Genomic DNA, 1,149,842 nt, shown 5'->3' on the forward strand with positions numbered 1-1,149,842 from the left:
ATTCATGTATGCAAGTAAAGAAAAAAAAAGGTCTCTGTTTGCAAAGTGTGACAGACTCTGCAGAGGAGAGGGGTGTACAGTCTAGTGCTGTCTTCTTTGTCAGCACAGGGTAGCGGGGATCCAGTGACTGCATGCCACACATGCAATTAGCAAAGGTCTCCTCATCAACCAGAAATGTGCACAGGATGCTTGGGAGGTTGGACAGTTTGGTCATTAAGTAAATTAAGTTTCTGCAAATCCAGAAACACAAGCAGTGAAAAACAGCAGCCAGCCCCAAATTCTCCACTGTCTCTTGAGAAGACTGAATGTTACACAAAAGAAATACAAGGGGATTAAGTGGCCCACCTCTGGCAGTTCCTGTATCTTGCATAACCTCTGCTATTGGGGTTTCAGCCCTATGACACCCCAAGACTGGACTTCTGCAAACATTATACAACCAAGGGAAGGCTTATAGAAAGAGGTAATGCCTTTTATTAAACCACGGCTGGCAAATGAGACAGGATTTCAAGTACATAAAATATCTTTCTTCAGTGGAAATAGAATTCTATTCATCAAACAAAGCAAAAAATTCAAGGTCAAATACAGCTTGCAGTCAATTGCTCAGAGCTGAATCAGATGCATGTCACATAATTTTGGAAGTAGAGGTCATTGTTTCCTGCAGACTAGAATGGATGTTAATAGGAAGCTAGAGGGAGATGGTAAACTCCTTGGAATATCCTTGGGCCAAAAGAAAAGCAGGCAGTTTATAGCCTGTGGAACACAAAAGGACTAATGAAGGAGGAGAGGGAAGGGAAGATCTATGCAGGAACAGCAGTTCTGAGTCTGTGGGCTTTGATACACAGTGCACCCTCAGACCTTGCTGTGCCTGCAGAGCAGCCCAGCAGAGCCAGAGCTTTTCCTGCTTCAGGCATGTGCCTCCCTGCAGTAGGAAACCAGCAGTCACTCAACAAAGCCAGGTACAGTCACGAGACAGTGGGGCACACCTGCAAAGATGGCTCTTTGAAGGGCTGAGGATTTGCTCAAGAAGCATGTTGCTACAAGCAGGGTGTTTGCACAACCTTTGCTTTAAGGAGAGTCTGTGTGGTCCTGCATGGCCTGTGGTGATGTGGGCTGCATGTCAGCAGAAGTCTGAATGAAGGCAGCACAAGCAGATTTGTGCTTATCTCTTTTTCAGTTTTTAGAAACATTGGTGTAAGTCAGTATTCTACATTGAGTCTTCCCTGATTTTTTTCTCTCTTCCTCCCACAGTCTTCCAGAACTCTATGTTTCCCCGCCATATGGGAATTCCCAACTGTGAAACAAGCCCAGAGCCACCCTGGTGCCCCATCCACGTTCCCATGGAGGCCTGTGGTGACACTAGAGACGTGGCAGAGCACGAGGCCATGAGTGCCAGCCCCAGGCTGCAGCTGGTGGCACTGGGGCAGAGCAGCCTCCACACAGCACCAGCCAGGGCAGGAGAAGGGCACAGCACCAGACATCAGGAGGGCTCCGCTGTTGCCACCTGAGGGGCAGGAGGAGAGGCTTGGCCAAGGTGGACACGGTGACGCTGCAATAGAGCATACAAGGAGTGTGCTTTGTGGTAGTATTTATTTAGGAACCGTGAGTAACTACAGCCGTAGCGGTCTCATCTTTGCAATTCTGATGGTTTAACAAACAGGGAGAACATTAGCATATTTTTATTAAGGTATAAAATACACCCCGTTGCCTAAAACATTAAAAAAAAAAAAGTGAGGAAAGCTCTGTATGCTCTAAATCAGATTCAAAACCTTTCTGTATAAGGAGTTGTGGCAATACTGTGTTTAGTATAACAAGAGGTTTTTATCAATTGTAAAGAAAGACATGCTGGCAATCTGAACTTAGCAACAAAGAGTAAAGCAGTTACAAACCGTTGTGTCACCCACATTAGTTGAGCTTTGAATGCAGAAGAGCAAATCATATGAAACACATACACAACTAGGTAATATCAAACAACCTAAGGTTGGTAATGTACACACCTGTATTAAAGTACACTGACTACTTAATGGTGAGGATTTAAGGTAATGTCTTTTTTTAAAAGAGGTAACCTTTGAAATGGAAATGGTTGCACTTTGCACACAAAAAGTGGAAAAGAAAAAGAATCACTTTTGGAATGATACATAGATATAAGACACACTGGTTTTGGATTATGCATAATCACCTTGCAGCCTCTGATATTACCTCTGAACAACAACAAAAAAAAAATTAAAAAGTGCCAATACTGTGAAAGGAAAGCAAAGTTACTAAGTCTGAGTGCGTTAACCATTTCTGAGAAAAAAATGGGGTTTGGATTTTTTTTGTTTTGTTTTTCTGCGTTTTTAAAAAACGCAACAGCCTTACTGGTGCAGGTTCAAGACAAAAACAAGACAGTCAAGCTCATAAGGTAGAAATAGGTCCTATATAGGTTAAGATTCTTTGGAAATTGCTAAGAATAGAGGAGTTTGTAATCCAGGCTACTATCTTTTTGGCTACTCAAAACTGTGGGAGTTTCCAGCTTATTATCAGTTGAAATCTGTTTTGCAATTGCCAAATAAATGCAAGTAAAACTTTAACCTGGGATTCCATTCACAGACATGCAGGGAGAAATCACTGATTGTGCAATAACCTGTTTTTTCACAGCAGCATATATATGAATTGTTAGTCTTTATCAGACTGACCAGAAACACAGAAAATATTCTCAGTCTTTGTGTTTTCAGGCTGTTTCTGAAGTAGGCAGCTGCAACTGCACTGAAGTGACAGGCTCCATAAGGGAAAGATGACAAAGTGGGATCAGCTGGCTAAAAGCAAGATCAGGAGTATCTCAGGAAACCACCTGGATGTTTAATGCTTGCCAGAAATACAAGGGCACTAACAGCTCACTGTCAGAGGCAGTGAAAATGTTTGAAGTTTGGTCTGTGAGACTCTGCTTAAAGGAAACAAGAAATGAACCATGCCAACATACAAATTGCAATGCTGGCTTTGTCAAACCTTCCCTTAGAGAAGATGCAGCTCAGCCTATTCCTCAGGACTGGAGAGATTCACTGCATGTCTGGCCAACAATTCCTTTAAAGTAGATCTTGGGGAGCCAACTTAGCTGCGGTTTTGGCTGAGAAAAGTGATGGCAAAGAGCAATGAGCTCAGTAAATAGACTATTTTTCTTTAAGATGTTCAGAATATAACTTAGTTTCCATATATTTGATTTTAAAAGTAGTGTGGGCAACTTAGTTGATGGCTTGCTTAAAGTCAATCCAATCACGCTAGCAACTTAAAAAGCCTGCTGGTTGGAAGTAATGCCCATACATAAAGCTAACAGGTATCAACTGATCATGCTGAAATAACAACCCCCCAAAGACCTACATTTCACACAAGGTGCTTTTGATAACTTGGTTTTCTGAGCCTTATAAGGAGAGTCTTTAAATATATTTTATTTTAGCCATGTTTCATTCTTCCTCCTCTTCATCTTCTTCTCCTTCTCCCTCTCCTTCTTTTGCCATTGTTTCCACAAGGAGCTCTGCGGTGCACGTGGCTTCCCCAAGGCTGTTAACAGCTTTGCAGGTGTATTTGGCATCATCGTCCCCACACACTTCAGAAATAGTCAAAGAACAGTTCCCTTCCTCGTCGTAATCTATCTGGAAGTGACGGGACTCCTTGACAGGCTGATCATCCTTGAACCACATCACTTCAGGGTCGGGATAGCCTGCGAGAGCAGAGAGAGAACAGCGACTGCAATAAACGAGCATTAACTCAGCACTAATTACCTCGTGCTCTAATTCCTGTGGGGGGACGTGCCAATGTCTTGATAGACAAATATTTCATTGACTTCTATGGAAAATAAATGTAGATGATGTGAGGCTTTTTTACTTCACATTTACCTGAAACTATTTTTTACGAATAGCAAAAACTGCACGTGAGCACTGCGGTACTCGCTGGATTCCTCCTTCCAGTCCCTGAGCAGTGCCTGCAGACAGTTTTTTGTGTGCTGTAGCCAGCAGGGAACTCCTGACAGTGCATCTGAGGCTCACGTTACACTGCAGCTTCTCCGGAGACAACAGCTCCCAAAACCGAGATTTAGAATTTCAAGGGTAAACTGGTTTGGGTTTACAATTTAATACCTTTCTCAGGTTGCTTTGCTGTGCTTATTCTGAATCTTCCTCCTCTTAATCTGTTCCTTAAAAGCCAGCCTGTCCTGAACATTGCACTCTCTTTTTCTGTATTTGTTAGGGTAAGTGAGGAAGTCTAAGAAAAGCATTTTGATTGTGCGTCTCAACAGGAGTTTCAGAGACTTTTGGGAAGCAAATGTCTCTGCTAAGCCTCAGAGCAGGCTGTACAACGCCTGCTGCAGAACAATCCCTTATACAGTACTCTTGGCTGCTGTAACAAATTGAAGGTTTGTGATCTCAGCCAAGTTCTGGACTGGGAGGGGAGGATAAGTCCCAGGGGAGGATAACTCCCCACTGAACAGAAATAAAGTGCAGGAATCCCTAAAGCAGAGTGAACATTGCAGCAATACACTGCAAAGTTTGGAGCATCAGCTGTGGTACATCCATCTGTTTTATTCCATTCAGTACTTGTGCACGTACCCCCCACGTTGAGCATCCATCAGCAATATTAATCCATCCTCACATCTCCCCTGTGAGATAGGAAACCCAGGCAGGGAAAGATTGAGAGCAGAGGAACAAGCAGAAAGTCAATGAGGCCGTTTCTGATTTCCTCATTTTAAGATTATAAATTAACGTGTACACATGCAGGATGGTACTGACCTACCCGTTTTGTTTTCACAGCTCTTCTTTCTGAATTTCTAGTTTTCATTCACAGCTGAGATACACAAGGTTCAATCTCACTGCAGAAGTGCCAGTGCTCTTGGCTTCAGACTCTTGGGCAGATCATGCTCACACTCCTTACGTGTCCTCTGATTATACTTTGCATATTCCAGTCTGAGGTTTCTTTCCTGAACTCGTAAGTTAGAAACCCCCAAGCAACAGAACAGTATTTTCTAGATGTGATTTATTTGACCAGCACAAGAATATTATCTTTACTTCTTATGCATATGCAGTTAGGGACTTTTTTGCCTTTAATGAAACGTATGTATGGCTTAAAGTTATCTTGAGGTGCCCTGATCTGGTCTGTCCTTTCAGACAACTGACCTACTAATTTTTGGTGTCTGGCTGGCACTCTCTAAGAGTATACTATTGGAATTTATGCTTCTACTTTGCATCTTGCTCTTACTGTTCCCTCAAAAATCAAATTACAGTTCTCACTTGCTATTCTCAATTAGTGATTCACATGTGGACTCCTGGAGACTTCTGTTCTATGGCAAGTACAGAACAAGCTCCAAATAATTTCTGTTATTGCAACACATTTGTGCTATTTCTGCAGATACTGGTAAAGCAAAATGGCACCAACTCAACAATAATACAGAAGTAAAAATTGAAAAAGTAAAACAATTACCCAGTGCAGAAAGTTGACAAGGAAGGAGAGAAAGAAATAGACATGGTTATTCAAAGTACCTTCAATTTTGCAGTCAAATCTAGCAGCACTTCCTTCCACAACTTCCAAGTCAAGGATTTTTTTAGTAAAATATGGCTTTACGTGGGGCCTTTCTTCAGCCACTTCTTCGAGGAAAGCATCTGAAGGAGAGCAAAGAGGTAGTGAACAATATTACAGGGCATGTTCTCAAAAGGTGTATTTTAGTTTTTAATTACCAGATGGTAATGAAAGCACCTTTTACTTCACTTAATTCTGTCAGACTAATGGGACAGCAAGGACGTTGGCTGCGTCACTTTGTGCCGATTTTTTGCAGCTGGAAAAGGATTCAGGCCATAAATAGAAAGAAATGGATGTTCAAGGCCACCCTGCTACAAATCCTCAGTATTTTTCCCTTGAATTTGTTTCTAACCAAACCTGGACTTTTGCTAGTCAGAGGGATAAATGAGCCCCACTTGTATCAGGCCCACGATCTATGTGGATTTGTCAGAATTGTTTGATTTTCATCAGTGTCAAACATTTGCACTGCTGTACTGTAACATCTGACTGTTACACACCACTAATTCACATTTCATCTGGGGACCTATGGGAGTAACACAGACATTTCCTTAAATGCTCTGTCTGAGGAGCATGGTTAATGCAGGGTGTGTGCCATGGTTACAGCAAGTGTTAATACTTCATTGCTTGCTTGCTTGCATGAGAAGGCCATACATCACTGTCATCTTTGTATAAACATGCATTCCCAAACCCAGAGAAAGTGCAGCTGACAAATCTGCCTTAATTCTTTGGCTTTAAAAAGAAAAGAGTTTACTGCCTGGGCTTATACTGTGACGTTTTGAGTAGCAGGACAATATAAGGACAGTGAATTTTTGACAGATTTCTTTAAAAAATACGAAGATAAAAAGAGAGAGAGAGAGAGCACAGAAATATCCAACTCAATTGGTCTCTAGCAATTTGCTAAATGTTTTAGTAGGATTGATTCAGAGACAGGTGAAAATATGGGACAGAAAAAAAATCCTTACCTTCATTCTCTGCTTTGTCAGCATTTATAGGGCTTGTAGGTGAGCTCCCAGAGGCCTTCCTCCCACTCATGCCAGAAATCATTGCCATGGATGACAGTCTTCCTATTGCTCTGACAGCATGGCCTGTTTTCTAAGACATAACAGAAAAGGCTTCTGATCAATCCAATCCAACAGGCATGTGATTTTCTGCAACAATCGTGCTTCGGACAAATTATCTGGGATCTCTGCAAACCTCACTGGAATTGGTGGACAAACTGCTTATATATAGCTCAGTTGTTCTAGGAGAGACAGAGCAGGCTGGACTGAATTACCAAATTTAGTTGCAGATATAAACTTCCCCTGATGAACTCATACCTAAATGAATGTCTCTGTTAGCTGTGGATAAAAAGCACTGTGCGAGAGGAGGGCCAGCAGAGAAGCCCTGTCCTGTGTAACTGGAACTGAACTCTGATGGGGAACGCCTCTCTCCACAGCCTGCTGGGCTGGGCTGAATTTCATCCAACATGGATAACAGGCTGATAGGAAATGAATGAGAGAGCACCATCTGCATGATAGGAGCAGACCTCTGACAGGACCCAGGATCAACCACCAGGCTACTAAAATATGCTCAAACTATGAGGGCAGTAGTACAGACACTTGTATTGCATGAGCTTCGAGAAAGGAGTAGAATGTAAGAGGGAGTAGAAGGTAGACCTACACAAGTTAGTATTTCATAGGCTACTCAAAAGGACTCAGGATTTCACACAGCAACTCCTGTAGCTATCAGCGTGGCACAGATGGAGCTGCTACTCCAGTTCCAGCATTAGGAAAAAAGAAGATAGGGAGACTGAATTTGTTACAGAAAACCAATCTGATTGAATGCATAGGAAGCTGGGGAGGTTCCAACAAGACTGAACTCTTGGCTTAGTAGAATTAAACTGCCATAAATTAAGGTACCTTTAGGGAGGCCAGGCAGGCAAGTTTTACCTGTACTGTTCAGGTTTGTTAAGAATTACACAATCCTCCAGCTCTCAGTGGCATGGGAAGAGAGAGAGAACCCCAGAAGAGTAGAAAAAACAATACTTGAACTCATGCCTTTCAGTAGCCTGAAATGGGATAATCCTGTGTAATCCATGTGCAGCTGTGCACCCTCCTACTGCCCAGCTGCAGGAACCAGACCTGCTGTCCTGCATTCCCACCCTGGCCACGCTGCAGCTTCCACCAGCAGCAGAAACCCCCTGATGTGATGTGTTCCCCAGAATCATAACCATTAAAAATAATGAGGCTTGTTAGGATATCCAGCCCAATTCCACGTCCTCTTCATTACCTGCCATTTTCTTCTGGCCATATATTTCTTCATCCTATCTTTGGAAAGTTTTTTGGCTTCCATGTTTTTGGTGTCTTTTTGCAGCCAGGGATGCTGAAGACATTGAGTACAATTTAAGCGACTCCTGTTTTGTATAAAAAGACCAGTCAGTGTTGCCAATAAAAAAAGAGGAACCTACCTGCTGAAACATTTTTTTTGTGCTCTTTTTGCTGGGAGCTGATTTTTCTGTTTCCTAAATTTAGCAACAAAGATCACATGGTTTTGTTTTCCCAGCCATTCTAACTTCTTAAACTCACTTTCACAATTTCTGTAGATCTTTTTGAGAGAAAACTGTGCATTTTTAAGTGTTAATAAAACATTATAAAACAAAGTAGGAAAAAACGTTTTTTTTAAGTATGGAACACATACAGCAGAGCCACAATGGCAGTGATTCAGCTGCTTCATGCTGCCAGAACCCTGTCCCAGATCTTCTTTCCTTCACTTACAGAGATTCCCCCATCCCACCACTTAATAGCCTCCTGAACATCTCACAGAACAGAAATGTCCAAATCTCTCGCCACCTATTCTTCACTTTGCTCAGGGTGCCCATGTAAATAACCCTCTGTTCTCCACTTGCAAACTCATTGGAAGAAGTATGTTTCCTTTCATTGGCTCGTTCAGGCACTTTTGCAAACAGGGCTTCCAACTCTGATTTTTTTTTTCTTGCCCAATTACTACATTTATAGGGAAGCCGCCTACTCAGAGGTACCACACTTAAAAGCAACACAAGGCAGAACTGCAACCTATTCAGACAAGACAGGACGTGTCACGCAGGAATGTTTGTCACGAAAGAGAGGGGATCAGAGTGGCCACAAAAAAGCCCCGGGTGCACCTCGCCCGAGGGAAGGGAAGAGCACAAAGAGCTCCAAAGCTCCATTCAGCCCCTGCACCCTGCGAGTGAAATCCAGAGCTGCACACGGGCATGCACAGCTCCTTATAAAGTATGGCCAGAGGTGCTGCGGCCCTGGGGAGATGCACAGCGGGGAAACACGAACGGCAACTCCGGCTCAATGCAAACACACAAAGTGCAGCAAGTAAATCCAGCCTTTACTTCATGTCTTTCTTCAGTAGATTGCTGATAAAGTCCTTGGCATCGTCGGAGATTTCATCGAAAGCCTCATCATCGAAGTCCCACGTTGCTGAGGTGACATTGGCAAGGGTTTCGTTGTCGTTGTCTCCCATGAAAGGAGAGAGTCCGCTGACCCTGGGAGAAGACACAGACACGGAACAAACCACATCAATTTGCAAATTACAGGAGGAGCGAGTTTAAATCATGTGTGACATCTCCTGTGCTCTGCACTTCTTTACAAATAAAAGCTTGCTTTAAAAACTAAGTTAAATTTAAAAGGACTCAAAACTAACCACAGATAGTCTTATGGGAAGGAAACTAGGATTTTGCCAGCAAAGCTGAAAGGCATGTTTTTCTAGTTTCCTTCTCTTTTCCCAAGACATGTTTGAGGAGAATTAGAATGAAATTAGGTGAAATTGGAGCAAAGTAGTTTGTTAAACGATTTGTCTAGTTCTGCATAATTAATACTGGATTTTTCACACCAAATTCGGTGGAATATCTTTTCTTCTCCCCTGACATTTCCTCAGAATAACAGAATTGTTAGGGTTGGAAGGGACTTCTGGAGATTATCTAGTTTCAGGGTGATTTTCCTGCCTTTACTGTCAAACCAAGGGGGTTTTTGTACATCTTATTTCATTTACTCCTGCAGAGAGACCTCAAGAGGAAAGATACATTATGAAATAGTGAAATCCACAAGGCTGTTTTGTAAACAAACCCACCCTGATTTATACAGACAGATAAAGCAATGCTGCATCACTGCAGGCTGTGGAGTTATGCAGATGCATGCACAAGTAATTTGGTCTTTATGTTCTCCATCAGTCACGATGATGTGTGAAATGGAAATAATGCTCTCTTATAACCTAAGTTGAGCTTCCAAGGCTTTTTATACAATATAACTGATAAATTGCCAGTGAAAGGCAATTACAGAACATCATGGTGTCATTTCTGCAGTCTCTTTCTGCAGTCAAGCATTATCCTTTATTACACTGTGCATCTGGATATTTTTGATGGCTGTATATATCACACTTTCAGTAAAAACTTAGAGGTGAAAGGTTGCTTATTCCCTAGAACTACAAGTTATTCACTTTTCCAGGTCCTCCTGGCACGCAATTTACAGAATAACCTATTCTTCATGAATTTTTACAGACTTATTTGATTTCTCTGCACAATTGTGTTAACTAGTACTACTCCATTCTTTTAAATATAGAAAAATAGCTGTAACTTATTAGGGTTTTGAAAACACTACATGGAAATAATACTACATTAATATCGTGGTGCCAGTGAATATCACAGAACAGACTGGTTAAAAAAAGATTGGGATCAAATAAAGTGAGCTATTAGATTAATAATAGAATGATCTCCTTCAAAGTTATTTTGCTTCTTTTTAGGCTCTTATTACATTCAAAATCTGATTTGTTCCTAAGCATTTTATTTTATAAGCAAAGCAGAAACGCACACTCTTTGAAGTGTCACACAGAGCAGACACTAAATCTTTTACCATTTCTGGAAGTTGTGTGCAGTACAGCAGACTCTAGAATCTTATGTGTGTACTTCAGAAGCTTCTTAGTAATAATACATGAGCTGAAGATAAAAGGTTTGTTTATTCTCAGGCAGAACAAGGTAAATCAGAACAGAATGTATTTGCTGTCTTACTTTCCATTATATGTGGTGCACTCGAATGCAGCAGTGAATCCTGACTTTGTAAATGGTAAGGTGGCATAAACCCATTTATGAAGATATAACTGGACAAGTTACCAAAAGCTGAAAGATGAACATACCAGAAATGCCCCCACAAAGCCTTTTTACACGACTCTTCCCTGTGTTTGATGCTTGCTTTACAGGAGGAGAGAAGGTTTGTGCCTGGCAGGAGAGCACTGCAGAGCTGCCACAGCCGCGGGCAGCGCGGGCTCTGCTCTGCCCGCACCCCTGCAGCCCTCACGGCCAGGAGGCACAGGAATCTCTGTCCTGGAGCCACAGAGCATTCCTGCAGGGCCTTAAACCCACCTCCTCTCCAGCATCTGAACATCTGCTCAGTTATGACAATGTCAGTGTTCTCCATCATGTTTTAGCAAGTGAAAAAATCTTGTGCAGGCTGCAGTTCTGATTTGGGGTTCCACACACTGACTGCTGGTTTGTCTCGGTTTTACCTTGTGGTAAGAACAACAGTCTCAGCCAAGCCAGCAGCTCATACAGTGACAGGTCTGTGAAGTATTCCTTTAGCTCATTGTCAAAAGAGGGGATGTACATTTTCTCTTCATCCAGTTAAGCTCCGTGCCCATGCTTGGGCAGCCGGAGCAATAAAAATTGCATTTCCCTTCAATACTTGATCGAAGTATTCCAGAGGTGACCTCTGCATGGTATTACCACAAATAGTGCTTTGCAGCTCTTGCACCACATTGGACAAGGTTTTGGCCTATTTCCAGAGGTTAAAGCTGCAGTAGTGAGAGATCATATGCATACTAAAAAACCTGCTTTAAGTGCAGGGGCATTGCTTCATGTGGAAACACCACTGCTCTGTGGGGCTGTAAGAGGCAGTGCTTGTGCTGCATGTCCCACGCAGCTTTAGAAGGGTGAGGATAAATTAAAGGATGAGAAGATTTGAGAAGGAAAAAAATTATTTGGTTGTTGTTTTTGTTTTTGTGTATTTTTAAAAAATATTTTAGAATTGTACAACAGAATTATCTGATAAAATTTTAAATGCTATGGTAGGATTACTCTATCCCTTGCATTTGTTAAATTACCAGGTGGATCTCAGTTAAGCCTCCACTCACTTTGTCATTTCTGAACACCAGTGTAACGGTGCCCATTCAAACATTTCAATGAACCTATTTTCATATTTCAATGAACCTATTTTTGTATTTCTGAATGTGCTGTTGCAGATGTACAAAGCTAAAATAATTTTTTCTCTCTACTACAGTTTTACACTGTGAATCAGTTGCTTGTTGTGGAAATACTTCTAATGAGAACTAGATCCTTGTCTAGTCAGAAAACAAAATCCAGCAACTAGTGTAGATTATAGCCAGCAATTTTTATCTCTAGCACAGATTTCACTGACCGAAGTCTTGGCTGTTCATTTCTTAATAGCCATTTAAAGTAATAATGGTCCAGCAACTCTTTTGACAGATAATGGAAACAATTTCTTTTTGGAATGCTGAAGTGATAAAGATGAGCTACTGCTCCAGAAAATTAACTCTGAGCTTACATTGCAAAGTTACTCTTAGACAAGCAGCAGGCTGTTTACTGAAAACATTTTTCCAGTTACTTTACCAGGCATCTTCCTGGCATGTTAAGAACCATTTGTTTAGAAAGTCTTTCACAGTTTCCACTTCTAAATAAAGAAGAAATATATTTTATCCTCTAGGAGTTCCTTAACATTTATTGGTCTGTTATAACAAAGCTCTGAATGCAGACTTAGAAATGTTACGATGAAAAGGGTCCAATATGCAGATTTCATTGCCTATGTAACAAACACCACAGCATTTCAACTGGAAATCTTTGCATTAAGACTCCCACTAATCCAGGGAAGATGGCTTTGCTGCTTGTCTAAAGGGTCAGACTGTGAGCATTCCTCTGCAAGCAGTGCTCACAGCACCAACTGCCTGGGACTGCTCCACTTCTGATAAACCTGTGCAGGGCATGTCAAATAAGCATGTGAGGATGACTCCTGCACCCTGGAGATCATGTAGAAAATTAATTCTTTTCCAAGTGAACTACAGCAAATAAACAGTCTGAGGATACTTTGTCAGGGACTGATCCATGGGACACTTAGCCCACACTGGTCCTCCCTGGAAGAAGCAGACCACTGAGCCCATGTAAAGGAGGACAGCTCATTGCTGAAGCCAGGGTGTTATTGCTGTTCTCCTCCTTGTTTCACATGCCCAGTGGATTAATGAGGAACCACAGTTTGCCAGTGCCACTGAACAAAAGAAAATATTTTCTTCTGAGTGGTACAGTCTGACATTAAAGCCTTCCTAACTTGGTTTAAGGAAAGAACAAGGAGTGCTCTCCCATCTTTAATATAAAGAGGTGTAAATTTTTAACATGACATAGAGCTGAGTGCAAGCCTTGCTTTATCCAGGTTCCAAGCCAGCACACCCAAAAGATGAACGATGCTGAAAGATCTTTCAACCAACCCAAACTGCCAAACACGGGAGGGGGAAGAGCAGTGATGGACAACACAATGGATAAAAGGGAAAGAGAATGTTTGAAGAATCAGGGTGTGTGCTGTTAGGAAGGTGCTGAAGGGAAAGAGTATGCAGCAAGATCAAATGTGATATTAAAACACAGCCTAAGATAAAGTATATTAAAAAATATTAATTAACAGAAATCCACTATGCTGAAAAGATAAACACAGCCTGGCACTGATAAAGCAAGGAGACTCATTGGAACACAAGCAGGGGTTTGAATCAGCCACAGACAATTCCTCCCTGAAACTACTTGGATCCTTTGGTGCCAGAAGGAAAAGGGCAACCCCCACATTCAATGTACACCCATGCAGTGCTGAAACCTTAGACTGAAAATTGGTTTGAAACAAAAACTAGAAATTGTTTCAGATTACTAAATATTCAGAACAATCACTATCCAAATTGATCATCAGAAAAAAACTAGAAATAGAAAAAAACATGTATATTCAGCAATGCCCAGAAGAAAAAATGTAACAGAAAGAGCTGGAAAGAATTCAGGAGGTTTAACCTTCATTAGACACAGATTATTGTAAATGCAGAAAGAAACATTGAAATAGACATAAATGGAGATGATATACACAAGCTATAATATTTGTGGCCTGTTATTTCAAAGGCAATAGATCAACTTAAGTATGTGGAACAGCACTGTGATGCAGAACAGGACAGAGTACAAGATAAAAGTGGAAGATAAAAAACATGAGGTAGAGAATACAAACGGAAATTTAAGGAAGAACAAAGACAGATGAAGAGACAGGACTGAATAAGTTATCCAGGAAGATAAAAAGGATTTAATATGTAGTTTAGAAATGTGGAAAGGGAACCTATGAACTGTAGGATGGAATTAAATCAGTCTTGCCATAAGGAAGACAGATGCAGTACCCCAGCAGGGAGTGCAATATCTGTACTTACATCTGCATAGCAGAGGGCTGGGGAGGGGTTTTGGAGGAGTGCTGTCACCCTGCTTCCTACTTAAGATTACAACCCAACCATTTATTCCTCTGCAGGGAAGACCCTTCACTCACAGAGATCACTTTAGCAGCTCTCTGCTAAAGCCAGTTTGTATTCATTGTTGTGCAGCACATCATGGAAACACAGTCACTTTCCAGGCAGGTGTTTTGTCAAGTGATACTGCCTGTGCTCCCTGCTGTTTCCCTTGGGACAGAGGGTGGGCACAGCAGCTCTGGCCCATCAGCTGCCTCTAGCAGAGCTGCCCTTACAGCCAGTGCTCTCCTCTGCCTGCATGGCCCCACTCCCATGGCAGGGGAGAGGGGATGCACATGCCCAGGTGATGGGCACAGTGATGGTGTGTGAGACAGACACCAAGTGAGTGTGTCTTGCACTTCAGGCACGAGATTTGGTAGCTCTGAGCTTAAAATCAAAACGGGAAAGCAGAGCTGCAACTAAAGAGAGATGTGGTTCTCATTGACTTTCATTTATATTCTGTAATGATGATGTGATAGGTCATTTTGGATAATGGCTCATAGTTGTCAGTCTGTGAAAACAGCTGGGCTGTAAGAAAGTTAAGAGATTGGGAATAGTCTGGGGTGGAGAGGTAAAGTCCAAGTGATGACTCATGGGTCTTCCCTAACTTCTATTATTTTATTCTTATGGCAAGAAAGACAAAAGCTGATTATCACTGCTAATCATTACGGTGGCAATAGCAATGCATCAAAAGAAATATTTTTCGTTGTGTTTGGGTAATGTAGATTTTCCCTCATAACAGGTTAAATGATCTTAAAAATACCTTAGCAAACAAGTAATTTCATAAGTATTTCTCAGGGCATATCCAATCAGGTGAATAGGTATAACACCACCCAACCTCATCAGCTGAACGGTGCAGCATCCAAATACCCTGCTTGGCACAGAGAAACTGGGAAGAAGCAGACAGGTCTTTGGCAGGACAGGTCACCTTTTCCCCACTGTTCCCTTGGCTTTGTCTCAGCCGATGCCGCTGCTCCCCAGCATTGCCGCCCTGCAGCGGCAGCCCTGGCTGCATTCCCGAACGCTCGGTGCCAGCCCCGACGTGTGCCTCGCTGCTCACACCGGGAGCACACGGAAACCCGCCGGGGGCGTTAATAAACAACACCGAGCGGCCCCGAAGGACCAGCAGCTCCTCGAAATGCGGGCGGGGCCGGGCGGGCTGCAGGCGGCGCTGCAGCACCGAGCGAGTCCCGGTGCCGGCACCGAGCGAGTCCCGGTGCCGCCGCCGTCCCGGGGCACGGGCGTTTGTCACCGCGCTGCTGCCTGGGTGGGCTGCCTGACTGCGGCTACGGAACCGCCCAAAGCAGCTTTCCCGATCTAGAAAGAAGTGCTTGGGACTGAATGGAAAATAGAAGTCCTGTAAATAAACTGCCAGAGCGAAGCGACCTTGAAGCGCGGAGTACACTTCGCATCTGAAATTGAAGATAACAAAAATATTCCGAGGCTTTGCTGGGAGCAAGAGGGAGTTGATGTGGTTGCTTTTGCATAGGCCAAGTAAGGAAATTGTGTTGCTTGGTTTGGGAATGAGAAGAGCATGAACAAGTGCAGGCTCATGAGAAAAGCAGGAGTAGGGGACAACTGAGTAAAAGCGAGGCAAACCTGTGCATTGCCAGGTCAAGGAGCAGGATAGCCGCTCTTTAATATAGGAAGAAGGGTATTGAGGGGAGTCTTTTAAAAGAACCAGTGCAAAGCAGATCTGCCACTGACTTACTAATGAAGCTGGAACAAGGGAGAAGGAACCATGCTCCACACAAAGCTTCTCTTTTCACTTGTTTATATGGCATTGAATGTGTAAAATCACTGCTGGAAGAAAACCACTTGCTGGTCTAGGCATGGAGATACTATTTCCATATACATTTCTCTAGATTCACTGATGTTTATAAACATGCTGTATCAAATAATATATAAAAATCAAATCTAATACTCAAATATGTAACCAAGAGCTGCGGCCAACCACATACTAAAGTGTTTCCATGAGCTTAATCCATGTTGCTTATAAAATGTATTTATACAGTGGCTTGTGCTTGGTAATAAATTGAAATGCACTGTGAACAGATATGGCAATGCTGGGGCTCTTCAGTGTATCCCATGAGACCCCAAAATTTTGCAAAAGTTCTCTCATGAAATAAAATAACAGAAATTAATGCGTGCATGCTCAAATATTTCTCTTAACATCTGGAAAGGAAAAATAGTTCAAAATTAATAATAAAAGTCACGTTATCTTTTTAAATGAGATGAAGCGTTGCTGGTTTAGGATGTAAGAGATACAACACCAAACAGTTGAATTTCCAGAACTGCCCGTTCTGCAGTTTACCAATTGCACCCTTCAGAGAACAGCAAAGTTCTATTAAATGTGCTGGAGCTGCTAATTCGAACAAAAAAGGTCTGAAAACTTCAGAAGTTCATGAAAATTTTGTATGTTCAGCAATTGTCAGGATTTGTGAATTTAAGAATAGGAAAAATAGGAAAGTACTCACAAAATGTAGCAGATAACTCCTATACTCCACATATCTGTTTCATATCCAATAGGTTCATAGTTTATAACTTCTGGAGCCACAAACTCAGGTGTCCCAAAGAGAACTTTCAGAGAGCCTGCATTTTCTGTGAAGAACGAAATAGAAAACCATTAACTGCTGCATGGAGATTTTTAAAAAACACCTATTGCCCAGTAACAGGAAAACCAGATTTGCCCTAATATTTGTGATTTCATTAAAGATCCGTATCATAAGAAATAAATGATGCCTGAATTGCTGTTTTCTTAGCTGATACATGTCTAGCAATAAAGAATTATTTATTAAGCATCCTCAAGCACACACAGCATTGTATAAGGCACATAAGAAGGTTCCTATTGCAAGAAGCTTCCACAAGACCAAATCTACGAAAAAGGAGAGACATCAATACTTAATTCAGGTCTGTCTATCCTGAAGTAAAAAAGTGCTTGAGCCTCCATCCCTTTAGCAGTTGCACAAGAGAACTGCAGGACTCCATTGTCAGAAAGAAACTACAGTTTTCACAGATTATTGAACATTTATCAAAGCTTGGGGCTCTGCATGTTGTAGTAAAAAGAACCAGTCATGATAAAATTGTAACAGTAGGAAATAACTATTTCAATCCAACACATTTTCTTCTAGTGTAAACAGGAAAGAAAATCAATAGTGGGTTGCATGCCTTTTAAATTTGAAATGAAGCCAGCAGTGAAACAAAAGAAGGGGCAGATGATGAGCACCAGTCAGATCATTACCTCCCAGGTAAAACTGGACTTGGGCATGCTGTCAAAACCAGGCTGCCTACAAGCACACCTGTGGTCCAGGGGAAGCACAAATCACCAGCTGTCAGTCACCAGCTGCTGCAAACTCCTGTTCAGCTGGCCTGTAGCACAGGTATTCTAGATCTGCTCTGCTCAAACACTCTGTGGATGCTGTTAACATGATCTACAGTGAAGCTACTGCTTCCAATATGAATTGAAAGAATGAGGTCATGAGATGTGAACTGGCTTGACATTCTTCTTGTGTTGACCCACCAGCATTGCCCTGCTGGAAAATACAGTGATGGAGGTAAGAGAAAAAACCTGTTCATAACCAAGTGCTGCCAGATTATGCTGCCAGTGTGCAAGTGAGTGATGTGTCTACTCTCTAGCATAGTGTGAAACACAGAGTCATTAAGCTAAAAATTCTTAGGCAAATCTCAGTGGGCTCATTTTTTATCAGTGCTTGTTCTAAATCTGATGGGAAGAAGAAAAGAATAAGCAAGGTCAGGAAAAAAGAAAACTAAGGAATAGTTTTGGGACTGGGGGGAAAAAAAACCCCCACATTCCAGTAATAGAATTGTATTGTAAAAATATAATAATATCAGAATATAAGTTGTGTCTGACTTGAAACAGGCTTGGATTTAGATTGAGAAACTCATGTCTGCACGCCTGCCTGAACCATCAGTGTATGCCTTCACTGAGATTCATTGCATTAGGTTTATCTTTTGTGCAAGAGCAGCAGCCAGATCAGGCACAGTAGAATGTCCTAGTGAGGAACCATTGCTCTCCCAAAGAGATTAGCATCTAAACAAAACAGATATGGATGGGAAGGCAAACAGATGTAACACATTCCAGTCCTGCTCCTGTTAAGGTTACCAGGAGTACAGGGATTTGCAGCTCTGCAATCAAAAAAGCTAGAAAATCCTCAAACAACAGCAAGTCAAAGTTTTGAGGAGTCTACAAAAGAAGCAACCTGTCCACAACACTGAATCTGAACAGAATATTTTTATTTACCAGAACTTAATTTACCAAGTTTTGCAACATAAATACTGATCCTTTTTCAGACTCCACTCTCAAACTTAGCTCCATTGAAAGCTCTTAAGGCATTTCATGAAATGCAATCTAACACCTGAGCTAGTGCTCTTTTGAGGTACCCAAATCCCCAGCTTACCAAAGGGAATCTGAAACATCTATGGGGTTAATAACTTACCTCATGATTGAACACCATGCTTGAGGCAATTTTTGAGCACAACCACAACAATTCACTCGCAGTTGTGCCAGGTTCCCATTTTAAATGCTGTGACACCCTTTTTTGCTTTGGTCAGGTATGGTTATAGTAAATTATTTGCAGAAACTTCATTTTCACACATTTTCCCTGCTCCCACCATTTTTAGAGACAGAAACAGAGAGAAGGATGCCTGGGGGCAGCTGCAAGAAATTACCCAGATCCTTCCATGTAAATTCACCAACATCAAGACCCTCCTGCTCTCTGACTATCCTTTAAAAAGCACATTCAAAAAATATTCCACAATATCCCTACAGTCACATAACCAGAGTTTTCTTACTCCAAAGTGTACTTTTTCTAACATGGCATCTAAAATAACTTAGCCTGAAAGAAGGGCAATGTGTTCTCCACAGTGGCAATAAGGACTGGGAGATCACCTTCCCTTTTGAAGATCCAACAGGAAGCCTAAGATCCCATTTTCTCATCTGCCTTCATTTTAAAGTCAACATTTAAATTTTTTTCAAACTGTCCTTAAAAGAAATTATTGAAATTTATCACAATGAATCTATTTTTCTAAAAGCTTCATCATGATAATCTAAATCTCAGGCTCAGATTTTCACATCCAAGTTTGGAGGCTTTTCTGTGCACTGTGTAAACTACCATGAGCAACTGTGTATGCACAAGACTGGTGTATAAAATGTGCTGCCCACAGGTCAGAGAAATGTGGGGTTTTTTTGAAAACATGGCATTTGAGTGCAAGCATACAGTGTGAAACAACTGACACAACATTTTCTGTGTATAAAAGAAAAAAGAAAGGAAAGGAGTAAGACCCTTCTATGCAGTAATATGTCAAGTCTTTACCCAGTTGTTTACAAGCTTAGTACACAAGTAAGATCTGTGTTTGGATATCCCTTAGTTCAGATAAAAAGCTGACAAGCTAGCTGGAAACTGTTGCTGACACTGTATATAATCAACTGATTAAAAAATATATCTTTACAGTACTCAAAACCCATTCTCTTTCTCCTTAAGAAGTTTATCTTAAACAATTTTCTACATGTGTTCCTCAGCACACCAAAAAAGGTCAGGAAAATATCCCACTGCAGCTTTGGTATTTCTTGACAGTGCAAGGGAACTAATTAGCTGCAGGAGATGACTGCAGAAGGAGCTGATCCTAATATCTTTAAAGCTGATCACAACACTGAATATTTAGAGCCACTAGTTTGCGTTAGTTACAAAATGTTAAATCTCAGAAGTTGAAGTGCAGAATCAGCCACTGCTCCCTTCAGCAATCCCTTGGCTGAGCAGTTTCTGCTCAGTCAGGGTCAGGTCTGTAGGATGAGGGCTCCAATCCCACATCTATCAATGTCACAGTGAATTTGACAGCCAATTTCAAAGTCACAAAGCTTGAAGGAACACAAGGGGGAGGAATGTGCCCTCAGTGCACCACATAAGACAACTGGCAAGAAGCAGGCATTAGTGAAGTGTTTTTAGCTATTTTTTGTAAGTAAATGAAACAGAAAAAGTTGCTTTCTGCTCTTGGAACTGAAATGTTACAATTGTTTTTTGCAATTAAAACAGGGCTTATGCTTGCTGGGCATTGAATGGAAAGGACCTTTCTCTTCCTAGGGAATGCCACCCACGATGGAGTTACCCAGAATGGCAGGGTGATGAACAGCAAATACCTACAATGGACCCTGGCAAGAATTAGCAGCATATTAAGCCTAATGAATGTACAGTACTGTAAAAGCAGAATCAGCATTAGTGCTCACAACTGTCATCCTTCTACATTGAGAGAAATTATCTGGAGTTTAGAGATTTCCTACCTATGGCATGACTGAAGCAGCTCACAAGCTGCTGTCAGCCATGGCTACACTGTGATGCCACAAGATTACCAGAAAAGTGGGAAAGCTGGTAGATGTGAACAGGCTGCTGAAAACAGGATCTTCTGTTTGCTAAATGTGGGTTCCACTGTGGTCTGAAGTTAAAAAGGTAGCTGAAGAAGTTTCTATAAAAAGGCCATTCCATGTTTACTTTATATCTCTTGTTGATGAAATCCACTCAGTGCAGCAGTAAATGTACAGTTTTCAGTCTGACAGCTGGAACATCATGGGATGAAATCTTTCCCACATCTCTCACACAAAAATACCAGCACTGGAACTTAGTTAACAGTTCATCTGTTTCCTGAACAAGAACTAAATCAGTTCATGTTCCCAGAGCACTACTGGCTCTATATTGGTGAGGGAACAGAAATGGCAGTGATCTTGACCAAGATTCATTTAATACACTTTTGGAGCAGAACATAATCTAAAATTCTTCAAAGCAGACTTCTTTTCCCTTATTCATTCAACAAACCATTTCTAGTTTGTTTTAGTAAAATTCTATTCTTGGGAATGCAGTAGTCTGTTACTTAAGTGTTAAAAGAAGTAGGATGAGCTGCATTTAGGCAGGTAATAAAAGGTAGGTGGTAGTATTTCACTTGTACTCTCTCAAAAATCATTATTTACTTTTAAATAAGTACTAAACATTTTAAAATTAATACGTTTTCAAAGAGGGAAGGCAAAAGATTTCAAGCAAGAATCCAGCTGTGGACCCCATTACATAGAGAGTAGGAATTCATATAAGTTGTCCCAATCAATTAATGTCAGGACAGCCACAAATCTCAGCTCTCCCAGTGTAACAGGTTCATAAACTATTTTTCTTTCTTCTAATTCCTGCAATGATTTTTATTTCTTTTGAGAAAATACAAGATGAAAAAAATCAGTGTGGGATGTTGGTATTGTTTAACAGTGAAAATACAACTGAAGGGATGCTTTTTAGAACAATATCAAGACAAGAACCTCTGAAGGTCTTTGGCTTTCAAGTTGCAGATCATGTTGGAAGCTTAGAGCAAAACGAATGATGGAAAGCAGCTAAAAAGCAGCGTAGGAAGAGGAAGGGCTTGTCAAATGGAATTTCCCCTTGTTGCATTATTTTTAAGTACTGCTATTACACAGCTCTTTATAAAACTCCTCTTATGTTTAACATGTATGACAATATCCTGCTGTTTAAGATAAGAAATTATAAACTGACAGGAAAATGTAAAATTACTGTAATTATCTGAAAAGCTTCTAGAGCATCGCCTTAATTTCTGCTGTTAAAGAAGTTTCAAGGATTTGTAGTATGCGTGAATATTTAGTTAGAGAGTTAGTTCTTTATGGTACCAAATGTAAATATTTTTTAATATTAGTATTACTGTGTACTTTAGGTGGAATCTACAGGGATATCCTGCTGTGGAAACAGATACATTCTGTACATCCCACTGCAAACTCCTGTTAAAGCTGAGGTGCCCTACTCTCATTCTTGAATGTCTTCTTTTCCATTCTCTATTTTTTCTTAAACCCAGAAATATTTATAGGAAACATGTATTTACTCTCTATATAATAGGTAGCATGAAATACTGCTTGTCCTGCCCTTTCTTTCCCTTGTGATACTGAAACAGGCAGAGATTTATTACCTAATCTCCTTGCGAGACCAAAGTCAATGAGTTTGATGCTGGTACCAGTCTTGTTGACACACATAATATTTTCTGGCTTCAGATCCAAGTGGACAATACCCTGCTTATGAATGTATTGAACTCCTTCTGAAATCTGCTTCATGTATTTAATGCACTCTCTCTCTGTCAGTTCAAAGTCTTCATCAATGATCCGTTCAAAGAGTTCTCCTCCAGAAACCCTATGAAAGACAGAATTAAAAGAGATTTCTGTAACATACTCATTTGGGGAATAATCAGGCTTTCTTTTTACATCAATACAGAGAGTTCAAGCTTGCAGCAGTCACTTCAGGATGCAATCTGTGTTTTATAATGGCATTTTCTATAGATAAAAGGCTCACGTGGGAAGAATCCCCTCTTTGTGTGGTATAAATCAATAGATGTTTTCTGTTCTGAATCTGTGTTGCAGGTGAGGACTGTGAAACACCAATGCTGTTATTCCAGGCAGGAGGGGTTTACATCCTGCCTCTAGGGCTGTGTCACCTGCAGGTGACAGTGGAGTGTGTGCTCTGTGACTGCCACCCTGCAGACACGTGCTCCTAGCACTGCTCCTGACTCCGAGCACACACTTCCCACTTCTCCCTTCCCTCCTGTGATCCAGCAGTGCACAAGTGCAGATAACATAATTTAGAAATAAAACTAAAATACATGGAATGGGTCCCAGGGAAAGAGGGCCCAAATTGCAAGCAGATGAGCAAAAATTCAGGAAGAAGAGCGATTGAGAGTGACTGAGGCTGAAGAATTCCGATGGTATGGTTAACTGGAATGCAAAGCTCAAAGGGTAAATTACTGACCCAAGTGAGCTGAGAGGGAATTTCCTCCTCAGCCATGACAGGAGAAGGATATAACCCACAACACTTTGTATGTTGGTATTTTTAGCTGAGCCCTGATCACACTCCTTGTAGGTCAATCCCATTTTAATGCTAATTTAGGATGTGAAATAATTGTCCTTTCCAGGGTAGCATCTCCTGGATTGAACTGTTCCTGCAACTGAAGTGGGACATTTTTAACCTAGATTTAATAAAGCATAATTTAAGTTGTGGCTTACTGGGTTTGGTAGGTTTTTTCATTCTGTTTTTGTTTGAGTTTGTGTTTTGGTTTGTTTCTTTGGAATTTTTTTGTTGATTTCATTTTGTTTTTTAAATTTTGGTTAATCACTCAAGTGGTTTATCTGCTTGCATCCAAAGATGGGAAATACTTTTTTCTTTCTGCGGGTGAATGACCCATAAAGAAAGGAGCACATAGTGAAGAGCAGCTTTGCTTTTAGAAATTAAACACACCATGGTCTTTATATGGCTTAATATTTTGCAGGGTTCATGGTTATTGCCAAATGCAATTGCACATTGCAGTTACAGAAGGAAAACACACAGCTGAAAGGCGGCCTTGCCATGTTTGCAGCTTGCCAGATACATGATTATATCCCTCATGAACCAAACTGAATTTGAAACATCTGAAGTTCTGGATGCATTTCTTGCTTTGGCTATAAAATTTCAGAAAATATGTAATTAGAATGCTATTGTGGTTTCCTATGAATATGAAAATAGTAAGAAGAGCATGTGCTTGACAAACTGAGAGGTTATGTTGGATTAGAGCACATTTGTAACATAAAGCAATAGTATTGCCAAACCTGTTGAATAAACATGCAGGGTATCTAGTGTGTTGTTGCTTTGCTAAGACATTAACCAGTATGGGTGTTTATGAAAACATCTGCAGGCAAAATGTTTGTATGTGGAGTACTCTGCAACTCCAAATGACAATCATCCTCATGCTAAAATGCACCAGTTGTTTCTGACTGTTCAACACAGATAGTGACGACTTATTTGCACTATAAAAGTGCCACCCTTCCCAGATCCCTAAAGGGAACACTTTTCAGAAATTCTACCATTGTCTCAAGCCGCACTTTTTAGTATATTTTTGTAAATAAACCACTGTTAATACACCTGCCTGCTGTTTTTACCATGGGAGCTCTCAACACCCTGGTAGCAATGGTAGATTAAACTGCAGTGCATTTATGGGGTGAATACTCTTGCATTTATATCAGGAGCCAAATCCAGTTTGATTTTTGCCAGGTTAAGAAGCTGAATAAAATCAGTGTGAATGAGGTTCTACACATACACAGGAGGAGAAGCTGGCTTTGTTCAGTCACAACTAGTTCAGAATCCAAATCTCTATTTTTTCTGGATTCTCCTCTTTTCAGTCTTCTCTACGAGTCATATAGGAAAATATTCTTATCTATGGAATCACAGAATACTCATCTAAGGCTCTGGTGCAGTAGGAACAGTGAGAAGAATCTACCTTGGAGTTGCCCAGGCAAATACTCAACTGCATTTTTAAAAATCTACCTTAGAAAAAAATAAAAAACCCAATTAACTTGTACTAGCTTAAATCACATCAAAGGATAGAACCTAGTGCTGACATTTTGCTCCAATAATCTTAATTTGCAATACAATAATCTCCTTCTGTTCTATGTCAAAATAAACTGACTATCTGAAGTATATAAAACTTTGAGGCACTTAGCCCCCAGTACTGCATTAAAGTGACAACATGTTACTATTTTCAGATTTACTTTTTCCACTGAGATTTTTACAGTGAAACCAATATGTTCTTATATTTGAAAAGGAAATGCCTGAGATTTCCCTCTGACTTCCAGTAAATGTTAGATGGAATGGTTTCCAGGCAAGAGAATATCATTATAGTGTTTAATTTAAAAGTAGTAATAAAAAAATCTGATTTTATTTTGAATATGAAATCAACCATATAAAATAGTGTAATGAGAAATATTAAAAGCAGAGAGTATGAAGTTTAAAAGGTTCCAGGAAAGGTATGGGAATAAAATTAAAATGAACAATTTAGAATAAATAACAGGAAGAAAAATCAAAGGGTGCTTCTAATCAATTTGAGTAGAAGGGGAGTTCCTAAATGCCAGTCACTACTAAAATCTGATTTAAAGCAGACTGATAGCAAGTGAGCTTGATTTATTTGAAATCCATGCATTTAAACTCTGATGGAAATGTTGGATTGTAAGAACTTTTAAAGCTATTTCCCATAACTTCTTTGATATGCAAAGAAATATATTGATAGCTACAGCAGAATTGATCCCTTGGAGGCTCTTTATCCATACAGGTGCAGCTGCTGGGCTGGGACTGTGTCAGCTGGGTAAAATGACAGTAGAGAGGCTACCAGGTCACCTGACACGAGTGCCACACAGCTCCTCACTGCCCAGACCTGCTCTGCTGCTGCTCCACACAGTGGAAATGTTGGGGGGCTCAAAACCCAGAGGAGGTGTTCACCCCAGACTAAAACCACATCCTCCTGAGGCTGGGTGACAAAATTACTTCAAATTTGATTGCAGTTTTCTACATTTTTAAAGAGTAAAGCCCCTTTGCTGTCAGGGGGGAACTAATGGAATGTAAAGCCATATGCTATTCCAGACTCTTTCTACATCTCCCTGTTTTCCATTAGGTCTGCCAGCTCTCAGTTCCAAGCTAAGTAGGGCTCCCTTCCCTTACCATTGGCAGTTTGCTCAACTGCTCAATTTAAAAATAAAAACACCTTCCTGCACATAAGTTCCAGGGTTGTAAAATCCCATCTCTGAAATATGCCAGTGCAGTAGTAGTTTGCACATAATCTAAGCAAATGCCAAGGAAGCAAAATAGACATATAGTCTCTTTTGCCTCAAACAATTTGTATCTTAGAACTTCCAGCCAGCAAAAAAACCTGCTTCTCCTTGCATCAGAGAGCACATGAAGTCATTGTGGCAGCAGAATTGTAACTAAAGTAACTTTTTGGGAAAAACATCAGCACAGATCAGGATTTAATTTTCTTTCCAGTTGGTACCACAAGTATGGGATTCACACTAAGCAGGTGCACTATGGATGATATAAATATTGCTCATGCTGGCCATTATTGTTTGTGAAGACTGTTCAACACATGTCTAGAATTGCCTAAAGTAAAAGAAGTTCTCCTTAAACACATTTTAGGTTTTAAATGAAAGTCCAAAATGCAGCTAACTTTGTTCTCACCTCTCCCAAGTGGGCAATAAGAGTAAAGCTGCAAAACCCCACCCCATGTAGTTTAAGAAACAAGAGAACTAGACAATAACAACTGTTACAGCAGATTTTGACTGATTTTTAAAAGATTAATACAGAATCACTTACACAGTTTAAACAAGTTGGATAAATAATTGGAAAAACTTGCAAGATCTGAAAACCAGCCAGGCTCTGCAAATCCTGAAGGGTTTAACAGTCCTGTGTCTTTAAGTTGCTACTTTTGTACACACAACTATTTTCAACATTATTAACTTTGTCAGTGTGCTCTGCTTTATACTTACATTTCCAAAACCATAACGATGTTGGCTTTTTCTTCAAAGGCATCTACACATTGGACAAGTTTTGGATGATGTAGGCAGTTCATGATGCTGATTTCTTCCCTTATGTTTTCTTTTTCCTTAGCAGAATATGCTTTGAAAAATTTTCCTGCCCAAACTTTTCCATTCTTCTTTTCAACAAGCCTGAAGACTTGTCCAAATTTTCCCCTGAAAATATATAACTATTTCCATAAAATGTTTTTGCAATATATGGACCACCACAAATAGCAACAATTTACTAAATATTCCAGCACAACAATCTATTAAATATTCTGGTACAACCACTCCATTCTGAAATTAAAATGTCTTAGTATCAAGTATTATTCTATACTGATCTGCAAGAACTTTTGAATGAATACCATGTTTAGAGATACTGTGCCATTCCAGTTAATAAGTCTTACATAGAAGAGTTCAAAAACTGTGACTCCTACCAGGCTTTAATTAAGGTCTTCCTGTTTTCTATAGGTTATACACCTCTGAAGGTGGGACATCTCAGGCACAGGATTTAGGTGAAATCAGAATCTGAATGCCCAAGGCTTCAGTACTATTGTTTCCCTTTGCTGTAATGTACAATTCTACCTCTGTGTTACACTTCTCAGGATTTGTTCATGGCAGCACAGAGGATCCCCTGGCCTTCAGCAGCGATCACTGAAGGATTATCATGGCCTGCAGTTCACACCAGCACGAGCTGGGGCCCTGAGAAACACAGCCAGGCTAATCACTGACCTTCTCTCAGCAATAGTATTAATGCTCTTGGGATTATGGCCGCTGTCAACAGAGATTCCAGCCCGTGGGCAGGATAATCTTATTACCACTAATGGATATAATGGAAATGCAAGTACACAATGTGTACCTTTTTTTTTTTCAGATAGCTTTCAGGAAACTGAAAAACTAATGAATCCTCTAGCTTTGTTCATATGCGGGCTCCATTTGCCAGAAATACATGTAGTGCCTATTTAAAATTATCAGCTAATATGAGCAAAGGATCTTTATGGAGTGGAAGCCAAAATACATTGAAAACTATTTTTACTGCAACAAAGGAGCCCCAACTGGGATGCTGAAAGTGCAAGACAGTCAAAGAATAAATGCACATGATTTTCATAACTGGCTGGTAGCCTTGAAAACTGTGTCTTCAACAGCACAGGCCAGTACTTACGATCCCAGCCTTTCTTCGATGTTGTAGACATCTGACACCTTCTGTTCAGTGTTGATCGTAACCGTCCGATACTCCACCTCTGTTTCTTTCTCCTCTACAAATAACATTAAGGACCATGATTACAAACCTCCAGAAAACGTGAATGAAGAACACAGATTTGTATTTGTCCTGTTTAAAACATGCACTTCTTACCATCGTCAGATAGTTCCGCTTCATCCTCTTTAGGTTCTGTGATGAAAATAAAAAGACATGAATAACTTTTTATGTGAGATATATACTTATATAAAAGTATATTCACTTATATAAGATATTCAAAGTGACATGGAATATTTAAGTGACATGGACAACTGATAGACCCTATGGCAAAACAGCAAAAAGCAGTCAGGGAGTTTGTGCATTAACTTAATAATTAAAATCTCTTCACCACTTCTTCATCACTATTGACTATCCAGTCACTATCTAGTCACCATTTTTGAATAAATCACATTCCTGTGGTTTGCATTACTTGTCAGTTATACCTGCCTACTAGAAACATCAGCATACTGCATCATTTCAAAGTAATCTAAGAAATACCTTTAGAATGCCTCGGGGAAATAGAAAAGAAATTAAAAATATTAAAATCAATAACACTTCTTGTTCCATGACAGTTTTTTCTTGGCTTTGATGTGCCTTTTTTGAATTGTGAAGCCAAAAATTAGGCAAGTAAGTACAAGAAAAGATTCCCTGCAAAGCATCCAGACACATTTTCAGACCCAAGATATTGAGAAACTCTGAACAGCAAGCATTCCCCTGAGCATGGCTAAATTCTGTAATCACTGAGGTTCAAAAGGAGCCTCAGTTCTGTGGGCAGATTCAAAGACAGATGAACCCAGTGACCTAAGTCAGAGTAAAAGCTGGCCTGAGTGTCCTGATTTTCACTTCTAATTTTCATGTACATGAACTGCCTGCAGCACTGCTTTTTGCCCGTGGGTAAGAGGGGAAAGGGGCTATAGCTGTGATGTTGTTATACATTACTTACACCACTTGGGCTTGCTCCTAAGATCTGTGGCTGTGACCAGTGATTTGAGAAACTGCAAAGGCTGTTTGTTACATAGTTAATTCTCCTGTTGCTGCTGAAGCTGCACTTTTCCATCATGGGGTGCAAGCCTAACCAAGGGATTTATCCCCCCTGTGCCAGCAGATCTGTGTTATTAAATTTATGCTGTACTCTGGGTGCTGTTAGGTGCTTCAGAGCACAGAGTTAGATGCAGAGAATAAGTAGAAAACAACAGAAATAAAGGGTGCAAGGGGGAGCAGATATCTGGTCTGAGGCATCACCCTTTCACATCCTACACAAAATGCTGCATCTGTGTGCTGGCAGCAAAGCCAATCAAGTGGATAAAATCTGTTGCTAAAGCCTTTCTCTCCTTTTTTGTCTGGAGCTGCAAGCCTTGCATATTCCTGCACAGAAGAGTTGGTTTGCAGACATCTACCAGAAGGGCAGGGAGGGAAGAGAGCCTTCCCTACCCAGGGTAGCTCTTCTCAGACCTTCCTCAGCTACAAACCACTCCTGCACAGAGCACATAACATTTTCCTCCCCTTTTAAGGGCTGTGTAAGGGAGTTGCTCCCAGCCAGGCTGCCAGTAGGTAATGTCTGCCAAATACTGCTTAGACAAGGAGTCAGTGCCCGGTTCTGCAGCCACACTGCATTGAAGCCACAGAATAGGAACAGTTTGGTCCACCAGTGGAAGCCTAAATTATCTAAGTGGTACATATCTGATCTGGGTAAGTGCTGAGCAGCTGTGCTGAAAACCTTTCTCGGAAGTCAGTTAACAGTACCAAATTTTCCTCAAACATGGCAATGCATGCTTTAATCTGTTGAGACTTACAATCTTATTTTAGTTTTCTTCAAATGCACTGTGAAAATTTAGCCATGCCTTTCTTCACTACAATCATACTGACATTGCTAACATGTGCTGGCCACCTCAGTATGAAAATCAGTAATCAGACTTCCTGGCAGCCTAGAAAATCCCGAGTTACTCAGATAAGTGTTCACAAAGATGGCAGCTTAAAGTCCTGACTTTGACAGGTGCTGAACGCATGCATTTTCCACTGCCTTTAATTAAAGCACCAGTTCTATTCTCACACTTGAAAAATCACACTTTAAATGATTTGCTCTTTTTCCACACTATCTGCAATATCAAGAATTGAAATCAATAAACCCTAGAATTGAGAACACAAAGACAACCTCCCTCCTCCTGCAAACAGAACATATTTTCTTTTTGCTCAAAACAACTTTTTTGTTGCTTTTTTTATAAATGTGTATTGCAATGACTCATACACTTTCTAGCCTTTTGTACTAAATCTATGTAAGAAAATGCTCAGACTAAAACGGAGAAATAACTTGTTTGCTTTGGTCCAGTGTAGGTAGTGGTTGCACTAGGAAAAACATAGAGAAGAGTCAGGCCTCCAGCCCCAGAAGGTGTTTGTCCTGCAACTAAAGAAAGAGGGCATTCAAATACAGGGAATTTTAGTATGAAGAGCCAGTACCATCTAGCTTCCTTTCAATTTTATTGCTACTCCTAATGTTATTTTCCCCTCTTTGAAGAGAAGGTGCATCTTGATTTAGATTGGTTTTAAATCTTGCAAATAGAGGGAAGTGATTCCTCAGCATGCATCCAATTTAGCACTTGAAGAGAAATATGATTTACTTTTGTTTGAGAGGCTTACACAGTTGTGTGATGCTGCATCACTTTGCATTCATTTTGTCTTCCTTTAGCAATAAAAGATAACTTCACAAGGGTTATATGGAACACTTCACGCTCCAATGCCCTGCACACATAAATGAAGAGGGAAAGATACAACACACAGTGCGCTCCTCAAAGACAGGAAAAATGGTAAAATTTGTTATTCCTGGTCTGGGCTTTTTGGTAAGGTGACTATCAAAGTCATCCTTGCACAGTGGGTAGATGGAGATGTGCACAAAAATATGTAGTCACTTTCTGGTTTTGAAAAATAATGCGGACATCTGTGTGTTTCAAGTTTTGTACCAGTTCCTGAATAATTTCTACAATGATCAAACTCTATTAGCCCTTTGAGAAGATCTTAAACAAAAATTAAGAAGTAAAAAATATGGAAAAAGAATTTTAAAAGTACATGCAAATCTAACAAAAAAACCCTAAAAAAATATTTTGGCACTCATAATGCTGCAAAACCAACATACTAAGTAGGATAGCCTTGAATTCACAGGCTGACTGTATGTACTAGGGGACACAGGCCTGAGGTACACCATCATGCTGGGATTGAAAGCATGGGAAATACAGCTAGCTGCAAGGTGCCAATTTATTTTCTGCTGTATATTCTGTGCTTGGCTAGCAGCAAGCACATTCATTATTTCCAAATGCAAATTTGGGATAGTGTTTATGGTTTGTTTTTCCATGGTGTGTCCAGTATAAACGATAATGAATCCATTGGCATATTTCAGGTAAGCTACCAACCATCATTTTCCAGCTGGGTATGGACTGAATGTGTAACATCTGTGAAAGGTTTAATTTCCCATTACCTGTGCAATGAACTGCAGAATTCTTTCAGCCAGCACTCACCCAGCAAGCCAGAATGAGAATTAGTGCTTGCTTTCACAAGGCAGGGATTTAGGATCCCTGAAGCCAAGTTTCCACACTGCAAGTATGCAAAACTGATGTGCTCAGACCCCCAAATGACGTCTTTGAAGGACCTGAGCACAGTTACAGCCACAGAGACAAGTGGGAAGGAGGGTGTGCAGCTCTCTGGCCTCGCTAAGGAACTCTTAAGGAAGAGTTCAGTTGAATTGAGATGTTTTTTTCCTTCTGAGAACTTACCTTCTTGTTTCTCTCCAACCTTTACCAGCTCAGACTCTTGGCTGGGCTCGCTGATGCCGTAGACGTTGGCAGCTCGCACGCGGAATTTGTACTCGCGGTCGGGCTGCAGATCCTGCACGTTGAAGGAGGTGCTGCGGCAGGTGGTGAGGTCTGTCCATTTGTTGTCCACCGAGTTCCAGATCTCCACGGTGTAGGACTGCACGGCGCTGCCGCCGTCGTAGGAGGAGCCGTACCAGGAGAGCGTGAGGGAGGAGCTCCGGATGTCCGACGCGCAAGGAGTGCCGGCAGGTGGGTCCGGTTTATCTGCAAAAACGCACACAACGCACACTGTGAGGGTCACACAGAACTTCAGCAGGGTGTTCCTGGCCCTTCTCTTTCCATTCCATTGCTCTGCTTCACACCAGCATTATAGAAACTGCGGAGACTAAAACCAGTCCCAGCTATGCCTGCAATCTCCCACAATGGTGCAAACCTCTCCTCGGTGATCTTTCTTAGAGGAACACCCCTGTAACAGTCCCATCACTGCGATGTGCTTCCTTCATCTGTCAGAAAATGATGATCAGCTCCCTTCATCTGCTTCCACGCTTCAGGGCCACTGCTCACCTTTCACAGCCTCAGAAAGTGCCACTCATCCAAATACACCTGGGTAGCAGAAATACTGGAACCATTTTGCTGGCATGGAAACAAGGCCTTGAAGGGTGACAAGTTTATCTGCCAAAAATTTAGTAAACAAATTCATCTATGTGCAGTTTTTGGAAGTCTAGCGCACTTTTTGGGAAGAAGGAGTTCAATTTAGAATACATAATTTAAGTAGTGAGATTTTTTAAATCTCATATGCATTTTGGAAATTGTTGAGGAGTGGGAGATAGAAATTTCTGTATTTCCATAGTTAGAGGATTGCTACTGAAGTCCTTATTTAGATGAGTGGAACCAGTATCACCAGAACCTGGTGTGCAGATGTGCTGCCAACTATGCAAATACCCGAGAAAATACAACAGCCTTGCAGTTAAATGACTTTTTCAAGATTTAGTCGAATGATTAATTATTGCAATTAATGTTCTTCTAAGACAGAAATATGATGGCTTTTAAAATAAATTGCTAGAAAATAACTGTAGAATTTAAGCACATCAAAAGACTTTTAAGGAAACAGATAGCTTCTCTGGAAATAATCCTCTCAGAAATAATCTAGCAAAACCTACAAAATAATGATGATGTTGATGTGGATGAACTAGTGGCCAAAGGTTGAAAGAGAAATCAAAGAATGGGATAAATGAGAGAAGAGGAAAACAAAAAAGATGGAAAGTGCGAGATACTACAAACAGTGGTTACACTGAACACGGACTGATAAAATCCTGTCCCAATTTGCTTGTTCAAGGTGCTAACGGATATTATCATTTGCTCTGTAGGAAAGGCAGAGCTGACAAAGCAGCCAAAAAATACTGCCACTTTCTCAGCAATAAAAACATCCAAATGCTGGAGGAAGCTGTTGTAGACTTTGATCAAAGCCTCACTGTGACAGACCATGTCCCTTCATACTCAAATTATCATTCCTAGGAAAATTACTGAGTTGACAGAAATAGCCACAATTTGTCAGAAACATGCCTTTGGTTCTTGGACAGAGGAACCTCTCCTCTGACTCCTGTGGTTTAACTCATAGAGAGTGAAATTAGGACAGTCTAATCTGATCAAAATAGTTAAGTATCAGTTCACTATTTGGAAGAGTGCAAATTTCATTGCCTAGTGATTTCCCTGAAAGAAAAATTTAGTTCAGTTGTGATGAAAAATCCATCTCCCTCCACAACTTAAACATATTAGAAGATATATAAATAGAAATTTTCAAGTATGAGGGAAAAGACTGAGAGGGAGGAAGGGAGGTGGACACTGAGTCTGACACTGCATTCAGTATGAGAACCCCCAGGTGGAAGAAAAAGTGACTGCCAGAATCAAGATTATCTTTGTTCATTTTGGCAACACTTTAAACACCATTCCACTAGGAGTCATCATTATACAGCACATGTTTTGTTAAACACTTGTCAGAAACCAGATGTCCTTAACCTCTGGAACAGCTTATTGTCCTGCTTCGTGGTCACATTTTACTCCCCTCATTTTCTGACAGAATGGAAGGGGCTATTAGCAAGCATGAGTTTATAGAGTAGATATATAATGAACTGAATCACAGAGGACTTACATGATTTGTCTAAGCTTAGAAAGAGAGATTGTAGCAAAGATGAGAACTGAGTCTTGATCTCCTGGTGCCCAAATAGCAGCACCCTTCTTCCCTGTACTGGTCCTGTCCCAGCCTCCCTGGAGCTGCAAGAAGTGAGGATTCAGTGCCCACACCATTTGCAGTATCAGCATGTTTGTACCATACCCATAGCAGCCATCAGAGAGCTGCTGGCATGGCACACATGGATTGGATGATTTTAGTCAGACAGTGGCAGCAGCATCTTCTTTTCACTACAACTTGTTAGCCATGCAGACCTTGCTGGGAATGATTCTCTGTCCTTCTCAAAATCTTTACAGGAGTGGAATATTCAGCCCTGTGTCTTGTTTTCCTCCTATGTAACCATCACTGCATCATTTCAAAATGCAGATAGAGCTGGAGTAAGTAACAGCCTATTTATCCTAAATCCAAACAGAACAGAGCAGTTGCAGATAGCAGGAGGAAAATACTTTGAAGAAAAAGCCAAGCCAGTAGTCCATCACCTTACAGTGGCATCTGCTGAAGTTTTTCAAAACAGTGCAGATTCTCTGACATCTGCTATGCACACAGCCAAACCTGGACGTATGTGTTGCTTTAAAAATAAAGTTAGGTTGCTTTACTGCTGTGCACTGAATTGATATGGAGAAAGTGTTCAATGTTTCAGCATTTGCAGAGCAGTTTCAGCAGTATGTTTCAACAGTAGCCTGCTTCCTGTGCAGGACATGAAAATACACTCTCTCATTGCTGACTTTCAACACACTTCTGTTTCCAAATGAAACTCTGGGCATGATTTATCAGTTTCCTAGGCCCCAGTTCCCTCAGCAAGCTCTCTTTCCATGACTCACCTAGACAACTGGAGTCCCTCTGGCCTGTATGGTTTACAGAAGCAAGGCTTAGGTATGTGAGCACTGCAGAGAAAGCATCCATGGCCAAGGGGATAGCAGTGGCAAAGGAAATGCCACATGGCTTTAGACTAGTATCTGCCAGCCTTGGGAACATTTCTATATTCCTAAGGCATTTTTCTCAATAGGCAGAGATGAAAACCTGCAACCTTGGCTGGATTCTACTGAGCCATAAAGATGCACGTTTCTGTTTGAAGTCTATCTTGTGCTGCTGCTTGCAGATCTGTTCAGTGTATAAATACAGTAGTAGCTGCTATGGGAGATCCTAAACAGGAATGAAAGCCTAATCTTTGCTCTTTTTTAATATGACAGATGTATATGTACCATTTTAACATGCTTAAAAATGACTTGATATCAGACTGGATGGTATTCTACAGCTCTGCACATTCAGAGAACCTGCAGATGGTCTCTCCATGTGTCTGTTTTCTTTCTCAATACTTTATTCTATGGGGATTTTAAAGGTTACCCTGTATTCATCTGTCTGTATTGAAAGCTAGAATATTTTGCCAAACTACATTCCCTTCTGGAATATGATATCTCTATCAGCACAATTAACTGCTTCCAATAAAAACATCCCATGAGCTGAGAAGGAGTGGGGAAGACAAGCACAGTTCTCTATTTTGTCTTTCTGTTTTAGTGTTTACTATACCACTCATGTCTCTGAGCTGCATGTGTCCAATATTCTGCTGCATGTCATGTGCAGTTTTTGACATGCACAATCATGTTTCATACTTAGGCTTATGTTATGAAGGCTTTACATTGGCTTTAATGGACCACAAGTTTGTTCTTCTTCTTCTGCAACAATGCATAGCTACAATCCAATATGTGAACTAGAACTAAGGCAGGGCATCCAAAAGTGCACTTGTGCACATTTCTACAGGAGAAGGAACTAATTTAAAATATTGAGCTTAACTTCAATTTCACTGTTACAAGCAACAAAGGAAAGCCACCATAAGGTACCTTAACAATGTGAGAATAGGAGTACTCCAGCCTTGGCTAACTTACAGCACTTACATAACCACTAAATCAAGACTTATGATATTCTAGATGATCATGGTCAGATTGGCTGTATCCATGAACCTGGTCAGAATGCTACAAACTCCAATGCCTTTTCACATAAATCTCTCTAGGAATACAAGTAGGGCTGCCCCAAGCTGGCTTCCAAGGCCTTGTGGCAGGCAAAGGAGCAGCTAATTTGGCCTCAAACCTGGCTCAGGGACTGTTTGCACAGCAGCACAGAGGCTGCATTGAGTTGCTGACACCAGCATCACAGAGGAAGCAGCAGGAGTGACTCCTGTGTGCTGTGAGACATAAGCCAAGCAGAGAGGAGTAAGAGGAGACTGGAGGTGATGTAAAGGAGCTTTTTAGCCATTTGTGCTCCAGCAAACCAGGCACATATTAAAACCCCCTGCTTCTCAACAAAGGGAGGTGTAAATTACCACTACCCCAAAAGCAATAAGGTCAGATTCCAGTTTATGCTTTGTGGCATATATTCCTCAGGGCAAATGATAATGGGATGAGTTGGCCCCACATGAAATGTTTAAGCCACTTTCAAGACCATACCAGCACTGAAACACACACTTGTTATTTACTCTCAAACTGAATTCAGCTGCACTCCTTCCTCAGATAAGTTCTCAGAAATATTTTGGTAAACAGGTTTTGATATACAGCCTGAAGTAAACTCTAATTAATTTGTATTTGTGCACTCTGAGAAGCAGAAAACATAAGCAGGCTTGGCCTTTAAATCATTGCTGTTTATCAGACAAATTTGACTTGATGTGATTGCCTTTTTTTCCAGTGGTGCATTGGTTAGAGCATGTTGCTAATTACACCACGGTTGTGGGTTCAATCCCTGTACAGGCCATTCACTTAAGGGTTGGACTCGATGATCCTTGTGGGTCCCTTCCAACTCAGAATATTCTGTGTTTCTGTGAAAATTCCTTTGCATAAGCAGAGGGACTTTTTCTCTCTCTGCAGTGGAGGCAAACCAACAGCTTATGCAGGACACCCACGTGACATGAGACTGTGCTATTGAGACCTCACTGCCTTCTCCACATGGCTCAGTTTACAGAGCCCTCGGAACACAAGAACCATTCCAAGAGACCAAAAAAGGCAGCAATCTCCTTATCTAACAGAGTGCAGGGAAATGGAAATTGTTCTGCTACTTGCTGTGAGGGTCAGGCTGAGCCAAGGCGAGGCAATGGAGTTTGCTGTGCATTAAGAGCTCGCACGGCCCTGGCTCTTAAGCAGAAATATTGCTCCAGCAGAAAGCCTCTGAAAACTGAGAGCAGTATAACCACAGCCTCTGAAAAGTTCTTTTTTCCTTTCTTTTATGAACAGAGACATCACTGAAACAAAGTCTCTGAAGTAGTTTTCTTTATCTGTTCTCAAAATTGGTTTGTTTTCTTTCTAAATCCAGTTATCATATTACTGTATAATACTATTATTAGCTATTGTGATATTTGTCTGCCAGATAAAGAACAGACAGAAAGAAACAATTTAATTCCATTCCACAAGCTGTTTAGCCAGGCAAGGTATTTAATATGCTGCAACAGCCAGTTGAACACTGTCCATGCCGACAGCACTGGCAAAGCTTTCATTTGAAATCCATCAGCAGGAGAAAAGCGAAACCATAAAAGGTCATAACTGAACTCGGCACTATTGCTGACAGGGCTCAGGGTCATGGCAGACCTCGCTGCTGTGCTTGGAAAACTATGCCCTGCAGCTCTTTTTCCAAGGGAGAGGAGTGCTACAAGTAGAGATATTACCCCTTAACTCCTGTAAATAATGTACACCCTGTACGTTAGTGTACCACAGGTTTACGATAAAGTTAAATTTAAAAATGCCTGCATTTTCCTGCAAAACAGCTCAAGAGACACTGAAATGAACCTGAGTTTTCTCCTAAAAAGCAGCAGAGGCAAGAACCCCATGGTAAAGATTTGTTAGTCCAGACTTTGAAATTTACACCTCCCCTGTAAAATACACTGCAGAATACTCTTACCAGATTGCTCCTCCTGACAACTCTGACAGAAAATGAAGTTATTTTAAAACTGCCATTTTGAGACCTGTGGATAAAGTAGCAAACAAATAGTGGTGGCCCAGAGCATCGCTTTGTGCTCTTGGGGTAACTGAGGCATGGAAGTGTAAAATGACCTTGCCCAAGGACACACAGGAGAATGGAGCTGGGAACGAAACCAGAGCTCACCACTCCCACGCAAATGCCCTCAGCACAAGAACATCTCCTTCTGCCACAGGCCTAATGGAACAAACAAATATATAATGCATTCTCAGGAGCCTTTTTCTAAACCATCTGCTCCTGAGCCTGAATCAACAAGCTGTTCAGATTACTCATGTGCTGCACGTTAGGTATCTGCTTTGATAACTGATTGAATTAGAGCTCAAACCTGCCCACTGAAAGGCACAATAAATTTTAGGAATCCCCCTAGTAGGACTTTCAGTGGATTAGTCTCCACTGGAGTGAGTTTGGGTCTTAGGAACCCCATGTTTGCGTGGAGGAGTTGTGATTAATCATTTTTGAGTAACTAGGTAAAATATAGGAATTTTGTTGCAATTGTCAAGATATTTATTTTCTTCCTCAAAAACAAGCTGAAGGTAAGCATCAGGAAAAAGCAGCTATGCATGGAGTTCTACTGAAATGTCTCCCAGCAGAAATTACATTGAAGCTACATGGCCATTCAAGGGATAAACGTGGATTAGTGTGCCAGCACTGATGCATAGAGCAGAGTAAGCTGGTTTTCCTCCACACATTTTTGTCTTTCTCTGAAAATTTAGTTTTGGTACAGCTGGAGAGCCACTATGCGTTAGTGGGAAACAGACAGTGGAGGTTACTATGCTCTTGAACTACAACAGCAGCAACATAAGACATCTCCTCCTTAACCAACAGTGTAGTTGCCCTTTAACCATAAAACCAATGACAAAAATACTCCAGCAATCCAGAGGAATTTGAAAGGTTGAAGGTTACAGAGCGAGTCCACCCACATATTCTTAAGAAATTCATTGCATTCTTGACCTGACTGTAAACAGGGAATCACATGGATACTGCAAGATATAATCTGATTCTTTTCAAAAAAAGAACTTTAGAATCATTCATATTTGCACTTCTGAGCTGCAGTATTCAGTGTCAAAATGTCTATGGATGTCTCGCTTCACTGTCTGCTTCCCAGATGTCTGCACTTAACTTTTCCAGAGAGGGAGCACAGAACATTGACCACTGGGTCCTCTCTGTCTGAGTGGTGAGCACTGAGCCAGATTTCTCAGGATCTCCCACAATGCAGTCACCGCGTTGAAAGGGTCGCTGTGCACTGCTGGTTTTGCTACCATGTTTCCTTGTAACAGAGTTCTGAGGGAGAAAACAAATTCTAAGCTTGCATATATGTGACTTGTGGAAGCAGAACCAAGCCCTTCATAGCAGCAATTAATAATCCTACCATTACATTCAATGACTTTTGTAATCAGACCTTGTTCTCAAGTAACCTTGTATTTTCTCATTTGTGCTTGGAAAGACCTGGCTCACACAGATTCTGCTAAAGGCATAGAAGTAACACCTTCCACACAGAAAATAACTTCCCCATCCCAAGTCAAGTATGGAATGGAGTAGAGGAGCAGGTATTAGTGAATTCATGATATACTACTTGCATGCCTCTGTATATGTGTGTCCTTGAGTACTTGGTTTATCACTTTCCAACAGCAGAGAGGGCTGCAAATCACAGTACATGCACCAATGCTGAGAGTAATAGAACCCCCATAACTTTTAACTTCAGGCCTCTCAGGGTCTAATGTCATTGCTCTTATTCTTTAGCATATATCTACCATAGAGCTTACTAATCACCATGATACTCATATATGTGTGTGTGTGTAGGTACAATACATATATAGATGTATGTATATACACACAAAATACGACATCAGGAACAGTAAATATCCCATAGGATTTATAAAAGACAAAATAGATTGGTCAAAATCAGTCCCCAGTTAGGTAGTATCTGTGTTTCTAGTTCTGTCTTAAAAAAACCTAAAAGACAGCACTGATAAACAAAGTAATCACTACACACTGATCATCAAAAAGCTCCTGAATAGTAGCCATGGAAATGTGAAACAATAAGCCCAAAAGCATGTGGCAAGTTTGTGGCATAGCTGCAGAACAGATTATTTCTCTAGTGCCAGATACTCTTGTTGAATTCTGTGTTATTCTTTGGACACTGTCATAGTACCCAGCTTTAGCCAGTAGGAAAACCAAGTTTCTTTCTCAAAGGTGGTTACAGACCTGGGGCTATCACACAGCTAAAATGTTCAGAATCATAATTTTGATAAATATATCAAATATATCCAATAAATAGCACGAAAGGAATGCATATTCCTTGCTGTCACTGTAAACTGAGGGCTCTACCTTGCCTAAATCAGTCATGTTTTACACTAAGCTCATCATTGGCTCATTTAACAGCTTTGGCAACACACGTCCACTTCCATCTGACACACTGTCTGCTATAAATCATTAGCTCAATCTCACATCAGGCTGTTTTGATTTTGGAGCAGAAACATGTTACAAAATCTCCCTAGAGAGATCAGTCAGCTAAGGAAATTGCTTATTTAAGAGAGCTGATCATAACAATAGAGAAGAGCTCGACATGGACATTTTGGGACCAGTCAACCCTTTCAAAGAAGATACTGCTTAACTTGTATGTCTCACAGACTTGCAGGTCTCCAGTATTATTAGTGCTTGTACAAAGTTGCACAATGAATCACAAGGCTCAGTCCTTGTGGCTGAAGGCTCTGTGCTCAGCACCACACCATTATTTCAAAAGTCTCCTCTAACTTGTTTATGTGTCAGTGCATTTGCTGTGTGGACTGCACACAGCTCACACTGAAGGCTGAATGTAAAGGACATTTTTTTCATTTTTATTTCATTAAAGGAAATAAAACCCCATAGGATGAAGCTGGGCTTCTTTCAAGAGCATCCTTTCCCATGACCCAAACAGCATCAAATCATAAATTATTTAAATGCTTTAGGTGTCAGAACCCTTGCACAGTTTAATTAAGACTGTAGTTGAGGCCTGAGTCTGACAGCTAAATTTAAGACTTTGGGAGCTAAATTCAAAGGAATGCAAAGCATCTTTATTTCCCTAAATGTCATTATTAAAAATAATTTCTACAAATTGTACTTAGATAGAGTTTGCAATCTAAGACTCAAGAGTTTAAATCATAGCAGGATCATTTCTGATTTGAATCCTGGCAGATAAGCTCAATCATTTGTCTTCTGATTGGAGTTTAAGTCAATAATGTTATTTTTTTGTGAAGAAAAGTCTTTGACAACTGCAAGTATAAAACCAAGATGCAGGATGGTCTTAAATATCCTCAGGAAGGTCTTTAGACCTTCTGTTCAAAGCAGGATCAGCTATAAGGTCAGACCAGATTGTTCAGATGCTTATCCAGTCTGAACTTGAATACCTCCAGGGATGGAGACTGTACAACTTTGCTGGGCAACCTGCTCCTTAACATGTGTTACAGTCCAAATTTAATTTGAGAAATATTTATTGGAGTCTTTTGCATAAGAAACTTGCCCATCAGCATGAAGCCTTTGAAACCTACATGGTTGTAAGAGGTAATAATAAATTAAAAGAGGTAATAATTTTAATATTAAAGAATTAATAATAATAAAATAAATACAGCTTTATTTCCATATTAATTTCATTTTATATTTTAACAAATGTCTTTGATTTGCTAAAATTCAGAAGAGCCAAGCCTGTTAGCCCCAGAGAAATGCAGCTCTGGGTCTGCTCAGACACGCTCCTCCAGAAAGCAAATGTTCTGCATTTGTAGTTTCAACACATTCAAGGCTCCGTTGTGCAGTGTGGTCAGGCAGCAGTGCTTTGAGCACACAACACACACACATGGATGTGTCTTTTCTCAGAAAACTTACAGGGAGGCAGCTCACACAGAATTTAGAGACTTTTTATAAAGGGCTGAGGCAAACAGAGCTGATCTCTAGCACCAGGACTTTCTCCACCAATGATTGTTATGAAAGTGGGGTCAGGGCAGGGAGAGCAAGTTTCTTCCCAGTAGTTGGGATGGTGCAGAGACAATGGACAGGCAGGAATTTAGGATTAAGGATGAGCTTTGGTAGGCTCAGAAGTGCCAGGTTTTGCATATTCAGAGAAACACAGCTTCCCTATTTTGACTGACAGGCTTGAGAGAAAAGTACCTTCCAACTTCAGTGAACATTTGACACCTTTAAAGGTGCAAACAGTGTGAAGAATTTTATCTTATAGTGAGAATCTAACCCTCTTCATATAAGGAAGACATTTTTGCTCCCTTTTCCCACATTTTTGAGTGCCCAGATGGAAGAATCAGGCCTTAAAATGCATGTGCAGCAAGCTAGGAGGCCTTGTCACTCCTTCAGCAGTGCTGACATCAGCGAGATGTCTCACTGAAGAGCTTGGCAATTGTACAAGACGGAATTTATTCTTTTTAGTTGGAAACAGAGAGCTTGTCATCAGCCAAAACACATGGCAAACTCCTGCACATTGTAAGGATTCTTCACCCAACTCTCCCAAAAGCATCTCTGGGAATCCCACGGTTCTCTGGCACATTTCTTAGGGAAGAGCAGAGCAGGAGGCTGAGATGTAGCTTTATAAGGTTATAGAATTCAAAGACTTTCAAACCAATTAATTCCAAAGGATATAAACCAGTGACTTATATAATAATGAGTCAAGGCTCACACATAACAAGATAATAGGAATTGTCAGCCTTGTGCACCTAAAAAAATCCATCTTGCCCAATAACCTGCTACAATTATCTGCCAGCAGCAGTTGCCTAGGAAAGAGCGAAAAGGAGGGAAATATAAAGAGCAATTAATCTCCTGCCATTCTTCCAGCTGTTAATCAGCTGTGTTGGGATTTTGCAGCCAAAACCTATATCCAGAGCAATGTATATGTTTTTTCAAGGAGCAGTGTTCATTTTTAACCTAGCTGTACTTCTGACCTGTACAACCCTGTACAACTGTTGGGAGGGGTACTGCAATTTATCTATGCATCAAGAGAAAAATACTGATTCTATTTTCTTCTCGAATTCTCTGCCATGTTGCTGGAATCCACTTGATATTTATACTCATTCATCCAGTTATCTTTTAACTGCAATTAAAGCCTCAGACTGGATTAAAGGAATTAATTTAAATAATCAGGAAGCCTCTAATGACAATATGTAGAGCAACATGCAACTGAGTCACATTCAGTCTGCTTCAGTGGATATTGTACCTGAAAATGTGATTGTACTCATTAAACCTCCTATGGTATTAACTGGATTGCTGGAATGAATCTCCAGTCCCACTTGGGTTAAAGGTATTTTGCCATTGGTTTCACTGGAGTCAGACATTCATCTTTGCCCTTAGACCCACATTTCTTGCCTTGCTCACACCCTTGTGGCTGTCAGTGCACCACCTTGTGTGATAACCCCTCTGCAGGTAACAGAGCCCAGAAGCAGACCCAACCCACAGACTGATGTTTTAGCCAAATCATATCTTGGCTTGCAGAAATTCCCTGGATTTCCCTGAAGCATCCACACCAAGGTGGGTTCTATAGCCCTTTCAGAGCCAGATGTCACAGATCTAGATTTTGGCTGATCCTCACTAGGCTGCAGTTTTATCTGCAAATAAACTGCAACTGTCTGCCAGTCTGCATTTCTGTGCAGCAGTCCAGAGTCTGCTGCAACAAACCAGACAGCCTGGGAGTGTCACCTGACAAGGCTGTTTGAAGCTTTAAGATACCTGTGTAAAAGCTCACAGATGAAGGGTTCCAAAAGATTTAAACCAGACTGTCTTTATTCACTACTTTCTGTTCCTGTGAAACAATAGACCATGGTAGGAATTTAAAATGGAGACATGAGCTGTTTTTATCTTGTGGGGGGATTTCTTTTTAAACATGAGCTATTTTATCTATTTTATACATTCATCACCATGGAATTAGGAATTTTTCCAAATAAACACAGTATAGCCCTACAGATACTAACTTATAGTCCTTATTACAATGTCGCTATACATTTTTTGAAAAACTAGTTCTTATTTCAGTCTTCTTAATTTAACTGATTATTTTATTTAACCTGTTGCATATCATTATATAAAATGCAAATGTAGACTGATGTCTGAAGAATAAGTATATAAATAAAATATTAATTTGGACTTACCAACAACTGTAAGGTTGACTTGTGCTTGTCTGCTGCCAAGTTTGTTCTCTACAACTAGAGTGTAACATCCACAGTGTTCCTGCTTTGTTGATGATATTGTTAGCTTGCTGCTGTTTTCATCATTCTCAATTTTAATATATTCATTTTCTTGAATCTGCCAAATTAAAAGAGAAATTATGTGATTTATTTGTATGTGAAAGAGCTCAAAGCACAATACGATGTTATCATATGAGTGCTGTTTGCAGATAACTCTATTACAGAAGTGAATATGCACGACTGATAAACTGCATAATCCACACAAATCATCTAGAAATGCAGTGGAACATTATAAGGGCTCCAGTCCTGCAATGGCCACAGGGAGCACTGGTGTTGCGGGAACCCCACTAAGGAACAGGTGTGTCACTTTTTAGCTTCTCTTTGACAGGCTGAAAGTGCAAACTGTGCAGCTGTCAGAAGTGCAAAGTTTGGTCTCACATATCTTAAAGAAACCACAGTGGAAGGAGGGTTTAGCCTTAGTTCATTTGCCACCCCCCTCAGAGGCCCCACAAGCAGACCATCCACAGCTGGGACTGCTGCCCTCTTGTTTTAACCAGCTTCATTCTGTACTTCCACACAAACCAGGGTAGCAGTTTTTTGGGTTTGAACAGTTGAGGACAATGTTAAATGAAATGGAGATACAACACTCCAGCTGTACAGAGAGACATTCAAAGAGCATACTGAGCTTTCCCATAGCATTTTAATTTTCTGAAGAAGCAAAAATCCAAATCTCTGCTGAATACCATAGGCATATTATAAACTAGTTTTTAATTGAAACAGAGCTACCATAGCATAAATGGCCAAGGTGACTTAGATTTTAATCAGCATTAGCTTGAGACATGACAGTTCTTTAAAAACCTCATAATGCTACCCTGCATTACAGAGCTGTACACTGTGTTCTTATGAAACAGACAACATAATGTCAATGCCCTTCTTCCTCCCACCACTTCCTTCTTAGATAAGTGACTCTTCCAAGCCATTCTCAGAATTTAATTAAAAATGAGGCTATTTAGTTTGCCTTATCTTGTCCCATATATTGAGACAAGAAGAAATCAAAAGTTTAAGAACAGGACTTTCCCTGCTCTTTCCTCAACTGAGGCAAAACACATGCACTGCTATCTGCCCAAAAGTAACTTCAGAAAGTTTTTCCTACAAATAGAAAGTTAGCAAATGAGATTATGTAGGGTTAAACTCTAGTGAAAATTGTTCCACCTTGCCAACATACTTCTGAGATTCTAAACTGTTCCTTTATGCTTCATTAAAATTAGTCAGGGGGTGATAGTAGAACTAGATCTGCATTATTCAGAGAAAGCCCAGAAAGGATACAGGGAAAGCCCTGAAAGGATGCAGAGAAATCCTTGAAAGGGTGTAGAGACAGCCCTGAAAGAACGCAGAAACAGACAGCCCTGAAAGGATGCTCAGTGGTTTGCAGTGTTAGTGGGGAACATGGGTTGGATCTTTGGGGAAGAAATTCACTGGTTGTAGTTGAGAAGCTTCAACAGCTGTTCAGTGTTCAGTGATGGACTCAGCTGATGAAGAGGCTTTCCAAGACTTTCTCCTCTTTAGCTCAGCACAGTTCCAGAATCCCTCCACTGTACTGCCATGGCATACAACAGTATTGGTCACAGATTCATGACATTCCCTTTCTACAAGCAACAGATACTCTTTTGGAATACCCAAAAAAGATAGACAGACCACTGAGAGAGGCCACTGTGGCTCTCCTGCACCTGAGGGGATGTGAGGAAGAAACACGGAGAGGAAGCTGCAGCAAAAAGCAGCAGGGCTGGAATCACAGCTCACCAATTACTGGGTCAGCTCAAATAACAACTACGTATAACTCCCAGTAAACTGTCAAAACACTTGGTTGGTTTTCACTTTTAGGACTGGGAATGGAACAGAGTTGAAATCAACCAGAGTTATAGAAAAGGAAGAAATCCAAGTGTTAAACAATATGTGGTGAAGTGTAAGTGAAAGAATAAAGCAAAATTGTGGTGCAGCACGGACACAGTAGGTGCCTCCCCTTTTAAATTAATAAATGAGAGACTGCTGCCCTCACTTGTTGTCCTACAGTGTTTGGTATCCTTCCTGAAGTTTTTTTTTTCTTTTGTACCTCATTCACCCAAATGAATAATTTAAAAAAATTGTCATTTTAATTTATGATTTTGCAATACTTCACTTTGTCTCATAGTGGATAACTAAAGAAGAAAGTATAAAGATGGTAAAAATAGCATTTTACAAAGGAGAAAGTATCTTGAATCATAGGTTACAGATCTGATATGGGCATAAGGAGCTGCTAGTCCCTGTTATCACATAGACCTTGCATATTAAAAAGGCCTTAAAATCTAGGTAAATAGGATTGTTGTATTCAATAATGAACTCAGAATTCTGCACAAACCAAAAACTCATTTTTGAGGGGCACATTTTACCTGAATGTTAAGACAGAGCTTAGCAAAATCAAACACTGAATGTCACTGAAGCTTCTGAGACCTATTTTTTGTGGAAAGCAGTGGTTAACTTTAGTCTTGAAGCTAAAGAAATTTAAGGAAATATAAGAGCTCAGGAAAAAACCCACCCTTTCCCCTAAAGTAAGAGGTCATTTGGAGTTAGCAAGGATGGACTCTGGAATACCCTTTGCACTAACAAACTGTTTTGAATTCTTTCAATTAAATGCTGACATGTCTGGATTTAGAGTCTAAACTTCCTTCTAGGAGGAGATGTTTTTATTTGTGTTCTATAGAGTGCATGACAAGTTCAGAACGAAATAAACAGAACAGCAGCTACAGTAGATATTTATATTTGCTCTGTCCTAGCGTGACACTTCATCTTCCAGTCTGAACTTGCATATTGGGTTATTTGATTTAAAGTGATTTTAAATAGCTTTGTTAAAGCAACTCTCTTGGGACACTACCCTTATGGGCATTTGATACAGTTTAAAGATATTAATTCAAGTAGAAAGAACTTTAAACCTAGGAGTGAGGGCATTGATGGCATGGATTTTTGTTGTGCCCTGTATGGTGACATTTGTGTTGCAATACAATTCACTCAAATTTTTTATATTGTATTTTGCCCCTTTGACATAACTTTAGACTCAGCATCAACAAAGAAATTTTCAAAGGGGAGAAATGTCCTCTGTGACACATACTTTTCAGATACCTGTATCTTTCCCATCTCTTATCCTTTAATTCATGTTCTAAGACTTTTCACAAAGAAACTATCATTTGTTACAGGAGGGGACAGGCAGCAAAGGGTCTAAAGTGTAGCAAGAAAGATTTAGGTTTGGCATTAGGAAAAAAATTCTAACCCTATGGCAATATAAACACTGCAATAATTTGCTAATGGAGGTTGTGAAATCTTCATCAGTGAAATGTTTTCAGTAGAGGTGAAGAGAACATCTGCAGGAACAAGATGGACTTTGCTAGTTCCTCAGGAAGGGAGATGGAAAAATGGGAGATAGTCATTGGTGTTACTTTCCAGCTCTGCTTTTTCAATGGTTGTTAAAAGAGACCAAAACACGATTTACCTGCTTACGGAATTTCATCCAGGTGCAAGTTATGGGTGCTGTTCCCACCACCTTGGCAAACAATTCCACCGATTCACCTGCACGGACTTTTCTGTCTTCTGGGAACTGAGTAATCTGAGGAGGAGCAGCTGAAGGGAAAAAACAACATAAATTAAATAACCCTTTAAATGACCCAAAGTTTTCTTAAAAGTCAAAACACATACATTTCTCAGCTCAGTTGTTTCACAGCAGCATTTGAAATTCAGATTAGCAGCTACCTGTTGCTTGCAATGAAAAAATTCTGTGGATTTGGTAATTCTAGAGGAGTGAAGCAAGAACAATTTACCCATCCAAAGTTTGCTCATGCAAGACCAAGGTACAGACATCCAAAAGACAAAAACATTGGCACCCACCACCAATTCCAAATATACAGTTTATGAAATTTTGTTGTGGGTTTTTCAGAAAATCTTCTTTTTCTTTTGAACTTTGTATTTTTGAAGAATGGCTCCAGCTACCTTCTTATCAATTTGCATGTGCTGAGGAGGTCTGCAAACCTGCTCCCTGATGTCATCAACAGAATTCAGAAAAATTTAAGAGTCAAGATCTGCCTATAGTTATCTCAGCAGCCAGATGAACATTATGTGGCACAGAAACATAATGAGAGACAAGGAAGGAAATTGATATCTTTCTCCATCACAATAAATCTTGCCATGAGCAATGATGGATTTTTCTGTATTACAGTGCTTCTTTTAAACCTTGCAGTCCCATTCATTCCCCTCTGTTCATGAATCAGGAATTCCTCCTTCTGTTCCCTCTCACTGCCTGAGTATCAATAGATGGCAGAACATCTCCTGCTAACAGTGCTCCTTCCTGGCTCTCAGCTGTGCTGCTGAGTGTCAGACCCCTGGTAGCTGCTAAGCACAGAGGCCAGAAATATCATAGGCTGGACAACTCCAGGGTGAAACCAATACTGTTGCTTATAAAAGCAGCATGATAGAAAAATTATTCTTGTGTGTGTGTATTGAAGGGGGCGGACTTGAGGACATATTGACAGAAATGGTAAGAGGCATTCCCTAATATTACAATGACCTCACTGCCAAATGTAACATTCTTTACAAAACACAGGGCTACTGGGCATGACAAAAGTGCTTTCTTTTCCTTTTCAAAGTAATTAAAACAAAGTGGGTTCCCCCCGCTCTAGACTTGACCTTTTAAAAGTGTTTTTGTTTTGAAAACATCTGAAGGAAGCTAGGCTGAGGGATATAACTGGCTTAGAAAGCAGCTTGGACAGTTTAAAAATCTGGTGATGTTTTAAGACACTGAAAAGAGGTGCCTATAGGGGAAATTTCCTTGTAACTTTAAATATAGATGGCTTTGCCTCAGGGACTACAAACACACAAACAGGTTACCATAATGCCAGTGATGAGGAAAAGAAGAATCTATCACCTTCTCTGTGGTAGCTACTCATGCAGAGGATTCTGTGATACACAGAAAAAATTCTTTCACGGAAAGCCAAGGTTTGTTGTGGATATGCAAAAGGGTGTAAGTTATACACTACTGACACTTTGTAGGATTTTGCTACAGTCCATCTGAGAGTAACTTCTTTGGATGCTCATGATTTAATTCTTAGTACAGTGTTAACAAGTTGGACTTACCGACCATTTAATCACACATGCAAACAAACTTTGTGGGCAAACAGCTGCACTGGTAAATGTGGGTGACAGCAATGCAACAAATTACCTGCTTTTGGAGGAGTCTTTGGAGCTGGTTTCTTCTTCACTGTTGCTTCACCTAGTTAAAAACAAACAAGCAACAAACCATGTGAATTCAAAGGTGAGCTTTGCAAGGAACCAGACTAATCACAAACATCCATAGCAATGCTTTGTTGGCACTTGAAAATATAATATGTTCTTCCAGAATATTAAACTAAATAATTAAAAATACCTTTAAGAACCACTTTTATTATGCTGGACGATCCTTAGAATATTCATGGTTGAAGATGGAACTTTTAAGATAATCAAAGAAATCTTCTACACTTCTCCCACGATCTGTCATCATCCATTCCTTATAGCAGTTTAACAGGTGAAAATACTGGGCCAAGACCCATCTCATACTGAATTTTTGCTCAGATTTCCAGCATAATTAATGCTGAATGATCCCAGTTAAAAGTAGAGTAGTTAACACCATGTGCTGCTTCTCATACCACTTGTGAGCTCACAAAGAAACAGCTATATACCAAAAGTAAATATTAGTACCACCCCTTTGCCTCATCCTTTTCCTTAAGCAAGGATAACTTTTCGCTATAGTCTCAAAAGAAAATGTCATAGCTAAAAAAACATGGCTTAGAACTGGAAATCTGGATCCATCCATTTTTGGAAGACAATGTTCTACAAATTGTGTAGGGTAAGTAGAAGAACAGTAGAGAACATGGCTATTAAGTATTTTTCACAAAACGAGAACTAGAGGCCACCCAATTATATTACCAGACAGCAGGCATAAGAGAAACACCGAGTTAAATATAACATCCATAACCTACCTTCACAAACAAGTAATATCTTACAATACAGAAACACAAACAGGTTCAAAAGGACAAATTCAGAGGAGTTATGTATAGTGGTGGCCATTAAATACAACAGTCTGGATGCCTTCAAATCACTGAATTCCAGAAATGAAGGAGTTCATTCCTTTTACAGCACTCTCTTTTTGCCTGCTATTCTAAGCATCCTGGTCAGAGAATGGCCTCTGCTGTGAAAGAACATTTCTTATTTTCTTATGCTCAACTAGGCAGCCTGATCGAAGTAGTCTGGCTTTTAAGATGTTATTGCCTCCAACGGAAGCAATGTGTGCTAAGTGCTTTTGAGTATCTGGCAGACTATACAGAGGTGCCTAGTGACAGTCATAACAGATGCAAAAGCTTTGAATTTTTTGGTCCATTCTTTTCTTTATTTAGTTATTTCAAATTAGAAAGACAGTGAGCAGCAAAATATCCCCCAATTTTACCAGACCAACAAAAACAGTTTTTTTGATTTTAAGCCTTTTGGTTGCAGCAAGCTACAAGCTGTGCATGATACCCTGGAACACATTATGTGGTGCTCCATGAAACTCAGGAGCCATGAGTTGCAAAAACACTGTGAGACTCTAATGCTATAGCTCAAACAACAGACAGATTGATTTTCAGAGTAACTGGAGATAGTAGATGATGTGGTATAGGATGTGAAAAGACCAAAAGACTTTAAAAATATCTAATGGCTTAGCTGCTTAGCTGTCAACAGCAGTGTTTATTCAGCTCATTCTGAAGAACTTCATGCAGTTAATACAGAAAAGTTTTTTCCACCTTCTTTCCATTTTTTTAGTAATTTTCCCTAAAAGTATGCTTGGCTTTTATACACTCTGAATTTATTGATGTTGTAGCAACCAGAAACACAAAAATGGAGAGGTAGGATATTCTCACAGTACTTATGGCTGAGACAAAAAAAAAATATTTCCCAAAGAAGCCTTTCTTTCACAACTGCCAGCACAACAGATCTAGTTAAAGGTTTAGATGAGTACTTATGAGGTGTTTATCCCAGTATTACTGGCTGTAAGCAAGGTACCTGTCCTGCCACATCTTCCATGGGGACTTGGCCCTCTTTAAACTGAGGCCTTCAAACACCTACTCATTAAAGGGACACATTACTTTATGGGCCACCAACAGAGTGACATGTACCCTGGCTGCTGTGGTGACAGCAAATGTATTTCTGCAGCCTCTTTCCAGCCTGAGTTGTACAAGCAAAGGCAGCAAGTGGTGTTTTCAGAGCAGCTTTCCTCTTTGTCGTGGTGTGGTCTCACCCTGAGCTGAAACTCTTATTTCAGGTTGGAGCTGTATTATGTGGATGAAACTATGTATATGATCAGGTGCCAGCTGTAAGGCCTGTAGAGTCTGGCCTCTCATGTGCCCTTAAACATCCCTATTAATGGAATAGCCCATTAGTTACTCATTAGATGCATAACTCCATGCAAACTCACTCAGTTACATGGTTTAGAAATGTGTAAACATTTTTGTTTGTGAGTGTGCTGTATTCAACATCAGACACTCTGCTTTTCTCTAAACTGAAATGGAATAGCTCTTGGGTCTTCAGAGCTGCAAGGGCTTTTAATAAAAGCTACAATGACAGGAATTTGATTGCTTCCACACTCCATTAAGCCTGATATGAACAAAGAGCAACAAGGATGAAGAAAAAGCATCATTTGTCAAGTGCCATCTCGGGCTGCAGATACTGTTGCTATTTTTCAGGAAAAAAAAGTAAATTCCTGAATCCAGCATGATTTTCACTCAAAGATCCCCTCTTGGCCAACACTGTGTATTAGCTGTAGTACCTTAGTTAATAGGCAAGGTGCATGCATACTGGAACAACTATGCTTAAGCCAGTTTAAAAGACTCTCATCTCAGTGAAGATTTCCATAGCAGCAAAGCAGAGAACATGAACTCATCACTTCATCCAGCTAGGGCACTGCTTTTTATATGTAGGTACAATTTTTTTTTGGTTTAAATTTTAGATTTTACCCACCAGGACATTATATTCACTGAACTGAGGATATACAGACTGTCACTGGACTTCATCAAACCATGCAGATTGCCAAGGGTTGCTGGAAGGTCTGGCTGAATATCCTGTTTTGCAGACACAAATATCCCTGAGCAGAAATGAAAGGCTGGGGCAGGGTGGAAGGGGATGAGTACAAGGACAGGTCTCTGGCTCTATGTAACTGGCTTCTTTGCCTAATAGTGTACACCCCACTGTTCTTAGATCTTCCTTAAAAATATCAGCTCATCTTATGCATCTCTTTGAAATGCAACTTTTTTTTTTTTTTTCAAAGGCTGCTGGAGACAGTTAGTGAAAAAAAAATCTAGTAAGATTACTCAAAGTTGACAAGGTCAAATGATTGTTTTCATTAAAATATTTGAGCCTCTTGGAAATGTTAGTTCAAGTCTGCTTCTGATGCTTTTTTTTTTTTCCTTAAAGATGGTTTGTCTTAGTTTTGGTATTTACATTGAAATGGGCCAATGCTGAAAATCAGCCTGGAAGTAAAAGGACTAATATTTCCCCCTTAAATGAATCTGCCTTCTAGAAACAACATAAACATTACAAGGCAGGTTTGCCTCTTACAGAGCTTGTTTTTGAGTGAGGCGACATAAAGCAAAAAGGGGAAAAACCCCACCCAGGCTGGTAGCTGCTAGACATTTGGTTGTGCTCTTCCTTTCCCTGACGGTGCAGTCATGAGAGCAGATATGCTCAGAAGCCTCCGTCTTTCTTTTTTGCTTCCCTTTTTTGGAATTTTACTAAAAATAGGAATAGCCCTCCCCTGAAATGGCTCTCTGCACAACTTGCTTTCATAAAGCATGAAGGAAAACTCTTAGGATCTGAAAAAAACATCAGTACTCAAGATAGTATTTCCAACCAATCCATAATTCCTACTGTCTTCCCTGAGGGACATGCCTAAAATTATGTGCATGTCTTCTGTAGCGATGGATTTCAGCACCTGGTAAACAAGTACAGTTAATACCCAACTCCATTAGCATAAGGAACAGACCTATCCCTGCTTCTGTCTGCTTGTGGAACAGCCTCATTTTAGCTCAGGAGAGAAGAAGGGTTAATGACATACCCTCATACATAAAAAAAACCATTTTACCCTCATGCGAAACATGCCGAGATTTCATCTTGAACTAAATTGGGTTTTTTTCAGCATTTTCAGAGTTCAAGAGAAACTGAAAAAAGAAGTCAATTCTGTAATGTGTCAGACACCATGGTAAGAAGAATATTTATGGAAAATTTATGGAAAGCCCAGATTCAAGTATCTGCTCCTTCTTCCCCATCTCACTTGGATCCTTCAGGCTTGTGGGATGTGAGATCATGAGGTCTCTCTCTCCCCCATGTACATGAATCCCAGTGTAGCCTCCTTCAGAGCCTTCTGGGGGTAGATGTCCAGGTTTGAATCAAAAGTGACTGCTCTCTGTCAACCTCCACTACTGCCTGCTTTTCCAGAAGAGTGGAATGACTGAGAGCTAGAAGTAGAGAAAAAAAGGAAACACTTGGCCTTGTGTTCAAAGTAGTCAATTATTCTGTTTTGTCCTTGCTTCTGGCACAGACTTAGTTGATGGTACAAAAACTCATTACAGATTTTAGCACAGACAAGATGAAACAGGAGAAAAATGATGGCTACAAGCGTAGCAGAAAGTTTATTCATACATTCATGAACCTGTGCTAATTGCTAGAGAGGAAAATTATAAACAATGCACTGAACACACAGTTTTCAGTAGCTTGAAAACTTCAAGGTTTGGAAGTTTAAACAGTTTCATTTCATTGCATGTCAGAGAGCAAATTTCTCATAGTGTTTCCAAATAACTGTTTAGTATCTAAATACAATAAACCATAAAGCAACTTTGGCTTAAATTTGGTGACAAGCAGAAATTAGAAAACTTGATTCCATGCAAGTCAGTTACTTGAGTTTGTGTGCTTCATAACGGTTTTTTAAAGCTTTTATTTTTTCATTAAAAACAACTGTCATTTTGTTGCAACATCCCGTATTTAGTTTCTAAATCATGCAGAGGTTGTCCTCTAAATGAGAAATATACAGCCTCTGCCTTCTGAAAACAACAATAAAACGCAGGAAGTACTCACTTTTGCAGTCACGAGAGAGCTAGGATATACCAGTGCACTCAGAGATTCAATAATATGATCTGGTACACTGAAAATAATTCAGTATTTGTAAACAGCTCAGCTGAAGGAATAAACAATTCCACAGCAATTTAGTAACACCGTTCTTGAGCAACTTCTACAATTAAAGCAAATCTGAGCAGTGAAGAAGAGATCCAGTATCAAACAGAGCTCACAAACAACCCAGGCCATGTAAAATGCTCTAAGAGCTCTGCTGGGAACAAATCAGCAAGGTTAGTTTCTAAAGTATAAGTTCAATTTTCACCTTTTTTATGTCCTGGAGAACATCTACAATTAGACACTAAAAGGCTGTGCCCAAGTGTGTAGGGACAGGAGTCAAAGGTAGGTTACTACCCTGCTACCCAGTCTGTTCCGTAGGAAAACGGTGCCAGGTCATCTGGACATTCAGGAGCTCCAAATGGTTTCAGTGGGAAAAGCTAGGTGCTGTATGCTTTTGATATTAATTAAGCCAATGGATTTAGTTCCCTGTTTTATAGAGAAGAAACTTAATGCTTCTGTTATATGCCTCAGATGTGCGATTTCTAGCCAACAACTTAACTGTAAATTAATGAAGCATGACACCTCTTCAGTTCAAGGCCACATTGCAAAAACTATTCATTTTTCTCTCTGTAAGACAGTCAATAAACATTTCTGTCTTCTTCTGTCAACATACAGATACGTAGGATGGACTCCATGAAATACACGTGGAAAATACTGTTCTGTGCCAATATTAACTCAGAAAATGTCAGTACAATGAGAACTGTAGAGTAACTTGGCAGAAGTTCAAAATGCATGCCCAGCATTAAAGAAACAGTGCTGAACTGGGCACTCAGGAGAAGGGATTTGGACAACAAATTAGTGTTTCTCCACTGCTCATTTTATACTAAAAGAACAGATTTATTTTCCATCTGTGGAAGCAACCAACCTTCAGAGTCACCAGGTTAAATCCTGCATTGCCTGTTTACCTCAGCCCACCTTGGCTGTCAGGCCTTCTGGCACAGCTATGCACCTCTGCACCCTCGAGCCTCAGGAATGAAGGCAGCACCTTTCATAATTTAGAGTTTCAGAGAAATCCTATTTAGGTCTTAGAAACAGCTAATGGCAGTTTGATTTACATGTACTAAGTAAGAATGGAATTTTCAGCTTAGGAAAAAAGATTAATTTTTCCTTGAAAAGTTTGGTTAGAGGCTTCTCTGACAATGTAATTCATAGTGTTCTAACACACTAAGTACTTACACTCACTGTGCAGAAAATGTCTTGGATCTCACAACAGCCAGGAGAAGAGCAGCTTGAGCCTTCAGGGAAATGAATGGGACTGAGGGAACTGGCTTGGACAGCCTTAGTGACCCTCAAGAGCATCCCAGACTATCCCAGCCACCAAAGAGATCAGCAGCAGCCACAGAGCACAGCTGCTACCCAGTGCCCACACTTCTGCAATTAAAAGAACATCTCTGACCAGAAGAATAACTTCCTTAGTAATTGAGTTCTTCCCTTAGAAAGTGGCACATTTTACACTTAGGGCAAAACAATCTGTCATGAAATGAAGATTTTGAAACATTTCATATTCATCTAAGCCATGTTTCATATTATTTTCATAGAACAGAAATCAATAGAAAACCTGAAGTGTTTACTGATTTAATGATACACTAACTAAATTGGACACATCAAGCTTAATGCTTTAATAACATTTTCTTAAAATGGTGCTTGCAGACTTGGATTCTCTGACAAGATTGTTTATTGAAAGAACTGCATGCCAATCACTTGGCCACTGACTCATAATTTTTCCATGGTGATTAACACTTAGAATTCTCCCTACTGTGGACCAGAATATATTAACATAATAAGGGGTCCTGTGTAGTATATTTACTTTAATAATGCATTGTTCTAGAGATGTCACTGCTCAGCCTTGCATTCAAGTACCAATAATGTTAAAAATTCAGATCTGGGAAGGTGACAGTGAAACCTTCTGGAGGATTTGATCTGGAATGTTTCAGTTGTTCATTTATTAATAACCATCAGCAAGAGAATACAGCTACCTGTATTATTATACAGCTACCTAAAAAGGTGTTTGACATAAAATCAAATGTTCTACATAGTAGCGTAGATAAAAAATTTCTATCAGAAGCTACCAAATATTGCTAAATAACTTGCAGGTGCGTAGAAAAAGTTGTTTTTTTGATGCAACTTTATTTTTAACTGAGTAGAAGAACTTACATTTGTGCAACCAACTCTATTCTGGGTCAGCCCTTCAATGTATGTGGTCTGGATATGAGAACAGTGGGTTTAAGAAGTATTACTCAGATGAGGGAATCCGGGATATCCTGTCAGGTTTTCTTAAAATAACTGTGACAGGTGATAATTGCTATTTCTTAATATTTACTGGAAGTAGTGCTGTGCATTAGCCCTACAAAAACATTGGGCATTTCTTTCTGAACAGTTTAATCCAATGCTTAGATTTATGAGCATTATTTTCTAAAGCATTAAAGTATTTTTTTCTCTCAGTAGCCATAAATGGGATACAGTTTCTTCCTACTATAGTAAAGTTATGTTGCACAGCTCAGCCATAGTGTAGTTTAAAAAATAGAATCTAATTGCTGTAATACTCCTTTTTCATCAGCAAATCTTGAAAAAAATAATTTGAAAAAAAGTCCTTTTGGAAAGCTCATGTTTTATGTAAACTATTCTGATGCCACTTTAAAAAATCTATAGTATCTTCAATGCTGCATGCAAATTAATCCTGAGACTGAGGATCAAGAAATCTGGGTTCTAGACTTGGAAACACATCTGCCTTATCTTGGGCTAATTCCTTCTATTTTGGTCCTCTGCTTAAGGACAACAAAATATTTACAAGTGTGGAGTAGTAATATATATTTTTTTAGAAGGAATATTTATTTGTAAACATTCAAATCTTTATTTACTCTTAAAAATCTCAAGCAGAACTTCGATTTTTCCACAGTCTGTTGCAACAAAAGCATTTATTTAATAGGCACTTAAGATTTTGCAAGTGGCTTTGGTAATTGAAATAAGCAATTCCCTTTAAGCTTAATTTGAAATAAGTTCTAATTTCAAAGGGAACAGGGTGCCTAAATCCCTTCACGGCAGTTTCAAAGCTTTCTAGAGAAATGTTCAAGTGGTGGAATTTTTGGCTTAGTGCTTCTGCTCCAGGGCTGTGTCAAGCCAGGAGGACCCTTACATTACCACTGATTGTTCTGGCATGGCACACAGTGTGCAGCATGATAAATAATGAAAGGGTCAATTTTCCACTGCCTCTTTTAGAAGAAACATAACACTCTATTATTCTAACTCAGTAACATTTGACATCCACTGAGCAAAGACCCAAGTGACAAAGCCAAGTCAGGGCATTCAGTAAAGAACCAGTTCCAGAAGTGCCCTTCCTCTCTTCTCCCTTTTATTTCACCCAGATTCAAAGGTGAATCTGTTTCTTATTCTCAGAAACAATCATTTATTCTATTTATCCTTAGGGGGTTGCATAATTATTACTAAATTCTGGTGACACAATATTAATTCTAAGCAAAAGGAAATACATTGTAAGTTTTGTAATTTGCCAGCATGGGAGCAATCTTTCTGCAGTAAACACTGCAAGCATCCATTCAGAGATGTTGTTAATCACAGAGTTCCACACAGCTTCCTTCAAGATGTTCTTCTTTTTCTACACCAGTATCCAGTATGTATTGCATATCAAAGGAAGCAATGGCCCAAATTCTGCTTACTATTGGTTTTCTGTAGCTTACAAACCCCAAGCTTCCAGTAATTAAATAACATGGTCAGAATAAGCAGCCAAATGACCTGAGTCAGCAGCTCACAGTGAGACAAATTCTACAGGTTAACATACTGACAACATTCACTCTTTTCCACAAAAAGAAATGTATTGATCTTTGCTTTCAGGAACCTAAAGTTAATTACTTTCCTGAAAGTTTACTAGGGCAAAAAATCCAAGGATCACTTGTAATTTATCTGAAGGGAGAAAAGAATGACATAGTTGCTAACCATGAAATTTGACTTGCACTTCTTTACAGAATGTGGAAAATAGGGATCTTTTCCCTGAAAAGTATTTCTGAAAAGTACAGAGAATATATAGTATCTATATCCTATGAAGTATATGCTGCTGTGACTGAATTCACAACTCAAAATTCAGAATCTATTAATTAATAATTCAAATAACATTATTAGGAATTTTTGCTCTCTCTTTCTTCAGTATCAATCTGTACACTCTAGTTGCCCTTAAGACCCTTAAGGTAACTCAATGTGGCAAAAAAGACCAGAAAATATAAGAGTAAAAATATATCTCCTTATTAGACTGAGACACCTTAATTCATAGTTATTCTCTATTACACTTCTTTTCAAGAGATATACAGTAAAGACAAACATCTGACTCATAAAGCCTATTCTCTCTCAGGTAAGGAACTTTACAGTCTCTGTATCTGATAAGAATTTCAGTGTAGATTGGAACTGTGTAGTCCACTGGATCTGCTTTGTATATTTTATCCCTGACAAACACACAAACAAAAACTTATTTCAGACCAAATACATTCCTCAGAGACTCAGATGTTAAAAAACACCTGTAAAATCTCTGCAGCCAAATCCTTTTAAAATTGAATATGTATTTTTCAAAGCTTTTCCAAAAACTCTTTCAAAGCCCAGCTTCCTAATATTCTCTCTAGTCACCTTGATGTTTACTGTGCAGCAGGAAAGAAGTGTTAAAGGTATTTTGGAAAAAAAGAGCTTATGAGAAATTCAAGAACTTGAAATACTGAAATAATATGGCATGTAGAAAAACCATTCCCATTATTTCAACCTTCTTTTTCCAATTATTTCTGCAGCCAGAGTTGGTAGCTTTTGTTTTGCTATCTATTTTAATTTCCACTAAAACCATAAGCAAAAGAAGCAGGATGTGGATCAGTTCATACATCTCCATATTTAGACTTAGTTCCCAACTCACACTTTCTCCTGGGAAAGCTGCAATTGATAACACTGCTGGGAGGATCAGAGGAAATGTGTGTGTTGTATGCATAGAAATCACAATTCAAAACACTCTTTCATGGAGATTTAAATGGCTTTAAAAATTTCTTTTCTATCTATGTTCAATAAAAAAATGATTGTTTTCAATTGTTATTATTTATGGCACATGAAGCTCAGGTGCAGAGGTGGAGCACGTCAGTGGGACTCTTCCCACATCCCCAAAGAGAAGCTGGAGAGAGAGTTATAATGCTCAGCCAGCAACTCAGAAATAGCTGTAGCCCAGAGCATAGTTTTATGTAAGTCACATTTCCAGAAGCACAGTTATTACCTGTGATCATCAATCACTATAAAACTCCTCTGAGTTCTGCTGAAAGCAGCTAAAAATGTTCTTGCTGGAAGACCAGATTAGAGTTTATTTGTTTTTTATTTTTTGAGAGAGCTGGATAAAATATTCCATATTTCCATTAAACCATGTGTTTACATATTTTTAGGAATTCACATGGTGGACATCTTAGAGAAACAATTTTCAAAGTCCAGTTTTGATTTAAGAGATATTTGTATCCCTTAATTTCTTAAGCAGTACTGGTGTTAGGAATTCCTGAACTGAAATTATTGTGCTGCCTTTACCATTTAAAGTTTCCTCTTAACCAAATGCATGTATGCTGAGTAGCAAACATGGGACTTTATAGCTAATTTATTATTTCTGAAAGTATTAGAAGCAAGTTAAGCATTAAAGCTTAAAACAAAGAATGCAAAATTTGCAAAATCACTCTCCATGGTCATGCCAAAAAAGGACAGATAATTCTACAGGACATTTCAGTCAAGATGCTTTGCTTACCAATAGTAAAACTTTATATTGTTTACACAGGACACAGCACAAATTGAAGCAGACTACTCGAGTATTTCTGTGCTCTTTGAGAGGCAGCCAAAAATAAATCTGTGTCACAAGTTTATTGCACCATTATGAAAAACAGAGTAGAGGGGCGAGGTCTGAACTCGCAGTTTGGGCTCTTGCTTCTAATCCCCACATGGCAAAAACTCATTTCACATGACTTAAGTGCAAGGGCTAAAGAAACAGCACAGGCTTCTGATCCTATGTCTGCAAACAGAAGGGGATGACCACAGAATCCCAAAACACTCTTTTGTTTCCACTGGAAATAAAGCAAATCAAATCACAGCCACTTACTCTCTGTTGGCAGCACTGGGGGAAGTGTGGTCTTAGGCTTCTTGGTCTTCTTCTCAGTAGGCTTTGAGGTCTTTGAGGCATCTGCAATCAAAACAAATAATAAAATATAAATCCGACTTGAAAATCAATAATGAAAAAGCTGTCTAATAAAAGGTTTATTTTGGATCCTTCTGCAAAGTTAGAGGAAATTGCTGTCCTTTAGGGTTTTATGAAGAATTTTCTGCACAGATTTGCTGTCACATTCTGATAGGAAGAGGGAGCAGAGAGGGAAAAACCCTCTACAAAAGCAGCTGCACTAAGAACCCAAGCCAAGCAAGCAGCTAGACAAAAGGTCCCATGTAAGCTGACAGGTATTTTAGCTGAATAGACCAAATACAATGTGCACAAAGCTGTGTTAGGCAGTGCAGAGAAAAGGGAAACAAGCCATATCAAAACATAATTTCATTCAAAAGAAATGATGTAAAGTAATTCTTCTGTTCCATTGTCTGTGTGATCAATTCAGATTAACCCATTTTGAAGAGTAACATTTCCTCCATTTGTTTAAATCTTTCCAAGAATATATTCTTGGCCATTTGTTTACTCCTAAATAGAAACAGCAAAAGGGACACCACAGGACTGAAATTGGATGGATTCTACTATTTTCACAATTGCACAGCTCTTATCCAGAAACTGCCCATCACTGCAGGCTACACCAACAGCTAGGAGTCAACAAAGCTCCTTTCCATGTGTATCCCACATGAGATACAAATAAAAGGTGCAACTTTTTTTTAAGGTTATTCCAAGCTGAGTATGATCACAGGGCTGAAGCACCTCTCCTATGAAGACAGGCTGACAGAGCTGGGGCAGTTCAGCCTGAAGAGAAAAGGGCTTTGGGGAGACCTTAGAGCCCCTTCCAGCACCTAAACCAGCTCCAAGAGAGCTGGGAGGGACTTTTCACAAGGATCTGTAGTGCCACATCAAGCAGGAATGGCTTTAGGCTGAAGGAGGCAAAATTTACATTAGATATTAGGAAGAAATTCTTCTCTGTGAGGGTCATGAGGCACTGGCACAGACTGCCCAAAGAGGTTGTGGACTTCCCATCCCTGGGGATGCTCACGACCAGGCTGGATGGGGCTTTGAGCAACCTGATCTGTGGGAAGTAGTCCCTGGCCATGGTAGGGGTTGGAACAAAATGATCTTTAAGGTCCCTTTCAACACAAACTATTCTGGGATTCTGTGACCTAAAATGCAAATCCTAACAAGCTCTGCTTGCTACATTGTTCAATACTGACTTTTATCTTTGGAAGAAAGAGTATGATTATAGATTATGATCTCAGCAATGTCTGTATCACTTTACAGCTTTCAAATATTCAGCTTTCAGAGTATTTGTGAGGGAGAGAGCTGTTAGCTACCATAGAAAAAGATGACATAAATGTTATGGAAACAGTTATTTTAGTCACCTTCTTCTAGGTGCCAGTGTGTGAAAATTCATCTAAGTGTCCTTCCTAACAGAGGAAGCAAGAATCTCCTAGTAAATAATTCAGAGCAGGAAGGTGTGTGAGAGTTCATACACTCAGATTCTACAGATCTGCCAACTGAAGTCAAGCATTCCTCCAATTCTGAGTCCCTGATGTCAAAAGAAGTATAATGATTGTGGTTACTTAGTCTAAAAATCAGCATCTGGGATCCTGACAGTGGAATGAAGAAGGGAGAAATCTGAACTCTTGTTTTAGATCACAATTCTAATTTAAAAATAACAGTCATCCCCTCTGCCAGTCTCAGACATGGGATATCAGATGGCGTCTTTCCTAAATAGCTGGAGTTTGCTATGGTGCCATTTGTCAAAAACCTCTTCTCAGTAGCATGCCAGTGGAGGATGAAAAAGGCAGAGGAGGCAGCCAGTATGGAGGTAAGGAATGTGGTAACCTTGGTGCCCAGCATGATGTGAGCAGTGAGCTCCTACAGCCATGGCTGCCACCACCACAGAAAGCCAGGCAGCTGAGGTAATGTCACTCACATCATTGGACCAGCAGCTCACAGCCTCCCAGGAACAAACTTTGCAAGCCAAACTCTACCTGCAGCCTCCTAGAGTACGCATTGTCCAGCAGGAAACTTGAAGTGGGGAATAGGCTAAGAGAAGATTCAGGAAGAAAAGCAACTACTTGAAGGAGATCAGAAGATAGAGGAAAAATACATAAGTAACTGAGACATTTAAAAGTTGCTAGGGCAGCTCTAGAGAAATACTGTATGCTAAGCTTTTGATGATCTGATCCTTCAGCACTCTGGATCTGTGGTGGTTAAGGTGTTTCAGGGACTAGATTTTGCTTAAAGCCTATTCTTTGAACTTCAGCACTGATAAAATGTATTACTTTAAATTACAGAATCATAAAAAATAGCTTATCAAATATCTAAGGCAGATTACACTGTGACCATAGTATCACAGAAAGTACAGGTATTTAATTGTAACCAATATTTAATCCATTTCTTTTCCAGTTACATGAAGACTGACCTTTAGTGAGGAGTTACAGAATCACAGTCTTACCTTGTGTCATGTAGCATTAGGAAAAAAATAATAGTATTCTTTTCTAGATCTCCTGCCACAAATACCACATCTGCAACACAGCAGTGAAGGTTCAGTACCCAAGTTCTGTTATTAAGCTTGTTGTCTAGTTTTGTGCTCATTTTAGACCACAATGGAAAGTATCAGAGTATTCAGAAATAAATTCACCAGAAGGTGAGTTGATAAGGACATTTGGTTATTTAAAGCCCCTTAAATAATTTAAACTCTATGGCAGCTTTATAAGTCTGTATCACACAGCCTCACCTAGGCCTTGCCCAAGGCCAAGACTAATGAACAAGAGTACAGTGTCATCAGCACGACCATGGCTGAAAACAAGTACCTCAGCCTGTAAATTGCTCATGTTCCAAAACTATGGAACACAAGGGTGGTTGAGCTGCTAATTTATTTTTTCTCACATACACTAGAAAATCAAACAACCAACCATCTGTGAATGCAAAGAAGTGGGGAGTTGTAGAGTGAGAAATGTGCCACATGCAGTCCTGAGGCAGACTGACACCCAGACTCACACAGGCAATTCTCACTGGCTCTCAAAGGATGCACACAGCTCAGAAACACATCTTACAAGTTCAGCTAACTGCTCTAAAAACCTTCTAGAAATACAGTGGGCAGCAGGAGAATACAAATTATGCCACAAAGCATCCAGATCCCTTGGTTCTGTACTGTCTCTCTGCTCATGCTCCTTTATGGTAGACATTGAATTAGCTATTGACCAAAAAGTGCAGAAGGGAAGGGGGTACGGTTCTTTTTGTGTGTGTGTGTGTGTGTGTGTGTGTGTGTGTGTGTGTGTGTGTGTGTGTGTAAGTAGCCCCTAAAGGTCATTCTTGGGAAATAAGCTGGAAAGGAGCAAGTTCTAAGGAAGGGTTTTCTTGTACCCAGCACAGTACTCACCTTCTACCACCACCTTGCAAGCACATTCAGCTTTCCCTGCTGGGTTCTCAGCTATGCACTTGTACTCGCCCCCATCTTCAGGCATGGCCTTCTCAATGGTCAGTGAGCAGAGTGTCCCTGTACAGAGGAGGGAGAGATCAAATGCATGTTAGGCTGCAGATCACAAAAACCTTAGTGCTAGTAAGGAGCAGAAGGTGTCAAATGAGCCAGTCCTTCACTACAGGTGATCTTCTCTGCTAGAAAAAGCTGTCCTTAGAAATTCAACCTTATTGGAGCCTTATTGGTGGTAAATAAATAAAAAATTGAATCTTATTGCTTTTCTCTAGGGTACTCCAAGTAGTCCCTGCAGCCCTGAACTGGTTGCTAAAGACAGAGAAGACCCAGAGCAGCACCTCTGCTGCTCTTCTTGTCTTACAGCAGAGATCAGAAGTCCTCACTCGGGTGACTTTTTTCCAAAAGTGCTCATAGTTTGGCACTGTAAATAAGAGGGTTACTGTCCAATGCCCATTATCAAAGTTTTGATTCAGCCTTGTCTCTAGCACTCCCTTGAGCATTCACGTGTGTAAGAGCAGAACTTCAGCTCAGTGCCTAAGTTTAAAAACTCAACTGAAAGACATTTTCTTTTTGCTTGAATTGCCTAATGAATAACTGCCTGTAAAACATCCATTAGGAAGTCCAATACATTAGTGGCAATCAAATTTATCGCTGCAACAAATTCATTTCTTTCTAAACAAAAACCATAAAATTTGACTTAATTGGGTTTGCAGACACAGGATGCGACATAAGCTTGTTATTTACCAAGGGAAGCTTGGTATGACCCAAGGGAAATACATTTCCTCTTAAAAATGAAAACTCTGTGAACCAAAATAGAAGTTGTTCCCAGTAGATGAGGGATGAGGAAGAAGAACCTTGTCCCTTACTTTCACTTGCATTGCCTGGAACAATGAAGTGCTTTCCTCCCCAGGGTGAACCCCAATTAAAATGCTCCACACTTTCCCCTTCCAAATATCTCTTATTAAGTGAAGTATGGGCTTGCTTTCTCCTTCTTCACTGGAAAGCTGGGTCTGTCCTCTAAACACAGCCTGAGGCCTTGTGCACTTCTGCCCATTGCTGCTGGCCTGTCCAGAACACCTCCACCCTCCACTTACCTCAGCTGCAGTAAAACCTTCCCCCTTCCTCTGTTTGACTTTCTCACAGTCATTCCTAATTAAAGAATTGAAGAGATGGATTTTTTTTTCAGACATTTACCCTGTTTCCTGAGATGTAAAGAAATTTCCCATCACCTTTCTCTCTGTGGTAACTCGAAGACTCCCAGAGTGCTCAACCCCAGGCTCCCCATCAAATGTATCCCCTGTGATGTGGGAGATGGCACAGGTGATACTGGTCCATGAAAAGGACCTGCAGAAGAACTCCCCTCCATCTGAAGAACTTCGGGAGTTTACTGGTTCTCTTTGGAGATGAACTCCATTTGGACATGGCAATTATGCTCTTGGCATTCAGATTTTTCTCTCATTTTAAACATGGGTGTCATTATTCAAGAAAAATCTTATAAAAAACGTTCAAGTAGTTTCCAACAATTTTTTTTGCCAAAAACACACATCCGTTAGAAGAAAATGATTTTTCCCCCTCTTTATAATCCTCCACAAAATCAAGCAGCTTTAAATAATGACTATTTTCCCCTGAGAAATGATGTGAAAACTGTCTCAGAAGAGGAACACTGACCCCTCACTCACATGGGTTGTGCTCAGCCAACCACAGGGCAAAAAGAAAATCCATGTGCCTTCCCTGAGGCAACACTTTTCCATGAGTCAGGCTGAAGCCAAAAATGTCACGAGCTGCAGTGCCATTCCAAATGGAGGAGAGACATTAGAAAAGTATTCTTGCAGGCATCTAGCAAATATAAATTCACATGTCTCTGCTGTTTAAAGAGACATTTGGAGAGCAAGCCAGAGATAACTTCCAGTCTAAGAATTGATATAAATCTATGTAACAAGATTAGAAAAGAAACCTAAAGATGCCATTACAAAAACCCATAAACTATGGAACAAAGACACATACATGTGAAGGAGACCACGGGCCACTTTACTGAAGGAAAGGAACCTGTAAGAATAACTGAATCATTAAGGGACTGGAACAATGCAGAATTTACTTTAGCTTCTGCAGTTTTCTACCTGCCCAAAAGCCCTTCCTCAGCTCACTGAAGACTAATGTGACATAGGGTCACTCCTCAACACTCATTTCATGAAGTTATTTTGTGAGAAAGAGGGTGAAGGAAATGTGCTTTTTTTTCAAGGGCCATGCCCTTTTTCCTCCTAACTCCCACCTCCTAGAAGAAATAATCTGCATCCTATTTTCCTCCACTTCTTCTTTCTCCCCAGGAACTCCACAGGAACAGCAGATGCAAAACACATGGGGATTGCTGGGCTTCTTGCTGCCACAGATAAAATGGTAGCAGCTCTCAGTGGAGGAGTGAAGGGAAATGAAATAATTTGGTTCACTTTCCTTTATATAGCCACTAGTATTTATGAAACTGTGGACTACTAGGACTAGGTATGAAACTGGCCAATGGATCAGAAAGATTTGGCCAGGTTGGATCAGGAGTATAAGTGAAGGCTGAGGGAGCATGGCTGTTGAAACCTCATTTTCATGGAAAACCAGGAAAAAAATCCCAAACCACTGAAACCCAGGCAAAACTTGATGAGATTTCATAAGGACAGGAAACTTCCCAACCAGGCCTATGTTCTGTGATCTAGAGCTACAGTTGATTCCTGGAGCTAGAAGGCCAAATGTCTTTCAATGAAGTATTTGGTATTTCCTTTGCAAACCCCATCATGACCTGAAATAAGCTTATTTTCTGAGAACTGCTAGAAAGTCCAGGCTGGTTACTCCAGTTGGGTATTCTGAAATCCTGGCACTTCAGAAATCCCAGTCAGCTAAAAATGCTTGCTATATATTTTGTCACCCCAACCCTCTATTGTTTTTAGGAAACAGGCCATGGATGATCCTTAAACATTGTCACAAAGTGCAGGATTGGAATAAACATGAATACTGGAATCTACCACTTAGACTTGGGACTGGTGCAGCTCTAGAAAAGAACTTAACAGCCACAGAAGCTGATACTTTACTGGAGACTCCGGTTTAGATACACAGAGCCTTTCCCTTGAATTTTGAGCTATTAAAGGGTTTTCTGACTTACTCAAAAATAGGGCAAGACAGTTTAAAATATCTCTAGGCTTCTACATTCTTTCCATGAAACTCCCCAGAAAGTCAACCTCAGATATAAAACAAATACACAAACCAACAAAAACAGCTCCTTAGTCTCATTCCCCACACTGGCATCTAGCTGGCCAACCTCCTGATTCCTGTCCATGATGCAGACTCAAGTTTATGGCTTTCTCATTTGTATCCCATGGTACAAGAAAGTACTGTGGAATATTTAGGCAATATTAATAAACACTGGTCTGTGAGAAATTGTCCCTAGGAGACATAATAAATTTTTAAGGAACAATTTTTAATTGGCTTATAGAGTTAATTTTCTAATAAATCTCAAATTGTCTGGGCAAGTTCAAATGCGTGCTAGTGTCATAGTCATATTTAAAAATGAGAAGTGGATTGACGAGGAAAATATTGACTACAGTTGCAATGACAACAGAAAAAACAGTGAAAAAAACCACATGAATTTCAGAGAAGAAAAAATGTCAAATGTAATTATTGATAATTGATAGAGTTTTAAGGAAAACAATGTAAGAAATGTACTTTCATGATCCACAACATTAGACATTTACCCAGCAAATGTATCTGTGCAAAGGTAATTTTCTTAACCCTTACTGAAATATTTGTGATAAATCACATTATCCCGATTTTAGTTAATGCTATATAATTAATCATTAATTACTATATAAATGACATTGATTTAGGAGGAGTTAGAGCTGCCAAAATAAAGATCTCCTTAAGAAGCTGACAATAGGAAATCATCACTCAGTCTGTTTCTAGTGGATTTCCTCTGTGATCAGACTAGGACCCAAGTTATTAAATATTTTAGTCTATGACATGGAAGTACTCATAAATGAACTTTTGTAAATTTACAGATGCTAGAAAGAATTTTGGAAAGGGAAAAGCTAGCAGAGTAGTCCTCCTAAACAATCTCATTTACTTGTTAAGCTGAGTCCCATTCACTCAAAGAAAATGTAGCTTGAGACAGTGACAAGAAAAGCACCAATGGCACCAACAGATGCTGTATATGCAGGAGGTTTAAAGGCTTAATAGAGAAATGACAAACATGAGTTCCAACATTGTGAGGTAAAAGAGGACCAATAACCTCCAGTAAGGGCAGCCACAGGAAGGTGATCTCCTTCTCACTGATGCTGATACCCACACATGATTCTGCTTCCTCTTTTCTAAATAGGATAATAAACTGACAGCAACTGGAGAGGGGGTATTGGAAAGAGAACCAAACCAAAACAACCCCAAGCCTCCAAGGGCTGGAAGAAGTGCATTATGGAGAGAAAGTTAGTAAGAGCTTGACTTGTCAAGTTTCAAAAAAAGGAGAAAGCTATTTTGGTTACAGAGCCAAAGCCTTTCTGTCAAGTTAGAAATAAGGCATTGCTTTGGTTCTTGATTTAATAACAAAACTCTTACTAGAATAGCTAGACTTTGCAATAAATTGCCAGTGGTTATAGGAAATATCTCTCTTTTGCTGTATTCAAATCCACACTTCATGCATTTTCTGGAAGAGAATAGATTCAGACATAAATGACAGTGCAGAGAGAAATGTGGCCTGTGACAAACACGGTATTGTGTCAGAACTGATGCTCAGATGATCTCCTCAACCTTAAAGTTTCTGAAGAAGCTTTTGTAGGGTGCAAAATGCATCTGCTTTCAGCAGTGCATAGAGTTGTGTTATACAGCAAATTCTTGCTCAAATTTAATTAAAAAGAAAACAAAAAAGTCACGGCAGATCCTAGCTAGACTGGCAGACGTAGACTTGCATGACTGGTAGGAAGATTTAGGAGTTAAGTCACAAGAAAGTTGTTAAGGCATTATTGCTAATAAGATTACCAAATCTGTACGCTGCCAAGAAACTTGGGAAGAAAAAAATGCTGGTTTAGACAAAGCAATACAAACTCAGGGCATTTTCTAAGCTACAGCATCGCTGCTACCTGAGTCTACATTAAAAAGTTCTTCTTCTATCTATATAGTCACAGAGTACTAAATCTACCCAAAAAAAGCTGAGCAAACTGACTTAAAAAATGGCAAATGTGTGAGTTCAGACTTGTATTCACTCATACATCTCAGCTGGCCAGTTTACTAAGGATGCTGTGCACAACCCTTTCACTGCTATCTTATAGAACAACTTTTTGAGCCATGCAAGAACTTTCTCAGTGGATTTTCGGTCCAAGAGCGAGTCACACAGCAGGAGAGTAGCACAGGGCACTGCTGGGCCAGTGCTATACAAATGTAAAACAAAATGGATCCTGCTGTAAAGGGTTCACTCTGTGAGGAAAATTGTTCTACTCTGTCCTTATATGTCTAAGTTCACTGCAATGTCTGCTAGAGCCTTCTTAAAAACTTTTTTCCAAACAAAAAGCCCCCCATGACTTCAAGCAAAGAAGCCTCTCATTAAAGTGGCTCTTAACCATGCATCATCTACCCAATGCTGTATGAATGTATAATGCTCCAATTTATGAGTACCCTCTTTTTATTGTTAGCAACCACTTATTTTGATCTTTAATGGGCAAAAAGCACATTAATATCTTTCTCAGGAATGTAGATAATTGCACTTTGACAGGTTTAAAAGAAGAAAAATATAAAATCAAACCATTAATAAAATTGTTCCACATCAGAAAAATAGTGCAAGAGCTCACTTCATCATAAAAATGATACATTAAGCCAAAAATCCTGCCAATCAATCAACAGAGTACTGTTTGGGGAAGTGTAAAAAGGAATGGAAGAATAAGTGTACTGATGTTCATGATTTCAAAGGGAAAATAGCTGAAATGTAAAATGGAGGGAACATGACATGCTATCAGCTATTGTTGGGATTGTGACATTCTGGATAATGCTGCCCAGATTCTGACTTCTAACTAAACTTAACCCTGGAATGAGGAAATACACTACAAGCCCTAGATTACCAGAAATCACCCCATTGCTGCATAAATATGCCTGGTCATTTTTTGAGCAGGGTTTAGCTCCTCTTTTGGCAAAGGCCTTACCAGTCAGAGACTATTCTGATGCTGGTGTTTGTACCCAGGCTTCTCCAATGGTACAGAAGCAGGGATGGCACTCTCCCTTCTGCACTCCAATGGCTAAACTGCACTGGGTGGGCAGATTAGTGTCAGTCAGGCTCTGCAAGCACAGAGCAGACCTGTGAACAGCACTGTTTCTAACTGGTAAAGGATCAGTATCAAATATGCCAAGGAAAGCTATTTTCAGCGACTACACGTAGTTTGTACATAGTTTGCCTGTCCTGTGAACATGTTACACACAAGTATATTTCTAAGTTTGACCTTCTTGGCCAAATATGCCACTGTTTAATCACATGTTCCTGAAACTGAATTTTATGTATTTATCTTCACAACATATTTGGCACCAGGAGATGAGCAAAATTCTGTCTCTTTTTGCCTTTTTTTTTCTCCTCTCTTCTGGGAATCACAGAGAGAAATAATTCAATTTCCAAAACACGATTACATAGCATTCTGGGGGTTCATGCATTACTTACACTGACTAGTGTGTGGGACAGTATTCCATACTAAGATGGGCTAGTAGTGTGGCTAAGAAGCAGACAGACATGCTTTACTCTAGATAAGGAATTTCCCAGTATCCAGCTCATTAAGAACATGTAAGTTATTGTGAAATACCTCTATTGAATCTGGAAAAAACCCCCATGGTCACCACCAAACATCACAACAGCACTAAAGCAGTTGGTAAAATGGCTAAGAATAGATCTAGACTATCCTCTTCCTCTATAGAGAATTTTGTTGCTGAACACAAGGAGGGGCAAGGCCATAGCAAAGAAATAAAAAAATGGCTTTGCAAGATCTAAATTGAGCTATGTCTGTTTGCTCTGAATTCCTCTTCTTCCCCACAGACTCAACCTTCTTCCAGGTGAGGCTGACTCTGGGGCATTACCTCCAGGGCCCACTAAATGCTGCTCCAAGCTTTGACAAAGGCACTGCTGCTGAGGTACACCTGTGGGTGTGTTGCTGTTGCATTTTCAGTGTTTGGGGCAAAGGATGGAAACTGGGACTTTGCCTGTGGCCTGCTGTGTGCTGCATCCAGTGTTCTTGTTGCTCTCTATGTTTAAAGCTGCTCCAACACTATCTGTGAGACTAATCCATACAGTTTCCCTATTGAACAGAATTTCCTGATGCTGAATGAATTTGCTATTTCTCAGTTCTAGTCTGTTATTCCAGTTATTCCTTCTCCTCTCTTGGTTCCCTCAAGTAAGTATGTGTTCCTAATTAGGGAAACAGAGAAAACTGAATCTCTATGAAATCTGGAACTTAAAGTATCATGCATACCTAGTTAATTACTTAACAGTTGGCATGAAAGAGTCTTACAATGAGAGAGCAGCAACACATTCTGCTCCAAGAGCCAAAGCTAGCTGGTACTGTCAGGAAAAAAACCAAAACTGACCATCATGCAATGCACCCAGTGTACCAGAGGGTATGTAATAAGGTTAAAAAAAATAGTTCTAATCCTCATTCCTTGTCTTTCCATTAAAGGACAAAACTTAGAGCCCTGTGTAATATTTCTTTCCAAGAGCCTCTGCAAATACGTGCAGAAGAAAGCCTAACTTTGAGATACTGATAACACTGACTCCTAAGCATGGCTCAAGTGCAACAGTGCAGGTACAAGTGGAACACAAGCAGAGTGTCTTCACCCTCTGCAGGAAGCTGTCCTGAACAGTGGATTCCTTCTGCAGAACTGAGCTTTGATCCTGACCTCAGTGGAAAGCTCTGTTAATGCTGACACCCCCTGGAGTGTTGTGACCCAGGAGTGTCACCCAGCCCAGACAAGCTGGATGGGAGAAGCCTCCTGCCCTGCTCACACAGGTGGCTGAGCATTTGTGGACATCAGGATCACTTCACTGTAAACAGCTACCCTCGATTTGCAGCTCCACAGTACCATTTTATAGAGTGAATAGGAGGTGGGGGATTATAATAGTCAATTACTCTGATGATTTCAGTGAAAAAAACCCCAGCTTTCTGCAGAACCATAACACTAAAGCTTTGGGACTTTAGAAGCTCCACCACAGCTCAGAAGCTTTGGTTCAGAGGTGTTATCTGATGTACTTTGACAGGAGCCATGGAACTTTGGGATGCATAATTTCTTTTTCATTCTGAGTGACTCCATGAAAAGCCTTGAAATCTTGCTTCCAGCATAAAGCTGGCTAAGCTGACTGATTCTGTCAGCCCTCTTTGTAAGAACGGCATTTCCACCATGTTTTCTCAGATACATGATACTGATCCTTATTCTACACAGTCCCCTTAGCTGAAAACCAACATGTACTCACAAAAAAACCCCAAAAACCACATTATGCTACTTCAGACACAGGCCAGACACAATGCACCTGCTACCATTTGCCTTTCTCCATCTACTTACTTTGGCATCTCCTTAATGCACTACTCAAGTACCCCAAGCCTCTCTGAAGACAATGCAATTTCTGACTGCATCCACTTCAGGAGAATGCCTGTGTTACTCTGCTTGGAACACTGCACAAGGATTCACTGGTTGTGCTGAACTGTTCTGCATATTAATTTGGTTCTCATTGGGTAACACTAAAAATAACCTGGATTAAATGAAGGAAGATTGAAAAGTAAGAGTGCAGACCCTGTTTCAAGGTATAATTCTCACTGTGAACATGAACTTTTTTTGCTACAATGTGCCAGAGCATATAATTCTCCAGATAATTTCCTCAGTGTTTCATGAACACTGAGGAAGTAAAGAAGAATGTTTTGTTTACATATGAAGTAAAGAAGGTTTGTTTTGTGCTATTAATTGTCCTTCCTTCCTATTTTTGTCCCAAGGAAAATATATTTTGTCTAGATAAAACATTAACTTTCATACAAAAAACAGTCTAGTGGGTTTGATGATCCAAAATGTGAAATATAAGGGAATCAGTCAGTTTGAAAACAGTAAGTATTCCCTCTAAGGACTTTTACCAAATTTTATACAGTTTTGAAGTTAGTTAAAAGTCACCAAGCCAGTGGAGTTCAAATATTTCAGTGCTTGTAATGGCAACAGAAGCATCTGTGGTGGGGCTTTAAATACACTGGAAATCTGTTCTCAACTCTGATCTTAACTTGTAGTTTTAGTAATTTCTTTCTATGACACAACCCCTCTTTGCTTCTGTATTTCTTATTGCAATAAAAAGCCTGAAATATTAAACATACAGAAGAATTCAATTAGAATTTGTAAACCTGCAATAATATTATTATGCTTTCAATGTTCTAAATCCTTAAAGCTTAGTTTAAATAAGCATCGTGTACCAGCTCCTTAAACAGTGTTAGCAATGTAAACAGCATTTAAAAATGCAAGAAGTTCAACTTTATAAAATTTACATCTGCAGGCTCTTAAAGGGGAATCTGCAAGAAATGTCAAACGATACTATTCCTTGTGTACTCCACTGAAATAACAAGAAAGCTGCATCTGGAAACAGTTACTGGCACAGGACTTAAATAAATATTGCATTACCTTTAATGAACTAAATGTTATTAATCAAGAGCCAGATATAACAGTGTGCCATCCAGCTGGCTTGTAATGCAATTAATTTACCTTCTTGGGAGATGACAATAGACTTCGATGATTTGATGGCTTTGCTGTCTAGAGTCCAGGTGACAGCTGCAGGGGGATCAGAGGAAATCCGACATTGTAAGACCAATTTTTCACCATCAGCTACTTGAGCATCCTGAAGCTTCTCTGTAAAGGAGGGTGCTGTTCCTTTGCTCGCTGGTGGTTTGCTTGCTGGTGCTTTGTTTTCAGCTTTTTTCCCAATTATTCCGCCATCCACCACTGCACACCCACGTTCACAGTTTCTGTCATTCTTCTCCTCTTTCTTCACTGCTAGTTTGGCAACAGGGGCTTGAGAATTGGGGGTCGCATTCTGGGCTTCAGAGTTGGCACGAGCGTTCGGTGCAGGGGTGCCAGTGCTGCCATTCTCTGCAGGTGGCTTCTTCTTGGAGCCCAGCACAGACCTGAAATCTGTAACTGCAGGTTTAGGAGGTGGTGCCTTCTCTGGCAATGGGGTTTTTGGGGTGCCCTTCTTGGCCAGCACAGAGCGGAAGTCCACCTGCTGGGGAGCATGGACTTTCCTCTCCTCCTCTGACAAGGTCTTGGGTTTGACCTGCCGCTGCAGGTTTGCTCGGAAGTCCATTTGCTCGGCTGGGATTTCTTTCAGTTCCTCCTCAGAAAAACTTTTGGTGCTGACTTTCTTGCCTAAAATATCACGGAAATCGAGTTGTTCAGCTTCCTGCTGCCTCAGGCTCTCCTCTGTGTGCTCCCGAGTTTCCACTCGCCTCTTCAGCACGCCTCGGACGTCCTCCTGCTCTTCCTCAGCTACTCTGATTACGCTGCTGTTCTTTTTGAAGCCACTTGTTCTACCAAATGTTAGTTTACCATGATCTCCACCATCTCTTTGCTCTCCAGAGCTGGCTGATTCCCTCCCACTATGATCCGAAAAAGAAAAGAAAGAGAGAGCCAGGAAAGGGGCTGGTTTAAAAATGTCAGGGAACAATCTCAGAGCAGGAACAAAATGTGTTTATAGAAGGGGAGGTTGATTAGAGGAGCATACTCCATTAGTTTATTGCATCAATGATGACTTCAGGAGCCATATAAGGGCACAAACAAAAAAGATCTTCTCTACTCTGGCTTGGTACAATGTGCTTAGCTTGTATGATGAAAACAATTTGTTAGGTCACATTTGGGGATTAGGTTGAACAGCAGCCAGCCTGGGTCTGTAAGGGCAGGGAATTAACAGAGCAAAAAATAGAACCCACCCATGCAAGTCCCTGGGAAAAATACTCACTCTCTGAGCATTTCTGCTGTGGAAGCTGAACTCTCCCGCAGCATCAGAGACACCTGGCAGCTGCATTCTCCAACTTGGTTCCTGAAATATTTAAGTGAAATCAGAAAAACAGGGGTTTCTTCCTCTGTAACTTGCCTGAGCTAAGTGATTGTGTGTTGCACTAAAGCAGCTCAAACCCAGTGTGGCATTCCCCTTTTCTGTGCCCAGCATTGTGGGGATTGACTGAGTGAATTTGGTCCCCTTATATTTGGAGCCAAGCTATCTATCTCAAATAGTTTTTACTGATCTGTTGCTATCTGCACTGGGAACAACATACTCCCTGAACAAAAATCAAAGCAATTTACAGAATGAAGCAGCTGCAAACAAACAAGCTAAAGGAAAATAAATATAAAAGCTGGAAAATCGTGACAGAGGTAAGGGCTATTTTACAAAGCTGAAAATCTTTCCAATTCTGCCTGCTGTTTATTTATTCAAACCCAAGCTCTTAAGTTTTCTAATGTTAAGATATTAAAAACAGGGTCTCATTTCCTTCCCTCCCCTCTGGCCCAACCAATCAGCAAAACCCATCTACACGGATTGCTCCAGCCTGTACATGTTTATATTAAAAAACATAAAAGTGTCACCATATATGGTGCTGAGTACTTATTCTTCCTTTTGCAGAGGAATACCACGGATGCCTTCTGGAAAGGGCTCCCATTAAAGAATTCATTTAAAGTGCTCCCCGCTCCCCTGCAGCTCCCTCCCTCCCGCAGATATATATCATTCTTCCAGCCCCAAACAGCTCTTCTCTGCTTAACACAGGAGATGCCAAAAGCAAAATTTAACTCCCCCAGGGCAGCAGTTGTGTAACTATTGCCACCACTCCCCTGACTGCTATTAAAAAACCAGACTTGAACTGATTAAGGACTAGAAATACCTTTTATTAGTGAAAACACTTCTGTCCTTCCCAGTTGAGGTATAAGCTTGTAAATGGACTAGAAACTCCTGGATTATTTATCTTTTTGAGCAAAAATAATTTTTGCTACTGAAAACATTTCCTGGACATAAGCAAAACACATGTGTTGGAGGGGAGGAAGGCAAGAGAGGCAGGTTTTCCCAGCTGTGTTCTGCTTTGAACTTGCTAGATAAGAGCACCTTCAAGTCCACTTAGCCCTGAGGTTTAAAACATGGACTCAGGACTGCTAGCTTGCCATAAATATATTGTCTGGCCTGGTTTTTAAATAGAGCATGTAAATACTTTCCTAGATATGGTACTGTTTGGGTGAAAAACCCTCTATAGTTTCACGCATTTTTAACTTGCAGTGAAGGCAAGATAATTAACACAGATAACAGAATCACAGATTCAGCATAAAACTTTGTCTTTATAAAAGCAATTAGTGCCATCACCTTCTCAGATAGATTTCTCCTGATTTCTATTGCTTCAGAAAAAGAAACAGTGGATCAGCCTAACATGAAAACTACAAAGAAATTGGTAGGTTGTATCAAAGTATCTGGAATGTAAAGGCCCTGTTGATACAAACATATCTTAAGACCACTAACAGCAAGAAACCAGAGGAATGTTTTTAACACTTTGACATTCAGTAAGTCAGAATATGTACACCACAAACTGCTATTGAAGGCAATCCATGAGGACAGCACTGAAAGCCACAATCCTCGTTTCCTTCAATACAAAAAAACTAGATAACATCTGAGTACCAAACAGAAACTGTCCAAAGTGCAGGAGAGGATCCAAGTCAATGCACAGAGGGTTGAACTCAGCCCTGCACTGGAGACCTGCCATTCTTACTCACTCATATGTGTTGCCTCCATTTGGAAGCAAGAGAAATAGAAAGAAGTTAGGACAAATGGAAAGATAAATAAAAAGAATAGCACGTCACCTCCTCCCAACATACTGATTGGCATAAAATTATGGCAGGGAAACAACACTGCTGAAAACCTGTTGTTTTCATATAATGCATTTCAAACTGGCCCCTTTTGCTGCTATTGGAACTTCTGAGTTTTTTTCTCTGCTTCTCCAAAGTTTTTAAGGAAAGCAGACACACTCTGGAGCTGCCCATTCACCAGTTCTGCAGGGCTTTACAGGCTGCTGGTTTACCTGAAGACCCCTCCTGTTCAGCACTTAAAACCAAAGCAAAGCTGACTAAGGACAAGCCATTCATGCTGAAGTATAGACAGTATTGAGGCAGCCCTGCTCAGCTTCTGTCATGACTGTTTGGTAAAAATATTTGTCCACAAGAATTGTGTCACCAGTGGGAGAGGTTGAAGTAACAGAGACAGCAGTGTCCCAGGAGAGAAATTCGGGGATACTGCATGTGGTCCTGACCACTGTGAAGAATGGTAGCATTTCTGCAGGACCCATTTCTGCAAGGCATCTTTCCCTCTGCAAATTCTTTGCATATGTGAAGAAGCAAATAAGGCAGGCAAAGTAAATCCTTCTAAAGTAAGCTATTTTTCACAGGGTTTGGAAAATAAAGGAGGGGGTAAGAAAGTAGGAGAGCATTTTGTTCTTTCTATTTTTAAAACCTTGGGAAGCACTTACAAATTATGGCAACAGTGGGACATACAAGTACCTAGATGGAAAAATTATTCACAAGGTAGTTTTTTGATCTTAATTATGATTTCTGATTCAAGTGAATGGCTGAAAAGCAGACTACTGGATACAAACCTTGAGTCTGTGTCTGTTCAAAAGTGTAGCCTTCCCAGGGTAAGGCCTGCTCCCAGTGAAATCAAACTGATGATTTTAGGAGCAGGGAGAACAAACTCTTGTCTTGTGAATTTTGAGACAGAGTCTAAAAAGGTGAAGTTAAAAACACCGACCCAGCTTGGAGATCACAGGATGGAAAAAGAGAAACAAGCCAAGAAAAATGAAGAAGGATTGGGTGATTTAGATACCAATTTCAATCAAGAATAATTCCAGAACCTTGGTAATTGTTTTTTACATTTATACAATTTCAGAACCCAGGCAAGGCATAGATGCATAGGGACAGTTAGAAAAAAGAGAGCCTTGCATTACATGGGCATATCTTCAAGTCTTTCACTTCTCTGCTGTTTTGAATCTTGGCAATAGCAACATTACTTGTGCAGCTTGAGGTTCTCTGTGTTGGCATTTTGTCAACAAAACCCAGACAGGTCTTAGTGGCTCTGTTATTGTGGAATAATGACAGACATGGATAAAACCTGTGCTTAGTAGCTTTGCTGTGAAGAAGTGCCTGGAAGTGTTGACTTTTGCAGGACTATTCTGTAGAATGCTCATGCACAGGTCTTATCTTTAAAATGTCAAGGAATATTAATAAAAAAGCCCACCAAAAACAAATAAAACCCCAGCTGCAAAGCCTGAAGCAATTTTAAAAATAGCTCTGTGTCCTATTGTGGGATCAGTTTTCCCTGGAATGGCTTTTATGTTCAAAATATCTTGAAATACTAGTTTCTTGGCAGAACCTACTCAAATATTTTCACTGAACCTTAGATGAGACTTATTGTCTGCATGTCCCTAGGAAGCACTCCCTGGAGGAACAGGAAAAAAACCAGTTGTAATTATACTGAGGGGACATACTGAAATTTCCTACCAGCCTACCAAGTGTGAAATAAATATTGCAGAGTAAATTTTTTCAAGAATGAACTGAAAGGGGCGAAGAAGTTGATCCCTACTTAGAGCTGGTGCTACAGTGCAGCTAACTGCAAATGCTCAGAAAGAGGTTTTGAAGCTTTTCTGTGAGTAAAATGGAGAGATAGCCCAGACTCCAGGAAGCTTTAGCCCCAAAGAAAGCAACTAATCTACTGGATCACGACTCTGGCTGGTATAAAGCAGAACAGCTCTACTGGCTTCAAAGAGGATGCACTGATTTACCTCACTTGAATGTTTTGCCAGAAGCTTTTTATACCTGAAAGAACAATATTTGTATTTGCATTTTACAGCATTAAGTGGGAGAATGGAACAAGAAGGAGTAATGGCTTTCTTCTCTAAAAATAGACAATGTATTAATAGGAGAAAACAAGGTTTGCAAACTGAATTTTATAGAAAAACAGAGCTATATTTACTGTTTAGCCTAATGAAATGTAATCTTGGGAGTGTTTTTACATTATTTATCAAAATATCTAAATAAATACTAATCAACACTAACCAAGCTTGTATGGAAGATGGAGTGTGGGAGAAGAAAAACACCTAATGTCTGAGAAGACAAAGGATGACCAAGCAGATGATTTGTTTAAGGAACTGCAGCATGATTTCTGAGGTGTCTCATGTTGATTGTATTGCTATAAAGATAAAGGTTTTGCTCAAAAATCACAGTCTCTGTCCAGTTCTCACATTTATGATGCACACACTGAAAGAATACAGAAAAGTCATTTGGGATAACAGGATACCATCACTGGAAGGATGCAAAGGGTAGGAGGGGAAATAGGTATCTTTGTTTTTATGAGTAAGGAAAACATTTTATTTTCCATTTTAGAGCATTTTGAAGGCTGTAAAATGTCCAAATTTCAATGGATGAACTGCAGAAGTGGGTGAACCTGTTCTTTTAATATTTATGCAGCACTACTCCTCAGAGCCTGAGACATAACAGGCTCCATGGAACATTATTAAGACAATTAAAACAAAAAATGCAAATATAGAGGAATCAGGCCTGTGTAGGTTTAAAAAAAGGACCAGGAAGGTCTACATTGACTACTCTTCTAAAATCCAGACTTAACAGTCTGCTAAATAGTAAAAGGCAAACCAAAGATGTATTCTAAATAATGCTGAGGAATGGTAAGACAGAAAGCCAATGAGCAATCATGGATGGATCACACCAGGATCACACTGGGCTCCACATCCTCATCAGCTTACTCTAACTAAAGGAGAAAGAATCAGCAAGAGTCAAACAGATCTTAATCAAACAGATTAAGACCAAAGTTTTAATTTGTGAGCAGCCAACACAACAGAAGAAATGTGGAGGTATCAGGACAGAATTTAGAGTTTAAGAATAATGGAGAACAAAATAGTAAAATAATTAACACTAATAGGAAACTGTGCCTGGACTAAATTAAGAGAATTGGAGAAGGAGTGACTCCCTAAGAGCAGCTATGCAACCTGCTTCTAAAATTAATATGTGAAAAGGAGCTGCAAATTTTATTTGAAATGAAAATGATTATGTTTAAAAATAGCCTACTGTCAACTCGGTAAACTCTTTAGTGAATTGATTTATGTTTTCTCAGTTATTCCATATTTGTTAATGGACTTTGTAGGAGTTTTTGAGAGAAAGACACAAAACACAGCTCTCTTCCTCTCAGGTGCTGTTAAAACAGTTTCTGAATATATAAACACTTCTTAATCAAGTATTCAAGACAAATGCAGCCAGTTCAACAGCTATTTAGTCAAGATTATTTAGTGCTAGATTACTGCAACTCTATTGCAAACTTGAAGTTACACAGCTGACTTTTGGCTCCTTGGATATGCCCGAGGCTGTTACGTCTCTGTTACTCATAGTACACAACCAGTGCCTAAAACCATATGACTCTCTGTTCTCTGAACATTCACTGGAATTTTACAAGTGAGAGCAGGGTAGAATGAGGTATCAGCATTCCCCTTGCTCTAATTTCAGCACAGCATTACTCATTATGGATTAGAAAAAGCCAGAATGTATGTACTAATCTTTGTGGGGTCCCCAGTTATTTCTGCAGCGAAAGGATTAGGGAATAGCTACAACTAGCATATGATCTGCTTTCTTGTTTTAGACCTACAACTTTACTTTTTCTCCTTCCCCCTAAAAATTCCTCTCATCTACTAATTGTCTGAAAAAATTTCTTTTCTAAGTGTACATTCCAGAGTTAGGATAATATGAGACTTCCACTTTGAAAAAAGGGCTCCAGTGATGTATTTGGTCTGAGTGATCACCAACTACACCTGATCAATACGGCCAGCTTCCTACATCAGTCCCAACAAAACTCTCCACAAAGCTCTCCTGGCTCTCCTTTGTCCTTTTTCATTCTTCCACCCCTGAAGTTTTGCTGAAATATCTCATTCTCTTTTCAGTTCAAGTGAAACCACCAGCATATCGTAAGAGAAGATGCCCAGGGCACACACACTGAGGTGTGGAAATGTACCAGCAGAAGGTAGGAGTTCTCACAGTTTCTGCTCTCTCCTGTCGAGGTTGGTGACCTGAATGAAATTGAACTGGCATTTCTAATCCTGCCAGAGATACTGAATGGTAGAAACACCCCTGATCTCCAAAGGAAAATAAATGCAAGGATTTCTGTAGACATGAGCTGCTCAAATGAGCATTATGAATGTCCCAGATGACCTGGGCCAATTGCAAAAAAGCCAGCTCTGAAATGAGCCGGTTCACAGCTTATTGCAGACTACAAAGGGCCTAAATCTACTGAAGAGCTGATTTGCAAGAAAGTCATAGCACATGTGGCTCTACCTACATAAATGTTATTAATAAGACTTGAAATTAAGTATAGAAAAACATTATAGGAAATCTTGATATTCAACATCTGTAATTTTCTAAAACACCCTTTTCTGATGAAAAATAAGTGCCTCATTTGACTTTAAATACTAAAATATACTGAAGCTAGTTTGTGTCTGCCTGTCACAGTCCATGAAATCATACCTTCAAGGTAGGACACATTTACATAGTGACATATCCATCATTTGGGACACATTGGTTGGAAAAAAACCAAATCTATAAAAAATTAAACTCATTATTTACAAGCTAAATAGGTTGAATTTATTAAGAAATCCCCTCCTTTCTTGCATTAAGAAGATAGGGGTAATTTATTTGCAAGTAGGCAAAGGACAATTCAGACTTGTACACCTGGCCTAAAAAGTGAGTGTGTGGGGAAAACCAAATAATTTTCTTCCAGTGTAATGGACTCAAATGCCCATGATGATGAAGTAATTTTAATAAAGAAAGGCCGAAACATGAGCCAAGTAAAGCAACTACATCTATGCACAGTAAATAGCACAGAATTATTTCCATTGCAGGTGTAAAGTGCTGTGGCATTTTCTACAAGGTAAGGGTCCAGCAAATCTAACTCTTCATTTAAAGCACAATTATTCTACCAGAATAGAATAAAATTAAATTCAAAACAACTCTTCCAGATTTTGTAGGAATGACAAGATGTTCAAAGTACCAAGTTGCCTTATTTCAAAGATACGTTAGCAACAGGAGACTACAACTTGCTTACAAGATTCAGACGTTTCAAACATGGCGAGGAAACACTTTTAAAAGTATGGATCTTGTGTAACTGCCCTCTCTACACAGCTTGCTCCCATGGAAAGAGGCATCCTTACAAATACCTAGAGAGATGCCAAAGATGATAAACAGTACCTCCAAAACTCAGGACACTGATTGTGGTTTTCCTTGCTAGAAATTGCTTCCCACACTGCTGCCACAAAGCTTTGCTGTACAGGATCACAAAAAAAGCCATACTGCTTTGTCCTTTTTTTCTGACTCTTCTTGTGTTTCCTCTCTTCTCTTGGAGTTTTATTTGTTCTTTTTTATCCCTCAGAAATATTCTGTTCTTTTAGTACCCTAATATTCCACTTGAATAGGACGGGACTCCTGTCTTCTTTGAGCGGGAATTTTAACTTGAAGGTAGATATAACTAATTGGTCAAAGGGAACAACCTTATTTTTCACAGCCAACATACCTGAGCTGAATTTCATACTGCCCTGCATGACGAGACTGCACATTCCTCAAGACCAGTGTGAAGATATCTTCATTTTGCAGGATTTCACATGCTGTTCCCGGCATTATTTCCTTCCCATCTTTGAACCAGTGAACAGTGGGGAAAGGATCTCCAGCAATGGCACAGGATATCAGGACATTTTGCCCAGGAGCTGCTGTCACTGATCTCGGTTTGCTAATGAACCAGGGCTGAATACCATCCTGAGGTTCTGCAGTTTACAAAAACAGTTTACAAGTCAGAGGAAAATGCCAAGCTTGAATGTCACCACTAAGCTAACTAATTTCAGGGAAGGTAATCACAGGCAAGGAAAGTTATTTTGAACATGCATGGTATAAGTTTTTAATCTGAAAATAAGTCAGACTTTAATTTTGGAAGTAACTTGTGTTCATACTAAAATTAATCATTTACTTGGCACTTTACTGGCTTGATCCAAGCTTATATTAAGAACAAAACAAAGGGACTTTAAAGCTGCCCTAAAAGGAATCTTGGAGATTTGTCCTTTGAGAATATGGGTAGAAATAGCTTTAAGGGCAAGTAACAGTACTATGACTGCTGTGCAGTTGAGAGCTCATGCAATAAATCATCGTTAACAATTGCATAAAATTGCATTTAATATAGAAGACTGACCCCAAGACCAGATCTCAGGGGGGATTGGAGGACAGAGGAAGGTCTGAATTCAGAGCAGACAGTGACAACAGACTAAACAGCTCCCTCAAACACTGCAGATAAGACATTCTACATTTAAAATAATAAAAGTCTCACATGGATTTCCACTAATTCTCAGTAGTGACTATGAGGAAATGTCAATATTCAGTAATACTAGAAGTCCGTGTCACAAAGGTTGTGTGTGCCCAGTCACAGGAAGTCTGTAGGTACTTGAGTGTTTGCTGTGGGGTTAACATCATGTGAGGAGATTTAAGCCAAATTTTTTGCAGCTAGTTCTCAGATTGCAGAAATCATATCTTCCTCACCTGCTACCACTACAATGCTAACATTAAAGCCAGGATACCTAGCTCCTAGAAAGCTTTTTCAAAGACTAAGGACTTCAATTAGAAACAAAAAACATATTAAAAGGTTTACTTTAATCCATAGTTAAGTAAGCCTGATAGTTGTAATCTAAAGCTGCATTTAGCAGAAGTTTTGCACTGTCCCTAGAAATAGGACTCAGGAATGCATTTTTGAAATAGTAACATAATGTTCCAGAGTGAAAAGATTTTTTTAAAGCTGCTTCTGCTCAATATCTTTTTTAATTCAGATGCAGAGACTGAGAACTTGAGCGTCCTTCACAACAAACCTTATAAACACTCATGTATTTTAAACAGACATTCCTCCAGCACATTAGAATAATACATTTCTTTCACCATTTTATAAGGTGAAGAGGAACTTTCTACCTTGAACTGTCAATGTAGCCTGTGTTTGACTTTCTCCTACTTCATTCCAGGCTTCACAGGTGTATTTGCCTGTGTCTTCAGGAAACACCTCCTGGATGTACAGACTGTACTCATTGCCTTTCTTCTCAAAGTGGAAATCTTCTGTCTCCTGGATTTCTTTCCCATTATGCAGCCAGATAATTTCGGGAGATGGGTTAGCTAAAAATAAGCAAGCAACAAAAATCTGAGGCACACGCAAAAAACCCCACCATATGTCAATTAAAAAAAGGAACAAGTTTGGGGGTTTTTTTGCCACCTGATTCTGTAATTTCATCTTCAGAACATTCAGGAATTTCTATTATTAACTCTGTCAATGCTGTGTAATGTGAAATGGTCTGTGTTATTCTGATTAAAATACAAATTAATAAGGGAAGCATGCATAAAGCACGAGAGGGAGAATGAGTTCTAGACACCACAAAGATGGTTATTAAGAGTTTCTGATACCAAAGTTCATATCAAGACTGCTCTTTCTGCAGCACTAATCTTAGCCCAGCTGACAGGAACTCAATCTTTTTTGGTTCACAACAAAAAACAAGTCCATTTCAACAAGAGGACCCATATTAAACTTATATCATTATATCATTCTAGTCAAGAAACTCTTCTACAGGTCTGAACATGTTAAAAATGGACAATATTCAGCCACACTGAAGATCACATTTGAACAACCTAGCTTTTAAAAACTGGTTCCTAGAAATATTATTTCCAAATGCAAAGACAACTGCTAAAAATATAAAAAAACCACACACTTTGCAGCAGGATTTAATTCTTTTATGTAACACTGTTATATAGCAACACACCTGATACCTCCACAGTCATTATCACTTGACTTCCATCCATTACTTTTAGGTCAGTCAGGCCCTGAAGGAAGATGGGTGCAAAAGTCTTGTTTAACTTTGCAGCCTGTGCATTCTCTGACTTCTTGCTGCTCTTCTTTTCTGTGAAGTCAAAAAAAGAACAAAAGGGGTCGCTTACTGGAATTTTCAAGACAAACTTTAACTGACCTTAGGCACAACATGATTTCAAGACAGTGGTTTTGCTTCAGCTCTCAGAAGGCAAAAATAACTGAAACCACCTAATAAAGCTTTTTGCCTTGCCAGTATTCCAAGCAGAAAGACAAGAAATAGGAATGGAACTGTCCTCCTTCCGAGAATCCTCTTAAATCATTGTTAACAGATATCAGAGAGCATCACTGAGAAATCACACTCATTTTTCCCCAAGTACACATGCTCAGGTGAAAAAAAAAAAAAAGCAAAGCAACCCAAAAACTTGTAACCAAAAATTCAGTGCCTGTAATGACTGCTAAATTAATTTGAAAACCCTAGGGGATGTTACAAGTTGCCATTGCTGTGATTGATGAGCTAGAAATGCAAGCTCACTGCAGCACAGGATTTGTAACTCTGTAAGTAATTACAAACCATTACAAACCATTTAGATTGTTAGATGGTCAATATCCAATAGGTTTGAGGTCACCACGCTCCTCTCCTTTACTTCAGCAATTGATTGATGATAGGAAAGACTGAAACCTGAGTTATCAATATATATCAGAAAACTGTTGGATTAGGGCTTTAAAATTTTTTCTTTTGAGGCTGTACAATCAAATACTGAGGGAATTTAGAATTAAATAATCCACTCTTCAGTCTATCTGTGATATGCTGTTTCCACTAGCCACAGCTATTCAGAGGCTATGAAACAAGACTATTTAACTGTGATCTATATGGTACACTAGACCAGGAAATCTACTCCTGCTCTAAAAACCTGAGCAAAGACACTTTTGAAGCCCAAACAGTGATCATGACCAAATATAAAAAGTCATAAATATTTATCAGTCCCTTGGATACACTTTTTGTTTGGTTTAGCTTCTTTTCAGACCTCTTATGCCTTGCCTTTAAAATTCCAGCCCTACGTACATGTGAAAATATTTTTATTTTGTTTATCCCTACCTTCAAAATTTTCAAAGGAATATCAATCTCATCCAAAATAGTATTACAGAAAGTGCCAGGCTGGAGAAAAACCACAATTCATAAAATTAGTGATTAGAAAAAAAAGGCAGCAACTGAACCTCCTGGAGGTAAAAAGTTAAGTTTGTTCTCGGGTAATTTGAGCTCAACATAAATTTGGAAGCAGCGTGGAGGGGAAGTTTTTCCTCTTCTCTAGCAAAGCTTTTTCTAGCCAAAATCTTGTCTCACTGGCTCATGCTGCAGGTCTTTTCTTGGCACTGAGCAGGGAGACATTGATGCATGTGAGAATGGAAATATGGGACCTGAGCGAGACCCATTTGGATTGGTGCTATGGAAGCACAACTCTGAAATTCCTGATTCCCCATCAGACCACACTGATGAGCCTTAGGGCTTCCCACAGCACCTGCTTGGAAGTGACTAATGCTGTACAGAAAATAGCCTGGAAGCTGGGGGAAACTCATCTAGAGAAATAAACTCCTGTGGTTCACCACAGCCCTCAGTTTTGTAATGGTTACTCAGAGAAACTGCTGTACAAAGCAACATCAGCACATGCACCTTCACTGCTCTAATGCCTTGCAGGAAATCCCTCTGTCCCTCAAAAGGAAACTGTGTCACAAAATGTGGGGGAAAGAAGAAATCCACATAATGAAAAAAGGAGGAAAAGAAAGGAAGAAAAGGAAAAAAAAAACAAATAAAATGGTAAGACAGGAAAAAAGCATAGGGGAAAAAAAAACAATGAAAAGTATGGATAAAAAAGGGTTCTTGTTATCCTTTTTACTGAGATAACTGGTAACACTGCAAATCTAGAAGGCAGATATACAAGAAGAGGAAAGCAGGGAAAGAAAAATAAAAGCAGAGGTGTGGCTCTAGACCAACAAAGAAATCATGGCTAAAACAACCAGTATTCTTACCCAAACATGTGTCATCAAGGATACAGCAAATATATGACTAATAAGTCTGATTTCATGGCAACTTGAACAGGGTTTCTTCAAAACACAAGTGTCCCCCCTACTCTAAAAATATATAGTTTTAAAGGAGATCTCTAATCTTATGCTACTGTTGTTTAGAAGTGCATGTTAATCAGTAGCATTTTGTACCAACAATTTTATCAGAATATCACAAAAATCATCAAATATTTCTTGAAGTAGTAGTAACAATTAAAAAGACTTTAGTTGTAACCCATAAATGCTATTTCATTAAGAAAACATGGGGGCTGATTTAATTTTTTTTTCCTTTACTTGAAATTTGATGTTATGGACTTCTAGACTTAGAAAAAATTCAAGTTATCTACTGACAACTTTAGTTTCTCACAGATGTTTTACACAAGAAAATGCAGTCCATTTTAATTCTGTTATTTAGTCTAAAATCATTGCATTTTCTCAGAGGGACTGGTACAATCATGCAGAGGCCAATTTACAAAGCCTGAATGTTAACTATTTTCAAATTCTTCTGAAGCTTGTAAATGCTTTTAGTTGTTTATTTATGATAGCACTATGCAGTGACTCAGTGTTTGTCTGATGAATGCTTTAACATTTCACAATTTTACGAAGTAATAGCAGTACTCTACATATAATGTACCTAAGGGCTCCTTCAATTTTAGCCTTACAGGTCTTCTTTGGAAAAACAACAATAAAATTGATTTTGGAGGGAAAAGATGGGATGCTGATCATTTGAGATTAAGCAAATAAGTCTTATTCCTATTTATGTTGAAAAGATACTGTGTGATTTTACTTCCTTTTGAAAATACCTGGCTTTATTTTGACATTAAAATATTGAAAGGAAAACCATACACAAAAAGCTAGAAACTGTTTGCAAAAGGGTGGCTTCAAGTGCAACAAACATAGAAGTTCACGTTCCCTGGCCATTGCTAGGTGCTTGCTGGTTTCATACATCAGGAACAAAATCCATGACCTGTACCAGGAAAATAGTAGGGAAGCAGAAATGAAAACAGGACACAAATAACAAACTGCACAGAAAGTCCTGGCCAGGATTAGTGCTTGCTTTCCCTCATTCCTCCAAAGTCCCTTTGACCATATAAACTCTGCTGGGGTTCAAAATCCATATGTTCTCAGGGAGTGCTGGCTTCAGAGCCCAAAGCAGGAGGACAGGAGGAAAGCAAGAAGGCAGAGGCAAAGCTCCAGCTGAGATACTGCAAGTCACTGTGTTTCTGGCTGCAACATCCTCTTTCATAACACTGCAGGGTATTTCTGCTGCCAAAACTATGGACAATAAAAGTACAGCACATCTGGCACCAGAAAGGAAATCTGGAACCCAAGGAAAATTTTGTTTGACATTAGCATAAAGGCATGACTTCATTATGTATCTATGCATCCTCAAGCTTATTCAGCTGGATGTGAAAAAAGAGGAGATCTGATCTCTGTCTATTATGCTAATGCTCTCTAATCACCTATAATAGCCATTTAATAGCTCCCTCATCACTCTTAATTTTTATTGCTCTCACATAGGAGTAGGTTCATCTCTAAGAATGAAAACAAAGAATATAAGAGTCAACACACAGTTACTAAAAATTCCTCTGTCAGTTAATTTTCTCTGTCCCTTTCCCTTCCTCAATCAGCTTCTGATAGTGCACTCAATTCCCTCAGTTCATGGGGGACATCAGAGAGCCCTACCTACTGCTCCTACAGATGGCCTTGATAAAACACAGGTACATTTCAATGACTTCTTTTCAGAACTTGTGTCTAGTGTACTTTACTGTAGCTTACAAAAGCTGCCACCATTTTATAGCCACAGCTGTTGGTTTTACACAGGTCAAATAGTGTAAGATAATATGGAAGAGAACTATGATTTTCTGAGAGACATCTCACAGAGAACAATTTTTTGCACAGAGCCTGGCACAATATGTAAACCCAGCTGGAGCCTTTCTAGTGGACAGTGATCTCTCTGTCATTTCAAGAGGTTTTTGATAAGGTGTTACACAGATAGATTTAAAAGTCCATCACAATCCCACTTAAAAGTTTCCTGTTTTTTGCCTTTCCTCAGGCTTTAATATGCATGAATGTTGGGAAACAGCAAGTAATAAGATGCACAACTCAGTGGGAAACACAGCCTGGGAGACCAGAAATAGTAAGCAAAGCATGTAAATGGTACTTTTTATACCCACATATATTTTCAACAAAGCAAAAGGAATATAGGCTTTTCCCACCACATTCCCTTACCCCTGAGGGTTCATTTTTTATTAGAAAGGCACTCTAATAAGCACTCAAATCTGTTTAAAAAAGCCACTTACAGCATTAAATCCATAGAGATTAAGGATAATTTAAATTCTTTCAATTTCTTAGGAAAAATACAAATTCTCGGCATATTCAAATGGCAATGGGAAAAGATATATTATCTTTGATATAAAACTATTTCTACTAATCTCTTATTCTGTGCTCCATGATTTATGTAATCCAGTAATATAATCTATCTACAGTGACTACAAATATGGATTATTTATTAACCTGTATTATTAGAAATTTAAAGTGATAAAAAATGCTCTCCTTTTATTTGAATTTTCTCAATACGGGTTTTAAAGAGTCCTTACATAAATGTAACCTCTGCATATCTGCAGACTGGAAGTTATTGCAAGAGGAGTCTTAATGTTAACTGTGGGTCTAAACCAAAATAAACTTGCATTTTGTAAAGCTTTGATCTGGATCAGGACTTGGGATTTCAGCATATTTGTAAACATATTTATATTGATAAGCAATGGTGAATTATTGAGCTGAAGGTGCATATCTAATAGAAAAGGGGAAAATTCATGCTGCACTGAAGAGTTAACCTAGTACAAGTCAATTGCACAATACACCTGTACCAGTTTAAGGGCAATTATGCAACCAACTATTTAAATTCTGAGCTAAAAGACACAGATAAATCTATATCCTTGAGAGAAGGAAAAAAAGAATCAGTAATTGCATAGTGCCATTCCCTTTACCCGATTTGCTGCCAAAACTGAAGAAGAATATCCATATGAGGATGCAAACCTTAAGAAGGTTTCCAAAGACCAGACCTGGGCTTTACCTGGGCTGTAGTCAAACCAGTTAACATTTTATGGACATCATCTAGTCTAGGAAATTTTCTTGTTCATCTGCCTACCCTGATGTACTGAAGGTACATGTGAGCTGCAGAATGCTGACATCTCCTGTTGAAATATCAGGACTTCAGCATGCTGAGCACTGCACAGAATCACACAATAACTGAGTTTGGAAGGAGCTTCTGGAGATTGGCCTTTCCAGCCCCCAGCTCAAGCTGGGTCAGCTACAGCACAGCATTTACACACAGCTCCAGTGCACCAACTCAGCGGCCAAGGCCAGGGTTACAACTGGTCACAAGTCAAGGACACACAAAGAATAGAGAGTTTGCTGCCTTATGTTCAGAGCACTGCAAAACCTCGCAGTGTTTAGTCTTACAAGAGGTTTAATTATACTGGAGGAATCTGTTTGCCAGCATTGTGAGGTTGGCTGCCAAGCAATGCCTGCTCCGAGCCGTGCGGAAGGGCTGCCTCGGCAACATTTACCATTTATGGTGCTTAAATATCAGTCTGGCTCACAGGCCAATAACTCAACTGAGCTGAGGAGAATGCTTAACTCACAAAGCTCTGTGTGAGCAGGCTCAGAGAGAGAAGCACCAGATTCCACTAAAACCTCTCAAAACAAGACTTGGGTTCACACACAGATCTCAAGTTTGAAACGAGTTTCACATCCTCAAATGTTTTTGGTGTAAACAAATCCAGCCATTACTAAATCTTAAGCTAACAATGCTATTTGTAAAGTTAAGAGATTTTATAGGGCAAAAAATTTATATGAAGACACACATTTGCCTTTCTGTAAAGTGTCTTTGCCTCAGGCCTGAGGCATAACATTTTCTGAGAGTTTTTCGAAAATTCAAAACTTGATTTATAATAGCATAAAAATGTATCAGACCTTTGTGCTCCTGAGACATCTAGGAACATTTCTGCTTTATTAAAGATCTCAGGTTAGTATGCCATTTTGCAAACTTAGGTCATGAGAACTAGGTGTTCAATGACCTAGCAAAGTTATTTACACATTTACCTCCCATCATTTTTTTTTTTTTGCAATTATAGTCTGTTTTTTGTAAATGGATGGTAAGATTTAAGAGCTGGAGCAAGTTATAGTCTGCATGCTGTCTCCATGCTGTCCAAAACTGAGCTGTGCATGACACAGAAAAACTGTTAACCTAAAACTGACAATGCCCTAAGCCTGTACCAGTCAAGGTGGCTGGGGATATGCAAAGGAGACCAAGTTCCACTTTATCTTGTCTGGAAATCTTTGTTTTACTCTGGGCTAGGCTTCAAGCCCTATCCTGCAGCTCCATGTATGCTCCTTCTTTCCAGGGTCTTTCCTTTGTATGGGATACCACCAGGTCAGCATTTTAACCACTTTTGCCAACTCTGTTCTGCAAACAGTTGTTCCAGTGGAGCAGTGGAACAGGCTCCCCAGGGAGGTGGTCACAGCACCAAGCCTGCCTGAGTTAAAGAGCCATTTGGACAAGGCTCTCAGGCACAAGGTGGGATTCTTGGGGTGTCCTGTGCAGGGCCAGGAGCTGGGCTCAATGATCCTGATGGGTCCCTTCCAACTCAGCACATTCTACAATTCTGTGCAACTGAGATGGCACCACAGAAATCCCACTATCAAAAGGCTGCACCAGTAAGAATCATGGTGTGAGTGAATAGTCAGAATAGAACAGACTGTCTCAGGTGAATGGGGTCTACAAGGATTATCTAGTCCAGCTGCCTGACCAGTTCAGAGCAGACCAAAAGTTAAAGCCTGATGTTAGGGACAGTGTCCAAATACCCCTTAAACCCTGAAGGGCTTGGGCCACTGATCACCTCTCTAGGAAGCCTGTTCCAGTGTTTATCCACCCTCTCAACAGATGATTCCTGTTGATCATGTGTCACAGTTGATTTAGGGGTAAGTTTCTTCATTTCTTTCTTGTCTTTTTAATTTTTTTTTCTGTCAGCATCTCACCTTTTAATTTCATTTATAAGAAATGTTAATGCAATTTCTGACATTTAAATTTTTCTTATTCTGCATGCATTCATCCCTCATTTTTATTCAAATTTGGTTCCCCTTTTTCTGGAAATGATTTATAATAAGAAACTGTCTTTAGAGTGCGTTTTTTATATTGATGTCACATCTTCTATTATTAAAAGCTTTCACACGTGTTTTGCTTTTGCCTTTCAGTTTTGGTTTCTAGCTGGCATTCTGTTCCACATTTGGTCTTGAGGTCCTGCAAGAAGGCAATTTAAAAAAAATGACCCCAAACTTAGAAGGGCTGATCAATAGCTATTGATGAACCATACAGAATGCTGGACTGAGCTCTTTGGTGCACTCCTGAAAGCTTTGCAACAGAGTTCTTTGATGCTCATGACATTTTATCTCTGACTTTTCAATACAGTAACAAAAGCCCTCTCCCTTTCACTTAGTGCTCTGAAACCAATACTTACAAAGACAAGTGGTCCCACCCAGCTACTGCTCTGGAATGCCTTTTGGACATTTAATAGGACTAGACTGGCATATTTTGTAAAGTCATCTCTAGTCATTTATGTTATGCTTGAAATAAAGCAAAATGCTTTCAAATAAGCAGTGACTTTGATAAGCTGTCACAAACATTTCATCAGTGTTGGAAAGTAAGAGTGTTCTTTGCTTACCTTTGGCAGAAATATGGATCTCAGAGAGACAGAGCTGTGGCCTCCCAAAGAGAGGCTGCTTACTGCAGTGATAACCTTCTTTAAACGATTAATGTCTAAGAAGGCTCTTTCTGAGACAGAAAGAAAAACAACTCATGACCTGAAGAGAGCATTTCTCATGACTGAAGGAAAAGATTCCTACCTGAAAGGTTTTCTTCCACCTGGTTATATTTTATGGTCCCACTCACACCAGATGGGAGAGTGCCAGGAACAAAACAAACTGGTTTTTCAGACAGCATCTCCCTTTGCTGCTCTGATAAACTGGCTGCAGCAGGGACTGTGGCAGGCTTTCAGGTGGCTCTAATCTGCTCGTGCAGTGACCAATGAATGACTACAGTAATCGGCTTGGAAGGGCTACAGGCTGCCCAACATAGACACTTATGCTGGGGAGGCTGCATTGGGGAAAAAAAACATGAACAGAAAGTGGTGGGGGAGAAAGGGGAACAGATGTGAGCCCAGGCAAATGCACTGCTGGCAGGGAAAGAGAAATGAGGTCAAGAGCTAATAAGCAGGAGCAGCTCTATCTGCTGAATAGTGTCCGCTTACAAAGAGTATTAGGCCTGTATTAAAAAAGAAAGAAACAAACAAAAAACCAGCAGTGTGCAGAAAACAAGCATCAGCAGAATGTGTGGCTGCAGAGCATTAGAGCCCACAGGAGCACTGTGGCTGCCAGCCTGCCCTGCTGCTCTCACTGCCCACACCTCATGTTCTCCATCTTAGAAACAGCCAGAGGTGCTGCTGCCTGGGGCAGGGAGGCTGCGGAAATCTCAAGGAGCGTGCAGTGGGTCAGGTATTTTGCTTGTCATTTACTGCAGAGCTGCAAGGCAGAGGACATTCTCCTAGGAGTCCCAGCAAGTGCTCTAGCTTGATACCATACCTAGAGAAAGCTGGACCAGGCAATCACCTGCCCCTCTGACATGCAGTCTGTTTGCAAAATAAGAGAAGCTTCCCCATGCAGTATTGATATGGTTTGGCACAGCAGAGCCCACACTCTTCCCACTGTCCCTGCAGTCCATAATCACGTGTAGCACACCCAGGTACTGGTGTGAGTGTCAGGTAATTAAACATCCCTTTGACACATTTTTTCTACAGGTGGACCTGACCTGTAACTCCTTGTCAGTGAATAGTTAACTGTCAAACAACCACATATCAGAGGGCTTATCTCAGAAATGAGGCAGACCTGAAGAACTATCACCATTTCTGGGAGCTGGCCTTACCTTCCAACTATACCAGTTATTACTTCCATCTGTATTGTTTTTATACTCTGATTGTCATAGCCTCAGCAAAACAGTAACACCAACTCAGTACACATGTGCATCCAGAGTCAATTAACTTTCCCTCACCTCAGTTTCCTATTCATAAAAAACTGATTAAACTATTCAACCACCCTGATTAAAAATGATTAATAAATTCATAATAAATAATTTCATAATTTATTCATAGCCTGATTAATAAATTCATAAATAAATCTGAGTATCTGCAATCCCCATCAGTGTACAATCACCATATATTTCAGGTGACCTGAATGTACTCTGGAAATTCCTGTTAAGAGCTGGTTGGTTTGCTTGTTTTTTAAAGTTGGATGCCTGGCGTATTTAAAAATGGCTTGTATACCTATTTTCATATCATAGAACAATAAGAAAATTGTAATATGAAATGTGAAAATGTGAACACCAAATACAATAGCTTGCATACACAATAAAAGGAACAAATCAGTCATGCACATGTTGTTTAAAAACTTTAAAAATAAAATGTACATCAGCCCCAAAGACTCCCAAACTTTGATTTTCCTGTGTGTGGAAAACAGCAAAAAATGCGTAAGAAAAAAAATAATCCTACATTTAGTAGCAAATGGTGCCAGTTCAGGAATTTCTACAATTGAGTGTTTGAATAACACTGTTTCTCACCTCTCAGGCTTACAGGCATTAGGCCAGTGCACCCCACTCACTGGGAGGTTCAGCTAGAAATGATGCTCATGGTGAAGACATTTGTTAAGCTGGTTTTTCCAGGGAGTCCTGCTCAGTCTCTGTAGCTCCTCTCTACCTGTGTGTCAGCTTTGAGAAACTGCTGACAGAGGGAGGACAGCTGTCAGGGCTCACCTCATCTACTTAGTCCTTTACAAGGCCAAAATCAGCTTCACCTTGATTAACTTAGTTTCTCCACATACTACCTGATGGATCTACCCCAACTTACTCAGCCTTCAGATCACTTTCTTAAGCACAGAGATCTGAAGTGATCTGAATATGGTAATTTCTCACTTTAAATAAGCAGAAAAGTGATGAATTTGAATTTTTTAAGGACTATTACACTTCTATATGAATCCTATCCATATGAAATGTGGGACTTTTTTGATACAGTGCCAAAAGCCTCCTACAAACAGCTAAGTACCTTCACCCTTTTCCATACAAAACTAAGGAGTAATACTGAGGTTGCCCAGTGCTAGACAGAATTTATCCTGCTTAATAATAAGGAAGAAAATGACAACCATAAATGAATCTGAGACTGATGACTTAAAAGGAAAGTTATGCCACAATTAGCTTAGCTAATTATCCAGGGCCCAATGCAAATCATGCTGAAACTACTAGAAAAAAATCCCACTCTTGAATTTAACTGGACTTGGAACAGTAACCCTTTATTGGGCAAAGGACCTTTAAATGTTTCCTACAATAACTTCCTTTCAAAAAAACAAAGTAATAGACTATCAAAAAGGCAAAGAATTCACAGATTTTCTAATCTAAGTTGATTAGAAAACATGGTGTGTGGCTAGATAACATCTGTAACCTACTAGCAGGTAAAGGATCATCCTGCACTACAATTCAGATGTGAATTTAACTGTTTGACACTCACTATCCTTGCTGCTAACTTTTCTGAGTTATCTATGAGCTGAATTTCATTTAGAAAAATAAAATCAGTTTTATTGTTAAGAGAGGCTATTCACTCCAGGTAAGATTTTCCCAGTGATCAGAGCAGCTATGTCCCTTCATGAGATCCTTGCTGTAGTAGAGCAGCAAAGCCAAAAATGGCAGTATGGATTGAAATGTAGACCTTGACACAGCTGTGTCCAAAGACCACAGAAGCAAGTTAAGGAAAAGCTGGATTCTAAGACTGGTCTAATACTGATGATATGCCAAGAACATCCATTCCTTCTTAGATTAAATATGGCTTACTTCTCACATACAAAAGGAAAATATTTCTCTAACAATGAATGAAAAAACTGAGCACTGTAGCAAACTTGACATCCTTAAATCATCTTGGAGACAAAAAGGACCTGGATAAGGATGGGTTACAATTCAGAAACGATTTTGCAGACTTTATTCCACAAAGCAGTGTTTGGTCAGGTGAGGATTTTTGAAGTTTTCTCCCTTTCTGCAGATACAACCATTTTCTGTTGTAATCTGTTTGCACAGGCTGAGAATTTAGAGAAGGCTTAGTAGCAGCATTCAGAGACTCAAAGAACTCTAATGCCAAGAAGCTTTTGATAGAGATTCTGATGGAAAAATATACACAAACAGATAAGAGATTTGGAAATTAGATTTTAAATTTGGTACTATTTTTGGCAGAAAAATCCACTTGATCTGAGGAAAGTTATTGTAATCCTCATGGCCACAGGGACATAATGAGTTCTAGGGAAGAAGACAGGATAGCTAAAACTGTAAAAATATTGAACATGTAGTTTTACAGCCTTTCATGTATGTTCTTAATTCTGCTCTTATTCTTCCCCCTCCCTACTCCATGACTCCTAGAAAACAGAATGGGATGCAGATGAGAGAAACCAACTCCCCATGATGGCGGCAAAGCAGCCTTCCAGCCCAAACTGTGTGAAGGGCAAGAGGAATCCTACACAGAGCAAGAGTGACTCCGTGGCCTGAAATAGCTCAGCAGAGCACACAAGCGCAGGGAAAGGCTCCCGTGTTACCATTGCCTGTCAGCCCTAAAATAACTGAGAAATGCTCTGTAAAAGGGGACTGTCCCTTTGGTTTCTGAGTCCCAGTCAAGGATCAGAAAGCCCCAGGTCAAAAACAGCTCCCTTGAGGTGGACCACTCTTCACTGGCCTTTAGCTAATGCAGGTGAAATGCTTCAGAGAAATCATAACTGATAACTTTGAGAACAGATTAGTTTCAGGTTTATTTTACATTAATGTTTTCTTACTTCATGCCATTTTTCTGGAGTGAAGGGTGGAGAGGGGATGGTTATATTTCCTGCTTGGTGATCAAGAAATTAACTCATAGGTTTACCAGAATTACTTTGTTTTTATTTTAACCTTGTCATACAGAATAGGCCAGGCATAACTCTAAAGAGCTGTAGACAAACACCTCAGAACACTGGTAAACAAAGACAAAACTTGAGATCACAGGGATCAGGGTACTTTTCCCACCAAACTGAATGTACAAATTTAGGGCAGGTATTATTTAGTCATAAACAAAAGGAATAGTTCCCTTGGCAGCTGTCCCTCAGCAGTCTGTTGGACAGGCAGTGACAAACTGCTATAACTTTGGGGAAAAATCATTTGAAGGTGAAAAATACCAAATACAGGCTTGATTGTAGAGGGAGGGAGAGTCTGAGGGAGGGGGATTAGAGAGGCAGGAGGGGATAATCTCCAGGCCATTAAACAAAACACCTGAATAGACTGATGCCAGGTAAGATCGAAAGAATAAAGACCATGAGATTGATGGATACTACCTCACTGTTGAATTTATCCATGGAATTCTGTCAGCTCTTGTCTTCATTTTGAATTCTTTCATGTGTTTGTTGAGATTCTAGCACAGAATTATGGCTTTCATGAACAAATCAATTCTGTCAAATCAGCACTCTGTCAGATTTCTGAGACAACAAGTCACCTCAATTGCTTACTACAGTGTTCTTCTGGTACTTTCACTACCAAAATTCCACTTATTTAGAGTTATCTATCGGTTAGCTGATAGATGTCTGTTCAGAATTATATCTGATAAATCCTAGCAATAGAACAAGAATATTGGCATTTGCTATCACAACTGCAGTCCCTGGCATTGGTCTCTGCTCTGCCTTTCAGGAGAAAGGAGAAGCATCTGCCTCCTCCCTGTAACATTCTCTGATGGGTGATATTGGTGATACTGCAGTTATTTTTTTTCTTTCAGCTGTCCAGGTCCTTTCTTACACTGGTAAACCTTTTCCTGAACAGCCTCACTGCTCTGTACACTAAGCCCTTGGGAAGATCAAAGCACTAATACCTTTTCCTGAAATGTGGTTATTACTTTACACAGTACTTAAGCACTTAAGTTGCACACACCTGCAATGGGGAGAAGAGTACCCAGCTGACAAAAGCTTGGCAAAACTCACAACCACCTCTGTTAAGGATCCAAAGTTATTTCTGCTAAAAAAGATTGTGTGATTACAGTAATAACAATAGTCTGAGATATTCACCTTTGACTGTGACCTGAGCACTGCAAGATGCCTGTCCTATGTTGTTTTCAGCCAGACAGGTATAAATTCCATCATCTTCTGGTAGGGCATCTTGGACAGTCAGTTTTGCAACTCCATCTTCAAAAGTGGAATGGGCATATTGAATTGGCTGGTCTGCAGACAGAAAGGAAAAGAACTGACTTAGTACATCAGCCACAAATTTCAAAAGCACTTCAGCTTTCAGTGAAATCTGGATGCCTAAGACCAGCCAGCCTATGAAAGTGCAGAGCCAAATCCCACTCTGTGCACAGCCACTGCTCTCTAGTGACTACAACCAGCAGCATCCCAAGCACAAAGCACAGCATGGTTGTCAGACAAAGCTCACCACCAGATTCACTGTCTGCTACCTTGAGTAGCAGCAAAAGGGTAAAAGTTCATTTTGGATTCTCTTTCAGGTGGATAAGACTAGAACTGTGTGTTTGCTTCAGACATCTTGTAATTTGCCTGAAACTAGAGAAAATGCAGAGAAAGCTAGATGTGCAAAATTGGTTGGGCATGGAGAAGCACTTGAAGTCCTTCAAGGGGTATTTTGTAGTGGAAAACATTCCAAGAGAGACAGTAAAAGCTTCAATGGAACCAAGAAGCTGATTTAGAGAAGCAGTCAATCTACACTGCAGTATGGCCAGTAACAGAAAGGTGCAGTCTCATCTATGGTGATGTGATTATTATTATTTTAAGAAACCGCTTCCTTGAATTGGTTTGACATGCTTAAATATTAGTAGAGATGGCTTAAAGTTGTCTTGCTATTGTTTCAGGAACTGTCATGAGTCTCAGCCTTAACTTTCTGAAATGCTTCTGCAATCTGTTTTCCCAATATTAAATAGTTTCCACTACTGACTCATCTTTGGTTGCTTTCCCAGTGTATGCAATACTTAAGCCAGCCTTATACCTGTGCATAAACATCATGCTGGAAATAGAAATCATGGTCATCTAAGAGAAGAGGATGAAACAGCAGAGAAATTGTGCAGGACTGATCTGAAGGTGTCTGTTGCTCGGGAGTTTGTGGTTAAAAAAGATAAAAATTTATTTCATTGCCAAAATAATTTTAAAGCACACAGCTCTTAGGGTTTTATGAACCAGTTCTGCACTATGAACAGGATAAATTAAATGATGGGACAGATTTTTCTCTCATCTCTGATGTTCAAAGGAAGCCAACTCAGAAGGCAGTTATTATCTGTGCACTATCATCTATATGCATACACAGTTTCATTCTGAAATACAAACATATGCCAAAATCAGCATCATCCAATACCTGCATATATTAAAAATGTGGTAGATGATCTTCATCCTTTGCTTATAACCATCTGTTAAGTTAGTACATTTTCTATTGCATGAAAAATTGCGGTGAATATTTAATCAACTACCCAGAAGAATTTTAGAATAAAATCTTTCCAACCTTTGTCACAGATTATCTATTCTTATTACTAGCTCCTCTGAGCTCATTTTCACACAGACTGTTGGAACTATTACACTAAACCACAGTGTTTCTGCATGTGGGAATAGGACTACATTCAAATATGTACAGGCTGAGCTAAAGCCCAAGCAGACAAAGCTTTCTGTTAGAGGACAAGGGACATTGGACTGCCTTCCTAGTCCACCTATAGAATGTCTCTCCTGACAGGGTCCTTGCCTGGCATTCTGACATTGAAGGTATTAGTGGTGACAAATGATGCTATGATGCCGTACCAGAAACACACGCGGGACAAAAGCTGCACCATGAAAAGCAGAACAATGCCTTTATATTTCTGTTGTAGGTAACCAGATGAATAGGGAAAGTGTTCTGCATGGAAAAGCAAAATGTGGTCTCTTTACCATGTCCTCAAATTTTGCCAAGGGTCTGTTTCACTTCAGCTCCCAACGAAACTGGCTATTTTTTAGCATTATTCAAAAAATAGTGAATTCACTTACAGAACAGCCTTTTCATTAGACTCCAGAAAAAGAACACAAACATAGGAATAACCTGCAGCAAGACCCTAAGTTACATCCACAGTACTTATATTTTTATGTAATAAAAACAACTCTCCCAGTAGTGAAATGTTCCCTTCTCCAGAGGCAGAACAGTCAAATCTCCAGGACAGCTTGGCAGCAGGAACAATAACAAAAAATACCTTTCTGCTGGCATGTTATGCCTGAAGAAAGGAAATTTTCCCCTGGCCCATTTATTAAAAGCTTTCTGGACAAATCACAAAGCTATCCTAAAACCAAACACTACTGAGAATTGTTATGCTAAAGTCATGGTCATATTGTTCTTAAATTCAGCAGAAAGAAGTTCAATTAAACTTAAGAAGAAAGAAAACCCACAAAGAAAGCAATATGAATAAAAAGTTACTTAACAGTCATACACTCCTTATTCCTGCAATTGAAAAAGAAGTTAACTAGAAAGTATTTTAAAAAGATAAAGTAAATTGGAGTTACACACTGAAGTACTGTCACAGAACTAAAACACAGGAATTTTACTTTCAGGGAAGTTGCCAATAAATCTGAAAATTCAGAAAGAAATTTAAATAAAACATAGAATTGGAGAACAAAAAACCACCAGAAGGAGAAAAGAACCACCTTGAAAAAGTTGGGACAAAAGCTTTAATGGTAGGATTTGCAGAGAAGAGCAAGAGCTCGGATGAAACTCGTAGCTCAGTGAGGCAGCTCTTATTTGTGGACTCTCTATGAATATGGAAAACTACTCATCCTTACAGATGGTAAGAAGTAATTACAGACAATGCAGAGTATACATCATCTATTTTTTGTCTCACTTGACCTGAAGGAGAGGTCAACCTGTCTAATGCTTGGAAAATATTTTGAATTGGTATGCAGTCACAGCTGGTGAATAGTCTTGGTATCTAAAGTAGTACTTGGATGTAACATTGTACAAGTTGTTGCAAGTTCCTTTCAGTTCTCAGGTGGCGTGGAATCCTTGGACATTGGGGAAGGCAGACTGGACACCATGCAGCCTGTTCAGTGTCCAGGGATGGCCAGCCTGGAAGGGAGCAGGTCCTGCTGCCTCCCTTTTTTTTAATTTTTTTTTTATTTTTTCCTCGTAGCAGCCTTCTGTTCCTGCTTCTTATGATTGATGAATTGGTCTTTGCATTCATTATTTCACCAAGATAGACATTCTTTCTCCACTATTCTGCTCAAATTAATTCTGGTTCGTTATCATTGTCATGCTTGGAAGACAACTTGAATTTGATATTTTCTAGTGAACTTTACACATCCTTGTTGCACGTGATTTTTATTTTTATGGAGTTCTGCAAAAGTGCTGTATTTTGAACAGTAGTGGGGTTGCTCACAGCATGTTGCTTTATCCTCTGTCCTAACAGAGTTCAGTTGTGAATATAAAAAGCTTTACATTGCAGACAGGGAGAGCAGATGCTAACAAACCTTTTTTTTAAACAGAATTGGTCTGCCTGCCTCCAGTTATATACTGTGAATATACTGTTTTCTTCATGTGGCCAGTTGATGAAAGACTCCACCATGTCATTTTGCCAAAAGCACTGTTATGTCTGTTTGGAGTAATATTTCACAACTTTCTCCTTTATTTGATCAGGGATATAAATATGAGGAGTTTGTAGTATCTAGCTAGGTGGTAGACAGGAAGGAACTGTTTGCATTCAAGTGGATATCACAACAGCAAATTTGATCCTTGAGTAAAATAATACCCCTAGGAGTGTACATGGAATTATCAACGTTAAACAACTGTTTATAATCCTTTCACGTTTGTATCAAAATGGTATATAAACAGTTATGTCTCACAATCCTATGCAAGACAGAAAAGCATTAAACTATAGTGATATATTTCAGCAGCCTGGAATGAAAGTCGTGTGCTTGTGTCTTCAGAGTAATATATGATGTGTCTAATTTTTATTATTATGAGAGTTTCTTGTGCTTCTGTTACGCAGACTCATCACTGACTTTTGATTTAAGAGCAGAGTTAATGCACTGACTCTCACTTACAGAACTTTAATGGTTTGAAATCCAGCTAACAAAAAAAACCCCACCTACATTGTGATATTGAGCCAACTGCAGTTAGAAGCTTGGATGCAATGTAAACATGATTATACCTGAACAGGGGCAGACATATGGATTCAGCAAGAAGAAAGGTCAGTAAAAAACAAACGACCTAAAAAAGGCAGGGAAGCACAGTGCATCACAGGAACATGTGGGTTATTTATGTCTAGGCTTTCTTTCTCAGGAGACACCAGTGTTATGATTAGAACATGGCTACATAAATGGAGACCATATATCTGTGCCTGATGAGCTGTAAGTCTTTTGAAAATCAACCCAAAGTCAGTGATCTGAGACAGGAAGATGCTCTGTATGTGAAGATAATTGAATGTAACTACATCAGTCAATGTCTAAGGGAACACTAGGAGCAAGGTTACCTTGGATATGAACATGAAATGACTGACTCAGAGTTGCTCCTGAGCTGCAAGACAATTCTTGAACTGCCAGAGATTCTGCTCACATCTGCAAAGCAGGAACTTCAGCATAGCCTTCAGAGAAACAAATGGTGTCCAATGGGACAGTGTCAGAACCTTTACTCACATGTTTTGTGTTGTAAATAAAGCACTGGCCTTTCTATTCTGGACATGGAGTTATTGGGAAGGGGAACAGCCCAGGGCTGTGGGAACATACCAATCTCAAGGTCATGGTTCATTTGCCCTGCCACCTTTTTCAGTTAGCCCATTTACTCTGAATAGCTAAAGGAAAACAGAGATCATGTGCAAATAATTAATTTTAAAATAACCACACACACACTCTCTCAAAGACAGATAGCCTGGGAGAGTCTGAAAAAAAAATCAATTGCACTTCAGGAGTAAAAGAGGTGAGCAAGAGTTAAGCTGAATAAATTTTTCTAGTGTTTTACAGATATGGCTTTTAATGGAGAGAGTCCTTAGCCAAAGCACATAGTGCCTGGATCACTGAAATAATTTGGAATCAAAGCAAAACACTGATTTTTGGGTCTGGCTATTATATTAGGAGGCAGTCAAGAAAACTTGACTATTCAGCTGTGTAATCAGTGCAGGGTAGGAGATTATACAGTCTGATAAAAGTAAAATATATTTTACTGGTTTCTTTAGTCAGCTTTAGGCAAACATTAGAATGCCAAGGAACATATTCTAGTTGAGAAGAAACCAGAAGAGCTTTGATTTCAAGATCTTGGGAACAGAGCTGCTAACACCTATTAGGACCTACCCAGCTGATGGAAGGGTGGAACCAGGCATTGGTCTTCTCCCTACCTCTGAGTGAAATACTCAGACTGAAAAGCATAAACACATATATTGAAAAATTAATGATGTTTAAATGATCACTTGCTTTCCTATATCCACCTTAAGGTTGTTTGCACTGTACAGCTGGAATTGTGAATTTTGTTTTCAGTTGGTCTGATTGTGGTGATAGTAATACCAAGGTTGCAAGTTTGATCCCTGTATGGGCCATTCATGTAAGAGTTGGACTTGATGATCCATGTGGGTCCCTTCCACCTCAGAATATTCAGTGATACTGTGCTCAGAACTGCAGGATTCTGTGGGATCATGATGCCAACCTGTTATGCTTGGAGCAGAAACTCCTGTCAAAGGAAGGGGAGCAACACAGTATTCAGCACAGGGCAGCAGCACAGCCGTGTGACACAGCCCAGGTAACTCAGCTGGCACAGGGGTGTCCATGTGACACAGCCCAGGTAACTCAGCTGGCACAGCTGTGTGACACAGCCCAGGTAACACACCTGGCACAGCCATGTGACACAGCCCAGGTAACTCAGCTGGCACAGGGGTGTCTGTGTGACACAGCCCAGGTAACTCAGCTGGCACAGGGGTGTCCGTGTGACACAGCCCAGGTACTGCACCTGGCACAGGGGTGTCCGTGTGACACAGCCCAGGTAATGCACCTGGCACAGGGGTGTCCGTGTGACACAGCCCAGGTAACTCAGCTGGCACAGCCGTGTGACACAGCCCAGGTAACGCACCTGGCACAGCCGTGTGACACAGCCCAGGTAACTCAGCTGGCACAGGGGTGTCCGTGTGACACAGCCCAGGTAACACACCTGGCACAGGGGTGTCCGTGTGACACAGCCCAGGTAACTCAGCTGGCACAGCCGTGTGACACAGCCCAGGTAACTCAGCTGGCACAGCCGAGTGACACAGCCCAGGTAACTCAGCTGGCACAGGGGTGTCCGTGTGACACAGCCCAGGTAACGCACCTGGCACAGCCGTGCCACCAGCGCACCCTGCTGGTCACTTCGCAAAACTGCGGCAGCACGGCCCCTGCTCACGGCGCCTTTTCCGCGCACTCGGTGCTCCTGTAAAGGGCTTTCCTCAGGTGTCCCAGCGGCTGCATGAGGGTGATGGAGCGCGCTTTGGGGTGTCAGTGCGTTCATGCAGGTGTTGCAGAGCAGGGGATTCCTTACCATTGAGAAGCCATGTGATGTGGGGCTCAGGGACCCCTCCCACGCAGCACTGCAGCACAAAGTCTTGCCCTTCGCTCACAGTGCATCCTTTCAAGACACTGGAAAAGCATGGTGCAACCTCTTCCACTTTAGGCCCTTAAAAAGCAAAATGAAAACAGTTCCTTCAACTGAAATTAATGAGATTAGCTTTATCACTTAGAGCCTTTTTCTAAGTATGCTTAGATGAAATGGCTGGGCTAACCATGGTGAAATGTTTTATCGGGGGATAGAAATAATTTTGACTGGTATAAAGAAGGCATTTTTCTCTCATCTCCTAGGCAGGCATTGCCAGGCCTCAAGCTCTGCTTTAGGTGGTGATTTCCTATGCCAGAATCCATCATTTGCAGTCCATCACTAGAAGTGTATGCAGCACATTAGCAGAGAGCTCAGCACAAAGAAGAGGATGGCTAATTCTCTGCTCTTGTTCATCTTCTCCCAGTGAGAAACAGTGTGACTTAAAGATGCAGTTTAAAGGTCTCTCATGAGACAGAAAGAAATTCTCTTGGGTATCCTGGCTGAACTTCAGGCACAGTAAATGGAGAAAAATTGCATTAACATGAACATAGATTCAGAACAAAACTTAAAACCAGGTGAAAACATTACAACTGAGGACAGGATTTGCTAGAACCAACAAAAATTTCAAGCAGACCAGTAGAACACTGCCTGAAAGCTTAAAATAATTTGTCACTGGGACATGTTCTTGAATTTAGCAAATCATAATTCTCATTCCTTCCCTTATCTTCGTATTCACTCTTCTGCACAGAATTGGCTTGTACACAAAAAACATTTCAAATTTGAAGTGTAGAAATGCTAAGCAACTTCAAAAAAAACTAAATGCAGAACAACAATAATAAACCCACTGACAGCCTGTATTAAATACAAGTATTAACAGGAAACCTGAGTAGAAAATAGGCCTCTCTGTGTACAAACCATGTATTGAGACGGTTTTAGCTATACAAACAACAAAACCCACAATATGTCAGAAGGGAAACTGATGCACGAAGTGGCTTGCCAGCTATTGCACACCACTTTACTCACAGAGGTAGGAAGCAGAATTAACCTACACTGAGAAGTCAAACAAAAATTATGTAATAACCATGCTCTGACAGCTTAAAAAAGTCCAGCCACAGTTTCCAAAGTGCAGATGGGCTCACAAGAACTTACTTACTTCTGACAGTTAACAACCAGCTGGTGGAACTCTGGCCTTTGGGGTTGGCAGCTGTACAGCTGTAAGATCCACTGTCCCTCAAGTTGGCTTTCTTTATCCACAGGCAATGAATTCCATCTTCCTCATATATTTGGACATCTTCTCCAGCTTTAATAGGTCGGCCTTCTTTGAACCACTCCACATCTGGTTTTGGCTTCCCTGAAACTGGACAATCAGACATTTGGTCTTTTATGAATAGGTATTCGTAATTAGTATTACTTAGTATATATTTAATTAGTATTATTTACTTTAGTATAAATTAGGTACACTTTACACATATATAATTATATAAACCTTAATTGGCAATACACAAAACTGTTGTCAGAAATTTTGACATTTCTGATCTTCTAAAACTTCTCGGCTAGTCCATCTCTTAAAATAACAAATACTTGGTAACACATAAAACCGTATCTGAAAAAAGCTTCTGGCTGAAAACTGTTCTTCTAAAAGTCACAGACAAAATGGATATGAAACTGAAACAGAGAAGGTTTTTGCCAAACACAAACTCCTTTTTACTCAGCACTGGCATAGGTTGCCCAGAGAGGCTGTGGACTTTCCCTGCCCTGGAGATACTCAAAGGTCCCTTTGATATAGTCCTGGACCTGCCTGAGGTGAGGCTGCATGAGCAGGGAGAAGGGCCAGTGAAAGCAACCCTGGTCACCACCTGCAGAGAGGATTCTCAGGAGAGTTTCTCAGATTACCTATTAAAGGGATTAGGGATGTCCCACTGTGATTTCCCTGCAGACACCTTGCCTTGCATGTAAGAGTTTGTGTTTTGGGTCCAGAGCCAAACAAAAAGGCATTCACTGGCTGCAATAAAAACTGGATGAGCTCCCTGTTTATCTGTGATAGGGGCTCTATTTACCTATCAAACAGGGTCATGAATTAGTTAAAGTTTGCGAAGTGTGTGAGATCCTCTGACAGAAAACAATTCATGTTTTTAGTAATATACCTGAAAAATAAACTGTTTAAAATGTACCAAAATCTTTGGAATCTTTTCTCCACTCCAAATGCTCAAGGCTTGCTTGTGGTGGAAATTATAATCTGTACTCATGGGGCAAGACTCATCAAGAAATGAAATAAATTACCATGGTGTTGTGTGATTTTTTTTTTTTTGCCTCTAGAGAAACAAAAAACCAATTTCTTTCTCATTTATGTGAACACTTTGAAGTGTAAATGTTATTAAAAAAGAAAAAAAGGAAAATGCTTCCAGATTATTTTCTAAAATTGCAATTAAATAAAAAAGAGAAGTGTTCCAAATCTACTACCCAGATTCAGCAAAATGCAACTCTCATTACTCTTCTAAGAGGTTAAAACTCATTCATATTCTGTGGAGCAAACTATAAACCTCCCTTTTAATTCTTACTTTATCATTTCAGCTGTTAGGAAGCATTGAGATCATGCTGACCAAATATGAGACATAAAAATAGATGCCCCTAGGGACATGAAGTGACTGATTGTATTTTCTCCTCTGGTTTTTTTTTTTTTTGGCTCAAGGGCAGTGTCACTAATTACAGTTCTGGAAAGTGTACCACCCATTTTTGCTCTTGTACCCTCATATAAGAGGGTCTAAAACTATCTCCTAGAAGGAGCAGCATTGGTTACATCTTGGGAAACCCCAGATGAGAGAGGAGATGGACACCATGGCATAGTTTGGTTTGAAAATTTCACCAAGTGTTGTGGAAACAGCACTGGATTCTGCATCTGTTACCAAAAGGCTTTAGGAGGGGAGCAACTTTCAAAGAACCAGAACTGCTTTCCACTTCTACACATAGAAAGGGAACCCCTTTCTGACTAGACCCAGGGGCTCCAATCATTTTCATCTCTTTACCTTTGCTCTTGAACTTAATCTCCTGGCCTTCTGATGCTTCCAGGCTCTGTGGATGGATCTCAAACTGAGGAGGAATTCCCAGGGGCTCCCTCTTCTCCTCCATTACAGCCCCCTGAGCTCCAGACCTGTTTTCTGCTTCTCTAGTCCTGGGACTGATGTGCCCTGTAGGAGGTGGCATTTGTTGAGCTGACATCAGGAGCTGCACACCCCTTTTCCTGTTTTCACCCTGTCTGATGGAAGGGGCCTGGGATTCTGCCTTTGGTTCTGGTTGCAGTTTGACAGATTGTAGTGTGATGGTGCTTGAAGTTTTCTGCAAGACCTGGGGTCCCTTTTTTCCCTCTTTATGTTCTGTGTTGGTTTCTTGGTGCTGTCCTTGCTTACTTTCTTTGGCTTCTCTGGTGATGTAAACAGACTCTTTTTTTGCTGGCACCCTGTCTTTGGTTTCAACCATGAGTTCTGTGCTGCTGGATTTCAGCTCTTTAGGAATCCCATTGCTGGTTGCCTGTTTGAATTCTGGATTTTCAACAGCTTTAACAGCAAGTGTGGTTGGTTTTGGTGGCATGCTGAAGGAAAATGAGAAGTTTGGAGATACATGACACTGTATAAAGACTCATTATTATTATTATCACTAATGACATAAATATATAAACCCTCAGCAAGAAGGTGAACTGATTAACCTTTAGATTCTTTCAGACAGATCACGAAGATGGGTCAAAGAGGTGAAGTGAAAAGCTTCATAAGATGAAATCAGGGCTCAGACACTATGTCAACTCAGAAATTTCTGAATATAAGTCCACTGCTCAAGTTCTAACATGTTTTGTGAGTCAGACATTAACCTTGCATGCACTGCTTTAGATGGGAAGCAATTACATGAGATCTGAATGACCATGATGTAATACTACTTGATGCTTTAATAAATTGAGGTCATGTATAATGTAGCTCAAAATGTCACATAAACTACTTCCCTAAAGGGAAATGAAAATGTAAATTGTGAAGTAATTTTACTATTTCTAATTATGGTGTCTTGTAACTCAGGTAATTTCCAAACAGGACTGATAGGAAACCAGACCAAAGTCTGGGGAGGAAGAAGGGGTGTTGGCACCTTAAAACTTGACTGGATGTAACAATATCAGCTATGCATTTGTTAGGAAGAGTTTCTCAGAATTATGATTGATCTGCTGCTCAGTACTTTGGGAGCACAAGAGCAGCTGACCAACTGGGGACTTAAATCTAAGTCTCCTTCATTGAAGTTGACTGCCTTGATCCCTAAGCTGTTACTTGTAGAGCACTGTCTGTGTCTCACACATCCACAGAATTACTCCAAGGCAGAATTGGAACAGATCTGAAATAAGGGCAGCAATTTCCAGCCCAGCTCTGTTTTGCTACACTTGGTGCCATTAATTTATTCTCTCAGGGAGACTTGGGATATTTACTGGGGTACTTTCTTCAGCTGGAGTTGCATGTACTGTTTGAGATTTGCAGTTGCTTTTCAGGAAGTAGGACTTTTTCATTTTAAAAAACATCTTTTTTTTTTGTGTGTGTGAATAAATGATGGAGGATGCAGAACTACTCTGGAGAACCACATGCATGGGGAGTTCTGCTTCTAGTGCTGCACAGTTTCATTTACACTAAACTTACTTTCAAGTATGTTCCTAAAAATCACACAGATCTGAAAAACAGAATAGCACAGCATTTTCAATTCCACTTTGCAGTTAGGACAGTGTGAGCATGCCATTTAGAAATCTCATCCAGGGCATCTGAGAACAGATTAAACATCCCAATGACTACAAAGCAACTGGCCTTCATCAAAGTGTCTTACACAGACAGCCTTGAACTTTTCATTCCTGCATTTCCCATTAATGAAGAAAAGTACTTCTGTAAAATAATTTTAAAAGTTATAGTAATTTAATTAAAAATCCCAATAAAGGCCTAAATACTATTTTTTTCTTTCTTGTTACTTCACCCCTACTTTCATATGTATTTTCAGACAACAGCTAAGACCATGGCCATATCATGTTTAGTGTATGACAGGAAAGAACAACTAGCTCAGGACTGACAAGGTGCACTCAATGTTAACTCCAAAAATGACATTTGACCCTCTGGTACAATGTAGAATTTCTGCTCACATAGCTTGGTTTTTTTAAAATTTTGCTTTCCTGAACCAGACCAGAACTCTGTACTTCATAATGTTGCCACCAGTTCCACCAGCTATTTCCTATGAGTCTACCAGCTGAATCAAGCAGCAAGAGAGAATCTTATTCCCAGCAAACATTTTCTGACTTCCAAATATAGACTGACACCCCAAAAATTTATCTTTGTGAAGAAAGCACATGCAGTAATTGTCAAAATCAGTGCACTGCAATTCAACACTCAGAGACAGTACTCCAGTAAAAACATACCAAGGTGGCTGAGTGTATGTGTCGGTCTTATCTGGACCTGAAATACAAAAGAAGAAACAGGGAAATTATACACACAATACTGTGCACAATTCCAAAAATTTGGAGAAGATTTTAAGCAAAAAATATACTTAAGAACCTTCACTCTTCAAATTTTCAATGCATTGAAATCAAGATTGACTGTCACCACACTTGGAATTGGTATGGACAACAGGAAGCTGCTCAGCTGAAACACAAAGAGGTCTGGGTCCATTTTGAGACATTGCTGCATCATGTTCTCACAACCCTGCAGCGCTAAAGGTTCAGGGACCCTCAAAAGCTCTCTGTTGGGGGAGAGATGTATGAAGAGATTCCAGCTGGAAAGCAGCTTATCAAATCTTATGGTAATTCCACAGAGTTTTTAGAGGTAGAGGAATACAAGCCATCAATCAGTCCTACACCTGAGCACCCTCACAGTGAAACAGCAGCAGTCCTCTGGCTAAAACACAGAACCAAGTAAACTGGAGTAAAACCTCCCAAAACCTGGACCCACCTGTAAACATTTACTAACCCATTTGCTGTGTAGCAAGAATTATCATGACTAACACGAATAACTCAAAAGCTAATCCATCACATTTCTTCACTTTGCAACCACCAGGAAATCTGGGAACATGGCTGAGCTATGTTGATTTGCCAAGGTGCCTCATCAGCTGCATTGATAAAACTGAGCACATATTAACCCACAATCAGTCTCCTGATTTGTAATCCTCCATGAATTCTCAAAAACCTTGACAGTGTTTCTCTTGGGGGCAGCATGAGATAAATAGTTGATAGGAGAGAAATGCCATTCTAGGCCAAATACCAACCACATCTCTACATTACCCCCTAATTAAGATTTCAGGATGGAATTTGTTTTCTCCTGGTCAGATCAAAGCTGCACCTATGCTATTGTCAGCTGTGAGACTAGAAACTACAGTAGAAAGACACGTAATAATTAATTTGCAAGATAACAAATTTTTCAAGTCATCAAAAAGCACTTCATGAAAATGCTCTCAGCATCTCTGCCTCAGGGAAAAGACAAAATCATGTGATGGATGATATCCTCATTTCCACAGTGTTTTGCAAGCAAAAATTCACATCTAAATGCTTGGACTTGCCATGACATTCAGAGTGACCAAAAGAATCCATTTGTTGCAGACATCTTTTGTGAAAATCCTTTTCTTTGGGATTTTTCCCTTCTGAGAAGCTGAGGCCTCAGAAACAAAATGTAAACAATGGTTATCTGCTGCTCTGGAATGCATCAGGTTTTTCTGTGATTGGGCCATCTTGAATGTTTACAATTAATGGCCAACCACAGACCAGATAGCTTGGACTCTCTGTCCAAGCCACAGACCTTTGTTATTCATTCTTTGCTATTCTTAGCTAGCTTCTGAGGAAACCTTTCCTTCTATTTCTTTTTAGTATAGTTATAATGTAATATATATATATATATATATATATATCATAAAATAATAAATCAAGCCTTTTGAACATGGAGTCAACATTCTCATCTCTTGCCTCATCCAAGAACCCCTGTGAACACTGTCACATCTATTTACACACAAACAAAAGTTGAGATGAGAGAGAGATGAAAACCCATTGACCTCATTTCAATAAACCTGTCAAATAGTAACAGAAATATAGAAATGAAAACTGAAAAGACTGGATAAATGCAGAAAAGGAAGCTTTGTAACTACTGGCTGCAGACAAGACACTACCATGCAATAGTAGACATACCTTGTTCTATTAAAAGAATATTTCCTCTTCCCTCTTCACCTTCCACTAAGGGAAAAAGTATAGCTATTGGAGGACACTATCTATATATGAGATTGTATGTCTTTGAAAGAACATGTAGTACTTCTGAGCCACTTGATTGTCTGCTAACATCTGCAGCAACTCTGGCAACCTGATCTAATTGATAACGAAAGAATTAGGTATTATGTATTGAGGTTAGGTAAGTGGAACCATCCAATTAATCAAGAGCACTGCAAAAGAGTGCCCTTTTTATTGACCTGCACTCATCCAAGAAAGAATGGATTATTCAGAGATGTGGTCAGCATCTGAAGCAAACATATACCACAAGTGACTTTGTGACCCCAGTTGTGCATCATCTCTCAAGGCAGATGCAGCCATTACAGAACAGAAAGCTCACCACTCCAGGGAGAGCAATGAGGAATCGAGTTTTATGTTTGGATAAAAGGCTTATTGAAAGAAACAGGCCTTTCTGTACAACCTGTGTTGAAGAGGCAAACTGTAGAAGCTTCTTCTACAATGGCTTCATCAGATTGGAACTTACAGATAAAAAGTACAGCTTTAATTTGTAGAAAGGTTAGCTGTGGTTCTGAGCATACCAAATGTACATCCACTTGTTATTTATATTCTTCATACCTTACAGAGTGACAGCACTGATGTGAAACTGAAAGTCTCGCAACAAAAAAGTCACTGCTGGGTGCACATGTAACCCACTGAGCTCACGACTGCAGCTGAAGCCAGCAGCTGTGGATTTAATTATTTAATTGGGTCCAGTGACTGCTTACCCACTGACTGATGAACTTCCTCTTTAGTAAGCTTGATGAAGGTTGTATGATTTTGAGGCTGATGCAACAGGCAGCATCAAACTGCAAAATGAGCTGTATATGATAATGCATGTATGAAAGAGAACATTCTACTTATGCAAATATATTTGTTTCCTTAACAAGCAGTGAAAGGCTGGGTTGGGAGTTGAGAAGACTGAATTTTAATCTTATTAAGATGGGTTTTTTCCCTCTCTCATAATTTAGAATTAGGCTGTTTTACTTTACTTTCCTAGTTCTATGAATCTAGACAGAATTTTGCCTCCCGTAAGGGAGTTGGTATAAATGTGCAGCTGGTGCTAGTACGCAACAAATACAAAATTAATTACTGATTATAATGACAAGTGCCAGGTTCCATTTGCTGAAAATCAAATCAATGTTCAAAACATAGAAGTCAAAGTCACAGTAAAAGTGAAAAAGTGTTTTTAAAGAAATCTTTTACAAAGCACTTGGATTGCCTTTTTTTCCCATTGAACCAACACAATTTTTACAGCTGTAGCATGTTCCAAGCTATCACAGCATCACTTAATGAACAGAGGGAGAAAGAGAGAAGAAGAAAATGGGAAGAAGTGAATGTTTCTTGTAAATACCAAGAACACAACAGAGACATGTCTGTGGCCCCTTTTCTCTGCCCTGCAAACTCTTTGCTGTACCTTGAACAGTGAGCTCCGCAGACACAGACGCCTTCCCAGCACTGTTCACCACTGTGCACGTGTAAATTCCTGAATCAGCAAGCTGAACATTGTGGACCTCCAAGAACTGGATGCCTGTTCTTTCATACATATTGAAGCGCTCATTTTGCTGTAACTGAATATCACCCTGCAAATACCACAAGGCACCATGAGACAGTAACTACTCAAGAGAAGAGGAGCAAGAATTTTTCAGTAAAACATTAGGTCAACCTGCCTTTTTCCTATCCTTTAGCCAAATTCCTTCTGTGAATTATATTCATATGGTATAAACAAAACAATAAACTGTGCCCAAAATTCTATAATTCACATCTTCAGGAGGCTTCCTTTTTCCTCTATTTTGCCACCTACTCATCTCGGTTTGGTTTTGGCCATTCCCTGTTAATTATACCCAGATTCCTAGAAATTGACACAGTAATTTCTGATCTATGAATCAGCACCTTCATTTTGCAACATTTCTGACATGTCCTGGTAAATATTTTTGATCTGGTGAAGACTTTTATCAGTAATCTCATTTGCTACAATGTTTTCAAAGCAAATATGTAGAGGGCAGAAAACCAAAGTACTGCAACAAACAAAAACAAATTTAAAAAACCCCAAACCAAAACAAAATCCCAAAAAAACCCTGAAAAACAAAGAAAAACACTGCAAGAGGCTGCCTGTGTTTGGGGATGTACCCTGACCTTCTTATATTACAGACAAGGATAAGTCTGGAATAAAGCAGACAATGACTTGGAAGCATTTTCCTGTTCTTTGAGGATTTGTTTTTGGTTTTTTCCCCCACAAACCTGGAGCTATCAAGAGAAAATAGAAGCATTGATAAGAGTTGAGTTTTTTCCTGTTCACTATATATAAGGCATTACTCTGCTGAAGGGTGGAGGAGAGCAGGATGCCACCAGAGCAGTCATATATTTGCCCTTCCAAATCAAAGAAAGTAACTGTAATTCTCTAAAAAACTGAGAGTTTCAATAAAAATGGCCCAATCAGTGTAATACCTAATTTCATCTGAAAGCTCCTTCCTTACAAAGAAAAAAATGTGTTTAGAAAATCTTGTGTATGCCTAAAGGGGACACCGGCACTTAAGACTTCAATGTGCATTTCATCCTTGCAAGGCACAAAATTTCAAAAGAGAAGGAAAACACAAACTTCTGGGGATATCATACCTTAGACCAAGTTACTTGAGGCTGAGGTCGTCCTGTTATTTTACATGAGAATTTGCCTGTTTGGCCTTCACGCACAACAACTCGGTTGGGTTTTGTAGCAAACTTGGGTGGACTTTCTCCCCAGATGCTTGGCCTCTGCTCCACACATGGAACAGCAAGTCTTGCCCTGCAAAGGCAATTGACATTCTGGTTTTACAGAAGAGCTGGAAGCTGTTGTGGTTAGAGCACATGTCAGGAAGCATTTTTAGACCTGTGGTCTGCCAGCAAGGGTATATTATTGGTGGTAACCTAGACTGTAGTTGCACGATATTTTTCTTGGCCGTGGAAGAAATGGAAATGCTGGTAATGACTGCTCTTGACTCCTCATGCACCCTCATCTGGCATACACAGAACAGATCTTGGGGACCATTTCAGTTGTCATAAGCAGAGCTGGGAAAACCAAGAGATAGGAAACACTGCATGCATTTAGTTTTCCCCATTTTCTGTTTTTTAGTTGCCTCCTAAGAGTTTATTTGTGCATACTTGTTTACTGTTCACAGGTTTTTATCATGTAATTTGTTTCATTCTTGAGTGCAATTGACACAGTAAGTTCTGATTTATGAATCAGCACCTTGGTTTTGCAACATTTCTGACATGTCCTGGTAAATATTTTTAGTCAGGGGAAGACTTTTATTTGTGAACTCATTTGCTATAATATTTTCAAAGCAAAGGTGAAGAGGGCACAAAACCAAAGTACACCTGTCCCAGGTGAATTACTGTTAAGTGTGGATGCCCAGCTCTACTTACATAGCTGCTACAGCTGGAAAATGATATATGGGATGAAACTAAAGTGGCATCAGTGACTGCAGTCCAAAACTGCAAACAGCTACACAACCATAAAACATCAAACATCAAACAGCATTATAGCATGAAAAGAACCAAAAAGGTGAAACTTCAGGTCTGTTAATGTCAAAGGGAACACACTCACTCTTTGCTCTGAAGCCGTGGTACAACAAAGACACATTAGCAGATGGCAGATGGTGATTTTTTTTTTTTTAACATTTAATTTCAAGCAAACTGAACCATTTTTAAGGCCTTCTTTTCCAGATGGCCTTTTACTACATGCAAGTAAGATGTGTCAATACCTCACTATTTCTACCAGGTGTCAGATACTAACAGAGACTGCATCGCCTCAGCCCAAGGTGCTGCCAAGACATGGTGGTTGCCATATGGGCAGCTCCAGGTTTCTAAGCAAGAGATGATACCATAATGAAAGGATTTACATGGGCAGGAGGGCCAGAAAAAGTGTTGAGAGAAGGGTGATTGTAATGGGCTACAATGAAAATCACTTTATCATATAATTAAATATATGATAACTTTTAATGTCATCTCTCTCATACTACTACTAAAGAAGAACACAAATGTGTACTAAAGTCTTTTAGCAACCATCTTTAGGTGGTGAGTCTATATTTATATATCTATACACATAATAAATTAAAAGAAAATCAACTACTTGCTGGCCTGCAGCTTTATGGCTGGTTCCTAGACATGAACAAATGAAAATGTGTATTTTTTTTATTCTTCTCCCTTTTCTTACCATAGAATTATTAATACTGAAGAGGAGGAAAACACAGGAGCAGGAAAAGTGAGGACAATCACTCTAGCTCTATGCAATACAATGGATTAGGATAGTGCTTTGTGAAGTCTGAGTATACAACAAAACCAAACAGCAACCTGAACTGTCCTTTCTTGTTTTGATTATTTATCCTGTGTGTATGTCTCTAGGTAATTTGCAATACAGAATTTATCATGTGAAATCATGTATCCTGATCACTCAGTTTTACTTACCATTTTCAGTGTTGTAATCTGTTAATTTTAAAATCAAAAAATAAACAAATTTCATATTAATGATGAAATTAAATACTCCAGTTTTAACTATCTGTATTTTAATCACTAACATAATCAGAACATGTGCTTTTGCCTACATCCAGAATGACTCAGTGAGAGAGAAGTCAGAGAAAATTCTGCTTAAATTCAAACTATTTATAAAGAAATTAATTCAGCTGTTGGAAAAATTAGGCCTGAGGCTTTCAAAACAGTGACATTCACATAATTGTAAATGCTTACTGAAGTGCAGAAAGTACAAGTATGCTTTTATGTGCCAGCTTACATCACCCCATCAACTGGTCTTGGTAAAGTTACTCAAACCAGAACAATTATTTCTTCTGGACTGCAGTTTACCCACTGTGTTGCTTGGAAATATTTATATTTTTTGTGCAAGAATGCTGATTTCAGTTGCTTTTATTTCTTACGGATGACTCCTTAAGCAGTATTTGCTCTGGCTTTAAAAAGAGACTGTCGGCTCATGGAAGCTGTGGAGAAGGATTCTTGAATATCAGAGAGCAGAGAAGAGAGTGCAAAATCACAGCAGAGGAGGGTGCAATATTTAGGCATCAGCAGGATGTTCTGTTTTCAGCCACATTAATTCCTTAGTCAGTATGCTGGAGCAGTAGCTGTCCATCTTCCTGACTGCCTCAACCACACTGTTTAGCCAGCAGCTCTCACAGTAGCTACTCTGCTTGGGGTAAGTGGAGACTTTTAGAAAGAGTAATTTTACTTGTTTTCCTACCAAAATATACTTAAGTGTCTGTTAAACAATATCCAAGCCAGTAGACTGCTTACCCAGAGGTTTTGGCACTGGATGGCAGGCTGTATTTCATCAAGGAGTTTCCTGTAAGCATAGGACAGAAAGACAGGAAGTTGAAAGTTTTGTCAATTAGTTTATCACTGATTATCAATTAGTTTATCATAATATAATAATTATCGATTTTTATCACTAATTATAAAAGTTTTGTCAATTATCTCTAATTTGAGAATTAGTGATAATAAAGACTACGTAAATTTGCATTTCTCTAGGTTAGAAACATAAAGGAGGAATGCAACACCTGCAGTATAAGGTTATTTCATCTGTAATTCAAAGTCAGGCTCTCCAACGTCAAAACCGAGCTTTAGCAGAGTTGCTGTCTAACTCCCAGCTTCAGCTGTAACAATGCTGAAGATTATTCATGGAAAAATACTTTTTTGAATGAAACACTGTCTAATTTCTACAGTGAACCAGTACTTCATATTAAGACAGCAGGATGTTTTCAGACTGTGAGAGGGGTCTTTACTTGGCTCAGTTTTCAGTCCTGTGCCAGCCCGAAGCACCTTTGCTGCGGATGCCACAGGAGCTGGTCCCCCAATGCCGCGGCAGGAGGAAGATGCCGCGGGAGCCCAGCGCCACCTGCTGCACACAGAGCCCGGCCCGGGGACACCGCAGCAGCAAGCACACAGCTCCGGGCTGGGAGAAAACACCTGTTCCAGAGCCTAACGAGAGCCCACTTCACTGTCAGACAGAACAGCCGTGCAGATGGAAACAATAGATCATGTTTCAGTCACTCGTTTTTCAACCAGCAGGCAGCCCCACGTGGTTATCTTTGCTGAGGAAAAAAAAAAACCCAAAAAAAAGCCCAAAAAACCTCTGCGCTTTGTTTGCTATCTTGATGGATAAAGGGATTTTAGAACAAAGATCATATAATTCTTAAACTCTGTGAAATTCAGTTTTTGGGTACTGCCCTGAAGTTGTTTTGAACTGCAGCAAAACCCAGGTCAGAAAAATTGATATGAAAACAACTTTTAAAAAAATCTTTCACTTCCATGCAAATTGTCATTCATAAAATTGTCCCAACTGAAAACAATGGGAAAAATAAGTACTTCACATAATTTTTACAACAGAAGGCAAAGCAATCGTGTCAGATGTATGCATGCTTCAGTATGTACTCTAACAGAGTTTTTGACTCTGAATAAACCCAAATACTGATAGTCTCAGGACTGCTGCAGATTTTTTCTTTTCTTCAAGACAAAGTTGTGACCGGAGAGTTTTTGATATTCAACAGGTCTCTGATAAGACCAAATTGCAAGAGAAGAAGCAGTACAATTGATTTCAATCCTTCCCTGGCTTTGTGTCACTCTTTAAATTTTAAACTTGGCAGTTTGCAACTATCTAATATGCAGATGTGCTCTTAAAAATTCCTGGGTTTGATCCTGGCTGTTTCCTGTCTGACATTAAGCATGCAATTACAACCAGGCATGCAGCTTCGCAGTTTTTGTCCCGAGTGGTAATTTTCCATGAAAATTACAAAGTTTAGAACAAAGTCTTTAAAGCTAGGACTTTTGTTACCTGCACATCATCACCCACACCTGAAACAGAACTCACACTTTATCTAATTGTAGACATGTAGCTCCCTGCACAATGTCTTAACCTGTGAAATGCAGTAAATGAACCTTACTCTTGCATCAATGAGAAGGCATGTGTTGTGATTTTAACCAGACTGTCTAGCACAGCTTGTGCTTCTACTTAAACTATAATCACCAAAACAACAGTATAAGAGTCTTCTGACCTTCCACTGTCAGTTCCACGGTCACTTGACGAACCCCACCATCATTTGCAGCCTCACAGGTGTATTTGCCTCCATCGCCTTCCTGTACTCCTTTGATGACCAAGCTGAATATGCCCCGGATGCTGCGGTCCACAACATAATGGTCTCCCTCTGGGACAGGATGCCCATTTCTGTACCATGTGATCTGTGGCTCAGGGTAGCCTCTGACCTGGCAAGATGTGAGAGAGAGTGGAGAAGGAAGGTAAATTTAACAGATGATGATATCAGGAAGAAATGCTGGACATTTAGCAATGCAGTGGAAATTTCTTGACACATACTCTTTAATACGTCTGTTAAAGACATACTCTTTGCAAGCCAAATGGCAGAAGATAATGAAATGAAAAAAACTCTTGGATAAGCCAAACCTAAAATCATAAGACTAGTCAGGCAGATAGATACTCATGCAGAAAAATTTCCCACTAGAACGGTTTCCCTGAAAAAACACAGTGAGAGTGCCAATGAAAAATCCTGACACCTGGGTCCCCACTGCTCAGAAACTCAAAAAAAAGGGCAGTAATACTACTACACCTCTGAGTATGCAAGAGTGCAAGGCTGTTGGACCAAATACTTCTAGCATGGTTGCCACGGATTGGGCTTATAATGTAAATCTGTACTTAGCCATCTAGTTTTCAAGTGTGCTGAGACATAGTAGCTGCTGACAATACACAGGCAAAAAAGGCAGACACATACCAAATTCTGTCTTGATCTTTAGAAGTAGAAGGTAAGGAGCTGCAATTTGAGAAAGCATCATTAAGAGTCATTCTCATGTTATAGCAGGAGAGGACTGTAAACACCTACATATAGTCACACACATACAGCTCAATCTAAAGAGACTCCTGGTTTAGCCAAAGGAAGAATGATCAGCAAAATGAACCAGTCCTGTTCTCATTAAGTAACAACCATACTGTTATATCCCTGCCTCCTATGGCATTAATGATACCTTCAGATTTACAGGCAGATCCTTGGCTGGTGTAACTGAGAACTGAGTTATCGATTTGAAATTGAGCTCTTGAAACTTGATGAGGACCTGTGACTTTCTTTTATAAAAAAAATGGGAAAAGCAGACATACACCAGTTTCCACCAAATAAAAAAACTACTCAGGCAAAGGTTCTTCCTCTGCTTTGTGAGAAATGCCATCCTCTTTGAGGGTCACTTTAGAACGTGCTAATTGTTAGCACGCTTGCCAAGGCATCATAACAACTGCTGATTGCCGTACTCCTTTCCTATGCCCCCTCTGATATGTCAGCTCTCCATCTCCTGACTCTTTGATCCTTTGCCTACAAGCCATGAAGTAACTGAGTGAATCAAGATGAGCTGGAATGAGTAATAGTCATGGCTGTGTTTGCTCACTGGGAAAGAAGCAATTTTGCCTTCTGAACTACATATCAAAATTTGGCAACCGAGCAGGAAGTCCCTTCAACCTCCAGGTGGGCAAAATATTGATGATCTGTCTTGAAGTGAAGAAGGCTTGGTTGTGGTTTGGGCAAATTCCTCCCAGAATTCTCCTCTCAGTTTCCAATTCTCATTTCAGCTCTGTTTTCTCTGACTGCACAGCACTTACTTTGCAAATTACAATATTTAGCCAACCAACCTTACCCATTCTTAGGCTCTCTTCTTTAAAAACCTTTCATTTTTAATCCAGCCCCACCTCACTCCAGCTGGGTTTCTCATCTGCTGCAGCTTAACCTACAGTTGTCAGAATTTTTCTCTTTCCTTTAAATCTTGGGATATCAGTTCAGACAAATTAATTTTGCCAGTGATGGGGTGACGTCTTCTCCCTGGCATTACTTACTCAATATTTAAGGACATTAACATTTGTCATGAGCTGACTATGCTGAATAAACCAGAGAAACTTTCTACTCCTGGTATAATTTCTCAAATTCTTTTTGAGTCTATCTTTAACTAAACGAAAACCATCTTCCATGACGTACAAATTGTGGGATCCTGCACAATGGAGGGCTGATTTCTGTTTAAAAATGTCAAAGCATTTTTCTAAAGCTCTTTGTGGTCATGTCTTTTTCCAGTGATTTCTGATAAACAGCAGCTCCTTCTTGTCCCAGACTCCTCACCCTACTCCAGCATATTGATTTAGTGCTTACTCAGAGCACAGGCTCCAAGGAATATCTTTCTCAGCACATTTCAATTTCAGAAAAAAGGAGTTGTGTAGCAGCAATATGAGATTGTTACAATACTCTGACTCCAGGTAGTTGATAATGTGCTCACTGTCACAGAAAGTGACTTGCACCAAATAACTGTTTCTTACTATTAACTTGTCAATGCCCTCATACCTGTATTTTCATTCTGGATTAAGAAACCAGCAGAGAGATTAAGTGATTTACCCAAAGCCAGAGAGTATATTAGAATGGAGTTACTAGTTCTCATTTTGCCTCACCTGGATATTAAGATTCACTTAAAATATTTGTGGCAAAATTGTTTTCACACAGATGTATCAAGTATCTACAGTACAGTAAAATGGAAGAGTAGCACTTCATGTGAAGACCTTTTCAGTGGTTCTGTCTTCACATCACAGCCTCTTTACTGGAATTAGCCTAGCCACATCTGTTTACAGCTGCTGAGATTCTGGCCTGCAAAACAAAGTCATCAATTACACATCACCTAATATATTTACTGGTTTTTTTCAGTTCATAATCATTTCTTCTGGTGATTTCATGGAATTCTTCAGTCCAGCTCCAAAGGCCTCAAGCATTAACCTTCCATCACTTGTAACAGAGAACAATTGGGGTCAAAACAATGGGAAATACTTGTCTTCCTTTTCAATTTTGTTTTACAATATTCTTAAGTCCCTCTTGGACCACACAAGGCCATTTTTAGCTGACCCTTCAAGTTCTGGTAGACCATTATTTATGTAATTCCAGTATCACATAGCTGAAGCTACATTAAGTGTTTTTCCATTTCTTCTCTGTCTTTGTTTTACACTTGCTCTGTCTGCAATAATGCATTCATCTACATCTCTACATTGAGGAAATGCCTCACCAAAAGCTACAAACACAGACTATCAGCAGTCCATTTCCTTTCAAAAGGTTGAGTCATTCCCTTCCCAAACTATGACTCTTTTTTCTTGAATTTTTTGTCAAAAATGAAATAATGGGAAAGCAGAAGTTTAGAGAATTGCTCTGTTGCAAGGATTTATTTCAGGTTTGGGTTTGGAATGTGTTTCAAACTGAGCCAGCCCTCTCTGAAATACATGGTCATGCCATAAAAGTGTCAGGGACCCTTAAACAAATCACTGGTTACCAGATTTTGATCCTCATGGATCAATTCCAGAACTGCAGCAGGTTTTATATTCCTCCAAACCTTTCCAGAGCTCACTAAAAACATCTGCCTTGAATAAATCCACAGCAAAAAGAAATTTATCTGCTTATTTAATGCCCAGCAGCAGCATGCTATAACCCTTATTTACAACTTGGCCTGTGTGAGTATTGCCAGTCTCAGCGAGGCTGCAGCTTCTCTTTACCTGCTCTACAATAACAAGTGGAAAATTGACAGCAAGCAGCAAATAACCATTGTATTAGCACAAACATGAGTTTTGAGTTTTTGTCTGGACCCTTCAAGTACTTAGAGCCTTCCTGGAAAAGTTTGATAAGGCAAAACAGTGCATCAACAGCAAGGGGAAAGAGCTGAGAGAGAACCTGTGGCATGTGAAACTCCCAGAGTTCAGGTTGTTCCACATCTGGGTCTGAGAGAATGCTACTGAAAAGGGATGGTGCTAGCTTCCCAAAGAAAATAAAAAAAAATACAATAAATCCATGGAAGCTGTACATTACAGGACAGTATTATTAGAAAATGTGCTCCTACAAACTATTCCCCGCTGTCACAAACTGAAAGGCAGTCAGTGACCACCAACACCAAATACATTTAGCGATCCTTTTCCTTGTTCAAAAGCACAGGAAACATTTTCTCAAACTTGGTCTCTATCTATGCTCCATAAAAGAGCTGTTATGTACCAATTTCAAAAAAACATAGGTTTGCCTACTTAAACATAGTTGCAGTAGCAGTTTAAGGCAATGGGATGCACCCTTTTGGCTTATGGTTTTAACTTCAAATTTCAAACTGCTGCTGGCTCCAGTGAAGTCGACAATGAACATAAACCCACAGCACCCAAAAAGAAGCAGCCATGACTTACAAAAAAAACAAAGTGTAAGTGTGAAACATTGATGGGGTGTGTACTGTTACTGAATATTTTTCAGTTTGACGGTTACATCGAAAGTCTATTAGAAATGATGGCAAGCATTACATGACGTATTCCAGCACTACATCCATTGTAATGGCTGAGGTGTTCAGTGCTTGATGTTAAGGACCAGATAAATGTCCCATTTTGCAGTTTAAGGTCCCACAAGCACTGAGATCAGGAAGAGGACAGCTATCAACAGGATTTACTGGCTTGCAAAATCTCCCTGGATTACATCATATATAGACAGGCACATCACAAGTCATACTTAGACTGGCAAAATATTACAAATCTTAAGAGAGTAATAATATTCAAAATAATTCCCGTCATAGAGATGATTTCATATACTGAAGTATTAATTCACTAATGACTAAAATTCCTCTCAAGAGACAATCCTGCTCCCATGAAATCAGAATTTTAAAACATCCAGATTCTGTCAGCACACAGTGTTCAGTTGTGCTGCTATTTCTGTAGACTACCTTTGCCTTAATTCCCCAAAGTCCAGAATTAAGACCTATGTGTGTATAGTTCTCAACCATTGAATGAAAGAATCAGTTTTATTTGGGTGATTCAATACATCTAAAGAAAATAGATTTTGAATATACATTTGAAAGACAGAAATGTTTTCTATTCACATGCAGGTAGCATAATGAGGACATTCACAGTTAGACTGTAATGCCTGGAAGCCGTAAAACAACACAAAACAAAGTGTGGATGACCTGGGTAACAAGTCATAAATGAAGAACGGCAGTAATGAGAAATGCTAAATATTTTCTAATACATATAGGTATCTGTAATGCAGAAGAGAATAAATTATTTCCCACATCCACAGTGGACTGGGCAAGCAATAAGCTTTCAAAAGAAATTAGCCAGTGGGTTGGTAGATGATTGTCAGCAGTCACCTCCTTTAAAGGAACAGCAGGTTCCTTTGCTTATTTGGCTGCCTGCCTATCTTAAAATTAAGGAATTCCAGAAATTGAGGGAAGCTTGAGAAAGTTTTGTAGCCTATTCTCTGTTCCATGCTCATCTTCAGGAGGAAACCAGTAATTTCTCGGATCTACATCTCAGAAAAGGCCATAGAGACCAGAAGCTGCAAAGGAATAAAATGAGGATAGCCTCAGCCAAAGATGTCAGATGTTAGCACTGAGCTCCCAGACATCTGCTTTTGGCAGATGCTTAGAAGTCACCATAAGGAGAAGTCAAGGGAGATGTGGAAAACTACTCAGAATGCCTGACAAAATCTGACCTTTATTCTGCTGCCTGCAAACCTGGCAAATACTCATTTCTAGCAGGGACTAAACTGCTTGCACTTTTTGCAAAACTTAGAGTAATAAGCCATCAGATTTTATCAAGAAAGCAGCAGAAGAAACGCCATTAAACAGCATGACACATTTTGCAAGTGTAATTATAATCCAAAAAGTAAAGATACAGGAAAAAATAACACACTTGAAATGTGGTAGAGACTGGATAGTGTTCCTCTTCTTCTATTGTCTAGGTATCAGCAAAAATAAAATTTTATTGCCTCTACTGCAAGTTAGATTCTAGATGGGCTCATATGAAGGTCATATGGTTGAAGGCTGTCATGCAGCCCCAAGAGATTAAATCCAAATGGTACCAGCTGTTCTGTGGATGTGGCTCATCCTAGGTCCTCTAAATAAAGAGGACTATGACTATGTTTCCCATAGTCATTAGAGGGGCAGAGCCCTCTAATTTACTTGAATCAGGAACCCATAGGTTTTGACCCTGGACTTTGACCAAAAGACTTGTGAAGGGACCTCAGCAGAGGATGCTACACCATAACATACTCTGTCCATGTAGACAGAGCAGTTTCTCTCAAACTAGAGAAAAAAGCTGCTTCTTGTTTTAATATTTCATACTGCTGTGAACTCTTAATTTCAGTCTTAGGAAAGAAGTTCTATAAAACTGTTGAAACTGCAACATGAATGTTGAAACTATAGCCCACCTAATAGGTGCTATATTTTGATTTAGATTTAATTTTTAATGTTAGTGCAGGTGCATGGTTCTGGCCAGTGCAGCTCTTTTTAAGTCTTGTAACAAAGCTTCTGTTAGGCTCAAGCTGCAGTTTGCTTTAACAAATGAACAGCAGATGTTCTTGATAAAGGAAAGTGGACATGATACATTGTTAAGCTCCTTCTGAGACTCTAAACACAGACAAACCATATCTCAAGAATAGTTTATCCCTTTTAAAAGCTTGCTTCTAAAACACAGAACTCGCCTGGCAAGGTTAAACATAAAAATGTTAAATATTTGGAGACTTAGCTATAACTTTGCAAACAAAGCGAAAATCCTCCCTCTTCTGCAGAACAGTCTAGAATCCACAGTTGTGTCATTAAAGCAAAAATGGAATACAGAGTAGGAGCAAACATGCTCACTTCAAAGCATTACCTCCTCTACATACAAGAAAAACCAATGGTCTTTCTGTAAACCTAGGATATGTTTTATTTTTCTACTTTGCCTTCACCAGTGCCAAATGGCATTTGATACTTTATAGTCCAAGCACCAAACACAAGATCCTTCGGCAGACAGCACCCCAAAAATTTTAGTTTTGACACTTGAAAAGTAGTTCTGCATAGTCTGTTCATTCAGTATCACACTATTCAGCCCCTTTTTGCAGATTGCAAAGGTGCTGAACACTCCACATACTACCACAGGTCTTTAGGGGAATCAGTTTTTATGCTGCTCAGCAGGGAAGAATTTATGACCTATCCATGGAAGACATGGTCTGCTAACTGAAAAGCAGACAGCAGCTGCACGTAATTTCTTCTTCAATCTTCTACATTTGATCTTTTTTTTCCTTTTTGTAAAATTCAGAGTCAAGAGTTCCCAGAGGTGCACAGAGTATTGGCTTTATGCTCAATCACCAGAGTATAACTGTTTGAAAAAAAGCACTGCTATCCCAGGTACCACAAGCTAAACAAGTCCACTTGTGTTATATTTTTTCTGAAGGAATCAAGTCGAATTTCAGAGTAGCACCAGGTGTCAAGCTGCCTTGAGTTTATCCAAGTTCAAACACCAGTCCCAATTTATGCAGCTCTTAAGAGCATGTTCAAGCCCTATTTATGGCTTTTGGAATTAATCACATGTACAGGTGTTTTTCCTAAATCAGATTTTATTTAATTTAAGGAATAAGTTTAACTGTACTGCTTTAAAGTAGTATTGTTACAGGAGTCTTCATACAACCACAAAATAACCTGAAACATCAGTCAGCTGAAATACAGAACTCTGCCATGATGGATTCTACGCTTTCCTGTACAGAGGACATAAAGGAGCACACTGTATAGTGGAACATGTCTGTGGAGCTGGGATGTCAATCAGCAACTGAATCAGGGGCTGTAAACCTCTGCTACACTAATGGGGGCATTTTCACACAGCTGTTGCTGTCTCAGACTGGCAGAGCTTTTCTGATGCAGCTTTCATAAATCATTCTGCCAGCTGCAACATCTGCCTTTTTACTCTTCCCACATTGTAGCCAGCTGACCTGTAGCAATTAGGTGTGTGATGAGAGTTTTATGCAAACCACCCATAGAGTTCACCTGGACATCTTTTTCTGTAAGTACAAGTTTTCTGAATTTAATGTGGGATTATAGGTAGACTGAATATCTGTCCATCTTTAGATAGATCTGTTTAGTATTTGTATTTAGTCATTGTCTGATTTCTCCCATTTTTAAAAAGCCTTCCTCTGGCTGCCAACTCAAAAGCAGATGCCATAAACCTTGGATAAAGTCTAGGAGAAAGCTTAGGCTCTTTCCTCCAATGCTATCCAGATGCTGTCCTGGCACACAAAGATGACAGGGTCTCCATAAAGTGGTAAAATTCTGGCATTTTTTCAAAGTAAGAGTGCAGAGGAAACTGAGTTCTGTAGAAACTGAAGATAATTCCAGTCCAAAATAGGTAGTGGTAGCTGTCACTTGGGAAAGTGTAACTTTGACTTCATAGCTGAGGATCTGAGACATGGAGACACTCAGACTTTGCCAAACTCACACTTAAAGGAACTTAGATTTCAATAGTTAATACCATTAGATGAAATAATCTGACCATACTTCTTCCTTGCCAACAAATTTGCTATTGGAGGAATCAATGCAAAGTCTGAAGATGCAGCACAGAGGGGCCACTGCTCTCCTTAGATGAACAATGACTGAATGTGTTTGTACTCAGAAACCAAAGTGCACAGCACTGAGTGAACAGTGAAGAGATCCAGACAGAATAAGTCCAGAGCCTTGGCAATGAAATAAAAACCACACAAAACAGAGTTACAAATATGAGAAGTAAAGCCACCACCACAGGAAAATGTGAGCAACATGATAAGAAATGACTCTGTCAGCTCTCAAAACCTTCAGCACTGCCACACAGAATGGGCCAAAAAGATTCCAAAGGCAAGGGCAAGTACAAGAGCTCTCAACACAATACAAAGATAAACTTTGCAGCCCTCTCTTGAGTGAAACTCTCATCAATTTTAATAAAAGTTTTCCCTGGTTCTAAGTCTCTCCTTAGAGAAGAAAAGGCAAACTGCAAAGACAAAGCTTTCTGCCCATGGTCCCACTTTTAAAAAGTGTTAGATTTTATGAGGTACTGAATAGCTTAAAATCCTAAAAAATTGCTAAGAAATAGCAGGGTAAAGTATCATTTAGGATTGTGCAGTACAAATATGAGGGAGTTAAAAGGGAAAGAACTGTGGCTGTGGAATGGAAATAATGCTCTTGCTAATTTTTCCACATAGCCCAGCAAGTCCCTAAAATTATCTCTCTTTCCCCATCCTTCTCCTAGTTTACCTCTTTGGTGATTCTGAGTCAAGATTTCTATCAAACATTACTAGATGAAGCAGCTGCTTTATGTCAGTAACAGTGATTTCGGGAGCATGTCAGAAGTTTCCTGATAGGACTGGTGTTCATTTCAGAGCAGCAGCAATCTTTGCTACAGGAAACAAGATTTTGAGGAATCAGACCAGAGTTTTGAAAAGCTGTCAGAACAGAAGTGGTTCATTAACTTCCAGTTCAGCAGGACAGCCTGATTTATGGTGTTAGCCACTAATTTTGTTCATAAATGATATGTGGCAGCACTAGAACAAAAACTGAAACATAAAACAGTTTAACACAATAAAAATAAATTGTTGGGAAATTTTCTCCCCTCTTCTCATCAAAAAAAGCTGAACTTTTAAGACTTCAAAATTTTTACTTTCAGTTGTCAATCCTTCATTCATCCTTTATCCAGTAATAATTCAGAAAGGTGGATAATGATTGTTTTGACAAAGTAGAAGCAGGAGGAAGCTCCCTGAGCAAGTAAGGATGATATGAACACCAACACTTTGCTCTGTCATTAGCAAAATGTATGTGTGTCCCCACTTAGAAGGAGAACATTTTGCTGTTTTATCTCACAGAACTAATCACAGAATCCAGATGCTTTAAGCCACAGCCTAAGACTGGGATATCATCAGGTCTAAAGACTGCTGATACCACAGGAAAGCAGCACAACTAAACACCATCAATTATTTTCATAACAGTCCCTTCATAAATGCAATACCTAGGCTTGGAACTGGCAGTCACTTTTTAAAGAAGACAATTCACCCTGTTTCTTTTCTTTAACAAGAGAATGTTCATCATTTATTGCAATAAAACTTGCAAAAAATGATTTCTCCATTGCATATTATTTCTGGAAGACTGAAAGTTTTTTTATTTGTTTGTTTGTTTGCATTTTTACTTCCTGGTGTAAAGTTTCTGTCTTAATAGGGCAAGAATTTATCTCATATGTCACTGAACACTAATGGCCCTATGTTCCTGTAGGAGCTATGCCACTGACCAAACGAGCTTCATACTATCCTAGTTTGGGGATGCTGTTTTTAGCATGCTACCAATGATAAGGAATCTCTATAAATTTACATGAGTGCACACTATATGCATGACCTATTATGAAAAAGTATGGAGAAAAAACTGCTTTCTTTCTGTGCCCAAAACACACAGCCACTGGAAAATATGTTTGGAGTTACAAAATTTGCAATTAAGGGCAGCAATCCACTTCTGAAGTGTAAGGTGGTAACAAATACTATGTGTTTTAAATGAATATGCCCATACTTTATCAGTTTCCAAGCAGACAAGATTTTATTTCCTGCAATTTAGGAGTCTGGCAATGGCCACAGAAAATGCTGAAACTGGATTTTGTTGCTGGGTTCCTGCACAGTTAACGACTGTCTGCTGATAGTGACAAAGACTGCTGGAAAAGGCTGTGCTCTGGAGAAGCTATAAAAATTCTCCTCAGTTATGTGTTCTGCTTTGTTAGTGCTTCTTGGTAGGGCTGAGAAAGCACTGGGCATGAAGTGTCATTTATTACAAACTTCACTTAAGAGTCATGTGCTTATGAAGAGATACAAAATGCAATGTTGGATCATGAAGATGTGAACACATCAGACAGCCTAAAGGACTGGCACTTTCCATTGCACCATTTATTCCACCAAGTGCAACTTACTGCTGTGCCAGAAATAATTAGGACTTCTGTATAAAATCCTGTGGAAAAACATCAACTGCTCATTAGCAACTGTTGGTGATTCTTTTACCCTGTAATAATCTGTGAAATTGATAAGCTTTCCTAACTTCACATATACCCTTTCAGTAACATCTTAGCAGAGGTAATTCAGGTAGTACAATGCACAAATGGCTGTGTTTAGAATAAAAATAAAAACCATGGACTGAGAAACAGCAGTTTAAAAGAAAAAAACCTCAAACTACTAACTGAAATACTAAGTATAAATTGCTGTGACCATAAATTTCTAGTTCAACAATTCAGGATAAATATTTATAGACATGCTGAGTTTAAGAGAAAGTTTTTGGGCTCACTTCTCCTTTCTAATGCTTTCTCTTAAAACTAAAATTGCTCTGATTTTGGTAAGAGAAACACACATGCATTCAAAAGTAGCTGTTTAGGTTGTGGAAAAAGAGCTTACTCTGCATATGCTTTCAATAGAGCTCCACTTAACTGCAGTTGCTCCATTCCTACTGAGAGGTCTGAACAAATCCAACATCGTGTTTTCCATTAAACCTGTGGGTATGCAATAGTCTCCCAGACAGACAAACCTGTTCATTTGCATATCCCAGCAAACCAGCTTTGAGTCAAGGCTCTGAAGACCCAGTTCTGGCATTGTGAATATGATGCTCTGCATCCAAGAGGAGGCACTTAGGTATCTGTGATGTTTGCACCCATTGCACATCTTCATTTTCTCTTCCAAAATCAGAAGTTATTTATCTCCCAAACATTTAGGATAGTGGATGGGAATTGAACTCTGGAAGACAGACATTCTGCTCTGAATCCAGGTATGTATCTCTGTGTTTCTGTGTCATCTTGCACAAGACAATAAATCTCACCATGCCTTGGTGCCCCACATAAATGTCAAGGAGGTAACAATGATTATTTCCCTTGTTGTTTTGGCTAGAAAGACCATCAGAGAAGGACCCAACTCTACTCTGCCTTTGTATGTGTTAAATACTACAAACAAACACTAGGATTCCAGTTGAATGAGGTTGTTTAAGTGGTACCATGGAATGAGCAGAAATCAATACCATTTGCAATAGTTCTTTAATCTGTACTTCCAAGATTCTATCATAATTTTTCTTCCAGTGCTTTGGCTTTTAGAATAACTTTGTTTTGAAATATTTATATTTGCCTCCCTGCAGAGACAAACTGCTGAGTTATTCTTTTATAAAGGAACACCAGAATTTATATAGACAAAAAAAAAAAATCAAAATCAACCTTAAGTATATTGAACTCTTGTTCCAGAGAGTTCACAGAACAGAAAAAAATCTTTATTCACTGTTTGCCAGTATGGGAGTGTGATATAAATGAGTTACATTTGAAACACAAGTTACACTTCATACTGCCATGTGTGTGCAGGTGCTTTTACAAATCTTTTATAAAACAGTGTGCATTGCATTAATATTCTAAGCTTTGCAAAAGCAATTTAAATAATACATGCACCATAAATAAAGGCTTGCTCGTGTATTATAGGACATACTGAAGGAATGGCAAACTCTCAAGCCACACAGTTATGATTTGACTCTACCATGCAGCTGGAGGAAAATTACCATTCTCATTCAATGTGAGTTGAGAGAGCACAGAGCTGGATGAAGTAAGTTCAATATGCCATTGCCAACAGGCAAATAATCATGAGCAGAATTATTTAATTTGTCAGTCTTTGCCTCTCCCTTTTCTCTGGGCTCCATGTGCAGCTTGTTGTCATCTTTAAATGAAAAGTTGCAGTTGGAATGCAGTAAGACTTTTAATTAGTGTTTTAGTAAGCTCAGCTGTTGCATTTATAATAAACAGTATATTCCACAGAGTAACATTTACCATAGTATTTTTAAAAATATGCAGACAAGCAGGGGAAACTCAGAAAAATATAAAATAACTTATTTTTCCATTTTGCCTCATTCTTCAAATGAATTACAAAGGTTTCCATCTAAGCAATAAAAAAAATTGCAAAGCTGACTTTGAATTTGTACCAGTTTAGGCCACGGCATTTTCAGAAGACAAAGATTGCTTTGTTCTGTTTGACTACAGGTTTACAACAATGCACTTACTTACAGAGAATAAAACTATCTCCACCATCAAAAAGCCTAGAATTTTAATTTTTTAAAACAAAAATATCCAGGTTTTCACTCTGTCTATTCCTAAAACTCCTCTGAAAAAGAAAGGTCTAAGATCTCTAGAATCTCACTGCAACATATTCTTAATGTGGGATGGCTAGCCTAGAGACCAGGTTACTAACTTGTGAGTCAAAAATGATTTAGCTCCTAACCTACAGCCTTCCTGCTTGGTTCCCTAGAAGAATAAAGTCAACATATTTAGGCAGGTTATTCAAAGCCCTTATACTGGACTAGTCACTCCAGGGACAATCAGTCAGTGGAATGCCTTGATTTTCTGGCTCCAACCAGTGCAGAGCTTTGACATGTAACCTCTGACCCCAAATAGGAGCAGCAGTGGCTCCCTCAGCACTAGCCCAACACTTCAACATCACTCCCATTCCAAAGCTTATTTCCTCAACGTAAGAGAAGAACACAAGAGATGTGCATTCACATGGGATGCTGAATTATGAACTGGGATGACTTTTGGCTTAAGAATCATGATCAAGGCAGGTTTGTCCCCAGACACTAAACAATGAACTCTGAAAGCTTAGCTAGAAACATGGATGCTGTTTCAGGCCTCTGCTGGAGATCCAGTAACCTCTAGTGACAAGATAATATCTTACAGACTGAAGGTCAAAAACTGAACTGGAAACCTACAGAGGAACAATCTTGCCTTGCCTACTTTTTCTCCTGACTGTATCCTCCTTTGGGATCCTGACCCTGGTTCATAGTTTGCCATGTCTGGGCACATCAGAGCCCTGTTAGAGCACATGGCAGTGCCTGCTGGAGCAGAGCCTGAAGGACTGAGGCCAGTGCAGGGCTGTGGCCAGCTGGTGATGGTGCAGGGCTGTGGCCAGCTGGTGATGGTGCAGGGCTGTGGCCAGCTGGTGATGGCACAGCCCGTGCACAGCTCCCCTCGGCTCCTGGCTCACGCTCCTCTGGGGAGCAGCCAGCCCTTGCTGCTCCCTGTCAGACAGACAGGTTTCTCCCCCTCATGAATGGGCTGAATTCACAGCAATGTAATTTTCTGTTCAGCATGCATTTAGATACTGGGGAGTCCAAAATTTACATGGAAAAATATTATTTTGTCTGGTTTTGCCCAGTAGGTTTCCAAACTTCATACTATATCCATGAGTGAACAGAGCCAAGTAACATGTCAAAAGCAGAAATTTTTAGCTTTGGAGTCGAGGTGCTAGAGTGAGCATGGACTGAGCAAAACCACAATGAGTAATGATGTGTTTTGATTATAAACCTTCTCCACATGTTGCCTTCTGCAGATTCTGAATGCATAATGCTTGCTGTCTATTAATGACTACTCTCTTTTCCCACAGGGCCAAAGCAGAATTATATTAAAAAGTGTGACCTGGAGTCGTTTGGTGCAAATTCCAAGGACCCATTTAAAGACAGTCAAAAGCACACTTTGCTATTTTATGTAGGGTTCTCATTTCTACATATGGCACTGAACCATTCCCTGACCTTTCTGGTTTCATCAGCCAGATGCAGGCAAGGAGTTTGATGTTCTTTATGATGGCAAAAAGCAAATATATTACTAGTTAGCCAAATGCACATCTGATCATAAACACTCTGTCCTACCTTCAGGGTGAGCTAGAAGAATAAAATTTAAATCTTTCCAGTTAGAGACATATTTCTGGAAGAAAAAAAAATCAACCAAAATTTTTTTACCTCCCTTTTCATACCTCTCACATCAATATAGGCTATTGCAGCACAAGGAAGTCAGCTACTCTCAGTTCTGTTACAGTTACTAGATCTTTTTTAACTTTCAACTCTAATATGAGTGTGATAAGAGTCAAAGGCACAATTCCCTAAAAAATCAAGTTTAAAACATCATAATGCTAAGCTGCAGTCATGTTTCATGTACTACTAAGAACGTTTATTTAAATAAGAAAGCACAATGCTACATGAAGAGTTTTACTGCCAGTGGAATCAACCACAACAAAGCCTTCTGCACTGACCCAGAGGAGCAAGGGAGACTAGTCTGGAAAAGATGATGATGTTTTTCAAATTAAAAGCAGAACTGAAGAACTTAATGAGACATTGTTGAAATCTGAGAGATTCATGATTAACCATCATGGGACAGAAAACCCAAGAAGAATTATAATGACTGCTTCTACTCTGACCTACATGGATTCAGTCTCTGGGCATCTCTTTGTTCAGCTATTTAGGATATGCTGATCAGCTGTTTTTCTCTTTGGAAATACATAGATTTGAGCTACTTCTTTTTCAGATACATGTATATTATCGACCCTAAACAGTGGACTTTATGATTAGTCATGGCATTTAGTCCATCCTTATTTTTCTTAAAGACTGAACCTCTTTTACACCACCATATGAATATTTTGTCTCCTTTTCCTCAGCAAACTTGTCAATACATAATTTAGAATTTGGGTTGGTTGTTTTTTTTTTTTAATTTCTGTTAAATGACTATAGAAAAATAGCAAGTCCAGAAATCTCTGCTAATGAAGTAAATTTTCTCAAAATCAACCCTAGGGACATCCCTATGGATAAATTATATGGAAACTCTTTTCCTCTTTAGCTGACACAAAGTCATGCTTTCAAACAACACACTACAGTAGTGGGTGGTCACAAAAAAAAATCAAAGTTACTTAAAATAAACTTGTCAGAGTCAACCATTAAAGCAAACTGGGGGCAGGTAGATGCAATGAAATCACACAGGCTTTTACTGTCAGCTTTGTCATGTGATTTTAATTGCTTCCACCTAAAAATACAAAATATTTAGAAACACATTAAAGAAAAAGTAAAGAAATAAAGAAAGTGGTGATCAAAAGCAGCACAAATATGTAGTCTGACTTCAGCTAAAACAACACTGGTTTGGGTAGATATTAAAGAAAATAATACAAGATTCTCTTTAATTCCATATGTACATTAGTTGGAGTGTTTTAAAAAACTTCTATTATTATTACCATCACAGTTATTATAATTTTTTTTATATTCCTTGAATTACAGCAGTTCCTACCACAACAATCAAAAATAGGGAGCCAATCTTTCTGGAACTGCATGGAGCTGAACTCCTGTCACCAGCTGGTAGTAGATAAGCAATTAAAGTGGGAAAGGAGACAGAAAGCAAATAGAAAAATACATGTGATAGGATCAAACAGCACATTTCTTCCACAGCTGGGAGGTGGTGGGTTACTGAACACTCGCTCAATTATACAAAATAATAAAACCAACCCTGAGAAAAGACAACTCAGAACAGGGATGTATGTATGTTCACTGTTCCCCACTCATGGCCTCTTTCCTGTGTAGAAATTTTGTCTGGGTGGAATTGAGGATATTCAGCATTGTCTAGGATTTCTGAACATATGGCAGATTGAAAAAAAAAAACCTCTGCAAAAGGTCTGACCAAACTTCGCTGCCAAATATCCAGAAATATTGGCTGTGGCCTGAGCACATGCACAGATCAGCTGCAGGGGACAGTGTTTTAAGTCTAGTACTAAAGAGCATCATCAGATGCTCTGCACACAGACTACACAAGAAATGCTTAAATACTTCGACCAGGGAAATCCTGAGTATAGTTATGATGGCCACAGTTGACAGGGAGACAGATGTGGAGAGACAGAAGTGGAGCTCATGGGCCTCCACTCCTGACTAAGACCTAGAAATTTCTTGAGCAGCAACTTGAACACTTACAATTTTTCTAAAGGATGTATCATTTGCAAGGCAAGGAAAATGGGCATCAACACATGGGTGCTTGTGTCAGTTGATGAAAGGAAGTGTGTTTAAATAATTCTGGGTGTAGGTGACACTGTGTGGGGAACTCCTTTTGACTGAATCCCACCTTAACCACTTCCCAGCAGAGCAGCCATTTTCACTTTGGCCTCATGTAAAGCTGACACTGTTTCCATATGCCAATATAGAGTTAGAGAGTAAAAAAACCAAATAAAACAATGCATGCATTGCTCATGAGAACATGTATGTGGTGAGTGAATATGATGGGAGGTCGATTACACCAAGGAAGAAGACACAGCAGTAGAAGATGCAAACAGAAACCAGCATGCCATAAGCTGCTCACAGCCACCCTTTGTGTTTATTTTTGTGTTTGTGGGGTTTTTTTTCTTTTATTTCAGCTGTCTATACCTTGTGCCTAACACAAAATGTCTAAGTAACTTCTCAATGCACCACATTTTTCCCAAGAATGCTCCAGTGATACGTGGAAAGGAAGACCAAATAAAATCCACAGGCAAGTTGAAAACTTTTTCAATTCTTTCCCCTTCAGAACATGCCTCAGTGTTTCGTATCAGGTTTCTGGGAGTATCACAGTATCAGCACAAGTCCTCTCACAGCACTTACTTCCATCAGACAACTGTCTCCCATGAAAACATGGGTCTCTCCTGAATTTCTTCCCTTATAAGGTTCAGAACAGGCATCCCTCCAGAAAGCACAGATCCAAAGCCACTGGCAGCTTCATGCATTGAACTGCCCAGTACATTTTGTAACAGCAAATATCTCAGGCCAACAGCAAGATGTGCCATGTCATCATCCTCTGCCATTACATGGGCTCCTCTCTGATCCTGTCATCTGAAATCCAGGCATGTGGTGTAATTAAGGCATTTTTCTGGAGAGCCTGCTGACTGAGGATTGGAAATGGCACACACACTGCTGCCTTGAGACCAAATCTAAGGGAAGATACCAAAGGTTTTGCCATGCCTAGCTCGTGCTATGCGTGTAACACATACCGCAGTAAAAAAAAAATAGGTTAAAATTAGTTTTAACATTAGTGGGTAGTTGAAAGAATTTATAAATGCTGTGGGAGTGTTTAACACAGTCTTCATTCTTGTAGAGGTTCCCTACTCTTTACCTCTTAAAACACTGCAGAAATGGGTCTCCTCTCTATCCCAGAATAGATGGCAGAATCACTGCTGATCTTCCCACTGCCTCTTGTTTTTACTGCCTGATCCCAATTCATTTCTTCAGGTCTGTTTTTCTAAACAGTACCTGTGCAACCACCAGCAGCAAAAGCAACTGTACATCACTGGACTTAACTGATTCAAACAGATTCAACAGCAGGGTTGTAAAAGAACAACCAGAAAGCACATTAAAAGTGTAGGATTTGACATTGACCTGGCTTGCCTTAAAATTTACCATCCAGCTCCTTACCTGGAGGGTGATGGGAGGGGAAGGGCAGAACAGTCACTACTCAATGGGCACCAAGCTGAACTTAGTACCCCAACACCTACTCAAACCATGAGCTCCATGAGATCTAGCTCCCTGGGATCAGAATACCAGACAGATTTAGTAGTTTGATATCTTGGTTCTGGCAATGGACCATGTATGATGGCCCACATGAAGCAGAAAAACCACCCATACTGCACTGTTGCCAACTGTACAATGCTTTGTCCAAGGAGGAAAGCTCTTGCCTGACCACTAGGCAATGGGTTTGTGGTCTGTAGAACATTTGGCTGTTCCTCCCAAGCAAAGTCATAGCACAAGTATTTTTTTAGGCTCATAAAATTAATGACCATCAACATTATACATGTGCAAATAAGGCACGTTAAGGGCTTGCTGCAATCAAATGCACAAGTTAACATCCAGTGTTCAATACAATCCAGAAAGAAGTAGCTTAAAACAAAGCCTGGTAACATTTTGGTCTTCTTTTCCAGGAGTGTCTTAAAGGTTCTGACAATGAGCTAAAATGCCTTAACACAGGGCACAAGATTACTGCCTTGAGCTGCTCACCTCACACATGGTGTGCCATTGAAGAACAGCTTATCAACCCAGTCCTAAAAAGTTGTGAACATACAACACAGTTTCACAATTTTCTGGGGTGGTTTGCCTAAAAATCACCTCAGCAATTTATTGATGAACAACTGAGATGTCCATCCAGATCTTTGGGGAGTATCTAGTGAAAGTAACCGTAGCTTTGCCTTACTGTTTCCACTCTGTGCTCCAAGACAAAGTCATACTCATACTCTTGAAAGATAATGATTTAAATTTCTATGCTAAGATGCCACTAGAAAACTGAGATCTGCAGTCAGATATAAATAAACTTCCTGAAATTTTAGTAAGAAAATCAGGGTGGTAGTTGAAGGAACAGGAAAATAATAAAAATAAAATCCCGTTAAAGGAAGCCCCAGTTTCTTTCTACCTCAAATTTCCTACATTTATGGGCTATTTCTCAATTTCTGCACTCTCTTTGATCTTGAATTGCCATTTCACACAACTTATCTAATAATGCTGCTGGAAAGAAAACCAACAAATTTAATTCTGGGGCCCTCTCTTCCTTGTTCACTTAATGAGAATACAGGATCATCACAATATCAGATTTATATCCTGTCTTGGATTCTAAAAATATTTGTTCTTTCTGATAAGATCAATTCCACTGCAAAGAAACTCTTTGAAGAAAAGCTCCTGTCTAGCCATTTAAAAAACTTTTTATTTTTCTTTCGCCTGAGTCTGGTTTAATATTTATACTGCAACAACATATCATAACATCTGTAGCCTAGATAGGTTTTCCAGGATAGAAAAAACTAAGTACGTTGAGTAGCTTCTATTACTAAATCCTAATAAATTGTTTTTGTTAAGATTGTCCTTCTGAACCTGTTTTTCTGAACAGGTCAACTGTCCTTCTGAACCTCTGGAATATTAAATGGCAGAAGAAGCAACATTGTATTACCCAGCTGAAGATGGAGCCAGATGTTAACAGCTGTGCAGGCTCCTGCAGCTGTTCAGCCACAGCACCTTTCAAAAGGGGCTGCTGTGCTCCCCCTCACTTTGCCCCTGTTACTACAGTAAGAGCACAAACAAAATACTAATGCTGTCACCCCCACTTTAAGTATGGAAAATTAAAGGTTTTGGCTACGGTCATATACTGAACTGCCAGAAGAGATATTTAGATTTTTCATCAAGTAAGTCCAAGCCAGGACTTCAATCAAAGTTTTGTTCCTTCAAGGAAATTAAACTTGACAGTTTAATTAGTATTGAATTTGTGTATTTTTTTCCAAGCTACTAAAAAAACCCCTCAGACTTCACCCTTCCAGTCTTCAAAGTGGCTTTAAAAACAGGATATGCATCCCTGGAAAATTAACACTTTAAAACCAGATATAAAATAAATGTAAAGCAGTGATGGCACTCTAGCTTGTAGGTCATTATATTTTACAATTGTTTCCATTTGACTTAAATAATAAAAATTCTGCAGAGTGCAATAAAAACTGGAAATATCCCACTTGAGCTTTTAATTAGGAAACATGAGAACTATAAAACCAAATCTTAGCACATGCTTCAACTTTGATTTCACTGAATTATTATTGCAGCATAGCCTGGAAGAACCAGTTGGAGTTAGAACAGCCTTGTACACAGGTGTCACATGGAGAAAGTAGAAACACACTGCCATTTTCCTACTGTATTTGCAACAAGGTGAAACAATGACGGGAATAAAAAATAAGACATTTACTTACTCTTACAAAGAGTAAGAACAGAAGTGCTTATGGGGACTGGCCAACATCATACACACAAAGCATTTTTGACTGGTGCCTTAAAATCATCTAAAAGTAAGCAAATTTAAAAAAAAATCTTGAAGGTTTGGTAAAACCTGTTCTTTGTTTTAAGCACTTTATTGAAATTTGCTTTGTATGAAAAATGCCAACTTTTCTTCAAAAAGTCAAATTTAACAATGTGTTCTGAGTCTTGCTTCAGCACTTCAAAATTAATATACTCTAAAACCTGTTTTCCTACACAGTTCCTGTTGAAAAAACCCAGTTCCTGGCCTGGGCTTACATAAACAAATAAGATAAATATCAGATGCCCTCTACCGGCCCTGTGTTTAAGTTAGAGTTTCAGAAGTTAAGAATTTCCCAAATTCCTTCTAGCCCTTGCTTTTTTTACAGTAGGGTTGCAGTTTCCTGCCTGTGTCAGACGAGTCCCACCACTTCAAAGACTGAAAGTGCAGTCAGTTTGATGGTGCAGCTGTCAGCATGCAATCAGAGCGTGACACGAACCAAAGGAAGCTGAAAGGACGGGGAGGGAAAGCTCACAGCTCCAGGAAAAAGAACTGGGTTAAGGGAGGAGAAAGGAAGATAGCTAGAACAAGGATGAATACATACCAGGATTGACACATGAAAGAAATATGAATACATACCAGGATTGACACATGAAAGAAATATGGAATTATGCCAGGATGCACAGTTCAAGATCTCAGACAAGAGGGGAATGGGGGATACACACCCCACTACACAGCCTTTTAAACCCTTTGAGTTAACAAGCTTTCCTGAACAAATCAGTCTTTACTCTGAAAATGCTCTTTTTTTTTCAAGTTAAGAACACCTATGGCAGGCAGTGCAGACACTGAACTATCACAGCACTCGTTGCAGATTCCTCCCTTGCTGCAGCAGGGTTAGATATGTGCCACGCATGAAGCCTCGTGAATGGGCAGATATTTGGGATGCAGGGATGTGAATGTGCAGTAGGAGAATATGTAGAATTGCAGTAAGGGGACATGCTGACTAGAGACAGCCCTTGAAGCAGTTTCTCACTGATAATAACCTCAGTTCTCTGCATACTCAACAAGGCTACACTTGGCAATGCTCAGGCTCTGCAACACTCTCCTCTACACAGAAACAGACCTGTAATGCTGCTCCCTCCCCAGGAGGGTAAACACTGGTGTATTCTTCTTCAGTAAAGGTCCCATATTGCAGAGGCAACTTCACTACTTTTGCAGCCCCCTAGATAGCTTCAGGAGAGGGCAAAACCCAATGCAGAAGCTCTCCATTGTCTGTTTCTTACCTTTCCCTCAAACCTGGCGGTGGCTCCCAGCTGCACGCGGATATTGCGAGGAGGAAGAGTAAATGCTGGTGCTTCAGCAGGGACAGGCGGGCTGAGTGTCAGGGAGGTTTTGGAGACTCGAGTAGATGTCACTAGTTTCACATCCCCCATGATGTGGACTGCAAAAGAGAAACAAGTGGTTATATGGGAATTATGATGTTTAATTACCTTTCTGACAGAACCAACTAGGAATCAGACCAGGGACGGGTTCTGTATGTGTGCTGTACTTGTGTACATGGCAGGATCTTCAGCCTAAGGTGGGCAAGGTGTTATTTTCTGGGAGGGGAACTGAGACCCAGGAATGGTGCCTGTGCCCACTGTTGTGGTCAGGGTCACAGTCTTGAAGTGAACTCAGCTTGAACTTTCCAGTCCCAGGCCAGAGCCTTAACCAAGAAGTCATCCTTTACAACTGCACTAAAAGGTAATAACTTATTTCAGGAGGATATTTTCATACCATGACTTTGATTTTCCTGGCCTGGAATACAACAAAATCAGTAAGCCTCAAAAGTGAGCCAGTGTTAAACAAGTACTTATGAAATAAAGAGACCTCTGTTTGCACTGGATTTTAGTTGCAAGCGGGAATGTGGAAAATCTGATTTTTCATACCAAGCTTTCAAGATCTTAAGAAATATCTGGATATCTCCCTGCAAAGTACTGCTAGTACAGAACAAATGCTTTTGCAGAAATTCAAAGTCTTTACTGCAAATCCTTCTTACAGCACATAAACTAGTAAAATAGCATGGAAACCAAATTTCATAATGCTACAAGAATGGCATTTTAGAGAACTATTTACAGTTATCTGCTTCAGAAGAAATTCTTCTGCTGAACAGTTCATATTTCCCAAGAAAAAGCAAAAATTACTGTATTTTTTAAAAGTAAAATTTCATGGCTTTCAGGAAAAAAAATAGTAGCTGACCCTAGTACTAATTCCTTGAATTTTCTATGTAAATTAGAAGACAACTGTAAAATGTGAATTTAATAGACAAGTTTAACAAAGAAAAAACCTGAGAAATTACTCAACCCACTAATAACTCATGTTAAACCAATGAAAATACTGGACTTCTGATCTTAATCCTCTGTCATACATACCAATCTGTGATGGACTATGTATCTATTAATCTGATTCTGACAAAAGTTGCAATTAACAATACTTGACTAAACAGCGAAACTTCAATTTGAACAAGAGAAAAATCAATTAAATTAGGGCCACATTATTTTTGACTGTATGAAGCATACTCTTCCTAGAACAGGCTGCAGTTATCTACAGAGCAGGGGAACAGAAAACTCATTCATTTCCAAACAGGACTTACACTTCAATGCCGCATGTATGCACCTGGAAACCCAGTCTGAGAATTGTTTTCCACAGAACATACCTGACATGTTTCATCAACAAACAGAAACACCTTCTCTAAGTTTATACAAAACAGTTTAAGAGGGCAGCTCTTCTCACAGAAGATATTAGTCTAAAAGTATTTCATTTGAGTTTTTTCTCCCTCACAGCCAACTGAGAGAAAGAGGCACCTCCAGAAAGTGTTTTGGTCTAAGGTGTGGAGCCACAGAGCTTTGTGCTTCACTGCATACACCTGTCAGGAACCACAGTTTAGAAAGCAAATCATTTGAGATATTGGATAAATTATGTACACAGGTTTTCAAATAATGCTTGGAATCTCCTTCCTCATTCATAAGAACACAGATTCTGTGGACTTCAGATTTCTTCTGGCATAGTGCTCTGTTAGCATTTCTGTATATTGACAACAAAACCCCCACAAAATCCTCTAGTGTTTCCAGCATTTGAATTGCTGAGGTCAACACAGAAATGGGATAAAGATTATTTCCTAACCATGATATAGAGCTTCAAACTGAGAAATTCTGCCTTCATTTCCAGAAGTTAAACTTGCAGTGAATGTCTGTATTGACACATAGTCACTTGAGAGCCCAGCATAAGCCTCCCTTTGCAGTATAAGCATCTTTTTAAAACACACACAGGAAAACAAAATAAAAATCTTTGTACTTTAAAGAATTATGTGAAATCACAATATCATCTAAATAAGAAAGAAAGTGATTGCATTTCCAAAGACACAAGATGAAATCAAAGCCTTGCTTCTAACAAATGTACTTAGTACCTGAAGGGACAAACAGTGAAAGTCTCTCACAGCTACAGTCACTGCAATAAACAACAATTTCCCTGAAAAAGAGGAAGAATGACTTGTTCAACTAATTGTTCTTTCATTAATGACAAGGCTCCAAATTCAGTTCTCCATTCAGCTAAAACCACAATTTACGCCAGTGGACTTTCAATCAACTACATTGCTGTAAACTGCTGCATACTGAGTCCGTATCTGCCAGCACATTTCTAAAATTTATTTTGCCTTTCAGATGAATACCAAACTTTTTAAGTAATCAATCTTCACACATGTCTTTCTCCCCTTCTAATATGCACCTTTCCACAGCATACTAATGCCAGTATTTGCAATGTCTCCACTACTAAAAACCTGCAATAAAATTTTCAGATCACTAGTAGTGACAATAATGTGCTAGGTATAATGTAGATGGTATGAAAATATTTTATTGTCAGGAGGCACTAGAATGCAACACAATCTAAGCTGCAGTGAAGCTGCAATACAAACCATAAGAGGCCAGTAACAAAACATCTCTTACCCCACACATCTGTACTGACTTTGCAGAGTGTTTACATAACAAAACAGCATCAGAGAAAGCATATGTCACCTAAATGTTGCTTCAAAAATTATGTTGTAAGGGAAGTAAAACTGAAAACAAAGCTAAACCCAACAGCCAACACCCAGAATCCAATTCAAACGATGTTCACACATGCAAAGAGTACTCCACTTTGGTCAGTGCCATTGCAATGGCTGAAAAGAGCTAGAGGGGAAATTACAGGTACTACAGCTGCTCACAGGACCCCTGCAGGGACAAAATGCTCAAGTTTCTGTACTTAGGTACAATGCACTGCTGTCACTGTCACAGGGTGACTGCGGCATGGAAATGGATATGGTACCAAGTACCTGAAACAGCCACTGGCACGTGGCTGGAAAATACACAACACTCAACTTCCACTCATCCTCCAAGCATCACTGGGCTCAGGTATGCACTGGACAAACAATACTGTGGATAAAGTCCAACTCCAACCTCTACACAAAATGAAATGAAAGGAACAAAGAAAGAAGAAAGAAAGAAACAGTGTAGAAGGAAGTAAAAAGAAAGAAAAAAAAAGAAACCCTGAACAATTAAGCCACTGTTGCTGGTCAAGTTACACTTGTATTGCATGTTGGTAAGGACAAAAACTATGGACAAATTGTTGTGTAGTATAGTGAGACTGTAAGAATAAAGACATAGCTAGTCTTTTTCATAAGAACATCTTGCAAAGATTTAAGCTTTTTCTAAATAAAGTGTCTAAAAAGGATTGAATTTACAAATTAAATACTAGCTCAAATCAGCACAAGCAGTTTTCTAGCAACATAAGCCTCTAATTATCCACATTTAGCAGTCTGACTTTAATTAACTATGGATGCTTCTAGTAAATAATTAGGAAGTATCCTTTTACAGCTTAGAGGATGTTTAACAATTCTGTTCCTAAACAAATAACTAATTCCATGTTGTACAGTCTGGTGTTACTAGGGAACTACCATGTCCAAATATTTTAAAGAAATAATGTTCCAGAGAACAAATCTTGTTCAAGTTCACAATTTGACAGACAGGAAGAAAGCACGCACTTAAAAGCCATGAACATGTGGCTGATATTTTTTTTCTTTTATTTAAGCAACTCTATAGAATATGAATATGCCTAGAATACTTAGGTGTTTCTTGCTTGCTCCAGCTTGCTCCTGAATCAGATTTTAAGGATGCTACATCAACTCCTAACAATTGATCTCACATGCTGTGCACACCTAGACTATAGTCTTTAAACAAAACCAACTGTAACTGAAGTTGCAATGCAAACATTGTGGTATTAAAACATAGAAGAAAACCACCATGCAAATGCTGGTCTGTAGAGTAGTGATGTGGTTAGACAGCATTTCTAATCTGGATTTTTTTTTTATTCTTAATCCTCTCTAAAAAGCACATAAATCCTTACAAATTCTCACAGTGTGCCCTCTAATCTTTCTAATGCCAAAGCAGACTAATGGGTTTCAAGCATTTTCTGCTGGGAACAAATCTCTGTCACTCAATACTCTACTCCCAAAAATAAACCCAAAAAAGCAAACACTAAGAAATCCATCTAATAGATTTTTTCCTCCTCCACTTATTTTATAAAAGTAAATACTTACCATCAGCTTCCTACATAACCATTTAATTATACCAATTTCCTTTCACCAAGTCCTTCTTCCGAGGCAGGAGTAAAATGAGCTGCAGAGAGTGCCTGTGTGTGTGTGTATGAGAGAGCGAGCTCAGGCAAGTGAGAGGAAACCAGAGCTGCCAGCGGAAAAACCTTTATTTGACTTACTGATATTGCAACTCTACACTGAGCAGCACATTTTCACTTGGTCCAGCTATTCTGTTCTGTTAGTCAGACTGGATTCAATAACCCCTCAACCATCTCGGAAATCTGGATACAACCTTTTGAGTGCTTTAAAAACTCGAGCTAAAGGACAGACAGCCCTGGGGTTGGAGCATTTGTCTGCTGTTTGGGAGTCCTGGTTGAATTCCCTGCTCCATAATGGGCTGCCTGCATGACCTCAGGCGAGTCACTAAGCCTCTCTTTTGCCATGGCTCACCATTTGTAAAGTGGGGATTATTGCACTTCCTTACCACAAAGAAGTGCTGTGAGGATAACTATATTAAAGGGTGGGAGCCAGGCTACAGTAAAGGACCACGTAAATAGAACAACTAGCAAAAGGCACAAAATTACCATAAACTTACAGGAAGCTGGATCTCATTATACCTTTCCCTTTTTTAAATCAGTCGGGGGTGGTTTTTTTTAAAGCACATATTTTAAAACACTGGGTACAGTTTATTCCCTTACACAGATCACTGAACTCAGACTTTTGCCAGGGATTAGTTGCTATCTATTGTGCTTTAAAATCTTCAGTATTTAAATTAAGGGGTTTTTTTCTATTCTAAACCTGCTTGCTTTTCCCCTTCTCACACAGTTTATTTCCTTTCTGACAGATTCTTTTTTACCAAAGGACTAACATGCACAAGGACTGACATGTGGTTGCCATATTTCTGCACAAATCTATAACTTAACATGTTCTCCCCTGAACTGCAGACACGAATTTTTGCATTCATATGACTTGTGCCTATCTTTTCAGTCTTGCCCTACAAGACCACACAAGGAAGTATCCTGCCTTCTGTCAGCTACTGATACTCAAGAAGGAGCATGTAGGAAGAACAATAAACCATAAAGGATCAGCAAAGGTTATAAATTCGTGTGTCATTTTAGCAGAGGGGTAGAGGCTGGAAGCTGGGATAAGAAGCAGGGGAGTTGGAATGCCACCAGTCATGGCCATGATGTTCTGGGCAGCTTCTCCTTCAGACACAGGAAACTGTAACAGGAACTGGGCTCTATAGGAACAGGATTATGATGCTACAAGTAGGACTAATTTGAACTGAAAACAATGCAAGTGAAAGAAGTGTTTTTCTTTCTTGAGGAGATAATAGGATACTGCCCACAAATCATTCTTTTTGGGATGTTCAGATCTTGTGCCTGTGCTCTGCTATTTGTAGGTCTTTCTAAGTGTTGTGGTCAAGCAGAATCTGAATGTGTCCTCACACTATAGGAGTAAGAGAGATTTCCCATCAGTTCTGACTTGACTAAGGGGTCTTCCTCTGTTGCCTCATCAATATGTTGCTTGTTCTCTACAAACCTGGTTTTTAGAAAAGTCAGTTTGTCAAAAAAAAAGAAAAAAAAAAAAAGGAATTTTCAACCCAGACTCCTAAATGTCCTAACTTTTCCCCAGTAAAATTTGATACTACTGTTAGACATCACAGTAGGAACAGGATGAGATGCCAAATCTTCATGCACAACTCCATGATCCAAAAGTTTTGCAAACTAAAGTTTTGGCAAATGTGTGTAAAATCCTTGAGTATGTTCCCACAATATGCTTTTGCATAACTGACCCACACAAAATGGGAATTACAGATCAAGTGGGAATTTGTGCTAAAGCTTAGACTCAGTAAAGTGACAGCAAAAATATTCCAAACTAAGTCACAATTTGATTTGTGACAATCACTTCATAGATTTTCCCAGAAGCAAGTTCTTCAAACCCCATAATTTCAGTGCCTTGAATTTCACATTCAGCACATCAGCCATGAGGCTTTGCATCAGCATAAATCTTGTCCATACACAGAAAAAGGAAAGAACAGGTTCAAACAGTTCCAGGTCTCATTTTAACAAAATACTATTGCAGCCCCTATGTTCCATTCTGAAATAATAAAATTTTCCAGGATGTTTCAAATACTGAAATACTGTTAAGCTCTCATGTAGCTGCATGTGAGATTCTGATAGGGTTTGAGGTATGAAATACAGAAGGAGCTTTCTGAAATGAAGTGAGGCCATTTTTTTTAATGCTGCTATGTATGATATCTTCTAGGAGTTTGGCCTACTAACTAGTGTTAGAGATGAGAGGTGTTCTGTGGCAGATTTCCTTTATTCTATGTCTTGGGTATCCTTCCAAGAAGTACAACTAGTCCTATATACTTTTCCAAGTGATGTTCAATTGATTAGTTTTTGTTGAATTTGCAAATCACAAATCTGCCTAATCAATAAACTTTTTGCTTTTATTATATTTGCACAACTAATGTAGCATGGACATCAAACTGAAATCGTTTCCATGGTAAAATGGCATAGAAGGGTGAAGAGTTTCATCCTGATCTTATGTAAAATAATATCTCAAGATGATGCTAAGTGACACACATTTATTTAAAGCCAGGTTTATTAAAGGACAAGGATGGGAGTAAAAATCTTGGTTTATAAAACCCTGTAAGAAAACAAACAAATGAAATATCACTCCCATTCTTTTAAAGGAAAATCATGCCCTCCATACAAGTCTATGCTGACTAGAAAATATTCACTAACGATGATGACTTTCTTCTAATTACAAACGGTTGTAAATTTTCTTCAATTTCCTCTAATTTTCCTCAATTTATCAGTGCTACTTAGGGTACCAAATAAAGATACCAGGCCCACCGGATCTGTACAAATTTCTAACTTCACTTACTCTCAGTAGTTCATGCGGCTGCAATGGAATGTCTAACATGAGACCTGATGTTTGCCCTTGAACAATTATACCTTAAAGATTTCTTGATAAATTAAAGCAGCTGCAAAGGGTATTTCAGGTGCAAGGAAGGGTGCAGAAATATAAAGAAAAGTGAGAAATAAATGTGTACCTTTGATAACATAGAATCATCCTGATTAAAAACAGATATGCTACATTATTCAATTATTCCATAACCACTGAGCATTAAACTGTAGGAAAGAGCACACCCACTACAAAGCAGCTGAACATGTCTTAAAAGAATGCAATGACATTTGAAGACTCAGGTTTAATTTGAAACATCAGATTAAGAAGCAGTAAATCAAGGGAAACCACAAGAAACAGCTTCTTTGCAGTCATTATCTTGGAAGAAATATGAGTAGCTAAATGTGACATGCATTGGGCAGGTTCAGTACAGCATCCATACCTAAGAACTGTTTTATAGCAGCAAATTGAAGCCAGAGGGAAGCCCAGACGGCAAACGGGATGCAAGTTGGGCTTGTTCTTGCTGATTCCAAAGGGGCTTCCTATAGAACCACTCTGGGAAGAGTAATTCAATCTCACTTCAAAACCTCCTACAATTCTAGTTTATAAGCAACATTTTAAAAGGGAAGGCAAAGAAAAAGGCAAGATCACCAGAAATGTTTTCGGTGTACTAAGCAGCAAGTCACTGCCACTAAAATTCTACTGGTTTTCCTTTAAAGAATCATTTCTAGTACTCAATATATACCAAAACCCAAATACTTTGTCTAGAGAAGGTTTGGACTAAAAAATCTCAATCTGAATTTCATCACTGACAGCTGATCTCATAAAGGATCAAACTTCTAGTCCTTAAAGAAGGATTTTCAGAATATGCAGAACATGCACTTAGAGTTTCTGAAGGGAGATTGCACCAGGCCTCATCTTACCAATAAACCTTTGTGTTTAATTTGTGTCATGTATCTTGTGCTTGACAAGTACAGAAGAACTGGTACAAGCTGGTGTTTATGATAGACACACAAATGTGACAAAGACCATCCAAAATTCAGGGACACTTCAGGGTGGGGGTATGACCTTGATCATTGAACAGCAGCATGTAGACTAGTGACCTGTTTTTTGCAGGAAGGAAAACAATTTTCCCAGTACTGTGCTGCCTTTCAGGACATACAGTGATGCAAGCAGCAGGGAAACCACTAGGAAGATATTTGTTTCAGGTCATCCTCTCACAGCAGGTGGAATTTGCACTGTTTCACTACAACTTCTATGTGTCACCAGTGACTGAGCAACACAGAATACCTGAGCAACACCTGGGAAACCAAGATGAGAATGTATTTAAGAGAACTTGCACAAAATATTTGGAAAAGGGGCTCTTTAAACCATCTTGAAATGCAACTTGCAATTATAGAATAATTTTCAGTGCCAGTGGATGTGAAGCTTGTTAATTTAAGCTGACAGCAGCATGAAGTCTCAAGTACACAAGATAGATTTGAACTACAGGTCTGGCTTCAGACCTTAATACTCAAGATACACAAGTCCAACAATATTGCTTTGCTAGCATTTAAACAACTCCTTCCATTAAAGCCCCTTAGATGCCATTTTTTATATATTGACTCAGTACTCAGGAAGAAAAATGATTCAGTGCTTCAATAATTTAGTCTAGGATTATAGAGATGGGAGATTGTAAAAGAAAATGTAAAAACAAGATCTCAAAGAACCAAGGGCGGGATAAAAGAATTTGACTTCTAAAATAAAAGTCTTATTTCCTGTTTATTTGGTATGGTACTTCCTTCTAGCTGAGTGCAGGTTTCAAGACTTCTAGCAGAGCTGACAAGTTTTATTCTGGTGCACATTAGCATGGGACAAGTTTTGAGAGGTCTGCCTACCCTTTGATTTAAAGAAAAAGTTTTTCTGTAAAAGTCCTATTGTTGCGATGTCTTAGAGGTGGTGGAAAGTTAGGCTAAATCAGCATATTACAGTGAAATTTCTGTTGGTTTGGGTTTTTTCAGGTTCCACATTTCAAAGAGTTACCACATTAACTTTCCTTGATGCTGATGCTGCAGGTGGTCAACTGCTGTTGCCTGTTTCCAAGCCAGTAGGGCCATAAGACTGCATGAAAGGTGAGTCATGGAAGATTAGTGGTTCATAAACCACAGAATATTTAGCCTCTAAATTTTGCTTTATCCTTTAGTTTCAAATAAGTCCAGAACTCAAAAAAACAAAGACAGACCCAAGTCTGCCAAGTTCTAAACCATTTGGGAAAATGAACACATGTACTTTACTGGCTGAGGTGTGTGAACCCTGGGGTAAAACTGGAAAGAAACCTGTTGACTTCAGCCAGAGATAGACAGGGCCATGGATAAACACCACTAAGTTTCAAATTATATTGCAAATACTTAATACTAAAGGAATTAGTTCTTCATTTGAAAGAGCCACTGGTCCTCCACGCTGAGATACTCTGCACAAGGCCAAATTCTGAGCTGCCTTCTACTCTATGAAGACCCATTAACTGTCAGCAGAAAACCCAGAGCCTAAGCTCTCCTGCAGGTTTATTTTTTCTGGAAAGAGAAGCTTTTTTCATGCATGCAAACCAGCATACTCCAATAATCACTGGGTATACATCAATCCTTAACAATGTATTTGGCACTGTAAATTAAAGAGAAATCACCTTGCACAAAAAGTTAGAACCTTGGTGTGAGATGGGGCTGTACAATGATAGTTCCTAAACTTTTCTGCAGGGAAAACTTCAGGATAATACAATGTCTATCAGAGAGAACAGTTGGTCCACAACACCCACATTTCTCATCTGATACAGGACATCTTCCTGTGATCTTCTTCCCATTTGTATTCACAGGCAGATGGAAGTGAAACCTTTAAGAGTGTCATTCCAAGAGAGCTATAACAGAGATCAAGAAGATTAAGCACTCTTCTGATGATGAAATGTGAACCCCTACATGCATCCTTCAAGCTGGGGATTTCTTTCCCCTTTACCTCTACTGTCCAGATTTTAGCAATGATGTAACCAAACAAGAGGAACTCCTAACACTGAAGCCATCTGTCTCTCTTCTCACAGGTAGTAAGGTTTCACATCCAGTGCTACCTGCTGCATTTCAAGCCTAAACCACCTCAGACTTCAGGAAAAAACTGAACAAAAATGGCAGCATTTTTACAAATTCTTAGACAGAATAATTCCCCATAAGGGCCCCATTAGGTGAAGTTAAGGTGGTAATTATTTTCAAACAATTAAAAGCTTGCTACAAAGCAAATGAATACAAATTTAATCTCAATGTACATAGGAAATACGTGTGAAGTCATAAACTTTTAATTGTACCATTCAGACATGGGAAAAAGTTTAGTAATTAAGAATTTAAGAACTCCTGGAAGAGATTGCTCCAGGAGTCTGTGGAGTCTTCAGTGCTGGCAGTTATACAAATGTCAGGACTGACACATACAGTTGATTAAGCCTTGGATATGGGAGAAGCTGGATGGCCTTCTCAAGTCCCTTCCAAGCCCATGACTTTGTGATTCATCTAACAGTTGATGTTAAATTTGAACTACGATATAGAACTTTCACATGCTGGATATGGGCCAGTAAGACAACCCTTACTCTGTAGAGAACACTATAAATCTGAAAAGAAACAATTGCTATAAGGTGAAAAAAATCAGCCCATGAAAATGTCAACAATATCAATATATAAATCATTAACATTGCAGAGCTTAGTGAACAGCAGTGAGACAGAAGGAATCTTACTTCTTACTTAAGCATCAGTTTTCAAATCTCAACCAAATGTCCATTTCTCATAACAAGTGGAAACAGCTTTCATTTGAGACTGCAGAGAGCGGGACATGCAGGCAGAAATATTAATGCCTTTAATGACGTTTCCACTTTCAAACATAAACTGCCCTGTTACATTCAAACACCACACTGCATATAAAAGCCCTTTTACATACTTTTTACTGGATTTTTAAAGTGGAGAATCACAGTAAGTTACTTAGATCACATCACATTTCTTCAGCTGTGTTCTACAAAAGCACACTATGGGTGTTCTCGAAGGTAACAGTTTAAAAGTGCATAATAAAAGAAGATTAAAATGTGAATGAGTGGTTTGGAGTCTCTTCACATTTCCATGGGGCTTTTATGGACAGAAGAATGGTTGGACTGTCTGAAATCCAGGTCTGTCCTGACTGCCCTGCTTCCAGCTGGGAGACAAGGGCCTGTTTTCCTTTTTCTGCTTGGAGCTTCATTAGGATGGCTCTTCTCATGAAATTGGGACCCCATCCAGTCCTTAGCCCCTCTTTACACACTGTATCTATTCAATGAGCATATCAACATTTACTCCATCAGCAGGGAAAACCTGGTAGGAATAATGAAATCTTTCTATCAAGTCCTCCATGTTTTCCTAACCCTTTCTGAAAGACCCCAATTCACCCAGACATGGCACTGTGATGCTTTTGTGAATATCTACAGAGACTTGATCTCCTAAGTCACATCAACTTACCTAACAAGTAACTGGCTCAGTGCTCCTCAAAGGCAGGGAAAGGTAGGAGGTGATTACACTGCCAGGCAGAGATGATCCCTAACAATGATGGAACAGAGAAGAAAAGGGATAATTGAGATTAAAAACAAAGAAAATAAGAGACTAAGAAGTAAAAAAAAATCAACAGGAGATGAAAGAGAACTCGGAGGACACAAAAAGTTTATAGGGAAGGGGAGGATTATGGTCACACAGGCAGAGAGAAAATAAGAAAAAATTATGACAGAGGCTGCCACAGACCAACCAATATTCAGATACACTGGCAGTATGGCTCAGAGTCATGATGGCTCAGTTTTTTTAATACCACAGTTTTAACTAAAGAAACTTCAGGACATTTTTTCCCCTCCTCTTCCCCACATAAGAACAAACAGGTGATCCAAGAATGAGTGAGGTTCATACAAGCCCCTTTAGACAGAATTTCATCCACAAAGTTGGTTGTTGAGGAGTCATTCTCCACAACTCCCTCCTCCCCATTTCTCAGGCTTGTTGTTTGCAAAGTGTTTTATATTTCTCCCTACCCAAGTGCCTTACTCAATCTGTCTACTTGCCAATTTAGGGCAATTCTCCTTTATATGAGATCCCAAAAACTGATCTGCATGCCAATACTGAAAGAGAGCAGGTCAGAAAGACACCAATTATCCAAGTGTTTACACAGATGTGAATAAAAATGTGCACCGTTGATATTAGAAACAGAAAAATGCATTCTTCATTTTTTTTTTCTTTTTAAGATACAGCATTAAAGAAGATTCAAAAAAAGAACATATGGAAAAAGCTAGTTTTTCAAATGATGCAGACTCTTCACATACCATTACCTCTGTTGTATACTTCTTGCTTATACAAAAAATGATTGTGTTCTCTCCTTTTTTTCCAGTTCATTTTGCATGTAGTTCCCTTCAGAGACTTTTTTCTTTAATGATAAATTAAGAAAATCATCCTTCTACTCCCCTTAAATGAGGTCCCACTTCAATACTGAGATATTTACACTTTGCAAATGAGCTTATTAAATCCTTGAGAGTAAAATCTGACCTCTCTCTGTTAAATTTATTCTAGCAGCCAATTTCAGCCGTGAGGACAAAGGGCAGAACCTGGCTAGATTCTGTGTTTTGTCCTTGGCCATACATTTTATTCCACAAGCAGTACAGCAGAGGTGAGCAACAGGCAGAGTAATGTTGTCTCACTTCAATTTTGCTGAAGTCAGTAGAAAGACTGCCAATGTCTCCAGTGAGACCTGAAAAGGGAACCAGGTCCAAGGCAAGCTCTTCATTTACAAGCATTTGCCAGGAGAATTCTGTGAGCTCTGCAGAGAGCTCCACAGGCTCTGAAAACCAGTTTAGAACTGGGTACACTTTTAAACTCTGCAAAGAAGCTCCAAACCACATGTGCCTGAGGGATTCATTCATCAATTTAAAATGTAGCAGAAGGCCTCAGTTCCAGGTGTCCATGAACAAGAGGTCCTTAATTAATTTGGAAAGAAAGGAACTGGGGAAAATTATCCTTGATTAGTATTGATGGGATCAAAAATATCAAAGAATTTAATAAATATTGGAGAGGAGGACTGAGAAAATATCAATAAAACCTAAATCATTTTATACCAGGAACAACCAGAAGGTTACCCTATGAAATTGTCACAGAAAGTGTCAAAATAAAATGAAAGCTCTCTCAAGATCCTCCTTTACAAAAAAAATATCTCAATATACTAAGAAGGTAAGAGAGAAAGATGGAAGATTGCTTTTCCCAGTGTTCCCTCAGACACAGCATGGTCACAATTCTAGCAAAAGGTGGTTTGGCCTGTTACAGAAGGAAATTTTTGTCTCTTATGGAGATAATGAAAACAGCGTTCTTCCAATAAAAGACAATTATATAGACAATTTATATCCAGAGCCTGTAAATAGGGAGCAGGAATTATTTCACTGAAAACTGCAAAGGTACACAAACAGAAAGTTCATTGGTCTTGCTGAGGAAATTCCTGGAATATTTGCACCTCGTGATATATATCCAAGTCTGCTGATCATGGAATGTATTGGCTTCAGATTTAAAAGATGCCCCCAAAACTGCATGCAAAATAACTTATTGTTGAAAAGCTTTTGAGTAAAAGCACTAATTAGGAGAAATAAAATACTTAAACACCCAGTTGTTTCAAAGCAAAAGGAAAAAAAAAGTACTAAACTACATTTAAAGGCATCAGAATGAGGTGGGTTTTTTTAAAAACATCATGTACAGTTTCTGAGGAATCTAGCTGTAAGGTCAGAGGAATAAATATAAGAAAATTAATAATAACGAAAAAAAAAAACTGTGTGAATATATAGAGTAGTTACATGCATCACTAAACAACTCCAAATCACCACAGCACTATTTTGACAAGTATCAGCAAATTCCAAACCCTCAGGAAGTACCTCAAAGATCCACAGCACAGGAAGCTAAGGTGGCAGGAAAAGCACAGAGATGTTTGCATAGCAGGTTAGAGGTCTGCAGGGGAATTCCTGCTATGTAACATGACAGATCACAGGAAGATTTCCCCTATTTCTCAAATACTGTTCCTACTTTTCCTGTAAGCACAACCACTTGGCTACTTTTTCCAGTGGCCATGGATCCCTTCTCCAACAACACAGAATCCTTAAGGTTTGAAAAGACCTCCAAGCATGCAGTCCAACCTTTGAGCAAATATAATTCTTTTAAGATTACTCTTATGTTTTCATAAGGGAAAGGAATGTTTTAAGGTACGGACCTAGGATTTAAGTTAGTTTAAAACAGCCTATTTTCACAGGGCAACAGAAGTGAGCCAGCTTACACCAGCCAGGGATCTGGTAGCACATCTTTCTGTAAAAGCTTTGGCAGCTCAGTGTAAACCCATTAATCTTGAACTAAAGAACTACAGTTCTGTGAGATCTGCAATCACCATGACCCTGTAGTATTTATTCTGTTTCTTATCTAACAGGAAAACCAGCCTCCAGGAATCTGCCTGGTGAGGTATACAGGACAATGGACAATTTCTGTCTCTGAGGCAGCAGCCTCATATTTGGAATGACTCAGTTATCTGAGACCAGAGGCAGGTAGTGAGCATTTTCTACTTTGGATCACATAGATGGTCCTGCTTTCAAATAGTGGAGATACTTCAAAGCATCTCTGTATTGCTTTAATTGATAACTTTTAAACAGAGTAACCCCAGCAAATCCTACAGAAAATCTAATATTTCAAGTGAGGATTGGGAACCCAAACTTCCAGATTTCTGAACTTGATTCCCAGCATTGTTGCTTATGTGTGGTTCTACAGCAAACATCTGAAAGATTCACCCCACAGGTGACAAAAGAGAACAGCTTTTCTAGGATTCTAAAGATGATGTTACAAAGTATGTCCAGCAAGCATCAGTATTTTTAACACACAAAAATTCATGAACACATTAGCTAAAGAATTCTCTTTTGAGAAGTCAGAGGGGGGAAAAAATGAAGAATTCCACTCAGGACAGCTACCAAAAAGACTTGCTCCTGCCCTATATTCTATTTTTAAGTTTCTAATGGGGAATGTCAGCAAGAACAAATAACAGGATGCAGCAGAATTCCAATTAAGAATTGGTTTGTTGGTTTAACAGACAAGAACAATTTTTCCCAGCACAATTATCTAAGTCTGTGAGATACCCAAAGCAATTATTAACCACTTATTACAAAAGGAGATAGTTGCTCCTGTGCTAGAAAGGACAGACACTGTCTGGATTTATTTGTGCTACACCTGAAGAGACATCCAGAAGAAAATAAGTTAACCAACCTTTACAGGTTTTTGATATCACAGTTTGAAATCCTTAGAACAAAATTCAAATAAAGACCACAACTGCCTAATTTGAAGTAGTTTCTTGTAAGTCTAAAACCTAGGCCAGTTTCCTGAAGCTGGCAAATGTTTCAGTTACCATTGCCATCCCTAATCACAACAAGTTTTTCCTTCCAGTATTGGCTTTTCTCTGAATTTGAAACCCAAGCTTAATGCAAAACCACATCAAGCAGAAACAGGATAAAACAGATCCATGCTGAGCCTGAATGGGTAAAGCTGCAGAGATTCTTGCTGCTCTAGTCACAATAATAGTTTCAGCTTAAAGCCTACTGGTCCATTTCAGCAAGTGGCTGCTTTTCTGCTGTGCCACACAAAGCCACATACAAATGAAGCTAGGCTTCTCCTAGATTTTTTTTTTTTTTGTATGTTATCTGGGACACAGCAGCAGAGAATCTTAGAAGCTTGTAAAATGAATTAAGCAGACAAATGCACTGTGTTTGTTTTCAGTTCAATAGGAGGCTTTAATATTGAATACACATGAAGGACGAGGCATGCTAAATTGAACGAGCCTGGAGGCTTAAAGTGATATTAATTCCACTTGCAATCAACCATGTGGATCCAATGATCAAAGAGACTTGGAAGCAAGAAGGGAATAATGGAAGTATCAACACTCAGCAATATTCTGTTGCCTTGGGGCAGCACAGGACCCAAACAGATGCCAGGAGAGAAGCAGGGCTATCTTTCTCACACTGAGGGAGACAGGAACTAAAGTCACACTGGATTTTCATGCACTAACAATCTTCAAGATGCTGCCATGAAAAGGTGCCAATTGTACTTCTACTCTTTTGCTTTATAAGCTTAGGTACTGCCCTGGTTTTGACTGGGGTAGAGATAATTTTCTTTTAAACCATGTCACACCAAACCATCACAGAAACTTTCTATATAAAGCACTGCAAGTGTGACAAAGCACAATCTTGAAGAGATGGGAAACAAGCACCAAAACACAATTGTAGTTACTGAAAATTATCAGATAGGTCTTCAAGGAGACCAGACACAGGCCTATGGAATAAGTAAGTGTTAATTTTAGCAACAGCACTTGCCACAGGAGAGAAAAATCTTGGTTTAAGTGACTTTAAAAAGTCTTCCCAGCTCTAGCACATGTATTTTGCATTATCCAGAAGAAATAATGAACTAAACTAGACATATTAGCTGTTAAAAAAGGAAAAAACCACCAAGATTAACATGGTTGCACTTTTGAATCAAACTACTCATGAAAGCAAGTCCTCATATTATGAGGACCTGAATTGTTCTCTACATTCTTGTAGCAAGATGGCTGAAGGCCAATATATGAATTTTTCTTATTATATGCCAGGCCTTAGCTCTGTGGAAGAACACATCCAATATTGGCAAGGGCTTCAAGTTTAAAACAAGTGGTCAAAACTTGACACGTAAGGAACAAGTTCATACTTAGCTTTACTATTCAACCTGCCTCAAATTAAAGTAAGGTTGCTATTTCCTATTCAAGTTCTGTTGCAATGAATGGGAAGGTTCCCCTGATTTAGCAGAATATTGATCATGCTTTTTGGCAAACTCCATCAGTTACAGTATTTCATTCTTCTGTGCAACACATCCATCCAGGAAAGTGGAAAGTATTCTCATAAGAACTGGATATTGTTGGAAGAGTATTCGATGAAATGCTCCTCCCCAAGTGTGCTTGTTTTGTTTTTAAAATAGCAATTGTTTTTAAGGACCAGAGGATTTGGATTTTGTTGTTCTTAAATGTTTGATTTCTCTATCTTCCTGCTATAAGTTTAAAAAACTGTTAGCAATATCTTTCCTGATATCTTGCTACATTTTTAAAATAGTTTAAATTTACTTTGGGAAGATCCTATGGTACCTTATAAATCTCCCAGAGAGTAGAAAAGGATTTTTGTGGGCTTTCTTTTTGCCAGATTTCCCCATGCTATGTGTATTTTAACTACTACTTTCTTTAGACTGAAGTGCTGCCTATGTTTTAACCCCTCTTATGCAGAGCCGCTGTGACTTCTGCATGGGAGATCCCAATCACCAGAGCCTTAAATTATCTGTTACAGACAAAAAAACTTACACATCACTTAACTAAATATGTCTGTTACTGTTCTAAAAATGTAGGAATTCCAGCATTCGGAATAAACTAAAAAACAAGCTCCTCACAAAGACATGTAGGTTCAGGTAAAAAAAGGTGAATGATGAAAAAGAGATAAATGTCTGCTTGCAATTTTCTTGCCTTTTCAAGCTATCTGTGCTGTTACAAAGTTATTTCTTTCCCCATTCTTTGGAGATGGCTGAGTTGACTTTTAGCTATAAACTGCTGAAGGGTTTTTTAAAATAATTTTACCTCTTGGAAGAAAAAAATAATTGTATTGTTAATGCTTAATACACCAAATAGATACATGCAAAACATATAGAAGGTAGCAGTTTGAAAATACCAGCCATTTGTCCCTAATTCCTAGTCCTAGTTTGTGTCAGCTCCTTTCCTTAAGGACTTTGCTGCAAGATCTGTAGCCTTGCATATATATAAAGCTCTTTATTAATTTAGTGTGTGTGCTTACATAAGTAATAGAAAGTTTGCAGACCTAGGTCAAAATGAAAATAAAGCAATAATCATGGAACAAGGATGAAAAGAATCTTAGTACAACTTTCAGGCAGAAGAAGGATGGTCCTGTGAAGCCTTTGGATGTAATATCATTGGCATCTGACTAGAAGTGCTGTACTTTTCATTTGAGTTTAGCAAATATTGAGGAAAGTAAATGTTTTAATGGCAGTGATTGCTACTAAACCTACAGGGCATGAGAAACATCACTGCAACACAGAGTGGGGCACTGCTGACAGGTTTAGGGCTCAGGATCAGGCATCCACTGAAATCTAGGCACATAAACATGGCTAAGTGAGACATCTGCTTCAAGTTACTCAGTTCATCCACAGGGTGACACTGGTTTGCATTGTTTACAAATAAATATAATAAATAATCAGGCAAATCTGTTGTTAGTTAAATCATTAGGAAAAATACACCCTTCAAAATGCCTCTTGCAGAAAGACATCTGTTAACTTGAACTCTCCAACCCAAATTGTTTACAGAATCCTTTATTTGGGTTTACCTTTTGTCTCTTTCCATTTCATTTTCTACTCTCACTGGTCACTTTATGAGTTATGTTTAAGAAGGAAACATGTTTTCTAGCAACAAAAGACATAATAATTTTGGCCATATGCTCACCATTACACCAGAGACTCAACAATCAAAAATCATTTAAGCAGAAGAAGATTCAAGTGTTTCCAAAATACTTTGGAGACAAACTTACTCATCTATAAAGAAAACAGACAACTTGCTTGTACTACTACATATGTAGTATCAGAGAGTAATTTGCTAAAAAAACCCAAACCTTTCTTTAAGGGAATCTGAGTAAGAAATTTAAAATAAGGGGTAGATTTGTGCTTCTCACGACAAGCAGTTTTCCCACTAGTGCATCTTCTACTACCATCTGCTTTCTGTAGTGTGCTTTTTCATTCTAATCCCATTGAGAATTATCCATGGCACAGTGGAGCTTCTCTTGAGCTGAGCCAAGTGCAGAGCATTCAAGTCATGAGTATTAGAGCCAAGAATATATATATATATATATATATATATATTTATGTATCATAATTTATTTCACAGACTTTACTAGCACAAATCAATAAGGAAAGGCAGCACATAAGAATGCCTTCCACTGTTTTAAAGGAAAACAATCAAAATCAGCTTCATAATATTAATTTTCCATCCAAACAAACTGTTTAACTTCCAGGCTCAAGCCAGCTTTCTAAACTGGAGTGATTCCTCTAGAGACCCTAGTTAGGGCTGCATATCAGCTGCTACAGATTAAGTACATGAAAAATCTCATTCACTGGGAAAAGATACCAAAATAAAAAATAATATCTAACAACACCCTAAAAACAGCCAGGTGAGCTTTATTCTAATAAGGGTACTGAATTAACAGTCTGGAAACTGGTGTATTTTCTTTATTGAAGACTCAAAGCCTTCTGGCAACAGGCAGTGCTGGCACCTTGCTGTGGTTAAGCTGGAGGTGTCAGCACCAGACTACACCTTTAACCTTCCTCTCCTAATGAGGGACTGTGCACATGAGACAACAGGGAAGTGCAAAAAACTTCTGTATCCCTCTAAACCCCCACATGTCAGGAATAAAGATGAAAATAAGAGGGGAAAAAAACATAAATCCAAAAAAAAGACACAATTAAGCCACTGTTGACAGCCCAGCACCAAAGCACCTCCTTTGTAGGTCAGATTTTGCCAGTTCTTGGCACATCCTATGTTTTTACTCAGTAGGGACAGAAAAGGAGACACGTAACTTGAACTACTGAGTTCCTTCTGAATTCCAGGAGCTATCTTGACTTGCATTTAGTCAGTACAATTGCTATTTTGTTTCTTGTTGAAAATGCATATTTATCACTGCAATGCAAACCAGACGTGAAACTACAAAGAAATCAGGATTTTTTAGCTGATGGAGGATCTGCATTTATCATATACGGATCAAGAGACTGGCTCTGCAATGAAATTATTACAGCATGAGCAAAAAGAGAAAAAGGATTAAGCAATACCTGCCTACGACCAGTTTTTGTTTTGTCTTGTGCTCCTGACCTCTCACTAGTGTCAAAACTTGGGAAAAAAAACCCTAAATAAAAACCTAACGTCTTTACATGCTGGAAAAATTTACTTACTTCTCTGAAATGAACCTCTAATCAAAGAAAAACCAATTAACATCTTCTGCTGTTGTGAATTTTGGCTGCTCCATCTCAATTCATATTCTTTCTTTATGCCTGCAATGACATCAGCCAATGATAGCAAAAAATGGAAACTCATCACAAGCTTAATTAACAGCCCTTTAAAGGATTCAAGATCCAAATTGTACAGAATTAACAAATTTACAGGAATGGAGCCACTGCCTTCAAGAGTTTTATATAGATGTTATTTAGAGGTCCATGCACCCATGAACAGGGGAAAATACAATAACTGAAAATGTAATCACTGACATATCTTTAATCAGAAGAAGTCTACTCCAGATTCCATTTTTAATCATAAAAGGAAGGAAAAGAACATCAGACATTCCAGTAGTTTTAAAGCTGATGACTCTAATTTCCAAAAATCTTTTCATCTAGAATTTTCATGTTTTTCATGTTTAATGCTTGTAATGGTTCATTGCTTCTCCTTTCACTGAGTATGTGCTCATATACATAATATAATCCTGTTTATCTGAAATTCTTTGGGGATTTCTAAATCCACTTGAGAAGCAGCCATTCATGAGAGGGAAATGGAAGGATTACAATGACTTGCATCAGTTTTCTGAAGAGTTATAGTTCCCTCAATGTAGCCTCTTAAAGGGAGTCTGTGTTCTTTTTTTATTGCACTGAAGGGGTATTTGGAGTGGGACCGGGCTGGGAAGGAAAGTCCAATCAGTGAATTTCCCTTTACCCAGGATTTCAATTAATCAAAGATGTTAATTAATCTGGCAAAAATTTGTGCCACTGCTAGTACAGAAAGAAACTTGAACCCCTCCTGGTCCCTATGCGATTTTGAATAACTACAAATACTTTTTAACTCTGAGAGGTATCTAGCAAAAACCAAATCTAGTTTGAAAACAGGCAATACTACTCCTTGCTTCTGGATATTTCCAAGAGACATACGAAAAGTCCACAAGAAGATTGAGGAAAAGAAACTATGGACAGCATCCATAGAAGAGAATTTGCCACCTCTCTTAAGATGATCTCTTCCCTAGACTACTCAAGAAGTCCAGTGCATCCTTCTTCCACATATATTCCCCACTGCAACCTATAAGCCTAAATGCTTCTCCACTGTGCCAATCACCACACAATTCAATTTCTATGGGTCTCAGTGAAACCAAGGCTTTTTCCAACCAAAACAAGTAAGACAATGTTTACAGCTTTCACCCAGGGTGATTTGTTGACTTTGGCATAAACAGTCTCATTAATCTTTTGAGATTACTTGAAAACAAGAATGTGTTCACATGAAAAGCACTAGCACAGGACAATTTTTCACTCAGTGGTGGAAATACTGGGCTGTTACTCTTGGTAATTTTGTGTTCTAAAACATGATTGCTTTTCAGCTTTTTATCACAAACTCAGATCTTCACATTAATAATTAGATGTTATTTAGGCTTACCTGGAACTGATACAGTGTCAACTATCTTTAAAAGATCTCAAATTAATACTAAATAAGTCATTCTCCTTGTGCAGCACCATTCACGTTTTCATTATCAGTAGCTGACAACACAGCCAGACTGAGGATAAAGACAGTTTATTCCTCTTTTGTGTTTCAGTTTGAGTATGAGCTGAGAAGTGAGGCATTTTAAAAGATTGCCAGTTTTCCCCTAGCCCTGACAGAAGGAGACAGCCATCCTTCCTGTGGCTTGACACACCTACAGTAATACTACCCAGCTGCTCTTTGTGGCTCTCTTCAAATTACTATGATTGTTTCTAAAGGTCACCATTACAGTGGACAAAATAACCCAAATCACCCTTTGAAACTTGAGTTTTCCTTAAGTTTCTTTGTTTTGCACAGCAAACTAACACTTCCCCAAGCTTTCATTGCTGCTTCTACACCAATCTCACACTTGGGCATGTCCTGGGCAGACACACACACTTGTCCTCACTTAAAATATTTTTAACCAAAGTACATTCTCAAAAATTGCAGAAGTGGGATTAAAGCTTGAAAGATTTGTCCTTGTCCTGTGTTCTGGCTGGCTACTCCAATTTTTCCATGACATACCTAGTCATACATTGCAGTCATCCTAAGATGTCTCTAAAGACCTATTACTTGTTAAGGTTATTGAACAATTTGGCATCTCAGCTCTACTGAAAATTAAAATCTTCTTTGGATTCCAGCCTCTGGGTCTAATTCTACCATCAGTAACTGTCTGTCCAGGTAGGTACAATTATAATCACAGTCATGTTCTTAACTTTTTTAAACATTAAAAGGACTGAGCTTTAGTCTCTGTCTTCACAGCAGTATTCCAGACAATGCATCATTCTTTTCTCTCTTTCCTGAATAATTTCCAAGTCCAGCCTCTGTGAACTGTAGCTAAGAAGTGGATATGCTAAGTGCACCATTATCTCCATTGTGTTACAAAACTCTAACATCCCCACCTCTGTTCTCCTCACCTTTCCTTCACTTCTCTACATGTCCATTAGTGCTTAATCAGATCTCTTACCTACAGCATCACAAAACCAAACCATATTTTCTTTTTTATCAAACCATTTTGCCAAAATATTTCCCCAAAACATTGCCAAAGCTGCTTTCTCAGATGTAACATCCCGTTTTATGTTACCCACATTCCACTCCTCAATACATCATCTAACAAGTGACTGTTACCAAACATGGGTCTGTCTTGCAATAAGATCCAGAACTGCACATATGCACTCCTTACATTACTGGTTAAAAATCAAATATAAAAACAAAGACAGAAGGAAAAAAAATCCCCAATTCTCTGCCCCACTGAGGCTCATATACTGTCAACAAGTCCTTGGAATTCAGCACTCACCTAGAATCAGAACATGGTGTGCTGCAGTCAGGGCTCTGAGAGGAGGGAATTTCCCATAAGATTTCAGGAGACACAAAGGTCAGGAGACAGTAATGGGTTTGTATGTGTTGCATCGAAACGCTGATTCAAAACACAGCGTGGATAAAAGTATTGAATTTGATCCATTTCCAGTGACTCTTGGAAACAAACACTGGGTTTTTTACTGATGTATTAATAGATGAACATCACCTCTGATGCAAGTGATGCCAGTGATGGATTTATTTGGAGCCTTTAGCCTGCTAATCCCATTAGTGAAGGCACAGTTGATAGAAAAACCATCCCCAGAGATGTCACTATTTTCTCTTCCAGAAATACTAAGAAAAGGCAAGTAAATGAGTTAGGGATTTTCCACCCATCATTCATACAAATCTTCCATTGCTTCATCTGCTGACAGTCAGACAGGTAGCAAATATCACAAAAAGGGGAAGACTATTTCATTGGGGAAAAGGAGAAGGGATTTTGCTAAAGCTGTTTTCTACTGCAAAACTCCTAAATGGAAACTTATTTGGCATCTCTGTTGGAGCTGAATTGGCAGAGTAAGATGGAAAGCAGTCCTGTATCTCATTACTGCCTCTACTATCACTAGCTGGAAACCTTGGAAAAACAGGACCCTTTCTGCTTAGATACAACTGTGCTGCTGCTGCTGTACAGACTGTCTGGCTTTCTCCTTCCTCCTCAGTATGGATGACACCTGCAAAAAAAGGCTCTTTGTCTTCTCAAAGCTTTACCTACTGCTGCTTATTTTGTACCTGACATCTATTGGTGATATCACATGTATTTCCTAAGGAACAATTACAATGCCAGCAAGGTGGATAAAAAGCCACCACACATATAAAATTAAGTGTTCTCAACCTAATTGCAGTTTAACTTGCTGAAGTAAGTATTTTCATTAATTACTTAAATGCAGACAGATAACAGCTTTCTAAGACAACTAAAAATTGGTGCATAGGAAGAGCAATACTAAAAGCTACTCAATCTTCAGTGAAGCCCAAACAAGACCTGGATTTAAGGTGACCAGTAAGTGGCAGGAAGAATCAAGATATGTAGGAAAAACTCTGCTTTCATGTCAGGCTTCCCCAGAAATAAAGGATGGTGGAAAAGGAGACCAAAAGCTGTGACCCACAGTTGACTGGATGAATTATTTCCAAATAGCTGCACTGATAAAAGAGACATACCAGCTACTTTACCAGCACAGGAAAGGTGTTCTGACACCTCACATAAGCCTCATCAGGGCAGTACAGTATTCGACAGACATATCCAGGCCAGTTCAAAGCTAAAATAGCAACAAGAACACGTTAATCCACTGGACTAATCATCACTCTTGAGACCTAAGCTAATTTTTGCAGGTGTTTCTTTGCATGAGATGTATCAGCACAGAAAGCAAAACTGTGGGCTCCCAATATTGTACCTTGCTTTTCTAGTTTAGGGAACATATGCAAGAGCAGCAGAAATCTAAATTCCATCATTACACTGTTTAAAGTCTGACACTGAAAAAACAACTTGGTTTAGCAGGCAGAACAATCGGCTAATAGGAAATGGAATAGCTGACACTATTTCTAGATAAATCTATATAATTTTCCACTTTTTCTTATTTTTATTTGTAGTTTATTCACTGCAAAGGATCTGTGTGCTTTTACAGAGCTAAGCACAATGGCATCATAAGCAGTCTTCTTTCAGTGCAACAAAAATGCTACATTTTTTTGTTTCTAGGCTCTCACAGTAGGTTAGGGCTGTGTCTCATACTTAAAGATGTCTGGAAAATGGAATATTATATCCAGATTAACACAGACGAAAACAAAAGCTTAAGTCATTCATATAACACAAAGAATCATAGTCCCTTTGCACACCCAGTCTTTAAGTACTTATTTTACAGCTAACACTGGAAATTAGACCCCCACCATCCTCTTCTCTCACTAATAAACTGAGTGTTTTCTCTTAAAGTCACAGACACTCAAAGGGCACATTTGTTACAATTGTGCTGTATGTGCTCAGACAAAACTATCTCCAGTCAGATTGGCCTCTTTAGACACAGTGAGATCAAACAGCTCACAAAATCCTTTGATGGAAATTTAATTCTTTAAAAATATGCACAAGGTAATTGAAAACACATTTTATGATATTTCAGATTATAAACAGTAGATCTCTGGCTGGGTTGAACAAATAGCATTAAGCCTTTTTCTTCCTTCTGAAAAACCACAGTCCTTGGCAGCATAAGGCACTGATGTGTTTTCTGTACCAGCACAGGGAAGCCAGTGATTATAATGAAGAGCTTGTGTTAGAATGCAAATTGTACTCCAACAGAAGAAACTATCTGTAAACATCAGTTATTGTTCATTCAAAGCCATTTTGTGATATTAGCATGTTTTTCTAAGATCTAAGCACAAGGTCTGGGTTTATTACATACCCCATCCCCCCTTGCTCCCTTGCACAAGTCTTCAGGAAAAAGCAAAAATAAATATCCTTTGCTCACAATCTCCAGTCTTACCATCAATTCTACACATCCTAGAACAGTGTAAAAATTCCAAGTCCACCTTTACTCACTTGGTATTTAAACCCCCTTGACTTTGCTAGTACTGTGAAGTTATGATGAAACATATTTTTATGCAGCTTTATAAAAACAACAGTTACAAGGGGAGACACTGCTTTGTCCATAAGTACCACTTCCACACACATGGAGGCCTGTTTGGCTCCATCACTAGTATTTTGTGCATTTGCTATATGAACAAGGAAGCCCTGAGCAGCAAATGCCACGGGGCTGTTCAAAACTTCAGCACTTCATGCTGTCAGACCACTTTAATTTTGATTCTATTTTGTTCTATCTTCATGGCAGCAAGACAGAGCTGTTACAGGTCTGTGTTAGGTGCCACAGAAACCACGTGTAAGAACATGACAACCAAGGTCTCTTTTTCTTCCTCTGAAGACAGGATGTTAATGGGGTGGAGTGAGTAAGAACTTCTCTAGTAAAACTGTTTTAGAAAGCAGTACCTCTGTCAGAGCTAAAGTATTTCATTCAGGATAGTGTGAAGGAGGCAATTTCTAATCAAAGAAAAAAGTGCAAAACCAATCTTAACTTACCCCAAAGGAATGCGGATCCAGGAGTGCACAGGTGTTCAGACTCTACTGGAATCATACACAGGCCACCTGTGTACCTCAGGCTTCATATGACTTCATGAATGGAAAGTATCTCAATGCACTTAAAAGGTCTTTTAGTAGTAAGAGTCTGTGTCTCCCCTTTCTCCTGTCCTCAAGGGAAAAGAGGTGGGGAGAATCCAGAACTGTCTGGGCTTCCTTCTGTGGAACAGAAGAAAAATCCTTGTGCTCAACACATCTCAGGCTCAATTTCAAAAGTGCACGTTTTACCTGTTACATTTTTGACAGACTGCATAACCCAGTCCCTATACTTTCTCCTCAAACTACAAATTACACTCGGTCCTAAAAAGGAAACAGCTATGATTTCTATTTCCACAGACTTTATGTTTCATCTCAACTTCTTCCAAGTCAGTGGACTGTTAGAAATACAGAAGTTTTTCTCCTGAGCTGGAACAACACAGATCAAGGAAGGTTCAAAAAGCAGACCAAGACTGATGTAGCCTTTCCTTAGGGTAAAATGTACCTTGCTTCAGCTTTCTCACTGTTTTAGTGACAAATTAGAAAGCAAAGACAAACATTTGGTGAAACAATGGTACTCACCCTCTCCCTCTCTGCTCCCCCTTCTGTCTCTTTATATTGACAGAAGCCTCTTCATTGTGTGAGGGTTAAAGAGGAGCCCTTAAGGAAAACACCTCCCCCACCTCAGAAGTAGTTATGTTTAAATATAGCTTCCTGGTTTGTTAGATTCACAAGAACACACACAATGTCTGAAAACTCTATGAATTTGGAATGTTAGGGTATCATCCACGCTTTAAACCCTTGCTCTTGTTTTCCCTGGGTCACTGAAAGAATGTGCTGCCCTTTATATAAAAGAAATAAGAAGTTAATGTGTGAAGTCTATAGGGCTCCCCTCTTCCATAAAACCCTTTTAAGGGATTCTTCATCATAACTGAAATTTTGAAAGGTGCAACAATCCAAAAAGACAGTGCAATCTAATAATAAATCATAATAAATCAATCTTTAAAGTGAGAACACACTCAAACTGTGCAGGAGGAATTGCAGTGCCATGTGAAGGGAGCCTAGGTAAAGCCCAGCACACAGTGGTGAGGCAAAGCTGAATGGGCTCCTTATTGTGCTGCACCACACTCCCTGGGTGAAGTGAAAGTAGAGGAAAATGAAGTCTTTCCCTCTCACAACTAAAGCTAGAACAATGAAAATCACAGGGCAGCATTGACTTGTTAAACAGTTTCTGCTGGCTCTATTTTAAAACTCTAAAGGCTTTGAAGTGGAGTTGTAAACTCAATTGATTTCAAACAAAAGGCTAATGTAATCCACTTTCAGCACCAGTACCATGCTGGCAGTGAATACACCCCTCTCAGTAACAGAAATTACTTATTAGTGTTTAAAGCAATTCATTTCAATGTTTTTAAGCCACTTAAGAAGCTGGATAGGAATGCTGTTGGCTGAATTCAGCCACAGAGAAACAAAGCTAATATCTGGACCTGTTTTACTGCGGGACAGTGAGGCCTCCAGGAACACTAGCATTAATATCTGACACATTCATGTGTCCTTTCTGTCCCAAACTGCTTTCCAGGTATTGTAGTTTTACATATGACTTGTTACGCCCAGCCCTGGAGTGCAGCCATCTCTGAGGTGGGATGCACAGATTTAGCTCTGCAAGATCAGCAGGATCTGATAGAGCAGTAGCAGACACTGCATCAGCTTATGGGGTTGGGCAGCTCTCAGATTCAGACACTGGAATATGGAAAGTTTGGAAATACTGGCCACCCTTTAAAAAATTTATAACACAAGCCATGAAAATGTGGCAACAAGATCAGAAGTCTGCAAGAACAGCCAAATGGAAAAAGATCTAGGCAGGAACTGATTAGAAGAACATGGGACAGACTGAAGGGAATTATCAATTGTAGAAAGTCTAAGAAAAACAAGAACAAGTGGAACATAGAACAGGTCAAAATTTTTAAACGTTTCCAATAAGTTTCACAGCATTTGGCCCCTTTATTTGGAAAGTACATGTGATACACCAGGGGAAAAGAATGACTCAAGGCAGAGTGTGAAATGAGGCAGATTTTAAAGTGATCTTGAGATAGTTTTACATGTGCACAAGAAAGCTGCACTGCCTGGTTTCACTGTGGGTTTGAGTTTCTAACCAAAAGGTAGAATTTGTGTTAACAGACCCTTGGGTTGGAGAAACCTCTAGAACAGTCCAGAAAGCCAGTGCTTGGCAGTGGGCACCCAGGATAAGGAACCCAGGAGTGATACCAAACTTCCTGGGGTAACTGGAGTCCTGTTGAAGGCCCACTGACTAGAATTCATGTTGTCCAGCAGATGTATTCTGGGCTAGATCTGCTCTTTGATCTTCCAGGACTCTTGGAAAAAATCTACCATATCATTAATGTCCAGACAGATTTGGACAAGGAGAATCTGCTTTCAAGAAGCTTTTGTAAAAGGAGGGAGGGAGGACACAGCCTAAGAGGATTTTGCTATAACCAGTTATAAATATTTGAATTAACATTCCCACATTGTTGACAGTTTCCAATGTCTGTCTCTCCTTGCTTCTGCAGAACTGACCTGCATGTTAATCCAAGAGCTCTTCTTCATGGATAAAGTAACTATGCTGAATGCCTTGCAAAACTTTACTACTTTCCTCTTCTACTTTCATATCACTTGACCTCATTACAGACTTAAGAACTTTGAGACTATCAGTCTCTTCCTCAAATTAGGATACTGAAATCCTTTAACATAACAGCAATTGAAAAATATCAATATCAATCTGTAATTAGAGGAACTAAGCCATGTTTGATACAGAGAAAGGAGATTTTTAGATGCATCTCAGCCTCTCAGAATAGTTTATTTTAATAAACTTTATTAGCTAATTAATAATTTAAAAATAATTTTATTATTTCATTAACTTCATTAATGGTTTATTTTAATAAACTTAATGTAAATGTCCTCCATGTTTTCTATCTCAGATGAGCACAAAGCCATTTTCAATGTGAATGCCAATCACTCCTGAGTTAGCTTACACAGCAACAGCACTGTCCCTCTCAAATTAAAGCTTTACTCCAAAAGAGGTAGAGAAATTATTCTTTACTTTTGTTAGTAACAAAATACCACAGGCACACCCCTATCTCAAACTTCTCTTTACCAGGTAGGAAGAGTATGCCATCTCTCCAGCAGACCAGACAGGTAACCACCCCAAATCCACAAAACCTTTGTGCTTGCCAAGGACAAAAAATAATTTGGTGAGCATGAGACCTCCCACAGGCAAAAATGAAATGTTATGGCAAAGGTCTCTTTTTCCCATTTTTTTGCTCACTTCATACTTCCCACTGTTTGCTGCTGCTCATCACTAGCTAATGTTTGATTGAGCAGCCTGGGGCTGCACAGATACTCAGGAGTCGATGTTTAGCTCACCCTGAGCTGTACTAGAGTGCACAACACAGCACTACTCACCCTCATTACACACTCTTCTGTTTTTCTAGCTGCTGCGATGCACAACGAAACAGTTAATGCTCACCGTTAAAGCTGTATCAGTGCCACTGGAATCAGCCATCCATTGAATGAATGAGAGGAATTCAGCACCTCAAGGCTTCTTGTTTCAGGCTGCTTGCCAACTCAGGTGGCTGCAGCAGTGGCTGCTCTCTTTCAAACATCTCTCCACAGCTCCCAAAACTAGAAATTTACTCATAGAAAATAGAGTATAACTGTGGTATCTGTCCCGTCCCCAGATTTTACCCAGTTCTTTTGTAGGGGAGGTCTGTCTCACTAGTTTAGAAGTCCTGTGTTTACCTACAGTTTTCATCAAGACAGCATTTTACAGCAAGACAGCCTTCTTAGGAGGGCACAAACATTTTCTCTGCTCCCTCATGGCTTGCTTAGGGTTGCATACATTCACACCATATGTGAGCTGTATTTTAATGTGCATGGCCAGCGAGGAAAGCTGTCACCTCTCCACCCCCAGAGGAGTGTGAAAGCTGGACTATGACACAAACCACAAAAACAGGCAGTGGGCCAGATCCCAGAAAGCAAGCAATTCTCATTCCTAAGTACTTGCTGGTTTCCTATTGACTGCAGTGGGAAACTTCCAAGTTCCCACTCCCAGTCTCTGGGACAGTAGCAAAAAAAAAAATGCAGACTTTCTGAGCACAGCACTGCAGAGGTTAACAAACCTGCACGGCCCTGCAGCTTCACTACACTGCCTCACACACCACTAATGGGACACTGGCATTGATCTGGAATTCCCTCCTGGCAGTTACAGATTTAAACAAGCAAACTCCAGAACAACCACATCTCAAAGGCATTTTGCCCATGTGAAATACAATTGTCTGTCACTAGTCAAGGGAGCTTTACAGAACTAACAGCTTACAGTATCACTTCCTTCAAATTCACAAACATGAACCAGAGCACCACACTTCCATCCCTTCCATGACAAAAGCAGGAAATTCCCCCCACCCATTATTCCAGGGGAGGAGGATTTAGAACCCAAAATGGACAATCTGAAAGGTTAGCTAGAGAGAAGCATGGGTCCCAATTAGGGAAGCAACAGCTAAAGTACCTGGGTAACAACAGTAAATAACTTCAATAAACAGAAATGGAAAAGGCTTCCAAGATGATTAAAGCAACAGCAAGTGAAACAAAAGTGAATGTATAGATGCTACAGAAGAGATAAAACAGAATTGGGATCAGCATCTCGCAAAGAAATCGTTCTGATTAAATTGATAAGCCACACGAATGAGGAACTGAGAAACTCCTGGATGAAGTTCTGGCAGACAGTGCTACTGAGAGCCTTAATGTATAAAGAAAGGAGTAGAGAATAAACGATAGGATGTAGTTTGATCATTAAGTGAAACGTTACCAAACTATCATTGTCGTAAATGAAGTCAGACAGCCAGAGATGTTGGACAGCAAGCCACAAAAATGCCCCAATGTCTCATTCTTATGCATATCATATCTCTAGTGACCATCAGTAGCACTTGCCTTGGGAAAGAACACAAAGCCAGAGTAAGCTTACAGCAATTCTTTCCCAAATACACCCTCCTGGCTTTTGGCAGTCAGCAGTTTATGGACTTAAGAAGTCAGACCATCACGTTTCATAGTCCCTGAGTTTAACCTCTATTAATTTAACCTCTTCCTGAACCCAGTTTTTGACCTTCTTGACATTTTATTGTAGTGAGTTCCACAATCTATTTCACATGCCTTGTATTTAAAGAAAAAAAAAGTAAAAAATATTTATATAAGACAATTTGTTTGAAGCTTGTTGTCTGAGTTTTACTAACTTCTCCCTTTATTCAAATGAAGCTATGTCTGATTATTCCTTGTTTACCCTCTCCACATAATTTCTAGTTTTATGACACCCTTGGCCTCCAACCAAGATTTTTTTCTCAAACTGGAGAGTCCTGGTTTACCCTCTGGTCCTATGGCTGTCATTCCATACCTAGAGGGTTTCTGCACATCTTTGAATCCTCAGTTCTATCAAGCCTTTCTGAGTTATAGTCAGAGCTGCGGATACAAGTTATGAAAATACCAGAATAATTGTTTCTGATTTATTCTGAACTTTGTTATTTGGCCACCCCTGGAACTGACAGTTTGATAGAGCTATCTGCAGCAATGCCAAACCCCCTTGCTCTACATAAGAATTTAAATTACATGTTTCATTAACATATTGCAGGTTCTCAAATCCCTAGTTGTATTTATTACTACAATACTTTCAGATAATCTGTCTAGAATTAACCCAGACACAAATCTCAGCACCACATCTCAGCAATGCTGTACATGTAGGTGAACATTCATTCCAATTCCACAAAGTTTTTCAAGTAGAAAGTTGGTTTGGGAATAAAACATACCATGAACTAGTCTCATATCATCCCTAACACTCAGAGGTATTTGACATATAGAGGAACAAAAAGCTGCCAAAAACATTCCCTCCATTTCTCATAAGTTGATCTATAATGAAGAGAAGCATCAAGAAAAGCTGTGTGTTTGATTCTCACTCTTAGCACTCTTGTTTCCCTCCCCTTCTCCAAGAGCATGATATATGGATATAAACCAGTAGCCTCAATGCTTCACACACACACCTCCCAAGTTAACAGAAAAGATGAAAACCAGCTGTATTCTAATTTGCCTCTGTTCTAAGCGATTCCCACATTTATCAATATTTCATCTAGCTTTTTTTTGGCACCAACGTTTTCCATATTACTTAAAGGGGAGACTAAAGACAGGAGGGGAGAACATAAATATAAATCCTGTGCAAAGGAAAAGAAACCCTACTGCTGCCAGGTTTTACAGTGGGACACTTGCTTTGCAAGACCATTCACTGCCTTTTATGATTTTTCTCTCTTGCAATAGGACTCCCAATAATTTTCTCATTTTGAATAACCAGAACAAGAAAAATTAATATAGATTCCTTTGAAAGTAGAAGAAAGCTTCTAATTCCATAGCTCTTCAATGTTAACTCAGAGAAATTGAACAGTTTTAATCCACTCCTAAAAACCAAATATACTTCAAAGGGTGCTTGGAAAAGATTGTTTTTTGCTCACCCACTGAGAGCTTCCGGGTTCTGCACATGCAGCGGCAGGTTCCAAAACAGCAACTGGCTCAGGAAACTTCTAAGGTATCAAATCCACAGGTGGAATGCTGCTTGCCTGGACAGCAAGTGAGAGAAAAATACTTCTAGAGGCTCTTGGAGGGCAGTACCATGGTTTTATCCCATGCAGCAAATCCACACAGGCACTCGCTCCATCGCACAGGCACAGGCTCTGCCGGCTCCCTGGTAACCAGCTCTCTGTTTTGTTGACCAGACTGTTGGAAATCATTAGGGAGAGAAAAGCATGACTTGGCAGTAATGCCCTGGACTCAGAATACATGAGTTGTGCCACTATCAGTTTCTGTGAAAAGGGGTAACTACAGTGACCTTTGTTAAGGTACTTCATCCTTCCAGGAGAGAGTTCCTGATTTTTTATTTATAAAAGGATGGGACCTTTGTGTTTCTAAGTGCAAACTTCTTATCCCTGGAGCTGTGTCTGTTGTTAGTGCTTATAAAGGAAAAGAAACATGTTTCTGATCTTCAGCCCTGAAGGACCTTGGATCCACTCTTTAAGTATCAGCAGGTACCAATAACAACATTCACCTTCTCCTTCCTGTCCCCCTACCTCCTGTTCTCATATTCTTACCCTTCCTTTTTTAATTACTTTACCACTCAACCAAGCACAGAGGGATCTGGATCAGGACTGAAAATAAAATCACATTACATTCAAAAGGACCAGAATCTGGAGTTTGAATATCTTCCTTTCTTCCAAGATGCAACTTTTCAAAGGTCCCTCTCTACATGGTGTCTTAATAATATATTCTAAGTTGAATTCCTGAAATTCTTTATTGAGGAGAATAAGAGAAGTAAGACAATATCATTTTCATGAACAGAAAGATTGTTTGTCACATCAGAAAAATCCCCACATATGAAGATATGGTAAAAATGTACCATTACTTGCTGAGATCCAGAACAGTGCAGAATCGGAATGGTAGAGACTGCTTCAGAAATTTTCCAATAAATGAGCTGTCTACATTTATAAACTGATAACTGGAACTTTGAGCAACCTGGTCCTGTAGAAGGTGTCCCTGGCCCTGGAAGGGGGTTTGGAATGAGATGATTTTTAAGGGCCCTTCTAAGCCAAACCAATCTATGACTCAATGAACTGGTGAACAGAGTTCACCAGTTCATTGAGTCATAGATTGGTTCACCAGAGTTCACAGAGTTCACCAGTTTTGTGAGATGCTGTAAAATGTCTTTCCCTTACTCAGGGATGAGGATGAGGATGAAAGAAGGAAAACCAATAAGCAGGGAACATAATGGCTGAGTCTCAGGAAATGTTAGCTGGAAAGGATCTCTACACATCCATAACCCAAAATCTTGCTTGAAGAAGAATTTCCATTTCTGCCATTTCTGGGCAACAAATTTCACAGCTGCAGTACACTCATAAGCTTCAATGGGAACCACTCAAGCTGTAACCTGTGGACACTGCCCCTCCCTTTTGCATCTGCCACTGCTGAGAAAAGCTGGGGTGTTCCATAGTTGTAGTTCCCCTTCAAGTAATTGCAGGCTGTGATTTGACTGACAGCTCAGCAGCAAGACTAAATATGAAATCTTTGTAAATCCATCACTAGAGTAGGATACACTTACCAATGAAATCTCTTTGAAAAGGAAATAGTGAAATTGAAGAGTTGAATTTTCAGTTTCTTGCTAATTTACATAATTTTAAATTAAATACAATAGCATAGAATAAAATAATATCTTTCATTAAAAGTAGAGGTCAGCTAAAAGTGAGATTTTCTTCCATGCCATTTGAAGAGAAATAACTTTTGCCCTGGTGGCTGTGATTTGCAGCTCTCAATTCCTCACAGGAAATAAGAAAAGAAATTTCAATGTAAACTTTTTTCTCCCCTTTAATGTAGGAGTGGAAAAGGAGTATTAACTGCTCTGTTGGCACTCAGAGGGGCTATGATTGAGAGAAAAAACACCCCATGGAATATGTAAAAATGTATTTCATTACAAAACATAATTAGTTCCTGCAAAAATATCCATTTTTAATGAATTCTTTTCCAAGTTTAATGTCATCATCACAGTCTAAGTTATATATTCAAATCTATGCCATTACAGGACGTTTGTACTAGCCTGTTTCCTTAACCAAAACAAACACACAGTCTAACTAGAATAGTATGTGTAAAGTTAGTGTGTTCATGCCAAGACACTGCACTTTCACTGTTATTTGGTTTTCTTCCCTCTGCTTCTGAGTACCTTTGGGATGTGTCTTCATAAAGGAGCTATTGAATCAGCATACAGAAAGTTAGTATTTTGCAATATGCATTCAAGTTACTTTAAAAGGTAAAATTTTGGGTCAACTAAAGGTAAAATTTTGGGTCAAAATTTAATACATTTACCTCAATAAAGCCAAAACTCCTCCCTAGGTAATTCTCCCTAACTCTTAAGGTCAAGAGTGCACAACATTCCCAATTCAATCTATTTGTGTTCTTGGATGAAAACAGGTTAATGACCAGATCCAGACTAGATGCAACTCCAATGACTCCATATGGTCTCAAACACTTTAAGAATTGTCATGGTAATGATAAGCATGAGCTGATCCATCCAAAGTATGAAACTGCTCATGTGTGATTGACATTTGTCCTAACCTGGCCATTCTCATAAAAATCAGCACTTCCATACTGCCTCAGTCTTTTATGCAATGAAGCCAAACTGCTGAAGACCCACAAAAACTTTTTTCTACCATTTTTCTACATAAATTTCTTTTACTACATTGTTTATTCAGACCATACTAAAAAAGCTTAAGTCCAAGAACTGCTGCAGTTTTAGTCAAAGATGTTGGGGTTTTCAAAATGTATCATGATTTAGACAGACATGACTGGTATGCTTTTAATCTTAAAATCTTTTTCATACAGCTATAGCTTAAGGTGTTTGTGCTTATTTGCAGAGAATGCTTAACTAAGAAAAATCCACAGAATTTTGAGAAGAAAAACGGAAGGAAGAACTCAAACACCACAATATTTGTTACATGAAACAGCTCTTTTCTAACCATAGCTTGATCTTCCTTTTCAAAGGGAAAAACATCAATTAGGAAAACAAGGTCCTGCTGATGCTTGGTGAATTTCCCAGTACAGGATCATCAGGACAGTAGGCAACACAAAACATGAAATGCACCATGTTACTCTCACAAGGAGCTCACTTAGATTAGTGCACCTATTTATCAAAGGAGAATAAAGAAAGATGTAAAGGAACATGCATACTTTAATCCCACACTGGTGTAGAGTGGTGTTTGCCTCAGTAGGCAAGTAGAGGTGTCTATTCCTTTTCTCTAATTTTAACAATTATGACAGTAAATTTACAAAAATAAAAATATGTGGAGAGGACATGCAAAATGCAGCAATCAGGAGATGGAAGGAAGCAGTAGTCTGTCAAGTCAATAGTTTGTCTAAGCCTTGTTTCCCCTCACCACCTTTACCCCAAATCAAACTAATAGGGAAAAGCCTCAGACAATCAACAGGAGTATCCCCACTGGCAGATGGATGTCTTCTACGGAGTTCATCTGCAATGGTATTCATGTCCCTCTAGGCCTCTGTTTGAACACTGTCACTATGGAAACAGATCTCTGATGCCCTGCACCTTATCAGGCCTTCTCTATTTAAATTCTTTTCTTGTGTTTTTAACAAAGCCATTCACTGAACCTCAACTAATCCAAGATTCTGTTAGGAGTGAGGTTTTTGCTTGGTGGGGCTTTTTTTGCCTTCACTATCGTGTCTCTTCCAAAAGGTTCTCTCTCCCACTAATGCCATCTGACAGGCTTTATTTGACTCACACCTCTTCAGTTACTGGCTAAAAAATATTATGGCTGCATTTATTGCCAAACGGATTCTACCATTTTTATTCCCCCCTCCAGGGTACATAGTTTTCAATGAAAATTCTATGCCCCCCAGGGTACATAGTTTTCAATGAAAATTTCACTCATTCAGCAGCAACTTTCTTAGTTTGGTTTTAGCTGTTTAGAATCTGCCTGCGTCTACATCAGATGCGCCGGTGAGTTCTCTCTAGAGCATTCCTAGGTTAGAGGTATAAAGGGTTACATCTCTGTAATACCAACAGTTTATCAATTCCAGATGCATATGGAATCCAAAATCCTATGTTTACAAATTCCAAATATAAGAATACTTTTGGGGAACAGAGAACAGGAGGGGAGCTGGGAAGCGTCAATGTTACATTATGTAAATGAAAGAAGGCAAATCTGGGTTTGACCTCACTGCATCCAAATCTGGTGCACAGGCAAGAAGCAGAGCAATTCTTCTGCAAACCAGCAAATGTTAATGCTGCAAATGCCCCTGCAGTAGTAACAGAAATTCATGCTATAGTTCTCCACCTAAATAGACAGGACACAAGCATTATTTATCTTTTGAGATTTTAATATGGCCCATAACTGTAATTTAAAATGAGGATCCAAGAGACATTTTAAGGGGATTTTCTGGTACTTCCTAGTGTGAGGAGAGATAGAGTTTTATCAGTTTGCACAAAACTTCAGTGCAGAGATGAATGGGAGTCATAAAACAATTTTATTTTATTCTTTTATTACCTTAGGTATTCTGGGCTGGCTGAGGAAGCAGAAGATACAGCAACACAGTAGCCTAAGATGCTGTGGGTCTCACAGTTCCCAAGGGGACTGGTACAAACATATAGGCAATTACTACTGGCTATGGAAATGAGCTTCAAAGCCTCCTTATGGCTTCCACTGGGACAAAGCACCTGTGTGTGTGATGAGGCTTTACTAGAAGGTGAAACTGGAAGAAAGGACATGCCTCAAATACTCCCCTTTATAAATTTAACTGCATTATTTCTAGGCTTTAATTGAGCAAGCTCTCTGGTGGAAGAAGGACAGTACAATTCACAGGCCATACTTACTGGAGCCAAGTTAATATTTCAAATGGAAATAACTTTTAGGAAAACTTATAGAAAACTGTAGTTGCTTTCATGTGTTAATACTGCAGACGAGTAATTATTTTCTTTACTCTGTTCATAATATACCACCTAACAGCTTTTGAGAGGTATAAAACATGACAAATCACAGTTACTTTAAGTAATATTTTGTACAGCTAATTTTGGTTTACTGAGGAACAAGTTTGAGGTACAGCCAAGGAGAGGACTAAACACACTGCTGATTTTCAAGAACTTAAAAGTTGAGATATAAAGTGACGAACTGGGAAGAATTGTGCTAATTTAATTTTTTGGCACAGCTCACTTTTCACTGGGTAAAATCAGGGCATTTCCAGGGACCATGGGCACAATATCATCAGTGCTCCCATCTCCTCTTGCACAGACAGCAGAGAAGCACAGTGAGAGTCAGTGGTGCTTCTGGAGAGCAACAGTTCCACACCAAAAGCTGCATCTTTCCAACCTAATAGGGTTAACTTCCATGTGACCCTAATCTCCAGGTTAATTTTGTTATCTTACGATAAACATCCCTCTTTTGAGTTTGAGCCTCACTCTTGCTAGCCACTGTTAACTGAGATCAAACCACCAAAACCAAACAGAAAAATGCTAAAATAATTCTGAGTACTGAGAGGATATGATAACCAGAGGCATAACAGTCATAGGTGCAAAATGAACAGTGAACATTCTCAGGTGAGAAACCAGAAGAACACTTCAAATATGGCAGAGAGCAGAATCCCTCTAAATAAAGAGCCCTAACTTCACCAATTGTCAGACTGTGAAAGAGGTTGTAAGGCCATTGTAAATAAGGCTGGACAGGCCCACCTGGGTCTCATTCACTGCAAGGATAGTGCAAGAGATGGATACTTTTGTGTAAACATTATCCTCTCATTATTTTTGTGCAGTTCTCTCTGAAACTACTGAAAGTTGTGCTTACATTTCTGAGGGCAGATCTGGGCAATTTGCCTTTAGCCTCATACCACTGAATACACTTCCTTTTCTCCCTCCCTGCCCACAACTCTAAGAATTACACTGGGAACATAAATCTCGATTTCAGATTTCCTTGGTTTAGATGGACCAAGCCAAAACATTTCCTGCCCCTTCAAACATCTATAGCAAGTAACCCAATTTATTTTCCTATAGAAGAAACTAGCCAATGACACTGGTATGTATTTTCTGTCCACATTAATTCCACTTTTTAATTCAAACTAGAGCAAGACTTGGGTTTCTTCTGTATTTTTCAGGCTACTGTGGGTCTTCAAAAGACAATTTAAGTGGTGAAATGAACACTGGTTTTCCTCAAAAGCTTTCCCAAAGAAAATTTTACTGATCCTTCCACTAGAAACTGATCACCAGGCAGTTGCCATTAAATTATGGCGTGGAAACATTTGGCCAGATATACACAAGACACAAATCATACATTAGGGATTTAGCTGGTTTAGAGCTACGGCAGAAGGAGTTGGCTTTCTCATGTTGTGTCTTGTATCCATCATTTCAAACTCCTATGGTGTTTTTGCAGATCTGGCTGTAAAAAGAACCAGTGTAGAACTCAGAAGTGAAGCTGATGAAGAACAGGTCAAAAAGTGAATTTAAATGAAGTAGAAAAATGGAACTTAGCCAAAACCATGAGCCTCTCCTTGCTACTCTGCACCCTACCAGCCTAGAGGTATAGGGTGCAGAAGCTCATGTCTACAAAGAAACCACTGCTTCACAGTCTAGGAGACAAAATATTTGCTGATTAAGAGAAAGAACAGAGTTTACAGCATTGTTGATGTCAGCAGTAGTAGAATCAGCTGCAGGTCCTCTTAGAATGAGGAGGCATAGGAACCACATTGTCTCTAAAAAAATCTCAGAGAACATTATGAGCAAGTTGTCTCCAACATCTCAGATTTATAGCATGGCCTGGCTCAGAATCACTGCAATTTCAGAGCTTCCTCACAGCAAAAGCTGTTATTAAGACCTGAAACTCTGGCCAAGGCTTTATTCCTATAGCAGTTTATTATCTTCCTCTCTTCTAGCCCAGGAAGTTCAACAGCACAACATTCTCCCTAAGCTGAATGTCAAAGTGTGTGCAATAACAGTTTAGAGCTACAGCATCCACCTCCATAAGCACTTTCTGTGCAAACCACTGGGGGCATGTGTGGTCTCAAAGTCATCAAAACACATCTCATTCCACCTTAATCTCTTCTGACATTAAAAGAGATCAACAGGTAAGAAAGAAGAAAATTGTGCCCTGGCACGTCCATAGTGGGTATCAGGCATTTATGTGTGTGAAACAGGAATGCAATGAAGGTGGAAGGAGAAAGTTCAGGGAAATTTCTATGTAAGCTGTGATGCACAAAACAAATGTACAATACTGCTGGCACAGGCAACAGCTTTTCCAGACAGTTGAACTGCTTTTAAAATGAGTTAGAAGTGGTGAAACAGCACAGCTTGCAAATCCCACCAAAAAAATAAGAAAACTTTCAGTTTATTGAATCCGTCTCTTTTCCCTTCAGGGAACTGAAATATTTTTCTAGGACTGAAAGGACTCAAATCCAAAGGCAGATTCACTGTGACACTCCAAGTCTCCCAGCTGATTCTTCTGCCCAACAAGTCTGCACTTTATATACTGATGTATGGAAGAAATCCTCATGTAAGAAAAAGGAGATTAGAGGTTAATCTTTGCTTTAACAATAAAAATAAGAAGCTACTTCACATTTCAGTCTCATGGGTTAAATGGAACCAGCTGTACATGTGGCCATCATGAACACAAAACACTGTCAACTAAAAAAAAAAGCAATTTCTTTGTGGGTCAGAAAAGTGGGTAGGACACTACACTGCTGTTGCAAAGGGGAAGCTCATTCAGTCTGACCCACTGGATATTGTCAGTAATTCAATTTAACCCTTTCTCATCTATATTGAGCCTGATCAGTGCTGCCTGACGGAAGCACAAAATGCAGAAAGAAAATTATAAGCAGTGGTGTTTCAGGAATTTTTAACAGCTGCTGCCTGCTTTATTGCTTGAACTCAATTCTCTGAATTCAATCCTGTGAAATCCAGTATTTGCCCCAAGAAACACGGCTGGGATTATCCCAGAGATTTCACATGCACAGGATAAATGCAGCTTCAAAAGACATCTCCCTGCTGACTGAAGGAGGAGCAGGTATTACAGGGCTCTTAAGGCTCTGCAAGCAATATAGATATCATATCCTTTTCCTGTATTACTCTATAGACTCCAATAAATCTATAGAATTCAGCTTACCACAAAGCTACTGTTTTTCAGACCAACTGACCCAATGACTGGTATTTATTTGCTGAGACAAGCTCCATTAAAATAAAAAGTAAAATATCCACACTCTTCCTCCTCATCACCACAAAGATGATATCTTGTTGCCAATCTGCCTGCCAGGAAGCCATCTGGAAATAATATCTATACCACAACCTATAGGCATCCCTCCAATGCATTAATCAGATCATTAGAGTTCAATACTGACAGCATCTTTAGGAACTGGAAAGGATAAAGCTGTGGTAATAAGGCACAGTGAAGATGGATCCCCAGGGCCTAGTTAGATCTTCTCCTCCTTTTTCTTTAAAAAGTACACAGCATTAGCATTTTGTTCCCCAGTGTTTGGTTTAAATTTACCATTCTGGAGAACTTCGAAGCTCAAGCAAGGCCTCTCAGTTTGACGCACAAGCACATAATTGAAAATGTCTTCCACCTCACTCCTGTCCTTAAAAGGACATTGAAAAAGTCTGGAGAGAATTAAATGGGGCATGACAATGATTTGGAGACTGGGGAAAATAGAGTAAAATATAAATACATACATATATGCATATTATAGCCAAAACCCATACCAAGTTCAGTTTGAGAGGGTTACAAGCTTTCTTATCACACAGAGCAGTACCTTCAGAGGAAACCCAGCAGTACCAGATGCTAAAGTTATCTCAGACACATACCAAAACCCAGGGGCTGGAAACTGAAGCTGCAGAAATCTAAAGCTGAAAATGCTTTTATTCTACAGTATGAGGAAAGGAAACAACTCAGGAGGAAAAAATAGTAATACAAAAAAAAAAAAGGTGTTGCATGAGATTCTGTTCTCCTATCTTTCTCAACTGAGAAAAAACTCCACATCACTTTGAGATATCTCTTTTAACAACACCATTGAATATGGTACAAGATGAATGAAATGACACACACTTTTGAAAAGCAGCAGAGTAAAAGCAGAAGCACAGTAAATCTCAAGATTAAAGAAACAAACATATCACAAATAATCAGTTTTATCAGTTCAGTACAGCTCCCCATTAGAAAAATTATATACATATCTATCAATCTGTAGATATATCACTACACTAGAAATAAGCAGCTGTTCATCATCTTGGACAAAACTCTTTAGAGGCAGTGACAAGGCTTTCCTCAGTGTCTGCACAGCAAGCTGGCATAACATAACTCCCAGTTAAATTCTGTACTATGTAACTTCAGCATACAAAAGGAAGCAGTCAATCCTTGTTCTGAGTTTAAGTTAACCAGAGCTGTTCAAAATAACAATATCAAATTCTGACACTGGACCTCAACTCAGTCATCTGGAAGGGGCAAGGTACAGGACTTATTACAGGTCCATGTAATAAGTTTGAAGGGTTATTTTTTTCAGGCTACCAACTCCCAAAAGTAGCTTGTAGTAGCTTCATGTCTACTTTATAAGCACCTAAAAGGCTTCTTGATCAACTGAGTAGAACAGGTATGGATGATAAGTCATCATAGTAAATGTAAAAACAGTTTCAGAAGTTGAATCTCTCATTTTGGAAGAAATTATTATTTTGGCTTGCCACTTAACTAAGCACATATTTTTGAGCTAATTAATCCAGTTGAACTAATAGAACTAATATTAAATTTCAAGTAGGGGGAAGAAGAATTGCACATTGGAGACTCAGAGTGAATTAGGCTAAAAAATTCACCCCAAAAAATTCTCCAGTGAGCACCAGAAATTCTGCATGTCAAGCATGCAGTTTAAAGCTAAGAGTTTAAATATTTGATAATACCTAAACGCTCTCATGGGTACATTTGCATTTCTAAGTGACTATTTTGGTTTTCATTTTTTTTCCTGGTACATTAAGCTAAATCAAAGCTAAGCCTTCATTAAAGGTAATGCAAATACGTTCACTCACAAGTTTTATTCAATAACCTCCTAAACTGATTTTAGTTAGAATTAAGACAACTTTGCATTCAGACATAAATACACAATATTCATCTTTCTTACCTTTTTTCAGGCTTTAGAGGAGTCCTTTCAAATTCCTTTCTCTCTGATACTCCTCTGTAAAGTGTTTTGGAACCTAGTGATGAAAGTATTACGGACTATGACCATACCACTCGTGAAACATTCTAGTCGAGATCCTACAAATAATCCAAATTAAGGAATGTATTGTACAGTTAAAAAATAATTGAAAGCAATGAATTATTCTCCTGTTGAAATTATTGATACCTAGATACCAGACAAGTGAAGTCTGGCTGTAATAGCTATATAAAGCTACCAATCCAACTGCAAAGTAGAAGATGGTCTCTAGATAACAATAACAATCCTTCTGAAGCCTGGCAGTGAGAACAATACCACAGCTAAAGCCCTCCACAGAAGTCAAGGACCACAAAAGATCCTGACAACCACAGAAATTTCACTTGATAAGGAATCACTCAAGAGAATGGGTTAGTCAGATACAGGACTGTAAGAAATCTTCTGTATCATGAAGATCAGTTCCTCTCATGACAAGCAGCTGTTCCTTTTAACATCATTTCTCTTGCACATGTCACAATGAAGTGATGAGGCACAAGTTTTCACCACAGATGCTATTTCGGTCAGCTTTGATGAAGAAATTGCTCTGGACAATTTCACATTCTTTTTTTTTTTTGCAGTAACTATAGAAATATAGAACTCTGCTTCATTATTTAGCTCATCAAGGGTGAGAAACTCCTGCAATTCATCAGTAAAGTCATCACCCAGAGACAGCATATACATTTCCAACAGCTTTCTGGTCCTGGAAGAAATGTAGCAGGCTTAAATCCAAGAGTTTCAACAACAAAGCACAGACACATAGCTAGATTTGAAGCAAGACTGGTCCAGAACTCACAGGTTAAGTAAAGGCTCAAACAGATGAACTCTGCAAATTTAGGTGTTTCCATTTACAGAATGTGAGGCATTCTGCAATTAGCAGGGGACAGGGTGTGCCACAGTGGTAAAAAAAAAAAAAATTAAAAAACCACAAAGACTTTAACCCTGTGGTCAGGGCAAAAAGAAGACAGCACCTACATTTATTCACCTACCTAGGTATTGTTGATTAATATTAGTTTCAACTAGCCAAGCACTATTATTCAGGAATAATTTGTTTGCATATTCTGTTTCAATGCTGGACTGCATCTGTACAAGCAGTCCTTCAAAGTGCATCTGTAGAGAGTAAACACCTGTACTCCTCCTTCAAATGCATACACATGTTTTATGGAATAAGGACAACCCTCCAGTAATTGCACAGGAATGAATATAAACACAATTCAGCTCTTGTAAACATGTCCACAGAGACTTCTCATATAACCACAGAGTGTTCGCCTTCAGGTTTTCTTTCATGTTTGCAAAACTGGAAAAGCAGGGCTCTCTTCCTGTTGGATGTTTCAAGCACATAGGTTCTGAATTTTATATATAATTTAGTTCAGGGTCTCAGAAGTGCAAAGTTTTCATCACCACTGCACATACTGCATGCATGCAAAAGGCAATAACATATCCAGCTCCATTAGCACCAGACAGTTGCATACAAAGCTTGTGCCCTTCAGTTTTGGTAGATGGCTTCCACAGATTATTACAATATTAATAGGTGCTGTACGCCAAGTACACATAAGGATGTTTAGAAATACTCAGTAGTAGCCCCTGTGCAAAAGAAAGGGATGATATAACATCATTTGTATAGATCCATATACAGCTCTCCAGTGGAAAAGAAACTTCTAAGTACAGGGAGCATCCAAACCAGAGAAAGCTATAAAGGCTACTTGTTAAGTAACACAAAGAACAGCTCTGATGTAAGGGTCATCAAACAAAACCTATGTACAGTTATTTAATTTTAAGAAAGGGAATCGTGTAAGGATGTGAAAAAAGAAAAAAAAAAAAAGAGGACACTCAAAAGGAGCAGTTCAAAAAGCAGGAAGACTCAGGGAGAGTTAGGAGAGTATTGCAGGGCATAGGTCAGCTCACAGAAAATGGATTGCTTAAGTAAAGACAGGGGAGCCCATAAAACATGGCAAGTAAAATGTAAGCAGGAAATTAAAAGGGCTAAAAGACAATCCAAAAACTGCCTGCAAACAAAGACGACCGTGCTAGTAAACAGCTCTTGAAATACATCAAGGACAGGAAACTAGCTAGGAAAAGCAGTCCAGCTGCTGGATGACAAAGGTGTATAAAGCACAGACAGGGATGATACAGCTGTAGCAGAGAAGCTCAGGGAAATCTTTACACCAGCCTTTACTGATGAAATCTTTGGGGAGATTTACACATCCAGTGCACTCTCTGTTGCAAATCTGGTAGGGGAACCAGACCAATCTGAAGTAAAATCAGGAAATACCAGACTGAACAAGGAAGCTAGATGTTAATAAAGCACTGAGACAAAACAATTTTCACACAGGTTCTGAAGAAACTCAAATATGAATTTACAGACCACTAGCCAAGGTATGTAAGCCAGAGCTACAGAGTCTCTGTGCCTGAGAAACACAAATCTTGCTTGCATAACTTCCAGCTGCAGAAAGGGCTGTGTAGGGAACCTGGAAACCACAATCTGGCAAGTCTGAATTCATTGAAGTAGGAGAGTGAACATTAGAAAGAGTAATGCTTCACAGGCTTTTTAAGATGGAGAGGAATCAGCAATGTAATTCCTGGGATCAGTGCTGGGACTGGTGTTACTCAACATGTTTATCAATAACAAAATTAAATTATTGAGGAAAATGTTGGCAGATGAGCTTTAGTGTAGTAATTCCTCAAGGCGGTATCAATTCTAAACATTCCTACTTGGAAGCTAGAGCCATCCTTGATGGTTCAGTGTTCGACAGCAGTCAAAAAAAGCCAGAAACATCATTGGAATCTTCAGAAAAAGAGGAAGGCAGGACATTTCTCCTCACAGCCTGAGTGCTCCCACAACTTTAGTACTGTGACCTGCTCTCCACAGACTAAGGAGGACATTACCAAGCTGTCCAGATAGAAATGGAGATACTAAAAAGGCTGGGAGTCCCCAGTTCAGAAAGAAGGCATATGTAGTGGATATTACCAGGTATAACAAAAAACCCATGAGCTACTAAATGCACAACAGTTGTTTGCCCAACCCTACAAAACAAGAACAAGACAGTACTCGTTTAAAGGCAACCAACTCATTTAAATAGAAAGGACATTTCATCCAGTAGGTTACAAGCTTCTGGAACTTGCTGTCACGCAAGACTCTGAAGGCAAAGGATGTTCATGGGTTCAAAAAGGGATTAAACAAACTCCAGTCAACAGGTCCATAAATAGACACCTAAACGACTAAACAGGTACATATCCTCTAATATTCTTAACAGAAGAGCTGTGGAAACTGAAGATGTGTGGAGAGAAATGGATCTCGAGAAACAGCTGTTGGAGGTTCTCCTGTTAACTTGCCAGACACAACACTGGCCTAACTGGAGCACTGAGGCAGCTCTAAAGTTATTCATTTTTTAGGGCGACTTAGCATTTCCACACATCACACTGCTTCCTGAGGATAAGCAACGATCCCAACAAAAGAGCAAGGTGATAGAAAGCAAACACATTAATTCTCCCTCATGACAGGGGTGAGAATGGGACAGAGACAGATACAACCAGCAAAGAAAAGGAAATGAAACAATTTAGACCAGTTACAGGTGCCAGAACTTCTCTTTTAACACCCTTTCCCTAAAAAGGCCTTTAACATCTGTACACACAGTACACTAAGTAATTATTTTACCCACCCAATCTCATTTTTAATTCATCAAAGTTTCACTTTAGAAGAATTTTTTAAATTAGCGCCATCTTTGAAGACAGTAAGTTATTTATAGCTCTAAAAATGCAATCAGCAAGACTGTATTTCCTGTCTTGTAAGTGAAATATTAGCTTGGACAAAAAAAAACCAAAACAAAGCTCACAAGAAATGCAATTACAGCAAGTTTGTTTTCAAGACATCCTTTGTTTTGATGTTCAATTTATTTCATTAACTTGTTACTCATACAGTTTTAAAAAAATATTTTTGTTTGGCCCTTCAGGAAAAAAATATGCTACACAGATAAACTAACAAAGTTTGACAAAGTTCTCTTGTTCCTGTCTGTGACACAATCTGTCTCAAAACCTTACACCTATAAGCCTGTAAGAAAACCAGCTAGAAATGAACTAGCACTGGAAAGCTCACCACAGAAATCATGACAGGCATGAACAGACATGAAACATCACACTTTTTTCTCCTCTGCAATTTAGTGAGTAGGCTTGTTACTACAGTCCCCTACTCCAATATCAATAGCCACACATTACTAATACAATGTACTTGTATTATAGGTGTATGTGCATATAAAAAACCCTCAGGATCCTGCAGTGCTTATAAACTGATCATCAAGTTCAAAGGTTACCCCAGTTGTCCAGCAAAGTACAATATAATATAAAATCAATGGAATAACAAGTACTAAAACTTATTTACACATATATGTTTGCTTTCACCCTCTGAGACAAAGCAAAAAGTGGTACAGCATTTGTAGTTAGAGGTCAACAGCACACATGGAGAATGGAACAAGTCCCACACTATTTTACCTGAAGAATTATCTGACCATGTCCAACTGTCCTTGCTGGTGAAGTGTCTGCAAGTCCTTATTTTTGTAACTTCATTTTCTGGCCGTCCCTGTGGTCCAGTCAGGAAGTGAGCCCCCACTTCTCCTCAGGCTAACCAGGGCCACATCAACATCCACTGCTATAGCTTGGAAATGCTTTGGAAAAGGAATATTACTGAGCTCTGTATCAGGGAAGAACTAAAAAAATTGAATGGGAACTCAACGCTTTATTTTCATCTGAGGTGAACTTGATAAAAGCACTATTTCAGGTAAAGTGAAGGAGCAATGCTTCTGCTGACTGAGTTTAGAAGCATTTTAAGAAAACACACATGAAACTGCTTTTACTCTGCACAAGATGGGATTATTTGATCAATAAGTACCCCAGTGCCCATGTTCAGGCTGACTTTAGCATAAAACTTGAGCAAAATTCCCCAAGCAAAGCCTTGGTCCCACAGGCCGGGGCTGAGGTAAAACGGCGGGAATTGCTCTGAAGGCGGCATGGCGGGAGGTCAGGCCTGCACAGCCCGGCTCCTGCCCCCTCACCGTGAGGGGATTCCCTCCTGGATAGCCACTGCCATCCCACAGACACACCTTTAGGCACACCCCTGAGCAGGGCTGAGGGAGGGAATGCAAATCCTGCCTCTCCCTTGGGAATGCTGCAGCTCAACACTTCCCAAACCCACGGCCTCTTCCATTCAAATGTGCTCACTCTACTCACAAGCACAGACACTTTCACAGCAACATGAAAAAACTGCTGTGCTGCAAAGGAACAGGAAAATGAGTAGGAAGAAGAAAGAAAAATGTAGGAGAAAATAAAACAAACCTTCTTTCACCACTCCCCTGTCTGTGAGAAAGGGGCAGCCAGAATGCATGGACTCACAAGCCAAGATCTCTTCTTAAAAAACCTGCAGGATACATGCTCAGATATTTGCCTGCCTCTTTATATAGAGTTCAGTTAGCACTAAATGCCTCCAGCTGGTTTCAAGTTACAGCCAGGGAAGTAGTACCACAAAATTCCTCATAGCCACCCAAACCATTACTCTTGTATTTTTTTCCATGTGGGGTCATCACACCCCCTCTGGAAAGCTTAGAGGTATGATACCACTGCAGGCCCCTTCAGAGAGAGCCTGACAATGGTGTATTATGAGGCTTGTTGTAACATCCTTTCAAAATTCTTAAGGTCCAGTGGTTTAGAGAAGAGGGTCTTTTGTGTCTGCTGTCAGTTCCAGGAAGCTCCTGTCACTGGCATGGAGACTGCATATGGAAAAGAGCTGCTAAATAGACCAGTTAAAAGAATATAGGCCCAGTCTTGCTCCCACGTCACTGAAAACCATGAATGCTGCAACTCTGTTGAGGTCAGAGGAACTGCACTGCTGTGATGTTGGGGGTGAGACACCAGCTGTTGTTTCCAAGCCAGGGCTCCCTCTGCGAGGTTCTCTCAGGCTCTGCCCATGATACACCCCCGAGGCCACCAGGACCACAATGTCAGCTCTGAAACAGCAGCAGACATTGCCACACAGCCTAACCCACAACAGCTCTGCTGTAAACTCACACTGCACAGAACAGAAGAGGTTTCTCACCTCCAAAACCAGGCTGGACTTAAACTAGTGATAAGTCAGTAACGCTTTCAGACATGAAGTACTGACTAAATATCTTCTTCACCAAAGGAAAGGAAAGGAAAGCTTATGACCCTAAAAGGTCTGAGGTAAATAACCTAAATAAAGCAGGCCACTCTTGACAAATTTCTTTCCTGTGTATTTTAAACGCAGCTTGTTGCTTTTGGTTTGTAACTTTCCTTTTGATACAATCAACGGTGTAAGAACATACAGTGTATGTCTGACCTGGACTTAGTGAGTGATTCTTACAGAACATGCCCACATACTTTATTCTTTTCACCCAGTCAGACTTAATCTTTGTCCAGGAGAGATGGTCAGTATTTTGGTCCTGAGGGGTTTTTTAATTTTTTTTTTTTTAATGCCATTGATTCCAATTACATGACATAAAACATGTGAATGACAAAAACCCTTTACTTCAGTATTTAACAAACTGGTTATACCATTATAGAGAATTAATGGAATTATATATGTCTTCCATTAGGAGACAAGCAACTTCTTAATAGTCAACATTGCCAAAAATATTAGGCAACTACATGCATTTTATAATGGGGTATTAGAGCAGACATCCTGGTTATTATTTGCACTGCATATTCACATAGTAAATTAAATTGTGACTGTCATTTAGAAGATATGGAAAATCTCACACCCCTTGTTTGCCTATTGTTTTGCACCGGAAATGTTCATCAGTTTATAGAATTTAGAGAAAGCAGCATCACCTTGAAATCAAGTGCAACAATGCCCTGCTCGGAATACAGAGCTGGGAGCTCTAGTTCCTCTGGCCCATGCTGCCTGCAAAGCACAGCTCTCAGAGGCCTCTGCAGCAAACAGGAAACTTGCAGTACTTCCAGGCAGATAAGAAAAGCTAAAACTGGGATCCTTTCATTATTTGAAATATCTCAGTGCCTGTGCCATACTGTGTCTCCCAAATCCTCTTTGTAAGAGTATTTGCAACTTGGTCCTTGCTCTCCCCATTACTCACTCATCCTTTAACATTTTGCTGAGGTTAACAATCAGGATAGTGATTTTTGCTGCTTAGCAGTGATTCCCACTGAAAGCTGGATTACACTGGTTTAAACAGTATATAAAAGGCCTCTGGGTGAAACTACAGGCTTGGCAATCAGATTATCCTTCACTACACAGTTCCAGTATCCTTTTTGGGTACATTTCTTTTGTTCAGATATCATCCTGCCGCTCTGTAAATACCTCCAGTCACAGGACTGCTGAAGAATAACAGAAAAAAAGCAGTAAAACAACAACTCAGAATAATGATTTTAACCTGCTGTGCAATAATTAGAAATAAACTGCAGTGAGTGTGTAAAACAGCACAAGCCATCACTCACTTTCCTCAGCCAGGATGTCTGTGGGCTCTCAGCAGTTTATCACATTTCACAAGAAGCAGCAGCAAGTGATGCACAGGACTGGCAAAGAGAGCAAGTCATTTCTTCTCCCACAGGTTAGATCTTCTGCTTTCACACAGAGTGTGTGGTCTGTTTGAACTCTTTCCTGATGAAGAAAATAACTGAAAACATCCCTCTGTGACAATTTTGTATCCTGTGACACACTGGCTGCGTCACAAGCCCTAAAAATGGCTTTGGTACCATGGAACCTATGCATACAAAACAGCACTTCAGTCTGAAGAATTAATATGCTGTCAGCTGGTTGTGTCTTTGGCAAGTGAGTGAATTTAATCCAATTACAGCAAAGGTGATGAGGTCAAGCTGACTCCCAGTAAAGAATCACCAGAAAGACTATCCTCAAAACAGAAGACACTGCAGCTTGCTAGACATGCTGTAGTGAAGTTTAGCAATGCTCAGACTTGTTACAACAAAGGTAAGTGCCAAGAAACTGTTTAGTGCCAGCAAACAGAAGAGGAAAGGGATTCAGCAAGAACACACTTTGTAAAGCACACTGTAATCCTAAGCACTTAATTGCCTTTGGCAAGAGCTGCATCCCATTGCTCTCTCAGAAGTCGTTTTATCTGCAACTTGATGCTCACAGCTACAGGGATGAATGGAGTGGGGGAGGAGAAGGAACTGAGGGAGCTAGTGAGAGAACTACAGTTACCAGTCTGTCTTTGATGAACTACCAAAGCAAAACATAAAAATTACTGGTATGTGCAAAGCCTGATCTGCATATCCGATGATGCTCAGAGAAGCAAATGAAACTAACCCTCCTCCAGGCCCTTGAAATCACCTACAGAAGCTGACAAATTTGTTGTAGAGCTACACACCTGTGTTTATACTTTACATTTACATATGTCTAGCCTCACTTTCAGTCAGTCTCACTGAACCCATTTAGGTCAGTGTGAATTTGAAGGTGTAGCCAAAGTTTGTTTCTTTTCCTTGCTTATAATGCAGCATTCACAAATATTTTACAATATGTTAACCCAAACTCATTGTTCCCACATAAATGGAAGACTTAAAAGTAAATAATGCACCAAGCCTCTTTAATTAAATAAGGAGTTTGGGGGAGGAGTTTCTGCAGACCCTTTTAAATCTTAAAGCCTGCCAACTGGATGAACAAAAGGTAGATTAGGCTCACATGATAAATCCCAGCAAACCTGAAAAGCCTTTGTTAATAAGTCACTAAGGGAATTTTTCTTTTTCCCCTAGAATTTCTGCTCACCAGAAGTGAGAGTTAAGATTATTCAAGCAGGTTTGGTTTCCAGCAGCATTAAATGGGTATATGCCTCATGAAGCTCTAATCTCCTCATTTCTATAGAGCTCAATTCCCCTTTCATTCCTACTAAAGCAGAACCAGTTATTCCTAGCTTTTATAGAAGGAGCAGCTGCTGAAAGTTCAGAGGCAAAAAAAAGTTTATGAAATTAGTTAAGATTCCCACAAAAACTAAACTGGAATTCTAGATCAGCTTTAATAGCAAAAACAACAACGACAGGAATATAAATGTCTTTTCATTTCACTTTGGCATTTCTTTCATGTAGCAGGTTGCTAATGAGCCTTTTAAGTTTCCATTCATAAGTTAGTGTTCAGTAGCTTGTTCACAGAGCCAAATGACATGTTAGTCTGGCAATTAGTTTACTCTTCTGTCTGTAGAGAGGCTTAATGAAAACATTATTAGAGACAGACCTTGCTCTAGCACACTCCATAGACCCTGTACAATTGCTCAGAAAAGACAAAGATTTCAGCAAAACCCATACTGTAAAAGACACAGATTTTAGTAACACCCAGACAACGTGGATGACATCTAAAGCTGTGCTAAATTTAAAAAAAAATCCAGAGTCCATCCTACCTGGAACCATCTGGCTTCACTGATGAATCCTTTTCAGCACTATAGATTAATCATATCTTCCCTGCATCCAGTGCTGAAATCCAAACAACATATGTAGCCCTAATGTACATCATGGAAGCATTCCCATCAGTGGGATGAAGGCAGCTTGCTAAGATCCTGTTTGGTGTAGTGGATGCCACAGAAAAAGTTTAGAAAGTCTACTGCAACAGGTGCAGCAAGGTGTTTCCAGAGCCATGAGAGAAAGGATCACCTAACCTTCCATGGGAGGTCATAAAAAACCAGAGTAATTTAGCATCAAAGAGAGAAGTGTGTGTAATCAGCAAAGGGAGAAGAAAATTACCTTCCTTACTCCTAACTCATACCTGTGGAATAAAGTTTGGAAAAGCTATTGAGTACAGCTCTAAACACAGCAGAGGCAAACAACCACAGCATGTTTTATTATGTACTTGACAAGTTTATGAATGAAAGGAGATGAGTCTGTCTGTAAAACCAGGATCACTTCCAGCCCATGCTCAGACCTGAATTCAAACTACCCAGAAGAGTCCAACAACCACAGACTGTGGCTACCAATTCTCCAGAGTCTAACCAGAAACTTCAGCCATCTCCTTACATGGCTCTCAAATAGAGCTTCTGAGCACATTTCTGGATTTAGACTCCACAGCTTTAAAGCACAGCATTTGGAGCAGTTCTGAACTCTATTTACATCTGCATTTTGTTTTAGGAGGGCTCTGAAAGTAATTTGTAGCTGTTGGTTTATAGTTTTTCTAAGTACAGTATATTTGGCCTGTGTAAGGATATTGGTATGGCTTTTGATTGACTGTAAAAATCGGATCATCGCCCAGAGGAAGTCCTAATGAACTTAAAGGAGGAGCCAGGGAGAACAGAGAACACGAAACAGACCAAAAACTGAAAAACTGGTGAAAAATTATGCATCTCTTACATTTAACCTAAGCCAATGGCAATACGTAATCTCAGTTTATTTCAGACTTTATAAATTCCCTTTCAGCATTATACAAGCAAACCAACAGAACTTCACTGAATGATTTCCTTCATTCTCCTTTGCACCATGCAGCAGGGCAACTAAAGCTATGGACACATGCTTGCAACAGAAGAGTATCTGATTTATAACTTTCTTTGCAGCAGACCTTTTAAGACTTCCCTACAAGACCAATAAAAATGGGGTCAGTGCCATTAACTGGTGTGAGCCTCCCACGTTTATATAAAATTCTAGTTGTGATGTTTATTAAACCAGGCATTTCCTTTCTGCTTATGTCCATCTGAAAAGGTTAAATGCCAGTAACAGGTCACACACCAGCACAGGGACACCCCGCCTATCATTCTAGTGGCTGGTCCTCGGGTAGCAAACATTCTCCTGCTACAACCAACAAAATCACTCCAGTTACTTCTGGAGTTTAAATATTTGTCCTGTAGCATTCATTTGTAAAAGGCTAAGATGGGTGTAACATTAGTGTACTATGAAAATGTGATATCATGAGCATTTTGTCACAAACTGCAGAGCACGCAGCGACCAGCTACAGAAGAACAGTATCACTTAAGGAAACAGAAAATACTGGATATGTGCCAGATGAAAATTAAATATTCAGTTATTAGTAAATATAATTTGGGTTTAAAACCAGAAGGCTCCTAAAATGCTCTCCTAGAACCTAGTTCCAGAAACATCTCAGCAAATATATCGTTGCACAGGGAGACACATATCATATTCTGAAAATAACAATGCAAGTCATTAGCAAAATAGAATAAAATAAAGATGTGTGCAGGAAGTAACAGGAGAAAGATTGTTATTCTCTTAGGCATTTAAAATGAAAGAGAAATTACTATTTCTCTTACAGTTCCACTGACAGAAATGGCATTTCCAGCACTCCACAGAGAAGTAGCATCATTTTGTAAAGACTTAGTGGGGAACACACCTTCTGCATGTCATGTAACTCCACACTCACACCGCCCTCCCCTCCAAATGCTTGGAAACCCCTTGGAAGAAGGGTGTGGAATCAGGTATTTGCACTTATCCTCTCAGCCATTCCCTCTGTAGGGAGAATAATGCAGCCTTCAAAACACTTTTGATTCCACTTTCCGACTCTAGGAGTATTCCTGTGGATTTACTTTGCACAAGACAAGACTAGGGCAAAAAGTATCTTTAAAGAGTAAGAGGAGGGAAGGATCCCCTGTCTTTTCATCCCTGGTCTCCAGCCCCTGCTAGTCTGCCATGCCACTCCCTTCCAGCCTGGGTGCAGGGAGCAGTGCCAGGCCAGAGTCCAGATGTGCACATACAGGAAAGAGGATTAAAAGGCAAAGAATCCCCAAAAACATATTGCTCCATAGCGTGAAGTCAGCCTGCAGAGAAGTGATTTCACTGCCTCTGCCAAGTTAATGATTTTAAACATTCATCTCCATCCCCCATCCTCATGCAGGATGTTTAAGTGGTGTCACCAGGATTTATCCTTCTCTGAGACTAAGCATGTTGTGCAACATGATACAAATTACTTTAGGAACAGCAGAAGTAAAAAAAAAAAAATTAAAATCCCAGTACATGCATTTTGTCTGAAGCATTAAAGATGTAGATGTGTAGTGAAGGAATGTTGCTACACGTGTCTCCACATATGCATCTCTATATTGGAAAGGCTCAGGAGGCCAAGAGAGAGCCAGAGAGATTATCCTTACAGCCGAGCCTATAAATGCTTCATCTTAGAAATCCTTTGCTACCTGCCAGTAGAGAACAATAAAACTGTAAAAAAATCATACATAAAAGATGACAAGTACTTACTACCAGGTTTGCTTGCTCTGGGATGAATGCACTCCGGGAGGGGAGCGGTAGGTGAGCCCTCCTCCCTGCCGGAGCCCAGCTGACGCTCTCGCCGGGGAAGGGACGGGAGCTGGGCTGAGCCACCCGCAGGAATCCCGCGGCTCCGGTGCTCCAAGCCCGGCATGTGCGCGCAGCCCGCGCCGCTGGGCCGGCTCGCTGCAGCGCCGCTACCTCGCCTCTCCGGAGAAGCAGGTTTCCCTCTTCTCCTCCTCCTCCTCCTCCTTCTCCGCCTACTTCACCTCCCCCTGCGGAGGATGCCGCGGTACCCCCCGCCCGTGCCCGCCCCCGGGCTTCCCTCCGCGTCCCGGGGCGCAGCGGGCAGGGAGAGCCCCACGGCTTCGGGGAGCGCTGCCGGAGCCGCCTCGCCCCGAGCTGCCCAGCCCTGGATCTGCGCCTCCGGCCGCAGCCCACCTGCTGCTCGGCCGGGCCGGGCCGGGCCGGGATGGGCCGGGCTGGGCTGGGCAGCGGGGGAAGCGCGGAGCTCGCAGGGGAAGCGGTGCCGAGCGGTGATACCGCCTGCGGTGGGCGCGGCTGCCCTTCGCTCCTTCCCCGTGGCGGCTCCCGCGGCAGCGGCCGGGGGTCCAGGGGGAGCCCCGGGTGCGCCAGGACCAGCGAAGGGAGGGGCACGGCCAGCCCAGCCCAGCCCAGCTCCTGTGGAGCGCGGCTCGCCCAGGTGGGGCGGCTGCGGACGGGGGATGTCCAGACCTGGGTGCGAGCTGTGTGAGGAGTGTGTAGGGATGTACATGGGTGCCATAAGAGCTGTGCACTGCAGATCCTTTGGGGATGTGAGAGTTATAGACCTTGTGTCTATGGGGTGCATGTATGGGAAGTGTAGAGGAATGTGCTTATGGGCTCGCATGGGATGGGAATGAAATACATATGGGAGATCTGTGTGTGTGTTCTGGAGGAACTGCATAGCTTGCATATAGGGGAGAGCACAGAGGATGTATGTGAAGGTTTGCATGGGACTGGGATGGGATGCCCTAGGGTTATGTATGGGGAGTGTAGGGGTGCATGTGGAACTGCAGCCCTGCCATGCAGTGCCCCGATGCCAGCCACAGGGCATTCTCTCGGCACACAGGGGCCTCAGGGCTCTCCCTGCCTCCCCCACCCCCATGGGCCTGCCTAGAGCCCATGCTCTGGCACATCTGCCTAGGGACATCCAAATCTGGGGCAAGGGATTTATTTTAATAAACCGTTTACAGTTAATTGTGTTAAGTGCTAAAGTAGTGTAGAAAGAAGAGCAAATGCGAGATGGGGACAAATTGAATCCTCTTCAACAATAAGATCTTAGAACTGCTGTTTTATAATGTGGAGACCCTGAAGAGGAAAGGTAGTATAATCACAGACATTGAGAACTTAAAGCCTTTCTACTCTGATATTTTAACTTTTTCATTTGCACATTTTAAAAACCCAATCAGCTGCCTATTTGAAATGGACTTACAGCCAGATCATAAAAACACATGGGCACAGACATACAAAAAGCCCAGGTTCTATGGATTAAACTTTCCTTTTCTGTCCTCTAATGTTCTTCTGTGCTGCAGATTGCTGCTAGATGTGTTAATACATGGTTCTGAACTGCTACAGAAAAAGTACAAGCTGTAGAAAAGCTGCCTCCTCACCAGGCACTAAGATACTTTTAAGGGTGATGGAGCAAACCACAGCCCAGGATTCAATTCTTTCTCTTCCCTCACTGTTTCATCCTAACAGCCATCAACTCAGAAAAATGAAGCCAAGATAAGCAAGTCACGGCAAAGCTGTTCTTGGCTGCAGTGATGTCAAGAGTTTTATATTTGCAGAGACCTCAGTGTTTTCCATTTTGATTCTGAGGTGAATTTTTCTGCCATTGATAGACCATGTGTCCTGCAACCTGAGTAGGCTGTATACATGGAGGCAGTGCAGGATGCTGCCTTTTCCTGGTGCATCATTCCTGATGCTTCTGTGAACAATGAGAGCAGTTACCAGCATGAGTCCATAAAAAGTTATAGCCATTGCTTTTGACTTTTTCAGGTGCAGTACAAAGGGAGTGCACTGAGGGAAATTGCTGCTAACTCTTCAGGAGGAGGCAGTGTTTTTTCTTAATTCCTTTAGAACAAGATGCTTTTGCTGTTTTAAAGGCTCTGGGACTTTGAAAATAGGATAGTAGAGACTTACTTATTTGTTTGTTTATTTTTATTTTGACCAGAATCACTGAGAAGAGAATCCTAAAGAAAAGTTATTTTATTGTCAGAGGTTCTGAGTACCTCAGTCCTCACTTGCTCCATTAAATTTCTCTCCCTGCTGGTTATATCCAGCCAGACTGATACTCCTGAGCTTTTCCCTTCTCACTGCATGGTTGTGGCAAATTCTGGATTGCCAAATGTTTTTCTCTTTAGCCCAAATCCGTCCCTGATCTTTGCTGACGTGCATGACTGTCTGTCTATAGTGGGTTTCAGATGGCAGTGCATGCACACACAGTTCCACAGCTACACACACATCAGCACATGAGCTGTTAAAAGCAAGATGATTGTTGTATGAACACTTTTTTCTGCAGGTAAATGATTATTTGGCATTAGAATACAGAAAATACATGAAAACCAAAGAGTAACACAGAGCCAGGGACAAGCTTGCTTTGACCTTCTCCATGGTCTGACTGAAGACTGTACTGCCAACACCTTCTTGGAAGGAGTTTTCTTCTCAACATATTTTAACTGTTAAGAAGATGCTGCTCTGCATCATGCTTATGCTTTTCTGTGCTGATTTCTAGCCTAGACTTCATGAAACCTTTGTCTTGTAAATATTCTCATGTCTTACCAGTTGGGAATTGCTGCTCTAGACAATCTTGTAATAGCATCGCTGTCTCTGCTTTCAATTTAAAATGATTGCTCAGGCCTTAAACACTCACAAAGAACAAGGCCCAGTGTTGCCAGCGAACCCACATCTGCCTTCAGCTGAGAGGGAGGAGTAGGAGACACTTGAATCGTGATGAAAGCCACTGAGCTCCATAAGGAGAGCAGACGGTGCCCCTGCTGGGTTTCAAGGGATTGACTAATTTTCAGCAGAGCTCATCTTTTTTCCTGTTTTGTTTTGCTGGATTTTTTGTTGGGTTTGCTTTGTTGGGTTTTTTAATTGCACAAGTCAGATCAAGAAGGAAAAAAAAAAAAAAAACCAAAAAACAAGTGAGGGATCTCCCATCCTAGTAGAAACCAGAATGACATAACACTTAAAGTCCAATCACAGTTTATCCCCAGAGTCCTTTTGGGACCATTTGTCTTCTAGCTGGGCCTTTGTCCTCAGAGCCCTCTAGGATGCTGGAAGTCAATAGTTCCACTTCTTTAGATGCTGATCTTAAATCTGATCAAGCTCAAGATAATGAAAGTTTAGATATGACATTTAATGAATGCTGCTGGCTACAGTAATCCTGTGCATTCTGAACTGGCTGCTTGAGGGTTGTTTTTTAATTGTAAACATCCTCCATGCAGCTGCTCCAGGGATGTGTTTAGGAAACAGCGGCTGGCTGTGTTTAAAAGATTTCAACTCATCTTGACCTACATTTAGATTTTTGTAGCTTACAAGCCACGGACTGTAACCAACAAAACCCTCAGAGAGCTTATATAGCTTCTGTAGGGCAGGGCACAGGAAATGAGTGAAGGATGAAGTTACCCAGCTGAAGTGTTAGGAAAAGTGAGTTACTGAAGCTGAACTACAGGGTTCAGATGATTATCAGGTGATTAGGAGAACAAGGAGCAGCACTGCATAGAGGGAGTAAAGATAACCTCTCCTTTTGCCTTGTGCTTTCTTCCCCATTCATTCTTTCAGTGGAAATCTTTCTGTAAAATCCTTTAGGCTCCTTTCAGGATAAAGCTCAGGAGGTACCTAAACACCATTGTATTTTAATATATGCTGCCTTCTCACTTACCCTTCTCTGCAGAAATTGCTTAAATTTAGGGCTTGTTCTTGATATGACCCCTAATTAAGCAGGGAAACTGCTAGAATAAGGTACTTGGGAATTAACTTTATTGGAAAGGAACACATTTCTCCATTTCCCAGAGCCCATTCTTTCTTTTCTTTCTGACACAAGAGATTATTTTAGTTTTTTTCAGAATGTAAGCACACATTTTAAAAGCAATGCAGTTTCTAGCCTCTTGAGATTAGAAGATAATCTTCTAAAAAGTGAGCCTCTATAATATCTTCCCAAATCTGCAGGCAGACTAAATTATCATCCTCATCCTGCTTATGTCTTTGTTGATTGTGAACATAGAAAGCATTAAAATCCTGTGACTTTCTTTCTGCAAATAGAGATTGAGTATGTAAGGAGGGAGGAAACCAAGAGGGCAGACATGATAATAGTAGTAAGTATTAATTGATATACAACATTTAGGCCAGCATCAGTTTATTTGGTTCAGGAGAAAGAAAGCTGGATTAGATGTTCCAGCAAAAGACCACACAGGTAGTTCATGCCTATCTGGTGACTTGTGCAGGTATCTGAGCCTTTATACTTCTAGGTTTGATGGAAAGAGGCAACAGGGCTGTAAGCATTTGGCTGCTGGGGAAATTTCAGATTTGGAAGCTCAGCAGCTGTTTTATCATCTTGTATTTAGAGGCTGGAACAAGATAAGCTAGTGGATAAACAAGGAAGATCTAGCAATTTTGCTTGATTTTAACTGCACAACTTGTGTTTCAAACTAACAGACTGTTCAGACTAGCAGACCAAATATTTGGTTGAACTACAAATATCCTGCATCTTCATTTTTCTAAAGCCACAGGTGGTGGCAGAGAACTTCAGCTTTCATAAATTAGAGCATCAAAAACAGTAACTACTTCTGACTGCTGCTGAATGAAATCCATCAGCAGGTGCTCTTGGTTTTCATGCGGTAGATAAAGGGAGTGGTTCCTCAGTGTTGTGCAAATGGACACAGAGAAACAGATTGACCCTGCAAATCAATCAGAATCACAGAACATCCTGAGCTGAAAGAGATCTACAGGTCTTCAAAGTCCAGCTCCTGGCCCTGCCCAGGACACCTCAAGAGTCACACCATGAGCCTGAGAGCACTTTCCAAACGCTTCTTTAGCTGGTACTGTGACCACTGCCCCGGGGAGCCTGTTCCAGTGCCCAGCCACCCTTTGGGTGAAGAACCTTTTCCTAATATCCAACACAAATCTTCTTTGGGTTTATTGTAAAGACAATCAACAGAAGGAAAATCTTCCCCCTGTGCACTGTGCATTTAGCTGTGTCCTTTTTCATGAAATGGGAACAGTGCCTGTGAATGGGGAAGATACAGCTTCTTGTCCTAGAGCTCTCACTTCAGCAGAGCTAAGTTCAAATTGACAGGGGGAATTTGAGATGCATCAGAGGCTGGAAAAATTTAGCCAATATGCCTATTACTGTTTCTACCAAAGCACAGTTATATTCTTCTCAATAATCTACAGTGGAGAGCTTCCATTACATCTGGAGTTAGTACCCATTGCTATGCATACAGAGACCAGCCAAGCCAGCTACAGAGTATAATTTACTTTTATTACAACCTTCAGTCTCTAATCTCAATTTCTAGCCTAAAGAAAGAAGCACTGGTCATGGCTACATGGCTACAGCATAATTACAGAGATGCACGGTATTCTTATTTTATTGTTCTTTTTTTTTCTCTTTTTAATGCAAAGCTAAAGAATGCAAATGCCCCAACCCTTGGGAATGAAAGTGAAGAACAGTGTGATAGAAACAATGTCTGGCAAGTGTTATATAACACATATTTGTTGCCTTCAAGAAGTAAACATGATAAATTGGGAGATATATTTGAAGTTTGCCTAATTCATGGCAATAAAATTGTTGTTAGTTGACAAAGCTCAGATTGGGTAACTTCAACAGTTATGGGAGAGTAATGTAGCATTTGTAATTAAAAGCTTTTGCCAGGAAATCCTGTTCAGTTATCAACCAATACGCAAACAGTAAAAATGCAAGAAGATATAGTTACCTGTGAATGCAGCACATACCTGACCATGCTCCAGTGCACATTTGGAATTTCCAACCTCCCACAGCAGGAGTTTCACACAAGTAGTTCACTATCTATATTTTGGAAGGCAACCCCAGTTACGCCGCAGATATACCCAGGCTTTGGGATTCATAGCCAGGTGTCTATTGCAGAGCAGGTGAAAAAATGCAGCTTATTGAGGGGAATGCTCCCCTCCAGGAGGAGAATGCAGGATTTACCAGGCACTACCAAAACATCTGTATTTGCACATCATTCATCTATGGCACATGTACCTGAAGATACCACGTAAATGTAGCTAGTACAGTTCACAGATCTAGGGAGAGAGAAAATGAATATTTGTCCCCTTCCTTTTTTTTTTTTTTTCCTGAAAGAGGAAAACATTCATTTTTACCAAATTTAATGAGAGAAACCAATCTGTCTTTATTTGTGCCCTAGCTGAAAGTATTGTCAGCAAATTCCATCTAGACTAAAAGCTTTAAGTCCCTGTGGTGGTGTCAGATTTCTCAGACTTTAAGTTAAAAATGACTTTCAGCAGATTAACTAGCTGGGACTTGAAGATAAAGCTGGCTTCTCTTTAAGAAATGTGTTTTACACACTGCTAAGTGTGCTCTGTTCCTCTTTTATTCAAAGGAAGTAAAGGAGTTTTGTGAAAAGAGCCTTCAATAGGGTCTTTTCCTTTTAAAACTGTGGAAGAGTTCCAGCCAGTCTGTAGCACTGGCTTGAACTTTGTTTTTCTCCAAAGCAAGAACCCTTTAGTTTTCAGTGGCTTCCACATTTTTTCCTCTTCTTTTGTAAAATGTGCCAGTGAAGTCAAGTGGGTTGTATTAACATTTTTTCAAACATTCACACTCAGGACCAAAAAAGGAAATACTTAATAAATATAACCAGGAATATATTGGAATGTTGGTCTTCTGATGACCATAAGAATTTTCAGTCATGAGGTCTAATTAAGTATCCCAAGTTGGAAATGCTTCCAGTGACTGTTACATCTCCTTGTTATCTGGTCAAATATTGTTAAGTTAGCCCAAGTGGCTTCTGTGCCAAAGTGATATTTTTAATGTGAATAAAACATATGCACAAGAAACTGCATTAAAATTCACCTAGGGCAGTAATATTTTGGCCTCTCAAATATGCTCTGAAAGCTTCAATTTAACTTTATGCACAGGGGCATAACTGGCAGTGAAGCAGCTCTGCAGTGGTAGTTGTGTGTGTTTGTTTAGAACAAAAATTTTTGGTCTAAGAAAAATTTGTCTGTGTGGCTTAGTATGGCAGTTTGGACCACCATTGCTGACATTCTTAAATTGTGATGGAGTGGGGAAAAAAGGGAAATAAAGACATCACGTGAGACAGTTTTCCAAAACCAAATGTAACACTGTTATTCAAGAAAAAAACATTTTTGCCAATATTAGATAAAGAAAACAAAAATTAAACACAGAGATAGAAAATGACTAATTAACCACTTCTGATTAGGAGCAGGAAAATTCCAGTAGTACTCAGATAGTCAGAGCTGCTTTGTATTAACTGGTAAAACATAAAAACATTTAAAGAGACAATCAGTGCCCCAAGGAGCATCTCCTCTACGTAGACAAGTCAGACAAAGGAAGCTCATTGTTTCAGAATTAGGGAACTGAGGCACAGAATAATTGTCTTGTCTGCAGCCAGTCTGTGGTAGGAGGGTAATTGAATGCAGATCTCCTCACCACATGCACATTCTCGATCTATATTCCAACTGGTCAGCTGAAACAGCCTTTCATTAACTGCTCTGTCAACATACCAAGAATTACAGAAGACCAAGAACATTTCATACGCTTCAAATCCACTTCTGCCACCATGGCATTTAAAAGCATGTAGGGCAAACACTTACCACAGACACACTGAGTTCTCCAACCCAGACAGCAGGTTGGAAACTTACAGACTCCTCCCCCTGAGATATTCTCATTTATATTCTATTTTTAACTCCAGCTTCCTGTTGCAGGGTCAAGTTTTTCTTTAAAAAGTCTTGAAAAAAATTTCCAGCTTTCCTTTAGCTGGAAGGTGAAGGTTTGTTTACTTTAAGCTAGGATCTGCCTTCTTACCCTACCTTTCCTCACACAGTGAGTGGCATTTACCTGTCCAAACATGGTAAAACATGGTGCATCATCCACAGGAAGAGTGAGGCTATCACAGCACTCCTGAAGGCAGTAAATGCAGTTCTCAGCTCTACCAACAACCAGCAGAAGCCAGGAATTAATCTTGTTTGTGTCAATGTAGTTCTTGGAGAAATAAAGTAAGAAAATGACTACAGGAAAGCTTTGGGACACCAAAGAAAGTTAGATCAGGCCACTTAGCTGAGCTCATTGACTCCAGATAAAAGGGGCAATTCACAGTCCAACTCCACCTCTAGGCTGTGACACAAGGGGGGCAGAAGGTGTTCCCCAAAGCAAAGTATTTTCTTTTATAGACCTGTGAAAATACCTCACCCAGTGGGGCTCCACAGGCCTCCTGCAGTACAAATAACCAAGTGCCAAGTCAGGCCATTTGTTTTGCTAAACACAACCTTCTCCAAAGCATTTTTATGTTACACATTTGTGTATTTTATTCATACACATCTTAACCTACTGGGAATCAGGGAGGAGAAAGCACTTGGAGAACAAAGTGTGAAGGCCTCCATTTGCTCACAGGACAACTGAGCAGCTATTTAAGAACTTTGGCACATGGGCCATGGTAGAAACAGCATTTCAAGTGCTTCAAATGTGGAATACTAATAATAAGATGTAAAAGCAATAGAGGACATTTTGGCCCTTCTCTTTGGTGGCTTCTCTTTCATTGAAATAAAGAAATTGTTTGATCTTTGCAAGACAAGGAATTTTGTCAGCACAAGGGAAATTTTACCAAGTAGGAAACAAATCTGTGATTCCTTAGGAGCCTGGGAATGCCAAATCAGTATTTGTTACCCTCACAGCCATCACCTCAGCAGTGCCAAGTTACTCTGTCAGTCAGGCTGCCCTGCTCTTTCTTCATAGTGCAACATGGCTGAACCCTGTTTCCTAAAATATTCCCCTGTTAAAGCTTGTACCTGGAGCACTACCTTAATGCTTGTTCCTTTTGAAAACTCAGCATTTGCTGGTGTCCAGGAACACATTCAGATTCTTTCAGGTCATGCTAGGACTCTGACTCCAAGGTGTCCTGTGGCAGGGAGTTCCATAATCTAGCCCTCTGCTGAGAAAATATATTTTAAATCAGTATTGGCTACCGCCTGTCTGGTACCAGTTACAAGAAAAAAAAAAAGACAAAACAAAACAACCCAAAAACCAGAGGAATAATTTGTGAAAGGTTAAATTTTGTTTCTTAGGAAAATACCCTATACCCTCCTTCATCTCCTCACCAAAGAAAGATAAAGGATGCCTAGAATCTGGATGCAGGGTGAGAACTAAATGAGGCAAGTTCTTGTTCCTTTTTTGTGATTGCAAAGTAATGAGTAAATTACAGTGGTTGTGTCCTTTATTAGTTTACTTACACAATGAATACATCCCCGTGCTGCTGGCATCTTACAGCACCAGAGGAATCCTGTCTCTAAAGTACAACTTAAAAAAGTTTAATTGTTTGCCATAGCTCCCAGGCATGGGGATATGATAAATTCTCTCATATTCCTTCAGGCAACCTCTCGTGTAGAAGAGAGGAGACCCCATTTAACAGTGCCCTCTTGTGCCTGATGGAATAAACCAGGTCTGTATCCAGGTGCTTGGCTCCATGTGGGGTTGCATCCACAGGGAGCTTTGGAGAAAGGATGTAGGGCAGCATTCAAGTGAGCAGTTCCCATTATGGAGAGAAAATGAATTAAATATACTCTAAATAAAATCGTTCCCTCTCTAGGCCACTTCCAAAGCAGCAACTACTGCTGGTGAGGCTCAACACCATCAGCATATACACAGCCAAATTTCCATTGCTAGAGTTAGACCTTCTCCTCCATCTCCAAAGCAAGGGCTGCCTTCTCTGCTAGGGAGGAACAGGAGTCCCCAAGGAGAAGGAAAATAGATGGAAAGCAGCTGACTCTGCCTCATGTTCACCCTTGAGCTAAGCACAGGATAACTACAGAGTGTCCCTGAACTTTAAAGCTTAAAATGACAGAGCACAAAAATGAGTACCAGTCCAGAGACACACATAGTACTGAAAAGAAATGCAACTCCTTTTTTCCCCCCTCTGATCTTTCACTGTTCTTGTTCTTGGTCTCATCTCACAGGTTTAGTGTAAAATACATTGTATCTGCTTGTACCCACTCACAACACAGCTCTTCCAGCCCAGCGTCACTACGAATTACAGTTCCTTAATACCAGTTTCTTAATACCAGTTCTGCTCTTCCTTTCACCTGTGCTGGGAAAAGAGTAACTTAAAAATAGATTGTCTTCCTTGCAGCAGAGAATCTGCAAACATCACAGTTGGCATCTCTTTCCTCTGCAGCCCTGCAGTGAAACATTGGGTATTCAAGTTATTTCTGATCAAAAGAACTACTTTTGTCATGGGCTGCTTTATGCCCTTGCAGTCCCTAAATATTTTGGCAGCCAAATCCAAACAAGTACACTTATAGAAAACTCTGTTTTAGCACAGCTTTGATGCAGCTTACTGTCTGCTCCAAGCAGTGCCAGCTCCACAGCCCCTGTGGCTGATCCCCAGCCCAGCACCAGGAAAATCTGATCTTTTTCTCACTCTAGTGACAGTTCCTCCTGTGCATCACAAGGTGTGGTGCTGCTTTTTGACAGAGAAGCAGACTAATTCCTTGGGCACCAGCCTGACTCAGGCTTCAGTTGCTCTTTATTTCTATTTCTTGATCAACTACAACTTCAGATTCTAGGTGTTTGGGTTTTGGTTTTTTCCTGCAGAGGGGAAATTTGTAAGAGATCTTTACTGCATGAATAATCTCAGCCTACATGAGCATTCTTGCAGCAGCCTTTCAGGGCATTTACAACTTGCTCTCTTCTATATAACTTCTAATTTTCTTGAAACTTGTAGCAGGTCAATTATCTTATCCCCCCCCCCTTCTGTCACATTCGCTCAAAATCAGGCAATGAGTTCAAAAGCTATTAAAGGGACACAGACAGATACCAGGATCATATAAGTCTCATTTCCTTAATAAAGTAAATTAACATTTCAGATGGTGTCTGGTTCTCATTGCTCACAGTCTAGACAAAACAGGCATACGCAGGACAGACAGGGCATTAGAGCTGAAATTTATTTTTATCTTAATTACGTTTTCACAGAAAAGAAATTGCAAGTTGACAATAAGAATAATTTTACGTGGTTTCGGGGACAGCTCAAGAGAATGACTACAGAAGTAGCAGCTGTTCATTTCTATGTTTCTAGATTTATTCCAAAAGAGGAAAATACTGATCAAAAGTCAGGAGTGTCTAAATGGAGCTCTCATTAGATGAGTACCCACTGCCGACAGCACTGGTTGTCAAAGCCATTTTGATTTTTAGAAGCAATCTCTAAATTTATTTTGTTTTTTATGGATATCCAGTCTTCCCACTGGTTCCAGGTGATGAGGAAGAAATTATTACAAAGAGATTAAAAAGTAAATTACCTATAAAAGTTGGAAATAGACATTAGGTGTTTGTGTGGTGGCAGGACATGAGCAGTAACCTACAAATTAATGCTGAGTTTGAAATAGAAAAAAAAAAAAAAGGAGAAAAGCAGACAAAGGGGCAGCTTTGAAGTACACTCCAATGTCACAGCTGAAGGACTCCATCATCAGAAATCAAAAGAGAATGTGGATGGATATTGCTTTATAAGTGCCCATAAAAACTGGATGTGCAGTAAGACAGCTGTAATGAGCTGAATGCTGTGAGTTAATCCATACTTTTCTCACAAGAGCACTGAAGCTAATCCATACTGGCATTAGGCTCAGTAATTACTCAGTGCAGGTGCATGCATTTGCTACGCCTGCAGCCAGCTTTGATGCTGCTCCAGCACAAGCTGTTAGCTGGGAAGGAGGGCAGCTGTGGCTCTGAATTTTGTACCTGGCATTCATTAAGACATCCAGTGGAGAGATCCCTGCCAGGACTCCACTCTGCTGAAAGTGTGCACTTGGTGGATTTTGTTTCTGGAAGTGCTTTGGATGCAGAAAACTGTGACTAATGCTCTGTTATTCCACCATAAGGATTAACAAAATATTAGAGTCTTTTAAAAATTATGTTGTGGCTGTAGGACTTTTTTGCCTCCATGTATAACTATATACAGGTATATGTGTGCCACTGTCTTTAGCATGAAGGCAATATTTAGTCATTAAGCAGAGCACCAAGATCTTTCCAAGCCTTAATCTGGGAGAAGGTACCTAGTTTGCCTCTCTGATCTCCAAAACAGACTAAGATGTCATTGCAATGCAGATGTCAACTCTGATTATTATTTTCAAAAACAGTTCCTTTGAATGAGCTTGAAATATTTTAAGATTGACGACTGTGACAGATCAGAAGGCTAAATGTGTTTCTGGTGAACTGCAGAATAAAGGAGTGGAGCAAAGCAGAACAGAAGTAGAGCCAGCAGATTCTTCCAGCAAACTTTTCAAGCTTTTCTGCCATTTTCAAACATGTACAAACCACAGCTTGCTTACATCCTCAGATCTTTGGTGTCATTTCATCAGAATGGATGTTTCTGTTGGGGTATTGCAAAATGTCTACATTAAAGAAGAAGAAAACCAAGCCCTGTAAAGTGAGATCCAGATGAATTATGGTAATATCTGGCTGTTTAACAGTATGCTTGCTGCAAGAGATGAGAGTCAATGCTCCTTCCACACTCATTAACTCTTACACAAAAAGTGTCTCTCAAAAGATCCCTTGATAATTTTATGAGTGGAGTGTATGTTTTTTAAGGTCTAGAATTACTGCTGGTACATTTTAGCTATTCTTAAATCAAATTATTTCTCAGACTTATCTCCCCAGTGGTGCTGATTTAGCACCTTTGTGGGCCACCCCAGAAGTGATGAGGGTTTCAGCAGAAAGAACAACCTTGCTGATCAGCTACACTTTCCAGATAGGGGTGGGAAGTATAGAAGAGGAGCAGATGTTTCCACATGTCAATAGAAAGTGTTGGTCTCCAGACATTCCAATTCCCAGTGCTTTCACATACATTAAACATAGCCAGTTGCAATTTTACCCCTTAAAGGAGAGGCTTCCTACCAGCTGTCTTTATCTGCATACATGTAAGGTGGGAACCATGCTCACTTCAGTTGGAACACTGCATCCATTACTTCCTAAACATCCAAGAGGCTGGGGTTACAAACAACCAAAAAATGACTCCAAGATCCACCCTCAAAATAAACTGCAGAAAACCCCTCAGCCTGTATGTTTTCCAGCCAGAGTTTAATTTTTGACTGGAGCTGTCTGACGTGTTTGCATGTTGCACACATTGCTTTTATCCCAGCCTGTGGGTTCATTAGGAGCAGAAACGTGCCTCTCATGTGAGCTGGAGATGGGAAATTAGAGGCAGCCTTGTCACATCAAAAGGAAATGTTTTCACCCCAACTATGGTGCTCAAGAAACATTTTAATTTCTTTGCCACAGTCTTACAATGTAATCTGACTTGGGCAGCTTTCTGTACCTCAACCTCCCTGCTTTTAAATAGAGGTTCTAATAATAATTAATTACACATATTCTTTGCCTGTTTGTACTAGACTTTCAGGACTTTTTCTCTATACATATCCCTCATCTTCTAAAACAGAATCTACTTTGCAGTCTTTTAGCCTCATAACAATAGAAATAATTAAGTTGATTGCACAGAAAAATGGCCATAATTAATTAACAGAATGAGCTAGAGTCTGAGACTCAGATCAGACTATTCATCAGTAGAGGCATTCAAGTGCTAAATGATTTGCAATAAAACTTGTAATTAAAGCTCTAACAGCTTCTCTAGTGCAAAATACTTTTTTCTCTGAGAACATTTCAAATAATTTGCTATTTCTAAAGAACAGAGCACACAAATGAGCTGGTTATTCATGGAACTATGGCTATAAGATAATCTCATTAAGGCAAATGTAATGATAATGAATTAATCAAAGAGATCTAAAACCAAATCCTTGGCAAAAAAATGATATGCTTTCATTATAGTTTGAAAGCAGCCTAAATAGGAACAGATTGAGTGTTGCTCACACACCTCTACCTGAGGCTTTTGGCTGGACAATGGCTGTAGGAAAGCCCCTTTCTTCTGTACACATAATCTTTGTCCAAGGTATCATCTTTGTCCAAGGTATCAGCTTTGTCCAGAATTAATTTGGCTTCAATACAGCTGAATGTTAGCAAATATTAGCATTTTAATGCATGTAACATCATCTGCTTTTAATGTGACTATGCTTGTGAGCAATGTAGAGAGAGGGTGATGAGGAAGGGACAGTAGGACTGTGAAATTGTGCATTTTAACAAAGGATGTCAAGGGCTTGACTGCCAGTACTGAACTATGGAATATCAACTGAAACTTTGAGGAAATTTATTTACAGCTGAGCAAACTGGAGGTGATGCCACTAGTCCCCAGAATGACCTTTACACTTTGATGAGAAATTATCCCATCTCCCATTATCCCAAATATGCCTTGGATTGAAGACACCCAAGGGCATCGTATCTGCACTGCTGTTTTAATCAGAGTTGATGTTTCCAAAGAAACAACATACCTTGTGCCTGTTAGAGCTAACTGGAATCCTTGGTAGGTCCAGGCATGCTTAAACTGACAACAAAGGCATTCTAGCAACAGATTTTTGGAAATAAAAGTGTGGAGGAAAAGCCTGAAAGTGATAGAATATAAATTGTGAAGACATCTAACTGTGAAGGTGGCCTTCAGGTGTTCCAGTGACTCAACCATCCTGGAAGTGGAAAGATGGACAATGTCACCAGCCTGGTGTCTGCTGCTGTCCATTGTGCAGAAGATTTTTTCCTCTTTTATCTGCAAAAGAGATTTTCTCCCTATTTCCTTTGATTCTCTCAATCTCTCTCCCTCCTTTTCTCTCTTTCTTTCTCTCTCACATCTGTTTTAGTCCCAGTTTGACTTTCACTGCCATTCATTGTCACTGTAATAAGTTGGGGCCAAGCCCTTTCCTTGAGAAATGAGGGAAGTGACAGACACATTCCCCGATGTGTGTGTCTAATAAGATGGGCAGCACTATTTTACCTTGCACCTTTAGAGCATTCATTTGTGCTTAAATGACTCCAGATGACCAGAGTTAACCAGGAGAGCTACAAAGCCCCAAGGGTCATATAACAAAGCAAGTTTTTGCTGTATGTATGTCTCACAAAACATCCAGACTTCACAGTGCTCTGAGCTCTTCAGGAGCACTGCACATCCAGTGCAATGATGCCAGCAGCAGGTCCAGCATTAGGGCTCAGGGGTGATAGAGAAAGGCCTCAGTGGTGAAGGAAAAAGGCCAGGATAGTTTCAGCTGAATTTCCATGGAAATATTTCCTGAGAGATCAGGGCTATCACAGTCACTGTTTCCACCTTCTACAGATATCTAGGGATTCTTTTAAACTTTCACTGAAACACAGAAATTATTTGCAAGGAAAATAAATAGGACAAAAGCATGATTTCCTCCAAATGTATTTGGTACATTCAAGGCTCAGGTAGGAGGTTGCTGACAGAGTTCCACTGCCATGCCAACAATATAATCACATATGGGAAAAGTGCTTATGAAAAATCCTGCTGAAAACTGCAGTTTAGCAAGAAGTTCAACAGCAATTCCTTGCCCAGCCAAATTAGAAAATGGGAAAATGGGAGTACAATGGGGGCAAAGAATATTGCAATTTATATTCTCATATAGCAATTTATTATCAATTATGGATGGAGTAAGAGAACCAGAATTAGCAAGCTTAGCTAACACATCCTGTCAGCTATTAGCTCCTCTGTTAAATAGTGATAGGACAGAATAATCTAACAAATACAGGTCCTGATCCTAAAACTGAGATGCAGAGTTCCTTCACAGGCTCAGAGCTGAGGTACTTTGATTACAAGTACACAGACTTTTACAAGCATGCTTTGGGGAACTTGGCTTGGAGGGTCCCTGGAAGTTAAAGCTATGATTTATAAAGAACCAGCCACAGACATTCAGACTCCATTATGGTAAGAGTTTGTTTTCTCCAGTGGATAACTGAGGAAGAGTCTTATCCTGGTAAGGGTTGCACTGGAAGGAAGATGGGAGCAGACTCATATACAACATGGTATTTGCAAGAAGAGAAGTATGGCAGGAAGGAAAGGGAAAGGCTTTAATATATAAGCATAAAACCACAAAGATTAGACCAAGAAATGCAAAACTGCTCCAGAGGAAAAGAGCACAGTCTGTCAGTGTTATTCAGTGTAATAACACACAGAAGGAACACATTAATTGTAACCTTGACTCAATTGTCAATACTCACAAGAGGTGGATGAGAACAACAAGACTAGTTAATGTCCCCTAAAACTGCCAGAATAACTTCTTTAAAACCCTGCAAACCCACAAACATTAAATCCCTGGTGGCTTGGCATACTACACCGCCAGGCTGTCTGAGCACAGGCTGAGAATGATCAATTACAAGCCTTGTGACTCAAGTAATGAATCTTGTCGCAAGCCTGTAAAGTGAACTTCAAAAGGACAAGGGTTCTTTTGCTAATTTTTGGAGCCCTGAACGACTTTTCAACAAAACCCAGGCACTTTAGAATGATTTTCATTTGCAGTCCTCCCAGGTCTTGGTAAAAGGGAAACCAGACTTTGGGTGCATTTTGTGCATTCCTGTTTAAAAGGTGAAAAAGCTGCTGCTCAGTTACTTCAGCAGAGGGGATCCAGCTGAAGGAGCCAACTGAGGGGAAATTTCTAGGCTTTTAGAGGTTGTTTCTGGAATTTAGGAGCAAAATGTTTCTAATTGTGGCTTCTGTGGGATGAAATGACTGATGAAACAGTGTATTTGGAAGATGTGGCCAAATCCAAAACAACCACTTTCTGCAGCACGGCTGGATGACAACAGCTTTTGTTGTAGCCGAGTAAAGCAGTGGTTTAAAAATGCCCAGAGCTGTTTACAAAGGAGGAAAATCAGCTTCAGATAACTTTTAGAAATGGCCCCTTTTATAGTGTCACAGGCATGAAATGTAGATATCACCCAAGATCATGCCTGAAGACCCTTAAGCAAGAAGGGACCAAGTACTGCAGGCACTTTTGGAACCTTTGGTGGAAGTTTCCAAGAAGGCCATCAGAATAGATTTAGCAAACATCTCAGTAATTTAAAATATTAATGGTGAACATGTGTTGTAACTGCAGTTAATTAAGTGTTGATAAAAGAATCTGAGCATAAACAATTACACACTCCCTGGAATATTTCCTAAGCAGCACCAACAATAGCAGCTCTGCCGTGCACACACTGAGGCAGCCTCAGGAACGAGCAGTGCCTGAGTCTTCTCCATGGCTTTGGGGTGGTGGTTCCTGCTCTTGTTTCCAGAGCCAGCTGCTGGGAGAGAGCTCTGCTGCAGGGACTGTGCTCTGAGCCCAGCTCATGGAGCAGGGGATGCTCTTAACCCTTTTGTAAGGATTAGGGCTGGATTATGATAGCAAAAGTGGAGTAAAGACACTGGTGGCACATGAGGGAGTGTTTGATGTGTGCTCACCCAACACAGGGTGTGAATGGGCAGGGTTGTGATTCCACAGTCTGTACACACTCTGCTCACTGTTATCTCACATGAAACTGTGATTGCAGGTGTGGTTACCACTTGCCAAGGGAAGGTTGTTAGTGACTCTCAGAGGCTTCCCAACAGCACAGCAGTAATTGCAGGACCTTGTTCAGGAATGCTCCTGGGAAGAAGTAGGAAGCTTGAACAGGCAGATGCCTGTATTTGCTCAGTATATGTTGCTCTGAGCAAATTGGATTGATGATGGATAGTGTTTTTAAAATAAAAATAGTGAGTGCTTTTGAAAAAAACTCACTTCAAAGTCTGATCTGAGCCTATTGCTCCTCAGTCAATGACTGCTATTAAAGGAGTCACTTAAACTCTTGCTTCAGTGCTCACAGGGTGGCTCTGCTGCTCTCTCACACAGAGGGTCATGGTTTAAAAGATGGGCAAGATGCCAACATTCCCAAGTGTTTGGGTGTCACAATAGAAAGGTGAAAATCAGTAGTCCTTGAATGTCACGTTCTTGCCTAGGGGCTTGTGTGGGACATAAAATCCATGCTGAAAATTCTTTGAGTGGAAATGAAACTTTGCTTGGAGACAAGACTTGTGCTGAAGAGAGCTCAGTGTCATGGTGAACTGCTTCATCCCTGCAGACTGGGGGGGATGAAGGTTCAGGGAATATACAGGAACATCTTCCCAGTGTTGTCTGTCTGAAGCCTTGGGGAGTGGAGGAAAGTACTTGGCCCTGGTTTGCTTGTGTTTCTTGGAAAGGGGGTGCTGGAGCAAGGGTGATGTTGGGATGATCTTACTACTGAGAATAACTATGGAAGAGAAGTGGCATTCCCCAGGGAATAAAGAGAACCAGAAACTGATGATAAAGCTATTTATATTCTAGATTATGCCAAGAAAAATATTTTACACTTAGCTTAATATCATAATTGCAAGTCCAAAAGCACTGCTAGCTTCTAAATACAGAATAGAATCTGGGAGGAGGCAGTAAGAAAATATATGTTTTGGCTTTATAATTGCAGCAGAGAAATAGCCAGAATTCATCATGGGCTTGGACAAAACCAGGAGTCTTTAAAGAAATAATACTTCTAAGTGGTCTTTAGACATTCAAATGCCTAAAGAGCCTATAAACCATAATGTTAGCTGTAACACAGATGGCCACTACATGTTGAGCTGTTCAAGCTGCTCTTTTTGCAGTCAGTGAAGCACTGATTTTACTCTGTCTTTGGAACACAGTGTAAAAACTTCAGTAATGGATATTTCCCTGAATGCAAAAAGCAGATTTTCAGCATGTCCCCCTGTCTCTGAACTTGCAATACAACTGGTGTCACCTCATGACTGGGGATTGTTCCACACCTGTGCACTGTGACTCCAGTCTTGTGTGGGGCCAGGAGTACAATGAGAACCTTTGGATAACATTCTCTCCATTCTGTGCCCCGATAAACAGAAGATGTCTGTGAAAGCATTGGGCTTTCAGTTCACCTTAGTGTTTGATCTTCAAATAGTTAAACTATGCACTGATGATGCATTGTGTAAATCTGAATTTCATGGCTGAGGCATCTTGCTCACACACAATTTCACCCCTCAAAAAAATCCCCATGTAACTGTGGCATTTCCACCAAGCCTTGAGAGGGAAAGCAGTGTGGACTTCTCCCTTACCTCACTGCAGTAAAAGGCAAAAAGCTACAGTGAATACACTTCCTAAGACTGTTAAAGAACACAGAAACAATCAATTTTCACAGATTAAGAGAAATCTGGAGACTAGAGAAACTCTTTTATTCTCTACCAAAAAGATTTCTCAGTAAAAACAAACTCAGCCTACACTTATGCTGAAGAGAGACTTGAGCAACTGCAATACAAATCAAAGGCTGGGGGACAGTTGTTCTCTTCAGGCTCCTGTCTGGTTACAGCTCAAATTGCAAGAACAGTCAGGAGAGTGACAGTGACTCTTGATTTCACCTTAAAGCAGAGGTTAAAGTGAGCTCAGCAATTAAGACCTCATCTCCTACTTGACTCCTCTGTACCCAAGGCTCTGCAGGCAGAAGCCCTGACTCATGTAACTGAACACTCCAGAATATCCCTACAGCTGGCTGAAGGAGAACATCTTGAAGAACCACTTGAGGTGGCCTGCCTGAGCTTAACTGGAAACAGGTACTTAGTGTGGGTAGTCTGATCTACCTAGGATGCTTTAGAGCTAAATCTGCATTTGGACTGAATTATCTGTCATACCCACTTTAATATCCAAAATCATACTCGACATTTTCATTTCTTCTGGTAAATTCTGGTGCTGTGGCAGGTGTGCAGACCTGTCCTGGCCGAAAAAACTTGAATAATCATCTAAACTATTTGGGACCACTGACATGACTAAGCTTATTACTTTCTCTTTTTTTTTTTTTTTTTTAAAATTTTTTTTTTTTGCCTTAGCCTGTTTATCTGATCTAACAAAGGAAACATTTCTTTCCCTTATAAGGAAAAAATCATCCTTGTTAGAAATGCCTGCATGAAGTCAGAGACTTAAGAAAGGTACTTGAGGTAACAGCAGCAATCCCTAGTTTGTTTGGGTTTTTCGGTAACACATTTTGTGAAATATTGAGGTCTAAAACCTCCCTTCCATAGGTAAGTAAATGATGTTACCACTTGATCTCAACTGGTGTCCCAGGTAACTTATTAGCACACAGAGATGCAGGCTTTACTTCAGCAAATAAGGCAGCTTTTGTTCCTTGTGATGTTTTTGATGGAATTGGGCACAGTAGTAAGACAGCAATCCTCTGTGTTTGCAGGGAGCCATTACCATTCCCCAGATCTTGGAATTGGACACTGGGTTACAGGCACTCATTGCTCAAGAAAGCAGAGCAGGGTTATGTGTATGTTAAACTCAGGTACTGTGGAGTACTGCCCCATCTTTTCTATGTTCCACAGGAGAAAGGGTTCATAAAGGTCATAGAAGTCATAAAAGTTCATAAAAGTCATAAAAGAGCTTGATGCCATGTTTGAAGAGTCACTGGAAGGCACAGATGTCAACTTCACATAATATGATTTGTTTAAATTAAACTCTTGTAACTTCTGTGTTTACAAGAAACAAGAACCTAGATGATGCTACATCTCATGGAATGGTTTGGGCTGTAGGGGAGGAAAACACCCTCTAGTTCCAACCCCCTGCCCGAGGCAGGGATGTGGTCCCTGACAGCAGGTTGTTCAAAGCCTAGAACAGCCTGTTCAGCCTGGCCTCAAACACTTCCAGGAATGGGGCAGCCACAACTTTTGGGGCAAACCTCCTCCAGTGCCTCACCAGCCTCAGAATGAAGATTTTTTTTTATAATATTAAATCATGGTCACTGATGTTGCAGTTTGAGCTGTTCAAGTTAATCCATAGAACATAAGGGGTGTTTTCACAGCAGCTATTACTGAACACAGAACAGTGCACATTCATAATGCCCATAAATGGGAAATTCTATATTTCATTAGGTTGCCACAGTTCTGATTGACATTCTGGAGTACAAAACAAAGGACTTTTTAAAAAAAATCTCCTCCTTTCTGTCTCTTCTTCTAAGTTTCTCCTCCTTGAAAGTGGGGGACACATTTCCAACCTGCTCCTATGTCATTATGCCCAGAAGTGTTTTCCAGTAGTCACCTCCTGCTTTCATAGAACTGAGTTCATAAAGATAAAGAGGAAACAAGTAAGATGGTGAAACATCTTCCCCCACAGGTAAAAGTGAATGTAAATGCTCTCAACACAAGAGCAACATGCTTGGGCATCCTGACATCACAGGTGCCTTTAACATGCTGCAATTAGTTTTGGCCAGGAGGAGCACCCTCCTTCAAGTCTTGGGTGAAAGGAGAAAATTGAATGAGTTGTCTACTAGTGAATGTTCTTCCCTTCTTTTTTCAGGTTTCTTGTGAGTTCTAAAGATTAGAATTTATTGTAGCTCATCTTTAACCCGCTCCATAATAATTGTTAAAATCTTGCTTAGCTTCTACACTGAAACTACTTGTAAATACTTAATTAAAACCTTTTCACTTTCATACCATCAACCTTATTTTGAATCTGAGCATGAGGAGTGTGGAGAATACTGAGAAATCCAGGCCAAGCCTTAAAAGCATTCTAAATGACTGAAGTCACTATTTAGTCTAACTTTCCTTTTTCAAAGCAGGAGTGCCAGTTGGCATCTTCTGTAGTGTGTGTTCTCTTCATACCTTTGTATGACTCAGTTACCAGTAACTAAAATAATCAGAGCTGCTCCCCAGCACAATGCATGGACAGCATCCTAACTTTAAATATGTCCACACAAGCAGATGACCATGAGGAACTTTTCTCCTACATGGAAACATACAAGAAAAGTGTGCCAGGAAGGAAAGCAATGTTTTCTAGGAAAAAAATAATAGGCAATTCTGCAGAAAAAGCTGTCTTAAATTCTGGTCTGTATACTGCTGTTCCTTTTCCAAAGATATTTTCCCTGAAAACAGCTCTGAAGCATTGCTGAGGGTATAAGAGGCACAGAATAGTAGCAATGGTACCTTCCTCCACCTGTAATTTAAACACTTAGATTATGCATATTCTTGAGACTGAGATGTGGTAAAGCCTGTCAGGGAGAACCACAGACTGGAATTCCCTGCTCCACTCCCATTCCTGTGAGAGCCAATTCAGGTGATTCAGTCAGACTCCCTGTATTTATGTCCAAGAGATGTTTGACCCCTCAACTGTAGAGTTTTCATGCCTTCCTCAGGCTGTATATTCTGGTGCTTTCCTAACTGTACTGGTTTGCCAACTTTCAGCTAAAGCCTCATTTGTCTCCTTTGTGTCAGCTCTGCTGCTTCTGTTCCTCAGCATCTTTCTGTTCTGTGTTTATCCACTGGTACCACATCCCCTTTTACTTTAGATAAAAGCACACATTTGTAAAAGCATGCCCTATAACAGGACTGTAGAAAGCAATGGAAGTTTGATGAGCCTTTCCTTGCCCTTGTCTGGACTCTCCACTTCATCAACTTCCTTCAAGTACAGTGCAAAGAGAAAATAGTTTTAGCAGTGGTGAGTGAAAAGGGATTGCTTAATGTATTTCATAGGATATATCATACACTAAAAATCCCGTATTGATGGCTGTCTTTATTTTTGGAATAGCATAATCCTGACTTAGCAACTCTTAACTCTCAGCACTGCTCTGTAACTTGCTCCTCCCTGGTCTCTACCTGTGGAACCTCTTGCTCATGTGTAGCATCTTACAACAGTTCTTAGGAGAAAGACAAAAACCACAAGTAAACGAGTACTTTTAATTCTGCAAGTAAAGAGTATAAAATAAGTAATAATTTAAAAAAAACATTTCTGTTTTATATAAAAAGCCAGTTATTTCAAGTTGTACATATCAAGGGGAACAGCACCACAGCCTAATGAGGAACAAATTCTATCCATAATTGAGACAGCTAGGAACAACCTGTTACATACAAATATACATATCAGTACCATACTTAATATACTTCAGAAAAACTTAATTTATCCAAATAGCTGCAGCCCATTTTGCTTTCTCATACTCATTGTTTCCTCATGTTACTTTGCAGAGTTCTTTGTAACCTGGCTATGTTGGCATCCAGGGCTGCTAAGCTATTTTTAAAGTCCTCTTCATCTCGAGAAGTAAATGTTGAGAAAGAAGATGCACTCCAGTCAGACCTCCCCGAGAAATCATCAAATGAGATGCAGCTAAAATCAGCTGCTTCACTGCCTGTTTTCTGAGAAACCCCTGCTGGAAATGCCATCGATGCACAAGGGTATGGACCAGGCTGAAGCTGGTCTGGTTTATCCATGAAATCTTTTGCAGCCCCACCTGGAATGCCTCTTGGTCTCACTTGGACTTTGTCTCCTTCTGGCTTTGCTTTACCCCCTGTAACTCCAAGCGTGTTTTCCACAGTCTTTTTCACACTGTACCCAGCATTTAATTTATCCACCAGAGTTGAATCCTCACATCCATACTGCTGCACAGAGCTTGGGAGCTCACAGTGGTAATCCAGCCTCTGACAAGCCCCTCTGCTCTGGGGTAGCACACCACTTCTTCCAGAGACTGGCTGCTGTTTTTTAGAGGCACTGCTAGTCAGTGGAATATAAATTGTCTCATCCAACTTGGTTTGGTCATCTAGTAAAGTTCCAGAATCACTCCCTGTTTCTGCATCTTGCTTCAATGGAGCTGGTGGTCCTCTGGGAGCTGATGTTTGCTCTTCTGTGAATGTACTGTTAATTTTACTTCCTTCAGCAGCAAACTTGTCATAGGACAGACTTTGCATTTCTACTTCTCCAATTTTATTTGGGAATTGAAGATGCGGATCTATCAAAATATGATCCATTTCTAATGTTTTAAGGTAAGTCATTACTGAAGTACTCCCAGGAAACAGCTCGGGTTGCATCTGCTTTTCATGGTCTTCCAAACGAGACTTTGAGAGTGATTTCTCAGGTTTGGGTCTAACAGTGTCCCCTGTGAGGTCAGACAGAAGCTTGGCCATGCTGCCCTGCAAGGTTCTGTTAGGGTAAAATCAACCAAACAGATTCAAAATCAGTCACCAAAAATAAATAGTTAAAACTTTTCTATAGAAAAAAATCCATTAGATTTATCAGGCTGTGGCAAAGTTGCAATGCACTTTCTAGATATTGTTATATGTGAACCAATTCCAAGTTTTTTGAATTCTTCTTCAGCTCACTGTGGCTAAAAAGTAACAAAAATAGAACAACCCAATGAAGTTCTCCAGATTATTCCTGGTGTACCTGCTTTAAGCAGCATACAATGAAATAAATTGATGCCAAGAAACTGCTGGAAAGCAGATAGAAGCAGTTACCAAAATTACTAAGAAAGGGTTTCTGAATTATTCTTCCCATTGCATCTGAATAAAAAAATATAATAAAAGAAATAATTCTTCTAACTTACTGCTCTGTCCATCAAAAGAGATGAACATTTAGATATTTGTCCCTAGCATACACACACACACACACACACACACACACACACACACACACACGTAATTTGACATCATTCTACCACCACCTGGTGGTCAGCACAGCAGTGATAGAAGTGTCTAAACTTTTACTGAAGCATTTGAAATGTCTATTCAAAATATTCTGCTGTTCCAATCAGTCCCAACTAAAAATATAGCAGACAACAGTTTTGTTTCCTCAGCACAACATATCCAAAGCAATTGTAGATACGCACCACTATGCAGCTGCAAAAAGCTATTTATATCTCCCAGCTTGCCACTATTTTCAAGAAAAAATAAATTCACAGCAATAGTTCTTTTTGGCAGAATTCACAGAATATGACAACTCTGTTGTCACAGAATATGACAAATCTGTTTCAAAACAAAATTATAGCAGCATTGTAACAAAACAAACTGCAAAGAGAAGGCTTAGCTTATGTGACCTCCCACCACCAAGATACCAAGACCACAATAATCCACAGGATTGAAAAAAAACCCCAAAAACCCCAAGGAGTAAGAAAGATTTTTTAAAAAGAAAAATAATGTCAGGAGGCAAAAAAAAAACAACCTTAGCCAATAGTACCTGGTTAATTCTCTCAGTCTCTTAACTTCTGCATCACGCTGACGTAACGTTATGCCCAAAATCTTATTTTCTTTCTCTGAAGCTTCCAGCTTAAACTGAAGGCTCTTCACAGTTCCTAATGCCTCTTCCACTTCTGAAATGCCAACAAGAACTTACACAATTACTTCTTTTGACTTTTAAAATGCTAAACAAAAAATGACCAAATTGAAAACACGCACCAATCTTGAGCTTGGTGGAATGAATGTCATAATGCTGTTTTTTTTCTAGCAATTCTTCTTCTTTATCTTGAATACCTTTTGCAAGATGTTTATTTTCTTCTTTCTGACTTTCTATTATTTTCAGTAGTTCTTCATTTTTAGCCTGCAGTGAATCAAGGCCTTTCTGTGATTCTTTCAATTGACTCTGGAGCATCATATTCAAGGACTGCAAAGAAACCACTACCAAAAGTAAAACATAAAATGTTTAAGTGTTTTGTGTGGTAACTTGAATTTCTAAAAAAACGGAGGTTTTAAATTATCTTGGTAATATGAATTTTGCTAACAGATAGAAGGGTTGGGGTTTTTTTGCAACAAGATAAAGCTCAAGCTTTCTTCTTAATTATTTAATCAGTCATCTTCATTTTCAGAGGCACATAAGCAAAAATAACCTGCTTGGCAGCTGAAGAGCCAAATCCTAGTATATGGAGTCTAAACCAGCCCAACTGTCCATGCAAATGCAGTTCCATCATTAGACCCATTTAGTTCAGATACCACTAAAGGCCACAATACATACAGACATATGAAACTACAGAATTAAAAATTAAAAATTATATATCTATGGTAATAAAACTTTAACAGATATACCCCTATCAAGGAACATAATTGGTACTTTACATTCATAGCTGCAGCTCTGTCCAGATGTCTTCTCACTGCTTTCTTGTTCCCTAAGTTGCTGGTTTAATATTCTTAGTCTCCTAAATGTGAATTGTGAAAAAGCACAAATTCAGAAGTATTAGAATACACTCAAAAGGACTGCACTTTAAATTAGTCTGGTGAGAAGTTGCTTTTGAGAATTAAATGTCAGGGAATATTTCAGAAACATAAAGAAGTCTTAATAACATATTTTTCTTACATTCTGGTACTTCTTCAACACAAAAGACCCTTTCCAAATATCTGATAAATACCTAGTATATAACCCTATTCTGAAGTAAATGTTACCCAGTTATGTGAGAACCCTCTGAAATGAGAGACATTTTTGCATTTCAGAATAAACTACAAAAAGAACACGAGCAGGCTAACTATCTTGACAGTGCAGTTTTCAGAGTGATGCATTCACCCCACCCAGCCAAAAGCCCCATCATGAGGTAACTGATACTACCAAAATACCAAAGCCATGATGTGTTAATCATGGCTTTTTAGACTGTATGCCTTTACCAGCACACTTTCTAATTGACAAATTTTGCACAGACAAGAAGGGAAGAGCCTTAAGAAAGGCAATTGAAGCCAGAGCAGTTAGAGATGCTGTAGGTGCAGTGCAGTGAGGCCAGGCTCCCTGAGGAGCTCCCACCTGCGTAGCTGGGCGTTCTCACTGCGCAGGGGCTGCAAAGCCAGAGCTATTTCAGCCTGGAGATTTGTACTTCCCACCACAGCTGGGAGCAAGGAGACCGAGTCCTCCACTTCACTCATCAGCCTCAGCATTTCTGAGTCACCTGCAAGAAGTGAGAGAAGAAAGAGACTCCATAAACCTATAAATCTGTAATATAACTACTGCTTTACATGTGATTAAGCAACCTGCAAAGTGACTTAATAGTATCTGGGGGTTTTGCCCCCTAGAAAACTTAATTTTTAACTATCTTTATTTAAAATTGTTGAGCTTGAATATGAAAACTATGCTTTACATCCTCAATAAAACACAACCCACCATTGTTCCAACCAGCCTAGGTGGGACTGCTATTGCAATCTGTCCACACCAGGACCCTTCCCAGGGGAAAGCTCTGTGTATGGAATAGCAACAATCTTTATCTTGCTGTCATGACAAGATTAAAATATTATTAAAATAATTTAATACTTATTCAGAGTGAATCCTGAAGGTCTTACAGTTGTGAAAACCCACAGTAAGAAGTCACATATCATCTGACACATACAACTTGCAGAAACTGAAGTGCTCACTCCTTTAATTGAGCTCTTGTGTTATTTGCATGTAATAACTCTAGTGCACAATGAAAATGTCCTCACCTTGATCTGTTACCAGTGCTCTGAGCTCACCCATAAGATACTTTACAGTCCTAACTTTATGGGCTGTTTCTTCCAGACTTTCTTTTCTAGATTTTAGAACCTTCTTCACACAACTTGTCTTACAGCTTGTATCTTTCACTGGAGATACATCAAGTACATCCAATTCATCTTCTTCACTGACCAGGTCCTCACTGTGCTCCTCAGGACTATCCTCCTCTGTGTCACATGAGCCATCATGTTTTGCTGGACAGTGATGATGGCCCCTCTGTTCAGTCCTGCCATTCAGCATCTCATGGGATTGTAACAGGGCCTGTATGCACTGCATCAAATCCGCTTCTTTTACCTGCTGCTCCTGGCCTGGGGCCACCTCTCTGGCACAAGATGTTGGGACCAGAGCAGGCACTGAAGGGGTTAATGCTCCCAGTGCTGTACAGGGAATCACGCCAGGAACAGCAGTTCCAGACTGTGTTTGTGCAGCAGCAGCAGGAGCAGCAGAAACCACTGGGCAAACAACAGGTCCTCCCATCTCTGGCACACATTCATTGGCACTGTCTACAGGAACTCCCTGCATGAAAGATATTCTAATTAAACAAAAAATTAACATGATTTTTAAATCTTTAGAAGAATCCCAAACAGCACTACGCTTGTCTGACTCAATGTAAACTTGTTAATTCTTTGCTAATTATAAGAACAACTACAAATTAATAATGGAATAATTTCCCTGTATAATAAGGAGGACTTAAAATGTAAATCTGATTTAGATTACCTTTAATGTTATTGGCAACATTAAATCACAGTTCTTTTACAGCAGTTCTGTAATGAAAACCCTCAGCAGTTTCTTGAATCCAAGCAGAACAGGGAAGAAAAGAAATATAAAGGACAACACTGTTACCTTTCAGTATTTTAAGTAGGTGAATTTTTTAAAAGTCAAGGTCATCACTAGCTATACATGGACTGCCTGCAGATGGAAGGTAATCAATCAACAGTCTTACAGATTCAAGGTAAATTCAAGCCCTTTACCACATTTCCTGAGGTGGCAGCTGGTATTCTCCATCATCTCTATTCTATACCCTCAAATACACAGGCATTTTAACATGTGACTCTAAGATAATACAGCATGTCTGAAGAAATAATTGCCTTGATCATTGGCAGGGAAAGCTCCATAGCATATATGAGTTCTTCTGTCAGGAGTTGCTTAATGATCCTAGTGTGCATTACTGAGAACGCAGTTAACAGTAATCAATAATTTCCTGCACTGTCCATGTTTGCTGTCCTTTACAGAATTCCCCAGGCAGAAGCAAGCAGCCAGCTGAAATAGCTCTAATTTCATTTTTTGGTGTCTACATAAAATGTGTTTTGAATAGCAGTGTTTTGTCTGTGCATCACTACAGTTTCAAATACACAATTTTTTTAAAGGGAAATTAGTAGGAAAACTGACACAAGGAAATGTATAAATAAGTAGACAGTGCTAATTCAATGTTTATAGATAGTGAGAATCAAACTTTTACTTACTGACTGAGTGGATAAGGAATTAGCTGAATGCTGCAGGGACAGTGTTGATGTGGAGGTAGGTAAATGATAATTCAAAGCTGTAACATTGTGACATCCTAAAAAAAACCAACACTTACAGATCAGGGCAATGTGGGCACAACTCATGCAGTTAAATAGTGAACTCTACATTAACAGTTCCACTAACCCTGGTTTGAGGTAGGAGAAGGAGTTACAGTAGGAATTTCATTGCTCTTCTGTGGGGGTTGGCCAGTTATCAGAGACATCTGAGTTTGCACATGCTCACACAGTTTCTGATACGCCACAGGAGAGTGGTCACTGCAAGGCACATGATTTGATTGAACCATCTGATTCTGGGCTGCACTGGAAAGCTCCTTCTCAGCAGGTGTGGTAGATGAGGCAACTTTTCTATTTGATATTGGCACTGTAGAAAAAGAAAGAACAAAAAACTCCAGCTGAAGTTGCCTGTCTTCTTGATCTACACAAACCCATTGTATTGTCTGGCAGATTCTAGAAGGCTCCCTTGAAAACAAAGATCCTATGGCCCAGGGTACCAGTCAGATTTTGATTCACCAGCAAATGAATCCATCAATTTTTTCTACCAGATAGAGCAACCTAAACCAGTTGGAAAGGCAGCTGTCCTTGAAGGAAGCACAGAGACTTAATCCTACAGAAGGCCAGCTCTAAAATAATTCTTGAAATCTCTGCTGAGGTATAATTAAAACTGTAATTTTACAGTGCTGGGAAGATATCAGCTACATGCTCACTTCCTACAGTTCCCAGTGGCATTCTACTACACACCTGCCCACAGGCCCCACTCATCTACTGGATTAGAAATTGCACAGAAGAAACAGGGTGCAGAGAGGCAGAAATGATAATAAATGAAATATTTCACCTGGAAGCAAATCAGCTGACAGCACTCCATCTAACTTTCTATTCAGTGCTTTGGCCACTAAACCATTTGAGGTCTTGTCATTTCTAGCCACACTTCCCTGTTTCCACCAATTATTCTTTGAGAAAAGCCTGGCTGGACACTGAACTTCAGACCAGTTTCTAGCTGTGGATCCTAAACTGAGTTCCAAGGACTTCAATGTTTCCCTGTCCAAGAGAAGCAGGGAAAGGGTATTACCATTCTCCTCCACACTTCCTACCAGATAAACCCGATAATGTTGATACTTGTAAACACATTCAACTTTCACATGTCTGAAGTTCAAACACCTGTGAATTTCAGTAATTGTTTGGTAAACATTTAAGGTTTCTAAAAGGAAATAATACATCCTTTTGTGGAACCAGCCCTGGATCAACCTGTAACAAATGGCAACAATTATGCAAAGCCTTGCTGAATCTCAATAAGTTGAGGAATCTTTCAAGGTTGCTTGAACAAAAAATAAATCAAGCCCAAGAAAGCCCACTTACCAATTTCTTTTTGGACAGGGGAAGGAGTAATGATTCTTTTTAACCCTTTCTTCTTGGAAGTATTTCCTTTGGTTAGCAAAGGCTTGGAGGTACATTTAAAGGTAGTTGTTCTACCAGGTTGTCTATGGACAGTCTCCCTTCCTGGTATTAATTGAAAGAAAAAGTGGTCAACAAAACAAATCACAGAGTATTACAAAATGTAAAAATGTAACTTGTGTTTTCTATAGGTACAACCTGGAGCTTCCTTTTGTAAGATACTCTTCAGTAAAGCTGCACAATGGTCAAGTCCGTGATGAATAGTATCAACCTGCACAAAGAGCACTGCAGTCAGTCAATGAGTAGCACTGCTTCCTTTCAGTAAACCAAGATGCTGTTTTAGAGGTGAGTGTACCCCATTCTGCCACCTGACAAAGAACAACTCATAACCAAAAAGATATATCATTTCCCATTTACTACTTTGCAATTACATGGAAGTTTGCAAACACATAGATTCTGAAAATTCACTAAATTGTGCTGTTGCACCCCTGTCCATTTGCTCAATTTGAGGTTAATTACAGGTATGTATTTTATTCTTATTTCCATGTACATTTAAACAATACCTCCTACTTGTATTTTGGAGACAACTGGCTCAGGACTACAGAAAACCAATACTGCAGCACTGACTGTCCTACTCTTTCTTTCCAGCACAAAAACCTAACAAGGGCACCTGCTCTTCTGTGAGGGCCAGCCCTTGTCCATAGGCAGCTTATTTGTGTTTGCAAAATGTATCCTGTGCCTTGAGGAGATCTGTCAGAGCCAAACTCACTGCACACAATGTCCATTTGTTCCTATCTGCAAGATACAGTACAGACACTTGCTTGCCTTGCAGGAGCAATTTCAGGTTCAGATATAAATTAATTAGGATCTAAATTAATCTGGCTTTCTTCTGTTACTCAAGGTATTCCAATTTTCCTTCTCTTTAGATAACTGTGTTAAAGACCCATTTATTTACCTGATTGGCAGATTCAGTGGAATAGAATTTTACATCAGAATGGCATCCTTTCTTTAAGCCAAACCTGAAAAAGTGAAATTCACTGTTTATACCACCTCCTTAATGGGAAACAAAGTAAAAAAGCACTTACTTTCATTCAATAATAGCAAGCAAAAGAAAATTAATTTCTTCATGAAACAAAATAACTTCCTATTTCTGAAAACTTTGCATGGCTGCAAAAACATGTTAAGCAAATAATAACAATTTATGTCAAAGAAGAATTCAGTCTCTACTCAACAGTCTTCTCTACAGCTAGTAATTCAGTCTTTTTATAAATAAAACATGAAGAGTGAAATCTGTATCTTTATATACAAAATTTCTATTCAGTTTGTGCCTGTCTGTTCAAGGGCTGCTTAGAACCTTTCAGTTCAAAATGTTTTATATATACACACAAGTATTTTTTGTTCAGTTGAGGTATGACAAGTATAAGGCTCCCAAATGCTCACATATACACTCAGTTTAAAACAGTATTAGTGAATAAGGTCTTACTGATTTCTTCCATTTGTTAGTTTAGTTGCTCCTGACAGCCTTCCAGAAGACAGAGCCTGTTGATTACAGAAATACACCTTGATTTTCTTAAAGTATTTTCACAACATTTGAAGACTACTATTGCCCACCATTTCCAAGAACTTTTGCCAAGGTGGATCAGTCCAAGGGACGTTACAGCTCTCAAGGCAAGGCTGCAACTGCTGCCAGTAGAGCCTGAGACTTGTGGGTTTCATTTCACAAAATATGCCTTGACAGAAAGATGCTTTGTTAATTTCCACACACTTAAGGACTCACCAAGAGCTGATGTACAAATGTGTTTCAAATGGAAACTATGTTTGATAAATACAGACCTGAACTGTGGGGACTTTAGGAATGATCTATGGCCAGAGCACACAGCACAGGAACACAATCACAGTCACCGAACACGGCATGGGTGAGGCTGGGACACAGTGGCTGAAGCAGAGCATTCCAAAGCACATGGCACAGCTCTGAATCCTGACCTATTCCTGAGCATCTCCAGTCAGGAAGACTCCACATCCTCTCTGGACAACCTGTTCTTCCTGGTGTTCGGGTGGAACTCCCTGTGCATCGGTTTGTGCCCACTGCCTCGTGTCCTGCTGCTCGGCCCCACCGAGCAGAGCCGGGCTCCATCCTCCCACACCCCCTTCAGCCATTCATACACAATGGTAAGGTCCGCTCCCAGCCATCTCCTCTCGAGGCTGAACAGACACAGTCCCTCCAGCCTTTCCTCTTCAGGGAGATGCTGCAGACCTCACTGATCCTCGCTGCCTTCCGCTGGAGCCACTCTCGGGCAGAGAGAGAGGCCCAGCACCGCCCGCAGCGCCTCAGGACCGCCGTCAGGTGGCTGCGGTGCAAGCCGGGCTCGGCCTCGGAAGGCCCCACCTCGCGCAGGAGTCGTTACGCGAACGGCGGGGGGGATCCCCCGACGCCCCCCCCATCCCCCGGGCTCTGGCGAGGAGGCCCCGAACGAGAACCGCGCCCTGCCCGCCCCCATCCCCCCGGCCCTCACGCACCTTGCGGGGCCGCACAGCCCCCGGCGCGGCCATGGCCCGGCCCGGCCCCGCCCACTCCTGCACCGCCCCCGCCCGTGCCGGCCAATCACCACCCGGTCCGTCCGTGAGGGGGCGTGGCTAACGTGGGAGGCGGGACTAAAGACCCCGCCTCGCGGCGCGCCGGCGGGCGCGGGCGCGGGAAGGGGAAGGAGGTGGGCTGGGCAGCGCGGCCGGGGATTGGTGGAGAGCGCACGCGGAGGAGCCAATGGGAGGCGAGAGGAGAAAGGGCGGGGCTAGGCGGGCCGTGACGGGGGGCGCGTGCCCGGCCCCGCCCCACCGCTCCCTGAGGGACCGCCCTGCGGAGCCGGCAGCTCTCCTCAGGGCAATGCTCCCCGGGCACTGAGGCTCCGTGCACTCGTGAAATAAGGGGAAAACCGAGCCCTGCAGGTGAATGGTCACAGAGTCACGGAATCGGGTTGGAAAAGACCTCCCTGCTGATCGAGTCCAACCTGTGAGCGAGCACCACCATGTCAGCCAGGCCCTGGCACTCTGTGCCGCCTCCAGCCTTTCCTCAAACACCTCCAGGGTCCGCTGCTACATCACGTCTCTGGGTAGCCCGTTCCGATGTCTACTCACCCTTTCAGTGAAGAAACACCTTCTCAAGTCCAACCTGAATCACCACTGGCGCAGCTCTGCTCTATGTACTGTAAAAAACACATTCACTCTCCTGTGAAAATAAAAAAAGTTTAATAAAGGACAATAGGAGAAAAAGATAAAGCAAAGGTATGTCTTTGCACTCAGCCAGGAAGACACTTATCTTCGGAGATACCCCCTTAAATACTTTTCCCTTGCATCAACCTGTTGCATATTCAGAGAGCCTTATCCAAAGTAAACTTTTCCCCAAACTAGTTAACATGTTCCAATAATTGTTTAGCATATCTCCTCCTTGGATCCACCTTTTTAGAGCACGTGTATTCCTTGGTTGTGGTTTTAGTCCTTTTTTATCATCACATTCAGTTTTGGCCTCAGGCAACACCATCTTCAGACAGTGAGTGCTGATAGTTGGCATATCTGTAGCAGGTGTCCTCTTCATATGTTCATTGGATGTTATCCATCCAAGCAGGCACTTTAACACAAACATACTTATATCAGCTATTTCACTATGTCTAAGTTTAATTAACAACAGAAATAAAAAGTATATCTTTATAACAAATTTACTTTAACACCACACATGTAGAATCCATTTTCATATTTGCTAAAAGCCAATATTATGTATCTCTAACAGTCCTCTTGTCCAGCCTGTCCCCTCTGGGCCTGCCTGTGCTGCAGGGGCACAAAGGTAAAGCAGGCTGACTGGGAAAGGAGCTGCTGGATCGTGGTGTGCAGGCTGTATCCATCAGTTCTTGGTCCTGCACGCTGGCTCCCAGCTTGTTAAACCTTCTGTGGCATTCCCAGAGAACACCTGTGTGCATGGATCATCAGGGGTGGTGCCTCAAGCTCCACACTCACAAACACACACCATGTTTATCACTGGCATATCAGTATTCTGCATGTCCTTGCTTATATTAGCTGAAGAAATAGACCTTGTAAACACACAGAATTGGGAGCAATTACATTTACTCAGGCTGAAAATGTGGTTGGATTACTATGCTATTAAGGCTACCATAGCAGAAGTGTGTATAAATATTCAACATCTCTGCTCTCCCAATGTGCAAATTGTGTTGTTATTACCATGTTAACATTTACGCTGAAACTATGACAAAATTGAATTAAAAATAGATTGCGAATATATTTATCATCCTTTCAAGAAAAGCCCCAAACAAAACAGTAAAAGAGAAGGGTTTTCTGGCAGGAATTTGGAGACTTCAATTCTTCTCATTGAAAATTAAAAATTATAAGATCACTAATAGAACAGCTGAAGGAAGGAATATAAACTAGAAAGATAAAAGAGAAAGATGAAAAAAGTTCAAAAACATGTGTGGTAACTACCAAATTAGAGCCAGAGCCATTGGCATACTTTCTTTTTAAGGTAGTCTCTGGAAGTTTATGGATTAATAACTGATAGATGTGGGTGCAGTATTTAAATTAGGAAGAATTATTGCAAGATGTTTAGCAACAGGTAACATAAAAAACCCAATCCCCCCTCAATGCCCTCCTTTGGTTTGAAGACACACAGATCAGCCAGCACTTCATTTTTATCAAGTGAAGGAAAATGAATACAGAAAGCTATCACGGCCCATTCTTGCCAACTGAACCTTTGTGAAACTACAGGCAAGATTGCCTTATAAATAATTTTTAAAAATGCAACCACAAGGATTAAAAATTGCATAAATAATTAAAATTCTCATGGTCACAGAGCTCCAGGTTGTCACTCTTTAAAGAGAAGAACAAGCTGTTATGAGAGCCATGGCAGAACTGCGAGGGTTTGCAGCAGTGTATGCAGAGCAGACACACCCAGCTGAAGATGGATGCTCCTTCTGACTGACACTGCCTTTCTGTATTGAAACAGTGTGGGGAACCACTGAATATCTCTGACCTGTCTGCTTGTTATGGTAAAACTGAATTAATAAAAAGAGATTATTCTTTGTCTAAAATGCTGAAATGCTTCAAAGCCATGATCTGCATGCTTATAAATATTATATTGTTACTTGTATTTATAATCAAGATATCTTTCAGAGAGAAAAGTTAATTCCATTTAGTGAAACCATTTTTATATTTTCCTCCTGTTTGACAGATAACTAACATTCCTCAAACAATTCCAGGACATGGTTTTGGATATGGCTGAGGCCTTTGTGAAAAAACTGACAATCTTCCAGATTTCACCCCTATTTGCTGTAGAAATAATGCTAATGTCAATCAGAAAAGAAGAAAAAAAAAGCTGGCGAATGTGAGATAAATAAAAGCATAATATATGTGGAAGAAAAGACTCAAATCATTAGCCAAGGAAGAGCTGCCTGAATGATGAATAATTAAAACATACATGTGGTTGTATTTGCAATCTTAATGCTTGAGGTGCTGTCCATATTGCATGAAGCATCACTGAAAATAACAAAAAGCTTGTTCTTACCCTAAATTATTTACAGAGTGAGTCGAAACACCAGGGTCTTACAGAAAACTCTGCACAAGACTGATATGCTTAATAATGATGAACAAATACACACAGAATACAAGCTTTTGAGGAGCAGAGATCTTTGAGGGAGCAATTCTCAAATAAAGTAAAACAATTCTCCTTTGTTGCAGGAAGGAGAGAAAGTGAAGAAAATGAAGCTAATAAATATGAGAGAAGACATCAATCAATCAATCAATCAGTCAATCAAGTTTCATCAGAAAATGGGTCTTTTCCTGCCTAGGAAAACCAAGGCAAGTTCACACTCAGTGTAAGTCTGAAAGTCTCTTGCTGCCACTACTAACAAGTTCTAGTGATGTAACTAAATACTAACCTAAGCATGATTGAGCCCCTGCACAAACTAATGTTAAACTTTTCTCTGAGCTTTCAAAAAAGTTGTGTGTTCTTAACAGTAGGGCATTTCACAAAATAAGGAACTTTTTATAAGACAAGTAGGCCGAGAATACCAGTCATTATTGTTTGAGATTATTTTGGTAGTTCTCCAAGTCCCTGTAAGTGTAGAATTAGGGAATTAAGCTACAACTTGACTAACAGAAAGCAAATTACAGATTTTTGTTTATCCACCTGTCCTTCAAGCTACATAGAGCCAACAGAAAAGAGCAGGTGGATAGCAGTGAATATGTAGCTAAGAAAGTAACCTACAGAAAACAGATTCTTTCTTTGTCAAAGTCAGGCCTAAGGGATGTCCACAGTGAAATATGATTGGAGGAAGCAGAAGTTTAATAGAGAACGTTTCAGTTGCATAGTTAGAGATATAATGAGAAAGTAAAGATTAATATATTATGGACCCTCGAACTGAGGTGCAATTGTAAAAGAAGGTTCAAAATTATGCACACTAGATTTTCAATGTCTCACTCCAATTTTGATCATTCATAGTGACAGCTACAGCAGGACTTGCTGCATGGGAGACCTGTGGTCTCAGTGGTTCACAAAGCCTGCCACCACATTTTTATTTTCTGATGTATTTGGAATGAATGTGTCTATAAACGATGAATTTCTTCTTCATATTATGTAAATATAGAGGGGAAAAATAATTTGGCTTTGGCCTGTCTGCCCACATTCAAGTGAAGGATTTTATGTAAAGCTCATGAAATGCTCTTCATCCTGAGAAGTTCTCACCAGGACGAGATCAGAAGGGTGTTGAGTTATGACTTCTGGGAGACATCAGTAAGAGTCGATCTGTCATGGCCTTTTTGAGCCACACCCAGAGTGCTCAGACAGCGGGTGACACGGCGCTGGCAGCAGGTGACACCGCGCCGAGTCAGAACTGGTGCAGGAGGCTTGACTGCCACGAGATGGCAGCACGGGCACATGAAAATCCGCTCTGCGCTCAACCTAAAAGGGACTTGGCATTTCCACGCGATAAATCCAGGCACATCTTGGGTTAGGGAATACTCGGAGAATTCCACTGGTATTTCATAGAATCTTTGTCACAACTTGTCTTTTCAGGCAATCTTACTGACGAGAGTAATGTTTTATTAGTGGAAATGTGTGAAAATAGTAATTTTTACCTAAAACACTATTATTTATTGTTCTACTAAATATAAAATCTGTGACATCAAACTGATCTTTAAGACCACATAGACAACTTTCACAGTATGCAAGTTTAAAAGGAGATCTAGAATCTGATGGGTTTAGGGGAAAAACTAACAATAGATTAATTTCTCAGATATTCATTTCCTTCTAAGTTATGAAAAGAAATGAAGCAATAGAGGAACAGTAAATAAAATATCTGAACAGAATTGTCTCTAAGTAAAGCATTTGTTCAAATTTCCCAGGAGGCAGGTTTTGGAACTAGCAGTGAGAGTATTGAGGTCAAAGGTCAATGAAGTCGGTCCCACCAACTCCTATTGTTTTATGAGAAAATAGATAAGAAAGTTATAATATCTAAGAGACTTAAAAATAATATACTTCTGTTGCAAACAGCCAGCAGAGCTTTAACCACAAATTTCTGCTTGAAGCTTTAACTTCTGTTTGAGCTGTACCAGACCATTCAGGTGATCTCAGGGGCTCCTTCAAGCTGAATGGTTGTGTGATTCTGATACAAAACCTTTTTCTTCTACTTTTTCTTTTTCTTCACATCCACTTTTGATTATGTCAGTGTAATCTATTGCCTTGCTCACATCCATGGCCTAACCTCATCTGAATTACAGTTTTTGGCTGGGAAATAAAGCTGGCTATACTGATACAAAAGCAGTGCTATAGCCAGTGCACTGTTAGTCCTCCTCATGATCCCACATAGAAATTATGGGACTATATATGTAAATGTGTACTCAGCTGGGCTAAATTGGATGAGTGAGAAGTCCTTTCTTAAGATCAGCAGTGCATCAATCACACCAATACCTCTAACTAGTCACATCAGCACTGTAACCTGGTTGTTTTCCACTGATAAACAGAAATTCACAAATCCATTTTCCTCTCTCTGTTGAATAGTTAAAAGAATTGAAGAAGTCACACATTTAAGTGCTGTGAGACAGTTGTAGGTACTTTTCTGAACCCATAGTGAAACCCATGACTGTATTTCCTGTGTTGTCAGCATTAAGTGATAAGCTTTTAAATTCTGGTTTCTTGAGGAAATGTGAGAAGACTGCAGTTTGCTTTCCATATGTATTGACTATCAATTGCCATTAGATCCCAACCCATTATCTGCCCTTTGGTTTTCTTAGTAAGTGAAAACACATGTTGTGGTACTGACTTCCCCTCATGCTCTTAGGTTTCTTTGACAGAGACTGCCTGAATATGAGGTAGTGTGGAAAGATGCTGATGTTTCCTTTGACACAAGAAGTTTGTTCCACTCTTCTTCATTAGCCATACAAAATCAGAGTGAGTGAGGAATAGGAAGACAGAACCAGGATATTGGTTCAGCAATCAGTCCTGGCTGCTGAGTGATGCTGGAAACAAGGGAAATGTTTTGTGATCACACTCACAGCAAAGGCAGAGCCCTGCAGAAACAGCTGTAGCAAACTGTTACATGAAGCCTACAGCTTTGTCCCTGTCTCTCCAGCTGTCTTCCCTAATGCTTAATTTGTTGTCAATTGTCTGGAAAGGAAAAAGCTATTACAAATATTCTTGCCTCATTGATCCTTGAAAGAAGATAGTCAAAGTAATTCCCTCATTCCTAAAAAAATTTTTCCTCCTGACTTTTAGTGGTTACCTGGTTAAAACCTTGATCTCCTTTTTCAATATAAACATCAACACAAAACCACAATATGCAGCATATTCATTCAGGACACCACAGAAGTATGAATAAACTTTCAACTCTGAGCAGGTTATATGCCAGGCTTAAAAACTTCAGCCACTCAGTTCTTTCAGTAAAGTGTCCAATATTCCTTGCACTCTCAGATTACTCTTCTGGGAGATTGAGTGCCTCCTACTTGTGAGCCAGTCCAGCTACAGGCAATATATCTCTCCCTTCCATCTGTGGATAAACACAAATTAAAAATGCATCACAGGAAAAATGCATCCTATTTGCCTCCATTTAGAGGAGGAAAAAAATTTCTGTAATCCCATATCAACCTCCAAAATAATTGTATTTGGCTTGACCTAGGCTTTTCTTTTAGAGGTGTGCTGTGATATGTGGGGAGCATCAGTGACCTAAGAGACTAATTTGGTGCCCAAAGTACATATTTGTTGGGTACATTTAAAAAAGATTATAGCAAAAATACTCCATAAATAAAGTGGGACGATAAAGTGGAATCATATAAATGATTATAAGTAATAACAATCCAGGTAAAGTTAACAGTGTGAGTGTAGAAAATATCTAGTTCTGTAACATCTGGAAGAATGTTAATTTTGCAGGAGTGATGCCTGGCTATAATTTTATATTTGTTACTGGACATTTAGACATACATATTCTTTCTTTGGCAATGGGGATATGACTTGGAGGAGCAAGTGATCTCAGTATGAAAACCAGAAATCTTCAGGGCCAGAGGAAGCACAGCTGAAGAAATAATCTACCTTCCACTGTATAGAAACAGCTAATAGATCAGTATTCACCATCTCTTGTACTTATATTATCCATGTAGAATATTTATGGACATACAGGTGGAAGCAAATCATCCAAACTAAAAATGTAGTCAGTGTTAACACTATTACTGTAGAATAAGAAGCTTATGTATGTAAATTATCAATGTTAAACATTTTAGTGCCAGAAGTGGGGAAGATATCTCTTGCTTTTTCATTTGAGACCTTTAGAGCTCTGGTGTTATGTTTTTTCATTCTGTCCAAGGCATCCTTCCTGATGTCTGGGGAACATCACTGTGAGCCTCAGAAGTTGTACAATAGAGAGATTCAGATCTCTGGCATCAAACTTGACATGTCAAAACAAAGAAGGCAAGCCCAGAGGTCACCAGGTCTCTTCTTCTGCCACAAGGCTGGATCAGAGATGTCTCTGCCCATCCTGCCAGGAACCTGCTCTTGAAGACCTCCAGCCTTTCCATATGGCATTCCATGTCCTGCAGCCCTGAGGGCATCAGTGGCCCTAACGGTTCTGCCCAACCATCCTTGAAGAGCCCTCATGCCTGCCCTTGGGCCAGGGACTTTTATTCCAGCCCAGCAGCCCAGCCCAGCCCGGGGCCATCAGTCCCTGCCCCAGCAATGCCATAGGGTGCCAGGCTCAGGCGACAGCCAGGCCTTGCTTGGCCATGTGCCTTCCTGATCCCAGTCTGCTGGCTGCCTCTTGGCTTGGCCTTGCATCTGCTGCATCACCAGAATAATGCTGTCTGGAGCTGTCTGGAGCTGCCTGCCCTGATTCCTTGCTCAGGGCAGTGGGATGGGCCCTGGGTGGGGGTCTCTGCCCTGCCAGTTGTGGAACTGGACGTGACTCCTGGCATCCAACACTGAGGGAGCAGCTGGCCCATGTGCACTTGGAGTTACCATCCTCCTGAGAAATCTGTTGCAATGCTTCACTGTGAAAAAGTTTGTCCTGCTCCTGTCTTAAATCTTCCCTGATGGATTCAAACTTACTGTTTTATTTTTTATTCTTCCTGAACTTGGAGAGGGTAATTTCCCTTTCTTCTTTGCAGGAGTGTTTTGAAGATTTGAAGGTAATTGCTATGTTGTACTCCATTTTCTGTGCTAAACATCCTGAAATTGCTCAATCCTGCCTATGTGTTGTGTTTCATAAACTTTAGTTACTCTAATCGGAAAACTTCAGCTGATACGCATCTTTCTTGAAATATAATGCCCAAAATGGGACAAAACACTTCAGCTGAGACCTTACCAATGCTGAGAATAACAGGAGGATTACATCATCTGTCTATAAATGTTACCCCTGTTTATATTTCTCAGTACAATGTTTTTCTCTTTTGCAACAGCAGAGTGTTGTCAACTAATGCTGAACTTGAATTTCATGATAGTCCTCAAAACTTTGTGCAACAGCATAAGAAATCCAGTTATGTTGTCTATATTGCTGCTGAATTCTGAATCACTGTGGAGTGTTGCACATTCCTGTATTAAACAGCTACCTTTTTTTCCACAAGGCTTTTCTAATTTGTTAATATACGTTCAGGGAAGCTTTAATCTAGGTTTCGTCCTCTAGGTCCTCAGGATTTGAAACTGCTTCCTTTAATCTACCTACATGTAGCAGCCAAAACACAATTCATATATGAAATATTTCCCTTCCTATCAGGAGAGTATTAATAATACAAACATTTAAATTACCATTTTTGGTTCAATATTAACATCACAGTACAATGAATCAGTTCTGTCAGAAGATGTCATGAGAAAAATTCAGTGTATTACACTTTCTACACTGCTTGGTTATTCCAGGTTAGGCTTGCTGCTGCAGTGGATTGGCTTCAGAAGATGGCAGTGGGGTGATGAGGAAACAGATTCACTGCAAACCTGGTCATTAAATGTACATGCCTTGGTTATGTAATTTACATACATATATACTATTCAATATTATTTTTGTAGGTTTGATAATTTCCCTGATGTATTGGAAATAAAGAAAGGTACCAGACTTCTCTGCCTGTGAAAATTATGAGCTTTGATTATCCTTCTAGGAAATTAGATAAGACCTAGGCCAGATACCACCATCCATTTAAAATGGAGTCTCAGGTGGGCCCTATGCAATTGATGTAAATCCATACAAGTCCCTATTAATCAATACATTTACTACATTTACCTAAGCTATGAAGCTGACCTGTATTCTTGGTTTAGCCACTGTGAGCTTTCTGAATCTGAGCCTATCAGAGCTCCAAATATTTTTACTCCTTTTGGACCTTAACCTCAAACATTTGAAATTATTAGGGAATTTACTATTTATTTAATAGTAGGCATGTGATTATTTCCTTTATAAACCACATAATAGTGCTGAAAATGTATCATTATCTGCTCCTTGAAACAATAAGGAAATGACTGAAATAAGCATATGTTAGATGTGTCTAGTTAGCACTGGGACTCCATCAAAGGATACAAGCAATGGCTTGAAGGCAAAGTGTTGTCTTTACCTTAAATTATTCAGTAGAATTAAAGAGCATTAAATCATTGATATCATCATCATCTTCACCTTAATTATCTTCTCTGAGAAAAGCAATTATTGAAGTAAAATAGACTTTAGTCACAGGAAAACATTTATTCTCTAAGCCCAGGTTCTCCTAAGCTGTTTTATGGGATGGGAATTATCCTTCAATTTTTCTCATCCAGCTCCATCACAGTCTTTACCTGGAAATTCTGGTTTTGATCTTCAATGTCTCAGTATATCTCAGCCAAATCTCTCAAGCAATCATTTTTACTCCCACTTATGGAACAGCCATGCAGATCCTTCAGTGATATCCTGCCCATCATAGTTCCTGAAATATTTGGGCAAATAATTAAAAAAATATTTCTCAGGATCTGTGTAATATCTCTTTTATGTAAAAAAATAAAATTAAAAAGTAAAAATCGCTCCCTACTATTTGTCCAGCCTGGTAATGAAAGTGACTGGAGATCTTTTCATATCTTATGACTCTTTGCTGTCTTATGAGAAATTAATTCAGTGGTCTCACTCTGCTTGCTAGTGAATATGTTAGCATAATTTGTGACTCCCACAGCAGAGAAGGCTGAAAATATAAAGACTTGAGAACAGGTTTTCCTTTTCTAATAGAAATTATTGTGGATTACCCCTGAGGGATTACCCCTGGCTGAAGCCAGGGAAGCTTGAACTGTTGTGTCTGTGCTTCTCCATATGGTGAGACATAAAGGAGCCATATATGAGAACTTCTCTAAGGCTACATTCTCTTGCCCAACAGCCTAAATTGCCAATATTGACTTTAAACTCAAATATTTTTGCAATAGTAGTTATGGTTATGTCATGGGACTCATTTCATGCCTTGTGAGCTCTGTATGCCTTGCCTCAGGTGAACCAGGGCTCTCAGGGCTGAATTAGGCTAAGGTGACCCAATTTGTTGGTCATACAAAGGATGATCTGATGTCCAAAGACTGACCTGAATTTTGAGAAAAAATTGGATTTTTTCCCGCCTTTATTTGACTTCTATCAGGATGTTGGATTTTCTCCCTTTCCTTCTCTTTGATTTGTTTTCCAGGGCTTATAACTTATTCACGGCTTCATTTTCAGTTTCACTCTCAGAGATGAAACTGATGGCCTTGGTCTTGGTATCTGTGTCAGAACACATAAAGAAGCTTTCTGATTTGCAGTAAGTGCTCAGTGTCTCCCGCTGGATTCCTCACTTTCACTCATAACTCTAATCCCTGGTCTGAGTCCAGTAGTTATCATCTCCCCTAGTTTATTTCCTTTTTTTTTTTGCCTTTTTCTTGCACCAAAAATATCAGCTCTTGAGTTATGGTGGACCTGCCTTTACAAGGTTCAGTGCTGGTGTCTTGCTTCCTGTCCCACGTGGTCTCTTGCAGAGAGGAGTGTGACCTCTGCTCTCATGTTGTGAGTTTAGTGGGCACTTCAGGAGGTGTGGGGTAGACATAGATTTGATTTATTGTTTGGATTGTGTTTCTGCACATGAACAGCAGCATTAAACCGAAAAAACTATTTACAGTTGAGAAATTTATTAATCAACTTTCACTGTTCAATGTGATTAAGAGTGAAATGAATGGGGGAAAAAAGATGTTATCATAATCTCCCACCTGATTACTAATAGGCAAAATAGGACTTGGAAAGTGTTAGCTCAAAAACAGAAAACCAAAAAAACATTTCTGGAGGTGAATCTTAAATAACATCCAGCCGAAGTTGGCAGTACTTGTTTATGTGACTTTAATCTACAAATGAAATAGAAATGGTTATTTTATTTCTACATAAAAAGTCATTCTCTGTTCCTGATGCATTTGTCTAAAATTGCATTTTGAGATATCTTTGAAGGTCAGAAAATGCTGGGGAGTTAGCCTGCTGTTTATGGAAGTGAAACTCTCTTCCTTCAAGCAGTTCTTTTTTTTTTTCCCACAGATGCAAAAAGCTAAATAGTGTTGCTAAATTGTTGCTCATCAAAGCATGAACTGGATATTGGGGTTAGCCAGCTGAAGTCAGTGCTGAGCTGGTTCAGGCTTGCTGAGGATTCTTGATGAAGTTCTCATGCTCAGTTATGTGTTCCCCTATGTAACTGTTTCAAGTTGTGAATAGGCTTCATATGTCCAGAGAGATTTGTTACTAACCAATTAGCATTAATAATATTACTTTCTCTTTCTTGTTGATGTCAGAGCTAGCTTTTGTACTTAAAAATTGTGGGAAGAGGATGGGCATCTTAATTACTGAGGGCTGGATCATGCTGCCTTGTAGGAAACTCTGTGGGAGGAATACAAAAGAAAGCAAGATTCCTCCATCAAAAAAAAAAAAAGTAGTAGAAGGCCAACCTCTTCTTCCCCCTGCACAGAAGACACAGGGAACACTGTCTCTAACACTTGTAAACAATTTGCAGGAGACAGGCATCGGCAGCACTTGGACTTCATGCTCTTCAGGTTGGCAAAACACTGCTTAAAGAAAAGGGCACAGGAGCTTGGTATAAATTAAAACCAGAACACTGCTTTTACCTCTTTTATTGACTCCCCATAGCACCTGGGAAATGAACAGCTATCTCTGGGCTTCCTCACCTTCAGGATTCACAGAAACCATCTGAGGATCTTCTGATAACACTCACCCTGACTGCACACAAATAATTGTTTTAATTTAGATATACATATTTGTTTTTAAACTTACTGCTATCTAAATTGGCATCAACAGGCAGGTAATTTTAAATCATATTTTTTGTGTTGTACTAGGTCAGAATATAATGATAAAACCATCATGTTTAATTCTGTTTCTCCTCTGAAGATATTTTGTGCAAATGCAGTAGAACATGGGCACATTAACTTTCTGTTGTGGATTGCTAAGAGCAGAAGTAAAGCTTGTAGGGAATGAATGAAATCAATTGGAGAAACTGCACATATAGATACTTAGTCCTTGAGAGAATTAAACTAAGCAGTTTTTATTGGAGTTTGATTAAATAATAGGTGATTTTTGTTGTGATACATATTTACATGCTATTACTCTTTGCCATAAATTCTTACTATGTACAATAGTTCATAAACCTTGTTTAATAGGAATGTCTTTAATTAACATCAAAAGAGAGAAGAATTCTTGGTTTAGCATAGCCTGGGCAATTTCATGATAAAAACAAAAGATAATTATCTTGTTAAATTTAATGAGTGGATCCAGAGAGAGCTGGATGATGTGGTGACCACATCACCACTGATGGAAGCAAATCACAGGAGGTTACTATGCATGTGCACACTGTGGCTGCTCAGAAAACTGCCTGCACTCCTTCCTCCCCCAGTTTGCTCCTAGTTGTTCATCCTTTAATCCATGTTTTGATAAGAAGGTGAGCAGAAAAGAGAGGCTGATCAGTCCTTCATGGGTTGGAGCACCAGGATTATTTGACAAACACAAAACTAAAAGCCAACAGCCCTGTCAGCTGGCAGGCTGTGTTTGCATCCGGGCTTTCGGAAAGAACCGAGTCTGTGAGAGATGTGGAAAAATTACAATGAAGAGGAGCTTGCTGGTTTTTTATCATCATATCCTTGTAGAGAGGGGAAACATGAATGTTTATAATTTCCCTAATTGTAGCCATAGCCAAGGGAAACAATAGCCTTGCACACCAGCCTTACATATATTGTCTGCTCTTGGACTGTAGCAGAGTGCAGTACGTATGCAGGTGGAGGGGTTTGAATGCTGAATACATTTTGAAATTCACATATTTGTGTTCTCATGTCAAGGATACATCTTTCATCAAGCCTGGGAAGTCAAAATCAATTATTTACTGTAAGTACCTTGTTTGATCTTGGTTTCTCGACATCCAATCTGACAATCCAAGGACAGCAAAATTAAGTAGGGTATGTCTTTCAGGCAGCAAATTTTTAGTTCCCTAATTCTCTGGTGCAGGTGGGATGACATAGGAATGCCATGTGGCCATGGCTGAAGCAAAGTGTGCTGTCACTCATCCTAAATGACCCCTGAGCCTTTCCAGCCACCTGCTACTCTGACACTTGGCAGGAAAAGAAAAAGGACAGTTATGACCTGGTTGCTGGATTTTCTTACTTCATGGCCCCTAGGCTTACATGAGTGGCAGGAGGAAGCCTGTTCATCACAGTGTATTTGGATCCCATCAGTCATTCTTCCACTCTGGTTCTCTTGTAAACTCCATGCTTCAAAGAGAAACAGAAAATAAAGCAGTCAGGGCAGTTTTCTCTCTCCTCTCTCCATGACCCAGCCAGTATCCAGCAGAGATGCTGCTACAACAGGGAAGGAACTCTGGCTTGCCCACCCTTGGATGTACCATGCAGCTACTTCCATCCTTGCTGGAGAAGAGGAAGAAGAGGTATTGTGGGATGGGTTGCCAGCTACAGCAATAGCAACTGATCCCATCAAAAGCCTCCATGTTTTCAACTCTTCATCAACTACACATTTTCTTAAGTCAAATTGGCACCATAGGAACTACAGGCCATCAGCAGGTAAAGGCCCAGCACCTCTGACATGCTGGTGTGTAAACATGTTTGCTTTCTGGCCTTGGCTTTGAAAGTTTGGAATCAAAGAATGAAGGGTCACTGGGACATGGAAGAAGGAGGTTCATTGAACAAGCTGTGAGTAAAAGATGACATTCACACCAGTTCTGTGAATCCAGCTCACACTTGCAACCTCTCCCTTGCCCTTCAGTCTCTCCTTTCTTCTGCCATCTGTGGATTTCTCACTCCCCACATCTGTATCTCTCTACATCAGGAAGGAGACTGCAGCATACTATTGCATTGTCCAGATGTTTCCAGGAACAGAAGAGACCCATGTTCAGGCTGTGTGACAAAGGCCACTGGCAAATATTACATTCCTGACTCCTTTTCTCTTAATGTGCATCTTGGTCAATCCCCTGCCCACCATCAAAACCTGCCAGTTTGGATAAACGTCTCCTGTTTTGGTCTATTTTAACCAGTATATTTTGGCATTGCAAATGTAAAGAGACCAGAGAATTGCAAAGAGCAGAACATAATGAAAGAAGGAGGTGCTGTGTACATCTGTACATAATTTTACCTAAAACCAAAATTAGCAAAATATTTAAAGCATCTGAATTTTGCTTTGACTTTTAATTCCTTTGGCCCTTTACCACATAACTGGAACTCTCCTAATACTGCATCAGTATACTGTAAAGTGGAAAGTCCAAATCCATTTTATAGAATCCATACTGAAAATAAGAAAATAAGATTAAAGATGAAGTTTTTGACTTCTGGGCTTTATCAGTCTCTAGGAAAAAAATTTACATCAGCTGCAGAGGAACTGGGCAGCAAGAGCACATAGGTGAATTAAGATGAAAGCAATTGAGAAAGAAGAGGAGGGGGTGAATGAGGCAAAAAAGCATGGAGGAGGTATGAAAGGGTCAGATGGCTTACTTGGAAAGTAAAAAAAAAGGATCAAAGGGTAGAAAGCCAAGTAGCAGAAGAAAGAATTATAATTTTCAGCAAACTAGAATAGAGGAGTCTTCATGGTGCACGGTTGGAAAAGGAAACTGAAAGGTACTAAACAAAAAAATTATAGTGAGATAGAACTTGTGGGGGAAACAGCAGAGAAGAGCAAATAAAAGTGTCTGCTAAATGGAGAAGCATTCTGTCATTTGTATCAAGGGATGGTGGCATAAGAACAGTAATAGCTTCAGCTGTTCAGGGAGAGGTGTTGGAAATCCTTTTGCAGTGGTGCAAAGAGAAATGTATTTTCCATATTACTTTCAGCTGAGGCACTTCAGCAAGCTGGTGGAAGCAATTAGCACAGCTGATTGGTGCAGCATTCTTTGGATACCGGTCTGCTTGGCCCCGTTTTGGCTAACACATGGTACTCACAAACATTTCTTTTAAAGCATTAAGTTACAAATCAAGAAACTAATGAGGGACTTATAAATATGATCCTGCTTTTAAGGACCAGTCTGGTGGCAGAGGCTGAATAATGATCTTCATGTGGGAATGGACTGACCTTCAGGAAGGTTATCAGGTGGGAATTGGAGAAAATAAGAGAGACTTTTCTCATTTTCTGGCTCTAGTTTTTTTTTCTGTGTCAGCTTTTGTTGCAGTCTGTGTAGGTGGTGGAGAGATTTGAGCTCTTTATCATGGAGCCTGCAGAGGAATCTATAATTTCCTTAGATTCTCTGTGGATTTATGCTGAAAATGATGCAGCAAAATCACTTGCTATGCATATGGGGTTTTTTGCTTATGCTTTTTCCTTCCTACTGTATTTTTTAGAGTTATTTCTCTGTTTCCTACTATGTGGCTATCTTTTTTGAGGGTTTTATTCTTGCATTGAGTTAAGAAATGATCAAGATTTTTAGCACCTCTTCTAGATTTGACTTGAGCCAAAACCACAGTAAAGCAACATAGGTTGTCCTCCCTCAAATTTCTATGATTGAAAAAAGATAGACAGAAAAGTCCGACATAGACACAGTGTTTTCCCTGGAGATGGAGAAAAGAAGGATTGTGTCAAGAGAGAAAATGTATTGTTTTAAAAACCTTTTTTCACTAAATCCTAATTACTGGTGGGATTACAGCCTATTTTCAATAAACTGAATAACAATATTAACATTTGCAGTTTTAGTGACATTAATGTAAATGGCAGAACACCTCAGCTCGCCCTTTCTCCTTACAGTTTTGTCCACTAACAAGGGAAATATGTATGGGTTGATACATCAGCAGAGAATATACTGAATTTAAATAGCAATAAAATGGAAGGAACTGATGTGCATATGCATTAGGTGTTATCCCCTTCCAGTGATAATTGTAATGATTTTTACTTGATGGTCATCTCAACAGACTGTCTTCTAATCTATAGAAGACTTGTACCTGCATGTGTGTGTGTAGCACAAAGGAAGTCAAAGAGAACAATATCACAAACCCCAAAAACTGAATTGGTTATTCAGTCTCACAAAAATAAGACGACAAAATATTTAATGGATATACGTTAGCAGACTTTAAAAAAATGTCCATTGCCTTGCAAAGAACCTGTTAACTTTCTCCTTTTGACCCCTTTTTGTGCTCACCTCCAGTTGTCCTGTCTCAAATCATGAGGTCACCTCTGCAGATGCATTAATGAACAAGAGTTCTGAAATGGGTCCTGCTTCAACAGAATTAGGGATAAAAAAAGGTACATGGAAACTTGTCTCATTTTGTAGTGAGCTATTGCTGCTGTAGCAACTTTCTCTAGCATGTTGATGTAGGTGTGTGGCAAGTGAGGCTGAGCATGAAAAAGCCAAGGCTTCACATCACCTTCTGCATGGGAGGGAGCAGTAGCTGGTGAGTTTTAGCCCAAATGGAAGTGCTCTGCAGGAGTAATCTGAGGTTTAATCCTGCTGCATCAATGACACCTTTGGTGCTGCCATCTTGCAATCAGGGCTTAAGCCTGTGACCTTACCCCACAGGTTTTGTGTACTGGGCATGACAGTTTGCAAATAGGATATGGTGTTTTCAACTCCCTGCTTTACAGTGTATTTTTCTGAAGCTCAGGTGTCTCTACTGCCCCACATTTTGCCCAGTATGATTCTTTCTTGCTCAGTTTCAAAACTCTACAGTTCAGACAGAATTTTCTTGCCCTTCCATGCTGAGGGAGGAAAGAATTTCTGGGATAGTGGAGAGGACAAGTGGGGTTAAAGTGCCACTTTGTCTATTTCCCAAATTAGCCACAGGGCCCAATTTAGTAGATGTCATTGTAAATGAACAAATTAGACTGACATCGTTCAGACTGATTCTGACAAATCAGACTGACATCATGCTATTTTAATGTAAGTATGCTTCAGAAGGACTACTCTGGAGTTTTTCTTTGATAAATATAAGAAGAAATGCAATATGACTGCAAACTTTTCAGTGAAAATAAAATCTTGCCTTTTGTGATCCTGAAGAGTATTGTAGTGAAAGTGCTGATTTGGGCACCTATCATAAATCGTTTAAGTTCAGAAAGCCTATCTCCTTCCTTTGCCTAAACGGGATGAAATCAAATAAGGTTATTTTTAAAGTTTTGTATTATACCTAAATTACAATTCCCTGGAAAAAAGATCAGGGCTTGGAATAAGGCACAAGGGAAGAGGTAGACCAAGGTGGTCCTGGGGTGCCACAAGTTGCTGTGGAGGCAGTGCTGGGAGAGGAGCCCTGGGGTGCCCTGGAACAGAGCTGGTGTAGCAGCAGAGAGGAAAACCACCTCAGTGGCCTTCAGTGCTAGCAAGGGAAGAGGCTGGGGTCTAATACTGACCTAATTATCAGACAGCTCTTGCTGTATAGCAGTTGGCTAATCAGGAAGGCTGCTAAATCACAGCTTTACTGTAGAGAAAGAGCTGATGTATTTGAGTACAAAGTGAAACTAGAGAATTGTGTAATTATGTTGTTACAAAGCTGTACTTCTTTTGTTTGCCCTGTGTTATTTGTTGCTTTTCTGTTTTGGATCATTGGAAAATGAGAGCCTGATTTTTCTTTTGGCCTTGGAAACATTCCTGCCCAAAGACCCTTTGTGTGAGTCCATCCCCAGGGGTCTAAGATGGGCTCCTCCCATCACCTACTGACCCTGGCAAGAGAAGCAGTGTCTTCTACTTCTCCTGTGAAGCAGCTTTTGCTGTACAAATAACAACATAATGACCATGGGAGGAAATGAGTTGGCAGTGAAAGTTGGGAGGAAACTACTGTTGATTAGTTTAGCAGCCAGAGCCTGTTTTTTTCACCTTTTGCTTTGATAAAAGTGTTTGGATTCCTTACACCAAATAGAAGCATTATAAAGACAAGTTGTCAGTAGCATAACTCTGCCCACACCATGCAAGCACCATTTATTATGTATATGGGGGAAAGCTGTGAAAACATAGGTAATCTGCATATCCACAAGTTATGCACTGTGCTTGATGAGTCTGCATCAAGCCTTTAAAGGAGCTCTTCCTAAGGGAAAAGCAAGGGAAGCAAGTATGCCAATGAGGGATAAGTTCTTTATTGATTGAATTGGATTAGTTATTTAGTTTCACCCAGAGTCCATGAAAAGCTAGTAAAAATGTTGGATCAGCTTAACTGAAGGGTAACAAAACCATGAAAAGACACAGCCTTGATACACCATAGTACTATTAATTAAACCAGTCATAATGACCAAATCAGAGTCCTGAAGTTTTCTCATACACCTGACCTGGAGATTTCTTTTCTTGTCACCAGAAGCTTCTTTGTACCTGGAATTGCATTAAAATTACTGTTGGAGAACTATTTCTGGGTGATGAAAGGCTGTTGGTACCTCCCCAGCCGGCTGCAAAACAAACAAATGTAGGATTCAGTCTTGCCAGAGCATTGCAGTTTTGCAGCTGGGATGATCAAACCTTAAGGTATAAGTAAAGCAAATAATAGAGCAAAACATTCTACATTTTAGATGAGATGGAATTACTGGTAAAAACCAGATATATTTTGGGGAATGTATACCTCTTTTTAGGGTAAAGTATTTCAAAGGTCTAAAAGAAGAATTCTGCACCCAAAATCATATTTGCTGCTTCCCACTTACACCTGGTAAACTAATAAAAGCTATTCCTTGCCTTTGCACACCATATCTCTTTTTGTGATAGCAGTGTGATTTAAGATGCAGGATCTTTGCAATTTATCCTTTTTAGTTCCGCTCATCTTCGGTGATGTGGAGCAGCTGGAGTAGCCTGTTGCTGCTCACCTCTAATCTACCATGGAAGAAATATCAGGTGAGTTAATAAATTACAGTTGGAGAGAAGTTTTAGTAAAAGCTCATTGTTTTCTACGTGTTCTGTCCTTTGTACCCCAACACAAAACAAGGAACAGCTGCAAGGTTTTGGTAAAAGCTTGAAGTGGGAGGTGCATTAAGGTAGTGAAAAGCCACTTTGGCAATATATCTCACTTTTATTTTTTCTTGTCTTTAGATACGGAATAATCAAAGTGGAAAGGAGGTACATGTAAAGAAGGAATTTCCTTCTTGTATTTTAATGTGTGTTTTCTCTTTACTTGAAATAAATGGCTTTTGTTAATTCAGTCGATGGTTAAACATCTAGAACTTTCAAGTTTAATTTAAGACAATAATCCTTGTGTCGGAAAAAAACCACACCTGAATATCAAATCTTTCTAGCCAGGTCATGAAAATAGTTTAGAAGTAAAAGTTTTGTAAGTAGTTCCAGACTTGGCCAAGTCTTTCTTTTATACCAAAACCCCCTTTATTGTCTGTGGATGCTTTTCACTTCAGCATATTCTGAAATGCACAACTTTTATTTTGTGACTTATTTCTTTCCTCCTCTAAAATGAAAAACTTTGGTGGAAGGGAAAAAAATATCACAATTGTATGTGCTCATCAATCCCTGTGATTCCAATTATACACAGGCCAGGATAATTGTAGTTTGATCTCAAGGCTGGCTATACATTGAATTTTAAAATATGTTTCTGACAAATGGTTTTAATTAGATTCAAGTGATGGTGCTGCTATTTTGGGTATTTTTCCATGAAGATTCAAAAGAAAATAAAGGTCCTTTTGAACTTGAAAAGAAGTTTTTCTCACTAGAAAAAGCTGTCCTAAGAGTGGTCAGTGACGCAATAATGTCAAATTCAGAAATTCTTAGAAGTGATGTTGACTTTGTGTTCTCTTTTATTAACTCTGAAATCATAGGCTAATGACTCATATTCATATATTTGAAACTAATGCAGATTTATAGGGCTTTGAGCACAAAGAGCCAGATGCTTCCCCAAGCAGGGAGCCCAGAGTGAACAAGACACTTGGAAGACACTTCCCAAAGTGCCTGACATTGCCTTCTGGCACAAAAAAAATCTCTTATGTTTAAATACAGTCACGATTTCAGATCCTTGCAGGCTGCAGAGCACAGGGAGCTCCATCTCTCAGTGAAATCAGTGAGGATTTTACTATTGATTTTAATCAGTGATCCATCTCTCAGTGAAATCAGTGAGGATTTTACTATTGATTTTAATCAGTGATAAGTCAAGAAGAGGTGCTTTGTCCAAGCTGAGGAGTGGAAATTGTGTTAAAACTAATCAGTTGAGGAACCTTATCCTACAGAATTCAGATCACCAGAAAATGGAAGTTATCTCATTCCTTCCTGTAAAGTATTTTAGAGAAAGGATAGAAGGGAAATATTTAGATGGGAAGTTTGGAGGTGCATGAATCTTTTCTGTTCTGTGCTCTTAGAAGTCCTTATCAAAAATTCTGCTGCCTATGTAAACGCCAACCAAGTCCAGGGATTATGTTCTGGTATTTGCCTGCCATCAACCCCTCCTTGGCTGGACTCCCTTTGCTGCTGATTGCTTTGAGCCAGAGCAGAGACTGAGGAAGAGAGGAGGCAATTTCATATTGCCTCCCAGCAGGAATCTTGCACTAAAAATCTAGTGGTTATACTCTCATTCTCCATTACTGTAATATTACAGAAAAGATAGAAGAAGTTTTTTTTTTTTTAAATTATGAATCTCTGGTTGCGAAGGAATAAAGCCTCTGAAAGAGCAATTTGGTGCTAAGACAACTCTGTCTGTCCTCTGCTCAATAGCAATCTAATTTTAGATGGTTTGGATAAAATTGTTTGGCCTTTTTGACCTTTGATAGAGAATCAGAGTTTGTTTGAAGACTTTTTGGGCGAGCCCAGCACCTCGGCACTGATCCCATTCCGATGCTGAGCTGAGAAATGAGGCAGTTCTGGTAACGGAAGGCTTGTGTGATTCAATAATCTGCTTTCCCATACATGTATAATTCAGCCCGGTAAATCTCCTCATGAATCACCTTCTTGTTTATTTTCCACTCTCCCTGATTAATTTGCTGATTTCCTCAGTGCTGATGTTTATAATGGGAGGCTGTTCAGAAGGTCAAAATGCCTCTCACTGGGCACTTCTTTTTTTCATTTGCTACTAGGAAGCAAAAGTGTGATCAGCGGCAGAAAGGTTTCCTCATGTATTTATTTTTTAAGTTAAAACCTACAGATACCTTGCTGGTTTCTTATATAGTGAAAAAACAAACAAAAAGAATTGTATTTCTTTGGATATAATTTCTACTGCATTGCTCGGAAAACATAATAATTTGGTTAAGTCATTCTGAAAACATGTTTTCTGGGTTTTTTTTGGTTTTTTTTTTGATTAGTTGAAGTATTTTTAATGACTTGGACTGTATTGTATGACCTGTAATAAGAAATCATGAATATTTACAGTAGAGGGAGCAATAGCCCCATTGCTGCACTATTTCTCTTTGGCTGTAGGTTGTGTTATAGCTTTATATAGCAGATGTATAGAAAAACAACAATTACAGAGATGTAATGATGTGTTCTTTTCTGTAGTAAAGTTTCCCTCATGATTCATATTAACTATTGAACTAGTACTTTCCTTTTAAAAAGCAGAAAATTATGCTTCTGGAGTTGTCTCACCATAAGCTGGATGAGTGCAGCAGCAATACTATTTCAACCTGAAAGAGATTTCTTTTTTCAATTTCTACCTTAAAATTATGCTCTTATCAGAAAATTTAAATTCTAATCAGCATATTTAGCACTTGGGGTTTTTTTTAGGTTTTTGGTTTTTGTTTTGTTTTTGTTTTTTTTGAGACTTGCTGAATGGTTTAAAACCTCTGAGTGTTTTCTGCTACCTGTGGTTAACAAGACCCTTCTGGTGTTGCTGTGGAAATTGTGAGGTTACAGTATGCACATGCTGGATCTTCTCCACGCTCAAATGGGAGTGGAAGAGGTGATGGTAGTTCAGTCTCTTTGTTCAACTGCACTTCCCTGAAGCAGGAGAAAGTCAGAAAAATTAGAAAATTATTTGGGTAAAGTCATCTTAATGCCGAATGTGTCTTTAAAACCTCTCTCTATTCAATGCAATGAGCCATACAGGCTATTTCCAGTATCAGCCTTCCCAGATTGGACTTTTAACTGCAGGTCAAATAAAAATCAATGCCATTACTGGGCAGCCCATTTTCACTAATCCTTTGGGTGGTCACTTGAGAAAGATTTCTCCATTGTACAATGTATTTCCTTCAACTGAAGAGGCTCTTCAAAAAGAGGAGGATGATGAGCTTGGAACTGATGTGTCAGCTGAAGCTTTTTTGTGAGGCTGCAGTGGCTGCACATCAGTGTAGGGTTTGTGTTAGTGCCTCTCCAGATGCACAGGTCTGAATGATGTAGCCAAGAACTGAAATGTGCCTAAATGCTGGTCTGGATTCCAGCTTCTGCCCCATCTTTACTTCTGCACAATTACAGGAGGGATATTTCTCCTATACGGTTGGGATTTTTTAAAGAGATTGGCTCCTGCAACATGTGGTGTCTTATGAAAGGCAGAGATGTGACTTATCATGGGAAGTGGTTCAGGCTAGAGGATTAATCTTAGGTGACAGTGGAAGGGTAAGGAATTTGAGCTGAAAGAAAAAGGAAAGAAGAAAGTTTGATTTTTCTATCATAAAATGGAAGAAAAAAGGAAGTCAGCAAATCAGGAATATTCCTATTGGGAAATTCTGAAATTTGGAAGACTTTTTCTTAAAATGTAGTACTTTGGTTGAAACTCCCTAGTGAGTTTAGGCTACAAACTCTTCTAAACAAGGCACTGTCTGCAAATACAGTCTAGATAGTATGAGGAAAGATCTGGTCTTAGCATGTTCTCCAGACATTATAGTAAAAATGAGACTTTTTAGAGGAAAAAAAAAGCAGGAATGGAGCTTTCTTCTTGTGGTCACTGACAATGAGTAAACATAGATACCAGGAGTGTTGTCTTTATGAAACCATTCCTCTTACCAGAAATGTACTTACCATCTCTTTGGAAGGTGATCAGAGAAAGGGGAGAAGAGAAGGCATGTGGCTCAGATGATGCTCTTGCCATTCAAGATGAGCTGTCAAAACATTGTCATTTATTGTCACTGACTCATTTAAAAAGCTGAATCACTAATGCATAAATGGCTCTTGTTCATAACATGATTTAAATGGAATGCCTCTGATTTAGTTCAGTTTAATTTGGACATCATGCCATCTTTGCAGAATCGTGTTAATGTCACTTCCATTTTCTTCTTGAAGGTTGCTCATCAACAATTCACAGCATCACCCTTTCATTTCCTTTTGGCAGCCCAGTGTTTCCTCCATGTGTGCACACTGAGAGTTTCATTCTGATCTAGACTCACAGAATGGTTTGGGTATCGTGACAGAACCATGGAAACATTGTTTTGTCTCCATAACGGTGTTATAATTACATCACAGTGTCTTGAAGCAATTAGCATTATAATAATATTTTACAAAATGTATGTGATGACTGCATAGCAGTCTGTGCTGTAGCTTTTGTTTGGTTTGTACTGAAGTTTGTTTTAGAGGCCTCCAAAGAGTGGTAGTTAGTTAAAAATGTTTACACAATAATTAGCATTTGGGTACATTTCAGCAAAAAACCCCCGATCTTCCTACCTTGTCATAAGTAATTGCCTTTTTCTGTGTTAACTCAGAAAGAATTGACGTATTAAAGCTATTTTTAACCACAAGGTTGACAATTTATGAACCAATTAACTCTCCACTTTTCAATAGCACTCCTTGAGCATGTCAGAACACTGTAAACTAGAACATGGGTTCCTTGCCACTCTTGTGAAGAAAATAGTATCACTATACCCATTTTACAGAAGTATAAAAGAGCAGAGCAGAAATGTGAATTGCTTGAGGTTGCTTTGCAGACTCATAGCAGAATTGTGCATTCGCACACACACACTCGTGTGTACAAACCACCCAGAGCCATCAAGTCCTTCTACTTACTGCTGACAACTGTCACACAATTCTTGAGTTTTACTGATCAAGTTCCAACTCTGTTTTTTTAATTCAGATACTTTGTCTTTCATTAAGATTATACAGCAAAAGTTGTGAAAATAAGATTTCTAAAACCATGAGTAGAAATTTGCCAATTGCAAGGAAATAGAAAGCACTGCCCTAAAGACTCAGAAAATCAAATAAGAGTCAAATTCTGCTGTTGTTCCCTGTTTGAAATATTGAAATAAGGCTAATGACATTTTTTCCTCATCTGAGAATATTCTCAAAATGAATAAGGAAGTGACAGCCCTGGAACTTGAACTGTCTTTCCTCTGACTTCTATGACAGTTATACTGGACTCTAAAGAAATGAGTGTCTTTGCTTGTGGGGTGAACTAAAAGCAACATCTGTTGGGTAGGCTCAGAGGGAGGTTTCTGTGACCTTTTCATGGATTGGTTTCTTCAAGACTGACAAAGTTTTGCAGAGGGAGATTCCTGTTAGGTTGAAAGTTCAGAGCAGATTCTGAGTCAGTAGCTTTTCTGCCTGATGTTAGTGTCTAAAAATGTCCACCTACACTGTTATGGACAAAACCATAGCACAGCAGGGAGGCAGCTCCATGCTTTGGCAAAGTGTGGCAGATGTAGTCATTTCTTTAGGGATTTTTGAAATAATTTTCATGGTCTTTGGCACTAAACATCTACAGAACTGTAGTGGGAATGAAGTGCCTAAATCTACCAGGCTCTTGGCATAATCCCAGCATGGTGATGCCTTCTCCCCTCTTTTCCATTTCACTAATCTCCCTCTCCCCACCTGGGTTTGCAGGAGATGGAAGAGCTCCTAGAAGGAATGTGAATGTGTCAGCAAGCAGTTTGTGGTGCTCTTCCTGGGAACAAGGAGGATTAAAGCAAACACAGCCATTGCTGGTGTAGTGGGGATGTTCAGCTCCCTTGCACTGGAGGGGTTGAAAGCTTTAGACTCTGTTTTAAGTGCCTGCTATTTTGTTAGCACACCATAAACCACAGAAAGTGTTATTGGGCCTGGAACAGCAAAGTATTGTGTCCCTGGTGGACATGGAAGCCCATCAAGCTTTTGTTTTCTTTGAGGATGTATGTTGGAGTATTTTTCTTTGTCTGATGCTTTCATGGTTGTGTTTCTTGCACCACTGAATGTATCACAGCAAAATCCAATTCAATCTTAAGAATAATCACTTTGTAGTTTGGAGAGTATACCTTTCAATACACACCATAAAGATCTAGAAGATTAATTGAATAACGAGGTGGTGAAACCAGGCAAGAAAATATGGAGGACTGGGAGAATGTCTCGAAGGATTTAATAAATTGGATGATTGGGCAATATGATGGCAAATTAAATTCACAGAAGATAAACACACAACAATGCATTGGAGGAAATAATTGAAGCTGCTCCTGTGCACTGATGTATTCAGAATTATCTGCAACTTCTCAAGTGTAAGAACTTGGTGTTATTGAGGGTAGTGCAAAGTCCAAGAGCTGATGCAGAAGGAATACTAAGGGACATCCTGGGCCACATTAATACAAGGTGGAAGAATAATTTTCTGAACAACCCACTTTACTGAAAGCATGTAGAATGCAAACATGTTGATTTTTAATTCAAGTAAGAAATTGCTCCCAATTAAACTTCCTAGGATTCGTTCTGGTTATGTAATCTAAATGTATGATGAGTTGTGCTGATAGTAGTATTTGAACCTGAGCTTTTCAGCAATAAAAATATCTTATATTGATTAAACTGAAAGGCATTTGGATGAAACATGGTCTTTTTGATGCTTGGCTTTTAATTTCACCAGACCAGGGACATTACTTCAGTCACACAATTAGTCAATAGTAGGCATAGGACACTCATGTACACTACTGATGAAAACTAAATGCTGCTGTTGGGCCAATGGTGCAGATACAAGGCATAGGAAAAGTATTCAGTCTAATAAGTCAGACAAGATGATAGTCATTGGTAAATAAAGTAATTAGTATAGAATATTAATCTTCATTGTCAAAACTAGTTTTGTTTTCCCATATTTTAGAAAAATAGATATATTAAAAAAAGAAGTGTCTGTGAAACATTCCATTGATGGTGCAAGAATCAGCACAAGTATACATGTGTACCCACACATATATGAAAGGAGCAGGAGGGATGGCCTTGGAAGAGATTAAAATAAAAGGATTGAAATGCCATTACAGATAAACAAATACGAATTCATGAATTCCAAATTATATTTGATTGTGTGAATGGTAATAATGACTATAGTGTTTATTTCTGTTGCCTAGGAAAACTGCATATGTTTGCAATATTGACATTTGAATCTTTAATTCATGTTGTGCTGCTCGATTTTATAACTGATGAAGAGATGCATCTTTGAAATAAAAGCTTCTCCTGGCAGAGCTTACAATCAGTTATTCTTCTGCACGTGCAGAACATCACACTTTGAGCAGGGGTGGCTGAGTTTTGGGTGTCACTCCTATGAGCAAAGGGACCAATGTGGCTGTTGCTCAGAGTGTGCTGACATGGAGAAGAGAGAAGCTGCAAGAGAAATGTGTGTTCTTGGGCACTGAAGTGTCCTGCTAAAGCTCTCTACCATCTGCCATAAATGGGAATATGGAAATCACCTCTATGCATAAGATCCACTAGGGCTTCTTCCAGGACTAAAATTCACCCCGAAGTTGTGTGTTGTTCAGCTGCAGATCCAAGAGTATTTCACTGAACTGTAATGAATTTAGCTTTTACCTGAAGGCAGGAATATACTACAGCCCTGTTGCAGATAGGTTAATTATTATTTAGAGGGGTAATTATTCTCCAGAACGTCACAGTTCACAGCATAAGGAAACCTTGTATTTGAATCTAAGAATTCTTACTGCTAATCATTTTTTCTAATATATATTTTTTGTTGGATCTTGGTAGCCAGATGAACTGTGGCCTATAGCTCAGACTTCTGGCAGCTCTGGAGCATGAGCTGTCTCATGCTGGCTATGCAATAAGGCTATAGCATAGCATAGCATGGAATTGGTCTCTTCCAGATGTTCACCAGAGCTCAGGGAAGAGCTGACATGACACAATCAAGGAAAGGAAGATGGTTGGTTCTTGTGTACAATTTCTAGATTCATTATATCAGTCAGTGATACAGAGCCCTTCTTTTTTAGCAGATATCAGTGTTTCTAAACAGATCCAGATGACCACAGAGGGTTTACCCTTTGAAGGAAGGCAGTACTTCAGCTCCAGCAGCTGTGAGGCATTATGTTTTCAAAGATACTCAGAATCATGTGTGGTCCTAAAGAATTTATAGCACAGCTTTCCTGGAGGTCAATTTTGATACCAGCCTCTATCAGATTGACAGATGGGGCTGTAGAAACACCTACCTTGAAGGCAGCTCTTCTGCTGAAAGTATGTCAGTCTTACCTGCTGTTATATAAATGACCTCCCTCTCAGAGCAAGTGTCACAGTGGTTTGGAACATATTGTTTTGAAAATAGTATCTGCAGATACTGTCTAGCCCCTTCTGCAGAACAGTATCATCTGTGACTTCCCATCTGGTTCCTAATTTTGTCTCCTTCTAAGCTGTCAGCACACCAGATCCTCACACTTCTGTATGAATCTTGGCCCCATCAGCACTGGAACTAAAAATACAGATATCAAAGTGGCAATATGTATTGAAAACTCAAATTATACAGAGGTTCTTTCTTGAATGTTCTGCCACTGAAGCATCTCTTCTAGGGGGAAAAACATTAATTCTTGCAGTTGTTGGAATGGGCACAAACCTCATCAGGAATCTTCAGTATACCACATGTACATTATCATCCCTGACTCTCTAGGTCTCCTTGGGAGCCATAGGAATCCATCCCTGACCTTTTAATGCATGAGAAATATAAGATGCTCTGAGCTAGATATGGTGGCAGTAGAGACCTACTTTTAAAGTTCAGAGCTAAGCTGGGGTTTGAACTGAGATCTGAAGAACCCCTGCAGGTAGGTAAGTACCAGGTCTGGAGTTGCTGTGGAGAGGGAAGGAAGGCTGGTCCTCAGCCCCTCACCCCCTCAGGAGCTCTGGGAAGCACAAGGATGGGGCTGTGTGGGCACAGCTTCCTCCTTGTCTACTTACAAGTTTCTGGTTGCTGTAAAATGTGGTTTTCCTGTATTCCCAGTATCCCAATACCTCCCCTCCATCACCCTTGCCTGATGCAAGCAATACTGGGAGGAAGCTGGAGCTACTCTCCATCCTTGTGAATCTCTAGGCAGCAGGGAAAGGAGACTTGCTATTAGCGGAAAAGAAAAAGCCAAAAAGATAATAAATGAAGGAGAACATCTAGAACCTCTCCAGCTGTAGCTGCAAATGAGGCTGAAAATACATCTGGGGAAAGTGACAGAAGTGGAAGTGTGCTCAGCAAGGCTCTTAAAGCCCTCTGCAGAGAAGTGGTGACTTGAAAGCAGGGGGACACTGAGTAACTGAGCCATACTCCTGGTGTCAGGAGGAATGATGGCTGCCTCTGAGATGTGGCTGCAAGAACTGCTGTGTGTCTGGAGGAGTGTGAGGGAAAACTCCAAGTCACTGAATGACTATAGTGCATCAGATTTGGTCTCAGAAATTATTGCTTATTACTTATTGCTGCCTTCAAAAACATTTTTTTAACCCCTCCCAAAAAAAAACCCCAAAAACCCACCAAAGCAACAAACCAAATCTAAACTGCCTCAAAAAATACCACTGAGGGGTATCTTCTGACAGTATCTCGGGTAAGAATTTGTAGATAAGACTTGTTACATGAGCAATACTGGGATGTTTGCTTAATAGCAAAATAAAGTTTATTTGATTAAATTTATTAATTTGGATAATTAATGGAAAAACATTCCCCTTAGTGGGTGGAGTCTGTTATGAATATCACAATATACATTTTCAGTGTTACAGCTATTGCAAAGCACTAGGCTGGATAAACAGCTGCCAGTTACAGGGACTGCTGGCAGGATTTTCAAGGACTGTACTTTGCAGTATGGAGTTCTAGGGGATTTTGAAAGGTTGTCACCTGATTCAATAGGAATGCGTGACTCATTTGATGTGTTAGCTGATTAATTTTAAGTTTACTAGGGCTTTTGAGGAGAATCCAAGGATTAAATATTATGGCACATTTACAGAGCCAAACTTTAGTTTTCTAACTTTGTGGAAAAAAACAAACCAAAACCAAACCATTGTTTTTGTTTTTGCATACACCACTACTAGTTTTATCACAGCAAGAAACTTCTTTCTCACACTAATTTATACTGGTGAAATGGAAAACAGGTTAGTATTTATGTCCAACCATGTGTGAAATTAGTATCCTACGAGTGCATTGAAATGAATGCTTGTGGTAATAAAGTAGTAGTCACTGTTTAATTTTAATGCATGCTTCACTTTAAAATTGGTTTTCTGAATAGCTACTATGTACATTTACATTCTTCCCAAAAACACTTCAATATTTAATATCTCCTTTTTCTGGTCTGGTTCTGTAATTCTTTCTGCACTGGTCAAAACTTGCCTGGGAGATTGCTTGGAATTTAGGAACTACTGGTAAAGAAGTACTACTCAGTATCACTAGGAATCTGGCAGAACTTCAGAATCAGGATTAAAAGTTTGCAGGAAAATCAGAATAAAATGTTCCAGCTTAACAGTGCCTTAAGACTGATGTTCTTTATGAACATAACAGTACAGTGTACACTTGGCCAGCACAAGGTTCGCTTTTCAGGCCTGATGTAGCAAATGGAACCTGGTTGAGGAATACCAGTTTTGTGCTTAGATTTATTTAATTCATTAGTTAACAGAATTTCTGATCCACTAGCACTTATATCAACTTATTTAACAAATTAATCCAAATAAGTTACCAAGGAGAAAAGAATTTTCAGTCACTGTTGGCTCTTCCAGATTCATATCTGTAAGTTTAGCTAAGACTTGTGTCTTCTTGGATGCATCAGCTGTTCTGCTTGTTGCTAATTCAGTCCAAGCTTCTCTGGCCAGAGTGACAAATGCAGTTCTGGAACTTATGGAAGAGACACATTTGTCTGATGATACTGGTAAACCTTTGGACTGCCACCATGATAAAAATATTCTATATCTTGTAAATTGTTTTGCTAATTGCTATTGCTTTCTACTGAGTGATGTTTCTGTAGAGAAGTGATTATTGCTCAGCTTTCTGTCCAAGTTTGGGGAAATTGGAATTTGTTTCAGCTCTGAAAGCAGGAGACTAGATGGTAACTGAGCAGCCATTCCCATTTCAGCTGTGATCCAGAGGGGGAATATAAAAAGAGTAGGGATGATACTGGGACAGGGACTTTGGCATGGTATTAGAGCTTGCTCTATGCCTGCCCATACAGCTGTTCCACATCTGAGCAAACAGTAGAGCTAAGCCACATGTGTGAGTATGAATGTGGGTGCTGCAAAGCCAACCTTGATATGTGCGTGCTGTCTGTTGAGCCAGAAATAATCTTTGGCATATATATGGGCATTTGAATTTAAGCATATGAAGCCTATCTTCTGCCTCCTCCATCCTGCCCTGGAGGCTTCTCTGAACACCCTGTCTCCAGGGACTTGCAGATTTTCCTTTGCAGGATCCCTGATAGTCTAGAATACAGATGGAAATTCCCACCCAACTGTGCCTGGTCCCATATAAGAGCATAGTAATTTCAAGTCTAATACCTAGACATAGGCCTAAACAGGTGTGAGAAATTCTTCTCACATACCCAGAATGTAGCTGTAAATAACTTATTAACAAGGCAGCCTTAGGTGCTTTTAAGACTTAGATTTTCCTGCTCTACTATTCAGGTTTTCTCTTGATTCCACCTCCTAAAACACTCTCTATTTAGACTTTGCTGTATCACTGAATGGGAGGGACTTCTGCACAAGCAATGGTCTCTGCAGCACTTTACAGACTGCAGCTCATCTGCTGAGTCTGGCAGATTGGTTTTTCTCCCTGTCCCTTTTGAATGACAGCTCTTGACCCATGTACTGTCTTTTGTAGCACTGGACTCTGTGCAGGACACACCTTTCCAAGTACCTTCTCAGAGTCCTGCTCTGATTCCAGCAGTGCAGCTGTCCTGGAGCCATTAAATATATTTCTCCTGTCTTGGATCTGCTGTCTTGGAAAGATGAATTTTACTTATTTCTTGTTCACATTCTTCTCCTTCCTCCCTCCTGTAGCATGCAAACTCATGAGATTTAGCTAAAAAATGTTTCATCTCAGATACCACCTATTGCCATCCCATTGGAAAACTTGACTGTAGCAAAGGCCTTAAATCAAAAGCCTATGTGACACTTTCTGATCTTTCAGCAGCTTTAGGGGCTGTCAAAAAAAACCAAAACCAGTCATACCTAGTTAAATGAAGTTGTTTGGTAAAGATTGAGGTATTTGTCAAGTAGAGCCATGCAAAAGATTAAAGCAATGTCTGTCAGTGAAACTACTGTATTTTGGCTTACGTAATTCTACAGGGCTTTTTTCCCATGTTTTGCTTTTCAAGGAAACTGTAGGTGTCTTCAGCATTATATCTAAAAAGGGAATTATACATTGCAGATAGTATTTCATTCTATATTTAACAGCTCTTCTTTGAACAACAAAAACTGTAAACTTATTGCTGGGACTTGAACTGAAGTCATGGTGGTTCCTAGTTGTTAATGATATTTTACAGTGACAGCCCTGTTCTGCTTGCAATGTTAAGAAAAACAGTAGCTCACTCAGTGTCTGGGTTTCCACTGAAGTTTACTGATATTGGACTGTAGTACTGCCCATCCTGCAGTGCCATGGTGTGTGCATATGAAAAGTGTGTGCAAAATGTTACAGTAGGACTGCTGCTTTAATGCTTTAACTCTAAAATCAACCAGGTTGTACCAAATCCTGAGTGGATTCAAAGCTTCATGAGGAAACCGCAATCTTCCCAGTTGCCAAGCTCATACTCCTGAAAGTACCTGTATGTAAGATTCCTGGAGAGCAAATTTGCTCTGTGTTCGTGAATATTCAGAAATGAGACCTTGAGATGGGATCCAAAATGGTGCAGCTTGTTTAAGCCTGGAAGAGGGAAGGCTTTTCTACACTGTGCTGTGATGTGGAAGGGGTAAATGGTCACTGAAGAAAGTCTGGTGCTTGAAAGGCTGATGTTCCTCATGTCCTTGTACTGTGGTAGTGCCCTACTGCTGGCACACCCTGATATGGAGGTGCTTCTGGCATCCTGGAGGTCCTAAGGAGAGGAGTCAGAGGCTGCACAGGGGTCTGTAATGAGCTTTGGCAGCCTGGACGTAGCCTTTGTTTTGCTACTTCCTGCAGATAGTTGGGAAATGACCTTTTTTAATCCATAAACATAAAAAGATAAATGGCTTCAGTTAAAACCAGCAGGAGGCAGGCATGGGAAATGGCACTACATATGAACTATCAGGAGGGAGGGAATGAAGAAATTAAATGCTAGGTAGATCTCTGTAGGACGTTTGGTCTTAATTCTGAGTCTCTGGGCATGACATATCTGTTTCAATTGGAGTAGTAAACAGTAAGATCAGAGGAGATGTGACTGGGATCTCTGTGCTCATCCTGCCTGGTCAATGCCATTTTGACAGTTAAATTTCTGCAGGGAAATTTTCAGTATTTTTATCAAGTGCAATATACATCCAAATCCAGCCTTCCCTTATGTTCTATTGAGAAGAGATCAGGTGGAGGAAATCCATGCTCCTCTGCAATCTAAAATAATCTGGGCTGAAACAGAAAATGTTCTGCTAACCTCAATTGCTAAACTACCTGCGGATTGAGAACTGATCCAAACAGTGTCACTTGCAACCAGTTGGCTCTGACACTTCCGCTAGACAAAGTATTTTTTTCCTTAAGATGCACTAGGCTGACTGATACCTCTTTTGAAGTGCTGCAGTGCATCCCTCCATGCTGGATGTTTGGAGAGGTTTTGTCCTCAAGTCCCTTGAACATCAGAGATTTTCAGTGGCAAATGAGTGATGATTAGGCATTACCCCTAAAGGATAAAGGCAGTGAGGCCACGGGGATGTTCTGGCTAAAAGACTGCTGTTCTTGAGAGTGATGGATGGGATTTTGCAGCAAGAATGGGTTATCCAAGGGTAATACAGCCAGAGGGGTCATCATACCAACAGTTGCTTTTTCATCTAATGGTAGAGGAAGCAAAGATGGACAACTGTGAGATGTGAGAGTAACATTCCTGTTTTACAGTGGTGGTTAGGTGAAAAAGCAACATTTTTCCTTAAGCTCATTTTAGAGCTGTTATATGATCATAGAAGAATGAGGAGCTGGGGAAACTTCAAATAGGTGAACAGGAAAAGAAAGTGCCCAAATGGCAAACATCTGTCTTCATCTATATCTGCCTGTCTGTGCTTGAAATCTTGACAGCTGGGCTCAGGGAAGAACATTTAAGTCAGTGGCTAACAAAGTACAAACAAGTATTCCTCAGAGCACTCCTTTTGAGACAATTATTGTCCCAAACCACAAATATTGGAGCTACAGTAGAGAATTCAAAATCATTTAGCGAGCAGAATCAATGTCTGAGCTGGGACCAGGATCTTGGCTTACCAAACTCCTTTTTGGCTCTCTAGTCACCGAGAACTGTAAAGAATAAAATATGAAGGCGTACCTGCAACAACGTGCAGTTTCGCTGATCGTTTCCAAAGCAATCGTGCCCAACAGCTCCTGAACATAAAAAAAACCCCTAACCCCTCCACCCAACCCCAAAACAAAAAACAATTTTTTGTGTCCGTATAACCCCATCAGCGTTCACTTTCGCCCCCCGAGTACCTGCCCGTCTAACAGCCGTGCCCCCGCGGCTGTTCATCAGAGGGGAGGCATGGCAGCGTTGCAGCCCGGGGATGCACAGCGATACGCCAGCGGAGCTTACGAGGGTAGGGAATAAAACAAAAATTCCCTCCGGAGCCCCGCGGGGCGTCCGTGCCCGCACCTGTGCCCGGCGCGCCCCGCCCGGAGCGGCCGCGCCCCGCAGCGGGGCTGCCCTGGCGGCGGGGGGCGCCGCAGCCTCCCCGGCCGGCGCCCGGCCTGGCTCAGGAAGTGCCGGCAGGGAAGCGGCGGGGGCGGCCGCCGGGGGCCGGGCCGGGCTGTCAGCGCGGCGAGGGGCAGCGGCGGCGGCGGGGGGAGCGGAGCGGAGCGGAGCAGGTCGGAACAATAGCGGGTGGAGGGGAGGGGGCCGGCGGCGGCGGGGCTCGGCACCGGCACCCCGCCCCGGCCGCACCGCCCAGCGCAGCCCGGGGGCAGCGCAGCCCAGCCCCGGGGCAGCCGCCCCGCAGGCACCGCGGAAGGGATGATCCGAACGGCGCTCGGTTGGGCTCGCAGCTGAACGCGCCTCCATCCCTCCCTCCCTCCTCTTCTCCCTCCCTCTTTTTTTCTCTCTCTCTCTCGGCTCTCCTCCTCCCTAACTCACTGGATATTACCAGCCGCCGGGCTCGCCGCCGCCTCTCCCTCAGCCATGAATCCCGCCGAAGGGGCGGCGGAGGAAGGCGCTGTCCCTGACTCCGAGGTGGATGCTTTCTTCCGAACAGGTAGGGGAGCCGCGGGGAAGGGGCCAGGGCAGCGCCGGGCCCTGCCTCCGCCGCGGGATGCGGGGCTGGCGGCTGCGGCGCGGGCACCGCCAGTAGCGGAGCCGCGGGGAAGGGAGAAGAGGGGATGGAGGGGGTCCCCGCCTGCCTCCTCGCTTTGTCCGCCGCAGCCCCTCGGTGCGCCCGTGGCCCCGTGGCCCCTCCCGTCCCTGGGAGGATGCTACCGCAGGGCTGCGCTCCCACCGCCTCGGGAGAGGACCGGCCAGGCCCCCACCCCAAGCAGGCACAAAAGCCCCGCGGGGATGCTCGGGGAGAGCTGTCGCGTTGTCACCCCCGCGGGAAGCGGCGCCGGCTGGGCCCCGCCGGGCCCCCGCCCCGGGCGGCGGCGGCCACCCGGGTACCGGCTGGTATTTGGAAGCGGAGCTGGCTGCCTGCCCCGCTCCAGCCGGGCGAAGCGCCGGGCGCTACCCCTGCCGCCCTCGGGTGGGCAGTGAGTGAGCGCAGAGGCGCCCTGGGCAGCGCTCGCCCGCAGCCGGCTGGGGATGCTGACCGCCCGGAGACGGCTCGCTAAGTAGCTCAGGGCTGGGTGAGAGCCCTCTGTTTCGCTCTCCCGATTCAGAGGATGCTGAAATGCAGCCAAAGTGTAGCTGGACTACAACAGAGCGTAGGAAGCCTTTGCTAATGAAGCAGTGGTTAATTAAATGTTGTGGGCAATAGGTACGTGCTGGGGTCCCCGCTGCAGCACTCGTTTGTGAGGTGGTGTTTGTGTGGGAGCCCCCAGCTCTGAAACATGGCTTTGCACAGGATGAGCATCTCAGCTGAAGCAACTTGTGGTCTGCATGACACACCCCCCTCTTCTCTCTTGCTCCCTCCCCCATCAAAGTCTTAAGAAAGTTTTATAATCTTGGTAAATTTTTAATTAAAAATTGTAAAGGATTAAGTACTTGTTTATAAGGGGATTGACCCTTTTGGGCTAGGACTGACACTGCCACAGCTGTTTGTCAAGACTGCTTTTCAGCTGTTTTCCTTCTTCTACCTGCTCATTAGCTACACACAATGCTTTGAGCTCCAGTTACAAAAAAGCGATTATGTAATCACCAAAACTTTAAAGAAGTAAAATCCTGAAGGCCTGCAGCAGCTCCCTGCTATGGTAGACTGCACCCCATTTATGTGAAAACCCTTTGATCTAGAGGATAAGTATAATAAGGTCTGGCTGTGTGTATCTTATGATCCACAAGTCATTAAGCCATAGGATATTTGCCTGTTGATAGCCTACGTGGTTACAAGATAATTTCCAAAGTCTCAACAATGACAGATTTGTTAGAAAAAATAAAAGAAAAACAACCCACCAATTTTCCTTTTAAAAGGAATGTGTTAATTAAGGTTCCTCCCTGCCTTTTCACTCTCTCCCCTCCTTCACCCAAAGCTGAATCATTTCTCTGTGACACTGCATTCTCAACGTAAGCACGTTACCAGAATTGAATTTGGAGAGAGTCAGATCTGTCTAGCTTATATAAAAAAGTATTCCTAAATGAGGGGAAAGCACAGGGAGCCATGTGGCTAGACATTTCTCCCAAGCTGCCTCCTTTGCCTTAAATTTCACCTGTAGATCTGTGAACACACTTGTAAACCTGCATTATACATTGAGCCCAGAGATTTCAGAGAGTCTCCTAACACTTCTGCTTCTTAAGGAAACAAAACGACAGGAACCTGGGCTTGGGAGAGGTGCCTAGGTCCTATCCTTGCACTGAAGCATGTGTGCATAGGCCATCCTTGATGGTTGTCTGCTTCACCTTAAGCTTCAACAAGGAAGGTGTTGTTTCTGCATCATTGTGTAGCATCTTGTGTCCAAAATGATGATGTAAAAAAACCCAAAAAACCCAGACTATTAGTAATTAATTTTGGCTCTCTGTTGGCAAGATCCCTGAAAAATGGGGAAGGCATGAGCACAAGTAGGAGTTCTGTGAAATGACAGTGTTGGTTCTCTGAGTTGTTTGGGGCCCCTTTACTTGTGGGTTTGTGCACTGCTGTTGTGCTGTGTGAAGTTGGGTTCAGTGGATGATGGGGAGAACAGCTGATGTGGGGCTTGGGAGAACAATCATAGCCAGGATACAACTGACTCCCACACCTCTCAGGCTGACACTAGTGATCCTGTCTGAGCAAGGACTGTCAGATGTGGTCTGATGTGTAATAGCTACAGAGACCTGCATTGACTTAGCATTTGTTATCCCTTGATGCTAGGTTTTTTTGTTTCTGTGCCTTGTCCTAATTTGTGTTCTGGATTTGTAAAGCATAACCATTGTCTTACATGCTCACATCAAATAAAAAATGAGTGTATATGGTTTAGAGATTAGCTGCCCTGATAAGCCAAGCTTATACTAAACAGCCTAAACTCATCCCAGATTCACAGTTACCACATGGAAAAGCATGAACTCATCATTTGTTAAAAAAACAGAGTCAAAACGACTAAAGCTCTCTCGGAGGCTTTTAGCAACGAGCTGGGCTTTGCACTGAGCCGGGAGGATCGATAGGCTGCCCCCTGGTACCGGCAGAGGAGGCTGATGCTGGGGGTGGCGCTGCTCACAGAGCATCCAAACACGCGAGGTACCGGTCCCTTATGCAGGGACACCTGAGATAGAAGGTTTCTGAGCTGTCCCTGGAAAGGCAATCTGAAGAAATTAACAGGAAGTAATAAAGGAAGGTCTGTTCTGGTGCTTACACTGATGAGAACTAGGAGTAACTTTAAGAAAAGGGTGGATTTAACAACTGTGTAGTTGATGCTGGCAGTCAGTTAAAACCTCCCTGGAGTCAGGCAGGAAAGGGACTATTCTAATTTTCACCATCTGATATATGCAGTAAGAAATTCAGGAATACTCTTTTAGAGAATCAATCCCGTGTAATTGGGATAAAAATTAGCAGGCAGAGGGAGATGAAGGGCAGAAATTAGTATTGCCATCTCCAGCTCTGATTTCTAGGATAACACCATCTGCTGAATTGTAGCAGCAATTTCTGCATGATCTCTATCACTTCTGTTTGAGTAAAAACCCAAATCTATGCCTAGGTATGCTTTACCAAGTTTCTTAAGTCTGTTTCTTTGGACAGGTAAAATATGACCAGTTTCTCTGGAATTGTTAATAGTTGTATTAAATGTGTACTGAAACTTTTTTTCTTGTGTGGAACAGAATCCAAATACTTACAGTTTCAAACATAAATGAAGTCACGTTTAAAGTCTACAAATAAGAGATATCCCCTGAATACAGACACACAGAGAAACTTTAACTTCCTGCTTAAGGTGTAGTAATTTCTGCAGTGTGTTTTGGATACAGGGGTGACCAAATTTTAAATATTTATATTTATATTTAGAGGTCAGTGACAGAACAATTTAGCAAACTGCCAATTACTAAAGAAGTAGTCATCAATATTTCTCATGCGCTAGCAGGTACTGTTTTATTTTCTAATTTAGTTTTCTGGCACTTATGTATAACATTGATTATATCTGATATGAAGATGCCAACTTTGTCATTGATACTTGCTGTGAGTGAGGTGAAAATTGACGTTATTCCATTTCCTTTGGATGCGATGAATTATTCTCTCTGCTTTTCAGCCAGCTATACTTCTAGTGTTGTTCATTTGTGCACAAGTGACTGGCAGTTCTGCTGTTAAATAACTTTAAAATGATTGGCATTGGCCAGGCTGTTTGATCAAAAGATGTGCTTGAAGTGATGTCAGCAGAGAAGTGCTCCTTGAGGTTGATGGACTCAAGTGTCTCCTTGTAGTGCAGGTAAATTGATTCAATTGAGTTGTCAGTGGGGTGAGGTGTTTGTGTGATGCCTGGCTTCCTCACCTTGAGACTTTCTAATTCATAAGGCCTGGTCTGGTAATGTGTGCTGTTAAAGAAGGCTCTGTTGCAGAAAAGACTGTCAGCTCTGTCCTGCCATTTGGAAAGCTCTTGTGTTCTTTGAGGCATTGCTTTTAATCAAAATCTGTACCATATTCTGGAGGCTTTGACCTCTGACCCTGTCAGGAATATGAGTTTTGTTGTTTTCTTTCTTTATTATCTAATGTAGGTGGTTTTTATTTTTTCATGTGATTGATGTAGGGGAGGAGTTGCTGTTTTACTACAGGTGGAACCCAGGTCCCCCGAAACCTCCCCAGTGCATGGGGAAGGCTGTGTGGCTCTGCCCTGTGTTTGTCCCATCTCCTCCCCCTCAAACTCAGACAGATTTGCTAGTTCAGGAATTTTCATGTAGACATGGGAAAGGACACATAGGTGACTCAAGAGGTCTTGGTGGGAATGACTGTCCTCTTCCCTCTCTTGCCATGCAGATGCTGCCAAGAAATGGGGCAGAAACTGCTGGACTGTGGGGTCTTGTGTCAAAAAAGAAAGACTTCTTTTTGTCTGATGCTGGAAGGTAGCAATTTAAATGAATGATTTATGTTCACAGGAGCATTTCTTTCCCACGCTGCTTCCTTCCTTCTCACAGAGGTATGTACAGGGCAAGAGGGATGATATCTGATAGTTATTTACAATGCGTTTATTCTGGATGAGATTGCATTGTGGTGTAGGCAAGTAGGAAGATACTGCTTGATATTAATTATTCTGCTTGATATTAATTCAATTAATGTTGAACACGATTACTTCCAGAGTTGCCTACACTGTGTTTTTGGGTTAAAACTCTGAAAGAAGAAAAGTATAATCCTGTAGTCACACAAAAGAGGAACCCTCCTGGTGCTTGTGTAGACTCTTTTACATGTGGACTTAGATGGCCGTGTGAGTGTTGGAATGATGAGTGGCTTGGATACAGTGAGCATCCAAGCTGGCCAGGCCCATGTAACTATCACTCTTTCCTACCACCTGCCTCCTATACTGTATTTTATCAAGTCTCATAATAATAAGCTGCTGGGGAAACATGAGGTTTGAAAAATGGGAGCAGCTTTGATGGGTTTGGTGGGTTTTCTTTGCTGTAATTTCCAGGCACACCCCCACATTAAGAGCCTTTTAGGGAGTCCTCTGGCTGCACAGGTGCTCTGGGCCTCTTGAAGGTTGGGAATGAAGTATTCTGTTGTTTCAGCTGCTGTGACCTTATGGTCTCTGGAAAGGCTGATTATGGATGTAGAGCAGCTTTATTGCTCCACGGTGACATGTACCATACAGTACCCAGTGGTATTTTAAGTACTTCATAGTTACATCAAAGAAAATACTTAGGGAGTATTAGGCCTTATAAACCCATAGTGTTGTGCCTTTTACAGCTGGAACTTAAAGTCATGAAACGACTTAGAGGTATTTGTGCTTTTGTTTGATTTGGACTGGTGTCCTGCTTTTAATATTTCTTTGGATAAACAACTCCCGTTTTATAGCCTTGCATGGCTCACACACCCTGTGTTTAACTGAAGGGACTTTGCCACTTGGGGAATTTTGCCTAGAGAATCTGGCAAGAATAACAGGGAATATTCCAATACATGTTTTACAAAAGAGAGCTGGATATGAAAAAAGAAGTCAAATATGATTGTCTGAATGGAGAGCCTTAAAGTGTAAAGGACTGTAAAAAAAAGAAGCCATAATATTTTGAATTATTTCTTTCCCACTTGCTTCTAGGATGGATTGTGTTACTCCTGTACAGATCCAGAGAACTTCAGAGGAATTGCTTGGGAGTTTTCACAGATGTAACTGAAAACAGAACTTGGCCCAGGCACTGCAATGGCAATCATAAATCTAGGTTTAAGTCAGTCACCTGTGTGATATGTGGCCTGCAGTGTGTTGAAATGGGATTTAGAGCATTTCGTGCTAGGAATGGAGTGACGTTTCAGCAAAATATCTAATTTTCATGTTGTATTTCATATTTGATTCAGAATGATCCTCATGTTTGAATCCAGGGCAAAGACTTTCCTCTGTTTATAAGTCATTGTGAAAGTCATTAACCTATGTGATTACTGTGGATTCATATTAGTTTCAGCTGGTTTTAATTTATTTTATTTTGAACTATTCAGAGATCATTCAAAGTGATATTTTGAAACTATGTATGTTCACTGCTGAAGTGCTAAATATAATTTAAAACATTTGATGAAGTTTAAGAAATTTCTGTTACTTAATCAAGGGTTTAGAAGATAATTCTGTTTCTACTTTTAAATATAAATATTCATTTTGTTTGCTCATCTTCATTAACAAATGCCTGGAATAAATTGTGGTTTATTTGGGTTCTTTGTCTCTTATCAACGTGTGGCTTTCTTACTAAAATCTAGGAGTGTTTATTGTTTCTTTCAAATTGCACAGAATGAAAACATTCAGGTATGTAGGTCTAATTTGTTACATTTCAACTTCAAGGCAACAAATTACCTTTAAAACTAAAAATGAAATTCCTTTTTTAATAACCCTAATTATATGAACCAGCATTTCAGTTTCACTGATGGAACAAAACTACCATAATTAGGCAGACTGTAGTTTTTAGTGTAAGGTCACATCATGCTTTGCTGAGAATAATAAGAGGAAATGATCTTCAATTTAACATCTTGGTGACTGACAGACCAGCTGCTCTGGTCATTTCTTTTAGTGAAGTGTCCTTGAGAAAAAGGGTGACTGTATGTTGCTTGTGAGAGAAATTAAATTAACCTTGTTACATAATTAGTACACATGTAGACACGGTGGAGTTTTCGGGTTTTTAAAATACTTTTTTTGGGTGGGGGGAGGGTAGTTTTGGTGTGTGCAATTAGCTGTAATGAAGTGGTAGAAGATATGCCTTATCTTTAAAATGACAATAATAATAATAAAAACATAACACGGAAAGATTTGACTCTAAGATGTTGCTTTCTTCTGGGGATTGTGACCCTTTCTTTGCCAGGTGACTTCTTGGTGAAGCAGTAAAGGCAGCAGGTCAGGCATGCTCCAGTGCAACAAAAGGGCAGTAGTTGGCCCGGGTTGGTTTATTACCTGAAATCAGAAAATATCTATCTCTTTCTATATGTATATATCTCAAAAAGTGCTTTGTACAGGTTCCCCGGTAATACCGGTGCTGCTGGCATGGTTCCTGACTCCTGGAGCGGACCCTGGTGCTCCCGCTGCTTTTAGTGGCAACTGGCAGCCTACTTTGGGAGCAGCATCGTCAGCTGGAAACAATAGTGTCTGATTCTTGTTTGTCAGCAGGGACAATAGCCCCGCTGATGGGCTGCGGCGCAGGAGAGGGGGCTTCCTTTGTGTGGCAGTGCCGGCATGGCAGATGGCTAATTGGACATGATAAACCACGGGGGCAATGGGGGAGAAAAAGGAGATCTGCACAGATTAGCGGCTTGTATCTCCTACACTACGGGAAAAATGTATTTTAAAGATGTCATCAACTTTAGTGCTTTGCCATGAATATATCATTCAGTAATGAAGAAGGAGGACATCCTAACTAAAGTATTTCCTCGGCTGATGTGAAGCCTGCTTTATTAGCTGGGAGCAAATCCTGTTACTGTATGGGAAGGTAGGTAAATGCATGGCCCCCAAAGGCGCTGGCATGGCACTTAGGAAATTAGCAGTGCATATTTTTCATTGGTCTTGTAAGTCAATGTCAGACTGTTGTGCCAAACAGCATCCAAGCTGAACACAAAGAGCTTTACCAGTTGTGTGTGTTGGGAGTGGAAAGTTGTGATCTACCATAGTTTGACTTAATAAGAAGAGATGTTCCTCAGTGTTGGAGCACTGAAAAGCTAAGCTGATTATCAAAGATGGAATTTATTTATTTAAATATATTTTCCTGGTCTTATTAGAGTACGCACTATAAAGGCAAAGCCTGAGACCCTTGCGCAAATGAACTTTTGCTTATTTAAATGAGTTTAGTGAAAATCAGAACTAAAGCCTTGGTTCTGATTTGATTCCGAAGAATTGGACACCTGTCCTATGAGGAAAGGCTGAGAGAGCTGGAGAAGGCTCAGAAAAGGATCAGTTGCAATAGGACAGGAATTTTTAAATTAAAAGTTAAATTAAAAATTAAATTAAATTTTTAAAGTAAAAGAGAATAAGTTCAAAGTAGAGATAAGGAAGAATTTTTTTTATGACGAGGATGATAAAACTCTCAAATTATTTGCCCAGAGAAGTAGTAGATGCTCCTTCCCTGTAAGCCTAGATGGAACTCTGAGTAATTTGAGGCAGTGGAAGATGTCCCTGCTTGTGGCAGAGGTGTTGGACTAGATGATCTCTAAAGGACCCTTTCAATCCAAACTGTTCTCTGATTCTATAGTATCCCAGGTAGTTTTTGGTATGAGATGTGTAGGTGTAGCTGATGGTTTCAGTGGCTTCAGACTGTGAGCTGTGAGCCCAAAGCTGTGTCCAAAGCCTGGCAGCAGAAATCAGAAGTTCATCCTAATAATTAGATTAATTTTAGTTCTTTTGTTCCTCTTGCTGCCCCCTCCTTCTCCCCAGCCAGTTAAACAACTTTGGGAGTAACTCCACAGAGGAGCTATAGGCAGTAAGGCTGAAAGAAAGAAGGGGTCACAAGTGTTTGGTGGCTGCTGCAGTGAGCAGCAGTCAAGTCATTGCTGTCTGTAATTCCCTGTTCTGTAAAACGGTATCAAGTGCCTAGAATCTTTGCTATTTTAGTGTCTCCCATAATAATAATGTTATGGCATATAACAGATACTTTTAAATTGTAGTAAAAATAAATCTGCGAGAGGTTAAAAATAATAGCTAGCAAGAAATATGCAGTTCTCTGTGGAAGCAGATTTACTTGCTGTGGAAATATCTGGACTGTGTTTCTTTTCAACTGTTTACTACTGTCCTTTCCCATGGGACAAGTTTAGTGGAAACTCCAGATGAAAACTTTCAGTGAGTTGCCTTTGGTTTTTAGCTGTACCTGTCAGTCTGCACAGCTTTTGAAGCTGTAGGTGCTTGAGAATATTCAAAAGATTGCGAATGAATGCAATAAAACTTCCAGTTGGGTTGTCCTCCTGTAGGACCTACGATATGGCCATAATGTGATGGTTCTCTACCAGGGTTTATTATTTGTATTGCTGTCTCAGCCACGGATCAGTTCCTTCTAAAGCAGATCCTGCATGAACACTGAACAAAAGGATCCTTGCCATTGAGTGCTTATGACAAAAGCTGTCAAATAGGCTGCAATTTCATTTAACCAAATATTCATGTTTTGCTTTTGTTTTTAAACATGTCTGAAGGACAAGTCTGAGGAGTTACAGAGTCATGCACTGGGTGCAGAACAGAAGAAATGGATGAGAATAAGGTACAAGCAGAAAGATAAGGAAGAAATGAGAAAACTGTAGGGAAAGCATGGAAGAATGCCATAAAGTTACCTAACAGAGCACTTCAGAACTGGAGGGCACTTGGCTGAGAAAGGGATCACAGCCTGCATCCTCCGTGGAAGGGAAGCAGATGTTGTCAGTGTGGGGAAGGTCAGAAACCAGAGGAAATCACAGGAATGAGACAATAAGAGGTTTGATTGGAGTTGTAGCTTTTGGGATATAGAAAGCCAAAGGTAGATTTTCTGACACACTAGAGAATAAAACAGCAAGATTGCCTGCATACATAGTGAAAGGAAGGAACAGGCAAAGCCTGTGCATGTTCCATGTTCAGACTGGGTAAGACAGCCATAAGAACGATGACAAAGCACAGGAAAAGCAGCAAGGTTTTCTCTTCTAGGTGTCCCTCACCATTGAAGACTGTTATTATCACACTGCAGTCTTTTAATAGTGGTGCACCAGATGCCTGCCTTGCTTTGATGCTGTGAAGAGAAGGTGTTTCCATATGAAGTGAAGACACAGACCCAAAATCCTTGCATGTTCTGCTTCATGTTTAATGCCTCTTGTTCACAGAAACATGTCATGGAGAGCCGACCTCCTAGGATCTGGCTGCCACTCTGTTTGCAGCAATTTAACTTTCCTGCTCTGCTTTTCTGTGCCGAGGCAGAGAGTTCAGGAGTGATGCTAATTGAGTCAGTCTGAAGCATTCAGATAAATTTAGTCCGAAGGAGAAACTCAGGCCTACCGGGTAAATAGTAATGATCTTGTGAGCTTGAAGGACTTAGATCTAAGGTGTGCGAATCTCCTGTTAACAGCTTGCTCCATTCAACTCAGTCCTGCTCCAAAGTGTGCTGGACTGTTAAACAGGTCAGCTATCTCTTACATATTCCTGCTAGTCTGTAATCTGTCTGCTGCTTTAGGTTATTTGTCAAATCCCTAATGAGACTGTCTTGAACTATTTGAGCCAGAAGAAAGTTTTTAAGAATGTCTTGGTTTCGAACACCTCTGATGCTAAAACTGGAGGGGAAACCCTGTTGATTGGATGAGCTTAAATCAATTGAAACTGATCCATGTGGTAATGGGAGTTTGTAAAAATAACACTTCCCTGAGAAGTGTACCAGGAACTGCATTTAAACCTCCCTAGACATTACTTTTCCTTTTGGTGTGAGGACACCTTGCAAACAGTGGCTCAGGCAGGAGCCTGAAGCAGTTAGATTCCAGAGGAAACCAACTATCCAGCAATCTATTTTTAAAGGTTATTTTGATGAATTGGATTTTATGACCTGATCTGAACTGGTGTTGAGCGCCCACGTGCTATGTTGTTGCAGCCTGGACCCATAGGAGTGTCCATGTGTGCTATTCTGCCACTGCAATCCTATTTGCTTGCTGTGTTGGGCAGTACCAAATTATACTCTCCATTCTCAGTCCTACTTTCTCTATGTGCCAGTAGTGGAAAGTTGCAGATCTTTTGCTGAGGAAAATAAAACTTGTTACATTGCAGTTTCTTGGCTGTCCTGTTTCCCTTGAAGCACTGGCAGCTGGGGGTTGGGTCTGTCATGTTTTATGAAACAACATTATGCCTATTTTGACTATCTTTAAAGCATTATTTCAAAATCCTCTATGACCAAAGATTTCATGCAAGAGTTTACATAAGGTCCTTGATTTTGTTACAGAGTTACAGATACAGGTACTATATTAAGACCTTAAAACACCAAACATCCAGACCTCTCCACTACAGTCAGTGAAATTTGAACAACCTTGATCTAGAAAGCCAGGGGCTCTTGCAGCATCAGTCCCTGATGCCTTGTCTGGACAGGTACTTGCAAAGCTCCTCTTAACATCAGTGGCACAGGAGCTTTACTGTAGGATTTTGGCAGGCACCAGCCTGGGCTTGTACTTCCTTGTAGGAGGCATTCAGCTTGTAGGAGTGAATATAAACCTTGTATTCAGTCTCTTGAAACTGTCTCAGTATTTCTGTTGTATAATTCTACACAATATTTCAATTGTGCTGAAGGAACTTGAGTTGATTCTCAATCCAGGAACAAATGGAAAGCTGTGATGGATGGGCTTGGATTAGGTATTGATGCTCAAGAAAGCTAAGTGACACACTTTTACACATGGATAAGTAAATGAATATGTTAATTTGTAAGTTTAGAACTTGTCATGGAGGTTTTTATCATACCGAAGTCCTGCTGAGACTCTGCTGACAAATGGGATTTTTAGATAGAAAGCTGCCATGGATGAGTAGGTGCTAATGGCTCTGTTGTTGGCACCCATCCATTTGAGCCCCTAAGTGGCACTTAGATATTAGAAGTGCACTCTTTCTGAAGTTAAGGCTGGAGGTTCACAGTTTTGAAGCTGTTGGTGCAAATAAGGCAATTCTGAGCAATTTCTGGAAAGGAAGGCTGCATTTCTGTGTCTTGCCCAAATTCCTCTTGGGATAACTGTATTCTTCTCTTTCTTTTCCACATTTCTACTCTGGTTATACTTTGCAGTGTTCGTGTGCATGAGTAGTTGCTGAATTTGACTGCATGAATTGCTGCATTTTCATTTTGAGAGGTGATTAGTATTTGTGTCTCTTCCATAGGGCTTCAGTGTCAAGATCATGTTTTTAGCACCTCTGCTTGTCTTTGCCCAATGTCCCTTGCTTGAGTAGAGGTAAAATAAACACAGTCTCTGGCAGCTGTGTCAGGAACAGCACATGCAGACACCGTGTCCAAGCACCCCATCCTTCCCGGCTGCTACCAGAGCTGTCCGGGAACACACGGGCTTCCCCTGCGTCACGGCTCAGCCTCCGTGCCTAAAGGAAACCTCCTTGGATCTCCAGCTCTTCCTGTCCAGCTGCACGTGGCTCCAGCACGTCACAGCTCATTGTTTCAGATTTCAAAGCGTGCTGCACTCTGCAGCACGAGTGGAGCTGGAAAATGTTATTTTACTATCATGTTATTGTTATTGAAGAACTCAATAAATGGTTAAGCACCATGTGTTGGTCAGACAGAGCTTCCCTACTTATGTTGATTGATAAGAGGCTTGTGAGAGAAAACCTGCTATGAAAAGAAGGGGATAGGCAGGTGCTGATTGTTTCCAGCATCCCAAATCAATGGGTGCTTTTTCTGGTGCTGACTGGAATTGAGTTTCCAATATCTCAGCTCTCTCCTGCTGTTTTGTGTGTCATGTTCTTATAGGGTTAAATTAGGATGCAGCACCCAAGCTGCAAGCTCTTCTGACAAGAGCTCTTGAGCTTCTGCATCTGTAACTTTCCTGAGGCTCCCCAAGGAAAAGTCTGGCATGCTTTATCTGACAGACAGCTCAATTGATACTTCTAAAGGTTTATTTACCTGGTGTCAGTGCATCAAGGTGCAGCCAGAAACGTTCACCCTAAAATTGTGGGTATCCCCAAGTTCCATTTACAAGAATTCTATTACATTTGCAATAGAAATGCCTCAGCAGTAAGGCAATAAGTGGGCATAAAGTGGTAAGGAGTGCAGCATCCCTGTAAGGTGAAACAGTCGTACCTTTTTGGATGGGAGCCATAATCTGGAGAGGGGAATCCAGACTTCTAATTTTATTCATCTCACTTCTTCTGATCTATGCCAGACCAGAAGGTTCCTCAGTTATTCATGTTCATCTTAAATATCAGTTATCCCCTTGCTGTGAGAACAGATCCATTGCAGAACAATGATTTTTTTTTTGCCTTAGAGTAATCCTAAGAGAAAAGATTGCTGCTGTGAAAAGTAAAGCTCTTGGTGTTCTTGTTCTGTGTTCCTCTTGTCATCATTAAAGCTTCTTGTGTTAGACCGTGAGCAGCCCACATCATCACCGGCTCTCCCTGCTGCTGGAGCCTGCAGTGAGACACTAATCCTGCATTTACCATCACAGTGTCTTCATATACAGTGTGATTTTACAAACCTAATATTATGTTTCTCTGCAGGAACAAGAGCAACAACAAGCCAGCTAAACAGCAGTGTTAGCAGAAGTAAGCAAGTGTTGTGCCATCTGACAGTGCTGGACAAACAGCAACCTTATTTTTGCTGTCTAATACCAAGTCTGTAGATAAGTTTAGAGGATAATGTAAAATTCCATAGATGAAGACCCTAATTCAGCTCTAGCCAGCTGGATGACACTAGGCAATTAATGTTGCTTTGTGCCTCAGTTTCCCTATGAGAAGTTGGGTAATTGGCTGTGAACAAAAAGCTCTGTAAAATAATAACACTTAAAGCAGTGCATATAACAGTTACAAACACAGAACACTGTCATCATCTCCACTCCATAAGTGTGAGGAACTGAGGCAGAAAATGGTTTGCCAAAAGCTATTGATGTAGCTGGGGCAAGAGTCCTCGTTAGACCTCTGGAGCTGGGGGCTGCCTGCCCAGCCTGCAGGATTCGTGCTGCTCATGGCCCTCCTGCCCCTGCCACCGAGCACTGCAGCCTTGGGGGAATGCACAGGACTTCAGTGTGGGCAACAGATTTAGGCCCATTCTTTCACTGTTTCTGCTGCCTGAATTGGAAAAGTAATGAAATGGTTCTTATCTAGGAAAAAGGTTTGAGAGCCCTCTGTTTTTAACAGTCATCTGCTAAATAGTACAAAGTATATGGGACAGCACTGTCCTAATTAGTTTTCTGTCAAAAATTAACAGCCCTGGAGTTCAGTAGGAAAAGATTTAGGCCAATATAGTGTCTTTGAAAAATTCACAGGACTTTTTGAATATGAGTTTGAAGCTTCAACATTATGGAACCTCCTCTGAGCAGAGCTTTACTCTTCATATAAAACATTCTCCCGCTTTAAAAGCCTGTGTCTTAGTGTAATTTGAATCCTTCTTTCTTTAGGGTATATATTTAGTATCCAGCTGATTTTTTCCCTCTAAAGTTCTTGGATAGCAAGTCCACTAGGAAATCTCAGCATTGCCAAACCATTTTAAGACATTTGGAACTTCAATTACCTGCTGAACTCTTAAAAAGTAATTTGGTAATGAAAGCAGTGAATGCATTCTGCAGTGTTTAAGGATTGCTTACAGAGATAAAATGGTTTTGGCTGTAGGTCAGATAAATACTTTTATGATGAAGCATATGTGCAACCAGTTTTTCTCCTTTTTTTTGAATGATTCTGAAGAGTCTAATCCTTCAGAATATCCCCAAAAATATTTTGGATTACTAGACCTTGTGTTCTTAACTGAAGAGAAACATTTAGTATTTTGCACCTAAGGAACATCTTTCATCTTCATGTACTTTACAAAGCCAAATATTTTCATTTTAACCAAACTTGTGTGAAACGAGAAAATGTAATTTCCCATTTTAGAGCTATGTTAGCCAGCAGCAGGACATGATCTGACTCTCAAGTCAGGCTGGTAGCAGAGATTGCTGGAAGATGATATGGGATTGCATGCCTAGGTGAGAAACTTGGGTAACAGATTCTTGGAGTCTTGCTATGTTTGACATTGGCTCAAATGTGATCGTGGTCACAAATCGGGTGCCTCTTGTGGGTGAACAAAAGAAGGGTGCAAAACTGTTTGTTTCCCACTCTGGGTTGCAGATTATTTTTGTATATGAATCCTTTATGTGTTCTGCCCATGCCTAGGAAGCCAGACAAGGGCTCTGGTGTGTGTAACCACAGCCAGCATAGAGGAAGAGAAAGATCTGAACTGCCTTGCTACCATACAGGTAACACACAGAGTTTTTCTTGTGGGAGAGAAGCTTCTCAGCTCTTCTAGGGTGGTTCTGTTTTAAAATTCACATTTCTGGAGCTGGGTGGCTGAAAGAAATACCTAGTCTGAGAGGTGATTGAATTACTGTGGGATGCCTGTCTTGGTGTGTGGCTCTGTAGTATTAACAAGTTTATCCAAAAGTGAAGAATTTAGTTGAAAGATGAAGACCATTAGTACCAGAATTTAGGGGGTGGGCAAAGGAGGGGGAGGTTAAATTGTGATAATGGAATCTGAAGCTGTTTCTGAGTTTCCTGTGGGTCATATCCTCACTTTTTACACTCCATAGTTTATCTGGGACACTGAATGTAGCCTCATTTGCCATTTTTTCCCCTGAACTACAGTATCTACAGCTGTGGCCAGATGTGCTACTTGGCTTGCAGCTGAGCTAGGTTCAAAGACTTTGAACCCAAGCCAGGCTTAAAGTGCCTGGGCACAGTCCCCACTTCTGGGGGTTGGTGTCTGCAAGTGTAGCTGCAAACATAGTCCTTCTCTAACCTAAATCAGTCAAAATGATCTGGGTTAAAGAGAACCCTCCATGCTTTTAAATAGAAAGCCAACCTGGATCATTTTGACACAACCGGGTTAGGGAGCGACTGTGTGCCGATATAGTGACAGATTGGAGGGGCAGAACCCAGCTCTGCTGCAGCTGAACCCTGACTGGGACCACAGGCCAAGTAACACTGCTCTGTGAGAGCTCAGGAAGCTGCCCTGACTTTTGTCCTGTGCAATAGTCTTGTTTGTAGGAAATCATGAAATAGGTTAAGGGAGAGAAATGCAGCTGGTGTTTCCCAGCTTTAGCCTCTGATGGCCAGTTTGCTGCCTGATGCCATCTATTGTAGATGTATGTTCCTACCAAAGGGCCTGGTAATGGCTAGGTTTTCCCTAGAGGCAGTTTAGAGCAAATTTAAGATTCTGCTAAACTTGCTTTCCCAGGTGCTTGCTTTCCTGGACTGTAAGGAAGCTGCTACCCAGGCAGTATTTTCTGTAAACCATCATTAATTTTCAGATATTTATGCACATGAGTGACACACATGTAAACTTGACACGAGATGCTCTGTGGGTTTTCACAGCATTCTAAGCATGCTGTGAAAGGCAGATACAGCAAGACTTTCTATAGAAACTGAATGAAAACATTTGAGATTTTAGTTCACAGAGGATAGTATGAAAATCTCTTGGGCAAGTTTGTAAGTGTGTGTGTGTTTTACATTGGACTTGACAGTGATACCATTGATTTCTGCTGGGCTCAGACTCAATTACTTTGGTTTAACATCAGTGCATTTGAGAGTAGAGTTAGGCCTGCTGAAAGTATGGATGCTCTTTCTTTCCTCTTGGGGAATCTTTTGGCAGTGGTTATGCAGGTCATGTCTACATGCTATGACCTGTCTGCATAACAAGCTCTATTACTTGGCTTTAGATATTTCAGATACCTTCAGCTATGAAAAATCATTTTCTCACCCTGTCTTTCCTCCCCAGGAGATACAATCCCCTTGTTCCCATAGCACACACACTGGATGCTGTGGTCCAGCTCCTCACCAGGGCATTGTGTTTTTGCCATCACGTGACTTGTTCTCTTTCAGTTTCTGATGGAGGCAACAATAGGAGACTCCTGCTTTCGTGTGTAGACTCCTTCAGGAGAGCTGAGCATCCATATAAACAAACAGAGGGAGCCCTGGTGCACTGAGGTGTGTGGTGCACGGTGGTGAAGAGAGATGGCTGGGCCATTGGGTGGGGTGCTCCCCAAACACCAAGGCCCATGTGAGTGACTTCAGTAGTCCCATCTGGTGCATGTTGCAGGTGTGTTGATGATGACTTGTGACAGCTTCATGTCCTGTAGCCTTCAGGCTCAGGACAACCAGAAAGAAAAGACTTTCCTTTGTTGGTGATTATTTCCGAATGCATTCACAGCACAACGCAGTGCTTCCTCCAGCTGTCTGAGGCGAAGACTTGACCTCTCCTTGTTTCACCTCCTGTGACATTTACTCACAACAAACAGGCCTAGATGTTGCAGAATGTTTTTCTGGGTCATTGAAAGCATTGTATGCTTGTCCTTCAAAGAACAAACACAACATCCTTAATCTCAGCCCATTAGCTTGTTCTAGTCTTTTAAACTCAGTCATTTTGGGGCCTCAAGAGGAAGCTGTATGAGGTGTTTGGACAATACTCTCAGGCACGTGGTGTGACCCTTGGGGATGGTGCTGTGCAGGGCTGGGGGATGGCCTTGATGATCCTTATGGATTTGCCCCATCTCAGCTTATTCTGTGGTTCTGTCAATAGGCATTATTCATATGGGAGAAATGAATTGATTCATACTGGAAGCACACTTCCTCATGCACACACTCCCACAGGGCTCTAGCATGAGGCAAAGGCCATGAGTCTAACCCAGAGGGTCAGCTCCTGTGCTGTGCAATCTCGTAAGGGGATGGGGTACAAAATCCTACAGCAGTACATGCATACCAGTGGGGCTGAGCTGTCCCAAAACAGTCTGACCTCAGGTGGTTGCACCTGGCAAATCTGCAATTTCTCCTGTGTTATCAGCAGGTGCTCCCAGCTCTCCGGTCTCCTGATTGCAGTGGTATGTGCAGAAACAAGTTTACACACAGCCTACAGGCTGTCTCCAGCATTTTGGAAACCTCTTTGCATGAGTGGTTTATCTGTACATCTGGAAATGAGCTTGATTGACACAAAAACACAGGAAAAGCTGCATCCCAGATGCTTTTGCTATGATTTGGTAGTGTTTTCTGTGCATACTTGGCATTTATAGCACTTTCTGGTCTCCTTCAAATCATATACCTGCCTGGAGGCTAGGACCCTGTGAGCTCATGGCTTGAGCTGGAATTGGCTACCTTCAGCCTTAAACACTACTCTTCTGCAACAACTGTCTTTTATTTGTAGAATTTCAGTCCAATTTCATGGTATGCAGGCTGTTTCACTTACCATTTCCCATGCTTTTTCCATGCCATCTCTGCCTCTCAGTGCAATGGTCTCCACATAATCTTGTCCTGAAAATTTTGGTGGTAACAAAAAAAAAATGTTTGTTGATGATTTGAGGAGAAATCTCTTCAGCTTTTTTTGAAAAAAAAAAAAAAAAGTAAATCAGATAATTTGATGTGTTTGGACAAAACCACTTGTAACTGAAAAAATTTGTTTGAAAACTACCTAGAATATTAGAATAGAAATTTTTAGCTAATAAGTACTGTACATTTTCCAACAAAAATATTACATTATATTTGAGAGCATGGGGCCCTTTGGTTATTTTTCTGAGTCAAATACATATTTCATAGTGAAAAGAAGATTTTGCTGAAAACTTGTTTAGCCCTGCTCTTTCAGCTATTTTCTTAAGCACCTCCTAAAAAACCATTGTTTGCATCCCCAGTAAACTATCATGTTTAAATTCTTTTGTTCAAAATGAGGTCCAATAACTTCTTAACAAACAAACAAGCAGGCAAGCCCGTGACCTGCATGTGCCAGAGTTAATGGAGCTGTCAGCTGTGTTCATGCCACGGTGATTGATGGGTGCTCTGATGGAGTGGCCTCTTCCCTCTCTTTCTGTCTTGTCTGCATGTTAATGTCTCCACTCTCTGAATAATGATTCACTTTAATACAGATTTGTCTTATTTTTGTTTCTGAGTGCTGTCAGGGCCAGGGTTATGTCTATGTTTCTCTGAAGCCCCTGTCATGCTTCTGGCCAGCAGGAATTTTACCTGGAGATGTGAATGTCCTTGTTTTATGGGAGCACCAACCAGTAAAACAGTGCCATGTGATATTTCAGTGAACCTGCAGATTTGGTACCAGGGGTAGATGAGGTCCTTATTTTGGATTGCATGGCTATGCCTGGCATTTTGGGGTGGTTTCACTGTGACGGAGGTGTTTGTTTGAGGGCAGGAGGGGCACACAACAGGATGCTGGTGAGCTTCTTGCAGGACTTCCTCCAGGCAGCTTGTGAGGACACTCCTGAAAGTGGAGTGCAGGCAGAGAGATCTGTGCCCATCTTGTTCTTTTGTCTCCTGAGCCAACTCGTGATGACCAGTGTGGACACAACCAGTGCAGCTGTATGTGGTTCCCCTGGGGATGTGCTGGCTGAGTTATACCTTGCATGATGGATTCACTTGACTTTACATTATGTACAGGCATCTGAAGCTCACATTAACAATTAGAAGCAATGTTTCACTGTGTGGACATGATTCCTTGTGGAAAGTTATCCATAAGGGTGATTTATTTTTATCCATGAACCATATATCTCAAATATATAGATTGCCAGTATTTTGTAGAAAGCTTTAAATCCAATAGGTCTCAATGAATTTTAAATCTTTGAGTGTTTCTGTTGATAGTTTGGAAAACAGTTAATAAAGCTGAAGCAATCAGTCCCCCTCAGCCCTCCCCTGCTTTCCCCCAGAAGAACCCTAATTCTTTACAACTTCCTAGAAGAAGGTTCTAGCAACATGGGGATCAGTCTCTTCTCCTAAGTAACAAGTGATAGTACAAGAAGGAATGGTCTCAAGTTGTTCCAGGGGACATTTAGATTGGATATTAGGGAAAATTTTGTCAATGAAAGGGTTGTCAAGCATTGGGACAGGCCACCCAGGAAAGTTGTGGAGTTATCCTTAGAAGTGTTTAAGATGTGTGGATTTGGCACTTGGGACATGGTTTTGTGGTGGCCTTGGCAGTGCTGGGTTAATGGTTGAGCTCGATCTTTGGGCTCTTTCTCAACTTAAATAACTCTATGATTTTAGGATTTCAAGAATTCAGATCTGTTTCTTGTCACAAAGATGGTCCAGATCACTCTTTATTCGCTTCTCTGTGGGATGAGGCAGACAGGCTCCCTGCTGCAATGCACCTCCTGTTTGTCCTGCTTGATATTCCTGTCTCTAATATGGGCATTTACAGTAGGGCCAGCTCAGCACCTTATTAAATTTACAAGCCCTTGGTTACATTGTTAGTAAGAATAAATATTTTAAAAGACAAGGGCAGTTTAGAGATCCTGGGTTAGATGTAGCAATTTAAGCAGGAAAAGTCAATTGATACTCTGAATAGCATGGGCCAAGACTAGAGATCTAATAGTACGGAAGGAAGGGGGCTTCAGGGACATCTGCCACCAGTGTATATGGAATTGATTCAAACACTGCAAAAGACCTTAAGATATTTGCATCAACTACTGCTGTGTGATTCCAGTGTGTGAGGAGGGTATATGAGAAGTAGGAAAGGCAAGATTCTCACTACCACAACATAGTTTCCCCCCAAATTTTTACAATTGTAAAAAACAATTATTTTGGGAGTCTGGTAGGTCAAAGTGGTCCCAGGGCTGCTGTTCTGTGTAGGATGCTTGGAAATCAATAGATGTTTAGGGTTCAAGATTGCAAATACCCTCTCCCTCCTATTTGCTTCAAAGATAAGTCTTGGAATAAAAGAAAAATCCCTGTTTCTGTTGACAAATATTGCAGGATACGGTGCGAATATATAGTGTATGTGTGGGAAAGCAGCAATTTGCATTGTAGCTGCAGTAAATTTTCATGCTATTTGGAAGTCAAACAGTATCACAGTTCCAGAAGGACAGCAGAGGCTGCAGTTTGCAAGCTCTGCTCCCGCCTGCTCTCGTGCAGTATTTATCACCAAACTGTGCAGGGGGCTGTTAGCCACCAAGGCTCTTGGGGATCTATCTCCCAGGCTGGCTTTGTTTCACTAAGGGGTATGGAGCTTTCATCCCTTCATCAAGCTACTCTGGAGAGGTTTAGTGTTGTGAATATGCCAGTGCATGGTACAGCTGTCATAGTCCTGCTGCTCGAGCAGAAATTTATGGCAAGGAAAGACAGATACATGTGGTGTTGGGTTATGAGACTGACAGATTTGCTGTCATGTCTCATAGCAGTTTAGGTGAGATAAAGCTGTTTTTTATTTATTTTATTTTGTCACAGAGTGCAAAACTTGAGCAGAAATAAGGGATATTTAACAGTAAAGGGAGCCTAATTTTCCTATTGGTGTAACTGATTGGAGATGATTTGAAAAAATCATCTCAGCTAAGTGATTCAGAGGAAGAGGACAAGCACAAGCTCCAGCATTCTGAGGAAAGTCCCAACCCTCACTTGTGGCAATGTGAGCGGTGCTCACCTGCAATGGGTTATCACAATTTTATTGAAATTGTTTTCATGTGTGAATTGTTGTCTTCCCTCCAGCAGCTGTCAAAACCCTCCCTTGGGTAACTTCTCAGAGCAGTCTGATCCTGATGCAGGAGGCCACTCGAGCCTGGGCCCCCTGAGAGGTTGTTGCACACGGCTGCTCACATGGGAAGATGTGCTGCACCACATGAAAATGAAGCAATTAGGGAAAAACTTGGAAACTAGGTTTTAAGCCAAGATTTTGAATAGTTATTACCAACTTCTTAAATTTTCTGGCCCCTTCTGGTAGTTCTTGAAAAGGAGTTTAGGAACTGGGGCTAGTCCATGTGTATTTTGTAGTGTTTGGTTTTGGTTTTTTGTGGTTTTTTTTTGTTAGTATTTATGTTTTGAGACCATATATGTGACTGTTTGTGTCAGAAGCTGTTACCTTAAGCAAGCCAAGTAGTGAAATAAAGGTCAGGAGGTTTCCTTCTCTGTGCCTTCACAGTAGGTCTGCATGCCCATAACCTGTCCACTGAATGTGATTTAGGATGTCTAAGAGGAAAAGTATATTTTCCTGTATATATGAGTGTATTTCTGTCTCTGAAGTAAAATGTGAATTAAAAGGAAAAAATTCATTCATTATGTAATTCCCCCCCTGCCCCCCCCTTACTGTATTTCCTTTGAAAAATGGAATCCCTGTGACACTTGGATGTTCCAGTGGATTTGTTTTAAAAATTTTGCGGGTGATTCCAAATACTTACAACTTCCTTAGTGGAAAATAAGTTTCTAGAGACTTCTTGGCAAATGTCTTTTTTTTTTTTTTTCTTTTCTTCCTACATCCTGGTCACACTTCTGTCTAATTTATTGTCCAGTTCTTTAGGAAAATAAATGAATCTAGGAAAACTGGGTTTATTTACTCTGTGCCTGGTTTTGACTTGTCACATGGCCATGACCATAGAGAGAACATTAACCTGGCTGTGACTTAAAGCACCAGCAAATGTGTATCCTTCAGACTGGGGTGATTCCTTTGGGATTGCTTAGAAGAGCAGGCAATAGATACAGTCAGGTCTGCCCTGGGCATGACTTACATGGGCACATTGGAGCACCTTGGCTTTAGTGCTGGTCCTGCATTCACCAGGTTGCCAGGTTGGCACCATGTATTGCTCTGAGCTGTCTTTTGAAACACTTAACTTCATTCTAGAGAATTGCTGCCAGATGTTTGGGGTTTTTTCCCCCCTTATATATTTCTCAGTATCCCAACAACTAAGCTGCTCTGTGTACAGATGTAAAATAATACTGCTTTTCTGATAGTCATCTAAAAAAGAAACTCATTGTCTTGGTCCAAGATAGATGTCCTAAAAAGGAAAAAATATAACCTCCATGACTGCTTAGAAAACCTTGACATTTGCTCAATTTTTTAGTGAATGGATTTCTTAATTGCTTTGGCCACAGAGAAACCAGAAATTGAATGACTGCAATACTTGCTTCTTTTCATTATTTGTATAGTTTTGGTATTCACAAAGCAATATTGGGATTGGGAAAATAGGCTTGAGATGGTTTTTCTTCCTTTTCACCTCTGTATTTATCAAGCTCTTTTGTTTAAAACCTAATATGAAAATGTGTTCAATATCTTCTGGTTCCTTTGGTTCAATCCAGCATCAGCTTGTAATGTGCCTTGGGTAAAGTATTTTGTTCTTAGTTTTCTGAAAGTTAACATGTGTTTTACCTGGAGTATGTAATTTATTGTTATCTATCTTTTACCCTTTTGACCAGCTGGAGTTGTTAACATCTGAACACCTTTAAGTAAACTATGAAACCTTGTTGCCTCATTCACTATGCTGCTGAAATGTACAGATGCTAAAAAAAAAAATCACCGTATTGCTGAGCCTTTAGTAACTAATACTCCAAGTATCACCAGTTCATTACACAAAACTACAAACAAGAAAGCAAAAATCCTCACCAGCCCTACTGGGTACCCAAAGGAGCTCAGTTGTTACATGTATCAAATGTGCAATTTGTAAGCAATACAAAAAGGTGTTGTCTTCTCCATCATTGTGAAAATGAGCTTTGATAGGAGATCTTTAGGGGATGCTTATGCTAAAAGTTCCAACTGCAGCTCCTAATATTAGACATATACGTACATTTTGGGCTTGGATATGAATTGAGACTGCATTTAGGAAAAGAGCAATAACACAGCTCTTTTGAGCATCTGCAGATTAAGTCACTTGCTCAAGACTGTATCCAAGGTGTTGGCTGTAGCTTTCAGAGTCTCTGAGTTGTGGCACATACTGGTGTTTACCTGGAGCATCCTTATACCCATGGTGGGGGCTGGACCTGTGAAGAGCAGTCTGTGGTGGTGCTCATGCAGCACAAAAAATGAGGTAGTTTTGTTCTGAACAAGCCAAGAGATAGAAATACTTCTGTTCTGATTCATTAAAAGTGGTTTGTTGGAGCTACCATACTAAATAAGGCTGTGGCAGCAACAAAAGGTCAATTTTTCTGTGACTTGCTGTCCATGGTTGCTTTTATTGTTTATTTTGGTGATCAGGTGCTGTGATAGAGCAGTTCACTTAATGTCTCAGACATGCAGCCTAGAGCAGAGAAAATCTGAAGAGGAAAAATATGTTTTCTCTAAACAGTGTAATTAGGAACTTAGAATGCTAAATGCAGCTCTGGCAGTGATGTGTCTCAGACCCCTTTTTTCCCCCCACTTTGCTCTTCTTGGGGTGGGGGTGAATTCACAAACAGTAAATTGTCAGTGGTGTAAGAAGTTTTCGCACTTTAAAGAAGCAAGAAGCAGCCTTTGTAGGTTTTTAAAATGTTAGTTAGAATTCAGGTTCCTGACACCTCTAGTTAGCTATTTTCAGTAATCCTCCTTTCAGTGAAGTCAAGGAGAGCTTTACCATTGCCTTTGGGAAGCTTAGGTGATTCTGCAGCAGAGAGGAACAGAGATTCAATGATTTACTGAAAAAGCAGATCTGCTCTAACCACCAAAATTTCCCCTTTTCTCTAGTCCCTGATCCTTTCTTTCATTGCTTTTCTAGCAGACATTAAAAGTACTAGTGTAGCAGCAATATTGAGGCTTGCTTAAATTCACATCTGTCTGCTGATGTAGCAAAGCTCTGTGCCCTGCTATCTGCAAGTTTTCCCCAAATTATAAAGTGTGCACACACAGAGAGGCTTCCCTCTGCCTCTCCCCAGTGCCATCTGGGCTTTGTGTATCTGTGTGTGAAGTGGGGGGTTTTATGTGGCCTCCCTGTTGCTGCCTGCTCCTGGTGCATGTGGCCTGAGCTCAGTCTCACATGGCTGGGTTGGGTGCTGTGAGCCACAGCCCCTCAGCTCTGCAGCTTTTGCCAGGAAAGGGAAAGCTCAGTGTGGCTCTGCTCCATCCAGGATCAACACCAGCCTCAGCTGGTGCTGCACTGCCCTCCAGACCTGGGAAGGCAGCTGAAATGTTTGAGCTCTTCGTGTTTTGTGCTCCTACATCTACTCTGGCCTTCACCCTGTTCCTTCCACTGTGCTTTATTCACAGTTGTGCCCCTACAAAACAGCCTATGACAGTTTACTTGGGCTGACTAATTGCTCCTGTCTCTAATTTTGTCTTCATACCAAGTCACACAGAGCTTTTGAAATGAATTGAGGACCAAAAAATGAAGCAGAATGTTACAAGAGGCCATTTTCTGTGTATGAAACAAGGGGCTGCTGGTCTGTCCCACTCATCAGGTCTGCAGTGTTGCTCATCCTCCAGAGTGCCAGGGCTGAAAAAGTCTGTTCTTGCTCTGCAATGCTTTCTCTCTCTGCTGCTCCGTGCTGGATCAGGAGGCTACAGAAGGGAAGCTAGAATTTAAATTTTAAATCACATTCCTACAAAGTGATGATATGGAAATATGGAAATTATATTTATTTGGTGGTTGTTCTTTGTTGACTATGGCCTTTTAATGTTTTTTTGTGGATTGTTTCTGTTGGGTTTGGTTGGGGGTTTTTTGGTGGTTGTTTTTGTTTTTTCTTCTTACCAATAAAACCCAGTTCTGTTTTTTTTCAAATTCTTTAATCTCCAGTCATGCTTTCTTTGAAGCAGAGTGTGACCCAGACTGGACTGCAAAGGCTATTCTTGCACAAGCTGCAAGGAGACCACATGTGGTCCCAAACCTCATCTTACTTGAGATCATGAGATCTCACTTTACCCCACACCATCCTGAACTTCAAGATTTACATTAAAGCTGATAAGAAAAATTTATTTCACTGGATTTCCTTCTTTGAAAGGAACTGCATATTTTGCTTACATGGTTTGCCATTGCTGAAATGAGAGAGAAGCTGGACCTTTCCCAGGGTCCCAGTTGTGCAGCCTGCCAGCTCTGCCAGGCACCGTGAGGTTGGCAGTGCCCTCTTGGGAGGGATGTGGTGCCAGGGCATGCAAACCGCTGTGGGGCCGAGGATCCTGGCATCACAGGATCTGTGGCTCAGGAGCAGCCTGCCAAGCCACTAGGGCCCCATTTTTCTTTTGGAAGAAAACCAGGTTTTTAAATACTAAAATGCTGCATTAGGCAATAGTGTTTTGCTTCCCAGCTTTAGTTGTTCCTGACCCAGAAGGAAGAGAACCATCACAAATCCCCCTCTCTCAACAATTAACTATTCCTTGGATGTTTCCTATTTAAGTATTTTTAAATGTCGTCCTCAGATCCTGACAGAAGGTGATACAGCCCAGACAGCATGAGAGAAGTTCATTTAGTCTGAAATAAACTCAGTGAAAACTTCCTTGGTTATTCCCTGAAATATTTCTGCAAAAATTACCAAGACTGCTTTTTAAATTTTTAGGATCTGCTATGGTTATTAAACTGTTGCTGTCCCCCGTTTAGGAAACTGAGTGGAATATGTAATATACACATGTACTTTATGTGTGCAGGCTTGTCAGGTACAGCTGAAAGAGGAGGGCTTTGGGCTGGCATTGCCTTCTACTGCAGAAGTGTTTAATACCAGCCCAAAAGGAGCCAGGACTGCAATCAGCAGTAGGTAGTGATACAGGAACACTCATTAAAACTGGGTGAAAATTATATATTGATTAAAAGTTTTGTCATACCCAGGAATGTGACAGATGGTTGATTTGTAGTCAGGGCAAGGTTATTGGCTCTCAATTGTTTATTTATTTCAGCAGTTCAAAGATACTCAGTTGCCAGACCTGGAGAATACTGCAGTAATTAATAAGTTGACAAAGAAAAGAGGTGATGCTGTGCGTGTCCTGTGAGTGCCCATCAGCAGGATGGAAACACCACGGAGCCCTGGCGAGTTAATTCACAGAACAGCTGTGAGATGTGGGGGATTATTAGCATCTCTGTTTTACAGATGGCACCAAAGTATGGAGATTTGGATGCAATGGTAGGATTTGACAGTGGTTGAGAGAACAGAAATGGATCCAATTTTTTCCTGCATTTGGAGGGTATGACTGAGGTTTTGTAATTCCATTTAAAGCCATTGTTTTTATCCTTCCTTCAGTTATCTGGGATAATTGATTATTGTGATCCCTCAGTCTCTACAGGACTCCCCTAACTTTTCTTTATTTTTATTTGTTGTCATGTAGTGAGTTTCTCTGAATCCTGGGCATCCTTTCTAACACTGACAGTTTCAGAGGGTGAATTTTTTTAACAGCTGAAGATTACCTATATGTCTAAACAGCTCGTGAATTAAGAGCTCTTCAAATTTTTTTCAAAGGGCTGAAATTCTCCAATTTGCAGTTCCAGATTTGTCTTTTAGGCAGTTCTGGATTTATCATTCACCATTGCACTGGTGCATAATTCAAACAGCAAGGCAAGAAGGGTACACAGTTTGTTGCTTTTCTATGTGTGTGATAAACTTAATACCCCTGTTTGTCAGCTCCCAGCTTCAATTTTATAATTTGGAATTAGTCAAAGTATGGTTTGTTCAGCATCCTCATTAGGTTTTTATGTTTATAACTGCTGATTTAAACAGATTCAGCTTACAAAAGGCCTCAGAAATCTTCAAAGAGAATTTACCGAAGGTCCAAGACAACACAGTTCTTCTAATTGTATCATAAATTCAGTAGGGACATTGCACTGCTGGTTTCATGCTAAAAATATTATTTGTATGCAACAAAAGAGACACTTCTGTTTGCATATCTGTCAGTTCTTGTAGAGCACAGTTGTTTTCTCAGGATATTTCCTACCTGCAAACTAATAATTAAACAAACAAACAAACAACTTGTAAAATGGGCTGAGAAATTGAATTTCTCTAAAAATGCAGGGAATGCCAGGCCAGCTTGTGTGTGTACTAGATGATGATGCCAGGTGATGTAGAGGTTTAAATGGTAATGTATAAGATCATAAAAATGACATAAGACAAAGCCACTCTTCTGATCATAATTTTGGAGAGATTGTGTTCCCCAGAGAATAAGTTTCACAGCACTTTCTTGGTGCTTGGAAGCTGGTAGCTAAAAGCAAGAGATGACGACTGGAAGTGAAATTCCAGTATTTTGGTCTAATTTTAGGTGTGGAGACACATTTTGATGAATTTAGAAAGTGGAGATTTCTTGCTGAGTAAACCCAGGCTCTTCAGCACCGCATTTTATTCTGTTTCAGCATTGCTCATCTACAGTGAACACAATTTTATCAGTAAAGTAGCAAGTGATATATTAGAGCCACATTTATGGCTCTGGGGATTAAAATCCCACAACAGCACAAAGCTGAAAGGAGTGTGCTTTCAAAGGATATGTGTATCTAAGTAGGGAAAAGAAGCTTTCTGTCATCCTAGAATTGATACAAACCAGCTTAGTCACATTGAGGCATCACTACAAGAAGTACAAACCCCATTTTGAATGCACATCTTTGCTATGTTGGGAGGTACAAAGGTCAAGTTAACTGACAGAGGTCATGAGGTGACCCAGAAAAGATACAGTAGGAGAAAAGAATTGAAAACAGGTAACTTTTTCCCATACACTTCATAAGTGGTGAGAGAGGGATGGAGTAATGTCATTAATATGCAGTTGAAGTTGCTGTGACTGAGGTCTGTTCATACAGTGTTGTGTTGAAGCACATGGGTTAAAAACCAAACTAAAACAACACAACCCCCCCCTCACCAACTTTTTAACCAGTTCAATCAGATAAATTTGTATTGTGTTTGGGAATTACAGGCTTTAGCAACAGAAAGTCCTTTTTGTGCTGACTTTTCCTTATTTTGGTGTTATAATTGAAAACAGAGATGTAGGCCAAGAAGGATGTGACAGAGTTCTCTGGCTGATTTGTGAATGTGGAGCTGTTTATCAGGTCTTGCATCTTCTGAGTAGGAAAGTCTTTGTTATCTGCCAGTGAAGATCACAAAGATGCGGTGTTCACCAGGCATGATTTAAACCAGACAGTGGATCGTACGAGGAATTCTCTAAACTTGAGAATTTCCCTGTTTTACTGGGAAAGCTCAGCAAGCTCTTATTGAGTCTTAGTGACATTTGAAGGCAACCCTCAGGGTGCTACCTGCACTGGAAGAAAGCAAGGGATGTTACAGGTGCTGGCATCTCAGGGAAGGCAGAGCAGCATCTGAAGTGCATTGCTTGATGATGACTTTGGCACACTGCATAATCGACAGGTCCCAATAGGCATCTTTTGAAAATTGGTCCTTTCAGTAGTTATTGTGTATAAAGGTATAAACAGGGTTTGCTTGTCAGGATTTTACATGTGTTTCTCATAAACTCCATGTGCAGGTATCTAAGGAACAGTTTACAACTTAGCAATATGTGAGAATGGAAAATATTATTTTTGTTGTAAGCATTATTGGCTGGATGACTGAAGTTTCTCATAAAAGATCCAGTGCTTCTGATGTGCCTCTGTCCCTGAGGAGCCTCCATGCTTGGAAGTGGTTATATCTTGTGGTTCAGGACTGACTGCATCCCACACTCTGTACGAATTTCACATTTCCATAGAAACTTAAATACAGTATGTCATTCAAGCTACACAACTTTTGGCCTTCTGAAAGTTTTCAGCATACACAACCTGGGTCTGATCCTGCTCTTACTAAGGCTAATGGGAGCTTTGCCATCAACTTCATAGGAGTAGGAAAGACTCTGTCACAAGCTGTGCCTATCTGAGCTGATTATTTTGCACAAATCAAGGTCTTAGTTTTTTGTTTTGTTGTGGTTTTGGTTTTTTTTCCTCATTGCTATGGTTTCCATTATTATTTATATAATATATTTTCATTGTTATTTGACTGAGCTTAAGTATGCTGTGCACTGTACAAGCAGGAGAGGAAGCTTGCCCCAAAGAGCTTGTAATGTAAATAGGAAGATAAGGGAAAGCTGGCAGGCAAAGAAAGAGATCTGTGCAGAGGGGACACAGCTTGCTTGGAGTGGCAGACAAAGATGAGGAGTGCAGCCAAGCCTCTTTGGTCCAGGTTCAGTGCTCCCAAGCACACTATTCTGTTCTGTGCTGGACTAATTTTGGACCTATTCTGATGGGATTGAAGGAATTTTCAAATTGATTTCAGCTGGACCACTATCTGCCCCTTGATGTTGAAGGGCAGAAGGAGAAGGGACAGACTTTTATGTATTGGGGAATTACAGTGCCTATTATCATGGGGAATAGCAGCCACACACAGCATTTCTCTTTGGCTTATCTGCTCCCACAAATAACCATTTACCTTCTCAGGAAAGTTGTCCTGATGCTGAGTGATTAAGTGTGCTAATAAGGGAAACACAATTATTGATGTTTTTCCTATTGGTGTTTCAGAAATGCCCGAGATCCTTGTTAAAACTGGAGTGAAGTAGGTCTTGTGGAACAAAAATGCACCCTTATAGTCAGTCTTAGGTGTTTTTATCTGCATTTATTTATTCATCAGCTTCTGTTGGAGAGAAGGAAATGTGTGTTTTTATTTGGTTCATTATTAGTGTGACATTATTAATTTCATTCCTGTAGTTGTATTTATTCTCTCTACAGCTCTATGGTTTCCATGTCATAGAATCATAGGATGGTTTGAGTTGGAAGGGACCTTAAAGCCCATCTCATTCCAACCCCCTGCCATGGGCAGGGACACCTTCCACTGTCCCAAAGCCCCATCCAGCCCTGCCTTGAGCACTGTCTGGGATGGGGCATCCACAACTTCTCTGGGCAACCTGTTTCCCTGCCTCACTTCCCTTACAGTGAAGAATTTCTTCCTAATATCTAATCTAAACCTACTTTCCCTTCAAAGCCATTCATCTTCAGAAAAGGAGATTTCTGTTGTTTCACAGGGGCTGGTTTATTCCCTGGAACAGTCCTTCACAACTTCTGGATTTATGTCAACCATCTAGTCTCTTCTGGGCAATATGCCATTCTTTTTTTTGACTACAGGGCAAACATGGTATCTGTTTAGCACAGGAGAACATTAATTTACCTGTGAAAAAAGACTACTTTGCCCACACAGGTATATTTATTTAAAATATGTTTGTATCAAACTTTATGCCAGGATAAAAATCATCTTCTGTGTTCCAAGGTACATTTTTTGTGCTAAATTTTGACTGAAATGAATTCACTGTTGCAATAAGAAATACTACAACTAAATCTGCTCCCTCCCTGTAGGAAAAGCCAGCAACATGTACAACATGACAAATTGTCATTTGCTGTTATGAGCTTTCTTCTGTATGTGATACTATTTGAGAAATGGAATGCTATGGTGCATTGAAGGGCTGTGTTGTAAAAATGCATATGCACGGGGGGTAAAATTAAGGTTGCCTGGGTAACCTTAATTCTGGAATTTCCTGATTTTTGAATGCTATTTTGTGCAACCTTCTCATTGCCTTGGAGTGGTGTTTGCACTGTGTTCTATTTATATGCACATGGTATAAACAAAAAATAAATGTTTTGTAATGTTAGTCGTGGATTTCATCTGGTTATTTGTTCTTGATTTCATGCAGGAGTTATTTTGTCTTTTGAGTTTGTTTTTGAACATTTTTAACAGTTAATAGTCAAAGTAAAAGGTTTTAGAATTTGTCATTCCTGTACTGAAGTCAGCTCTTTCCAACTGTGTCTGGCCATGTAGGGGTGAATCAGAAAAGAATTTTGCTCAAGTGCTTTCTATTTCCTTTTCTCCCTATTTTGCAGTAGTTCTGGATGCAGCTTTTCAGTGAGCAATATGTTTCTCCTACAGTTTCATTTTACTAGAGAGATCAGGATGGAAAACATAACATCCAATCAAAGTAATGTAATCTCCAAGGGAAAAGTTTCTTCAGCTTGCTATAAGAAGAAATTAAGAAATTATGTTTCTTTTTAGCAGGTCTCCTGGATCAAGCTGTTTAGGGCTTCTAGAAGGGAGTGACTGCATCCAAATGGATTCTCTCCAAAGTAAAATGTTCTTTTTTTAATTTTTTTTTTTGGCTCTGCTTTTAATAGCAAAAGTTGTTTTAGCTCTCATCAGTTTCTAAAAAGATAGAACAGTGAAGTTCACTGAACCATCTGAAAATATAGCTGATAAGTAATCATAAAAATCAAACCAAGGAAACAAGGACTGGAATGTAACCTATGATGTATGGGGACCTCGAGGAAACAAAGATGAATGAAGTGTTTTATTGAAGCTAGGAGCAGGAAGGAAGCAGGTGGGTAGAGCTAGCTCTAAATCAGATAGCAGTAAATATGGTCCTGGTTATTTTTAATATTATGGCTCTGATTCTTCTAATGTTAGGGAAAGTATTTTGCTTTCCTGAGGTTTGGTAATTGAACAGTGAGACAAATGTTCATGTTTGCAGTCAAGACTGATGCTGAGATCGGAGTTGCAAGATAACAAAGGGAAGAACCTGGTCAGTAATTAATTCTTTTTGACCATGAAATTCAGCAAATCTCATTCCCCTTTGGAACATGAGGAATGAGAGCAGATAAACACCTTACAAAGGGGTGCTGGGGTGCAGTGCTGGGGTAACCCCTCCATCACTGAGTTAATGGCTTTCAGCAGCCCTGTGTCCAACCCACTAAAACTGATCTCTTTCTAAAAATGTTTGCTTGTACTGTAATTTAAAATTTAACATTCCTTCCTGGCACATCATATGATTTTCTAGCAGGGGCAGAGTGAGTAAAAGTGCTCAGGACACTCCCAATATCAGCTGTTTTAATCTAAGTACAAGTAAGGAGTGGTTCGATGTCCTTCAGACCTGCTCTCCAGGCTGGAACATGCTGTTCCTTTTTCCCATCCTGAGCTTTACTATATGCTCTGGGCCAAATTGCTGAAGTAAACACCCAGAGTCCCATTTGAGTTTATAGAATCCCAGACAGGTCTTCCTCCCAGGGGGGCCTGGGGGAGGGCAGGGAGTATTTTATCATAACTTCCCCAAATCTGAGCACTATAATCACAGTGAGGTTGAAGTTTAAGAGAGATTTCAAATAAATCACTGTGATATAATATGAAATGCACAATTAATCAGTTTTCATACTAATGTCCTGCAATAATGTTAAATGTGGCTAAGGAATTTTAGTGGTTGTGATCCTAGAATACATGCAAATGATGATGAGGCACATTTGAATTATTTCTTCTTCTTCTTCTTCTGGTATCTTGTAAGGTAAGGACAATTCCTGCAAGACAGAGTAATTGAATCTTTGATTCAATTTTCAAAATGAAATTCAACCTAAATATTGATTTGTTCAGAGTACTGTCACAGTGAGATCATGCAATGACTTGCAGCATTTTTTGCCAGCTTCTGTTTCCATCAAGATCACTGGGAACTTTGTCACTGACTTCCTTGGGAGCAGCTCTGAGCTGTTCACGTGTACTTGTCATGCCAGCACTCCCACTTAGCAGGGCCTGAGGATAAACTGGTCTTGGAGGTGATGGTTCATCACTCAGAAAGCCAGCGGGGAGAGATGTGAATTTTTTGATGTGAGGTTTTCAGTCACTTCCTGGACTATTTAGAGCCTCAATGCCATGTGGTTGTCACTGCTGATCTCCTGTATCCATCAAAGCTCTTCTGACCAAAAACCCTTGCACAGATGTACCTCTACCAGAGCAGCTGTGCTCACCCTGCCCTGGGAAAGACTAGCATAAATTTGTCAAGCAGTTTTACCTTTTTTACTTAAAAATGCTGTATCCACAGCCTCATCAGCACAGTTGTCCTGGTTTAATTGCATTGATGTGAAACCCTTGCAACTGGCACAGCTCTGTGAGCTGGATGAAAGACCTTAGCACATCCCTGGCAGACACAGTGGCAAAATTATGTGAGTATTTTTACACTTCATTTGTGCTGCTCTAAGCCTTCCTTGTTTCCTTTCCTTCAGGCCATGACTTTCCCAGTGATTAAGATATAGTTCTTCATAAAGAAATGACATAGACTGTTCTTGCCCTGGAGATTGTTCACTGCACATAGTGAAAGTCAGGTTTTGGGAGTTTGTTACTTTGCTCTACAAGTGCATCCAAAAATCCTGAAAGTTTCCCTTGTTTCTGCTTTATTGGAACTACTGGTACCTGCATTTATCTTGCAAAGCCACCTGTATATACTTATTGTCTTCAAATTATGCTCCCAGTGACACATATACAACCCCAGAAAGGAAATGGTGTTGGCCAGATGACACGGGAGACATGAGTAATGGATTTACACAGCACTGGACCTGAAAGGATTTGTACTATTACTGATGATACATGAGCCAGAAAACAAAAAGAATTTGACTTTCAACTTGAGGTGAAGTTTGCAGTGGTGATGTTTTGCTTTTAACCTCAGTGTCATTTGGTTCTTAGCAGCTGTACAAGCTGTGTAATCCTGTTGTACAGAGTCACAGTGCAAGGCTGACTGATACTGCACAGGGAAGATTCCAATCCTGAACAACAGCAAAGCTCTCTCTAAAAACACCACAGTCCTCTGATGAAGAGAACAAAACTTTTTTCTTTTTCACCCCACCATGAAAATATGTGATGGAATCTGAAAGTCAGGAATTCTTTCCATCTCCTAATTCACAACTTTTAGATCAACATCATAGTATGTCATGTTGGAAAATTAATAGCTTCAAGCTGAGTTTTGTCACAGCTTCCACGAGCTGGCCTTTACAGCCCAGCAAAAGCACAGACAGTGCTGGTTAAGTTGTTCTCCTAGGCAAGTCTTCTGGTTTATTTACTTCAGCAGTGTTTAGTTACTAAATATAATTTTAGGGCTTAAATTTTCACTGTTAACACTTGGATTTACTCTGTTGTAGTTCATTTGAAGCCAGCAATGCCACATTGTCATAAGAATGGAGTAAAAGGGAAATCTCTCACTTCAATCTAAAGAGTTATCGGGTGCTAACAGTTACAAGGAGAAAGGGCCAATATTTTCAGCGCAGCATTCTAAAAAACTTGGACATTTAAATCCATATATGGACATGTCTTTAACACATGCCTACTTTCAGACATGCTGAATCTCTGCAGTCCTTGTTGGCATAAAAGGAAATCAAGATGTTTGATCCTAATGCTCGTGGCAGGCTTTGGGTCTGCTTTGCACATGTGCATGCCCAGCACTGGAGCATCCAGGACTTAGAGCCAGATGTTGAGCTCCCAGCTCTCTGGGATGGATGGGCTTGCCATTCTCTCTCTTTTTGATGGACTTCCTGTACCAGCTCTCAAAATTTGTGAGCAAATAAACCAGCTTGAAAGCACAGAAGACTATGACAAGACTTTCTTCAAGTCTCAGCAGTGCTTTTTCTTATCATCTAGGTTCTATCTTCCAGACCCTAAGATCAGGGCCAATGTGAGCTATTGCTGAACAGGATGAAATGCACCTTTTTTCTGAAATAAGTAGCTTCTCTTGCCTCTTGAGTATCCTCAGCCTCAGGAACAGCAGACAAGAACCATTATTCAAACATGGCTTGGCACAGAGATGCAGTCACTAAGCTTCCAGGCTGGCTACGAGTTGGTTCAGTTGAGCAATTTTATAGAAGGCTGATGCAATTCTTTCTTTTTTTTTCCTTGTAAGGGAAGAAAAACTTCATATTCTTTGGATTTGGTTTGAAGTTAAATGATCCTCACTACAGTATTTCCCAAACTACCATGTAATCCAAATAAGTCTGGATTTGACTGAACTCCTGTAAGAGGCTTAGTGATATCTGAGCTATTGTTTTAACTTAATGCTGTCTGGTGGGTTGATTACACCTAGTATTGTAATGCTCAGAGGTTTGTTTTGCATGTTAAATTGTGGATAAAGAAGATGAGATTCCTTTCATCTCTTTTAGAAATTAACAAGTCCAGCAATTGCTCATTTAATGATTAACAGTTTGTGGCGTGTCTCACTGCACAGCCTTTCCAGGTTGTATTCCCAATTTGCACTTCTGATCAAGGATCTGTATGATTTTGGTGGAGCTGTGTGCACAAGGCATGATGGTATTTTGGATGTTTCACTTCTTTTTTTCAAGAGCCTCTCTCAATGGGGGTCAAATTCCTCACTTTCACTGCTGCAAATTTACTGCAAAAACTATGCAGTATAACACATCCATGCTTTCCCTTGTAATGGATGAGATTTACTGGCATAATATTCCTTGTTTGTTCTTGGCTAGCAGTATGATTTGATGAATGATTACCTGTAGCTGCCAGGTCTGTATTACATGAGTGCTTGCACCTTGTAAAGATAAAAACATGACAAAGGATCAGTCAAAATGTTGACTCTGAAGCTATTGTCAGTAAACCATAACTGTCAAAGGGTATAATAGTAACGGCAGAAGAATAACTCTATCACGTAGTAATGAAACTTTTTCCCAAGACTTTACCATCAACTATCAACATCAGGAGAGTGTTACAAATTGGAATCATTATAACTGCAGTGCCCGAGTCGTGCTCCCACTCAGAAATAAACTACCAAATTCACAGCATAATGATGGAGTTATTAAACACTGAGCCAGATTGTGTCCTAGTTGTTACCTTTGTGAATGTGTGCTAATGAAGAGGTGATTTTGGGGGGAGCCAAGCACCCCTCTGGTCACATGGCAGCAAAAGCACATGCCTAGTGCCTGTGCAGGGCTCCCAGCATCAGCTGTGCGTCCTGCTCGATGCCAGTTCTGTCACTGAGATGCTGCATGGAAAGGAGAGACAGTTTGGCATCGTAAGGGCTTGAGAATCACAGGGTGTTTAATTATAACATCATCTGGCCAGGAGAGGGTTGATACCAGTTTGACAATTTAAACTGAAAACCAAAGACACTCTGGGGAAAGAGGTGAAATTGATTCCCTCTTGTCATACAGGTATCTTGTCTGATATTTCAGTGACATTTACAGTGATTAAATAGAGAGGATTTGTAAATCTGTGATTTAAGGTTTTTAAAAAATTTATTTAAAAAAAAGTCGTTAGGGATTGGGAAGAAAGCTTTTATCATCTCTTTAATCAGTTGGGGAAGACTGGGTACTATACCAGCTCACAAGAGTCTGGCCTCATGGCATCTCTTTTCCTGAAGTAATAACTGTTACCTATATCATGTATAATTTGAGCTAACAGAAAAAGCATTGCACACTGGGGAATTGCTCTCTCCAGCCTCACTTCTTTCTGTCATTTGAATGAATAATGCTGTGTCACGTGTTAGCATAATATACTTCCCAGGTCCTTGCCTTGTTTTGAAGCATCAACTTGAGATTTCTTTTTCCCTTTCTTTATAATTTCAGTGCTATTGCATTCCTAGTGGTTCAGACCAATCCTAGATAAGCTAATGACAACAGGCAAAGTAAAAATTCTGGTAATTTTATTTATTCATCATTTGGTGACACCAAAAGCCTTAAAGAGGATCTGAGATTTTTCCCAGGTCCTATAGAGGTTCTTGCTGCCTGGCATCCAGATTTGAGAATGTATTTAAGTGCCAAACTTTTTTTTTTTTTTTTTTTTTTTTTTAATGCTCTTAACTCCCTACAGAAATGAGCAAGAATTAAGGGTCTAGGTGCATCAGAAAATTTGAATTTTATTTTCCACTAATTTCAGTAGCCAGAATCTGATAAATAAAGGCTTACTAAGCCAGGCAGTGAACATGAAGTAGATTGTCTGGATGCAGGTTATGGAGTGAGTGCTGTAGCTTTGTGAGTATTTTTATAACTGTCCATGAGTAAACCCTTAAATTAATGAGTCACATGTCAAAATGCCATCTGAAATCTGTGCTTTACTGCATTAACTGCTGCTGCTGAGGTGTACGGTGGCCTGGCATCAGGGGGACAGCACACCAAGTTGTGCTTATGTTTATCAGGTACTTCCAGAAGTTTTAGGGCTTTTCTTGCCAAAATCATAACCCCTACACCTGGACACTAATGCTGTTATAGCTCCAATAAACACATATGGAGCTACTTTTCCAATTGGCAACAGAAGCCTATTTTTATTTGATGGTATTTGAGTCCTAAGTGGGGAGCATGCTATTAATAATAATTTACTAAAAATATTTTGTAGTGAATTTATCATTAATGCAAAATGTATTTTTCTATTTTTGGAGTAACTTCTCTGATTGCTCATTGCATACTGGTGGATATGGGGGCAATGGCCTATGTAGAAACTTGGAACCTGTGATAGCAATTTTTTCTGTGATGATTTTGAAGCTGTTACATTAGAAACTTAATGCTGGTTTACCTTCCCCTGGCTTTCATGGAAATTTCAGCCTGCATCATCCTGCGCTGGGAGTGGAGATGTGGTCTGCACACAAAACTGATGTTTAATATTGACAAGCAGGCCTGAGCTGCAAATGAAATTAAGAAACCTTGCCAAATCTCTATTGATGTTTTTCAGTCCTAATAAACACTTGAATACAATTTTTCAGAGTGCTGATGGGAGGCACTGAGATGGAGCTAGCATACAGCCTGACACCTTTGAAGGGAAATAATAACTAAGTGTGCTCAGTGAAGTAGGCTGATACCCAAATGCAGTCAGTTCAGTGCTTAAGGAGGCCAGTTCAGTTCTATACTGAATCTCTTCTGTGTCTGAAGTGTCAATTAACCCACAGTTGCTCTCAGATAGGTTCCTGTGCCATCAGGTGCCTCTCAAAGCCTGGTGGTACTTTTGGGCCATCACAGCAGGGCAGTGGTAGCCACACCAGTCAGGGACACCTGGGGCAGCCTCTTCAAGCACAGCCTCAAATGTGCAGCCCAGTTTTGCTGGCAGGAGAAACAGACTTGTCCTGCATCACTCCTGTGTGCACTAAATATAGAGAGTTCCTGTGTCATTATGAATAGATTTGTTATTTGTAGGCAAAGGAGATAATTCTGGAGACCTCTCCTTTCCACAGATATTTTTTTTTCATTACTATCTAAAAGATTGTGTTTCTCAACCTGAACATGGGGCTAAACTGATAATTGCTCTTATGCTTGCAAAATACTTCAACCAGAAAGAGGAAATGTCTGAATTTGTATAGTCCAGTTTTGAAAAAACATTGGCTTTCCCTTTATAAGAAGAAAGATTTTGTGTTGAAGGAGAAATGAAAAACATTCCCAGACATGGGTAAGTCTCTTACATAAGCCGTCCTTTCTTTTCAGATGCCCAGCAGTAAATGATGCAAATGAAAAAGATACAGTGTGGGGAGTACTATTTCAGTGTAATCTTCCACCTCATGACTGATACCTGAATGATTTTATTATAAGAACAACATGGTTTGGGGCACAGTGTCAGAAAGTCTGCTCTTGCCTGGAGCACACATAAGAACGTCAGTAACCCCTCCATTGCCAATTGTCCAGAGAAATCCCTCTCCCCTATATTGTAAAACATTTTCTCTGCTGAATACTACCACTGAATTTCAAACACAAGCCCACTGAAAAGGCAAAGGCTCTCATGTGGACTGGCTTTTCAGAGGCATTACTGAACAAGCTGTAACATGTGGATTTCTTCCTGTTAGTGTAAATCAGTGTTAGCATGCAGTGTTTGTAGTGTGACTAGGTCTTACCAGCTTGTCACCAAAAAGCTTTGCCACTGTCACTTGCTTCAGGAAAAGCCTCCAGATGCTCTTTGGGGGGATGCTGTGATAAGAGCATGCAGGGTGGGCTACGGCAGTGCTTTATAGCATTGCAGGTGTGAGGAGGTGGAAGGGTACTGCCCAAGTGACTTGGGTTTCAGCTTTCCCCCAGGAAGAGATTTTACTTCATAGAAGAGTGTGCTGTGTTGGCACCGTAGGAACATTTTGCCTGCATCAGGAAGAAAATACAATCCCAGAGAGAAAGTGGAGACATAAATGAGCATCGGTGAGATTTGCCTTATGTAGACACACCCCAGGCAAACTATCATTGCTTTGTAGTATGTGCTCTCCTGCAGGGTCTGCACCAAGCCTATTTTGGGGAAAGGACTTCCCATCTTTACCCATGAGTGGCAGTCATATTCAGAGATAAAATTAATGTTTATTGTGTGGTCAGTCCATAACATATCTTACTTCCAGGCCAGTGCAGAAGTGCTGTGCTGAATTACAGCCTCCTCCAGAGAGTGCCGAATGGGTGTACCTTGTGGAAATAACCTTCCTAGGACAACACAGGGCCTGCTCACCTGCAGCAGCTTGGGCAGCCTGTACTGCTGCCTGCCTGGGACATGGATATGTTTTCCTGAACTCCAGTTAGTAGGATAAAAAAAGGTGAGACATGCATGTATATCCTCACTGGTCTCTAGAGATCAGCACAGCAAATTCTTTCTCAAAAAACAAGTAACGTCCTGAGACCCATGAACACAAATGCTTGGGATATGGATGCTGTTTTCCTACTCATGGCTCTTGGTGTGTCTGGTCCAAACTGAGCTTTAAAGATGGTAGAGAAGCAATTTTTTTCTGCCTTGACTCACTGTGTGAGTATTTCTTGGCAAATGATTCTAAGCAGCAACACATTTGAGAAAATCTGTTTGAGATATCTGTGAAGAAAATTAGACACTTAATTTGGCAGGTGAATTTGTTACTCTGAAACTTTTGCTGGTCTCTGATTTTGGACTAGGTTTATTTTTGTAGTTGACATTGCTTATGTACCTATTTAAGTGCCATTGTGCCTTATTGAACTCTAAATGTGTCACCTATAGTAATGTGTACAGTCAGTGTGTTTTATTTTTTTAATCAAACACGGGAAAATACTGACGCATAAACATTGCAATCTTGATTTCTTTTACAACTTCTTTAAGCGCTTAACAACTGCAAAACCCCAACTTCAAACACTTCCTGCAACTACTTAGGGATTCATTTGAATGAAGATAATTCAAATGTTGGCATGTAACTATGAGTTGGGCTTTTAAAAAAAAATCTTTGCAAAATGAAAGGATTTAATTTTTTTTCCTAATAAAAACAAACAGCTGGGTCTCCCATATGGTATTCTCTTGTAAAATATTTACATTTGAAAGGCGCCTAGACTCTTTGCAGTAGAATATAATTTAAACAATGAGCCCAAGTGAAAAAAACTTCTATTGTTGTTGGTTCTGATTGCAAAGGTTTTTAGTGTGCACCTTCCTCCTTCTGAACCTTCTGTGCTCAGCATTAGGCTGAGTCTTTGTGTTGGAAGATTTGCCATGTTGAGTAACAGTGTTTCCTTTTCTGAAGAAATAATAATAATGTTCATAAAAACTCAACCTGATACATGTCAAAGGGTGTGGGAGAAGCTGGATATTGTGAAGGAATTGGGGGGAAAAATGATAGAAGGAATGAACTATTAGTACATGAAGTTCTTAACAGTTCACTACTCTGAACTGCAGAAAAGTTGGCGGTAGGAAAGTGTCCCTGGAAGCACCATCTCTCCCTGGTTAGTGGAAGCAGTTCCCTTGGCTGTATAGCTGCCAGAGTCTGTCTTTTTTACCCTGCTGCAAGTATAAATGTTAACTTTCCAGCTGGAATTGCTCTGTTTGCTTTCACAGTGAAAACAGAACTAACTATTCTGGTAATGTTATTAAAAAATATTTGTCATGTCAAAAAGTCTTGCTGCCTGTAATTATGTTTAAACATCCCAAACTGAATAGCAACATTCAAACTCAGCTGAAGTATTTGATTAGACTCAGTTAATAGTTACTAATGGCTGTGCATCTTGTATGTAGGACTCCAGGGAGAGAATGGGGGAATTAATGGCAAGCTTATTTGGAAAGCAGTGAATGACTGAAGAGCTGTGAAGTCTTGAACCTTGTCCTGTCGATAGAACAGGGCAGGGAGGCTTGTGCCGGGCCTGTTTAATGAAACAAGAGACCTGATTTTACCCGATTAAGGCTAGATCTTGATAGAAAACAAAACAGTTTTTATGTCTGATGAACACAAGGTTGATGGGAGTTGCTTTTTTCTTGCCTTTTTTTTAAATTTTAGAAAAGTTTCTGTTTTGTGTCAAGCCCACAACAATCTTTGCTGGCTGTGTTTGTTGCTGGTGTTGTGCTCTGCAGAGCAGCAGTAACCTCAGTCTGGGCGTTTCAGCAGCAATCCCTGATTACAGCTGGTTCCTGGTGCAGGACACATCACCTGAGTTCGTCAGACACCCACCCACGGTGGTTTTCTAAGGCCTTCTCTCTTGGGGAGCTGTATGACTTGTAACACCACCAGTGCTACTAAAGAAATCCACCACTCCCTTATGTAACTGCAGATTGGATAGTTATAGGTGCTTTTCCCTGAAAAGGTTGATGCTCGGGGGAAATTCTATCTTCATGGATAGGGGTGAGCACTGTAATCATCCTGTGATGCCATAGCAGAGCTTACTCTGGGAGGCTGCATTTATAGCTGTATTGGTATAAAATCCCACCCCTGACCAGCAGCTGCTTGAGGAGGAAAACTGGGTACAGGCCTGGCTTTGGTAATTAGAGAAATCCACGCAGTTTTACTTTTTGTTTTATGTCACTCTGGTTTACCAAAGCCCCTTACTGTAAGCTTCCCTGCAGTCCATGAGGATGTAGAATTGTATTATGAAGGAAGGTGTTTTACCCTATCAATGCCATCATGACATTCTGGAGAATTAGTTTCCAGCACAGCTTTGTCCTTTCTCCTGTTTTTTTTTTTTTTTTTTTCCCTGTACTTCCCATTCTGAGTGCATGCTCTCCTAGTTGTAAGAAAAGAGTATTTCCCTGTTGAATTATTTATCAGCTCTGTCCAGTGCATGTTGTTTCTCAGGAATAAATATGAACTCCTAACAGGAAGATAGTTTTATGCTTTTTGGCAGTAGCCACAAGATGGTCCAAAACAAGCTGCATCTTTTTATTATATGCAATGCTTGGACTTCAGGAATATGTTCTATTCAGAAATAATGTGTTACCAGCATCTTGAGAAAGGCCATGAGACTAAAGAATGCTTGTTCTGGTTACTTAAAAAAAAGGTTTTAAAGATAATGTCTATGATACATTTGATGTTTGAGATAAACTTGTTATTGGGCTGTGAAGCAGCATGCTGGTCTGTTGTTTGCTGTTTTGAATGGAGAAATTCAGTTTTGGATTTATAAATTTCTTTCTTAATTTGAAGAAGAGAATCTCAGTAAGTCAAAATACAAGAGCAGATAATCTCAGTGCAAAACTGATGGTTTCCTTGAATAAGCCTGGATGATTCATTTCTGACACAAGTGCTAGAAATTAGTGACCATTTTAAAAGCAACACAGGAAAGGAAAATCTATTTTATACTGGAAAGGAAAGCACCTGGCATGGTTACATTGAATTCAGAGACCTACATCATCCGCCCATGTTTTTGGACAGGTCTGGAGGAGCTGGCAGGAGGATAATAGCAAGTTCAAGGGGTGCTGCTTACAGCAAAAAACCCCAAAGCGAGGTTTTAACCCCTTGCTGGCTGCTGCTTTCTCCTTGGCCATGTGTTGCCCTGGAACAGCTGTCGGCAGCTCTGAGCGCAGCGGGCTCAGCGCACACAAAGGCTCAGCAACACTGAGGTTATGACCTAATGTTAATGGTGCTGCCACTTATTGTGTGCCTGCCATGGGACTTCCCCTGCTTTGTCTAGGGTCCTGCCTCATATTCTCTTTAAAAGGCTTCCTTGCAAAAGGAAGAATTATGAAATCAAACTTTCTCTTTTATTGTAGCAGCTTGTGTTTACTCTTGACGTGCTTGCTCAGAAAAGCTATTTTTGTCACCGCTGGGGAGATGAGAGTAGGTTCTTGCGTGTCCTGTTTAATCAGAGTTTCAAATGGCTGTTTTCTAGGGGACAAAAAAAAATCAGGTCAACAGTCAAGGGATCTTTTTATGTTGATGGTGACAGTTTTTATTCTGCGGGAGTTATAATCTAGATGAGAGAGGCAAAAATACTCGAGGAGAGATATCTGGCTCTGTAGAGTAAAAATGTTAAGTGTTGCTGCAAGGCTGAATGTAAGCCTTTTTCATTCGAGTGCTTTACTGTAGCAGTGCAATTTTGCACCATAGATTTTCCCTTGAAAAGTCTGTGCACATCTACTTTAAAACTTGGTGTAGTTTGTTGCTCCCTACCAATTGGATGGTGGGAGACATTAATTTATTACATGCTTGGGGGATGTCTGTGGTATTCCCCCAGCAATAATGGGAATGAATACAGCAGATCGACTATGATTAGTGATGGTAATAGTAATAATTTAAAAAATCAGTCCTTAGATATCTATCATTCTATCTTTCTACCTTTCTATTTGTCTAAATAGAAGATCTCTTATCTGCAAGAAGAGATAAGTCAATTTCTAAAAGGGCAGCAAGGATGGAGCATTGATCTCCAGTTCCAAGAGCACAAAAAGCCCTCTGCTTGCAGCATCTGTTCACATTTGTCTGGGGTTATTAGCTTATATCTGACCCGTAGTACATGTTTGGGCAGCCCTTTTTGGGACAGTGAAGGGCAGCAGTGCTCACACATGCTGGCCAATTCATTATAATTAATTTTGCAGACTGGGAAATCTAGAAGAGCAAAGGTTGATAAAGCACAGAATAATCAGAGCTGCAAAATTCAGTAAAATACTATTTAGTTCTAACTGTGCCCAGGGGATACCTAGGGGAAAAGCAGATTATAAATACATCATGGCAGAGACAGTGCTATACAGTCCTGTCCAGAATTATTCCCAATGTTTTCATTCAAGTATGCAGTTAAACTTGCCCTTTGGTTAGTCAGATTTAATTTGAGATTCAAGTGCCAGAATGAGTAATGTATATTTCATGTTCTTGTAGCTTTTGTTTCTAGCTGGTGCCTAAATCTGAGATACCTGAAATAACTACGTGCTTGTTAAAATCTTCAATAGGTTTTCATTGAGAAAAATGATAAATGGATGGGCAGGAACAGGAAGCATTTAAATTCTTTGAACATAAATGCCTCATGTGGCAGTAGAAACAGAATAGAGGCTCTTTGCCAAATGCCTGGGACAGATGCAGGGCCCTGAGCACCCCCACGTACTTGTGATGCCAGCGCTCAGCCACATGGTGAAATTCTAGCTCGCCAACTTTGTTTCATTACTTGGAGAATCTGTTTCAAATTTACGTACATAAAAATCCCACAACCTATTAAACATAGCTCATTATCAAGTTTAAAGGATATCTGTAATAGATATTTCTCAAACTTGCAGGTAATGGAGGGTACACTTTGGAGAATTACCTAAAATGACCCTTTGCATGTTTAAACCATTTGCTCTCACCACTGCAAAATGAATTATAAGGATATTTAAAGGAAATTTAAAGGAAACACGTATTGATGAAGAGACTCCTGGGATCCTTTAGTTGTGGTTCAGAATTGTCACAAGGATGATGCTCTCAAGTGTCTGATGTTTCACAGCTGGATGCTGCATAGAGAGACCCCCATGTTTTATCTCGCCAGAGGCACATGAGGGCCCAGTGCTTCAGACAGGTGACACTGGTGTGCCTCATTCTTCATCATCAACAGATCACCTTTTGAAATGCTGCTTGCCAAAGTTGGGAGCATGTTGTGTGCAAAACAAATCATGGAAAATATGGACCTCAAGAGGTGTCCTTGCCCAGTTCATCCCCTACTTCATGGTGGAGACAGTGACTCTTGTATTTTACCTGGCAGCTTGGCACCCTTGCAGTGGCATCTGTTCCAGCACTTCATTAATGCACTGTTTGTAAATGTTTTTTTCCTAAAACTTTATCTCATTTGCAGAAATTTAAACAGGAATCTGAAGTTTGAAGCTACCTTTTTATGATTTTTTCTTAAAAACCTTTGTGTGTCTTTCCATAGTCCTCACTGATGAAATAACCTCAGCTCTTTCAGTCTTTCCCAGGCGTTTGTGTGCTCTGGACCTCTGCACATTTGTATCTCTGGGGAGGGTTGGCTGCTTTTTTTTTTGGTTTTTTTTTTTTTTGTGTGTGTGGGGTTTTTTTTCCCTTTTTTTGTTTTTTTTTTTGGCTAGTGTCAAAGTTACAGTGTGTTTTCAAACAGTTAATTGAGTAAAATAGAAGGCAAAACTAAAGAATTAAAATTTCATTGTTCAACTAATTCAGCTTGTTCCAGGTGGCCCAATGCCAATTTAATGAATTTCTTGTAACTCTGATGCAAGTGATTGGGATGGTTTAATTTCCCAAATGCTGTAATTCACATAATATTTTCTCTTTATTCTCTTCTGCTTCATTCTATAGTATCTTCTTGCTGCTAGTTTTCAGGTGGAATTTTTGGGTAACTGAGAACTAAACAAAGAGATCCAGCACAAGACAGTGGAAATTTACTGACTGCTCTGTTCCATCCCAGCCACACACTGATTTATCTCTTTCTTCATCTGCAAGCCAGCTACCCTCTCTACTTTCTAACTCTGATTCAGGCCTCTTTGCTGTTGTTGCAGTAGTCTGGGTCATAAGAAAACTTCTCTTGAGTTTCCTTGCTATCCTAAGACTGTTGAAATTGTATCTTAGCTTTTTCTTTGTGTTAAAAACCAAAAAAATCTGCCATAGAAATAACCTGAACTTATTTTTTTTGTGTTTTGTGAATATAAATCTTGACTGGCTGTTTGCTGACCCCATCCATCCTCATGGCTGTAAATGAGAACAGAATATGGTCCTGCTTCTTTATAGGAAAAAAAAAAAGAAAACCCACATAGTTTGGACTTTCAGTGATATTATCTTTGCTGATCTGTCCACTGGTTTTCAAATTATGATTTCTAAAAAGTTACTCATAAGGCATCTGCTGAAGGATTTTTGGCCTAAGCAGTTTGGCAAAGTGCTGGTTTTATGGGATCTGTATCAGGGTTCTTGACTGTTAGTGCCTCTACTGACTTATCATTCCTATGCTGATTTGCAGCTCTGGGTTGTGGTTACCTGCAGTAATAACTTTGGCCGTTTCCACTGAACAAATGGCCCAGATTCAGCACTGGAGTTGCAGAGAGGTTGCAAATCAGGGCCACATGTATAGACTTAATATTTGCAGGAATATGGATTGAAGGATCTTTTCTGTCAGGGGAAGCAGCCAAACAGGATGGAGTCCCGTGGAAGCCAAAAGTTGGGGTTGTGCAGTGAAAATACTGGAGTTGCAGTCATGCTGAGATGGCTTGGAGGAACAGCTCCTACCTAAGTTGGCAACAAGATGATGAATGAAACCATCTCAAAAGGACAGCCCTTCAGGAGGGAGGCAGCAACCACAGCAGTTGTTCGTGTCTCTGAGTGAAACAACCTCCTGTGATGGATGCATGTCTTTTTCAAGTATTATTAGTTTTGTAGCAAAATGTGAGAGAAATTTTCATTAATACTGTAAAATAAATTTCTTTCATATTTGTGTGCAGAAAAATGAAAGAATAAAGAGCCCAAACTCAGAGCAGTGTGTCTTGGGATGATGAAATGGGTGATGGAGACCTGTGCATGACTGTCCCCTCTTTTGCAAGTTTAGTAGCCACATGGTTCAATGTGGTGAAAACAGGCATTTCCTGACTGGGCCTATCATTCTTAGAGCAGAATATTTTTGCATGCCTCAAATACATTAAGATCTGAATGTCCTCTTTTTATAGCTGAAGGAAACCATCTCTCTGACCAATCTTTTTGTTCACTTACTAGCTGTGCTCAGCACTTTCCAATCCACGGTCATGTAAGTGACAGAGAATAGTTAGCTTGGACCTTCAATCTTGAAAAATACATCTTGTGGAGGGATTAAATGCTCTTCCTGCATTTGGAGCTCAGGACACTCAGAAATGCTGCGGAATCCCCAGCTGGTACATGCTGCTACATATTCAGTAGTAAATAATATGTAAGAGGGAATAAATCTGCACCTGAGACATGGCTGGTGTGAAGGATTTGATGTTTGCACATTGTGGATTTCAACTGTTGCACTTTGGACCGGCCAATCCCCGTGCATGCCCAGAGCATCCATTTGTGGGGTGTGTGTGTCAGTCATTTGAGCATCATCCAAAGAGATGCTCTTTGGCTGTCCATAAGCCCCCTTGGCAGCACAAATCAAAGCAGCTGGGAGATTGCTTCAGAAGTGTGTTCTGGACCTGTGCTGTGGTGCTGAGGTAGCTGTACCTGCTCTCACCCTTGTGAGGTGAGGGGCCAGCTTTTCCTCTAATCAGTGATAATTACTACTGTGGCTCTGAAGGATGAATGCCCATCCAAAAATCTCCTTTACATTCTCCTTCTTCCGTGTGACACATTTGTCCCTGGCAGCATCTGTAAAGCTCCTGTAAAGCAGGGGCAGTAAAGCCCCTCCTGCTGTCCCTGAGGGCTGTGCTGTACCTCTCAGCCAGGCAAAGAGCAGGCACCCAGCTTCCCTGCCTGGCCTCCTCCACCTCCCTCTCTCCCAGGGAGTTGTGTGCACACATCAGCACTGCTCCCACTCAAGTGGTTGCTATTTTGGAAAAGAGCAGAGAGGATATCAGCCCCTGTATGGAGCACTTACTGGAAGTGCCTCACTGACTCACAGCAATTACTGGGGTATCTGAGGTTAAGGGAGTGATGAGTAATTGAGGTCTTTTTCACTTCAGGGATGCCAGATCCTGTCTTGTGCGCCCAATGGAAAGAAGTAATTTGCAAGCCTTCAGTAAAAATATATAATAGATGGAGTATTTTTTTTTTACCTCAACAATACTAGCAGTGTCTCTAAAACGTCCCTTTGCATTGATTGGAGGTGTCAGCAAGGGCAGAGAGTGTTGCACACTGTATCCTCTATGAGAAGAGTGCAGGGCTTTGCTCTCTACCAGACCTGCAGAAATTGTTCAGAGACCTGACCTTTTCCTGCATAGCCCCTCTGAAATTTGTTGTATCACGTAGAACACAGGGTTGTGCCTAAATAAGATTCTTGCTGATAATTTTCCAAGAGTGCTCTGTGCCTCTTCTTTATCAACTGGTGAGCCACATCCCTGGCAGACTAATGATTGATGCCTGATAGCAGACATTCCTGGGAATACAAATCCCCACACTGCTGTGTTATGCATTCATAAGGCAATTATAAAAATGGAGGTGATCTTGCTGAGCATATAATTTGGATGCTGAATAATCTGTACTCAAAGTAGTATCAGTACAGAGTGAGGGAAGTGTTTTCTGTACCTGAACATGTAGATCTTTGAGCGGAGAATACAGCCCTGCAACTCTGGTAGCTAAAGCTTGTCAGGACTGTGCACCCACCATCCAAGTCCATTTAGTGCAGTTGCAGAAATGCTTAGTAATTATTGCCACTATATATTCCTATGGACTATTGCAGTTCCATCAGATCTACCAGGTGGTTGCTCCTCCTTTTCTTTTTAGACTCAGTGTAGTTTTCCATGGGCTTTTCCACGTATCTGTAAAATTCAGAGGAGTTTGGCTGTCATTAGTCTCTTGCTGCCTTCCATCACCAACTTTGCTCTCCTTTGTTGTGATGCCTGATGTGCCATCTCCTCCTGGAGGATGCCTGCCACAAGGGACTGAAGCTGCAGCCCATACACATTTGATTCTTGAACTAAAAATACAGAGATGTCATTCCAGTCATTTCTACCCTGAGGCCAGACAGGCTTGTGGGGTTTTTTATCATGTAATGAAATGCTTCCAGTGACACCATATAAATGAAGAATAATAACTTATGCATCTTGTGGAAATGAATTCAAAACTGAAATATAATTAAATTGCTTTTAAAGAGGAAAAAATCATACTGCATTAAAAATAAGGAAAATTCCTTTTTAAACATCACTTTGCTGAACCATGTTGGGTTTTAGTCTGATTCATTGATATAATGAGAGCTTCCAAAGATCAATGCTTGTGCAAAAAATATTGGCTTCCAGTTATGTGGACCATATACATGTGGAGGGACAGAATGTAAGAAAATAAAGATAGTGCAGAAGGTGGTCTCACACCTGAGGAGTTGCAGCTGTACTAATCACCAAAGATTAGGAACAGGCCTGCCCTTAATAGGCACAGCTGTGTCCAATAAGAAGATGAGTGCCACAAAAGAGTGGGTTAGCTGGGTGAGGAGAGTTGGAGTTTGTTGGCTCTACAATGAAGAAGAAGTCGTTACTGCTGTGAGGGGCTGCCCATGAGAAATCAAGGTGGCGGTATGGAACTTTCACAATAAGGTGGCAACATATGCAACCGGACTGGATGAGATCTTTCAGGGGAGAACAAGTTTTGGTATCACTATTTAAAAGCTAAACAGGAAAAGAAAGCTTTGTATGAAAAAACCCTTCATCCTAAGCTCTGGACAGATGACATGTGGGACTGAAGAATGGCTTGTAGGGTCACAGCCTCATTCTCTCTTCTCCTTGGGATCAAGGCAAAGTGACCTGTGGCAGCTCCTGGTTTTTGTTACTGTACAGGGCTGTGTAAAGTGGGGTTCACAAGGCCAAGTTCCTTGGCATCACACTTCCCAAAGATTCTAGAACTTGGAGAGTGTCTTCTATCACAACCGTAAGGCTTCGGATCTTAACCCAGAAATGAACCAAATCAAAGCATCTTTTCCTTGGTGGTTCCTGGCTACGCAGGGTGGATTTCTGACCCTATGTTTTTGGGATTAAACCAGGAACTCATCATGGCCCTTGGGTTTTCCTCAACCCAAGCAGGGCAGTAGGGCACTGACCCTGGGCAGACCCAGTTTTCTGCACCAGTGCCCGTTCAGTCAAAGCCTGGTAATTGTGCAGCCAATTAGTCTTTGTTGCGAGCATCTGTGACAAAATACACTTTGTTTTAATAACAATCATTATTTGAAAAGCCACTAAAAATTAAAACAGATGCAGCCATTATGTAGCTGCTTACATTTGTGTGGCTCTACTGGTTTTCTTCAGTCATGAGTGAAATTGTAGCTTGTTCAGGGAATATGACAGAGCCCTAAATATGGAGATCAGGCAAAATATTTTCACCCGGCTGCCTTCACACAGAGGAGCTCACACATGCCTGTGCTCCCAGTGGCTCAGGGTGAGACAACGAGCTGACAGATTTCTGAATTCAAAATAAATTCAAGTCAGCCTCAAAGGCAGGGATGGGAGGGAAGCCTGTCTCACTCTGTCCCTCTTCACTCATGTAAGTGTTAGGTCTTGGTAAAGCTCCAAATTAAAACATAATTTTCAGGTTGTAGTTTTGTGAGCCTTTTTGTGCTTTTGAAAAATATTATCCCAGGAACTCAATTAAGAAAATATCTTGCATCCACCTTAAGTGGTGGGAATGCATTTTCTGGTATTTATAGTACCAGCAATTACTGTTCTTACACTGTTCAGAGACCCTGAAATATTTGTCAAGGTAAAATCCCTACAAAAAAGAATGCATCAGCTGAACGGTAAAGGAAATACTGTTTGAAAATGTCTAAGTCATGGCTAAAAAGACAGCATTGTCTTGTCACAAAGCCTGGGATGATATTCTTCCATTTTATTAACATGTTTATTACCAGGTAACAGTGCAGTGGTCAGATATCATTATATCTGCTGTGAGAATGAATGGGGACTTGCTGAAAGTTTTCAGTGTGTCATTGCCTGAAGAATATGAGAGACCAGGAAAGGAGTTAAGCGAGAGAGATAGTTTAGCACATACCACACTGGCTTTTCCCCCATTGGCCCCTATTTTCCCAAAGTCCCTCCCTTTTGCTGCACAATCCATGCCATGAGTTCATATGAACAGCAAAGTCTCTGTTCTTCATTTGCTAAAGGGAAAAACAACGTGATTCTCTTGTTTTTCTAAACTTCATCCCTCACATCAGAGCCTCCTTCAGAAACTGCTCTTCCTCCTCTGTTCCCACTGCCTCTCCTTTTCTGACAGTTCCATGAAGTTACAGCTCTCAGTAACAGCCTCATGAGGAGCACCAGGATAGGTGAAACCAGAGAAACCCCCATTGTGATCAATAGCTTCCCTTATTTTCCTTTCTTGGTAGTTCCTGCTGTGCCATGAATCCAGTAATGGCCCGTTAAGTCATTACCTGAGAATTTCCATTAAAATCAGAGGGATGAGCAGTGTCAGCAAGAACTACTCACTCGAGGAAGAACTAAAGCATGACACTGGAATTGCAAGTCAGATCTCCTTAGGTGCCCATTGGCTTTATTTCCACTTTCTTATTTTTGTAAGGCTTGGTGAAAGTTGGTGATAGCAGGGAGATTAAGTGAGGAGGTGACACTCCCAGGCAAATGTGAGTACTGTATTTGTGGTGTCTAGCAGCAGAACAAGGAGCTGATGTGATGGGGTTGCTACCAGGTGTGTGCCAAGGTCTGCCTGAAAGGGCTCCTGGCCAGGCTGCCCAGTTAAGGGACTCATCAACCTTTTGTGCTGGATTTTTGCAGTGGGAAAGCAGCTTCTCAGTTGCTGTTCCTCTGGATGTCAGTGCTTAAATCATGATATTTACTAATTAAAAACCACAAAATCCAATAGATGAAGAGATGCAGAGGGTGCGTAACTTTGGAAAGTTGATCAGAGACAGTAGAAAATGTGTTATATTAGAAGATCTTAAAAGTGAATCACACAGACCTTTAAATAAATAATTGCTCTTAACCATAATTTTTGTAGAGGAAGTTGCTGAGTAGAAACTTTTTTTCCCCATTTTTCAAGTGAGAGTCCAGGATGCAGTCATGTTAGTGCACTCGTCCAAAACGCAGATGGTTTCAGGAGGAGATTAAGAGAGCAGGAATTCCTGGCTCTTGGCCCTGTGTTCAGACCATTTGCCCTAACAGAGAAGAGAAAACCACAACACACCAGGCACTTGGTTGGAGTACACTCCATTAAAGAGAATACGAGACTTTTAAATTCGGCTCTGTTTCAACAAGGTGCTTTCAGCTTGCACTTAATGTTGTGTGATTTATGCAATGACTTCACATGTTTTCCATGGGGTTACTCACACTTAATGTTATTTGTTTGCTGAATCAGGGCCTAAATCAGATCTTCTTTTAAAACTTCCTAGTTAATTAGTGATCTCATATTATCTTGTGCCCAGAGCAGTTTCCAAACTGGCATTTTAGAACCTGTGGGTACAGTTAGCTTAAAGTAATCAAGATAAATGTTAGATTTGGAATGCTAGTCCTATCCAAATTGCATGTTAACTAAAAATACTGTTTGCATAAGCAGTATTGAATGCAGATAATATTAAAGAACTGAACCAACCCGTGTGTGCAACTTAGGAGATGTTGGAAATCCAGAAGAAGAGGGAGTAAACAAGAAAGCTATTGGCATATCTAAGAGCAAGTCACTGATGTCTGTCAAATTTGTGACACAAGGCTTTGTAGTAACTGGGGACCAGTATATCTCTCCAGCTGTTGTAACTTGGCTTAAACTTACAGTCAATTTTTCAGCTGAAGTAGAGGCATAAGATGATGGAGGAAGAGTGGTAATGTGTTTATAGTACGTGACAGAAAGTCTGTGTTCAGTTCTTGTCCTTGCTATAAATGTCCTGTTGGACCGTGGGCAAATCTCTATAAAGTTTTGTGGGCCTCAGATCTCTGTTTTCTGCTTCATGTTTCATTTACCCATTGGTTGCATATCCAGAGTTTGGGCTTTCCAGAACAGAGTCCAATGTCAAAAAGCTGAAAAAGTTTTAATACTGCTGCTGGTATTTCTATATCCCAAGATCTAAACACATATTTTCCATCTAAACGAGCTTATTTTAGATATAAAGAACCATGGCAATGGATAACCATGAGACCTACAAACAAATCTTCCCTAAGGGCAGAACTTTTAGAAATGTGAAGATGTTGTCCAATGCATACACAAAAGAAAAATCATCTGTTTTACAACTCCACACATGATACTAATTACTTTTACCATGTAATATTCACTTCAAATAATAATGACATTTCATGCTTAAAAGCATTTTGAACAAGACCAAAGGGCATATTGATCACCCTTAAATCCTGTGAAGGGGTGTACAGAGTTTGAGTGGTGATCTTGATGAGGCCCTTGGTGAGGTAAAGCCATGGAGCACTGTGTCCAACCCTGCAGCCCTGAGCAGTGCAGGTCATCAGAGTGGTACCAAAAGGATCTGGGAGAACTTCAGCAGCTCTTAGGGAAACAGCATCACTTCTTGTAGGACAACGTTAGCACAAAAGGAACGAAGCCAGCAGAGTAATTTTTTTTTTCCAAATGAATAAATATGACAGAACGTTGTAGTTCATATCATTTTACGATATCAATAATAATTTTATGATTATTGTAAATTGCAGGATGATTTTTTTGTTTTAAAAACACCTACATATATTTACCAGATGTAGGACCCAGTGTGCTAAAACTGTATAGTTCTGTAGGACATCTGACTTGCATATCTTCTTCCCTGGTCCCTGTGTAGCCGGATTGAACCAATGTACTGTTGTTAGGTCTTACCTTGAAATGTAAAGAAAAATGGGCCCTTGTCATTTGTGAGATTGCCCATCTCCATTTTATTTAATTTTGTTTGAAGAAGACCTAGCCTATGAAAGTAATAATCCCAAACAAACCTTAGAAGCACCACAGAGTAAGTTCAAAGGAAATGGTTAAAGAATGAAAGCCATCTTGTAATAATTTTAATATTATACTATATTATAATATAGTATAATACTAATATAATAGTATATATAATATAATAATACTATAATATTACACTATATCATATACTATAATATAATATTAATATAATATATATATTATATATAATACTATATACTAATATAATACTATAAAATTATATTTGTTTCCTTGATGTTGGTGCTGTCATAATACTGTTGTGCATTAGCACAGAAAGCATGAGGTTGTGTTTAAAGTTCATCTTTTATCACTCAGCATTTCAGCTTCAGTGTGATGTAGCTTCCAAATCAATCAGGAAGTATGGAAATATTTACTCACTGGGTAGAATTAATCAATTATTTGAACTGTAGTGGAAGTCTGTGTTTTAATCTCTATACTATCAGTAGTTCTTTGTGGTGGAGTAAAATCATATATTATGATCTGCCAAAGTTTTTTGCATTTTTGACACAGATACATGGCATTACTAAGGTTAAGTGAAAAGAACCAGAAGGAATTTAATATAAGATTATTTAAGGTGGAGAAAAAATGTTCCTAATATATGTAAAATTACAGCCACCCATCAGTCATAGTCAGAAGCTGCAAGAGATGGACTCTTTTTGCTTGAGTCCTTGCCAATTATCCTGGAACTGTTCCAGAAGTCTCTTTATCAAAAGAGACAAAATGTGTTGTAAATCTTGCACCACTTTTCAGCCTTAAATATTGCTAAGGTACAGAAAAGGAATTTCCAAATATCCTTATTGTCAGCCTACCTCAGCGTTTTTCGTTGTTGAAGCTTTCAAGTGATATCTGAAGGAAAGCCTTACCAACAAAGAGCTCTGAATGGTTCCTTTTCTTCTTATCCAGCCAACCTGTAGATGATCCCAGTGCTACCAGGTCATGAATATACATTCAGCCCTGGGAATGAACACCAAAAAACCATTGCATAATGCATAAGGCACCACTAAAAGTCTTGAATGCCAGTGAATCACAAGATTTTTTTTTTCTTTACTAATGCATGAATAGTCATTTCCAAGGGTTGCAATACTGGGGCTGTAGTTTTGTGGCCAGCAGTTCTCACCGATGCAGAACCTAAAGTGTGATTTGCAGCTAGAATTGGAAAAATTAGTCTCTGGCATTTATACCTGTATATTAATCTGCACATGCAGTTACCTCATATGTAAATTCATTCAAATACAAAACCAGCTAAATGATATCTCCAGAAGAAGCTGAGGATGTAAAAAGGTGCATTATAATATTCCCCAAAAATATAGGAATAAACTACATGCCTGGTAAATACAGCTTGAAATTTTAGATCTTCAGGCTTTGTCTGAAAGTCTCTTGAAGTTGATGGAATGATTCTCCTTGCATTACCTAGGGCTTGCTTTTGACTGCAAGTATATGCCAATATTTCAGAAGCATAAAATATGAATAATTGTCAAAGCAGCACATGAAAATACAGCCAATAGTCTGAAAAGGTGATGAACAGGTTAATTAAGGGGATCCTCCACAGATTCTCTATGTTGTGTTACAGTCCTGTGAGTTTGGAGATAATAGTAGGTGAGGTGTAATTAAAGGACTTTTCAATTTAATGCACCAGAGTTTGAGGTCTGTGTGGTACATTATCAATCACTTAGCCTGGATTTTATTACATGCCCTGTGCAGCTCAACAGCTTCTGAAGAATACTAATTTAAATGCTCTGCAAATGAAGAATACAGCATTGATTTAATGTATATCCTCTTCAATTTGAAAACAGAGAGTAACATTAGCCTTTGGTCTTTCTCCTGGATTCCTGCAGCCAATACTTGGCCCCAGCCATGAAGCAGTCATTGAAATCATCAGTGTCATGGGCAGAACAAGTATGGGGTCTTTGGTGCTGCATCCAAAGGGTCTTCCTGACTTTCAGGAGGTCAGTACTCCATTCTGCTGGCATTAACATGGGGGAAAAAAATCCCATTCCCAGTTAAACACATGTAAACCAATTGACATCAGTCAGGCTAAAAGGGATTTAACTACATGGGGGGATTTAACTGCAGGCAGAGCCTGGCAAAAAAGTGAAAATTATATAAGAAATAACAAGTTTTGATCTTGGGAATAACTGATCAAGCCTTGTCAGCATTTGATGGATAATTTGCTGATAAATATCTGTCCTCTTTTTCTCCTTTATAAAGATTGGTTATGGTGACTTGAGATTCATTTTTTTTTTTTTTTTGTCACAAAAGAATTCTTTCCTCAACTGGATTGGACAATACTTTGCTGAAGTGTTTGTACCAGGGATGCTCCCTCACACAGGTAATGTTCCGATGCCAGTGCATTTGAACAATGAAAAATGTATCTGTGTTATAGGAGTGGCTCCAACCAGATGATCATTGTAACTCACATACAGATCCTTCTCTTGTATTTAAATGCTCTCAGGTATCACTAAGGAAATGCAGTTGCCTGTAGTTACAAAAGGTCTTCTTCTGTTCCATCATGAGCTGTTCTGACCAAAAGAGTGGGATTTTAAGCATTTCCATTAATGAATAAGGGGGTTGGAAACCTGTAGGTCTTTGCAGGCAATGTTTGCTGCTGCCTTGCAGTGTGCATAGGAGCACTTGAAGTAGACTATAGCAAGTCAGAAAAGGCTTAGTGTGGAATTTTGAGTGATTTACATGCAATAAGATACAGGAGGTCTTGAGCAAAGAGTCAGTGTTGAATAACTTAATAGTCCGTGGGAAATGCAGCCAAACAGCTTTAAGGTGCTTTAGGGGAACTAGGGAGGTTGTCAGCAATTGAAAGGGTTGGGAGGTTTTAATCACTGAGAGATGTGGGTGGGACTGTCTTCACTAGTCACTGCTGACCATAAAAGTTCCTTCCTGCAGCCCTTAGGCAAGGCTTTGCTTGCTGAAGTAACTATAATCACACCTAAAACATCACATCAGTGTTAATGTCTGGCAGGTCATTTCACAAAACAGCTGTTGGTTATAACTCTGTAAGCATATTTGCCCTCCCAAAAACTTAGTGTTGTTATTGGCTGGTAGTTAGGACCTTATATCTTGTGTTGCCCAGAAGAGACAAAATGTATTTACATTTCAGCACAGAGAAAAATTATATGGGGATGGTTTGGTAAGCATTTATAGACAGGCTAACAGCTCCCATCAAGAACCACATAAAAAGCCTGTTTCTTGGCATGGCCCACACAGTTATGTTTGATGAACCTGAAAATGTTTTGTACAGAGAGACCTTGCAATGTTTTGTCTAATTGTCACAAAATACTAATGATATATCCAAGTTGCTGTTGTTTTCCAGAATACAGTGGTAATAATGAACAAGAAATAACATCTTCCCAGCAGAATGATGTAATATGTTTAAATATGTAAACTTTGTAAGTGGCTCTCCAAATGACTTGAAGGCTATAAAAAGCAACTAAACATTACCTTTGCTTTCCATGTAGCAAAGTGTGCTCGGGGTGGTCACCAGGGCCTGTGGGACAGCCCTGGCTGGTGCATAGGTGCAGAGCTTGTGCATAATCTCCATTTCTCTGAGGTAGGGACCATGGCAGCTGATGGTTCTGGAGTGTCTGTCCAGTCACAGCCTGGCTGAGTGGGTGATGGATGTTCCTGAACAGCAGTTTAGTGCTGGAGAGAGCCCCGAGGCTGAAGTCATTTATTTATGCACGCAGTGTCCTGCACACAGCAGCGCAGCCTGGCCCTGCATGGGGAAGCGCCCGTGGCTGCCTGCATGGGACCACCTGTCCTGGGCATCCCAGCAACTTTTGACATGGATGTGTGGCTAGGGAAATTGCCCAAAGGCCACTAAGGCTCCTTCCACCCACCCGTGGTGCCTGGGTCAAGCTGGGAAGACTCTTGGTGGTGGTCCCTCTGGTGGGTGACTGAGCCACAGCCATGCTTCCAGCTGCCCAAGCACCTGAAAGGGTGGCTTCCAAAATGCAGGAGATTTCCATATCAGTAATGGCTGCACTGGGCATGTCAGTGAATGGCATGGGAGGTGTCTTCCAAATGAGAGCAAAAAGTAAGGCTTGGGAAAGCCTGGGAAGCATGGATGCTATAGTACAACCTTATGGCAGCACAGGGATTTTGCTTCCAGGAGACCTTGGATAGACTTGAACTGGTGACATGGAAGTGACTGAGCACGGGTTCCTATGCCCGGATTTGTCCACTCCACCTCAGGAATTGCTGTAATAGATATTTGTCATAGCTGTTCCAGTTTCCTCAGCAAAGAATTTCCTAAGGCAGGGACAGACTGACAGAACAGTTAATTTATGGATTGCTTTTTTTCTTTGTCCAGTCCATATTCTGGTTCTCTGGAAAGAAAGGAAAGAAAGTTGTTTACAGTTGGGCTGGATTACCAAACTGCCACTGATGCTATCAGGAGTGATGATTTAGGATTTATTTATACTCACCCAATTGGAAGTGATGGACAATGCTGTTTCTGGCAATCCTCACCCACCAGCTCTTAAAGGAGCCAGTCACAATTTCACGTGATCAGGATTTCTTGTTGTTGTCTCAGAAAGCAATTAAAACTTTAATTAAAATCAGCACTGTCTTTATTGGCTACAACTGCATATATCCTAAAATGATCAGACATGAGTCTGCAGCCCTTGGAATTGTGAATAGTGAACAGTTGCCAAAGGTTGAAATGAAGGAAAGTGTTGGCATGCATTTAAAACCCATATAAATGCTAAATTAAATCTTTTAGATTGGATAATAATCTCCATATTTATTTAAAACTATTTTAAGTATATCTGTCTCAAAATAAAGCAGGGAGGCAAAGGGAATGACATATACTTTAGACAGAACAACATTACTCATCAGACTTTTAACTTCAATGATTGCAAGACTTTTAAAAGACTCTCTGTGCAGTACTGTAATGTAGAACATATTTTCAGATGAATATTTAGGACAAATAGAATCAGTTGCTACAAGTCAGGATTAAGCCTCCAAGAATGAGCTTTTTGGAGGCACTGGGATGACACCATTGTGGGGAAAAGATGATGACTTCTTGTATAATTCTCTTCTCCTCCCCATTGTGGGAGTCCTGAATTAAAGTTCAATAGATGACAAAGTTTGTTCAGTTTTTAAGACTGTAGTAGATTTTGGTTGAATTAATGTTTCTTCTATTTTTATTTATGTCCGTAATTTAAGAATGTTTTGGCATATATTATGGGCAAAGAGTCTTGTTCAGGAGAAACATTAGTGTGAGGAGGGAGGGAACTGTACAAGCATGGCGTGGATCTAGGTGAGTGCATTGTACAGATTTAAATGAATGTGAATCTGTCAGAAAGCTTCCCCTATTTTGCTCATTAAAGGTTAAAGCACAGGCTCATTAGCTAAGTTCTTGAAGGTGTAGAGTCAAGGGATGTTTGCATTCATGAAGTGTCAGGCTGTTAGCAAAATGGGGGAAAGAATCATAGATAATATAAAAAAGGGAATTTTATTTTAATGCCCCTTTTTTTTTTGCATCCTTGTGTCTGATAGTCTCACCATACCTGCAGGAGAGGAGTGTCCTTCACTTTCCAACAGAATCTCAGTGTTACACAATGGATCTCACCCAGGATAAAAGGGTAAGGGTAAAAGCCCTTACAGTCCATGTCCTGGTATTTCAAACTGCAGGATCCTAAGTGTTTGCCTTGTTTGTTATGGGTTGGTTTTTTTCATGCAGAAAGGAAGCCTCAGAAATTTGCATAATTAATAATACTAAACAGCCAGTGTGCAGTAGAAATAGCCTTAGATCTTGGTGTAGTTGTAGCCACAGAGCTGCTCTTGCTGGTAACAGCTTCATGTGTGGTTGCTCCACCACGTTATGCCTGCCAAGAGTCCAACTGACTGTTCTGCAGTCTATATGTACATAGAGACTGTTGCTGTGGACAGAAGTGTTATTAAAAAGGCACAGAAATTATGTTTTCTGGTTTTTCCGTCCCACCTGGAAAATGCCCTCCCGGTGCCCATTGCAGAACTTGGGTGAGAAGTCAGAGGTGCAGTGAGGAAAGAGTTTCCATTTTCTTTTCTATACACGAGTGCCCTGCTTGGAGCTAGTGGTTGATTACAGCACAAGAGTTCTGTTTTCTCCATGTTAGAAGGTAATTTTTTGCATTAAATATGTGCCTTGATAACATGGGACTAAGACCAGATATCCTGTCACTGAGAAATGCATTCTTCAAGTGTAGCCATCCTTCTGGCCTGCTTTTTGTTAATTGTTGTTATAAATAGTCCTAAGCAGGCCAAAAACCTAATCTCTCAGAAATGGGAGAACAGCAAGGGTTCCTTTGGTTCCTTGGTGATATATAGGAAGAAGCAACACATAGGAAGTTTATTTCCAGAGAACTGTTGCAAATGGGCTTCAGGCAAAGAGTTTGGTTAAGCATAAACTTGATAAGCATCAATAGTGCCCCAGTAAAAGCAGTAGTTGTAACAGAATAAGATGCCCAATAATGGAAAACTTCGAAATAATCTGAAGTGCTCTGTACTTATAGTTGTGAATGTACTTTCTCATCTTCCTGTCAGCAAAAGATATCACCAGGCACAAGGTTGTTTAGGAGTGCAAGGTTTCTCCTTCCTTTTTGGCATATGATAGGGATCCTTGGATCAATGTAGTCAGCTGGGAGCCTTAGGCAATGTTGTGAACCTCAGGCTTTCAAAAATTGTGGATTGAGTTCACCAATGCCTTAAAAATGAGATTTGCAAGAAGTATATATTTGCTAACTTTTTGTATATGTATCCTGGGCTTTAGGCTTCAAGGATCTATTCTTTTTAAAGTTCACATTGATAACCAAGTTTCAAGAGAAGTTTCAGGAGGTTTGTGGTAAAATCAGGAGCAATCCAATCTCTGTTTTACAGTATGTTAAGTCTGTTAGGAATAGTTGTGGAGAACTGAAGTTTTAGATCATATTCTCGTATGTGTGATATATGTACTTCCAGATGTGACACAAATGGGACTTGTTGATATTCATCCAACACAACACACTGATCATATGCAGTAACATTTCACAGATTTTATAGAGATAAAATTTTGGAGTTTGGAAACAAATTAGTCAGGCTTATTTGAACACATTTAAATAGACACTCTGGGAACCTGCAGGCCTGTGGGTGTTTTCCATTTCTCTTAGGATCTCCAAAGCTAAATTAGAGCAAAAGGCATCATTAAAAGGCCACACAACTGCCACAATTGTATCTCATCAACTTGTAATTACAAGTGGTTCCCACCGATTTGCCTCACTGACCTCCAATGGAGGCAAATGAGCATTTATTTGGCACTGTGTTGCAAATTGTCCTGTGTGTTTCTTGATGTACATTGACTTTTTTATTCTTTCCGCTTTGTGTCTTTGTTTTTGGGAATCACCAGTTGGTAGTATTTTCCTAAAAGTTATAAAAATAGGAGAGACAAAACTTTGAAAGTTAAGAGGGAATGTGTTGGCAGAAAAAAATCCATTTGAAGCCACTGGAGAATTCCTACTGTCACTTGAAATGGCTGTTGTGGGGGGAGATAATATAAAGGCCTGGATTTTTAAATGTGATTAAGATAAACAAGCAGTGTTTCTTATCCTTGAGCTGGTTACAATCTAATCCAAGCAGCTCAGTGTAAAAGTGCATTTTTGGCTTTAATTGATATTTTTAATAATGTCAGTGCACAGTCTGGAGCGATCACATTTTGCTTTGACAGCATAAAGCATTGTGTAAGTTTTCATCCGTACCACTGAACTATAAACATTGCCTGAGCCAGCCCAGCAGAGCTTGAACGTTTGAACTGGAGCCGGCCTGCCCCGAGCACGGGAAGGAGCCGCTTCTCTTGCCGAGAGCAGAGTTGTCAATGGTGGTTTGGGGTGACACCAGCAGGGGCCACTTGCAAGAATTTTAGATTTCATGGGTCTGATGCCATAAACTGATTCCCTGAACTCTCATGGAGCAGAAGTTGTGTGTGTATATGTGCGTGTGAGAGAGAGAGAGCCAGGTAGGACTTGACCCCATGATAGTTAACTGCCTGTTTGTGGCATTAATGGTAAAGAGAGAAATTCCTTAAGCACCCTTGGATGCTAAAGCCCCTGCACAATGGCCATCACAATATATCTTTCCTGGTTATTTGCTTTAAGGGTGTTAAATCCATCTTAGTCCTTTGTAAGCCTGAGACTGAAGTTGTTGTTGGAATTCCTATCTGTGAGCAATGTCTCCACTAGTGTTGGGTTATCCCTTCTGGCCCTGGAGAGTGCTTACCTCCAGCCAAACAGGACTTTTGCCAGAGGATGCTTCTCTCTTACTCAGCACCACATTGCCTTGTGCTTGGAGGGGCAGCAACAAAAGAAAGGATCTTCAAGAAAACATGAATCCTTATTGATTATATCCATGGTGCAGATCAAGGCTTTGTCTGCCTGTTGCTGGCCCCAGGATGTGGGGAGCAGGTGTGGCTGTTTTGAGCAGGATGTTTTGAGCCATCCTGACTTCTCTTTGTTTAGATGGTCTTGAAAAGCTTTGGGTGGCAGAGCATTGCCTCCAGAGTGAGCCTCTCTGCTCTGGACCTGGCTAAAACGATGCTGCCATGGGTTATAATATAGTAGCTTGCAGAGAGATTTTTAGGCCTTCTGCAAACATTTCCATTACTTGAATTCAACTCTTCCATTAGTAATCTCAGCTTCTTCTCTGTCCCCAAACCCAGGAGCAGAGAGGGTGAAAACTACAGCTTTTCCAAGCAGCAGTTATGGTTTGATTTAGGGATGAGTGGAAAATAACTCACTGTAAAGCAATAACAAAAGCAAAAAACAAAACAGGAAGGGAAGATAAAGATAATTTTCTGTTTGCTTTTGAATTTAGGAAAAAACCCAATTCATAATGCTATAAACCCATATCAGTTTTATCTTACTCAACTGATTTTGTTTATTTGGAGTAGGAAAAGTTTGTATTCACTCAAACTAACTTAATTTTATTTCGATGAACACAGTGTTAAAGGGGTATGGGATAATGTTGGTGTGAGCCAAACACCACGTGGAAACACTGCAGGGTCCCTACACCAGCATTCAGTGAGGGCCAGGCTCTGAGCCATGTAGGACATTCATAGCTTCCACTAAAGTCATTTAAAGTTCTGCTGTCCAGTACATTCCACCTCTCTTGCTTTTCCTTTTGAATCTGTTTGCAGCCTATCTGTCTTCATCCTTTTAAAATAAATGTCTCTAAACTCCTCTTTGTTTTCAGAAGCATGAGATCATTGTTTTTGATGGTTAAGGGTTTCAAAAGAGAAAGAACACACTTGTTTGCTTCATATAGTTTGTTTACAGAAATAAGCAATGACATTCTTTTTGTTATTTCTACTTCATCCGAAAGCTGTATCTCTTCTTTACTGTCTTTAGTGGCCTAAAATTATAAATAGAATTTTAAAGTTTGTTTGCCTGTGGGAAGATAAAACTTGGGAGAAGTTGGCTGTGCAATCTTCAAACCAAACCTGCAGCACTGAATGACAGAGCTGAGAGCAAGTGTTGGTGAGCAGAGGGAATGCAAATAAGGCACTGTAGAGGATGGAAAACCAAAATGAGGATGGAAAATCTGCTGCTCATGAGAGTAAATGGAAAATAAGATGTGGAAATGCTGAATCCCTGTTTTCATCTTGGCCCAAAGAGGTGACTTTGATACAACAGAACACATCCATTTGTGCCCAAGGCTGGTCTGTGCAGGAGAGAGCATTTGGCTGTTACCAGCTTGTCTCCTTGCAACCTTTTCTGACTCTGTGAGAGGAGAAGAGCTGAGGCATGGTTGGCCTCATCATGAGAAGACTTGAAGCTCTGAGTGCTGAGTGAGCTGGGATTTTAAGAAAATGAAGAGTTTATATGTGTTTGCATCCAGGGACTGCTACTATTGGTGACCTCTTTTTACCTCTTTCTAATGCTGTAAAGCAAAGGAATGCTCTGAGTTCTGTCTTGGTTCATCACTCCCAGTGTTCAAGTGCTTCACTGAATTTAAAATGTAAAGTCAGGAATCTCTCTGGACCAATTCCTCCTTGCTCAGCTGTGTACAGAGTAAGACAAAGAAAAGTTGGTACTATCATGTGAAACATAGTGTCTGTGCTGACTGTGCATCACCAGCCAGGTGGCTCCTCAGAAAGGATTTTAGTCCCCTCTGAAACCTGTGAAACACTTCACAAGTTCACACAACCTCAGTAGCCAGATCTTGCCAAGGTTGGCTGGGATCCACACCACCCTGCATGTGGGTAGTTCAACATGCCAGACTACTGAACAGTGTATTTGGAGCTGGTTGATGATTTTGTATTTATCAAATAAGTCTTTTCTGATGGTGTTAATTCACATCCTCTTTATGTATCACTGTCAAATAACAGATTTACCTCTCCTTAGTGCCCATGACACACATCTGCTCTGGGATGAGAAGCACAGACACCTGTACCCAAACATACAGTGTGTTGTCCAGCTAAAACCTGTCTCTTCATGTGATATTCCTACGTCCATCTTGTTATCTTCCACGCTAATGAAAAACTCATTAGAGTAAAGTTGGTGCTGATGCAGAGATGAGTGGCAGCATGACTAGGATGTTGACTGCACAAGACATTCCATTGCACCAGATGCTGCTTATTTCTTGCATTTTCCCTCCATCCATTTCTTGCAATTTCTCTCCATCCTTTTATCCACTCTCCATCTCACCAAATGCAGGTGGAGTGGCTGTTTTGGAAGAAGAAGCTCACATAAATTTCAAGGCATTCTCACCAGCAGCAGAAAGGGCTCAGTTATGAGCACTTACCTGGCAAGGTAGAAAAGGATTTCAGTTTGGCTCACTGACATCTTCAGTCTATCCAAAGCACAGAGCCAAGGTGTTTTGAGCCTGCCAGTGGAGAAGTCAGGCCTCCCAACAAGATCACCAGAAGTTCTGTTTTAGAAATGGTCTGGTTTTGCTTCCTGCAAAGATAAGAGTTTAAACTGTTCAATAAAGAAATGTGTGTCTTCCAGGGCCCATAACTCAATTTTGATGGGACTTCTGAGACAAATTTCACAACTGTCGTCATTCTTTCCATTCCTCTCAGAGGTGAATGGAAGAGCTACAAAGCTTAAACAGCAGGGCTCCTTTCCAGTCTTTTGTATGCATATATCACACAGAGACCTCACAGATCTCTATCAAAAGTGATCTCAGAATTCCATCCAAATTGGCCAATATATCCATCAATATTCTTTTGAGAACTTAATGGAAAAGCTGAATTTACAGGACATTTGAGCACAGTGGATTTTATACAGACGTGCATTTTATATCCACTCCTTGGCTTTTTCCACCTGCTGCAACAATAATAATTTAAAAAAGCATATCTATGTCATCATAAGGTAATCTTAGTCCAGCTCAAGTTGCATTTTTTGCCATCCTTTTCACCAGACATCTTGTGGCACACGAGAGGTCTGCATGGGCTGTTCAGAGGAGCAGTGGTCTGTCTGGAGTGGGTTTTTCATTCCTCAGTGTCCTCTTTTAGTGGCAGCTGAAAAGAAATGATGACAAGAACTGTTAAAAGTTAAAATATGTCTTTGTGATGTATCAAATTAGCACTTGGTTATGAATTTTGGGGGTTGGGGTGTTCTGGTTTTTTTTTTTCCCTCAAGAGATCCATCAGAGTAGTATACTTGTTTAATATCTTTCAACTATAATATGTGATAAAAACAAAGATTGTGTTCTTGGCTCAGAACCAGCTATGGTAAACTTCAACAATGTGTATGTGCATGAGAAAAAAAGAGAAATTTTAAGAGACTGTCTTAGAGGAGATAACTAGAAGCTGTTTTGGTCACAGCACAGTAACCCTTTTGCTTCAGACAGAACTGTTGGAGGCTGGTAAAGGATAGTTGATTGTAGACAGACACTGAAGATACTGAAAACATCCAGCCAGTGGATAACTTCTTTGTTCATGGTGATGCACTTCCCTACATCAGTTTGCTTAGAGCGAGTTGTCTGATAAGAGCTCTGTTCACTGTTTGAATGAGAAGTGGGTGTATTTAATAAGTGTCATCAGAGGTTAGGTAATGCTAAGTCAAGGCAACTGTGCCGACAGATGGGAATGCTTAGTCACAACCAGCTCCTGGAGCCTGTAAAATCTAAGATTTATAAGGACCAGTACGTTTGTTTTCTCATAAGTGATAAGGGAACAAGAGACCCTCTACAGAAACATTGATTAAATCTTATTTTCTCTCCTAATGCCCTAAAGTTATCTGATCCTTCATGAGAACTTGTGCCTACTTATCCTATTTAATTTATTGAAATACTTTAAGCCTTTCAAGTTATCCACAGGTAGTACAGAAAAACTGATAGAAGTGTATGCTTCAGCAGCAAAACTTTCTTATTTTACTGAGGTTTGGAGGAGAAATAGATGCTGACACCAATAGAAAACCCCGCTGGTATGGCAGACACGTTCATGGCAATTAGTCAAGGAGCTATCAGTAGGAATCCTTACATTTCTGTTGTCTGTGACATCTTGAGATTATCCTTTCCCAAAGTACAATAAACTTCAGGAGGCAAAGAATGCTACAAACAAATTCCAGCTATGAAACAGTGTTTCTTCAGTATTATAGTGAGGAGAACATAGGGACTTGTAATATTATAGTGAGGAGAACATAGGGACTTGTAAGAGCATGGAGACTAATAAAAATCAGACCAGAAATCTCTAGATGAGCAAATTTCTGTACTAAAAAAAAAAAAAAAAGTTTTTTAATCTTCTTCTTTTTTCTTAAGTGTCTTTTTATCTATTTCCTCTCTGCTGATTGAGGTGGAAGTGCATATGAAACATGTTACAAAAGCAGTGGTGCTATTTTATTTCAGGATGTTACATTTGTCCCCTTGTTTTCAGTCTGTTGGGTGGAACAGTTTCATAGTACATTTTGTTTGCAGCAGATATTGAGAAATGGACATTTCTATTAGCTTTTATATCTACTTCTTTTCCTTAATGATTGCAATGCTCTCCATTGAAATTCATTGTAAAATGAACTTGATCTTAATGGAAATAGAATTTCACCTAAGAATTTCTGTGTTACAGAAAGGTCTGATCATGTAGCCTGATAAGACACACAAGGAATACATTGATGCAAGGATAGGGTTTGTAAGGACAGCCTCATAGAGCCATTGTCAATTTGGGTCAGAATTTGAACAATTTGAACTTTTTTGAACTTACATCTTCCCTCCCAAAAGCCACAGGAAAGTTTCAAGGCCAAATGATTTGTCATGAAAAACTGTGTCTGGTTCAGGGACTGGAGTCTGGGCTTCACTGAGTCAGGGTTGCTTAGGGGTTACAAGAGCGAAGTGAAAATATCATCCATTGGTGGATATTTTCAGGGGAGCAGGAATGGAAGGGAATTTGTCTATGGGGAAGGGGAATTTGCTGGAGAAGAGAGGAGGAAAGCAAGTGATAGAACTGCAGGAGGAAAAAGGGTTTATCTATGGGCTTTGTGGTCTCCTTTGATGATGCATTTAGGGGTAGCGCTGTAAAAGCTGTAAAGGGTTGGTGGGTACCTGCGTGTCACTTGGCATATGCACAGGCTGGAGTGGAGCACTGTACCCAGATGATCCAAGAGCAAAGAATTTGTCCTTTGTCGCTGTTCTCTGAACACTGCTGCCAACCAGAACGGGATTTGTGTTCATTCCTCAGCTTACTCTTTTGCAACCTCAATTAAGAAAAAGTTCAAGCAAGAGCTGTGTACTCAAATCCATGCAAAAGCCACTGTGGCCTTGGATCTTTCCTCCCTCTTCAGATGTTGCTGGGGATGCATTCTTTCAAATGCTGATATTGTGTTGCTTCCAGACTGAGCCATTTTAGGATTGTGGTTAAATATCATATTGTTGAAATTACTGCTGTTGATATTAAATTGGCTGAATGGTGACTCTTGCTTGGGGTTACCACAAGAATAAATTCTTTCTTTAATGACTGCTTTCAGGTTCAGCGCCACTAACATTGTGCAGCAAATCTATTCTGAATGTGCTTAACTAAACTTCTTGGCAATAACAGATGTGTGGCTTCCACTGGTGTACACAAAACAGATCTTGCAGAATTTCTTTGTTTTGGGAAATCTGGATTCTTGAAATCAAAGGGGTGAACTGAATGCTTAGAATAGATTTATAGATGTTTTAATTCTTGCTCTGTGAAAATATTGTACTTTCTCTTAGATGAGATACCTTTAGATTTATATCCAGTACTGTTGACAAGATGTCTCTTAGAATGAGACATCTGAGTACAGTGTCATATACTATTTCAATGTGGAGTATTTCCCCTTCATTTTATATTCATTTAAAACCTGCTAGTACCAGCAAAGAACCCCTAAAAAGTAGTAATTCTCTGCCAAAGTAAGCTTGGAGACACACACTAGATAGCGCATGAGAAATGCAATGCTCTGCTGTACTATATCTCATTTCCTTGCTAGAAGCAACATCTTCATCTTGGTTCTTCTGTTTGTGTTCCCTCATGGATGTGCTATATATCTGTTAAGCACTCATAATTTTCTCAAGACTGTATGAGATGCAAATATTATAGTAGCCCCTTCCTCAGATAATTTCACAGCTTAGAAAATAGAAAAATAAAATATGCGCCTGAGTCGGGCCACTGAGAAGTCACTCAGCCTAACCTATAAAAGATGCTTAAGTGAAATGTGTGTTCTGATTTTGAAAAAAAAAAGGGTTTTGGAGATGTAAATGGGGAACAGTGTCTGGGTGATGAGGGAAGTGTTGGATTTTTCTTTGATAGCAGCTGCAGAGTGTGAGGCAGGTAGGCAGACTGGGACAGGAGAGATGGCACCTGTAAATGCTGGTTCTCATGCACATGAACTGAAAGCCAAGGTGGTAGGTGGGCAGCTCACAGTGGCTGGTGGGAAACCCTCTGGAGATGCCCAAGCTTGGGTGTCCTTGAGATGGTGGGTGTGGGGAGGCCGTGGCTGAGCCCCAGGACTGGGTGGCCATGGCCAGCACTGGGTGTCTGCCTTGGGCAGTTCTTTGTTTGTACCTCAGGATCCTCTGAGGGGATTTGCAGCTTTGCACCTTCAAGTGAGGAGCCCTCTCTTATAAACAGAGAAGGGCTGGGTTGGAGAGATTACGAAACTGAAAGTGGTTTATTTTTATGATAACTTTGTGGCTGTTGTTTACATGGCTGATACATAAACTCTCTCCTTGCTTTTGTGCCATCTCCTGCAGTCTGCAGTGTCTAAGTAGCACTAGTTATGTTTATTTAAAGAAACTTTTATGTTCTGTCCCTCATACAGCTTACTTCAAATTTCTCCTTTCTTACTTGAACCCTGGTGCCTACAGGGACCATGTGGGAGTCAGTGTCTTAATAAATCCTTCTGTAGACTAACAAAGAGCAGTTGCCTAACCAGGAGGGACTCAGCGTATTCTGGGCATGTAGAGCAATTTCAGGGTGTTCTCTTAGTAGGGGAGATTTCTTCATGACAAAGGCATTTCCAGAAGGGTTCACTGTGCATTTAAAAGTGTCAGATTTTTATTGATCATGTGAAACAGAGTAATTTTCTGCCTTCGTTAACCTGTAAAAGTGCAATTGCCAGAGGTCTAACAAAATCAACAAAGCTGAGGCCTCTCTGATAATGACAATCAGTTTCTAGCCTTAACTTATGAAAAAGAAACATGATAGTATTATGAGCAAAGCCAATATTAACCATGTAAGTCTTTGTAATTAATTTTTTGCCTTCTCTAAACAGTCTTTTTGCCTTGGTCATTTGCACTATAAATCTCTCCTGGGTTTAAATTTTTAAAATTGAATGTAATTAATATATAAATAAGTTCATTTGTGTTGTGTTGTGTTGTGTTGAAAACAATGCTTGGAATTTCAACTAGATAACTAAACAGATATTTTAATTCTTTTGTTGTTACTAGACTACCAAACACTGTCAAGAACCATGATCCCTAATGATGGATCTGGTATCAATTGCTAGACAGAGATCTTCTGAAAGTTTAAGTTTTCAATTGTTTATATAGTCTTAGTTAGCTAATCATAAAGCATAATCAGCTCAGCTAAACCTCTGGCATGTTTAGAAATACCTGGGATGAGATGTGCAAACTGTGATATCTAAACAGAACAGAAGATGTAGAAAAGGCTTTGCAAAACATTTTGATAAGCAGCTGAACAAATTCAGTTTGTTCCTTAGCCCAGTTTGTGAAAGACCACCACATTGTGGTGATTGAGTTATACTTGCAGTTCTCTGGGTAATTTTTGAGCCCAGTGGGAAAAGACTGAGTATGAATTATGTCATTATTAGACTGTAGAGAAGTCCTATTGTAAAGGGTGTGTGCTGTAGAGAGGGCTTTGGATCAAAATGCATCTTAAACCCCAGGGAACTCCTCCACAAGACAGAAACCCATAAGAAATGGGCATTGTTAATGCTAGTGTTGATTGTGTTTCATTAGAGCATGAGGCTGGGAAGCAGTAAATCTGTCGCTTGGTTGGGGTTTTTTTTTCCTGACTCTGACCTTGACTTGCTTTAACTGTTTGGGTATTTTTTTTTTTTACCATCTTGGATAATCTTTAAAAGGATTAAAATGTTTTTCTCTCTGTTCTACTCTGAGTGGTAACGCTGTGGTTTACCTTGAGAAATGGCATTCAGCCCTTGTGTCATCCAGACCCACTTTTCACTACACTGAGATATTCTCATTAATGGGGATATTTCTGGAAGCTCTTATTAAACCACAGGAGCAGGGCACTGTTACTGAACTTGGATACCTACACATTATTTCACCCTTCAAGAAGCTTGATCTAGAATCAGCATAAGGCTGTTTCAGAGATTGGGAGGGCAAAAAAATGCTCATTTGTGACACAATATTATTTCTAGGGAAGTACAAACAGTGTTAAGGTTAGGATGAAATCATTCCGAGTCAAATCAGTGAAAGCTTTGCCAATTGCTTTGGAAAAATCAAGCCTTTAACAAAATGATTAATTAATGAGAAAAAATCCTCACCAGGAAACTCCAGAAGCACACTTTCTACCTTGAAAGTTCAAACTCAGTTTACGCTTTGATGAAAACAAGAGAATGTTGAAGAGTTCGGAGTCAAATGGAAATCAACAAAGCATAAGCCTCTCCCTGGCTGTGCTTCTCATCCCCACTTCAGGCTGTTAACCTGATAGGAGCTCATTGATAAGAGCATTAAAAACTTATTGATAAATTGTTGAGCGAAGCTGTGCGAGCAGATGGGTCTGGGAAGACTTCTTTCCCAGCTGCATATCAGTTTGCAGATACTTTCCAGCTTTCTGAGCAACCAATCTGAAAAGCTATTTACTTTCAGACATATCAGGTTGGAGTTCTAGCAGCTGGAGCTGAGTGAATAATTACTTCAATTAAAATACATTCAGCAAGAGGTCAGTGAATATTTTGTGTAACAACATACCTAGTACTTAGCAGCTTAAATGTGTGCAGATTTTTCAGCTGTGCATATATACACAGTGTCACTTTGGGCCAGTTGTAAGAATATCAGGAGAGCAGCCCAGAGGTCTGGTTTTTACTGCCCTGCTGTCTGGTGGTTGTGCTGGGCTTGGGGCTGGAGGTGTAAGGGGGGGCAGCAGCCACAGGGGACATGCTGCCCTGCCTGGGTCAGGACTCAGAGAAAACCCCTCCAGGACTTGGGCTTGGAGTGCAGCCTGGCTGACACCCAAGACATTGTATATGAGCACTGAACATGCAGATGGGCTGGTCTCTGTTGCTATTATTATGCAATAACTGCACAAAAATGCTATTAAGCTAAACATGAAATTAATTGAACATAATATGGAACAGACCCATGAACTGACTCCATGGTCTGTCTGAGATGCTCTGGTCTGGTATCCACAAATACTGATTTATTTCTAGGTCTTGTAACCCATTTTAGCTGTGACAGGTAGTTAAGGCACCTGACAGGGTGTTCAGAGAATAGCATGTCCTAACTCCTTGATGACCTGCTTGTCCTATTTGTGGAGATGTTAATTCTACCCATCAAAAGACCATGGAAAATATTCTTAATTTAGAAGCATTTTCCTTTCCTATTTTTTTAACCTTTCCATATGTATATCTGTGTCTGAAAAATCTTCACTCCTTTCGCTCTTTTTGTCTTTCATTTAAATGGTTCAAATACATTGAGCCTTAGCCAACTGAAGGGCAGGTGGTTGCTACCCAGGTAAGGGATCCAGGCCTGAACTGCAGAAGTGCACCAAGTTCCCAACAGGACATCAGGCATCTGCCCTGTGACCAAGAGTAGACCACACCACTGAGCTTTGCTGCTGTGTGCTGGGTTAAGAAGGGAGCTGTGGGTCAGGGTTGACTGTCATGCTGAGTGCACAACTTTTTAAAGGAGAATATTTCACTCAGCCATCTGAGGCTTAGCAATTGAGTTAATTTGGCTTTTTTTTTCTTTTTTTCCTGTTTCTTTTTTTTTTTCTGGAACAAAATCCTCTTTGATACAAAGATAGTAACAAATGGAGAACTGACATAGGTCTTCCTAGAATCAAACATATGGTTGGTCATGCTCTTTATATAGGCTTTCTCATCTGAATATTTTTTCTAAAACTGGCAGTAGTTAGACCCTGTGATGCAGTCAGATGCCTGGTAAACTATGTAAATTAAGTTTTTTAAAATCTCATTTTAGATTTTGTTTTCTATACTTGGATTTTTTTATGGCAGTTTCTGCATCACTTTCACAATTTCAATTTCACTGTAGCAATAGTGATTATAATTTACAGTAGTTTTCCAGTTCTTCTTTAGCAGTCTTCTGTTTGCAGATCCCTTTTGTAACATCACTGAACGAAGAACTTGGGGTCAGCTGCTGTAGCTCATTAACCTAAATTCCTTCAGACTTGCTGCCTTCCAGAGAAAAGTCCCACTTTCCTGTGCCCTTTGTTTCTTGTATCATTTTTCACCTTGCTTTACAAAAATACACAGTTTTGGAATGGATTCCCAAGCAACCCAGATTGCTGATGTCCTGCCTTCATCACTGTTTGCTGCTTTACCAGGCCTTGTATCAATCAGGCATTACAGTGGTAGTGAAGTTACTTTTACCCCCTGAATACTGGTGAAAATGTTCAGTGGCTTCAAGCATAATAATAATAATAATAATTCCTGAAAAAACCTCTGCAAACATCCATCCTTCATGTGTTGTTTGAGATCTCAGCCAGGTCTGAGTTAATTTAATGCATACTTCATTGGTAAACTGTCATGCTAATTTTTAATATGGGTGTTGCACCATACTAATTTTAAAATTTTATAAATAGATAAGTGCACTGTGCCAATAAAACCAGACTTAAGCAGCCACATTTTGCTGGCTCATTGAAGTATCAAGTCATGTCTGTTTGACAAGATTTTTCAGTGATTGAAGTATGCACTGAGGTATTGACCATATTCATCTTTATCAATTGCATTTTGTATTAACTTTTATATTAATCTCCCTGTAGTTAATGTTAGACTCTAGAGTTTATAGTTGTCCTAACTCTGTGCTTGTACTTTTTCAATGTTGGCACAGCATTATTTGTCTGCTAAAGATTTTTCCCTGGCTTAATTTTCAGGCCAAACTTCTTAGCTGGATTTAAGACCTTTGGGGTTTGCTGCTTTTAGTTCTGCTTTTCTTTTCCATAGATTCTGCCTGAAAATGTGTTCAGGTTTTGATTACCTGGAGAGAAGTTAATCATCTTTGCATGATGAGAATTCATTGCCCCATTTCTCTCAGGGCAAAGTGCTTTTTTCCCTGGTAACAATTCAACTTCTGGCATCTAGCAAAAAGGGTTCACATAATTGCTAGGATTATAATTGCTGTGATTTCTTTTTCTATAGAAGTTTATATAAAAGTCTAAAGTGTACAGAAATATAGCTGAGGAAGAATAATTTACTGTAGGAAATAGATGAGCACTCTGCTCTTACAGAATGCTCAGATCTAAAATGAAAGTTCAACTTGGCTTCTGGAGCAGCATGCTGTGTAGTTTTCCCTTTAAAGACTTTTCCTCCTTTTGCTGTGAAACCTTTTCATATAGGGCTTTTCTTCCTTGAGAAGCTCTCCTGCTGGTTAATGTCAGCAGATACACCCACGGCTGCTCAGGAGGGAGATGTCAGAAAGGCGTCCTGCCGGCTCTGGATTCCCGAGGCAAGCTGGGCGCCCTGCTCAGGGAAGGGAAAGGAGCTGAATGCTGCCTCATGCAGCAGTCAGTAATTTTCCCTGGTTAAAATCAAGCTTTAAATACAAAGCCCTGCAATCCCTCCCCCACAAGCCTAATCAAAATACTTATTTCTTTTGTTTAAAAAGCATAAATCACTATCATTTCATGTACTTGTGCATGGCATAAACTGAAGCCACTTACTTTTTCATTATAAAGACCTCTGTTATTGTGACCTGTATTATATTTTCTTTTTGCTATTTGAACTTTTAGTCTTTGATGTTATTGTGATCTGTAGCAGCATTGCCAGTAACTTGTGTTTCCTCCTGTCCTATCTGACATATATGTACTGTGCTCACCATATCCAGAGCTGACTGTCCTCCAGTGGTGCATTAGGCAAACTGAAAAACTGAAACACATGACAGCATTACCACATCTGAAATAATTACTGTGCTTTAATGGCTGACTGACAACTACCAACACGCAGTACTTCTAAGCTCAGTGTAAGATGATATTAATAAAATATGTACAGAAGCCTGGATGTCTCTATTAAACAAGGTGCCCATAAGGGCTACTGGAATGATCAAAATAATAGAAAAGCTATATATAAGTACGTGTTGAAAAAAAATACTCAATATATGGTTGTTTATGTCTCTGGAATAATGAAGACTGAGGGCGATAAGGGTTTTTTTTTCTGTGGATAAAGGGTGACATAATCTATTATACCACCACTAAAAGAGATTGAACTCCATCTTCTTGTTCAACACAGAATGTCTCAGAATTTCAAGTCAAGTTAGATTGGGTTAGTAGCTGGAAATTTTCTATGCATTTTCTAGGAAATAGAAGTTTAAACTTTGTCATCATTTGTGAGATTATTGTGACCTTCCTCTAAGGTCCAGATAGATCCTTTCAAATCATGGCTGTTGTCTGGTAGACTGGATCAGATGTCTTGGGATAACTTGGGGTTTCCTGTGACTTCCAAGAATCACGTGAATACTTTCATGGATAGCCAAAAGGAGAAGATGCAGAGTCCCGTGAGGTCACATATGCACCAGGTATGGCACTGTGTGGCTGGAATGGTGTTCACAGTATTGCAATCAGCCTGTACAGAAAAGTGGGAGACTGGAAACCATGGCTAGCTATTACCTCAGGGAAAGGCAAATTCTGGATTTTGGCCAGTCCTCCTGTTCCTATGCTGCTGGACCCTGCATCCAGAAACTCAGTCTTCGCTGAGTGTGACTGATGTGGCTCTGCAAAGGCTGTGGTTGTGGCAAGTCCTCTTGTACTCCTTCAATCCCTACAGCTCCTACACCAAATAAATACATACCTACTTTACAACTTTATGATTTGTAGAGTCTTTCTGCATATCACTGTCGCCACTGGGAAGACAGAAAAAACAGGCACGAAATTTCCAGTGAAAGCAGCTTTACAGTGCATTTAATTGTCATAGAATTGATCATCTCCTTTACCCCAGTGTTCTCTGACTGATCAGTAATTTGATGGATTCAGGATGATCCTGAAAATATGTGTGGAAGACTTTTTGTCTTTTATTTTGTTTTGTTCAAAGAGAAATAATTAATTCCCTTCCCACTGAACTCAATTCTGTTGCAACTTAGTTTTTATGCCTCATCTTACCACTTGACAGGCAAAATATGTTTGTGTAAGAACTGGCTTATTAAAGCAGGATAGCCCAATAAACCCATTGAATCCCAGTAATATCCTTGCCTAACAAAAAACCAAATGCCATGCAAGTGTCCTTGTTTATTGTTCCACAATACATAAAAGTTGTGCCAGCCAGTGATGGGAAACAAATTCTTATTTTTCTTTTTATATTTAACTTTTTATTTTGTGGGTAAAAGAAAAGAGGAAAAATTCAGCTCTTGGGAAAGAAATGCCATCTAGCCTCAGCCCATGAGGAGGTACAGGCCAGATGTCGGAATTATGTCTGTGTACCTATCCTGGAGGTCTGTGGGAGGGTAATTTCAGGCCAGAGACAATCCAAATTGTTGGGTGCCTGATAGCTGGATATTGACCACAAATACTCAGTCACATTTGGATGGCTGATGTTTGTGTTATTCTGAGTGTAGGTGTTTCTTTATAGGTTTTTTTCTACTGCCAGGACTTTGCTTTTTTATGAACATCTCAGGTGAGGGGGAGGAAGGGTTGTTGAGTGCAGCAGGCCGGCAGCAATTCCATTGCTTGGAGTAGTCTCAAGCTGTTCAGAGACAATAACCTTCCTTTGTCCTTATTAAATGCTAATAGCACATTGGCTTTTGAAAACCTTTCTTTGCTCAGGTACTTGGCTGATATCTGTGAATCGTGGTATTTTATGGAGGTGGGCTGAATATTTCAGTAGCTGCAGAGTACTGTGTTCCCATAGCAATGGAGAAACCTTAGTGCCTTGCACAGGCACTTGCATGATTCACAGCTAGGAAAGACAGTCAAGGGAGAATGGTAAAGCCTACACAGGCCTAGTTCTTTGGGACAGTTTGTTGTGTCTGCTCCTTGCTGAGGAGGAAATGCTGATGTGGCAGTACTGGATGAGTTGATCAAATGATGCTGAAAAGGAAGACATCTGATATGATTTCACATATTGGGGTGACATGTTCACCTGGATGTGCATTCAGTGTTGTGGTTGTTCTGTCCACAGCTGTCAACAGGCAGGGTTGTCGTGGGGTTGTCTTATTTGTCTGCCTACCACACCTTCCTCGAGGAGAAGGAAGTTGAGACCTGCATTCTCCTGGTAGTGCCATTCTTCACTCAACCTTCTTTTTATTCAATGCAGAGTAAAGAATCTGTGCATTGTGAATACTTAGGCACTGAGCTTTGAGTAAACATCTGCATGATGGTTTTGCCCGCTTTCAGGAGCAGCCAGATTTGGGAGAGGGCCTAACAGACTTAATTGTGAGAGAGAAGTATCTAAATATATTTTCTGTAAAATAATCTTCTATTATTTTTATAGTTTCTTTGCTTGATCAAACACAGAACTAGAGAAATAAGGAGAAATAGAATCTGGATTGTATAGCCAGATTGTCTTCTTCTGAAACATGGATCTTAACAGACACTCCTGCACAGGCTGGAGAGCCACTCAAACTTCTCCCTTAACAGGCTCTGTCTCTTTGGGATCAGAGGTTCCAGCTTATCAGCTGGGTTTGGTGGTGAAAGGGTTAGCTTGGACAAGGACTTTGGGGACTGGATGCCATCCAGTGCTTGGATGCAGGTTAGGGTGATTGTGCCCTGTCAGTAATGCAATGGGGCTGTGCCAGGATACTTTCCTTGGGCCAGCCAGGCAAAAGCAACCATGGGTTTGCCTTGACAAATGTGCAAGGAGGAGCTTCAACTGCTTGTAGACAGCACATCCTTGAGAGTGCTGTTTTAGTGACCTTCCAGACCTGATGTGAAAACAAGGCTCAGAAATGCCCCTTGGATATTCAAACAAAGGAAGGCACAGCATATTAAACAGTTGTTTAATTAGTAGGAAGAGGAATTCTGAGATCCTCTCTCTGGAAGCTGTAGTCAGCTAAATTGAAAGAGGAAAGATGGGTGAAACTTCAGCCATCAGGGTTATGGCATCTGCGGCAGCTTACCAGTGGATGTTGGAAGTTCTGAATTACCTGCAGTATTTCAATAAGATTTAATAGCTTTCTGAAGTAGATGATCTAATGTGACCACAACATGTAGCTCTGTTTCCAAGAACTGTCAAGGAATTATCTGCAGCTTGTCTGAAGTGGTGGATCTAAATTCCTGTGATTGTGATAGTCTCTTCTTGCTTCAGAACAGAGGTACTCATGCTTTGATTATTTCTGCATATACCTAAGCAGGGAAATTAAAGGGGCTGACAAGGCAGTGGATTAACACCAATTTTTTCTTTGTATTTTTAGGCTTAAAGAATCCTCAGGATGAGTTTCAAAACACTTTTTGTCTCAGACTTATTTATGATATATGTCTTAACTAATAAAAAAAAACCCCACATGCTGAAGAAAGTTCCTTGATTAAGGGCCTACAGGAGGCCAGTGACATTACTGAGACTGGAAACATACCATGATTTTTTAATATAACTTTTTCTAGGACTGAGGCGAGCCCATAGCATCTGTACTGGTATATTCTCTTCAGTTAAATTAGCTCAGTTACACTGATACTTGGTCTGGTGATCTGGAGAATTAGAGTTCTCTGTCCATTGCTAAAAAATAATGGGGGGGAAAAGCAAGGCAAGCCTCATTCATTTTGCATCCCATTCCTAGACTGAAAGAAGGGTTTAGCTCATGAATTTAAATAACTGTTAGCAGATACTCTTACGTGGCTGGCTGAAAGAACCTTGACAGAAGTTATAGTAAAAGCAGATGAGAGACATTGCATATTTTTCACTACATATAACTTTTGACCATCTATGCAGGTCTGCTGATAGATTCTGGCAAAGACAGGCCGACAGAATAATAACGGGCTTGCCATTTTCGTACTTAATGATGTGATATTCCCTCTATCAAATTAGCAGAGGTGAAGTTTGAAGCTCTTTCACAGCCTGCCCATTATGTTTCTAAAGAAAGAAAAATGCACAATTTTGCCTTTTTACTACCTTAATTAATAAACTGCAACACAATGGTAATATAGTGCCTTTTATGTCTAAGCTTTAGAACACATAACAGGAAAATAATCTTTTCAATTATTCCAGAGGAAGAGTATTAAAGGCAAGTACCATGTAACTCAGTGAATCCAGCAGTGCTAGAGCTGACAACAAAGTTCCTCAAGTTCAGCTCCATGTACAAGCAGCTGTCAGCTACCAATAATCAACACTTTCAATCATGACTTGTGGCTTCTGTTTGATGATATGAGTAATGACAGTGACATACATAACTGGAGCTCATTTTTAGAGTCTGAGCCATAAACAATTTTAAGAGCAAGTCTTATTAAATGTCTCTCAATATCACCTGCTAGTTTTAAACATTCAGATCTGTTTTCATATAAATGTTGCTGATCTCTTTGTCTTCTCAAGAAAATAACGTGTACTTTTAGGCTGATTGCTGAGAAAAGCCAAGCTGTCATAATCATTCCCTCTAGCAGAAAGAATATGTTGTTATCTGAAATATCAGAGGGAAGAAGTTTAGCTTTTTGAAGAATTTGATCTAAATTTTCAAATGTATCAAAGATTGTGGTGATTTAGCAGAGCTTACCTGAACTTTGTGAGAGTTCTCCTTTAATGTTCCCTCTACCAGACTTCTGCTTCTGAACGTATTTGAGATGTCTGAGAACTTGAATTCTCTTTTAACAGAAACCTCTCTTGATTTAGCCCATGAGCAACAGCTGTGAAGATCAACAGCCCACTGGTGAAAGGAATAAATTATATTGGTAGGATTTTTTTATCAAGAAAGGAAAAAAAATGGTTTTAGAATAAAACTAGGAGGTTAATAATGCATTTCTGCTGTATTTGTAAAATTTCCTATGAGCTTATGCATAGCTTTGTATAGACAGATTGGTGTAATTCTTAACCCAAGTGAATATTAGAATAAATATTTAATCAAACCACTTAAAATGTGAATCGTAGAGTGAAACATAAATCTCATGTACAAACTTTCTATTTCTTACTCTGAATTTTGATGCAATATTTATTGACTAGGTCAGGTTGAATAATTTAGACTAGCAGGGTTGGATTTCCCAGAGTTGTATGTACTTTGCCTGCTGTTTACCCTGCAATCCTCTCATGGACATACCTTGTTTGCCATCTTTCCTCCAGGAACAACTGAAATTATAAATCTCCCAGTATATTTGATTTCTGCATCATGAACTTACAAGGAGTAAAACTAAAAGCAGAGGCATTGTCAATAGGCTGCTCAGTAACAAAAGGAGAGGAGAGCAAACCCAGCTGTAATTCATTGACAGATTTTTTGTCTCCAGTATCTCTTCAGCAGGTTGGTTCTGTTTTTATAGGCTGGCTGTGCAATGAGCAGCATCAGTGGTATAAACCAATGCACACTTGGATTGTTAATAGACCAGACAGACTTTCAAAATAAGCATTTCAGGAGACTGAGCTGTCCCCAAGCTGTAAGAGAAAGTAAAACAGTTCGAGCATCTGATGTGTGCTGGAGCAGAGGTTCCTCTGCAGCCCACGATGTGGACTGTGGTGAGGCAGCTGTGCCCCTGGGACACACATCAGCAGGGGATGCCCAAAGGAGGCTGAGACCCCATGGGAAGCCAGGGCTGGAGCAGAATCCTGGCAGGACTTGTAGAGCTGCAGGTGACCCACCCTGGAGCAGTCAGTTCCTGAAGGACTGCACCCCGTGGAAGGGACTCATACTGGGGCAGTTCACAGGACACTGCCATGGGAGAGAGCCCATGCTGGTGCAGGGGAGGAGTGTGAGGAGTCTTCCCACTGAGGAGGAAGGAGCAGCAGAGACACATGATGATGTGACCACAGCCCCCATTCCCCATCCCCCTGCACTGCTGAGGGGAGGAAGGAAAGAAATTAGGAGTGAAGTTGAACCCAGGAAGAAGGGAAGGATGAGGGAAAAGTGTTTTAAGATTTAGGGTTATTTCTCATTATCCTGTTCTAATCAGATTGATGCACTGATTTCCCCAAGTCAAATATTTTTTGCCTGTGGTGGTAATTTGAGTGACCTCTCCCTGTCCTTATCTTGACCCATGAGTTGTTAATGATATTTTCTGTTCCCTGTGTATTCGAGGAGGGGAGCAATAGAGTGGCTTTGTTGGGCACATCGTGTCCAGTCAGGGTCAGTCCACCACAGGATCTCAGACATCAGATTTTGATTGGCAAAGTAAATCTGTGCTTTATGTAGCACAAACATACAGAGCAGCAGTGACCACAGAACAATGAAAGCTGTCTCTTGTCATTGAATTATAAATAATACCTAACATATGCATGTAATTATGACCAGGATTACATACACACAGAGAGCTAAGTGAGAGCTGTAACATGCCTAAAGAACCAGCAAGATCTTTCCAATCTTGTAGGAATTATGTGATAGCATGTTCATTTTACAAATATGCTCCTAATGCGCCAGTTTCTGCCCCTGGCAAGTTACTGTTGTTTTACCTCTCATCTTGGCAGCTGTTTAACCTGGGGATATTTAGTTACATTGTCTTGGGAAGACTGAGGATGGAGGGCTAAGCTTCAAGGCCAGGCTGTCATCAGATGCCATGCTCTACATATCCCACTGAACAAAATACTGACTGTGGCAAGGGTTGGGCAAGTGAAAAAACGGGAGAGGAAAAAAACTTGTTGAGAATGTAACAAAAATGGTAGCAGATCTGTGGTTTTACAAGTGGTTTCTTCACTTATGACCAATTACTGTGTAGTTTACGGCTCCTAAATTTGCAACACCTGTACCAATCTCACATCTCTGCTGCTGCTATGTCAGATGCACTGGAGAAAATCCAATGGACCAACAGAGAGACAAGGAATGTGTCTCATTTGATATTAGCTGAGCTGATTATTACAGCTATTGTTGCTGGTACTTATCCCTTACACCATGAATATCTCACTTGTTTAAGCAAAAGGGAAAGTACATTAGTTTTCTCTTCTGCCTTTTGGAATAGAATTCAGTTAGTATTTAGTTGTTTTGAGAGAGAATAATTTGAAATTCTTCTGTTTAGAAAGGTCCCTCCCTACTTCATGAGTCCAGACACATCCTGCTGTGAAGTATCTTGTTCTCTCTGACATCCTGCATGTCTTGCCTATGCCCCTGGTGTGAGCTGCTGGTCAAGGAACAACAGCTGCACAAAGAATGAGAAATAATGGAGTCTCCTACACCTATTGATTTGGAAAACTGATCAGGTTCTTGAATGCTTTAACTCTGAGTACTTCTGCACTTCCCCCACTAATGTTTGCAGTCGTAATTCTAGAAAATCAGTTATTTGTTTGCATTTTTGTTCATGATCATGCAAAACAGAAAAAAAGAATGACTACCTTAGATTTCCTATCAGGATAAGGCAGACAATTTCCCCCTGCAGCTTAGTTTAGGCTCTTTAGGGATTAATAAAAATTATAATACTGTATCTTGTTTAAATCATTAAGTAACTTTATCCAGTTTTGTAGAAGAAAATATTGTCAGATTATCTGTGTGCTTTGATGTAGAAACTTTTCCTTGGGTAAAGCTTTTTCCATTGAAGTCTTATTCATGTCATTTTTATTATTTTATTGTTTTCACACGTGGACCCTATTATCAGCTTAGGAATGAAATGGTTCTTCTATATTCCTTTAAATAGAGAGTTCAATGAAAATATTATTAATCTTTCTGGAGTATTTATTCAGCATTACGAGTAGCATATCTGTGGCGTCAGTGTTAATGATTTTGTGCAGGAAGGAATGACATCTCTCTGTTGACCCTAAAGCACTGTGGGTTTGCCAAGTATTATTTTGTAGCACAGACATCTACTACTGGTTACTGTGGTTCCATGGAAGAGTGTATTAGCTGCAGCATTGATTTTTCTTGTGCTCTTACAGAGACAGGAAAAAAATGTGTTTGCTACAATTCATTTGAAGGGGAATCAAGCAAGGTTTGTGCATTCCTCTAGCCCCAGCTCACAGGGAAGTTTGGGTCCTGTGTAGTAGGTGATACTAAGGCGGTAGCACAAAAAAGGGTAGATTTTAAAATAACCATGGGGTAATGAGCTACAAGTGAAACTTATTGAGCCTGTGCTCAGTATGTGCCTTATTTTACTGGAAACTGGGGTGGAAAAGATAAAAAAGTTGACCTGTCCTAGAAAAAGTAAAAGTTGTGCTCCAAAGTGTAGGGTGGTAGCTGATGCAGTACCCTGGCCAGGACCTGACCCCTGCTCATAGTGGAGGATGCCAGAGAAATATTTGTATTTGTGTCCTCTGAGTGGATCAATTCTGTAGCTGTATGAGGCATGACAGGCCCCCAGTGCTGCACTTTAACTTTTGTCACACCATTAGGCCTGGATCTGTCTCCCTAGTTTATTTTTAGAAGTGATTTGGCAGAGAGAGAAGTGCCGAGACTTGCCCTTTCCCTGTGGAGGGAAGCTCTGATTATTCCTTTAGCTGCCACATTCTTGTTTGTCTGTCTCTAATCTATTCTACCTCTGGAGGCATTTCTACTGTTCTCATTACTGTGGTATGTGAGCACTTTGGGCAGTGAGCTGAAGAGCAGAGTCAAATACAAAACCGCCCAGCAGGGTCCTGCACCATATTCTGCTTCTCTCTTTCCAGGGAGGTGCTGGGGATGGGGAAACTGTTGAGTTTGCCATCCCTTTTCTGTACCTTCTGTATCTGGCCCAGGGTGGTTATTGCTTGCTGTGGTTCCTCTCCCACCACCATGTGGGATTGGGACCTCTGGGTCCAACACACTGGAATGACATTGACTGTCGTGGGGCTACTGCAATTCTGCCCACATAGTACCCTTGAGTTAGAAACCAGGATATCTCCCATCAGCAACAGCATGTGTTTTGCTTTGGATCATTTCAGAGTGATTTTTAAAGTCTGGTTTCTTTTAGAGTAATTTGTGCTCTGGACTATTCCCTTTCCAGCTTGAACAGCAACCTGTGAACGGTAGCACTTCTACAAGCAGGTCTTTATCTTTTCCCTCTCATGAGCTGATATGATCCTTTAATTGCAGTGCCATCTGCCCATGCCAGGGTTTAGTCATGAGGCCTGAGTGTGTATTTTGTGTCATACGTGAAATACCTGGAGGAGAGTGGGTTTAGTCCTGTTCCTTGGTGCAGAGGTGAATTGTTGCCAGATACACAGAGGGACAAAGAGCTGTGCACAGAAAAGTAGAAGCACAACCAGCCCACACACTTGGTGGCAACTTGGCATGTCAGGGATACTGTTTTCTGTATCATATCCATAGTGTTAGGGGAAAAAAGACAGGCTGAAAAGTGCCTGGATCTCTAGAAGATGCAATTCCCTATGCTGACAACCCACTGTTTGTGGTGCTGCTGAGGTGCCTGCCTTATTCCCATTCTCTGTGCAGCATTGGAAAGAAACATACCTGTCTGTGATGGTTCAAACACTCTGGGAAGTGCTGAGTGTAACTCCCTCCTTCTGGCAAGGGAGCCCTGCGAGGTGGAAAACTTCTGTTTTCAGCAGTGATGGAGAGAATAAGAGGTACTCATTCTCCATCTGCTCAGCACTTAAATTGTTATTCCTTCATGCTTTCCCCACCTTTCAAACATAAAATTGGCAGAAACAAATGAAGCTGTAAAATAACAGCTCTGAATTAAAGCTTAATTGTGCCAAGTGCTGTTAAAAAGAGCATTGCCCTCAGTACGCTCTTAACACTTCAGCTGTTAGGGCTGCTGGGAGGAGAGGAAAGTTGTTCATTTTTACCTGCCTGGATACTGTGGGGTTAATAGACCCCACGCTAGGACAGTCAGTGCTAAAATCATTGTCTGGAACAAGTGGAAATCCGACTACAAATGCAGCTGAGCAGCACCAGTTAATAGCCTGGCTGTTAATAGCTGGATGTAGGGGATTGCCAGTGAAAATACCCAGAAATGGGCAGGGCACTGCTTAGAAAGAAAACCTAGTAGGAGCAAACACAGTGCTGCTGGGAAGGGGGTGGGATATTTGCAAGAGTCATCATAGACTGATGTGGGTGTCACGTCTCTTGGATGAGACGAAGTGAGCAGTGTAATGCTGATCTATCATAAACATTTGTTTAAAGTCTTGCAGGAGACTCACCCAGCCCAGGCAGGGGCCCGGTGCATTAGCTGACTGTCAAGCAAAGCTACTTGGTATTCATAGGCAGGTAGCAGCCTGTCTGAAAATCTGCCAGATTTTCTGTTTAATTATCTATGAGGGACGTGTCACCATTAGGACTGCTTCCTATTTTGCATTCTTTGAGGAAACACAAGAACAAGCTCCCTTTGCCAGTGACAGGGAAATTCAAGGGTGCTTGGGAAGAGTGGCTTTGCTGGGGCTGCAGCTCTGTTAGGGCTGGTCAGAAAAATTTGGCAAAGACCACACTTTGTGCATTGAAGCTGAAATGTTTTGTGGTAACTGGTCTCAGGGATGATTTCTAAAGGGATTATTTGGGAACCAATGTAGACTGTAATTACTTTTGAAAAGAAGGAGAAATGTCTCCATCAGACCTCTCACCTTTTCTACCTTGAAACAGATATTTTGAGTATACTGGTTTTCCTGTAAAATTTGAAAAGATTTTCAGTTGAATGATGAACTCTAACAAAAGAAAAGAAATTGTCCTTTGTTCAGCCCTAGGTTATGTCAGGGCAAGGAGATTCATAGGCCAGCACATCTGAGAACATAAAAAGCCATCTTACATTTTTAGTCAGTAAGAGGATGCACGCCCTGTGTACTGAAGGCTGAAAAATCTCTTTTAAGATCCATGCAATTTTCTCTAAGATTGAGGTTGTATTTTACTTTCCCTTTCATTATTTATTCTTAGTTTTCTCTGTGGTGAGGAAAACTGGTTGCTCAGAGTAATAATCTCAAGCCTGTGCATGTCAGATGTGTGATTAATTGGCTGGAGTGAGAAGGGTGTCTCATTTAGATGATTAGTTTGGTGATGCTGGTGTGGTGAGCCAGCTGACCAGCTAAGAGCAGCCACCTGATGATCCCAGAGCAAGATTGGGTTATAGTAACAGCAGGTTATAGGTTATAGGTTTATTTGGAACTTGATGGAAATATTAGACAACAGAATAATATGAGCAGATCTAGTAATCAACATTCTGAATTATTTAGAAATTCAAATTAAAGGACTCAGACTGTGGCACTGCCAAGAAGCAGTGACATCCAGGGGATTCAATCAGGAAGAGCAGAGCTCATATTGCAGCTCCACTGCTTACACAGTGGACAATGCTAGGAAAACAGTTTTTCTTACCTTTTTTCAAAGGTGTCTATTTTCTTTGGGTGCAGAAGCTAACGTACTGTGTGTTTGGTTTTCAATTCCAGAGCCAGGGACTGGTTGGTGCAAATGCTTAGGGCTTGCCACTGCTGGGAATTTGTCATGGTCATCCTCATATTTGACCAGAGACATCAAAGAACTCAGAGTCATGGATGTTTTTTGGAGACTGTGGCAATGGACATATGTAGAACTGGAATGGCAGCCAAGGCTTCAGCATCTTTGAATAGCTCATACAAGTACTGAGGAAAATGGCAAATTAAATGGAGAAAATGGCCTCAAGGATTTTTGGTGCACTAAAGCAAGTAGAAGCATGAAATCTCCAGAATTTACAGTGGTCCAGCCTCAAATGCCTCTGGAAATGAATGGGAGATACAATATTTAGTTAGTTATTAAAGGAATTAAGGTTCCTGGTGTACCCTTTCCTTCAGAAAGGAGTGTTAGGAAGCAGATTGGCTCAAGAAATGTATCTTTAGAATGAATTTTTTAAGTCAGAAAGGAAAAAATAGAGAAGCTTTATGGACGTGCAGGGAAACTTAGGCTGAGAGCAGGTCGAGATACAAAGCAACCACTACTCTACCCTTTCTCTGCAACTTCATATTGATATTATTGGAAAAATACATTAGCAGATGTGCACTTTTCTGAGGAGAGTAGAAGTTGCTATAATTAAGAGAGGGATGATGTATTATTTAAGAGTAATTTGCAATTAGTGTTCCTAAGTGCTCTGCTATATCATTGGTTTCTTCTCTCTGTCTTGATCAAATGCAGCTGGATAACCTGTAAATTAAAAATGATGGAAAAGTCACTGTGAGTACAGCTCTGGCTCTCTGGACTGAAAAGAGCTGGAAGAGAAATTGGCAGCTGCTACTCTGGTAGCAGAGGGCGGGTGGCAGAGCGGTGGTGCTGGGACCCTGGGGCACTCTGGGCATGGGAGATTTGAGAGTAAGCTGAGCTCTGGGACTTTTCAGCCAGTCCAAGGCAGGGCTGGGAGGGAGGGGACTTGCATCTTCCCACAGGACCACATTTATGCAAATACTTCTTTCCTTGGGGTGGGATTTCTGCATAGTAGGAAAAGCAGAACTTTGCTGTCAAACCTCCTGGATGTTTGCTGGAGGAGAAACCCAAGTCTCAGTCCTGCCTGTGGAGAACATGCCTGCTCCAGACTTTATGCATGCACTGGAAAAGTAATTATGCTTCACATGCCCAGTGATGATTGAGCAAATGTTGAGAGTTTAATTATTTCTCAGAAAGTGTTGAAAAATTAATGTCTCATCCAGTGTCCATGTTTCTCCATGGACACTGGATGAGAAGTTTAAGTGCTTTGAGGCCAAGGAAAAGTTCTTTACTCTGTTAGAAGTTCTTTCTCTACATAGGCACGAGGCAGCATATTGCCACTGTCACATAATGCCAAATTAACAAGTTTCTCCAGTTCTTTGTCACCTTCTTGTGTTGTCACATTTACCTTTCCCTTGGCAGATTTATCCGTGCAGTGGCTACGGCAGAGAATGATCAAATATAATTTATTATTTCAGACATTTCCTCACTGCTCATGGCTTTAGTAATGTGGTAGGAATAGAAAAGTGTTCAACCTGGAATGTCAGTGCAAAGAATTAAATATTTATCATATGCCAGAGAGTGACTTGGGACTGATTAACGTGTAGATTTGCATACAGGAGCATTAGGAAACACCACAAACTGGATCATTCCTTTCTAACAATACATGCAGAAACACGTTTTGTTTTCAAATTTTCAGATATATGTGTTTAAAAGACGCCTAAAGAACTGTGATTGACATGATCCATGAAATGCTGCTGGCTTCAGTGTCTGATTATGCTACGTATCCCATAGGGCAGCTGTCTCAAAGGCTTTTTGTCTATCTATGACTGTCAATCTCTACGGTTTCTGAATCAGCAGCAGTTTTAATTTGAACTGGTGTCACTGGGAGCACCCAGTCTTTCAGCTAACAGAGTAATGGTTAATTGGGATGGTTGGAAGCAGTCACATAGTGGTGGCTTCACAAATTCTAGTTTATCAGCCAAAACATGCTAATCTGCTGTTTGTATGCTCTTAGATTGGTGGTTAATACCTCCGTGAAACAGCTGCAGATATCCCCACACACATTTTCAGCGAATGTATTTTATTTCAGTACTAAAGTGGGCTTCAGGTGCTCACATACTTACTGCAACTCAGAGGATGGGCAGTCAGCTGCTGAGCTATAATAGCTCAATCATTTTTGGTTATGGGAATATGCCTGTGCTTTCTGGTTTTATTAAGAGTTTGATTTTTTGTTACAGGCCAAACTTGACTTGGCAAGTGGCAAGCTGGAAATGCTTTTGAGTATTTTTCAAAACCAAGTAGATCAATTTCAGTATTTTAAAGTGGTTTACATTTGTTGTCACCAGTGCTACCTGGCCATTTAAGCTGAGCTTTCTAGGAGCTCATTTCTTCTATCTGGGCAAATGAAATTGCTTACCCAACCTAGAAAACCAGGAGGATTTTAAACTTTTTTTCACTAAGAGGACATTTCAATCTCTCCTGTGTTTAGACTGGCAGTTTGTGAGATGCCTACACAGGAGTTGGAGGCCTGTTTTGGTTTTTTCTAAGCTGAGTCTATTAAGGTGTTTGACGCGGGTCTGGCTTGTAGAGCTTGTGCTGAATCCTGCTGTGAACCTGGCAGTTCTCTTGCAGAGATCACATCCCACCATCCTGTTGGAGTTTATAGCCCATGGAAGATGTGTTTGTTCTATAGCTCTCAAATATCCTTCCCTCTCCAAAAAGATAGGAAAAGCTGTCTTTGATTCCACAGAGCTCTACTGATGTTAGAGGGAAATACAGAGTGAACTGAGCTAACTTATGGATATTGCAGTATCTACCTTGCCATCAAATTTAACAGAAAACTTTGGCTTTCAAAAAGCCTTTAATGAAAGAATTTCAATTGGAGTCCCTCCATCATAGCTGTGCTCCTGATAATAACAGTTTCCAATATATTTGCAGCAGTCAGCATGGCTCCAGGGATTTAAAAATCCTAACTAGTCAGATTGCCCAAATCTTGTTTAATATTCTTAATATTCTTTTCCAGTTTCTTGCCTCCTGGGAGAGGAATGGTTACCAGAGTGGGTACCCAGAAGAGTGGGTGGTCCTGGGCCCATTGAAGCACCTTAAATGATCTTATTTTCTGTCTTACTAACAACATTGATTCTAGGTGGTGACCTTTTTCTTTTTAAGAACTCATTTCAACCAGAGTTGTGAGGATTATTTGTGCAAGTGTAAATGTCTGATACATGAATATTTCTGTTTTCTTTGGTCTTTTAAGTGTTCAGACCACCAATGTGATAGGATGCTGGGAATTTAGTTATTAATAATAGATATAATGATGATATTCTGAGGATTGGATTAGATTCAAGGTACAGTCCACAATGCTTATTTGGTTTCTGACTTTCTTAGAGAATTCAGACTAATGAGAGACAAACCTGAAAGAGAATTATCATTTGTATGAGCTATCATGATGCATGATAGGGTAGCACATTGTTGAATCAGCTGGTTTTATATGCCAGGTACCAATCCTGTGGTGTTGATGAAATTCCATAAAATGGAGAAATGAAAGAAATGGAAAAGAATAAAACATGAACCAAGAGTTGAAATATTTTATGAAACACATGCTAAATCTCCCTGCTTTAGGACTGGTGGCCTACAATGGAACAGAGTATTGGGCCAAAAAGAATAAATCTTACTCTAAATCAGTGAGACAATTTTATGCACAGCATGAATTTAGAAAGAGGAGGAAAGGAGGAGGCCATAAGACAAAGCTTAGCAGGAACAGAAAGAGGTAGAATATATGTGCAAGAGAATGCAGTTGTAAAAGGAAAGGAAAATTGACACAATATGAACAAAATATGATGAACTCACTTTTTTGTTCTATGGCACTTTGTCTTCTCTGTCAAAGCCTATTCTGCCATTACCTCACTCATTTGCTGACCTGTGCTTCCCTGGGTCGTTTGTTGTTCCCAAGAACTTTATATCCATTCAGATCACCTGGAGGCTTGATTTTGCATTACGTCGGTGACAGTGGGTTTAGTCCTGATTTATATTGTTCTAATCATATAAAAATCACACACTTCATTGGTAACACTCAGCATTTCTTTAGGGTTTATCATTCATTGAGGACTCTGTGACAGTAAATAATGATCACTTCCAGCACATGGCAGATGATTAAAAAAACCAAGGAAAGCAGAGAGCACTTGCATGTTTTGCCAGTGATCACATGGTATGGTGGGGAACACAACCCAGATCTCCAGACGCCTTGCCTATGAGATCATGCTGCCTCCCTAAATAAAATTAAAATGGAGTTCTGCCGTAAAAAAGGAATGACTTTGCTCTGATACCAGTCTTAGTGAGATCAGCAGTGGGCCTCCACTTAATGACACTGTGTTACTGCTGGGTTCACTGGGAACACTGTTAGACTCCCTTAATAACTGGAGAAGAAAATGCCCAAGCTTTGGTTTCAATCTGTACACAACATGCTGTAGAACACGCAGCAGGAGTGCTCCACTAGGTGAAAAAAACAATCATTCACCTCACAGTTTACAGAGGAAATCAAGTATGTGCTATATCCATCCAATCTGTAACTGAAAAAACCCACTGTTCTTTTCCCTAAGGTGGTAATGTCTCCAGTTAATCTGTGATTTTCTGAGACTCATGTGTCTTCCATGGGTTGCATGTGTATCCCACTCCCCTTCTCCCTCTTTTTCTACTCCATTCTGGTTGGGAAATGTGTTTTTAATATTGTGAATCAGAGATTGTGTTTCCACACTACCAGCACTGCAGGAAATTCAGCTCCTGCTAATAATAAAAAAAGACTTAGTGATTTCAATTGGAAGGGAGTTCAGGACAAGTGCAGTGTGCAGTGTTCCACCACAGGGATGTGAAGATGTGGGAGCTGGGCAGCAGTGGCCATTGGGAAGAGCTGTGGCTGTGTGCAAAACACAAGGGCAGCAGGGAAAATAGAAAGCAGTCCCAGGGTATGAAGCAGCTGGGATGGCTGCTTAGGCCAGTTGGCTCTATGGCAATGCTTCATGGAGACATGAAAATGCCAGCACTACATTGTTCAAGGACACTGAGTTTTTAAGCTCCCCAGTGAAAATTATAAATTTGGGGCTGTGTGTTCCAAGGTGAATGATATATCCTGTGCCCAAAAGTTTTTTCTCCTTTTGAAAAAAGGTAGAGAAAAAAAGATGTTACTGTTTCACTATTTGCAGGTGTACCATTTATCTGGTTTTCCCTGAAAGTATACACTTTTTCCTCTTGGATATTTTCTCTCCCTCTTAAGAAGTATTTTGTATCAAAAGGTCTGGATAAATGGTCATAGCAGATGTTTAGGCCACCTTGGTGCACATTTGTTTATTTGTGTTGGATCAGTTGGGCTCTGTGTGGCCTGCAGATCCTGAACACCTGAGGCAGAAAAGTTCTCCTTACAGAGAGAGAGTCCCCTTCCAGCAGGGAGTCTCTGCTCCATGGTGCACACAGGACCCCAGTTCTGCTCCTGTTCTGCTCACCTTTTCCTTGTGTGGAGCCTTGGCTAATTGTAGAGGCATGAAGAGGATTGAGGGTTTGTCAGGCAACCTGACCCCAAGCTATCTGCTGATGACTTCTGCAGTAAAGCTCTCTGATGTCAATGCAAATGTGTGGGGGCCCTGAATTAAGATGCAGTTTGCTGGGAAATAATAAAGTTAGGGGCAGTGGAGCCTAAGTACATGAAGATAAAGTAGTCTGTGATAAATGACAGGGCAAAGGTGTAATGCTACTTCAGTGAAATAGGGCCTGGGTTTATACCTTTCAAAAATATGGCTGTGATTCATCTTCATGGGTCAAGGTTTGTTTGTGATCCAGTAGAGGAATGTGTAGGAATCTGACCATAATGTATCTTAATATTGCACAATTGACTTGTAATACTGAATTCCTGTGGTGGCATGAAGTGACACATATTGTACTTTCTTGTGCTTCTCCACAGCTGTGCATGGTCAGGGCATCTCTTGAAGTACTTCTTTCACAATAATGTGTTGAATGTGTGGCAAGTCATATCTGTAGTGGTGCTCTGCAAAGATTGACCATTTTCTTCTAAAAGGTTTTAAAGGACATATTCAATTTGTATGCTTTATGGCATTAAAATATTTTGATTGCTTTAAAACAACACAATAGAAACAAAAAGCAACTTGAAGTTGGTATGGAGTTCTGCCCTTCCTTTGGTTAAGTACTTCAAGAAAGAAAACATACACAAAAGAAATACTGGGTTGCCACGGTAACTACTTTTTCACAGGTTCACCCTGTGTAACATGCTGTAAATCTTTCTTATGTGCTGATGGCCAGAGATAAGGAGGTAAAATCTAAGCTCAGAGTTTGATGTATGGAAAGAAAAGTATAAAGTGTGCTCATGTGGAAGTAATTCAAGCAGTGCAAAGCACACAAATGTGCTAGTCTATCAGTGCATCTCTCTCTATTTTAATTAGTATTCCTCTCTTGGGAATACCTGCTTCATCAAGTTCTCTGTATTTACAGGCCATCCAGTAGAACTGAAATTGTAATGTTATAGCTCTGTCATGTGGCTCATGGTTTTCTTAATAAACATTGCAGCCACCTATTTCTTAATGGGATTTGCTCAAAGCAGACTGACAGAATTTGTGATGACCTCTGTGGAAAATCATTATTGCCTTGCAAGGCAGTTAGTGTCCCATAAATCAGTAAGATTATAACTCTTGCACTCTTCACAAAACACAGCTCCTGCCTCCTCTGTTACCCTGCTAGGCTCACACATTTGTGCTGAGGATAATGCCTGCACTGGGCTAATATTCCATTGCACCAGCAGATTTTCTAAGTGTTTCAGTCCTGTTCAGCATGTAGTTTGTAGTCAGTATCCAAATCATACTAAGGAAAACCTTTAAAATGCAGAGAAATGGGTGTCAAAACTGCAAACATGTCTTGGTCATTTTTGGTAGTGAGAGTGCAGCACAATTCTGGCATAAGCAGTTTCTGCCTTGAAAAACTTTCAGACCACACAGAGGCAGCAAACAGAAGTTTTAAGACAGAAATAGAGGGGTGTCAAAACTTCCCAAAGAGCACACAGAGGTGCAGCAATGTAGTGGGGAGCAGAGTGGAGCTGAGCACTGCGTCTGTCTGGATGCGAGGCATCACCAGGTTTGTCCTCAGTACAGGATTTTGTACATGTTCATGATTTTGAATGAGACAAAAAAAATGAACTTTCCAATGTTTCCTGGTGATTGTAACCTTGTTGTGTGTTGCAGGGTAAAGCAGGATGAAAACTCTGGAGTGAGAATCTTTTGAGTGAAAAAATATGAAATTATTTATTAGCATTTGTACCAGATTTCCATTATATCCTGGGTGCGTACACAGAAATATGCAAAAAAACCCAGTCCTTGGTCACACAGTGTTTGGTGGTAGTCTTACAGGTATTTGAGGACTTGATATTCTTGAGTTTCTCAAGCTCACTTCATCTTGTCACCATTTTTCCTTTGTGGAGAATGTGTTCCTGGCGAAACACAGCATGGGAGACAGTACATTAAAACATGAATAACTGGCAACATACTCTACTTCTCTGCAACAGGTAGATCAAAACAACCCAGAATTTCCAACAAAAACCTGGCTTACAGCCTTTTTTTGTTTTGTTTTGTTTTTTTGGGGTTTTTTGAGGTTTTTTTTGTTTGTTTTTTTTTTTTTTTTTTTTTGGTTTTTTTTTTTTTTTTTTTTTTTTTTTTTTTTTTTTTTTTTTTTTTTTTTTTTTTTTTTTTTACTGGTGGAATGAAAGCCTAAGGAGTGTTGTGATAGCAAGCAAGTGCATGTAGATGTTTATCTTAATCTCTTTCTTAACAGATACTAAAAGGCAGTTTTGCTAGAACTCTGAATTCTTGATTTGTGCTTCACTGGGTTGGCATAAAGTGAGATCTGACACCTGAAATACTGGTTTCAAGGGCTGTGCCATGTTCCTCTGATGATCTGCAGCACTACAGCACCACACTGGTTTTCACCACTGAGATTCTTTTCGCTAGGCAATAAACTTAGTTGAGGAAATTACCCCCATGTCATAATTATGTTAGAAGTGTTGTGGCTAATTGTAAATATCCATATTGTGTTTAGTTATCCTGGAACTCAAGAGCAGCTCAGACAAAAGCCCAAGATTCAGATTCTACTTACTGAAGGAAAAACATTGGACAGCATCTGATTTTATTTGCATTGATTGCTTTATCCATTAAGCTTACATCGAGGGAAGCTTTTGGGAATGGTATCAGCCTCTAGGTAGGCAGCATAAAGAGCTGCTGGCAGGATGCTGTGCTTATTACCAGCCACGCTATGGATGGGGGCATCAATTGCCAGGAAAGTATTGAATGGTGAGACAAAAGGCTGACCTTGTAATGGGCAGCGTTAGGGGCTTGTTATGGACCATTTCCTGGATGAACCAGGCACTTTGGCACCCGCCTCACCCCCTGCCCACACGAGAAACTGAAGTGCCTGAGAATCAGAGCCTGCCTTGGCTGCTATTGCTGGCACAGGGCAGAGCCACTTGCTGAGATCTCCTGTGAGCTTCTGTGTGTTAAAGGAAGGAGCTGCAGCCCTCACCAAACACCAGAGGTTTGATCCTTAAATAAGGGTCACAGGTAAACAATAACAACAATAATAACATGTCTTTTAGAGGAAAAGTTTGCAAAATGGCAGAGCAAAGGCAGTTTGGGTATTAAAGACCTTTATAAGCTTCCTGGGTGCTGAGTGTTTTAAACTTTCCATGAATCAGGAGTCCCAAATGATTTAATCGGTTCCAAAGCACAGAAGGCTGTGCTAAGTCCCAGTCATTCAATGTGTTAAAGCATAACGGGGTTTCCTGAATTACCTCGTTTTCTTCCATTGAACACAGGACCTGGAGAGGAGACAGTGGGACTTAGCACTTTCCCTGATGTGAAGTTGGGACTTGGCCAGAGTATACATCCAGAGGAGTGGGAAAAATTTCCCAGACATGATGGTTTAGATGTGCCCATGTAAATACTGTCTGCTTTTCCTGATTTATTTGACGATGTCACCTGGATAAACTTCTACAATGCTAAGCAGTACCTTTGAAACTCCATCTCCTGCAGGGAATACTCACATCCCACTTTTATGCATTTGATCCGAGTACTTCAATCACCAGCTTAGGTGATCTGTATGAACTCACTGGAGTCTCCAGTGGCAATTCAGAGCCTCTAAGTATCAAATTAGAAGCAACTTCTAAAGGGAGGATTTTTTACATGTCTTTTTCTAGAACTGAAACAATCCAATAATGCTCCTTAAGTGCATTGTAGGAGTCTTATAAGAACTCATTCAGTGACTGTTTTGAGAGACCTTGAACAAAAAGATAAAAAACATCTTCAGTCTTACTGTGGCTGACTGTATTGCATCCAGATGGAGGATAATTCTGGTTAACTATCTCTCAGCAAGAAGAGTGGTGGTTAGACGATAAAGGGAACAAAGCATGAGGTGAAATTAGTATCAGAGATGATGAGGTTATTGACTTTAAGCATGTGCAACATAGTAGAGATGATACTAATTTTGAAATGGTTGCAAAAAAGGTGTGCTAGGAAGTGGAAGCAAGGCTTTTTGTCTACTTGAGGTCACTCAGTTTCTGTACTGAAAGCTGAAATCTTACACAACTTCAGACCAGCTTGAAAAGTTTATTGAAGCATTGAATATCTTTTCAGCCTGGTTTTCATACAGGGCATGGTGCAGTGAAACTCTTCTGTGGAAAGGGATCTTGTGTTGTCACTGGACATGTAATACTTGTGCTTCTTTGCTAAAATGTTTCCTCTTGACTGAACTTCTTGAAGATGTTTCAGATGCATCCATGTTTTTATTAGCAAGATAACTAAATCTGATTTACAAACAGAAGGCAGCCTCTCCTACTGTTGTGTTTTTTTAATGCATCAATTAAAAAAATATATTTCTTTTTTCTAGAGAACGTTTTTCATGCACTGAAGTTTTCTCATACTGTCATTTCTTCAAAGTGGAAAAAACAAGTTTGTTTGGTGGTCTTCCATGATGCTATCAAATCATTAACATAAAAAAAGGATAAAACAGAAATGAAATGGAAATAATGTAATTAATAATATTTAAAGATTTATCATATATCTGCCTTATTACTGTTTGTCTGCTTTTTTCTTTTCTGACTGAAATCAATGGCAGATTACAAAAAACTGGGAAACGTTTCTTCTTTCTCCACATTCTAGAAAGCTGTATGTTAGGCATGTCTATAGGCACATGGACAAAATTGTTAATGAATTAGCATGTTAAATGATTTTAAAGACAACATCAGGAGACAAACATGAAATAGTAGATAATGAAATTGTTTCTTTATATGTAGATTACCTACTAGATTCCCTCAAAATAAGGTTTTGTCCCAATAAAAATTATAGGCCCATATCCTTGTATAACTAAAGCATAACATAACCTTTCCTTTAAACTCTTGTGATTAAGTGTAAGCTCATTGTATTTTTTGATGTATCCATAATTGATTGAGATTACAAAAGTGTGACAGTAATTCGTCTTTAGGAAAGTTGCTTTGCATTAATCATACTTGGTTGTGGGGAGAAGTGTGGGTGTGACTTTTCAAATTAAGCAGCCACAAAGAAAAACACTTAGTGATTTTCTTCAAGTTAATGTTTTGAAAATTATTTTCATTTGAAAGCAAACAATCTTGAGATCTTGGTTCGAGAAGGAGGAGCGATCTTTTATTTTTATTCTCATTTAATGTTCCTTGGCATTTTTCTTGCACTGAAAAAATTAATTTACTTAATTGAGTTCATTTGGAAATAGTAACAGAAGGATGACAGATGCATTTGTTGACCCTTTCCCTAATGAGGGAGCATTGTGTCATTCAGTAGCTGCCCATTGCTGGGTGCATGGAAGGAGTACAGCAGTGGTCCCACTCCCTCTGCCCCTTAATGAGCAGAAAACGTCCGTGTCCCCCCCTTCATTACCAGTCTGCAATAAAAGCTGCAAAGATGCTCCTGCTGGTTCCCCTCTGGGAGTAGCAAGGCCACCTCTCTGGTGCCCATTTGGGGCCTTCCTTGGCTGTGTCCAGACTGAAGAACTTTTAGTAGGATAAAGCTCCTTGGAAAAAACAACCAAGATGAAAAATGAAGATGTTTCCATCTGGAGGCAGGAGGAGGATGCCTCGTCCCTCTGTGCCCCTGCCATCTCTGAGCAGCCAGCATTGGCTTTGCTGCTCTGGCCCCTCCACTCCTGTCCTTCTCTGACTGTGGGTATTTACAGCTGCCAGCTCTTCCTCAGGCTTTTCTGTGTCTTTGCATGCCAGTGTCTGTGCTGGCTTCTGATCTGAGCTTCCATGTCCAACTGCTCTGTGAAAAGCAGTTCTGTGCATCTGAGTAACAAACATCATCTGGGAGAGGAGGTTCACTCAGAGGGATCAGCCAGTGTAAACTTTTTACTTTATGCTGGGATCATGAAGGGAAGCTGCACACAGAAGCCTTCAATAATCCCTCAGGAATTTAATCTTTTTATTTACGTGGATCATCCTTTAAAAAAAAACAATTAATTTTTCACTTTTTTTTAAAGCTGAAACTGAGACCGCTGTGGGTTTGTTTTTTTTTATTTTTGGGTTTTTTAAAAAATTTTTGGGGGGGGTGGTCTGGGTTGTTTTGTTTTTTTTTGTTTTTTTTTTTTTTTTTTTTTTGGTTTTTTTTTCGGTTTTTTTTGTTTGGTTTTTTTTCTTTATCTAATCAGACATCGAAGGAGACAGCCCAGAAGTCAAGAATGGGTGCAGGGGAGTTGGGGCTTATCCTTTGTGGCTCCTTCCCCCTTGGGTTCATGTCTCCTCTCCCCCAGCTGCAGACAAGGGTTGGGCCAGCAGTACAGGCTCGGGTGAAGACAGATCCGCTCCCACATCGAGCCTCCCACGAAGCTCCAGAGGTCCAAATTTGTCTCATCATTTACGGTTTCAGCCTGGATGTTGAAAACATCTGCTAACCTGTCCACAGACATGAAAAAAAAGGGGATTTATGTATTGTAGTCAACTTGATTTAGAGGGGTAAGAGTTATTGCAAGACAAGGAGGTGTGGGCTGTTCCTCGCACAGCCAGAACACCACATGGCCGCAGTGACTGCTTCTGGCTGAAGCTCACTGATGTGCGTGCTTCCTGTGAAACACCAGGGATGAGCCATGAAAAAGGCCAAGCAGCTCTCCAGGAGCAAGGCATGCTTGGCTTTCCTCACTGCTGAGCCCCGTTCCCCCAGGGTTCTTCGGCTCCTGAAGCTCTGGTTTACCACATCTCCCCTGTGCAGCAAAACACAGACACACATGCTCGAAGTTAAACCTACTCCTAAGACTTATAAAACTCATTAAATGCAAGCATATGCGTTTAAATGCTCTCCTGGGTGACACCTTCAGAGCACATGCCAGCAAACACGTATTTAATTTCATGCCTTTGGTGAAATGTTGATTTTATTTTATTTATTTTTGTGCCTGGTGAGAAGGAAAAGTTCTTTTTATTTTTCGGCAACTTTCTTTATAGAGAGTGTTGAAAACCTGGACTCCACACCATCAATGAGAAGCTTTGCTACCTACTAAATCTAATTACTTCCCACTGTGGTTTTAAAAAAATCAATGGTCATTTCTAAATAAGTGTCCTATATAATAAATTAAATTATTTTAATGACAATTTGTATCTTTAATATCTGGCTGCAAGATAAGATGTGTTAGTGATTGGGCATGATGTGTAGAAGAAAAGACAACATTCCTAGTGCCCAGAGTATAACTTTGACAACAAACAAGCAGTAACATTTATTCATTAAGAGAAGAACTGTGTATTCCTGCAAATGAGATGCCACCATACAGCTCCAGCTCAGCAGAAAACATCCTGGCTTTCTCAGCTGTTGCATGAGCATGGCTTTGCTGGAGCGAGGCAGGATTTTGGGGAGATGTCTGAGCACCATTGTCCCCCTTGCCTGAGGTGTGCAGTTTCCCTATTTGGATTGGGCTGATCATTACAGACTTAGTTCAGCAAAGCTTTTGAGCATGTTCTTACCTTCAGCAGGAACTACATGAGTGTGCTTTGATGCTTGTGGGTTCATTGCTGCCCCTCTGATTTGGAGCAAGGTCAAATTAACACTGAAGCAAAACTAGTGCCTACCACATTTCAGATGTGTCCAGGTTTCACTGTTACTTGGGTAAAGCTCTTAAATTTTTACAGGTGGCAAGTTTGTACCAGTAAAGCTTTTAGTTTGGGATCTCCATGGGGAAAGATTAAATGCTTCTACTTTTCTAAAAGTTCTGCTACCCTAGTGAGGTTTTTACCTTTATCTTTTTAAATAATGTCTTCCAGGTGTGGAAGGGAAACCCCCTTTCATTGTTTGGCCTGAATGTGCAATGGAGTTGGTGAACCATAAATGGACCTGTTTCAAAGTATTGTCCCCAGATGGATTTCTGAGAAAAGTGAAGGACCAGACAACATATTTCTATTATTTTTAAATGGTTAAGAGTGAACCATAAAGCTGTAACCTAGTTTACTTTAGAACAGGAAACTTCTTGGAAGCTTTCTCCAGTGGTGTGATAAGAAAACCCTTGGAAAAGTGTTTCACTGTGCACAAGCAGGGTGAGGGCTGGCTTGGGGGGTGACAGGATATTAGAGGATGAGCATTTTTTAGAACTGCAGATAGGCCTAATAGAGGGAGACAGCTTTTGGAAAACTTGTGCTGCTGGAAACTGGCCTCATGCCAACAGCTGATCAGTGCAGATGCAAAATCCAAAACTGAAAGGGTTTGATGGTGTGGAACCCTGTGGCACAGCTCAGCCTCACCAGCTGGCGAGGCAGCAGGGTGGGCAGCAGGGCAGATGTGCTGGGAGGCTGGAGGCTGCCAGGCCTCCAGCAGCTGTGCCCCTGCAGCTGGGGGTCCCTCTGCACATGGGACAGCTCCCCCAGGGCTGTCTGCTCGGGACTGACTGCTGCAGCCTGTGGCAGAGGAGGAGGATCTCTCGAGGTCTAATTGCCTTTATTAAAACTGTGTAAGTCATGAAGATTCTGGGGGGTTTGTTTTGCAGGGGAGTTGTTCAGGTGCAAAGGTTCAAACTGAAGCAGTGTTAAAACTTTCCTATTTGTTTTTTGCCATGCCAAAAAGAGAACTATATGGTGGCCACAATGTCTAAAAATCTATACTGAGACAGATGCATGCAGTTGCATATATTCATCTGTTTTGGAAACAGGAGAGAATTCTTCATGCTCATCTTTAAAGGTCATTGTCCCTAATCTGTCTAATAACAAAATATTAATTAGAGTAACTGGTATAATCCTCGTTTATCCCTGACAGTCTGCTAAAGCCTGCATAACCCTGCAGGCTTGCTGCCAAATTTTAGTGAGTGCAAAAGATGCCTTGGATTTGTGGTCATGGTCGTTTCTTGTGCTGTAAGTAAATGAAATGATCAAAATGCACAAGCAGCATCTGACATTAATTGCATGAAATACAGTTCTGCTGAGAGTTAAACAAAAGAGAAATCCACTGCTGGAGACTCCTTGTCTTTAAGATTGATGCTACATGGGACAACAGCCTTAAAATTCATTATTTAAAGTTCATTGGAGGCTGCTGACAGGGGAGGCCTTCTTGATGAAAAGAACTCTTCATGTGGGATTTCCTAGTTTCCTAAATAGGGCTGAGCTTTAGAGAAGACTGTGTTAATGATGGTTAGACCTTTTGGGTTTTCCTTATGTTCTCTGTAATGCCCAGGAAATCTGTGCTGCTGCCCCATATTCTCAGATTCAGAAATAAGCTGGTGCAGGTATAGGCAGCTGCTTAGTGCACTCTGTTTAAAAAAATGACATTTCCATTCCTGTTTGGAAGCAAAAGCACTGTGAGGCTTATTAGAGCTCAATTAACATAATATATTGCAGTTACTACTCTCAGAATGATACCAGACATCCCCCTCGGAGGGGGTAAATTGAATCCTGATAACTGGCATTTAAACAAAACTGGAAACCAGCACTTAATAATAGGCAGAAAAATACAGAACGTAATTGTTCCTCTTCTGAGTTCAGCTGAGTCTGGTTGCAGGTGAAGAATTAACCATAGACTTCCATCCTTTCTTAAGGAAAAAAAAAAAAAAGAAAACCTTAGCCTGGAATAATCATTGTACTTGATGGATGACATGGTTTGCTGTCAGTACAGAACTTAGAGAGAAGGAGGAAGGTTTTACAGTCCTCAGCTTAGCACTTGATGGACATTTTAAGGACTTTATCAGGCATTTCTTCCCAGGCCCTGCTCTCATTTTCTTAAAGGACAAAGATAATAATTTTTTCAGTCTGCTGCAATCTCCCATACCTCTTAATATGGTCCTTTACTCCTAACACAGGGGGGAAAAAAGTGTGTTCCAGCTAAAGCCTTACACATAATTGTCTGTGTCCTCTGTAACATGATGGGAGAAAAATCAGTGTTGAGTTAGTGCCTCAAAAACAAAAATCCAATGGCTATGATGTTGCCCACAAATCAATATGATTTTCAGGCTTCTGAACAAAGCTTCGAGTTATTTTGGTGTTGAAACAAACAGTTTATATAAAAATCTTTTCCTCTAAATATCTGTTTTTATCATGATCCCCAAACCATGATCTTTTAAAGAAAATCATTATTATAGATACAGGAAGTTTGAGGACAATAAAGTGAATTGCATTTAGTCAGTTCCTCCTCATGCCTAAAAGAGAGAGGCTGCCATGGCAAGCTGCCAAAGCTGTGTCCATACATTGGTGTGCTTTGTGGGTTCAGCTCAGTGGAGCAAAAACTTAAATTGGGAAAGATCTATCAGAGAGTGGTTGGGTGGGACATTCTCCCCTTGCTTCACCCAGCTGTGTCTATCCATGACACACAGTGCTCCTGAGAGCATCCAGGGCAGCCAGTTTTGGAGAACAATCCTTGGTTTAAAATGTAGTCCCTGCTAGAAAGTGTCAGCTGGAAAATTTGTCAGTTGGAAAAGACAGCTGAGTTGCAAGACCTGTTAAAGATGTGGGGATCTATGAAAAAAATGGTGATGGGTCTGAGGGTATTTAGTTATTTTCATTACATGTAAAACACAGCTGAAATAATTTACTGGGATTATTCATGTGTAACCTGAAGTAATTATGACAAAGAGCTGGCAGGCAGGAGCTGCCTTCACAAGCCTCTGGTGTTCACACTCTGCACCACACATTTTTCCACACTTTTTCTCCCCACACTCGCGTTCAGCAAGGTGCTTGAGGCCATGCTTACATCCTTTAAAACTCTCTTAAACATATGATTAAGTACTTTATTCAATAGAAATCTTTGCTGTTTTGGGGCAGTTGGTTGTGGACCTGCTGCCTTTGCCCCATGCTCTGGGCTGGGTGCCCTCAGCAGAACCCATCCTCTTTTCTGTGCAGCAGCACAGGGTGTGAAGGCTTGATTGCTGTTTGTTAAGTGATCTGAAATCCATGGAAGGAAGTTGTCACGGGAAGGCAACATATTGCAAAATATGTCCATTCTGATGTACTTGTTAATCAGTTCTGGGATCCCTTGGAGATGGGAAGTGTTGCATAAATGTGAAATTTCCATTATTTCATGTAGCATTACTCATGCAAAGGTACTGCAGGCTTCCTTCTATCTGATTAAGATCTGCGCTGGTTAATTTCTAGTATGTTTAAATATTTTTATTGGACAAATTGAAACTACAAACAAAACCTAATTTGTAGTTTTATATTGATGCTAAGACTCCATTATTATTTTTTATGTAACTTAATGCAGATTATGTGCATGTATTAATTATGAATAAAACTGTACAATGGAATGGGTCATGAGTGGCCAGTATTTCAGTGATTAAAATAACAAAGCACAGTGGAAAGAAACATAAATGAATCGAGACCTGTTTTTAGTTAATATCAGCCTCTTTTGAAACATGTCATGCAGGTCTGAGAGTGGTGCTGCCGCTGTCCATTGCAGTTTAATAGCCTCCTTTGTGTGGTTCCAATTTGCATGAGATTTACTTGGGAATTGATTCTTCTCCAGCCCTGCTAGCTGCTATTTTGGGAAGACAAAAGGGACCAAGTATGGTGCTGTAGCTCAAGCACAGGGCAGGATTTCAAGAGCTGCACCCCAACAGGCTTTGTGTGGCTGTCAGGCTGCTTTGTTTTCCTGAGCTGCTGCAGTTCAACTGCTGAGTTTGTGAGCTTTCTGTTTTACAGGATAGAAGTAATAATAGTTCAATTATTATTTCTAAAAATAGAAATAATAGAAATTCCAATTTTCGTTGGACCCCAGGTATTTAATAATCTCTTAATGATTTATGCAAGTTCTGAAGATGGGGAATTGCAGCTTCTTTGTAGCAGGTGAAGCCCAAGTGTCTGTGTGAGCTGCTCAGTCCTGGCCTGGCAGCCCTGTTCTGCTACAAGGAGCATGGCAGTGCTTCAGCCCAGCTGGGGCAGATCTTTCCCATCCTGGGAACCCAGCTGCTTCCCCAGGGACCTGCAGGAGGGGTTTGAAGTGTGCCAGGCAGGAGGCAAGGGCATATAAGGGACCTGGATTAACGAAGGAGGGTGTGATTGTGTATTTTGCATACTGCAGTGCAACCAGAGCTCCTCATAGAGCAGGCTCAAGGAAAGGCTGTGACACAGAGAAATCATCACTGAGTGATGCCCATGGCCTTTCCAGCACCAAGGTGTTGGGATTTGGAGTGAGCAAAGAGGCCTTTGAGCCACCCAGTGCTCTGCCCCATTGGCTGTTTGCTTTAGCATGAGCATAGCATGGTTTTGCACCAGGTGACCTTATCCAAGTGTCTCCTCAAGGGCAGCTCATTGCATTTATTTCCACAGGGACTGCAGTCTTGTAGATTGCACCTGTGCAACACTGGCTGAAACTCATTCCTTGTGTAGATGTGACCATGGCTGGGTGTGCAACAACCTGACAAACCTGTGAGGTTGTGCAGGTACAGTAATGTCAAGGGAAGCAGCCAACAGAAGATCAAATGTGGGAAATACAGGTTTCACCATAGCTCTTGGCATCTCTGGTGAGTTTGTGGACAAGGGTGCCAAGCAGTGTTGTCACTAAAGTGATTTTTGTGATATAAGGACCTATTTAGTAGCATCAGCACAAAAAAGATTACAAATTTGAAGCAACTGAAAAGGTAAAGTCTAAATAAACAGAAAGAAAAACTGAGGGTGTTGTGACAGGGTTTTTATACAGTCTTCAACGTAGAAGCATATAACTGTAGCACCATCTGAGTCTCTAAGAGAGCCCAATCCTGCATGGTCCAGATTCTTGTAGGAAGCAGAGCGTCGGTGGGAACTGACGTGACAGAGCTCCTGGCAGGATGAGACCAGGAGCTGGCATGCTTCACAAGTGGCTCTTTTTGCTGTTAGCAACCAGCTCTTCTTTGACGAGTAGCAAAATAAAATGAGTGATGTGCTTTTTTGGTTCAAGGAGTTTTAAAATGTGATGGAGAACTGCCAGGATAGGAGCAGCACTCCTCCCTTATCTTTGCTTTTGATGTGCAGCAAAGATGAAGGCATTGCCTTGAAATAGTCTCCTGCACTGGGCAAACAGGAGAAGAAAGGGAAGAAAAATCTTGGCAAAAGGACCATGGCAAAAACTGTGTGCAGAATATCCTCTGTAAAATGTGTCACGATAGGAAATCAATTTTGAATTACGCTCTGTGATGCATACTGTATTTTCCATCCTTCATTGTAATGAGCAAGCACACCCTTACGTAATTATGACTTTTTAAGAGATTGCCTTTGGCTGAATTTATTGCCAGACAGATCTATCCCATGGCATTTAAACTTCACAATGCTATGAAATGTGCAAGCTGGCTGAAACGGCAGGAGGATGCCTGTAAAACTTCATGCCAGTGAGGGCCATCTTTCTTCTGCTCTTGTGCCTCATTGATTTCTTGCAGTGGGTAAAAACTAACACAAATTTGTGCCACAGATCTCTTGCAGGAGCTGAGTTTCACTCCCCTCTTGTTGTGCCACAACAGCAGCAACAGGAAGAAGGGGTTTTCCTTAGCACTGAGATGCTCTGTCCATGTATCACATCCTGCAAGGAAGGCTGAATAGCTGGCATGGCTGAACATGCAGAGCTGGTGACAATCATTGAAATAACTCTGCGCAGACTGGGGAGTGAGGCTTATGCTACATCTGTGGAAATCCCCAGACAGTTTAGATGTGACTGGCTGCAAGCTGTTGGCATGCAATGTCTGCAGTTTCACCTTCTTCCACAAGACATTTGGGCGCATTTTCCAGTGTTGCCTCTGGGATGAGACACAACAGAGGCCCTGAGTGAGCCTGTTGGGATTAAAGGGGAAGGGAGACACTCATCTTCCATGCACATTTGCTTACTCAGCCTTGCATCAGAGGGTGCAGGTGCAGATGCAGGTTATGATGGTGGCTTTTGGCATTCGGGCAGCCTTCCGTTCCAAAAGCCGATGGATGGATGGATGGATGGATGGATGGGTAGAAGTTCATGGAAGCCAGATGTTGCATGCAGATACTTTCCCGAGGCTGGCTTTGAACTAGACCACTGTGGAAGAAGCACTGTGCTGGCTGATTGCTGCTTCCCAGCAGGCAAACAAATGCACTTCCAGTGGCAGTTACACTGAACTGTCCTCTTCATCTTAGAGTGTATTCATAATTGACAAGACAAGATGAGATTTTCTCATTTTCTGTATTTTTCTTGCTAAGTTTCTTTCTACAAATGGTGTGGTGAAATCTCCCTCTCCTTTTCACAAACTGGATCACTATTTAATGAATATGGACTCCCTCTCAGCTTGGAAGACATTTTCAGCAATGCTCAAAGTGAAACTCAGTGATTTATTTACTCCTAGAAATTGCTAGCTATCCAAAATTCACCCAGGAATGTCAGAATGCTTCTCACAGAGTTATGTTATAGCCCTGCTCAGCTGCATGAAATGCCAATTCACTAAAAACCAGAAGAAATGAAAACCCAGTTGCTGCTTTTGTACAATTAATTAAAAAGATAATTTAAATTAGAAAAGAACTGGTTTTGATTTTCCATTTTGAAATATTAACTGGACTTGGTTGGATTGTTCACTGTGTTTGCAAAGTCTGTGAAAAATTTTGATATTTGTTCTACCTTGTCCATTGAAATGAAGAGGTATCTCCTGGATCTGAGATGCATGAGAGGTCCCCAGCACGGAGCCTTGTCCTGACAGGCCTACAGAAGCCTTTCAACATAAATATTCTCTGCAGCCCTGCTTCACTGGCTCTTTAAGTGTTACTTCCTTCATGTTGAGAAGGTCAAAACACCATAAAGAAATTGAACATAACTTCTTGACATTTGAGATTGTGAATTTTCCTTTCAAATTAGAGCAGTAAATTTGCAAGTTAGTAAGAATAAAACCGAATCCTTCAGATGGTTTGAGGAGGGGGGGCAACTCTAATTAAATCCTCCAGGTCAAGCAGTCCTCGCTCATCTGGTTTGATTTTGATGAGCTGTCTGAGCTGGTGTGTACAGAAGTGTGCTGCTGTTTGTTTTGTTTCCCAAAGCACCACAGCTCGAATCCCCCAGTGACAGCAGCAGACCTGGATGCTCTCAGCTGTGGCAGATTGATTGTCTTGCTGCCACCCCTGGAGTCGCTGGCTGTTTGCGCAGCACGGAGGGATGGGTATATGTCACCCTAGAAATGCACTGAGCTGAAGCTCCCCAGCAGTGGGGCCTGGGGCTTAAGTGCAGATCTGGTTTGCACCTGAACTCTTCTGTTCTCATCATGCTCCCTGTCCCTTCCTCTCCTTTGCCTTGTCTCAGCTGTCCCAGGGGGCTGTAGGGTTTGTGTTTGCAAGGTGATGGTGGCAGGACTTTGGTTTATTTGGACACAGAGGCTGTGCAGGGCTGCTCTCTCCATCCTACAGGCTGTGATCTCTGGACAGGGAAGGAGAGCTATGTCCAGAAGCCAGCATCTCTGTGTGTGTGTTCACAAGATATGGCAAGAAGTAATTCCCATACTGCAGCATAAGGACAGTTAATCACCATCTTACTGAGACAGCCACTGAACCTGGACTTGGGAGTGCATCTGGACCAACAAGTTGAATGTGGTTCAGACTATTTTCTAGCAGTGAGGGCATCTGGTATGGGGCAGCCAGGTCTGTGCTGACACCATGGTTTAGCCTCCAGAGCAGGGTGACTACATTCAAATTGCTCATTGATAATAGTACATGGCCTGTGCTACCCTGCTAGGAAATAGTTTAGGAACAGATCAAGCTAAAATCCTACCAGGCACCATTTATACAACAGCAGAGAGCATGGACTTCCCACCTGCATTTAGTTTACTCATCAAATGCAACCCATGATGTCACAGTTCAAAGAAATGGCCATCTACTCCAGCTCTGGAGCAGGGAAGAGCTGCTCCTCAGCTCATGCAGACTCCAGGAGGCCAAACTTCCCCAGAAGATCCTGCAAGATGGGCAGGAAGGGCACAGTTGTCTAAGGAGTATCTGGGAGTTAGACCAGTCTGACTGGGATTGAAAGAGCTGCACCAATGCAGAATAGCACAGTTATTTTATTAGAATTTTCCCAGGGAAGCATGGAGTGGTCAGTGAGAGTGTCTGGAAGCAGAAATAGGCTGTTTGATCTGCTAGTGTAAACAAGCAGTAAATCTAAAGCCAAATTCAGATCTGGTTTGCAACATATAATCTGCCTTGGCTTAACGAGGGTTAATGAGGTCTAACCCTGGGCTGGTAATGGGCCCTGAGAGGTTCTTTCCCATCTGTGTAACAGACCATGGATTCTGCCTCGCTCACTCATAATTATTTCGGCAACAGCTCTGGGTCCAGAGCCAGGAGATCTATTTGTTCTACATAACAGAACAACTGTCCGATTTATGTGTGCTTTACAGTGCTATTTTTGTTAACGCTGGACTTATCCAATCAGTCTCTTCCAGTTCCAGTTTCTGTAGGTATTTTCAGTACAATTGCATTGCATATACAAATATGGCAGCATTTCTCATATCATTACTGTTTCCTTTATGGGATTCCCCCAGATTTTGGGTGGGTTTTGTTCTCCAATCCTACCTGGGTGTATTCCAGCTCAGAGTCACCACTTCATCCATTAGCCCTTACCAGGTCTTTAGTCTGTGAGCAAAGCAGAGTGTCTTCCTGGCTCCTGGTCTAATGTGGGAACCTATGGAACAAATATTGAATGATATATTTCCAAGAACTCCTTCTATCTGTTTTCTTGTATGATGTTACATCTTCCAAGATTTTAATGACTTTTTGTTTTCTTTTTAAAGACAAATATTTCCTTTCCCTTTACATGCTTCATGCAGCTTTTCAGAAACACGCAGGGGAGTTTGAAACACCAGCTGTTTCCTTTCAAGATCTCTTTGAAGATCCCTGGGCCCTGTACTCCTTATTCAGCTCCCGGGTAGCTGCAGGGTCCGTGCTCCATGCAGACAGCAAGGGAACAGTTTCCAGCCTCTCAGTCTGACCCAAGAGTACCTGGGGCTGACTTGTCTCTCACTTGTGGCAACTTGGACATCCCAGTCCTACCATGGTGAAAGCACATGACATCTGTGTGACTGTCGGTGATAAAAATCCCTGTTTCTCCATCCCTGTGAGGTGTGCCTCCATGTTAAAGAGCAACAAGGCAAAATATAAGCAAAGTGAGAAAATGCATTCATATGCAATTTGCAGTCAGAATTTGGGCAAAAATTACACAGGAGAGGTGGAAATTATCACAGCTGGTCTTTTTAAGAATAAAGGGCTACAGCAGATAAAATCTGCTCAGCCTCCAAGGAGTTTACAAACACCTGCGGAGAGCAGCCACTGAAGAAATGTAGGAGTGGTAATGCTGGACTTGATCCTGGAAACATTCCACTGTGGTCAGGGGAAAGCTCTAAGTGGTTGCTAGGATAAAGTCCTGACTGGCCCCTGGTGCATTTCTGGGCATGTAATAACCCCTGCATTTGGGGTTATTACCAGGCTGCTGAAGCTTTCCCCATAAGCACTACTCCCATCTCCATGGCAAAAGCATGTCTGGTGTCCCCACTACATTGACGCTGCCCTTGCCTGGACTCAGCCCACCATCCTGGGGTGATTGATCCCACAGAGGTGGCCATCCTTCCTTAGCAGCTCAGTGCCAAAATCTTCATACAGCCAAGAGTGTGGAGATGTGTTTGAAGCTGAGAACTCAGTTGGTTCATGAAGGGACCTGGTTTTGTCCATCCCTCCGTGGGTCTCAGAGAAGGGATTTAAGGTGCTCTGCCTACCTCTGTATGATGCCAGCTCTGCAGCTCAGCTACCAATGTCATCCTGGCATCAGAACTCTCTGTGAACTTCTGGTCACCACAGAGGCTGGTACTGGCTGTGTCCATGCTCATTATCCATCCCCACACAGTGCAGCAACTTTCCCCTCTGAATGCTACACCATCATGAAGAATATTAGCACCAGGTGTAAAAGTAAATCCGAGTTAAGAAATATTTGTTCTAATGATGCATTCATAGCATTGCTTTTGTTGCTCTCAACAATGGTAATCACATGGGTTTCTGGAAGACCCTGCAGCTAAGAGATAACCATGGCCTTTCTATTGCAAATATGCCTATGGGTAACTTTTTATGCATATGCAGCCTCATTAAGCCATCTGTAGAGAATTAGACTGCTCACTGCATAATTGTTTGCAGGAACAGGAACTGGGTTCATCGCCTTTCTAACAAAAATTGTATATCTGTCTAGAGAATGATGACTTCATCTTAATTTGCATCAAGGCAGTGGTAATGAAGCAGGCTTGATGAAAATGAAAAGCAGACTATGAGAACCTGGCATCAGAAGTGAACTACTGATAGCATAGTCTCATTTTCAGTTCATCTTGAGGCTGTGCTGTGCTAGCGCTGTGAAAGTGTCTGCTCCTTACTTATATTCTGAGAACATCAACCTTCTAAATATCTATATACCAATATTGATACTGTGTTCTCACTGCTTATAATATTATATACATGCACTCTCTTTTTAAAAAAACCCCAAATATTTATTAGAATTTTCATATTTTTCTTTTATTTTGAAAAAGGACAGCCCTTTACTTGAACTTTTGACTATACTGGATTGAGATGGTTTCATTCCCAGCTTTTCCTCTCTCTGATGCTGCAGTTTTTTCATGGCATAAATAGGATTCTGCACCTTCCCTTCTCCTATTCTGTGTGTATTGTCTTTAGAGATTGTCTTGTCCTCAGGAAGTGTTACCTCCTCAGGTTCCAAGCTAATGCAAGCAGAGGTTGCCAAAGGAGGGGCTGGCATGTCCCTCATCCCTGGTTTTGTTCTGCTACAGACAAACCTCTAGGTGTGAGCCTGCTGGAGGGCAAAGCTTCTTGCTGTGCCGGTGCCCAGACAGCCAGGCAATGCACAGTGCACTTTGGTGTCTGCTGAGTGTCAGGCAACCAAAGTTTGGGATCTTGCATTAGTCACCACAGGGGTCTGAAATGTGTTCATGGTGGTTACACCATCAGCTTTTGCCTAAATTGTTGAAAATCTTCCTTCATGTTTTTTCCCCAAGGTGTTCCCCCTCTAAAGCAGAGTGTATGATGCTATTTGGCCTAAATGTGTTGGTTTGCTACTGATGGCAAAACTCTGTGCTGAGGAAACTCAGAGGCAACCAGGGATCTCAGCTCTCTGAAGGTGTTGTGGGTGGGATTGATAGATCCTACTTCAGAAGTTTACAACATTTACACATTCATTTGGGCTAATCATGAACCTCTTTGTTGTTAATTTTGATATGTAGACACTTTTAGAGAGTGATGCATTCCATTTCTTTTTAGATGTGTTTCAAATGAGATTAATTCTCCCCTATATCACACCATTTCTCTGTTCTCTCCTTTGATTCTGTTTTAAGCCATTTTCAGCCCATGGAGCAAACCCACCAAATGTTGGCCTCTCCAGTTGTCTTCCAGCACTGTGCTGCAAAGGGAGAGTTTGTACCTGCCCCAACCCTATGCAAAGTGAAGCATCAGCAGGAACCAGGGAGATAGAAATGCTCCAAAGTGTTCTTTCCTGAAAAAACAGAGATTGAAACCCACAATTGAAGGTGTTCCTGAGCCCACACAGTGCTCTAGGGCTTTATTACTTTCTGTGAAGGGTGTCTTTGCAACCTGTTCTATTTCTGTCTCTTACTTTTCTTCTGCTTTACTTGACTGGGAAACATCATTGACTTGGAAGGGAGCAGTGAGAGATGGCAGCAATCCACACTCCACCACTCTCCGTGCTGTTGGCAGCTGAAAAGGAAAGGTACTTGGGGTGGAAACTTCCTCACTTGCATTTTGACCCTCTCCACAGCCATATCTTACAGGCAGTGAAGCAGATATTGCATAGGGGGCACTGGTTTGTTTCATACCATGCTCTTGTGTGGCAGCCATGGACTGAAGTGGAAGCACACAAATCAGCCAGTGCCATTAGGGGTACTTAATAAATATTAATTTAAGTGTGTTCTTTCTGCTAAGAAGGTGTCTGGTGAGCAGAGTGCACACTGGCAGCTGTGCACAAATTAAGCTTTTCCATTTGCTGAGCTCATGCGTGGCCACAAAATTACATGAAGAGAGGAGATACACCAAAGTGGGCAGATGCACCCTGAAGTCATCACACCATGGAGTCCATCCAGTCTCTGTAATTAACATCAGAAGTGTCTTTGTTTTTTATTTTTACTTTTTTGATCTTTTTACAAGTGAGACTTGGTCTGGTTTAGTAAACTTTAGGGTAGGATGATTTGCCAAAGTACATAGTTTACACCAAATCTGGCAGTTTTGCCAGCAAGAGAATACATTATACTCAAACATAAGCAATTATATAGCTTCCAGTTTCTTTCTCCTGTTTGCAACTTTTAGCTTTAATCACTTTGAAAATAGTGAACAATTTTATTCTTATTTACCAAGTTACTTTTCCTTCATAGTTTATACCAAACTTGCTAAGAATGGAAATTGGATTTCAGTTAAAATGCGGAGAACCTGCACTGTGAAATTGTCTTAGTATTAGTTAAGTAAATCTACTTGTGCTGGATGAAGAGGTTTGGGTTTTTTTAGTAATCTAAATATACTTGTATTTTTAAAGGTTTAAAATACTATTTTTATGTGATAAAGTAGACTGATTATTTTTGGGCAGCCTTCCAAATTATTAGATCCCAGTTTTCCACTCTCATTATTTTTGATGTAACAGTAAGGGAAAACAAATGTTTCTGTTGTGTTGTTTTTTTTTTTTCCCTAATATTCAGTCCTTCTCTTGTTGCTGGGTGAACTGATTGCACTGGTTTTACTGAACTAAAATTAAATATAAACCTAAGCTAAATGGATCATTTCATTGAGACAGTAAATGTTTGCAAGGGTGGCCCAACCTGGCCCCGGTGATAGATAAAGCAGTATAAAAAGGAAATAGAAGTACTAGATTTTATTTTCCAGACCTTGAAATGTTGAAGTTTTCTGTAAAACTGTATTTAACCAAATGCATACCTCAGTCAATCCTAGATTGAGCAATTGATTGTTATTGATTCCCAGTCCTATTCTTGATCTAAAATGGACAATCATTGATTTTAGAATGCTACATAGCACAATTAAATGAGGTGAAAATTTTTTTGTGTCCAGAAATATTCACTGAGATCTAGATAAATGAATAATCATGTGATTTTGGACTTGAATATAAGTAGAAACTGAAAGAGATTTTATTGTTACCAAACATAGCTGATGATTTTTTTAATACAGAATTCTTATTATTTATCTTTATGGTTTGTAAAGCTAAGTATTGTTTATACATTGGAAATCAAACACAAAATAAGTATTTTATAAGCAGAAGAAAAAAGACATGTAAATATATTGGGTTGGATTTAGTTGAGCGAGGTTATTAAATTATTCAGTTCTTCATGTGATATTTAGATAAATAAAGTCTCATTTTCCACTATGCAGCTGATCTCATTAAAGGGAAAAACCCTTTAATGTTTAAACCATCCTCTAATTCTGAGCAAATCCCTAAGAATGTTCTAAGGAGAGAATTCTTAAATCGCTGGATTTTGTATCCTAATTAAATCTCTTGACAGCTCTCCGCATTATGTGCAGCAGTGGCTCAGTGCAATACAGGAGGTGGAGTTCAGCTTTTCATCATTCTCCTTTTTTGCAAAATAAGGCTGATATTTCCTTTTTTGTTCTGTGTACTGAGGAGCCCCGTTTCCGGGTGATCCAAGTTCAGCTGCTCCTTGGAGGTGTCTGTTTTCTGGGTTTTCTCCTTGGCTGGGAAAGGGGGACTGTCCAGAGGAGGGGTAGATGTTTCTTGCAGTGCAACAAATTAGGAGGAGGAGTGGATCTCTTTCTGAACTTGTCTTAAGAATGAAGTATGGGATTTGACTGATAGATTTTAAACCATAAATGGATTAATTAGAGTGTGACTGAGATCATGTATAAAAAAGGAGCCAGCTAATTAAGTCTGAGCAGTACTCCAAATGCCTTTTGTACTGATGACTGGAGATCAAAGGCTAGAGCAAATTTTTTAAGATTGTATTTCTTTAAGTGAATAAATGAGCCTTACTAAGGGTGGACATCCTTTCAGTCAATCCAGGCATATTTTCTACCTGGTTGATATGCTTAGAAGTGCCTGATTTTTAATTGATGCTTGGCTATTCAGATATATTATGCTCCCATGCATTACAGCAGAATAGATTTGTACTTTTGCATTTTGATGCCTTATTTAAGAGGAAAAATTTTTCTCTTATGCTTTGGGCTCAATTGTCAGAGATTCTGGAAATTTTATTATGGATGGGCTGTAACTTACACCAATCCAGAAATAGCACATGCCCTGGTGAGTCCAGCCACGTACTCTCTTATACTCTGTCCTGTGTTGCTGCTGCCTACTCCTCTTGCTTTCTGTGGCTACAGTTACACAGCTAGATTTGGGGTTTGTGAATATTTTGGAGTCAGGTTATAGTCATCTTGTTATGAACTCGAGGCAACAGTAATAAACAACAAAAAGCATCTTCTGTGATGTGCTGAATCCCAACTCTGAGCCTGGAAATCGGGAAAATTAAGGGAAGTCAGCTCAATACAAAGGAACACTGAATGTCAATGAGGATTAGGAGTCTAAGTGGTACCTTAGTTTTTCTTTAACATTCCATTGCTGTAGTTTAAAGAGAAATGACAATTTCCCTGAGCAGAACAAGCCAAACCCAGATACATCCTTGTGGAAGTCAAGAGATAGTAAGAAGGCAGAAGGACAGGTGCACACCTCACTGAAAACTGGCATTTCCACATACATGTGATTTTGATGTAAATTTTCTGTGTTGAAGTTGTGGGAATTTTTTTGTTCTAGACAAGAGAAAGGCAAGGAGGGGAGGCTACTAAATTTCATCTGCTGTCTTCTAAACTGAGAGCTATGTCCATGTGAATTTTTAAATGAAAATAGGAGGTTTTTGCCACTTGTGGGGGTGGCATGGACCAAATCAGGTCTTGAGGTTCCTGGTTCTGTTTTTCACAAGGTTGTCTTAGAAGTGACCCAGCCATTCAGAGTTACACCATTTAATTAATGAGGCTTATCCCTTTTCCTGTCCTGTGGTTCAGCTCCAAAATTTAAAGGTCTTTTAGGACAGTGAGAGTCACTGGTCGATGCCCAGGTGAATGTGCAGAGTCTCCTGCTGAGGATGTTGAGAAGCTGGGCAAGAGATGAGGTTTAGAAGATATTACTCCTGGCAATCTTATCAGTCAGATTCAGCCTGATGTGCCAAGACTTGTGAATGGGATTGAAGGAGGATTTATTGTCCTCCTGCCCTGGATGGCCTGAGGTGGAGGGCTGCTCTCCAGTCTGTGGATTGTTTGCTACATCCGTGATGCTTCCCATGCATCACAGCACAAACTGCTTCAGTCTGTAATGCTCTTAGAGAAACAGCAACTTTTCATGACAGTAAACATCACTTGATGGATTCTCCAAAGTGGGTTTTATTGACCTTTGTGTCTTTTTATTTGTGTCTTTTTATATTTTCTGTTTTGTTTCTTTTTTTTGGCATAATCCATTGTAGAATGATATAATTTCAGAAATGAGAGTACCTGCTAGCTGGAGGCTTGGAAACATCTCCTGTTGCCAGGTTTGACTGAAAACAGGAAATAGCTGGTTCCTCAGCATTTTCCTTCTGTGTGAAAAATGAGTTGATGTTTGTTACCTTTCAGTCCTCTGCACTGGTATAAGCCAAGAAGGATCTCCACCTCTGTCTGTGCAGCTGGGTGCTCTGCAAGCACCTCTTTCTTGTTCCAGTTTAAATTGGAGCACTCAGCAACTGCTTGTAGATCATGACAGTGGTATTTGGACACTGGAGAGCCCATAGCATAGTGGCTTTTAAACCTACTCAACAGCAGAGGGGACCTTTGAGTCTCCAAATCAATAACAGAACTCTTAGACTTGGGAAAAAATCCCTAAATACATCAAGGACAGATCTCTGTACAAAGAAGTGTAAATATTACCTTGTGTGTCTTGCCAAATCCACTTAAACAGCTTTCCTAGATCTGCAAGCAGTTACTATTTGGAAGACAGATGACTATCAGCCAGTGTTCAAGCCATATCTGCTGTTTGCAGGGCCTAACTAAATAAGATGATGCCTCTCAAACACTTTTCATTTGCAAATAAAAACTGTTCAAAAGTGTATTATGGACAAAGGAAGAATTCTGTGGACAGGGAGATGGGATATATTATATCTTTTCATAGAGATTTAAACTGGGTTATTTGCCAGGGCACAGCATGCATACAACTGCCTGTATTATGGAGCCTTATTACTGTATGTAATAGAAACAAATCAAGTGCTATTAGATAAAAATGCTGTCATCTCCATTGCTGTCACAGCAGCAGCCACTCAGCCCAGTTCAGATGCTGTGAAGCAGCACTGGAGTCACTCTCCAAGCACACAAAGGCAGGTAGGTGGCAAAAAGCTGCTTGCTCCTCAGCTGCTTGTCACATACTGAGGAACAAGTGTACAGGAAAGCCTTGTATTCAGGTACAAAGTATGAGCAAATCCATCATAAGGTTGGCATGGTAGTTCCACTGCAGAGACATTAAGTGAAAGTGCACTGGGGACTTTGAAGTTTTCAGGAGTTACAGTGGAAAACACATTTCATCTGCTGAGCACAGCATTACTTATCCCCTGGAATCAGCCATGTCACTCACAACATCTTAACCAGGTGGCAGCCAAAAAGAGCCATGCCATGCATGCACTGTGACCTGGACAAACAACATATGGCATCCAGGAAGCCAGAGCAACACCAGTGAGGCCACATCTTGTATAAAGTTGTGTATCTCATAGATATTGATGGCAAAGCAAAAAGTATTTCCAAGAATTGTCTATCTCAACTGCTAGTGGTGGTGTTGCACTTCTTTTATATAAGCTGCTAATCTGACAGGTTTATACCATCCACATCTGTATATGTGTATCACTCTGTCTGTCCAGGTATGGATGTTATAAACATTTACATACACACACATGCTCAGTTTTCTCTCTCTGGCTTTCACAACTCTGACTTTTGCGAGTGGGCTGAGCAATGCATATATAACACAAGTTAAATTCTTTTGTATTTTTTTTCTTGTTATCTGGATGAGTTTCTAAGCAGTGCTCTCACCGCTGTCTTTGAGCAGTGCTGGTGACTGAGAGGTTACTTTAACAAGATAGGAGCAAAAATCTGAGTCTGATCTGTGTACCAAGTAGTCAAAGTAATTTGAAATTATTGAATGGAAGATGTGGTGCTTAATGCAGAGCACTCAGGTATGGGTTTTGAAGGCCTGAACCTTTATTGAGGTTTTCAGCTTTCTAACTGAATTTAGGGTGCAGAGTATTTCTAGGTCTTTGATATGCAGCCACACAGAGGCAGAAGGAGACACAAAGATTTAGCCTGTCTCTCTTCTCAAGGCTGCCACAGAAATGAGGGTGCCCTAATTATGCAAAAATTACACCTGCAAAAGACATTCCTCATTTGAAATCTAGCCCTGTCTGAAATGCAAGACAGAAAGGAAATCTGCTTCTTTCAGTGAATTGAGAAAATATGGAACTTAGAGGAACTGCTCGTATATGTGCTGCTGCTGTTCATCTCTCACAGGAATAAAATTTAATATGAATATGTTTATTATTACCTCATAAAGACAAGCAGCATTTTAGAGCAGAAAATATCTTTGATTGATTGTTTCCCCCCATTGGAATGAAATCCCAGTGAAAACAAAAACATGTTTAAGGAGTCCTTTGGGAAGCAGAGGATGACGAGGCTGGAAAGCCTTGTAGTTTCACACTGGTCTGTAAATAAACTCACACCTCTCTTCTGTCTCTTCCTGTCTCTATCCACCTGGGGTGTTTATTTTTAGGACACTACCTGTATTTATATAACTGTCTCTGGAACTAGAAGCAGTTCTTGTACTAACAGGATTTACTTTTGAAACTTTTTGAAGCTGTGGACATTAAAAATTGTCCTGTCCCTTTCTAGAGTTAATTGGATTTAGGTAAACCCCCAATGTATTTCACATCTTCAACTGCTTGTAGAACAGGGTAATATGAGTGGTGTATGTGTGCTGGGGAAGTTTTGCAGCTGAGAGGGAAGCACAGGAAAGTGGATCCTGCTTCTGAGGCACAGGGCTTGTGTCCACTTCTCCACATGTATGCCTTGCTCACAGTGAGGTTCTTGTGGGATATTTTTGATGTCAAACCCCACAGTGGCTGTACTTCTCTATCCCTCTGCTTGTACGACTTGAACAGAGATCACTTTGAAGATTAAAGGGTAACTTAATTGATTCTAATGGGCACTGTCTCTACCCCATCCTTCATCTCTTCAAAACACTTTGAGTTCTCCAAATGAAAAGTGCTAAAAAGGTGAACAGTATTTTCACTCCTGAATATAAAATAATGTCCTCATTTTTCTTAGTGATTTGAAGGGCTTCTGTACAGTGTTTTCTGTACCACTTGCCAGAACAGGATCATAATCTCTCCCTGTCTATACAGAAATATAGGCAATTTGATTAAAAACCCCTCAACAAACACAAATAACCTTCACCATTAGTCATCAAAGGTGTTAATAAATAGAGCACATAAATACTACATTGATTATCTGCCTCAAATAATACAGCTTCAGCAAGATAAGCTTCACTATAAGGACTGACCTGTCTCTCTGTTGAAATTTTTATGGAATTACAGCATGCCAATCATTACATGGGGGAAGCAGCTTAAATTACCTGGAGGTGTAGGATTTGGGGGGAAAAAAAGCAACATCATTGCTGAAAGATTCAATGCTCAAAAGAAAGAAATCCCTCTCTCCCCTCCCAAACACAAAACCACTTATAAAAGGAGAAAATTTAATTAAAAGATTGAACTTGGAAGCAGCAGCTGAATCAGATTTATAGTCTGAAGATCTAGGACACTCCTGCATCTCTTCCATCTGGATCACTTATTTTTTAGGAAAGGAATTTTTCTGCTGTAGATGGTTTACTATTATACAACTAACATTTATGAAGCGACTGAAATGGAAATGGTAAAGAAACCCAACTTAAAACCCCAAATGAGGAAATACCCCAGAAACAGTTTAGAGCAGCGAGGTGTCTTGTCCCAGCCAGTGCTGAAGGTCAGCTTTGGTTCCGATGTTTTCCCTTGTGTCTTGCTGCACTCTCATATGAGGTCACTTTTCTCTTCAACTCCTCAGAGATGTCCATCTCCTATCAGCAAATCCCTGTGGTGTAGAAGCTGGAGATGAAAATCTAGGAAGTCCTGTCCTCCACCTGTCCTTTGCAGAATATTGTTCTTTGGTACAGTTACCATTTGCTACTTGATTTATGTTTAAACTTTATGTTTATGTGTAAGTGGCCTTAGTGCTGAAGATGAAAGTAATTTGAAAGTGCTGTCTTTCAAGGTGTTAAGCATCCTTGTGTCTATTATAAAGTCGGTGGGAGTTGATAGCACTAATCACCTCATAGGAAGCATTTACCATCCCTGAGGGCTGGAGCTGTAGATTACAAAGTCCCTGGGGGAAGGAGTCTGTCATGATTTATTTGTCTTTGACTCTCCGGAGTCCCCTGTGGTGCTGTATAAATAACAACACCCTTCTGGAAATGCCATTTGTGCAGCCTTGCTAACTGACCCACTTATCTTAAACATCTCAAACATCTTAAATTTCTTTCCTACTGTTATGCTTGAGGGTGCAATGTTTGTACTCTCAGGAAGCTGAGCAGGGGGTGCTGGTGGAGATATGGGGCCCCCAGCCCAGCAGCCTCCCCTCCAGCACCACGCTGTGAAGTGGCACAAGCCGAGGGGCCTCCCCTGCCCTGGGAGCACTGACAAGTGCCCTAATGACAAGTGCCTCACTTGTCATTAAAAGTTTAGCTGGAAACTAGTTTATCAAAGATGTGACCTGCAAACATTGAGAAGAGCAAAGGATTTTAGGACAGTCTTTCAAATGCGTCAGACTGAGATGGTGGGGGAGATTTGTGGCTTGTTTTCTCCCTGTCCTTATTAAGGGAATCACAGTGGCTGCTTGGGGTGCCTGGTGCAGGATACACTCCCCTGCCTGTGTTGTGGCATTGAGGTCATCACTTGCCCTCCAGTACTGAACATTGCTGTGTGTTGCCTCTGGATTTGCCAGCTTGGTTTGAAAGGCAGAGCAGATCAGCTCAGCCTCACCTGGGCACCTGCCTGCAGCCTGTGCTGAGGTGTCACTGTCACCCCTCGATGATGTAGGCGTCGGCTCTCTCAGAGAAGATTCTCTGTGTGATCCACACAAAGTGCATCACTGCTCATTTCCAGGAGCCTGATCAAGCAGATGTGTCCCCAAGTGGGAGCACGTGGGACCCACTGTCTAGACTAGGCAGAGAGGAGAAAAAAAAGGATAAAATCTGACATCTGTTTGGTGTCAGATGCCCCCCTTATCCAGTGCTCTGCACGCTGTCTGAATTACAGATTTACTGCAGAGATTGAAGGCTCTCCCTTTTAACACAGCCCAATTGATGCAGGTTTAGAGGGCTAATTTGCTAGTTCCTCTGGAGAGAAAGGTCAGATACTCCTTTGCTTGTAACAAGTGATTCCAGTGATTACAAAAGCTCTCAGAGCAACGTTGTTGGGGCATTCAGCACTGGGAGTGTGCAGGCTGGTGAGGCAGGACACCAGCTCTTGTAGCATCAGGCCTGTGTCTGTGAAATCACATGTGATGATGTGTCTTTGGAGTTTGAATTTCTGTACTGACTGTAGTGGGGCAGGGGAGGAATTCAGGCTCAGCTCTCTGCAGCTGGAGGTGGCCATGTGGCCCCAGTTAAGCAGGGAATGTCACCATGCAGCCCAGGCACTTGGAAACCTGCTTGCTGCTCACCACCCTCAGCTCAGGACAGGACTGTCCTGTGGCTTGTGGCACTGAGTGCAGCCACTCAGGAAGCAGCTTTTCACTCCATTGCAGACATTCTGAATTCCCCAGTTAGAGGTTTCCCACGCTTGGCTAATTCAAATTTTTGATTTTACACTCTGCTGTCCTTTCCTGTGGAGGAATGGGGAGGCTGAGCATAAGTCCTGTTTCCTTCTAGCCATACCAGCCCCACCATTTCAGCAATGGTGAGAGCTCTCTAAAAGCTTTTGTACGTGGATTGCAAGGGGATTACTCCACACTAAAGTGCTTTCTGATCAATGATTATCAAGGTCAGCTATTACTCTGTAGAAGTTTCAAACCTACTTGTAAATTAGGAATTTTTTAGGGATGCAGTCCTGAAAGTACTGCAAATCAGGTGTGTACAATCCTCTATCAGAAAAAGCTTCCTGTCTAATTCAGAAAAACTTACATCTGTTTTTCTGTTGTTTTGCATTTCCTTTTTTCACCTCCTTATTACATGTTCATCACCAATGAAGAGAAGGAGAATCTGAAATCCAAAGTTCACTTCTGTGGTCAAATAATTTGTTGTCTCATGTGAAAGAGTTTTGCTGCTGAATGTATTATCTGCTGTGGGAGACAGAGCTGACAGGCCCTGGGCTGGGAGTTGGGCTGTTAAATCCCACCGACAAGGCTGTTGATGACTTTGACAGATAGCACAGCTTTTGTGTTGTGGCTCTGCTTCACATTCAGATTTTCTTAACCTCATAATATTGAGATCTTCTCATGAGGAGATGCTCTGACAAGTTGAAATATTATTTCAGTGGTTGCCCGCCAAATGCACCTCTTATCCAAATAAATTCTTTTGGCCTTCTCTGTAATTATGCAATGAGCCAAGGAGGCCTGTGAGCTGCACAGTGAGGGTTGGAGCTTGCTTGGGGACACGTCTGTTGATGGACCAGCCTCTTTTCTCTAATGACAGCAAGGATGTCAGGACCACACAGAATCTGTGGGACATCCCAAGGTCAGGGTGCATCACAAGGTGATGTGATATCTAAGGTGTAAATGCAGAAAAGGGGCCCAGGGTTAAAGTGTTGTGGGTTGTATACATTGTTTCACTTGCTGAAGAGCCCTGAATAGCAGGGCTGCATCCATGGGTGGGTTCATCCCTGGATGTTGGAGACACTTCCCCAGGAGCCTGGCAGCCAGACCCTGCACAATGCTTCCTCTCCCCACATGGCCATTACATTGAGGTTCATCTCTCCCTGTGACATTAATTCTCAAGCAGCTCACAGCCTTCTCTGGTCATTGTTTTGTGTTGGATATTGGAGGAAAGCAAAAAAGGCTGCATTTTTTTAAAATTTATTTTGTGTATATGTGTGTGTGTGTAATTGAAATCTGTAAAGTGCCGAGTTTTATTTAGGAGTCACTTGTGCCAGTGAATGAATTAAAGTCATGGTGATGCAGCTGATTTATATGCAGAAAAATGCATAGCAATGTCCAGGGCAAAGATTGGTGCTTCCAGGTAGGAAAGGATCCCATGCAGGGATTTACATCCCCAGCCAACTTTGGTGCAGGGCTGCACATCCAGACAGGGGCTCAGTGGAATCTTTCCTTCCTCTCCTTCTGGTAAAGTGTCAGCCCCTCGTGCTGCAAAGCCAGATGGCAGACTGGATGGCTCCTCGGCGAAGCTGCTTCCCTTATGATGTGATCTCTCTCCTTCTGTGGGCCAGATCCTCAGCTGGGACAAATCACAAGAGTTCCCCTGGGTTTCACTGCAGCAATGTGAAATTACAGCTGCTGACTCCAGCTGCTGAGGTTCCAGCCCGTACCAAACAATGAGCCCAATGAAAACCTTAGCTCATGGAGATGGCTGCCAAAAATTCAGATGAGCAGCTGTAGACCCAAAAGCAAATCTGGACTGTGATGTCATTGCTCATCATTGTGCCACTGAACCAGGGCTTTATACCTGATGCTGCCATAAATACAGTGAAAGTGCTGGCTGCACCTGCACAAATCCACTTCCAAACCCAGGGACTCAAAAGGTTGCACAGACATACCTGAGGTCAAAATCTGGCACTCCCCTTTCCACCTTGTGCTTTTTCTGCCTACTGTTGGCTTCCTTTGACAGGTGCCAGCTGGCTCTTTGCCTTTTGTCTGGCTTGGGTTTGGTGAGCATCACTTTACCCCCACACTGCTGGTGGACAGCCATTTACAACGTGTTTATTCTCATTGAACTGGTGAAACACTCAGCTGGGAGAAAAGCCTGCCAGTCAGTTTGGTAGGAATGAGGATGTTTCTCATGTTGTGCCATTTGTGATGTAAAATCCATGAGTTTCCTCACACCTGCAGGAGAGGCCCTGGGGTACAGCTTTGTGCAGGGTTTTGGAAGATGCCCACCAAGCCGTGGATGAAGGGCTCCAGTGGATTTCAGCACAGCTTCAGTCCCAAAGCATGCGGGGTTTCTGGCAGCAGGTTTCTTCCAGCATCACACTTTATATATATACATAAATGTATATATATTGGATCTCACTTATTCATGAGTGTTTTTCTTTTACAGGAAGAAGGAGATGCATAGAAAGGAAATGTAATGGCTGCATATAGGAAAAATGTTACTTTCTTTGGCTTTAAAAGTTGAGTTCATACAAACCACAGGAATATTCCTCCTCCCAGTGGGAGAGTCAGGTTTTGTCTGGGTATCATGTCATCTGTCCACATTTGTTTTGGATCCAGGAGAAATTATTAAAAGTGATTGAAAAATCAGGCTTTGAAACAGTTGGTATGGAAGTGTGAGACCTGTCTATCACCTTCCATCAAAGAAGTCTTGGCACCTTTCTCACCATCTGACAATTCTCCTCACTCTGCTTCTGTAAAACAGAAATGCTGGCTGCTTGTGGTAGGGGAATGCAGCCTAGTGGATACCAGCATATATTCTATGCTCACCATGTGACCTGTTGGTAAGCAGCCTTGATAGAAAATTAATCCTTTTAAAAGGTAATTAAAGAGTCTGGAGGCACTGTGCCTGGCAAAACATGTTGGTTTTCTGGGATATGGACCACAAGAAGGCTTTTTCTGCTTTTCGTAAAGCAGGTGCATTCTGTTCTCCATCATTGACCTGTTTGATTTTTTTTTTCTGCTGTCACTGGTGATTCTTTCTTGATCAATATCCTGCACCATCATCTAGTCAGATTTCCTTTCAACTATTTGTTTTCCAGCATTATCCCCTTTCTCTTCTGTTCTCAGAAGTGAGTGATTGACCTATTTTCTAATTTCTTTGTGTTTCTGCATCAGTCTTTTTATCAGCAGGCTGAGGTGTCACTCACTAATCTAGGAGAACAGTCCTGTCCCAAAATAGCATAGCCATATTCCTAAGTGCCTTCTTGAGTTTAAAACTAAATCCATAGCCTTCTCCTTCTGTCTCCCAGCAAGAGAGAGCAGTTTCCAAGCTGGGACTGCAGTCACAAATGCAGGGCCACTGCGGGATCAGTGCACAGAGCCAGTCTGACAATGGGAATGGGTTAGAGGCTGGGACTTGGAGCTGTCAACTGCTCAGCTCACAGGCAGCTGAGTGACTGCAAATTTGGGGGCAGAAAATTTGGGCTTGGTGCTGACACAGCCTTTCAATAACTGGGTCATGGGTGCATAACACCTCCATATGCAATAATATGTGCACAGCTTTATGTACAATAAAGAAAATTAGCCCACATATTACCTTTCCTCCTGTCTGCTAAGTTATTGCATATCTATACTGTCTTCTGCACTTGCTTATTGACTATAGAGAAGGTACCTGAGTGCTGAAAACTAATTCAGCAGGATTGGTTTATTCATTCTGGATCTGTCCTCATTGTCACCTCTCTACAGGAAAAAAAAAAAATAGGTCTGTTCACCTTGACACCCCTCCTGTGAATGTGTGTCACTTTTTATTCAAGTTCCTGCCAGTAACTTTTCCCAGTGCTCAGGCCAGGCTCAGGGAGCCTGATGTTCCTCACTCTCTGTCCTGAACCTGAGCCTGCCTGGTCTCTCATCTGCTCCTCATGGGGAGTTAAAGGGTTTCCTTCATAAAGGTTCTTCGGGCTCTTGCTCCTGACTTGCTGATCCTCCCGACCTCTCCAGAGCATTGTTTGATTTTAATTGTTCTTATTCCCCTTTTTCGGTCATTTGACATACTTGCATGTTGCCTAGCATTTCATTAATTTTTCATTTTCTGCCCCCGGGAAATTTCTCTCCAATTTTGGCATGTTTCCCTCATTCTCCCTGCAGAACACTGAGTCAAAGAAATCATTTAGTTTCCTAGTAATATCCGCCTCATCTGTCATCAAGAGATAAAATTACTAAAACAATGAACAAAAGGTTAAGAAAAAGCTGGACGTGTCCAACTGCCAGATCATAGGTCCTTGCAGTGAAATACTGGTTGTGTGTGTATTTTCCCTGTATGCCTTCACGTTTGCCTCCTGCCTATTCCTTCCCCTGTGCTGAAACGACTTGGTTTGATCTGATCCATCTTTCTTGCTTAAAAAACAGGGTTGAAACCTCTCCTGAAAGCATCATTTTTGCTGATGGGATAGCTGAAAGCTTTTTGGAGGTGTCTCTTTGTTGACTGTTGTTCAAGGAGTGGTTTGTAGCACCAGAATTTTTATTGGGATGCTTGTGAGTGGAATGGTCACCTTTTGCCTTCTCAAAGCATGCAGGAAATTCTCAAAACATTGGGTAGACTGAGCCAAAAGTGAGCAGAAGTGGGTTCTGCTTAGCAGAGAAGAGGAAATTCTTGGCTTATTATTATTCATATTGTAAATGAAAGTGGCTTTCCTGACCTGCAGATTGTACACAGCACAATTATTATTATTAGTGCTGAGGACAAGGATCTGCAAGTGCATTTTACCCAATTTATACCAAATTTCTGTGGGTACAGAAACTCCTTTGGACAGCAGTGGCTCACACAAGTGTGACAGATGCAGTGAATGACTGATGGCTTCCTCCAGTTTGCCTCCTGGATCCTGAGGCAGCAGATGTTAACAGGATGTGATCCCTTGTGGAGCTGGGCATGAGAGAGAGGAGAGTGCCAGGGCCAGGCTCTGTCCTCTGCTGGGTGCGCAAACCCAGAGCTCTTGGGGCAGTTAAACCAGACTGACACTCATATTGCTCAGATGTGCTCTCTCCTAACTGCAGGTTAGTTGAAGATATTTTAATCTCCATAGATCTTCAGGCCTCTGCAAATTACCTTGCAGGTTTTTCACAAGCAAGTGTTAAATCCCAAGTTAGTAAAATTGAATAAAACGTTGTCTGAGTCATCTAAAATTTGTACTGGGGAGCTCTTGTTCAACAGGATGAGACTATCTGTATGCTTCAAACAGCTGTCAGGCTGAAGCTTCCTTTTATCCCAGATGTGTGAATTTCCAGCAATGTTATTAACTGGATTGTTCATCCTCAATGCTGTATGGAATTCCTTCCTGCTACTGCCATTGAAGGGAACAAAGGAAGAAAGAAAAGGCTGGGTGGCGTCGGGTGTGTGTTGCAAGGTGTCTTCTGCTTTCCTAGATTGATTATAGAATAAAGCTTCTGACAAAGCCACACTGCAAATCAGTGGATGCATTTCATGTGATAAAGGGAAAAAAGGTAAAATTATGTGTCAAATTGCCTCAAATTATGTGTCAGTTTGGAGAATTATGCTTTGGGCTTCTGGCAATTTTGGTGGTTATTTTAAAGGTGGAATCCTAAAAGTATAGAAGTGTGTGATGGCTTCATGACATCTTAGTACCAACCAAAGCCACCGAATCACCACCAGCCAACAGGGAAAATGGATTTTTCAGGCCTTGACAGAAAATATCTGTGTGTTTTGCATTTGGGCTGCAGTTCACTTTGAACTCTTCCAAGACTGTGGAGGGACAGAATGTAAGAAAATAAAGATAGTGCAGAAGGTGGTCTCACACCTGAGGAGTTGCAGCTGTACTAATCACCAAAGATTAGGAACAGGCCTGCCCTTAATAGGCACAGCTGTGTCCAAAAAGAAGACGAGTGCCACAAAAGAGTGGGTTAGCTGGGTGAGGAGAGAGTTGGAGTTTGGTGGCTGTGATGGAGTTACTGCTGTGAGGAGCTGCCTGTGGGAAATCACCAAGAAGGTTTAGAACTTTTGGAATAAGATGACAACAGAAGACATTCTTATCTCTGCTCCTCTGGGTTTGGATTTTTGCTTTAAAGATGTGACAAAGAACTCTTCCTGCTTGAAAAAATGTCATGGCCCTGCCCTTATGGTGCATTGATTTTTGTATTGTTTAAGCATCTGCAGAGCAGAGAAGTATCACCAAATCATGAAGAAGTATCACCAAGTCATGACCTTTAGTTACAGAGTGAATAAATAATTGGTAGCCATTAAGTTTATATCATGAAGTCAGAAGGAAGATTTTTGTCCAGTCACTGATTGTCCAGAAAGTGTGTGTGTGGTCTGTCCTTTACGGCCCATGGCCATACTCCATTAAGACTTTGCCAGAAGAATCAGTCCTTTTAAAAAGCATGTTTTTTTTCCAAACTTCTATGGGAGCAGTCCTAGACCACTTGCTATTCCATAATTCAGGTTAGTAAAACCCTGTAAGTTTGCTTTTCTCATTTTAACTTGATGACCTGTGATGAACAAAAATTGAGTGAGCTATTCCAGTTTATTTCCCATGTGCATTTTAATTCTGCATCCAATGCAGGTTGCTCCATCAATTTATATTTTTCTTAGATCAGGAGTTGCGATTTAATTTTTCCAGATATTTCAGCTGTTTTAAATTTGCTCTGCTAAATGTCCACTAAAGCATCAGGATGGCAGTTAGTGAGCAATTGAAAGTCTGTTTTATGAAAAATTTTGACATTACGAAATTTGTTTTCTTTCAAAACTTGAATAAAACCAACCTTGTTTGAATTTCCCATTGGAACAGAATTTGCAAAGCTAGAGGTGAAATACATCTTTCCATCATCATTAAAAAGTGTGAGAGAGCTCAAAAAGGCTACAGTAATCAAACCCCATCATTGGCAGCACAGAAGGAACTCTGCTACTTTCTGAAAGATGAGACAAGTAGAGGGATTGAACAGAATTTTAAAACCATCTCCATGGCCTGTTATTGCTGTTGATTCATTGCATTTAGCTTCAGAGCCCATCAAGACCCATTCCTTGTCCCTACAAATGTGGCAGGTAAGGAATAAGGACAGGGACCTCTGCCTCTCTCTTTTTCTTGTGTTTAAATGTACAACTCCAGTGATCTTTAGTCTATATCGCCAGCAAAAAACATGTGGCTCCTTTTACATTTTTATTCAGAGGAGTGGGGATTCTAAGGTGACATTTCTGGTAGTCTCTAATGAGCAGCTTTATAACATGTGCTTGCATATGTATCCTCTAGTATAAAATCTCAACATCGTGCTGGGGTGCCACATGACTTCACACTGTAAATGTCATTAGTGTCTTGTATGTTAACAGCCCTAATTGTTTTCAGTGATCTGTCCTGGATTGTTAGCTGAGGACACCAGCTTCTAACAGGAGATGTTGCACTTATTGCCCAGTTTTCACAGATTGGCTAAACCTTTGGCCTTTTGAAGTTCGTGTGTGTGTAATCTTTGTTAAAGGCATGCAAATGATGAATGGAGCATTCAGCTGTGCTGGCATCCTCCAACAGCGATTATGGACCTCAGTGGTTCCTACCAGTGAGTTCCTGGGAAGAGACAGCCAGCTGTTAATGACTCTGGCTGCACTCTCTTTTATGTTCAGAAGCTCCCGGAATAAAAGGACACTACAGAACCTCACAGTTTATAATTTGTGTGAGACCTTGTTTAGCTTTGAATTATTTGGAACCTTACTTCTTGGAATCTGGGATCACATTATACAAACACACTTCAGCCATAAATTCTGCAGACTTGCAAAAGTGGTTACAAAAACCAATGCTCTGAAGTGGTGAAAGCCCTTCTTTGGTGCTTTAAATGGTGTCTCACTTATTTGCAACTAGTGAAATTCAACTATAAAAATTCTTTTCTTAATAAAAGGAACTTCTGTAGTAAATAATCTTGACATCTGTAAAGCAATAGAGAATAACAGCTATCTTCAAAGTAACGTGACTTACAAATTTAATGGCAAAAGGAGATTTTGTCCAGAAGACCAGGAAAAACAATTTAGGGGACAGTAAGCATTTCTCTTGCTGAGCAGCTACCAGAGTAAATCTCTCTGCTGCCTGGTTCAGCAGTTCCCTGTCCTCTGGTAATTTTGTCCTGCCATATGAGCCTGATTTGAGGTCCCCTGAGCCAGGCTTGTAGTGGTGATTTCCTCATGCACAGTGTCACTTCATGCTGCTCTGTGATGACAGATAGCAAAGCTGACAGGAGATGCTGGGACCCTGGGAGAGCCCTCCTCAAATTGCTGTCCTGGGGTCAAGGGTTGCCAGAGGCTGGGGTGGGACCCTGGAGGGAAGGAGCCCAACATGTAAGCACATTGTTCTGTACAGCATCTGCAAACACAAGCCTGATGAGCCAAGGTTCAGGGAACTCTTGTGTTTTTAGAGTAATAGGGAAAAAATGTTTGGTTTTGGCAGAAATTTGGATGAAATTCCATTTCCATCAGCCTGTGTTAAAAGAGAAATTGTAACTCCCTCATACTTGTCACATAGATTTTTATTTTCCAAAGAAACAAAATATTAATAGATTCTGAAAGTGTAAGACCTTGTAGTGCTTGTGTTTTGATTTATGGCTTCTAATAGCAAAGGAAGCAATACTGTGTGAACAAATTATTCAGAAATCAGAAAAGGCTAGAAGGCAGGGGAGAGAGGGGAAACAAGATGCCACTAAAGAAATTTGCCTGAAGAGGCACCTAAAGTGATTCCTGTTTCCCAGGAGAGAGCTGGGGTAAAGTGTGCAGCACTGAAATGTGACTGATCCCATCCCAGATGTATATCCAGCAATGCAGAAAGGGGAGGCAGAAATGGAGAGCAGAAAGGTTGTTAAACGTGGGGGAAGGGAGAATGTTTGGGTTTTTTGTGGGGGGAGGATTTTTCTGTGTGCTGTGCTGCTCTTGCAGCAGTTGGAATTAGGAGGCTGCCTGGTACCACAGCAGCTCTATTGAGGACTCCCTTCTGAAGCAGTGCTTTAGCATTCATGATACATAGACTGAACTGCTGACACTCCATTCAGCAGGGCAAGTGAAAAGGACAAAACTGCCCTGTGTTCTGCTCATCTGCACTGCTTTCTGTTTTAAACTAATAGAAAATCTCTGCTCCAACAGAGAAGGAAACTCTCTTCTCTTACTAGCAGTAGATTAGGCAAGCCTTGGTTGTATCTGACATTCTGGCTGCTGAAGCATGGGGTGGGATGCCAGAACATTCTGCTTTCAGAATTGCAGGTTGAAAGAGTTTGTCATTTGATAATCCAATCTGTACCATTCTTTTTAGTCTCTTTTCCTAGTGGAGTCATTAAGTACACAGGAGTGTTTGGCAGAGGAGTGATAGAGTGTGATATATCTTATTTTGGGAATGGACTTTCTTTTTTAATAACAATGAACATTTTTTCCACCCATTACCTTTGTGACTGACACGGGAGATGTTGTAAAACTCCTATTCAGAAGAAGTGTTAGGTCAACCTGCAGCATTTCCTACATACACAAACAGCTTACAGCATTGTCTGGGTAAACCTCTCAGATTTACAGCCAAGTGCTTGTTTGAACTTCCTAAGCATGTTGAAAGATGGATCTTCATGTAAACAGGACCTGCTTGCAGCACTGACAATAGCACCTTACTTTAGTGGGAGCAGAAGGACTGTGCACAGGGGAGCCAGCAGGCTGTGTCTGATACAACACTGAGATGAAATTCTGCCAGTGGAAGCAGATGTTTTGAGGGTTTATATTTTCAAATTTCCCTTCTGAAACCTCCCAAAAAGAAGCAAGGTTTCGAGCATGCTCATTGCTTCTCTTCTTGAAATCTCTACTCCTTAAGAGGTCTCTTGCAGTTGCTAAGAAACTAGGTTCCCCAAATGGACATCCCTTTGAACATCCTGGTTTATTGTCAGAAGTACTTGTGGTATTTCAAAGAAAGCAAAAAATGCTGAATAGTTCTATCTTTTGTTTTGGTGGTTTTTTGTTTTGTTTTTTTTTTTTTTGGTAGGCCTAGGGTTTTCCTGTTGGTTTGGTTTGGTTTTTTGGGTGGGGCTTGGTATGTGTGTGTAGGGTTTTTTGTTGTTTTTTTAGGGTTTTGTTATTTTTGTCATTTTTGGCTTGCTGCTGTGGGCAAGAACAAAAAGAACCATCTTTTCTCACAGAGACACCTGACATGAGAAATTTGGCAGAGGAAAGGATGTTCATCATCCCTGGGCTTAGGAGTATGCTGCTTTTATAATATGAGAAAATTGGTCCATGTACACAGGGCCAACATAACACAATGCCACCTCACTCAGGTCCCTTTTCCAAGCCTGGATGGCTAATACAGGTGAGGGAGGACCATGGGGACAGAATAAGGAGCACATTTATCCTGAAGCCATGTCCAGCTTCTGCTGTTCAGGCTCTGCTTTTTCACTCCCCTGTGTATCTTCATTTCAGATCCAAACTCTTGCAGAGAATAGGCTCCAGGAAGAATTTCCAGATGGTGAAATTGTTGTTGTGGTTACTGTGGCAAGGTGACCAAGAGGCTGACTCAAATGGGACCAGCTTGAGCATCATGAGTGCTTGAGCAGGCTGGGGCACAGATTTCTCTTGCCTAGAAGATGGGTAATCGCTCTGCCAAGCTTTTTAATGTGGTAGCTTATCAAGTGCATTTATAACTGCTTGATTATCTGTACATTCCACTGCTCTTTGACATGAAGACATCCTCTTGTGAGCTGTCCTCAAAATCCTTCTCTGCCTCTCCAGCAAAGTGAAAAGCCATCATCATCCCTTACAGTAACATGTTTTTGTGTTCTTCCCTGGGAAAACAGCCATCATTTGAGCCTATCACCAATCTCTAGCTTGCTCCATATTTTTGTTTAAAGACATATTATCTTGAAAAATAGAAATCAAGGTCCAACTTTTCAGATTTATACCCTTCACGCTACCACCTGGTCCTGAATCCAGAGTGATTCTGTGTAAAGATTTCCCATCTTTTTCAGTGGGTGTTTCATGGTTAGTATGAACTGACTTGGCCTTGTAATGATATGTTTGCTGGCAGTGTGTTATTTAGCTGCTAGTTATCTTTGTGTACTGTGGAGAAATTCAGGCAAGATTTGCTACTTGGTAAACAGGAAAGCAGGGTGGGAACCAAAGTCTTTTTATGCATGTCAACTCCTTTAGTTTTTTTCTACAACAAATATTTTCTGTTTAAGAAAACAGTGTCTGACAGGAGAAAAATGGGAACAAAATGATCATGGATTTTCAGCTTGGAAAGAAATTGCATACTGCTTTTATTTCGGATTCTGGATTTGAATATTATCTTGTCTGGAAAGGTTTGATGAGGTTTTACTGCCAAATATCAGGATGTTCTTATCAACCTCACACCTTGTCTTCTGATCACCATGGAAAAATGGATCATTCAGGCCTGTTTTATGTTCAAAAAGGCAGTTTATAACTTGAGCAAGTTAGCCTGCAATAAAGAATTATGGCTTGGATGTCTGTCTTCCTCATCTGCATGAATTTACAACATCTATTTGAATTGGCACTGATTAATAGTTTTTAAAATAGCACAGGGCATTTAATTGAAGAGGACTGACAATATGCAAGGAATAATAGGCTGTGAAAGCAATGAGGTTACATAGCTAGATGTTTTCTTTTTATTTTTAATTTGCCTTTGAGCCTAAGTTAAATTTCCTTTTCTGCGTATATAAGATAAGCAGTAGTTATTGATCTTGTTTGAAATGATTTATTTATTTCATTAAGGGTCCAAATCATTCTGGAAGAAGAGAGGCTCAGGACCAGTGCAGAAGTCACACTGTGCCTGGACTGTTGTTCTGTAACGATGTGTCTGCTTCAGATTCATGGACTCCTCCCGTCTGCCTCAAACTCAGGGATTCCTCCCTTGGTTTCCAGATCTCCTGGCTATTCTGGTTTCTTCTCTTTATTTTCCCTTTCTGTTTATAAAAACACTTTCCATTGTTGTGTCATCTGAGGATGTCCCCTGGCTGTTGGGTGTCTCTCATACCAGTATGGACATAGGTTCTGCCCATGCATCCAGAGAAAGTGTGCTGTGAATTTTCTGTTTCTTGTGAGTTGGGTACTAAGGCACAACTGTAAATGACAGCCCAGGAAACCAAGAGGTAAGTTACTAGGCTGTTTCTAGGCAGGTAGAAAGGAGAAAGAAAGGACACTCTTGTTTAACAAATTATTCTGAAGCTTTTCCTCATCATCTTAATTATTAGTTCCTCACTATTTCCTTCCATAAATAATTATGAAGTAGAACAGTCATAAATTATAACTTAATTTGCCCCAATTAATGTTGAATGATCAGTGCAGTTTGCAGAATTGAGTGATTCAACTGCACTAATGGATTGTGGTGAATATGGGTTTCTGTCATGTTATATAATGCTCTGTTATTGTCTTTAGCTCAGCCCGGGAGATGCTAGAAAATCTCTTGTTTGCGCTTGCTTGGAAGCTGGAGTCTGGCTCAGATTGCCAAGCAAATTACGTGGGTTTTCTCCTCAGTGCTGTTACCAGGAACCCTGACAAAGTCCAAACCAGGAAATGGCTGGATTTCTTATTCAAGGGTTATCTTTATGGCAAAAAACCAGTATGAACTCATTACAGATAAGTGTATTTGCTATATTCATCTCTAAGATCATGGTCTTGCATATTAATTTTCAAGACTACCAATTTCCCAATGGTTTGACTGAGATCTGCAAAGGCCATTGATAAGAGTTTATTTCCTGTCATGAGACTAGACTGTTTCCAATTACCATCCTACAGCTTTATGTGCAACAGATCATTGACTATTTAGAGGACAGGATAAAAAAAAATCTGCATAAAATGTACTTTTTTAAACTTGTGCCACGTTCAAATTTTCTTCTTTTGACTTTTAATCATGCAATTTAGCAAAATAATATTTTCATTTTAAAAGCAAGTCTTCCTGTCTTCCTTTCTTCTTTTTTTTTTTTTTTTAAATTCATTGTCCTCATTTTCACTTATTATCTGTCTGTTCTTACCCCATTTCACTTTCATCTGGAAAGGCCTGACAGTTATGAGCTATCACACAATATTTTCTTTTAGAAAAGTCCTATATTGCATTAAGTTCTTAGAAATTCCAGTTGGGTTAAAGGAAGATCGTAGGATAGTTAGATCACCCTGTTTTCAAGAAATAATATGTATCTGTGACTTGAATAAATATGTATTCAGCCTGAAGAAATGATAAGCTTTGTCTCCCAGATGACACCAGTTCTCTAAGAGGAAGCTTCTATAAAGAGATTTGGCTCCAGCCTGGAGAGATTGGAGATGAGCACATTTCTTTATGACTTCTTGACTGCCTTTCAGCACAAGTCCCTTCATAACAAGATCCGGGTCTTGGCCTAAAAAAGGCCTTGAAAAGTTCTTGGAATTAGGCCTTCTATGCCAGAAGAGCATGTGGCTGGGACCCACTGTAATGGAGATGCATATGAGACCTTGGATGTATCTCCTGTCTGGAGGAACAGATTTGACTCACAGGTACAAGTCCTGGTTTCCCTCAAAGGACAGCAGGATGAAGGATGAAGATTGTGGGTGAGAGTCCATAGTGATGCAGAGTCCCCAGGCAGTGCAAAGGACAGCTGCTTTATTGCAAAAACAGGGCTTTTTTAGGCAGTTAGCTCATTATCTGTTACCTAGTTTTAAAACAGAACAAACATAATTCAACCAACCACCATACTCCACAATGTGAACACACAATCATTGCATAACTTGTTTTTCTACCTCTAATGCAGCAGAGTCACTTTCCCATAGTCCTTTTCTACTTCTCTGAAGTAACAGGCCTTAGCCATGATTTTACAAGGCCTTCCTTTTGTAAGGTTTTACCTATATGCAACAAAAGATAACCTAGTCATTCATAATATCATATAACATTTCTGCCCATTGCTATATTTTCCTCATTTTTGATATGCATTTCTTTTTCATTTCTTTAGCCACATTATTGGTTAGTTTACCCAATGTACAATCACAGACTCCATAAACCAAATATTCTAAATATTCCAGAGTAGGAAGCTATGGTGCCTCTGACGAGTCTTCAGCTTTTGGTCCAGATGTGATTCTCTGGCTGGAAGACTGGGAGCAGGGGGAGTCTTTCTGAAGCTCTCTGTTTTTTAGCCACACATGGAACATTTCTGACTGCCAGCTCCCTCTCTGTGTCCTGCTTAGCACCTCACATGTAACCATATGGGACAAGCGTTTTAAGTGAGAGGTAATTTGGCATCAGTTCTGGTTCACCTGACAAACAACTGATTACTCCAGATTTCAGTGTGTAGGTTTTCCTATTGAGGACCAAATTTTCATCCTCATTTCACTGAATATGCCACACTGACTTGGGGCATATACCTTAAAAGTTGAAGGTGATAGGTTTGGTGACCAGGTGTTCCTAATTTGCAAAAACTGTTTTACAAAAGACTTGTGCTTGTTGCCCCATACAGCAGTTCCTCTCTGCAACTGTGTTGGCAGCCTCTAAGCTCATAGATGGAGGAGTTATATGCTCCAGTATCCAGGCAATTGGATATGTGGTTTCATGCTTTATTTTCAAATCTGCCGACTTTGGTACTCAGAAATTTTGTGCAGTCTTTGTCAGATATAAGGAAGACATAAGGAGGAATAGATTTAGGCTAACACCCACTCTGTGCTTAAATGCCTCTTTTACCAACTAGACTCTGTACCTTCTGAGGATCACCACTTGCTGTGGTGGGAATTTCAGATCTAATGAAATGTTTGAAAGCTCAGAAGATTGAGAATGTGTAAACAGACTTCTGAGACAGGCACCTTTTTGAAGTATTTAGTAAAAACACCCATAAGCATCTGCAGCATGGAGGATAAGCAAGTGCCTGGTTGGGTCCTGGTCTGTGTCAGAGGAGGCCAGGCAGTGCATGGCACAGGGCTCTGTGCAAGGGACAAGGGTTTATCCCTGCCAGTGATAACCCCCTGCACAACCCCAGGGAGGGACTTGGCTTTCCCATGCCTCTCTCCCTTCACCCACACAGTAGATTTGCTTTACTGTTCTCCATGGTGGCTGCTCCAGAATAGGAGCAACCCTGCTCAGATGTGTGTGTTAAAAGCTCAGGGATGACTCAGACAAGCTGTTTTTTTTTCTGAGTTTCTGAATGCAGTATTTGCCACTCTGATTTCTCACTTCCTTCACTAAATGTTTGCACTGAGTGCTGGGTTGCAACTGAAGGTCTCCACTGTGTTGGAACAGGGCAGTGGGGCAGCTGGGAGTAGCTCTCTCTGACCACCATGTGCTGGAAACATACTTGGCTTGCACTGATGGTAAATTAGATTACACCCAGTGAAGTTCAAACCATCAGCAGACTAATTGCTCGAGACTTCACTTGGCAGCAGTGCTAATGTGTGGCACTTGAATACTTTCTCACTTTTTTTTAGAGATGGACATTTTCTTTCGAGAACAGCTTTTTATCTTTGCTTTCTGCCTTTTGACTTCCCTCTGAGCAAACCATACAGAAAAAACACCCACTTAGCACTGATGGTAAGAAATTTTCTTGGCCAGTAGAAAGACAAGATGCTGCTTCCAGGCCCTGTGGCTGCTCTCGGGAGGCAAGGAAACACGCTGTCCCCAGCATATGGGTGAACCAAGATGCTGGAAGACTGAACGATTTGCTTGTGATCACAAGTTGTGTCAGTGGCCAGGATTAAAAACCAAATGTTTCTGGCTAACCTTGAGAACCATTATCCTTCCTCATCTTGGGACCACCAAGGAAAATGTCAGAGCTTCCTGGAGACGAGAGCTGGCACAGCAAGACCCCAGGCAGAGCTGCATGGCACTGGGGGAAAATTTCACATATTGGGCCACCTGCAGCTTTTTCAGCCTCACTGTGACATGGGTTATGTTCTTCACAGACTTTCAGAGAGGGTACACCAAGGAAGGGAAGGCCATTTCCTTCCAAGGAGTAAAATGCAAGGGTAGATTCAGTGTTAATTTCTCGAGAGTTTTCTGAAATGAGCCCCAAAAATGGCTTGGGACCTGCACTGATGTCTATGTATCTCCATCATCTGCTACTTTTTTGCAGGATAACGGTTAAATGAATGGTTAGAAACATCCCTTGTTTAAAAGTCAGTAACTGTTTCTTTGGCTAAATTAATTTATAAGCAACTTTGAGTAAGATATACATCCTGAGGCTTTTAGCCAATGGATTGTCCATGATGGCTTTATTGCCAGATTAATGTAGCATACCTCTGTGTTACTCTTAGCGGACAGATATGTGGTCTTTTTTTTCCTCATCCTAAAATAATTTAATAAGGGAAAGATAAAAAATGAAATGGGCTTTCAGTATCAATTTAATCTGGAAAGGGCTTTCAATATCAATTTAATCTGCTGCTATCAGTAGTACTGTGCCCTACCCATAGCTATGTACACCTTCCTTGATATTCCTGGAGGCTCTGCATTGTTGCTAGTGTGCCTAAATACTGCTTTCATACTTCAGCCATAGCAGTTTGCTTTTACATTTAACTCAGTTCTGAATTTTCTGGATTTTTTTTTTTTTTTTGTTGTCTGGAATAATTGCAACTTCCCACAAAATGCTGCTTTTGCTTTCAGATATCTGAATTTACTCAATTTAGATTCCAATTAAATGTTATTTTTTCATGAAAATTCAAGTAACTATGCAACATTCTGTGCTGTAAATGACGAGGCAAATCCATTTCTTCCTATAAAGAATTAAAATAATTTGCAGAGAGACCATGATGAAAGTCGCACAGAAGTGTCGAAGGACGGTTTCAGTGTGGTAAATGCACAATTCTCTGAATATTGTCAAGTGCTGCTCCTGTCTGCATCAACATAACAAAGGACAGGGTTTAATCCAAAGTCTAAAGCCACTGGTATTGTGAGGGCTCAATTTTCCCTCCAGCCCCAAGCATTTCATTGTCTGCCATCCTTCCATGCCATCTGTACAAGGTCCCTCCCCTGACACGGAGCAGCCCGTAGCTCTCCAGGACTGGGCTCAGCTTGGAGCACTGGGGGAGAAGCTGAGCTCTCAGCCTGCAAGCAGAAACGCTGTGCTACCAGTTGGGAACTATTTGCATTCTCAGATGAGGATGACTCAAATAGCACATGCTGTGACTGCTGCTGGGAAAATATCATCTGGAGGACGGAGTGAGCCACAAGTACACCCATTCCTTCTCACTGTGCTTGTTTCAGAGTCCCCTTGGCAGTTTATGAAGGCAAGTCAGCAGTGGCTTGTTGCAGGAGCAGCAGCCTTGCCTTGTGTGACTGTGAGCTTCTAAAATCTGCAGGCAGATTTCATCATCATGGGCAGGACCTTGGTTGGGGCTGATTGGGAAAGGATTGGCAATTGCCTGGCACTAAAAGGTTGTGTGATTGATGGGACTCCTTGGGAGTATGTCCTAAGCAGCACAATTAGCATTTGATGCTGCACTTGCTTAGCTTACACCTGAATACATAAAGAGATCCAGAGAACAGAAATACATTTCTCAGCACCATAACAGCCATAATTGGCCTGATGTTACATTGATCACAGCGCTCCTTAATGATGAAAGCCAGGCGCGCTGCTTTCCAAATCAACAATTTTACACTTAGCTAGAAATGTTAGCATTTGGAGTTAATTAAACACCCTTGCTCCTCCTTGTTGGAGGGAGATAGCAAAGGGAGGAAAGCCACAGGGATGGCCTGGCAGGACTGTCCTTGCAAGCAGGCACCTCTGGCTTATGAAACCAGCATGGAAAGGCCGGGTCTGTAGCACTGGCTAATGTTTTGGAACGTTCCTCAGAACTCGCTAACTCAGTACATTTGCAAAGGCTGGCCATGTTCCCAGCCTTTATTTTCAGCCCACTTCTCCTGTAAGCTCTTATGCATTTTTTCTCTTTGGTTGCCATCAGACATTGTCATTAACTCCCTAAGGCACAAGGATGGAGGAGGCGAAGTGCAGACCTGGATGTGGTCAGCATTAGTGCACCTGTACACGAAGGAAAGCTTTGTGACAGCTGGGTAACAGAGCCAATGTTCCCTCAGTTTACCCTCCATGAATCTGAGTTTCACAAATCTCAAAGCTAATTCTCCTGCAAACCCTTTACAAGGCTCGAGGTGGCACTGGGATCCACAGAGCAGCACTATGGGTATAATATATGTTTGACTGGTGGCATCCAAAACCATTTGGCATAGGAGCCCAGAGGAAAAAGCTGAGTATATTGGGGGATGAAATGAGGAGAAGCCAGGGCATGGCTGAAAATTTTTGCTGTAGGGAACCCGTAGAAGATGTGACAAAGAATTAGAGGATCTGTATGTCACCATGGTAGAAAGCTAATCTGTTCCTCAGCCCTTAGAACATCTTGTTTCTTTCATGTGCAGGATAATGGGGCTCAGAAACCTGATTGCAACCTGTCAGAATTGCTGTAAGGGAAACCTGCTAACCCCTACAGCACTGGGGTTTACAGACAGACAGCTGAGCAATGGTTAAGTTACATGTGAGCACATGGGTCTCTGTAAGCAAATTGGCCATGTCTGTAATGCAGTAAATTGCAGCTGTCAAATAGTTAATGTCAATTCAGCCTGCGGACTCATAAATCTTAGTTTAACATGCAATTCTTCTCCGACAAGTGTCTATATAAAAATAACACCTTCCTACAGAAATGATCTTCTATCTATGTGTAATCACATGTAAATCTGATTAATTTGCTGACTAAATTAAGGGGAACAGTTTTGAAAAATGGGTGTCTAAAGTTAGGTACATACTATTTATGTACCTAAATATGCAGTAAAATTTTAAGTGGTACTTAAGTCTTGTCACTTTGAATTGCCCTTGGAGTAGCTTTTAAAATCAGGTTACCTTTCTAGAGCCCTGGAGTGCAGAATTAGATAAGTGGGTTTGGAAATACTGTCTTCATTTTTATTTGTTATTATCTCTGTTGAAGCTGGAAGTACACAGCTGCTCCAGGAGCAGGCGAGCAGATTTCTTTTTCATTCCTCTTGCAGTTGTACAAGCCAAAAAGATGACAACTTAACTTCTAGATCCCAGCATGAGTTTGTAGACCTGGTAGTTGGAAAAACAAACCAAACATCTTTTTTACTTGTAAACTGACTGTATTTGATCTGGAAATCATTGAGATGCAATAAACATGAACTCCATGATTCTGTTTTTATGGAGTTAGTTTTCCGAGTAGAACCACACGTAACAAAACAATCATTATAGTTGAATGGCAATGCTTATGAAAAGGACTGGATTGAAAACAGTGATGACAGAAGCCTTCTGTTTATCCCTGGAACAGCAGTGACAGTGGTAGTGTAAGCTACATCACACTGTTCCCCAAACAGTTGACACCCAAAGGACTGACTTGTGTTATGGCTTCAAGTGCACTATTTTGCTGGATTTCTATGCATGGTGGGTGCTCCTGAGCTAGCGGTGCTGTTAAGTGGTTGCAGGGCCACTGACAGGTACTGGTGACACTTCACCTTGTTTTTTGTAGCTGTGCTATTGCAAAACACTTTTTGGAAGCAAAGGGGTGAGGAGATAGCTCAGCTGCTCTTGCTTGCTTGGTCTCCACAGACAAGCTCACTGCTGTTCTCTTGATTATTGCTGGTTGTGCAGAGCTTGGACTTTTTTTCCCTTTCTATCTTTTTATGTTGACATCTGTCTGTTGGACATCAAAGGGCAATCTTTCAAAGCCAGAAAGTTGTATGACTTAGGGAACACTTAAATGATGATCTGCAGAAATGCGGGTGAGCTCGCTCTGGGAAGAGGCATTCTGCTGTCATGATGCATTAAAACAGCTCTTTGTATTTGGGCAATAACAAAGATTCATTTGAAAGTACTAGCTATCATCAGGGCTTGACCTCTTCAGAAAGTATTCTTTAGTCAGGGTTTTAAAGTGGATTTGGAAAGATAATTGTTCTTGTCCCCGGGTAGAACCTGGGCAATTTATGTGCTCAGCTGACTTGCCACTATGGCTTCAATGGATATTTATTCCATGAAGTGCATGGTTGTGCTGTGTGGCAGAGGATGTTGGTAATGAGCAGATCAGATACATGCAGACAGAGATACTGCTCAGGGTGATACATCCTTAATTGTCAGTAGTCTTATAGCAGGCAGTGTACTCAGTACTGTAGCACTTCAGTGCAGGGGATGATGACACTGTTTATTTATCTCTTTGTTTTTTTCTCTGTGTGTGAGTTCACAAAACGTTTTCAAAAAAGCTTCATTTGATGGCCATGAAAAGATTGTTTGTATCATTTAAGCCAGTATAGCACTCAGATAATTGAATTTTGTACATCTTGTGCCTGATAACTTTCTATATATTTCTATATAGAAACTTTCTATTTCTTTCTATATATTTCTCTTTCTATAATATTTCAGTATGCATTTTTTGTTCCCAAGATGTCATTATTGCTTTATCCTCCAGCTTTCATTAGTAGCCAGTGTCATGTATCTCAGCTTTCTGGAGTTGCTATAAATGGATATCACAACATTTGATAGGGCTTCCTAGGAAAAGTGAGAGAGGGGGTAGATGTATTTCACAGGCTGAATTTCCATCGGATCACAAGATGTAAGTAGGCATTATCAAGAGGATATTTTTCTGGACCTCTCAGTCCCAAGTAAAATCTGAGAACTCTGATATTGGGCCAAATCATGCAGTGGGATTCACTGGGCGAGATATAAACCAGAGATCTGAGGACTCATGAATATGTTCCTCAGGAGCAAAAGCTCTGGGTGGAATGTCATAGCTACTTTTCCAGTGCAGTTTTATAAATATCAGGTTTATAAAAGAATAATATAAATGTTCTATTTTAAATACCTGGTCATGACACCTGCGCTCTGCCATCAGTCAGCTCCCACGAAATATGGGCAATGCAGTTCTGCATCTGGTTGTGTCCCAGCATAGCTGGCCCTGGTCACTTGAAGCCCTTTGTGATAAAACTGCTTTCTGTGATGTGTTTGTGCATCCCTACCAGTGCTGCTGACTGGAGCCACGACAAAGCTGCAGGATGCAGACGTAAGAGATGGTGAGGGCATCAGCACAACCACTCTTTCCCATGACTGACACACGCATGTTGCACCAGCTGGTGGTGGCAGAGGGGCGGAAACAAATCTTCTTAATGTGCACCTGCTAATATAAATTAATTATTATAGTAATGAAGCCAAAGCATGATGAATTTGTTCTCTCCAGTCCATCTTTCACTCTGCTTTTCTTTGTAAGCAGGCAGAAAAACATCACTGCATTTCTTTCTTTTCCTTTGAGCAGTTAGTTTGCTATTTCTGATTTGTCATCGCTCCTAATGTTTCATTGACTTCTGACTGTGACTTGTTTATTCAAAGCAGTATTAAGTGCCTAAGAATTATTGAACAACTAACATAATGAACAAGTCATTCCAGCAGCAGAGCTGGAGCTTGCAGGAAAAGGTCATGGAAACCCTGGTCTGAGTAGTAGGTTGGAAATACATGGTCTGTTCTTCCAGCAGCAAAGCTAGAAGCCAAATATAGGAAAGGTGTGTGTGGTTGCATGTTTGTGTGGGAGAGCAGGGATGCCTGGCATCAGATGTTTATGCAGGATGAACTCCTGGCTGGGGAAGAATACAGAAATTGGTTATTAAAACTGCTACAGCCAAAGGAGTGAAAACTCACCTGCAGCAGGAAATGTGGGAGAAACTGTGTTTTCTCCTCATATCTTATTTACTGAAAGTATTAAATGTCCTTTGGTTGACTTAACTTGGTTTAGGTTGGTGTCTGCTCCACAATGTTATACTTGAGGGAGACTCGACAGCCACTGTAGCAAGGCTGCAGTAGGTCATCTCAGATCAAAATATAATTTCCCTATCTTTAGAAACCTATCTAATAAACTTGGTGGACTGTTACTGACACGTTGAATGTGACAATTTCCTCCTACCTGGAAATGCTGTTTTTTGCAGGGCATGCTGTTCAGTGAAACCACCAACCAGTAAAATACATTCAGAAGGGAAAATGTGTGTGGGAAAAGGATTTTATAATTCAGTCTGTGAAATTAAAATATCATTGCCAATATATTGCATTTCTGTCGCCTCCATTGAAAGAAAAAATGCAACCTGGCAGTGGGCTGGAAAGGGGCCCCAGACTATTTCCCTGTATTTCAGGGAGGAGTTGGATGGTCATCTGACTCCAGCTGTCCAGGATCTATAGAGCAGCAGCTTGTACCCTCTGGAGATCAGTCAGATCTCATTAACCTGTAGCCAGTTATTTGTGCAGCTCTGAGCTCCCCTTAGTGAAAAAAAGGCAATTTGCTGAATTTAGGTGCTAATCTTTTAGCCCGTTCCATAAAGAAAGGTATGTTTGGGATGGAGAACATATTCCTGGTAACTCTGGTACCCAGCATCCAGTCCAGTGGGTCTAATGGTGGATTTGGGAGTGCTGGGTTAACAGTTAGACTCGATGATTTTAAAGGTCTTTTCCAACTTCAGTGGCTCTATGTTTCTGTGATAGATGAGATGAGATTGAATGCATACCCTCTGTGTTTGAAACCTGCCCAGTGGATTTTTGTAACTCTACCTTCTGGTGAGTTACATATTTCAGCAAACTTAAGGGCTGCTTATCCAGAAAGCGATCCAGACGGCTCATGAGACTTTAATCCCAGTCTCTCTTTATATGCATCTTTAGCTGGAACAAACTAAAGGAAAGCTGCATTTTCAACCTATTACTGATCCTTTTAAATTCATCATGACAATAACATCACAGGTTTTTAGCACAAAAATGTCAACGTTCTTACAGCACTAAGTCTTAGGGCTATAAACATTTATACTAGCATGCTAAAGAGATTTGGGCATAAGGGGCCGTACTGGCATCAGGGAGCAGCTGAAAATATGAGTAGGCTAACATTAGATTAAACAGAGGCAGGCAGTAATTTAATTGGCATTTTTACATTGAGAGAAGGAAAAAATAGTAAGTTAAAAAAAGAAATGCGGCTAGGAAGCTTTTGGAAATCAGGGAGGTAATTTGCTTTCCAAAATGATTCACGGCATCTCGTGTTAGCTAATTAACAAAACAGCAGGTTTGTGAATTTAACTGCAGTGGGGTTAGGGCTCCGTGGGCTCGGTTCTCATCCAGGCATTCCCTGGGGTCTGTTCAGCCCCCTTGGTGATGTTGCTCTGCTCTTTGGCATCTGGGGGAGCCTGGCCTCTTTCAGAGGGCAGAGTTACAAGTGGCTGCATTCTGAGATAGGAGCCAGATGAGGGTGAAAGGGGCAGGTGGAGAGGCAGGCGATTATCCATTGACTGGCATGACTCAGCCATCCATAAAATGATTTTCATTAATGTTTAATGTGTGTCAAAAATGTCAGCATCCGTAAGAGAGGCAGATAAATTATTTAGTTCTGTGAGTGTCTTGCCTTCTCCCTCCCGCTGATGTATGTAAAATGTTTGCCCTGGTTTTGTTTGGATGTGGGATACTGGAGGGGGAGTTAAGGGGTTGCTGTTACACCCAGGGTGTTTCCTGGGCAGAGCCTCGGAGGAGCTGCTGCCACTGCCGCTTTGCAGTTCAGTGCTTGGTCAGAGAAGCGTGGGCAATGTGAAGCCAGCTGCCAGTGGGTTGTGTACAGGCCCTGTTGGTGGGCTGACATTGGTTGTGGATTGGTTTGCAGAGAGCAGACCCTGGGAAATTGTAATAAAGACAGAAGAGTGGGGTGTGACAGGAGGTCCTGCTCCCCAGGTGGAGGCAGCTCTTGGAGCAGCCCAGCATGACAGTGCACCCGTGAGCCTTTCCCTGGCTCCTGGTGGGCCTGCCTGATGTCAGCTGAAGTGCTTTCTGCTGCTCTTCTTGCTGCCTTGCTTTTGCTGGGTTTGTCCAGAGATGCATTACCCAGAGACCTGCAACTTCCCTGTTTGGATGAACTGTGTCCTGCTCTGGCGTAGAAGCAGCCTCTGTGATCCCACCAGGGCTTTGGCTACTCTCCCTGTAGCCCTCTGCAGGGACGGTTCCTACTTTTGCCTGCCCTGTGTCACGAGCTTAGGGCCTGGATCTTGCTTTATCCCTAACCAGGGAATTCATGCATAGGAAGGGAAAACTCCCCTTTGAATTGCAGATTTAAGTTTTCTTTTATTCCTTTTTTTTTCTTTTTTTTTTTTTAAATCAGCTTCCCAGGATGACACAATAGCTGCAAGCTGAAATCATAAGCCCTGGCAGAAAGAAAGAGGGTCCAAAGGAGATGAGCAAAGGCAGAAATGTATCCGGTCAGAAGGGATTTGAGGCGATGTGAGGCAGGGGAAATGTAAGCCTAATTAATTGTGAGGTGCTGGTTTCTGAATGTTGAATGAACCACAGTCAAAAATGACTAATTTAAAACCCACTCTGACATTCATATTTGACACAACCATCCTTCCTGGACAGGGATTTTTCTGAAGGCAGTGGCAACTTTGTCAATCTGATTGGATGGGGCATGTTGAACTCTGTCAGAAAAATTAAAAAGAGAAAATGTGGAGTGCTTTTTTAAACATGGGGGGGAAAATGCAATTGCCTTGTTTTTTTAGGATTTTTTTTTCTTTTTTAGGGCAGCCACAGGCTTTGGGACAAGGATTTCAATTGGCCTCTAATTAAAGTTGCTTTCTTAGTGTCTGGCATGAAATCCCCCTGAGAGGCAGATGTTTGCAAAGCACACTTGGGGCACTGGCATATGGTTCCTTTGTATGGCTGGCGTTTCAGCAAAGTGCCTCCTCAATGTTGTACATAATTAGATATTTTATTTTATTTTTTTGTCCTGGAGAAGTTACTGATGGCTGGGGACCTCCAGGATGTGAGTAGGAGGCTTTCTGGGATAGAGGTGGAAAACCCTAAGCACATCACTGCTATGTGACAGGTGCTGGCAGATGCCCTTTTGCAGCTTTTTGGGAAAAGCCTGCTGACTAAACCAGTGCCAGTTAAAGGATATTATTCTAACCTACAGATTTAATAGAGGATGGGACCTGGGGTACCCAGCCTTTACAGCTTCAAAGAGGGCCTGCATCCTTCATGCAGGAATCCATCAGTAGTTCTAAACTTTTTATGGGATTATAAAATTCTGAGGAATGTTTCCATAAGAAACCCAATTGTAATTGAGAGGGGAGTGAAATGAAAAGAAAATATTCATGCACACTTGGCCTGGATAGAGACCACGGCCGTGTTTAAAATGTGACTTCAGATTACAAATGGCCCGTAGCTGTTTATTAACACCATAAAAGACTGTTGCATCTGGGTGGTCACTGATGTGCAGAGCAATCTGTAGATCAGAGCAATCTGTAGATGGCAAGAAACTTAACCACTAAAATCTCAAGGTGCTGAATATACTTATTTCCCTCTAGGGCAGCACATCTATCCCTTGTACACTTAAGAAATAAAACACCGGATTTTGTGTCAGATGATCTAATTTTTCCAGTTCTCTTAACATCTCCCATTCCTTCCCAGAAAGTCCTTTCTGTGATCACCAGAGCAAATCTTTCCTACTTCTATGCCTCATTTTTGCCTGTCTATAAAAGTGCACTGCAACAGTTCCTTGCCTCAGAGAACTTGGAGAGGTTTTTTTCAGACAAAATTAATTCGTGTTTGAAAGGTGCTTTTGAGGTCTGTGAACCTGACTGTGCTTTACTAATGTGGGCAGTCATTATTTCCGTTCTGTAGAGAGGGAAACCAAGATCTGGCACAGTTAAAACATCTTGTTCAGGATCATAAAGCAATTTAGGAGCAGAACCACAAATAGAGCCAAGTCTTTTGACTAGCAGTCAGATGTGCTGTCCACAGGGCTACCTATAATGTCTAATTATTTTTCTAAGTGTAAGAACTGAAAGATCTCAGCCTGATTCCAAAGTCCTGATGAAAATGAAAAGGAAATGTGCAAGAGACTGATTCACAGCCATTGCATTATCTTGGCATCTCTATTAGTGGATGTTTAAAATGAAATGAGTAAAATCCCCCATGGATGAAGTCGAAGCAGAGACTCCGCTGCAGATTGTGCATAAATTCAGTATCCTTGCGCTTTGAATGGTTTTGTGCCACATGAAAAGGCAAAGCCTGGCTGATGGCTTAGGTGGGATGCACAGGGTGGGATGTTTTGGGCTTCAGATGCTGAACACGGCTTATTGGAGGCCACACGTGCGCACGGGCTAATGAATTTGCATGCTAATGAATTTGCATGCTTGCTGCAAGCCGCTCTATCTTCCTTGAGGCCTTGCCCATTCTTTGGCTTGGTTTCAAGCTGAGGCTACTGTTTAAATGTGTGGACATTCAAAGGCTGTGCTGGGAGGCTCAGAGCTGCCAAGTACCCCGTGGAAGGAATAACAATCTCAGCAATTAGCAAGGTCCCCCAAACCCCAGCCCTGCCTCTCTCCCTGTTAGGGGCAGGGGAGGGAAGGGGCTGTGCTGGCAGGGGCTGTCCCTGTGCAGGGATTTGAGCAGTGAGAAATCAGAGGGACCCTCCTGTTGGTGTAGAGTGGGAGAAAAACAGCCAGACTTCTGAAGTACACAGGCAAAACTTGGAAGGGGAAGTAGCCTTTAGTACTGCCACCCCTTAGATGTGACCAGAAGGATATTTCAGCAAGCAGGAGTGGTGTATAATTAATAAAAAGAAGGACAGTATGAAGAAACACAGAGAAAATAATATTAGTCTTGGACTGAGCGTAACTATTACATATAAAGCCAACATTCATCTTTTAATTTTAGAATAAATGCAGCAATGTAATGCATGTGACTTTTGTCTCAGCTGGGATAAAGAATGTGGCATGTGGTGCAGTGGGATTAATCTTTTGTGCAGGCTATCTCTTTGGTATCCAAGGTTCTTGCAACTTCTGAAGCTATGGCATGGATCTGTGTGTCAGTTTGTACACTGGATCTGGTGGCTGGACAAAGCAACATAGGAGCGAGCATGGAGGGGCACAGCCACTGTCCTTGCCCCAGGGCTGTGGTGCTGATCCAACCTGCCTTTCACCCTGTCCCTGCCACACTCCAATCTGCAGTCCTAAATGCTTCTTGTGAGACCAGGTATTACTTTATTGGTTGTTAAGGAGAAGTATATAGTTCTGGGTTAGTCTTCAGTAATAGTTGGTAATTATATTTACAGCTTAATTTTGTGGGTTTTTTTCTCCCTGGTGCTGTCTTTAGATTCAATTGAATTGAATCCTTCCTTCCTTCCTCTGTGAAATCAAAGCCTGCTCTTCTGCTGCCTGCAGTGGGGAAGGATGGCAGGAGAGCCTTGCAGGCTCCTGGGGAGCCTAGAGCACCAAAATGCTCTTTCTTTGCATCAAGGATCAGGCTGTTGTCCAGAGAGGAGGGATTGGCAGATGTAGAGTGTCCAGCCTCATTTATCTCTGCCAGATGGTGCTAAAATACTAGTCCAGAGCACGTGTTGCTTCTATTCAACCAAATGCTTGTGCCATGCTGTGGCCTCTCTGCCTTTGAACCAATGAGTCTCAGCCAGCAAAATCCCAGAGGCAAAGGCCCCAGCAGCCTCCCTAAGCCCCATGGTGTGGCTTGTGAAAAAGCAGAGAAATCAAACTGGGAAGGCTCACAGCCCTGAAGGGACAGACAATAGCCTGCAGGAAGGGGAGGAAGGGGTTAAAGGGGGTTTAGCACACACACAAAGTAAATATTTGAGGCACAAATGCAGAAGGAAAGAATAATGGAGAGAGAAGGGCAGGAGGAGGAAACCAGAAGTGTAAAGAGAAGAAAAAGGAGGATTATATTCTGCTGGAAAACAAAGGGATGTTTGTATGAGAAAAGCATTGGGGAAATGAGGGTTCAGCTCTGCACAAACTTTCTGTCTGACACTGGACAAGTCAATCTCTCTGTGTCTCAGTTTGCAAAGGCTACAATGGGAATACTAAAGTCTCCTTTGTTCTGCCTCTCTCTGCTCACATCAGACGTCCCTTCTGTTTGTGTGTTGTAGAAAGCCAAGACACTATAGTACTGCAAAGACAAATAAATTCCTCTGAGACTTGGAGGGGGGTGGGGAAACAAAAAGGTAGGAAGGCAATAGGCTATGATAAACCTGGGAGATAAATGCCCCAAAAACTGGGGTGTGGGGGTATAGAAATACAAGAGAGGCCTTTGCTGGGGGAAGAAGAAATATGGACCAGATTAATCCTACTGTTGCATCCTGGACTCCAGTGGAGTTCCTTGAGGGATGGGTTTAGCCCAAGGAGTTCAGTTTTGTTTGGTTAAAGAAACTTTATGCCAAAGTTTTTAAATAGTCAAATCTGTTCTGAGAACTATGAGAATGTGGGCTGCCTTTCCTGAAACATTGCATGGGACTTGGGATGAACAACTCTTGCTGAAGGCATCAGGAGCCAAGTGATTAAGCCCCATGCAGTGCTCTGACAGGAGGCCTTCTTCTTGCCTACGCATACTTTTTTTAAGTATAGAAAGTATTTCCATATTTCCAGCAGCTGATCTTTATTTGAAGCCAAGAGCTGCATTTTTCAGATTAGAACTGAAGCTTTTCTAGGAAAAGCCACTCTGGAGCAGACCATTGATCCATCTAGCCCAAGACGGTGTCTCCAGCAGAGACCCTGCACTCTGCTTTGAGAAAGAAATGCTAAAGCTCACAGGGCTCTCTCTGGGGATAATTTATTTTTCACTCCAAGAGTTAGAGCTTGGCTTTCACTTCAAAGTCTGTAGGCTTACATTCTTTCCAAAACTCTTGCTTATTTTATTAATCTTTACAGTTCTCTGGAGATGTTTGTTGTTTGCTGATCTCCAACCTGTTCAGGAAGCCCCTGGAGCTGCTGACCTCCCTCTCCTTCGGCAGCGAGCTCTCCAGGCCAGTTGGGGCATTTGTGCAAGGGAAAAACAAATTTTCTCAATTTCAAGATTGCTGCATTTACTGTGGAAGCATGCTCTAAGCTTCTCAGCTCACCCATCTGGCTTCTCATTACAGCATCTCATCTAAAACTGTGAGCTGCTTCTGCCACCCAGGGAATCCCTGCTAGGAGATGTTCTGTGCACGTGTGATGCTGCTCTGCCCTGAGATGTGAATCAGCCATACTGAGGATCCACTCTTAATTCTTTAGTGCTTCCAAGAACATGTAATGCTGTCAGCTGCTCAGGCTGGTATGGTGTGCTTTCTTCTTGGGTCACTGGAATAATAAAAGTTTGTGGCCAGTCATAGTGTCCCTGCTCCATGGATAGCACACTAAGCCAGGATGTGATGAAGATGTGAGAGGCTGCAGGGTGACTGGGTCACAGCACCATGCTCTCTGTGCCTCTCTTTTGGTAAAGAGGTGATTGCAGTGCTTGAGTGTCTTGGCAGACCATGCAGGTAGAAGGCAGAGGGGCTCTGTTGTGTAGTGCCACATTTATGAGGATGTTGAACCAGCAAAACAATGCATGGCCAATGGCAGGATGGCTCAGCCTGCCCTTCCTTCATCCCTCTATCAGTCTGTGTCCATCTGCTGCAGAGGGGCTGTCTGAGAGAAGCAGCAGAGAGGTGTAGGGCAGGCTACAAAGCCTTTGTGTGCATGGGGCTCTGCAGCAAAATGAGATGGTGCTCTGCAGACATGGCCTTGGATCCAGCACGCAAACAAACAAAACAAATGTATTAGAAACAGCTGGGGAAGAGGATGAAAATGAGCATCATTAGGGATATGCTTATAATAACTTATGAACTGGGGAATGCATCATTGCTATGCTGGCCCCTCCTGGAGACAGATTGGCTGTTGCTTTTGGAGTCTTTATTAGAGCCATTGATTTTCCCATTTATGCATACCTTGCCCCAGCTCTTGCTGGAAACCTGACTGCATGCTCTGAAAGGTAGCCTCCAATGCAGGAATTTTGTCGGGAACTGGAGCAACCTCTGAAGCACTGGCCATGGCTGCATCTGTGGGTCATGAGGTGCCACTTGGTTAAGTACTGTGCATTGCTTTAGGCATTGATCTGCCTTTCAGAGCTTCCTTCTTCATCCCGAGGGAAGTTTTGCAACTCTTGGGACTTATTGTTTATTCCTGGTTGCAGGACAGGCTCACAGTTTTTCAATTCATTCATCATTCACTTTGGAGTGTGTCTGACCTGTCCTGGGCAATACTGAGAAAGGGGAAGGTACCTGCTGCAGCACTGTGCCCACTCAAACCTTTCCTTGCCTCTCCTGTGTCCAGTCAGGACATCAGGGCTGTTATCAGAGAGCCCCTTGCCTGCAGCCTGCCCTGCTACAGCTCAGGAGATGACCATCTTTTAAAGTCATACCTTTTTCTCCTGGTCTCCATGTATTTCCTCTGTGAAATGCAGTCCTTCCTTGCAGGAGACTGTCTGAAACTGGTCTTCAGCCCTCAGTATAGTGGGTTCTTGCTAAGAAGTCCTTATGGTGTGCTTTACATACGCCCACTGGCTTTTTTTAGCAATGTTCACAAAGATTTCAGTTGTAGGCTATCTGCTGCACAGTTGGGTGCCTAAGAATTGACTTTGCCATTTTCCTGACAAATTTAACGAATACTGGGGAAAACTCAACTTGCACTGACACTGCAGATCTTGCAGCTGGATAAATTTGGCCCCATATTCCAGTTGAGTGTCTTCAAACCCTTGTGCTGTGTCTCACACATTGGCTGTTCCCATTTGCTTCATGGTTGGATGAGATGCTTATATACAAAGCTTCTTAAATTCCAAATGATGCCTGTGGCTGAGCACTTCCTACCTTTGATGTGAGAACTAGCCATAGCCTGGGATCTGCGGGGTTATTCTTGTTAAGAGGATAAGTTAATAGCCAAGTCTCATATATTTAACACAGAGTGCACAAAGTCCTGTTTACTTGAACACAGAAAGAATTCAGTAATCAGGACTCATTTCCCAGGTCCCAAAACACTTTATTGACACAATGCACACTTTAGGCATCCTCTGGGACTCTGCTGCAGTGCCTGTTCAAATTTCAGTTACGTTGGTCTTGGCCTTGCATTGAATTACCTCACTCCTTTGAGTGCTAGTTTTCACTAGCTTAAGGCTTAGCTGGTGAGCTTTCACATCTCCTGAGGCTGAGTGTCACAGAGGTGACACCTGAGAGCAAGTGGGGACACAGAGAGGTAGCTGTAGCCTTTGGTCACCAGGGAGGGACATATTTACATGTACAAGACAGCCTTGTTGCACAATCTGACTGTGACTGGCAAAAACCAGTAACTCAACCATAATAATACTTAACACTTGTAGATTAGCTGAAAATGGATGTTTTGGTCTTCTTCCTGTCTGTTCCAAATGTCTCCATGGATTGAACCACTTTGCCTTTGCAGGCTGCATGTTGGCAGCAAAAGATGACAATGTAAAGGGGGAGCTTTTATCCCCAGTCCCACTTTCACACCCAAGTGGTCAGGTACCATCTGCTGTGTTCAGCAAGGAGGGTGTGATGGCTCCAGCAATGTTACCCTGATTCTAGAAAACTGCTTAGTGAGAAGACTTTCTTACCCTGGCACCATCTCAGAAGAACGGTAGTTACTGCCTGCCTGTGAAAGGCAGAAAGTGAAAATACAGGGTTTCAAATGTGTTATATTCTTTGGTGAGCTGGAACAAATCTAAGGCCATATGGAAGATCACTTGTCATGATGGCTATTATTCACTACCCAGTGATGGATGAGTTATTTTTCAGGGGAACTGCAGAGGTGTCCTTCAAACCCACCTTTTCTGGGAATGGCAGTGTCTGGCTTGCTCTGGGATGATCCCTTACTGCTGGTCTTTTGCAGAGCAGAGTGATGCTGCTGGAGCCTGAAACTGTGGGCAGTTCTGTTCCCAAGAGAGTAAAAGACTATGATTTCTTGGGTGAATATTTAGGATACATGAAGTAATTAGGCACTTCAGGGAAAGCAAATGGCCTGTGCAGATATGCTTCATGTGTAATCAAACAGCATGAATTCTCTGAGAATGTGCTGGGGTTTCAAACCACTCGTAAGGAGCGAGTCCTCCCTCTGAGTGTGGTCCCACCTCGAGCCGCTGCATCCCAGCTGTGCTGTGCACAGCAGAAAGGGGCAAAGGGGAAAAGCTCTCTTTAGGCCAGCCCCTGTGCAAATCTGCCTCAAAGGCTGATGCTAAATGGATGTGTATATGCTATAATGTTCTCTGCAATTTTGCCTGGCTATGTTCAGAACAGTGAAGGAAGAAGGCTCCTGGCTTGCTCTGCCAGATGGGGATCTCCCAAGTGATAGTATTGTGAAAAAGGCAGCAGGGATTAATCTGGTTACTTGGTGGGAAATTGTAGGTGCACAGTTTGTGGTCATTGGGAGTGAGGCTGTGGCCAAGCCTCATCCCCAATGGGCTCAGCTTTGAGAAGCAGGTGAGCAGCATTGACAGCTATGAGCCATGGATGCCCAGGGGCACTGACCAACCACCAAAGGGAACAGAGGGCACACAGGTGCAATGCATCAACATGAGGGGTGTAAAAGGTTGGGCTAAAGAACAAGAAGGGCCTATGCTTGAAGTTGTTTGGTATTACTCTGTAGGGGTTGAAGCCTTCTGAAGTTGTGTGATGATACTCTGTGTATCGTGGCTGTTAACTGCAATGTATGCTGTGACAGAAAATTTATTAACCTTTCAGAATTTCTGAGGGATAGAGCAATGAGCGGATTCTCTGTATTTAATTTTTTAAACAAACGTATCTCTATTGATGTTAATGTTGTTAGTTCAGCAGTCATTTGGATCTCTTTGTGCTTTTATGTAGTTTATAGCCTTTCTGCAGTCTGATTTTGAGAAACATGGTGTGTCCCTGAAGCTGGGAGCAAGAACATGCTCTCTTTTAATGTGATTTTCCTGTTTTTCTGTTTTTCAGGTTCTTTTCGAAATGATGGTTTAAAAGCTGCTGATGTCCTTCCAATACTGAAGGAGAAAGTGGCCTTTGTGTCAGGTGAGCACATCTTTCCTTGATCCCTCCAGCCATTGTGACCACTGTCTGCCACATCCTGGTCCTTATGATGCTGCAGAATCTCGAGGGACTGGTTACATGTTTAAACTTAGTAGTACCTAAATTAGCTCTTCTGCTAAGAAAGGGGCTGTATATGGACCAGGACTATCCAATAATACTCAGAGCATGGGAAACTGGTCCACGTTCATTTTCTTCATATTCTGAGGCAAGGGTAAATGAGCAGCACAGGTAGGATGCAAGGCAGCTGCTTAGCTCCAGCCCAGATGTGGGTTGTCTCAGCATGAAGGACAATTCAGGGATCCTGCCTTTGGTTCAAGGTCAGTGAATAGCATTCAATTCCTGTATGTAGGAAGCACTCAGGCCTATAAATCACTGGTGTTCCATTTACAGTCCCAATCAGCTTGCAGTTAAAAGTACCATTGATGCTGCATTTACATAATAACTCAGATGCTCAAACTTCTCCTATCATTCTGTGCAAAGATTTACAGCCTTCATTCAGAAGACAAATCTCAAGGATCTGGGGGTGGATGAGGACTAGACAATATGGAAGAGGCTTTGAGAATAGCTTGGATGATATTGCTTCTGGTGTGAATTACAACTTGTCAGTGAGAGGGGGAAGAGAAAGTCTGAAGCAATCAGAATCTTGCGTGAAGTCACTCAAATTGGCAGCATAAACCCAGGGTATTTCCAGTGGCAGCGTTTCTGATGATTACAAACCATGCTTGCAATGAGAAAACCTCTATCAAGAATAGCCAGCTCCTCTTGTTTGTAGTCTGCTTTTTTGTCTCCACAGTAATGCTGACTGCAGAAGGGAGGAGGTTGCAGCAAGGCTGTTTGGAGCCTGGACTCTTCCTCCCTGGCTCTCTCAGCAGGAGTTGAGCCCCCAGTCCCATAAGGATGGGGTTCATCAATGTGCTGTGTCATGGATGTGTCATCCAGGCAAGAAAAGCTTTCCCCTCTACTGATACCTGCTGTGAGATGTCTTCCCATATTTTAACAGTTAATAAATAGCCTGCAGATCACAAGTCCAGCTGTGACTTAGGGAAACAATTTGAGGATCTATAAATGCTGACTAAACTTTCACCAATTACATCAAAATCCAGGAGTTTGAAGGAAGCTTCTGAAACACCAAAAGTCTTTTGTGAAAACCCAAGACTATGCCAACAGTACTCACATGCAGGAGCACTTTATCTTGCACTGCATCTCATTCTGAATATCCTGAAATGCTTTACATGGCTAGCTTTCACTGCCCCAAAGAAGGGAGCATAGTCATAAAAGCACAGCATACCTGCACACTTGTTTGAGACACAAAAGCTGAACTGGGTGCTCTGGGGAAGTGGAGGGGAGGAATTTATGCAGGGACTGTACTGCAATTTAGTTCTTGGCTCCTGCTGTTGCTTTGCATGGAAATGCTTGCAAGATCATTTGGTAATTCATGGAATATTTATTAATGACAACCTGTCTGGATTGTTTATGTAGCCCCTTCCACTGGTGGTGCCTGTGCTCAGCTCTGAGCCAGAGGGTCTCACATCAAATCATCAGCTCGTTAGACACTGTCCTGTGCCAAGGCTGCCTTGCGGAGGGGGGTGTTAAATAAGCAGTGCCAGCACAATCCCCCAGGCTTTCACACCATGATCCGCTGCAGGCAGGGTACAGCTTGCTCCATATAGACTCACCAGCCTCCAGACTTAGATCTGCTCAAAATGTGCTGTTCCTGACACAGCTAGAGGTCCTAGGATTTACACCTCCTCTTCATGGTCTCCAAATGCAATGACTATGGGCAGCAATTCCCTTTACTGCAGAACACTTTGAGTTGCTGGTGTTCACTGCAATAGCCCCAGCATCCCCTTCCAGCCCACAGTGTAAGTACTGCCCAATGTTCCCCTGGACTGTTGTAATAAAGCAGATTAAGGAAATTATTTTAACATTTCAGCTGATGGTTAGGTTCTTTTTAATTAAAATGGAATAATTTCCTAGAGTATTCTTTGAGCACAGAAGAAAAATTTTGACAAAAAAGAAAAATCAAATACCTGGATTTTTCCAAGATCAACAACAAAAAAAAGAGTTCTGTAGTTAGCACAGAGTCTGGGAGCACACTGTGTTTTAATCATGCTTCCTTGAAGAACAGGAGCGTTTTATTGAATCTACTTCATAGTTTAATACTACAGTTAATTTTAATGATAACAGTACAGTAAAGTTGTCAAGGGGATTCTCCTTACACCAGCAGAATTTATCAGCACACACAAAAACTCTCAGCTGAACATGTCAGTTACGGAGTTTATTGCTTTTCTCATCAGCTGTGGCTCACCAGCTTGTTTGTCTGTGATTCAACAGGAAACTTGCAGAAAATACACAAGACCCTTCAGGCAAGGGCTGTGCTTTGCTTTGTGTTCCAGTGTGGTGGATGCTCCACACCTGGACCCTGCAGAAGGGCAGAACAGGCAGGCAAGGCAGAGCAGCTGCTGCCTGCTCCAGAGCAGGCACAACAGGACCTGCCTGCACAGCCGTGTCATCTCAGAGGAGCACTCAGGCTCTCACAAGTGCTCTTAATTTCAGAGTTGACATACAGATCTGTCTGGGCATGGATTCATCCAGCCTAAGTGCTGTCTGGGGCTCTGTGCCTGGCACTTCCTCTCAGCTGAGCCAGCAGCAGGCGCAGGGCTCTGCATCTGCATCCCTGCGCCGCAGGAAAGTTGAGGGGTGGTGGATAATATCAAGACTTTTTCCTGGAACTGGTTCTTGGTTTCTTCCAGTGATCTCATCTATGAGCTAGACTGAACCTGAACAAAGTTCACATGTGTGTCTAAAGAATACCTGAAAATCCCATTCCATAGCTCCTATGCAGAGCAATGGACTGAGCAGTTGTGGGTGAGGCGCATCCCAGCCATGGCTGATTGCTTCCATTGCTGACCTCCTGGAAGCAGATTAAGCAGGGGGCTGGCAGGGGGGAGGCTTTGGCCACCTGCTTGTTGTCTAAACTCAAAAACTCTTGGCTTTCCCTGGGTGGTTCAGTGTGTTGCTTCCAGCAATGGAATGGTTTTGGGAGCCATTAGGGAGTGAGTTACAAGCCAGAGACTGATTTTTGTATTCTAAGAGGGAGATGAATACTGAGGAGAAGAAATAAAACAGGTTGTAGATTATTTTAGGTGCTTTTTTCAGTGAGAGGTGGGGAAATATTTTGGAAACTGGGCTTATAGTCTTTCTTGGGAAACAGACTCTGTTTTAGAAGGGTGGTGTAAATTGGGGCGTTGTTCAGCTGCTTGATAATATTTATAGTAGATTTTCTATTGATCAAGGCAGTATGGAACAAAGTGTATGAACTTTCGGGAAAGAGAAGGGAATTTGTTACCATGTTACCTTCCCATGCATGGAAATTTTCATGCACTTAGGCTATAAAAAGCTTGGTAGTTGACTGATGTCATGGGTCTTGCTGAAAGCATTTCCCTACATCCCACCCAGGAGAGTTTCTCAGGATCCTTCCCGGTGTTTCCGCTCCCTGGAGGGCTCGGCAGAGCGGTGGCGCGTGGGCTCTTGCTGTCACCCAGGTACTGTCTGCTCATCTGCCGAGGCAGGAGTACAAAGGAGGAGGCTGGCCAGGTTTCTGAGAGCGTGGTTGAGCACAGAGCAATCAGCAGCAGCAGGGTGTAATAAGCTGGTGAGCTGCTGCAGCTGTGACAAGCAGAGCTCCCAGCTTGTGTCTGCAAAGCAGGAGGGTTTCCTGTGTGCTTTGGGCACCAAAAGGGCACAGAGCAGGGAGAAGTGGGTGCACTAACAGCTCAGCCATCTCCATCCTCTGGTAGCCCACTGTCCCCAGCCCCACATCTCGGGTGGAGGCTCATTATCTGGGTAACAGCAACCTCTGAACATGACTGAGAGCCTTAAGGAAAAGCAGAGATTTCCTGAAAGGTCTTTCAGAGAAGGAATTTCACTGTAAATAGATCTAAAGAAAGGACAGCTTTACAATTAGATTCCACCAAATTGAGGCCAGCAGCATTAATGAAAGAGGAAAGCTCAGACAAGAGGACACTGGCCTTCCCAAGGACACCACAGGTCACCTAGTGCCAGAGATACTACATGTCGAGGTACATGGTTTTTCTTTTTCTTCACTTTTTTCTTTTCTTCAGCCTTCAGAAAAAGGGTTGAAATGTGTTGAAGTGTCTCTGGGAGCTGAAAGAGTTCACATCCTGGTTTCAGGAGGTCACAAATGCTGGTTTGTGGACACTGGAATTTGTATTGGTTTGGGAATAAAAATAACCAAAATATCTAATTTTTGAGTGAGGTAAACATTTTGTATTTACACAAAAAGTTTCGATTTAAAAGAAAAGTTTCCATTCTCCTTTTCCTCTGGAATGGAAATTTCAAATGAAACATCAACAGTTCTTCTATATTTTGTTACAGAAAAATATCTTCCTTTTTATACCATTCCCTGGTGTAGTTTGAAACCAACGGAGTTCAAAAAAGAGAAATCTGCTATTAGAAAAACATGGCATTCCTTGACTATTTCTCCACTCTTGTCTCAAATGAGGAAGAGAAAGAGTGTGTTATCAGGGTGAATCTGTCCTCTCTTTCTTTCTCCTTGTTCTGTACAGTTTCCAGCCCTGTGCCCTGGGGTGTGGGTTTGGAGTGTCTGTACCACTATCAGCAGTGACTGGCATTGCCATGTGCTGTGGCTTATTGGCCAGTATACATTTAAAATTAAAGAAGTACCCCAAAATCCTTGCATAAAGCAGTGAAATTGAATTACAGGACACAACAGGTTGTCTCTTCAAATCCATGCAGTGGCTTTAGGTGGTTGCAGGACAAATCTACTTGATAGGAAAAGGATCACTCAGTGGCTGCTCTGGGCATCCCATCTAGAGTGTTTGACTTGCTCTGCCAGGAGATCTTCTGGTAAGAACAATTAGCCTTGTTTTTGGAGTCATTAACCCTAAATGTAATGTCATGAAAGTTTACCATTAGAATTTGATTTGGGGAATTGACTCTGAGACATGGATGCTGCAAAGAGCAGCACTGTGGATGATTAGGCCTTGGTGATTGCACTACAACTGTGTTAATTGCCTTGTTGTGGGAGCTGAAATTTCCATCACTTGTACTAGAATCACCTGATTGAAACCAACTGAACTGGAGGGTGGGTGCACAGCTAATCCTGTGTATGACCCTTGCAACAAATTAGTCTGTCTTGAAGTTGCAGGAGTTTTAGTACAGAAGTGTGCTCACAGTAAGTCCAGTAGCAGGCAGACTCACAGAGCTCAGCTATGACAGAGAAAGGAATGTTATTTTAAGACTCTGGATACCAATTCCTTGATACTTTCCTTTCCTAGGAAGTCTGTCAATTAGATTTAGAAATCCAGAGTGTATTGTTTATCACTGTATTGAAGTGCCTGACATCAACTGAGCTCCGTCTGTCTCCTGGCTCTCTTCATTATAATTCATTTTTTCACCATATTTTGGACTGAAATACCTGATGAGGATTATTTCAGCTCCTCTGGAAACTCACTTATGGTCTCAGCAGAGTCTACAGCATCGAGATTGATCAGCTTATGATCTGCAGGGTCAGATGAAGTGATGCATTCACTTGAACTGCAGTAGACATCTGAACAGGGGCCAGAGACACCGTGTGCTGCTCCTGTTTCCGTTGCTGCTGTGCTGCAGGATGTTAGACAAGGTTCTTGGGAACCTTTACATGTGTGGACATTTGCTTGTGTCTCTGGCTAATCCTTGTGCATTCATGCTTATGAAGAGACTGTGAAAGGAAGCAGAGGGTTTGAAACCCTTAAATGTGGATCTCTGCAGGCAGGTAAGGAGTGTGGTGGAAAGGCTGATAGACCTGGAGAGATGCAGCTTGAAAACAGAGCTTGATAAAATCATTATCTGCTGTATACAAGTCTGCATTAACGGAAACTAATAATTTCCTGTCCTTGACAGGACTACACATAGCTGGAATTTCAGTTTATTGTGTATTAACAGAGATGGCTGTGGCTCAGGACACAGAGATTTTTGAGGTTGGTAAAGCCTATACACAGAGTTCACATCACTAACACTTTGGGATGGCCAATTTCTTGGCTTACCTGTGGGCAGTAGGGGCCACTATAGGCAGAAATATTTGGGGCCACCACTAAGAGGTGTTCAGGCAGCTGCCAGAACAGGGATCCTGTCACTGGAATCTCTTTCCTCTTGGTTGCAGGCTTGACTGGCAAAGTGGTCATCAGAAGGCCACTGACTGTGCTGCCTGCCTGCATGCAGGTTTTCTGAGCTTTCTTTAAGGTTTGCTTTTAATGTGGTATGCATCACAATGCTGTGTGCCATCACTGCAATGTCCCCTGGATGATTTGTGGAGCAAGAATTATGTGATCTTACTTCTGGGAATAAACCCTGAATTTAGCCATGGGTTCTTATTGGATAGAAGAAGGGGAAATGGGAAGAACTGGCAAAGAAGCCACTGACAGGAAAGGCCATCAACAAAGGATTTTGTAGGAGAAATGCAAGGCATATATGGCTAAATATTTGTTCTCAGTGTACTCTGTGCCCTGAAGAGCATGTGTTTTTCTAACTCTTTTTTTCCAGAGCACTAATAACCAGACCATCTGTTTGCCTCTCTAAATCAGAGCAAAGCTCATGAAAACCCAACTTGAAAAACAGTAAGAAATTATCAGCTGTTTGTTTTAGCATTTAATAACTGTAATTAGCAAGCCTAATGACATGTTTGATTATTTCATCACTGTTCTTCAAGTCCAGGGGGAGGCAGGAGATGGGACTTATTGATTAGAGCAATTGAGACTCCTGGCTTCCTTCTAGTTTTTATTGTATTTTTAAACAATGTGCTGAGTAGCTCTCTGAAGACTGTGCATGTACAATTGGTGTGGAGATCATGGCTGACTTGGGGCAGGATTTGGCTCCCTGAGTGGATTAGTAACAAGCAGAGTCTCAAGCACTGTGAAGCTCCAGCACAGTGCATCAAGTGTGAAAAACCTCATTTCTTCTCCTGGTTCTTCAAGTGACTCACTGTGGTATCTGGGCTGAACTTCTTCCCCTCTTAGTGCTTTAATATTCCCTTCAGTAAAAAGATAATAATAAAGAAAAGGAATGGTATAGACAGACTCTCTGCAGAGGCAATGCCAGAAGGTTTTGTTCTTTTTTATTGTGTGTTGCTACTTCTTAGCAAGCTCCATTAGAGGAGATGAGCATCCTTATGTAGGCATGTTCGATGGTGGCAATATCCCCTTCAGTATTCCTAGAAAAGCAGAGATTTTGAGTTACAAAATGTAACAAAACCTCTGCATATTATCAGTATTTAAGAGAGTAAACCACAGTTACTGAACTCTGCAAGTCTAATGGTGAATTAAACATACAGTGTTTAATTAGTGTTTAATGGTTTGTTTTAGAAGAAATCTGGTGTTTCTTTATACAGGCTCATGGTAATATTGTAAATTATATAGCATTCATAAAAATTAGTGATTTCTCAGTAACTAGGATTGCATGGACTTGAAGGAAGCAATTGAAGGATTCTAATACGTATGATGTATTTGTAATAACTTCACTCTATTGCTCAAAGCCTAGAGCTGCACTTTTATCACAAATGAGAAACATTTGCTTCTAAACTTAGCATGTCTTGATATTTTACCCAAGTCTCCTTGTTTCTGTGTGCTGTAAGACTAGAAGGAATCAGTCTGGGTGCTTATTTATCCTTCCATCATCCAGAAATGTCCAACTGGGTCAGCATGTAACCTTCCTCCTCCAATGAGAATTAACCCATTTTCTCTGGCCTGTCCTGGTAACTTCTGACCCTGTGCCTGAGCCTTATTTATCCTGCTTCCCTGAGGACAGTTTAGATGAACTGTTGAGACATAGTTTTTATCCTGAAACAAAGACAGGACAGGAATGTTCTAGATCCTGTTTTTTTTTTCTGTAGCTGAAATCATTGGGTTGCTGTTACTGAAAGGATCAAGAATTTTCTGACTTAATGTTTTCAGCCTACCAGAATTTGCACAGGTTTCTATTTATTTATTTTGTAGAGCTCACTTTGGTGGAATGGTAGGTGTTAAAGGAGTCCCTGACCAGAAACACAATTTTTGGTTTACGAAGCCAAGGTGAATGAGCAGCATCTGAGTGATTAGTGCTGCTGGGCTGTGGGAAGCTCATGGCCCTTTCCAGGTGTTTCATATCCTCAGAGAGGATTATAAATGTAGGCTTGGATGTCTTCTGATCTCAAATCTTAGTGCTTTTCCACATTGTACAAATATTTAAGTGATTGTGAATGAAGGAGAGGGAGCCTGAATGAGTAGCGGGTAGCGTGTTCTTCTGGGACACAGTTCAAGTTGAGGTCTCTGCTTCAGCAAATATCTGGAAGCTTTTGAAAACCTTGGTTACATCTAGATATGATGGGAAATGTTTCAAAACCTTGAAAAGCCTCTTGTGTTGAAAAAGTATTTCCCTCCAGCTTTAGTTGCTTGTATTGCTTGCCGTTCTATAGGCTGGCTTGCTTTTCTGTTGGACATATATCATGCATGATATAATGGTTTGGCATTGATGTGGTGTGTGAAACAATCTCAACAAAGGGAAAATGTACTTAAAATGAGGAAGCTTTTTTTTATAAAGGTCTGAACATTTAGAAGAGTTTATTTCCTTGTAAATAGAATCCTTTTTTACATTATGTCCCCACTTTCATGCTTTGTGGCAGAGGCATGGATCTGCCAAGGTGACACTGAATTCCAGTGGACATTCCTCATTTTCATGGTGTAAAGCCAAAGGCAAATAGAAAGGACAGAGATTTTGGTGGAGATTAGGCAGGACAGTTTTTGTACTCCATATGTACCCCTGTCTGCATGAGGGCTCAAAATAAAGATGACATCTGTTGTTTGCCTCTCCATTTGTATCTCTGGACAAATCAGACACAACCTGGCTCCAATGGAGACTTGCACAATGTAACCCTTCAGGTGCATTGCATCCACTGAAAACCATGGGTGCCAGTGGCATCTCTATTTGTATAGATGAAGTTTGTGTAAGAGACTGTCTTGTAAAGGCAGCAGTGCTGTAGAAAACTCTTTAGACAGATCTTAGCAATTAAAAATTATCTGTATTTTAAGTAAAAGTATATATAGTAACAAGAATGTGCCAGTAGCACAGACTGCAGGTGTCCCAAGTTCTTAATGAGAGATCACAGTGTGGATCAGTGCCAGAGATGCTCATGTCCTTGTGTAGCTTTTTCTTCTTGTTGGCCAAGTAAATTAGCTCAGAAAGCACATGAGTTTCCTTTCTCAGAAGTGATATTTCTGTTAAAGGGATTATTCTTTCCATTGAGAAATGCAAACTCATGTGCATTTTTGCAGCTTGTTTGTGAGGTCCTTGCAGTTCTGTACTAGCTTTATGAGCTGTAGTTAGCTGTAACTTTTCCCTAGATAACAGTGCAAACATGTATCTAACAACACAATTCCTGGAAGAAATCCTGAGATAATATGTAAAGAAAGAACTAAACATTGAATGAGGTATTAGATTTCAGTTTCACTCTTCTTAAACTTTGTTTACAGGAGAGAATAAAATAAGGTAAAATAAGGTGCTGCAGAATAGATTATATTTGCCCCTGTGTTTGTGGTTGTACAGTTCAGGGTAGAGTTATTCTTTTAAGGCTAATCCTTTAAATAATTGTTGTAAAAGACAAAGGGCCAGACACTGACAGTTTAAAATAAGTGATTTTTTAAGACAGGAAAGCTACAGGAATGCACAAGCCCCCCTCCCCCCCAACAAATATTCTGATTGCCAGCAACAGTTTATAAATGAAAAGCTTAGAAGACATGAACTTCTAATCAAAATTTTAATTCAAATGAAGTACCTGATAGATTAGAACATTGTGCTGCATAAACATTACTGGGATACATCGCTTCAAACTGGCAGGATGTAGTACACTATCTTGGAATGAACAGTGCAACAGACTCAGCAACAGTGAAAAATGCTTTCACTTTCTTGGTGCTGACCAGTTTAAAACTATCCCCACAGTAGGATTTCACTAGCATCTCCTGCTTGGAGAGGCAGATAAATTAGATTTGATGGGATTAGGTGAAAGAAGTGCTAGTAGCAATTTTCCTGGTAAATGCAAGCTTGTCTTCCTCAATTAGGCAAGTCTGAAATCTACAACGGGTGTGCACACTCTTAAATGTGCTGTAATTTATATTTATCAATTCAGTGCACATAGTTTTTTTGATGTGTGCTTCCTGTCTGATTTTCTAACAATCCTTTATTTTCCACAGGTGGCCGTGATAAACGAGGTGGTCCGGTCTTGACCTTCCCCGCCCGCAGCAATCATGACAGAATAAGGCAGGAAGACCTTCGTAAACTTGTGACTTATTTGGCCAGCGTGCCAAGGTAAAGCTAGAAAGAAAACACTTCAAAGCTTAGGGTGGATGGGTGGGTGGGGATCTTGTTCTTGGCAGTTGCTGATTTCCAAGTATTAACATTTAGTACCTTGAGTTCTTGGGGCCGAGGAACAAAAGTGTTCCCTTCCTCCTCCTGTGTGCGCTCCGGTGGTTTTTGTGGCACACGAGGCAATGCAGGAGCCCCCAGCATGGAGGCAGTGGGAGCAAACCTGGGCTTCAGGCTCCTCACAGCCTCAAGGAGCAGCTCTCATTCTCCATGGTTCTGTGCAACTCTTTTAAAGGAGTGCAAAGGCAGGAATGCTTAGAGGTCTGCAGTTAAATATAGCAAGCTGGAGAGAGCCTGCTGTCTGTTGTTGCTTTTTAATACCTTGTGGGAGGTTTGGGAGAGCTGGGGTAGGGGGCTGTAGTTACTGGGGAGGAGAGAATGCCTGTACAAGAAGGCAGATCTTCCTGCTCCAGTACTTTCTGGAGATTTCTCCAGGCTGGGGAGGGAACATGGGTGGACCAAAGAGGGAGCTTTCAAAGAAAGGCATTTCAAATTGTTCTGAATGTAAACCACCACCTTTCCCTGCATTAGTCTCTGTGGCTCTCTTCCAACAAGCAAGTCCCCATCCTTTTCCCAGGGATACTGGAGGAAAGGTGTGTTGCCAGAGCATATTTATTTTTTCAAGCCTTGGGAGATCATTTATAGGGCTCAGTGCCCAGAGAGGTGTTTCTGATCCAGCCTCAGAGAGTGAGCCTACATATGCCCTCATCCAGCTTGCTTTTCCTATTTTTAAGCTTGTCAAATATCCTTGCCCAAAACCCTCAGCTTTTGAGGTGAGTGTTACCCCAGGGCAGGTGAGGGACTGAGAAGGAATGCTCAGGGTTGCAGGAACAAGGTTGCAGGAAATCCTGTGCCACCCAGGAGCTCCTTCTCTTTTAAACCCCTGGAGCATGAGCTATTTACAATGTTGATGTTTTGGCAAAGAGTGTGAAGTTAAGACATGAAGGGCAGAGGGGTTGGCTGCATCTGGAGGTCAGGAGGTAAGGGTCTTGGAAATGCACTCTGTTCCTTAAACATGCAATGTGCAGAGGACAAAGGTTGTGTTTGGTATGGAAGAGGGCTAAGGAGGCTTAATCATTTGGACGCAGAGTGAGTAGCAAATGCAGCCATGTGCACCAGATCTGCCAGTGCTTGTTTCCTGGACATCATAAGTCCTCTGGTGATGCACTTTTTGCTCTGTTGAACTTTTGGTCACCAAGGTTTTACTAATAAGTGAGTCTGTTTGCTTTTCTCCCCACCTCCTCTCATTTCATCTTCTAGCCAGCTCCATTTTCACCCATGTTGTGTGAGAGATTACAGACATGCTGTGGGGCTGGGGGAGCAGTAGGTCACTCCCTGGGAGTGTGTGTCCCAGAGCTTAGCATTTCCCCCTCAGCTGCTGCAGTAATGAAAGTGGTGCCCTACATCTTAACATTTTTTGCATGGTTGCAAGTATGGAGATATGACATTGTTCTTGGTTCCAAGCAATTGCGGAGCAAAAATGACCTTCTAACGTGTCAACCTTTTCTGTTAATTGCTCTTCCCTCATGGAGGTGGCAGTAATAGAAAGATGCATCCTTTGTGTTCCCCACTGTCACACAACTGAATCAATTAGCTCAGTCTTTGATGCTGCTTTTAGTTGTCTCACTCTATCAGTGCAGCAGTGATTTTTCTGTGATGATGCAGAACCTGGGGTCAAAGCTACGTGAAGGAACCAATACAAGACCTGGCTGCCTGTGTCCCTAGAAACACTAAAAACCATTCTCCTCCTGGTGGTCACTACAAAGCCTTGTTCTGTCCTGGTGTGTGAAGCCTTTGGTGGGTGTCTCTCTAGTTACACCAGAGAACATCCTTTCCTCTGTGCAATCTCTTGTCATGAAAATGTGCCCAGCAGTGAGGGACTGGCTATGCCTGGAGCACTTTCACTGGCTTCCCAAGGGTCCTTGCAGATTGGACCTCTGGAGGTATTAACCTGGAGCACTGTCTCCTTCTTGGGATGATTGCACATCGAGAGGTGTGGAACAGAAAGCAAGAGTGATCAGAGGTCTTGAAAATGTGGCCTGTCAAGGAAGGATTAAAAGGGTAGAGGTTGCTCAGTCTAGAGAGTGAAAAGCACATGCAAGCATGTTGTGATGCTGCAAAAGAGAGGGCTTGTAGGGCAAAGACAAACAAACGTGTAACACCAAAGCAGTAAAGATTAGGCTAGATATGAGGAAAAGTTTTCAAATGGGTTCCCATTAGCAGTATAAGACATACAATTTTTTTTCTTAAATCCTTTTGTTGCTGTATAGACAAGCCTCTGGCATTGATATAAATGTTATGGAGAGGGTATGGCAGATCAGGAGGTTATTTCTCCCAGTTCTTCCTAGTCCTGTTTTGTCTGGTGCAACAGCTGTGAACTTGCTGCTCTAGGAGGGAAATGTGACCACAAACTTCATGGGTTTGGCACGTGGGATTGTATAACCTGTGTGGTGTAAGGAAACACTGAAAACTCATTTTCCCTAAACATTTTGTTCACTTCAACAAGGGCAAGCAGCAGAGCTTTCAAACTTATTTATGTTTTGGAAACAAATATATGGAAGGAACAGTTGGAATTCCTATCACTGGCTCTCAGTTCATGTTTATTCCAAGATGAGTGCTGTAGCTATTAACTACATCAGCCATCCACCAAAATAAACAATTTCATTAGCAGAAACTCTGAACAGGATGTTAGAAGAAACTACTTGAATGTTGAGTGCTAAAAGGCAAAGAGTTTTCTGTGCTAGCTGAAAAAGTAGAAATTCTTTAGGAAAAAGAGACTGTAATTTATCATATTGACACCAGGATGGTAATTCTTTCTTTATTCCTGGTGCATTGGTTTCTGAGTGAGACAGATTGCTCTCCACATTGATACTATCTGTCACTTAACCCTTGTTTTATATCTTAATGGAGGGGGCAGAGGTGGCGCAGTGCTGGGAGCTTGGAGCAGGTATGAGATTGGTGATGAAATGTGATGATAGATTAGGGTAAGTGAAACCAGGGTCTTGATAGCAGTTTTCAAAATTTCTGATTCAGCTTTCTGCAGTTCCTTCTTCAAAACCAGAATAATAATGTGGGCTTTCTGAAAGCAGCTATGTGTGCTTGAGTTAGAGCAGAATAGTGAGGGCTTTCATGCAGCTGGGAGCTACAGTCAGGCAGGTGCCTGCAGGCAGTGGGGTTTCCTGTGTGGTTGAGGATTACTGCCTGGGGGTGAAGATCTAGGAACACAGCTTGTTCCTATCCTGAAATGGTAACCTTTCAGTCCACACTGCCTGGGGTAATTTAAGGCTCCTGGAAGGTTCAAAAGCCTGATCCTGCAGTTTTGAGGAGGAGGAGGAGGAGGTGGTTGTGAGTGGGTATCTGACACTGCGAACTAATGCGGCCCTGGTTCGGTGTCCTATGTTGGCTCTTTCAGGCACATCACAAGGTCCTTTTCTCTAAGCAGTTCCACTGTAATTAGTTACTGAGGAATGAAGACACTATTCATTACATGTAAAGATAATTCCATGGATGCCAAGTTGCCACCACTCTGCCATTTTCTGCTTGGTTTACATTTGCACTAATGCTTTCTGGGTAGGCGAAGCTGTATTTCTTGTGACTCAGGATAGCTTCTATTTACATGCAAATTTAAATGGATGCAATGTTTAGAAATTTGGAGGGCGTGACTGAATCTAGGATAAAATGGTGTTTATGATCAGGGGAGCTGAGGGAGAATTTTCTGGCCTTGCTGAAGATTTTATATTTTAACACTAGTGCAGTGCCATCTATTCCAGTAAACTGAGCTTTGATTTATGTGTGTGTAAATGAAACTAGCACCAGGCCAATCTCCTCTGCGAGCCCTTTGGAATTAGGAATTAAGTTATGCGTAGGCTATAGGAGGATAAAAAGGAGACAGAATATTATTAGGCTGAGTTATCTCCTCGCATGGCGAAGCAATACGATGAAGGAAATGTTCTCTGTCAGCTATAGTGAACCTTCCGGCTGAACACATCAATCTGTTCTGGAGCCAAGATAAGCAATCTTCTGAGCTCTCTGCAGAGGGGAAACCTGAGATGCCTCAGGGGCCTGTGTTTTTAAAGACATCTACTTTTTATTTGTGCTCTGTTCAAAAAGCTGCTCAAATGTTTCCCTGTTCTGGGGGACATCCAGGGCATAACAGCAGCAAAGTGTTTCCAAGGGCCAGCCCTGTGTGTTTGAGCAGCTCCTCAGAGCTGCCCAAGCTGGATGAGAGGTGCTAGGAGCAGCAAAACAACTGAAGTGCTCTTAATAATTAGTTTAATGACGGGGGCTTTGTAAAATTAGAAGAATAATACAGGGGATGGCAGAATGTAGCAATACTCACCCACTCTTGGATTTATTTTAAGCCCTTCTCTGGTGACCTGTGGTACTCTGTGTATATTAGCTCCTCTGGCTGGGAGTAGTGTGAAACTCATTTTGTTGATTGATAGGAATTAAACCCTAGAGCTCTGATTTCTGTTATGTGATCTTAGCACAGAAGGAGCTTTTGAGGACTTTTTTTTTTTTTCCTGGAGGCTATTGTAGATCTATAAAAATAGCCATCTATTTAAAAAATAACACCAGGGACATCATACCAATTTTAGTAACTAAATATCTGGTGCCATCGATAAGATAATTATTCCACCATACACTTGTTTCAAAATACAGCAGTAAAAAATGCAGTGAAGCTAATGAGCCTAATGGAGATGTAATATTTTCTTCAGATATAATTTAACAAATAATGGTAAGGTGTTTTGGAGAAAGGAGTTCATTAGAAGTAAATAATTGACATGAGTACTGGTGAATTTGAGAGTGTTTTGCTGCTCTGTAGTCAACTCAAATCCAGCCTCTACCATATGTGGTATTTGTGTGTTATGTTTTTATCACTCTGTTAGGAACTGGGGGACTTCTGTTGAAATATTGGTGCTCTTACTTTGTCCTACTGAAAGGCTTCAGAGCTCACTGCTGTGTGTTGCTTCCTGTGTCCTCTTACTGACCACCTCAGGGCAAAGTTACACGTTCACTGCTTGTTGGAAATCAGCACTTCAGAAGAGGATCTCTGATCTCCTTCCAGCTGTGTTAATAACCTGTTGAGGCATTTTATTCCTGGGTGAGTGGACAGTGGCTATAATTGATGTTGAAACTCTGCAGCAAGTGTCTACAGCTGCAATCTTGGAAACTCCCATTTACCAGAAGCTGCTAGAAAATGTGGGCTTCCTAGAAGTGCAGAGAGAGTGACAGGAGCTGTCAGAGCCTGGAGAGCAGGAGTTATGAGAAAAGACTGAAGGTGTTGGGGATGCTTATGTTAGAGAAGAAAAGTAGAGTGATCTGTTAAAATACACTCTGCAAGCCTGAGCTAAAGTAAACAATTTAGTCTCAGTGTACATGGAAAATGGGACAAAAAGAAGATGATTAAAATCACAGATTGAAGAACTGGAACAGGTTTCTGTATCCTCCCCATCTTGGAGACCCTGTTAGGTGTGTCAGGAGAGACCCAGCTCCTGTCACTCCTGTCTTGCCACAGAGGCGTGAAAACAAAAGTCACTCCAGCTTTTGTGATACTGTTTTGTATAAAGATGTGGGGTTTTTAAACAGATACACAATTTCCTATGTTTGTTTTTAAATCAGCCCAAACCTAAGGAAAATGGGAGGGCTGTGGTATCTGTTTCTGAATTATTTCCTGCTTTCATTGCCTGTTGCTGTTTTTCTGGCCAGCATAAGGTCCCATCTTGCACAGCTCTGGACCTGAAGCAGATGTCCTCTTTTTCTCTGCCCTCTGCGGGAGCTGAGAGTGCTCTCTGAGTGCTTCCAGCCTGGTTACCTGCTGAGCCCTGTTCTGCTGTCCTGCTCCATAAGAGTGCAAGTGTTTTCAGACTGGTTTTGTGATGAGCAGCACAAAGAGCATGATAGAAAGCTTTGCAGTTGATGTACTGTGAATTGCACAGCTCCTGTAGCCCTTTCCCTCTAAAGACTAATAAAAGGCAGAGTAAGCTGGGCTCTGCATCTCACTGTTACCAGTAATCATCGATATGGGTCTAACAGAAGTCTCTGTTTATTGTGAAATAGAAGAAATGATATTAACTTAATGAAATCTTCATAAGCTTATTTCAATATTATCTTGTTTCAGAATTGAAATAAATAAAATAAAGGTTGACGTTCTTACAAGAGTGAATTCCTTATTTAAAGTAAATTCCTTAAAGTACTTCTAAAGAGATTTGCAAAGTATTTTCTAAGTTGTTTATCTTGTATCCAAACATTTTGTACTGTTTTGGAAGACCTGAAAATCTCTTACTGTTTTTTTCCCCACTAAGTTCTACAATAATTCTTTATTCTTAAGTATAGCTTGCTCCATTTAATTATATTTTAATTGTATTCCAATAAATAATTGAAGTTACTGATTGCCACATACAGAGAAACTGGGATTTCAACTTGTCATTGTGTTCTTAAGCATTGTATTCAACACTCAACATCTGCTTAATTTTAGGCTATAAATCTGCAATTGAAAACAGTTAATATGAACGAATCTCCCATTTATTATGTCTGAATTATTTCCAAGGCAATTGTTCTATTTTACAGTGTAGGGGAAGGAGTTTAATTTTCTATTACTGCCAATCTCATGCTGAGATTTCAAAGTCATGTTGGGTTCTTTCTGGTTCATCTAACATCTCCAACACAAATTCAATGAGTTAATAATTTGAAGACTGAGGATTGCAGAGGGTAGCCCTACAGGCCAAGTTTAGCATAGAAGGGAAATGCACAGGTCTGGAAGAGAATTTGCCTTTGCTGGCCCTGGCTGTTTCCTTGGCTGTTTTCCAGCCAAGTGGGAGCTCACTTGTACCTTCTTCAGTGGAGTCAGTGGCTAAGGCTTGTGGAGGGCACATGTCCAATGGAATAAAAGGTTTTACTTTGTGCTCCACCCAGACAGTAAGGTAAGCATCTCTACCCAGTTCAGGTCCAATGCCTTTTGGTTTTACTGGTCTGGCCTTTTTTGGTTCAGCCCTGCCCTCTCAGGCAGTGCATTCAGGCTGCAAGCTCAGAGCAGCCAGAAGGATGGTAGGATGGATTCCTCCTCACAGCCCCCATCTTCCCATGTCCTCTGTCCTGAAAATAGCCAAAAGGTGCTGCTGCCCAGCCACAGCTCTGCAGTGCCACCACACCTGGCTTCTCTCTTTCTTACTGGGAGAAGAGCCACTGGAGTGCTGTTAAAACCCTCTGAGCAAAGTCAGAGCTGCCTCTGGCAGTGCTTCCTGTGAGGCCCAGGAGGGCTGACCTGGAGGCAGCTGCCTCCTATGTGGGTGGTGATTCCATGCAGTGGCATCACCTGAATCCTCTCAAGGCTTGGTGGCCTTTGCCAAGGATCTGAGCTTAGCTAAGGCCCTGAGAAAACCTCAGCTGTATTCTCAGGGGAGCCTCAGGCGCTACTCAGCTCCCCTGCAGGGGCTGTGGGATGCTGATTCTGGCTCTCTCACTCAAGATGGGTGCCCATCCTGTGCAGCCACTCCCTGTGTTGCTGTATTTCTGTTAGCAATGTTGTGCATAGTACATCACTGCATTTCCAACAGAGGATTCTGCCTGGGAAGGATTCTGCTTGGATTTCTCCAAATCTGGATCAAACAGCAAAACAACCCCTGTCACCATGCACGCCACCACTGCTGGTTGTCCACCATGGCCTAGTGCCACCCAGTGGTGCTGGCAGGGTCTGGGGCCTGATCCCATCCCCTGAGTTGTCTCACGTAGAGCTGTGCTGCACACTCTGCTTTTGAGCTCTGTCCAGGTCCTCAGTCTGGGGATTAGATCAGCATTGTTCCTCCTCCTAAATGGCTTTTGCATGTTGGTTGTACCGGCATCTGCTGCCTGGAAGAAGGAGCTGAGGTGATGGAGAAAAGGCAGAAACTTGTAAACTAGGATATATCCTGCACCCATTCACTGGTGAGGGAGCTGGCGGGCACCACAGCCTGCTGTAAATTTTATGCAGAGCATCATTTTCTCCATCCTCTTCCTCAGTGGCTCTCTGAGAAGTGTTTTGTGAGTCTCTGCAGCATACCTCCCCATGCTGCTGTCCCTGGCCTTGGCCACGCCAGTGCTGGTGTAAAACTCTTGCATGTTCCTCATGGGCCTTTTAACCATCAGACCTGTGGCTCCACAATGCTCCAAGAGGTCCAGGCAGCAGTGACTAGCAGAATTCCTTGGAGAAGGCAGGCATGTGCTAATGTGAGCAGTAATTCAGAGAAGCTAAAATTAGCAGACACAGAGGTTTTGTGGGAGCGTCTCGCTGGCAGCAGAGCTGGCACAGGCTGTGCTCAGCTCCCTCCTGAAGCTGTTAGCAGCCGTCAGTGGAATATGCAGCAGCTCAGCCAATCCTGAATTTTCTTTTAGGTGATCTCTTTCTTACAGTTTTTGCAGAGACTGTAAAATAGTTTTTGTCTCATTCTACTATGGGTGCTTGTGTTCCTCATCAGTAACTCCAGTATGTGCTATATCCTTTTCACTATTAGAAATTATTACAATTTGGAAGTAGCTTATGCCATCTCTTCATGGATGTCATTAGAAGCAGGAAAACAACTGCTGTGCTTTGCAGTCTGCTTTGTAATGGGCATATTGTCCAAGGTATCTCAATGTCAGTGGAAAGCTCTTCTAGACTCCCATGGAGGATGGATGAGACCTTTACCGTGTGCCAATATGAAGCAAGTAATGGGAGACACAGGAGTGGAGTTGTCTCAGCCTAGACAGGCTGATCCTTATCCTCACTGGATACATGGAGATGTTGGGGAGGCTGCTTCAAAGTTTGGGTTCCCCAGTGCACAGCTGGGGTACGACTGAGGATATGTTTTCAGGAATATAATTTTAGCCATATCTCCAAATGAATAATAAAAAGCTGTTCTATCATGCTGTCAGTCACTGTTAAACCAAATCTGTCAGAGAAAATGCTCAAGAATATTACATTTCTACAAATTTAATGAGAATAGACAGCTGCATCAAGGAAAGAGACCTAATTAGTGTCCACAGAGAGGAGAAGGTGGTCTGAACTCAGCCCTTTTCAGAGACTGGAGGTGTGCAGGTATCCCTAGATCATGTAAGAGGCACATTTGTTATTAACCATTAGAGAATCAATGTGCAAACCACTACCAAGGGTTTGGCAGTTCCCATGCTCATAAAAGCCCATGCTAGTTTATGGTATGAGAAAATTTGATCATATTGAAATAGAACAATGACCAGTTCATGGTAACATGTGGGATTGAGCAGGCTGATGTTCTTATAGTGTGGAAAGTATGGCTTGGGACTGGCAAGATTTGTCTCAGAGGTTGGGATGCTCAGTTCCTGCTGTTTGCAAAGGGAATTGGTATCCAAGTTGGGTAGACAGTTGTAAATCTCATCAATGGTTTCTTCTCATTTTCCACAAGGTATTCCTAACCAAGTCTGTGGTGTTTTATGCCTTCCTTATGGATCCTGGCACTGCTTCAGAGTTCCCTGTGGATCCTGCAGCACTGTGTGCAGCAAAACATAATTGTAACTCTATGGTGTGTGACTCCTGGGCTACTTAGATTAAGATAAGAAAAAAAAAAGAGAAAAAGAAATTCTTTAATGCAAAGTAAAAGCAGATATAAGAGAAATAATTCTAGACTCTCTCCTTTACCCCTAAGAAAAGGCAGCAAAGTGTAATTCAGACATGCTTTTGGCTTGGCAAACGTTGTCTGGTCAGCAACGTGTGCCACAGTGTATTTTTCTGCTATTAACAGTGGAGGATTGGTTTCCCTGACTGTGTACACAGGGCTTTATTTTATGTCTAACTTTAAAGAGAAACCTTAGTCTCTAGAGAATTTTCCAGTGATGTAATATTTTAGAAAGATTCTTTGTGGTACTTCACCAACAAGGCAAAGCACCAAAACAGCTTTCCCTTGTCCTGCAACTGTTTTCAGGGAAATCTTCCACCTCTTAAACATGCCCACACTACTGTGCAAACATGAGAAAGTAGGAACCTGCTGTAAGCTTGATGCTGTATTTACAAGGGACATCTTTGATGAATGGTCCTTTTGGTTAAAGTTAGTGAATAGAAATTGTAATAGAGCATGGGCTTTGTAGAATAATTGCATCTCTCTCCAAAAATCATAGCAGCAGTTCATCTCCAGCCAGATCAGTCTGCTTTCAAATGCCTTTCCTATCCTTTTCCCCTGTTTCACATGGGATTGCAAGAAGAATTGACAGTCTCTAATATTAATGCTGTATTATTAAAAAACTTTCACTTGAAGGATAAGTTAAACTTTATAGTTTGTTTATTTATTTGAGGGTATGACAAACCAGATGCTTGTGCTATGGATGTTGTCATTGAGGATTGAATAAATACTACTTTTTGAAGTTTTGTTTGAAAGAATTAGTAATTAAAAGTTATTTTTGCTTGGTAAACCATATTAAACAGATATTAAACCGTATTAACTGGTATTTTACATCTTGAAGATAGAAAACCTTAAGTGATTTTATTATAGATATGCTGCATGAGGCAGAAGTACACATCCCTTTAACACTGTGCATTGATTAGACCCCTAATTTCTGGGAAGCAGGGTCTTAAAGCTGCCTTTCCCAATCCTGAATTGGGAGCACTCTGTAGGAAATTTGCCATGTACTGTGTTGCTGCCTGACCTTAGAGAATGCACTTGGAAAACCTGTCTCATTATGAAATGTACCATTTCACCATGCAGTAATTCAAGGGAGTGGAAGGAGAGTTTAAGGGAGAACAGTAATTGCAAAGGTATCTGATTAACTAATGGGTGATCTTGCACATAGGAAGCATGGATTGTTAATAAACTGTTAGTCTAAGAATGATTCAAGTAGGCAATATGTTTCTTTTTCCTTAAGATCTCTTTTTTTCTTTTATTCTAAAGACAGAACTAAACTCTTACAACACTGATTAATGACATCCAATTTTGTGGTTATGTCCCCTTATTTCTCCATTAATCTCTTTCTACAACATTTGTAATTTAGTTCAGAAACTGCATCTGGAGAAGCAAACATTTCTGGGATCACAGATTAGTTAAGATTTTGCTCCCCACTGGAGATTTGTGGGTAGGAGCTGCAATTCCATTCCAAAATCTAATTAAAAATCAGGTACATAGGAAAGTAGTGAAAAATCTTACCCATAAGAAGAATGTCTGGGAGCTCTGCTTTTTAATGAACTGTTAGGCTAGGAATCGAATACACAAGCAGTATGTGCAGGGTTTTTAGGGTTTTGTTCTTCTCTCTTCACAAGGCAAACCTCAACTGTTACATCATTCCTCACTTACCAGGCTTACTGGAAATCTCAGTTTCTCTGCACTTTCCAGAACAGCCACCCTAATGATTTTGTAGTGTTGGATCGTAAAATGTAGGTGACATGGAAATAAGGTCAGCTAAAAGGATTTCCTGGGATTTTCATTTGGGAATGAATTCTGTAGGACACTTCACCACAGTAGTTTTAGGGACTGTTAAATTGTATCTGTGTGTATTAGCATCAGCAGCACTTACCCGATGACTTGTTGGGCACTACTAATTATAGAAAGAAGGCATAAATTTTAGTTAGGTAAAATCCACTCAATACCTTTGAGAAAGAGGCCATCTGAAAATTCACCTTCTCTAACTTGGACACTAGCTTTAGAAATGTTCATCTTAGCAGATAAGATGCTAGTTGTCCTCATTATATATTTTTATATTCCCGGGGGCACTTAGGAAATTAAACCAGAAATGTTTGAATAATGTACAGAACTTTGAGCAACATAAATCAAATGAAGGTATTGGATACAATACCAATGCAAGTCTGTCTTGATCTCCCTTTCTGGGCTTTTGAAATTGGTGACAAGATAGTATTTCCAGAAGCTGAAGTCCATTTTGTCAATACTGTGTTCACATTGCTCTTTTAGAGGCAACTGACTTTGAATTGTTTCTCACATCACATAGGTTCAAATATTGGTCAAGTTCTAAAAGCTAATGATAAACTATTTTAGGTAGATAGGGCAGAGAGAAGATCAAAGAAATCATTATCACCAGATGATGTAACAGGATTTTTGGGGTGGATTTTAAGGTATTTGGAAGGAAATTAATATATGAGGTAATTTTATGAGTTAGTCTCAATTGATTTATCGAACCATTAGTTCTTCCTACCTTTGATGTGTGGCTCCTGTGAAAATTACAGGATTCCCCTGTTGGTTCTTTCAGGCTACTGCTGACTTCAACAGAATCTGAATGAACTTGAAATATATGTCTGCTCTGCAAACACAATCAGGCAACAAATGAATCTCAAGACAACAGACTAGAGAGGATTTCTAGGCAGCCATTACCAAGCTCTCAGACTTTTCCATAAGCCTCGTACATCTTAAGACAGAATAAAGATTTTTATTCCTGTGTAAGTTGCCAGGGGCATAAGAAGGAAATCATCAAGGTGGAAACATGCATTCACCATGTCAGCTCTTAGTCCCAAATGAAAGGAGGATATCAATACTTTTTCAGGCTAACACATTAATTTACTACAATAGATTGGAAACTGATGCAAGAGGTCAACCAAAGCAGTAAAAGGCCTGCCTGGCCTGCAGGCTTCTACTTACTGTGTCCTTTTGCTAATTCTTGTTTAAGTCCTGTGATCTTCCTACAGAAAAGCAGTCAAGTGTGATCATGTGTCCATCCATATCCAGCAAGTGCAAACATGTGCTTCATGCACCATCTTAATTGCTTAATCAAGCTCCTTCTATTGTGAGGCACAACCATACAGAAACCAGATGGAAGATATTTTTATCAGGCGGGCCACAGGACTAAAGAAACATGGTCACTGAACATTGCTGTCCTTAAAAACCCCAGGGCTGGGATACCACTGCATCCATGCATCCTCCCCACAATGTGATAATTCAGGCAGCAGCCACTGTCATAAACCCAGACTCAATCTTACCTCCCCTTTCAGATACCAACAACCTGGGCTTGATTAAGGGACATAAGCACACATTGACAATTATTTTAGAGGAGTTTATATAAAAGAAGGTTGAGACAGTTATTTTACATTTGGAATTTTGGTTAGTTTTGGTTTTTTTTTTTTGGATTCGTTAGTTTTGTGGATGATTTTAGCAGTTTGCATAGCATAACCCCCATAAGAGACTAGTGCAGTATTCTTTTTGTTTTCAAGTGGTAGGAAAAAGTCTGAGTGTATTTGAGCTGTTTTCTCTGCTGTTTGTCAAGCCTGTTATAGCAACGGAGGTTTTAACTTGTTCTCCTTATTTTTATGTTATAAAGCACTTAAAATTATGCATTAAGCTAATGCTCTGGTAGGTTCTACATCAAATCACCAGTAATTGTGCTTTTGCAGTCTTTTCCACTAGAGGAAAAGGCTTCGAGTACTAGTTTGATTATGCTGTGATCACTGCTTTTACTCCACACAATATAAGAGGAGCAAAATCCTTGATTATAATTGCAGGCATGTTTATTTAGCCAGGCACTTGCCCAGTCCTAATTGACAACCTAAATTGTACAGCATGGTCATCAAAATGGGCAAGAGCTTTTGTGAATAACTCATGGCTTTGACAAACATTGTATCTGCAGGTTTGGTGGCAAAATTGGTGGCAGCAGTGAAATATTTAAGAATTCTGGTATTTCAGCTGCCAGAACTGGGTTTTCAGTTAGCATCCCAATAAGATGGAGAATGCAAGTTCATGTTCTAGTCTCATGGTTTCTTCCACTGGCTGCAGACTCAACAAGACAAATGTACATTAGTCTATATTGTCAGGGCTATCTTTGCAAGCAGATGGGCTAGAAATCTAATTAAAAAACCCAGAAGCTTTGATTCTGGCAAAAAAATAGAAAAGTCTCTAGGACAACTCTAAATCCTCTGAATTAAATGGATGTTCTATGTCAATGCCATTCTATTGTCACACTTATAAATAAAATATGAAGGGGTCTACTTTCACATAGACCCATAAATGGGCTCATTTGTGAGTTTAATAAAGCATGTGTATTCAGTACAATTAGATAAGCATATGTAGAGAGCAATAAATGATTCCTATATAAAATCAGCACGTGTAACAGAGAATGTATCCCAGCCTGGATAAATAAGCACATGCTTAGATTATTAACTGATCTCTCTTAAGCTTTTTAAAATTAACTCTGAGGTGGCCACAACTATTTGTAATTTTTCTGCAATTATGGATCTTCCTTGTGTCTGAAGATGTGGTAGATACAATATATTCAATGGAAGAATGCAGTGACTTCAACAAAGAGAAGTGTGGTATCATGCACAAGAAGGGGGTGAATAACCCAACAAGGTTCACCTGACTCAGTCTCATCCCTTGGACTACAGTGCTCCAGCCAAGTGTAAAAAAAAATGCATAACTTGTGAAGCTGTAATTGCAAGGAAAATAGCTACATGTATTTGTGTTATCTCAGTATCAGGGACTCACATGCCACAGGCTTTGCTTAAACTGGGGGATGTGTCCAGTGTGAGGCACTGAGGTTTGCAGAGCAGCTCTGAAATGGATTCTGTTGATCCTTGCAGTTGTTTCTGGCAGAGTGGGGAAGGGGTAGCTATGGTTGTTAAACTTGCTACAGAAACCCACCACATTGGGCCCATTTCTGCACAGGATATAATACTGGCATTAGTTTAACTCACAGGTAGGAAACCCATTAGTCTGGTGGAATAGATGTGGCCTAATGCGTGTTTCATGTGCCTATTCCAGGCCAAATGAGTGGCTCAGTATTAGGCCAATATCCTTAGGTGCAGTATTTCAAGAACCTGCTCTCTCTGATTTTCAATACTGTGGGCTTGCTGACATCTACAATAAATTGTAAGTTCTCTGACTAGCAGATTCCTATCATTACTGACCTGGCATATGTTAATTTGTCAATATAATTTTCAGGTCTGTCAGCAGGAAAAGCACCACGTAGGGTATGTAGTTCCTGAGATGAATAGGTTGATGATCATTCACATGTGGCACTTGTAGATGGATTTGCCAGTGAAGTTTTATTGTGCTTTTGATAGAGAAGCAATATAGCTAATAAGGAAAAGGGAGCAGGCAGTTGAAACTGGGAAATTACTTTTCAGAGCATTTATCTGAACCTGCTTTAGCTGATAAAAGAGTTCCTCTGGTTTTTCCAGTTATTGCTGACTGATAGGCAGAGGTACTGATGGAGAACTGAAATTATTTGCAACGTGCTGAAAGTTCAGGATTGTAAGGGAAGCAACATTAAAACTGCATTGCCGTGACAGCAATGTGTGAGTTCCCATCAGTGTGGGACAGTGCCTGGCATGATGGGTGCTAAACCTGAGGAGACACACTGGCACCTGAGGAGCTCAGTCTCCTGCAAAGATGGGAGAACCTGAGGCTGGAGAAATACCTCAAGGGATCTTGGGAAGACACTCAGAGAATGTTAGCTCAGAGAGTGACTCACCTGGGGTTTATTGACTCACCTCACATTTATTGCCAGGGTTTTGACTGTTGGATTCATTTTTGCTTTCCAGAAGCTTTTTAGATTCAGCTTTCTCACTCTGGGTGTAAACAATGTCTTTTGGGTCTTCTACTACCTTTGAAATACTGAGTTATCAACCTCTTTGTGCTCAGTCAGCTCCAGTGATTTTGATCTCCCCCACATTTATGTCTCCACACGTGAAAAGGGATGATACCTCACATCCATGGCTTCATTGGCATGGCTTTGCCCCTCTTGCTAGACACAGTGAGAGAGCCTGGCCTTTCTAGGAGGCAGATTCAGAATAAATTGGATGTGAGCTAGAGGTTTTGGAGCTGGGTTGGAAATAACTCATCAGTTTCCCCTGTCTCCTGAGGACTCTGTAAAAAGGACTTTTTCCACTCTCGATGCCATCATGGTAGTTTTTTGAAAGAATGAGTAAAGTCTGCTGTTTGAATGAATACACAAAAATTGATTTTACAAGTGTATCTTAAAGCATAGATTGATGTTGTAGCTTCAGAGCAAGTCCTTCTGGATGTAATACAACAGGCAGTGTTCACCCAGCCTGGCATGGCAGGAAGCATCTATCTGATAAGTGAACTATTTTAGGTAAATCATTGTGCCTACAAGAACCTGCTTTGTTTGTGTACGGGTGGAGCTCAAAAAGAAAAAAAAAAAAAAAGAGTACCACTCATTTATTAGTCATGGTCAGTCCTCAGTGTCCAGCCCAGGGAAAAAAAGAAGCATCAGCTTTTTAACTGTGCAACTCTAAAGAGAATTGAAATTCTTGTAGAGTATCTAAGCACACCCATGGACCATGGAGTGTTTCTGGGTTTCAACCATGCCTCCTGACAGATGCACTGGAATCCAGTGTTTCCCCTTATGTCTGTGGATTCTGGAAAAAAATCCTGTATGTCTTAAGGAGTAGTTATGCCATTTTTGCTTAGAAGACATAAAGTGCAAAGCAAATCTCATGCTAATTGCAAATGCTCGTGCTCATGCAAATCTCATGCTGCAAAACTCTGCACTGTAAATGGGCAGAAGCTAAGACAGTTGTGGAAGAATCTGCTATTTTGAAGTGCAAGTTTTTAAGTGAGGAAAAATCTAAAATATTTAGAAATTTCCTACAAACATACCTCTAAAATGTTATGTCAGTCAAAATATTTTGATGAAATTCAAAGTTTTTTGATAAAACTCAAAGTAGACTGATCAAAAAAATGGAAAAAATGACAAAGAAATCATCTTAAAAGGTAAACCAGAATATTTTGCTCTTATAAAAGCCTTTTTTCAGTTTTAAATTCAGTAATACTTTCATGAGAACCTGCACTCATCATGAAATGTCTTACTTTGAATTGACGTGTAGCATCTCATCTTCTCTCCGTAGCTCCTTATTTTAATTACAGTTCCTCAGTAAATGGGTGTGCATTGCTCTCCTTCACTGCCAGGAGCAGGGTATGGGAACTGACAAGTGCTTACTGCAGGAGATGTCAGTTCTATGTAGAAAAAGTGATTTTACCATCTTTGAAGAGGTTTTTTTCCTCTTGTCACCTCTGAGCTCAGTCAAGCTCTGGATCAAACGTGCAAGTCGCAGAGTAGTCAAACCTGCCTGCATCAGGAAGGAATTTGGCACGGTGTCTGCCTGTGGACATTATTGGATTTTACCAGGTGCTGCTGTTGACTGTCTAGACCTACATTAATCATTCTTTGCATGAGCTGAACATGTTTGCAGGCTTCTCTGTGCTGTAAAGGTCTTTCCCCTGTGGGTTTCTCTGCCTCCCACAACGTGTTTCAAGGAAATGTATGTATTTGCAATCTGGAGGCTTTCCACTCTGAGGTGACTGTTTTATGGCACTGACTGGAATTCCTGGAGCTGTTCACCCTGCACCATTCACTCACTTGTTAAGTCACTGATGTTGAAAACTGATAAATTAGGACGCCGTGTCTGAGAGCCCGAGCACTCGTTGCCCAGATGAAGTATCCCTTTCCTCACGTGAAAATCTGACAGTGCTGACCATAGACTAAACTTGCCCATGACAACATGTGAAACAACCTTCATGGTCTCCTTGCTTGAACTGTGAAAAAAAACTCATAGTACAGGCAGAAAGATCCATTTATTTTCTGAATCTTAGGAGTTTTTATATATATTTCTTATGCATCTATTTCTCCTCTGGAATCCAATGGATTTTAATCTTCAAACTTGCTTCCAATAGCCTCTGCTCATCCAAACCTTTTCAAGAATGGTGTGTTTCTATTTCAACACAACCCTAATATTTATTTTTTCTAGCAAATTTCAATAACATATAATTTTCATTTGGTAAAGCATTTTTGTTTTGTTTCTGCTAAATCATCTCAAATGCAAGACTTTAAATGCTCAAGAGAGAGTTGAATGGTACTTACTGTTCAAATATTTCTTTGTTGTAGTAACAAATTTTTAAATGTAGCCCTGCTTTACCAAAAAAACAAAGACCTGATTAATTTCATATTTATCTCAGCAGCTGTTTCAAGGAAGACCTGCCAGATATTGATCCAAATATAGTAGATGTGCAGCAACAAAAGGGGAAGAGGGTAAATGGGTTTAGATGAAGGCATCATTTACCAGCAGAAACTTAACAGGAATGTGAAAAATTATAGCATTTGTCCTCCAGATTTGGCTTTAACAGCTGCGATCATTTTTTGGACACAGCTGTGTTTTATATCTTTGCTATTTGAATGAAGACAGGAAGCTTCTCAAATAGTGTTTATTTGCTCAATTAAATAGGAGGCCAAATGCCTGCAGAGCTTTGGGTCCCAGTTCTGGTCTGGGTTGTAACAATGCAGATCAGGATTTTTACCTGGGTAGAAGAGAGCTCAACACAGCCCTGCTGAACCCTGACAGAGATGCCAGTGGGACCTGCACCTCTCAGAACGACCCCCCAGGCCCTCATGGAACCATGGTTGCATATTGGAAAAAGCTTTTCTTACACCTAGCTGGTGTCTTGTTCTTCCTACCTTACATCATTTTACAACAGAATTGCTTGGAGCTCAGAGCCATTTTTCTTAGATGTAAAAATTGAATATCAAAATGAGTTACTTGCTTGAGAATATCAGGAGGACCCATCTGGCACCAGTTAGCTCCTGCTGCAGTTTATGGGATTTTTCTGCCTTTCTGTTCCCTTCCTGTTGTCTTGGGGCCAGAGGCAGGGGTTGAACGTGGATGTTGTGCAGCCCACACATCTGCATTCTTGTGCCATTCACAGACACACCTCATGTCCCTCAAGAGCAGTGGCTGGAAACCAGAGACAGGAGGTTTGTCTTTGCCTGGACCTCACTGGCTCCAAGTCTTTTTACAACATGTCACTGAAATTTCTCTAGATCACTGCTTTATGTCCAGCTCCAGCCACTGTGAAACTGGCTTTGATTTTTTTCTCTCTCTTTTTAAAAAAGAAAAGTGACAATGAGCAATTCCTTTCCAGTGCTGAAAGAGAATAAACAAATTTAGGTCACAGTAAGGAAGAAAGGATTAATTGGAAGTGGAGTCTGGGTGGCTGTTTCTTCTCTAATTGCAAAAAACCATTGTGAAACCAAGTTCAAAAATGTAAGAAGGAAAATCTAGGATGATGATTGTCCTCCTACAGTCCTTTAGGTAGCTGAAGTTCTCTGGTGGGAGCTTGCTGTGAATTGCATCCAGAGTGATGGTGCTCTTGGGTTGTGCATCACTAAGTTCCTCCCCTGGTGTCTGATATAGCAGCACAGAAGGGAGATGTGAGGATTAGGAGTCACGAGTGTCCCAGGATCTTTGAAAAGATAATCTGTCTCATGCTGCTGAGCAGCCACTGTCACTGGGGATGTGGGTGACAGCTCAGAATGACAGCACAGGAGCACATTTCTTAATTGGGAAAATAAGCAAGGTACCATTTGCTGAGAAGTATTAAATAGAGCAAAGGATTTTAATAAATAATGCTAGTTCAGGAGTGCTTGGCAAACAGGTCTACTAAAAATTGCTTTATCTGGTCCTTTAAATGTACTGAAAAGTAAATTATGAATACAGGTACTGACTGTTTCTATTGACAAGGTGAAGTTCAGGCTCGACGTGGTGATGTGAAACCAAAGAATGAAAGTCTGTAAGTGATGCTGATTATAAGCCTCTCTGTCTGGTTTTATTTCCAAGCTGAGTAAATAAACCACACACAAAGTGAATAAAAATTTGCAATTAATCAAAAATATTAACACATAAATCACTGAAGTGATCCTTGGTGCATTTTGATATGGAAGCTAGGCAGCAGAGTTAGTAAGTTCTCATATGAAATGAGGCCTTTGGGATAACAGTTTGTGCTTGGAAGCTTTTACATACCTGCTTTTCTCCTCTCCCTCCCCCTTTTCCACCCTCAGCTTGGGAACCAATTGGCTGACTACAGCCACATTTATCAAAGGAAGGGTGATCTCAAAAATAATTAATTTCCTGCAGATTTTGCTCCCATGTATTGATGCCTGAAGAGCTACTTGTTATTCTGACAGTGTCTCCTGACAAGGTTATGCTGACCTGCCTTAAAAGAGACCTTGCTCTCCCTGTTAACAAATCATATTTAGAATGAGATGCTGGACATGTCAGATCTGGGCTTTTAGTGGTCCAACAGGAATGCTAAATGTGCTGCTTCATCATTAACTCATGACTGCAAAATGGGAGTGGAGATATTATGTTATTTCAGCTAATCAAGTGCTGAAGCTTCCAAACGCCAGAAGCTTGGGCCAAACCATAAGGATGAAAAATACACATAATCAATAGGTATCTGGAAGATTAATCAGAAAGCATGAAGTCCTTAAATTCATTTGGTACCCAGCAACCCAGCTCTTGCCAAAGAAAATACAATTTAGAGCGTGCCTGAATTAAAGAGGAAATTTGAGAAAATAACCTTATGAATGTACCCTAGAAACCAAAATAGAGGCATTTATTTTTACAAAATTATCACATCTGCTTCTGAGTTTCAATTGTGTCCTTTTTTTTTTTTAATCCAGATCATAAGTGTTATTTTCACAAATATTCTTGGGTATTTTTATTAGACTTAGAAGATGGTCTTTGCTTAAAAGCAGTGGAGCAACTGAAATGACTTATCAACTATCAAACAATTTCTGCTCACCATTGCAAATCTAGTCCAGATGAGCACAGCCAAAAGGCTGATGGATTGTCCAAATACCTTGATTTGAGTGTTTTTTCCAGTTTCTGGTCAAATATCAATACCGGAAAAAATTAAGCAGCACAATCAACATTAATTGCCATACTAAAGTGGTTACTTGTGTGTAATAGATATGTGTATTGATGTATCATCTTGGGAGCCAGGAATAAGGCATGTCTTGCTTGGGAAATGTGGAGGAACCTTGATTGCTACTGATGCTTTTCCCGATCAATTGCTAAATTGGGAAGGGTTGGAGTTGTTGCTTTTAAGCAATAAAGTTAATAAGCATGGCTGGTCCATTCAAAAGGAGCCTCACATCATTTCCTCAATCTATACTGAGGTAACTGAAGAAAAATGACTGACTGTCAGAGATGACAGATTGTCCCAGATTGCCTCACCAGAGTTTATCAGAGCTTCATTATGTCTAGGCCAATTTTTTAGGATGCTGTCAATAGCTAGAAATATTTGGATAATGCAACTTTTTTTTTTTTTTTTAAATAAATTGCCCCACAATTATGTTAGCCTTTTGTGCTTTCACATCCATGTTCACTTTTGGTTTTGCAGACCATTATTACTCATTATTTTTAATTCCCTGGATTTGCATTTATGGTTTCCTGAAAAGTAATTTATTGGAATTTATTCCAGGTAGTTGAAGACTGTAGTATAAATATATTCAGCTGAAGACCTTCAGCAAGGCAGGCTCCTTAAACAAGCACAGCATGGCAGATGGTCCCTGTCCTGAAGAGGTTACACTCTAAATAGTTTTCTTATCTCACTCTTCTTTCTTTGAGATATTAGTACCTGATTAGAATCTGGCTACCTGTTTGTGCAGGGTAAGTGCTCTCTAAGGCACCCTCTCTGCAGCAAGCTCTGCAACTGAAAGTAGAAATGATGAGCAGGCAGCTTTCTGTCTTGCAACAGTTTAAACACCGTTAAATAATAGTTAAATACCTTGAGTACTGCATCCAGTTCTGGCCCCTCAGTTCAGGAGGGACATTGAGATCCTTGGAGAGCAAAGGAGAGCAACGAGGCTGGTGAGGGGCTGGGAACACAAGCCCTATGAAGAACGACTGAGGGAGCTGGGGGTGTTCAGCCTGGAGAAAAGGAGACTCAGAGCTGACCTTATCACTCCCTTCAGCTTCCTGAAGGGTGACTGTGCTGAGCTGGGGTCGGTCTCTTTCTCTGGGCAAGAACAGACAGAACAAGAGGACACAGTCTCAAGCTGTGCCAAGGGAGATACAGGCTGGAATTATGGAGGAAGTTTTTCACAGAAAGAGTGGTCAAATACTGGAATCGTCTGCCCAGGGAGGTGGTGGAGTCACCATCCCTCGATGTGTTTAAAAAAAGACTGGATGTGGCACTTGGTGCCATGATCTAGTTGAGGTGTTAGAACATGGGTTGGACTCGATGATCTTAAAGGTCTCTTCCAACCTAGAAATTCTGTGATTCAGGTGCTAATTTTCTGCAGAAAATCAGAGCAATGTGGAGTTATCACTGTGCCGGGGGAATCAAATTGTGTAGATGAGACTAAAGACCCACAGATCTTGTACAGGTTAGTACCATTTATCACATTAAAGAAAAAAATTGTAAGTAGAGTTATTTCTTCAAGAGTGTCACCAACACTCTTGAAATAGAGTTGGATTTTCTCAAAATGATAAATACTGCCCATTTGTATGTTTCCTGCACTACAATTGAAAACGGACATCCACCTTTGCACTTTTATATTTCATACAGGAGTTTACATGCCTGTGTGATGAATGAAGTAGGGAAATTGTCTTTCTAATAAAGAGTATTGTTTGGAATTTTGTATTATTGGTGTAAGAGTGATTACATGTTGATGTGTTTTGAACATAAGTATTCTGTGATTATTCTTCTTCCTTTCCTCCCTTTCCATCCCTCTTTCCCATCAGTTTCATACTTGAAAATGTACTAAGCTTGTTGGAAATTTGGTCTAGTTACAAGGATTGTGGATAGAGCTGGTAGTGAATAACTGCTTGTTCCAGGGAAAGAATCAGAAAGCATTCCCAGCCTGGGAATAGTCCTCAGGATCATTGACCATGACTGTGTCCACCAGAAAAATCTGGGGAATCATTGCCATTTCTTCTTCTACTGAAAACCTGCTTGAAGTCTCCAGAGGCAGTACAGTGGGAGTTTGGGGTGTTTTGGAGCATTTTTTTACACACACACGCTTAGGCATCATGTGCTGATGGGAGTGGGTGGCAGTGCTGCCTGCTCCCTGCACTGCTTCTCTGCACCTCACAGGCCTGGAGAGGCTGCAAACCTTCAGCAGACAGACTCCAGCCTGTATTGACATTTCTTGGTTCCCTACCTGGAATATCTGTTCTAATGCAGGGTAAACTTCTAGTCATGGTGGTATATAATCAAGGGTGCCAAGGTATCACACTGCCTTAGCTCTACAGCTAAGTTGCATCTGTTTGTGTCTAAGACTTCAGGTTCATAAACAGAAGATTTCAGTCTTTTAGGACATTCCTGTTCTGCTTACTGAAACAGGTTTTATCAATAAGTATTAACTTACTGTTTTACATCAAATTAGGTAAGTTGGCAGGTTGGCCATGGTGAGAGGAGTTGGAATGAAGCTGATATTCTCTGTGCCTTGCTGTGGTTGCAATGGATGGTGGTGGTGTATTTATTTATTTATATCAGAAAAGACAGATTGCACTTAGCTGTTACGTGTCCTCTCTTGGGGCTCTCCACGTGTCTGTATGGCTCCTGCATCTCTTTGTCAAGTGTTTGAAGAAATCCTTGGGAAAGTGTGTTCAGGATAACAGGGATCAGTGATTTGGCAGAAGTTCCTGAAGTATCCTCTAAAGCTTTGCAAGAAAAAAAGGAAAAATAACACAAAACACAAACCCCTTTCTATTCATTGCTTTCTGATTTGCTTCCTTGTCTCAACACTTGTTCCAAAAGGCAAGAGGTGGTAGCACCCCCAACAAAGCTTCTTTTACAGCCTTTTCTTTGGCATTAGTTATGAAAGGATCAGATGTCTGACCTTTCAGCAGTAGGTAAAAGGAGAATAAAAATATCTGTATTCCTGACAGTGTTTGGAAGTGCCTGGTCTCCCTTGTTTTCCTTTGCACTGGCTGTTGTATGCAGTGTGCTCTGGATGTGCCAGTAATATTAAGGCAGAGGACCAAGCTTGTTGTCTCTGAGTGCTCCTGTCTGGAACTATGTTGAGACTGTTCAAGTTAGCAAACTCTCCAAATACATCCATCCAGTGTGCCTCCTTTGAAGTATATTCCTGTCCTTGTTCCAGCCCAGAAATCTAGTTATAAGCTTTATAGAACTGTTTTCCACTGAATATGTAGGAGATGGATCTTATTATCAGAAAGCTTGTTTTAAGATGTTAAAGAGGTAGAATGCAGTGAAAATCCTCCTGTGTGTTTGTGCACTGGGAATATTTCTTTGGAGTCTTAACAGTTTTACAATTTCTATATTATACCCGAACCACTTTTTCTGAGGATTAATACTACTGTGTCCCTTGAAAAGTTATGCTAAAAGCTGCACAGACTTGACTTGACATGTCCTTTTATTCTGTCTCCTCTCTCCTTGTGAGGAAAAAGAAGAGATGTGTTTGCAAGGGAATGCTGTGGTGTTTTTGGGCCCCATGCATTGCCAGTGACCAGGCCAGATAGCTGCCTTGGACTTCTGAGAAGGGAGGAGCACGGGCTGGGGGAAAAGTCTGACTGCAGATTGAAAAAGGTCCTGCAGCATTTGGAAGATCAGTTGTGAGGAAAAAGGGCCCCAATGATAACAGTGCACATGCTGAGTCACAAGGACCTTCCTGACAAGGAGTAATTGCAAGGAATTTTTCTGGACATGACACTTTTCTGGAAATTCAGCTTCTTAAAGGGCCTCTAAAAATGAAGGCACCCAAATTTAAAAGTGGTGGTAATGCTAAGGCACAGGACCCTGCTTGTTGACTTTGGCTGGGTTCAACATGTTGAAAGCAGAATCCACTGTATGTACGCATAAAGAGCTTCTACACAGATGTGTTTGATTCTGTTACCAATTGTGTGAAAGTATGTATGCTTTCTAGTGAATATTTGAATTACACGTGTTTGGAAAATTAGAGATTAAACTGTAATCTAGACACTTGCATTTCATGTAAATTACATTATAGCCCATTTAATATGACCTTTCTTATAGCCTTTACACTGTACTATCTCTTGTCTTTTATGTTAATCATTCCTTGCTTTGCTCTGAAGCACCAAACACCAGCAACAAAAGCCAAGTGTCACTGTGGCTGCCCACAATATTAATTATCTTGATGTGCTTTTATTCTTGCAGTGAAGATGTTTGCAAACGAGGATTCACTGTTATTATCGATATGCGGGGATCCAAATGGGATTTGATCAAGCCTCTCCTAAAAACCCTTCAAGAAGCCTTTCCTGCTGAGATTCATGTTGCCCTGATTATAAAACCTGATAATTTTTGGCAGAAGCAGAAAACAAACTTCGGCAGTTCCAAGTTCATCTTTGAGGTGAGAGCCATGTAGAAATTAATTGTAAAGCATAATTTCTGATAAGAACTTTTCTTCAGGTAAAAACTCCCTGTGATTGAAAGCAAAAAATACATCTGAGTGCAGGAGGGGGCTGATGCCCTGGCATCAGGTTGTTTTCTGAGCACACTGTTGAAATGAGTTGCATATTACATCCCAGAGGTTCACATAGTTAATTTTGCTGAGAGGTTTTTTTTGGTGGTATTTATTTTTTGTGATGTTGCATTAAGTCTTTCCTTTGTTTCTCATAGGAAAAAAACCTCAAAAAAACCACAACACCAAATCCATCAAAATAATAAAGATACAGTTTTCTAGGTGCAAATGTATGAGTTTGTTAGTTTACCTCTATCCATCTTCCACTAGTGGTTTTTTTTTTTTTTGGAAAAGACATTTGCTAAATTTTCACCTCTTTCATTTAATTTAAATTTATAGTTCAGAGATAGCATTAACAACTTGTGTGAATGATAAGGTGCCTCAGGCATGTCCTTTGAGAAGTAACCAGTATATAACTGCATAATTAAGGTGAATTTACTAGCTTTGTTGTTGATGAAGACAAACCAGCTGTCTTCTCTGTAGCACTTCAGTTTTCTGTGAATTTCAGCTTCTTGCCCAAAAAGAAGCTGAAATTCAGGTGCACGAAGTGCTCATACATCAATCATGCCATGCCATTACTTAGTCAATGTATTGTTTTTTAATAATTCACTGAGAAACACTTATATTGTTGGCTGTTTTACCAATCCATTAATTCAGAGAGACACAGAGGTTTTGCATCTCTGGAAGGCAGAAGAGAATTTGGTTATAGCTCTTAACATTTACTGCAATGGAAGACTGTATTTAAGAAGACTGTATTTAAGTATATATTTAAGTTCTGTTGAAGTCAGTGTGATATAAATGTGTCCTTATCTTCAACCTGTTCTTGCAAGGACCCTTGAATTGCTCTGTGGAATTAGATCAGTGTTACTCATTAACACAATTTTTCATTGTTATCACATTTTAAATGCTTGTAAATTTTTACCCCTGTTTCACATAATCCAGTCAACTCATAAATTTTGCTTTGATTAAATAAGTCTTTGCACTCCTTGGTACCTTTGAGGACAGATAAAGTAACAGAGTTCAAGTATGTATTTTTAAAAGATTTGTTTGATTAAAAAATTAATAAATACCTTCTGGAGGCTTGACATATATTTTTATTATGTGGAGTTGTTGTGATGATAGCAAAGAGTAAACTGTGACCAAGTTATGCTTCATGTTTACAGCTCTGAGTCTGTATTGTTTAAAAAGCTCTGGATTCATTTGCTGGAATGCATTAAGGGTATTTTCATTTTGTGTGTGTTATCAGTGCCTTTGAGCCTTAGTCTGTCTGCAGGGCTGTTCACAGGGGTGTCCAATGGTTCACAAATTTTTGGGCTGGAGGAGGAGAGTCAGTGCTTTCACTATGTATTGGACCACCTGCAGACACTCAGAATCACAGAATGGTTTGAGTCCTTCAATTCCATGATTCAAACAAAGATTTCCTGAGCTGTGGTCCACCCTGCAATATACACACCACAGTCAAGGAACTTCTATTGAAAGGATTCTTTTAAGGCCAGATTTCTCTTTTGAGCTAAAGGGAGCATTATGTGTGTGCCAGGGCACTGTGGGACCCTTAGTGGACTCTGATGAGCTGGATTTTGGGGACTGAAATTCTGGCAGTGTTTCTGTGTCACAGTCCAGAGTGAAGCATGTACATAGATCTTCACCCAGAGAGAGAAAGGAAAGTGCTTGTTTGATGTATGTGGATTCCAAAGTTTTCTGTCACTTTGAGAAATGGACCAGGCAGCTTATTTAGCATTAATTCAGAGGTGCCTTCAAGACTATTTTCCTTCTCCTGCAGAAGGAGGCTAAACAGTGGACGGCACTTAGAAAATTGATTTCAAAAAGAAGGATGAGCAATGCCTAGGAAACCGTATGCACCTACCTGCCTCACTAAAACTGTTTTCATTAGAGTTTGAAGAACTACATAAAAAATCAAACCTGAATAAAGAAAATTTCTGCTGAATTTGAGAAATGAAAAGCCTTTCTACTGTCTCATAATGTCAAATTCTCTGCATGATTAGAGTAATGTTTCCATTAGCCTGACAGACTGCAGGGGGATGCCCTAGTGTTAGCCATGAAGAGAAGTATTTCCCTGACAGGCAGTTAAACTCTAAACTGAATTATCTTCGAGGTTTCAGTGTCCAGGTCAGGAGGTATAAAAATTTGAAAATGCTCTGAAGCAGCATACTTACCTTCCCAATGCTTGTTTGGTCCTCCCACTGTCCTCCTTTTTCCTCAAAGCAAGGAATATTGCAAGAACATTTTAAAATAATCTTTCTCCTGAAATTAAGTTCAATACAATCTCAATTTTAATACATTGCAGAATGCCTGATATTTTTGGATGGATACAAATTGGAAGAAAAAGCCTATTGTTAACCTTTAACCAGTGGATAGCCTACTATTTTGGACATAATTTAGGATTATGGTCAGGATTATACATGTTTTTCTTTGTAGATGTCTTCTACAAGAGTTCTGTGATTATTGGGTGCCTCCATTTCTGAAGAGCACAAGCTCTGACATTCTTTAGAGGCCTGATCTTTAGGGGATAGATGTGCAGTCACTGATGAAGAGAAAAGCCTTTAAGGGCTGCCAGCTTGGGCGTTAACATGAGAGCACTGAAAATCTCTAGTTACATATGAAACCCTTTGCTCCTAATTTCAGAAAGTATTTTGTCTAAAACTAATGGGAAAATCTATCAGTTGCTGTGTCCTTAAACTGTAATCTGCTTTCCAGACACCCAGTGCTTTTCTCCATCACCAGTTACAGAGTCTGAATGAATTAAAACCATTTCTCATTGATCGTGTATGATTCGTGAGCAGTACTTTCTATTGGCAATAAATTCTAGTTGTTAATACTTCAATGACATTTCACTTGCACATTGATTTTAGCTTAATTACATTAGAAATTGCTAATATGAAAGAGTGGCAAAAAGTCAACTGGAATAATTTGGAATAAGAAACCCAACTGTTAAGGCAGTTTGCAATACCTGCTTCAGTTCATATACATGAAACTTTTGCTTCTGTGTAGCTGCTGCTAGCTGGGGTGTAACACAAGAAGCAGAGTGCCTGCAATGCCCTGTACCCATTTAGTGAACAACCATGTCCAGATATCCAAAAGCTGCAGTAAGAAGTCTTCAGTGTCCAACTGGGCTGATGAAATCTCTGGCAGAAGCATTTTCACTACATGTTTTTGATAGTCAGGCCAGATCTTTTAATGAGTGACTAAATAAATAAATATATGCCATTAGAAGCAAAATTTTCTGTCCAATTAATGTATTAAAATTAAACACAGGCCTTGACATCCTTTACAATGTTCCTTCAATTATGGATTGATGAGGAAAATACTTGCTCCATGCTGTTTGTGGGTTGTGCTGTTAATTCTGATTGGATGGTCCCTGATTTAAATGCTGTCCTTTTCCCTTCCTTAGACAAGTATGGTGTCTGTGGAAGGCCTGGCAAAGCTTGTGGATCCTTCTCAACTGACAGATGAGTTTGAAGGGTCCTTGGATTACAACCACGATGAATGGATAGAGCTGCGTGTCTCCTTGGAAGAGTTTTTCAACAGTGCCATCCATTTATTATCGAGGCTGGAGGATCTCCAGGAAATGTTGGCTAGGAAAGAGTTTCCAGTTGACGTTGAGGGCTCAAGAAGGCTGATTGATGAGCACACACAGCTTAAGAAAAAAGTGATTAAAGCTCCTGTGGAAGAACTGGATCGTGAGGGCCAGAGGTTATTACAATGCATAAGGTCCAGTGATGGTTTTTCTGGTAGGAACTGCATTCCTGGAAGTGCAGATTTTCAAAGTCTTGTGCCAAAGATCACCAGCCTTTTAGACAAGCTGCATTCTACCCGGCAACACTTGCATCAGATGTGGCATGTCCGCAAGTTGAAACTGGACCAGTGCTTTCAACTCCGACTTTTTGAGCAAGATGCAGAGAAGGTAGGGAGTAATCTGTTCCTTTTTTCATGTTTTAAACAAGACTCTATTGCAAGGGTGACCGTTTTTTTCTGTAAATGCTAACATGAGGTGTTCATCACCAGTGCAAATTTCATGTTGCCAGCAGATACACTTTACGTGACTCGTAAACCAAATTCACCCAGCTAACTGTAGCAGGCATACTAATATCCAAGAGTAATTTTTCTGTGTTGCTTTTGGTGAAAGTTAATCTGCTTTTCTGTCATATAATGAGTATATTTGGTAGACATTAGCACAAGGCCCTGGCTTTTTTTTTCAAGCTTCTTTTACTAAGCTTATGAATATATTTATCTTCTTGTCACAGCACCGAAAAGAGAATGTTTTTGCGGTTTGATTCACTATGATTATTGTTTGCACTTCTTGGAGTCTGTGGAAAATTTAAAGTATGGGTTTCAGGAAATTTACTTTAGAAAACCATGTAGCACTAAAGCCTTGGCTTTATTAATGCAGAAGTGCTTGGCACCTTTTTAGGTGGCACATTTAAAATTCCAGGCCACAGAGGTGGGGTATTCTCAGGGGAAGGTACTGAGCTCTCAGACTTGTGTCTATCTAGTCTGTATATCCATCAAAAGCACCAATCTCTGAATCTTCTCTACTTAATGTATTATCCAGTTGTTTCACTAATGTGTCTGCCTGGACAGACCCAGGAGGAGTTGCAGAAGAAAAGCAGACTCATGAGCAGGGGGATCTCATGAGGACGGTTTTTTTAATCAGCTACTAGTTAGTCTTATTTTAAAACATCACTAAGAAGCACATGGCTGAAACAAACTTAATCTTCATTAGTGCAGAACAAGATACTTGACATTGGTTTTCAATGCATTTGCTAAATATTTCTAAGACTTGCTAGGACTGAAAAAGCTCCACCATTGTATAATCAATCCTGCTGTTGGGAAAACCTTGAATTCAGATGAGTCCCTCTAAAATAAGAGTCACTGCAGAACCACTCAGGGATGCATAAGAGCAGAGTTTTAATTCCAAATGCTACAATAGTAGCATTATCCCTGTTCCTTCTGTGTCATATGCTACAAGGAGGACTCTCCCTTCTGTCCTTCCCAGCAGTGGCTGTACTTTGGTGAGTGCATCACTTTGGATTTTCAACTTCTTTGGGATTATTCAGATGACCACTGCTTATTAATATAATTGTATAATTTATTAATTATTCAACAATATTATTAGTGAATTATTATAATTAATAATGTTAAAAGCTGAAAGGCTCCCAAGTCAAGTCAGTGTTTGAGAAGTCCTTGTTGCCAAGCACTGTTCTGTGGCATTGAAGGAAGTCTCCAAGGAGTTTCCTTTCTACCTCCTGCACAGGCATGAAAGGATGGTTTGATATAAGTCTAGGCAATGCAACAGCAAAGCCCTTTGCATGTGTTATTCTGAGATTTATATGTATAAGGTCTAGGCAAGTCAGAAAATGCATGAAATTTTTGAGATGAAGGAAGAAACAGAATGTGATTTCTGCCTTTGTAAAAGTCTTGAGCAATTCCAGTTTGACAACACCAGGATTCTGCTCTTCTCTTCTTTGTCTGCCTCACATTAACTAAACATATAATCAGCTTCTCCCTGCTCAGGCTCTGCTTGCCTTTTCTTGACTTCTACATTTTCTTAAAGAATATAAAATATTTTCTTGTTTTATATTCCCAAATCTGTGCTTTTAATCTTCTCAGTTTGTGAGTCCCTAAAATTCTTCCCGGAAGGGTTTCAGACCCTTTAACATCACATTTCACACGTGTAGACTGATGTAAAACATTGATGTGCTTTTCCTCTGTAGCTGCCTTTCTCAGGTCTCTTTGAAGTAGTCTCACCACCTCAGACTGGAAAGTACTTGTTTCATAAAATGTCCAGAGCTAAATCCAGCCCGAGTGCTGTCTCCATGTAGAAATAGAAATACACTGTGTATTGAATTTTAGAGTTTCCAGGTACCTTCATTTTCTCAGTTGCATTCTACTCAGGTATGGTAGCAGAGCCCAGTTACTCTTCATCTCCTGGAGAGAGAGACAGCTCTTTTTGTATAACCTGGACATGTAATTTAGTTCTAATCAAATGATAACTCTAATAACCTGTGAAAGCTCAAACTCCAAGATAAAATTCTGAGCATAAACAAGGTTTCAGGTCTTTTAAAATATCTCTCTATATTCATTGGATGATATTTCAGGAAACCTGTTCCAATAAGAAGAAAATGGAAAGGACTTTCATTTTCTGAACATCTCTGATTTCAAAAATTTCAGGTGTTCTCATTGCCTGAAAAGTTCCTTAAAAATGGGGGAAAAAAGGGACACAAGGACTAAAACACACAGTATTTTAAGGAAGATTAATTTTTGAACCCTTTGGTACTACAGTACCCCAGGTTTTAAAAGCAAATCAATTCACTTTTCTTCCTCCTAGAGATCCCCTGTATTAGAACATTTAGAAATGGCAGACACTGCCTGGACACACAAAATATTTAAATTACATGCATTACAACTTACAGAAGTCTGTATAGTTGTGTGCTGAACAACTCATATTATTGCCAAAATAAACAGAGGGGATGGCAGTCAGAGCCTGGGCTTCTCCCACTCAAATCAGTGAGAGAGAGCAGGGCTTTCTGTAGAGAAACTTTGTCCCCATTCAGGCCTTTAGGGTTTTATTTTCCTGTGCTGGGGCCAAGGGAAAGGAAAAGTGGGGCTATCACATAGGCACAAGCAGTGCAGTGAGATTGAATCTCCAGATGGAGACTGGAAGCTCCTTGAAGCTCAAGTCAGCAGGCAGGTCAGCCATGTGGGGAGCTTTGGCAGAGGGGTGTGAGGAAGTTCACATGCTGTGCAGTGCTGACTGTAATGATCTGCTGATAAATAACACATTTCAGCTGCTGGCGAAGCCCTGACCCTCACTGTTCAACAAATTTATTCCTCGCCAGCTAATGGAGAAATACATATGTACAGATATATATATTTTTGAAACTAGAACCGAGGCTTTACTGTGTTTTACTGGGTAACAGGGAAAATATTTTTAGTCACCAGTAACATTAAAAAATATGTCCCAGTCTAAATTGAATATTGTTTGAAACAAAAACCCCACAATCAACGTAGATCCAAGTATTGGAACTATCTGAGAAATGATAATTGGTTGGTGGAAATCTGGACAGGGAGAAGAATTCAGGCAAGAGTCCACATGTTTTACACTTGAATAAATACCAAAAAAAGACAAAAATTATACTTACACTCTGTACTTTCCAGCTTTTCTGGAAATCATTTGTAACTGGCACCCAATTTGACTTTTGTAGGAATTTCCACATCATTTTCTGTTGGTTCCACACCAATTTTACTACCCCAACATGGATGTGAATGAAAACCATCTATCATGATGTAATCAGCGTTGTCCATGTTAAGTATAAACAATACAGTCACCAGCTGGACTGAGCTGAGGGCCTGCACTGTAAGCTGCTCACAGCAGAGCAAGGAGCTGCTCTATCACTGTGGGGGTCAGCCCCAACAGGAGGCAGAGGGGGCTTGGCGTGTTCTCCCTGTCCTCACCTCCCCTTCTGCTTCCTGACTTCCCACACAGTCCACTACACAAAGGAGATCTCCAAAAGAAGGAGTTAGAAAATGCCACAAGTGAATTTCATTGGAAGCTTGCGGTGGGAGAAACATTTTATTTGGATCAGGCCAGCTTTGTAGAAAGTCTAGTGGCAAACCACAGGCCACATCTAGTCTTCAAGGAGCAGTGAAGTAGCAGGCTTACAGTTAAAACCATCAGCCCCGTGTAAACCAAGGCTTCCCTTTGAAAAACACAGCTCTGCCAGTGATTTTCCCTGTGGAGCAGGCGATGGGAAGCTGTGCAGGCTGCTGGGGCTGCCCTGGTGCTGCTGCTCTGCAGGGAGAGGGAGCAGAAAGCATGGATAACTTGCTGCTCCTACTCCACAGCAGCTGTAGCTCCCATTTCCCAGGTGATGTGACCAGCCTGGAACAACAGAAAGAGTTCACTGAGTGCAAGAGTGATGGCAATGTGATTAACGATGCAAAGTTCATGGATAGGAGACTGCTTTGGAGGGGGGTATAAGCAAATGGTTAAGGGGAATAGGGTGCAGTAACAGTTGCAGCAGTTCTCCTGCATCCTGCTCCCTGTGCTGGTGTGGGCAGTGAGACCACAGCACTGAGCAGACACTGCCTTCCCCCCTTCTCACACCCACCTCTGGCCCCTTCCTCAGGCAGGTCTACTTGAATAAGGGAACTGATGTGTTATTCTACTGAGTTGGTGCTATTAAACTCAGGCCCCACAGAGTGAAATAAATAATGTGACATTAGGTTTCTCAAGGAAGAAAGTCACAGATATGTCAGCTGTACTTGACTCCTGTCCAGTGTACAGTTGCAATTCCTAATGAAAGTATTGGGAAGACTCCTATTGTCAGCATAAACACATTACACCCATTAACTAAAGGTATAGCCATTCTGAAGTGCCAGATGAAATTTAGGAGTTCCTAATTTAGAATGTCACTTAACACTAGGGAGAGTTAGTCTAGAAAACTACAGAGAAGCTCTAGTTCAACAGCAAAGTCAGTGGGAGAGAGGAATATCCAAGAATATATAATCCAAGTATTTGAACCATGCTCATACTGGTTTTGGAGGGTTACACCTGCCAAGGGTTCATGTTCCTCAGAAGGGGAAGAAATGTTCTGAAAGCTACTCTTTGTCTAAAAAGATGCAAGATGGCTTTGGTGGATAATAGAATGCAAAATGTGGAAATGCATTATGTGATTTAGGTGGGAAAAGATGGCTTTAAAGAGGAAACATTGATATCTTGATGTTTGAGAGAAAGGAAACTATCAGTACATTTGTGATTATATGACATCCACTTCAACTGTTTTGTACATTACTTTCCCACATTGCATTTGAAAATTCTGATGCTGTATGTTCTGTAATAAAATGCATTACAAACCTGATGATATGATCCTTTTTGCTAATAGGAGGCAGTTTATTTTATTACAGTCCATTAAGTAGAGCAATTGTAGCTGCCCTTTTAGTCAAGGGAAGCATTTCCTAGAAATGGGTCCTAGCTGACTTTCTGGAAAAGCAGTATAAGAAAGATTAAAAACCAACTTTGCTTCCTTTTACATTCCACATCACCTCTAAGTTTTCTTCTTTTAGCAGTGTCAAAAGACCCTTGAAGTGATGCATAAAGCAAATGTATAGAGTTTTCCTTTTTGCAACATGTCATATTAACCCTTAAGGACTTGCATAATTCCACCAGGCACAGCACCTGGGACAGACTTCTCTGACTGAGATAAAATCCACTTAGTGAAGGACCATTTCCTCTCTCTTATTTCACTGCTGGAAGCACTTGGTTTCTTTGATCTGTGCTATGTGCCATATACACAATCACCTCAAAGATTTCATGTGAATTATTGGCTTACAATTACTGTGAGAGGGATGTGTCCCAGGGAGTGAGAATGGGAAGCCAATGAGGAGAGTTCTGAGAAGGTGGCAGAGGAACCTTTCGTATGTGAAATGAATAAAAAATGAAGGAGTTCTGGGGAGGTGGTTAATTAGGACTGGGGAGGAGGCAGGAAGCACATTAAGAAGGGACAGAACCACAGTCAAGATTAATAATGAGAGCACATCTGAAGTACATATGCCCTATGTGCTGTTTGACTATGAAGGGATTTGTTACTGAATTGAATAGTATTTAGCAGTTAACAGTAATAATCATACAGGCATAATAATAATGGATTAGACATGGATTTTTGTATAGGATTTAGATTTCATTTAAGTTACGTGAACACTGAATTGGTGTGCAGAACTCAGCATGCTCTGGATTTTCCATCTAAGTACTTAGACCATGAATATCAGAACAGCACAGTGAGTGAGCATTGCAATAAGGAGCTTTCCTGGAGATTCTGAGCACGGGGGATGTTGTTAGACCTGAGGTAAGCTCCATAAGACTTCTGCCATGAAAGGATTCAATAAGCTTAGTGTCTTCTGCAGAGGTGTTTGACTGAGGGTCTAAGTGAGACTCATTTAAGCATGTTTCTGTCAGCCTTTTTCAAATGTCTTTTCAGAGGTAGGATAGGGCCTTGGGGTGCAGATACTGCCTGGGAATACTGGCTGTCATGTTTTTGAACATCCACATGTTTGCAGAGAGCTTTAGAAGAAGAGTGGCCAAGAATTTACTGCTAAGCATAAATGAAATCTCTGACCTGTAATTCCAGAAAAGGAGTTCTCAGAGGACCAAGTTGTTGGTGATAGCTACCCCTCTCAGCCCAAAGCAGCTGCTTCTCCCTTCAGGTGAAACAACTCAGTTTCAGATTAGTTTTAGCTGTAGCCCTTCTCTAGTTGTATTTTCATGCTCAAGGTCTCCCTGAGTTGTCTGCTAAAAAGACAGAGGCCAGGCCTTGTAAAGCAGAAAGAGTTGCAGCTGCTGTTGAAATCTGTGAGGGACTCAAGGTCTCTATCAGTGCTCCCAGTGACAGCACTGAGTGAGCTGGAGCACTGTGGCATTCCCTGGTCCCAGCTGCTGGCTCTGGCTCCAGCCCTGCTGGTGGCAGGGTCAGCCCTGGTCACCCACTTATGGTAAGGAGACCAAATCTCTGTCTGACCATGCTGGTGTCCCCATCCCAGGATCCCAGTTATGTTAGTTCACATCTGCAACATTTGCCAGGGCTTTCAGTAGTCCTGATATATAAATAATGAGCTTTGAAACCAATTCCTGACACAAATGGTTCTTATTTTTATTAGATAGAATAAATATACAGATCTCTACATTTATGGATCTGGAATAGACATTGCTCAAGAGTCTTTGAATTTAGTCAAAGTACTTTAAATTGCCTTAACATCTTTGTATTTTTTAATGCAATGGACTCTTGAACAGAGCACACAGTGTCTGTTCTCTCCTGAAACCTTGTTTCCAAATCTGGCATCTTCTCTCCCATGCTGCCAATGACAAATGCTTTATTTTATAATCTGAAGTTTCCTTTAGCATATGGTGCCTTTTTTTTGCTATAGAGATTCTCACTAGACAACTGTTCATAAAATCAGGCTTGGGATGGCAGTGTTGGGAAGGAAAGTCAGCTGTCAGCTGAAATAAGCTGCCATGTGGATAGAAGGTCATCATGTCACCCCATGCTTTGTACTTAACCCACTCTGAAACTAAAACAGCAGAGGGCAGGCCCCATGTTCAACATGAGGTGTTTGCTCTGGCACATCATTTCTAATACACTCAGAACACAGAAAATAAGTGCAGATAGGAACCTAAATTGTTTGGCAGACACCATTTTACAGTATCTGATCATAAATTGTTGGAAAGATGATTACAAAGGTGATATGGAAAGGAGGCTTGAATTGAGGCTGAGCTGGTGCATAAACAATAAATACTTGAGTGTGTGTTTATATGATACCTAGCACAGTGAGGTCCTGAATCTGACTGGGATATTGGTTGTTTCCAAAAAGGAAATGCAGATTTTCAGTTGAGAATGGCCCTTGGAGATGTAAGGGTATGAAAATATTCCTATGGAACACATATGAATACCCACAGAGGATTTGGGTTGCTTTGGCATATACTGGGAATATTCTGCTTCACTTAAGCTGTTTTGAGCAATAACTCTTCTGATAGCATCAATCAAGGACAGACAAAAGACCAACGCAGGAAGTTCATATCAAAGGGGGAAGCTGTACATCTATTCTTAAAAATCTGTGTGTTTCCCCAGATGAACCTATGCCAGCTCTAATCACTTGCATTTAATTACTTCACACTTCCTAGAACAAAGGAGGCTCTAATAACCAGGTGAGAATTGAAAGCATGTAGCAATAACCCTATTGTAGCAGGTTTTAATTAACTTTCAGTGTTTATTCAAATGTGTTCTTTATCATGTTTTTTTCTGTAGCATTTTAAAATAATTGAATTTTTGCTACTGAGTACTGCTCCTGCTTTGTCTTGAAGCACCACAATACTTGTTGTCATAGGTAAGCCACTATGAGGTGTTCTAATGCAGCTGGATAAACAGTACAATGTTCTGAATGTATCTTTACTGATATTTTTTGGAACCTCAGTGGTGACATAACAGGTTCATCAATTTCCTGTATTACTTGGGTTTACCTGCTCTCAGATTATTTGTTTTTAAACAAAACAAATAAAAGAACAAAGTTTGCCTGGAAGCAGAAAAAACATTATAACAAGGGGTGGTTGTGCACAGAGCGTGTGTTGACAGCTCGTTGTGATGCTGTGAGCGTAGATGTCATGTGCTAAAGAGATTTCATAGTGGAATCTGCACCTTCCCTTTTGGAAGGCTCTGAGAGTGGCAGCTAAACTGTGTCAAATCTGCCATTTCCATCACCTAGCCAAGGGCACCAAAGAATCCTTGGGGACCTGTGGGGGCAAATCTTCAGCATCTATAACAGTAAATGACTTGCAAACCCCTTCATCTTTAATAGAAGGATGAATCCTGCCTAGCCTGCATGTCTCAGTTCAGAACCTGCATGCTGGCACCTGCTGTCTTTGCAGGCTGCAGTTCTGAATGAAAGATGCTGACATCTGCTCTCTTTAATCGGAAGTCACTTTCTGACAGGTTGCTAATGCCATCTGCAATTTGTTGCTCCCAACGTAAAGTGAAGAGTTGTCGGAGCGGGAAGTAATCCTGGTGGCCTCTGTGGGAAGCATTCATTACTTTGACCACTGCTGGTCACACTTAATAAGATCCTGTTCTTGGTACCTGTAGTGGGGAAAAAAAAAAAAAAAATTTGCAAGATCAGGAGATCATTATAGACGTTTTTAACTTTCCTCAAAGCACAAACAGAGTTTATTTCTGCTAATTGGACTGCAGAGGAGTCCAAGTCCAGAGGAGTCCCTTCGTTATTAGTGATGCTCCAAAGAGCTTTCAGCTTCCCCACTGTGTCAAGCCTGCTACTTTCCTATCTATCAGTCAAGACCAGGGGGTTCTTCCCTTGTATGCCAATAGCATTGTGAAGGTTTGCTTTTCTGCCTTTCCATCCATCAGTAGAAAGCTTGGGGACAAAGCTAATAACCACAGGACAAACTCACAAGTACACACCAAATGCTTTGTGCTGCTCCTACAGCTGAAAGCAGCTACAAGCCCCATTTTGCCATCTGGTTTGAGGAAGTGTGGGATTGCCTTGCCTGCTGAGCAGAGCAGTACAGGGATCAGGGTAAATATATATATATATATATATATATATATATATATATATATATATATCAGAAATGCTCTTCCTTGTGGCTGTGATTCTAGTGGTAAATGTCGCCTTCCATTGCTGTAACCATCACTTCTTTCTCTGTGACAAAGGGGCAGGATGCTTTTGTAGCCTCCTGTTGACATTTCTGTTTCTCCTGCAACAAGTCTGCTGCTGGTTCAACAGCTCTGAGGGTACAGACTTCCTCCCTTAACACTTCCATGACCCAAGTTCAGGCTCCAGAAACAAAGAACACAAGAATCTTCTCAAGGCATTTGTACTAATTTTTCAGATGTGGACAGCTGTCCATCAGGAAGGGCAATCTTCTGCCAGACACTGATTTCTGTTGGGCTGGATTGGCACTGGAGCAGCAAAATTAAGTGCAAAGGATGCATAGTTCAAAGCTAAAAATTGGGAATTAAAAACCACAGGGGTTAACTGCCTTGCCTCCTGTTGCACAGGAAGCCTGTCCTGCAGTGGGAGTCCCGATCTGATGTGTAAAATAAACATCTCAATGCTTTCCTTCTTTCTATATTAATTCATTCGGCCCTGTGCTGCCAGATCTGGTGGGTTTTTTTTTTCTTTTATTGGCAGATAAACCTGTTTCCTCCATAGCACTTGGAATTGAACCTGATCTTTTTGATGGGAATGTAAAATTGCTAACAATGCCTCACTCTGCTGCTGCAGCTCGGGGTGAGGAAGAGTTGCGCGTTTCCTTCATGCTGAGCGTGCCCTGTAGCACAGTTACCGTCGGGATCCCTCGCTGGTCACAGTGACCCTGAGAAAAGTTAGAAAGTCTCTTTTCCCAGCCCAGTGCTCGAAGAAGGAGTCAGAGCTCTTCATTTCTCGGTCTCAAGGTTGTTTATTGTTTCTTATCTATAACATTCTTTCTCCTGTCCTGCCGAGGTCTGTCCAGCAGGACAGTTCCAGGCACTCTGCCTGCCCCCGGGGCGGTGTTATGTCTTTATACTAAAAACTACATATACAATGTTTACCATTACTTTCCAATACCTATCACCTATGTTAGACAGTGAGCTTCTACTCTAAACCAATCTGTAAGTGCCAATATCACAGCAGAAGATGGAGATCAAGAAGAAGAAGGAGAAAGGCTGGACATGCCCAGTTCCCTCCATCTTGCCTCCTGAACTCCCATACCAAAAACCCCTAAATCTACTTTTCCACCCCGTGATAACTTTACTATTATTCTACCCGAACTGTTGTGGCTTGCTGATCTTCATATAAGGTTGGTAATTTGCTCCATGGGTCATAATCAAACCCACAGGTGTTTTGGGCTCCGTGCCAGGGCTTCTGAGCCCCCTGGCAGGGGTCCTGGATGTCCTGGACAGCCAGAGGAATGTCCTGGGTTCCCACAAGTTGCAGCATCTGGAGCCACTCTGTCCCACTGACACTGGGGCATCCAGCACAGCTCGTGACCTCTCAGTGCAAGGGGCACAGCCAGCCCTGCCCAAGCCATGGCTCTGTTCCTGCTCTGTTTCCAGGCTCCGGCAGCAGCCGCCTCGCTGCCCGTGAGGAAGCGGCTCCGCAGCCGCTGTGGCTGGAACTGGAACATGGTGTGCTCTGCTATTTGTAGTTTCCTGCTGCCGACACTGGATACGCAGTTACTATTCCTCCTGCTTCCTCCTCGAACATTAGAATGGGTCCAAAAATAATTGAAGGCAGTATGTTCTGATGGAATATTTTTGCATTTGCAGAAATTTCCTCCTTCTTTCGCTTGCCAATTTTGATAGGGAGCATTTTGAGACTGTTTCAGCATCTCTGACTTGGCACCGCTGGGAGGCACAGGAATGCTCCCCTGATCAGTATGGCACAAAAATCAGTTTGGGCACATGAATACAGACTTAAAACTCATTTTTAAGAATGATTACAGCATGTTTTAACCAAAAAGTTCTTTAGCTTTAACTAATGAAGATGAGAAGACCCAAATGTTCTAGATGGTAACAAAGCCCACACATCTAGGCAAAGATGAGAAAGCTGGGTTATTTTAAACTTATTGCTTTGATCCTCAAAAAGGTTAGGTGGCAAGAGACTAGCTGTCAGGAAATAATGTAATTAAGCTGTACATGAGGTTCACAGACTTATTGTGCAGCATCTTTCAGATGTAGCGATGTGATTATTTCTAAATTAATGTCTTCCTGGCTTGGCTGAAATGCTTTCAATGGCCCACACTTGGCAGTGCTTGAGGTCTTAAAAGTGTGTCTTAAATTACCCTTTATATCTATTTATAGAGAGCAGATAAAGGTGGGTGTACAGCTGAGAGGTTGTCTTCTCTGGAGCTGGTGACGGTTGAAGAGGAAAAACCAGGAGCATGGTCTGTGGATAGCTTCCAGAAGTATCAGTGTAATTTTAAACCAGGTGGCTCTGACTTTCTTCTTACAAATCATGCACATTACAGAGAATGTAATTCAGAAATATTTTCTTGAACCCTCATGTCTTGCAAGACCCCTCTGTATTATTTGGCACCAGAGTCCTGGATGCCTCATGTCCTGCACAGGTGCTGAAGAGGTGTCACGGACAAAACAGTCTTGAATTGAGGAATTTTGCTCAGTTTAAAGCTTATGAACGCAAACTTCTGATCTTGATTTGGGTGTTGAAAGGAAAAAGCAGAACACACTGCCATAAACACCTACTTTTCACCAGCTTAAATTTCCCTCATTTGTGTCTTGGTTTATACCCAGTCCATCAAAAGTTTTTTGGTGGGCTGGTGGGCAGCAGAGCATGTCAGGGATAATATTCACATAAGTTTATTTTTGCTGCTATTACAGCTATTCTCTGATTCTTATTTTTTTTTTTCTGCTGTTGTTCCTTAGAGTTCTTGCTCTGACACGGACCACTCGTCCCTGAGGTGTGGCACCACAGTGTGTCTCCAGCACAGTATCCCTCAGCAACCCTCATTTTCTTTCCCTGACACTTTGTGTCCAGGTGTTCCCTGTCTGATGGATGTTCTGGCAGCATGGTCAGGCACTGACATGTGATGATTCTCCCTGATGGGGCCTCCCCTGGTGCCAAAGCTGGTAGGAAGTGGGTGGAGGCAGCTCAGGGACCCCCTGAAGGCCACCTTGTGAGATCCAGGGGCACTGCTGAGGGAGCAGTCAGGTGTTTAAAGCTGTGGTTACACCCAGCTGCATTCCTGGACCTCAGACACATGTGGGTTTGGTAGAGGAAATGCCACAAATCTGGTACAAACCAGCAAACATCTGTCTGGCTGGTTTGTTCTTAGTGGCAGCTATTTGGAGTCACAGGAATGTTACACATTCAGCCAGGAATAGAACCAGGGTCTATAACAAAGTCACCAAACTCCTACAGCATTTTCATCTGAATGAAAATTTCTTCTGAAAACTGAAAGGAAGATCCCCATCTGGGGAGGAAATTTTCATAATTTACACTGTGTTTTCCATTCATATGGCTGTTTTCTGTTTATATCTTTTAGTATTACATTTCCTATCCAACCAATGAATTAATTTCCACCTAGACAGCAAGCAGTTCTCTGTAGATGATCTGTGCCCAGAAAAGGCCATTTCCATTTTAAGGAACAGTGAATCCTTTCCAGGAATGCTGGAAAGTGTTTGATGTTACTAAGCATGGTGGAAAGGTGCAATATCTAAAAAGCAAGCAAACAACGCAGATGTATAAAAACACACCCAGATGTCATTAGTTGTATTTATATGTTCAGGATCTGTAATTTTCTCCCACCTTCAACAATAAAACTCCTACTTCTCTATTCAACATTGTAGGAATCAGATGCCTTTCTTTGTACATGGCTGTGGCTTGATATGTGTCAGGAAAAAAATACACAGATCTCTTACTCTGGCATTTAGTGGGAACATTCAGTGTGAGTATGTTGGAAGTGGTGCTCTGCTATAAATACAAAGCTATTTGTCACGTCACACATCTCGCTAATTTTCTAGTGGGTTGACAATTGGGCCCATTGTCTGGAATAATTTAATGTGCTGTAGCCTTACTTACTGTACTCTATGAATCATATACACAGATATTCATAATGGAAAAACTGTGTTCATGCAGCATTGAGGTTTACACAAATACAGCTGTGGGTCTGAATCTTCAGCTGGTGTAAATTGGCCTTGTTGGAAAGACACCAATTTATCCTGGCCATGGACTGCACAGAGCACATGTGAAAGGGAAAGATCTGGCAGAAGGATTGGCTTGTCCGTCACCATCTGTAAACACGAGACAAACACAAAAACAAACACAACGTTGCATTTAGGCCCTGGCTTAGCAAAGCATTTAGATGTATGCAGAGTTCTATTTTAAAGCTACAAGTGCTTTGATTTAATTAAGGATGTATTTATAAAGTGGCAACAGGAATTACAGCAGATTGGAGGTTTTTTTATTGAAACAATTTTCATAAAATTTGTTGATTAATGAAAAAAAAAAATTAGATGCACTATCAAAGTTTTCTTTAAGTCCAAAATTTATTCTGGAGCCAGTACCCTCCTACCTGAGCACATCCATTTTCCTGGTCACTGTGGAGGTATTCAGCCCACTGTAAGAGCCCTGTGGACATTAATGACCAATCTCACTGCCAGCTTTGCCACAGCTCTGTTCTGCCTGGCCACAGACCCTGATGAGGCAGACACTGATCCATCAACTCATTTTGTGGCATGACCTGGGACCTCCCTCATTGCTGTTGACCTGGGGCAGTATCTGAGCCTGGTTACCCTCACTGGGCCTGATCCTGGCCTGCTGGTGGACTTCATAGCTTAAGCTTGGACTTGCCTTGTCACCAGAACTTGTGCAATGTCCTCTTGCTTAAGTCTTGTTGCTGTCAGTTGTAAACCTCAGGGGCTGTGGGACAGGCTCTGGTTAATGAGCCCCCTGTTCTACCTGCTGAATCTTTATTTCTGGCTCCTGATCCCTTTGGGACCAGCTTGCCTAGACAGCCAGCATCAGACCCCTGTTCTGCTGAATTTAGCTCAGGGGCTTGACTGGAGGGATTTTTCTGTATTCCAGGTAGAGCTCCTGATTCTTCAGGCTGTTGGCATTTCCCATGTGCTCCTTCCCAGAGGTGTTGCACTTCTGTTGGCCTTTCCCAGACGTTTAGGTGACCTAGACATATGGCTGGTTCCAATTAAACTGTAGTTTTGATTCTAGTCTGGAGACAGTGGGGGAGTTTCTTGATTGCCTCTTATAAAGTTAGCTCACATGCAAATTTTTCCTGGATCATGCCCTTGCATGTCAGTAGACTATGTGTGTACCACAAATCTGTTACCCAGTATTCTTTTTGTTCAAATACTAGCTAAACTCAATTGCAAAAGATGTAAGAAATATGCCTTGATTTTTTGTTTAATTGAGTTGTTGAGAATACTTGAACTCCCTTAATGAGATAGGAACAGACCTTGTAGCTGGAAACTTTGTAAACCTCAAGAGAGGGACTCTGGCAGTTACTGTTGTGTGTGTGTTATTGTTTATATTGTGGAAATATATAAAATAAACTTGCTTAGCTGTAGATGCTCTCAGAGTGGAACTTTCCACTTTCTGTTGTAGATTATTCAGTTTAACACTGGCTGGACAGTTTTGAAAATACAAAATGCGCGTGGACTCTTAAATGGACATCTCTTTAATAAGCAATGTATGCTTACCTCTAGCATTTCCCAACCTGTGAATCATGGATATTAAGTTCCTTAGTGGTTGGTAAAGGTATTTGATAAACAGATTTCTTCTTTGAAGACCTTAAGTGGCTACAGTGCTTGCCTTGAAAAAAATTATGGGGTCTACAGATTGGAAGAGATTGGAAAGCACTAATCTAAAAGGGATTTCATCTGGCATATAATTTCTGATCTACCCTCTCCACAACTACAGGCAGGACATTCTTTTAGGTTAACATTTTTTGTCTCTTTGTTAGCAGCATATGGAGGCATATTGAGAGAAGGCATTTATGACTACCTGGATTTCAAAACCCTGTCTTGTATTTTCCCTAAGTGCTCTTGAACTTGCTTTTATTCAGAACATCATCCGAGTTGTGCTTGTCAGAGCAAATCACATAAACACTACTGGTCTTTGTCAGTATTTGTGCAGGGAACTACCAAGAGAAAAGATAGTGAGGCAAAGCAGAAGGTACTGACGTTGATCCAGCAGCTGTTGCTCTCCCATTTTTGTATCTCCTTTTCTAGAACTGATGGCAGAAGCACTGCACAAGTTATCCTAAATGATGTCAGCTGGAGTATTTCCAAAAAAGAAATAAAATCAACATTTCACAAAGTCCTTAGGGTTAGTCCTTAAAATCTCAGTTGGGATTGAAAGATATCCATGAACTACAAGTGCAGAGAAAGATTGTGTAAGAAGCTTCAAAAGAGTTGGGCTGTAGTAAAACAAACAGCATAAGAGACAGTGACCCCACCTCGTCCACACTGGAAAAGGTTTAACACTTGGGAGAACTTTTTTAACTTGTAGGGAAATGTTGACCTAAGAGAAAATGTGTACAAGCTGGACATGAGCCTTGTGTAGACAAGAGTGTATGTGAAGAGCTCAGTAACAGGAGCAGAAAGTTTTTGGAATTGTTTGTCATAGGAGGAGCTGGGCTGTAGCACTTCACTAGCTTTCAGGTGGAGCTTCATCCCTTTATGAAAGGAAATTTTATGCTGTGGTTGGCTGCCAAAAGCAGTGGTTGGACTTGACCTGAATGTCCCTTTGGAACTGTTTTCTTTATATGTACCCTATATTGTTCCTCAAGATTACATGGCTATAATGGTTATCATTCTGCCCTTAATTAACCATATGAGTTTGATATTTATGGCTCAGAACTTAGAAAGAAGATGATTTGCTACAAGCCAGTTCATAATTAATTCCAGCCCTAGTATGGTGTTCAATAGATTTGGGATTTATTATTTCCAGCATGTATAAACAATTTCATTAATAAATATGTTCGGTTCACTGGCTGCCAAGGCCATGAGGACTGTAATCCTCCCATCAATACCACTGGCATGGGGTGTGCTGCCAGCCATATGCTGGGCACATCAACCTGTGGTGCTCTGCACCACTGTGTTCAGAATCCAGTGCTAATGCTCCTCAGCAAGCACTGACAAAAGCCAGAGAGCAGAGGTTTTTATCTGAAATTATGTTATAAATCTCATTTTAGCTGATGTAGAGCTGGACTGTGCACAGCCTGCATACATGCTGTTCCATATCCGTGTGTTTCTTGTCTGTTCTCAAACAGCTGTTCTCACCCTGTACTCACTGGCCTGCCAGATGTTACAAATCCAGGGAAAATATGGAGTCACATTCTCCCTCTGTAGGACTTATCCATGACCAGCTTGAGTCCTGCTGTTTGGTCTAACACTTAACCTGGATTTTCTAGTAACTCATCCACTATGATGACAAAACATGAGGTTAAGAACTTGTTGTTGCCAGCAGGACTGATGCTGGAGTTGTAATCTGATACCCTAATCTGGAGTGAAGTTGCCTCAAGACCACATCTATAATAATTACTGGTCCTTGTATGATCGCTAGTGACAGTGAGACTAGATTCTTAAAATGCATAGGGAAGAGACCCTTTGGATCATTCTTAGTTTTTCTGACTCTCATAAAAGACTAATTACCTTAATTAAATGTAGCACTTCACGTTCTTCAGCACAGGCATTCAATTTTCTTTATGTATTTTTAGAAACAGGTCTACAAGAGATAATCACACTGAAAGTTTATCTTTTTTTTAAGTGTGCTTAGTCCCTCCCCCTGCTTCCCAGTCACTGGAAAACTCCTAAGTACTTAACTGGTCTCCAGATTATCTACAGCAATGTGGAGAAGTTCTAGTCTGGGAGACACTGAGGACAGTTGGTTCATGTGTTTTTAGTGATGTAATGTCCAATCTTAGTTATTCTGTGCTGCTGTTTAGTGTGAATTCATGACTGCAGGAGTGATTAGAAGGCTTGAGAGCAGAATTATTTCACTGGCAGTCAGCATGACTCCAACTAATAAGTAAGTCACAGGAATAATTAAAGATCCATTCATTTTGTGATAATCACTAGACTAGGTTTGTTAAGAGAGTCTTTTTCATGGATGTGATGAAATCAATTGATACAGTGCTGTAGAGCAATGTTAGAATGACACAGAAAATCTGTTTGCTGAGACATTCTATCTGGCCTAAACTGATCTCACGGGGCACATTCTCCACTCTTTGATATTTATTGTATTAAAAACTCATTCCTTTGACAGGGAAATTGACTTGTCAAAGGATCTTGAACATTCTTCCAGGAGCCCACATTAGCCCCTTGAAACTGGGGCAGTCCTTGCAGGGTTGAGAGAAACAGCAATAGTTGGGTCATTGCCATGTTCACATCCGTAATGGTGCGTTTTAATTAAACAAACGAGGGAGCACACTCGCTTCAGGAACACAGGAAGCATCAGAGTTTCTCATGTGGAAAACAGGTTTCACTTGAAAGCTTTCAGGAAATATTGCTGGTAATATGGGCCAGGCCAGACAATGCTGACAAACTTTCATATCAAAACCTCCTGGCCACGCGTTGCAAACTCTCACGGCACCATCACAACTCACTTTTCATCTGGTATTTCAGAGTCTCAATTTGGAGTCACATTATTAGGAGAAAATTTTGGAGTTTTTGGTCAAAGAACAACGTTTGAAAAACACAATCCATTGTATCTCAAAAGTAAATGACCCCATTTTTAGGCATTTATTTAAATCCCATCATTTTTAAGGAAATCTTGTGACCTGTGGTGCTGTGTAATACTTACATATTTCATTATAGAGGTCTATTGCTCAGTGTTGCTCAAAATTCTTGAAGGGCATCCTTTAAACTGTTGTTGTTATATTTTAGTTGATTTAATAGGACCAAAAAAAGGCAAATAATCTCTTAAACTTCCTTTCTTTTTCATAATAGTTTATTATTTTACATTAAAAGGGAGAAGCATGGTTTAACTTAAGCTAGGTTCTCATCCTGCAATAAGTTTATAGATTAGATAAAGGAAATGCTCCCAATCCACAGAACAATAGATTACTTGTTTAAATTACTTGTCTTAAAAAGATCCTGATTTGGCTTTGCTGAGCATAAAATATTAAATTTATTGTTTATTTTTAGTGGATTGCTGCCAATTTTCCCTGACTGTCTTTAGATTGTTTAAAACATAAAAAAAAAAATGTTCTCATCAAACGTATATCTACTTACAAGAAATCTCTGTTGGTCTTTCCACAGAGACATAAAATCTTGTTGTTAGGACTTGAACTTGTCTGTAATGGAAGTTTCCTTTCTTTTTTACCTTTATGTTTTTCCTGTCCTTTTTTTTTTCCTTTAAGCACACAAGTGTGGCAAATTATGTTGTACTAACGTTGCTTATTAAATCTTCATAAAGGGAGAAAATGGAATCAGGTGAGAAAGCTTTAATGTCTCCTCAGGTGTAGTAGGTAGTTTCATTCTGTTTAATTGACAGTAAAGTTTGAAAACTCTGACCTCATCCTTGCAAAAATTTTGTTACTTATATTTCCTGAAAAAAAGGTGATAGGCCTGATCAGCTCCATTGGTGGAAAGTATCCATGTCATTGATATTACTTTAGACTTGCATCTTTGTAACTTGAACCAAATTTGGCTTTTAGGACTATTTATCAACAGAAAATACAAGGCTGATGTAGACTCTCTAGCTGCACGTGTATTTTCATAAATAAAAGATTAAGAACTCAGTCATATGTGACAGTTTCTTGGGGACCAGGTCAGTGTAGTGTGTCTGGTGACACATGGAATGTTTATTTTTCTTGTGTTGAAAGGGATATTCAGTGTTATTTTTGCAAATCCCCTCTGTACAGCAGGGCACTCCCAAGCTGGATTGAGTGCTCAGCATGAAATGCTGTTTTTTCCTGCAGGAATCTTTGGTGACCCATGCAGGGCCTTTTCTCTCCTCTCAGGAGCCCCATCTCCACAGGGAATGGGCAACTGACCCTGAGCAACTGCAGCAACAGAGCAGTGGGCTCTGAGTGTTCTTCAGCTGTCACAGGTCAAAAGTTGTTATGCAGTGCTAAAGAACAAACCAGCTTTTTATTGGAGGACATGTAAATGATATAACAAAGATTTGGACTGATATTTGACCCTAAGGTGGTTACTTAGAAGCTGCATCACTGCCTTTTTACCTTAAAACACTTAAACTCTTTACACTTAAAACACTTTAAGACTATCTAAGACCAGGGGCTGCACTGACTTGACCTGTGCAGCCTCCATAATTAGTTTTTCTTTTTTGTAATGAATTAATGATTTAAGGGTGTTTTTTAATTATTATTATTATGATGATGATGAAAGAGTCCTTATTAATGAACAGTTCCCCAGGTTACTGGGATGGAAATAAGAAAACGTGGTTTTAAAGGGATTCTGCAAAAACAATATTTGCAGAAAAGGTCTGAGATTGCAATTGCCTGCAGAGCTGCAGTCAGGAGTAAAGAATGAAAAGTTCTCACTTTGAATGCATTTAGTCTCTAGCACAACACAGAACAAGCTAAAACATAAATGCACTATCTCTTAGCTGGCTTGTGACAGCTTATAATGAATGAATGGGCTGCAGATTGAAATGTCATACTGACGTGCTTCTGAATAAGAAATGAGTTTCATCAGCTTTATTCAATATATTTCTATCTGTGTCTGAAGTACTGAACAATCCATTTTGCTCGGGAATACATTTGGAAGTGGAAGAAGTTGAAATGTGTGCTTTCTATAGATATTAATAAAATATTTTTTTTATTTTTTTTCTCTTCATTCCCAGAAATAGTAAGTGGCAGAAAGGCTGGGTTCTGACTTTGAGCTTGGAAAGATCTAGGAAATAAAAGTGTAGGAAGTCAGCTGGCTATTTGAATGTAATATTTGGAAACTTTATATATAAATAAAAAAGAAAGGAGTTTGAGAAAATTGCATCACTAAGATTTATTGAATTTTTGGTCCATTTGTGAATTAAAAGTACTTTATCAACTGCTAGATCTTTGGGCAATGAAGCAATCCCTGATTACAGTTCCCTCTGCTGACATTTTTCTGTATATGAAATTCCCATTACTTATAGGACAAGACTGTGGGATCAAGCTTACTGAATAACATGTTTAATAAATTATTTTTCCTGACCTATCAGTCTGTTAATAGTGAAATTTGGTGATGACTTCAATGCTTCCATTGCTCAGCAACAGTTTATTTTATTGAGGATCATAGGTGAGATGATTTTGGCTGTGTTGCATACATGTCTATCTCAGAACAGGATTTTTATATTTTGCACTGTCTGTTACTGTTTCCCTTCTTGTCTAACTCTGTTTTTTTTACCTCTCTCCGTGTGAACCCTTCTAGATGTTCGACTGGATCAGCCACAACAAGGAGTTGTTCCTGCAGAGCCACACAGAGATCGGTGTGAGCTACCAACACGCCCTGGACCTGCAGACACAGCACAACCACTTTGCCATGAATTCCATGGTGAGTTGAGGGTGCTGTGAGCAGCACAGGAGGGAGGAGAGAGCCAGCACAGGAGGGAGGAGAGGGCCAGCACAGGAGGGAGGAGAGGGCCAGCACAGGAGGGAGGACAGGGCCAGCACAGGAGGGAGGAGAGGACCAGCACAGGAGGGAGGAGAGGGCCAGCACAGGGGGCCGCATCTCCAGTGCTCAGGGAACGAGGGACGTGGGAGAGGCGATGTAAGGAAGGTCAGGCTGGATGGGGCAGCAGCAGTGTTGCTCTGTCCAGCCAGACACTGATGTATGGTAACTTCCTTGACTTAAGAGCAGCTCAGTCCTGGGGAGTTTGTTTACATTTTGGAGAGCAAATACATTACTTTTTAAGTTTTCGACATTTCTTTGACTGGGAATTAATGAGAGCTGTAGGATGCACTTTAATAATTTATACTTTTCTCTCCACAGAGGGTGGAGGTATACACCTTAAATATAAGGTACTTTTCAAAACCTTGAAAAGGAGACACTAATCAAGCTGTCAGTTGTGGCCACAGTGGGATTTTGCCTTTTTCTGTTGTTAATTGGTCAGAACTTTTGAATCCAACTCAATTTACCTTTCTTTTTCAAAAAAGAAAACCATCATTATAATCATTATACCTTTTAAAGTGCTTTGGTCATTTTCTTATTCTTTCCAGACATAAGGTTATTTGTCCTGGAAACTGCCCTGCTTTCAGCACAGAAATGAGGACAGGATGTATTGATGTTTTGATCATTGCAGTGAGATGGCAAAATGCACGTATACCCCCTGCTGCAACTGTGCAGTGCAGAGATGAGCCCTCTCTGAACGCTGTCAGCTGCAGCAAAGCTTGCTCTGAGTAAAGCACTCCACAAGGTGAAACCTCCTCCTGCTGTGCAGGGTCAGGCTGCAGCTGCAAGGGGCTGACACCTCAGAGGTGGTTGAAGTTGGTGGTGTAAGGCACTGGAGAGCAGCTGACTGAAATGGGAAAAAGAGATCCTGACTACCCCAGGAAGTTGAGGACCCCACATTGCTTTCATCAGGTTACAGGCATTAACCCTGGGGTTCTGGCCAAATTCCAGGTCAGGTAATTAACTTCTCTGACCTGAATTCCACAGGCCACTTCCACCTAGCTAGCTATTCCTCACTTCAAGCACTGTGCCTTGCTAGGGCATTGCATAACAGTGGGAGATGAGAAATGTTTGTAATGCCTATTAATGTGTTTATTGTGATTATATCAGAGCAGAGCACTCAAAACCAGGCTCTAGGCACCTGATAGTTAAACTTGCCCTCACAGTGCCATCTAGCAAAATCCAGGATAACACTGTTTCCATATAACAGTGCTGCTCTCAGAGTCCCAATAAGTAAATGTGTCCTGGAGGTGAGTGCATTAAAATTCATTTGACTTGTAAAATATGCAAATTCAGTCATAATTCTTCAGAAATACCATTAGAAGAGTCAGGCTTGAGGATCTCCCTTTATCCTTTTTTGTGCTAATAATACAACAAAATATGGTAATGTAAAATAATGGTGTCTAGTATTCTTTTCTTAAAATAACTGGGAGTTATGCTTGGTAAGAGATTATTGCTGTTAACAGGAAATTAATGATTTTGGTAGAAATTTGATGTATAATTTAGCTGGATCTTTTTACATGCAATACATCAGCAACTGTTGGATTCAGAATAGCTCAGCTGTTTATTACTCAGAAGTGTGAGTAATAAAATAATGAAATCTTGAGGTGCTTTTTTTGGATGTGGGGCTCGGGCTTTTTTATGGTATTGAATTTTGTTTTGTTTTGTTAATACATTAAAATCAGTATCTATTGGAGATCTGGAGGAGGACAAAGTAGCTAAAGATGGCTGCATGTTTAGCAGGGAAAAAGCCTACAAACTTCAGGGAAAGCTGGATCTGATTTTGGATCTCTAAGGTGTTTTGTTTTGGTTGTGTTTGTTTTTTGGGTTTTTTTTTTTTTTACACTGTGCCTACTGTCCTTTAAGCCTGGCATAACTAATAAAAATTAAAATACAGTCTTCAGTTCCTGTAGAAAATGCACATCCCTAATGTTTACTGGGTCATGCCTTTTGTTGCATGATCTTCCTGTACACCTCCATAGGCATGCTGTGACCAAAGCTCCCTTTTGGAAAAACAATTTGCTTCTCTGTTTGTTACAATAATTCTTCCTTCTAAATGATCAATATGGGATGTGGGAAATCATATATTTGAGGTAATAAACTGTAGTGTGGTATTTTTCTTTCAAATAAGGAGCATAGATTATTTTTTTTTTCCCTGTGATTCGAGGCGGTGCTTGTTTTCACTTCAGTTTCAAAATAAATTGTTACTCTTTATCACAGCTGTATAATGTTTATACTGAAGCAATAATACTTTTCACAAAGATGAATATTTAACTCAGACCTTTTTCAAGCAATATCAATAATCTAATAAATTCACTAGAAAACAAATCCTCAGTGTTCCAATATGGCACAAAGCATATTACATGTAGCTCTGCACTTGTATACCTGGTGTACAAGCCATTTGTTCTGACCAAAGTTATTTGTATGTCCCTTGCCTGGACTTTTTTATGCCTGGATCTGATAATTTCCTTAAATTATGAGTTCCTGCTTTCTGCACACAAAAATGAGAGTATTCAGTGCTGATACTGCTGCCTGTCCTGCTGGTGTCAGGGAATTATCTGACACCACACAGAGATCCATGTTATCCCAAATCACAATATATTTCTAACACGTTACAATTATCATGTAAAGACTAATAATATCTGTTGAAAATTCCCAATATCTTACTTCAATGAATGGTATTTTTCTGTATGTAGGCTGAGTTAAATGCCATCCAATATTACATAGGCTACATGTAATTGGTCTTGTTATAGAAACTTAAAGGTCTTAAAGATGTCTCATGAGGGTTTTTTTGTCACTGAAATATTCTGCTTTGGATTTATGTGTTAGGCTCATTTCACATATAGTTTCTAAAGTCACAGTAGCATAGTATAAACTGTTTTTTTTTTTTATTTTATTTTAAAGAAAAGTCCTTCAGCAATCAAATTTGACTTTCAGCAAATCTGTAGAACCCTTCTCTTGTAGCCCACCTTTGCTGCTTGCCATCACAGTATCTCACCTAGTCCTCTAGGAAATGATGAGATGAACACTCCAAATTCCTTGCAGATTGAATGCTTTCCACTGCTCCTTTTTCTTTTTTGAGTGTCAGGCATTCTTTGTTGTCCCAGCCAGGCTTGTAGGGTTTCATTAGAGGGGAGGTCTCCCAGCTTGCCCATGAGGTGATCAGGGATGAATGGCTGTATTTCCCTGAGGGAGGTCATTGCACAGCTGCAGCTCCATCTCTGTCAGTGCTCATTGCTGGCACTGGGGGCTCTGATCTGGGAGGGAGCTGGGCGTGCACAGTGTTTGCTGTGCTGGTGGGACACCTGTGTCACACCCTGGGGACCAGAATCGGGCTCTTGGCTGGGCCACAGAAATGGGCTGAGAGTTGGTGGACAAAGAGGGGAATGAGAGCTTACAAGGCACTGCTCAAGGCTTTTGTCAACTGTAAAAGAAACTCTTACCTATCATGATATCCGTGTACATGCGGGGAAATTTTTGTTTTGTTTTCCAGCCCAGTGATTTTTAGAAGGCAAAAATCCCCCTTTTTGGACTAAAGTTTCAAAGTTGAAATAAATGAGTTGTGTCAAAGTCATGGAACATTGCTGTGTTTGAAGAAAAAGTTCCCAAAGAAGTTTCGATTTCCTGTAGAAAATGTTTTTTTTTTTCATACTGACTTTGATGAAATATTGAAAATAAAAAATCAAGTCTAACATGAGAAGTGCCTTTGAAAAGCATACAAGTACATGTGAAATAAACTTTGTTAAATGCTGAAAGGTATTTATTAGCTAAAATTTCAGTGCATCCTAGTGTCATGACTACAGAATGTTAACTGAAGTGCTTTTACTTCTAGGCATTAATATATTGTTTCCTCAGTTTTTGATCTATTATGCTCCTATATAGCTACAGATGAGTGATCCCTGAGTGGTCTTCTTCAGGGACCCCTCTCAGGTTTGAAAGAAAGATGAGGTTAGGTTTAAATTTAAAGTAAGACTTTCTATGCACCTACTATTGTGAATTTTCTAAGCCTAAAGGAAAAACAAAGTCACAGACATTAGTTGCTGTATTGAATTTATTTCCTGTTAAGATTGAAAGATCTATATAATAGTGACACAGAAGAAATCTCAATTCACTCAGTTTATAGAAGTGAACACACCAGAGGGAAAGGAAAATTTAACTTTGTGAAATGTCAACAGACGAATTTCGTCAGCATAGATTTTCCATTTTACTTCAGAACATTACACATTGGCAGATAAAGATGAAAGAAAAAAACCTGGCTTACAATGTTTGTTCAGAAATGTCTTGCATTTTGTGGATTGTGGTCAGTTAAATGTTGGGGTTTTTTCCTGAAAGTAAATTATGGATTGCCTTGAGGCCAAACTGCATTTTACTTCAATCTGCTGCAGCAATACAGAAGAGCCCATCACAGGTGATACTGCACTTGGGTGCAGTTTTTGCTCAAAAATGAGCAGGAGAAGCTCAGGAGTCTCTGTTTTCTGAGCCTTTTCCACTTGGTGCACAAAGAATGGAGGCATGAGCTGGTGATTCCCAAACTGCTTCTTGCTTCCTGCTGAAAAAGCTATGGAGTTAATGGGTTGGTACCCTTCCATGAAAAATTCCCATATAGGAAAGAGACATTTTCCTCCTTATCCCTGTATAAAAATACAACAGACATAACAATATATAAATCTATCTGACTTAGAAACTAGACTCTCAGAACATCTGCTGCAGTTTAGCTAAACTTTCCCTTACCCTCCTGCTGGTTAACACAGCTGTGCACTGGAGCCATTGGGAACCACAGAATTCACAGTTGCTCCCTCCATGCCCATTGCATCGCAGTGGCTGAGATAAATAAAAAATAAAAATAAATAAACAAAATCAGGATGAAAACAACCATTTTCTACAGGAAATTGAAACTTCTTCATGAATTTTTTCTTCAAACACAGCAATGCTCCATGACTTTGGCACAACTCATCTAAGTTTTAGCACCTGTAGTGATGGTGCACTACTTTCCACCAAAAGGATTGACCTGCAATGTTGCAAGATTATCTTGGCTGAGGTTTTACTCATGAAGGATTTCTGGGAAAAAGGCTTAAACATGTAGTAGGATTTCCAGTTTGTAACCTAGAGGGACACAAAGAAATGTTGGACAGTGGCTGGTGGTCAAAATTTCAAATCATAGTATCTCTTTTTAGTATACTTTAAGCTCCAGAACAGTTTTGATTGGTTTCTCTAGTTGTAGTGAAAAAAGATGGCTATTTCTTAAAAATTAATCTAACAATTTTGAGCCAAATCCAATTTTTAAGAAAAGGCTTTGTGATAAGAGGAATAAAGAAGACTGAAGGCTGGGTATTGCTTCAGATCTATGTTATTTATATGACAGTTGTCACAGTCATGGTTCTGCCAGGGAGAATTGAGTGGCTCAGAGGGCTGGGGCCCAATCTTTTTCCCCTTTAGCACCTAGAGTTATGATGAATGTACTTCATAGTTATCCCACACACTTTGCAGACATACTTTGCCCTGCTTTACAACTTAGTTTGGACCTGTGCCTACCTTGGCAGTGCTCTGTTGCATTTCATGTTTGGATTGGCAGATACCTTTCCACGTTTTGCTCCCACTCACTCTGATGAGATCCTGCTCCAACAAACACTTCCATCTCTGATTTATTATTTGCCCATGAGTAATGCTGCTAAAATCATCAGGGCTCTGTCTGTCCTTGTGCCTGAGGGTCTTACAGATTCTACTCCCAGAAATTTCTAAGGCCCTTTGGAAATATTTTAGAGAGACAAGGAAGCAGCAGTAAGTCATCATTAGCAAAACATCTCAAATTGTGAGATGTTCCTTTCCTCTGGTGAGGAGGAAAGAGAAAGGAAAAGTGCTTACACCAAGTGACTTTCCAGGAATCTGCAGGACAGCTGTCATTTGTCTTGTGATGGTGCATCAGTGTGGGACACTTTCATGATGGCTATTTATTTTCAGCTTACATTCCTATGCAGAATGGGGGTATTGTAATGCAATTATATTGCTGTCTGAGGTTCAGTTTGAGAAAAAAACCATTCTTCCACTTCTTCAAGGCTGAATAAAAACAATAATGGAAAATTCTTATGAAAGAACAGAAAATATTACCCTTTTAGAGGCTTTTGAGTCCTTCTAAATGCAGAATAGCATTGAATAATATCTCTGCTGGAGAACAGCTTAAAATAGCCTGCAGAAAAGATAACGTTTTAACTCTACACCATAATGTAATAGACATTTCTATGGAAACACTTATATTTCTTAGGATAGCCTTATGAGCTCTTTTAAATTCTGTAAGACTTTTCCATTTGTTGACTCTACATGTCTATAAAGGATTATCAGACAGTTCTCAAAGGGCATAAAGCAAACCTTTTACCTATGAATATGTGGACATAGCATCCAGAAATATGAATTAATGCAACAAAAATATCAGGAATATTTTAGAAGCAATGAGTACACCCTAACAGGTGAGTGAGTAGCTGAAGTATGGCAAATTAGTTTTACATAAATAAATTCAAGGAGAGAGGGGGAGATAACAGTGTTAGATAATGGCATAGATGTACAGAAAGAATCCAGAGGGATGTGTTTTTAGAGTGGAAGGTATTCTGCCTGCTATTCACTCATATTGAAGCAGGTGGCTGATTGCTCTCACTGAACTGCTTGGCTTTACTCCAACTGATGGTGCTTGGAATGTGTAATGAATGCAGAGGGTGGTCACAGTTCTTCCCTCTCTTTATTTATGTGTGCTTTTTAATTTTCAGAATGCCTATGTCAACATCAATCGAATCATGTCTGTGGCGTCGAGGCTCTCCGAGGCAGGCCACTATGCTTCCCAGCAAATCAAACAAATATCCAGCCAGCTGGATCAGGAGTGGAAGAGTTTTGCTGCAGCTCTGGATGAGCGCAGCACCATCCTAGCCATGTCTGCTGTCTTCCACCAGAAAGCTGAACAGGTGAGTGGCTCTGGGGAGAGGCAGAATGGTTCCCTGCTACCTCAGTAAAGACGATGCTGCAGTTATGGCTTGGTGGGTTTTGGGTTATGTGCACTGAGGCCGAGAACTTTGCTCTTGGGGGCTCAGTGTCCCAAAAACAAACAGTAATATTTCCATCCTAAAAACAGCCCATGTCCCCTGGTGAGTAAGACATCTTTTCACTTTAGTAATGAGAAAGAATCTGATCATAATCGAAGTACACTGGTGCATTAACAAGCTGTTTTATTTCTAATATTTCATTAGTGCTGTGAATAAGCTCAGGATTATTATGGTCAGGAAAACAGTATCTGCACTCATGTATATGTGCTATGTGCAGAGGAATATAACACACATGACAAAGGTGTAGACCAGCAGGCAATTTCTAGGAGCCAAAGAGTATTACTGTTAATGAATATTACGGAATTCATTCCAACACTTACAGTGCTCTCCATAGCCCCAGACATTGTTAGAGCTCACTGAGCAGAGATTTCAGAGACAGCTGTGAACATCAAAGAAAATTTTCCATACCCCTGAACTCTATTTTGTATCTTTAACAAGTACTAGAACAGTTCCATAGTTCATAGCTAGAATAAAGATTTAAAATGTCACTGAATAAACCTTGTGCTTTTTTTTTTTTGCATCTAAGCCAGGTTCACCTAATGATGATGCTTCAACATCGATGATATGTTGATTACATTCATTTTCCAGTGACAAACACTGCTTTGGGGCTTTCTTCAGTGTTGTTGTGTGCTTGTTTTTCCAAGTAGTTAATACCAAAGTTACTAAGTGGGTGTGCTTGGTATTTATAAAATAACCCATAGCTGAAGCATCTGAAGAAGAAATTGTAAGAGCCAAGAAGGAAACTGTGTCTGTTAAGCCAGAAAAGGTTATCTTAAAGAGTAAAGATTTTACCCATTGTTTGTTTCTGACTGTGAAATTACAATGGATTTTTCTTTATTCCGTGGCTCTTATTGACAACAGGCAATAGCATAGAGCAATTACTCACCCTACTGGGCATTTACTCATGTAAGCACACTCAGTGCCTTTGATGGGACTAATAATGTATGAAGATGCCCAGTACAAAACCTTTCATCTCCTTACAATGGGTACTGTAGTGATTAGGTGTAGTCCTGGTCAATCATCATATATCCATAAAGGAAAATCAAAGGATATATAGGCAGGCTGTAGTCACAATTAAAATGGTAGTCACAATTAAAATGTTAGGGTTTATTAATGAATTAGATAGTTCTTGTTTGCTTGGTTATGTTTGGGGTAGTTTTTATGACTTCAAAGTTTTTTTGGTTTTTTTGTTGGGTTTTTTTTGGTTTTTTTTCATGAGTGACCCTCTATTTTTCTGAAGTGTCAGTGTTGTTTGCTATTTCTGAGGAGCTGCTGAGGTATTGTGCAGCATGAAAGGTAATAAACCAGAAAAGTATACTGACCTGCCTGGCACCTCCTCCCAACATACTGAAATTTGTGCTGACAGGAGCCAATTTCTCATTATTAACAGACAGGAAAATTTGCTAATTGTGCCAGCAGTTGCTCCTCACTTGCAGTAAGAGAAAACTCAATGGAAGAGAAATACTGAAGTGAAACCTGTGAACTCAGCTACAAAAAATAAATGTGAATGTCACTGTGTCCATGAGCCAGGACTAAAATTTCTTCCCTGCCTTAGTAACTCTGCCATAAACCAATGCCTTGAGCTAATAATTTGGTCATTTAACCTCTGTATAGTTAAATAGTGAGGTGTTTGAGATTTGGTCTGTAACTAAGTCTGTTGTCTATCAAATATTCATTCCAAATGTGACTCTTTATTAGTTGGCATCCGCCAGGGTTTTTTTTTTAAACTCAAATCAGGGCTTCATTATTTTACAATAAATAGGGCTTACTGTCAAATAGGGCTGCATTGTGAAGCAAAGATACAGATAAACCCACTATTTCCTCTGTTGCAGATCAAATCTATTTTTGCTCCCTTTGTTCTCTCAGTAAGGGTAATCTTGTTGCAGATGCAGCCATTTCTCCCAGAGTGTATCCCTGCTTCCCTCTCACGGATCTCTGGTGCAGATTGTCATTCCTTCTCTGGTGCAATAAGTTGCTGCAGTCTCTTTGTTCATCCCTTCCTGCTGATTGAAGGTCTCTGTGATGCCAACAGGAAGCCAATCTTCTAGGGCCATCATCTTTCAGCCTCTGGCACAGCCCAGCCTGCAAGGGAGTTGTTGGCTGGGGACGAAGATTTATGAAATATCTATAATATGCAACATGAGCAGGAAGAAACTTGTTTTTTCAAGGTCTCTTCCTAAAGACCCCACACAGAAAACTGCACAGAATGTGATTTGTCTGGTTTGGAAGGATGAAAGGCTAAGTCAGCCCTGCTGGGAATTGAACCTCACATCTGTCTTCATGTGCCTCGGAATCACGGTGCTTTCCTGGCTTTTTTTGCAGATACATGTGGCATGTATGAATGGGACTCAGCTACTCAGCTGAATTCATTCCTGCATGCTTTATTTATTTATTTTCCTTTTTTTTTTTTAGTGTGTGTGCACATACTTGTCCTTCTTAAATTTTTAAGCACAGCTAGCACGTACTAAACCATCATCAAGAAAACAGCAAAGAAAAGGAAAAAATAGAAGAAAAGAAAGAAAACAGGACAAACCTTGCCAACTACATCGCCTCCAGCTAGGCAGTCTTCAACACAAGTGTCTGATCAAAAGCCAGTAGACTTCACTCAAAACAACCATTTTGTCTAGGTCAAGGTACCACTCAACAGATTCACTGGAGGTGTTTCCCAAATGTCCTCTGATTCCACCTGCTAAAAATCTCTCAATTCTGTGGTGTTTTTTTCCTTCTTTCTTTTTTTCTTTAATTTCCCCTCCTTTTCTCATGCTAACGTGGAGATAATCTAGAGCAAAACAGAATCTACTTCTCTGGGTTTATATATGTCTGAAGCTCTTCAAAGTGTCAGGAGGATGTAAGACAACATGTCTTATCTCACTGAATTTTCAAGAGAACTTGCTGATTTACTCCAGATGAGATTCCAGCTTGCCAACCACCAGATGGAGGAAGCACCCACACAGGTGTCCTCCCCATTTTGGATGTAATCTCTGAATGGGCTAAAGTGTTCATAAGATGTTCACTCTAGAGGTCCTGTCAGAATGAACAAATTAATGTTTGGAATTAGCCAGGAGATCTCAACCAATTAATTCTGGCTCAGAGTCTACCCTCAGAAGTGCATGAGCAGAATTACTGTTTAAGGTAGTAGGTGTTAAGTGCACACACTAGATATTTATGCTGATTCTCAGAAAAGTGACTCCTGACCACTTGTTTCATATTACTTTACTCCCCAACCAGGAAGATTACTGTTATCATCTCTCAGCCCTGCCTGGATCTCTCTAAGCACATCTTCTACTCCCTTGTATGAACCAAGGAAATTAAAAAGAAGAAAAGGAAAGAAAAGGAAAGAAAAGGAAAGAAAAGAAAAGAAAAGAAAAGAAAAGAAAAGAAAAGAAAAGAAAAGAAAAGAAAAGAAAAGAAAAGAAAAGAAAAGAAAAGAAAAGAAAAGAAAAGAAAAGAAAAGAGTTAATACTGATAAGATGCAAGGCTAAGACCAAGATATATAGGGAAATTCCAGAAACAACATCAGGAAAAATACAAGTAGCTTCATACAAAAAATTGAAAAATTCAGGGTAGCAAGAGGTATTAAGAGTCACTGAGGAAAGATGTCTTCCCATCTCTCCCCATAGCCATTCTGGCCTGAAAGCCCACTAGAATTTTGTTTTAGATTTTCTGGGTCCTGGTGAACCACCCTGGTTATCCTGCAGCTTCCACACAGAGTCAAACAGTGAGGAAGGACTGGGCAAAAAATCTAGAGAAATGCAGAGTACAAAATGTCTGAGCTGTGTTTTGGAGCAACCACTTGGTACAGCAGAGCAGTCCCTGAGGAAAGTTAGTAAGAAGTCTGAAAATCCTTTATTACCTGTTAGAATTTGCATACAGAATTTGCAACTCAGGTTGAGAATTAGGAGAAAGTGTAGGTCATCATTTTAAAGATGCTTTTGGATTGGATCAGAGACTCAAAGGTACTGTAGGGACTTCTTTCATTTTTGAGAGACGTTCTTCCTGATCTTTCCTAAATCCTTGTAAAGCATGGACAATTATTTTAGTCTGTCATTTCAAATCATATTTAAGGGGTTTTTTAAGTTCCCAATAGGGGATATTCTAGTCAATAAACTAATTACAACTGTAAGCATTTCATTTAAATGGTATTGAGTTCTAGCAGACAGTAATGACTCCTGTTCCAAACTAACAGTTAGTAATTTACAATTTTAAATTCAAGTTTTTGCAACTCACTCAAATGGTGATTTTGTATTGTGATAAGAATTTGCTTCTAGCATGAAGGGTTACATTTAAATAATTTTTTTGTCTGCCACAGTGTGTGACAAATAATAAAAATTAATAAAGTTGCTCTTTCAAAAGTATCCAAATCAGTAGTAGAATGGCCTGAACTAACACTTTGAAACAATCCCTAAAAAAACCCTATTTGCTCTTTCTGTATGACTCTGCACACACAGCACAGACCACTCTGCACTCTTTCAGAATATCAAACCCTGACAAGCTGCATCTCTTTAAACTTTTTAAAACAAATGATGTCAACTGCTCTTGCAAGTGGCAGAAGCAAAATTAACAAAGTAATTGTGACACTGTCTATATACAAAAGATAGATGCAAACCAGCAAGGTGGACATTGTGCAGTGGATCGTCCTGAGACTTCTCCCATGAAATGTGCAAATCACAGTCTGGAGATGTGACAATAGATGAGTAACATGACTGTAAGAGCTTTTACTGAAATGGGTAGAATTCAGCATTTTTGATAAGAAGCATGACAGTGTGATTCCAGCTGCAGGAGGACTCATCTGTGAGGTGTAAAGGTCTTTTGTTCACTGTTTTGACCAAGAGGTTCATGGAACAGCCCCAAAAGGGATTGATCCCAGCTCTGTGCTCTTAAACTGCATCAGAAATCATGTGAATTCCATTTCTTTGGCACAAAATGTGATGACTTCAGCTTTATGCAGGGATGTTTGGGGATTTCATCTGAACAGATTCAACAGATCATAAGTCAAACCAGAGCAGGAGAGCCTGCCATCCTTGCCTCTGGCTTTCTAGAAAGCACAGTCCTCACTGATAGATTTGTACTCTGTAGACATGAACTCTTAGGAATTCATCTTTTGTCACAAATCTTTGTGCACAGAAGTGTTTACAGTGCAAACACTTTAGAGCCTTGATTACACAGCAGCATGGTGAATGGCTTTACACTACCAATAAAAAAGGGTGCTGATGCCAGAGACAGAGTTGAATTGGAATTCTTTGCTTTGAATCTCACAGCCCTTCACGCTGTGAGTGAGTGCTTAACTAACAAGCCACAGGTGAACACTTCAGGTGGTGACAAAGCTGTGATCCTGAGGTGCTTTTGTGGCATTATACATTCATCCTACGGGGCACTACATCTGTTATATAATTAGCTGTTCTTTTTTATAAATAGCCCAAAGTGTGGCAGGCTGGTTTAACAGAAAGATGGGGGAAGAGAAGGCATTAATGAGAAATAATGAGGTGGCATTAGGCAGCTCATATGGACAAAATATGAACATGTGAGCTGTGTCATTGAACCAAGCTCTGCTTAAAAGAAAAACAGGGTGGGAATCTTAGAGACTAAATTCCTCTTTTCTGTTACAGAGCAGGCAGCACCCAGGAGAGCTTCCTCAGTTTGTTCTGCCAAAGTGCATCAGCACTGCTCAGGAGGCCTTTAGAGTAGAAAAATACCTTTTTCCACCCCTTTGCACCCCAAAGTGTTCAGTTTCTGGCTGGCTGTTAAGGCTTCCAACCAAGGTGCTAAACCATATCAATTGCAATGGCAATGCTTTTTTTCCCCCTCCCTCTTCATGGACATCTGCCCACCAGGAACTGGACTGAGACCAGCAGCTCATTTTGTGCTGGCTGCCTCGCAGCCGTCAGATGGTAATGGCATCTGATCACTGCTGACCTGGGCCAGAAGCACATGTGACATGGGGGCTCAAAGCCTTGGCATCCTAATAGCAACCCCGCCAAGCTGGACCTGGGATGGAGCTCCTTGGATGCAGACTGTTTGCCTTTCACTGAAATGAATCTCAGCAGTGATTTTAAATGGGAGTTTACTCATGTGAGTAGTTTTAAGGACACGTAAATGAGGGCAGACAGACAGATGAGACAACGCTAAATGCAGCTGGAGCTGTCACTGTTTCCTGTGCTTCACACTGGTGTTTTTTCTCTAAACATGTTGTAGCCTTCCTTCTGCAGTGTTGTAGCCTCCCTGATGGTGTGCAAGGGCTTTAGAATGGGTGTTTGCTGAACCTGCTTAAATAAGCATTTATTTTTAATGCAGAAGAAACAGAAAACATTCCTTTGGATCTAGGCATCCTTCAGAGTACTGAGGAGGTGACAGGAATGTGCCTTTCCAAGGTGCCCAGAAGGACTCCTTTGTAACTTCTGTGTTCTCCTTGGTCATTGCTGCAGTCATGTGTGGCACTCTGCAAAGTTGATGTTGATGAGGTGTTTTGTGTCACTGTCGCTCATTGTTTCTGGAATTGTTTCAGTTCCTTTCAGGTGTGGATGCCTGGTGCAAAATGTGCAGTGATGGAGGCCTCCCCTCAGAAATGCAAGACCTGGAACTGGCCATCCACCATCACCAGACCCTCTATGAGCAAGTGACCCAGGCCTACACAGAGGTATGTGCTTCCCAGAGCAAATGTGAGTATCTGCTGAGTGATAACAGACACAAGGCTGCATTTAGGAGGATTTCCTTTCCATTCCTGCAACTCTGTCAAAGATAGAGTCAGACCAATCCCAGGCTGTACTACATGACTTCCCAGCATGTACTTCTTCCTTGCAAGGCAAGAACCAAATGTCAAATCTGAAATCATACAGAAATGAAATCTAGAACCAGTGTCGGCACCCCAAAGAAGAGGCATTTCTCTGTCTCTGCTGAACTGGGAACCCCTTTTTGCCACTAGCACTTTTACTCCTTTTGCTTTCCTTCTGTGGATGAGTTCTGGCTCTAGCACAGGTATGCTAATGGCTCAAAAGATGCCAAAGGCTTTTTCCTTCAATGTACAAAGAGATGTAAAGTCCTAATTGCAACAAAATGCTCAAACAACTGCTTTAGATAGAATCTAGAATCATTGAGGCCGGAAAAGACCCTTAAAATCCTGAGTCCAACTGCTGAGCTAAAACTATCATCTACCACTAAATCCTGTCCCTAAGCACCATCTCAGATGTATTTGTATATACTGTCGTAAAATATCTCCAACCTAAATAGGGTATGTGCTTTTTTCCTTTAAAAGAGGATGCCAAGAATGCTGAGACAAAATCTCTGGAATTTTGTCAAAAAAACCCACATGAAGTTCTTGCTTTTTTCTCCATTCAGGCTATGGCATAAAGTAAAAGCTACTGACAAAAAGAGTTTCCTGTGCTGTGCTGGAGTGTCTCTCTGGCTGTGAAGGGATTTGCTCCTTGCAGGGTTTTCCAAGCTGGACTGGAGGACTGTGGTAGTGTTTACTATACTTAGTAAGTCACCAAGTGAAGACTCCAGGACAGTATATATATATATATATATATACACATTTATATATATATATGTATCTCCCACTTGCTCATGCCTTGCTCTGGTCATCATAGAGGAATGATATATTTTCTCTAAACCCCATTTTTTTTCCCTAGTGCAAACTGTACATGTTTCACAGATGGCACCATTAGTCTTGTCACTTCCAAGGCTCTGAAGGTCTTCCTCAGGATATCCTCAGGATATAAAGGATATCTGCAGATTTTCACTTATTCCTTATCTTTGCACAGAGAAGCCATGGGATGATTCCACTAGCACAACAAAATCTATCCTTTGGTTCACCCAAGGTTACATAACTTCTTTCAGAAGCATTTGCATTCTGCCCATCCTTTCCCTGCCACAAAGCCAGGAATATCAACAGGTGATAGGAGTGTGTGTGTGCTTTGTGCCAAGTGGTGAGCTAAACTTTCCCAGAGTCCAGCAGCAGTTTGCTTTGACAAATGCAACACTGGATCTTGCTGGGATTACAAGTCATGGGGGGTGGGTCTATTCAGCTGAAGACTTTTGCAATACTTAAAAATATGTTGCAAAAAAGATGATGTGACTAACCTGTGTTGTTTTGCTTGTCTCCTTGCACAATCCTTGAAAAATTCAAAAAGATTCACATGGAAAGAGCTTTGTTGATTTATTTTTGCAGTTATGAGGAGAACATGGAAATGAATGAAAGAGCACAGTAGGTGGCTTTTCCAATTTTGAGGCTGTTCCTTTCAGAAATCTGCTCATTTGGGAACTCTGAGAGCACAGAACTTCTGAGCTATTGATTGGGAATGCAATAATAGTCACAGTTTTGGAAAACAAACTTTTTAAGCTGAAGAATTTCAGAGCTGCAGATGATATGAAACCCTGGAATATCTGTTATCCTTGAAAATACTGAGTACCACTGGTTACCTGATGGTCACCATGCTCCTTTTCATTTATTTAGTCCAGTGTGATTGGGACAGGGGTATAAACTGGAGAGCAGAACACCACTTCTAATAGACTCTCATTTGTATTGATGATAATTAACAGGACAACACAATGACTTCAAATCTGGTGTTTTATCTCTGTCTGCCCAGAGAATAACCAGGAGGTAATCCCCATTAGGGAAAAATCATAACTTGTAATCTCTGAGGCTTTTTAGACAGAAAACAGAAGCAAATTGCCATGCAACAGATAAAAACCTACATCCCATCGAAGAGAAAGGAGTAAGAGACAATGCAGAAGTGTAGCTATTAATAGGTCTGTATTACAGCACAAACTTTGTAACAAAGTTTTTCTGAGTAAAACATGTGTGTTATATTTTCTGTGCAATCTCATCTCTTACTGCTAAACTTTTGAACCTTTATTTTTAATCCCAGTTCTGCTGTGATTGTAGCAGTGTAAATCAGCAGGGACTCTATTAAAACCATTGGAACACCACCCAGGGAGTGATTCAAACCACCTCTAAGCCCAAATCCCAGTAACAGAAACACAGTGAATTACACAGTGGATTTAGCCAGTGCAAGGAGTTTCTGGTCTAATAATCTGCACCCACATGTGTCCATGGCCTTAGTTTCCTGTTCCCAGCAATTAAGTAGTTGCTGCTTGTCTTCCCACAGATAAAATAGGATGTAGTGTGCCTTATCTTCTTCCTCTGGAAGCTGCTTCTTCCTGACTAGCAGCTAATGCCATCTCCATAATCTTGCCAAGGTAACACCTCTGCCTCAATGTTTCCTCCCAAAATCCTCCATCATATCACCACTATCCACTGCTGTTGTTCCTCTGTGACCCTAAAGGGCTCCAGCATGTGCAAATTATTCCAGCTGATCTTCAGCAGCAACTGAAATCAAGTATGGGAAGCCACTCCCTTTGTACTCTCCAGTTATTTCCTCATCTAGTTTCAAATTACCTTGAATACTTAAAAAAACCCCAAGAATTTTCCTAAGGCCACCAAACAGTCATAAATACAATGAGATTTGACTCCAATTTTTGGTTTCTCTGGAAATGCACCAGACACCCAGTGCTACCACAGACCAGGATGTGGCATGGCTTACCAAAGTTAGGGCATTAAAAGGATATTTGCTACATTTGAATAAGCAATTTATAATACAGGAATAAATGAGACATGGAAATTCTGGAGATTTTTTTTTAGCTTTGACTGATAATATTCCAAATTTGAACTGGATGAAAAACATTCATTACCCTACTTTCTGTCAGGATTGGTGATTGTGATTGCATACAAATAACACTTTTCAGGAAAACTTGTCATTTTCACTGCAGTTTGTTTCAGAGGGAAAAGCAAGAAGAAGGCTGGCAAAAGAGGGATTCCAGCAATGTCCTCATTTACCATTTCTGTTGAACAAAATATTTTAATTTTGTAATCTGGAATGGAAAAGTTATTTCAAAAAGCCGTTTTTTGAGAATCAGTGCATGAACACATTTTTTAGCAGAAATCTGGTTTTTATAGTTAAATTTGTCATTTTGCCCCTACAATATGAAAATGGTCCAGGAATGTTCCAGAAAAAAATCTGACATTAAAAAACCAGGCATCCTGATTTCTTTTAATGCCCAAATGCCTTTGCATCTGTAAATATATTTTAATATGCTTGAAAAAGGTTACATGTATGCAGAGGGCTTTGTATTTCCCAGCAAACTTCATAGTCTATTGAAAACTCATAGGTCCCTCTGAGCTGTTCCTGGGGAAGAAAAGAATCAGTCTAATTTACTTTTCACTGCCACTGAATGAAATACAGAATGGAATGTCACACTTCTCAATGTATAGACATACTTACTAATCCTACAAAGAAGGACTCTCCCTTATTATACAGAATATGAATGACTCTGCCATCTGTGGTTTTCTTAAAATGCCACCTCCTCACAAAGATAGGCCTGCTCTTGCAAATGCCACCTGTCACCAAGCAGTGTGTGTCAGGAATTTTCAGTGCCCAAGTGTCACCATGGAATAAAGCCCTGGGATCTCTGTGTGCAGCCCCAGCAGTGCTGTACCTGAGCTCCTGCTGAGTGACACAGCAGGGCCACTAGGAAGCAAAGGCAAGTGCTGCATGTGTAAGTACAAGTCAAAAAGAGATGTTATGAGCTCTTTCTTCCTTTTTGACTGAAATAAGGAAAACACACGGCAGAAAAAGAATGAGCTAGGCTGTTCTCTGTCAGCTGGCAGATATTTAAGTACCAGTGCAGTGAAGCAGTTCTATTTCTTCATTCAGGTGAGCCAGGATGGAAAAGCCTTGCTGGATGTCCTACAGCGTCCCCTGAGTCCTGGGAATTCTGAATCTCTCACTGCTACTGCAAACTACTCCAAGGCTGTTCACCAGGTGCTGGATGTGGTGCATGAGGTCCTGCATCACCAGCGGCGCCTAGAAAGCATCTGGCAACACAGAAAGGTCCGGCTACATCAAAGGCTGCAGCTCTGTGTTTTCCAGCAGGATGTTCAACAGGTAATAGCCCTACTAAAGAGATAAAAAAATGACCCTTTATTTGCAGCCATAAAGGTTAGTGACTCATGCAGAGGCTGGTGCCATAAGCAAGATTTCACACACAGCTCTAGAAATCTGCTAAAATCCTAATGCATCTTTTGGTATCTCTTGGTTTCATGTTGGAAATCATCAATCAGTCCAGTGAACATTGATCAGTCCATTCCCTGTAAGAATGTGACACTGTGTTCAGTGCTTAATTTGTCACGAGTGAGCAATTAGCTATAGGTACTCTACTGTTCCTGAGAAAGTTATGTTTAATAGAAAAAAGAATTTCAAGTGTAAAAATCAATTGAACTGTGGTGTATTTCACCTTTCAGTGTGGAAACAACATAAACTGACAGTTTAGTGGTGCTGTTTACATGGTCTTTGCTCTATTACCACTTATGGAATCCACATACCCATGCTATGAGTTTGCTGGCTCCAGTGAAGTGCACACCCCAATGCTCAGAGCCCTCCTCACATAAATACAGTTGATACAGCACAGGTTTGTCTCAGAAAACCTCAGCTCCAGGTGGATAACTCTTCTCTCCCAGAGGAGTCCATGTGAGTGCCAGCACAAGAGGGTGAGTGACAATAAGTATGAGATGCCATGTTTGTAGCTGCCAACTATACAGGCACAATCCACAGATGTTCCAGGGCTCTGCTCATTCAGGGTGGTGTGGTTTGCTTAAGGGCCCCATTATAGCCCAAAGCAGATGTTGGGAGCAGTATGGTACTTGCTTTAAATGAACAGGGTGAATGCTCTAATCATGTTTATGGAGCATTCTAACGTCCCTGGAGTTCTTTATGCCACTGCCTTCCTCCAAGTGAAAAATGAGGCAGAGATGGAGCAACAAAGCTGTCACATGCAAAACAGACACGAACCAACAAGGACAGGAGACAGGCAACTGTTATTCAATGTGCAGATCTGTGGTGCTATTAGTGCCATAACTGGAGTTCACCAGCACAGACAGAACTGTAGCTGTAGATGTTCTTTGCAAATATTTCTGACCATTTCTTTGGCAGTCTTCAAAAATTTGCCAGTGTTTCTACCTACTCAGGTTTTCCTCTAAAACCACAAAAATATTCATGAGATATATATAATTAAAACTAGGACTGAATGTAACAGATGCTTAATTTAAGCAACTTTTCTTTCATTATGTTTCAGCAAACATACTGCATGGTAATGAAATTCATAAGCTATATATTAAACAGAGCATGTATTTGGTATTCAGTTAGAATATTTTCAGCAAATGATATGAAGTTAATCCAGTTTTAGGGCCAAAATCTGAAAAATCAAGTGTTTTTTAAATTCTGATGGTTTTGTACTTTTTCTAATTGTGGTATTTAACGTCAATAAGAATCTTAGGTATTCTTCATTCCCTAGGGTGATTTACACTTTTGTTCAATCTTTCCAAACTGAAACTTTCTTTCTTACATCTTCTGAATTCAGTAGAGGTGTTTATGAGGTTCATTCATGAAACACATTCAGACTTTTACTTCCCACACATGCAAGGCAATGAAGCTGTGTCACTGGTTTTCAAAAGGAGCAGGTCTTTGTCTGTACTGTGGCTTTTGGTGAGAGAAAAAGAAACAGGCAGTAAGAGTCTCTGGAGCACAATCACTTGAGAGAGCATTACTCTGTGTGAGTTCTGTTGGCAGCAATCTTTCCAAATTTTTCTCTTAATGGGTAGTTATTATCTGGGAAGCAACAACTTAATGACAGACATGCTTCCATCCTAGCACACACTGGAGGCATCTCTTTGTCCTACTTGGAAAGTAGAGAGGAAGAGATGAATCATTCTGTTCACTAAACATCTGTACTATTCAAGATAAATGCTTTGTAACTCATAAATGAAATTATCAGCTAAATAGAAATATGAATTGTAGATTCTATGAGGAGGAGGAAGATATCTGAGTATGTTGATGAGGGCTTTTTTTTGAAACTAATCACCTCCTGTATATCTGTCATGCAATTCCTATTATGCTTATTTTGTTAAAAGCCCATCAGTTGGTAGATGAAGCTGTCTACCTGTATATTGTCAGTGATCATAAGCAAGACTTATCTCTAATAATTTCTTGCCTTGTCAAAATTTAACAACCTTCAACTGAGCTCCTCCTAGTTCAAGTCTAAAATGAAGAGATGTGGGAGAAGAAATCCTGACAAGAGAGCCCTGAGTTTATTATACTTCTCTGTCTTCTAAACACGTAATGATACAGCATAGTTTCTCTGAGGAAGATACTCCTCTCACACAGCTCAGAATTAAACAGTTTCCCACAGGTGCAGTTTTCCTGTCAGGATATGCTGTGGCTCACCCTCTCCAGCTGTTGCCCAGTGCAGTAAAAGTTCTGGTGGAAGATGACCTCTGTGGCAGAGCTTGCACTCCTTCCCTTGTTCATCTGTGCCTTTCTTGTTGTGTCACCTGTTGTGCATCAATCTTGTCTCACACATGGAGACAAGGGACAGGTTTTGTTGTGTTGGATGTCTTAATAAAGACTGCAGGATTATTTTGCATCCTCTCAGTCTTCTACTAACAACATTAATAGATTTTGGTAAAGACATCTCCAAGAAGAAACTCTTATGGACCCTGAGAGATCAGTAATTGCTTATCTAACTATTCTGGTTAGTCTTGTCAGAGACAAGAGAGACAACCATTCCATTTGGACATGGAATATCAAGAGATAATAGAGAAGTCTTGCAGAACTGATAAGCTGGATGAAGGCTTTGTGTAGGCCAAGTGTGTGCCATTTGAACTGGATTTGAGAGTTAAACTGAGTTCAGCAGGGCTTGTTCATATAATTTCTAGTTATCTAGAAATTCATTTGGAAGGCAAGACTGCCTGCTGTATGTACTAATGGCATGTCAGGGCTGTGTTCTCAGAGGTTCATACTGTCAAGGAAATACTTCTGATTCTAGCTGGGTTTCAGCATGAACTGCACAAAATCCCTACAGTTACAGCATAACTGAAATACATTGTGCTGTATAAAAATACAGGGTAAACGCTGTGGATTTCCAAGTTACAATAGTAATGTAAGAAATGTTAGGCTATAAAATATCAGTAGAAATAATCACTACCTCACACCATCAGACATTTTACAAGACTATTTGCTAATACATCTATGTATTAATACAATTACATCCATTTGCACATGTGAACCAAGATAAATAATGGTGTGCTGAGGATGCTGAGTTATGAATATATAGTGTTTTAAAGAAGGAAAGAAAATAAATGGTGTGAAACTGCATTTGCAGCCTTCCCAGGAAACAGAGCACCATTCACACAAAAGCAGCAGCAGTTAAGAAAATTTGTGAGCTGCCATGATGTTCAACACAGGCAGGAACTGACAAGAAACTTTTTTAACACCAAAAGTATTTAGGATCATTATAAAAATGTTGGGTTGCTGAGTGTGTAAAATACTTCATTGCTTCAGTTGTTTTTTAGAAGTTCTCTGGTTTCAGATAGGGAAGAACTGCACTGTTTGATCCTTTTAGAACACAGCTGTGGGAGGAGGTGCTGAGATTCTGTCCCTCAAGGGAGAAGAAAAATCCCTTTGACTTTCATGCCATTATTTTGTAGTGGCTGCAGATGCATTGGTCCATTTTTAGTACCTTTTCCCTTTTGCTCCTCTCTGCTCTGGGTCTTCCCCTTCTGCAGACAATTTACCATCCAATTAGCACCATTTCCATTTCTGTTGAGGTTTCAAACTGTTCTCATATTTTCGCACATTCCCACTGCTTTGCACTGTTAGGTCCCGATTTATCCTCCCAGCCTCTTTGTGCATCTCTGCACTTTAACATGTTCCCTTTGCCCCATGAACAGTAACACCATGAAACAGCAAGGGCAGCAAAAAGCTTGTAGCATGAAATGTTATCAAACAGCCTTAGAAATAGCTGAAGTAAGTTTATAAGGCTGTTCTTCACCCCATTGCCTCCTCATCCCCTTTGTTTCACACAGGCAAGACTTTCGCCTGAATTCTTCACTCTAAACTCATTCATGTGGAGCACACCTGTTAAAGTAGGAGAAAGGAGACCCATTTGATGCTTTATTGAAATGGTCTGGGCAAACCTTGAACTTGGTACTTTAGCACACTTCATGTCAGAACAGTCACACTGATACTCTCATTCTGCAGCCTTCATTGCTTCTCACAGAAATTCTCAGTCATTCCATCATTTCCATACCTACCTGCCAACACAGCCTGGCACAGGCAGCCTGTTTCTCCACAGACTCATGATTCTCTGAAGAGCTCTGCTGGTGCCACTTTCTTCTCGCTTCACTTTGGTTGGGATGTCTGCCTGTAAATAAAGAGTGGAAGAATGGGTGGATATTGAGGTCCGGTGTGCTGGTGGTTTCTTGGCTCTGAACAGTGTTGAGTTAGCTGTGGTAGCTCTGCATGTCAAAATGGAGAAGATGAAGACCTTGTGGTAGATGAAGACCAGTGGTGAACAGCAAGATGACACTGACAAACATTTACTGGAGAGAGGGTAGGCAGTGCTAAGAAAGCTGGAGCTGTTGCCTTTCCAGCTGCAGTGATGTCTCAAATCCTCTTTGTTACTGAGAAGATCAAGCTAGACTAGTGTCAGGTTCATCTGATTTCTCTAAATTTGGGATTTGCCTTCTGTTGGCTTCATGCCCAGATACATTAAGGGACATAGTTTTGGTTTCCTTACGTGGTTATCTGCCTTCTGGTGATGGATAAAAAGGCCATGTGGCCATTCTGATATCATTACATTTACCAGCTGCCATTGCTGTGGGAGACTGCAGAGTATTGAAGAGAAAAGGCTGTCTCTCTTCATAACCAAGCAGTTTAACTTGTAATGTGTCTGGCTTTTACTGGAAGAGAAAACAGATCAGGGCATGATCCTGACATCATTCGTATGGAAAAATGTCCTGCCAACATCTGTCTGTCTCCATACACTATCTGAGAATGCTGAGCACTCCATGAGATACATGTGATCTGTGTAGTCCATTTGCAGAAGAATGCTTGGATGTTTGAGGCATTTTATGTTTCATTTAGCTCTCACACAAGATTTTAGAGGATTAGGTCTGTGTATTACTCCCCCATTTGCCTGTGTACACTTGGTTGGTTTGGTCCCTTCAAGGCAGCGAAGAGTTCTCCAGCATTCTGTACTTTTCCAACTTGTCATAATTTGTTACAAAGACAAAGGAAATAAAAGAATAAATCTGCCTTTATGCTTTGTTTACAATAATACCTTCACTTGGTCTTGTAAAACTAGAGATTTATTCATAAACAATTGCTAAGGAAGAGAAAAGAACATTATAATTAAGTCAAGATTATATTTACTACCAGATGACTTCAGCCACATCACCCTGCAAGAAAACATCACATGCTCTGTGTGCCATCTGAACAGATTTAGCCTGTAAATAGCTCCCACTGTCAGTCATTAATTAAAACATTACAATGCAAAGCATCCTAGAGAATTTTCACAGCTCCTTTGGTAAATTGATGTGGTCATGAGATGCATTTAATGTTTGTCACTTACATGTTTACATTTTCAGAGTATTATTGCTGTGCTTTCTCTGACCTTAGAAGGTGTGTGTGGCCTTATTGGCCATAAGTGATAGTGAGTAGAGGTTCTAATTATGGTTTTATTGCCCCCCAAAAATAATAAAAAAGGAATTAGTACTGGTAAAACTTCTTGGCAACCTTCTCCCCACGGGATACAACAGGAGAGAAAACAACCTTTTGTTATCCATGGCTAAGAGATAAATACCTTTGTTCTCACTAACCCTGTCCTTCCAGCAGCAGGGGATGCCTTTGGTTTATTATCTGATATGAATATCTCAGCAGACAATTCGGATAGAACCCCATACAACTTTTACCTCCACAGCTGTAAAGGAAACTTTATACTGTGTGCACGTCTCCAAACTCACGTACATCTCTAACACCCCTGATGTAGCACTTCTCTGCTTTATTATTTATGCAGTAAAGGATGTACAATTGTAATAAAAGGGTTTTCTGTTTGCTTCCATCCACATCACAGACCGTGCAATTAAACATTTTGTCAATTGCTTTTTCACAGCAATTTTCATTCCATTCCTGTTGTTCCTGCCAAAGGAATGGGAACATTTTCAGGCAATGTGAGTGTGACCCCAGGCATTGAAGGGATCTGTGGCCCCACTCGTCTTCTGAAGAGGTCTTATAAGTAGCCAGTGCTGGAAGTAAAGTGGTGGTTTATTTGTGCTGATTAGTATCCTGTAAATATAGTGAAAATGGCCACTTAAATAACAAGCATTGCTGAGTGATTTAGTTGCTTGTTTTGACCTGTTAAAAAAGGACTATAATTCCTTAATTTGAACCCACAGTGGCATGGAATTATGCAGGAGTTTCATCCATGACTATGGATGTTTCTCTAAGCTCTAGTGGTGACAGAGTACAGAGTAAGAGCACCCTGCACAGCTACAGAGCCCCTGGTACTCCTTGACCAGATTGTGTTGGATTTGCTGCACAAGGAACCACACTAGGAAAGAGAATATTGCCCATGTATTTCTTCAGTTTCTGGTGATTTCATAGGGATGTTTCTCTATCTCCTTTAGCTTGCAAAGACATGGAGCATTTATTGGCAGTTGTGGTCAGGGTTGTGCAACACAAACAGGACAGGGTTCATGGAAAAAGAGCACAACTTAAAGAAGTAACGTGCATTTTTCCTCTTTCTCAATGACTCTGTCTTAGAAATCCTCCCTTTGAAGGGCCACAGCACAGTTTCCTGAGGGAGGGTGCAATCATGTGGCATGTTGCTGTTTGGGCACGTTCAGACAGTGGCTGTTGGTATAGAGGCAGGCTCTGTGTTTCTGTCCAGGCAGAACCTGGGACATTTGCACCCTCTAACCTCTCATCACTTATGGTATAAGAACCACTTCAGATGTCTGCAGCTATCAGCCTAAAAAGTAAATTGCTTTAAATACTTTACATAAGAGAAAGAGAGCTCTGTTCTTAATGTCTGACTATGCTCTTAAGCTTAGACCAGTATTATCTTGCATTATTTTTGTGCCAAAATTCTTCACAAAGAACTATAGGTTTAAATTTTTATTTAAAGATATTTATTCTGGAAATCCTTTAGAGGTTGCTGATTAACAGTATACTATCCTCTTCATAATTTGACTTAAAGTGTAACTTGAAATTATCTGGAAACAACCATTGTCTCATTCTTCCTTTACACAGTTATTAAGACAAGCAGACCATTGTTCTTTGTGCTCCTAAAGAGTCACTGATGAAAAAATAATAATGATCACTTTTTAATTTATACACAGAGCAGTAGTGCAAGGGATATCCAACTCCAGGGGCCAGATTCAGTTACCAACTGAAGTTTTCTTAACACTGATGTATGAGCAGTGCAAGAACACTTTGATGAGCTTCACAGCTGTCTTGGGAGATAAGATCTGAAGAAATCTGAACGAGCCAGCTTGATCTTTGAACCTATTGAAGCGAGAAGAGGAACAGAAAAAAAATTCCTTTGTCTGTCGAAAAGTGTTTTTCTTGTTTAGAGCACTTTCTGTCCTTCAAGACCTAGCTCCTCTCAGGTGGTCTGTTTTGCTCCTTCTTGAATGGCAAATGTTTGGGTTATTAGGCTAAGAAGCTCTTGTGGAAACCCTCTGAAATCATACTTACTCATTGATGATTTGGGTCTGTCTTTCAGTGGATGAAGAGGAAACAAGTCATAGCATGGAGAAATGGAGAAGGCAATATAAAGATGCAGTTCCTTCTCTGTAGGCTGGTGTAATGATCCATGGTCTGTATTTATCCTGCCTGTCTTTAGAAGCACAACTGAATCATCCAAGTCAGGAGCCTAATGCAGAGTTTCCTTTTATAGCAATGGAGAGACACTGGCATCACCTGAGAATGACTCTCATTGTACCCTGGATACCTCCCTCTCTTATTCCAGACTGTCAGGGCAATAATGATAATGTAGGCTCTTCAGACAAGACCTTCATTTCACTACTTAATGTTGGGTGGGATTTATTAGGATGCAGGAGCCCAAATCCTGTGGGATGCCATTCTGCTGGGCATTCAGTGTCCTCCCGATCCCAGATTTGCCTTGCAGCATTCTGCAGGGAAGTCAGTCCTCAGCAAACTGCTAAAATTTGATGTTACACTTAAACAGAATTTTTAGTCATTATGTATCCTGTCCTCATTATCTATTTCTGTCCCAGGATTGTTTACATGTCAGGGTCCCTGAAAATATCATGTGTAGTTTATTGTTTCTGAAAGGCATTGTTGGCTCTTAGTGTCATGGCAAAGGAGGAGAGAGAATTAGGCTTGTCTGTTACTGATTAGCCCTACAAAAATAGAGGGGTTGCAGTGGTGAAGAAAGAGAAATAAAATAGAGTCTTCTCCAGCTATATGTATATTTTCTGAAAGCAATTGCTAGAATGAGTAATTGTCATAAGGACATGGAGAAAAATAAGGTCTTTGAATAGATGTAGACTGGAATGCCAGAAAACTTTCTGCCCTGTAACTTTAAGAAGTAATAATAATAGTAGTATTTCTTGCTTATTAAGGTTTATTTAATTTCAGGATTATGGGTTTTCTAAAAGGTTGATGTTGAGCAACCTGCCAAAGGTCACTTCAAGCTTCATGACTAGAACTTTTCATGTCAGGATGTCTGATCCCTGCTCTAAACCAACAAAGTCATTGCTACTGCAGTTTTACCCCTTATGGAAAGATCTTATAGGATTTATTGGGACTATCTAAAAATTAAATAAAGGTGTGTTATGCTAAGAAATAAATATGCTATTTTAGGCACTGGTTTAGGAGTCCAAAATAGTCATTCTTTTCTACTCCATTTGTTTCCCTTGATCTTTTCTTTCAATTATCTCCTCATATGGCCTCCCAGCTTTTTCATGGTCCTGTCACTCTGAGTGATGAATCCTCTTTCATATTGCTTTTGACTGATGGCCAACAAAAGGTATTTTCATTGATGTGAGAAAAAACCTTGCCAGACAACAAAGAGCATAATGAAAGCTAGTTGCTAATGTATAACTCTAACACTTTTCCCTGTGTTTTCCTCCATGGAGCAGCTGCTCATCCAGCTGGTTACTTCCCCACTGTAATGAATTACACTCATGGTTTGAGATTATTTGTCTTGCTGGGTAGCAAGAGCCAACTTAGGCTGAGCTGCTCTGGCACCATGACCTGTCTCTGCCCAGTGCTCCTCTCCATTCCAGTCATTCCTGTTATTGCTGCTCCTCCTCACAGCTCTGCCCTGCTCCATGCCACAAACTTCCTTCCCTGGCAGCTGTGCTGGGCAGCAGCTCCTGTGCCTGCTTCTGCTAGCTGCCTTACCAAACCAGCTTGACTGAAGAGTTCTGGTGTTTCTTTCCATGGAAGAGAGGTTGTGCACTATTTTGAAGTAAATGCAGAGTTTTATCTCACAGGAGACTTTTAGGCAACTTCTTTTGTTTCATATTCCTCACAGGGAACTCTTAGACAAAGCTTCTTGCTTGTTTTTAGAAGCTGTAACCTGGATTGTAGTTCTGGAAGCTATTGCCTAGGCTGGGGTAACCCTTCAGGCACATTTAGACAGAGCTGCTTGGCTCCAACTCCTGTATACTTTTACAGCTATAAACTTCTTTTATGTTACACTGTGGTTCCCTTTAACAAAAATGTCTTTCAAATGTGAAAATATGCAAACCAAACACATTTCAGGTCTATCCATTGGTCTTTCACCTTTCCACTCCCTTTGTTTTGAAAGCTCTTGACTTGGTTTTTTCCCCTGCCTTTTGTATTTTTTTAGATGGAACGTGTATTGAGGGATGGAGAAAATTACTTTTATTTTTGGCTTCAGCAACATATAAAACATTCTGACCTTCAGATGGTTCCCTTCCCAAATAAGGAGGAAAAGTTGTGGGGAGGAGGGAAACCACAAAATGAGACTTTTTTATTGTTATTATTTTCCCTGTTCCTCCAACAAAAAGTAACTTTAAACAGTCAAAATTTTGGATATTTTGGATATGGTTCCTGCTTGCTTACCTCCTCAGGTTTTCAATGTCCACAAGGTGTTAGGAAAGAAGAAGAGAAGGAAATTCAGGATGAGGGGATGCTGTAGCAATCAAACTAGAAGAAAAATAAGAAAGGAGGTTTTCCACAGAAAATTTCGGTTTGGGGAAAATTGAGCTTGCCTTTAAAAAGGTGCTCAAGGAAAGTCCCCAAACACTTCTGCTCTTCATTCTTCTCATGAGTATCACTCCTGGAATAATTTAAATGTCTCCTCTTTTCTCTGAATAGCTCAAGGTTGTTTCTTGCTGAAAAGGGTGTTCATAAGTCTGAATAATAATAATTATTTGAGGAATTAATAAAACTTCAAGTGCACGTGGTCATAGCAGAGTCTGAGCATTGTTAAAGATGTTTCTAATAATTAGGATATTGTTTTATCTGTTGGTTCTAAAGGGCTGTAGAAATCCCCTATGTAAGTGCACATGAGGAAGAAACTGGGCCGGACATTGAGCTCAGGTGTTTCTCTTCCTGGGAACTTCAAAGCTTAAGCTAAAGTAGTGGAAACAGAGAAAAATGAAATGGAGATTTGCTTGAGCAAAAAATCAAGAGATTTTCAGGTTGCCTTTGCTTCAATGCTAACTCTGCCTGGACAATGTTCTTCCCATCCTCTTGAGCTGTCAGAGACCTGTGACATTCTTTCAGAAAACTCTGATTATATCCAAGCAAACTGCCCAGATGGGGGGAGCCAGACCTAGACTAGAGCTGGCCACAGCCATGTCTGACCCAGCAGCTGCTTCTGAAAAAATGATGTGAAAGGAAAAATATGGGAGAAGAAAGGGAGACCTGGGAAAAAATGTCTTGGTCTCAGAAGGAGCAAAATCACCATTCTAACTAGTGCTATGGACAGCAACAAATAAAAGTGTCTATATGCCCTAAGTAAGGAAATATTTCTGAATTTCTGAACATTACCCTTGGTCGTCATCTGACAGACTTGATTAATTGTATTGCCAATTCATTACCCTGCAGCCAAGTGCCAGGTATGATTCCTGAGAGCTGCAGAAAAGACTCACAAAGAGGAACCCAGCAGCATAACTGCAAAAGAAATAATTTACCTGTCAGCCTGAAGAAGCTTCATGCAGAGCACAGCAGCATCTTTCTATGCTGATGCAGAGCACATTTTCTGTGTCTTGTACAGAAGGAACATGCACAAATGTGGTTATTTATAGCTTCTCCACCTACACTCAGCTTTGAAATTTTGTCTAAAAGAAGTTCAGCATTTAAAGAATACAACAAGGTTTTTAACTTGGAGATATGTTTTTCCTTTTCTTGAGTTCCTTAAAAAACAATAATCTGGGAACATTAGTAACAATCCAGGCATTAAGGAAGAAACATTAGTTCTTCATTTGTCTGTCTATTGTTCTCTTACTTGGAATGTTTTTAGAGAGGCGGTTGCCAAATTTTATGAAGTAAAATATTTAATCGAGAAAATGAAAGATAAGTGGGTACATTTGATGAATGTGAACTTTACCAAAGGAAAGCAATGTTAAGTTGAAAGAAGTTCCTTCTCAGGGTAAGAGAGGCATGTGGTGTATATTCCCACTCCCTTTTGGGGAGCTCACATCCCAGATGATGGCATTTAGTGAAGGAGCAGGCTGGGGCTGCGTGCCCTCAGGCCATGCCCAGAGGAAAGGGACAAGTCTTGCTCTCAGAATGCCCAGCCTACACCCAGCCAGCTCTGCCAGAACCCAGAACTGAACGTGCTGTTTCCAAGAGAGACACAGCTAAATCCTAAATCCTACATTTTGCTAATTACTGGAGCTGGGGCCAATTGTTTTCTTTACAAGAAGGTGGACGGGACCAGAACACGTTGTATTCTCACTCTTCTCCAAGCTCCTATCAGCTTCAAACCATCATGATACTTTTATAGATGTGAAGAACTGTACAAGTACATAGGAGCCATCTGCAGAAAGCAGACACAAGGTTATTTTTGCCATATAAGCCTATGGAAAGGTAAGGAGTTCAGCTGGAGCAGCTCTGTGTATCCCTCATCATTGCATGAGGGGAGCAGCCATGCTGCGCATGGAGGGTGGCCTATCTGAGACAATCAGATTGTAATTCTCAGATGAGTAGTTGTGACTATTGCCCGGGTCTGTAGGTCTACAGTAATGTGAAAGTTCTTGGAGATGGGTGGGGAATGAGAGAAATGCTGCAGCAAGCCCCATGAACTTCTGAGCCTCTGCTAAAGAAGCTGTGAACGGTCTCGCTGATGTGCAGTCCATTGCTATGGGAGATATTTAGGATGTCTTCACTTAGTCATCCTGTTAAGTCTGCAGCCCTTTCATAACCAGTTTGCATATTTTTGCAACAGAAACTTCTAAGAAGGGGGTTGCTGGGGGAGTTGTTATTCTGTAGTGTTTTCCACTGCAGAAGCTGTTGATGAGCAAGGATCCTGCTGCAGAGACTGTCTTCTCTGGATAAACTCCTACAGTTCTGTTTCCAGATGGGCTTGTAGGATATCTGTGGGTGCTAGAAGCAGTGAGAAGTGTGAATAAGACTATATGCATGTATTTTTGCATATCTAGGACTTGCTGACACTCCTCTGGACTCACATGTCTCAGTAGCTGTATGGTTTTCTCAGATGTGTCCAGCAGTGTCAGCTGTGCTTTGTGAGGCTGCTCCCACTGCAAAGAACAGAACATGGATGTTCTGTTTTGACAAACTAGTGGGGCTTTAAACTACAAATGTTAGATTTTTGCTGTTCAAATGAAAAATTGTGCAGAGGTGAAGCTTTCACATAATGTCCAGGAAGCTCATAAAAACACCTTCAATCTGACTTAATAGGGACTTCTTTTTTAGTTGAATTTAGACAAGGGAATAAAGGAAATTTAAAAAAAAAAATGTTTTAATTGGCTCTGCATTTAATTCCCCTCATTAATTTAGTTGCAATATACAGCAAAATACTGATAGGTCTGTAAGGTTGTTTTTCCCTCCAAGGGTAAATGGGACTGTATGTTTTTTCTTTTCAAAAGACCTCTTTAATTACGTCGTGGTATTTGGAATAGCTACAATTAGAGAGCAAAAGCAGGGAATGATTAAAAACTCCTACTTAATAGCAGCTGTATTAGTTCTCTGGCTTTTCAAAGAGACCCAGGCACAGTTGAGTCCACACATACAACACAGAGAAGTTGTACTGAAAAGGAAAGGCAAAATGGTGGTCAAAAATTTTTAACTGACTTTAGGGAACGTTGTCTGTTGTAGTGTTTTAAGAGAGCTCTTTCTTGAGAAAGGGTTGAAGAAGTATCAAAGTTCATCCTTCTTGTGCAGTCTTCAGACTACGGTAATGAGTGTAGCTCTGTTCACTCAATTCCACCTTAAAACAAACAAAAAACCCAAAAAACCCCTCTGAAACCTCAGATTGCTTGTCTGGTGATAGGGAACAACACCATGTCTTAAGAAAGTTTGAAATTAGTGACTCTTTTTACTTAGAGTCTGTGCTGAATTAAATACAGAAGAACTTGGTAGGCTGGCTATATTATTTTCTGAAGATGAATTAGTCATTGCTGCATGGGCAGATCAAGCTATGGTATTTCAGGATTTATAGGTATACATTCAGCAATTAGGCATTTGTACCTGAGTGGTTTTGGAGCAGCTTGCACCTGATTTTAAAGCCTTGCCTTTCAATGGATTGCCTGTTCCCTTTTGTACAGCTGCCACCACATTGCTTATTATTTATAATATTTCAGTATGTTCGTTTAGTGGAAAAGGTTCCTAGAATCCCCAACCAAATCTGGAACCACATAGAGGCTGCAAAAACTTAAAGTGGAAGGCAGCTTTCCACTTTCTCTGTCAGTCTTGCTTCTTTCAACTGCAAATGTAATTAATGTCATTTTAGAAAAGTGAATGGAGGCAGGGATATTGAGTCATTTGCTCAACTGCCATGCTGGGCATTGAACCAAATCACTCCAATTCCAGTCTACTTTTGATATGAAATCCTTGTTGCTTTCTACTTTTTTCTTGAAACTCTTCCATGATCTGACATATTTGACCAAAGGCAGTGAGCAGAGAAAGGCCCTGTTCCCTCCCAGAGCTGCACCAGCAGGGCTGTACCTGGCCATGGGGTCTGCTTCAACCTGTGCACTGCAGCCTATGAACTACACATGTTCACACATTGCTATATGGAAAATAGAACATGGTTGACATGTGTGTCCAGAGGCTCAGATCCTGCTGGATGCACAATTAGTTCCTGCCTCTTAACTTGACACATGTGGGGTCTTTGATCCATGTTTGCTGAAGGCAGTTGAAATTTCACTGTGGCTTTTGGTGGGAACAAGATCTGAGTTTTAGAGTCAGATATAGATGCCTCTGGAAATAAAAATCATTTTGTGGAAGCCACAGTTGATGTGTCTGGTTTAAACATGAGGTGTGATCCCCATCTTTAAAAGGTTTTGCAACAATATTTTATTGTGCCACCAACATAAATTTATAATGAAGAAGTGAAAAAGGAAGTTTTTATTAGGAAACAGAAACCACAGATGAGAATGGCTGAGTTCTGAGTTTTGTTTTGGGTTCTATTATAAACTATTAATAATAGCAGGAAAAGCCAGAGGATAAGTTCCTTTGTATTTCAGTGTATTTTCTCAGCTAGACCTTTACTTGACATTACCCTGCTGTGACAGGGCTAGGGATAATAGGGAAAAGGAATCTATTTTCAGCAATGATTTGGAACACAAAAAGAAACTGATTTAAATCAGACTGTGTCTGTGTTTCATTCATTACAGAGGATTAGTATTTCTTAAGTCTCCTTGAGTTGTTGTGAGTTTGGGGGGATTTTTCATTTTGTTTTTCTTCTGATTCTCAGTGTTTGTTCTGCCTTCCCTGCTGCTGTTGCTGACACCAAGTTCTCTTGGAGGGCCTGGTAGCAGGCCAGGGGTTGGGCTGGCCATGCCATCATGCACAGAACAGCATTATCCACCAGATGGAATTCCAGTGGATAGAAGCTGGCAATCCCACACTGGCTGCTGCCTCTCCTCACAGTCAGTGGTCTCCCTGGCAAATGTGCCAAGTATCTCTTACAGGCACTTTTTCCTTCCAATAAAGGAGTGGTTTGTGGGTGACCTGAGAGCACATCTTTTTTGAGCTGTGTTGCTCATAAATGCATATATGCTGTGTAGCTTCTAGTTCTGCTAGAAGAAAATGAAGTATCAAGAGATTCTGTCTTGTATTTGCAAAATCTGGTACATTCAGTACTACTAACTAGGCTTGTGCAATTTTGAAGGGCTTTGACAGAAAAGATTGGATTTTGTTGCTGCGCAGTGGAACAAAACATTTGTAATAAGCTTTGGATGTAAAGTATGATCTGAAACATGAACCTTTGAAATGCATTTCTTGGTTACAAAAGGCAGGCTTGGCAAAGGCAGAGCTTCTGGAATAGGAGTTTCAGACAGGCAGGGCCTTCGATCTACTGAGTATTCATAACAGCAGCTACAGGAAAGTAAAGATAAGGTTTCATTCTTGTGAATTTTGAAGTACCTTATGAATTCCTAGTATCTCACCAGAATTAAGTTAGCCCATAGTGCCTCAAGAGCAAGCAAGAAAGCACTCATAGTGGCAGCTTGATACTGCCTGGCTTTCTTTCACCAGACAATCTTAGAGGCTTTGTCCATGTGTTTAAAGTTAGGCAATGCTTATGCACCTATGTGAAATGGGGCCTCATTTAAAGCTGAATAAATTAGGTGGAATTGCTCTGGAATTTATTAACAAAGAGTTAAACTAACCCCTTTGAGTTATACCAGGTTTGTACTGTTTTGAGATCAAGATCTGACTCTCAACTGCTTGAAGTGTAAAATGGTATAATTTATTTTCAGTTTTCAGAATAACCTCGTTTTAAGAGTCACTATGGCAACAACAGTGGGTCTGAGGGTGACAAAGATTAACGATTCCCTTGGCCAAGGCACTTCAGTAGTGGAGCTGTTGGGCATGGCCTGGGCCAATTGCAGAAGTCGGGGTGCTCTGTCACCGCTGGTACCACACGCTGTGTCCGTGCTCACCCTTCTCATCTCTTCCTGTTGCACAGGACAGGAAGTTTGGGCATCCCTCAGTGTTCAGGCTGCCTGGGGAAGTGTGGAGTCACCATCCCTGGAGGTATTCAAAAGACATGCAGAATCTAAGGGACCTGGTTTAGTGGTGGGCTTGGCAGTGCTGGGTTGGAGTCAAGGATCTTCAAATTCTTTTCCACTTTAATGATACTTTGATTATTACCAAAGTCATCCTTATTTCATCTTCATTCATTTCTGCTAAAAGAAATACAGTGAAAATCCAGAAGTTTTTCAACTAACTTCAAGGGCAGATACAGTTCCTTAAAGTAATGGATTTACTATTCCTTTGACATTTTGTGTTCATGTAAAATGGGTGCAGATCAAGAGGATTTGCTGGGAAAGAATTGGTTCCCAAGGAGATTTTGATTTAAATTGGATAAAGTTATGAGATGTTTCTTAATTTTCACATTTTCTGATTAGGAAAGATACCTACAGAAAGAGATTTCATTTTCAAAGTGCTGCCTCAAAATGTCTGATTTCCCTTTTAAAATAGAGCCCTGTTGATTTTATAACTGAAAAATTAAATTAACTTTTTAAAAGTTTTTAAAAGGCTTGACCTTAACTTCACTTATGTAATCATCTTGCCATATTCCCATCATACAAATTAGACTAGAGGAAGAGCAATTATCATCCCAGAACTTTGCTAAATTATTGCCTGACTGCTTCTCCAACCTCTTCCCTCTCAAACCATTCTTCCATCTCTTTCTTCCCATGTTTTCCTGGGGTATCCCATACGAACTATCAGCATTCCCTGCCAGTGGACTCTCAAGTGTGTTTTTCCTGGCCCCACCTGGGCAGGATTTGCTTTGCCAGTTTAATTGTGCTGTAGGTAGAGTTTGATCCTCAGCAAAAAAGAGTGTGGAAAGGGCTCTGGAAGTGGCTCTCTTCAGATACCTCCTTCCCAATGCTGTGCTCAGATGAAACCCGTCTGAATTGCCTCTATCATTATTTTAACAGTTACACAGATCATTCTACAGGGACAGTTAGGGCTATTCTTCCTCCAGGTAGCATTTTGAATCTTGTGGTTATCCAGCCATATAATGACTGTAATAGCTGGCACAGTCAGCCTGCTGTAGCTGTACTGAGTTTTATTTCATTTTCTCCATGACCTGGGTTTGCTGCTTATTTTGTTGGGTGTGTAATTGTGCCCTTGAGGAGATAAGGAGACAGGATATGCACATCAGTATAGAAAATAATGTTTCCATCAATGTTGATCTTAAACTAGTGAAATAAAAATAATTTTAAAAAAGGAGATATTAACATATTATAGCTACCCCAGTGAACAGAAACAGCCTTTAACAGAACAGTTCTTTTCATTCCAAAGGACTCAGCAGTTACAGTCCTTTCCTAGCTAGAATAAAATACAGCTTGTCAATAAAGCACAATTAGGAAATCTGAAGATTTAATTTAGAAAACACTCCTAACTGCAGTTTTAATGGCATCTTCAAGCTTCTTAAGTTTTTAAGGGATAATTAAATAATTTCAACTAAGTCACTGTAACTTTAATGTCTACTTGTATCTCAGGATGTTAATTTTTGGCAGTAGAGTAAATTACACAGTCCATGCTCTCAATTAAAATGTTAAATGTTTATCTTGAATTATTACACAGTTATTCTAGTTCTAAAGACTTTTCCTTTCTTCAGGGTGAGTTTCTCCAAATATGCTGACACATACATGTTTACAGTTCTGGTGATTTCAGCTTTGACTGGGACCTTTCAGAGTTCTTCCTGCATTTGCCACAGACTGACTGCTTAATATTTCTCATTGTTTGCAGGGCAGATTGAGTGCTTTGTGTCCACACAGGTTTATATTTATGCTGTTACTTTATTCACTCTGTTATTCCATATCTCAGCTTTTTAAAGTGCCAGCTTTCTTGTCTTTATGATGGAAACAAAAATGTGATATTTCTCTATGCTTGCTTATTGTGAGCTTATTAGATCCAAGTGCATTATATATAAAAAAAAATACATTATCTTTATTAGCATCTTAGTAAATGCTGAGGATTCTTTTGTTAATTTGGCCTATCAGGTTATCAGAGCCTCATAACAACATCTGGTCTTTTGCCAGTTTCCTGGGACAACTCAGGAATGAGTTTCACACTGAGATGTGAAATCAGCTGTTGCTGTCTTGCAGTTTACACAAGCTCATCAGAGGAGGGTACTTCTTGTAAAAGATTCCAGATTTCTGATTCCCTTTCCCAAAAAGTCATCTATGTGAAAGTAAATATTTAATATCTGCCAGGCTCCAATAACTAAGCTAGACTTCAAAATAAATTGAATAACAAAAATTCAATAAACCTAATTTAGCAGTAGCGTCCACGAGCATTTATCTTCTCTCCAGTTAGAACGGATTTTGACAGAGCTGCTTGTGTTCACCCATAGCAAGCACAAGGCATTCCTCTGCAGCTGTTCCATCCTCACCCTCACAGGGTTTCTCTGTGCTGCTGAGGCAGGAGAGGTAACTGGATGTTCTTCTTTTCTGGCAGGTCCTGGACTGGATTGAAAATCACGGGGAAGCCTTTCTGAGCAAACACACGGGAGTGGGGAAGTCTCTACACAGAGCACGAGCACTGCAGAAAAGACATGATGATTTTGAAGAGGTAGCACAGGTAAGAGTCTGAACCAGACACTTCTGTTGCCTTGACTTTTGTTGCTCCTTTTGCATATTCAGAAAAAGTTATCACTGTTTTGGTGAAACACACTTCTGCTGCTCTCTTCAATGGTTTGGAGCTGCTCAGGGTCCTGTCTCCAAGGTCTGGAAGTCAGCATGCACACTGCAGGACTTACAGTCAGAAAATCATCACACTGCATCAATGAAAGGTCTCAAAGGCCATGAGAAATCACAAACAGCTTACAGGAAAGTAGCACTTTCTCTTGGGACATAGAAGAGAATGGTTATGAATGAGAGTGGTGGAAAAATCAATCCTAACTCCTAGGTGGAGGCTGAGGGCCTTGAGCATAAGGTGAGGAGCTGCTGTCAGGAAGCAGGGGAAACACCAGAGTTTGTATTGAGGACAAGTACCCTTCCCATCCTTCAGTGCATTATGTGGCAGGGATTTTTTGGTTTGGACTGAGGCAATCATTACAGGTAGAAATTGTTATTGTAATTTAACTCATAGAACACTGTAAGCCAGATTTTTTGAGAAATTTGGTATGAAGCTAAAATCTTACAACTATTCCTCACAGTGAAATAATAGTAGATGATTAAACATGCATCCTGTCCTTATTTATATAATTTAAAAGAAAGAGGACCTTTTGTAAGTTCTTCCATGGATCCAGTAGAGATTTTTTCCCCTCTAAGTGTCCATGGTCAGAAATTACCTGGTCTTAGCTCTGACTGTCAGATCATGTTACAGCATTTTGGGGTAGATTTGAAACATCTACTATCTGTAACTGATAATCTGTAAAGGTACTTCTCCTTTGGGTATTTTGGATAAATTCCTGATTGATCCATGTAAAGCAGAATGTTTTGTCCCCCTGATACAGGGCAGGTTATTGCTCAAATGTTTCAATGTGGCATAAAATAAAAATTTACTAGACTTTAGTTTTGGTTTTCTGCAAAACATTTTCCATGTGCTGGCCTAGTTTAGTTTAAGATATTTCCAGTAACAGGGACATACCTCTTTCACTGTTTCCTCAGGGAAAATATTTCACTGCCTGATGGCAGCTACTGACGAGATTTTTTTTTTTCCTCTTCTCCCTCATATTGCATTGATATTTCTCTCAATTTCTTTCTTTATTATTATTATTCCCTTGTTTATATCCCTGTAGTCTTATTAATCTCCCTTACGGGGATAAATCCCAGGAACTGGGATGATTTAACAATCCTGAAATATCTGTAGAATGTTGTCATGTTTTCTCCTATGTGCCTCTTAACCATGTTCAACATATTTAATTCTACTATAATTATTCTTATTCACCAATCCCTTGAAAACCTTTTCATATCTATGTTGTTGTAAATTTAAATTACCAACATCCTTCTTTTCATTAGATGTTCAGCTCTTATGGAGTATCCCATTGCTTGGCTTGCTAATGAATTTCAGTGTTACCATTCAGCTGTGATGGGAAATCCTTACATACCTTTCACAAATCTCACAGCCTGAAAGCAGCAGTTCTGCACTGGTGGGTTTCTAAAATTTCATGAAACCACCTGTGGAATTAGGATTTCTGGTAATAAGCTTGAATTTCTAAAAACTTAAATTTCTTCAAATTTATTAAAATGGATTTTAGGCTGGAGGTTGCAAAGCATGGTTCTGCAAGACCTCATCCAAAAACACAAATTAGTGTTAGTTTTCATCCTAAAATCAGTATTAGGGTTCTTCCCAGAGTGAGTGCTCAAGTCTGCTGTTATTGGATGCTATACTGGGCTAGCAAATGAAAATTAGGATCATATAATATATAGGAGCTGAAACGAGGTTATTTCATGTCTTTTGTGTCATTACCATTTTCTAAATCCCCCTCCTCTGATACATTATCTTCATGATTCCCATTTCATCTCACATTTTCTGGACCATGGTTAGTATGCTTTTCTACCTCCTCTCCGAGTACTTCTTAACTAGAGATGTAGGAAACAAGTTAAGAACAGGTGAGAAGAGACAGAAAAATAACAGAGTCCTGACAATAGAGGTGAGAGCAAGCCATGTAACTGTCTGCACATGGAAACAGCAGCAGCTCATTAGGGCTTGCTCCATGGGCTGATGGAATTGGGAGATCAATCCCCTCATCAGCACTGAGGAACCTTACAGTGTGCAGCTGGCACCTGTAGGTGCTAGGGTAAGTCAGAATACAATTACTTTGCTGAAGAGTTTTTTAACCTCCCTGTTAGGCCTTCTTCTCTACCACTTCAGCACATCTCTCTGAGCATAATTTCAGACACATTTCCTTTCACTTCCCAAGGCCAAATTCAGAGCAAATGAATCTTGTTCACTGGGTGACCTCATACATTCAAGCGAAGGTGGGTGTTTCAAAGGGGGATGCAGAGGAAAGAAAAAAGTGTCATTTCTGAGGTTATAGATCCTCTTGGGTTCCTCTGAATCAGACTCATTTACAGCTGATGGGTAGAATCACTGAGCAGCCCATTGCTCTGCCTGGACTGTTGTGAACATGAAGTTTATGATGCATCCTAATTACAAATAATTGACACAAGTTGAACCTGGTCCCTTCCCAACAGCTTTGACAGGAACACTTTGCTCTGGTGCATTCACATGAGAATATCATTGCTAATTTATGAGGCCTGTCTGCAGTGTGACACAGGAATGTGGTGCTGGCAAATGGACTTGGGGACACACAGTGAGGGGAAGTGAAAGGAATCTCAGGCTTTATCTGAGCTCAAGGACTTGAGAATACAACACTCTGCTTTGGACAGAGTAATAGTGAGGGTAAGAGCAGAGTCCATAAATTTATCACACCTGGAATTCTCTTGCAGAAGCTTTCAGTGGGGTTGATTTTACACCTGGGAATAAATCTCCTCTCTACTTGGATTATGATCAATTTTTATTCTTCCTAACTCCCTTCCTGATGCTTAACACTTTACAGTTGGTTGGAAATTAATTCTAAGTTTAAATATTTGTTATTTTTCTCCAGCTAGCAAACATCTTTTCCATAGCTAGGGTGAATATTTGGCAAGATTTTTTCCCAGTATAACCGTGTAATAAAGCAGATATGCCACCACCCTAAAAAAGCTGTTGAGTTTGCCTATTTCCCTCATCAGGATGTTAATTGCTAGCTTTAATAGTAATAAAAATTATTGTTATGATTGTTATGATTGTTTTTCTTAAAAAAAAAAAATATATATATATATATATATATATATATATATATATATATATATATATATATATATATATGAAGTGTTCTCCTGACACACTTGGTGAGCTTGACAATATAAGCAATAGTATTTCTTATTGGCAGTTCTCTGATAAAAGTGCTTAGCCTGCCATACAGTATAAATTTATTCTCAAAAATCCACTTTCTTTGGCCCTGACATATTTGTTCTTATCTCTTGCTGTTTCAGGAGGGCATTTGCAAAGGTCAGACTAGAAGCAATTTTCAGGAATCCTCTTGACATTTTTAACAGGGGGAAAAACATTCCTAGTTTTGCCTTACTGTGTGTAAACCAGAGTCTTGTGTCTGGCATTGCAGTGCTGAAAAATGCTGTGATCGACTGACCTGCCATGGCACTAGATTGAGAGGTGGAACGTGCTCCCTCTATGTCTGATTAGAAACTGCAGGTTGATAAATCTGGATGTAATGATTCAATCAGGCATGGCCCAAATAGATCACATTCCTGCATACAGCTGTGCTCAGAAAATGTCAGTGATTTTACAGCACTGTGTTGCGGGCAATAGGAAATGTAATTTGGGGTCTCTTTCTCTCATAACTGCTGTTTAGACAAAGCTCTGGCAATTTTTCTGACTGTATTTATACTACATGGAACGCACAGATGGCAAATGTTTGAATTTGGATTACAAAGCCTGAGCCCCTGGGAGGGAGGTTGTTATCTTGTGTGTACCTGCAACTGTTTCTCAGTCAGTGCTGGTACCGTGTGCAGGCTGCCTCTGCGAAAGTGCCAACCTGGGCACAGCACAGTGCCCGCCCTGCACTGACGATGTGTAGCCAGGCATTATCAAGACATCACCAAAGGAATATTGCTCTGGATGTAGCTACAGTGTTCCAGTGATGGCCTCCTTGCTTGGCTGGAATGATTTTTTGCAAATCAGATAACTGTCGTCCAGCCAGTTACGGATGCAAATCAAAAGATAATTTCTTTTTAGTCTCTGTAACTTTTCCTTATTCAGTGTTTTTGTCCTGAGAACAGCATGCCTTCCAGCTGGAAAAGTCTCCCAACATTTCAGCACTATCTAGCTGAACTGCACGTGTTGGAAGCACTTCTCCTGTTCCCAGTATCCTTTCCCTGTGTTCGGGCAGTGCCAGCAGTCCGAGGTTAAGGTGGCCTTCTGAGCACCCTCTTCTGCTCACAGGGAGCCTTGCTACCTTTGTGCTGCCCAGAATTAGGAAATGTCATGGGAAGCTGCTCTGATAATCCCTGGCATTCTGCTGCCACAGGGCTGAGTGGTTTCGTGAATAGTCTGAAAGGAGCATTTCCGTAGTCTCTCTGCCTTTGGGAGCTTTTCCCTCAGACGTGCAGTTAGGATTTCCTGTGGCTCAGGTTTATCCTCGGGAGCCAGTGCGGATTTCCACCTGCAGATGGCACTCGCAATGCGCTGGAGAGCCTGGAGCCCTAATGGCAAACAGAGCCGCTGTTTCTCATCCAAACTAACCAAACACTGTCTCGCAGTGAAATGAAACAGAAGTGGAAGCTGGCTCACTCCCCGTCCCATGGTGTTCTCCCACCCCTGCCAAAACCCACGTTGTTCAAGGTCACCCAGAAAAACAACCCCCCTAATATTTTATTTTTTTTAATGCGAAGCTGGGCGGTCCATGGTTTAAGTCAAGGTGATGCTTGTCATCTGTGTTTATGGGATAAGCTGCTCTCAGAGCTGTTCTCAAGGCTCTTGGACCACATTAAGCTCACAGCTACAACTGGGTTTGCATTTAGTACCTCTGTGTGTGTTGTGTTTGCATGCAATAGTTGCTGTGTTCTTCATGGTAATCCAAAGGCACTGATGTTTACAAGGTGAAATATCACAACAAAGCACATGTTCTGAACAGCCTGGGCTCAAAATGTGTGGTGTTGTCCCTTCTTATCAAACACAGTAAGCAGGTTGACTGGAGACTGAGCGTGGCCATCAGAGTTCATGGGGTTTGTCCAGAACAGCAGCTCTTGGTTCAGGCCTTGTGTCTAGAACAGATTTGATGTAGGTACAGGGCTGGATCCTCTATTCCTCACTTTGAAAATTTATGGGATCCATTTTGCCAAGGCATAAATGCAGTGCAGCGGACTCTTCTTGAATTATTGCAAAGAAGAAGAGCCAGACAAAATGTGAGAAAAATGCTGGACTTTGCACTCTGGCATTTGGGAAGCCATTCAAATGTTCTTGGGTGTCTGTGCTTGCCTTCCTCTAAGACAGCTTTGGAAGATGAGGATTAAACACCTGAACACTGGCTTTATACCATCAAAGTTAACCTTTGTGTACATGCACAGTTCCTTTAAGATTCCATTCTTCCTTTTATTCATCTCAGGGAGGTAAATGTATTTTCTACAAGTGAAGGCTTTTGACAGAGACCTTGAAAGCCAAAGGCCTGAATCAGCTATAAGAAATCAAAGCTCTGATGATGTTCTTCATCTAACAAGCAATTTGTTCTCCAATATTTCTTTTTAGAGTATTCTCTTCCTCCACTGTGCTGTTCCTAAAATACTGACAGTTCAGAGTTTTTGAAAAGCCCTTGCAGATAAGCAGAATTTTAGGTGCAAATATGTTGAGAAAAATACAGTTACATTGTTTGTCATGTGAAATATCCAGAGGATCTGGTAAGAAATTTTGCAGGTAAAAATAGTATTCTGTGACCTCTCAGTCTCACATAGTTTTACTTAACTGCTTTAAAACTATGTGTGGTAATGGAATAGTCAGTCCAAAGCTGAATTGCAAACAGCTACTTGTTTGGCCTTCAGGATAAAAATCTAGTGCTTTCTCATACAAATTCCAGCTCTGTTGGATGTCGTTGTTCTACAGTTTGGCATGAAGTTCAGTACTGATGTAAAACAGCTAGAAATAAATTAAGAGTCCATGTTGATAATGAGCACTTAGGAAGCATTGTCCTAGGGTGGGTTTTTTAATTTTTATTTTGTTTCACTTCTTACAATTTTATGACCTATCTGGTTGTTGAAAGGAGTAGCCTGCTGGGCATACTGGGTTTTTCACTTTGGGTTGAGTGACTAAAATCCTATGAAGGATGAAATATTAAGCCAAAACAGAGAGAAGCAGACAATTAAACCTGGTGAGAAATATGCTCAACATTGGCAATAATAACTGTACTTTCAGTAATACCAAATCTTTTTTTAAATAACAGAAGCATGAGACAGGCAACAAAAAATCAGGCCTACTCTTATTTTCATCATCCTTTACATGGCCATTAGCAAGTTCTGAAGCTAGAATCTGCATTTTCCTGTTCACTTAATTTATGTAAATGTATTCACTTCTAGACAAAGAGGAAAAAATGCCCACTGGCAGCAGATTACACAGACCTTTGTATCATGGTGCAAGAGCTCCAGAACTCCTGGTTTCTTCTCCTGGCTGGCATCAGACTCTATCTGGCAGGCACAGACAGCAGAGATCAGTGGAACTGCCACTACATGGGCTGTCTGTGGAGGTTACCTAGGGCCTGCTGGATCCAAATGTGTCTAAGAGCTTACCCAGGGGCTGGATAGTTTATCATGGGAGCCGTGGTACCACTCTGAGCATGAAGCCTCTGGGTGACCCGGGACTGATCTGCAGTGCAAGAGCAGAGATACTGGACTGGGTCTGCACAGCCTGGGCCAGGAGCCTTCCAGGGCAGATTGCCTGGCTCAGATGTGAGGCTGTGGGGGCTTGACTGCCACACCTAAGTCAGAACAGGGCATATGAGACATGTTTTCCCTGAGGAGGTGTGAAGGGAGGACTCTTCAGAGCACATTGTGGATCTCAGTCCCATGGAGACTCTGGTAGCAGCAGCCTGGAAAATCTTGTGGAAGCAATGGAATTGAACTGGTGGCCAGTGGTACTCCATGATCTATTGGTAGTGGGGAATCTCTTTTTAGACAGGCTTTATAATGGCACAGAGGTTTTCCTGGCAGTTGTGTGATGGGCTGTATCTATTATGCCATGTCTTTGAGTTTGCATTTCAGTGTATTTCTTCTCCAGCTCAAGATGATTTTCTTTCCTATTTCTTCTCTACCAAAATCACTTGACAGCTGGATCTTTTCATTAAATCTCCTGCAGCATGATTCACAATCTAAATGCTCCCTATAAAATCTTAAGTCTTGGCAAGAAAGTGCAATTTTTTACAATTGCCAGGAGCTAGCTTCCTATCACCAGTTTATTTGGGTAGGCTTATTTTTGTGTCTTTAAAATATCATCCCTTAATTCCCTGTAAATGCATTATGCTGTTCCCATGGCAAAAATGGGAGACAATGAAGCTATTTAAGAAATATATATTTTTAATTCTGGAGGTTCTGGAAAACAGAATTTCTATGGTGTGGTGAATTCTGAGATTTTGAACTAATTTCTTTTTGAATCAGAAGATGGCCAATGTTTCCTAAAGAAGATAAATCCTGGAATTTGTTTTTTTAGGGCTCAAAAGTTCTTAAAGGGAACACTGGAAAATTATAGCACTGATATGCTATACTTATATAAAAGAAGTACTATAAATATATTCAATATGGTACTGATGTATCAACTGAATAAACCTAGAGCTGAAACAAAAGGTATTTACCTCTGACAATTTTGGTGAAATATACCCACTTTAAAAAAACACTGCTGTTCTGACTGACCTGTCTGTATTGATGAAAACCATCATCATCTAAAGGCTTTTAAAACTTTCTGGTCATTTTTCTCTGTGCTCTTCTTATTGGCAGGTCAGTGGGTTATCAAACTGTACCTTATCGATTCCAGAAGATTGATTGTAGCAATGTCCAAGTCTCATTTGTAATGGTGGTGGACTGGTACTCTTCAATTTCTTGTAGCTATTGATAATGGGAAGGCTCCAGGGGACAGGAGTGACGCTGTGAATTGTATCAGCATTTTTACTTTGTGATTCTGTTCTAGTGCAGTAGAAGGAGCTGCCCCAGGCTGTGCTGCTGCCTCTGGGCCAGCCAGTGATGGCTTTAGGAGAATGGCACAAGTGGTTATGACATTGCTGCCCATCACAAATATGCTGCTTTGCAGGCACTGGTAAAGAGGAAATTTAATGTAGACTAATCCAATATCACAGATTTGTATGCAGTAGCAGAGCAAAACAATTTTCAAGGACAGATTTTAAGTATTTGTTATCATTGTGCAAATTTTCTGGAAATAGACTGAGTTCCATTGATCACTCTGCTGCACCAGATTTAGAACACAATCACACTTCCAATTTCAGATACATTGCTTATAATTAACTTGTTCTGAAGAGTGGAGAATCCACTCTGATGTCTCTACACTGCAGAGAAGCTGCTTGGCAGTGTGATTGTGCCTCTCTTATTTCCCCATCATGGATCCCTAATTGTCCAGATGAAGGATGTTCCTCATCAGGTGTTTGAATTGTCTAAGAACTACACTTGCATTATGAGACTATTACAGAGGTTATATACTGATTATATATAGATTGAAAGTATTCAACCATCTTTTTATTGTATATAAACCTACTTTTAAAATTTACTTTCCTGTGATAGTGTTCAGGTCTCAATTTCCCCTGTATAAAGATAGAGCAACCTCAGTGGATTTACAGAGTACTTTTGGAATTACATGTGTGAATAGGGACAAAAAAATCCTAATGCGCATATAAATAATTCACTTGTTGATTCAGTGCTTGTAACCCAGCCATTAATGTTGCCCTCCATAGCTGTGGTCTGTGAGGTCTGGTTTTGCATAACCAAATCCCAAGGAAGCACTGCTTTGTGTCACTGTGGAAATGGCTTCTGGTTTGAGGCATTCAGGCACCTTTGTTTAGTGTCTGGTTCAGAGCACCACCACATGCAGAAATACAGAGCTCTCTCCTGCTTTCCTGAGCTGGGGAGAGAAATTCTATGGTTGACATGAGAAAAGCAGGCAGAATCAGCCTTCTCCTGCTTTTACATTTGAAATGAATCTTGTTTGGAGAGAAAGAAATTGCAGAATTTGCAAGAAGTCAGGAACTGAGACAAGAGGTGTCTCTGAACTGTCAATGAGCACGTGCACACGTGTTAGTTGAGCATGACTGCCTGTTTTAGTATGCAGCTGATAGAATGGAAACCACTGTGTGCTCCAGAACAATAGCACTGGCTCCTATTACCATACAACTCTCATTTTTATCAGGGTGTTTTGTGCAATTAATGAGATTTTTGTCAGTGCTATTTTTTTTCTGTGCAGCATAGGTGAGTCTTTGTGACATTGGTGAGATCCCCAGCTCAGCAGCAAGCAGAGAGCTGAGCCTGCTGTTGCCTCCTCTGGAGTCATGTCAAGGCTCAGTTCAGAAGTGCACAGTGTAAAAGGGTGGCTGTGACTCCTTAGGATCAGGGAATGGGATGTGTCAGCTGCAGTGAGTGCACTGTGGGGTGGAATGAAGGGTGTTCCTGCCTGGGGAGGAGAGATGGCTGAGAACATTGGGGTTTGGCTTCTGGCTCCTGGTTATTTTGCCCGTGGCCAAGATTTATGTTGACAACCAGAGCTTGGATTTGTCAATGCCCACATATCAAAGTTGAGTGCAGGAAGGACTGGAAACCTGCAGTGCTCCACAGTGGGGAACGGTCTGGTACCGTCTGAATCTTATTTTCTGTTGTCTTCTTGGGTTTGTTTTAGGCTTAAAATAGACCTAATTGAAACCTCTTAAAATCAAAGGTGTCTTTTGGGGTTTGTTTAGGGTTCAAAATAGACCTTCTTGGGTTTGTTTTAGGCTTAAAATAGACCTAATTGAAACCTCTTTAAAATCAAAGGTAGGTGTTTGTTCCCACCAATTAAAAGTGGCTCAGATAAATACAACCTAGTCAGGAATGCATTCAGACCATTTGTCCTTTGGAAAAAAAAAACCTTTTCTGATTCAAGGGGGAGAGCTGCTCCTCCCAGTTGCAGGCTCCTTCCCAAAGGATTCACAGTTTTATCTGTGCCTCAGCACAGCCCCTCAGTGCACACTGAATGATGGGCACTGCTCAGGCTTCACTGCTCTGTCATGCACAGGAAACCAAAGAGGAGAGAAGCAGCCCCACAGCACGGCCAGGGCTGTGCAGCCACGCTGAAATGCCAGTCATCTCTCCTGAGTGTGCTCCCCTGGGGTGGGGAATTGGGTCACTAGGTCATTCAACCATTCAAATTTAGGTTTTTTATAGGCACGTGTGAATGTGGGATAGGAAAAAAAAGAGATATTTCAGAGTACAGAGCAGAATCGGATTTGTGTGCTGACATCAGGATGTGAAAAAAGGAGATTATTTTGGGATGAGAATGCTGGGAGGAATGGGAGTTGCTGTTTGGACCTGCTGGACATGCCTCCAGGGTGGGGTTTGGCAAAGGTACAGCAGGCAGAGAGAGATCAAAAGACAATTCAAAGAGAATTTCTGTGATCTTTGTTTTTGTCTCATGTCATGGCCAGTCTTATCCTTTGGGGGATGATTTGGGATTTTTGAAGGAGATTGGATAGGGAGAAGGAAGGACTCAGCAACACTAAATAAAGAATACATTAGAAAGCTGGCAGGATTTTTTTAACAGTAAAAAATATGGCAGATGTTGACTATAGGGGCAGTATCTCATATGCCTGCAATATTCATGGAGATCTACTACTTGCCAGAAGCCAGTATGTTTTATAGCATGAAAATTTCTGGTGGGAATGCCTCTGTACCAGATCTCTCACTGTAAGTCATTATTAAGATATATTTATCTCAGATCATGTGTGGCCCCCTAATAAGAGCCAGAAATAAAACCATGATATCTTTCTAAATCTTTGTTTTGCTTGTGGATAAGCTGAATTGAATTTCATTCACACAGTAGAACACATTTTTATAGTGCACCCCATATGAGTGCTTTCTGGCCAACATGAAAAATGTTAGTTCCTGTCTGGAACTTTTCTGAAGTATAGGAATAAGTCTGGTATAAAATAAATAAAAAGGTCTGTTACTTCTAGGGTAGTGAAACCTCCCTCCATTTTTCCTCAATTTAAGTAGGCAATACTTCCTAGGTGTTACAAGAGATTTTAATATTTTGAAGTTTTAGGGAAGACAAAGCCTTTAGTCCATCCTGCTTTGGTGGCACCTCTGAAGAACTAATTTGATGGGTAAGCCATACAGACAGTTCACATGTCAGGGAAGTAACAGTGGTGAAAAATTGGTTTATAAATCTAATAGGATTCAGAGAATAGTTTCTACTCATTTGAAACAAATTCCAATGTGTAAACCATGACAGAGAGACGAATTAATGTTGACAGTGAAGAGATTCTGAATCCAAAGGAACTGTCTTGCTGACCTGCTCCTAAAGATGCTCAGCTAGAACAAGGAGGTGAAGTAAAAAGTTACTTCAATTTTAACTGAAGCTGAGGGAGACTGTTTTATTATTATAGATAGCAGAGGGGCATTCTCCATGCAATTATCTGAGGTCCAGAGAGCAGGGAGATGAGGATGGATGTTATCTGAGTGGTGGGCAGGTGATGTGTTTCTTGTTGGCAGAGTATGTTGAGAAACCCCCTTTTGCCAAATGGAAATACCCAAATTGTGAACAGAAGTGTTGGTGTTTTATTCTAATTGCATGTTTGTTTCTGGCAGGCAATGTATTGAATTGTGAGGTTTATTCTGGAAAGAAATTGATTTTTTTTTTTAAGTGATGAATTTTTAAGTGATTCTTTGCTAGAAGTTAAATTTAACAGGACAAATTGGAGGGACCCAGGAGAACCAAGGGGTTCCCTCTGAATCTCAAGGGAGTATAGACAGTGCTCGGAGATGGCACCACAGGATGTGATGCTCTCACTGAGAGCATCTGGGCTGGTGCACAGGAGCTGATGCAATGCAGCATGTCAGGGAGGAAATCTATATTTCAAAGGAGCAGCAGCAAAAATTTAATTAAATCTCTGCATCCTTCCTCAGGTAGCAGCAGTGCACTGACCGTGCTAAAATGATGTGGCGTATCTTCCTCTGTATTTTTCCTGCCAGCAATCAGTTTGCTTGTCAGAGGTGGCCTTTCACTTATGGAAAAAAAAAATAGAAAAATGGCTGCAAATCTGGAGGTCCTGTGATGCATTAGTAGTACACTTACCTTTTTGCAGCAGCCTGTGTTGTTTTTGTCATATATTACCAGAGAAAAAGAATGATTGTTATGTGATGCATATGCAGCACTGCATTGTGCTCAGTATTCAGCTGTGTATGAATTCTTAAGCTGAAAGATCAGGAGAATGTGGGTTAAAGTTTTGCCAAATTTTCTTCTGTTAAACATTATCTCATTCTGTGAAAGGTTCCATGCCACTCCAAATGGATTTCAGGAAAGGTGTTATAACCTATCTTCATATTAATGGAAATAAGAGCATGGCTGAGCCAGGGTAGTGGTTGTGGAAGAAATGGAGAGGAAATGCTTTGCTGTCTTATTTAAAGTGGGTTTTATAAAAATATAGGCACAGAATTCACATTCTCACAAGTTTATTTCTGCTTTTGGTTTCAAGGCAGCCATGATGCCAGTTGTATTTGGTGCTGGCTTTTCCCAGTGCTGCTGACAGTCCAAAGCCTTTTATTACTATTGTTGCAGTGTCTTTGAAATCTCCAAACCAGGAGCGTGATATTAAACCCAGAATGCCTGGAGTTATTTCAATTCCAGAGACCAACCAGACTTGATAAAGCTGTCATGATTGCACTCATGTCTGTAGGGCTCAGGAAAGATGTGATCTGAGCTTTTGGGACAGCAAACAATACCATGCCCTCCCTCCTGGATTGCTGCTCACCTTGGAGCTGCTCCATGTTTATTTCTCCACCTGCCTTCCCTTTTTCCCCTATCATAAAGAAGTTGTGGAGCTTTGCTGTGAACCACCTGGGTTTTCTGATGATATGAATCATTTAAGAAGTTTTCAAAAGGAGCTGCATTTCACTCCTGTCAGTCTGCCTTCTTGTGCTCCCTTGTCATTTCCACAAAAGAAAATGCTTTCCGCATTTTTGCTGAATTTGAAAGGCTCAGTTACCATTCAGTCACTTGAGCAGCTCTCAGTTGTAACTCTGCAAGTTACTCAATTATGAAATTGGGCAGTGATAATTCTGTTTTAGTGGTACACTCAGTGTGTTGGATAACACCAAGCAGTTTGAGTTTGGTTTCATGTTTGGCACCACAACTACTGTTTTGTTGTCTTCATTGTCCTTCTTTCCTTTCTTCTGCTCACTTTAATCTTCCTGTTCCTGTACTAGGGTGTTCCCAAGTTAAAGGACCAAGCTATTTCATGTATATTACCAAAGATAGAATACTAGAATAAAACCTAGCCAATAATCATCAATTTCAGGTATCTTCCCTAATTCCTATAGATCCTTGTAAAGACCATAAAATATTGGAACAGCAGTATTTCATCACCTCATTTTAATATTCTTTTTGGATATGCTTTCACCAGAAGACCAGTAAGGTGGCAAAAAATAAAAACTGAAATAGCTTTATAAGCACAAAATGAGCCTACATGTAATTCTCTTTCCCAGCTGTCCTCCTCTCTTGGTCTCAGGATGACACTGAAGATGGTTGAGAAGTGGAGATCTTTGCCAAGCAAACTTTTCTTCTTTGTGTACTTGTACTGTATGCACACAGACGTGCATGTATGTGTCTTTATGTACTTATTATTATTGGATGAGATGTGTGATTTTAATTGTAATTTAAACCATTGTTTCACTATATATTTCACTGGCATTTCATTGAATAATGGTTGTGATCACACTGGAGTTAATTAGCAAATTCAAATAATAAATTCATCTTTGTTTGTATGTGAACCCTGAGGGAAAATCATAAATAAAAGTAACAATACACAGAAAAATATCTGGTCCTTCACAATGGTCAGTGAGGATTCTGGGCTATATCCACCTTGTTATTCCTGGGAATATTTAATATCTAATAAATACTGAAAAATGCCATATGTTTGTATTTAAAACATATATATACACAATATATTATACATAATATTTTATACAATTCACTGAAATAATGGCATTTATGGAGGTGTAAAGTAGTCACTAGTATCAGCATGATATCAGTGCAAGGAGAACTGGGGTGAAATTATGACAAGGAAAACTAAGGATGAATTGCCATTTTCAAGGAAGAACAGTCTGAAGAAGAAGGTGCTGATGGAAATTTCATTAGCCTGGATATTTTTTAAAAGGTCCATTCTAGTTTATAGTGGAGACCAATCTTGAACTGACAGAGTGAGTGGCTGCATTACCTCAGAGAGATATTCTGCCTGTAACTTCTGTAACTGTAATTCCTGGTAAGTCTGTTTTGAATTACAACCACAGAGTACAAGTAAGAATATCAGTCTTGATTTGATTATGTGCAATTCAAATGGAATAAAATCCCAACTTATATTAGATCATCATATGCACTTAGCCTTTGCCCTTCTTAAGGGAGGAGAAATTTTGACAAAGATGGATGCTTTGTTAAACCCCAGATTTATCTATCAAAGAAATGTTTCATTGTGGTCACTTATTTTGGCTTTAGAATATCAAGTTACTAAAGATATAATTCTTCAAAAAGGCCTGACTGTGAGATCACTTAACCTCAACAAATACTGGAGCTAATTTTAATGAAGTAGCTTGAGCAAAGAATCTGATAGCAGTAACTGAGCTTTATAATTAAGGGTAACAATAGTTTATAAGGCTTGACAAGAACTGCAGAATCAGCTGTGTAATTATAGTTTTGCCAAAGTGAATCGTGCTGTAGTTTTGTTGGGCAGGAATTCTACTCGCTGTCTATGCACAGAACAGGTACCAGTCCTCCAGAGTTCTATTTTTAGCCCTTTGCCATTTTTTCTCTCCTGTGATCTTGGGGAGATGGTTAGAAGGCTGACCCAGTTCTCCCTGAAGTCAGTAAAATCCTTTTTACTGTTTTCAGTAAGAGATGGATCAGGCTTTGAACTTTGTCTCAAGTTCCCAGCAGGAGTGCTGATACAGACATTTCATCTTTGGTACTGGAGAGTCACAACTCTAAAGAACATAAGGGAGATATCACATCAGAGAAAGCCTAATAAGTCTCCTAAACTTCAGCCTGCAGGCATAATGAGGGATTCACATCACTAGTCTTTAGTCAGGAATATCAGGTCTAAGCTAGTCCTCTTTCTCTCTCTAGTTGGTACTTCCTGGCCTCCAGAGGTGCCTTCTCTTCCATGCCTTTTCATGGCAAAACCCAGCTGACAAAGCTCTCTGAGTCAATACAAGGAACCTTTGCCTGGAACTGCCTTGCACAGCCCCAGAACTTGGTCAATACACACTAGTGCTGCCTAATCCCCCTTATCTCAACATCTACTTGGGAAGTGAGGTCTGGGGTATGTAGTTTGTGTTTAATGTGATCATGTGCCTGATCACCTGCCCTGTTCCCCCCTCCATGTTTTTCCTGATGTTTACAACAAACATCTTTCTCTGGCTGGTGGGAATGGCTCACCACACTTTGGAGAACTCAGAGACAGTTACCATGAAAATCCCTCAAATAAAATAAACAGCTGTAAAAGAGTGTGCAGGGGCAGATTGTTCTGGAAAAAAATTGTCCAGATTAAGGACATGAACTTTTCCCTAGACTATCACTAGACACAGCTATTTTCAATATAATCAGCCTAAAAACATGCAGCAATAAACTACTTACATGTGCAGTTCCTAGCAGTAGATAAAAACTACATGGAATAATTTTCTATAAACACACACGGGCCAAAACCAAAATGCTGTGCTAAACTGATTGATACCTTAAAAATGTGAAGAAGTTCACAAAGAGATAGATAGATGGCTAGATAGATAGATAGATAGATAGATATTTCCTTGTGTTTGCAGGTTTCATGATTGAAATAGGTCATTATGCAAAGATTGGTCTACAAATATTATTAAGAGATATAAGGTGGAAGTTGATTTTGTATATGAAATGTTGCAGAAGTGTGGAATGCCAGTTAGCAGTTCACCGAGAATTTCAAGGGTTTGCACATGCACAGTTCTCTCATGGGTTAAGACAATATTAAAAAAAATGCCACACAACCCTAAAACTTCAGAAAGCATATAATTTTATAACTCATGGATTTTTTTTTCTGCCAGATGTCAGAAGGGCTGGGAATCTGAGATAACCTCTTTTGGATGGGGATGGAGGGACAAGGAGGCATTTTATGCTTTTCTTCATTGTAGAACTTAATTCTCTCTTGGATTCTCACCCTGCCTGATCCAGGTTTATGTCACACCAAAAAAGCAGAATGTGCCTCAAACAAATAAATAAAATAAGGGTCTGTACCCCAAAGAGCTTATTAACAAGAGATCAAGCTCAAGATGAAAATGTAGGGAGCAGGGAGGCAGTGCAGCATTATAGCATCAACCAGAATGAAGCTCTCAGCTTCAACAGCACTTTGGTTCAATGCCTGTGGAGCAATAGATGTACATAAAAATATTTGATATGTGTAACAACATCTGGTGTGATTTATGTGCACTTTAAGCAAACAAACAGAAGAGAAGTAGAGCAAGCCCTCAGCAAATGAGTAACCTCTGGCTTATTTGGCCTGTGCTGTGTGCACATCTCGACAGCTGATGAGGGAGGACAGTCCTTTCATGACTACATCAAGCTCAGGAGTTCAAGGCGAGGGTGGTTAACTCCCAAATGTGGCTGATTATCTGAAATGTATCTAAATCCCTTAAGTCTGCAACAGTGAGCTGGAAATCTCTCAGCACCAGGCCTTCCTTCTAGAATGACAGGAACATAACCATTAGTTGTTTCTCCTGTCATAAACTGCACCTGTTTTAAAATCCCAACACTTACCTGTGACCTCAGTGAACAAAGACAGAAAAAGAGGTGAAGAAAAATGTCTCCATACTCAAAATGCACTTTGTTCAAGCCTTTTGTACAGGACACATTTATGCAAATACATCCAAAATTAGGTATGCATTCTTTAGGGAAGCATCCCTGTGTGCTGACAGTGCCTGTCACAGCCCAGGTTAAACACTGAGTGTGGCTCCTTCCACACCCCATCAGCTTCCCTGCAGAAAATCCTCTTTGCCTTTGGAAAACCTTGTGCAATGCAAAGGGGCTGCTACAACTTTTTTGGTCTGTGCAGTAAGGCCAGAGCCTCTGTTGAGGCCAGTCTGCTTTCTCTCTCCCCCAAAGGCTAGGGTCCAGCCTATACACTTTTCACCACTGTATTCACATTTGGTCATTGTATCTGTGAGCTCAACTCATCCACAGGTAATTCAACATAGCACATGTTGGAGTCAGTAAACTGTGTGGCTTTCAGCAGAGATGGACCTAAATGTCTCAGGGACAAATGCAGTAAATCTGGGTCCATACTTTATTTCAACAAAACTGTTTTGTGTTCCAAATCTGTGCCACAAGGAGAGAGGGAAGGTACTTACAAGTACACAAAATAATACATATAAAAGCAGGAACAGTCTTGTGCTCAGGGAGCTGGACTGGTGTGTGAGTTGTTGTAGTGGTAATGTGTGAAAAACACTGGTGTGGACTAGACTTTGAAAAAATTGTGCTAGCTCTGGCATCTGCTCCAAATACTATTGGAAGGGGATCATTCAGAAAGGATACTGTTAAGTGAAACTGGACCCTAATTCAAATCACATTAAATGGAACATTTTTTACAAACTCTCAGCTAAAGAGGTTTCCAAAAAATGATTATTAAAACATAAAATTTTGCTGCTGTTAACAGCCTAACCATTACAGCAGTAGCCTGAAAGTGAGGGAATAAAAATTTACTATTGGTAACAAAACTGTCTCAAGTATGTTCTTCACAGTCCAAAAGGAGAAATGCAAATACCAGATATTTATAGTCAGCCCTCAAAAAATGAACAGTGAATGAGATGTTTTCTTTTTGCTTTTTTATAACTGGAAATATTTTCCTCCATTAAACACTCGGAGGTCAGTGCTCCATCTCTGTACTGAACATTTTCTCAAACAACAACTGTTGACTGCAGCAGGACATTATCTAAGTAGGAACAACATGGCTTGATCCATTGCTTTATTTTTGACAGTGTTTGTGTAATGCTCAGAAATACCTGTGTGTCTACAGTTTTACAGGTATTTTGTGTGTATGTATCAAGTTAATGCATTTTTAAACTGAGGAGGATTTTGACAAGAAAGGTGCTACAATTCTACTATTGAAGCAGAGGTTAAAATTCCCAGTGAGAGCAGTCTCAAGCCAATGCCAAGCAGTTCCAAAGATGTAGCCCAGTAATGGAAACACCCTGAAGCTGATATCTTTGTCTCTCCTTATTTTTGTTAAGTGTTGAATACCAAAGAGCTATTGGCCTCATCTTGAGTGAAGAAAGCTTTTATATGACAGCAAGGGCTGGCTCTGTTTAGTTTGCCTAAGCTGACTAAGGCATAGCTCCATGGTTCTGGAGAAGATGGCTGCACTTACTTTCCATTTTTCCTGTTATTCATGAGACTCTCTGCTGTATTAGTTGAGTGGTGTTTTCCAGAGATGTGAAAAAAAAAATGAGAAAGGATGGGCAGGTAGCTTGAAACCTGAGGCAAGTTGGATGGATTTCCCCTCTCTCACTTGACAGTCTGGCATGTCTTGGGTACATTAATTTGCTTCTGGGTTCTCCTGTTCCCTCTCTGTGAAGCAGGAGTCCTACACCTCATATCATAAAGGCTGTGGCTGTGGGGTAAATGTATTCAGGATAGTGCAGTGTTCAAATTCTTGTGTAATGCAGGGCAGGTACATGCCCTGGGCAAACTGGAACTGAGCATTACTTACTGGCAGCTGCAAGCAAATCACATGGACTCAGTCCATCTGGAAATGGGATGCAGAGCAGTAGACAAGAGAAAAAACCATAGAAGGAGCTTGAAGACATGGTCTACCTCACAAAAGCCAGTGAAAGGCAAATATTTCTTGGGGTTGAGACATCTCTGGCTGCCATGATTACACACTGTAATGTGAGAGCAGTTGGGAGGCCAGTGCAGTGAGCTGGTGGCTGAGTGTCACGTGAGGCACTGCAGCCTTCTGAGCTGGGGAGTCCCACTTGCTTCATGCCATTATCTTTGAGAAATTGCAGGGAACTTGGAAATAAACAAATGGGAAGTCCTATTGCTGTGCCTGGCAGGATTGGGTTGAGGTGGTGTGTTTCAAATAAGAAAAAATTTCATGTGTACTCAGGCATTAGTCTATGTGGCTTTATATGTTCTCCTGTCACAGATGGCAATGCCACTAAGAAATATTGTGATTGTTTTAAAACTCTGGTAATCACTTGCTTTCATGCCTTAAGGATAAACAGCCTCTTTCAGGGGTTTACTTGCCACATTGTATTACTCATACTGTGTTTCTTGCTTTGTTTGCTGGTAGAATACATACACCAATGCAGACAAGCTCTTGGAGGCTGCAGAGCAGCTGGCTCAGACTGGGGAATGTGACCCTGAAGAGATCTATAAAGCAGCCCGGCATCTGGAAGTTCGGATTCAGGACTTTGTCCGGAGGGTGGAACAGAGGAAACTTCTCTTGGACATGTCAGTCTCCTTCCATACCCACACCAAAGAGGTAAGAGGTGCACGAGGGAATTTTGCTGTGTATTGTAGGATGCTGCAAGAGGCTGTCTCTGAAAACTCAGATAACAGAGAAAAGGCATTTTCATCACACAAGGCTGATATTATCCAGTTCATTTCATGCATATGAGTAACTGTTGTAAAGAGGAAATAAAATGTGAATGAAACATATGAATGTTACAGTACACTAAAATATAGCAACACCATCTCCAGTGGTGCTTAATCACAACTAGAATGTATTGTTAGAAAGCAAGAATTCTCTTGTAAGAACACTTTAAGTACAAACATGCCAGCAGCATGATCCTCTGAGGATTCCATTTAAATGTACTCCTAATTAATGTATCCAATATCATTATGTGTTACTAGAAATCTTACATTGTTTAATGAGGCAGACTTCAAAACAACTGCTAAAGAAAAAACAGCCACATACTGATACAGTGAATCAGTGAGGACCTGAATAAATGCTGTTTAGTGTAATTGAAAAATATCCAGAGATAAGGCTGACTTGCCAGAGGAGATACAGTGGACAGGACATCAAATGGGAGGCCACTGGGGATGTAATTAAAGCATACTTCACATTTTCTGCAGTCCAAAGGCCGTTCAGTGGTGAGTGACTTTTAAAGATAGGGTTTCTGCTGAGAGAGATGGAATTAGTCAGGATGGTTGTTTTCATGCTCTGCAGCATCTGTTAGTGAAAGCACACTTGATCAGGAAGATACTCTGAGAAGCTGAAAGCTTTGCCTCTGCTTGTTGATTTACATGTTACAAACAAGTTGCATATATCAGGCTTCAGGATGTTGGGGAGCCCCTGAAGTATAAGGTACATGCAAACATTTATTCAGATGTGTATGGAAGATGGAGTTTACAGTTAGAGCTGTTGGTACATGAAGGTTTTTCTTTTACATCTTGCTTCTGTAATTTACTAAAATATCGTTAACTCTCAGCTTGTGGATAATGCTGTTCTTCCCAGAGTTGCTCAAACACTTGCAGCTATACTGGTTTGCCACTGGGGAAACTTAATTGGTTATTTCCTCTGTAAAAATTATTTCATAAGAGTTTCCTGCTGTGATTAACCTTGATTCACCTATGCAGGTGATGATTAGTAAAAAAAAGACAGTTAGTGGTATTGTGTAGCCTAATTTGGCTTTGGGAAATAAAGCCTCCCTGTATGAAGGAATTGGGATTGCAGTGCATTATACTCCTGTTCTTCTTCAACAAGAAGGGACTTTGCTTGCTCTACACACCTGGTTTTATTGAGCTCTGTCTTGGTGAATAAAAATGCAGATGTATTAAAAATTAACATTTTTAAAATACTACTTTAAAAACCAATCTTCTATGCTAGCATCAATGCTGTTCTCTAGATGTTAAGAGTAAATGCTAAGTATTTGCTTCATTAAGGTTTTCCTGTGAGACAGATGGGCTCTGTGATGTGTTATTGGTAAGTTCAGTAATTAATTCATGTCATTTTTAAGGAGATCCAGAGTGGACAGACTCTGGGTGCCTCTCTCCTATAAAAGTCCCTTCCAACCCAAACTATTCTATGATTCATGTTGTATTAATCTATTGAGACATAACTGGTGAAAGGGTAAATTAAGTAGAAAGAAATGGTCTTACTGACACTTTTTCTTTGTTTGGAAATATTCTAAAGATCTTCCTGCAATGAACATGTTTCTTCTGACAGTTTTCCTAGCACAGGTTGTGTGAATTGTGAATTTCTGATGTAGTAATTCCCAGGTGTGGATGAGTTCATTGACTGTGAACTTCTCATTCCTTCACCTGTTCTCTGCCCACCTCTTCATCTCCACATGCATCTGCTCAGATTCTCACCACCTGAGAAACTTTTAACTGCTCCTACCTTTTTTCTCTTTTCAAACAAATGTTTCCTTTTGTAGTCAGTCTTACTGTATTTTCTTCAGGACAATAGATAGTGTTGAATTAGGGAGTCATTAAAATGGAGATATCCCTATGGGTAATGTAAGTTCAGTGTGGCTTTTTTATACTACAGTAGACTTGAATCACTGCTTATTTCATGTGAAAGCATTAAAGAGGGTCCCTTCTGCTAAACACTGACTCATACAGTTGAAGGAATATCAAAACTACAGTCAATTAAGCATAAGAATAATTTTGATATGCTTTTTAAGTGACCTTATTTAACAATATATACAATAGGCTGAAATGAGGACTTTTTGGTGTTGTAATAACACTTTAGAAGCATAAATTGGAAGCAGTGCTTTAAGTGATTGTTCACTCTTGAATAATGTAGGTGTCCTATTGCCATGCCTGTAAACAGGATTTTGTGTGTCCCCCTGTCCTATAGCATTCCTTATGCTTTTCTAGTTTGTAGTCAATATTTTTGTACCCTTTTGGACCAAGGCATTTCTGATGGTGTGAGCAGAAACCTGGTACTATGGGAATCAAATCCAATTATCTGTATGGCAGGGTAAAGTTATAAATTATTATCACTGGCATAAATACATTCAACAGACTCATACCTGAATAATTTCTCTCAGGACTAAGTGTAATTGAATTTAGGTTCTTTCTTCAAATCTGAATCAATTATTGTCAGGATTGTCAGATCTTGCACTTTTATCACAAACCTCATGATAGTTGATGTTTTTCTGTGAACTTTTGGCTTTAGGATCAAATGATGATAGAGGATTCTTGGCTGGCATTTGATTTTGTTTAAAAGAGAATATTTCTGGAGCTTCCTGGAGAAGAGGTTGCAGATGTCATGAAATCACACCCTGAGGACTCAAAACCCTCAAGGACAAAAGAAAAACATCTTGCAATTAATTGTCTGAATCTTAATATTTTAGTGTCTCAGTTCTATACTTAAGGTTCTGCAGTGTATTTTACATTTCCAAGTATTAAAATGTAGACAGGAAAGAGCACTGTGACCACTTCTACATCATTAAAAATTTTTAAATCCTCTTGCATAGTTAAGGTTGTGTTACTTGTGTTACTACATAGGTTTTGTTACTTGTATTGGCTGGTGATGTAGTTGCTAACTGAAGAATGAGAAGGAACTTCACTGAATTTAGAGCCATTTATAGTATATGGGCCTTAACTAAACTATAAAACAGTTCTGCACTTGTTTCATAGTTTTTTGGGGCATGAAAAGCATGTCTTACCACCTCTAGGTTTCCCGTTTCTCAGTGGGCCTGAGATTACCAGTTCTGTGTTGAGTCCAGCACAAAAAAACCAGAGAAGCAGAGAATTGTGTTTTCAGATCATGTGCCCTCTGTTTTGTTGTTGTTTAGTGGGTCAGAAGAGCAGGAGGACGAGGTGCTCAGGGCAGGCACTTCCATGTGGAACCTGCCATGCCTACCTGGCCCACAGAATGGGGGATGAATGTGCTCAGAAATATTTAATGTTGAGAAAAAGGAACTGCCAGATTCCTAACAGCTTACTATGAACATGTGCAAACTGGAACTTGGCAGAGGTCTTCTGAGTGACCAAATTTGGGAAAATGTTCATATGAATGACATAATGTGTATTCTTGACATCAAGGCTAAGCCCTGCAAAATTTCAAACCCTTGCTTAAAAGCATGGAGGGTCTGGAGCATCTCATTTGAACAGAAATAAAACTAACACAGGCAAAGTACCTTTTCTGTCCCTTTCTCTCATTCTGGCCCTTTCACCTCAAAATTCATCAAGTTCAGCCTTAGGCAGACACCTGGTATGGAAAGTTTCACTCTGAAAATCTTGTCTGATAAGGCCATGAGAAAGTGTGAGCTAAGTCCTGGACCATTAAGTGTCAGACAGCTTCCTGTATTATAACCTGTATTATTTGTGGTCAGTAGGTCACCTTGGTCACCCCACAGACATCACTGGGGTTACTCAGCTGGGTAATGGAGTGGGGCTGCCCTGTCAGTCAGGAATGGTAACAGTGTTTTATTGCAGGCACTGCTAACTTAATTTTGCTTGATAACCAAGACCTGTGAAATTAAATTTTCTCTGCTTGAGTTGAATGTTATGATCAGAAGATTATTTCAATGTAGATCACTAATTCTGACAGGGCTTGTTCTTCACTTTGAGGCAGAGCTGCTGGGACACAGGGAGCAGGAAGCTCAGGGGACTGAGGTCAGCTGCTATTGACTCCCATCAGAAGAGTTGACAGAATGTATCTAAGTTAATCATGGAGCAAACATGACAGTGGTTCAGGGATATATCCTGTAATCCTGTCACTCACTGTGAATTGACACAGGAATGAAAGTTAATGTTACTGAACTTAAAAATTTGTTGTTTGACTTTTACTGCTAATATTGACTTTCCAGAGCAATTGCTCACTGGATAATAAAGATTTGTGATGCAGAGGATATTCAGTTTAGCAACTCCACTTGCTGGCAACTTCTGGAAGTTTTGAAAAGGTCTTGTTCTCTGAACATGTGTTTGTCTTACACACTGCTCCTGTCCTGGACAGCACTTTTGTTCCTTTTTTCATAGTATGTACTGATTAAAAAAAAAAAAAAAAAGGAAAGCGTAAAACATTAAAATGACCCAAACTGGCTCACTCACATAAAATATTCACTGAGTGAATATTCACATATTCACACTGATTTGCATATTCGTACCAATTCACACCCCAGAATTTTCAGTGTTAGAATGAAGCACTGTGTGTCTTGTTCAAAAGCTAGAAATTTTGTCCTTCACTGGGATAATATTAACAGCTGAAATAGATGCACAACAGCATGCAAAATCAAACTTGGAAAATACCTGCCCTTCTTCTCACAGCAGGGTTGTGAAACATCAAACCTTAGACTTATGTCTCCTATTAGTATGACCATGGTTTTTGCTGGGAGCTGAATCTGTGTACTGGTGGTGCTAAATGGATGCTTGGACTTAGTGATCTTGAAGGTCTTTTTCAACTTTAATGATTCTGTGGTTCTATGATTCTAAGTAAAAGCTGTTTTGTTGTGTTTGCTTGGTATTTTTAAGAAGTACTCAGTTCCTAAATATTCTCCTACTCCCATCAGAAGTGAAATTGCAGGCAGAAATTAGAGAATGTGGTAGAAGTGAACTGGCAGAAGTGCCCATACAGTAACACATGTGCCGTCCCTTGCCTGGGTGGCAGATTCCTTGGAGAAGGCAGATCACCTGTCAGCATTCTGATAATTGCAGCTGTGGACAGGGCTCTTCTGGTATAAAATGTGATATTTCTGTGTGAGCTAGATCAAAGTACACTCTGGGTTATCAGCAATCAATTACCATGAAGCTGCCAAATAAAAGCAAATCCCCCTCCAGCTCCAGAAGGTAGGCTGTGGCCTGGACCAAGATGCCAACATTCACCAGTCATTAACTTTAGTGGTGGCTTTTTCAGAGCTAAATCTTGTCTGTAAAGCTACCAAAGATGTGGGACTGAGGAACCAGGACAGCTGGGGTGGTACAGGGTGCCCTTCTTTCCTGTCCATTTGTTGCCCAGAAGCAAGTTCTTTTCATGAAGGATTAAGTAGCTGGGAAAGAAAAGAGCTGTGGTATTCTGGCAGCACATCCCGCTCTTGAGCAGGGGAGTTTGAAGCACAGCCAGGCCACTACTGAATAAAATTCTGCCATCTGTGATGGCAAGAGATTGGTAAAAGAGACAGAATCAAAGTAATGAGAATCAAATGCTTGTAAATGCAGCCACATAAACCAAATGTCAGGAAGTCAAACCTGTGCATGGAAGAGAGGTTCTTTCCATCCTTCCACTATGTGCTAGCCAAAGGATTCCTGTAGACTTCATTTAAGTTCGTACTTTGTTATCCACATTTTTCAGGCCATTCACCAGCATTGTTAAAGACCAATGGCTCCACTCAAATATTTTCCTTGGCTTTTGAGCCCTTGCATGTGTTTTGTGGAAATGTGAGCCTGCGTGCCTCACTCTCCAGATAACAGTGGTTTGTGCTAAAAGGAAGTTTTATGAGCATCTTTAAATAAGATGTGCCAACTTTCATAAAGCATTCTTTTATTAGACACATTTCTGCCCATTTTGATTTCCTGAAGCTGAGGAAGATGAGCTTCTCCCAGTTCCAGTGTGTGGGCTTCAGTGCTGTGTACAAGGGCAACAGAGTGGGCAGCCAGCAATAATCTGTGTACTGAGTAAATTTTTATTAAAGCCATACAGGTACACTACTGTAATTCACTCATCACTCAAAAGGCACGTTCTGTCTTTCACCTGAAGTACATCTATGCACTGGAGTCTAACTAGTTGAAAATGGTGTCAGTGGAGTGGCTCAAGCCAATGGATCCAACCAGACTGGTTAAAGAAAAGTCATGTAGTTTTTTCAGTCCTTAGCAAGATTCAGAATGATTCAGAGTTGTCACAAATTATTTATTTCTGCGATTCCCAGAGCAGTGCACAAAGTTACACAAAAGGCCCAAAGCAGCAGATCAGGGTAAGACTGCAAGTGACAGATACAGTCAGTCACTGGAAAAAGCACAGAGGGAAGAGGTGCTGCAGCTTCCATGTGAGAGGTGATGTTTAGAACCAATGCACAATAAGGAGAATATGAGGGTACCTGTGTTTATATTAGTAGATTGCTGCATTAGTAGTGTGGGAAGCTTCCCCTGCACCAAATTGTCCTGTATCACACTGCTGTAAAACTGAGTAAATCTTCCAATGTAGGAAGAACTTTTCTAAGCCAGTGTGATCAAGTGCAGAATTTGATTATTACAGTTACTGAAAGTAATTACAACAAGATTCCTAATCACAAATAACATATTAAAATTATACTAGAAGAGGAACATGTTTTTTACAATTCATGGTGGGGGCAGAAGAAGCACAGAACATGTACGTTTTATTCTTCATTTTTAAATCAATTTTCTCTTCTAGATCAAATAGTCCCTGAATTACATTTACATGACCTTGGACTGGGGATCTACACACTCCCTGATGTAAGCCTAGCTACCCAAATCATGTTTGCCTTGAGAGGAGATTATTTTGTGCTACATCAATCTGGTCCATGCAGGACTTGGAAAAAGCATCAGATGTTTAGGCAGTGCAAATCCTTTTGCCATAGGCAAGGTTACTAATTAAACAGCCTGAGCATACAGAAGCACCAGATGCAGCCCAACCAAGGATAAATGTCAAGAAATTGGCGAGGAAAAGGGAAAAAGCAAGAAAGAGGTTAGGGAGAGATCAGTTTTTTCACAGAATGTTCCCTTTCCACTTGTCATTTCTTCCCAACCAGTTTGGTGATGTCTGACAACATTAGATCTTGCAGCAGGGAGTCTCATGAGTTGTGTCTTACCGTGGAAGTCATGGCATTTCCTACGTAGTGTCTGGTCACATCCAATCCTGTCACCTTTTATTAGGTGTGCTGCCATTATGTGACACTTTGCTGGTGGCATGAGGTCATTTGGCAGCTCATCATTACAGACCTTGTTCTCTGTGTTTCTGTTGACATTTTCTTGAGAGCTTGAATGTGACTTTGGACAATGTTGCTGAAATGTTTACAGCAACCCTCAGTTCTTTTCACTGAAACAGGACTGGATGCATTCTAAGTGTGAATAAATACCAGTTGATGAAGGTTAATTGTGCTGGAAAGTTTTATTTTCACCACCATGTTGGTGTGGGGATGATTTCCTAAAGGCTCTGCAGTCAAGCTGGATGCACAACAGCATTTGAACAGATGCCTTAACACAAGTGCAGACTGAAGTTCTGCCATAAATTAAGCTAACTTGGGATCTGTGTGATTTCCTAGTGCATATCATGACAAAGCTAAATATTATTGCCATAGAATTGGCTTGTAAAAGCCTGGCATAGTAGCAGAGGGAAATAGGGTTGATGGACATCTCCCTCTGGAGCAGTTCTGCTTGTGAGGGTTTTGGGGGATTTTTTCAGGCTGCCCTTGGTTTCCTGAACACTGACATTGCAATTCATGGAGTGGCAGCAGGGTCCCTGCATGTCACTGAATTCTTGTGCATTCTGCTCTAGCCTCCATTGCTGTGATGAATGTTCTCTTCCTGATTTGTCATGAGCATCTTTTTGGGGCCTGCCCTGCAATACATGGTGCTTCTCTGACATAGTAAAAGGGCAGAACATACACCCTGGGAAGTTGCTTCTTTCCATTAACATCCTTGTTTTTAAGACTAGCAAAAATGCTGTACAACAGTAAATCTCCTGGATTGAACTGGTTCTTTGCACTGTTCCCATAACTCAGTGCTTTTAAACTGCTTTTGAGGGGATTATAACTCATCTCTGTCATTTAGAAATAGCAGCATATAGGCATTGGATGTTTAATAGTTATTCCAATCATGCAGGCAAGATTTTCTTAGTGATCACTTTAGGTTTTAGATTTTGTTTACAGTGGTTCCTTTTTCTAAGTGAAAAGCATTAATTTTAGGTAACAAGCACAGGTGTCCTTCAGACCTCGAGTTAAGTGGTCTCACTAATGGAGCAAAATGAAGGGTATTACATCAGATGAAGTAGCTGGGAATAAAGAGCTGCATTGTCTCTTGGATGGAGGGAAACTGCCTGGGCTTCATATCCAAGAAAGATGCAAAATTTGTTGACACCATGCATAAGGGGCACCAGATGCTATCCCAAAAGAAAGGAGGGGTGTCATTCTTCTTTCCCACTGTTCTAGTAATCAGAGGAGAATTAGCTGTCTTGTGTAAAGCCTTGATAAAATAAAGCTTCAGTTGTGGAGCCACTATGAACCTTTGGCATTAATGGCTTAGGGATAGGTATTTACCTGAGACTTCTCGTAGCTAACAACTGTGACATTTTTACATGTGGTTGGCATGAGTCAGATTTGAGTCAGATCTCTCACAGACTGAATTCAGGTGTTACCACTAATGCATCAGGTTCTCCATATCCAATTAATCATACCAAAGCATAGATCAAGTTGAAAAAAGAACAAAACTTACTTCTGTGATACTTCTGTGTAGTTTCCTAGGATTCTGTATTTTTTGTTTAGTACTTGTTAAGTAACATAATGCAGAGGTTATCGCCTTTTCTGGACACATGCATGACTGGCAAATTTAGTGAAAGTCACCACAGGTGGATGTGGAAATTCTGCCTCTATATTTTGAATATCTGCATGTATCTACATACACCCCCTGTATGGGATCAAGTGGTACCTTAGTAATAGTTTGAAGTATGTATGGGAATGAGACAAGTACTCACAAATTTTTTTCATGGTAAGAATAAAATAAGTCAATTTCTGCAAATATGAAATGAAAGTTGTGCTGTGCAATATGTCAGATTTTAATGGGAACAGTTTCTTTGGTCTAAGCTATCTAGCTTAGAGTGGGTCACATCATAGACTGGAAATGCACAAGGTATCCAGTGATTTGGGGCTTTAATAATCAGGATATTTTTAATTGGTCAAATACTTGCATTGGAATGAAACATCAGGCCCTAAGAGGGACTGATTCTCCTGAGCAGTGACAATCAGGATGTGATTTCTGTTTCATGATTAACAGCTGTTCTGACTGGTGTTGCAGTGACATGGAATTGGTCTTTTCATTCCTGTGGCATTCACAAGTGGGCATGGTAGCAATTTATTTCATGTGCTATTAATTGTAGCACATAAGCTAGGAGGTTTTGGAATCAGATTCCTATTGTGAATTTTTCCTGAAAGATCTTCCTGATCTTATTAATATTGACTGATTCTTTGTATTAGGGTTTTCCAGGGATTGGTGGAGTCTAAAGGATTAAAGGCCTCTGAGTCAAGGATGACCTAGATTCTGATAGATTTTATATGCAAATCCTTATAGACAGAGGTCATTAATGGAAACATCTGAAGCTAATATGAGTTAATATATTTGAGCGCTCTCTGAAATTAGTGAGTGTTTTGATTCCAGGTAAATACAATACAGTTTATGTTTTAAGTATTTTGAAAGTGATTTAGAAGCCTACTCAAGCAGTGGTGTCAGATCTTAAATGCCCAATGCTCCTTCTGAAAAGTTGGGTTCTGGAGACACTTTAGAGCACGGGATTTTCCTCTGAAGGTTGGAAACTTTCTACTCTGCCCTAACAAAATAATTTCAAGAAAACAGCAGATTCCTATCAATGAACAAAATTCCTGATTTCACTTTCATTTTCATAAAGAAAATTTCCTGAGCTTTCTTAAGTTGAAAAAGGAACTAAGAATTACAAGAAGTTAAAAAACTACTGGTGGCTTTCCCACCTCAAAACAGAAGGATGATTTCTATACATAGCTATTTTTCTGTATTTACAAAGTGCTCTATTACTTGAAGATCTGATAAGGAGAAGTAATATTCCTGACCAACCTGGTCCTTGTCTGTTTTGGTCCAGCTGCACTTACTGTTTGAGTGGGTGTAGGGATTGGATCAAAACCAGGAAGATTCTCAATATAATTAACATATAAGGGCACTAATGCATTTTCCTTTCTGGTAGCTTCCCAAAGTTCAGCACATGGACCTCAAACCACAACTGAAAAAGCCCTCTATTTGGCTCATTAAATATGTTTTCATTTTTTCACTTGTTTCTCATGCCTATTCACTTACATTTGTTTCTTTGATTAATAGTTCCTCTTGTATACTACGCCCTTTTCCTAAGAATGTGAAAATATGTAAATATCCCAAGCAAAGACATTCTGTTTCAGGCCAGTAGTTGGGCAGGCCATTATAATTATAATATTTATGAATCAACAGGGGCATTTACCCAAAATATTCAAAGCTGACTCTGAGAAACCTACAAGTAAGGCGTATGTTGTAATGCTTGTTTTTGTAAGTCTCTCAAGCAAGGACTCAGTAGCAGAGGTGGGGACAATGCAAAAGGCACTGGGCTCTCCCTTTTCTGGTATCATGAGTGTGCTGGGACAGCTTCTAATTTTGATCATTTTGATTTGGGCCAGGGTAATATCCTTGAAGTCCATGGCAAATGTATAGTGTAACACGTAGTGAGCGGCCTTAGGACTGGGCCCTGGCTGTGAGAAGCTTTGGCAGCTGGAGCTTTAGACATCCCCATCCTCCTCTCATTTAATGTGGACGTGCAGAATTCACAGTCTCAGAGGAAATGCTGCAGGAGGGGATCCAGCACGACTCGTTTCGAACACAAACATTTTCACCAGCTCTTTGCCACCCACACACAAGGGCCTCCTCTGCTTCATGTTCCCCCCGAGGTCCCCGTGGGACAAAGCTCTGCGGTCCCTGGGACAGCGGGAGGAGCCGCGGCCGGCACCGCATCCTTTGGCATTTCCCGCTCTGGGACTGCGCTGCCACCTCCGGCACACACCAGCAAAATGTGGGTTAATGGGGCAGGCGTGGCACAGAAAAGTCTCTGGTGGAGTCATTAGGGTGTGCTGGCAGGCTGCCAGCTCGGTTGGTGCAATTTTACACTCACTTTTCAGCACAAGCTTAAAGGGGAATCCTCTGTTCGCTTTAAGCCTTTACAGCCAGTGAGAGGCTGCTGCGGCGTTCCTGCCCCTGTCCAGACCTCTGATGAACAGCTGGCTGGAAATTCTCATCTCAGCACTGGCAAAGATTTGTTGCTGTGATTGTGGCTTTAAAACTGGTAGTCAGAACTATTAAAAATTAATGGATCTTCATGGGGTCGATTAGTGATATTGCTGTCTCCTATGTTTGGATTTTCCCAGAGTTAAATTGCAGAGTCTGAGTGCATTTTGAGGAGGGGGTTTAAGTACTGGAAACAAAAAAGAAACCCCAAAACCTCAACCCCTGGGAAGGCATAGCTGAGCAGGCACAGTGAGACTTCAGTCAGTACCATACACACACACACCAAAGGTTGTAGGTCTGTCCTGCAACAGGCTTCAGCCACATGTGAAATTAATAGCAGCTGATAGTTCTCAGCTCCTGAAAGGGTTACACACATGGAGGAGATTTTAATTTGCTGCTAGTATAAAGACTTAATCTGAATAAAATAATTAGTTATTGCTGTATAATAAACAGAAATTTAATTTTTTTTGAAAACTACCTGATATTATATTTATCTTATTTTCTTGCTTTAAATGGAATCAATAACAAATGTATCTTTTTGGGCTTACAAATTTTAGGTCAGTTTTCCTGTGAAACATGCAGCTGGAGTTAATGCCTATTGATCTGGAATTAGAGAGCAAAAGGGTTAAATCTCAATCCCTCTCTGATTTATATTTCCCTCCCCTTCTTCCCAGCTGTGGACATGGATGGAAGATCTGCAGAAGGAGCTCTTAGAGGATGTCTGTGCTGACTCTGTGGATGCGGTACAGGAGCTTATCAAGCAGTTTCAGCAGCAGCAAACAGCCACCCTGGATGCCACCCTCAATGTTATTAAAGAAGGGGAAGATCTAATCCAGCAGCTCAGGTAAGCATCCACCTGGGGCACAGGTGTTGAGAAATCTGATACATGCTGTGCTTTAGGGGTGCCTGAACAGGGAACTGCAAGCTAGGATCAATTGGGAGAGTTTGTTAATTTTTTGCTTATTTATAATTCTTCAGGTCCTTTCTGCGTTGTATTGAAATTACAGGGAGTGATTTGTGTGGACTGATTAGAGTAGTCTGTGGATCAGCATTGGTTTCCTGTTTGACTGAGAGATTATTTATAGGCACTGAGAAGTGAATGAAACCAAATGTGTTTGAAGTGAATATTTTTAGTTGGTATTTATAGAAGATTGTTAAATGGTTGTGAACTGAGGCCTTGTGATTTATAGGGTTATTCCTGATGTAGGGTAAGTGTATTCCTCTTAATAAAATACACACGTGTCTAACAGTCTTCACTGTTTCATTTTGCATGCAGCACCCTTCTATTTATCTTTGTGTATGTGGGATTTATTCATAGTGTCAAAGAGGCTCTTTCACTGCTGGTTCTTCTACTAGCACTGTGAATTAAACCAGCTCATTTTTGCCTAATTTAAAATACATGAAGAGACTAGTCCCAAGAATTTGGGGGGGCAGGGGGAGGGGTTGGGGTTTTTGTTGGGTGTTTGATGTATTTGTTTCTCTTCTTTCTTAATCTGCAAGTATTGTCAAATGAATATTTACAGAGTAAGCTTATTCAGAATCTGCAATTGTGAAATCTCTCTCATTTGTTGTTAAAGTGGTTTTCTGTGCCTTTAGCTTTGTTGACAGCAGTGAAGTTTTCGTGCCTTTTAGGGATGTTGCTGGGCACTGAACCAAGTCCAATACATCACTTATTATTTAGATCTTTGTATTGTTACAGGTTGCCCTTACCCACATGTACATAGTGTGCATGTTCTGTATACATTGTAATATGCAAATATCCCTGGTTTTATGCATTTCACCAGACAGTCCAAGAGAGTGACATCATCTTCCTCACCCTGAGCTTTCCTAATCTGATGCCTTTACTTCTCCTCTGAGATGTGCAGAAAACCATGAGCTATGATAGGAACCTGAGAGGAAAAGCCCAAGATGCTCTGGAGTACAATGGACAGTGAGGGCTCTGGTGGAGCTCTGCCCTTAAGAGACCTCCTGGAGTGCTTAAGTATTTTCCTACTGCCATATGCTGAGCTTTCCTCTAAGCTCTTCCCTGTCATCCTGGATGCAAAGTTTTCTCTGCTGGGTCAGAAGCAAAAAAAAACCAAAAAAAAAACAAAAAAAAAAAAAAAGGATTTGAAAGGACTGCTCGAGGTTCTGATTGTCATTCAGCCCTGGGCAGCCACACCAGAGAGTGTGGTTCCTACCCTTGCTGTGTGTGACTTGCCAGCACCGCAGGGGAGGGAGAGGGACTGGAGTTGCAGTATTGTTTGCCAGTTTTAGAGTTGAGGAGGAAGGATCAGGAGTAGACATTCCATCCTTCTATTCATCTATGCTGATGAGATCAGTAGCATAAAAACATGCTGGGTTTGGTAGGTGAGCTGCCAGAGGGGAAGGGGTTTTAGCTGAGAATATGTATGGCCAGCTGTAGCAGATCAGTCAAAGGTCTGCATGGTAACTTATTTTATGCAAAGAAGTTGTTTGCAAAGTTTAGGGCACTTCAATGAGATCAAAAAAAAAGGCATTTAAATTGTGGGCTACAAATTTTTTTGTTATTCTTCCCAGCTCTTGGAATGGCATCACTTCAGTGTGAACAGTCATGGAGTAGAGCCTGAAAGGGACCCTGAACAAGCCCATCAGGTGGAGTGTGGAGTGGTTTTTGGGGTTGCAGAAAGTGTCGACATTCAAGGAGTCCTGGTTCTGGTTGTGGGCTTGGCCTAAAGGATTTCTGCCTGAGTACCTGAGTCAGAAGGGAAGTGTGCAGGGTGGCTAGGGTAATACCTGGAGCTGAGAAGTCAGTGGAGCATGGGAAAGAGAGGAACTGCAAGGTGGTGTGTGGGACATCAGCTTTTTCTTAATGTGAACATAACCAATTTTTAGCTTCAGTCTTGGAAAAGTGACTGTGGCCTCAGCTTTGAGACTTTTTTTTAAATTGGTGTCATGCTCCAATGTTTGCAAAGTATCAAGGCAAGATTTGTGGCAGCTGTGTTTAATAAAGAAAAGTTGGGTTTGGGGTCTGGTTTGTTCTCTGAGCAGTGAGCAAGGTGGAACAAGGTGAACATATTTGTGCAAATGGATCCCCCTGGTTCTGATGGAGTTAATACCAAACATTTAAATGCACACAAAAGTTTGCAGTGCTGAGCTGTCAAGATGAGCTGGTTCAAGTGTTGGATTTGAGCACTCTGACTAACTGCAAAGCTTGTAATGTGATCCTGGACTCTTTCAAAGCAGAACAGTGTGGAAAAAAACCCCAATGAAGCTGCCTCTGTGTGTGCCCACTCTTACCAGCTTTCATCACTGCTGGCAGTGGTAAAGAACACACAGATAAAGGAAGAACTAGAATTGCTGCAGTCTCTCCTTAACACAGGATTGCATTTCAGTGTGGATCACCTTGTATGTGCAGTGAAGAATAGATGAAGACTGCAAATGCTACAACAATGGAAAGAATGAAATACACTGCTCTTATCAAACATGTCATAACACAGGTTAAAAGCAATAAAATTACTGGAGCTTTGGAAAGTTTTACATTTCTTGTTCTTATCTTTGAGAGAACAGATTTTGGTTGAGAGAGGATCATTTGTGTAATAGCACTCTGCTTCCTCCAGATAGGCAATGAAAAGCTCAGCTGCCTGAACTAAATACCATGCCTGGGACTGCACTTCACACAAGGTCTTCAGGACCTCAGTGACTCCATCAGGAGGCCATACCTATCAGGAATAAAACAGGCCTGCCTAGAAACTCTGTGCATGTTATGGTTCACATAGGAAACACTTTTCTCTCTTCCTTATCAGTGCATTACTGAGGTGGTTGTTGTTCTCAGCAGTCAACACAAAGCAAACCTTTTGAACTGCAATTCCAGGGGTGCTGCTGGGGGCAACATTTCTAGTCATCTATGAAAGGCAAAACAATGACTTGTTCCAGTGAGATGTGAAAAGCAGGAATGTAAAAAAAAGCCATTGAAGAGTTAGGTATCTTGCCTTTTTTGCAGTAGTTCAGCATATAAGCTTTAGTTAATAGATATTTCTTACTGAGCTTTCTCCCAGTGAAAGCACTGAAAGTGGTTTTAGGAGCACAGTGTTCATTTTAAACAAAGTCAGCAGCAATGTACTGAGTCCAATTTTCTGTTCCCCAGAGTTTATTTTGGGGGTTTTTTTTCAAATAATTTCTTTGAATTAAACTTCAACTTGAAATTTCTTTTAAAACTCTAATCCATAGCCTTTGAAAGATTAGTAAGGGTCTTATATTTATTCTTTCCAAGAGTTTCTCATCACCAGACAGAACAAGAAATATTGTGACAGAAGCATGCAACCTCAGAAATGGTTTTTTCTGTAGGGAGATCTTTCTCAGACCAGACTAGCTAGGGGTTGTCAATGCCTTATCCAAGGAGACTTAAAAAAGCCCGCCAGAGTACTACTCTTAAACTTTTGTATTGCATCAGTCACTGAAATGCAAGTGTGGCTTGATTTGAAGAGTGAAATGTTTAATGAAAAAGAATTTCTAAAACTAAATGTGTCTCTAGATCCCGTGAGAGATTATTCAACACCGGTCTTGAATAATTCATTGAGTAATTTAGATAATATATGAATAGTAATAATCCTGCATCTGAGTGAAGACTTATTTCATGTCCTTTTATAGAAGACAGGTGCTGACTGAGGGAAGCAGAACTTGATTGGATGCAGCCTCAGATTAAGTTGTAGTTTGAAAATCTCTAGTTATTTTAATTCCTCTTTCCTCTGTGCAGCTCTAATGTGGAGGCAGAGACCCTGTGATCACCATGAATGTGAAAACAGAGTGTGGCAGAAACCATAACACCTAGAGAGAGAAATATCAGTGTAATATTCCCATATAAGCAAGGGAAATCAGTAGAACTTACATCTAAATCTTGTTTTAGCCAATGTGTCAAAGCCAAGATTAAATTTTGGCTTCGGAGTTTCCTTTCTGGCCCTTCTGAACATCGAAGGGCCTTGTGTGAAGCATTTGAGGATAAATTTCGGTTCTTTATGTCTGCAAATGGTATTTATCTGTAAAACACTGAAAAAAAATTGCTGAAGGCGTAGCAGACTATTGGTGAGCCCATTAATATCCAGGAAAGCACAAATAGAAAAGGAACCATCAGAGCTTTCCTGTGCCCATGCTAAGCTTTCAAGTACAGCAAATTCCCCCTTGGTCCTGGCCCACAAGTTAAGGGTTTGCTCCCTTCTGCTGCCTGTAAATGGAAAATGTAACTGGAGCAGTATCTAGCCCGTCACATTCACCCCTCCTTTTACTTCCACCAGTGAAAAGACAAGTCAGGATCTCTCTTGCTGTTTCTGAAAGGCATGTTGAGGTTTTTTTGCACTGTATTCTGTATCCATTGCTGTTATCCAGAGGATACTGGGGCATCACTAGCCATTGGTCTCAAATACTCATAATTCTGATTCAATTTGTCTGTAAGTAATAGGGCAAATGCAGGAAGTTAACTTGTAAAGGTCCAGGAGGCTGAATAACGTCTCAGTTGGTGTAAGTATAGGCAGGAGCAGGTGACCCAATTGAAGGTGATTGCCAGCCAGTCTCCTCAAGAGAGCCCTTGAGATTGATGTGCATCTCCTCCCCTGCCCCTCCCAAGTGTGTAAGGTCACGGTGTCACCACACAAGAAAGGGTGATCCCCCTGCTCAAACTCTGTGGCGAGCTCAGGAGCTGCAGGATTTCAGGGAGTAGAGGAGATGAGTGTTGCACCCACCTTCCCTCAGCCCTCTGTGCTTGGCTTTGCTCCTCAGCAGCACACAGAATCACAGATGTGGAGCTCTTGCTCTTCTGCCTGCCTCAACGCTCAGCTCTAACCCTGCCCTCTGCCTTGCCACAGGGACTCTGCTGTTTCCAACAACAAGACCCCCCACAACAGCTCCATCAGCCACATCGAGTCCGTCCTTCAGCAGCTCGACGAGGCCCAGGTACAGATGGAAGAGCTCTTCCATGAGAGGAAGATTAAGCTAGACATTTTCCTCCAGCTCCGGATTTTTGAGCAGTACACCATTGAGGTAAGAGCTGGCTGCAGGGCCTGGCTGGGGGAGCTGTGGGAGAGAGGGAGAACATGTGAACATACCCTGTGGGGGGACATCTTGGGCTGTTGGATTCTGCTCAGCTCTCCAGTGAGGGGGAGAGGGAGTTACAACTGTGCTTAATTCAGGCTGTTGGACCTAAAGCATGATTTAAGATACAGTGCCAGAATGCACTGGAATGGGTGCATGGGTGCTTCCCTGACTATGCTGGGAATCATGCACTGGAATAGGTGCATGGGTGCTTCCCTGACTATGCTGGGAATCATGCACTGGAATAGGTGCATGGGTGCTTCCCTGACTATGCTGGGAATCATGCACTGGAATAGGTGCATGGGTGCTTCCCTGACTATGCTGGGAATCTGCCTGCTTTGCAGAGAAGCTTTATGAGATGCCTGTTAGAACTCTGTTGACATGAGTCACTCAGGGATTTGAAAGTTTCTGTATCACTTATTAGTGAGGTTTGTCTCTTCAGATACAAACAGATACACGCTTGTCTAAGCCACAGAGTGAAAAAACATGTTATGCATTAAAGGAAAGCGTATTTAAAAGGTGTGCTTTTTAGACACTGCAGTGGTTTATTTAAAAAGGAAAAAAATGTAGAGGGGAAAATTAAAGGGACATTTTAATGTCCCCATGCAAAAAACCTGTCTTTTCAGTTCTTTCAGAAATGTCTTTCAGTTCTGTTTTGCAATCAAAAACACTGGATGGAAAATTCATCAAAATATTGGGGTATTCTTGGAGTGAGAAATTTTGAAGCTATTCCAGCCAATCTCAGTAATTACTTTCTGTAGTTCTGATAGGAGCTGAAAAAGGAACAAAATGGGTATTAACTTGTACACAGAGCCTGTGAGACTGATGCCAGTGCTTGTGTCCTTTGTGGGGTGTGTTCCTCCTGCTGTATCCCCCTGGTGCTTGTTCAGTTCAGGGAGCACCTGTAAGTGTTTGAGGGTGATACATTCCTGGAGGTATTGTTTGTAAATCTGTAGGTTTACTTATTATTTATTTATTGTTTGTAAATCTGTAGCTAGTCTCAAGGTGGGTGCTGGTAACTGCTGGGAGGTTTAGAATGCTGTGTTACACTTTGTGTTTAAGACATGACATGATGAATTACAGTGGGATAAAAGGCAGGAAGCAGGTGTCCAGGTTTCTAAAAGGTGTCCTGTTCTATTGCTGAATGCCAGACATAGGAATCAGTGAGGAGTATCTGAGCTTCTCTGCTGTGACTGCACAGTGAGGTATTTCACTGCAGTCTGTCCTACAGTGCTTGTTAATTATGTAAATTGGAATAGTTTCTTTACTTACCAGTTATGTGCAGCCTCCTTGCTGTTGAGAGGCAGCATTCTTTGTATTTGTGTATAAATCTATAAATGTATCTATTTCATGTCAGGTACTGCTCTTTCAGCAGAGTATGTTATCTCCTATATTTAAATAGAAGATACTTTTTATACATGTTGGTGTGGCATGGCAGATGCTGAATAATTGAGAGTTTTACTTTAAAGATGTAAATGGGTGTGAATGCTGTACTGGAACATACCCATAAATGGCACCTGTGTTTTCAAAAAAGAAGAAAGAGACAACCAATTTTTGCCTCTGGAGCACCAAATGTGTTTGTAGACCGTATGTGGTGAACCCATGTGAGTTACTCATTAAGGTCTCAGCCTGTTTCACTGCAGATTCAAGGTCTGAACCTATAATTGTGCTGGTTTAAGTAAAAGTATTTTTAAAAAATCTCTGTTCTCAAATTATTTTTCTTTGTAAATAGTCTTCAATCAAAGAGTGTCACTACCAGGCATTGCTTTACTGATGGGGTGACCAAGGGGGTTACCAAGGCATCAGGAGAGGATGTGACTTACATTATTCCCCTCACATGGGATACCAATATGGAAATGCTTTGTGGATACTTTTGATTTGTTTCTGCATGGATCTTACTTCTGTATATTCACAGAATGGAGTGGCTGTAATACATTAAGATACTTAAAACTGGAAATGTGCTTCGGAATCTTCTAAAATCAGATTAGCAAGAAAGGATTTGAAAGAAAATCACCATTAGTTGTCACTGTAGATTTGCTGGTTTTTTATCATATGAACATCTGAATTCCCTCTGCAAGATTGATATTACAGGGAAATCTGAGAGCATGTTTCATAGAGAGTCTAGGGGCAGGTGATTTTATTTGGAAAGTTCCCTCTCTCGAAAAAATTTTTTTTATTTTAGAATAATTTTGATAATTTTTACTCGTAACACAGTTAAAAACATACCCAGGTCAGTATCTTAAATTCTCTAAGTACAGTTAGTGCTTAAACAAGAAAGGCAGTTTGATGGATAATAAAACAAAGGCAGTTTGAAATAAAATGTTCAATAACACATGTATGCTATGCATTTCAAACAGCTGAATTGGCTCAAATTGACACAGTAATGGTGCTTAGAAAGTAGATTGCAGTCAGTTGCCTCAGCTGTATAATGAAGATTCCAATTCAGTAGGAAACTGTTACAAGAATTAACAGAATTATCTCATGCCATTGTTGAGAAAAAAAAAGATTTTTTTTCATCACCATAATTTAAAAGCATGTAGTATTTCTGATGGTTGACTATTCCAAGCTATTGAGGAAAAAAGATGATGATGTTTAAAACAGGAAATTAAGTATTTTTTCCTACTAAAGACAAGTAGCTTGAGCTATGACTGGAAATGTATTTAGGTTTTAATTTTCCATAATAACCTAGATCCTGCATAGATTAAGAATTGTGAAATAATGTGTACCAGTATGATTGATTGTCAAATTAATTTCTCCTTTTCTAGTCTAGATAAGCCCCCTTCCATCTGTCCAAAGAGCAGTGCCATATAGAACACATCCTTAGTGAAAGACCTGTACCTGCTGCAGCTCTGTTAATCCTTCCTGCACTCACACAAGCTGCCTGCAAAACCTGGGTCCTCCTCCCAAACTTGAACATCATTCTCCTCATTGCCACTTCTGCCTTGTCAAGCACCCAGTTTCCCATTCTCCCCCTCAGGTGTGGGTTCTTGGGTCTGTTGGTTCTTGGGCTCCAGAGAATCCCTTGACATGGGGACCCTTTGCATCTCTCTAGTGGAAGCTGCAGGGATGCAGCTGTGGGAGCCCATCTGCTTCCAATAGCTTTAGAGAAGGCTGCACATTAGAGCCCAGCCTCAAAAAACATCTCATGTTGTCTCTTTCCATCCAGTTTTGGTACTGAACATTTCCAATTCTGTTAATTTTTCCCTGCTTCTCTCTCTCTCTCTCCCCTTTCTAATGAATAGGGCAAACAAAGTAGTAGGATTTTTTAAAATTAACAAATGGCAAATGAGTGATTTGCCTTTTTGTTTTGCTTAGGATGTGTCTGTCTTTTGTTCTTTGGAACCTATCCTGCTTTGACTGTTCTCCACAAATATTATAATATGTGCCATTGATCACAGAACCCATTCCTCTGGCACACCTTCCTAAACTTACACTGTGCTCATCTGTTTTGTAGCACCTCCTGGTTTTTGAGCTTTTGCATCTTGACAGAGGTTTGGAGTTCAGACAAACTTTAGGATTAATGATTACTGTACAATCAACACTTATTTCCATCTATTTAGGCATTATTGATCTTGTACTTCAGTGAAATCTGTCAACTATTGTTGCATTTTGTCTTCAGGAAAAATACTTTCCTTTAAGAGAAGCCACCTGCCTATTTCTTTGGCAGGGCAGACCAGCTGTGTTCATTTAGGACTTTTAAGGACTTCTAAGCCTCACAGGCAGCTTTTGTGTTGCCCTGGACTCATGGCAGGTTTGGCAGATATGAATTTGGGTACAAACACACAGCCCCGTAGCATGTGCTGCCTGTTCTTTCTTGCCTTAATCTCATTATATTGACTGATATTTACACCCTGGCTCCCTGGGGTAAGTTATGAAATCCAAGCTATGGCAACACCTGAAAACAGATATAACAGAAACATGAGAGACCCTGGCTGTCCCTGTGGGAGCTGTTCTGCCCTAAGTTTTAACACACAAAATGACAGCCCATCCTTTATTTAGGAAACGTGTCTAACTCTGATGTCTGATAGGTTTGATTCCTTTACCAAGCCCCTGCATGTTTCAAAACAACATGAGATCCTTGGGATTATATGGTTGATCTTTCTGTATGACACAGACTGAATTGAGTTTGTGCAGCCAGCCAGGTAACTCAGGGGATTTCATGGAATGTGAATGTGGGAGCTGATCTGCTTTGAGGGAATCAGGAGCAGGGCTGGAGGGATGAGGGCTGGCAGACATCAGCAGCAGTGCTGGCATCACACTGAGTGCATTTTACATACAAAGCACAGGTGTGCTCCAGAGTTATATCCTCAGAAAGATCTGTCAAGTGTACTTTGTCCCTTGCTTCAGAAATAGTAATTTAAAAGCTGATTCACCATTATTTGAATGAATGCAAATTTACAGCAAAATGCTGAGTAAATGTATATGAACCAAATGATAAAATGCACTGAGTGGCAACACCTAAAAAATTACTGCCGTGCAGAGTCTTTCTGCATATTTTTCCCTTTAAGCTTTTGTAGAGAGATTCAGTTTCACCTGTAGGCCTCAGTAGAATTCTATAACTGAGAACAGGAATGATCTCAGCCAATACATGTCCAGCAACATTTGTTGGTTACCTCCAAGAAAACCTTCCACACCTGTAGGTGCACCGTTTGTGGTAATTGGGAGTGGGATGGCCAAGCCTCATCCCCAATGGGCTCAGCTGTGAGCAGCAGGTGAGCAGCACTGGCAGCAATGAGCCAGGGAGTGCCCAGGGGCACTGACCAACCACCAAAGGGAACAGAGGGCACACAGGTGCAATGCATGGACAGGAGGGGATAAAAGGTTGGGCTGAAGAGCCAGAAGGGCAGACACTGAAGCCTTCTGAAGTGTTAAGGGTGAATGCTTAAAGCCTTCTGAAATTGTATGGTGATACTCTGTGTGTCATGGCTGTCTCAACTGTGACATCTGCTGTGACACTTCTGCCTCTCCTAGGAAAGTGGAAGTGTCCAGCTCCTTACCTTGCATGTATTGTTTCTTTTCCTACAATGTGAAATGCTAGACAGAACCTGTTTTCTGTAGTCTTAGAGTGATGTAATTGCTACACCAGGACAGTCCTGAGAGGGATTAAGGGGGTTCCCACTGCACAGTATAAATTGGATCTTGTAAGCTGTTTGTTATATTTCAAAAAAACCCATGATCACTAAAACCTTCACCTGCTGGATATCTAATTTTCCCCCATTCAATTTCTTTGGCTCCATTTCACCTGCTAATTAAATTTTTCAGTCCTGATTTCTCTTGCCGCCTCTTCTGGCTGTTCACAACAATCCCTGAGCACGAGTTTAGGAGAAAACAGGAGCCAGCTTTCACAGCAGCTCATTTCACTGTTATTTACAACTCATTTGAGCATCCTATTCCAGGTTTATAATACTAGCTGTACCTTTCAAGAGCATTAGCTGCCTGCATGAAGGTACAAGATGTTTTGTAGCCCCCTCACTGAATAAGAGCTGATACTCAGATGTGAACTTCTTTATTAGAAATAAGTGTTACAGAGCTTTTGAGATAGATTTGAAAGAAATTTCCACCTTTTCTGTTCATAAGATGGGATCCTGTAATGTGTCTTGCTTAGTTTTTTCCATCTATACTGAGTTTTCCAACTGCATGTCCCTTCATTTTAAGGAAAGGAATGCTCTAAGCTCTTCTGGGCACCCTGTGTTTTGGAGCTGAATCCCATTGTTGCTCCAGATATTTTTGGGATTGAGAGGAGTCAAAAGCACTGGAGCAGAATCATCACTGTGACAGTCCTTTCACACTTCAGTGGCTCAGGTCCCCACTAAGCCAGTGTGGCATCTCTGTCTGTTGTCAAAAAAATGGGGTGACAGTGTTGTCATTTTGCACAGCATCAGCCAAAACCAGGGCCTGAGAAAGAGGAACAGCAAACTTTCTGCTTATATGATCTGTAGAAATGACAGTTCCATTTACCCTTTCCCATCTCAGTCTGCTCCTAGACCCACTTACAGTGTCACATCCTGTCCTCTGCTCCTTCAGCCTGCTCTGAATGTTCTTACCCTTGGCATTCCTGTTGCCCAATCTCTGGTGAGTGCCTTAGAGATCTGGTCTTAACAATTCTATTATAATTCCTCTCTTTCTGCACTCACAGAAATTCCCTCTGCAGCCAGGATGTGGAACTTTTTTTTAATTCCTTCCTGGATTGAATTTTACCTCTCATCTCATCTGTCCCCACTGTTAATCCCAGCTGTATGGCTGTCACCTTTTTTCTCTTGAAATGAGGTAGATCTTGTCTTTTCAATGCAGATCTGCTCTGTGCCTGTGTGACTGTTCTTCCTGTCCTGGCTCATCCCCATGCTCTACCCACTCTTCTCACCTTTGCTTCTCTTCCTACTTGCTCCATCATTTTAGTTCCAACCTGCCTCCTACATTTGCTTATTCTTCCCAGGCATCTTTACTCTTTTTCAGATCACTCTCAAGCCCACTCGCTTTGTGTTGATAGCTTGTGCTCCCAGGATAGAACTTTCTTCCCTCCTCCTCATATGCCCTTCCTCAGCCCATACTTCAGAATATCAGCTTCTCTGTGATTCATTCTCTTTATAGCATTTATCTTCTTTCACTTGATTCCTCACTTCCCCTCTCCACCTCCTTCAACTGGCAAACAAAATTTTCTGCTTGCCATTAAACACGACTTTAGATGTTGAACACTGAATTAAGGCCAAACAAGCAGCATTCAAGAATCCTTTTGTAGAAAATCTCATCAGCACAATAAAAAAATATATATACTTAAGGATTTAGACAAGAAATTATTGGAGATGTGCGATTGCCTGCACAGCAGCTGGTCCAGCTCTGGCAGGCTCCTTGGCATAATTCACAAGCTGCAATGTAGACATGAGATGCCTGGGCTGCTCCTGTTGTCATTATTACTGCTGCTGCTTTTCACCTGTGTACTCTTCTCTGCAGCTGTCATTATTCTCCAGGAACTGAAGAACATGTCCCTCTCCATTTGCTCGTGTTTCCTGCTGATGTTGCAACATGACAAATCCAGGAGGCAGCAAATGCAGCAGTATTGCAGGAGAGGGAATTTGGATATATTAAGTTGCTGCTTTAGGAGGATTCCTGCCTAAGAGCTTTGTGGTCTAGACTGTGGTCACTGTGTCTGCACGAACACAGACCTGGCTGCCATGGGCTCTATATCCATGATTGCTCTGGGACAGTCTCATGGAGCTCACACAAACCCAGCATTTAATCACATGCTCCACCCTTTCTCTGATAAGGACATCTCAGATATCTCACTTCATACTAGAGTGGCTTCACTGCCAGTGCTGCTTCTCCTCCCATTCTTTTGGCAGCAGGAGCATCTGTTCCAGGTGAAGAATGACAAAATGTTCTTCCTATGCTCATTGGAATCAACAGCATATGTCATGGCTTTCTCCCATCAGTACTTCTGGGTTGTTTGACCCTCCTTTAATAATAGGGAGCTGTTTCTTGGCCACTGACCTCATATGACCCACAGAAAAGGAGGGTGGCTCCTTCCAAGGAGCTGGCTGAAGTGTGGCTGACAATGAGTCACATGCATCTTTCCTTTGAACAGTGTGGGAGCCAGGGGATAAGGCTGCTCCTATCCTAGTGTAGACCTTGCACTCCTGCTCTTGCTGCTCTCAGGACCCTTCTGCTTTGGTAAAATTGCTTTCTCAGGTGGCAACAGAGCAGAGCTCCAGCCTTCTATTGCAGCAGGGCTTCCCTTCTCTCACTGCATGTGGGGGATGCTGAGGTCTATTTAGAATCACTAACAATGGTAAATAAAGTGAATAAAATAAGAAGTACTGTCAGTTCTTCCCACCAAAACACATGAACAGGGTAAATTAATCAGCAATTCTTCTTTGTCAAAAGGGAATAAAACAAGTTCATGGCCAAGTGACCCTCATTTATGAGAGAATTCTTGACAGAGGCCCCATACAATTGGATCTTGCCACAGCTTAGGGGATAGGACACTTCTGTTAAACGCAGTCCAAGTTTTATCAGAGATATCAAGGCCTGACTCATCTGTGAAGGATCCATTTTTTAGACTTGAAAAGTATATGGCTGTAGTTAACAGGGCTGCCTAATTACGTCTTCCTCAAGAAAAAGAAATCATTTTCCCTGTACCTAAATGAAACCAGTACACTCAGACTCTGGTACTATTTCCCAATGGTCCTGTTTGAAGTACAGAAAATGCTGGGCTTTTGAGACATTGTCTGTACAGAGAGAAAAGGAAATGTCCTAATGAGATATGCAGAGCAGCATGGTCTCTGGAATAGGGCACCAGATTGGGATTCAGGAAACCTGGGTTGTTGTCACAGCCCTGCTATTGCTTCTTGCCTTAGTGTGCTTTAGATTCCCTGCTAGCCATCTGTTTGTTACTCAGAGCAATGTACCCAGCCTTCCTGTACCCACTTAGCCTGAGAAATTTGGTGTTGTTCCACCTCTTGCTGTGCCTGATTCCTTCCTCTCTTCCCCTGACCCAGCACAGGGGATGACTGTCACTCCTTCACTCAAAGGCTACTTCCCTCCACTGGCCTGGCAGAGCTGGCACTCACTCTCACAGCTTTGTTACTGCTGGACATGCCCAGAGCTGCTCAGGCATGGGCTTAGCCTCTGTTCCTGCCCTGACAATGTGACAGGGAGCACCGTGGACTGGCCTTGCATCCTGCATTGTTGATCAGCTTGCATCCTCACTGCCTGTCCCATCCTTTCCTCCTTATCTGGAACACTGACAGGATCTGGGGAGTGTGGATAACAGAGCAAAACCCCTTTTAGCTCCATTGTCTACAAGCAGTAAAAGCAGTAGTGGTCAGTGTCCCTTCTGCAGCCAAGTGGAGAAGTTACCAAGAGAAATTTCTGATTCACTTATGTCATGTGCTTTTCCATAGAAAGAGCAGAAAGGAACTGAACATTTACACTGAACATTTACATTTAACAACTGAACATTTGCATTGAACTTTGTGTTACTCTCATGGCTGTAGGAACCTGCGCTCACTCTGAATTAATTCTGTTGTTTGTAGTTTAAAATGAAGTCAAGATCACCTCAGTTCTGATTACTGTTAGCTGAGCATCTGCCCCTAAATGTAAATGTATCTGGTAAAGCTCTTTTCCACCATCAACTTTGGACATTTTTCCCTAATTGTTAAGTCTGCCAATAAGTCTCCACAGTCCAGGGACTCCTGCTGTGACATGTGAATGAATCAGAGGCTGCTGGAATCGGGAATGGGGGCAAAGACAGTGTAGAGATAGCTATTATTTAAGGGTAATTGAGTGGAATGGGCAAAGGAACAAGCTGAAGAAAAATAGAAACCCCTCAGGATATCCACGCTCTGCCTTCTCTTCGGCAGATGAGTCCCAGGTTCTTCACTGAGTAAGTTTGCTTTTCTGCTTCTCTCAAAAAAGAGCCTAAAAGATGCACTTTTTCCTTCTAGTTCAAAACTCTGTGCATTTGTCCATTCTAATGTGAGAAGGGCTGAGAACTGGTCCATTTGGGTCCTCTTCCTAAGCCTGTCTGCATATTACTTATGTTTTCTGCAAAGGAAAGCTGAATGGAGAAATCTGAATCTTGATTCCTTAGGAAGTTAAACATCTCACTGCACACAGGCCCTGAAGAGCACTTTTAGTGAGGAGCAAAGAATTTTTCACTGTGTCATAATGTGTACAAGTGGGAATGTAGATATCTACTTTTAGCTCTCCTGAATTTAGCTATTTAGCTGAGGAATTGACCTATTAATCAGAATTAAGTAATTTATTTAATCATTTTCAATCCTTCTAAGACTTGTGTTCTGCACTGTACAACTTAATTCCCATTTCCCTTGTCCCCCCCTCCCTCATTCATTGTCACTAGCATAATTCCCTCTTTTTTGCCTGCAGCAGCAGAACCTAGGTTGAGGTGAGACTGGGCTGCTTAGGTGGGCACTAGGTCTTGCTTTAATTGCACAGGCAAACCTGGAGAACTTTGATACCAGCTGGCTTTTGTGGAGAAAGATGTAAAATGCAGAAGATACAAGAAATGGACTGCTAAAATCATCAGCCTGTGTGTCACAATTAGGAAGCAGAGAAAGCAAAGAAGATTTTGCATGTTCCCAGGAGTTACTGTCAGGTCTTTGGTTACAGCCAGGTTTCATTTGTGAATCTGTAAATGATTCACCTAAACCTTGAGTGTGATGTTTCTGTGTTGTGCATTACATCTGTGATATGTAACATATAATGTGTTGCAAAATGAATGCTTTAGAAACATTCAGGCCCTTTGGGGATTGTGTGGTTGCAGGGTGTTCTGTAATTCTGGAAGCATTATTTTTTCATTTAATTTGAATATATTCAGAAACATTTGTTCTACCATCAATGAGAATATAGTGGGTATTCTCTTCCAGTGTCATTTAGAGGGGATATGTAAGGGAAAAGGAAGGTGACAGTTTTTGTTGGACTGATAATCTTTTCATGGATCCTCACCTAAGAAAAATGTGAAGTGTCACCTTTTAGTGGGCAGGATCTGGAGTTTGAAGGTTTCTGGATCAGAGTCAAAATGCGAAGTATTTTCAGATCCAAACGTTGTTTGAGAGTAAGAAATTTCATTGATCCTGAGTGTGTCTTCTGCCCATGAAGGTTACAGCAGAGTTGGATGCTTGGAATGAAGATCTGCTGAGGCAAATGAATGATTTCAACACTGAGGATCTCACTCTGGCTGAGCAGCGATTGCAGCGTCACACTGAGCGGAAACTGGCCATGAACAACATGACCTTTGAAGTCATCCAGCAAGGGCAAGACTTGCACCAGTACATCATGGAGGTCCAGGCTTCAGGTGAGAACAATTTGATCTCTATTTTACATGAAAAAAATGAAAAAAAAAAAACCCCAAACAAACAACAAACAAACAAACAAAAAAACCAAGCAAACAAAAAAAAAAAAACCAAGAAAAAGCCCAAACCCCCAAAATGCATAGTAAGCCAAAATACCATATTACATATCAAATAAGCTTTTAATATAAGGGTAGGCAATATCTGTCTCTCCACTCCCAGAACTGTTCCACAAGTTTTGAGAATTCTGATTCAGGATTTTATGTAAAAATCTGCTGTTTCTTTGAGACTGAAACTCATTGAGGAAGTGAAGCTGAATTTCAAGTTTCATTCAGAAAGTTTCACAGCTGCAGGATGGAGTGTGTGATTGACTCCAAACTGGATGGAGAGGGGAGAGCAAGAGAAGCTCCTTGTCCTTGCTCCAGCTCAGAAACAAGCACTGCAGTCAAGAGCTACAGATCCTTGAGCTGGGCAGTCAAACCTCAGGTCTGGATGCAGTCTAGTCATTCTAGACTCCTAAGCTTGTTAATCTTACTGCAAATTGACTTTAGTGAGAGTCAAACTGACCAGATGGGTTGGCTTCATTCTCTGCAGACTCAATTACCTTTTCCCTGTTTCCCATTTCAGGGTGTAGACATGCCCAAGGGAAAGAGAGGAGAGTAAGGGGAGAAAGAATCTAGTTATCCAAGAGTCCTCTGGGAAAGAATCCAAATATGAGAGCCTTGAAACCACTAATGAAATGGAACTCTTGTTTCCAGCCAGTTCTCCTTGGAATTGTTTTGTGTAAAAGGGGAATATGATAAACCATACTGGAATTCTCCTTTTCAGAGTGCACTTAAAGGTAGCAACTTGGGTGTAAAAAAGCCCTTTGAGATGTGCTCTTAAATGAAAGTTTTGATTCATTTTGGTAGGAAGTCTGTCTGATTTTGTTCTACTTCTCAGCATAAGAGAATTTCTAATACATCCTAAGAGTCAAAATTTTTGTTTCCTTGGATTTTGCATCTGGAAAAGGAATATCATAATTCAGATTAATCACTGCATAAAGCCTAGAAGTGAATGTTACTTATGTAGTGCTTTAACCTTCTAAAATGTTTGGAAAGATTGCAAAGCAAGAGCAGTTCCTGTTCTTTCCCTTGTTTGAAATAAAAAGGATTTTATGGTATTATTCTTTGGCAAACATTTTACCTCTAGGCACCTACCTTCAGAACAATCTGTAGGCAGTATCCAGCCTGATTTGGCAGGCTGCACTCAACAGAGGCTTGAGGACTGCTCCAAGAGGATGTTGTGAACTAGATAATCTAGTGCATTCTGTGAGCCTCTCTGAGATCTGCCCACACAATGCTTGGCCCTGTGCTTCAGCCTCCCTGCTTTCTGAGTTAGGAAACTCCTCCTAAGACATTGGTTAAGATGTTTGTGCTCTCTTGTCTGTTTGTTTTTCCATCCTGAAGGAATCCATGGGAGGTAAAGAATATGATCCAGAACAGAGCACAGTCAGGAGCCTCAGTGACTGAGTTTTAGAAAATAAAAAATAAATTCTGTGTTTGTCAAGAAGTTAGAAACAACTTCTTTTGGATTGCTGACAAAAGGTTAGCAACTCAATGAATTGACTTGTAAAATGTTTTTGTAGGATTCTCTGAGGCCACTTTCTCTAAAGCCTACCTAATAAAAATCCACTGCTCTCAAAAACAGGGAAGCAGAAGTCCCATGGGGATGTAGAGTAACTGTAGTAAATCAAAGGTAATGGCCATGTCTAGTATGCATGGAATGCTAAATGCTGGGAGAATGGAACAATAAGGGAGAAAGGTAGTACTTGGGAGCCTACTGCTTCTTACTTCAGTAGAGAACAGTTATACTTCATAAAAAGTGATTGAATTTTACTCCTTTTTCATGAATCCTTTATCATAGCCATTCAGGGTGTAGGGTAGGGGATGATTGTTCTTACTTTCCAGAGCTGAAAACTTGCAGAGATTCTGGGACATCAGCTGCTATTGCTGCTCCCTATTGTACTGTCACCACTGCTACAATCAAAATTCAGCTGTAGCCACAGAAGATAGAGCCAGAAAAAATGTGATTTTCCAGAGCCATTCTACCTAACCAGCCACCCTTAATTGACCAAGTTTCTTCCCTTCCCTCTAACTCTCTTTGAGCTTTATTCTTTTCAACATGCCACACAGGAGACTGACTTGGTTTTGATCACTCTCTTCTTTGTCTTGGAGGTCTTTAAGCCAGCAAGTCTGTCAGATAAAATTACATCCATGTGCTGCCATTTATGATGTCTTTTTCACTTGGAAGTCTTGAGGTAGAAAAAGAAGGTTTTGGACATTCAGCCATGATTTTTGCATGTTTGATGCAGACTTGGAGCACTGACCCTTACTAGGCTGTGGAGTGTCTGGCAATCCCTGTGAACATTCTTATGTTGGTACAATAAATCCAGTGATTCTGTAATGCACCAGGTCAAACTCTGTGGATATTGAGGGCATCCACACAATGAGGCTTCTCTGCAAGCCCAATATTTCCAAAGTTCCATCCAGCTCAGGGCTATGTTCCTGTGATTCCTTCCAATGCTCCAGCACACGCAAGTGAGCCTGTATTAGATGGTTTTCTCCATCAGAATAATTATTTTTTAAACAAATGTTTGGTTTTGTTAGGGAATAGGTAAGATCTGGAAGTCAGGTTGCATTTCCTGAAATTTTGCTGTACTTGCAGATCGTCGCTAAAATCTGTGTCAATCAGGAAACATATTTGTATGTAGAGAATATTCTAGTAATATTCTCAACAAGACTGGAGTTTCTAATGAGCCAGCCCTTTTTGTTTCAAGGAACCTATCTGCTATTTTTCCTGTTTGATTTTAGCTGATAGCAAAGATAAATATGTGGGTAAATACTCTCAGAAATGGTTATTGATTTTCCTGGATGCCTAACTCAATATGTTGAAGGAGCCTGGTGTTTCCAAAAGTGACAACTTGGACACTTCTGAGAAATCCATTTCCCACAGAATGTTTAGGATAGTTATTCAGGAGTAGTTCAGCACTTGGGCCCAAGCTGTGGTGATGATATGCTCAGGTAATTTATTACCATATGCACCTTAGTCTGATCCTAGGCATTAAAAGCAGTTACACTCTAATCGCTGGTTAATTGATTGTGCAAATTTATTTGATTAATAAAGTCCATTTGCATTGTCAATATCATTGTCATAATGAGCCCCCAGTTGGGGGTCTCTAATGGTTTATAAAGCTTTTTATATCTTAGACAAATTACTTCGAAGTCAAACCTGAAGTACACTGCAGAGCTGAAGTTGGGGATATTTATTCAGTACCTGCCTGATACGTGTAAGATTCAAAGTCCTTTAGCTTCCTGGTCATCAAGCTAACATTGTTCACATCTTTTCCAAGTGTCACATTGCTTAAAAGGGAAGCAGAAATTCATTTCATTTGCTTTGTGATGTCCTTTATAGTTAATTATAACTGTAGTTTATATTGCAAAGAAGAGAATATAAACTCTGCAATCACAAACTCTTAATATTTCAGCATAAAGCAGGTTTAAAGCAGTTTCAGAACAGTTTTGTGCAGGTTAAAAAGCAATACCCCTTCCCTAGACTGAATTCTATCTCACATTGCAAGCAGTTCAGGTGTCACTAATGAATGTTTTGTAGGATGCCAGTTAGTGTGGCTTAGTACTCTTTCCTGTAGGATTTTTTAAAAACATTTTCAATTCAATATCACTCACTTGACATCTGCTGCACTGTTTGAGGCAGTAGAAGAAAATGGCAACCAAGTTCGTTTTATCAGAAAGTCGGCTGTGATTTTCTAGCTGTCAAAACACAATGTAAAGATAATATGTATGAAATTATTCGGGAAACAAGGCTTTCTGTTTTGCCAACCAATACTTGAGAAGAAAAAGCGCTCTCCCCGCATGTGCTGGCACCGCAGAATAAATCTGTGTGACATATGACAAGCAGGAAAGGGCAGATCATTCATCATGGGGAGCACACACTGCCCTTGGATAGCATCCCAGGCAGTTCCCTGGTTGCTGCTGATGAGTTAGCACGATCAGAGCTGCACCAGCTGAGTGTGCGGGAGGCAAAGCTGCGCATTTAATGTCCAATAGGTGTGGTGAAGTCAAGCATACAAAAAGCCATCATGTCCTCAGGGTACAGAACCATATGCAGGCTAATTGCAGCAACAATGCCTGGTGTCTGGCAATTGAAAAGAACTTCACTCCCAAGAATAGAAACATATATTAAATTTCCAGTTTTAAATGGGAAGCCAGGGGCCATTCCACTTTATTTGGTAATGAAGGAACTGTTTTGTTTTGGCTGGGAAAGGGAATAAGCCAATCATTTGCATTCCCATGTGCTTTTTCTGATAAAACCAGAAACCAGGAAAAGGGATGGGGTTAGTAATAAGGTCGTATTTATTTTGTGTGCTGTACTGTGTAATACCGCTGAATGAAAGTCATGAGTCTCTGAGGAGGATAAAGAGGGAGGTAAAGACAACTTTCGAAATGGTTTTCAAAAATAGTGTCCAAGACTTTTTTTCAGCAACTTCTAATTAACACATTTCTTTTTTAATCCTAAATTATTCTCTTAAATCAAATGGCTTTGGAGGAAAGTGCAGTGTTTTCTCAGCATTAGTGCAATCATATTATTTTTATGTTAGGTTCCTTATCCTTCCTGCTTTGAGGCAAAATTCCAGTAGACCTTCATAAAGGAAGGGTCTTTGTTAGTTTGCAATCCCAGGGACTGCAGTAACATGGGATAACATCATATTTCCTCCAGGCCAAACCTTCCAGTTGCACTGGTGGCAAACCCAGAGTCCCAATCGCATCAGTGGTACCCAGAAGGAAGATGTGAAACTCTGCCCTGTATTTCATGTAAACACTTCACACAAGGCTCACAGTGTCAGAAAAACATTCAGGAGGTAGGAAGGGCCTCAGGAAGTCTCTATTTCAATCTCCTGATCAAGTCAGGGCCGTGAAATCAGACTGGGCCTTTGAGGGGTTAGGAAGTTCACGTAGGACGTAAGGGAGGGAGATGTGGTACTGAGACACCCTTTCTGTCTGCTCTGTGAGGATTGGACAAAAGTCACTCTGCGGAATAATTCTGAATGAACTAAAGTCTGATTAAAACTAATTCATTGTTGATGATCCTCTATAAGCATCCAGATAGAAAAAGGTTTTCTCTGTGGAGCTCCCTGCACTACTGCAGATCTATTTGACTTTTCTATTTTCTTCCTTATCTCTTTTTTCTTCTAGTTTTTTTCTTCTTTTTTAACATGCATTTCTAAAGTATAAGTTTATTAATTATCCTAAAAAACTGAGGATTTTTCTGTCTTTTTTAAAATTTGATGTTCATGCAAGTTTTTGAGCAAGACTGTGCTTAAGTCAGTCCGACTAGCCAGATGCTGATGAGTCAGATGAGCAATGACCACCAGAGAAACACCACTTTGTAGAAAAATGTAGTGATGAAGATTAGGGAGCTGTGAAAGCCAAATATTACATGTGAGAAAGTTAAGTGAGAAAGAATTACTCAGACACTTGCAAATCAAAGTGTTAAATGGCAAAAAAATTTAAAGTTTTCAGTAATGCAAAATTGAAATTTCAAGTAAGTGCAATAATCTCTCTTTCCCTGCATGTTACAGGCATTGAGCTGATCTGTGAAAAAGACATCGATCTTGCAACCCAGGTTCAAGAACTGCTGGAATTCCTTCACGAGAAGCAGCACGAGCTGGAGCTGAATGCTGACCAAACTCACAAGAGGTTAGAGCAGTGCCTGCAGCTCCGGCACCTCCAGGCTGAGGTCAAGCAGGTGAGAGTTTTAGCCACACATGAGGGGCTTGAGGGGGTTTTCAGCCATTACATACATTCACACCTCTAAGCCAGTGTCTGCCAAGGGACAAACCTTTAGGTGGGCAGTCTAAATCCCCCTTTCCTTAACAGCAGTTGATTTGCTGACAGGTTACAGAAAGGCCCTTTGCAAATAAGAAGGGGCTCTGCTCTCCCAAGTGTGCCTGGTTTTGGCTTCATGAGTAGTTATGGAAATTCTGTGCAGAACTGACCATGTAGCTTCTCAACTGGAGAAACGTCCTCAGACTCCAAGTGTTCTGGGAATAAAATTATTTGATTTGTGACCCAGATTTAAGCTGAGGTGGAAAATGGACCCAAAGCAAAGGAAACTGAGCTGTGAGGCCTAAGTATGAAATGGTGGTAGTTTCACCTTTTGAAAGGTATAGCAAAGTTTCACCTTTTGATGTATAGCAATATATTTATTTATAGCCATAAATGTATTGCTATACATCTGTTGTCTTGCAGGAATCTTTAACATCTTCCGGTGATTTAAAAAATTCTATCAGTGGTCTCTAGATCCCAGGACTTGTTCAGACCTCTTAGTATTATTACATTGCCTTTCTTTCAGATTTCATCCTAGCATAGGCAGTCATGTTCTGCCTCCCTTGGTTTTCCCTAATATTTAATTTGGATGCCTCATGTTTCTTTGTTTTCCTTTGCTGCATGGGATAGCATTACACTTCCTGCTTCCTAGCCCATAGGTGGCTTCACACTCTAGTTTATGTCTGTCTTTTTATTGAATGTTCTTGATTTCATCAGCAAAACCAAGAATGTTTTTCCAGACATCTGGAATATTCAGTTTTCCATTTAACTATACAAATAGTTGGGTTGGGGGGTGGTGTTGGGACAAGGTGTTCATGAAAGATACTACAAGGTGTTCATGAAAGATATCTGCTCATTTGTTTACTTAAACTCATACACATACTCTTTCAATGCTCAGTACATATGATCATAAATATTCACTTTTGAAGACAGAATAACTGAGTCATGCTTTATCTGAATTGCTTTATCAATGCCAGCAAAATAAATCCTTTACACTCAGCAAACTGGCAGCTCTAACAGCAGTGTATACATCTTCTTTCAAAGTCCGCTTTGATGTGAATATTCTTCCACTCTACCTAAAAGTAGCACAGAACTCTCCTAATTTTTATTTTTAAAAAATGGTCATTTTGCATTTGTGATTATTGAAGATCAGCTCCTCACAAAGTTCTGTAGCTCTGTAGACTGCTTGGCTTTCTTCTGAAAAAAAAAAACAAAACCAAACCAAGCAAAACCCAGAAACACTCTGTGATATTTATAACAACCATCTTAACATGATTATGAAGTATATACTTTTTTTTTCTATAGGTTTCTGAAGTTTCTTAGCTTAGCTAAGCCTGGAGGTGTATGTGATAGATTTCTGGTACAGCAGAGCCATTTTAACTTATGAGAGAAAGCAGAGAGGAGTTTCATGTGTAGCAGAAAGGCTCAAGATGCAGGTTGCCCACTGGTCTGGGGTAAAGTGCAGTCAGCCCTGTGTGTGCCTGCTCCTGCAGCCGTTCAGTGGCAGTGCAGCACTTTCTGCAGGTACCTGATGTTATTTGCCTTATTATCAAATATCTGCTTAACTATTTTACAACTGAAATCTACCCAAAGGAAATGGTTGTAAGACTGAGCTAATACTTACTGTGAGAGAACAGCTGCCTTGAATTAGTATTTCCTTAACAGAGCTTGGGACCATCAGAGCCTTTGTTATTATGTGACCTCCCATCAAACCAGTAGTGAAAAAACATTTTATTTGTTCAGCTGAATACTAAGCGCCCCTTTGCTTGTTAACCTATAAATTACCACAGCTACAATCTCCCTTAGAAAGAGGCAAGTTAAAATATTTCTGTGTCTTATCTATTTGGTTTCCTGTAGATGAATCATGTTCCCAACCATTTAGTGAAATTGGGAAATGTATTGATTTTGGCTTGTAGTTCATCTCCAGCCTGGTCCAGGTTTCCTTCACCTTCAGTTTAGTGCATCTGAGATGATGGATGATCTCATTACCAAATTGCTCTTTCTCTTGTGAATGAGTTGAGATGTGGTTGTTGCAAGACACCTCCTGTAGCTGTGTTAAGTTCTGCTGACAGAGTAAAATTGGTCAGAGCTGCTACATGTACATGTGTTTGCATTTTGATATAATGGCTCATGGAAATAAGAAGTCTTTAAACTGTCTCTATCTATTTAAGTTTCATTTGCCAGAGATTTCTGCTTTATATCATATGCACCAAGGGTTTGAATGCCAAGACAATGAATTGAAGTTTGGGGCCATTAAAGTGGAACAATTCCAAATGAGATGTTCTGTGAACTGCTTTAGAGTGGAAATAGAAAAGATCAGTAATTCACAGGGTCTTTGTTATTAAGAAAAATTCTGCCCAAGCCTGATTTTCCCTCATTTGGATCCTACTCATTTCTGACAGAAACTATAGAGCTTGGACTGCTTACATAAAAGTAATGGCAGAATAGATTTGTGGAGATCAGTTTAAAAAAACAAACTCTAATGCTGTGCCTGCAGCTGTTTGGCTTCCCTATCCCCTTAATTTATCTCTGTATGGTTTGGGCTTTTTGTTAAATAAGTTTTGAACTTGACCTAATTTGCTCCAAGATATCCTCAAGGTGTCCCATTACACTTGCTTTCCAGGTTGTTTTGAAGATATATTTAATCCTTTTGATGTGCTTGTTATCCATCTATTTTTGCTGTTTGGCATTAGATTTGCTTCAAAATATATATGCCCAAAGGATGATGGGAAGTAGTCATTTGAGAGACACTGAATATATTTGTTTTTTCCTAATCTAATGTCAAATAACTCCTGGGAAACTGATGAAGTTTTAAACATGGTTAAAATTGCCAGAAGCTGTCCTTGATGGTTGGGTCTGTGTGAGTAAAAGTTTTTGAAGGAAGCTGCAAAGGATCTGGAGTTGTAAAAGATTCACTTAGATTGTTTTGTCTTCTAAACTTGAAAAACTTTTCTTATCTGACTGGACAGGTATCCATAGCAAGGGCCTAAGTCTTTTTTAGAAACAAGAAACAGTTTAGAAACATTCTGACTAAACTGAGCAGTAGACAAAAGCACTGTATGGTACAGAGCTTTCATTTCTTAAGGATGGCTGCACAAGGGGTGCTTCAATCTTTATTTTTCCTATAAAGTCTGACTCTGTGCTCAGTGAAGATGGCAGAGTTCCAGGGAAGAAATTAGGGGGTTTAGAAGAATTTGGTACTATTATTTAATTACAGAGAATCCCTGTACAGGAGCATAGCCTCTCTAAAGCAAATTGGAGTCAAAGTGGGAGTTGTTTCAGAGTTGTGGTGGTTGCCCTGTTAAACAACCCATGCCTTGAAGTAAAACTGGTCTCCAGTGACAAGTGGCTTTTATATAAGAGCCTATAAAATTGTTTCTGCTTCTCTGTTATAAAAAAATTGTTAGGATGTATAAGAAAGTCTTTGAAGATTTATTTAACTCCAGAATTATTTAGTCATTGCTTCTACAAAGCTGATAAAATCTGTAATTTGTAGAAAATATCTTTTTAAAGCTGTGTTTTAGGGTTGGCCTGTCTGCAAGTTGCAAAATAATGGTGAAACTATTAATACAGGAAATAATCATAGAAGTGCTTTGGTCCTGTACTAAGAGCTTTTCTATAGATTTTAATGAAAAGTATAAAGCACTATATGAGTAGAAGTCACTTTGTGAGCAGGTCTTGTAAACCAGATACAAATGTATAAATGTCCCCTTCCAGCCAGTTCTAAACCAGGGACACAAGGAATGTCTCTGCAGGGTTTTGAACTTAGACTTAAGAAGCTGTGGTTGTGCAACTGAATTTTTTTTCCTTACTGTACGTAAACAACACAAGTAAGAGAGAAACATTACTATGAAAGCAGCTGATGCAAATCTCAGATGAGGCTCCAAGACTGAAGAGCCAGACTTGTCAAAGGAGACAGGGGTCACTGTGTAAATGCTACCAAGCAAAATTTGCTAGTGCTTGGGTGCTCCTTGGGCCTGAAAAGGGGGATGTAGGAACCCCAGAATGGGCATCCAGCCCCACACTCTGGGAAAAGGAGAGGGGCAGCTACACAGGGGTGGCAGCAGCCTTGGTCAGGAGTGGTGCTGGCAGCATGGCTGGCACATGGAATCCACCAGTCCACTTGAACTGCTTTCTCCTGGATAATTTGAGTTTGCAAGACTCTTGAACAGAGGGATGAATATGTGTTGTAAACACAAATGGAAACCTGGCAGACTGGTTGTGTGGTCCCTCTTCCTAATCAAGTTGCTTTGTTGTAAGGCTGAGTTTCCATATATTTTTTTCTGATGTTTCTCTATTTAGAGGCTCAGATATTTGTGTGAAATCTGTGTCAAATTGTCTGTGGCAGTTTCTGAAAAACTCAGCTGAAATGAAAGATGCTCCACAGAAGAAAAAAAAAATGCTGTATTTTTAGCATACACACTCAGTATTTTCTACATTCCAAATAGTTCAATGCTGGGTATATTGCAGTATGTAAAACATGAAAGCATGTCCTGCCTGATGATGTCCTCAATTCAGGCCTTTCCCAGGTACAGTGATCCTTTGGTTAAGTTTGGAGTTTGGTACCATGTAGTTGGTAATAATGCAGGGTTCAAGTCTGATGGATTATAGAAAATGCCAGACAATACAATTTCCACATGATAACTCAACTGCTTTTTCTTTAAATGTGTGATGCATTTACCACAGGAACAATTACACCTGCTGATGAAAGAGAAACAAATGAAATTAAATCTTCCACACTGTTGTACTGAGCAGAATGTAATTTTCTACAAATTAGGGTCAGCTACATGTCTCCCTTTTTTCTCCTAGGGAAAACTCATTTTTTACCCTACAGGGAACTGAATGGCACTAACTAGGGTGATGCATGATGTAGGGATGAAAAACAAAGCAATAAAAAAATCCCTGTTTCCTCCAGGCAATTAATGGATCACTTGTAGAAAATGATAGTACAAAAGGGAAATTGCTACGTAGACTATTGCAGCAAAGTCAATTTTGGAAATCACAAGCCAAATTTAGGGCAATGATTGAGCAATCAGGATTTCCTGTGGATCTGTGAATTGGACTCAGCAACTTTCTGGCTTTACTGGACTAATATGACACCTTCACAGGTAGAAAAAAAACTTTGAGACAACACAGGAAAGAACTCACATGTGTTCTGGGTGCTAATTTCCTAAACACGTGTCTTAAAATAGCAGAAAATGTTGCTGCTTAAATGAGTGAGTGCAAGCTTGATGGATTAATTATGTACATTTAGGATGTGATTCTGCAGTCATTACAGCATGGATTGCATGTCTACAAATAATTTTAACATGTCTGAAGTAAAGCCTCTTGATTAAACACAAAATGCAAGATTTGACACTTTTTCCTAGCTGTGTGCAGGTGGAAACTCTAACTGCATCTTAACTCCATGGCAAATGAATCAAACTGTGTCCTCTCCCTCCTCCTCCCTAAGCTCAGACTTTTGTGTGAAAGGCACACAGGCAAGTGAAGCAGAAAGGTGTTGCAACATCTGTGATTCCTGTCAGAAATTTGAAAAGGTGCTTAAATTCAAATCTCTCTCATCATGCTTTATGGTTTTGCCCTGGGGTATTTGCATGGGGGCCCATTCATTTTTGTGATCAAGCCTTGAAAATGAGTGTTCTTTGCTATCCAAATATCCATGTAAAGGGAGTTGAATTCTTCAAGCAATAACTTTTTCAATAAGATCTGATCTTTGCCTCTTAAAACTGTGTTTTAAGAGGCAAAGATCATTAAGACCAGGATTTCTTTCTGTTCCCAGAAAAGACTTCTTTCTGCTCACACTTGTTCAGGCAGGCTGAAGCATTTTCTGACAGGTGACTGCACAAACCCTGGTAGTGAGTGCACCTTTCACTGAGCACATCCTTTGTTTGCAGGTGCTTGGCTGGATCAGGAACGGGGAGTCGATGCTCAACGCCAGCCTGGTCAATGCCAGCTCCCTGTCGGAGGCTGAGCAGCTCCAGCGGGAGCACGAGCAGTTTCAGCTGGCAATAGAGGTAACACCAACAACTCCACTTTGTTTCTCCTTCCCAGGTGAACATCACACAAAAGGTTATCTCATGGGCATCAATCATTGCTTTCCTGAAGGAAGGGGAGGAATAGAGGCTTTAAAGAATCAGCTTATCATTAAACTCGTAATGTAGCCAGCAGCTAATAGTGAAACAAATTATTTATCACCTGCAGCTAATTCTTCTGCTGGCAGATATCAGCTTTGCCATTCATGAAAATGACACTCAGGCATCTCCTGATAATTTCCTTGATAAAAAATTAAGGTTCATAAAGTGATCTGAAATGGGAAAAGTTTTTCAAGTCAGTTTCTTTCCACATCCACAGTCTGGAGGTCATTCCACGGCATTCATTTATGAATATTTTTTAATGGGTAATGCTCTCACACTAAATAATCTTTGATTCAGTTTTCCTTTCATGAACCCCAGAAAAGAAACTCATTCCAACCCTCATCCTCAAACAACTTTGACAAAGAGGCAAGAGGGGAAATTTGTAAGAATTGACTCCTTGCTCTGGAGTAACAGCACACCTTTGACCTGCCCCTTGGAAACTGATTGTGAGCCAACCCATTTGCCTCACTCACAGGGCCAGGAGGAAGAGCCCCTGCTCTGAGCAGCTTTCCTTTGAATGAGAAGTTAGTGAAGGGCTAAGGTCTGCCCTGAGCAGGGCACTAAAAATTCCTAATTAAGCTCAGTGCTTGTTACATCTCTGTTATTGTGAGCAAACCCTCCCAGGGTGTGCTCACTTCAGTTGCTACAAAGAGGTTGCTTTCTAGTGTTATTTTTTCCTGTTCCAGCTTAAAAGGTGTGTGTGCTTCCCAGATTAGATTGATTGTTAGGTTTTTACAGAGGAAAGAGCAGCTGAAAAATACTCATACACTTGAAAACTAAACCAAACTTTGAACTCTGCAAGTATGGAGATTTGAAGAGATGCCTGAGTGGGGGTGGGAGGTGGGGGGAAGAGGAAGGGATGTCTCTGGTAAACTTGAAGTTAGTCAATATACATTACAGTGATGGTAATAATTCTAGAGTTTAAATATCAACTAATGACTTATTTTGATCCAGCTCTGCTCAGAGTAAAGAAGGAGCAGCTGTTGCAGCTCCTAAAGGAAAAGGAAGAAGTTTTTTATCAATTCTGTATGAGCTGGCTGGCACCAAGCTGTGCTGACCACATCTTGGCAGCCATCACCAGACAGCAGTGGGGAACAAGACACCCACTGGCTGAGTTATCACAGCTTCTGACATTGGGGAAGTTCTTGCATTTGGTGCTGAAGGCAAATTGCAGAGGGAGAAGAGGGTTACACCATACTAAGGGGAAAATAAGTTTTCAAAAAGAAAAAAACACTAGATTAAATATTTAAAGTATTTAAAGCTCAATATGGGGAATAGATCAGCAAAACACACAAGGCAGACTGTTCTCTAAAAGCATTCTAGATGTGGAATTGATTTTCAGTTGAAATCCTTCAAAGTCCATTTCAAACAAGTATTACAATTCTAACATCAGTAAAGCAGCTGGATATTAAATTTAACCAGTTGTTCTTGAACATCTTCCTAAGTTTCTGCCAAGTATTAATCCTTTTTGTTTCCTAATAGCTTTCTCTACATTACATTATTCATCAGTGTATTGCCAGATGATTTCAAGCTTTTTTCCAGGTTCATGGCTTAGATCATAAAACTATCACATGAGAATTTGTCAGCAGTGGTTAGAAATGGGACATAGCACAGAGGAGTCTGAGAGATTTTAGGGCTTCTGTTCAGAAGATTAAAATCAAATACTGGACTTAACCATGTCTGAACAGTTACTCAGGAGGCTGGGAAGGGATGGGGGTTATTTTATTAGCCCACAGAGGAAGACATAGCCACCACTTGCTAACTCTGAGAGGAGCTGGTGTAGGCTGAAGAATGGGGCAGATAACTCAGTCCTGCCTGTAAAGGGGCTACTGAGTAAACTGGGGGATGGTGGAGAGAAGGATTTGACTCTCCCCAGCTCTGACCTTAAAGGTAGGAGCATAAGTCTAATCTCCAGTATGAGTGAATTGACTTCTAGGAATGCATCTTGTGATAAAGCTCCTACTTGTGATAAAGTTCATGCCCTTTAGTAAGACATCTTATTTTCTGGGATTGATGTTTTGAACAACTGCACAAGTAAAGCTGCTGATGCCAGGTAAACTGCCTGGCAAGAGCTGAATTGGGGTGATTAGGCCCATAGTTTGCCAGCTGTTTAGAGTTTGCTTTTGGGCTGCAGTGAGCACTGAGGCTGGGTGAGAGCTCAGTGAGAGCTGCCTGCACTGGGCAGTCAGAATGGACCCCTGGGAACCCCACCCTATGTTACTGCCCAAGGGGCAGCAGCTGACCAGTGGAGCCAACCCACCTTAGCAGTGCTTACATGTTCCAAGCTTTATTAACATGTTGCAAGTGTGTGTGAATAACTGAAACTAAAATGCTTTGCAGAAAGTGACTGTTAACTGAAGATAACTCTGAAAATATTTCACTCTCTCGCATCCTCATGCTCACGCCTCGCTTCACCTTTCTACCATACATCTGGCACATCTGTACAACCTTTCTTTCCTCCCCTCATACACAGTCCCTCTTTCATGCCACTTCCTTACAGAAGACACACCAGAGTGCCCTGCAGGTCCAGCAGAAGGCCGAAGTGTTGCTGCAGGCTGGACATTATGATGCTGATGCCATCAGAGAATGTGCTGAGAAGGTGGCCCTGCACTGGCAGCAGCTGATGCTGAAGATGGAGGACAGGCTCAAACTCGTCAATGCCTCCGTGGCCTTTTATAAAACCTCTGAGCAGGTGAGCTGGACAGGGCCATTTCTGGGCCATAGTAAACCAACTCTGGATCAGTAAAAATTCTTTCTTTGACAAGTCTTGCAACACAAAAAACCATAACCCACTCACCCCTCAAAAAAAGACAAAAAAAGAGCAACAAGCAGTTTGTAAAAACTTTCATCTTAGTTTTCAGTGCACCAGTGTAATTCTTGAAGGTGCTATTTTTGTTGGGTTTTTTTCAATTTTCCCCTTTCAAACAGGAATGATTTTTGAAATCCCACCACTTTTGTTTCAAGTTCTCATTATACTTGAGGAATATAAATCTGCTTTTCCTTCAGAACTGATTGCAATTAATTAATTGTTACTTTGTGAGCCAATGTTTTCACTAGTACTTCAATTCCACCATGCCAAAAAAAATGCCAAGATTTGAAGGGATTTCTCTTAAATCCACCTGCAACACACATAATTACATCAGGAGGCCATTATATGCTATCCCAACTCTACTTCATTCCAGGTGTTCATGAATTGCAAAACACATTCCAGTTGGCTGCTGGCATGGTGGGATTATTCATCCCTTGCACAAGCAGGTGCCCTTTATACTGTAGTCAGTGGGAATTAGTGTCACAGTGTGGCTCCTCGAGCAGCCTTGCCTGATGTCATTTACTGCAGCCAGGCAGTTGCTGTTAGCAGGGACACTGCAGGAACCTGTGGTTTTACACAAAAGGCAGCAGTGATTGCCAGGACATTTTCTATCATTATTGTCACACAGTTAGGTCTCCTCAATTAGAGAACCAGACATGGAAAGATTTTTAACACAACTAGATATGTCATTAAGGAAAAAGTGTACTTTTCCTTAACTTGGAGCCTTGAGATGATCTTTGGGCCATTTTTTGGTGTCATTTGTTTAATGTATTTTTAAGACTGTTTAAGAGGAATACATTCCTTATAATTAATGTATTTCACTGTGAAGGGTTTCAAACAGATTTACAGTCTCTGATGCATTCAAGATCAAAATGAATTACTGCTGATGGAGGAGTGTGAGAATGAAAACTGTTAGGGGATTCATTAGAGCTTCAGACAGTTAAATGTACTGGCCAAAATATGCATTGCCAGTAATTTATCAGTTCAGTCTCTCTTCCTATTTCCAAGTCTCAGACAAGCACACTGCAGTGCCCACCAGTTCATTCACTGGTTGTGTCTATTCAGCAAATGTGCAGGGCAAAGATCATTCAGTTTTTGAATGCTCATGAACTCAATGCTGCAAGCCTGTCATCTTCTCTTGGGCTGCACAGCTGATCCACAGTCCTTAAGGGTCTGCTCCGTGACTGCCTGACAGTGGAGTGAATCATTTATTGGATCCTGAATTCTCTGAGTATCCAGAAAAAAGAGCTGAAAGAACACAGAGAGTGTCACATGCAGCCAAACTTTTTCATGCCTGTCTTCCCCAAGTATATTATGTTCTTGATGTTAGTGGTGAAGCCCTGGATTTCAAATAGCCCAGTTTTTCTCTGCCTTCATTGACAGCCTATTTTATATTCACTTCTCTCATCACCTTAACAGAAAGACATTCTTGGCATGTGCAGGGACAATTCTTCCTGGAAATATGTGAATCCCAGGCAGTCCATTTATTTTCATTCTTTAAATCACCAAAGTTCAACAGAATGTCAAGATTTTCAAGAAGTGAAATGGAAATGCTTTTCTGTGCCCACATGACACGTGAAGCACTTGCTCTCCACTAAATGTTTGAGGTTGAATGCTGGTTTACATCCAAGCAAGAAGATGATTTTAGATTGCCAAGTGCATAAGGCCCTTTGCATAATGCATAGTGCATAAACCTGGCAGCAGGATCAGTTATCAGTTTACCTTAACTCCCCAATTTTAAAGTAGACTTCAGTGTGCTCTTGGTCAGATTTAAATGAAAATGGCCTGTGATAGTGGGGGTGACTGGGGAGTAATTCTGGAGTCTCCTCTAGATGGTGCTCTTAATAATGTGGGTTATCCTGAATTATAACTGTGTTCATATTAAAGCTTGCAAGAGTGAGCAAGAAAAGGATGGACATTGCTACCTGGATCCCAGAAGTAACTGACTGGGTCATCTCAGCAGTGGAGTCTGTAGGAAGAGCCCTTTGGGAGAGAAGAAGAAACTTCCAAATGTCTTGGAAAACTTTTGCTGTGTCTGCACAGGCCACTGAGAATATTCTCAGGATCTGCAGCATAAAAGACTCAGCCTTGTCTGAGGCAGCTGCTTAATTTCCAGGCGGTGTTGGTTTATTCACCTCAATTCCACTGTTCCAGTATTCCACCAAGATAGGACATATCTGTGTGAGCCCTGTGCAGTGGAACACCTGCATCCATCTAGATTGTGACCCTGATTTAAGTCTATTGGTTTCCATCAGCCTTTAAAAAAGCTGTATAGGGAGCAACTAAAATATAGCTGAAGAGAATTAATTCCAGCTTCAGACTTTGTTTCAGGAAAGTATTTAAGCATGTACTTTTCTTTAAGTATGTGTTAAGTCCCTTGACTTCAATAGGATTTAAACACGTTCTAGAATAGGGATTGTTTCCTGAATGATCCACTGGGGCTGGGCTGACCTCTGCCTTGATTCAGCCTTTAGTGCTTCCTCCCATTATTCATTAAGAGAGAAGAATGATTTATCAGCCTTAAATAAATTGTATCCCAAACAGTAAAGATCCCTAGGGGTAAGAAAAACACCTTGATCATTCTGTCTAGGGCCTGTTTTATACCCAGTTACCCCTATGCTGTGGCCCATAGTACAAAAATGACATGTCATTGGTCACAGACTTTTACTGAATGTTCTCCTCCTGGTTATGACTGTGGATAACTGAGTTGTTCTATGGGCATGTTTCAGGTGTGCAGCGTGTTAGAGAGCCTGGAGCAGGAATACAGACGGGATGAAGACTGGTGTGGAGGCAGAGATAAACTTGGGCCAGCAGCTGAGATAGACCATGTCATCCCCCTGATCAGCAAACATCTGGAACAGAAGGAGGCTTTTCTCAAGGTCTAATTTTTGTTCTCTAATAAATTAGGAAAAATTTCCGTTAGGTAGACAATTTAGAGCAATATTGGTAAGTTTGAGAGGATGATCTGATGTGTAATAATTCCAGTTCAGCTACTGGGTGGCTTTATAAACCCTAGGCCAGTTTTACTTTGTTGTACTAGGGGTATTGAGCATAATTATCAATACATATCTCAGAGAGATATCATCAAGACCAATTAGGTGGTGTTTGCACTTGGAGGATGTTAGTTGTTGTGCTGGTTCAAAGGTCAGTTCTTAAAATTGCACTATAAATGACAGGTATTACACATCACTTTGGTGTTGGCTTGTACAAACCATCCAGCATTTCAGATTTTGTCCTCCAAGCCAATAACTGAAAAACTAATAACAACTGAAGCAATTTTGTCTCTGCAAGGCAGCACCAAGATGGAGACAGAAATTTCTTCCTGCCTTCCAGGTGCTGCTTTGGAAGAAACAGAGATCTCCCAGGCTGACAAGTGAACTGTCAGCCAGCCTCCCACCTGCCACTAAAACTGATACACAACATGAAACTACACTTGCAGTCAATGCTTAAGAAATCACACCTCTAGATTTGTACATTTTTTGAAACAATGAGTCGTTTTCTTGAGAGATGGGTTAGATTTGATTAGACAGAACATTTGTGAGGTACCAGCTCTTAACAAGTAGTTGTTTTCTTACTGTCACTAATTTGCTTTAATATATACAATGAGCCACTATATGAAATATCACTCATGTTTTAATGTCTGTGAGGCTGTTAGTTTATTAGCTGAGTTTATTGACTCCTAGCTGAAGCTCTCATCTTCCCAGAAAGAGAACTTCTTGCTTTCTTTGCTCATGTTTTCTGACTCTTTTTGGTGGGGGCTGTTCTTCCTAGGCCTGTACCCTGGCGCGGAGGAACGCCGAGGTGTTCCTCAAGTACATCCACAGGAACAACGTCAGCATGCCCGGCGTGGCCAGCCACACCAGAGGGCCCGAGCAGCAGGTCAAAGGTTGGTGCAGAGACAGCACTGAAGGTCTGGTTTTCCTCCCCCTCTGCAGTGGGGTCCTCCTAAAGTCTGTGAATGTGCTCAGAAGGCAAAGTCTGTTCTGGCATCCTTTCCTTTGCCAGATCACTCTGCAACTACGCTCGCTTTGTGGTGGTTTCTTGTGTATGGTTTTGGGGGTTTTTTTAGCAGCCACTTTGAATCAATGCCTGTTTTTAGGAAGTGTGATTTTGGGCTCTCTGCTTTTGGGAACAAGGTCCAGGCAAAGTGATTAAATAGCTTATTTCTGTATGTACTCAAGGAATCCCTAGTCATGCAGATGTTTTCCTCTGCCCTGCAGCCATTCTGAGCGAGCTGTTGCAGAGGGAGAATCGGGTCCTTCACTTCTGGACCCTGAAGAAGAGGAGATTAGATCAGTGCCAGCAGTATGTTGTCTTTGAGCGCAGTGCCAAGCAGGTAATGTGGAAACCCCACCTTGTCCCTCTGTCCTGGCAGTGTGTAAAATCTCCTGTATCCATGTAATGCTTCTGTGTGGGGCTCCTCTTGCAATCTCAAGTTGTGTTTAAACACTGTAACTTCTGAAAACATGGCAAATATAGATTTTAAAACAACTTAAGACAATTCCAAAACCCGACAACAAGATTCACTAATTTTTTCACCTCAGATTAATTTCTGTATTTCTTCATTTGTTTGAAAATAAATATAAGAGCAAACTTGTTTTATTGAGCTATTTCTGAATGAGAAAACTGCTTTCCCTGCAGATCTATCTGTATATAGGTGGAATTCCCTACACTCCTTTTTGTCCTAGGAAACACAGAGAACCCTTTTGTATCCTTTCCTACCTGCTTTCATTATTTTATTCTTTTTATGTGTTCCTAGAAAGTGTTTTAGTATACAGGGTATTAATCCCAATGTATTTGATATTCTTTGTTTGGCAGGGTTTTTTCTTTGTCAGAGGATTAATTCTTGAAATACAAAAGCTGTTTGTTTTGTTTTTTCCTTTGGTGTTTTTGACATTCACAGGCCTTAGACTGGATCCAAGAAACAGGAGAATATTACCTCTCTACTCACAGCTCCACAGGGGAATCAGCAGAAGAAACTCAGGAACTCCTGAAGGAATATGGGGAATTCAGAGTACCTGCCAAAGTAAACAGTGACTTTAATCTAATTATGCCATCTGCTTTAGTCTGTATTTATGGTCTTGTTTCAATGCCTCAAATCTCTGTAATAATATTCCCTTGATTTTATAGTTGCCCTCTAAAAATCCTAGCCCTGAAGATAAATGATTTTTGAGAACTTTTAGCAAGACATAGGCACGAAAAGAAGGTTTTCTCCACCTTGGTTAGTACTGGTTATAGAAAATTTCTGTTCTAATCAGAAGGAAGAGAAAGTCCGTTTGCATACAGAGTTCACAGCAATCTAAAAGACATTCCATCCTCAAGCAATCATTCCAGAATGGCATAGAGTGACTAATTGATCTGAACACATCCAAGGTCACCATGGACTCCTGGTCTCTTTCTTCTGTCTTTAAAACCACAATTTGTCTCACTAATTCCAGCTGGGTTGATCACAGATGATCATTTATCTCATTAGAAATAATCTGCTGATCCCAACAAAGTACTTTAAATAGATGAGTCTTTAAACTCTGGGGTGAACATTTTTGAATACAAAACTGCATTACCAAGAATATATTAATTTATATGGAGCAGTTCTGGGAAATCTGATGGGGTTTACACAGGAATGGCGATTGGATCTGATTCAGACAAATTAATTCAAACCATAGGTAATTCATAGACAGTGAATCCACAGGGGTATTAAGTCTCTGATAAGGATGTAAATTGCAGAGTTGGGCTGCAGGAAGACCATGGCCTTGGTATTATATAGCTGCATTTCACTGTGTCCTGAAATTGATCTTCTATAATCCTTAAATTCCTCCTTAGGCTGCCTATGCTTGTATAGGCTTGATTCACAGGCTTTATGGTGTTCTTGTCCCCTTCTTTTAGCTTAGCTTGCATGTTTCTGAAAATGTGAGATAGCTAGCAGTGGATGGAAGATAATTTCTTCAGACAAGACACATATGAAATTCTTTTAACTACTTCTGAATTCTAACCATGCATAATTAGTCCACCTGAAATTACATTCTGGTTCATAATTTAATTTTTATCAGAATAATCCAAATTCATAGCAAAGTTTCTGGACCATTTTGACTCTTGACTTAGCCTAGGATTGAATTTCAGACCTTGCTCATTATCAACCATTACTGTCTGTTTCTTACACTGACACATCTAAGTCTTGCTCCCTCAGGCCGTCCTACTGCTCCTACTGCTGATGCAGAATATTTTCACTGCCATGTGCAATCTGGTAAATGCATGTCATTCCCACACTGATGATATTCTCAAATTAAGCTGTAGCTGAAAGCCTTCCTGATCCCAGTAACTTTCTGGCCAAACCAATTCTTTGAAATGCAAAATCAGTAGTGGCTTTTGAGAAGTAATCACCCTTTCAATATGACAGGAAGTTTGATTTTTACATCTTCATACCTAGCCTTGCTTAGGTACTCATTTAATTTGTTAGGATAATGTCTGATTCAACTGTTAATCTATTACAGTGGTGAAATTTCTTGAATTTAGTTTTGTGTTTGAAATCTGCTGGATGTTTTCTGGTCTGACATTATTTGTCCATTTGTGGTCAGATCACTGATAATAATGCCAAGTACCTGACAGTGTGCCTTGCTTCAGGCATGGGGGAACATCCTCTCTATGTTTGACCACAGGCTTGCCAGTGCCTCATTTCCTGGGACAGATTTGGAATCAGAGCTAGAGTTTATAACTAGGTCCTTTGTGCAGTTTTGACTAAGGGGCAGTTAGAGACTAAGTGGAAGAGAAAAGACCTCTGGAAGGTTTAGGGGCTCAGTGTGTGCTTTGGAGTTCAGGCATCTTTTAGCTGGCAATGTTCTAACTGGACCTAAAATACCAATGGAGGATTTTATAGTAGGCCATGAATTTGGATTTAAATTCTGTTTGTTTTTGAAACAGACAAGTAATGACTCAAAGTCACTTCCTGAGCTGGTATGTGATGTATTAATGACCTTCCTGTGCAGGTCTGCAGATCCACCAGATATAGAGTCAGAGTAACTTGTTGTACTGTATGAGGTGTGATTTTAAAATCTTGTCTTCTACTCCAGGGCTCACCAAAAATAAGCTTTTGCTTAAGGGAAGGAGGCATGTGTAACTTCCAACGTGTTTTATGTGTTTGTGTCTGCGGGGTTTCAAAACTTGTCTTTCTATCTTCTTCAGCTTCATAAGTGTCCTTACAAAAATGTCATTCCTTTCATGTTTTACTGAAAGTTTGAAGTGTCTGATTCTGTATAAGATGAAATACAGACACTCTTTAATGATGTATAAAAATTGTGAACTACTTTTGACTGCTTTGTGAGTTAAAAGCAAAGGAAATAATAATAATAATAAAACATAACCAAGGACCATATTTTGGGCAGCAAACAAAGGAGAAAGTGAAGCTCCTCATCCAGCTGGCTGACAGCTTTGTAGAAAAAGGACACATACACGCCACAGAAATCAGGAAATGGGTCACCACCGTAGACAAGCGCTACCGGGACTTCTCTCTCAGGATGGGGAAATACCGTTACTCCCTGGAAAAAGCCCTTGGAATCAACCCAGAGGTACTGTAAGACCCTGTCCTGTTGGGGTTTTATACCAGAGTCACAGAGGAAGGGGAAGCCTGTGGAATGAATGCTGGTGGGTTTTGTGTGCCCATTAGAAACACTGAAAGCTCAGCCAGCCCACCTGGCCATGGCCAGAACTGCTTCTGGAGAAAAAGGGTTAAAGGGTTTTGCTGTGCTTGGTCAGTGATGTGAGGAGAGGCAGGTGAAGATCAAAAAGATTTTCTAAACAAATGTTTGCACCATTTTTCAGGAGACCATATAGCTTTCAGGAGGAAATGGGGGAAAACACATTAATTGAATAAAAGTCCGTGTTAATTTTGGCATAAACCATAAATCCTGCTCCCACACCATTATTTTGCATCAAACTCAAACTTTGACTCTTAAGTTTTTATTCTCTCGTCCTTTAACTAACATAAACAATTGATCCCCAGCCTCATCTCTGAATTCTTTTAGGTGAAGTAGATCATAAGAAGGAAAATTTAGGATTTCCTGCTATTCCCTGGCCATAGTATTAAGGGAGAGTGCCAAAAGCAGAAACACTTAAAAACCTTTCAGTCAATGACTCTTTGGAATAAAGTATTAAGAATAAAGAATAAATTCCTTCACACTCTCATGATACTTTAACTGCATTGTTCCTTGTAGGGCTTCTGGTTTACACAGAGTTCTAACCACAGCCTGGAAAGGTATCCCATGGTAAATGGCCACTGAAAGTTGTCTCTGCATGGTGCTCTACTTTATCAGACTGGTTTTTATGAAGTTCCATACTAGACAACCAATTTAGATATGAAAGAGTAAGGTAATTTAGGCTTTTTTTATCAGTATTGATTCCTAGTTAGGAGAACCAGTGAAGATTACAATGAATATATTTTCTGGGTTTCTAAGATTTCTCTCTCAGGTTTTTATCTATTCTCAAAGTATTTCTACTTCTCCCTAAATTTCCTCCTTTTTGATATTATCTTTTGTCCTTTCTTACCTCTTTGATCTCATGAACATGCTGCACTTTGCACAACAGTAGGACTACAATGAAGTTAAATTCTGTATTTTTTTCCCTAGGATAACAAAGACCTAGAACTAGATATCATTCCAGCAAGTCTTTCAGACCGGGAGGTAAAGCTGCGAGATGCAAATCATGAAGTCAATGAAGAAAAAAGGAAGTCAGCCAGAAAGAAAGAGTATGTTCCCAAACACTCTGTCTGCATGGCACATTGTCTGCTAAAGAATAATTCTGTGATATTTGCATGACCTGAACTGACTGACAGTCCTGTAACTCATTCCAGCTGCAGAGCTATTGAGATAAGTCTGCAGGTGTTGGGCAGAAGTTGTTTATTGTAGGTTGGAGAATTTCAGAACATAAAGGTTGAATTTAAAGGTTTTAATCAGAACTTAGAAAGGAAAAGTAGTGAGTCAAGCCCTTGGATTAACCCTGATGTTGTGGAGTTGCTAATTTCTTTCTGGTTGTATGTTAAAAGTAACATGAGCAGGAAAAAATACAGAGCATCTTTAGGTGTCTAAATATTATCTAAACATCAGTGACCCAAGATTTCACTTGAAGTTTAGGTTCAAATTTCGACAAGTGTAGAACTCAGAGAACTGGAAATAGTTCATACTAGAGGAAATAGTTGAGAAGTGCTTGTTGCACTTAAATCCATGAACAGTCTATTTTCACAATGTTCTGACTTATTTTTTGTGTAAGAATATTGGGAAAGCATTTCTCAGCCCTCTGAAATTGTCACAGGTCATGATTGATAAGAAACCACTTATGCTTTAGAAAATATTACCCTTGGTCTGCCTGTGGCAAATTTCAGGAATTTCTACTTTGAGGGGCCCAGCCTCGGGGTCTAGAGATGCCATTGTTGCATTTCACAGCATCTGCATTTTCTCTGGTCAGAAACCAGGCTGTTGAAGTCTCTTCATAGTGGTGTCTCCCAAATCCATCTGTGCTGCCTCTAAAGGTATAGTTTTAGGATGACTTCCCACTGACTGTCAGCAAAGGTGCAAATGATCATGAATCACAATTCCTTAACCCTGGGGGGGAAAAATTTCTGAGAACCAGCTGATAGTTAAGGATGGGCAAGTATATGGTAAATCCCATGGACTCAGGAATACAACTTAATAGGATTTTGTGCAGAAAAAAATATTTAGAAAATAACTCTACAAGGGACTGGAGTATGAAGTGCTATTTTGATCATGGACCTGAAAGGTGCAAAGTAAGGCAGCTGAATGTCTAGGGTGGAAATACCCTTATTCTTTAAGACAACAGGAGGATGTTTTGTTTTCTGTTCATTGTAGAAATGCTTATAATGTCCAAACCACCTAAAATACTTCTTTTCTTTTTTTTTTCCAGATTCATTATGGCTGAGCTGCTGCAGACAGAAAAAGCTTATGTCAGGGATTTACATGAATGTTTAGAGGTAAGTTATGGCCCAGGAGCTCTCCAGTATTCCTGGAAGCACATGTTGTCTCTGCAGTGGGGATGCTCACTTTAATGCACAGGCTGTGCACCTTGATTCATGGAGCCTTTCCTTAAAGATTCAAATCTGTTCCTTTGAATCATCTCATACAAGAGAAACTTCTGGATTTGCACAGTCAAATACCTTGCCTTGCTGGTAGCAGGGTGTTCCTAAAGTGGATGATGGTATTCAAGGCAAAAACCAGAGTGTAATTCAGTGAAATCTGTCAGCTTTCACATTCCTCGGTCTGACAGAGATTTTTATGTATCTAATGCTACTGAAGTGGCAAATCTGGTGTATCTTTCAGCTGTTTCTGCCTGCAGTTTTTGGACACCATCAGGTGGACACCAAAGACAGGTGTTGTTGGCATGCTTCTGCTTTTTCCTCAGACAACTTCAAAGCATCAGCACTTTGAATTTCTCTGGAGAGTTTTCTGTAACATTGGAACTTTTTTTAGCTTGTTTATATAATCTCAAAGTACATAGTTCCTGTTCAGCCTCTGCCTTTGGCAATAAAACAGGGAGATCTATTCTTTTCCACTGCATTTATTCACAAAATTAAGAGTTTCTGGTGTTTTCCAGACTTACCTTTGGGAAATGACAAGTGGAGTGGAAGAAATACCAGCTGGGATCCTTAATAAAGAACACATCATCTTTGGCAATATTCAGGAGATATATGACTTCCATAACAAGTAGGTTTTCTTACCAGTTCTGTTCATGTTTAGGCACTTGTGCATCTCTGTGGTGTCTGCAGAGAATCCCTACAGTACAGTGCACACCTGAGTGTAAAGTAATTGATTTTTCAAAATGGTTTTTGATTTCTGTTTCTTTTACAAAACTGAATTGGAACTTAGTTCAAAACTTTACCTTCAGCTGATTAACAATGTTAAAGTCATATTATACCAATGCTTTTCAGTCTGATACATGCTTCTATCTCACAGCACAAGGTCTAGTCTGGACACTTGCTTGTCAAAAATATGGTCTTGGAAAACACAAAGGAGAAAAAGTGGAATTATTGGCATGAGCTGGGTTAATAAGTAGCTTTCTGCCACTTCTTGGAGACTTTCTGTATTTAATCTGTAACTAACATTACTCTATCTCATTATGATAAGACTGTGTACCAGATCAGCTTAGAGGACATTGTTTCCATGGTATAATGTGAATGCAACAACAGTTATAAACTTAACATTTAGGGGAGATTAATGCAGTAAGTTCAGTCTGAATTCCAAATCTGTCTTCAGGTTACACTTCAAAACAAATCAGAGAATCCTTCCTTGTTTGAGTTCTGGGACATTTCAAGTGCTTCAGTCAGATAAATGTGCCCAGCCAGATAAATCACATAAATACAGCCAGATAAATCACATAAATAAGGCACAGCAGACCATGCCATATGCAGGCTTCTGTACAAGCAGTTTCAAAGCACATCAGGACAGTAGCCTGATTGCCTTCCCACCTGCCCTTTCTCTGTGGTGCCATATTTTTGTTCTGGTGACCCTGACTGATGCCATCTGATTGCCCTCCTCCTTCAGTTTCCACTCTTCCCAGCTCCATCCCTCCAGCCCTCAGTCATGTCCCACAGCTTCTCACTGCTGTCATTTATCCTTTCTCTGACCCCTCCTCCTGCAGCCTGCTGCTTCTACATAATCTTTTTTTCCTCTAAAACTTCTTCCTAGCAATGCTAAAATAAATTTCCCCTGTCCCCTGCACCAGTGTCCTCCACAACCTCCTGCTTTGGCTGGTGATGTTAAGGCATCCTCCAGCCTGGTTCAGAATCCATGTCCAAGAAAGGGCAGCAAAGCTGGTGAATGGTCCAGAAAACATGTTCTAGGAGAACATAAAATATGTTCTAGCTGAAGAATCTGTTTCATATTCTTCTTTCCACCCAGGCATTGTACAGGGCTCTATCTGCAAACAAGTGTTGCTTGTTGTACAAGCTGTTCAGAGAGAGCTGATTTTAAAAATCTGTATTTTGAAAGTTTACTACTTACCTATGAAATGCTGAGCTTGTTTAAGTTGTTGTCCTTTGTCCAGTGTGCTGAGCTGGGTGTTGGGAACCTGGCAGCTTTGGGCTTCCCTTGTTGCTCTTTGTGTGAACCACTAAGCAAGAGCTCTTTGAAGATCTGTGTTCAGATAGAACAGTCCTGAGCACACTGATTCCCTGCTAAGGATTGCTTCTTTTTCCTTTCTGGTGGAGTTAGGCATGACTGTACTCAGAAAACAAAGCACATTTTGGCAAGGGACACTCTTCCTGCTGGCTGGACACTCGGGTAGTCCCATAATCAAGATACAAGTATTGATCTTTAGCTCTGATTGACTCATTGGTTATCCTGCATCTCCTGGGTATTTGACTGGAACTAATTACATTGGTGTCTTCTTTTTTCAGCATTTTTCTAAAGGAGCTGGAGAAATATGAACAACTGCCTGAGGATGTGGGCCACTGCTTTGTCACCTGGGTAATGAGGCTGCTGCTTCTCATTATTTATTCAAATTAATTCCTCCAGCAGATGGGAACAAGCTGGGAATAGGTGCAAGGGCTATGTCCCCAGTGATAAATAGGATTAGGAGCTAGTCTGGAACTAAAACTGCTATGTCCCCAGTGATAAATAGGATTAGGAGCTAGTCTGGAACTAAAACTGCTTTGTCCTTCACCTGCCCAGGGTGAAAGTTTCCACCCTTCTCCTCAGCAATAGTGTGAAGGCTTTCCAGAGCCTCTCTCCTTGTCCTGTACTGACCACACAGCTTTTATTTACCTCTGCTGGTTTCTGTTTAGCACAACTTCATCAAACCAAACCTGGTTTTATGAGACATTCATTTCCCTGTGAAAGGCCCTGGGAGGACAGACATTTAAAATCCTAATATACCTTCCTTAAAGAATTTTAGTCATGCCATGAGAACTCCACAAAGGCATGAAGAACATATTTTATCGACTTTTTTCCTCCAGAAATTAGTGTCAAATTTCTGAGCCACTGTGCTCACTCATTCCATTATGCAATGCCAGGATAATTTCCAACAGGACTTTGAAATCTTGGTGCAGAGAGTCTTTGTGAGTGTAGGAGGCTCTGGGAATTGGCTGCAGTAATTTATCTGCATGAAAGCTGTTCTCTTTTCAAATATTTACCAGTCAAGTCAGCCATCTTTGTGATTTGTCTGATTGTTTTATTCATATATCAAAGCTAGGAATTAGTATTTTAAGAGTAAAGATGGAATATTTTCACTTACCCAAAAACTTAGCATGTTTAGATGATTTCAGATGGGTTTTTAATTTAAAAACATGTCACTAGTCTTGATGAAATAGATTCAGAAATATTGTTTACAAAGAACAGGTTACCTCTTTAGGAAAGATGAATGCATTTATGTATCATTCTCTGCAAAAACTTCATGGTACTTTAACATACTAACTGCATCATCTCAACAAAGGTACATGTCCAGAGCTCTGTGTGGTTACAGATGTACATACAATGGTGCCTGCACAATTGCAGGATCCTGTTGTTTAGATAGCTGGAATTTTAAAAAAGCAACAGCAATAAAAGGAAAACATCCTCCTCTTTTATTTGCCTCCCTCTTCTTGAGACCAGAGTACATTAATAAGAGGTGGGAGTGCACAGATGCTTTTAATTTCTGCTTAAAAGTAAACAAATTAGGAAATAAAATGTAAAACAACATAAAGTTTGAGCCATTGAAGTTTGAACCAAAGTAGGAAAGGCAAGTCTGGGTCAAGTGTCATAAATTTCAAGTAAAAAATGTTGGCTTGTGCCAGTTTAGATTATGTGAGTCTCTTGCCCGGTTTCTAGACTGGCTCTATCTTCAAGTAGGTGATAGAGTCAACACTTCATGACTGAGTTTTGAGACCCTCAAACTCTTGTGTAACATTCATAGAGCTGTTAGAAATTATTTTACAGCTGGATTAAAATTTTAGGCCTTCCCTCTGTGATATTTGTTAAAGAAAGCCTCCCGCAGCCCTCAGAACTGCTCAAATAAGGTATGAACATTAAAGTCTTCTGCTCTTAATTTACAGTTCTTGGTGGCAGGGTTGGGGTGCTGGTGGTGGTGGGTGTGTGGGAGAGAGTCATCACCTGTATTTATCCTGGTGTGCCTCAGTAAAAATCTGTGGGAGCAGAGAAATAGCTTATCTTGCTTTTCCCTTGATGTTTGTTTTCACAGGCAGATAAATTTCAGATGTATGTCACCTACTGCAAAAACAAGCCTGACTCCAGCCAGCTCATCCTGGAACATGCAGGGACTTTCTTTGATGTAAGCAGCCATTGCTGTTTTCCTTCCACACACCTGGTGCAGCTCTGTGCTTTTTTACCCTCGAGCTATGGGTTCCTTTCTGTGCCTTGGCATTTGGGTTTTTCATTCCACTGCAAATATCACATGCTGTGAGAACTGATGGGCTGTGGTGTGGTGTGTGGTGAGGTGTGGAGACACATTCTTATGAGAACCTTTGGGCATTTTTCAGACCTAATCCTTTCTAAAGATCTGGTTTAGATGTAATCTCTGTTTCTGGGTTAGCGATAAAATGAAAATCTCAGATTTCATTATATATTATGACCTGAAATCCCTACTCTAAAACAAGCTCCTAGCCTCCTATTCTGCAAATTCTATCCAGCCTATTCCAGATTTACTTCATTTTGCTAATAAGGAAATCCATTGACTCCAATTAGACTATTTCCCATACAAGCACTACAGCCAGTGATAAATGTTTTTAGGCTCCAATTCCAATTTTGTAGGCTGAGAAAAAATCAAATTTTTGAGTACCTTTAAACCAAGCTCTTCCTCTTATTTAACCTCATCCATTTCAACATGCTTGTCTGCTACCTTATAATTAGTCATCTTTCTTTTAAAAATAAATAAATAAATAAAAGAAGTGCTAAGACCTCTCTTCCAAAGCATTGAAAGTTTGCAAATGTAACAGATCAGCAGGATCCAAGCTGTGCTGGAGTTGGCAGCTGACAGAAATCAGCTCCTCTGGAGTTTGCACGTGCCAATGGTTACAGCATTTCAGTCTCACTCGACAATGAAAGGAGCCTCAGGAATTGATGAACACCTTTTTCTTTTGCCTTGTTGCTGAATGTCGAGTGGAGCTGGAAGGGGTTTTCCAGGAGGTGGCGCTTGAGCCTGTGGAATGGTTTATGCAATGGTTTATACTGGTCGGCTGTTTGCACAGCTTAAAAGCTTTTCCACTGCAGCTCTCTACGTGGGCTGGAAAGCTGCCTGATACTACTCAGTAGTGAATATTCGTGTGTCAGCAGCTGCTGTTCTGCCAGGGAGAGCTGTTTGCCTTCCATGGGTGCTGGGCCATCCCCCAGTGATGCCGGTGCAAAAAGAGAAAGCTGACTCTCCCCCCCAAAAAATCCTCAAGGAGGCACTCAGTGTGAGTCACTAAGGTCATGCAAAGTACCTGGGGATCCTTCTTACCTTGATCTTGGAGTAGCAGTAGGTCAGGGGCAGGACAGCCTGGCACAAGGAATACAGAGAGAATAGTTGGTTCTTTTTTTCCAGGCAGAACCTGGAATTTCCCAAAACCCTGATGGTGAGACTGCGTTATCTAGAACAACACCCCTTAGTAAGAAGCCTGCTTGAAAATCACAAGCATTCCTCAAATTCATAAGCTTTCATAGAAAGCCACCTCTGAGATAAAAACAAGCAGTCCCAGTAATTCTTTTTTGAACCCTTCAAGCCCATGGAAAACCTGCAGCTACAGGGCTCACTGTAAGGGTTAACTGATTAGGATGAGGAGCAAAGACAGGTGACACACTTCATTTGAGATCATGAAGAGAATTCTGAGCTATGTTGAGAGCTGGGCTGTTCTCAGGATGCAAGTGAAGCCATGTATGTAGAGAAAAGCAATGTATTTTATTGAACCAGTTGAGACAGGTGGAAAACAATGCACAAACTCTCACCTGTGAAACGTGCCTCATTTATCCTACAGCATCTTCCCTCCCTACAGATGGTGCTTTGCTTATAAAATTCAGCAGTTGTTGGTATGGTTATATTAGCTGGAAATTGCACAGGGAATGAGAATAGTGTGTTTATTCTGACTTAATTGCAGTAGACTTCTTAATTTCACACTTTCTGTTTTTATGTCTGTCTTGTTCATCATTAATTAAAACTGTTCTTTATTCAGTAGTTTGAAAGATAAATTATGCTTGCCATGTTTAGCAAATTTTAGTATTTGTAATACCATATACTTCAGGCTAGCAAGGTATATTTTTGATTACCAACATATGTTAGCTGTCAACTTCAATTGATAGAATCAGCATATTATTGAAGTAATCAATTTGATTTTAGTGTCTTTAGTTAAACAAGTTTTGATCTTTGGGACAGAGTTTGGTTGAGACATGTACATGCTTCTGCTGTTTGGAATACTTTTTTTGCTTTGAATCTTGGAAAATATATGGTTTTATATTCAAGAAGCCATGGGGCACTTTTGATTTGCATGACCAGCATGGAACAAGGTAAAGCTCAGTGACTTTGGGAGCATTGCAGAGCATGGTGTTTCTGCATGGATGAGGGTTCTTGGACAGTTTCTCTGCTGAGCCAGAATGTCCCTTAGGAAATGAGCAGAGGCACAAACAGGATCTTACTCCAACACTTCAGGGATCAGAGGGAGGAGCTGCAGGGAGAATGTCCCTTCCCAGCACTTGGCAAATGTCACCCCCCAACCAGCTGTGTCTCTGTACAGCCTGACCAGGGAGCATCCTGGCAGAGCAAGGAGAGCCCAAAGGGGAGGCATCCTGCTGTTCAGAGAGCTGGGGGGAAGGAGCAGGGCTAATTTTGTTACTTGGATCCTACAAAAACAAGTGTGCTTTGCCAGCTCCAGGAAGTTCACAGACATGGTCGAGGTCTTGCTGGCTCCTGCAGTTTTGAATTGAGTCTCAGACATGTGCTCTGCAGGCACAGTTCCTCTGTGAAGTCAGCTATGACTCAGCTTCATGCAAATTCCATTAACCCCCAAACAGAGCCCCTTCCCTTTTGAGTCTTCTTCATGGCACCAGGGCTATTTAAAAAACAAACAAACAAACAAACAAAAAACAAAAAACTTTTCTAGTAAAAGAAACCAAACCAACAAACCAGAACTCTGTTGGAACATTGAATGAGAACTGGAGGTTTTGTATCCCAGCATTAAGACAAACACTGGAGCTAAAAAGAAGCAGTAACCTCCCTAGTACTCAGCAGAAAATCAGATTGTATACAAAAGGAAAATCTCTGTTTTTGGCAGCTCTTCTCCCTTCACCTTCCATAACTACTTCACTTTACAGTCTCAAATTTACAATTCAGTAGCTGGAGAAAAGTCCCATTCCCCTTTTCCATTTGCTTCTTTAGGAATCAAGGATTTCCTGGTGGCCAGGAACAGGGCAAGGCATGTCCAGGGCCTGGCAGAGACAGAAGGGTTTCCAATCTGTTCTATTTCAGCAGAGAACCTGCCCCTGTAGGGCATGAGTTTGGAGTCTTTTAAATGGCTAAATCTGTTCATTAGGGTCCTATAGGATTTTCAGGAGCTCCTAACTCCCCCTGGGACAGTTGTGGGGAGGCAGCTGGGCCCTTTGCAGCCCTCAGCAGGGCTATGATGTCTCCAGACATTCGTGAGCACATCACAGTGATCAGCCAAGACATTTTGGCTGAAGTTCAGGTGAGGAAACAGTGCTGTTAGAGGAATCATGAGGGGATATCTCTCCTGGCCCCCAGGTGCCACCTCAGAGCAGAGCAGGTCTGTCAGCACTGTGTCAGACCTGTTATTCCCATGTGGATATTTCAGCTACCCCAGGGCTCTCAAATGGGACTCAATGCCTATGTTTAGACAGCTAAATTACACCCTACTCATGCAATTTAATTTAATGTCACTTCATTTTAATTGAATGTTAAGACTCTGCTTTCAGCCTTTATAGCTAGGGGAAACCAGATGACATGGCACATAAGTCATACTTAAATCAGGGCCTGTTTACTCAGCAGAGCTTCAGCTTGACTTGCAGAGGGACCCTGCAGTTTAAGTGGCCTTAGGGGGACTCTGCTGTTTATTGCCTCACTGAAACCACATTTATGTAATGTGAACTTAAAGAGGGTTAAAAAACTATCCATAGAATGCAGGGATCCAGCTCTAAATTTAGTTATGGGTGGTTCTGTCTGGCAGGGGGTTAACAGTTTTCCATGGCTGACTGCTGTTTTTATCCCTTCTAGGAAATCCAGCAAAGACATGGGCTGGCCAACTCCATCTCTTCTTATTTAATCAAGCCTGTCCAGAGGATCACAAAATACCAACTCCTGCTGAAGGTACCTCAGTGAGCTGCACACATCAGCTCATGCAGAGCAAGTTCACAGGTCCATGAGTTCCCTTCTGCTTAAGGGAGCAGCTTCATGGCCTGTAAGCAAAGTCCCCAGAAATCTTCCAAGGGCACAGTCTCCCTTGAGAGCACCTTGTTTTATCTTTATAGCTCTTCCTATTTGACCCCCACATTTGGTGAGCATCCCCAGTGGGGTTTGCTGCAGTTCAGCTTTCTCTGCCTCTGAAGCAGCTTGCAGGGACCAGGTGGCACAGCTGGGTGTGAAGGCAGCACGTGGACCAGAGAATGTTTATGGTGTCTGCTTTGCTTCTTAGGAACTGCTGACCTGCTGTGAGGAGGGCAAAGGGGAGCTGAAGGATGGCCTGGAAGTGATGCTCAGTGTCCCAAAGAAAGCCAACGATGCAATGCACGTCAGCATGCTGGAAGGTGGGCAGGGACCTGCTGGGAAATGAAGTTTGTTAGTAACTTGGGGTGGAAATTAATAGAGGTTGACTGTAGCAATACTGTTTTTTCATGATAATTTTTAGGTACCTTCTGATTTCTCCAAAAGTCTTGAAATAATAAAGCTGGCTAGGAAGTTTTGGGGGGGAGGGGAGGTATTGATCTGTATCTTTTGTGTGTACATATATATATATATATACACACATATATATGTACATATGTATATGTATGCATATACATATGCAATGTATGTGTACATATATATATTTAGCTAAAACATTCCTTCTCCATTAAACAAAAAAATCCCCTCGTGAAGCAGTATCAGTTTAGCTGCTGACAGCTGTAAAAATTATTGGATGAAAACATTTCATAATACTGTTTCAACATTTCAAAAGTTCTGGTTTTCTGAGACAAAACAGCTTGTGTTTAAAAATGTTAGCATAGTTATGCCAACGATTTTTTAAAAAAGCACTAAAAAAATATTTTAAAACTACAGGGGAAAAAAGTTTGATTGGCACAAAGTGAAGTCTTTTATTGGCTTATTATTGTGTGGAGTGTTTCTGAAATGTAAGTTTTATTCTCAACTGAGATGCTTTATTGTGTCTCACACATTTTCTTGGCCTAGGAAAATAATTTCCAGCCTGGCTTAAGGAAAACCAAGAAACAAGCAGAATACTAAAACAAGTGAAAAAAGGAACTAGTGCCAGTAGCTGGGCAGTTCAATAAGCTCAGGTGATTAAAATTGCAGGAGGGCAAACTGAATTTGTAATGAAGTGCATAGGATTTCTTGCAATGCAGTTCTGTGTACAGTAACCACCACTGAACCCTTCATAATATTATTTTTGAGTAATTATTACAAGACTTCAGCAGCAGCCTCATTTAGCACATAGGATGTATTTGACCTTCAATGAGGTAATTACATTGCTGCAGTAGGAAAAAAAATAGAAAAATATTATCACTGGGGCAAAGACCCTTTTATTTCAAGTCTTGACTTTGGTGTTTCTGTGAATTTCTTGTCCCAATAATAAATACAAATGATTGTATTTTGTGGCTTTAGGGTTTGATGAGAACCTTGATGTCCAGGGAGAGCTGATTCTTCAGGATTCCTTCCAAGTGTGGGATCCCAAGTCTCTCATTCGGAAAGGCCGTGAGAGGCATTTGTTTCTCTTTGAAATCTCTTTGGTGTTTAGCAAAGAGATCAAAGATTCTTCAGGACACACAAAATATGTTTACAAGAACAAGTTACTGGTAGGTGTGGCTGCAAAGAAAATATTCTGGGTGTTGTGTTTTTTGTAGGTGGAAGTGATGTTTTGGAGGCTCGCGTGTCCCCTGCTGGGTTGGGGATACTTTTGTCCCTGGAAGGGCTGGCCCTGAGTCCTGCAGGGCTCGCCTGGAGTGAGTCTGGAGAGGTTTAAGGTAGTGAGATGTGAAGGGTGGGGGAAATGCAAGCAGGATCACTCCAGCCATTCACTTCCCTGCCCCCCCAGAGCTTTTCAGTTCCTTTCATCTGTGTGTAGCAAACGGAGATAAAATCCCATTCCCCTACCCATCCCAGCCTCCCCACTTCTTCCTACAAGAACAAAGTTTTCTGGACTCATGAAGCTTCATATATATGAAATCTTTCATCATCTCTCCTCCACACTAGACCTCAGAACTGGGAGTGACTGAACATGTTGAAGGAGATCCCTGCAAATTTGCTTTGTGGTCTGGACGAACACCATCCTCAGACAATAAAACAGTGCTGAAAGTAAGTCTTTTCTATTTGTTTTCTTTGCCTTTAGCACTTCTAGTTCAGGCCTTGGGAGCCCTGAATGAAAGGTCAGTTTCTTCCCTCCTCATATTCCCATGGCTTCCCTATCTGCCTGTGGGGTCATGCCTGCAGCAGGAGCAGCTGAGCTCTAAGGCCTCAGTAGCACCTGGGACAGTCCTGCAGCCTTGCTGGAATTGCATCTCCTCTTGCAGCCTGGGTTGAGCAGTGCTCACTGACACAGGGCAGGTCTCAGGCTGTTTGGCTTGGAGGTGTAATTCTCTTAGTCCTTTGCCACTGGGCTTACCAACAACCAACCTCTTCCACAGACCTCCAGAGCTGACAGCCTGTTCTGTCATGTGAGTCTCTGCTGAAGAATCCATGTCATAGTTGTTTTGTCTAAGGAATTCCCAGCTGTGCACTGATAACCTGTTTCCCCTCTACAGAGCATGCTGTATTGCTAGCATTAAATGTATTTATCCAGAGCTTAGCTGCTTTCCTGTTGCTTGCCAAGTAGGTCTGGTCAGAGTGCTCTCGGTTCCCTGGAGTTACCAGGGACTCCAGCAGCTGCTGCAGTGCAGCAGAGAGGACAAACAGTTAATCATGACATTCCCAGCTGGCTATGTCTCCTCTACACAAGAGGTGAGAACATGATAAAGTCTTTATCTTTCTGCCTTGTGAAACTTTAGGCATCCAGCATTGAAACGAAACAGGAATGGATCAAAAATATCCGGGAAGTTATTCAAGAAAGGATCATTCATCTGAAAGGAGCTCTGAAAGAGCCCATTCATCTTCCCAAGACACCAGCAAAGCAGAGAAACAACAGCAGAAGGTAACTTCAGTCATTCCCCACAACATGAAATCACTAGTGTGTTCCCAATCCACAGCAATGTGGTGTCTGTGGACTTTTTATTGGTTTTTACTGTAGTCAAAGCAGTTTTCATTGCTCTGCTTTTTTTATGTTGTCTTGGCAAAAGTAGCTAGAAATGGTTTTTATGATATATGTACAAAGAGATTTCATTTTATGCTCCAAAGTATAGAGAACAACAGTAAAAATTCTTCAGAGTCCAAGGTTATAGTTCTTTCCTAAAGTAGATTTTACTTCTTCATATTTGAGTAAAACCAGATTTTTTTCCTTGTTTGGCACATTTAATTGTTTGGCAATCAAAATCATACTTGATCCTAACAATATATTGAAGAATACATAGTGAATAATCTGCATTTCATCATCTAATACAAACTTGTTTCAGCCTGTCAAGCAATATTAAATATTTTTTGTCAAATTTTTCGATCCTGGATCAAATAGAAATCATAGATAATGAATTGTTTTTCTATTGTGACATTTCCAAAGGCCACCTGTAATTTGAGCACCTTCATTTCCTCATCAAATTTTATCCCTCTTTTACGTTAGGCTGTGTCACAGACACATCAAAGCATAAATAAGCAAGTTACCCAGGAGTTCTGTAGCAAAGCAGAGATCCAGATATTTCCTCTAAGAACATGGTCCAATACAAAAGTTTTCTTGTACAGAGTGGCGACATATTTTTTCTTTGTCCCTAAGTATATAATTTGTATTATTTAAGTATTTCCTTTGAAAGACCAATAAACATTTAAGATAATTTTATCTGTACAGCCAAAGGTAAGAAAATGTGTTAGGCAGCCTCAGTAAGGTAAATAGGTAGAGCTCTATGCTGTCTTTATCTATATTTGAATAGCATCTTTATGGCTTAGTATTAAATTCCTCAAGAAGTTTAAACAAATGTTGTGATTATGTGCAAATACAAACCCCATGGCTGAGGGTGGCATCCTTCTTAATTGCAAGAGCTCTACAGCATCATGGGCTGCCCCAGAGGGGTAATTTTAGCACAGTCCAGCTCTGTCCTGCTGACTCAGCACTCCTCAACTCCACCTCTCACGTTGTGCTCACTGGTGCTGTGTTAAGGAATGTCATTGATTCCCAATCACCTCTCTTGCAGGGATGGAATAGATGATGCAGACAGCCAAGGGGATGGCAGCAGTCAACCTGACACCATTTCCATTGCCTCCAGGACATCACAGAACACAGTGGACAGTGATAAGGTAGGACTGAAATGTGGAAATACCTGGCAGGTAATTGTCCCCAGAAGAATGTAAGTGAAAATAGAATAGAAGGCAAAAGAAGACAATCTGTCTTCTGCTGAGTGAGCTGAAACTGGTATTCCCCTTCACTAGGTTATTAACACTCAGTCTGTTTCTGTGTGCTTGTCAGTACTGCTCTTCTACACAGTAACATCTCTGTTACTGCTGCTTGTTTGTGGTTAATACACAGAGATTCAATTGGCTCTGAAGGAAAAGCCCAGAGCAACCTTTTCTTGCCTAGTAAATCTTGTCCTGTGAGATCCAGCTTCTGAACGAGCAAACAGCTGCTTATGTTACATATTTCCCTCTGAGCTGAAATCAGTTGTTTGTTGGAGGGAATGCAGGTACTTAGACACCAATTAATGCAGCAACACTGCCATCCTGGCTGCTATCTTGAGAGCCTGGGAGACCTCCCATTTCCAGAGACTGTGATTGTGGACCCCTCTCCTCACAGACATATGCTGGAACATATGGATGGCCCTGAGACACGCTGGGTTCTGTTGGAAAGCTGCATGCTGTCAGCACTTACATACTTGTCATTTTACTTGTCAGACAATCTGAGTCCAGATCCCCAGCTCCACTAGGATGCCTCACTTGAATTTGTCACCCTGATACATCCAGCTGTGCTCTTCCACTGGATTAGCAGTTGATTGTAGGAGAAAATGGGCAGTTAATAATTACCTCAGCTACACTGATGGGATTTTTCATATCCCCTGAGAGAATGCCCATATTCTCTTCATGTATTGTTTTGAATCACATGTAACTTGAAAAAAGCTGAACTCTCCCATGCCTTTATGGATTTACATATTTGCCAGGGCTTTAATTATGCTGCCACTCAGACAAGGTAGAAGGGTGTCTTCACAAAATCAAAGTCCAAGCTTTGGTTGTAAAGTTCACAGGTAAGGTTCAGTGCAGACACTGTTTTTCAAGCTGGACTCAGAAATATAAGTTAATTGCAAATAAATTACCTTTGTAAGACCATCTGTTGTATTTATCTTAAATGCATGTCCCCATGATTTAACTTTTTTGTCCAATAATGTGCATTAGAAAAGTACTAAGCCTTACCATCCAAAGGCCACTGTAATGTATGCAAATACTTTGCCCGATGTTTGAGAAGTCTTCAATCCACATGGACTTGTCTTACTTTCTGTGTTTTTCACATTTATCATTCCTGCTAAAAGGCCCTGACTTAGTGCAGTACTTGAGCTCATGCTTAATTTTAAGCACTTGCCTAAGCTTTGCCCGTTCCCCAGCCCCTTGTGTCAGTTGCATGAATTCTGGCCACGTCCAGGTAAGATGCTCCATGTTGCATGCTGCAGCTGCATATAAGGGCCATGGTGCCAACACAGGCTGTGTACCCTGAAAGACAGCCCAGCGTGGCAGGAGTTGGTTTAAGGATGCAAGACTGGAAACATTTATAGGAATTTCTATCCAGAACCTTGTTTGAACTGAGCAGCAAATGTGTATGAGATAAACTGAGTAAAGATCGTACAGGGAAAAAAGTTGTTACCACTGGGGAAAGGGTTGTGTCATGCTTTTAACTTTTTTTGACTTGCTGACCTAAGGCTGTGTGGTTTTGTGTCCTGTTATACATTTAATGAATAGAAACAAATTTGAGTGTACAGCTAAGGCTAAAGGTTACTAGTATGTGCTTTGTTTAACCTGAGGTAGCAGTGTATCATCCTTAACTAGAGAGGCAGCTCCTGCTGAACAGTTTCCTTATTGTCTCTGATGCTAATGCCAGAATACTGTGCAGAATTCAGCTCCTAGAGTGCTGCATTATCATGTCTTTGCTCCAAGGAGAGTGAACTCCCTGCATCTCTTTATAGTTCTCACTTTTTCTGCACAGTGTTACCCAGATTAGTGGCAGATGAAGCTGAGCTGCCTTGCCTCCTGCTGAATTGGCAGAGTCACACCCGTGTTCACTCAGACATTGGGCTCACCTGCTGGCCCCTGCTGTGCAGGGACTGTCTTGTCAGCAGATCCAAAGCTCTGAAAGGACTCCTAATGGTGACATTTCACCACATGGGATTTTTTCCTTCAGTGTGTAGTTGAGTTTTTCTTCTAGGAGGGTCAGAATGAAATGAGATTGGCCTGGGAGGTGTTATATTCTCACATGGATGGGTGCTAGTTATCAGCACTGGAAGGCAGGACCATATCATGGTCTCCAGGTAGGTTTTCTTGGCAGAGCTGACAGTTCATGGCACACATGCTGTAGTTCATGTAGCATACATGCTATAGTTAACTCCTGTGGGGCTGATGGCAGCTCCAATGGGTACAGGGTTCAGCAATCAGGGGTTTCCCTGCTTATTTAACTCCAGCATAGTCAGCAGACTTATTCCCATGAGTTCAGATTCAAGACTAGAAGCTTTTTGCAGCTGCAGCCTCCATGGGTGACTTCTCTATGTGCCCCAGTGAGCTCTCCATCCAGAGGAACCAATGGAAAGAGCTCCTACCTTTAGAAACTCTGGCTGTTCAGAGCAGCTTCATCTGCAAACCCATGCCAAGAGCTTTGCCCTGCCAGCAGCGTGCCAGGATGGCTGCAGATTCATCCTGCCTTGGGACCATCTATGTATTAACTCCATGCCAGAAGCCATTCTCAAGTAACATGTAAGAGTTGATATTACTCTCTGAAGCCAAAAGAATTCAAAGATTTAGCTGACACACTTTGTTCTTTCCCTAAACCTTGCTATTATGCCTGAGGATTGCCTAACACATTAGTTGAATGCTCAGATGCATTTGTCTAAAATGTCAAACAACATTTTAGACAAAGAAAATCACAACTTCTCAAAGATTCTCAATTTCAAGTAGCACTTTTGCTTAACAACACTCCTCATGCCTCAAGTCACATGTATTTCTTTCAACTTATTTGTGAGTCAACTCCTCCTGAGTTGTAAGTAGCAATTTCTGTTTTCTCTCACCATGGCACAGCCCTGGAGCTAAGCTTTACTTTTGCATTTCAAACTCCTAAAAAGACAAAAAGGGTTTTTGTTGTTAAGTGGGAATGAAATAGCCTTACTGTAAATTCAGCCAGGATTTGTTTCCTCTCAAGACATGTGAATGTGGCCACAATATTTATCAGGGGGATCCTTTGGTGGAGATGATGGAGCACTTTGACTGGGGGCTGAGCCCTGGTTCTGCTCTGTCACTCACATGTTGGATGCCATCAAAAAGTACATTTGATGGCACATTGCCCTTTCCTTTTTTCCCCCTTGTTTGGATGAGAAATTTGCAGGGGTAGACAAAAATTCATGTAAACATTACATTTATACATTAATTACAGCATTGTCCTCCACTATCCCAGCACATGATGCAGGGCTGAATTCAGACCTATTTTTGTAACGTTTATGGTGGCAAACTCTGCTTTGAAAACACTCAGTTATGTGCCTGACCCCAGAAGTGTTATTAAGCCTTTAAGACCTTAAGTATTCAGACTTTCCTGACTGCAGGCAGTCATCAGGTGATTATATATAAAGACTCTCCTGATTAAAAAAAAAATATAATGTCCTGGTCTGTTTAAATATCTGATTAAGTAGCTTCCTAAATCTGGATATGAGTATTTAATATCTTTACTTTCCTTGGGCTTTTCTCTGTCAAAAATATGTAAGTCAATTATCTGCAGGCTCAAACATTTAATTTTCATGAACTACTATGTAGTAGAAACACAGACTTCAAGTAAGTTCTGCACCTTTGTAAAATGAAAGAAGGCGAGAAGATATAAAATGTTTCTTTTTCCATTTGCAGTCCATGACTACTTCTCTATGCAATCTATAATCTAAAATACCTCATACACAGGAAAATAATTATTTGAATTGTCATTTGGATTGTGTAAGTTTTGTATAGAAGGGGGAAAATGGGTTGATGACCCAGACTCAGTGCTAAAGAATCAATAGATAATGAATACTATTACAGTAATTGCAATTCCCATTGAGCATCCAGGTCAGGTCCTAGGTAACCCACTACACAAAACTTCTTCATCCTTTTCCAAAAGGCAAAGGAGACAGCTTTTGTTCTATACAGTAAGCCCTCTTCAGCTTGCTATCTAAAATCCTCTCCTTAGAGAGAAATCCTTGCCCTATTCACAGCAGACAGGATTTCAGTCTTTATATTTGGATTCAAAGCAGTGGGGAATTGCATAAAGGAAATGTTACATGCAGGGCATTCTCATTTGTTAAGCCCATTGAGCTGCTGGCTTGTGAAACAGCTGTTTCTGGTGATACTGGTCCAGCTTCCAATGGCCTCCTTTTTGTTGGCTTTTATAGAATACGGAGGAGAGCAGTTCTCATTTCCTTCTGTTGTTTTTGGATGTGGAAAAAGGCTCTGAAATGTGAACTGAAAACGTTTTGCTCTCTAAAAATAAATCTACATTATACACTTTTATCTTTTCCATTAGATACTATACTCAGCTCATCTTTCAGCAGCCATGAGACTGAGATCTTTACCTCTTCCATATTGGTGGCATTATATAAAATCTGGGAATAATCACTCTTCTAATTGAAGGTAATTTGTACAAGAGGGGAGATTTTAGAATTAAGGCTTATTAGAACAAGTCACTTAGGGGCAAATTCTCTTTTCTTGAGAAGCTTCTAATCAAGGTAAAACAGCTTTGATATTGTTGCTGAAGCGGGAAGCGCTCACTCACTGCCCCTGAGCTCTGTGTTGAGTCATGTGCAGGGGACACATTTCTGCTGCAGTGCTGGGGGAATATCAAGGCACAGGGGGTGTTGGCCCCCAGAAGTGCTTGTGTATGGCCAAAACATGTGTCACCATGGCCTGGAGTCTGTGCAGCCCCTGAGCAGTGGGACTGACCTGAACAGCAAACACCTGCCAGTGGAAAAATCTCTCTGCCAGTGGTTAGTGGGTGCTGTGTGCTGCAGCTGATGGGAAGGAAGCTGGAAGGTGCAATGGAAACTCTGTGGCAGAGCCAAGGGACAGCAGGATCAGGGGAATATGGAGTGGGTGGTGAAGCAGGGAGTCACTTAGAATCAGGAGTATTTAGAAGTCCTCCTGTTTTCTGGAGCACTGTGGCAGGTGCCATCAATTTATCTGCCAGGCATTGACCTGAAGAGGTTTCTTCCTCCAACCAAGATATTTTACTCTCAGTAAATTGGATTAGATTAAACAACTGTGAGTTTCTAAAGTGCAAAGGAAGGGATTGATTTGGTCTCATTTTTGTAAGTACTGTTGTGGTTATTCTGCCACTGTCTCAGCAGAATATGCCAGAATTCAGTGTACTGTCTGGAGTGCTGCTTCCTTGCAGGGACTGGTGATTTATGGGACCACAAGTAAAACTAAATTTATGTAACAGAAAATGACTGCTGACTGTTAAGTGAATTTTTCCTGTGAAGGTATGATAAAGAGGAGTGAATTATGGCCCCAGAGGATGTATTTCTATTGCTTGGATGCTGCCTAGCATTGGAGCAGTTCTCACACTGAGTCCCTACTGCCCTCACCTGTGGAAAAGAGAAAACTGATAGTGATCAGAGGAAAATCTGACATAAAACATTTTGGCACTTTAATTAGCCTTCTTGAGGGCTCACTAGCTATAGGTGGTTAACTCTTTTGAAGATACTGTCATGTAGTAGCAAAGTGTTTCTCTTACCAGGAAATAAATTGTTCAGCCAGGAGCTGACATCTCTCTGTCTCTCTAATGATAATTTCTTAACGTTTCCTTAGGCTTTGGGAGGCTGCCTCTCAGTTCTGCCTCAGAATCTTGGTTAGGACCCCTGTAAATTCAGCTTTTCTCTGAGAAAAATATACAAATGTATGTATCTTTTTTTCACTGTGAATGGCTCCCTGAAACTGAAGTCATTGAAGTGACATTTGGAGTTGATAAAATGAGACTGGTTTATCTCTGCTGGCAATGCCTGATTTGGCATGAACTTGCCTTTCTAATCGTTGATGTTCAGTAATATTACTGTGGCACTTTTCTTTTTTTCTCTCTTTCCTATGTATAAGTAAGGACTTTGCCTTTGCTTCCTGTATTTCTTATCAGAAATGCAGCAGTGCCAACATCATAAAATGTTCCAGCTTTTGATTTGCAGAGCTCTACTTGTCTCTCTAAATTTGATGCTTTTTAGTCTTTTGGAAAATTAACTTGAGGCTCTTGGAGTGAAATATAACACACTCAAACAGGCAAGGTACAAACTATGTGTTTAGATTTCCAAATGAAGGAAATCTGGACTGAAGTGCTGCACCTACTTTGAATAGTGCAAACTTTTATGGGCACTCACAGAAAACTCTGAAGCTCAGAGGGACCCAAGTAATTACAACCATTCTTTGCTCAGTGTTGGGGCTGTGCTCTACCTTGGTGTAACTTAATCTCTGCTTTGGGGACTTGGCTGATAGGTCTCACAGTGCCTTTATTTGTCTGTACACTAGGCACTGTGGCTTGGAGCTGTACAGGAATTTACCCACCTGCCATCTGCAGCAGAGCAGCTCTATTTTACTGATTTATAATGCATGTAGGAAAGAATCTCCAGCTCAGGTATTAATACTGGCTCTGCCTACAGCACAGATCTCCTAGGACAATTCTGGGGCCTTGGGCACTTTTTTTTTTCCCCTGTGAACTTTGAAAAAATGGACTTTGGTCTTCCCTGGATTGAAATCAGATTTCAAAACAATCAAAAAAGTAACTCTCACTAACCTTGAGTTTCAGCCAGGTTTCATCCTGGCTTGAATTACATGTTATCTATCTTTTCTGGCATCCAGTTCTAAATGTAACAGGGAGGTGATCAGGAGATTTACCTCTGAAAAGAGATCTGTCAAGGGTGCAGGTGCTACTGAGTGTAAGGACATTTGCTTTCTGTTGCCAGCCAGTTCTTGCTGCAGCTGTGGGTGGAGGCAGCACCAGGCACAGGCTGTCTTGTTTCACAGAACCTTCTTGGAAAAGGCTCTTCTGGAAAACAAAATAAAATGTGATCAGCTGCTCTTAAAATATAACACTTGTTGGAAGCACTTGCAAACTTCATAGTAATCATTCAGGGGACTTCAGAGAAAGTCCTAATCAGGTAGTGGAGCCCTGTTCATTTTTTCTTGTACTGCGTGGCTGGACAATTTCCCCCACACCTACAAAGGGGTTGATGACAATGGATGAGTTTCCCCAAAGGCCCCTTTTTTTCTTTATCTAGTAGTTGAATTTTACCAAGAAATTTCCCAGAGTGCTGAGTGTTTCACACTGTGAAAATAACAGCAAAGCCAAAACATCTGTAGTGCCCATGGAAATAGCAATCACATTGTTCTTTGGGTAATATTTCCAGGAAATAACTTCATAAAAGGCAGGCATGAAATTTGCCATGCATTTTAAGTATTTCAGCTCGGATTTCTCAAAGTGCTATTGCACTTGAGAAGTTCTTGCACTCAAAATTCTTGGACACAATTCTTTCCCCAAAGGAAAGCCATTCCTGTCGTGGTCAGTGCAGGGTCACTGCACAGCACCCACAAATTTATCTCCAGACCTGTGTAAGAAACAGCAGATATTTTCTTAGCACATCTCCAAAGTTTGGTTGGATTTTTGTGGCTATAAATAACTGCAAATATGAATCCAGATTCAGTTGAGTGATCAGATGCTGAGAACAGATCCAACTGCAAGTTCCTGAAAGTGATGTTATACAGAAAGGAGTTCTTCAAAGATGTCCTTTCAGCATTTTCCTCCATGCAGAACTTGCAGTTACATCCAGGGCAGGTAGAATATGCTCCACTTCTCTTTTATAGAGTGTGTAGTTTTGTAAATTTTCATTTCTATTTCTATCCATTTCATAAAGAACATTTGCTATTGACTTAAATAAATTATGCTTTTGCATTTAGGACATAAGAATCAGCATTCAGAATGCTTTCAGTCTTATTCTTAGGTCTTCTAAATCTAATGCATCCCCTTTGGTGGAAAAGAAGTAAATCAGTAACACTTGAAAATATAAGTCCCATTATGATAAAACAAGTGTACAGAACTCCTTCAGACTGGAGGTCTCCTGAGAACACTGTAGATATAAATATTAACACGTTCCTGTTGAGGGTATTTAAATGTAATTTCAGTGGTAACCCACTTGATCTCTCCTTTCTGTTCCTGCCAGCAGTGTGAAAATCAGATTCTGTACTGATGTGCTGATGGACACATTCCCCAAAGAGGTGCAAGGCACACAGTCAGAGTTTCTATACTCATATAATCTTAGTTTATACGATGAGTATCCTAAATCCACTGCAAATGTCATATCTCTCAATCACAAGGCACTCCTGAAGCATGTATGAATCTGCTTAGGCAGGATGGCTGTAATTTTAAAATGTACAGAATATGGTGGAGAGTGCTGCCCTTTAAAAGATGGTTGGAAACTCAGCTATGGACAACACTATGGTCTTACATGACAGGAAATAAGCTCCATATCAATAAATCTATATTACTTAGCAAACAACACAAAAAGATATTTTAATGCCTGCTGTGAAGAAAGAGGATGTTTAAGTTAGGGGGATGTTTAAGTCAATGAGTTTGATACAATCGGACTATGAAGGAAGGAAGTACAGGAAAATCCCTGTTTTTATTTCAAAGGCATGACCAACCTCAGTGATTTTAAAATAGAAGGATTAAGATAAATTATTGATTTGCACAGAAGAATTAAAGGATATTCTGTTTTTCAGCTCTGCAGAGGGACCAGCTGTTGTTTCACTTTTATAAATGTGCTGTGATTTTCAAAGAATCAGATGTAAAAGATTTGTTGCCAATTACCTTGCATTAGAAATTGAGTTGGATTTCAGGTGGGAGAGGAGTTTCTATCTCTGAACTGGTCTTTGACTGGGGAAAAGTTCAAATTGATTCATGTTAGTCAAAATTAGTATTTTTTCCAGCAAAAATGGTTAGGCAAAAGCATATGTATTTGAAGAGATCAAGTGATTGAGTGCCTTTCTCCTCTATATCCACTAATGTAAGTCATTAAAGGCCATTTCCTATCATTGCTTATCAAAACTAACACTGTGTTCCTTCCCCTCCTCCTCGTGAGCAATTCCTTTTCACCTTTGTGCTTGCCCCTCGTGCACAGCAGAGGATGCCAGTCCTGGAGTGACACTGCTGAGGTGATTCCTCACCTTGGGCTGCCATGGACTGACCTGCACCATCACCTCTAAGGGGGGTGCACAGCACCTGCCCAGACCCCCTTCCCAAAAACCTGACACCACTTTGGAAACCAGCCTGCTCAGACAAAAAATGGACACTCCTGCCTCAGCCTTGTGCTGGTGTTCCAATTTAGTCTGTTGATTAAAGGAAAAAATAGTTAATTAAAAGTGGATAGATTATGGGGTCCTGTCCAGATGAGGACATAAATAGAATAGGAATCGTCCTTCAGTGTTCTGGGGTTGTCTCTGTATCCATTCTTGGGCCACTAGACCATCTAAAGTACTTTGCATGGAAAGAAAGGAGCAAACAGTATTCAGAACTTGTTTTTTAAAAAGGGTATTTTTATTCTTTTTTTAAAATTTCATCTCAAGTTCAACTTTCTATGTTGTCATTAAGCAAGAAGTTGTTCTTCATCTAAATCTGATTGTTCTCCTCCTGTTCTTCAAAGAGTTTGAGTTCATGTTTATTTTTCCTGTGCTGTTGTTTTGAGCTGTTTCTGGGGTTTCATTCTGGTGATTATAGTGTGTTTGTTTAATTTGGATGTACAATATAAAATACATCCCTCTGGAGGAACAATATGTTTTCTTTTTGGCATAGATTTTTTTTTCATTTTAGAATTCATAATTTGTGTGTGGTTAATGCTTACTAGAGGTGCCAGGTTTGTTCAAGAAATTTAGAAAACCTTGGAACAAGATGGTTCCAGCTATAAAGGGCACATAGGGATAACACAGAGTAACTGTCTAGAAATGAAGAAAAGTTTGAGATCAGAACTTATTGTTAGGAGCTGACCTTTGAGCAACACTAAACTTCATTGATCCAAGGACATTAGAGGACACTGGACATCATTCAAGTTTGAAGTTAATATTAGCAAGAGGTTTGATATTGGAAAAAAAACTGTGTGTGAAGGTGGGGGACTAAAGGAAACAGTTCCAAATTCCTTTTTTCTTCATATCAAGGTGATCAAGTCAGGAAAATACAGTTCACAAACAATACTTATAAGAACACCTTAAATTCAGTTGTGTAGCAGCTTTTAGGTGGGTGTTCAGAAATTCTGCTGAAGGGTCTCTGCTTTCATTAAGTGTATATCTGCAGCAGCACCCATTGCCACCTTGCATCCCCTCTGAGTGATGTTAGTGTGTGCTGGTGGCCTTATCCAGATTTGGCTGATTCTTGGGCTGGTGAATTTACCCTTTCCTGGGGAGTCATCAAGACTGAGTGTCTCCAGAGCTCATCAGGTCTTGAGACAATCTCACAGCCTACCATCCCAGCTCATGCTTCTCCTCTGTTCACCCTGCTGTCTGCTGGTAAATGTTTCTCCATCCAAACATGTAGATAAAACTTTCTAAAACTCATTGATGCATTCTCCTGTGGCATGGCCCTCGTACAAGGTGGAATGCCTGATGATGGGCAAGAGGGAGCAGCCAGATAGTGAGATAACTGATTTTAACTCTTGACCTTAGTCTTTGTGTGTTGCCTGGTTGAGCACAGCTGTGACCATGAAGTATCAGAAGCACACAGGTACTGGACTGGGAGGCAATAGAAGGAGGCATGGGACATGGAGGGCAAGCCACAGGGAAGCACAGAGCTGGCAAAGTAGCTGAGGGAGGTGAAAACTTTCCTGAGAATTGGGATGTTCCATGTGAGGGGACTGGAGAAAGTGATCACACCACTCAGTAAATCATTATTTTGTCTTCTCTTTCTCCTTAAATCCCAGTATGGGATTCTTTTTTTTCTCACCCCTAGGTCAAGTAGGTAGGAAAAGGCTTTGAGTTATGGGAAGGGCTATTCTGGTTTCTTCTGCTTGTCCACAAACTCATGGCCTTTTCAGTGATCTGAGGCAGTATTTGTTCTCCAGCCAAGTATTTTTGTGCAGGCTGCTCCAGGAGGCACCTCCCTGCCTTGGATTCAGCATTCACCCCACCTTGTAAACCACATGCATGCCTTGCTACTGGCAGCTACCAGAAGGGAGAGAGGCATCCAAAGCTTCCCCCAAGCCTCTGTGTCCAGGATCCAAGTGCTGCGGTTGTCCAGACCAACTTTATTTTTCTGTTTGTGTCTTGCATTAATTTAAAACCCACTAACAATCCAAATCAAACTCTCCTTTCTCAAATGTGTGCAGGCAAGAAGCAGAGGAGTGTGAAACATGGCACAACTCCACAAGCCCTTTTCTGCCTGGGTTAATTTTCCCTGATACTACAGCATCACTTCCTGACCGTGGTTGCAAATAAACAATTACTGAAAGCACAAGGCTGGACCACACATGTGTGTTTTCCACTGGCATGGAGAAAAGCTGTGTGTTGATTGCTGATTATTTATTTTCACAAGAGTCAGTTTTTATGTCTTTAGGGCACCATCTCTTGAGGTGCTGATCCTTCTCAGCTTGCAGGAAGAATTGAGGGTGGGAGCCAGCTGTGCCCCACAGGTCCTGGGCCTCAGCTGGCATTATTAGTAGAAGTTCTCTAGTGTTGATATTTACTGCATGATCCTAAGCAGTCAATAGGAAAGGACAGCAGGGGTCTACCCAGCAGAAGGAGCACTTACCCAAGCCATGTGATTTTCCTTTAAAACTCAAGTCATTAAACCATCAGTTAGAAGTGTGACATTTATATAGAGAAAAGAAAGGAAATTGAAATGCACACAGAGAAACTTCAGCCTTCTGGCTTGTTGCAGATAATGCAGTGAGAGCTGATTTTCGTATGAATTTAACTGATTGTACTTAGAAGTGTCAGGGCCATGTTCTCCATCCATCACTGCCTATAAAATGGGCAGAATGGCATTCAGCTGACTGCTCTTTGCCTTCACATCCTGGACAGTCCCCTACTGTGCAGGCTTCCCGTGTGAGCTGGGGCAGTTTAAAGGCTGATGGCCCCCTGAACCTCTCCAGCAGCAGATCCAGCCTGGCCCAGCTCTGTACTGGCTTAAACAGCTGTGACTGCAGGGACAGGCTGGGGACTGAGGTTCTTGAACAACCTGGCTTTTGTTGCAGACCAGACTATGGCAGCATCCCCATCCCTCTGCCTCTCAGATATAACAGAGGTGTAAACCAGGCCTCCAGGGGTTTTGTGGGTTGCCTTTTGAAATCTCAGAGGTTTCACATTCTTTTTTAGCTTCTGGCCTTAGTGCAGTTATTTTGCAGAAACTCCTTCCAAATCTGAAGTTCTGCTGCCCTCCCTGGGAACTGAACCTTTGGTACCTTTTACCTTTATGAAACCTCTCTCCTTCAGCCTTCTGGGAGAGAAATTTGAGGACTGAGAAAGGACCTTAAAAATCAACCCTTTCTCAGGCTCATCGAGTTCCTGCCTTATGACCTTCTCTTTGTGTGATGCCCATGTGTTATTTATGAGCACTTGGCTGCTCGTTTCCACAAAAAAAAATTGTTGAGGCTGAAGTGCAATTAGTTATGTGGCACTGCAAAGGGAAAGAAGGGATGGTGAGTGCTGTTGTACTGGGTTAGGCAGCTGCTAAGGTCAGAGATGCAAGGCACAACAGGTAAGTCTTTTGAAGAAATGCAAAAGAAACAGGGTGATACGTAAATGAGTTTAATTTCAAGTCAAGGAAAGCACCTCACTGTTCACCAGGTGAATATCTGGCTCTGGGCCTCCCATAGATCCACATCACATCCAGCCTTTCAGGATCAGCTGCTCAGGGTTTTGTTTCACTAGGAGCAGGATTTGCCTCCAGCCTTGGAACAAATCACTTTCCCTGTGAGGGGGAGATAGAAGAATAAGATAGTTAAGTAAGAGCTGGGCTGAAGCAGATGTCTTTTAAACAAATATACAACTTATTTTCCATCTGCTGGTTCCCAAGTCCTTGCTTGCTGTGAGAGACAAAGAGCAGCACTGCTGCATTTCAGGAGAACCAGGATGTGCTCCCCAGGTACAGATCTGAAAGGTGGCCACTTGCATCCACAAACCTGGCATTTTTGCTGATAAGGGCAATACAGTAACTACTGAAATTGATCCTAATGAATGAGCCCATTCCTCTGCTTTTTTAATGTTATAACTCATTAATTCCCCAAAGAACTCTTCTGGGCATCCCATCCCTATGTAAAGACTATGGCTAAGTGGCTTAATAGGATAAGTGCTTTATAAAACAGCTCTGTAATATTTTAGTTGTCTCTTTTCATTTCAGTAACAAGCATAAGGGAAGCTAATGTCCCAGTATACAGGGATTTGCAATCACCATTAATGGGGATAATTCCCCTCATGGGAAACAATAAAAAATACCATTGCAAGAGCTAGAACACTCTTCTAGCTTTGCATTTTTGTCACAACAGATTGTGTCTCTCCTGCTAAATTTCTTTGTGCTCTAGAGGAGAAAATAAATCTGGCAAAGGGAAACAACTTTAATTGTAAAGATAAACTCATGATGGGGCACAGTAAGGGTTTCTGAGTTTCCCAAGACAGCATCTGTATGATTGAGGAAAATGAAATAAAATCATGGTAGCTATTAGCAGTTCAATGAGTTTTAAATGAGCCCTAAATGATGGCAGAATTAAGAATAGTTTTTGCTTTTTTCACATGATCATCACTAACAGAAGGGGTCTCACTTGCTGTTTGTTCTAATTTGATGGTAAATCCTGTCCTAACAAATATGTTGACAAGCTGTAAGAGAGCAACCGACTTTAATTGCATGGGAGGTCTCTCTCATATTCTGTATCCATCTTAGATCTGGCTTTCTATGTCTTTAAAATATGCAGCAATGGAGATTAATACATTGGTTTGCTTTTTAATGAGTGAACCTTGGATTTGAAGGTTTGCTGCAAACTCTTTTATTTAAATGCTTTCATATTTCTGGCGCCATGCTTAGAATGTTATGCATAGCATTATCTGGCTATTAACTCTTGTGACAAGATGGATTTTAGGATTAAATAAATTGTGAGCATTCCTTTTAAATTGCTGGAGCTAAAGGGGTTAGGAGTGTAGGAGTGTTAGATTACCCAGCTGCAGTCATTCCCCCTGCACAGCCTTGTGATGTGTTACAGGGGTTCTGGTGGCTGAGTAGGAGGAAAGAAGTCACTGGAAGCAGCTTGGATTGCACAGCCTTGACTCACCACACAGGGTAGGTGACCAAGCTCTTTCAGGAGCAGCAGGCAGAGGGAGGGAATGGCAGCCTCAATTTAGCACAATATAAGCTCCATGCTGGGCATATAGTTACTGTCCTTTGAAATCAGTCAGATTTGAACCTTTTGTGCTTAGTTGTGATTGCTATGCTGCATTTTTTTCTTTGCCTACCATTATGAGCTGGTGCAATGTGCTAAAGCAAGTGATTATTCCAGGAGCTGTTTGAGGGTCAGCATGTTTCCATTGTGTGACTGGTCCCAGTGATTTTTTTGGCGCAGAAAAAGAGTTTCTCTTTTCTTCAACTGCGATATAACAAATATAGAATTCTCTCCTGTTAGAAGTGTTGTGTTAGAATGCACATATGAGCTGTCTGCATTCAGCTGCCTATCCCACCTGTGCATTCCCACCTCCACTTTTGGAAACCATTTCCAGGCCAAACCCTGTCTCTTTTAAGCACATGTGAACTGATTTTAGTGGGGCCTGAATCTGTATCCTCTCTCAAGCAGATTATTGCTTTGGAACAAGAGAATGTTGTGAGGCTCCTATTGGCATTGAGCCCACACTAGTCATTTAGTAGAGCAAGGAAGTGTCATGTTTTCAGACCCAAAGATTAAACATTTCCATCCTGTTGTCACACCTGTTTCCATTGAGGAATGCATAAAGAGCTGCTACCATTTGCAGTCAGCTGTTCCTTGGAACAAGCCATCCTCTGCACACACCTTTCCAGCTTCCGCTAACGTGTGTTCTTGGCTGATTCACTCTTTGCAAACAAACTCTTGACTAGGTGATCATTTCCTTACCTGTTTCTGTTTATTCATGTGTTATTCCCCTGCCTGTTGCATAGTGCACAGTGGTTTATTCCATCTTCAGTTTTTTAAAGAAAAAATGAAGTTTCTTAACTTTCATTTTTCCATACTTCTAGATCCAGCCTCAGTGTTGCCAGAACTTTGTTCACTGATGCTGGTTAGGTGAGGAACTGTTTTTGTCCCACCATCTAGTTTTAATTTCAGCCAGTGTTTTGGCTGGATAACTGGCCCAGTTATTCAGGTTAGTATGTCTCAGTTGTATCAGGCAAAGGTTTTATAGGTTTTATCTTATTACACTGACTTCAAATACAGCAGAAATTAATGTCAACTTGAATGTCACCATTGGGTGAGGCTTTCATGTTAATGAAACGGGAAAGGAACAGGAAAAGGGAAGACAGTAAAGAATGAGTTGCTCAGTTCCAAAGAAATGAAATCAGGAGGTATAACCTTTAGTAGGGAAGAACTAGCAGGAGAAGGAATCACATGAACATGTCTCTTATGTCAGTGGATAAATTGAGCATGTTTCAGCACAAGGGGTAATGGGAACAAATGATACTGTGATTTTGTCTGTTCTGTAGGCTTGAGCAGTAGTGTCATTGGTCTGATCTTACCTGGGAAATGGAGAGCACAGGGTGCTTGTGAAAGCCCTTTGGTCTGATTGCTGAGGTTGTTATTTTGCAAAAATCAGAAACACTGTCAGGCAGTGTGCCTGGATAGCAGGAGGTGGGAATGAGGCATGGTGCCTCAAGTGCAAATGGTGGGGAGTGGAAGAATGCAAACAGGAATAAAGGGACTGGGATGGGGAATAAATAGGAAGTGAGGCATGTGGAACAGCCCCAGGCAGTGGCTGGGTGTTCCAGACTTTGGACCTGATGGGATCAGGTCCATGCCCCACTGGGACTGGTTGTGTCCAGGTGCCCTATTGGATTTTGCTTTTCTGGGAGGAGACTGGCGAGGGCAGCCCATGGCAGGGGGCCTGGTGGGACCCAGTTGTTGGCTGCAGCTGAGAAGGAATCTGACACTCTCCAAAGATACCAAGGAGCCTTTTGGCTGAGATTCCTTCTCTAGGAATGGGACAGTATTGATTAAAGGTGTTCCTGGTGCTGGTGTGCTAATGTCTTTCACAGATGAGTAGGAGAAAGGGCTGGAAATATTGCCTTTTGGAGTAGGCTCCTTGCAAGCAAATTACAGGCTGTGAGTAATGAATGCATTTGACAGCAGAGTTTTTGATTTTACAACATATTCATAACACCTTGGAGCACTTAGTGCCTTGTTAACCCAATTAGTATACTCTGAAACTGCCAAGGCAATCTGAACAGCTGTTAATCACATGCCAAAATATCCAAGATCACACTTTGTTATTACTGCAGAGGCAGCCAGGAGTGGACTGGGAAAGAAGCAGGTTTAAACATTGAAATGCACAGACAACTGGTTACAGTAAAACCAAATAATACTGAATCAGAAATTATTACAACAAAATAAGCCATCATACCATAGACTGGCCTGCCTCACTGGCACTTCAGGAACTATAGTGGTGTGTGAGTGGAAGTTGCTTATCCTGGAGCTATGAAAAGAGCTCTACATGGTTTGTGCTGAGCAATGCTGATGGTACCACTCCAGCCTGGAGGCTCTGCAGGTGTTTTCTAGCATGGCCCAGAAAAAGGAGCACAACGGCAGCCTGCAAGCAATCAGACATACACCTACACCTGATTTAATGTCCTGGCATTGAGCAACTGCAGATTATACCCACCCTGAGTCATTTCCAGTCTCTGGGGTTCAGGGCTAACATTAAAGTGCAGTTCAGCTCTCAGGAACAGGTGATCCTTGATCTCTGTTGCAAGACTGCTTTTAAAGCTGTAAATGTAATGGGACAGTTTGGTCCTGTCCAGGAGAAAGAGGACAGGGGATCATGTTAATTAACATGTCCATTAGGGAGCTGCTTTCCAGATCTGTTCAAGTTTCCATAGCAGAGACTCTTATGCTATAAGAATGTCTAAGCTACAGCAGCAAAGCTGGTATGGTTTCTACTGACATAGTAATGGCTATCTGTGTTCCTACATGAGATATAAATAACACAAAAGATCCTGAGAAACTTTCAGAAATTGCATTTAACCTAAAATAAAAACAGTAAGAGGATTCGTGTCAGATATTCCACCTCACCTGTCAGCTGATAAAATTGCAGTTTTCAAAATCTGCTGCCTCATTTGTAGTTCATACCACTGAATTACAAACTTGGTATATTTTCTCTAGGAATAATAGTGAAATGACAAATAAAGAGCAGAGTTAATGATGTATTAAACCCTCTTTGTGTAAGTAACGCAAGTTAGCACTTGTTTATAGAAAATAAAATTAAGCTAGCTTGATATTTTTTTATGAGTTTATAATTCAGCTAATAGAGGAAATAGTGATAGACTTTTGTAAGCATTTGATTTGGGCCATGTGATATTTTTATTAACTGAGGAGAATAATAGAAAATAAACATGTGATGTATTAAACGACGGAAACCTGGCTAGTTGACAGATACAGATAAAGCAGAATTATTATAGGGCAGGCAATTTTGTAGAGAAATCCTGGAGAGACTTATCCTTACCTTTATGATACGAGAAATTTTTTAACCTAGTTTTATAAGAAAGCAACATTTTCTTTCATGTTTTCCACATCTGTCTGTGCTCTGCCCTCTGACAACTTTTATACCCGTTGAATAAATTTCAAGCAACTTGGCAGAAGCTTCTGATCTCAAAAATCATTTCTCTGGAAACCCACATAAGGCTAGGGAGAGCAACCAACAATTTGCTCTGATTAGAAGAAATGCAGTAGTATGAACACATGTATTTATGGACACACACATTACTAGACCCTACACATGGCTGAGAGACCTCATAGGTGCTTGACCCTCAGGAGAAGCTTCCACTGTAGCTGGAGACTGTCCACACAGCCCAGCTCTGTGGGAAGCTGGCCTGGGCTGAGTCTGCTCCTTAGGGACTGCTAGTTATGCATGAGAAGCCAAAAAAATTAAAAGTATGTCGCTAATGCCTGCAGCTGGACGAGCAGTCAGGAGCAAAAAGAACAGGCTGCTGATACAAATAGCTTGGCTGGCTTTCCATAGGTAAACAGGACCAGTCCTAAAAACTGCAGATCTCACTGTCATGGAGGGAAGGACACCAGCCCTCTTTAGGCTCAGGGGCCAGTGGTGGTGTGGAGGAGCCCAGGACTGAGGTGGCTTTTCTCTTGCTAGAAATGTGCTAATCCAAAAAGCATGTTTCTTGCAAAAAATAACCATTAGTTAAATGCAAGCTTGTACTCAGTCTCATGAAAATATGACTGGCACTATCCCTGTTTCTGTGACTCAGAAGATATAGGAGAGTGGAGTCATCCAAGTTAAACATTGGACAACAAAGAGAGATTTAGAACAAAGATCATCTATGTCCCAGGCCTTCTGCTAGGTTTTTTTACCTTCCATATTTGTATGTTCCCATTTGTAAGTGGCAAACCAGTCCACGTGAACATAAAAGCAGCACCTTTCTTAGATGCAGGTTTGTAACAGCTTGGGGCACTCAGCAGTCCTGAGACACAATTATGGTCTGCTCCGTTGCTAAGGCTTTTGGATTTTAATTATTTTGAAAACACATTTGTAGCAGCATATACAAGAGCAACAGGGTAATAATAACAATAAAGCTATGTTGTGTTTTTGGTATAAACTCTTTGGTGTGGAGTTTACGATTTATGTGTTCTGGAACTGGATTCTTGCCTTATAAAACAATGCAGCAGCCTTTTCTCATTTAGTCAGCCATCCATTTTTATTAGGGTGCTCTATACAATGCCTGCAATAATATTATAAAGGTGCACAAGGTTCATTATTTCACAACAAGTGACTAGCCAAGACCATTATTATTTTTATAACAGCCAGGCTTTCTATTGAAATACAGTTTGGATTATAACCTTTTTTTTCCTCTTCCCTCTTTCTCTTTTCTCTACCCAAAGGTGAGATGTGCAATTGTTCCTTTTCAGATTGCTTTTCCACTCCCCTACAAAACATGTCGTTTTCTGTGAAATGGATGGATTATAATGGGAACAGATCAGTGATAATGCATTGCTGGAATACAGCTATCCCCAAGAGAGCTTATCATAATATCCAGTCTTCCTAAGCTTCAAAATCTGCAGTTTGGACAGCCTATAGTTCTAACTTAGAATCTAGCTCTGATTTTTCCCTGCACTTAGAATTCTTTGATGCTCAAATATTGTTTGGGTTCTGCTGTTTCTGTCACATTGCCATGGCAACTGCCTTGCATAAAATCCAATGCTCAGACAATACAGACCCTTCTTTATACAGGGGCTTCAGACTCAGAAAAGTTGAAATTGTTCAGAGAGATTACTGAAGATTAATGACTGTGCTTTGAGCACTGCAGAGCATATTTCTGAAAATCATGGTAATTAAATAAAAACTGCATGCAGGTGATGTGTTTGTTCTCCTAGTCAGGAGTGTTGACACCTGCTGGCACCTGCTGGGAGTGGTAGAGTTACAGTAAATCTGCAGTAAAAACACCTGAGGGTCTTATTCCAGCATGTATTTTCTTCATGCTGAATAGCATTGGTGTGTAATTAGCTGTGGTGGTTTTCCTTCTCCTGTTCTCTGGCTGTAAATGGAGCACCCTGACCAGGGCTCCCCACTGGGGCTGGCACAGGTTGATGTGCCCCAGGCTGGTGCTGTGTGCTGGGCTCCCTCAGCCCAATGGGCCCTTGAGGAGGCCAAAGCTCTGGTTCCTGCCACTGGCCTGTCATAATTCCATGATAAGGAAGATGAAAACAGAGCTGCAAATTGCTTGTGCTGAATCATAAACCAGGACGCGTTTCATGAGCCCGTTAAACGCATGCCCTTGATGTTAAGCATATACTGAGTTCTGCTCAACAAGAACAGATTTTGGTTAAGTCTATTTTTTTAAGTCCTGCACTGGTTTGGAGGTCTTTTAGAGTTGTGAACCACAGTGGGACAATGAATTAAATATGTTGATTAGATTTGCAAAAGTGTTAGCTATTTTCATGTTCAGTAATAACATCTTTAATATTACATGCCACATTAGTTGTAAGCAGCTGTCATGCAGCAAGATTTAAAATAATCTTAATGGGAATCAAGGCATTTTGTCTTCCCCAAAAACAATAGAGCAGTCTTGGTTTAGACTTTGCCTCCCTCTGAAGGTGAGCAGTTCTCCTTGGGATAACCTCCAGAAGCACATCTGTTTGAGAGCAGTATATTACAACCTTATGTTACTAAAACATGTGTACTAGGAAAAGCCTAGCTTAGGAAAAATCTTGTGTATTCTAAGGGGATACAAATATTAACTCAAACCAGATGCATAAAGGCTAGGGACATCTTTGTTCTCTACAGCAGGTCTTTCAAAACCTGTTTCAGATCTTATGTCTGCCGTTTCAGATCTTATGTCTGCCATATCAGATCTCTGCTTGCAAACACTGAGAAACCTGCAAGTATGGGAATTATTGAAAAATCTTTAAGTGTCAAGCAAAGAAGAAATGCATGCAGTCTGAAAGGGAACAATAATTCATCTTGAGATCTAAACTTGTTTTTAAATTAGCTGTTTGTATGTTAACTTCCTCAATTCAGAAGCTTAGCCATCTGTGTCAGTGAATTAGTTACCCTTTGGCTGAAGTCTAATCATGGTAGGAACAAGAGGCAGGGGAATCAGTAGCCCTAGAGGATCCACAGGGACTATTTCCACAAGGTTGAATTTAGCATCAATCCCAGTACTTAAACAAAGGGTGCCTTTGCATTGCTGCACTGGGTAGGAACCCTGCTGGGCCAGCATGGCAAAAAGGCTGGTGGGGTTGCACAGCTGTTGAGAAGTGTATTTTATGGCTCCCTGGAGATTGTTTGGGTTCATTTCCATATCCAGGACATCCTCTTTGAGGATTGCTGGGTTCTCCCTTGGTGCTGTGAGAATAGTAATGATGATAATAAATAAATTTGTATCACCGAATTTGCTAACCTGATGTTCACAGCCAATATAGACCATCGTTCTCCTGTTTGTGGTGAGCTGCAGGTTTTGTAGCAAAAACCTAAGAAGCATTCAGGCAGCTGGGCCAGCCTTTTCCACTGGGGTTATTTCATGTCAACTGCTGCAAATTAGACACCTATAAAATTTATATATGTGTGGGTGTCTGTGCACAGAAATTTAGCTTCCTCAGTATTTACAGAACATAAAACAGTCATCCTTGTTTTAGGCTGGGATGAACATTTCTGTCACATTAAGAAAGGCAACCTTGTTTTATTCTGCAGCTGCTATTTAAATTCTACAAGATTTCTTTTAATTCTAGGCAAAGTTCAAAATGAGATGTTTCAAACATCTGCTAACTATTATGGGTCATGCCTGCTAGAAGAGGCAATAAATTATAGCCAAGAAGAGAATCAAATGTCTTAATAATGTTTTTAGTTCGTTACTTGAAAGTTTGTCTTCTTTCAGTGTTATCTGTTCTCTTTTTGAGCATGGTAGTCAACATGCCTACAAAGAAGATTGGGCTGTGGGTCAGGTGGTTGGGATTGCAATGGGATGAGGGTGACACCCTCTAGTTTAAGTTAGGGGAAAAACAACAAACAAGTTGGTTTCTCTATTTCAGAGCAAAGGGAAATCTAAATCAATCACAGAAGCTCACTCTCTGTGCTGCGTGCCAAAAACAAGATGGGTGGGTCTAGCAGAATATGGGAGAGAGGGCATTTCAATTTCCTCCAAAGAGGAGATAACAGATCAGCTTTCTAGTTTGTCATGGAAACCTTTTGTCAACCCAGTAACAATGACGTCAGGGTGGCAGCGGCACAGAGACTGGGTTAGTTAATGTAGCACACACCTGTTGAACTGCTCAGGGAAAGGTATGTTGGCTTTTACATTTTCTGTCCCTGATTCTAAACAGCTTTGGTGCAGGTTTAAAAAGTGTTATTTTCAAGTCCCAAGGCAATTTTCGTGGGCTGCAGCAGATTCTGACCATGAGCAGGTGGTGCTGGAGCTTTCACTCACTGAGAAATCCTGCTAAAAGGCATTTGCTCAAGCAGTGCCATTCATTCCCTCCTGTTTTGGGTATCCTTTTAGAGGGTGAGGAGAGCAGACTTGTACTTCAAAACAACAGCATCAAATTCCTTCAGTGCATTTGCTGTGCTTGGGAGTAAAGGCTCTGCTGGTGTTTACCAAAGGAGTTTTTTAGAAACATTTCTATAAAAAGAGAAACCCAAATTTACTATGCCAGATCTGTAGCTGTAGATGTATAGCGTTACGCTGTAGCCCATTTTTGGAATGACCATTCTCCTGCCTGTTTCTCTGGTGGGTGCTGTACTTCTGTGTTTAGTGTTGTTGACTGGCTACTTTTTATTTTGTAAAGAGAGATTAGATCACTTTTTGGCTTCCTTCAGTGTTGCTTGTGTGACGACCTTCCCAGTTTTAGTAATCAAAAAATGCTCTAACAATTCCTTAGAAATAAGCTTACTTCTTTCCATGACAAAAGTATGTAAGCAGGGAGAGCAGTCCATCTTTTCTGCACTATTCACATTTACCAGCAAAATCATGGAAGTTGTGTTTGCAGGAGACTTTTTGAATCAGTTACTGTTGCACTGTGTCAACAGTGATGCAGGTTTTGTTACTAGAATATGAATTTACATTAGTTGCATTTCTTGTCTATGGCAACACATGATAATTCTCCTAAAGTGTGCCCTTGTTATTGCTAACCAGTATGCATGATACAGAATATTTCCTATTATATAGCTTGAAAGAGGAGAAGCAGACCTATTATAGGGATGATGAGTCAAATTATATCGGGTTGCAAAGTAGAATTAAGGCTGAGAAAAAGAGTGGCATAAAATGACATAAAGTGATCAGAAAAGAAAATGCAGTTAACCAGTATAAATGACATTTATTGTACAATTAGAACCCAACTGTATGTAATGGTGCCAGTGAGTTGTAGAAATTTTTGCAAAGGAACTGTTTGGGATTATAATTGTCCAAATAGGCAATATTGATGACCCATGGTATCTTAATGGAGACAGATGATGTCAAATGGCTGCCAAGTTTCAAGGAGGTAGAAAAACTAAAATTGGGCAATAAACAGTGTTTTCTGTAGAAGATGAAATTGTCCTTCATATGAAAGGAATAAGGTTTAGCTACATTAGTATTGTTGCCATTGTGGTACGTGTAAATTCTCTGGAGATATCTGTGAAGAACCACAATTCTCTTTGGCTTCAGTTTGGAAAACGTTGCACATTCATCTGTATTTTTTCTTTACACTCATTACTGGTGATTTCAGCCTGACAGAAAGGTATTTCATGTGATCTAAAGTCTCTGTAGCATCATTCAATTTTATTTGTGACTTTGTCACTGGAAGGCTAGAAAAAGGTATTACAGACATTTTGAAATAAGACTCGTCCTAAGTTCCCACTCCCACTGATGGGTTGCCTGACCCCCAGGGAAAGGGCCAGTCTCAGACACTGGCACATCTTCTGCTGCCACCTCTCAGCCAACTGCAAGTGTCCCCCTGCCCTGCCCTGTGTGGGGAGCAGCAGGAGCAGGGCAGTGGGAAAGGCTCCTTGGGGAGCCCAGGACCCTCTCAGCTCAGGAGGGAGGAAGGAGATTGTTGCTGCTGTTGCTGCTGCAGCTGGGCAGTGATGTGCCAGTGACAAAAACCTTCTGTCTGCCTGCCAAAAGCGCTCCTGCCTCTGAATCCTCTGTCCCCTGAGTTTTCTCTCTGTTTTCTGCAGGGCCTTTTCAGACTCTTTTCAAACCCTCTTTAGTTTGTTTTTTTTTCCCCATGCCTCAATGGTGCATATTACTGACAAAAATACCTTTGATACAGGAGAGAGGCAAATTCATTTATCTGCACCTTGGATCAATCCAGACATTAGTTATGGTACAGTACAGAGCAGTGTGATAAAGGGTCCCTTTTTGCTGGAGGGACAGAAAGGGGACCCAGAAAGAAGAGAAGGAAGCAGTGCAAGCTGTGATAAGTACATGCCCTTAATAGGGTCACTGCTTACTAAGGCCTTGTGAATTCTGAGAAGAAAAGATGATTTATATTGTGTTTTCATTGTTTTCTTGCAGAAATTTGTCATTGAAAGAGCCACCACCTCATAACCATATTGTTAGGTGTGGTGATGCAACAATAAATTCCTATTTCATGCAGTAAAGGCTAATTCCTTCTCTTCTAATTCAAGCCTGTTTTCCCTCCACTTAGGACTCATTCTGGCAAACAGAGCATTTCAGCAGTCTCTTCTTTGGAATGGGTGGAGATTCATGAGGTTTGAACACACAGTTCTGCTACTGTATTGCCTGTGATAGAGGAAATTGCTTACTTATTATTTATCATTCTTATTTTATGAAAGGAAACAGATGTTTATGCCAAAAGTCTTCCAGCAGAGATGAAGTAATACTGAATTCATAAAACAGAATTTGTTAAGGGAGTGTAATTCTGAGACTGAAAAAGGAAATATTCAGCCAAGGAAGTGCCCTGTTGGATATTCAGGTTAAGTAGGTGGGATAATACCATGTTAATTGCTACAGCACAAGCAAGGCAGGCAGGCTATCAATATAAGAGTAATAAGAAGTGGAGTTAGAGCAAGAGCAAAAAAGGTTATTAGGTTTTTTTCCTTAATTTTAAGATTCCCCAGTATGCAGCTTGAGAATTTGATCTCAAAGTGAATTAAAGTTGTGTAAGGGAATTGCTCAGTTTCATTACAAGCTTGTTTATCAGCCTGGCTGATTACCACTGCTGGTATTCACCACTTTCCTCTGCCTAGCCCAGGTCCCAGTGTTGCTGTCTGCTCTCCATCACTATGGTCCAGTGCTCCCACAGCCCTGTTCCTTGCCAGTGCCTCTGTCTCTCCATGATGGGCTCCTGTTGGCCATCCCTCCTGAACCTAGGATGCCACAAAATCCCTTACTATTCAAGCTGAAATAAACTAACTCAAAGCCCCTGTCAAATGCAATGGATTCACTGTCTTTCTGGAGAGAATTTCTAATAGTTTATCTTTTCTTCCCAGTTACTAGCAAAAAATTAATTTGTGGTTCCCCCAAGCACATATCTTTATATCTGCCAAGTAAGGATAAGATGGAGATTTAGTCGAGGATTTGCAAAAGAAACCCAAAGGAAGCAGTGTCCAATTCACACTGAATTTCACTGACTGGCTCTGTCCCTTCCCAGCAGCAGCTCTGTAACTGAGCTGCCCTGGATGTGTCTCCCCATGGTTTGAGACACACTGGATTTGCTATTGACAAACATTAAGTGTACCTGGATCTCAGGCTGAAAATGTTACACTCAGCTACCAAAATCTTTTGTTTCTCCTGGACACTCTTGCATTACACACTGCCAAATACCCTGAGGATGTTTTAAGCTCAGGTCATATGACCTTCCTCTGCATGCATTGAGCACAAAAAGAAAAATGTAGTTTTAGGGAAGAAAAGAGCACATCTCTGGCTGTTTTGGATAAACACAGGTCTCTCTCTATGAAAATTGAGTTTTCTATATTGGCTGAATTGAGTGTAGGAAGAACAGAAATGAATGTATTCATCTGGGAACAATTTACATGTAACAGTGATTGCACAAGCCAGAGAATTTTATTGGAAGTGTCTTCAGGGAAAGAAATTAAGCAGGGGCTGGGAATGTGCTTATCAATAGACCTTATTATTCTGCTCAACCTTTGATAAATGAACCTAGCAAGTTCTTTCAGGCTCCTCTCAATATTCTACTTGTTTGTGCTGAATTTCATTGATTCATATTTTGCCCTCCCTGATAAGAGGACATGACAGAAAATGTAAATGACAGAGTCAATGATCATTTCTCTTCAGTTGAAACAAAGCAAGTTAGATCAACTATCAAACTCTTTGGATTTACATTCTTTGAAATAGAACTTATTACCTTGTTAGAAACTAAAACAAAACACACCATAAAAAAAAAAAGTATGCAACCATTTATTGTTATTGGAGTTAAAGAAGAAAATTTTATGGAAGGAGTGTCCTTTGAGCATGCTTCAGTCAACTCTGTCAAACAGAGTGGCCAAAAATGATAAAATTCAAAACCTGCAGCTGCTGGTTCCTTTGGGAGTCACATTACAGTAGTACAAGCAACAATCTTTCATTTTAGGAGGGAAGCATATGACTGCAGCCAAAGGCCTTTCAATGCTATTTTAGGTAAGCTGATCTTCATAAAGGCCATTGTAATCTCTGCTGCTGCTCAGGTTTTAGGCAATATTTTCATTTCATAATACTGTTTCTGTGTCCACTGAAACATCTGCTTCGATGTGCCAGGCTCGATCGTGCACACTGTTACATCACTTGGCAAATGAGGTCACCGCAAGTAAATGGCAGTATTATGGAAAAGGGAGTGAAAACCCCAGGGTTTAACTGTTAGGAATCAAGCTGCAACCCATCATGGGCTGAAGGTCCTGCAGCAATGCTGGAAAGGCTCAGAGGGTGCAGTGGGCAAGGCAAGCAGTAGGGAGGACTCAAATACAAGTGATCATCTCTCCCAAGTTCTTTTTTCCTCAGTGCCAAACAGCATCTGAGGGTATTGGTATGCAACAGTTTTGCACTCTCCCACTCACAGCTGGCTTTGCTTCAAGCAGAGTTCACCCCTGCAGCCTATCTGCAGCAGCAGTGGCCTGGTTTTCTGTGATGATTAATGGGGAGATTGAGCTGAAGCAGATCATTAGGATGCCCTCAGCCATCACACATTCTTTCAGCCTGAAGCCTGTCTGGCACCCAGCACCTTCTATCAGTCATTTGCAAGGGGAAAAGGGGCAGGAAAATGTGCCAGCCAGAACCAGGTCTTCCTTTAGTGGCTTGGAGATGAACACCACTCACTGTCACCATTCCTCCCAATGTGTTTTCTGCATTCACATCTGCATTCCCCTTTATGTTCTACTAAACCAACCTAGTACTGAAAATCACGCAAAGCAGCTTGTCCAAATCCACCTTTGAATCAATTTCGGGCCTAAGGCCCTGATTTATAGTAATGGGACCTAGGGACCAATAATAAGAAAAAAAATAGCAGCTATTAAATCTGTAAAGAGGAAATGACTTGGAAACAGAGAGGGATGCCAAGCTGGTCTCTCCAGCAATGGCAGAGGGGAGTCAGGCTTACAGGACCATATGGCTTAGACATAGTTTAAATAATCTCCTCCAATTAAAAACAAAACCCATTTTATGTCAAACATCTGTTCTGTGAATGCATCAATTTAGGCAAAAAAACCATCAGAGGATATTGTAAGTACTTCATCATGGTTTTGGTTTCTCTGTGCAGATCCCCACCCATTTTGAGGGGGTGAATATCCCTGAAGGAGGGGTGCTGTGGTTTCCTATGATGCTACCAGGCAGGAGGGCAGGCTTCAGTGTTTCTGTGTGCTGGGCTCCCCATCCCTGCTGCCTTCAGATATCCAGCATTCATTGCAGGGGAGGAGGATGTTTTAGGAGAGTCCAGAGCACCTGGGGCAGATCAGTGAAGGTCAGCAGAGGGTCTGCTGGGCATGGCTGTCACTGGAGAGGATATCTATCTAATGTAATCAGTCTTATTTGTGTCTGAACCACAGAGATACTTGGCTACTAAATTCTGATTCCTGCATGCTGGCAGAGGTGAGGAAGGGAATATAAGTTTATCCCTTTTCTGCCTTCAAGCCCTCACTTCTTATAGCAGGACTAGAAAAACATAGCTTTGAAGCAACCCACAACTTCTTGTTCTTGGAAATGTCTACTTTTTACTTGACAAGGGAAAGGAGATCTCTTGGGTATTGATTGAAAATATATCACTTTTCATAAGTCCATTAAAAGTATAACTGTGCAGACAGCAATGTACCCATTTAAAAATAATTGTCCAGATTATAAAGGAAATATAATCTGGGGATATGTGCATTAAGCAAATCTGATATAGTGTACAAACTGAGATTTACATTGTTCTAAGGCATTCTTAGGTGGCCTCATTGTGCTTTTTTTATTTACTGTTTTATCATTTGTTTCTTTCCCAAGAGAGCTATATGAGATTTCTCCTCTGGTTATTGTGAACCCTTGTTCACAGTTCTTCAGGTAACTGTTTCCTTTTGGTGTAATTGAAAAGCTGAGGTGGTTAATTAAGGACCTAATTATTTCCTGATGTTGATATCAGGGAATCTGTAAGGTCCTTGTTGAGAAGCAAATAGTGGTGGTCATACTTAGCTGGGAGCACTGTGGAAGGAGGAAGGTTTCAGGAAGATTTTTTTGGCCTTCCCTCTCAAAATTGTGCTCAAGGCAGAATGCCCCACTCAGATAAAGACAGATATTCACATAACCCACCTTTTGCAAGGGCTCATTTTCTTATCCCTTGTGTTTCTAAAGCTTCCATTAGACTCAGATCCTTCTTTTCCCCCTGTACCAGGTATGTGATGCCAGCAGCTAGGTTTCTATTTTAAACTCATCAGCTATGAAAAAAGACTTTTTACTGTGCACACTTGCCTCTGCTGCTTAAACCTGGAGGTGTTTCACAAAGTTCCTGACCAGAATACATGATCAGATTTTGTGTACTTGCTAGGAGTGTCCCAGGAGTTGGTGTCTGATGAATCATCTGTGACTGGAACTCTTGATCCCTGGTTCAAAATGGTGCCAAACATGAAAGAAAACAGCGAGTCAGTTCCCTGATTTCAGTCTATTCTTGCATTTTTATTAACCCTGCGTTGGTTTAGAAAAATCTTGTGGCTGCAAAAGACAGCAGGTAGGGCTTACCTTGGAAGGTTTCAGCCATCTGCCTTGCTCAGCCTCCAAAACCAAAGGGTTTTGGAGCCAGATGTGCTGGCTGTGTGTCACTGAGGAGCACAGATGATATCTGCTCCATTTTGTGCTTCTCAAGGGAAGGGAAAAGAATGGAATTTGGGTACCAGCTCTCTGAGCCAAATGCCATGAGAAAACCCTCAGATCAAACACAGGCATGATCTGGTTCAATTTGTTGCGTGAAACTAAGTAGATCTGGTTGTTTTTATCTTCAAAAGCATTTTTTATAGCTAGAAATGCTGTTTCATTTGGATCAACTTTAGTCTTACTTTCTGGAAAAAAGGCTCCAGAAATAATTCAGACAGCTCCATTCAAGCTGTTCTGCAGATGTCAGCATGTGCCAGAGTCCAAAATCCAGCAGAGTCAGGATATGGTCGTCTAGTAGGAACTCCAGCAAGAGATGCTGGAAAGGTATGTGCTATTTGAGACCATAACACCAGATTTCCTTTCCTTTAGCATATTTATATGTCCCACATGCCATTTGTCTCTTCCTCCTGCTGGGGAACAACTTGCTGTGCTTATATTTATAATGCTGCACACCCAGATGCCTCTGTTATCTCCTTGTTGAGAGGAGCAAAGATGGTACATTTGGCCCATTGGATGTCACCATTATCCCAGCCATGTGTTTGATTAATTGCCTAAATATAAACAGACCTTCCCCTGAAACCCTGATCCTCTCTGTTCAGACAGACAAAGCAGAAAGAGTGGGAAGCACCAACTCCATCTTCATGGAAGATGAGTCGTGGGGCCTGAGGACTGAGAAGGACTTGGATGAGTCAGGCATTTTCCACTGAATTTTCAATTCAGAGCTGTTCAGTCCAGAGCAATGCTACTGATTATAGCAGGTTATTCCTGGTTAGCCCACAGCTCCTGAAACACAGCCTGTCTCCACAGAAACAGCCCTGAACTACCTAGCATCAGGCTAGATGCAACAAAACATCCACCAGCATTGCCAGAGCTCAGCATCCTTTAGAGTTGAGAGGCTTTAGAGTGACAAACATGGGTGATTCAGAGTTCACACTCCAAACAGAGCCTGTTATAGAGTAAAAAAACTAAAGCAATTCTCTAGCACTGAGATTCCTCAAAGGCTTTTTCTGAATTTGATCTCTCACTCTAACCTCCCAGTAAAAAGAAAATCTCTATGAAATTACAGAAATTTTCACAAAGAACTCCACGGGGGATAAGATTTCTCATGTCCATCCCCCAGCTAAATTGACAGCTCCTGGATTTATTTCAGTGCAGACAGAACCAACATCTAAGTGGTTTTATTCACTTTTTTTAATCTCTTGATAAGAATGCAAATCCCATTCTTGCTCCTACTGCCTCTCTCACCCTCTTGAAATAGGCTGTTTATGGTGACTAAATGCTTCTATTCAAAACTGGCTTTCATCCAGAAGCAGACAGGCAGAAAGCCTAAAAGCAACAGAAAACTAGCAATTTATATTAGGCCATAGTGCTGCAGCACACAAAATGCTTTGTTTAAACTAGCCAAGCTCTGTGTCCTCTTGAATAGATGTAAATAACCAGCTTGTGTGAGTTTCCACAGCAGTGTTGGCATATTTCAAAACACTTGCACAGACTTCAGACACCCACCTCCAAATACCTGCTCCCCCTGTTGGAAAGCTAACCATGCCCACTTCACTTTCACCTGGAGTGGATTTAGTACTACTTAAGATCTATTTTAGGGATTTATCTGAGGGAAGGAAGGACAGCCTGTGACCTGGTGGGTGTTTTCCATCTGCACTATGATGATGAATATGCCTCTGGTGTTCAGCCTTGCTTCCTCTGCTGCTGCTTTGTGGCTGAAAATGAAACAGGTGCACAGTGACCATGCACACACACTGTGGTTCAGGAAGGACAATCCCATGGTCATCCTGCACTGGCCAATGCCTGCTGATCACTGGAGCTGGGCTGGCTCCTGCTCTTGGAGCAGCCTGGACACCCCCACAGCAGGATGTGACCACGCCTGGCATCCTTTTGGTTGTTTGTATTTCACTCTCCTGCAGCTGACAGCACTGGGGTGGGTGTTCCCAGGAGCAGGAAGGCTCATGTGGCTGACAGAGCTCATTCCCCAGAGTCAGTGTCTGCCATAAGCTGCTCACATCAATGCTCTGAGGTTTGTGAGCTGCGTCCTGCAGCAGAGAGGGGAGTTCCCAAGGGCTGTGCCTGGGTCCCTGCCTGCACTGCTGAATGGGCAGAGCTCTCCTCTAGCTCAGATTTGATCACTAGATTAAAATAACCCGAGGAAAACATTTACACACTGAATGCACAGTGATGTTTTCTAGCCCAGAAACTCGTGGAAGCAGAGGATGGGTGATGGTTTGCTGATGGCAGGCACTGTGGAGACGGGCTGGGGCTCCTGCCAGCTTCTCTCAGGACATACAGCCACTCCAGACAGCTTGGGGCCCTCTTGCTTCCTCATTATATTTTGCTATTTGCTTCTACCATTTCCTTTTCTTCCTGATTTTGAGGCTGTTGCTTGCTGTGTAATTTGTTAGATCTGTCCCTGTGTCAGATCTTTCAGTTATGCCTTGTGCTCTGCAAAGGCATGTTGCATTGTTATTTTTATTTTAATGTGTCTCATTGTGCCATATACAGATTAGAGTGCTGTCTGGGTTCTAAATGTATCCAGTCAGTGGCTTTAATGGTGGTTTTAATCACAGGAATAATAAAAGTGAACATTATATGTTAAAATGTGAAGCCATTTACCTGTGAATTTAAACCCCAAGGGCATTCTCTATTTTCTTTCCAAAACAAATGCAATATGTGTGAGAAACCAGCAGTCCATCTGTATTCCTATTTCCATGCTCCAGCATAGAGGGAAGCATGATATACTTCTCTGAAGCTGGAAAATTGTTCTCTAAAAACAAATTAAGTAACTAACTAACAGCTTGAGTGATCACTTTGTAGGTGAAATAATTTCTGTCATCGGGAATCAGATGTATTTGCATTATTCCTCAGTGGCTTACAAGTTGTATGTATATTAGTATATCATAAGTTTTCCAGAGAGATTACTTTGCTGTGGGTTAATTTAGTAATAAAATGTTCTTTGTGGTGTGGTGGTATGTAAGACATGGAACAGGCCTGGGAAATACTTGGAAGCCCTTGGGCAACAGGAAGGGTTCTGTTCTTTGGAACTGCCACCTAAAAATGATCTATGGGCACTCCCTGAGCTAACTGCTTGTACCTACCACCTGCACCTACCTGTAAAAGGGAAACTGCTTAATTCCACCTGCCAAAGGGAGCTCTTTCCCTGGAAATGTGTTATTTTAGCACTGGCTCCAGCCAGTCAGCTGCAGCATGTGGAAGCCCTGGTCCACAATTCCATGCAGTGGATCCTGGAACAGCAGATGATATAAATTCATTTGCCTTCAGGGATATTCAGGCCTCCAGGGAGCTGAGGGAAGCAAGCTCCCTCCCTCACCCATCAAAGGCATGGTCTGAAGGGAGGGGGCAAGAATCTTGTCTGCTGAGGCAGAACTTGATCACACCAGGTGCCCAGGGGCTCCTCCAGGGAAGGATCACCTCCTGTTCTCATTGTATTAAATTGTTGTTATAATGAACCAAAGAAAACAGGCACACAGAGCTGGAAGGTACCTGAGGGTCATGGAGCCTCCCTCCCTCCTGTGGGACATTTACAGGTGTTGCCCACATTGAAGCATCTGTTTGTGTCCCAGATGTTCAGTTCTTTTGGAAGGGTGACAAGGCCTGCCATGAACTGATGTGAGGTCAGCTGCCCCTCAGCCCCCAGAGAGGAGGGCAGGGAGCTGCTCAGAGCTGCAATTCCCAGGCTGATGCTCTCTGGGAAGTGCCTTGTTTGTCCCAAACTTTCCCAGGCGTCGTCTTGACCAGGCCTTTTTCCCTGGAATATTCCCAGGCTGTTTCACCTTTCATGCTTAAGCAATAAAAATGACTTGAATTTCAAAATTCAATCTGAACCATCTGAAGACAATTTTTTAAATATTCTGGAACATTCTCTGCCCATATCATTGAGAGCAATGAGTCTGGGGATGCTGTCTGAACCAGCTCCTTCATGCCCAGGCGCTGCACCTCGGAGACAAACAAGAGTTAATTCTTTATAGCAAATTCAGTTGCTGTGTGATGGTGAACACGGACACCTAGTGGTGCTCCGGGACAGGGCATGAATGCTCTAAACAGCTCTGTAGGAGAGAAGCTGACAGAGCAGAGTATTTGTTCATATTTTCCCCTAAAAGAAGGAGAGATTTGATTATTTTCAGAGAAGATTTCTTAGATAGCATAATTTCTGGGACAGAAAGTTTACTTAGCATGGAATAGTGGAAGAATTAGGATAAATCCATCACTTTTGGAAAGATTGTGTATTTAGCAAGAAGTAATCAGTTTTTTCTTCCTGTCTTACATATCCCACACCATGCCAAATTATATACTATACTGGGTCAGGAAGATTTTCTACTCTTCAAATTAGTCCATAGCAAAGAAACCTCAGCAAATATTTTAAGAGTATCTCATTCTTACCATCCCTGTTAATATCTGTTCTCCAGTTATGGGGAGATTGTCAGCATGATGAGTGGTGGGTTTGCTGATAAACTGCCCTACTAGGTGCTACACTCACCTCCTGTGCACTTCCATCAGTGCACTGAGCTCTGTCTGCCAGGATTAATGCCAGCACTTTGTCTGAACGGCCTCAAACAGCTGCCATGGTTTGTTTTGTTTGTTTGTTTCTATTTACTTACAAATAATCTTTCAGAGAAATATTTCCTTCTTCTTCCCCAAATCTAGCATTTCGTCTACGGCAGAGACACAGGACAGGTGAGAACCAGTCCTTGTCCACTGACCCCTTTCTGTAATTGTGAATATCACCCCTGTGAGTGGGATTTCTTTCACATCTGCATTGGACACAAAACCCCTGTGCCACTGAGTGGGGAGACAAGCTGTTCCCATGGGAGTGTGTACTGGGGGCTGCTTGGGCTGAGAGAAGGGATTTTGAGACTGTACCAGCTCAAGAGTGAAGTCTAGAGAGATGTGTGTGCTCTTCTCAAGGGCTCCCCCACTCAAGCTGAGAAGCAGACCCCAGTTTTTACTGATTCCACAGTTACTCCGCATCTGACTAGGTTCTTCCAATTCAGTTAGGTTTACAAGTTCATTAATTTAAAATTATTGTATAATATCCTTGATTTTAGCTTCATATCCTAAGAAAATAAAGTTTATAGTATTATGTTTGTTTACTATCCTCATCTTGATAACTTTTGAATCAGTGAACTAATTTCTATCAAAATTTCTATCAAATTTGACACTGGAAAAAGGACCCCAAAGATTCCTGCATACCTCAGGAAAGCATGCAGCACACAGGACAAAGAATAAGGCTCCCTAACAACACACAGGCAGCAAGAAATCCACATTAAGAATCTTTCTTAATGCTCCTCTACAATCCATTGTAGAGGAGCATTAAGAAAGATTCCTCAGGCCAGAAAAACTGAGATTCATTCTAACACCTTTTTAGACATGCAAGGATCCAACCCTAAGATCCAATTCCATTAAAGAAACCCCAACCTTTGTTAAAAACAAAACTGTGCAATCACTTATTTATGTGCACACAGGTGCTTATATTCCCAGTCCCTGGCTATACAGAGACTGTGATTATACAGACCACTGTTGTTTTTCGAGAGTCACAGGGTGTGAGGCTGAAGGAAGGCAGCAGTTCCAGCACTCAGTACGGAAGTAAAATGTTACATTTATTCCTAGGTACAAATCCTGAAAGTCAGCATATAATCAATCACTCTGTGTTTATATATTTACACCTCTGGGTTCCATCAGAGAGCATGGGAGGAGCTTTTCTGATCTGCCCCATCAGGATTTTGTACTCTCCCAAGAGGTCCCTAGGGCAGCTTTGGGATGATGAGGGTATGTTTCTTGTCTTCCAAGAAAAGAGAAGCTGTTTCCTCACTGCACTGGTGGCCGGTGGGGATGTGCCTCACTTATGCTGTAGAGGGATGAGCTGGAATTTGTCACACCATGAAGCACAGCACTGAGACATCCTGGGCTACTGCCAAGCTAGAAAGTGACCCCAGAAATTAAAGCAACAAAAAAACCCTCAGGGTTTCTGATGTACACTCACAGCTAGAAGATTCACAGCTCAAGAACTCCCCCACAGCTAGCATTCAAAAGGTTACTGGGTGGGTAGCTTTGGTGTCTCACTTCAGCCCAGCAAAATCAATAAGAAGTAAAGGAAACCAGGGGCACAACGTGTTGAACTTTGACAAAACAAATTATTAACTTGGCTTCTAAGGAACATAAATCCTGCCTTTGCCAGTGTAAATATGATGCAGAGATGATTGCTTTCATCCTACCCTTGCTGACATCTATTCCTTTTCTTTTTTTTTTTTTTTTTTTTGTTTTTCCTGTTGAACCTGAGCAGTTGTCTGGAGGGTGTGAACTAACTGTGGTGCTCCAGGACTTTACAGCGGGCCACAGCAGCGAGCTGAGCATTCAGGTGGGGCAGACAGTGGAGCTGCTGGAGAGGCCCAGCGAGAGGCCAGGCTGGTGTTTGGTGCGGACCACGGAGCGGAGCCCGCCGCAGGAGGGTCTGGTGCCCAGCAGCGCTCTCTGCATCTCCCATTCCCGCAGCAGCGTGGAGATGGATTGCTTCTTCCCTTCAGGAAAAGGTAGGCAACAGCTCAGCTGGTTTAACATTGTTTTGGGTTTTCCCTTTTGTATCATGTAAGTGCAAAGCTGCTTGGGCTGCTCCTGCAGTCAGTGGGTAAAAGGCTGTTCAGTCCTTGGTGAGTTTTGTTCCCAGGTCCCTGTGAACGGGCACAGCACCAGCCTGACTCCATGTCCATGAATCAATGTTTGTACATGTGCGTCTTCTGCTATGTGGTAATCATTGTCTCGAGATTCTGGATAAAAATAAGACTTTTAAACAACAGAGGGACTGCTTTCAGTGCCTAAAGGCCTAGAATGAGGGAAAGCCATGCTGTCTATACACCCAGGATGCCCCAAATTGTGGAAATGTTATTTTATGATTGCCATAGTGCACACTAGTTCATGTTCTTTTAGTATATCTTTTGTGTGTAAAAGCAAAGAGGCCACCAGTGAGTACTGGTACACTCTGCTACTTTGTGAACTGGAGACATTGTGTGTAATGGCACAGTACAATGGGGAAAGAACCCTTTACAATCAATGTGGAACAAAACACATCTCTGGTATTATCCTGAGAGCTTGGGCTTCACTCACAACGAATGGTGGATACTGTTTGTCTTTGTGGTGTCTGTGGCCTCTTTAGTTGATGTTCTGTTCTGAGCAATGTGTGTCCCACATACAGAATCCATGCAACCAGGCTTAGGAGATGCTCCAGAATGATAGACCAGGATTGGTTCAGGTCAGTGTGGCCAGAGGAGGTCTCCTTTGGCTATGGCCCCACTTCTGGCCATGCACAACACAAGTAGTGTCCGGGGAGGAAAGGTTCCTATCATCCCACTCCCTACTGGAAGCCAGCAACCTGAACTGTCTTTTTAAATTCTTTTTCCACTCAGCATTAAGAGAAATAGAATTTGATCCATTGTTGCTTCAGCAAGTTAGGCTTGGTGGTTTTGTTTGTTTGGAGAAAAAGCACTGAAACTGAGCTGTAGTTTGTCCTCACTCCCTGCCTGCCCTCCCGCTGCGGAGGCTGGGAGTGGGACACACGCCCAGGACAGAGCACTGCTCTAGGGCCAGAGTTTCAGACTTTCCCTGCAAGAGGATCTGATCCAAACCCGGGGGACAAGAGCTCAGCTTCTCTCAGATTTGACCCCCTCAGCTGTCAGCTCTGTCTGCAGTGTGAGCTCCAAACTCCTCATGCGCTTCTCAGACCCTCTGGCACCTCTTCTCCCTGCAGCATTCCCAGGCCCTGCCCTGCCCTGCTGCTGCCACGGGAGCCTGTCCTGGCCCTCAGCTGAGAAGTGCTGCAGTTGCCTCCATGCAAATTATCTGTGAGTGAACACAGAAAGGTAAAGCTGCAAAGCAGCCTGGCCTGCATAAGAGCAGTCACTGGCTGGCATGACTCACAGGAAGCTGGGGACGTGTCTGCTGTGTGCCTGGTCCAGCAGCTGGGCTGGTGTCTCTGCTCAAGGGCACTGTGAAACACCAGCCAAACCTCATTTGAGTGCCAGGTTGTAGAGCTTTTCCTTAAATGAAATAAAACTTCAACATTGCAAGAGTAGGCTTGAAAAGGGAGGCAGGGGATGAAGAGAGGGCGGTGCAGGGGCTGAAGGCTGGCAGGGGACATGGAGACTCTGCTTTTGGCATGATTGTGTGAGCTTCAGGGCACAACTGCACCACAGGTAGGGCAGGATGGGCACAGTGCTGGGCTGTGGCTGGTGGACCAGTGCCTACTGATAGCTGGGAGCCACCAGGCTGTGTCAGCAAAGCACCAAGGCTTTGCTGGCACACTCTGCCTGCCTGTGGGCAGATTTCTCTGTTTCTCACCTAACACTCTGCCACTGCTCCTGGGCTGGAGCTGCCTCTTGGCCCAGCATCTCTGAGCAAGTGAGTCTGGGGCAGGCTGGCTCCAGCCATGTGTTCATGGCCTTGATGTCCTTTATATCTCTGTCCCCCTTGGCCTCAGTTTTCTTCCTGCACATACCAAAGCTGTATCAGGGAGCCTCAGAATTAATGTGATCTCCAGAAGTGCAGCTAGAAATAATAAAAATAACCACTCAGTCCACAATTTTGGCCAGTGTACAGCAAATAGGCTCTGTGTCTAATCAGTTCTCCCTCTATTAGGAAAACAGGAAATTGTTTAAACTGAAAGAACAGATGCTGGGAATAAAGAAAGAGGAGTAAGCTTAAAGGGGAAAATGCAGTAGCTGCTGAAAGAGCCTGCTGGTCTCATGAGGTGCTGGAAAGATTAACATGACAAATGGTTTCTAACTATTCAGTTGTGCCCTTCTCCACTTCCAGTAGCTTTAGGCACTGGTTGCATTCAGAATCCCTTGGTCCAGGCTTCCACAATTTCTTGCCTTTCTCTACAACCCAGAACAAAACCTAGCACATCTTATATCAACATTAATGATGTTCCTGGTCTGCTTCAAGTATGTAAACATACACAATTGCAGAAAAGCAGGTTAATAGCTGAATTTTGCTTGCAATTACCAAGGCACATAGTTCTTTGCTTTTACAAGCACAAATAATTTTAAGAACAGAAAGTACCTGTACTCAGAACTTAACATTTCTAATAATAGTATTTACCATCTATTTTAGAAATATATAGAGTTTTGCCAAGTCTCAAAACATAGTTACATCTTCATAGGCAGAAACGGCAAATTACTCTGTTTGGTCCTATTACAAGTAATGGTGGAGAATAAATGTAAATCATGGCTCATAGAAGCTACCTATTGCCCTCAAAATGAAAGATTAAAGAAAGTAATATGTCAGCCAACATCTGAATAAATGAAAGCTGGAATGATTTGGTGGGATCACCAGAATATTTTGCAAAACATGAGTGCAATCCTCATCAAGCCTTTCTGAACAGTCTTAACTGAAAGCCACTAGAAATGCAAAACCAAACTTGACAATGGAACATGTGCTCTGTCTGGCTCTCACTCTTTTACACTATTCCTTTGAAAATTGGTGGTGAATTAACATAAAATATTGCAAAAGGAAAGACATGGTGTGAATATAGCAGAACACACCCAGAATAGAACACTTCCTACCTTTTGTCATGAAATATCTGTACAGATCTCTCTTGTTGATCATTAAGAGTGCAGAGACTTTAAGGACTGGTCTCCCAGCCTTCCGTTGGCTCCTGGCTGTGTTCCTTTGGAGGATACAAAGGATACACATATGATTTTTTCATGACTTGTCTATAGCTGAGAGCACAAATATCCTCCTGTCTGTCCTTCCTTTCTGATGATCTGACAGTGTTTGCAATTACCCTCTGTAAAAAGGCAAACAGGTTTCTGGGATTAACCTTTTGCTAGTGATATACAGATGATTGAGTAGAAGGAATTTGTCTGCAGTCTCTGTTACTGGACTCCAGAATTTGCAGGATGGAGGTTTTTTTTCGGACTAGTATTCCTAGGAAGGAAGAAGAAAGCTCTCTGGTACTAGAAATGAAGCTCTGTTTGAATTATTCCACATGAATATATACAGGAAAGCTGTGACTTTTATTTCTGTCTCTTTAATCCTATAACGGAGCTCTAAGGTATTAAGCTATAAATTTCAAATTGAGAGAGAAATCCACTTGGATAGAAAGCAATTTCATGACCTTCATTAAGCCCACTGAGCCAAGCATATTCTTGGTGGCATCCTGTTAACTTTGAGTGATTTCAAATTTGAATTTGGCCCATGAAAGAATTATATGAAATCTTGGTCTTAAAAGTCATTGTCTGATGACCCTTTAGACAGGTTTTTTTTCTTGTAACATCAAGCACATGGGGTAACAAAGAGTAACAGAGGTTAGTTCTTGCAGTAATTTTAAGCAACCTCCATCACAAAAAGAAAAAGAGGACATTAAAAAAGAGATAGGATTTCATGGCATTTGTTTTGGATTCATGATAGATGAGAGGAAGGTCCTGCTCAGGGCCCCAAAGCAGATCCTGCCCACAGGATATGCTTGTGTCTGGTGCATATCTCTGGAGGAGATGAGGAATATATTTTTTTAAGACACTGTGCAAACATCTTGCTGTGCAGGCTGAAGTCCACTTAACAGCAGGGTGGCAGTGCTTGGTCCTTGTACCAGACCAAACTGAGAAATAGTTGGATATTTTTTTCCAGAGGAAGAGGAAACACAGATCTTGCAAGGTGTATGTTAGCAGGGTGACCATCTTGCCTGTCCTTCACTTTGTCCAGGAGTCACTGGCAGAGCACCAGGCTTTGGGCAGGAGGGAGGAGAGTTTTGGTGCTGCACCAGTCACAGCTGCTCACGTGTTTGGGGGTCACCTGCAGCCTGAGAGAGCCTGGGGCTGGTAGGTGCCATGGCAGGCTTGGCTGGGACAGCAGGAAGCAGAATGAGGATTTAACAAGGCTGGAGAGAAGAGTGGTGTCAATGAAAGAGGTCGCATTTTAGTAGTTTCTCCATGTGGGAAGAGCAGGTCATTTAATGCATTAGTCTGCAAAGCTGGTGATGCTAATCCAGCTCTTGCTGTGTTTGAAAGACTCTTTCCTCCAGTTCCTGATCTCAGAAGAATCATCTGTGTAGGGAAAAACATAATTGTTTCTTCCCACATCTCTGTTTTTTAAGAACATCCTGGGTTTTAGTGCAGGAAAAGAGTCTAGGCTGCTTTTGTTATATCCCTGTTCCTGTTGAGCTTTAAATTGTGATCTGCATTGGCTCAAGCACTCTCTCGGTTGTGTTTTAAACAATCTCTGCTGCAAACATATTCTATGGTAATGGTTGCTGATGTCCCAGGGGAGCTGTGTGAGGACAATTCAGAAGTTTTTGCATGCTGCATTAAACCTTCATTTGTCCTTGTGGAGGCTGAGAAATTGTTTTTGGTTTTGAGAGTCTTAATGAAGAGTGGTCAATTAAAATGTTTGTAAGGCTCTGAACTAAAGGAAACATTTCATTAGGTAACACAGTTGATTTAACTGGTCCATAAGCTGGTCATGGGGTTCCTATTAAACAAACAATGTTCAGGCTCCCATTGTCAATATAAATATGCAATATTTAAATTAAAAAAACCAAACCTTCACTTCTATTCCTGATACTGATCCAACAAGGGTGTTCAGAGTCAAAATTTTATAGTATAGGCTGTCTTTCAAGAGAGGTCCCTTCTGCTGGCATTAAGTGCCTCATGGCGTCCTTGTTACAAGTTCAAGACATGGCTTACATAGAAAAATCACGTCAGGAAATGTTCATTTTCACTCCTTTTCAGTTACAATAGAGTGACTGTAAGTTGGTCACGAGTGTGGTGGGACATGGCAGCTCTCTGGGCTGGCACCAAGGTCTGCCACAGCCCAGCTCAGGGCTGCTGCTCTGCCTCAGTATCCAAGTGTGGCTCCCTGCAGCTGTGAAAGGAGCAGGAAAATAAAGATGAAAGAATTCAAAACCACTTTGCTATTTCAGTCACATCACCCTTTCCCTTGTTTTTTCTCTGCTGGCTTTCCCTCCTCTCATCAAAGAAGTCTGTCTGCCTTCACTTTGATGGCCTTCACAGTTCTCCCCATCATCTCACTCCTTCCTACCTCAGTGGGCAGTGTCTCCACAGTGCTGGAGAGCTGCTGATGCCTGACTCCCCTCCCTACTGCTGTACTTTGATCCCACACTTCTGTGCTTTCTCCTGCTTCACAATCACCCTGCAGAAGAACTCGGGCCATTAAGTGTCCATCCTTGGAATTATCCATGCTTATACCTTCTCCTGGGCACAGTTATCTTGGAAATAATAAAAAATGAGCAAATATGTAGCAATATGGGTGATGAGATCTGATTTTCATTGTGTCTAAGGGGTAAGCCAAGCCAAGGCTGAGAGGATGAGCCATATCTGTGTATGGATATTCATATCACAATGCCCATAGCTCTACCAGGGGTTTTACCTGTCAGGTACATCAAAAAAAGAAAACTAACCTGACAAATCCTTGAGAAATATGTGTGCTCCCCTACAAGTCACAGACACAGCTCATATGCAGGCTGTGGGAGCCCTGCTTTCAAGGTGCAGATAGTGTGCAGGCTGTTCCATGGTTTGTGAATAGCCCTATTTCACTGAGGTGGTATTTCTGTTTCATTTGGTTTTATTTTCAGTATGGCATCACTAGATAGTAACACCTGCATTCAGCCATGGGGAAATACCAGGTACTGGTAAAGTCACTTATATTTATTGCTTCAACTTCTTTCAGCTTCAGTTCTCTAGTCAAAACAAAAGGCCTCCAGTACTCTACCTGGAACTTTATTTTTATGGAAAAGGACAATTTTGATGAATGCTTTGATAAAACAGGAAAGGCTATTTTGGGGAAGTTGCTTTGCTTTTGTACAGTGGATTTTTATTATTTTAAACACAGGATTCTTTGTTTAAAAGAGAGAAGGCCTGCAAATTTTCTTGTTTACTTTGCCTTTGCTTCCCCTTCTGGCAGGGGTTGGGTAAAATTTAGCCACATAGCTGCTGTCAGCTTAACCCCAAATTTCACAGTACAGTCTCTATGTTGTTTTTATCACTGAAAAAAAAGAGAAATGGAGGGAATTTAAAATGCTGTGGACCACTGAGACTCACCAAGAGTGCCAAAGGGTTCAGCTCTTGGTCTGGCGAAGAAACTGGAGAGAAACTCAGTAGTGGTTTACTACTTTACTTTTTCTCTTTACTGGAGAGAAACTCAGTAGAAACTCTGTGTCAGGCTCAGGAGTGCAGTTCCTTGCACAGCCCCTGAGGAAGACCAGGGTCATTAATTCTCCATGCCTCCCTGGTTCTCCTGCCTGCCTTCCCAGTCTCTTTTCCTGGGGCCAGCCCGTGCTTTTCAGGGCCAGGTTAAGCCAGCCAAGATAGATCCCTTTTGCTATCCTGCACGGAAATGAGAACTTCCCTCCTCAGCTGCAGCTCATGAAGGGGAGGTCCCAGCTGGCCCCTGGCTGCTCAGATGAAGGGTGAGTGGGTGGCCACAGCCCTCTCCTGGCCCCACGAGCTATCTGAGAGGGGATGGTCTGAAAGGACTTCAGCTGAACGTACATGCTGACAAACAAGACTGCATCAATCCTTTTTTTCTTCCCAGCTTGTCTTCTCACACATGCTGGAAAAGGAAACTTTAATTTTTATTGCTCACATATTGATGTCCCAGCTGTTGGGAAACCACAAAGACCAAAGATTGTTCTACTGAGTAAATATTAGACTTGTAATTAATTGAGATAGTTTTCTAGAATAATGTGGGCTATGCAGCATCCCATTTGGCCTGGGGAAGACCAGAGGCATCTTCCTGACTCTAAACAGTCCCCAGCCCTTCAGTGATCCCAGCACATGTCTCTGTTCATAGCAGGGCAGAGCTCAGCCTTCCCTTGTGTTAGCAGGAGCAGAGCAGAGAGAGGGGCCTGTGAAGCACCACAAATGGTGCTCACAGAGGCTGAGCAGTGGCTGTTGTACTGAGAAAGGACTCAGCTCTCCTGCTGGGGTACTCAGGGTCAAGAGATCAAGTCAGGGATTATCCAAAGGGCTCTGCACAGTTAGCCAGGGGAGGCACCTGCTGAAAATGGTGTGAATATTCTTTTTATTAACTGCAAAGGAACCATATGGGTGTCTTCTGTTTCTTCTCCTGGGAGCTGCAGTGCCTCAGTGCAGTGCAGAGACACCAGAGCAAGCAGGCAGTTCAGTTTGTACCATGAGGTTTTACACCAGCTCTGACCCAAAGGCAGCAGCCAGAGCATCCCCACACCTCTGCCCCACCAGTGAAAAACGAGCACCCAGAGGAAGGGTATAAAAACAGCTCCTTGGGTAAAGTCTATTTCCTCTGTATTTAGTCAAGTGTCTTAAAATACAGTAGTGTGGTAGGAGGGGGGGTGGCTGTGCAGCACTTGGCCCATGGAGCTGACAGGAAGGTCATCCTCAAAGATCAGCAGGAGCATGTGCATGACTTGTGTCTTGTGTTTCCTCTGAGCACAGACTAAATTTAGCATTTTCACAGATGGACATTGAACCATAATCCATCTAGGACTGCAGGGTGAAGAGTGGGATGGGAGCTGTTTGCCTGGGCTTTTTGCTGTGTAACCAGCTTCAGTGCACCACCACTTATTGTGCTCCTCAGGGTTTTCTGCTTTGCTCAATATTGTGGAACTTACTGCCTGATCCTTTTCCCTGAAATTTTTAAATTTTAAGCACGAAGAAAAAGTAAACTGCTGGTTCTGGGTTCAGGCCTGACATCCCTACTTAATGTCATACTGTGCATGTACTTTTCAACAGCACCATCACAAAGATTGAACCTATAACTGCTGGTCCTTGCAAGAATTGCACTAAGACAAATACTAATGACTGATGATTATGGGTTCCCCAAAATGTTGCCTTCCCACTCTTTCAGCTTCAGTTAAAGGGACTAATCCTAAATGTGGTATTTGTACCCTGCAAGGCCTGTATACTGCTGGGCTGATCCTTCAGTTGCTTATCTTAAACAACTATTTTATGAGCATGTTTTGAAGTGAACTAGTTCTGCTAAAAATCCCATTTCCCTGACTGGTCTGAGCTGGAAATAGGCAAACCATGATGCAAAGCACATGTGTATTAAATAATGTATTTCCAATAACAGAAATTATGTTTCTGTGTATCTGCTCCAGCACACTGCACAGATTTGATATAGTGATCCTCACACAAGAAGCCTGATTTTCCTGTCATATATGCAAGCACTTTGCCAGAGCACTTATTCCCAGGTTACACATTTTGCAAAAGAGCCTGAAACAATGTCAAATTTGCTTAGTTCAGATTAATCCCAAATTTTATAAAGTAGAGTTAATGTTATTGCAACTATGATGATCTAAAAGTCTAGAATAGGAAGTCATCTACATAAATGCCAGTGTATCTTTTCCCATTCATATTCGCTGGTCTCATAAAGAATATTATTTCTTTATAAAAATGTTTTCTTTAACTCCAGAACTGTACTTTTCTTTTCTCGAAGGCAGAGTCCATATTTGACTGTATTTTCTTTAAATGTGTTTAAATAAGTCTCTCACACTCTAGAACAGGAAAACATGTTAAACCATTCTTTTACTCAGGTGTCCTAAGCATTTATTAGAAGGTGCTACTTTACATTAGTATTATATATTCTTCATATGCATTGAACATTCAGTGATTCTGCAGAACTGTAATGCAGTTGAATAAGTTTGGTTTTTTTCTTCGCAGAGTTTGCAAAATACAAATTAAATTTTACACAGCATAGAGATAATTGCTTGCATATTGCAGGAAAGATTGGGATGGCCTCCAGCCTCACTGAATTTGTGCCTTCCAAGAAAAACAGTAGTCATACACTGTCCAACACTTCACAGATAAAGCAGCCCTGACTTTTCCTTAGCAAGACAATTTGCAGCTCATGATTATTGGTGATTCCCGTTTTCATTATGTGAACCTCAAGTTCCATTTTTCTCACTGATAACATTTGCCTGATGCCAAATGACAGGTTTTTTTATTGCCCTTTGCTTTTGCAAGCCAAAAAGATTACAAGTTCAACAGTAGCACCCAGTGATCATATTTCAAGGGTATTTTTCTATTTCCTAGACTAGGGAGGAACACCAAAATATTTGAACTCAAGATACACTCCTAAAAGGTATTTTTAGGTCTTTGTACAGTTCAGTTTAACTTCTTCGAGACTGTACCCAGCTCTTTATTTTCTCTAGAAAATACAGTCTCAAAGTCTCAAAGAAGACTATTTTCTTTAGATTTCATGTATCTTCAAGATTTTAAGTTAATAGCTGCATTTTGCCAAGGAACATACATCCAGTTTCTTTGGAAATCTGTGGGAATTGCATTTAGCTACCAGGGAGCAGATTCTGGCTTTAAGAACCAAATAGCATTCTTCAGAAAAGCACCAAAGAACTTATTAACTCTGCAGGACTCCTACTCAGTGAAATAAGAACATTCTTCCTTTCACTGACTAGAAAAGTCAAATTAGGTTTCATGCAGGGTGAAGGAATTGGGGTGCTCTTGGGGCCAATCTGGCCTGTGAAAAACCTTATTGAAAAAAGCTTTGTGCATGGATGGCTGGCGAAGGTGGTTCAGGCTTTACACCCTGTAACCCTCATGGCCATTGCACATCTGTCCAGACAGATCTGCTGTGGTTGTGCTGTGCACACTCAGTGCTGCTCCACAGGATATCTGCTGGGACACAGCCTTCACCTGGCAGCTCGACACGTTCTGCAATGTTCAATCTGCTGCAGCCTTTCATTATTCCAAAGATGTGCCTTTCTGCACATAAAAATGCAAAAATGCTCATTCCTCTCCCATCAGTTTCTGATTGCCATCATAAAACGGGACGTGCAGGCACAACAGAGACAGGGCTGAGCTCAGCAGCGCTAGGGGCAGAGTAGAAGATTGTCAGCCAGCTGGAAGAACCCATTTTGTCTCACAGCAGGAGGCTGAACCTCCCTGAGCATGAGGAATGTGTCCTGTGCCTACCTGAGCAGCCAGGATCTAGCACAGCAGTGGGATCACCCAGACCAGTGGGATCACCCTGCAGTACAGGTGATGCAAGAGCCACACAGCTTGAGGCTTTTGCAGTGAAATCTGAGCAATGCTGACAGGAGAACGAAGGCAGATCAAGGAAACAATCTGGGCTAAAACAAACCCTTTTTCTCCACTAGGTTAATTTTAACCTGGATCCACTTGCGGATCAGATTCACTGTGAAGCTGCACAAACATTTCTGTTGGCACAGGGGAAGCAGCAGGAAGGAGCAGGCACCTGGGAGAGACAGAAAGGGCACCAAAGGGATTTGGCAGGACTATTGGCTCTTGACAACTCAAAGTGCTCATGGAACTATCATGTAATGTGGAACTGTTACGTACCAAGAGATTGCCTGAACATAGGAATTAAAAAGTACTCCATGGCATCATGTACTTGTCCCTCTTGCAGAAAGACCCTAGAGGGTTTTCTGTCTTGTGGTGACTGGAAATTCCAGTGTGTAGAAATCCAGCTTTTGGCAATGTCTGATGGTACCAAGCAGAAGGGGGATTTCCAGAGGTTTTGGTGCTAGACTGGCATTCCCAAGAGCACATTTCAGAACAGAACATCAGTAGAGCTCCTGTCTGTCAGAGAGCTAACATCCTCAAAATATCCAAACTGCTGGTTAATGGACACCAAAGAATGAAAGCAGGCAGAGGTGCTCCACACTGAAAAAAGAAGGGTTGTTTTCTAGCTAGTCATTCCACCAGATGATAAAAATAGCTTTTAAACTACTTTTTTTTTCAAGTCTCTGCACAGCAGGCTGCTTGTTATGTGTGCCCTTGTTATTTATACCCACCATAAGTTTCAATAGCAGCTTTACAGATTCTTTTATGCTTGTCTTAGATCTGGTGTTGTAAATCAGAAAGCTTTGCCATCTTAAACATTGCCTGGTAAGAACTCCTCTGCGTTCTTTTTACCTTAGAATAAAAGGGAAGTGGAAAATACACTTAATGCAGTAATTTGGCCCAAATAAATATAAGCTTTTACAATACTGACACTGAATTTTATTTTAATTTGAGTGCAATTCCTCCAGATGGGCCAGAGAAAATTTTCCCCCTAAGCAGCAAATAGTGTGTGCCAGTTTTTAAATTTTTCTTTTAGCTTGCCTTAAATCCTGTTTGTGTTGGGTAATGGGTGGGGGAAAGGAGATGAACAGAACTTGCAATTTGCTGCAGAACATCCCAGGAAAATAGTCTGAATACTCTTCCACTAAACAAACAAACAAACCAAAACAGGTAACAACTTACTCTAAAGAAAGAGAAATAGCATTTAAAGGAAAATCAGCTGTGGCTTCTACCATCCAAACAGAACAACCTCAGGCAAGTTGGGACAAGCAGGCTGGGAATATTTTTGTTACACTGTTGGTTGGTAGTTGCTAGAACAACTCACCTTTGTCATGCCCCAGTGTGCGAGGCTCCTGTTTGTCTTGGGAAGCAGACTATGATGGGCTGAGATAGGCTCCTGATTTCCCCACTGAGGCCCAACACAGTAAAGCAGGAGCCAAAACATCCAAAAGGCAGCACTTTAATGCCTCTTGTCTTCTGTCATTGGGTATTGCTGTAACTCCCAAAGATATCTCTCTGTTCTAATGGAGATAAGTGCTTCAGGAAACAAACACAAACCTGCTTTAAATTTTTATTTCACTCTTTTCTGCTGAAGGGCTGGGGTTTTATTCTGACCAGTAGCTTGTTCAGGATGTGCTCAGCATCCAGCACAGCTCCCCAGCAGCCAATGGGTACTGTACCAACAGAGTGTGGTGTGTGGTTTCGCTTACGGGGCCTCCCAGGTCAGACTGGTTTGTGAGGTGAGGCTCTTTGCTGCAGCCTCATCTGAGCATAACTCATCTGGGGGTGCTGCTGGCAGGTCAGAGAAGTTCTCTCTGCTCACTCCAGACCTTGCTGAAGCGGTAGAGCCAGTCCAGGGTCAGGTGAGCCTACGGTGAGGTCAGGGAGGACGGTAACGGGGCTGTACTTACACCAGCTTGTAACTGTTTCCTCACTGTCAGCAGATGGTTACTGCTTAGGAAGGAGCTGTATATCGAGGGGAATTGGTCCTGTGGAACAGGAAAATGTAGGAATCTGTTCTGAGATCTCTGAGAGGCAAAGTTAGACTGGAGGTTGAAGGGGTGTATGTGTTCTGCAGGTGTGTTCTGCTCCAAAATAGGTGAAACTATCCTGGGCAGTACCTACCTGAGTATTTGGGGGGGCAAATCTAAATTCTCTTGAAACAGGCTGAATCATGTGAAAGCAAATATGTGTAATTTATTCTGTGGTCTGCTCTACAGTCATCCAGCTTTACTTGATGATCTTTATAAGATATTTTCTGGGATAAGTCTCCAAGCAACTTCTCTCCTTCTGTAGATCTTCCTTCTTCAGAGAATGCAGAGAAAGAGAAAAGATGGGTTGTAAATAAGGAAAGGCTGGTGTCAGTGGGGAGCTTGTGATGTTTGGGAGAGGTAGGTGAGCAGTGTGTAAAGGTGAGGTCCATCACAGCAGAGCAGATGGGTCTGGCTGTGGCCTCTGGCTTTACAGTACAGTTGGTGTGCCAGGATGCTGTTAGGTCATGGCAACTCTTCTAAGCTGCCATAAATGCACCCCGTGCTGACATCCACAGCAGAGAGATAAGGATGATATATCCCAGCATTTGCTGAACATATGCCTACATTGCAGTTCAGCTTGGAGGTTGTGCTGGACTGTCTATATTTCTTCTTAATTTGTTTGGTTTAGCTAGTTGAGAATGTTCCTTTTTCTGCCTACTACTGTGCTGAACTGAGGAGCCAAAAACCTCTCCTTGGAGTTGTGCTCTCTTGCACCAGGAGGGAATATGACTCCATTTATTTATTTATTTTTAATTAATTTTATCTGTTTTAGTACCCAATAAACTTGTTGTTTTTTCCAACTGGCACAACAAGGCTCTGGCTATTTTTAAAGAATATGGTTCATTTGATTTAATCTAATGAATGTTTAGTGCTGTTGAAAATAGCTGGAGTCAGAGCCAAGAATAATGTACTGAAATGTGCTGGTTGAGCAAGGACTGCTTCACTCTGCCAATCTGTTTCCCTCCAGTTGTTCAGATTTACCTGGTTTTGCAAGTAGCATTTGCAGGCAAGATGTATTGATCAAGGTGCTTTTTAATACTGATTCCAAAGGCCAGTAGTGCCAGAGACATATTTTGTCACACTCATTTCAAGACACGGCTAACAATGACAGCTCCTTCTTGTTGTTCAGTGTAGGATGCCTAATCTCTGTTTCAGACCACTTTAAAGGGAATGTGAAATGCTGATATCCTTTTATTTCACATAGGAAAATTGAGGCATGAAATGGTAATTTTTTTCCCCTAAAGTCACCCAGAAAGCAAGTGACAGAATGAGTAATAAAATCAGCATCTACTGGGCTCCTGAAGCTGCAATGTAAGTCCTGATTTCTCCATGAACTGAAGCAATACATAATCGAAAAAGAAGTTCTGCTAAATCCTGGTGGTTTGCACTGGTTTTCAGAACATCCATGTCCTGCCTGCACCCTCTGAACTGCTCTGTAGAGGTATCTAAATGTCCCTATTAGCAAAACCTAAATTTCATGCATCTCTTTGCACTATCTGAATTTGACACTGTAAGGCACACCAAATATTTAAATTATGTTTTTGAAACTGTACAAATCCATCTTCCTTTTGCCATCCATCAGTTATTTCTGTTAGATAGTTGGTTTGCTATTCCTCCCTAAGAAAGGAGTAGCTAATACTTAAGCTTCATTGGATTAAAAAAATAAATCAACCATAGTACATCTTATTCTGTGATAGTGATGTCCATAGGGATGGATTTTCTGCAGAGATCACTTTACACCCTAAAGCACAATGTAGGATTGACTTGCATAAGTAATGAACAGATGCTCCTGACAGCTATTACATTATTCATCTCCCTGTGCATGTGATGGGGAGAAGGAAACAGCACCTGTTACTATGGGAGAAATATTGTCACTGCTGTTCTGCATTACAGACCTCCAGGGCAATCTGGGCCAGACGTGTTTCACTGCATTTGTGTTGACCCAAAATGAAGCCATGCCAGTTTACATCCCCTCGCTATTTTGTCCTTTGTTTCCCTCAGATAGGTCCCTCAGTTTATAAATTAAGAAAATAAAATTGCTGCTGAAGGTGTGAGGGAGCACTGAAAGCAGTGAAAAAAATTTGTTTTCCATCTTTCATCCCAAATTTTTCTCAGGAAAGCTGGGTAAAACTATTAGAACTTATTTCCCCTCTACAACAACAGTACTTTTTACAGATCATCTCAGATTTCATATGGAAGTAACTCATATGCCTGGGGAATTTCTAAAGGAGTGTTTAAGAGCAGACAGAAGTATTTTCCTTGTCATCCTGACATTGGATTGAGATGAGTTCCCGTTCATCATCGGTGTTGGGCAGGGCAGCACGCATGGCCCATGGTGCAGGCACACTGCTAATAGACTTAGCTTCAGATGCAGCCAGCCAGGGCCATAAAATTCTCTTGTTCACTCCACTGCAGGTAATGATTGGAGCATTTAGAGTGTGTTTCCAGGAGATATTTCCTTAAAGAACTCCTGTGACTCAGTCTTCCAGTAAAGGGGGTTTATAGCAAAGAGGGAGGGTGCCTTTTTACACAGGCAGATAGTGATAAGACAAGGGGGAATGGTTTAAAGTAAAAAAAGGAGATATTTAAGTTAGATGTTGGGAAGAAATTCTTTGCTGTGATGGTGGTGAGGCATGGGAACAGACTGCCTGGAGATATTGTGGCTGCCAAGTGTTCAAGGCCAGGTTGGATGGGACTTTGAGCAACCTGATCAAGTGTAAGGTGCCCCTCCCTATGGCAGCAGGGTTGAAATAAGATGACCTTTAAGGTCCCTTCCAACCCAAACCATTCTGTGACTTTATTCTTTGATTCAGCCATAGGTTAGAGCAGGGACAGGGATCTTTTCTTTCTCAGGTGACATGCTGATAATTCAGGGACCACAGCAACACATAAATTCATCCTGCCCAATAATCTTCTAGTCCCAGACAAGCAGCTCCTTGCCCTTCACCTCGGGCAAGTGGGCTGTACAAATTTCCATCCCCCACACAATGTCTGCAATATTTCTACATCCCAAAGGCTGAATTTCCTACTTGAAGCTAAAGAATCAGTGCAGTTGGCAGCATAGTGCCAATTTGCTGCTGCTGACAGATGTTTTTCCCAGCTAGGGCTGGAGCTGAACTAGACTGCCCACAGCATGTCTCCTCCTCTTCTTTATAGGAGCTAATTGATATGGTGTGGTTATTAAGAATATGGCTTTCAGCCTTATTTTGTGAAATATTTATTCCATGTATCATTCATTAGTGGTTATGTGTGGATGTTCATGTTTCTAAAGGGCAACTTTATAGAGATAATCTTCACAACACTGCTGGAGCTGTAGAGTGGGGAGGGGCAGAGCCTGCTTCCTCCCACAATAATTACTTCAATTCTGTTTTAATTAGGGAAGGAGGTTTTTTAAAGACCTGAAATTGCACCTTAATTATGTTTTAAAGTTTGGCTGCAATTACAAGAGTTGCAACCTTGCTTCCCAACCCTCCTCACAGGCTCAAACTCCATGCCCATGTGCTGGTTTAGTGAAGTTCATTCCCTTGCAGTGTTATTGTGGTGCCTCTGCTGGCACACTCTCCATGGTTTTCCACCACCCTGGCTCTCAGCTGATGGCTCTGATCAGCCCAGTTCCCCCTGCCTCCCCAAGCTCCCCCCAGCATGCCAGGCTCACACAGAATCACAGAACATGCTGAGCTGGAAGAGACCCACAAGGCTCCTCAGGGTGGACAACTCTTCCAGGAGTCATGGGAATTTAGAGGTGGAATGCTAGAGGTGAACAGATTAGGCTGTTTCCTAGTTTCTTAAATGAGGAATATTAAAGGTTTTCTTAAGATGATTTTTAAAACCAACCAAGAGCTGGGATCTGGCAAATCAGGCTCTGTGTATGGCCTGCTCCTGCCTCAGGTGCTGTATTGCAGGTCTGGGCAGATGCCACATGAGCAGTGAAATGCCAGTGAAGACCTTACTCCTTTTCTGTTTGCACAAAGGCTGAGATCAGGTGGGGGCAGCCGGCCCATGGGGCAAGAGGTGGGCATGCTGTGCAAGGGGGGGTTAGAAAAGAGAGATGCAGTTCAAAGTAGAAAGCAGAGAAGTGAGGAGCTGCTTCCTCAGAAAAGCCCTGCTGCAAGTTTCCTGAATCACTCAGAGGATTTGAGCTGAGCTGCTGCCTGGAGAGCCATGGCAGGGACAAACACAGAGAGAGGTGCAGAAGGTGAAGGTGTCCCAGCTGGTTCCCAGCCCACCTTTTCCTTCTCTGGCTGCAGCTGTGCTCTCTGCTTCATGTGTGACATATTATCTCCCCACTACAGGCACAAGAGCCCTGAGTGCACCCTCGAGACATTCCCTTGCAGCTCCCAGATAGGCAAAGACCCAAGTCAAAGAAAGACACAACACACAGCAAATGGGAAACGGTTACAGAGCCCTTTGTTCTCGTGTACTGAAAACACCTTGGTGCTCAAGGGCATTGGCAAGAAAATGTGCATGCTTCAGGCGTGTGACAAGGTTGTCAGTCCTTCCAGTGCGGCTGTAGTCAAAGAACAGTTCCTGCAGAGCAGCCAGAAGTGAAGCAGGAAGGTTTCATATTTGCCAGTGTGGTGGAGGGAGTTTCTCAGTTTCTCCTCTGTCCCTCTCCTGGCACCAGGTACTGGGGTCTTTCTGCCAGGAGTCCTTAGGGTCTGCATGATCCCACTCAATGGTTCCATGGAATCACTGAGGGCAGGCCTGCCCCTGGGCAAGAGCACCCTGAGGTGGGTTTGTGAGCACTCTGCCGTGGCTCCAACCCTCTCCTCCTGTCCAGAAATGGCCTTTGCCCCCCTGGGAGTGGACTTACCCCAAAGCCATTGCCAAAAGCCTTAGGCCAGATCAGCAGCACAATAGAGCTGTGCCTGCCCAAGCTGAAGCCCTGGCACAGAGTGGCACAATGCGTGGCACATCTCCCCTCTGCTCTTCCCTCTCATACCTATGTCTGCCTGGGAGAAGGAGCTTGTTGGGTTTGTTCAGCTTTTGATGCAAGAGTGCAAAACTATGATGCTGTTGCTCTGGAATCTTGCCCGACCTCTCCTACCAGCTGCCTCTAGCAAGGTTCGGGATGTTTTTGGCACCTCCAATTTTCTGTGCTTTAGGTGGGAAATCCTAACACAACAGGCTGGCACCTTCCAAAGCACGCTGTGCCTCTGGATCTCGAGTGTCTGGGTCCGGGTGTCAGAAGGGGAGGCATTCCCTCTGCAGTGCTTCGGGCAGCTCTGCTGCTGCAGGAAGCAGGCAGAACCCTTGGGATCACCGCCGGCTGGGCAGTATTTTCAGCCAGTTGTAGAGAGTTTTAGCTGTCAGATGCTGAAGTTAAGGAATGGCACTGGGGGCGGGGAGGGAAGCCAAGAACATCGTGAAGTTTAAAAAAACCCCACGGCAATACAAGTTTTGCCTTTTAAAGGCTTTGGTGGAACCCCCCATCCGCAACGTATCAGAGCTTTAGCAAACTTCCTCCCGGGCACTTTTTATTTCTCGCTCCCCATCTCGGATACCGCAGTTCTGCATTTCTTCCTCCCGAAAACTGTTGTTTTTTTGTTTTTTTGTTTTTTCCAAGCGTTGGCGGAGCCCGGTGCGGCCGCAGCCCCCCCGCCCCTCCCCGGCCGGGCCGGGCCGGGCGCGCTCCGCCCCCGCCGCCCCCGCCGCAGGCGCCGCCCCCGAGGAGCGCGCCCGGCTCGGGGGGACCGGGGCTGCCGGCGCCGCGGGCAGCGGCTCTGCCGCGCTGCTCGCCTGCCCGCCAGCAGCTTCCTGCCTTCTTTCTCTGCAGAGCCTTGTTTTTTAGTCCTAGTATTATAATTTCTTTCGTTGTTTTTCGCGAGCGGGCCGGTGGCTCCTTGCCATGAGCAGCCCGAAGGCAGCATGAAAGCGGGCAGGCGCGGCTATCCCGCCCGCTCCGGTGTAGGATGGCTCCTGGCGAAGTGCTGCTGCTGCTCCTGCACAGGTCGGTGGGGCCCGCGTGTGGGGAGCCTGGCCCGGGGCGCTGCGGGGGTCGGGGGCTCTGCGGCGTCCTCGGCAGGACAGCGTCCCTCCGGGGACAGCGGGGACAGCGGGGGACAGCGGGGACAGCGGGGGAGAGCGGGGGACAGCGGTGCCCTCGGGCCCGGGGAGAGCGGGGACAGCGGTGCCCTCGGACCCGGGGACAGCGGCGGGTGAGCCGGTAACAAGCACCGCGAGCGAGAGGGCAGGAGTTGACACAGTTTTACAGTATGTATATATACAGTTTTGCAGTATAGTTGTACATTTTAGCATTGCTCGTAGAAAACTCTCTGCGACTGTAGGGTCAATAGGGCGGGGAGAAATATTTGCTTAAATGATTATTTTTTTTCCCCTTTCCTTTCTGGTCTTTCTTGGGCTCCAGTACGAGCAAAATGCTTTGAGAACATCTGTTTCTCACAGTTCACAAATCTCTGAATGGTGATGGGGGAAGGTCTGGGGAAGCTGGCTGAGCTGAAATGCTGAGAGAGATGTGGGAAAGCCAGGGCAGCTGGAGTGCCTTGTAAAAATAAAATCAAAATCTGGCTTTTATGTGGAGCAGCACAGCTCAGAAGCATTGACTGAAGGTTTCTCAGCCTGCAGTCTTTATGCTGTGATATGGCTCTTGGACTTGTTCTGGATAATGTGAGGTTTTTCAAAGATCTGCTTGTGGGATCTCAATGTTTCCTGTTCTCTGAATGGCCAAAGAAAATGTCTCGAACAAAACTTGGCTTTTGTTTTGTTCCTTTTTTTTTTTTTTTTTTTTTAATAACTAAAGTTTTCACATGCAGTCTTTTGGTAACTCTGGAACCCAAATAAAGAACAGATAAAGATGACATTGAGGATGGGTGGGCCTGCTGGTTTCTTGAGGCACACATTTGCAGTGCAGGAGCCCTCTTTCCCAAGTTACTGAATTAGTCACACTTATGTGGTGACAGCAGCAAACTAGTTGGTGATGGAGTTTGCCACTACTTTGTAAGATGTGATCTGTTTCAGCCTGGGGAGAACTCACGACTCACAACCTCATGCTGAGGAAGTGATTCTCGAGGTCAGTGCACAGCACCCCACTGCTTTGCAGCCTTTAAGGAGGAACACTCAGTCTGGTTTAGGGGTAGGGCTGCCTGTAGAAAGCTCGTGGTACTAAACCACTGGGAAAGCCAAGTCTCTTGGACAGCCCCTGCTTTAACGTGTTGGCCCATGCAGCAGGGGCTGGAGCAGCATTCAAGCTCTGTGAGAGAGCTCTGGTCTTGAAAATGTTGATTCTAAGGGATTAAAATCTCCCTGCTGCCTGTCCTGCCTACAGAGGTCTCTAGAAGGGGGAAGGGGTAACAGCTGGCTCTTCTCTCTCCAGTTGAAATGTTAACTGTGTTTGCAGTTCTAGTTTACTGGGTTGGTAACAAAAGGTGTTTTGTGATACAGATTGATTTACTTCTTTCTTATCCTTGGTTGTAAACTTCAGGCAAAAAGTTCTAAAAGGCTGTCTGTCATGCTGTGTTTATTATAGAAAACCAGAGATGGTGGAAATACTCCCTGAATTTAAGCAGGTACCAAACCTAATATTTGAGAAGGGATTCACGTGCCGCAGATTACAGCATCAGTGTGCCTTTGTTGGCAACTTCTCCCATTGAGCTTGGAGATGTTTTCATGTGGCAACCAGGGCTCTGAAGCTCTAACTTCATGTATTCTGTGTTGTCAGCAATCACCTGGGGGGCACACTGTTCATCCGAGGGCTCCTCACTGATCTCAGTCTTGCAGTGCAAATAGGTCAATGTAGTTTGTATTAAAGGTGGGTATGAAGCATCTCAGAGCTGCTCTCAGTGCTGCCCTGTAGCTTACCTTACCTTTTTCTTTGGAAATTCGACTCTGCTTTTTTGGTGCCAGTGCCTGATGTATCTTGATCTTTTGCAACTGCTTAGTAGGTTTGGTGTGTGAATAAGAACTGTCCAGTGAGAGAAATAGGGAAGATGAGCCTGCATTCTGTGTCAAACACAGGTTTTGTGCTCAAACAGTTGGTGTGAGCTGCATCATTGCTTTCCATGGAGCTTGGAAGTGATGTGGATGCTTGATCTCCTAAATAGCAGCAATAATGCAGAGCTGAAAAAAACCCAAACCCGAGGTCCCCTGTGTATCATGAAATACGTAAGTTTTGTGTAACTGGGCATTTCTCTGAAGGATTTTGAAAGATGACTCAAACCCTTTTGCATTAGTATTCCACTGTCTATTGCAGCAGTAGAGATGCTGCTTTTTTGCTTGTTTCTCTTGGTGAGTTTCTGATCTTGTCAGCTTTGCCCATGTACAGAGCTGTTGGGATCCATCCAGAGAAAGCCAGTGACAATAGCATTTGCAGTTTTGCTCTTACTCTGATAGTTGCCTGCAGGAACTAAATAAGGAGTACTTCTCTGTTCTGCAATATAGAGAGATATGAATCCTAATATAGGAGTGCTTCAGAGCAAGAGTCTGTCATTTGCTTTCAGCCATAAAAAGGGGTACTTGAGGAGCAGCACACTTGCATAGCCTTTAGGACAGTGGCTTTAGTGGCTAAGAGTGTGCAAGCAAGGCTTTTTGCAGGATCTCCTAAATGCAGAAGTGCAAAGTGAACTAGTGTAACAGAATGCTTCTTAAAGCTGCAGAACTGTCCCTGGTTAAGAGGGTTCAAATTCTGATGGTCTTCTCATAGCTAGAAAGTCATTGAACTCTCCTTAGAAATCAGCCCAGGATTTGCAATTGAATATACTTTTTTTTTTTTTTTACATGAAGTCTATCCTCTCAGTTATCTGTGTGGTTCAGATTAGAAATTATTTTTAAAGGGAAAAGAGGGAAAATAAAGACATGGGAGGGATTCCCTCTTTGTGAAATGTCTTTTCCAAAGCAAATGGGCAGCTGCATGCCTTGGGTGTGAGAAGATCAAAACTTTGCTGCCTTTAAGCGCAGAGCCAAGGCCAGTGTGTGAGTGCCATTCCTCTGCCCTCCCTTCTGCACAGGGCTCTGAAGCTGATCAGTGAGTGGGAACATGGGCATTGGGTGAGACTAAATTCCAGGCTCTGATGCACAGGGAGCTGTAAACAGTACCAGTGTCTCAGATTTAACCTGGGAATTAAATTCTACGTGCTGCCTTAAACTCAGGGCCTTATTTAGAGGACTTTTTTTTCAGTAGTTCAGCTCATTCAATTCTAGCCCAAACTGGAGCACGCTGGGATCTCACTGCCCTAAGGGACACCAAGAGGGTGGAAAGCACAAACAAGGTGTAGGAAATGCTTTTCTTTGAGCACAAGGAGACAGATGTTCCCATCTGCTGGGCTTGAGCTGGCTGCGACTGTACCAGGTACAGACAAAGAAAAGGGTCTGTGGTTAAAAGTAATCAATTGTCAGAGTAACTTTAGAGTTCAGATGGGTAACATTTTGCTGCAGTGTGGCTTCAGGTGAGAAAATAGTATGGTTTCTACTTGAGGGTAGCCAGAAACCAGGAGGAGGATTTAAAGGGATGCGCTGTGTTGGCTTTGATAAAGAGCACATCCTCTGCCTCCTTGAGAAGTTGTTCCTCTGAGTAGGCTGCTGGTTGTTTGCAAACTTCTGCTTTCAGAACAAAAGAAACTTAATCTGAATGTCAAAACTTAAATCTCACTGTGTTAAAGTTGAAAGGTTGAGTGGGTTTCTGTTTGTGCTAAGCTCCTAGTAAAGCTCTTATTTTAAATTTTCTGTCCCTCTAGCTGGTTCTATCTCCTACACTTTCAGTCTTCTTTCTGCAATTTTCTGTTTTATTGTCTTCTTTTTCTTTCTCTCCTTCCTTCCTTTCCCTCTTCTTGCCTAAATCTTTGATTTGTTACTGGATCTTTGCTGTAAGATGAACAAAGAAAGCTTGTCCAGACAGAGTGGTGATGACTTCTGTGCAGTGAAGGGGGCTCAGCCAGCCACCCTGGTACATCTTTTCTAGCTGGGCAGAAACAGAGCCTTAACTGGAAGTTAAGAAAACCAGCATCATCACAAGGGCTGTCAACAGCACATTAATAAAAGTTATTTCTTCATTAGGTAAAAAGTGAGATCTGATGGTGCTTTTTATAGAAGGTGCTGACACTGTTACAGGGAGTGCAGAGCTTTGCTAAGGGAACTGGTACCTTTGTGCTGAGTGGTAGCAAGAGAGTGATCTGCAGTAATATATTCAAGCCCATAACATTTCCTAATTTGAACATATTTTATTTAGTGCTTCAGGCTGAGCCCTGGTTGCACTGTGTAAAGCATAATGGAATGCATGGCCAAAGCAGCTCTGTCAAAATTGAGGCAGAGGAGAAAACAATAGTAAAATAAAGGGTGTCAACCAAAGCTTGCTTAGCTTCCTGGTCCTTCTTGAATGAGAAATATGAGGAAACTCTTAGGTTTCCCAAATAATCTCCTTGGGTGATGTCCATCTGTTGCTCATTAGTTGTATCTCAGCAAAGTTAAGAGGATCAAGTGTACTGGTCCTCTGTAGGCAGTCTCCCTCCCTCTCATGCCAGAGTTGAGCTCTGCTCTTTGTCCTGGCAAATTCATGAGCAAATGGCTGTGGAGAGGTTTGCAAGAGTTGTTGTTGTTTCCTTCCAGTTCTATTAAGAGAAAACTGGTTAGCCCATGACAGGAACGTCTCTTCCAAATCCTGTGTTTTCCCACCTCTGCAGGCTGAGTCAGGAGTCAGAATAGGTCATAGCAGAGAGTTATTGGAAGGGACAAAAGAGTTGATGAAAATGCTGCTCAGTTGAGCAAGCAGGATTAACGTGACAAGGTGAATACTGTTAGCAAAAAAAAATTTAAAAAATCACTCTTTTTGTTGGTGTGAAACTGCTTTCTCACACCTGCTCTACACCTTCCTGACGCACAGTTCTCAGTTAAGCATGTCCCTAAAGCATGACTGACAGTCCCCATGCCAGCGTTTTGTGGTAAATATTCTGAACCTCACTAATCTGAACATCTTAGTATTTGTGTGGCAATGAAACATAGGAGTAGTTCAGGAGAAGTCCTGGGGCTGATGAGTAACATCTGAGTACGGACAGTCAAAGGAGAAGCATGGACACTGCTCTGCTGGCAGGCTGTGAGTTCCTTGTAGGATTACTTAGTATTGTTAAATCTTACCTGTTTGCAGGAGGGCTTCTTGAGGGTAGGAACCTTGTTCACAGATACAGCAGGTCACATTTTCAGTGGGTCTGTATTACTGTCAAAAATAAACTGCCCAAGAGCACAGAATGTTTGAGCTTTTCAGAAGTGCTGGTTGCTGCACATGACACTGTGCTCACTGCTCTCATCTGCCACCAGCCACTTTCTGTAAATCAAATGTTTATCATGTCAGTGCCAGTGTTGGGATGCTTTAGCAACTTTCTCTCAGTTTCCAAGATCCAAGCAATAACACTGTTATTATTTTCTCTCTTTAAAGTTACACGCACTGCTAGGCAGCTCTCACTCTCCTGATACAAGCTGGCTCCTCAGCCTTCATGTCTCCCTGTTGTGACTGATCTTGCAGCCTCTTTACATGTGGTTATATACAAGATGCAACAGAAGTGGTAGAGAAAATAAACTTTCAGATATTAATTCATGTGTGAAAAAGAGGTAGCAAGAGCTTCTGTAAACATCAGCTTTCAGTTACTGGTCTGGGTGTGAATACGTGGTGGGGATCCTTATTATTCAGATTGCTACGTTGTTTTCAACTTTTATAAATTTGTCCAGCTTTAAAGAAACATGGGATTTGCTTTTATGCAGGCAAAGCTCCAAAACTTCCCCTTTACTCCAAGGAGTATATAAGAACCCACAAGGCTTTATTCATCTTGTCAAAAAGAAAGGAGACTTTATTCTTAGGAAAAGAGAACAGATAATTGTGAAAAATATAGCTTGGATAACTCTCCCTGCTCAGTATGAGGACGTGGGGTAATTAAACATGCTGTTTTCCTATAAAATAAGTGCCAGATAGATGTATTGTTCAGGAATTCAATGCACGGATGCTGAAATAAAATCTCTCCATTTTGAAGTGAAACAAAAAGGGCAGTTATTTCACATGACCCCAGAAAGATTTTGTTTGGGTTTTTTCCCAAACTGTTATATTTCAGCACACACCTTGTTAAAACTTATGTGTGTATTAGGAAAACTAATCTATCATTTCAAACTCAAAACCTCCCAAAGTTCCAAAGTTGTCATTCTAAAAATAGCATCAAGATACTTCTCAAGCACACCAGAGCACTGTTACATTTCAGTCTAATTCTTGTCTGTTAACAGGCTTTATGAAAGCATTTTCATATTTGGCAAAAGTTGCAATTTCTTTTCAAAAGAGAGGAATTGGTTGGGCAGTTAGTGATTACAGCAGGGATCTACAGATCCTGTGGTTTTCAGTTCAGTAAGGAAATCCAATTTTCTGCCAGTTTAGCCACTGCATCAGTTGCTATTGCAGAAGAGTTCAATTGCTAATATTGCATCACACAATTTTGTGTCATATGAAGTTACTTTTTAATATAACTATAGAAGCACATCTGGATATTTTCTTTAAAAAGATGCATAGATCACAAGTAGGAGTTCAAGAATCATTAGAAAATAATGAGATTATCTCCAATGCGATAAGCTTGAAATCATCTCCCTTGACCATTCTGTGCCATTGGAAAACCACAGAACAAAAATCAATGTGCTTGCTCTTAGCTCCTGTTGTTTGATGTGGCTGGTTATGCTGAAACACAAACCAGTCCTTGAGTTAAAGGTAGTTAGTGCACCCCATTGGGTCTCCTGTTGAGTTTGACTTGCCTTGCATTCCTTCAGTCCTGGACCAGCCCCACAATGGTCTCCTGAGCAGGCTGAGAACTTGGGAATCACACACATCACCTGGGCTCCCTTCATATAATTAGGGCAAAATATGAAAATGTCTCCAGTGAAGTTCTAATGAGATGAAAACTAGAACCTGCAAGCTGAATTGCAGCAGTTAATAATAGAAAAGCCATAGGGGTTCTTCTCTTTGATGGGGAGAAACCCATTATATGCACTTCAGTTTATGTATTTGTCATTTATTTTTTTTTATAATGTAGCACACATAAGATTATGTTGCAGAAGGTTCTGACTGGATTTTACTCCCTGACCTCCCAGTACTTCCCAGTGGTCGTGGGTGCTCCTTTACTGTACAGAAACCGTGGCTACTTCTGGGAAATGGAAAAAGTGTCTCAGGTTTTGTGTTGCCACATGATGAATCAGTAATTGCTATCCTGTTGCCCTTATTGCCCCCCAGTGCACTTGGTTGTCCCATGTGGTACAGCCATTGCAAGTCCTGGGACAGCTCAACAGCTTTGAAATCTTGGATCCCCTGCAAAATGATATTCCTGTGAAGTTCCATAAGGCTGTGAAGTTCCATAAGGGGGTGAAGCCTGGGAGCCAGACCTGCTGGGAACCCATTAGCAAACATCATCCTGAGGAACCAGTAGGTGGTTTCTTCTGGAGATTGTTATCTTTTGTATTGGAAGCGAGTTAAACATGGAAATTTAAAGTTGCTGTGTACAGGAAAGCACAAGTAGAGTCTATGTGTGAGCTTTGAGCAAAGGTCTCGTGTTCACTTACACAAGAAAACATTGAAGTAAACATTTGGGAAAGTGATGGACTGTGATTCTAAGAGACTGGATTTAGTGACCGTGGAGGAGTCTCTGCCCTTTTCTGAGAATTTTTCCATGTTCATTTTTCACATGGAGCAAGCAGCTCAGAGCACAGAAGAAAGCTGGGAGTGGCACATCCCCAGCTATAGCTAAATCTTTTGAGGACACTTTTTCATGCCGTTGAGGCTTGCTGACAATTACAGCTAGAGACTGTAGCAGCCAAGGACCTCTTAGACTCTGTTGGGTTTTCTCCTCATCCCTTCATAAGGCACATGTGAGCAGAGGTTCTCACATCCTCTGGACATGTGGTACAGCCATAGCCTCTCTGAAAACACTTTACAGCTCACTCAGCACTTAGAAACCAGCGACCAACTGAGCATCAGATCATCAGCAGTTAGAGCTTCCAGATTCATACTGACCAGTTGATTTCAGCCTCTTTGTGGGCCTGCATGTCCTGGGCAGCACATCATGCATGTACCCCAGATCACCCCGTTCCAGGGTGCTGGCTGATCGTGGCCAGAGCAGCAGCTCCTGCAGTGTGTGTCCCTGCTCATGGACTGCAGTCCTGAATCCAGCCTGTCCATGCTGAGCTCCCCTGATGATCAAGGCTCCAGCTCTCTGCTGCCACGGGAGCGTGAGCCAAGGCAGGCCATGGGAAGCGTTGCACAACCGGTATAATTTCACCGCATGCTGAATAAATACACTTTTGAGGACTCTTTTGAAGAGATGTTGCTTAATTAATCCTGCAGGGGGTATAATATGTATATTTTTGAAATCCAGTTTTAGCATCGTGCAATTAGCTTTTATGGCCTAGGGATTCTGATTTAAGACATTCTTTAGTTACTAATGGTAATCTGTTTTAATTAGAAATGCAAATGTATTTTGGATCCAAATGTGTCTGAGTGGTACAATGTAAAATGATGATTCACAGTGAATACCATTGAAGTGCCTCAAGTCTGGTATTCTTTGTGCCTTCTACAGTTTGAACTCTGAGGATCAACACAATGTTCAAACATTGCTGTCAGCTGAAGCATGTGGAGACTGAATAGATTTCTTTAGGAAATGAAATAAATATTAATCAACAGGGATTCTTTCTGGGACGGCAGAAGGAAAATCGTAGCTTTAGGCAAGAAGGAGTCAAATGCTTTGAATGTTGGCAGTAACTTCAGCTCCTCATTAGCAGAGCACAGCTCCTGCCAGGGTGCAGGTGCTGAGCAGAGGGCAGCATCTTAGTTGACTTTGTCTTAATATCAGAGAAATTACCCAGGCTTGAGCGTTCCAGGCTGCTCATGGCAGGGTAGTAGCTGCTCAGAGCTGTGTTGCTGTAAAATTTGATCTGGCAGTGTGGCTAAGACAAGCCTACAGCAAGGCAAGCTCCAGACAAACATTGAAAGGCTGATGTTTGCTGAATATTCCCTGCAGTCACTTGTCCTGGAGATAATAAACTGTCAGGCAGGTGATGTCTGTGATCAGACATCTTAAAATGCACTAACAGGTCACCTGTATTCAACAAAGCCTTTGTAGAATCAAAGAGCCTCTGCTACTGATCCTTGCTGTTGTGTTCAAGTGTTTTTTTTTCCTGCTTCCTCTGAAAGATGGAGCCAAAAGAAAGTAACCACCCAGCAATAGAGAAGATGGCTTTTGTATTGAAAGTTTATTAGACATGTTGCTTGGTAGAGCATTTTTACAGCTGTTTGTGATGAGACTCGGTGATGGAGAAGGGAATGAAGCACTTCATGCAGGGCACCTTTCCACATCTCTGCAAAGCTGGATGTAGGGGGTTTTTCCCATAAGGAGGCTGCTGGTAAGGAGCAATGATGTAGGCACCATAAAAGCTGTGGGTGGCTCTGTGTGGCCCTTCAGAAGTCACAATCAATCAGTTCCTTAGGACCAGCCTCACTGGGAAGGCTGGTGTCTGGGTCAAGGCACTGGCACAGCTTCAGAGGGCTGAGACCTCGGCAGGGTGCTGCAGAGAGCCAGCTCTCCTGTTCCCATGTAGCAGATGCTCTCTGAGACTTCACGTTCCTGTCCATCTTTCTTGCTGACGCAGATAGAGTGTAGTGGTGACTTTGTCACCTGAAATTTGATAAACTTGTTGACTGGCATCACGGGGAAGCTTCCTCACAGAGCTACTCCCTGCCGAGCTGTCAAACGGAAAACCAAGACACAGATAGTGTGAGCCTGTTATATGGGACAGCAAGTGGTGTTCTGGTTTTGCTACTTAAGCTGAATGAATTAAAGCTTCCCACAAGCCTAACTGATAGTCTTGAGTGTGCAGTTAAAAGTCTCCGAGCTGCTTAGCCATCTCCCTGTGCTGTGTTCAAAGAGCAAAGTGTCACAAGCACCAGCAGTTCTTATCTGTGTGTTTTATTTCCAAACCGCTGTTTGCATTGACTGCATTCATTCCTCCTTTTAACTCATCCCAATCAGTACCTTTGCTGTGAGCTTGTATTTCCTGCTGGCATTTCTGGAGGACAAGGGTGTGGAGGAAGCTGCTTTGGGCTCCAGCCCTGGAGGCTGCAGCTGCAGTGTGTCTGTTGTCAAACACCCCAACCCCGTTGTTCTTGGTGGTTTCGTGGTGTCCGCTCCTGCCCTGCGCCACTTGCAACTTATCCTTATTCCGTTCTTTTCTTTTCAGGGGCTGTCAGAGCCTGAATAATTTAAGAGTGAACAAATGAGAGACGTTCATGGAGGACTCTGTTCTTACCTAGGCACAAATTGACAAGCTTGTAGATTGCCTTGGGTTTCCACTGCACCTACCACAACTTTACTAAGAGAAAAGTCCCCTTTCTAGACATCTGTGTCACTCTTGCTTAGTAAAGTTATTCAAGATCAGCGCCTTTGGAATTGGTTGGTAAATGGACAAAGACTTTCTCTTTGCCCGGAGCTCCTCACAGCCTCCAAGTACCAAAGAGAACTCCACAGCACTAGAAAGCAAGAGGCAGCTGCTGAATGTTGGAAGCTACTGCATTTGGCAAAAGAAGCTGATGCAAAGATGCACACAGTTGTGTTTGTTTGTTCTGCTTGTTTTCTGTGCTTTCCGAGCCCTCTGTGTGCCTGGAAAGTTTAATAACCAATCCCTTCTTTCTCAACATGCAGTTTTTCTTCCTATCCCAAAAAGCTTTGGGTTCTGTTCTTGCTTTTTTTTTTTATTTTTCCAATTCCAAGTTTGTCACTGATACTCTTTTGTTGTTTCCGTGGAGAATTGTTTGGGTACATAGCTACAGCTTCCTTTGAGATAGGGAGACCTAAATATGATACTCAAACATCATTGTCTTCTCTCCCCCCATTTAACAGAGTGGTCCACCTTGTCACAGAGGTTGCTGACTTCAACTATAAGGCAGAGTTGACCTTAGCAATGATGTCATTTAACTGAGAAATTACTTCAAAATTCTTACAGTAGCTCAATTTGGAAGTTGCTGAATGAAGCTGACCCTTGACACTTGACAAAAGAATAAGGCTTGTGTTTTACTAACAGCTGCTTGGAAACCATGTGTAATAAAGTTTGTTTTTGTGCCCAACATCCAGGATAAAAGATGGCATTTGCTGACTCTAGTACCCTTACGCTCCCAGAAGAGCAGAACTGCTTTGATCCAAGTTTAAAAGTCTGCTTCTATGTGGGTGTCTAAGCATTTCACAGTTCCTTATGCTAAAAGTAACAGTGTACTTGCAAAGGCCAGCAAATGCTGCTCTCGTTCGGCTTCAAACACATTACATTTTCCTCCTTGTCATCCCATATAGCTTTTCATAAAGTTTCAGGGTTAAAATTTTTTTATGGAACACGCAAAAATCTCCCATCAAAATATATCAAGTGGGATTTTTGCTTTGTGTTTGGGGCTTTGTTATTTTTGCTGCTAGCGACACTTATTCTGGAAACTTCAGGGTTGGAGATTATTTTATTTTTGTCACAGAATGAGGACAGTGTAAATACAAAATGTAAAGTAGAACTGAGAGAAGTGCTTCAACAAGTTGTTTCACTACATTGAAATAAATGTTGATTTGTTCAAAAAAAAAAAAAGCATGCCCTTTCTGGATCTTGTTAGTCTTGACTTTTTATTTCATTTCTTTGCTGAAGAAATGCATGCCTCTTGACTTGAGCAATGAGCTCAGCCAGCTGTGAGGCATTACAGGAAGGCTGCTCCAATGTGCACTCCCAGCAGATGTGTGGGACTTGCTGTCACTGTGCTCAGGGCTGGCCTGGGACCTGTGCTGGGCACAAACTCGAGGCAGGGGAATGGGTGAATGAAGTTAAATGCACACAGATACTGCATCTGGCCTCCAACTCTCCTGTGTGGGGCAACTGCTCTATTTCTGAGCTTTTCCACAGCTTTTTATGCAGTAAAAGTGTGTTCTAAAAAGATGTTGCTTCAAGGTTCCCCTGAAGGTCTGTTGCTGCCCTGCCTTGCCTCGTGTCTCACAGTGGTTTAGGATAGGAGCTGGCTAGGAGTATCTCACCAACAGGTTGGTGGATTCACTCTGAATATTTGTCCTCTTATTATTTTTATTATGAATTCACAGCAGCTTATGTGGGGCTCAGATGGGACTCTGAAGCAGGAAGAATTAGGCTGGTACATGGAGACAAAAAGGCTCAAACCTCCAGCAAGAGAAGTTGTAGATACCCATAACAGTTTTAAGCTGTTCTGTGGAAACCCATTGCAAAGCAGGACACCCATAGGGAAGGACCTCAGGTGTTCCAGCTGCTCTTCAAGCACTTGGTGCCATGGGGCTGAGTTGAACACTTTCCTGAGGGTCTCTTTGGAGGCACAAACACGTGTTCTGCCTTTATGTTTAGCCTTCTGCTTCAGCAGCAGCTCCTGACTGAAACTGGGTTTCCTTTCTAGAGGAAATGAGACCCTGCCCTATATTCACCTGAGGACTCATCTTGCTCTTTTCCCCTTGCCCTCCCTATGGTCACCTCTGATAAAAGCCTAGATCCACATGAAGCAGCAGATACAATAGAGAGCTTGTGCATTTGTTCCTCTCACTGGGCACTCTTGGACAGTACTGAAGTCATGTTTTATTTCAGCAGGCTTTCTCTCTCTGTGCCTTCCCCTTGTGCTGTTTCTGTCCCTGGAGACCCAGCTCACTCATTCAGCACGCTCTCAGGATTTCAGTAACTTTTCTTGCAAGGTCTCTGGGGACCATGCGCCTCTGTGCTGTTTCTCCAGGCTTTTGGTTTTATCTCACTCTTTGAAACTTTCCCAGAACTGCAGTGACTTTTCTCTGACCTCCAGGAACTGCAGCTCTTGAGCCCTGACACTCCGACTGGCACAATGAAGACCTGGAGACTACTTTGGGATGTCAGCTTTCCCAGCACATGTTGGATGGAAGCTGCATCTGAGCAACACCAGCTAAAAATAAAAGCTATTCAACTGAAGCTAATGGCAGGTTGCCACGAGTTATTGCTCATTAAAGTGAATTGACAGATGCTTAACTTCAGCTAATCATTCCCTGCTGCGAGATCGGCCTGGTATGGAACGTACTCAGATGTGGGAAGGGGATTCACAATAACTAAATTTAGCTGAGGGTATAATTTCCTCGGACTCCCTCTGTAGTTAATGGAAAGAGAGAGGCTCCTAGGGGGTGTGTTCCACTCTGCAGCGCCCTTGGGCAGAGCCTGCACAGCTCCTTGACTGCCGAGAGCAGCAGATGAAGCTGCTGCCTGCCTCGGAAATGAGTGGCTCCAAGTGACAGTGTTTACTCACCCCAGCTGGGTGAGTGCTTGTTTTCCTCACATTAGGTTTCAACCTGAAGTAATGATCAGAAAGCTGAATATTGAAGCCAACAGGTTGGTGACTGTTTCCCGAAGACCAAACCCATATGCAAAATCCCTCTGGAGCATCCCCTGCTTTGCAGTGTGGTTAAAGGGAATTTTGCAGGTCATTCTCTATCTCAAAGCAGCTCTTCTTACATATTTCCAAGAAATGAGAGCTATTCAATAGCAAAACAGTGTGTTCTAAATGTTGTGTGATTAATTCAGATTCTAGTCCTTTTTTCCCCTGTTCTTTGGAAGTAAGTCATGTTTGCATGCTTGGCAATGAAACAGAAAGTCAGATTTTGAGGTTTTACATTACAGTGATCAGAAAGTTTGTCCAATATGTCTGCTGCTTCCTCTATTGGACTAGAAACTTTTTTTGTAAAATATTTAACTCCATGCCGTTATTCTTGAGTTTGGACAGAAGTCATTTCATCCATATAAGTGGAGTTGTGAGAGTCCTGCCAGATTGATTTTTACCTTTTGATGCTACTTCCAGCTTGAAGCTTCAAATGATAAACAGAAAATTCAATTGAACCTTCTCATTTTGCTCTTTTCCAGGGGGTTATGAATTTAGGGAGAGCATTTGAATCTCTGAACAAAATCTGCATTTAGATTTCAGTGGCATAGTTTGAACATGTCTGTAGCCTCTGGTGTGAAGTTCTTTCCTACATGGTCCCATCTCATTTTTAGCTTGAGCTGGAGCGCAGGGCAGGTCTGTGGTTGGACACGTGTGGAGCTGCTGAGCAGAGCTGGGAGAGGATGGAAGTCTCCAGGGCACGTTCTGCAATTCCACTGTGAAAGTTTGATGTACTTCTAATCTAAAGGGCTTTTCAAGCCAGTTGTCCTCTGTCTTTGTCTGACATGGCCACTGAAAATTTGCTTGTGTTCACTTATATTCTTCACTAGAGCCTTTTTCAGAGGATGTGTCTGAGGAGACAACGTATCTGTTGACATTAGATGTTGTAAGATACATTATTTACACTGTTAACACCTAGTGTTTTTACTAAAGGAATAGCTGTAAAGTGCCTTTGTATTATCCAAATATTGTTGCCTCCCAGACTTTTGCAAATCCATGCCAGGTTTTACAGGCAGAATGGGCTCTAACACTAAAACCAGGACCAGTACTGTCATCTGCCTAAGCCACAAAGTTTTGTAACCCTGACTTGTGCCAATAAAAATGTTTCACTGAGCATGTTTTGGACATTCAGTACAAAAGCACAGAAGAGACCAAAGGAGCAGTGTTCATACCTCATTCTGCCATCTTTGCATCCATTAGGTAGAGCTTTAGTCCCAAATCCCTTGAGCAGATCCAAGGGGACTCTCAAGGCAGCATTTCCCAAGGGAGAGTATAAAGCTTCAAGGGGCTGAGAACTGTGAACTGGAACCTGCAGCCTGGATGATCATGGAGGTGCTCTTGGAAAGGGCAGGAGAAGGTGCATTTTGATGGTTTAGATGGTTCTTTTTGTTTAGTGTGAAATACTAACACAGAGGCTTTGTTTGTGCACAGGATGAGTCCAGATGATTCCTGCTGTCCGAGATTTTCTGGGATGGAGATTCCCATTCTTTAGGAAATTTACTCGAGTATAGACTGAGTTAGTCTTTTACCCACATCTGATTAAATTTTGTCTTTGTCATAAGTGGTGACAGGAACCGCTGAATGTAGAAAATGGGCTCTATTTATCACAGCAGAGCTGATTTATGTGTTCATCAATCAGATTGTCATTATTGGCTTTCATTCACAAGTGGCATTAACTCTGTAAAATAAAACTTGTTGATTTAAATGCACATGCTAGTAGGACTTAAGAGTTCCCATTCTGGCTCATTTTCTTTGACTTTTGTGGAAAAATCCTTTTCTCTCAGGCTGTTTTTCTGGGATGTAAATGGAGCCATAGATAAATCAGAAAAGGATTCATGTCACTTAAAGCAAGCCTGTGCCCTACTCTAGTCTCCTATTTTTATAGCTATATTCTTAATTTTCTTCTAGTTATGGATATTCCATTCCTATCCTTTATGATCTGTAATTATTATGTATCAAATAGAGTAGACTGATGTTTTCTTCTGAGTTGCTCTGAGAAGCCTTTTCCTTCCCCTGTTAGAGATCTGAGGTGCTGCAAAGGAGTCTGGTACTGCCTGAGCCTGATCAGACAAACCTCCTCTCCCATGTGTGCTCTGGGGAACAGGGAGGTAAAAATAAAATGCCTTGTGTTTATGCTCCAACAGGAATTCCTCCTGACTCAAATGAGAATATTACTGTGCCTCTAAAACCAGGTCTATGAGATTTTAGTTTTTCTTTTCACCCGAGGTTGCACAGAACTGAAACCTTCTATTTTTCAAGTACAAGAGCTGTGCTTTTACAGATGTCTGTTCATTTGACCAACAATAACAAACATTTCATGGCTGCAGCAGGGCAGAAGCTCTGAATGTTAAAGCCCTTTGGTCTGGCTGAGTATCTCTCACAGTCCTCTTGCCAGAAGTTTCTTGGAGGTTTGCTTTAGGGGTGTTTTGGAAACCATCATTTCTTCTGTCTGAATGAATGGTTTGGCCAGGAAATCAATCTAGCCACATGAGTCTGCTGACCTTCCTACACCCTTTTTGCTTCACCAAATACCTTTTTTTAGACGTGTGTCCTGGGACATTGGTGGGAGGAGAGCTCCTCAAGGCAGAGCTGCTGCAGTGCAGGACAGCCGCTGCTGCGCTGGTGCTTGCGGGCAGCAGCAGCTGCCTTGCTTATCATGCACTGAGCTGCTGCATCTTTCCCAAAAGCTCCCTGGCTTTTCTTAAACAAACTGTCTCCAAAGAGCTCTCCTAATGCAGTTTGCAAAGCACATATGTGCTAGTGCTTTGCAAGAAGAGCACAGTAACGCGTCCTGCTCTTCCGCTCGATCCACCTGGTGTCTGGGTCTCGGGCCAGTATCGAGTGTCATGATTAATGTGTTTGTAGCCATGTGTGCCGCAGAGCAGAGCTCACGTGGCTCAGGAGGTTGTCTGCAAGGTCTTTCCTGGCAGATTTTTTTTTTTGTGCTTCTTGTTTCTTTCTCTCATTTTGTGAGCTCTGCTCTTCCTTCAGCTCCAGTCCTGCCTCTGCAACCATGTTGATGTGACCTGCTTTATGTGCAAAGGAGATTATTCTCACCAGGGCCGGCAAACTGCAAATGTGACTCGCTCATAAATGTACCCAAATTTGCAGTTCCTTTGAAAAAGAAAAAAAAAAAGGTTATGAACATTCTATGTGGATTCTTGGTGTGGCATGTTTGGTAGCAGTGGGAATTGGGATGGTGAGATGGAAGTGCTTTGTACCAGTGTAGGGCATGGGCAGAGATAAAAGTCACCCAACGTCAGAGGACTCTCATGGTGGCTGGGGAGAAGGGAAATTCATGCCAGCCTTTCTCTCCCACCTCCCTGCCTGTTCCTCAGCCAGCAGAGACTGCATTACCAGGTAAAATAAGGCCATGTTTCCAGTCTTGGGTTGCATGGGCCAGGCAAAGTGTGGGCTCTGTCCCAGATGCCTTACTGTGCTCAGCCAGAGCAGTTCAGCTGACAAGGAGAAGGAGAGGGACTTCACATCTGACGGGGTTGCATGGCATGACCAGCATGCAGTAACCCTTTGGTGAACAGCCTTTTTCATCACCAAAGGCATGACCTTGAGCAGGAAAATCCAGAGCCTTTTCCGGTGGGATCATTGGACAGTGTTAACAGCCTCCCTCTGGAAAACTGTGGGTTGACTTTTCTTATGGCTGGTGACTCTGAAACTCTGATGTTCAATCTGCAGAGGGTTCCTGGATCTGGGTGTCAAAATTATTAGAAGCAGGCAGGGTGGGCTGTGGGCCAGCTTGGGACTGGGACTGGTTCTGCCCATGTGCTGCCTTCCTGGGAGTGACAGGATTACTGACCATCACTTCCCCAGGACAGCTGAGCAGAGTGCCATGGCAGGAGAGGTGCTGTGTGTCTGTCCGTGCCCCAGCTGTGGCTGTGCTGCTGGGCAAAGGAGAGGGAGGCAGCAAGGCTGGGGCCTGACCTTGCTGGTAAATTCTGGGGTGTTTCCCTCTGGGAAGAGAGGTTCCTGCCTCTCTTCACAGGCATCAGGGTTCCTGGACTTGGCCCTGCATTGAGCCCACTGGACTGAGATAGGATTGGCATCTCAGTAACAAACTCTTGGGGTTGTCTCAGGCTTCATTAGCCTCCCTTCCCTTACCAAAAGTTAAATTGGCAAATTTAACTTTTGGTAAGGGAAGGGAGGCTAATGAAGGGAATTTAACCAATTTTACCAATTTAACTTTTGGTAAGGGAAGTGAGGCTAACTTTAAGTCCAATTGCTGTGGACTGGAGGTGGGGGTTGGACTGTGTTACTTACAAGGTGTAGTAAAAACCTCTCTGTTCATCAGCTGAGATGTGGTGAGATCAGCTCACCCTTGGTTCTCCTCTGCCTCCCACTGAGCCCAGTCCCCAGCAAAGGCAGTGAGTCTGTGATACATCTTCTCACCCCAAACCATCTCTGGAGTAGCAGCCCCGCAGCATTTCTCCTTCTGACTGCAGCCCAGCTCCCTTTGCTGCAGGAATTCCCAAAGTTCATCCTCCTGCAGCAGCAGTAGGAGCAAGGGCACCTTTGGGCACCAAGCAAAGCCCTTTGGCCAAGAACCCTCCAGCTTCCCCCACTGCCTGTGGGGCTTTCAGTGCCGCCAGGGCCACGAGGGTGCTTGGAAAATCAAACCCACCATGGTGAAACCCTGCATTTTGCTGACGCAAGGGCACTGATAAACTCGCAGAGCATCACGTGGAGCCTGCAGGGAGAGCTATCCAGAGCCTGTTGAGTGGAAGATAAGCTGGCCCCTGACAAACAGTATCTGTCACTCGTTGATTTAGCGCTACTTCGTGTACATGAAATAACATCAGCAGGAGCTGGCTAAACCCCAGGCTTTTTGGAGATAAGACTGCTACTTTGCCCTTACAGAGGAATGCCACAAAATCCCCAGCAGCTCCACCTGGGATCAGCTCCACCTGGAACCTGTCCTCCTCTCAGTTCCTCTTGCACTCAGTCCTTTTGTCAAAAAGCAGATGATTGAGATTTTCTTCTTGTCTGGGAAGTGAACTTTGACTTTCTCTAGCTTGTTAAAATTATTTCTGTATATTCTAAAATTTAACCTTTGACCTCAGGTATGTAATAACTTACTGGTTCAACTTCTGACTGATGCTGTGTATGGCTGTAAAACATTCTGACTCTCCTGGTCTGCATTGTGAAAACTGGCAGACAAGGCAGGATGCAATCTCTGCTCCATGCACAGACAGCTGCAAGCAGCAGCTCTGCCCAAAGGGGGTATGATCTCTTCATGCAGGTAGCAGGAACTGGCTTCTAAAACAATAGAGGTAGTGATTCTCTGCAAGAGTAGCTCTCCCTCAGCATGTGTACAACCCAGCATCTCTAGTGGTATTTATTGCTGAACTGAGAATATCTGGGTGCAGCAGTTTATTTTCATGTGTTGTAACTTAGGATTTTGGTTTCTGCTGGGACAGATAAAAGATTCAGAGATAACAATGTAAAAATGTTTAATCACATTAGTTGGCTCTTTTATGATGTACAGCCTGAGATGCTTCTTAAAGGAGTGTCACAGTGTCTGAATTTTGTAAAACATCTTCATCTTAAACTGTGTGGGGATTAAACATCTGAGACCCTAATAGGGAGGGGAGGGAGTTGCCTTAACATGGTTTCAGAAAATTGAAAGCAGAGCACTTATTCCTGAAGGGCAATTGGGAAATCTTTGAGCAACTTGTTTGTTTTGGTTTTAAAGCCTCACTGACATTGGCACATCTTTGGTCTGTTGCATTTGGGGGGAGTAAGGAAGGTTGCAGCCCTTTCTAAGGTGCCAGTCTGAACATGTGTATCAGTAACTGAGGTTGGATGCAGTTCAGCAGAACCTCCTGCTTCCGTATAATGAAACTATTTTTTAATTTTAAACCTTATTGAGAGTTTCCTTTGGTTTGAACAGTTTGTCACCTTTTCTAATTCCAGTTTCTTAGTTCTAGCGAATTTGTGAACTCTTCTGGCAGATTGCTTTCAAAGGCAAAGGAGATAATTTTAAGGTGCTTCAAAGTTAATAAGTAGTCTAACTAAATCATGTCATTGGGGTCGGGAAACAGCTGAGAAACAATTATGGAACCTGACAATGTGTTGGTGGCTGTCAGGTCTCCTGTAGTAGGTCTCTTTTTTTGTGCTTATTTTCTTCCTGGCAATTCACAATGAAATTGTAGGAAGAAGCTGAGAAATTCAGCACTTAGCATGAAAATCAGGCTTCCATAAAAAAACCTGAATAATACCCTGCATATAAAAACCTCCGCTGTCTGCGATCTTTCATAAGGACAGATAGCGTGGTAGGAAATGAGGGAGGCGTGTGAGATTGTGGGAAATGCCCATTGCAGGGCATATTCCTCTCTCTGGCGTGCAATAAAGTTTGCATAAAGTCCATAGGTCACGAAGCCTTTCCCCAAGGCAGGCAGTACTGTGGTGCTGGGTGCCGCGGGAGCAGAGGGCTGCTGGGATGAGGTCTCACCTGCGCCGTCTCCTTGCAGACGCGTACTCAGTCTCTGCCAACGACAACGGGGGCAAGTCTGACTCCGTGGCCAACCTACAGCCTCAGCCATCCCTCAACTCCATCCAGAGCTCTCCGGGCCCCAAGCGCTCGACCAACACCCTGAAGAAATGGTTGACCAGCCCCGTGCGCCGCCTGAACAGCGGCAAGACCGAGAGCCACATCAAGAAACAGAAAAAGGTGCGGGATGGCAGGAAGAGCTTTGACCTCGGCTCACCAAAGACTGGAGATGAAACCACTCCTCAGGGAGACAGCGCAGATGAGGTGTGTGCCGGTGTTTGTTGGTGTTTGTTACGGGAAATACCATCTCCTCCGTGGGGTGTGAGTCATGCTTGAGTAAATGCAGCTCCCTTAGGGTCTGCAGGGAGCAGCGAATCATACATGAAATTGCATCGGTGCAAACAGCTTTATCATCCAAAGAGAACTGGAATGTATAAGGAATAGTGCTTCACAGTTTGCATATATTGTTGTCCTTTGATTAAGTTTTTTAATAGCCTACTAGAAAGCTGCCATGGACAGAAATGAAGTTATTCTTGAGCAGCTGTTAACAGTTTCTGCTGAGGTTCATATCCCCTTTATGCTACCATGGCAGTATAATTCCTTATTGAATGAAAATACTCTGAGAAATAGCCATGTTTCTGTTCAATCTGCTGTGTAGCTGTACCTGCAGTTTTTCTGCAGGCATGTTCTCCACCAGAATGGCACTTTCCTGATAAAGTGAATGAGGAATTAAAAGCCAAAAATGCAGAAGGTACTAACTGAACTCAAATAAGAGGAACACATTTTTAAAAATGTACATTAAACCATTTTTATTTAAATTAAAAAACTACTATTCTGTCAGCACACAGACAGATGTAGTTGCCTTAGCTGTATGAATGACCTATAAACTGTATTTCTGTAAGCCTTAGAATGTACGAGGATTAACCAGCAAAACCTTATGTCTTTACTGCTTCTCTTCCATTACCTGTAATTCCCTCCTTCCAACACGATACTGAACTGAAAAGATAAAAGGATCCTGTCCCTGTTTCTAATTGTATTTAACTTTTCTTCAGAAGAGCAAGAAAGGTTGGGGAGAAGACGAAGCAGATGAAGAGTCTCACACTCCTCTTCCTCCTCCCATGAAGATTTTTGACAATGATCCAACCCAAGATGATATGGTAAGGCCTCCCTTACTAGAGTTTTTCTGTTTGAGTGCATTTCTTGCATAGCTATATCACAGTGGTTTCTAGTGGTCTCCTGGTATCAAGGGCCTAGACTTGTGGTTATAAGAGTCTCCTGTGTACAAATCATAATCTAATACCTTTTTCCAAGTGAATTTACAAACAGTGCTAGATAAGCAATTTAGCCCTGTTTCATGGCAGGTGGATGGTGTGCTGTGCTGTGTGTGGGCAGAAACTCCCTTCAGATCAATAATTTGTGTTTGCTACGTGTGTTTGAAAAGTGCTGCTGGTGTCTGGCTGTAGCAGTGGAAATGGTGCTTGGTGGCACCATGCTGGTGGTGATAGTTCTCTGACATTAAGTCAGGATTTGCTGTGGTAACTGGCCCTGTGGCTTGCAAAGTCCTATGCTGGACTCAGGGTGAGAGCCTGTGAATGTGGCTGAGACAGTGGTTTGCATTCAGAGCCAGTTCTGTCTGTACATGTCCCCCCAGCCTTTCCTGGTGCTGTCATCTCCCTTGTAGAAAACCATCCTCCTGTTTTTCAGTTTCCTGCTTTCCTGCTGGCATCTGTTTTTAGCACTGCCATTCTGTATTGCTGTCCTCTGATTGTAATTGCTGCAGGCAAAGAGGCAAGGATAGGGGAGATTAATAAATTGTCAGGAAAGAAAAACCAAAACAACCCAGAATGTTCTTGGGGAAGGTTCAAGCCGAAGTTTGGAAATACAGAGAGAGGAGGATGTAAATATTTCTGGGACTCAAGGAGCAGAGTGATGGAGTAAAGGATTTGGGGGCTTGCTGCTAATCTGTCAGGAAATGTTATGACATTGTGGTGGCAGCAGGAGCAGAAGGAAGCAGCTGGAGCTGTGGACTCCTGCCCTCGGAGCGCTCTGTGTGCTCATGGCTCTCTGGTGAGGGCAGAGGCGAAAGGTCAGCAGAGCAGAGCCCTGGTGGATCCATGCCCAGCACAATTGCTCCTGCCTTGTTCCCCATGGTATTTAGCTAAATGTTTGGGGCTTAGTTTGCTTTTTGGTTTTGGGGAGATGGTTTTATTTTGTTGGGGTTTTTTTTTTTAAGAAAAACAGAAGTGCTGCAGCTCAGGTCACTCTTTTTGGTGTCCAACATGCCATGTGATTTCAGGATTTCTTAAATATGTTTCTGACAGCATAAATGTCATGGAACTAAGCTGTTTTCTGCTTCAGATGTCTGAGCTTTACAGAGTGTTTTGGCATCCTTTTTCTTCACCCACTCCTAAAACAGAAAATTAAATAGAGCAAGATGCATCTGAACCCCCTTTTTTATCCTCTTGTTTTTCTTGCCCTATTCAACCTTTTCACAGAGGGGTAAAAAACTTAAGCCCATAGGGTCCTGAATTTCCTGGCACAGGAGCACCATATTAGCAATGTTTGAGCCATGCTGGAGCTGAAAGCTCTTTAATGGTGTTGATTTGAGCACAGTGTCCTGCTCATGTCCTCCCTCTGTGCTTACAGGCACGGGCTTAGGCTGGACCAGCAGCAGCAGTGTGGGGCAGTAGCTGTGGTAGGTAGGAGATGTCTGCATGTATGGGAGGTGACACTTTTTCCCTGAGTCCATCTGCCAGGCAGCAGTAATTGTGCCTCACTGCTCCTGGAGGCTCTTTTCATAAAGACACATTGCGAGATCTTTTCGTATTAGAAATTCATAATTTGGTTCCTGAAGAATGGAAATACCGTATTTCTATTTTCCTCACTCAAAGCAGACTCTTGTCGATCACAGAAGTTTTATTTAACCCTGGAATTCTTGTAGGCAGCAAATATTTTCATGCTTCCTTCAGAATCCTGCAGTTATTTACTTTTCAGAGATATTGAGCAATTTCAGTTAAAATAAGTGACAGCAACAGCTGTTTAATGCCTCCAAAAATTGGACTCCTCCTGCTAGAATGGCTGTGTTTGGCACTTATCATCAATGTATTTGTCCAGTATCTCTTCAAAGTCCTTATTTTCAGTCTTTTTTTTTTTTTCCTAGACACATCCGTCTGCATTGCAGGTGAAACAGGCGGGCTGAGTTTTTACATTAGTATGAGATTCCTCATTACCAGCCTAATTCCTCAATTACCAGCCTGATTACCTGTAGTTTTTGTTGTTGTTGCAATTAGAACTGTTGATTAGATGTATCATTTGTGAAAGACAACTTGATGAGTAGCAGTGTGTTCATGTTTCTGTTCTGTCACAAGGCTTCTGGTTAGGATTAATCTCCTTTGCTTTTTTTTTTCCTTGTACTGGGCATGTGTCACTCAACAGGAGCAGCCTCCCCAAAGGGCTGCTGAAAAAGGGTGGCCAGCTGCCTAATTCCTGCCATCCCATTCCCCATCTCCCTCCCCAGCACTGCTGAATCTCAGATGGGTGTTTGCTGGCACCTGCACAGTGACTTCACTGAAATAGCTGCCCTCCACAATACTTTCATTAAGCAGCTGAGGGATGAATAAGCTTCTTCATGATTTATAAAAATTTAGCCATGCTTTAGTCTGTGTCAGCCTGACAACAAAAGGAGGTTGTCCAAGGGCTTGTGGTTTTAGTCAGGGCTTTAGTTTCAGTCAGGAAGAAATGTATATGCAGGTGAGCTAATAAATCCCAATTCCCATAGCTATCAAGTGGGTTTGGGTGTTCATACTGAGATTTCTTAGGACAGCAATCAAGGGGTGATTTTGCCCTTGTAGAGCAAAAACCTTAAACTAAAACATAGTTTTTCTGCCCTCCTGTGCCAGGTACCCAGGAGGGGTGGGGCGTGTAAGGGTGTTTTGCCTCCAGTGGTTGCAGAGAGGGGACAGAAGAGTTTTAGGTGACTGAAATTGCATGAGTGGAAGATGTCATCTTAAGTTGCAATTGATCTCTGAGGAAAGGATGGGGGCTGATTTGTTCCCCCCGCCTCCCTCCCCTACTGCCTGAGATGCCATATGTACCTTGTGCTTAACTGCTTTTATCAAATATGCATGTATGGGGGAGGGGGTAATTTCTTACATTTGCAGTAAGAAAATCAATTTTCTGGAGCCTGTAAGACTGCAGATGGCCTTAGAATGAGGAACCAACTTTAAGAGAATTGTAACCTGTTTGTAAATGAACTTCAGTTCTTTGATGCTGTTCCCTGGTTCCAGTCCTGGAGCTGCTGCAGGGAGATGTGCAGCCAGAAGTGGATGGCAATTCCATGCTTGTCTGACACAGCAGCACTCGCTCACCTGACCTGCATGCGTTCCTCTCGCCCTCCAGCTCCCCTTCCACGTTCCTTCTCCTGTCTCAGAAGCTTCTTCACTGACCACCTGGTTTCCTTCTCCCTTCTCATCCTGCTAACTTGCTTTTCCTTTGCCACCTGGTGTCTTGCAGTCCTCTTCTTTGCTAGCTGCTCGACAGAGCTCCTCCGATGTCCCAACTGCTGCGGATCTTGTCAGTGCAATAGAAAAGTTGGTCAAAACTAAGCTGGTAAGTTTAGTGTTGTGAAAACTGTGTACACAACAGGCCCAGTGTGATCTAAGGAAGGGCTTTAAAGGCTTCCTCTTGTTCTGGTTTCCTTGCTTTCTACCTTCATCTGCTCTGCTTTTATTAACCCTGTGTGCTCTGCTTCCCAGTAGTGTCCAATATTTTGCTCCCCTGTGAGATGAAGCCTGCATCTCACATAGGCTCTGCACTGCATGGTCAAAAGTCACTTCTGGAGTGGGCTTTGCAGAGCATGAGATACTGTACTCTACAGTGTCTGGGGTCTTGTTAGTATTCAAATATTTTACACAGTGGGATGTTTTGTTTGTTTTAAAGTGTGTTCTGAGGCACAGGGGTTTTACTACCCAACGTGAATTTGTTTGGTGTTCTGGTTTTGATGAAAAGACTCTCTAAAGAGTAGAACTGCTTGAAGTATCACAGCTGTGCTTTAATTTTACAAAGATTCATGTGTCACTTTTAATCTGCCTTGTCAACTCTTTCTTGCAGGGAGTGGAATAAGCAATAAAAATGCTCTGGGATTAATTTGTTCAAAAATTTCATATCGTGTGTTCTCACTGTCTGATCCCCATGTCTGGTGGACAAGGAGTAAATCCTGTGTCATATCTTGGCTCCTTTTAAGTTTTCCCAGTGCAGTTCAAAAATGTTAATATCAAAGCTACACCTTTTTCTACATGTCCCAGGACCTCTAAAATTAGCTAAATGCTTTATTTAACAAGTTCAACATAATTAACAAGCAGGGATATGATGAGCCTACAAAGGTTCATTTCCTTACATCTACTGGAATGATGAAGAGAGTAAAAAAAAAATCTAAAAATCCCCACAGTGATCATTAAATTACTGAAACTCTGAGCAAGCATCTTTACCTAGTGAATAATTTCAGAAGACTTTGGTATTTTCTCAGTTTGAGATGCGGTACATGAAAGAGTCAGTGTTTACAGCGTGCTTGATAAGGCATGAGTGGTAAAGGAGCTCTTTGTGGCATGGGAAACCAAGAAGACTATTCCCAGAAAATTCACTTAAAATAGTTTTATTCCATTGAGGGACTAACAAACTGAAAAGTATTTCATTAATCCAGTCAGACATATTTTTTTGATGATATTTTATTTTCTCTCCCCCACATGCAGTCTATTAGACTATTACAACTACTTTCAAGGGATTTGAGGCAAACATTTATTATTGTGGAACCTTACTATGTGTCCATCTATTCCTATTTCATGTTTTATTTTACTACAAGAATCCCTCATCCAGCTTTTGGCAGAGGAGCTTTTAACCACATGTAGCCTAACAATGGTCCTGATTGAGACATCAGGATATTTCCAGGTTGATTTGAAATAACTTGGAAGAAGTTTTTTTTCTCAGATCTACTGGAACGTCTTTTTCTACCTTCTAACAAGAGGATGACAACTCCACTTTTTTTTGTGGAGTCCTACATCAACCTAAAACTAGTTTGGTTATGAAATTCTGCAAGAGAGTATTTCTGAATACTTTGTAGTGTTGGTTGCAGAACTGACTTGAATACTGATGCTGAAGTTCAAGGAGAATGTTTATTTTTATTCTATTGTTCTTTGGGGTTTTTTTAGACCCTTGAAGGAGGATCTTACCGAGGAGGCTTAAAAGATGCCACTGGCTGCTTGAATGAAGGAATGACGCCTTCAACTCCCCCACGCAACCTTGAAGAGGAACAAAAAGCCAAAGCAATGAGAGGCAGGATGTAAGTTGTGTTACTGGTTCTTTCCAAAATATGTACCCCAGGAGGACACACAGCAGCACTCCGGGAGTACTTTGTAGTCAGTGAATGACCATGGAACTGGGAGTAAAACCGTGTTCTGCTTGATTCCTGTTTTTCTTAACGTGTAAAAACACTTCATAAAAGCACTTCCACACACAGTAAGTTCATCATCATTCTAAAATGTACAGCTTTTGCACCAGATAGCAAATATCTATTGCTGTAAAAGCCTCTGAAGAGCTCAACAGGTATTACTGAGATGTTTGCATTGGTAATTACAGCATTGCCAGAGGTGAAATCAGCTCTCAGAGGGGGGATGTGTGGTTGACCTTATTAGCTACCTTTGAGAAAAAGAAAAATCTCCCTAGGATTTTTTGAAAGAGATATTTTTTGCCCTTATTATTAGCAAAGGAAGGGACAAGATTCAGATGCATCTGATGCATGTGGTGGAAACATGCCACTGCAAAGAAAGTTCCATTTGGGAAACTCCCATGTTCATGGTAATGGGAGAAAAAAGAAGTGGTGACAGCTCGTGAAAGTTGTTTTTTAAAATTAGCTGTACACCCCCTTAAATTTATGAAAAATAATGATTTTTCCTTCAAAGCCTATAATGATTAAAGCATTTCTTAAATGTGTGTTCAGCTGAAGAACACAGAGAATTTGAGCAACAGGATCAACAATTACATGAAAGAAAGCTGAGGTGGCTGTTTTCTTTGTATCACCTCTTACACTAACAACAGCAACTGCAATGATCTAATCAAATGGTAGATTGAGGAGAAAAGTGATGTTCCATACAGCTCTCATGGGAGTGTGGTAAGGTCAGAGGTGGAAGAAGAGCACCCCATTTGGGAGAGGTGCCAGGTGAGGAAGAACAAGGAGGTGGTTAAGAGTAGAAGATGAAGTAGGAGCAAAGTGTCACAGGTCTGTGAAAGCCATCATTTGCTTCTGCAGTTTGTTTCAGGAAACCAGAGAAGGGATACAGTGAGGGACTGGAGCAACTCCCAGCAGCAGACAAGGACATGACAGTCCTGGATGTGTTTCTGAATGGCAGAAGTTTCCTACAAGGCAGCTCTCAGCCTTCCTGCAGGGAACCTCTGCCCATGACTGTCTCCTAGAGACTCCTCAGTATTGCAGGATCTGGAGTTCCTCTGGTAGCAATTCATTAATTGGGTAGCTGGCAGCTAAGTGCAGGTTGCAGTTTTAGTTCAGAGACCTCTGCCACTGTATGCTCAGCTACAGGAACGCTTCTGGCAGGGAACTGGCAGCCCATTATGGGCAATTAGTAGCTGCCAGAATTCCTAAACACCAGGATGTTTAGGAGCACCTGCTAGTTACTTTCAGCACAAGACATCTGTCTCCCCTCCAGCTCCTTTGTGTCTGTGTTCTGTGTCCCTGCAGCTTGCTGGGTTTAATTCCATAGTCATGTGAGGCAGCTGATCTCCCAGCTCGAGCTGTGACCCTCCAATCCCCACAAAACAGCAGCTGAACCCTTGCACAGGCATGGGCAGCAATGTCCTCTGTTCCTGGCTGCACACCCAGTAGTTAGCCTGGTGTGAGGAAGCTCCTTATTCCATCAGGCTTGATTGCTGCATTTCTGTGAGGAGTAGGACAATAGTCTTATTGAGTGTCATTGTTCAGTATAGGTCTAATACAGAGTTTCCAAGATATCCAGCTATTCAGACTCAGTCAGATATCCTGTTCCTGTCAGTTTAAATACAGCTGTGTAGTCAATACCTGCTGGTGACCAGGGCACTTTGCAAATAGCTCCCTGCCCTTGCTCCCTGTTATCAGAGCAGGAAACGAGTGAACTTGAATTTTTGCCTACGTGCAACTTAGAAACCTTAAATTTGGGAGTACCTCTAAGGTGCTGCATCAGATAGGCTTCAGAGAATCTTTGTAGAGATGGTCAAGGCTGATTTTCCTGCTTGTTGGGAAGAGAGGAACTGAATTTAAAGTAAGCAGTGGAGGTGCAGACCCTGAATCATAGTAGAGGTGTGAATTGGCAGGTTTTGTCTGTACACCAGAAACCTGATTTTTAATAAACACACACCTGCCTGCATGTCCTGCAGTGTTATATACTAGAAGTACCTGCTGCTTCATTTTTAGAGCAGAACTTGGCAGGGTGATCCTTGCAGTAACCTTGTAGTGGGAGAGGTTCTCCCGTTCCCTCCGCAGCTCTCTGTGCCTGTTGGGAGCAGTGCAAACAGGGGTGGTGCCAGCTGCAAGGTCCCCTCCTGGCCTTCCTCTCTGGGCAGAGGGGACAGTGGAGCCTGTCCCAAGGGCACAGTGAGTCAGGCAGCCCGAGGGGCTGTGCAGCACACGCCTGCTCAGGCCATGTTCTCTGGGAGCAGCTCTTGCCTCACACGTGTTTGCTGCCCAGGCACAACTTGGCACGGTGCTCCAGAGAGCACAAGGGTCTGGTGTGGCTGCTGCCAGCCCTGCCTGCTGCCAAGGGGGCTGGATTTCACTCTCAGACCAACAAGAAGCTGTTTGACTTTTTTCTGCCACATGGCCAAAGTATTGCCTCTGCTTTGTCTGAGCAAGGAACACGTTGCAAGCACAGCAGGAGCAGGATTTATTTTCTCAGTAGCCTCTCATAACTAAGTCTCTCCTTGCAATGCCAGTATGGTTGGATTTTTCCTCCCAGGCTTTATCTTAGCACTGTTAGCCCCCAGCCCTATCACTTCAAGTGGGTCAGTCTGGTGTTTGATGTGGACAGAGCAATATCAGACATGAAAGCACTCCTCTGTCTTGTTAGCCTTGTTACTGCCATACCAAACTTGAGGACAGATGGAGTTTATTTGTCATATGCCAAATCTATGTATTGGCATAATTGAGAGACAAAGTCTGCAGCAAGCTGTAACTTTTTTTAATTATCCTCAAAAGAACATTATGTGATTAGTCAGTTTGAGTTACAAAGGAGGGGCTTTTTTTAGCTTGCTGTTGTTTGCATGCATCAAGGCCTTCATCAGACAACTCCCCTACCTGGGGTTATTAGCTCTGAAATCAGAGGTAAAACACTTGACACCCACACATAGATTACCTGCTCCAAAAGATTAAGCTCTTAGCTATGGCAGGAGAGGGGATTTCTTTTCCAAGTGTTTGAAACTTCCAGATTGATACTTAATTGATGAATCTTGGGTGAAGCTAGAAGGGCTGGGATGAGGAATCCACTCCTGCTTGCTGGAAAATGGGTCAGGACACGTGTCCATCATTCTAGGGGAGCTGTGTAGGGGATGGGGAGAGGAGATCAGGGAGGGGTAGTTTAAGGTACAGGCAGCTGTTTGTGCTGCTGCTCTTGCACCATCCTGGGATGTGGGGGGAAGGGGGATAGCAGGAAAGAATGGTTAAGAGATTTGAAACTACTCTGAGCTGACATGTGATGTTTTTGTCTGTTACATTCCACTGAGCTCTGAGTGAAGGGTGAGTTGTGTTATGTGATCTGGATGATGATGGGGTTTTATGGTGAGGTTGTATGTGGTAAAGGAGCAAATGGTAACATCAAGGAATATGGTCAAATACTTGTGTGTTCTGTTTTATTTAGGTTTGTCCTAAATGAGCTGGTGCAGACTGAAAAAGACTACGTCAAAGACTTGGGAATTGTTGTGGAGGTGAGCTGAAGCAAACCCTGCTATGCAAAATGTTTTCCCACTAAAAAGCACCATGCTGACAAGTGACAACAAAAAATACAGCAGGAGAAACAAACTGCTTTATTTTGCAGTCTGCTTCCATGGTCCCCTTCTCATGTTGACAGAAACAAGAAGAAATGCCTTTGGAAACTATTTTTGTTTCCATCTAGCAAATGTTGTATTTTAGGTTCAATTCCAGTGTGCAGAGGTTTTTCTTGGCTACCCTACTTGTGACAAACTCTTTTTGCTGTAATGCAGCTTTGGAGGCATTGGTGGAAAATTAACTTATGACCCTACCACTTATTTAATGTTTTTCTTCCCATCCTACTGGGTAATGGTAACACATACTTTCCTTGAATTTGCACCTGGACTTATGTCCTGTGTCTGAGTACCTTTCCAGAAGCTGGGCCTGGAACTGTGTTGAGGTGCATGTGTGTCCTGTAGATTATTGTTTTGCAAAAAAGCCTGAGATAAAAGAGAGTTTGAGGGATTTTTGCATTAAAAACAAGTCTTCTTTTTTAAGCTTCAACTTGCAAAGATTTGGCTGATCCCTAGGGATCACCTGTCACATCTAACTCAGTGCAGGGTTTAGGTTTTTTCCCAGCAAGAACTCAGAACTGGAGACATGTGACTCACTAGTGGCATTCACTGGTCCAGAGAGAATTATCAGTCTATCTAACAGTGATTTTCAATAGCTTCCAAACTTGAAAACATTTGTGTTATGTATGCACCACTGGCAAACCTGACAGGGCTGTCATGCTCCAAAGACTTACAAAATAAACTCTCAGGAGGTGTGAGGAATCCTGTTCTTGTGACTCTAAACTTACTGCTTGGCTCCCACAAGATGCTCAGGGTGATGAACAGAAGAACTTCATACAGTCCATAGACTGTATAGACTCTATATAGAGTCTGATTTCCTCCTCTTACCAGAGAAGCCAAGAGCTTGACAAACTACTTTGTTTAACTTTTATCTTAAAATTGCACTTGTCACTTCAATTAAATCTAATAATGTTTTCTGTAAGTGTCGCAGATACTCTAAACAGATCATTTAAAGTTTTCTTTTAAGCAAACTGTGTAATTTAAAGTATCTACTTAGGTTTCTGGTTTGAAATTGTATGAAAGATATTTTCAGCATTTTCAATGTAAAAAAATTCTGGCATTAAACTTTTGCTTCTTTAAAAAAGAAAAAGGGTGTAATTGTGCTCCCCCTTCAAATGAGTCCTTTGCTGAATCAGTGATCCTTAATCCTAAAGGGCTTCATGAAGAGGATGGAAGAAAAAGGAGTTTCTGAAGATATGAAAGGGAAAGACAAGATTGTATTTGGCAATATTCATCAGATCTATGACTGGCACAAAGAGTAAGTTTTTCATTTAGTTCCTCTTTAAGATGTGTCTCAGCAACATCTTCACCTGCAGCTGATGGGATCACAAAGGCTAACAATACCAGTGGTATGTGGCTAGAAGGGTGATTAAATGCAAATTGCTTCTAGGTCCTTCTCACCAGAAAGCCCTAGCATGCTTTGGCCAAGCTGATGCTTTTAGCTCTGAGTTGGGAGCTACATTCCTTAGAAGTAGATTTTGAAAAGCTGCTGGAAACACAAGCCCTGGGCCATTTGCCATGTAGCTTTGTGAACAATGTCTTGCTTATGGACAGTATGGTCATCATTTCAATTCTGCCACTCAGAAATTCTCTGCAGCTCCAACTAACTAAACTTTGAGCATGCATGTACAGACTGGAGCAATGGGCATTGGGATAGATCTTCCTTCAGCTCTGGACATTTCCCTCACCCTGGAAGCACAGTATCCTTCCTGTCATGTGTCCCATAGGTGCTCATCCCATGGTCTGTGCCTGTCCTTGTGTTCTGACAGATGACCTTGTGATCACAAACTAAAAAATGTCAGAGAAAGCTTCACTTTAAGTTGGTACCAGAAAATGGAATGTGTTTACCAATGCCATTCCTTGATTAAGTGTGAGGATAGGAGTTTTCTGTAACACAAATGGAAAGATTCCCTATTTTTAGCTCTGTATATCTGGGTCAAGAAGTCTATTTAAATGCAGATGAATGTAGCATTTATAGAGGATTGGGTTATGGAAGCAGCTGTATCTAATGGTAGCAATGGAGATTTTTAATTGGGACATCTGTCCAATTTGCATCCTTTTTTGAAGTTCTGGGATTTCTTGGGATCAGAAAGCGTGTCCTCTCACAAAATCTGGCTACTGTTGCAAATCTGTGGAGGCATTTGAGACTGAAATCCTGAAATGAAAAAGAGGAAGATCGTGGACAGGATGATTGTCTGGATTTGCCTACCAGATAGAAAAATCTAGCAGTGTTTCTGAAGTTTTTAGCTCACTTAGAGGCATCCCAGAATATTCTTGATAAGGGCATTTGAGCTAGAATGAATGACCTCCCTGAAGCTGCAAGTCAAGATGGAGATGGTGTTTATGAATTACTGTGACTATTATGAATTAGATATTGTGATTTATTATGAAATTAAAACCAGTGGGAAATAGAACATACCATAACTCCACCAGAAAATCATGTTGATTCATTTATTCAGGTGGAAACATAGAGCAATCTCTTTCATGTTGACCAGTGCTCCAAATCTGCTCATGGAACTGAGAATTCCTGGTAAAACTGGAGTTTTCATAAGCTGAGTTTTCACAAGCATTGTGGTATATGGAAGGGTTTTACTTTGGGACTTCTCAGTGAAAAAAGCAGCTCTTGCAATTAGATAGTGATCAGCACTTTCTGAAAATTGAAACCACTGTCATAGTAAAGAAGAGAAGACAGTTTGCAAAACAAGACCTCCACATTTCACAGCTCTCATCTAATGATTTAGATTCCCTAGCATGCTTTGGCCAAGTTGATGCTTTTAGCTCTGAGTTGAGATCTCATCTAATGAAATCCCACCGTTAAGGGCTGAAGCCAAGCTTACCTTTTAATTATTGAATCCTGGAGTTAAAATGTCACTGTTACATCTGAAGGATGACTAGTTTGCTGCTGGGATGACCTGAAGAAGTGTTCTGAAGTGTTCATATCCTTTCTTTTAGCTTTTTCCTGGGTGAACTGGAAAAATGTCTTCAAGAACCTGAGCGTTTAGCACAGCTTTTTATTAAGCATGTAAGTTTTGTTTTGTTTCCTATAACTACTACAATTGCCTTTAGGGTGTGATGGCTCCTTTTCAAAAACATCTGTTTGTGTTGACTCCATACTTTTATGTGTCTAAACTGAATTTAAACATAAAGTTTCCCTATAGTTACACATTTCCAGTGGGCAGCTGGATTGCACAAAGGCATTAATCATTGTCTTCTTGCAGACAACTTACTTTGGGGGGCAAAATTGATGTGGTCAAGGACATCTGCCAAAATACAATTATGGCAGGTACTTGCCAACTGCTACAATTTACATGTTCATGTGATGTTAGCCAAAGCTTAACTCTTGAGGAAATTTCAGACCTGTCAGTCTGGGTATAACATCTCTCACTGGCCACAACCCAGAAAGCTCCCCTTGCCTAAGTGCAGATGTGAACAGAACCAGTTACCGATTTTATTTCCTGCTTTAGCAAACTAAATCTTTGATTAAACTAAAAATAAGGAAGACCAAGTGGAATATCATAGCAACTTTCTGCCACCTTTTAATAGCAGAAGGGTAGCCAGTATCTCACTGGGTGCTGTGCCTCTTGCCTCCACAGGAGCGGCGATTGCACATGTACGTGGTGTATTGCCAAAACAAGCCCCGCTCTGAGTATATAGTAGCTGAGTATGAAGCCTACTTTGAGGTAAGCACAGCTCAGTGTACATTATCACTGCTCACAGCTCTGAGTCCAGGTCAAGGAGACTGTTCTGTAACCTGTGGGCTTTGCCTAAAACAAACTCCTGAAGATTTTGATACTGCACGTGGTGCTGAGGTCTCTGCCGTTTGGAGAAAGTGTAATTATTTAACTGCTTTCAAATTCTCATATTGTGAATTTCTAATAAATATTTAATTCAGTACTAACTGTGTGTGGCCCTCAGAGTACCACGAATGCACTAATTTCTGTTCCAAGTAAAACAAGACTTTTAAATCAGTAGTGTACAAACAACAGGGGAGGTAAAAGCTGTTGGAGCTGGATGGTGCCTCTCATAAATCCCCAGTAACTCTGTCTGTTTCAAGAAGCCTTTGGGACTAGACACATTTCGATAGCAATGCAAAAGCAGCTTGTTTAACAAGGGAAGGATGTTCTGCAGGACTCACTGGTGAGCTAATCCCCACTGCAGTGGGGAGAGTGACCCTCAGCCCTCGCTGGCTGCTGGCTCAGCTCAGAGCAGGAGGGATCCAGAGCTTCCCAACGCCTCCCAGCTCGGGCACAGCTTCTAGCCAGGCCTTGCCTAAATAGGGTATGCCACATCTTTAAATCCTCAGAAATTCCCTCTTGCAAACAAAAGATTAAGAACTGACCAACTTGCAGTGGAAATAAGTCTCTGCTGAGACGTTTTATCGTGTTGTCTGTCTCACTCTGTGATTGTTTGCAATTGTTTTTAATCCTCTTTTTTTTAGGAGGTTCAGCAGGAAATAAACCAACGGCTGACCATCAGTGACTTTTTGATTAAACCCATTCAAAGAATAACTAAATACCAGCTTCTTCTCAAGGTGAGTGAAAAAATACAGTTTGGATTTAACTCTAGTCTGCATGTTGCATTAGATGCTGTTATTTTAAATCAGCCTTAGACTTAACTGAGGAATAAATACATCAAATTAGGAGAAAAGAGGTCTGCTCTCTGGGCGTGCAGTGACAGAGGCCTGTGGAAAGTGTCCAGAGAGCAGGAGGCCACATCTGTGTGAGTGGTTTGTAATTTAGGATAGTAAACAGATTTTTTTTTAACTTTCTTTTGAAATTTTTTTATAGAAGACTACACTTCAAATAGGACTTTTCTTCCTCTGAAGTTTCAGAGCAAACTTTCAATTTTTTTTTAATTGGAACAAAGATACACAAGTGTACTGCTAAAGTCTGTCTTAGGTGCTGAATGGCATGCTTCTAGTAAATGCTATAGCCTCCATTTCTGAATATCTGCCTTCAAATTAGCTGAAGAAACTTATTTTCAAAATAATCTGTCGTCTTAAAATTCTGGGAGCTTGCCACAATTTTTTCCCCAAGGAGCCTGACCACTCTGGTTTATGGTGACTTATCTGTAATGACAATTACTCAGCACTTTTGAAAATTCATCCCGAGGGGTCTGAAGCCAATATCTAAAATCAGGCATGTCTGAACCCACCCTGTAATCGCCAGCAGCACCAGGGCTCTGAGCTGGTTTCTCCTCTTTTTTGAGCTAGACCCCAGCAGGCTGCCATCAGCCCAGGTTTGGGAATTGAACACTAGCAAAGGCACAGCAGTGTGTTCCCCAAAATGCCAAAAGGAAAAGAAAAATCTTCATGTGTGTGTTTGTGTGGTCTTGTGGCTTAAGACAGGGACCAAATAAGCAATCCCAAGGTCTAACCCCAGCTTTGCCTTTTTTTCTGTGATCTTCTCCACAACCATCCACACCCCTTTTCCATATTTCTAAAGTGGTTATGACATTCAGCAATCTCTGAAGATGAATTTATGAATATTAGCTATTAGTTTCTTCTCAGAAAATCACATGCTGAATATGCTTTTTCCTTTTCAAACTGGTGCCTTTTGTTCTCTCTTTCCTGAAGTGCCTTAATGCAAACCTTTCTGCTTTCTCCAGGACTTCCTGAGGTACAGTGAAAAAGCTGGTCTGGAGTGCTCCGAGATAGAGGTACTTTTTCATGGCCTGGACAATAGGGCTAATGGGACTCTGTGTGGAGAAATGAAAACCCCAGTATTCCTTTGACAGTAGCTGAAGATCCTGCTGGTATTCTAAATGTGGTATTTCTCTTAGATAAATCAGAACTAAAAGATGACGGTGCAGTCCTGCATTTCAGTCCTGCACCATCCTCTTTTAGACATCTATTCATCAGGGCCTTGCCATGAGCACAGCAATCGTGCTATTGAACTTCATTATTTGACACTGTGCTTTCAGGAGCCCTCTGGTTCTCTTGTAATAATGCAACATCCCTTTTCCTCAACAGAAAGCAGTGGAATTAATGTGCCTTGTACCAAAACGTTGCAACGACATGATGAACCTGGGTCGCCTCCAAGGCTTTGAGGTATGCATTTGCATTCTTCTTACAATAATTACTAGGCAAGGAAAATTACTTTCTCTTTATATCATTGTCTCTACAATCTACCCAAGCAACTTATCTAGGGCTTGTTCTTCTGCAATGCTGAGCTCTATGCTTTGGTGAGGTGTCAAAGCTCTCACTCTAAACTTGTGACAATTTATATTGTTTCTTCAAAATGTGAGGTCTGTAAAAGCTTCTGCAAGCTTTAATGACACTTATTATACCTATTACCAGAGCAAAATAAGTGATGAACCAATCTGCCCTGCCTATTAGTAAGGTCACCTGGCATTATTAACATGTTAACAGCTCCCGCCGAGCTCCTGACGAATTCAGCAACATCCAAGAGGAGACTTGGGAGTTACAACCCACAGGGTACAGCTTGTGGCTTGTAAATAAGCCAGTATAGGCTTTGGGGAGAAGTCTTATCTCCAAAATGAATTAAGATTTGTCTTAGTGTCTTATGCACTGCAAACAGGTAGGTACTGGCCTTTGCACATTCAGAGGTGCTGTGTCAGTGACTGCTGGCTTAGGGCATGACGGAGAGCTCTTGGCTGGAGCACTACAGCAGCATAATGGGAACAGGATTTGGAATTAAGTGTACAAAACTGTCTGCTTGAGACCTCTTGCTGTTGGTTTTATATACTCAGTGGCAGTGAGAGCAAGGAAAACCTATGTTGTTTGTCTTCAGCTGAGGTCAGGATCGCTGCTTTGGTAACTCAGAGGGGATATGATGTGTCTCACATGAATGCAGGGCTGCCTGGAAAACTTGGGCTGCATAAAATAGAGCATATCACCTTGTGGGATCACAGTGGGTCAGGGTTTGTAATGTTGCTGCCTTGTCTGCTTCCCAGGGCAAACTGACAGCTCAAGGCAAGCTGCTGCAGCAGGACACCTTCTACGTGACGGAGCAGGATTCCGGGGTGCAGTCGCGGCCCAAGGAGCGCAGGGTGTTTCTCTTTGAGCAGATAGTTATCTTCAGTGAACTCCTTCGAAAAGGGTCTCTAACACCAGGCTACATGTTCAAGAAGAGCATAAAGGTAAGAAATGCAGAAGGAGAAGCATGGTCTGTTTGATGGCCATGTAAGGTTCATCCTGTCTTAGGGGACAGCAATGTGCAGAAAACATTTGCATTTACCTTTCAGTGGATCAGAAGCTGCTTAAGACCATCTCTAAGTAGACCACTGGCTGTCTAAATTTATTGGGTAATTTTTACAAGGAACACAGCCAGAGCAGATCCTCTATCATTCATAGCTCTGAATTAGCAAATATTGCTACAAAACCTGCAGTAGTCAAAGGACGTTTACAATAGTTGCTTTTATGCATGATTATAAAAGGTAAATGAAGGTACAGTATCCAAACAGTTATTTTAGGTCAAACTATAAGTCAGTACCAAGCCTTTAATATGATATTTCTGGAAATACTCTCCCTAATTTGGGTGAGGGCTCTTAGTACAAATTTGGATGTTGCAAGAATATTTCAAAGACAAATAAAACCACACATAATTCTAAAAATACAGCTGTGAGGAATTACAAACCAGATAAACTATAAAGAGAGTTTTGAGAAATTCATTTTGGTTTTGAATAATCTGTCTAGATTATGGGGCTGGGGCTAAAAAAGCTGAAAGCTGAAGTAACCAGTGGAAATACTTCTTTGTTTAACAAATGCAAAGTTAACCTGTGAAATGGTCAGTGAAAGTGAATAAGTGCTGCACATCTCCTGGTAGAACAGCCTTTGCTGTGCCTGCAGAAAGAGAAAAATCACTGATTCATTTGAATTTCTGGGTCATTCAAAGCTGATTGATTTCCTTTTCAAAGATACAGGTTAAGAGACATGGGGTAATGCATTGTGTTTGCTCTAAGTCTTAAATGGTGCATTAATATGAAATAGAAGAGAACACTATCAGCTGAAATAATGCATATTAACATATATAACTAAACAAATTGATGGTAAACAGCATATTTACTGAAATGAGGTTGTCTTTTTGGCTGATGGAAACAGCAGCATTTACTGAAAAGCCTATATCCATTGCAAGTCAGTGTATTTTATAGTTTCTAACCAAATAATAAGCCATAAAGGGAAAACCCAAAGTGTACAAATAAACAATCATCTTCATTTAGATGATCAGCTTTGATTTTATCTTTTTTGCTGATTTAAATCATTATTAAAATTGGAGATGGAAATAGTATGAATCATTTTTACTTCAGTTTATTGTATATATAACAATGAGGCTTTTATCTGCAGGAAACAATTCCTGAATTGTATATTGTAGATAAAGAGAGAAAAATAAATCTCTGCTAATGTCAATAAAATTAGCTTGCCTCAAGGGTATGCGTTGCCTTTCTAGTTACACAGCCTATGAAAGAAATGCTGTTCCCACTGCCTGAGTTTAAAATTCTTGTATGATAATTTTCCAGCCCCTTTGCTTCTGCTTGGCAAACAGCTCATTCTCTTGTTGAGTGTCTCCTGCAAGTGTGGGATCCCCTGTGGCTCCATGTGTGTCTCCCCCACCTCAGCATGGAGTTTGTGTGCTGGCAGCTCTCACACCACCCCCCCAGCCCACACTTGAACTTCTCAGTGCTTTGCATTTATCTGTTTCCCATAGGGAGGACCTGTGGCTCTGAGAGGAGCATGACCTTCCCCTGCCTCCCTGGGCCCTGAGCATCCCCACCTTGCAGTGGGGCCTCTACCTGAGCCAGCACCACAGATCCCATTTCTTTCCTCTGTCACAGCCACAGAGCAAAGAGTGCATATGACTTCAAATGCAGCTGTTCTGGTCTGTCAGAGAGATGGCACTCCCAGATATTGTTCTCCAAGGTCTGTCACACTCAAACTGTGACAGAAGCTTCAGCATCTTGTCCTGCACTAGCGAAGAACCCTTTTTTACACAATCAGGTCCTTAGTGTTGAGAAATTTCACATCCCTTCTCAGATACTGCTCAGTTGGACACCTTCTAGGCTCTCAAAATACCAAAGTGGAAGCCTTGATGAATGCACCTCCCTGAGACACAAATAGGGGGTTAGGGGACTCTACACATCTGTTATCTGGAGTCATACCAGGATTGGTTTGGCTATCAACCAGAGGAAAATGAGCTCAGATCAGGAGCAAGAGCACTGTCCATGCTCACCTGTGTGTCCTTGTTCTTTCCATGTCCTCATGTCAGGGGAGTTCCTCTTTGTCACTGAACTTCACAGAGACCCTCAGGAGCAAAGGCAGATGCTAATTCCATCTTGCAACTTGAATGCTGGACAGTATTCTGATGTGGAGTGGATTTCCATACCCTGACAGATAATCAGAGCAATTAGAGATGGATTTCTTCTAGGGGACATTACTGCCTTAGTCTGCTTTTGTCTGTCTGCTTTTGAAGACACTCCCTCTCTTGATTTTTTGGGAGGCTATGCCAACTTATTCTTGTTTACTACTCTAAGTATCTCAGGAAAAGCTAAAGTTATGAGTACACTTAAAACAGAAGCCTCCCAAGGGCAGGACAGCAGCCAAAATTCCCATCCATATGATTTCCAGAAAGAGTATCTGTGACTACAGTCAAGTGAAGTGATTACACACAGATGACTCTAATCTGCTAGAAATAAAATCTGTTGGAGCATCACGGGAGAATTGCTCTTTTTTTCATTATATCCCTGTGCACAGTCCATTCCATTTTTAAAATGCTATAATGACTGAGACTTATCAGACGACAAGAAATATAAACACTTATTTAAATTGGAGGAATGATAGACTTTATTAACATATTAATAGGAACATTTTTGTCTATTTATGGGTTTCAGTAAATTTAAAGGACATCACTCAGGTTCTGTGTTACTTAAAATAGAAGTTGTAATTCAAGACAAGGCGGGTGGATGTCTGGTACATCTGTCAGAGCTTTATTAAGCACCATATTTAAGATTTAGATTTATCTGGGTATATCTAGATGAGACAAATTCTTCTTATTATGATCTAACAGTTTGTTACTGCACTTAATTACTTTCAGGAACATTTCACAATAGTTTTGATTATTGTGTAATGTTAGCTCGTGCTCCCTGTAAAATGCTTACCTTGGCTTGTTTCAGATGAACTACCTTATCATTGAAGAAAATGTGGATAATGATCCCTGCAAGTTTGCTCTAATGAGCCGGGAAACATCAGAGAGAGTCATTTTGCAGGCAGCTAATCCAGAAATTAAACAAGCTTGGGTACAGGACATCAACCAGGTCCTGGACACACAGCGCGATTTCCTAAACGGTACGTACACGGTCTGTGCTCTGTTTCCCAAACTTTAATGCTAAATGGGATTTAGAATCTTCATGTCCTTGTTTCCTCTGTGAGAAAATCATTGAGCCACTTCTGCATGTGTCAGTTGGGCTCATGTTCCTCAGGGCCCTCCGTGGGTGGTGCTTTTGTGCTGGGGTTTGCAGGCCTCTGTCACCTGTTGCTTTCCATTGTACAGTGAGATTTTAAATCTGAAGCCAGGTTGCTACTGTGTCTACACAGCATGTCTCATTTACTCAGAGCAAGGTTTATCCCCAGGAGCCTCCTGTTAGACATCCCTGTGTGCTACCAGCTGAGGATTTGAGGTGGGATGAAGGCTGCCCCACCATGCACTCTGCAGGGCTGCAGCAGCTTTCAATTAAAAAAAAAAAACACCAAAGGAAAGAGCAAGGAAACAAGGGCAAGGGCATGTTTCTCCTAGGAACCATGGGAGCTGTGCATGAAAAGGGGCCTTTCCAAGGTATCAGCTTTGCTGTAAAAATTGATCTGAGGTGGTCTGAAATAATATTTCAAATTAAAGCTATGTTTCAAAAAAAAACCTCTCAAAAATGAGACACACAACCAACAAAAGTGTGTCATTTGAAAATACAGAGGAATCAAATTCAGATTACAATTTCAGCTTGTTCCTGGTCCTGAGTGGTTAAGGGTAAGAGAAGGGAACAGGTCTAGACAAAGAATAAAAAAATAATGTCTCTTTTGTTTGTTTGGAAGCAGCAAAGTAGCTCTGGATGCCTCCAAGATTGCTTTGCACTATTCATTGCATAACAGCTAATTTTATAGAGCTTATATTAGAGTTCTATATTTAATAGCTTAATACATGTTCAATAATAAAACATATTTGCTTGAATCAAGATGTTTGGGCTTGGCACAATATGTTAGGTTTTGTGGTTTTTTTAGGGGAGTGAGTTTGTTATTTGGTTTTGTGGATTTTTTTTGCCGCAAAATAGAAAGAGGTTCTTTCAGTTCACATCAAAGGTCCCCTTTTCTTCAGTGTGGAGGTTTTAAAAATTTTAATTCAGCTTAATTTTACTTTGCAGAACTTAACTGGGAAGGGGTTACATGCAAAAGTTGTTTGTGACAGTTCAGAATCTATGGCTGAGCTGAGAAGGGAAATGTGTTTCACCCATGATGCCACAATTTGATACTGGGTTTTTGTGACTTGGAATAAAAATGGCCTCATACAACCATGGCAAAATGATTCCTTAAATACACTGGTGAGATGAAGAGTCCAAGTGCTTCATTTTGACCAGTTGGTATCAAAACTTGATGGGTTTATGGCAGTGCAGTTTGCTTTGGAATTATTGGAATAAAAATAAGTTCCACTAACAGTTAGCTGCAGACTTTTTTTTTTTTAAAGCCTTGTGAGAGCTCTGCAGGCACTAATGCAGGGTTTTTCTGTCCCTTACATATCTTTCTTGCTTGCTCTTTTTATTTTTTAAGTATTTCATCTTATTTTCAGAGGACTAACTGCCCTGTGAGCCTCTCTTTCTACTGAGACATTTTCACAGCCCCTATTCAGCCTATCTTCTATGAGGCCAGCAAGCAATTTGATGGGTTAGGAACATAATCATCACTATCTCTAAAGCAAAAGTAAAAATAGATTTCTATTAAAACACAAGCTGAAGGATTTACCTTAAAACTATAAATAAGATCCAAGAAAATGATACTGTATCTAGTAGAGCCTGCTCAGTCCCGAATATTTTAAGTGGCTTTTAGAATGTAATCTTATTGAGGCTGACTAATCTTTAAATATGTTCTTTAGCTTTGCATTTCATTAAAGCAGATGTTTTCTGTCCTTAAAATCATATTAAATCCACACTGAGCCAATGCTGTGTAAACTTAATAACAAAATATTCCCCTTGAGTTCTTGCCCAAGCTGTCTCTGATTTTTCTCTCTTCACCAGGGAAGTACTAAAGAGTAGGGGCTCTGTACAAAGGAGAGGATTTGCATCTAAACTTCATTAATGTAAAAATGTTAAATTCAAGTTTTTCATTTTTTTCAATGGAAAAGTAAAAGCTGCTAAATTTGAGAAACAGGCTGTGCATGAAATGATGGGCTGTTGTGATTGTTCTTTAAGAAGCAGGCTGTAATGAAAGTCTGTCACTGCTGGACATGTTTCATAAGGAAAATTCCATCCATCTGTACCTTCTTTTAATCATGTTTTGTGGCGTAATTTGAAAGAGAAAGAGAGAACATGCAAGTAGATGGACACTGACTTTTGCCAGAGGCTTCTAAGAATACTGACAGATGTTTAACAGGAGGCTGGAAGCCAGGCATCACTGTGATAGTTCATGGTGGAATTAGCAGTCAGAAATGGACCCTCAGCTAAGTACCCTTTAAAAGTACTGAGTACAGTAGGTTGTTTCAAGAGAGATTGAGAAGTATCCATTCAGATCTTACTGCTGACTACCTTGCAGCCTTATTTACTGTATACAGGAGAAAAATGTCACTGTTGAAATCATTGTCAAAGTTCTCCCCAGCCTTCCTTGCCCTCTTTGGCTGGTCTGCAGCAGGACCAAACCATTTTCAGCTGCAGCTGAGGTAAGCAAGTGAAACTGGCAGTCCCTGTGGCATAAATACAGCCTGCTTTTGTGACAAGGGTCAGGTTTTAGAGACAAGTAATCTTCCAGATTGCTACAGATCAGTGTCTGTGTCCTTTTGAAGATAATGGTGATCTGGCATCCTCCTTGATTGATTTTTTTCCAGTCATTTGTTCTTTAGTGATTTCTTGAGTTGTCCTGCCTTTCTCTGGAAGGGGAATGCTAGAGACTGTGCTGTATGGTGCTGAGCTTTTCTGTTTTTCTTTCCTTTTCATTTTGTTGGGAAAGACATTCCTTCTGTTGCGGTTCCCTGGTGGGGCTGATGCTGTGACATTATGTCCTCTGTCTGCCCCTTGCTAGACTAGTCTCTCTGCATTCCAGTAGGTTTAGTCTGATGCATGTACACAGTATTAACCAACTATAAATCATCTGTTAAAGCCACATGACATGCAAAAAACCAAGCCCATAGGTCTAGGGCTGGTAGCCTGAGCCCAGCAAATCTGCTCACTGTGAGTCCCAGCCCTGATCCCTTCTCTTCCAAACATAACAGATTATTTATTTCTTTATGGTCTGAAATTTTTGTCCTGCCATTTCCCAGTGCAAGCTCTCTCCATGACTATAAAATCTACTCTCACAAGCAAACTTTATTTTTTATGGCTTATGAAGCTGTTTAGTGTTGCCTGTTGGGTGTTTTCTGGAGAGGTTTGGACTGCTGGGATGAATGTCTTGGTGCCATCTATACTTCCTGACTTGCTGGCCAGTTGCAGCAGTTTCCTTGAACCAAAGCAGTTCATGTAGAAAGCACATTGAGAGCCAAGTTGCCGTGCATCACGTCCAAAGAGTATTTAATAGTCACACTTTCTTGGCAATATGCAAATGAGACTTAGAGGTCTTGACCTGTGTTTTCTGATGTTAGCAAAATTCACTGAAAATGTGCTGTGCACCTCTTAGTCAGGCTTTCATTTATTTTGACTACAGGATGTGATGAATTTGTGCGATTTCAAAGAAAATGAATGCAATTATGTATACTATAAATGGCAAACATTTTAGCCTCCTTCCTGTGTAGGTCAGAGAAGCTGTTCTTCACATCAGCAGGGAGTGCTGTGTTCAGTCCATGCACAGCACAGTGTGAAGTGCTTGTGTCCTGTCTGGCCATGAACGCGCCATGTGCTTCCATGGGCAGCATCTCCTGTTCCTCTTTGGTTTGCAGCGTATGAGTCTGTTGTGTTTGAACCATGCCAGCTGCTGGAGCTCCTCTGCAGCCCCTGGCAGTGCTGCTGGGAGCAGGTGGCTGACTCCTGTCCTCTCTTGCAGCGCTGCAGTCGCCCATCGAGTACCAGCGCAAGGAGAACAGCTCGGCGGTGCTGCGGCCCCAGGCCGGCAGGGTCCCCCAGCCCAACGCCAGGCCCCATTCCTCAATTCCAGTAGGGTCTGAGAAGCCTTTGAAGGCTACGAGCCGTAACCCATCTCTCCCACCCCTGAAGATATCTACCTCCAATGGCAGCACAGGGTATGAGCACTCACAGCCCGGAGACAAGTATGAACAAAGCAAGGTACTGAGCTCATCTAATAAAACATGATCTCACAGCCCATTTCTTGTGCCACAGGTGATCCATGATGTTATCTTTAATTAGCAGCTAATCAGGTCAGCAGGAATCGACATACTGAAGCAATGGGGTAACATGTGATTTGGGATTAAACAGCAAAAGCCCTGGCATCCACATGGATGACACTTCATCTGGGAAGCAGAGACAGAGCCTGACCCTTAAGCACTGATCTCGATGTTTTTCAGGGCACTGTGCTTGCAGATCTGGTGAACTAGATATCCATTTCCAGTACTGGCAGAAGTAATATACAGGCTTCTCTGATAACCATTAACCACCTATTCCTGAAAAAGTCTGTGGTAGGGAAGAGCTTAAACCTTTTCCCACATAACAGCTCACAGGGTGCCAGCTAAAGGTATAATTGGGGTACCTGTGCACTGCACACAAACCACCAAAGAGTCAGTGGCCACCAACCGTGTTTGGACCCTGCTGCTGTCTGAGGTTGACCAAAGCCACTTTCCATCTGACCTATATTTAACTGTGAGTATTCACTCAACTTCATTTGTCTTTCTCCCCATTTGGCTCAGCATAGACCATTCATCTGTGACAACCCTGCAGATGAGAACACCCAGGGACACAGTCGTTAGCAGCTTTGAAGTCTGATGTGAAATAGGAGACTGGTTTGTATTAGGTTACTGCCACCTTTCAGATCTTTAAAATCTTTTTCTGCCAATGTGAACTTCCAAGTGTTTTGTGTCCTTTTCCCTGGTCTGGTTAGGCTGGACATGCAGTAGTGGGACTGCTGCCAGAAAGGGCAGGTTCCTCCACGCCGGCCGCTCACGGGTTTGTGTTGTGTCCGTTTGCAGACTGATTTGGGAGGGTGCAATGGGACCTCTTCCATGGTGGTGATTAAAGATTACTATGCACTGAAGGAGGATGAGATCTGTGTGAATCAAGGAGAGGTGGTTCAGATCCTTGCTATCAACCAGCAGAACATGTTCCTGGTGTACCAGCCTGCAAACGACCACTCTCCAGCTGCTGAAGGATGGATCCCTGGCAGTATCTTGGCTCCCCTCCCTAAATCCACTACAGATAATAGCGATGGAAGCATCAAGTAAGTGCCCTATTGGCTTCACTGGGAGCACTATGTGGATTTTTTGAGGAAAATAAAATAAATGAATAAAAATAAACAAACCCAAATGGTAGGGAAATCCTGCTGATTTTTGTCTACAGTGCCATTGGAACAAGCTGAGTGGTCAATCCGCAGCGTCGGGCAGCCATGGTGGATAGCTCGGGTTTTGCTTATTTTCATTTTGTGGGATTTTGTTTATACTTTGGAGAGAAATAAAACCATAGACGGTTAAAGATACGCTTTACGTGACACCATTTTACACCAACATGGACCTGCTTGGACTGGACTTATATTTATGTTGTAGTAAGTTACTAATCTATATATTGGTTATAACAGCATCTAGATTTAAAAAAACAACAAACACAAAAATCCAGGCTCTGTGTTGGACTGAGGTTTGCTTCTCAAGGAGGAGAGATTTTGTTGTCTATGGCAATTTCCTTGTACAGCTTGTATCTTCTTTTTTTTTTTTTCATTTGTTTTGGGTTTTTTTCTGTTTGCAGTAACTTTTGTAATATATTTTTTGGTTTGCAAGACCCCCATCCAAGTACATTCCTGTAAAAAGTATTTTGCACTATTTAAAAAAAAAAAGAAACAAACTCACATTGATGAAGTCAGGTTGTGCAATATAATGAATAGTCGCAATGTTCATCATTGTACCTGTAATGTAACTAATTTTAAATGTACTATTTTAAATATGTAAAATAAATTTTCACTATGAGCATGTTTTAATGAGGTAAAAGAATTAGTTTGACCCTTTTTTTGTTTGATTTTGTTTTGTTTTGATTTTAATTTTGTTTATAATATTTTGTTGCTTATTTAACAAATGTGTGGATATATATTTTTCTTTTCTGATTTTTAGAAATTTGTCAGTCTGAAATGACTAATGCAAGGAAGTGGTTTTTTGGTATTAAATACAGAAGGTACAACCCTCTTTTCAGTAATACCTGTTGATTTCTTTTAACATCTAAAATGACTAGATGGTAATGCATGATGTATGCTACAAATTGTGTTACCTTACACAAATATCTCGAGGCGCAGAATTGAACATGAGGAAAGATTTTGTGACAGATTCACTAAAAATAATAACTTGATCTCTGCTGCCGTTTCAGTTAAGAGAAATGATGACTTTACCTGTCAGTCAGTAATGAATGCTACCTGGAATTGCATGTTAAGCCAAAGGAATTGCTTGGCACATCTCTTGCACATCTGCCACGGCCATTCCCGGGTTCCTCTCTAGCCACAATTTGCAACCACGTGCCCTTAGAATCATCCACGGTACCAGACTCCTGGTGAAGACTGATTTCATGGCAGCTGTACAGTAAAATTCCGCATCAAATTCTGTGGGCAGATGAATTGTGGCCAGGAACGTGTAACAAAATTGAAAGACACATGAATTGCACTTCTTTCTCACTGCAGTGAGATTTAAAGTCCTAAATGATGTTTTTGAGAATCAAACAGCTAAAACAACCCTGAAAACAAAAAGATGCTTGAATAATAGGAGTCCTATGAGTAAAAAACAACCTGGAGCTGTGCTATCTTCAACCCTATCTGGTCTGCCAGATCACAGTGACTACTTTGATTAAGTAATGCTGTTTCTTCTGTGACGAATACTGTACACAAAATATACGGTCGATCCAGCAGTGTTGGCACCATGAATTATTCACCTATATTCATTATATAGATCAGGGAGCCCCATCTGCCACATTCTTGCTTCTTATATATCCTAAAGGAAAACATACCAGTCCTGAGGTGTTGGATAACTTCCCCTGCTGTGCAGTTCACATTTGGACCTTATCCAGAAACACCCAAACACCAGTCAGCACTCAGTGCCTGTCTGAGCCGTGCAGGGTGCTCTGGTGCTCCCTGTGCTCAGACACGACTGCCTGCACAGGCTGAGTTAGTGCAGACTCTTATCCTGGTTGCAAAAACAGTTGTCATGACCCAGTTCAGTCTTGTGGCTGTGGCAGGGTTTGCTTGTTCTTTACCTGAGCTATTGTACAGCTCCCATCAGGTGCTGAGGGAAGAGCAGGCAGCGTGTAGGAGGCAGCCGCAGTGTTCATGGGGGAGCATCGGCTGTGTGGGGCATCCTTTGGGTCCTACCTTGCTAACATACTGCGTTTTATTGGCATCACAGGTGATCCCTGGATTTCATACAACTTCCTTTGTAAAATGTGTCAAGGTACTGTAGACGTGACATGTGCCAAACATTGGGCTTAAACATGCAAATCAAATTTGCATGACTTAAAGGTGGGCAGATGCTTTGAACCTGGATCCCAGCTCATCACACTGCTGTTTTGGGAGCTTTATGCTTTGGACAACATACCCCTCCCCAAATTCCCCCCCAACCTGTCCACTATTTTAACCAAATGAAACCCATATCAAGAACTGGTTTGATTTTTTTCTTATGTCTGCTTTGATATGCAATTCTCTTGTCAACACAGCATTGCTCTTACAATGGTTGATATTGTTCTTTTTTAGTTTTTTTCCAAGAATAAGGTCATAGGAGCAGTAATAAAGGGTGAAAAATTTACTGGAAATGGTGCCTGCTGTAATTGCTGTAATGCTAGCCAAAACCCATGGCTGACTGATGTCCTCTTTAACTTGATTGGCAAAGTCAAATGGGAAATTCTTGGTCTTGAGAAACACAGCAGAGCTTGTCATTCTAGGAAATTACTTATCTCTTGGAAAATTAATAACACAGTTCCTATTTATTGAGTTGTTTGTGTTCTGAGCAACATGTAGTTAGCAACAAGTTGAATTTCTTAATTTTTTTAAGTTTATTACACTGACTAATCTATTAAAACCATCCCTACATATTTATATTTGTTACACTACTTCCAACCAACGAGACTAAGGACTAGGTTGGTCTTTTAAATGTAGCAAAATTAAAATAAATTTCTGTTTGTGGCAATGCAAGACAAAGTCCCTGAAACCAGATGACCAAATTTGAGTTGCCTGTGCTTCCATCATGGACATTTTTTTCCTGCTCCATGCATTTAAACAGCAAGTGTGGCACAACATCTGCTTTGCAGAACTCTTTGATTTGGTTTTTAACTTCAGCTCTCATTGCTGAGATTGAGACAGGCATATTGCCTGCCAGTGGCTTTCACCTTCTAGGGAATTGCAGTAGTTGCAAATGTGGATGCTGGTTCCCCTTTCCAAAACCTTTCTTCCTGCTATGATTTGCCGTTTGATTGCTGCGTTTTTTGGTACAACAGGAAGTCATGTTCATGGCATACCCTGCGCATGAGAAAGCGGGCGGAAAAGGAGAGCAGTGGCAAAAATGAAGCCAATGGGCCTCGTAAATCCAAGGATATTCTGGGGAACAAAGTCTCTGTTAAAGTGAGTAAGGCCATCTGAAAGCTCTGTGCTGCTCTCCTGCTTCCCATCCTTTCCACCCCCTGTAGCATCCTCTCCTGAGAGAGGGAGGGGGCAGTAACTTTGAGTTTGGGTTTTTTTTGTTGTTTAGTTTTGATTTTTTTTTTTCAACTTGAGTTATCTTTTTTTTATCCTTTTTTGTAGTATTCATTTTAGCAGGATTTTTGCATGCAAGATAAAATGCAGTCTTTGTTTTTTGTTTTCTTTTTCCTGGCATCCCACATGCAAGTAAGTAATCCTCATTAAGAAACCTAACTATATACAGAGTTAAATAACTTAAAAAATTGGGACACTTGTGATTTACTGACCTCTGATCTGCTTCATCAGAGCAGCTGCAGCAGTGAGAAAGCCACTGGGTGAACTAGTGGCCTTGCTGATGAGTTTTCTTTAGGTCAATATTTCACCAGATGTTAAGATAAGGGGTTCCCAGCCTGGGGATTCTTAAGGTTTCTGGTCTAGGGAGATGGTCTCAATGACCTTTTTCTTTCCATGTTATCAGACAGGGCAGAGATGCTGACTCTGTCTTGCCAGGAGAAGGTCTCGTGTGTGTGTGTGCGCGTCTGTGTGTGTCTGTGTGTCTGCGTCTCTCTCTCTTTCTCTGAGATCTCCCAGTATGGAAAAGTTTGAGAACTGTGGGGTTAAGCTCCATCTTCTGCTCTGGGTGCCTGACTACTGTGCTCCAACTCAGAGGATCCACCCCTATAAACCGACCATGAGGCCTGCTCAGGACTAATCTGGGGCTTTCCCTCCCAACAGAGGCAAGCAAACACTTGTTGTGATTTTGACACAACCAAAGCCCAGCCTTGATGCAGGAAAGCACTTGAGCATGTCCTTTGGATCCACCCCTTTCCAGGAGAGTCCATGATGAAGTGTTTTCCTTTGCAGAGGCTTTCTGCCTTACAAGCCTGGTGCAATAGCCCTGGCATGTGCAAAGGGAGGAGCCCTGGCACTGCATCCCTCCGGATGAGGAAGCACTGGGTCCAAGGGAAGCGCTGCTCCAGCATGGTGGCACAGTTCTTCCTCCTCTTGCTTCCTCCTTGTTTTCACTACCTGAATGAATTGCAGAATCACTGCTGCTTCTCTGGCAAAAGCATGTCTTTGCCTTTGCTTCCCTTGTTTTGTTGTCAGTTTGTTTTTTGTTTGTGTTTCAGGAGCATTTTCCCTACCGTTACCCATTTCCATGCTGCTCACAAATGTGCTGCTCTGCCCTGACTAACCAATCTCTTTGCTAATCTCTTGTTCTCTTTCTTCCCCTTCATGCTGCCAAACAAGGAGACAAACAGCTCAGAGGAATCAGAGTGTGATGACCTTGACCCCAATACTAGTATGGAGGTAGAGACAATCATCCTTGTGATTATTTTTCCCAAAAACATGTGTCTGTTTTGAAATGCCTTTGCTGCAAGGGGAGTTGATGGGTCTGTATTGCTTGCAGATATGTGTGCCAATTTAGTGTGAGTCACAAAAAGTGTCAATTCTGGTTTTGCCAAGCCTTGAACTGGAGTTTGGCCTTCCTTTGTAGTGGGAGCAGTGGAGGGAGCTCAGTAACAAGCTCCTGCTGAGCTGGAGGCTCGTGCAGCCACCCTCAGTCTCTGCTTCCCACCTGAGACCTCATTCCAACAGTATTGCAAGTGTGTCAGCTGCTGATAAATGTAGTATCTTTCTATATTAAAAACACCCTTTGCCCTGGCAATAGACACTTGAGCTGCCAGTCAGGCCAAATGTTGATGTACCACAACCAGCATTTTGTCTAGAAAATCAGAAAAGTCAACATTTCCCTTTTCTCTTAGCAGAGTGGGAATTGCATTTCTGTCAAGGTGTACTGAAGGAGAGTGGTAAAACCAGTTGTGTGAATGTACCTGTGTCTCAGGGAAGGCTGATGCAGATTGGTGGGCCCAAATTATGCTACGTTATGCCACTGTTTTTCCATTGTGAAACCACCAGTTCTAGTGGAGTGCCTTGTTGAGAGAGCCTGAGAGAGCCTAAAATCATGAAGAGCTATGTGTCTGATTCTCCTGAATTAAGATCGAGCAGAATCCTTGGGGTTTTTTTTTATCCTGTTTATAGTGACCACACAAAGCATTTCTATACATTTTCCAAGGCTGAAAGAGGTTCCTGCTGAAAAGGCAAGGACATGGTGCAGAGAGATGGTGATTTTGTGGTGATGACAGGACAGGTCCCTGGAGAACAGAGATACCTGTGTCCTAGCAGATCTCCCGGATGCTGTCAGCCAGGCTGCACTATAAACATCCTGCAAAAGAAAGCTGATCTTCCTCCTGAAGGGAAAATAAGAGAGAGAAGTGTATTGAGGTGCACCACCTAGGCAGTTAACCTGCTTTTATGTAAGAAAGCTTGCTTTTATTTTAATTGTGTTGGGATTAATTGTGTACAAAAGGAAAGTTTTTGACCCAGCTGACATCCTGGAGACTGAATGGTCCTCACCTCTAAAGGTGCATTATTCTCAGGAGTGTGTTTACATTTTCAAAGAGTGTGTGTATTTGTTATAAGGCAGTGCCCATTATTACACAGAAGTCTGTGTAATTTTCATTCACTGAAAATTGTCCTGTGGACCAACAGGTGGCTGAAACAAGGGTGATAGTGCAAAGCTGGGTGAAAATCACTGTTCTTTTGCAGAGGATTTCTGTGTTTTGACTTTGTTCAACAGGAGGAAAACCAGATGGTTTAGAATTTCCAGTGGGAGGTGTCTGAATCCTTGCCTTGTCAGCATTTCTAGTCTTTCTGATGGTTTGATTTGGGTTTTTACCATGGTATAGTCTACTGTTCTGAAGTTCAGGAGAAAAAAAAGCCTTTCTATTTAAACCAGAAGACACCAATGTGAAGTCTCAGCTATGGTATCAGTCTGCTCTTGGGGGAGTAACTTTGTGCCTTCTGTGTGACTTTTTACACTCAGAAAGCCCCGTCCTGCATCTCCCAGGTCACTTACTGGAGGTGACAGTGCCACTGCACTGCAGTCCCCAGCAGCCACAGTATTCCTCATGGCTTGGAAAGCTCAAGTTTGCTTCTGGCAAAACTCTCTGGGGCTGAGCAAATATTTAAAACAGCAGAGAAAGAGAAAATAAGAGAACAATTGTGGGGTGACTTAGTAAGGTCACACCACCCTGCAAGGAACAGCACAGCCCTTGCTTTGTGCTGGTTTTAGTACATCTGCAGCCAGGATTGAGTGTGGTCATCTTGTTGGTCTGGCTAAAAAATACTGGGGGAAGGGATCTCTGGAACCCAGTATAAACTAAATAAAGTCACCTGGAGGGAGCAGAGCAAGGGCAGCCTCATAAAATGCTGGTGAAACCCTAGAAGAGGCCATGGGGAAGCCTGGTCTGTAAAGGTCTGAGGTATTCACCCACTGGAAACCACAACTGCTCTCCCTTTTATTCCATTATGAGTGTTTTGATTCTCCTTTCCAAACGTGTTACAATAAATGGGCTGCATTAGAGCCCAGGAGGCCAAAGCCTTTTCTCATTAAATCAGAGGCAAAACAAGCTAATTCCAACACCAGAGCCTCATTCAGGGCTTCACTGACCTTCTAGGCCTTGTGTGCTGGGCTTAGATAACTTGGACAGCTGTGCTACCCCTCCAGCCCAACCTGTGTGTGCAGTGAACATCTGCATCTCTCCTGGTTTTGCTTTCCCTGCTCTGTGTGGAATGTCCACTGGTGAGTGCCCAGAGCAGCTGGGGACAACGTGACAGCCCAAGAAGAGGGAACCCCTTGTCTTCGCAGCTGGCCAGGCTCGTGAGGGGTTTCACAGATGCTGGGAGTGGTGACAGCAGAGCTGTGTCCTGGCCAGCAACACCCAGAGGTGCCTTTCCTGTGTCATTAAGGTGGAGTCATCACTACAGGCAGGTAATGACAGGGCCAGTGACCTGGCTTCTCGTGTGGCACTGTCACCCCAACATGCCTCCTCTTCCCCTTGTGCGTGAGAACGTGCACCCAGTGCTAGGACAGAGAGAGCAGTCTCTGCATGCAAAGCAGCATATAAACATATTAATTACCTGGAAATGTGGGTGCAGTTTATCTCCACCCTACTTCCTGCACAAGAGATCAGTAAGCTGGTCACAGTACCCATGAAGTCCCACAGCTACTGTGGGACTTTAAGATCTGGCTTTGTTTGCTGCTTATCACAGTGGAGTCCATTCAGTAGATTCCAGGTTTCTGGAAGCACTTTGCCTTTGTTTCAAGGGAACACAAAGAAAGAAATGTGGAAAACATACATTGTCAGAGCAGGAAACAAATTCTGGGTGACTGTTTAAAAGAGCTAAAATCCCACTAGTGGGTTTTTGTTCACACAGGCCTTGGAGAATTTCCTATTCATTGTAGCTTTGACTAGAAATAGCATCTCTTGGGGACTGGTTTTTTCCCTCTTTCTTTATTAATATGTAATGAAAGTGCATAAAGATGGAAATGAAGTTTGATTTTCTTCCCCCCTGGTTTTCTGCTTTGTGCTATAGTTTCATAAAGCAGAAGGCACAAACTCACCCATTAAGTGTGTGAGTGTAGGAGCAGGCACTTAAGGGCCACGTGAGTGACAGGAGTAACCTGCACTTAAGGATCATCAGGGACTCTTTCCACATGTCTGTAGTAACTGCACAGGGACAGGCAACTCCACTTCTGGGAAGGTGTATGCCCTTGTGAATCAGTATCCACACCCAAGGCTGGGGTCCTGGACAATGACACAACTAATTGTCCTACAATTCTGTGTTGTAACATCTCATGAGGTTGCAGTATTGCTGAAGGGGTCACAAGGCAGCTGTGCAGATGCCATCAGGATACCTCTCTTGTCTAAGGGAATGCTCTTGCAGCAGTCAGAAGATCTGACTGAGCTAAACCTCACTAAATCCAGCAGCAGCTCCTCCCAGCTTTGGGGTGGACCTCAGGTGCAGGGTTCTGAGATGGCTTCAGACATTTTGCACAACTCCAGCTGCAGAGTTACAAGTGCTGTTGGTGACACACGTCTGCCACTGAGCTCTGGTGTCTGTTCCAGTGTCTCTGCTTGCAGAGCAGAGATGAAGCCCAGGCCAAGTCACTGCAAGTGCCATCCTTAGATTAGTGAGCTGAGCTGTTGCCAAGGTACGTACGTTGGGCTTCTTAATCTGGTTTTTTTCAGTTGTGACATTTTAGCATGTCAAGAACTACTCAGAGACACCTAGACAAAGATAAGCACTAGGAAACAGGCACTGTGGAAGAAATATTGTGTTAGCAACCCCACACTCCACGTGGTTGAGTAAGTAATGTTTTGGTGGATGCAGCACTGGCTCCAAGTCACCACTCAGCTCAGGCCAAGAATTCCCAAGTGCTTTATGCCTTCACCCCCTGCTTGAGGTTGTCCACCTCCAGAGTTGGTCTAACACTCTCTTGGCAAAATCTTCTTACAATAAAGCCTTTCCTGGCCTGTTGCCACAGTGTGAATGAATACAATCCTGGGAATTTCCCTGGGTTTCCCTGGAGTAGCCTCCATAGGCAACACCACTGTCCTGCTGCCCTGAGTGGCCAGGGCTTGCTGAGACAGAGCAGGAAGGTGGCTCATCAGGTGTGCCATAGCCTGAGCCAGCAGCACAGACATGGGGGATTAGCTTTTGGAAAAGCAAGAAGTGACCTACACCTTCATCTGCAGGAAGGTGTAGGGTGCTACAACACAGGGCCAGGGACATCCCACAGGTTCAGCCATGGAAGCCACCAGCCATTAGGGCCAGGCAGCAAGAACATGAGGCAAGAGGGCTTCTGCTCTGCACAGATGCAGTACAGCATCCCTTGTGCCTTCCCCATCAGTCCCAAAGGCAGCTAAGCCCATCCACACTGGTGCCAGAGGGCATCCCCCATCCCTGACAAAAGGCTGATGTCATGGGATGCTTCATCAGATGCCATTTTAAATTTTCCCTTTAGTAGCCTCTGTCCATCTGTGGTGGAATCTGCTCATTTTATCAAGAAATTCTCTACTTAATTTGTTTATTTTTGGTGGAGGGGAGGCTGGTGACACTGTGAGCCTGTCACCCTGAAGGTCTCAAAGTAAAGTTAACCTAGCCATGTGTGGTAGATATTTTCCTAAAAATTAGAGTTCAGCTAGCTTCTCTCTAATTAATTTCATTTTTTTCTGAGTGAGATAGCGAGGAACATGCTGTGACTCTGCTACCAGTATGAACAAAGGTGTCAGTATTGTGTTCTAACTCAGTGACCAAGAAGTGCCATGAAATGGTTTACAAAAAGCTCAGCTGCTTGTCTTGGAGTAAACATGCCCTCTGCTGTTTAGGTGAAGCACCGACCTTGTTACAGAGGGCTTGGTTTGCAGACTATTCTTATGCTTTGGGGAAAAAATAATATTCTCACTCCTGGTTTTGATATGTTCCCTTAAAATGGGATTGAAACACAGCACTGGAAAAATCTGGGCATCTGCTGGGCCCTTCTGTGCGCTGGTGTGTCTGGGCTGGGTGTAATCCCTCCAAGGAAGTGGGGTAGGCATGGCAAGGACCCCCTGCACTGGAGAAACAAACCCTGGCCAAGGTGAGAACCCTCCCAGGCAGCTGAGCTGTGTTTGCAGAGCGTTTTGGGACTGGCCACTGGCGTGGCAGGATGGCTTCTCCCTCCCCACCAGATAAAGCATGTGTGTACAAGTGAAAGATAAGGTTGTGCTAAGAATTAGGGCAGTCAGAGTCACTTTGCAAATGGGCTTTGCAGCTACTGATGCAGATGCCTTTCTATCCCTATAAGCTCAACAGAGCAGGAAAAATACTGCAAAATACTGAGATTCTGGAGAGGCCCCCATGCTACTTTTCTAAAGCTTGACTGTTAAGTTACACTTAATTGACCTAGATGTAAGTCACTTAGATCCCTGCAGGCCCCCAAAGGCATCCAAGTGTGTGCCTTATGTGCCTGTCTTGGTCTGAGCCCTAAAACAGTGCAGGCTGGAGGAGGGACAAGCAAGATCTATTTCTGGCTTTTTATTGAATAGCTCTGACCTGTCCTCCCATTCCTTTATCTCAACCCCCCCCCTCCAGCTGCCTGGCTTTGCCTGGTCAGTTTTAGACCCCACATCACTTGAGCAGAGGCCATTTCATGTTCTGCCTTTTGTTACCTTGCGTAGGATTCCCATTTTCAGCTGTCACCATATGGGAAACAAACTCTGCTGGCCACAGTGGGGAGAAATTTTAACCTGCTCTGGGCCATGCAACAGGTATTTCATTCAATTAGAAAAAAAAAATCTACCTCATCTCAATTAAAATTAATGTTTCAAGGAAAAAGAGCACATCTGTGTTTCTTACATGCAGTGCAAACTGAGTTTGATCCCCTTAGGGTTTGTATTTGCATGGTGTGGACTGACACTGAAGATGGAGTGAGAGCTTCTTGTGTTGGGTGCTTCCATCCCCATGAGTTTGTCCTCTCACAGCCACACTGGTGCAGAGGTTTGTGCTGGGATTTCTTCACGTTGCCCTTGTCAGCACAAAACCCTGGGCCACCTTCCCCTGCTCATGGCCACCGTGGCCACAGGTGCTCATCTGAGGGCTGGGCTGTGAGATCCTCATTCAAACTGCTGCAGAAGGGGTGGGCAGGTGTATCCATGAGGGGATCCAGCCCTGGCAGCAGCAGGAGGCTGTGTGGAGAAGCAGCACATGAGCTCCCATCCTCTGAGGCAGTGAGGACACGCTCTGGAGCTCCCCTTCTCCACCCCTGGGGATTACAGACCTATTTGGCAGATGAAGAAATTGTCTCCAAAGATCTTGCACTTTATCTGGAAGGACCCTGTGGAGGCTGCCACCTCCTGCCATCCAGCCAGAGCCCAGGACCCTGGCCAGCCTGCAGGGAGAGGCAGCAGAACCCCAGGGCCTGGGAGCAGATGTGTGAACCACCGAGCCGGCCCCTGGATGCACATCTGGCTGTGAACCTTTGCTTTCCCATTTCTGCCCTTCTCACCCCATCATCTGACACCCTCCTTCAAAGCAGAAGAAATCCCATTTCCTAATAAGGTGCTGTATTAAATCACTTTAATGTTTTCATGTAGACAGACTTTTATTTTTGTCTAAGCTTACAGCAAGCTAAAGCTGTGCTGTGGCTGTGGGGGTGTTGTTAGGTACCATTTGATTAATTAACAGATGAAGCTTTGGGAAAGAAAATGTAAATTTTACCCACAGACTCTTCCAATAGTACATTGCAGAGATAATTTTCTTTCTGCTATTCCCATGGTGAGGCAATGAAAAAAAAATGGTTAGGCAATTATTATAAATTATTGTACCTTGGAAGTCACTAGAAATGCAGAATTATTTCTTTATATGGATATCTATTACATTCATCATTGTAGTTGCATCTTCTAATGAATCCTTTAGAGTAATAAAATTAATATAAAGTGTTAACTAGTGTTTCTTTCTCCTGATCTCTAATCCTGCAGGGATGGAGATCAGTGAATAATAAGGGAATTTAGTGCATGCTGCAGGGAAGGAAGGGGAGAGCTTTGGAGAAAGGATATTTCAGTTAAGCCAAACAGCACAAAAAATGAAGATGTATGTGCAAATGAGCCAATGCCTGGGGTTATTCAGCTGAAAAGTAGATGGTGTCTGTGAGTGAAAGTGGCAAGCAATGGTTATCCACAAAACAGCTTTTTCTTCCTTTGCTGTGTTGTGTGAGAGATACAGCTTAATCACAAAGGTCCATCTCTCTTTTTTTCACCTGCACAGACAGGACAGAGGATGTTTTCCATCCAGTACTCCACTGTGCCACAGTTTCTTCCTGCCTGCAGGGTCCAGGGGCTGTGTGTGGGTCCTGGAGCTGCTCCCCACACCCTGGGCTGGCAGGCCCATGTGCTGTGGCAGGGCCCAGCTGCAGCCTTCAGAGGGACTCTGTGCTTTCCCTGTTATGCCTGGTTCATTTGGGCTTTGGTGGTGGCAGGGGAAAGCAGACCCTGAGGTCTCAGTGCTGGTACCAGAGCTTTGCCTGGAGCTGCAAAGAAAGGCTGCAAAGAAACCAAAATGAACCTGAATGTGCCCAAATGTCTCCCTGAATGGCACCCTGAGCCATCGACCTTGGAAAACTATATATAAAGCCAAAATGTAAATATAAATCTTGAATATGTATCTACTCTGTTTTGAAGGGTTATTGCTTCTGTTTTGTGGCCTGGTTTCTGAGCCTCTGCAAAAACCTTCTATCAGCTTGCCATGAATTAGGTCACTGCTTCATTGGCATCTTCCAAAATAGCTCTGAAATAAATAGCAACAGAAATATTTAAGGCAAGATAAACCACATTGGTGTTTATGGTTGAACATGAAATGGCTTGAACATGAAATTATTAGATTGAATTTGAATAAAAAGGCCTTATGAGATTATTAAAACAGTTAATGAGGCTAAAACCTCTATACTATTGTACACTACAATGTAGTTAGGATCAATTCTGTAAGAACTCAGTGGAATTGTCTTTGCTTTTTCCAACTTTGCTTCCAGAGTTACATTGGCACATAGAGACCACAGAGCAACAGTAGCTTTTCAAGTCTTTGCTAACTTGGTCAATTAACTAGTTAGATAAAATAACTCCTAGCTGTCCAAACCTAGTTTCAAGCTGGAAAGTTTCCAACAGTCCAATAGTAAATTTTCACTCATGTTAATAGACCAAGAATTGTTGCAGGACTGATTCTTGACAGTGGGCAAAATGAAGTATTTATGGTCTAGTGCTTTACCTTTTTTCTCCTGAAGCTCAGCACAAGTTAGAAGACATTTCCTCAGACCTGGTTAGTGGGCAGAGTGCTGGTGACATGCCCCAGGTGTGTGGTGACTGCAGGTGCTGTGTGACACAGGTCTGGAGCCAGGCACAGGGGGTGCACAAACCACCTCTGGGAAGTTAATGGCTTCATCATTATCACATAGACAAAGAGCATGTCCATCCTCCTCAGCCTTGGTGCTGTGCCTGTTGCCTTTGATGCTTTTCCAGGGTTCCAGAAGCCATAGCTTTCATTTACTTTCCCATGTGTGTTATCACTACACCTGCTGCACCTGCTGGTTGTTAGAAGGTGCCACTTGTTACCACTGCAGCACTTCTGTAGTTCTGGTCAGAGTCACCATGGTACCTTGTGAAAACAGATGCTTCTTTGTCACTGTCTAGGAAATAAATGCTTGTGTCTCTTTGTATTTTTCAGATAATCAACCCCAATTTCATCCAAGAAGGTGAGTTGAGGACAGCTGTTTGGCAGTTGTGATTTACTTGGTGCCACAGCATGCTCTGCACCTGGCAGCATTTGAGCTAAGGCAGCTGTGTGCTGCTCAGACCCCAGGCAAAGCAGAGCTGGGCTCAGCCAGCCTGGGGCCACAGGCCAGCCTGAACCCCCAAACAGTAACATCCCCAAACGTGCCCTCTCAAACCTCATCCACCTGCCAGAGCTCAGGGCTGGGGATGGATGCTCCCCTCTACCTCCTTCTCTGAGCTGTAGAGAGCTGGCTCTTACTGGAGGGCAATTTCAAGGACACAATCCCAGGACTCCCAGCTGTTTGGGACCCAGATCCCATAGTTCATCCTATAATGTATTCTCTAGCCTTGTATGACTCTAGACAGCCTCACCTGAAGATTAAAAGTGGTGTTTGTGTGTCCCCATGTTTGTTTTTTTTACAGTGGCTCCAGAGTTTCTTGTGCCATTAGTGGACATCACCTGCCTGCTTGGGGACACAGTGATGCTGCAGTGCAAGGTCTGTGGGCGACCCAAACCAACTATAACCTGGAAGGGACCAGACCAAAACATTCTTGACAATGACAACAGCACAGCCACTTACACCATGTCATCCTGGTAAGGTCCTGCCTGTGGATCCCAACATAGCTGGTCCTGATGGTTGTGTTACCCTCCAATATGGCACCAGCCTGCCTACAAGACTCATTAGGATGCAGTTAATTAAGTGTGGCATGGCTTGTCAGCAGATCAGTGTGGCAAACATTGGCTGGCTGGAAAGGGTCAGGCTTTAGGGCTGGGGTGGCTGTATTTGTTTCCCAAGCTGGTCTAGGGTATATCCACAAAGTGCTGCTGGCAGATGTGGCCTTGCTCCCGTTGACTTCCTGAGCCAGCGGCAAGCCAGAAGCCGAATGTTTACAAGCCATTAGTTTGGCTGGCATTGCCTCTGCTGGGGCTTCTCTGCTTCTGTTTGATGCCTTGATCTCCTGTGGGAGTCAAGCAGAGCAAGCCCTCACCAGCTTGCAATACTCCTGTCACTGGGTATTTTCTCATCTTATTGGCAGTGGTGGGGTTGCAGTTTCCCTGAGCCTTTCCTCAGCTGTTCCTAAAAAAGCCCAGATGTGCTCTGGGAAGACTGCATCTGGCTTGGACAGAAAGATGCTTGTCATAATGTTCCTGGCTTGGCTAGCAGAGAGGAAAACTATCTTTACAAATGGGAAGATTCAGAAAGATCTGGAGTTGAATTCAGGTCAGGTAACAGCCTGCTGCTGGATGCTCATCTGCAGCTTATATAAGAAATTTGGGCCAAACTGCAGTGGAAATCTCCAGGAGGCAATCTTTCATTTCAACTTTTCAGCACTTCTGGCACAGGCTGAAATGAATCCAGGGAGTACAAAGTCACTGAAAGTGAAAAAAGAACAGTAAGAGAGAAGGGATTTTACATGTTCAATAAAAGAACCCCTTACATCTGATCAAGAGCTTCCTTCAGAGACCATTGGCTTGTGCAGCTGCCCCAGAGCATCCAAAATTGTCTTTAGCTATTGCTCAGTAGATCTAGTGCCTTATCTTCAGCCTCTGTCTGGGCTTGGGATGGGGGGATATTTCCATACAGGGTTCTGGTTTTCATCACAGTCCTCTTCCTGTTGGCTCCCCATGCACTATCAGCACTTGCATTGTCTTGTTACTCAAATAATCCTCCCAGTGAAGACACTGCCTGCCAAGCAGAGGCCCAGAGGATCAGTGGCTCTTGCAAATCTTGCTGGCACAAGTGTGTGGGTTTCAGGGAGAGGGGATATTTCTGTCCTGTTTTAAACCAGCACTGTCAGACCAGCAGAAGCTGCAGAGTCCAGACAGTTATCCCAGCAATCATGTCTTTCTGCAGTACCCAACAGATTAAGCATTCAAGAGCTAGCCTAGTTTTGCCATCAAGGGAACTTATTGTTGGCTCTAAGCTGGGTCTCCAGTTACACAAGCAAAATCCTTTAATTCAGGCCAGCTCCCTCAAATTGCATATTGGAGACTGAAGTGTGCAAACAGCAGTGACTGTGAACAGACCTGCTGTAAATTCATAAGACTGCACAGAGCTGTTTATTTTCTCAGATTGGCCCAAAGACTGAGTGTGTCTCATGAACTCAGTGTTGTGCTCTTTATCCCTGGCTGCTATGAGATATTCAGTCTTCCAACTGGGGCCCTGGCAGCAGTGTCAGATCAATGGCACATGCTCCAGGGCTCTGAAGCTCCCTGGAAATGTCACCCTGTGCTGTGTAACTGCTTCCTGCATCTGTGGGAAGCCCAGTGTGTCTGGTGTGTGTTGGACTTCACTGCAGAGGCACAGCAGCTCACCATCTCCCATGACAGGAAAGATCTTCATGGGTAAATCTTTCCAGATATACCAAGTCTAAGCATCCAGCTCTGGACAGGCAGTGTTTAACTCCTGGACTGCTTGCTGCTTCAGTGATCCTTCACATCTCTTCCTAGACCACAACAGACATGAGGATTTGCCTGGCAGGCAATTTGGACCAAAGGTTTGCTCAAGGGATTCAAAAACAGCCAGACCCTGACATATGAAGGGGTTGTACTTGGGCATCAAATTGCTGGAGGGATGTTCCTTCAAATGAGTTAACAGGACTTGTGTGCATGTCGGTTTGCAGTGAGGCAGGGCAGGAACTGTATAAAAACCATTAGCAAGTGAAGCAGTGTTTTATAACTTGGGCTTCCTGCATCCACAGTGACTCAGGAGAGCTCACCTTGAAGATCTGCAACCTGATGCCTCAGGACAGCGGCATCTACACCTGTGTGGCCACCAATGAACATGGAACTGCATCAACCTCTGCAACCATCAAAGTCCAAGGTAGCACATCTGACCTTAACACATGGGATTTTCCTCTGTGTGGTCCCTTGGGGGCTGGCAGCACTCAGGAACAGCCCATGCAGAGGCAGCCAGATGTGGAGCTGTGCCAGCTGTGAATTGACACGTTAAAGTCGTACCACCATTCCTCAGCCACAACTCCCACTGATGGCTGAAGGCTTTGCATACTCCTTGTGCTTGATTAAGTCATCTGACCATAAACATCACATTTGGGAAATGAAAATGCACTGGCAAGGGTTCAGCTCCTGCATCCTGCTCCTAGTGCTGCTTCCCAGGAGCTCAGCAAGGTCAGCCAGGGGAAGCTCAGCTCCCTTGGGCAGCTGAGTCCCTGGGGGAATGATGCCCCAACCGACTGCAGGAAGCTCTGGGCTTCAGAATCTGCCTGGAGTGGGAGGAACTGGGATCCAGTGACACCAATTTTCTGCCTCCCCTTCTCTTTAGGGTACAAAGGAGGTGAGAGTAAGATTTAGCCTGGGTGAAACTGTTCTTCAGGGATTCAACTTGGTGACATGTCTCCAAGCCTAAATTCTCAGCACTGTAATTAGTGACCCATCTAATTGGAATGAACAGGAAATGATGAGTTGATGCTCACTGCCTCCAGCTCTGAGAAGGGATTTGTTAGCACTAGAGATGAGGTGCCAGCTGTGTTGAAGGGGATGGTCCAGAGATGAATGTCTAACTGGAGAGTTACAGATGCAGCAATGTCACAAGCATTTAAAAGTTGATTTATTTGGTCTCACAAACCACCCTGGAGATCCAATTTCCCCAATTTATCCAAGCAAGTCACTTGGCTTGCTGCACTAACTACTCCTGTGCTGAAGGGAGCCCTAAGCAAAGCACAGAGGATTACTGGTCGTTTGTCAGTCTGGTCCCAAGCACACAAAGCACCCTACACACAGAAGAATTCTGAATGCCTTGCTTGTGTCATCTTTGGGCATTCCATGGTAGCTGACTCCTCACCTGCTGCTTAGTTAAGCCCTTCTACAAGGTGCTGCTCTCCTGTAGTGACCTGATGCACCTGATACACCTGATCTTCAGAATAAAGCAGTAGCACTTACTGATGAGATGCTGGATTTGGTATTGTTTCCTCTTCCCAAGGTGTGCCAGCTGCCCCAAACCGCCCCATTGCTCAGGAGAGAAGCTGCACCTCTGTGATCCTGCGCTGGCTACCCCCTACCAGTACAGGCAATTGCACCATTTCAGGCTACACTGTGGAGTACAGAGAAGAAGGTAAGTGTGGGAGCTGGGCTTGCTGGCTGTGAGACTGAGAACAAGGTAAGTTTCCTTTATGACACAACAGGTCCCAAAAGCATTCTTGCCACCACTGGTGTGCCACTAATTGTAGCTTACAGATCTCAAAGTCTAAGGCAGAAAGAAGCCCTTCTATCATCCAGTCCAGCCTCTCATATATTACAGACCTTTCTTTTTATTTTGGTCCCTTACAACAAGTAAAGTGTGCTAAGGTAAAACATATCCATCACTAAGGCATCTTTTTATCATCTGCATTTTACCACCATCCTTTCTGGTGGGTGCTTCCCAGAAACACAAAACCAAATCAGCCTCATTATTTTTTTGATCTGGATAAAGTTGCAGATCCCTGCATACTTTTCAAGCTCAGCTCTGAAATCCATTTTTTCTTAAATCCAACCATCCATTTCCCCTGAAGAATTAGCTAGATATTAAATGCACTGTTTTCCCAATATGCACAGGCATATGCTCTTGAAAAGGGCATTTGAAATGATTCACATCCCTTTTTGCATTCCTCCTGCAAAGGTGTGAGGGTCCCTGGCAGTAAACCTTGCCTTAGGCATATGGCCTCTGTTTTTCCCCCTTTATCCTTCAAAAAATCCTACCCCATTTTAGTAAGTGTGCAAACCTAATGCCTTCTCCTAGTGAAGATTTTATCTTGACCCTCACTGTGCCATCAGTGATTGGCATTTTTGTAAAAGAATAAAAATTCCTTTATTAAGAACAACCACCAAAACTAAAAAAAAAACCAAAAAAACAAAAACAAAAACCCAGCAGTGTTTTCAGAACTCTTCCTACTTCAAAGGTAAAACTGACTCTTGTAAAACCAGCCATGACTTTGTAAAACCTGGAAATTAGAATCTGTCCACAGGACACACAAAATAATTGGGTCATGTTAAATAACATAGGGGTAAAATGCCCTGAACTTACTAAAATAAGATAAAATGTTACGTATTCTTTAAGAAATCTCCATCTGTGACAGGGCTCTGTGTTCCAGGGGTCATTTTCTGTTCTCTGATCCTGTACTGGTCCTTTGGTTGTCACAGGTTAGGCAGTGGCTGGGTTTCACATGAGCAGAAACACATGACAGAGTCACACATTTCTTTGCTGCAGTTCTGCTCACCTGCAAGCTGCCTGTGTTAAGTGTCAGAAAGCTGGTTCTCCTCCTGCAGCTGCAGCTTTCACTGTAGCTGCCACATCTTCATCTGCAAAAGCATTTGGATTGCACTGATGCCCTGTCTCAGTTTTATCTCCCTTGCCCATGGTTTTGGGGTTTCTTGCAGTATTTCTGCTACTGTTTCTTTCATAACAGAGCTGTCATCTAACCAGCCCTCCCCTTCTGTCTTATCACACTGCCCTGAGACATCACTTGTAGCTCACAGCCACAGCTACAGTGCTGGAGAGATCAGCTTGTCCCTGGGCTGAGCTTTTTCCATCATTATCCTGAGTCAACTGAGGGACGTTTCCTTCTTTTCTCATTTAGCCAGATGGGAAGGTGGCTGCAACACAAAATAGCTTCTTGTGATCCATTTCTGGTTTAACAGTCTGCTGTACCACCCTTAAAAAGCCTGTAGATTTTACCCTCCCAGGGTACTGCCTAAGCTGGGCAGAGGAAGCCTCAGCCCTGAGCTCCCACAGTGAGTGCTTCCCTCAGCTCCCCTTCTCTCCCTGTGTCCAACAGGCTCGCAGGTCTGGCAGCAGTCAGTAGCCTCAACTCTGGACACGTACCTGGTCATTGAGGACCTGTCCCCAGGCTGCCAGTACCAGTTCCGAGTGAGTGCCAGCAACCCCTGGGGGATCAGCCTGCCCAGCGAGCCCTCCGAGTTCGTGCGGCTCCCGGAGTACGGTGAGTGCGGCTGCAGGGGCTGAGGCACACGGGAACCCACCTGTGCTCTGGAGGGCTTGTTTGGATGGGTCCTGAAAAAGCAGGGATCCTGGACCAACTAGGGATGTAAGAAAAAGCCTGGGAGGTGCTCAGAGCTAGCTCTTGGCCCCAGAAAGGATTTTCATGTCCTTACCTCTGTCCAGGCTCAGAGCCTGCCTCTGCCACAGAGGCTATTGCAGATTCTAAACAGGTTCCTCCTTTCTATACCAAACTATTTCTTGTCTTTATCTCTGCCCAGTGGGCTGCATGTCCTGGCTGGTGTCTCTCCTGCCTTTCCAGTAATGTTAGCAACAGCTGCAGCTTCTGGTGGGCAGCCCAGATGGGGGCTGCAATTCCGCTTGCTATATATCTCCCCTTGAGCAATGCAGCTGGAATGGGAATGCTGTGATGGAGGCAATTCCCAAGCACTCAGTGCTGCAGGAATTTGGGGCACAGCTCACTCTCAAGTGCTGTGAGCAGAGCCCACTTTTCCCCATGTTTTAGCAGCCCTGGTGTGAAGCTAGGTCTGTGACTGGCTTGGACAGCTGGTGCTGTAAGGAGCAAGAGCTCACACAACATAGCTCTACCCCCTGTCTCTGTGACCCTTTTCAGCCCAAAACTGCAAGGACAGTTTTGTGTCCCCCTTATCCATACCTTCCCCTGGGGAGCTCTGGCATTTAGTGGTCCAGCACACTGGAAAGTAGGAAACTGGACTCCTAGTGATAATGTTTCCTGTGTTAATAATAAAGTCTCACATAATTTTCAAATATGCTGTTTATAGTCCACAGCAAACTGTTCTTATACCTTCTTCCATATTCTTTGTTCTCTCAAAGACTCTGCTGCTGATGGTGCCACTATTTCATGGAAGGAAAACTTTGACCTTGCCTATGCAGAGCTGCATGAGATTGGGAGGTAATACTAACCCTGCTTATCACTGCAATAAAACACTCAAACAGTGGCTTGAAGCTTTTTCCTTAGTGAGGAGTTTAGGTTACTTTTGTAGTTAGCTTGGAAACTGCTGCTCTTGTCAAAGAGCATTGCATATCAGATACTGATGAAAATACTGAATAAATTATGTTTTTCAAGATAAGTTCTGATTTGAGAATTGCAGATTGGCAAACTGGTGAGCAATTAGGCAGCCAACTCTCTGGCAGTTGGTATCTTCTCTGTCATCTCAGATTTGAGGTCCTGTTTTGAAGTGATGACAATTTACTGGTTCTGGATAAGCTTAACCCCGAAGACTGAGTTTGCCAAAACACTTGGGCATGTGACTGACTTATCTTTGCTGATTGGGAGGGTGAGTTGAACAGAGCCTAAATAGGAGCTGCACATGTTGTCAGGGCTTCGTGCTGTCCACAGATAACAGATAAGGGGCATGCAAATAATTCAGGTTAATGCAATTATTTCTTCAGCTCAGATGTCAGAGACAATTCTGGGGCTGAAAGGACAGGAGTCCCTCTGGTTCTGTAGAAAAATGGGATGTATTACTAAGAGCTCAAGTTCACTACATGGTTTCACTGGGTAGTTTTACTTTCAGGAATGGTACTATGGTCTGTAGGAGTTTCCTAAATGCTTTCCTGATAGCTTTTTTCTTTATTTCTTACTGTGTTTCTGAAAAAATGAGACAAAATGGTAGGTTGGTGATTATTTAACACGGGTTTTCTTTTAGTTGTTTGAGAAGGTTTGGTCTCTTTAATAAAACAGCTGGAGAAGGGAGACCCACAGCTAAAATAAAAGGAGATAGAACCTGTAAAAGTGGCAGCAAATTGAACCCAGGGGAGGTTGTTAGAGGATATCAGTGTGGCTGCACAAAGCAAAGTGACACCGTTTGCTCTCAGTGTTTGCTAATCCCCAAAGAATCTCTACACCCAGGGTAAGAGACAGAGGGCCTTTGTTGGAAAAGGTTATGAACAACTTGTTAAATCTGATGCCTTGTGAAATATTAATGTGATGAATCGAAAAAAAACCACTTCAAAAATCACTGTGTTATTGTGCTAAAAACTAGGCATGATTTATTCATGAAGCCACCTCAGTATTTTGTTTTCTTTATAATTTCAGGGGTCGATTCTCCATAGTAAAGAAATGTGTCCACAAAGCCACCCGGAAAGATGTTGCTGTAAAATTCATTAGTAAAAAAATGAAAAAGAAAGAGCAGGCAGCACATGAAGCAGCTTTGTTACAACACTTACAGCATCCTCAGTACATCACTATCCACGATACCTACGAGTCTCCTACTTCTTACATCTTAGTTTTGGAACTGTAAGTACACAGAGCTTGGATTTAAGATTTGGGTAGGAATCTTATTAAAGCCAAGCATAAAGATCACCCTGAGTTCAGCAGGAACGAGATTTTATGGATTCAGATGTCAAATGAAATAGCCATTTTCTGCAGAGCTTGCACTGCCTTTTCTTTACAGGAAGTAAGATTAAGAGGGACAAATAAAACTGCTTTCTACTTGGGTGAAGCTTGGGTAATTTGTGCCACTGAAAAGCATCAGACCTACTTGGGCAGTTTTGTCCACTTTTTACATTTGAGTAAAATTGTTTACTAGCTAGATCAAAGCCTTCATTCTAATGCTTTTTGGTGAAAAGACCTGTTTAGCAGCCGTGCTTGTCCCGTAAGAAGAAACAGCAACCAAACTCCAAAATGCTTTGTTATGATATATCCAACAAAGTATATCTGGGCTATTTCATTGTTTGTTTGTACAGATAAATAAACTAGGTGAAAAACTTTTATTGGGTTAGTTTTCCCACAGAAAATATTACCAGCTGAAAATATCAGTGATTTTTTTCTGCAATTATGTAACCAGCTCTATAAATAAATAGATGGATCCAAATAATTAAGAAGTTCTGCTTCCAAAGGGACTGTCTCTGTCAATTGAATCTATCCTTAAGCAAATGAGTTTACTTTAAGACTGTTGCTAAATTTGTCAAGGACTGGAGATAACAATTGAGGATTAATCATTCTACCACTTCATGGCCTGCAGTATCTTGAGATATCATTAAATACTCATCAGATCTTGCATTTTATTTTCCTCCCTTTTTTAGGTCACAAAATTTTGTGCTGCAATTTTGTTTTCAGATATTAACTGTTCCTAGAGGTGCCATGTGATGTTTCATGCACAGGGTTTGGTTTGTTTGCAGGATGGATGACGGCCGTCTCTTAGATTATCTGATGAACCACGATGAGCTTATGGAGGAGAAGGTGGCCTTCTATATAAGAGACACAATGGAAGCCTTGCAGTACCTCCACAACTGCAGAGTGGCTCACTTGGACATAAAGGTAGGAACAAATGAGAATGATGCTGTTCTTCTGTGTCCTGGAACAGAGAGTTCCCAGCTGTACAGACAGGGAGGAGGTGCAGCCCATACCCCACGGAGATGATCACTAAATGGACAAGCTGCTGATCAGAGAAAGGAGTTACTGACCTGCAGCACCAGGTCTCTGCCTTCAGACAAGAAATGCACCTTTTCCTTTGATTCACTGGTTTGTCCCCAAGAGCTTTCTGGACTTAATTAATGATGGGGAAGGAGGATGTCAGAGAGACAAGAGTGAGATGTCACTAGCACCTGTCTGAAGGGAAACTATGGATAATTCTATGGAGTATGGTTTGGGCTCACACTGTGCCAACTCAGCCACCAACCTTCCAGGGCAGAGCTGGCTTGTGCCAGGCTGGCAGGGGCAAAGGAAAAGGAAAGCAGCACACTACACTGTGCTGGACAGCCTGAGAGGGGAACTGGGTGGGAAATACACCAGGGAATGGTTCAGAGGAGGAACAAAGGACAGGTTGCACTGTGGAGAAGAAATTGGGGTATTCTCTAACGTCACACTCAGACCAGTACAGCTTGTACCTGCTTTTGTGAGCACACATGGCAGGAGGCACTGTACTATCCTGGATTTATCATTGTACTCCTGTCCTCCCCAGCATCCCAGTTACCTTGGATGACAGAGAATTAGCCATTGAAATTGTGATCAAGTGTTTCAAGTTTTGTGATCTGCAACGTTGATTCTGGTTGCCAGGGATAACAGATAATCTATAACACTTTGTAGACTTAAATGACAATTAAAAATGGGGAATGAGAAATGAATTTAACTTTCTTATCTAATGGACAATCCAGCTTCAGGGAGATTTATTCTCATCTCTCTAAGCCCCAGGCATGTCAGATGAAACGACACATTCATTCTTCTGCTGCCTCCACCCCTACAAAAAAATTCCATTTGTACAGGACCTTATATGAGAATTAGACACAAAAGGCTAAATCATCTTGGTCTCTTTCTATGCAATTGTTTGTATTTTTTGCTCTATTTATATGACCTGTCAAAAAGTAGGTTTTACTGAGGTAAGAAACTGCAATGATCATAAACAAAGAAACAAGGTAGAAAGCTAATTTTCTGTGACCTCTCTGCAGTTCCCCTGAATGAGGGATGCTAAATAAAGCACCTTCTGTTGCTAAGTTGGAAGCAGGAGATGCACTGGTAGTGACAGCAGACCTGTCCATGGATTAGTATTGTCCCAGGATCCTGCTCAAGGATGTGTTGATTTTGTCAATAGAGACTGCACAAGAGAAGAGCAAGTGAAGAGACTGGAACAGCCATGTAGATAACTTTGCTTTTTTTATATCTATATATGTATGCCACGAGGCAGCAGTAAAATATGCATGAGGATAAGGGAGAGAAAAAAACATCTAGAAGGGTGCAAGAAGTAAATTCAGCAATCATCTCAGAGCCAACAAAGGAAGGATAACCCAAGTTAAGTCCCCAGAAGAGTGTGTATAGGCAATGCTCAGTATCTCTCACTGAGAGACCTTAAATACTGAGAGCTGCAAAAACAGAGAAAACTAATTGGGATTAAATAATTTTACTCTGTCTTGGAAAGCATGACTGTGTCCTGGTGTTTTTAGGGGAACACTGGCAGCTCCATGTCAATTGACAGCAACAGTAAATGGCACACACCTCCAGTCCCTCCCAGAGTAGTGGGTGCAAAATTGAACACTTACTTCATGAGGAACATTTCTGCTGCAAATTATGCACACTTACTTAGCCAGCTGTCAGCTGAACAAATGGAATCTAAATAAACTGATCAGATATATATATCTTATTAAAATTTAAAAATCTGTCAGTGCTCTTAATCTGTAGAGATTCGTTTGGAGAAATAAACTGTAAGTATTTGGGACAAAGTGCAAAATCCCAGTGTGTTGCCCTCGTGCAAAGGAGGATCTTGTCATTGTGACTGCAGCATTGATGTGAATTTAGAGCAAACAGCAGCTGAGCTGGTTCCTTATCATTCACTCTCCTGATCTCTCCCTTGCACATCTGATTAAATGCAAGTTTTGATTAGCTGTTAAGCCTACATCCTACATGAATCATACACATTTTATTTGCCAAAATATAGTTATGATTAAGTTTATTTCATTGTCTTTTCAACAGCCAGAAAATCTGCTCATAGATTTGAGAATCCCAGTGCCTCGTGTCAAGATCATTGATTTGGAAGATGCAGTTCAGATCACAGGTCATTACCATGTCCACCACCTCCTTGGAAACCCGGAATTCGCAGCCCCTGAAGTTATCCAAGGCCTTCCTGTCTCCCTGAGCACGGATATCTGGAGCATTGGGGTCCTCACCTACGTCATGTTAAGCGGTGTCTCTCCGTTCCTGGATGAAAGCAAAGAGGAGACTTGCATCAATGTGTGTAGAGTGGATTTCAGCTTCCCACACGAATACTTCTCCGATGTGAGCCACGCCGCCAGGGATTTCATCAACGTTATCCTCCAGGAAGACTTCAGGAGAAGGCCAACAGCAGCCACTTGTTTACAGCATCCGTGGCTGCAGCCGCACAATGGCAGCTATTCCAAGATCCCACTGGACACCTCCCGCTTGGCGTCCTTCATCGAGCGCCGCAGGCACCAGTACGACGTGCTCCCGGTGCCCAGTGTCAAGAGCTTCCTGCTGAGCAGGATGAGCCCGGGCACGTAGTGCCTCCATCCATGGCATCCTCCGCTGCTGCTCCTGAGCCCGTGCCGGGAGCGCCGCCGGGAGCGCGCGGATCCGTCTGTACATATCCTGTGTTCGGCGTTTGCATTTCACCAACTGCAGGGTGGGAATCACTGCAGACGTGGCAATGGGACCCAGACAAAGGGGGTGACAGCAGCAGGGACACGCTCCCTCTCTCGGGGCATGTGAGGGACACATCCACTGCCAAAAAAGGACTGCAGGAAGCAAACACCAACTGGGAATGAGAGCCAAAATTGCAGTTGCCTTAATCTTTGTGAGGCAGCCTTATAAGAAATCCTCTTGATCTTGCTGAACTGAATTCAAAATGTACAAAAGACTAGAAGTAGGATAGTGGGGGAGAGTGAGACCAGGCTGACCTTAGCACGTACTGTAGAACTGGACTGGTCAGTTTTTGCTGAAATCATTGCAAGCCTGCTCCAGGTTATCAGTCAGATTTCTCATGCCCCATCTGCCCAGGTCTGCCATGATCTCAGTGGGGACTTTGCCTGCATAGGACATGCAGGATCAGGCTCCAGTCACTGCTGGATCAGCTCCCATGGTGGCGTGGCTTAGGGAACACTCGTGTTGCGTGGTAGTGCTCAGACCAAAATCCTCCATGAAGCCCCTCCTTGGGCTTTCTGCTGTGTTAAGTCAACGTGCAGCACCTTTCAGAGCTACGATTAAGGCAATGAATTCACTGGAGCATACAGCTGGTTCTGAGTAAGCACAATGGGACTACGGTGGGTTTTTTAAAAGCATTTTATACACATTGTACAGAAATCTTTTGCAAAACCTGTGCATTGAGAAAAGGCAGAGTCCAATTTTTGCAGTATCTGTAAACTAGATGATGATGGTGATGAAGACAATTTTTTCTATCACAGGTTTTCAGTATACATATATTGTATCATAGATATAAATATATATAAATATAAAGGATCCTGCTCCATTTCTAGCTTCAGAATTGCTTGGCCCAAAGTCCATCTAAGCCTTTCAGAGTGCAGTAGGAGTGGTGAGTTCATTCTTGTGCTTACATCTTGAAAATCGTTTTCAGTGTTTAAAGCATGTCATTTGTTTCATTTCCAAACTTGTAAATATCTCTCAGCCACCATTAGCACCTCATAACCAAAGCATTCTTGAGGATATTTTTATGTCCAAAGCCTAATTTGTAATAAAAAAATAATATTCACAATTAAAACATTTCTCTCTTGCAAGCCAAGTTGCAACATCATCATATTGATGTTACAGTGACGGAGCCAGCCTTAAGTATAACCAACATAGGGAGTCTGCAGTGACAAATCAGCAATTTGTAGGTTGGCCAAATCTTCCTTTCTAGAAATGGGACTGGAAGGGGAAACCATCTGGGGCTTCCCCATCCTACTGCCACACCACGAAGCTCTACAGCCTTGTGGGGTTATAATCAAAGAGATTTTTTCCCCTGGCATGTAGGGACTTTGTCTTGGTGCTGAGTAGCATTTGTGTATCTGTAATGGGAAATGGCAGTTGTTACCAAAGGTTTTCCTAAGGAAAAGGGCTTGATCTGACCACGTGTGCTCATACAGACTCTCTGGCAAGGGAGAGAGTCAAATCTCATTTACCATCTGAGTAACTGCACTGTGAGACTGCAGGAGCAAGTGCTGTCTCTGCCAGTGGGGGGTGGAGATACCCTGTAAGTACTGTTAAATTCTCAGGGCTCTGATAGCCCTTTTTTGATCCACCTCCAACCTCCCTTTCACAGCAGGGAGGAGACCTGGCCCTTCTCTTTGTGCTTGCTCTATCACTACACCAGAGTGGTCAGTATTTTGTTAGTGGAGAAGAGGCCCAGCAAAAACCCTCAGTGCTCAACACTGAGTGTGTGCAACAAAGAAAAGCCCTTGAGATGGGGAAGCCACGGGCAGAAGAGTGAGCCCAGGCACCTCAGCAGGGTCAGCAGCAGTTCTGTGAGAGATCTAACACAGGGAGGGAGTGTGGAAAGGTTTGAAAGAGACAAGTGTTCACAGAAGGTTAAGCTTTTTGAAAATCATCTAGAACCTATCTCAGTTCCTCTCTAGAGCAGCAGCTGATTTTCTAAGCAATCCAGCAGCACCTCTTAGATAAAGACCAGACTCTCATCCTGAGCAACAGTGCAAGGTATGCAATTTCTTACCAACTGAATACAGACAGCAGTCAAGGGGGGGTCTCTAATTACCACCAGCCTCAGGTACTTTCTCACTACAGGACTGTCTGTAATTCTTCCTATTTGTCAAAGCTGGCTCTTTGTGCTGTGATTGTGCTGCCCTTAAAAAAATGTTTGTGGAAGTGCGGTCTGTAAAACCCACAGTTTTTATTAGGCCCATGGGTACAGTTTGAACCACAGGCTTTCTGCTTGGCATTAATACAAACAAATTCTTGTGTATCACATGAAATTTGGAGTTATTTAACATTTTGTTTTCCTACATCCTGCATTCATATGTCAAATTACAACAGCAGACCCTTTGAATGCACAGGGGGAAAAAGCTGGACTGTTTAAGGTAATATTTAAGCCTCTCATTGCTATCAAGTAACAGAAAAGAAAACCCAAAGGGCTGAAAGAGAGACGATATATGATTAGGTACTGGTGCTCAAATTCAAAAAAGACTCCTTGTTGAGAGAGCTGGAGGTGCTGAATTCTGAAGATGTTGAATGTTCTGGGGTTACTTTCTTTTGTGGTTTTGCTTTTTCCATATTCATGTTAGAAAACCTTTTCCTGGACACCATTCTTCTTACAGCCCATTCAGGAATACTTGAACCAGTTAAAACTTCCATAAAACATTTGTGATTACCAACCATTCTTGCTTTTGCCTGAATAATACCAAGCTGACATGCAATATTGCCATTTGATAAATGCAGAGAAGTATCCTGACTTTGCTCTTTCAAAGTCTTTTTCAGCCAACCTGTGGTGCCTCTGCAGATACAACAGGTCCTGTAACTCTTGTTGAAAACTATAACTGCATTGTAAAGAGATTACAGAAGCTGAGTAAGTAGGCCTGGAGTGCCCCTGCTGAGTGAGAAGCCCCACAGCCAACCCCCTGTGGAGCATTCTCCGCTGACTGGATTTTTTTGGTGCATGAAATACTGTCTGTAACAAACACAGTTTCTCAGTGAAGCTCCCCAGAGAATATCTGACCCCAAGGGGAAGATTTCCACCTGCAGCTGTGTACCACTCAGGGTGCTCCCAAGATGGCTTGAAAGTGTGGTGGTAGCTGCACCCTTTTGCTTCTCCAGCAGCTTCCAGCTATCCAGGATGACCAGCAGGAATCCTGACAGCAGTGCACCACAAGCTCTGTGTGGAGTGGCACTGTGCACACAGCCACTGCCATCAGACATCTCCACAGTACTCTTACCCTGCTCTGACATCAAAGTGTGGCTCACAGTGTCCTCAGGTGCTGGGTGACAGGAGGGCAACAGCAATGGTGCTGGTGACACAGAGCCCAGAGGACGTGGTGACATGGGGGGCTCCTTATTTAAGATGGCTTCATTTAATGAATGTGCAATGAGCAATTAACTCACCTCTCTCTCTGCTCCACTTGGAGCAGCCAGGCCAGGGCAGGAATTCTGCTGGCTGGTGTAAAGTGCCAGCCCCCATCAGGTGTGGCTGCCCTGGGGGAGGCCCCACACACCCCCAGGATGCCAAGCCCCCCGTGCATGGCACTACTGGGGTGACACACAGCCAGCCCAGGGCCGAAGACTTCAGCATTTTAAAGCAATCCAGGGTTTAAAATTTATAATATGTCTCTCTCTTCTCAGTGATGCCAACAAGTTTCATTTAGTCTTACTGCCCTTTCTTTTTGAAAGACTATGGATTGGGTTTTTTCAGTAGCATGTATCTTTTTACTTCTAAGTTAATGCTGAGACAAAGTCTGTGCCCTCAACTGCCCCTGAGGCTGTGGCTTCATGGAGGCCTTTGGCATTTCTGACAATGCCATTAGGCCTCTGCTACAGATACTGTGCATAAAGGCTGAATGCAGAACCACACAATATAACCTGACTGTATATAACCCTATTTGAATCCCCTTGCCATGAGGGGAGACTGTGTCAAGTAACCTAGGATAATATAAACTTCAGAGACAGATGTAAAGGCTTCTCTGTGCACATAAAGGTCTAGCAGAAAATTTACATGCACAGGGGCTCACCACCTTTTTTTGTTCTTGTTCCTTTCCCAGCAGAGGTGGATTCTCTTCTAACACAGGGCTTGGGTTTATTTTTGAGGTCATTCACTCATGTCCCATCAGAAAATGGTGCTTTCCCAAGGAAACAAAGTCAAATCCCATTGTACTAGGCTGACTGCACACTGCCATCAAGTGATGTACTCTCGTGCTGGGATCTGTATAGTGCTGAGTGTTTCCATAGCGTCAGGATGCTGAATGTTTGCTGTAACTGTAGTCTTTATTATGGAGCTAGTGAAAAACCAACATCTTCTCTACTCAAGCCATATTTCACCTTCATGTCCAACTTCTGATGCTGGTGCTTTTACTTCTCTTTCTACCAAACTGTTCAACACTGCTCTGCCACTAGGGTCAATTTGCTGATAACTTTTGGACAGCAAATGCAATAGCAAGTGCAAAAAAAAGATCAATCTCAGACTTAGTCACCAAGATAAGAGCAAACAGTTGGAACGTATTGATGCTTTTCAATCCTAGCAACAATCCACTGAAGGAGGAAAAAAGAAACAGTATTGCTAACAGCTCAGCATTTTCAAGGTGCAAAGTAATTCCACAGCCTTAATTATTTCAGTGTATTGCTGGTCTGCCTTAAATGTATCTTCAGTTTTATTGCAGAATTCATTTTGTATGCACACAGTGTTGGTTTGTAAAGGCAGGTTTGTAAATATTTCCTTTGTAAGTCTAACCACTCATGTGTACTGTTGTGAGGTGACTACTTGCTGTCCCATGTTGTTGTTACTATTCTGCAGTATATATGATCATCTACAGATGTAGCTTCAACCTGTACATCTCCTGTCCTTGCATTCCCATAAATAGAGTATACTCAAGACTCCATTTCTGGGCTTTTTTGATTAAATAAAATTATTCAGAGAAGACCGGGTCAGTCTTATTTCACTCATGTGGCATCTTTCTGAGTGAGGCCTTGCAGACTCGGGGCAGGCTGAGGGCTTTATTCAGCCCATGTTTTCGGGGGGATCTCTCAGGGACCCAGCCCGCGGGATTGCCACCCTGGCTGCATCCACCGAGCGGCCTTTGGGAACCACCCGGGGAGCCGGCACGGCGAGAAACCCTCGGGTCACACCAAACCCTCTGCACCGGCGGCTTCTGCTTCCCGGAGAATGGGGTGACGAGAGAACGGGGAATCGTGGAGGGGACCGCGGGCCTCAGGGAGCAGGGCCGGGATGGCGCAGGGGCTGCCGCCTCAGGGAGGGGATGCGGGACGGGCACAAGGACCCCGGGATGGCGCAGGGGCTGCCGCCTCAGGGAGGGGATGCGGGACGGGCACAAGGACCCCGGGATGGCGCAGGGGCTGCCGCCTCAGGGAGGGGATGCGGGACGGGCACAGGGACCCCGGGATGGCGCAGGGGCTGCCGCCTCAGGGAGGGGATGCGGGACGGGCACAGGCACCCCGGGATGGCGCTGCTGGGGTTCCCGCCGCAGGGAGGGGATGCGGGACGGGCACAGGCACCCCGGGATGGCGCTGCTGGGGTTCCCGCCGCAGGGAGGGGATGCGGGACGGCCACACCGACCGCCTCCCGTGTGTCACACGTGTGCCCGCCCCGCGCCCCTCCCGCTCCGCATCATCTCCGTGCGCCGGGCCCGACGATGGCGGCGGGGCCCGTGGGGGCCGTGGCGGCGGCGCTGAGCGGGGCGGGCGCGCTGCGCTTCGGGCACTTCGTGCTGAAGAGCGGCCGCTCCTCGCCCGTGTACATCGACCTGCGCGGCCTCGTGTCCCACCCGCGGCTCCTCCGGCAGGTGCGGCCCGGGGAGCCCCGGACCCGCCCGGGCCCCGCGTGTGCTCGGGGTGGCGGCTCCCTCACGGCCCGGGGGCAGCGGGGACGGCGGCGCTGCCGCGGCTCCCGCAGGGTCGGCTCTCGGGTCGTGTCAGCAGAGGGGTGTTCACTGATTTAGTCACGTTCGCTCCGGCCTGGCTCTTAAAAAGCGTTTGGTTTTCCTTTCCAGGTTGCAGGACTTCTTTTCCAGGCAGCCCAGGATGCGGGGCTGCAGTACGACTGTGTGTGCGGCGTTCCGTACACGGCGCTGCCGCTCGCCACCATCATCTGCTCGGAAAATCAAGTGCCCATGCTCATACGGAGGAAGGAGGGAAAAGACTACGGTAAAGCCTTCAAATCAAGAGTTTGCAATTTACCTTATTTGGGAAATGACTTAATATAATTTGTGGTTCTTTTGTAAGGCACAACATCTCCCTTCCAATTTAAGGTTACCATTGCAATCTACGAAGCCCTTTCCGCGCTAAAGCAAACCTCCTACAGCGTTCCTGCCTGATCAGCCTCTCCCAGCTGGTTGCTCTTTAGCCTGCAGCTTTAGTCCTGCTGTAGGAGATTTGGAGACTCTTGAAGGGTGTTTTCTGATTCTTTGGTTTTGTTTGTAGAGTTTGTTTCTTTCTTTAGCAATGTCCTTTTTTTTTTCCATTGTTACCCTTGCTATGGTTCTGGGTTAGTGGCCTCATCCAGAAATGAGGATTTATAACTCGGATTCTCCAGCATGCTGAGACAAGAGCCACATTTCGCTCTCAAACAGAGCATTTTGCATATTGACACCAAAAGGAACCTTTCTAGTCTCTTCTTCATTTATCTCTCAAACCCCTTTTTCTTTCCTTATGCTGTGGTCCTGTAATCAGTGAGCCAGGTGAGCAGCAGATCCTTCTTTCCTCAACCATTTCTTTGATTGTGACAAAGGATGTGGGAGAGCAGACTGAAGCATTAACCTGCCATATAACTGGATTTCTACACATCCTCTTCCAACAGTGTGTAATTAGAAAGTGCACTTGTCAAAACTAAAAGCTGCTCCTGTGTCAGGCAGTGGGACAGCCGTGGAAGCATTTGCTGTTCCTTCTTGTGAAGCACAAGCCAGTTGTGACAGCGATTAACTGCTCCTGGGAAAGCCAGGCATCCCTTTGTCGCTGCCCCCAGGAGGCCTTTCATGGATGTGTGCCTGTTGTTAGTTAGGACAAAGGCACTTGAGGCTTTACCGCTTCTAATTGTTCCAACAGGCATATCAAACAGTGCTGCCTGTGGAAAACGGGACATGCTGAAGAGTGCCAATAACTTGGCTGTCTTAAAGATGTTTTAAATAACAAGAGAATAATTTTGTAAGTCTGAGCATTCAAGTCATGACAGTACTAAACTTCTGAAGTCATCTTATTGAAACATTTGAATTTGTGCTGTTAACAGTGTATCAGTTTTGTTATGGAATATAACTTCTGGAAACATAAAAGTAGTATTTTATCAGCTTGGAGAAGTAACAGTCTTTATGAACTGAATTACAGATCAGTGAGTGAGCTGTGATAAGTTTTGATTCTGTTAAGGTTTTTTTGGGTCGTCTGACCTTTCTTAATTTGGTGGAGTGTTTGCTTTTTATTTTTCAGGTACTAAGCGGATGGTAGAAGGCACCATTAATCCAGGAGAGACATGCCTGATCATTGAGGATGTGGTAACAAGTGGATCCAGTGTACTGGAAACTGCAGAAGCTCTTCAGAAAGAAGGATTAAAAGTCACAGATGCCATAGTGCTGTTGGACAGGGAGCAGGGTGGGAAGGCCAGGCTGGAGGAACACGGAATTCGCCTGCACTCTGTGTGCACCTTGTCTGGGGTGCTGGAGATTCTCCAGCAGCAGGGAGAAGTGGCTGCTGAGGTGGTTGAAAAGGTGAAGAAATTCATAGAGGGAAATGTGTTTGAGGCAGTGGCTCAGAATGGTGCTGCTCCTGTGAAGAGGCTCTGCAAGGAGCTGAGCTTCAGCGCTCGTGCCCAGCTGCCAGGGGTGCATCCTATTGCAGCCAGGCTTCTCAGGCTCATGGAAAAGAAGCAAACAAACTTGTGCCTTTCTGCTGATGTCACCAGCCCCAAGGAGCTGCTGCAGCTAGCTGCCACCCTGGGCCCCAGCATCTGCATCCTGAAGACTCATGTAGACATCCTGAATGATTTCACCCAGGAGGTAGTAAAGGAGTTGAGAACGCTCGCAGATCAACATGAATTCTTGATTTTTGAAGACAGGAAATTTGCAGATATTGGAAACACAGTGAAACACCAATATGAAGGTGATTATCATCAAGCTGGATTTACTATAACTTTGCCTCTGGTGTGAGTAACTGCAGTACTGGCACAGGTTGCCAGGAGAGAGTGTGGAATCTCCGGCCTTTGGAAATACTCAAGGGGATAAGACCCTGAGCTATCTGACCTAGCATTGAAGTTAACCCTGCTGAGAGGGCATGACCTCCTCAGGTCCCTTCCAACCTCAACTTTTTTATGAATCTGTGGCTGTGCTCAGTAAGTACTTCTGAGTTGTGTGCCATGAGAAACCACTGCCTGCTGTTACTGTACTGCTTGTGTGCCCAGCATGGCTTTCTTTTGATACTCCATCTGCAGCTGTAGAACTGCTGCTCTCTTTTCCTGATCCTTATGCCCCTTATGGTCTGCATGCTATCAGGGAAGAAAAGCACCTGTGACAGCAGATTTCTGGGCTACCATAAATGTCTCAGTAAATATTAAAGGTGAGACACTACCAAGTGTTTGTGAAAGGTAAACTGAGATTACGCTTGGTGGTTAGGCAGCTGTCAGAACTGTCTGATGAGACTGAACTTGGAACACTCAAGCTTCAGCAGTAAAACTGTCTTTTAAATATGTCAGTGATAAGGTGTGCAGCTGTTTCTGTCTAACTTGTCTCCCTGTTTACCTCATTTCTGACGACTCTTTGCCTGCCTTCCTGCCCTGTTCTCAGGTGGCGTGTTCAGGATCGCCTCCTGGGCAGACATCGTCAATGCCCACGCGGTTCCAGGCGCTGGAGTTGTGAAAGGCCTGAAGGAAGTGGGTCTCCCTCTCCAGCGAGGCTGTCTCCTGGTGGCAGAGATGAGTTCCCAGGGGTCCCTTGCAACGGGTGAATACACAAAAGCTGCAGTAAGTGGGCAGTCTTGTGTCGGGTTAAAAGCTTTCAAAGTGTCACAGGGAGGTTTTATGTGTTTCTAATATTTGCACTTCCAAAAGTCCCTCCAGCTCTAACTATTACAGGTGTTTGTTTTTTCCTTGGAGACTCAGGAACATGACTGTGTGGTGTTTAAAGGTTGTAGCTGTAGGCCAGTGATGTGAGGTGGTCAGAGTTCACGCTGGGAATTCTTGTACATATTGCATTTTCTATTAGCACTCTCCCCTTAGTTATTTCATTTCTTTCTTTAAGTAGTGCATTTCTAATTAGTTTGAATCCATTTGCAGTATTATTTATAACATAGAAAGAAACATAATATTCACTTTTCTGCCAGAGGGGAGGAGTGGCTTTACATTGGAAAAGCAAGAGGTGTTTCATACCCCTGCTTCACACAGCTTAAAGTGTCAGAGGGTGGATGAGAAACAGATTGTAAGGCCAGCTGAGTTTTAAGTATATAATTTTTAATTGTTCACTGATCTTTTTCAGGTACAGATGGCTGAAGACAACTCAGATTTTGTTTTTGGATTCATATGTGGATCTAGAGTTAGTAATAAACCAGAATTTCTTCACTTAACCCCAGGAGTGCAGCTGCAAACCGGAGGTAACTTTTTCTGAAATATTTTTAGATTATTATTTTTATTTCTGAAATATCACTTCTGTTTGTAAGTAGAGAAATGATCTAGTCTCCAATGAAAACATAGCTTCTGAAGAGGGTTTGGATGCTGGTTCTCAGCTGGGAGGAGAAGAGTCTGTTTCCCACTAAGGGCTATCTCCCATATTTCTGGATATGCTGATCCCTTTCTTGGGAGCTCTGGAAGGCAGTGAGCAGGCTACACAACCTTTTTTCCTGTTTTGAGGTCTGTGCATACCATAAAGCACATTCCTGAAAACATGTAAAATGTCTTCAGATAGGTGTTAGGTCAGATGTAAAACTATTCAGTAGTAGCAGTAAAAAAAATATAACAAATAAAGAAGTCTAGCTGAAACACTTGGTATTGATATAGATGCAGTATCAGTGAATGGAAAGTCTTGTACTGACTGAAGAGGTTATCTTTGAAGCAGATAGGAGAGATATGTTTCTCTGAAATAGTTAATTTTTATGAGACTAAACTGAAATCACAAGTTTTTACATTTATGCTTGGGGGTTTTGCCTGCTTTAAGAAGGCTGAGGATTATTTTAGTAATCCTGATTGGTGCTTCTTTGAGTAACTGTTCCATCTATAATAACTGGTAAACCATGAGAAAGGAGGGTGCTAGCTGTCAAATTTGCCCTATGTTTTTTGGTTGGCCATGCAATTTCTAGTTCTGTTTGTGGATTGTTAGGATGAGAGCTGGGATGGGGGACCTGTTTTGTGTTCCAGCACCTCCCTGAAGGTTTTTAGTACATACAGTTTTGTACAAACAAAAAGAAATGGTGTCTGTATTTCAGGTGATAACCTTGGACAGAAGTACCTGAGCCCCAAGGAGGTTATTGGTGAAAAAGGCTCAGATATCATTGTTGTGGGACGGGGCATCCTGGCAGCCCCAGACCGTGTCCAAGAAGCAGAGAAGTACAGGAGGGCAGCCTGGGAGAGCTACATGAGCAGGCTTGGTGCTCCTGCAGAGGATTGAAAAACACACACTGTCCTAGCCAGTGAGCAAAGCTGATGGAGCTGCAGCCCTCATCAGGGGTCCAGTGGACACTTCAGCCTGTAGAAAACTGCCCTTTTGGAGAAAAATCTATTACAAAGTTGTTTTAATTGCACACACAGAGGTCACATTGTACTTGGCATTGTTGTTTTTTGATATTTGAATGTAAGAACCCAGAACTTCATGCCAAATTTTTAGCCTTAGTGGGATCTCTTGTTTGAAAAACATAGCACAAAACACTCCAAGGGTATTTTTTTGGCTGTTGTTGCCTTCGTCTCTTTTCCCCACCACAACTTCTTTCTGGCTGTGGAAATGGTATTTTGTTATGTTCTTAATAAACTGCATCTGCACATTTGATGTGCTGCCCCACCTTCACTGTTTTATTCAGCTCTCCTGTTTCCAAGGAGCAAGTGCAGGTTTTAATGCCACACTGAAATTGAATTATGTGGTGTTTAATAAATACTTTTTTGCTACCATTTTCATTTTCACTGGCTCTATATGTCTTTGTTCAGTGGCAGAAGTATAATAAAAAGTCATCCTGGTTTGTGTTTGTGTTTCTGACTGCAGGAGTTGCTCATGATTCTGTTTACAGAATTTGTCAGAGCAGTTAGTTGTGTGCTTAATTACACTGCAGCTGTTGATTAAATGAAATAAAAATATACTTTATTAGACTTCTTGTTACAATAGGTGGAATACTTGCAGGCTTTACTTTCCACTGTACATGGTAAATAAGAAGAAATAGAAATACCTTGCATGATTAGTTTTGATTAAAGTGTACCTAGCATGTATGTGGTGCAAATAGCAATGAAAATTTTCTTGAGCAAGAAGTCAGAAACCAGTGGTGATGCAGTTCTGGACTGTTGCTGTTTCAGACCACACAGAAAGCTGGGTCCTTTTGTTAATACACTTGCATCTAGACTGGGAACAACTGTATTTAGTGAGGTTTTTTCCATTAGTGCTGGGCTCTTCACCAGGTCTGTGAAAACGGGAGATTGGAGGAGGCTTTTTTGGATTGGTTTAACTTATGCAGGACGTCTAAGACCAAGGGACACAGGTAGGGATCTGAGAGCTTTGCTTTATGCCTCCTGTTTTAGTGACTAAGTGCTCTTTCATGATTCAGCTGCTTGTGGGGCTTAAGATGTTGTGGAGGGAATGTTAGAACGATGTGTGTGTTATTTTCCTTGGGGCTACCAGTTGCTTCTGCAGGATTAAGTATCATAATTCACACCTGGAGAATTCCAGCCTGTGGAAGATGGAACTTGTTGATTATGAGGTATCTGATTCAGACACCCTGCAGCAGTCAGTGGGATGGGATATTTCACATCAACTTCTAAGAAGTTCCAGTCCTTCAAAACGAACAGAAGATTTTGTTTGCTGTCTCTGTATCTCATAGCCTTGAGGCCTGTAGCAGAGCAAGACTTTCTCACTTAAACCTTTTTGCAGAAAATGACCTTTTCCACCAGAGGGAGCTGAAACTCTATTTTTGGGGAGCGTTGACGCTGCCGTTTTTACAGCTTCCAATAATTTCCAACTCTAGATAATCCTCAGAATGAAAATCTGTCTGGTTTTTAACAAGTTACACCCTTGCTGTTGGGTGTATTTAAAACATTTAAATGCCATTCGAACATTTGAAGCAGTATTCTAAAGCTCATGTAAAACAATGGTTTACCAGAAAGCTGCCTCAGGCTGAAGCTCAGCACAGTGCGTTGTTGTGGGCTCACTGTTACAGCACAAGCAGAATTTCATGAGTTCAGTATTTTCCACTAACCCTGCTGAATCGTGTTTAAGCATGTGGCTGACAGCCGTGGAGCTAAATCCCTGAGCAGGCTCTTTGGAGAGCGAGTTTATCAGGCCTCTTGCTTAAAAAATAGCAACTGGATTTGGAAAGATGAATGTGATCTCATATCCAGTCACTTTTAGAGGGTATGTGCAACTCACTTTCTTTGCAAAGCGAGTTCTGAGGAACAGATCAATTGGGAAACTTCATTTCACAGTCCTCCTTTGTGCCCTCCAGAAAGAGCTGTGTTCTGGCACTTCGTGTGACACCACTGCTGCAAACATTTCAATTAGTAAAACAAAAACGTGTTACCTCCTATATGCATTCTTCTGTCAGAATGATTATAGTAAACAAGTGTGTGCACTTCCTTTGAGGCACCTGAAAGTGATTAAAAATCCATTTCAAATTAAGAACAAATGTTAATTTCCTTGCTTGCTCCTGCTGCTTGCATTCATCACACAGTCCCTGCTGTTGGTCCCAACTGTTCCTAACATGGGAACTAGGTCACAATTTACAAAACTCATTTGCATCATAATATATGAATCTGAAACCCTTGCAGTTCATTCTGTGATCTGATTGAGCCCTTGGTAGAGGCATAAGGCTATATTTAAATTTCTCAATTTAATGTTAACTGGCAGTAGGTATTTATATGAAATTGTGATCCTTACCCATTCCGGAGTATGGTTTATAACAGAATGTAAGGAAATCACTCTTTTCATAGTGAAATAAGATTGTGACCAAGTGTTGCCAGTGCTTGCAGCAGAAAGCTGCATGACTTGCTGCTATTTCTGAGCAGTAGTTCTTAAGAATTGTGAGGCCAGCACAAGCTGGAACCACTAAGGAATTGTTACGTAGCTGCTGATATTTGTGTGCAAAGTCCACTCTGTGTCTTGGAGATTGTGGGTATCTGTGTCAAGAGAACCCAGTCAGGGCACTTAAATCAGTAGAACTGCATAAATACAGTGCTTTACTCAGACTTAAAATTCTTGCAAAATCTTGATAAACCCACTGCTGAATTAAAACCAGCCAAGTTAAACCAGCGTCATCCTTAAAAGTATTATTTGTATGTCACAGTATCAACATTGCTTTTTTAATGGTTAACTGACAGGTCATATTATAGTTTCCATAGCCTAGTCTATGAAAATTTATTTGAAACTTAATCCCAGAAAAATAACTGAATCACTTCCCTTTAAGTTTATGTGGAAAGCCTGTTGCTGTGGATTTTTTTAGTAAGAGACACAAACATTGCGTTTAGAGAATAGCACCAAAGGAATGTGAAACACCCAGAGGAAGTTTGTTTTCAGATCTGACTTTTGGAGGTCACTGTCTCAGGGAATGGTCTGTTTTGGAAGACTGGTGATTGGGCTGTGGGCTAGACATGCTGGATGGTTTGTTTGTTTGTTTGTTTGTTTGTTTGTAACCATGCTGGTGGATCTTGGTCAGTCTGTACCACAGTGACAAGGACTGCTCTGAATGCTGCAAGAAATTAAAGCTGGGTTGGCTTTGTCCTCACTCTTGGTTCTCTGTTCCTACATGACCCATGTGGCCTCTGAGCACTTTCTGTAAGCTGATGAGAGCCACAGCCTGTCTGTGAACGTGCAGAGCTGTAGGTGGAGGCTGGCCAGGACAAAGGACAGGGAGAAGCAAGGCTGTAACTGTGCATGAGGTGGTGGTATGTCATAGGCTGTGTAAATTGAAATACAGACTTGATGCTAGTATTGACTGCAGCTGCTGTGGAAATCCCTGTTTGCTTTCTGGCAGTAATTTGTAGTATCTTGTAGAGTACTTGTTTTGCCAACTGTAACTATACTTGCCTTGATAGTAGTAAACTGTAATGATTAAGAGAAAATAGGTAATAAATCCTCTGTGTCCTTGTGCATGACAGAGTCAGGCATACTACGAACAGTTGCAATCTTTGCATACTCACAAGCCGAGTAATCCTTCTGGGTTGTGGCATTAATTGGTGTCAGAAGTGTGGATCTGTGATAAACAGGTCATGGATGCTTGGGAGAAGGCAGTAGGAAAGCAGTGAAAATGGCAAGATGCTTGTAGAAAACTCCTCTATAGGACAGGGATAAAGTATTTAAGAATTGGCTGAATTTGGAAAGGCTGCAAACTGAGTTTCAGAAGTGACAGGACACTCAAATGCAAAGTAGAGAATAGCAAGGGGCCCTTCATCTGGCTTCTCACAGAGGTGTCAGCTGTAGCTGCTTTGTTTAGCACTGCTAAGCAGGAACTGGCAGCTTTGCAGCAAGCTAAGGATGCAGAAGTGTGAGCAGTTCCCTTTGAATCCCATGGCTTTGTTGCAAACCAGTTAAAAACTACCCTCAGCCATCTGGACCTATGGCACCTACAGCAGAAGCCTATGTGCCTGGTCTCAGAGGAGATCACTGAAAAGATATACACTGAAAATGGAAAATGAGGAGGAGGCCTTGATTCTAGCAATGAGTCTTCCTCCCCCTCTTCATTGCCCAAGCTTTGTCCAGATAATGCAGCTTCCTTGTACCCTGACATTAAAACTTCCCCGAGGCTCCTCCTGGCTCCTGCTGGACAGGAAGGTCCCCCCGCCACCCAGGGTCACAGTGACTTCTAGGAATTTTCATGCAGGACAGCCAAAAGCCTCCTGAGGACTGGGTGGGATGGGTGGTACCAGTGGGGGCTGGAGCAGTGATCCTTCATCAGGCTGAGGCTGGACAGATATTCCTGACAGGAAGAATATTTCTCCTAAACACTGATGCAGAGGCCAGAGTGAAAATCTTTTCCCTGTTATCATCCTTAATAAATGTTTCTAGAAAAATGCTGGGAGTGTGGGGCTGTCTCCTTCCCCCTCCCTCTAGTAGTCTTGATGGATGCTCTGGCTGGACAATGAGGCTGACTGCTCAGGATTTCCTTAAGGAACAGAGGCAACACCCTGGGACATGATGGTTGTGCCAGCAACAGCATCAGGGAAACTAAAATTCTTGCAAACTACAGCATCCAGAGAGACCAGAAAAGCCTGGCCTTAATGTTCTGGCATGAAATGTGGCACTGAAACACCACAGTGGCCTGGAAGGGCTGGAAAATTGACAGTCCTTAGGAGAGGCAACAAGGACAGGGAAGCACTCCCAAAGGGAAGGTCAGGTCAGGGTCATCCAGAGGCTTAAGGGAGCTCAGAGTAATAAGAATAAGGGACAAAATGCTTGAAATGCTGAAATTAATAGATCTGACACAAAGTGGCCCCCTTCAAACAGGAACATGATCTGGAATGGAGACACTTAGGGGATCTCCTGGAAAAGTAGGCTGGCTAAAGGAGATGCCCATGGTCACCTTGCAGACTGTGGGATAGGCACGATGGGGTGGCACCAGCACACTGCAGGCAGGGAACGAGCCACATCCCCTCCTCAGGGAGCTGCTGAGCACAATGAGGTCTTACCTCAGCCTCATTTTCTCTAAACTAGATAAACCTGGAGTCTTCTGGATGCATTCAAGGACCTTAACACCATTCTTAAATTGTGAGGCCCAGCACTTCACACAGTATATGATTCAATTGTATTTAGTTCTCATTACTGAAATCCCTTCTTACCAATGCTTGCAACTCAAACTTCACAGTTAAACCACCTTTATAACCAACACGGAGATTTATACATTCTCATTAACTACTGTCCCCTGTCCTTTAACAGTTATTATCAGGTTGCCACTCCTCCAGATGTCATACTGATTTGGCAAGTTGGCATGAATTGAAGCATCATCATGAGCATTTGTCTTTTTTATAACTTACATTATGCACACCATGCCTTGTCACTATGTTATTACTTGTTCCTTATTTCAAGAAGGAACAAGTGATCACCTTGTACAATTTATGAATATAATTTCTTGAGCAGGCAAGAAATTGGATTGTTGGCATTCCTTACACCACCCTTGATCATTAGATGCCAAATTTTGAGGCTCAGCAGAACCTGTCTCTGAAGCATCTTGATGTCAACCTAATTTGTCATACTTACTCCCCAGTACACCAAATTATCAATAACAATAACCTTTAAAGCACATTCATATGAGGTTCCATAGTCCATTATGATGTCCCAGGACAGAGATTCAATTTGGGTGAGGAAGACAAGTAACTATAATTACACTTTGTGTTACAATCACACCCAAGCGTGGTTTCGGTGTAAATGGGACAGAGCACAAGCTTGTATTGATTCTGGAAACTTCATAGACCTGAAATAATGAATCAGCAAATACAAACAAAAGAGGTTTTAATGGACTCTGGCATCTTACATGGAATGTTAATAACATGAATTGTCAAAGATCTATAATCTCACCGGTCCTAATTCTACATGCTGCTGTCTACAGAGTTGGCTTAGTACTAATGATAATTGGGACAGCTATGACCCAAGCAAAACAATTGGCTGTATAGATCATAAACCTCTATTGGGCACTCTGATTATAATAAAATTGAATTTTTTTTCTAATCCATGTTTTTCTAATTCATTCTGCAAACATGACAGTGACCCTGGGTGAAGCTAGTGACTAACTCTTTAACCCCTGGATGGTTCTGTTTTTGTGGCACTAAGAGATTACCACCACAGAGGAGAGACACTTGTACCACAGCACATCTTGCTCCTTAGGCACTCCCATCTCAAGTTCCAACATTTCACTTTCAACACAACCACTACCCTGTAGGTAATCAAGGCAGAGTGTTTAACACTGTACTAACAGGTCCATGAGGTTTCCAGAATCAATACAAGCTTGTGTTCTGTCCCATTTACATCATCATTTATTGACTGTGCCAGATGAAAACAGATGTCAGCAGCACCTATTGGCTGCCCCAAGTGCTGGTGTCCTATGCCTGGTTATGTCTCTGAGGTATAAAAAGGACTTACTTTGTACCCCAAATAGAGCCTCTTTCTCTGATGCACCCCAATGTGCTCAAATCCTTGTTCCCAGTGGTATTTCCTTGGCAGAGCAGACCCTCACTGGGGATGCCAGGCTGACTCCAGGTTCTGTGATGCAGCCAGGGTTGACTTTGGCTGGGTGCCAGGTGCCCACTGAGCCACTCTATCTCTCCCCTTCCCAGCAGGGCATGGAGAGAATAACATGGAAAACAATTCATAGGTTGAGATAAGGCAGTTTACTAAAGCATAAAAAGACAATTGAAAGTTTGCACATGCATGAGCAAAGGGAAAAAGTCAATCTCCACTTCCCATCAGCAAGAGCTGTTCAGGCACTTCCCGGGAAGCAGGGCTGCAGCACGCGTGGTGGTGGCTCCAGAAGGCAAACACTGCAGAGTAACAAATGCCTCCCTGATCCTCCTCCCTCCCTTAGCTTTCCTATCTGAGCTGACATCATATGGTATGGAATATCCCTTTGGCTAATTTGGGTCAGCTGGCCTGGTTGTGTGCCCTCCCAGGACGTTGCCCACTCCCAGTCCCCTGATGGGGGCCAATGTTAGAGGGACAGGTCTGATCTGTCCAAGTAGCCAAGGCACAGGTGTGTTATCAACACCCTTCCAGCTCCCACTGCAAAGCACAGCACTGTGAGGGCTGCTAAGGGAAAACGAACTCTATCTCAGTCCAGTCTCAGCCCCCTTATTCCATGCACTGTCCACCCCTCATTCCATACCATTTGTGTCACACTCAGATCCCACATAATTTATATATCTTCCAACTGTTCCACTGTATTTATTTCTCATTACTGGGATTCCTTCTTGCCCATACATACAACTTAAACTACATCCTTAAACCATCTCTATATCAAACATACATTTTCATTAACCACTCTCCCCTGTCCTTTCAATGAAGATATTATTTTTCCATTTCATGGGCTTCTTTCATCCCTCCAGATCTATGACTTGGGCTCCATTCCATCAGGATGAGTGATCAGGACTGAAGCAGCACACTTGATTGTTGGGCACTGACACCAGGCTGGTGTCAGGTTCTTGTTGCATTCTTCTTGCTCCTCACAAAATTCATCCTTCATCAGTTTGTGTCATTTCTGCTACTTCCTGCAACAAACAACTCACACCACAGATTATTTCCCCCCCCCAAGGTTAAATGCCCTTGAGGTACACACCAGGTCTCCCCATCCTTCTTCATCACCCACAAAGTACACCCAGGTCCTTGGGCAAAGACAATCTCACGCATGGGCTTGCCTTTTCCCATGGGAGGAGAAATCCACACTGACTTTCCCACTTCCCTGTGTGTGCAGGGACCTTATTTCCTCCCACAGTGTGTAGGGGCTTCATTTGGGCAGGACCAGGGTGGTTACCAGATCCCCTAGGGTTGACTAGCCAAGTGGCTTCTGATAAATTTGCATCCCAGTGCTTCCATGGCCCATTACTTTACACTCTTTACATAGTTTTCACCAGTCCATTTTACCTTTCAATCTTCCCAGAGGCCTGTGGTTTATAAGGGATATATCCAATCAATAGCATGTTTCTTTGCCCAAGAGTTTATCAGTTTATTTTTAAAGTGAACCCCATTGTCTGATTCAATTCTCTCTGTAGTACCATGTTGCCACAAAATCTGTCCCTCAAGGCCTGGGATCTCAATGTCTCTCAAGCAGTGGCAATGTTTTACAGGGGATGTTTCCAGCCAGCCAGTTGTTGCCTCTGCCATGGTGAGGATGTGACTCTGGCCCTGGTGTGTTCATGGCAACAGCCCAAAACAGTCAATTTTCCAGACCTCACCATAGTGGAACCCCAGCCACCGCCCTCTCTTCCAAGGAGACTCCACTTGTGTGGCTCCTTGGTTGCAGCACATTTCACATTTGTGGTATAACCTGTGTGGCACCTCTTGGCTGCCTTTGACTTCAGCTCATATTGAATTTCCAACGTCAGGCACAGCAGCGCTCACAGGTGAATCATTCAGGCCCAACAGTCCACTTTCAGCCTCCATTCCCCATCAGATTCACACTGGCCAAAGGGTGAGCAGGTCCTGCTGACCACTCCTTGGCTCTCCAAGGACTAATGGATGGGGAGTTCATGGATGGGGGTTACAGAGTGAGATTCTGCCGCTGCTGTACAGTCCTGGTAGCAGTTGGTACTTGCTGGTCTTCATTCAACCTGCAGCAATCCTACAATGAAGGGATCTTCTGAGAGGTCAGGCAGGGTGGATAACTCTTTGATCTTCTCTGTATTCACTGTAGCTACACTAAAAGCCCAAGGATATCCTCTTGGATCCTTGAAGTATCCAGCTGATTCCAAGGATACAAGGGGCCTCTGAGCCGGTCACAGCCAGACCAATATCCTTCCCACTTGTTCCCTGTTAAGCTCACCTTGGCCTCTAACACAGAAGATTCCTGGCGTCCCCCTGTCACTCCAAAGATCCAGATGGATTCTGCACTCCTGTGCATTGATGGCATCAATGTACAATGTATCTACTAAAGCTTTGCACTTCTGTGGATCTGATGTGCCAGGCCATCGAACCCACACAGTCCAGTATGCCTGGTCATCCCTCTCCTCCTCCTGGCCAGAGGCAGGGACCCTCTATTCCTGTTCCTGGTCAGAGTATTCGCTATCTGACCTTTGCGATGCCAGGTCAGAAGTCCCCTCATCAGGGTGAAAGGAAGTGATTTTAGCTCTTTTATGTCTGGGAAATCGCTGGTTACCTTCTTGTCTCTCTGTGGCAACCACACTGGCAGTCTTCTTGGGCGACCCTTTAACAGCCTTCTTCCCTCTCAGCTCACGGACACGGGCTTCCAGCTTGAAGGTGGGCTCACCCACCCACTTCCTCATGTCCTCCCCCTGGTCCCGCAGGAAGAACCAGAGCTCCCCACGGGGCCTGCGCTTGGGGCTCCCCTTCCCTCTCACCGGGGAAGGAGAGGACCGATCCCTTGGGCTGCCCCTAAAAGCTGCGCTGCTGGCTTGCAGGGACGAGGAAGTGCCCAGAGTTTCTTCTACATTTCGGAGCCAGGAGGAGGCCATCTCCACGGTTGGTGTATCCATTTGTGGGTGGTACAGTGATACCAAGCTGCTGGAATATGATGCAGGGGCGCTTTGAACCACCTTCCTCCACATGGCCATTGTGCAAGGGGCATCCTCTGGATCTTCAGGGACCCTGTCAATTTTTAGATCGCTATAGACGATTTCCAGCACTGCTAATTCTCTCAAGTACTGGATACCTTCATCTGCAGTGGTCCACTTCCCTGGGGAGTTCACCAGATCTTCCTTAAATGGGTATCTTGCCCTCACACTTGAGAGGAGCCGTCTCCAGAGGCTGCAAATTGCTCCTTCTTTTCCAATTCCTCTTTCAATTTCCCGATCTTTAGCAAGGGATCCCAGCTGCTGGGCTTCATGGCCTTCCAGCTGCTGTCTGCCAGCCCCATTGTCCCAGCATCGAAGCAGCCAGGCAGAAATGGGCTCACCTGGTTGCCGGCTGTAATCTTTGCGCAAGTCTCGGAGTTCTGACGAGGTCAGGGACCGAGTCACTTCAGTTTCCTGCTTGATTTGCCTCATCCCTTTTGATTTCTTTGTTGAAGGACCTGCCTCTTGATCTAACCCCTCCTTTCCTACTGTTACTTCCCCTTCTTCCTCCTCTTCTTCTTCCTCCCTTACTAATCGATAGAAAGGGTGTGTCACTTGCCTTGTCCATTTTTTTGCTTTCACTTCTGGGGCAGTTACTGTGGCTGCTGTGGTTTGAGTCCCTGACTCAGCCATAGTGTCCTCAAATGCAGTTTGGGTTCCTGCCTCAGCTACAGTCCTCTGAGAGTACTGAACAGTGGCTCGGTAGGCACAGGCCAGGCCCCAGTACAGGGCAAGAAGCTGCTGGTGTTCATTGGGGTGGGCAAGGCACCCTTCTATCAGCTGATGGGTCAGTTTGTCAGGCTTGGTTACCTGTTCAGGTGTAAAGTCCCAGGCAATGGGAGGTGAAAACCGCCCTAGGAACCTGCCCAAATCCCTCCATGCACCTTGCCACCCAGGAACTGGATGCCTCAGGGCATCTTTCAATATCTCCTCACCTAAAGTTTGTTTTCTCCTGCCCCAGGATGATGCCAGATTCCATGAACTCCATAGAATGCCAACAGTATTAGCTAATATTATTAAGAGTATTAAATGGCTTACATAAGGATGAGCAAAGACCATGGGAGCCTGCATTATAAAAGCATTCACATCAATTACCGTCCCCAGAACATAGCTCCCCACACACAACAAGGCCATCAGTGTAAGAGCAAAGCACAGAGCCATTGTTTTTGCTAACATGTTCCCAAACTCAGCAAAATAAAGAGATAAGCAGTGCAGCTCACAAACTCTGTGTCCTGCACAAGAGCTTGCTACTCTATAACTACGATTTACTTTTTACTACAGCATGCAATACAGATACAGATATGTGTATATATATATAAAACTGCCTTTATCTCACCCCACTATTGGGCACCAAAAAGGACTGTAGTGTGTTGACTTTAGCCAGGCACCAGGTGCCCACTGACCCTCTCTATTGCTCCTCTTTGCAGCAGGGCATGGAGAGAATAACATGGAAAACAATTCATAGGTTGAGATAAGGCAGTTTACTAAAGCATAAAAAGACAATTGAAAGTTTGCATGTGCATAAGCAAAGGGAAAAAGTCAATCTCTACTTCCCATCAGCAAGAGCTGTTCAGGCACTTCCCGGGAAGCAGGGCTGCAGCACGCGTGGTGGTGGCTCCAGAAGGCAAACACTGCAGAGTAACAAATGCCTCCCTGATCCTCCTCCCTCCCTTAGCTTTTATATCTGAGCTGACATCACACAGTATGGAATATCCCTTTGGCTAATTTGGGTCAGCTGGCCTGGTTGTGTGCCCTCCCAGGACCTTGCCCACTCCCAGTCCCTTGATGGGGGGGGGAATGTTAGAGGGACAGGTCTGCTCAGCATTAGCCAAAGCACTGGTGTGTTATCAACACCTTTTCCACTGCAAAGCCCAGCACTGTGAGGGCTGCTAAGGGAAAATGAACTCCACCTCAGTCAGACCCAATACACTGTCCAAGTGAGACTTTGCCCATTGCCAGCTGGCCCCACTGCTGGGATGGGTTTGACAAGCACTTGGTACCAGCAACAATTTGTATAGTACTTTATAGATGTATGTATGTATTTATAACATTTTACTTATGTATGTGCACATACACACACACACACACATATGTATATATGCACATACATATATATACAGGCATGCATATAATCACAGAAAAAAGGTTTGGTTTTTAGGTTGGAAAAGACCTTCAGAATCATTGAGTATATATTTTTAGTCTGTGCTGCCATCCAGTAACCCCAGGAGCTGAACACACAAAAGGTGTGTTGCTGCCTTTCTGAGCACACTGCCAGTTGTTCAAATACCTCCAAAGTGAACCATGACCTCTTCACTCCAAGTAAGCAAGGGTTAGATTAGACTCATAAAACCATAGAACCATTTAGGTCAGAGAAAACCCTTATGCTCATTGAATCCCAGTGTTACCCCATCACTGACAAGTCCACCACCAAACCATGTCCCAAAGTGCTGCATCTACTCGCCTTTTAAACACCTCCAGGTTTGTTGACTCCACCACTTCCCTGGGCATCCTGTTACAATGCTTGACAACCCTTTCAGTGAAGATATTTTTCCTAATATCCAATCTAAGCCTCCCCTGGTACAACTTGAAGCCATTTCCTCTTGTCCTAAATAATAATTACTGACAAGTAGTTTTGCTGCTTTACTAGTGGTAATTTTACAGTGACTTGTAAAATTGAAAATAGACTTGCTACTAATATTCATTTCTGCTAATATTGATTTCTGCTGCCATTGAAATATATATTTGCTTGAGCTGGTTTTGGTTAGGATAGAGTTAATTTTTTTTCAGAGCAGCTAGCACAATTCAGATTTTTGCTGGAAACAGTGTTGATAATACAGAGATGTTTTAGTTACAGCTGAGCAGAGCTTACACAGATTCAAGGCCTTTTCTGCTCCTCCTCCCCCCGCAAGGATGCTGGGGGTGCACAAGGAGCTGGGAGGGGACACAGCCAGGACAGGTGAGCCCCACTGACCACAGGGATATCCCAGAGCATCATGCTCAGCACACAGAACTGGGGGAAGAAGAAAGAAGGGGGGTACTACCTTCACAGTCATGGTGTTTGTCTTCCCAAGTCACTGCCAGGTGTGAAGGAGCTCAGTTTTCCTGGGACTGGCTGAACACCTGCCAGCCAGACTCTGAAGGAATGAATTCCTTGTTTTGCTTTGCTTGCATGCAGCTCAGGCTTTACTTATGGGACTGTCTTTATCTTGACCCACGATTTCTCACTTTTTTTACTCTTCTGATTCTCTCCCCTATCCCACTGTGGCAGAGGAAGAGAGTGGCTGTGTGGGGCTGAGTTGTCAGCTGGGGTTAAACCAGGACAGCCTTACAGTAGTTACTCATAGCATAGATACACTTGCTTTGCTGATCACCAGTATGCTTGCCTTGATAGTGGTGACTTGTATTAAAATGCAATAAAGTAAATTAGGAAATGAAGCCTCCATGTCCTTGTGCATACAGGGACTGCAAACCCATGGTTGCAACCTTTGCCCCCACACAAACTGGGTGATCCTGGATCAGGCAGCTGAATGGACAAGTTTCTGATCTGGCTGCATCCTGTAGACACCAGCTAATGGGCATGCAGAAAGGGACAGGATGAAATAAACTCCTGTGTCTCTGCTGTATAGTTGTGACCTTTGCAGGCTGGCAGTGGAGAGGAGAACAACAGCCAATTCCAGTTCCTGTGTTCAGGTGTGGAGATGGTGCTGGGATATGCTGCTGGGCTGCAGATGCAGTGAGTTACCTCACTGTGGCATTTCCTGCAGGCAGCTTAGTGATCCTTTTCTCAACACTGGAGCTCCTTGGCTTTCCACTTGGCTGGAGAAAGGCGAGGTTAAATAAGTTCAAGAGTGTGGAGCATTCATCTTCCAGCGCCTGGGCTTTGCCTTCAGCTGCTGAGCACCTTCTTAGTCCACTGTAAAGGGCAATGAGGATGCAGGCAGGCATGCCTCACTCAGGCTCATGTAACAGAGAACAGTTTCACTGCACCTCCACAATTAACAAAACAAATCATGCTGCCACTGGCCTTGACCTTTCCCAAGGACTGGTGCTGTCTCCTCCCCCAGACCAGCAGCACAGGGAAAAGGCACTGGTGAGCCCCAGCTCCAGCAACCCTGCAGCAGCAGCAGCCCTCAGCTGTGCCTGGGGAAACAGGAGGAGATGATGTTGCAAGGGCACCCGGATTCCAACTTGGCTAGACAAGCACTGACGTTTTTCCATCACATCCGACCCGTTGATGCCTTCTGCTGGAGCTTTCATTCAGGAATGCTAGCTGTGGTCAGGCTGCATGTATTTACAGACACAAATAAACTGCTGCTGACTGAAATACACCACTCCCATGACTGTGCTTGGCACTGCTCTTGCAAGGGTAAAGGCAGATCTGCTTACCTAGTAACACAAAGCCTTAGCAGTGTTTCCGTACTTTATTTTTTAAGATGTAATCTTGTGGAAAAGCTGAATTTGGGGGGCTGCTCTGCACTGCCTCATGCAGCACCACAGGCAGCACTGACAGCATCAACCCTATTCACTTTTTGTACACTGGCTTAGTAGCTTGGTTTGTGGCACCCTTCCCTTGCTTACTTGGTCCTACATTGCTCCCTGCCCACTCTGCAGACCAGTCTGCTTTACAGCTGAGCTGTCTCCCTGGGCAGGGGAAGGAGGGCACTTGCAGTCCCGTCCCCAAGCCTTTTCTCTGCTTTTTCCACTCTCCCTGCCCAAACCACCCCTTAGCAATGAGTCAAATCTTGGCTCCCTACAACTGCCTGGGTTGCCCAGTCTCTCAGCCCTAACCCAGTGTTGTGGGAAATGCCACAGCACAAAGGTAATCTGCAAGAGTGCAAGGGAAAGGGTGGCAGGGGGGCACTGCCTGTGCCTCTCCTTTCAGAGTGCAAAGGGGTGGATTTGTTTTTAAACTGCTTGGTCCCTCACAAATTAACTGAAGCAGAAGTGTATTCACAGCGTTTGCTGCTTTGGGTGGCAAAGCTGGTTTAAAGCATTCCTGCCCTTCCTTTTCCTGGGCTTTCCTTCCTGCTCCCCCTTTCTGTGCCTGGGGCAGTATGACTTGTGTGAGGCAGCCATGTGAACCAAGCTAAAACTTGCTCTGTCTCCTTGTGATGATTATTTTCTGACTGCTTTCTATTTTTTGTGGCAGTGATGAAATCTGTCTTGCCATCTTGGCACATGGCAGTGGGATGATCACAAACCCCAAATTTATCCCAGGGGTGCTCTTTCCCAGGTGGAAGGGTTAGTCCCAGCTATTCAAAATTCTATTTCTTGGCCTGTAAACTTTAGCCTGGACTTCATTATCGTGTAGGAGATGTGGAGCTTTGAAGAGCTGCCCCTGTGCAGTTCTCAGGCCTGTCCTGCTGCTGGTGGTGCTGCAGGGAGGAGGCAGCACAGCCTCCAGCCCACCCAGGGTGGGTTACACTAAGGCAGCATATAACCAGAGCCTGCCCCTGCACTTGTTTTCAGGGTGGATCTGTGCACCCTCCTCCCCTGCTAGGGTGAAGTGGGAAGACAACATAAATTTCATTTGCTTGAGGTTTTGAGTTTTTTACCCCACCTGATCAGCACCGATGCCGCCAAGGCGCCACTTGCTGCCCTCTTAAAAATGCCAGTTCCCAGATATTTTTAGTGTGGTCTGCTGCATTTCTTCAGTGCTGCTTGTAGGTGGAGGGGGGGCCATAAAGCTCTTGAAGGAGAGCTGTTTTTACTGAACAAATAAGAGCTTCTGTTTATAGAGGCAAAAACACATGAAAAAAAAATAAATCCGGAAGGATGGGCCCATGGCCCTTTTCCAATGAGAAGAGCAAGTCAAAACAATGAACACCATTTGTTTTTGCTTTTCCCTGGCAAGCTTCCTTCAGCTGACTATTGCATGATCTGTTCAGGGTGAAGAGACAAGAAAAAAAGAAATTTAAAAAAAGAAGGGAAAAAAAATCCAGGCAGTAGCAATTGCTGCAGCTCCTCTCTCTTGCTGCAGCACCGTCTGTGTGGGTTTAAAGCTGCAGCTGTCAGCAGGGTAACCCAAACCCCAGCTCCAGAGGAAAACAGACAGGGCTGGGGGAATAGTTTGGGAGGGAAAAATCAAAAGAAAGCAAAAAACCAAAGCAAAATATATGTCATGAAGCAACAACACTGGTCTTTATCCAGCTCCCTTTCCAAAAGCTCAGGGCTCCCCTGATTTTCCAGCTGGACTCCACGGGACCCCACAGCAACAGCCCTCTGGTAAAAAGTCAGAGGTCTGGATGAGCTGCTGTGTGCTCTCAGCTGCACTCCTGCAGCCCCCCAGGCTGGATACCTACTTGCACACCATAAGGAATGGGTGTTTATATTAGTTTCCTCAGACTGAACTCCCTTTTCCTTGGGCTCCCACCAGTTTCCAATCTCTTTAACACCATTGGCTCAAGATCAGGAGCTCCCTGCCCCAGGTCAACACCAGTGTATTAAATCAACACAACTTCTGTGGCAGTTCCTATAGCTCCAGGTCCATGTTTTATGGCCATGCTTTGACTGATAAGGCTCTATTAATAAATCCATCAGGTAGCACCACTGCTGCTGGCAGGAGGAGCAAGCCCTAGTTTTGGTGGGGGTCTCAGCAAAGAAACAATCCACTCTATTCACAGCATCATATATGCACAACTGTTTTATTTCGGGGTTTATATAAAAAAAATTCCTAAAGACTGCAGAGCTTTTTTATCCTAATTTCTTACACATATGGTTCCAAGACCCTGTTTTCAAGCTAATTCCCCCCTAACAACTTCTGATGGAGTGGGTTCCCCTGATTTTTGACCTAGTCACCTTTTCTAACGGGGATATGTCAAAAGCTGCAATATGGCACTTGGTTCACTTAGTTGGCAGGTTTAATACATCTGGAAAGCTGGGGTATGGAGATGCACACGGCTCAGAGTCCATCAACACAGGCAGGGAGCCTGCCCTCACATCTGTGCCTCCAGAATGAACCAGACCTTTCTCCTTACTGTGCAAATAACAGGCTTTGGTCATCGACCAGTCCCGTCGTAAGGGATTCTCGCCCCTGAAGAGAATCCCATCTTCAAGTGGGGAAGCAACCCGGCCATTCAAGCAATTGTCCATGGCAGTGCCAGGCACTGAGACCCCTTCAGTCAACTGTACCGTTGTAAGACTTGTTGAGCTTGTTGAAGGTGAACTCTACGTTATGCGTGGAAATGGGCTTTCGGTAGAGAGGATTGGATGCCTTTGGAGAGAGGAGCAGACAAAAAGAACAAAGATGAGGAACAAAGTCTATGCCATGGTAAAAACATACCAAAAATTAGTTTGGTGACAGTGCTGTGTTTGGCTTTGAGTGAACTGAACATTCAAATCCAAAGCCAATGTTGTTTACCCAGAGCTGGTCCATCAGACCCACCCTCCATCCTGCCTGCAGGCAGAGGCACTGCCCTCCAATGCTCAACATCCCCCCTCAAAGCCTCCCAGAAGGGCTCCCTCAGAGCTGACCAATGCAGCTGCCACCACAGTCTCTCCTACCTCCTTCAGCCTCCAGCTCTGCTTGAAAAATAGATGATGAGACCAAAGGCTGGTATAGTTTTGCAAAGTACTTATAACTTGCCTAGGAGAAGGCAACAGTCCTTCTCCTAGGCAAAAGAACTGCAAGATGCTGGACCCTGAAGGCACCACAGGGCATGGACACCTGCACCCTTGTTCCTGTCACCCTCTTCCATCACTGCAGATCTGTTTGCTGCCAGTGCATCCCAAGAGCCCCCCCAGCAGCACCCCAAGCCCAGGCTCACCATTTCATATCTGGCACGGGAACGTTCGCTCTGGAATCGGTCGAACTCCCGCCTGTCGTGGATGGTGACAAGCAGCTTCCAGAGTGCCAGCAGGATGATGCCAATCAGCACCACGCTGCCAATCACTGCCAGCACGATGGTCACAGCACTGGGGGCTGAGCTGCAGGCTGGCAGAGAGGCAGAAAAGCTAATTAGCCCTGGTGTGAGTGTATCCCAGGTCAGGTAATAACTTGGACTGCAGCCACAGAGCAAGTGACCTCAGGCAGCGCCAGCAGCAGCAGCAGCTAAATTTGAAAAAGCAACAGTCCCCTCTGAAACTGAACTAAATTTTTTTTTAATTAAATAAATTCCTGGCTAGAGGCAGGTCAAAGGGACACCTCTCATGGATGTCACCAGAGCTGGGATGTCACGTAGCAGGGCAGCAGTGCCACTGTCCAACAGCAATGCAGGGTTTTAATGCCAGCTGACCCATGTGGGACACAGAGTATTAAGGTGCCTCTGGCAAAAGCCAGCTCAGCTCCTCCCACAGAGACAGGTGATCACTAAGGACTTTATGTAAGGACATTAACTGTCAGCTAATCAGCTGGTCTTTTAATTAAGTGCAAGCTGCAGCACAATTGAAATAGAACATGAGGAATCTCAGTCTTTCCCATACTGGCCCGTGCCTTGGAGGACCAGAGCAAATCACAAAAAGCTACTGCTGGGTGCTCGCCAGCTTGTCCTGCAACACCACAAGGGGTTTTCTTTGAGCAACTGCATTGCATGTGATTAATGCTGGGAAGCACAGCTGTCTGCACAGCCTGTGGAGGGGAGTAGGGACATGCAGCCCTTACACTGCCTGGATCAGAACTCCTTGGCAAGGTGGAAATCCTTAGGCGGTGCAGGGCTTTCCCAACATCCTAACTTAACCAGCAGCTGCACCAGGTGTCCTCTTCTGATGTTTTTTCTCACAAGGGCTTTATCTCTAAATCAAGCATATTTTTTGCTACTTAAATAGGCTTCAGTTAACTCAGCCTCCCAAAGCTCTTCAGCCACTTGCTGGCAATGCTGATGGCTCAGGTGCAAGGTTTACTATCACAGTTCTTTTTTACTAAGTTGGGAGCATTTGGAGCTGGGTTTCATCACCATAAAACACTTCAGTGTAAATCACCCTGGTTTATCTGCTCACACATGCAGCCAGCCTCTCTGCAGCCCACCAGGCTCCCCAGCAGCCCATCACCTCTCCTAAGGCTGCCAGTGCTGCCAAAAAAGAAACCCAAGGGAGGGCCCACCTGGCTCCTTGAGGACGGTGAGGTTGGATTTCCCACTGGGAAGCTCCATGTAGGTGAACTTCATGACGCAGTTGTTCACTGGGTAGGCACAGAGGATCGCATTGGGGTCATCTGTTTCTGGAACCAGATTCAAGAATCACAGGATTTTGTAGAAGTTTTCATACATTAAAAAAAAATCCTAAACACTGCAGAACTTTTGTACCACAATTTTTCAAATAAATGCTTCCATCACCCTCTAATTTTTAACATAATTTCCCCCTAAAAACCTGCAATGGTGTGGGTTCCCTGATTCTGAACTAGTCACCCTGTCTAACAGGCTATGTCTAAAACCATAATACAGCACTTGGCTGACTTAGCTGGCAGGTTCAGTATTAGGAATTAGCACAGCTCTCCCCTGCAAGATAAGCAGAGCTTTCCAGGGATGCCTGGGAGCAGAGGAATGGGGAGTAAGCCTGGAAAGCAGCACAGTTTGATCACAACTCATACAAATTGTAACAGAGCAGTGTCCAGATTTACTGCTTGAGAAAATTTGGCACTTGGCAACCACCACACAGCAAACAGACTCAACCTCGCACGCACATACATTCTTCCTTCATGCAAGTCTGCTTCTGCAATAAAGGCCATTTTCTTCTTAATTTGCTAAATTTCTTGAAGAGTGGAAGGAGAAGGGAAAACAAGAGGCACTGACTCAGACAGAGCCAGCAGCAGCAGCAGCCCATGGCCAGCCTGCGCTCCAGCTGCACCGAACAGCTCCAGCTCCGGAAACGGCTGAGAAGTTTGTTTTCAAAGAGTGAGATAGAAAAGGAAAATGGGAAGGGGAGGAGGGAGGGAGGGAGGGGGAAGGGAGGAGTTGGTTGCAAGGATGATGTGTAGATATGGGAGCTGCAAGAAATGAGAGGACTTTATTCCCAGAGCCACGCGAGCGCTGTGTGTTTGCGTCTGATGCACCATAGCACCAGACAGAGCCTGGTCACTGTCAGTGCTGCCTGAGGAAGGCTGCTTCACAGAAGCAATTTAAGATTGAGCAAAGCCATCACCTAAGGTTTGCAGATCTAGCTTAAGGGCAGCAGAGCCACTGCCCTGCACAGCCACAGCTCTTTTGATGCCCCCACTGCAGGGACAGTGACCAGAGAGAGTTGGGGAAGCATCTCTGGCTGTGACAGGAGCACAGCTCCGCAAGCCTGCAAGGGCTGAGAGTTTCATGGGACAGGAATTTGGGGACCCAGTGCTCTTAGCTAGCAAAGACATGCATGACCTTGTCTTAGGCATCTGAAAATAGCTTTCCATAGTTCTTGTATCCATGCCTGTCATGCTGAAAAATGATTGCATTAATGGCCACTGCTACCCCAACTCCATAGCTCTCTCCTGTCTGTTTGTTTTTCCTTTCAATGCCTTTGACCTGCATCCAGTTAAAAGATTAATACCCTCCATTTCAACAGCTGAGCTCAGATGCAGCTGCCCCTCTGACATGTTCCTGGTGTGGACAAACCTCAGCTGTTCCTACCCTGAGACAGGAAAGCCTCCTCTATCTACACAGTGGTAGCAAACATGGGCTGGAAAAGTGCTGATTGTTGGAAAGCAAAGTACTAATTACATAAATATAGATAATACTTCCATGTTTCTTGACTAATGCCCTTTTGAGTTGAGCAGCAAATCTTAGTTCCTGTAGGTCTAGCTGCTTTCACTCTCATCCTTGTACCATTATTTCAGTAAAAGATACAGTGATTAAAGTCTCAATAGTAATGATTTCTGTTGATCTTCACTAGGTTTCAGAGATCACATGTCAACAGAGAGAGGTGTGAGGGCTCCACTGAGTTTTCAGGTTCACTGATGTGTGCTGCTGCCAGGTTCAGCTTGGAGCAGGACCTGTCATGCTCCTCTCACACTGAAAGCTCCTCTCTGGAACTACCAGGAATGCAAAGGAATGCAGAACCAAAGGAGATCCCACAGAATCCAAAGCAAGTCATACGAGCCTCCCATGAGGCAGCCTTCTGGCTCGTGAGTCCAATGACAGAGACCTCTGCTCTACAAAGCTTTGAAGCCCTGACTGCATCATATCCAGAGTCAAAAGGCAGCTGGGATGCTCAAGGCTGTGTTCATTGCAATTTGATATTTAAGAAGGTCCTATCTTCCTCTGCCAGGATAATACAAACCTATGTATTCTGTGACAAATATCAGCATTCTGCCTTTCAGCTGGGACTTGTATTAAGTGCTAAATTATAAAAAGGAACTTGAAAACTAGGATTTGGCCAAGTCTGCCTGTGAAGAAGTCCGTAAGAACTTTCTTTAGGAATATTTTGCTTTACCTCTTTCTTTAGCAGCTCAGATCTCCAAGCTACGAAGTGCCTTGAGCTCCCAAGATCTCAGCACTATGTGCAATCTGACTGCAACAGTTCAACAGAAGCATAAGCATAATTCCCAAAAATGTCTTAAAGCAGAAATCTGGCTGTTTTTTCTCTGAAAGCCATGCAGGGGGCTGGCTGCCCAGCCTCACCTTCCAGGGAGCAGGCAGAACAAAAGCTGACCTTGGCATAATACATTAACTAGGCAGGTGGGATGAGCTTTGATTCCCAATATTGGCTGGCCAGACAGGCATTAGAAAGGAGCTTTGTGTGTTTCGAACTTCCAAACCTCTCACAGGGTGCTGGTGCAGGTGCACTCCCTGCTAAACTGCACAGTGGATGGAGAGAATGAGAGCAAGTGTCCCAAAGGGAAGGGTAAGAAATTCCACTGGTCATAATTTAAAAGTGGGGCACTGGATGTGAGAGGAGTCAATGGGAAAAACATCACCTGCAGACAGCTTAGGAGGAAGTGAGTGAAAAGCTGAGCAACGTGCGGGACTCCCACCTCTATAAACTAAGGAAGAGGAGGAAATGCCAGATGCAGACAGTAACTTATCCCTGCTTGATCTCCATCCCTCCCTCCAAGAGATATTGCTAAGGCCAAGGTCAGGATTGTGATTAAATCTGTTACAAGCCTGGATCTCCTCTACTGCCCTAAACAGCAACCAGGGACTCCCAGAACATATCTTGGAAAGAGAGGGGGGAAGTCATCTGCTGAGGATGCACGTGTGGGGTCACCTCTAGAAGAGGACACAAAGGGCAGGAGATTGCCAGGGGGACTTGAAGCAATCAGTTCCACCAAAGCAGAATGCATTTTCAAAACAGCTTTGCTTTCTCTTACCAGCTCACTTCTTCCAAGATGAAACCTTGGAAGATTAGAAAATGCCTTTTCTTGGGTGATACTTTGTCCTTTTGCACTCTCTCATGACTCCTCTCATCTGTCTCATGTGATTTCACCCCACTCTCTTTGCTCCCTGCACTGGCAGTATTGGTTAGATGTCATTTAAAATCAAGGAGTTTTTTACTTCAGTATGGATTATAGCCTGGAGACAGCATCACACATACCACACATACACATGCTCATACTACCTACACACACACATTTCTAAATGCCAGGTGCTCCCTGAAGCTTTCTTCACAGATATGTCTTGGTCTGGTTAAGAAGAGTTCAATGCCACAGTCACCAGTTGCCACCACCTGCAGTCCTGCTGCTGCCAACTTACCAAGAACATCCACAGTGGTGATGATCTCATCCTTGCAGTGCTTTTGGCAGGTTTGGTTATCAGCCAGTCTTCCTGAGTTAAACAGCTTGCATTCAATACAATCCCTGCAGGAACACACACAGAGGGGAAGATTAAGCACACATCAGAAACTGCATGAACACAGGGATTCAGCCCTTAGGAAGGGACTCCCTGGGTGCTGTCTGGAGGCTGCACATCTGCACCACAATGGGGGGAGCAGCTTCAGGGCCAGGCATCTCCATTGCAAGGATGGATTTATTAGGATTCAATGAAAGTGCAAAGCAGCTTGTAGGATTCAATGAAAGTGCAAAGGATTCAATGAAAGTGCAAAGCAGCTTATAGGTTTGGGGTCTGTCTGCCCTTTGGATGTCAGGAGCTGCACATCAGGTACTGCAAAATCCATCCTGCCTGAGATCAAGGCAGGCAGTGCTGCTGCTCTGTGCTAGTCTGAGGCTGATGCCTGGGCCACCTTCATTGCTGTGAGGCAGGGGCAGTGATTCTGATTCCAGTCCTCCCCTCCTCTGCACCTCACAGCTCTCTGCACCCAGACATCTGCAGCTCAGAGTGCAGCAAAAGTGGGGTTGCCAGCCCTTCCTGCAGAGTGAGACAGCACTGGAAATGAGCAGGGACATGAATCTCCATGAGCACTAAGGCAACAAGACTTGCTGCTCTGCCTGGGATACTGTCAGGGTACTTAGTGTGGGCTCCTAGCAGCAGTAGGCTTGCTTGGGGCTGATCACACATTTAACAAAGCAGAAGTAATTCCTTAGCTGAAAAGTCTCCCAGGAACCAAAGAGCTGCCCTTCCCACCAGGAGCGAGAACTCCCTCCTGAATGGCCTGTGGGTACCTTTTAGTGCTGCAGACACCGGGGCAGGTGGGACACTTCTCACAGGTCTCTCCGAAAGCCCCTGGCTCGGTGCACTGGCACCTCCCACAGACGCAGGCGCCCCGGCCGCTGCACATCTGCCCGTCGCTGGACACGCAGCTGTCCGTCTCCGTGGAGCAGTTGCAGTTGTCCCCGATGTAGCCGGCGTGGCACTTGCACTCCCCGCAGTGACACTCCCCGTGACCTGAGGAGGACAGCAGGGGAGAGGTGTCAGCAGAATTCCAGTGGCCACCACTGGGAGCTGTGGCTGGGAGGGACCAGCAGCCCAGCAGGAAGAGCTGCCAGAGAGACCTTACTTGGCAGGGTAACAAAGAGATGCTGTTGGGAAACACTTACATATCAAATTAATATCAACATTCAGCAGCAAAAAATACCTACTCACTGCTCTTCCAGCTTTCCTCTATGGTTGCTCAAGACAAATGGGCACTTCCCCCTTCCTACTTTTGTATGAAATAATCTCTTCTTTCTCTCTTTACATCGAGAGATATTAAGATGGGAACGGAATACTGCTCCCTTGCTGGTTTTGAGCCCAGAGTTTAGCAGCTAAAAGCCTAGCAGGTTGCCCACCTCATAAAGTATTTCTTTCCCTTTCTTCTTAACAGTTTTACCTGAGAAGTTCTCTTAAAACCTTGAAAAAAATTATATCAACGAGCGCTATTTCCTGTGTCCAAACAAGAACTCTGTGTCCCAACCAGAGCAACAAAGGTTGCCGGGACCAGCTGAGTCCCCCCCAGGGAGTAGCTCAGGGCAGCTCACAGCAGAAATGGATGAAGAAACCAATCCAGCAAGGGCTCTTCTCCACTGAAGTACCCCCTTGGAGCCAAGGGGCTTAGTGAAGGGCTGAGAAAGTCATCAGGCTCCAAGGGTGTCAGTGACAGTAGGTGGAGTGGCTGTCCACTGAGCAGCTGGCTTCAGGGACGCATCCATCTGCTGGAGACTGCTCAAATTCTTCCCTGGCCAGTCCCTAGGAGAAGGGATGCCTTTGCAGGCATAGTTTATAGAGCTGAAGGGTTTGTACACATGGCTCATCAGCAACCTAATTACAGCTCAGCTTTTCTGCTGGAAAGAGCCTCGAGCACCCCAGACATGATAAATTATACACACGCTCCTTTCATCGACACAAACCCGCGGATCTCCCTGCCTCTCCCACCGTGCCAAGATTACCAGAGGCTGTGGATTGCCAAGCTATATCCCCTGCCAAAAGTCACAGGAGCACCTTCTGTTTTACTAGGCATCTCATATATCCCAGCATATCACAAGTTGTCCTTCTACAGCCTCTTCTGCACTCCCACCGTTTGCTTTGGAACCAGCCTAAATATTCAAACATTACTGGACAAAGGAGATTATGTTTACAAGATCTCTAGAGGTGACCTCCTTCTGTGCCTACATCTGATGGAGATTAAAATCCCTTGCTCTGCTTGCCTTCACAATGACAGCCTTGCCCTTTCCTCAGACAGAAAGCTCCGGGTTTGAGCCCATGGGCTCAGCTACATCCACAGCTGCTGCTGTTTGGAGGGCAGCTGCAGAGTGGGGGACTCCCAGGACCATCACTTTACAAGCAAACCAAATGGGGTGTCTGGCTTTTATTCACAATTAATTTAGGTGATTGGGCTCTCACACACAGCAGGTTTGGTGCCTCCATGGCAATGCAAATGTCCAAATTAGCTATAAACTATGGTTTTATTAAATGGCACTATTTCAAGGAATCCAAAGCAGCTGGCGATTAGTAAATGTGCTCATGTTTGAATTTGAACTGTGAGGGCCAAGAGAAGCAAGCTGATGGTATTCATACCATCCCTCAAATCTCCTAGGACACCACAGAATGCAGCACAAGATGTGAGTCCAGAGGAAATCTGTCTCTGGACCACAAAATGCTTCCATTTTTAAAGGCATCAGTGCTAGGTCATAGGAGGCTAGAAAGACTGCACATCCCTTCCAGTCCCTGGCAGGCTGGAGGTGGAGCATGAAATTACTGTTCTGGCGAAGGGAAATGGCCATTTGAAAATAATGCATCCTATTAAACCACTGTGATTGGAAAACTTAAGAAACAGCATCTTAAAGGATGTGGTTTTGTTTATTGACAGGGATGAAGAAAAAGCCATTCTGTCTGACGGTGACTAAGTGTGGGGTGTGAGCTTAAGATGTCAAAACACGTTGACATGTGTTTCCTGCCTTGGCCACACTGGCTTAGTGCTCAAGAAGTCACTGGCTGAAGCTTATCATGGTCAATGTGCCAAGAGCAGGAATTTCCATCTTGACCTTCAATGGCAAAGATGTCACAGCCTTCCCTGCTTCATCAGCTTGAAAGAGTGGCCACTCCTGCAAGCACCAGAGCTACACTTCTGGTGCCATCCATCTGGTGCCATCCATCTCCCACACAGCCTGAAGACTGGAGAAACTCAGTGAACGAGAAACATTTATTTTTCATATGGGCACAATAAGAGTTGTCCCACTTCTCAACATCCACCTGGAGCACCAGAGGTGGGAATGTACTCCATCCTCTCACTTGGGACACAAACTGAGAGGAGTCCAGAGGCAATGTGGCAGTGAGGCTTTTGGTGACAGTGACCCAGAGCTGTGGTTTGCAGAGTGTTACCCAGTACTCACATGTTGCAGCACAGTGTGGTGCTCGTTCCCAGCTCTCTCTCCCACGGTCACACACAGTGCTGATGTGGCTAAGCACTCTCTGTGCCATCGTGCCTGCAGGAAACCTTCCACCACCGTGCCCATGATGAGCCCGGTTTCACTTCCCAGTTTCATTTCCACAGCAATGTGTCCTCAAGGAGGGTGTGTCTCAAGACACCTTTGCACCAGCAGCAGTCTCATGGTGCAGGACATCACCCTGGACTTTAACCCTCTTGAACTCTTTGAGTTTGTACATTCCCTGTTAAAGCTGGTTTGTGAAGCCAAAATACATTAATTATGTTCTCCAAACATAATAAGAGATGTTTTCTTCTGTTTCCATAATCAAAATGAGACAAGCTTAAAAGTTTAAAGATCCAGATCTAACTAGGAAATGAAATGCTCCCCCTGAATTTGATAACATTCTTTCCAGTTAGCTCCTGACCTTCAGGGCCGGGCTAACACAAAACACATGTCAGGAGGCTGCAGAAACCTGCTGGGAGGGTGTGCAGAGGAAAGCAACGCTTCTGTGGGGGGAGAGCAGTCCCCTGACTGAGCTTTACTAGTCTGGGATCCATCTGGGCAGGAGCCATGGGGTGCACTGCTCCCAAGGACAGCACCAGAGCGGGCTGAGACTCACAGCCCAGCTGGTGCTTCCATCTCTCCCCATCCCAAAACACATCCCCATCCCACTGCTGTGCTCTGGCTGGGCTGTACATCTCACTGTCACTCAGGCAGCTTTTCCCAGAACATCCATCCATCCTCGTTTCACCCCAGCTGCCCCCCAGGAGGGCAGCCACAGCCCAAATCCTCCGTGCCCCCAGCATGGCACCCCCACAGCAGCGCTGTTCTCGCTGCTCCCAAGCAGGGTCATTCCCAAATCAGGACAGCAGCTTCTGGCAGAAGCTTCCAGCCTCTGACCCTGATTTCATCCCAGCCTTCCTGACAGCAGGCTGTGACCCTGCTTGGCAGGACAGCCCGTCTGGCCTCTGTGATAACTGCGCCTTTTCGGAACTGCACCAAGAGGTCTGAAACTCCGTGCACTAAAAACTCTGCCACTGGGGCTTTTCATGGAAGGTGGCTCTCCTAAAGCCTCCTACTTCTGGGGATGACAAAATCATGCAAAAAATATCAGCTTTCTTCTGAAAGAAAAAACTTGATCCTAGTTTTTATGGAGAGGTGGAAAAGGTTTGAAAACAAGCCTCCTCCAACACTCCTTTTTTCCCCATCTTCTAGAACATTAAACTGATGTGCCTAACATACAAGAAAAACAAGTCAAGATTTTTAAGCCAGTTTAGTGGTTTCTGAGCACTCAGGAGGAGAAAGATCATACTGTATTTTGTTCCCATTAAATCAAGCCATTTATTTTTATCCTCTGTGCTCACATCCAGACTTTAGGTCACAATCTCTGAAAGGCTGTGCTTTTGTCATTTTTGGTTATTTGAACAACTAGTCTAAAACAGAAAAAAAACCCACAGGAAAAATAACTAAGAGAAATAAGTTATGGCAAGCAATTTCCAAATTCTCCAGTGTCATCCCTTTAACAAGCCCTGGCTGCTTCTTCACCCAGAGAGCTCCAGTGAAGAAGGGGTCTATAACCATGGATCAAAAACATCTGCTTATGAGAGAAGTCAAACCCTACTGACACAGGGCACTGATTAGCACCAGTTTTGTACCAGACCAGCCAATCTCTCAGCAAAAGTGCTCCATATCTGGGGGAGAGGCTCTGTGAACAGCACATTTTGAGTGGGAGGAAGAAGGGCAGCAGAAAAGGCTTGGAATACTTAGAAAACATAGGGCTTTTCATTTGGGAAAGGACTAGGGTAAGACACCGTGCCTGCCCAGCAAATAAATCATCAACTTCCCCAGTAATTTCTTTCCATGGCTCAAAGCAGGCAGTGCTGCACATCAAGAGGCTGGGCCAGGCAGCCTGCCCAGGGCACAGCTCAGGCCAAGGGCACTGCCAGATGGTCAGCACACCCACAGTGACTTGGAGAGAGCTCCAGAAGTTTTAAACAGCGGGGATGGGTTTAGGATCCACCCCCCGGGTCATGCCAGTCCAGCAGGGAAAATAAGGGTGGCAGGTTGGCAGGAGCATCCCCAACCCCTGGAGCCCACTGAGCATAACAACCTCCTTGTGCTAAGGAGGCTACTACAAAAACACAGACAGACAAATGTCAAGGGTCCAAGGTTTCTGTGTAACTTGAAATTCATCCAACTGCCTCCACTCACACCAGGAGACAGCTTGCCCACACTCATTTATCCACAATGCAATACTGAAGCAGCAAAACAAACACTAAAAGGTTAGTAAGAAGTAAATAGTGCTTTTCTGAATGTTATTTACACCAGACACCATGGATCTGTGCATCTTCCCATTGCAATGGATGTTCATATCCTGAAGCATATGGGTTTAACCAAGATTTCAGTCCCAGCACTGGGCCCACCAATCATCAAAAACAGCACTGGAGATGCAGACTAATGAAACCAAAGGTGAAGGAATAAATGCAGGCTTGAGCTGCTAATTCAGCCATGGGTACCAGTAATGTCCATCACAGCTGGACATTACTGCCAGCATCCCACAGTGCAGCACTGCCATGACAAAAGCCCCCCTCAGCACTCCAGTTTCTCCTCACTTGGGATTTTCTGGGTTCAGTGAGAACTGGACAAGGAAGACATGGTTTTGGAAACTGCTGTTTCATGAAGGCAGCTGAAAGCTATCCAGGGCAGGCGGATTTCCTGTGGCAGCCCTGGCCAGCCTTTCCTCATTTTCCTTCTCTCTGCTAAAGAAGTGAAGCTGAAATGGAACCATGAGATACAGCTGATGATCCATCAGAAAGCCAAAATGGGCAAAGAGAAGTCATTTCCTGAAAGAGATCTAAAGCTGCATTTCTTAAAATAAAGCCTTCCTCTTTTTTCTTTTTTTTCTTTTTTTTTTCCCAAGTAAGCTCAGCACTCCACAAATCCTTGACTTCTACTCACATTAGCTCCTCAGCCAAGCCTGCCACATGTGGCCTTTTGGATGGAGACCCAGAGCTGGGAATTGGAGCTTTCAGGTCCTGCTGCCAACTCTGTTACTGATGCAGGGAGAGCTATGGGGCAAGGGCTGGTGCCAGACCCTCCCAGAGGCACAGAGCTTTATCCTGAGTGGGGGCACTTGGGATGGATGTGCTGCTCTCCTCTGAGCCATGGGCCTAAATACCATCCCTCCACTCTGGGCACATGCTCATCCTTGGCTTTGTTACCCCCTAAGTACTTGACATGGAAGGCACTGCAGGAACTGCCAATAATTAATATTATTTGTTAAACCAGATCAGAAGGAGGTGGTGTGTGTGAATCCTCTGGGGTTTTTGCCCCTACCGTGTTTCCCTCCAAACCTCTAACTCAAAAAGGGCCACTTTCCCTTCCTATCAACCTCCATCTGTCACATGCAGGTGTTCATTGTTCTCCCATGGTGTAAGCTCACCAAAGGTCCGTGGTTTTGTAACAGATTTATCCCTTAACAAAGTACCTGGAAAAAATCAGAATATCACTCAAAGACAAGGAAAGAAAAAAAAAGGAGAAAGAATGAACACACAGGCTGTGCTGCACTTCCCTTTCAGGTCAATTACGTAAACTCAAATTTTTAAATGAAACTGAGCAAGATTCACAGGTTGCCAGTGCATGTCAACAAGAAGTGCAGAGACCCAGAATTCCACTCACCTGCTGGTCTGAGGCTTTACCAAACTCACTGAGATGCTGGCTAGTAGAGCATTTAAAGCAAGTTTGTTCTAAGACCATCTAAGCTTTCCTTTCTGAGCTCATCTTGGTTTTTTTGGAGCTTTATATGGGGTTTTTAGCCCTGGGAGAGGGCAGCTGCACAGGACAGGGGGTTTGGGTATGTGCATGAATCTTCAGATGACACCTCTGATTGGAACCCACACGTTGTGCCACTTTAAGAGCAGAGCCCCAAAGACAGAGCTCTGGCTCCCATAAAGAAGTCAAAGACGTCACTCCTGTATTCTTCAATTCTGCCCGGGCATTTCATGGCTCATTAGCATGCATTCACACTTGCTAAAGGTCCGCTCAGGGACAAGGAGAAACTGCAGTGAAAGGAGGCAGGAACAGCAGCGCTCTGTGCGGGTTGGCCCTCAAGGAGCTGCTGCCAGATCTGGGGAGAGCTGCAAGGCTTGGACAGCAATAGGAGCCTGAGTAGGGAGAAAGGAGGGGTAACAAAGGGCAGCTTTTCCCTTTCGTGCCAGGAATAGAGACTCTGGGAGAGCACTACTCCATGCACTGGGGAGAGAATGCCCAACCTAGCTGCTGTTTCAGTGAAATGCCATCACAAAGCCCTGGTGTGAGCAAGATGGGGTAGGCAGGGTATGCCTGCTGCCAGGAACACCAAGGAACAAAAGGAATAAGCACAGCACTGAGCACTAACACAAATGGAATCATCATTTGTGTTCCTGTGAGAAATCCATGCAAAGATCATCAAATATCTCAAGTTGGAAGTGACCCATTAGGACTACAGAGTCCAACTCCACAATAATCAAAAATATTTACCAGGTTACAATGTAATGTTAATGGCTGGTGGTGTAATAACAAATACTGCATTTAACTGCTGTGAAAGAAATCTAGAGGAGCATATCCATGGGGCACAGAGCATTCTAGCTAAGAACCATCCACCTGCACTGACCTGCACCCACCTCTGACCCAAAGCACAGCACGGGGGTCATTGGTGCAATTAGAGAGGGGACCAGGCATTTTTACATTGCAGCCACAAGCACTGGCCATGCTTTCACAGGTCACAGCCAGCAGACAAGGGTCACCCCATGCTGTTCGTCCCAGCCCAGAGGCCATTTGAACTCTGGGATCTTCAGCCTTTTGAACAGGCAAGGAGCAGGATGGGGAGCAGGATGGGGAGGAACACACTCTTGGAGGACACAGGCACATGACTCAATATTGAACGGAAAAGAGAAGAGAAACCAGGTTAAAGGGAAAAAAATAAATTCTGAAAGGAAGAAGAAGAGAGAGATTGGGGAAGGATGGAAATAATGTCCTGGGAGGAAGCGGTTTCAGGAGCCGCCCAAGGATTGGAGATGTGAGTAAACACATGCACTGAGTCAGCCCCATGCTCCTCCAAAAGGCCACTGAGGATCCGTGTGCCAGACTTCACAAAGATGAAATCTGGAATGCAAACATCTCCCATGTGGCTCTCAGCCCCTCTCAGCATTGGGACTATGGGCTCCTGGAGATGAGCACACCCAGACCACCATGGGACACCCTGCTGAATTTGGCTAATGCTCAGGAGCCCTTTGCCTACCAGTTAAAATCAAACACTTCTGCAGAGGAATGCTACTGCAGCCAGCCACTCACACAGCCCTAGTGTGCAATCTCTCTACAGCCTTTCAAATCATCTGGGAGCTCAGGGCTGGGTGTCCATGCCCTCAAATAAGCCTTCCCTGCACAGAAGGTGCCACCCAGGCACAGTGAGCACATGATGCAAGCACAGAGCACTGCAGGCTGCCCACAGTCTTAGGTGAGCGTCTCCCAGCCATGACCCTGTAGTTTCTGCTCCTCCTCACACTGTGTGAAGAGCAGACTTTCTCAATGACACTCCACACTAAAGGCTGAGAGGTTTCAAGTGTTGCTCTCAGAGCTCACTGCTGTCTGGCAGAGCAGGGCCAGGCCCAAGGCAGCACGGGAAGCAGCCTGGGTTGACCCCAGGGCTCAGACACCAGCTCTTGTTGCCAGAACAAGGCCTAAAAGCCAACATCCCCCATGTGTCAGCAGCAGCAGGCGCCTCCACAGTTCCTTCCTCACCTGTGGAAATGTTTTCTAAATCACTGCTTGAGCAATCACATTCTGCTGCTCCAAAATGTTGCAACAGCACGGCAGCCCCACACTCTACAGGAGGGGAAGCAGGAATACCAACAGTTCAATAGCTGGCCTAAGAAAAGAGCTGATTTATGGAAACACACATTTAAAGGAAAAAAAAAAGCATTTTTCTTGATTTGGGACTTAGACATTGTGCAGCCAAATGACACCGGACATAGAGCCAAACAGCATCTGCAGGGAGCTTGTAAGCAGGGCAAAAGTGGCATCAGTCTGAGCAGGATGAGGGTGGATTCAGTCGACTCTTCTTCCCCACCACTGTTCTCAGCCCTGCCTGCTCCAGCTGACCTGGTCCTTATTTTTTTTTTTTTTAAGCTGACCCACTGGATTGGAATAAACAGAGCTGACCTAAACCTTCTATTTCTTTACAGCAATCCATCTGATGAGAGTCAGCAGAACAGCTTTGCAGTTTAACCCCAGAAAAGGAAGAGGATAGCAGAGGTGCCCCATTTGATTTGTTCCTTATTAAATGTTTGTAGTCTATTCTTACTGGAGCCAAACTGTTTCACAGGTGGAGGAGGGTTGTAAGCTGGAGAGGGGATGCCCACCCAAATAGTGACACCAGGCACAGGTGCTCTGGCCTCAGTTCCTCACAGCTATGGGACACAACAAGTCAGAGGTTTATTTTTCCTTCTTGTTCAGGGGGATTATTTTGTTTTATCCATTTATTCTCTGGCTCACAGACATCTCAGGACAGGACCCTTGGCTGAGCAGCTCCTGCAGGTGACAAAAGCAAAGGCCAAACGGGAATGCACCAAGGAGAAAGGTCTTTAGGAAGCTCGAAGATAAACATGCAGCCTGAGTTTTGACCACATTGTAAAAGAGATGCTACAGTAGTGCCATCTCCTTGCTGTCTGTTCTGGGCCTAAGGTCCCCTGGGCTCTGCAAGTGGCACTGTAGGCAAGAGACCTCAGGGTGCCTGAAACCAGATTTGTGGGCTGCCAAGGGCACCCTGTGCCCCACACAGTGTGACAACATACACAGACTGCTGTGTCTTCCAGCCCAGACTCCTCCTCCTACCCTGCTCTTTGGTGGGAACAGGGGCACTCGCAGTGCTACAACACCCTAATGATACAGGGTTTTGTTTGAGAGGACTTTACTTGGTTCTGCTCACCCCAAACCATTCTCCCATGCCCTGCACCCCAACAGCACCCACAGCCACTGACCCCTGTGCCCCCAACCTGCTGCTAATGACTGGGACTGCTCACAAAGCAACTGGTACTGTGAGGTTACAGCACAGTGACCCGAGCTGACACTGCATCCTCTGTCACCAAAATAAGCCTCGAATATGCTGGGAGATATGTGCTCCCCATCCTCCTCCCACATGGGAAGCACAGAGGGATTGACCTGTAGGGCAGCTACCCCAGAGAGGGAGCTGCATGTCCCTGCAGCTGCACTAGCACTTAGCAACAGCCAAAGGATTATTTTTAACTTCCATATCTATATGGCCCTTTTGTCTCTCCCCTTCAGGTTCTCTTTTACTAAGCAGTGCTCAGAAAAACCTACAGATAACAAGACTTGACGTGACTTAAAAGGAAACATTGCTGATGTGGTTTAGGCTCTGTTCCCTCTCTTCTTTCTGCCACAGGCCACCCTCTTCCCTTCTGGCAGGGGTACATCTGTCAAAAGCCACTGCACCTGCAGCACAACCACAGACAGTGGGTACAGAGGGAGCTCTCCTTCCTCCCCAAACCACACTCAAACATCACCTGCACCTGAGAGGTTAACAAATCAAATAATACCAATTTCTTTCTTAACAGCTGCTTCTGCTAAAAGTTTAGGCATTAGGAATGAAAATCATTAAGATCAAAAATAAAATGCTGTTGTGTGTCTGAAAGATGTAAATCACCCTTATTCTCACATCTGAGCTTTCAGATGCACACCAGCATCTCCATACAAGAGGCAGTTATAATTGCCACCCAGGATGGTAGCTTTATTCACCACTGGGTAGGTGAACAGTAACTACAAAAGTACATGTGGAAGGAAGTCTATTTCCAGATGATGTGTCCATGGGCACAGTGATTTGTAGAGTAACAGATCCCATCCAAATCCCCAGGGTGGAGATACTAGCAGAGGAATCAAACCCAAGTGCCACTCTCAAAGCATGGAGCTCTAATGCAGGATCAGAAACCAGGGCACTGGCACTGAGCCATCATCCCACTGGCTGTTAAATGTGTTATGGACAGGGTACAGTGAAAACAAATTGCAAAAGCATGAGTGAGGTTTCTAATTTGAGGCGTGTTAAAACAAAACAAAAAAGCCTTATCTCCCTGGGCCTTAGTACAGGCTGAAACATCCCTGAGCTTCCCTATTTACTAAAACCAAGAGAGGAAGCTTTCAGAAGTAAATACTGAGGACTTGAATGAGCTCAGCAGTTTATGTAGTGGTTTCAGCAGGGCAGCTGGAGCCACGTCACGCGTCAGCTTGGCTATTCTCTGCCAAATAAACCCCCAATTTTCAATGAGCTGTCTCTTCCCACATCCCATCTCAGAAGTGATTCTGACACTTGCACGTATTGCAGATGTGACACCCGCTGCTCTATTGCTGATCTGAGTTTTCTGTGTCACTGGAAGCCCTGTGCTGGTAAGGGAGGCCAGCCCAGCTCCTGTGCTCCAAGGCATCGCTATCGTGCTGTGCTTCAGCCAGCCACGACCTTCAGTCACCTTAACCAGCTCAGATGCTCACAGCTGCTCACAAGCTAGAGAGACTAGCTTCATTTACTGATGCAAAACTGTTCTTAAATCTGATTTATTGTCCAATTCTAAAAAAAATGAAGAAGAGAAACCACAAAAGACCTGATCCCCAAAAGCTGGACCACCATCAGTAGCTGCTGTGTTGCTCAGGCAGTATGGATTTTTGGGATGAGATCTTTTGTGTTTTAGGGGGAGGAAGGGCTGCAGTATGACAAGTGCTCTCTGTAATTAGTGATGTGCCTGTGCACAACCAGAGTCCTGGGCTGAAGAGCACATAAATGACACTCACACAGGGAGCTGGGGAACAGTGGTGGTGGGTAAGGGAAAATTTCTTTAGAGACCCGTGTGATGCCATATTACTCTGTGTCCCCCCATCCAAGAAAAAATAGGTCTGGAGCAACTGAAACTAATGAAGCTTGGCCTCCAACAAGCCAGTCTTTCTTCATTAGAGCCAAATGTGTGATGCCCTTACTGGGGCCTCTCCTCCCTCCTGCCACCTTGTTTTATGGGACCTTCAGGAATGCAATTAGGGCAGAGATGTTTCCTCCTTTGTCAAAGTGCCTGGCAGGCAGCCAAGGAGTTCAAAAGCCTGTGGGTTGTGCAGCCAGCTGCCCCCTCCCCAGCCCAGCTGCAGGCAGGAGGGATTTTTGCCCTCTCCCACAGCCACCCACATTTCAGAGTAGAGGGGACAGAGTGATGTGTCGAAGATCTCAATGCAAAAAGGCAACCTCTCCACCTAAAGAAAAACTGGGAGTAAAGCATTTGAGGGTTTGGGAAGCCTCTGCCTGCTTTGTCAGAGCACAGTGCTGCAGATAACCCAGCTGCACTTCTTCTGTAAGAGCAGAACACTTGTGTAACCCATCCCCTGTGGCCCCTCCAGAAGCTGGATTAATGGCTTGAAACAGCTGCTCCAGAGCTGTTACCTGGACTTGGGGAGCAGCAGAACAAATGCCACTTATTAGTGACTAAGTGACACTGATTCTGAGTTGGATGCAACTTGCATTAATATTTACTCCACATTATAAATTAGTTAAAGCTCCCTAACAGGAGAGCTTTAACTAACAGGAATTAAATCTTGCTAGTTCTTTAGATTCTTTCTCACCCAAAATCTGCTGCTCCACTTCATGAGGGGGACTACAAAAGGACTGGAGCCATAGACAGCACTGTCTGCAGGCATCTCTCCTCTCAAATGCTGACAAAAATGAGGCTCCAATATTTATAAATGGACCCAGGATTTTTTTTTTTCCCTAGCCAAAGGACCAAATGCCAAGAGACAAGAAACAAGTTCATTTCAGAGTATTTCAACCCCACTTGGCTTCTGCTGGGAATACAGGATGCCTGAGCATAACATGCCACCCACCCCTGTGCCATGGCTGTGACTCAATGGGGACAGCTTTACTGCAGATCATAAAAGGAAGAAATGCCTGCACAGATGGGTGATGGGCTCATGCCACAGCCATGTAAGTGCAAAGCAGTTTGCCTGAGTGGATTTTTACTTCTGAGCTCAGAAATCTGTGCTCTCCTCCTGGTGCTCCCCAGAACCTCAGCTCAGGTTGGACTGGCTGTTTTCTCATGAGCTCTGCGTGGGATGGGCACTCCAGGTTCATGGTATCACCTTGTTTGACAGCTGGGGCAGGTGTGAGTGCCTTTGATGGGGGACACCACAGCCTGTGTGCTAAACCTGAGGCTGGGTTCCACTGTTCAGAGCACAGTCAGTCATCAGAAATGCACTGAGAGGCAGTGACTGCCTTCTATGCAACCAGAAGATTCAAAGAGTATAAATAAAACTCTTGACAGAAGTGATGAGTTTCCCTCATGGGTCCAAGCCAAGAAACTCCCAAGCAAGGACAGAGACAATAATCTGCTGCAAAATCACAGCTCCCTACACTCTGCTTTTTTGGTTTGTGCTTTAGCTAAAACCTGCACTCCCCCCAGAGAGTGACAGGCACAGGGATGACAGAGCCTTTCAGGGACAGACACCGTGCCCAGGAAAAGACAGAGTAAGGGCAGGGTGTCATTTCACCCCCAGCAGGAACAAAAACAGCAACCAGCCACTGTAGAGACTGCCCTGAGAATCAACCTGCTCCCAAGGCATCACCCAAACTCTTCTGGCTTCCAAGTCTACTTGTGCTGGTGGACAGATGTCCAGTGCTGAGCTAAACACCTGGTCTTTTCTAGAAAGGCCCCATTTGTAGCAGGGAGAGAGCATGGTCTGCTGGAGGCCCCCAGCAATGTTTGTGTAGCAGAGGGCTGTTTGTTAGGGGCAGCCTTGGGCATAGCCCTGCCACGCAAGCTTGTGGCATGGGCCTCTTGGCATGACAAAACCACCTCAAAATGTTATGTCACTGGCACAGTGCTTGCTCCAATTCAGATTTAGCATCACAACTCATGCAGCCATGCCAGACTCCATCCTATCCCTCAAGCAAAAAGCTTGCTTGGCCTCAGCCTACCCTTCGTTTTCTTTCATAGCTATAAAAAGGACTTTTAAATTACTTTAAAAAGCTTCAGCAAATCCCAAACCAGCTATGATGTGCTTCCCAGCACCAGACATCCTCCACAGGGACAGAGGCAAGCAGGTGCAACAGAAGATAGATAACTTGCTTTCCTGTGGAGCAGCAGAGCTCTAGCCCTCCTGCTGGAAAGGAAGTTTGAGCAGAGGTGTGTTCTTCTCTTGCAGCAACTGCTACAGCAGTAACTTACAACCTCTCTTTATAGCACTAATGCCGTGCTTGCTTTTAAATGTTCTCCTTTTGGGTGAGATGATGTTATCAAAGCAATGTGGTCTTCTGGAGAACTCCCAGAGAGTTGTGCTCCTAATTACTTCACGGCTGAGTTTAATTTTTCCCCCTGTCTACCTTCAAACACTTTTTTTGTGCTTGCTCACCCATCTTTCCACTCATGCACCAGCAGGGAGCTGACCCACAGACCCCTCACTCTGGGCAGTCACTGTCAGGCTGGAATTGGCCTTTCCCACTCGATCCCAGCAGGGATCTCCAGAGCAATTCCAAACCCAGAGTACTGCCTGCCTCATCTTCAGCAGTGACAAAACCGCTAGCCAAACATCCTCTGTCTGCCTAACAACACAATCGCCTCAAACAGTCAGAAACTTGCAACTAAAGCTTATTGCTCCACTCTGAAATATGCAGGGCAAGATAAACAGTAGTGGAAAAAACACCACTTCCCTGGGGAAAACATAAAAAGTAACTATTTTTTCCAAGCTTACGCTTGTTTGGAATTTTTGTCCAAGGTTTTCAGCTACGGAAATATTTTACTTGCTTGAAAGCAGGCAAATTTTAAAGAACAGCCCTGTGCCCTGATCCAACTGAGGGAATTATGTCCAAGGGCTAATCCAGGCAATTATGTTCAAGGTAAATTATTTGACCTTGGACTGATGAGGTTTTAAAACCATTTTAGCAAACACAGCTAAATAACTCGTCTACCTTTGTTTAAGCAAAGCTGACTGGCTACAGCTTTCCCAGTGAATGACTTGTTTTCCCAGTGGGAGAAAAATCCATACATAAAACAGCTTTAGGAATCTTTAATACAGCTTTTCTCTAATAAGTAACAGCCTGAAACACAATCTTTCCTTTCACCTGTGACACACCAGGGGATTACACCACATACTTCATCTTTAAAAGAAGATTGTTCCTGCCTAGGCAGGGAAGGATGGCACACAAAGGAAAAATCCAACCTATGACAACACCAAAAAAGCCTCAGGGGATTCATGCCAGTGCTGGTTTACTCTTTCCTAGGGAAATACATCAGTGTGCAAGAGATGTGCATAGTTACATCAAAAAAACAATACCAAAGCCAAGACTCTGCACATCTCCGTGGGATGCAGGCAGCAGACAAACCTGCAGGTGTGGGAACCCAGGACATTCCTCTGGCTGTCCAGGATGTCCAGGACCCTGCCAGGGGGCTCAGAAGCCCTGGCACAGAGCCCAAAACACCTGTGGGTTTGATTATGACCCATGGAGCAAATTACCAACCTTATGTGAAGATCAGCAAGCCACAACAGGTCAGGTAGAATAATAGTGAAGTTATCATGGAGTGAAAAAGTAGATTTTGGGTTTTTGGTATGGGGGTTCAGGAGGCAAGATGGAGGGAACTGGGCATGTCCAGCCTTTCTCCTTCTTCTTCTTGGCCTCCATCTTCTGCTGTGATGTTGGCACTTACAGATTGGTTTAGAGTAGAAGCTCACTGTCTAACATAGGTGATGGGTATTGGAAAGTCATGGTAAACATTGTACACGTAGTTTTTAGTATAAAGACATAACACCGCCCCGGGGGCAGGCAGAGTGCCTGGAACTGTCCTGCTGGATGGACCTCGGCAGGACAGGAGAAAGAATTTTATAGATAAGAAACAATAAACAACCTTGAGACCGAGAAATGAAGAGCTCTGACTCCTCCTTCAAGAGCTGGGCTGGGAAAAGAGACTTTCTAACTTTTCTCGGGGTCACCCTGAGAATATCCTAAAGATCCCTGACATGCAGGGAGACAGCCTTTGACTCCAAAGCTGGAAACCCAGCTCTGATGAGGATAATGCAATTTTTGCTCTTAACTGTGGATGCCTCTAAACCTCTCCCTCCTTGTTCCCATAAGGAAAAGAAACGGAGCACAGACTCCTCCAGAAACAGGGCAGATTCCCGACACACTCCAGCCCCATTCTGGGGCAGCTTTCTCACTACCATGACGCTGAGGGGCCAAGGGTATTGGAATTTAACACCAATATAGCTGGATAGAACGTGCTTGGGCTCATCTGGCCCTTGCTGCTTGACCAAGGGCAGCAGCTGTGGTGGTTTCACCTCAGAGACACCTTTGGCTGGCTGGATGTTGCAGCTGGGCACTTGGGACAAGTCAGGCATGCAGGAGCTCAGGTTTATCTCTGGCGAAGAGGCTTCAAGGTGAGGTGAAGGAAAGGAGTTGGGTTCTGCTGGAGGGTTTCGATCCAGAGCTTTATTCCTGGCCCACAGGCCTCTGAATCCAGCATCAGCTCTAACAGAACCCCAAACCGCGTGGTTGCCGTGTCTTTTAACCCCGGGGAGAGGGGCAGGGAAGGGGTAGGGATCCCACGAACCAGGTAAGGGGGGGGAAGTCTCAGGGGACAAATGACACCTGGATGGCCCAATGTGCCCCAGGGCTGAGAGGCATCTTTTGAACTTCGACAATCACACAACGCCCTTTCTGGAATGCCAAGATTGACAGACAGCACTCAGCAGGGGCAAGGGGAGGGGAAGGGAGATGTGATCGGCACACCTGGGGAAGGAACCGGGATAACTGAGACAGGCTATGACATCTCACTGCAACACAAGGGAGGGAAAAGGCTCCTACCTGAGCAGAGGACTCCCTTGTACCTGGCGCAGGAGAAGTCGTCGCACTCGCAGAAGGGCCCGTAGATGTTGCCGAACTCGCTCTCGTAGCACTGGCACTGGTTGCAGCTGCACTCGCCCCGGCCGCTGCACAGGGGCTTGCCCTCGGCCTCGCGGCACAGCGCGTGGTGCAGCTCGCCCATGGCGCCCTCCCGGCACTCGCAGCGGGCCCCCAGGTAGCCGGGCTCGCACTCGCACAGCCCGCAGGCGTAGGTGCCGTTGCCGCTGCACTTGGCGCTGGCGGGCGCGGCCCGGCCGGTGCAGCCGCACTGGCAGCGGTAGCTCACGGCCACCTCCAGCGTGTCCCGGAAGCCGGCCGGCTTGATGGTGAAGCTGTGCGACGCGTCCTCGGCCGGGCAGCTGCGCGCCTCCACGGCCACCTCGAAGGAAACCTGAGGGGAGACGGAAGGTGACGGGCGCTGTGAAAAACGCGGATCGCTTGTTTTTAAAATTTTAAAATGGTTATAAAAATAGTAATACGATTAGAGTAATAATAATGATTTGGACAATTTGAATTAGGACAGTATGAGACAATAGAGATAGAGAGTTACGGACGTCTGGGTACCTTTTTCTGGGCAGCATGAGCCTGAAAAAGGACACATGTTAACAACGGATTAACCCTTAAAAACAACAGCCTGTGGCATATTCATACATCTCATACATGATGCATAAATTCCATTCAGACACAGGATTCTGTCTGGTCCTCGTCAACTTCTTCCTCTGAATCCTAACGGCGTCTTCAGGGCTGAGCGAGGCAGGAAGAAGTTCACTTCTTCTGATAAGAGGGCAATAAATTCTTTGCCTCTGAAAGATTTAGGTGTCCTGTGACTATGTAGGATACTTTTTTTAAAGAAAGGACTCACAGCGAGATAATAGCCACAGGACACCTACATCTTTCAGAATTTTTTGCCCTCTTATCATAAGAAACAAACTTCTTCCTACCTCAAAGGCGCTGTCCTTTTTTGGGCTTGTACTGCCCAGAAAAAGGTACCCGGACATCCATAACTCTTTGTCTCTATTGTCTCATATTGTCCTAATTCAAATTGTCCAAATTATTATTACTCTAATTGTATTACTATTTTTATAACCATTTTATTACTATTAAACTTTAAAAATTTTAAAAACAAGTGATTGGCGTTTTTCACAATAGCATAGTTTCTATTTTAACATTGTTTATAACCTAAAACTATGTTTAACACACTACTTAAGAGAATTAATACAGCATTACTTTCTAACACAACACATATAATATTCATTTTAGTATTTGCGAAAAGCCAATCATAAAATCTGCATTTTTCACAGGCACGACCCCAAAGCAGCTGCCAGCGGTGCTCCCCAGCAGGGAAGAGCAAATGTGCTGGGGAAAATCCATGGAGCAATTCCACAGAACTCGGCGCGTCAGAGCTTCGCTCCCAGGTGTGCAAAAATAAACCCCAAACAATTGCACATCCAGCAAGGGCACCTGCAGCTCAATGCACCGACATGAGGGGCTGGGCATCCAAAGTATTTTAAAACTCTCTGCTGTCAGCCATTCACAGCAATTTTCCCCATCAGGCACCACTGGTCTCTGTGAAGTGGGAAGGAACTTGCCTATTCCCATGAAACAAACAGGGCAAAACCCTAGCAAACAACCCAGTTTTCATGCCATTAAAAATAGAAAACTCTCTCAAAACAAGATCTAACCAGCACAGCATTGAACCCAAGGTGCCTATAAGATCATGGATTTAGAAGGTTTTATGGGACTCCTGATTTGCATGTGGATATGTGTATCAGCCCCACAGTCCCAAGCTTTTGGCATGCTGCTCACAGGCCATTTTGAATGGATGCTTCTATCAAGCCTGGCTTCAGAAGGGTTCTACACATCATTAAATGGTTATACATCACACCCCTACTCGTTTTATGTTGCTACAATCCAGTGTCAGGGATTTTCTCCTTGAGAAAACCAAGACCATACTTTAGTTGCTTGCTTAGCCCCTGATTTAATCCTGCTCTTTGTTAGGGCTGGTCAGCACTGCCCAGAGCTGCCAGTTAGCAAGGAGGATTAACCTTATTCCAAGGAAATGAGACCCTTTCCTAGGCCTCAGGAAGGAATGCTTTCTCTCTGGGGACATTTGGGGGTCACCTCAAGCTCTCACTGACTTCACTGTCCCACAGGTCAAGGGGGGGATGTGCAGACGAAGACACAGCAGCCACCCCTGGCAGGAGAGATGCACCCCCAGGAAACCTCCCTTGGCCCCCTCCCATTCCCAAGGCCTGAAGCAATTAGGATAGAATCTCAAATTACAGAGCAGGAGATCAGAAAGCAGGCTAAGGGGATCAGGGTAATCCTGCTCCCTTTCACCCACTGACACCCACAGCCCCAGGACTAAGCCCTGGCAGATTAGGGTCCAGTGCCAGCATGATCCTCTTTGGGGAAACTTCCTTAGCAGGAGTCAAACCTCCTGAAAGCAGTGGGACAGAAAGCAGCTGAAAAGAGGGGGTGGAGGTACATGACCCCACCATCCTGTGGTATCTCTCCCTGTGCAGGCACCTTGACACTCGGAGTGCCCCTAAAATGGAGCAGTGCCAGCACCAGCTCCCTGCTGCACTCACAACCAGACCCTTTATGGAACAAGCTGCAGCAGCTGGAGCCATCCAAGGAGCTACAGGGATTGCTTTTACCTACCTATCCAGGACCCAGTAAATTCAGTTTAAAAAGCAAGGCCACTTCCCTGTTTAACATCTCACATGATCCTTATTTGGTGGGGTAAAACTCCAGCTACTGTTGACTCTTTCAAACTATTTTTATATGTCACAGCACTGAGAGCCCTGAGGTATGTTTGCAGAGTCACTCTTCTCAAATAAGGCAATCAGGCTGCTAATGAACCCACACCCATGGCCTCAGACAGCAAAAGTCTGAAGAGAGGGAGGAGACTCCCCACCAACCTGAGCCCTCCTGCCCTAGCCCTGCAGCCCAGCAACTCATTTATCTGCATCAACACTCAATTTAAACAAGCAAAGCTTAGCTTCACTGCTTTTTAAAAAGCACAAGGTTGATTATGCCATGTTAATATTTATTTCAATCTGTGCTGCCATCCAATAACCTAGGAACTGAACACAGGAGAGGAGGGTTGCTGCCTATGGAATTTCACAGGTGAGAGTGTGATGTGAATATCTGTGAATAAGGGAAAAAGGCTCGTTTTTGACTATTGCATCCTTGCTGCCTGATCAGGACCTTTAGCTCCGTACTGTAGACAAGATGCTTTCCCTCCTTCCTCACAGCTCACCTTGGACTGACCTGCACCACCCAGAACTACTTCTAGCAGAGCCACCCTCTGTGGGTTTCTATATCATCATGAGGAAAGCAGAGGAAAATGAGCAAAACTGTGTTTTATTGCCCAGGACCACTCTTCAATGGAGGGAAGCAGGTGAAAGAGCCTCTCCAGGGAACAGATTAAAAGGCAGACTCACCGTATCTCCAATTTTGAGGTCCCCACACTTCCTGAGCCCAGGATAGGACAACCCATCCTGGCAGGTGGCTGTGAAGGTCAAGCCAATGTCCTCAGGGCTGTCCCAGACTGTGAGCTCCACCTTGGACCGAATACTCTGGAAACACAAGGGGAAAGCAAACCATCAAGCTCCCAAAGACAGAAGGGTTTCTTCTGCTTTAGTCTCTTCTCCTGCTGTTTCCAGAGGGTGGGTAGGACATCTCTGCACCTATATGGAAAAAAAATCACCCCTGCACACACATTGACATTTGAGTTTGATCCAACCAGCCTAGAAGAGTTCTGATGATCACAACTAGATTCACAGGGAGCTGCCTGCCACCCCTGCAGGGTGTAATGGACACTGCAGCCAGCACTGGAAACATACGGGTGCACGAGACAAAGAAGAAAACCTTCTCGACCAGAAACAGAATATCTCTGAATTGAAGGTCAGAGCTTTCTGTGCACATCTGCACCTTCTCCTCCCCATAACCCAGCTCCTGAGCAAAGTGCAAAGCCTGATTCTCCACTGGCAGCTGTCCTACAACGTCTGTTGTGCAGGACAGAGAAGACGTGAAACTGCACTAACACCGTCCTGCTTCCTTCATTTCACCCAACTGGTCAGAAAAATGTATTCTCCCTCTTAGAAGAAAAAGCTGAACCAAAAGCACCCTTTTGTAAGAGTCAGCTGGAAACAGCACCATGGGAAAAATTAATGAAAAATCTCTTTCTTTGAAAAAACTTTTCAAAGTGAAGAGCATTTTCCATCTGTGAGGTTTTGGTGTGCTTCTACCCCTTTCTTCTGCTTCTTAACTCTCTGCCCTGCTGCATACACAGACTTTTTAAGTCACAACAAAATGAAGTTTATAAATATTAATTCAGAATGACATTGTTTTGTTTAATTCTTCCAAGGGCTGGAACTGATTTTCATACCAGTGGTGTCCAAAAACGAAAAAGTTTTTCAAAATGGAGCTTTCTGCACAAATATGCTTATTACCCAAAGCCAGCTTCCAGCTCCATCCCTCTTCCCCTTGTCCCCAGCCCTCACCAAACAGGCCAGATTAAGGAAAAGTGCTAATTCAGACCTCTTGCCAGTACATGTGATGACAAAAGCAGGGTTCACATGCCAGCAAAGAGCCAATGCTTCTAGAAATGGACAGGAAATAAATGAGTTTTGGCCGGGTGAATCTAAACAGTCCTTGAGGAAAGAAAGGAATAATTCCCATCTCTCTACTGTAAGAGTGAAGCTTTCATGGGATAACAACTGGGACCACATGGAGCATCCATTGCCTGTGGGCTGAACACTGCGTGTGCCAATTGCCAATTAACCTATGGATGCTGCTCTGCCCAATTCATCCTGTAGAAATTAGCTGCTACACTGATGTGCTCCCCTCTCTTCTTTCCCAGAGGTAGCATGGCAGAAAACAGGACACCAGGTCAGGCCTCAGTATGGCCTTGCACAGGCTCATCCTATGTTCCTACACAAATCCTCTTATCAGCCCTGTATAGTCCTGTGGAGCATGAACCATTCACTGCCTTCCTCAGAGGGTGAAGCTTTGGGAAGCACTCTTCCCAAGGGCATAACCAAAAGCTGCTTTAACTGCAGGGAGATGGGGGACAAGAAGGAAGAACTTTACAGATCATGCAAAGCACACCCCAACCACCCCAACCCCACATGGATTCTGGATGTGTAAGCTCCTCCAAAGAAGTTCTTATTGACTCCCTGCACTATAGAACATAGTACCAAGAAGAGCTTGCAGCCATCAAAAGCTGTGCCCACAGGTCCCATGCATGAATAACTCTACCTGTTATGGGGTCAGATCTCCATGCCCAACACACAGCAATATCCTTGTAAGATCATGAAGACCTGACACATAGGAATTCAGGGAGAAGTCAACACAAACATTGACACCAGCTATGCTATGAACATGCCATTTAGCGGCTTCTAATTGAGCTGCTCCCCTGATCTCCATGGAGATGGACAACATCAGGTCAGCAGTACAACTCCAGATCCCTTGCTGTCCTCCTCACTGTGCCAGGGCAGGCTGCACTAGCAGTGGCACACAGGCAGGGCTCCTTTGGGAGCATGGTGATACTCATAGGGTGTTGAAAACCAGTGTGGGCTGCACGGAGAGCAAGGCAAGAATGTGACCTTATCTGGACCTGGTCCCGGTCCCATCCTTGAGAGGCCTCTGAACATCAGATAACAAAGAAATAATCTATGGTAGGTAAAAGATCTCTGAGAGAGATCTGTTTTAGATGGGGGCTGTGTTTTGTGGGTAAATCTGTACACAAGAGAAGTGAGGTGAAATTTCTGCTGTCCCACAGGCTCTCTTGGGTATCCACGCTTCTCATCCTCCTCACACACCTTGTTTCCCTTCCCAGGGTGGACATCCCAGCTCCAGCAGTGTGGAGAGGACAGGGGAGGGAGGCTGCCAAGCTGGGTGGAGCTCACTGGGGGGAGCTGAGCTGGCCAAGTTCTTAGCCCTCCTCACTTCAGCAGCTGTGGAATTAAAATGCACTTACGTTGTAGGCTTTGACAATCAGCTCAATGATATTCTTGGAATCTTTGTGCAAAATCTCCACTGTTGTTCCAGGGATCAAAGTGGTAAAGTTCTTAAAAAAAAAAAAAAAAAGAAAAATTAAAATGTTGAGGTGCAGAGAGGAAAGCAGAGGATGAGGAGGGATTGACCCCCTGTGCCAGGGACACAGGCCACACACACTGCCCCATCACCCAGTGGTATACACGGTATATTTTGGCTCCAGTTAATGTGGAGCTTTCAAAAGTAAAGCATTGCTAATGAAGCATGTCAAATATTAAACAAAGCTCATGGCCATGGGTCAGGAACAAACATACCTGGGGCTCTGCTGCTGGGGGGGGGGCAAGACCAGCCACCTTGTACTCAGGAAATCTGGCACTGCAGGGAGGGAGGGGCAGCTGTCCCGACTTCCCTCCCAACCCTGAGCATCCCCAGGAGAGGGGGTGGAGAACGAGCTCAGCCCTCCCACTCCCCATGGGTGAACAGCAGCATCCCCACCATAGCAACAGGGCTGCTTGTTGTTCCTGCTTGAGCCTCGAGGGCCCCGGCAGAGGTTTCCAAAAGCAACCCCGCCTGAAACACCACCCCTGCACCCACAGAGCAGCAAAACCCCACAGGACAGCTCTAGACACAGGCTGGTTTTGTGCCTTGGGTCACCTTTCCTTTTGAAGGGGAGAGCAGGAATGGCAGGAGATTTCAAATTGTGTGTGGCACGTCAGGGCCCTGGACTCCGTGATGGAAAAACACAGCTGGGCAGAAAGGCTGTGCAGGATTAGGTAATGGGATTAAGTCACTGCAGAATGGGCCGAGCAGGTTTCTGCTCTCTGGCACGCTGCACGCTGGCAGCCATCCGAACATCCCGATTAACATGGAGGCTATTTTAGCTCTTCACATGCTCACTAACACACATATATCTGTTTGCTCTAAGAAGCTTTAGTGCTTTCTGCTGAAAAGACCAGCAGGGCTGAGCCTTGCCTGCCTGCACCAGGCAGCCTGTGGCCACATGCATGCACCCTCATCACTGCACACACATGTTTGCCACTGCACACACATGTTTGCCACTGCACACACATGTTTGCCACTGCACACACATGTTTGCAGCTGCCTCCACTCCCCAGGGCCTCAAGAGGCATTTCACTCTCCCCCCAGCCCAGGCAACTCAGCAATTACCTTGTAGAGCATGTAATGACTTTTTGTAACAGCGAAAATCAGGTGGATGTTGTTTTCAGCAAGTTTCTCCCCAAGAAGTGCCAGGGAAGGATAATCCTAGGGGGAAAAAGCCAGGCAGAAAGACTGGTGGGTAACACAGAAACAAAGACTAATTTCATTGCTCTTCTCTTCCCAATAGCAAAATTCATTCCAGACACATGGCGTGTTTTGTTGTGGGATGAAGTCCCTGATGTACCAGCACAATCCTAACTGAAATAGTAGAAATCTGTTAAATATTTCTACAGCACTGCTCACTAAAATGCATGACTGACAACACCACTAGCCACAGCAATACCCAAAACACTGGGTTATTTCTTTCCACTTCCTATTTTGCCATCAGCAAATGCACATGTGCTAAATGGCTGCTACCTCAAGGGATGCGAGGCAGGGAGATCTAGAACTAAAGAAAGTGGAAATGTATCAAATTTTTTCTCCCAAAGCAGAAACATCCATTGCCTATTCTTTCTGCATACTGGAACCATAAAGAGATTACAATAAACTCTTTAATTCTGCAGATTTCCCAGATGGAGAAGATGGCAGAGAGATGCTGCTCTAGCAAAAAAAAAAAAAAACGAAGCAGGGCTCAGTTTCTAGAGACCAGCTTGAGTTCAAAACTCCCGCCTGCTTCTGAAGTGCTGTCCTTGGAAAAAACCATCTCATTTACTTGAAGACTGGAGGACTGATTGAGAGCCTCTGAGATTCAAACATGGAAATGCCAAGGCAGCATCATCATGCCATCTCCTCAGCATTTACTCCACATAAGGGAGCCAGTTTGGGGACTGTGCTCCCTTACACATCCACTTGGTAGGACTGCACAGGGGGTTCCACTGTAGAGCCCAGCTTCTGACCTTAACATAGCCACCCAGATTCCCCTCCCCTCACAGGGTGACATTCAGGAACAACAATCATAATTAGTGCATGTGATCTGCTGAATAAAGCACCATTCTGCAGAAGGATGGGATAATGAAGTGGCAGGCAAGTGCTCATTCATCCCAGAAGTTTCCTCCACTGAGTTCAATTTTTAGAAAGGGCTAGTTTGCCTTTTTATTACTAAGACTTATGTTAGTGTTGTGCTCAAAGGCTATGAATAAAAGCAACATTCTGTTGTACTTGCTAGTGTAGTCACATCAAGGTAGATACACCCTTCACATGAAGAGTCCTCTGGACAGTCCTCAGACTCCACCCTCCTCAAACATATTTTAGAAAAGGGATGACATATTCTGTTTCCTGTACACTTTGCAGGAAAAATGTAATGCTCTTCAGGACACCAAGTTACTTTTCCATCCCATGCAATGAGCTTTGAAGGAACTCACTAAGTCACCAACTCATTTTTGACCATCACAGAAGCATTCACTATTGGGGAATGCCCAAAAGAAGAACAAATTCTATTTGCAAATTGCAGAAGCTGGGTTAAACCAGGCACTGCATTTGCCAAAAGCTGCTGGAGTAGGGGTTGGCTGGTCTCCAGAGAGGTCCTCCAGCCCTCGAGGTCTCTGAGGACTGGGCCCCGTGCCCCACTCACCAGCTGGCTGGACGCGCTGTACTCGTTGGCTTCATTCAGGTGGCACTGCCCATCGTGGGGCTGCACCAGCCCCCCCAGCTTCCCATCCAGGGCTATGTGGGGCACGTCATCCGTGGTGAAGACCAGCAGGTGAGAGGCCTCCTTACGCCAGCCGATCTTCTCCTGGGGGAAAGCAAACCCTGTGAGACAGCAGCCAGCCCCTGCCAAGCCCACGCTTCACCCCTCACCCTGCACATGGTCCCAGCCACGTGCCTAGCCAGCAGCAGACCCATTAGCATTAATTAGGAGAGTACCATGCTTCTGTCCACCCATCCTTGCTATGAAAACAAAATGTCAGGAGCCCATCCAGCAATTCCCAGCATCTCCTTCCAACACACTTAATTTAAAAAGGCATGAGGAGGTATGTGGACTGTCCACCAGACCTTCTCTGCCCAGATCCAAGAGTAAGAATTTCAGCTGTTTTTATAGCCAAAGGAGACCTGCCAATTTCCTCCACACACATTTAATCTGACCTTGTTTCCTCAGCTCTGTGGAGCGGCCAATGCAACAGCAAGAGCTGCAATATCCCCGCTCAGCATTTTCATTGCTGCTCACTCATAAAGGCTGTTTCTGAGCTGTGATGGACAAAGTGAGGTGCCTGCCTGAGGGGACGGGCTTTGGTGCAACCACACTCATGCCCAGGCACTCTGCCCTGATCCCCTTCTGCACACATCTCCTGGAGGCCATGGTGCCTCTGATATTTCATTGTACAACTCTACACAAGCCCCAGGCAGCTCCGTCCCCAGGAGAGCAGGGGTACAGGGGTACACACAGAGCCAGAGCAGAGCAGGGACCTCTGGCATTGGTGCTGCCACTAATCCCACACAACCACTCTGCAGAGCTGCTCTGAGAAACTTCTGCTTATTTAAAAGCATGGCAATGTCAAGACATGGTGTAATGGTCCCTACAAAAGCACTGAGACATCAAGCACAGCACATGAAGTGTCCTCTGACCCCTCCTTGGTCCCTCTGTGCAAGGACCAGACATTACCACTGTCTTTGCATGAAGAGAGATGCAAGGAAAGATTTTTTTCAAGTAAAGGGATAAGATCTAGATGACAAACATTCCCCAGGTTTCCATGTTTTCATCAGCCCAAGAAGCAGATCTGTGCCTATAACAGCACATCGAAGCACTTTGTGGCAATGGAAGTGGAAGGAAACAGAGGTGCCCAAAGGAAATTTTTGCAAACCACTGTGCTGCAGCAAAACCCCCTCAGTGGCTGCTCCTGCTGCCAGGTCACTGCCAAGCTGGGTGAGCAGGGGTCCTGCTGCTGACCACAGCAGGGAGATCCTGCCACAGCACAGACTGGAGGCAGAAAGTCCCACTGTCCAGAGCTTCCCCTTGGGCTGCCACACTGACCATCTGCCAGAAAAGACATGGCCCCACACCTTCCCTGCCCACGCACTTCCAGCATCCCCCTCCCTCCAGACCCTGGCTCAGAGTACCACCACACAAATCCTTTGGGAAAGCACAAGGGAAAAGCTGGGTCACTGATGGGAACACGGTGCAGATGGAGATACCCAACTCCTCCAGAGTTACTGCTCAGCTTATTTAGCAAAACCCAAACTCTGCCCTGTTTACAGGAAGGTGTGGCGTGGGCAGGGCAGGAGAGCAGAGCAGGCAGAAGGGTGTAGATCACATATGCCAGCGCAATTTTCGCCTCCAAATGTGAGTCATAGCCAAAGCCTGCTGATCTTTCCAATAAATATAACTTTTGCTTCAGGGACATTATTCTAGAGTAGATTCCTTTTTCCTCCCAATTACAGAAGGTTTATTTTCTTTATTGACATTTTAAAGACCCCCATGATGCATATAAGGCCATAGGAAGAAATTTTTGGCAACACACATCCCTTACCATGCACCAGCACATTACAGTCCAGCTCAGGAAGCAATGAGTATTTTTTGCTCTGGGAAGCAGGATTCATTCCTCTGAAGTTACCCCACTGGACAAAAGGCTAAAACCTCATGCCAAAATGTAACTTCTTAAGAACTCAACCCAAAAGTGATTACAGCTCTAATAATGCAAGAAGCAGTTTTCAGTCTGCTCAGCCACCAGACAGAAGCCCATCCAATTCACTTTTCTTTGAGTATCCAAAGCTGATTTCTTTTTAAATGTTTAAGGCCAAGAAACTCCCAAAGAGATTAGAAGGATTAATCTGAGTTTCATTTCCTTAGAAATGTGCTGCACACAAAGAAAAGGAGCTGCGTTCAAGCAGCAGTCACAAAGGCACCTCGGGGGTGCTGGTGCTGGTCACCTGCCTGCTAAGCCCACCTTTAAATCATGGGCTAAGAATTCCTTTGCAGACAAACTCTCCATGACTCCAACACAATTTCCCACATAAACAATATCAGAACTGCTGTGGCTGCTCAGCTCAGGAGCTCACTCCCAAAAAGCAATGAGCACCCACAGTCTCAGTGCCAATATCCAGGCACTGAAAGTATGTGATGTCTCAGAACATCAAACCAGGGTGCCTTGGATGGGCTGGCTGAGCCAGTGCTGATCCCACACCAAAAAAAGCTGCAGACCTATGAAACAAGCCCCCCAAGGAGGCTGGCATGCCAAGGAGCATCTCAGACTGCCTCTGCCAGTGGCCTCAAGGCGCTGGAAAATACAGCTCTTCAGCATGCAGTTTCCACTGAGAAACCCAGAGCAGCACTCCACTCTGCTTAAAGCAAATAACCAAGGAGAATTTCATTTATTTTTATTGGACTGGGATTGCTGAACAAAAAACCCTGCACTGATGCCTACCCTCTCATCTGGTTTTTGATCCTTATGGGATAAGAAGGATAGCAGGGGTGGGACTGGACCCAAAGCAGAGTAACATGTTTCCACCGGGCTTGGGGTGCTATGGATCCTGCCCCTACTCCCACAACCAGCTGCAGTTGCCTTCTGTACCCCAAAAAACAGCTTCTCACTCCATACAGCCAATAGTGACCGGCAAAACTGCCACAGCTGCCTCAGCACAGCTCTCCAAATACTATTGGAAAAGCAGCAAAGCCTGTATTTCCATGCCTGAAAAAATACCTACATTTATACTTTGGGCACGGAATAAAAGCCATTCAATTGCCAAGACTCAGTTGCCAGGAGACCCCCCTGCATTCATCAATTTGTCTAAAACCTCACCAGTTTTTCAGGTGCAGACTTTCTTGGAAGCAAGAAACAGATACAGGTGCAAGGCAAGTATGCCTTAGGGATCAAAAGCCAAAACCTCCTTCACTTGGTATTGCTCTGAAAGGCTCCTCAGTGTCTCCCAGATGCCTTGGCTATCTCCAACTACCAATGTCTAGCAAGCACCAAGCAAAACCATTCCAAAAAGATGCTTTATTTTCCAATCTAGCATTATCTCCTTGCTGCATCTTAGCATATAAGATCTGAAACTTATACATACCACCAAGCCATATGAGGCTTGCACTTAGAGAATGGCAAAAAACCAAAATACTGCAAATGGAAAATGTAATTACGGAAGGCTGATTAATATTCCTGGCATACTATTTTAGCATCAGAATAAAGGCTTATTGTCTCTGGCTCTTTCATTGCCTCGAGAATAACATTTACCATATCTTCGTCTTTCAGAAAGGAGCCAAACCCTGGGCCTGGTCCTTAGTCTCTGTTAGCTGTACAAACTTTCCCCATTCCTTGGGTTGAAGACCAGGCCAAAACATTACTTGAGTGCTACAGAGCCCTTAGGCAGCTCATGCAGAAGAAATGCTTGCTATGCATTCCAGTGTAAAAACATCTAGTCAACACAGGAGGTATTGTTTCTGACACCTCAGAAGGGGAGGAGAAGGCCTTGTTTAGACACCATGGCTTGGAGACTGTGAGGCTCTGCTGTGCTGTGACCCCCTCTCCCCTTGATGCTGAGCACAAAGTGCTTCATGAGCAACACACTGCATGTCCCCAAGGCAGGGGACTCTCTAAGGTGATAACTACCCTGGAAAAAGCTGGAGCAAGCCAGTGAGATGCAATGGGGTGCACAGCAGTGACAAGGAAACCCACCTCAGAATTCACCAAGATGCCCCTATGCTGCTCTCCTTGCATGGGAGGGGGAATAGGTCCTGAGTTAACAGAATTACTGTCTGTTTCTGGGGTTTTTATCCCCATGATACTCCATTAGTCACTGCAGGATGACAAACTCCATGCCAAGAATATCCTTGTCAGCAAGCTGCACTTCTCTGCCACCCCAAGTGTCTGCAGCCCTCACCCATCTCAGTGGCGTTGAGTCTCACCACAGCCCACAGCCACTGACCAGTCTGGGCCTTTGCTTGGGGACCACAAGGGAAATTAAGCAATAAGTTCCCATTTTGACTATGGGACCAAACATCCTAATGTCAATCAGCTGCCTTGAAATTTTGCCTTTTTTAACTCTGGACAGACAGAATCTTTGCTGCTCATGGCTGTGATGAGAGGCAGCTGCTCTGCCCAGAGCAAGGCACTGCCAATGCAGCATGAGTCATGGCACAGCCAGTTCTCCTGCCTTCACACCAGACCCATGGACTTCCTTTCCCACACCCAAGCTCCAGTAATTAATTAACTGCTGTGGCTGCAGAAATTTGCTGTCATGACCTGCCACATCATGCCAACAGTCACGCAGGTACACATGCTCACCTTTGCTCACCCTTCCTTAAGGGTGCTCATTCCTGAATTAAGTTGGTACCAGCATCTAAATTCATCTTCTAAATTTAGAAGGGACGAGGCTGTGCATTCAAGAAGGACAGTTGAAGATTTTAGTCCTTAACAACAATCTGAGACTGCCACAAATTCAGAGGAAATATCTTGCAGGTCTCCTGCCTTCCACCAGCACTTCAGAAATGAGCCCTTGTGATACACAGTGAAGTACTGCTGCACCATAGGGAAATATTTGCCTGTTTTTGCAGTAACATCGTGGAAGGGATTGCAAAAACCCACATGGTGAATGGCACAACTGAGTCACCATCCTGAGCCATCCCTGCTCTAACCATGGGAGCCACCTCTCCAAAACTGAGAAGCACTTTATATCCAGACAGTTATTGGGAGCAGCACTGTAGCTGTGCCAACAACAATATCTGTGGGAAGATGCCCCAATGGGGCAGGTTCAGTCCTGCCAACACCATGAAGCACAGCAAAGGCAATCCAGGCAAGGAAAGATTTGGCTGCCCACATGCCTGCAATCCATCACTCCCACAGACTGTTCCTAGCTCCCAGCTCACATAATTCAGACCCAGAAGAAAACATGCCCAACCAGAAGGACTAAGCAAGGCTGAAGAAAACACAAAGAAAATTGCAGCAATAGGTGAAAAAGCAAATAGAACCATTCCTGATGAGCAGGGAAGCTCAGCCTCATGTCAGAATTTTCATTCATGACAAAGGAATATGGAGCAACCCAACTACTTGTTCCAGAAAGATCTCCAAGCAAGCATCTCCAAAAACCCTAAGGACAGGGCTAACATGGCACCAAGCTAATGAACTCTGCTCCAGTTCTGCTGACAAAGAGGGAGAGAAGGCTGTCAGCACCCAGAGGTGAGATCATCCCCACACACACAAAGAGGGAAGGTATGAGCAGGAGGAACCAGCTCCAACCCCCAACATGGGTCTAGTGCTGCAAGACGTGTTCGATGCACCCTTGCTAAACACATTGAGCTGATGTGCAGCACTGCTGCACACAAACGTATGTGACTCTGGAAGGATTCTGTCCCAGGTGCTCAGCACCAAAGGTCTAACTGCATAATGAAATCTCAACCCTAAATTTGTGTTTGCAAAAGCTCCATTTTTATCCCTTTAAACTAGAGAAAGAATGAACCTTTTTTCCTTTGCCTGCTTATCTATGGAAGCACATAATGACAAAAGCCTCTATTTTTAATAGCGTTTTTCAGTTTCTCCAAGAAAAATTTAGAAGTTACTTCCATGAAATGGCAAACAAGCTTTGCCTTGGTTCAAGAACAGAGCAGAAGAAATCTCCAGAAATGAGAGCAGCTCACCTTGCACACAGCAGCCTGCAAAATGGCATCGAAGCCGCCCTCTGGAGCATCTCGGTTGCGGGAAACTTTCTGTTTCCGGACCTCCTCGTTGAAACGGTCGACTTTATCCGTCAGGGACAGCAGGTGGCGGAAGCCAAAGGATGGGACACAGCTGGGGAACAGCTTGTAACTGCGGGAAGAATAGAGGACTGGTCAGCTGGGAGGAACCACACCCGCAGCCAAGAACTGCAGAAGCTCCCAGCTCTACCAGGTTGGTCTCTAAGGTTTTGTTCAGAGGGTTGGAATACTTTCGCAGTGCTTTTTATTTTGGACACTTCAGCTTCTGGCTACTTATCTACAAAATCCTAGAGTAGAGCCTGTATTTTTTTTCCTCTCAAGGGATTTCAGAAGCTGAAGCTTCCAGAGATCCCACCAGGACTGAACATCTCTTTCCACGTACCATGTGAGTGGAGACTGAGCACCAGCCCACCCTGGGCCATGCAGCTCTGCACTTTCAGCACTCAAAATGGTTTTCACTGGGAACCTGCAGCCAAGGATTCTACCCAGTGATAGGGAGGCTGCATTTTGGCAGATCCACCCTCCCCAGCAGCCCAGGAGGGCCATGGGAGCCGTGTCCCACACCTGCAGAGCCTGTGGGCTGGTGTCAAAGGGCAGGAGTATCACTGCCAAGAACCAGCTTTCCCCTCTTCTGCAGTACAGATTTTCACTGTGTCATCCAGTTTTCTTGCCAGTATGAACCACCCTACACTTACTGCACACCACCAGGCACCTGGCAATTGCCCAGTATGAGATGGAGTAATAACCAACACCAGCTCAGGCCTCCTCCCACTCTCCCTGCAAGCTGGTGAGCAAACACAATCTGTGCTTCCCACTGGAGCAGAAAGGTGGGAAGGGCACCCTAAGGCAGAGAAATATCTTGGCAGGCTACCAGGAAACCTTTTTTTTTCCCATACAAAACCATGAGAAGGCAGTTTTGGTGCTCACCTGGAGAGCTCAGCAGAGCAGCTCCTGCAGCATGGGAAATCAGTGAGTGTGTGCAGGAGAGAGGGATGGGAAGGGTTAAGAAGAAATGTGTTTAAAAAGGAGTTGGCCTGGCACTAATTCACTCTTATCTTTAAACATATAACCCAGAGTACAATTAAAAGCTTCTGCTGATACATGACCCACTATGGGTAAGTTGCAAGAGGCTTTTTACACAAAGGAGTATTTTAAATTTACCATCACTGAGAACTCAAATTCCTCACAAGGGACCCCAAAGCAGGGATTTCCATACACACACACACACACCTAACTGTGGGCCAGGTCTCATTGCCCTGGGTTTGGCTGGCAATTAGAGCCATCCCTTTTGATCCATGATCCACGTCCAGACTTGCACTGTGCTCATGCCCAGGGCAAGGCAAGGAGTCTGCCATATCTGAAACCTCTCACTGCAGGGTCTCAGCAAGCTGCCCTTAGCCCACCAGGATGCTGAGTCAGGAGCAGGGGTGATGAGGGAGACAAGGGAAACAGGGCTGCACCCCACCCAGACCTGCAAGTCAGTCACCACCACAAGGAAGAGGAGGGGGGAGCCTGGACCACTGCAGCTTGAGTTTACTTGCAGCTTTTCTTAGATGCTGAATGGTTTGTTTTGATAGGGATAGCTGCAAACAAAACCACGCCTGACAACCCACCTTGCTCACCAGGGACACGTGGCAGCAGCCAGAGCCCCCACACAGAGCAGGCTGGGGAAGGAGATTCCATCAGAGAGCAGGAGCCAGCACTCCTGGTTTGGATGAAGAGGAGACACATGGCACCTGGAAGGGAGCACCTACCAGATGAGCTGCCATGGGCAATCCTTCCTAAATGTTTTCCTAAGACCAGGCTGGATTAAAGTAACCGACAGTAAGAAAAGCAACCACGTGGGTAAAGCCAAAGGAACACAGATAGCCTGATCATGGTGGGAAAAGCTGAGGTGACAGCTCTGGATGTTCTTGATTAAAGGTCATTGGAAGTTTCAGGTACACTTTTGCTGCTGAGTTGTCCAGTTCCATCCTCTCTTCCTTCTGCACCCATCTCCTCCTGCATGTTTCACTCTGTTTCACTTGGCAAAAGCCATGTCACACCAATTAAATCACACACCAGTCAAACAAAGTTTCCAAGATTTCTCCAGCTGGAGCCTGTCCCCAGCCTGAGGGCAGGTGTCAGAGACTGAGGAGGACAGAGATGACAGAGGATCCCTCGGAGGCTATGCCAAATTTCTGGGAGAAGCACTACGAAGAGTGTGGTTTGTATGAAGACTGTGGTTTGTAATGCCATCGTGGCAGAGACACCTTCCTGGCTCAGTGTGGTCACTTTTGCCTCATGATTAAAGCAAGAGTTTTCAGTGTTAAAATCCATTTGGCTTTCCACTCTGGACAGAACTGGTGAAAAGCGAATACAGAGAATTTTTGTCTGGTCAACAAGCAATGTGCAGTGAGCTGCCAATGCTTGGTCAGAGCCAAAAGCTGGCCTAGAAACTCACAGCTGATGCAAGCTGTCTTTATCTGCCTCTCAGAGCATGCACAGAGCTTGGCATCCGTGCATGAGGTGATCTTACAATGTAAGTATCCACAAATGGCTCAAATGAAAGGGTTCTCCTCGCTGCCCTTAGGTGGCTAGGAAGCACTCACTGATGGATGAGGTGAAGATGGGAATACAAAGGTGTCAGTGGTGACACTCTCCCAGGAGGGCACTTGCTGCTGTATCCATCCTTCAGTGCCAACACCCAAACCCATGTGAGCCTGGACACCCTTCCCTACACCCAATTTCGCTCTGGCATAATCCTCAATTCAATGGACTTGATCCCAGCTCTGGTGGTTAAAAGGCAAACAAAAAGACACTTGCAAAGACACAAGCAAAAAAAAAAGGAAATAAAGGGATGAAGGCTCTCATATCACCACAAAGTAAACCACATCATTTGTGTCTTTTGTAACTACCAGTTTGCTTTCCTTCCACAGCAATAAAGATGAAAAAACCCTCCTGCAGCCGTAAAAACACTCTACAAAAACTCATTAATCAGCACTATAGGCCATAGCAAATCTCAGTTCCTCCAAACAACTTTTGTTGAGAAGAAGTTACATTGCCTTGGTCTCCTTATCTGTAAAATGCAGACAAAAAGCTTAATTGATTTACTCAACGCCAAACTATGACTCAGAGCTAGGATCAGAAATCAGGAATTTCTGGCTCTGGCTCCTTTTCCTTAAAGGCTGTAAAAAAGCCTGCAATGTCTGCATCCTTTTCAGGTACTTAAAAATAGCTTCAGGCTCCCTGGTACAACAGTTTCCCATGTCCAGATGCAGAGATCTCCCCACAGCCACAGCAAATTTAGAAGCTGTCCTATTTTGAATTGCTCAAGTATCACAGTGACAGCCAGGCTCATCATCATCATTCCCAAAAGCCAGGGCTGCAGCGTGGTTCATTATTTTCAGCAAAAAGGCACATGAAGAGTGCGAACACAGACCTTGCCCCTCCAGGTGCACCCAGCACTTACCCAATGCAGGGATTGTTTTGGTATCTTGGCGCCGTGTAGGAGAAAGGAGAAATGTTTTTGTCCACAAAGGAGCCAAAGCCCAGACGGAAGTTGCTGGTGAGCTTCCTCATCTCCTCAGCCAGCTTGGTGCCCAGGTTGCGGATGTTGTCCAGGTCGTCGTTCATGGACAGGGACAGGTCCATCAGGTAGTAGAGGTCCACGGGGTAATCCTCCACCTGCCGCACCTGCACTCGGAACGAGGTCCGGTCACCTGCACGCGCACAAACGGTGGCCACGGTGAGCAGCAAACTCCCAGCACACAGAAAAATCCAGAATGCACTTTTATTTTTCCCCCTGCAGAGCAGAGAGATGGCTTTTCAAAAGAAGAGGGTGAGGGCGGTAAGCTTTTCCAAATACATCCCTTAGGACTAACAGGAAAACAGGTATTGACTTTGGGTCCTCTTAAGCTATGTAGGATATTGGCTGGCAAGAAAAAGACATGGAGTGCTTGTCTCTATTTTAGCTCTTTGGAGGTATCAGAGAGGGTCTTTCCATCTCATCTGAGAGAACATCTAAGGGAGGGACACATGAAAAACACTGTTGCCCAGTGTGCAGTCCAGGGATGTTTCCTTAGAAAACAGGAAAGAAAAGCAGAGTGAACCTTAAATGGATATTTCATGGACTACTGCAACAGGGACCCTGCCCACACTTACTTGAGGATATTCTCATAGAAAACCAGAGCAGTCCAAGAAGTCCTGCACAAAAGACAGTAGGAGGTGGAGCAGAAAAAGAGGATCAGAAAAAAATAGCCAGTATGAAGTGAATGCAAGATATCCTCTGAGCTGTGCAGGGAAGTCAAGGTGAAGCAGACACAGAAGAAACACCTTTGAAAAGGAGCTTCCCCCAAAAATGGAGCTGGAGAAATCAGGTCAAAAGGGAAGTGAAAAAGAAAGTTGTTAGGGTCACCCATGGAAGCGCTGAGGCAGAGGTGAAACTTCCTGAAGCGATGAGCACAAGGAAAGGAGCTGACAGGGCTGAGTCACAGGTTGTGCAGATGTGAGGAGAAGCAGAGGAAAGCCTGCCCCTGACCTTCTCCTCTGCCACACTGGTTTTCAGAGATACCCTCTGGAAGGGGTGCCAGGGAAGGCCACCACAGGCAACACCTACACCTCAGAAAAGCTGAGGTGGCTCCAAAGTGAGCTCAGCTTCACACCAGATGGACCTCGGTGAAGCCAGACAGCAGGTGGCAAAAGTTTGCCTTTCACTTTGCTGAGGGAGGGGTCTAAATAAAACCACAAACCCCAACCTCACAAGCCAGGCTTTGGAGATCCCATGCTCCAGCTTCCAAATTCACCCCTTTTCCAGTTTACTGGGGTCTCAGCCCCAGGGAATTGGATCCTTTCAAAACCAAGCTCCCAGTTCTGACCTCTCCCAGCCCTTTGAGGGCAAGGCTGAACTTGGGGCAGTGGCAGGTTCTGCAAAACACTTGTGGCTTCCCCTCTTCTTCCCCAGAAATGGAACTCACATTTTTTAGTATTGTGAAAACATTTCCCTAACTGCTTTATTGTTCTCCTCCTTGTGCACAGCAGCACAGCTGCTCCCACTTACTTCCAGTCCAACAGCAGCAACAGCATCCCAAAACTGCCATGCTGGCAATGCACAGCACAAGAGGCTCTGCAGCCTTGGTGCCAGACCCTGCCTGGCACCTGGGGTCAGGCTGCACCAAGCCAGAGCTCCTCAAACAACAACACCCTCCTTCTCCTTCAGCATTTCCCTGCAATCTGCTGCAGCCCCACCTGGGAAAGGCAGGGCTGCAGGAGGCACCATGTGCAAACACACACATGTAGATAATGCCCAGCTGTAGGAAGCAAGAAGCTCATGCCTTAAATATTCCTCCTTCCTCCTTACCCTCCCCAGCTTTCTTGTCCAGCAGGAGCAGGACAGGGCACAGGGCTGGGATGTGGAGTGCAGCAGGTGCTCCAGGTGGGCCTCACATTATACCTGGCTTGCATTTTGTGGGGGAACAAAGAAGAACACAACTCATGTAGCACAAAAACTGTTAGCACTGATTGCAGCGTAAAAGACTGTGATTGTAAGCTTGACTTTAATTCAGTGTGGCAAAAATGTGTTTAAATCTGGGAAAATTCTTTCCCATGCCCATATTTTTAATTTCTACATATTCTTCCCACTCAAAAAGGGGATGTGTCCTCTGTATTTTGCAATGTTTTCATTTCCAAAAACACTGCTCTTCCTGCCAGAAAGGGTATTTGGGATGCTGTGATCAAACGTGCTTCTCTTAATAGTTACGAATTTATTAGTCCCTGAGAAGCACCAAAACCAACAGGATCCTGTGGCTGATTCTTCTTTCACTCTTAACTGCACAAACCAATTATGTCAGAGAAAATATCACTAATGTATGTAAGTGCAAAAGAATTTATTATTCTCTATGGACAGTATTACTTCTAGGGATAATCCAGCCCCCTCCTTCCTCACATACTGTTGCCACCATCCTCTCCTTAGGGCTTTTACTGAAAAGTTGTAAACTCTGAGCTTAATTCAGAAATTTTTCTTGGATACCATCATGCAGAAGCAGCGCAGAAATTGGAAAAAATTATTTTAGTCAATTTAAGGACATAAACTCAACAATCATGCTTATCCAGCTTATTCCTGCTTGGTGAGGCTTATAGCTTGATGAGCAACACAGCTGCATCTATTAATTTTTTAAGTCTGTTTACACTATTGCTATTTCTTTTAACTAGGACACGCTGCTTTATAGCTGGGCTCCAGATTAAAAAGCAATATTATAAAAACTAAATGCTCAATCTAAAAGCTACTCTGTAAGAACATCAATTTAAGGCCTTTGGAGTTTAGCTGAGGACACAGATTTGGGGATGTGACTTCTGCCACAGGATGATGAGATCAAACTGCCTGGGAGGGAACAGCAAACAATTGACAATCCACTCCCTTCTGCTTCTGCTTAGTGGTCTAAGAATAAAAGATCACCATTGCCACAGACCGCCACCGCGTGAATTTGTCTTTGAAACAGGACACCCCTCGTGCCCAAAATTAAATCAACGTCGTCTCCTTTTTGTCTTGGGTTCACAGGGTGAAACCTGTTCTCCCAAACTCAAGGATCAATGGATAATTTAAACTGTGCCTGCTAATGCAAGGGTTTAGGAAGTCATCAGCTTGAAGGTGAAGTGTTGCCCAACGTCAAAAAGAGAAGAAAAATGGGAGATACTATCACAAACATCGAGGTTTGTCCCTCCTCCTGCAATGATTGTGATGCTCTGCAAGAGGAGCACAGGGAGAGGAGTTCACTGTCTCAGAGTGGGAATTGCTGTGGGGGTCCTCAGGATGATTCCTGCAGCTCAGCCCAGACCTGGAGGGTTTCTCCATCACAAAGAACTGAGGATGGCCGTGAGTGTGGTCCCCACAAGGGTGGGCAGAAGCAGCACACCAGCCCTGTGCAGCCCAAGGTTTCCAAAAGCCAGACCCCAGGAGGCCACAGGGAGATGGATCCCCACACCCTGCCACTGATTGGAGCAGTGGACATTGGATGGGCAAAACTGCTGGGGACTGGCAAAGCAGGATTTGCTGAGCACCAGGCACTGTGTGTGGAGGTGGATGCACAGGACATGAGATGAGAAAGTTGAGCCAGCCCTTTCTGTCAGGAATTGCCTCAAGAAACAGCAGTAACAACAACTCCCTTTTGTTCCCTTTTTTAACACAACATTCAGTGGCAGAAGCCATGCATGCAAATGTATGAACAGTGGTGACTGCTCTCAGGTATCTGATTTTAAGGCTTTGAAGAAAATTTTTTTAGATTTAAGGGTCTGACCAATGACAGCTGAGGAAGTTAGTTGAAAAACATGACAATTTCAAACTTACACAGCTAGAACAAAAACTCCTGTAGCAGCTGGCAGGCCCTGGGAGAGCACTGATAGCATAACCACCAGCTCAAACCCCTGTTTTTCTTTAGTAAAACATCAATATTTCTCTTTTCTGTATGCTCATGAGAGCTGTCACAAAACTGTAAGCCTAAGAAACCCACACCAATCGCTTATAATGAATCAAGCTTTTATATTTGCTTCTTATCTTTGCAATAAAGAGCTTTTTTCCCTCCTCAGAAATGTCAGCTGCCAAATTTTTTCAAGAATTCTAAACCCACATTAAAGCCTCCCCCCACCATGCAAAAACTTTTGATAACAAGCATGCTCGCATAGCTTGGATGAGCTGCTCCCTTCTAATTTTTAATTAAAAGGAAGAGATTGAAGAAAAGTGATGGCTCAGGAGAATGAAAGAGAGACCTGGCTACAGTCCAAGGCCTGAGTCACAAGTTCAAATCTCCATCTTCTGCCTTGATCCCATAGCTCTTTTGCATACTGACAGAAAACAGATATGCGGGTTTGTTTCCAATTTATAGAAGGATCTGTCTCAGTTTAGAGTCATGCCCTGTCAGCTTAGCGGAGGAACCAGAGTTATTTTAACTCCTTCCACACAGTGATTCCATTTTGATGCCGAGCAGGTTCCTCCTAGACACACACAGGTGTTGAAACCATTTCTGGTAGCAGTTGTGGGTGGGCTTTGACTGACTTTGCCCAACAGTGGTGTCCTCTCATGGAGGACACGTCCCTCAGCCCCAAACCTGTTTGTGACTCACCAGCAAAGTTCAAAGGTATGGAAGGGGCCAGCAGTCACCTGCTTTAGTGGGCTACAAGGCCACAAGCTACAACCTGCTCTTGGCACGTCCTGGCCACCCTTTCTCCCTCCCCCCACACCCCACAGAGCTGCTGGGGGCTCACCAGGACGAAGATTCAAGGCGACCTTCTGAGGTGTGATCTGCGTGACGTCCAGGTGGCTCTGGCCAGAGCCCTTGCTGCTCAGGGGGACGTTCCTCACCACGCTGATGCTGCTGCTGGGGTTCTCGATGGCTCCGGCGCAGCCGTTGGCAAGCAGGTTCTGCAGGAAGTCGCACCGGGATGTGATGGACTTTGTGCTGCTGAAATCCTGGGGGGAGAAGTCACAAAAAGGAAGTGGAGGGGAATGCATCAATCCCACAGCAGGGGCTTTGTTTTGACATGCTGGTATCTAACAACTAGGTGATGACAAGGAGAAGCTGGTGTCCTTTGTGGTGACTGTTCTTGGAAGCAGCCTGCACTGAGCCTTGAGCCTTCAAAGGGATCAACCAAAAAAGGAAGTTCTGTGAGGATTTGAATACTGAGTTTGCTCACAGAGCTCTGAAACAGAAACCTAAGCCTGTGTTTTCAGCCCAGCCACAGCAGCAGCACCTGTTCCCAGCCCTGGCCACAAGAGAGCAAAGCAAAGCACCTGGTTTGCTGCAGGGACAGCCCATTGCCATCCCTATTATTTTATGCACATGCACCATCTCAAAGGAGCTTTCCAAAAGCCAGAAGAAAGAGCAAGGAGGTGCCACTGAGGGAAGCAGGACAAACCCAACAACCCAGAGAGGGCCAGGTAAAGATGTGAAGCTGAAGACAGGCTTGGTGGCTCCCGCTCCCCTGGGTGAGACACGTCCCCACACAAGCACTGTGTGGGGAATAAGGGAGGTGGGAGAAACTTCACAGGAGGTGGTGAAAATGCAGACTGTGCCCACCACAAAGAGTCAGGCACAGGCAGCAAGGTGCAGGCAGAGGCCCCCTCCCAAAGGATGGCCAGGAGTCTCCCAACACCCATCCCAGAGCTCCAGCCCTCGCTGCGAGCCCCGTGCGTGGTGCACAAAGCAGCCTTGTGCAGGGCAGCGCTCAGGAACAGCCGGGAACACAATGCACCCTTTTGCAAGAGCCTGTTTGTTAGAATGCCTTTTTTTTTCCTCCCCAAAAGTGCTAAAGGGAACATGTCACATGCCCAAAACTTACTGGGTTTTCAACAGTCGATTCCTACTTACTTCTGCACTACAACAATAGAGACAACACTCTTCAGCTCCAGGGCTGAGGGACTAATATGACATGAAATAATGCAGAGAAGATGCTTGCAGCCATGCCAGCCCCTCCTTCAGCTGCTCAGCCAAAACCAGTGTGGGGCTGAATGAACCTCACTTATTGCTGAAACTTCAGCATGGCAGAGGACAGGAGACATCAAGGACAGATCCTCATGGGGTGATCTCCAGGGGTCCCTCAAGGACAAGCCTGGATACAGGGCCCTGGGACACAGACAGAGGCTTGCAGCTGCATTTTTCTCACTACAAGGTCCCAATGCTATTTGAAAAATGAGAGATTTGCATTCCAGCATCCAGCAGCAGGGTCCAGCCAAGAAACCGACGACGGCACATCAGATGGATACGAACACAAATTTCTTGGAACGTGCCGTGTAAACAGATGAACTTCCAAAAAAGGAGGACTGGGACTATTTAAATCATCTCCAGCATGACAAAATAAAAATCAGAATCCCTCACAAAACTGAAAACAAGGCCCAGCCTTTCAGAGACACACATTTCAGGCAGCCTTGGAGAAGAGTTTTTCTCAGATGTGGTTTTACCTGAAACCAGCAAAAGGCTGGTGGGGTCCAGGTGCTCCCCTGGGCCTAATCCACCCAGCAACAGGGGGAGATGCTCTCCTGCTCTCCCAGCACCCAGACCACAGCTCCAGCTGAACACCCCTGCCAGCTCATTTCTGCTTCCACCTATTAGAAAGGACACTCCAAAAAAGTGTTGCAAAAAGCAACACAAACAGTCCAGGAGCACAGCTGGGAACTTGTAGTTACTCTCGAGTAACTAACATTGGAGAGAAGCATCCAAATAGGACAATATTTAGGGCTACTCACATAACCACAGCTTCTATCAGGCGTTCCCAAGCCTTCCCAGGGTCTGCTCCAAAGATTCCAAAGGAAGTCCTGGAGGTCAGGTGTGTAGGAAAGCCCCTACACAACTCTTAGGCTCTTAGGTCAGCAGTACCTTTGCACTCCTCCAGGTTCCCCTTGCTTGATCCAGCAATTTTCTCTAACTTTCTTCTAAAATGGGTCCAGAGAACTTGCCAAAGGGCAGCAATTGCTAACCTGCAGCTCCAATCAAACCCAGCTATTTTCTTGTCCTGTGAAAAGCCATATTACCTGAGGTGGAAGAAAATATCCACCCTCAGGGGTGCAAATGCCTGAGGGGAGGGTGGTGCAGCACAGCACCCAGGGGTGCAGGACTGACCCCCTACTTCATCTTGATTTCTTACTCAGGCAGAGTAACACTGAGCAGGAGGGTGACAGTGGCCTTGGGAAAGTCCCAGCAATCACCATTGTACCCTGCAAACAAACACCCATAGGTCAAACCCAAAGCCAAAACTGGGGCTACCAGGTACATCCAACTCTAGTGCAAAGTTTTCTGTGACACAGAAAATCAAGGCTCATTGGGGTTCAGTAAAGGGAAAAAGGATGAGCAGACCTGTCTGGACAGGTCCAGACAGCTCCTGAGAAACCACACCAAAAGGCAGCCCCACAGCAGCTCAGACACAACACACTGGTTCAAACCCCAATTTTCCCCAAGCAGAGAACACCCTGGGGTCAGGGAAGCAATTCAATGTGCCCACACATCTGCCAATCACCTGCCTGCAGGCCTGCTTGGGCAAGAAATGCAGCAGATGCCCCTCACAAGGGGGAACCACCCCAAACTTTGCTTTGTGCCCCAGAGGAGCACTGTGGAAGATGGATCCCCCAGCCCCTGTCAGTCACTCTGGCTGCTCCAGCCCCCTGGTCGGTGCTAACAAGCTCACAAAGGGGAATGCACACAGGCAGACAGGATGAATGGAGACAACACTGTGACAATTACATGCTCATCAGTTTGACAGTTTTAAGACAAATTGCTTGGCTCATGCTATAAAAATGGAGAATAGCACTCACTGTATCTAATACCTAATTCCTGACTGGGCATGTCCCTACCATTCAGCCCATCCTGTTCTCTTTTGCTGAAAGTCTCAGTAATTTTTTGCTTTAATCAATCCAGTTCTGCATTAATTCTGCCTGAAACATGCCCGCTTTCTCCGTTTAAAAAAGAAAAAAACCACCACAAATAAAAACTTGATATGCTATGCTCCCTTTAGGAACATCCTTGATTTTCTTTCCTCATTCTCTAGGCATACATTTCTGAGATGGAAGAGGATGGAGTAAAAGCACCTGCTGGAAAACAGAGGGTGCTACTGGGGAAATTTCAGTTCACTTACTCAAAAAGGACATTTCAGTTCAATTAATGTGTATCTCTGGTTTCCATCTACACACATAAATACATCCACATAGGTAATGGACAGATGAACACAGTTCATCCACCTAAAAACACATCCAACAAACAAGAGGAGCCTCTGCACACTGGTACATTGCTTCCCAAAGCAGCAAAAAAGAAAACGTAATGGTGACATTTCCCCCCAACACTGGTACTCCTAAATGCTCTTTTGAAGAGCTTCACCCCCTGCAATCACCCCAGGGAGGTTTAGCACAATTAAAACCCCAACCTTTCTTTCACACCTGCCCTGGCAGCTCAGAGGACAGAACTGAAGCCACTTCCTGAGCTCGCTGTTCTCCCCAGCAAACCCAAAAATCCTGCTCAGCCTGGGCAGCCAGGTGTCACTGCAAAAAATTCCACAAGCATCCTCTGGTCCCAAACATGGAAACCAGGCAGCCACAGAGATACAGCAACCCCACAGGCCAGTGTGCAGCTTCCAGTCAGAATATTTCACCAGCACCATGTCAGCAATTTCTCATCACTTCCAGCCTCTCCTAGACCCTGCAGGTTCCTCAGCTCCAGCATGGATGGACAGGCTGCAGCAGTCTCCATCACACCAGGAGTCATTCTCCCTCAGAGAGCCCTGCTTCAAGCATGCTCAGGTGATGGTTAAGGCCACATATTCACACCTCCTCTTCTAAGTGCCACTGAAATCACCACCCTTGAGGCCTGCCTTTCAAGGTATTCTTCCACAAACCAACAGAATCGATGCCTGCTCCCAAATTTCCAAGAGCCCAAAGACCTGTGGTTAGCTCAGCAGCCCTGGGAGGCTCTAGGGCTGCTGCACACCAGAAGCTGCTGTCCTCAGCTCGTCCATCATCACCCCTTTGGATGGGAACAGGGATGCTGAGCACAAGCAGGAGTGGAAAGAAGCCCAACCAAGGCAGGGGACGTGATGCACCCTGTACCAACAGGTGAGGAGGTGGCAGTCATAAAGTGAGAGCACCTTGCCTGCTCTGCTCTAAGATCTATCAGTACACATCCCCTTACCCTCACAATTCAGGGCAGTGTAAATTCAGGAAACCTTATTCCTCCTGGGAAACTATTGGGATAGAGCTCCCAAAAAAACTGGTATGATGGTACCACCAAGTGATATTATTCCCCAAATATTTCCCCAAAGGAAATACAAGAATGTGTACATATGCAGGAAGATCAATTATACATATAACTATACAATGCAATTATAAATATAACTATACAATGTGTATATATATATATCTATATATATATCTATATAAACCATATAACAGACATCTCTAAACATACTGTATACATTATATATAGAATTATACATGTACTGATAGACGGCCAATTTGCTCACAAACCTGTAAAGTAAATGCAAAGGGAGCACAAAATACACACAAATCAGCTGACTGAGGTTCTACCACAACACAGCTGCCACCTGTGGAATACACTCCAATATCTTACCCCTGATATTTAAAGAGCAGCAGAGCAATAAAATTTGACTGGCATATATGCAACCAGGAAACACAGATAGCAAACTGCAGCCAATGGAAAAGCTAAGGAAAACACATTAAGAGGTATCTAATAAATTTAATAAACCTGACTAGGCTGCAGCAGAGGGAAGGGGAATAAGGTGGTGAAATGACTATGAAACGAAGGCAGATATTATAGAGTTTATAATATTGCTTTAAAACTTTCTGAAGTTGAAAAACTCCAGGTATCTTGGAAATCCCATTACCTCACCTGATGATCTCAGCTAAAGAGAAATAATTAGTTTCAAAGAGCACATTCTAAAAAAAAATACAAAAAATACAGAATTAGGATAAGTACTTGCTAACTTTAGCATGTAGCATGTAATAGGAACAGCAGCTTTTGAACACATAGCTCTTGGCACAAAACACCTTGAACTGTGTATTTTTAAATAGCTTCTGCAGGCTAAAGGTCAGGAAGTATTACAGGACTTCCCTGTAAACACCCATCTTCCTCCTTGGCCCCTCCATTCCAGTCAGGAATTTTTTTTTTTTAGTAACTACCCTGTTTGCATGATAAGAGTCAGGCTGCCAGTCCCATTAGTACAATTAGTGGTCACAGTGACCACCAGATAAACATTTCCACTAGCAGCATTCTGCAGAAAGTTGTCTTTTGATGCCAAGTAAGGAAAAAAAAACCATAAAAAAGCACAAGCTATTGGGTACCCATAACTTAATAGCCAGCGTTCCTGGATCCAGTCTCACCACCACAGATTAGCTGGCTGGAAGAGGAGCTCTTACAGCTGTTTACAAGATGTCTCAGAAGCAAGATCTATTGCTTTACCCTTTCCCTTCTGCACACCAATTGCCTGGCTGGAAAAAACAACCCAAGGAAGCTGTGACGCTGTCAGGCAGCAGCGTGGTGTTTGTAGCATTACAGGGTTTTCCCTGGAGAGCTGCAGCTGTGCTTACCAGTGAAACATCCACTGAAACAGACACAGGGCCTGGGGCACCCCCCGAGACCCCAACCAGAGGGGCTGGAAGCCACCTTCACCCCATCCTCCATCCCAACCCCATCCTCTGCCCTGGAGCTGGCAGCTGCCCCAGGCAGGCCTGGCAGGAGGAGGGAGGGGAACAGCAGAGGGGACAGAGGCTGCATCCTCAGCTCAGCAGCACCAGCTGCAGCTGGAAGTTGAAGTGAGTGCCCAGAAGGGGACAGGGATGGCCACACTAGAGGAATGAGGGCCAGCAGGGAACAGAACAGCATCACCACTGGCCATGCCCATCCAGAGGTTCAAGATCACCAACTGCCCTGGGGTTCTCCAATCCCAAAACTGGCTCCTGACACAGCAGCTGTGCCAGCCTGTTTTTCAGACTTTTCCATGCATCTGAAAGCATCCATACTTCTCTCCTGAATACCTAGGACCTGCACTGAGCAGACAATTGCTTTCTATGCATCAAACATTATTAGGGCTTTCACACACCTTGCTCTCTTGAAATTGTAAGTCTGCTTGATAAGACTTATATTGGATTATATATATATACATACACCTAAACTCATGAGCAGCCCCTAGGGAGCAGGGGGAAGTATTTGCTCACAAACCAGGAGGTGCAGCTGAATTATGGGTGAGCAGCATCAGCATCAGCACAAGGATGTATTTTCCCTCTGAAGTGCTCAGTTACTCTGTGAAACTCTTGGCACCAATGCCAGAAGCATGGGTAACCCCCCCAAAATGACACAATAGATTCAGAAAGGAGAATTTATCTTTGTTACAGACAAAGAGCCCATGCCAGGCCACACGACAAGGGACACGTAGCAGGACACTGGCCAGGGGCTTGGGGCTTTTTGGGGAGAGAGCTTTGGAGCAAGGCTCCCTGTAACACAGAGCCCATGCAGGGACCCAGCACCCACCAGAAACAAGAAGGTAATTGAAGGGGCAGAAGGACTGAAGGAACAGTGCTGCTCTGTGAGGGTGTGTGGGGGTCAAAGTGGGGTCAGAGACTTATTTCCTATGATGTCAAAGAGCTGAGGAGTCCCATACACCCGAAATACACTCGGCATGGAACATCCTCTGCCCTCACTCACCCCTTGTGGCATGAGTCAGGAAGAGGCAAGGTGAGAAAAGAGCTCCCTTCCAGCACTACAAAAAGCATGAAAGTCAAATGAGATGTGCCCACCTACCTCCTTGGAGCACCAGGCACACTTGGGATGGATGAGGAGACACTCTTCACAGGACGTGGCACTTCCACTGGTGCACAGATTGAGACCTTCAGCAAGAGAAAACAGTGGGGGCTGAATGGTTATTCCACTCCAAAACAGGGCTTAGGGGGGTTCTGAAACATTCTTAATGCTAAACACACTGTAAATCCAAACAAGAGCAAATAATCTCCCAGGAGCCTAAAAGGCAGGAGAAGCCGTAAATCTCTCTTCACCTGTAAGGAGGTCTTGTTTGCTTTTCCTTCCCTAAGGTAAATGAAAAGGACAGAAACTTGCTTTGGGGTGCTGAGAACCTCTAAAAAATTACTGAATCTGGTGATTTTTCTTTACTCCATTTCAATGGTGTCTGGTTAATCAAAGAGTCCAGCTACTCATATGCCTAATCAAACACCCCCATTGCTGTAGGCAAAACTCAATAACTGTTTGACCACTCTGAAACATGGAGCTGGCTGTCCAAAAGCCCAAGATGCTGACTTTTAAAGACACATCTTTAGGCATATCTTCTCATTTTTTCTAGCTGAATATATGGGGAGGGCCTCTCCCCATAATTTTCATATTAAAGCACTCTTGAAACATACTCATCTCCCCTTCCCACACAGGTGATTCTCACAGTGGACTCATGTTGCAGTACATTACTTTTATTTTACTACAAGAGACATTTCCACGGGATATCCAGGTTAAGCCTTGCAGTGTGTTTGCACTGGCTCTCCCTGCCTGTGATCCCAGCAGGGGCATCAGCCAGGCTGATGCTCTTTTTTCTCCTGGGTTGCTGGTGTCCGGCAGCACAAGGGGTCCCGAGCAGGTTTCACTTACAAAATCCACAATTTGCACTTTGGGCTTTAAAAATGAAGTTGAACCACACAAGTAAAGCCAAAGTAGACATCAATGGTATGGGCTCTGAATGCAGCAGCTTGTTCAAGCATGCCTGTGGCTATGAATGTGCCCTTCCACACCACTGATGGCCCAGCTCCCCCGGGTGCAGCTATTAACTTCCACTGTCAATAAATGATTAAAGAAATCTTCAACCGAGGTTTCAGCACAGAGGCTGCACACTCCAAATGAAATGCCTCAGGCTTGAACTCCCAATCTGCTATTTTTTCCAACCCAAATGTCAATAAAAGCATTGTCAGGCCTCTATTTTCAGCCAGTTGCATCTGCAGATACCAGCGCACCACGCTGCTGCTGGGTGTAATCTGCAGATTCCGCAGAGTTGCCAATAGCTGCTGAAGAGTCCCATGAAGTTTTCTCCTGACCCAAGAACTTTCTGCCACGAGAGCTTTGGAAGAAGAATTTTTGCTGTATCCCATGTGAATATTGCACCAAGAAATGGAAAGCAGTGGCTGCCTGGGTCACTCCATAAGGGGCTGAGCTGTGAGCACAGGAAGCAGTGAATCAAGCTGGACAGCTGGAGGAAAACCTGGCATGCCCTGGACTAAACAAAAAGAGGATAAGTATGTCCTGTCAGTCATTGCAGAGGTCTGGCCATGCCAGAGCCCTGCAGTGACGGGTCTCTGCTGCCCACAAGGTGGTTAACTCTAACCCCAGAGAGCCAAGCCCTGCACTCTCTCTATGGCTCTCATTCAAACAGGCTCCTTGGGCTCATTCATACCAAACAAGAGCCTTCTTAAGAGTGTGGGCTTTTTTTTTCCTTCTGGCTGTTACCACATCCCCAGGCGTTTCATTGCTTTTTTGCATTCAGAAGTTATATTCCAGCTCCTGGACACTACAAGAGCTCAAAACATAAATAAGTTGTATAAAGCAAAATGTAACTTGTTCAACTGAGTTAAAATTTAGACAGCAATTAACACTTGCATTTACAAACGCTACAACATGGCCCAAAGCCTCTCCACGAAAGCTGCTGCTCTGGCAGCTGTGCACAGGGTAACCCAGCTAAAATAATGGGCTTTAACTAGCAAATACTTGCATTCATACCCTGGCTACCCAGGCCTGGCTCTCCCACAGCTTCACTCGCCCATCCGCATGGAAATATTTACCTCCATTCCTGACTGCTGGGTTTTTGAGAGTTTACTTAGTCACAGTAAGAGCTGAATGAAAACCAAGGTCTCCTCCTTCCAGTGCGTGCCATGACCAAAGCAGCCCACGCTCCTGTGGCCAGCCATGGGGTGACATTCCTCCCGGTGGCAGCTTTAGAGGTTTCCAAGTATGCTTTTCTTTCCACTCTGTAGCAACACTAAACCATTTCCAGCATTGTTGTGAAAACAGAGCTTTGTGAAGCCCTCCAATTTTAGACTGAAACCTGAGCTTTTTGAGTTGGGAGTTAGAAACGCAGGATTTTCCAGATGCAAGTCTTTGCTGTGCTTGGTTCAGTGCAGTCTTTCCCAAATCCAGCAGAGGAAGGACCTGATGATGCTTATGCCAGTCCAGATCCTTGCAGATGCTGGGGCAAGTCACCCACTGAGACTGGAAGGAACTCAGTCTGCTCTTTGGACTGTGGTACATTTAATGAAACCACTCCTGAAAAATCAACTGAACTTCTCATAACGGGGAAAATTCCATCCAGGGTTTAGCTGGGATTACTCTGGAGGTAAATAATCCATTCCCTGGATTGCTGAGCTGCACTGCCCACATACAGTCCTTCACACTGATGCCACTGAGTCCTAAGCCCTGCACCCTATTTATTTTGCCCAGTAGTGTCCAGCAAGCACAAAGAGCTGCAGGAGAGCCCAAAAAAGCAGAGGAAGACTGTATCCCACTAGACAGCAGAGATTTTAATACATCAAATTACAGATGCAGAGCAAGATAGGAAACTCTGATGAACAGTACTCATCAAATTTACTCATAAAGATGCTCCAGGCTATCAGACCTCATTTTAAACCTGTTCTGCAAGAAATCCTAGTTTGGGCAGCTCCTCGAACAGAAGCTAATGTACTGGCTTGCTTAGGGAAGACAGATTAAAAAAAAAGTAAAAAAGTGATGCACTTTATACACCTAAGCATGAAAAAGGAGCATTTTATCCGTGCTTGCAAAAAGCATTTTAAAAGACCCGAGATGGTCTGCTACAATACTGAACCGTCACTTTCATGGATCAGGCACACACAAAAAAAATAAAATTAAGAAAGCTTCTCCTGAGCTTTTGCAATTATGTGCCACAGCACTCTGCAAGATGAGCCTCTTCCTAAGATTACTCATTAAAATATCAAGCACTGAGAATAAGTACTCGAATGGTGGACTTAGGCATTTTATGGGGTTCCTTCTTATAAGAAAGTTTCCCCAAATGCTCAGAGAGGAGGGAAACCCTATTTCCAGTACTGCTGGAGCAGAATTACAAACTGCACTGCAGTTCTCGTGTGTGTGTGTGCAAACCGAGAGCATCCCCACGAGGGACAGGGACCTCTCTCTGGGTGCAAATGAGGAACGATACAAGGTGAGAGCGTGGATACCGGTGACCGGCAGGGCACAGCCTGTGTGCGGCTTTCTGCTGCTGCTCCTCATCCCATGGATTATCACACCGCGCTCAGGCAAACATCCCGGGAAGTGCTTACCCTGAACAGAAGTGGCTGCAGCCGCTCCCATTAGGAATATACATAGAGCGAGCTGTATAATAGCAGTTCCGTGCTTTTTAAGGCGAAGGTGCAACACCCCGCGGATGCGGTCCGTGCCCCGCAGCGCTGCCGGAGCGCGGCTCCCCGCCACCCGCAACCGGGGGCAGGCGGGAGGGGGCCGGGGCCGGCGGGGATGCGCGGAGAGCCCCGGCAGCGGCCACCCCGGGCAGGGGACAGCGGGGACAGCGGGGACAGCGGGGACCGCGTCCCGCCGGCTGCGGGCGCACGGCAAAGCGGGCGGCGGGGGAGGCAGCGGGAAGGGGGGCGAGAGGAGCGCGGAGCACAGACGGTAACGGAGAGCACCGAGGCGGGTCTGGGGGCCAAGCCGCCTTCCGGAGCGGCGCTGGCAGGGCCCGGGGCGGCGGGAGCGGAGCGGCCCTTACCTCTGCCGGGCTGCAGCGGGGCGGCCAGGAGGAGGAGGCGCAGGAGGAGGAGCGGGGGGGGCCGGCGGGCGGCGGCGGGGGCCGGCAGCCCCCCTCGGCGGGGCATGGTGCGGCGGCCGGGGCGGCCGGGCTGCCCTTCCCGGCCGGGCCCTCCCCGCCGCCTTTTGTGCGGCCGCGGCGGCGGCGGCGGGAGGAGGAGGCGGGGGCGGCGCCGCGGAGCTGCCCGGGGGCGGCGGGACGGGACGGGATGGGATGGGACGGGACGGGATGGGGCGGCGTGCGGTGCCGCTGTCCGTGGGTCTCTCCGTGTGTCCGTGGGTCTGTCTGTGCGTGTGTCTGTCCCGCTGGCGAGGGTGCGCTGCCGCCTCCCCGCCCCGCCGCCCCGCGCAGGGAGGCGTAGCCCCGTCCGGAGCGGGACCCGCGGGCACGGCCGGGCCCACGGACACGGACACGGACACAGACACGGACAGGCTGCCTCTGCTGATGCCCATGTAGGCGCCCGGCCAGGCACGGGCAGACACGCACGGCGTGCGCAGACACACGGACACGGGCAGGAGGAGACAGATGCACCCGCAGGCACACGAGGAATGCGCGCCCTCCTCCCCGCTCGCAGCAGGGCTCGCACTCATTCCCCACGGGTCAGTGCCTGCTCTTACGTGGCGCTTTTCCCGCTTCAGGGATTTTCGCTGTGCAAACAGACTGTGTCCATTTGCTGAAGGGCTCTTTGAGCCACGGCACCCGGGCAGAGCTGCACTCACGGTCTGGCGGCTTCTTGGCACGGTCCACGCCCCCATCGCCTGAGACATCAACACTTCAGATCGAAAGGAAGCACCGATTTGTGATCGTGTTTGGGTGGTTGGAGAGCTTTCTGTATTCTGCTTTTAAAATAAATCATAAATCATCCCTAGAGCTGATCATTGGTTTTAAAAGCAGTTTATAGTAACAGGTAACTTACCCATGACCTGCAGACCTTCAGGACACCCTCATGTCTGTTAGATCTCCCCATCAGATTTTGCTTAAAACACATGTTGTGTTGCTGTTCTCAGACAGAAGTGATTAACTGTAATGCCACCTGCCAAAATTCCCCCTTACTTGCATTGATTCCCAAAGCTGCTTTCACAAACCTTGCTGATTTCTTCAACCTCTTCATACCCCCGGGAGAAACCAGGTTTGGGTTTAAAGTGGCTATTTGTTGTTTTAGGAAATACACACCTACAAAAGTTGTTACATTTTAACTGTACCAGGGCAGCTCAATCAAAACAAGTCCTGGTTTGCCCCTAGGAGCATCACAACACCACTGCTTGCCACCAGTGCAAAAACATCACTAAATGCCTCACCAAAACCTCTGCCATGGTAGGAGTGTGGTGTGTGGGACAGGAAGTAACCTACAAGCTGCCCTCGAGCTGTTGGCTGTGCTTGGGGAAAGGGACAGCATCAGCACTCCTTGTAATCCCAAAAAACATAAGATGCATGCTGTCACCCTTTATTAATAATGGCCATGTTGGGACTGACCTGGATGTGCAAGATGTGGTATGTAGGGACTTCAAAGCAGGTTGTTCCTCTGTGGAATATTTTATGTTCCTGTGGAAGAAAAAAGAAAAAAAGACAAAAAAAGAAAAAAGAAAAAAAAGTTAAACGCAGATACTGCACTTGCAAGAGTTAAAGTACCCAATATGAGCATCACTGCCCAGAAAGGCCTTGTGTAAACCTCAAAGTCCCTTCTTGGGTCTTCTGGCCATGCCCAAGTACCCCAAGACCCAACTGCAACTACAACTATCCATGGATAGATGGATAGACTAATTTTTGAGGGCTTTAAACTATTCCTGGCTGCAGGAGCAAGGAGACGCTCATCTCTCATCCCTGCATCCCACCATGCTGCCCTGGGAGCAGTGGGTGGAGGAGCAGATGCCCAGGGGCAAGTGGCAAATGAGCAAGGGGGGAAAGGAAAAGCAGGGCCATGGGGTAAAGAAACTGCTTGAAGGGAAGGGAACCACCTTCTGAGACTCAGCTGTGGCATCTCAAGGGGCAGAGAAGAGGGCTTGAGGAGGCAAGCAGTACTTTCAGAAGGAATGGATTGCAGCAGGACCAGAGCCAGGCGGGGCATAGGAGCTCCCCAGTCACTGGTTATTTTTAGCTGGGCTCAGCTGAGGCCCAGCTCACTCTTTCTGCAGGCACTGGCACAAGCACCTGGTGCTCGCTGTGCCCAGGCTGCCCTCGTACCACAGCCCCCATGAGAAACCCCCAAGAGAAGGGGGAAGGCCAGGAGCTGCTGCTATGCACTTTTTGAGCAGTAAGACGTTGTTGATGCTCAACATCTGCTATCAGTCATCATGTTTTTCAAGCCAAATCCTTCGAAGGTCCTGCAGATTCACAGGTGGTTTATGCTATCCCAGTATAGCACCAGTGACCAACATCACTGTGTGGTGTGTACAGGAAGGACCCCAGGAGCCAGAGGGGAGGAAGTGCTGTGGCTTCCCTAATGAGAAGAATGTTAACATCCTTCTTTGAAGCTGGTGCTGTGCTCTTGCCCCACATGCAGCAGCAAAAGAGGATGTAACTGCACAAATGGCCAAAGAAGCATCTGTAACACCAAGAGGGGGAACTCATGGTGAACATGAGGTGGGCAGCTCAGTTCCAGGGAAAGAAGGCAGCCTTGTGTCCCTGAGCTTGGCCACCAACCAAGAAATGTGGCATGAGCAGGGGTAATGTGTGGCCTGAAATGAGATCCACAGAGAAGGTGTTGGTATAAAACCTTCCTGCTTGCAATGTGCCCTGGTTGTTTTTCTGGAGTCAAGCATGGGGTGGCAGTAGATGCCCCCAAAAAAGATTTCCTTCATGTATGAAACCAGATAACCCCTTGATTTTCCTCCTGGGATTCCCTTGTTCTGAATAAGGGATTGAGCAAAAAGCTTTTAGTGCCCATGTCTCTACAGGATTATTATGGGCTCAGTAGCAGATGAGTTTGAGGCAGCACCAAGGTTTTGGGAAGAGAACGGAAGAAAGGGCTCTGTCTCCTGGGGATTGTGAAAGGATGACCTACAGCAAAGTCTCCCTTCATCTCCAGGAACAGCCACCACCACAGCCTGGGTCTTTTCTCTCTTGACCATCCTGTCTCCTGTCTACAAAATGCCATTCTTGAGGATCACATAGTCTGTGAGATCCCTGAGGCTCCTTCAAGTGTTTATGTGCCACAGCCCATAAATACTTGCCAAGGCCCTTGGACTTCGGTTTTTGGTATCATTGCACAGTTTTTCTGTAGCAGAGAGAGGAAAATCCCTATTTGGAAATGCCTGATCTTTATGTTCATTTTCTTATCACTTACACTTTAACCTCTGGTTAAAGCAGAACGTAAACCCAGGGTATCTGACCTGGGTATGGATTTGAAAGTGATGTAATTATAAGGTGATTCTCTGTCTCTTTTATGATCAGTTAAATAAAATCCTTTATCTAAGATACTTCAGGTGTTCTACAGATAGGTTTTTGTTGTCCTATTTTCCTTGGGGCAGGAAGGGTGGATGAAAGCATCTGAGTCACATCTAGATGTCTGCCATGGCACTAAAGAGGTTCTGATTTTCAGTGGTGATTCCTTCTCTCTGCACCAGTCTGAGCCACTCCCAGGCCCTTGCAAAAGCCACAGCCTGCTTCAGGGTGAAGCTCCACCTCTGCCTTAGTGATTCACAAAATATAGCCACTCTCCAGCAGCAAAATCCTGGGACACCTCTGACTTTCTCCCACTTCCAGACTCTGTGGCATAAGTTTAGGTTTGCTGCTTCCTAGCAGCTCCAGCTGGAAGAAACATCATCTGTCTGGATGTAACTCATTACAGCCACATTATTGGGTATACCTCATTCAGCCACCATACTTGCAGTAAGTTCAGGATCCCAGGCACAGCTCTCTAGTGTGCAAGAAAGACCAGCTAAGACATCTGAGATTGCCTGTTTCCAGAAGTCAAATGGCTGGATGGGGAATCCAGGTGCAGCCTGGTTTCATGGTGCACAGCAGGTCCTGAATATCTCTCAGTCCTTTGGTCCAAGCAACTCTCCATGCAACAAAGGATGGCCAAACTGGAATTCAGATGACAAAAAAGTGGACTGATTTATGGTTTTAATGGGAAGGAGTTTTAGGAGAGCTAGGGTCAAACTGGGGTGTAGGATCAGGGATGTGAAATAAAAGGCAAACTCACCTGAACCTTGGAAACCTCCACCGTGTTGCAAACAGTTCTTGTATTAGGAAAACACTTCATTTTCCTTTCCAGGTCCTCACCATGCTGTTTGCTGTTCCTCCTGGCTGTGCCATCATGGGAAAGAGGGGAGCAGAGACACAAGCTGTGGGCACTGTGCAGCTTTGCCATCCCCACGCTGCCTCCTCCCACAAGTGAGCCCACAGCCCAGGCTGCTGGGGCTTTCACTTCCATGGAAAAAGTTTGTCTCCTTCTTTTTCCAAGGAAGCTGTAAAAAAAATACAATTCACACAAAATGCTTGTTAGTAATAGGCAAGTACCACATGCCAAAAATTACAATAATAAATTTAATCCTATTTCTATTCTCTGGATAAAGATGCAGCACGTGTTGCTGCTGCCTGCTATAAAAATAGATATTTTTACCATCTAAGGATGGTAAAAATACCTCTGTTCTCAGATACTCAAGAGCAGCACTACTCCCAAACAACTCCTGACCTGCTGAAGAGCAGCATTGCAACACTTCTGGGAAGCAGACAACAGCACCTAAAGTGGTTTTGCCAAGTTTTGACCTTCTAATAGATGAAAAAAGGCAGAGCTCAGAATAAATCTCTGAGCTAGTCCATGTCTGAAGCTGCTGGGCTGGAAGGTGAGGGAGGTACAAGGGGGAGACTTCCCTCTATGGTACATAAAGCTGAGACAGGGATGATGAAGCCAAACTTGAAGCCAACTTGGCCAAACCTGGCCAAGTTTTGGTGTGCTACAGCCCCTGGAGCAGCTGGGAGGCACTTGGCTGCCTGAGAGGCTGTTACAGGAGGGGCTCACTGATGTGCTGAACTGAGAAGGGTGATGGACATCTCCAGCCATGAGCCATCCCAAAAAATAAGCCCCGATTCCCAGAGTTAAGTAACGCTCCATCAGAGGGACAGAAATGCACTCAGCTGGGACACAGGAGAGGGTTAAAAATTAGCAGCTCCATGGAAACCTGTCTGTGTATCTATTAATGGTTAGCCCCAAGGAAAGCGAGCTCATTAAAAGGTTTTGCCTCTGCTGTGCCTTATCCTGCAAGTGCAAAGAGCCAGCCCCATCTTGTGGCCAGGGGTTCTCCTGCTCGGTGGCGGAGAGGAGCGAGAGGGAGGAGGCTGTGACAGCCCCAGGGTCCGTCCTCACCACCCTGCAGGGCGAGTTGAAAAACATTCTGTGTTCCTGCACATCCTGCCCCACATAAACTGGCCCCACTTGGGTTAGCACTCCGGGAGAGCTTCAAAAGCCGGGAGAAAATGCTGGATGCAGCTGGCAGGGGGGTTCCTACAAAGGGAGAGCCCGAAGAGATTTCTTTGTATGCCTGCGTGTAGGGGGAGCATCGTTAAATACGATCGAAAATGTCAGCAGGTAGAGCCAACTAGGCTTGGCTCCACTCAAATCTCTGGCAAAATTCCCACTGAATAGACTAAAAGTTCCTGTCTTAAGCACCTTGATGAGCACAGTGCTCTGGAGGTACAAAAGGGTTTCCAAGGAATTCACCTGGGCCTGTGCAGTTTGGACCTCACAATGCCCCATGCAGCTTTTCAAATCACAGCTGACACCTGGTTATTTAATCACTACCTGAAATAAATCACTGGACTCCGGTTTTTTGCTCATTTTTCTGGCAAGTGGGTTTTGCCCAGCATGAGCTTGCTGCAGAATCTGTTCACACCAATCTTGGAAGGACAAAACAGTTGAGAAATGCTAAAGAGCCTGCAAGGAAAGGCCTTGCTTTGAAAAGAATAATAATGTGCACATGTTGTAACACAAGTGCAGCACAAGCCCTGTTTCAGTTAAAGGAATGATATACAGGCCCAGGTCCACAATTCCTCCCCAGAGACCCCTATTCCCATTAATGTCAGTACAAGTTAGGCACTGAAATACCTGCCTGGACTTGACCCCTGTTTCTCACCAATTTAAACATTCCTCTGCTTGAGAGGGGATTAAGAACCTTAGCACTATAATGACCTCTTGAATTCATTGACTGTTCCAGATATGAAACATTTCTTCTTTTAACTTTTGGCTGATTTACCCTATAAAAGATCTCTGTGGATAAAAAAAACAACTTGAGAGAAAGCCTTTTTTCTCCCCCCAAAGTCCCATTTATACAGCAGACTTTCTTTCCCCAGCTACATCCAGACATCTACGACTAAAGGAGAGGCAGAGATTCCCTAATCTTAACCAGGCTCATGTCTTTTAGCATGGAACAGGCAGCAGTGCCACCAGTGAGGGTCAAAGGGAGCTCTCTCAGGAGGGCTGGGGGCCTTCCTTGCCCTCCCACCCACCAAGATGTGTTGGATGTTACTGTGGGAAGATGTTAATATCACCTTTGAAAACTGGCTGCCAAACAATGACCAAACAGGGAAACCAGCTGGGTTTCCTCAGAGTGGCACCAGTGGTAATAAAGTTTCAGAACAGGCTAAAAAACCCCACCAAAAACAAACAAACAACCCCCCCCAAACAAAACAAACAAAAACCCCCAAAACTCCACAAACAAACAAACAAAAAAAAAACCCAAACAAACTAAAAAAAGATGCTTGGCTGCCATAGATGCCCACCTAAAGCAATGTTGGATCCCTTCACAGCCCTCTCTGGAGTCCTGAACAACATTTTTTCATTTTTTATTTTTCTCAGTACCCTATTTTCCTTTTCCTTTATCTGACCCTGCAAGTCTCCCAGTTCCCCTGGGGGAGTCTCTGCCATGTTTGGGCCAACAGCTGGGCAGATGTTTTCCCTCTGTTCCCCTTGGTGTCACCCACACCAGTGGGTGCTCTGGGGGACACTGCCTGGGACTGGGAGACGGTGACCAGGGCATTGGGAACAGTGAGAAGCAGGTGAGGCATAGCTCCTTTGTAAGATGTTTTACTTCTACCAGGAGAGGGAGAGTGGGAGCTGTTGGTGTCAGTTTGCTTCTCCTGGAGAGGAATAGACTTTGCTCTCCAGAGGTTGCTCTTTGGAGCCTGAGTGTGAAAGGCAGCACCTTCCAGACTCAAAAGAAGCATTTTGCATTTTTCCAGTTATCTGCTTGTGAAACTTTCCCTTTGTTTCTTTTATGAGGCTGTTTTTACACAACAAGCAGAGCCCCATGTACAGCACCTTACCCTGCCTCTCTTTTATGAACAGCCTGGCCATAATTAGGGCATATAAAATCCACTATGTACAAATGCCACAGGCATCACCTTTCAGCCCATGCTGCTGTTGAATAAAGCAGCTCAATGCTTTCAGAAGCTGAGAAATGTCCCTCTGGTCCAGGATGTCCATCCCATTCCAGACTGGTCCTGCAAGTGCAACAGGACAGACTGTCTGGGGCCCCAGCTTCTTTTGCAGCCCCTTTCTCCAGCACCTCCACTTTCTCATCCTTTTGTTAGGGGCATTTGCATCCTTGAATTTGTCTAATCTCCTTTTGAACCTGCAGATACAGCATCCACAGCATCCTGTGACAGCAAGTTCGCCAACTGTGCCTGTGGTTTTTTTTCTGTCTGCTTGACATTGACCTTCTCTAGCACTGTGTACCCCCAGATTCTGGAGGGTGTTTGGCTGCCACTCTGAGTCAGAGCTTTGGAAACCCTTTAATGATGGCTCTGCACCTCACTGAGCCTGCAGGGGGTGCCTGGGAATGCAGCTGGGTACCACAGCCCCCACACCTGCACCACTGGGATGCGCTGCTCCTTTGGGTCCCCAGCATCAGGGCCTGGTCCCAGTCACTTTAACAATCACTTTTTCTGTTTGACCTCATCCCTCCTCTCACCTCAATGAAAGTGATTTCCCTTACCCTTCCTTTACTCCTATTACCTCTTTACCCTGTGTTTCCCTTCTCCTTCCAGTTGCTCCGGCTCTTCCAGCTGAACCACTGCAGACTGGCAGGCATGGGGAACTCCCCCACAGCTTCAGCTGTGAAAGCAGCCACAAAGTTATCACTGACTTTCTCTGCTTCATCATCATCATCATCCCCATCTGCCCTTCTATACCCTTGTAGTCAGCATTCCCACTGATTTCCTAGCTGCTTTTGTGGCTTTGGTATATTTAAAGAGCCTTTTATCAGCAGCTAGAGCATCCTTGGCAAGGCAATTTACAGATCTTATTTTTAGCCCTGTTTCTTTCCTGTTTAATTGTGACCTGACATGTTTTATGGGTTTCTTTGTTCTTAGACCACTTTGGGCTTTTAGTGTTGGGTTTGGGGATTTTTTTTTTTTTTTTGACAAGTTGCTATAAAAATCAGTGTTTTCAGCCCACAAAACCCGGGAGAAGTCAATTTAATGCTGCTGAGAACCCTTAGTAAGCAAAGCTGCTCCATCTCCCCCCACCAACACCAGACACACAGAATTGAAACAGAGAGCATTACTGGGCTAAAACTAAAAGGCTGAAGGATGGGAAATTTGGATAAAATAGCAATTGATGACTTTGCAGCTGCCCAACCTGACAAATGACAGTCCTCCTCTCATAGGAGTGACAGAGGAGGCAGAGCTAGGCTGGCCTTGCTATAGATTGTGGGTCATTGAACCACAAATTACCAGCAGGATCCTCTGTCTCTGGGTTGTACCAAGGCCCAGTCACCTCCCTGAGCCTGGGATGAAGTTAACTCTCCCCTAAACCAGTCATGTTCACCAGGACACCTGCTTGAAGCCGTCCAACCCTCACCTGAGTTTCCCCACTCTCTACACCAGGCGGTTCTGTTGGGAAGCCAAGGAGATGAAAACCTCCTGCCAGAGGAGAGGCTCCTTTTCCCTTAGCCCTGTCCCTCCTGTTGGAAGGAGTGCTGTCACACCTTGAAAACAGCCAGCCATCAAACTCAAGGTACACAAGAAGTGAAAGGCAAGCTCTGCAGTGGCACCTTACCTTCATTGTTCACTTTTGCTTGTTTATGCCTCCAGCTTGGCACATCACATGCAGGACCTGCATAAAAACAGTCTCCTAGAGGAAACAAGGTGTGGGTGGCTTCCTCCAACAGGCAACCAGAAAAAATGCAAAGTGCTTCCTGCTTTCAGGCCTGAAAGGTGCTGCTTTCACCTGCGGTCTGGATGCTGGGCTTTGTTGGGGAATGTGGATGCAGAGGTTTAGCTCTCAGTTTTGAGGCTGGTTTCAGGTGTGAGCAGTGCTAACAGCAGCAGGCCTGATCACCCCACCCATTCCTACCCTGCCACCCCGTTACATTCCTGAGCTGCAGCTCCTCTGAGGCAGCTGCCCAGACCCAGGGTCTTACCCCACTGCCACCCACAGCACCTACCATGCCCTCCCCTCCCACCCCACATTGCTGGAATATGCTTGGGTATATCTAAATAAATGTACAATGGCATATGGCTGAAGCTATCCCAATATTCCCAAGCAAGTATGTGTTGTAACCAGGCAGACCTCTGTCCCAGCTCCTTTAGCACACCCTGTGCAGACATGCCAAGCAATTACACTCTCCAGAGTGGCTTCTGGTCTAGGATAAAAGTTGGTGGCAGATTTGAGGGGCAGCCTCTTCCGCCCCTCCTCTGCAGGTCATGTGCCAGGAGGACACCCTGCCTCTCAAGGGAGAAAAGGGATGGGAGAACCCAGGGTGCAAAACGAGTTGTGGCAGATCCCTGGAGCCTCTCAGCGTGCCTGCAGCCATGTCCACACTCACACTGACAGTGAGGACCCAACTCAGCTCCTTTCCTCTGCCTACTTGCATTTTGAAGGATGTGCAACTGAAACAAAGCATGAGTCAAGAGGCAGCAGTCATAAAACTCAACAAAGAGCTATTTTCCCATGATGACATTTCCCAGAATAGTCACACATTGCTAATAGACAAACAGAAGTGAAATATCTGGGAGTTTGCCCTTTCGGTACAGAATTCCAGTCCAGATTAAAGAACTGTAACAGCCTTTGAAATGCAAAAAAGGAGCAGGCTCACAGTGGTGTCTGATTGCCCCTCCCCATGAAATGGGGTAAATGAGAACTGGTAGCAGTGCAGAAATTAGCTTTGAATTAGAGCAATGAAAATTCCTCTGCAGTTAAATGATGCAAACACCTGACTGTTTTTGCTGGTTTTATTACCAGTGATAGCACATATCGGGATATCACACCCTCAATAAAGTTTTACTGCATGAAAGTTTCTTGTTCAGCATTCAGCTGCATTTCCAACCTCTGTTGCTTTGCAAAAGAATAGGAGATAACACTGAAAGGCCTTTCCACATGCCTCTGTAGCAGGTTACTGTTACATGTATTTTATGCATGCAATTTACCTCAGTGAAAGACCACGATGACCATTCCAGTGAGCTGTTACTGTTGATAAAGAAAAACCTTTTCATTCAGCTCCATGCAAGCCCAGGTTCCAGTCTGCCATACAAAGACTGGGAGAAGGAGGTATCCAAGCCAGCTGAATGAAGCTGAGCTTCATGACTTTTGGCCAGATTCTGCCTTTATCCCATCCATTTTCCAGTGTCTCACCACATCCAAACTTCCCCAGAGTGGAGTCTGCATGGGGTTAACAGTGCTGCAGACACCAGAACCTTTTCCTGCTGCTGAAAAGTCAGAGAAAAGGGGGGGGAAGAAAAGGACTGAGCAGAAGGATTAGAAGCTGGGAGCATCTCCTTCACCCAGGTTATTGTGGAGACACACAGGGCTCAAAGAAAAAGGGGCAGCAGGCATGGGAGGCACACATTAAATTGTTGGGGGAGGGAGCTGGTCCAGCTTTTCTAGCCAGAGGAAAAATGGGTGTCTCTGCCTCTTGTGATAAGTGTAGCCACCATGCCTTGCTGTGCTCCTCACAGGACAGTACTCTCAGAGGAAAAGTCAAGAAAATAAGAGCAAATCCCTCCCCATCCCATGAGCAAAGTGTCATGAGCAGTTAAGCCCAGCTAGCCCTGCTCCCATGGCGCCGTGCTGGGCGTGCAGAGATGCACACAGATGGTGGGCTTGGCTGGGGCCACCAGAACCTGGTCTCCTACAGACCCTGCCAATGGCAGACACTGTGCAGCCAGGTGACAGCAGCAAAGGGGACAGGAGTGAACTGGAAGAAACAATGAAACCTCAGGAAAACAACAGCAAACGGCACCTTTTCTCACCAGGCTGAAAAAGCAGGGCCTGCCTCCTTTTGCTACAGAAGACACATGAGAAAGATCAAGACTATTTAGGTCCCAGCTTTCAATCACTCAGCTGGCAAGTGGGAGCTGGTTTTGATCATGGAGAGACTGGAAACAAGCATCTGCATGGACATCCTGGTAATCTCTGCAGCCACATACAGTGTTCTCTACCACTGACCCTCAAACTTGTCATTTAAGCTGAAAGACACTTCTTTTCATCTGGGCCAATAACAGCTGCCATCAGACAGAGCAGCTTGTCCAGCATTTTCAAAGGAGATCCAGCTGCAGTAAATACACAGCTCCCACCACAAAAACCACTGAATATTGGTGCCAGTCTCACAACTGTAAACATTTCAACTTCATCAATACTTAAAAACATTTCTGAACTTCTGAGTGAAACCTGGGTGCTGAAACTAGTCCGTGCACACTTGTGTCTAAATTCTGCATAAATTTAAACATAAAAAAGTCTCTGGAGTTTAAAAAAAAAAAACAAAAACACTTAAATCACTGTGAGGAGCATAAGAAAGCCTTGGTACTGAGAAAAAATAATGTTTAATAGGAAAAGTTAATCTGTATATATAAAAATCAAAACACAAAATACAACAGAATTAAATGATTATTTAAATGATTGTAATCTATAAATATATGTACATATGTGTGCATAGAAGTATTTTATATAAATATAATGTTAATGCCAGTCAACAGATAATGCACACTCAGTAAAACACAGTAAAATATAAATTATTTTACAGACAGATTTATTGACTGTATGTAAGAAATTTTTAAAAACCCCAAACACCAAGCTTATTATCATTCAAACATAAAGACTGGAGAAGAAAGAAAAATGCTAACACTTTCCACAGGAGCTGAAAATGTAAAATCAATGCAGTTTTCCATGATGAATAGTGTTTGTTTGGAGATATTGTATCTTGCCATTGTATTGGGAAAGAAGGCTGTGGAAAAGGTCAGACAACTGCCATTGTCTCACACAACCCATGTTAACAGAGATCAGAACAGAATGCTTTCAGATGGGAAATATTGAGGGATTGAGGAAGGTGAAAAAAACCTGTATCTAATACAGTAAATTGAAACAGGTCAGATTCTCATGAAAAATAGTTTTCATCTGTCCAAAGCCATAGTTCAAATTAAGTGAGCACAAATCCAAGTGAAGCTCTGGGTACTGATGTTTTTCAGCATCACACATATTGCCTGGGCCATCTTCCAGATGAACTGAAAACCAGCAGGGTTAAAATCCTGGTATCTTGTGTGCACTCACTCTCTTGCCAATGTACTGGCCTCATTGAAGAAGTCTAATGTTTATTGGAGGACATTAGTTCTTTTAAAAGAAGTCCTCTTCTTCTCCCTACTCCCTAACATTTTTCTCTTATTTCAAAGTTGTCCATGATCTCTTTCAAGCAGGAATCTTCCTCTAGAAAATCTTGAGAGAATCTGGGGTTAAGGACGTTGCTGTCTCTTCTGTTGAAGTGACTGCATTGGTGAGAGGCTGTGAAACTCTTTGCTCTGACCCAGGGCTGTGGTGCTCGTCCATCCTTCTACTGCTCTGGTCACTCAATATCTGCTCCGTGTCCTGAAGCCTGTGGGCTCCCGTGATATTTCGTACTACAGAGAATTTTCAGACAAGAAAAGAAGAGAAATAAGGACTCACAAAGATCATCAAGTCTAACATATGAATGCCCATACAGGGCTTGATCCCACAACCTTGGTGTTATTAACCCAAACTGACCTAATCTCAAGCCTCTGCTTCCTCTGTGGCTCCCTTGCAGAATTCAGGGATAAAACAGGCTTTTATTTTGGAACATGCCTTCCACATAATGACACACCTCTGCTGACCAGGCTCCCCTGGGCCACAGCAGGGCAAACACTGTTCTGTATTATTCATGGCACTTCACACCTTTCCCCTCTGCAATGCTGCAGGTGCTCTTGCTGTGAAGGAGGCAGCAGCAGCCAGGCAGGAGGACATAACCCCCTGGGCATCACTCTCAGCTTAAACTGACTGTGAATCTTGCATGAGGCTGCAGCTGGGAGGTGCCACTGCAGCACCTGTTGACTCTACAGCAGCCTAAAGGAAGCTCAGGTGGTAGCAGCCTGTGATGCTTGCAGCACACCTGTGCTGAGGTGTGCTGGTGCAAATATCCTATGCCTCAGCAGACCACTGGGCAGCCAAGCTATTGCTTTGACCACTGCTTTTCACACATCCCTCCTGTGGCTCAAGGATGACTACTGGGGCTTTAGAAAGGTCTTCATGAGTGTTGATCTCTCACTTGAGGAAAATTTCTGCTTTAAGACCATTTTTTTCAGCTGCAGCTGCAGCTACAGTTGTTTGGGTGCCTTTATGCCGCTTTGGCCTTCAAGACCAAGGGAGGATTTACAGAGGGGAGCTTAGGTTCCAATAATGTCTGTGGCCCACAGTGCTACTGTTCAGGAATTCCATTCCCCCAGGACTATGTGAAACACTTACCAAATCATCATAATCCCTCTCTGGAAAACGATCTCTGTTTCTGGAATGCATCTCGTAGGGGTTGTTGGGCTGATATCCTGGGTTTGCATGGCCAGAGGTGGTCTGGACCCTGGGGAACATGCTTGGTCTGTCATCAGAGGTGTCAGAATACCCTGACCTCATCAGGCTCCTCTTCTCTGGATTTTGTTTGTGCTTTGCTCTTCAGAGGAGATGAAAGAACAAAGGAGATTTTAAAAGACTGTTTAGTGTGCCTTACTTATTAAGTCCAACTTAGAGATTTGTCCACTCCAACCTTGTTTTGAATGCTCAGCCCCATCCTAAAGCATGCAACAGATTTTTAAAGCATGGGGGTTTTTAGTTAGTGCAAAATCCTTGTTTTGAACACACAGCAAAGCAGTTTCTATTCAACTGTAAGAAATATTCTTACCTGACTGAAATAACAGAGACTGCTATCACTAAACACAGGATAATGGCTCCAAACACTGTGCCCACTATTATAAGGATGAGTTCACTGTCTGGGGGGAAAAACAGCAAAAAAGAAATGTGTCAATTGATAACTCACAGTGAATATTGAAAAATGAGGGAAGGGGAAGGGATTTTTTTTCAGGCTCCTGGTGCTTACAACATTTTGTGGACACAGAAAGATATAAATTAAGGATCTGCATTAAAGACCATCTCTGATGGATGGCTGTTTTGACCCAGCTCTGGGTCCTAATGCTATGCACTGAATGGTTTTACACATAGTTATAGGTGAAGGACAGGAACAGCTGGGAGGATGTAGGGGTTGTTTAAGCTAGTATTGATGCTAAACTATGTAGTTAGGTGTCAAATAGGCTCTTCCCATGCCCTAGGCACATAACAGAGAAATTTCACTTTCTTTTCCCCTAACATAGTCCTTCTATAAATGAAGAATGGTGGCACCCCTAAAGGCTACCACTTTTTTGTTATCTCAGACAGATTAAGCATTACTAGGTATTTTTCAAGACCATAATTAAAAATCAGAAATTCTTATACTTACTGTCACTGCATTCCTCCCCAGAGTAGCCCACTGGACAACTACAGGAGAGAAAAAGGGGAAAGACAGAAAGTAAGAAAAGATGATCTTTAGAGTCCCATTTAATCCAAACCATTCTATGATCACAAAACAATAATATATTTCACCCCTTTATCAGCAATTTCTCCACAAAGTATGTTCATTACAGATTTCTTCTTTAACCCTATCTTACTGTTACTTTCATTAAAGTGAAACAATCTGAGATTTTCAGAGTGATTGGTGACCTTGGCACCTAAAGTTTCGGGTTCTCAGTCTGAAAAAGTTAAAAGGACCTAATTTTTCTAAAGACCAGAACTCTGCATCTTTGAGCCACTTAGAATTGCCATGCAATGTCTTTAACAAAAGCCTCAGTATAAGGTCTATAAGGACAGGCAACTCTACCTTCCACTCATAGTAGTTTCTTATATTTAAAATATATCAACTTTATGGTAAGAAATGTTCAATTTGCAGCAATAATAACAACAAAGAGAGCTGAATTAATGGATATGGGGAGTGAGTCTCTCTGTTTATCCACCAAAGCAGAGCACAACCAGTCACTCACTTGGGCCTCACCAGCAAACACCCTTGTTCTGTTCTGATCCTGAGCTGACAGAAATAATTTCAGAGAGGAAACCAAGCAGGAATTAAGGTCTGAAAGTTATTGGGAAACAGTCCCCACTGATAGCAGTGCAAACACTGCAGGGACTGGAGGCACGTCTTGCTCTAATGCCTGTTGCTTACTAAACACTTCAGCAGAGCAGCTCCCACGGCTCAGCCACGCTGTCAGAGCAGTTTGTGTTGATGTGGTGAGGTACTTTGTCCTCTTCACTGACTCAGGGGTGACCTTGGGTCTCCTTCCTTTCCTCCAAGGTGTTATGAGTGCACACAAAGGACTAATGCCAAGGAGTGAAAACCCACAGCTTGTGACACCACAGCTTGTGACCCTCCTTGCCCTCCCCCTTGGGCTGCTCTCTGATCCACGTAGCTGCAGCCTGCTCTTCTGGCCTGCAGCTGGCCCTGTGGTAGATGCTCTTCTCCCTACCTTCACCTACAACACAAGAATGCAATAAAAAGCTGAATACTCACGCCACGCATTCTCCAGCCTCCTTTTTAAAGTTAATCATACATTTGCATGCTGGACCCTCTTCTTCTTGTACACAGTACTTGTGTTTTGCTGCAGAGCAGTTTGCACTGCAAACTGTATTTTCAGGGAGAAAAACATAAGTGAATTGCAGATAGAAGATTGTTTTATTGCTCTAAACACACACCCACCCCTCTCCTGTGCTTTAAAGCATCCAAATGCTTTTTTTAGGACTGTACCCATGTAAAGCAAAAACTGAAATGTAAAATCACAAAATTAGAAGTAAAGAGGCTGTGTTCAAAACCATCCAACTTCATCAAAAAGGAAATCTGGCTAGGCTGCATCTTCCACAGGCAAGCAGTGGCTTGAAGTTTGATCTCACAGCAGATTATTTGTATGGCAAACTGTATCAGTTTTAGTCAGGCATGGGACCACAAAGGTCTACACTGGATCACATCTCACTGGGACTTATTGTAGCCAGCTTTCATAACTTTAGCTTGGATTTTTGAATTATTTTTTTGTTTGGATTTTTGAATTATTCTTTTGTTTTTCTTGTATTACATGTTAGACTTTTTTTTTTACTTCTGTAGTGTGAAAGTTTTAGTTTCCGTAAGAAGAAAAGAAGGTATTTCTAAGAAAATTAGATACATCACAGGGCTTTGGAGGGTAGCTAAAATATAAACAGAGCACTCACTTAAAGACTCAAAACAAGGAAGTAAATAAAACCCTAACAACAAACAGTTCCCAAAAATTACAGAAATCATTATTCTCACAAAAGCCTGTCTAAATCCAGGTAATGCAAACCTAGAATTATGAACAAGAGACAGAGCCTTAACAGGTTATTGTAGTGCATAATGAGACTTCCAGTTCTGTCAGCTTCCTTCAAGTAACTTGTAGAATTTATTCCCTAAATATGTCCTCGCAGAGAAGGCTGTGAGTATAGGATTCAATTTGTTCCATCCTTTACCTGTTTAGGTTTCAGTTCTTACCAGGACTTTAACAGTGCATTTAATGGCTTGCCTACTCACTGGTTTCAGTGATGATTTTATCAAGTTTTAATAATTTATTCTGCTGGAATAAAATTATAGATTTGTTCAAAGAGAAATGTGATTATGTGTTTCTCTGGCTTTCTTAACAGGATGCACATTTCCTGATTTTTAGAGGTCAGCACATTTGCCCAGCACCTTTCTCAAAAAGGGACCAAGATGGGGAAGAAGCAGATCAGTCTTTCAGGAAAAGATAAAGCAGCAAGGCTCTTACTTGAACAAGAACGATCATCCCATTTTGTCTTTTCTAAATCAGGTTTGCATTTGCATTCTGGAAACTGTTTCTCTTCACACACTGTGGTTTTAAGATTACATTCATAAACGTCACAATGTTTTGCCGCTTTAAAAGAGAATCAGAGAGAAAAGTTGAATACTCTTTCATAGAAAGCAGTGCACTTACCCAGTAAATCATAAACCAATTACTTAATAATTCCAAAGAGAAAACAATTATAACTCCTTTTCTTGGGACTTCAATATTGCAGACTGTCAGACCAGCCCTTTTTCCCTCCTTCTCTTTAACAGTTGTGGTCCTGTTACCATCACATCTTCTGACCTTTTGTTTCTAAGCCTCCTTCAACTATCTCCAAACCTTCCTGGCTCCAGCCCATGAAAAGAGACATTCTTCCTGTAAGTTCATATTCTGAAAACTAACTTTTGGACTCACCTTAAGAAAAAAAACCCAAAAAAACAAAAAAAAACCCAAAAAACCCTACAGAGAAAAACCATAACTATTCTCCTAGTTTTTTCCACAGCTGAGCTGTGAGACCCAGATTCCATACAGTTCTAAAGAGATATAAACATTTATGGGCATGCAGCTCATTTCATGAGCAGCATTAGTATCCTGTTTGCCCAGTGTGTTGCTCTTCAGATCCATGTCCTTGTGGTGGGAATGGTTTAAAGACCTCAGTGCATGGCATGCTGTAGAGGGATGTGACTGCACTGGTGCCTTGGGAGCTCTCAGTGGTTTTCTATTTCCTTCTCACAGCTGAGGATACAGTCACCTTCAGACAACAAACTCAGGCTTTATGCTTCATTATTAGCTATGCCTTTTAAAAAAGCTGATTTTAAAACAGGAACTTATATTTAAAAAAAAGAAAAAACATCCTTATTTTAATTAGGAACTCTTTCTCCCAGTATTACACCTTTAATAATGCAAACTACTGGTTTAGATCAACAAATCCCTTAGCTCAGTAGCTAATCAGTGAGGCCTCATTTCAATTACCATGGCTTATTATGGGAGAAGTCTAAAGAGAGTTTCATCCTATTTTGCCAGTAAAATACTGGCTTATTCTCAGATGCATAATATATATCTGTATATATTTTATCCTGATTTTTCCCACTTCTTAACACTCAGCAGGTTAAAACCACCATGCCATTGCTTGCCAGGGAAAAATATTTTTCTTTTCTTCTTTATACAGGGAGTAGGAAGCCTTAACAAGACAAAAGACACTAGCACTGAATTGTTGACTCATCAAAATTACCCGAGATTGAACATTCAGCTCCTTAAAATCAACAAGGCTTATGATTTGATAGGCTCCTATGCCCACAGAAATCTTCCAACCAGGTTTTAAAAATCTCTGTTTCTGCTGATTAGTTGCTTCTCTAGCAAGGAGTTACATACCCTGGTAAGAACTGACAAAGGACCGGTCACTCTGGACTGCAGCTGTTATTGCAGTGCTAACTGTATTTTCAGTTTCATTGGAGCTCTCTGTGAACAGGTTTGTCACTGTTATACTCACTCCTGGGACCGAATTTCTGTTTTCACTCTGTTTTAGAGGTCTGAAAGGGACAGATAGGACCATTTTAAAGTCTCACATAATCCATATAGCAAGCTAGCAAAGCTAGCTAGATGCAAGCTAGATGCAAAGATGAGAGAAAATCTGCCAAATCTCCCTCCCTCCCCCAGAACTACCTTCTTTCCTCCCATAAAGTTGGTAGTTGCCAAGAGACCTGAAAATGAGTGTAAGTCTTGCTCAGGAATACATTAACAGCCATCTTTCCAGTAGGTCCAGGTGTAAATAGGTAGTTGCTGGATTTAATCATAACAGCACTGCTCCTTGGTGTGCTTTTGATACAGAACTGGCATTTTCTAGCTGGGTTAACCTCAAACCAGCTGCAGTGTGGAGAACCTCATCTCTTAGACCCTAACTTTCACGTGCTTCCATCAGCCTGTGGGGTTCCCCAGTCATGACGTGGAGATCCCACCCTGAAGGGTGGTGAGGATAATTCAGGGTGTGACCCCCATGAATGCAGAAGGGGCTGTTTGCCATGTAGAGGTATCTGTGCAGGCCACACACTACCTGGGTTGGGCTCAGCTCACAGCAACCTCCCTGGTGTAAGGTGGAGAGCAGCAGTGACTTCCCTGCTCTTCAGCTAAACCTCCTGCTGCCAGGATACGCACACAAATATCCTCAAGTGGCAGAGTGCTGCATTCCTTGAGGTGTTACTGTGCCCCACGTCACAGCTGCTCTGCTGGAAGTTACTGCCCCCACAGCTCTGTTAGAACAACATTCTGCTTAGCTGCTTAATCCCTGGGGTGCCCTGAAAGGGTTGACACTGTGTGCTAGCACGCCAGGTTTTGCTTGATAGGGGTTAGGAAACAGAGAGGAGCAGGCAGAGCTCTGGGGTCAGTAACCTGTAACAGATGGGGATGGAAAAAAGAGACATCTCACAGGGTCTACCTAGACCAGCAAGGGACCTATGCCCACAGCTACACCACAACCCATTCAGCAGCATCTTTGCTCAACCTGCCATCAGGAGACACCAACAAATGCACAATAAAATACATTTGCCATGCCTTCTGTAACAAGGGTTTTTAAATTAAACTGGGAGTCCAAGCTGGGTGGCACTCCCAATGGTCACAGGAACTCAGAGTTAACTGTTAGAATTTCAGACATATCAGATATCACAGGGACTGCTAGCTGCAGCACAGTGCTGCATCCTACATGGTGCTAGAAGCAGGACATACAGTGTGGGGCTGCCTCAGCCTGCCCATTTCACAGAAACACTGTGATAAAAATGGGGCCAGCATCCCTCCTTTATGGGGAAACATTCTGAGCTGAACTCATCCCATACCTTTTATTAAACTGAGAACTTCATGGGAAACAGATTAAAATGCCGTATATGGAAGTATGTACTGTGCAAAAAACAAACAGGCAAACTTACTGAATTTTCACGATGACAGTTTCTACATAGCCTGATAGATTTTTGAAGGCCTCCTTAAACTATAAAAGAGAAAGAAATTGGAGTTCAAGGCAAGCAGAAACATAGCCCAAAATCACATGAACCACTTTGGCTTCAGCAGTGAAGGTTTTATACAGAATATGCTACTATAGGCACAAATAAAGCAAGGTGATGTGTTAAATCCACCAGGAAAGGCATTGCAGAAGAGGAATGGTGGGGTGGTGCTGTAGAACATGGATGGGAGGGCAGTGGAGGGATGGAGAAGGAATGTCAGGCTGGGTTAACTGGCTGATAGCTACAGATACCCTTTTGCAAACTCATTGCTTAGGAGGGTGTCTCCACAGCACCAATCTGTGTACAAGGAGGGGAAAGGGGGAGAAGTTGACCTCACAGATGGCACATGTCCCTGGGAGGCAGTGAAGTGGGATCATCAGGGTCGATCTGGTGGGAAGAAGCACTGATGAAAGCACTGGGAGCTTAACAGAATCAGAAGAAACATCACTGCTTTCCCTCAGGCCATGTGAAGCAGGGAACAACCAGCGGAGGCAGCTGCCTTCAACTGCCACAAAAGCAGGAGGCACCATGAGAAGAGGATAAGATGATAAGATGTCTAACTCAACTGGAATGAAAGATTAACTGTCTCTCTTTCTTTGTAATAAAATTCAAATTATTTTCTCTGCTATTTTCACTTTTGCACTCCATTATGTATTTATCTTAGTTGACATATGATGCTCTTCTGTAGCCATATCATGAAAAAATGCTGGACAAAAAACTGAAAAAAATTTTTAACATTCTGGAGGAACAACTTTTGGTCACTTTCTGAGACAACATTCATAGTAAGCAATATAATAATATGCAGAAATTGATAACCATTTTTGATCATTCCTGTTTAACATTGTGAATATTTTTTAATCAGGTATCTGGTAGAGTTGCATATATATTTTTCCTTACTGCCAGAAAGAGAAATAAGCAAATCCACTTATTTCAACATGGCAGTATAAATTAAACTGATCATCTTATTTCTCCAGGAAATCTATTACCAGATTTTATGTATAATCATAGAATTACAAAAAATGTACAGTATCCATTTAACTAAAACACTAAAATACTAATACTAGCAGACTTATGGAAGAAGGTTGTTATTCGGTATTTAGACACAGCTGGACAGCCATTTGGAAAAGTTTGTGCTGTGTGGAGCCAATCATTTTCTTTTAAAAAAATTAAAGCTGTTCATTTTTACTCATACCCCTGAGTATTATTGAGCCTTCAGCAAACAGCAGAGATCAGAAACTCAATAGGCTGGAAAACTTCACTTAGCCCCACTGTTTCTGGAGAAGGAATGGTCAAAGATGGAGAGCAATTTATGTGAGAACTCCCCAGAACAGAAGTGGTACTAAAAATGCAGATATTACTTCAGGGATTCCCTTCACTTCAGCAAGAGCCATGCATGTGCTCATCTGAGGGCCAAATTCAAGTCTTTTATAAATAGGTCTAAACTATGTGAAGCATTCTTTGAAAGAAGCAGATCTCTTGTAGAGAGGAACTTTTCTAGGCCCCACATTAAAGAGTGTCCTCTCTGTCTGCATGACATCCAGTATAGCTTTAAATATATGGGGGGAAAAACCATTGTCACTCACAAATGCTGATACATTGTTGGACAGTTCTTGATACTCTGTGGAATTTACAATTTCAAGATTTTTGCTGTAAGGTGTGTTCACTGCAATGGTGGCTGGGTATACGTCCCCTGGAATGAGAACAGAGAGTGTAATTTAGAAATCATTCAAGAAAGACCAGTTTCACCTTAGAGTTCTCCAGCTTTTAGGGATGGGGAAATACAATGCAGAAAATAAATCAGTGGGTTTTTTTTTTTCATATACAGCAGGGATTAGCAGAGGACAAATCAACTCAATCACAATGGGGGATGTACTTTGGCTGCCAGGATAGAAGGCAGGATCCTGGGCCCAAACAATCTGTCCTGTTTATGAAACTGAGTAACATTAAACTGTCAGCATGGCCTGAAGCTACAAGATTTTTTGCAAGGTGTTAAAGAATTTGATGAGAAAAAATGTATATCAAGTACTCCAAATTTGCAGCTATTAAGCAGCTAATATGGTTCACTGTAGTTTACAGAGAAAGTAATTCAGAATCAACCTGCTTCTTAAGCCTCACAAGTAAATTTGAGAATCCTGCTTGCTGATCCTTAAATAAGAAGCCCTATTTTCTCATATGCTTGGCCTTCAGAAGCACTTCAGAGATGCTTTTCCACAGGACTCTGATGAGTGTTTAGCAATGGGGAAAATCAATCTGGTTGTTCACAAGTTTACTCCTTTTTAAATCATTGCCATTAATATCAATGTCAGGCTTACACTTGCATTTTTTTTCCTGCTTTTCACTCATTTTAATCTCCTGCACCTCTGACAGAGAATTCACCGTCTTTTCCTAGAACATTAACCTCCTTGGCTGTCACTGTTTAGCAAGATTGCAATCTAGGTCATTGTAGGAGTGGCTGCCTGCAAAGCAAGAAATCACTCAGCAGTCACTTTCCCAGACTGATTGTGTTTTCAATTATAACACAACAACAAGCTATATGGGAAGCAAAATCCACCTGAGCAGGTAACTAAAAGCATTGATGCCCTTCTGCAACTCACCTTTGTAACAATTCTCATTGCTGTAGTAGTATCCATATTCGCACACGCAGGTGTAATTGCTTTGTAAGGAAATACATGTAGCTGAACTTCTTCCACAAGGATCTCCATGGCAGAAATCCACTAATACCAAGATGAAACATATTGACATTAGGGTTTCTGTGAATTTCTGCAACAGCCAGTTCATACATAAAGTCATTCATACATTGAGTAGTCCATATATACTTCTAGTAAGAGAATCTACCAGGTATGTTTTAGAGAGTATAGATGCAATTGCAGAGCGTACGTCTGCATATCTGGCTTGTTTAATGTATATTAACTGTTTTCCCTATACAATCCAGCAGGATAACACAGTGAGGACACAGAGTATGGCTGAAATTCATTATCTGTCATACTGAGCATTCACAGTTCAACTCTACTTAACACAACTAAAAGCAAATCAAAGAAAGAAGGGATATCAAGGCTTGCCAAAAGCAGTGATTGTTAGAAAAAGACAGACTGCAATAGCCTGTATGTCTCTAATAGTGCACTGGTACATACTTGCCTTATTATAACAGTGTCATAGCACAGTCCTTTACTGCAGACACATCAATAAAATGAGGATTCCAAAGTGATTCATAATATATTTTCTTATTATATATATATAATATAATATATTATATATATATAATTATATATATATATTCTGTAAGGTTTTAGAGTATGTATTTTATATCTATAGATAATTTAAGTGGTTAATAAGTAATTAAAATTTATATTTCTATACATCTCATATATAGGATGGCAATTACAGTTCTCTTTCAAGATATCAAATTCTGTTTTTCACCCTGTCTTGGTTTTCAAAATTCACTCCGTAAGTACACTCTCATGGCTGAGACATTTTCAGTGAAATGGGGGAAAAAATAGGATTCTCATTCATACCCCAAAAAATAAGAAGTAAAACATGCAATGAATTTTCATTTCCTATAAGGTTTATCTCCAAATATTTTTCCAGAGAACCTAGTGAAGCCATTTTTTTTCCTGATGAAAAAGATCCCAAGCACAAAGCTACAACAATTATGAACTCCTCCAAACACATTCCACTTGCAGCAAGGCCCCTCAAGGAAGAGTGGCAGGGAGATAAAGCATTAAATGAGGACACTTTGCCTACACTGGAAGGCCCTACTGGGATTGAAAAAGGTGGGGTATGGAGATCTCCAGGACAGACAGATGCACTGTCCCCCAGACACAATTCCTGGTGCCAGCCCCACACCAGGCTGTGCCCTGGCTCCCTCCCTGCCTGTGCCCCAGCAGCCTCAGGCACAGCTCCCTGCAGGGCCACGCCACCTCTTTGCAGGGATTCTCTTGAATCCCCGCCTCCTGAAAGAGGCAAAGGCACCGAGCACAAAAAAAGCAGCCTCAGCCAATCCTCCCAAAGGAGGATATTCATGGCAACCACCTGGTCAGCTTTGTCTCTTCTGGAAGAGGAACACGGGACACCCAAGGCAGAGAAACTCTTTCCTGTCTGAGGGGGCTACAGAGCTCACAGGGATCTGGTTACTACAAGCCATCCCTGGAAAATGCTGCGTGAGCATTTTTGCCTTTTAGATGTAGATGCTGAAGTTGGCATCTCTGTTGCATCAGGACCTGTTCCATCTACAGTACTGTTATCTGAAGAAGGGAAGAGAAGAGACATGGCAGCACAGTCAAGCATTATCTGTTCAAAAAGCATCAAGCTGGGAGAGGAGGACGACAGGCATGGCCTGCTCCGTGCCCCCTGGCCATGGCCCCTGGGCTCTCCCTGCTGGGCTGTGCTCCAGATCCCTCCCTGCCCATTCTCCAACACCTCAGGAGCAGCTCCCTGCAGCACCTGCTAACAGGCTGGCCCTGGGCTTCTCCTTGCAGGGATCACCTTCTGCCCAGGCCTGGTGCAAGAGGCAAAGGCACCAAGCATGGAACCAGCAGCCTGCTCTAATCTTCCCCAACGCATTTCCTTTACAACAAAGACCAGCAGGGAAAGATGGAAGAGCAGAAATTTTTTAAGATCATGCTCTGGGCAACTTTGTGTCCAGTGGGAGAATATCTCAGACAAACCCAGACAGAGGAACTCCTCCCTGCTTGGGTATCTCCAGTGATCCCTGGAACCTGCTTACTGCAAGCTGTCCCCAGAAAGGGAGGCCTGAAAGCTTTTCTCCTTACCTGAAGGTTGTGAGGATGGCACCACTGATGGCTTAGGATCTGTTCCATTATCAGTGCCGTTTCCTAAAGCACCGAAGAGAAGAGACATGACAGCACTGCCTGGCATGGACTGCCTCAGGAACAGCTCCCTGCAGGGCCTTGGGCACCTCTTTGCATGGAACCCCTTGTACCCCGCAATCCACCCACCGGCACAGGAGGCAAAGGCACCAAGCATGGAATCAGCAGCCTGCCCTAATCTTCCTGAAAACACTTGCTTTACAACAAAGACCAGCAGGGAAAGATGGAAGAGTGGAAGTTATTCAAAGCCAGGATCTGGGTAACTGTGTCTCCAGCCGGAGAAGAACTGAGAGAAAGCCAGGCAGGGGAACTCCTCCCTGCTTGGGTATCTGCAGTGCTCCCTGGAACCTGCTTACTGCAAGCTGTCCCCAGAAGGGGAAGCCTGAAAGCTTTTCTCCTTACCTGAAGGTCCTGGGTTGGGATCCACTGGTGGGTCAGGTTTTGTTCCATTATCAGTATTGTTTCCTGAAAAAGGGAAGAGAAGACACATGGCAGCACTGCCTGGCATTGACTGCTCAAAAAGCCTTGGCCAATGCTGTGGTTTTTCTTATAGTCCTTCTCTCAGACCCTGATATTGCACTCCTCCTCACCACATCTGCACTCCCACATGGTGGCCTTTGTCACAGGCTCATGTGGGTGGAAGCCAGAGGCACAAAGTCTTTCCCAAAGCTGGATGATCAGGATGGGGAGGTGATGCTGGCAGGAGGGATGTGCTCATGCAAGCCCACCATGGAGGAAGAGCTGAGGGACTGAGGAGGCTGCCCCTCCTCAGGTTGGTCCCAGCAGGAGCTTTGACCCATCTGGCTGGGGCTCCCCAGCATCAGGCTGGGACTGGAGGAGGACAGGCACAGTCTGCCCCATGGTGCTCAGCCATGGCCCCTGGCCTCTCCCTGCTGTGCCCCTGATCCCTCCCTGCCCATGCTCCAACAGCCTCAGGAACAGCTCCCTGCAGGGCCTTGGGCACCTCTTTGCATGGAACCCCTTGTACCGCACAATCCACCACCAGCACAGGAGGCAAAGGCACCAAGCATGGAATCAGCAGCCTCCTCAAATCTCCCACCACACATTCCCCTTGCAGAATGACCAGCAGGGAAAGATGGAAGAGAAGAGGTTTTTCAAGATCATGGTCTGGGCAACTTGGTCTCCAGTGAGAGAAGAACTGAAAGAAACCCAGGCAGGGGAACTCCTCCCTGCTTGGGTATCTGCAGTGCTCCCTGGAACCTGCTTACTGCAAGCTGTAGCCAGAAGGGGAAGCCTGAAAGCTTTTCTCCTTACCTGAAGGTCCTGGGTTGGGATCCACTGGTGGGTCAGGTTTTGTTCCATTATCAGTATTGTTTCCTGAAAAAGGGAAGAGAAGAGACATGGCAGCACTGCCTGGCATTGACTGCTCAAAAAGCCTTGGACAATTCTGTGGTTTTTCCTCATAGTCCTTCTCTCACACCCTGATATTGCACTCCTCCTCACAACATCTGTACTCCCACATGGTGGCCATTGGCATAGACTCATGTGGGTGGAAGCCAGAGGAACAAAGACTTGCCCTAAGCGGGGTCATCAGGATGGGGAGGTGATGCTGGCAGGAGGGATGTGCTCATGCAAGACGACCATGGAGGAAGAGCTGAGGGACTGAGGAGGCTGCCCCTCCTCAGGTTGATCCCAGCAGGAGCTTTGACCCTTCTGGCTGGGGCTCCCCAGCAATTAGCCGGGAACGGAGGAGGACAGGTAGAGTGTGCCCCATGGTGCTCAGCCATGGCCCCTCTGGCCTCTCCCTGGTGTGCCCCTGATCCCTCCCTGCCCATGCTCCAACAGCCTCAGGAACAGCTCCCTGCAGGGCCTTGGGCACCTCTTTGCATGGAACCCCTTGTACCGCACAATCCACCACCAGCACAGGAGGCAAAGGCACCAAGCATGGAATCAGCAGCCTGCCCTAATCTTCCTGAAAACACTTGCTTTACAACAAAGACCAGCAGGGAAAGATGGAAGAGTGGAAGTTATTCAACGCCAGGATCTGGGTAACTGTGTCTCCAGTGAGAGAAGAACTGAGAGAAAGCCAGGCAGGGGAACTCCTCCCTGCTTGGGTATCTGCAGTGCTCCCTGGAACCTGCTTACTGCAAGCTGTCCCCAGAAGGGGAAGCCTGAAAGCTTTTCTCCTTACCTGAAGGTCCTGGGTTGGGATCCACTGGTGGGTCAGGTTTTGTTCCATTATCAGTATTGTTTCCTGAAAAAGGGAAGAGAAGAGACATGGCAGCACTGCCTGGCATTGACTGCTCAAAAAGCCTTGGCCAATTCTGTGGTTTTTCCTCATAGTCCTTCTCTCACACCCTGATATTGCACTCCTCCTCACAACATCTGTACTCCCACATGGTGGCCCTTCTACCGCACAATCCACCACCAGCAAAGGAGGCAAAGGCACCAAGCATGGAATCAGCAGCCTCCTCAAATGTCCCACCACACATTCCCCTTGCAGAATGACCAGCAGGGAAAGATGGAAGAGAAGAGGTTTTTCAAGATCATGGTCTTGGCAACTTGGTCTCCAGTGAGAGAAGAACTGAAAGAAACCCATGTAGGGGAACTCCTCCCTGCTTGGGTATCTGCAGTGCTCCCTGGAACCTGCTTACTGCAAGCTGTAGCCAGAAGGGGAAGCCTGAAAGCTTTTCTCCTTACCTGAAGGTCCTGGGTTGGGATCCACTGGTGGGTCAGGTTCTGTTCCATTATCAGTATCATTTCCTGAAAAAGGGAAGAGACATGGCAGCACTGCCTGGCATTAAGTGCTCAAAAAGCCTAGGCCAATTCTGTGGTTTTTCCTCATAGTCTTTCTCTCACACCCTGCTCTTGGAGACCTTCTTACCACATGAGCACACCCTCATGGTGGCCTTTGTCACAGGCTCATGAGGGTGGAAGCCAGAGGCACAAAGTCTTTCCCAAAGCTGGATGATCAAGATGGGGAGGTGATGCTGGCAGGAGGGATGTGCTCATGCAAGCCCACCATGGAGGAAGAGCTGAGGGTCTGAGGAGGCTGCCCCTCCTCAGGTTGGTCCCAGCAGGAGCTTTGACCCTTCTGGTTTGGACTCCCAAGCATCAGGCTGGGACTGGAGGATGACAGGCACAGTCTGCCCCATGGTGCCCAGCCATGGCCCCTCTGGCCTCTCCCTGCTGTGCCCCAGATCCCTCCCTGCCCATGCTCCAACAGCCTCAGGAACAGCTCCCTGCAGGGCCTTGGGCACCTCTTTGCATGGAACCCCTTGTACCGCACAATCCACCACCAGCACAGGAGGCAAAGGCACCAAGCATGGAATCAGCAGCCTGCCCTAATCTTCCTGAAAACACTTGCTTTACAACAAAGACCAGCAGGGAAAGATGGAAGAGTGGAAGTTATTCCACGCCAGGATCTGGGTAACTTGGTCTCCAGACGGAGAAGAACTGAGAGAAAGCCAGGTAGGGGAACTCCTCCCTGCTTGGGTATCTGCAGTGCTCCCTGGAACCTGCCTACTGCAAGCTGTCCCCAGAAGGCGAAGCCTGAAAGCTTTTCTCCTTACCTGAAGGTCCTGGGTTGGGATCCACTGGTGGGTCAGGTTTTGTTCCATTATCAGTATTGTTTCCTGAAAAAGGGAAGAGAAGAGACGTGGCAGCACTGCCTGGCATTGACTGCTCAAAAAGCCTTGGCCAATTCTGTGGTTTTTCCTCATAGTCCTTCTCTCACACCCTGATATTGCACTCCTCCTCACAACATCTGTACTCCCACATGGTGGCCCTTCTACCGCACAATCCACCACCAGCGCAGGAGGCAAAGGCACCAAGCATGGAATCAGCAGCCTCCTCAAATGTCCCACCACACATTCCCCTTGCAAAATGACCAGCAGGGAAAGATGGAAGAGAAGAGGTTTTTCAAGATCATGGTCTGGGCAACTTGGTCTCCAGTGAGAGAAGAACTGAGAGAAAGCCAGGCAGGGGAACTCCTCCCTGCTTGGGTATCTGCAGTGCTCCCTGGAACCTGCTTACTGCAAGCTGTAGCCAGAAGGGGAAGCCTGAAAGCTTTTCTCCTTACCTGAAGGTCCTGGGTTGGGATCCACTGGTGGGTCAGGTTCTATTCCATTATCAGTATCGTTTCCTGAAAAAGGGAAGGGAAGAGACATGGCAGCACTGCCTGGCACTGACTGCTCAAAAAGCCTTGGCCAATTCTGTGGTTTTTCCTCATAGTCCTTCTCTCACACCCTGATATTGCACTCCTCCTCACAACATCTGTACTCCCACATGGTGGCCATTGGCATAGACTCATGTGGGTGGAAGCCAGAGGCACAAAGACTTGCCCTAAGCGGGGTCATCAGGATGGGGAGGTGATGCTGGCAGGAGGGATGTGCTCATGCAAGCCCTCCATGGAGGAAGAGCTGAGGGTCTGAGGAGGCTGCCCCTCCTCAGGTTGATCCCAGCAGGAGCTTTGACCCTTCTGGCTGGGGCTCCCCATCAACCAGCAGCCAGGAACGGAGGATGACAGGCACAGTCTGCCCCATGGTGCCCAGCCATGGCCACTCTGGCCTCTCCCTGCTGTGCCCCAGATCCCTCCCTGCCCATGCTCCAACAGCCTCAGGAACAGCTCCCTGCAGGGCCTTGGGCACCTCTTTGCATGGAACCCCTTGTACCGCACAATCCACCACCAGCACAGGAGGCAAAGGCACCAAGCATGGAATCAGCAGCCTCCTCAAATCTCCCACCACACATTCCCCTTGCAGAATGACCAGCAGGGAAAGATGGAAGAGTGGAAGTTATTCAACGCCAGGATCTGGGTAACTGTGTCTCCAGACGGAGAAGAACTGAGAGAAAGCCAGGCAGGGGAACTCCTCCCTGCTTGGGTATCTGCAGTGCTCCCTGGAACCTGCTTACTGCAAGCTGTAGCCAGAAGGGGAAGCCTGAAAGCTTTTCTCCTTACCTGAAGGTCCTGGGTTGGGATCCACTGGTGGGTCAGGTTCTGTTCCATTATCAGTATCGTTTCCTGAAAAAGGGAAGAGAAGAGACATGGCAGCACTGCCTGGCACTGACTGCTCAAAAAGCCTTGGCCAATTCTGTGGTTTTGCTCTCATAGTCTTTCTCTCACACCCTGCTCTTGGAGACCTTCTTACCACATGAGCACACCCTCATGGTGGCCTTTGGCACAGGCTCATGTGGGTAGAAGCCAGAGGCACAAAGACTTTCCCAAAGCTAGATGATCAGGATGGGGAGGTGATGCTGGCAGGAGGGATGTGCTCATGCAAGCCCACCATGGAGGAAGAGCTGAGGGACTGAGGAGGCTGCCCCTCCTCAGGTTGGTCCCAGCAGGAGCTTTGACCCTTCTGGTTTGGACTCCCAAGCATCAGGCTGGCACTGGAGGATGACAGGCACAGTCTGCCCCATGGTGCTCAGCCATAGCCCCTCTGGCCTCTCCCTGCTGTGCCCCTGATCCCTCCCTGCCCATGCTCCAACAGCCTCAGGAACAGCTCCCTGCAGGGCCTTGGGCAACTCTTTGCATGGAACCCCTTGTACCGCACAATCCACCACCAGCACAGGAGGCAAAGGCACCAAGCATGGACTCAGCAGCCTCCTCAAATGTCCCACCACACATTCCCCTTGCAGAATGACCAGCAGGGAAAGATGGAAGAGAAGAGGTTTTTCAAGATCATGGTCTGGGCAACTTGGTCTCCAGTGAGAGAAGAACTGAAAGAAACCCATGTAGGGGAACTCCTCCCTGCTTGGGTATCTGCAGTGCTCCCTGGAACCTGCTTACTGCAAGCTGTCCCCAGAAGGGGAAGCCTGAAAGCTTTTCTCCTTACCTGAAGGTCCTGGGTTTGGATCCACTGGTGGGTCAGGTTCTGTTCCATTATCAGTATCGTTGCCTGAAAAAGGGAAGAGACATGGCAGTACTGCCTGGCACTGACTCCTCAAAAAGCCTTGGCCAATTCTGTGGTTTTGCTCTCATAGTCTTTCTCTCACACCCTGCTCTTGGAGACCTTCTTACCACATGAGCACACCCTCATGGTGGCCTTTGGCACAGGCTCATGTGGGTAGAAGCCAGAGGCACAAAGACTTTCCCAAAGCTGGATGATCAGGATGGAGACGTGATGCTGGCAGGAGGGATGTGCTCATGCAAGCCCACCATGGAGGAAGGGCTGAGGGACTGAGGAGGCTGCCCCTCCTCAGGTTGATTCCAGCAGGAGCTTTGACCCTTCTGGCTGGGGCTCCCCAGCAATTAGCCGGGAACGGAGGAGGACAGGCACAGTCTGCCCCATGGTGCTCAGCCATGGCCCCTCTGGCCTCTCCCTGCTGTGCCCCAGATCCTTCCCTGCCCATGCTCCAACAGCCTCAGGAACAGCTCCCTGCAGGGCCTTGGGCACCTCTTTGCATGGAACCCCTTGTACCGCACAATCCACCACCAGCACAGGAGGCAAAGGCACCAAGCATGGAATCAGCAGCCTGCCCTAATCTTCCTGAAAACACTTGCTTTACAACAAAGACCAGCAGGGAAAGATGGAAGAGTGGAAGTTATTCAACGCCAGGATCTGGGTAACTGTGTCTCCAGTGAGAGAAGAACTGAGAGAAAGCCAGGCAGGGGAACTCCTCCCTGCTTGGGTATCTGCAGTGCTCCCTGGAACCTGCTTACTGCAAGCTGTCCCCAGAAGGGGAAGCCTGAAAGCTTTTCTCCTTACCTGAAGATCCTGTGTTTGGCTCCACTGGTTTTTTAGGATCTCTTTTATTATCAGCACCGTTTTCTGAAAAAGAGACAAGAAGAGACATGGCAGCACGGCCTAACATTGTCTGTTGAAAAAGCCTTGGGCACTTCTCTGTGTGTAGGACATGTGCTGAGCAGGAAACTGCTGTGGATCTTTGTGGGCCTGAGCAGTCAAATTCCTGAGCCCCCTTGCCCAGCCTCTTGGCTCTTCCTAGCTGAGGTGCCTGTGTCCCCTGATGTGTCCTTGACCCCCTTGTCCCCCAAGGGCAGTGCTTGTACACAAGGACCTCATTCACTCTGTAGTGTCCCCTGCTTGATGGCCCGTGCTGTGTCAGCCAAAGCTGTCACTTCCAGTGGCAACCAGCCTCAGTCATCTCTGCAGGATCTGGTCACAGGATTCCCCTGGGCATCTCTACAGGGATCCCCCTCTATCCAGGCCTGATGCAGGAGGTAAAGTTGCCAAGCACAGAAAGAGCTGCCTCCTCAACTCTTACCCAGTGCTTCCTCCTTGCAGCAAAGAGCAGCAGGGAAAGATGGACTTGTGGAGGGTATTCACAGCCTTGATCTGGGTACATCTCTCTCCCCTGGGAGAGGAATTCAGGGAAACCTCTATGGGGACTTCAGAGCTCCCTGGGACTGTTCCCAGAAGGGGTTGTCTGAAAGCTTTGCTCCTTACCTGTAGTTATTGTGCTTGGTGTCACTGTTGTGCCAGCAGATGTTTCAGCAGGGGCTTCTGATGGAGGGAAAAGAAAAGAGATGGCAGCACTAGGGAACTCTTTGCACACAGGACAATTGTTGAGTAAACAGGTCCGGGAGGAGCTGTGTGTGTGGCTGAGCAGCCACACCTCTGGGCAGGCTTACCCTGCCTTTTGTCAGCCCCAGGCCTCGAGCTGTGCTGTAACAGATTCCTGTGGACATTGACAGCAGGCTATTTCTATTCCAGGCATGCTCCTTCTGCTACAGCATCACCTGGAGTATCAAGACCTTCTTTCCCTGGACTACAGCTCTATGCATTCCTGACAGTATACATTATTTTTTTCTCTTTCTATTCCTTCCCTGCCATTATTATTTCTGGTTAATATCAGCCAATTGGTGAAAATACTTCCTTAAACTTTGGTACCAGCCTTTGTTATTGCTTTTATTTTTCCAAAATATTCTAGTTGTTTATTTTTAAGTTGTTGGGTGTTTCTTTATTTAACCTGTGTCATTCTCAGCTCTTGAGAAAAGGAATGAGTTCAGGTTTGAGGGGTTTGATTGTTTTGTTTTTCATAGATGTAAGAAGGATAAACCAGCCTTGCTGATAAATGTGTGATACTGACAAATGGCCAGTTTGCATCATGTAATCTAACTTTAATCTGAATTAGTTTATTATTATTATTAACTATTATTAAATAATCATTAATTTACAAGTTAAGAATAAACTGATTTACTCTGCGTGAATGCTGCTGCAAGCATAATTTTATCAAAAGCATTAAAAGCATGCAGCTGAAAGACTAATGTATTTGTGGCTAAAATCCATGTCACTATCACAGTCTGCACATCTCAGCAGACATTTGAAAAATAGACCCCACTTTTCTAGAGCTTTATAGGGCTTTGAAAATCCTAAGTGAGGAAAATCTTCTACACTTTTTTCTGATTGAAAACACATCTCACATAGAAAAGACACATGCAAATGACAAGTAATCCATTAGCCTCCTCTAGGTGAAGGGGAACATGAGCAATTGTGGCAGTTCCCTGCCAGGTCTCTTGCCTCCACTGGTCATTGAGTTCTATAAACAGTATTATTTGTTCCCCAGTTAGTATAAATGGGTATTTTTCCTATAACCGTGATAATATGAATCTCTGCTGGCCACAGGCAATGGATGTTGGAACAGCAACTTGTTTCAGAGGCAGCTTTTTTTACAGCTGCTAGAGCTGGGTGGCTCTGGCTAGCCATCGTCCAGGAGTACCCTTTGGACTCAGGAAGAACAGCATCCACGGTGCCAGCAGAGTGCATGAGCTGCAATTGAACCTTCTGGATGGACTTGACAAAGGTAAGCTGAGCAAAGGTGGCTAATTTATGGCTCTGTTTGCCTAGATCTAACCTTCTATGTATGGAAACAGGATGTGTTAATGGGCTTGGGCATTACCACTGTGATAAAGAAATGGATGTTACCACCAAGGATATACAATAGCAGAGACATCTGGCTGCTGAGCAGGGCAGGGCCTTTGCCAGTACTATTCAAATGGACACATCCTGCAAAGCTTTTACAATATTTGCTTAGAATGAAAAAGGTTTCTGGGCAGATCTATCCTGATGCAAAGTCAGATCAAGTGAAAAATGGGTATTGCTTTCAGTAAGTCTTGGCACAAGAATTTTCACATCTTGCTATTGCCTACAAGCCTCCAACCAGGAAACCAACCAACAGACCATCTTGAAGACTTCTATGTTTATGATTTACAGCTAAAAATTGGTCTGTAGCACACTGTGGATGTTGCTGAAAACACATTTGTTCATTCACAGTAGGCAACAGAGACACACAACCATCTGCCACCAGTTGCAAGCTTAACAGGTCTTAATTTGGCTGGTAACTCTGCAATCTTTGTATTAGCTAGGAATTCCTGTACTCTCACAGCTTCAAGCTGCTACAAAACTCTTCATAGAGATGCTTTACTCCTGCTAATGTCTTCATCCCCTCATACCTCTCACTGAGTATCAGGAAAAGGCAAGTTTAGCCATAGGCTATGGCCCACAACTACTAACTTTGGCACAATGCCAGAAAATGTACTAAATGGCTTAAGGAATGACACCTTTAGTTTGAAGAGACTATGGTGCAACCCTCTTGAAAGCTGGTGGTGATGTTTCCATTAATTTATTTCAAAAGGAAATAACAAAAGCTCAGTGAGCCAGCTCAGAGGGAGCTGCTTTCCAGACAGGTTGGTTAAGGAGCCTCTGGCCAAAAGGGTACCAGGGTGGAACAGTTGCACCTTTTGTTATGACCGTAACAGAGCTTGAATTACCTGGGTTTAGTATGAAAGTCCTGAAAACTGCTCTTGGCTAAATTAGGTTAATCATAAGCACCAGCGATCTTCTATTGTTCTGCAAACAAGGAAAGCCACTGGCTTACAGTGACATCTTTCATCATTAATTAATCAAAATCTAGACATGCTAAATTGTGTATCACAACTGGCTTCTCAACAGCTGCTGAAAGTACTAGAAAAATCCATTCACTGCCACACAATAGCTGCCTTGATAAATCACAAAGCAGAAGATAGTGGTTCTTACCTTTCAAAAGGCTCAGCACCAGGCCGAGGCACACAGCGAAGAACACAGAGCGTCTCATTGCCACTTCTGGTGCTGCTGCCACTTGCTGCTAAGCCTAAGGGAAAGTGCCTTTCTCTTCTGGCGTCAGCTCATTTAAGGACCCAGCCACAGGTAAAGAGCTCAGCCCTGAGCTGACGTCACGGTGGCAAAGTGGCAAATGATAAATTCAAGCGGTGTTTTTCTTCCTCCTCAGGCTGGGAGGAGATTTCTGGACCTGCAGCATTCTTCTTTTAAGTCATAAATGTTTGAGAGCTGTTGACACAAGGAAGTTACTGCTAAATAAGCTGACATGGGAACTGACAGTGCATCAGCTATCCCCTGCCAGCTTTCCATACCAACACCTTCCACGCAAATTAGATGAAGAGTGCAGTATAATCTGTTCTTAAAGGGGAAGAGGGACCCTGTCGCAAGGTATGCTAATTATGCACTTGGAAAAGAGTACCTGGGATCCACATGCTCACTTCCCATGCAATAAATTACCAATACAGACAAGCTTCATTCCTCAAACTCCAATTTTTTTTCTTATAAGCAAAATCTTATGCTAAAGCACTTCTTACTGCTTAACAGGTTAAAAAGAAAGAGAAAAAACCTGCACCTTTGACATCAAAAAACAGGACTGACATTGGCCCTTCTGGCAGTGATCATGGCTGTTTTGTTTGCTGCCCTCTTATGTGTGTTGCAGGCTCACTAAAGTGGTGAGTGAAAAGGAGGAGCAGGCAGGACAGCCAGCAGGTGTTTTTGTCTTTATCTGAGTGGCAGCCTCCCTTTCTTGAGGCAACGTGTATTTCTGCCGGAGAGACATTTGTAACCAGGGAATGTCAGGCTGGAGCAGAAAGCCTGCAGCAGATCTAGAAATGACAAAAAGCCCAGAAAGGTGTTAAGCAGGTAACCCTGCTGTGATGTGTGGAAAATAGGTTGGAGACTGAGACTTATTAACATTGGACTCTAGGAAGCTTCTGAAATTGCCAGTGAGAGACCAAGATGGGAAAAAAGGTCTCTGTGGGCAGGAGTTGGTTATCCCAAAGTCTCTTACTTCCAGCTGCCTTCCCTGCCCAAGTTTTCCAGTGTTTGTTCTGCTTTGTGCTCCAGTAAAATGCACTGCTTGAGGTCAGCTGGGCCAGATCAGTGATTTCCAGTTCCTCCTTTTCAGGCAAAGGTGTCATTTCTCTCATTTTGAAGGTCTGAGTGACTCTGCATCCTGCCACAACTGCCAGTAAAGTGTTTCTCTGAAGTAAACACAAGTTATGCCATCATTACCAGACAAAAGAAAGACAAACAACCCATCAGTGTTGCCACAACCCCTGCCACTTCTAACGGCTATGGTCCTGGTCTCCTCTGGCAGACCCCCCTGCCAGCAACACAGGCAGGTTATGAACACACTACTGAATGCCACATAACAGCTCTGTGTAGTAAATGCCTCTCCCTTTGTCTGCTTTTGTTTGATCTTCTGTTTTAAGAACAAGAAATGCAGTCTTGGGTAATCTCCTTGAATGAAGGAGGGTGAGAGAGACCAGAAGTATTACTCAAAGTCATTCCTGAGCATAGGGTTGTCTTAAACTTTTAACCTGCACTGAACTAGGAAACACTGCTGGCTTACCAACAGCAAAATGGTTGTGTGCCTCTGCTGGCACAAGGAATGAGCAGCCTTGTCCCTCTGTGAACCTGCTCAGGATGCTGAGCCTGAAATGTGGGGTGTTTGCCTGTGCCTTCCTTTGTATCTCTGTCCCTGAAGTCCCTCCAGTGTGACCTGCTCCCCACACCTACCCCCAAGTCCCCACAGTGACCCCCTGGCAGCCCCCCTCTCCCTCTGTCTGCTCCTTCAGGCCATGCTGGATTCAGCTCCTGCCCTGCTCCTGCTCCCTCCTGTGCCCATTGCCCATCAGATCACTCAATTCCTCCAGGCCCCTCACTAAAAGTGCTTTGCCAGGACGCTGACAGAATAAGAGAAGGAAATGCCAGGGAAATGTTTGGCCCCAGTGCCCTGTGCCTACCTGCTTGGCCAGTGTCCAGCCTCCACCTCAGGTCAGCACCATGCTCCCAGCCTCAGGGGACATCCAAAAACTAATCCCAAAATCTTGTCAGAATAACAAATTTCAGTGCTGTGAGCCCCAGACCCCAGCAGGTGCTTCAGGTGGGGGTGGGTGTGCAGAGGAGGACAAACTTGGCTGTGGGAGAGTGGCCCAGCTTTATGTCACCCATCCTCTGGCAATGGCCATCTCCCAGACTTACACTCTGATTTTTCAATGCCTCAAGGTGCAGCTAGATCAATCCAGATCTCAAAAATCTCCCAGTTGGCTGTGAAGCAAGTGCATGGGACCAAAATAACTTCTCAGGGCACTATGGAAAATGAGGGCCAGGTCTTCAGCAGGTGTAGATGGTGCAGCTTTTCTGCCTACACTAGAGACTAGTGGTTGAGTGTGCATTCCTGCACATTAGAACTGTTCTCTACAGTGAAGGCACATCAGGAACTGGTGTGTTACCTATATTTTTAAACTTGACTTCCATTCCTGCCTGGTTGTTTACATTTATTATGATCACAGTTTTGGCAGTGTGAGTCATTTGAAATGCAAAAGGTCCCAGCTCCTCTAGGAAGTAATGCCCTGAAAGACACACATATTCACAGACTAGCAGTTTTCATATCTGCTCGCCCTTCCTTGCCCATTTGTGACACACCAGCAGTCACAACAGGCTCTCTCCAGGAAGGAGGGTGACAGGCTCTATGTGCCCTATTGCTTGGTGATTTGTGGGGCAATTAATTATATATTATAAACCAGATATATGGTGGTTTAGGAGAACAGAATTAACCAAAGAGGAGAACTGATACCAGTGAAACTGCACTTAATAATTAAGCACACATTAAGCACAATAAAAAGTTGACTGTTAGTCCAGACAGACTCAGCCAAAGGAATTGTGATGTCCTGCAAGGAACTACAGAGAAAACTTCCTTTGCAGAAGTAAGTCAGTAACTTTCCAGAGGCTGTAAAATCAAACTGTTGTGTGTCAAAACTCAGATATGACAATCAAGAACACGGAACAATTATTATGGAATAAAAAATATGCTATGTTTAGTAACAGTAGCTGCTCTATTGTCAATAATTTTTTATGGCAGGAAAAAGAAATACCAAAAGTAAAGGACCTTATCTATCTATTAGAAAGTGCATGAAATCAAGAGGCAATCATGCTGTCAGAAGAGAAGGTAGAAAAAATTGTCTTTCACAGCTTTTTATGTGCACCAGCTCAATACTTTTTTCCTGCACATTTTTCAATCCTTTTTCTTACTAGATTCTTCCACATTTTGTTATTTCATGTAAATTTGCTTCCTCCACTATATATGACATATATAAGTAGAAATATATGTTTTAATTAGCTAAAAGTTTTTAAAAAAGCTTCAGAAGTCTAAATCAAAGGTTTAGCTATGGCTACAGATTCACATATGATCAGGGGAAGCAGGTGCTCTTTAACTTCTTTTCAGGTGGTTCCCAAGAGTTTGAGGGCACACATTAGGGATGCATTCAGTGGTCTCAGAGGCCCCAATGTGCAAATCTGAAGTGGGCAGGGCTGTTAAATCATGTGCTTCTCCACAACCCCAAAGACCTTTTACTTAGTCCCATGGAAATGTTGTGACCTGTGGTTTTACACTGCCAATTTCCTAAAAGATACCAACCTCACACAGAAAGTAGAGTAACATGAGACAGTCATGGTAAGTGGTCTCTTACCATGGGGTGAGGTGCTCTCTGTGGGTGTGTGTCTCTTTTCATGGCTACTGGGAGAGCCAGATCACGTGTTCAAAGTGGCCACCTAACTTTTCATAGAACAGATGAATCCCACCTTAGTCCCATCTGATTTCTGTCACAGCTGTACTGCTCTGGAGCAGCACCAAAAAAATTGCCCCAGATGAACCTACCTGGCATTGCTCCAGATGCTCTTCCAAATCAGGCCTCTTCTCAGCAGCCTGAGTTGGACTTGGTGTTCCTCTGGATTCAAGGTGCCCTCCTTCTTCCTTTGAGTGACCCTCAGCTGGGCATTCTTCACTGTCCCTGGTGGTTTTTACTGGGACTGGACTGATCTCATGGTGGTCAGGTCCAGTTCTTTGCCCTTGGAAACAGCCCTGCTGCACCCTCTCCTGAGGTTTTCCTCCCCTCCAACATGCACTCACACATGTAAACACACAACTTTACCAGTTTCAGCAAAAATGAAACTGAGGAAAAATTAAAATTAGACTGAGTTGCTTGGTGCCACCAAGATAAATGTATCAGAACACAACTTGTACTTCAGCTGAGCAGAATTTTTTTTGGCACAACTAACAGAACATACTCATTTCCTCTTTGCTTTTCAATTTAGTTATTCAATCTTTTCTATGCAATTTCTTATTTTCTGGATTAGATGCATAATAATAAAGACCACCTAAAAATTGCTTTTGTTTCCCTTTACAGGAAAAGCTAAATACAATAAAAAAGCAGGGACATAGTAATATTCATTGTTTTATTGTATCCTTTTATGATACTGACTAGAACGCCAGATTTAATAATATTGGATGCAGATATAAAAATAATCCAATCCTTAAAAATTATATTTTGCTACTACAGTACTGTATAATTAGTGGAGGCTGAAAATATGATACAACTTTAAATAATACTGGTTTGGAAAACATCCTCAGAACTCCAGAGACTTGGAAGCAAACATTCAGAGATAGAGGAAGGGAGTGGAGCAATGTCAAGAACATAAAGCAGGTTTACATTCAGGTTGTAAAGAAGCAAAAACAAATGCTGAAAATTTATCTTTTGGAAGAGAGTTCACAAAAGGTGAGCTTTACTACTGCAATTCTAAAAGCCACTTAAATAAATCATTATGATTTTACACACCAAGATTCACCTTTGACTAGGAGAAAGTCCTGTAGAATTTAATGGGTTTAAAGCAAATGACTGAGTTGAACAGGATTTCCTTTAAAAAATGAAGGTAGTAAATATTTATCCTGTTGAGTTTTCTTTTTTTTTTTCTTTAAATTAAACCCATCCTAGCAGATTTTATTGAAGACTTTTTATGTCCAGCAAATTCTACAGCCGTATTCAAGGGAAGTAATCAGTCTTTACTGTATTCCACAGGACTTTTCCATACAGGATTTTGCTGAACTGGGGGCTGCCTGCTGCAGTCATTAACCCAAGTAGGACTCCCATCTCTTCTAGCATTTCATTGAAATAGAGACTGAGCAATTTAGCATTTCAATACCACTTTGGAGGAACATCAGGTACCCTTGCTAGGTGCTCCCTCAACAAGGATATTATGCAACATAGACTAGACACAGAAAAGGTGTCATCCCACACTTGATCTCACAGTGCTGAAGTCACACTTCTGCAAAATAATTAAGCATATTCTTTTTTTTTTCTTTTTTTTTTTTTTTTAATTTTGGTACTTCTTACTCCTTCATGAATTTCTCTCCTGCTTTTCAATTTCAGCAGCTCAAGGGAATGAAGAATTAAATGTACATTGAAAAGGTCCCAAACTCTTACAAGCACAGGACATACCCCTTCTGAAACTAGGAGATCTTGCTTAATTTCTAAAGGGACAGGCAAGAGTAATCTGCAGAGCAGTTGATATGTGTGACAGCAGGAAGCATCTCTACATCCCTCAATATTACAGGATAGGAAAGAGGCTGGCTGACCAGTAAAACAACTACACAAAATTCACATTCACTCTCTTCCCAGGAAACTGTTTCCAATCTTGAAGCTGTTTTGTTCATTCTCACATAACACAGGTCCTGCTACAGTAATAAGTATGCTTTAAGAAAAAAAGATACAACATGGAAAGGCAGGAACAGCATCACAGAAATAGGCAGACAGAGCCATGGGAAAGCATGTACTACATGCAGGTGACCCTAGTGGTGGAGTAATTCAGTCCTAAAAAAAACTTCTTTACAGTCCATGGGAGAGTTACCCCAGTCACTGTAGGGATGCTGGATTACATCCTTTGTGTGTAAAGAGGAAAAAACATTAGTCAGCATAGGAAGAGCATTTAACTAATATGCATCCGTTCTTGTTAATTTAAGGAAGAAAGCTAAAGATTACTATTAGGGAATGAAAATTCCAGCTGGATTTGGAATGGATATGGCCATTGACCAGCATCAGAGACAAGTCCTGAGAAACCAACTCAGCATATCTGCAGCAGTGTCCAAACCCACTCTGTGCTCACTCAGGTCCCAGCAAACAACCTGTACAAGCACTGGCACAAACAATCTCACAATGATAACTACCTCTCTCTCACTGCAATTTATTGCTGTTTTTAAAGCCTTTTACTACCCTGCAGTGTGGAGGCAGGTAACTTTCATAAAGCAGTTCATGAGCAGTAACTCAGTACATGACTGTGCCAGTGGGTCTTATGGGAAATGCCACAAGAGTAATGAGATTCATTGCTGCCATAAAACCTAACACTTCCAGTGTGGAGGAAAACCTGGCCCACTTTTTCCACTTATAGCCCAATTCAGTGCTGTGAGGTTTCAACAGTGTGAAAAAACAAGCCTGATTTTCCCAGTACAGCTGGAAGGACTGGCCAGGGCAAGCAGCAGGACACAGGAAGACTGTATGTGCAAGATGCCTTCTGAAAGATTCCACAAATCTGTGTTTTGCTGATCAGTTCAGGGACTGCCTCTCCTATGCTGACTGTCAGGGGTATTTTTGTGGGTAAGGAATTTTGTCAGTATAACTGGCAGAGCACCATAGCAGCAAACACATGCCTCTCTCACAGTTTTTCCTGTCAAGCAACAGAATTAGCATTTTTTTTCCCAAATTTAATTAAAAACACACCCACACAACGGCCCATGGGTCACTGCTGACTGCTCCCCGCACTTTCCACAGCAGCCAGGAGCAATAGCAGATTTATGAGCAGTGTTGGTGTAGTTTTTCTTCCTTTCTCCACATCTGGCTGAACCACTTGCATTCTCCATACCAAAAACATGCCACTTCCCTCCTATCCTCTCGCATAGTGGAGAGTGATTCCCCTTGGCAAAAACATCCAGTGTGCTCAAAATTTTCAATTTGGGGTAGCTAGAAGTAATCTAAAAGAAAGATGAGAAATAAGGTGCATGTACTTAGACATCCTACAGGGAGTTAGGTTGTGAACAGAGAAGAATATGATTTTGAAAGTGGGCTTGAGGGCACATAGAGACCCTTCTTATACGCAAGAGGAGTGACGAGCCCCACTCCACTGCCAAAGGGAGCTGTGCTCATGGCAGACACAGAGAGGAGCCTGGTGGCAGCTTTACAGAGAGACAACCTGCACTGAAACACTGCCCCCATCCCTGCTGGGGCTGGGCGAGTCTGTACTGCTGGGTGAGGCAGTGAACACTGCACTGAAACAAGCACCATAAACTGTGACACAACACAGTGCTCTGCACCAGAGACAGGAGCACTGCAGCACAGGTTGCAGCTGGGCTGGTGGAAACCCAGGGGCTGAATCACCCCAGGCTGCTTCTGTCACCTTCCCAAAAGCTTCCTGGAACACTCGGGGAAAGCACCTGCACTCATCTGGGTGCTGACTCCTCCTGCCTGAACCCCTCTCTTGCCTGCTGGGCAGGGCCTCCTAAGACACCCAGAGAAGGTGTGGCAAGCCAGGAGAGACCCTTTTTCCCCTCCTTCTGTGGACTATGCATTGGCTCTGAGACTCCTTCCTTATCCAAGCTACATAGAAGGTCAGGCTGCAATGGATAAACCCTCATAAGAAATGCCCCAACGTTTACCTCCATTGGCAGAGAGAAAATTTCAGTGCAATAACACTCTTTCAGAAAATTCCAAGTTTTGCAGTCCTCACTCAGAAAATCCTGCTGGATTTACTAAGACTCTTTCTCTCCAGATACAATTCAAGAAGAATTTGAAGACCATTAAGGTATTAAAATTATTACTTGCAAACTTTTGTGTGCTCTCTTTAGAAATAGTCCTATCTCAATTCCATTCAAATCCCTTGCAATTTGCAATGTGCTGACAGATACAGACCAGAAGTTTTGTTCATATACTCTTACTGCAGGAGGACTGATCTGCAGTTGTGAGTTGGTGCCACACTTTGCCCTTTGTACCTGACACGTAGAAGTTCATCTCCTAGTCTTTGAGCTAACCAAGCAGTTAAACATCTTTGCCTACAAGCATAGGCCTAAATGCTTCCCCATCTGAGGAAATGCTGGCACATGGGCAAATCATGGGGTTCTCATCATTGCTGGGACATCTCCTTATCACAAGCTACTTTACTGAAAAGGGACAAAGTCCAGTGCTTCTCTATAGACTTTGGATTTAGATTTAGCATGAATTGCATCTTCTTCTTTTCTTTTGTAACAAAAACATAGCTCTGCTCCATACCAGGGGAAAGGCAGTCCTTTCTGTCCTGGATAAAAACTCTAATCAGAGTGGGAGAGAACGCCTAATTCTTGTGCTTTACCTGTTGTAATATTTTGGACACTGTAAGTAAAGCTTTCCCTAAATACAGCTCCTTAGGCGGCTGTACTTGCCATGAGCATCCATTCCTTTCCCCCTACACCTGAGATCCTAATCAGCTGCAAGGCTGATTATGGATCAGATAGGTGTGAAGTTGCATGCATTGTCACCAAAAGTTCATGTAAGTGCAAAGGGTACTGCCCTAGGTGTCCATAAAGCTCTGTTTCTCTGCAAGCTCACACTGCTGCTTCTACATAGAAGACAAGAGCTGAGGCATAAAAAAGACACTGTGTTTGTGTGCTGTGGCTGGTGCACTGAACTGTGCCTTCTCAGGCACATCTGTGGCACCTTTCCTGTCTTGAAGTTTTGAGAAAACAGAAGGAACTGTGAGCAGGGACCAGAAACCTCTAAGCCAACACAGCTTATAATTGCCTGTTTCTGTCTCACTTCCCTCTGGATACCAGTTACTGACCTTTGGTAGGGAACACAACAGCCTTTGAGGTGCTGGGAAAGGATCTGGGAACTCACACCACCTGTAGGATGCAAGTACCTCCTTCCTGATGGAGAGCTCCTCATTACCCCAGGCTTGCCTCCAGTGAGCAGCCACACAACACATGAGCATCTGAACTGGGGTTAGGCACTTTGGGGGATGCACCCCATTATCCTCAGTGCTTCAGTCAGCTGAGCTACCTAATGAACTTAGCTGTAGGGACTGTGTCTTCTAAAGCATGGTAGGGGAGAAGGGAATGTCACATTATGCACACACCACAGATATGGTGAGTTAGCGACAATGGAACTGTGCTATTTGTTATCCTTATACAAGCAGCCACCTTGAATTAAAAGCACATTCACATTCAAGAGGAGAAACTGCATCTGGACCTTGTATCTAAACAGGCTTTCGATGACTCAGATTAACAGTGCAGTAAAGATAAGTGGTAAATATACTTCATGATATTTAATTATATTTCCCACATGTGAGCTGGGGCAATCCTCAGCACAAATGCAGGCTCTTGGAGAATAGAAACTAACCCTGAGGACTTGGGGTGTTGGTTGGTGAGAAGCTCAACATGACCCAGCAATGTGCTCTCACAGCCCAGAAAGCCAATTGTGTCCTGGGCAGCACCAGAGCCAAGGTGGGCAGGGGATCCTCTCCCTCTGCTCTGCTCTCCTGAGGCCCCATCTGCAGTGCTGTGTTCAGTGCTCCCATCTGAAGAAATGAGGCCAGAGGAGGCCACAAAGGTGGTCAGAGGCTGGAGCACCTCTCCTATGAAGACAGTCTGAGAAAGGTGGATCTGTTCAGCCTGGAGAAGAGTAGGCTCCAGGGAGACCTTAGAGCACCTTCCAGTAACTAAAGGAGGTCTACAAAAAAGCTGGAGAGGGACTTTTCACAAGGGCATGTAGGGAAAGGACAAGGGAAATTATTTTAAAGCAAAGAAGGTAGATTTAGATTAGTTACAAGAAAGAAATTCTTCACTATGAGAATGGAAAAAGGTTGCCCAGAGAAGTTACCCAATCCCTGCAAGTGTTCAAAGCCAGGTTGGATGGGGCTTTGAGAAACCTGGTCTAGTGGAAGGTGTCCCTGCTTATGGCAGAGGAGTTGGAAAAAAATGATCTGTAAGATCCCTTCCAAGCCAACCCATTCCAGGATTCTGTGATTAGTAAGATCTCTTTCCACACTCACTCTAGGTCAGAATACAGTCCATGAGTTTCAACCTGATCTTTGGTGAGAAATGGAATAACTTAAATTCTTCAGCTTCTGCTAATATGAACGAACACACCTGGGTGAGGAAACTTGCCTGGTCTGAATCACTCAAAACTAGGATGGAAGAAAGAAAAACACTTCAACATAAGTGATCTTTGCTATGCTAGGATTGCAAGCATCATGTTTTTCTCTTCCTTAAATGCAACTGACTGCAGTAAGCCCTCTCTTTTCCAATGTACTGAAAGTCTCCACAGCACCTACAAATTCAAGGTGGACTCTGGAAGTTTGAAAATATATTTGACCTTCAGCGCCCAGAATTCAGGTTCCTCTACCTAGCCAAGGCTACAGCATTATTACTTCTTCACAGATTCCTCACAAAAAGCATTCTGAATTCCCAGCTCTTCTTCCCTGTGAGTAATTATTTAATATTGTATTGCTGTGTCTACAGGCATTTAATTCCTTGCAGGGAAACAGAGCCCCAAAGGATCCCACATGGAAGCACCACAATGGCATGTAGTGGCATCACTTCTGAACAATATTGGTTGACAAAACAACAACATTCCCTATATACAGAAGGTTTTCAAAGCAGCACAGAGGAACAACTGTGCCTTTTTTCTGTTAAAATTGCAGTGGTGTGACTAACCTTCCTGCACTCCTAGGAGACAATCAACCCACAAATTCAGCCAATATTGCCAGACACCTGGCTTTGGCAAGGACACAGAAATGTGGAGAACTTTTACCAGTATGAAGGTGAACACAAGTCAGCTTCCCTGTCATGCACGAAACCAACAGCGAGGCAGTGATCTAAAAGGGAGTGGCCAAACTTGCCTGACCAAAAGCAATTGCACAGTGAATCTTTGCATGAAGGCTGGCTAGGAAGACAAGCCCAGTCAACAGTGAACGAGATCTGTAAACAAGACACTCCCTAGTGGTATTCAATGCAGAGTGCTGGGCACAGTTCATCTGCCTGTACTGATCCATGCTTGCCCGTGTAGCGCGAAGAGTGAAGAATGAATAAGGAGTACACGTGTTAGCTTCCCACTGAGTCTTTTAGTGATGTGCTTCTTGAGCCATTCCCTCCTCTTCCTCCTCCTCTCTGATGCTCAGCAACTGTGACCGTCCCTCAGGGCAGCAATGCTCAGCATGAAGTTCAAAGTCCTTCCTATTAAATGGGAAGAGTAAGATTGATGTGGCCTCAACTACCCAGGAGACAGACTGTACCTGGGAATTAAGGGCCACACAACTGTGTCAATCTTCCACTCCCTCTCCACTCTTTGCTAAAAATAGTCTCTTCTTCTGGTTTCATCACTAATGAAGGACGGATTGTATTGTCCAGGGTAGATGCACGAATGTCGAGATCCAGGCAAACCAGTGTAGGGAGGAAAAAGTCCATTTCTTTCCAGTTCAGGATTTCTCAGTCCAGTTGGCTGTATTAGCAAAAAAAAAAAAAAATGTTGAAAAAAAAGGGTCTCATTCTCACACTCAAATCCTTCTTCAGGCACAGCATTACCACATTTCTTTGCTGTTGGATCAGTAGCTAGAGGGAACAATGGGATCTCTAATGATCTCTATAATCTAGAATGATTTTTGCTGCATTGCCTGAAGGGATTATTATTGTGAAATCTAATTTCAACATCTGGCCAATGAACAGATTTGAAACTTACCTGACTCTGCCAAATGCGGTCCAAGTATACAGTTAATTTTTAATTAAAAAAAAAATCTACTGCTGAGCTCAGGTATTGAGCTCAACTGCTGAGCTCAGGTATTGAGCTCAACTCTCATTAAAAGGATATCATCCTAGAGCCATCCTTAAAGGAGACAATTACAGAAAATCAAAGGTAGTCTCCTGCTCTGAGTATTACCTGGGCACTTCTCTCCCCATTTACCATAGGTACCTCCTCTCCCAACACAGTCCCTTGAATTATATGTCAAATACAAAACTATCTGATCTTCCTTTCTCTCCCCTTCTTGTAACTAAGTAAGATTCCTGGGGACACTTGGTGGAGGAACACTGATGCCTAAGATCAAGTCTGTACAATCCTTGCACCCAGTGAATAACATGAAGCCTCTGGGTTTAATCTGTTCTAGAGCAGATCCATGCAAAACCCTCATCACCTACTGCTTGCTAAAAAGTTTCCATTTCTCATTACCAGCATAATGAGAGTCTTTATTTAGTCTAAAAAATTAGGAAACGCATCTTCATTTCAAATATCTCATTCTTAGTGGAAGCATGAAGGAGAATTGTTCGACTCCATGCCGTGCAACCCAATAAATTTGCTCACTGAAAAGCTTAAACTATAAGCCAGGAAAATAGTAAAGCTCTCTGCTCTGGAAAGCAAGGAGACCAGAATGTGTGATTTGGGTGAAATCCTATGACTTTCACTCTCATGAGTAACCCACACACACCTTAAGGACATGTTGCTGAAAATGAGTGACAGATGATACAGCAGCACCACAGCTCTGGATACAGCCATTAGCAGATGGTACCAACCATGCCATAACAACTTGAGCTTGTGTCTTTCTGTGCCCTACACAGCCTATTACTCCTTAATTCCTCAGAGCTGAAGGGATGCTCCTTATGTACCCTGGAGAGGGAAGGAATGGAGGAAAAGAGGGGTCCTCAGTGACCAGCATCTTCCTATTCTGGGGCAAAGTTCCCCAGACAGAGGTTTCAACCTTTGCCTTAATCAGTGAGGGTGGACAGGAGAAAACTGCTAACAGGGAACCCTAGCAGTTTATCCAAAACCTTTAACTGTCATTCCCTATTCTAGGATTGGGATTTTTGAGCATTTTTACCAAACTATTCCTAGACATTTCCTCATCATTCTTCCAAATGACATCTCTTTGTGATATTCACCACAGGTAATAGCTAGAGCCCACAGGACTCCTAAAATGCCTTGCTATGGAAGACATTTGCTTTGCCCTTTTATCTTGCAGGAAAGGGATCTGCACTTCCAAAAATAAAGGAATATCTCTTTCCTGTACGAGGCACAAGGGATTAAAAGTTAATCTATGGATAGATACCGAATAATACACATCTGTCATCTGCAACAGGTTCTTGGTGCTTCCATTCTCCTGCATCTCGATGGTCTCTCTGCCCCACTCCTGTGCCCGGGGATTCTTCGGATATTCAGCATAAGGTGACATCTGGAAATCCCCACTCTTGAAAATCAGTTTACTTATGTCATTTTTATTCTTCCTGTTTATAAAAGAATGAGGGAAAGTGAAAACTTACAACTTATCCTGCTGTCTTGTACACACTTCTGGCATGATCTCAGGAGAGATCATTACTTGATGTTACGAATCTTGACTGGGAACAAAGATCACCTCAGAAGGACTATAGTCCAGCCATCTGCTCTGAAGCCAAGTCAGATATGAAATCAGGTCACGCAACTCAGATGGCATTATCTGGTGGGATTTGAAATCTCCAAATTTACATGGCAAACTCCCTGAGCAACCTGTTCCACTGCCTTACTGCTCCCTTGGTGAAAGAATATTTCCCTACATTCAGTTTGATCCCCTCCTGTTCCAGCTATGCCCCTTGTCTCTTAAAAACATGTGTGTTCATCTAAGTCAATGAAAAATCAAGGAAATTGATGAATAAAAACATATGGAAGTCCCCATGCTATTAACTATAGCACTTGTAGGCACTGTGCTGATTCCTAAGAAGGAAGACCTGCAAGGAGCTGGCCTGAGTGACACCAAATGTCCCTCCAGGACTATAATGGTTAATGTGTGGACTTTGGTGACACTTCCAATTCAAAGCAGAGTATCCTCCAGGAAGTCACATAAGCTGCCCAAGGCCAGGGCTCAAGAGAAGATCAGTCCACCCCTGTGGAGATCTGCACTCTGGGCCACCTCATCTCCTGCTGGCATCCCCCTGGCTGAAAATATGGGGTAACAGGGGCACAACCAAACCACTGCCACATCTATATTACTGACAAATCCAGTTGCCATCTTTATCAGAGAGCTTTGAAATCCTAGATTTGGGGACTGGAATAGCGAGGAGAGGGTGTTACTGCAAGGCATCCCTTTTCAGATTACATATATCAGGAAATAGAGCTTCCTAGGCAAACATATCTTGTCAAAAGCCACCTGCGGGCATGGGAATGAGGTGTGTATGTGTGTGAGTGTCTGTGTGAGAGGGAGAGACACACAGAGTGAGAGTACATGCAGACTTATCCATAAAGGTGAATGAAAATAGCCTTAAATACACTCAAACACCACTTGAGCAACAGCAAGTAACCTCTCCTGTTGTCTAAACTGCTCCTTTCTACTTAGCTTGCACTTTTGGAGTCTGCTTCCTGGCTTCAGAGCCTCACAGCTCTGCATGGGAAGGACTCTCCTGCCTCTCCATCCTTAGAGGACATGATTTCCAGGTGTACCTTTAAGAGACACCCAGTCCATCGTTTAGCCTGGCTGCTGGGGAAAAAAAAAATTAAAAATTCTCCAAATGAAAGCACAGTGTGATACTTCAGTATCTCAGATTACCCCACTTGCTTAGCCTATGTTTCCACCTATGTTTTGGTCCTTAGCTATGCTATGTTTTAGTCCTTAGGAGCTCACACGGGGAGCCCTGGGTGTGGTGCAATCCACGGGGGGGATTGAGGCGGGCTGGCAGCGGTACCTACCGGCAGCAGGTGACGATCAGTGCTATGCCCATGATCAGCAGCAGTCCCCCTCCTGCTGCTGCAATCACCACCGTGATGAGCTGATAGGCTGCAGACAGGAGAGACAGAGGCTGAGAAACAGCAGTGTGGTTTTAAACCCCAGTTTATATCCACAGTTCCCATGCAAAGGGATTAGCGGCTTATTTTCCACCTTCCCACCTCCCCATAAGCAATATAGCCTTAAGTTTTCAAGTGAAATAGAAACAAGTTCTTGTTTCCCTAAGGAATAGATTAATTTCACCAATATATCACAGTAACTCAAATGGATTCACTTTCAAATACCTTGCTTCAAGAGTACCCACTACATGTGCTACCCTGACAGACTATACAGGGAAAGGAGATCTCCTTTCCTTAGATGACATTAAGTCAGCATTGTAAAAGAAGGTCCACAAAATGACTTTTAAGAGAAAATGAAGGAACAAAAAGCACTGAAAAAAGTAGCGTGTACCTACTGCACTTTAGACACAGTCACTTGCAATTATTTGTTTCAAATCTCCTATTTCTGACACAGTAGGAAATGAAAGGAATGAAATTTGGTACTCACGGTTTCCACAGTTGAATCCACCCAAGCCAAAGGGGCAGCTGGGAACAAAGAACAACAGGGAGTTTCAGCAGCTCAGTTGTGCCAACAGGTCACCAGAGCAAGGATGGTGGGGTGGGAGGAGGGCAGAACAGTCACCATACCTCACACACGTCTCGTTCTCCAGCTTATATCCATCTTCACAGGCTGAAAGCAGAGAGCAGGGCCGTGAGCACCGCGCAGTGGAGCCGGCAGGGATTGCCCAGCGCAGCCTCACCCGCGCCGCCCCGGCCCGACCGCGCCGCCGGAGCGCCGTGCGCTCGGGTGGGCGGCTGGATGTCCTCTGGCTTGGGGAAAACATCGGGCACTTGAGGTGAATAGGCTGAATAATACCTCCTGCTGACTTTAATGGAACCATTTCAGGGCTTCCAAGCAGAGCCAGTTTGGAGCCTGGCACAGGGAGGGCTGCTGGCATTCCCAGCAGAGCTTCTTGCCCAAATGAAAACTCACTGCACACTGGTACTGCTTCACACAAAACAGCAATGTAAAAAATGTGCAAGTGCCTCCAGTTTCCATTTTGAAAGCCCACTTAAACTATGCTACTTTAGCACTGGCACGTGTTATTAATTAATTTTAAGTGTTAGTACTGCAACAAGACGTTATGCAAACACAGTCAGGGTAACCAGAAGTGGGATGCTAATGTTTTTTCTCATGTCACCTTTTTTTCAGATTTTTCAAATTTGCAGCTAAGTCAAATTTTGAGATATCATATTTTACTATATGAATAGAATTTTTTTCAATAGAAATTGAATTTATCAGGTCTAGATAATCTAGAAAACTGCTATGTGCAAAATGTTGGTGAAAAACTGGAACCATCACTTCAAAATAAAATAATTTCCATGCTTATGGACAGCTATCCTGAGGAAATTATCTGAGGAAATTACACTACCCTTCTGATGAACAGCAAAGGGGATGATACACTGGACACACAACTATAAGGTTGAAACTACTGATAAGATCACTGCTTTTCTCAGCAATAGTCCCACCAGAGCTCTGGCAGAGGCAGTGAAGGTGGTCACTCAAAGGCCTGGGCAGGAGTGATACAGATAGAGTCACTTTGGGCAGATAGGCAAGCCAGAGCTAGCACAGGCAGCAGCCCTCAGGGGTGTGCAAGACATCACCCAAGGGTCTGGAAACCCCCTGTAGCACATTCCACAGGGAACTGTTCAATGAAAACAACAATGTTCATGGATTTCTCCTCCATCAAACACTTTTGCCTAAAACTGACACAGAATTTCCCTAAATTAAATTTCAGTTTCAAATCAAATAGTTGGACTGGAGCTACATTTTAAAGAAACACCCAAGGCTGATTTTAATATTTTCAATGACAGACAATCAACCACAGCACTGGGTCAAAAGCTCACAAAGTTAATTTTCTTCAGCCATTAAAAACATTCACCTTCTTTCTGGTCTGAATTACCCCAGTGTCAAATTCCAGACTTTGGATGTTTACTTATTAGATTGGAAAAGGTTATATGATCAGATTTCTCCTCCTCACCACCAAATCACTCCTTTATCTTTAATAAAGCGAAGGCCACTGAGATCTTTGAGTCTCCCTAATTATTGCAGCTTTTCTCTGAACACTCACGGGTTCTCTTTGACCCTTTTGATTTCTAATTCCCAGAAATAGATGTTGCAAGCCCAGGGATAACAAAATTTCCCTAAATCCTCAGGATGTGTGGATACGGAACACTGCTGCACTCACATCACTTCTGTGGCTATAGACACAGACTTGCTGTAGCAAGTGGCACCAGTGATGGTGGGGGGCTGATGCCCACAATACCTGGTCTTGCACACCTTTCTTTGATCTATGTGGCCCCCACTGCTCCTTCACCACCTCCCTCATTCCATTTATTTTTCCAGAGCTGGGGATGGGGAAGGTGAAACTCATTGCACAGCCCTCCTGCTGCATCACACTGTGATGCTTTTTGTACTAGATATATTTTTCTCCCTCTAAGATGATTTCTTTGAAGTAAAGGAAGAGAGCAGAGGTAACTGTGAAAGAGTTAAGAGCCCCAGTCAGCAAACAGCCAGGGCAAGGATAGTAAATCCCAAAGAATCCTTGCCTGGCTCATTCATCTCACTGGGGCCTTAGCTAAAGGAGACTGGATGGGTTGCTCCTTCCACTTGCTAACAAAAGCAGGCTGAAAACATTATGGAGTGAATGCTCCACCACTGGATTGGGCAGTAATAAAATGTGCAGTGGGAGGGAGGGAGGGAGGGAAGCATCACCTCACAGCTCACTGGAGTTTCCTTCTCCAATGAGCAGCCCAGTGTATCCCAGCTCCAGCCCACCCCCTGCAGGTTGGGAAGTCTGAAGGAGCAGGCAGAAGGTGCTGGAGCCCACCCTAAGCTCAGCAATGTCTGTGAGGCACATCCACCTGGAGCAGTGCCATGGGCAGGAGCAGCTCTGGCACCTCACTGGCACACAGCTCTCAGGTCAGGGGGATATAGGAGCAGAAAAGAGGAAAAGCAAGATCCTGAATATGCATTTCTCTGTCTTACTTAAAAACTCGGTGCTTATGTATTTTTCTCTCCTCCCTGTGCCTTTTCCTGCCACTTTGCTTTCTCCTTTGGCATCTTTGCTGCTCCTTTGAACACGTTCCCAGGAGAGCTCTCACTGTCACACTCACTTGGCAAGACTCCAAACACAAGCAGGGAACAGGGGAAAGGCCTAAGTGTCAGGGGCCAAGCAAAGCTGTTGAGTTGAGCTCTTCAACCTAGGATTCCTCTGCCTTCCCAAAAGACACTCAGGGGTCTCTTTGGAAAGCTGCTTTGCTGCTCCTTGCTTCACTCCAGAAACACTCTGTACTGGTAAAAATAGCATGCCCTTGAAAGGCTGGCACATTGGGTTTGCTGCTCTGGTACTGAAATAGCCCTGAAGATACTGAGAAGGCTGAAAATCAGCAGCAACCCAGAGACACTGAACAGCACAGCAAGAGGTCCCCTGGCCAACATGTTGGACCTCCTGTGTCTCAGAGACCCAACCCTTCCCTGGCCCATGGCATGCTTTCCCAAGCGTGTCCCTGGGGACAGATGCTACAAGGAGGACAGAACAAATCCTGTGGGTCAGGGCAGCCAATTCTCCCAGCCTTCCCACGGGGGAGACCGGACAGGGCAGCACAATAGCCATTTCCCCCTTTGCAAATCCTATAATTGGAGCTACTAGACCACATTTTCACAGCCCACAATGAGGGTCAGATGCTCACGAGACCTTGGTTCCTGTTTAGGCACTAAAAGGGCAGAGGTTTTCAAAGAGGCTGGTATATTGTATGCTATATTTATCAGCAAAATAGCCCTAAATATCAAAATGGGGCCCATAGCTTGGCTTTTGGAAAAGCCTTTAAAAACCCCAACTACCTGGCTTGCCCAGATGGGCCCAAGTGATAATGAAAATCTGGCATCTTGTCAGAGAGTGGCACCATGCAGTCAGTGCTGCGCTCATGCCTCTGCACTGCAGCCTAAATCCAGCATCAGCCCTGTCCCTCAGACACTGCCAAGCTGATCAATAAGATGTTTCCTACTGACAGGAGTGAGATGAAGGTGGCATTTAGGCCTCACTGTGTACAGATAAGGTTTTCATATTTTCCACAGCAAACAAGTTTCATAAGTATGGAGTAATCATACATACGAGGTCTTAGATCTCTTAGCCCTCTGCAACCATCACACCCAAGTGCCTCACAGCCTTTCAGGTATTTATCTTCACTGCTTGGCAAGAGACACGGACAAGACAAGTGGAGTAACTTTCCCTGGGTTCCCACTGTCCATGATGGAACAAGAATTGGGTAAAAACCTCTCAAGTTTCAGCTCAGCTCCTCACTCACTACATAAACCCCTCTCTGACTCTCTAGGGTTGGTGGAGATGCTCAGTATTTCCCAAAAGAAATCCTTCCTCCAACATACAAGATGAGGGGAATGAAGGAAAACACAAAGGGAAAGGTCTTGTCACAAAGGAGCCACAGAGTGCAGGAGAGGCAGGGCCACAACCTGGCAAGCAGAGATGCCCATCTCTGAGCTGTCCCTCCCAGAGTCTGTAGCACATGAGTTATTTCCAGGCACATTTTTCTCACTCTCAGATTTGGAACCAACAAAACATCTCCGCCTATTTCAAGAGCAACCCAGCAGGCAGTGCCAGAAGCAATATATTACCACTACTGCAGTTGTTATTGATATGTCATCAGAAAAGCCTTACAGCAACCACAAACTAGGGAATGGACACCCCAACCCTCCAGAAGTCATTTTGAACACTGGCATGTAAAGACTTTGTTTAAAATGCAGCAAAACCAGATTTGTTGATCTGAGGAGTAGCTAAAAAATAACACAATCTTTAAGCTTAAAATTTCAATTTGGAACTCACCTGAAAAATATATTCATAATAATTTTCAGATACAAATTTTTAAAATGCTGATGATATATTAATATAAGCTTTTGAGTTTAAAGCACTTCCCCTAAGTTCACCGAGAGTTCAGACAAAATCAAAACAGGCAGAGACACACGTCATCTCTGCTCTGTGCCACTGAACTGGAGCCCAAAGCAGCCAGGCCCCTCTCTCCCTCTCCTCAATCACTGAGACTCACAGCATGCTCCAGAAAGAGATAATATTATTCCTAGAGAGACACTGTGTCTTCAGTGTCTGCTAAAAAACCCCCTAACTAAATAAAAGGAACTTGAGCTGCTAATATTTATTCATAATATTGAGGGTTTTGCATGAACAGCACTACGAGCACACACTCGTTTCCACTGGAACAAAAACTTGGAGGAAAATTCAGGCAAAGTACACCACATAAAGAGCAATACCTCTGCAGGAGTGGTCCATCTTGTTGTATTTGAAGTACCCACTTTTGCACTGGCAGAGAGCGACCCCATCAAAGTCGGTGCATTCTGAAGTTTCGTTGTCACATTCAGGGTCCTTCTGTCTGCACAAGCTGCCAGCTGTTGGGAAGAGGTGGCCAACATCAGCATGGTTCTCTCTGAACCCACCATTATGCACATTTGTTTTTCCTAGGCATCCCATTCAGCCATTCAGCTGATGGGCTGCTTTAATCTCTTTTTTTTTTTTTTTTTTTTAGTACTATTTGTTCCATTAGGAGGGAGTCAGCATTACCCCATGTGACCATTTCTTGTGTATCTACCATCATTTGTACAGGCAAATAGAGGGGGTGAATAATAAATGTTTCAGTTTGGAAGCAGAAGGGGAAATGAAAAAGAGAAATCTGGTTTGGCTCAAGCTCAAACACATTCATCCCCTGACACAGTTCAACAAATCAATTTTTAAGTTTATATCAAGCAAAACATTACACCAAACCAATTCTTTTCCATTTCAGTATTAAGCACTGTCTTTTTCCATTTTTCAAACAAAAAAATTGTACTTTCATTTACATTACTTGGAAGTAGTGTTTTGATTTAGAAAGTCAGACTTGTTACAATGAGCATTCAGCAAAACTGTGGATAAATGATGGAAATTGTGACATCAAATTTACATTTTTACTGGGAGGTCAGACTAAATGGAATTAATAAATATTTGTGAGAAATAGGATTTTATGGAAAATATGTCACTCATTTGGCACTCTCCTTTTATAAACCTTTCCTTGCTAGATCAATTTTTTTTTAATCTGACATGTTTTCTTTTAGGTACTTACACAAGAATATAATTTGTTTCTTACTCTGCTTATTTCAAGTTAGAAGTTGACTTTACAGAAGGTATCAGAGGTGATGGGTAAGTATAATCCAAGCAGGTTTACCCAAATAATTTAAAGCAAATCATGGGCAGAGAATGGCTTTAAAATACAGCCCATTGCAATAAAAGCACACACTGAACTTCTCATCTGCATGTTTACTTTGCCAAAATGATACTGGGGGTTTCCCACTAAAGCCAGGCTAAGTGTTGCCACCCTTCATCCTCCTGAAGGCCAAACCTTAAAGCTTTGAACCCAAAAGTCACAAAACAGCATGTGCAGCCGTTTCCTTGCAGGAATCTCTCACAGATAAATCTCCTCCATCACTCCCTCAGGAGGTGAGAGCTGGGAGATGCCAGGGCACAGCACTGGGGTCCACCTGGAGAAGGTCACTGGTGTCCTCCCCCACATCTTTCTGTGCTGTATCCACACTGCCCTTGGGCAGACGGAGGATCCAGCACAGAAATCACAATTCTCACTGATTGTGAACCATTTTACAACCTGCAGCACTGAAACTGGGCAGGCAGGAGAGGAGAGCTCGCTGTGCAGCCTCCAGCAGCTCTAATTGAGCTCACCAGTGGGGTTTTGTCTCTTGGCTTTCACACCATTTCCCTGGCTCCCAGCCGCACGTGTGAAATTAGGAGTTACAGTTTTTGATCTGGCTGGGCCCAGTGTCACATCCCAGAGATGAAAGGCTACCCTACAATGTCTCTAATCCTGTGCTGCACAATATTTTCACAGAGAGGCAGATTTCTCACACATGTGGCAAAGATAAGGCTTGGTATCTGCATCCCTTTTGTACTAGGAGCTTCTTAAGATGACTCCCATTTAAGCAAGATAAAAAGATACAGAGGGATTTTTCCAAATGACAAAATGTTGTCTCCCTTTTATGAAAGGAGCCAAATAAAACATCCCTTTCCCCTCCTGCCACAGTCCTTCCAGATGCTATTTACCTCTGTGGAGTGATTTCAGGCTTGATATGAACTGGCAGGCTTCAGTGGGGGATTTGCAAGCTCGAATGTAGCTTTTCACACTGCTGATAACATCGAAGAAAGTCACGTTGGATGCTAAAGAGAACGTGGATTGCACTGAAACGTGCACAAAATTTGCCTCCCTAACAAAAAAAAAAAAACAAAAAACAAAACAGCCCTGAGTATCACAGGTCAGTTTGATATCATCATTAGCACCTCATACATAGGACTGCTGTTAATACAGGAGATGCTTACCACAGACACAGTACTACATGCACTGTGACAGACCTTAAAACCAGGACTAACCAATACCCAGAGAGGAGAATGTGGAGCTGGAAGGGATGCTGGTAGCTCACTTTGGAACCAGTCTTAAGTCCCTCCTGGGCAGGCCATCCCCAAGCTGCTCAGGACAGGAGGAGAGTACCAGGTGAGCCTGGCAGGCTGGTCAGGCATTCCTCATGCCCTGTACCACTGGATTGCATCAAGCACTGACTCAAAATGGAGAGTGTGGCTCTCAAGCTGAAGATCCCAAATGCTCAAGTTTCTCATTCTTCCCCTGGCAGCCTTAGCCTTACCTGCTTGCCTTAACTGTGGAGTGGTGGTATCCTGGCAAGCCTGACAGCGATGCATTGAGCTGCAAGGAGGGAGAGAGCAGCTGTTAGTGCTCAGGACATGATGGAAGGAGGCAGCCCCATGAACAGTCCTCCTGGGTCACTGACACCATGCCCTGTGTCTCCCAGAGACACCTGCTGAGACCAAGGGGGCTCTGAGCATGCCAGAGGTTCATATGCTCTATAGGAGAGATGCACTGCCCTGTTGTCAGTAAGGAGTGGACAAAGTCACCATTGCACAGCCTTGGACAAGAACAAAGCCCCAGGGATTTTGACATGAGCATCTGCCTGTGGCCCTGCTGTAATGACCCCAAAGGTCAGAGTTGAGCCAGATGTCAGCAGGGAGAGACCCCCATGCAAGGCCAACCTCAAAGCAGCACCCTTGGAGCCTGCAGATCTTCCCTGACCCTGGATCTGTGCAGTGGTTTGTATTTACTCCCCAGCACAAGCTGTGCAGGCAGCATCACAGTGACTCCACCCAGCACCTCCTTCCTTTGGCAGCATCTCCAAATCCATCTCCAAAGAGCTGGAATGAAGTGCACCCATCCCAGCAACCACTAACAGGATGAACTTGTGCATGCAATGATCTGGATAAGAACTGCACAGGGATGTGCAGATGATCCCAGCCCATGGGTTCTTTTGGAGCTATTGATGGCACAGCCTTTGGGGAAGTCAAGAGCCTGACCAGCACTGGCTCTCAACTGACCAAGAGCCACATGGCTAAAACTGAATGGCTGGGAAATGTGACAATCATAAGAGGAGTGAAGGGGACTTGTGCCACCAGCATTGCCAAAGTCCCAGTCCAACACTCACCACCTCCAGGATCTCTCTCTCGACGTGGAAGAGCTCTGTGTACTTCCCGTGGGTGATATTAAGTTTCAGGGGAACCTGGCCAATAAATATTCTCACTAAAAAGTAAAATAAGACAAGTTAGTTGGAACACATCTCTGTGCCATGGGTAGATGTGGTTTCATCTGCCTTACATGAGAGGCTGTTTGCATGGAAAATCCCTTTACAAGGCATGCAGAAAACTCATATCTGAGAGTCACTGCCCCAATAAAGCAAAGTCACAGCCTTGGGTTTTTTTCCCAAGAGTTGCTGCAATGTTCCCACAGTCCCAGTCAAATTCCAGAGCTCAGTGCTGCTGAACAGACAGCATTTCACTTCAGTGTTCATACATTTCATGCAGAAGCACAGACTAACTTAAATAGATCCCTGAACACAGAGAGAGATGGGTAAATTGAGTAGGAAGATAATGTCAGGTACCAAAACTATTTATGATAGTTGGGGGTCAAATTATGTCAAATCTCTTACTTTTCCCTGCAATGGAAGGAAATCAAATCAGCAAGTCAAAATAAAGCACTGTAGAAAGGATATTTTCATTTTTCAAACTGCTGGAGAGAATGAGCAATGACATTTGAAAAGAAGTCCAAAAAACGCATTTTTCTGTGCTTAGATTCATATTTGATTCACAGCAGCAGAATGCAATAATCTGAGTTGCCCAGACTTGCAGAGATAATACCCCTAAATCTTGTATTAAGTGTCATGAGATACTCAGTGGAACTGAGAACTCAGAATTCCAGCTTTATGTTCCACCAGAAAAACAAATACAGTTGCAGATAACATTATAAAGCCCTCAATTCTTTCCCATTTTTTTCCCATCCACTGAACCTATCTTCACCAAAATGTATATCAGACATTTCTAATGTAACAACTCCAGACAAAAATTATGATGAGAATCACCTTCACGGTGTTTATATAATCTGTCCATACTCCAGTTCAAGGCATAATCAAAACAAGTCTCTAAATTAGAAGCTGACATATTCCAACTTGAAGAAATGTTCCAAAACACTCTTCAGGGACACCTCACCCATGCTTCCTTAGCAAAATTTCCATGCCTCTAATCCTTGTTGATTAAGGGTCAAAAGAAAATCTATGAAAACAATTTCCCCTTTACAATGGAATATTGTAAGTCCTTGAGAATGAGAGTCCTCTAATAGAAAGGAAGAGGTCAGAACCTGAGTTCCAGCTAATAACTGTGCTGCTCAAAAAATGCTAAAGGTATGAAACTAGACCTTGATCCTACAAAGACTTTCACCACGGCTGCTTAACTTTCCACACATGGCTGATCCCACTGAAGCCAGGTTACACAACAGCCCCTCTCACCTCTCCCAAGCCAAGTGCCTTCACCAGAGTTTGCAGGGCTGATAAGCTGCTGAATGCTTTTTGGGAGTTTTAAAACACATCAGGAACAGAAGGGGCACATCTGTCCTTACTAACGAGCCTGAGCCCACTGCTCCATTGCTGAGTTTTTTAAGAAGAACTCAGATATCTCTGCCTGCTCCCCAGGCAGCCCAACACAACAGGCATGAGACACCACACTTGTATAAACACTAAAAGGCTCTGATAAAAGAGGTGGTTGGGAGGAACATTAAGCTCCTGAACTAGTTTGAGCCTAAGTCAATTTATTTTAGAAGATTAAAGATAATTATTTCCATCCCTGGTTTTTCACTTTTATTTTCTTACCTAAATTGCACTTTCCTTTTTCCAGCTCATATCCAAGAGGACACTGACAGATATAGGAGCCATGGGTGTTGTTGCAGGTGGCCAGCGCAGGACAAGGGTTGGAAAGACATTTATCCACCTCTATAAAAGTAAAAAACCCAACAAAACAACAAAACAGATTATACCTACAGAATCATAAAAATCATCAACTGTTATAAAAGAGATGAACTCCCCATCTGTGACTCCTTGAGCATTATCAGATGCCTCTCTGCATCATTTGCACTTACTATTTATGCTGTTCCTAATTACTCTGTTGGAGCTGAAAGAATAAATATAAACCACTTGAATATTCATTCAAAAGCCCTTGAGGTCTAGCACGGATCCATGTTAATATGAACATCCAACTGATCTGTAGCACCGCTCATCAGAACACCTCAAGGTTCTTTCCAAAGACAAACAACCCAACAGTTTATGCACAAGAAGACCAAAGAAGAAACCTCAACAGCCCAAGTTAGACACATGGGCATGGGCTGCTTCACCAAAGTCCTGCCCTTTTCATCCAAGCCCTGTTTCTCTGCTCCAAGGGCAGTGCTTGAGCACTGATCCAGTCTGTAGGTTACCCAGTAATGGTGGAGGCAGCCCTGGCTGCAATCACCTCCTTCTCCAGAGCTCCTCCATGCCAGCCTGGGGATGGTCACAGCAGTGATTCCTGCCTGTGCCACCACTCCCAGTGCCCTTGCTGCTGCGTGGGCAAGAGCTTGGGGAGCAGAAACCACTGTGATAAAACAGTGTCTTAGGGGATTAAAGACTGTAATCTCAGATGCTTCATAGATTACACAACTCAAACTGCAAATTCTGAAGAATATATCCAATATTTCCTCTTGGAAAAATAAAAGGAAAAAATATGTCCTGGTCAAAAAAGCTCCTCTTGCTGCATCTATGACTCAGATGAGCACAAACACACATCACACACACTCACAAGGACAGGCCATAGGCAGGGCTGGGGACTTGTCAGTGACAAGGCTCTACAAGACCAGCAAGACATCTTACACCCCACTCATACCTATCTTGTGGCTGCTGCTGAGTGCTGCAGCTGAGGCAGGAAGCACAGGCTCTGTGGTTAAAGCATGAAGCACGTGAACCAAACCCATGTGTGTATTTCTGGTGGCACTGCAGCAACCCACAGCACCACACAGACCTGACAGCTCCCAGCCAAACTCTGCCCTGGGACACACCATTCAATGCAATCTCATGCCTGACCAGCCTGGCACACCTACCTCAGCATCAGTGAGAAGCACATTTGGTGACTCTAATCTAAGCAGGCAGAAATGAGTGGGTGCGATTTAAAACCATGGCTTTCACTTTGCCATCCTTCAGTCTGTGCTTGTACAGCAGAGACCAGGGCAGCCACTCTCAGGGCAGTGAGTGACCATGTACAAGGCACCACGCCCAAGACAGGAGAAGGATCTTTTGCATTCTGGTGAATGGCAAATCTTGGTTTTCAAATGAGAGAATAATTTGGCAAAAGCGTGAATCGGTTTCTAAAAAGGATGCATTATCTTAATTTTTCAATTAAAAAATCATTCCAGTAAAGTATTTTTTTTTTGCATGAAGCTATAGCTATAATTAAAACCAATCAGCCTGAGAAGTAACCTTTAAATACTTAATTATTGGATGGAATATATTTTATTGCCAGTATTTCACTGAGATTAATGCCTTTAGCACACACAATATCCTACAGAGGCATGATGGCCGGGCTGTGAACTTCAAACACAAAGTCAATTTCCTTTTATATAAGACTTCAGCAAATATATTTCCTTGAGAAGATAAGGAGACTGGCAGTGGTAATAAATTTCTATAACAACATTCTCAGCAAGACTAGCAGGAGAAGCATCAGGCCCCTAAGAAGATTAATATTTAGTGAGGTGGGGAGAAAACAACCATAGGTTGTAATATGAGAAGCAGTTTCAACAAAAATACCAAGTGCTGGCCAACTGTCCTTTCTCAATAATAAGACAGATATCAATCACTATCTATTGTTATTGTTAACCCATCAAGAAATATAGCGCATCCTGAGCTTACCTGTAAGGCCAATCAGCTTTATTTTATCAAAACTCAGCTTTATCTTTATCCAATCTCAGCTTAATCTTTCCATCAGAAACGTTCACCAAAGTGTTCCCCCTTATTTCACCCATTCAACTTGATTGCTAAACACTTAGCTTAAAAAAAAACAACACAGAGATGAGTTACTGCCCTCAAACCCTGCTGACAACAGACTTGTCATACATGCATGCACACACAACTCTTTGAAAATCCCTGAAGTGGGACCCCAGCATTCCTGCCTGCTTGTTCCTGGCCCCTCCACTGGTGAGAGCCATTGCACACATTACCTGTAGCTGGAGGTGATGTCCTCAGCCTGACTGTGCTGCTTGGCAGAGGAGCAGTGGTTGGTTTGGTAGCAGCCAAAGTCGTTGCAATGCTCCCAGTGGTCTTGATGGTTGGAGGTGCTGCAGAAGGACTTGTAACAGGGATGTTTTCCTCAGTGGCTTTACCAGGCTTTGCAGTGGTGGGTCCCATGGCTTCTGTGCTTTTAGCAGTGGTATAACTGTGCTTAGTGGCAGTGGGTGTCTGGACTCTGTGGTCCTGCATGGTGCTGGCCTCACCTGGGCTGGGCCGGTGACCGGACGGCGTTGTCAGCACAGGAGGTTTCACCGTGGTCACTGCCACTGTGGGGACAATGCTGCCCTGATTTGTTGCACTTGCTGAGGGACTAAGTGGTGCATCTGTGGGACCAGCCTGTGGAGCAACACTGGCTGTGGTGAGCAGGGGTGTTGCCTTCCCAAAGCTGTCCCCTTGGGTGGTGGCATCTCTAGGCAAGGCAGTCTCCGTTACTGTCACGGGAGCGGACACGGACACGACACGTCCACCAAGCAGCTCCATGGGTTCTGTAGGGAGAGGTGACCTGGTGGGAGTGAAGGTGGTGCTCTTTTGGGGCTGGTGTGTGACACTGGGCTTGTTGGTCTCTCTGGGCGAGCTCCTGGCTGTGGCAGCTGTGGAGGGCACCTGCCTGACCATAGCCACAGTGGTGCTTGCTTGATCACTCTCACTGGACTGCGAGATGGATGAGGGGGATGAAAACACAGACAGTAAAGATGCTAATGAGTAAGATGGGGAGGACAAGGAGGAAGTGGGCAAGGAGGATGGCAAAGCCTGCAGAGGGGGTGAAGATGCCATCACAGAGGGCAAGCGTGGCTCAGGTGATTCTGACAGTGTAAACAGATGAGTTGGTGGTGGTGTTGATGACAGCAAGTGCTGCAGTGATGACAGTGAGGAAGAGGCTGGAAATGCTGATGAAGGCAGAGAGGATCTGTCAGTGGTGAACAGCTCAGAGGCAGTGTTGAATAGAGTTGTATTTTCTATGCTGCCTGTAGAAGCAGATGTCGATGGTTTGGAAGGGTGCACCAGCAACGGCTCCGTAGATGGTTCAACAAAACTGCTACTGTTTGATGCATTGGTCTGCCTGTCATGAGCCACGGATGACTGTGAGGTGTCAAAAGGGCTGGAAATTTCAGAAAAAAAGGTGGAACTCTCTGAGGAGTCAGCAGAGATGCTGCTGTTGGAGATAGACAGGAGGGTCCTTTCTCCTCCTCTGGTGTATGTGGTTGAAATGTATGTGCCATCTGTGTGAGAAACCGAGGTCCTTTTCTCAGCATCACTGCCACTGACTGGCTGATGGCTACCTGAAAAGTCTGGAGTAAAAGGACAAAAAAATATTAGGAAGACAGGGTAATATGAAAGCATTTTGATGTCACATTAAAGCTGCTTGCTAAATAAGGTTTTCTTGTCTGTGAACCTGTCCATGATTTTGTAAGAATTTCAAGCACCATTCAAGCATGGTTATACAATTGGGAGCCTTATGCACTCCTTAATTGATTGTAAAATGATGAACCCTGACAGACACAGGACTCCCATGAATGTAGGTTTCCAAATCACTGTTCTTCATGTATTGCTTTCCTAAAGTGATCCAGATCTTAACATTCCATGGTATTTGTGGCAAGCTAAGCAGGAAAACCCAACTGTTCTCTTTATCACTCATAATTTACAAAACTCATATCCTCTCCGTCTTATCCTCCATTCCCATCTATAAAATATCCATCTTGTTCAGTCAATTTGTTTTTAGACACTGTGAACTCCAATGCCTCTGCAGGATGAAATTATTACATTATGTTAATTTGCAGCTTATCATGAACCCAGTGATTCAAAACTTTGCAGCCAGGAAAACCTAAATGCACATCAGCATGCAAAAAGTTCAGATTATTTAGCACAAAAGGTGCAATCAATCTTATAGCACCAATTTCAGGATGTTCAGCTAAGTTCAGCCAACTTAAAAAAAAATTGTATTGAAAATTTGTTTTAATTCTACAAATTAGTTAGGTCATTGTGAAACAGTTCTGAAAGCATCATCCAAAAGAAACCAGTTACGGTGCAAAAGAAAAAGGCAGCCATCAAAACAGGAGGGTTTATGGCTCCACTTCTGGAATAGTTTCCCATCTGTGTGGGGTCTGGTTTTGAGTCCTTTGATGGAAACATCCCCCTGAGTGAACCCACAGGTGGTATTGAACGTAGTAATGAACAAAAACCTTATGTACTACATACTAAACACCAGACAATGTGAATTCCCCCCAAATGTACACCAAAGAACATCAACTTACTTGTGAGATCATTCTGGAAAGAAGAGTAAGTGGGTATCTTGGCAGAATGTACAAACACCGTCTCCGTCGCAAAGCCCGTGAAACTCCCGCTGCTGGTGGAGGCGTTGGGTGTCCTGCTCTGCTCCACCAATGCTGGCTCAGATGGCCCTGGAGAGATGGAAACTCCAGCATGGGAAGAAGAGCTCTCCATGCCACTGGCCAGAGTGCCACCTGTCACTGAGAGCAGCATCCTCTCCTCAGCACCCGCAGACGTGGATGAACTGTACACAGGATCGGTGATGGGGCTGGACAGCTTCTCCTCAGCACCTGAGCTGCTTAGGGAGTGATGGCTGCTGCTGCCAATAGCTGGAAAAGGATTGAACAGCAGGAGTCTGATTTTATCATCTCAGAGCAGACAGGAATGTCCAAATACTGAGGGATCAGTATAATTAGAGTCATAATGGTATGTTTATGTTATTTGTAATTATCACCCCAACCCAGACAGGCAGTCAATGTGTCCTACAGAAACAAGCTACATGTCTCAAGAGATATACAACACCATGGGGCAGCACCATGACCACTTATAAATGCTGCCCATGACACCTGCAACAGCTGTGTCATACCAATCCCACAGAGATGAGAAAGGAAGGGAGAGGCAGTCAAACACTACCCCAGAGTTCAGAAAAACTCACTGGAAGGTTCAGCAGCAGCTGAGAAGTCGGTGAAGGCCTTGGATGAGAGGGTGACCTTGGGCTCTGGGGACCCTGCTTGGCCAGATGACACATGTCTCACTGGAGGCCATGCCGTGGAGGACGGGCCAGGGCCGGTGTGGGTGTCCCCAGCTGTGTCCAGCTGAGATGTGAGGCTTTCTGCTTTTGTGCTCAACGTGCTGCGGCTACCTGGGGCTTGAGGTGTCCCTTCCTTGTGGATGAAGAGTGTGGCTGAAGGTGAAGGCACTGAAACGCTGGGAGAAAATGCAGGCAGCAGCTTTGTTGGGAGCTCACTGAGTCCTGCCCCGCTCTGTGAAACATGACTCTGCTTCCCAGGCTGTGCTGCAGGTGAGGACAGCAGGACTGTGTCCAGGGTGCTGGTGTTGGGGGGAGAGGGAGCAGAGCTCCCTGTGGCACTGGAAGCTCCATGGGTGTCCAACACAGGCACTGTGCTGCTCTCCTCCCTGGTGGCAGCTCCCACCACACTGGGTGAGCTGGTGAGAGGCAGGTGTCCTCCCGTTGCTGAGGTCTTGTCTGCTGAAAGAGAGCAAAGCAAAATGATTTATGCACCCTAAACTATAAATAAGCAGGTGTTCTCTCTTCCATCACCAGCCTCAGGCTGAGGGCACAGAGAGAACGTGGCAGAATATCCAAGCCTGCAGAAAATGCTAACTGTGAAGGCACAGCTCTTTCCTGTGCTAGGAGGTGCTGCTGACAGCAGGACACTAGGGCACTAGGAACAAGTTATGGCAGCACTTTTGGGTTTGCTTCCCTCCAGTGCTGCTCCTGGTGCCACAGGCCTGACCTGGGTACCAGACACCCACACTGTCACCTCTGCACCCACAGTGAGTGAGGGGGAGGTCACACAGCACCCAAAGCCCTGGTACTTGAAGGAAAGCATGGCAGGTTTGTATGGGATCAGTAAATACTGCCTTTGCACCCCAGGGTGGAGTCAGGAATGACTGCTGCTGCTTCTGCTGGTATAAACACAGCCAGTGGGGCAGTCTTGAAATTGTGCTGTCCCTGAAAACACAGCAAACCTTGAGACTGCTCTGGCAGTAAGGCTGGCTTTTCCTGGTGCCTAAATGTAAGAAACAGATAACGCATTTTTCTCTGGAAGTTGAAATTTTCATCCATAAATCCAATGCCATCATCCACCACAATCTAGCATGCCCTCCCTCTCCATGCAGGTGGGTGTTTGATGTGTGGTCAGAGCTCACCTGGGGAAGTGCTTTCTGAAGCAGATAGTGAGCCTGTGAGCAATAGGTTCACAGATGACACGGTGGTACCTCTGCTGCCACCACCACCCTGGGTTCCCAAAGAAGACTGGGGATGGCCTGGAGAGCTGATGTTTTCAGTACCAGTGGTGGAAACCTCTGTTGTTTGGGCCAGGGTGGTGCTGGCTGGCAGAGACCTTAACGTCCTCCCTCCTCCCTTGGTGCCCGTTGTGTAAACAGAGGTGATGGTGGTGGGAAAATTGGTTCTTCTCTCTGTTGACAGGATGCTGAATGACACATGGCTGCTTCCAGTAGCTAAAATGTGATAAAGAAACAATTTACATTTTTACACGTATGGAACTATAAATAAAAATGAGCCTTCTTCCAATAGCACCCAGAGGCAGCAAGTACAGTACACAAACACAAGTAGAAAATATGAGAAGATGTCAATTTCCAAAGATGTAAATCCTCCCTACAAAAATTTGTCTTCTAAAAAACAGTGTGATGCTGACAAAAGTGCTATTATATAAAAACTGTTGAAATACTAATGCTGTGCACTTGATTTCACCATTATGTGCCTGAGTGCACTCCATGCTGCTAAAACAAATATCGTGATGACCCAGAAAAGCCTGGAAATCAGTTCAGACAAGGCACTACCCTGAGCAGTGTGAAGGTCTTAGAGAAGTCTGAAGAAGCAGGATCAGGGGGATCAGACCCCTTCAGAACCACAGTGGAGGGTATGACCAAACAGCAGCATGAAGGACCTCAGGGACCACATTCAAAGTTGCCTTAAATTTGTTGAGCTGGTTCAAATTCTGGGAAGCAGCACGATCCAAGTAGTAGGACAGAAGGTAGGAACTGAAGCCTGATCCCTGGGACCACAGGGACATGATCTAATCCTCACTTGCTTAGTTCTCCTGTCTGTAACATAGAGATAGCAACTGGAGACAGTAAAAAAAGGACTGTGATTTGAAAGTTAATTATTTTTCTTGGCATAATGAAACTTTCCACACATGTACCCTTTCTGTAAAAAATCTAAAGCACATTTTTTTGGTCAAGAAAGAACTGAATAATTTCAGACACAAAGTCACACTGCATCCTTCCAAACAGTACATTCTACATAGCAGGAAAGAGTCAGGCAAGTGCAAGCTGCAGGAAGTCCTCCTTTGGCTTGTAAGAAAAATGAAATTTCAATTCTAACGTGAGCTCACCTGGGGAAGGACCTTCCAAAGGAGAGCCAGAGCGTGTTAGGGGAGAGTCTGCCACCTCAGTGAAATCTGTCATTCCTGTGGACCCCTGAGCTCTGGAGGCCTCTCTCCCAGCAGATGTGGACAAGGATTGAGTTGTTCCCAAGGTCCTGTACATGGCACTGCTGGACGTGGAGCCCTTGGCTGCTGCCCAGGGGCTGCTGCCCGAGGCAGACCTGGGTGGCCTCCCCTCACTGCTGGATGTGGCAGGAATGGGAGTGCTGGTGGCAGAGGAAGTGAGGGAGGTTTTCTCTGCCACTGGTTGGTGGCTGCTTCTGACACCTAGGGTACAATAAACCAGGTTTGATTTGTGCATACAGAGCTATACACACAACTGTGTGCTCAGCACCCATTTCGACACTGCCCTTTGAGAAACTGAAGGGGTTTCTGTGGGAAGAGATTCATCTCTTCAGTACAGGCATGTGCCTTACAGAAACCCATGAAAAATCTCAAACCCACATTCTACAGACCAGCCTGCATGGCAGATACAGCACCAGGTGGCAGCTGCAAAACCCCAGCAAGTGTCTCTGGCAGGGAAAGTGTGTGCATGTATTTCTTAGCAATGCTCTTCCCAGGACAGGAGCTTCATTAGTAACGAGGCCATCAATGTTTTCTTTTTCAATGTTTTCTTTTTCTTTTTTTCTTTTTTTTCACCCAAAAGCTGAGCTCCACTCTCCCCCTTCCCACCCACCTCACTGCCAGCTCAGTGCAGCCAGTAACAAAAACATCCACGTGTCCAATAATGACTGATGACCATATCTGAAGAAAAACAGTGCAGGGATGTGAAAACTCATCCATCCCAAGGCAGACAGCTTTCAGACTAACAAATTTACCTGGGAAAGGACCTTCAGAGGCAGAGAGGGAGTTTGTGAGCAAAGGACCCCCAGGAGGGCCTGGGAGATCGGTGGCTTCCCGTGAGCTGTTGGGATGATGTGTCCCAGTCCTCAAGGAAGAGGAGGTCCCACCCAAAGAGCTTGTGGGGTTGGTGCTGGTGGCAGAGTTCCTTGTCACCCCAGCTGTGTGGCCATTTTCTGGGGACATCAGTGTCCCCACTGCCGTGCTGGACACGTCAGCAGCCTGGATGTCCAAGCTCTCTGTCGCCTCTTCTGCACCTGGGATGCTCCTGGGGGGTTCATAATTGCTGCTAGAAGCTGAAAAAGGAGAAGAGAAAGGCAAAACTGCATAAACATAAATAAAAACTGCTGGGTAGGTTTCATCCCACTGTCAGTAGATGTAGACAATGTATGTGTGAATATTCAATACGGAAATATTTAATACTGGGAAATCATTAAGACAGGGGAAAAGTGGTCTCTAAATAGGAACTGCTGAAGTTATTGCTTGCAAAATTCTACTGGAAGTTTTCAAGGAAAATCTATCCTCCCCTTCCAACAAGAATAATATTTATCCATACTTTCATTTCTGTGAAATGTTTTTAAATGTACAGAATGTGCCAAATACAATATTATTCCTCCTTTCTTTAAAATAAAAAGGATATATTTTGTTAATAAAGAGTCTTCAAATAAGAGTTTTGAGCTATCTATCAAAACTCACTTGTGGAAGCACTTCCTGAAACGGAGGGCAAGCCTGAGAGCAATGGGTCTGTGACACCTCTGCCTCCATCACCCTGGGCACTCACAGACACCCCAGGGGTCTGGCTCTGGGCTGAAGAGCTGGTGATTTCAGTCCCAGAGGTGGAAATCTCTGCCATGGTGACCAGCCTGGTGCTGGCTGGCAGAGACCTCAATGTCCTCCCTCCAGCCTTGGCAGCTGTTGTGGAAATGGAGGTGCTGGTGGTGGGGAAATCCGAACCGAACCTCTCCGTGGCTGAGCTGTTGGATGGCTGGTGGCTGCTTCCAACGCCTACAGTACAATACAAAAAATGGCTTTATACACATGAAATTATAAGCAGATGGATCCATTTTCTTCCCAGATGCTTACAGTGCACATACAGATACTAAGCATAGCAAGTGTTCAATCTGGACAAAGTGCTCCTTTGGACAGGCAGGACCCCCCTCACCTCTGGAAGACCTCGCACAAAACCCAGGAGTTAGGGCTTGCAGCCAGGCTTTGTGAGACTGGCATGGCCCAGACAGCAGGAAACCCCACAGGACTGTGGGGGTTTGCCTTTAAATCCCACCTTTGCTCTAATATTGCTGGAAATAGGCTCAGTTTTTTTCTTCTTCTTTTTTTTTTTTTTTTTTTTTTTTTTTTTTTTTTTTTTTTTTGTGGCTTGAGCACAGCATCAAGCAGCAAAGGGAGGAAACCTAAGCACAGCCACATTCCCACATGAGCCTGCAGCTAACTACACATCCCAGGGCTCAGCAAGGCACTATCCTTCAGACACTGGATCTCAGGTTTCCTGCAGCCCAGGGGTGCTCCCAACAGCTGTGTAGCTGTGTCAGCGTGAGAACCTGGGAGATGTGTTTGCTCCTGAAAAGCCCTGGGCACAGGAAAAGGATTTAACAACACTGAGGTTTTCAGTGTTCATGTGGAGCTGGGCAAAGTCTCTGGTTTTGGGAGCTCCAGAAACTGGCTGCTGCAGAGCAAGCAAGGGGAAGCCATGGAGCCCAGGGATCTCAGGTTTGCTGCCCTGAGCAAGCTGTTCAGCACAGGCATCTCACCCTGCCTAGCTGAGGGCAAACCCACCCCGCGTGGCCACAAGTGTGGGTTCCCAACCTCCCACCCCACCCCGTCACCACTTGGGCACAGGTCAGACAGGGCTCAGAGCTGCCCTTGCTCTGCAGCTGGCACTGGCCCAGTGAAGATATTTCACAGCTGCAGACATCCACCCTGCAGAAAACACTGTGATAACATCCAAAGAACTTCACTTTTTTTCAAGTGGAAAATGCTGGGGGGGGGTTGGATCAAATTATTTTTTTCCATTGCTTTTTCCTGCTTTCAGCAGGGAATTTCAGCTAACCATCCAAATAATAAAAAACAGAGTGCATGCAAAACAGAGCATCTCCTCTGCCTCAAGAAAGCAAATACTATAAAGTGGCTTTTCAAAACTATGAAACAAAGGCCAGCAAAGCTCACCTCTGAGGGCATTGTCCATGGGAGGTGATGCCGTCAGCAAAGGGCTGGTCAAGTTCCCTGTGACACCCCTGGGATGCAGCATGGTGTGCTCTGCACCAGTCTGGGTACTTGAAGCTTGGGAGGAGGCCTGGGGCTGTCCCAGGGAGCCAGGGAGGGCAGAGCTGGGGCTGCTCCCCAAGGGGCTGGGTGAAACAGCTGCAGTGCCCAGCTCTGTGCCCACCCAGCTGCTCACGGGTTGAGAGGGGCTGTCAGTGCCTGCAAGGCAACAGGGGAAAGCAGATGAGAACCCAGAGATGGGCTCAGCTGTCCACATACCATTCCACACTGCCCCCCTTCCCCTGCCCCTCAGCCCCCTGTCTGCACTGTGCCTACAGGATCTTTGTGTCTGGAACCTGCACCAAGTAGTTCATAATTTTGAATACTAGGATTCTTCTCTCCATCCTCGTGCATAAAGCAAGCCAGTAAACCGCCCTGAGTGCACAGTGAGGATGGAGAGCTGGATCCACAAAGCTGTACAATACAGAGGAACCAGGCCTAACCAATGCTGGCTGCTCTGGGGAACAGCATTCACCTTGTTCCCAGGTCCCTGAACACCTTCCCAGTGTTCCTAGGCTGAACTGGGATGGCTCACCTGGGTGATGAGCTTCTGAAGATGAAGGTAGCAGCGCTGTCCTCATGGTGTTAAACCCTGACACGTTCCAGACCCCATGGTGCCCTCCCTGTGTCCCCTCAGCCAAATCAGGGCTGACAGCTTCTGAGCCTGGTGGTGTCCCCTCAGCAGCTGCAGGGGTGCTGGGAGCCCTCTTGCCTCTCCCTGGCCTGCCTGCAGCATGGTGATGGCTTCCAGGGTCTGGAAAGCAACAGGGAGAGGGGTCATGTTCACCTGGAAAAGTTCTCCTGTCTCAGCTGGGTGGCAGGAGCATCACCTGCAGCAGTACCCAGCCCTACCACATGCAACAGGAAGAGTCACAGCTGCATCCCTCATGTTTCCTCTGTTTAACAGAGCACAGTTTAACTGCAGGAGGGATTGATGGGAACAGAGGGTTTCTGTCGCCAAAAAATAATGGCATTTTAAATATTGTCCTCATTTGAGCATGGCAAAAGAAACAGATTTTTTTTTAGAGATATTAAAAATGCAGAAGGAAGTAAGGAGCTGGTGCCAGAACAGCCCACAGCTGGCAGCCTGGGCATGCCAGCTCCACGTTCTAGTCCCTAAGCAGAAAAAAAACAAGGAATAAAAAAAATTAAAGAAAACCTCTATGCTTATATCTTATTTCAGCTGGGGATATTAAGAAAAAAACCTGAAGCAGGGACAGGGCAATCATCACAGCTTTATCTTGCTGCTCTGAGAAACAGGTCTTGATTTAAGTTCATATTTAAAAGAGTACATTGGTTTACTTATGACTGAAGATTATGAACAAGCCCAAAAGTAAGTGCTCACTTGCAGGATTTCCATGTAAGGACCTCAGCCACAAATCATCATCACAGCTGGTCAGGTATCCTTAAGCTGAGTTCTTACAACCTAGGCTGGGCTTGCAGTGGGGCTCAGTTCCTGATGGGAGAAGTTGTGGGGACACCCAGGGGTCTCAGCTCTTTGCACAGCCCCTGAGCTCAGTGGATGGGCAGGACTCCCTGGGTACTGCTGAGTGGTGAAAAACAGCGGCAGCTCCTGAGAATCATCTGTGTTGTAACATTAAAAAACAAAGCCCAGCTTTCCTGAGGATGGATTTCTCCAATCCTGAGATTAAATTTCTCTCAAAAATCTGCATTTCTAGCTGTGGGCTAGCAATACTTCCTAACCCTCTGGCTATGCTCAGTCCATGGGCTGGGAATGGCTAACAGGAACTCCCACATCCATAAAACTCACCGGGAGGATGGCTGTGGGTGAGCAGGTGGCTCACTGTCCCAGCAGATGGGTTCTCTGGGGATCCTGCTCCTGGAGGGGGGACATCCCCGTCACTGGCAGGGGGCACAGTGTGCCCTGGGACCCTGCTTGCTGCTGGCACTGCCCCATGCCTGGCAGGCAGTGATGCCCACTCCCTGCTCCCAGCCAGCATCGTCACCAACTCCACAGGAGCACCAGCAGTCCTTATCTCTGTGCTTGAACTTCTCTCCTGACGGCTGCTTTCAATGACTAAAAGGAAAGACAAGAAAAAAAAACTTAGATCCCATCAGCACTGATGTGCAGGCTCAGCTCACTGCAGTAACACCAAGGCCAGGCTCTGAGCTCATTTACTTACACTAGAGAAAAATTTTGCATAATCAAAACACAGACATGAAATTTATTTTTGGATTTGCACCAGTGGAAACTAGATTGGTCTGAGGGACCAAATACCAAAATCCACCTCTGTGCAAAAGACTAATTCAATTCAGCACCCTCAGGATTTTTTTGTGTTAGGAGAAATAAATTTTGAATGGAGCAAAAAGAAAGTCTTAAACAAATAACTGGAAATACTTGCAGTGTAGGGTCCATGGCAGGAGTGTGAAGGTCTCCAGAGCTCACAGCCCAGCACAGCCCATGTGCCCCATTCTGAATGTAAGATGGGAAGGGAGAGGGCCCCACAGCTCTCCCCCTCTCTCCACTTGGCCAGTGCTTGCTGGACACCCGATCTCAAACCCCATCACCTGCAGAGAGCTGGCAGGGAGCTGGCTGAGAACTGCAGGGCACCCAGGATGGTCAGTATAACCCACCCAGCCACCATGCAGTGCTGGGGACAGGGAGATCAGTGCATGGTGTGGATTACATGGCCCACCCAGGTGCCAAAGCACCCCAAGGTGATGAGATATTTTAGCACTTCTAACGTTAATGTCTACCAGAATATGAGAAACAAGAAGAAGATTGTGCATGAGTGGTGGTCCGGGGAATCAGGGTCTTCAGCTTATGATACCACCTAGTGAGGATTTCACTGCATATCAGTTCACACAAAAATCAGCAGCCACCATCTATGTTACAGTCCCAAGGCTTGGCTGGCACTGCAGCCTCAGAGGACCCTCAAAGCCCACAACAATCTTTGAAGTCAAAAGCAAGTCCAAATCTGAACAGGCAAGGTCCCCATTTTGTCCATCTTCCTTACAACAAAATGCGGTCTCTGTCATGTGCATGACATCCACAGAGAGCACATAAAGGCAGTCAGTCTCTGCCCCAAAGCTTTGGTTTTGAAGGTTAAGCCTGTTCTAGACCTCCAAACACTTTCTGTAAGAAAACTGTGTGTCCAAAACAAACACCTATGGGACCCCTCCTACTTGTCTTGTATGTCTTCCTTGGAGTTGCTGTGCCACAACAGAGGTGGCAATTTCAGAAGTGTCCTCTGCAATACCTTCAGTGGGAACTCACCAAGAAACAGAGGGGTAGGTAGGACAGTCTGTATCTCATCCTGGGAGTCTAAGCCCCCTGTGGGACAAAGAGACAAGAGCTGTGGTGGAGCAGAGCCCCCAGGGTACCATCACTGGCAGCCTCACAGTGGCTACAATGCCAAGCAGCCACTGCCACCCAGAGCCCACTGTGAGCCACCTCCTGTCCCAAGGGACAAGCTCCTGGTCCTCACCAGCTGGACAAGGGGATGGGAAGTGGCAGGGGATGCTTGCTGTGTTCATTTCCAAGCCAATACCCAGCCTGTAATTGTAGCCCACAAGTCCATTCATAGCAACCCCAAAAAACGTGGCTGTGCACTGAATTTCTCTCCATCCCCCTCTCACTAAAAGCTTTCAGCTGTGCAGCCCATGCTGACCAGAAAGCCTGTGGCCAGTTTTGCTGCACAGAGAGGAGGCAAAGCAGCAGATGCTTAAAGAAACCCTTAGGGTATGAGGATAGAAGAGGGAAATCTGCTTTCCCAGGTTGCCAACTCATTTGTCAACAAGGGCTCTGGACAAGCAGGCTAAAATATACAGCAGCACACTTCAGCAGGCATTTCATTGCCACTTCTTAAAATGTAACCCTGGAAATGCCAGCAAGCAGTGCCTTCAGCTATGTTCCTTGATTGAATGAGACCAGTTCAAAAGTAAAACACTGCTTTTTGCTTATCTGGTGGTAGTTTGCCCTGCAAATCCACCTCAGAGTGTTCTTTATCTTCTTTTGGCTCTGCAGAGATGCTGGGAATAAACTGAAGCAAAACCCTTCTCCTTATTGTGGGTGCCAGCAAACCTGGCTTTGAGTGCAGCCAGGCAGTGGAGGGGCTGAATAAGAAGGTATTATTTACACAGGCTTTTTAGAGTCATCTGGCATTTTTAACCCTGCCCTGCAAGGTATACCAGGTCCTGCTGCAGGGAGGAAAACCTCATGCTAGCACAGAGTCAGCTCCCCAGATTGGTGCAGAGCATAAGCTACGCTGGAAAATTCAACCCACAGCATGTAGTAAGGAAACCCCAAAAAAACCGTGTTGTTCAACAAAATAGACATGAAATCTCACATCCATCAAGCCTATCAGAAGTGCAAGACAAAACCACAATATCCTCTTTGATTTGCCTGCAGAAATTAAGACTTCAAAGACGACCCTCCTCTGCAGCAGACAGACCAGATCAAACTTCTTCCCAAAAATTCCCCACAGGACCATCTGGCCTCCCCTGATGCATTAAAGGCTTAAAGCAGAGTGGCCCTTTAGCTGAGGTACAGATCTGTCACTAACAATTTCATCACATCCTAAGCTGCCAACAGCTTTGCACGGTTTAACTCCACATAACCACAGCCACTGAGAAATATTTGACTTCCAGCACAAAACCCTGCCACCCACTGGATTGGTGTTTTCCTTCCCAGTGAAAACTAGCAGTGATGCTCACCAGACAGGTCGAGGCTCGGAGTTACTTTTTCTTTGCAAGCATAACAAGCCCGAGGCTTGCTGTGAGCCGAGTTACACAGCTCAGCCAGGACAAACAGATCAAGTTCCAGCTGATTTCTCAAGGCTTTGGGCTTGCCCCTGGCAGCCCAGCTGGAGATCTACCTTGTAAGACTCCTGAAAAATCCCTTTTGGGCCAACAATTTTCTGTCTCCATCTGTGACACAGCACAGGCATTGCCCTGTTTCACAGGTTGCTGCTACCAAGGCAGGGCTTAGGTGATGCTCACAACTCAACCATGGGTCAGCACAACACCAAAAAGCACAGTAATGCAAGTTTTCTGCAGTGACTGTGATCACACACAGGGCAGGGAGGGAGGTGGGATGTATCCTGCTGATGCCAGGAGAGCAGCATCCCCACAGGCAGCGTTTGTCAGGAGATTGCAGCCAGCCAAGGCAAGCCACGAGCCATCCCAGCCCCACTGCTCCCCTGAAGATGGGATTTTTTTCCCCTCAAGGGCAAGAAAAATACTTTCTTGACAGGGGAACACAAATTTGATCTGAGTTTGCACAGAAGGAAAGCCAAGAGCAGCTGACTGGCTGTCGAGAGCAGCCCTTCACCCGGAGCATCCCTCGTGGGGAGGGTGGGCATTCCCTGGGGAGCATTCCCGCTGGGATGGGGATGGAGCCGCCCATGGAGCCGCTGTTCTGCCAGGGCTGCGGGAGCATCCCGTGCGCGGAGGCTCCTCCCGAGGACAGGCAGCTCTAATTATAAACCCCACATCTGTTAACGTTGCATAATCTCAACATCATCCGAGGCTCGCGGAGGGGAGAAAAAACTCATCCCGACTTCGAAAACTCCTGGCTGGCTGTGGGAAGAGGTTGGGAAGAAAGGCGGGCAGCTCGGGAGAAGAAGCGGGAGCAGAGCGGGGCCGGGGCGGCTCCGGTCCCTGCCGGGGCCGGGCTCCAGGCTCGGGGCTCCGGTCCCTGCCGGACTCCAGGCTCCGGGCTCCGGGCTCCGGTCCCTGCCGGGCTCTGGGCTCCAGGCTCGGGACTCCGGTCCCTGCCGGGCTCCGGGCTCGGGGCTCCAGGCTCGGGGCTCCGGGCCCTGCCGGGCTCCGGGCCCTGCCGGGGCCGGGCTCTGGGCTCGGGGCTCTGTTTTGAACGAGCGGCTGCTGCTGCGGATGTCGGGATCATGGGTGGAGGCCGGTTAGGAGCCAAGCGAGTTTGTGCGAACAAAAGCTAAAGCCCTAAATCTGGACTGTCCAGGGCTCTCTGGGATTTTCAATTTCCTTCCTTGTTCTTGCTCTGAAAGAAGAAGTTCAAGGCGGGGGGGTGAGCAGGGGGGGGTGAAATGGAGGTTAAAAAAAAATTCATACTTGAGATGGGTCAATTGAGAGTAAACACGCTGATAATACTGCTTGGGGAAGGTCCCTCGTGTGCACTAAGTGCGGGAAAAATGCAAGAGGTTTTTAACCACATGCAGTCAACCCTGTTCTGCTAATTTTTTTATATCTATGCAAGGATTTATTCTGTCTGGATTAAGAAAGGTGGGAAGAGAGGGTGTATGGGGAAGAGAAGAAGAGGCGCAGAAGCTTGCCAGAGCCTCTCACCCTTTTGTGGGAGTTGGTTCGGATGCAGTACCCTACAGACACACTCCCTGGCAGTGCCCTGCTCTGGTGCTTCTGCTCCTCATCCTCTCCCCACTGGCCCCCAGGCAGAGCAGGACAGCAATTCACAGGACCTTCAGCCATTTCAACCATAATAGGAAGGATTTATGCAGGCACCAGAGGTGCCTAGAGCTTTCATATGTCGGCTCAAGAAAAGTGATGGGGGTTTGATTGCAGCAGCAGCCCCTGCAAGCTCTGAATGCCAAGGTCCACATGGTTAATGCCCACCTGGCCACTTCCAGCCATGGGTGCCCGCAGGGCTGGGGACATCAGCATCATCCTCTGACACTCCAGTGCCACGCCACAGCACCTTGCTTGCACTTCTGCTTTGTGACACAAAACCATTCTGCACTTCCACATCACCTCCCCTCTGGGACCTGCAAAACCTCAGAGGATGCTAAAGGCCATTTTTGCTCCCCACACCTTTTTTCACCATCCCAGAGCCTGATGCTCAGAGATGCCATTAGGAAAAAAAAAAAAAGGATCCAATTACTGGTCTTAAAAGCAGTACCCTAAAGCAAGGAAACAGGGTGTCCTAACACAGAAATCTGTGATCCTTTCCAAAAGCACAGGATATATGCATATGGAGTGCCCACAACTAGGATAAAACCTGCACAGTGCAGGGACAGGATATTGTTCTGCTTATCAAGAGGTTTCCAGCCTCTTAGTTTTGGTGTCCTAAACATTTCCCTGGGGAGGTGCAGGCTCCCAGATCACCTGCACAAGCCCATGAAATCCTAAGCTTCTTACTTATCTTTCTCGGGCAGTTTGGTTCAATCCACAGATCCCTGAGACCACATGGATCCATGGGACCACATGTGCTCCCGTGGTTCAGGGCAGCTCCTCAAACCTCTTTTCGTACACTTTGGTTTTTTAACAGCTTTTAGCAACTGAATTATTAAAAAAAAAAAAGAAAGAAAAAAAAAAAGAAAGAAAAAAAAAAGTCCTGGTTTATCATCAAGTCTTTCAAAAATACATTTATATAAATTCCACTTCCAACAGGGATAAGCCATGAATTACTATACTGCTAAAAAACCCATAACCATGCTGAGGCTACAGTAAAATCTCAATCCATCCATCCAGTGGAGATTGAACCTCCAGTGTCCCAGGCCCTGTGTCCTGATGGCCTTTCTTGAGCAGCAAGCCAAACCCAGCCATATTTTCTGGCTTGACAGCTCGTTTCTGGAAGCGTCCTTCCAGCGTTAATGTGGGAAAATCCCCCGCAGGCCCAGGGCAGAGTGAAGGCAGCCCCAGAAGCACTTACCAAAGGGATTCATTTTCTACTGTTTTTAGTAAACATCAGTAAAACCAAGCCAAAATAAAGCTCCCTAAGTGCATAGCTCTCTGAGCACTCACACCTCCTCTCCATCCCCTTTCCTGCAACCCTGCAATGCTGAAATGTCCCCAGCTAGCCTGCCTGCACCATAGATCCCAAATGCTAAATCCCAGCATCAGTAAATTCACTTCTAAAATCCCCCAGGCTTTTCTATAACGTCCTGTAGAAATATTACAGAAAGTATCACCCATGCATTGCTTCTCCTTCCTTTTTCTGAGGTTTTTAAAGCTCCCTGGAAGCTTTTCTAGTTGGGAAGGCAACGCTGCCCTCACCAGCACTCACGAGGCCAGAGCAAAAGCCACACAGGGACCCAGCCTGGTGTCATTTTAACTTCTGCTCCCATCTGAGGGCAGTGCTGCTGAAGACTATCAGACGGCTTGGGGAGGAAGTCTCCTGGCAGGACTCCACCAAAGTGGAGTTGCTAGGTCACTGGAACAATAAAAAGGCAAGAAAAAACATCCTGGCTGTGAAAAAGATGGGAGGGGGGGAGAGAAAAATCCATGGTGGTGTGCACAGTTCTGGTGAAGTGGTAAGAAACAGGCTGGTGAGGCTGAAGGGAGCAGCACCAGGCTGCTGTCAGCTTCTGCAAGCACACAGGTTCATTTCTAATGTGGCTCTTTCTCCAGACCTCTCACACAAATACCTCCAGAAACCTGGAATTTGTCTGCAAGGTTTGCAGCTTGGGAAAATCTCACAGGGGTCAATATTTCCAGGGCAGCAAGTTCACTGTGCTGTGGAGAGATTCACTGCATTTTGCCTGTCAGCTGGGCCCCACAACCCACGGGATGGCTTTCACCCCCAGCAGCTGCCCAGGCTCACTGAAACTGGCAATACAGGAAACCTGCCCCCAGGCAGGGCTGGCTTTTGGTGAGAAGGGCTGAGCATCTCTACAAGGGGCTGGGCACTGCACAGGCCTGGGGCTTGGGCTCCCATGTAAGGAAAGGTGCTAGAGGCTTAGAACCTGCAGGATGAAATTTTGCTGTCTGGAAAGTCTAATTTCCAGGCCAGAAGGGAGCATTAGCTCATTCTGTGTGACCTCATGATAACCAAAGCCATTCCATGAAGCTTATTTACTCCCAATACAAGTTCAGTGACTTGTATTTGACTTAAACAGATCTTGCAGGGGAAAGAAACACCCAGACTACTGGTATTTGTAATTACCTAGGGTTTTACTCAAAACCACAAGGACTATGGGCTGAAGCACAGATTTTTCTGCACAAAACCTCAATGCCTATCAAAAAATTATGCCAGACAGCATGAAGCAGATGTGGGGCAAAAGACATCTACCCCAGGGGCTGAGGATTCAGCCTTTTGCAGACCCAGGTGAAAACAAGATTGCGTTTTCACATCCCACTCTGGAAACAAAACCATAAGTCCCTGCTCCAAAGTGGTCTGAGTCCAGGGCCTGCTTCCCACACACAGGAAGGGACAATAAATACTGGGAAGATGGAGGAAGGAGCAGGGAAAGGCTGCTGCAATGCTGAGAGGTGAGGCTGGGAGCAGCCAGGGGCTGCCATGAGTCCCTGGGGACCAAGCCATGCTGCTTAGTGGCGCAGGTGGGCTTCGGTCCAGGTGTCTTGACCAGAGCCTCACTCCAGCAATGTATTTAAGGGCTCCCCAGGGAACTATTCCCTGTGCTTAACATTAGGCACATGCCAAAGAGCTTTGCTGGCTGGCAGTCACTCCAGGGATGATGACCAGCCTGGGAATTGAGCAACTTCTCAAGGGCATTGTGGGAAGGATAAGGAGCCCTCTTGGAAAATCATCAGACTGCCAAGTGGTAGGTGCCATTTGGTGACATGCAGACACAAGGCTCAGTGGATTCTTCCCTCCATGTAGACCAGCAAAATGCAACCCCATCCCAAGGGAAAACTGAAGGTAGCCCAAGCCTGACACCCAGCTGAAGGTTGGATGCAGGGCATGATGTCATGGCAGCAGGAACCGTGTATGCTCTTGTGGCTCCTACCCTTCAGCAAGGGGCACTGAGACTTGTGAAGGGATGGAGAAAAAGGCAAACAGGCAAAAAAATAAACACAGCAGCTTAAAGAGAAATGAATCCCCAGAAGAGACAAGGGGCCCCACCTCCCTTCCCCCATCTGCTGCCAAAGGATGATGATCTAAATCACATTTCCTAGATGACACCGCGCCGATCTGCCCCGGAAGCAGCGGTGGCAGCTCAGGATGGCGCCGGCCCTGCTTCTTCCAGGGGATGAGCCAGGTCTTCCCCCTGGCACTGGCAGAGCAGTCACCACTGACAAGCAGAGGACAGCACTGCCCAGGGGCAGCTGGAACAGAGGTCCTGCCTGACAGCCACCACTGTGCCTCTGCAGCCACACGTTTCCTTTCCGAGAATGGGGGAAGGGATTTACCACTTCCAGTGCCTCTCTGCACATGTTTCAGGGAGATTGAAAAGTAAATACCTTCTTTCAGATGTGGGCAGCAGTGGGAATGGGTGCTGGAGAAGGGCAGGGCTGGGCTGTCACCCTCTGAGCTGTCACTGAGGGCTCAGAGGGAGTCGTGGTCAGGTCACATCCTACCTCGATGCATATGGGCACGGGGTGGTGAGCAAGGCAGTGCAGAAGACTGAGAGGACAGAAATCTGTGCCCCAAACCTGCCCACACAAAGACACAGATTACCCAGCACAGAGCCACCACACATCAACTGCCTTTGCACATCTATGTGACCACCAACTTCAGTCTTAACCCAGCGTGTGACACAGCTTATCCAACACCCTCCAATCTCCAGGTGTACCAGCACTTTGCAGGACAGGATGATGAGGATCTCTGACTGCATGCTGTGGACTGTCCTCAGAGGCCACAAAATTCCTGTTATTCCCATTCCCCAATTTAAAAGCCTCCTGGTTCATTTAGCTTTCTTCATGCATCACATTTGCTACAAGTTTCTAAGAAGAGATCATCTTCATGATTTTCTGCATTCTCTGATTATGTTTCCCTCCTAAGAAACATCCTTTCAAAGGGCCTTTATCTGCAGGGTTGGCTGACAGTCTAATACTGCATCCCCATTCTGCATTTGCTGAAAGAGCTGATAATGTCCTAAAAAGAATTAACATTTAGATGTTAGTCCTGTAACCAAATCTGAATCAAACAATGATGACTGTTCAAATGTCTAAAGCTACTCAGGGGTATTTTCATTTAAGCCCTACCAAGCTTGTACCAGGGATGAGGAGGTTTCTAAAGATGCCTTTGTGAGTACCAGCCACTGAAACCCTTCTCCTTGTCCCTCCAGACACAGATACAATTATACCCAGCTCCAGCACAAAGATAAAGGCTGAATTACAAGAGCAGCATTATGCTCCACAATCAGAGTCCTTGATTCCAATTGACAAGGAGCTCAAATCATGCGCAGTTGGTCTGTGGATGCTTCCACTCCTGGAAATCATTCCCATCACTGGACAGAAAGGAGTTCAATAGACAGGGGTACCTTCTGCATTTCCTCCCCAAATTGCTAAATTACCTTGTCAGTTTGGGAGATCTTACAAGTAATGCAGGGTCAAACCTGGCCAACACTTGTCTGGGATATTTCTTTGCAGAAAGTTTAATACCAGCTGCTTCAGTTTCCCTGATAAGAAAGTGTTTTCTTACCTATAGTGGCATGGATGTAGCAGGACAGTTATTCAGAGATGCAGTGAAACCCTTCTCTTAAAAAAAAAAAAAAGTGGTATTTTTCTACCAATCTGGGTGATCCCAGAAGATAGGGAGGAGATATATCAAGATCCCTTGGGAAATGTCTTGAGATCTCTTACAGACCTGCCTTTTGCTTTTATAGAGCACTCAAAACCAAAGCCAAATGAATAACCCCTCAAATATCCAAACTCCCACATCAATCCCCAATTTATGCATACTCCAGAAAGTGCTGTCCTCCCTCCAAAACAGATCCTGACACCCTGGGTGGGTGGGCAGCAGTACCCTCTTCCTAGGCTATCAGAGAAGGCATCTTTTGGACAATATATTGAAGCCAAACTTAGTGTGATTCATCCCTGCTTCAGCAAAGTTCACCAGAGCGTGACGTTTCACATCAGTCCTCAGGGCTTAAGAGATTTTCCACAAGAGGAAGGGTGTTAACACCAGCATCCTAACAAGCAGTGACGTGAATAATTGTGCTCCATAGATCTAAATTCCTCTTGTCACTCCAGATGCAGAAGTGCCTTTTAGCATGCTCTTCAAGGAAAAAGAGAGCCCACCTTTGCTACCAGTAACCAACACAGCCTGGCCATCAGTCCAAAATGCCTGCACAGGGTTTCTTCTATGCTCTGGAGATTTCACAGGAATCTAAGGGTGGTTCTGGTAGCAGAAATTACCACAGTGTCTGCCTGGTTATAGAGGCGAGAGGTCAGACTGATCCTGTAACAGCCTTCAAAACCTCTGCCATCACAGCCTGCTGAAAAATGCTGAGAAAAATGCCCTAAATGTGTGTGTGCAACTCGATGTCTTCTGGGAAATGCAGCCTGGCTGTACCCCTGGGACAACAGCTAACCCTGCTGACTTAACCCTTTGTGCATAGTCTGCCTTGCTATCAACCACTTAAAATTCCTCCTCACTCCTTTCCCACTGACTTTATCTCAGAGTTAAAAAGAAAATGTTATTTTGTCCCAAACTTCAGTGGCAAGAGCCTTGTTGCCATCAAACCGCTGTGTAAAAGGTCCCTCAAACATCTCCATGTTTGCCTTGGCAAAAGAACTGCAAAGGTCATGGCACTTCCAGAGGACTTTTTCCAAGCACCAGATTGGAAGCCCAAGATGGGGTGTCCACAGTGCAAGGCAAAGGGAAGGACCTGCAGCATTTGGTCACAGTGCAAGTGACCACTCAGCCAGAGCACAGTCAGAATGCTGCACAGCTCCATGGCCGTGCAAAGAGTGACAAGGCACATGGAGCTTGTTTTTCCCAGTGGAGAGGCAATCCACCAAGGACAAGGTGCTTGCACAAGGTATTCAAACAGCTGGACAGAGAACAACTGGGTTTGCCCTTGGCATTCCTGCTGTGCTCCCTCTCTTTCCCTAGCAGAGCAGGACAGTGCAGAGGGCTGCACTTCTCCTGCAGATGCAGTGGTGTCTGAAACAACCCTTCTGTCTGGACACAAAAGCTTCTGGAGACCAGCTTTGAGCTAGTGGCATTTTTAAATAAACCCAACCTGGGCTTCCTCTGTGACTTCTAGCTTTGCAGCTAATAGTTTCCAGGCTTTTTTATCTACCACCTCAACAGCCAGACGCTCTTTTTCTACCCCTCTAAGTGATTCTCCTGTAATGACAACTCCAGGAGTTGGGGTTTTAGGGAAAGACAGCCAAATCTTAGGAGGCTCTTGACACAGATCCTGACTTTTGGCAGCAGTGCTCCCTCGCCCACAGCTGAGATGCTGACTGCAGCTTGGGAGATGCTGAAGTAACCAACTGCAAACCTATTTATCAAATGACTCCAAGTCAAGGGCACAGCAGATGCAAAAGCAGATATGACCCTCCTCAACAGCCCTGCCTGCACAAAGGACAGGCAACTGGTAAAAGCTCCATCCAAAGCCATAGAGGGATGGGGGAAGCAGCAGAGGAGCAGCAACAGTTTGTAGGTTATTACACCCTGTTTATGCATTTTGGGCACTTTTTAAATATTTTTTTATATCTCATGCATTTCATACTAGTTTCTGAAAGGATGAAGTTCCTGAGACAGTTTTGTTTGTTCTCATATATTAAAATAAACTAGCCTGGAAGGCAGACACCTCCAAGACAGCAGGTTCCTACAGGTTTTGTGAAGACCAGCACTTCAGCAGAGCAGGCTCCAGTGAGTGCCCAGCTTGGGGAGCTGCTGCACAGACCAAGGGGGCTCCCCATGACTCAGTCCATGCCCTGGCCCTGGAACCTGCACACACTCAGCACCCACAGAACCCAAGATAAGCCACAGCACACACCAATGCCACACATCCTGTGGCAAGCAGAAGAGAACAAACCACAGGCTTTTAAGCCTAGTGAGTGGAAACCTTGCATTATTTTACCTTCCTCCAGCTGATCCCTGTGCTCAGCCCGGCTCTGCCTGTCCCTTCTCCAAGTCTTCATGACCATGAGTGGCCATCACCCTCTCCAGCACCCAGATGAGACAAAAAACAAATTAACAGCAAATAAGGGATATAACCAAGGTCCTAAAATCTGTATTATGTACCTCACAGTACTCAGATCCTACAAGAGGTTCTCATTTTATATAGGACCTGGTTCCTATCCCCTTTTTCCCCTTTTCTCTCCAGAGCACTTCAGTAAACCAGGTCTGACAGCAGCATTTCTACAGCACAGGCAACAGCTACACTAACAGCTTGGAGGAGCTGAAGTTTACAGAGCTTCCTTTACTCAAGGGAACTGCATTTTTCTAAGATTATATTATTACTTGGGCTGGTTGCTCAGTAATGCAACATCATTTCCCTTTTGGGTGGGAAAATTCTCTCCTTGTCCTCAGATGTGAATGATTTCAGCCTGAAAGGATGAACGCAGACTCTGCATGAACTGTGCCCCTTGCTGAAGCAGCAGGATGTTATATATATATAACAGCTGGGCATTAAAAAATATATGGTGATGGGTGCACACACATCAGCTGTATGTATGCAGAAAATGGTGAGAAAGAAGAGGTGCCAAATGTGACAAAACCATTTCCTCCTGAGAGGCACCCACAGACTTCATTCTTTCACCATGCCTGTGCTTGTAGCCCTCTTGCATCTCCTCTGGATGAATATCCCAGCAAATGAACCCCTCATATTTACAGAAACAGCAAATTACAATGCAAATGTTGCAAAAACTGCTCAAAGAAGTAAAAATTTGAATTTGCAATCAGGTCTGCTGCCACTGAAAATTGGATTCTGCCTTCTGTGTTCAGCCATTCAGGAAAGAGAAAAAGCCTATTGTATGACCTACATCTTTAATTGAATGTAAATAACAGGGGCTGTGGTCGGGGTATTCAGGCCTCATGACAAGCTACTGACTATGGATTTTGCATTGAGCATTTTCAAGGGAATATTCTGAACCACCAACCTTTGATTCACTCGGAGCTCCTTCTGACGCTCCAGTCGGTCAAACTGCCCCAGTGCTGCTTTGCACCATTTCAACAGCAGAAAGACACCAGAGCAGGTGCCAGGATCTGGCCCTGCCTCTTTCCAGAGGAGCTCTGTGCACATCTGAGAGGATCAGCCCAGGCTTCAGCAGTGCTGTTTGTCTGCCTAGAAATATCCTGACACCCCCAGACTCCTCACCCCTCCATAGCAGAGAAACCCTTTTGACACTATGTGAGGAAGAAAAGCCAGAATCTAGAGGGTTTACACTGACTATCTACAATCTATGCAGCTCCAGACTATTTCTCTGGGGGTATTTCAGGGGTTGCAGCCCTGCCTGGAGCACCCCAGCTGGCTGGAATGGCACAGAGAGAGGCAGAAAGACAGTATTTCTGTGCTGCAAAAAGTCAGCAGGCTCAGCCACAGCTGAACCTTGCCACTCTGTAGCTATCCTTATTTTGGAAATGGCACACAGCTCCCATGGATGGGGAGCCCACAGTGCCAGCCAGGAGGTTTCTCTGGCAGCAGCTCCAGAAGTGCTGTGGACATTGGTGGTGCCTTAATCTCTACATCACAGCACTGAAACCCTATCGCTGTACTGACAGGTTTTATTGGCTTGATTAGCTTGTTATTTGAAATAGTTCTGTATTCTGTTGGGGTTATTTTGTTAGCATGGATGAATGCTTCATTTAAACCAACACAACCAGACTGATGCTACAAAGTTTCATGTTTTACATTTTGGGTGAACAGCTACGGTCAGCAGCATCCATTCATTTTCACTATGAGCACCAAAACTAACAGCCTTTCTAACCTGGCATCATAACCCCTCTGTTAAATGAGCAAAATCCTCTGCCGCCTCTGAGAGATGTGATGGTGATGGAGTCAGTTTCAGCAGCTCTGACATGCTCCCTGCAGATGAGCAGGATGGGGAGAATGGAGGGAGGATGGAGCGCATGGACCTTGAGGGTTCAGTGATGGAGAGTTTCTGACTGGCAGCCCAAAAATTGCTATCTGTAAGAGCAGGTGAAGGAAAAAAGTTGTCCCAGAAACTCCACACTCCCCTAAACAGATCAGTATCTGCAACTTCTGATACTGAAAAGAATATTTGCTAAGGAATGCACCCACACACCAGCAAGGCTGGCACCAGCCCCTGCAAACGTGGCAGCAACAGCCCATCTCGTCCCCCCAGACATGAGAAAAACATGAAGGAAGTTAAATTCTTTAAATTACTTTAAATTCTTTAAATTCTGCTCCAGCAGCCACCACGACCAAAATGGTGGTGGCTGCTGGAGCAGAACATGCTGCCAACACCTGCTGAATGGGCACAGGTGGTTTGGGACTGAGAAATGAGACTTTGGGGGAGCCCAGCAAAGGGCAGCTCTCCCCTCACCCCCTGCCTGCTGACGTCTCCACACACACTGTCACATGGCAGTGTCCATCAATACTCATCACTGTGTGCTCCCTGCCAGCCAGGTCACACAGCTACCCCTCACACTACTGATTTAGCACTTTAACATCACATCAAGTGCTTCCACAAATTGATGCTAACCCAGCTGCTCAGTGGACAACCCCTGCTACCTTCCAGGGCTTGAGATGGGGAACAGGCAGGAAAGCTGATCTTCAATCTTCCTCTCTTTCTGAAATGCATTTTCTTCCTTCTCTTTTCTTTTTTGCTTTAAATTATGTACCCCAAAGGAGCAGAGCTAAATCCATGCAATCCCGGGGAGTTCATGTTCACAGCCCACCAACCAAATCCACTCAGAGCTCACAGAGGAGCAGCAAAGATGCCCGAGACAGGAAAACCCTGCAGCCTTTTGATAGCAGTGCTGAGGCACAGGAGGCAATTCTTCCTTGTCCCTGCACCACAGGGGGAGGGAGCATCCTTCCTGCACCACCCACAGTCACCTGAAGCTGCATCAAAGCTAGAGAGCAGCATCTTGCCCCTCTCTGCATCAGTGTGGCTGCACGGAGAGCTGGGCTCTGCCCCCAGGAGCCACAAAATACATACTGCAAAATGTGAGGCAGGTTTGGAAGCTACGCCGTATCTTTGTGCAAACAAACATCCTCAGCATCTTCTTCCCTCGCTCCTAACTTTACTTCTTCCTCACACAGAAAGTTTCGGACAGAAAGTTAAAAATATACATAAATAAATACAGACTGTTTATCCCTTCTAAGAGTTTTGGAAAGTTTCTCCCAGCAGCCAGCCTAAACCTCTGCTGCAACTAAAGCTGGTTCCTTCTCAGGCAATTTCACACCTCATTGCCAGGGCTCCCACCAGGGAAGCCACATAGAAAGGTGGCACCTGCCATGGGAGAGAGGGAGCAGGGACAGAAGGACAGACACAGATGGCAGCAAAGCAGATCAGCTTCTCAGGGAAAGCCCATTGCCAGCGGCTCCGTGCTGTGCTGGGCACCGTGGCAGGGCACCTGTGTGGGCAGAAGTAGCAGGAAAAGGGACATGGCAGGAACAGGGAGATCCCAGCCACAGTGACTTTGTCAGGGGCTCAGTGTTACCTCTGGTGTCCTGTGGTGTCACTGGAATTATTCCCATTTCACAGATGGGAAACCTGAAATTCTGAGACCTGCAGGAGGACAGGGCTTGTAACCAAACCCTGACCTGACCCAGGCTGGTGGCAGACAGAGCCCTTCAGCTCACTCAGTGCCCATGTGAGGTAGTGCCAGAAGAGATTTGATAATGCTTTAACTTTACTGTCACCAGCTTTCTTGCTTCCCACTTCACCTATTTTTTTTTTTCCTTGTGTTACTCTCCTTGGGTTCAGACTGTATTATAAACACAGGCTAAAGCCATCTGTCCTCATCTCTCAGCAGACAAGCCCTCAGAGGGTCTGGCAGGGAGGGTGGCAGATGCAGGCTGAGGCGCAAGCCAGCCAGGAAGGCAGTGAGGCTGCGAGGGCAGCCCTGCTCCCTTGCCCCACGCTTTGTGAGCGACTCAAAAGCCCCATTTCTACACCCACTGCCTCACCATCTGCTCACTAAGCCCTGCCTGAGAAAGGGCTTTTGCCACCCTGCCCCAGACTGTTGCAAAGGGAGATGTAATCTTCATTTCCTGGTAGTGCCAGGGTGATGGGTTCACAATAAATGGTACCCTGGCTTCAAGCAAGTGTTTTCAAAGGTGGGACATGCCTCGAGGGGCAGGAGCGGTGGTGACACAAGCAGGGATTGCTCAGGAGTCTGCAGCCCGACCTGAGGGTGATTCCGGAGATCCCCAGCCTGCTCCTGTAGCACCAGACAATTCCCTTGACTGACAGGCACGGAGCTGCTGCTAACAGCGAGTGAATCGCAGCTGTCAGGAGCCAGGGTAATTCACGATGCCGTTTGCTGGGGAGCGAGCTACTGCTGGGCTATTTATCACTCCTTCACTGCATGCCCTGCTCCTTCTGGCTGTGGCTGACATAATTCACAAGCACCTGTAGCTGCTGAGCCCTGGCTGCACGGAGCAAAGCCTGCGCCCCCGAGCCGGCCAGCCAGGCTGACAAATGGCTTCTCCAGCATGTGGACAGATAGTCCGAGCTTTTCAGACTCTTAACAAAGGAAATGCATTCCTCTACTGACTCTCAGGAGTCATCAAGGTCACAGGAAAAGATGCCAGACTGAAAGCTGAGATGAAATTAAATATTTTTTTTCTGTCCGCTGAGGAATCTGCACAGCTTTCAACAAATAATAGGTGAGCAGTTTGCTGGCAAGTTGCAGATTTTATCTTCACAAGGTTGGTAGCAGGTAAGACAGCATTATTCTCCCAGTTTGGAGGGCAAACCGATACTTGGAGTAGCACAAAGAAGTAGCTGAGCTGGGAACAGACCCAAATCTCCTTCATTTCCATGCAGTATCCTAGTCACAAAGCTGCTCTCACAAGCACTGCTGGTTAGGAGCTTTCTAATCCACTGCAGGCTACATTCCAGCTGATACCCCCAGTTATACATTGGTCTAGTCTGGATACATCCTACAAAGGCATGCCTTGGGTTTGTGAAGAAAATGAAAAGGTTATAAATGTACTTTCTCACATTTCCTGAAATTTTACAGCTCCATACAACTAAACTTAACCCCAAGTTCCAAAGCACAATATTCTCTCCTCATCAGAAATTAAAAGATGAAATTTGACAGTCCAGCTCAGGCAGGCAATGAATCCTAAAACCCACTTAAAACCTACGCAGGATTAATTTGACATATTGGATTCCTTACACCACCTGCAGACACTCAGTGCTTTCCAAACTCATTGAGAATTAGTCATCCTTAGAGCTATGTGCCTTCTTTGGTGAGTAAGTGAGCCAGTTTACTGAACGACACTTGAAACATCCCTGCTTGTTCTGGGAAAAATAGGATTTATCCTGTGCTGAAACCAAATTCAGCACAATCCGTAAAGCACAAAACTAGGCATTGCTTGTGATAATAGCACTGTAGAGGTGGCATGCAAGGAAAGATTTGGCTCTATACGTGACTAATCTGACAGTCTGTAGGCGACTAGAAACAGAGGGTATTCACAGAGAGCTGACAGCATCTGTCCCCACACCTGATAGGGGTCTCACCTTTGGTGAGATGAGAGCATTACTGGAGACAAGCAGGAGGCAACCCAGACCCTGCAGGCCACCTACAGGAGCCCCCCGTTTCCCACCTGGATGGGTATACACATGTGGACAGTACTCCTGGTGCCCCCCAAAACCTTTCTCAAGTTCCTCGGTGAAGTTTCCACCGCTCGCCTTCCACTCAGTCCACACAGCCACAACGTGTTTAGACTTTCCCATCCCAAACCTTCACCCTCTGAAGCAGCTGTAGCACGATGAGCTGGGCAAGGTTAAAAAGGAAAAGGAACTGAGGGGGGGGAGTGTTACACTTCCCAGCTGAGCCAGCTCTGGGTGATGTCGGGATGCTCAGCAGCCCGCAGCCGCGGTGCCACGAGAGACCCGCACCATGCGGACCCCCGCACTCTCCGGCCGCTGCCGGGACGAAATCCCGTCCCTCCCCTTCTCCCCATCCCTATCCCCATCCCCATGGCGGGGCACTCACCCGGGCTGCCGGCGGGAAGCGAGGAAGGGCGGCCGAGACGGTTTCGGGACGGAGGAGGAGGAGGGGGAGGTGGAGGAAGACGCCGTGGGGAAGCGAGGGGCAGCGAGCCGGCCGGCGGGACCGGGACCAGCCCCAAGCCCAGCAGCAGCAGCAGGGTGCAGGCTGCCGGCATGGCGCTGGGGGTGGATGGAAGGGGAGCCGGGGGAGGGGGGGCGCGGGGGGGTGGTTGTTCACATACCCGGAGCGGGGCAATAAATAACCACCTAAATAGCGATTTTTAATGAATTCCCCGTGCCCCCCCCTCGGGGCGGCGCCTTAAAAGTGCAGGGTGCCCATAGCGGAGGGGGTGAGGGGGGGGCCCGGCCAGCAGCGGCAGCAGCCTGCGGCCAAGTGCCGGCGCCCGAAAGTAAAAGGGCAGGCGGCGGAGGCTCCTCCTCGAGCCTGACATCACCCAGCCGCGGCTCGGCTCGGCTCGGCATGGCCCGACTCCCCACGGCCCCCCCCACCCCGGCCCGGCCCGGCCCCCAGCGGCCGCCCCCTCCCGCCCCGCGCAGCCGTCGGGCCGCCCGCTCCCTCACCCGGCTGGCTGCGGCAGCACCGGGACTATTAGCAATAGCAATAATAATAATAATAATAACGCTCCTTTTTACTTCTAGTTTATTTTTCCTGCTGCATCTCCCAGCCGCGCCGGGCGAGCGTGACCCCCTGCCCGCCGCCGCGGCCGTCGCGGAGCTGCCCCGGTTCGGTTCCGCGGGTAAATAAACGCCCCGGTTCGGTTCCGCGGGTAAACGCGGGCAGCGCGCAGGGCCCGCACCCGGCGGGCACGGCCGCCCCCACTACGGCAGGGTCACCCCTCCTCCTGCACTGCCCCGAACTTAAATCCCATCGAAATCGAGTCCTTGACAAATAACTTAAGCTTTTTTCTTGGTTATAAGGCTGACTCTCTTCTGAAAGCCAGCAGCAGCGTTTGAGGGTGCAGTTTCTGGCAGTGGTGAATTTCCCAGGCCGGGCTGTACGGGAGGCAAAGGATTTCCCTTCATTGTTCTGAAATTCCCCTTCATAATTTCATGCTCCTAGCTCTGGGAGGGAGCAGGCCGCAGAGCAGTGGGCTGGGCTTTGCCGGGGCTGCCGGCATCCCGATGTGCCGGGTTTAGGGTCCCCCTGAGCTCAAACCCGTCCTGGCCCACCTCTCCCCTCGAGTCGCTCCTGGGCCCTGCACTTTTCCCTCGAGCTGCTTCAGAACCAGACCTGATTTCATCAAGGCAAGCAGAACCCGACCTTCCGAAGGGGAGGGTGGCTGGTGACAACTCACCGCGTCCGGACGGCTGCAGCACCGAGCAAACCCGGGGTCCGGTCCCCAGCCCCCCGCTGCCTGCTTTGCTCTGCACCAAAAGCAGAAGTCGGTGGCTGACGCACACAAACTCTCCTGGAAGCCTCTTTCCACCCAAGAGGTGGCACTGATGAGCCCACACCAGCACTCTAAGGCCTTGGCTTTGCCCCACAGGACTCGCTTCCTCTGCCCTTGGGCTTTTCTCTCCATGTGCGAATGCTTTTTCCCACACCTTCCCACACCACTTCACCATGAAGCACACTCAGAAATCCTCATTCTGGTACTTGAATAATCATGGATGAGAGCCTTGGGAAAGGCCACCTCTGAGGCATCTCTCTATCAATCCATGCTCTAGTCTACTCCCTACAGCTTTTGCCATCTTCTTGCTTCAAATTTGCCTAAACCCAAGGAACAAGTCAAGCTGCTCAGTTTTGGACATGAAGCACAAACCAATCATGATTATGCTTTAGTCATGCAGGTAAGCACCCCAGTCCTGGCAAATGGAGTGACCCAGAAGCCACAGGCAGCACCAAGGTGCCTCATCTAGAGAGGACATTTTTAGGCATCTTCATTCTGTGCCCAGGTATTTACACATTATGTATGGAATAGATGTGCAAAACAAAGCTTCTGTCTTGATAAGACAGAGAGACCACTACACAGCTAAAGCTCAGGGGAAGAGCTGTGAAGTATTTTGATACTGTGGGAGATGGCACAGGTCGTGCAATGCAGCAGCTCAAACACTTGGGGATATCTTTATACATAAAATACAGGACTCCACGCTACCAATTCCTAAGATAGTGAGTAATAAATGTGATTCCTTAGAAAGTTTTGTTAGTCCCTGGAAAGAAACACCTTCCAACCAGCAAATCTGACACTTTTAACTGTGCAATACACATAAGACAGCAGGGCCACAGAAACCTCTCTGAGGCCAAGGATGCATCCTCAGGGCTGCAGGGGGCAAATGAAAATCAAACTTTGCCCTGACATGAAATGGATGCTCTCCTGTCCACTCACTCTCATGCCTGACGGCCCTAATACCGAGTCTAGAGCTCACCCCCTTTCCCCTGCCTTTTCCAAGAGACTTCCCTAACATCTAAGCCACACAGCAGCTCCCCACTCTTACTGCATCCTTCCAAGCTGTAAATCCAACAAGCAGGAAGCACAGTATCAAATACTTTTCCAAAAGGGTCTCAATAAATTCTTCCTACTGTTTCATTCAACAGGCCCATGGAGAGCCATAGCAGACACAGGCAAATGCAAACCAAACATTTCTGCAGGAGCAGCCCATGTGGAATGGTATCGAATGGCTCCGTCTCACCCTTCCCCATGGTGCCCCCACAGCACAGCCCACCCTGCTGTGCCACCAGCTAGGAAAGCAGGGAAGGCTGATTTAACCCCCTCTGGGCGTGGGGGAAGGGGGCAGCTGATGTTGTCCCAAAATCTGCCATTAAACCTGCCTGACCTGCTGCATTTCCGAAGCAGACAGGGCACTTGTGACCACGATGGAACGACCATGAGGAGCGTGTGCCCGAGGGCAGGGCCAGCAGCAGGAAACGCTGGCCAGAGGACCCCATGTGCCCTTGGATGAGCCACATCCTGGCAGGGCTTAGCTGGGACAGAAATGCCATTGCAGCCTCTGAAGCCCATGGCAGTGGTGAGCTGCCTTCACCAGCCCCAGCCAATGCCCCACAGATGTGAACCCGTGGGCCTAAACCAGTACTCACCATCAGAAAATAATCTCCCTGCTCTCTCCATCATGGTTCCATGAGCAGCATATTATTTACAAGCACCTGGCAAGGAAACACCGACATTCAGGCAGTTTCAGACTTCCTAAATGCAGTCCCTTCCCCCACAGGTATCTGATTTGTCAAGGTTTAGTGCCTGTAAATTTAAAGCTACTGTGTTTTCCTGCCATCTTATTTTTTATTCCTACCTTCAGGGTTTCATAAGGAATATAAGAAGTCAATTTATGACTGATATTTTTAAGCTTCAGTTTCAACAGCCACGTGAAAACAACAGAGAAAAAACCTCACTTTGTTGGTTTTTATTCAAAAAATACTATTTTACCCATTGGAGCTGCAGAGGGCAGTGTGGAGGGGATATCAACCCTGCCACCCATGTGATGAGTTTGACACCCTCCTTGGGGGCTGGGAAAGAAGCTTCAGTGATGGGAGAAGGAAGAACTGCAGCAGGATGAAGGTGGCTGTGGGGAGCACAAGCACTCAGTGAAGGCCACCAGCACTTGGCTTTTCCCCATGTGGTGCTGGAGTTGTTTATCCCCATGGCACAACCACACACTCCGCTGCAGCATCCTGCTGATGCTGCTTCCAGGGCAGCTCCAGGCTGAGGGCTGCTCCCCACCCTCCTTGTAATAGGAGATTTAAATGCATGAAATCATGTCCGAGGAGCCAGATGGGCCAGGCAAAGCCTGATGTCGAGTAATGCCACAGCATCCTCCTGAAAGAGGCTGTGACCTCAAACGCCTCCCCAAATCATGTACAGAACACATTTAGCACTTCCATCTGAAAGCAAGTGGCACCTTCCACACACACAGCAAAGGAGTTAAAAACAAACAAACAAACAACCTCATCAACACAGGAAGCCTCTAACAAAGCTATATATAAAACATGATTGATACTGATTAATTGAAACCTGCCCATCACCTTGTTTTGGGGGAGGGAAAAACAGAGTGTGTTTTTATTTCACCTTGATTTCCATTTTCCAGGTTGAAGGGCTAGAGAAATGTGACAAAATTTGCTGGTATCTACATTGTTTAGGTCTGAAATCCCAAAAAACCACGAGAGTCTCTGCAGAAGAGGCATCTGTGTAGCACTTTGGGAGGATTACAGTGACCAGTCCCTTCCCTCTGGTTCCATAGAAGCCTTTCGTGGCACAGCCAATGTCATGAAACTCCTGCAGCTCCCTTGAAACTCATCCCAGATCTGTCCAAAACTTGGATCAGGCTCATAAACCTCAGACAAGTTTTAAGCTGATGATGAATTAAGGTACAAAGTGAATATTTTCTCCTCCTGGAATTTGTTATTAAAAGCCCTGAGTTTCCAAAGTGGACAAATAGTTCCTGAGTAATTAATTACCTTTGCATCTCCTCTTGATGCCGCAAGCCATCCATTAACAGATACCAGTCATCCAAAAGGCACTTAATACGTGACCATTATTCCTGAAATTTTGGGGGTGGTGGTATTTTATTGATTTATTTTAACAAGAATTGCTTGCCTCGTTCCTCCATTGGAAGCAGCTTGTTCCAGGTATTTGACATTTGGAAGTCAGGATGGATATGGGTCTTGTGATCCCTCTTCATCCCTCACAGAAAAATGCACAACTTGAAATGATGTTGCATTTTGAATCCTGTCACTGGAAAAAAAATCCCTTATTTTTTGGGGGAAAAAAATAAACCAGCCATCCAAATCTATCTTGAAGAAGCAATTCTAAATTTCTTATTTATTTCTTTCAGGACCTTTTTCCGCCAGCTCTGGTTTGGAGCACAACCAGATATTCTGCAGCTGAGCTAAACACTTCAGAGCAGTGCCCTTAAATCTGGAAAGAGGCCCCCAGTGAAATTTAGAAGGGACACTTGGATCCAATAAAGTTACAGGTGTGCTCCTCTATCACCAAGTTTCTGGGAGCACCCGTGGTTCTGTTTGCTCTTGCATAAGGAGGGCAAATCTCAGGTATTGGGGGATATGAGCATAAAAATCCTGTGAAAAAAGCCACAAGGAGCAGAAGGCAGAGAGGAAAGGAGCCTTTCCTGTGCCGTATGGGCTTTAAAGTGATTTATTTTTAGCCTGCAGTTTGCTGCTAGAGCCTCTCATCTGTAGCTTTTAAGGCTGCTACCGCTGAGGTCTCACCTTGTCTCAGGTTTAAGGGATGCTGTGCCAAATCTGGGTTGCAGCAAGACACCACTGCAGAACATAACAAGAGCATTATATTCCACTTTCATACAGAGCTAACAAATTTATAGGTTGTCTACAAAATCTCCTCTCTTTTATCCCTGTAATTACCCTCTCTAAAATTCACTAGGCAAGGGCAATAATTCAAATAACTTCAATTTCGCACTAACCTAAATGTTAATCCTAGGCTGGCTCTTGTGCTTCAGCAAATCTCTTCTGACCTTGCAGGTGTAAGTATGATGCTGTTTAAGAAACTTTGCCTGTCTGAATCTAAATCAGAGCCACATGGGTGAGAACAAACCACCTCATAAGGCACAGAGAGCCCCCTGTGCCTTAATTCAGCCATGCACACAAGCATCATTTCACATTGTCACCCTTCTTTGCTGCTTCAACGCTGTGGTCACACCTATCTGCTGGGAAGAAATGGCCATGGCAGGTGTGTGATATTTTGGCCACCATACACAGCAATAACCATTGAAGGAAACTCAAGGCTGATCAAGAGAAAACATGAGGAGAGTGGAAAAAAAAAAAAAGAAAAGTTTGAGCTAAGATATGGATTTGATGAACTTGATTCTCCTTGTGCAGACTCCTAATGGGACACAGATCCATGTGGATGACAATTTATACCAACTGAGAAGCTGTCTCTTAATGCCAATATCTCAACAATTTTTCTGCCCATTCTTAGTCCTGACTATTTGTGCTGGAAGTGTTTTGAGGCATAAAATTCCAATTTCTGGACCCTCTTAGTGCTAAGGGATCATAAATGCAGCATGAGCTTCCAGGCAGCACTGCAAAGCAAGTAATAAAATATTTATCCCCACCCGCCTTCTGTGCTTGTATGTTCTGCAAAGGAAACTGTCAAAAGTGGAGCCACCAATTTACAGCTGGAGCCTTCAAAAGGAACCAAACCGTGTGCCATATCCACATCTCTCTCAAAAACAAATATTTTCACACCTTGGCCCATTGCAGAACATTTTCATTTCTTGTAAAATAATGATAATAATAATTATTATTATTATTATTATATCGAATTTCAAACCAAAACGAAAATAATTATAGGATGATAAAAAGCTCACATGGCTTAAAAAACAGTAAGGCCTTTCCATAACTACAGTAGCCAAGCTGCAACCTTGATATACAGCAAGGCATCTGATGCTCAGAGCCGGGCTCCAAACTCACCTTCAGGGAACCTGAAGCTTCATGAAACCCCCAGCATGTGGAGGCTCACATGGGCCCTCAGGGGATGAAAGCAGCACATTTCCACTCACAGGAGCAATCCCCACCCCCATTTCTTCCCTTCAGCCATTAAATGTGAAGATGATAAATTCCTGCCACCTAATTTCGCCCATTTTTTTAGAGTTCTACCAAAGCTACAACCATTTTTGAAGTGACACCATGATCTTTAGCTGTACAACTGCTTGCTTGCTTGCTTTCCTGCTGGAAAAGTTTCCTTGGTGCGAATCCCTGCATTCCCGTAGTGTCTCATGGAGTCTCCAATGCTACCCAGACTGCAGAATTACTGGTGCTAAAACAAGGCCTCCTGCCACTCTTTCCATTAACTACACCTGAGGTAATGCTCCAGGGAAGATCAGCATGCCCCTTTCCAAGCATTACCCAAGAAGGCTGTTGTACTCTTCACCTGTAATGCAGCAAGGATTGTGTGATGCATTTCTCCCTGAAGCTACAAGGGAAGGAGCAGGTGCCTGTGCTTACCAGGTGATGGAAGGAGCTGCTTCCTGCTGTGGTGGTGGAGGTGCCAGTGAAGGAGGTGGTAGAGATTCTCCAGCAGCAGCATGTGGAGCCCCCAGAAACCCTTGGAACAGTGTGCTCTGCAAGGCATTCCCTCCACTGCCAGGTCTCAAGAGCAGCAATAACCACCCAGTGCTGATGCCAGGGCCACAGCTGCCTTTACCCAGACACACCAAGGCACTCCCCATCCCTGCACCCAGAGCCCTCCAGGTGTCCACTCCCCAGGCCCCTGCATGGCACAGCACAGTGCCTCTCCCTGGCAGCCAGCAGAGGCTTGGCCAGCACACAAACACAACTAGAATGTTCCCAGAGGATGCTCAGGTGCAAAGGGCTGCTGGACGGTGGTGGCAGGAGAAGGGGACAGCTGCTGCACACTTAGCTGAAAGCAAAGCTGGGACCTCCTCCCACCACTGCTAGACCAAGGGCCCATCACATCCTAGTTTCAGGGACAAGCAGGGGCCACGGTGTTGAAGAGGCAAACATTCTCTACCAAATCATCTGGTTTCAACCAGTGCAACTCCTCAGCAAGCGAGATACACAGCCAAGGACCTTCCCCACCCTCCCTCTCTGGACCTCCTAACTCATGTCTTATTTTAAGAAGGGAATTACATTATTTAGTAGCCAACAAAGAAGCTACCAAGGAATTTCTGCCTACTAATCTCTTCATGCCATGCTCTGGGGTTTTCTTTTGATCAAGCTACAGAGAAATGCGGGGCTGAGCAATCCTTGACTCAGGAGGAAAGGGAGCATGCACGTGACCAGACTTTGTGAAATACAAGATTTTATAGTAATGGCATTATGGTCAGGAATGAAACTGTAACACAGCACCAAGCAGCTTGCCAACAGTGGGGAGCACCAAGAAGTGTTTGAAGTTTGCACAACAGGGGTATCTGCCAAGGTTAAGGATGCTACAAGCACAGGGAGTGCTCTCTGGAGCCACTGGCCCCAGGAGAAGCTTCAACATGGGCCCAAAATCCACAGAGCAGATTCAGATTCTTTGGAAACCAACAGCAAGAAGCAGGCAGGAAGGAATCCTGGAAAGGTGTTTCCAACACTGAGTGACTGATTTGAGGTGGGTCAGAGCAGGTCACGCAAACACAACTTTCCTCTTGCCTCTGTTGAGATAATTAAAGTTAAAAGCACTTAGTCCAAGACCTGCAACCTTGAGAAATGAATACACTTTCTGCAGTGTGCCAAGGTGGCTCTTTTCTCCATGTCAGCAGAAAGCCTCCTGTGCCTCCCTCTGTAAGAAAATGGAAAGAGCCAAAACTGCAGCTGGCCAGGCCATGGGATGGGAGTCCCCTCACCCAGCAACACCAGGGCACTTAGCACTGGAATGGTGGAATGGCGCTCAAAGAGTGCCCACAGAAAGGATGGAGAGGAGTTCCTGGTGTCTCAGGCTTTTATTGCACAGAAGGAGAAATAAATAATCTAAACGCTGAAATTATCAGAGATGAAACAAAGTGAAAGGCAGTGATTTCCCCTTCCTGAATGTCAGAACTGATGTGTGGTGCTGGGGGTAAACTTATTTTGCTAAAGCAATTCTGAACCATCTGTCCCTTCAGCCAGGAGATGGTTTAAGTGGGCCCAGGTATTTCATCAGGTCTCAGCTCTCACATCAGAAAGGATGTGGGAAATAACTATGAACAGCTTCTAAGACATAATTTCACAGTTTTACAGAAGAGGTCATTATCCTGCACTTAAATGTGCGATTTCAGTTGTGAATACACTTCATAATCTTCTCATACTTGCCACTGATTCTGGCCTATTGTCTAATGTCTTAAAATACTTTCTAAGACCTTGGTAATTGAAATGCTGAGGTAGAAAATTACTGTATTACAAGCAGGGAAATTCATGCCTAGAGGAGAAGTGAATTGACCTGGAAGGTCTCATCCATCCGTGGCACAGCTGGGAGTGGGGCACCGGCTCCTGCTGCCAGCATCACTGCTCCCAGGCAGAGTGTCCCCAGTCACCCAGAGGACATCTGAAATGGGATGTTGTAAGCTTTTAGAGCAGCAACCTTTTTTAGAACTCAGTAGGGCTTATAATTGAATTCCTTAAAAGGGTTGTACTGTCTTCAGTAACTCATCACTTCCCAGACTGGCCCTTTCATTTCCATTTTCTCCCCTCAGTTTGGGTAAGGTTTGAAGCCCAGCAATGCTGTAGCTTGCATAAACAAACAAGCCTCAAATACATAAATAGCAATTCACATCCTTTGTGCGTACATTCAAGTACTTCAAAAGGCACCTGTGGCAGCCATAGCCCTTCTAAATGCTTTTTGAAGTAATGGATTGATTTTGTGTGTGTGTGTGTGTGTCCTTCACTGGAACTGGCTCCCAAATTCCTCTCTGCTGATGAGTGAGGACTGGTGGTAGCGGTCCCGTGAGGCGAAGTCTGCGTTCTCCTCGGTGAGCTGCCTGGTCTCCATGCCAACTGTTGCAAAGGATGGTGTCACCACGATCTGCTCCTTGGGAGCTGGCCTTCTCCTGCAAGCAGAGAAGCAGAGGTGCCTGCATCACCCCTTGTTTGTAATCCATTAGCAGCCGTGCTCTTGGCTGTGCCAGCAAGGCAGGGTGATTCCAGAAGAGGCTGAATCCTCCTCAGTGCCCCTTGGAGGCACAGAGTTAACCTGAGAGCATTTTTCTTAGAAGGCACAAAAGAAATGTTCTCCCTTTCCCCAGATATACAATGCAAAATAAATGTTTTCATAACAAATGGGCTTCCTCTTTGGATATTGACTGTGTCAACACCTTCCACACCAAGAAAGAGAAGAAGGAGCACAAACCATTTCTAATGAAAAATATCCTTTTTATGGTCCCCTAAGCAATAAAAAATTTGTAATACTTTTTGTAATTTTTAAATAAAACAGGAGATTTCCCTACAATCTCTTCATCCCAGAAGCTGATTTTAAGAAAACCTTATTGGCATTTTTAAATCAAAACTGTAAGACAAATATAGTACTGACTAAGACCTCATCAAGCACCTAAGAGCCTTAGAGGTGTCAAGAACCCTTGGCTGCCTCCAACTCCTTTGCAGCTTAATGGGACTTATTATTTTTCTCCAATTCATTAAAATATCTGGACTTGATTTCAGGAAAACAGGGCTCAGAAAAAAGCTCTAAATTATTTCAATGCAATTTTTTGCAGCACAACATAGATGGGCTTCAAATAGACCTGACTCCCAAGCTGAGCCCAAGATGCTCTTTGTGCCAGTAAGAGCAGGAGCCTGGCACTAGGATAAGGTGACCAAGCTGGCTGGCTGACCCAGAGATTGCACTTTTTGAGAGGAGAAAACCAGGATCAGTTTCTGCCTTGGGCACTCACCAGATCTCCCCTCAGCCTTTCTTGGCAGGGTCTTTGCTCATTGATTGCACTGACCAAAGAACCAAGGACTTTGTTGGTCTCGTAACCCAAAGATAAAATCCCCCTGTGACAACAGCACCTCTCCACACGAGAGGCAGGGATAGTTTCTCCTTTCCATGTGGTCATTCTCCATGAAGCCTCACACCTCAACCAGACTCGCACAGGGATTTCTGACAGTGGGCAGGAGACACAACTGAGATGCACCAAAGGACAACTGGGAGGAAAGTGCTGTTCTGTCATCACAGAGGCACCGAGCTAAAATAACCAGCCACAAATCTGCCTGGGGTGGCAGCAGACAGAACTGCCCGGGGTATGAAGCAGCAGGGTCTGTCTCACTGTGCCATGAGTAATTCTGGCAGCATTTCAGCATGGCCCCACTTACCCTGTTCCCAGTCTTAACTCCTCACCCTTGGCTTGGGCTTGTGTCACCAGTCAGCAGGGGACTGTGCAAGGGGACAGGGGACAATCCCTTATGCAGAAAACATATGTGGTGGTGCATCCCACTCCCCCTGCCCCTTGGGCTGCACTGTGATCTGAGAAATGCTTGTTAGGCTCAGCCTTGACAAACAGCACCTGGGCTCAGCTCCTCCTGAGCTTATCAGAGACACTGTCTGCTCCAGGGAACTAATGCTGACAGCTCCTGGTTTTTAATGAATATCCTTGGAAACTTATTTTTCTTGCATGAGTAACAACCCAAGTGGAACAACCTTTTTGTAATAGAGCGTTCAAAGAAAGTTACTGACAAAAATTGTGGCCAGGATGGAAAATTACTATGACCAAAGCCAACTCTCTTGCTACACTGTAAGCAGCAGTCCAGAGTGAGGCCCTTTGAGCTCTCCTGACCCACAGTGGGCTGAGACCAGCATCTCCCTCAGTGGGGCCTCTCAGAGCAGTGAACTCTCAAGTTTGCTATACTTGGAGGACCATCACCAAATGCTGATTACAGAGCCTGGGCTGATTCCCCCACTCTTCAAATTTCAACCCTCTACCTGTTGAGAAGATGCAAAGGCATCATAATTCCATAAGAATCTTTTGTTAAATGGTTTAAATTAAGGTATACATTAAGTGCTGTTATGTCTAAGGCCTACCAAGGGACCTCAGAGAGATCCCTCAACCCTGGCTTCTCTCCTCAACCACCCCTGCTCACCAAAAGTGGTCATGTTATAATGGAACTGTGAGCAGAGACAGGACCTGGCAAGACAGACCAATGTGTTTAATTGGCTGGACTTTGATTTATTTTGAAGGAGGCAGCAAATTGGCACATATAATGTGTGGCAGCTCATGTTGCACAGTCCTCCCTACGGTGTTCACTCACCCCAGCAAAAAAGAAACCCAACAGACTGAGAAACTCAAAGCCCACTGCTCAGAGGCAAAGGTGCTCATAAGCTGCTACAGGAAACCCAATTAGATGGAATTAATAATTAATAGCATTAAATAAATTTAACAAAACTAGTTAATAACCAACCAAAAAAAAACCCTCAAGGTCTTCTGGTAATCAAAACCCCAAGACAGTGCTACTCCAGTCCCATGTAAACTCAATACTGAATGGTTCCTTCACCAAAGACCCTGTTTATCATATTTGCCCCAAAGTTATTGCAGCTCCCCCACCCTAGATTTCCTCTCTGAAAATTGAACACAGCTGCCATGTGTGCCTGTTCCAACACTACCAGAGGAATTTGCTTTCGGTGAATGATGGGTGGAAGAGAAGGAGTCTCCAGTTTCTCATTTCCTTGCAGATTTCCCAGTTCAACCTGAGCCATAGATTTTGAGCACAGACCTTTAGGCTAAGATGAAGCTTCAGGCCCCATGATAGAGTTATCAGCTGACATTCCCACACACAAAGCAGAGGAAACTCCTGCTTCCCCACATACACAGCCAACCATATGCCAGGCTAATGGGAAGCAAAGAGCCTTTTTACAATTAAGCAAGAATAACTCTGAGTATGCAAGAAGGGGCAGAAAGACTGCTTAAGGTAATAAGCAAGTCAATTCTTCCAGCCCTCTCTGTGCTCATTAGTGGGTCATGGGAACAATGAGCAGTGGGTTGGTCACTGCCAAGTGACTGGTACCAACCTGCATGAAGAGATCAAAACCGACTTAATCCAGCCAAAGAAACTGAAATTTGCTGCTGCTCCTATGGAGAAAAGGCACAAGAAGTCAGTATGCTGCTAATTCTCTCATAATAGCATTACACCACTGAATTTTTGCATAAAATCTCAAACCAGCACTCTTGTTATTAGCCTGCAGTACCCAAATATTTTGTGATAGTGAGAACATTCCTGCAGTCTTCCTACATGCTGTGGCTTTTAAACAACTGTCCAGGTATGAACCCAAATTTCCTATGGAGAACAACTATGCATTCCCAGCCTGAGAGTTTGTTAAACCCCAGTAAAGCTTGAGCAAAGCACAGACACCCACCACAATGCCTTTCACTCCCTGGACTGCAAAAACCTTTCCCACTGCAGGGATGGGGAGACAGGAGGAGCCATTCAGCCAACCTCAGCCAGGGTGGCTGTGGTGTCACCAATGATTTCCTCTTGTCTGACCCCACAGAGAGCTGGCTTAGCTTATTACACCAGCACTGATTTCTTTTCTGATTTCTCTGTAGAGTTAGTTTCCTGCAGGGGCAGGGAAGTGCCAGAGCTGGAAGCAAGAGCAGCAGGAGACGTTTTTGGTGAGGGACAGGGATAACCAAGCCCTGTCAGTGCCTGCTGGATTTGGCTTAGGGTGCTGGGGAGGAAGAGAGAGAAGGGATGTGTCAACCACAGGGAATTTCTCCTCCCAAGGTGTTCATCTAGCCCCTAATGCAGAGCTTCTCCCAGGCCAGTGTCTCCCAGCCTTTCCAGACAGAAGGGCTGTTTGATCCTTTGAAGAACAAACTCACAGATCATCAGAGACTTGTGACCACAAAATAATATTCCCTCGCAGCCAAGTAAAAATCAGGCTGAATTTTGAGCATTCACTGCTAACGTTTTCAATGTCATGCATTGTCTCATTGTATGCATGAGAAAAAGAAACCAAGAAAAAAATGTCTAATCGTGCTGCTATTTCTCAGATCAGCTTCCAAAGCCCTCTACACACTGGAAGAGAAATTCTTATTAAAGTAATTTTTGATAAATATTTCAAAAGCAGATTACAGAGATATAAATACAGTGAGTATACAAAGGCAAAAAAGACTCCAACACCTGAAAACATTATTTCTGTTTTGTTTGATATATGGGAGCCATAAAGAACTTGATTAAAACATATATATATTTCAAAAGATACAAATTTGCAGCTACTAACCACAATCTCAGCTCTTTTCTACTATCCCCTACAGATACATAGAAAGGAAGTCACTCAAGAGTAGAAAAAGAACAATTTAGCAATGTTCAGAAGGTGGTGATTAGTTTTTGGTTTCTCATCACGTGCATTTCTGAAATCTAGTACCTACTTACCTACTGTCTAATAATCTTTCACCTAAATAAACCCAGGTAGCTATTTCTGCACATATTGCATATGAACTCATATTTCATACTTGATTTTTCTCATCCTGGACAAAAAACCGCACATCCAGGCATGCACTCAGCTATGTACCTCACACACCTGCCCGTGGATGGATGGATGGATGGATGGATGGATGGATGGATGGATGGATGGATGGATGGATGGATGGATGGATGGATGCACACACTCACTCCTGGGCAGGTGAGGATGCCCACACCATGTCCCTTCAGAGACACAGAGCACTGCAAACCCCCCCACTGGCCTTGCCAAGGAGCTGTGGCTCTCATGAGCTGCTTGCTGAATGTGCTTCACTGTTTAATCTTGAACTTGTTTAAGCCGATCATGTGCAGATCTCTCTAATGCTCTCTGCCTTAAAGTGTTTTCCCAGATTATGTTCCCAACATATTCAACGTGTTTAGCTCTGGAATCAAAAGGCTCTCTTGTTCCACAGTTATGAATGCTGAGATTTGATGAGACACGCATCTTAATTCCCATTTTCCATAAACTTCTCTCAGGTGGGTTTAGATTGATTAGGTTTAATAAACCTTATTTATGGCAGATTTTTCTCATTGCTGGGATACATTTACAAAATGCCACCCCTATCAAATCTTAGTATCTGTTTTTCCCATTTGAAGCACAATATAATAAAGCGACAAGCACCATGTTCAAACTATCACACCAATGCTAGTTATAGTTAGAATCTAACAGAAAATTAAAGACTCAGAGAGAAAATGTATTAAAATAGCAATGAAACAAATTGTCATTGTTCACTGTGTCAGCCACGTATTAAACACAAGAATCTCAATTCCTAATTGAGTTAAATTAAAGTTTAATGGATTTTTAAGCAGGTTTAATAGTACAGAGAAAAAAAACTCACCAAGAGGGAGTCCTGGGCTGACTTGGCCGATGTAGAAATACAGAATAACCCCTGCTCCCAGGCTGACCAGGGTGTAGATCCACTGAATGACAAACATTATGATGAGGGACACAATTGCCTGTTGGAAAGACACAGCTTGGGGTTACCCCAGAGTCTGGGAGGTAATACCATGGAGAGGCAAAGCTCAGGTTTCCATGTTACAGGGAGCCTTGTTTGGTCTCACCCTTAAAAGGAGGGAAAGCACAGGTTTACAGTGTCACCTTGAGCAGCATGGAGGTAGCTCCAGTGAGCTACCCTGACTCCCAGGGGCAGTGTGGGTCTCTGCCAGGGCTTCTCCAAGAGAAGTATCCAGAGGCTCACCAGCTCAGGAGGAGGTTTGGCTCAAGCTGCATACAAACCAGGGGCAGAGGTAGCGTCTCCATGGGAGATGTTTAGAACAGCAATGGCAGCACACAAAGAAAGGGCTAAAATGGTCTCAACTGACACAAGTGAAGCTCAAAGAGAGAGGGCAGAGGGGAGAGGAGTCAGGATGAGTAAACACATCCAATTTTTGCTCTTGTGATTTTATTTTGCATTATCAATCCCATCCCAGCTCTGTTGCACCCTCCTCCCAAGCCTGATCATTGACAGGAAACCAAGTTTGCTTTAATGAGCACATCCATCATCTCCATAAGCAAATTCCCCTGCAAAGGCAGAGCTGATGGCTCTGCCCTAACATGCACTTGGGAGCCACAATAGAGACGAGCCCAGAGATGGCATCAGCACACAACCTCCTAAAGATGCCATCCCAAAGAGGGGCCACCACTCCCTGCCCAGCCCCGGTGCCCAGTGGAATCCCTCACCAGGAGCTGGCTGCTGGCAGCAGCAGTGGTGAATTTGAAAAGCAGGTGTCCAACTCCATCTGAGGAGTTAACTAAACTAACAGGGTTTGTTGTTTGAGTGGGTTTGTTACATTTTATGCACAGCTATGAAATCCTCATCCATGCAGCAAAGCCATATGCTCATTCATTATGCATATCTGACCCTTTCCTTGTCATCTGCCCAATAATCCATCTTCCCAAGATAAATTTAAGTGTCTTAAACTTCTCAGCAACTTGAGGCAGAAGCTATTTAAAAGTTATTTAAAGTAACATGTTGTAGGAATGCTCTCCTTTCCTCCCTCAAAAGATGGAATTTCATAGCTGGGCTGCTGGTATCAGGAAGTCAGCTCTAATGAAACCCCACCCTAAGATTGCAGAAACTGACCCATTAATAAAAGCAACATAGCTTTGAAGATGGTGTCCCAGTCCATTACACAGCAAGAAAAAGCAGACTGGCACACAGGGAAAAGAGAGACACTGATTATTTTTTTTCCCCATGCATCTTTAAAGTCCTAAGACTCCAGACTTTGAATTTGTACTTTTGAGTTGGGTTGGAGCTTGTTTGTTTGGCTTTTTTCCTGTTGTTATTTAATTTAATATGCCATTGGCTTTTCCTGAATTTGAACTGCAAGGCATGGTACCTGGAGAATTTAGCTCAGGTGACCTAGAATACGAGAATCAAAAGCCATTATTTAAGGTACTGGAGTACTTACACTATCAAAAGTACCATTATTTAAGGTACTGGAGTACTTACACTGCAGTATGGAATGAATGTTCTTCTGTTTTCTACTATCACAAAACACTGCTCAAAATAAAAGAAAATTACTTACACCAGCAAAGGAAATCCAGTGACTGAAAAATCTGGTGTAGAAGGTTTCTGGTATTTGCTGAATTCCCAGTTCTGGATTTTGTTGCTTTATAGATGATTCTAAAGAAAATGAAAAGAAAAATAAATTGGAAAGGTGCTATAATTTGGGGGTTTTTTTCTCTTCTTTACATTACCAGATTCCAGGAACCAAAGCAAAAATTCTAGCTGACAGCTGGGTATGACAGAGTTAAACCAAAACCTCCAAAATGAAAACTGAAAAGAAGCGCAAGGGAAAAACCAAAAAGTTGCCAGCTCTGCTACTAAGTCCATTTGAAGGCTGCATCTATCTCTGCCTTAGCTTCACAATTTGTGAAATAAGAAAAATAATACTTTCCTCCCTCAGAGGGGTTTAGGAAGCTTAACTGACTAATGCTGATGAAACACTACAGCACTGGGAATGACAAACTCCACGCACACGTGCTGTATCAAATACCCACATCACCACAAATTCAGATCTTCACCTATGGATGCTGAGTTGCAGACTCCACCTGTGTTGTGGGGACCACTGCACCAAGATAGCCTGAGTTTTAGAGTCACAGGGCTCCAACCATCCTACCCCACACCAGGATGAAGTAAATCCCAAGATACACCTAAACCCTTTTTAATGTACAGCATTCAGCAGGCCTGTGAAGAATTATGAGTATATCGTAAACAACCCAGCAGTAAATTTAGTCCTGCCTGCTTTCCTGTGATTAATCTTCTGTAGGAAATTGCATTGGAACTTCTCCTGTGATGCATTGCAATGAACTCTACCCTCACCTGGAATAAATGATATTATTGCCATGAATCACTGAATGACAGCCCCATATAAAGCTTGTTTCATGCCTGCCTTCAGGAAAGCACTGGGAGGACCAAGGTTATAAACAATTTCCTCTGAACAGGGAGATGTCCATCTCCTACAGCCCTTACCTTCTCCCCCTGGGCCAGGGAGCATCATCACTTCACTGCAGGGCTCTTCCCTCTGCTCCATCCTCCTGGGTATGTGCTGGGCATCCACAGGGGGTGATGAGCCCAGACCTGCATCCCACTGACTGCCCTGCTCATCCACATCCTGCTGCCTCCCATGGGGCTCTGTGGTCTCATCCCAGCTGTTCTGAGCCAGGGGAGTATCCTGATGAAGATCCAGGAGAAAGCTGTCTTGTAATGTCTGCTTGGCTGGCTTCTTTGCCTTCTTTTGTTTGCCCTTTTGGGTTAAATTCTCAGCTCCTTCTCTTTTGCAAGTACTTGGCTCACTAAAAAATGGTTTAAAAAGCTGGTCCATGTCTTTTTTGAATTCCAGCAAGGTGCCATTCGATCTGCTTTGAATTACCCCATCTGCTGCACGGCTGGGGGGCTTGTTGAAAATTAAAGGCTGGGAGGGGTGAGCAGGTCTAGCAGCTCCCATCTGGGTCTCCTCAGGTTTCTGCTGAAAGTTGTAGCTCAGGGATAGTGAGAAATAGGAATAGTCCACAGCAATATATGTCAGCATGAAGTTGATGGTGACTATGGGAGCAAGAACATTCACTTGCCCAATGAAGACAAAAGCCATGGTGATGAGGCTTGTTAAGCAAATCGCAGCCACTGGAGTCTTGTTGGGGCCTTTCTAGTTCATAAATAAAACAAAAATGCATTTAAATTAATAACCATGAACCTTGCCATGAGGATTCCCCACTTGCTCAGCTGCTGTTTGTGGTTACCTGGGCTGTCTGCAGTACCCCCCTAATCATGAATACATGCATGTGCAAACAGAGGCTCACAGGCCTAATAAATTAAAGAACTGAGTGGAAGCCAAAAGCTGTGGAGCTCCCACTTCATTTCTAAGCCTTATTCAGTCTTTGTCTTTGGTAAATTCATCCACTCTCATTCATCTCTCCATGGTAAAACAATGTCATTAAAGCAGCAATAAACCTTCAGAGAGATTTGTGGGGCTTATGGGAAGTCTGGCAATAAAACGTGTTAATTAGAGTTAACTGTTCATCTCTAATTATTCCACAGGACTCTGCATCACTGCCTACCCAAAAGGCTCCCTGATGCTGCCCTTGGAAAAGCTCTGCATGAGGCAGTGCCACCTGCACATCAGCAGCTCCTGGCCCTGCCAGGCAGCCAAGCTGAGCCCATGGTGAGCTGAGCCTGTGCAGGTGGGGCTGCCCTCCTTCCACCCACCCCAGCAGCAGCTGGAAAGCAGCACTGAGGCTGGGCAGGGGGGACATGGGGTGGCAGTCAGCCCCAGCAACCCCAGGCATGTGTCAGGAGGGCAGGAGAAACATTGCCTGCTCCTGTCCTTTGGGACTGGCTGAAGGCAGGGAAAGGGGAAGGAAAAGAGGCACAAAACAAAGAGCATTGGGAGTGGGAATACCTGAGCCTTTGGCTCATGAGCTTTGATCCCAGGTCTAACACACCCTTCCTTGGACCAGGCACCATCTTGCCATTTTGCCACCTGACAAGCCTGTGCAAGCTGTGTAAGACTTTGCTTAAAAATATCTTACAAGATATCTTACAAAGCATCTTAAGTTTTCACTTAACTGCATTCACTTCTTTAATAAACACACTGCTCAAATGGAAACTCTTTCTGTTTCCTCCACTCTTATTTATTAATAGAAAAGGGAACAACTTCTGGACAATTGCATCTTTTCAGAATGAACAAAAATACATCTTAGGGCCAAAGGAAGACAGATCTCAGAAAGCATCTTCAGTATCAGAAAGGTGTACTGAGATGGGGAACAGATGGGAGGACCTCAGGATGCATCTGGCTTGGATTTAACTCCACAGAAAATATTTGTGTCCTCCCCATCAGCTGGGGTTATGGTGACCACACCACCTTCTTCAACCATGAAAAAGAACTGATGTGGAGTAGATTGGTAAGGACAAATTAAATGTATTTACTCTCCATAAACCAAATCTAAACAATTCCCAAGGTGTGGAAAGATGGAAGGGGGAGAAGTGGTCTGCCTTTGATCTCTCACCTCTTTTTGAGCCCTTCCCATCATGGCACTCTACTTGGAGTTCAGAGCAGAAAATTTGACAGAAAGACAGAAAACTATCAGAGAAGAGAAGGAATCAACTTTGCTAAACCACTGAGAATTTCATAAGAGTTGCCAAGTAGAGAACAGCTCATTCTGAGATCACCTGAAAACTGCCTTCAGGAGCTGGAAGTTTTTGCAGTCATTACTGTTCCTCATTTCTCTACAATTATTACTATTATTTTTGCTATTATTATAACCTTTAGTTTAGAAAACTGCTTCGAGAAACATAAAACAACAGAGAGAAAATTATGATATTTATAAAATATTTAAATATTTTGAACATTCATAAATATCAATACTGAAAAATATTTTTCTGTATTTTTAAGCCACTCTGAAGGAGCAAAGCATGATAAGGCTTTTCTAGACACTCTGTGCAGACACTTAGGTACTCCAGATTATTGAGAGTGATGGAATTATTTTCTCCCTATTCAAAAAAAGGGAAAATCATGTATGGATGTATAGCCCAAGACTACAGAGTCCTTGGTGACTGGTATCAGTAGAATGAGCTGTGCATAAAGACTGTTCACGAAGCAAGGAAAAAGCTTCTTGTCATATTCCAAGCAAGACTTTGTTTCAATGCATATCTAAAGCTTAGAAGACCCCTCACTTAACCTTTCAAATCTATTCATTGTTTTTATTTAATAGTGTCCCAAAGGCACCTTATCTTCCAAAGAAGTGTCCTCTTCTCCACTGCACACAGACTGAATCCAGAGCATCACAGCTGGCCAAGCACTCAGCTCTGAACTTACCACAGAGGACAGGAACAGACCAAAGAAAATTTACAGGAAAGAAGAACAAGAAAGAAACAGATAAAAGGTAAGGAGACAGTTACCATCTATTTCACCATGTGCTGGGACAAAAGCTTCAGGCTTCTGCCCTGGGCAGGAGGGCAGAGGAGAGGGAGTTGCTTCCTTCGGTCATGGCTGGGATCAGCACCAGCTTGGAGAAGGTGTTTGCAAATACCCCACAGGCAAAGTTATATCATAAGTGCCTGTCCTGCTGGGCACATCTTGAGCAAGTGGATCAGGGGGGAGGGGACTGATGGCAGCCCAGGAGGGGCTGTGTGTGCATGAGGGCAGGACACAGAGCCCCAGGGCAGAGCACACGGTGGGAGTGAAGTGTCAGCACTGCACGACGCCAAACCCTGTGGGAGGGCTCAGAGCAGAGGCAGTGCACACAGGGACAGGCAGGGAAAGGACCACAGACAGTTGGATGCTTGGGGTTTTTTTCATAAAACCACCCATTTCCTGGCTTTTCTGCCTATGCATGGGATACCAGATCCCAAGCTTTCCCCTCCTCGCATTTCATGCATCCCCCGTCTCACTCCACAGACACATAGAAATCTTGGCTTCTTAAGCTCAGGTGAAGGTTTAACAGCAATCCTGCAAAAAGGATGACTAACCCCACGTCCAAGGAAAGCAAGCATGGGGATCACATTCTCCTGGGCAATGCACTGCAGGATCCGGGGTGCTCCATACAGCCCTCCCATGCAGGAGGCCAGGGATGAGATGTACAGCCCTAGCAAAAACAAAAACCCCACCAAGGATACCTGGAGGAAACAGAGAGAATGCAAAGTTCATTATGTTATGCCTTAAAGACACCTAAGCAATCTTAAATACACGTATTTTAACAGATCACATATATTTTCTAACGTTGTTAAATGAACAGAGCAAGCCCTGGGAGAGCAGCAATTTAATTGGTCTGTGGTATAAAGTACAAGCAATTAATACAGGAAAATTATCCCATAAAAGTAATTTAATACTGAACATCCTGTACCGACAGAACCATTTTACAAGCTCATATCCAAGGAATTCTTTGTCACTTGGAGCAACTGCAGCAAAGCAGCAGCTATTAGATTCCCCTTAAGTAACTGGAAGTGAGTTTATTTCAGGCAAGATCACTTATATACAGAGCACATCATACAGGAAAAGCTGCCCAGGCTTCCCACCATCCAAAACAGGAAGACAAACCCCTGTGTCTCAGAGGGGAAAACCAATCCTGAAGCAAAACCCACAGTACAACCAAATCAAAATTGCCACTTAAGTAAATGGCATCTCAAAAAACACGCTCCAAAGGATGTAATACAATGACCTTATTTTCCTGTCTTCAATGAGAAAAGAATTTCCTTTGGCCAGCATGAAACACTAAAAAGAAAAAATTTAAAGTCATACTGCTAACAAGACTGGGTTTAGAACTGTTTTTTGAAGCACCCTTTCAAGCTGGGAGCATCTCCTGCAGGTGTGGAGGGAAAGGAAGGACAGCTCCTGGCCTGTCACACAGAAGTGAGGACTGGGGTCCCCCTAAGCAGGTCCCCACTGTCGAGAGCTGCAAGCACAGAGAGTGTATCTAAAAAACCCCACCCAAATACACAAAACCCCACAATATAAACATTGTGCAAGAAAGCTTTGAAATGGGAGTGTTCCTGGCACTGCAGGACCTGGACAGAAAAAATAAGGAGAACGAAGTCCAGGGTCACCTGAAACACCCCCAAGTCCTGCGAGACCACAGAGGTCTGACAGCCAGCAGCCAGGCAAGGAGAATGGCATGGGAGTAACTCCAGCACAAATGCCAGGCAGAGAGAAAAACCTCACATTTTGGTCCAAATCCAACATGCCCATACTCCTCTGAATGCTGGAGGTGCAGACAAATATCTGTGACTGAGGATGTCTCCAAATGCAGGTCCCCTGCATCCCACATTTGCTCCCACCCCTCCTTCCATGGAAAAGAGGGTCTAAATGAACACAAGTCCTCCCAGCTTCTGCCCCCATTGAAGTAAGGTGGCACATGCTTTTTTAGGAGGAATTACAAAAATTTACATGGCTAAAGATGATTCAAGCTACATCTGACTTTGGTTTTTTGTCTACAAAATCTGCAGGCAGCAAAAAGGAGATTGGGTAAAAAGCCATAAAAACCTTTCTCTTGGGGAAGGCAAGTGAAATTAACATCATGATCCAGAACTGCTCAAACTTCCTACCACAACATTTCCCCATGAAAATCCACTTGGCCTTGAGAATTGTATCTTGTGGGACAGAAGGAACCTGAGGCAAAGATGAGCAGATAGCAGCTCTCATTAGCCCAGCAGACAGACACTCAGTGGGGAATCCTCCCTTCCCTCTCCTCTAATCCTACCCTGCTCCGAGAAATACTCGGAAGAAACAAACACTTGTGCCAGACATCATATATTATTTTAGCTGCCAAAAATGCTTGCATTTAAATGTGCTACTTGACATTCAAATCAGGGTTAGAGGGGAAGAGTCCCTTTCACTGAGGCTGATGAAAGGTTTTGCTAAGAGTTTTGAACATAGAGAGTGTGAATACATTGCAAGGAATTGGCAGTTGGAGCTCATTAGAAGTGAAATTACTGAATCTCATTTTTGTGTTTAAAAAGCCAAACAAATATTGCAACAGAGAAAAGCAGCCAAGCATTCGTTCACCTGTGATAGAAAGGGAGAGTTTGGAGAAGTAATGATCTCTCCCCCCTTCTTCTCTCCAAAGTCATTAAAATCTAAAGCATCTTGTAATAACTCAAAGAAGAAACATGAATATTGCACCATTTGTTTGTTCTGTATTAGGGGAAAGAAAATTGAATTTACTTTTTTGGAGAGGGGTATTTGCTTGTTTATTTTTTGTATTTGACAGTATTAAATATCTTCTCATTCATTACTAGGGATTTTTCATTTTCCCACTGAGAGTTCTGAAGTTAAAGGACAGCTTTAACAATCTCTTTCTCTTCAGCAGATTCATTTAAAGCTGATTCTTTTGGATACTGCACTCTTTGCCCATTAAGTCATTGACATATAAAGAGGTTGCCTTAGAGAAGGCAGGTTCATTCTTTTTTTCCCTGAAACAGAGGTAGACTTTTTTACCTCAGCAGGTAGTGGCAGAGCCCTACCAATAATTGGGAGTTTATCTGGGGGGGTGGAAGAAGTTTAGAGCTGGAAGAAGTTTCGAGTCAAGAAACAAAACCAGAGTTTCAAATTGATATTTTAGACTAAAACCATGTTACAGATCAAACAATGTAAACTTCTCAACTTCAAATGAATCACAGAAAAAAGTGTCAAATACAGTGAACCTGTGATTTTGGACAATACCCAATAACAGAAAATTAGCCTTTCCACATCCCATCCAAAGAAAGACAATGGCACACACCAAAATCTCTTGCTCTCTTCTTAGAGGCCTGCAGTGGTAAGGCTCATTGTGTGTTACACTGCACACCCCCCTCATGTAAATACTCTGTGTGGAATATCTTGAGCTTAATAATCCAATTGCTCACCCTGCAATTACAGCCCGCTAGATATGGAAACGTGAGCTTCGCTTGGCTTAGTCAAGATAAGCAGGGGGGTTCTTCAGAGATTTCAATTTGGTCTAAGCTTTCACCAACGAGAAAGGATACATGGAATAAAATAGAGCATTTATCATTAGACCACATTACCATGCCTTAGCTCTTAAAGCTATTGCTGGGTGACAATGCCAAGGTTTGGCATTACGGGATATGCTGGTGAATGCAAGGCTATTCAAACCAATTGTACACTGGGATTTGCAACAGGGAAATTTTAATGAGGGATGTGTACCCACATTCCTTAGGCTTTTGAAAAGCTCAGGCATTCAGTAAGGCAGATGGCAACCTGAAAGCACCATTATAAAAACCTCAAGTTACCTTCTCTGCTATCATGAAGTCATAGCGGAGAGACTGCCGGGTACAAATGGCTCCCAGCAAGAAAACGAAGACCATGTACAGAAACCACCTGCAAACAACAAAAATAAACCAATTTCTTCACAGCAAGACAAGAACATAGAGAATTCTGCCCCTAGGAGAGCCAGGAGACGGTCAAATGCCCACAAGTTGGGTCTTCAGTCACTCTGCATGGTTCCTGAATAATTTCGCTTCAGGGATGAATTTGACACCAACCCTGAGGGGAGGCTACCCCCACTCCTTAGGTGTGCAGGGAGCAAATATCCCAGTCCTAGGGACAGACTTTTTAGTAGGGCCTGGAGCAAAATGCCAGGGGGTAATGGTATGTACTAAAAGAGGGTCAATTCAGACTAGCTGTAAAAAATGAATTTTCTACAATAAGGGTGGTAAAACATGGCAATAGACTGCCCCAAGAGGTGGTGGATGCCCCATCTTTGGAAACATTCAAGGTCAGGATGGACCTTGATGGAGCAATCTGATCCAGTTGAAGAAGTGCCTGCTCATTGCAGGGGTTGGGTCTGGATGGCCTTTGAAGGTCCCTTCCAGCCCAAACTGTTCTGTGATTCTGTGGCTCTGCAGGTACACAGGTCCCCCCACCTGGCAGCAACATTAACACCACAGCTCTGCAGCCTCAGCCAGATCCTCTTCTGGAGTTCTGGCCTCTCCATACTCAGGCCGGGGGATAATTTTGTCTGTAAAGCCCAGACAGCAGAGAAGGGAATGACCACAGCCTTGGATAGATGGACTCATGTGATACTACTGTGTCCTGTGGAATCCCCCCTCTTAAAACAAGCACCAATTCCAGCAGGAATGCCTCCAAATTGTGAAGAATCTTCCTTCCTGACTGAACATTGGTACACAATTAAAAGAAATAATTTCAAAGTCAATTTAGATGGCAATAAAAGCAGGCAGGAAAACCTACGGGGCTTTTTTTTTTTAATAAACAGCAGTGAAAAGTTCTCCTGGAAAGCAGTATTTCCTTGGGAAGAGCATGCCTTGGTGATGCAGGGCCTCTGCTTCACCTGTCTTGCAGGTGGATAGGTCATCTCACCTCTCTTGCCCTCATTTGCCCAGTAATAAAAAATACTAAATTTTGATACTTCTTTTCTATTTATATAGAAAAAGAACACAAGAGGGGGAGCAATAAACCTCCTCCCCCCCCCCTTGAAATCTACAGCAGTGAATGACAAAATCATGCCCCACCAAGCCTTGGAGAACTCTGCATTCACTCGGGGGCAGCCAGGCTGCAGCAGCACAAGCACCCAGCACAGCACAGATCCCACCCTGCAGTGGAAGGACCAAGTACATCCTCACTTACAAACATCTCCAGCCCACCCAGAGTATGTGCTGGTAATGGATGACAATTTGAATGAGAGCCACACTTTAATTTTCCAGATGGCTGAGTAATAAAAGGCTGATGGGAATATGAAATGGATTGGTCACACTCAGGGCAGTCTCCAGAGCAAATATTCCCCAATCAATGACTTACGAGGTGCCGATAGCAGCCAGAGACCCCAGAGGGATGTTGGAAGAAGGCTTCTGGAGATCTCCACTCATATTGAACCCAGCCATCACACCTGTATTTTGCAGACACAAGTGCAATTTAGAGTCAATCTAAGTTATAGTATATATAATACACATTGCAATATGTAAAATAATTTAATCAATCAGTTCATTGATTGTTTCACAACAGTAGCTATATCACTTCATTGCACTGCCACACAGACAAATATTGGCTCCCATCAATTGCTTGGTAAAAAAATGTTCATGACTTCAACAGAAGCAAGTCACCACTAACATGTCAAAGAAGCCTCTGTCTGGTTTGAACAGTGCTGAGGGGGAAGCAGTATGTGAACAAAACCCATCTTATCTTCATACAAACCTAACAGGAGACAATGCTGCCCAGCTGTTGAAAAGAGAAATGCCACTGTTCATCAGGGCAGCGCATGCAGCAGTGGTACAACCCCCGGTCCAGATCCATTACAGGTCCCTGCATTCACAGGGGACAGCCACTGCTACACAACAGAATGTCCTGTCCCCATTAAATGATGATCACATTAGCAGAGGGAATGACAGGGCTCTCGGCACGTAGGTGGCACCTTCCAGCCAAGGGATCTGCTTTGGAAGTAGGCATTATCTCTGCCTTGCAGATAGGAAAACAGAAACACTGAGAGGGCAAGTGATTGTCCCAGTGTCACGTAGAAAACACATGCTAGGACTAAGAATAAAATACTGAACTGTTATTTTAGGCCAGAGTACAGGGTATTATACAATCAGGGACAGTCCTTAGCCTAAAAAATTACCATCTAAAGAGCAAGAGAGGGAAACAAGATGAATCAGAGGATTAGAGTCTCTACATTAAGACCAGAAATCCAAGGTAGATTGGTTAAGGGGCTTTGTCCATAGCTGAAGGAGTCATACCAGACTTGTCAACAAAACAGAGATTCCCTTGTCACATTATCCCAAAAGTTTTCTTAGAAGACTTCGGGTATGTGCTATAAATAAAAATAAATAAATAAAAATCTATGATTTAGAATCCTGATGAAAATTTGGACAATTTGAAGGCAGGACCAAATACTTTAGGATGCTAACTTGTGCCCATCACTGTTCCCCCCTGGGATGTCAGACCAATGTCTCCATAAGGACACGTGGGCCAGGAGCCAGCCAGCAGTGCTGATGGCATGGTCCCTGGGGCCAGGGTGAGATCACCCCAGAACAATGGCAAGGAGGATGCCAGCACCATGGCACTCACAGCATCTGGCAGCCCCTGCAGCAGGGACTGACCACACGCCAGTCCACCGCGGCTGCCAAGGCCAGCAGCCATTCCTCATGTTCAGAGGGCATAAGAATGACAAAGTCAGTCTCTGCAGCTGCAAATCTGAGTGACTACAGCTCCAAATCAGCAACAGCCCATTGAATTTTAAACTCAAACACTGATTGCTGCTTGGAAGGGTTTTTCCCCAAGATGAAGGATAGACAAGAGCTGTGGGACCAATCTCAGGGTAAAGGGGACAAACCCAAATCAGCCAATGGATGGCCTCCCTATTCCCTGCAGACCCTGGCCTTTGATGGGCTGTCAGCAATGGCTGGGTTGCTAATCATGGAACACAAACTCTGCTCTGCTCTGTCCCAGGCACTCCTGTGCATCTTCATAGCCCCATCTCCACATCTGCCCACAGGGAATTGTAACACCTCCCCTCCTCACTGCTGTGCCGTGAGGACAGCATACAAATGAGCACAAGGCGCTCTCCTGCTGCCAAACACATCCAGGGCTTATTATTTATTTATTATTAATGCTTTTTCCTTGATCATCTCTTTTTTTTCCCCCCGATCAGTCCACTGACCAGCCATCTTTTCCTGTCATCTCCACCACGGAGCCAGAGCCCTGACAACTGTTCCCTGGTCCCCACAGAATCCTGGCATTCCTCAGCTCCTGGAAGAGCTTTTCCTCCAAATTCAGACCAGATTTGAATCCTTGACACCATACTGAAAGCATTACAAATCAAGTTCTTAATTTTCTCCTGGAAGACTGTTTTGTGGATATGCTTCTGAACAGCACAGCTAAAAGCCTGTCAGCTGCTCTGGTTTTCTCTAGATAAAGATTCCGTGCAATATTCAAGTCCTGCTCCTTTCAAACAGTTACACAACAGGCTTAGCTAGAGGTAAGAAAAGTTAGGAAGGCAAAAGTCAATGGAAACGGTCACAAATATCCTAAATAAATTCTCTGTGAAGCACTCTTTGATGACATGCTACTTTGCAATTCAGAGACAAAGCAGAAAACAGAATTCTCTGAATTTTTTATTCCAAAGGGAGCAAACTATTGTCAGAAGGACAGCTGTTAATCTCATGTGCTTCTTGGCCAAGTTTCTCAAACATCTGGCACCACCTTTAAATCTTCCAGCTTGAGTCACCTCTTCCTCATCCAAACTCCTGCCTCAGCAAAGCACTGGGGAAACACCAAAATGGCATTTTCTGGACTGAACATAAAAAAGCTGAAGACGTGAGTCATCGGCACAGCGATGACTGCACAGCCTGGGCTGCCTCCCTGCGTCCCTCCCACAGACCCACACACGCTTGGGAGCAGCCAGGAGTTGACTTCCCAGGGCCCACATAAAGAGGATCTTGAGGCTGGTGATTGACCTCCTGCCCAGCAGTGACCAGGGTCACACCCAGGCCACTGCACACCACTGGCTTCTGTCAGGGCTCCCAGGAGGTCACCAGAGTTTCATGGGTTCCACAACCAAAGGTCAAGGCCACCAAAGAGGGAAGAAACTCAGATATTCTCAGCTACCCAGGCCAAAGCCATCTCCTCTGTGCTGCAGCTATGACTCTGACATGACCAGTGCAAAGGTGTGGACAGTCTGGTAGTACAGATGTATGGACAATGCCAGAGCCACCTCTCCACTACCAGCAGCCTTTTAAACCCTGTCAGTTAACAAGTTTTCCTGAACAAATCAGTTTTTCCTCTGAAAATGCTCTTTTTTCTTTCAAGTTAAGAACACGTATGGCAGGCAGTGCAGACCCTGAACTATCACAACACTCATTGCAGATTCCTTCTGTCTGTCCTTCCTAGCAGTCAAGGTAGGAAGAAATTGGGATGTTCCTTCCTTCAGACACAGGCCTATCCCTAGGGAAATGGCCAATCCCTTCTGAACTCTGCCGATTCTCCATGGAGAAAATGATCCAGCTCTCTGTTTCAATGAGATAGCAGGCTGGATTTTCCACACTGGCTATTATCTTAGAGAGCAGCAGATAGTGACAAAGCTTCTGGACAAAGAAGCATGAAAACACAGTCAACCCAGCCAGGAAATTATGGCTGAGACAGTCTGTACGTCGCTGCTATTCCCAGTGTAATCTGGTCCTGGGCATCATCCAGAGGGTGGATGTGTGCATGAGGGGACCACCTACACTGTGTGTCAGGCACAGCCACCAGCCCCACCAGCCATGGTTTATAGCTGCAGATACGATCACTCTGCAAACGCTCAGTGCACTTCTCAGTGAACATACTGTAAAATATAAAAGGTGATTTTTTTCCTTCACCCAGGAGGTGAAGAATGGAAAATCTTAGATAAGGCTTGTAGCTAATTTTTTTAAAGGGCCAACTTCTCCACTGATGTAAGCTGGCACTTTGCCATAGACTTCAATGGAGTTGTGCCAGTTTACATCATCTGATAACTTAGCCCAAAACTTCTAAATCTATTTGCTGTCATTTTGCAAGTGCTAGATATGGTTTATTTCAGAACTGGTTTCTGTGCAGTGATATTTTCCACTAACGCTGCTTCAAATGACATCTTACTTTCTTCTATCACAAGACAACACACTTCTTTCATTAGACAGAAAACCTTGGGGATTTAGTGGAAAAACATTTTTTGAACAACAGAAACAGCATTTATCTTAATTCTAAAATGCACTGATGGCTTCATGGCTGCTGCTGGGAGCTGGCTGTGGGCAGGCTGCCCCTGAGACTCCCTCCCTGTTGAAAAGCCCTGGCTGGGTGGGTGTCCAAGTGTTCACCTATCACAGCACAGCAGCAAAATGTGTGCACTGAGAAGGTATTTATAAACATGCAGAAGAACAGCTGGTCAATGCACAGCACCTCTACAGGGGCATGTTCACATCTTCCACAGCTATACTGACTGAAGCCAGCAAATCCCAGTCTTCTGTGCCCATGCTCTCCCATTTAGGCCAGCTCTAGATGTCTGTTTTGGATCCCTTGGCTACTTCCCTATGATTAAATGACAAACTTTGGGGAATTCAGCCAGCTGCACTGAACATCCAGCTGAAATGGTTTAAACAGCTATTGCACAGGTAGCAAACAGACCAGCCTCTGCTTACCAGTGCTCAACCCTAACACTGGGGTAACTTCACTCTCACTGCTGGAGTCATACCAGTAAAACACAGAGGAACAGAGAAAACAACCTGACCTGGAGCAAAACACCCCAAGGAGGATGCTCCTAGGAGGCAGCATGATGCTACTGGTCTGCAAAAGGCTGGGATGGCCATCCTTGGCCCATCAACTGAAGCATATCCCCAGCTGCTCCTCCTGCCTGTTTGGTCTGGCAAGGGTCTCCCCAGAGGTCCTGCTCCCCCTTGCTGAAGTGGCTGCCCCTCTTTGCTATTACATCTACCAGCCTGCATTTCACATTTCTCTTTCACTGCTGTGTCTGGTGGAAATGGGCAACTTACAGCCCCTTTTTAGTGTATCCCAGAGACCAAACTCAAACTGGTTGAATTCAGATAGCCATCTCAGAGACAGAGGAAGAAGCCTATCCTGAAGAGATCAAAATAGTTTCACTTCAAAGAGGAACATTTCATCTCAAAAGGCCCAAACAATTTGTTTCACAATTTCCGAAATATTCTTTTTTTAAAACTTTGTTATCAAAATAGCATCTTAAATTGTAAGCTAGCATATGCTACAAATTAAAAATAGTAAACACAACATTTTCTAATTAAAGATAAACAGAACATTGCTGTGGATCAAAGAACTGTTTCAAACTGGCTCAATGTAACCCCTCAAAACTAAACAGCATATTGTTTTGCTGAAACTCTCCCCAAATTTCTGTTGTATCTTAAGGCAAAGGATTTTGCTTCCAGTGGTCACTGTGGGGGTTCCAGCAGAGGTGGGTGGTGGGGAGGGCCACAGGCTGGAGGGGACAGCCTGGGAGCAGTGCTAGCCTGTCCATGTCATTCCTCTGTGCCACTTCTGCTCACCCTCTGCATCACGCTGCCTGCCCTGAAGCAGCAGCACTGGCAGCAGAGAAGTCTTGACGCCCTGAAATCCTAGAAATTTCTTAATCAGACCATAACCTCTTCCATGCAGAGCACCAAACACAGACCTGCATTTTTTGAGGCTCCTGAACTCCACAGTGCTCCAAACAGCAGTGACAGGAGTGATAGTGATGTTATATGGTACCACTGGCACTGCTACTCTGAAGGAATAATTTAAATCCTGTAAATAACCAAGCAATTAAAAAGAACACGTGAAAAAGCTGTGCTAACAACCAAAGTAATTATACATTATCCCAAACTGTATTTTCAGAGAATGTTTGACATTACTACTGGTGTTACTACTGCTAACTAAACAGAGCAACAGGCTGCCAGGGCTTTAAGCAAATTGTATCTATTAGTTTTGGCATTCTTCCTAGCAGCCAGGCATTAGCAGTGACAAAAAATCATTTAATATGGCTAATCATGGTAATTTTCTGCACAGTTTTGTTTTCTGTTCCTTCTTCTATAACCAAGGAGCCAGAAAACAACCTGCTTTCCTGCACCAGACAGAGCTCATGAGTTTTTTTTCTATTGGGTACTCACTTAGGCCAATCAAAAATGACAACAAAAAAGAGGGCAGAAGACATCTCTGTGGTGCCAATAGTTCAGGAAGGTGAGTTTTCCAGGAGGAAACCTAGAGGGGTAATAGCCAGACTGATAAGGTGGGAGAGAGGATCTCAAAGAAAAATTTGAAGTCCTGCACCAGGTGCACCTGACAAAGTGACTTCTGCAACCCAACCATTCCTTCAGTCCATCTGTTTCACAAAACACTTTAATTTGTCTCCTACAGCAATTCTGCAACTTCCAGTGAGTTGCTTAGAGCTGATCCTCTGAAAATTCATTCTGTAATCCAAGGATTCATCACTATGGAAACTGCTTATAATCAGTACTTTTTATAGCTTAAAACACCCAGCATCAACAAAAGGTATTGTAACTTCAGCTGATAGCTACTGCATTCCCACTGGAGATTGTCAGCTCTGGAAAGGGGACATGCATCTCCCTGGTATTTAAGGGAATGGATGATATGAAGGTACCTAATTAAGCTCCTAAATATGAGATGAGCTCTGCTGACGTACAAGGATGAACCTGTGACACCACACAGTGAGTGGTGGGTCCACCATGGGCAATGGCATCAGCCCAGCTCAGCCACCTGCTAAGGTAAGGATGGAGAGAAAGTCCTCCTGTGCTCTTCCCACTCTCCCAGTGCAATAAAGTCATAGGGCTCATCTGATTTGATAAATCATGATCAGTTCTTTTAGACAGGCTTGATACCTTCTGCCCTGACAGCATTGGCCAAGATCAGTGCCTGAGCCTTGTCCTTGGCAGGGGAGGATTTACAGAACCACATCAACCCACAGAGCTCACCAGCAGCGTCGAACCACAGAGACAGAAGAGCAAGTGAGCAAGACAGGAGTGCAAAAAATTTGAGATGCTGGAGGGAAGCCTGAACATTTGAATTGACCACTCGGGTCTGCTACAGCCAAGTGCAGTCCTGCTCATAGCCGAGGAGCTCCCCTTGCTTCTGCTCATCTCCGAGATGTTCCTGTGGAGGAAAAAAGGCAGAGGACAAAACCGAACTGTACCTGTGGCAGCTGGGAAAAACACTCCAAAAACAGTGAAGAAGGACTCCCCCTGGCTGTAGTCTGGCAGGGTGTTGTTGGACATCAGCTCTTGGGAGTAGCCGACGAAGCCGTGCTCTGTGGAGACATGGAGGGCGAGAGGAGAGCCCCAGGAGCCACCAGGGCTGCAGGAGCCCCCCAGATGCTCTCAGCACCACCCTCCTCTAAACACAAGCACCTGCAGGGGCTGCCTGCAAGCACCACCTGAAAGGATTAACATCAACTTATATGGTGGGGAGAAGGTAGAAACCAGGGCTGCCACTCCTGCCCCATCTTTCTAAGGTCACACACACAAGTTTTGCTTTGCAAACAAGTTTACAGAAGACAAGGGAGGGGGAAAGCGATGGGTGGGATACCAATGTCATGCACCTGGTTTGCTGGGTGTGTAATGGAGGATCCTGCTCCCTCAGTGCACACTTGAAGGATGGCTCAAATCCTGTCACAGACCTCAATTTGTTAGGAAGGGTTAAGCCTGACAGCTGGCATGCAAAGCATTAATTAGGAAAGTTTTCAGATGCCTATAGACAGAAAAGATAACTCACAAAAGCAGGTTAAGGAATTAATGCGTGTGACTATAATAATTTCATTTTTAACAGGCAACATTGCCTTTTGTTGGAATATCTTGATCTGTGGAAACTTCTCCTCCCTGTCAGTAATCCAAATGCTTATGCCAGCTGGGGGTGGAAGGTGAGCAAAGTCGGTTCCTTTTTTTCTTCTGCCACTACAATCTATTTCCACAAGACATGTGACTCCAATAACTTGAATTTTCTCATTAGCAGGCAGGATGTTGTTTATGGCCGCACAGGGTGATGGCCAGAAATTAAAAAGAGACTCCATCAAAGCTGTCCCATGCCTCAAAGACAACATTAATGATGTTTGGACAATAGATTAAAACAGAACATTAAATCAGACCTCTGAGCACAAGACATATCCATTTAAAGTCTCAGAATATAACTAACCACAGAGCTTTGAAGTTTTCACAGAAAACCCTACAGATAATCAAAAGTTTCCTACTACATCTGCATTCATTGTGTTGCCCAAACATGGATGGAAACACACTGACAGAAGAGGTGTCCTGCTGCTAGGCTTTGTAAAAGCACTGGCTCTCTTTGCTAGGAACAAGTCCCAGATGAGATTTACAGGGAACAAGCTCAGTGCAACACACTGACCTCTGGACCTCACAGATGTCTGCAGAAAGTGCAGTTTCTGGAGAAATAGAGGGGGAATTTGTGTAGGCTGTATGCTCCTATAAGTCCAGACCTGTGTGGCTTCAACCAGAATTGATGCTCATGACAGCACAGCCCATGGCCAGTCTGCAGAGCTCCCACCAAACTGCTTGAGGGAAATGTTGGTCCTTGGCCAAGGGATTTTTCACCAAGTATGTGCTCCTCAAGAAAATGTTAATTTTTCATTTTAAAAGTGAACAAAATACCCATCTCACCCCACGAAGATCTGCAGACCTTCTCCAACCAGAGCTTTGAAGAAGCAGCATCAAATACATCTATGCCACTTGATAAAAGTTTTCCCCACTGATTCATAAAAATCTCCAGTGGAGGGAACTCTAGCCTCTCTTGATGGCTTACTCTCATATATTCCTATCATTCAGGTTTTCCCTAATCACAAATTTTCCTTTTCATACCACTTGCCCAGTTTGTGGAGGCCATCTGAAATCCTGACCCTCTCTGCCAGGCTGCTGCGAGCTCTTCCCAGCTGGGGCTCATCTTCAGAGTTAATCTGCACTTTCCCTTTTCCATCCTCCAGGAAGTTAAGAAAAATGCCAAATAACATCAAACCAAAACCAGACTGTTGCAGAACCTCACCAGGCACCGCATCCTGCTTTGTAAGCAAACCATCTCCAACTGGGGTCTTCCAATGGTGTTTTGGGGCTATATAATTCAAATGAGGCACTTTGGGTGCCTTCTGTTTCCTTCCTCATACAAAAGGCCAAGTGTGCAGACCAGTTAACAACCAGGCTACATTTTCTGTGGTACCATTTTGGCCATATTATGGCCGCACACCAACCCTGAGACCCTGAGTCCAATGTCTGACCTGCACCTGTGTGCATCTGAGCCCTATCAACCTTGAGAAATTAAATCATCCCCTAGTGCTCCATTCATTTGCATGTTGTTCCCTTTCCTACTTTATTCCCATAGGTGGAAGTCCTCAGTGGAAGAGACAAAAGCCCAAAGCCATGGCAGATGTCACTGGCACCACAGAAAACAACAGTCATGGGTTTGTTGAAAGAGCCACAGGATGTGCCTACAACGCTCTCCCACTTCTGCTTCCTCTCCCCACAGCTCTGGCAGGTGAGAGGCCATTCCACATTTCCCCTGTATAAAGAAACCAGGAACCTTATTGACTAATTAAAGAGAAGTTCATCCAAATGTTAGTTGTTATTGCACCCCCATTTCTCACTCAATCACCCTCCTGTGAAGCAAACCTCCCATCCCTTTTGATCAGACTAGGATCTGCAGTCACCACCAATTTAGGGGCACATGAGCATGGGGCTGAGGACAACATGCTGGGAGCATCTCCTGCCTGCCCACGTGCCTGTGACCAGTGCAAGACATCTGTGACCTTTCAGCTTATTAATATTAATGCCACTAATTGTAGCTGACAGGGCAATTGGGCTAAAAATCATCCAAAACAAAACAGGAACCAGCAACCGAGACGGATCGGTGAAACCAGCAGAGGCCTCGGTCAGTTGTTTGCAGAGTCAATTATCCACATCCCATGGAAAGTGCACTTCAAAAGGAAAAGCTTCGGAAGGAGGAGGGAAGGAAATGTGATAGGGTCTATATTTGGCACTCTGATCTTCAAACGAGGCAAGATCATTTTATACATTTTTCTGTAAGGAGATCTTTTTCTCCTTTCTCTTTTTCAAACCAGATTGCTCCCTCCTTGTTCATTACAAAATGTTTGTCTGAAAAATTTTGCTCTCAATCAATTTATGCAAACCCACAGCCTCTAAATCCTGCCTTTAATGATCCTGCTCTCAGCTGGCTTGCAGAGGGCTGGAGCTGAAGTGCTATAAACAATCTTCCCTGTGTCATCCTAGAAGAAAAGAATCCGGTTCTTTCTCTGTGCAATGTCAGCCTTATGGGAAATGCACAATAAAGAGCAGTAACAATTTATTTTCATCATTAGATACTCAATAAGTAGAAAGCAAATAATGCATTTCTCAAATGGTTGAGCTGATCTAAATAAGCAATAGGGAAAAAATTACTCAGAGCAACATCTGAACTATTCCTGTGATTCTTCACAAATCAAGTCCTTCCAGTTGCTCTTACTAAAATGATAAACAGTAAAAACCACCCAACAAGTTTGAAATGGAAGAGCTTTCAGGACAAGCATCCTCCATTCACCTGTGCAGGGGGATCACAGGAGCCTGTACACCAGCCTAATGTAGCCAGAGGAGGAGGAGGAAGATGGTCACAACTCTGATGTCTTTCTATCCATCACAGATGCCTGGGAGGAGGCACCAGATTTCCTCTGGTGGCCACTGCTGCATCCCCTCTCTTCCCCGGTGGGTTTGGGCTTTTCTTGCACTTTCTCCTGCCTCTCACCCTGTGGAAGAGCATGAAACCACGAGGTTTTTGGCACTCAGGACTCCCCTTATGAGGGCAGCCCCTCCATGAAGCCCAGGGTTCCAGAATGGGAACTCAAAGAGGTTGGAGCAGGGGCTCAAGGAGAAGCTGTGGTTACACAGGGTCAGGCCATTATGCAACAGCACAGAGCACGGCAGCACTGCCAAGTTCCAGGCAACCTGGAGCTCATTACAGATTAGTTAAGTCTTGGCCAAATTCAATAAGCCTGTTCACAAGCTTAAGGTTAAGTAAAGCCTGGCACTGAGGCAGGGGCGAAATAGTGCAAAAATGGAAAACCACCTTAAGAAACAGCTCCCTGAAGACAGTCCCATATTGCACTCTGCTTGTGATTAGAGATTTTAATTACAAAGGTGAATGGTGAAGGCTTGAAATGGTGAGATTTTTTTTCTTTTCCAAAATAAGTGAGCCCACACATTCCCTCCTGGAAGGTACTTGCTGAGATTTGCTTTCAGGGGAACAGCTGGAAGTGTTTGTCTTGCAGCACATTTCCCAGGTCTGACCTCAGCATTTTCAGGATCCTGTGTGATGTGTAAGACGTGGAGTGCCAAAGAATAATTATATATCCTTGGCATAATTATCTCTGCTCTCTATCTTTTTCCCATTTCTTCTTCCACCACTAAACCCTTCTGGCATAAGTTCTGAATTCCAGCTGTTTGCCTTGGATGCCAGTCCAAGCACACACCCAGAACGAGGTCCTGGTGTGGGTGCTGCAGATATCTGAGCACACCACTGTGGAGAAACCGGGAATGGTGCTCACAGCCATCCTCATCTGAACACACAGTAACATAAAGTTCCACTCCTCACCAACCACATGGTTACATTTTCCCTCTCCAAACTCTTGGCCAAGGGCAAGGTGCAAGTCCAGAACTTCTGAGCTGTTGACTCCCCCTTGGGCAAGTCAAGCCCTGTCAGGCTGGTACCTCTCAGAGGCTGTGGTCTATCAGATGCCTGTTGGGTGTCCTAAACCAAATTGATTCCTACATAGGCTGGAGTGCTCTGCAGCAGGGAAGGAGTGAAATTCTCCCCCAAAAAGCCCCTGAAATACAAATTCTTCTCCTGCCTGCAGAATAAGCTCAACCATAGTCTGGTGGTGACCAAACTCCCCCAAACACATGTACAACCCACAGCTTATCACATGAGAGCAGCATATTCACTTGTCAAAGGAAAGTTAGGCATGTCTGGCTTAAATGAAGTAACCTGTGGATGCCAAAGCACCACCAGCAGTAGGTTTTTCAGCATCTCAGTGAGCAATTGCATATACACAGGGTTCACCATCCACACAGGAACTGTGGATGTGCAGAGATGGGTGCAAAGCCATGAATGATGCCCAAACCCCAAAGACTTTATCTTTCTGTTCCCCCAGCCCTCATGCACACACTGAAATTTAACTTCAGGCGACAAACAGCACAGGATCATGTGATGCAACAGCTCTGAAAGATGCTGTGCACCAGCACAGCCACGTTCTGGGTGGCCCTGGATTTCCTCAGTGAAGTGCTGGATGTGCCAGAAAATGACATGGGTCCAGCTGACCACAGCCACAGCCCGGCAGTGCCACACGGGGCAATGGGCACTGAAAATGGTGCATTCTCCAGTGGATTGGCATAATCAAAGAGACATGAAGAGGGCACCATGGTCACAAATAACACTTGAATCACCTTTCCCAACAGAATGCAAAATCAATCAAAGCAGTGCAGTCACAAGCCTCCACATCCCTCCATGCACACACCTGGCTTCCTGTGTTTGGGCTCATTTAACAGCAGCATTAACAATCACATTCCCAAGCTCTTCCAAGGCTGGCCTGTTCCTGTAGCCTTCACAACTACCCAGCTCCAGCTCCCTACGTCCTCACAATATTTTTTCCCAGGCAAGTCCAACACTACCACTGCTGATCCCAGGCACTGCCCTACAGCTGCCAGCCTGGAACAGGTCAGGTGCAGGCAGAAATGTATGAGAAAAATGTGGAAAGTTTGGGAAGGAAAACAGGCAGAGGGCGGTAGTGCTGGAGGGGGAGAGAGGACAGTGTGGTGGGTTTCTCATGCTGCCAGTCCACTGCTCAGTCCACTTGCTGTGGGCTGACACTCAACCTGCAGGATGCATTAACAGATTTTCACCAGAAAGTCCCAGTTCTCCAAGGAATGGTGAGGGAACTGATGAGTCATGGAAGCAGAGGGCGCTGGGCAGCAGAGCCATGCTGACAAGAGCAGAGAATAAACATGACCTTTGCTGAACTTGTACAGGAATACAAAAATGTTTTAACACCTTCCAGGACATCTCCTGCTTCACCTTTGGATAGACAGGTTTTGGCTGGAAGACTGGGAAGAAGCAGAAGGAAAAGAGAAGAGCTGCAGGGAGCAGAGCATGAGGAGATGGGGCAAACTGATGAGGTTGATGCCCCTGTCTCCTGTCAGCTACTGCTGGACTCACCCACCCAGGGGACCACATGCACCAAACCCAGGCTGCCCTTTTCTGCAGCTCCAGTGCAACACCTGTGCCATGTGAGTCAGCATGCAGCACTGCACATGTCCTGCAAGCCAGGAGCACACCAGCTCCACGTTGGACTTGTGGACAGCAGCACAGCTCCATAGCTGGAGATGGGGTGTGTGCAGCCCAGCCCAGACAGAGAACAGCAAACACAAGATCATTCCCTCTCCATATGTCACAAATGATGTCATGACTTTGCTTCATCTCAGTCCTCAGGACCACATCCTGCCTGCAGGCAGCTCCCACAGTCTCAGTATTTCTGCTTTAAGAATCTCAAACTGGGCAAGGGAAAAAAATAGAGAGGAATTTTTCTATTGAACACATGCAGGTCAATGATTATGCAGAGATAAGAATTACAAAATTAACACATCAGCATGTGGCCACACTGACAGTGCAGAAAGGCTGCAGAGCATCTGCCTGAGCTGCCAGGGCACTGAGAGATGCAGGATGTGGGAGCTCCTCAGCTCCTGCTCTACCCCACCCCAACCCATGTTGCTGTTGGCAACCCTTAGCAGAAAGTACTGGGAGAGGAGGTAAGAATGCAAAGGAACTCAATTCCCTCTGTAATTTCATCCCTAAATGCCAGCTAAACACATTAATGATCAAAAGGGCTCAGAGTGACCACAGACCCCAAGCCCCAGGGAGCAGAAGCAGAAGCAGCACCTCTGCCACTGCTGTGACCCCAGAATGTGTCAGAATGATCCCAGCTGAAAATTGCCACAGCCAGCATCGCCCACTCCTCACAGCAAAAGGGCCAAACCAAAGCTGAGCAGCGAGAGGCAGCCCAGGGTGGGGAGAGGAGCTCATTGCTATTTTTCCACTTGTGAACAAATAAGCTCCTATGTTATCATCAGCACTGGGGAGATTGTTTCATGAATCGGGACAAACACCACACTTACGTTTCAAATTCATCAGAGCATCAAGTAGCAAAAAATAGACAGGTTTTAGTGGGAAAAAAGTTTCGCAAGAGGGTGGTGGGGAGGAAGGATAAGAGCAAATTTCAAGAAAGAAGGGAAGGCGTTCCCTTGCCCAATACTTTCTCATAAAGCACCCACAATACAGCCATCAAACCTAAAAAGAGAGAGTATGCACAGTCTGTAATTGAAGGAGCGAAAGCCACAGTTAAAACAATCTAAAAAGGCCAAGCCCTGAGAAAAGCAACTGGAATCCCTTATCTTTTGATGGAAAAGAATGTGCTCCCTGAGATTAATGACGTGTTTACCCGAAAGGAAATCGCCGCCCTTCTGAAGCAGCGAGTGTTTGTTCCTCCCCAGTCCCTGTTTTCTGCTCCGGAGCTGATCTCCCAAACCTCCTGTTTAAAGTCAACACACAATGCGGCTTCCTGCTGCTGGGGGCATCCCACCATTAACCCTGTCCCAAAAACCACCTTCCACCGCACCTGTGCATCCCCGCCAACAGCGGCAGAGACAAACCCGGGCTATTTAAATGGCATTTAGGGCAGGAGCAGCACCGGGACGGATCACCCCGGGCATAAACGCGGCTCAGCCGAGCAGACAAACGGGCAGGCGGGGATGCTGAGGGCGCTGTCGAGGGACAGCACTCTGGGCCACCTCTTCTCAAATTGCTCCGGGGCTCGGCAGCTGTCCTGCAGGTCAGCCTGCTGCAGCATGCCTCTTGGAAATAGGCTTAGCATCAGCCGGTGCAATGCTCTGCTGTGTCAGAGGAGGCTCGGGGAGACATGGGGTCTCTGCTCTGAATACCCTCAGGCGAGCAAGAAAAACTGCAGCAGAAGCGCCAGGGCCGATCTGTTTGGGGAAACCCGGAGAAAAAAGCGTCATCATCCCTTTGCGTATTTATCCTTTTCGGTAACTGCACCCCCGTCTCCTCGTGGAGCATCCCGGCCATGGGAGCCATCAGATGACGGGCACCTCCTCTCCCTGAAGGCAATGGACCTGCAGCACTGGGTGCTAGCCAGCAGCTAAAAATAGCATAAAAGGCAGAATAAACAAAGGGAGCTGCTTAAATCTGTCTCCGATGTTTGTCTTTAGCTAATGGAGCAATTTTCATGTGCAGGATGCTGTCACCTCTCTCAGATCAGGAGGCACTCTATGCTCCCCCCAGCCACACCACATCTCCTGCAGGACGGGACAGGGTGGGAGGAAATGCTAATTTCTGCCCAACTCCCCTGTGCCTGCTTTATCTCTGCCTCAGCCTCTGGGGAAAGTGGAAAACCACTAATGTACACAAGAGCACACTCAGAGCCTGCACAGACAGCTCCTCATCACAAAGGCACTGCTTAAATAAAGGAAAACTTAGGAATGTGCCCGTGGAAGTAGCTAGCAGAGCTCTTTGGCACTTACTCTGTCTCTACAAGTTGGTGGGGTTTAATAATTTTTTCAAAAAAAAAAAAAAACAAAAAAAAAAAAAACCAAAAAATGAACATTTTCTGCAATTAGACACTCTGAAATTCTGGTCAGGAAAAAAAAAGTAAGGGATTTTAACACAGGTGTTTCAACTTTTTAAATTCTTCTTATGTTTTGCATTATTTAATGCTAAGCACTAGACTTGCTGTAATATATAAATCCTTCCATTACTATTTGATTTCTTTGATGTGGTATTTTCAGCCTGGCTTGTTCAATGGTATTCAAACCAGCTGGTGAAAATTATTTTATTCATTGCAAAGAGGACAAGAACTACAGTGTCCCTTGCTCCATCCTTCTTCCAGGAAAACAGTTTCCATCAATGGGGTATCATTATCAATTACAGAATGGTATTTCTTGGAAGTCATGCCCAGAGAGCCCAGCTGTGGGAGGCTCTGGAGAGCTTCTCCAGTGAAAAGCCCTAGGCCTGAGAGATCAGAATTTAGGCTGAGTCAAGGCACAACAATTGGAGGAAAATGAGTGGCAGTGCAGTGGTGATGACACACATCCTTTGGACTTTGGAGTGGCCTCCCCTCCATCTCAGAGCTGCTCCCTGTATTGTTTGGGACAAAGCCCAATCCACGCTGATCAAATCCCCATCTTTCAAAGGAAAAATGATACAACTTAATCCACCAGATCCTGCCATGAGCCTTCTGCCATCCTCATGACTACAGCATCCCATGCTCCCAGCTTCCCATAATAAATTATGGATATATTATCCACATGACAGTGGTACTTCAAAAGAAAACTATTACTTTTGTTGACTTTTTAATTTTGTATCTAAAATGATAGCTTGTTTTCATTTTTGGAAGGTTTTCATTATCCTCTATATGCAACACACACACAGCTACAGCCTTAAGTCTGGCTTCAGAATGCAAATCAAACCAAACAGCATTTGATTTTGGAAAGGTTGAGCAAGATGTTGTCACCTAAAAGGATTTTTATGTTTGCTTGTTTGAAACTATTAATTTAATTCTGTGTAAGTCATAGAATAGATTTTCCCTACAAAAATCAATTTTTCAATGGATGCATTTCCCCCTTCAAGTGAAGAAGAAAACCAGAAAGAACCACTGAGCCACCATCCCAGTTAGTGAAGGTACAACCAGGATAAAATCCCTTACTTACAGACAAAAAAGGTCAAAAATTGTTAACACAAGAGAGGATGAACAGCAGATAAGGACCTATTTCCCACACAAAGTTTTCTCTTTAGCCTAGGAGAGGAATGCAAACTAGAAGTGAAGTGGCTGGAGGAAGAATCTAATAACTAGAAGTTATCTTAATAAATTAAATTCCCAAATAAGGAAAGCTGATTCAGGGCACAGCTGAACTGTGACTGGAATTAAACACTGGGGGAATGAAAAAAAGAAGAGGCAGAATATCTCCATAATTTGAAAACTATTACATGGCAGCACCAGAAAAAAGAGGAAAAAAAAATCAATGCAATTAAATAAAGCTGTCCCATCCACACACAGCAATGAGGAGAGAGGGAGAAGATGTGGGATGATACAGATCTTCCTCAAACCAGTCAGTTTTATCAGTTCTGTAGCATTAAACAAGTTGCTGCTGAAGGAGAGCCTGCACAGGAGGTTTTATGGGAGGGATGGATGGGGAAAGCCCACATGAAGGCAGAGTCTAACAAAGGTATTTCAGGATTTATTTACAAGTTCTAGGAAGATGAGCTTAGCATTGCTTCACAGGGAAACAGCAAAGCAATTAAAGGTGAAATCAATGTGTACAAAACCTCCTGTGCACATCAGGAACTCTACTGAGCAAACTTAAACCTGTAACAGCCTCAGCAAGCCCTCTCCTGGCTCCAGGCATGGACCTGGCCAGCCAGTACAGGACAGCACCATTCAGTGGCACATTTTAGGGTCTCATTTAGGGGAGGCCAGGGCTCTGCTCATCCTCAGCAGCTCGTGGCACACAGGCTGCTCAGATGGAGCTGCCCAGAGAGGACTGAAGAGCACCAGAGGCCTGCCAAGCAAGGAGGTTTAATGCAAAAAAGGAAGGACACCAGATTGTGCCAAGTCCTCAAGAGCCCCAAAGCAGTGGGTTTAGGCTGCAGGAAGAGGGGATAAGCCCAGCAAGTGACAAGAGCAGGGTCCCCAAGGATGCAGGAAAGGATCCACCTGTGGAAATTTTTAGGAGCAGATTGGGTGCACGTGGCATCCATCCCCAGTGCAGCCCGGTAGGTGCAGCAGGGCGGGACCCGCAGACCCCGAGCCCTCCTCCCCTCTTTCCCCAGCTCCTGGGAGATGCCTGGGGCGGTGGCTCGGGAATCCTGCCTGGGCTGGGCAGAGCAGGGACACAGCGGGGCCAGCCCCAGCCCCGGGGTGCAGCAGCTGTGCTGACACCTGAGCATCTGCAGCAATCCAGAGTGCTGCTCCCCAACACAGTCCCACTGCTGGATGGCCTCCAGCAGGGAAACACCGTGAAAACCTGCCTACAAACAGGGCTGCATCTCAAGGCTCGCTGCTTCGGTTTTTTCCTTCTAAATAAACTGCTTGAAATACCTACTTCAGAGAACCTGGACAGAGTGGTGTAGCTTTCCTCTCACTATCTAAATAAGGCCTCTAACAATGTTATCACTTTCCAAAACACATCTGTCCCGCAGCTCCTAGCCCAGACAATTGGCAGGTAACCAGTTAATAAATGTCTTCGCCAGACTGTTGAATAGGCTGGCCCCAACTCAAGAGTGATGTCAGGGCCATTCAATGCACTATAATTGGAAAAAGCTGGGAAAAGCAATCCCATGTTTTTTAATAAATAAGGAGTGTATTAGCAGCCTCCTGCCTTTATTCACCACGGTGTGTACCTTGTTCAGTAGCAAAGTGGGATTTTATAATTTTTTTTCTGCTGCTGCTCGCACAGTGATTTCTACTTGGGATTTGGTGCCAGTTTCCAGATGTGTCTCAGGCCAGGAAGTCAGCAATCAGCCTGGATAAAGCCTCTGGGATTTGCTGCAGATCATCTTTTGACACACACATCCTTCCTGCACCCTCTCTTATGATATTGGGGCACACCCCTTGTGCCCAAAAATAAAATAAAACAACCCAGAGCCAAGCAGAAGCCCCTGATTAGGATGCTTTGATCACTTTCATATTCAATCTCTGGGAATATTTTTAATTAATTCAGCCCATCGAAGCCCCAGAGGCAGCATTTGAGGCATCTTTACAACACCAGAGTGTCTATATACATAAATCACTTCAACAATTGCAGGTTCCCTGTCTGCTGGAGCAGCTCCAGGCAAAACTCATCTCCCACAAATCCTCACCAGTGGTACCCACAGGACAGCATCAGCTCCCCAGCTTGGCCATAGAACATTGGAGGGGGATGAATCCTCCAAAGCACTTGTCCTCAGAGGAATACATGAAGATGATAAATGAGTTTTCTGGGCTCTGAGTGAGCAGCTTAGGGAAGCTGAAACCCAAGCGGGTGACATGAAGGATGTGGTTTGCATGGAAAATAATCCCAAGCAGAAGCACCCTGACAGCAATATGCCTTTCAAACCTCCCTCCATCCCTGAGAAAGGAAGTACCCAGATCTCCCAGCCTGAGGAGAGGGGTTTAGCCCCACACAGCCAAGCTCCACGCTCACCCCAGCCACGTGGTACCATCGACTGCAGGACCGGGGAATCCCAGCCCAAGGGGACACAATTACAGAATTACTAACAAGATAATTTATTTCTCACCCCCACCAGGCATTTAAGAGGCTGTTGTTGGGCCTCTTGCGATTCCTTTCATCTCCCCATCAAAGCACAACCAAATTAACACCAGCCCTCCTCCCAGTGGTGGCCCCCCCGAGCTCCCAGAGCTGCTCTGCTTTCACAGGGCACCTGGGAGCCACTGCCAAAACAGGAAAGCAGGCGCCTAATTGAAAGGGAGTATTTGGGAGTCACCCTACACAAAAATTAGCAGAGATATGCTAGGAAAATAAAATAGTGGGCATTAACAGACGGCTTATCTTCTTTTTTTCCGTGACTCTAATGTTCAGGATGTGAAAAGGCCAAAAAAGTTTCACATACTGTTCTGAGAAACTGGTCAGGGAGAGGAGCATCCTCTCCTCTACTTTCACTGCTCCTCCCAAAATTACTCAGGTTGATGTTGAGGAATGGACCTCCATCATTAAAATACAGACATACACAAGCCAAAACAACCCTGCATTGCTGCTATGAAAATTTGCAGCTAGTGCTGGGTCTTGGTGATGGGCTGAGAAGTCGAGCAATGGCTGATTTCAATTGACCTGTGTTAGGTTTACTAAAAACACTCACCTGTGCTAGGGAGAAAGGGAATAGGGATGTCTCCTGAATGGAGGAAGGAGCACAGGGGTCTCTGTTCCTGGAGGAGGGACTGAGCTGGAAGCTGGGTGGCCAGAGGCAGCTCAGGGAGGCTGGTTCTCACACAGAACAGGGAGCCCCTCTCCTCCCTACCCACCCTTGGCGGAGATCCCAGCCTGGGACTGTGACCAAGCCCCAGGGGAAGTGCCAGCTGAAGCCAAGGGAGGATTTAGGATTAGCTCCAAAAAATCAGCCAGTCCCACCCCACCCTGCAGGCAGCCTGTGGAAAGGATCAAAAGCCCTGGGGGCCAGGCAGGCCCAGAGGGGTCAGCAGAGTCTGGACAAGTGACCCAGAGCACTCCCTGCCTGCACTCAGCTCCTCCAGCCCCAGCTCCTGGCTGCAGGAGCCCAGCTGGCTCTTGGAGCAGGAGCAAGCCACAGCAAGAGAGAGGAAAAAAAAAATGAGAAAGAGCAGCAGGAAGCCGTGCTGAGAAGCCCCCTTTTGTGTAAACACGCTCCGTCCTCAGACTAAAAATAAAGGCAAACCACAGGAAGGGAGTGAGTGCTTGGACAATATCCGATTTGGTGTGTGCCTGGGTGTGAGCTGCGGGAATGGGGAGAAGAGCAGGGGACTCCACCCAGCCCAGCCACACAAAGGCAGCCAGTTAAGACCTTCAAGATGGACAGGCATTCCTGGAGATTATTTAAATTCAAGCAACTGCTGCTTGGCAGATGTGCAGTCCCTTCCTGTGTGCGCAGCACTTGGAGATGTTAAGTGCGGGAAAAGGCTGCCATGGCAGAAAAGGCAGGATGGCTGCACAAGGCCCATTCTACAGGGTCAGACACTGAGACCCAAGGCTGTGAACTGAAGCCCCATAAACCTGCCATAAAACGAGGACATGACCCAGACAAGCTGTCAGCTACAATGCAGCTCACAGCTCCAGCCTCAAAAACCACCTCTCCCTGCATGCTGCCTTTGCATCTCAGCTCCTGCTGCAGCCACAGAACCAAACTGAAAGCAGCAGCACGCTCCTGAGGGCTGATCAGTGGAGTGCCCACCCCAAAGGGGTCTCAAATGCTTCCCCTGGTGCTGGGCTTTGGTGCAGTGCCCCCTGCCATTGTCATCAGCTGGCTCTGGAGGCTGGGGCTGCAGCACCACCTGCGTGTCCCACCTGCAGGCTCCTCGCAGGAGGGATGCTTTGCTGGTGGGTGCGACCCCAAGAGACAGGCATCCATCCATCCATCCATCCATCCATCCATCCATCCATCCATCCATCCATCCATCCATCCATCCATCCATCCATCCATCCATGCTGCACAGAAAGCAGCCAGCACAGCGTGAGGAGGCTCCTGGGAGCCCAGCGCTCACCCTCGGTGCTGACACACCACTCAGAGGCTTTCTGGGGAAATGCAGCGCTTGGGAGGATCCCGTGCCAGGCTGGAGGGAGCAGCACTGCCACAGGGTGTGCGGAGGCACCGCAGCTGTCCCTGCCGGCTGTGCCGCTGTCCCACCCCAGGGCAGCTGCTCCGGGGGCACCATCAGCCCAATTCCCTCCAGGCACTGGGAGCCCTCCTGTCTTTAGTCAGCCTTGGCTGAACTGCAGCATCTGCGATGCTCAGCTGCCTCATCTCCCTTCCTGTCGCTATTTTCTGTCAGAAGAAAATGACAGAGCTCGGCAGTGGAGGAAATCAAAGACAACTGTGGTGGCCTCCACTTGGGCATGTTTGCTGCTGACGTTTGTGTTCCTTTAATTCCTGCCTCCTGGTCCTGTGTTCGCTTTCCTACTATCTGGTCTCACCTCGAGTATTCATTTTTCTTTACTATTAGAAAAGTCTACGAGGAGCTCAACAAAAATCCAACACACGCCCCCCAGCCCCGTTTCCTCTAGAAAACAACTTCCTATGGAGCACAGCTGTTTGGAGCAGGTCACTTGCTTTCCCTGCAAAACAGCAACACAACTGCCCCTGCTTCATTCTCATTTACAAGTATTGCTGAAACTTTCACAGGATCTCATTTGGGGCATTTCCCACGTGCTAAATATAAAGTGTAAATGCCTTTCCATGAGGCTCTGTCTGGCAGGGGAGCAGCTGTTTCTGTCCCTGCCCACCAGAGCAGCAGCAGCACAAAATAAAACAGCAGCATGAATGACACTTGTGCCATCGGTGCTATGAGTGCCCACATGACACCTCCTGCCACCCAGCCCAGCTGCTGAATCACAGCTGTCAATGAAAACTGAACATCTTTCCTTAAACTCACTTTAGTAGGTCACTTGCCACTCCCCAAGGTGCTGCTGGACGCAGAGGAAGCCAAGAAAAAGGTGACACCTTCTGTTTACTCAGCTAATTGCACTTCACTATCGCTCTGAAACGTGTTAGCAAGCAGAGAGAAGAAAGGGAACAGGACTTGGTGTGAGCAGGGCTGCAGGTGGGAGCCCTGAACCTCCCCCTTGCCTGAGCTGGAGCTGTCACTGCAGGCTGAACTCGCTCTGGGAAAAGTTATGGGGAAACTCCCACTCATGGGTCCTTGAACTCCCACTCATGGGTCCTTGAACTCCCACTCATGGGTCCTGGAAACCCCAGCAGCCACCTGCCCTCACCCAGCTCCCTGCTCAGAGCCCCAGCACAGCCCTGGCCAGCACACCCAGCAGAGTGCACAGCACAGCACAGACAGGTCTGAGGCACCTCAGAGGTGTCCACACAAGATCCCCATAGCTCAAATTCACAATCCTCATTTTCACAGGCACAGTGCTGAGTCAGGCAGCAGAAGGCTACGAAGAACACTGCAGACACAGATGCTCTCTGTTGTTAGAAAACCTCCAAACGAAACATAGCAGGAGCACAAATTGAGAGTTTAGTCCCCGGGGTTAAACACCTAAATTAATAAGGCATCTTCAGTCATGCTCTGCAAACACTCCTTGCAAAATAATGGGTTGTTTCTAATAGATCAGTACCAAAGGACAGGAGACACATCTGGAAGCTCTGAACTCTACCACTGTCCAAGTGTCACTGCAAAAACACAGCTAAGGAGAAAACCCCAGGGACTAATGCCTGCTGACCCCAATGCAATGAACCCCCAGTTTTACCTGGATCAAGATGTGTAAAGGACCCAATGACAAAGTCCAGTGTTGAGACAGCCAGCAGGAAGAGCAGCAGGAGCTGGAGCCTGATGATCCACTTGACCCCAGCCAAATTGATGCCCAGCAGGCCGAGCAGGACAGCCAGGGAGATGCCACGCACTGCCCAGATGTTGCTGAGGCTCAGGACACCTGCAATGGACTCTGCAAAGCCAGTGATGTACATGGCACCTGCAACACACTGAGGGACACAGCTCTGTCAGTGCCCCATGGGAGAAAAGGGACCCCATCCACAGCCCCATGCCGGGCTGGGGGGCTCTGTTCAGACAGACAGAACGACACTGGCTGTCACAGTGCAACCTTGGATGTTACTGCCACACTGCCACAGCAGCAGAGCTGGGCAGACAGGGAAGGCTGGGTGCTAGGACCAGCAGCCCAGATGTTCCACTGTCACATCTACCCTCTGTCAACACTCCAGGAGAAACTACACTGGCTTCTCTGAGAGAGAAAGGATGAGCCAGCTTCTGTTTCTTCCCCCTCTTCTGCTTCTCTGGAGGAAAGGGTCCCAGTTGAACACCTGCCTGAAGAGCAGCTGTTTGTCTCCCCCTTCACTGCCTCCTGGGGGTTATTTTTAACTCAGTGTTTAATTTGGATGCAAACTCTGATGTTTCACCAGCTCCCCATCTCGCTGCTGGAATGGAGCCTGCCCTTTGGAGGAGAGCACACTGTGTGAGCCATGTCCCAGGAAAGCTGCCTGTTTGCCTTGCAGCAGGGCAGGACACACACTCTGCCCTGGTGGCTGAGAGCCTGCAGGACAGGACATCTGCAGCACAGGCTCAAACACCACTGCAGCACAGCAACCCAAAACACCAGGAGGTTTCACTCCAGAAATTCCCACCAGCTGACATTCCAGCAACAGCCCTTCCAGTGCATGGCATCCCTGGAAAACCAGGTCAGGGCAGACAGCTGCATTTGATATGGCTGCTGTGGCCTTGGCTCCTGCACCCCACCACCCCTGTGCACAGCTGAGGGGTGTGGAAGGGACAAAGGACAGCAAGAGCAGAGCCCCCATTCACTGCAGATCCCCCACCTGGGACAGACCCAGCACTGCCCACTGAGGGGGAGCAGGACAGCCTGGCCATGCCCAGGAGCTGCAGGGTTGGTGAGGTTTTCAGCAAGGCTGATGGCATAAAGATGTTGAGAGTTGGGCACCAAAAACTTGGAGATGCTGGGGGATTCCCTTCCATCACAGGCAGACAGATCAGGGGAGCTGCATCCTGAGAGTCCTCCTCTGCAGCACATGGCCAGGCATTCCCCACTCACCCCAGTGAGAGCAGGGAACAGGGACTGCCCCATTTCTGGCAGCAGCTGCCCTATGGCAGAGGTTACAGCACTCCCTGAGCATCCTGAGCAGAGGATCAGCCTGCAGCTGGTGCAGGGCACGTTGGGCAGAAAGCACAGCTGAGAGAGGAAAGGCATCAGCAGCTTTTGGGAGCAGGCAAAGTGATTTTAAGTGAGCTGCCAGCTCCCAGCCCCTGTGCAGCCCCTGTGCACACAGGATGCCAAGGCAGGGGCCAGGGCTGCTGCAGCCCAGCTTTTACAACCCTCAGGACAGGCTGCAACCTGATTGCTTTCCCAGATGGGGTCCTCTCAGAGAGCAAGAGTGGAAAATCTGACAGGAAGGATTCTCATGTGTGGCCCATTTCCATATCTTGGCTTGTAACTGGGTTCAGTTTGTGTTTTATGGACACTTGCTTTTAATCTGGAGTGAAAGGAGAAGAGGGGATTATTTTTGGTTTGGGGGCTGTTCAGGGGTTTTGGAGATTGCTGTAAGCCAGTCAGTTAAAAACAAACCTCCATAAAAATGCTTCTCTGCTCACCACATTTTATACTGTTCATAACATCTTTATGGGGGGAGAGGGTTAAGTTACTGCAGGTTTAAGTGATTATTTTCCATTCTTTTTGTAGACTACTTGTGTATTTTTGTGCCTCACCACCCTAACAGCTCCTTGGGATCATTCAGAAAACCCAGAACTGTGACTCTTGGCTCACAGGAGTCAATTAGCCGTGGCCCTTACCCCTGCCCAGCTCTCATCCCACACCAGCTCCACTTCTGCTGGCTCCCACAGAGAAGCAGCCAAGGCTTGCCTGATCCCTGAGGGTACATGGAGCATGCCAAGGCCAACCTGCCCATCCACAGCCTCTCACTGAGCTCTGCTTGGCCACCCTGACCTCTCCTGCTGCGTTTGATTTGTCTCCCGCCAGCAAGGGCATGTCCTGGCAATGGGGTAATTTGGGAAGGGAGGACATGTCCTGCAGGGCTTGTCCAGACACTCAGCTCCTCCACCAGGGTGCCCAGTGCCAGGCAGCACATTGCCATGCTCAGGCTTGCTCCTGGGGAGCAGCGTGGGCTCAGTGCTCCCTGTGGTGCTCTCCCATGTTGCAGTACCCAGATTTTACTTGAAACATTACTTTCTGCAGCAGGACAGCACAAGACTAATGCCTGCATTGCAAAGTTTCCAAATTTTCTTTGAGCAACTTTTTAAAATTACCTGGCCAAAAATGTAAAGGAGGCCAATGGTGCCCCCTACTTGACCTCCAAGGACAGTAGAGATCATGGAGTAGACTCCTCCACTTCCAATGCTGCACTTCTCACACACCCCAATTCCAGACAAGACTGTCACCAGGGCAACCAGAATGACAAAGGACACCAGAAACATGCCCATTACAATGCCAGTGTTTCCCTGGAATGAAAAAAAATATAAAATAAAGATTAATTCACACCAATCTGCTGCAACAGAATAAGAACTTACCCACTTCTAGTCACTAGTGATCTATGGATCTGGATTCATTACAGATTAAAAAAACACACACAGACACCTCTACATGTCTAATTAACGTAATTGATTGCCAAATTTAGAGCCTTTATTAGCACCCCTTTGATGAGAACCTGTCTTGTCCTGGAGCCTGGGGCTGGGCAGACCTTTGCATGAGCAGGTTCTGCCCTGTCAATGGGCTCCTCCATGAATCACTGGTTTTGTCCACTGGTTTAAAAGGAATGAGGTCAAACAGTGATTCAGCCACCATAGTCAGGGGATCACTGCCTGTCTGCATGGTTTAGAATGACATGCTTAAAAAAAAACCCAAAACACTTTCATAACAAAAAGCAGTTCCAAAATTGAACCCCTGGGATTTGCAGCGACTGATTTATTAACAGCATCAAGCTTGCATTTTAATTTTTGCAGAACATTTACCTTTGAAAGCTCTGATCCCTGCAAACAATGAGATGCCAAAGAACAAACCCCAAAGGCAAGGCAGCGTGGAAGATAAATAATGCTCTCACAAAGCAGCGTGCACCAGCCCTTATCTGCAGGGTGTGCTCAGAGGGCAGGTGGCTCTCGCCCTGCCTGGGCTCTGGAGACTTTTCTGCACAGGATTCAGCCCCATGATAAAAAACCAACCCTTCCTGCTTGGGGCAGAGGGAGGGCTCCAGGAGGAGCTGCTGTGCCTGCCACTGTGTGGCAAAGAGGAGAAGTCTCTGAACAAACACAGCTGCAGGTCCCCGTTGGGAAATTTAAACACCAGCACAACCCCTTTCTTTGGAGGGGTTCAGTTTGCCATTTAGGGTCAGATTTTCAGAAAGAAAAGGTGCTTGGTACCTCCAAAAGAATTTAAGAACTCTTCTGAGCTCAGGGCCTTCCCACTCACTTGCACGTGGCTGTAATTTATTTTCCAGGGTCAGGAGTTCTCCCCTGTGCTCCAGCCCACCTTCCCCTGCTGACAAATCGCTCAGGCCAGAGCACAGCAACCAGAAGGCTCCTCCAGTGCCCAGTGCTTTGTTAACATCTGGCTTCCCTTCCTTTTACTCCTCTTCCAGGCCATGTCCATATCCCCTCTTTCCAGCCTTGCTCCAGCAATGCTCATCTCTGAGGTCACACTAGCCATGATGGAGTTTTTACCACCATTGCTTCCCTGCTCTGGGGTTGGTTGAAATCCCAGATTCTTTTTTTTCCTTTTCTCTTTTTTTTTTTTTTTTTTTTTTGTGAAAAAACAGAAACATATCCAGGATGTTGGTATCATCATAAAATCCTATTTTGGTTCAGCATCCTGCTGCCTTTGACAGGGCTGTTATCTGGTCAGTGGGGAACAGAGCCAAGGACTGTTATAAACACAGCTGTGGTTGGGTCAGCACCACAGCCCACCCAAACCCCATACTCCTTTTTAAAAGGACAATTGTTCTTTTTCTTCAGCTGCTTACCCCAGGTTAAATGGTTAATAAACATTATATGCTTCAGTTAAAAACATAGATAAAAAAAAAAAAAAAGAGCAAACATATGCAAGCATTCATTTAGCCCTGAGCTTTTCCAGAAAGGTGGTACCAGGCTATGGCAGCTGTTAATGGGCAATCCAATGGTTCCTACAGAATAAAGGGTTAACACTAAGACTGAGGGGGAATGCTGGGCTCACAGCAACAATAGCAAACAGAGAAAGTGGGAAGAAAAAGCCCCCATGAAGCACTGATGCTTATTTATGCATGCATGCTGGAAGGGGTTAGTGCAGCAGCAATCCCTGTTGAACATTTCAGCAAGATTAGGTCCCCTGGAACTGCAAAGCTTCACCAGCCCCAGCTCCAGCTCTGGAAATTTATAGCAAAAGCCTGACTCTGGGAATAGCTTGACATATGACTGTCCTCTGCCAGGGGAGCTCTCTGCCAACCCTGACTTCTCCTCCCTTCCCTTTCATGCTAGCTTCCAGCTGGTTCTGTTTTTCTTTCATTTACTGGCTTTGTTTATATTTGTGTTTGCTCCAGAAGTAACTTGCTTTCAAAGGAGATGTGGAGGAAATAAAATCATAAGGAAAAGGAAGCTAAAAAATCATCCCAACTTCTCCACCACAGCAACTGCAGCTCCCCTCAACACCTCCAGCAAAGCAATTTTCAGTGCAGAGTGCAAGTGTCTTCCTGCTCCTTTTGGAAGGTGTCCACCATGCCTGTGACAAAATCTCTGCCTGAAGCTCAAATCCCATCCATCTCTGGGGAAACTTTTCTTTTTCTAAGGGGAAATTTTGAGGCATAATACAGTATTTTGCATCAGGAGGGGACAGTATTCCAGGCTCTGACCCTCAGAGATACTATTAAGGAGCCAGCAGTGGAAGATCCTTTGACAGCAATGACAATTTCACCTGACTGAGGATTCCCCATTCAAAAAATCAGGAACTCCAACACTGGCATGTTTGGAAGAGACCTCCTTCAGTGGTGCTGGGAGGATGGGTGAGTGGCTGTAACTACTTTACCTGGAAAAGTGTTAATTTCTCCTCAACAATACGACACAGGGGTGTCCCTGGTCATTGTCAAGGTTGGCTGCTGTGTTTTCCTTTCTCTTTCTGAAAGCTAAGGTAGGAAACCACTTACAAAGATCACTTCAGCTGCACATTTTAGTGGAACTTTTTGAAAAGCTATAAAATACCAGAGGGCATAGGCAACATCTATAACAAAGAGCATAGGATCCAAAACACTTGGGTGGTGATGGAGATACAAGGTAAGGGAGGGCAGAGGAAAATATCTTTTCAAACATTCAACCAAGACAGCACTTGCTCACCACAAGCCATCCCGTCCTCAGGAAAAGAACCACTCCAAAAATGTTGATCATGCAGGAGGTGAAGACCCCATCCCACGTTCCAAAAAGCACTGGCTCCCATACAAACAGCTGGATCTTCCACCAGGGCTTGGTCTGTGTTTGAGATACCTAGAGAAAAGCAAAGCCTGGGTTTACCTCTCATGTTTTATGGGCCACAGCCAGCCACCAACAGGGGGATGGCCACCAACAGCTGCTGAGACACTCCTTTGCTGCAAGCTGTCCCTAAGATGAAGGGCTGTCAGGCTGTTGGGGTGCCTGGGCCCTGAAAGAGATGGCTCCTACAACACCCTGTTTGTATTCCTGTAGGATAATCAGCTACAGAGCCCTGCTGAGCCTCAGTGAATTAACCCCAATGCATCAACCAAAAACACCATTCAAGGGTCCTTCCCAGAGCCTGCAGCTACACACTGTGCTTCTCCTGACCCTTCCAAACACTCCACCAAGGCAAGCAGGGCTCTCAGTGCATGGGAGAACTCCCTTGGAGGATATGACAAACCAGCTGGGACCAACAGAGTAGGTTAAGATGGTTTCCCCATCACAGCCATATCTGATCAGGACCCCTTGCTTCTCGAGGAGACATGGGGCTCTGGATCTTGGGGCACAGTGATTTTCCAGAGCTGCTGGAACCAAGATCTGAAGCTCCAGGGAAACTGCAGTTTTCCTATGGAACTGCTTCCTCTTGCCCTCTGGAAATCGAGTCTCTTCTTTCCCTTTCTGAGTCATACACCTCAGACATACACAGCAAAACAAAGGGCCAGTTTTGTTACTTCACTCCTGTTCCCTTGCCACAGAGGTGACCAGGAGTGGAGAGGCCATGGAGATGGAAATCTGGGAAAGGAGATGGCTCTGTGACATACCTGCTGTGCTTCCTCATGGAAGAGCTCCTGGACGTATCCCTCACTGCGGGCACCACTGCAGCTGAACATCTTCTGCTGGGCTCTGCTGCCCAAAGCTCAGCTCTAACACAGCCACAGGCCAAGCTGCTCTGAGTGGGAGCTCAGCTCAGTCCAATTCCTGCAGGGCTGGCTCCTCTGTTGTAGAAGATTCATGGTTTTATCCCAGCCTCACTGTGAAAGCAGGAAAGATGAAAGACACAACTGCTGCTTTCTTAGTCTGCCAAAGCACAAGGCCATTGTCCACACAGTCAACAAACAGCAGCTGGTAGCAGATGCTGAACCAGAGGGACACCACAAACAGCAAAGAGCAAGGCTCCCCCAGCACGGGCTCCACCATCAGCCACACATTTAACAGCCCTTGGTACCCTTTTCCAAACCTAACCCCAGCATCCTGTAGCACTGGCTCCACAGCTCCACAGTGTTGTCTGCAAAATGCATTTCCTCTCCTTGGTTTTAAATCTGGTGCCTGGTAATGTCATTGCATGCTCCTGTGCTCCAGTGACATAGGACACATGGATTATTCACTTCCCAGCACCACTCATCACTTCACTGCCTTGACCACGTCTGCCTCAGCTGTGCCTTTTGCACACCAAGGTCCTGCCTTGTATTCAGTGTATGCAGCTACCCACAGTCTCCCACACCAGGTGTCAAGAGAGACTTTTTGGCTATTCCTCAGTGCAGTACACCATGCCTAGGTAAGACAAAGAGGGCTGCAGCCAGAGAGGAGCAAGACTTGTTCCTCAGATGTGGAGAGGGCAGCTTGTCTGGATCACTGGCTCTCCTGGGGCAGGTAATTTGCTGGCCAGCTCAGCCCTCATGCTTACAAGAACCAACCATGATCACACAAGGCTTGTACCAAGGGCTGGACACCTTACCTGAGACCAGAGACCAAATTAATCACAGGGCAGGAACCCAACAGAAATGTGCTCTGCCTATTGCACAGAGACATACAGAAACTGCTTTGTGTCACTCAGGATTTCTGCACCAGGGTCTGAATGCCTTTCACCATCCTGCCCTTATTACTCTGCTTTGAAATGCCCAGTATTAAATAACCAAAGCAGATGCTGCTGCACCACAGTGATTCAGTTGCAGAAGATCTCCTGCAGCTGGGCTACAATGGCCAGCACAGGAGGTTTTTCTCTGCCCAGCCCACTTGGGCAGTTAAGCAGCACCAAAGCCATGAGAGTTCATGGATGCCCTGCTGCTGCCCCCACATTTCTTGAAGCAAATAACCCTTTACAATATCACAAATGGTTGCTGTTACAGGGAGACTGGGGCTTCAAGCAGGGCAAAAGCAGCAGGAGCAGATGAACTCTAAGGAAACAAAGCCCATGGTTTGTTTTTTTTCAAATAGCCACAGTAATAAAAAATGGCAGAAAATACACAACATGAAACAAGATTACAATTGAATAGCCACATTCTAAGAATCCCCAGTGGAGTCCTTCCTTTACTCTCACTCAGTAAAGGATTCACTGGGGTCACACAACCCAGTGTGCCACAGCAGTCCCATCTAGATGAGGAGAAAAGAGGCTGCAGCTCTGCAGCCCCCTGCTCTCCTAAACCACTCCACCAAGGGAGCCAGAAGGAGATGGCTCCAACCCCTTACAGTCCCTCAGGGCTGATGTGTCTGGTGTGTGACATTACATGGATAGGTGTGATGCACCCATATTACCCACCTGAAACTTGCAAAACGCTAAAGAAGGGCTGCACACATGGATTTTAGACCTGAAGCACACCTAGCAAGAAATGTTGCCTGCCTGGACATTTAAATCCCCTTATCTCACAATTTCCTTCCTTTTTCTCTGCTTTAAAATCCTTCTCCTGCCCTGTGCTCTAGAGCCCTTTCTGCTTCAGCTACTGCACACCTTGCTGTAAGATCTTCCTCCTCCACAATCCCAGGAAATTGCCTCTGCACTACTGCTCTCTGTGGCATTTCCAACTGCCTAAAAATCTTGTTACCCAATTCTGTAATTATTTACATCCCACCACAACTCCTGGATCCATTGGTCCCTGCGAGGTAGCCAAGGCAAACAGGGGAGGGGGTGTAAAGCACAGGAGTGGGAGCTGAACAAAAGCACTCAGTCACATCCCAATCCATGGACATGCAAGTGTTTCTGCAATTCAGGGTCTGTGAGTGGAAAGTCCTTGGGGCAGGTGCCCTCCTCTTGCAGCACTCTATCAGCGCAGGGATATTTTTGGGTGCTATTTTGTATCTTGGTCACCAACCCTGAGGGAGCTTTTTCTCTATACACACCAGCAGGATAAATAAACTAAACAGACTCAATTTTCCTCTAATATAATTGAGCCTCTAACTTGAAAGTAAATTGCTGTTATTTTTCCTAAAGTTTCTGCCAAATACACTAGCCAGTCTATAAATTAAACACAAAGGTCTGTTTTAATCTTTCCATACCATTTAGCACTCAAGAGAGCAGAAGAGCATTAGCAAACCTTGCAGGAACATTACAAAGGCTCATCTCCTTTTCCTGCAACACTTCTATATTTAATTGCAAAACCAGATTGCTATAGATTAAATTTCTGTGCCCTCCATATCCTTTCAAAGCACTATTTTATTAATCATCGCATTAAAGCTGCTTCTGAGCTAAGCGTCGCTGCTCTGAGCTACTCAGCAGCTGGCTGGTTTTGAAGAGGAAAGGTTAACGCCTTCCCAAGCACAACTGCGTGTGGTCCCACGACCTCCGAAGCCAGAGGAGGTGCTCCTAAAGCCTCTCCTCCCAAGGGACACAGCAGCCAACAGCATTTTAGTTTTAATCAGTCCCTTCAACTCCTCTCCGGGTCAAGTTCTTAAAAACACCTAATTTAGGAGTCTTTTAGGAAAGCGGAATTAAAGGGAAATGAAGCAGCCATGAGCGCAGCAAAGGTAACGCCACGCAGAGCGGCGCTTGGCTATTCCCAGTTACTCATTTACTGCACCGGCCGGGACAATTACCGAGCTCGTTGTGTTTTCACATATCTCCGTAGAGCAACGAGTGCTGCGGAACACCAGACGTGGGAAACGAGCCCGGACTCTCTCCAGCAACTTCAGTTTTCCGGAGAGCTTCGGTTTGGCAGAGGCCACGGCATTGCCCACACCTGGGGGCTGCGGCCACGGCATTGCCCACACCACCGGGCTGCCCACCCCGCCCGGGCACCGCTCCGACCTACCCGTTCCCTCTGTTTGTTTTGTCCTTTATAAAATTCTTTTTTTTTTCCAAGTTTTCCGTTTTCTCCCTCTTTTTTTTTTCTTCCTTTTTGTTTCCCTGTTTTTGCTTTTTTTTTTTTCCTCTTCTATTTCCTTTTTTCTGGTTTTCTTTCACCTTTCGTTTTTTAACTCCCTCCCCACGCCCTTATTAGCCTTTTTTCTTTTACCTTTTTGGGGGGAGCTCTTTTCCACCATTTTTTCCGCCCCCACCACGGTTTTAATTTTTAAGCTTTCCTCCCTCCGTCCGCCCCGAGCGAACCGCGCAGCACCGGGGGGAGCAGCGGGCAAAGCCGAGCCGAGCCCGGCGCCACCTGCGGGGCTCAGCCCGGGCCCCCATCCCGGCTCGGGGGTGTCCCCGCGGTGCCGACCCCACTCACCTGGCGGCTCCCGGACCCTCCCTCCTTCCCTCGCTCCCTCCTTCCCGCCGGCTCCCCCGGCGCCGCCTCCCGCCGGGGCCGCCCCGGGCGCTGCCACGTCTGCCCGGGCACCGCGCCCGCCCCGCACCGGCACCGGCACCTGCCCGCACCGGGCCGGAGCCAGCCGTGCCCGGGACACGCCGGCTCCGAGCGTGGGGAACGGAAATCAGCAGGGGTCAGGAGCTGATTGCCACTCAAGCTGCAGTTTTCTGGAGTCTGACAAAATATGTGAATAAATAAGCAAAGTCACTGCTTGAGGAAATGATGGCCACGGGGAAAGGGGGGTCTGGTTCCACACAGGAGAGGCTGCAGCGATGTTTCAATAGGAGCTTGATCCAGTCGAACTTCCCAGTCCTAGACTGCCAAGAAATTCTGTGACCCTGCACGGGCAAAGCTCCACCTGAATTAAAGGCAGGAATTTTGGACAGTCTCAATATAAAGAGGATCGTATCTAGAGCCAGCCACCCTTCCTTAGAGCTCGTGTAGCACACTTTGATTTAATTTACTTCCAAAATAGTTTAGAGCCATTTTAATTTTCAAAAAGGATCCATACAAGACATTCATGTAATCCAGTGAATCTGTTTTGATTTTCTTGCAGAGCCAAAGTGATAACAAACTTCTACTCTTGAATAAAGCCACAAATTTCTGTGAGTGGCAGAAAAGGAAAGCAAGAGTTCAGAGAAGACAGATGACTTCTCAAAGGAGGATGAAGCCTGAGGAAACCACAGAATGTCTGGGGTTCAAAGAGACCTTAAAGATCACCTGATTCCAGCTGCCCTGCTTTGGGCAGACACTTGTCACCAGGTTGCTCAAAGCCCCGTCCAACCTGACCTTGAACACTTCCAGGGATGGGGCATCCACGCAGCTTCACTGGCCAACCTGTCCCAGTGCCTCACCACCCTCACAGTAAAGAATTTCTTCCCAATATCAAACCTAAACCTGTTCTCTTTCCATTTGAAGCCATTCCCCTTTGCCCTGTCACTACATGCTCTTGCAGTGCTCCCTTTAAGCTCCCTTCAGGTGCTGGAAGGCTGCAATTAGGTCACCCCTAAGTGTCTTTTCCAAGCTCAACGATCCCAATTCTATCAATAGCTCCCTGGATATCCCATTCCTGGAATATTTGGAAGCTCTTCTCCACTCCCTTCTTTTTATATTCCACAACTACCAGGGAACAGGTTCAGCCAGATTCTCCCATCATGTGGGCCAGGGAAAAATCTGAAATAAGTACCTTGAATTTGTTGCAGTACTTGAGAAGAGTCACTAATTCCCTGAGGACCAAGCCCTGTAGCTGCCCACAGACACTTCTGTGCTCTTCCACACACATATGCACACCTGGCAAGTGCTGAAGACGTTTCTTGAGCCAGCTGCTACTGGCACTTGCCACTGCTGAACACTCCTTTGGGAAATCCTGCCTCTGCACTGGGAAGAACCACAGGAGAAAACCAGTAAAAGGTGTTTTCTTTAAGGACTGACACATTAAAATCACCAAGCACTGCTAAGAAGCACTTTCAGGAATGTTCAGTGTTAATCTCTGTCTGTTCCTATTTTAGTCATGGCAATTTTCAACATTCTGCTTGTCAAGAGAATCCTTCCAAGAGCAGGAGGCCTCCTCCAGCAGGGCTGTGTGCATTTCAGAACCAGTGTCTTCATCTAAGTCTTACTCCACACCACTTTAAGGCCTTCCAAGAAAACTATCACAAACTGAGAAAGTTTTCCAAAAGCCCTAATTAAAATTCTCTCTCGTTATGTTGAGTACCTTAGCTCTACAGGGAATAAATGGGGAGAAAACTGAAACAAAGAGTTAAAATTGTTTTCTCAAAGTCCAAATCTCAAGTGCTTTCAGGGCTAGCAAAGCACACTGTGAATTCCACAGACCTGCTGCAATCCTCTCCCTCAAGTTACAAAGGCCCTGGGGCAGATGGAGCCATCCAGAGCCTGGCAGACCCACACACTGGACATCCTGAACCATGATTTGAGAAGACTTTTGATGGTCCACGTGGTGTCACTGACTGGAAATTGCTCCAGGAAATGGAGTCTGGAAATGGATTTAAGAGAGTGAAGAGGGTGACAAAAGGTTGGGACAGAATAGGTATGGGAACAATAGAGGTGTCAAAGATACAAATAGAAAGAGGGAAAGGAAACAGCAGTGCAGAGGTCAGCCAGCAAGAGAATATGAGAATTTGAAAAATCCGCAATTTTGAGCAATCCTGTGAAATGTGGAAAGGATTGATTCTTAATAGGATGAATATTGTCACCTACCTCATAATCATCTTCAGCTGCCAGACATACACATCTTACAACACAATGTGCAATTCCCATGTACACACACAACACAAACTGTGAATAAACTACCCAGTTTAGCTAATCACATCACTTAATGGCCTACAAAGCCTAGGCTGACCATAAAACGGGCTGTGACACAGAGAGAATGTTCTCAGTCCAAATTAAGAGACAATTTTCTTCAAGTTCACTCACAGCTACAAACTGTAAAATACTTTGCCTTTAAAACAGATTTTTACCTGGCGATATTCAGTGTATGTAATAGCAGTTATCAACATAATACCTGAGCATCACTACAAACAACACTCTTGATTCAGTTCCTTAAAATGGATTTTCAGGCAACAACTCTGTGAGAGCCAATCCTGCCAAAGTACATTTCCACACCTGCTGTGGGGACTCACAGTGTCCTTATGGCTCATTTTCAAGTAGCTGCAACATCCATCTAGCTACGTGTTTCACTAGGAGTTTTATCAATCATCCCGTTCTCTTCCTCTAAGGGAACAGAGGGAGTCCTAAAGAAAATCCCCCTTTCAGAGTCCTGGTTTGCAGCAAAAGATCATTTTGTCCCATTGGTACCCTTGCACTTGCTTATGTCTTTCTGAGCTGTATCTTTCTTAGGCTGTTCTGTCTACACTAGCTTTTTAACAAAGATGATTTCAGGAACTGGCAAAGAGAAATGGAAGAAAACACAGGACTTGAGAAAAGACCAACAAGTTATCCTTTGAGCTTCTGATGTCATCCTCCGTTTGCTGTTGCACGTCACTGCATGGTTGAGATCACCTTGCAATTACCCTGAACATTCCCAGCACTCACAGCATTGCTTTATCCTCTCTCATGGCTCAGTTTATCCTGTGACAAGACTGATTAAGGATGTGCTGCTCCTGAAGAGCTTTCAGAGTACAATACTTACACATTTTGAACAGTCATTATTCATTATACAACAGAAAAGTATTTTTTTGTAATTTACACACCTGAAGTAATGGATCCTTTTGGTTTCATTTGAGCCAGGCTAGTGCTTTTGATCTAAAAAAAGCTGTTACTTCTGCCTTTGTGAAATGGCACTAATGATCACATCTGACAATGAAAACAAAGATTTTATGTGAATAAAAGTGAAAATTAACATGTTCAGTGGCACTACTTGTCTTTCCATAGCTGCTGAGAAGGTATCACCTCCTCTAAATGAAGGCAGCTACATACAAGCTATTGCCAAGGCACTGATCTATCTAAAGAGATATCAGCACAAAGCCTGGTCTGGACTAGGCACCACATTTCTAGCCAAGAGGCCTGGAAGACACAGCCACGGGCCCAATGAAATCACACCAACAGCAATCACACAGCAACACATCTTGGCTGTCCTGGGGGAGACAGGCAGAGCTGCCCAGGGAGATGGACTCCAAATGCAAGAAACAACAGTGACTTGTACACCCAGCAAACACCCAGAAGTGAGTTTAAATAAGAGGTAGGAACTGGATTCCGTGATTTCTGCATGACGTGCACGGCTGCTGACACAGTAAGTGATGCAGACTGGCTTGACCGTAACAGCCTCGCACACACATTTTAAAATGGAACCTCACCAAATCATCCTATTCAATCTCTGCCTGTGGCTTGTACATGTATGCATTCGAAGCAGATGGCGCAGCAGGGATGTCAGGAACCTGAAGACCAGCCCTGGTGTGAAAGGCAAGAGCGCTGCAGAGGAGGCAACTTACCTGAGCAACCAGGGCAGGGCTGTTCGCTTCGAAAGGGCAGCACAAATGGGCTCCTTTCTAAACCCCTGTTCCAGTGAACAGCTCTCTTCATTAAACTTCACGTCTTGACGACTAAAGCAGACAAAAAAGCAAACAATATTCTATGGAAGACTATCTTCTGTTGATTTGGCAAGTGCAATGCAGAAGATAATCAACAAACAGGGTACTTTCTGAGATGACCTCCCTAAGACAACACACCTCCAAATCTCTGAACTTTTATAAACCGCTGTCTATCCTGAAGCCACAAAATAGTTTACCCTGCACACTGCAAGAAAGATATTAATAGCAAAGAGATATTTTTAATGCCTCTAAATAAACAAATAACCAATTATTTTAAGAGAAAAATGCTTACTTCTCCAAGCAAAAACTAAAAGCAATCTAATTTAAATGGAGTATTTTTCTCACTCAACACAAAATATAGGTTCTGATAATTCTTTTCAATATCAAAATGTTGAAAAGTATCTTTTCAGTATCACTTTACTCTTTGACAGTATTAATCATAAAAGTCAATAGGCAGATGTGATCAGTTTTGATTTCTTATTTCCACCATATAATTAAAACAAATGAAAATCAGTATAACCAGTATAAGTGAAAATAAAGACAAGCAGGGTGGCTGAGTACACAGACACTATGTCATCGGGAACGTTGCAGAGTCAGAGTGCATCCACAACTTAAAACTATCAAACATGAAACCATTAAGAGCAGTTATTAGCCTGGCTGGATGCAAACATATCACACGATGTTTATAAGGTATTTTAAAAAGGCAATACTGTAATTTGCAGACTGGAGTAAGAATGAAAGCAAGTCCTGTCCAGTGCTGGAGCTGTGCTCACACCCTGCTCCAGGCATACACAAGCAGTGCCCCCCACGGCTCAGAGGGACTGAGCAGGGGCATTTCCTAGGGCCACTTCAGTCTGTGCTGCTGCAGCCAGTGACACCCTGGGCTCTGCTGGCCCTGGGTAAGCCACGAGAGCAAACCTGAGTGCCCTTCTCTGCCGTGGCCAAATCCTGCTGAGCCAACCTCCTCAGAAGGGGGCCCCTGAGGCTGGATGAGAAGCTCCTCTCTCACAGCCACTGCTGCCACAGGAGGCTCCTGAGGTGCCCCGTGGATGCCCAGGTAGCGGCACCCACCGGCTGAGGGGCTGGTGACATCCCAGAGCCACCAGCCCTTCCTGCCACGCTCATCTGATCACAGCTCCAGTCTTCACACACTGCTTCACTACAGCTCTTTTCTCTTTAAAAGGGATCGTGCCACTCTTAACACCTTCTTACATAAAACTTGCTTTTTTACATGAAGTAAAATCAACACAGCCAAGCATTCCACAAAAATCAAGTATCTACCAAAAAGGACCCTACCAAAAGATTCAGGGAAACATCATGCCTGATACACACAAACAAATAAAGAGGAGAAAACAGAATTACCAGTAATTAATACTATGGTTTTGTAGGTGCATAAATGCTGTTATCCTCAATTTTTTTTTTTTAATATGTGCTTTAACAATGGAAAAATCTATGTAACAAATACTCCATATACTACACGTGCTACAAAATGCTGTAATGCACACATGGCATACTTTTATCCAACAGACTTGAAATCTCGAGTAATTGAGTTCACCCTTCTTACAACAGAGATTAAAACAAAGTCCTGATTCTCATGTACGTGAGGAGCTGCTGGCACTGTACAAACTCACTCCAGTGCAAACAAAAATCACAAAAGGAAAGCTGGTCTAACACTAGGTGTTTCTATTAAAGTGGTTTCAGTGGATTCTCAGACAACTAGGATTGGAGTTAAAATAAGATATTCTGTTTTCTATAATCAAAGGAGGCAATGAGATCCAAAGGAGAAGAAAACCCAAATAAGTTCTGTGTGTTTCAAATAAAATACTTAAATATTTCATTTAATTGTTGAAAAGTATCCACTTCAGTTCTTGCACAACAATATGTATCTTTACATGCCTTCATCTGTCTCATTAAGAAAGCAGATTTTGTTTGAAATTATCTAACATGAAAAATACTGCTAAGTCTATTCATAAAACAGTATTCTATATTTTTATTTTTCAAACAGCAAGTGACCACATTTAAAATGCATCATTTGCAAATATAAATTATCAAACTATTAGTTTAATTAAAAATAAAGCAAAAACATAACTTCCCTTAGTATCACAATACATAGAAGGGTATTATAAACCCAAAAAGACTAAGTTAACCATAAGAAAACAATAACGTCAAAAGTGATGAAACTCATTAAGTCACTTAATGAATAAATCAGTCTAAGAATACAATACCATTCACCATGATTATGTAAAAAAAAAAGCAAACTTTCATTGTATTATACAGATAAAACAATCCAATCCTTCATGCCACATTTTGTAAACCATGATATAAATTACACTCACAGTCAAATGAACAGGAAGAGTAACTCCCAAAATATTTTAAGTTGCTTTTAGGGCAGAAATAAAGGCAGAAATAGAATCATTTAAAATATATCAAGTTTAACCAAAAAAAATTCATTTGGTCAAGCCTGCTATCCAAATAGTTTTGTTCCCTGCAAAACTATTTTTGTCTTTTTGTGAGTTATGAAATTTAAATGTTTCTTTTACATATTAAATGTAAGTCATGTGTTGAGCTACATTAAGTCCTTTTATACTTTTATCATTTTGGCCTTAAGACCCAAACATCTTCCATGGACCCACACACACACACACACACACACTCTCACTCTCTTCTTGGTATCAGGAAATTCCTCATTTCACAGGAATAATGAAAGACTCGTACTGATTTCTGTCAGAAACATAAGGAATATGTAAATTCATACTTTCCAGGTTCCTATAAAACCATCTCTCACCTATATATACATACTCCAACCGATGGAATTCAGGCTATGGTCTTTTGTCTGATAATAAAGGGACGGAATAGATGTTGTAGGATAAAGAAATACTGTATAATGACTGAAATAAACCTATTATCCTAAATTTATCTATACAAATTATCATTTTTTATTAACTGAAATACAAAGAAGGCATATGGACTCCAGGAAAATAGCACTATATCAGAAATTCACTGTAACAGTGTTTCACTATATATATCATCAGGTTTTTCATAAGACAATTTCTTCTGTACACTAGATTTTGTACTAATTTCTCTATCTTCAAATCCATTATATTTTCAGATCCAATTCAGCACTATATAGTATGCCTTCAAAATAAAAGGAAGTCACTTGCTTTATTGAATACCAAGTTCCCTTCCGGACAGTATTTAAAGAAAGACAAGACTACACAGACAAAGTCCAGTATAATTCATTTCTGACATGAAAATTTCAACCCCTCATACTGTTGCAAAATTCCTCCTACTGAAATGTCTACAATAATAATAATTATAATAATAATTATAATAATAAAAAGCATACATTACATATAAAAGATACCAGTGTACTAAAAGTGACAGAAGTGGACTAGCAAATCCTTCAAAGCACATATTATATAAATGACTAGCATTTAAAAACATTTCTTTTTCTATAAAATGTAGGTCATATACATTTATAAATTGGGGGAGGAGGTTCTAAAGCAGTGATGACTGTTCAAATTGATATGCTGCTCTGTACAGTCTAATACCTATTCAATTCAAACTATAAGTTTGACATCTAGTTTATCAGAATAAACCCATCTCATCATCTCATAGCTCATAATTTGAAAAATATGCAACTCAAAGGAAGAGGTGACTCAAAAGTTCACTGTTTATCTGCATATGAAATAAGAAGAGAACTATTCCTTTCTATGGGTGGCCCAAGCCTCATCAGTTCAATATCAGGTCTTAAAGACTCCAGATTAATGTAGAGGAAGTGGCAGGAATCAGCACAGAAGCAGAATAGTATCTCTGATCCTTTAGAGACACCGCTACTCAAGCTCAGCAGTCTTCCTCGTCTCGCAGAAGTGCAGCCAAGCCATTCATTTCTCACTCAAAGGGGACGAAGCCATAGATCTAAACACTGTCCTCTCTGTGACTGAAATTGTGCTCTGTAAACAATGGTTTGTATTCCAGCAGGAGGACATCTGAATTTATTTATAAAAAAATGATTAAGAATATTCATTAACTCAAACAAGGCTACTGACTCCCAAAGGTATTTTTGGAACTTATCCTTATGCTACTTGTCAAGTTAGCACTGTCATGTATTATTGCTTACAAACAGTACATCATCATATGCCTTCTAACAGAGCAGTACTGTGATCAGTTCATATTTACAGGCTTTTCTGTTTGTTTTTAAACAAGCTATAAAAACATTACATACTTTACAGACAATACAAATACTCAAGTCAAACAAATGGAATGCATAACAATAAGAAATGTCATAAAGGAAGACTGACATAAGTCCTTGATTGTCAAGACACATTTATATTTATATATAAACTCTAGCTGTGCAGAATCAAAGATTCAATCATAGGTACATCCTTATTTGATAAATCATATTTACAGCATGATATTGCATAAAAAAATAAAATAATGTTGTTTACACAATATTACCTTTCCATCCATTGGATTAAGGAAAGCAAGAAACAACTCTTAGAAATGTTTGCTTGCCTCAGTTTGTGTTTCCTACCAAAAGATGTAATTTTAAAAAGGAAACAGAAGGTTTTGTATTTGAGTAGAGCAAAAGCGACTATAAATTTATTTCCCTGACACAAAGCAATTTGAACTTGAACAGAAGGTAAAATTTCAAATTAAAGACATGTCTTTTCATTAGCAGTAATACTTTCTTAGTGCTTGTCCTTTGCAAAGTGAGTTTCAGCTAAATGCATTACATGCCTAACATAAACATGCATTACCCTAAGTCCAATGAACTTTCAAAGTTACAAGGTTTCATTTTAATAAGACATTTAACTCTAGGAAACTGTAAAATTATTCATTTGCTTCAGTACCAACCATGTAATTTGAAAGTTCACATGTGTACTGGTACCGACTGCATAAACATATTTCTGCCTGTTAACATTTCCAAACGGATTCCCAGGAGCATCAGGATTTTCCCTGTGATTTGTAATGGTATTAAAACAAGCAAACAAAGAATAAAAATCAAAGCTCTCAAAGCCAAGAAAATTTAGTTAGCAAATATACATACATAATGTAATCCAATGCTGCAAAATTCAGAGTTCATTCATCCAAATATTCTGGTTCATTTCAAATAGTTACTAGACATGATACAAATTCTATAAAAATATCCTGATCAAGCATGGAATACAACGTGTCTGTTCAGGTGGAAAGTTTTCATAGGAGAACACGAATACTTTGGAATAAACTCCAAAAGTTACAGTAGAACCCCAATAATTTGCAGCAATGCCTTAGAAACCCTTTACAAATTACAATTTTGAAAACGGTGAAGAAGCAGGCAACAAAAGCAAGGATGTCACATCACAAAAAGTACTTTGTTAATTTATTTTGACAACTGCAATTTAGTTTTCAATACTCCTTCTACCTCCTAGTATACTAATAGAGATGCTGTAGTATACTTGGGTGAAGTAGTACAGTATTATTGTGTGAGACCTTGCTACAGTACTTTTTAGACCATTGCAGAGAGGTGGGAAAGGACCATGAGGGATGGAGAAACCTGTCAGATGCTCTGTTTAGAGGTCAGCGAATTAGCAAGATTTTACTGTACTTCTCAATTAACAATGAAAAGCTCCCATCATCCAAAAAAACCAACAAGTACAATATAAAAATAATACAAGTGTTATTCCACATGAATACTTTCTTGTCCTATTTTTTTCTTGAAACACAACTTTCCTAAAGACAACACTAGGAGACACAAGATCATAAACATGGTTCTTTTATCATCCAATTTAAATTGTTTATGCTGTTATTTGTAAACCAACATACAGTAATACACATGGTTAATCCTTCTCCCCAAAACTTGTCATTTATGATTAATTCATTCTCAAATCAAATGAAGAAAATGCAAATGCCTATTAGTATACCATTACAAGCTGATTCCTTCATTGTCTGTTATATTAATGGCAAAACATATCAAAAGATTCATGCTAAAAGGGACACTGTCAAGTAATTTAGGACCAAAATATGGCCTATTAATAAGTGCATGTGTGTATATATATATATGTATTTTGTATATATATATATATATGTAGAGAGAGAGAGAGCTTGGTAATAAATGTCATCAATTTCTTCTTTTTCAAAATTATCATTGCGCTATCACTAGTAGATATCCCCAAAAATTCCACCTTACACACACACACATATCTGGTGCTCACATAACTTTGGGTAGGAATGGCTGCTGTTAGCTCAGGGGAATCTCCACGCTCACCCCAGCCTTATACTGACAGCATAAGAACAGAACAGACAACCAAAGCTGCTTTTTTTCCACACATACACAGAAAACTAACAAAAATGACCAGATCAATATGAAGAGTGTGCATCTGCAGCAGATTAAAAGCAGCAAAACGTGAGCAGTGAAAAACGCTTTTAAATAATGCCATTATTAAAAAAAGCATGAGCCTTTTACAGAGCTAAACCTCCCAGAACTACATAAACACTTGTTCCAGGATAGAAGGGGATGTACTCAGGAAATCACAGCAGTACATTTGGCTAACTCCTCCAGTGCAGAAAGCTTCAAGCATCAGCAGATCAACTACTCACACCACTGCATTAATTGTACACATGGAAGAACCCTACAGGACAGTCCCTGTGGCTTAGGGGACTTGCCAGCCTGTCCTAAGGCACAGAGTGCAGCTGGAATGGCTCAGCAGCAGGCTAGGGAATGAGCTGGGATGGAAGGAACAGCAGTTCCTCTGGGGATCCTGTTTGGCTGCAGGGAAGAGCAGGTTCCTTCAGTCTGAGCACAGCCTGCTCCCTCACACACCCTGGGAGAGATTCCCGAGTGTGACAGTGGCATGGCACAGCCACTCCCTCCGAGTCCTCAATCACATTCTCACACCACAGTGTCAATGCAGCAACTTTTTTTAAATAAAGCTGAGTCAGTCCCCTTAGAGAGAAGGAGGCTTCATTCCTCTTACCTCCCTATGGGCCCACAGCAGTGCAGTTACACAGTAATAACCCAGCCTTTTTTTTTTCTCTTTTGTTCCTTGCTATATTTAACAAATAGTACAATTGCCATCTCCTTGCAACATTTCAGGGCATAGGAACAAAAGTGCCAACACTGTATTATTCAGGCACCACAAGCTAGGATGTCATGGAAATGGACACTGAAAACAAAGTATGCCTTACAAGAGGTGGTTTCCTGGGATATAGGGACCCTTTATGCTATTTCTGTGCAACACACAATGGAAAGTCAAAAAACCAAACTGACCATAAAGGAAAAAAAAAACAGAGAGACCACGAATCAGTTTAAAAATATTCTTTCAAAGAAATTTCTTTACATGTATCATTAATAATCCATAAGGAATTTACTCTTCTCCCTTGATGCCCACTCTTTTCAAGTCGTGGCCAAATATTCAGACAAAATTACTGGTAGGTCATAGCATGCTGAAATGCCTTACTGTATTACACACAGGGTCAACAAATCAAAAGAGCCTGCTTTCTTATACAAAAGTATTAAGAAATTAGTTTATATAAACTGTATTCTTGCCAATAGAAGAAGCAGGCTATGGATAATAAATGCCCTTTCTCCCTCAAGTGTACCAAGTGAAGTTAGTGCTGTAGTAGTGCTCCCATAAGGGAAACGACAAACTGGGATCTGTTTCCTGGTAACGAAAATTCAGAAAAATATTGCTACTGCTTTGGTAAGAGGTGGGAAATGTTCTGGGTCCTGTTAAAGTCCTTTCTTAAAAGACAGGATATATTTTAGCCCCTTGAGATGCAGCCTTTTCTCCTACCTGATGGCTTTATCTGAGAGACACTAGCTAGCAACAGTGCTGTAAAAACCTGGATGAAATCCTATTTTAAAAACCACCATACACACACCTACCTATATGTGTATGTGTGTGTATGTGTGTGTGTGTGTGTGTGTTTTTCCCTGGTTAATCAGCCTACATGAGGCTTAAACTGCCTTGAACTACCAGACAGTGTCCCTTTAGGGAAGGTGCAAATAGAATGAACATACAGTTCAAAAATCTGAAACTTGTTAACTTAAACTACACAATAGTTAGGCTACTCAAAATCTTACCACCTTAAAAATGCACACAGAACTACTTATCGTACCATACTGTATACTTCAAGACAAAGTACTATTCAAAAAAACATATTCATGGTACAGGGATAAACTTTGTAGTTTATTTATACTGTGAAATGCAATGAAAACTTCTGATCACTCTCCTAGGCTGGAAAAAGAAATGCCACTCACTAGCATCATTCACCAGTTTGAGTTGGTAAAATTGTAGTGACTTTTACTAAGCAAACACTAAAAAATAGGGAATTTGAATGCCCACTTCTTCAGCTTTCAGGGATACTTCAATAAAATTAATAATTGGAATTGTCAAAATTCTAGACAGAGAATTAAAACAGTTTTTACAGAAGCTAAAAATACCCAATCTCAAGTATATGGAAAAGAATTACTGGAGCTGCTGTATGAGATGAAAATGATGCAACCGTATCAAACCTAAACATCTAAAAATGGTTTTATTTTTTGAGAAATCAAAAACTATAAAGTTGGCTAAGTGCTCTATGTTAATCGTTATGAGTATGTAGGGTAAGGTACAATTAAGCTTTTAAATCTTGGAATACACTGTTTGTGTAAGCATTTTGCAATTGGGAATGTCATCTACAGAGTATTTTAACTAAAACTTCAAAATCTTGGTTTCTGCATATGAAAAAGTCATTAAAAAGTTACATCTAGATTCAGCTGTACAAAGAAATACACATTACTTCTGGAATGAAGTAAAGGCTTTAGCAGTTAGGCATTTTGCTTAAAAAAGTGTTTAAAGTATTTTAAATTAATTAGACTTTTAAATAGTAGAGTTAGTCTATCAGAATTCACTTTCTTTCCCTCCAAACACAACTCAAGGTAATGTAAAGCAGAAATAAAGGGCACATGGTCTAAAATTATTTTTGAGAGAAACTGAAGATTTTTCTAGAAAATGCTTTCTTTTAAAGCATATTTGTTTGACTTCCAAAACTTACTTGTTTATTCTGTGTGTTTAGTACACGTTGATTCCCTGCTGAAGAGCAACAACTATGCTGACAAGCTTAGAAATGACATTGTGAATAGCATCAGACAAAAAACTGTCCTCCCAAAGCATACAAGGAAACCAGCAAGGAAACAATCATGGGGGAAAGTCTTACCTGGGGATTTTGTTTATTTTAAAATTTCATAGAAGGTAAAATATTTTCTGGATTCAAACAAGTGAATAATAAACTGCCTTTGATAGGGGCACCAACATCAGGCAGTTCAATGACTGATGGCTAACAAACAATTTTTTTTAAAAAAGAAAAAAGAAAAAAGAAGCAGTTATTGGTCTTGCTAATATCAGCTTACTTCTGTTTTAACATAGCGCTCTTAAAAGCTGTACAGAACTCCATCTTATACAGAGCAACCCCCTTTTGACAAATGTGTTCTAAAGTGCCAGTATTATTTACAAAGATTTCTTAGCCAAAAGTCTGGCCCGTTGTGGCATCAGGTGAAGAAGTCATCCCAGCTCTGCTATCATTTACATTCACCAAGGGAAATTCTGGGAAATCAGCACTTGTCCCTGGTCCCCGAAGGTTCACCTGTCCATTGGCAGTGCTAAACTGAGAGGATATTCCAGCTCTTGCCCCATGGTACTGAGCTCTAAAGGGCTGCTCAAAGGAGCTAATTTGATATGCTTGATGAACAGACTGTGCCTCTGCTTTCTTCTGAGAAGTTACTTGATCCAAGAAGTCCTGTGTAGAGGAGGAAGAAGAATGATTTGCCTCATCACCTGAAAAGGGAAAAGGGTGCTGAGAATCACCAACCATTAGTCCAAAGTGAGACTTGTCTGGAGTTGTTCTTAATGGAGAGTTCATCCCCGACCGAAAGCTATTGACAGGTATAGATGTGTAGACCTTCTCCATGGAAGGAAATGCTGGCTGGGTTGTAAGTGTCTGGTTATCAGTCACAAAATTAAGGCTCGGGTTGTTCAAATAGGCATCATTTTGGCTAGTTCTGTCCAAAGCTTGCTGTAAAAACTTTGAATATTCTTGTAACATACTAGCTTTATCTGATGAGGAAGCTTGAGAGCTTGTTCCAACCGTCTCAGATGGGGTCACCTCAGATACTTCAGCGGAATTGATGGATATACTAGAGGTCACTTCTGTGTCAGCCACGCTGAAAGAGATCTCATGCTGTCCATTAGCCTTGTGTGAATAATGATCTAACAGAGTTTGCAGTACCTCATCTGGAATGACATTTTTGTCATGGTTACCTTTAATTTCAACATTCAGTGCCTGTGTGTCCAGTATTGAGGCTGTAGCAGTTTCATCAATGACACTGGCCACAGCTGCCTGCGTTACTGAAGGTTGAGATGCTATGGTACTTACATTCAAGGCATATTCTCGACTGTTGTTACTAGCTGCTTGTAGATACCTCTTTTTCTTCAAAAACTGCATTGCATCATCATAATTAGTGCTGCTGTGTACAGGTTTACTGGGCCCTTCCTGTAATGTGTCGACTTGATCAATGTCAGCATTACCTTCAGAGTCCAGTAAACTTTGCTTATCCACAAGATCGAAGGTGTACTTCGAAACCTTGCTGTCTTCATATGTAGATAAAGGTGAAATGGTTTGACTTTGCTCAAGTGGCTGCTTTAGACTCCTCTTGTTGACCTTTTTGAGAACCAGCTTCGGTGGGTGTATTTCTCCAGAATTGGCTTCCTCTAAGTGCGATCCACTGACTGAAGAATGCGGCATCTCAACAGCATATTCCGCTACCATATATTCATCTTTTACTTTAGTACTAGAAGAGTACAAAGGCAAATAGTCATTTTTGTCCTTCTTGTGTTCTGATTTATCTGAACTTTCCTTATCCCCAGATTTTGTTTTCTCTGTTTTCTGCCTTTTCTTCTTTGGCAAGGAGCTGTCTTTCAGAGGCGTAGAGAAACCGGAATCTTCCTCCGATGGCAAAAAGCCAACTTTGGTGGCACTTCTGTTGGGTTTCTTCTCGCGGTTCTCATGGCACATACGTTTGTGTTTCAGCACACGATCAGTCCTGGAGAAATACTGGAAAAGATTATGGTGATGATTATTATTATTATTATATTATTATTTTGCAAAAAGAAATATGTTAGCAGAAAGAAAAGAAGCCTTTCATTCTAACGAATTTACTTGATGATTCACCCACTTGACCAATTTCTAATGAAGTGTCAAACAAGAGCATACAGTCAATAAAATCAACCACAGCCAGCTGTGACTCTGCACCACCAAGACAGCCCATCTTGACTGAAAAAACATTCATTATATATTTATGTCAATAAAAAGGAGAAAGCCCATCTGCAATACTGGGGAATTGACCGGTGTTTTGGCTTTCAAGCACAGAAGATTTCACCAATTCATCTTACCTGCAAACAATATTCACACTGGTAAGGCTTCTCTCCACTGTGAGTTCTTTTGTGCCTTTCCATGTGATACTTCTGAATAAACCTCATACCACATTCATCACAACGAAATGGCTTTTCACCTGATAAAAAACACATAGCAATCTTAATCTAAAAGAACAAATCAACATTTTTCCATAAAATTACCAGGTCAAATACTACATTCTCTACTAGAAACAGTAAGAGGATTTAGTCTATTGCTATTTAAAAACACAGGGCTTGCTTACACTATTTTTTTCAATATGCAGTTGCTGATGCCTCAAATTACTTTAAGCTTTTATGCTAAAAAAAACCCTAATTTTAACACTAAATCCTTACTCCTCTTTCTAATGCAGGTGCAGGTATGTCTTACACCTAACAAATTAAGAACTGCAAAGATGGTCTTCCAGAATTGTTGCTACAGTATGCATTTTTTAGAGCAGACAACTGTATAAAAATACCTCAAGCCTCTCACCAAGTCATTACCTCAAACCCATCCTTACTAGGAGAGAATTAATGCATTTCCGAACTTCAAAGGTAACATTTTGGAGGGTGCTCTCTATTTTTCCATTTTTTCCCCTTATTTGCATGTAGAATTGAGAGAACTGCTTTGAAAAAGTCCTACTATTTTGGCTGAAACCCAATTTTTTTTCTAAGAACTAATTTTAAAAAATGTTTTAATCAAGTCAAAACCCAAGAAACCTCTGTAGCAGAACCAGCATTTGCAAACTTACAGGTTTCTCATTTTGATTGTTTTGTTAGCTAGTTTTGGTTTCTGGGTTTTTTTCTTTACTTTCAGGAAATAGTCATTCAGACAATATGCACTGCCCTGAATTCATCTTCAGTTCCCCTTGTTTTTCCTCACAAAGAAACTCTGCAATAATACTTTCTGAGCAGGGAGTAACTATTTTTATTTCTTTTGACTTTTGCCTTACATCTTCCCTCTCATATTTTTTCCTAGGTTTCTCTGACAAAACCTAAAAATTTCAAATGCATTGAAAAGTTAGTTCTGCTTTTATAGAAGTTCACTATTATTTACTAGAACTCACCCTGAACAACAGTGATCTCTCCTCTTAGTATTTACTATGAAATCTTTTGGACTGACATAGAGGTCAGGGATTGTCTTGGCAGCATCTGTCAAGACCCTCTTTGTTCTGGGTACTGCACTGCACTGATTTTTGGGATATGAACCATTTATGTCTTGTTTCCAGAAATATGCAGACTATTGCTATTTTCTGAAGTAGTTTTATTCTTACTAATTATATTATGAACTGTTGAATTACCAACGATTAATTGTTAGAGTTTAAAACTTTAAATTAATAGATTTTATTATTTAAAATGTTGATAGAGTTTGTATTTTCCATTTAGAGAAATGTTCGTATTTTCCATTTCCAATAGAGAAATTTATCCACATCCTTCTTCATATGGGAATACAGTACCTGAAAATAAGGTTGCAGTATTTATAGAGAATAGAATGGAAAATATCTGGATCACCCACACATGTGCTCCTAGTCAGATCACTAATGCCCAGAGTTTCAACTTCCTTAATTCCAAGCAATTTCTAAATCTCTCTCTTTGTAAGCCTATATCCTATTTCAAATTATTAATTCTTACCTCTCCATGTGGCTTCTCAGCCAATCCCTTTCTCGGATGAAATTATTCCAATTTATTCTCTCCTAAATCAAATTATCTCCTCTCCTCAGATCTCTCAGGTTCCATCAGTTCTTCTTCTACAGGCTCACAACCCCAGCATTCTCTTCTTTCACTTGACTTAAAGAACTTTACCATTTCTTGCTTATTAATAAGCACCATAAAATTTTGCACTTTTTTCAACATCCCTTGTAAGTTATAAACACCTATCATATCATTCCCTCTCATCCTGCCTATAAGCAAATCCTCCCTTCTGGCCTATTTCTTCACTTTCAAACTCCAGATTCATTCTTCATGTTCTCTTTATTTGTGAGGCACCCTCAAAACTACAATGCCTTACTCCCAACAAGCCTGTTCAGACTTTCTGAATCAAATTCCAATCCCTGCCTTCCATTTTCAGGATGCTGAGGGAGGACATTTAGAGCTCATTGCTCTTGTTTCATACATGGGAACTCTTCCATTCCTGAAGACTACTACTTAGTCCTTTCTATTTACTGTTTTCTTTCCCTTTGCTCCACTATTCTACTTTGTGTTTTTTTTTAAATTGCACCTTCAAACAGCTCTCCTTACATTGTTTCAAAGCTTGCTTTCATACTACCTTAGATTTATTTTAGAGAATGGAGTGGCTGTTTAGGTTGAAAACTATCCTGAGCCTTAAAGCAAGAGAGCCGAGTCCTGTTCTGGCCTTGAACAGCCCTCTAAGGAGCCATCCTGCAATCCCAGGAAATGCAGAACTCTTCATTAACACACTTACCTGCAGCCATGCACTCATTTCTGTAAATGAATGCACACTGAGTTCCTTAACATTTTCTTACTCAAGCTGACTATTTGCTAGCAGAAGATTCTGCAGCTACCTATCCCCATTTCAAGGCTTAAACAGGGTCAAACAGGGGCCTGTGGATTTTAGGTGGATTACAGTCACCAGCTATTTTGGAGACTTTCAGGGCACAAACAAATGCACTGCTGGCCATGCCTTAACAGGGAGAAGAATTTGGGACACTGCCCTGGAGTTAACTCAGCACAGTACAGAAAATCATATTTTTCAGCAGAATTCCAGAACACTCTGAAAGTAAGATTAAGAAAACCTTTGTGAAACTGACACCATATTTAATTTTGGCTTTAATCTTCATATGGAAGATAATTTTAGGAAAAGATTAAAAATTAATATGAAGATAGGCTTCCAATAATAATTTCATCCTAGCAGAAGCCTAAAACTTCAGATGCCTTCCACAATTTTGTTGTACTTTTCAGACAGGATCTATTGCAAATGGAGGAGACCATTAATAACAGCCTTTTGATAATGCAGGGAGAATCCAGGACACATTTTTTTGAAATGTCTTGGTCATTGGGAAACAATCAGATGTATAAAAAACCTCAAAATTTAAAAATACAATACAACAATTAATGCATTATTTACGAAAACAGCTCATGCGTTGTGTCTGTGTTTGCAATCTATTAAAACCAAGCCATAGAATTACTCATCCAGTATAGTACAAATATTATGTGTATGAAGGCTGTGACAATTATAAAGCCAGGCATTTTAAAGTCTAAACAGAAAAAAAACCAAATTATAAAATACTAAAGAAAGCTATAAAAAAGCAGCATGACTGAATAAGGCACTTAAATTGTTAGCCCCAATGGTGCTTTATTCTTTTAATGTAATCTTAGTTTTTGTGTTTAAAATGGAAAGTAGGGTGGCTTACACAATTAGGACACATGAACATATGAGTGGGTAAGGTATATAGAAACATCTCTAAGCAAAAAGTAAGCAGACATATTTGAAAGAAAAAAAAAAGAACATTCAGCATCTTCTCTAACCTCGTAAACTGAAAATATTTGCATACCAGTGACTCTTCCCTCTCTTACAACTAAAATAGCAATTTTCTGTATCATTAGGGACAAGTTTAGCAGCAGGGTTCCAACACTGCTGCCCTCCTCTACACACAATTATAAGCAAATTTTGTACTAATGCAATGTCTGCTTTTAGATGCAACTGTTTAATTATTTACACAGACTAAGGCTGTTCATTGATTGCTTCCTAACTCCCTCACAACACTTCCTTTGAAGGAGTGGTTCAGAGAACTAAGTCAAATCAGACTGGAAATAGCTGAGGCACCTGTAAATTGGGGGCTTGTAAGAGGCACAAAATGGGGCTTCTACCTGTTACTACTCTTATTGGTTGGTCTAAAATAAACTAGAAAATTTGACAAAAATCTTTAAAAGAGTAAGAGCTTTCCTGTTCCACATCAGCATTTTGAACACTGTCCAAAAGCTGGTGCTAAAAGTGGTCATTCACAGAGATAAAAATGGAAAATAAAAAAGTATTGAATAAAGTTAAGAAACTTTTTTTTTTAAAGGGTATGAATAATACAAACAGATCTTTACTTTCATCAAACTAAAGACAGACCCACTGCTCACTTTCTCATTAGAGAATCAAGCAGAAAATTCAAGTTTTCTGGATGGGTTTAGTTATGCAGCCCTGAACAAGAGAGCAACTACACAAACAGCTAAGGGCCAGTAGTGAGCACTGTCATATAGAGGTGAAAGCACAGACAGGTATGCAGAGTGCCAATTAGCTATACTATAACTGGGTGAAGCCAAAAATTAAACTCTAGCTAAATTCTTGTTGACTAAACAGCCTTCAGAAAAAAATTCTGCCACTCCTGGAAGCTGGGTTTTAAATGTTTTCTCCTAATCATTACTATCACCTAGGAAAACATCCATGATTCAACAATTTAAACACAATTTAAACTGTCTTCTATTTTCTGAGAAACAACCAAACTATAGCTCAGGATGCTGAGGAAAGGAGGAAACACAGTTATCTAAAAAAAGTCAGATATGGTTAATTAGTTAAATGGTACCTTTTTCTCTGCTAAACAAAGACTAGCATATGAAAGAGCTGGCATAAAAACCTACAATCCCACCACATCCACCCCCCTCCCTCCAAAGCTTAGAATCGACACAGATTTCTCATTAGGGCTAGAAGCTAAATTTTAAAAGATAATTAAATAAATTTATAAAATATTTGCAGTCAAGTGTTAATTAACTATATTGCCCAGACTCTCATTTTCAAAGCCACGTACAGGGAATAATCCTCATTTGAAAAAAAAAAAAGAAAAATCTTCTAAAAAATGTGAAGACTGCACTCAAATTTTTGCCTTTTTGGGGGGGGGCTGGAGGGCAGATAGATGGAAGAGACTGAATGAGCATTCTTTTCAGAATAAGTATCTACACAAAGTGAAGGCAGCATGGTTCACCAATTCAGAGCCAGAGGAAAGACTAGGAGCAGAACAAAGACACTGGACAGAAGAATGGAAGACTCTTCTGTGGCTGACTGGCTGAAGGAAACCTACTTAGTCTGGACTCATGGCAACCTAGGATACAAAAATCCCATAAACAACAGGGCATTTGTGCATGTAACTCCCTGTACACTGCTCTGAAAATTCATTTTGCAGAGTTTTTTCTCCCTCTCAACCCTTACACATGCACACACTGCACTGCGTGTTAGTAGCTTTCATATCCATTTAAATGCTACAGCCAAGAAACACTGTGCACATTCACCAGCTCTGCTTTTCTGAAAAAGAGGCTGAGAAATTGGCATCTAGTCCAAAAGGGACCATATTACAAAATATTTAAAGAGGGATTGAAAGGCCATGCACCAAAATGCCAAAAACCCAATGAAACCAAACCTGTTAAAGAATGTGGTTCTGTGTGGTGCAACAAGGTAAAAAAAAATAAACATATATAAACTTTAACTTGCTTTGGTTTAAAGCTTCGGGCCTTATTTGACCTACACTGCATATTTTTAAACTAAGACTCTTCTTTTTAGGACAGTTCTGAATTAAACCTAAAAGAAGAAAAAAAGTGGAAAGAAAAGCTGATACTAATACCTTTGGGGTTAGGCATTTTGGCCATTTTAGTCCTGGCACTTTTCCATCAAATTCAAATACAAACAAACAGACAAACAAACAAATAAATCTATGGAAATGTAATTTGGAAGTCCCCCTTGTCTGAATTAACTTGATACAACAAAAGACAGAACTGCTTAACGAACTTTGACTTTTATGAATGTACAAACTTCAGGATTTGCTGCTCTGGGGTTATTTATAGAAAACTACTTTCAGATCCGCTTACTGGACTTCACACTCATTTTACAGCCAAAGGAAAGTGGAACAAGTTGAAAGCACAAAACTAATTTCTTTTAAAAAGCTTTATAACTTTGTAACATGTTTTAAATTAAAACAAACTACGACAGGGTTTTTGGCTGCATATTTATTACCAGAAACCTTGCCTGAGTGGGGAAACAGTTTTTAAGCACGCCAGTAAAGATACTCAAGGCACTATACTCACCAGTATGAATCTTCTCATGCCTCTGTAGCAGGTACTTCTGTATGAAACGCATGTCGCACTGACTGCACTGAAATGGTTTTTCACCTTGAACAATATAATTCCACATCCATAAGTTAATAACTACACACTGTTGTTTCTGATAACTATTTTCGAGGAATATTAAAATGTCTATTAAAAACACCAGCATCTGAGCGAATTCCAAAAATACCCTGATACCAAAAAACATTTGCCTTACTAGGTACATGAACTGCAGAGCTCTCTCCATGATCCTAAGAGTCACATTAAGACTAGCACAGAAGAGTGATCTGGAATGGCTGTAATTTCCTCAAGTGCAAGATCAATCAGGATGCTGGCATAGACTGCATTCAGGATACTGGCAAGCTATTATAACAGTAAGTACCTTTTTCACTTCTCCAAACACAGAGATACCTCATCAGGCAAATAAGCAGCCGCAGCACATTTTACAAAGGGGTCAATTTTTGGCACTTAGGCTACAAGTCAACCCATTACTTTCTGATAAAGAAAGAAAAGAAACCTTGTAAACAGTTAGCTCTTCAGTTTATTAAATATATGTTGATATTTTTTTTCTGATATTCTTTTGACACTTTGGTGCATGGAATCTCTAAGCTTAGATGCCAAGTTAGCTACACTCTTAAAACTGAAATTCGCATAGAGCTGAAAACATTTTTAACATAAGTAAACAACTCTTTATATAGTAGAAAAGACAAATTTGAAGTCAAGCAGTACCTGTATGAATGAAGACATGTCTCTGTAAATGGTAGTTGGTTCTAAAGGCAGCATTGCAATGCTCACAAACATGAGATTTGTGGGTTTTCAGACCAAGTGATCCATCCTCATTTATTGTAAGGATCTATTTTAAAAAGAGTAAAATTTGTTCTCACACTACCCTCTAAAGATGTCTTATTAACTACAAAAAAAAAAAACATTAATTTTTTCGATGCAGAAAATGTAAATATTTCAGGTAAAACAATGCTGATTTCTACAAAACTATGCGTTAAGCTTCTAAAACACATTTCCAATTGCAGTCCAATCCAACTTGTGTCTCGTTGTGCATTAAGAGATATTTCAACAGGACGGAGACAAAGGCAGCTCATGGAAAATCAGCTTAGAGCTTCCCTAGGCACAGCTGAGTCACTTTATACACTACTGTTTATTTTGTCCGTCTGTTGGAAAGGATGCAAAGTAATCAAACCACTCCTGGGCACTAAACCATGGACAATCGTATTTTAAAGAAAAAGCGAATGGTTAAATTCTTTATATCAAATCACAACTCTAAATGTTTGCTAAAAGTCATTAAAGCTTAGCCAGAATAGTCATATATATTATCTACATCTATATAAAAGCAGTAGTCTCAAAGGTAAAATTGTATTTAAAAAACCAAAATCCCAAAGCCAAACAACCAAGAGAACAGTATTATTCTTCTCCCCTTTCAGGTTTTTCACTCAATAAAGTATTGCTCACTTAATATACATATTAAAGCATCTCCTTGATGACTTCAACTTGCCATACTCAATTGCTTTGCTGTCAAACAAAGCCGCTATTTTCATATAAAATTTAAAAAACTTAAATTTTAAAAATGCACCACATCTACTTTATTCAATAAAGCTAATCACAGGTTTTCTCTAATTTGTCAAAAAGAATAAAAATAGAAAACTAAACCAAAACCCAAAATCTCTACTATCTCTGGCAAGAGAATAAGCAAATCAGTAAACAAATTACATTTATAAAATCTTGCTTAACTGCAAACACAACTATAAAGAAGAGCTTAAGGAATCTTAAATAATACAGTTTAGTCCCTTCTTATTAAAAAAAAATAAAAGTATGCTGGGAAAACACATCTGCAGTTTGATTAGCTACAGCGTTTTAGTTTTTATGATAATGACAGTGATGAGAAAGAGAGAGTCAATAACTGAAACAGTATCTCTGAAATAGCAGCAAATACTGTAGGATCTACTTAATTTTTAATTCTCCTGCGTCAAAACAAGGGTGAAAGTCTCAGACTAACAAATTCTTGTGCATTCACTCTGAAGGACAAGCACATTCATACGTTTGTAAGATTGGTGTGTTACAGCTCCAGTCACAGAGAGAGACAATTGTAAAGACTCTGTTCTGTAACATTACCCAGCTGATGAAGCCGACTGCGTCTTTAAAACAAATTTAAATACATGTTATGAAATGCTTTTCAGATATTATATTGAAATTTTAACATAATTGTGCAGAAAATACACTTAATTTCATGGTTATTCTAAACCTGGGCTCTTCTACTTAATCTACCACCCTCTTAAATGATGAGAGTTAGCTTTGTCAGAGCAGCTTCCCTAACCAAAGCAACAAAAAAGCTTGTGCGTGTGAGTGTGTGCGCGTGCGTGTGTGTCCGTGTGTGCACGTGTGTGTGTCTGCGTGGGAGAGGGAACAGGAGACAGGAGTCATGACACCTGATGACTTCTTCCTTACCTGACTACTGCATTGATAGAAAACAGAATTTAGAACGTTTCAGAATGTTAACTGACTTCCATTTGTCACAGTTCCAGCTGCTTGTTTGGATGGAAAATCAACCCCACTACTCTGGAAATACTGAAACTGCAGTAGGTTCTCACCTAGGTCGGTCCTTAGGCTTTTTTTCTACTCTGCCTTTCTACTCTAACAGGTCTGAAAAAGGGGAAGAGAGACTGAAAAAGAACCTATTTAACAATTCTCCTGATCATTTTTCAATCTTTTGTCATCTCAAAAGACTAATCCTGGCAGACTGGGAGATAAAAAGGAAGCATGCAAGTACACGTCTGTAGAAAGAGGAGCACACACCTCTTCTACCTTGCCATGTTTCCATGGAAGTGATCTCTGGATGTACTCAACCTAGATCTCCTTTTTCTCTCACAGGGAGAAGTGACAAAAAAATGCACAGCATTTGGAACTTGCTTCCACACCCAATCTGAAGCAATTTCTCAGCTTTCCAAGAATACTACAGGTGCAACCTTATTTGACAGTGCTTTGAGGAGGACTGGAAGGTCCTGCTCCCAGGGCAACAAAAAGGAGGTTTGGGAGATTTTCTTTGTATTACGGTGAGTTTTCCTTTAATGTACAAACAGTCTGGGTTGATTTCTGAGTAGGCTTATTTTAATGCTGCTGTGTGATAACATATGACTGATTTACTTCTATCAGAGCAGCCTGCACATGTTCTGTTTTAAGTCTGAAGATTAATACTGATTTGGGGAATTACTAGAAGATGTAACACTGCTACCTCGTGAGGTGAAATGATTCTGCTTTTATCTGAAGTGCTTCTCAACAGAAGAAAATTGTTTTCAGACATACAGGGATACATAGTCCTCATGAATGGATCTACAAAACAAATTTTTAAGTAACAAACCAGCAGCTAGGGTAAGAACCTTTTGATATAAATAAATACATATATGAAGATGATTATGACCACAGGAATTTTCCCTACCAGTAAATTATTTTATATATATTAGTAAGCTTTTTAGAATTTTCAAAACTACCATTTTAGTTTTCTTTTTAAAAACTTTTCACTACTATGCGTGAAGCATATAAAATTATCAGGCTCACAGAAAAGCACAACTATTATTAGATAGATACAGAGTAATGATTTATAAATGGTCTACAAAGCTACTGACTCATAATTTAAAAAAAATATTTGGAGAGAGAACTGCCTGGAGAGACAGATGTTAAAATATGTCAAGAGTTCATGTTGCTAAAAGGAGTTCAAAGAAAAACACTGTTATATCAGTTTTGTTTTGGGTCTCTGGTGAACTTCAGAACTGCATCTTTACTGAGCAAACAAACAATTTCCAGCCTAACTAGTTCAAATGCTAATGAAATTAGTCATAGTCAACCAAATCTTCAGGTCCTTTTAATCTTGGTTTTGCCAAATCAATGTCTTACTTTTGCTGGTGAACGCTGTTTTCTTTTCTTCTTTTTCTGCAAATCTACTGGCTCTCGTATTTGTTTTTTGTCTCGTTTCTGTTGTTCAGATGCATCAGTAAAGGTAATTTCTTGCTTTACACTGATCTGTTAAGATACCAAGTGCCAGTTTCAGGTAAGGTTCTCACTACAGAAAAGCAATTTTTCAATTTTAGAAGATGACAAACTGCTGAAACAGAAAACCTTTTCCTAAGGGAATTATCTTCTGGCTTCACTCTTTCAGAAATTTAAGTGAAAGAATTAATATGTATCTTAAATAAAAAGGGCACAGTTAATTTCCTCAGTAACATTTTGATGTATCCTTTCATTCATCTCCCAAGGTCTTTTTTCCTGACCTGTGGTGATTTTGAGATCAGTTCATATATTAAAATCACTTCCATCTGTAAAACCATTCAGTTTTTCATACCTATTTTACTTTAGTCCGTGCTGTTGTCAATATAAGATTTAACGGAATAGTTTATTATATATTTAATACAGAAGTATTTTTAAGAGAAAAAAAAAAGACCAGTTCCAATGAAGTTTTTGAAAAAAAAAAAAATTAAAAAAAATCTCAATCTAATGTGAACTTTAATGAAGACCATGATACTCTCACATTTTTCTAACACCTGAGCCACCTGATCTACAGCTAACAGAGTAGTGTTTTAACAGTGCTGTGTTTCTGAAGATTATTCTTCATGTGTAAGGCTCTCTACTTTTATAGTCCTGGTGACTGTCCTTTATGTTTGAAGGGTAACAGTGATGGTGTGCTGCATTACAGACAGATGCTCTGTTTTCCAAAGGAAGTCATCTCTATGCTCTCTGGGAAAGCCAAGGTATGCCTTCTATGAGATTCCGTGGAGGGGCATATTTATGGTCATGTATGAAGTGTCACAGTCCAACCTGCAGTGTGAATGCAATTGCTAAGCGTCCACATACCTTAAAAACATACAAGATGCTTCCTATAGCAAAAGCAACTAAACAGTACTATGAACAGCATAAACACTATGCACCTTCTAATAACGCTATTTATTCCGCTTTGCAGTTACCCCTGAACGTTAAATATCCTTAAAGGAGCACATTTTAACACTTTAGTTCTATGGTAACAGCCTGCTTATAAAATATTTATAAAACAGATACTTAAAGATTATACTTAATTGGCAAAATTTATCCACAGCCAGAGGCAAATGACATAAATATTTTGATAATCAAAATCCAAACAAGCAATTAATAGATTCTTGCCAGAGTAGGATTAGACTACCAGATCAAGCTTCCTAGTAATCTCTCCAATATTTCACAAAGAAATTGCTTACAGGGACATTAACAGCATACTGCAGCCCTTGAGGAAGTCTATCTTGTGCATCCATTTCATCATCATTTTTTACCGTCTCCTCATGGACCATGAGTTCATCATGTGAAATCATCTCTTGCTGTCGAAGTTCACTTTCCTGTAACACTTCATCTGTTGCAAGAATTTCTTGGTGCGGCATAGTCCGATCTTGAAGCACTGCCTCTTGCCGTTCTCTCGATACTCCAGACTGGTCAGATACTGCACCCATCCCTACCATAGCCCTGGATGACTGCATCTGGTCTATGCCACCACATTTAAGAAATAATCCTCCCAGCTTGTCTTCAATGTTCATTCTTAAGTGCAATTACCTACAAAGAAAGTTTTAATAGTAAACATCTACAATTGGTGCGCTTGCTTAAAATTTTTTACTTAAATACATTTTATACGAACTCAAGTCAGTACTCAACAAACACACATGCAGTCCTAAAATTGATACTGAGTAAGAACCAAGAGTTGGATATCTTCAAGGAATGTCAAAAGACTCTCCCTTTGCACATCTGTGTGCACACAACTGAACACTTTCCAATAAAAGGTTTCAAATCATGCTCCTGACTTCTGGCAAAAGTATGGTAATTAAATGATGGCTAATTCCTCCTTTTCATTCCTTAGAAAACTTTTAATTTTTTTCTGTATGCCCTCTTTGCTCTGTTCTCTTTTTCCATTTTGACTGTCTTTTACAAACACCTCTTTCATACTGGTCCTGTTCTCCCTACTTCCTTGTCCTTCCAGTGCCCTTCCACCGCTGTTACCCCAGGGCACTGTCGCTCCTGGAACACCTTAATATCCACAAGTGAGAGAAACCTGGGCTGCATCCAAAGCAGCAGTTGGGGGAGGTGATTGTGCCCCTCCACTCCACTCTCCTGCGACCCCACCTGCAGTGTTAGCTCTGGGGCCACAACATAAAAAGGACATGGATATGCTGGAGCAAGTCCAGGGGAGGAAAGGAAAATTATCAAAGGGCTAGAACATCTCTGCTATGCCAACAGGATGAGAGAAAAAGAAGGCTCTGGGGAGCCCTGATTGTAGCCTTTCATTACTTAAAAGGGAGCTTTTAAGGTGAAGAAAGAACTTTTTAGCAGAGCCTGTTGAAACAGGACAACAGGTAATGGTTTTGAACCCAGAGATGGTCAAATTAGACTATATACAAGGAAGAATATTGCTACAGTGAGGGTGCTGAAACACTGGCACAAGGTGCCCAGAGAGGTGGTGTACACCCCCTCCAGGAAAACATTCAAGGCCAGGTTGGATGGGACTGAGCAAACCGATTTAAGTGAAGATGTCCCTGCTCATTGCTGGGGGTTGGACTGGATGGCCTTTAAAGTCTCTTCCAACCCAAACTATTCTGTGATTCTATGAAAACATAACTTTGTAGCTAAAGCTGTACATCAAATAAAAACTAGAGAGGTCGAAGCTGTTCATAAAACAGGAGCAGGAGCATTAGTGAAGAAATATAAATTCCAAACATGAAAAGCAATACAATTCACAATATTCCAACAAGTATATGACATTATTAATTAGTTTTTAGCACAGAGCAGGAGGCTTTTGTGAAGCTGGAAGTGGCAGCATCTTCTCATTATGCAAGACAGTTCTAGGACTCCTCCTTGGCACACTGGATGTCCAATCAGAGCAGTCAGTCTCCTTCACCCTATTCCCCAGGCCCATAATCCCTACTACCCACTCCTCAGTGCTCCCTCCATGAGACAGACACACCAACAGACAGAGAGACAGACAGACAGACATCCTTCCTCCATCCCTCTATGTTCCCACAGCCAGAGAGCAGAGGCAATACACACACAGGCCACAGCAGACACAGGGTGGGAGCAGAGGCACAGGGCAGTTGGACAGCACACAGCAGGCCCAGCCAGAGCACCACGTGGGACCTTGGGCAGCATCACAACAGCAGCAGCACCTTTGGTTTTGATGCACTCAGAGTTAGGATACAGGTGTGATGTGGGTACATTGCTACACAGCAGCTTCAAATTCCATCCCCCTGACAGTGCAGCATGGAGAAAGGATCCAGCTCCATCCAAGTCTCAAGTCAGAGGCTATGCTGCCTTCCCTGCAGCTCACAATGACTATTCATAACCAAAGAAATCAGGTCTCTCTGCAGGTTATGTCCACAGAAATCGGGTCTCTGCCTAAAACCAGCTGGGCCATCACAGCAGAATTGCACCACAACAGCCCCCTGCCAGTCTAACAGGCTGCCAACATGCAAAAACACTCCATCAAACAAACGTACATCAAGTGTGTAAATCTCCATTTTCAGTTTCATCCATTTGATCACTTTCTAAATAATTTTCTTCTCCAGGAATATATTTCAAAAACTCTCAGTGTATCTAAACATTTGTGAAGTTTTCTTTATATCAAACTGCATCGAGTTTACAAAATAAACAGTGGTTTCTTTTTGGGTGAGATCCTAGATTACTTTGTAGAATTGGAACCACCAGCTGAAAACTCTCATGAGTTTCTCCTACATTGTCCTTTGTTTCAAATATTACTATTGGTTCTTAAGATACTGAAAGTAAAATTAACTCAACTTCTTTAAAAAAAAAAAAAAAACAACCTCACCACACACCACAACAAATAAAGTAAAAAAGCCAATTCACACATCCTGATGGCAAGTCATGTCTTATAACTCAAAAGTGAAAGAACATTAGTCCCTACTCTGTACCATAAGAGGTTCTAATCTAAACTTCCGAATACATCATAGAAAGGCTGACAGCCAGGATGGTCTGACCTCTCTCAGTTTCAAATACTTAAGAAGCACACCAAAGGAAGAGGCTTCTCAGGCAAATACTTTTTTTATTATTTTTAGTAAGCCTTGCTCTGCTGGAAATCAGGAGGACAGAGTCACCAAGCTACATGCCTTTATATATGACAGTGTCATCAATCTTTTTAGCATTCTTCCTTCCTACATAACAAGACCATTTTAGGGACTAAAACCACTCATGACAGGAGAAGAACATGGAAAAATTCTGTTCAGCACATTTATGTTTGTGATTTGTCCTTTTTTGTTCTCCTGCAATTCTAACACAAGTTTGAAATAATGCTTTTGATTTTCTCAGTATCTGTCTTCAAATACAGACAACAATTTCTTAATGCCTTGAGTGAGCTCAGGTAGTGCTATGTGACAAACTGCCTCTCCAATTAATCCATTTAGAGTAAGAGAATGAGATGTCTTCAAGGGAAAATGTAGGTCTGATATGCCATACAGCCACTTGCAGACATTATATAATCCATGAAGTATTTTTCATAGGTAACTGGGAAACCAAACTGATAGTTTCTCAGCAATGACAAAAACAAACAAACAAAACCTGGCACAGCACTAAGGCTGTATTCTTCCCACCAATGCAGATCTCCCAGACGTCTTGCAACAACATCATAAAAGAAGAAAGTGAGGATTAATTTATCATCTTTTTGGTTTAGAATATCCTGTGCCAAGGGAGAAAGGTGAGATAGAAGTGAAATTCTTAAGATTTGGTAAAAGATGGTGCAAAAGTCCTAAAGCTGAGACTGGTTCTTTTGGTAGAGCATTCTAAATATCCAGCTTGAAAGAGAGACTTCAAGGAAAATAAAACAAATGTATCTACTCATTTCAGCCTTTATCTGAGCTCAGGGTACATCTCACACAGACTGTCATTCACTATGCTTTTGTTCCACACTACAGAAATATGACAGCATCAGGTCACTGCAGATTCTCCAAAGGAATGACGTGGACAGGTATGAGAATACAAGAACTCAAGATGCTGAAACACATTCAAGGGAGAACAAACAGCATCAAGTGTGAGAACATGGTGGCCCTAATCTGTCTGCTCATGCCACTGGCAAGAACAGCACAGAAGGTTGTATCACATGGAGGACGATACTGCCACATCACTCTGAAATTAGGTAGGAATTGCGGAAATCCTGGATTTAAAGCTACTTCCTGGCAGGAAGTTAGGCAGGCGAAGAAGCTGAGTTAACCACACAGAAGAGCCTGCTGCTCTCACCAGCAGAGGCAGGAAGACTCCTGACATGCCAAACCTGGGGACAGCTGGCGAGATACAGCAGCTTCCCAGAGGACAGGCCAGCTGTGGGCTGGTATTCACGGGTCTGGCTGGCTCCCACAGTTGCAACGGATATGGAAAGTTTCTTTCTCACCCTGACTAGCAGGTTTAGCAGAGTCATGCAACTGAGAGCCCTCAAGTTGTCTTCCAGCCATGATCTTGAGTCATATCAGAAGTGCTGCAGTAAGTGCACTGCTTATTAATCAGGCTTTCAAACAACTGGCTTTTCAAAGAAAAATAGTGAGAACTTATAGTGTTAGGCTGCATATGAGAAGTGATGAAAAACAATATAAGTTACATGACTTGCAGGTGATGTTTTGAAACAAAGAGGTAATGTTCTAAAACAAAGAACCACAAACAAAAACAGGCTATTAATCCAAGTAAGAAGCATCCCAAATGCAATTAATTCAGTAAAACACTTGTAATTTGTCAAGTGACACCTTTCGACTCACATAAAAGGAATCCTATCATTTAAATTGAAGATGAGAAGTGTTCTTGGAAGAATGACAGTGTGATAAAGAAATGTTAGTCAAAAGCATTCAAACAAGAACACTTTACCAACCTGCAAAGATTAAATATATTTTTAAGTGCAAGATGCATTTGTGAAATAAAGATCAACTTACTTAGAGATTATCTCTAGAGAAGCTACAAAAATGCAAACCACACACACACAAGCAAATTTCTTGGCATAAGACATTGTTATCCCTATTGATGTTTTTCATGGAATTTCAGAAGTTCTATTAAGCTTCACCAAGTAATATCTTGATTTTTCTTATAGTATATAGTTCCTCTATAAACTGACAGAAAAAGAGCTGTCAACAAAACCTTTCAAGAATACGTTTTGCTTGATAGAGGTACTCCATGCATTTACTGTAGGCAAAGCATCTCACAAGAGACATCTACAGGCAGAGCTCCCTGGGGAGAAGAGAGAGGAAGGGGAAAGACTGCCCAGAAGAGGTCTCACAGGAGCCTGCCAGCACCTCCTCTTCTCACAGGGCTCTCCCCAGCTGCCTGCAGCACATCCCCAGCCAGCGAAGCACTGCTCAGAAACCGCTGCTCCGCCAGAGCCTCCGGCTGCACTTCACAGCCATTCATTTCAGCAGCCCTGACATCAGCTTTTCCAAAGACTTCTGCACTGACCTGGAGAGCTGAGCAGTAAAGGCAATATTCCTAATTAAAGAAACAACCACTTCAATGAAAACATGCTGCATGAAAAGCATGACAACATTTCAATTCAGAATCAAAAATAAAAATACCATCAAGAGAAAACAGTCATTGATTCAAAAAGTCTGCTGGGATGGTGGCTGCTATGAGGTAGATGTGAACAGAGACCCTAAAGGAAAGCAACAAAATTTGTAAGCCATCAGAGTTTAACACCTGGTCCAGCTCTTGTTCTCCACTTTGATTAAAGGTAACAGTTAATTCTATCTTCTCCCTTCTTTTCTTAAGCATGAAGTAAGGCATTATTTAATTTAATAAGCAAGTACTTAGAGATACTAATTGGGTTCACTTTAAAAATAAAATCCATATGTGCAGAAAAATGAATTCTGTAGGATTTAAAAGACTACTTATGACAGAGGAGAAAAGAAAACACATTTAAAGATTAACAGCAGAGACAAAAAAATGAAAATCATCTGCGGTTTAGTATCTATTTGTAGAACAGAATTAATGTTTTTGCTTTTTCTTCTAAAGTAAGATGGACTTTTTTATATTTGTAAACATTGTCCTGCGAAAAGTCTTTGTTGTTCCAGAACTTCTACCACTCCTTTAAGTGTTAAAAAGCAGGATTAGCTGCTTTCTATATCCATGACCCACTCCACCCTGTCTCCTATACTATCTTCTCTACTTTTGCAAGGCAAAAAGGAAGGAAAGAAGGCTAAGGGAAACATGAAGGGAAAGTTGTTAAAATATTCTTCTATTGTTAAAGTTGTTAAACTATTCTTCTGGCTTAAACCTGAGCTCCTTCTGAAGGACTGTAGCAAAGACTTGAGACAGAAATATGACTTTCCCTCTAGCAATAAGCTCTCTTTGACCATGTTTTCTAAGATATAACAACCCAAACACAAGAGCCAGGATGCACAACAGCAATTCTAATTTGCCCTTAGCAATCTGATACTGTTCTGCTGAAAACTACTTCCAAGATTCCCCTCACAAAAGCTGACACTGTGCTCAGCCCAAGGTATTAAATGGTTTCAGGGTAACCTTACACTGGGAGTAGCCTGATGACGTATTTTAGCTCCACATTTTGGGAAGTGTGTTTTCATTAAAGACAAGACAAAATCCCTGATGAGCAAATATCTGAAGCTACAGAACATGTACCTTAGCATTCCTCCCACATCCTTGCTTCAAGAGCTTTTGGAAGAAGGAGTACATGCAGAGCTCAAACTACAGAATATATAAAGGTTACTTGTGCAAAATGCACACAGAATAAACTTTTCAAAAGGCAATCTGGGGAAACACCTCAGCTTCTTAGGGCTCATCTCTTTGGTCATGCTATAACTATTTGTGCTAAACTGTAAGCTTAAATTAATATAGTGTACATAAATCTATAAAACTCCCTAAATGCGTATTCTCATTCTAGTACAGAATTTTTTTCCTTCCCTGTTTAGTGGAATAGTGTAATTCACCTTGGAAAGGTTATTCTGAATTAAAAAGTCAACCCCTTTATAATCAGAGCAGTTTACTGGCACGATAAGTAAAACCTTTTTAAATAGCCAAACTTCTAAAAAATCAACTACAACTGATAGGCCATTCCAGTGGGACATTTGGTGTGTTTTGAGAATTACCCAATTCCCAATGATACTGCAAGAAACAATCCAATAGAGGGGGTACCTGCCCAAAGGGAAGTGGTCTGCACCTCTCCCCCCTCAGATCTGGTGTCCTGCTCTGGGTTGAGCACAGAATTCTGCAGCTGAGAAGGGAGCTGGACAGAAGCAGTCCCACAGAAAAGCCAGGAGGTTTCATTTGGGTCAGTGGGACAGAGCAGGTGGAGCACACGGGAGATGGGCACTGAGGAAGCAGGAGCAGGGAACAGGACAGTTTCTCCAGGAGGGGTCAGTGGCTGGATCAGATCAAAGTGCATTGTGAAACTGCCCCACAAAGGCCTTGTGCACACACAGAGGAACAACTCAGAGCTGCCACCCACACGTACCCAAAGGCTATGCCAAATTCAGACCATGGGAAAAATGGCTATCTACATCCTCAAATGCCTTCCTCCTAAAATGAAGTGTAAAATCACTAATAATTCTACAATTCCTGATGCTAATGAAGAAAGAGATAGCAACAGGGCCTAATAGCATATTTAAAACTACTAATGTTTAAGTGTTTCCATGAATGAAACCACCACCAATGCAAGCCCCTCCAAAAGGAAGAGAAAAATTAGAACTGAACAGGTTCCTAACATCCACTTTAAACCCCTATCAGACCATGAAAAATGCTGACTATTCTCATCATATCAGAAAATATATTTAGTTGCACTATTAAAATATGGATACAGTCCAATACAAAAGGAAACACAGCTAGCTTTCACAGTATCAAAGGTTCAATTTTTAGCATACCACAGAAGCCTAGAGAGTAAAGAATAATACCCTATTTAATGGTTCTAAATAAAGAACATTAAATAAAATTCTCTCTTATCCCTACTCAGAAAAATAACACTCAGCTAAAAGAACGATTTTTAAATTAACACACAAGTACTTTTAAGAATCAATTAGAATGTGTTGACTTGCAAAAAGAAAGCAATCAAACATAAATCATCATGAAAAGGTTAACAGATCATAAAATCAACACATTCTAAAAGGTAACATATGATACACTCTTATGACTTGTTGCACAGTTATTTCTGAGTGCTCCATGTTGCTGAACACATGCCAGTGCAGGGCCTGACTCCACCAAGATTTACACTCATACTGAGCTGTGAATAGTCCTATTACAATCAACAGGATTACTCACAGAAAATCTCCTTATCGTGCATAAAATTATCCATGTGTGAAAATCTTTGTCACCTTTCTTATCCTGAAATCTGTATTCCATCATCACCAGCATAACCATAATTTAATATCAAATGTGCATATGGAAAAGCTTGTGATGCTGTATTTAAAAAGCCACAGTTCCATGTCAAAATCCACAGGGGTGTTACCAGTATCACAAACACACTTTAAATAGTCCAAAAATCACAGGCAATGCTAGTTTTTATCTGGGGAAAAAAAAAAAGCCACTGGTTTTGTAGCATTAAATCATAAACTACTAGAAAATAGTTATTTTTCAGAATTTATCTGGGAATTTTTCCCACTGGATAGTTAACCTCAGAAGAACACTGCAGGATTTCTGTCTTTGCACCATGAAACTTGGATACTCAAAAGTGCTCACTCTGGGGACTTCTGGTGACATTTATATTGAGGAAAACAAACATTACACATAACTAAGGCTACCTAGCATCTTCTAAGTTGCATTTTACACCTTCAGTTCAACTGGTGAAAATTTTGTGAAATTTCATCTATCTCATGCATGCCCCAAGCTGAAACTTTATAAAAATATTTCAGATAGTGTGTCAAATGGTTTTTCATTTGATTTTGACAACAGTGCAGTTCTATCACAAAGCTGAGCCAATCTAACAGCTCAGGTCATTGAAAGGGGCAATTAATTCCTCCTCCTAACTCTGAGAGTCCACCCTATCATTGGTGCCTACTCTAATGCTCAGATTTTTTAAAATGTGATTTTTTTTTACAAGTCCTTAAACTCCTTGGGCCTCACAACTTCTTTACCATCTGCAAGTACCCCTGAAGCATCTCTACTCATCACAAGTGCTATGCTAGTGCTCCTTTACAGAAGATGACAACCTGCTGTTGCTCTCAAATTGGCCCAAACACCAAAGGCCTGTATATGTGTGTACATTTGTTTCCTTCTTGGTGGATAAAGAATTGGCTGGATGGTTGCACTCAGAGAGTTGTGGTCAATGGCTCAATGTCCAAGTGGAGACCAGTGACAAGTGGGATTCCTCAGGCCTTGGTACTGGGACTGGTGCTGTTTAACATCTGTGTCAGGGAAATGGACAGTGGGATTGAGGGCACCCTCAGCAAGTTCCCAAAGACACCAAGTGGAGGATGCCCTGGAGGGAAGGGATGCCATCCAGAGGGACCTGACAGGCTGGAGAGATGGGCCTGTAGGAATTTCATGAAGTTCAACAAGGCTGCAAGTGAGACAGGGCAATCCCAAGCATAAATACCGGTACTGTACATTTTTAAAATGCAAATATCATAAATACATGTGTGTGTGTGTGTGTGTGTGTGTGTATATATACATATGTGGTTTTCTACAGCACACTGGATGGAATGCTCCACAAAAATATGTGAAACTAGTCAGAGAGATTATAAGATCCTTGCTCTGTTTGTTACAAGTACCAAAACATGCATGAGTCGCAGAGTGCATGAAAAGAAAGCCGTGACCATTTAGGCAGTTGAACCCTACCTTGCAAAATAAGATCAAGCCCTTTCTACAAAAGTTTTTTTAAAATAGGTGATCAATAATTATATATGGCACATTTTCTGGCTGCTTATTCTGACACATTTGGGTCAGATGTACCCAAAATGCTGAGTACTCAGGGCTGCAATTACGTCACTTACAGCACTACTTTAAAAATACAAAGATGAATGCAATGCTGCTATTTTAATTTTTAAAAAAGCTCTTAAAGAGCTCAATGGACATCCACACCAAACACAAACTTTCATCTTGCTCATAGGCACCAATTCTCCAGCCATAAAATAAGAAATATCCATTTCCTCTCCCTGAGGCATAGTAAAATACTTGTAACAACAAGCAATATTCAATATAGGTCACAAGGGTGAACTAATCAGTTTGTGGTGCTCTTGCTCCTGCAGCCTGAGGGGAGAAGGCAGCACACCTCAGATGGAAAGGTAAACCTGCACCAATGACTGAGAAAACTGCTGTGAGAAGGTGGGTAAGAGGGGCCTGGCCTCCCCATGACCTAACCACTGACCAGAAAGCCCAACCAGTGGAAGGTTTCCAACTAACATGGAGCAGCCACTTTGGTGCAGAATCATTACAGGATGGGGCACACCAATGTGGGACTGCCATCAAGAAAAGGTAAGCATGACAGTAAGACTTTGAAAAGAGAAACATTGTTTACCACCATGATGTAACAGAACTACTAGAGATTTGGCTTCTTTTTGCAGCTCTGCCACTGCTTTTGGGGCAAATCTGTTATTTTGGCAAATCATTCGCCCTCCCATCTTTCCACTTCCTGTCTCTAAATCAAGTGCAATGATCCACCTACGATTTAGGTGTGGAGCGAGCAGCAGACATTATCTCTGAGGGTCTCACAAGCCTACTGATAACTATTACAGTAATTTCACAAAGAAATATATCCATTCTGCCTTCAGAGCAGGATTAAGCAGAGCACAGTAAGAGAACACATGTTATGCAAAAAGAAGAAAGCGAAGTACAGAGCAGCTGCTTATCCAGTTCATGGACATTTAAAAAGGTAGGGGCTTTGGAGTTCATGTATCATGAAATAATATGGCATAATATTAAGATGCAATATATTAATAATAAAAAGAGGATGGTAAAATTAAGTGGCACAAATAAAGATCAATGCTGCAATTTTAAGGCTTACACACTTGACTTACACCTAAAATTGCTCTTTTAAAACCGTGCTTTTCTTGTAATATCTTTACTTCAGCTTCAATATTTTCTAAAAGGCCATATACATGTGCTAAACAAAAACAGTAATTACAGAAAAATTCAAGACAATTACTTAATACATCCACATAGATTAAATAACACTGGACAATAAGCTAACAGAAGTATAACCAAGAAGGTTTTGCTCAAAAAACCTGGAAGTTAGGTGCAAAAGCCATCTTAGAGGTTCTGGAAGACATTCCTCATTTACATACATGACAGCACAAGGAAAACTTACAGAAAAAAAACACCATTTTAAACCATAGGTGAGAAGGCTATGAATAACAACAATACAGATCTTACAGAGCCCAGGTGATATTTCTAAATCTTACTTCAGCATTTGACGTTATTTCAACATGGGCTCTCAGGTTGTGAAATCAATGCAAGTATTTTAGAATACAGGAACCATTCTCCTAAGTTCCAATTTCAACTTTAGCACATCACCATGCACAGAGCAGGCATTTTTTTCCCTAACTTCATTTCAGCAAACCTATTCAGGGTAAGATTACATTCAGTGTAACATCTCAAAACAAATTCTACAAAATGTGCTTGGCTCTCTCGGCATCAACCTTCCACCAAACAAGGAACATTTTCTCATCTCATTCTTCTGCAGAGGAAGCATTGTCATACTTCAGTGTACCTTCATTTTTAATGGATATTTACTTCATTTCAGCTGTGTTTTAAACACACCCTTCATCTATCTACTCATGGAACAGAAACTCAAACAATCCAGTTAATCCGAAACATGACAGAATGAATACCTCTCTAGCAAAAGATTCACACCAGACTGACCAAGCAAATCCTATGCTTTCTGGACTGCTTTTCAAATACCACAGTGTTACCTTCAGGGGCCAAAAATGTGGGCCAGGAGACCTGAAAGAACCTAAAGTTCAAAGACATAGATCTCTACTCACTGCTCCACTCTTCAAACCCTATAGGTTTATCCTACCTATATATATATAAAAAAAGGCCTTTTATCGACCTATCTATTCCATAAGGCTAATACACCTGGCAACTCAAAATTAAATAGCTACTTCACATTTGCTAACATAAACACAAGGCAACACAGATGTAATATAGTCAATGGGGAAAAAAAATAGCCCATATAAGAATCTCATCAAGTAAGAAAAAGAATCATAGAATGCTCATGACATTTCCATAAAGCATTTGGACCCTTCAGAGATGGCAGCTCTGGAATATAAAACCAGTGCAGTGACAATGATTTAGGTATCACTAGAAGCAGGATCTCAACCTGTATACCCTGGTGATAGCCTTTTCTTTCCTTTAAAGCAGGATAAAAATCAAGGAGCAGAAGATGTTGTGATGCTACATTAGGGAGAGCACTGACCAACACTGAGCCAGAAAAAGAAAATCTGTCACTGCTCTTCAAATATTCAAGCAGTTACAAACTGGGCATCAAGGAGCAATTTTCATCAGCGGAATCAGGGATTGCTGTGGCCTAAACAGCACTACTCTGCTATAGCATCAGAACAGTATCAAGCACCTACATCAGGAATAAACAGAAGATTCAGCACATAAACTGACATGTGTTAGTATTTAAAGATTGTATGAAATCAGCCAGAGGAGGAAAGAGTAGAAACAAACTCTAAAATCATGGAAATGAGCAATCAGGTCACTTTCTCAAAACCCCTCTTGGAACACAAGCATGTTACAGCCCATGTACATTTGCCAAGACAACAAAGAAGGTTTTTTTAAGAGTATACTTGTCTCCAGTTAGGATTTTTTTTTCCACACTGTTGCAACAAATCCACCACCTCCCTACTGCTAACCGACACTTGTGGTCAGATTAAATCAACTAAGAACTATTCCTATCCCACTTACATAAAATTCCAGAATTGTAAATCAGCCTTTTTTAATTCATTTTTAATCTCAATGACCCTCACTTCAAAAGAAAAAAAAAAGGCAAATGGCAAATCAAGTATTAAATCCAGTGTGCTTCTGCAGTGTATCCTCTTCAAAAGACTATCCCCAACCTCAGCAAGAACTTCCAGGTAACTCTTTCCCTTGATACTTCAAAAATAGTATGAACAAGGAATCCCACTGACTTCTACCACATACCCCAAGGTGATTTTTCCTCATTACAGTTTTAAATTTCTCAAACAATTTTCAGGCACTTAAGCCCATTTTCAGATTGAGGCAAGCCAAAACATGAGATGTCTAGAAACAATTTTATAAGAGCAATAATAACACAAATATCCTGGCCCATTAGCTAACACTGAAAATAATCCAAAAAATAAAACACAGACTTCTCAGGATTGTCCTCTCTTAAATAAAAAGGTTGTGGAAATTGGATTCTACCTCAATGACTTTGGTGCCCTGCAGCTAATTCTCACTAATTAAAGTCCTAGAATACACTAAAACAGAAATTCAGAATGATTAAAAGATATGATATATGTTTATAACAACTCCTGTAATTACTAGGAATAAAAATCTTGAAGGTTCTTGATGCCATTAACTCACAGACCAATAATTAAGGGCTACCATTCCAAACAGGTCTGAAATTTTTGAGAACTCATAGTCAAATAACTTCATGATGAAGCCAAGTTATAGTAAAACACATTCCATATAATCCATATTACTAAGCAAGCAGGAAACCAATCTGTAAAGCTAGAAAATATTCTGACAGGATTCAGATGAACGAAAAATTCAGCATATTCTGCCTTTATGGACTGCTTTCCAGATGCTGGTTCCTCTTCCAACCAAGCTGGGAGTCTCCCGTTGATGCAGCTGCACTCACCCAAGTTCCCTCAATGTAAAGATGTGTCCCACAGGTAACAGGGCAACAATGTGTAACAGAATCCTTGAATGGTTTGGCTCGGTGGGGACCTTAAAGATCCCCCAGATCCAAACCCCCTGCCAGGGCAGGGACACCTTCCACTGAGGGCCCCATCCAGCCTGGCCTTGAATACTGACAGGGCTGGGGCATCCACAGCTTCTCTGGGCAACCTCTTCCAGTGTCTCACCACTCTCACAGTCAAAAGCTCTTCCTAACAGCTACTCTAAATCTACCCTGTTTCAGTTCATTACCCCTTGCCCTAACACTACCTGTCCAAGTACCCAAGATAGAAGCACAAGAGCCAAGACTTCTCTGCTGAACTTGTGTCCAAGCAGATGTGGGAAATTAAGAGTTGCCTAACGGTACAGCAAATTTTAGGTACATCAGATGTAACTACAACAGATTCCACTTTTTCTGCATGTGCAGCCACACCAGCATCACCAGCACAACTGCAGAAAGCCCCCTGCCTGTCCTGTGACCCACAAGGAATGTAATCCAGGGGTGACACAAAGGAACACTAGACAGTAAAATGTGAGATCACGCAAAGAATTGACGGATTAAATTTTCTGTCAGTTTGTCCTTTTACATTGCTGTTCCTTGGAAAGTGACAGTAAACTCACACTTAAAGCTGCACTACATTTGATGCAATATAGTGTATGTAACACTGATTCCTAACAGGCACCAGCTGAACATGCCTGGTTTGCATGATCTACTTTTAACTGTCAGATTCAGACAACAAGCCCACTGGTTTTGTCTACAAATTGCCACCTACTTCACATCTTCCAGCAAAATACTGTGACAACTGGATGATCATCCTCTGTGTGCTCCTCTTCTATAAACTCTATTTTAATTCCCCTCTCAGTAACTTAATTTCATCATTGGTGATCATAAAAAACCACATTCAAATACATAAAATTCTTTTCTACGAGTCATTTAAAAAGACAACTTCATCATCTCTACCAGGAAAAAACAACACTAAAGTCAAGTAGCTTTTCCTTACTTCATTATACCCCATAACAATACAAGCTTTCCTGCTCCTCAGAACACAATCACATAACTTTGAGATCTTTTTGCTGACTCAGACAAAAATTCATCACAAAATATAACTGTCAGATTCACCAGTGACAGAGGAAGCTCCTGAGAACCACAGCCTAATAAAGCTTTCCTCCTTGAAGGATGACAGCAGTCTTTCCCATATGAAAGATTCATTTTTATTTGATATTGTTAAAGCAATATTCACTCAGGGCACCTTCACACTAGACTTTATTTTCAAGAAAACCAGTTATAAGGTCAAAACAGAAGTTGAAAACCAATATTTCATGGGCATGTCTGGAAAATCTGCAAGTGATTTTGGTAAAATAATTGTATCATACGTTGGTGTCCCGAGGATTAACTACCTCCTTCTGCAGTTGATCTACAGTGGTCAATACAAAAATTTTCTTCAAAGTCAGCAATGCAAGATTACTCTAGCAAAAAGGAGTTGGTTGAGTTTACCAATCTATTGTGAAAAACTTCTTTGTTAAAAGAAACTTTACAGACACAAAAGAGAACATGTCTTAAATTTATGTATATAGTTACTGTTGCATCAAGAACTGCTCAGTGCTATAAATGACCCAACTTAAAAGCCTGGCCATTGTCATCCATCTCACATGTATTCTGTTTGATAGAGACTGACATGTAACAGAGACCTGTGTTAGAAACCACTGTGTGTATGTGGTCAAAACCAGAGGAGAATCATGCCTCAGGAGATGATAATTCCCTTCAGAGTGCTCCTACTTAAGACACTCTGAAATCATCCACTGAATCTGGAAAATCTGACTGTTATAATGCCTATAGACTAAAAAAATCATCCGTGGATCCTGTGAAATGTATTTATTTCTTGGCTTACATTCTCACTTTGCTCTCTCTTCCCTGCTTTTACAAAACTGAAGAATGTCTGCAGTGCAATTCTAAAGATCACTTGTTGAAAGCAAGCCTGGAGAGTTTTCAGTACCCACGGAAACCTGCAGAAACCCAGTGTATTTAGAAACTGCTTCCTTGCTTTGCCCCTTCCCAGTGACATCCCAGGCAATAAAACACACTGCTTATTGTTTGGCAAAATAAACTTCACTTTGTGATGAACATTTCTCATTCTCCAGGACTAGAGCTTTAGGCCAGACAGCATCATAAATACATGCTACTAGAGTCTTGCATATCTGCATGCACACACACATTTTTAGGAGCATTATCACCATTTCCTTGATTCAAATACAATCCTAACAACAGAAAAAGAAAAATCTGACAAATTTTCAGGGCAATCACACAGTAGGTAATATTCAGAGAATGAAGAAAGTTGGGTTTTCCCTTTTCTTAAATAATGCTAGTGATCATGTAACTATGACACATCTGCACAGCATCAGTATTTCTCACTTCACCTCTTGCACTGAGGTAACCTGACCTAGTCATGATGTTACTGGCATTGTAAACCTCTCTAATGAAGTCTTTTACATCCATGCTGGGGTGCATAAGTAACAAAAGTTAATAGAGACTTTATGGGAAATTATTACAAAAACATTTAAGACAGTTGTACAAGTTTTTATGAATGGGCATCTTTTACCCTTGCAGATGCAGCTGCCATTTGAAACTATTTTAGAGCAGAAGGCTCTATCAGTCACATAGCCGAGCTCACACAGATATCACAACTGCCCTACACATGAGTAATATCACATGTTATATCAAGAAACTGGTTTATGGACATTTGAGAAGCACCTTGAGTTTTGGTTTTTATGTTGGATTTTTTGGGTTTTTTCCAGTGCAAGAGATGTAGACAGTTTATATTTGATAGGCTGTTCATAAATTATAGTCTACTGCTGTTTGCAGGTTGGAACTTCTTCCCACACAGATTTCATTTTATCATCAGACTGTTTAATTCTGCGCTTATAAAAATGTCATCCTAGTCATAAGGGAAGAATTAGACAGCACTGTCTTAAGATTTTCTGCACATACCGTGACAAGATGCAGATACTGTGATACTAATATGCCAGTAGAGTGTATCAGTTCCAGGATCAGGCCAATACACATGCTGTTATTGAGCTATGGTTGCTGCTTTCAAAAGTGCAATGAAATAATAAAATAATATAACCTAGTAATACATTAACTACATTACAGTATTCACAATGCTATCCCTTTATATCATAGCCTGGAATACACTAACACACTGATAATATGTTAAGAGTACATTAAAAAATATTTTGGAGCAAAAGCAGTACCAGCTTCTATACTATCTCCCAAAATAATATTCTGAGAGTGTGAAAGAAGTTATCAGGAGATTCTAACCCTTCTGCATGTTGTGGATTGCACAGTCTTTCTAAAAGACAGTGAATTTCCCCTTGGGACACACTTAGAATCAAGTTTTGTGAGAACATATTATAGGTTTTTTCCAAGTATTTTATCGAACATGATGAATGATATACAAAAAATATCTCTACATGGAGTCAGGGAAAGATAATTTAATCACATATAATATTTGAATACTCACATATGTTATTGTATTTTAATTTGTACAATAAATTGTAAGTTAAATAGTTTAAAATTTTATCACTTGTGTAGTTTATGGAATTACTGCTGATGTATAAAACATTCTGTTCTATGTAGATTAAAAAATGTATATTTAAAATGTATATAGAGAACCAGCTAATGAGCTAAACAGATGGGGTTGTGTATTTAACTTCACTGGAAAGTACTGAAATAAAGTAACTAACAGCACTGGTGTAAATGAAAATAAATCTCATGAAAATCTGAATGGATTTTCCTTTGTTAGACAGAAATTTGTGCTTGGCATATAACTACATATTATAGCCAATGGCTGTGGTTTGCTGACACATCTTGTCAATAGCTAGGTCTCAGCTGTTAAAAAACAATAACTTTGTACATTTAACTCAATACTAGTACAAGGGTTTCTGCACAGATACCAATTAACAGAACTGAAAAAAGAAAAAAAATCATGAATCTCAGTACTTCAAGAAATATAATTTTCCCAAAAGTATTTCTTTCAAAAAAACCCTAAACAAATTAAAGTGGAACTTCATCACAGTACTGATCCTTTACATAAGCCCTGCAACCGGATAGAAGCAGACACCCATGTCTGGTTACATCCATGGAGCCTTTGTGGGATCACTTTTGTCTTTAAACACTCAGTTATGCAGATCAGACTGCAAGCTGAAGGTTTGAATCTATTTCATCAAAAATGATGCTGGTTTGAAAGGCAGCTATCATTAAACTGCCAGGCAAAGGCAGAGGAAGAACTTATTTTAAATAAAACCTATCTATTTCTCTGTTAGATCCATTTAAGAGCCTGCAAAATAAAAAATATTTCCACTGGTGCTTACTTTTCACTGCTTGTGCCATTCATTTAACATATAAGACATGTTAAGTTTGGACAAGAAAGCTGGATGCTTCATTCCATATTTAGGGCAACAGCAGTATCTTCATTTACAAAAGACATTACCCCAGTGTTACTGTTTCTTATTTAACTTCCACTATTTCACAGAGAAAAATGTATTTTCTATTAGAGCCAAAATTAAATCAAACTTAATCCCAAATTATGCTAAACAGTTAAAGGGGTTTTGATAGATTAAGGCCCACTCCATCAAGCTGCTCCCTACAGACAGGTCTCCATTTGTAAGAGCCCACACAGCAATCCTTGCTGGAGGAAGACACTACAGAGATTCCAGTCACAAAAAAATCACAAATGTCTTGCAGCAGACACAAAAAACAAACCCACCATGTTTCTCCCCAATTAGAATACAAACACTTCCTTCCCATAAGTGCATGTTTAAATGTTTAACCTAAATCCATCTACTAACAACTGATACCCTGAGCTCCACTATTTGCAAATCTATTTTACTGAATCTGTGGTGCAGAGAACATATCTAGAAGTGAGATAAACTCTTTAAGATGTACCATCACCATATTTCACTAGAGTAATATATTATTAGCACTCTGACAGTTCAACTCTATCATTACTGGTACACAGAAATTCTCAGAGGGAAGTACAAACTTCCAGCCTCAATGGTTTTACACCAACTGTCTTTAGAACATCCCCACGCTCCACAGTGCTTTAAATCCTCATACAAATAAACTTGTACACACTGAACTCAGAGGGAGAACCACCTTTTGAAAAATTACATAACAATATTCCCAAAGTATATATTCCTTCAGGTGAACAATTCAGCCTGCAACATAACTTTTCACATTCTGAATAATTCTTCTCCCTTTTTTTTTAAATCACTGTGGTTGTTCAAGTAGCTACTTACCCACTTAATAACTTGATTTCATGATGCATTATATTAGGGATTTCTCCATAAACAGAATATGTTTGCAATACAGTAGGCATGAAGCACACATAGACAAGACAGAGTAACAGAAGCATAGATTACATACACATCTGTTCTCTCAGGTCTGAGCCCGAGGAGCAAAGACAGAAGGACACATGCACACAGCAGTCTAAATGCAAGAGATCATCCTCATCTTTTTCAGCTTTCTTCATTTATATCAGCTCACTGACTGAAGTACAGGTATACTTGAGGAAGAGGGGCATGCAGACATCCAGAAAAAAATACAAAGAAAACACTTTTGGAAACTGAACACACACACACATTCAGTTGCCTATTCATGAGGAAAGGCCATGACAACAGTTTTCAGGAAACTGCAACTGAAACTGAATTTTGTTTTCCTAAATTACTGCAACAAGAGCAGGCTTTGCTGGTCTGTCCTATGAATGTGCCAGTACCAAGAGCCTGCAGATCCCACGAGATGCACAGGAAAGCAGGCCTCATATGCTCCAGAGCTTCCGGTGCAGCCAAACTCCTGCAGATGACAGCTGTCACTGGACAATGCACAAACCCAAACACTGCAAGTGAACACTGGAAAACTAACATGGCCTCAAGGTATGCAAACTTCTCACACAGCAGGAGAGATGTTAAGTCTCAATCAAACCACTGGTTTATCTGAACTGATTTTGAGAACAGGATAAGAACAGCTGCAAAAATTGATGCAGGGTGGTACTGTTTTTCTGCTTCTTCCATTCACAAGGCATATTGACCAAACTCATGGAGAATGGCTACAAAATTTATACCACTTACAATAACAAAATTGCATATGGGCACTCCAAAATGTTGAAGCATGACAGGTGGGCCCATGTGTATATTCCTAGCAAGCATGTAAAGTACTACCAACATTTGCAAATAAGTACAGAAATAAACAAAGCAACTGAGATCCTATTCAAAAGAAAAAACACAGTCCTCTGTCATTTGTCCTGTCCAGTGGCAAAGATGCTGCTCACCAGGACTAAGACATCTCTCCCATCTACAACTTCTTGGACCAGAATGTCACGTGTATGCAGACAGAGATAGGTCATGCTCCAAGCAGACTTTCAAAGCAAGACTAAAGTTGTGATCACTGGATTCCACACATCCACTTTTTTTTAAAATCATTCTGCAAAATCTCTCACAGCTGCCCTAAACAGTTTACAAAAACAAAGTGATCAGAGAGATGACTTATGTTTGCAACATAAATGTCTTCCCTTTCCATGAGCCAGCTTAATGCAGACGCTGCTGCACTCACCCCAGCTGAGGTTTGGCAGGAATCGGGGGAGGAATGATGTTGATGAGTGAAAGTGTTTGAAGCCCAACTAATTTCTCTTCAACTCCTACTGGTCCCCCCTGCTCTCCCAAGCCACTTCCAGCCTGGCACTTGTTAGCAGCTCCCGACGCTGGGGAAAAGAGGTGCCGTGCAAAAGCTTCCTCCGAGCAGCTGAGAGGAGACTCTGAGAAGGTTATGCAGAAATAAAACCAAACGAAATGACTGTTCGCAGGTCGGCACGCTTCACCTATCTTACACCGGGAACAATGGAGAGGCGGGCAGCGAGAGGATACGGCCCGGGAGGACGGGGCCGGCGGGACGCGCTGTCCGTCCGTCCGTCCGTCCGTCAGCTCTTTGTCCGTCTGTCAGGCAGCCCCGCCGGCCCCATCCCCGCCGCCCCGGCGCGGCCTGCGCGGCCCCGCGGCTCCCGGCCGGGGGAGCGGACGGAGCGGGAGCAGCGGGAGCAGCGGGCGGAGGGCGCCCGCCGCCTCTTCATCCCCCGCTCCCCGCCGGCCTCTCCGCGCCGGGGCCAAGCGCGGCCCATGCGGGACGCACCGCGCCGCGGCCCCCCCTTCCCTTCCTTCCCTCCTTCCCCTCCCTGTCCTCCTCCTCCTCCCGCCCTCCCTCCGCGCACCGAACGGCCCCGACCGGCCCCGGCTCGCTCCCGCCGGCACTTACCGGCCGCAGAGCTGCGAGGAGAAGGCGGCCGGGCCGGGCCGGGCCGGGGCGCGGCGGCGGCGGCGGCGGCTCAGAGCGGCCGTGCCGCGGCCCCGGGCATGGCGGGGGCGGCTGGGCGCGGGCAGGGGGGGCCGGCGGGGCGGCGGCGGCGGCGGGGGGAGCCCGGGGGGAGCGGCGGCGGCGGCGGCGGCGGCTCCTTCCTGCTGCTCCGCCGAGCGTCCGCGGGCGGTGACAGCGACACCCGGCCAGAGCGCCGCGCGCGCGCTGCACCACGGGAAACGCGCCCGGAGGACCGGCGGGACGGGAGGAGGAGGAGGAGGATGGCGATGACGGCGATGGGGAAGCGAGCCGGGAGACGGGAGCCGGGAGCCGCGCCGGGGCTGCGGCTGCTGCCGGGGCGGGCGGTGCCGGGTTACGCGCGGGTCAGGAGGCCGCCGCGGCCGTGGGAGCGCTGCCCGCGCCGGCCCCCGAGCGGAGGCGGGGCGGGAGAGACCCTCCGGGCATCGGCCCCGGCGGGGGGCGGCCCCCGGGCCCCTCGGTGCCGGGCCGGCGGCTTCATGCGCAGCAGGGCCGCCCGGAGCAGAGAAGGCCGGAACGGCCGCGGTCGGTGTCAGGGAGAAGGCTCAACTATCGCAGAATTGTTGTGGTGGGAAGGGACCTCTGGAGATCATCCCGTCCAACCCCCCGGCTGGACAGGGTCGGCTGGAGCAGGTGGCACAGGAACGCGTCCAGGTGGGTTTGGGATGTCTCCAGAGAGGGAGATTCCACGACCTCCCTGTTCAGGGCTCTGCCACCCTCAATGTAAAGAAGTAAAGCCTGATCTGGTTCCCCACTCGTGATGCATCTCTGGGCTCAGGCCCCACTGCAGGCTGCCAGTGCCATTACACAGGTGGTGTGCCTCGGACTCTCAGGGCCTCCAAATCCATTTGAAAGTCCCAACATGAGTTTTCTGCACTGTAATCTCCATTATCATGATGTTCACCATGATCCTGCACAATAAACCATTTGGAGAATTGCTAGAGGCCCAACCTTAAAACCCAACGCCTTCCCTGGACTGGCTCTCCACCCAAACTGGCTGCACCTCTGCAGCCTGGGCTGTGGCACGGTGTCACTTGCACCTGTCAGCTTCACCTCTTTCAGGGGTTACCAACTTTTCCACGTTTCTCTAAATAAAGTCTTTCACCCAGCAACGCGCATAAACACGTGTGTACCTCGATTGCTCTGTGTCATTTGCGTATAATTAAGCATGTGCTTAAGTGCTCTGCTGGATTGAAGCCAAGATCTGCATAAGCTCTGTTGGGTAAAATTTACCAGCTTCGCTGGGCTTAGCTCTGTGACTCATTCAATCAGCAGAAGCCCAAAGCTTTTTGCTACAAGCTTAGTTATTCCCAGGCTGTCCTACAGGATCACCCTGTCTCCGTGATGGGGCTTATGCCCTTCTCTCAGGTCCTGTTAGAAGTGAGAAGCATCTGCCTGGTGAGTCAGCTGGACACAGGGTTTCGAGTTCCTTCAGCAGGGTGCATTAATAAGGTTCTGCACCCTCATGCAGGTCAGAGGTTGTGCCATCAAGTTACAGTGCAAGAAATTTCATTAAGAAGAGAGTATTAATGACACCAGGACCCTGAAGAAGGTCTGCCCTGACTTTGTGCAATATGTACATTTCAAAATGATGGTGTCAAGTACTCAATCTCTATGAACAGAGGAAGGGGTTAATAAAATGTAGCAACATTCCATGCAGTCCTCTACAATTTTACACAAATACAAGAAGTGTCATTAACCTGCTTATTGAATAAAATGGGAAACTTTTTCATTTCCAAAACCAGAGTTTTAGAAGCTGAGAGAAGACGTACATTTATTCAGCTTTGATTTTTTTTTTCCCTTCAAAGACAGTTAACTTGGTGACTTTACTCATTTTCCCTGTCAAAAAAAATATCTTTTGAATTGCATTAAGTCTGAGTCGGAAAGCTCAGCACTAAAACCTTATTTTAAAACACACTGAGGAATTAAAGCTTTCTGCAGGGTGAGCACAAGTCTTTCTCCAAGGACACATCAATTGGAACCTGCTTTTCAAAATATCTGTTTGGCAATTAACAGTGTAATACGAAGAAGAAAGACTGCCTTGTATTTAATGCAAAATAGTAAGACTCAGCATATTTGAGTGCTGTTCATTACTCTTCATTACACTCTTATCATTCTTCTATGACCTTAATCAAGACATGTTCCAATTTTCAAATGACAGTTTGGGTTAGGGTGCAGGTTTTGTGTTGTTTTAAGAGGAATTAAGCACCTATAAATTGTCAAGTTCAGTAAGAATCTTGCAGTGCTTTGTTCACCTGGGAGTCCCCCGCACCAGGGCAGAGGTGGTGAAGGGACACATCAGCCCCTGGACCACTCCCTCACATATTTTCAAATGATGGCAGTTCCTCACCAAGTCACCCAGCTGTGGTACTGATGTTCATCTTGGTATTTGGACACATATTTAATACTCTGCTGTTTATTACTATTAGTATTTCGACATAGCAAAACAGAAAATAAATATATAAACTCAGTAGCTTGAGAAGCTTAAAGGAGCATTTGCATTTTGACCTATATTTTTTTTCCTTACACTGCTCTGTAAATAGCAGAAAAACTCTGCTTTTCCCTAGGTAAAATAATTAATAGTCTTTAATATAGTCTTTCCTCTCCCTTCTGAATTCCAAAAGTTGCCCACCCATTAGAAACCCTCTAAAAGGCAATGTGTATGCAGCATGGAGCACAGTACCTTTCAGTTTTAAGAGGGCTAAATACTGGAAAGTAGAAAGCATCTCACCCTCCTTCCTTTTATTTTTTTTTCTTCTCTTTTCTGTATAAATCTAGAAACAAAAAATTAGGAAGCACAAGTATTTTATGTATTAAAAAGTGGCTTTGGGGAGTCACTGGGCAATACATGTGTTTTAAAAGGTCTTAAGCAGGAAATAACTTCAGAAGTAACTGCACACATCAAGCAGAACCAACATATTTGAACTGCATGAAAAACTAAAGGATTTAATTCAGAAATGTATGCATCAAACCAGTAACTTCTACTGAAGTATCTGTTGACCTGGAGAGATCCAGTCTGGGAATTTGAGAGAGAAGTCCACCAGTTATGTAGGCTTTTAGGACGGCCTCATAGCCTAGCTTTCAAATTTATGCCTTTGTATTTGCATTCATCAAACCTGAGCTTCTAATTACTCATTTTAGCTATCAGGTTTAAGGACTGTGTATCAAGATTTTTAACTCTACTCTCCAGGTCTTGCTTTGTCCTTGCAACTCTTTATAATTCCCCTTCCAATTTTTCAAAAATTTATTTTTGTTTGTTTGAAAATACTGTTAAGGTAGGCCTACAGCTCACTCATTTAGACCACAGACAGGTAAAACAACAAACATCAGGAACAGCTTTTCACCCACCCACACCACCTTTTTTCTGTGCCTTTGGAGCACAGAGTCCAGTGATGTGGCCTGTCCTACTGACTCTGTCCAGGCTGAGGTTCCCTGCTGCTTCTCTGTCCTTTACTGTGTAAAACAAGGATACAGCTTGTCCATCTTCTCCCCTTCCCCCTGCAGATGTCACAGCTCACCGTTAACAGTCTCATTCCTTCCAACACGTACGGTTGGCTTCTCTCGAGCAAAAAAATAAAGATCTGTTGGACTATTTATGTCTGTTTGTGGTTACAGGATCAGGCCAAAGGAAATGTGAAAAACAATCTGCACTTCAGCAATCAGTGTTTTTACTGAGTATTTTATAATGATGCTAAGTCTTGAAAAAACAGACTGAAGATGATCAGTGAAGGGTTCATGTCAGTAGTTTACATAGAGAGAGCACTGCTTGAAAAACATTTTATGTTCTCAAAAGAAGGTTTTTGCAAACAGAAAGTTCTAATCCAAGGTAAATCCAAGAGAAAATCATGAGGTGTTAGGGTATGGACAGACACAATTCATCTTCCCAAACAATGCTAAACCCACCTTTTTGTACTTGTGGAATCATCAAACAGTTGAAGTCCACAGCTTTGGTGGGAGATGAGAGTAACTTGACTTTCAGAGATTACAGGTGTGTTCTCTGCACTCCACTCCCATTATTCTTCTTCACTTTCTCTCTTGCCCTCCTTCCTTGTCCACAAAGGTCACTGGTTGGTAGCCAGTATGTGTCAGTGATAGAATGCATGGTGCTTTAGAAATGCCTTGGTGAATGCCTGACATTTCTGCAGTGGATTCAGTTTGGGGACAGTTGCTACTGAAAGCTAGAAAATCACTTTCCATCCATTTTTTCAATTGGAGTATTTCACCAGGGCTTTAACCAGCACACATATTCAATGCAGAAATGTAATGAGTCCATTGTCTGAGCATCCACTCACATTGACTGTAAATTGCTTCTCTTCATTTCAGCATCCCAGGTGGAATTTGTGTTTTAATTATTTAATGTTTTTTATAGCAAGCTTTCAATTCATGATCCCACGTAAGCCTGACTCAATAGCCTGCCTTGCCCTATATTGCTGGCAGATCAGGAATCAATGCCACAGAGGGGCACAGTGTGCTCATCCTGATGTTACTGATGTGGTGGAAATGGATGGAAATGTGGTGGCATGCAATGGCTCAAAACACCTGGGCATCTGATGTTTGCACACAAAAATAATTATTTACAGTCAGTATTGGTTAGAGGGTGCATGCTAGTCACCAAGATCTTTTCCTTATTCCCAGAACCTTTACTGTTCCCAAAACTGTTTGCAGGAGAGGACTGTTCCTCTTCTACCTGAGCCATGAAAAGTTCACATCAGATTAGTTTCTAATGTCACCAACATGCCTGGCCTGACTCAGTCATTTATTTTGTGATAATACAGCAGCCTGAAGTGCTCTAAAACTTGAGGTCAAGACAGCACAAAAATCTCAGGGAAAAAAAAAAAAAGAAAAAAAAAGAGAAGTTTGATGAGAGACATACCTATCTGAAAAAAGAAAGATAGCAAGGCAGCATCAGTCAGAGAGGGATTGTGTAGACACGAGACATTCAGATATCTCTAATACGTCTGCCTTGGTCCCACCTGGCATTCCTGTAAATTAGCATTATAAATCTCTAGACTAAAAGAAGAGAGGATGTTTAATGTCCCATGCTGTGATGTCTAATAGACAGAAAAAGCAACAAAAATGATGATAATGCAGCACTTGCCTAACAGATGACACGAGACAGAACTTAAAGAACCCATTTCTCTGCCTTAAAACGCAAGATGTGAGTAGAGCAGAAAACCATCTACTCTTAACTTAGATTGGCAGCCTCCCTAAGACATTTAAGTTGAATTAGCTGCAGATAGGAAAGCAAGAGGGCCTTAAACCCCAGTGTGAACACTTTAGGATTAAGCTTTTCAGAAATAAATGTAAAGGAGTGAAGGATATTTTATCTGTAAAAGAGAGAACATCCACACAGGGATTTGGTGGGCTTTAACTGTTGCAATTTAATGTCACACCTTTACTTAATGAATCTTAATCTTTCCCATGTGTCTGTCCCACTGCAGCTGAGTTCTTTAATTTGAAATATTATAGTGGATCTAATTTGAAAGACAGCATTAGCTGAACCATTGGCTAAAGGCTTGTCGGGGTGGAGAGGTTACTCAGGGATGAGTAACGAGCAACTTCCTACCTACTTTGTGTCACTGCTCTTGGTTTACTTTATCCTGTTGTAGGCTGCATCACACCACCTTGCATGTGCTGAGAGTTTGTGCAAGCCAAGCACAGCATTTTAAATTCAGATTCACACCTCTTTACAAGTCTAACACTGACCTGATTAAAAGCAAGACAAAAGATGTGCAGAGCAGGTAGGACACCAGGCTCTGATGCAGTGGCAAGGATGGGAGATTGATACTTACCAAACAAAAGTTCAAACACAAAAACATCTTGAAGCTTACGTTTCTATTTATGTTTATATTTATAGTATTTATATTTATAGTATTTATATTTAATGTGCATGTATATATAGGCAGGGGTCTTGGAACTAAATGACATTTAAGGTCCCCTCCTACCCAAACCACTCTATGATTCTGCATATTTAAGCTCAAGAGGTTGTACATTCCCAGAGTTACAAAGATCAAGCCATTATGCCAAATGGGATGTTTCCATACATTATTTGAGCCAACAAACAATATATGGAAATGCAAACAGAGTATAGAAAGCTGAATCTGTGAAAGCCAGTCAAATCTCTAATTTAGTTGGCAGTGAAGGAGAGGGGAATGCGAAGAGCACAAATGGACCTTGAAGACCAGGGAGAGATTCTAAAAGGCTGGAGTTGGAACTCTGTAAGCTTATTGCTCAACACAGCAAAAAAAAAAAGGAAGGGTTTTGGGGTTTATGTATAAACATAATAAAAAACATAATGTTGCCCTCCCATTACTGGTTTCCTCTGGTACTACACTCAAAAAGTGTGTCAAAATAAGGAAATATTGGAACAAGTCAGGCTATTAACCATTCTCCAAATTACACAGAGCCTATTCGTGACTGTCAGGAGTTGAACTGACTGGGCTGCCATAAATTTATTAAGTTAATCAGACCCCAGCGGGGACTAAGCAAAACCTCAGAGGCCTCCAAAAATGCCAGATGAATGGATAACACAATGGCCAGCAAAGCTCATTGTATCTGCATGAAGTTCTGAATTTAGAAGAAAAGACAAACTGCTAAGATCCATTACAAATGACAAATGGCCACAGTACAGCTAAAGAAGGGGGGCTTGGCAGGGAAAGGCAAGAAGGTAAAGTTGTTAATAAGTTATTTTCTGATGTGTCTTTCTCATAAAATGAGAAGTGAACTGGATGAAACCTGTCATAAGGCCAAAGCAAGCAAATTAAATGCTACTTGAATGTAGTGATGACTGATTTTTCTTTCAAAACACAAGGATGCATTGAATGGAGTTGCTTAGGACTTGTACCAGATTATTCAACAGGAGGCTGAGGACAGGTAAATTTTCAAATTGCACCAAGCAGGTCTAGGTCCAGGTCCAGCCTCCTCTGGATGAGGATGGAGAAGAAGATGGAGTTCAGCTCAGTAAGGATGGAGAAAAGACCTGAATCTATGGCTGGGCCAAAGGACAGCAATATTGCAGAAGGTAGTTTAGTAGGGCAGTGCAGTGGTTCACAAGCTGGACATCAGCTGATGTGCACATCATGCTGTTAGTGTGACCTGGCTTAAACCTTGAAGAACACAAGGGAATCACTTCCATTCAGTCTGCAAGGACAGCTGAGAGTTCAGCTGGGCAGGAAAGATATGGCCCAGTTGGAAAGGTCAGTAGAAATGCCAAGAGGTCTAAAAACTGACCCAAAAGGCACATGTTCCCAAGGAGAATGCTAAAGGGGAAACATGATGAGGGTCTTCAGACAGGTAAGAAGACATCACACAGACAAGTGGAGAAGGCTGGTTTCCCTGCCCTTGGGAGGTATGTAAGACATGAATTTTTACCTTTAGGTTAGATATTTTTCTGTTTTTCTAATAGCAAAGGTCACAAACCACTGGAATGGCCTATGGGGTTGTGGAGTCAATAGAGATCTTTAGTAGTTTGCACAAATTAACCATGAATGCTTGAAGAGGTAACCTAGATCACAGCCTTTGGCACCAGGTGCCACCCAGCTTTGGTTTTTGTGGGCAGATAAAGTAAGCAAACAGATAAAATAGGCTGAAGAACAGTAAAAAGATACAGTATCTTGACATGGATCTGTGGTACAACTTCAAGCAGACTGCTGTGGTCCAGCCATCTCCAGCCATCTCAGAGACTGGGGAACTTCAGAGGATTCAAAGAGCAACAAGTAGGATCAAGGGTATGGCAATTCCCAAATGATTGAAATGATTTGGATTATTATCTTCAGAGAAAAGCAAGGGAGACAGAATAAAAGTACATGAAGTAATGTCTGGTATAGAAAAAAAAATCAACAAAGAAAGAATACAAGAGATTGAAATGGGGAACTTCTCTGCTATGGCACATCTGAAGCATTCATGCCAAACCCCAAGCCAAAAGGATTCTGAAGGAAAATGTCTTGCCAACATGGGTACCTGAGGCACCTGCAAGGCTATAAAGTAATCTGATTCCTCTTGCTTGACATCAGCACCATACCCTGTGGTTGTACCACGCTCTGTCACAGAATGGGCATGAAATGGGCAAAAGCAGACAAAAACCTGAAGTTTCAGATATTGCTCTTTTTAAAAACAGCAAAGGGGGCAAAAAAAAGGACTGTTTGTTTCCAAGAAGATGCTGTTTGTCCTGGTAGGCTGGGGCTGGCTGGCCATGCCTGCTCATCAGTGAAAGAACAGAGGAAAAGTCTGTTCCAAGCACTCTCTGTGTTAAATTTATCACATGTCCTGAGCTGAAAACGCTGCTTAGCCCCAAAGCAGTAACTTGAACAGACTTTGTAAAGTCATGGCCTCTTTGTCGTCTTAAGAGGACTCAGTGTGTGTGAAGGAGGTGCCTCTGTCTGGTTTATCCAATAACGAGCAAACAGAGACAAAGGATCTTCAATCCCCATGACAGCATTGACTACCTAAAAACAGAAGGGCAAAGGTCTTCAGTGCTAAGTCTTACTCAAAGTTAACTTAACAAACCTGGTTATTACTGAATAACTCCAACCATGAAATTTGCAATTATCAATACATATCAGCTGGTGCCTATGAAGAACTAAAATAGGAGGGGATCCATTTAAGGACACATAGAGACACCAGAAATCTCTGAGATATACCAGAAATTTTGCCAGAAATTTGTTTAAAACACAAAGCAAACTTTAAGCGATCAATTTCTTTGAAGGAATGTGGTGCTGTGTGTAAGCATTAAGGAAAATGTGACCTTTGTAATTCTACTACATCACACTGTTTTACACAAGTGGAGACAGGTCCCTCCTCAGCTTCTCTCTGTGGGTCCACTTTGATAAGGAAGGGATGCTGCACATGATATGGCCTCTCCATTGATCACTTCAGGAGTGGCAGCAGTTGTTTTTTAATATTATAGCCAGTGACGGAGCAACACCAGCCTATTTTCAGCTAACAGCACTGATGCAGTTTTCAAATTGTACATGGCTTCCCACAAGCTTGATGGAAAAGGACCATCTCTGCTGGTCTCCTAGAACATCACACCTGGTCTGGCAGCTGTGAAGCCCCTTTCACCCTGACATAACCCTTTGGAAGGTTTTGGTGAGGATTGACCGTCCCTGCAGAAGGAGAGCACGCTGCCACACTTCGTGCCCAGGCAGATTCAGAGAGCCTGAGGTTGGTCAGGAGGTTGGTCCATGTAATGCCAGCTCAGAAAGCTCCAGAACTGCAATTACCACCTGCTTGGGAAATCCAGGGAGCTTGGCTAAGCCTTGGGGACAACACAAAATGAAAGTGGTCAGAAGAACGTCAGAATGGTTTGAGTGTGGGCTGGGGATATCCCAGACAACAAAGCCTGTTTGGTAAGAGCTGCTTTCCATCTGCAAGGCAGATGAGAGTTCAATGCTGAGGATAATTTAAAAGTCAAATAAATGGTTTAAAATGGCTTGTAGTAAGTAAAACCATATTTCTTTGTGAAGTAAACTGCCCTTGTTTGCTGGGTGCATGTATGCACACCAAGCCAGACAAGCAGATGAAGACAAACTGGTACCTGGGTTTAAGGAGAGAGCCTTGGCCAGTCAGAGAGGAGGTGCAAGAAAAGAGGGAAGAAAACATCCCATCAGTGCTTCACAGGGCAGCTGGGCAAGGAGCTGATGGTGGATGAAAGCACATAACTGGAGAGGACAAAGGGTGACAGTGGATTGCAAGGTAATACACAGGACATTCTTCTGGGTCAAAGCGTTGTCGCAAGAAAGAGGCAGCTTCCCTTCCACACAGCCTCTCTGGTGAGCTGACAAGGTCTGCAGAGCTGGCAGTGGTTGTGCAGGAGGTCCTAGCTGCCAGACAAAGTTAAATCTCAATTTTCAGAAGCTAGAGGCACAGAGAATATAGATAAAATATCTAGCTGATAACCTTGACAAAATCACAAAACTAAATAAATAAGCAGGAGCGGGAGATTTTGGGTAACTCATTGAATACAAAAGGACAAACCCAACAAGGTGACCCCAAATCCATATACCTCTGGGGGAAAAAATAGCTTTATTTTAAAAAAATATCATCATATTATCAAAGACTCCTTATCAACTCCAGTAGATTCAAGCTGACAGGCTGAAATCGATGCCAGCTATTGGAATATGAAGGCATGATAAAAGGCTATGACTTCCTTTGAAAAATGTATATTTAGATGTAGATCAAGGATACTTTCATTTCATCAGCTTGGCCATTTTTTTGATCAACTCACTTAGCATATTTAATTAAAGATATGATAGTCAATCTCGTTTCTAATTGCATGCAAATTTGCAATATTTTGTGGATTGGTTCCTGCTTCGGAAATGTGTCTGTTTGTAGTACAGCCCACTTATGTACTAAAATGGCAGCTTTCTTTCCACAGTTTACAGAGACGTTAACGAAGCTGGAGCTGTCAAAAAATAAAACATCCTCTGCTGTAGCTGTGCATACTAACAAGTACTCTTAATGCTGGTGAAATTTTCATGTAGAAATCAGTAAGTCAGTGTCCTTAAAAAGAAAGAAAACCAGGCCTTATTTAGTGAATAAAATAATAAAATAATTTGTTAGAGAGAGTAAAAAACACCCCACAACTCAAGTTCAAAATACCAAAGGATGTGTTATTGAAGTAAGTTATGTTGGTAATACAAAAGCTAACTGAATCACATATAAAGAAAATTAGTAGAAGACTGGGGTTTAGCATAAGGTGAGGCAGCATCAAAATATCACATGCAAAAATAGCAAACAGGCTGGGTTAGAACAGAAAGAGGATGCTGCTGTGTCTTTACCACAGAAACACTGATCATAGGCATATAAAATGGTTAATATTGCAGCTTCAAAGTTTAGTCTAGTGAAAGATGATTTTTCATAATAATATAGGGACATGTCCTTTGAAGCTAAAATAGAAAAAGGCAAAGGTAGAAAAATTTCAGTTGCCCTTGCAGGAGCAGTATCCTGAAGCCAATGGCAAAGACCAGCTGCTCACAGTTCAATCAGATCAAAATTCCTACAAGGTAGCAGCTCAGGGTGTACAGCCCTCTGAAGCACAGGGCAAAAAACCACAGAGGATGGTTGCTGTTGGAAATTGTTAATAGTTAACACTCTGAACCTGTGAAATTTTTTAATACTTCAAATCATTCCTAGCTAATTGCTATTGGGGTACTACCCAAGAGGTCCTGCTGGAGCTGAAGACCTACTTGTGCTGGACACAGCCATCAAAAGAACAAGATGTCTGTCCATCCTCAAGTCTGTTAAAATATGTGAAGACACAACCACCAAGGGGAATATAACATCCTCTCTCTCTCCTTGCTGAATTTGCACATCATCTCACCATTCCCTGCAAGATGTCTATTTTTTATAGCTGCAAACAAATGGAGGAATGTTAACTTTAAATCACCGCAGCTCGGGAATGTGGGGAGGAGAGAGGGAATCACACAGGGAGCTGCTGTGATCCTTCCCTGTGATCTGCCTGACCCCGAGCAGCAGCTGCTGGTAAAGGCACCACCTTGCACGGTCAGGCTGTCCCTGGGTGTTTGCATAGTTTCTAGTGAGGGTCATGGATTCAGTGTCCAAAAAAGAAAAAAAAACTTCTTTGCGTGGTGGAAGCTTTTTCAGACCTAAAGTCTGTAGCAGCAAACCACCATCAAACACAGACCACTGCACCTAAAGGATTTATCAAGTTTTTACAATTAATCTAAGATAAATCGTTCTCTTCTCCCCTCAGTAGACCTTGAATTTAAAGAAATTTGCATCAGAGTGTGAAAAAGAAATCTCAATCACCCTCTAGAAAATGAGATACTGGTTATCAAACACTGCACTTCCTGTAATTGCCAGCACATTGTAAGAGCAGTCACACTGACACGAATTGCAGTTTAACTGTTCACAAAATACTTGAACTACACAAGATGACCCATTTAACCAAGGAGCTGGCACAGCAGCCAAGCCTTGGAATGTGCTCACAAGCCCTGTTTGAGGAGCAGTACCCCTGAGCTGGCTTCTAAACAGCCCAGCAGCTGTCACCCCCCGTGCACTGCTGGATGTGCCCAGGTCCTGCATCCCTCCCCTGCCATGGCATCCCCCACCCAGCTCAGCCCCTTTCCCAGCAGATGGGAAGTGCTGCCCTGCAATGCATCCCCTCCCTGAAGCCTCCATGCAGATGGGCACTCCCTGGTGCAGATGGTCCTGCCTGTCCCCAGCCTCCCTCACAGCACCTTAAAGCCCTTAAATCACTCTTTAAACTCCTTCCTCCCACAGAGACATTTCAAACCACATCATAGCCCACCAAAAGCTACCAGCAACCCAGATTTCTTCCCTTGGAACCTTTTCCAAGCTGGAAAAGTTGGGACAAGATACTGCCTGCTGTCACACTGCTAAGCACACTAACCTGTCACTGGGATTTATTCTAGACCCTTTCCAAGATTCCCTGGTTTTGCAATTACCAAAGAATACAAACAACAAGGATACAGCAAAGAAGGCACCAGAGACATGGGGCCACACCTGCAGCCCCTGCTTTGTGGTGTGAAATACAGGATTGCTGACAGTGAGCATGAGGCAACCTAGAGCTGCTACCTGGAGGAGCACAGCACATGGAATTTTGCGAGGAACAAGGCAGTGAGAAAAGCAGAGGAACCAAGGGAAAACACAATGATGACCAGCTAGGAAGTGCCTCTTTGGAGATGTCCAGCTCCATCAAGGAGCTGCACTGGAGTTCAGTTCTGCTGTGTGTTTTCTTCCATAAATACACCACTCTCCTGAACACACCCTGCCAGTGCAAACTTTCTGAACTCCTGTGAGAAGCCTCCAGGGCTGTGGGTTGCATTTGACCACACACACAAGAAAGGAGGCTCCCGTGGCAGCTGGTGTGTTTTCCAATCAGCCACACACCTACCCTTGGGAATTACCATATCTGCTACTGGAGAGCCCTGGGAGGAAGAGGTTCTGAGTAGCTGCCATCTGCAGCAGGGCAGTCACAGAGCAGAGTGATCACACACAGAACAGAGTATGGGTGATCTCAGCCCAAAAAACCCTTCTCTGCCATTTCATTAATTGTTAGCTAGTCACATGCTTCATTGCATGGCCTGAAGTAGCATCCCACAACAGGTTTTTCCCTCCAAATTGACATCAGCAGGCACCAGGCAGTAAACTGGTATGAGATGCAAGTTTAGTGGACCATGGTACACAGAAGGAACTTGCCTTCAGTTTATTTCCTAAAGCAGGCAGGCCACGGTGGCCACAGCACCAGGTGCTTTGTCTCTCTGTTTCCCCTTCTCCCTCCCTTAACTTCTGCAAGAACAGGGAGGTCTGCATCTCCCCAGCCCTGAGGAATGCTCCAGTGCATTCCCCATGGAAAGGCACCCAAGGAGCAGCAGCCCCTGTGGAAAAGGGCCCTTCCTGGAAACTTAGCAAAAGCTGATTTTGTTTGCAGTGCAGAGGAGCACAAGTCTGAGCCCCTCTTAAAACAGTGTTTAAGGATGCCAGCAAGTGCCAGTGAATCTCATATTGGCACCAACTTGAGGCCATAAATTACTCAGGTGTGACTGAAAGAGGGCAGAGACTGCCAGTGTCCTGTCCAGGGGATGAGCAGAGGGGACACAGCCCTGGGAATGTGCAGCCCTGGGGCAGCACAGCCACCACTGGCACCACTTGTGCCCATCTGCCTGAGCACAGGGACCCCCAGCAACCAGGGACAGCCTTTGCCACAGCCCTACCAGCCCTTCGTTGTGGGAATTGCTGGCAGCTGAATCCATCTCTCTTCTCTTCCTGCTTTGTGCCATGGACACTGAAAACAGAGGATGGAGGTGGATAACTACCCTGTCCTCATCTTTCAGCAGTGATTTCCAGTTCATCTGCCCCTAAACTACATCTTGGCAGCCCAGCCCAGTGATACATCACAAATTATTTGCATCAAGCAGACCCACAGGTGCCTTGCTGTCAGTAGATGAGCTCCTTCCAAGTCTCAGGATTTGTGGCTGCATCCAAAGCACTGGTGCCACGGCCAGGATGGCACAGACTCACCCACAGTTTGACTCCTTCAGCTGCTCTGAGAAAAGACAGAAATGTTAAGGATGGGCAAAAGACCATGTCACAAGGAAAAAGGACAAATTATCAAATAAGGAGGGAAAAACCAAACAACCCCAAACCAAAGAAAATGAGGGCTGGACAGTAGGTGAGGTTACACATGAAGAAGAAGGGAAGAAGTATCTCCCACTCAGCTGGAGAAAGTCAGCACAGAAGAGGCTGCAGGACAGCAGAGCACCTTGACTGCAGTCTCTGCCCTGGAGAGTTTTGTTTGGTTATTTTCTAAACAGGAGGTACAAGTCCAGGCTCTGCTCCTGAAGATCTTGTCAGAGATGGTGCCCAGCCAAATGGGAGATCCAAAAAGAGTCTTGGAGGAGCTAGAGCAAAGCTTTGTAAGTGGAGCCATGTACGATAAAAAAATCTCAGATCAGTCTGCTCCAAACACTGAGGAGGTCTGGATGGGGTGGAAGCAGGATGGCCAAGATCTGCCTCTTCTCTGACAGGTAAGCAGATTTTAACTTTCCAGGTCCAGAAATGGAAATTATTTCTCTCACAAACCCTGCCCAGTAGGAAAAACCTGAGCTGAAGGATTTTGTTTTCATCATTAGAGCAAAGACAATATATCAACTTGCAAGAAAAGACCAACAGCAAGTGGCTTTTCTTAGGTTTTAGCTGGCCCTTTTGGGTTTCTTTTCTGCTGTTGTTTTACATTTATGTCACAAACCAGTCTGTCTAGCAAGCATTTCTTCCCTGGGAGTGCTGGCAAATAGCAGAAGTGGCTTCTCCTCCCCAGCGCCCCCCACCACGCTGAGCGCAGCGCACCAGCTGTCATTTGCGAGCGCTTAGCCCGTGACAGCGACTGCCACTCCGCGGCCTGGGGCTTCCACGTTTCTTTCCATTCCCAAAATTCCTGACAAGGGGGGGCCTGATTTGCAAACAAAAGCCAAAGAAGCAGAAACACAAAATCAATCGGTCAGCTTGTGAAAAGCATGCTTTAAATGTGTCTCTCTTTTTCTGGCGCTTTTTTAGCCTGCATTTGGAGCTCTCTGCCGAACCCAGAGGCTCAGGAGTCCCTCGGCAGCGCGGGGCACACAGCGTGGGTTTGCCTTGTGCGCTCCCTCCCGCTGCCACACGCGGTCCCCAGACCTGTGCGGGGCTCCCCGCCTGTGGCCGTGCCGTCAGCCAGCGTTTGGGCCGAAACGCCGAGTTCTGGCAGAGACGAACAAGCACCGAACAAACAAGCGAACAGCGGGAGCCGGGAGCCGAGACCGAGGGCGCTGCAAAAGCGGCGCTGCCGCCCCGAGCCCCGCACGCAGCCCCCGGGGCGCGGGGCTTGCACAAGAGCTGCGAGCCGGCCCCGGGGAGTGCCGCGATCGGGCTCCGGCAGCAGCAAGCGAGCGCAGGTACGGACAGGATTCGTTTTTCCTGTTGAAACACATTCGTCTGCAGATTAGCGGCGGCTCTGCCCACAGGGAGCCAAGATGCCACCGGCTGACTCGTCTCTGGCAGCCCACAGCACCCGCAGAAGCAAACAACACCCAGCTCTCCAGCCAGCACCTGGTTCCTCTGGGATTAATGGCCTGCGGTCCAAGAAGATAAACCCAGGTGCTGCAGGGACACTGACCCGCAAACTACTTTTTTTTTTTTTTTTTTTTTTTTTTTTTTTTTTTTTTTTTTTTTACCTATAAGACAGGGGTTCCTTTTCCTAGAGAACAGCAAATCTAGTGTTTCTGGACCAAATCCAGGAAGGCTCTGTAAAATTCCCACTTTCTAATTTTTACCAATAAAAAGAGGCTAAAGCGAAAAGGAAACCCACAGAAACCCACTGCTGCTTCTGTTCCTTATTTAGGGTAGACTACATCTGAAATCTAATTATCTCTCTGCAACTCCCTGTGCAGTCAAGGCAGACAGAGAGGGATCTCCAAGGAGCAATTCTTTTAACCTGCCTGCAACACCTGCCTGGGGATGTGACCGACTCTGTCTCACACCCAGCACCCAGGGATGCTACACTGAAATTACTCCAGAATTACTTCTGGGACATGCAAGTCAGACTGAACTCTTACACTCAGCAGAACCTGTCCTTCCAAATGTTAGCCTTTTCAAGCACCTGGAGGTGAAGGAACACCTTGGGTGTGTGTTTGACCCAAGGGACTACAACAATGGCACAATCAGTCTGCAAGAGGAGGCTATTTCACAGTTTGTGCTTTATTTTCCCTTCTTTCCACAGATGATGGCAATCTAATAACTGGATTTAGAGTTCCCATACAGCCATGCAACAATTTGCTTTTCCATTCATTGGATCCAGAAATGTCCCTGCTCAGGGACAGCTGTGAGACATGAAAAGGATATTCCAGTGGGGGAAGGAAGATGGGGAAAAAAGGAAAAGTAACTGGTGGGGACATGGTTCATATCAAAGCTAAGCAAGAGTCTCTGCAGTTTTTAGAGACAAAAGGACAAAGCACTGTTGGCTGGAGAGAGAAAGAGGAAAGGGCAGGAACACAAATGGTGGAACGAGAAACATCACTGATGGTGGGTGCTCAACCCAATCTGAAAGGCAATCCAGGCTGCCTGAGAGCTCTTCAGCCACTGCAAAAACCACAAATCTCTGGATAACAGAAGAACGTCCTTCAAGGGACACGGTTCCTGCCTCTCTAGAGCCAATATATAAAATGTAATTAAGCTTGCATTTCCAAGGACAGCTAATTATGGAGCCACCTGTAAAGAAGCAGTGCCATCCCTGCCAATACACATCCCAGCATGCTGGGAGGGTTGGTGAGGACTCTGCACAACACAAAGAAGCATATATCTCAGCAACATTTACTGAGACCCTTTCCATGCTTAACCAAGGGATAAGAGGAACAGAAAGAAATCATGGGTGCAATTGCATTTTAAGTGAGAGATGAAGGGTTTGTGGCACCTTCTTCCAGTGGGAAGGCTGTGTGCTGTGGATGGCCACAGTAGGAGCCACTCAATTTTCTGAGCATCAGGTTCAGGCAGACTAAACAAGTTTGAAGGGATTGAACCAGCATGAAAAGAGGCTGGAGGGGAACAGTTGTGGAGCTGGAGTGTTCAGAGCAAAAGCAATGAAGGAAATGGACCAGCTGCCTGCACCATGCCACAAAGTGGGTAACACATAAAACCAGCAGTTGTGACACATTTTAGTGCAAGGGTGTTACCAACACCCAGTGAAAAGATTCACATGCCAAAGCATCAACACCAATGGAAAGGAGGGTGACAAGAGAGGAAAGGTTCATCCTCTGGCAAAGTTGTCAGGGACCACTTTTGAGCCCTGTCTACCTGCTCAGGCAGCTCAGTCTGCCCAGGACACCAGAAACTGCCACCTCACCCCACACAGGCCACTCTAACCTGAGGCACCAACTCTCTGCTCTGTTGCTCAAGACCAGAGCTCTTATATCCCACATGTTGTTCTAAAGATGGAAAAACTAATCCCAACTCAGCTGCTGACCATGTCAGATTCATGTGAAAGTCAGTCCTGGAGGCCAAATTTATAAACCCTTCCACCAGCTGGGAGTGTGTTTGCCAAATGCAACCTTACCCAAACCTGAGCTTGCAGAGCTCTGGTTTCTTGCCCCTGCTTATCTCCAGCTCTGCTCCTATTAACAGCTAATTTCCCCTCTACATTCTGACCTGCCTGCTCAAAGAGGGATGTTGAACACTGAGGTTATTAGCTCCCAAAGGTGGGGTCCTACAGCTGCCCATCACTCTCTGCTCCCCTGAAACCAGACAAATCCTGTCAGCACCCCCAAAGCAGGAACCTGTTGCCCTGTGACCCTCAGGAGCATCTCCATCAGACCCAGCTCCCTGATCCCTGTGTGTTTGCTGGAATCTCCAGCACTGCAGTGTAACTGGACACAGGGGAAAAGAGAAACATTACCTGGATCGAGTCAGTAATTCCCCAGGACCATCTGCCAAGGAGCAGCATGGAGGCATCTGTCCTGCCACTCACATATGTGCTGGCAAACATCACTTTATTTTATTTATCATCATCACCTTCATTTAACTCCAGCCCAGGAAGTTCCACAGTGGATGCCAACATGAGAAAGAAAAAGGAAATGTTTTCAAATTGGAAAATAACCTGAAACCCAGCAAACACTAAATTACCTTGTAATCAAATTCATTATATTTGTTGGTAGGAAAGAGAAAAAGCCCAGCTAAGCACTATGTATTTAGCATTTTAAAGCTAAAAATAGTAGTAACTACATCAGCAGGGAGAAGGAGTTTGAACAGAAAGTGAATGATCACCAGCAATTATTTCTGGATATTTTAAGTAAGTGCCCTGAAATTGAAAAAGGCAGCATATGTTCAAATCCCTGTCCAGGCTTACAGGACAAATATAACCAGGTAAAATAGTAGGTAGAGGGAAGGAATGCTAAAGCCAACCATAAAGATAACTTTGAGATTAGGAAAGATCAATTAGCTATAAGGAGGCAAGATATTATTTGAGAAGATTTAACACTGAGAATGATTTCAAATTTTGAAAGGAGGATTCCTGATCTCATCTAATAGTTTGGCTATTCCTAGTTCACAAATGAGTCCATTCCATCTGTGAATATTCCTGACACTTTATGTGGTTCAAAGGTTAATTCCTCACTTTCATTCTGAGATGTCAGAGAGCCAAACTTCAGCAGCAGCACAGAGCTATAGTGTAATAATGTGTTAAACTAGACAAGAATATGCTTTTCACTTCATTTAGGAGGATGCTAAAACCAAATAATAGTCTGTGCATGCTCTTCATCAACCATAGCTGTGCCTTAGCTCCATCACAAGGGGATATTTTCTCCTGAGACACACCCAGGGTGCAGCACTAGACATTACCTGCTTAAATTAATGCCTGTATCTCCAGATCCTTGTAGCTTTTTCTCAAGGTCATAGAAGTCTCAACACAGGAGGTCTCTGAACCATGGATGTTGATTTTCAACAGTTCTTGGGTTTCGGGAGAAATTCCACAAGTCTAAAAGAAGGCTGATATTTTGTCTGTGTATAAAAGTATATAACTACAGAGACTGAATTACTACAGGCCTGTCACTCTGAAGCTAATCCCTGAGAAAAGAATAGTTGATACAGAGCTAAAAGAAATTAATGCCAATCAACACGTTCATGAAAAACAAATCTTGTCAAATTAATTCTCATTTTAAGAGATTACAGCTTCCTTGATGGAGCAATAGCATTAATGCAGCAATCCACCTCACCGCAGCTCTCCTCCCTCCGGCTGGGCAAGCCCTGCTCTGAATCAGCATTCCTTAAAAGAAACTCAAATCTGGTCAGAGCCTTCAGCATGCAACTGGAAATGGGAACTCTCTAGGGAAGCAGGGTCCTGCTGTGCTCTCCCATTGGCTCAGTGCTGGTCAGTCCTTACTGACAGCCTGGGCAGTAAGAGCATTACTGACACCACGGCTGAGATGGAGGTGGAAAGGATTAGGGAGCCACTGGAAGAAGAGGAGGCTGTGCTGCTGGGAAGCAGTGATGAATCACCTGAAGGAAGCAAGGAGCAGGTCAGTGGCAAGCCCTGCACAGCTCCAGGCAGTCCCAGTGTGGTCAGGCTGGGGGAAGAGCCACTCTGAACATCAGCAGGAGCACCAGGGGTAGCTTGGAGCGAGCAGGATGACCTCGGTGGCAAACACAATCCATGGCAGAGTACAGGGAATGTCACACAGGAGTGGGAATGCTGCTGTGGCTGTTGCAACACCCACTTCAGGTTGGCAAATGGCAGATGGGATGCACAGCTCTGGCGTGTGGCCTAGGAGGGATCTTGCTGCAGCACAAGGAGCTCACAGCTCTTCCCTGCTGCCCTCTGAGCATCCAGTTTCTACAGGGCCATCAGAGGTCAGCAGGCAGAAGCCACCAGCCCTGTGCTTGGAATTTAATCAAAACAAAGGAGACTGGAAACAAAGTCTATCCTTTTGGCCCCAGGAACAACCATCGTGAGACTTGGCCCCTCTGACACCAGAGAGCACACACTTCAGAAAAACCTGATTACAAGCAGCTCTGGGGCAGGTGACTTTGCCATCTCTTACACAGGACTGCAGCTTGCACAAGTGGCCACAGATCCTTCCTACTGACCATGCAGCTGGCACCACATCCAAGAGGTTATTAAAAGTAAACAAATAAGTAAAAAATACTGCTAGCTCAGAAACCTCCAAGTCCAACTCACAGCAGTGTTTGTGCCAAAGGGCACCCAAGCTGCAAATCACAGTGTAATACACTGTATTATTAACAGCAACCTACAGCAGGACACAAACCCAGCACTAAATCCTGCATGGAAAACTGCTCCAGATTACCCATCCCTCTGTATTTAGGCTTCAGCTACACCAGGGCTGTTGCATTGCTCTCGTACCTCTGCAGGCAGGAGGGGAGGAGGTGGCAGGAGGGGTGGATCCTGCATCCCGGGCCCTGCGAGCTCCTGCTGGAGACCCACCAGAGGGCGGTCGGGGTTGCCTTTTCCCTCCGACTGCTTCATTTTCCACCTCTGTGTCCCGGGGAGCCTCAGCACTTTTTATCTTCTGCGGCCACTTACAGCTGCATTCTGAAGAGAACATAATTGGTGTTATCACATGCCACAGATACCTACAGATAACAGAACATGTTTGCTACAGATGAAGAATGTATTTATTAATTGTAGTCTCTGGCTTGTTGGGGCAGCCTCTTTTAGAGCTGCATCAGACAGCAGGCCCCCAGATCCCATGTTTGATTATGCTGGTGTTTATAGGATTGGGGTGCCCACAAAGTTTATGCTGGGTTTTTAAAGACTGAGGCTTCTTCTCCTGTTTTATTTATTCAGAAGGGTGAAAACTACCATATTAAATATAGATACAAAACGTTACACAAAATTAAATCTCTCCTTCTGAGCTATGACATGCCATTATCAGTGTTGAAGCCAGCTCCAAGACCACAGTCATCACTACAAGTTTCAGTCAGAGATTATCATGACTGTATTATATAGCTGTCTTTGACAGCTTTTAAAACCTCCTTACCTCCTGCTTTCGTCTTCCTCACTTTTTTGTCTTCTCCAAAACAAGGACCTCACAGAGCTGCTTTTTCCTTTTCCCGCAGAGCCGAGCCTGGAGGAACAGAAGCTTTCCATCTGTTCTCCTCTTCAGTTCCACCACCCAACCCATCTCTGCTGTCCTTCTTCTGCCTCATGTCCTTACCTCCTCACCCTTCTGGTGTATCTCTTCTCAAAACCTGTCTGCCCTCATGTGCATCTTCACCCCGTCCTTACCTGTCCAGGCACGGCACCATCTCTCCTTACCTCCAAATACTCTGTACTTCCACTGTCTGAAGCTGTTTTTTGGAGGAAAACAACCCAAATTCCTTCCCAATTTGTCTTTGTTTCACGTTTTAGATTTGTTCTACAACCAGTCAGAGCAAAAGATTCTTGCTGAAGAAAACACAGCATTAGGAAGGCCATTCTAGGTAAGTTGCTCAAAAGCAACCAAAAGGCAGCCAGCAAAAAAACCAACCAGACAAAAAACCCCCCAAAAAATGACAACAAAAAGCAAACAAACAAACAAGCAAGTTTCTCCTCATTTGACCCTTCAGGAAGTCAGAATCACAAAATCCTTTTGATAACACTGTATCACCAGGAAGCACCAGAACACAGCAGCCAGAGAGTCACAACCCTTTGCTTAAGCAGGAACTTGAGGCTCTCCAGGCTTACCATGGTAGGTACCCATGGCAGTGCTATTGTGGAGGGGACACAGGTGACCCCTCTGTTTCAGCTGGGGGGACAGCCAAGTCTCTGTCCCTCAAGAGGCTCCTTGCATGTGTGTCTCCATCTCCATCACAGCTGCAGTGAGCACCCTGCCTGCCCCAGGGGCTGCCCACAGAACAAAACAGCTCACAGCACTTTCTGTCCTGCGCTGCCAAGGGTTTCTCAGGGGACAGACTGAGTGACATCCTTAGGGACACATCCATGTCCTAGGAAACACAGCTCTGCTGGGAAAGCAGGTGGGAGCCTGCTAGGCAGGAGCAACCGTGGACTCAGGGCAGCAGCAAAGCAACTGCTTACAAAGGCAACTGCTTTTACTGGTGACATCCAGGTGTGCTGTACTTGGATTTCACACCACGGCCTGTGCTCCAAGTTTCCCAGCTCCCATTCCATTTGCTTCCTCTCTGCATTATTTCTGGAGCAGCCCTGTGTGGGGATTTTCATTGCACGTTGTGCCTCCCCACAGAGCTCTGCAGACAAACACAAGTCAGAGGCACCAGGGATGGGCAGAACAGGAGGCACAAGGATTAGAACCCTGCCCTGTCATTGTGGAACAAGCACAGAGAATTCAATTTCTTTCTGTGTCATCTTTAGGCAACATTAGAAAGTTTTTCTCGGCTCTTGAACCAAGATGAACAAAAGAATTTCAGTGGTAGGGAGAGTGATACAGGAAGATATCGTGAGCTGCAGTGCTCTGGGACTGCAGCCTTGCTCTGCTGGCTCTGCTGTGTTTGGCCACAGCCAAGACTTTCCTCTGGCTCACCTGCACAAGGCAAGCTCCTCAGCGTGCCTCCAGCTCCAAGATTTGCTCTGTGCCTGCCAAGGCAGTCCCTGCACACAGCTGCCAGGTTAACACTGCTGGGGCTGATGTGCCAGATACTGAAATAATACATTAAAAAAAGAGAGTTCATAAAACTCTATCTTTCCATTGCAGTTGGCTCTGTCATCCCTGCTACATTTCAGGAACAGACAACAGTAGCAGCTATAATGCACTGACAAGACACTGCTATTAATGGGGAAGGTTGGAGATAGCATTAGCAGTGATAATCCACCCAGCAAAGTTTCCTGGGACAGAAGCACCAGGATCAGCAGATAGATGATCCAGGCAGGTAAACACTTTCACATACAAGCATTTTGTCAAGATTAAGTTAAAATGCTCTTCCTACAACATTCTCAAAGCACCAGTTTTTGATGTTTACTGGACAACTGGCAAAGTGGAACGAGTTACAGGACTGAAATCCATACTGTAACTGGAAAAATGCACACTTTGCAAGTGTACATCTGTCATGTGGGCTCTGTTACCCACATGGAAACAGCAATTAACTGGCTAGTTTTACCTTAAAAAGTTGAAAAGCTAAAAGAGGAGGAGAAACCTTTACAGTTTGCTACGATCCCCAACTACACAGACCACATTCAATGCTTTCCTGGAAAGACAGAAGTAAAAGAAAAAAAAGTTATTGCAAATTACACTTAATTTGCCTGTCACACTATTTCACAAATAATGCAAAATGTCTTCAAAAGCATCTTCTCTTAACTAGATGGAGACATGTATGAAATTCAGACAGCTGACTTGTACCAAGCATCTAATTTTGGCCTTAGCACTATGTTCCTACCTAAAGGGAAAGCTGTGCACAATTCACCAAATTTTAAACCCAAATTTGGAGACCACTTGAGAGCTAAGATGGACAAGAACCACTTTCAAGAAATCAAACAGCGGTTTTCAGAATAGCAAAGACAGAGGTTTTTACAAAAAAAAACAACATAACAAAAATATCAAAGAGCAATTTTATTTATCTTATTTGGCACAAAACTTACAAGAACTGTTTTGTTCCCTTCTTAAATTTTAGTACAACTAGCAAGGAAAAAAAAGGCATACTAATACATTTAATGAGCTGTACAGCAAGTGACATGTGGAAGGAGGCACCAGAAAGATCTACCAAAAATCAAAGTGCATGAAAAATACCTACTCTGAGCGCCTCATGGTATTGTATTAAGGCACCACTCCTTTAGAAGGTTTACTGAATACATCAAGTGTGCAACTTCTTGGTTTGGAATGTGAGAGTCCTTCAGCCTGCATCAGAACTGGACACTGCAACCTCTGAATGGAACAATGTTTCTCCAATGTTTAAAGGAAGAGACCTCTTTGTGCCCAACATCACCCCTCAGCCAGGCATGTCACTGTCACATGCTTTGGAAAAGCCAACACAGGTTTTCAGAGTACCAGCACTTTACTTCAGAGTTTTAAGGTGTAGTGTGCACCAGACCTATGCATTCTTTACAATGGTTTTATAGAAAAGAAAGGTTGAAGAGACAAAAGTAACACGGGACATACCAGTAAATACATTTAGATAGTTTTATCAAAAGAACATTTAAGGACTTTTAGAAGTATCTCTTACAAAAAAAAAATCTGAATAGTGTTATAATTCAAAATAATTAAATACACTTTTCAACAGATTATTACAAAGTTTCCTTCAGGACTACCAATCGAGTCTGACAAATTCCACAAGACTTCAGGAACTTTCAGTAAGGATGTAGAAAAAGCCCAGTATTAGACAGTGGTAAGAGATTTTCATAATTGGAAACATTTAATGCAAACCCCATAACTGCAAATCATGTTATACAAGTACAGGTGTGCATAATACACACACTCACACACACTCACACACACTGAAACATCATTACAAGGGCCAAACAGACACCTTGGTTCATTGTGGGCTCTGCACATCACTGCTCTGAAGTATGACAGAAGCTGCACCAGGTTTATTATTTCAGCACCTTCATTAAGAACTATTTGTTTAAGAACCAAACCTCTTCAGTTACAGGTGCCACAGGCCAGATTCACACCAAGTGTAAACAGGTTCCAAACAACCAAAAAGAAGTTGCATCTGCTTCTTACCAGCTTTGACTTTGGTTTTTCTGCTCAGCTGGATCACCAGTCACCTTTACTTGCAGGAAGAAGTTTAGTAAGAAATCAATGCCCATATCAAAACTGAAGTGGGAACCAGTAAATGCAGAATATTGTTATCAAACCACTGTACAACACCTCTACTGTAGAGAGTTTCAAACATCTCAGGAGCTTGAGACTGCTTAACCTGAACTCTGGAAAAACATATTTCTCTATGGACATGCAAAGGCATTTAAATATGAACTCTAGGCATTACAATATTTCATTTTTGTCCTCTTATGGCATAGACCTCGAGAACACAACTGTGTGCCCCATTATAAAACCAAAGCACCCTTGAGCATTAAAAATTCTAAACAGCAAGGGTTGGAAAGAAGGGCATCTGGAAGTGATCTACACATTACAGAGCATGGTGTTTCACAAGTCTCTGAACAGTTTAGTTCATACTTTCTGGGATAACTTTCCCAATACCTTTGTCCCAATACAGAGCTGTAGTTTTCAGTAACTCTTTTACCCTTGCATTCTTTGCTACCACATATAAAACGTGCCACAGAAGTGGCAGTCAGGCCTAAACATTTAACAACATGTCCTTTTCATCCTTTATTAACAATTACATTTATTTCATGATTTGTATGTAAGTCATGTAGCAATATAACATTGGTGTTATACACTGTGCTTCCGTTCTCTGGCACTTGGAGGAGGATTCATTTCCAGATAGTCACATCTTGCTGAAGCATTCCTTTGCATTGGTCCAAACCTGAATTCCCTTTTAAAAGAACAGTTAAAAATCAATAGGTGGGAATATACTCTATTTGCAAACCTCATCCACAGCTTTCCTCAACAGAAGACTCTACAAAGAAGTCCCACAGAACTTCACAGAAGAAGGCAGAGACCACATTGAAATTGGATCACACTGTTTTATATTTTATATCTATCTCAACATTAACATGTCCCTGAGTTCAAGAGGACAGACTATGTGGGAGGTTTTATGGTGGTGATTTCCAATCTTCTGTGACTGCCCTGTTCCCAGTTACTAACAGTGTGCATCTGCCCCCCTGCTGACAGGACAAACACACGGGGCCAGCCCTTCCCAAGCCACACGTACCTTTTTGCACATGCTAATCTGCATAACAGCATAGCTTATAAGTGCCTCCTTCAGATCATGATTCTTCTGCTCTTTAAACCGTTCAATGTCAGCCCAGGCACTTTTCACAAAGTCTCTGAAATTTAGAGCAATGATTTCTGTTAGAAAGTGTTTTACCCTGAGCTCTGGACACTCAGCAGAGAAGCTGTGTATGACAGTGCTCCATCTTTCAGTCAGTAAATCAAGTCCTGCAAATATTATGCATCCCTCAGTCCCCTCATTTTACAACTGGCACCACTATCTAACTCTCCAACCTTCTTTTTAAGGTTTTTAACCTGTTTGTTTGGCTTGGTGTTTTTTCCCCAGGAAGTATCACTGCCATAGAACCAGAATAAGTCAGAATATACTTTTTTTCCTTCAGATTGTGTTGGGGTAATTAATTATCTTTATGCCAACATTCAGCACACAACACTGCATGTTTCTTTTTCAATTCTCAAGTCAGAATCTTCATCTCTTCAGCATGAAAACTCACTTGTTTGTCAGGATGTGAGACAGTCAAGTACAATAAACATTTACAACTCAAATTTAACTTGGATAATTCACTCCAGAAATTAATTTTGTTGGTTGGGTGATGTGTAGTCAGGTCTCCTTAGCTAAAATGGAGGCATATATCTGTAATTCCTACTTTCATTTGTGCTGGACTAGCATTCACTCGAAAATTGCTTCCAGAGCTACAAAAGCACATCTCAAATACATCTGCCAAAATTATTAAGATACTGCATTTACTGAGTGTCTTGTTGCTTTGAACTGTTAATGAACTAGTCTTACCTTTCCAGCTCTAATGCTAACATACCAGGGGATACCAAGTTTACCCCTTATGTTATATGACAGACATGCTTTGACAAAATCCCATTGCTCTAAGAATGTTAGTTCCTATTTTAAATTTTTGCATACCTGAAGAAATTTTCATTAGAGCACCAAGAAGCAGTTACCCAAACAACTCCCCAGACCTTCTAATCTCTTTCAAACAGGACTAAGGTGTCCCCCATAGGAGAAGTTGCAGAATATGGGCTCAGCACCCTTACACACAAACCAAACTAAATACTGTATTTGAAGCAAATCAGCCTTTGAGGCTCAGCCTATTCAGCTGCAGACCTCCAAGCCCACCTGCTAAATATATTACTAGTGAACATAAAAGCATGCAAGCCAGCCATTAGAGTGGGCTCAGTCACTGGGAAAGTCATCAGGTTTTACATAAGCCATACACTCAGACCAGAAGCTAACTGCATGTACTGCACTTTATTTCACAACTTGCAGCTGACAGGAGCTTTTATAGACAGCTCATAAACACCAAGAATATATTAAAAACACTTATAAAATGCAAACACCTTCAAGAGCATCCAGTCAAGGATTTTTGCTAAGACAAGCCCTGTGTTTTCTTTGAAACAGCCAAGTCCATTTACCTGCCCTCCAGATTTTTAGACTTCAGTTGTTCTTCTCCTTCCTGTATCTGCTCCTCTAGAACTTTTATCTTGGCTTCCCTCTGCTCAGGGGTTTCTTGCCCAAAGAGCTTGCTGGTCATACCCTTCAGGGAGAAGGTTCTCACAGTCTACAAAAAACAAGGATACTCTAGGTTTGGCATGTCCTGAGCACAGCCATGGGACATCAGGTGACTTTACTGGCATTTGTGCTTACTATTTGGCTGATTTTTTTGCTTTAATTTCCACGTCATTATTTGATAAGTAGCTCTGGTGACTCAGGTTAGACTAAGAGAAGTGGGGAGGAGATAATTTGATGTTCAAACACTTTAAAGGCTGATAAGGGTGAATTTTCAGAGCAGCCTTCCTAGTGAAGTAAGAAAGAAACTAAGAGAAACAAAAGCCATAAAGGCATTCCACAGAGAACAACGATAGATCCAAGAGCAACATTAAAAATTCTAAAACTGTCAGTTACCATTTTCAGATAATATTTTAGGTAATGTTATCTCCTATATAAAATGGACAAACACAACATATCAATAACACCCACTGTTCAAAAGGCAAAGGAAGTCTTTCAGAAATCCCAACATTTTCATCTTTAGGATAGAGTTATCTATAGATAGAGTTATTCTGCTCCAGTCATATTTACTGCAATCTTCTACTTGCTCAGTATTCAATCAAAGACATTTGGCACAAACAGTTTAAGTCTCCAAGAACCAAGTTACTTTAAACCTCACATGTCTCCAGCTCATATGATACCACTTCTCAAAAGCAGCAGCCAGCATGCTGGTGCCATTTAAATATCATTCTAAGTAACTTGGCTCAAGTAAAAAATAAATTCAGAAAGAGGTATCTTGGAGAAGAAAGTGGAAAAATACTCACTCCTGTTGCCAGCTCCTCACACTGCTGTTTCTTAGATGTTAAGTCCTGTGCAGCCATTTCCAAATCATATTGCATCAGTTCATGCTTCCTGCAAACTGCCCTGAAAAGTAAGTAATGAAAGATCTGCCATTAAATACTTTGTTTTGCTACGTTTCCCTCCATTTACACTTTACAAATAGCATCATGTTTTGTTTGCTTTTTGACAGGAAGCACCTCTAATTATTCATCTAGCCCAAATTCAACAGCCCTATCACAGACTGCATCACTCTGCAAATGCTGTAGTTAAGCAAGCTTGCATCAAAGCATAAATAAAGTTCTTAGTACAACTGCATTCTGCTTCTCTTTATAGACTCCTTCCAAGATACACTCAGCAATACAAGCCCTACCACCTCCTTAAGGACACCACTGTAAAACAGTTTAATTCAAAACACATTACAGAAATATCACAGCTTTGACAAAAGATACCTGGAGATGGTGCCTGTCATAGCAGCCATCTATCAATCCATCATAAAATTCATCACATTTTCTTTCTGAAACAAGAAACTGCTTCTAGACTCATACAGTGCCTTTCATCTGGAAAAGAGGAGTTTCCTCTGACCACCTGCAGTAACTCCCAGTCCTGTGTGGGCTGATGATGCTACATCCATCCTGCACAGCCGGATGCACATGGGTCTCCCAGGAGAGGCTCCCACACAGCAGCCCCTGCACTCACCAACCCCATTCATATTGGACCTCTCCAGGAGGTTCAGAGCCAGCCCTTGTAAAGCACAATAGCTTTAGGCACAGCCTTGCAGCATAAAGCAATCTGCTTTTTTGTCTATGCATGTTAGGGATGACTGACAAAGACCAACATAAAACAGAATAAAAAGTTGGTATTTAAGTGCACAAGACTGTGCAGCAGATGAACGTTATGCTGGGCATGTTGAAAGTTCCTGGAATTTGTAATGGCTGTAACAGCTCTGTTTGGCCTATCTCATTTGAAAGCTGGAGCTTTCAACACATTGGGGCACTATTACACCAAAAGCCAAGGTAACAGTGGAACCAGAGGAATAAACAGCATTTTCTCCTATAGTATACAGATTCTAACATTTCTGCCTTTTCACTACTGATCAGATCAGTTCTAATTTATTTGCCACTCACAAGGCAATCGAGTACAAGCAGAATAAGAAACAAGAACACAGAGACTCCAAAGCACTAGAATTTCTTCTTCTCAGAGAACACAAGAGGATACCAGACTAAGTTAAACATCAACACCACATGAGAGAAAAGGACTACAGCTTCCTTTTGAGCTCTAGACTTCTGTACATACCGCAGTGCTTCAGCATAGAAGAGATACTCCTTCAGCTGATCGGCATAGTGCTCCTCTTCTTCCAGTATGTCATCAATAGAGGCTGCATATCTAGTGAAAAACAGCCACAGTTAAATGTAAAGCTGATTAATTTAACCTTTAAGGATACACATGCAGTAACAAGAGAGAACACCTGTTTGACAGAAACACCCATGACAACCAGCAAAAAGCACTTCCAAAAGGGTTTTTTTTTGTTTTTAATTAAACTCTGAATCAGCTAATGTCAACGCTCCTGTGGGCCCGCTTCTTTGGTTGTTACATTGATTCATTGTACAATGAATCTTTTGACAAGTACAAAACCTATCATAACTCTCCTGCTGAAGATGAGACAGCTTTTCTTACAGGAAAAAAACCCAATTTATTCCTTTTCTTCAGAGGACTGTCAATAGGCAGCACCAAGACAAAAAAAAAAAAGACAGGATGCAAAAGAAATCCTTCAAGGCTTAAAGCATTAAGGGCCAGGAATGTGAACATCACACCTTCTGAAAAGCAGAGGCTGCTTTCATGGCTTGTTATTCAGCGTGACTACAAGATAACTCACAGGAATGCCCTGAACACCACAACATTACAGTCCCTTCAGCTCCTTCAAAGTCTGATGTTTTATCTGCTGTTAAGTCAGGCATATTAATTCACAGCAACACATTTAACCCTCCTTTTAGGGAGAAATCTGAAGTACAAGGGCTTGGATCAAATCTGCAGCTCTTGCATTCAGTAAGAATTTTGTTGTGTAGGCTACAAGTGGCAAAAAGCACTTTATTTTTCTAGTTGATACCGCTTATTTGACAGTATTTAGTGTGTTCTTGCTAATCAAGGTGACTCTTGGACAGATTTGCAGGGACAGGCCTAGAGCTATCTGCACATCCCATTTGGCACAGCCACAGAAATCAGATTCCTCTGTAGCCTGGCACTCAGGGCATGTGCCACTGGGGATAACCAGGATGAATGAGATCCCACACAAATACCTTCATCTATTCTGCTAACTCAGGCTGGATTCTCAGCTATGTGGCAATCTCACACACCTGCAGGCTCTCTGAAGCGAGCATATGTCCATTCTTCTCTAGCAACCAGCACAATGTGACCCAAATGCTAATTATAGCACCTCTTGGCTTTCAAGTTTTTGCAGAATCTTTCTGTTTTCCCTTTTCTCCCTATGCCTCTCCAGTAATTGGCTCTGTGGAAGAAGTGGCAGAGTCTCAAGCTGAAAGGGAACTGGTAACATGAATTTGGGAAGTCTGCAAGTATGATGAGTTGTTTTGATGCTCTGTGAAATCAAAGACATGGCACACCCAGGAAAAGCCCTACCAAGGCTCTTGGTGATGAATAAATACAACATTTGAAGTGGTCAGCAACAACAGACCAGTTTAAGTAGAAGGGATTAAAGAACAGGGAGAGCAAGAATTCACATTATGAATTAATGTAAGGAATAAGTCAAAACTGTTGAAAAATGCACTTGTTCTGAAAAAATCCTGCAGCCACAAAGGTCATAAATGGCTTACCCTATTTTAAGTTCTGCAGTGCAATAATTTTAGTATAGTGGTTAGATTTCTCAGGGCAGCAGATGGACCACATTTCATTTTCAAGTAAGATCTAAGTTTAGAGCAGTGCTAGAGCTCATCTGTGGCAGATCAACTCTCAGAAAAGAACTTCAAAAACAAACAACGAAAAAATCTCACCAAACAAAATCCTACCTTACCTAGGCAGGTTTTTATACTGAGTTTGATTTGGGAGGAAAAAAATGTAATAAGAAAAGCTGCATTTCTGACTGCCTAAACTTAGGCAAACTAGAGAAAGTGTTAAGGAGAAACATTGCAGTAAGTTCTAAAGGTACCTGATATGGTCTCACTCTTTGTGTAAGCTGTCAACTAAACCCTTGTTTTAGTTTAGACTGGTTCAATATATAATGACAGTCAAGTTGATACAGAGATAAAGTGTCACTCATTAATGGAATAAAGGACAGAAATCAAAGGTCTGGCACTTCTTTCTTTCATCTTTTAAATGCTAGCTACAGTCACTCACTCCAACTTTCTCAGCATTCTCTGTCACTTTAGCAAGCCTCATCTTGTAATAAAGCACACACCCAAAAGAAGCTTTGGGGTGTCTTCTCCAAACTTTTAGCAGTTATAGATCATACTAACCAATAACAACTCAAAAGCTTAAATAAACATCTAGTTAAGACTACAGCATATGGGGTAGATAGAGAATAATTAAATTAGTTTTGAACTTTAACATCTATATTAGGCAACCTTCTAGAAGTAGCTTTTTGTTGCAATAAAATCCCACCTGATGTTATGGGAATGGTAACTGAACTGGTGAGTTATACTTTAAAGAGATCATAGATATGAACCTTAGTGCTAGGAGACCACATGGGCCACTGAATGAGTTCCTGAACCTCAGAACTGCTGCTTCTTGCTTGATTGTCATCACTAAGGGATTACTGCTGTACAAGAGTGCCAGAGCACAGGAGATGACAGACAATGAAAGCTACCTCAGACTTCATGCAGCAAGTAAAATTACCCACAACAGCAGTTACCCACTGCCATTACTCTGGATCTTTAGCCCAGTGTTACAGACAGAAATATTAAATGTTATGGATGTGTGAGAGGGCTCAGCCTCCTGACTGAGAAGTGAGACAAACTTCTTTTAATTGGTTATGCATTTCCAGGTGTTTGACATTTCAGTGTGGTATATCTGAACCACTGAAAACCTTTGTGTGATTCCTTAACTCCACTACATCATACCATGTTTTCACAATCCCTTCAACTCCTGCCTACCACAGTAGGTGCTTACCATTATATTCCACCCCTAGTTCAATTACTTTTCTTCTGAAAGCAGAATGCATGCTCCATTCTTTGTTCTCACCAGAGCCTTCTGCCATGAAAATATTACAGCTTTTCTTGTATGGAAACCACCCCATTAAACAAAACATAGAACTGTGAATAAATTATTCAGAAGTGGTCCAATTCTTAAAGATTTGCCAAAAGCAGAATTACTCTAAAAAAGCTGAGGGCATGGCTCTTGAAACCCTTGGCAAGGCCAGTAACAATTAAACTGCTAACTTGACACCACCAATAATAATCAGGCAGTAGTATGTAAATCTGCCCTATAAACTAAACCTGAGAATTTATTTCCACAGGAATTATTTATTTGTAAAATAATTTATTGGTAAAAATATTGCATGAAATGCAAAACAGCTTCCATCTCTTGCTGGAGTTGTTATTTATCTGTTGTGTGGGATTACAGAAGAGGAATCAGAGTGGTAGGAAATGCTGTTTCACTTTCTGTATGTGACTACCTGAAAAGCAGAAGCCATGAGCTTAGAATACCCTTTCTGTGAGCACTCCCAAGTGCCAGACTCTTATTTTGAAGGCTGTGCTTCACATACTCTGCCAAATGACTCTAAAGATGCAAAGAGAGAGGATTCTTTACTTTAATATATCCAGTCAGTGTTTGTTTCAAGAATCCACTGGAGTTTTGGTGCCGATTAATTAAATTTCTTAACTCCCTGTAATTAAGTCCAAATCTGTGTACCATCTACTGCATGGTACAAAATGCTGCTATCAAAACCAAATGGATCTCATCAGGTCTGTAGTACATTAAAGTTGTATTCCAGTTTCTGGCATAGTAGCTTAAAAGAAAAACTGGAAGGATTCCAAACACTTCTACGATTTCAAAATAATAATAAAAAAGAAACCCCTCTGGTTCTCCTGAGGCTTTTTGAGCTACTTAATACAGTATATGGATGCTAAAACTGTGCCTGCATCCAAGGCACAGAAACACTGTATACCTAAAAACAATGCACCCCCAACTTTCCTGGTACTCATATATACTTTGGGGTTGAGGGAAAAGAGAGGAAAGAGGGAGAGTTCCACATCTGGCTTACATCAAACTATCAGATATTCAGTCAGTACTTACACATCCATGTGGTGGCCAGCACTCTGCAACCCATCCCCCATCTCCTTCTCTATTGCACTCCACTCACTGTAGGAAAAACAAACGAGAAACAACATCACACATGAAGGGTAAGGGAAGTTAATAAGCTGCATCCTGTATATAGTTTCTTTCCAGGTGACACCTGAATGGAAATTGCCTCAAAATTAGACTTGGTCAAACCGGTTTTTTTTTCTTTAAGGAACACCACTGACAATGTGACAAGGCCATTTATGGCACTCTGTAAAACAACTGTCCCTAAACTCATAGTCATAAATATAGTTAGTTTGGGATGGGTTTTGAGCATAATCTTGTTTAAATAGCTGAAACTCAATTTGAAACAAAATCAAACAAAACCAAACCACCGAGCACTTAATGTAAATGGGACAAGGGGCAATGACAATGCTGAACTTTCTGAAATACATTTTGGGCTCACCAAGAATATACTAAGCTTTCCAGACTTACAGGATAGAAGACAGAAGCTTCTCATTCCAAAAACCAAAGGGTGAATTTGACTTTTGTAAGCATTTTACTTCTCCTGAAACTATTTGATGTATGTAGCTTTATATTTTCATAGCAGACTCTTGTTTAGTTCTATTAATAAAAAAAAATCCAACTTGCAATTGTCTCAACTACCTATTTACATCAGAGATATTATTTAGATAAAGAAAGAAACAGCTACAAAAAAAGATACTTGCTCTGGACATCCTGGTATGTACTCTGCCCTTTTAATTGTGTTCTCAGCTTTGAGAAACCTTATGAGAGTTCTTAGTTACAAGAATTACATCCCACAATGCTTTTTACAAGGATAAAAGAGGTTCTCCTTATATTTCGCATAATTTATGTGTAATGCATCTATTCTGTCCTTCACTTTTTCATAAACATTCCACTCCGCTGATGTTGATATTTGTCTTTGTGTTATTACAGAACTACACCTAATTTCATTTTAAAACCCCCAATGAGAAAGACATCTGCAATCCATTAACCCAGAGAATTAAATTTAGCACTTGAACAGTGTGTAGAAGCAGGAGGTTTCCCTTAACCAGAAGTTTAGATTCTTGAATTCTCCAGTGAGATGGAAAACTTGAGCATGCAGTTCCCTCATATAAATCAAAAAAACAATTGGCAAATTCACTTCTAAAAGCCACTAAAATTGGATAGATATAATTCTTGATTTTTATCCATTAAAAGGACCTAGAAGCTTTTTCAGAGACAACTGCATGAAGAATAGTGAGTTACTTTCTGAAGAAACAAAATGCCAACGCAGCAGAAGGAGGCCCAAAGATCTGGTACACAAAGCAAAAAGCTGTATTCTTGCACTAGAGACTAAGCTCAGCAGATCAGGCAATCTCTGCATGCAGCACAGAAATCTCATGAGCACTGCAATACAGAGTTTTTCAAGATAGGCAATGAAAGGTTTCAAATATACCTTTCAAAAGCATAACACAACCAAAAAATTCCCTCCTCTCTCCCCATAACTATGTATGTATTTAAACATGGATGAACTCTTACCTGAATACTCTTCCATAGTTGCCATGGACTTTATAGACACCATAAAGCCGATCTGCTACCCTCTAAAACATTTTAGAGACAGGTTTTGGTCATCAACATTAAGTGCAATTGCTTTGTGAAAACCCACATACATACTCCAAGCTAAAGCCTTAATGTTCTTACACAGGTAAACAAGATTAGGCCTAAATCTAACATAAGCCACTACTGAAAGAAAAAATGCTGTTGATTTTTATTTTTTAAGTCCTGGAAGACTGAAGTCACAATCAAGGCTATGTTGAACAAATCTATCTTTGGGAGTGCTCATTGATAGGATGTGTCTGTGGAGACCATAATTAAGCTCCCTTCAGTTTTTGATAACCAAATATAAAACATTCTTTATCTGAATAATATTATGCACACACTCATTTATTTAATTTATAGATGGCAAGTTAGAAGTCCACCTTGATATTGATACTGTAGGGAAACCTTCAGTAAAATTCTAACAAGTGACTTGATTTTTCCACCCAGCTGAGTGAACTGAGGGAAAGGAAATGAACTAAATGAACTATCCATTGCAGAACTCATTGCTTGAGCTGGAGGGTCATTTCAGCTGTTTGGAGTGCCAGTACCTGCTGCAGCCAGCACTACAATGCTGGCAAAACCTCAGAAGAAAAGACACGTGTACACTCTGAAGCGTGAGTTGTAATCCAGATAATGCCCTTGGAATTGCGATGTACCAATGAATGAGATTAAAGTTCTGCAAGAGCTACCATTGTTATTATGATGGCTGTCACAGTAGTAGCAAAAAGGAAACATTAACAAATTGCCCAACAGATCTCACACACACAACCCTGAGAAAACAGGACTGTCTGTAGAACACTACTCTTGAGAGTGATTAATTCTCTCAAGACCCTGAGTTTAGCAGAGCAATCCATTACTGTCCTCTCTGCCACACAGGTCCATTGAAAATGGAATCCCTGTTGAACATACTAAAAAGAAGTATCATGCTCTTATTATTGGAATTGTAATTTCTTATTTCCTTTTTGTGTCTTTAAAAAAAAACAACCTTCCACTCTCAACCCATAGAGTATCTTAATGCATTACATAATTGTTGTCATCATTAGAAAGGCTATTATTCATTGCAGATCAATGAATGAGCCAAAAAAAGAAAATACATAAAGGGAAGCATAAAGGATTCATACTACAAGCTCATTATATGTCTGTCCAGAAAACTGTTTTGAGGCCCTTCCCAAACCAAACATCCAGCAAAAGTAACTTGTCTGCTGAGCAGAGAGAAGCAAACACCACAACTCTGTTTAGAGCACCTCCCTGCAATACGTGACTATCACAGGACAGGGCAGATTAGCACTGTCAAACCCAACCATCAGATCTGGAACTCTTCCCCCTCCCAAATCTGCACAGAGTCAGTGCCCTCACCTCTTGCTGTCTCCTGCTCCACACTCTGGAGACAGACTCCCTCAGGCTAAACTGCCCTTATTCTAGAACACATATACCACATCTCTTGACTAAACAAGAAATACTGCCTTATAAATAAATCATACTATTTGTCACGACACACATGGGAAATACTTACAGCTCTGACTCGCAGAAGGTGTGATATGACAGACTGCAGTTCATCGCTGTAGTGTTTTAGCTCAGTAAATCTCCTGGGAGCAGGAAACAGATAGTACATCATTAGCCATCATGAAAGCAAGCTTTCACAGCATGCACAATAGAGCCACAACCCTGCAGCCAGCAAGCAGAGCCTGGATTGTGGTGGAGTGGCATTAGCTGAAGACTCCTAAAGAAGTGACTGCTGAGTTTCATTTCCCTCAAGTGAACAAACATCCCAACACTTGCATGATTGCTGGTTTTTTGAATGCAAATGTTGAAGGCTCAGATTGAATTAAGAGATAAAATTTTATGAAATAAGAGTAGTTAGCTGAAGTTATTACATCATTGTTTTTGTGTTAAGGTTTTTTAATGGGATTTATAAAAGCAAGGGTTTGTGAATAGGAAAGTTTCAAACAAATAGAAAGCCAAAATCTGCTGAAGCATATTTCTCAATAAAAACATGTTTACATTTCTGACCTAACAAAGATACTTTACTTTCAAGCTGCCTCTATCCAGTTTTGGGCACAGTTTTTCAGGGGCTCAAGGAACCATTCACAATTACATTTCCCCTAAGGCTAATCTGTACAGTAACTGTGACATACGAAATCCTGCCGAGACTCGTACCTGCACAGGAGCCACGTATGGCTGAAGGCCATCAAATCACTACATCTCAACAGGGTGCCAGACAGGCAAGCCATTGCAAGTGACTTGTGTACACTGCTGGCTTGTCACTTCTGGAGAAGAGGCATTTTATCAGCCAGCCCAGTTAGGCTTCAGAGGCAATTTAAGCTGATACCTTTAGCTCTTGCTAATAACAAAGGTGAATTGTTTGCCACAGCCTTGCCAGTGACAGGTAACTAATTAAACCACAGCTACAGCCTCTTGTGTACACATAAACCCTCCCTAGTACACACAAGTCTAGCTCATGACCTACTTTGGTACACAAGAATGTGTTTATTTCATCCAGATGGGAAGTCAGAAACAGCTTTACCTAAATTACTAAACAATGATCTGAAAATACACACAGAAGAATACAACTAAAATTAAGGAATAGGAAACTAAGATTAGTGTTCCAGGTTGATGTTCAAGAACTAAAAAAAAACTTCATCCCTCCTCCCACCACAGACACACAGTCAGGCTTTGTATTTCAGAATAGCTTGTACCCAAGAGGTCTTACTAAAATGAGTTGGGTCACTTGTTTTGGGTGACCAAGTATGAAATTCCAGGGTTTTTCATTTAACACCTCTTCCTCCCCTGCCAGGAAATCTTCCCCTAAAATATTCCCATCCTTACATTCAGGAAGTAAAAGCTTTATTATGACTTCCAATACTTTTGATTTCCAAGAAGCATTTTTTATAGCATTATGACACACACAGGGTTAAAGCACATAAAAAGATTTAAAAGTTAGCAGAGAAGCTGTATGGGGAAAAAGAAATGTAGTCACTGATCTGCACAGTGGGATTTAGAGAGCAATCTTTTCAGTTTACACTTTATAAAATATGCACCAGGGCTGCACGTCAGACAGCTGCAGACACGTACAGTGAAGATATTTGAAATAATTGAACTAAAAACAAAAGATTAAAAAGCATGCCTGCAGCTCAGGAAGACTCCCCTTTCCACTACAGAAATTTATAACGTAAAGTTTTATTTATCCTGTTTTGCCACAAGAAATCTTTTAGGAATGCTGTACTCCCTGAAGGCCAGAGTCAGGAACCTAGGAGGACTTTCTGTATCCTGGCCTTCAGCAGCAATACATCTTCTCTCAGACCAATTCTTCCTCAATTAAAAAAAAAAAAATTAAAAAAAATGCTACTTCGGAATCAAGCTGTCTTCTATTTTATCTCATAAAAGCATAAACCAAAGTGCTGCTATTTTTTTCCCGATCTTCCGTGAAGGCTGAAAATTTTACAAATATAATTTTCAGGAAAAACTGGTTTAAGAGACTGGTAGTGTTGCAGATCAAAAGTTTATTTCTCAACTATTTGTTTAAGTCCTCCTCATTGCTCATGTAAAAAAAAAAGTTACATAATTATAAAGTAATTTCCAAACAGGGCTCAGTGAGGCACACAAAGGGATGTTTACTTTCCAGTGTAACCTAACAGTAGAAGTGTAAAACAAGAGATAGTTTTGGCACTCAAAAACTGAGGCTTTTTAAACTAGCACTTTTCCCTGGGTTTTACTGGTTCTGCAACATTAGCAACAGTCTAGATACTTAACTGAGCTATTAAATAGAACTTGAGACACAAATGAAGAAGTGATTGGGTCTCACATTGGTATAGGAAAACCAGCAAGTCTTTCAAAAATATCTTTTATGATACTGGCAAAGAAAAAAATTTCTTTAGAGTAGACAGCATTTCAGTGTAAGTTATTTACTTAGTGCATTTTACTCAGCAGTAATTCTCCTTGGATCAGGGCAGGCAGTGCCATTGTCCTGTTTTGTGAAGAGAGATACTACAAGAACAGAACTGTTCACTAAAAAACAAGCCACTTATCTGAATAACCAGACAAAAAAACCCAGAGAGCTACTTAAAAAAAAAAAATTAAAAGCCTGCCTTAGGAAAAGCTTTAGTATTTTCTAAAGAAATCTTCCACCAAAACCCAAAAGCTATGGTTTTCATTAGAGCCCAGAAAGATAAAGAAACTATGAGTGCCATGAGGCCAAATCAGAGAGGTCTGCAGTAGATACAAATTTACCTCTGAGTACCAGAATACCATATTTTTATCACCATTTAATTCCACCATTGAAACTACAAATTGCTTCCCACAGGAGAAGGTTTAGTTTCTAGTCCACATTTGACCTCGAAGAGCAGCCTGGTTTCAGCTGCATGGAGCTCCTCATGTTGCCAAGCTGACGGCTGCAGCTCCATGGCAATCCCAGCTGGGAGCTGCAGCTGCTCCTCACCTGAACCTCTCCTGGCCCAGGAGCCTGAAAGCCTACACTCCACACAGCACTCAAGTCACACCTTTTGTTTCAGCAAGGTGAGCTTGCTGAACCACTTCACCAGCCAGCCACACAAAAGCACCAAAGGTAAAGCAGAGGGGCCAGGCATCACATTCCAGGCAGCTCGAGCACCAGTGTGCTGGGCAGAGCAAGGCACTGTGCCTCCTGTTAGAGCCACACATGCTACAGCAAAAGGCAAACAAACAACTTCTGCTCATGAGTTATTTATTAAACAGTTTGTATTCTCAAGTGCAATTTGGAACTTAGGTTGCTGGCAGAATACAAGAGAAAACATGTCCCATTTCTCAAGTGCTTTGAAAGCTCTACCAAGGCACACACGCTCCAGGACTGTTTTTGTTACAAGCCCTTTCTTCATGTTTTCCTTGTATTAATCCTTTTTCTACTTTTTAACAAGCTACTTCTCATAACAACTTTGCTTTCTGAAACATTGTTACAAGCTACCAAGGATGCTCCTAAAACAGTTTTGCCCACCTGTGCCTACAGTCAGACTTCTGGCAGTTTACCTGCCGTGAGAGCAGGAAAAGATAACTCCTACTGGCCACAGAGGAAGATGACTGAGGGTGAAGCATTCAAACAAGGGACCATTTTCACCTGCAGATACAGAGAATTGCTGTCTTCCAATCTCATTCATTAATGTCATCATTTATGTTAAACCCTGGCTAAAAGCTTCCTGGCTGCCACAGAAGGCCCTAAAAACAAGCACAGTAAAAAAGGAGGGACTGGACCAATTCACAGGCTAAGTCTATGAAGAGGTTCAGAAAGGTATGTACCCTCTAACATCCTTAACACAATATCCACAGATTCTATGGCACAGACAGCAGTCAGGCACAGGGGCTCTCCCCAAAGAGCATCTCCTGGTGCCACTGCTGGACAGCAAGGGCACCCAGAAGGGCACTTTGCACAGCTGTGGATGGCAAACAGCAACATCTCTTGGCCCCATCACTGCACACTGATGCTTCTAAACCACTGCAGAAGTAGAAACTCCGATTTACCCTTCCCACATCACCAAGGGTGTGATGAACCTCCCCCTATATACACTGACAATTCTGAGCAGTTCTTCCATCCAGCAGATTGCTCTAGTGCCTGTCCCAGAGCTCTGTAAACTGCAACAGAGCTGAACTGACCTCTGGACTTCCAAAAGCATCTGTGAAAATTGGCAGCTTGGAAAGAACTGTGAACTGCAACTCCAGGGTGTGTGCATCCAGAGCTGTACACCAGCAGACTTTTGGAAAGACCTACTATCAATCTGTATTCTGTTCATGCTTGGAAAGATTTCTTGAAAACAAATATTAAGAGGTTCTTTTTCAGAGTCTGGTTTTGGGGATTTTTTTTGTCCCTTCGTTTTAGTCTAGCTAAAATGAAATACTCGTTTTACATGAAGTGATGGAATTTTTCTGAATGCTTCCTGCTTCTGGAGGCAGGATTTATCAAATATTTTCACACTACCTCTTTACTGGGATCCTGTTAAGATTTGAAGTGCAGAAAGATAATTTTTATTTTCTGAATTTATACTAAAGAGATAGAATATTCTGTCACCTGAAGTTATAGTTGTAACTGAAAAAGGGAAAAGGAGGGAAGAAGGATGTGGAATCTTACTTGTCTGGGTTTTTCACTCTGAATGTTGCATTAAGAGCTTTTAATCTGGAATCTGCCTGAAAAAGGGGAAAAAAAGCTTTGTTAATTTAATGCAATTAAATTTCAGTGACAAAAAAATCTCAGCCTTCTGGCAACACCATTAGAAAAATGTCCTGCCTTCATGGCATATTTAAGTCATCAAACATTGAACAAGTTGATACCAGCTGCCCTGAATGTCAGATATTTTTATTAAAAAGTCAAAAACCTATGCTATTTTTGTGAATATGATGTAAACAGTAACCACTAAAATAAAGCTGGTATAACCCAAGTCCCACAGAAATAGTCCCTTCTTAAAATGCTGCACAAATCATGGATTTAAGATACACAACACCACATTCTTTTTAGATGAAGCAATTAGGTAACTTAAGACCATATGGACAAGTTATTTTATATTTCTCAAACCAAATAAAACCAGTGGTAGAGTGACCTCTATACGCTCTTTATTACCAGGAACAGTTCCCCAGTGAAATCAAAATCTTATATATGTTGTTCTCTTACTTTTTATGACTTGCTTTACAGAAAATATGTAATTTGTATATCAGAAAGAGCCCTTTTTAATGCAATGTTCTTCTCTATAGTAGAGCATATATAAATCTCTACAGAACAAAACTCAATACCTAATTAAAAAGGTAATTGACTGCTTCAACTGTTTTTGAGATGTTGGTTTACCAATTTCTGCAACAGTAATATTGAATATTTCTAAGGAGATGGAGGGGGGGTTTTTTCCAATTTATTGAATATTAAACTGTGCAATCAATATTTACTCCTAATAAGACACCAACACAGATAAGAGATCCCAGCCTCATCCTTGAGGTCCACATCACTACAACTCTTCATTCCTAAAATGCATTTTACACACAGGTCACTCAGGGCTCATCTATACCAAAGAAAAATGCCAATTGAGGGTAAATGGCTGGAGTTTACTTTTGATCAAAATACCCTTCTCTTCAGTAAAAGGAAAATAAATCAGCACACCTTGCAAGGTGTATAGATTTCCTATAGTGTACTTCTTTAGCTAACAGGCTGTGCCACAGCTGCAAGCATTAAGTTGCTTCAGTAGTACTTCTTAGTGCTGGTATGTGACAAAAGAATATTTTGTGCCCTGTTATAGAAAACTCAGAGCCTGAAGAGCTATTTTGAATTTGTCAGCGAAGGGAACACAGTGTCTTCCCAAAACAAGAACAGAGCCCATCCTTTAGGGGCCTTGCAATAGCATCTACAGATAAGACAGGCACAGTCTGAGACTGTTTCACCTCCCACTACATTTGGGGTGAGCAGAAGATACCCATACATAGCCTGGAGAAAAGGAGGCTCAGGGGAACCTTACTGCTCTCCACAATTTCCTGGAAGGAGGGTGTAGTGAGGTGGAGGTTGGTCTCTTCTCCCACATAAGAAGCAGTAGGACAAGAGGAACCTGCCTCAAGTTGCTTCAGGGGAAGTTCAGATTGGATGCTAGGAAACATTTCTTTACCAACAGGATTGCCAGACATGGGATCAGGTTGCCCACAGAAGTGATGGAGTCACCATCCCTTGATGTCTTTCAAAGATATGCTGATGTGGCACTCAGGGACATGGTTTAGTGCTGGACTGGTGGCAGAGTCAGGTTAACTGTAGCTGTTCTTCCAATGACCAAAGCACCAAAACAAAGCATAACCCACAAGCTGAAAGGTAAGGGAACAAAACCCTCCAGACTAAGACTGACTCACACAGGGAGAAAGCAGGTTCATTGTCACAACTGTGTGTGACACTTCTCTAAGAATATCTTGCAAAGGGAAGACAAGGCAGCATGGGGAAGCATGTCCCAGATAGCACAAAGAACTCAAAACACTGCAGGAGCTCCAAGTCCCAGCCTTTATGCTTATTCAGAGCACTTCTGAGGCTTGTATAGTCTTGGATCTCAAATGCCATACCCCAACAAATCAACACACAAGCCAGTTATGTTTTGGGCTGTTCACACACACCTGCAGGTACTCCTCACACAGTAAAAACATCACATAAATACACTGATATTATCAGAGTCCTTCCCTCTGAGCAGCTACTTCCCAGTACCCTGTATTTATGTTGAAACAGCAGGCAGCAAAACCATTTGAGTCTGTTGGGGCAGCAGGCACATAGAGCAGCTTTACACTTCGAAAGAACCACTTCCTACCCTACAGTTCCAGGGCAAGTTTTTGTCTTTTGTCACATGCACACGTAGTGCTCTGAAGGAAGAGTTCAGTAGGTCCATACAAGCACTGTCAGGCAGGAAGCACAATCCTGCCAGTGCTCAACCATCTCAGTAGGGCTATTTCCTTTTTGCCATTTGCAGCACAGTAACTCTCACACACCACCTTTGAGCATTTACACCAGTTAGGCTTCTAGAGAAACATCTGCCCAGTCTTAAAATTGATTTAAGAGTGACATGCACAAGCATTTTAGAGATGAACTACCCATCAAATGAGGTACAGCTGAGGAGTTTTCAGAGAGTTAACGCCTACTATGATCCCATAATCATTTATGTAAACTAAAGAGAGATGGGAATTTTTTCTTTCCTACAGGAAGGGTTAAAATCCCAAGTGACAAATCCCTTAAATTAAAAATCCCTTAAAAATTAAGTGCTGGGGTTGGGAGGGAGGAAAGGCATGTTTTAATGATACAGCTGGCAGAATAAACAAAGTCTCCAACACCAACATTCAGCTATAGCATGCTATACTGTATTAATACCTAATTTAAGGTTTAGTTAGAGTTCAACCCCTCTCAGACAAAAAACACATCCTGCTTAAATGCAGCAGAGGCAGCAGTAACATAAACAAATGGTCTAATTTGAGTCTAAAACATGCACTGAATAGAGGTTTTCCTTCCACTGTAGTGCTAAATATTGAGAGTTTATACTTTAGATGTAGAATAAAGGGAAGATTCTCTTTACCAGGCTTCTGAAACAGTTATTTTTCTTTCCTAAGGAAACTGGAACCATGAAAGGGAAAACATACACAATCAAATCTAGAGGGAAAACAAGACTTGCTAGTCTCTCATTTAATCTACAATGTGGTTTCAGGGAGGCAAATATTCTCAGCATTCTGCTATGAGTTTTCTTCCATAAACACACCACTGTGTGTTCTCCTGAACACACCCTGCCAGTACAAACTTTCTGAACTCCTATGAGTGTATGCAGCTCCAGAGCTTTACATTGTTTGCATTATGAACACCAGTAGTATGCAACCCAACTGTAATGGAAGAGAATTATTGTAAACTTAAGTTATCAACAGTAAGTGTCAGTATCAAAGCCCCTTGGACACTGAGGATAAGAGCACCAGGGAGTTTCTTTAGCTCTCACTATTTAGAATAATTCTTCATAATCCATCCAGTTTTCAGTTGTGATTTCATGAGAGCAGATCACATTACAATGAAACAAAAAGCTCAGTATTTGTCCCCATACAGTAATTCTTCCAGACACAGCCCAGCAATCTATCAGCTTCTCAGATTCTTGACCTGTACAGACACACGACCTCAGACCATTTATTCCTGCAAGTCTTCCACCAGTTTACCCAGCCATGAACTCGCTGATGTCAATGAGGATAGTATTACTTCAAGACACATTCTGTTAAACAGTTAAGGGGCACCAAATCTGTCTGTCTTAGTCCCTTTCACCAACTGCTCTTGCAAATAAGTCCTATAATTCAGACCTCTTTGCTTACCTTTTCTTGACATCTTGCACCTCTTACCAGACTAAATTTGACACCCACCTTTAAAAATGCTAAACTAAACAGAAAACACAAAACCTCATTGCTGTGGCCTCAAGTTCATTACTTTTAAAGCTTATAAGGATTCTACGTTACCAGCAGAATTACACAGGCACGTAACAAGCCTGCTAGAGAACTTAACTGCAGTCCTACCTATCACATGTCAAGAACATCACTGTTTTTTGTAATAACAAGTATTCATGAAGCAATGCCTTTAACTCATTCTTAGAGCAAACATCCTTTCGTAAATAGCCTAAAAATGTTTGTTGGAATATGTCTGTATCATATCACAGCAATCACAAGACAAACAATTACAGTAATTACCTTCAGCTGAAATCCAGTCTCATTCACCATTTCTTTCCATCCACCTTCCTAAATATACAGGAGAAGAATGTTCAGTTAGAGTGATTTAAGAATGCTGCAGCTTTTGCAAGTCCCTGTGAGAGCCCATATCAAAGCAGCTTCTGCAGTATGCCTGGCTTCTTCCTCAGCTATCCTCCCCACATCTTTTCAAGAATCTGGGTTTAGAATAACCAATCATTACATTGTGCTTAAATACTAACCTCCCCCCAAAAACCCTCTTCTCAACTACCTCAATCTATCAGCTGGGAGCAGGAGCCACACTGCTTTGTCTAAAGAAGAGTAGCTAACATATTTTGCCTCTGAGATTACCAGCATCTCCAAGGGCCTTTCCATCTCAAGGCAGAGAGCAGAGAGCACACAGGTGACAACAGTTTGCAGTCCACATGCCATCACCTGCCTCATGTGTACTGCTGATTCTCCGCTGTTTTCAGCTTCTATACATCGGTCCACCCACATACTGCACCACGGCAAACATAGCTGTTCAGTCCAGTATCTGGGAATCCCTCATCAAAGCACAGAAAAAAGAACTATCCAGCATCTCCTAAAGTTGAAAGCTGCAGAATGTAATGTTTAAGCCGACAATCAGACCAGAACTTCTGTGACAATGTATTGTAGCAGTTTTGGACCACAACACAGGAATGGATGACCCAAACCACAAGGCTAAAGAAACCATGGATATCCAAAGGGTGAGCTGGAAGCCAGTGCTGCCCCTGCAGTCAGCAGTAGAGCATGGTAACTAGTTCAGCTTTAGTCCTATGAAGAGCTCCCAAACAACATGCATTAAGCTCCGAATAGGCTGTTCCAAAGAGGTGTTTCTATGTTAGGAGCCTTACAACTTGACTAGAAAAAAGTCATAAGGTAGATTAGAAGGGCAACTGTACAACTGCAGGCTGCTCTCAAGCAGCTTTTAGCTGGACAAGCCTTTTCCACCTCAAGTTTATTCACATTATCTATCTTTCCTCCTGATACAGACCAAGTTATGGGTCAATAGAAAAGATCAGAAGGACATTATCTTAATTAAATAATCACTAAATAATGTATTTAGAAATAACTTTACTATACCTGCATTAAAAATGCATAAAAGATTTTGTCTTGGCAAAGAACAGGATGTGAAGCCACACGTAACAAGAAGTTTTCCAGACCAATTCTTCTTCTTTCCACAAAATCTGGATCCATATTATCTGCTGATAGCTTATGCCAAACAAAGTCAGCCTAGTTAAACAGAAGAGTGTCAACAGTAAATTAAAAAACAAACAAAACAAAGCAAGCCACAGTTTCGGTTTCCTTACCCTTTTTTCTGGCAAAGGAGGAACAACAATGTGTGGGTAGGTGACTGACAAATAATTCCTCAACAACTCAAATTCACTGTAACGTCGCCACAGGGACTCCACTGGGGCACATTGTCCCTCACTCTGGGACTCAACAGCTCTGAAAGATAAAGCAGCAAATTTGAACATTAGTGAGCCATCACCTACTCCCTCAAAAACCATCAGTGCAATTAGACCAAAGGCCCCAAGTATAGTAGTGATTACTGCATGACTTGCCCATAACCTAAAGCAACCTTAATTAATTTCATGTCTACATACTTAATTTAAAAATATTTGTAATTTCTGCCTGATAGCACTTGAATTTGCTAGGAACACAGAAAAACTCAATGCACTTACACATCAAAAACAAACAGGTAGGTCACAATCAAGTAGAGACACATGTGGCTTAGTCCACACCTTTACAGAAATAGCCCTATTTCTCTTGGAACAGTGTTAGGTTCAAAGTTAGTAAAATTTCCTGAGTACCTGAAGGATACAGAATATTGTAAGAAGAAATTTACTATTCAGTGGGAAAGCCTTCACTTCAGAGGACAAAAATGGTCTTGCATACAACAGTTGACATAGTTACCAATACAACTTTAAAAATATTAAGATATTTTAAAGGATATTTTTAGAAAAAGACCAAATTTCAAAGTACTTCCAATTTTCTTTTTTTGTTCAAAGTGACATGTTTTTATATTTATGGACTAAAAACATAACAAACTACCTAGAGAAAGCAGGTACAAAATTTATGTGTCTGAAAAATTTGTTGAAGACTTAAATCCAACATGGCCTAGCAAGGTAATAAAGGGTTTTATGTTACTATAAAAGGAGAAATCATTGAATATAGGATTGGAAAGTAACACAAATACTTGATGAGAAGAATAATTTTTCATACAAGACATTCAAAGCAATAGAAATACTTTGCAATAACATAAAATAAGCATTGGGTAGCAACACTTCCAACAGTTAGCATATGCCAGAATAAACACAGAGAGAGAATTCACACAAGGCACTTAAAACAAAGCAGTGGTGATGTCTACATCTACTTTATTCTTCATTGAAGTGACTAACTAGCAGACAAAGCACTGGCATAAACCTACAAGGAAGAGTATTGACTGCTGAGTTTGGAAGGGACCTCTGCATGTCTGTGATCCAGCTCCTTGCTCAAAGCAGAATGTTCTGAGCCACATTCACTTGGGTTTTGAGTATCTCCAAGGACCGAGACTCTACTACCACATTGAGCAACCCACTCCCATGTTTGACAAACCTCACAATAAAGAGGTTTTCTTACTTTTACCTGGAATTTCCCATGTTTGAATTTGTGGGCACTGCCTTTTGCCCTCTCTTGGCATCACAGAAGGAGTCTGACTCCATCTTCTTTACCTCCCCACCAGGTACTGATCCACAACTGCTAAAATCAGCTGTCTCTTGCATAGGCTGAACAATTCCATCTCTTTTAGCCTCTCCCTGCAGGTCAGACAATCCAAGGCCATAATCATTCTCACAGCCCTTCACTGGACTTGCTTCAGTAAGTCCACATCCTTCTGGTGCTGGAGAACTCAGAACCGGGAACAATAAATTATCAACTACAAGTAGTTACTCATATAGCATTTAGTAGAAGAGAATGCTACATTATTTTTTCCAGCAAAAGTCACTTTACAGTTGTTGAATTCCTAAGAACTTTGTGAAGTTTTAAAACATCTAAGAAGCACACAAATTATTGATAATTTTTAACCTACGGGGTCAGATTTCTAACGATCTTACTGAAAAACAAACAATCCCATTCCAAAGTTGCCCCAATTATTTGATACATTTAAACAAAATACAAGGTGCCTCTATTTGTGAGCCTTCATTAGAGAGGAACAGTCTTGCTATAAACTTTGGTTTAGTTACATGTTCAGGTAGAATAATGTCATATAGAAGAACACAAAAGATACTTTTTTAACTTAGTAAGGTGGAACAATTTTTATGTATCTACCCATGCCTTGGGGAAAGGACATTCATTCCAGGTAACTGAATTTGTAGGGGGAAAAAAACTTTACAAGTAAGAAGAAAAAAGGATAAATTCATAGCATTCAAAATAAACTGCTCCAGATCAAAACTATTTGAGAGTGACTCAAAAGGAAAAGGTGAGTACACTACTGACAGCCACTATTCACACTGCCAGCATCCCACAGAATTCTTCCCCATGAGAGTATTTAAATTCAATGAAGCTGCACCTGCAAATACTGAGTTCTGAAGAGGGAAAGCTCAGCCCAGCCTGGACTGACAGGCTGTGCAGCATTCTTCCCCACACTAACTGCTGCACCATTCAAATACTGCAAGAACACTTCAGCACAAAGCAGGAATCTAGTGATTGAACTATTGATGAGTAAGAGGTAAATTTGAATAGACAAGGAATTAAGCTACTGTGCCTCAAAAGATTAATTGTTTAGTCAAAAGCTGAAGGCACAAACATTGCATTCCTGGAGGAAGAACTCCCAGCAGGGTTTGGTAAACAATCTGGCCATTCAAGACACTCACATAAAAGTACTTCAGAATTACAGATCCTTTTTATCTTCAGCTTCAGTAACCTACCAACCAGCTGCACTGACTTACACCATGGGATTCAAGACTTCCACATGGGTTATTGTCAGCCCTTAAGAAAGACTGCTGCCATCAATACATGATAGTATGATGGGGATCCTGCCTGAGAACAGACTGCACAAGCAAGCATAAACAGGGAGACAAGAAAAACACAGGTCAGGATTGCCCTGAGAACCCAGGCACATGCCAGGAGGACACAATTGTGCTGCAGATACGGATGCTGCTGTGCCAGCCTTCTGAGAGGAGAATGGTCCATCTCTGTAAGCACCTAAATCATGCTTATAATGCTCTGTAATTGTTGTGCAGAGTTAATTACAAAGTAGGAGCAGCAAAGGCCAGGCTGAGCCTTAACTGCGAGAAAAAAAAAAAGAAGAGCCCTTTCTGAACATGCTTGCTTATCAACTTTGTATTTGCTACAATTAATAAGAACCCATCAGTTATTTGAAAAAAACATAGTAGGAACATCTCAGTCCACACACATTAAGTAGAAAACTAAATATTAATCAAAAATTTTAAAAGGTCATTTGGGAGCATAACACTTCAGCAGGAAAGGACCACAGCTTTACAGAGAAGCCTAGTCCTACATCAGCACAAACAACTACCTCGTTACTTGAAGTTTTATGCCCACACAGGGCCTCAAGAGCTCCAGGAGGAAGGAAGCAGATTGCCAGGCCAGTTCATACCACTCACTGCACCTACCCTGCCCACACTGAAGACACTAAGGAAGTTTACTACATCTAAAGCCTACTGTCAATTTATTCTGACAAAGCAGATCTGTGGACAACAGTTAGGCTTCCCCTAGTCTCAGTTAATCAACCTTTACAACCCTTGTGAGGGACACAAAAATCTCACACTATACCCTGAAGAAAAAGATTAAATTACTACCAGAGAATCTTGAAGGTCAAACCTGCCTGTGTAGTTAATTCTTTCTTAACTAGATAGCAGCTGATACAACCACCTCACTGTAGCGTGTGTTTAGCAGCCTGACTTTATTCTCATCTCAGATCATACTTGTTTCTTTTATTTTAACATGCATTTATTCTCAATGTCTCAGGAGTGCAAACACTGCCTTTTACAGCTGCTTTTATCTTCATCAGGAGAGCACCTATATAGCACCGAACAAAGAAGCCATGCTTCTTTAATTAATTGATTTGAATATATTTAAGACATTTCAAAATTATTAGTATCAGTTGCACTCCCCAGGCTTACACCCAGCTTAGAGTAATCCCCCAGGCTGTGCTCTCTAGAGCACACAATGCTGCAGAGCTCAGTAAAGGAGGGGAGCAGCAAAGTTCTTTGCAAAGCTGGGGTAGGCAGGCACTGCACAGCCCTCAGTTCGGAGCCTGTGTCAGCACCATGGCCTTTTAAATGAGGCAATAAGAGCTTGAAACTGCATGGATGGATTTAGGACAGGCAACCAAGATGAGAGAATTTTTTTTTTAATCCCACCAAAAATGTCTCTGCCTGGTAACATATGAGGTCATAAAATACCACCAATTACAAGAGCATTTCCTCCCCAGGAACACCATTTCAGAAAGGAAGTAGAAATCCACAAAGGTACTCATTAGACTTAGTACCTTCACTACCATCTAATTTTTTAGACCACGTTATGAACTTCCCCATTAATTGCAAGTATTGCAGACCAGTTTCAATTAAGACTATAATCACTTGTTGATGCTCAATCAAACTTCTCAATTTGTTTTGGTTCTAAAAACACAATATAATACTTGTACAGTCTTCAGGCAGGAAAACCATATGTTTTCCTTTTAAGGACACTTTTAACAATGCAAGTTATTCATTGAACGAACCAATCTGCCCGAAAAATTAAAAAGACAAAATTGAAACCTTCATCTTGTACATTTATAACTGATGTTATCATAACCAATTCAAAGATTACATTACTCCATGTCTCATTTATTTGCCTTAATTCAAAGTGTCAATGTGAAAACTTTAGTCCATCTAATTAACCTCTTCTCACTTCCCATTTAAAACTAATTATCTTAAATGAGCCACTAAATAATTCTGAATGCAATAAAGACGAATGGCTGTGAAGTATTAAATCAGACAAGAAGGAAATACACAGGTTTATTTCCTTGTAAAAGCAATCATCTCTTCAGTGGCAAAAGCAGTAACTCTGCTTTCAACCTTTGACCTTCCAGTGTAAGAGAAGTGACACTTCCACTCCCTGTAGTGGGCAAGGTTCACTCCCTGTGCAGAGGAACACCATTTTAGAGGGATGGGCAACTTTTTCCAACAGCTATTTAGAAATAGTCCCTGTATTTAGGCTTCTCAGACAGCTGATGTTTAATAATTGCTCTTCTACCTGGCAAGCTGTATGACAAGGAAGCATTTCTCTTGCCAGAAGGTTTTCCACAGCCAGGTGATTCTTTGGTTTTTTTATACTGTCACCCAGTTTACTGTATTTAACTGAAACATACATTTGTCAGGAAGATGAATGATTCATTGTTTCTATCAAGTAAAAATCATCAAAAAACTAAGTTCTCAAATCCTTTGTCTTCTTTCAGCTCCCAACTCTCTCCTGTTTAAAGCTCATGCTGAATTTCGACTTTCTCCCCTACACCTCATTTGGAGTACATTGGACAAGTATTCCTGACTCCCATTGGCCAAAATCTGCCCTTTACTGTTCTATCAGAAGACAACATTTGCCCTTTGTGGGCATTCATCTTCTTCTCAGGAAACCCATGCCTGGACTTTTCACCTAGCCCAGTGTGAAAAAGGAAATTTTGATAAGGGTACTAAACAAAATATAATAAAGGAAAAACTCCTGAAATGCTGCAATGCAGCACTGCTATCACTGAACTGTGGCCTCACCAGGTACTTATTTACAAGTCCATTTCTCTCACAGAAACTTTCTTTGGAAGTTCTCCCACTTTGGATGGGCAATCCAAGCTCTTAACAGAGAAGCAGGTAACACTCATATCACTATTTAACTAGCGGAAAACTTTTCAAAGACTGTAACCAGAAATAAGGATAGTAACTTCCCAGCCATACTGTGGGAGTAAAAAGGAAATAAAATGAGCCCCCTTGTCAAATTACTGCAAGAGAAAGTGAAGACTAGTAGGACTGAAACCAGGGAATCTGCTATTAAGTGGTTGGAGAGCAGGCTGCACAAACTTGTGCTACTTTTTCCTAAAGCCACATTTAAAACAGAACAAAAAAAAATACATGCTAGTCATCATATTGTTTGATTGGGAAGGTCAGGACAGAAATCTTTTAGTCAGCAGGGATGAAAGGGAAGTGAACTAAATGGAAGTGTCCTAGTACTACAGAAGAAATAGTTTACTTTAAAGGAGACCAGGAAAAAGAGGCATTCCCTGTATGTATAATTACAAGCGCAATACCACAGAGCACTTTAGAGGTGCTCTGCATTCTGATTAACTTTCACCTCTGTCATGGAAATAACAGGTACAAAGACAGGAGTCAGACTTATGGGTTTATTCTACCTGAGTTCTTGTAGTTTCATGCAGACTCTGATGTAAGACACAGCTGCCTAAAATTCTAACAAGCAAGTCTGGATTTAAGTAAGATCCTGGATATTTGCTACTTCCCTTACAGAAAGCTAGTGATATGCTGAGCACATCTCAAGAAGGAATATTTAGCTACACATCTGAAGAATATGTACTTGCCTTAATGCCATTTCCCACAAATAGGTAGAAGTGACCTCTGTTCTCACAGGGAGAATATAAAAATTGATTTATTTTTAAATAACTGTATAGTTTAACAGAAGCTGTGAAACAAACTGACATTAGGACTAATTGAATGGAAATAGCTCATAATAAAAAAATCGAATTAGGTAATGCAGAAAGGTCTAAAGCAAGAAGATGTTTTCAGGAAACACAACCCTTGGAATTTGTTGACGTTCTGCAGTCTACAGCAATGGAGTTTGTTTTGTCTCAAAGAAGTATATCTACATCAAAGTATAATAGCACATAAAAAAAATCAAAAAAAGTCACATAAAAATGTGAGCATAGTAATTAGAAATTTCATTTAAAAAGAAAAACTAAGTAACACCATAACTTGCATTTTGAAAACATTTTCACCAGCACCAGCAAAATTTATGTGTTAAAGTCAGCTGCTGTTCTATAACAAATTGTCGTAATTCTATCCATCTTGTGTCTCTAATTCACCCAGATAGAATTCCTCAATTCAAATTGAAATTAAATCCTAGATAGCAGTAATGGTGGAACCCCAGTTCATATAAACATAATGCAACTATTATTAAGTGGTCTTCCCTTTATATTACTATAAACAGTTTTATTCTTCAGCTACAAAATATCTTATTACCCAGACAAATTACTGTGAAGCCCACCTACAGCTACAGGCTCAGCAGGAAGCACATTTAATAGCCACCAATTATATTTATGCAAGAAGTTCTGCCTTCTCAGCAAAAGGAATAGAGAACCTATTTTATTAGAGATGTGACAAACACACATTTTCAATCGCTCTGTGACAAACATGTAATTGGTCTCGGTATTTGCTGACCACAGAGTAAAATAAATCCTAATGAAAGAACACAATCTGGCCAGCAAAGTACAGCTTTGCCACTATGAAAGAACAACTGGGAAAGACCAGTGGGAGCAACTCTGAAGTAATGCAAGGATGACTGGAAAAGGAGATGCAGTCAGCATGTTCTGGGGCTGTATAAATCTGCCCCCAGAGTACACTTCATATCACAGTCAGGCCCCAATGATTCCAATTTTCTTCTCTTTTCCTTCAGAAATATCATTACAATAAAAACAACACTACTTACATGAGAAGGTGTGATCTTTAATATCAATACACTGTAAAGGTATTTTTAAGCATCTGAGCAACTGTCAAAGAGCTATAATATTTGAAAAATGTATGTCTGTTTTGGACTTTGTTCTTCAAGTTTAGCAAAAATATAGCAAACTTATCCCCACAGGCCTGCAATCAGTGTGACTGGTGTGTCCATCAGCTAAACAAGCTAAGAAGCCTTTTAGCTAGCAGATAGCTAGCAAAATGCAACTGCTTTGTTTCAGAAGGTTTTCTTCGTACAGCAGATGATTCCAAAGGCAAGGCCCAAAGGTTAAAACTAGTAATATAAAGAAGATCTAATCAAAACTCGTAACAAAGTCTAATTTTGAAATTCTTGCTTCAGCTGAGTAACATGATCCCACTTAAAAGGAGTCATCTGTTACTGTTTGGGAAGTAAGGATAAGTTAGAAAAGATTTTAAAGTTTTGCTACTAGTCAATACTTGAAATTTTGTGCTTGTGGTACTGAGAATGTTTATCACTCCAGTAGTATTCATCTTGTTAACACAAGAAGATTAAGCACAGTAAATTCCCCAGTGAAAGTTCAAGCTAATATGAAGAAAGGAAATAGTTAGCTAACTCTAACCCTTAAACCATCTACAAGGAGTATGTGGTAATCAGATCAAGCAAAACACTTCAAATATAAGCTGAGCAATAAATTTTGACCACATGACATAAGTCATGAGACTTCTCTCTTTCTTGTCACCTCAAGCAAGCCTAAGTTACTTTAGACTTCTCTCACATACAATTTCACAAATACATGTATAAATGTGTCCAACTCACGTCCACAAAATAACCAAGCAGTTGTTGGCACCATTTTAATGCAACAACTTTCAAACACACATTTTTCCACCTAGCTCCAAATGAAGAATAACAGTACACAGTCACACAAAACCAGCACCAGTACTGAACTGGAGATCAGCTGCCAAATTCTCACAGGAAAAGATCCTCCAGAGTGGGTTGATAACCACGTAACAAAGCACAAAACAGCTAAATCCTCTCATCAACTGTACCTGATTATTTTTAGGGGTGGAAGGAGGGAAAATCTGTTTAGAATGGCACATCCATGTACGCTTGAGACTGAGCTCTCATCACCCACCTAGTCTCAATGAGGTAAGCAGTGTATGTTTCTTGTATGTTCATGGCATTCCTCCCAGTCCGTTTTTCAGCTTCTGAAACCGTGATTTCCATTTTCTTTGCCAAACAGTCTTCCATCTTTTGAGAAGAGGAAAATAAAGATTCATGTAACATTAACCACACAAGGCAAAGGCTACTAACCTTGCCTCCCCTTCTCCTACACCACATTTGTTCAAATAAGACAAGTCTCTGTGGAATAAAGGCTTTGACAGGGCTTTGCTTTATACCTATGTTCTGTATCACATTTGCAAGTGAAAACTGGAAACCTCCTTTAGGGAGAAAACAGAAAAGTCAACAAACTGACAACTTCAGGTACCAAAAACCACCCCGAGCCAGAAGGATACAGAAACGAGAAATATTTTTCTTTACAGGTAACAAAGTAACCTTTTTTTAAAAAACAAACACGCTAACCCCAGTATTTTCTATCCAAACACTTCCCAGCTACCAGTGAATTCCTCTTCAGGACACCCGGGACACATGTAGCCACCTCTCCCCTTTCACAGGAAACAGAATATATCCGGACCAAGATGTTTATCTTTTAATCTCTCAGAGGAGGATCGTTATCTTTTACACACTGGCCGCCAGAAATCAGTAAGGACCACACGCCCACCATGGAAAGGCAGAGCTGCACTGAGCAGGGAGGGGGAGTCACTTGTGAAATTAAGGGGGGAGGGGGAGACAAAAACATAACTGATAATAATAAACAATAATCTGACATTAAGGACGAGGGCAGAGGGTGCACAAAGCTCTCTCACAGCAGCCAGGACGGGGCTGCAAAGAGAATCCCGCAGCTCAGAGGGTCATGCTGCACAGCTCTGCCCCGCGCTCCACCGAGCAGGGCTCGGCCCCAGGCAGCGAAGGAAGGGCTGGACCCACCTGTAGCCCCTTCCCGCGGGCAGCGCTGAGCGAGCGCCCGGCCCCCAAGCTCCGTCACCCTCCCCGCCCGGCCCGGGCAGCGCGCTCAGGAAAGCCCGGGGCTCGCCCGGCGGAGCAGGCCGAGAGCGCGGGGAGGGGGACGCTGCCCCTCCGCCACCGCCCTCCGCACCCTCACCGCGGCCAAGGGCTGCTCCGGGGGCGGCAGGGCGCCCTCGTCTTCTTCCTCTTCTTCTTCCTCCTCTTCCTCCTCCTCTTCCTCCTCCTCCGGGCGGCTGCCGCTCGGCTCGGGCTCGGTGCTCTCCATGGGGCTCGGGGGCTCGGCCGCGGCGCTCCGCGCAGGCGCTGAGCCGGGCTCCGGCCGAGCCATGGCCGCTCCCGGAGCCGGGCCGGGCCGGGGTGTGTCCGCGGGGCTGCGGGCGGGGGCGAGCCCGGCCGGCACGGCCCTCACCGCCGCCCATGCCCGTGGGCAGGCTCGATCCGGGGGTGCTGAGGGCGTCCTGCCCACCCTGGTGCCCAGAGGGGGCTCGTTCGTGCCCCTGTGCACGGCCACCCCTCGCTGTGACCGTGCTCCGCTGGCCCACAGGCAGCCTTGAGCCTCCTGCCCGGGACAAAGCCTCCCCCGGCCCCTCACCCGCGCTCTTTCAGCTGTAAATGTTTATTTCTAAAATTTCTTTGTGCTGTTGTTCCCCTCGTAGTTCTCAGGTCACAGAAGAGTTTCTCGTGCCTTGCTTCACCCCCTTTCTTGCTTGTTTTTTGGTTGGTTGGTTGGTTGGTTGGTTGGTTGGGTTTTTTTGACACCCTGTCTTGTTACAGCAAATAACACACCTTAAACAAAAATTAAATTCCATACTAATGGGAAATATTCCAGATACTTTCTCATCTTTCATCTATGGCAAGATTTGTCACTTTCCTTTGCTGAGTCTCTTTCAGCAGCCATTAACTTTCCCACAGAATGTTTGTTAGCATTAGGCAGCTCGGGCTGTTTTTTTAAAGCCCACCAGCCTGTTATTTCCCCAGTCACCCCTTTGGTAGGAGTGCAGGACTCGGCCGTGTTCCTTTTGCCTCGCGCTCCTGGCTGCCAGCCTTTTCCATCGGCTCCCTCCCAACAGTGCTGGACATGCAGAGGTGCGTTCTCCTGCCCACCATCTCTGCTGAGCAACACCCATGGATGTCCCGTCTGCCACATTTCCTCAGGAGGGATTGGAGTAGGTAAAATCTGCCAAGTTCAGCTCTGGGGAAGCTTCTGATGTTATTTAATGAAAGCCCCAGCCGTCCCATCTCTTCTCATTGAGCAGGAAAAAAATCCCCGCGCATTTCTGTCATTCCCTCTCTGTCTTTTTGATGAGACATTCAGGAAGTCCACCCTTCAGCCCCTACAGAACATCACACACCATGGATTTATACATATAAACGTTTTCACTATTCCCTCATGATCCCATGGTGCCTGCACAGTCCCTGTGGGACTGGCAAACTGGATGAGGGAGTTGATCCTATTTATTCCTTGTTCTCCGAATACCATTTTGGACACTCAGTAACACTGTCATTGTTCCCTGGTTTACATATCACATCAACTTGAGATTTCCCATTCTTGCACCAGATTCATGTCCTTTGATTCAGGCACTACATTCTGTATTATTCTTATGTAGTTTTTTTTTTTCTTTTCCTACTCTTTTCAAACCCAGGTTAAAGGCCACTTTGGGGGATTACAGAGTTGATATTATGGGTTTCTTTGCTTTGCTTTTTTCTGCTTTGTGTAGGAAATGGGGTTTTTGTAGTGTTGACCAGAGATGAATTTGCATACATTTTTCATCCAAAAATTAATCTTTTTCTTTCAACAACAATTAAAATAAATCTCAAAATCCCCTTTGAAGACCCCATGAATTAATATTTGGCGTCTGGTTTCTATTCTGTTGTCTTCAATGTTTATGCAACTTTTTCCTCAGATTGTTTGAACTGATACCTCAGTCTATCCTTTCCCACCCCTCCACCACTGTAGTTCTATGGAGTTTCCCAAGCTTCTCCACAAAAGTCTTTCCTAAAACAAAAGTCTGTTACAAGTATGTGAACTGTGATTTGTCCTCTGAATAGAACTGATTTAAGATTTGTTTTCTAAACCCAAGGTCCAGTTCAGATGTAAAAGCATGATTGCATGTTGTAAGACACAGTCTGTTTTTCATTAAGCTATGGTTTTCTTATGTTTACTCAAGATGTACATCAAGATACATACCTTGTATCAATTACACTTGCATTTGCAGCATGTGCATGCTGAAATTTTTCTGATCCCTATCAGTTATATAATGGAAATATTTATATGAAACTCATGCAGGATATCATACTTTGTACTAAATATTTTTATTATGGAAAAAAACATCATCAATAAAGTACAGTAATATATTGTAGGTCTTGCATTCTATGATTTCAAAAACTATTTTCACCTTTGAATTTTCTTCATACACTAAAAGATGTGGAGAAGAGCTAAAACATTACATATATAGGATGAGGGTAGTGGTAGAAGTGCTTAAATCAAGATGGCTGGGAGCCTGGGTAGCCCTCACATACATTACAGCCTGGAGAGTTCAGAGGAGAGTGAGATGTCTTGAAAAAACCATGTGCAATGGAGAGATCTTCCAGAAACATCAAAGTCCTCTTCCTGAGCCACGTTTCCCTACCTCAGCCTGCAAAGTGGGATAACAGTATTTTCTCACAGCACAGTGCTGCTCTCAGGAGAACTTCCAGGACTTGGGCTACTTTGGCCAAAATAAGCTGTAGTGCTTCCCCCCTAACTGGGCACAACCACTCAAGCACCCAGGGTCTCCCTGCATCCCCTCTTGTCAGGATGTGAGTTCCAATCTCCTGCAGGTCAATCTAACCAGGACACTCTCCTGCTCTTCAGCATCTTCACTAGGCAGCAGGTCCCTTGTTCTTCAGCTAAAAGAAGGCAAGCTCTACTCAACTTCCTACCTACAAGTCCCTTCAGTCTCTGAAGCTGCCCTGACTCCCATTACAGTCTTTGGAAAACAGGGAACTGCATCTTTTCTATTCTCTAAATCTATTTGTTTTAATCCTACTGTTATACTGGATAAGCTGCTTTTTGATGGAAGAAAGCTATATTACCTTATAACCTGGTTTCCTGGTGTTTTTTCTTTTATGTGTTACAGGATTTTTCAACAGCCTGTGTTGCTCTAGCAAATAAAACACCTCAAAAAAAAAAGCCATATTAATGAGAAATATTTAAGATATTTTCCCCTTTGTCACAACTTTATTTATCAGTATCTTCATTTTGAGTTCCTCATCTTTCAACTTCTTAGAAGTAACTAGATTTAAAAGATAATAAAACTACTAACAACAACCATCATGCTCCTGAGAACCAGAAAACACCTAAAGCAGTGGCTCTGCTTTGCATCTATCCTGCAACACCCTCAGCCTTTCAGAAACCTCAGGAAGAGAGAGTAAACCAGCCAATATTCCTGCTGCCTGCATACCCTGTGCAGGATCTGGCTGTGCTGATGCTCCAAGGCAGGGAGGTTCAGGACAGAATGGATTCATGGAGCAACACCCTGGAGCTGAGAACCCACCATCCACACCACACATATTTTAGCTGATAACTTTTAGGGTGCCTCTAGCCCACTCCCAGGGACACCCCTCACAACTTCCCACTTAGCTGCTATTTAAAAAAACCCCATGTGTGCCTGCCTTAAGACTGCCTTGTAACACAAGCCAAAGCAGGAAGGCCAGGAGTTTCTCTTCAAAAGCACATTCCTGATCCATGGTTCAGGCTTCTGGATCCTATCATAGTTTCACTACCAGTAATAATAATACAAAGATCATGAGTCAGGCTGTCAAACTGCTCCTATTTCCCTCTACAGACTAATTCCTCCAGAACTGAAGGTTTTGCTCTCCAGAGGCATCCGGCAGCCAAAGTGATGCCAGGCTGTGCTGTTGGTCTTCAAAGGCTGATCCCCACTGAAGAGCCTGGCATCTGTCTGTGTGTGATGTCCTTGGTGTGTGATGGGTGCAGCAGAAAACACTGATTGCTTAGGATCCCTAAGAAAATACAGAAGAGGAATTAATGTCAAGGAACTGTCAGTAAAATGCACGAGTAGCTGCTTCAGCATGGCAGAGTGCAGGCAGAAAAGTAGGTGAGTTCAGGCTCCTCATAGACATATTTCTATCATCAAAATATCTGAGTGAAATGAGTACTAAGGTGTAGGAAAATCAGCATTTTGTTAATTTTCCAGAGAAAGAGTGGAAAAGAGATATGGGTGACTCTTGGGGTGGGGAAAATCATTCAATTTCACTCAGTCTGAAATTGGTAGCAGTGGTTTCCATCCTTTCAGCAACAGCATATCTCAATCCACAAATAAAAACAAGAAAACCAAAACTAATCCACATTTTTGAAAGAATATGTACAAACACATCAACAGTATGAATGTATTGAAAGTGGCTTCAAAAGCATCTCAAAGACATGAGAAAACTTCAAAGGAAGAAAGCCAGATGATGTGTGACAGAATTGAAGGGGAAAAAAAAACAACAAGATGACTCAATAACATTGTAAATGGTAGAGACTGATAGACCTCCACTTAATATTGGTGCAGCTTTGGTGAAGGAAGCAGTTACACACAATCTGTGAGAAGTTAGAACTTAGGCCAATGCATCTGCACTATGCAAAGACTCCAATGAAAGTCAGACATCACTAAGAAAAAGCAATTATCCTGTGTGGCTACTGAAACGAGCATTAGCTGAGCGGCTGGAGCGCAGGGATGTTGTCAGGGCACAGGAGAAGGGGTTGTGGCACAGCAGACAAGGCCACCTGTCCCCAAAGGAGCAATGGCTCTGCCCCTCAGGATGGCTTTGATTGATTCCTCGTGCCATCAGATCATCAAAGGTTCCCACACCACTGCTGGGACAAGCTGTAGCAAGGGAATGGAAAATGTCAAAGGCCATCATGATAGTTTTCCTTAGGTGGTAGCAGGGACCACAAGCCATAGCACCACATCCAAGATCTCAAACATCAAAACCCTGTGAAACTGAGACAGTGCAAGGTAATGAGAACTTTTCCCAGGGGCTGATGGACACCCTCAGTACCACCAGGCAACGACATTTGAATTTAGTCGACACTCCCAGGACTGGGGCCAGTGTCCTTGTGAATGCAGGGTGGAGACAGAGGCTTGATTGGATCCACACTGCAAGGTGCACATCTTTCTCAGGCAGCTGCTGCTGATGGCACAGTGAAACCAAGGTCGTGCTTATAAGATGCAGAAGTTATGACATTTCTGGGGTTAAATTAACTGCCAGGACAAGTTGGGGATAGTACAATATGAGCACACAACATAAAAATAAAACCGTACTGTGAATTTGTGCTCATTAGTAGAAGCTAAGTCCTGATCCTATTAGCTAGGTGTTTTCTTTAGACCTGTCTTTTAATACTTCAAAGTATAAAACAAATTCTCCTAATAACAAAGACACTCACGGACCTCATCTGAAGCCCAACATCACTGTTGATATAAACAGATTAAAAAAGAGCAATGCAGATGTAACAGATATCAGCCCTGTAGTGTAATGTGCAGGCAATCCTGAGGGCCAGAAGGATTTATCCTGACTGCACAAGTAAACCTAACACCTTTTGTTGTAGTCAGTCATTTTAAACCCAGCACCCTGCTAGCATCTCTGGGGCCTGGAAAGCACGGAGGAGGTCCAGGGAAGCTCAGAGGCATTGGCCCTTACATCAGCACTGTCTGGGGCATGGTTACATGGTTCCCTTCTCTCTCTCCCTTCACATTCCCTGTCACAAGAAGGTGATTTTCACCCCTGGGAATAATAACAGGTTTGAGTCCCTGGGCCTGGCACGTGTCCACCATGAGGTTACCTTGTGCAGGGGTATTTAGTGCCCATGTTGGCAGCCTCAAATCTATTGCTTGATTGCTGAGCCTTGCCTCCCACAGTGGAAGCCCAGGCTGTTTGAAACCCTCCTTTAAACATATGCTATATTGTTTCAGGTGTCCAAAGTTTTATTTTACTTCTCTAGTAAATATCTTCCAGCTCCTAAATGAGAACTTTGGGAAATCTGCTCCCACAATGCAACTTAAAAATCACCCTGCAGAGACCTTACGTTCCTCAGCTTAAATCCAGCCTTCAGTGTGTCTTGAGTTATGAGGCTGTCCAGACCACTAATAGAGGAGCAGGGGAATTTACACCAAAAGGAATAAACAAGCCAACAATAAAAATAACCATTTATCTCTTCTTCCTCCCCAGTGTCTTACTCAAAAGGTCACTGTGTTCTTTCATGGAAGCAAAGCTCTATAGCGTGAATTTAGGCACTTTAGGCTAAACCCCAGAGTACTCACTTTTCCCCAAGTAACTTTGGTGGATTTTTAGTTCTTTTTTATTTTTTTTTCTTGGATAAGGTCTAAGAAATAACCAGGTTCTCCAGAACAGAGCAGGTAGTCAGGCCAGTGAAGCACATGCTGAGGGGCTCCCCTGTTGATCTGGGATGACTCATGGCATAGTGCCAGCCTCTCTTCCCTCCTCTTCTTCAGACAAGGTTTGCCTGCAGTAGCCTCAGCTCAGTGGACTAAAAGTGCAGGTTGCAGGAGGGTACACCCAGCTCCCTGCAATCTCACACGAGGGCTGAACAGACAGGCAGGTTTCCCCTGCACAGAAAGCAGCTGGCAGTGCCCAGTGGCCAGTTTAGGAAAGCAAACCTCTGCCCATGTCATCATGGCAGCTTGTTTTGCCAAGCAGAAGGTCTAACACCATCTAAAAATATGTATAACTGTTTAGGAAGAGCAGGACATGCATTGCTCCCCAAAAATTTCTCTTGCAGAGCTTCCTGTAGATATCCAACTGCCTTGTAAAGATGCCATTGCATAGGACAGCTACTGCCTTTGCTCTCATTTCAGTGAGATCTGGCCCCAAGTCTCTCCCTAAGATTATTCTGCAGACAGGACAAAGCATTTTATAGGGTTCAGTTTGGCTCAGAAGTTGTTTGGGATTGCCTGGAATTTTGGAAAATGCAGATCCTGCAGCCCAGGGTCTCTGGCTGCAGTGATATTGTGCAGGCATCCTGCTGCCTTCCCAGGTTCTGCTGCTAGAAAAAATAATACCCCATGCTTCTCCTGCACTTCCAAATCCTACAGCATGTTTTGTCAATGTCCACCATTGTTTAAAGCCCTCTGGACTCCTGCTGGGGACATTATTTCTCTCCAAGTTTCGTAGGCAGCAGGGGTTTCTTCCTGGTTTTAAAGGGGGCTCCCATGGATCATGAATAACCTGTGATGTTGCTAACACAAGCCTTACCCAGTTGTCCTGTAACACACACAAGAATTCACATCTGAAAATCCAACTGGCTGAGAAATCCATGGGCATTTTGAAATGTTCTGAATCTGAGAGAGGAGACTTGGCAGGTCACCCTAAGAGACCAGCGTGCACAAAGCAGTTCCAGTACGAGCAGTTCCACTATGTTTGTTGGAAAAGAACATCTCGCTGAAAGTTTGCTCAATGTTTGCTCATTCTTAGTCCTCAGAGGCTGTATTTGATCTGTGGTAGCTTGCACCAGGGACATGCAGGAATTTCCCCATGGTCAGGCTGAGCTGACTTGCATCTGGGCACCCTGGAGCAAGTCAGAGCAGACCAAGCAACCCTCTGCAGAGGCATGTGTGTGTCACCATGGCACAGGAGACACACGTTATGTTTATCAGCTGTGCCTGAACCACAGCTAACATCTCCTCTTCTTCCTTTTCAAACCCAGAAGATGGGAAAAGAGACACCCTATTATTTAACACCCTAACAGAATCATTTAAATAAATAGTTTACGAAACAAGTGGGTGCAAATTATCAGCAAGATGGATACAAAGAAAGGGCCTTCAAGTCCAATGGAGGAAAATATTCACCATAATGAATACACACACAATAGGTACACCACATATGCACCTCAAACTGATTAATGAATCTAAAAACTAATTATAAAATGGATAAATAAAAAGCTGGAGATTCACTGAATTAGAATACAGTGTATGCATTAAAATTAGTCAATGTATTTTCAGTAACTATATTTTTTTTGGCTGCAAAGAGCCTTAATAACAGCATCTCTTTCTCTGCCACACTCAAACACATTGATCTGAGGGATTGGGGTAGATCACAGGGCAAGAGTTTGAGGATTTTACTCCTCCTTTTGCCGCTGATCGATTGTGTTAACAACTAAGGCAAGTCAGAATTCTGCTACATTTCACAGTTTCCCTTTTGTAAGTGGGATAATATTTCTTACTGGTTTTTGCAGAGCAGTTGGAGATCTTGGGGAGAAAGCAGATATTTAAATGCCCTATGTTATTATTTTAGGCCCTGATTCAGGAAAACATATACGTTTAAATCCTGCTGCTTTAATGGGTTGCAAGCACCTTTTTTAGGCTAAGCTCACATTGATGTGGTCTTTCTGAAAAAGCTGCCCTAAAACTTTTAATTATCCCTATTATAAATATAGCCCGTTGAAGCTTATTTAAAAGATAATTTCTAAAATACAGGGGGAAAGTAGTGAATTAATGGCAGCTCAGCATATTGAGGCATTACCTTTCGTGCTTTACTCAGATGAAAGACTCATGCAGGAGTACCCATGCCTTTTTGATTAGATGCATGCAGCAGGCTTTAGGTCCCCTTCAAAGATCCTTGGGCTGTATGGAGCCAGGAGCAGCTCTGCATTGACATCAGGGGGAAAAAAAAAAAAAAAACCAAACTCTTTTTCTCAGAGCCTGACTCCTTCCCCCCAGCCCCCCCTCTCGTATTTGTATATATTTCGAGAGGAGAGTCAGGCTCAGCTTGTTCATAAACTGCAGTTCCTGGGCGGACCCCACGCACAGCTGGGCTTTAGCGGCTGGATCCGCCTTCCCGGCAAGCCCGAGCCGGGAGCCTCGCAAAGAGGGGCTCCGGGCTTGACAGCACGACCGCAGGAGACTGGCTCCAGCGAGGGAGGATGAGCTGGTCACCGCCGTGAAGCTGGGCTTCTGCTTGCCAGTGGGATCCAGAGATGGGGCACTGGAGGAGACCGGGTCTGCTTTCCTTACTGCTGCTCTCCTTGTGTGAGTAGAAGAATGTTTCTGGTCAGGCAATGTTTTAAGCAACATACTCAGAGAGGTCGTTTATTTTTCCTTCCTCCAGCAAAACAGCTAATCTTTGATTTCTCCCCTGACAGCAATTAGCCAGAGGTTTGGAAATAGCAGAGAGTTTAGTTGAATACTCTGCTACGACTGTGTATTTCTCCTATGGCGAGGGGCAAGGCACTGCCTGGTGGAAAGTGCTGTGTGCTCGCTTGGAGCAGCTCGCAGATGTCAGTGTTTACAGTGCAAAAATATATATAGGTCAGCATTACTTGTTGGAAGTTTTTATTTTATTGAGGGAGATTAAAAGCAACTGAAGTGCACGATCGCTGAACGATCTGGCTTCAACAGTGTCCAGATGTGGTGAAGTTTGCAGCTTAGAACTTTTATCAGCCCTGGTTTATGTGCAGAATTAATCGAACTATTAAAGGAGGAAAGAAGTGGGGAGAGGGGGAGGAGAAGTGTCTTTGCAACAACATCTGGTTATTCGGCAAACCTTTCCAGCACTTACGTAAAGATCTCTTTGTAATAAGTGCCCTGTTTCAGTTTTGATAGCACTTCTTCAGTACTGTAGATAAAACTCTCCAGCAGCACTTGAAAATGTGCCCATCTGTGGTTTAACTTTTTCTTGTTTATATCTTGATGATTGTTTCATAACAGGGAATGGATTTGTATATAAGTGAGTGTTATATATACACATCTCCTAAGTATGTGTGTGTGTGTCTTTCTGTATATACAGAGTCTGTGTATGTGTATACAGGCATATATCCCTACAAAGCATATATTTATATATTTGCATGGACACTACTTTTAAAAGTGAACTCTTACAAACACAGACCTGTTGCCTTTGATATGGAAATTTCAATGCAACCAAAATCACTTTTTGGTCAAAGTGATGAAGGAGGAGGATTATAGTGCCAGTATTTTGCATCCAAATGAAATCACTAGGGGCAGGGATCTGTATCTGCATTCACTTTACATGGGTCCCTCTATCTACAAGACCAGGGAATAAAAGAATGACTGGTCAGTAATTTGTGTGTAGGCAAACAAAACCATGGGTGCAACTGTTGAAGCAGAGAGAACCAGATGGGGAGACTTAGGACATAGTATCTGATTGATTTTTCAAAGTTATGGAGATCTATAGTATTCATTTTTGTAGGTAATACTCTAAAGTGTGGTTTGAAATGTCGGATGCTATACTGATAACATCCTGCTAACTTAATCACATTTGGAGCAGGAGTTACTACAAGTTATTATTTAAAGCACAGTCTTAGGTTGTTTTTGGTAAGAAAGAAGACCACTAACTATCCTTCAGAAGTACCTAATTTTGGAGTCATTTAACTTATGGTTTCCTTTTTCTAAAAGGCAAGGTTTTCATCTGAAAGAAGCCAAACCAAAACATATCAACATTACTAAGTTCATCTGAAAGGTTATATGAGTGATATGATGACAAAATTTGCCTCTGCACAGGGTAAAAAAAATAAGCCAAGGCTTGTTATCTGTGATTCAGCTCACCAGTGATAGATGTTTTCTGGGACTACATCCACTTCCTTTGCATTTAGTGTTAAGATTGACCCTACAGTCATTCTGAAAAAGTAGAAGTACCCAAGGAGGCCACTTCACATTGACATTAAAAGAGAAGGGAAGAACTAGGTCCTCAAATTCCCCAAATTGACAGAATATGCACATTCAGCTGTTCTTCAAGCAACAAATCATACCACTCATCAAGCCTCTCTTTAAAGAGTGACAGCTCTGGCTTGGTGGCAGCAGCAAAGCTGCTCCTCTTAGCACAGAGATTTAAGACTTACCATAGAGAACATGGCCCAGAACACTGAAATTCAGCTACTGGATTTCCTTAATTCTCCATGGCCAGCCCTACCAAGGCTTCAAAATATCCACCTTAAACTTCCCCTCAATGGCAGTGCCTGCTGGAGGGCAGTAATTTTACATGGCTCTCTCAGCAGAAGGTGAGGACAGGAGCTGTAGTTTCACCACTGCTAGTACAAACCCTCACACAGGTGAGCAGAGAATCCTGCCAGGGCAGAGAGCTGGTGCAGTCCTGGACTTATCTGGACCAGGATAAAAAAACATGAGGATCATTCAGAATTGGAAAACTGTCATACAGGGGGTTGGAGCTGTAGCCTTTCAGTGTCTTTAGGCTGGTCAGGAGAGAGCTGGGAGGTGAGCTGGCCATGTACAGCCAGGTCCTGGGATAACCTTTTCTGGCAGAGGGCTTCCTCTTCTGCAGAACAGAGATAAAACAAGATGTGCACACTGGAAGCTAAAATGGGGCACAACACAGCAAAGCTGTTCCAGCAGGTAGTTCCTCAGGCTTGGGATGTGGTGGGTATTCGTTACTCAAAGCCTTCAAGATTGCAAGACTACCTGCTTGGAAGTGTATAACCTATACAGAAACTACAGATTTGATATCAGGATTACTGTATTGTGCACATGGAAACACTCCCTCCTTAAAGGTAGGAATTGGGAGTTTTCCAGCCCTGTTTTCTATGAATATTGGGAAGTTATCCCTTGTGCTCCATCTGTCAGGAACAGGGCTCCCATCCAAACAGGGAAGGGGCTGAGCTCAGTCTCATCTCACAGAGGGGACAGCAAAGCATCACAACCTCTAACCTGTGGAGACTGCACCAATAACTTGAGCTAAGTGTCACTGGTGTAACAACAGCTCTCAGGGCTGTGAAGAGCCCCAGGAGCCTGGCAGAGCCTTTGTGCATCCAACCTCCAAAAGAGGATATGAAACTCCAAATCTGCCAAGGCACATAGCACTTACCAAGGGAGAGCAAGCTGTACCCCTTGGGCTCTGGTGAGGTTCCAAAGAAAGAGAAAAAAGATTTTTTGAAATGAGGTGAGGTTGCAGGTCTGCTACCCCAAGTCCAGAGCTCCCAGTTCCTGGGGTTTGAGTTTGCTTCCCCATAACTAGGTCTCCTGTTAAAAATGCTGGTCCGCTGAAATATCCTGGCTTTTTTTGCCAAGTCTCCTGGGCTCCCTTTGCCATGATTGATGGCTCTACAAAGAGTGCATTTGAGGGTAATCTCCTGATAGATGGTGGCTTTCTGAAGCCACATTCTCTTTCCTGCTTGCAAAAACTGTTCCCCCAGTGAGCCTCTTCAGCTAAATATATAGAGCGTATAGAATTCATAAATCAGGACAGGGAGCTCCAGGGCTGTCAGAAAAGCATCTCTGGCTTTTGATCTGCCCAAGAAATCTCTGACCTATCCCAGGCTCCTCAGGCAGCTCATTCAAGAAGCTGGCCTCTTATTTCTGAGGTCACCAGAGCTAAAGCCAGGGGTTGTAGTGCCACCAAAATGCCAGCCCGCTCCTCAAGCAGGGGCTGTATTGGGATTGCAGCCCAACACCAATGCATGCAAAATTTAGGAACACTGGGTCAAACAATAGGAGGATGAAGGAAGGAAAAAGACAAAGGAAGAGTCACCCTCCATTTCACAGGCATTTACAGAAAGGAGCTTTGCAGATCCAAGGACAAGCCAGAGCAGCAGAGCAAACCTCTCCTCCCAGGCTAAGCAGCATGTGGAGCTGGGCACTGCCCACCCCAGGACACAGGGCTGCAGGGCTGGTTATGACAATCCATGTCATATTGATTTAATACAGCCAAAATAAAGGAAGAAATTAGAAATTACCATCCTCAGAAAGCTCTGAGGACTACCAGAGCCCCACACTGGCTCGATGTAGGTAGCTGGGTTGGGAGCAGGCACAGGATCTCACTGCCTGAAGGAGAAACTTGTGCATCCTACCATGAGGCTAAATAAGAACAAAGCTGCAGCAAATTCTCCAGTTAGGAAATAAAAATGGAAGACACAAGAAAAACCCTGACAATGCAGAACTGGAGTGCTCTGCAATGTTGCAAGTGCCATCAGACTCAGCAAAGTGATGGCTTATTTTCAATTCACCTTTACACACCTCCAAATCTGATGCTACGGTTTCAGTCCCTGGAGTGAATTAGATTAACTGAAGGTCAAGAAGAGTGGCAGTGTACAACTATGTGAGATGAATGAAAACTCTCCCCTTGCACCTCCAGCTTTGCTCAGACTTGAGAGAGGCTAGTCATTGGTATAGCTGACCATCAGTAAAGCTTCACTCTGCATTTTGATAGGGGGCTTTGAGGAAAGAAATACTTTCTGAAATATTCAGTACAACTTGAAATTAAAATACACTATTTTCTGACCAAAAAATCCCAACAACCAACACAAACCTGTTGTTTCCTGGTATTTTACTGGTGTTATCATTGTTTAATGATGGCCCCAAAGACATTTTTGTGTACTAGTAGTAAATAAGTTCAGCCAGCTGCAATCATGATACTTGTTACTCCCATTAGAGACAGATTTCTGCACAGATGTATCCCACGTATTCACTGAATATGCAGAAAGTAAACACTGGCATTAAAAACAGGTGACTGGGGCCTTTTATTCTGAGAAAGAATTCCGCTCTACTGCCTGTACTCCACAGCTTTATATTGCTCTGTGATTTGCTCTGTCGAGTTTATTTCCTCAGGACATTGTTTTCCTCTCCCCTTAGTGATAACTCTTTGCAATAACATTTGCTTTCAGCCAGGCTCCACAGTGCTGCAACTTGCCATAAACTAATGAACTCTCCCATAGACTGTCATGTTTTCAAGGAAGCGCAGCATCTGATACTTTTATTAAAAAAAACAGTCCCACCAAGGAGACAAAATCAGCAGCTCCCACACACTCTGCTCTTTTCACATCCCGAGTTCAGCGCTGTGTGCCAAGTGAAAGCCTTGCTCTGGAAGGGGCCTCCATGCAGAAGGGAGATAACACCACTGATGGCTGCCTGCCCTATCAAACCTACATTATGTCCGTGCTGGACCCCAACTGTGGGATAACATTTCCTTAGGGATCTTCAGGGGGAAGTGAAGGAGTGGCTGAAAGCTGTCTTGGCCCTGCTTGCATGCGTATCCCTGAACTGAGAGTCAGCTCTTGTGATCCTGCCTCTGGAAAGGATCTGTAGTGTCCATCAGAGTCATATTTCTTCTTCTTCAGTTGGTTCATCTTTTTGTTACATCCCATGTAGGGTTGAAACTCTGCTGCCAGCTTCTGGTAACTGTCAAAATTTTAGGAGAAGTGGGAGAGCCTGCTTACCGTGCAATCCCCTCTGCAGCCCATGCTCCTACCAATTATGAGGCTCCAAGACTTAAACTTTCATGGAGCTGTTGCACTGCAGTGTTTTCCTTCCCATTGATAAGCTAGGAACAAATGACAGCTGATTTATACTACAGCAAATTCATTGTGGCATGTGGGTCCTTAATGTGTCCAGCTGTGACCACAGCCTGCCAGGCTGTGCTGGACACAGGGCTATGGCCCATGTGGACTCCAGCAGCCCAAGCACATGCCTAAACCCAAGAGCTACCCTGGACTGCACAGGGCTATCTAGATTCAGGATTTTTTTTTTAAGGACCTTATCACTATTTGAGCTGAGTGATTTGAAGCAATCAGCCTGGGCATGCTGTAGCTGAGGGGCTGATGTGCAGTTCCAGCTGCAGTGGAGTGCTGAGGTGGGGTTCCAGCAGTGGCAGCTGCAGAGTGTCACTTTGCAGGGTCCTGTGCTCCAGTTCCACCTGTCCCTCTCTCAAAGTGGCCACAACTCTCGGAGTAGTTGAAGCAGCATCATATTGGACACGTTTTGGTGGCAGGAAGATCTCTCACCTTCCCACGCTATGGATGGAGCTGTTCCCTTTAGCTCCATGTCTGTTACTCTCCACTGGACCCAAAACTCCAGTCTTTCTGGATAAGTAGCTGTCCAAAGAAAGCTTCCCCAGCAGCTTCCACCTTGGCTCCAGACTCAGTGCAGGTGAGGTGTGAAGTTTCTGAAGGAAATTCCAGACTGCCTTCACTCAGCCTGCAAAGAGCTGTTGTCCTGCCCATGCAGCGCTTGATGGCAAGTGCTCTAGCCATGCCTTGCAGCACAGATGTGCTTGTGCCAGCCATGGGAACCAGCACAGCCATGGCAGCCAGCAAACAGGGATGGGTTATTGCCCTGCCTTGGGATCCAGGCAGGGCAGAGCCTTGAAGCAATCACCTGAGCTGACACCCACTAATGTCTGATATTGCCCCACTTCCAAATCTCTCCTAATCTCTTCAGTTCCTGCAACATCCCAGGAAGATGTGAAGATGTTCCCTCTGGGAACAACACAGATCTTTGCATCTGGAAAGTTCAGAGACATCTGCTGGAGTTCCTGGCCGCTAAGAGGGGCCTTTTCTTTAGATCAACAATGGGAAACCCTGGGATTTTGATCCATTCTCCCTTCAGCCATCCCAAACCAGAATGCTTAGCTGTATCCTGCATTGCCGTAGTTCACTATGCACCCCATCAAAAGATGATGTTGCCAATGTGGATTCATGCCGTGACCAGCAGGTGTGAAAATCCAGAGGAAAATTTCTTCACTTTTCCTGCAAAATCAGGAGGATAACTCAGGTCCCTTCCTGGAAACAGTTCTTGTGACTGCTGTGACTACAAGAGCTTCTGGTGCATTTACAGTGAACACTGGTGCAGATATTTATTTTAAAAGATCCTTTGCTTCTTCCAGGTGGATTGTTAAATAAACTGCTGTCCATGCAGAATGAACGCCTGTGTCCCCCTTGAGTGTTTGACTGAGCAGGTTGCCAGTCAATGCAGCTGGAACCCAATGAGGAACATCTGTTTGATGTTGCTTGATAAAACTTCCTGCCTTGGAGACTCTAAACACCAGCATCCAGCATGGAAGAAACTGAATCAGCTGCTGTCTTGCTGCATAAAGCATTTTTTTCATGCTAGATCTATCCCAAAATTAGCCCAACCAGTCCATGATAGCAAAGAAGACCCTTCTTCTTACAGTGGGAAGTGACACACAGACCCATAAGCTCAAGCAGTTGAATGAATCATCCTTCTTCAAATAGACCCAGGGTACAAGCATCCACAGAAATAAGACCAATGGATCCCCGGGGATCTCAGTTCCTGCCATGCCTTTAAAATGCCAAAAGGCACTCAGTGGGAGAAAATGCAGACATTCCCACCAGAGGCAGAAACTATTAGTTCGGGGGTGAGGTCTCAGCAAACATTTACTGTGGTTTTGTATATGTGCCCTGTGCTCACCTGTTTGTAGAACAGCATCATCACATCTGAGCCTTCCTTTCACCCTTGCCAGGGCTATCAGCTCTGCAACAGGCTGTGGTCTTGGGCAGAAGCACTGTTCAGCATATTCAGATTGTAGCATGTCTCAGGAGATGTCCAGAGGTAGACCACTGAGTTGAAAACACCAGGCACTACTGCAAAGTGATGAGATTGTGGAGCAGGAGATGGGGAACAGAGAACATTCCCTGCTTTGTCATTTCTTCCATGCTGGAAGAGCAGCTTTGCTCCCTGAACCTCATCTCCATCTCCCCCAGCTGCTGAGTCTCCTGGAGCTGTGCTGCAGCTCTGTCCAGGGGCTGGGACTTGTGGGACCCTTCTCCTTCTCCTGCAAGGGGGATCTCTTGAGAGGAATTGTGAGGACACACAAGCTCCTGTTGCTTCTATGTGTGAAGAAAAAGCACCTCAAGCTCTGTCAACAGGACTCTCAGTTCCATTCCTGGAAAAAAATTCCTTTCCAATCCCAGTCCCCTTGCCCTCCTGACATAGCTCTCTTCTGCTTTAAAAAGTGGAAAATATTCTGTTTGAATTCAACCCTACTGGGCAGTGCATTTTGGTAGGTTACAACACAAGCTCCTTATAAGATATTTTTAACAGGTGAAGAAGGGCATGAAAGAGAAGAAGACACCATCTACTCATGTGCTAAACATGGGGCACTTCAGGAGAAGGCAGAAAGTTTTTAGCATCTGTAACCCAAGCTAGCCTCAAGCTCCCTCTGACAGAACAAATTACTTAATTACTGTTAGAGCTGGCCTAAACGAGGGCAAAATTCTACTCTACATAATGATTTCAGCAGACATAAAGAGCTGGCAGTGTTGGAACAAGCTGATGACAGCACATGGATGGAGAGTTCACAGAACACCTCTGCCCCAGCAGCTTGTGACACAGTCCCTTGCAAGCCCTTTTTCTCCTTGGGAATCAAAGTCATACAGATGCAAAAAATGCAAACTGGTCAATCATAAGTCCAACCAGAGATGAAGAGCAGCAGCTCCAGTCCAATGTCTCTTTGTGGGCTCATCAAAGACCTTCTAGCAGATGGGACACCAAATGTGTGCCAGAAATGTAAAACACTCCTCAGGAAGTTCATCTAAATCACCAGAAACCCATTTGCACTTAAAACAGAGCAAACCCTGGTGCCCAAATGTGACCCAGATAATGTTTCTGACGTGTTTGCCTATTTGGATGCTATCCTTCCATTTCAATTCCATCTAGTCACGGAAATCCAGGATTCATGCAGAGCCTGAAAAACACACAGAAAATTGAATTCCAGAGTATAATATGATGATAATTGTAAAAAAACACTGACTGCTGCACAGTAGTTTTACTTGAATGGCATTAGTTTAGGCAGAGCAATGTCTGCTACTGACTGGCAGCTCACATGTTTTTGCTTCTTGGTTGATTGCTGCTGCTTTTTCTGTGTAAAAGGGGGAACTCATGACTGCTGCATCTGAGAATGAGCTGCAGAAGCTGCAGTTAATTGGGATATAGGATAGACTGTTGGTGCCTCTGCAGAAACTGGAGCAACAAAAATGATGGCAACAGCAGAGTGGGTTTGGTTGACTGTTGCATTCTGCCAGGCAGCTCTCGGTCCTAAAAGTGCTCTTAAATCCTCAGCAGTTTCTGCAGCAACTTGCAACAGGATGAGCTCAAACCACCCGAGCGTGGCCAGCAGTGACTCCTGCTCCCCAGCAGTGTGGGAGGTGGCAGAATGGACTTATTTTTAAGACAAGAATTTAGTCAGGACCGAATCACTGCAAAGGGCTCTTCAAAGGGCTGGAATCTTGTAGCCCTCTGAAAACATGGCAGGCAAATCCCCAATCATTAGAAGGCAACTTGCACTGGGGATGTGCCAGCTCAGCCCTCTGCAAAGCCCTGGCAGCTCACAAGCCCCAGGCTGTGATGTGCTGATAGTGCATTGCCTCACCCTGCAAGGCCCCAGATATGCAGAGGTGCTGGCAGAGCTGCTAAAATTACTTATGAACTGCTGAAACTCAGCATTTCCCCACCTCCTCAGACCCTGAATAAGTTGCTTTGCTTTCCATCTGACAAGGAGGAGTGGCACGTTCCCCTTGTGTGCTGTCAGGGCTGGTGGGAGTTGCTGTGGCAGTGGGGCCATGCTGTGATGCTGGTGAAGGTCCCACACTGTATCCATCATTTTCTCTAGGGCTAACCCCTGCCTGTGGGGTTTTTTTCCCTCCCAGGCACTTCAGGCTGTGCTGCTGGCTTGGGTTGTTCTCTCTAGGGTTTTCCAATACAACAGGGTGGAAAGGACAGCAGAATATAGGAACAAGAAAGAAATGGGGACATAGACGCAATGAAAGGGACTTGCTGTCAAACAAGGTTGCACCTTCAGACAAGGATGGCTGCAAAATTTCGTTTGTGTTATAGCTTCCCTCATCTGACAGTCATAGCCCAGTGGCTGACAAATGCCTAAAGGCATGAGGACAGGTATTACCAGGCAAATTCATACCTGCTTTTGTCTGCCAGGGAAGCTTTGGCCTCGCCTGGTCATGGCTCTGGAAGTACTGACCATAATTACTCAATGCCCCTCAATATCCAGCAGGTAGGGAGTAAAAAATCCCTGCTCTTAAGCTGCTATCCTGGGTAATGTGAGGGATTCCTGTGCTAACCCTCTGTTCTAATCCTCAACCCTCCTTCGAGCTGTCTTTTCAAGGAAGGATGCAGAGCATTCCTGCTCATCTCACAAAGGAGTAAACTAGCCTCCAGCAGGGGGGACGACCCCTAACTTTTGAGTTTTCTCCTTGTTTTAGGACAGCTTTCCTCATCCAGCAAGTCAGCACAAGGGTAGGTGCAGTGGTGACACCCACATGGAGCTGTGAGCTTGTCCACCAGCATTGCCCTCAGGGCTGTCCCATCCTGCCCCTTCAGCACCCTCATCTGTCCCTGGATCCCAGCTGGAGTCACCTTTGTGTTCAAATTCCAGCCCAGCAATTGGCAAATGGTGTCACATGGTCCATGAGCCCAGCCAGGCCTAATACAGCATTTCAGCCTAATTGGACTTTGCTTCTTGCCCAGGTGAAGCAGGTGCTTGGCTGCCTCAGGGACTGATTGAAAAATAATGCAAATAACATGCAACCAGGTAAGTCCCAACTTTACTGATATTTCAGTGAAGTGGATCCAGAAATACACAAAATTTTCAGGCATTGCTGAAAGTTTTAAAGACCCTGAGAAAAACAAATGAAATAGTGCAAAGCCACTACTGTTTTATCCAGTCCACATTCCCCCATCCTCAGCTCAACATCTCTGGATGTAAACTGGTGTTAATGGGAAAGATGTTGTCCATGACACCAGAAAGCAAGTGCTCCTGAAAGAGCTTGAGTTCAGAGTCTTAATGGGGGTATAGTTTTTGCCTCACCTGATATTTACAGTGCTTCCAAAGCTCAGCAAGGGCAGAACATCTTCCTTGTCATGTTGGGCTGGGTCCTGCTGGGCTTCAGGGCCTCAGGACTGCAGGGTTGGCTTGCCTGGTTTTTCAAACTTAAATCCCAAACTTTCTTTGGGGAATAACTTTCACATTTTGAGTTCCTCAGCTGAAAGACAAAAAAATAGGCAAGTGTCACACATTTCAAGGCACAGGAGAAATCAACAAACTTACTTAAAAATATTTAAGTAAAATAAACTTCATCTTAATAATTTTTCCTTGTAACACACTGTCATATTCTATGTGCAATTTTTCCATAACTCTTTTCTAATGGGTTGCATGAGAGCTTGGATGCAAATTAACCACGAGGAGATGGGAAAGATCCTCCAGGAATTGCTCTGCATGTGGAAATGAATTTCAGTTTAGCCACTTCAGAGCAATTTTTTTGTTTACTTTCCACTGACATGAAATCAGCCACGATTGCATCGCATGCGGGATTGGTTAGCCAGTTACATAATGCTTAATAAATCCAAGAGAAATAATATAAAACACATCACCCAGTCTGGGAAGAGGAACAGCAACTCAGTCAGCATCACCAACCCACCCAGGCCAGGCATCAGGGAAGCATCTGACCCAGTGCTGGGGGGATGCAGGGTTGTGCTGCTGCATGATAAATGTCCTTAGGAAAAATGCTTGTGGCACGTGTGGAGGCCTTGAGGACAGACAGATTGTGTGTGATGGTGAGGGCCCATCAGGAGAGATCACAGCCTCATGGGGAGGGCAGCTCAGCCTGTCCTGGGCTGCTGGCATACCCAGCTCCAGCTGGCTCTCTGCTGTGCAAGGTGTTACCTCACCCCAGGAACGCTCCCCCGAGTGCTCCCTAAAATCACAATGGTCCTGTAAACAAAAAGAGCAAGATTAGGTGATTAATTATTTACCACAGATTATTTCTGCAGTGGCGTGGGGAGGAGAGAGAGCGTTTCACTGGTGGTCCCTGGGGAGCAGGAAGGAAGGGAGGTGACCCAGGATGGGGCTGCCAGGCTGAACACAAAACGGTAGTGCTGATTTAAGCCCAAAAAAGTGGGGGGTGTGGGAAGACTGAAGGTACCTGTGGCCCTGCAGTGCCAGCACTCTGGCTGTCCCAGGAAAGCTGCCCAGCCCACGAGAGTATTGCTCCAGGCACACACCACTGCTCTGCCTGGAGCAGCTCTTGGCCTCTTTTCCCACATTTTCCTGCCTGCTCTGCTCCCCCGCTTTGCTTCTAGTCCCAGAGGAGACCTGCTGATGCCTTCACCCACGCTGTGGCTGACTTCCAACAGAGGAAAAGCCAGGAATGAAGGGGTTAATTACTACAGGCACAGCACAAGCCAAGTCTGTAAGTGACTCCCTATTGCTATTTCGAAAAGAGGCTGCCTGGAAAGGGAAAGGAAAAAAAAAAAGAGAGGTTTACTTTACAACCATCATTATTTCATCTGCAGAGTTTATACAATGGAAAATAAAAGCCAGGGTACGCGAAGTCAAATCATTTCTGTTTCATTAATGGTATGGAAATCGTTTTGTTTTTATAGGGGAAAAACAAATGTGATCTTGATGTGTGTGTGTGTGTGTGTGTATGTGTGAGCATGCAACTCCCTTCATTGCAAAGGGCAGAGCAGTGAAATCCAGAAATAAAAAATGACTCAGAGGCCGTAGGACCTATGAGTCAGTTGAGCTGTTGTTGTTTTTAAACACAAGTGAGAGCACAATATGGCAAATAATTGCCCCTGCAGCCCCCCTGCCACCAGCATCCCTGCTGGCCCAGCCGTCCCAGGCTGCAGCACAGGCTGCCCTGCCAGCCCCCAGGCTGGACACCGACCCCCAGGGACACAAAGGGCTGGAGCAGGGCTTGTCCCTGCAGGAGCAGCTTTGGGGGACAGAAAGTGAAATCTGTGAAAGGAACTCGAGACCCGGTCAGAGTGGATGGAGGAGACAAGTGGCTGCGAGGGCAGGTGGGGGAGTGCAGGGCCAGGTGCACTCCCCTGTCCTCACCCAGACATCAACTGACCAAAATCAAAGAGAAACTGCTCTGGCCAGATTCTCCCTGCCGAGTGCCAGGCGTGTCCTTGCTGGCCCCTGGCACTCCAGCCTGCCTGGATGGTGCTGGGTGCTGGGGTACCTCAGCACAAAACATCCCCACGCCCCAAAGGCAGAGTCATTGTGCTGATACACAGAAAACTTGTGAAAGGCACCCGAGAAACACCAGAGATTACCAAAGCAGAAGGACAGACAGCAATCTGCAGAGCTTGTCCCTCCCCTGGGTGAAGTTAGATCATGATGTAATTTAAGCATCTGAAAGAGACAGGAGGAGCCTGCTGTTATGATCCATACCCAATTTACTTCGTGATGGACTAAGCAGTATTTGCTAAACACTGAATTTAAAGGGATATTTTCACAAAGGAAAAATAAGTGGTAGAATAAGTCAGTTACCAGCCCATTTGAAGAAGGTCCAAGCGAGCCAGAAATGCATACTGCATGTCCTCCTGGCACTGGAAGGACTGGTGTCTAACACAATCAAAATCAGTCCTTTTTTATGCACTAGGAAACATTTCTGGCTCATTCCTTGCTCCATACTGTACTCTGCCAAATGCAGTATTTATTATGCAGGACCATGTGGGACCACATACCTGAGGATGGAGCCTGGTTTGGTCCCCTGATCCGAATGCAGCACTGATGGATTTCCTTGGAGAGCCAGTGGCTTGTGCCTTGCAGAGGCAAAAACTGGGATATTAAGATTTTCCAGCTCCATTTGGCCTGCTCTACCTCTCCTACAAAGATAAAGATACGGTGTCAAAACACACGGATGGAGAAGAGCAGCCTGACACTAAAAACGTCTTTGGTTCAGCACCAGACCCCACCACTGGAGAACAGGAGGAAACTGAGCTGCAACCAAAATAGACGTACAACACTTTGAGGTCTGGTTCTGGGGAGATCCTGCAGCATAGCAGGATGCTGCAACAAGATCAGGCAAGACTGCAAGAAATCTGCAAGAAATCTGGGATCACTGTTACATAGATCATGCTGAACAACTTCCATGGGAAATTCTGACCCTGTGCAGAATCTCCTGGAAATCAGGGCACAGGAATTACCCTGGTGCCCATCTGTGGCACTGGTTGCTGCACCAGGGAGGAGGCAGCTCAGGAGTAACCTGGTGATGGGGAACACCTGGTGCTCTCACATGGGTCAGCAAGAGAGCAGAGCCCATCAGCTCTGCTCTTGGATTAATCTTAAAAACAAAGTATTGCATATAAAAGGGAAGGAATTTGTTTGTTCTCATAATAATTTTATGAGGCTCTGTTATTGCATACTTGTGTCATTAACCATGGATAAAAGCCCAAAGCAAAACCTAATCCTAAGCTTGGCGGCAGACGCAGGGCTCACGGCGGAGTCCAGGCTCACCCAGGTGGGAAAGCAGGTCCCAGTGCAGGTTGTGTTTCCACCAGGGCACCTCTCTGGGGGCTTCCAGGAAGAACAGGGCTGCAGGGTTGGGTTAGAACTGCTCCCCAGGCCTGTGTTTGAGTGCACTGCTCATTACAGAAAGCAAAGTGCATCTCAGCTAATCTCCCTAGCCTTGGCCTCTCCCAGTGCAAAGCCTGGGGATTATTACAGGTTGACTGCCTTGCATGGAAAAGATCATGCAGGTGCCCCCAGAGCCACTAGAGCAACAGCAAGCTGGGCAGCTCTCTGTAACTGCTGAAACAGTGTCAGCCCCATCCCCATCTCCTGCTTGGAGATACGCAGAAAAGGGGGGATAGACCTCACTGTAGAACATTTACAACCTAAAAATTAACAAATTTTCTTTGTCCTTGAGAAATACAAGCAATGTAAGGACAGTTATCACTGAGCACGATCTGAAGGTCCTATAGTGGAGGCTCTGTGTAACAAAAGCCTTGGTCTCCTTTCACCTTGGGAAGGGAAGAGCTGGAAACAGGGATAAGTGCCCTAGCATCTCACTCCAAACACATTCCCTTACGCCCATCTTGGTGTTTAGCTGTCCCGAAGCACCACGTCAGGGACAATACTTGAGAACTGAAAGTGTTCATTCTGCCCCTCAGTGAAAATGCATTTCCTGCCCTTGCTGGGCTATGAGGAGCTTTCTCCTTGCCTGTAACAAATGTGCTGTGCCTGCACCCCCAGGCACCCCCAGCTTGCTCCTTAGTGGTTCCTCCTCCTTGGGGAGCACAGTGTGGGGAAAACTGGAGCCAGAGTGAGGTGCTGGGTGACCCATCTGCTCTCTGGGGCTGCAGAGGTGGACAGTGGCTCACAAAATGCCCCTCCATGTCCTTACAGGTGCAGTCCCTGCTGGCAGGAAGCTCATCTGCTGTGGGTGGCTGCTCAGTGGTGGGACTGGGCTGGAATTCTCTCGGAAAGCTGTTTTCAATGACTCCTGTGTGGGGAAGAGGGTGGGTTTGTGACTACAGCAGTGGTGTTTCCATGGGCTTTGCAGGTGGCCAAGCAGAGGTTGTGGATGCCCTGTGGGCAATGAGAGCCTGGAAGGCTGCCCTGACATGCAGGAAAAATATCCCGGTGTCCTTGGGTGGTGGTATCACCCCTGCTGCTATTGCAGGAGAGACACAGGCACTTCTGGCATCATTTTTCCATTATCCCCTGACTAGAAAATAATCTCATATTCTCTCAGTAACCTCTCTGGGGTCCCAGTTATAGATACCAGAAGATTTGATCCTGCTCTCATGCACAGGAGAACAAGCCTTCCTACTGATGGGAAGCCAAGCTTGCTGTGAGCCCACCTATTGGTGACTTCAAACCACCTCTCCAACTGTCCTTCCACAATAACTTTGACTAACTGTACTATTTATTGGCTCACATCACATCCTTATGGCTTCAATTTATTTTTGGAAAACTCAACCCACATTTAATTAGTTTATAGTTTGTTCCAAGTTTTGCTTATCCAGCTTTTTTTTCCCTAACTTTTTTTTTTTAAGTTTGTATTTTGATGTTTAGCATTTGCCTTGGCAACATCTGGAACCCGTTTATGGAAGTGTATTGTTACTTTTACTGCTTGTGCAGCTTTATTAAATCATCTGATTATTAATATTGAAAGTGTTCATCTGGGTCTAATCAGGGCCAAGATGAGTGATGTGGCAGTTAAATTGTACCTACGAGCTCATGGTTCAAGGACACACAGTCCTGAAGAGCCTTGCAGTGGGCTTTGGGCTCTTTTTAGCTTCCTAGGACAAGAGGGAGGGGGGGGAGAAAAAAGAGATATCCCTGCTCTTTCTTGCAGAGCAGATAACAGAATCACAGCCTGAGTTAGTTTAGAACAATTTGTCTCCAAGGGATTTTGTCCAGTTACTGCTGTATTTCTGGCTCTTGCTTCCATATTTAACTCTTTCATCTGCCCTGGCTTCCCCTCTGCACAGCACAGCCAAGCCAAGATCCCCAGCACACACACCAGTGCACTATGAGTCTGACGTTCTGCCCTGAGATCTCAAGCAAACCCTAGATATAAATAAGTAAATAACACACCTGCTGGGTATAAATATATAAATAACCAACCTCATCCTGCACCAGCAACATCCACGACCTGCATTTGTCCTGTTGTTAGTCCCCTGCAGAGCCTGCAGGTGTCCCTGGGTGATGGTGCTGAGCCAACCCCACAGCAGCTGCTGAGAGCACAGCATGAGCCATGCATGGGTTGAGCTGAAGGGTGGCAGAGGAACTGTGGCAGTGACACCACCAGGGCACAGGCCTGGGTGTGGTAGGACCTGGGTTTGGGGTGAGAAACCAGTTTGCCTTCAATTCTCCGTTCCCACGAAATTACCCAAACGGAGTCTGTAGGGTGCAGGGGCTGTTGCTGTAGGTTGAAGGCTGCAGACAAATGCTGGGCTTGATTTCTGTTCCCCATCCAAAACTCCCATCCTCCAATGGAGTTTTGCCTCAGATTCTACAAGCCCTGCTCTGGCAGAGCAAGGCAGGGAGGTGAGGGTCGCTCATGCTGGCTGCAGGTGCTTCAAATCCCAGCTGAACCCATGGTTTTGGTAGCTCACCCTCGAATGGATGTGGGTAACTGGATCTCTTGAGGTCACCCACAAAATCCCAGGGTGCCCCAGCAGGGCCAGAGCAGCCTCATGCATGGGGGGATGCTGAGCAAGAGGCTGTGGGCAACATCTTCACCTACCCTGCTCCCTGCTCCCCCAAAACCTGGCACAACACAATCCCTGCTGAGCTGCTTTTTAAGCCTGGCATGGGCCACTTAAGCCAAAATTTCCTCCTTCCAACCTTCAGATCCAACAGTCTTTTCCTCTGCACCCAGATTTTCCCCTCACCATTAACCTTGGCCCTAAATACAAGGCCATGGGAGCTTGTAAATGGTTTATTTCTGTGTGGGAGCCTTCCAGCAGTTCTTTATGACTGTTGCAGGGAGGGGGGTCTGGGCTGGTGAGGGAAGCAGAGCAGGCACGTGGGATGCTGTCAGAGCAGGCTGCATGCCCTGGATTTGGGGAGCAGGGAAGTTAAAAACCCCTTTTTGCTGTTGGGACAGTACGTGCACTAAAAAGGGTCCATGGGCTCAGCTGTGACCACAGGCAGGTCACAGAGGTGACCACAAAGAAGGCAGGAGCTCCTGCATGTCACTGACAGACCTGGGGGCACACACAGCTGTGCTTGCAGAGGCTGAGGCTCCCAAGGCCATAGTCAGGAATTTTGCAATTTTTTTTTCTTCAGACGTACAGCTGGTGATGAAAAACCCTGTGAGGGCTGTGGCAGCACTGTGAGCTATGACTGCCCTTTCCATAGGGGCTGGGAGTACCCAGCACTGCTGGGTGGTTCAGGGACACGGCAGCCAGAGAATCATGGATGGCCCAAAGCTTCAAAAAATTAGCTGCTGTAGTTCAGGTTCATACCTGAACACTTTGGAGTGCATGTATTTAAGTTTAAAAAAAAGTATAAGTAAATATTTCTACATAAGCAACTCAGTGGCATTTTTAAAAAGACATTTAGCAGCCTGAAGACAGGAAGTTTAAATTTAGCTGGGATTTATCCCTTAACCAAGCATAGTTCATGCACCCTTTCTATAAAAATAGAGATAATGTTATGCCTGTGAGATAGAGGCAGAGCAGCTCCCCACAGGCTGCAGTTATTCATGCTGCTGGGGCAGATCTGAGGCTCAAGGGACAGGAGAACATCTCGTGCTGGGATGGGCACAGTGGGCAGTGGAGCCCTGGAGGGAGCAGCCCCTGCTGCCCCAGAGCTTGGGAAGTCTCAGCAGACACTTGGGGACTGGGTAGCAAACACATTTCCCAGCTTGGCCTCGTTGAATAGGAAGGGGGAGGACGAGGAGGCAGCAGGAGAAGCGGGAGCTGTCCCAGCCTGGCCGTACATCCCTCCCCAGCACCTCTCCTCCTGCTGAGAGGGAATAAATGAAGCCTTGAGGCATACAGCGACCCGAGATGTCCCTTTTGGAATGTACTCAGGATGAGGGGAAGTGCCAGTTTGAGCCTGGGTTGTAGAGGAAGAAGTACATTTCCCCTTGATGATAAATGGTACGGGGAAAGCAGAGGGAAAACGTGATTCCCTGTGGTTTCCCAGGCTTCTGGGAAAGCATTCTCCCACCTGCTCGAGGCTTTGGGATAACACAGAGCACAATTGACCGGGCAACGGAGAGCCAGACGAAGGTTTTTTAAAAAATGCACGGAGAGACGGGGTCAGGGGAGGCTCCTTGTCCCCTGGCCGTGCGAATGCTGGGCACGGTGGTTGTTTTTCCCCGCTGGGGGCGAGCACGGCCGCGCTCACCGCAGCCCCTCTGCCCGCAGCCTGCGGTGCCGGCGCCCGCCGCAGCCTCAAGACCAACCTGTGCAAGTGGTGCGACTCCACGGCCCCAGCCTGCCAGGAGAAGGTGTGCTACAGCAACTGCAACCTCAACTCCTACTGCGAGGACCCCCACGAGATCTGCGTGGCGATATGGTAAGGGAAATCCCCTCTGCAAGGGCAGACAGGGGGAGGAAGGGTGTGTGTGCCCCCGTGCTTGTGTTATTGCCTGTTGCAGCAATTCAGGCTTTCCTTCCTCCTTGACTCCATTATAATTAAAATTACAATGCACAGTAAAAAAATCATTTGGTCTGCTCTGTAATTAGTACCAGTTTATTTTCTAAATAAATTCAGCTTTTGAGTGCCTGACACAAAGCATGGCAAGCTTGCTGCAGGACCTACAAACTCTCATAAACTTCTGAATTTAGCTTTACAAGCTGAACCCAAGGGCAAAGCAGCAACCCTGACCTCCAAACCTACAGTGTCCTCTTGCATCAGGGTGAAACCTCAGTTCACATGCAGGGGTGCAGCCAAGGTCAAGCCCCATCCAGCACATGGACAACTGAGCTGGCACCACACTGGAGTTAACCTACTGGGTTTGACCCACCTCCTTCCCATCCCCTGGGAAAAGTCCTTTTCTGCTCCTGTGAGAGGTGCCTGGACAGGAAGCACAATCTTGCATTTCAGGCCAAGCACACACTGCATGGTTTGGCCCGGAACAGTGCCTCCCCCAGCTTTTTGGTCCCCATGAGCAGAACTAAAAAAGCATCCATTTTAGGTCTGCCCAGAGTGATTTTCCTCCACTTTCCCTTTTAATTTGGCTGCCAAAGTGAAAGCCAGCCAAGCACTTATCGCTAGGCTTTATCTCAACCTGCTAATTAGTGTGAATGCTGCATGCCAGCTTTCAGTGGGAGTTTGCCTCAACCTAATTGTTGCATTATGGACTTTTAAAAAGCAAAACACAACAAGAAACCCAAACAAACAAATAACAAAATCCACCCCCTGCCCCAAATTCCCCTATGCACACACGGAGAAGCCACCTTAAATCCTGGCTAGGCAATCCAGTGTGTGGCTGGGTTTTTCCCATTTACAGCTTAGATGTACAGGAAAAAGCAAGGGCCCTGCAGCAGGAATCCCCATGCCAGGGGAAAAATCCCACTGCACAGGATGGAGGTGCATCCTGTAATATGTATTGGATGGGGTGAGGCAGCTACACAGTCAGAAATACCCTTCCACCCCCTCCCATCCCATTCTAGGATTCAGCCAGAGAATAAGATCCCTGCAGGCAGGGCTCACCTCCAGGCCAGCCTTGCTGCCCTTTGCAGAGGCATATGTGGATCATCCACACTTGTCCTGAGTGGGTATCTCAGTCACAGCAGCATCTTTGGCCTCATGCTCACCTCCTTCAGGGGCCCAGCCTTAGCAGAAGGGATCTCACCCTCCTAGGACTCTTCACGTGGGAGCTCCTCTGTCAAATTACCTGGTAGCCACAAAAAAATGCGGGGAGTGCTGAAACTGGGGGACTTCACCAGGGAGAGGGTGATGAATTTAGGTTCTTTCCTTGGTTATTATGTCTGACTTCCCATCTGACCCCAAAGACACTGTGAAATATCCCCATACCTTCATTCCCCCACTTTGCACCACCAGTCAGGAGGCAGAGGCTGTTCCTGGAAAAGTAATGAACTTTTGGTTGTTGTTTCTTTGGATGCACCCAGGAGTAGCTGCAATGCTGCAGCCTGTGCAGGGCCAGTCATGCCCGTCACTGGTCCTATAAGTGCATGTAAGTAGAATTAAACCACAGCCACTGCAAGCAGTCATTCCCTACACAGCTTGAAAGAAATGATCTTAGGACCGGGTTTAAGGTGATGCACAGCTGACACAAGGGCCAGGCTGATGCTGTGTTGGTTCATTTGTCACATGCAGGAGACAGGACAATGAGAGCATCAGGATCAGCACGCTGTGCCACAACCCCCAGCGCCCCATCGAGAACCTCATGGTGCCCAACTACAACACCTCGCGCTGCGTCATGAGCCACCAGCCCAGCGAGGACAGCATCATCTACATCTGTGGCTGTGTGGATGAGCAGGAGTGCAATGACAGACTCATCTTTGAAAACCACACCAATGGTGAGTGCTTTTGTTAATGTTGTTATGGGGCAGCAGCATCCAGCACCAATGACAAATCCCCTGTATTTCCTGTGGAGTAGGAGATGCAATGGCAGAAGAGGCTCCTTTGCCATCTTCTTTGACCTCCCTATGTAAAAGCCAGTTAAAATCTCTACTCCTTTACTGAGCCCAGCATTTTGTCTGTGGCCAAAGCATTCCTCACAGCAATACCTCCAGCCTTGGTCTGGAAACATCCAGGATGGAAAATCCACCATATATCTCAGTGGGCTGTGCCTTCAGCATAGGTTGAATCAACTGGGGAACCCGGGGGCTGGTGAAAAATAATGGGAGTCAAAAGCCCTGAAAGCTTTAAATAAATCACATTGGAGGAAATCCCACCCTAGAACACACCCACAGGAGCTGCTGGCATCCCCCGCAGCTGTAACCCAGAGAGGTGGAGATGCTGGGCTGCAGGGCTGGGCACACAGGAATGCCTGCCCTGCTGCTCTCCTGGGAATTCCTGCAGCAGTGTTTCTCCCAGGAAGGGACAGCTGGAGCCAGCCAGGTGCTGAGCACACACGTGAGCGTGGCTTGGCACGCTGCTGCACATGGCTGGAGATCCAACGGGAGCTGTAAATCCACAGGAGGGACAACTAAGAGGCAGCTCATTTCTGTACCTCAGGAGGGTCGTATACTTTGGAAATGTTTCCAACCAGAGCCTTTGGGGGCTTGTCTAAACCTTCCCAGTTCCAACTGGACCAGGTTTATCCAAGTGTCCATCAAGAATCTGACCTGTAACAAAAGCAAAATTAAATGCCTCCAATTTTCCATAATCACAGAACAAGGAGATGCTGAAAAAGAGCCTAAGCAGAACCTGCAAGCCAGTGGTATAGCTTCCCCTGCAACATAAGGAAAAAAGAAAAAACATCACATGAAATGCAAATTCTCTGAACAAACAGGCCACTTTAATGGAGGCAAATGATGCTAAATTTGGCGGCTCTTTGCTGCTTCCCCAGCCAAACATAACAGGTACACACACTTCTAGGGAGAGATAGTCAAATCCCAAAGCTGATGCTGGGATATGTAATTTCACACAAAAATGACAACTGGCTCATTGGAAATGCCGCCCCCAGCAAAGGCTCCATAACCAGCTCCTCCTGGCAGCCGGCATGGAAAGCGCTGGAAGCCGGAGCAAGACCAGTGCAGATCTTTAACAACTCTCTCCTCAAACCCCAGGCTCACAGACCCATTCTTTACATCCTTCTCTTCTGCTTTAAGGGATCGTTTGCATTCTAAATATTAAATTATTGTCACGTTCAATGGTCTAGACAGCTCCTGAGCAGAGACATGAGCACTTCTCTGGCAGCTGAAGCAGGCAGATACTTTTCCTGGTTCTTGATTCCTTAAGCTTTGCTTTCAGGTCTGGACTGCTGGGTGGCATTGCCCTCACACTAGAGGTGCAGGGGTCTCCATCAGAGCTCAGACACCACACTAATGAGCACACAGAGCCATCATTTCCTAAAGCTGTGCACCCAGAAGCCCAGGTGAGACCTCGGGAAGATGCTGGGTAGGGTGGAGCATGGCAAGTGCTTTCCACCTGTGCTCCAGCTGAGCCTGGCCCTGAGCCTGGCCCTAGAGGTCCATATCCCCTCAGCAAGGATGGACAGACCCATACAGCAATACTCGAAAAGGTGTGGGTTTACAGACCTGTGGTTATTGCCAGATCAACTACATTTGCTCTCCACAGAAGGGGTTTAAGACCTGCTGCAGCCCCTGTGTATCAAAAGACTTCCATCAGGAAGGGGCATCCTCACGTAGGAATTTCCTGAAGCTGTGTTAACTTCCCCTTTTCAGGACTTGTGCACGCAACTCCCTTAAAAATATCTTCTCTTTCTTCAGAGTTTCAAAGATGGGATCCAAAGCATCGGGTAAATCCATTAAAACAGTAGGTGATATCCAAGCCCAATACTTTCCAAAATAAACATATTCCTGAGTTAGTTATTGATTTATATCAGTTTGGGTTGATCTTGTGGTTTAAACCTGATGCCTATTTTAGAAACGCTTTCACAGCCTTGCAGAAATTAGCTGCAGCACATTTTTTTGAAATTTGCCAAGGAAAATAGCTAAATGCTCTGTTTTTCCAGAACCTGAATTATGATCTGCACACACTGAGGTCAAGCAGCAAGAGTTTTGCTTATGGAATGATTCTTATCCCTCTTCCCCTGGGTTATTATACTTGGCAGAAAAATCTCTGAGTAAGATTTTACTTGAATATCTCTACTGAAGTCAGCATGTTTATTCCAGGAATCACGGACATCAAAGGATCAGACAATTATATGTTGTGTGAGGGTTATGGCTTTGTGTGCGTGTCCTCCCCCCTCAATCTGAAGGCCAACAGGGGGTTTAAAAGAAACAAAACAAATGCAGCCATGCCCTGGTGATTGTTGGGGTTGCTGCTGTAACGGGCTGAGGAAGGAGATGCCAGCACTGGCAGACAAAAGTGCTGAAATGATGCTCCTGTGTGCTAATTGTCCTGCAAAGCATCCTGGCACTCCCCTGCGCTGGGTGCTCCTGCACGCTGCCCACCCTCAGCATCACTCCTGACTCCCTGTGTAACACAGGGGCCCAGCAAAGCTCCAGCCCCAAGCCCCCTCGGAAATTTGCTGTGTTTGAGCCTTACCTCGGATTTATCATTGTTATTTCCAGCCAAGCTCCCCTTACCACGAGCACAAGCAGCACTTGGGACTCCCAAAATGCCCTTTGCAGTCTCTTGTACCACACTGTCCCATCCAAGTGATGCTGGCCTGCGTATTCTGTTGATAAATGGAGCTAAATTTGAGACCAAAACCGATCATCCCCTTTGCTAAGTGCCTCCATCTGGGTTCTGTGTCGGGATGAGCCCTTGTGCGGCCTCGTAAGGGCTGCGCTCCATTAACAGCTTTGCATATTTCCCTCCTCCGCGTGATGAGAACGAGCTGTGGCAGACCCGCAGCAGCAGCACCTCCTCGCCTTTGCTTTCCTCCCCTCAGGCTACTCCATGCTGCAGAGCAAAGAGGTGATCCCAGTGGCTGCCATCAGCCTCCTGCCCCCGCTGCTGGTGGCGGTGATGATCACGGTGATATTTTACTTCTGCCGCACGCAGAAGCGCCGCAAGAGAGCCAAGGCGTGGGGTGGGAAACAGGGCCAGCCCCCGGTGCTGCCGGAGCAGGGGAAGGCAAGCGAGCGGGAGGAGAAGCTGTCAGTGCTGATGGACGAGAGCCCAGCCAGCACCAGCCCCGGCAGCCGCCCCGCGGAGCTGCTCCCCATCGAGCTGGACGAGATGGTGGGCAAAGGGCAGTTCGCAGAGGTGTGGAGGGCCAAGCTGAGCCACAGCCGCTCGGGGCACTACGAGACCGTGGCCGTGAAGATCTTCCCCTGCGAGGAGTATTCCTCCTGGAAGAACGAGAGCCAGATCTTCACCGACACCAGCCTCAGGCACGACAGCGTCCTGCAGTTCCTCACGGCCGAGGACCGGGGCACGGGGCCCCGCCGGGAGTACTGGCTCATCACCGCCTACCACAGCCGGGGCAACCTCAAGGACTACCTGTCGCACCACGTTCTGAGCTGGATGGACCTGCAGAAGATGGCCGGGTCCCTGGTGAGCGGGGTGGCCCACCTGCACAGCGACTACACCGCCTGCGGCCGCCCCAAAATCCCCATCGCGCACCGCGACATCAAGAGCACCAACGTGCTGGTGAAGAGCGAGCAGGAGTGCGTGCTCTGCGACTTCGGCATCGCCATCCGCCTCGACCCCTCCCTCACTGTGGATGACTTTGCCAACAGCGGGCAGGCGAGTATGACCCACCAGCCCTCTCTGGAGGAGCCTTTGCCAGCCACCCCCCCATGTCCCGTGGCCAAAATCCTCACCCGCCCCTGCTAATGCCTCTCTCCTCTCTGTGGCCAGGTGGGCACCGCCAGGTACATGGCCCCAGAGGTGCTGGAGTCCAGAGTGAACCTGGAAGACCTGGAGTCTTTCAAGCAGATGGATGTCTACTCCATGGCCCTTGTTTTGTGGGAAATGGCCTCCAGATGTGAAGTGGTAGGAGGTAGGAGCATCACACCCCAGTTGCTATGTGCCTTTTTGCTCCCTTACTCCCACATCCCAACTGATGGCACAAGATGTGACTTGGGGTGGTCCAGGTCTCTGCAGGACTGCCAAGGGTTGGTGACAGATTCCCCTGCTCTGTGTGCCATGGCTTAAGGGGGGTGGCTCAGTGGTCAAGGAGCAGGACAGGACCTCATGGGGACATCTGGTCCAGCCCCTGCTCAAAGCTGACGAGCTCCCAAGTCCCATGGAGCCTGTGCTGGTGATGCAAAGCAAACCAAGCAGGAAAAGCCAAAGGTGCCTTCCCCTCTTCAACAATTTTTTCCTTCAGACAACACCAGAGAGCTTATGTCGTAATGGGGACTCACAAACCCCAGCCTCTGACAGTATGACAGATCCTGTCACTTCCCAGAGCCATGTCCTGGCATCTACAATTGTGTGTAGCAAAACATTTCAATAACTGCCCTGGAGTTAGCCCTGCCTGCCTTCTGCCTGCTCCCATCTACCTTCCTTCCCTATCCCACCTACTCACAATACAAGCCCATAGAATGCAGGAACCCTCAACCCTTGGCCACAAAGGTGCTCCAACTGCCCTGCAAGCCCCATGGTCAGCAGTGGGAGGCCCTTGCCTGGTTTGGATGCCCCATGCATCCTTTGTTCCCAAGCCAGCATTCCCCGGCCATCTCTCCCCACTCATATCTCACCTGCATTCACATCCAAGTGAGAGCAGGCAGAAACCAGGGTGGCCTCTCACAGCCAGTTTCTCCTTGGTCTTCCATGACATGGGGTTGCTCTTCTGGAAGGGCCATTTCTCCTCCAACCCATTCCCTGCCTGTAGAAGAAATCTGGAAATTCTCATGTCATAGTCACCTCTCCCATTCCTCACCAGTACAGCACTTTCTGCCTGCTCAAATTGTCTATCCCAAAGAAAAACCAGGTCCTTTGTACTGCATCTGTTGGGTTCAGGGAGGAGGTCAGATGGTTCCTCTGTGCTGTCTCTGTAAAGAACCTCTATGTGAAAACCCAGCACTACATTTCTGCGTTCAAATTCTCAATTGTTTCCAGATCTGCTTATTGTTTTGCAGACTGTTAAAAACAAATCCATTCTCATCCAGTGGGCCATACCAAAACAAAGCAGGGAATGCATTAGAAACATCCTGTAATGCTGCTGTTGCTTCCTTGCAGAGGTGAAGAATTATGAGCTGCCCTTTGGGTCAAAAGTCCAGGAGCAGCCTTGTGTGGACACCATGAGGGACATCGTGCTGCACGGCAGAGGCCGGCCCGAGATCCCAAGCAGCTGGCTGGTGCACCAGGTAAGCTGGGAGCAGCTGGGTCAGAAAAGAGCAACACACATTGTCCTTCCTCATTAAACCAGCCTGAAAAAATTAAATTTATAGTCAAAGGAAAAGTGGGCAGAACTCCTGGGATTTACTGTCAGATCCACTGTGGATGGCTGGGCCCACACAATCCCACTGGACTCATTTCCTTGTTGCACAAAAGCCACCAGCCACAGACACAGCAGAATGTGTTGATAATGATCAGGAAGTTGTGCATGGCAGCTGATGGTTTCAGTTACCCTGAGGATAACAGCAAAATGGAGCACTTCAGTGCAGCTCTTCCCATGAAACAGTAAATCATTGGAGTTCACCCCAATTCTCCCCTTAGCACCTCGTCTGGAAGGCTCAGGAAACACATACACATCCCTCATACACAGCCATTCACAGCAGGGACAGAGGGGAAGAGAGGCTCATCCAGCCTTCTGCCTGGGTTTTTCAAGCTCAAAATTACCTTCAACATGAGAGAAATTTCCATTACTACATGGAAGAGCAAACCAGGAAGCATCTCCTTCATGTGAAACACTCAGGAAAAGTGAGTGAAGCTGAGAGCAGGGGCTCCACAAGGCTCAGGGCTTGTCAAGGGAAGTGTTTCACCAGCCTTCAGAAGGTCTGAAAGCAAATGTGTCAGCACAGAGGGCATAACCCAGTGTTCTAGAACAGGAACATGTCAGCAGTGACAAAATGTGCTGTGTTAAAACCACCCACAAGCACACCCAGATCAGCCAGCTACAGAAACAGAAGCAACAGAGCTCCCTCCTGGCCCTGACAGGGTCCTCTGCCCCAGGCCAGTGCTGTCTGCCACACACAAAGAACACGAGGGGTAACAGGCATGGCTGATTGTGACTTCCACATCTTGCCTGACTTTTGTACTTCTTGAATTTCACATGTTTTGTGGAAAAACACCATCTGCTGATCAACACTCCCATTTCACCTGAAAATCAAGCTGGAACATTGAGCCTGCTGGCTTTCAGAGCCTTGCAGTGCTCAGTGCATCATTTTGCAATATCCACCCATAAACCACACTGCCTCTGCTCCCACTCTGCCCTGCTGGCACACAGAGGCAGGCTCTGCAAAAGGAAAGAGAGAATTTCTCAACTATAGGAGGCCACATCTTCCCTACAAAGTCTCCTCTCAAAACCATGTTTGTCCAAAGACTCACAGCTGACCTGACTGACCAAAACTGCAAACAGGATCAAATGAATCCGTGGCTTCTGTGGGACCCCTGGGGAGTTCATCTGTTGGTGAGTTCATTTCTGGAGCTCACCCAGCCTTTTTCATTGACAAAGGCAAATACAGGAACTTCAATCAGCAGTGCCACATGTTTGAAGCCTTTGAGTATTCAGCTCAGACATTCACCTCACAGGGTCCCTGATAAACTTTGAAACCACAGAAAAAATATACAGAGGCTTGGGTTGTCAAAAATCACACTTTGATAGAGTGTGAGCATAACTGTGCTGTTCCCAGGGCTGAAGGGAGGCTGACTGCAGTCACTTCCCAGAAATAATGTTGCTGTAGCTGGGTTGGTGTAGCAGGCAAACAGAGCAAGGCTTCTAAGGTGGGAACTTTTATTGGACCATCTGATGGCCACTGGGGAAGAGGAACAGAAAAGCCACATCATGTTGCTGAAAGTTTTTCTCTGATTAATCTCTGCTGGTCTAATAAACATCTCCTTACAAGCCTGGCTTCACAGCATTTTCTGGGCGTTTTGCAACAGTTCTCCCTAGGATGAGGAATTGGGCAGCACCATCTGCTGGGAAGCAGCAGAAAGCCACTGGCTTGTGCCACTCCGGGGGTCTGGGCTGGCTTCCCGTGGGAGGAGGTGTCGGGTGACATCCAGAAAGGGTGACAAGTCCCTCATCTGAATGGGAGGCACCGACAGATGCTCCCACCAATGACAATAAGTCATAAAAACTTCCACGTTTCAACTGTCAGGATTGCTCTCAGTCAAGTGAAGACCATGGTTTGATTTCCAGCAAGTGTCAGCACCAATTTCCCTGACAGGGCTGACTCACCCAACAGCAGCTTGAGGGCAACTGCTTGCAAGGCCCCACAACAAAGTCAGCTGAAGAAATTCATCCCCACTTCCCCAGATAACTTACAGACCCCTTAGGTGTGTGCTTCTACCTTATTTCACACCCCAGCATATTAAAAAAGGGGAAAAAAAGGTTTTTTAGGCCAGGTAAGTTCCTGAATCTGGTTCACAAAGCAGCTGAACAGACTGATGTACTGGCACAATCAGAGGCTGGTGCAGGACAGGAAGGAACAATGGAAGCTTAAGTCAATATTGCCACTAAAAATACACTTGTACAACTCAGTGTCCTTTGGAATCTTAGAAAAACAGATATCAAATACAAAAGCCAAACTAAGTTCATTTTGTAAACCAAACAAGATGTTTCAGTTATACCATTCAAAAGAACATCATCACTACAAGGCAAACTGCAAACAAATGTTATGATTTTAGGGAAAAATAAGTACAGAAGATCTTGCATGTCCTGTTTGAGAACAGGGTGACTTTAAAAAGCTTCACCTAAGCTAGCTCATTTCTGCATGTAATCAATTACCCTCAAATCCTTTCAACTAAGCTAATAAATAAGTGACGTCAGAGGTGCTGAAACACACCATCTGTCCATTTTGCTGTACAATCCTGTTCTCTTCAATCTGTGTCTATTATGGAAGACTTAGCACAATGAGCCTTAGCAGAGAGCAGTGAGTTCTGAGTAAGGTGCAGAAGGGCAGATGGAACTGACCCTATATCTCTGTAGGACTTGGATTTTCCTCTTACGTGGGTCCATATGAAACTGTAGGGTTCTCTTAATTGCAAATTAAGAAATACATGAAACCCACTGAAAACCACGAAGCTTTATTTAGAATAATGATTTTTCCACTGTGTTCCAACTTTAGTTGACAATGATGCCAAGAGCAATAGCACATGATGGAATTACATGGGCGAGGGAAGGTTCAACACAGCTTTCTGGTGCTAGCTGTGTTACTAGCTAAAGGGTGGGGGAAGCACCAGCTGAATACTACCATTTATTTTGTTCCTAGGCCCAAAATATTGTGACTCTTTCCAGAGCCCTACACAATTGGACAAAAAAGCCCAGCTTTCTGGGAGATGTAAGCACTGTAGCTGAGAGGAACTCCATGTGCTCTGGAGTAAACTGGGAAGCACCTCAGCCTATCTCAACCAAAACACTGTTTTGTGATAAGAGAACAAGGTTCAGCTGCACACTGAAATGAGTGTTTGGCACAGCACACCCTTTCAGAATGCCACTAAAACAAGAAGTCAGATTTAAGAATTTCTTCCCAAACCTACCTTAAAAACCACCTCCCCCCCCTCCCCTCCAGGTGTAACCTGGCAGGGTGCAGCTCAAACCCTGAGGCCTGGGCTCAGCCAGCAGCCTACAGGTCACTGTCCACACCTCTCCTGTCCCTCCTGATTTTAGGGTGCTCTGATCCAAATGGGCAATGCTGAGACAGGAAATAAATACAGGCTGGAAGGAAACAGGCTCTAAGTCTCACAGCCAACACAAGCCAGTTTCCAGGGAGCATGGGGAATGTTTGGGAGCAGATGCTGTGAGAGCTGAGGCTGCTGCTCTAACACAAGCAGTGCCAGTGGAAGCATCAGCACTTCCACAACTTACCGAGGCTGATTCCTCTTGTGCTTAAGCTTGGCCAAAAACAGCCTTGAGGCAGGAGGCTGTCAGAAGTCTGGTAAACCACTAAAACTGTGTTAGATCCTCTTCTTCCTGCCTTCTGATCCTAATTTCATCCCTTCTGACTGCAGGGAATGCGCTTCCTGTGCGACACCATCACGGAGTGCTGGGACCACGACCCCGAGGCCCGGCTCACCGCCCACTGCGTGGCTGAGCGCTTCAACCTGATGGCACAGATGGATTGTGATGACATCCTCAACAACAACACGGACAACGAGGCCAGCAAAACACCTTCTCCAGGTGGGGAGCTCCAGGACAGCGATGGGAGCAGAAACATTCAGTGATGCAGCAGGCAGAAGTCCTCATCGAGAGGAACAAGAGGATAAGGGAGAAGCATTTAGCTCATGGGGGAAAAAAACCTCACTGTTTTTCAAATTTGAACTAAGATCTAGTACATAAATTATTTATAAGATCTGTTTCCTCCCACAGATACAATGAACTGAGGAATCAATATTTTGGTTAAAGTGAAGCATTATTATATGAACTGACTTTGTACTTACTTAAAATGTATAATGATGCAAAGCATTCCTTTTATTATTTTTTAAAATAATAATGTTTAATCTTTTATTAATAAGCAGCTGAATTCCACGTCTCTCTTTATTAAGTCCTTCCATATTGTCATCATGAGTTTCTTTTCTAGCTTATTCTGCAGTGATTAAAACAATTTTCCTCTTTTTAATGGCCTATACATACACACACAAAATCTGTTGTCACAGGAAAAAAAGACATCATGAGATGTACCACACCCTCCGTGAAAGAAATGCTGAGATCCAAGAAAATCACTCATGCAACACTGTCCAAAGATCCACAATAATCCAGTTTGTAAAAGCCTGATTGGATGAAACTCCAACATACCTTTCCTCACTGGGGAATTCCTGGGTTGATAGTTCAGGTGGGTGTGTGAAGCTTCTTTGAGAGAGAAAAAAGAAGTCACCAGTGTAGACATGGCTGCTTCACCCTAAAAATTTTCCATGCAGGATATCTAGACAAGCCTTTCCCCCATCAGACCAGTTTCCAGCCAGATCCGTGCCACAGTAACAGCGTCAACACCAGGGTGTTGGCCAATTCCTCTGGAAACTCTCACACCCCTGCTGGGTTACCCCACCTGGGGAAACAGGATCAGACTGAACTGAGACCTTTATCCCCACGATCACCAGATCAACCTAGGCTGCCTCTATTCTGGACAGCAATTATGGAAAGGTAAGTCACATCTCACTCTGAACCCTGGTGCTGTGCAAATCCCTCCACCCTTGGGAGCAAAGATCTCAGGTGCCCCTAAGTCCTGCAAACCTGACATCTACACAGAGATGTATTTTTTGGGATAGCATCCAAGAGGAATACATTTCTTGCTACCACACAGCTGCATGGATCAGCCCAGAAAGAGGGGAAGGGAGCAAACCATGCAACAGCCACAAGTTTTCTGCAGCTGAGGCTCCTCATGTGGAGCAGGGACACAGATTTGCAGGGCTGGTTTGGTTCTCTTAAGTGCTCAGCTATGACAGCATTAACCTATATAAAAACCTTTTCTTCTCTAGCTATTGTTTCCATCTCCCTGGACTGTTTTTACAGCTGCTAAATTAAAAACCTAGAAACAAATTGCCTCTAAACACTTCAAATAAAGACAAAAGGGGAATGAATTAGGTTGCACCAAATCTAAATAACAAAAAAATTGCTTAGCTACCACTTATGCCATCTGCAACTGTGACCACACCTGACATTCTCACTAATCTTCACCTGGGCTGCTACCTCCTGATACCTTAAAATTTTTCAAGTTAACCCTTTTCTCTTCAAGCACACCCTCCCCAGTTCCCCACAAAAACATGTTTTCCATCCCACCTGACTTCAGCCTCATTTCTGTAATATATTAACCACTGCTCTAGCACAAGAGAAAGAGAGCAGGGGCAGTTTTTCTGTCACAGAGATAAAAAACTACAGGAACACACCAAACTCCCCCCCAGACTGTCCAGTCTTGCCTTCCCATAGTATTTTACGCAGAACTTCCATACCAAGTTCTGCCCCAAGTTGTTTGAACACATTGATGAATGCATTCACTTGTTCTTTCAAACTTAAAAGGATTTAAAAGACACTCTGACCTGTTCTTCCCACAGGTGACAGGGACAGAAGGGGATCAGCCTCTGCAAACTAGACATTGAAGGCTGCATCTCTGATTCTGATGGCTGAAATCCAAATTCTCCTGGGAAGACAGACTTCATCCTAGGCTTGACAGTTCATACTATAAATATGCTGAAAAACTTTACCTTTTCCCCTACACATGCCCAAAATCTTGAACAACCCAATTTGCATAGTGAATTTTTTTCATAAAACACAAATCCATCAGGATTACACACCTGAATGCCTGTGTTAAACAGGGCTGACTTGTTGCATTCTGTTTTCTATGAGCAGCAGCAGGCTGCACAGCACCTCTAAAGACAGCCATTTATTTAAGATCCAAGATCTCTTTATTATTCAGGGGGCCTAAAACCACTGAGACCAATGAAAATTCTGCTCTTAACTTCAGTGGGGCCCAATCAAGCCAAGAAGGCAGACGGTAACATAAGCCAATGTCCTACTTTGCCATGTTCCCTGTTGGAACACACTGTGGTTCTAGAAAGTTTCTATCTACACAGGAAGCAGCACTGAGCCCTTCCCTTTGCTCCAGAAGGTACAGGATGGAAACAACATCAGTTATGCAAGAGAATCAAATCTGGTCAGAGTTAAAAATACATCCATTACTCTGCAGGGTGTTTGCCATTCTCAGAATAATCACAATTACAATTTAAGCTGGATATTCAGTGGCTAGAATTTTTCTTTTTAAATGGTTTTCAACCATGTCCTTTGTTTCTGGAAGCAGAAATTTGCATCATAACTAAATCCATATCAGGAACCATTCCAGTTCTCATGATCACTTGAGTAAAGGAAGGCTTTATCTTCTTTTTTCCTAGAAACATTCCCATGTTAAAAGAAATCACTTCATGTATTTTATCAAAGTATTTCTTCAGCATTAGGTCTATTTTTACACAATAAAATTAGTAACAGCTCTCTTAGTGAGAAACCACAAGCATACCAGATGAGGAAGGAAGAGAAATAACTTGACTAATAGCATTATATAAGGAACACAAATGGGTTTATGGTCAACATGGGAGCTTTTCAGTCTCATTTACAGCCATCACCTTGACAAATCCCAAATCAAAATTTTAAGCTGAGTTTAGTGACTGAGTTGTAAGTCTATATTTTAGTTAGCTTAAGTTTGATCCCTGGAGTGTGCTCAGCTGGAAAAGGTTTGGTTTTGCTCTGATCACCACAATATTAAAAGCTGGGCCTTGCACCACTACTTTTGCTGTCCGTTTAAAGCAAATGTGCCATGTGACATGGATAAAACAACCATGAAATGTATAAAGAGCTAATCTGTTTCTCTACCAGCCCCATTTTGGTGCAGGTACTGACAAAACCATGGAAGAATTTCACACATTACCACCACAATTCCCACCCCAAATCCTGGAATTGGCCAAGGAGCCGAATGTGCCGCAGACCCAGAAACAAGGAGGAACTAATCCCACTCTTTTAATTTTTATTTTTATTCCCAGTTAAGCATGAAAATGCCCAATGGATATCCAAAACTATCACAACAAGATGGTTGTATAGAATATCACAAACAAGACAAGTAGGGCCTAAAACATTCTTCTGCTGGAGAATAGTTACCACTCAAGCACATAGTGCCAAAATATCCCACTTTTGGGACCAAGGAAAGCCCAGACAGATCTCCAGCATGAAAGAAAACAACCACCTACTCTTTCCTGGTCACCTGATCTCTAGGAAAGCAGACAGAACAAATGAATCATTTTGTAGCTTTATTATCCCCCCACTTCTCACAAACGAACTATGACTTGCATTGAGATCTCAGTGCATTTCACAGCAAAAAAAAAATGTACAAGAGGATCAAAACAGTTGTGCATAAACCCAACTCTTTTTTTTTTTTTGCATGATTTTCAGTTTGTGTTGAAAATTAACATGGTTATTTAAACCTTCTGATGCATTCTTACAACTGCATCTTCTCTATGGAAAACATCTTACCAGATCACACAGTTGTGAGTTTTTATGATGCTGGATCAGGTGCAGCCATTGCCATGGCTGGGAAGTGGCAGATAATGTTATATACACTGATTGGAAGACTACATCAGAAGAAAAAACAGATTAAGGCACCACTGTTGGAAAAATTAAGGTAGCTTGTAGTTACAACAATAACGAAAGCCATAGTAAGTACTATTCTTAATTGCCAGCAATTCTTAGACGTCAATAAAATAGTTATAAAAAGGAGAAAAAAAAAAAGGATGTTTGTACCTGAATACAGTTTCCTGATATCTGATTGCGTTTCAAATCAATACTCAGTCCTCAGCATAATCAGATGTTTGTTTGGGTTTTTTTATGGAAAGATGAAAAACCAGGACCTACAGTCCATGTATACAAGGTCACATTTCACTGTTTTGTTTTGAACAACACCACAGGAGAAAAAACAAAACAACCCAAAGGACAGTTTGTAACACTGATACTTCATCTCTGAAACTACTAGATGGGCAGGGAAATTTAAATACAAAACTGTACGTTTTCTGTTCATTTTGAAAGCCTTAGTCCTCAGGAAGAGAAGTTGGAGGAGAAAAAACAGGCCAGATCTCATTATATTATAACTTGAGAAAAACCAGTCCCTCAAAGAGATTTAATAAAATTAGAGTTGAAAAGTGTTCAAATTACTTTTCCAATTCAAGTCAACTATTTCAAGTATATTAAAACGTTTCAGAGGAAAAATTTCTCCATGGTTACACTTCTAATTGCTTTTATAAATCCATAAAAAAGAAAAGTAGTCTCTACGTACATCCCATATTCCTCCAATGCATGCACACGCTCTCTCCGAAGAAAAGGTCGTCATGATCCAGTTGTTTCTTAATACTGATTTCAGGCACATCTTCCAAACACCCTTCCAGTTTTTGCCAAGAAGGTTAATTACTGGGCATAAAAGCAGCAATTTTCTGTTGCTGTTGTCTATGTGTGTACTGAGGAGGTTTCAGTGATTAAAGAGCTTGACACAGATTCCAAAAGAGTTCCTATGTCACTCTAAAATCCAACAGGCTCCTTCTTCTCTCAGGCAGCTTTTGCAATCAGATCTACTTGGAAGAATCTTACACAATGCAGATAAAATCTCTTGGATCATACAAAAAAACAAGTTGGTTGAATGTACCTGGCAGGTTTGTCTCTACAACTTGGATTTTTACCTTTTTTTTTTTTTAATAGCTTTAAAGTGCCCTAGTATAGTTATTTCTTTATGCTCATTTAAACTTGCACAATTACATAAAAAGGGGCCACTCAGTGTGATTACTGTGTTCTGAGAGACAGAGGAAAAGGAGAGGAAAACCAGAAAACTCATCTTAAAGCAGCTTTTTTCTAGTTACTGTCTGTTTGTTGAGTTTGTGCGGCAGAGACTGTTTTCCAGAGGGGTTTATGGTAAACCCAGCCATCTCCCTGTAATTTAAAGAGAAAGCATGGTTATCATAAAGACACTGCCTTGACAGAAATGCCTTCACACCACTATGAGAATGATGGCTGTGAACAGCAGAGGGACAGAGCTGGTATCTTGAACTCCTGCAGACTGAGGCACTGCAGGCTGCTCACACACTTGCAGGCTCCTCTCAGCCTCCAGCTCTCTGGGAGCAGGCTGCACCTGTAATTAACCCTGCCAAAAAGCCACTCTTCTCAACTGTGTGATCCAAATTACTTTCAGAAGCCAAATAATCAGCCAGCAGAGAGGCAGCCACCCAGGATTATCAGCTCTACCTCAGCCCAACTGCTTACCTGGAAATGCAGTGCCCAGGATCATGTTTAAATGTTTTCTGAGTACATTTGTATCCTGGACTAGCAACAGAATTTCATCTTTTTCACATCTAACAGTACAACTATCTAACTTTAAACTAATCATACTAACACAGCTTTAGAGAATAAAAACCTTCATGGGAGCTAGTCCTGAACTTGACAAACAAACCTGGAATACATCCAAGAGAAAGAAACCTTTTAGCCTATGTTCTAAACCCTTATTAGATCACAGCTATGGGAAGAAGAGGGGGAATTACATTACTGCAGTGTAACAGATAAAGCTTTCACTGTAAGGAGAATCTAAACTACTACAGCATTAATTTGACTCAAGAACTCCTGTTGCAAAGGTCTCTACACAAGCAAGGTCTCATCACATGGATCACAAGAAAAGACTATTCCAAAGTTATCATACCAGCATTCCCCAATCCTCCTGGGCAGGCTGCACTTAGCCTTGTTACAAGCCTTACTATATTACTACTACTATTACTGAAGTACAGGTTAAGACACTGAACAAATAAGCTCTATCCAAAATGTGACATAGAAGAACAAAAAAAAGGTAAGCTGAGAATGAACTCACATTCCTTCTTGCTAGCAATAATATGTTGGGTACATAAACACACAACCTCAGCAAAATTAGTACTACTGATTATTTTCTTTGGGTATTTACTGTTACAGTCTGCTCACATGTGTATACACAAAACTATTTTCCATGTGCCATTGAGGAAGTGCTTGGTAAAAGAATCAGGACCAGAAAACTGGAAAACATTTTGATGCAAAATCCAAGCATTTAGAAAGTGGAGAATGAAGTCACACCTTTACAGGCTTAGGAATTCTTATGTCATCTTACTCCTATGGATCCCACAAAGCTAAATTCTAAGATCTAAGGTCAAATACTCTATTCTGATAGGACACAGACCCATATGTGCCCCTGCTTGCATAACAGCTCTGCTTCTACCCTCATCAATAGCAGGTGACTGCTTGGAAACTTACATCTTTAAGGAAGTATTTAGTACACCAAGGAGTTTCTGTTTCAGCACGAAGCCTCTCTTCGTTCCTCTGCCGTTCCTCCAGGGCTCGCTTGTGCTCCGTGGCCTTGTCGATGTCTCCATCCCGCAGAGACTCTGTCACATGCTGCCACAGCCTCCTACAACATAAACTGGTCACAGCACTGTTCCAAAGGCTTCCCAGGCAGCCACCTCAAACTGCAGGATCACTGTGGAACAGGAGCACTCTCTCCACTTACACATGACAAACCAGCCCAGGTGAGAGCACTGCAGTGCAGGTGAGGGCTCATGGCCAAGTCTTAGACCTACATCAGCAGCTGGGAGCAGGTAGGAAGGGCTCTGAGGTTCTGGCAGTGCCAATCTAATGTCTGTTTGCAAACCCTTTAAAGCTGCTATTGGAAGTGTTATTCAACAAGCAGCTTCTTGTGAGGATGTTAGGAGCTGCCCTGCTGTGTAACTGATGGGTAAAAACAAAACTAATAGGGAGATTCTATTCTCTGGTAAGCACTTTGTGGGCTCAAAAAAAACCCTCTGTTCATAAATAGGAGGTAAAATAAACAAACATATGTCTGCACTAGGATTTTGCATTTTTTTTTCCTCTTGATTTTTATTTTTAGAAAACATTAAAAAATTAGGATGACTGCTGTTAAAGCACTATCCACAAATGTACATTTGCAGCTTTTCCTAAGGCACTCACCAGACTGCTTAGGACAAAAAGGGTCAGACAAGAGCAAACACATACTCTACCTTGATTCAAAGGGGCCTTGCTTCTCCAGGGGCCGGACTCGTTTTCTTGTCACAGAGAGCTTTGTCAAGTCCACATATTTGGTCTCCCCGTTGCTGTAGGTGAACTCAAGCACACTGTTCCACTCCCCCTGCACTCTGCACACCACCGTGTTTGTCATGTTCTGCTTCACTTCACCTGTGACTCTAGGAGAGAAATTTGTTTTTAAAAAGCCATGGCTGAAGAAACCTGAGGACTGTTCCTTGCATAATCACTCAATCCTGAATGATTTCAAACTTGTCACACTGCCTTGAATAAGGTTAGTTATTTGAATTGCATTTGTGTGGAGAAGCTCAAAGAGCAAAGTGACTTTCACCCACTGCTCTAGTTCTCCTCATGTTACCCAGGAAACTCCATTTTTGGCTTCAGATTGTTTCAAGCTTCTTCAGGAAACTGAAAATGAAAAAGAAACTAACACAGGCTTATTCACATGGAACAAGCAGTTGATAATTTCCACTTGAAGTATCACATCAGATACATAGTTCAGACTTAAAAAACTAAAATGAAACTTTCTAGCAAGAATATATCTCACTACCTGCTGGCGCTTCATCTCACATCTTTACATTTCCACCTTCTCCTTATGTAGGTGGTCTCATTTTTATGTTGATCACATAAGCAGCAGACACACAAAGGCAGAAGCAAGGAAGGAAACTAGGAATCAGGAGAACTGCTTTTGTTCCCTGCCTCTTCCACAGAAACCTCTGCCAATAACAAGATAAGGAAAGTGTCTTCTAACATGCAGTGCTTCATTCAAAGTGTTGCATAATGCTCAAGTATCACCATAATTACACACACTGATGCATATTTTTCTTCTCATTTTCAAGACCTATACAAAGACCTCCTGACATCCACTTCATCCTGACCCAGTTTTTGAGCATTGCTTGGCAAGCAAATTGCCAGTCCCAAAAAGAACTTTTCTCCTACAAACAAATAAAGGGTCTGTGCACTATGCAAACCAGACTTGAGACATTCTCACTTGTAAGGTGCTGCAGGATTCACAATAGATAGCTAGAGATAGAATACTCTCTCTAGTTCCAGTTAAACTGCAGTTACCTGTAGATAACCACCCTAAAACTCACCACTTTCCAGCCCTCCTGCATTGCATCAGTGCTCACACAAAGTACAGGCTGCATCTCCTTCCAAACTTCCATTGTGTGCAGCTGAGGACAGCTAATTTGCACATCACCACCTTCCTCTGATGTCCTTTGAACAACTGCATCCCAGAGAGTGGAAAACAGCATTTCTGTGCTCCCACCTTGCATGGTGCCACACTCAGAGCAAATGGGAGCACAGGACACAAGTGCCACTTCCCTTCTTCCACACACACTGGTCACTTCCCACTGTGCCTGCACCTACCCATCCTCCCCAGTCATAGCATCAAAATAGAGAAATTTATCTCTCTTGCAATGAAATGAGCATCACAGGTCAGACCTTGCAGCACAGGGATACTGGATGCCAGCCAAAGCAGACCTGCAGGGAATCTCCAGGGCAAGGAGGGAAGGCTCACAGCCAGCTCACAGCAGGAGGCAGCTGGTAAGACTTCTGTCATACCATGGTCCAGCAGCTCAAACCTAAATTAACCTCATGAGAAGTATCTTAAAAAACCCAGACTGATAAGTATATGCTGCTCACACAGTTGTTTTTTTTTTTTTTTCCACAGTTTTCTTTTTTAAATTACAAAAATTTAAGATTTGTTGAAAAAACCATGAGCAATAAAAGCACATTTACAGTATTTTTTTCTCTGTGGAAGTTCAGAAGTACTAACAATTACTGAAAACAGCAGAAAGAGCAGCTGACAAGCAAGCAGCCTTAATTTTGTGCTGCTTCTTATCCTGTGACTTCCACACCTCACCAAAGCTCTTACACATGGTGGGCTCACTGTCCTCCTCCCAAGAGATCTCTGAAAGCCTGAATCCACAGGATGCCAGAGATCAGCCTGGTCAGACTCTTCAGTTACTTCTTCACAACTTTAACAGCTTGATTTTTTCCAAGCATTGTGTGATAACAAGACAATACTGACATCCAGTATTTTAATACCATTCTCAAAATTACTGCCTCTTCTCAGTTGAAAGCAAACAAAGTTATATCCCTCACTACTGAGGTGCAGTATTGAACTGCTCCATTAAACTCTCTGTATTTCTCCAGGTTGCATTGCTCTGACACACAACCACTGCAGACCACAGTATCTGCCTGAACCTGCACTTGTGATAAAAAAACTGCTGGCACTTATGTGTAATCTTGGCATGGCTGATACATGTCTAGGTGTCCATTAACATTATCCTCTATTTCATCCAGCTAAAGAGGTACAGGACCAAGGAGCCAACATCCAGCTAAGGCCTAAGAACAAGGGTCACTCTACACAAAAATCCATACCATTGCCATAGCAACTCCTGTGCGCTCTGAGTAACCATGACAACACTGCTGCTTCCTATCAAGAGATTCTTTTGGCAATGTCCAATCATCACCATGTCAAATTTTCAATAGTTACGGTACCTTGAACAGATCTCTCTTTAAAAAGCCTCTGTATCTGTGACTAACTTCAGAGAGACAAATAACAAAACAGTTTCCAAATTAAATCACTGTAAAAGTACATCCTCTAACTTATCTCTTATGACACAAGAGTAGCTATTGCAAAGTGGAAGATACATTGTGAGCCATGGAAAAAGCTCCAAATGATGTGTCACTTTCAAATAGCACCAAGTGAAACAGAATTACATGTAAACTTCAGTTCTTCAAAAGTGAGATCAGTCTCATTTCAAATAAGCAAAATGTTCTCACCGATGCAACTTGCCACCATAGAAGGGCTTGGTATGAAAGTTAATGCTTGCAGAATACCCAGTTTTTGCACAGTTAATGTTGACTTTTCCTCCCAGCTCTACCCAAGGAACAGTTAAAATTGAGCGGGCATATGCACAGGGCAGAGAGAAGGTGTATTCTTCCCCATGCTCCAGGAGATGTAAGACACCTGTGTGAAGAAATACAAGAATCTGTAAACCAGTACCATTTCAGAAAAGGCCAAACAAGTTGTTGAAACAAATAGTCAATATTACATCTGGCTACTTTTCTTCCTAGCCCCTCATACAAAAAAAGAAAATTAAAAAACTCATACAAGACTGACATTTATTAGTTTCTAGATACAAACATTTTTACTAACATATTACTAACTTGACTATTGTGCATTTAAGTCTCTTTTGGGAAAAAACATTTATCTCAATAATACTGTCCATAAAGTACAATCCCATGGTATGCACCTACTTTTCAGTAGCGCATATAAGGGCTGGCCACTCTCTTATGATGGCTTTGGAGCACAGCAAGACTTACACTGACAAAAGGAAATAACAAAAAAATTCCCTGAACTGCAGATCCTGAGGAAGGCTAATACTCCTGCTTTCCCTTTCTATAATACACCTTACCCAATCTGAAGGCAGGAAGCAGAGACAATTCTCCTTACTGCACCTCTCTGCCAAGATAAAACAACTCCTTCCTGACAGCAACCTTTGCAATAAATGCCAAGAATCTCATTAAATACTACAATTTTTCTTTGTGTTTAAAGATTAGTGGATTTGATTCCTATAAAGAAACTAAAAGCATAAGATCTCCCTCTTACCCTTACAAGGAAACAGACAATATCTAACTGCTGCCTGCCCCAGCCCACACCTCTGAAGCACAGTACCTCGGGTGTCTAGCATCAGCACAAACAACATGGGAAATCCTGATAAAGAGATATCAACTTAAGAAATTATCTGTACACCCAAAGATGTGCCTTTCACATACTCTGGCATTCCCTTGGTCATCCCCTTGTCCAGAGTGTAATTTATATGCAAGTGCCTGGAATCCCTAGGTACTGGCCAAAATATACATAGAGGAGTGGGAGAGGCTGTCTCATCTTGTTCAGTAAATTCTAATAACTAAAGGAAAATTACAATTTGAAGGCAGTTACCTTTCTCTGTCCCTAAAGGATCCAATTTTTCTAGTTAAAGAAAATCAGAATGTGCACAGGAATATTAAATGCAATACACAGAAATGCAACAACACTTCTATCTATTAAATGTCTGATGCAAATTAATTTACAAATCATAAGTATCAGTTTACATCGCACTAACTGACCTTTGGCTTAAAAGGCAATATTTTATTTCCAAATATAATCCTGATTTTTGGCAAAGCATAAACCATTTTCTCCTCCCATATGAAAATTTGCTGTATACAGTGACAACTTGTATCTTTTGAAAACAACATCAAATTTGCTATCAAATTTCCCATCAAATTTGATATTTTAACAAACAAAATTCTTAAAATTTTATTTAACAATACTAACATTGCTAACAAATTTGTATTTTAACAACCCACTAAAATGAACAAAGGGCAGAATTTACACTTACCCTCGCCAACCATTGTCACTCCTATGGACATTCCTAGGAATTTACTTTTTGTCCAGACGTGGGCATTGACACACATGTTCCTCTCCACACACTCAGCATAAAACCCTGAGACAGGGGGATGGTGGGACACTTGCTCAGCCACGAATTTCACCGTGTAACAGTCCGGCTCCGCTTGCCCTTCCACATCTTTGGGCGGAGTGAGTTGCTCCGAGGGGGAGTGAGCGGAGGAGCTGGTGCCAGCATCGGTGGCCACACTGCTCTTGGGCAATCTCCAGGAGCAGTGGAAGGTCTCCCCGATGATGGGGTTGTAGGGCTTCTTGGCGATGGCTCCCTTGCGGCCCTCGTGGAAGGAGGTGAGGTAATACTCCACGAAGCGGATCATCCTCTCCTCGGGGCCACTGCCGTTCGTGATGGCCACAAAGAGATCGGGGTGCGACATGAAGTCCGCGTACATCTCCAGCAACGAGCGCTTCTCTAGAATGAATGTGGGAAGAACCACCTGAAAATCAAAGAAAAGCCATAAGCCAAAAGCCTCTGGTAAGGAAAACAAGAGACAGGCGTTTTGTAAGAGAAGGCCTTGGCGGGAGGATGCTGTCCTGCTTGGGACACCACAATTTCAGAGTGCACTTTCTTGTTCCTCTTGTAAGATGCAAGCGAAATACAGTGATCTGAAGTTCCAGAAAAGCAATTTACAAGGAGAGAAAAAAGCCCAGTGAGTACAAGTGGTACTAAAGAGGTTGAAAGGAACTGAGCATCAGGTAAAAATACCCAAAAACATGCAAGAGCTGCAAAGAGATGATGTGTCCCATATACCTGTGAAAGAGAAAACAAGCACGAAAGAACTCAAAGAAGGTTCAGAGCAGAATTTAGGAAAGGTATGGTCTAATGGAGAGGAAAGCTGGGATGCTATGCCAGCTCTGGAGAGCTTGCAGAATCTCCCTCCACACAGCAACTAGACAAGCATCCATGAGAAGCAGCATAGGAAGGGTTGATCCTGTGCCTCTGACCAGAGGTACCTTATACTTTCAGAGTTACAGTCAACCCTGTCCTTCCTGAGCCAAGGGCAACCCCCTAGGGTGAAAGGCTGTGGATATCATCAGTGTTTTCCTTCTCTGCAGTAGGAACAAGCCTCACATAGCTAAACTTACATAACTGACATAACTAACTGTTGTAAACAGCAACACAGAGTATCTCAACCATGGGATCAAGACAATCCATTGAAATCAGATTTAAATCTATTTAAATCTCTTTTTCAAAGAGAAAAAGCACAGACATAAGACTTAATAGACATTGAAGTTAAACTGAATACACTCGCCATGTTGTTGCAACGCTAACCTTGAGTATTAAGTGGCTTTTCACTTCAGGACCCTGATACTGAGTTAAGTACAATTTTAACAGCTTCATTACCTGTTTTGAAGTCAGGTTTGTCCACTTCAGTGTTTGCCTCTGAAATACACACAATTCTCCCTACACAGCCAAAAGTCACAACTGGGAGACAGGCTTGACAATTTATTTCAACTAAGAGCAAAGGATACCCTAAATCCAATCTTCAATGTAAGTAAGGGATAGAGTGACTTCATCATATCCTCGTTAAGCAGCAGGGGTTTATGTCTGACTCATAGACAGCAGGGTCTATTCAAACCATCTTTTCATTTTCCCTCCCGAGTTGTGAAACATAAGCTGCACAATACAAGTGTTTCTAGGGGCTATGTAGCTAGTGCTTAAAAAACATAGGTTTAAAAAAACCCCAATAATCCATAACTCCAAAATAGAGTGTTTTCCTTATTCCATGCTACTGTAAAATCCTTTTTTTAATTTCAAAGTGCCTAGTGCTTATGGCAAGAAATCTTTACAAGAATGAATTGAACATAAGCTGGTAGCAGCCTGATTTTCCCAGATTTGCTGCCCAAGTTGTCTAACAGCACCTGAGTGTTAATTTTTCCAAGCTGTTTGCTTTTGAGATCTGCACTCAAGTGTTAAATCCAATTCCCTCCAGCATAACTTTGTTCTTGCCTGCTTGTGAGCAAACACAGAAATGAGAATAGGAAAGGGCTTAAGCAGGCATCCAAAGATAGATAAGGGGGAACCAAAAGAAAACTTCTTTTCAGAACGAGCATGGACACAGGTGTAGGGTTATACAAGTTGTGTCAAAAAGCATTATCAAGATAGAAAAGAGATCATGGAAAGAAAGCAGAAAGAAAAATATGAGAAGGCTGAAGAAAACAGCATGAAAAGACTAAGGTTCAAACACTGGAAAGACGACAGGCCATTCCAGGAAAGGCAACAGAAGCACAGTAGAAAACACAAGGAGAAGGTAATAAAAAAGACAGAGTCAGCACATTTCACCTAAACCTGTCTCAATCTGGGACATCAGATCTTGCAACCTGATGTTGCTACTGGCCATACCTTCATATTGAACTCAATACTGCTCAATACAGGAGTTGAATTTTAAGTAATGCCTCACTTTTACTGCAGCCAATTCTCACACTTCAGTTACTTACTCTTGTTAAGTCCATGCCAAGTTTCAGCTGAGACAAAAGATGCAAGATCACGCTGCGCTGCTCTTCCACTGCTCCTAGGTCATCTTCCTTATCATCACAGATATCCTCCAGCTCCTCATCTGGATTTATTTCTTCAGGTTCCTGGAATAAAAGCCATAAACTTTGCTCAAAGATGGAACTGACCAGACAGTATTCAAAAAGGACTTCATATTGTGTTTAACTGTCTATGTATGAAAAAAGGCTAAATAAACCCCTGCAGAGAGCTACACAATGGAATCTACTCCCAAGATAAACAGCTGAAGAATTTGAATGGATATGAAGATAACTCAATGCAGATTCCATCTGGAGGATTCAGGCTCAGATTTCTCGCCCTCTCTCATATGGGTCATGGAAAAAAAGAAAAAAGCTTAAAAGAAATTCCTGTAAGTTTTGTGAGTTCGCAGAATGTCACACATGTAACACATAGACAGAAACAGCAAACCAAAAGGTAGCAGCAATTCCAACCACCTCAATAACCCCCTCCACCTCCACACTACCTCAGCCTTTCCAGTGTTGCCCTCACTACTCCAAGGGCTGTATCAGACTGTAGTTCTGAGTTCCCTGACTACCATCATGCCTGGCATCTGCAAGCTGTGCTGCACAAGCATTACCATGTTGCAGTGAGGGCAAATATGTAACAGTGAAAGAAAAAGTAACTTTTAAAAAAGTAGCATCAATAAAATAACAAAACTCCAGGCATACACACACTGCAGGTGCCCCGTCTGTGTAACTAAAGCAGGCAGATTAGAAATAATATCTGCACTGTTTTAACAACCCCCACAGCACAAGCAGACAGTCAAACACTTCAGGCAGGAGGGATGCTGGCACTGCTAGGGCTCTGAGCTGCATCCTCCTGGGACAAACAGCTGGAGGGAGGCAAATGCAGAGGGGAGAGGCACTGAATGCCACGGGAAGGCAGCAATTTGCCTTCGCCTAAGCAAAGCCTTTGTCCTGGAGCAGCTGCCCTGGCTCAAGGCAGACTTATCAACACTCAACCACCAAAACTAGGGGGCCAAGCCTTCACACAGGACTCAAATCCTGATGACAAGTGCAGTATCACACAGGTGACTCCTTTCCAAGAATGCCATGCTGCTCTGCTCTCAGAAATAAGGGAGTTGAAAATACCGACAGGGAGTGATAACACCTGCCATACCTCAGATACGTTAAGTACTCAAACTGTGACTGCCTTAATTACTGAAAGGAAGGAATTAAGTGATTTAGTTGAAAGCTCCTAGTTTTGTTTCATCTGTTCTTTTTTTAACTTAATAGAAACTACTCTGACCCATTTAAAAATCTATAAACTATAGCAATTGAAAAAAATCCTTTCCATTTCAATTTTGCTTTAAGACAGCCCAGTGCTATTGCAGAGATATAAAACAGCACATTATCTTTTCACAGTTACACAGTCTCAGCCAAACAACTGTGTGAAACCAACTAGCATAAAGAGGATGTAATTATGATTTTCTAGCTTAGTTAGGAAAACATGCTCTTCTTCATAATCCCTGCTGGTTTTTTACTTCACTGTTTTGCAATTCAAATCCATTTTGTCAGTTATAATGATACAGACTGTAGCTGAAAATGATACAGACTGTAACTGTATTTCAAATGCACTAAGCCACCCTGCAGTCAAATGATCAGAGTTGCTCAGATTAAGAAAAACAGATGCAACAAGACCTAGAAAAGAAAGGGAAGTGTAATAGCTGAAGACCAGCAATTTTGTCTTTTGTCTGCTTAGGCAGTTCTTCTTGGGCCTATTTTGAGAGTGTCACAAATTTTATTTAGGCAGTATTCCCTTGCATTTTATCTAAAACAAGTAAATAAAGAAGTGCAAAAACCCTATTTCATTGCCTTGCATTACCACCCCAATTGGCTCCCTCCACTTGACAACAAGTTACATAAAGCAGCAAAAATCTGTTGAATAAACAAGGTAGAGAGTTTCACTTACTGCAACTGTCCTCACTCCTCCTCCTACACAACTAACCCTAAGTATGAGAATGACTGTCATTAAATCACTTCCACATAATATGATTGAAACATTTACAGGTATTCCTCCAAATAATTCCCCGCAGAAATGGGATGTCACATTACCTTACCCTTGTTAGCTGGCAGGGCTCTGCAATGGACTGCTCTTCTCTGACAGATGCTGGCTTGTTTATCTCTGCTGGGAAATTCTGAGCTGCTCCATTTTTGAAGTGGTTTGCCAGGGAGATCTTCGGTTCCAACCAACTGATTGTCGTTCCTGAAGCAAAGGAAAGTTTGCGCTGAAGCTTGCTCATCGTTTGCAAGGTCAGTAAACAGCAGTTTCCAACAAAAGACCTATTTCTTGTGGAATAAGCCAAAAGCAGCCAATTCCTCCTGCAGCCAATGCCTCCAGCAGCCACGAAACAAAGGTGGTGCAATGAGACACCACCTTCAGTGATCATTAGCACAAACACTGGGATTGGCGAGCTGTAATACATGCAACTTGGACTGGAGAAACTAGTTGGTGTCATGAAAGGCGTAATCAGACACTACAGGAGGAGCCTAGTATCATGGGAATGTTAAGCAGCCCTTACACTTCTCTTTAGCTGGTACCAAAATTAAAAACAGCTTTCCACTTATCAGCTTCTAAAACCCAGCTCTGATCTAGATTAAAAAGACCCAAAGGAGAAGTTTTGTTGCCACTGTTTTCTCTGGAGAGGGTGCTTGTCTTTTCTCAGCTGCAGAGAAGGCAGGCACACACTGCTGAATAAATAATAGCTGTCAAAAAAAAAAAAGAGAAAAAACAAACCTGCAGGGCTTGGAAAGCTATTACCCACCTGATGATTCCAGCATCTCTAGTTACTCTCAGTTAATTTATCAGAACAGGTCGGGTTCCTCATTAATAATACAAATGTTCCATTCTTTTTCAAAGGGCAATAAATGTACAGGTGATTCCAATCGGTTTTTACTGAAGAATACACAAACTGACAAGCCATCTTGGCTGGGTTGCAAACACAGAAATTATCAGGAAACCTGAATTTTACCACCAGATAGCAGTTCCCTGTGCTATACTAAGACACCTATATTAAGGTGTCTGTTGTCTCTTCCCATATGATACACAATCCTTTACTTCCAGACCCCTGTTACCTGCAACTAGGTCACATCCTCAACCAAAACAGGCAGAGTAAGTTTAATTCAGATAAACAGCAGCATTTCCACCAGGAAAATACAGGGGAAAAGTCCAGCTTTGCTGTTTGAGACAAGACAATTTTTCCACAGGCAGGTAGCTTATTTTCATCATCCATTGCTCATTAATCCACTACATCACAAGAAACAAGAATTCCTGACCACACCAAATGAAAGCTATTTAAAGAGAAGTTTCAAAGTCAAAAAATAAGGTGCTCAAAATGCTGCTATCACACCTTTTTGAAAAGGTTTTACTTGTCTTAAAAACCTCTCCATGACATCTGCTTTCTAAGCTGTAGCTTTCAACATGCTAATCTCTAACTGCATGTTCTAGGCTGCATTTCATCCACACTCTCTGCCTCTGTATTAGCATGAATTTACCCAACAGCCTCCCTTTAATATTTTCTATCAGCTACACCTAAAATAACCTTATTTATTACATTTTCTGTTTATTTTTTTGCTGTTAAAAGGGTATTTTTGAAAGATTTGAGCTACTACCTGTGTCTTTATCCTTGTGAATGGACAAGATATCACCTTAAGACTTCTCTTCCACTGGAACAGCATATACAAATCTGCTCTCAGCTGTTTTGCATAGGCACAAGCCATTCTCCTTACTTGTAACATCCTCCTCCCATACAGTCTTCACCAATTTCTTTTCAAACAGTTGTCAGCACTTCCTCTCTGGCACAGTGCAGACCTCTTGAGTTTTCACTTCCTACATTTTTCTTCAAGAGTTGCAAATTGTTGCTGCACAAAAGCTAATAGGTGGAACTTCCTTGTTCTTCTTTAAGTTTGTTTGATTCAGAACACACTTTGATGTGTTGGGGCAGTATTTTCAGTCTTATGATTGCTTTCTTTTTTTGTTTGTTTGTTGGGGGTTTTTTTGTCATCTAATAATCTATAGCAAACCCGCACTCTTACAATATTTCCAGTCCTTGGTTTTTAAGCCTGGCTCCACCAGTTGAACTAGAAGTATCCCTCTTTAGTCAAGAGGAGAAATCTAAGCTAAATGGATTTAAAAATACATAATTTTTAAAAGTTCTTGGCAACCCTTGAAAGGAACACATGTATTACAGTGTCTTGAGAAAGGCCACAGCAGGGGGGAGATGGAAGGCTGCAGAAAGACACACGCATTCTTTTAATGGTCTCTTTTTAACTCTGGCCCCAGTAATGCATCATCCAATCTGCTGATCCTCTCTTCTCCATCCATCTCCCCAGGATATCACTGGAAATCTTCAAGATTTGGACATGTTCAAGCAGTATTTTTAGATTCAGCTATAACAGGCAGATACTAGCTGAATAGCAGCCAGTGAATTAAAGCTTTTCCCTGCATGGTTTAAAAAATTAAAAACCTACATCACTTGTCAAAAAATCCCCAAACCAAAATTATCTTCTTAAATTATTACAGTTGTGCTCATTGGACCCTACTTATGTCCCCAGATACAAGTCAAAAAACCATTTTAGTAGTGCATATGTGAAAATGCCAAAGCAAAAATACTTCTGATGTGCATCTCCCACAGTTATGCATCAACAGTGAAAAAATTCACAGAGAATAGAAGAGTTCTTTCAGCATAACTTCAGAGTTCAGACAAATATCTCAAGAGTTGCCATCCAGTTTTTTGGGTTTAAAATGAAACTTTGAACTGAAATACAGCAAAAAATTTAAATCAATCTATTCACATATTCTCTTTTAATGCCTCTGGTGACTTCAGAATCACAAACACTTTTTATATAGTTTTAATACTTTTGTGTAACATTTTTTTTCATCTTGGAAGCTAAATTAATGATAGCTCAGAAATAATATGCCGAGGCAAAGCAGGCACCACAAACATGAGAGGAATATGGAACAGATAAGGGGAGAGCCAATTTATGTGTGTCCTTTGTTACATACTTACTATATCTACTGATCTGTTGTGCAAGAGAAGCATTTGAAAATCCTACAAACCTCACAAAAAAACACAAAGTAAACACATGAAAAAAGGCAATAAGATGGAGAAGAATTTACAAACAACCACAACCACATTCAATTCCATACACAGCACATGAATCAGGTAGAACAATTCCACTAAGCTCTTACTTGCATTGAAGTCATCAACTGTGCAGACATGGCAACGTATTTGTCTGCTGCCTGTGAATGCACATATTCCACACTCATGAGCAGTAGGGTTTAGGGGGTTTTTGTTTGTTTGTTGAGGTAGTCAGTTCTTTATTAGAAGATATCTTCTATTTTCCCCAAATTTTAAGCAATTTCCATTTACTTACGCGTCCATTCTGGCCTCAGAATAGAATACAACACTTAGACCATGGTTTAGACTAAGGTAGTAACTCAAAACAAGAATACTGATATTTAAACAGTATTAGCAAAAATCAGTGCAAATTTAGAGTTTTGTATTTTAATGCTTAACTGGAAATGGAAGTTACATACATGTAAATACTAATAATAGGTATTTGGTGTGCAAAAAAGGAACTAAAAAAAAAAAAAAAAGCAGGACATTTGGCAGAGATGTAGTGGACACTATGTCCCAGAATCTGCAATGCCATAAAATTCCCCCTCCACTACTACAATTATATCCCAAGAGCAGCCTTCCTGTTGGGATGCCTTATGTAGTTTATTCTGTTGTGAGATGTTGTACAACAATTACATAGTTACATCTATGTAGCTGCTGCCACAGACTTCCTGGTTGAATAAATGATTAAAAAATATATATTCAACATGCACAGATTTCCACCCAACACAAGCTGGGGTCTAGAAAAATTCACAAGAAACCAGATAGTCAGCAGTTTCCTTTGCTCATGTGTTAGTGGAATGAACATTTCTGCAAGGAAGGGATTTGTATTTGCTCCAGAGTTCTGTTCTCTGTGAGCACCTATACCCACCTGCTGGTAAGGAGCCCTTTTGTTGAGAAGCATGCTGTAACTGGAGAATATGGAAACAGTCATTTAAGCAGTTCATGGTTGCCATGGAAGTTGCTTTGAGCATCAATAGGTCTTGATCCAAGGATGTAAGGTGACCGGAGGCAGGAAGGCATTCTATGCTCCTGATCAAGTCTCTCTGCTGGCCCTCAGCCTGAGACATCATCTGTCAAACAAAACAGTCACTTATCAGGTGGTAGAAGTGTTGTGTGATACCTGCTCAGCTGTGCACACAGTGGATCTCAAATGGTTTTGGGACAATAATAAAACTACAAGGTAACAGATATATGTAAAATTAACTGTACTTCACAAAATACATGGCACTTCATTAACAAGCAAAAGAATATCAAAGTGACTTTAAAAAGAAAGGCCAAGATGAATTTGAACAAGACACTTGTTGTAGTAAATATCAAACACTTTCATGCCTAGTTGATAGGGATGGGGGTGACAGGGGAATTGCAGGATTACAAATATATGAAAAATATGAAAGCTAAAATCCTAAGGCATCACCCACATGCACTCTGTGTGAGAAGTAATTAGCTCCATGCTCTGCACAGCCTGGAATAGGATCTACTGTCTATGGGTATCAAAGACTTTTTTCACTCCCTGCAATCAGAGGTGCAGAACTTTAACAGAGAAGACCTGTATTCCTCATTTTGGCTCAAACCATAGAGGATCTTCATTTATTGCCTGCACTGACACCACACTGATTATCACCATCTCAGCATTTACTTTGTAAGGAGGGAAGAAAAGCCAGCAGGATTTTCACCTTCATTCTATGTTCAAATTGCAGCTGTCCTGTCCTGTTGTCATTGTTCCCCTTGCTCTCCCCACAAGGTCATTTCCTCCTTCACACACCTAAATCATAGAACTCCTTCACACACCTGAATCACAGAATCTGCCCACATGAGGTACAGGGGCAAAGCACACCAGCCATCAAGCAGCCCTTTCCTCTCTATACTCACAGAAACAAAGTATTACCTGATTGAATCACAGGGATGAAAACAAACTCTTACACATGCTAGTCCCCTTTCTGGGCAGGGACAACAAACACTGCCTGCAACCATTATGTGCTCTGGTAGTGAAGGTAAATGTAAGGACAGATTGATTTATCAGAGCAGCAGCAGAATTTCTTTAAAAAACCTTTAAAGAAACATGCATTTAACTGCTATGGCACTAGGTAGTTTTTCCACTCCAATTATTTAATTCCTAATCAGTATCTGACTGGCTTTTTTTCAGTACTACTACCTGCAATCCCTTCCAGGAACTGCTTTTAAGATTTTATGCAATACTTAAGGAACATGTATTTATCCAAGTTCATAGTACATGATCTTTGGAACTTTTAAGGGCTTGGCTCCATAGCATTCAAAGGTGTGAATTTACAAAGCACTGGCTCTTTAAAACTGGTGTTAACTGTGCAGAGTCAGCCTTAGCATATACCAAGAGCAACATTGCAGAAAGCTACTAAAACATTTAGTTATAGATAGCTTTGCCTATGCAAACACGCCAGCTGCTATCACAACATGTGTCTCATTTTTCTCCAGTCACAAGTGTGATAAAAGCCTTTGTGTGCAGTTTTTTTCCAACTTTGAAAAAGTGTGTTGGCTTAAAAAGAAACTCCCACAAAAACCCCACAGATAATCAGTTGACAAATCACCACAATCCTTCTGGTGACCTTTACTATTAGTAATTCACCATGTGGCAGGCCCCAAGCACTTCATTCCAGGATCAGGCCAGACAATAGGACAAGCCATGCTATGCTTAGCTATGAAGTTCAAATAGGCACATCTTCCCTTTCAAAGGACACACTTGGAACAGTCTTAAGGTTTTTCTTAATTATACACTCAGCTCTGGGGAAAAAAAAACAGTGCCAGGAAAAGAAAAGCACAGTGACTTATAATTCAAAATCTTGGGAAAATACACATGCTATTGTTTTCACTTTGCAAACACACAGACACCTGCATTTAATGCAAGTTAGCAAAAAGATCTTCTTAAACCTCCTGCTTTGCACAGTAACCACGTCAGCATCACGACATATTCAGCCAAGAGCAAGGGTCAGGTAAAGGGGAAGGGACTGCCAAGGGAGACTCAGATACAGTGAAATTCATGGGAAAATGAAAGAAGGTCACAATGTAGCAGATTCTTTGAAACAAGTTGCTCTTCTCACAGCTTTTCAAAATTATTTTCTAAGTGTTCAAGCTGTACCATGCTCAGGGGTAACAGGAACATACCTGCCCTTCAGTATTTTAATAACATCCACAAAAAAGCAGGCATTGTATCCAAGAAGCATTTGAGCTTAAAAAAGGCAAGCAAACTAACAATCAGAAGAGTCAGCACTACTGAGGATTCTTCATCTGTACAAGTTTTTAAGTTGATAAATAGTCATGCTATGCCACCAAATTCAGTGGCAATCAAGAGAGCATGAACAGGCTTCCTGTGCTCTTTGCAATGCCAAGAAAAGTCATTCCACTTTATTCCAGTTACAGGACACAAGCCACTGCTTCAGTGCTCCAGCTCAGACACACTCCTCTTCCCTCCCTGAAATTTTGTATGCCATAATGATGTTGGAAAATTCAAAAAGTGAAAAAGCCTTTTTTGAAACCTTTTTTATTTTCCTGAGTACCTAGCAGCACTTCACACATCTCTGCATTAGCACTATAGGAGACTTTAGTGCTCTAAGAGGATAAAAACAGGATGGTAGCAATTACCCTTTTGCAAGACATCTGCAAGAACAGTCTGCTGTGGAGAGAGATTCACAGACCCCAAGGTTTAAAGAGGCAGTCACCTTGTGTAAACTCCTGAAAAATTACACCTCAATAGCTGATATAAATCAAGGCACAATGACAGCATGCCATACCAGTGAAAGTATCTGCAATACCCAGTTACTGGAGAACTTACCACAGTGCTCAGCCACATATTTTAAGGTTAATGAGGCTCATTCTATACAGCACTCTTCTATTCCAATTTGTTCAAGTTCAATTTCTAGCTATTCATGCTTCCTGTATCTTTATTTGCTAAATTAAAAAGCTCTCCATTAGAAATTTATTTTTGCCTAGAAATTTATCACACCACATTAATTATAGTTAACATTAAAATACTTATTAATATCAATACCATCACTAAGTAACACAGGTTTGCAATGCATTATCTTTAGATAGGCAAGATCCACCCTGGATATATTCACAAGTTAAAATCAGCCAGTAGTCAGTCTGTTCTGTCAGTCAAGATGGAAAGGTAATTATTTCCAGATTTTTCTCCCAAAATACACTACACCTGAACATATGGTGAAAAAAAAAACCAGGCATCTGAATTGCTCTCTGTTTAGTCACACCCATCCCCAGACAATTTATCTAAATGAACCAGCATACCAGAAAATGGTATTAGCATTTTGAAATATCAATCATGACCAGCTTCTCCCTGGTCATAAGAGATACAAGCACAGCTTAGTCAATTCTTCTACAGCTTGACAAGGGAAGAAAAGATAGACAATAGAATCATAGTATGTGATGTTATGTCCCTTAAGGATATTCCCTTGTCACTTGTAGTGCTAGGACTTGCAAAGATGAGAACATGGTTCTACTTTCAGCATGTGGATACTACTGCAAAGTACAAAATATAAAATATACACCAAATATACACAATTTACTTCTACAATTAGCCAGGACAAGTTACTTATTCTCACACAGCTGTGCAATAATGGCTTAGGACATGCTACTGACAATATATCCAACTAAGAACAGCAGGTTTCTTCACAACCTTATCAATAACACCACAGCTCTCTCAAACAACTGTAAGGAAATTTAAAGCATACAAACCTCTCTAACATCTACAAGGTGATCTGGCTGCATAATGGGAACTCTTTTTCCTGTTGGCAATCTGTGATGTCCAACATTGAAGAAGGAAACTGCATTTTGACTGGGTCTTCTCTGCACACCAGGAGAGTTGGCACTTCCTTGGGATGCAAGAGAGAAGCTGCGAGATTTCAGAGGAGGGTTGTTCTAGTGAATAAACAAGCATATTGAGAAACATTTACAATTAATCCTAATAACCAGAAAATGTTCTAATGTGAAAGATACAGCAGAACAGTTTAATTTTTATTTTTTTATAGAGTAAGGAAAGATGTCAAAGCCCTAATAATGCATTAGTAGCGACTGCTAAATATTTTCCACTGTCTGCTTCTAGCTGCCCTCTTTTATAGTCTAATTAAGAACAATCTGTGAAACAAGATTGATCAGTAAGTATCTCACTTCTCTGACTTGAAAATCAGTTCTTTATCTGCAACAGCACTAGAAAATTACTCCTAATAGATCCTGCAGGGATAAAGCTGACATTCAAAAGAATGGAATTTCATTCAGAGCTATTAGTTCAACTTATCTCTTACAACAAAAACTAGCTACAAGATGCTGATTGTAACTTAAAAGCAAGATTTTATTCAGGTAACAGAACAGGTGTTATGGCAATCAGGAGCTTCTGTAAAATACACTACACACATATCTACCACATGATTAGCAAATGGAGACAGCAGTGTTGAGGACTTTTTTCTCAAACATGAGAATTCCCCCTAAATTTATCTGTGGGCTACTGAGTGGTTTTTAGAAAAAAAAAAAAGTAAGGGGTTAAAAAAAAGTAAAAAAAAAAAAGTAACATTCCCAAAATGGAAGGGCTTCAATAATACTGAAGTTGTATTTGCAATACTTCTCCCACCAGGAAGATTTTTGCCCATGAGAGCACCAGTCATACCTTTCCAATAGCTTCTGTGTGATGCTGTGTGCAAATCTGTAGCCTGCTAACCCAGTGCTGCCGCTCTTTAGCGTCTGTAGCTAAGAAAGCAAACCAAAAGGATTCTGTTACATGAAGTCATTTCAAAGTATAGGCAAAATCTACCACTTAATTCTTAAAAATCACAAGACTAACAGTGCAAAGTAAGTTATTTTTAATTTAAAATTCATTTGCCTGTAATAACTATAATGTTAAGTAAAGTTCAACATACATAGTATATACTTTCTTTTTTCTTTATGCTATTTTTAGTGTTACGAAATTAATTTAAAAACATCAACAAACCATAACCACCCTCACAAATATTGTAATCTAACAATATGAAACATTTTCCTGCAATAAGAGCAAGGTACTCCAAATTAGAAAATAACAGCAAGTCCTCAAGGGAAGAAATACTCAAAGTTATTAGCCTAGATTTCTGCAGCTTTTAAAATCAGAGAATGGGCTTTTATAACCACCATAAGGTGGCTAACAAACTGAATAATTAGATTTTCTGTGAGCACCACCACAGTATTGCTGCCTACAATGATTTAGAAAACTTTGAATCAGTACAATGTAAGGACAGTACACACAAAGATTAAACCCCATTCTACACAGATGAAGTCTTCTGAAGGACATCAGACCCAAACATTATGGAACTATCCATAAATACAGACCATTTCTAGCTGAACAGTGGGATGGAAGTCTTGCACATGATTTTCATGGCAGCATTTTGCCAACCAGGCCTTCTCTCTTTGGTCCTGCAGCCAAGGCCAGCCAAGCAGCCCCAGGTGAGAGCCAGGACTGTCCTCTAGTGGAAGGATCCCCTGCCCAAGCATCCAGGTCCTACCTCTTAGCTTGTACTGCTCCCCACTGGCTGCATTGACTGTAAAGGTGTGAGAGTCTTCATCACTGGGTGAGATGACAGCTCCAGCCAGCTGCAGGGTACCTCTGGGCTTCAGATGTCTAGACTGCTCATTCACAAAGTACTCCAGCAGGCCAGCATCATTGTTTAACACAAAATACCTGCAAGGATAGCAAAGCAAATACACTAAATAAAACCAGCTCATTTTCCTTTTTTTGTGCAGGTGGTGGTACTGGGAAAAGTCAATACTCTCATCACAAGTTTCACGAGTTTGCACAGATGGGATTGGGACTAAAAGACTTGCATCAGGAAAATCCTAAACATGTGAATTATGTCCCCAAGATGGCACAAAAATTAATTTCTTGGCATTTTTTTTCTTACAGCACAGGGATTGCACAACAGAACAGCAGGCCCACAGAAGAACATTATCATGAGATTTTGGGAATCAAAAATTATATCCTGAATCATTAGGGCTTAATAAATCCTTAAACTACATACATTAAAAGTAAAACAGCCCCAGATACAAAGGAGCTGAGATGCAAAACCATGAAACTGAAGCAATTCCAGATTTTTTTTTTCTTTTTATTTTAAAGGAACTGGACGTTATGCTTCAACTTTCACTTGAGTTTAATGCCAAGTATATTGACATGAGTCACTCCATGCCAGGGGCAGCACAGGTGGCACAGTGTGGTACACTAAGGACTTGTCTCTCCAACATTAATTTGGCTGCACTGTGCTGCTCTAGGAACAGCATGAAACCTGACCAAAGAATTTCACCTGACACAGAAAATCAAGTTATTCAAGGGGAGATGACATCCTGGGGAAAGAGAAAAGCCTGCTTGAGTTAGAATTTACAGTAATGAAGTCTTATTTTTTTTTAAGTGATAGCATTATTTGGCACAAAGATGAAGACTCACAAAGACAATGTTTTTTAATGGACAAGGAGAAAAAAACCTAATGCTTTTTACACATACAAGCATAGTTATAAGCCACTAAATGACTTAATTGCTTTATGTTGCCTATGCCTTTTTGATATTCATGCCTTAATACAAATATTATTCATCTACACATTAGCTTAATCTAGATTGAGAAAAGCATGATTCTTGCATAAAGTTTGCCTACTAGAAAAAGGGAAATGTAAGCATTATTAAAAAAATCTGAAACATGTTCATTTGGATGCTGCAGACACCACCATTACTAAAAAGCACCATAAAAGACTTACCGATATTGCCAGCCAGTGACAAGATTGGTGTATTTCATTAAGTAGCCACAAATATTTTCCATGTGATCACTATAAAAAGAGAGAAAAAAACAATCAGACAATACCAAATATATTTTAGATCCTTCTGACCATCTTTAGTCTCAGGAGATGAATTTTAATGTTCATTTTTAGAACGGCACTATCAATTTAATAAAGCTACACTTTAAAGATTTTACAGCCTTGTTCCTAAAATAGTTTCTTACGACAATTTAACCAGACTTAGTGAATTCCAAACAGTTTCAAACCATAATTAGCTGCACCAATTCAACAGGCACTTCTAGACACATTTTTACAAGTTTCAGGTAATTAAAGACTTTGTATCCATGCTGATTCTGGTTCCTGCTCTCTCTTCAAAACAAATTTTATACTTTTGGACTCCTGAACAAAATTAACTTTCACTAGTTTATTAACAGACCCCTGGATTGCAGCCACCAACCTAAACAGTCTGTAGCTACTCCTACATCAGTGTGGTGTTATTAATCCCTTGTGTCCAGCATCCTTCCCCTGTACAGCCATGCTCCTGAACTGACGTCCTACAGAACACAACATGCAAGTGCAGGTCACATCAACATATTCTGAGACCTAAACCAGAAGCCAAAACATCTCCTCCTTGGGCCTGACAGGAAAATCCAGCAGTTTCTCCATCAAAGATTCAACTTGCAACACCCACCAAAAATGAGAGTCCACCAAAGGCACTTGGCATGGAGACTTAATATCACTACAGGCAAAATACATTTCCATTTCTGAAAATCAATTGCCCTAAATAAGGCTTACAAGTACCATGGCTACAAATTACTCAATTTAAGACCACAGTTTTAAGACCCACTTTATGCTGTATGTTCCCATAAATCTAGAAATGCCACCTCAATGCCCTCATCTCACAGTAGGGCATAACCCCACACTGAAGAACACACTCTTGATAGACAATTCAGATCCAGCCTGAGAAAAAAGCTCCTACTATTACAAAGAAGAATTGAAACAATGACCCAAATATCAGACACTATTTGCTTCTCCAAAATAAATTTGTTTCTAATCTTATTTAAAATTTCTGTAGGCTGTAGTAGGTTGAAGATTAAATGAAATTATTCAGAGTCCATTGGAGCAGCAGCAACCTCTCTTGGTTGTTAAATGGACACAGTAGCCCCATGTCAGCAAAAGGGGAAAAGTGGGGAAAACAGGACTATGTGAGCCAAGGGATCATCTCCCTTAGTGGGTTTTGGTTGCAAAGATAACTGGGCTAAGTACTGGGGTAAATGCTAAGTAACAGCTGAAGCTGCTGTCTATACCTCATTTATAGACAGCAGATTAATTAGAAACCTGACAGTTTGATAAATATAACATGTTGTACTGTTTCATCTTAAAGGAAGCCATTTAGGGTGACACTAATGAAAAGAGCCACAGAGTAAATCACTGCCATTCAGTGATATAACACAAGCCAAGAGATACAAGAATGTACATTTTTTTGAAGAAAAAAGCCAAGCTACTGATTTTAAATGTTACTTTTAAAAGCAAAAATACGTGTCCTAGCTATTACAGCAGCAATCAGTATTGCAGTAATATCCTGCAATAGAGAGCAGCCAGCAGGACTATCTAGGAATTTAATTTCTAATAGCTCATTAAGTGGTACTACAGATAAAAATAAAACCAAGGAGAGCAGAGGGTGTTGTATATTTTAAATGTACAGAGAAGCTAAAGGAGACATAATCAAACTCATCCTCTGCAGACGCCTCTCATTTGTTATTATTGGCATACAAGGGAAGTACAGTTTAGACTTGCTCACTGTCTTAATTTAGCTGAAAATTATGAGATTGCATAGTCATAAAAATGCATGAGCTTGGGTTTTACTCATCTGAAAATTGTCCCTAGTCACAGCTAATTGCTTTTCAGCTCCAGTGAATGCGAGCTACACCCTTGCTTTTCAGTGAGACACTGCACATAGCCCTGCACATGCAGGCTGCAGCCACTGCACCCCCATTAACTAATGTGCCTAAATCACAGGTACCTCTAAAGAACCCAAGAAAAATCAGAAAGGTAAGTTCAGACTACAGTGAATGCAGCAGGACTATGTGTATGACCTGTGGAAGTCCATTCATCTGACAAGGGTAAATTAAATAGCCTTTGATTAAAACAATTTGACCTCTGGGGTTTTTTTTGGGTGTGACAGATAAAATAGCTGACTTTGTCATGCAGAAAAACACACTGTAGAAGGGAGTGCAGCTCTTCTGATGATGCAGTTCCACATCAAATTACCATCACATTTTGCCATCATCTGCATGTTCTTTACACTTGGATTTTCACTTCGTCTGGACCCAAACATCTCCAAATGCCTCCTCTTCAATAATTTATATCTCTAACCTCATCAGTCCCAGAGGGCTCAGCTGAAAGGCTTGGAAAACATTGCCCCACGGAAGTCTGAGAATTGACTGAGAACTAGTATTTCAACATTTGAACTAAGACTTATTTTTAAATAAGTAAAAATTATATACACTAAAGAAATCTAAGTCCACTCTGCAAACTGCAATCAACAAAAAAGTAAATTCTATAACTATACATAATAGATGACAGAAATATAGTTAACCTCCTCATCTTCTGCAGGTGTGAATACAGAAAAATATTCTCAGTATTATTTATGAGCAAGGACAGGGATTGTAACTAAAGCATTTCTTCAAGAATTTTAAGGTTTGTGTCTCCACAGCAAGAGTTAAACCAAGATATTCGTTGTTCCTAAAGTAGTGATGTAAGGCAATTAACATTAAAAAAAAATACAAAAGCACACCCAACCCAAAGAAAACCCAGTAACATTTCACTAGTATGGAACTGACAGCCAAGCTCTACAGAGCACTGCAGAAAGCTTGTAAAATGGTAGACTTTGAGAACAAGAGGTTGAGGTTCAAGCACTGGCTCTGCTCACAGATAACCACAGTTCATAAAATATGAGTAAGCTCCTACTGTTGTTTCATGGGAAACAGTGCTGGCAAACCCTATCACAAAGTCACCAGTCTCCTTCAAAAGCCTTCAAAATTTCCAACATAGTGGGTTTTGACTTCTAGAAAACAGATTTTGAAAGTGAACTTGACACAAAACACTGAGCAACTTAAGACTGACAGTGAGGGCTGGCTCCCTTGGGATCTTTCCTGATTTTCAGAATCCCTTTGCAGTCACACTGCTGCCTACGTGCACATACCTGTACCTATGGGTACGTGTGTCTTTCCATAGCCAAGATGCTGTTGTTCCTATTTAAAATGCTCCCCACAGTCTCAGATTGTCAGAGGAATAGCAACAACAGCTCAGTACCATGAGTCAACAATCCCTAAAGGGCCTATTTCTTTTGAAATTCGCATGTCCTGTCAAAGAAAGGAAATGTTGCAACAGACGGATCACAGTCTTAAGGACATGAAAAAAAAAAATTAACTTTTGCTGGACTACTTTAAGTGAGGGTATTATACAAATCACAATCCAGAAAAGAAGTATGCAGAACACATACTTTTCAGAACAGAACAACATTTGAACTCTAGCCCAGCAACATCTACCACCTCCTAAAATCTGGGGTATTTTTCCCCAAAGGCTGAACACCATTGAACTTGACTGTCCATTTATCACAATATTTTAGTTTATAAACACTGTGAGATGGACTGAGACTGTCCATTTAAGCAAATGACAGACATCTGTGAACAATTACACACCAGTTCATATTCCTCCCACAAAATTATCCCTCCCTTACATCAAAGATGATTACCACAAGCCAGATTTCTACATATCTACATGCTACTAAAAAAAATAATAGGAATAAAAGATTCACAAAGGATCACTGTTAGCTTATTTATCCTTCTCTGGTTTTACTTGTCCTTTCCTAAATTGTAGCAGCTGTCAGTGCCTTGCAGGGTGGTCTCCTCTCCCAGGGAAGAAAGAAGACAGTGACAATCAGGCCAAACTCCCCTGCATCCTGTTTACGTGCAGCACCCGAGCTTTGGACACAGATACAGAGGAACAGTAGTCCCATAATGACGTCTTTGAGCAGCTTCTGCCAAGACACCCAGGCTCACACCTGGGCCAACATTTTCTCTGAGAAGCAGTAGCAATTAAAAAAATGCAAAAGGCTTTGCCAACCTTTTTCCATACCCCTCACGGGTAGGTTTCCATGAAAGCCCCACAGAAAAAAAAACCCTAGCAGTGGCACAAAAATTACACCCAACAGGAAAGCAGTTACAGAACAGTTCCAAGACTGCCCTTCAGATGATTTTAATTTTGCTGGGACCCAGGCAGCACCACGTGGGATGCTTTGAGCAGCCAAGTCTCTGAAGACCCAACACAGCAGCCAAAGGCTTCCCCACTGACTTGCGTAAGGCCTGACTTCAAGCAGCAGCTGAGTATGTGTGGATTTGCTGCCAGCAGGAAGGATGGCCAGGAGCCTGGAGCCCATGAAGATGTCAAGGAGGGCTCCTGAAGGAGAATCCAGCCTCCAGAAGATTTTGATCCAGCCTCCAGAGCTGCCACAACCACTGTTAGGACAGTGCCTTTGGATTCTGGCCAAGGGAAGATGCTCCTTTCTACTGAGCTTGCAGCAAGATGCAAACCCCTGGTGAAAGAGAGTGTCTTCATATTAAAAAGCTGACAAAGCATAAAAAAAAGGAAATAAAGAAGTGAGGTTTGTAACAGTGCAAACCAATGAATGATTTCGATTATAGTTTGGAAAAAGCAGTGACCATTTTCACTGAACTCGCTCATCTCTGTTTGCTCACAGGTTCACTGTTGGCAATGGCTTGCTTTTTCCTCACTGGGCACTGCAAAGTGCTTATCTACAGTGCACTGATTTCCCTTTTCCTTACACAGAGAGGTAGGCAGTGGAGAAGAGAAAGGGGAAAAAAATCCCAACAGCTATGTCAGCATTGAACACTTCAGGCATATCTTCTGCAACTGCAAGAAACGACCACCAAGTTCAGCACACTCCAATTCCACAGCTCTGTGATACAGGAGCAGGTTCCCCAGTAAACCCAACAAGGTAAGGCAGAAGCATCAATCAATTACATCTGCTTTTCCAAACAGCTTTTGGAAGAAAAGATAAACAACTATCCTTGCTGTGCAACTCACCAGAATGCTCTATAGTCAGCTGTGAAGTGGCAGCAAAGCTCCTGCTCTTCAGCTTGTGTTGGACTACTCAATTATAAATTTAGAAACCAGAAACAAGTGCAAGGAAAAGAGGTCTAACACCATGACAAGAACATCAACAGCAGACCCTGAGGATGCTGCAGAACACCACTTGGCTCCAAGTATGCAGCACACACACCCCCTCATTAGATATAAAAACTTCTCTTTACGTGCACTCCTGTAAATCCTTGGGAATACAGACAAGCATTGGAAGAGCAGCATGGGGTTTCCACAAAGAAAAGGTGTGGCAGAGCCAAAATGAGCCATCAGCTGTCCTTGATTCCAGCATAATGCAGCCCAGCCTCCCTACCCTGGGGTGAGGGGCTCTTCCACAGCCCACCCTCCCCAGCCCTTGCTCTCAACACAACAGTTGTTCTGGCACCTCGAGTTCTATCAATACTAGCTAACAGGGTTTTTTTTTTAAATCATCTTAACTAAATTTGTATTCCATTCTCCTCTTTTCAGCATTAATGGCACAGGTTAATCACATACAAATGAAACTACTGTAACACTTTTGTGGTCTAGCAAGAAGAGAGACAATATTTAATTAATAAATAGCAAAACTGTTCTCACATAACGACTATAAAACTGATTGTTTAGCTACTTTATAATTTACAGAGGTTTCTATTTCTCAAAATACATCTGCCTAGAAAAAATTGCAGTGACATTCAGCTCAGCAATTTGTCTCACACACAGGTGAACACTTAAAGTCAGCAAGAACTCCACTGATGGACAATTTATTTGTGGATTTGCATCAGCAGAACAGAACTGAAGCTGCACCTAAGAGTCAGTAGCCAACCCAGCAGATTTTGCTGCAATGGTATCAGTGGAAAACAAACTGTAGATTTAGCCAGTATCATTTTAGAGCTGGAGCATGCAAAAAACAAGGACCTCAAAAGGTCTGAACTCTCCCCTTAATGCCTCTGAAGAGGTTGTCTGCAACTTTGCTACTATTTATGTTGCCAGTTTACATCAGCACACCAGAATGCACAGTTTCACACATTACTGCTAACAAAATCCAAAACTCTCTCAAAATCTAGGTTCAGAAAGCTCAAGCAGTCAAATCAAAGCTGCTCTGCCCAATGAACAATGCTGATGTAACATATACAAGGCAAACAGTGATGGATGAGCACCTTTGCAGTTTTGGACAATCTGCTGCCTGTGGTACCTGGGAAAGCAGTGGATCCTGGTAAACACCATCCACAGAGACTGGTGGAACAAACCCCCTCTGTATTGTTCAGTTACTCTTTGGCACAGTCCAACATGGTTCAGCTTACTACACCTTCCATCCCAAGGCATTCTGCTCTCTTCTAGTCTAGTAGCTCTTATCCTACCAGCAATATGCAATATTGCCATTCTGGACTCTGCAGCAATAAAACTCTAAAAATGGAAGGTAAATAGGATCAGCCACCTCAGATGAGCCTCTTGCTTTGTAATTGTTTTTGAAATATTATTTGCAACATTTCAGGTTAAATACTGAAGATAATAATTATTATCACCTTTCAAGTAAATCAGAACACACTTAAATAGCCTATTGTCAATTGATGTTATCTAAATATTCCTAAATACAAGCAAAAGCCTGTGTGGACCACCAGACTCAAGAAGCAATGGCCAGTAGTTTAAAGTCTAGCTGGCAAACAATTAAAAGTGGTGCAATTCTGCAGCACTGAATGACATCTTCTAACTCTGAAGCTCTGAGCAGGAGAATTAGAGATTTCCCAGAGGCCCATCTCAACCCAAATTATTCCATAAATCTTGAACACAGAGAAATCAAGCAAAAATACTCTTACATTAAAATTGAGGTGTAAGACACCAGGAAGATTTAAACTCTAAATAAGAAAGCATACACATTAACCACCTATGACTATCACCATATATAAAGAGAGCAGGGCTACTTTCTTGTTTGGTGCTTGAAGGGACCAGTGATTCCCAGACAAGGAATTATTCAAAAGTGCTCCTTTTCATCGTGCAATGAGTAGGAGGTACTATGCATTTGGCACTCATGCTCTAATAATGAGTACCCTCGTGGTTTTCTTGTGCTTGCTATGGACATTTATGAAGGGGTTGTGTACTGAACAGTAATAGGACAAAAATATTATAATTCCATTTGGATATAGGGAACTGAAGCACAATGAATTTTCTGCCTAATTTTGAGACAGATGCAGTCCAATGTTTATTTTATTCATACATTCAAATCATGGGTTCTGCTGATTTCAGCTGCAACTGTGACCCTGCAAAAGTTTTGCAAAATCAGAGCAAACTGCTCCAAAAACAGTCCTCCAAGAAAAAGAGGAACACAGCTAGTGATCACCAGGGAAAACCAGTTTGAATAATATATGACTATTACCACAAAGGAAGTCAGAGCCAGGGTTAGAAACCAGCTCCTTTATACAGCATCCTGCAGTTCCGCCCAGCAGATCTCTTGCTTTCTGATACATCCATGTGCAATGAAAGTAACCAACGTTCTCAGTGCAAAACAGGCTTTTTGGGAAACTAATTTGACAATACCTAAACATTAACCAAGACTTCAAAGATTTCCAGCCTCCTTGAAACTCTAGAATTCACAACTGAAAGCAAAAAGGGAAAAATGCTTACCCACAGCAAAAAGCTCCAAAGCAGTCTGTCAAATACAAGATTGGCAGCTTAACACACACAAAGAAACAGCATTTCTCCTACCCAGCTTCAGCCTGCCCTCCCCTCCCATTTCAGCATTAACACACACAGGAGAGAAAAATCTGAAAAGGTACAAGCTTTGAAAGCACCCTAAGGAGAAAGTTGTGGGGCAGCACTGCCAGGGGACAGCCATCCCCTACAAGAATTCACCAGTGCTGGCAGGTGATCAGAGGGCACGTCAAGGCAAGGCCTGTAAGTAAACAGGGCTCACTGCACTTGTGCCTTAATTTTCACAGAACGATGAGTACAGCTCAGGAACCTTCCCAGGATAAGGTAACAGCAGCAGCTGCTGCTTTCTGCTTCTGCATTAAGCAATGTGATCAGGTCATGCACATGCAGTTTGTTTTCCATCTTCTCTCTGGGGAGAGAATGCGTGTGGCACAGCAGGATGTTAATGTTGTACTGCAGTTAATTAACTGTCTGCTACATAATTACATTAGAAAAGGTGAAGTTGAAAAATACTCTTTGCACTTAGCGAAGGATAGATATTTGTAATAGCCATTAACTCCTGCAGAAATCTATTCCATGGACTGCACAAAGTATTTGCTGTTTAGACACTACCCAAAAATTGGTGTTTCTTCATTTTAGCTTAATTTGAACTCCAAGTGAACATCCCACGGTGAACATAAGTACACTGGATGCCAGAACCAACTCCCACATGTGACACCCCAGTCTGTCCAACATGGAGAGGCTCTGAGAAGCAAGAGAGGGACTCTTGATAATCACTCCCTGAGGAGCCACAGGGCTGGAGAAGGAAACCCAGGCCTTGTCACCTGGCTCAGGACCTGGGCTCCCATTCCCTGCTGGAACATCAGTCAACATGAAGCTCCTGCTTAAATCACCCAAACTTGTTTCCCCAACTGTATCCACTTAGTACCCCTCACACCAAGATTTGCTTCTCTCAATTTATGACACATCTGCTCCAACGCCAATTATCCAAGTTTAAATACGTGTGTGAACACGAAGGGCTCACCTGCCTTTTGAGAAGTGCCTGGGGCTTTAGCAACTGTAAAATCAGTTTGGTAAAAGATGACCTTAATATTTTAATAACACAGAATGCATCCTGAGATGGATGTAACTGGCTGATCATTTTAAATATGAGCTTCTTGTCTATTCTAATGAGCAAATTATGTGAAGTGCAGAATTTCTAAATTAGTGTTAGGAGCACGATATACTCTTTAAGCAAAGAGTCAAATGAGGATAAACAAATTCAGGCACCAGGTTTTTCAGCCAGTTCCCTCCAGCATATCAAACAAATGTGACAGCACTTCTAATCTGAGTTTTATTACTGAAAGGAACATACAAATTGCAGAAATAAATTCTGAATTTCACAGCAGCCACTTGAGAAAATCATCTCTTCAGCACTCCAAACCACACCTCAAAAGACCAGCAACAAAGTGAGCAGCATGGGCTTTCTGAAGGTCCTGCAGTGCTGAGGTATCTCCACACAACACCAGAAACAGAAACAAGGAAGGTCAGGACTCACTTTGACACAGGTTTCACATCAGAGCCATCAGCCAACCCAAAAGATGCCAGTACAAACATCATCTCCCTTGGGAGCTGGCACCTCAACGTGACAATGCTAGCAGGTTCTTACAACGGTGGGATACTGAGGAAGTGAGCTGCAAGAACAGGGGAAAATCAAAACAGGAGCAGACCTTGCCAGACCTCCCATCTGGGAGTGACACCACAAAATTACAGCCTCTGTCCCTCTGCAGCTGTGCACCACAAAGAAGGGAGTTACAGTAATTGATTCCAGCAAACATACACAAATTCTACCTAGAATCCCAAAGAATTTTCTTTCAAGCAATGCAAAAAGAAAAACCAGAACAAGGGAGATGGGTAATAAAAAGGAAGCACTAGGGGTACCAGTGTTAGAGAGAACTGTCCTAAGATGACACTAACATTTTCATGAAGGTTTGAGACATTTCTTCTACTTAGCAAGCAACAAGGAGCATAGCTTAAATTCTGGCCTGCTCTCAGGAGCCAGTTGATTAGGTCAGCACACACCACCCTACTGCAGCCTTTGATTCCCAGACAAGAACAGAGGACCAGCAAGGGAGAGGTTTGCAAATGTTGTTGAACACTGAGCTGCCATCACCTCTTGTATCTATTTTCACCAAGCTGGTTCCAGCTTTAAAGACCAAACAGATGAAATTTATCCTCCCAAGATCAAAACTTCTTGAACAAGAAACACAAAGAAACTAGGAACACTCAGTACATCTTGCAACTAAGACTGACATTGGGACACCCCCAACACAAGGATCAGTATTGTATCAGTTTCAAGACACTTTTCCCTTTAGTGTTACTAATTAGATCATTTTTGCAAGATAGCACAAATGAGAATCAAATGCTTCCACAGCCTAGCTCAGTTTCACATGCTTTGCTTCTACATGTTTGAAGTGCAAAGCCTCGTTAGTCATCCTCAACAGCAACTGGGATCAAACTTAGAAATTAGCATTGCCTTTAAAACACATTTCCTACTGGATGATTTTATGAAAAAGTGTTCATGATCATCTCAAAATGCAGAATTAAAATATATTCACTTGTTTCAGTTACCAGTTCTTCTGCTACATTGTCACATGCTGGCCTGCTCAAGCACAGAAGACTGAATTAAGGTCAGTAACTGTTTACTCCCCTTTTTTAGTATTTATGAAGAGATTTGCATAGTGTCAACTGAAAAAGCCCTAAAACCCACAAAAGAAGACTGGCAACCATTTCACTTGTTTAAAATTTGTTATCCATTTACATTCAATACCAAAAAACATTTAGTGTTACCCTTTGGCAAAAGTCTCTCTCTGCTCTTCTCAGCCTCCTTCTCCAGCCCAAAGCCACATGGAGTAATTCTGCAAGAGAATCTGTCTAACTTAATAAACTAATTAATGACAAGCAGAAGCCACCCAGCATGAGGAATCCTCTTACTGGCCATTGTCACACCTAGCAAGAAAAAAACAAGGTAAAAAAAATACTCTCAGTCTAGGAAATTTACTCCTTGAAGCTACTTTCATCTGAAGGGTTTTCTGTACTAACTGACAATTGTGAGTAACCCTGCAGCACTCAGGCAAACTCTCAGGAACAACTAAAAAAGGGCAACTCACTTCCTTAAACAAAGAGCAAAAGACACAATCTGCAGTATTTTATAACTATACATGGCTAAATCCATAGTGAACAGATACTAAAACCATTTCAGAAATAAGGAACAAAGATAGCTATCTAAAAAATACAAGCAGAAGTGAAATGCAAATAGGTTTTGAAATATAACTTGTAAACTTCAAAATCAGCAATCATTTGGGAAATTCATGAACACTTTACCTGTATTTCTAATGGCAGGGGAAGAAATGCTGGGAATACTTTTAATAGCAGAATTGATCTACACATTTGAGAGCAGAACCACTAAGAAAAGCATAAGAGGACAGCACATTATTATGTCTCCAACTGGGAAAGACAATCTTGTTTCTCTAGACAACTGCAGTGCTTTGAAAATTTCATTTTGTAGACAAATAAGAACCAGTGATTGCCACTCACTTCTCTCAAAATTTTCTGAAAGCCCCTTAAGCCAGGCTGACAGGACTGGTTACACTTCTCTGGCACATGTTCTGATCAGCTCTCCATTCAGCTCATAGAAGATTCTGCATTCTGGTTGTGAAATTTTTATGTTATTTGAATGACTACAAATCACATGTTGCAGAAGTACCAGCCCAACCTGCCTCCTTTCTCTCACTGCTTTGAAAGCACTCTTGTTCATTTAACCCAGAGCAAGGCAAAACCAAATGAACATGGTCATAAGGTAAGGCAGAACTGCTGAGTGCAAGTAATTCTGTGGGTGAGGCTGTACTTACTTTACAGCTTGGTTACTGCTGAAAATAAAGAAAATATTATAATCTTAAACTACTTTACAAGTAATCTTACAGCAATCTGAAGTTATTCAGAAGTCTTACCTTATGGTAATTGTTTCCCTAAATGAAGATAGGATTAAAGAATTTAGTATGTAGCACAGCCTCTGAAGCTCTCTTTATCTACTGAAATGCAAGTTTACACTCAGGCTGTTCCTGCCCCAGTGAGGAAAATGAAGCCAATGGTTGGTTGTTCTCAGACACACTCTGACCTGATCATATATTCACAAGAAAATAAGATCACTTCCTGTCAGATGGCTGAAAGAGCAGTTTCTCAAGAACTCTAAACTTCTACTAAGTAAATGAAAAAAAAAATCATCTTCCTACCCTCAGTAGAAACCAATCCCTTACAAATTTCAGAAGAGCCACTGCTGTGCTGGCTGCCTAAACTCACCAATTCACAGGCTACAAGCATGAAGTTTGACAGGAGATTCAGCTCTATCTCCACATCATCTGAAGTGTCTGGCAGTCTCTGGTTGTCACTTCTCCACTATGATAAATATCTGATCTAACTCTATGACAGTTATTTAAAAATCTCCCTATTATTCCCCTACAGAAATACAAAATCAGACTTCCTGCTTAATTTTTTTTTTTTTTATTTTCTAGATACTCAATTTATGCCAAGTATATATGACCTTGCACCTCTTTGAGAAATTCAGTTTTCATTATTTCGGGTTCCAGCAGTCTTGGAGGTTTATTTTTTATCCATAGTCTTAATTCCCCACTTGGAGCATTGGAGTATCAAGTACCTGTGCTCCCACTGTCTGAGAACTCTGCTATAGCTGTTTTGACCAAATGCTTCACCAAACAGTGAGCTAAACTTCTGCACCAGATGTGGTCTGTGGAGAGCAAGTACTTCAGGATCCTGCTCCTGCCAATCTATGAGACTACACATTGCTCAAACTCTGTGCTAGGAAAGTTAAAGGTCAAACTTCCACCAAAAGTTCCCAGAAAATCTGTTTCTGAAACCTGTATATTAGACAAGCTCACTGAGGAGCTTGTCTTTTATCAAATACATTTTAGCAGAAAAGTAATTCATAAATCAAAAACTAAGCTACAGCATCTGGTTAAGGAGGGCTTAATAGGAGACAGGGGGGAAAGGTGATATTTTGAGGGTAATTAGATATAGAGACAAATGTAGGAGTAAATAATTGATCCCAAACACAGCAGAGATTAACAGTGAGGTATCTCAAGTGTCCACAATAATAGAATTAGTACACTAAATTTCTCTAAATGATCTAGAATGAAAAAATAAACTGCACTAAAGTTTTAGAGCAAATTAAACCAGATATTGATAGCTACAAGAAAAAGGACAGCTCCCACTTAGAGCTGTCAAGCCATGAAAATGGCTAATACTTGGGGTCAGTTCAATTTTTGTCATACAAGCCATAGCACTGAAGGAAGAAACAAAGCAATTGGATGGATAATTTTAAAAAGTGGAATTTCACTGTACAGCACTGACCAGTGACCACCATCACAAACACAGTATAGCTAAAAAGACATCCAGGCAAATCAGGCATCTCATCCCTTCCACTGCCTCCAATTCTACATAAAAATATAAAATATTTCCATTTTGATTGCATAAAGTAACTCCTGTGTCTCACAGTGAAACACGGATATTGTGTGCTTGGTTATAGTAACAGCAGTTTTCATTAGAAAATTCAGTTCTACTCGAACCCAGAGTTTAAAAAGCAACTGGAAAAACAGTGCTTAAAACAGCCAAGAGCTGCATCTGCTAATTAGCTTTCCCGACTTAACAGCCTGAAATATTCACCCTGAAATCACCACTTCTCTTTCCGGCACTAGTCACCAGAAAAGTAAAATACTCATGACCCAGATTCTCAGCGCTGGCCGCGCTGTTCCCAAAGCTCCAGGGCGCTCGGTGCCCGCCCATCCCGGTCCTGGGTGCCCGTGTCCCGGGGCCATGCCCGGTCCCTCCGTCCGTCCGTAGCACGCTCCGGCTCTGCGGTCCCCACACGCAGCAAACAAACAGCGAGCCAGTCCATCTGGGCTGGCAGATGACGGCTCTGGAGAGTCTCCATTGGAAGGAGAAGTGGGCAAACTTCACACAACAGCAGCATTTTCAACAGCAACATGGCAGAACTCCAGCCAAGGAGGAGAGACCCGGGAGCAGGGATTCGGAAACCTCGCGGGTGATGCTGTAGAGCCCGCTACCAGCGTGTGAGGGGGGATGTGTTCAAACAGAAAGCATAGCAGAAAAAAAGCATATGGAAACCCTCAAGTCTCCCGAACACACAGGCAAATAATTCAAACTAATGCCGTGAGCTCAGCTTCTCCGGCATTCTCTGCTCCCTTCTGCTGACTTGCTGAACCTGAGTAATCACCCTGATTTATGCTAAGCAACGCCGTTCTTAAAACAAGTTAGATAAGACTGAAACTCCGTGCACACTCAGTTTTGCTACCAGCAACTAACAGAAAGCATCAATAAAAAAAATTAATGACTGCCATTAAGTTCTTTAAAAAGATCTAACACTCGGCACAAAGTTTGGCTTTTTTTTGGAAAGGCTGGAAAGGGGTGAAACGCCTCCAACAACTTTAAACAGGTCTCCACGTTCTGCGAGGGGAAAAGAGGATCTGAGAGGCAGGAGCAAAAGCACATCATCCCCCGGTAGCTTTACGCTGATGGAGAACGGGAGCCGCCCGCCCGCGGGCACCCCAGGGATGGTGGGCACAGGGAGCGAGGGAGCCGCGTCCCCCGTGCCGCGCCCCGGCGGTGCCGGAGGGGCTCCAGCGCTGCCGCAGCCAGGGCGGCCACGCCGCCCACCCGCGCTGGGCAGCTCCGGGCCCGCCGCCCCTCATCGCGCCTCACGCCCACCTGTACTGCCAGCCCTTGTTGCCGCCGCGGCCGCCGCCGCTCCTGCCGCCGCCGCTCTGCCCCGCCGCCGCCGGCAGCGGCTCCGTCTTGCCCTCGCCCTCCGGCCCCTTCATGGCCGCCGCCGGGTCCGCGCCCTGCATGGCGCCGCGGCTGCCGCCCCTCAGCGGCGCCCCCGGCCCCGGCGCACGGAGCGAGCCCACCCCATGCGGGCTGCGATGGCGGCGGCCGCCGGCACCCCCACGCCCCGCTCGGCTGGGCCGGGCTGGCCGCGCTGGGCTGGCCGGGCTCCCGCACGGCCGCGCCGGGATGGGCGATCCCGCCCTCCCGCTCCCTCACCCTGCCCGGCCCCACCGCCCCTTCCGGGTCAGCGCCGCCGCCATCTTTAGTGCGGGCAGCGCTCGCACACCTTCGGAACCGAATGAAACTCGTGTGTGACGCCAAAAAGGGGAGATTTCCTCAAAGCGTTAATAATTGATCAGGCTGTCAGCGCTCCGGGAGGACTCGCCTTAACAGGTTACGGAGTAACAATAAAATTGTAGCGGGTTAAGGGTCAGGGATTGTCGGTGATAGTATCTGACTGCAAAAACGTGTTTAAAGCAGTATGCGAATTCAGAGCAACATACTAACAAGCTCTAATCGCCAACAAAAGTTAAGTCGAGATAATCATATAGGTTCTTACCTTATAGGCATCCCTGAGGGGGAGAAGGCGGTTCACCCACCGACTGATCCCAAGAAGTCACAATGGAGTCTTCCCTAACTTCTCTGCATTTCTTAACTTACATACTTGCATATTCTTCTCTTTATATTCCTACCTTATATAACTTTTACACTGTTTCTTCACATTCAGGAGGAGCACGAGTGGCTTTAGTCATACATCTCAGTGAGGGGTGCTCACACCTTCGGGTGGGTATCACAATAGTACCAGCGATGGAGATCTGTTTCAGTCCAAGGAGAGTGATTTTTACCACGGATGCTGATTCAACAATGGCATATCTTCCTTTTTCTCTGTTGGTTTTCAGCTGTTGTGGGGACTATCAGCTAGAAAGTACCACCGAGTTCCCTCCTCTGCTAGGGTTTTGCCCGAGCCTGGCTGCAGTGTCTCCAGTCCCTTCCAACCTCTGTTTAGTCCTTAGATTGTGTATCTAAGGGGAGATCGGGGATGCTCACCACATTCCATCCAGCGAGCAGCAACCATATTTTCCACTATAATTTCCATACAGTGATCTTCTTACCTCCAGTCATCTTCCCACATAAGGGCTACAGGAATTCTCCTTGCAAAATAAGAGTGGGGGATCCAAGCTGTGCCATACACAAGAAGGGATGTGACAGCTGGGATCTTGCTTGAGACCCACAGAGCAGGGTCAAACCCAGCACTTCATGCACTGAGCAATGCCACAACACAGCCTCGAGAGGAAACACATTTTTTTCCTCCTTTTCTTCCTCCAATTACTGCATTTTTCTTTCATGGAATGCCAGCATGTCTAACTGGGAGAGCTTGATCTGGCTCTGTGAAATCTTTCAGGCCAGTCATGGCTTTTGGCCAATCACAGCCTCACTGACTGCAGCTGCATTATTTTTTAAAATCAGGGGCAGAGGATCCTCATTCTGACTTTAATTAATCTGCACATGAAGAAGAGGAAGGCAGAACCAGACATGACTGTGGTTAGTGAGGCCAATCCTCATCTCATCCAAACTCCCTCCTCCGCTCTCCAGCTCTTACTATAAGCTTACAATACTGTAAACAACTGTGTTCCAAAGATGCTAAAAATTCCCAGTGTGAGAATCATACATAGAAGCAAAAATCTAAAGGAGAACATTTTTCAGACAAATAGTTTATTTACTTACAGCACCCCTCTGGTAGCAGCTTTTTACCCCATGAAAGCTGCCCTGGCCTTCCTACCTCCTACCAGCGCGTTTCAACTTTCCCAGTGACATTCAAAGCACTTTTGTCTTTGGCCAGCAAATGGTGACAGCACAGTATGAGCACTGTGTCTTTAAAATATATTTATAAACTTTAATCTGGTTCTAAATTACCACATATCCCTCCTTCCCTGCCAAGCACACACAGAGTCTCCTCCAGCAGACCAGCGTGGACTGCCTGTTGCATTTATGCCTAGAATCTCTCTTACAGGGACAGGAGATACTACCAGTGCACAGACATAGAATTCTCCACTTCTACATTTTTAGGAGCATGTTTGTCACTGCAGGCAAAAAAAGTGGTTTTCCTCTGCATTTTTTTCCTGGGAATCTACAGGTGAGCAGACCAGCAGAGTAACATTGTCTATCAAAGAAAAAAAAAGAATTGGCCAGAACTGCTCTCCAAACACATTGCTTCCTACTCTGGCAATCCCTTGAAACTTTAATTGAAGATATATAATTGCATGGTATCATAATATATGCCTATAACCCTGAAATTTTCCTGGGAAAATTTGAAGCTAAAGCAACTCAGGCAAGAGTTCTACTTGTGTGTTTTGTTTCCCCCCTGCTCAAGGACAACCAGGCAAAGACACAGCTTCACCCATGCCTGGCCTTTGTAACCATCAAGGTGGTCAGTACGATGTTCCTCCACCCAGAATGTTTCCAACACCCCAGACAGGCCAGCATTCCTTAGTGATAATTCTGCAGCCCCTCAGTATTTGGTCCCTGAGCATGGTAAGCTCAGGTTTGCTTCCATGCCTTTGCTTTTTTGTCTTACAAAAGGTGCTGCGTGTGCAGTACCAGAGGCTCTCGTAAGATGGCATTGACAAGATGCTGAATAGCACAGAAAGGCTGACAGCTACACCACGTTTGCCGAGGGCTTGCACAGTGTGATCTGCCTTTTCTCTTTAGTTTAGGATGTTGCTAATTATAGCTTGTGCTCAGCTCACTGCTCTCAGTCTCCTTCCCCTGCTACAATTTAGTGGCTCACAATGACCCAGATCCCAGCCTGGCCCTTGGGAGAGCAGCAGAGGTGAGTCCTGGGGCTCCACAGCTGTGCCCTGCCTGCCCGGCATTCCTGGCTCTGGAGGAGGAGATGAGGAAGAGCTGCAGTTCTGGAGGAGGAGCATGTGAATAGGATAGCAAATGTTTATTGACATTTTTCAAGTCGAATCCTTGTAGGCCCAAATATGGTTAATAGCTGAAGTAGTTTGTATTTTATCACAGCTCAAGCAAATTTCCCACAACTAAACATTTTGTTAACTTCAGGAAACTGACCGGAATCTGATAAACACTAAAACAACTCCTGTTTATTTCTTTCAAAGTTTATAGTCTGGCAATGTATAGAATGATAGAATGGCCTGGGTTAGAAGCAACCTTAAAGCTATCTTATTCCACCCCACTGCCATGGGCAGGGACACTTTCCATTAGATCAGGTTGCTCCAACCTGACCTTGGACACTTTCAGGGATAGGGCATCCACAGCTTCTCTAGGCAACCTGTGCCAGTGCCTCACTACTCTCTCAGTCAATAACTTATTTCTAATATCGAATCTAAACTTATTCTCTTTCAGTTTAAAGCCATGTAACATGCTTAGCATTTCTTCAAATGAGTATTGTGTCTTCAGAGCAGCAAGGTTCAAAAAGTAAAAGCTCTGAATTTCAGCATAGTTTTCATCACCTGCATGCTTAAAATAAAAGTGCAAATTAAAAAAAATAGATATATAAAATTATACAAGTTTTTTATCACTCTCTTTTTTGTCTAATTCAGGATTTTTTTTTCCTGGGTTAGTATCTTAGAATGAGACCAAGTTTAACAGTCTTAAATCTGGATCTGCCTCTGGTAGCTGGGTCACGGAAGAAAAAACTATAACTGCTCTTGTCTGCTAAGGGAACTACATCCTCTACAGGCATCCGGGGGAATGGCATCAGTCCTGGGAAAGGAAAGCCAGAAGTGCAGCCTGCCTTTACTGCATGAGAAGTGCAACTTTTCATAATCATTGTTGAACTGGGGGAGCTCCCAAGCAATGAGAAAATGACAGAAAAGTAACGTCACTGATGGAGCTTCATCTCTGTGCTTTTTAATCCTACAACTGTTCTTGAGGTTAAATTCTTTCTCAAGGCAACTGATACTGTATTACTAGCCTGGGAAACAATGTTTCTGGTCTCTTCTGGATAACAAACACGGAAGAACTTCCTATTCTTGCTAAGTATAAACGATACCTACCTCCTAAAACTGTAGATTCCATGACACAAGAACAAGAAAGGAAATTTAGTTTAAAAGGCTCTTTAGCCTTTCTCCTTCAACACATTGAGCACATGGTTGTATTCTCCTGACTGTAGGTGAAAATGTTGGTAAGGTCAGGTAAATGTAACACAAACTATTTCACCCACCGGAGTACTTCACACTGTGAATATACTCTGACATAATGTCTTAATTTTGGAGCTCTAGAGGCATGACCGAGTCCCTGAGTCTCTGGTTTGCTATTTAACATGTATGAAGCATTGATTCCTGCTTTGGACATCAGACCTTCTGTAGTCTTAAGGAGTCAAAATCTTTTTTCAATCACTGTCAGCCATCCCCAAATTTCCTTGCTCTTCTCTATCAGTCCCTATGTGTCATATCCTGCTGTAATTCAGGTCCAGCTGAAAGCAGCACACTCACACATGTCAGCAGCTTACATTGCTTACAAAGTTTCCATCCCTGCCCACAACCCACTCACGTTCTTCACACACACATTTGGCTTCATTTAGAGCAGCACACAGTGTGACTTTGCACTGAGTCATGCTCCAGGGTCCAGCATTACCTCAACCCTACACAATCCTGACATGGAAATGGAAACAGGGGCAGCAGCAAGGCTCGGTGTGGCTGGAAGCTGGGAGCGTAATCCCGGTAGCTTCCCCTCTGAGAGACACCCTCCAAAGAAAGGACCGTGCCCTGAGAACTTAGTGAAGAACAGGACTGAAGGACCTTACATCTGCCTCCAGAGAGGCTTCTTTGGAGCTGCTGCCTGTGTAATTTTTCTTTAATTCTTCTCTATGCAGAGAATGCATCTTGCCACATCTTGGAGCTGTCGTCCTCATCACGCAGCCACAGAGCTGCAGAAGTGTCAGAAGGAACGCTGCTCTGCAGCCACCACACAAGAGAGATGCCCACACCACCCCAGCAAACTGCAATCAGCACACTCACATTGCTTTTTATATTTCAGACCCCAACAGCTGCCCACCACCCAGCCCCACCACCTGGGACCCTCAAAGCACTTACACTGTCCTGGAGGACTTCCAACTCCCCACACAGGCTAAAGCTTGTCCTAGAGATGCAGCTCAGCAGCAGCAGCAGGAGATAACCATGTCACAATCAGAGTTTGAGACATTTCCACAGGCACACCATTGATGAGCCCCATGTTTCAATCCCTTTTCCTGCCCTTGCATCACTTCCCAGCATGCATGGCTTTCCACGTGAGGGAGCTGCTGCTGACAGCTGGATGTGTGTCCTGGGCCTTTTCCAAGTGCCAACCCTCTACTTGCTCAAGCCACACAGGGATGCCTCCCTGCCCTTTTCTCTCCAGCTTGTGAGCAGGAAGGGAGCTCAGGGTGTTGCCTCACAGGCCACTGTGGCTGAGTGCAGGCTGTTCTAGCACAAAGGGCAGCAGCTGGACCCTGTCACCTCTGTCTGGTACTTCTGCTCTGTGGGAGGATTTGTCTTCTGCCTTGCCTCAACAACCCCCAGCTGACTCCTCTCCCTGAGCTCAAGGAGATCTTTTCTGCCACATCACCCCAACAGAGTACAACAGGAGCTTCCTCCAGATATTCCCCTACTCAAGCTCTTTGTGTGGGAATTCTGGAATTCAAAAATACACATTTGTCTGCTTAGGGCCTGCTTTCTTCAAGGAATGTAGCCACATGTGAATCCATCGCAGAGGAGTCAGCCCTGCAGCTCTGTGGGAACACCCAAGAGGTTCTGTGTAGGTTCTGAATGAGCTGGGCTGGGTCACCCTCCATGGATTTGCTGCTGGGAGAGAAGTCCAAGGGGTGCACATGCCCTCATCACCCCTTGGGTCTGGGTATGCTCAGCAGGCACAGGGGGGCACCTGCTGTGGTTCTGGTTGAGGGGCTTCCCAGCTCTTCTCATCCATCTCATGGCCATCTCCAACCTTTCTCTAGAGACTTTTTCTGCCCCATGCTATGGCACAACATGGCACTGCAGCCTTCAGTCATTCTGCAGCTCACTGTTAGGACTCTTTTCCTCTGTGATTGTCTGCATTCTGAAAAAGAACTGTGTTTTTATTAATGTGTCATCTAACCTTAAGAGCTGCTGAGTAAGTTCAGCTCTTCAGTCATCAGCCCTCTCCCCCAGATGCTTTTCTGTGCCATGCTTTACTCCTACACACTTTTCCTGCACGGTTTCTATGGCAACACGTGTATCTCTCCATCTGCTGTTGATCTCAATTATCATGTTTAGGTGCTTGTTATCCCAGTCTCATGCCATTTCAAGGTGTATCATGTTAACAAATTCAGTTTGGAAACCAAGCCAAAGCACTTGGTAATTTTTGTAGGCAAACCTACATAGTCAATAATTTGACTGCTGTGTTTCCATTTAAGCTCTGTTTGAGGGATACTGATACTGAGCTGTTCTCATCACCAGATCTCCTACCTGCATACCTGCATTCTCTAGCTGATTCTGATTTGCTTCTTAATTTCCAAGTTATATCCTTTCTTTTTGTTGCAGCCTGTGCTGCCTACAGCGTGGGTATATTTGGATTCTGGAAAGTCTTTGTTGGTCTGTTGCCTGGGGTTTGATATCTGTTTTATAGAAAATTAAGTTACCAATACTGGTTTTTTTCTGTCAAATGCATTTTTCAGTTCTGCTATAGTCCTATTTCTTGCCCTGAAGACTTTCTCTTTTGGATTACAGAAAGCCCTGAAGAGTACAGATGGTTTACAATTGGCCTCTCAGTCTGTTCTGCTTGAATTCCTTAAATTGCTTGGAATTATGTAGATTTCTATACGGCTGAAATCCAGTCTCATTTTCTGCTAAGTACCTTGTTGGAGAACTACCTTAAGTGTGAAGAAAAAAGTTCTTCCTGATCAGAACCTGCAGCAGAAAATTCAACTAAATGACATGAGTGGAGTCAAAGCTTCACTGTTGATTTGCTTTCTAGATGCCATGAGTGAGTAAGAAGTTTTACAGCTTCCACATGCAAGAAGTCCATGTGGAGGCTGTAAAACTGTCAGCAATTTAGGCTGTCAGCTTTTAGGGATGCAAACTGACATTGTTTATTTGTACCTAATATCCTGTAAGAGTCTTTTTGAGATACTACATGCTACCTCAGTATAAATGCCTATTATTTACTACCTATAATTAAATGTAATTAAGAATATTAATTTAGTGTTTATGTATGCATTTAAAACCATGAAAATCTTCTGTTTAGGATGTAATTCAGGAAGAGCTTATGTCCAAAAATTTTCCAGAAGAAAATGAAGCCCATGATATCCCAGTAATTCCAACTGGAATAAGCCAATAATAAGAATGCTCAGCAACAACAACAACAACAATAATAATGGTGATGATGATGATGATGATGATGATAATAATAATAATAATAATAATAATAATAATAATAATAATAATAATAATAATAATAATAATATGCCCAGTAATTCTGCCAGTGCAGTCCACCAGGTTGTCTAGGGTAAGGTGAAGGTCAGGCACTGCACTTGCATTTTGGATAGTGCTGAAGTGGGAGGTTTTTAATGGTCTGCAGAGCTCAGCCAGGGGAAGGTTTCTCTGGACACTCACAACAGGTGGGCTCCTCTCACATACCAAGGCTGACATTGGGAACACTTGTTCTAAACTCCAGACCTACCCCAAACTTAACTCTACCAATAGATTCACAGGTGAAAAAACTGAATGTGTGAGTCCTGCTGACATCAGCCCACAAGGCTTGGAAAAATATAAAAACATACCTCAGTTTTCAGCTTCTCTTTCCCTAAACTCTAAAGCCTGCATTCCTTAAGATGGTGAGGAGCAATGCAATCTGATCATCACCCCAGGGAGGGCAAAATTCATATTCTGCTTTGCTTTCAAGTAGTCACAAGATGGAAGAGGTCCTTGAATCTTACTTCTCTCCAAAGAAATCAGACAAAATAAGGCTGAATATTACCAGTAGCTCCAGATGCCTGCATAGGATGTGAACTGTGATGCAGACAGTGCAGGACATCTCAGGAATATGCAGAAAGTCCAGCAAAAAAATGAGAAGGGAGTGATAATGCAGAGAGAACTGTCATTCAAACATCCAAAATTAAAGGTATGACTCAAAATCAAAACAAAGTAGACCTGTACAGGGAAGGAAAACAAGGACATAAAGGGTTTACTGCGTGATTGCAAAGGAAATGAAGGAAAGCGCTGACCACAATAGCAGCAGGGCAGATATCCAAAAAGCTAAAGGAAGATATTGCTTCAGACTCCATAAAGAAAAAAATGTAACTAACCCCAGAGAGCAGAGGCAGCACACTTAAGAGGCTAAAGGGCACGGATATGGAAATTATTGGGTAACACAGCCACAAAACTTGAGGGCTCTTTATCCTTCACTTCTGAATACTGATTAATCTCCATCAATGACATCTTTGGGCTTTTTAGAGCAAATTTTAGCCAGGAGTAACAAAAGACATGAATGGAAGCAGAAAATGGGTTAAAATATAGATTAGGCACATTAGATGTAGAACCAGCTCAATGTCTTTCTTTGATAAGATA

At 42.5% G+C, this 1,149,842-nt stretch overlaps 14 protein-coding genes and 4 long non-coding RNA genes across 43 annotated transcripts; 5 read left to right on the plus strand and 13 right to left on the minus strand.

The window, feature by feature from the left end:
• Nucleotides 1–1,568: 1,568 nt before the first annotated feature.
• MYLK (myosin light chain kinase) lies at nt 1,569–195,798 on the minus strand. 5 transcript variants are annotated; one of them, XM_077181662.1, is made up of 33 exons: nt 195,352–195,489; nt 151,889–151,966; nt 140,161–140,318; nt 118,548–118,755; nt 116,791–116,839; nt 114,130–114,295; nt 112,931–113,096; nt 109,690–109,726; nt 107,291–107,853; nt 105,421–105,624; nt 104,214–104,348; nt 97,775–97,927; nt 84,504–84,641; nt 83,668–83,865; nt 82,238–82,484; nt 74,606–74,686; nt 73,357–74,246; nt 63,580–63,696; nt 60,132–60,212; nt 49,014–49,064; nt 47,295–47,422; nt 43,739–43,892; nt 31,439–31,741; nt 27,795–27,830; nt 27,603–27,696; nt 26,411–26,614; nt 22,045–22,262; nt 16,557–16,680; nt 8,897–9,049; nt 7,807–7,930; nt 6,501–6,630; nt 5,502–5,621; nt 1,569–3,691 (listed from the first exon to the last, which is right to left on the minus strand). In XM_077181662.1, exons 3-33 carry the CDS (start codon nt 140,308–140,310, stop codon nt 3,435–3,437), a joined length of 5,679 nt encoding a protein of 1,892 aa, XP_077037777.1. In that variant the 5' UTR covers nt 140,311–140,318; nt 151,889–151,966; nt 195,352–195,489; the 3' UTR covers nt 1,569–3,434. The 5 variants fall into 5 exon arrangements, with proteins under 5 accessions (XP_077037777.1, XP_077037778.1, XP_054492463.2 ...); XM_077181663.1 differs by lacking the exon at nt 195,352–195,489 and adding an exon at nt 172,956–173,165; XM_054636488.2 differs by lacking the exon at nt 151,889–151,966 and having other exon boundaries at nt 195,352–195,798.
• Nucleotides 195,799–218,202: 22,404 nt separating this feature from the next.
• CCDC14 (coiled-coil domain containing 14) lies at nt 218,203–228,272 on the minus strand. The gene is made up of 13 exons (XM_077181665.1): nt 228,174–228,272; nt 227,140–227,195; nt 226,612–226,675; nt 225,855–225,927; nt 225,621–225,761; nt 224,392–224,628; nt 224,208–224,302; nt 222,696–223,260; nt 222,028–222,169; nt 221,355–221,434; nt 220,701–220,919; nt 220,483–220,615; nt 218,203–219,450 (listed from the first exon to the last, which is right to left on the minus strand). The coding sequence occupies exons 1-13, from the start codon at nt 228,204–228,206 to the stop codon at nt 218,475–218,477; spliced, it is 2,814 nt and encodes a 937-aa protein (XP_077037780.1). The 5' UTR covers nt 228,207–228,272; the 3' UTR covers nt 218,203–218,474.
• A 12,396-nt stretch (nt 228,273–240,668) lies between these two features.
• Nucleotides 240,669–253,624, minus strand: LOC143694532 (uncharacterized). Its single transcript, XR_013183095.1, has 2 exons — nt 251,475–253,624; nt 240,669–241,905 (listed from the first exon to the last, which is right to left on the minus strand). It is a non-coding gene; the product is annotated as an uncharacterized LOC143694532 (long non-coding RNA).
• An 8,829-nt stretch (nt 253,625–262,453) lies between these two features.
• On the plus strand, nt 262,454–663,431 carry LOC129122828 (kalirin). 3 transcript variants are annotated; one of them, XM_077181666.1, is made up of 37 exons: nt 262,459–262,590; nt 262,869–262,973; nt 415,672–415,746; nt 426,006–426,120; nt 451,038–451,230; nt 454,751–455,263; nt 475,758–475,880; nt 482,753–482,944; nt 489,585–489,716; nt 493,792–494,022; nt 512,575–512,697; nt 532,166–532,357; nt 544,443–544,612; nt 549,585–549,759; nt 560,425–560,620; nt 566,254–566,420; nt 572,395–572,514; nt 575,108–575,326; nt 578,173–578,322; nt 579,215–579,329; nt 579,664–579,779; nt 580,347–580,469; nt 582,820–583,002; nt 584,059–584,177; nt 585,350–585,416; nt 586,037–586,146; nt 587,838–587,907; nt 589,616–589,705; nt 593,633–593,725; nt 594,051–594,162; nt 595,235–595,425; nt 595,823–595,924; nt 596,614–596,756; nt 597,901–598,003; nt 631,548–631,577; nt 633,184–633,430; nt 662,164–663,431. In XM_077181666.1, the coding sequence occupies exons 2-37, from the start codon at nt 262,901–262,903 to the stop codon at nt 662,178–662,180; spliced, it is 5,190 nt and encodes a 1,729-aa protein (XP_077037781.1). In that variant the 5' UTR covers nt 262,459–262,590; nt 262,869–262,900; the 3' UTR covers nt 662,181–663,431. The 3 variants fall into 3 exon arrangements, with proteins under 3 accessions (XP_077037782.1, XP_077037783.1, XP_077037781.1); XM_077181667.1 differs by lacking the exon at nt 631,548–631,577 and having other exon boundaries at nt 262,454–262,590; XM_077181668.1 differs by lacking the exon at nt 631,548–631,577 and having other exon boundaries at nt 262,454–262,590; nt 575,135–575,326.
• On the minus strand, nt 497,993–505,196 carry LOC143694462 (uncharacterized). The gene is made up of 3 exons (XR_013182948.1): nt 505,107–505,196; nt 504,031–504,114; nt 497,993–498,334 (listed from the first exon to the last, which is right to left on the minus strand). It is a non-coding gene; the product is annotated as an uncharacterized LOC143694462 (long non-coding RNA).
• LOC129122829 (kalirin-like) lies at nt 633,295–728,029 on the plus strand. Of its 5 annotated transcripts, none has more exons than XM_077181669.1 (27): nt 633,295–633,430; nt 671,845–672,128; nt 672,917–673,021; nt 676,377–676,472; nt 678,068–678,198; nt 681,758–681,824; nt 683,096–683,199; nt 684,894–684,963; nt 685,535–685,621; nt 686,380–686,472; nt 687,549–687,599; nt 687,913–687,990; nt 688,857–689,042; nt 692,070–692,241; nt 696,124–696,362; nt 697,220–697,467; nt 700,704–700,827; nt 702,136–702,195; nt 710,986–711,013; nt 711,456–711,627; nt 713,736–713,857; nt 714,974–715,105; nt 716,805–716,969; nt 717,821–717,899; nt 719,046–719,246; nt 720,131–720,269; nt 722,415–728,029. In XM_077181669.1, exons 1-27 carry the CDS (start codon nt 633,403–633,405, stop codon nt 722,958–722,960), a joined length of 3,807 nt encoding a protein of 1,268 aa, XP_077037784.1. In that variant the 5' UTR covers nt 633,295–633,402; the 3' UTR covers nt 722,961–728,029. The 5 variants fall into 5 exon arrangements, with proteins under 5 accessions (XP_077037784.1, XP_054492826.2, XP_054492827.2 ...); XM_054636851.2 differs by lacking the exon at nt 633,295–633,430 and adding an exon at nt 651,632–651,913; XM_054636852.2 differs by lacking the exons at nt 633,295–633,430; nt 700,704–700,827; nt 702,136–702,195; ... (7 more) ...; nt 720,131–720,269; nt 722,415–728,029 and adding an exon at nt 651,636–651,913 and having other exon boundaries at nt 672,920–673,021; nt 697,220–698,426.
• LOC129122830 (uncharacterized) lies at nt 661,161–669,719 on the minus strand. 3 transcript variants are annotated; one of them, XR_008534613.2, is made up of 5 exons: nt 669,635–669,719; nt 668,417–668,473; nt 666,532–667,037; nt 661,959–662,176; nt 661,161–661,669 (listed from the first exon to the last, which is right to left on the minus strand). It is a non-coding gene; the product is annotated as an uncharacterized LOC129122830 (long non-coding RNA). The 3 variants fall into 3 exon arrangements; XR_013183097.1 differs by lacking the exons at nt 668,417–668,473; nt 669,635–669,719 and adding an exon at nt 665,761–666,227 and having other exon boundaries at nt 666,532–668,410; XR_013183096.1 differs by lacking the exons at nt 668,417–668,473; nt 669,635–669,719 and having other exon boundaries at nt 666,532–668,410.
• A 690-nt stretch (nt 728,030–728,719) lies between the features above and the next one.
• UMPS (uridine monophosphate synthetase) lies at nt 728,720–734,265 on the plus strand. Its single transcript, XM_054636464.2, has 6 exons — nt 728,720–728,911; nt 729,119–729,272; nt 730,545–731,213; nt 731,894–732,069; nt 732,581–732,695; nt 733,524–734,265. Exons 1-6 carry the CDS (start codon nt 728,762–728,764, stop codon nt 733,703–733,705), a joined length of 1,446 nt encoding a protein of 481 aa, XP_054492439.2. The 5' UTR covers nt 728,720–728,761; the 3' UTR covers nt 733,706–734,265.
• A 15,850-nt stretch (nt 734,266–750,115) lies between these two features.
• Nucleotides 750,116–808,042, minus strand: ITGB5 (integrin subunit beta 5). Of its 2 annotated transcripts, none has more exons than XM_054636229.2 (15): nt 807,595–808,042; nt 803,613–803,698; nt 796,582–796,786; nt 791,798–792,047; nt 788,290–788,458; nt 782,296–782,457; nt 780,735–780,830; nt 779,551–779,640; nt 777,011–777,145; nt 773,523–773,952; nt 756,968–757,190; nt 756,102–756,205; nt 752,537–752,653; nt 751,266–751,432; nt 750,116–750,712 (listed from the first exon to the last, which is right to left on the minus strand). In XM_054636229.2, the coding sequence occupies exons 1-15, from the start codon at nt 807,698–807,700 to the stop codon at nt 750,617–750,619; spliced, it is 2,436 nt and encodes an 811-aa protein (XP_054492204.1). In that variant the 5' UTR covers nt 807,701–808,042; the 3' UTR covers nt 750,116–750,616. The 2 variants fall into 2 exon arrangements, with proteins under 2 accessions (XP_054492204.1, XP_077037785.1); XM_077181670.1 differs by lacking the exon at nt 807,595–808,042 and adding an exon at nt 807,152–807,197.
• Nucleotides 807,125–815,702, plus strand: LOC143694533 (uncharacterized). 2 transcript variants are annotated; one of them, XM_077181672.1, is made up of 2 exons: nt 807,125–807,500; nt 815,620–815,702. In XM_077181672.1, the coding sequence occupies exons 1-2, from the start codon at nt 807,256–807,258 to the stop codon at nt 815,639–815,641; spliced, it is 267 nt and encodes an 88-aa protein (XP_077037787.1). In that variant the 5' UTR covers nt 807,125–807,255; the 3' UTR covers nt 815,642–815,702. The 2 variants fall into 2 exon arrangements, with proteins under 2 accessions (XP_077037787.1, XP_077037786.1); XM_077181671.1 differs by lacking the exon at nt 815,620–815,702 and adding an exon at nt 808,272–808,508 and having other exon boundaries at nt 807,130–807,500.
• A 3,842-nt stretch (nt 815,703–819,544) lies between these two features.
• MUC13 (mucin 13, cell surface associated) lies at nt 819,545–842,739 on the minus strand. The gene is made up of 20 exons (XM_077181673.1): nt 842,503–842,739; nt 839,914–839,970; nt 839,215–839,277; nt 838,342–838,404; nt 837,465–837,527; nt 835,205–835,267; nt 834,696–834,758; nt 833,819–833,881; nt 832,946–833,008; nt 832,487–832,549; nt 830,312–830,431; nt 829,301–829,407; nt 827,646–827,704; nt 826,102–826,259; nt 824,695–824,820; nt 823,440–823,551; nt 822,339–822,376; nt 821,748–821,835; nt 821,321–821,519; nt 819,545–820,461 (listed from the first exon to the last, which is right to left on the minus strand). Exons 1-20 carry the CDS (start codon nt 842,558–842,560, stop codon nt 820,411–820,413), a joined length of 1,677 nt encoding a protein of 558 aa, XP_077037788.1. The 5' UTR covers nt 842,561–842,739; the 3' UTR covers nt 819,545–820,410.
• Nucleotides 842,740–847,009: 4,270 nt separating this feature from the next.
• HEG1 (heart development protein with EGF like domains 1) lies at nt 847,010–898,890 on the minus strand. Of its 4 annotated transcripts, none has more exons than XM_077181674.1 (21): nt 898,402–898,890; nt 880,438–880,704; nt 879,202–879,420; nt 878,571–878,825; nt 877,086–877,394; nt 876,368–876,685; nt 875,499–875,816; nt 874,291–874,602; nt 873,053–873,604; nt 872,382–872,726; nt 870,060–871,418; nt 867,691–867,810; nt 865,978–866,072; nt 865,129–865,187; nt 864,536–864,696; nt 862,705–862,839; nt 858,012–858,054; nt 857,872–857,909; nt 857,289–857,376; nt 855,682–855,856; nt 847,010–854,084 (listed from the first exon to the last, which is right to left on the minus strand). In XM_077181674.1, exons 1-21 carry the CDS (start codon nt 898,571–898,573, stop codon nt 853,935–853,937), a joined length of 5,490 nt encoding a protein of 1,829 aa, XP_077037789.1. In that variant the 5' UTR covers nt 898,574–898,890; the 3' UTR covers nt 847,010–853,934. The 4 variants fall into 4 exon arrangements, with proteins under 4 accessions (XP_077037789.1, XP_054492562.2, XP_077037790.1 ...); XM_054636587.2 differs by having other exon boundaries at nt 873,053–873,607; XM_077181675.1 differs by lacking the exon at nt 878,571–878,825 and having other exon boundaries at nt 873,053–873,607.
• A 7,740-nt stretch (nt 898,891–906,630) lies between these two features.
• On the minus strand, nt 906,631–953,420 carry SLC12A8 (solute carrier family 12 member 8). The gene is made up of 13 exons (XM_054636729.2): nt 953,236–953,420; nt 952,340–952,486; nt 949,295–949,486; nt 946,752–946,983; nt 930,887–931,000; nt 924,025–924,112; nt 922,500–922,587; nt 919,245–919,391; nt 915,750–916,422; nt 914,803–914,900; nt 913,113–913,230; nt 910,823–910,883; nt 906,631–907,874 (listed from the first exon to the last, which is right to left on the minus strand). The coding sequence occupies exons 1-13, from the start codon at nt 953,302–953,304 to the stop codon at nt 907,709–907,711; spliced, it is 2,193 nt and encodes a 730-aa protein (XP_054492704.2). The 5' UTR covers nt 953,305–953,420; the 3' UTR covers nt 906,631–907,708.
• A 9,527-nt stretch (nt 953,421–962,947) lies between these two features.
• ZNF148 (zinc finger protein 148) lies at nt 962,948–1,005,117 on the minus strand. 4 transcript variants are annotated; one of them, XM_077181677.1, is made up of 8 exons: nt 1,004,526–1,005,117; nt 1,003,830–1,004,031; nt 983,650–983,995; nt 982,322–982,447; nt 979,151–979,274; nt 978,404–978,487; nt 972,389–972,507; nt 962,948–972,050 (listed from the first exon to the last, which is right to left on the minus strand). In XM_077181677.1, the coding sequence occupies exons 3-8, from the start codon at nt 983,977–983,979 to the stop codon at nt 970,461–970,463; spliced, it is 2,373 nt and encodes a 790-aa protein (XP_077037792.1). In that variant the 5' UTR covers nt 983,980–983,995; nt 1,003,830–1,004,031; nt 1,004,526–1,005,117; the 3' UTR covers nt 962,948–970,460. The 4 variants fall into 4 exon arrangements, with proteins under 4 accessions (XP_077037792.1, XP_054492476.2, XP_077037793.1 ...); XM_054636501.2 differs by lacking the exon at nt 1,003,830–1,004,031; XM_077181678.1 differs by lacking the exon at nt 978,404–978,487.
• A 22,995-nt stretch (nt 1,005,118–1,028,112) lies between these two features.
• On the minus strand, nt 1,028,113–1,060,912 carry SNX4 (sorting nexin 4). Of its 2 annotated transcripts, none has more exons than XM_054636342.2 (14): nt 1,060,624–1,060,912; nt 1,059,535–1,059,650; nt 1,051,034–1,051,172; nt 1,050,807–1,050,935; nt 1,049,706–1,049,753; nt 1,045,624–1,045,679; nt 1,041,046–1,041,118; nt 1,039,473–1,039,534; nt 1,037,946–1,038,011; nt 1,033,995–1,034,084; nt 1,032,686–1,032,785; nt 1,031,789–1,031,934; nt 1,030,347–1,030,461; nt 1,028,113–1,030,007 (listed from the first exon to the last, which is right to left on the minus strand). In XM_054636342.2, exons 1-14 carry the CDS (start codon nt 1,060,813–1,060,815, stop codon nt 1,029,960–1,029,962), a joined length of 1,380 nt encoding a protein of 459 aa, XP_054492317.2. In that variant the 5' UTR covers nt 1,060,816–1,060,912; the 3' UTR covers nt 1,028,113–1,029,959. The 2 variants fall into 2 exon arrangements, with proteins under 2 accessions (XP_054492317.2, XP_054492316.2); XM_054636341.2 differs by having other exon boundaries at nt 1,050,807–1,050,956; nt 1,060,624–1,060,909.
• An 8,353-nt stretch (nt 1,060,913–1,069,265) lies between these two features.
• Nucleotides 1,069,266–1,101,563, plus strand: LOC129122589 (TGF-beta receptor type-2-like). The gene is made up of 7 exons (XM_054636516.2): nt 1,069,266–1,069,516; nt 1,087,886–1,088,036; nt 1,089,804–1,090,006; nt 1,093,015–1,093,814; nt 1,093,929–1,094,070; nt 1,095,255–1,095,382; nt 1,099,191–1,101,563. The coding sequence occupies exons 1-7, from the start codon at nt 1,069,465–1,069,467 to the stop codon at nt 1,099,401–1,099,403; spliced, it is 1,689 nt and encodes a 562-aa protein (XP_054492491.2). The 5' UTR covers nt 1,069,266–1,069,464; the 3' UTR covers nt 1,099,404–1,101,563.
• On the minus strand, nt 1,073,409–1,093,020 carry LOC143694535 (uncharacterized). Of its 4 annotated transcripts, none has more exons than XR_013183101.1 (5): nt 1,092,666–1,093,020; nt 1,090,397–1,090,777; nt 1,089,177–1,089,360; nt 1,080,072–1,082,881; nt 1,073,409–1,077,935 (listed from the first exon to the last, which is right to left on the minus strand). It is a non-coding gene; the product is annotated as an uncharacterized LOC143694535 (long non-coding RNA). The 4 variants fall into 4 exon arrangements; XR_013183099.1 differs by lacking the exon at nt 1,092,666–1,093,020 and having other exon boundaries at nt 1,080,072–1,080,974; nt 1,082,741–1,082,881; nt 1,090,397–1,091,006; XR_013183100.1 differs by lacking the exon at nt 1,092,666–1,093,020 and having other exon boundaries at nt 1,080,072–1,080,246; nt 1,080,890–1,082,881; nt 1,090,397–1,091,006.
• Nucleotides 1,101,564–1,102,954: 1,391 nt separating the features above from the next.
• OSBPL11 (oxysterol binding protein like 11) lies at nt 1,102,955–1,141,878 on the minus strand. 2 transcript variants are annotated; one of them, XM_077181680.1, is made up of 13 exons: nt 1,141,853–1,141,878; nt 1,126,588–1,126,656; nt 1,125,351–1,125,526; nt 1,124,486–1,124,565; nt 1,123,561–1,123,743; nt 1,119,710–1,119,911; nt 1,115,779–1,115,924; nt 1,113,647–1,113,787; nt 1,111,146–1,111,644; nt 1,109,545–1,109,731; nt 1,106,730–1,106,912; nt 1,105,969–1,106,122; nt 1,102,955–1,104,630 (listed from the first exon to the last, which is right to left on the minus strand). In XM_077181680.1, exons 1-13 carry the CDS (start codon nt 1,141,861–1,141,863, stop codon nt 1,104,553–1,104,555), a joined length of 2,109 nt encoding a protein of 702 aa, XP_077037795.1. In that variant the 5' UTR covers nt 1,141,864–1,141,878; the 3' UTR covers nt 1,102,955–1,104,552. The 2 variants fall into 2 exon arrangements, with proteins under 2 accessions (XP_077037795.1, XP_054492751.2); XM_054636776.2 differs by lacking the exon at nt 1,141,853–1,141,878 and adding an exon at nt 1,141,174–1,141,514.
• Between the last annotated feature and the right edge of the window lie 7,964 nt (nt 1,141,879–1,149,842).

This window comes from Agelaius phoeniceus, chromosome 7, assembly GCF_051311805.1.
Source record: "Agelaius phoeniceus isolate bAgePho1 chromosome 7, bAgePho1.hap1, whole genome shotgun sequence".
Lineage (NCBI taxonomy): Eukaryota > Metazoa > Chordata > Aves > Passeriformes > Icteridae > Agelaius > Agelaius phoeniceus.

What these genes read in the sequence shown, in the direction of transcription:
- MYLK (XM_054636488.2), bottom strand. Translation starts at nt 195,514, where the DNA reads ATGCCGGGCTTGGAGCACCGGAGCCGCGGGATTCCTGCGGGTGGCTCA. An exon ending in TCCAGTGCCAAAACCTCTGG is followed by an intron (nt 114,296 to 116,790) that starts GTAAGCAGTCTA and finishes TTGCCTTTGCAG; the next exon opens with GGCAAGACTTGCTGTTCCAT. An exon ending in AGTCAACCTTACAGTTGTTG is followed by an intron (nt 31,742 to 43,738) that starts GTAAGTCCAAAT and finishes GCGTTTTTGCAG; the next exon opens with ATAAACCGGACCCACCTGCC.
- CCDC14 (XM_077181665.1), bottom strand. Translation starts at nt 228,206, where the DNA reads ATGGCCGCGCCGGGGGCTGTGCGGCCCCGCAAG. An exon ending in CCACTGAATCTGCCAATCAG is followed by an intron (nt 225,928 to 226,611) that starts GTAAATAAATGG and finishes CTCTTTGTGCAG; the next exon opens with GTTGATACTATTCATCACGG. An exon ending in TTCCACCAAGCTCAAGATTG is followed by an intron (nt 220,616 to 220,700) that starts GTGCGTGTTTTC and finishes TTGGCATTTCAG; the next exon opens with AAGTGGAAGAGGCATTAGGA.
- LOC129122828 (XM_077181666.1), top strand. Translation starts at nt 262,901, where the DNA reads ATGAATCCCGCCGAAGGGGCGGCGGAGGAAGGCGCTGTCCCTGACTCC. An exon ending in TCCAGGCTGAGGTCAAGCAG is followed by an intron (nt 566,421 to 572,394) that starts GTGAGAGTTTTA and finishes CTTTGTTTGCAG; the next exon opens with GTGCTTGGCTGGATCAGGAA. An exon ending in ACGGCAGAGACACAGGACAG is followed by an intron (nt 631,578 to 633,183) that starts GTGAGAACCAGT and finishes GAACCTGAGCAG; the next exon opens with TTGTCTGGAGGGTGTGAACT.
- LOC129122829 (XM_054636851.2), top strand. Translation starts at nt 651,832, where the DNA reads ATGAAAGCGGGCAGGCGCGGCTATCCCGCCCGCTCCGGTGTAGGATGG. An exon ending in AGTTGGTCAAAACTAAGCTG is followed by an intron (nt 676,473 to 678,067) that starts GTAAGTTTAGTG and finishes GGGTTTTTTTAG; the next exon opens with ACCCTTGAAGGAGGATCTTA. An exon ending in GTCGCCTCCAAGGCTTTGAG is followed by an intron (nt 687,991 to 688,856) that starts GTATGCATTTGC and finishes TCTGCTTCCCAG; the next exon opens with GGCAAACTGACAGCTCAAGG.
- UMPS (XM_054636464.2), top strand. Translation starts at nt 728,762, where the DNA reads ATGGCGGCGGGGCCCGTGGGGGCCGTGGCGGCGGCGCTGAGCGGGGCG. An exon ending in AGTGAAACACCAATATGAAG is followed by an intron (nt 731,214 to 731,893) that starts GTGATTATCATC and finishes CCCTGTTCTCAG; the next exon opens with GTGGCGTGTTCAGGATCGCC. An exon ending in GTGAATACACAAAAGCTGCA is followed by an intron (nt 732,070 to 732,580) that starts GTAAGTGGGCAG and finishes GATCTTTTTCAG; the next exon opens with GTACAGATGGCTGAAGACAA.
- LOC143694533 (XM_077181671.1), top strand. Translation starts at nt 807,256, where the DNA reads ATGCGGTCCGTGCCCCGCAGCGCTGCCGGAGCGCGGCTCCCCGCCACC. An exon ending in AGGAGCGCGGAGCACAGACG is followed by an intron (nt 807,501 to 808,271) that starts GTAACGGAGAGC and finishes TTCCCGCTTCAG; the next exon opens with GGATTTTCGCTGTGCAAACA.
- ITGB5 (XM_054636229.2), bottom strand. Translation starts at nt 807,700, where the DNA reads ATGCCCCGCCGAGGGGGGCTGCCGGCCCCCGCCGCCGCCCGCCGGCCC. An exon ending in CAAGGGAGTCCTCTGCTCAG is followed by an intron (nt 757,191 to 773,522) that starts GTAGGAGCCTTT and finishes TGTCCTCCTCAG; the next exon opens with GTCACGGGGAGTGTCACTGC. An exon ending in CACCGTCCTCAAGGAGCCAG is followed by an intron (nt 751,433 to 752,536) that starts GTGGGCCCTCCC and finishes CCTCTCTGCCAG; the next exon opens with CCTGCAGCTCAGCCCCCAGT.
- MUC13 (XM_077181673.1), bottom strand. Translation starts at nt 842,560, where the DNA reads ATGAGACGCTCTGTGTTCTTCGCTGTGTGCCTCGGCCTGGTGCTGAGC. An exon ending in CCAACAATGTATCAGCATTT is followed by an intron (nt 827,705 to 829,300) that starts GTGAGTGACAAT and finishes TCTCTTTTATAG; the next exon opens with TTTAAGGAGGCCTTCAAAAA. An exon ending in GGATGATCGTTCTTGTTCAA is followed by an intron (nt 823,552 to 824,694) that starts GTAAGAGCCTTG and finishes CTGAAAATACAG; the next exon opens with TTTGCAGTGCAAACTGCTCT.
- HEG1 (XM_054636587.2), bottom strand. Translation starts at nt 898,573, where the DNA reads ATGCCGGCAGCCTGCACCCTGCTGCTGCTGCTGGGCTTGGGGCTGGTC. An exon ending in AGAGAGAGATCCTGGAGGTG is followed by an intron (nt 865,188 to 865,977) that starts GTGAGTGTTGGA and finishes CCCTCCTTGCAG; the next exon opens with CTCAATGCATCGCTGTCAGG. An exon ending in CCTGAAATCACTCCACAGAG is followed by an intron (nt 862,840 to 864,535) that starts GTAAATAGCATC and finishes TCTTCCCAACAG; the next exon opens with CTGGCAGCTTGTGCAGACAG.
- SLC12A8 (XM_054636729.2), bottom strand. Translation starts at nt 953,304, where the DNA reads ATGTTCAGCTGCAGTGGTGCCCGCAGTGAGGGATACGTCCAGGAGCTC. An exon ending in TGAGGACGGGATGGCTTGTG is followed by an intron (nt 949,487 to 952,339) that starts GTGAGCAAGTGC and finishes TTTTCATTCCAG; the next exon opens with GGAAACACTGGCATTGTAAT. An exon ending in CTGGCTGCTATCGGCACCTC is followed by an intron (nt 922,588 to 924,024) that starts GTAAGTCATTGA and finishes TGTTGTTTGCAG; the next exon opens with GTGGTTTCTGTACATGGTCT.
- ZNF148 (XM_054636501.2), bottom strand. Translation starts at nt 983,979, where the DNA reads ATGAACATTGAAGACAAGCTGGGAGGATTATTTCTTAAATGTGGTGGC. An exon ending in AGTATGCTGTTAATGTCCCT is followed by an intron (nt 982,448 to 983,649) that starts GTAAGCAATTTC and finishes GTATCTTAACAG; the next exon opens with ATCAGTGTAAAGCAAGAAAT. An exon ending in ACATGTCTTCATTCATACAG is followed by an intron (nt 978,488 to 979,150) that starts GTACTGCTTGAC and finishes ATATTGTTCAAG; the next exon opens with GTGAAAAACCATTTCAGTGC.
- SNX4 (XM_054636341.2), bottom strand. Translation starts at nt 1,060,815, where the DNA reads ATGGCTCGGCCGGAGCCCGGCTCAGCGCCTGCGCGGAGCGCCGCGGCC. An exon ending in TTTATGCATTTTTAATGCAG is followed by an intron (nt 1,049,754 to 1,050,806) that starts GTATAGTAAAGT and finishes CTGTATATTTAG; the next exon opens with GAAGGTGGATGGAAAGAAAT. An exon ending in TCTAAAAATCTGGAGGGCAG is followed by an intron (nt 1,030,462 to 1,031,788) that starts GTAAATGGACTT and finishes TCTAAATTTCAG; the next exon opens with AGACTTTGTGAAAAGTGCCT.
- LOC129122589 (XM_054636516.2), top strand. Translation starts at nt 1,069,465, where the DNA reads ATGGGGCACTGGAGGAGACCGGGTCTGCTTTCCTTACTGCTGCTCTCC. An exon ending in GAGATCTGCGTGGCGATATG is followed by an intron (nt 1,088,037 to 1,089,803) that starts GTAAGGGAAATC and finishes TGTCACATGCAG; the next exon opens with GAGACAGGACAATGAGAGCA. An exon ending in CTTTGAAAACCACACCAATG is followed by an intron (nt 1,090,007 to 1,093,014) that starts GTGAGTGCTTTT and finishes TCCTCCCCTCAG; the next exon opens with GCTACTCCATGCTGCAGAGC.
- OSBPL11 (XM_054636776.2), bottom strand. Translation starts at nt 1,141,313, where the DNA reads ATGCAGGGCGCGGACCCGGCGGCGGCCATGAAGGGGCCGGAGGGCGAG. An exon ending in AACAAGGGCTGGCAGTACAG is followed by an intron (nt 1,126,657 to 1,141,173) that starts GTGGGCGTGAGG and finishes CTCTTTTTATAG; the next exon opens with TGATCACATGGAAAATATTT. An exon ending in GGAGCAGTACAAGCTAAGAG is followed by an intron (nt 1,124,566 to 1,125,350) that starts GTAGGACCTGGA and finishes TTGCTTTCTTAG; the next exon opens with CTACAGACGCTAAAGAGCGG.